This window comes from Camelus bactrianus, chromosome 4, assembly GCF_048773025.1.
Source record: "Camelus bactrianus isolate YW-2024 breed Bactrian camel chromosome 4, ASM4877302v1, whole genome shotgun sequence".
Taxonomy (NCBI): Eukaryota; Metazoa; Chordata; class Mammalia; order Artiodactyla; family Camelidae; genus Camelus; species Camelus bactrianus.
The window spans coordinates 99,510,257-100,640,899 of NC_133542.1; the positions used below are offsets into that span (position 1 = coordinate 99,510,257).

Sequence of the window (1,130,643 nt, forward strand, 5' to 3'; positions counted from 1 at the left end):
GGCTCATGGTGTGGACACTGTAATCCTGAATATGGAAATGGAGTGTTCAGACCATTCATGAACAAGGAATCAGTGGGAACTGCAGTGTGGAGTAAATGTTAACATTTTAAAATATGAGCCTTTATGTGTTTATCAAAATCCTCCCTAGTAATTTTTTCTCACTAGGATTCTTTCTCACTCACAGAGAAATTCTATCACAATATATATTATTCTCTTCTGATTACACTGTCTCTTGGCTTGAAATTTTAAAAGTCCTGAGGCAAAAATGACAACTATTTTTAAATCAATCTGATCAAGTGTTGATTAAAAATATTGTTTTGTCACAGTAATAAAACTAATTTGCTCTTAATAATGCAGATTTAAAATCAATTATCTATAATGATGCCTATATCAAATAATGGTATATTTGTTTTTGAAGGGAGATTTCATATATATATATATAGCTATCAGAATTTCACACTTAGACTTTTCTATTTAATAGCTCTTTTCTATACAACTCACATTATAGGAACCAACTTGAGTGACATCTTCTATGGTTCTACATTAGAAGATAACTCTTGTCAATGCCTGTCTATGTTTTTTACTGAATAAGACTCAATAATTTCAGTCATTTATTCCTAATTTATAACAATACTTAGCCTAACTTATGGGATCACTTTAGTTTAACTATGAAATATTGATAAGAGAATATTGGGGGAGAAAAGGGACCACATCAACAAAGAATTTTCCTAAGTTACATTACTTTTTTATATACAGTCAAAAATAGATATTTGTAAAAAAAAAAAAGGAATTCACATTCATACTATGTAGTGATTAAAAACTTATGATTTGGGAATTTCAAAATAAGTGAAAAGAAAAGCAAGACAAAAGATCTGAAGTGACATCTCACCGAAGGAGATGTATAGATGATGATTAAGTATATGCAAAGGTGCTTGAAATCAGATGTCATTAAAGGATTTCAAATTAAATCGAGATACTACTACGCATCTGTTAGACTGGCTAAAATCCAAAATACTGACAACACCAAAACCAAATGAGATGAGGAGTAAGACTGAGTCTTATTCATGTTGACAGGAATACAAAATAGTACATCCACTTTGGAAGACACCACGATTTGACCCAGCAGCAATCATGCTCATAGGCATTTGCCAAAAGGAGTTGAAATCTATGAACTTGTAAAATCCTGCATGTGGATATTTGGAGGAGCTTTATTTATAATTACCAAAACTTTGAAGCAACCAAAGATGTCCCGCAATAAGTTAACGGACATACAAACTGTGGCTCATCCAGAGAGTGTAATAATATTCAGCAATAAAAAGAAATGAGCTAGCAAGTCACAGAAGACAATGGAGGAATCTTACATGTATATTAATAAGTGAAAGAAGCAAGTCTGAAAAGGCTGCATACCATATGATTCCAATTATATGACAGCTGAAAAAGGCAGGACTAGAGAGACAGTAAAAAGATCAGCAGTGGCCAGGGGTTGGAGCACAGAATTTTAAAGCAGTGAAACTATTCTGTATGATAATATAATTGTGGATACAATACACTATACATTTGTCAAACCCAAAGAAATGTAATACACCAAGAATGACCCCTGATAAAAACTGTGGACTTCAGTTAATAATAATCTATCAATATTGGTTTATTAATTTTAATAAATGTACTAAACCAGTGAAAGATGTTAATAATAGACAAAGACTCGGTGGATGAAACATGGGAGTGGGCTGAGGGGCAGGGATGAGGACCCGTACTTTGTGCAAACTTAAAGCTGCTCTAAGAAGTGAGTCGATTAATTAAAAACTAAATAAAAACAAATTTTACAATACAATCATCCTGTTTTTATTGAGAAAAAAGTATATTTTGTACATAAGAAAATGAAAATTCTATAAGAAATGTCAGCAAATGTGTTTTCTCTGAGCTGTAGGCTTTTGGGTGACATTAGTACTTATCCATTTGTGCTTATTTATATTTTATTTTATACCATATTAATTTTATAATTGAAAATAAAAATGAGGAAATTACATGTAGCCAAATTAATTCATGTTTTCACGCATATCTACATACCTAATATTCTGAAACAAAACGAAATTATATGCTAATTCCTAAAATAAATTGTTTTCTGTGTCACAATTGTCAGTCACTGCACCAACATATACATATAAACAGTAATAAGAGCTCACAAGACCAAACTCACACTCTCCCTGTGAAACAAGACCTCTGAACTCACTTAACACAATATCACAGAAGACTGTTGGGGGCAGGGTTAGATGCAGCGTAGCACTGATGAGACAGGGTTATTTAATTCTGGTCAGTGACACGGAGGAGGCTTTTGACATGTGACTTTGTGCAAGAGTGCTTCACAGCATTCTAGATGAAGGACCTACAGAGACCGTGGGAAATAAGTACTATCTATGGGAACGTTGAGATGTTTAATGTGATTAGACTTCAACCTCAGAGTAATTTTTTAAATGCAGATTCCTGGGGCCATTCAAGAACAAATAAATCGAATTTCATAGATAGGTTTTGGGAATCTGCATTCTAATGAAATCTGCAGTAATTCACTCAGTATACAAGTATCATGGAACCATCAAAGTTTTAATCAAAAAGCACCAGAATCCTGTCCTTATACATGTTAAAGGTGGCTCTCCGACCTTGGTAGCCTAGTAATCAAACCAAAACCTAAGCCAGAATTACTGTCTCCAATCCAAGAAAATGAGACTTAAGAACAGCCGATCACAAACAGCCAACTAAGCTTTCTCAAGTAAGGCAAGTGCTTAAGTGATAGCCAATAAAATAACATCCTTGCTTTACTTCCAAGTCTGCTCTACAAAAAACCTTCTCCCCTAGCTCTTATTGGTGGAACATTTTTAAAAAACTCTTGAAAGTTTTAATGTGCCTCAGTTTATCTTTTAACTAAATATGTATGTATGTATGTGTGCATACGTCTATGTGTAGTGTGTATGTATGACATTTAAATAAATGTCAGGTGAATTCAAAAACAATATGACAAGGAAAGATTGGAGTTTGGAATTCCAGTTAAGTATCTTCAAAATAGTCTGGGTAAGCATTAATGAGAATCAGCATTGGACTGGCAAACACACTCGCCACATCACAATTTCTGAGAGCTATGCTAAACCCTGTTCTGATGAGGTAACATTTGAGTCCAATAAAATACAAGCATATACTGTGTAATAAAATATCAGCATTTCTTTTTGATTTTTCTCAAATGTAAAACCAAGGATGCACTGCTTACATTAAGAACAGTGGGGGGGAAAGTGAGTTAATAAATAAAGAAGGATGGAAGGGAGCAAAGAAGAGAGGAAGTAAAGGAAAGACAGAAAAACAGAAAATGGAAGGAAGGAAGCAAAGAATAAGTAAATCAATAAAAAAGCAACATGATAGAGAAGAAAACAAGCTGGATTAAGCTGTATTCATTGAAAGTAAGGGTGTTTCCCCAAAATATAGGACCTCAGTTGATAGTATTTGAGCTCAAAGCACTGTGTACATATCCAGGCCACTTAGAACTCGGCAAGTGGTATATTGTCTTTCCTTATATTTGCCTATTCTCTTTCTCTCACACACATACACACACACACACATACACACACACACACACATACCCCTAGCTCTCTTTCTCTCACTTCCTCTCTCCCCTCATTCCCAAAAGCACACCAAGTCCCATCTTGGAGCAGGTCCAATATATTGACTCAAAACTCTTCCCCCTTTTCTCTCCTGTCTCCACCCCTCCCTGCACTCACAATAGTGTTCCATCCAAACAGAAATAGGGAGGAAAAAGATTGATGTGGAAGCAATGGAGTCATAGTAGAGGTAAAAGGAAGCCATGAGTAATTTAACAGACTTTGGCAAGGAGATGGGGAAACACTGTTAATAAAATATATATCAGCAGATGCAGTTGAGCACTGCATGTATAATGAGCAGGGAGATACACTGAGCCTTTAAGTACTCTCTGAAGTGCTTTCAAGAGCTTGGGAAAACTTGTATTTTATGCAAATCAAAGCTGTCGATTTAAAATGCATCACCCTCTTAATTTTCACAAATATTAAAGCAAAAGTCATAGTGAAGAAAGCACATTGTCTCTAGGGGAAAAGGGGAGGAACAATAATAGTAGCGTCCTAGTTTATTTTAGGTACAAATGACTTTATAAGGTTCTTCATGTTGGTTTTTGAGAAAAGGGGTGGCCATAAGTATAATGCATATAAAGGTGAAAATCAGTCTGAAGGAACTGAATAGCTTGCCTATTTCTCTAAAGAGAATTAAGCTGCATTTATTTAGTGGGTAAACATGGATACTTTTTTGCAGGTGACTGCTTCTTTCCAAATGTACAAGGCTTCCCAGGGGCCTTTATGTGAGAACAGAGAAATCTGCTTTAAAATTCCCTTACAAAAGTTTGAAAAGGAGTATCTGACAACACATATAGCAAATAAATGTACATGTATATCTATTGCTATTCATGCTAAAAAGCAACAGATTATTTAATGTCAACACTGTACAGGTTCTCACTACTTTAATGAGTCTAACTCACTGAGTCATGCATGCATGTACTCATCTATCCATTTATCCATTTATTCATTCATCCATCCATCCATCTATCCATCAATCTATTCAACATTTGTTAAATGCCTGTTATTTCCAGGTCCTACAGAAATGCATCTCAATGCCAAAGACAGAAATGATTAAACTATTTCAGCAGATACTATACAGCACCATTTTGAAATGCAATATTATCCTCAATCAGTAATACATATATATTTATATATATTTTTATTAGCAAAATGTATATCAAGTCCATCCACTTATTTCCATTCCTACTATGACTACTCTAGGTAAAATTACCAACAGCTGTTTCCTATAATAGCCTGACAACTTGTCTATGAATCTTTTTCAGGCTTCTCCCTCCACATCCATCCAGTCACTACATTTTTAAACTAACTCTCTGCAAAGCAGCCAGAGCAATAAACATAAGATCTAATTCTGATCATGTCACTTCTTGATGTAAAGCCATTCACTTTCTTCCTATTGTATGTTTTTTGTACTTAAAACACCCATAATACAATCTTCTAGTGTCAAACTCTCATGATTAGGAACTTACAAACTTTATGAAGGTAACGACTTCTACTTGCTTGGTCATCTCAACTAGGTCCTTGATTAGTGTTATATTTATTTTAAATAATTAGTCCATATGTTTTGACTGAATGAATGGAATATGTAAGAGCAATATTATTATTTTCAATTCAAGATGCTAAAAACGTATGCCCGCAGAAAGATAATGGCAGAGTGAGGATTAAAAATCCAAAGTTTATGGGTTGACTAACAGGGTGGGTTGAAAAGGAAAGAAGACATAAAGGATATGAAAAGATGGTAGCACCATTCAGTCAATGTGGAAGATTAGAAGAAAAAAAATGGGCAGAACTAAAATTAAAAGTTCAGGTTTATATGTTTGTAAGATATTTAAGTGAAGATGTCAAGTAGTTTCTTGAATGCACAAACAAAGCTGGTAAGAGAGATCTCCGCCATATATATATAAAACACAAAGATCCATACTAATGTTATTTGACATCATCAAAGTATAGGAGGGAATTTGCCTAGGAATAAAATACAGAAAAAGAAGGAAGGAGACCTAAATCCAAAACTACACTACTACACCATATAGATGTTAGTGAGAAATGGAGGAGTTATAGTGAAGATTTAGTATAAGTGTTCAGAAAAATAAGAAGGAAATCTAACAGAAAGAAGTAGTAGGAGGAGAGTTTAGAGAATAGTCAATTATGTCCAGTGTTGATGAATATCATTCAGATAACACAACATGTCTCTTAATGATCTGACAGAATGAAGTTATCAATGGTCTTAACCTGAACAGCTTCATTAGTTAGAAGGAGGAAAACATCCTTGTTTAAATGAAAGATATAATGGCTTGTGATATGGAGTGGTGTGAATGAAGCAGAGAGATTACTGATGCCATAGATTTGAAGTAACCAAAGAATGAAGCCCTTTGGTAATAAAGATTAGATGTAAGTGCATTGGCTAGAATATACCAGATGCTCAATGTATGATAGCTCTCAATCTTGTTATCAGAATGGATAAATATTAATGCAGTAAGTGTTAAATGTGTATTTTTTTTGGTAAAATGAAATACTCTTTTCATTATGTTTTTGCTTACCCAAATCATAACAAAATACATGTGACCACTGAATCTCAGATCATGATAGTTGAAAAATAAAATACCATTTCACTGACACTCTCCCAACATTTCTAACCAGAGTCTGTTCTGCTACATGTTTCTCCTAAACTGTTCTAGAAATCACAGACAGATGCTTCATGAGAGGTCCAAGGACTAACTAATTGTCTTGGATATCAGATGGTGTCTATTTTTCTTCTCTGCTATTTCAGAGGTGTCTCTAATCAACACTACATCCAAAATAGTGAACCGTGTGGCCAAAGTTGCCACCTACTGAGAGCACCACTAACACCCCAGAAGCAATGACCAGAGAGTGTTAATCTCTGGTCCCAGTGCCTAACACTGAACACAATCAGGGGGGCACAGCTGGTATACCTAACATTGCCAACTACCACTGTAATCACTGCATCCATCATTGCTCATCTCGATACCATACTTGCCAGTGCCTTTTCCAATAACCCCAGTAATATTCCCAACGTGCCTTGCACTCAGTGTCTGAGGATTGTTGTAGAGAAGCATTTATCCAGCTTCTATTTGTCCTTTCATTAACACCTTCTTGCTCTAGTATTCAATTTTGAGTTCAGTGATGCTGGCGCTAGTGATGCTGACAATGTCCCATTCTCACAAGTATCAATCTTTCCAAGTGCTCACTTTCTATCACTTACTTTTACTCACTCTTTTTTTTTTTTTTTTTTTTTTGGTTGGGGGGCACTGGAGATGATGACTTTGTGATACAAATCAGTTTGTTTCTAGACTAAACCATTCTTATCAGGATTTTCCTAGCATGGGCACAAAATGGGGCCTTGACATACTAATTTACTTTGCAAAACCATCTGGTGGCAAGGCTAGACTTCTCACATATTATTTAAGTGAAAGGGGGAGGGATCACATATCCTTTCTGTATACAAATATAAAATATCACTACATTAAATTATACAAGCTACCCAGAGTCTAAGTCTATTTCTAAAATAACCCATGAAATCCTAATAAAGCTTCCCCCAAGTCCAAGGTCAGAAAAGCAGTATGAAATTCAGGTATGCCCTGACTCACATTTCCTAATTTACTCAATTTTTAAGGTGTTTCCTCTGTTTTGGTCCTTCTTTGAAGTCATGCTGGAGTGTTAGCACAGGCCTAGTAATCATAGATAGTCAAGTACTTACTTTCCAAAGAGATTGTTTTGACATGTCAGTTGGCAAAGATCCTACATAACGGTGATGACCAGGATAATGGTGCTGCACCTAGCACATATTAGGAGCCGCATGTTTAGGAATTGGTATGTGAATGAATGATAATCATTTATATTTGTGTGGAGTACTACAAAGGGTTCTATTATATATTAACTGGTTTGATTCATAAAACAATCCTGTGAAATGAGTAGGAATTATCAATCCCATTTAATGATGAAGCCTAGAGTGGTTAAAGAATTTTCTCAATGACCCACAACTAACAAAATGATTAAACTTGACACTTTCTGGCCCTTTCTCTTTGCCTTTCTATTATCTAATTCTTTCCTAAAGCCGTTTTTACCTTTTTATTATTTAAATGTATATTTTTTAAGATAACTTTTGTAGCTTTCCCATTGGACTTCGGTGACCCATCCCCGTCAATTCTGACTTAAAGCTCTCCTCGCTTGACTACCCAGACTCTTCTCAAGATCTACTTGCCCTTCAGAAACTGGTCAAGTAAAGTGAATCTGGATTTCTTTCCCAAGAGGATTTTTTCAGTGTTTTGACTGACAAGTATCAACTTTGCTACTTTGACAAGTACCACTCTTGACAAACCAGTTCTTCTTAAACTGTTGTTTACTGTCAACAGGTTGTTTCAATAGGTAGTTTTTATTGCACTAAAAAAGAACAGAGGGGAAAAGCTCAGTGCATATAAGACTATTAGGAAACAGTGGTTAAATCTATTTTTTCATGCACAGAAAACCAAAGATCCCTGGCGCATATAATATACTTGGTGAATATGTCACTTAGATATAAACTTCTAAAAAAATCTCCACCTCAATCACAGGAAGAAGCATGGTAGTTTTCTTAAAACACCAGTCAGTAAGAATGAAAATGTATTTGGTGCTTCAAGTCAAAGACAGGATATACCAAAAAATGCAAGGAATATATCATCCTCACTAAGGGAACTTGTTAAAATGCAGAATCTCAGGTATCACAATTAAATCTCTTCCATTAGAATCTGTATTTTAACAAGACTCCCCATGCAATTTTGCACAACAATGTGAGAAATAAGAATCTGGATTCCAGATTCTGGGAAGAAACCTCAGAAATCATCAGTAGGTAATCCATTCTTTGTAACACAAGGTTTTAAAATCAATTATTCATTTTATTAATTTATCCTTTCAAATATATTTCAGTTCTTATTTATGCTGATTACAAACGTTTATAGTCATACTCTTACTGAACTTTCAAAAAATGGGGTACACAGAACTTCAAGAAAAAAATAAATAAATGTTTCAAAAGAGAAAATACAGCAAGCTATGAAAGTTATAAAACTGCACTAGAGAAGTGATTCTGAAATTTGATCATATCTACTAGCCACCCAGAGAGCTTATTAAAGCACAGATTTACATGCTTCAGCCCCATCCCCCACACTCCCAGACCTTGTGATTCAGCACATCTAGGTTACTGTCTAAGAATTTGCATTTCTATCAAGCTTATCAGTAATGCAGCTGCTGCCAATCCAATGACAATGCGTTGCATATAAGGGATAAGGAGTATAACAGTCATTGTTACTAAAGTAAACCTTGAGTGGATGGGAAGCTAAGAAAGTAACTAGGTGAATAGTGTAGTAATGAGAAGCGGAGAGATTTAACAAACCTGAGGACTCTGTAAAAGAGGCAAGGGAAAGAAAAAGTAAGAAGAAACCACTAAAGAGAGAAGTAGGGAGGAGTAATAAAGCCTGATGTAAGAAAGTAAAATGAGGCAATTGCATGTGGCATATAGAGACCTAAAGAAAGAGATTTAACAAGTTGCAGCAGACAGGAACTCAACCATGAAGGGTCTTGTAAGCTATTGGGCTGAATTTGGTCTTTAGTATAAGGGCCTGTGTGAAACTCTAACGTGTTCTAAGCATAACAATTAAAGAATCAAGTTTGTAGGTTTTAGTCTTTAGACTCTCCTGGTGGAGAATGCATTGACCGGAGCCAAATATGCATACGAGATGACCTATAAAGGGAACATGGCTGTCTCCTGGGAAGAGGTAAGAGTCCTCTAGTTTAAAGTGGTGGTGGCCCTGACGAGAAACCGCTGAAACTCAGCTGCAGAGCTTTGTGTAGTTTCAGTTTACCCTTATCACACACCCCTCCCAGGTACATGGCAGTCCTGAAGACAGTGGTCTGAATCTCTGGTGTGGGTTCTTGGTTCTGGGGGAAGCAAAGTAGACCTTATGCCACAGTAATTGTGTTTGTCTGCTCTGATCTGCCTGGGGACTCCCTGAAAGGTTGACGACAAGGAGCTTGACTTTGTTTTGCCTAAAAGGGAACTCTTTTAGGGTGGAAAAGCAACTTTAGGGAGGAAGTTCTTCAAAACAATTCTAAGGCAAGCCTCTGCCACCTGGGGAAAGAGATAAAAGTTGGAACAAATAATAGGAAGGCTGAAAGCCTTGGGGGAAATACTGAGGAGTAAAATACTTTGCAGAATAAGAGCTCTGCAAAGTTCCTGGATATACCAGGAAATTTGGGGAGCCACACACATTCAAAGAGTAGAATGTATGTTCAACAAAGACGTGAAAGATTGTAATGTTTCAACTGAAATTTAGTTTTAGCACAAGCAGGAAGTAAAAAGGCTGAGGCAGAGTTACAAATGACCTGGCTTAGCATTGGAGCTGTGTCCCCAAATAGAGCCAGTTAGCAAAGACACATTTTTGTTTCTTGGGTCCAGAAGCTTAAGAAAATCTGTTAAACATGCACTAAAACTGTGACCACTAGCTAGTTAACCATAACTTCTGCAATCACACAACAAGCAATATAGTTGTTACAAAAGTAGTTTAGAAAACAAAAACAACCCAGGACAAATAATAGCACCTGGGTGTAGGGAGAGTCTGATTTCCATAGATACCACATCATACTATAAAAAATATTCAATTTCAACAAAAAATTATGAATTATCAAGAAACAAGAAAATATGGTCTTTTCAAAGGGACAAAGAGTAATAAAGATGTAAAGGAGTAGATTTTTTCTCTGTTTTTGAAGTGAGGTTGGTATCAATACAAAATACATTATTGTAAATTTATGAGGTGAATTGTAGCCTGCAAGATAATCAAGAAGAAAATAAATTTTAAATGTACAGAAATGAAAATGATAAGGGAATTAAAAGTGTACATTATCAAAAATCAATTGAACACAGAGTCAGTAGTGAAAGAATTGAGGAACTAAAAAGATATGCAACATACAAAAACAAATAGTAAAATGGCAGAAGTAAATCATTTCTTATTTGTAATTACTTTAAATATAAATGTACTAAAATCTCTCATTAAAATACACAGCTTGGCAGAATAGAAAAATTATAGGATCCATATACACGTTTGTCAAGAAACTCATGTTTTACTCAGAGACACAAAAACTCTGGCAGTGAAGGATGAAAAAGGTATTCCATGAAAATAGTAACCAAAAGAAAGCTTAGATGAATATATTAATATCAGGTCTATGAGAATTTAGGTTGATTATTGCTCAAAGTCAAAGAAGGACATTGTAATTGCAAAAAAGTCAATCCATTCCAAATATATAACAACTATGAATGTATACCAGCCTAACACACAATCCATTTTGCCTAAGCAAAAATGGATAGAATTGAAGGAAGAAACAGACAGTTCAACAATAATGGTTGGAGACTTCAATAGCCCGTTTTCAATAACTGACAGAACAACTAGAGGGAAGAATAACAAGGAAATGAAGATTTGCACAACACTATAAACCAATTAGAACTAACAGATACAGAACACTCCACCCAAACACAGAAGAATACATGTTCTCATCAAGTGCATGTGGAGCTTTCCCCAGGATGGACCATATGTTAAGGCATGTAAGTCTCAATAAAATTAAATAGATAAAAATCATACAAAGTACCTTTTCTGACTAGAGTGAAATGAAACTAGAAACACTGGAAATTTCCAAAATGCAGAAATTAAGCAACACTCTTAAATAATAAATGGGTCACAGAAGAAATTACAAGAGATATTAGAAAATATTTTGAAATGAATGAACAGTAATAAATAACATACCAAAATGTACAGGTTAGCATGAAAACCATTCTCAGAGGGAAATTTATAGTTGCATATGCCTACATTAAAAAAAGAAGTCAAATCAATAACATACATTGCATATTAATGAGCTAGAAAATGAAGAGCAAACTATACCTAAAGCTAGAGGAAGAAAGAACATTTGACCCCCAAACAACATAAGAGTTAGGGCACTCACTCGGTGCAGTCCAAATTCTGCATATAACTGTACAGTCAGCCCTTCACATCTGCAGATTTAACCAACCATGCATCATGTAATACTGCAGTATATATTTAGAGAAAGAAACCCACATATCAGTGGGCCGATGCAGTTCAAACTAGTGTTCAAGAATCCACTGTAAATTATCAAGATTAGAGTGGAACCAAATGAAACAGAGAATATAAATACAATAGAGAATGTCAATAAAACCAAAAGTTGATTCTTTGAAAGAGGTGAATGTATGGACAATTCTTCATCTACATTGACTAAGAAAAAAGGAGAGAAGACACAAATTACTAAAATTATAAATAAATATATGTATATTGCTACCAAATATGCACACAAAAAAGAATTAAGGGAATATTTTGAACAATTATACATCAACAAAATTGATAACCTAGAGAAATGAACAAATTCTGAGAAACATACAAAGTACCTAAGCTTTGAATCAAAAAGAAATTAAAATATATGAAGAGACTTAAAACAAGTAAAGAGAATAGATCCATAATAAAAACACTTCCAACAAGAAAATTCCAGGACCAAATGGCTTAACTGGTAAATTCTATAAAATATTTAAAGAAAATTAAACCAGTTTTTCCCAAACCCTTTTTTAAAAGTAGAAATTGGCACCCTTTCTAACTCATTCTATAATGCTAGAAATACCCTGATACCATAGCCAGACAATGATATCACAGGAAATCTATAGATCCACTACCTTATGTGTATAGATGCAAAAATTCTCAACAAAATACTACTAAAACAAATCTAGCAACATATAACAATATTTATAAATCATAATGAAATGAAATTTATAAAAAAAGGCAAGAATGGTTCAACATATGAAAATCAAGGGCACATACCACATGTATAGAAAAATAGCTAATTATTAATATTAATTATTAATCAGCTAATAATAGCTGATTATTTCAAGTGGTACAGAAAGTATCTGACAAAATTTAAAACTGTTTCCTGATTTAAAAATAAATCTTTTAGAAATACAAGGGAATCATGTCATCTTGATTAAGGGCTTAAAAAAATGCACAGCTAACATCATACTCAATGGTTAAAGACTGGAGGCTTTCAGCCTAAAATAACTAGTAAGACATGATGCCTTTTGCCACTGCTATTACACATTTGAAGTCTCAGCCAGAGGAATTACACAAAATAAGGTATAAAAGTCAATACAAATTGGTAGGGAAAAAGTAAAACTTTGTCTATTCTTAGATGGTAGGTAGTACAATCTTATATACATCTTATATAAATATTTCTTGGCCTTTTGGCTAAGATCAAGTGTAGAAAATCCTAAAGAATGCACACACATAAAAAGAGTAGACCTAATAAAGATTTCTTCAAATTTGCAAGATATAGTAAAAATACACAAAAAGCAGTTATGTTTCTCTACATTAACAATAAACAATTTGAAGAGGATATTAAGTGGACAGATCCAACAGATGGAAAATCAGTAAGAACACAGTAGATCTCAATAACATCATCAATCTGCTAGATTTAATTGACACCTATGGACTGCTTCTTTGACAATAGCAGAATATACATTCTCCTCAAACTCATTTGGAACATTCACCAATATAGGCCACATTCTGAGCCATAAAATAGTACCACATTCTGAGCCATAAAATAATGAGTAATTAACAAAATACTCATTCTGTTGGGGGAAGCTGATAATGGTAGAGGCTACACATGTGTGTGGCAAGGACATTTATAGGAAATCTCTGTACCTTTTCCTCAATTTTTTTGTGGACCTAAAACTGCTCTAAAAATTTAAGGCTTCATAAAATAAAAATTGACTAAGGAAATTAAGAAATAATTCCATTTACAATAGCATCAAAAATAAAAGCACTTAGATATATGTTCAGCTAAGGAAGTGTAGGACTTTTATGCTGAAAACTACAAACCATTGCAGAAAGAAATTAAAGAAGGTCTAAGTAAATGGTAAGACATCACGTGTTCATGCATTGGATGGCTTAAAGTTGTTAAGACCTCAATACTCCCCCAAAGCAATGTAAAGATTCAATGCAACTCTTATCAAAACCCCAATGGCCTATTTTGGTATTTAACTATTTTAAAACTTACTACAAAGTTATCATGATCAAAACTGTGTGGTGCTGTCCTAAGTATGAACAAAGAGACTAGCGGAATGAAATTGAGATTCCAGAAATAAACTATACATCTATGGTCTACTGATTTTCAACAAAGGTACCAAGGCTGTTCAATAGGGAAAGAATGTCATCTTCAACAAATAATGTTTGGACAAATAGATATCCACATGCAAAAGGATAAATTTCGACCCTCAGCTCACACTATTTACAAAAATGAACTCAAAATAAATCAAATATCTAAATATAAGAATTAAACTTATGAAACTCTTCAGTGAAAACATATGGACATTTTTGATAGTCTTTCATTTGATAGTGGTTTACTAGATATGACAGCAAATGCATGAGCAACAAATAAAAAACAAAATGGACTTCGTCAAAATTAAAATTTTGTATCTCAAAGGACACTATAAAAAGAGTTAAAAAAAAAAAAACTACCCATAGAATGGGAGAACATATTTTCAAATCATGTATCTCAAAAGAGCCTAATCTCTAAAATATATTAAAAACTCTTAGAACTCAATAAAATGTTATATTTGAAATTTTAAGACTGAGACTTTTATAAAACAAAGTACACATGACAAGTAACTATTTGGACATGAAGATTTGCAGCTGAGGTGGCAGATCTGGACAAGAAATGTGGTTTAGGGAATTACAAATGGTAAATGAAGACATAAGAGTGAATGAGATCATTGAGGAATTACAGAGCCCTAAGAACTTCATCATTCAAGTATTAGAGAATACACGACAGAATTATTTGTGCAGACATACCTACTGCAAAGGAAAACGAGGAGCTTAATTTAAGCTTGACTTCAAGGAGAGACAGTAATTCGATGAAAGAGAATAGTCAAAAGTATTGACCGCTGATTAGATCTCAGATACAGCCTAAGAAGTGCATCATGCCTTCTGGATTTAGCAATACGGAGTCACTGTTGATCTACTTTTGAAAGAGAGCAGGGATTGGAAATCTGACTTAAACGATATGCTGAGTTGAGAGCAAAATATGGAGATAGCTGTAATGCACAACTCAACTGGGAACTTCCATTAAGATAGGTGAGATTACAACTGCAACTGTGGTAAACAAATTTGACCATTCTTAGGGTTTCTCTGTTTGTTTTTTAATGGAGACAATTAAATATATTAAAAGTAATTAATCAGCTGATCATTGAAAAAAATTGTCATGAAGTTAATGCCTCTTAGATGTTGGCGAGTGAAGACAGAGGGATTGTATGAAACACACTAAAAGGGCTATAGACCAGTATCTCAATAGTCTTATGAACTTACTATTTTGGTAACACAAAGCTATTCTTCTGGGAATACAAAATGTACTATTTCATAATTATATAAAAGCTAGCAGAGGTCTCATATTATATATTGAATTAGAATGACCTCATTTCCCTGATGGAAAAATTATAAATCTGTTAACTCTCCACTTTCTTTTCCTCCCTAGAATGAATCATTGGTATTAGTAAATGTATCAGCATCTACTTACATTCACTTTTCAGAAATCAGTAACTATGTTCATTGTCTTTTTCCTCAAATCACTCTGTGCTCAGAGACATCATCTAAAATCCTTTTTCTGAAACCTAAACTGTAGCAATGCTTCTGAAGTATATTCCTGCTGATGTGTTTCATGAATATTTTGATTTTATGGTGCTAAACTTGGAATTTTTATATTAAACATGATCATCTATGTATTCCAGGTATTATGAATGAGAAGGAAAAATAACAAAGCATAACAAAAAGGAAGTAACTGCACTGCTTAAGATATAGTTTGGGTACATAATTAAAAATAAAAACACAACCATGAGGTTAATTTGACGCATAATGTGATACCATCTGTGAGAAAGACAGCAAAGGATGATTAGCATGCATTCTTCACTGCCACGAGGGCTCTGTTTCCTAGTGCGCTCTGATACATTTGGCTTTGTAAAATGTTTAAAACACTTTATAAATGCTTAAACATTAGATCCACTGAATTAAATTCCACATTAGATGTCATTTTTATTACTAGGTGAAGTTAAAGAATAACTAGTTTTCAAACCACCAAAATATATTAAATTAGTTTATATGTTTTTCAAGATTAAGTATTCTGAAGAAGAAATAAACTGTGTACTCCAAGATGATTTAACCTTCTTTAGGTGCCAGGACAGAGCTGTAAAATGCAGTGGTTCACAGCATAGTCACACAGACCCGAGCTCAGGGTCATGGCTCTACACACTAAATGGTTGACATTGGGGAAGTAATATCACCACTTAAATCCCTTTCCTCATCTATAAAATGGGTCAGTAATAATAGTACCTACTTTACTCGTTTCCTTGAGAATGATAGAGATAAATATTTAGCATGGTGCATAGAAAATTAAAAGTTGTACTTTGTTATTTTTTATCAGAATACTCAGTGTTTGCCTATAATTAGGTACTTCTGTTATTTTAAAGACAACAGCACATAAACTGGTAGGAAAAAATCGAGAAAGAAAATTATCGGTGGTAATCACCACAGAATAAGTCCCATATGCAGAAAGATGGAAAGTAAAAATGACCCATTCAGGTATTCCTTCTAACACACCCAACAGTAAGGATGATAATTACACTGGCTTTCTTCAGACCTCCTTGCCTTCATTTGCTGTCAGCCAAACTATAGATATTTACGTAAGTAACCAGAAACTCAGAATGCAGTATGTTCCCTTCTCCCTTCTCTGCCTATAATTTGTATTATTTTAAATAAATACTTCAGAGTAATATACCTTTTCCTAAAAGTTAAATATCTCTACTGCAACTCTCTTGCCTAAAATTTGTCAAATTTTTCCCCGTTGTGTGTATGATGCATAAGAACCTAGCAGGGGTGGGTATAGCTCAGTGGTAGAGAGTGTGCATACCATGCACAGGGTTCTGGGTTAAATCCCCAGTACCTCTATCAAAAAAAAAAGAAAAAAAAAGAAAAAACTTAGCAGGACAAGGTCAAGTTTGGGGACCTGTGTCTCTGTAAAACCTCCCACATCCCACTGCATCCCACTTATCCTTAAATCCAGCCAGGCTAAATTCTTATTTAACACAGAGTGTTTTACCCTTTCTCTCTCTCTGTTTTTACAAATGTCACAGGGATTGGTGTACAAATGTATTAAAAAAAATTTTTTAATGAATTTTGAAGTGACAGCAGAAGACTTATAAAAAGGCAAATATAAACAACAGTGATAGAAATGGCACTGTAAAGGAAAGAATAAGTTTGAGATACTGCTAAATAATTGTGTGAGATGTGAGGGAGAAAGGATAGTAATAACTCAAATATTCAAGCTTGAATTACTGAAATAACCAGGATAAAATATAATTATTTACTATGACATAGTGAGCTCATCATGACAGGCTTGTCTATAGATTCATTTCTGCTCACTGCCCAGCATGAACTTACTGGCTCAGTCACAGCGAACCATTTGCAGGTCAGAATACGCCATCATATCAGCTACATGTAGCTTAAAAGATTCCTCAAAACACTCCTAAAAGGCCCTTTCTCATTCTCATGCACGACTTTTACATCCAACAATGTTTATTACACATCCGATATATTCTAGGTCCCTTGCTAGATATTGTGGGATAAAATACAACATGATAACAGACCAAAACTTTGCTTCAATTAACTATTCCAGATTGTATGATTACAAATGTATGTGTTGAGGCAAAGCCTACGATAAAGTCACATGAAGCATTGGGAGCTTTGAAGAGAGAAACTACTTCCCTCAATGAGAAATGACTAAGAAAAAATCTGCAGGATGAACGTAAGTTCACTAAAAGATGTGGTGGCGTGACAGCAGGTATCTCCTGGCCAGAAGGAAAAACATATAAAAATGACCCTACGGAGGTGAGTTAAAGGCAATCTTGGGCTATGGAAGGAGGGCCAACATGGCTAAAGAAGAGAGAATAATGAGGCGAGAGGAAGAACTTATGACAGGACAAGCCTGTGGAGACCAGATCAGGCAGAGCACTGAAGGCCAGCTAGAGAATTTTGTTCTTTACCCAAAAATAAGTTGGGAATAGCTGAAAATCAATTAGTACAATACAAGAGAATAAAAGACAAAAACCACATGATCATCTCAAAAGACTCTATGAAAGCATTTGACAAATAACAACACTTATTCATGACAAAGACTACTGATAAACTAGAAATGAAAGAAACTTCTGCAACAATAACAAAAAACCTATGACCACCACCATATTTAATGTTGAAAGACAGAATGGTCCTCCTATCTCAAGATCAGGAACAAATCAAGGATGTCCACTCTCACCAATGCTCTTCAACTTTATCCTGGAGGTCCTGGCAATTTAATAAAGTAAGAAAATGAATTAAAATGCATTGTGTTTATAAAAGAAGAAGTAAACTTTTATTGACAGTATGATTTTGTATATAAATTGTTTACAGAATTTACAAGGCCACAGTGTCTCAGAGCACAATATCAATTTTTAAAATGTGGTTCTATATACAAACAATGAACAAAACACAACTGAAATGATTTCCATAACAATAGTATTAAAAGAAAGAAACAACTAGGAATAAATTTAACAAAGAAGTTTAAGAGTTAAACATAAATGTCTATAAAGCATTGCTGAAAGAAATTATGAAATGCTAAATAAACAAAGAAATATGTTCATGGATTGGAGGATGCAATATTCGAGGTGAGATACCGACTCCACAAATTTATCTATTGATTCAGCACAATTCCTACCAAAATCCCAAAGCTGCTCTGAAATTCATACAAAATTCCAAAGGATCCCAAATAGCAAACACAATCTAGATAAAGAATAAATCTGGAAAATTATACTATCCAATTTCAAAAATGTATATATTGCAATAATCAAGTATAATGCTGGCACTAGTATAAATGCATATTAATGCTACAGAATTGGATTCCGGAAATAAACAAATCTATGGTCAATTTATTTTGCCAAAGGTGCCAAGGCAATTTATAGGGAAGGAGTGTATCTTCAACAAATGTTTCTGAAACAGTTGGATATCCATATGCAACAAGATTAATTTAGAACCCTACCTCACACCATGCCCCAAAATGAACTCAAAATGGATACTGTACAGAAAAATATTAACACAGCCGGCCGGAGGCTGCTATCATTAGAAAGGCATGCATGCAAGATGGACCCGTGACTGGTGTCTGGGAAGGGATTTCTGGATGATTCTCAGAATTCCTGAAATGATAAGGGTGTCTTAACATGCCTACATGATTTACACAAATGTTATAGCTTATGCGGAATACTTGCACTCCTTCTGGCAGTCTGGAGTTTGGTACATGTTAAGCAGAAGTTGCCTACATGACTAGCCCCCAGTAAAAAACCGTGGTCAATTAATCTCTAATGAGCTCCCCTAATAAACAATGTCTTGCATGTCTTGTGGCAATTAGGTACTGGAGGAATTGACTGCCTAGATAAATGGACCAATTCCTTAGAAGACACAAGCTGCCAAAACACACAGGAGAAGAAATAAATGATCTGAATAGGGCTGTATCTATTAAAGAAATACAACCAATAATTATCTCCTCTCTTTGTGTGTTTACTTGAAGATTTCATTTCATTTATAATATAACTAGCTTATCACAGTCACATTCAAGCCACTCCACATAGACCATAAGCACTTTAAAACATCACACTTAGATTTCTTTCCTCTTGAACTTTGTCCTGTATGGTCAATGATTTTAGGTTTACATATGTTAGTAATCACAAACTACATTATTACTTTTATTGAAACTATTCTTTTAAAAATTTACTTAAGTATGTAGAGCTCAACTCTACCTGCTTTAGGATCTCTTGACTGTAATATCTTTACCCTCAATCTACTTCATTTCCTGGGTCCCGCATCCTTGTACCAGACCATGGCACCTCTCAGTAGGCACTCAGTGGGGTAACAGTAGGCTCAAATGATTTGTTTCCCTTTTCTGAGCGATCATTGTCCTCCACTGTGTGATGTACAATGTTTTCTGAACTGTAGTTGTATATATTTTGTCCTGTTTATTTCTCCCCCACTCCTTGTCTTTTTCTTGACTTGGAAGGATAAATTTAGTCCCTGTTACTTTTTCATGTGTGCCAGAAACAGAAGTCCACCAAATGTCAAGCTTTTGAAATTTCCTTATTGAAAGACTTTAGTTGATAGTCTGTTAGTCTCTATTAGTCTCTTTTTCTTTCTTTTCCTATTTATTTTGTATTATTTGACTATTGTAATGGCTGAATTTTATGTCCACAATTACCTTATTCAGTCAAACACTGATTTTTTTTTTTTAGTGTTGCTCTGATGAAGTTCTGTCCAATGGAAATAAAATGTATCCTGATAGACAATTAATACTCTGATATTTACACTAAAAATAATAAAAGAAAGATGTGAATTTAATTTTAATAATATATTTTATGTAACTCAGTCAAGATATCTTTTCAAATCATTTAAACACTTTTCAATCACTTCAATCCACATAAAATCATTAATAAGATTTTCATAATTTTCATTCTAAGTCATTGAAATGTGGTGTCAATTTTACCCCTATGGCACATCTCTATTTGAACGCTGAAATGTAATTGCAAATGCACTGTTTGTATTTCTATTTCATAACATTTTCAGTAGAAATGTAGCTGAACAGAACCAAGCTTTTCTAAATATATGTAAAGATTCTTGAATAACTGAACTGAATACAAAAAGTATTTTCCTTTAATGCCCACATCCATATACATAAAACTAGTTTATCTAATTTTAAAAGAATTGACTTGACTTTGTAGAAGAGCACAGGAGCTTGAAAATATGACTGTACAAGCTAAATAAATTCATTAATTTTCATGTCAACTCGGTATTGCTATCATATTTAAAGAAGTATTGGCATATATTAAACAAGTCTGAATCTATCATGACCAAAAATTCTTCATTTTGTAGATTTTGCACCATATGCATGTGTGTGGTTAACACTGTAAATTGCAACTAAAATCATCAGTATGTTGATTCATATTAGAAAATTATGATTCATTCTCATTTTGAAAAGTTTAAATACCAACATACATTCCATATCTGTCTATTTAGATAACAAATAAGCTTCTTTCTTTCCTTGAGATTCAAATTGAGCTTATTTATATGCAGTGTGATATTCTGTGAGAAAACATAAATCACACTGCCATTTTTTTGTCTTTGATTATTCAATTTTTGGCAGACATTCCTGTTTCAAGAAAATCTGCAATTGGAATTAACAGTACAATAAATCTTTAAAAAAAAAAAAAAAAGAAATACTCTTCCCTGTTGAACCAGAGTAAGTTGGCACAAACACAAGATAATTCAACTCATTGTCTTCTATTTCTTCTGCAAACTCCATAAAGAGCTAATGATTCATAGCATGTGTCATACAGACTGAACAATTTTCACAACAGTATCCATGACAATTTTAGTAGCCTGATTCAGAAACCAAGCAGGAGTATTTTCATTATGTATGAAACAGCGGAATAAATAAGAAAAACATGTAAGTCCCTTTTATTAACAGTCTAATAATTGTTTCTATTTTTTGACCTAATATGGCTGTAGCAACATTTGTCAAGATAAAACTAACCCTCTCATATCTAGCTCAAATTCTATTGAACAGAAGCGAAAGTGTAAAAGCTAATTTAATTCTTTAGACTGTAAAGTGACAACAATTCCTTCTGTGTTGGAAGTCCTTTGATGAAAAATTTCCTCATAAGGATGGTTCACAGTGTCTATTACATTACCTAGTTCATGGAAAGCTATAGAAAGTATCTACTTTTTCATTTTGAATCTTTTCACTTTTAGCTCTTTTTACAAAGGACGTGTATTCTATGCGTAACAATTTGGTGGCAAAGATCAATCACTTATTTGTAAAGTTTCTCTTTAGTATTTCCTCATAATTTTCTAGCAAAATTTAAATAACTGAAATAATAACTTATTTTATTTTTCCTGTAAGAATATTAGACATTTTATGCCTCACTGGAAGGGGGACCTCAGCAGACATGGAATCTGCAGGCCCCTTGATCTTGGACTTCCCAGCTTTCAGAAATGTGAGAAATAAAGTTTGTTATTTAAGTCACCTGGTCTAAGGTATCCTGTCACAGTGGTCCAGACTTTGACAATTTCAATTTATTTCACTTCTAGGAACACCATAATCAACTAGCCAACATCATAGGTCTGCGTGAGTTAGACTGTTCCAATTGTTGCCTTGACTCTGTTGTCTGTTGTGGAAACCATACCCACCTTGATCTTGGCAGTTGAGTATAGCCACTTGGCCCCCGCCACCCTGAGCTCTAATTACTCTCATTGTATTTAGATTTTCCAGTTCAGTGACTGTGGTTCCCACTATAAGGTCTAGCCTACAGAAAAGAACAATCACAGAGTTCTTCAAAGATGCTGGAGCTCCATTCACAAAATTATTTTTCACAGTAGTGGTTAAAAGGATGTCTTCTGGACACTTTCAATATGGAAAACCCACTGTGACTTTCCAGCCTCCAAAGCACTCAAACCATTGTTTCTACATCTAACCAAGGCAGATCCAGTATTTCCAGTTACCACACTGTGGGCCACCTTTTGCTCCGTGTTTCAGTTAACCAACTAATCAAACTGTTAAAGCCTTTCCGAAGTCTCCAAGCTATGACAGTGAATCCAGCATTTCTGCTAACCGAGCCCATATCAACAAAATTGACCTAATCCAGCTTTATGTTCCTTCCATCATTATCCCATGCTCTTAAGAGCTATCTTCACACATATTCCCCTACATTTCTGTTTGGATAAATTAGAAAATTCAAGTAGTTCTTTTTGGAATGTAACAGGCTTCCTCATGGATCACACTTTGTACCTCACCTTTAGGGCCCTGCTGTGACTTGAACCCGGTTATAATTCTAGAAGCAAAGAACGGTGGTATGTGTGGGTCCTGAGGAGAATCAGCATTGTGTTCATGGCAACTGTCTTGGGGGAGGCCATTACAGTGTTCTCAGGCAACGAGAGTTAAACCGCTTAGATGGAGGTGGAGAGGATGGAAGCGGGGAAGCCACGGCCCCTGGGAATGAGGTGCTTGGGGTGGGAAAACCTCTTCCACCGGCAAAGCTGACTCATCAGACGTTGGCGGCTCAACATCTCCAGCCTCACCAGCATTTTCCCACTTGAACTTATTTCACTTACAAGATCCCATTCTTTCATAATAGACACCCTCACTTTAACAGTAGACGCCATGGGAGGATTAGAGTTTCAACTTGCATTGTAATTCAGCTAGCCATGGAATAAGATTCTGCATATGGTTTTCAGCACTGTCAGCCCTGGGGCTGCCGGAGATACAGGGCCCCCTTCAGGATACAGTGGAAAACTCTGAGGTTATTCATGTCATTCCTGAGCTGGGAATTTGAATCACTGAGCACATCCTTGTACCACCATGTCCAGAGAGATTAGGAGCAATGAGCCAATCTCATTATATTTGTTAGTTTTCCAAAAATGCATGAAAGACATATACACAGTCACCCAGCTCCATACTTCTCCGAATTGGTTGATGAGGAATATACAATTGTGATATTTTATGTATCTCTATTGCCAGATCACACCATGAACTATCACTGTTCTTGCCTCTGCTGGAAATAGAGTCATTATCATCTTTAATCAAATTAGAGATTCAATTCCAGAAACTCCAGAACCAATTCAGAAAACTCATCATTATTCTGTTCCTCTACAAACCCTCTCAATACCAAAATCTCTGCTAGCCAGGGTATCTCTTTACCTATCTATTGAAGAAGGAATTGACTCATGTGATTATACAAGCTGCAAATTACAGAGATCTGCCACTTAAAGGACTGAGAACCAGAACAGCCTGCTTTTTCTTCCAGATTTTTTTCTCCCATCTGTTTTTGTTTCTGGAAAAATATTAATAGTCATATAAGTTCCCCCTGTGTGTAAGGTGTCTTTTTTTCCCTCTGGATGCTTTTAAGTTCTGCCCATTTCTATTTGATTATAACTAGATTTTTTAAAATGTAACATACTTTGTGCCTAGTGATCTGTTGGTTGATGCCATTCATCCACTGGAAACCTCTCTGCCACCATATTATCAAATATTTTATATACCCCATTTTCTTTCTCTATTCTCCTTGGAGTTTAATGATAAGTGTATTAAATCACTTTGTATTCTCCAAAAGACTTCTGATGCTTTGTTCTTTTTAAAACCAATTTCTCTCCTTGTACTTCAATTTTATCATTTTCTATTGACCTGCATTTAGCCTTCTATTAAGCCCATTATTTTCACTATTGTATTATAATATTGAGCAATTTCTTTAGGATATTTGTCTTCATCTATATGTCTACTTGAATACACTCTCTTTAATCCACATTGCTGATGCAGTGCACTAGATTTCTTAACATTTTACCCTGGGTGTTTTTAAGTCTATGACTGACAACACTGACATCTAGAATTGCTTTGTGTTTACTTCTACTGACTACTTCCTTCCTCAGAGGCTTCACAAGTTCTTGATTTTTCATGGGTTTTTATTTTGTGCCATGCATTTCTATAAAAGCCCAATAGAGTCTGAATTGAGTTATATTTATCTCCAGAAATAGGTACACTCCTGTTCCTGTCACTGCCTCATTAGAGAGCCTGGAATCCCTGGAGAGTTTCTCTCACTTTTTCTTCCCTGTTTCTGATTTTATGGTACAACCCCCAGCACTCTGTAGAGGCTGGTGGGAAATAGCTTTAAAGTAGCACAGTTTTGTTCTGTGTCTGGGGATCCTCTGACCCTAATCTGTCATGTCAGCTAACACATGAAAAATAAAAGCTTTTTTGAAAATTAGGCTGATTTTCCTTATCCTGATTTATTGCAAATATCCTATCTTCTCTGTTTCAGTCACAGACGAGAACATCCAGGGATCCTTTCATTCTTCATGCTCTGGAGTTCATTTAGTTCAACTTATATTTACTTATATCCTCTATGATGGGGAGAAAATAATAACAAGTTGAGTATGTGGTTGATCTGGCTTGCTTTTGTTGTTAGGATAAGAGCAACATTCTTGTACAACTTTCTACTTTGAACCAGAAGCATACACATTTCCTATTTAATTTCGATTCTCATTTCCAAACTTGTATTTTGAAAAGTTCCGTATTATTATGTTTAAAATATCCCTATTCATTTTTAGTCTTGTGTTGCTCATTCATTGTGCTATTCTGTTGATCCTAATATGTTGAAATCTTGAGAGTCGAAATTGTGGATTGTTCCTACAGAGATAATTTAGTTTGCTCTCCAAAAGGGGCTGGAGGGCACTATTTACCCCTTTTAATATTTTGGCTAAATTTCAGAATTTTATGTTCCTTCTCCTACCTTACAGTTGATACAAAGCTCAGTCTTTTAATTCTCGGCTGGACACTGGTGTTTCTACCTAGGACAACCCAAGTTTTCTTTCTGTTTATGCCTCACATGTTCTTTCTGAAGTAGCCGTTTTCTCTTTATTATGCTTTTACTTTTTCGTCTCTTAGAAAAGTCCTCTAGCCACTTGAACATCCATATATGTAATTCAAATAAATTTTGTGACAATTTAGTCAGAAGCGTGTTATTTTATAGCACCTGTATTAAAATGTTTAGTCATTGCTGATTCATAGAATTTGTCACTGAGTTTCTTGACACACAGAATCACATTCAGAACACATTCAAAAGTGCTAACTGAATTGAAGAGTTAACATACGCATTAAGTAGCATATGTGCCTAAGGGGAAAATATGAATGACTAGATCTATTATAATCACTTTCACATAAATGTCATTAGATAAATTAGATTTCAATAAAACTTCATTTCTAGGTGTATTTTGATTCATGATATATAGCAGGGAAGCAAAAAGGAAATAATGAACAAGTCGTTTGAATAAATTGGATGGAACTTGGTAGAAAAAGCATGATTAATAGTAAAGATTCCTGGATCAATGAATGCATTATCAAATCTATGAGAAGGGCTATGCTTTCCAAGATAGAGTAGTGATTTCAGGTCCTTAATAAATGTTAAATTCTGAGGCCAAAATACCAAAAGAGACGGGTGCAAGGAAGGTCAGGCCAGGAGGGTGTCACAGAAGACAAAGAAAAAGGCATTTACTTACAGCCGCCGTGCTTGTAACTTTGAAACATCATGACACTTATTCGAGCTGTTCTTCCCTTTATAAGTTCAACTGTTCTTTTAAGTGAGTTCATTATCTTTAACAAACTATTTTGATATAATGATGCCATCTGCCCCATTTTAGCCTTCTCTCAAATCACAGCAAAGCAATCAGAGTTAATAGAACTTTAAATTATGAATGACCAAGTTCATCCACAATTTGGAAGAGCTATTCCTTTCCATTTGGGATGGAAATGTAGATTGTTGATCAACAATGCCATTCTTAAACTGTTAAACTGAGCTGTTTAGTATTATTATTACATTCTATAGGGAAAATGATTTTAACATTTTGAACAAAAGTCTAGCTTCTTGCTTTATATCCATGAGTAAAACCTCAGAAATGGAAAGATTTTCATTATAAGCACAAGAAGAGCAAATACAACAATCCCCTTTGCAAAAAAGCTCTTTCTTTGGCTCTTAGGGAGAAACTGGCTTTATTTCTGGAGGCTTGAAAGAATTCTTAAAACAGTATTCATCCCCAGTCATAGTAAACTTCCCTCCTTGCCCATTAGGACTTTCTCGGAGAATAATCTGAGATGAAAATATAGGGCACACCTTGTTTTCATTATCTTCTCTCCTATCTGTGCCTCACTTATGAAATGCTACGGAAGCCTTAACGTCTTCCCTCCTACCTATCAGGAACCTGCCACGGGGAACAGAACTTGAAAGACTGAGGAGGCAGCCCTTGTAGATGTGAATACACAACAAAAGGCTTGTCTCTTTCCAGAACGCAAAAAGAGCTGACCCATTTGGGGTTTTCAGCTCGAATATATTGGCTCCCAAACTAATATTTCAATTCAGTAGATCAGTCTTAATGCAGATATGGTAAAGAGTTTGGTCCTTTATAATAGGTGATTAACTGCCACGGCCGTTTGGATCTCAGACAGCAATAAGTACTCAGTGACTGAGCTTGAAATGTCTCATCTAAAAGAAAAATCAAGCCATTCATTAATTTATGCCCTTTTAAACCCACAAATGTTTTGTAATTTCTAGATTTTAGGGAAGTTTTAAAAGTCTGGTCTAAAATGCCACAGGTGCATTAGCAGCAACATTTAAAGCCGTTAGAGGCTTCCAGCAGATTGTATTATTTATCATGTGCGGGCTCTAGAGGCTAAGAGCAGCTGAAAGGATGGCAGTGCCAACAGCTGAGAATGGAGATTCTCTAAATAAAGGGCCAGTTGCCGTTTAGCCTGATGTGCAAAGAACTGAAAATATAGTGGGACTCCTGTGAAAACAGAAATGAGTCCTTCTATCCTTGTGTAACTGAAAGTAGAAATGTTTGTATATTATTTCATCAAAGGGTATAATTAAAAATAGATGCTTTCCTCTCCTCAGGAATAAAAAAAAACTGATGAACAAATAAGGAACTGAAGAAATATGAAAGCACATTTTAGATTACAGAGCATTCTGCAAAATGTAGGTTTTTATTATCATTATTAATAACATCATATAAAATAAATGACATTCATATTTATTGAGTGCCAATGAATTTCATAAATTTTTAGCAAGTATCTAGACTTATTTATTTTCAAAGATGGAAAACTGTTTTTAGTTTCTGTAAACCCTTACTTCACTCTGAGGTATGAAGCAGTATGTTGAGTATTATGGCACAAAGGCGCATGAAAGAAATAACAAAAATATGGTTCCCAGTTAGCACAATGCTGTTTGTCTAGACACACATGGAAAAGTTGTGAAATATGAGTTGTTGACCTGCACTGACACTTTTCCACCAATATGATTACATTTGGTGAACCAGAGGAATAAAATGAATTAAAACCATGAAAAGGTTTATTTTCCATCTCTCCTTTTCCATCTCTGGAGGATGGCCCTGACACACTTGTTCTCTGTGAATTTACATTTTCCAGTGTAACTTTAATAACAAATGTCTAGATTTATGATTAGGGTATAGATAAGTCCCACATGTTTGAATGCCCCACCTTTTCAGGTTAACGGAAAGTGTAATCTAGCTCCACTGCCTTTGGGAATTCTTATGGTCTTGAAAGTGGGTGTGCAATTGGGTGTGTGCTGGTGGGTGGGTGTCTGGAGAGGAAAGGTGGGTATTCCAGCTGGGCAGGAAGACAGGGAAGGGGGTCAGGGTGGCTGGCAGGAGCAATCCTACTTATTCCAGAATATCTGTGAGAGTAGACCTCAGATGAATGCCACATGAGCTTCGAACACACCACAGCTGCTGTCTTCTGAGGGCGCCAGTGTGGCCGCTCTGTGAAGCGAGTCTGGAAGGACAACTTTCTTCCTGCTCCTCCCCAGTTTTCAGGGGATTCTTTAAGGGAGAACCAACACACCACCCAGTATAGCATCAAGTCATGGGAGTTCCATGGCCACTAGGATCTGAGTTCTGTGTATGGTTATGGACTTTGATTCTCACTGCAGCTATGGAATGATGAAGAACTGGGGATTTTTCCAGAAAGATATTAGCACTTACGCTTCACTAACTTAACACAGTTTTCTGGGTTTGAGGATGCTTCTATTTTTTTTAATCATTTTTTTTTAAATTTTAATTACTCTTGTCACTTTCTTGAAATATTTACTTATACATACTTGATATTCCATTCCTTACAGGGGATCACCAAAATGGGAGTCATATTATCTTTAAATAGAAGGAGCTATGGAAGGCAATAAAGACAAACTGCACTCTCTCAGAAGGATATGACTGCTCATGTGCCTGGGGCTAAATCCCACATTCCTGTGCTTTGTCTCCTACCTAGTTGCTCCGCAGACTCCTGCCTCAGCCATAAATTTTCTTCAAGGAGCAGAAATAAATACTTTGTTTGCTCAGTAATAAGAACTCCATGAGACATTGGCCGAGGCCACATTCAGATTCACTCACACAACCTCTACTAGGACATTTGATCAAATTTCACCCATCTTTGTAAATCCTGGATTACCGGTCTCTTTTTAGTTTTAAGTTTGGGGGGGTTGTTTGTTTTTTTCTTTTGTTTGTTTGTTTGTTTTTTTCTAGCAGTGTCCTGGGGTTTCCTGGAAGGATCCCTTCAGAGATGAAAATGCACAGTACATTTCAAAGTACAAACTGAATGTCCAGGGAAACCAGGTCTGCCCCAGAGACCTGGTTTCCCCCAAATTACAAAAGTTTGTCTGATTTTATGAATGTAACAACACTCCAAGCAGAGGCAAGGAAATAATTCTGGAAACTATTACTTAACTGTTCATCAAAAGCAAAGTGTTTCCTAAAGGAACACAGTCTAAATTTCTCAGATTAAACCCAGTCAGCAGAAAGGCATAGGCTGGACCTCCAAGCATTGGTCCCTGGCAGAACCGCCATCATGTAACTGTGCTGTGGGGTGTGAGGAATAAGATAAGGAATATTGCCAGTAGGATGGCTATTGTTGGGGATGTTGTTCATTGATTAAAGTTGGATATTCTTCCTGAGGACAACAGGGAAAAACTCTTCCTAGTCTTATTATGAGCCATAGTGTGACTCCTTAGAAATAAACTGTTAATTTCTATCACATGAATTAGTAAGTAACATGAAAGACCATTTTGCTCTGTTTGTAGTAACTCCCACTAGGAGGCAAATTCACTGCTCACTCTCACAGGATATACTTGATATTTCATAATGGGAATTTGTGTACTGATTCTATTCCTGTATCCATTTGTTTTCACTTTGTGTCTTCATTCTTAATTTTTAAAAATGCTGTCTTATTTCTTGTAAGCCAGAGTAAAGACATTTTGAGAAAAAGAAAGTTAGAAATAAATATATCCACTTACATTCCAAAATAAACAAGTAACAGTATAGCATGAAGAAAGCTATACAAAGTCCTGAGCAAGATCAAACAGGACAATGACCCACAGAGGACATGGTCAAATAGAGAGGAAATAAAATTTGTGCCTGGTCTAAAGATTTATGTATGTAGCACTTTATAAGCAATAATCTTTTGGCTTTAATAAAGAATATAATATCAGTATAATCTAGATTGGAAAAGTAAGACATATGCACATTAAGAGCACACCACCCAATAAAGGATTAAAACCATAAGGTTTTAACTAGGCTAATATAAGTTACTCTGGAAAGGTAAATTTATATCATAGATTTTTCAAAAGAAATGAACAGACAGTATCTGATTTCCTCTTTATTTGATAATGGTTTGTCCTATTTATTGGTCATACACAATATACCAAGTATTTTGGAGGTCACCCTGGGGCAGTGATGAGCCGAATACACACGACCCTTGTCCTCATGGGGTTTGAAGCTCAGAGAGACAGAGTGAGACAGAAAGATCAGATAATCACACAGATTCATCAGTGCGCCTTAACTCTGCAAGGGGTGGCTTCTAAGTGCTGGTTACTAAGTGTAAATTCTGGGGATGCAGTAATGAACAAGAGACACGATATCCTGTTCTCAAGGGGCTCACATTGTAATGGGACAGGTAGGAAATACACACATTTGATAGGGAATAAATAAGTACAGTAAAGAAACTGAATCAAGATTAGAGGAAAGAGAAGACAGGGGAGGACATTCTATCTTAGATATGATCATGAAAGAATATCTATTTCCTCTACTAGTTTAGAAATTTCTTGATCTTAGCCTATTTACTGACTTCCTTTAGCACACTGTGTCATGAATGAATGAATCCTACTGCTGAACTGAGGCAAGATGGGCGTGAGAAATGGATGGGAATTGCTATGACTTTCATTTAAATTTTTAGAAAGTATAATTTAAGTCATCTTCATAAAAATGGCATTTATAGATATGTAGGAAGAGATAATTATAAATATTTGAAGGATTTAAACCAAAATGCTGATAGAGATTTTTCTTACAAAATTTTGAACCCAATATAGTTACAAACATGGAGTCTCGCACATAGAAGATACTGAATAAAATGTATTGAATAAACTAAGAACTAAGAATTGGCACTTTCATAATACTGCAATTTTTAAATTGTTTTAATAGACCTCACCTATGGAGAACTGGATTATTCATAATATTTGCCTTTACCATTATCATCATTGATCTGAGAACAGCCCTCTTTTAGTCAGTTTTATAATTTGCCTAGCTAGCTATAGTTAACAAAATCACATGTACAATTTCAAACTAACTTTTTGAGAAACACGTATTATTTCTAATAGCAGACATAATAATAGACTTCAATGCACCAACTGAATAAAGCTGCCCAGCTAGGAAATGCCACAGCCTGGTCCATTTCTAACACCTGTGTTCCTTCTACTACATTACAATGCCTTTCATAGTCCATTCCCAGGTTTTAGAGAGATGCTGGGAGGTGACTGATGTGTACTGAATATTGTGAGCAATGCAACTGTAATCCATGTTTAGATAGGTTGCCAGAAGAGATTATAAAACCAGAAAGTAAAAATGGTGACAGGCTGAAGAAAACAAAGTAAAATACAGACATGTAAGGGGAGAAAGTGTATAGAGCTGGAAAGAGAGATTTGGAGAGAATGGGCAGATGGGAGATGGGGACGCTGGTGGGTGACTAGAGGATGGCAGTGAAGCTTTCTCAGAAACAACACCTGAAAGCCTGGAGCAGACAGCTTCTCCCAGCCCAGGGGGCAGAGGTGGCCTCTGGGAGAAGGTCAGGATTCAGCTAAGGTGAAGAGCTGGAAAGTACAGGAGAGCAAATGATGAGCACAGGCAAGACTGTCAACCGCAGAATTTCTTTAAGACTTGTGAATCTGGCAAACATCTAAACTTCAGGAATTCCATGGTACTTCAAAAGAAAGTTGGCTTTAAGTGGATGCTACCAAGCTGAATCGTTTTCATGCAAGATGAAATGAAGTCAATAAATTCAAGGAGATAGCTCTAAGGATAAAAAAAAACTTTGAAATAATCTTGGTACCCATAACATAGGTACCCAGCAGAAGAGCAAGTGAAATGGAACTGACCTGTTTCTTACCTGGAGAAAAATTACAGCTGGTTATGGACCTAAATGAAAGTAGGCATCAAATGAATCCAAAATATCCCTTTCTGGCTGTCCATACTGACTTTTGAATGAAAATATTTCCTGAATAGGAATGCTAATGTTGGAGTTCTATCTCTACTTCAACTTCATTGCTTTCCTAAGCTTTCCTGTGTGGTACAGAAACACTGTAGTCAGAGAATATGTTTTCTTTTTTCAAATCTTTATATCTCTTTTACATATAGTGCCTTCAGGAAGAGAAAAAAATGGGAAATTTTCATTCACTGGACAATCTCTAGAAGTCCATGGCATAGACATTATTTCATTCATATATTAAAAAATTCAAACTTTAGTCTTCTCGATTATAAAATGTAAACAATAAACTATATTGAATCCATAATGTTACTGTGGTGATCACATAAAATAACATGTGTAAAATAATTAAATAAATGTTTGATGCCAGAACATAACCATGTACATTTTTAATGAAATTCATTTAATATTATGCCTTATAGCACAGACTCTGGAAACTGGTGGCCCAGGTTCAAATCCTTGCTCTGTCATTTACCGGCTGCGTGGTACCTGGCACATTACTAAGCCTCTGTGACTCAATTCTCTCATCCATAAATTGGAAATAAAATTAGAGCCTACTTTCTAAGACTGTTGAGACTATTAAATCTGTTATTATACATAGAGAACTTAAACCAGTATTTAGTACAAATTAAGTGCCCAATAAATGTCAACTCTTATTATTAGCAGTCTGAAAGTTAATGCTGATTGCAGACAGAAGCATTGATTTTTTCTTTTTTTTATTAACAGACTTTATTTTTTTAGAGAAGTTTCAGGTTCACAGCAGAACTGAGCAGAAAATACAGAGAGTTCACACATAGTCCTCCCCACTCACACATATATACTCCCCTACCCTCAACATCCCCCATCAGTGTGGCGTAATTGGTACAACTGATGAACCAGCATGGAACATTATCATCAAAGAGTGTCCATAGTTTACATTAGGGTTCACTCTTGATGTCGTATATTCTATGGGTTTTGACAAATGCATAATGACATGTAGTCACCACTGTTGTATCATACAGAACAATTTCATTGCCCTAAAAACCTCTTGAGAAGCACTGATTCTTAATTTCTTGTTTGTTATAAAATGCCCTCTGCTAAGCTGACAAACTCTAGGAATCCTTTCCCAGGAAACAGGAAAATAATAGAAATTATATTTATAAGTAGATTCACACAAAAATTGTCATGTAATTTAAGCAGTCATGAGCTCTTTGGAACCCATCTGTGGCCTGCAGGTTGGGAATCCCAGCATAAGACTTGGCATAAACTATTCTATAAGTGCAGGAATAAAAAGAGCAAGTATGCTTTACTTATACTATATATCATAGAATATGGAAATATTTTACTTGCTTTTTAAGACATATATTTGGGGCGCCAAAATAAATAAGCATATGATCATCTGGAAAGGTTTGCAATTGATATTACTTACAAAAAAAATCTCTCAGAAGTTCTCAGTTGCTATGTTTATTGAACTTAGTTTTGCTGAGGAAAAGAACAGAATGGCTCAGCATGACAAAAATAATACACAAACTCTATTCCTCAAAACATTCAGTACCTGCCAAAGAAAGCAACATGCGTACTGGGAGTTTGCCAGCATTACATTATTTATAATGGTGCACAATTCTCTATAAGAGTCTCCTAATATTTAGGTAGGAGAATTTTAACATCAATATTACATTGAAGAACATTTTTTATCTCATTTCCAGAGAAATAAGGATTAAATTTATTTTCAATGTTATCATGTGAACAAGTAACAGTCATTTGTTTCATTATTTAAAACCTCAATACATTATGATTTGGTTATAGTTCAAAATGCACATTATAATTTGTACCTTAAATTGTACTCTGTTTTTGAAAACAGTGTGAATTCTGGAGAAGACAATGAAATTTCCAGCTAGTTTTAAGGCTGACACTTCCTTACATAAGTTACACAGCAAATAGAAAACCCAGTTCTCTTTTGACAAGTGAGAAACCAAAATATTTGCTCTATGAAAAAATTCCTACTGAGTGAGAATCATCTCTGAAATCAAGGGGAATGCTGACTCTGGATCTGCTGAAGGTCACATCTTGACACATTCGGGCTTGAATTTAACTTGTAATTAAACCTAAATTGTGAGGGCAGTTGAAATGGTTCTAGACTCATGAAGAAGGGATGTCTGTTTTCCCATGTTATCCATTTCTCATTTCTGGTTCCCTCATCCTCCATCTGGAAGCCCTTCTGTATCTGAGAGATAATTCCATCCCCTGCTCCCAGCAGCACTGCTCCCAGTCCTGTGTTGGCCAGGAATCCCCACCTTCCCCCAGATTATTCTGTACTTGCCAAAATACTCAACTATCTTTGGTACTTAATCTAATTCTTATTAAATTACTAACAGGTGACAGCAATAGTAATTACTACTCTCACAAACCTACTAAAAAGTAAATAATTTTGTGTATATATTGATGTATAGTTAAGATAGTACTAAAGTACCTTGCAGAGTTATTGTTGTAAATTAGTTACTATACTTACAACACTTAGAACAAAGAAGAGATTCTCAGTAAGTATTAGCCATTATCATTATTGTATATAATGGACGCTATGGAAGAAAGTCATGGAGGGCATGGTTTAAAAGCTCCCTCTAATCAGGGTAGAACAAGTTATATTTCAAACTGATGATTGCCTCAATATCTTATCCATTGATCCTTATTATATTCATACATACCACCTTGGATATATATGACCATGAGCAATGAAACATAATCAAGTGCTAATCATCTAATATGCCCTATCTTTAGAAGAGTAATATTAAAGAGAAAAGTTTTGATTGAAAAATAATTGGCATTGTAACAGTCTGTGCTGTCTGAAAGTAAAATGAGCTGCTGATGATGCAGGAGGGCTCTATCTGTACAGATAGGCAAGCAGAAGTTAGATAATAGGTTGTAAATGACAGTAGACTACCTCTAAACTTTTCTCCTGCTGTATGTCTAACATGCACTTATATCTGAAACATACATCATCAATTGGGTCAATAGATACTTATCGGGGGTCTCCTGCATGCCAGGCACTGGGCAGGACAATGGGGGTTGAAATGACGAGCCAGACTGGTTGGTTCCATGTCTCATATGGCACTAAGTTATACAATCATAACTTAATTTGTTAAGTGTATACATTTATTAAATTATTATAATGGTGCAATGCACTAAACTAGGTTTAGAAGATGGCATTCCAGGGAAGGCAGTCTATAAGCTGGATGGCATTAGCTTTTGAAGGATAGAATTGGAATTGGAGACAGTCTTGTTTCACAGGAAACTGTGCAAAGCCCTGGAGTAAAAAGAAACCAGGGTTTCCTAAGAATTGGTAGTGAGGTAGGGGGTCTCTAGCAAAGCTAGAACTGAGAAAGTTGGGGAAAAAAGAGACTGAAAGAGGCAGGAACTGTGATCTGATCATAGAGAACTGTATCGCCATGTGATCAACTTCATGTGTCATAGAACTAAGTCATGGAAGACCATCACAAGAGAATAATGTAATAAGATGTACATTTTTGACATAGTCTTTATATAGGAAGGTCTCATGGATTTAAATGTTTTAATGTATAGAAAACATCTATGATTCCTGTCAACCTGCAGTATGTCAAAGTGAAACAGGATTAAGTAAAAGTTAGATCACGTATCAAAAGGATTCAAGCTTTTCTGATTGGAGAATGCACCTTAGTTTTAGAATAGGTCTCTTAGCTAATAAAATATTAAAATATTCCTATTAGGCCAACTTACATGTACAGAAACCAAAAGAGTAGTATCATAACTTAGAAGGCAACAAAACATTTGGAGGGGCTGAAAAGAGGGCCGAGTCAAAGAAAAAAGTATACATTGAAAATATAGTTCAAAAATTACAATGGTGATGGAGATGCCTCATGTAAGTCTCTAATAAATTCTTCTGACACGTCAATTAAAAAAGACCACACCCTTTCTCCATAGCACCCCTCTGCTCCTTTCTCACACACACACACACACAAGCAGATACCTTCTGATAAATTTATACCAGGAAACTAAATTCAAAGCCTGTAAGAGTCATTACCTTAAGGTGACTTCTTGCATAATGACCATAAGGAAAACCCACAGGATAACAATGAAAGAGCTTTAGAGCAAACGGGGTACGTTAGCTGAATTCTCAAAGCTGTGTTGATAAAACATGACATTTTCAAGTTAGAAACGAATTGGAGATACAAACCATGTTCTAAGACGTGACCTTGCCTTTATCTCTTTTTTTTTCTGAAGTTTAATGTATTTGTTTCCAATTACATGTGGATGAAAAATGTAACCAAGCTCCCAAAAATTGACTTTTGGCCTTTATCTATTTATTTTTGGTTTCTATATCCAAAATGCTCAATAAATTAGAAATAAAATAATCCAATTACCATTTCTTGCATTTTGCAATATTAAATTCCTTTTAATTCAAGATTTCAAAGGACATTTAAAACATTAATTAAGCTTCAGATCATTCAGTATCTCTACAACACACATTTCACAGACAGTTTAGCCATATTACTGAGATGTTAAAAGAGTTTTGGAAGGAGTCTGTAAATTGCAAAAGTAGAAAAAAAATTCTAATTTGTGTATATACTAACTGCTCACACTCTGAAAAGTAGCCATACAAGCCAAAAGCGATTTGATTTTCTTCCATTTCTTTGTGGCATAACTTGAGGTATTATTTTATGCCTGGGAGAGAACTTGGGGAATAGGGTTAATATCACATCTACTGACCATAAACACAATAAAATAACTACTTTATAAATAAATATTAAAATCGTTTCTACATATTGACTACTGAAGTTATTACAGAAAAATCACAGTTTTTATTATTTTTTTTTTTTTTGGTTCTAATAGGAAGAGAATGATATTGGTTTCCCTTAGCACGTTCCAAATTGTTAAAATACAGTACACAGTGTTTGGTTTGTTGAACATTTGCCAAAGATAATTGCAAGAGAGGAATTTCAAAGAATTCCACACTTTGAAAAAGCATATGTCCTACACCTGTATCAGTTAAAAATGATGTAGATCTCTTTTAAATCTGAAAATAGGGTATCATTGTAAACTGATTACAGTTGTTTAGAGACAATTTTAAATCTTCTAACAGAAAATAAGTAAATGAACTAATGGGCAAATCAGCAAAGGAAAATGCAAATGGCCAATAAGAACATGAAAAAATGATAATTCAAAGTAAGACAGTAGTGAGATTCATTTTGCCTATTAAGTTAATGAAATAAATATCTATGTATCATTGTACATATATAGAATATAACTTTTATCAAAAAATATACATCTTAACACTAATAATGTCCAGTGTTTTTGAATATCTGAGTATGTATGTGTGACAATTTATATATTCCTGGTGGGACTATAAATTGGTACAAAGACCTGAGAGCAATTTTGCAAGGTACTTCCAAAAAACATTAGAAATATGCCCAAGTTTTTACCCAGAATTTCTATGTCTTGAAGTGTATCCTAGTAAATAATATGGGTTTATGTAAAGAAAATTCTGAATGCTTATTACACCTCTGCTTGTCATATTAAAAATAGAAACATAATTAAATATCCAACAATAATTTATTTAGATGTTATGAAGTTTCCACATATTTTCCTTTTACATAAACATTTTAAAGGACATTGTGGAAGTCTATTTAATGATATGGTAAAATGCTCACACTGTATATTTTTAAAAGCATATTACAAATCAGTATTTATTACATTCACGAAAAGAAAGAAAAATGTGTACTAGATATTAAGAGCAGCTAAACCTATGTGAGAATTTATCATACTTTTTGTATCTTTGGGGAGTTTGTTTCTTTTCTTAATTCTCTACAATGTTCTTATGTGACTTTTTAAAAGTTTTTAATAAGCCATATTTATTATTTTTCTTTAATATTATTTTTCAGAATTGAAGTACATTCTCAGGAAACCCTGAACTTTGTTCATTTTCACATTTTTTTCAACTTTATCTCTTGAAATTATTATATGTACTCATCTTTCTGTGTGTGTGTAGCTCTATGCAATTTTATCACATTGGATTTTGCATAATTACAACCACTAATAAGATACGTAACTGTACCACCACCACAATTCACGCTACTCTTTTACAACCACACAACCCCCCTTGTCCCCATCACTTGGCAATTACTCATCAGTATCCATTTATATACTTACACTATTTGACAAATACAGTGTATATACTTTTGAGACTAACATTTTTCACTCAATTTCTTCGATGTTCATCCAAGTCGTTGCATGTTATCAACAGTTCATACTCTTGTATTGCTGAGTAGTGTTTGTGGATACACCACAGTTTGTTTCGCCACTGAAGGACAGATGAGTAACTACCAGTTTAAGGCTATTACAAATAAAACTGCTCTGAACATGTGTTTAAGTTTCTGCATGAGAGCAGGTTTTAATTTCTCTGGGATAAATATCTCACAATTGCTAGATTTTATGCCAAACTATTAACTCCAGTGCTTATATCGCTGAACATCCCTCCTCATCCCCTGGCAAACTATGACCATTAAACTTTCTCCAACTTTGAAAAAAAGAACAAAGTTGGAGGACTTAAAAATATCTGATTTCAAAACTCACTTTAAAAGTACAGAGGTCAAGACATTATGGAATAGCATAAGGACACGCATAAAGATAAATGGAAAAAAAAGTGATAGTTCAGAAATTAAACCTTACATTTTTGGTCATTTGGTTTTCAAAAAAAATACCAAGGTATTTCATAGGTAAAGGATAGTCCTTTCTCTAAATAGTTCCAAGACAACCGAACAGCCAAATTAAAACAAGAATAACAGGCTCATGCTCTTTATTCATACCGCACAAAAAAATGAACCCAAAATAGATCATAAACATAAATATAAGAACTAAAACTATAAAACTTCTGAACAACAACAACTAAAAGTGAAAGTCTTCATTACCTTGAGTTAGGCAAAGAATTCTCTTACAGAACTACTAAAGCATTAGTCATTTTAAAAATGGAAACTTGGACTTTCCTAGAATTATAAACCTTTTATTTCAAAATACACCATTTAATCTAAAACTACAGTCCACAGGCTAGATGATCACGTTTGCAAATAATATATCAAAATACTTAAAGAATAAGACAAACAACTCAAAAATGAAAATGGACAAAAGACATGAATAGGCATTTCACCAAAGAACACATATAAATAGCTGATAAGCATATGAAGAAAAGTGCTCTATATTATTTTTCAGTAGGGAAATACAAATTAAACCATAATGTGATAATAGAATATTTGTAATCAAAAGACCATCCATACCAATTACTGGCAAGAATGTGAAGAAATCGGAGCCTTTATACATTGCAGGGAGGAAAATAAGATTGTTTAGTTACTTTGGAAAACATTTTGTCTGTTACTCAAAAAGTTAAACATAAAGCTACCATATGATCCAGCAATTCCACTCCTAGGATTCCATCCAAGAGAAGTGAAAACATCTGTCCACACAAGACTTGTATGTAAATATTCTCAGCAGCATCATTCATAATAGCCCAAATGTGGAAAAAATCCAAATGTCTATCAGCTGATGAATGCAAAAACCAACTGTTGTATGATATACAACAGGATACTCTTCAGCAATAAAAAGCATGAAACACTGAGTAATATATGCTAAATATGTATGAGCATCAAAAATATGCTAGATGCAAAATATTTTATATTGTATGATTCCAATTATATAAAACATGAGAAAAGGCAGGTTGTTTATATTATATTATTTACAAAGACTGGAAAGCAGATCAGAACAGCCTGAGGCTAGGGGAGAATTAGGAGCTCATTACAAATGTGCTCAAGAGAATTTTTTTCAAAGTGATGGACATACTCAAAAGCTGGATTGTGGTGATGATGGTACAATTTTACTAAAATTATCAAATTGGACAGATACACTGGTTGAATCTTATGCTATGTAAACTATACCTCTTTAGAGATATCATTTTTAATTTTTAAAAGTGTTTTGTGCTATTTCATGCCAGGAACTATCATCAGGAGGAAGAAAGCACTGGAATGGTCGAATATGAGGCTGGAGGGACAGGTCAGAGATAGATTTTTAATGCCGAGGTACTATCTTTTAAAAATTCTGAATGCTATAGGAGATACTTAAAAATTAAAGGGTAATAAATAGCATGATCAGGTTTGTGTTGTAGGAAGCTCTTTCAGTGATATGGAGAATGAACAAGGCTTGGCCTACGAAATGCAGTGAGGAAAGTGTAGTGACATCAAAGTTAGAAATGATGAGAATCTGACATAAGGGGGAAATGTGGGCACATTCGCAAGAAAGCATAAGCAACAGGCCTGGGTGAGTAACTCAATACCAAAGAATGGAGACCAGCATCGAGGAACATTACCACTCGCTTAGGAAACTAAGTGGGTGGTCGTAATATTAGGTAACACTGGGTATAGAGGTATCACTTGGATACAGATATTTAAAGGAAAAGGAGCTACCTGAGCACCCTCTAAATGGAAAATTTTTCTAGGTAGTTATACGAATGAGTCTGGTACACACCACATATTTGAAGACAAGAGATTAAGGTGTCATCAACTTATGCGTGGGAGCAGTTTCTCTAAGGAGATCCAGGAAAATGAATAGAATAGGGACAGAAGGCCAAGGAAAGAGCCCTCAGCTACACAGAAGACCGAACAGAAATGGCTAGAAAGGAGGACAGCAGTGTCTGGAAATGATCCGCTTTGTGGGCTACAGGTTTTTAGTAATGTAACGGAGAAGGGACTTCTGGATTTGGGCAAGTAGTCATTTCTGAAGCAGTTTGCTTTGAAGGAATTTTTGAGATTTTCAAAGGTCTTTATTGCTTACTTATCATCTTATTCATAAAATAAAATGAAATTTGAGGCCTGGAGATCTTAACAGGGACCCATAAGTCTAGTTTTGAAGCTACTTAGGTAAGATCTCTCTCTGCTTCATTTTTTTCTCTCAAAATCAAATGTGTTTCCTATTAAATAAAACATCATTTATTTTTACTTACCCAAGTTATACACTCGATGGGAAAAAAGAAAAACAATAAAAAGTTCAGATGAAACATAGGATATCTTGACACAACCCTATTCCCTCCCCTAGGATAAACACTACTGAAACACTATTAGGCAACTGGTATGTTTATAAGTATATATAGTATAAATACATAAATAACATGTGAGTTTTCTTCTGTAAAGATGATATCACAAATTAAGTATCACTCTACAACTGGCTTTTTTTTTTTTTTTTTTTTTGGCTGATGGGTAGTCATTAAAATTTTTCCCATGTCCATACACTGAGAACTTCCCTATTTTTTTCACTGCTACGTATAATCACAGTATTGAAAAAAATAACTGTGAATTAACTTAAAAAATGTTGTATACCTCCCTCAACTCCATCCTAGCCTCCTATTTTGCAATTCTTGTTTCATTTGTTTTGAGAAGTAAAACCTATTTACTGCAGAGATCACTTGTGAATATCTTTGAGGTCCCATTCTCTTCCACAGAGGTACCCACTATCCAAATTTGCTATTCAATTGTCAATGCAAGTTTTTGTTCTACTATTATATGTGTAAATATTTAAATAAATATACATCTATAAAATTATTCTTCCTGTTTACACACTTGATATGTCTCACACAGTTGGCTCATTCTGAAACAGTTTTTTGTTATTGTAAAGATTTTGCCTTTAGAATTTATTCATGTTGCTGCTGAAGCTCTTGTACCTGCATTTTAGCAAGAAAATTTCAAAGTACAGATACGGCATCCTTTATTTTTCATTGGTACATATTTATGTTGATTTCAGGATTCCATGACAACAAAAATGCTGTTATAAATCTTGTAATATTTTCTTTAAGAATGTCTATGATTTTTATATGGTAAAAAAGTGGAATTTCTGAGTCAAACACCGCATCGTTTGGCATTTGCTTTGTAACAAACCATAATAATTGGGTTGTTGGTTTTCTTAGTGTTGAGTGCATAAAGCCTGTGTCAGATATTTGCTTTGCAAACATTTTATCCCAGTCGGTGGCTTGTCTTTTCATTCTCTTACCACTGTCTTTTGAAGACACCAGTTTTTAATTTTAGTGATGTTCCACTTATTTTTCTTCTTCTTTCATGGATGATGTTTCTGATGTTATATATAAAAACTCATTACCAAATCTATGGTCACTGAGATTTTGTCCTACATAATCTAGAAGTTTGACAGTTTTGCACTTGACATTTAGGTCTATCAATGATTTTGAGTTAATTTTTTAAAAACTTGTCGTGTGTCTAGATTCACCTCCACACATGTGAAGGTCCAATTGTTTCAACACCACCTGTTGGAAAGACTCATCATTTTCCCTGCTGCCTTTGCTCCTTTGTCAGGAAGTAATTGACTATCTGTGTTGGTCTGTTTCTGGACTCTCTATGCTGTTCCATTTATTTGTCTGTTCTTTCACAAATACCACACTGTCTTGATAAATGTAGTTTTATAGTATGTCTTTCTGGAAAGTTTTTTTTCCTTTTTTAGTTTTTTTTTTTTGGGGGGGTAAGGATTAGGTTTATTTATTTATTTTTAGGGGAGGGACTGGGGACTGAACCCAGGACCTCCTGTTTGCTAAGCATGCACTCTACCACTTGAGCTATACCCTCCCACCCTTACAGTATGTCTTGAAATCAGGTAGTTATCAGTCTTCTTGTTTCCCTTAAGCATTGTGTTAGCTATTGTGGGTCTTTTGCCTTTCCATGTGAACTTCAGAATTAGTGTTTCCATATCCCCTCAAATTTGGTTCAAACTGCACTGAATCTATAAATCAAGGTGGGAAGAACTGGCATCTTAACAACAGTGAATCTTCTGATTGTGAACATGGAATATTTCCCCAATTTATTTAGCTCTCCCCTCACCACAGCTGTGTAGTATTTCTCATATAGATCTTATACATATTTTGTTAGATTTATAGTTAAGTATTTCTTTTTTTCTCTTGGGTGCTAATGTAAATGATGTTGTGCTTTTAATTTACAGTCCTAATTGTTTATTGCTGGTACAGAGGAAAGCAATTGACTTTTTAAAAACACCCTGTATCCTGTAAATTTACTCTGATCACTTATTAGTTCCAGAAGACTTTTTGTTGTTCTAGATTCTTTGGGAAAATCATGTCACCTGCTAACAAACAGTTTCTTTTTTTCCCTTTCCCATGGTATACCTTTATTTCCTATTTTAGTCTTATTATATTAACTAGGATTTCCAGTATGCTGTTGTTGAAAAGGAGTGGTGAGAGGGTACATTTTTTCCCTTGTTCCCAATCTAGGAAGAAAGCATTTCATTTCTCACCATTCAGTATTCTCTACAGGATTTTCAAAGACAGTCTTAATCAAGTTGAGAAAGTTCCCGTCTATTAGTTTGCAGGAAGTTTTAATATAAATCGATATTAGATTTTGTCAAATGCTCTTTATGTGTCTATTGGTATCATTTGACTTCTTTGGCCTACTGATGAAAAGGATTACATCAACTGATTCTTTTGGGGGGGGAGGCAATTAGGTTTACATATTTATTTATTTTCTTTAGAGGAGGTACTGGGGATTGAAGTCAGGACTTTGTGCATGCTAAATATGCGCTCTATCAGTTGAGTTATACCCTCCCAACTACATCAATTGATTTTTGAATGTTGAACCAGACTGGGAATTTATATTCTACTGACGGTGATTATATAAATGCTTTTATACATTACTGGATTTGATTTTATAAATATTCTGTTGAGGATTTTCATCTATTATGATGAATATTAGACTATAGTTTCCCTTCTTGTAATGTCTTTGTTGAGATTTTGTATTAGCATAACACTGGCCTCACAGAATGAATTAGAAAATATTCTCTCTGCTTTTATTTTCTGGAAGAGTTTATAGTGAATTGGTGTCATATATTCCTTAAATGGTTCATGAGTGAAACCATCTTGGCCTGGTGCTTTCTGCTTCAGAAGGTTATTAGTTATTGAATCACTATGTTGTATGTCTGAAACTAATACAATATTGTAAATCAACTATACTTCAATTTTAAACGTTAAAAATTTTTCAATTAATTTCTGTAATAGATAATGACCTATTCAGACTGTTTTTTCATGTGTGAGATTGGGCAGATGTGTCTTTCAAGAAATTGGTCTATTTCATCTAAGTTATCAAATTCATGGGCAGAGATTTTATAATGTTATTTATTGTTATTTAATGTTTAAATAATCAGTAATGATGGGTTCTCATTTATTATTTTAGTAATTTATTCTGTTTTTTCCCTTAGTTGATTTTATTTTTAAAACAATCTCTTTACCATTGTGTATTTACTTCAAAGTTCTATATAGCTTTATCTGCAAATTTTCAATATAGAATATCAGCTCTAAATACATTGGTATTTGCATGTAACATTAACTCTAAGGGATTTTCCTTCACTTTAAATTGTGAGGCAAAACATGTATGTACAATATATAAGTATAAAGCAAAATTAATTATCAAAATGGGCAAGATATACAACACAACTTATAATTCATATAATTTATAGTCTGTGATTTATCTCATCAATAGTTGAAGGATTTGAGGGTTATTTCAAGTTTGGTCTATTGGGAATAATGCTATTCTAAACATCCTCATACATGCCTCTTGATGTACATGTAGATATTTTTCTGCCTTGTGTACACGTTTAGGATACTTCTTTTGATAATTTTTGTATATATTGTAATGTAGGAGTCAAATTTCTACTATTACTATATGGACATCCAATTAACCCAGTATCCACTGAAAATATTATTGTCCTATTTTCTGAAGTATCACCTTTGTCATAAATCAAATGCTTGTATATATTTGACTTGTGTTCTGGGCATTCTATTCCTTTTTGTTGTTGTTGTTCTCTTTGTCTATCATTACACCAATATCATATTTTCTTAATTACTGTATCTTTAAATACACAATTGTATTTGATAGTGTAGATATTTCCATCTTGTTCTTTTTTTAATAGTGTCTGGGATATTTTTGTTCCTCTAGATTTACATGTAAAATGTGGGATTTGCTTTTTAAATTCCACTAAAAAAAATCCTGTTATTATTTTTATTGAAATTACTTTGAATCTCTAAAGCAATATGGGCAAACTGACCTTATCACAGTACTGCATCTTACATGAATGTGGCTTATCCCTTCAGTTTATTTAAGTCATCTCTAACTTCCTCTAATTGTGTCTTATATGGCACAGACTTCTGGAACATTGTTTTTTTACATCTATTCCTTTTTTTTTTTAATGTTTTAAAGCTTTTTTAAATTGTATTTTTTTAAAAGAAATTGTAACTGTTTGCTGCTGATATTTAAAAATATAGCCAGTTTTGTCTGTTTCTTCCAAATATTTAACTTACTGGTACTTTTTATATTTACTTCTGATTATTCTTGCCTTCAAGTTCTGCAGTGACAGTCTTTTTTTTTCTTCTTAAAAGTTTGCACAGAGGCTTATCAATTTTATTAGCCTTTTCAAGGCAAAGCTTCTACCTCAGTAATCCTCTATGTTGTGTATGTTCTCTATTTTATTAACTTTTACAGTTAAGTCTTCATGATTTCATTCACTTTTTTGAGTTCTATTTTTTGCCTTTTTAAATAACTTTTTGGGCTGGGTGTCTACATTATTAACTTTCAGGTCATTCTTTAAACACATACATGTGTATCATTTCTCCCAAGCAGAAAGGTAACTTTACTTCACAAGCTGTGATATGTCACAATTTAGTAATAATTCAGTCCAAAATACTCTAAAATTTACAATGTGATCTCTTATTGACCCATAAGTTACTTAAAATTGTTTTCTAAGATTAAAACATACAGGCATTTTCTACTTATCTTCCAGGAATTTTGCCTCCAGCTTATTTTTGCACTGTAGTCAGAGAACATACTCATATGATTCCAACCTCTGAAACTTCTTCAGATTTACTTTATGCCCCAGCATATTGTTCATGTTTGGAAATGTTCTAGGTGCACTTGAAACTGTGAAAAGGAACTCAGAGGTTTAGGCACAGTGTTCTTTATCTGCCATAAAACTTAATTTAGGTAACTGTAATGTTCCTTGTGTTTAAAAATATTTTATAGAAAAAAAAGCAAATTAAAGCAAACACTGTGACTCTCCAACTATATTTAACCTCTAGCTAGCCTCTGCCTAGAATGCCTTCTTCTACCCACATTTATTCACATTCTCCTAGTTTTTACAGACCTACCTCATACACCATCTTCTCTAGAAGGCTTTTTTGTTTGTTTCCCCAAAGGACTTTTTTCATTTTCTAAAATCTATAGTGTTTAATTGCTATCATTATCTAATATTGCAAACATCTCTGTATATTCTATCCACCTATCAGGTTATTGCTTTCTGGATATCTGGAGTGAGTGGAGTTCATGTTTAAGTCCCAGAAATCTTTACCTTCAGTTTGCCTCAGAGAGCTTTCTATGGTTGAGGGAATGAATAAAATAACAAAGGCTCAAGATCTAAAATGAAGATCCGTGATACTACTTGTAAGTTTTAGCTTATTTTTATAGTCTATTCTTTTTCTTTTTACTTCTTTTCTTTTTTTATTGAAGCATACTCAGTTCACAATGCTGTGTCAATTTCTGGTGTACAGCATAATGTTTTAGTCATACATACACATACATATATTTGTTTTCATATTCTTCTTCATCACAGGTTACTGCAAGATATTGAATATAGTTCCCTGTGCTACGCAGCAGAAACTTATCATTTTTCTATTTTATATATAGTAGTTAGTACCTGTAAATCTCAAATTTCTGATTTGTCCCCTCCCACGCCCTTCCGCCCCTGGTAATTGTAAGTTTGTTTTCTATGTTTGCAAGTCTGTTTCTGTTTTGTAAATAAGTTCCTTTGTCTTTTTTTTTTTTTTAGATTCCACATATAAATGATATCATATGGTATTTTTCTTTCTCTTTCTGGCTTACTTCACTTAGAATGACAATAGGTGAAGGAAACACATAGACTGAAAGTGAGAGGATGGAAAAAGATATTCCATGCAAATAGAAATGACAAGAAGGCAGGAGTAGCAATACTCATATCAGACAAGACAGAATTTAAGACAAAGAAAAAGAAAGATAAAGAAAGGACACTATATAATGATCAAAGGAGCAATACAAGATGAGGCTATTACACTCTTTAACACATATGTACCCAATACGGGTGCATCTATATATATAAAACAAATACTAACAGACATAAAGGGAGAAATTGATGGGAATACAGTAATTGTGAGACTTTAACAACCCACTAAGATCACTGGACAGGTCTTCCAGTCAGAAAATCATTAAGGCAACAGAGATACTAAATGACACTATAAGAACAGTTGGACTTGATTGATATTTTCAGGACATTACATCCCCCAGACAGAATATACATTCTTTTCAAGTGCTCATGGAACATTCTCTAGGATAGGCTAGTACTCAGTCACAGAAGAAGCCTCAACAAATTTAAGAGGATAGAAATTACTTCAAGCATCTTTCCTGACCACAATGGCATGAAAGTAGAAATGAACCACTAAAAAACAAATGAGAAAAAAATGACTTCATGGAGACTAAACAACATACTACTTCTTATCTTGAATAATTTTTTATCTTTATCATTTAGGAACTAGACTTAGTCATTGAATTTCTCTCCTGCCTTAATAAAATCATGTGTGTATAACTCAAAACTTGAAGCTACAACCTTCTTTCAAAACCATTCTTTGTATAACAAAGAACTGCCAGCAAAATGAACTGAAGAATACTGAAAAGGTCACACAGCTTTAGCATATAAACATCATGAAGGAAAGCTCTCAATACTCTAGTATTTTATTACTTAATTTAAAGATCTAGTGAAAAGTGAACAGATGAATGTATTACCATGACGAAGTTTGTGAATGCAATAGAGATCAGTGGAGCAGAGGAAGATCACTTAATAATGGGAATTCACACCTGAGATTTTGATTTAAGAAATATTTTAGATGAAAAGTCTCACTATCTACAATTAGATAAAACCAATGCTTGAAAAATAGAACATATTAGTAAAAATGCTAACATTGAATCTGCCCTTTTCAAGTTTTTTGAATCACTGAGAAATACTAAAAGAAAATTGTTCAGCATGTAAGTAAAGTGCACATTAACTCAATAATTCATTTCATAATTAACTTACTGAAGTAGTTAGGAATAAAGTTCTTATTTCATTCCATTATTCTTTCACATCTCCTAGAATTTCAATAGGTACACTAAAATGTTGAATTCCACACAACTTTCTGGCTAGAAGTGTTATAAACTGTGTTTAGGATTCCAATTATGCATTGGAATTTTTACAGCACTGCACACTGCATATTCTGTCATTAACTCTGTGTGGTATAAAAGTACAGCCTAGGGTGCTTTTTAACTGTGAAATGTGTACAAGAGAAGACAAAGTTGTAGCCAACCCAGATTTAACCTTGCCTCACCAAAGCACAACTCCATTGGAGTTGAACAAAGGAAAACTTTAGTCAAGGTTGAGATGTTAACATTTCAGTGTCCCAAGTCTGAGAATTTAAATGAGAAAACCTGCAGAATAAAGTTGATCAAACAAAAGATAACAATGAGAAATGAATAGCTTAAGAAAGATAGCAGTAGATGGGGACAGACTGTTACTCCAGGACACAATGAACCAAATGCATATAAATAGGCACTGCTTCTCCAAAAACCCAAATTAACAAGTGGAGAAGAGGAAAATGTCATATAAGTTAACCAACTGCATCAATTGTTGAAAAGATTAAAAGTAAAGCTCAGTATATGCGTGTGTGTTTTGCAAATCAAAAATGACCTGTTTTCCTTAAAGTAAGTAATAACATTAGTTATTATGTGTACTGACCAGTGATGAGCAAATGTTTCACTCATTTACTCAACCAGAAAATGCTAAATTTTATTTAATACTTATTATGTATCTGATATTGCCCTTGTTTCTGTAACTGGATATTAAAAAAATTAAACTATAGGCTGCCTTTTAGTATTGTGAAAAACAGATATTTTAACAGAGAATTATAATACTATAATGTGGACACTTTAAATTCTTTTCTTAAAAAAAATGGTTCTGGATCTACATGCTTATCTATGTGTAAATTATTTTTTGTTTCTTTAATTGCACAATGATGTCTTCTGGGTTATTAAGTACAGAATCTACAAGAAAGAATTACATAAAAATCATCACTATACTTTTTCAAAATATTTGCTTCCAATCTATGATTGACATTCTCCTATCACTATCTTTGTGAACAATATCACATGAGAAATTTATTTTTAACCAAGTGCTTCAAAAATATTTTCTCAATAATTATATTCACTTCATTGCTTTGTCTAAGGGAAAACTATGAGCTCAGTTAGAGACTTGACCATCAAAATTATCATCTCAGCTGGAGTTTTCTCCTTATCAGAGTTTTTTTCTTCATATTAATGACTTTCACCTTTGCTTTAGGAGATCTTCAAATCTGTTAAAATTTATCTCATTTTGTGAAACAAGATAGGCAACTATTTAGAAAATTAAAAAGTAACTGAAATGTGTGAAAGGGGTGGTGTGAGAGCCTGGAACCCAGTGATGCCCCTTCCCTCCCAGCTGACAAGGATCTGGAAACACTATAACGTATTTAGGTAAGTGAGTAATTGGGCAAGAGCTTTAAAAGGATAAGAGTAGAAATGGAAGATGTTCTCAGAATCACTGTTATGAATGCTAAGAAAATTACATAAAAGCAATAGTCTGCCTTTAGATAAAAGCTAAAAGATGATGTGATACTAATTAACTCACATGTGAGGACATTTCAAATTGAACAGTGCAGCAGAGATACCCTACAGTTTCAGGGCCATATCCAAAAATGAAAAAAAAAAAAGTGGCATATTTGGTGTTTTTCATAATTTATTTTAATAAATCAAGACTATGTTTATTTTATAAAAATGCATTCTATGATATTATAACATCATTACTAATAATAAAGTTTAAAAATTTTATTATTTCACCCCACACCAAATAAACATTCCATTTGTATTTGTGTTTTGGATTATTCCATTATGGAAACCTTACTTATTTAAGTTTGTGATAGTTTTTAGCTAATTAAAACAAGGCCACTATAGTTGTCATCACTAGTCAACAGAGTGGCATTTGAATGCTTTAATGATGGTAAATGACTTCTGTCTTATATCTGAACTGAAGTTTGTGATAGTTAACAGCTAACTAAAACCATGCAGTTATAACTGTCATTACTAATCAACAAAGCAGAAACCAAATGCTTGAATGATGGTTAAGTGATTTCTGTCTTATAACAGAACCTAGCCAAAAATCTGTTTGCTGCAAATTTGAATAAGATATAGTATTTATTATCCTTCCTCCCATAGTTGAATTTGTAGTATATAATGAGCAATGTGAGTAAAAAACTCCATCATTCAAAATTCATATAATCAGAAAACTCAAACTCTTTTAAAGATTGACAGGTACAATTGATTCAGGTGTAGATCCATAAGATAATGTTAAGGCCATATTATTGAGGATGATTTCTTAGAAAATTTGCACACTAATCTAAAGATAGACATATGCTGACTCACACCCAGAATGATGACCAATGTTCACATCAGTACACTTGCTCTCAAAGATCCTTCTGAATCATCACAGCAGTCTAGAATTATTTTAGGATGCTGCAGTGCAGAAGGATGAATATAAGTCTTCAGTTGATTGTTTGAGTTGAGACCACAACACTGGCTCTATATCCTGGAATAATTGTTCATCCTTCTAAATCTCAGTTTTACATTTATAAAACCAGAATAACAAATTAGAGACAATTAACATAAAATATTTGGCACAGAACACTCTATTATTAATAAATTTTACTTTTATATTTAATATTGTATTGTATACTAATTTTAATGGATAAACAAAATTCAGTTAAACATATTCAAAATATGCTAAAACATGTTCAAATATATTAAAAAACATATTATTTAATATAAGATAGCTAAAGGAACAGATAAACTATTTTCTTAAGTCATGAGCTTTGGAAATTTATTTCTTGCTCAGAAAAATTCAGAGTATTTGTGACCGGCAGGTGACTCTTTTCCTAGGAAATACCCATGGACTCAGCGTCCCTACATTTTATGGCTTTGCCATTCTCTAAGATTGCTGGAATTAAAAAAAGAGTGTGAAGGCCTGAAAGCAGACAACTTCATTTCACTTTCCATTGAGTAAAATATGGTTATATGACCCTACCTAACTGCAAGAAAATCTGAAAAAACTGGGAAAATTTACCTGGCCCAGGAAGAAGTAGAAAATGATTTAGCAAAAAGCTACCATATGCTACTAAATTACTGAATATCTAATAGGTACATTTTAGGCATTTGCTAACAATGAAGTTGTGAAGATCAGTGAAATTGTCCTATGCTAAAGTTGGTTGGAAAAGAATGGCATACAATGAGACAGGTACCTACTGGTGTATAAATTTAGAAAGGACTCACTAAATCCAAGTAGAGATTTTTACACTATGAATGAAGCAATCATTATAACTGATTTTTAAAGCTTAAAAATGATTTACAAATAGCTAAATATAAAGAGAAGAAGAAGATATTTTGGGAATACATCAGGTTCAAAACCATTGGGTACTTTTGAGTACAACTTTTGGCATTAACTAATTTCCAAATTTGAAAGGAGTAAAGGACAAGGAATAGATCATGATGGCTCATTCTTGCTATGATAATGGGATTTTACTTTATACTATGAGTAATGCAGCTCAATGAATTTCAAGAAGAAAGGGACATGATCAAGAGTCTCAGAAACACATTTCAGCAGTCATCAGAGGAAATTTAGAGCAGGTGGACAAATTAAAAGTCACACAAGTGGTTGACTTGTCAGGGAATAGGGCCTAAATTATGTGACTGACAGTAGAAGTAAAATCAAAAGGAGGGTTCAAGATACAGTAAAGTGTTAAAATTAACAGTTTTAGTGTTAAAAGGGGGATTATTGAGGAAATTTCCCAGACAACTTTCAGTTGATCCAATTGATTAACTTATGAAAAGAGCACCTTCCTTAACTAGTGTGGACAAAGGAAAATTACTATTTATCTTTTCAAATAACTCATACTTTATGTTATTGACTCTTACTTTGATTCATTATGAAACTTATGTTGCTTTTACAAGCTATTTGTTAAGTCTTAGACTTAGAGTTAACATGTTTCCCTGAAAATATAAAGGTAATTTTTAGTTCTATTTTTAATTCTCTTCTAGAAGTACATTTTTCAGATAAGTCAGATTTAATACTGAAATAACTGTCTCTTTTGTAGTATCAAAACATAAACATAAAATTTTCTTTAAAAATATTACTTTTATTGTAGGATTTTAAGCATCTAGTTTTTTTTTTATCACTACATAATTCCCTATTTTACTGAATTTGCTATATGGTAACAACATGAATAAATATATAGTTTGTTTTTAAGGGTTCAGTCTGGAATTGCATTTCCTTTTTTGAATTTTTTGTTGTTATGCTGATACTTTAAAATACTAGTTCACACTCTTCTTTTGTACCAAGAAATCAGAAGCCAAGGAACAAGCTTAAACAAGCTGAGGAATTGGTTTCAGATAAGACATTTTCTATAAACATCACATGTTTATATTTACCTAAACTACTAATGGTCTAATTTTATAACATGTGAGCAAAAACTTAATAAATTGACCTGAATGATAATATTTTAAAATCTAGAATATTGAGTTATACCCATCCACCACCACATCACCTGTGAATGAGAAGGAAACTGGATTTTCCCCAACAACAGCATGCCTCAGTCCTTGGGTGACTGCTGTAGGGTTTTTCAATTGATTCATGGTTACATATGATTGAGAAATGCTAGCTACAATGATCGCTTCATATTAGCAATATAGCTCATTCTTCCAGAATCTCTAAGGAGTCACTTAGTTTTGTTTTACCATAAATTTCTAAACATAAATGACTATATACTTGGTTTAATGCAAAACACATAAAGAATACTCTGGGAAACACTGACATAGCAAGCTACAAATGTTTAGTTTAATTTATACAAGGAACTTGTTCTGACTCTTCTTTTGTCCTCTCTAATTCTACTCTGACATTTCAATGTCTGAATTCACTACAACTCTATCCTTTTTTCTCACCTTTTCTATTCTCTTTCCAACACACATCTGATTTAATAGCTTACAGTTAGGGTTAAATAGGAAACACTTTCCTGTGCATTAAGTTTTCTATATTTATTTATTCATTTAGTCAGAAAAAGGGAAAAGAAGGAGGAGGAAGACAAGGAGGAGAAGGAAGAGGAGAAAAGGAAAGGAAGAGAAGTGGAGAGAGTAGGAAAGAGAAAAAAGAGGAGGAGGAGGAGGAAGAAAAGGAAGAATTTGAAAGTATTCAAAGAAACAGGCACTATCAAAAGTGAAGAAAAGCAAATCCCTAATTTTGAGAATAATGTGATCTCAAGGAGACATAAAAATACGTGCTAGCTATTATAGATATGAAGAGAGACATCAGGTTATGGTAAAGCCAGGGGGAGGACCTGAAAGACTGATGGTTTCTCATGTGATAAAAGAAAAATATTATGGAAGGATGTAAAATTATTGCAGATGCTATGTCAATAAACAAATGCTACAGGACTTAGCAGTTTGATTCTCAGAAGGTCACTAAATACTTTGGTAAGAACAGTTCCAGTAACAAAATACCCGCAATACAAATGCAGAAATATAATTATATAAAAAGAAGTATGTAACACGATAAAGTAGGACTTATCCAAGGAATACAAGGTTGGTTTAACAGCCAGAAGTCAGTAAATGTAATGCATAATAGCAGTAGATTAAAGGATAAAAAACCATAATCATGTCAATAGATAAATAAAAGATGTTTTAGATAATTCAAGACTACTTTATGATTTAAAACAAAACAAAATATCAAAAAATGAGAGTAAAAGAGAATCTCTTCAACCTTATAAAGGGCATCTATGAAAACTCACTTAGCTGTAAAAGACTATATATTTAACCTTAAAGTAAGAGCAAGACAAGGATGTCTGCTACTGCTGGTTCTACACAACATTTTACTGGAGGTTCTAGTCAAAGCAGTTGGCAAGAAAATTAAAAGGCATCTAGATTGGAAATAAAGGGGTATAATTTTCTCTAATGGTAAATTACATGATCTTGCACATAGAAAATCCTAAGAAATGTGCACACACAAAGATTAGAATAAACAAGTTCAACAAGTTAGCAGGACACAAATTCAATATGTCAGATCCTTGTATCTAGAATGTATAAAGGGCTTTCAAAGCTCAACAATTAAAAACAATCCAATTAGAAAATGGACAGAGACATGAAGAGAAAGTCCACTGAAGAATGTATGTAGATGGCAAAAAGGCACCTGAAAAGATATTCTATATTATTAGCCTTCAGAGGATACTATTCAGCCATAAAGAAGGAAATACTCCCCTTTGCTATAACATGGATGATCTTTGAGGGCATTATGCTAAGTTAAATAAGTCAGAGAAAGACAAATACTATATGTTGTCACATATGGAAAATCTAAAAAAAGAAACTCATAGAACAAAAGATCCTATTTGTGGTTACCAAAGGCAGGGGATAGAGTGTGAGGGAATTGGATGAAGGTAGTCAAAAGGTAAAAACTTCTAATTATAAGATAAATAAATACTAGGGATACAATGTACAACATGATGACTATAGTTAACACTGCGCTCATTTTGTATTTGTATGTTGCCAAGAGACTAAATCCTAAAAGTTCTTATCACATGATGAAAAATTATAACCAAAATATATATAAGTAAATAAATGCACCTTCCTCTATAGAACATCTTTCTGCCCATCAACAGAGTCAAATACAACTTGCCTTGGTAGCAGTACAGATTAACGAAGAGCAAGGACCTGTAGTGAGCCAGACCTGGGTACCAGCCCTAGCTCCATCTCTGATTATTTGGATAAGATAATCACCCTGAGTTGCAAATTCTTCATCTATAATAATGGAGATAATGACTGCTTTTCATTCTTAGGGTTATTGAAAAGACTAAACTAAGGTAAATTATATAAATTGCTGAGAAAAATGCCTGACAAACAGCACTTATTGATCATAACTATTTTTTATCACAGATAAAGCTCTGGCAAATGCATACATTGAACCCTTGTAGACCCACATTTAGGTTTATGACAATAAAGCCGTATGTCATAATGGAGAGTACTGAAAATCTGGTTTCAGGTAAAAGGGCATACATCTAATTCACTCAAGAACATCGCTGCATTTTTTTAAATAAAAGGTGCAGAATGCACCCTTGCTTTTTGTTATCTGATGTCTAATAACTACTCTTTACAGACCTGACTCAAATCGTTTTTAGCAGGCAGATTAGATGACACACTCTTTGCCTAGTGTTTCAAAATGCCATGTACTCTTTACAACCTGTTATCTGATCAAAGCTACTATAGATGACTCCATTCCAGGTCTACGACTCCTCTCATTAAAAAGGTACTTTCCACTATTTCTCACAGTGGAAAGCAGGATGATGGCAAAGACTAACAGCTTTCATATCATGGGCTTTTTGGTTTTGTTTTGGCAAGTTTCTCTTCTTGCCTTCCAGATAACCCAGTAACTGTTGGAACACATGCAGTTTTCACATGGTTTTTTCCCAACCAATGCTAAAAAAGCTTTTACATCTCTTTTACCAAACAGAAGCAGTCAGGATGCCTAACAAATAAATCCATTCTGTATAGATCTCTTCACCACCTTGATATGTCAACAGAATTGGAGCAGATCAAGTGAACCACAAAAAGTTGTGAATTCTTTGCCTGATCCAGCTATACCCCAGATGTTCCCAGTGATCACCCCTAGGCTCAGTCCTCCTTAGCTGTGGAGTGGGTGATAGTCTGCAGACCTCCCTGCTATCAGGGACATCTGGTAATCTTCTAGTCCATAACTGCCTGGTAGAAGTTTCCGATAGATAAATTTAGGTAAACAAAGCCAAGGCATTATATTTTATTATCCAGTCTCAATATCAATCTTTCATATAATGCCATAGCCCCCACCTTTCAGACTGTATCAAGAGGGTTCCTAGATTTACTAATAGCCCCTGGCCTCAATACTCACCCACCCCTACCTGTCCACCAATAAGGAAAGAACTCGGAGCCCTCATTCTAACTCAGGTTTCTCTGCTTTATATTGTCAGAAATATTTTTAGATTTCAGATACATGTTTTAGGATAAGACTTGTATTTCTGCTTGGTTATTGTACACATTTATTTATATCACTGATACCAATTCCCCCAGAAAGCTTCACTCCTAGTTTCATAGTAAATGACATTCAATTCCTTTTAGTACTTAATTAATTTTGTCAATATTAGATACAGAGTTTCTCTTTACATTACTCATTTTCTTTTTCTTATTGATATGCTGCAACTATTCGGAATGCTGTTCAATATCTGAAAAAAATAGTTCTTCTGTAAGAACTTACAACTCTGGAAGTTATTAATATTCAGAGACATGATGTTTCTTTCTCTTTGGTTTTTGGGATATTTTCAAGAGTGATAATTCTTCATAAGGGGACTATTATGCTTTTTCATATTGTGAAACTGCTAAGATTCTCAGCATCTTAAAAAGACACTGCAGCCTGGGAATAAATAGATTTTAAACAAAAGAATGTTTATTGCACTGTCATGTGACCACTGGATACTCATAAAGTATTAGTTCATGTTCAAAAAATTAAGTAGGATGTAATTACTCACTGCATAAGAAACTGCAGAGAAGTTCAGCCATGCTTGAAACTAAAAGAGGAAATTTCAAAAATGAAGAATAAAGGCCTTCCTCATAATATTTAAACTGGTATCCTGTGATACCATAAAACACCATAGAGTGTAATTATGATTGTGGCACAATATCAAAATATTTTATATAGAAAGTGGATGACAAATAGAGGACTTGTTCCAAACTGGAAATTATTTATAATATTCTTATGACTCAATTTTATAATAATTATTTGGGGTAGGGGTAAGATTACCAATAATTACTGATCTATATAGATTCTGCAAAATTATGTTCGCAAGTTTTTAATGTAGTTGAATCTTAGTTCCAGAGAGACAGTTAAAGTGACTTGTTTCTGTCATAATTTATCTCAGAGACTGATCATTGAAACTTACTAATCATTGGGACGATGGTCATGCCCTCATTTTTTCCAAGAAATATGGTAACTACCACAATATACACTGATTACATATAAAGTATAATTATATCTATCTATATACTATTGATACTTACATAACTATTAGTCTAATGTAATGTATCCCCATGGAGTACTAGGAATTTTTTGACATCTGTTATTCCATTTGGTATTTACAAGGAAAGGAGTACCTGGAAATGACTCTAAGAATTAAGAGAGGCAGCCACAGCTCTGCAAACATTGCACATTTTTGTGATGAATGGATATTTTCTCCCTGTTGGTTATGAGGTTCTATATTTGCTACTTACATCACACTTGTTAGCTGTGTTGTATGAGCCGTCTATATCCTTCCTAATTTTAGTGGTGTGTGTTATACTACTGTTGATGGTACTCTGGACACATCTTCTTGATCTACTATTGGTTTATGTTCACTTTTCAAGCCTTATTGTTCAGATAGCCTCCCAGTTTTCTCTACTGCTTGCAACTGAGATGATTTCTCCTGATTTCCAATATGAACCTGTCTGTTTCAGCCTTTGGAATATTGTAGACAGGAGAGTTGGATTAAAATGAATTAAAATATGTGTTTGATTATCTGCTTCTACTGCTAACTGCAATGAAAATCCCATTATCATTAATGGATGGACATCTGGTTGGCCCACAATAGTTATGTATTAACAAATTAAATTGTTCCCTATGATAACCATGATTACAGAGCAGATTGTAAGCAAGTTTGGGAGATCCTTGCTCTTCCAATCACATGATGGGCAAAAGTAATTCAAGAAATGCAGCACAGGGGAACTTTTTCTAAGGGCAGTAGATAATTTAAAGGAAAAGAATGATACAGTCAAATCCTTAAAATTGTTTTTATTTCATTTCTTGAAACAAGGGACACTACATTCCTCTAAAAAAATCTGTTATTTCCAGCAACATCAGTGATAAGGCAGCTAATAATTAACACAAAAGTGTATTTTATAGGTTGCCAAACTGCAGTGACAATTTAATTCATTGACTCTCCAGGTCCCTTATGTGAAAGTCAGCAGGTGGATTGTATGAGTAAGGGCCCTGCAGAGTGAAACAGGTATACGGGGAATTTCAAAACTCACAGTTCCCTTCAAAACTCAGCCCTCTCTGAGCTTCCCCTGCCAACTGAAGTGGCCTCTTCTTCATCTATTTGCTGTTTCTTTTTTCCTTCTCTTTAATGCTTCACAGCACACTCAAGTGAAGTACTTACCTTTTAAGATAAAGCCAATTCTTTCATACTCAACTGCCCAATAACAGAATCATAATAAATGAATATTCTACATTGTGCCACAGATAAATTATAAAGTAAAGCCTGGGAAGAGAGGCTTAAATTTTTTTAAAAAAAAACACAACTTTGAAAATCATATCAACATAACAAGCATAAACCCGTGGAAGGTATGTGGCTGTGGATTTGAGAGTGATTTTTTTAAAAACAAAAACCTAATATTAGGTAAGGCTGAATATGTCAATCGTCAACATATCAATGTTCATTCACATATTCTGGATATAATGTGCTACCTCGAGCAGCTAAAGTCAGTTTTAATCACATAGTTATTTTAAAAAAAAAAAACTATAATGGCTGGTGGGTTTTCTTTTTGAAACTAAGATGTCAAAATTTTCATACAAATGCTTTAAATATTTCAAGAGATGGAAATTCAGGCATGTCTCTGACTACAAACCACAAGACAGCTGAGATTATCTGTCCTTCAACAAGTCTTTGAAACACAGAGGGGAGAGGTACATTAGTATCTCTGGAAAGTTCCTCTGAGGCCGTTCACTTTAGGGCAAGTCATGCTGTGGTCAGGAGACACTGCAAGTGAAGTCAGGGTGGGAGTATAATAGGTGGACCTAAACAAGTAATGCTCCTTAAGTTACAGAAATAAGAGCAAGGCCGGCTTGGCTGACACAACAGGGTACAGGGACAAGCACATTACACAGTGTGATATGAGTCTTGAGAAATAACCTCTTTACTTAGTATTATTTGTTCAAGGGACACCCAAGACTAACAATGTATGTATCTCATTGATGTTTTGTATTCCAATTCCCAGACCTGAGTCAATTCTATAGTGATTATATATACATACACATGTATATAATTCTATAGCCCCCTTGAAGAAAGCAGAAGTTTGATATACTTAAGGAAAAACACATAGCATCCATATTCTGTGTATTTTTATCCTAGTCTTTACCAAAGATATTTGCAGCCATCTTTTAAGGTACTTACACATTAGATTTTCAGATGCTTGCCAAAGTAAAGATTATGACCTGGGCACCTACATTCCCTATTATTCACTGGTGTATAATAGAATTTAAGTAGATTGGGTGATCAACAGAAACTTGACATGAACCTACCTCACCATGCCTGTAGTGGAACATCCAAAATATCAACCATTTATTGATATTTGCAGCAAATACTAAAATAGCAATCATTAGCAGCTGAGAACATCATCACATTGGATTCTAATACTTGGAATAGTGGTGTACTATGGTAGGAAAGGCCATGTAGAAATCTTTGGCTCTCCCCTTCCCTAACCTTTCCCTAGTACATCAAATGCTAACCCATAACTAGGAGAGAATTTAAGAAATTAATGCCATGACCAAAGACTTGAAATGTACATGGAAAAGTGCTGTAATGTTATCTACCATTTCCCATTCTACCCACCATCTTATTGGAGACTGAAAACATATCGTATGTAGCTATTGATCTGGGGAATGTTTTTCACCTATTCCAACAGAAAACACCAGAGGCTGTTTCATTTAATTGAGCAGAAGATGTGAAAAGATATTTACCATCTTGCTTCTAGGCTATGTCAGTTCTCTATCTTTGTGCCATACTGTAGACTAAGGGGCCCTGACTGTCTTACTATCCAGGGAACATTATGCTAGTCTTCTAGATTGATGACCCTGTGCTAAGAAGCCTGAATGCTAAATACTCTAGATGTCTTGATCAGACATATGTCTACTGAAGATGGGGAGACATAGCTTTCAAAACCAATAAAGCATTTGGGTAACAAAAGACATAATGAGAAGAATATATTATAGGTCATAGAACAAAATAAGAATTCATGAGTCCAAACAGATATAAGTGGTGGAGAAGGGAAACCTCTTTCTTACCACAGATTCCAAAGTGATGCAAAAAGGGAAATGATGGAATTAGAATACCACAATTTGGCATCCATCTTATTATTTCAGGGAAGAATAACCATAAACTAAAATTAGTAGGCAAAAATATGATGAGAAGCAAAATGTTTATGAAATATCTCCATCAGACACTTAAGGATTACCATAGGAAATACAGTAGAGAAACCTGGCCAACAACATTACAATCTAGTGATAAAAATATTATCACAATTAATGGGAAAAGTTGACATCAGGTGCCTCCTATAATGATTTCTACTAAAATGCACACCTAGATTCTAATCATGATAAAAATTGGGCAAACACAGATTAAGGAATAGTTTAGAAAATGAATAGCCAGAACTCTTCAAAAATGTTAGTATCATAGAAAACAAAGAATTTAAAGAACTAAGTTCATCATGTAACCCTGGATTGGATCCCGGAAAAGAATTTTTTATGTGTGTGAAAATAAACAATTAATGAGACAATAGGAAAAATTCGCATAAATTCTGAAGTTTCAATAATAATCATTAGCATTAATTCCCCAATTTTGATAATCTTACTTTGATTATGTAAGTAAATATCCTTATTTTTAGGCAATATACTCTGAAGTATGTAGGGGTAAATTTACTTCTAATTTACTGTTTTTACTGCTATATATAAGTAAACATAAATTTATGTCAAATTTGTATATCTGCAAATTTACTTCAAACTTTTGAAAGAAAAATATATAGACAATATGTACTCCTATGGTTTCAGTATGTGTGTGTGTGTTTAAATATGTTTAGAGAGAGAAACAAAGAAAGGAAGGGAAGAATAAAAATTGTATGTAAATTATATTAACGTTTAGGGAATTTGGGTAAAAGTTTAAGAGAATTTATTGTACTATTGTGGGCAACTTTATAATTCTCAAATAATCTCATAATAAAAAGTAAAAAAAAAAAAAAAAAAAAAACAGGTGGACTGCAATCTCATGAAACATTAAGAAATCCAATGCTTCATTCTAAAGAGTTCACTCTTAAAAGACAATTTACTGAACATTATCACTAACAAAGAAGCACGTTTTATTCTGATCGCTTGAAATTAAGGATACCAACTGATACAGCAATCTAGAGAAAACAACTAAAGACCAGATGTGACTAGAAAAATAAGCAATGAAGAAAACCAGTCAGCAAAACAGTGGTCTCCTGCACATGCCTTTAGAGAACGTCTACAAATACCATCGGCTGTATACCAGTATAATCTCAAATTATTACCCTTCATGGAACTCTGAAATCTCTTATTCATTTGGATTTATTATACAACTAATATATGCCAATCACTGTATTAAGTCTTAACATACCCATGAACAAAGGAGAATACTTCTTGCTATAAATACATAGTCTCATGGGGAACACTAACAATAAATAAATAATTATAGAAATGATTATTTAATATTGCTGTGATGAATACTATGAAGTAGATGAAAAGACACAGGATAGTGAGAGGGTTTAGTAGAGGAATCTGTTATCTCAGGAGACAGAAGATTTTAGTGAGAAAGTGACTTCAATTTGAGACTTGATAAATAAAGCTAGTCTTTTTGCAGACTATTCTGATGCATTATTCTATTTGATTACCCTTTCACCAACACCACATTCACTTGATTACTAGAGCTTTAAAATAAGTCTTGAAATCAACTAATATAAATCCCTCAACTTTTGTTCTTTTAGAATGCTTTAGTGATTTCCAGATTTTGCATTTCTGCATAAATTTTAGAATCAGATTTTCAATTCTTACCACAACATCTTTGAAACAGACTATTAGACATAGTAAACAATTTTGTGGTTACTGGGGGAAAGGGGGTGGGAAGGGATAAATTTGGGAGTTTGAGATTTGCAAAGGTTAACCACTATATATAAAAATAGATAAAAAAACAAATTTCTTCTGTATAGCACAGAAAACTGTATTTAATAACTTGTAATAACCTTTAATGAAAAAGAATATGAAAATGAATATATGTATTATATATATATGCAGGACTGTGACATTAGATGTACACCAGAAGTTGACACATTGTAACTGACTATACTTCAATTAAAAAAAAATCTTTAGAATTTGGTTTGGGATTGTATTTGGATCACTTTGCAGAGTGGAAATTCTACAAATATTGAGCGTTCAAAAAAGAAAGATGGTATATCTAGCAATCTGTTTGTGTATTCTTTAATTTCTCTCAGCAATATTTTGTTTACATTGTAAAGCTAGTATATATTTTGTTAAATCTATCCCCCACAGATCATATTGTGAGACTACTATTGATGACTCTTTATTAATTTTCATTTTCCAATGATCAGTTATTATTATTTAAAAACACAATTAATTAGACTTCCACTTCTGCTTAAGATGTAGAAAATTTCAGAAACATATCAGTTCCACCATAATGATGAGATCAAGTCCTGGAGTGTACAAAATCATAATTTTTTTAGGTTATCAAAGAATTGACATTGCAAAGTACCTGGCAAACTGAAATCCAAAGGGTTCAAATTCTCTCCAAAGAGAGACAGGAAGATAAATTATTTCACTTACTGCAAAACAGTAGGTAAACTAGGTCATCACCTCAAAAGTAGATAAGAAGAAAACAGCTGAAATTAAAATGAATTCTTCAAGGCCAAATTGGCTACTATGCCAATTTAGAATCCCAGGGAGCCCAGATACAATGAGAGTTTGCACCATTTATCAAATCTCACATTTCTGGGCATAAATACTATTTACTTTAGTCTCTGGTGTTTTGTGAAAAATTTCTGACTTTCAATAAAAATTATAAAGTGCAGAAACCATCAGGTAAACATCATAGATTACCAAAAGATAAACAAGCCATCAGAAAAAATTCAGATGTGGCAGAGATACTGGAATTATCAGATGAGGACTTTAAAATGATCAGATAGGGATGTTGTATGGTTATAATATTAAATATAGGTAACATGATGAACAGATGGACAATTTCAACAGAGAAATGAACTATAAAAAGAGCCTAAAAGAAATAATAGGAAAAAAAGTGAGATAAGTCTTTTAAAAGACATCAAAACAAACTCAGCCGGGGAAAGGATCAGATAAACAGAAGGCACTCCAATAGAAATTCACCAAATAATATTGGAAATAGTGAAAAAACTGAGTAAATATCTGACATCTATGGGACAATATGAAACAATATGCCTGCAAGCTGAATTTCTGATGAAGAGGAAAAAGAATGGATAAGAAGTATGCTTAAATTGGTAATGGCAATAATTTTTCTTAAAAATGACTGACCAACACAAATCCACATATCCTAGAAGTTCACAGAGAACCCCACACAAAACAAATAAAAAGAAAAACCCCAAGCAGAATAAAACAAAGTAAAACAAAACATAGGTACATGTTAGTCAATGTGCTAAAAATCAAAAATTAAACAAGAATCCTGGAGGCAACTAGTGAAACAAGAAACATTACATACAGGTAAATACTAATAATAAGTACATCTTACTTTCTTTGAAAAAGAATGGGAGTCAGAGTCAACAGAATGGCATATTTTAATGTGTTGAAAGACAAGGTACACTTGGTCAAAGCATCCTTTAAAAATAAAGGTGAAGTCCTTTCTGTCTTCTGTTTAGGATGTTAGAAAGCTGGAAAGAGCATTACTCCCACGTATCTAACAGCAACAACACAAAAACTTAATGCATTATCTGCAAAGTCACAGCTTTTCTTGAGCCCATCAGAGGTGTGGTTGCAGTACAGCCAACTACCCCAAAATCTAGGGGAGACAAGTACAGCCAAGGAGAGGCAAGACCTACGTGGTTGTGTCTCTGGGGCAGATGACAGATTGCATACAAACTTCTAAGAATTCAAGTAAATGTTTACTAAATTGCTAAAGGCTGAGTGTGAGCTAATAAGGAAAGAGAACCCCTAGGATCCACAGACACAAGGGATATTCTCAGTCATTTGCAGAATCTTCTTCACAGACCTTACCGAATGCTCAAAAGGAAGATCAGAGACAGGATGAGAGATCTGAGAAAGCCCCCCTCGTGGGGCAGGATTCTGGGCCAGGAACAGCAACTACAGCTGGAAAGACGCAACACCTCACCTGAATCTGTCTCTCAATCTCTCCAGAAAATAAAAGGCTTAAGGTCCTGGGGGGAATATATAAAGTAAAATGAAATAAAATAAAATTACCTCTATTTCCCCAGAGGTACAAATGAAGACCCATAAAAACTGGGAACAACCAGTATGTCCCTCAACAGGGTAATGGATAAACTGCAGTACAGGCGTATAATGGCATTTTTCTCTGCATTAAAGAGGAACCGAGAATTGATACAGTAACAACGTGAATAAATCTGAAATGCATTATGCTAAGTGAGAGAAGCCAGACTTTAAAAGCCGCATAATGCATGATTCAATGTATTTGACATTCTTAAAAAGGCAAAGCAATAGGACAGAAAAAGTGGTTACCTGAGACTGTGGGGGGCAGGACAGGTGACCACAATTGGGCACAGGGTAATTTTGTGGGGTGATGAAATGGTTCTGTATCTTGAATGTGGTGGTGGTTATAGAACTGTAAGCATTTGTCAAAACTACAGAACTACGTAATGAATAGGGTGAATTTTGTTTATATAATTATGCTATATTGTAAGACCAGAAAAAAGAAAGTATTAAACGGTAAAGGTAAAATAAATACTTTTTAGATAGAAGAAAAGTAAAATAATTCATCTTGTCAATCTGCACTAAAAGAAATGATAAAACAATACTGTAGGTTAAAGGGATATATAACTTTTTTTGTCTGTTTTGTTTTGTTTTGTTGTGTGTATTGAGGAATCCTTTAGCTTAGCTAAATTCACTTAATTCTAGCAATTTTATTTTTGTAGAATACTGAAAATTTCTTATATGAACAATCTCACCAAATTAAATACGAACAGAGCCTTTTAATTTTCTTAAGGATATTAAATTGACACCTAGAATGAGTGCTAGCATCCACTAGGCTTTAAAAATCATTTTGAGAATTAAGAGAAATAAAAATTATTCCGAAGTGAACACTGTCATACTTCTCAAGTTGTAGTACCACTTTGTAAATCAAATTAGCATTATCTAAGTGAAGTAAGCCAGAAATAGAAAAATACCATATGATATCACCTATATGTGTAATCTAAAAAAAAGACAAATGAACTTATCTACAAAAGAGAAACAGAATCACAGACAGAAAACAAACTTATGGTTACCAGAGGGAGAAAGGGGGTGGGAAGGGATAAATTGGGAGTTCGAGATTTGCAGATACTAATACATATAAAATAGTAACAGTTTTCTCCTGTATAGCCCAGGGAACTATATTCACTATCTTGTAAGAACTCACGGTGAAAAAGAATATGAAACCGAATATATATGTATATTCACGTATGACTGAAGCACTGTGCTGTACACCAGAAACCAACACAACATTGTAAATTGACTATACTTCAATTTAAAAAAATACAGCTGTATTTAATGAGCTCTGTTGCTGTGAATACAGCACACACACAGGTGTGGATGAGTAATTTATACATTTTTAAGTATTCACTAAGTACTATCTTATATACACATATACATTAAACTTGAAAAAGATTTTCAAATTTAAAAAGATGATCCCCAGATATACTTCATTTTTGGTGATCTTTTGGAAGAGGTCATCTAAAGAGAAGAACATATGGTTCTGACTCATAATTCATGTGATGAACCCAGCCTAGACCCTGCTGGACACCAAGTCTCCTCTACTCCTCTTCAGACATCAGGTAGGTCTTGGGTACTTGTTAGGAAAGTACTAAACATATTGACAGACACACTAACTGAACAAAGAAAGGATGTCACTGATTAGGCCTAGTGACTTTTTCATTTTGCTTTCTGTCTTTTAACCAAAGCCATGGTACTTCCCATTCAGTTAATATTTGTATATATTAGGAATTCTAAGGATCAACCTCAGCCCTTTTCCAAATCCCTGTGTCTCACATAAAGTCTCTGGTTGTTACTTACACTGTAAAGTAATATGTTGTGTAATTAAGGACAAATTCTCAATTTTCATTCTCAACAGCTTGATTCCAAAGCTAGTTACCCACTTTCAGTGGGTCACCTCAGCTTTTTACCTCTTGTTGCTCACAGGATAAAAGTGATAGATTCAGGTTATAATGGGATAGAATTATCTGAAAGGAAAAATGGTGATGTTAAAAGCGGGTCTGGGATGGGAAACTTGGGGGCCTCCCACCAACACACACAGAGTTCTCTCACCAAGGCCACCAAGAATCCCAAACATGGTCCCAGATAACTTCTTCATCCTGCCCTCACTCTGCTCATGTTCTGGCTTTCACGACTGAGCACTGATAAAGACCCCACATGACACAAGTTACCTGGAACATGGAACTTTATAAATGAAACCTCCACTCTAATATCAGTAATTCATTAATAAACAGGAGAAAAATGTAAGGGGGAGGGAGGGAGAGATGACAAAGTAGAATTAATTCTCTGGAGTCATTAGGATGAATCAACAGTAGTGTAGCTCCAATAACAGCCCCCTAGAACCCTTGGTTCCTAAATGTTCTTCCTGCCCCCGTGCCTTCAGAGAAACACTCTTGAGAAGAAATCTAAGCTCTGTTGCTGTTAATCTTGCTATAAATTTTCCCATACAATTTTTATCTGGTTGACAATGTCTGAATAGTCTCAATGTCTCCTTAGTGTCTTACTATTATTTGATTACTTGCATTTGTTCCCAGAAAACAAGCAAAGATCTCATAGGATAAGTTTTCATGGTTTTTTCTTTTAGAATAAGTTTTTTTTTTAATATTTCATAATCCACATGCAAATTTAGGCTTAACTTTCCATAAAGTTGTTCATTATACTGGGGCATCTGTTGTCAGGTAAGAAATAGTCCATCTTGAGGAAATGTTCTAACTGATTAGGACCCCTTATTATCTTTCTACTAAAGCATTATAATTAAAATAATAAAAAACAAAGCTAGCTTTTATGCAACTATTGCATCTCTCCTCAGAGGGCACATAAAGTAACAGGCTGAGCTGCTTCCTCAGCCCTCTTCTCACACACTGGACTGGTCCAGAAACTCCAAGGCCCCCGGGGAACACAGTAACTTCATAAGGAGTCAAATGTGTTGTTACATTAGCAGTCCTATCCAACTTTCCATCTTTCTCTTCACCCTCAAATAGAAGATCTGAGAAATGGATCTGGACAGTTGTCCACTCCACATCTCCTCTGTCCACCATCTTTCCTCTAGAGCAGGGTGGCAAGCTCTGTGGTCTATAGGCCAAATCCAGCCATCACCTTGTTTCACCAAAAAAAAAAATCTGAACATGATCACTCCCATTCACATATGTACTGTCTGCAGCTGCTTTCAAAATAAAAGGAGAGTTGAATGGTTGTGACAGTGACCACATGGTCTGCAAACCTGAAATACTTACTATCTGGCCCTTTAAAGAAAAGGTCTATGATCCCTGGCCTAGAGGCTTTCTGAAGAATTTTACATCTTTTTCCTCATCATATTGATTTCCAGACAACATGGTACTTCTCACTGCCCAGGCTGACAAAGCTTTCTCTGCTCACAGATCTCTCCAGAGATCCAGCCAACTTGTGTTTTTTGACCTCTGGAATCTAACCAGTTGCCATGAGCAGGAACTACTCACATTCTAATAAGTCAGTCTTATTATAGGAATCTCAAATAATAACATCAATCAGTCTACTATGTATCCTCAAATCCTTTAGATCTCTGGTTTTCTCGTATTTCGTATCGCTTAGAAATACCAAGATGTCATGTCCTCATTCAGATTTCTCTGACATACTTTAAACATTATGCTTCTCAAAACAGGTTTACTGAGAGAAAATTCACAGGCCAAAAAAATTTACTCATTTAAACTAACAATTCAATAATGTTTAGCACATTCCCAGATCTGTGCATCATTGCAATCTAATTTTACAACATTCTCACCATCCCCGAAAAGAAACGCTACACCCATTAGCAGTTGCTCCCAAACACCTCACACCACCTTAAGCCCTAGGCAAACACCAATCTACTCTCTGTCTCTAATGATGGCCTAATCTGGAGCTTTCATATTATGGTAATCACACAATTGAGGTCTTTCATGACTACATTTGTTCACTTAACATAATATTTTCGTCATTCATCCATGTTGTTGCATGCACTGTACTTCTTTCCTTTTTATGGATGGCTGAGAAAATGTTTCACTGTAGGGATTTCTACATTTTTAAATCCATCCTTCAGTTAGTGGGCATTTGGGTTGTTTCCCCTTATAAATAAGGATGCAATGAACATCCATGTACAAACTTTGATGTGCACATAAATTTTCAGATTTCTTGTGACTATACCCAGAAGGAGAATTGCTAGGTCATCCAGTAATATTATCATTAACATTTGGAGGAACAGCCAAACTGGTTTCCAAGGCCACTACACCGTTTTACATTCCCATTAGCAACGCAGGAAGGTTCCAGGTTCTCCACATCCTCGCCAGCACTCACTGTCTTTCCCACTTCAGCCTTTTACTGATGTAAAGCGGCACTCCGTTGTGCTTTGGATTTTTATTTCTAATGATTAATGGTGCTGAGTATGTTCGTTCTGTGCTTACTGAGCATTTGTATTTCTTCTCTAGAGAAATATCTATTGAGGTCATTTGCCTATTTTTATTTGGGTTACCTTATTATGGGGTTATAAGGGTTATTTTCTTATGATACAAATCCATCACCAGATATATGATTTTCAAATATTTTCTTTCATTTCGTTAATTGTCTTTCCACTTTCTTGATGGTATCGTCCTCTGAGGGTACAAAGCTTTAAATTTTTTTAATATTTTTTTTATTGAGTTATAGTCATTTTACAATGTTGTGTCAATTTCCACTGCAGAGCACAATATTTCAGTTAGACATGAACATATATATATTCATTGTCATATTTTTTTGCTGTGAGCTACCACAAGATCTTGTATATATTTCCCTGTGCTATACAGTATAGTCTTGTTTATCTGTTCTACATACGCCTGTCAGTATCTACAAATTTCAAACTCCCAGTCTGTGCCTTCCCACCCCCTCTCCCTTGGCAACCACAAGTTTGTATTCTATGTCTATGAGTCTGTTTCTGTTTTGTATTTATGTTCTTTTTTTTTTTTAGATTCCACATATGAGCATTCTCATGTGGTATTTTTCTTTCCCTTCCTGGCTTACTTCACTTAGAATGACATTCTCCAGGAACATCCATGTTGCTGCTGATGGTGTTATGTTGTCATTTTTATGGCTGAATAGTATTCCACTGTAAAAAATATACCACTTCTTTATCCAGTCATCTGTTGATGGACATTTAGGCTTTCTCCATGTCTTGGCTATTGTAAATAGTGCTGCTATGAACACTGGGGTGCAGGTATCTTTTTGAAGTAGAGTTCCATCTGGATATATGCCCAGGAGCAGGATTCCTGGGTCATATGGTAAGTCTATTCCTAGGGTTTTGAGGAATCTCCATACTGTTTTCCATAGTGGCTGCACGAAACTGCATTCCCACCGGCAGTGTAGGAGGGTTCCCTCTTCTCCACAGCCCCTCCAGCATTTGTCATTTGTAGATTTTTGAAAGATGGCCATTCTGACTGGTGTGAGGTGATACCTCATTGTAGTTTTAATTTTCATTTCTCTGATAATTAGTGATACTGAACATTTTTTCATGTGCCTATTGATCATTTGTATGTCTTCCTTTGAGAATTGCTCGTTTAGGTCTTCTGCCCATTTTTGAATTGGGTTGTTTGTTTTTTCCTTATTAAGTTGTATGAGCTGCTTATGTATTCTGGAGATCAAGCTTTTGTCAATTTCATCTTTTGCAAATCTTTTCTCCCATTCTGTAGGTTGTCTTTTTGTTTTACTTATGGTTTCTTTTGCTGTGTAAAAGCTTGTAAGTTTCATTAGGTCCCATCTGTTTATTCTTGCTTTTATTTCTATTACTTGGGTAGACTGCACTAGGAGAAAATTTTTGAGATGTATGTGAGATAATGTTTAGACTATATTTACTTCTAGGAGGCTTATTATATCTTGTCTTATGTTTAAATCTTTAAATTTTGATAATGTCAATTTATCTATTTTTCTTTGGTTGCTTGTGCTTTTGATATCATGTCTAAGTAATCACTGCTTCACCCAAGGTGGTGAAGATTCACTTCTATATTCTCTTTCAAAAGTTTAATATTTTTTATTGAAGTATAGTCCATTTACAATGCTATGTTAATTTCTGGTGTACAGCACAGTGATTCAGTTACACATCTACATACTCTTTTTAGATTATTACAAGGTATCCAATATATCCCTGTGCTGAGTTTAACATTTTCAACCCATATTTAGGTATTTGATCTATTTTGAGGTAACTTTTGTGTACAGTGTGAGTTAAAGTTCCAACTTGATTCTTTTATATATGGATATCTATTTGTGCCAGCACCAATTGTGGAAAAGACTACTCCTTCTCAATCAAATTATCTTGGTACTCTTTTCCATAATACATTGACTTGAAATGTAAAGGTTATTTCTGGACACTAAATTCTACTTCATTTGTCCATAGTATGTCTGGGGTATAAATTCTCCAACTTTGTTCTTTTTCAAGATGGTTTGGCTATTCCACATTCTGTGTATTTCCATATGAACTTTTGAATCAGCTTGTCAATTTCTGCAAAAGAACCAACTTGGATTTGATAGCTGAACATTCCTTTATATGTTCTCTATGAAACTTGAGATAACCTGCTGACATCATAAATATAGACTGGATAACCGATGGGGATTAGCTCCAGTAAGTAGAAAATATTGTTTGGGGAAAGAAATTTGGGAAGGGAAACACAGAAGCTTCTGAGCACTAGAGAGAGATTACTGCCACCCAAACTTCCAAGGAATATAACTCTGGCATCACTCCATTATTCTAGGAAAATCTCATTTCAACCTAATCAATTTCTCATGAGGAGTTCCTCTATTCTCTCCCCAGCATCTCACATCGTTAATCCACTGCATTGCAGTACAACCAATGTCATCGGATACCAAGTGTAGTGACACTTATTACTCAAAACACATCGTTAACACAATGTATTCAATGCTGACAACCAACTTAACAGGCAAATAATATTTGTTGTATTGTACAGATGAAGACTTAAATGGTGAGTGGATAACTGCTTTGTATGTTTAGGTAGAAAATGCTAGAGATGGGATTTGGACTAAATCCATGTCATGTTTAAACTTTTATTAATCAGTATTTAAAATTCCTTCCCATAAAGTATCCAATTAATAAATGTCCTTGGAATCAGTTAATTATTGAAAACCATATCAAACTTCAGCAGGGCCAACCATTTGTACCACCTTCCTAAGCACTTTGAGTGAGCATGAAACAGACTGTAAATCCTCGACTTTCATGTAGAGACTCAAAGAAGCCCACCTACCACTTTAGAGAAGGCTACCTCCCATTTCACAAGAGCACCTGGCAGGCTTTGCTACAGTGAAATTACAGGATGTCTCAGTTGTGCTTCAAAATAATCTACAGAGAGTGAAATGAAGAAAGGATGTAGATTAAAAAAAAAGTATGTTGAAAATTGTGGAGGACAGTGATTGATATACCAGGTCCATCATCCTATTCTACCTGCTTTTGAAAACCACGACCATGTCCACAATAAAAGTTTGTTTTCTTTAAGAAGCAGTTTTGTAAGTTTTTATCCCAACTGTATTTGGTTCATAATGTCTCTTTAACAGAATCAGTACCCCTCAGGAAAAAATAAGATAAAACAGGATAAAATAATACATGAAGCAAGGTAAATACCTAAATAAACAATAACTACATAAAGCAACAAAATTATTTCTTTGAGAACATTTTAAAATTGATGGTCCTAGCATTCCGGTCATGTGAAAGGCTCCAGTTTTCTCCGTTCTCCCTGTGTCTAGGTCACGGCTGCCCCTGGGCTACCTGACCAGTACAAAACTGCCTCAGTCATGCCTGAGATTTGGATTTATTTGCCTCTGCTGTTCTCCCAAGATACTCAACAACCTCTCACTGATATAATTACTTTATTGGTCAGACAGAACTTGTGTGGCTCAAGCTTCAATTTTTTTCCTGACACTTCCTTCACCCATGCTCTGACAAACTCCTTTACTTCCTCTTAACTACAATATTGGCCTTAGAGTATTTCTTGTAGACTTTCAACTGCAGGGAACATATTGGATCCAGAACCCCAAGTCCTATGCTCTGAAATCTATTATCTTTTTTTTTTTTTTGAAGCATAGTCAGTTTGCAATGTTGTGTCAATTTCTTGTGTACAGCGTAATAGTTCAGTCATAAATATACATACATATATTCATTGTCATATTCTTTTTCAGTATAGGTTACTACAAGATATTGAATAGAGTTCCCTGTGCTATACAGTATAAACATGTTGTTTATCTATTTTATATACAGTAGTTAGTATCTGCAAATCTCTAACTCCCAATGTATATGGTATTTAATGTTTATCTCTTCCCTTCCCCCAGATGTCTGCCAGAGAAACTGGAAGAGTGAGGGGTTGGACCTCTATTCTTAGGATGCTTTTAAAGCCCCTTTTTAGTTTTGCCCTTTCTTTGACTAAATATTGACTATAGCTCAATGATCTCTGTGTTACAAATGTGGATTAGGTACCGGTGGGCTCCTTGAAGGACTTCATCAGAGACACCCCCCACTCCTACCTGTGGTGGGAAGGGAGAGCTAGTTCTAGTTTAATTTATTTCCACTCTTTGCACAGCTTGAGTCTCTGTTAGCAGAACCATTCACACAGAAAGCAACCTTCTTGAGTGGGGTCCCTACAGGGCAGCTCAAGCCCACCTCCTTCCAAGTGTATGAGAGACCCAAAAAACCCCACACATCCCTGCTACACCATGAGGGGTGGGAGGCTGACTGCTACCTGGCTGCTCTCTTTCCTCCCCCAGCCCTTTCTCCACACTGTCCTCCTTTTCCAATTACCTTTCTGCTCTACTCAAAAAGGCACCGATATCATATTAGCAAATCATTTCATAAGAACACTTCCAAAAGGGAAATGAAATCCCAGAATCTTCTTCTCTCCCAGACATCCCTCATCTCACAAATTATTCTCTTTGAACCACATTCACTCAGACTGTGGCTTAGGGACACGCACATGTTACTCGGCAGGAAAGGGCTGCATAAGCTGTGTCATTCTCTTCTAGGCTTTTGCATAGGACTTCAGAGTTCTTTGAAATATCTACCCTTCCTGTAGTGGTGTTACATAAATGGAACAGAGGAAAGGGGTGGACAGCTTGAGTAGTAGAACTCATTGAACCATGGCTGACTAAGTCTTAGGAAGATGTTGGACCCCAATTATTCTGGACTTCCTTTAGGATATAAGGAGGCTGAAAGGTTTGAAATGTTTTTGTCATCAGTTTAAGGTTCCCTGAATCAATTCCAGTTCATAGGGAAGTTTCATGGAATATTCTGTGATAATAATTTTCTCTCCAATAAAACCCAGATTGAACCCTTTCAGATACTGCACTTCCTTGTGATGCTGTGGACACTTAGCCTTGTTATCTCTGGCTTTTAATTCACCTAGGTGCAGTTCACTAGGGTCGTCTTTAATCGTGTGTTTTCTGGACCTGCCACCTGCCTAGTTGAACCTAGTAAGTGGATGGAGAAAACTTAGATATTTACCTGCATGAACATACTCCTCTAATAGTTTTTTTTAATGAGATTTGAGTGATTATTAGTTCATCATCTTCTAACCATCTTGTTTGCCTTGTATTTCATCGAAGTTTGACAGCAGAAAGGTCACCAAATTCAGACATCTGTGCCTTTTGAAACTCATAAGATATCTTAAAACATCAGTTCCAGTAGCTTAACTAGTGGTTTTGTATTCTGAGTTATTCTGGGTTCCCCAAGTACTGCTTTGGGACTATTTTCTTGGTGGAGAAGATATCTTCCAAGTTGCGTGATTCTAGTATTAAAGGATGCTTCCCTCTCCTTTTCCTAAGCACCATTTCTCAATCATCAACATTTTCTGAAAGATCTCTGTATCTGCTGTGTCTGGGATGTTTGCTTCAAGGGCCAAATGTACACACAACAGACGAAGCAAAAGGCCTCGCTTTGCCTCACTGTTTATCAAGACCCACTACACAGGGCTCCAGGGATTCCTGATTCCCTTTATATTCCATGTGGTCTCAAATATATCCTCCATATTGCTGGTCTTTCTCAAATGAGTCATTATTTTGCATTTGTATGATTATTCAGAAATAGTAGAATCCAAGAACCTACAAATTTACTTTTACTCTTCCAAACCTGGATTCCTAACCTGTATATAAAATATTACAGGACAGCTGGAAGCCTTAAATGGGAAATGGAGAGACAGACTTTCCAATACAGTTAAAGAGCACCATTCTTGCCACTCATTGGTCATTCCATTTTTGTCATCCTTCCCATTTCAAGATATTTTCTTCCCATTGAACTCACAACCACCCCATATAAGCCCAACTTAGATATTAAGCCTCATAGAGAGTAATTTTCACAAGTAGAAAACTCAAAATAAAAGAGGAAGAGATTTCATAGCTGCAGATTCAATAGTGATACTCGTGGTTTTATGAACATTTGAAAATAGAAATGTTACTTCCTTAGTCCAAAATTCTATCTCAATAAAAACCTTAGGATAATTTTCAGTTACCAGACTTAGTCCCTGACTGATAATTTTCTTTCTTTCTAATGCAATCTTGACAGGTGGCATTTGGAGTCTCATTCATGGTTGATGCATGAAAATATTCATACCACAGGTTTATTCTTTTTACTGATTCTCTGACATGTCCTGCAAGACCATACTGGTGGCCCCACCTATTTGCCCCTGTGACACAGCTCATTCTAGATCAGCCTTTTTCCTTTCTGGCACATTCCACATAAAGGACCAGAAGTTGGCTTTAATGCTGTAGTATTCCTTAGTCACCAATATGTCTATTTCTCTCCACAGGCATTCTGGAGACTTTATTAAATTCTCCTTCATGTACCACCTGCCATTACTTAATTTTCATCATTAAAAGAATACAAGCTGGGGATGAATGAAAAACATAAACTTATTTTTAAAAACACACAGAAAAAGATTAATCTGAGAAAAAGAAAGTAGGAGGGGGAGAAAGAGAAAGAGCTAAGAGAAAGATAAAGGACATGTAGAGACATTCAGTTACAACGATGAAAAAAACTGCAGAGCTGGAGCAGTAAATAACCAGTCTGATCTAGGAAGAGACCCACTCTCCCTTTTGATGCTCCAGAGACAGTGGTTCCGGGACATCCATCACGGTGCATTCGGCCCAGGAGCCTCATGTTGGTGACAGTACACCTGCAACTTAACTTAAGTTTCATCCCTCTCTCTTTCTCTCAATAGCCACATTTCTGTGCACGCTGGGAGCGAAGGGGAAGATTACCAGCTCAATATTCCCTGAATAAACTACAATCCACTTACTATGAGAAAGTACTGCCCTTTCACACGGACTTGAAATATAATGACCGGTTTCTACTTGCCTAATTGGCTCAATGTCAACACAGTATTCATTGTATTTTTTTCAAGCACATCATTTTAGGAATCATGTGTACTAAATATGGCACAGCGCAATTTTCTTCATATTTCACTTCTGACAGGGGAACATAATTTTCAATGGAAAGGATCTTATTCTTGGAAAGAGTTTATGAGTTTCATATTTCACTCACTCATGAGGAACTCCTCTGCATCTCCCCAGGATCTCTGCTCTCTTTATGGAGTAGAATAAAAAATGACTACAGCTACATCTATTGAGCCCATGCTGAGTCACAGGTACTCTAAGTAGTTTACAAGCATCATCTCTTTCAACCTGCAAAGTAACTTTATGAAGGAGATAGGTCATTACATTTCAGAGATTGCAAAACCAAAGCCCAGGTTCAAAAAAGTTACAAAGCTATAACTTTTCAGAGTTTCCTAAGTTTTTTCTTAATTCTCCATTTATTTTTTTAATTCATAAACTTACTCCTAAAAGCCTTTTCCCTAAATTTCTCTTTCCTTTCTTTAGAAGATGTCAAAAAGTTCACCTAACCTTAAACATATTCCCCAAATATCTGGTCTAACTCATATTAGGCTACTTTTGTTCTTCTGTGAGCTAAGAAATTCTAAAGTGTAGTAAAGTGCCTATGCACATTTATCATGTCCACATCTTGAGGATTTCACTTGAAATCTTGTCCCCTAAATGGATGTCCCCATCTTCAAAACTCAAAATCACTAATGGCCACAGCACACAGCACCAAGTATTGGTACAGACAACAGACAGGGCCATCTATTTCCATCATTGTGGAAATAAGAGCAGGTCAGAGCACAGAGGAGACCTCCCTTCCAGTACAGGGTCACCTCTGGTCGCCCAACCCACAGAGGGACTGGAATCTGTTTCCCAGTCCCTTTCTTTCTGTTCTCTCCCCACATAAAACCCTGAAATTCCTGATTAATCCCAATAATAACTCTACCAGACACACTTTGATCATAATTATACAGTCACTTGGAGTTATCATGCAACTACCATAAACTGAACAAGGACAGTTATCTCAAATATGGAAAAATGTAAGAGCAAGAGTGAAAAACATAAAGAATACACAAATGATTAATACTGAGAACAGTTCTTGTTCTAAACAGAAAAAGAAAAACAGCAGAACCATGATCTAATTTCTGAACTACATTCTTCCCTGTTCCTTCCAGGAAGAAACATGTCAGGGTGTAAAACAGCTCAGTTGCATCAGAGACAAGCACCTTCTGTTTACCATCAGAAAATATATTCCTATGGACACCTCCTACCCACCCACCAATAAGGCTTCTACACATCTCAGATCTTTCTGCAACATCTTGCCATTTCTTAGTAGGTATGTTTTCTCTTAGAGGAGGCCTATTATGAAAATCCATTACTATAAGTCTGTTAATATTTTATAACACAATGGAAAAGTTTGTGCTCATCATTCAAAATAATATGACACTATAAAGTGGGATGGAAAAAATAGTCACACATCAACTCTCCTTTCTGTGTTCCCCTTTCTCTGGCTTGTATTATAAGTAAAAGTTGTCTGCCAGGGCCAAGACATACAGCTCTAGCAGGAGGCTAAACTGCATTCCTCCGTCGTTTTAACAAATGAGTCTGCGTATCTGTATGATGAGGTGTAGATGGGTTTCCCGGTTTCCATACTTAACAAGTATTTGTCTTCTTTCCACGATGTCCCTCAAATGTACAGAGTTCAAAATTGTTATTAATATTTGCTTATAAAGACTGAAGTTTGAAAGCTCAGAAATGTATTGTTCTCTCCAGTAAAACTTAAACATCTTTTTTGCTCTGGAATAAGGCTCATTAATAAAATACCTCTTAATGCTCAAATATCCTATTCACAATGCAGAGCTTAAGACCAGAAGAGGGGTCCAATACTCATATGTAGAAAACAATAGAACAAAACATCTACAGAGGACAGTGGAGAGGTTATCTGTACATCAGAGAAAAATTCTTGCACACAGGTCTCTAGAGAACACTCCCCGCTGAGGCTGAAAAGCAGTTACTAAGCTTCCTTCCCACACTCCTAACCCACGGAGCTTTCTTTCAGAATAATTCCTGGTGACTCTTAGACAATGGAAAATCTAAGTGGGAAGCCAGGATATTCAAACACACTATTTTCAAAATCAACATAATTAGAAAACAATGGAGAGATTAACAGAGAGAAGTAAACAAGTTAGTGCTGCTGTTCTCAGGAGCTGTTGCCACCATAGCCTCATCCCGGGATCTCTTGCTTTGCAGAATAGACTCCACTGATTATTGCTACTGGATTATAACCCATTAATAGTTCATAAGGATTTTGTATCATTTTGAAAAGCCACTTCCTCTTTTCTGGAATTTCATGCCAGGTTACCAGATCTAATATTTCTGGGCCTCGTGGAGAACAGAGTCACTGCCGCTGACTAAATTCCATGAAGAAGGCAGGTCTCTGCACGTCATGATGCTAAAGCACATTCAGGTTGACGTGAGGGTTTATGACTCCTCGCTGCCTTACCCACGAGGCTTCTCCAGAGAGAAAATATGTGTGGCTATGTGTGCTATGTTGGGGAAGCAGGGCAGGGAGGTGGGGGAGGGATAGTGGAGGGAGAAAGATGGGGAGAGAGGGAGAGGGAGGGAGGGAGATTATGTTGGTTGAGTGTCAACTCAAGCCCTCTCTGCTCAGCCTATGCACACTTAAATAAGTATAGTGTCATCTTCTTCAACTATTTGCTAGCATCACAACATTTTGCTCTTTATTTTCTAGCTTCTTTGGATGGAAACACAGCATTGACTTTGAAAGCTGTCTTCTTTTCCAATATACAGATTTTAAGCCATGCATTTCTCTTGCTTAGCAGTATCCCACAAATGTCATGTTTTTAAAACTCATCATTAATTTGAAATACATTCTAAACCTCCTTGTCACTTCATTGACATAGTGGTTATTTCGGATATGTTGTCTCCTTTCCAAACATTTGGGGATTTTTCAGAATATCTGACTGTTACTAATTTTTAAATTCATTTCGTTGTGGTCAGAAAGCATACTCCGTGATTTCAGTCCTTTGCCATTTTATGGCTCAGCATAGTGTCTATCTTAATATTCCATTTGCATTTAAAAAGAGTATGATTCTAACTTTGTTGGGTTTAGAGCCCCACAATGTCTAACAGATCATGTTGGTTGACAGTGTTACTCAAACCTTTCATGCTCTTACTACTATTTTTGCTATTCTTTCAATTACTGGGTAGAAATGTTAAAATCTCCAAATATAATTGTAGTTATATCTGTTCCTTCTTTTATACTTGCATGATATTCCTCATTTTTACTTAATATTTCCCTGTAACTTTTTAACATAGTTAAAATGTTTGTTTTAAAGGCCCTTGTATGTTGGATCCAATAATTGATTATACCTGGGGAGCCTTCTAATAACTGGATTTTCTGTTGATCTGGGGGGTCATGCTTTTCTGTTTATCTACACTGTTTAGATTAGTGTAGATATTATTGTAAAATTCTAGAGATAGAAGTATAACATTTTGTTATGCCATTTATTACAAGACAACCCATGTCCCACTGAGGTTGTTCCTTCCATCAAGTTGAGTGACATTTGGACCAGTTTTAAATTAGGCTGAATTCACCTGTGATTAGCTCAAGCCAAAATCTCCTGTGACTGTGCTTTTCATTGATCTTGTCATTATTTGAACTTGGAGGGGATGGGGCTGACAATTTGTATAATTTGAGATCATGCTTAGATTTAACTCAGGCACAGCCCTGTAATCTAAGTACTATGAGAAATCTCAAGAACACATTATTTCTTTCCATTCTCCAGTCTCTTCACTGCTGCTCTCTGTACAAAAGTCAGAAGTGAACGTGCCCTGAGAATTATTAAGCCCAGTGAGTTACTTTTACATTTGGGGATCTTCAGAATTTCAACATTATGCATCTAAATCACAAGTCATTCAATACTCAGCTTATACTGTCTTGTCCCTCTCAGTTCTGTCCTTCTGTGGCAAGCCCATGTCTCCCTCTGCTCATTTCTAGAAACTGCACTGCAACTCTGCTGCCCTATGAAGGGTTCTGCTTTTCTCCAGAATTCAGTTCATCAAGGCTTCCTTGGCATCACTGTTCTTCATTAGCCCTATAGAAAAATCATCTTTTTTTTTCCAGTTTTTTTTCTTGCTTTTACCAAGTGAATGAGAATATTGTGAATTTTTTAACACACTAAACTAAAACAGAAGTTCTCTGTCCACATCCTTTCAAAATTTATTTTAAGCATTTCTCACTGTTTCATAGTCATTCCATCAATTTTAGCTTCCTCATTGATTTTAGCATCAGAGCTTTCTGATGCTCAAAAATACCTGCCATGGAACGAATATAGAATTATAATAAACAGATTTGATGACAATGTTTCAAGCTCTACAAAAAACTTCACATTTTTATCATCATTAATGTAAAACATTATTTGATATATTCTATTCGGTCTTGAGCATATCTCCAATTCCCTGGGTTTCCTTGAATTAATAAGGTCCTCAACCTCTATTCATATGAACTTAGAAATTCTAGAATTTAATAGACACTCTTAATTAAATCTTGATAGATTTCTTTTTTTTTGGATTTTCTTTCTGGATTTCAGTTATTCAGAGAATAGCCTCTCTTCTATGGTTCAAGTATTCCATACACAGGACAAAGATATTAGTCTGAATAAGGCTATCTGATGGTAAAAAATTTCCTGGTGTGAGAGTATTTGTGCAGTAAGGGTATTCATGGTGTCCCCTGTCCACTGAAGACAGCAATCCAGTCCCTAATTTCATGGTTCACCTTTCTAAATCTTTCACAGATGCCATCTTGCTGCCCTCACCCTTACTCCATGAATATTCTCTCTGCAATTCTTACTGGTGGCATCCATGCTCAGGCTCAGCTTACATACGCTAATGGTGGGATGAGCATGTGTCTGATATGCATGGCTGAATGGAAAACGCAAACAATGAGAAGAATGAGGTAGAAAAGTCACAGAGAGATAGACAGCCTCAAGTTAAATCTTAATAACGGTCATGTTAAGAGCCTTTCACCACTAAACAACCACTAAATGACACAGGCACTCGGTGGGTATTTACACACCACAGGCTTTTTCTCCTGATTTGCATTTTTCCTGCTCTGAACATTTCATTTAATAACCTAAGACCATTCCTTGGGTTTTTTATTAGAAGGGTATTTTTTTTAAATAATTTCAACTGGGATGTTGACTATCTCCAAATTTAAAGAGTGCCTTTAACTCACTCCCCATGCCCCTTGTCCCAGTCCTGTGGCCTGGCATGCATCTCATCATGTTTAGCACCTGTTGGCAGAGACACCTCTACTCACACTATGTGCTTCTCCAAGATATCAACAGTCCTTCTTATAACTAGATTGCTAAGTACGAACTCGTCATGGTTTGAGTTTGGGGATTTCCTGATCATCAGTGTTCCTCCAGAGTCCTGTTGAAGAGGAACTATTGTTCACTTATTACTAAGCACTCAGACAGATTGGGGATGACACCTGTGAGCTCCCTAGCTGCCTCGAACTCCCTGCATTCCTATTTCAGATGTGAGCCTTCTTGGACAGTCCCACATGTTACACCAAACACATGGGCAGCAAAATAAAGAGAAAAAGAACCAGTGGTCATGAGCAGAAAGAGAAGAAAAAACAGGGGCAGTGGGGAGTACCTAGAGACATGTCAGGACTAGGGGTAGCGGATTTCTAAGAGCATCTCTATCCATATTCATGTATTCAAAGATGGACAGTCTGAAAACATGACTATCCGTTCTTGGCTACATTCTCTCACACCAACTGAGATATTCCACGGAGTAGCTCTAGACAATTAGATGTAAAAAACACTCCAAACACACCAACAGCAACTTCCAGAGAATAAGCACACAAGAAATAGTTTAATAGAAATAAACAGAGGTAGAATGAGACTGGAGAATAATTTCATAGCCTTAGAGTCAACAGTGTTATTTTTGACATTTTAAAAATTTTGCCACAGTAATTTCTGTTACCCCAAATCTTTTACTCTTATGAGATACATTAAGAATATTCACAACAGTGAGGTTTGTGACCTTGACCTGTGACGTCCCTATTCGCAGTCACCCTAGATGACACATGCCTTGTAACAGACTTCCAGTGTTGAAGAGCAGATTTTATTACTATTGACCTCTGCCTTGTTCTTTGTTGTTTTCATCTAAGTTGTTTAAAAAATGTGCAGCAAACGTGGCCCCTAGCAATACATAATCTTTTCTTTCAATACTGTGGCCAGTGGGCCTCCATAATTGAGGACTGGATGGCTAACCACATTCAAACTAAGCTGTGATGGGTAAGCTCTCCTCTAGTATGGCCCTAAAGGGAATTAAGTAGAGCTATGTTAGAAATCTGAATGCCAATTAAAGGCATTTTCCCCAGTTAATTTCCTCAGAGACACCCCATGGCAAGATTGCAGGAGTCTGACTTCATGGGGTTTGCCTTTTTGTTTTGTTTTTAGGTGTGGGAATCAGCCTAATCTCTAATACCTTGAATTCCATCCATAAGTTATCCTTTTTTTTCAAATATTTATCCTTGACTCAATTAATATTCCAAAAATTCACCTGTCTATAGAATCGGCCACCAAATCAGTAGTAATGAAAAATAAAGAGGGAGACACAGAGTGAGAGCTAGAGACAGACAGGCAGACAGCCACAGAGAATGCACAGCCCAGAGCAGGGATGGCCACCTGGCACAAGAGAAACACGCTTTTTGCTGATTCAGAGTCTTGCTGTGGTGACCAGCTAACACGGGACTCCATGCATGAATGATCCCTTCCTCGCCCTTCCCTGCGGTGACTTTCAAGAGAAAGATTTCAGTTCATGCTATCCAATGTGACCACACAGCTTATCCAGCCAAGATTTCCCTTAACTGCACAGACTTCCAAAACACCCACTTTTTCTTCTCCATGTTGATTTAACTGCCACATGACATATTCACATAATCCTTTGTATTGAATATGTGTTCTTTTCACCTTGCATGGTTTAATAGTTCACATTCAACTTGAAGATTTAGGCTTAACTCTCACTGGATGCAATAGTCTTTGGAGATATTTTTGAGCCCCAACTATGGCTACTCCAAGAGTAGTCCTCTGGTCTCCCCCGAACATCCCTACTCTCTTAGTGGTGACAGAAAATACTGCTACATATTCTGAGCTCACTTTGTGCCAGAAACCTTTCTCAGCTGATATACAATGTGTCCCCTAAGCCCCTCAACATGATATGTGAGAGCTATGATTCACTCCTTTTTATGGATGTTGAAACTGAGATGCAGGAGTTAACTGGTCCGAGTTTTTTGAAGATGAACTAAGTGTAAGAGTCGTGATTTGAAGCCTGCTTTGTCAGACTTCAAAACTGAGGATCTTAAGCATGACACACTCCTGATAGGCCCAGAGCAGGTTGCCAATTAATGTCTGTTGGTTGAATGAATGGCTCCATCAATCAATCAAACAATGATTCTCCCAGAAATAGTGACCTGAGCATCCTCTCCAGTCACATCAATGTCTCCACAACAAAGAAGTTTCTCTTTACTAGCTTGGCCATGTGAAAATTTCACAGCAGGAAGCTGTATGCAAATAGGTTTTCCCCCCTAGAAAGCAGGTTGCACAAATTACTCCAAATGGGCCATCACACACTGGTAAATACTTCCAATTTTGAAAAGCTCTTACTTCATTACTAATGGCCTGTCCTCATCACCTGGTGTGTCCTGCAACTGCTCCCCTTGTCAATCAGTCCTGGAATACTGGCCACAGAGCTGGCTCTTTTGCTGAAGCAGCCTGGTTATCAATAAGCTTGTTAGTATACATTCTGGGCTGTCAATCACAGATGTTTCAACTGGAGACTGGGTGTTTCCTTCATACTATACCAAGCAGTGCATGATAAATGCATAAGTTTGTATATATTTTCATTTCAAGTGTCAATTCAAGCCAGGTGACCTACTGGCTAATACAAAAACCTCAATGGTTCTCACCAAAGCTCTCCCTCACATTATCATCAATATGTCTCTTCATTTTGGAGTTTGCCTTTTCTGTTAGGCAGGTTCATATGTGCTAGATTGTTAGTTACTCCCTGCTCAGCCTAGGCAGTTCAAATTTCTCTGGATAATCTAGGATTCTCAGTGGCATCTCCCAGTTACCAAGCTCAGCCACGTTCCCTGGCTATCCTGAATAAAAAGTCCACGGACTCTCCCTGTATCCTTCCCATGTCTCTAACCTAGTCATTGTGCCTACTACTCTCCAGTGGCTCTCCAGAAGACTTTTGGTGCTTTCTCCTCACCACAATGTAATTTTTCATTTATTCTACAAATGTTAAGTATTTACTTTGTGCCAAGTATTCTTTTTTTTTATTGAGGTATAGTCAATTTATAATGTGTCAATTTTTGGTGTACAGCACAATTCTTCAGTCATACATGAATATACATATATTCATTTTCATATTCTTTTTCACCATGAGCTACTTCAAGATATTAAATATATTTCCATGTGCTATACAGTATAAACTTGTTTATCTGTTTTATATATACCAGTCAGTATCTGCAAATCTCAAACTCCCAGTTTATCTTTAGTTGTGGAGAAGGCAGCCTTGAACAAAAGAGAAGCATATCACCATCCTCATAGGGGCTGATGTTTCAAGGAGTAAGAGGAGACTTGGGATAATAAGATAATAAAGTAAAATATCCATCCTAGTAGACAGTGATAAGTGATAGGGAAAAATAAAACAGACAAGGGGGACAGAAGTGCATGGGTTCAGGAATACATTGTAATTTTAAATAGTGTGGCTGGGGAAGACATTATTAAAAAGCAAACATTTTAAGAAATTACTGATGGAGAAATGAGAGTGAGTCATGAGGGTACCTATGGAAAAGCAGATTCCAGGCAGAGAGGACGAGATTCTTTTGCCTCAGACCTTTAACTCGATACCTATGCTTTTTATAAGTTTAAGTAAATTTGTTTTTGAAGTACACGATGGAATATGTTAAATTTTTATAACATATAATGAGAGACAACTATTACTGGAATAACAATAACTTTACTTATCTGAGGATTTTATCCATTTGACTTTGAAAAATATGGTATAACAAAATGTATTCTACTCACATTTAAACAATGACTTTCACATTCTACACTGTTGACATTTGCGGGGCTTGTGGGGTGGAAGTGGGGCCCATACACTAGTAAGAGGCTTAGCAGCATCCCTGACCTCCCCTCCTAGATGCCAGTAGCATTCATGTCCACATTTATGACAAGAAAAATATCTCCAGATACTGACAAACGTTCCCAGGGAAGCGAGGACTGCCCTCCCCATCAGGAATAACTGGGTTAAATGGGCAAGAATCAGTAGCCCTACCACTGCTGTTGTTCAGAATTCAATATCAGTATTGCAATAAGATACAAGCTTCACCCTTAGAGGAAAAAAAAAAAAACATATAAACAGGCACAATCAGTAAGCTGCATGGTTTAGAGAGGCTTGAAAAGTCATCAAAGGAGGCTTCCCCCAAATCATTGCTTACACGTTATCCCCTCATCACTAAGAGGATTCTACCCCCCCAGGCAGTGCAACAGTGTAAGCTCTGAGATAAGTGAGGTGGGGTGGGGTGGCGTCTTTATGGTTAAAGGTACAAAAAGGGCTGGTGTGAATGCAAGCAAGTTCTAAGGGAGTTTTATTAAAAACCAGTGTAATGATAGTGGAGAATTTGGAAAGGGATTCCCTCAGAACTGTCCATGTTGCAGATCCCACGTTTATCCTCTGATCTATTTTCTGATAGCTTTATTTTCCTTGACAGGTGCTTCTTCAGTCATTTCAAAACCCTTCTTCCTATCAGTGTCGTCCAGGCAAGCTAACCCTTGACTCAAACTGGACCATGAGAGCTTTTTATGGATTGGATTCATTACCTCCCACAGAGTTCTCCCACAGGTTCCTGGGACTCATTGTCTTCGACGGCATGCCAGCCTCAGACAGCCCTTGAACTAGGATTTCTCAAAAGTATTCCTTCTGAGCTTGGGAGTTCTTTTGAAACTATTGTCTCTGCTGACTGTGTCAAACATTTCTCAAATCTCTGATTTTTCTCAAATTCATAAAGACTCGCAGCTTTGTTTTCCTTCCATCAGATCTTAGAATTCAACTTTAGGCATCCGTTTCAATTCAGTATCCTCAGCTCCCTGGAACTTCACATAAAAGATACACATCAACTCCCCCACAAAAAAGGGCACCCAGCATACAGCAGAAGAAGAGACCCGTCAAACACCCCATGGGTAGAACATACTGGTGCTGGAGGATAGGTTGTGTGAGGCACCAAAGCCCAGGCACCAGAGGAGCTGTGTCCACAGCCACACTCCACACACTAATTTCCAGTCCCACGGGGTTTTGCTTCCTCACCAATAGGATCTAACCCAACTGTGACCAACCTTGGGAATTTCCTACTTCATTTGTACTCAACAGAGAAAAATGTTACACATATTAAGGCAAGAAAATCAGAAATAGGGCATAGAGGGGACAGGGTGAGAGAGGGAGGGAAGAGAGAAAAAGTGAACATCCTGAACCTCAGAGGAAGAGCGGTCAAGCACGTGAACCAAAGGCCTCCATTTACAGTTCCATGTATTCTAGTCAGCGTTTCCACATGACACCCCACTGGGCGCTGTCTAAGCTGTAACTTGTTTCGGGAATTCCTGTCTCTGCTTCAAACCAACAGAAGCATCTATGAAAGAAGGGCTGAAGTCAGTTTCTTCACAGCCCATCCCCCTTGGCCAAGTCCCCCAAAGATCTCTCTGCTTCCAGCCTGAAAAGGTCCCACTGCAGCACCTTCCTCTCTCACTGGCTCCTTCTCCCCCTAGTTTTCTTCTAACATTTTTTCATTATCTATTTCTAAATGTCAAGTCTCCATAATCTTCAAATTACTCAATTCAAAGACTTCAGAGTCTTGGGAAAGTCCATTTTATCTTTCCAGTGCCCGTGTTTGTGACATTTGTATGGGAACGTGCCTCATCCTTATGGGCCTCAGCCAGGACCCATATTCTGAGCCAGGTGTCACTGCCCATCTCACTCTCTGCTTCCTTTCATCCCGGATCAGAGGACTGTAGCCCTACATATTAGAGTCTGCTCTGGGAAATGGAACGGTTTTCTGTCTCTGGTACTGACTCGGAGCTCCTACCCTAGATCATGCTCATTTTGATGATATGCTTTCTGCCTGTCTCCGGAAAACCCAGTACCCTGTCAAAACTGCTGACCGAACAGACCATCCCTTTAACTAAATCCTCTTATTTAGCTCCACCCGCAGACACTAGAATGCAGATTTTTACATGCCCCATCACTCAACATATTATTCTCTTAATTACTTCTTGGATCATCCCTTAAGCTACAGGACTTACCAGTTTCTCTCTCTATAGGCATGCACACTGCCTTGATAGTCATGGCATTATTCAATCTTCAAAGCCTAAAAAGTTGGCCTAAACAGCTAAAACTCTGCCTCACCTTCATTTACACTCACTGGGCTTGTTCTGTGACTTGCAAATTACCTGTCATGAGTCTCTCTCCATCCCATACACATTGCTCTTCATTTCTTTCCCTAAAGAACAAATTCTAAACATTCTGTGAGGAACCACAGTAGATTCAAAAATGTTTTCAACTCAGAAAATGGGCCTTTCTTACACTCAAAATCTGTCCTCTGTTCTTCGGTGAGGTCTGCGGGAACACCATGTATGTGACGCCTGGGACACGGGCATCAAGGATAAACATCCTCCACCATCAGCAGATGGAGGTGCTTTGCAGTGTCCTGATTATCTGTATACAAAACTGGCTCCTAACCCTCACCATACAGACATGGGAATTCAAATAAGCAGCCTCTTTTTGTGACACTTGTGTATGTTACCCAGGTGCTGTCTATGGATTTCTAGGTTTTCAGAATCTATTCACATTTCCCTACTTCTGAGGTCAAAGATGGTTGGTATTTGTAAACAATGGGTCTCTTCACCTTCACTGCCTTTCCTGCTAAATATATCCTTCCCACAGCAGTAGAAGTGAACTAAATAATGGATGGGGCCATATGACTGAGTGTAAAAGACTGGTTTGGGGAAACAAATCTAGGAAGGAAGAGAAGGAAGCTCTAGAAAACCTGTCAGTCTGTTGTGAACCAGAGCCATGGAAAAACAGCACTCACTCTGGCCTCTCTTCAGATGTCTCCTCCCTGCTTGCTTTATGTCCTGGCCACATACAATGCCACTACTGATGGCTACTTTTACACTTGCAGCCAATAGTTACATTTCATCAAACACATTTACAGTGGCATTTACAAAACAAGTAAAGCAAAATACAGAGCTTGCAAAGTTAAAAGAATAGAGATTTTAGAGCCTAGACAGAGAATGGTTGTTCCTGACATTGGAGAACCTCCCGTAATGCCCTAGACAGCAACCATGGACCACATTATGGACCCTCAAGGACAGCTTTCCATTGACCCCTGAAAGGCAATGTCATTTATGAAAGTGCTTTTCTTCCGGCTCTCTCTGATACTGACATGGATTGGGGGGCAAGGGACGGACAGGAAACTAACCTCTGTCACTTTCTCCCTCCTTCCAGGAAACTTCAGACTTCCACTACTGCTTCTCTCTATACAAGCCCTGAGTATGCTCAGCATCCTTCCAGCATCCTGTTATACCTTCACTTTGCAAGCCTCTTTCAAGAATCCCACAGAGGGAAGATTCTGAATATTTCATAGCATAGGGGAGAATTTAGGCTGAACTCTACTCAGACATATCCATTACTTAAGGGTAATCTGGTATGTGCCCAAACCATAATCACTGGTGGAGAGCTTCTGTATGCTTTCCTTGTGTCCCTTACTGAACAATAAATATTCAGAATTGGTTATGTGTCCTAAGCAAGTGGCCTGTATTCATATGGCCTCTTGTTCACCAGATTATGCCAATATAAATGGAGAAGCTCCATTTTTTTTACATCTCTGTCTGGGAAAATCTTAGGCTGTAAGAGATGACCAGTTATATAAATTATTGAACAATTGTAAAGTAGAATTACATGGAGTCATTTCTGGAATTTTATTTTTCCTATGTTTTTATTTTTATGAAGATACAATTGAGATAACATTGTCTAAGTTTAAGGTGTACAATGTGTTGATTTAACACATTTATGTATTACAAGATGATACTAATATAGAATCAGCTAACACCTCCATCATATATAATTATCATTTCCTTTTTGTGGTGGCAACATTTAATCTAATCTAATCTAATCTAGATATTAAATGTTGCCACCACAAAAAAAGAAATTATAATTACATGATGTGATGGAGGTGTTAGCTGATGCTACAGTAGTATCATCCTGTAATAAATATTAATTCAAATGTTAAATCAACACATTGTACACCTTAAACTTAGACAATGTTACGTCAATTGTATCTTCATAAAAACATAAGAAAAATAAAATTTAAAAATGACTCCATGTTTCCATGTCTTGGCTATTGTAAATAGTGCTGCTATGAACACAGGTGTCATCCTGAAGTAGGGTTCCTTCTGGATAGATGCCCAGGAGTGGGATTCCTGGGTCATATGGTAAGTCTATTCCTAGTCTTTTGAGGAATCTCCATACTGTTTTCCACAGTGGCTGCACCAATCTGCATTCCCACCAGCAGTGTAGGAGGGTTCCCTTTTCTCCACAGCCTCTCCAGCATTTGTCACTTGTGGATTTTTGAATGATGGCCATTCTGACTGGTGTGCGATGATACCTCATTGTAGTTTTGATTTGCATTTCTCTGATGATTAGTGATACTGAGCATTTTATGTCCATAAACAGATTACTGGATAAAGAAGATGTAGTATATTTATACAATTGAATACTACTCAGCCATAAAAACTGACAACATAACGCCATTTGCAGCCACATGGATGCTCCTGGAGAATGTCATTCTAAGTGAAGTAAGCCAGAAAGAGAAAGAAAAATACCATATGAGATCACTCACATGTGGAATCTAAAAAAAAAAAAAAAAGTATAAATACAGAACAGAAATAGACTCATAGATATAGAATACAAACTTGTTGCCAAGGGGGCAGAGGGTGGGAAGGGATAGATGGGATTTCAAAATTGTAGAATAGATAAAAAAGATTATACTGTATAGCAAAGGGAAATATACACAAGATCTTATGGTAGCTCACAGAGGAAAAAATGTGACAATGAATATATATATGTTCACGTATAACTAAAAAACTGTGGTCTACACTGGAATTTGACACAACATTGTAAAATGATTGTGAATCAATCACAAATGTTAAAAAAAAATGAGTCCATGTTACTCTATTTTACAATAGAAAACCCTAAATTCTCCACACAAAAACTACTAGAACTGATACAAGAATTCAGCAAGGTAGCAGGATAAAAGATTAACACAAAGAAATCAATTGAATTTTTTATACTAACAATGAAATATAACAAAAGAAAGTAAAGAAACAATCCCATTTAAAATTGCATCTAACTGATGAAAATATTTAGGAATAAATCTGATGAAGGAAGTGAAAGAATTATATGCAGAGAACTACAAAACAGTGACTAAGGAAATTAAAGATGACATAAATAAATGGGAAGATACCCCATGTTCTTGGATTGCAAGAAATAATATTGTTATAATGGCCATACTACCCAAAGCAATGTACAAATTTTATACAAACACTATCAAATTACCCAGGACATTTTTCACAGAACTAGAAAAAATAATCCTAAAATTTATATGGAATCAAAAAAGAACCAGAATTGCCAAAGCAATACTGAAGAAAAAGAATTAAGCTGGAGGAATAACCCTCCCAGATTTCAGACAATACTACAGAGCTACTGTAATCAAAACTGCATGATACTGGTACAAAAACAGACATATGATCAATGGAACATAAGAGAGAGCACAAATAAATCCACAAACTTTTGGTCAATTAATCTTTGACAAAGGAGACGAGTACATACAATGGAGCAAAGACAGTCTCTTCAGCAAATGGTGTTGGGATAACTGGACAGCTGCATGTAAATCACTGAAGTTAGAATACTCCCTCACCCCATACACAAAAATAAACTCAAAATGCTTCAGAGAATTAAGCATAAGACAAGACACTATAAAACTCTTAGAAGAAAATATAGGCAAAACATTATCCAACATAAATCTCAGCAATGTTCTCCTAGGGCAGTCTACCCAGACAATAGAAATAAAAGCAAAAATAAACAAATGGGGCCTAACTAAACTTGTAAGCTTTTGCACAGCAAAGGAAACCATAAGCAAAAAGACAACTTATGGAATGGGAGAAAATATTTGCAAAAGATGAGACTGAAAAGGGCTTAATTTCCAGAATATATAAACAGCTCATACAACTTAATAATAAAAAAAACAAACAACCCAATTCAAAAATGGGCAGAAGTCCTAAACAAGCAATTCTCCAATGAAGACATACTAATAGCCAATAGGCATGTGAAAAAATGCTCAATATCGCTAATAATCAGAGAAATGCAAATCAAAACTACAATGAAGTATCACCTCTCACCAGTCTGAATGGTCATCACTCAAAAGTTCACAAACAATAAATGCTGGAGAAGGTGTGGAGAAAAGGGAACCCTCCTACACTGTTGGTGGGAATATAATTTGGTGCAGCCATTATGGAAAACAGTATGGATATTCCTCAAAAGACTAAAAATAGACTTGTCATATGATCCAGCAATCCCACTCTTGGGCATATATCCAAAGGGAAACTTAATTCAAAAAGATACATGCACCCCAATGTTCATAGTGGCCCTATTTACAATAGCCAAGACATGGAAGCAACCTAAATGTCCATTGACAGAAGACTGGATAAAGAAGCTGTGGTGTATTTATACAATGGATTACTACTCAGCCATAAAAAAAGAATAGAATAATGCCATTTGCAGCAATGCAGTTGGATCTGGAGATTGTCATTCTAAGGTAAGTAAGCCAAAAAGAGAAAGAAAAATACTGTATCATATCACTTATATGTGGCATCTAACAAAGAGACAAATGAACATTATTGAAACAGAAAAAACAGTCATAGACATAGAAAACAAACTTTTGATTACCAGGGGGAAAGGGAGTGGGAAGGGATAAATTGGGACTTTGAGATTTGCAGGTACTAATATATATAAAATAGATAAACAACAAGTTCATACTGTACGGCACAGGGAACTGTATTCAATATCTTGTAGTAACTTACAGTGAAAAAGAATATGGAAATGAATTTATGTATGTTCATGTATGGCTGAAGCATTATGCTGTACACCAGAAACTGACACAACACTGCAAACTGACTATACTTCAATTAAAAAAAAACATATATTTTAAAAATCTAGTCTATTAGCAACTTCAAAGTATGTAATACCATATCATTGGTTGTAATCACAATGCCATGTATTAGGTCTCCAGAACTTATTCATCTTCTAGTTTGTATCCTTTAACCAACATCTCTCTTACTGTCCCACCATCCAGCCCCTTCATAATCACCATCCTATTCTCTATTGCTACAACTTTTGGCTTTCTTAGATTCTACATATAATTGATACCATACAATGTTAGTCTTCCTCTATCTGACTCACCTTGTTTAGCATAATGCCCTCAAGATCCATCCATGTTTTCCCAAATGGCAGTATTTCCTTCTTTCTCAATATAGAATAATATTCCATTCTATATATCACATCTTTACCAATTCAACTGTTGAGAGTTTGTCATATCTTAACTACTGTGAATAATGCTTCAATGAACTTAAAAGTGCAGGTATCTTTTTGAGATCCTCTTTTCATGTCATTTGGATGTGTCCCCAGAAGTGGGATTGATAGATTATATGGTAGTTCTATTTTTAAATTTTTTGAGGAACCTCCATCTGTTTTCCACAGTGGCTGTACCAGTTTATATTTCCACCAGCAGTGCACAAACGTTCCCTGTTCTCCACATCCTAACCAACATTGGTCTTCTCTCGTCTTATTTATCAGAGTCATTCTAACAGGTGTGAGGTGATACTGTGATTTTGATTTGCATTTTCTTGATGATTAGTGATGCTGAGCATCCTTTTCATTTAACTATTAGCCATTTGTATGTGTTCTTTGGAAAAATGTCTGTTCAGTTCCTCTGTCCATTTTTAAACAGATTGATTAAAAATCAATAGATTGCCTTTTCAGTTTAATTGTTGTTTTTTCCTCTGTGTAAGCTTTTTAGTTTGATTTAGTCCCAACGGTTCATATTTGCTTTTGATGCATGTGCTTTTGGTGTCATATCCAAAAATATTGTTGCCAAGACTAATGTCAAAGGTGTTTTTCTACATTTTTTTTTTGGGGAGTCTTATGGGTTCAGTTCCAATGTTTAAATTAAGTTTTAATCCACTTTGAGCTAATTTTAATGAGTACTGTAAGATAGGAATCTAATTTCATTTTTCTGCGTGTGGTCATTTAGTTATCCCATAATTTCCTAAAGAGACCATCCTTTCCCCACTGAATATTCTTGCTTCCCTTGTTAAATATTAGTTGACCATATATACAAGAGTTTATCTGGGCTCTCTATTTGGTTCCATTGTTCTGTGTATCTATGCTTATAACTCACTTTCTTTTAAAAAAAGACTACATAATATCTATATGTACAATTATATCAAGTATTTTATCAAGTCAAAAAGCAAGGTGCAGGAAATGTCTGTTTAAATGTGTGTGTGTCTGTCTGCATGTTTGTATGTGTGTATATACACTTAAAGAGAAAACAGATTACAGATTAAAAGAGGATGAGCTGGGAAAGTTAGTAGACACAAGAATATAAAGACCCTTGTATGCTCCCATAAGGAGATTGTACTTGATTCTACAGGTATACTATAGGGGACCAGAACTGAACAGCAGTGGGAAGAAAACAATTTCATTGCTGTCTTCTCAGCATTCAATTATTTTTCAATGCATGTACACTTGTGCAAACAATAAAGAAATTAAGTTCAAAAGTACTATATGACAATTGGGTTTACATTCTGGTTTCTAAAAGTACTGATATTTACAAACTCATCTGTAGTAACAGCTTTTAGAATTAACAGCCATCTATTATATATGTAAGTAATTAAACTGAGAATAGTACCTTTAATTTGGGCATAATATGCCCATTGTTTATTGATCTGGGTCATATGTACAAAATAATCTCTTTATAATTGACTACAAGAAAAAAATGTATATATTAACATATCCTTTAATTCTTATCTTCTGTATTATGTTTATTTTTAGAGTCAGGAATGGTTTCAAAGCCATCCAGACAACTACCTTAATTTTAGGTTTTTCATCTTTAAAGTCAGGCATAGATGAAACATTCTTATTATCCTTTTAACCATACATAGATAATGGTCACTTCTGAATGCCTACCCAAACTCTTACTATAATTTAAGGTTTTTCCTATCCTGTCTCCTCAAGAAGGAAAAAAAAACTAATCATCACCTTTAGAAATAGCTGCAGAGGTTTAACACCATTCTCATCTCTAAACTGATCCATACAAACTCATTTTCTCTTTCCTCATAATAATCTAGCTATTAGCCCTTTAAGTACTTTGGCTATGCTTTCTGATGTATTCAAATATTTCATAAAAATCAATTATCAAAATTGCAAAGCTAGGTTGATCGTTGCACTCATATAAGACTCAAATCCAACTCTGTTGATGAAACAAATGTCAAGATGATTTTAAATTATTTCATGTTGGAGCCATATTATATAATCCCAACACTGTGATGGGATCAATCAATATTTCTTTATCCAATCAACATGTACTCGAAGTCTACTGTGTGCCAAACAACATAAATGTAAAGTTCTATTTAAGAGTTTAAGAGACACTGATGTAAAGAGTTATACACAGCATGAGAAGCACTTCCGTACAGGAGTACACATGTGGCCATAAGCAGTAAAAGGACAAAACATCTCATTTTCTCATCAGGTGGAGAGAGAGAGGTAGAAGAGGGTCCCAGAGGAAACACCACTTTGGTTTGATAATTTGAAAGACAAAGAAAATGTCAGCTAGGTGATAAGAAAGAAAGGCATTCAAAAGTAAGGGCTTGTCAAATTTTAAAAGACAAATTTAAGTAGCCACAAATAAAGGCAGTATGTATGGGGCTAGATCAATGCTGGAACATTATGGCTGGAAAGGAAGCAAGAGACTAGACTGCAATGAATTGCTGAATGAAATCAGCAGGCATAGAGCTATGACGTCCAATAGATTTAAAAATTATGTGCGCAGCAGACTCAACAGGATTAGCTAATTGTTTTTGACTGAGGTGGAAAAAATACACATAAACACAGAGAAAAGTTAAATAATTGGTGTGGTTTTTAAACTACTTTATTAAGGTGTGATTGATATACAGAAAGCAGTACATATTTAATGTACACAACTTGATGAGTTTGGAGCTAAATATGAACCTGTGAAACCAACACCACAGTCTATGTCATAAACTTATCGACCATCTCTGTTCATAACAGCACTATTTATGTAGCCAGGACATGGAAACAACCCAAATGTCCATCAACAGATGACGGGATAAAGAAGATGTGGTACATATATACAATGGAGCACTACTCAGCCGTAAAAAAGAATAAAATAATGTCATTTGCAGCAATATGGATGGACCTGAACATTCTTATTCTAAATGAAGTGGGCTGGAAAGAGAAAGAAAAATGCCATATGATATCATTTATATGAGGAATCTAAAAAACAATAACTTAAAGACACAAATGAACTAATTAATATTTTAATTTCTTGAAAATATGTAAGCACATTTGACTGTCTTTATGGATTGGATTACCACATTCTGTTGATTCTTATTTTGTAGTTGGCTTTATTCCTTTGATAACTATGTAAGTTTAAAAAGCTAAAGATCTAATCTGTTCTTAGAAACAATAATTAGTACATATAAGTAATGTAAAATAAGTGTAGTATACTGTATATATGTATTTACATGCAATATAATGTGTATGTGCAGTCAAAATATTAAAAAAAAAAAAGGAAAGAAAAATCCCTTCCCCTCAACCCATTCATGATAGAGGATATTTTGCTGGAGGGCTAGAATGTTCTTTTGTGGGTGGAAAGTTTGAGGGTTACTCCTACTTTTCTTTATCTTGAATCCAAGCATGCCAATAGCTATTATCACATAACTTGTAATAACCAGGGGACCATATGTAAAAAGGAAGAATGTTTGGGGGAAGGCATAAAGACTTTGGACAAATTTGATTCTGGAATCCAGCATTTAATGTTAGGACTCTTCTTATAGGAAAAAAAAAATATTTGTGGTCTGTGGACCCAACCTCCTATCATGTACCCAAGTGATCAAATAAACTTTGGAAAGAAAAAAAAAAAGAATACAACATAAGACTTACCATCTTAGCAAAATTTTAATTGTACAATACAGTATTGTTAACTCTAAGGCACTATGCCATACAGTAGACCTCTAGCATTTATTCTTCTGATATAAATGAAACTTTACACATTTTGACTAATACTTTCCCATATCCTCCTCCCCAATTCCTGAAAACCACAAATCTACTTTGTTTCCATGAGTTTGACTGTTTTAGATTCCTCATGTAAGTGACACCATTGGTGCAACTGCTGTGGAAATATCCAAGGCATGGATAAAGAAAATGTGGTATATACATAAAATGGAATAATGTTCAGCCATAAAAAGAGGGAAATCTTGTAATCTGTACCTGGATGGACCTGGATAACATTATGCTAAGTGAAATAAGCCAGACACTGAAGGGTTAAGTTTCTACAGTTTTAAAACTGGTAATATCAGAGCTGAAATCTGAATGTCTATCTAATTAAGAGTATGCTTTATGGCTTATAACATGCTACCACTGATCCTAACTGCATATGGATCCTCCCCACTTTATTATAACCTTACTTTAAGATTTCTATTTCCTTAAGACCATTTTAAACTCACCTTGTCTTTGCTGCACCATTTCCAGTTACTTCTGTTACCTACAGAATAAAGTGCACCACAGAATGAATTCATAGCCTGCTATCCGTGACTCTCTATAATCTATCCAAAAAGTCGTACTACTAATATTTTACTTCATTGTTGATATAATCAAATTTGTCTTTGTAGCTAACCTGCTCCAAAAGTTCCTTCCCATCTCCATGCCCTTTTATTAATGCTGTTCTTTCTACTCTGAATGTCCTGACTTTTATCAATGCCTATTAGAAATCCTTCCCAGTTACCAAGGAATTCAACTCTAAAGCACCCATTTTTATTAAATCTTTCTGATTAAATTTATTTAAAGTGACCTATTCCATGCCTTTGTGTGTGTGTACATACGCATTATATATTAATGAAAATACACTGTGTTTTTAAATGAATAAACTATATTTTTAATTACATCAAATTATTTTCTAATGTCCAGGACTTTCTAAATTCCATTGCTTTTTATTTATTTTTTTTTTCAATTTTAGGAAACTATACTACAATAAGCCCTTTTTTTTTTTTTTTTACATTGGTAATAGAACAGAAAATTTGTTCTGAATGAACACATTCCCTAAACAACCAGCTATTAGAAAGTGATTCAGAAATGACAGAGTAACGACTATTTTTGCATTTTTGGAAGATTCAAACAGAACTGTTTCTTAATGCTCCAAAAATGGGTAATGGTAAATTTAAAAACTATGTATTTGCAGATATGTATTAGAAATTGACCACTAACACGTTAGTAGATAAATTGAAAATATCTTTAAAAATGCAGCCTTTTTGTTAATGATTTGACAACTACTAGTTGCTAAGGTTTGTACCATCCATATGGAAAACTGTAATTTAATATGAATGATGAATTATTGAGGAAGTTCCTTATATTCATTGATAAAGAGTAGCTTTCCACATGTGAGAATGTAACCATAGTAGATATAATTGGATGCTTATCCTCAAGGGTTTATGAAATCTTCTGTGCTGTCTAAATCCTAAAATTTTCTGTATCTCTCCAATGTGACCTGGATAAATACTGATTTGCCTAAGCCTGTGTTTCAGTTCCTTTCCCAGTGACTGAATCACAGAAAACCACGGGACCTTCCAGAGGGCTTCCAAGATAGGTTCCTTTATGCTATAAACACACTAAAAAACTGCTTTTCCATTCTTGTCTCTGCACTTTGGTGTAGAAGGATATGATATTTAAGGTTCCATTTCATGATGAGGAATATTCTCATGCAATACACCAATTATAGCTGAGGAAATACACTGATGACAGCAGAGGAAAATATGGAGGGACAACTCTGCAACTTTATGACTTGTTCCAGCATTTAATTGCCTAATTTTTGATCCATCGATCTTTGAGACTTTTCATTTAAGTCATTTCCATTTGGGCTTTCTGTGTCTTATAGCAAAAGTTTCCCTCTTGACAACAGAATCTGCTTTTAACATGTGTGAAGTGCAGGACATTTGATTCTACACACTTCTGCTTCCTCCAAATGAAAAAGAAAAACAAAAGACAGGGAGAAAGATGGGGAGAGGAGAGAGAGTGAAATAACAGAGTGGGGAGTTCTGCCTGTTATTTCCCAGTTATGGCCTGGAATGAGTCTGAAATGAGAGATATGAATCCATTTTTCTTTCCATTAGGTCTCAGTGTCTTTGTGTCAGTTTTCCTGTTGGCAGCCAGCTCCTCTGAATGTGATTTTAATGTCTGGGGCTTATTTTTTCATACTGCAGGGCCCTTAAGTGTAAGTCAACCACTTCATTTGGTGTTTCTGAAATAAAACAGTTTTCTCCAACACTGGAGAAAAACTTGGCTTCCCTGGACTTACTGAAATACACACTCTCCCCTTCCACCTAGGGAAGCGCTCTGACTGGTCTGAGTCTGATACAACTGTGTGTTGGCTTATCTACAAAGCTTCCCACTGTGTTCACAGGATTGCTGACGGCAGAGAGTCATCGTCGTTACAAAATTCTTCCAGCACAAATATATGACCAGCACTGTGCTAACTGCTTTACTTAGATCATCCCATTTAAGTTTCACAGCCATCCTAGTGGGTGTAGTTAGTAACCCAGCCTTATAAACGGAGTGACCAGCTAAACTGAAGAGTCTGAATTTCTGAGAGACTAGCCAATATGTTGAGGTTTGCATAGTTATTAAGTAGTTAGCTATAAGTAAGGATACAACTTACATTTCTCAATAGTTAGGGATAAAAGCTGAAGTAAGAAAGCCAACCATTGACTGGCTTTCAGATAGGATTGTTTTCTGCAGTTCAACTTTGCTTTCATTCAGCTGATTTTATGTCATCCTAAAACCAGAGAGGCAAAAGGAGAAACATACTCTGATGTTGGGCTATTGTTATCATGGCCTTAAACCTAATATTTCACTGGCTGTTAGACAATAATATGCTTAACCTGTCATTATTATAAATATCAAATTATTAAGGCAAAAATGTAGATATGCAAAAATAGGCACTGGAAAGAAAAATAGCAAATTTTGTGTGCCTGTGTAGGTATATATGCCCACTTATTTATGTGCTGACTGTATTAATATTTACAATATTTTTAGATGATTACTACAGATCCCCAATATTTTCCACTACAAAACAAAATTTTACATGAAAAAGGACATTTTGCTTCCCTAGGCTGTACCTACAAAAAACCAACATATTGGCTGTTTTTGCCAGATTTTTTTCGGGTGTCTCAAATGGCACAATCAATCAAATTGACTATACAATGATCCATCCAGAACAGCCATTAAGAAACAACCTTGAGGTGAAATGCTTTGACCTTTATGAAACTTTAAAGATTGGCTTCCCTAAGGATCAATTTCTGACCCTACATTTTACCTTTGAAAGTTGACCCCCCGAGGTGCTCTATCAATGTAAAATTTCATTGAGGAATTCACTGTCCTAAGAGTTGGATGCAACACCATTTATCATTTTCTTTCAGTGGAAAATCACCTCACTACAAACATCCTCGAAATCTATGAGAATTAATTCCACTATAATTCCATTTACAAAAGAAAATTGGGTAAAAGATATGCATTTAGAGTTTTTAAAACAAAGAACAACATGGCAGCTCTCCCTTAGCTAATATCATTCATAAGCATAACTCTTATTTCAGGCAAAAACAAACTGCATTAGACTTGAAGAATAACATTAGAACACAAACAAATGCTTAATACCCATGCACAATTGGAGCAAACTGGTTACTCAGTTTTCTTTGGAAACTGTAATAAACACATGATGTTGCTATATAAAAGAGATCATTCTCCATGGCCCTGTAAGAATATCACCAGAGGACTGAGGTTGCAAAGAGCAGACATTGATTCTGAATAGGCCCAAGAGAAATCAGTTGTAAAGGACTCTGGTAGATTACAGAATTCAGAGAAAATCTACAAAATCAACCTGTGTCAGGATCCAAAAAGTGCTAGTCTCCATCAGTCTGCTGCCCAGGAGCAATCTCAAGGTGCTGCCCCTGACGACACCATGTCCATCACTGGTCATCTCTGGAACCAGTGTAGACACTATGTACTCTCAGTACTTTTAAAGGCACATGTAGACTCTCCACTCAGGTAAAACCACAGACAAAATCACAATCTGAGTCTGACCTTTGTTTCACCCCCTCAAGAAGTAAAGTACAGGACATATGAATCCCATTCACTATGTCTGGATCATGTACCAGGTGCTAGATCAAAGAGGGAGAGGAAAGGGAATATATAAGACATAAACTTGGATCCTACGGTGGAAGGGGCTACTAAGATTACTTGGGTTCATTAAAACCAAAACTGAGGTAAAGATATACCCCATATGGTTATTTACAAACTAAGTTAAAGTAAATGGAATGGTACAAGTCAACAACAGACATTTTTCACAAGGGCCCAGAGTAAAGATTCCGTTTGAGCTGGTAGAAGGATAAAAAGATATATTAGATGGTATTAGGTATTAACTTTGAAGAAGTTTAATTCAAACATTAAATAAAAAATAATACCAGTCAATTATTTTCAGGAAATAGAGAACACTCTTCAATCTATTCTGCGAGGCAAGTATAAGCCTCTCACCAAAACATTATGAATGTACTAAAAGCAAAAATTAGAGGCTAATATTCCTTGAGAGTATAATCATAAAAAAAATTAATAAAATATTAATAAATTTAACCAAACAATATAAAATTATGTTACATCATGACCAGTTGGATCTCCTCTCCAGAATACAAGGTTAGTTTAGCATTTGAAAAGCAAGCAAAGGAATTCATGGCATTAACAGAGTAAAGGGATAAAAACCATATGCTCACCTCAACAGATACATAAAAAGCATTTGACAAATTCAATGCGCATTGATGGTTTTAAAGAAAATATTCTCAGAAAACTAAGATATAAGAGAATCTCCCCAGTCTGGTAAATATCAGTAACAAAACAGCAACAAGTAATATATACTTACTGGTGAAACACTGAACACTTTCCCAAAGATCAAAATCAAGCCAAGGATATCAGTTACTTACCCCTATTTAACACTGGACTACAAGATAATTAACTGAAAGGCATAGAGATTAAAAGGAAAAGTCAAACTATGCCTATGTGCAAATGACGTTGTGTAAAAGAAAAGGCTATTCAAACTACAAAACATATGCTAGAAATAATAAGGTCAATATGCAAAAACTCAATTGTTTTTCTATATATTAGATGAGACAAGTAGAAATGAAATAGAGCAATATCACTTATAAAATTATCAAATAACATCAAATATCTAAGAATAAATCTAACAAAAATTATTGCAAAATACCAAAATACAAACCTTGATATGAGACCTTAAAGAAGACTTAAGAAAAAGATAAGACATGTTAATGTGTTGGAAGACTAATATTAAGATATCCATTCTCCCCAGATTGACCTATACTAGATTCAATGTAGTTTTGCTCAAAATCACAGCAGACTATAGTATGGAAATCAACACGCTGATTTTGTATTAGAGGCATACAAAAATTAAAGTTGCCTAAGTCGTCTTGATAAACAGGAGCAATGTTAGAGAACTTGAACTGCCTGATTTCGAGACATACTGTAAAGCTACAGTCATCAAGACAGTGCCATATGGGTCTAAAAACTGAATAATTCAACAGATGAGTGGTCACATATAGATTCACACGTGCATGTGTAATTTTCAACTAAGGTGGCAAGTTAATTCAGTGGGTAAAGTATTTTCGTATTACAAAATAATGAAATTTAAATGAGAAGGAAAAAGAACCTCAACCAGTCACTCCATATAAACGTTAAGGGCACATCACAGACCTAAACATTAAATCTTGAACCATAACATTCCTGGAAGATGACATAGGGCAATGAATTTACAATACTGAAGTCAAATCATCCTCAGAGAGTTAAGAATTTATGAGCATCATTAGAGACTTGAAAGATATGTACTTGTGGGATATACAGAAAATGAATAATATTTACCTATTATGTCAACAAATATTGTTAAGAATCTAGTTATGTACTAAGTGTCTAGAATGGAGCACTGAAGAATGCAGAAGAGATCACTGCTCTCACTGCATTGGAAGAAAGGAAGAAAGAAGGAAGGGAGGGAGGAGGAATAGAATAAGAAAGAAATTGGCAAGTATTACAGATAAAGAGACATCAGTTTTAACTGTTTAATTTATTAAAACTCTCCCTGGAAATAGTACAGGAGCTGGAATGAAAAAATAAAAGTAGATAATGATAGGAGAGTGACATCACTCAAATGGCAGTGTACAACACCCTGTCTGTCCTCCCAAGAGAGCAACAATTAGGCAGCTATCCACAAACAAAAATAGCTCTGGGAGAGCTCTGGAATACTTGAGAAATTTCGGCAACACAGTGGAACTAAAAAACCTGAGAATAACTGCATAACACGCAAGACAGCTTCATTGTGCCTGCCTCGCTCCATCCCCCAAGCCGGCACTGCTGTGCGGAGGGAACGCCCCAGCGAGGAAGAGCGCCCCTCACTAGGAAAGGAAGAGCGAGGTGAGCAAGCAGCCTCCTCCGCCTTCTGGGGCATCGTAAGAAAGTCCTGCTTCAGTTTCACTTCACCCGGAGAGGCAAAGCTGAGGGGGCTAGAAAAAAGGAAGAGAAGCAGGGGCTACCCATGGTGGCCCCATGGCAGGAGCAGCTACAGTTCACAGTGACCTGTTCTGCAGACAAACACAGCAGCTTTCACCACCGAATAAACCAAAGGCCAGCACAGTGTCTCTGGATCCTGCACATTTTACCAGCTTTCGCCCCGCAGATATTTGTGTTCACTGCCAGCGTGCCTGCAGTGTGCTCCAGCCCTTGCTGCCTGCCCTGCCCCTGCCACTACGTGTGTGTAAGTCTGTAACCAGACCCTGCTACTACACAGGGACCTGCAGCTGGCTTCCGCAGCAGGGGACGTGCACGGCGGTGGCTCCGGCCACCACCGTTCTGTGCCCTGGTCCCTAGCCACTGGACCTGGAAGTGCCATGGGGAAACCAACAGCCCTTGCAGTCAGTATGGATGCCCAGATGCTCTCCAAGACCCACACAGTTGTCAGTGCCATGGAGCCCAGTGACCTGAGCCAGAAGACATAATGCTTCCCTGGACCCGATGTCACCACAGGCCTATACACTTGTACCCTACATGACTAAACAGGATGATGAAACATTAGGTCAATATTCCTTATGAATTGAGATGTAAAAATTCTCAAGAAAATATTAGCAAATCAAATTCAACAGCATATTAAAAGAATCATAATCATGGCCAAACTGGATTTATTCCTAGGAGGTAAGACTGGTTTAACATATGTAAATCAATAAATGAGTTATGCCACATTAACATAATGAAAAATGAACTCACATGATAAACTCAAAACCAGAAAAAGCTTATGACAAAATTCAACACCTTTTCATGATGAAAATTCTCAAAAAATTAGGTATAAAAGGAATGAACATCAACATAATAGCAGCTGTGTATGAAAAGTGCATAGATAGGAAGGAAGAAAGGAAGGGAGGGAGGAAGCAGGCAGGGAGGGAGGGAAGGAAGAAAAAAGAAAAGCCATCCCCAATGGATGGAAGAAGTAAAATCGCCATTTTCAGACTATATGATCTTAATATGTAATAACTCTTAAGAGACTGCACCACAATTACTGTTAGAACTAATCAACAAGTTTAGTAAAGTTGCTGGATACAAAGTCAACATTCATATTAGTTGTGTTTCTGTACAATAACAATGAAATATCTGGAAAAAATTTGAAACAATCTCATTCACAATGGCAGTGAAAAGAATTAAATTCTTAGGAATAAATCTAACCAAGGAGATGAAAGATCTGTATGCTGAAAAGTAGAAGACTCTGATAAAAAAAAATTGAACAGGCCACAAACAAATTGAAAGTTTTCCATGTTCATGAGTCAGAAGCATTAATATTGTTAAAATGTCTGTACTAATCAAAGTGATCTATAAATTCAATACAATTCCTATCAAAATTCCAGTTACAGAAAAAGAAAAAAAACAATCCTAATATTGGCATTGAAATGCGAAGACCATGAACAATCAAAGTCATCCTGAGAGAAAAGAACAAGGCTGGAGGTATCATTTGAAATTAAACTACAAAGTTATAGTAATCAAAACAGGATGGCTAGCACAGGGAAATATATACAAGATCTTGCCATAGCTCACAGAGAGAAGGTGACAATGAATATATGTATGTTCATATATAACTGAATAATTGTGCGCTACACTGGAATTTGACACAACATTGTAAAATGACTGTAACTCAATAAAAAAATAGGATGGCACTGGCATAAAAAGAGGCACAGGCGCACAGAAGATAATAAAAATAAACTGGCATATGTGTTCAACTAATATTTGAACAGGGAGGGAAAATACTCAATGAAGAAAGGACAGTCTCTTTGGTAAATGGTGCTCAGAAAACTGAATGGCTACATGCAGAAAAATGAAATCAGACCCCTATCACACAACACACAAAAATTAACTCAATGTGGATTAAAGACTTAAACACTGTAACTAAAACCATAAAACTCCCAGAAGAAAACAGGACAACACTACCTGACACTGATCTTGGCAACAATTTTTCTGGATATGACACCAAAAGTACAGGCAACAAAAGCAAAAATCAACCAGTGGACCTACGTCAAACTAAAAGTCTTTTACTCCACAAAGGAAACAAACAACAAAGTGAAAAGCCGACCTCCAAGATGGGAGAAAATATCTGCAAAACATATCTAATAGAGGACTAATATTCAAAATATTTTTTAATTCAAACAACTCAATAATAATAAATCCAATTAAAGAATTGGCAGAGGAACTGAATAGACATCTTTCCAAGAAAGACATATAAATGGCCAACAGCATATGAAAAAGTATTCAAAAAAAAAAAAAAAAGAAAAAGTATTCAACCTCATTAATCATAAAAAAAAAAAAAGCACAATGAGATATCACCTATTAGAATAGCAAAGATCAAAAAGAGACAAGTGTTAGTAAGGACATAGAGAAAAAGGAATCCCTGGGCATTGTTGGTGGGAATGTAAATCGGTACAGCAACTATGGAAAACAGTATGGAAATTCCTTAATAATTAAAACAGAACTACCATACGATCCAGCAAGCCCACTTCTTTGTATACAAAGGAAATGAAAATGGGATATTGAAAAGGTATCTGCAATCCCATGTTCACTGCAACATTATGCACAATAGCCAGGATATGGAATCAAACTATGTGATTATCAATGGGTATATGGACAAAGATGTGGTGTGTGTGTGTGTATTCCACATAATGGAATATTATTAATCTGTAAACAAGGAGGAAATTCTGCTATTATTTTTAAAAATTTTTTAGTGTTAATGAGTTGAAACACCAAAAATTTTATTTCCTACATGTTAGCATATTTTGACACGATGATGTAGTACATTTGAATGACTACAGAATTTGGAATTCAACTCTTAGTTCCCTGACTAATTATACATTGTTGAGTAGCTCACTTAATCTCCCCAAATCTGTTTATAAGAAAGGATACAAAAAAACATATTTCTTATTGCAAAGGATTATTTTGGAGATTAAGATAATGAACCAAAAAAATCGTATTATCTGCAATACAATTCAATAGAATTAATGGGCATGGAGGAGAGATTTGGAAGCCCTGTGACAGGTATCAGATTCCACAGCATAAATGTGCTCCTCATCGCTTTGGTGTCTTTTACCTGAGCTTTCACAGCATTTGAAAAACTTCAGGAACATCAAGAGCTCTCTGTGTACTTTGGTACAAGCTATACTTTACAAAGGACACAATTTATGGGCTAATCTAAAAAAAAAAGGCAAGAGAAGACTGAACTATGAAAGGCCAAGATTATCCTAGCTTTGCTGTTCACACTCGTTCATACATTTTACCCATAGTTAGTCAATGTCCGTTTTATGTCAGCACTAATCTAGCTGCTCCTGTTTAAGAATTGAATTGTTAAAGGAAAGAATAAAATCAGTTTTCAGAGAGGAAAAAAAAGATACATGTAGATACATAACACACGTTAACACATATATGTACAACGTGTATATAAAATAGGTGTATATAATGTGTGTATATAAACGTGTGTATGTTCATATTTCTGAAAGTTTAGGAATTTCTGAGTTTTATAAAGAAAACATGGTAGAAAAGAGGATAGGGAATGATATGTGTTGAGGAGAAATCTGGCTCTTTTCAACAAGGGGGCCAGGAAAACAGTCTTTGTGGAAGCGAGACTTACGCTCACACGTAAGCGAGGCAAGAACCCTTGGGACTAACAGGTAGAAGAGCTTTCCAGTTGGAGGACTGGGAGAGCGAGGGAACTGTCCCTGGGATACAGTGGAACCCTTTGAGGAATGGTCAGAAAAGAGACTTAAAAAGTCCAACAGGCAAGAAGGGTCCAGACTGTGAAGGCTTCACCTATGCCTGGAAGCTAACAGAAGATTTTAAGAAGTTTCACTGTTCAAAGATAGCTCTGCAAGATTTATGGAGAAACCAATTCCTATGAAATGTTTCAAGCTAACACCACACAAGCCTTGAAAGAGAAAGTTGGCTGTGGCATTGAGGCATCAAATGGAGTGGCAGAGGGAGAGATGAGGAGTGTTCACAGTCAGGATTCATTCTGATTGTAGATACTACAAGCTTGGATGTGGGTGGTGAAAGAGAGAGATTAAGGGTAGCTTCCAGATTGTTGTATTTTAACTTTTTTTGAGCTGTCTTATAGATTTTGCACATTTTAAAAATTCCTTTTTTGTCTTTTTTTGGGGGGGAGGAGGAGGTAATTAGGCTTATTGATTTCTGATGGCAGTGCTGGGGATTAAACCCAGGACTTTGTGCATGCTGAGCAGGGTTCTGCCACTGAACTCCACCCTCCCCCTTTCAGTGGGTTGTATTCTAATGAGATAGGCAAAAGAGAGACAAGGGAGATAGGACCATCGTGTAACCCAAGAGTCAGAGGGTATTTGTCTTCTACCCTGTTTGTATTTTATCCTGAATTTTTTAGCTTATCCCAAAGCTTTCTTTTGGTTCTCACAGTGTATTTTATATTAATTTAATAAACCAAATGCTTAAAGCATTTTAAGTTGGCCTTTGAGCATTTCACTTCTATGACCTCTGGGAGAGCTTGCCTAGTGGTGTCCTTGGAAGCTACCATTGCCTCCAGGTAATTTCCCATATGATAGAGGAACAGAGAAATGAGCCAAGAGCTAGAGGGACTTGGGGATTTTAAAGAGGATGTTTGAGAGGAGAATATAGAAATATTATTTACTATTGGCAATGACTCATTAATAGGTGAAATTATGGTACAAGTTAGAGAGGAACTTATGTTCACATCAGAACCTTACAGAGATAATTATAGCAGCTTTATTCATAATAACCCCAAACTAGAACCAACCTAAATGTCTATTAAAGAGTGAATAGTTAAACTATGTTATATATATATATACCTTAGAATATTTATCAACCAAAAAAGGGAACAGGTTATTAATACATCCAACAACTTGTATCAAAAGAAATATGCTTAATGAGAAAAAGTCAATTCCAGAAGGTAACTTATTGTATGATTCCACTGATACAACATTCTGGAAATGACAAACTGGTAACAGGGAGGACAGATTAGTGGTTTTCAGGGGTTAAGGAAGAAGGAAAAGAGGCAGCTGTTTCCATAAAAGGGTAGCATGAGGGATGATGGAGCCAATCTGTGCCTTCACTGTGGTTGTCTCCACATGCATCTACACACGTCATGTGAGTGCACAGAACTATATATACGTGACCCTTGAACAATGTGGGTTTAAACAGCCCAAGTCCGTTTATTCTTGAATTTTTTGTAATAGTAAGCACTACAGTACCATACCATCTGAGGTTGGTTGAACCTGTGAATGAGGAACTAAGGATTCTGAGGGCCAACTATAAGTTATACTTTGATTTTTGATGAAGCAGAGGGTTGCTTCCTCTAACCCCTATGCTGTTCAAAGGTCAACTATACACATATACACACAATGAGTTCATGAAAGAATTTATAAAATCTGAATAAGATCAGTGATTGTAACAATCTCAATTTCTTGGTTGCAACATTATAATACAGTTTTACAAGGTATTGCCATTAAAGTGAATGAAGGATATACAGGATCTTTCTGCATTATCCCTTACAACCTCTTGTGAATATACATTTATCTTAAAATTTTATTTTTTAAATATTTCATTTATAAGTTTATGTTTAAAGTCTTATAATTTAAATATAAATTTGTAATTATACATAAATCAAGAGCAAATGGAACAGGTAAGTATAGTCCAATGTCTATTTGAAAATATTTAATCAGTAAATGAAAACTTTCCCACAAAGAAAGCTCAAAACTTGAATGACTTCAGAGAATTTTCCCAGCCACTTACGAAGGAAGAACAACAATCTGTAATCTTCTCATCCAGAGAAAAAAAAGGAAACCTCTGATCACACATATGCTGAAGTATCTACGGTGAAGTATACTGATGATTGCAATTTAACTCAAAATGCCTCATATAAAAGACAAACAGAAAGATTAACGCAGAGACAAGATAGATATGGTAAAGAAAAGATAGTAAAAGACTAACTGAAAAAACTAGATTATGTGTACACATTATTTCACTGTACAGTCCTTTCACTCTCTCTGTGCTTGAATATTTTCTTTAAAAAATGTTGATAAATGGAAAGGAAAAAAAATCAGAGGCCATGAATAGAGACACCATCTAGTCAGAATTTTGCCACAAAGGGTTCTTGAGCAGGCAAGGGAGGGTAGTTTTAGAAACTGGCTTTAGATGACAATATAGTTTATATATGATGCTGTGAAAACAGGACATCAAAAAGTAGTCAATACAATTCAAAACATTAGAAAACAATGAAAAGTTATAATTATCTGATTATTTTTAAAGTTTTTTTTTTTTTTGCAAGGGAGGTAATTAGGTTTATTTGTTAATTTGCTTGTTTAATGGAGGTACTGGGGATTGAACCCAGGACCTCGTGCATGCTAAGCACACACTCTACCCCTGAGCCATACCCTCCCTCCAATTATCTTATTAAATGCAGAAAAATCATTTGATAAATGTGAACAATCCTTCATTGTTAAAACACTTAGCAAAGTAGGAATAAGGGAACTACATCAACTACCTCAATTCTAACAAATAGATTTACAGAACATTGACTGCTAACAACTTACTTAATGATGAAATATTGAATATTCTTCCCTGAGGTTGGGAGTAAGATAAAGATGATCCAGTATCATTTTTTTTCTATTGATCATTGGACTGGAAGACTTAGCTAGTATATTAGGGTATATATATATTTTTTTCTTTAACAATGATTCAGGCACTTCTTATTCAATAAAAAAAAAATACTTCTGTTTAGCTTACAATAAATGTTATTATACACCAATATATTAATTTAAGCTGTGTAGTTTATAAAACTAAATAAAATTATACTTAATATATTATATATTAAGTATGTCATTATTAATTAATATTACTTGCATATTATTAATTATATATGATAATTTACATTAAGCCAGTGTAAAAGTATAAAAATGCAAATTATTTTTTCAAACTTTATCCACATTTACAATATGGTGAAGATCTGATGATCCTTTACTAGATACTCAGATCTGGATATATATCATTAAATTGGTAAGCAATTGAAATCAAAGACAAGCCAGCACCAAGTAAATGCTATAAATAGCTAACAATTTTCCACATCATTAGAAAGCTGACAGACATCCCCTGAATTCTTCTCTTTCCTGGCAAACCAAAAGGTAAAAGCAAATCAGAGAAGTCAGCTTGACTTCCATGAAGCCTCACAGATTAAGATCAAGTCAGCTCAGACTCCAGTCCTTATCCAGGATGATAATATCTAACCTTCCCATAAATACAAGCTGTGGAAATTTGACATATTGCAACTATAAAAGAGTCTCCTGGAACCCGGCCAAGTATGCTACAGCCTGGAAGTGATGCTCATTATAAATGTCTGGACAATTTAAAGGACTCATTGTTAGTAGGAGATCCTAGCCACTGCTGATTAGTGGTTCAGATCTCCGGCACTGCAAGTGAACATCATATAAGGACGTGCTAGAGACCAACAGAAAAGCTTTATGGAATTACTGACATTTAGGGCTAAAAAGGATCCTAGAAGTCAGTCCATTTTTCTTTTTATTGAACAGATGAAGTCCAAGATGGGGCACATTTCTTGCTCAGAGTCAGAAACAAAGGGATAACTGAGGCAAAATCAGGTTTTCTCAAGCCCAGTTCAAATTTCTGCCCTCAAAAGCACAGTACCAACAACTATCTTGCAGAAATCCATGCAGAGGTGTCTATCAATATATCAGAAAGTATTCTGGCACGTGCAAGTGGTAGTTACTGTGTCTTCATTCATGAGTTTTCTGTTTCATAAAATATTGAAGAGGGACCAGGTGCTGCATTCAGATAAAGATTTGAGCAACATACTGTGGCAGAATCACATCATCACAGACCATCCAGTTTGGAAGGGTAAAGAGGAGAACTCGTGCTGTCTTGAATGAGTAACTGACTGATGACACAGGACCACACAGAATGGCAACTGTCACCAGAATGCAGCAAAGAACAGTGTTTGGCCTCCAATGGAAACATATGGGGCATAGTCACATCAGAGCTGCCACTTCAGCTTGAAGGAAATTAGAACTCATTCAATGAATGATTGATAAATTGGCTGAAATTTATTTTTGGAATGTCCAGAATCTAAAAAGCCTCATATTAAACCATTGCAGACAATGTATTTTTTTCTCTCCCCACCTCTTTTATTATGTTTATAGAATGAAGTGAGCAGGGACATGTTAAGACTTTCACGGGCCCAATGTACTTCTGCCTTCATAGGACCCTTTCTCCATAAAAATATTAAAATTACATTTGTCAAGTGCATTGGTATAAAATACACTTTCATTACATACTAAAACATTTTATTTCACCTACAATTTTTTTCCTAATGAAATTTTTAAAAATTAGAACATTTTAGTGAGCCCCTAAAATGATTTTGAATGTGAGGCACTGCATCTACTGTGTTTAACAGGTAACTTGGCCCTTAGATATCAGACACCTTTCCTCAGAAGTTACAGAAATCCCTTGCATTTCACAAGTCACCAAAGTCAGAAATGCCAGCGCTTGCTTAAATGTCTTCAATTTGTCATCAGTAGGAACAGGTGACTCATTTTAAAGGCCATTTTTCATCCCAAAGTGGATTCTTAATCACTTTACTGTATTCAGAGCTTAGAAATGACTGAAGAAAACAGAGGGGTTAGGTCTGTAGTTAGATGTCCTTCCACAGAAAGTCACACTCACGTGCATTAGCTCTTGGCATAATGGTTTCCCTCTTTTTCTCAGTAAAGTCCCACCTTATTTTGAGCATGAGAGAACAGTTGAAACCACCAAAGTTAGATTTAAGCAGTAACAAAATCCACAGTCCTCTGAAATAAACATGCTAATATATGTTTTAAACATTATCTTGCCTCTAATGGCGACATTTTATTTTATTCCATGGTACTCATGGAGGCAGGAAAGAAAAATACTCTTCACGTGAGGGTTTGGAAAGAGAGCTAAACTGGTTTTGTGTCCCTAGAACATCCATCAGCCACATACTTTGAGCAATTCTTTGGTCATGTCAAGATTAACTGCGATAGAAATTAGATCTTAGTAGACTAAAGGAGAAACATGGAAGATACAGAAGAGTGATGTGATGTCCTTGTTGTCTGTAATTGTTGGTGCTTGATATTAATAACTGAGGCTCACATTTGACTGTCCTTTATGATTGGATTATTGCATTCTGTTGATTCTTATTTTGTAGTTGGCTTTATTCCTTTGATAACTATGTAAGTTTAAAAAAACTAAAGGTCTAATCTGTTCTTAGAAACAATAATCAGTACATATATGTAAACTTTTTAAAAGTACAGTATACTGTATATATGGATTTACATGCAATATAATGTGTATGTGCAATCAAACTGTAATAATTCTACCTAATAAAACTGAAAAAGGAAAAAATATAGACAAGAAACATTAAAAAAATAATAACTGAGGGTCTTATTGTGTTCATTTATGTGAATTTTTCAGTTTCATTTATCTCTAAAAATAATAAATATCAAAAATCACTCCTTGAATATGTTCAGATACTAACAGGTATGCATGTGAAATACAGAAAAATTTGCCTAAGTTGTTTTTCTTCTGTCATTAGATTTCCCTGTGTCTGAGGATGGTCACACAACTAAAATATAATATGGCAGTAACTGTTTGCTTTTATTTTTCTATTATTATTTTCTAGATTACAATACTTTTATAGTCCTTGATAGCATTTTCAGTTGTACAGGGTGACATGATGTTGCATAAAATAATCTCTGGAGGTGTTCTGGCTTTTACTCTTATGATAGTGGCTTCAAATTTCCCCAGTGGTGGGTCTCATAAAAAATTTAACTGGAATCAGGTGCAGTAATAAGTTGAACTTCTGGCTGAATGACACACAGTGATTCAATACAGAATCAAATCATACTCAATTCATTAAACCAGAGAATGCTTTTTCATCTCTCAAAGTCCATAATATAAATCCAGAGGGCAGACACTCTAAACTCAGCTGTTTCTTTGACCTTACCTTGTTTGTCTGTTTTAAGACTCAGTCTGATTGGTTTATATGTGATTATGTCCCATTTTGGCAATAGACTAATGGAAAACAGGTCAGCAAGTGAAGAATAAAATTCAAGTAGGGAATTTTGGAATAAAGTAAGTAAAAATTCCATCTCTCTCTGATGAAACACCATTTAATACAATTCAAAAACTTCTATTTTGCTTTGTTTTCCCATCCCTTGGGTGTAATGTTTCCAATATCATTACAATATAGCTCTTATTAAGAAGACAGGCTTTGCTTCCCATTACTTCATCCATGACAAATAATTTTGTATACAATTTTGAAATTCCAATACTGTGAAAAGTACAATTCCATGCCATGCTTGCAACATGAGGTAGCTTTTCACCATCATCACCATGTATCATGCAAGCAGCGTAATTGAATAGCTTTGGCCTTTAAGTTACAGTGTGTGTGTATAAAATGTATGCTATTATGAGGAAAAGAGAAATGATAATTATTTAAAATAAAAGATGACAAAAATATTAGTCCTGCCACCATGTCAGGTTAAATTTGTATGTCCGATCTTCTTATGGAGAGGGAAAATGTGAATTCTTATTCAGTGCTAAATATTCCTCACTTGTTCTAGGGGTGCTTTCCCTCTGACTTAGTCCACAGTAAACTTGGTTTTCATCAACAGATACCTATTCTATCCCTAAAGTTTTTTTTATTTTTGTTTGTTCTAATTTTCCAGTTTGTGCCCCTAAAAAGAAATGGGGAGGGGGTTCATCCTCAGAATCTGGACTCTGAAAGCAACAGGAAAGTACGTACAATCTCATGGGAACAGCAAAATGCCTATTGGATTTCTTTTCCATTGCCTATCTCCTCAGAGAATAGCTACAGTCATTTCTTAGATTGCCTTTCTCTGGGTTTGAAGTCAATTACCAGTGTTAAGCTGAGGAGCTCCTTGAATATTATCCTCCAGAGTAATGGTGGGCTTGAATAGCTGACATTCCCCCCAAAAAAGACTGTGTTTGCATTGTTTTTTGGAGCATATATCCTTCCATTTCTATTTAGTTTTGATACTCTGCTTCTGATTAGAATTAGGATGGACTATTTCTGTGTCTCAAATTTTCACACTGGCAAAATTAGACCCAATTGGATAATCCTAGATATTGCAGCCATATGGTCCAGTTTACTGCCATGAGTCAACACTGCCGTCACTACCCAGTCAGTGAGTAAGTATACAGGCTCTGCTTGTGTATTCAACCTGACAATGAGCACAGTTCCATCTTAATGGTTGAAGACGAACACCTCGGTGATAAGAGCTAGGTAGATGCCTAACCACCCACTCTTCTTCCATCACTGCCACTGTGGAATATCCAAAAGACTGAAGTTGAGGCTTTCAAATGATAGAGAAAGAGACAGGAAAAAAAGAGAAAGAATTTTTTTTTTAAAAAAAGCTATACTGTCTTCTCTCTCTCTGGAAAGACACGGAATATACTTTAGAAAGGGATACTGAAAGATATAAATATTCCTATATTAGGTGAGCATATGTATACATAAGGCCCAAACTAAGAGCAGGTCTCAGGAATGAAATGAGAATTTGATGTATTTTAAGTGCCTTAATACAAAAAAGTATTCATTACAAAAAATGGAGAAAAAAAGTATTAAACAGTGGAAAAAGAGGACTATTAGACTGCACAGAACTGGATAATTTCAAAAATTATAAAAAGAGGACACAGACAAAGGATGTACCCCAAAGTCTAAGATGATTAACTTGAACATCAAAATTGGAAATTTTTTGTATATTATATATAAAATATATGTATTATATGTAATATATGTATCATATATATTTTTATTGAAGTATAGTCAGTTTACAATGTTGTGCCAATTTCTGGTATACAGCATAATGTTTCAGTCATGACATAGAAGCAAACTAAATGTCCATCGACAGATGACTGGATAAAGAAGTTGTGGTATATTTATACAATGAAATACTACTCAGCCAGAAAAAAAATAATAAAATAATGCCATTTGCAGCAACATAGATGGACCTGGAGAATGTCATTCTAACTGAAGTAAGCCAGAAAGAGAAAGAAAAGTACCATATGATACCACTTATATATGGAATAAAAAAAAAAAAAAAGATAAATGAACTTATTTACAAAACAGGAAGACTCATAGACCAAACTGGAATTTAATATCTGCCTAAGTTTAGTATTTAGTAACTAATATTAGTATTTGTGTTCACATACTGTGTATGTACATGCATGATATGTTTGTATGTTTAAACTTAAAGAAACTCTAGAAATGTCACATCTTATTCATTGAAATATTTTATTAAACAGTTTGTTGTATTTTTAGATTTCTGAGATAAATATCCAATTTTGGAGCTCTCTGATCTGGACAGTCCTCCACTGACAGTTCGGTCAAAATTCTGGTACTCTGAGTTCATATCACTCAAAGAGCGCCCCTTCAAAACAATATGTCTTACTACAGCTATGTCCTTCCTTGAATTTTTAAAGGATTAGGAAACTTATTGCCCCTGTGTTACCCCTCCCACGTTGGATAGACTCTCATTGATATCAACATTTCACTAAAATTCAAGGACTAGGCAAAACTATCAGAGAGCAACTTCGGAGAATAAGGGGTAAATTCAGGACATTCTCCCAGAACAACAACAACAACAAAATAGGACTCAATGTTTCCATCATTATTTTGAATTAGCTGCAAGCTACCAAGATACATCTAAAACTCAGAAGACTGGCAAAGATTCTTAAAGAATCTTTTTATTTTGTGCAAAGAGGAGAAAGATATAGAAGATTAAGATGCCTAGGTGTATCCATTACAAAGGCCGGATCACCATAAAGCGTTGTATTTATAGCCTAGAGTGTATCCATGAAGTATTTGTGGGCATACAGAGAACATGCCATGAATAATTAGAGACTGTCTGGGGTTCTTGTTGACTTCAGCTGGATTTGTCTTGTGAATCCTGATCAGCTTCCCTCCTGGGGCATCAGGCTGTTACACACTTCACTGGGCAGCTGGATACCTTAGCATCTCCGCCTTGTTACAATGAGTAATCATAGAAATATAAAGAGGAACAGAATTGTATTCCTCTAACCTATTCTTGTGCATAGTGCAAAAAAAATTATTTTAAATAATATTGGAAAATGGTGATCCAGTTTTACCTTAATCACTTTCACGACGGGGAGCTCACATCTGAGGCAACATAGTCCATCACTGGGGATTCCTAATTTTCTTGATGTTAGATGGAATCATGTTTCCGTATTAATTCCATATATTCGAACTTCAGGAACTAGACATGATAATCATTCAGATGTCTGAAGGCGGCTATCGGTTTCCTTTCTACGTCATCTCTCTCTTTGCTTTTCCAATTCTTTCAGCAATTGTACATGTGGTAGTTTCTGGTGTCCCTTTACTATATTTCCTCCTCTAGATAAGCTCTCATTAGTAACTTGGTTACAAATCAAAAACTCCTGCAAGTTTAGAAACATCTCACAACCTAGTAGTGGGCAGATAATTTCTGCACTACCCAAAAATGAATATATATATTCTTTTATATGTATATGTAAGTTTAGGTACATGCAAACAAGGAAGTGAATTTTCATTTTGTCTCTGCTTTTCACAATGCATTTGACTTTAGGAAAACTCCATATTATCCCAAGGATGCTAGAGAATTATTAAATTTATGATAAGGTATTATATTAAAGCTCTTTGACACTCAGGAATAAATCATGTCAAACACTTACAAAGTAATGGTGGTAAGGTAACGATTTCTATTCAGCTTTTGAAAGAAGAATTTAAAACAGTGTCAGCAAGTTGATATCACTGCTCCTTTCAAGTACTGAGAAATTGTTGCCAAAATTTTAGGAGCTCTGCTTTATAAATTTCTTGTCTAGGAGCCTAGCATATATGGAGATTCTGAATGATGCTTTCATTGACTGCCGTTTTAAATGTTAATTTCACTGGCTTTGCATTTCACATTTCTACCTCTTTTCACCAATGTGTGGCAAGTAATAACACTGAACTCATCTACAACTTATTGTTAACTTCATTAAAATTCCATGAAATGACAGTATAGTTAAGCCACGGAGACAACTTAGTTTGCTGGAGTTTCACATGTTCTTATCAGGTGAACTCCCTCTGTGGAAATTCGTTGCACTAGACACTTAACACAGTGAGTAAATATAATGCAGACTTCTGTTGCTTCAACTAATACCTGTGTTGTTGAGCAATATCTGAGGACAATCTCATATGAGCTCTAATCTCATTGAATTAAGATAAAATTAGGAAAAGCCAACTAAGATTAATACAAGCCACTCCTACTCCACCAATCACACATCCTTCACAGTGCAGTGATAGTGACATTTCTGAATTACACACTTAGTTATAGAAGTCCTTTGTGCAATCCTCTAAAGAACAATGTTTAAAGTGGTATCTGGGTATTTCACCTTCAGAGATGAAAGAGGAGACCAGATGACAGCCTGCGTGCTGAAAATTTCAGCAAAATTACTGTTTCCCCCGGCAAAAGACAAAAGATAAGTGAAAGTCGAACTGAACTTTTTTCACTTTGAACGATTTAATTACAGTAAAATCTGTTCTGCACAAGAATGTTTGCAACTTTGATACTAACGGCTATCCCAGCAAGATAGAACAGATGAGTCCACTGGAACTGACACGTACTTTTCTGAATCTTCAGGAAAAAAAAACAAAAGCTAATGAGAATTTAGCACTGGCCTTTTCAATACAATGGTCTCAAAGGACACACACACAAAAAGAACTGAAGCATGGATCTGGCTTGTTTGAAGAAGAGCAGGAAAATTAGACACTATTAAACATACACTGTGCACATTTTGTATGTTTGGAATCTTTGAAATAATTCCCATTTTCAAGTGGCAACAAAAGTTGGGACACAAAAAATATAAGACAAGGGACATGGGAGTCACTAAAAGAATACCCAGGATCTTCCACATCAATCTAGGGCATAAATAGATCATTGTATTTTTCTACTTTTGAGTCCAGCTTTAGGCACAGGGTTGGAAGACTCAGGGGGACAGGCAAATTGTGCCACTACACACAACTGCAGAAGTTTTGCTTACGCACCTAACATTAAGCAAACTCAATTTCAACGTTTGATTCTTTTAGATGTCTTCATATGTATCCACAATAAATGTTTATGAATAGTTCCCGTGCAGCACATGTCCATATCCTAATTCCTAGAACCTGTAAATATGCTACCTTTCACAGCAAAAGGGTTTTCACCAGTGTAATTAAGTTAAGAAACTTGAGGGGATTATCCTGGTTCCTATAAGTAAGAGAAAGGGAGGAGGGTAAGATACACATGAAGATGCTACAATCTTAGCTTTGAAAATGGAGGAAGGGATTAGCTGCTAAGGAATTCAGGCAGTCTTTTGAAGTTGGAAAAAGCAAAAGTAGAGGATCTTTCTATAGCCACCAGAAAAAAAAAAAAAATATACATACAGCCCTGCAGACATTTTAATTGCAACTCAGTGAAACCCATTTCAGACTTCCGACCTACAGAATTGTAAGATAATAAATCTGTGTTATTTTAAGTCATTAAGCCTATGATAATTTGTTACCCTGGCAAAATAAAACATAATGCTATAACATGACAAGCAAAATAAAATCCAAACTTTCTACCAAAATCTTCAAGTCTCTCCAGACCCCCAACAAACCAATTTCTTTATTCATATTTTCCAATACCCTCCTAGAAGCTCTTACTCTCTAATAATATTAACCTACTTGTACTTCCTAGGTTTTATTTTGTTAATTAAACTTTATATTTTGAATTGCGTCCTAACTGCTTCAAGTTATACCATTGCTTTAACCTACCTTTCTAGAGCAAATAAATACAAACATTATATTGTATAAAAACAATAAAGTTTAGAAATGCTTGTTAGTGACCCCAACTTATATAAGAGAAGTGAGGTCACAAAGCAAATCATTGCCACCAAAATTGGAGAGACCAACAGATGAATACAAAAATGGTAACTTACCAGAGCAGAGATCCACAAGTTGAAATCTGTGCAGGAATCCGTGCCAGGCAGGAAAACCAGAGCTAAAACTGATTAACTACAGGAGGCTCAGTGTAGACAGTTCTGAGAGTGAAAAACTCCAGAGACTCATTCATGGGGAGGACCACACTTTTGTGGGTTTTACTTTCTAAACTTGTATCAGTTTCTCACAAAGAACACTGGAGAAAAGTCCCCAGCTGCTTACCGCAAGAGGGGAAAAGCAACCAGTTTGAAATACACCAGATCATTCTATTCTTAACAAGGTCTGCCCTCAGGAAAAACCATTTAAACAGCGCCCAACCTTCAGGTGTTTCATCAGAGCCTCATTGACTTAGGGGACTGGAAATACCCAACCACACCTGACTCTCATCTTCCACGTGGATAAAGGGAAATAGCCGACTCCAGACCCAGCTAGCCTTCCACTTGGGAGAAGGAAAATACTCAGTATCAATCCACTCTGGCCATCCTGTCCCACCTAAGGTGCTGGTGGGGGAACTGAGAAAAGCACTAGTGAAGTTTATAGTCCAAGGGAAAGTGTCCTGAAAGACTGAGACCTACTCATAGGACTGTAGGATGCCTCACGTCCCCAAACATCTTACCACTGTTAGGCAGTTAGATAGAAATGAGCACCAGGGAAGGGGAGAGAAGGGGGAGGGAGCAACCCAAAAATTAACAGCACTCCTGCGCTCAGGACAAGGGGCCCCAAACTTACTTTTTCTAAATGAAGGCCAGCAAAGAAGCCGACTAGATTGGAACGCTGAGGCTGCCCAGTAGAGAGAAGGACCCAGGTTAATTTGACCCAATGCTCACTATGATGTAATTAATACCGCAGTTTGAGCCCCGGTCTGGCCCGTAGGTTTCTCCGTGTGCATCATGGGTAAGAACATGCGCAGAAGAGACGGGCGTGCCTGAGCACAAGGCACGTGAGCTGTCAATCAGCCTGAGCGCTCAAAGAACCTGAGCAGTGACTCAACCAATCACGAAAACGCCCCCTAAGCCAGGATATAAAACAGGAAAAACAAAGCAGCGGCACCACTTTTCCTCTTGGAGAGGCCTGCCCCCAGGTCTCGGGGGTGGACTACGTTTTACTATCTTTTTACTTCACTAATAAAATCTTCTGTTTTATATCACACTTTCTGTCTCCTGTGAGAAATTCTTTTTTTTTTCAGGTGACTGAGAACCAAGGTAACTTTGATTCCCCCCCTGCAGGTAACACCACCACGTCATTACAGCCTTTTTAAAACAATTCCCTTTCCTTGGTGTATCATGTTCCACTACCAGAAAAATGACAGGATATCAAGACACACTAAAAACACAGTTTGAGGAGACAAAACAAACCTCATAAAATTAAGTTAGGACAGGGCTGTTGAAATTATCTGACTGGGGATAATCACTGAGAATATTCACCTAGAGCTCTAAGGTCGGTAAAATAGACAGCATGCCAAAGCAGATGGGCAATGTAAGCAGACAAATGGAAATTCTAAGAAAGAAAAAGAAATGCTCGAGGTCAGACATACTGTTAAAGAAAGGAAGAATGCCTTAATTGGGCTTGTTATGTGGGACACAGCTGACGAAAGAATTGCTGAGTTTGACAGGATTTCAGTAGAAATCTGCAAAATTAAAAGTAAACAGTAAAAAGAATAAGTCTGAAATAAAAAACCGCAAGAACCGGGGGACATCTACAAAATATTTTAATATATGCATAATGGGAAGACCAGAAGGAGAAAAAGGAAAGAATAGAAGCAATATTTGAAACAATTATAACTGAGAATTTCCCCCAAATTAATGTCAGGCAGCAAACCACAAATCCAGGAAACTCAGAGAACTCCAAGCAGGACACATGCACCTACTCATATTAATTTCATACCACAGAAAATCAAAGATGAAGGGGGAAAAAAAAACGTGAAAGAAGGCCGAATTTAAAAAGTACCTTACCTTGAAGAGGAACAAAGATAAAAAGGACATCAGTTTCTCAGAAAACACAAAAGCAGGAAAAAGGTGGAGTGAAATATTTAGTGTTGAGAGAGAAAATCACCAGCCTAGAATTCTGTTCCCTGAAAAATTATCTTTCAAAACTGAAGGGGAAATAAAGAATTTCTCAGACTAACCAAAATTAAGGGAATTTGTTGCCAGTTTACCTGCTGGACAAACAATATTAAAAGAAGTTATTCAGAGACAAGGAAAAATGGTATAGGACAGAAATCCAGTTCAAATAAAGGAAGAGCATCAGAAAAGGTTAAGTGAAGGAAAAATAAAATTTTTATTTTTCTTGTTCTTAATTGCTCTAACAGGTAACATTTTGTTTAAAATAATAATAGCCAATTTTGTAATTTTAGGCACACAGATTATGTACATGTGTTATTCCATTTATACTTAAGTATTTCATTTTATTTTGAGCAAGTACAATTTTTTCTTTTTTGTTTCTACCTGTTTACTTTGATTTTTGCAAGATGATATTACAATCATACTCAACTCATTAATTAATTGTAGAATTTTTATAAGTTCTTTGAAGTTTTCTATGTAGGCAGTCATTTCATCTACAAATAGGTCAGCTTTATTTATTCATTTCTGATCAGTGTTTCTGTTATTCCCTTTCCTTACCTTACTGTACTGACAACAACTTGCAGCAATTGTTGGATAAGGGTAGTGAGAGTGGACGTTTTTGCTTTATTCTGGATCTTAGGTGAAAAGCATTCAGTCATTCACGATTGAGGGTTTTGTTAGTTGCTGGTTTTTGGTAGATGTTCTTCAAGTAGAGGAAGTCCCTTCCTCCACCCCATTCCTAATTGGCTGAGAGTGTTTGTCATGAATAATTGTTGTATGTTGTCAAATGTTATTTCTGAATTAGTTGATAAGATCATGTGACTTTTCTTCTTTATCTTGTTGGCATAGTGAATTGCATTCACTGATATTTGATTGTTGAACCAGACTTGCATACCTAGAACAAATTCCAGTTGATCAGAGTCAGTGATTATTTTTATTCATTGCCTGATTAGATTTGCTAATATTTTGTGGGGATTTTTTGCATCTAAGTTTACCACATGTAGGATTCATTGCTGACCTTTCTTTTCTCTCAGTGCTGGAAGAATGGTCTTCACAGTCAGATGAGAAATCTGAGTCAGTTAACTTGAATCATCATCCTACCTATACATCTATTTAGGCATTAAGGAGACGAGATGGAAAAACCACCCGAAATTGAGATTTGGAGGCTGATAGTGCCACAATGCACCAAGAAGGTAAGAAAAGGTTTATTCCTCTCATAATGACATTTTCTGGAAACACCATAGCAGGTTCCCAAGCAAATCCAAGTATCACTTGCGATAGCAACAAAAGCAGACTGGCTTGGATTTTGTTGTGGTTAGGGACATCAACCTTGGTGCCAGGTCCTGCGTGTAGGGCTGGAATTGACAATTAGCCCCTTGTAGATAGCACCCCAACCCCCACACACATACATCACAGTTAAGGGAAAGCAGAATGCCAACTAGCCCCGTCTTTCACTGCATCGTTTCTCCTTACTGACGGCAGCAAAAGACGCAGAGTGAGCTCCTCACTGGACCTCACTCTCACGCTGGGAACTGGGAGGAGACGTGGGAGACAGAACACTAGCAATACCTCACACCCTAGATTTCCTTTTTTCAGGCAGTTTCCTCTGTCAGAAATCTCTCTCCCTTTATATTCACCTGCTCCACTTTACTTATTCCCACCAGTAAGTCTTTGTGGAATTTTCAAGTTGAGAAAATTATTGTCTCATAGCATTTGTAGCTTAGGATTTTTTTTTTCTCTTTGTGTTTGTTCTTCCATAGACTATAAAGTCCTCAAGAGCAACTTCTCCAGCATAGCTCATACTAAGTCCTCATACTGAACTGAACTGAGTGGTTTTCTTAGGTTTTAAACATTATATAAAGTTTGCTATTTCTTTTTATGGTTTGTAGTAAAATAGTCATAGGTTTATGTAAATTAGAAAAACTAAGATGTGGGGTAAAAATAGGCAGTCGTAATATAACCATTTCTCATTAACGACTTTATCCCTGAAGGTGAACCAGTTATCAACAGGTAAGAAGATTCTTGCTTGTCCCTTTTTCAGAAGAGCAATTGCAGGACGGTATAGCCTGCAGCAGTTTATGAACATTATTTTAGTGCAGACTTGAGAGGAAATGAAGGAAGTGATGGGAATAAAAATCAAAGGAGGTGTATTTTTGGTAGTTGTCTCTAGGGATGGAGAATTAAGCATATTTTATTATAAATATTTTATAAAGCATCATTTTTGAGTTAAATTGTTCTTCTGTGACTCCTGAAATCCACTCCTCTGCAACTATTTTTATTCCTAACCCCAAAAAGTCTTATGTGACTAAAAGAATTTGGTGTCAACCTATCGACAGATTCAGATCATTACAATTCTTTTACACTGAGGGATTCATGCTGCTGCCAGCTGCTTGGATCTGAGATTCAAAGGCAGAAATATAAAACTCTGCTGCATTTGACTGGATTACAAAATAAGCAGCGCAGTTAACCTGGATGTCAGAAAGAAACTTTCAATTGCTGGAGGGAAAAAAAGGCATTCCTTCAGGGGTTGCTCTGGGAACTTAGTCTGGGATCGGCCGAGCATCAGCAACAGAAAGCACTTGTGCTTGGCAGTTCCAGGGAAATTATAGGGAAAGTCTCATATCCTGACTCCACTGCTTACTAGTGTGGAGTCGATCATGATATTTAAATTCTCAGCCTCAATATCCTCCTTTATGAATAACAATAACATGAACTTACCAGGGTTATTCAGAAGCTAAAGTGAAACAATATGGGCAAGATACTTTGTCCCAAAATTGGCACATAAGAAAATCCCAAGAACATTAGTTAGTATCCTTTTCATAAAACTTTCCCAAAGACCATACAGAGGGGAGCATTGAATTCCTCATCAGAACATAGAAGCAACACGAAAGATAAGAACAATGGGAAATCCCAAGTCTAGGTGGAAACCCATCTCTTTAAGAAATAAGCCAAATAATTTACAGAAGACTAAAAACCTTCAGTTTTGTGAATCTTATGCTGAGATCATAATGAGACAATGGCAAAGCAGAAACCCCTGATAGTGATCATTCGTATAATGAGGGTGATCACCAGCATGGCAAAGGATATTTTCAATGAGAATACTGGAGCTTGGAAAATGGAGACATGGGAAGTTGCATGATTACTTTATAGCATCCTTTGAACTTCCCAGAGGCACAGAGCTGAAATCACAGCCAACTAGAGCAGCAACAACCGCCCAGTGCTGTTGTGGGAAAGCCTGTTACATGCTCTCTCTTTGCTCCTATTACAACCACAGATGCTTCCACATCTGTGACATCAAAATACATCTCCGATGTGACTACTACCCTATTCTAAGCACCATGACCTCTCCTGGACCTGAATGATTGCCTTCTAACTGGTTTGCCAGCTCTGACGTTTGCCCAGTCCTTCACAAAGCAGCAAAAGTGGTACTTCATGAAAGTCAGCTCCTGACATCCCCCTGCTCAAAATCGGAAAGCTTCCCATCATGTAAAATAAAACACAACTCGTTCCCACAGCCTATGGAGACTCACATATACCAGCAGCTTCCTGCATCTCTAAACCCTTATCCTCTGACCTGTCTGCTTCCCTCATCTGGTGCTAACCACACTGTCTTCCTGACATCCGCCAGACACAGCAGTCCCACCTCGTGGCTCTAGTGGCTTGGCTGCCCACAGCACTACTGGTCTGGGGCTTCTCTCCCTCCATTTGTGTCTCTGGTCGGACATCTGCTAGCCACTTCATGTAAAATGGCCATATTTTACCCCTGCCACATCCATCCACTTTGACAGCTACAGTTTTCTTCAAAGCATCTATAGCTACATACTATTTATGTCGGACATCCATTCATATCTTTGCATTTCATTGTCTGTCTCTTCTGCTAGACTGTACTGGCTGTGCGGGTAAGACTTTGCCTCTCCTGTTGACCGCTACAAACACAGAGCCTACAAGTGTGACTGAACTATAGAATGATGAAGTTGTTAGTGGCCACCTCTCCACCTCTTGGTTTGATGTAGTTTGGTTTCTTGGCTCCCCTTTCTGGAAACAGCCATGATATTAGCTTAGCTGCTGGGAAGAGCTTGATTTTAGACCCACATGTATCTCTCTGACAGTTCTGAACAGGCCACTTTCAAACTGTGTGAACTTGGGCAAAAGTGTTAAATTTACTGAGCTCTGGATCTCTTACAAGTAAATTAAGGAAAATAATACTTACCTCAAAGACTTGTTGCAAACATTACAGTAACTTCCTTTTAAACTGTCCAGCCCAGTTCTTGGCTTATGGTATTTATTCAGTAAAACTTCACTGCCTTGCTCACCACCTTCCCCATCCTTTATACTGAACTATATCTGCTCTGATCTCTTAGCTGGTCCCCGCCCTTCCTGCCTACCAAGATACTCTTCACCATGTGAGGACACCTGCCTCCTACCTTACACTCATATTATAAACTCCGAGTTTCATTCTTGAATCTTCTGGCCAGACCCAATGGGATATGTATATGCATGTAGTGAGTTTCAGGGGCTACCACACACACAGGACTGGGAGGGTACTTTGCTGCTTAGCAGAGCTCCTGTGCCTGCAGCTAATATCTACAGGACATGACTTAAATGTTCTTTAATCAACTTATTTGTGTTCATTTATGCATTATGAATATATACTTCTTAGCAATATACATTTTTATTTTGTGGTTTTGCTTTGTTTGTATGAGAATATATTTATGTATGTAATAAACATTTTTTTTATTATCTTACCTCTTTCTCTGAAATAGTGTATTTCTACATCTATTTGAGAACACAGTGAACACCCTGTCTACAAAGCATGATGGTTTTGTTAGGTTAATTAGAATATTTGTAGTTTCTTATCTTCTCTGTTGTTTGCTGCCTCAGATAAAGAAGGAAAAACTAAAAGATATTTCATTTCTTAAGCTCAGCAGCTTGCAGTGCCATTGGTAACAATTAAATACATCTAATAGTAAATCCCAATAGTAAATTTGAAACTAGTCTCCAGAAACCATTCTTTTAAATTTAACATGCCAACTATTTAAATTTCACAAGTAAATCAAGTATACTTGATATAATTTTTATATTTTGAGTCTAACAAAATGACTAGATCTACAAAGGAATTAAGATATGTTACCCTTTTCATTTCCACTCAGTTCTGTGAAAATGTAATTTCTCCACAAATTCAGAATTTCCACCTGTGCTGGAGATTAAACCCTAAAGTGAGCCCTGTGTTTGGAGAGACTCATCAGCAACTTGCTGTTTTGGTGGGTGTCGGCGCTGGATTTCAGGGGACAACACACCCCCAGGATTGGGAGGGAGCTTTGCCTTCTTGCCGCGTGCTTACACCTGCAGCTAGTATCTACAGGGCTAGACTTCAGCATCATTTAATCAACTTATTTGCATTCATTTATGCATTATGAACACATACTGCTTTGTAATGTACACTTTTTGTTTTGCGCATTTGCTTTACTTGTGTGAGAGGTCTAGTCTCGAAATTATGAAGGAATAGGTGCTAAATACACTTTATTGGTGCTTCTCTTAAGAGCAATTATATGGCAAGTTAAAGTTGTATCAATATAGATGAATATACTAAATGCATATTTGAAATTTGTCTTCACTGTACTACACAAAGAGGGAGAAATATAATGTCATATGCATTAAACTTATATGTTAAAAACAAATGTTACACCAATAAAAATAAATTTTAAAAACCTGAGGTACTTAAATGATGAGCAAAGGTAGAATAATATTTTTTTTAAAAACAGAGTGACTGGACAACTTGGGAGAAGTCTTGTAAAGTTTAACCTGAGATACATACTGAGATATACAGCATAAAGATTTTTTTCAGACAGGAAGCTATCAGCTAGGACACTGAGGTGACAAAGGAACTAACAAAGATGAAGAAACTAAAAGAAAGCCCAGGTGGCCAGAACACATATGGAAGAGAGAGTAGAAACAAATGTGAAAGGTGTGAACTGGCCAGATTATCTACACTCTGATAGACCACGGTAAGGAATTGGTATTTGTAATTGGGTGACAGCATGTCAAGCAAGTAGAACAAAGTTTTGTTTTCTTTTTTTTTTTTTTAAGGCAAATAATACTATCCAATTCATAATCTAAAAAGATTCCTCTGATGCTATGTTTAAAACAAAGGGTTCAAGTGAGGGCAAGATTTAAAGATGAGACTGGCTGGGACCAAAGATACAATTTAAGTAGTTTGGATTCAAATAATCATAGCATAGAGGAAAAGAGAATAAGCATGAATACATTTGAAAAACAGAAACACTAGGAGTTGCAGATGCATTGACTAGTGAGACAGAGGAAGACAGTAAGTTTCCAGCGTGAGCATCGTGGTGGGTGGTTTTAACAGTTACTGAAAGCAGGAAATCTCAGAAGAGGATCGGGTTTGTTGGATAAAATCAAGAGTCCCTTTCAGAAATACTGTTTGATGTATCTATGAAGCATCCATTTGGAAATGTCAAGTAGTTCAGTAACTATATGAGTCTAAAGGTCAAGAGAGAACTGTACAGCTACAAAGATATTATGAGTTATGCCATGAACAGAAGTTGATGCAACCTCAGTTCTGCCCACTCCTGGCAGAGAAGCCTTCAAAAGTCAAATCTGAAATGTATGAATTTTCCATGTGTTGATTGAACAAAAGTCAGAAGGCATTGTGAGCACCCCTGCCCAAGATAATCACAATAGATTCCCCTCAGGTGTTATGCCCTCAATATGTTCTCAAGTTAGGAGTCTGTTCTAATATCTTAATGCTTTCTAAACTAACAGTTGCATTCACAGAATGAAATAACTAATAGCAAATTCAAAGACGGTAACAACTCTGGTCAACATCTCTATTTATTAGCTACATTGACTTTAGAGTAATGTAAAGTCACATGCAACGCTAAATTTAATGTAGGCCTAATTCTTAGGTCAATATCTACCATATTTATTCACCAGCTAAGAGAGTGATATTACATGTTTACAGGAAAGACGTCCCTTACCTTTAGCCTGTCTTGCCAAATGACTAAGAGTGAGACCCTATTTCACATAAAATAGTTACAATACATTTGAAACATCTGAGTTAGTAGTGTCACTGGTTTGATTATTCTCACATTAGCTATATTCTACCTTCAGAAACTTGTACAGTGACTGCCACATAGTAGCACATCATTGCTGAATGACTGCATCGGAGCCCTAAAGTCATGCATAGAAAAAGTCAGGAGAACCTGAAATCAACAAGTTAACCAGCAACTTTGTATTGCTATACATTTGCTTCTACGTTTTCTTCTTGTTCTCTCTTGATTTGAATAAAAACTACTACCCTCATAGATCTTTGCTTGTGTTTTTGCAAAAGCACACTTACTGGTTTCTACAGAAATATAAAAATTAGCCTCCATGTGTTTGTGTTTTCTTTCCCAGTTTTCTTCTTGTAACTGATTTCTAATTTCATACTATTGTGGTTGGAAAAGATGCTTGATAATGATTTCAATTTTCTGAAATGTTTTGAGGTTTGTTTTGCTGCCTAACGTGTGATTTATCCTGGAGAATGTTCTCCGTGCACTTGAAAAGAATGTTTATTCTGCTGTTTTGGAGTGGAATGTTCTCTATGTATGCTAAGTGAAACAAGCCAGACAAAGACAAATACCAAATAATTTCACTTACATATGGGATCTAAAAAAAAATAAATGAACAAGTAAAACAAAACAGAAACAGATTCACAGATATAGAGAATTGGTAGTTACCAGAGAGGAGGGAGGTAGGGGAATGGATAAAATAGCTGGAGGGGGGTTAAAATGTAAACTTTTCAGTCATAAAATAAATGTCATGGGTCATGGGGATATAATATATAGATAGCATAAGGAATATAGTCAACAGTATTGTCATAACTTTATATGGTAAAAGATGGTTACTATAGTTATAGTGGTGATAAAGTTGTAATGTATATAAATGTTGTATCACTGTGATGTACACCTGAAATGAATATAATGTATATAATACTGTATGTCAATGATACTTCAAAAAAAGGAAAAAGAAATAATAGAAAAATTACCATGTGTCAGACATTGCTCTGATGACTTTAATTGTACTGTATAATTTCTTCTACAGTCCTTGGAGGTAGTTGTCATGATTATCCACATCTTACCCAGCACAAGTCACATAGGTAACAAATCTGTAGAGCTAGGATGACAATATCTCCTATTTCTTCTTTTCTTAGGTCTCTACAGGTTTTTTGTTCTTAACTTTTAATCTTCGTTTCTTAGGGGTCACCCCAGCATCTCCATAGCTTAATGGTCAGCCAGTGAGTTTGGCAGACTCTGTGCTCAAAAATCTTGAACTTCCTCTTTCTGATGATCAGTCTGCGTGTGGACTGGTGAGGGCATTCAAAGACCAGCCAATTCCCAAATCTCTCTTTATATTCACTAGCCACTTAGCTGACTCAAACGTATAGTTTCCAAGACAGTCAGGGAGTCAGAGATCGTTCATCTGACTAGTCCATGTCTCTTATTCCCAGAATCTCCTGATAAAGTTCCAGCTGCTCCATCGTCCACCCCAAGCAGGATCACAACCTCAGGCTTTCAGAAATGTTGTCCTCCGTGTTTCCTACTGCATTCACCACGTTCATCTGCAAAGTCTTGTGTTTTCACGTTATACACAAAACGGAGCCCACATCCTCTGGCAGCACAGCTGTGCGTTTATGCAGACAGCTTCCAGCTGATAAATGAACACTTCTCACCAGCCAACAGTGGGAGTAAGTGAGGAATGGAGCAACAAAAGGCAAAAAGACTAAAGATTTCCATTTTTCTTAACTGAAACTATAGCGGTTTTTCAAGAACAAATGATTCTCAGTTTCTCTTTTGCCTTTGATCATTTTCTCAGAGTCAAGATATTTTTTTCAGAATTCTGTATGTTGGGTGTGTGTGTGTGTGTGTGTGTGTGTGTACAGAATCACCAACCTACTTTCTCTGCATAGTTGGAAGTCCTACTTTGGTACTTACTGTTTTTTAAATATGCCTGAAAGATCCACGCAGTATCTTTACATAAAGCACTCTGCATTTCCTCTCATATAAAAGTACTGTACTAGCATAGTTTTTAAAAATTCTCATTTCAAATGAGTAAAAATTCTCCCAAGGGAAATACACTGCATGTTTTGATCTATTTAGCAAAAAACAAAACAGATTTGTCATATTTGGACCATATTTTTAGTCATCTTTCTAGTCAGTGCTATTAAACACAGCTACTAAATTATTATCTATTCTGACAGTTTTTCCATAGTTGTACAATGTTATTCACTCTCTCAGACAATAAGATTTAAATACAATAAATTTATTCTTATGAAAAAGGTTATAATTTGACAATTTTGAATTACATTCAACATCATTCATTCTAATTCCACTAATTCTATATTTGTGACCAAGTTAAGGCTATCTAGCTATAAATATACATTATCAGCTTAATAAAGAGTATTTTTAATCAGAAGGGAAATGTTTTACTCCATAAAAGAACAAATTAGTTGAGTCTCATGAATACCTTAGAAGCAGTTAATGACATATACTTCATATGTTGATTATAATCTTTAGTGATCCATTAAAGCAGTTGGTTTTTAGGCATCTTAATGGGCCCCATTTTGTTACCCCAACATATTACTTTTTTGGAACTGAATACAATAAGCTATTTTATTATAGACTATACCTACACAAAAAAAGAATTACTAGATTTATTGTTAATATTTACAAAATGTATATAATAAAAGACAATCACTGAGTCATCAAAACACTATGTCAATTCTAAGCAGACTGGTGTTCAAAACGGACTATCTAGCCACTGAGGGAGGGTTTGGTGGGCAATCTCCATGTTCCTGGGATCTCTAGATATGCGTCTCATAATTCACCATATCTAATGTGTAACAGTGCCAGAACCTAGAAAGCATTCAATAATTACTAAATGGATGAATACAACTCTCTAAACTTTTCTTATCCATCTTCAAAATGGATATAATGTCAACTTGAATACTTAGTGCAGTTACTCTTGAGTATTTTGGTATTGAAAGTAAGAAATTTAATGAGTCATATGCACACTGTCAGTTGGCCCTGGACTAGGTATAAATTCTCATTAAATCTTCATAATAATCTTATGAAACACCTATCATTTACCTCTTTTATACTGTAAGTTTAAATATTCACCTTTGACACAGAGCTAACGTATCCCAAAGCCAAATATTTTAATCTGTTTGCTAGATTCCAATACCTGTCAACTTTGTGCGATGTTCATTTCTACTCCTGGAAAACAGCATGACAAATCACTTAGAAAAGTCAAGTGCTTATTTATTTTTTATTTAATATAATTTACTATATCTTGACAAGAATCATGAAATCCTAAGAAATCCAAGATTTACCCATAATGGGTCTGCTGTACTATCATAATTTCCTACTTCGATAATTTTCACTAGCTTGACAAAGCACCTGGACTCGTGAATAAAATATTTATATATGTTAAGATGTTTTGTGAAATATGAATTTGGTAATATTATTAGATGAATTCATAAATGCCTTTGTAACCATACATAGTGTTGAATAAGACATTGATTTCAACCTTGGGATAAATCTCCAGTGGACCATTATAAAATTGTGGCTTGTCCTCACCTATCATTTTTAAAAGGATACTTATCATATTTTCAGGAGACAACAATGTAGGTAGAAAGCAAACAATATAGGGACAAAACCAAGATTTGATATGACAGTGAGGAACTAAATTTCTAGATTAACATGAAGACAACAAAATGTACACTTATGCTTCTTAGCTCAAAATAACCAACATAAGTTTATGGAGGAAGGAAAAATACTTGACATGACTTAATGTGAAAACTGTGACTGCAAGTTTCCTAATGAGCTAGAAGTGAGAGATGGTTGCTTATAATAGCTAGCCAGTCTTAGTTTAAATATAGGAATAATCTCCCTACTGTGGAACAAGGCAACCAACTTTACTCTGCACTACACAAACCAACCCTAATATTATGTCCAACTCAACATCATTTAAATACATTGATAAGCCAGAGTAAATTAAAAGAAAGAAGAAAAAATGAGACATGAAGTAGGTAAGAGACTTGAAAACATCTCAAATAGGCATTAAGTGTAGAAACTTCTGAACAGATTGGAAAAGAGTTAGATAAAAGAGGAGGTGTGCAAGTTATTTTTCAAATATCCAAAGAATTTTCTCATGAAAGATAGATTAGTCTTCCTCTATTGTGGCTCCAAAAAGCAGAACTATAAACAGAAGTGGAAATATGAGAAGCAGATTTTGAATTAAGCTTAGAAGAGTAAGAGGCAAGTTAGAGCTGGGAAAGAACAGAATATGTTGCCTGTAGAGACAGGGACCTCTGTCCCATCGCAGCAGAAAGAACGTGTGTGGAAGGTAAAGGGGAGCTGGAATTACTAAACATATTTTATTGAACTTTTTAAAATGGTAAATAGCAATAATGGCATTGATAATGAATTACCCCTTACTGTACTTAGGATTGCTCTGGTCTTCTGTTGTTTGAAATCCATGCACACGACTTCCATAAACATGCAATCAGAGGTAAGTGACTAGCATGCTCGAGTCTCTCCCATGTCACGGAAACCCTCTCTCCTAGATCTTGTATCTGCCTCTTGTTTTCACTCTGTCATTTTCCTCCTCTTCTGCATCAAGCTTCTTGAAAATAGTTCACTCTCACTGACTCTAGACATCTTCCATTCACTCCTCACTCCCTGAACTCTGTTTCTGTCTCCATCAATATATTGAAGCTACTCAAACAAAAATCACCCTTGTTTCCACGTGAATGCATTTCAGTTTTTGTCTCACTGAACCAATCTATTGACTTGGGAACTGCTAAGTGCTCATTCCTAAAATCGCTTATTCTCTTGGATTCTCTGAGATGAGAGATAACCTTTTCCATCCAAACTCCCGCTGGCTGAACTTAAGAACCAAGGAGATTCAGATGATGAAGAATACATTTTTCTTTTTCTGATTTTGTCTATACTCCTCTGACTCATTCTTCATTTTTTCATGCTTTCATCCACCTCTCTTTCGATTTTCCAGGGTTTCCTCTTACTCTACTCTTATTTTCAAGACTTCAGCTATTTTTATGATGTCAAATATCACCTGCATAATAACAAACCCCCAAACTCTATTCCCAGTATTGGCCTTTCCACTGAGCTTCTGTCTTATGTGTATGACTCACTACTACTTGTCCCGTGGGACATCCCCAGAAGTTTCACACTCACCATGTCCAAAATTGAACACATTCACCTCTCTTCTCCAAATCTACTCCTGGGTTTTCTTCTTTGTCATGGGTCTCATCATCAATCTCGCCACCCAAACCATACAACTGATTACCATTGCAGGCTCCTCGCTTTCCCTCACATCTAACAAATACTGAAATTTGCTCAATATAAGCAAGTTCTAGTTAAGCCTCACATTGTGATTAGAGGGAGCCTGTTTCTCACTCTCATTCTGAACTTGCTGTGAATCCAGCTGAATTTCCCACTCCGCCCACCTGATTAAATGTCATGCCACAGATTAAAATACTGTATTAGTTCTCTTAGATGTAGATACCCAATGTCAAAAGTAAAGCTAGCAAAGTTAAATGTCTACTTGGGTCAGATGAAAATACAGCTAGACAGGTGAAATGCATATGTAAGCTTTGTGTGAGCAGTGGCCACAATGGCACAACAGGGAGTGCATCCCTTGAGTAGAAGCCTTCTCACCTCCAGGGATTACTGCCAAAAGAAAATGAAGAATTGGTTCTGCCATAAAAGCACTAGCAAGAGAAGTCAAATATCTGACTTTAATATAAGATCTCTCATGTTTAATATTGATTCAATGTGGCCCAAAAAAGACTATCTGTAGAATTTGTTTGACACTTCATCTGCAGAATCTGTTTCCTGTTCTGTTCAATCTTCTTATTTCTGCATACAAGGTCTTTTTTCTGCATACAACGTCTTTTATATCCTAACTTCTATCAATTCCATCCCCTATCTCCTAATTCAGACACTAGCAATAACCAATTTCTGTCATTTCTTTATACATACTATGCTGGTTTATGTCTTTGCAACTCTGCTCATGGTGCCTCCATTGCCTAGAAATCTTAACCAACTCCTGGTTAACTTCATACATCCTATCAAAACAAAATTTATTTTCATATCCACAGAAATTCATCCAAGGTCCTCAAACCAGAACAAGTCCTCTTCTCTGTTCCTGTGTTCCGTCGTTCTCACTTCTAGTAGAGAACATAAATTGGGATTTTCAGTGTGTTGACCTGAGTATCTGTCTCACAGGGTGCTGATCTCCATCAAGACAACAATCAGTTCTTAGTCAAGTTACATTCCTATCACCTGAAATAATAATAATGTAAAGGATAGGAACATAATAAATATTTGTCAAACTCTTGAGCTGACTCTCAGATCTTTGATCTGTCCAAATTCCATCTGTTTTCACATTTTTTTAATAAAAATTAGGTTCTGGTCCTCATACTTGGCTTTTCTTTGCTTTGGTAAAACTTCATAAACATTAGAAGGCTGTATGTGTGCTGAAGTTGGTTCAAAATTTCAATGCAAAGTCATTCCACTTGTCAGCTCTGAGGAAAGGGCAGAACTGACTCACCAATTGGCTCTCTTAATATATCTTTTTTCTCATCTCTTATCTCTTCCTTCCCTCTTCTCCACATTTTTTTTTTTTTTTAGTTTTTGATTTCTAATTATTTTTCACATGGAATAACTTTTCCCCTGTTTCTCTGAAGAATTACCTCCTTCACCATCTTCAAATGACTCCCCAAGGTTCAGTTCCTATATCAAGCTCTCTTTGAATCATCGCTGCGCATCTTTAAAGGCTAATGTTTATGCTGCTATCTGTTTAGACTTCCCAAGTTTCTGCTCTACATGCTTGTGCACAATACCAAGTTAATCTTGTGTGATAATGGGAAGAGTAAGCCTAACTCATTTAATGATAGCACGTAGCACGTCACTGGCCCACAGTGAATGGTCAATATGACATTATTTACTTGAACTTCCCAGAAAGGAGAAACACATATACTGCAGATTTATGAAGCCCAATCATGCTTTGACTGTTATTGTATATTTTTAGTTGTTTTAACTATGTGTTGAAAAGCTATTAGAATTGTTTTCTGACCTTCTCCTAGCCAGTTTTATTTTTACTATATTATTGCAATTATTATTATTCCTGAAGTATTTGAACCAAATTGAAAAACAACGTGTGCTTTGAATATTGCATCTACTTGTCCCCGTGTATGTTTCAAAGTTGTTTTGGTAAGTCAGTTGAATAGGGGAGAAGGAAGATCAAGATAACTTATTTTGTTTCTACTATTCTCAAGGTAATGTTCTCTGCATTCTTACTTAATTGCATATTAAAGCTGAAATTTTGACATGAATTCATTTTACACCTGAATAAAAAGATGCTGAGAATGACTGAATAATTCACCGAAGGCTATACAACAAGCAAATGGTCGAATCAGGATTCTAAAACCAATGCTGCTCCACTATATTTATTAAAAAAAAACAAACAAACAAAAATTAAAACACCCAGAATCAGCGTGGAAAGACCTGCGAGGCACCCATGCAGCACACATCTGGGTGCAATATCAGAGACGAGGAAGGAGAAGAGTAACCACAAAGGAAAGCAAAGAGATATCTTCCCTGGAAGTAACTTCGGAAGGCGTGACACTAAATATACCTTGAACGAACAATGCCTCTCTACTCTCAGTTTTGCATGGAAAATGTGTTTATTGGCAAGTGGTTGAGCCAGGCTTTTGGATAACTTGCTGTAGGAAGAAAGAGATACACAATGAATGAAACAGCCTAGAAACCCTGGTGAGTAGGCAGAACCTGTATCTGAGGAAACAAATTGTTCCCCAATTCCAACCTCTTGAATTCACAGAGCTCTTCTGATGGGGGCAGTACCTCACCATCAGCAATGCCATAACGTTCTAGTACCAAGCACACTGTATCCTCATTATGTGCCTACAAATTAGCTTTTCCCCTTTGTACTGTGAGAATATCAAAAGTAGAGCTATTCTACAAATATCTTCAAAGCTTAGTTGCATGCTTATCACATAGCAAGAATAAATGAATATGTAAATAAATAAAAGAAGGAAGAATTTATTCATTTAATTTCATTATCTGTCTTCCCCACTTTGGAAGTCACTAAGAAATTCAAGTATCCTAATCAGGAGAACTCAGAATTCAGTAGCTGTTCATTGAAGTAAGATAAGCTTTAAAACAGAAGCACAAAACAGATAAAGATCAGTCTTACCAGTGCCATGGAGAGAAGAGAACAGGTATTAGAGCACATCCAAGAATAAAACAATATTAAAGACTTCCAAAAATATAAACTCCCACTGTCTAAACACTATTCGCCTTTCAGTCAAAAAAGAGGACCAACTCTTCTTGTTACTCCTAATAGTTCTTGGTGTTCCTGCTGCTAACTCTCAATTGATTCTGTATAGTTTACAAAAACTATCAGATGTAGAATATTCAATTAAAATTAAAAGAAAATAAAACTTTCTATAGGCCAAAAGGATGGGACTACTGAGAGAGTCTCTGGAATTCATTGAGAGAAGATGGTTAGTGAGAGGAGCATTCAGCAAGAGAGTACTTAACAGTAAGTAAGCATCATAGAATACTGAGAACCAGGCAACAGATGAAACATGGAAGCAGAAAGGACCCATCAGGAACGTATCCTGGTACATAGAAAGACAGACAGTAGAAGAGGGATGCCTTTGACATTTTTGGAATGATTTAAAATAAATGAAAATGTTCAAGTTCCTTGAGAAACACGAGTGGAAGCAGGTAGAGTATCAAGATAAAATTGAGTGGGGGAGGGTATAGCTCAAGTGGTAGACCAGAAAGCTGCTTAGCATGCACAAAGTCCCATGTTCAATCCCCAGTACCTCCTCTAAAAATAAATAAACTTAATTACCTCATTCTGTTGTGGAAAAATGTGTTACAGCTAGGTGTTACAGCTCAGTTGTGACAGCAACCTGGATCCGGGCGAGAGACCAAACAACACTTGGAGAGTTGGTGAACTCAGGTTTATTATGCCAGCGGGCCCAGAGGAGTTAATGCTTCAAGCTCTGGACCCCATCTGTAGGTTTACACAGGCCTTTTATAGGCTGCCAGTCTTACACTTTGCAACATCATATGCAAATAAAGTACAACAGAAGTTGATCAACCAGGAACAAGCTTTGTAGAAATAGGCCAATCAGGAGTGAGCTCCATGCAAATGAAGTACTACAAATTGACCAATCAGAAATTAGGGAAGAGGACCAATCAGAAGTGAGAGTAATAACCAATCAGGAGTGAAGGAAATAACCAATCAGAAGTGAGCTCAGGGAACCAATAGAATTCTAGGTGTAAGTTAGCCGCTTTAGAGGTAAAAGGTGAGATAGAGCCTCTATGCCAGGGAACCAGACGGTGCTGGGAGGAGAGCAGCAGCCCTGCCTAGGGGTCCTGCCAGTCTTTTTATGGGGCTTCCCACCTCATTTCCACCAAGAAAAAAAAAATAAAATAAAATAAAATTGAGTAGAAAATACTAAGACTTACGTTCTGGACAGAAATACTAGATAATGTCCTCAGAAGCTGAAGGCCGGTTCCAACACATGAGTATAAAATCTGTGCAGGACAGCTGACAAGGTATCTGTCACAGGGAGTTTACCAATCTAATATAATCTTATCTCCTAACCAGATCTCCAACCCTTGGAGGTAAGTACCAGCTTTGCTCCCAGGCTGGAGACAGAGCTGAGATTTATATTTGAGGATTAAGTAACCTGAACATTAGGAGTTGGAAGAAAACTGGGACAGGAAACAGAAAAAATTATTTTCCAGAGGCCTCCTCCCTCACAGACAATTCTTAAACAATATGGTGATACCTATGCATATATACCAATTTGACTACCTCAGGTGGATGAGCAATGACAAAGTCATTCAATTGAAGAAGCAATGTGAGTTTCTTTTTCTGAAACTTCATTTAGAAGTTAAACTTAATTATTGAAATAGTCAGATTTTATTTTGTGTGTAGATAGAGAGTACGGATGTCACTCAATACACTATTCATTGAATTTTTAAATTGTTTTTTAAATCAGGATATTAAAACAATATAAAAATAAATACTTCCATAGTCTTTTCATTGTAAAATGTCATTTTAAATCAATTTTATCAACTTTTTTTCATTACATTGTATTTGTTGATAGACCCCCATTTTTAAAGCGGCCTGAAAATATTAATGGAATTTACAATGAGTTATTTCTTCAAAGAAATCTGCTCCCCCAAAGGATGTGGCCCATTACTTTTGGCAATCATATAAGATGGCATCTGATAGATAAGAAGTTTGCACTTTGATGATTTCACTTATTTTAGTGGGTCCTACTAGCCCAAGAAGTTTTGAAGGAAATGCTAAACAAAGCAAATATTTTTCATCCCTTCAGACACTTACACCTAGAATAAATCATTCATTTTTTAAAGAAAGATGAGACTAGTAATATCTTAAGCCACAGAAAAATATTTGCTACCAGCCAATAATTTTCTGAAACGATTACTACCATGTATTTATATTAACATTCATAATATAAACCTGTGTTTGAATTTTTAAATGCCAACAGTCTTGACTGTTGAAGCAGGGGGAAAAAAAGGCCATGGAAAACAATATTAGGAAATAAGGCCTTTCCTCTTGATTTTTTAAAAAGTTTAACTTTCTTAATACAAAATTCAAAAACAAAATATTATTTGTTTACTCTTTATGCATGTGAATGATTCAGATGACTTACTCTTTTCAAGTGCTAAAAATATGTATCTTAAATTATCAAAGAAATATATCCTCAGGGTGACTAGTGGACCAACGCAAAAATATGTACATTAATAATATCTCCCCCAACCCCTTCCATGCCTAAACTCTACAGGCACAAGTCACAGAAGCTTGGTGTGTACCCATGCGCATGTAAATCTATGCATGCTTATTTTTGATAGACATTGGCTGGGGAGGACAAACACTGTGTTGTTTGCTTTTACAAGTATCGGTTCAGGCCATATGCATTAATCTGCACTTTCTTCCCACTTAACACCTAAGAGGATTAACACTATGTCACAGAATTATTTCTTCCCAGATTTGCTCTTTATTTTAAATCCATCTATATTAAATGGTAAATAACCCCCCACATTTATTTTCTTTTCTGAAAATCAACTGAAATCCAGTTGATCATTTTATAACACAGGAGTTAGGTGTGCGGGCTCTCCTCCCAGTTGAAAATCTGCCTTTAACTTTAGAGAGGAAAGAATTTACTGAGAAAAATTCGCATATGAATGGACCAGCACAGTTCCAATCTGTGTTGTTCAAGGGGTTAACTGTAGAAGAAAACATATCCCCCAAAACAGCCTCCTCACTGTCCCCACAAGTAGCCACAAGGAAAAAAAAAGCATTTCAGAAAAATAATGCAGGATCAAAGCACTATATAGATGAGTAACCTTTATTACTACTATTTTTATTAATATTATTAATATTAAATTTTACTAAGTTATTTCAATAAACCTATCACTACCCTTTCCCACTTACATGCATATTCTCATTTAATAGATCTCATAATGATTCTAATATTTAAGAAATATTATAAGGTCTATTATAGAGACAGATTAGGAATTTGCCCACATGGTCTCAAAACTATAATGCAACAAAGACCTATATTGAAAGCAAGATAATGCCCTGTCCCCCAAAATTTCCCAGTAAGAAATGGCAAGAACTTAGAACCATGGAAGTAGGGAGGGCGAAAGAAGGGAAAGAGGAAAATTCTTAAGGGACCCTCATATTTTATCACTCTTCTATGTCCTTATGTGCAATTGTTGATAAAAGTTATTTATAACATATTCATATTTTGGTGTATTTAGAAACTCTTTCACTCTAAAACAATTTACAGACTATTATATCATAACTGTACTAGATATTCCTTTTCAGAAGCCCATGGAATTTATCTGTGAAACAACAGAAGATCTTTTTCATTGACCTCTATTTAAGCAACTGGCCAGAAACTTGACAGTATCAGCCCAGAATATACTAAAAGTGCATAAAGGGAGCAAGCTAATTTCAGGTAGTGGCATCTTAATTGATTAAGTTGGAGGCTATGCAAACTGATAAAATATGAATGGAGCCATCCTCTAAAAATGGGTGATGACTCCTGAATATGTTAAAATTTGAGGGTGTATTTATTTATATTTAAGTTAAAATATGTAAAAAGTGCTTGTTTCTTATTTTACTGATTTCCTGCTTTGACAGACTTTTTGATTAACCAGTCATCTATTGGTCCAGATCACATCAGATAAGAAGGCTTCTACAGATATATATTTAGCCACTACAAGAGAGGTAGTGATGTGGTCAAGGTAGGTAGCTTTCTATATGGTATTCCAAATACCTGTTGAAACACAATTTTATTTCTGTTAACAGAAATCAGAAAAAAGGTGTTAATATAAGAAGAGTGACAATAGACCCAAAGATCCTGTGAGTTGATGCCTGCCATCAGCTACTACTTTTGTCTTTTTCTTGGCTATATGAGATGAAGGTCTCTCTCAATGGTCCAGAGTATCTGTGGCTTGTTCACCATATTCTGAGTTGACGGTTGGAGGACATGCATCACATTTTCTGCCTTTGGCTTACTGATGACACTAGATCCAAACCAACCAATTCCCAGGTCTTATAATCAGTATTATTTCAATAACATTAAAATGCTAAAAAAAAAAAATGGTGTAAATTAGTGAATGCTCTTACACCTGCATCCCATTTCAATTCACTCCAGAGAAAATTCTTAATAATTGTGATGCAAAAACATTTCAGATATTATCATTACTGAGGGCCAGCAATCAAATTATCGTGGTCATTTGGTCAGCCAGTTGTCAGATTACAGAAAAATATCTTTAGGACCTGCTTACTAGGAAACATCTGTCTTTGTGGGAGTTTCCAAGTAAGCTGAACTTGAGAAATATATTCAAGTGCAATTAGGTTGTTTGGAAAGTAAGTCCAGGAGACACAGGTAGGAGATTTAGGAAATGAGACAGGGAAGGGGAGACAGTCAAGACAGCATGTGCATAAATCAAGTTACCACTTAGGGAAAGAACAGCTTAATCCTGCTGGTTGTGGTTTGCAAACTGGCCCCCAAACTGGCAAGGAGAGACCAAAGAAAGAGGCAGACCTCTCCAGATTGGTAGGTGACAGGTTTAATAAGCAAGGATACTTACATAGGAGACTTGTCTTGGGTGGCCACAAGAGAAGTAGATCTCTGCACTTGCCCACTAGAATCTCAAAAGTTTATATAGAGGTCTTAACAGGGTTCAGTCATTTACACTGTGCAGATGGTCTCAACCACACATGGCTCTCTCAAGGCTACGTCTTTGAAAACAGTTCCCACTGTGGGAATAGGGGGCAGAATGTACATTGTAAGGGGTGGGGTGAAGAACATACAGTTGCCTGGGTCCAACTCACGGGTCAGCCAGAAGTCACATGCTATGGGGGACCACCTCCAACAAAAGGGGAGCTCTGGGGACCACTATGCTCCATTCACTTCAGAGTTAGCCCATCAGAGAGGAGAGAGAACTGGTATATCTATATACCAAAAACCAACCATTAGCTGAGGACCCCAGGAAGAGGAGGCATTAATTCCATGACCCTGCCAGCCTTCTGGTGGGCTGAGAAGGCTCCAATGGCTAGACAAATCTGAAAAAAAAAAAAAAAAAAAACAGGTGCCAGCAGTTCGAAATTCAGCCTCTGTGCACTGATGTGGAAAGGGCAGCAGTAAAACCTGCTCTTGTGTGCTGTATCTTCCAGGTTATCCCCTGGCAGATGTTAACCAGGCAGTTCTTCCCTTCAGTAGCCTGAATTTACAGATTTTTCTTACTCAAAGTTACATAACCTAACCCTTCTAATAGTCATCTTAAATATTAGTGTTGCTTAATATTGTAATAGAGAAGAACAAATCTGACTCTATATTAGATCTGTTCCTTTAGTTTTAACCATGGTGCCCTGTTTTCTAGGCTTAGTCTTGCTAGCTCTGCACCTTTTGCAAAACAATATCACCTTGAGCCTGAAATATACAGGAGAGCCTGTCCTCGGGGCTCTGATCTTTAAGGATGTTAGCACTTCTGCACTTATGTAGAGATGGCAAATTGCAAAATAGAGAGTAACTTTTGTTTTGTTGGACATTTACAAGGACACCATGGCCTGACCCACATGGACGGCTGTAAGAACAAAGAATGCCTGCAGCAAGGAGTTTGCAACAACCACACCCCCCCTTTTTTTTTATAAAAGGAGCCTGTATTCTGACTGGAGTAGGATGGTTCTCCAAGACATTAGTCTGCCATCCTCTTGGCCTGCTGGCTTTCCAAATAAAGTCTTTATTCCTTGCCCCAACACCTCGTCTCCCAATTTATTGGCCTGTCGTGCAGCGAGCAGAACAAGTTTGGACTCGGAAACACTATCATCAACCATAATTTCAGCAGCATCAGAATGAGCGCCCTACTCACTAATTTCACACGTTTTGTAGGAAATGTGTTTTTATCTTTAATTATGCTGTTCTATGAAGTGTTTCATGTAATCTAGTATGAATTTTGATTACATGGTATCTCAAGGGACAGACAAAATGAAATATATATGGAGAGGTATACATTACAATTAGAGCACTTCATTTGCAAGTTCAATGTGAAGAAATACAAAATGCAGGAACTTCATTACCAACCACAGCAACAAAAAAAAGAACATTGGACCTGCATACACAAGCCAAATATTGTCTCTAGACTCTAGCTCAAATTTGAAACAAGGACACCATGTATTGGAGCAGTGATAGATAAGTTGAATGTTTTAACCACAAAAATAATTGAAAAAGTAATTACAATCTTCCTGTAAACAAAATGTAAAACCAGATAATGTTCTCAGAACAGATAAATCTAAGCTTACACAAAATTTTCCAGAGCATAGAAAAGGAGGGAAAATACTCCTTTATATTTTATGATGCTGCTATCCTAGCCTTTAAAAAAGCAGAAACAGATGAAGAAAGGTAAGGGACGGAAAAGTCCAATATATCTGCAAATTATACGCTTATGAGCGCAGATGAAAAAAGTCTGAGGTATTATTGTTACAGAAACCTGAATCCCATGGAGAGACCAAGCGACACTCAGAGGTGTGGAGAACTCAGGTTTATTGTGCCGGCGGCCCAGAGGAGTTAACACTCCAAGTTCCAGACTCGGATTGCAGGTTCACACAGGCTTTTATAGGGTTTTAGGAACAAAAAATCATGTGGTCTTAGGTTTACACACCGGGCAGGTTCCACGCCTGCGGGGTGGGGGGGTTAGTTTCAGTCTCCTAGAAGCAAGCTGTTTCAAAGAAGCGCAAAAGCGATAAGTCATGTCTGTGCCTGGGAGGCCTTGCTGGTCCTTATGGGCCTTTTCTACTCCATTATCAGACAAAATATATCATAAAATTATCCCAATGGATGCCAGATAATATCTATTTAAAACAAAGCCTATGGACATCATTCCTAGCAAACTAGCAAGACTAGCAATGGAAGGGAATACCGAAGTGATCAAGCAGGATTTACTTCTAGGATGCAAGGATGGTTTCTAGGTTCATATTATTGTGGTTGGAAAAGATGCTTGATATAATTGTAGTCTTCTTAAATATCAAATGACTTGCTTTGTGACCTAACATATGAGATAGTCTGGAGAAGGTTCCATGTGCACTTGAGAAGAACATGTATTCTATTGCTAGAATATTTGTAACAGAAAAGAACAAATCTGGCTCCATATTGGATCTGTTTCTTTGGCTCTAACCCTGAGCCCTGTTGTTTAGGCTTAGTCTTGCTAGCTCTGCACCTTTTGTAAAAGAATGTTGCCTTTAGTCTGAAATACAGGAGAGCCTATTCTCAAGGATCTGACCTTTAAGGATATTAACACTTTTGCACTTATACAAAGATAAAAAGGTGCAGAATAAAAAATAACATTTGTTTTATTAGGTTTTACAGGGGTACCATGACCTGACCCACGTGGACAGCTCCAAGAACAAAGAATTCCTACACCAAGAAGTTTGCAACAACCAATCACACCCCTCCCATTTTTAGTATAAAAGGAGTCTGAATTCTTACTTGAGTAAGATGGTTCTTCTTCTCGGTCTGCCAGCTTTCCAAAAAAGTCGCTATTCCTTGCCCCAACACCTTGTCTCCTGATTATTGGCCTGTCATGCGGCGAGCAGAACGAGTTTGAACTCAGCAAAATATTCTGTATCTGTCTGTTGGTCAAATTAGCCCAATGCATAATTTAAGTCCAACGTTTCCATATTGATTTTCTGTCTGTATCATCTATTCATAGTTGAAAATGGGATACTGAAATGCCCTACTATTACTATAATGCTCTCTACTTCTACTTTCAGAGCTTTTAATATTTGCTTTATATATTTAGATGCTCTGATGTTGGGTGTATGAATATTTACAGTTGTAAAATGATGAATCAAACCATTTATCCCTTACTGTGTAATTTTATAATTATGTAGTAATCTTTATCTCAATACAATTTTTGGCTTAAAGTTTACTTTATCCGATATAAGCATAGCTAACACTGATTTCTTTTAGTTTCCATTTACATGAAATATTTTTCCGTTTCTTCATAACAAAGGAATTTTTAACTAAACACAAATAGTGCAAAATATAAAGAAAAGATTGATAAAATAAATCATCTTTGAGAATTTCTCTTTGTAATCAGAACCGCAATGAATCACCTCATGTCAGTCAGAATGGCCTTCATTAAAAAGTCTATGAATAATAAATGCCAAAGAAGGTGTGAAGAAAACTACACTCTTGGTGGAAATGTAACTCAGCTCAGCCACTATGGAGGACAGTATGGAGGTTCCTTAAAAAAGTAAAAATAGACTTACTCCATGATCCAGTAATCCCACTCCGGGGCATATATCCAGAGGAAACTATGATTTGAAAAGACACATGCACCCCAATGTTCACAGCAGTACTATTTACAACAGCCAAGACAAGGAAACAACCTAAATGTCCATACACAGATGAATGGATAAAGAAGCTGTGGTTTATATATATATGGTGTACACACCACATAAGAAAGAATGAAATATCATTTGCAGCAACATGGATGGACCTAGAGATTATCATATTAAGTGAAGTCAGTCAGACTAAGAAAGACAAATATCATATGATATCACTTATATGTGGAATATAAAAAAATGACACAAATTTATTTACAAAACAGAAATAAACTCACAGACATAGAAAACAAACTATGGTTACCAAAGGGGAAAAAGAGGGATATACTAGGAGTTTGCGATTAGCAGATACACGTTACTATATATTAAATAAACAACAAAGACCTACGGTATAGCACAGGGAACTACATTCAAATTCTTGTAATAAGCTATAATGCAGTTGTTCCTGCCTCCATGTCTGACCAGCGGATCCCAGGGTCTTCACTGTCAACGTGACCCTACCCTCCGTATCACAGTTCCAGCATTGCGCCTATTCTCAAGCCTTTCCTGCTTCCCCTCTCCCTTCCCCCAAGCTGAATTGAGAGTTGAGTTGCACATTTGTTGTGTTTTATTCACTTGCTTAGGTGCCAGTCTTCCCACTGGACTCTGATCACCTGGCGGGTCAGGATGGTGCCTTTTCCTGGGTATGTTCCCTGAGAAAGTGCCTGGCAACAAGGATAGGCTCAGGCCATAGCTTGCATGGGTGCTTGTAGCTTTCTTCTACTGACATATAAAGAAAACTTTCAGAAATGGAAATAGGAGCCTGGCTTATGTCTCCAGTTCCTAGATCAGTAAGGTTATTATCTTCCACTTTATAAGCACTCACTAAATTTTGGATAAATGTATGTACTACCATACTCTGAGTTGGTTGAGCTCTGGAAATTCATCAGGGTGACTTTTCAGGGGCAGGTGCTGTCATAAGCATAGCATCCTTTGGGCCGACTCCCCACTGTTTCATGGAACTATTTATGTTGGCTGCTTTTGTTAGAAAGTCACTAAACAGATTGCCAAGCATTGATGTTGCCCAAGCATGAGCTAGCAAACAAGAAGACAGGGATATAACTGAATATATGAATGAAGGAACAGGAGAGAGAAGGAGGAAAGGGCTAACGACATTGCCTTCTTTCTGCCTCAGAAACACAGGATCCAGTGTTTCTTAGCTCTCTGTTGTATCAGTGGTCTAGGAAAGCCTGGAGGATGGATGGAGTATTAGACTGGAAGTAATAGAGTTTGCAAAAAAAAGAAAAAAAATATATATATGTTTAAGCAAACCTTACACAAGGGCCTTCAAAGGAACTAGTAACACTCTATTTCTTAATTTTGTACACAGATGTTCCCTTCATTTATTTTACCTTACATGTATACAATAAATGCTATTTTTATTTTAATATTTATTAAATCATTTAAAAATAAAGCCAAAATTATTATAGTATTTCTTCTTTAATAAATATATACAGAATAAATATAATTTGTGTTTACTTTTTAAAACATACATTTTATAATTAAGTGCTGTGAAATCAATGATATCAACATACAGCCTTGAGGTCAAGGGTTTTTTTTTCTTTAATATTATTACAAGTTTACCTTCCTACATAAAAAAGCGAAAGTGACTGCCAATTAATATTACGAATTCAGTAACTCCCTTACTAGTATCTGAAAGTTAAAATCATCTGTGATTTTTGCCCTACTGAAAAAATATTTATCTCTAACTATTCGATGAAAGAAAGGTAGTATATTCAGTGACCTAAAAAGGGTAGTCTCAGATCTCCAGTTATCTCTAGTGCAGTGATGTATTGAAAACAAAGGCACACTTAAAACCACCATAATATATTGTTCCTTGGAACTAAAATCTTTAAAAGCATTGTAGAACCTTAGACTAGTATAACGTTACTTTCTAAAGAAATGAAGTACAGCCAAGAATAGAAAGAACCTTGAGAGGTCATACAAGCATACTGTGTAATGCCACCGAAACACTTAACTTCAATTTTCTTCAGAATTATTTGATATAAACAGTACTCTAACTTCATGTCCTAGAATTTTATATTTTATAGCCAGAAGGTCATCTTTTTTAAATCTTTATTACAGAATATTTCAAACTTACACAGCAGTAAAGAAAACACTATTTTGAGTCTCCATGTACCCATTGCCCACTTTCAACAATTATCAAAGTATGACCAGTCCAATTTTCTTCATAACTTCACATGTTCACCCACCATCCAATGATTTTGAAATGAATCTCACACATTATTTCATCTATAAACATTTTGGTATATATGTATGTTGGACCGCACCCTGCAGGCTTGCAAGCCCTGTGGTTGCCCAGCTTTGAAACCAAAGAAGAAGCCCAGAAACAGAGACATCAATGGTTTATTGGATAGGGAATCCCACTAGACTGAAGCACAAGGTCCTGCAGTGACAGCCACTGTGCAGGGACAAGGGCAGCCAGGACATGGTAGCATCTACCCTACTCCTGGGAAAAGGAGTCCCATTAGTTACCAGGGAAACCAGTGGCTGGGGCAGAGAGCAAGCCCATAGGCACTGACTGGCTAAGCCTTATAACAGAGGATTGGACAGTCCTGAGTGAAGCAGGGACTAGTGGAGCAGAGGATGTACAGAGAGCAAGAGAACAGCCATCTTGAGTGGCCTGAACACACATCGTATAAAACACAACAGCTAAATGTAAAAACAGGACAATGTTTTGTGAAGAAATATCTTCATCACACCCTCCTCCAATGAACAATTTTTCTGTCACCAAATATGTAGGCAATATACACATTTTATTGATCATCCTACAATTGCTCTCTTTCTTTTTACAGTATGTTTGATCAAATTGAGATCCAAACAACAGTTATACATTTTGACTGCTAATTTGTCTCTGAAGTCTTGTCATTTAGGTATCCTGATTTAGATACCTGTTTTATCTTCATATGGTTTACTTCAAAGAATTCAGGGTCTTGTGGTTTTCTGTTTCTTTGTTTTTGTCCGGTGGCTTTCCCATTACCTGGGTGTGCTGCTTGCATTGTCTTGGCATCATTTAACACGTTCAACTCATTCCTACACTTATTACACATCCACTGTTAGATCTCACATATGTGGGACTGTTTCACAGGAAGCACTTAGCACTTCCTTCAGGATGTAACTAATGCCACCGTTGCCTCTTTTGATAATGTCAGCAGCAATTAATGATCAGTGTTCAGATCTCTATTTCATTAGGTATTGTGAATGTTTATATTTTGATTAAATTATTTACTTTCTTAGGTACAAGCTGGGATATTTTTACAAAGATGAACTCTCTTCTACTATTTTGTTGCCGTGAGGTCCTGATTTTAAAAGAAAGGCAAAATTAATGTTTGTTGTTTTAGACAAGTTTTCAAAGTGAATTAATTCCTTGTACTAGCCTCTAATAATGATCAATTAAGTAGGGTTTTCTTTTTAGTATCATAATGAATTCATGTGTTTAAATGCATTTGATGTGCTTTGATTTACTAGTTATTTCTACAAATTCTCAATTGTTCCATCTTTTACCAGTAGGATCCTCTTTAAGTTGGTGGCTTGAAATTGATTATGAGAATGTTTACATGACACAAATCAGCAAACACAGAACAGGGCTTTTTCCTCCCAGAAAACCAGGCAACAACACCTGCCACCTTACTTACCACTGGCATCACATCCTATTCTGTCTCTTTCGTCACCATCATATAATTTTGGTTCTGTGGGTAAATATACATTTAATGGCCACTTCTAATCCTCACATACATGATTTTTTAAAGTTTTTTCGATGGTCTTTAGGACATTTTCTATTAAATTGAGAAGTGCTAATAGAAAAAATACAAGCTTAGTTCTTGTGTGTTCATGATCGTTTGTCTGTGGTCCTTACATTTGACAATTATAGACTTGCTGGATATGAAATTCTTGGATGACATTTTATTTATTTGAACATCTTAAGTAACATTCTTTTTTTTCCCCTTGCATTTCAGGCTTTCCAAGAGGTTTCCACTGTTAATGGAGGTAGAGGAGTGTTACTTCTTGCTGACGGGGATGAAATCCTGGCTCTTACTTGGCTCCCTCTGACACCAACAGGTCAGCTTGAGAGCTTCTGGTGCCCACTTCCAGCATGATGCTGGTGGAAGTCTGGGCTTCACACCTGGTCTTGGCTGGTGGGGGCAGGGCACGTGGGAGAAGGGTCACAGATTTTTCTGTGGCGCTTGGCTGGTTTTGAGTAGTTGTTGTTTAAAGGTGTTCTGTGTTGCAAGATTGCCCCTGTCCTAACTCATTTCCTGGGGAGAGCAGGCATTTGTTGAGGCTTTTTTTGTAAGTATTTGTTGGTATTTCTGAGTTGCCACCTTCTTTAGCTCCACATCTGGGATATTTAAGGCAAAAAGAAAACCCTGAGAACTCACCACTAAGTCATCCTTTGGATCCTGAGGTCCCAGCCAGTCTACCTTGCTCTCTCCATCTTTCAAAGTCTACTTATGTTTGTTTTATACAATAACCAAGGGTTTTAGTTTTATTGAACAGAAGAAATATAGCTCTCTCTTCCTAAAAGTGGAACTATAAGTTTCATTTTAACTTAATTATTTTCCAAAAGAGCTTGTGGACCACGTTTGAGAATGTCCACCTATGCCCTTCACCTTCAAATGTAAATTGTGTCATACTTTCAGAATTCTGTATATATTTGTTGGATGTTTTCATCAGGAAAACCATTTTTCCTATGTTCATTTCTACTTGTCATGTTTATCTCTTAATCTGTTTAACTATTTGTTCTTGACTCATATCTATGATTAAGGTTATCTCTTACTTTGCTTTCTTTTTAATAAACCAACTTGAAGCGTGTCTATTTTCTTGAATTCTTTTTAAATTTAATGTTTACATGTCCTCTGTTTTTTTAAGGTGAGCAATATTTGTTTCCTATAATTTGCATTGGCTTTCTATTTCTGCTCTAGCAAATCACCACAAACTTATGGGCTTTAAAATACAAAAATTTACTTTCTTACAATTCTGTAAGAAGTTTAAGTGGGTCAGGAGACTGCATTCCTTTGGGAAGCAGTAGAGAAAGATGTCTCCTTACATTTTCCAAATTCTAGAGGCCACCTGCATTCCTTCGTTTGTTGTTCCCTCCATCTTCAAAGATGGTTGCATAGCATCTTCCAGTCCCTCTTTCTAACTATGATTCTCCTACCACTCTCTTTCCCTTATAAAGACCTTTGTGATTATATCTGGCCCACCCAGATAACCCAGGATTTCTTTTACTCAAACTCCTTAATTTTAATCCTATCTATAAAATTTCTTTTGGCATATCAATTAACATATTCACAAATTCTAGAGATCAGGACACAGACATCATTCAGGGGCCATTATTCTTTCTCATACATCACAAAATTGTTTTATCTCCTTTCCTTAGTTTTGAGGTCACGTTTCACAGATTTTGTGTTTTTATTTAGTTGCACTATATCAGTAAGTGATTGGGAAAGATTTATTTTCTGGATTGAGTTGTTTTCTTCTGTATAAAAACATTCGTCATTGAATAGCTTTATCTTTTTGTTTTTCTCTCTGAATTATGCTGTTTCTATATTTTTCATAATGCATAGCTTTCTCTCCCTATGAATCTTGTTGGATCTCTTTTTATATGAATTTTGTTTTTTCTTCAGACATAAAGTTTGAGAGCTCTAGATGATTTCTGCTCTTCAGCTATTCTATACCCTGGGGGAATTGTAGAGGAAGAAACAGCAGGAAACTGAGGTTGCAGTTTGAAAACCTAAAGTCCTACTATTCTGCTAAATGTCCTTATAAGAACTCAGTACCTTAGCCGGAGGAACTGCAGCCATCTTTTTTACTCCCCCTTCAGGAAAGGAAACAATAAAGGTGATCTACCAGTTTTTCTCTCTCAGTGACAATGTGCAGAGTTTTGTCAATGTTTCATCACAGCTACTACTGGGAAAGGAGCAAGAATTAATCTGTGCAGCTCTTTCCTCTCTGTTTCAGATGCTTCTTAATTTTTCCTTTTATGCAAAAGCAACAGTTCTTTTTATAGCTTATTATATTAGTTTGTATGCTCCTTACATGGTGTTGTCACAAAGAGGGCAGGACCAGCTTGGGATTATTTATTGATGAATAAAAGCCATGAGATAGTGAGAGGTCAGTAACATATATTTCAACCTCTTGCAACTTTTTTCCCCCATTATCAGGGATTGTATGCTAATTTTAATTATCTCACTAGAGAAGAATGCAAATAGGGTCTAAATTATATTTTTAATAGTTTTCCCAATTGGATTCAAAGTATAATTGAGTATAAATCATTTCCTTTTTAAAGACGTTATTTGAATTTAAGTCAGGGATAATACTTGTCATTATTTGCAGGCGAGCTGAATCTTTCATAAAATTACAGGCATTCTAACTTAAAGAGATTCTAAAAGGCATATAAACCTAGTCATCTTTAAAATTGTAGAATATTCTATAAAATTTTTGCCAAGTGGTCCTCGAAATGTGGGTTAGATCCCTCAGCACCCCTGAGGCAGCCCTTACTGTCTGTTGCCTGGTTTTGATAAAAGCCTCATATACTCATCTGAACTCTTTCTCATATTGACCAGCGCTTTGTGAATCCTCCACTGGGGAACTTAGGTAATTCTTCTACACAATAACCCTATCAATATGTGGGGGAAACACTCACAATATTCTTCTTCAAGCTACCAGCCGGGGTACTAACTCTTATTGAAAAGTTGTGAGCATCTTCGCCATTCTAGTCTCTCTGACTAGAACACATCTGGCAGGAATAAAACCCTGTTAGAGTGAAGCACTAAGTACAAACAATACTTAAATTATGTCTTCACAGCAAAACAATATCACAGTCTCACTCTAAAGTTTGTGGGGCTTTTTTCCCCTTAATTTCCCTGTAATCACTGCAGGCTCAGGTGTTTAGCACTTCAGTGGGCATTTCATATTTTTGACTGAAATTATAGTCACTACGGACTAAAACACTGCTACTGAGAGCCTTTTACTCTCTTCCTACGTTTTCTGCAGTTAGCATCATGTTCTAGTTTGCCTTCTCACATCTGAAACTGTTGAATTTCATTTTTAAAAGATTTAGACCACCAGGATAGAATCGGAGCCCTATTTTGTGATTCGGTGAATTTATTATTTCCCCAAACTTTATGTTATACTAGATTCGAAGCATCAGTAATCATGTGTCAGTTAAGTCCTTCACAGCCAGAGGAGAGACAAGGAGGGAGAAAAAAAAGAAAGAAACATAGTAGGAAAGTGCAAAGGGAAGGAAGGGGAAAAGAAAGGAGAAAAAAAAAAGAAAGGGAAGGAAATAGATTGTCAAGTATACAGGGGCTTTATACTTCATTCTCTTTTTCTGCAAGGATTCAGAATTCATGATTTAGCAAATCTGAAAGTAGTGAAAAATGCAACCTAATTAAAATGACTATAATCCAACCTCTTCGCCTTTGTTTGGAAGAAGCTACAAAGAATAAATAAATAAATACATAAATATGTTGTTGCCTCTGTATTTTCTTTGCATGTTTCCTCAAATTGCTCAAGGTGCTTATCACACATCTTATTTATTATCCTCACACAAACACATGCACTAGAAGGAGGAAATGATTTTTATATACATTATTTTTTTCTTAATCACATCAGGCTAGATCCTAGAATTCTATTTTATTAAAGATGACATGTGATAGAAAAATGATGGGAGATGATGGAATTAAAAGTAATTAAAATACGATGTAGAAACATATGGACAATAAGTCAGAGGTGAGCAAAAGAGACAGTGTGAAAAATCTAATTTAAATAAAAGTAGGATAGTGGGAGGATAGTTAGGGCATAAATGGGCAATTTGCATCTTTTGAAATTCTTTCAGAAACATAACTAAGATGATAAGTTAACTTCAAGAATCGCAAGATACCTTGTTTAAGGATGCAAACTTGGAACTAGTAGAAAAATAAGTCTGGAGAGCTGATGCACAGCAGAGTGATTATGGTCCATAACTCTGTATTAGGAACTGCAAAGTTGCTAAGAGCCTAGATCTTAATTATTCCCACCACCAAAAATAATAATAATAACAATAATTACATAATGTGATAGAGCTATAAGTTAATGCTATGACAGTAATCACACTGTAATATAAAAATGTAGCAAATCAACAAGTTGTACAACTTAGACTTACACAGTTACATGTATATTTTACTTCATTAAAAAAACAAATAAAAGTGGGTGAAGACAAACTAACAACAACTAAACTACCTGCTTAACATCAGAAACTGTATAAGAGAAAGTAAAGGGAAAACAAAGGGCCTAGTGACAAACCTTAGATCCAGAAAACCCCAAATCATTATCAGGTACTCGCTGCAAAGCTTCTTAGTCCCTCTCAAAAAAAGGAAGCAAAAGCTGGAGGGTCACGTGGGAGCCACCAAATTGGATGAGAGTCCACCGAACCATGTGAACATCTGAAAATGGTAAAGTTATCTGGTGGTCTGTACCCTGTGAAATCTAGAAACCAACCCACTGAAGCCCCCTTTTGTTATTGAAGAGATAGTGCTGATATAGAATCCAAACTGATCAGGTCAGGGCGCATAGGGGCAGAGGACAGAGAAGAGTCAGATAAGGGGAGGCAGGGCTGAAGCCGGGGGGGAGCTGTGGAGGAGGTTCTCAGCAAGTAGAGGCCTTATTTTTGATTAGCTGGTGAAAACAACAGAAGAGGGGGCTCTAGCAGGGTAAAACTGCAGTAAATATCCTTGTTTGCCTCCAGTCCCTAAAACTGCAGTATGATCATTTTTTAACAGAAAAGAACAAATCTGTGTCCATATTAGGTCTGTTTCTTTGGCTTTAACCCTGTGCCCTGTTTTCTAGGCTTAGTCTTGCTAGCTCTGCACCTTTTGTAAAAGAATGTTGCCTTTAACTTGAAATATACAGGACAGCCTATTCTCAAGGCTCTGACCTTTAAGGGTATTAACACTTTTGCACATATATAAAGATAACAAGATGCAGAATAGAAAATAAGATTTGTTTTGTTAGAGGTTTTACAGGGGCACCATGACCTGACCCACGTGGACAGCAGCAAGAACAAACAATTCCTACACCTAGAAGTTTGCAAAAACCAACCACACCTCCTCCCCTTTTCAGTATAAAAGGAGGCTTAATTCTGACTGGAGTAAGATGGTTCTCCAAGATATTAGTCTGCCATCTTCTCAGTCTGCCAGCTTTCCGAATAAAGTCACTGTTCCTTGCCCCAACATCTCGTCTCCCGATTTACTGGCCTGTCGTGCGGCAAGCAGAATGAGTCTGGACTCGGTAACAGTTTCTCCTACAGATGTGTCACAGAAAAGGTATGAAACAGAATCTCATGCAAAGCTGTTATAATTTAAAAAAAGAAAAGAAGGAGAGGAATTATATCCCTTTACATAAGGAAAGCATGCCATTAACATCTACCTATATAGCAGGTTAAAAATTACTAAGTTAATGTTTCAAAATAAGCTATGAGAAAATGAGAAAAATTATAGAAATTTCAAAGAATAAAACAAATCAGCAAGCTATAAAATGTTAAATGATAGAAATTTAAAATAATGAAAAATCTAAAAGAGAAAATTTAAAAAATAAAGTACTTAGTGAAAATAATATTTGAAAGTATAATAATTTTATAGTCCAAAGTATAAACTAAATATCCATGAGTCCATACTAAGTAAATGATTCAATAAATGAGGCAAACAGACAAATCTGTGCAGAAGTCCAAATAATTTATGTAAATGATCTGCCCTAAAGTTGGTGAAGCATAACTTCCCATTCCGTAAGTGGGAGTTGTGCACAGTAACTCCTTTCCAGATAGTCTAGTAAGGAAAGGGTGGAGGATGGGGGAAAGAGTAACTAACGTTACTTGAGAAAACTGGCAAACATTATCTCAGCCAGATGGTCAAGCTCAACATCTGCAGCAAAGTCATGTTTAGTGTATGTACTTTTGATTTGTTATGAAGAAAATGACGCATAACTTTTGTAGCCTGCTACTTCCCCAAAACTTATAACCCTGTCTGAGAATAAGAATGTCCAAAAAAGGGGACATTCTACAAAAGACCTGACCAGTGCCCTTTAAAACTGTCAAGTTCATAAAAAAAAGGAAAGTCTGAGAAACTGTCATACCCAAGAGGAACCTAAGGAGACATGATGATTAAATGTAATCTTGGAGGGGATCATGGAACAGAAAAAGGACACTAGAACAAAATATGGACTTGACTTCATAATAATGTTACAACATCGGTCCATTCATTAAACAATTGCACCACATAATGTAAGATGCTAATAATAGGCAAAACTAAGTGTGGGCCATATGGAAACTGTGCTATCTTTTTAATTTTTCTAAAATTAATTTCTAAAATTAGTAAGTCTAAAGGTCTTCTAGAAAAAAAATTTCTTTTTCACAAAAGTAAAAATCATTTAAGTGTGAAATCTAAACTAAGATGAAAAGAACAAATATAGAAAATAAATAGACCTTAAAGGAATAAAAGATGCAGAGAAAAAAAATTTAAAGCAAAAAGCAATGAAGACAACAATGAGATAACACTACACATATATTAAAATGGACAAAATCTAGAATATTGACAACACCAAATGCTGACAAGGATGCAGAGCAAAAGGAACTTTTATTCATTAATAATGGGGATGCACACTTGGAAGACAGTTTGGGGGTTTCTTACAAAACCAAGCATACAGTTATCATATATTTCAGCAGTAGTCCTCCTTGGTATTTAACCAAAGGAGTTGAAAATGTACATCCCCAGAAAAACCTAGCCGTGGGAGTGTGTAACAGCTTTACTCATAATTGCCAAAACCTGAGGTAACCAAGATGTCCTTTAGTAGGTGAGTGAATAAATAAAATGTAGTACATTTCAGACAATGGAATATTATTCAGTGCTAAAAAAGAAGTGAGCTATCAAGGCATGAAAAGACATGGAGGAACTTTAAATGTGTATTAGTAAATCAAAGAAGCTAATCTAAAAATGCTATATACTATATTATCAAAACTATATGATATTCTGGACAAGCAAAACTATGGAGTCAGTAAAAAAATTCAGTGGTTGCCAGCGGTTGGAGAGAAGGGATGAACAGGTGGAGCACAGAGGATTTGGGGGGATGATGAACCTGCTCTGTATAATACCATTAGGATCAATACAAGTCATTAAATAATGTTCAAACACATAGAACGTAAAACACCAGGAGTGAACCCTAATGTAAATTATGGACTTTGGGAGATTATGACATGTCAATGTAGGTTCATCATCTGCAACAAATGTGCCACTCTGGTGGGGGCTGTTTATAATAGGGGAGGCTTTGCATTGTAGGAACAAGAAGTATATGGCAAATCTCTGGACTTTCCTTTCAAATTTACTGTGAACCTAAAACAATTTTTGTCTAAGAAAATTATCTTTAAAAACAAAAAGATATGAACGGATCCAAATGATACTAAAGAAAATGATAGAGAAGTTAGACATACATGTATAAGAGTGGTACTCAGTAAGTATCAGTAGGAAAAAAAAAAACCAATGAAACAGAATAAATACTTAAAAACCATAGCATTCCATACACCCCCAAATCACCTCTAGAACTTACATATTGAAATTTCACATTAAGTACCAGAGAAAATTTCTCAGAAAGAGTGCCCTAGAGATTTGTTCTAGTAAAATTCTTAAGGTGGAAAAAAATATTTGAGGCATTAACACTTTATATTAGAAAACAGAAGGCAGTAACAGGCACCCACTCCCATCGACATGGTGATAGTAACAGAGGTGGCCTTGTGGAAACTAAGGAATGTCACCACCACTCAGCAGTAACCAAGACACTCTGGCCCCATTGTATCAGTTAGTTGAGACCATGTGAGGAGCAGTAACCAGGCACTCCTACCCTTCCCAGCCATAGAAGTATTATGGAAGCCCCTTGGGAAGCCAAAACTTCTTCCCACGCTGAGCAGCAACTAGGAATGTCCTTGGGTGTCAAGGAAGGCCAAGTAGGAAGCCTGGATTTCTACCCACTTCTTGCAGTAAAAGCCCACTCTTTCCCTGTTAAAGCAATTTCAGAGGAAACCAGCTAAAATACAAAGTTGAAATAAAACCCAGAGTTTAACATAATACCCCAAATACCCATGATTCAATTTTTTAAAGTTATAATACCAAGAACCAGAAAAATTTCAAACAAGATGAATAGAGAACAATAAGATGTCACCACTGATATGGCAGAGATGTTAAAATTATCTGACAAATGTTTTAAAGCAGCCATCATAAAATGCCTCAACATAGTGAGGAATATGTTTCAAACATGTGAAAAACTAGAAAGTCTCAGCAAAGAAATAGAAAGTCTCAGAAAGGCAATACAAAGCATAAAGAAGAACCAAATGAAAATTTTAGACCTTAAAATACAATAGCTGAACTAAAAATGCAATAGATGCACTAAACATCAGAGTGGAGGGAACAAAAAACAAGCCAATTAAGCAGAATAGAGAACAATAAAATTACCCAATTGAATGACAGGTGAAAGACTGATTAACAAGAAATAACAGAGCCTCAGGGAACGATGGAACAGTAACAGAATATTTAAAATTCTTGGTATCAGTCTCAGAGGGAGGAGAAAGAAACTGGGGCTTAAAAAGTATGCAAAGAAATAACTGCTGAAACTTCCCAGATTTTCAAAAGACATACACCAACTTATTTTCAAAAGCTGAACAAGCCCCAGGTCTGAGGTAAAACTGTGTAGAACCTACAAGCAGACACACACATGAGTACAAGTAAAACTGGGGGAATCAAAATACCATTGATGGCATGTATCAATGTCAATATCCTAGTTGTGGTATTATATTACAGTCCCTAAAACAATTTTTGTCACATTGGGGGAAACTGGACAAAGTATACAGGTTCTCCCTGTATTATGTTGACAGTTGCATGTACATCTACAAATATGTCCTTAAAACTTTCCATTAAAAATCTTTTTTGCCTCCCAGTCCCAGTTTAGCCCGCCTCTCTGCTCTCATCATCCTGTAATTTAAAGAGCCTACAAGGAAGTCGGGAGGAGGAGTAATTTGACATTTCTTATATTCTTGAAAGGACGTTATTATAGAAACGGAGAGAAGATTGTGGTTGCCACAGTTAAGGAGGGGTGGGGTCAAAGGAAAGTGGTTGTGGCTATAAAAGGGCAACGTGAGGCACTCTTGTGGTGATGGAAATTCTCTGTATCTTGACTGTACCATATCATCCTAGTGGTGATATTATACTATGTTCTATAAAACACTACTATTGTGGGACATTGGGGAAAGGGTACTTGAGATCTTTCTGCATTATTTATTGAAAGTGCATGTGAACCTACAGTTACCTCAAAATTTAAAGTTTTACTAAAAAATAGAATTCAGCTGATTAAAATTCATGTTTAGGAACTCTATAAATGACCAGGGATGAATACTGAATCAGTTAAAAATAGAACTAATCTTATTACCAAATAAATAAAGAAATTATGATTTTCAGAATATTATAAATGTAAACCTATAAGAAAACAAAAATTTGGAAGTTATAGGAAGACCATGAGATGGATTTTAAAAATCTAGGTCACCACCTTTTACAGAAAGGAGAAAATTTATGAGTTGTCACTGGTTAATATCATATAACTTAAAAGTATGTCATTAATATCTTAATAGTTCTTATTATATTTTAATGTTACAGATATCTGTTAGATTATTTCTCCCAGAGAGAAAATATTTATTTGAATTTCAGAAGTTTCACTTTAGATTATTTTTGTTGCATTACATTTAAACACAATTAAATGTAATACATCTAATAAGCCAGTATAGTGCCTAATATAGTAATAATGTTTCTGGAGTTAGAAAAGAAAGGAAAGGAGTTAATATGGTGTAGTGGAAGAGTTAATATATATTTTGGAACAGCAAAGAATTGAATTTGCATCTTTGATTTTGTATTTACTGGTCAGAGTCCTAGAGCAGGTAGTGACTTCATCTGAAACTCAGCTTCACTTTCTCTAAATTGGGCCAATACTGCTCATCTTACAAGATTTTTATCAGGACTGAATGAGGAAATGTAGGAACAACTTGGAACACAGAGCCTGGCATAGACTCTGCTCTCTGCCTTGAAGTTAAAAATGGATTAAATTTCTCAATAACTATTAATTCTTCTCTTCCCTTCAATATTATGTTCCATTATATTCAGAACATCTTGATTAAGTTCACAGGGAATTGTGGAGTGAATTTAGAATCACTTCTATTTAAAGTGGGTAAGTGTTAAGAAAAGAATCAGATTCCATTGTCATCTTCTACTATCCAGAAACCTCTCAGAGACTTTCAAGCACACAGGCTTTACTAAACATAAATTACCATTTATTTCTTATTGGGCATTTTGGGAAACAGCTGAGGCTTACTAGGGACAATTTTCTTGTTGGAAAACATATTGAAAATCCCTGAGATGGGTAAACAAAAGATAAGGTTGGAAACAAAATTTCAGTTCCGACATGACATACCAATTTGCTTCTCACGGGTGGACATTAGGTTGTTGGCAGGGATTAGCCAAACAATTTATATATTTCTCCCTTCCAGTCAGGCAGCATCTGGTTTGCAATGGAAGACTGAACATTTGCCTGCTCTTCTCTACCCCCAACTGTCCTCCCCATATGTACTCACAGAAGTAAAGAAAACTTCTAAATCAAATTAATAAAATGACAGACCATGAGGCAAAATATGGTACACTTTCTCTCATTAACCAGGGGTTCAAGTGGAAACAAATCTGCTTCCAGCTCGATTTACGGTGTAGGTAAAAGAGCATCACACAGGTTTGCTGGCTGGCTCCACACCTTCACGTAACTTTGGTTCACTGTTCTGCTCTGACACTCACTGAGGGCAAACTGGTAAACTTGCTCTGCATCCAGGGACTTGCTTCCCAGCAGGGGATCCTCCTGACATTACCTGATGAGGTCATTGTGAAAATCATCTGGTCTGGAGAATTTTAAATGATAAACAGATAGTCACATCATGATCAAGTGCTGTCAACGTATGAACCACCTGCTTTCTCAGAAAAAGTACCCTGGACAGAGGCAGGACACCCCTCACAGCAAGTACATCTGTACAACAGCTATCAGCCAGCAACTAATCTATGCAACAGTTGACTGGATGGCACCACGAGGGCACATCATCTACTAATCACATTTCAGGTATGTGTTTCCACAAGTCTGTGACCCCGACTCCTAAAACTGTACACAAAGTTTGGTCAACCTATTATGTAAGATAGGACTTTCTAAAATTTAGACTATTTAAACACTACCAATTAACTTGACCTAATTGGTATTTATAGGACACTGTACACAACAAATGCACTAAACACATTTTTTCAAGGATTTTAACAAAGGACCATAATGAGGGGGCCAAAAAATAATTCTAAACAACCGTCAAAATTGCTCATTCTAGCAAGTTATTTTGTCTGAACACAGTGGAATTAAATGAGAAATCCATAAAACAGAAATATGTTCTGTTATGAAGAAAGTCACATTCACAAGTGAAACAATACTTTTCCAAATATCACATAGGTCAACAAACAAATCACAAGAAAAGTAGAAAATAGTTTAAAGTAAATGATAACTAAAATACAACAGGCCAAAATTTGTGGGATGCAGCTTAAACACTGGTTAGAGGGAAATTTATAGCATTATATGCTTAGATGAAGATGAAAAGTGTTAATACTAATTATCTACATTTCTACCTCAAGAAGATAATGCAGGAAGAGAAAAATAAACTCAAAGTGAGTATAAGGAAGAACACAATAAATGTAATAAGTCAAGTAGCAAATAGAAAAATAGTAGAAAGGATCAACAAAGACAAAATGTGTTTCCTAGAGAATAGAAATTGACAAGGCCTTAATATGTCTGGGAAAGACACAAATTAACATTATCAGAAATAAAAGAGAGAATATTATTAAAGTTCCTGTAGAATTTAAAAAGAATAGTGAGGTAAATTCAAACAATAAATTCAACAAATTAAATGAAATGGACAAATCCCTTAGAAATCATAACTTACCATAATGGATACAAGGAGAACTACAAAATCTTTTTAAGAAATTAAATACAGAATCAATAAATTTCTCACAAAGAAAATCCCAGTACAGAATTGTTTCACAGAGGAAATAATCCCAACCTTAAACAAATGCTTCAAAAAATATGAAAGGAGGGATCAAATAACTCATTTTAAGGGCCAACAGAGCACTGAAAACAAAACATCAAATCACATAATCAGTTTACAAGTGGCCATCCCTCATGACCATAAACAAAGATATCCTCCATAAAATATTAGCAATGGAATCTAACAATTTATACAGCAAATAATGTGTCATAATAAATCTGTCCCAGGAGTCAAAGGATAATTTAATGTTTGAAAATCAGTCATTGCAATTCACCCTTTAACAAATTAAAAGAGAAAATGAAGGAGATCAATCATAGGAAAAAATTATGAGAACATTCATTCTTGGTAGTAAGAAAATTAAGAAAAGAAGGAAGCTACATATGATAAAGAGCATCTACAGAAAATCTAGAGGTAACATCACTCACTTCTTATGGTAAAAATTAAACTTTTCCCCAAAGATTGCAAAAAAAAGCAAGGATGTTTGCTCTCACTAATTCTATTCAATATCCTATTAGAGGGCCTAGACTTTGAACAAAGCGAGAAAACAAAATGCCTAAAGTTTGGAAGGTAGAGAATTAAAAGTGTCAACTCATGCATAACGAGTTTGTTCATGTAGAGTGATACTCCTCTCTCCTCCCTCCTCTCTCCATGTAACCATGGGACAAAATAGAAGCTTAGTAGTTGACCCAAATATATACAATTAAGGTTTTCTTTACAAAGGTGCCAAGGTGCTTCAGTGGGGAAAGGAAAGTTTTTCACAAATGTTCCTGGCATTGCTACATATATGGAATGAAATGACTCATGACAGCTACTTCTCAAAAAATAAACAAATAAAAATAATTCAATTTGGGATGTACAACTAAATGTGAAATCTAAAAGACCCTAGAAGAAATCATTGGAGAATGGACTCTAAATTTAAATAGCAAAATATTTTTTAGACAGAGAAATTCATATGAATCACTAACCATAAAAAAATTGATAACCTTGGCTACGTCAAAATAGTGACTTTCTCCTGTTCAAACAATATAATTGAGAAAATGATTAGGCAACCACAGAATAGAAGAGAATGTTCACAGTTGATAAACATACCAAAGGACTTCTGTTCAGAATATATCAATACCTGATATATCAGATTTTATCAATAGCTGATAAAAATCAATAATAAAAACCAAACAACCCCAATGGAAAATATAAGCAGAAGACTTGAACACTTTATATATATTTAGATATTTATTTATCTATATAAATTTATATGTTATATTTTATATTATTATTTATTATTATACTTTATATTGTATGTTTTATATATTTATGTTATATTATTATGTATTATATTTATAAGTATATTTTATATATATTTATATATATAAATAAATGTTATATATAAGTGTATTTTTTAATTATATATATATCTTTATATGTATATATTTATATATGTATATGTACATGTATATATTTATACAACCTATATATGTATATATACTTACATGTATGTCCAATAAACACATGAAAAGGCTCAGCATTAGTCAACGGGAAAATGATCATTAATGTCACAATGTGAGATACAACTTCATGTCCACAGAAATGGCTACAATTAAAATGACTGAGAACATAAAATGCTGAGCAGATGTGGAGCAACAGGAACTCTCACACATTGCTGGTGAGAGTGTAAAGTGTACAATAATTTTGAAAAACTGCAAGTATCTTAGAAATTTAAACAGACACTTAATGCTATGACTGTGGCAGGAGGTCAACTAGAGGATGTGACTGTAGGTTGACCCCTGAGCTGGACCCAGGCAATGAATGGTCCCTTGAACTTAGAAAATACTTTCTGTCCACCATTTCCCGTTTTCAAGGACACCGCCTTAAGAGAGTAATGTGTTGCTGAGACCATCTGGAAGGTATATGTGTCTGAACCCAGTTAAAGCCTCTATACAAATTTTTGAGATGCTGGCAGGTGGGTGCAGAGATCTAACTCTCTAGTGCCACCCAAGACAAGCCTCGTATGTAAGTTCCCTTGCTTATAAAACTTGCTACCTTTCAATCTGGAGTGCTCTGGCTCTTTCTTTGGTTTGTCCCTGTCCTCTTTGTATGGGGCCAGTTTCAGATTTCCCCCAGGAAGCTCCCAAATTTTCAAACCAACAAAGACATTCCTATGCATTTATCAAGAGAATAAATATATGTGTCAACAAAAAGACTAGTATGAGATATTTAGAGCAGTTTTACTTAGAATGGGACAAAGCTAAAGAAAAAAAAATCCCCAAATCCTATTCCAGAAGAGTGAATAAACAAATTGTAACATATTTCTACAAAGGAATACAATTATTCCCATTAAGAAGAATAGGAACCAGCCAACAAAAACATGAGCTACTAATGCATGTGTCTACATAGATGAGATAAGTAAGAGAAGCCAAAGAAAACCCCTCAAGAATCTTGGGGGCAACATGGAGCAATAATATGGAGGAACAAAGTAATAATATTTTGCATTCATTGTCCTAAACCCATTACATATATGATTTCATTTAATTCTAACTATATATAGTAGGTTTCATGGTTCTCATTTTATAAAGAATACATTATAGGACAATAAGTCATTAAGTATCATGCTCCGCATAACAGAGGATTAAGCCACAGATTCAGTATATCAGCCCAGTTCTGTCTCAATTCTAATCCCTACACATTGAAGACTATTGCACTGACCTACAATTCATTTCTACTGTTGCACCAGTTTTCTAATCAAACATGCCACCTCATGTCTTTCTATTCTAAGAGAAGCCTACTTTCAGTTAACCTCTTCTTGACTGAAACAGTGAGAAGAGATTGTCACTCTTTCTTTGCCTATAAACATTAAGGACCATCTTTTTTTATACTGAGGTTTTTAATATAAAACAGTACGTATAATAATATAAATATACCTGTGAATACAGAACTGAGAGGTGATAAATGTTAAGTTTGTGCTGTATATACCTAAAACTGATTTTGTAATAAAGAAATAAAGCAATAAATGGTAGTAAACTAACATTTGCCCCAATTCCAGAAACTCCTTGGAGGCAATCACTCTAATGAATTACATGTGTATATTATCAGTCTATGTTCATGCTTTTGTATCCTATATAAGTGACAATAAATACTATATGATATTTATATGAGTGTTTTGATGAATGGAAGTGCCCTGATAGAATTGCTGTAACAGAAAAGAACAAATCTGACTCCATATTGGATCTGTTTCTTTGGCTTTAACCCTGCGCCCTGTTTTCTAGGCTTAGTCTTGCTAGCTCTGCACCTTTTGTCAAAGAATGTTGCCTTTAGCCTGAAATATACAGGAGAGCCTTTTCTCAGGTCTCTGATGTGTAAGGATATTAATACTATTGCACATATATAAAGATAACAAGGTCCAGAATAGAAAATAACATTTGTTTTGTTAGAGGTTTTACATGGGCACCATGAACTGACCCACGTGGACAGTTACAAGAATAAAGAATTCCTACACGAAGAAGTTTGCAACAACCAATCACACCCCTCCCCTTTTTTAGTATAAAAGGAGCCTGAATTCTGACTTGAGTAAGATGGTTCTCCAAGACATTAGTCTGCCATCTTCTCAATCTGCCAGCTTTCTGAAAACGTCACTATTCCCTGCCCCAACACCTCATCTCTGATTTATTGGCCTGTTGTGCAGAGAGCAGAATGAGTTTGGACACGGTAACATTATGAGGGCAATATCTTGGCTTTTCCAGAATACAAGGGCATTTAAGATCCTGCTAACAGTACTCTTTATATAAACACATAAAAAGTTTGCATAAAAATCTAAATATTTATCAGGTATTAAATATTAATCTTTCTACAGTAAGTATAAGGCAAAACACAATTTTTTCAGAACTAGAGACTTTTTTTGCAGATTCAGAAATGTTTAGCATCCTCTCTTACAGCTTAAAAATTGAGAAACAGTGGAGTTTTAAAATTTAGAATTTAGAATTCAAATTAGAAATTAGAATTACTTAGAAGATAGAATTTATTATATAAAATGATTACATCTATTTGTAAATTATATATTTACAAAAAATGAGAATTGAACTAAAGCATTGTAACCCAAATTTAAACTGCTATGAATCAATACTATTTGTAGTTCCACAATTCTAAAACACATTTTTCACATTTTAATATTTTTTTACTCTGGAATTTCATAAAATTGATACGGATGTTAAATGTACTTACCGTTTCTTTTCTTATCTTTTCCTCTGAGAAAAAAAGTGATGTTGGTAAATGCATGGGGTATTATACTCTTGATGGAATTTTGTACTTAGTATATATAATCAATTTGTTTTAAGTTTTAATTTTTGTCATAAAACAAAGTATCATTAGCTACTTTCACCATATTCAGGGTGCTCAATGATGCCAAATTTAATGCGTACTTTGTTAAAAGGATTAAATTTGCTCCAGAATTCCATTGGGAATGACTACCACTATTTGTTGTTTGCATTTATTTCACATAAAAAGATAAATCAGAGTAATCGAGGGAACTTATATACCCTTTGTAATTTTTTTCTACTTCAACATTGGATTTTTTAATTTGTGTTTTAGAAACGTTTCCCTAAAGGAAAAATAAGTTTTACATCCTCACACTTTTCACTTTTATGCTTTCTCAAAACTTCAGAAGTAAAAAAGAAATTTTTTTAAGTGCCCCAAAATCAGGAATGGCACTGTGATTAAAAGCAGAAGCTCTCAATCCAGCTACCTCCATCCAAATCCCGAACACGCCTGCCAAACTGGGCGGCCTCAGGTAAATTTTTCACCTTCTGAACTTTAGTTTTCTCACTTGTCATAGAGGGATTATACAACTTCCATTATATTCTGAGATATATAACATATTAATCATGCAAAGCATATAGCACATAGGTTGACACTTCATCAACAATGAAAATTAGATGTTTTATTATGGTTAAGTCAAAAGAATTCTTTAAGGTACAAATTTTCATGACATTTTACACTTTTTCTTCATACTTGAAGACATAATATTTACTAGAGAATTATTAATTAACCAGTTTAAGAAACATATATTTTTGAAATCTAATCTCTATAATCACTATGTGATTATGTTATTGAGATCAAATTTTAATAAAATCATTTTTTTAAATGCACATGTCTGCGCTTCTTCTACTTCTAATTTTTACTTATTTACACTTCCTTTTTTTTGTCCTTAATTTGATCTGCCAGGTCTATTCTATTATGTTTTTCTAAAATAAGTTCAAGGACATGTTGACAATATATTCCCTTTTCTATGTTCAAATGCATTCATTTATACTTTTATCTTTATTATTTCCTATTTTTGCCTTTCCTTGAGTATATTTTATAGTTCTTTTTTGATTGAGTTGAGTTCACTTAATTGTATAATAGGGTAAGCACTTCAGAAATACACAGCTGTGTCATTTCTTTTTTCAGTTCTGATATTTTTTTAAATGACATTGATTTCCAGTTCTCTTCCGAATGTTCTTATTCATTATTCAGAGCCACCTATAAATGTTGGAATGGGTTTGCATTATTTGCACTCTGTATCAATTACCTTCAGTAGGAGAATGAATTATGGGTCTTAGTCTTTCACTCTTCCTTATATTCACACCCTTAACCATAACTTTATTGTTCTAGAGTGTATTTCTCTGCCCCTTGGCCTTTGGGCACATCCATGGGAATTTCTTAGACCAGAGGTGATTGGCAATGATACAACTAGAGACCTTCATGTGCTTGTGAAGCTGCACTTGCATTTTTATGTTTCCGCTATCCATCACAAGAAGATGTCTTGGAGAACCTACTGAACCAAGCCCAGCCTAGTCTAGTGGAAAAACTCAGCCAAAATCTGTCAATCTCTCAATCTTATCTCACTCATAGATTCTGCACCAAGAATATGTCAATGCTGTTTCAAGCTACTGAATTTCATGTAATTAGTCAGCATTGTTATGACAATAGTTGATAAACTCAGAGATTGGTAACTAGAAATGAGGTCTTGTGGTAATAAAATTCTCAAACGTGTGACAAGGGATTTGACACCAAGTGGTAGGCACTGAAGAAACAGTTAAAGCAACTATAAAAATGGTGACCTATATGAGTGGGAAAACACTTAGTGAAAACCACTGCCTGTGATAACATGGAAGGAATAAAATCTACCTAATGACCTTAAAAGGGTAGGAAGAGGTAATTTTAAGAAGATTCTGAAAATGTGTGCTGTTATTGGATGCATTTGATAAGGTACTAAAAAGAAAGAATTGAGCTCAGAAAGAAAGTGGCCAGTTGGGAACAGAATTTGAAGAGATATAGATGAGCTGGGAAGCCCCATGAAAAAGATCGGCAGGCCCCTCAGGCAGGGCCACTACTCTCCTGCCAGCACCATCCAGTTCCCTGGCCCAGTGGCATTATCACGCTTTTTGCATCTAAAACTGCTTGCTTCTAGGAAAGCGGAACTTAACCCTAAGATTCCATTGGTTCCCTGAGCTAACTCCTGATTGGTCCATTTATAGCACTTCATTTGCATGGAGCTCACTCCTGATTGGTCCATTTCTATCACTCCTGACTGGTCCAGTTCTACAAAGCTCATTCCTAATGAGTCAACTTTTGTTACATCTTATTTGCATATGATGTTGCAAAGTCTTGACCAGCAGCCTATAAAAGCCTAAGTAGACCTACAGACAGGGTCCAGAGCTTGGAGTATTAACTCCTTTGGGCCCACTGGTGTAATAAACCTGAGTTCTCCAACCCTCCAAGTACTGCTTGGTCTCACCCGGATCCAGGTGGCTGTCACAACTAAGCTGTAACACTGAGCTGTAACACTCTTTGCTGCAACATAGTCAGGCCAGAAATTAAAGGGATGGAAAATAAAACTATTTCTCACAAAATCAACTTCAGGACAGAAACCAAATATGGAAGAGGGGGTAGGGATAGGGCCAGGAAAACATGGCCTCAGGCAAAAGATGAAAACAAGATTATAACTGGAAAACCCATTTCTAAAAATCTCTGAAAGAATTAATATGAGCACCTCAGATACGCTCAGCCAAAGAAGGTTCAAGGATGGTTAAAGGTGTGGTTACACAGAAGTCTGATGCACCCTGCACCTCTAGAATTGATATAAAATAACAGCTACAGAGTTTTTGAAAATGTTGAATTTGCTAATGCCCTGGCAGCCTGGATGAAATAAAACTGAAATTACTTCAAGAGAGAAAAACTCTCAGGGCTTCTAAATTCCTACAGGCAGACAGCACACTGGGAAAGCTGACCAGGCACCAAAAGCTTCCCCCCTGGCTTTAGGGCAGAGGTGGGCCCATTTTCCCTGTAAAGGAATGGATAGTAAATAGTTCAGGATTGCTGGCCACCTGTGGTCTCTGCATATTTTTCTTTGCTTTCATTCTGTTTTTAACAACTCTTTTAAACTTAAAAGCCTTCCTTAGTTCCCAGATCATAAAAAAGACAATGAGTGGCAGGATCTAGCTTGATGGGCCAACTTGTGCAGATCCTGCTCTAGGCTACATGGACCTGACAACATTTGCCCAGGAGAAATTCAGAACTCTACAGGACCAGTGACTGCTCTGTCAGACAGACATGTAAGACTTCACTCAGAGTTATTGCTGTGGGAGAGAGAGGCCTGAGTTCAGGCTGAACTCAAGTAACCAAAGCAAAGGGTGGCAGAGGATTTTGTAGCTGTGATTAGAGGAATCCTGACCCATCTGTGTTTGCTGAGTTTTTCCAAAAGAGAAGTAAGCGTTCTTCTATTTCTATGACAGATGGTAGTTTTGCAACTTGGACCAAGGTGCCCCTGAAGTTAGGGTCCACAGGGACTGGAAAATAGTGCCCTCTCTTCCTTGAAATTTCCTTTCCAAAGAGAGGGGCTCTCAGGTCTTTGAGAAACACATTCCTGGGCTGTTCAACTGGCAAGAGGATGTCTAAAAGAATGACATCTCAAGAGGCAAAGAAAGGATTTACAAGCATGCGTTTTCTTAAATAAATGCTGTAAGATAAGGGAGGGGAAGGACCACTGTGTTTGGGCCACCTGGCTGGGGTGAGGGGGTGAGAGAGAGGTCAGGGCCCGAGGCAAAGGAGGAAGTCTGCTGAAGTTTAATGAAGCTGAGAGAAATATTAAGGCTATTCTGATTTGAAATAATTAGCATTATATTAAAAGTATATATATATATATATGCACACACACACATATATAACATATATATATATAACATATACATATGTACATATATAAAAAACATGTCAATAATTTATAACTCACCAAATCTGCTCCGAGTATACATCCTGGAGATATTCTCACATGCGTGCAAGTGTAGCTTTCTTAATGCAGGGAGTAAAATTCTAAAGTAAATTTTTCAGAAAGCAAAATTATGCTTGTCTTCTTGTCCCTTTCATTTGGTCTTCTGGGCTGGCTCATTCCCTGCCCAACGATGAAGATAACCTCATAAATTTCTGATCACTTTTTGACAATATAAAATGTTCTCAAATCATGTTTAGTTGCACAATCCAGTCTTAATCTTGTCATTATAATGCCCTGACCTGTGTAATAGTCAAAACTTTAATACTGACTTAATATTAGAACTTCCCTCTTTCCCCTGGTTGGGAGAGGAGATTATCATTGGTCTTTCCTCTCTAGCTTCAGAAAAATATACAAAGGAAAAGAGGAATGAAGTCGAATGAGTTAAGAACTTTCTCACTGATTGGTAATGTGGAAATTTGGCTTCAGTTCTCTTTGCAACTGACATATGATTAAAGCTGTCTCTTCCTCTTACGGATACCTCCATTGGCTTTGGGGGATCACCAGTATTCCTGCTCCTTTTCCCATTCCCACTGCCTTCTGGATGCACAGCCATTTGGCAGTAGCCCCTTGGCTGAAAATGAGGTCTCCTCTCTTCAAAAGGACTGACATGTTACTCTGGAGTTGAAATTTTTAAAAAAAAAATACTCTATGTACCTCAGCCTTCTAGACCAATGGGGAAAAGAAACAATAATAAGGATACTTCATTTAGCTACATTATACGTGATTACATTTTAAGAGAAAACAGTGAAAGAGGAGAGCAGTATGGGGGATGCATACAGGAAGAGAAGACCAGAGACACAGAAACAGAGAGAGAAATAGAAGGAGACGGAGGTTCATCAGATCGTGGAGTACATGTTAATTAGTTTTTAAGTCTCCCTCTGCTAGTTCCTCAGCTGTCACAAAATATTTAGCACCTCAAAACACTCCTCTTTGAAGCTGCTAACCAATCAACCACCATTCGCAACTCTTTAGCTCCTAGTTACATGCTAGAAAGTAATTTTTCTAGAAGAGCTTCTATCTTTCTTTCATTTTCACTGAATCCTTGTACCTGCTACAATGTCTGGCATATGGTAGGCAGACATTTAATACAACAATTTTGAATTGATAAATGAAGAAATGTACCCTTCAGCCTACAGGGAAGGGAGTTACACTCAAATCACCCTGGTGGGACTACAGTAATAACACCAGATGAAATAAGTTGGAGGTAATATCTTACCCACAGGCTAAAAGTATGTTCATTTTTCCTTTTAATCCCCTAAACTTGTATTGTGCACCCATTAAGCAACCTTGAATTTCAAAATCCACCTTTGCCTTGAGGGGAAAATTCGTATCATGGTAGTACACCCACGAAGTACTGGAATTCTAGTGGTTTTAAAAAACACAAGTCTAAAAAATACAGAGCCAAACTGTCTTGCTTCTAATCCCAGCTCTGTCAGATATTAAGTGATCTTGCACAAGGTACGAAATATCCAGTCATTCTTATTGGAGAAATGGGAAAATCATTTTAGCACCTACTTCCTAGGATTATTGTAATGTTAAGTGTTAAGAACTTAGCCTAGTGTTGAGGAGATGCTAGGTATTCCACATGCATTAGCTATAAACATTTTTTCACTATACTCTCTGCAGAGTCCCTAAGGATTGTTTCTTGTGTTTGCAAAAACACAATCCTCACAAGCACAAAATGAGCTCTATCCTTTACTTCCATTTCTTCTGTATGCCTGTATTAAATTTCAGTTTAAGTTTGTTTAGGTTTTCATTGCCCCAAATGCTCCTGATGTTGTCTATCAGAAATACCATCACTTCCGGCTAACGTGTACACCAAGACTGCCAGTGTCCAACGTTTGCTTATGTCAATATTGGTACTAATGACTTTCATTTATAAAACTCAAACCTTATAATCATTGGGAAGAAGTCTAGCACAGTTCCCCTTCAGAGCAGAAGCCATAGGCATCGATGCTATTCATATATTAAACAACTTTTTCTCCCAAGGGAATACAAACATAGGAAATTCAATGTTCTTGTTCTCTTTTTATAGTCCTTTATCCTAGAGTTCAAAAATAAATTTATGACTCATGATCAGAGGATATTTGAGAAAGTGGTATTATTCTATGCCCAGTTACCCCATTGGCTGGATTTCATCCATTGACTTTGAATCAAACTTATATTTCAGTTCTTTCTTCCATTAGGAAGTGTTCCACTATGCCCACACGTCCCAGAGTTCTGCTCAACAACGCATGTAGATGACTACTTTAAAGCCCCACAACCATCACTAGTCCTCCAGATACAGTAAAACATGCCAAAACTCTAGGGTATGCACAGCTTAGTCTCAATAATGTCAGAACAGGATGAGAGACTAGCTGAGGGGAACTGCGGGCTGGCGATAGCAGTGAGAAAGGACGATGGAACCTGGGGGGACTCACGAGTGCTATTAGAAGCTTTCAGAAATCATGTCATTACTTACGAACATCAAGAGAAGTGAGGAAAAATAAAATAAGGATCTGTTCTTCATGGATGGCTGACACTACTTGCTGTTATGTCCTAAGTGTAGAACCAAGGTTTGTAACATATAAACCACTCACATTTCAGAGCAAAGAGTGGTTATCAATCAACTGGTGAGGTGGAGTTGAGCCTCAGAAAGACTACATGTTTTAAGCTGCATCCTGGCTCATAAATTCCCCATAGAAACTGCTACCCCAACAAATGTCTTGACTTCTAAGACAGACAGATGTAAATGACCTCAAAGAAGATGGCTTTGAGCCAGTGACTAGACAGTCTCTCTCTCTTAAGTTTTCCAATACTAAAGGTCATACACAAGTAGCCAAGATTCCTACAAAGAAACAAAGTTTGACAAATTTTTCATACTATATTCCTATACTCTCAAGGAAAAGATTCACTCCCTGGGAAGGTAACTAGAATACAAATGCAATTTTTAGGAAATTACTTTGGAGTAGATATGGATATAAATTTACACTTTTAAGTAATATTTATCTACTCTCATCTTTAAAACTCGTCATGATGCTGCCTGTCAACATTGTAAGCTATAAAGCTATTAAAAGGCATTAATATTTATTCCTCATGATGCTTCTAGGGGAATTTTAAATAATCCTTTGGAGGCTGTTTTTATACCAAGGGTTTATTTGTTTGTTTGATTCATAAATGGATACACTTATAGAGCCTCAGCCTCTACAACACTCACATCATTGGATATAAACCCACAGAAAAATACAGCATCAATGACAGCAGCATAAGGTACAATTTTAGGTTTTACAATGATCTGCCCATTAAGGGGCATTCATTTATAAGCAACAGAAAACCTGTCTCAAAGTGGCTTAAAAAGATAAAGGGCATTAATTGGCTTTAATAAGTAGAAGCAAAGAGAGGCCAGCCTTTGGAGCTGATTTGATTCAGGTGTAACGGAATGTCAATCAAGACACAGATTTTCTCCATCTTTCTTCTTTACTTTCAGCAGTGTTAACTTCATCCCCAAACTGCCACACTCATCCTAGTAACAATTTTAAGGGCTCTACACTTCTTTCTTCACATCAGTGGAGGGAGAGAGACTCACTGACAGAAAATTTCTGATAAGACAGGAGAAGCTTATTTTGCATTGAACCATAACACACATTTTATCCAGTCTTGTTGGACCTAAGTCAGAGATGACAATTTTCCCCATATTTTTAGATTATTGTCATACTGAAAATATTTTATAAATGATTATGTGTTTATTTCCACTTTAACATCTTCATGTAAGAATTTCACAGTGCCAGAATATAATGACCTCATAATAGGAAGACAGCATTTTGATTATAAAGCAGAACATTTTTTTCTACCCCCTCCTTTAAAATATTACCACATTCACTAACTTCTCAGATTATAAGAAGCACATAGAATCAATTTCCTCTCCTTAAATACATTTTTATATCCATAATGCATGAATCAGATACTGATCGATGTAGTAACTTGTGGAGTTTTTGAAATATTAAACTTTTCAGTTAGCACAGTGATTTAAATCAACTAGGATAATGTGCCCTCAAAATATTGTTTTATGTAATTTTCTAGCTATTACCATAATAGCAAAATAAAAACGGTTAAACTTTACAAAGAAACTAAAAGAAAATATTTTACTTTTGCTGCTCCTTTGAAAATGCCATTATTAGTGTTCAAATAAAGAGAGCAAACTTGTAATTTGGGTGAGGGTGAAATCCCTTAGACATAAAATTATTAATTTTATCACAGTTTTACAATAACTTATTTAGAGAATAAAGAGGTTACTTTATTTTAAAGCATTACAAAATATTTTATGTTGCAAGCAAAGTGAAATTTAAAGTTAAACATATTAGCAAATTGAACTAACATAAATCACTCACCAATGTAGTTTACTGTTTAACAAATCCATAATTATGGAACTTAGGAAAGATGTCCTTTTTTGCCAAAATTGGTCAGATTAGCTTTGAATCACTAGGCAAACTCTATAAGTCTCTGAGTCTTATGATCTTCATCTATAAAATTAGAGAACTACACTAAATGAACTTTAATATCCCTCCCAACCTAAACATTGATGTAGCATTGTTCTCTTAAGTAATCCTTTGAGGAATGAGAGTTTCTAGATACATAAAGCTCCCCTTTAAGTTGTAAAGCTTTACTTTTACAATAAATGCATTATATCCTTCCATTCACCCTAAAATAACATGAGATAACTGATAATGCAACCTCCTAAATTCTGCCTCTCAAATTTGGGATCTGATTGACTGGATCAGCATGCAGGGATTTCTGTGCCGTGGCTCCAATTCTCTGCAATCCTGGAAAGAACTCTGAGTCTCAAAATGAGAATACCAGACACTTCCCTGTCTCTCTCTCAGTTTTGAAGACAAAAGAGATTCTATTTATCAAAGTATATTTAAACAACAAATCACCATACCAATGCAAAGAATTATTATTATGGTGACCAGTTTTGACTTGTTCTTGATTAAAATAGCTGGATTTACTATAATTTGTAAGTTACATAAAATATATACATTTCTGAGAACTTGTACATTTATGATTCAAATTGTTCAATTAACTTGACTATTTTGTAGTCATTTTGCTTTGTTTTTAATTTGCTGCTTTATCTCCTAATTAGTAGGACCTGATCCTCAGTTTGCTTCTCCCAGAGTCTAGAATTTTGACCTCTGAATACACAAGAATGAATACCTAAAGAGCTCTCTGTTACTCTGGCAAATCTGGTATCACCCCCGTTTTAAAACAATGGCTCCCTAAACTGGGAAGGGCTTTTGTTTGTTTTGTTTTGTTTTGTTTTTATGATTCTGAGGCCTTACAGTGTGTTATTTAATATGTCTGGGGCAGGACATAGGAGAGCTGTTTCTCAAAATCCCCCCCTGTCAATTCTAGAAACTGCTATTTTGGGAAAAACTACTTAGCTCTCAATTTTAATAGCTGTTGCTTATGTTTTATAACAAAAATTTTTCCTCTCACATTGATCATAAGCACATTCAAAGAAAATGTATAAATATACATAGAGAACTACCTATAAGAATCTTCTACAAGAAAGCCTTATAACATTATGTTACTGGTAGAGCTAAGACACAGCAAGTAGATGGTGAGAAGTGAGTGGTGTTACCCTTAGGAGCCAATTGTTTCTGCTTTGTTTATAGTCATCCACTGATCAACAGAGACAATCTCATAACAGCTGTCATTACAAAATAAAACAGGGAAGATCTCTAAATGACAAAAACTTGGCTAAGTAGCTAAACAGCATTTCTGAGAAAATATTTCTTGCAGGCCTAAATGAAAAGTGTAAAATAAACTGCACAGTTTCCTGTAGAAATTTAAAGATCTCCATGCCACTGGAGTTTACCACAAATAGGACAAAAAAGTTAAACAAAATTACTGTTGTTGACAAATAAATTAACTGCAAAAATATGTGTAAAATAGATGCAAATTCAACCTTTAGGAAGTTTAAAGCATGTATAGATTTTACATTCTATTCATTCTACACAGAAGTCTTAATTATGACAATGAGACATACAACTTTTGGGGGTGGGAGGGTATACCTCAGTGGTAGAGCACTTGCTTTGCATGCATCAAGGTTCTGGGTTCAATCCCCAGCACCTCCACCATAAAGAAAGAAAGAAAGAAAGAAACAAACAAACAAACAAACAAAAACAAACAAACATAATTACCCCAAATAAAATAAAATAAAATAAAACATTTGGTTCCAAGAATCAACACTATTCCTTGGAAACTTAATACAAAACCACATGTGGTTTTTCCAGGAGCCCTGGAGTCTGTAGCCACTGCAGAATGTCTTCATGTGCTTTGGCTCTCTTCTTGGTATAAACCTAAAATGAGCATGGTGTTGGTGCCGTCATGCTTCAAGGCAGCTGTGTTATATGCTGGGAAGTCTTATTTAGATAAATATAACTGTCCCATTACATTCTAGGGAACATAGTTTAAGTTCTTCTTGAAAAGTTGGATGAGACATCATATGGGCTGTCTGTAATACAAATCCGCCAGGGTGTGACTCCAAATATTGCCACAGGAGGCTGGAATGTAAATACACATAGTTGAAGAATCTATCGCTTTTCCTCAGAGGAACAGCATATTCACAATCACTTTGTCTGTCAAGTCCTAATTACTTAATGTGACATGAACTTGAAAACAGGGGTCAGCTACCTTTGTCAGTATGGAGTTTCATGACCGGTCACATGCATTCCTGAAAAGTTCAAACCCCCTGGGAGAGGGATGGATGATACAGAAGGCACTCGCATTGGCTGTTCTGGTGATTTTGTGTTTGGTCCCAGTTTCTTTCAGGAGAGGTAATATAATACAAATCACACAGATTCTAGCAGTTTCATAGCCATCTTTAATAACTTGACCTATTTTGCCATGTGCTTTAAAGCTTCCACTTTAAAGAGATGGAATGATTTCGCTTTTGCCACCCTCCAGTTAAGAGTAGCGAACTGAGTAGCGTTCAAATTAAAATGCAATTCATGCAAAAATATCCAAAATATACTGGCTAGAGATGGGAACCTTCCTGAAGCTCTTCTTGTATTTGCTCACACTCTGAGCCATGCTTACTTCCTGCTCTCTCTTCTAGATCCTTCTCACCTTGCCTGTTAAACAGTGTTTGCCTCCAGCATTTTCATCCTTAAAAAGCAAGCAATTCCTGAAGATGCGACTACAGTAGTTCTGTAACTGTTGAGCTGACGGTGTCCTGAGGTTACCTGAAAGAAGACATTTCTGTCATTACATTCTCCAATCTCTCTGCCAGCCCTTGCCTCAGAAATGGGAATGTGATCTCACCTTTCACGAATCCAGAGGTCAGAGAAGAAGCAGGTGTACAAGTCCAATGGGCTGGATCGGATGTTGGGTGCAGGGCCAGAAGGACAAGTCTCAGGTACTGGGGCCATCGCTGGGGCAGCGGGACTCAGAAGCACTGCCAGGCGTTGCCTCCAAGATCCCTGCAGCTGCGCTGTCAGTGCTGAAACCTTCCCCTGGAGCCCAAGACCCAGACATTCAATCACTGTCATTTTGAACTAAAAATTTGTCCAGGACATGAGCTTATGCTGAAGTCTCTTGGCCTGAGCCATAGGCCTCATTTGGAGAGACAGGGAAGGAGTTTATTTCCTCCAAAACATGAGTTCTTAGCAAAGAAAATCCTAAAATGACAACCAGAAATCTTAAAAGACAAGGGAATAGATGAGAGGATAAAACGATTTATGCCAAAATGAGGGACTGACTTATGACTGGGCTGGATATAGGTTAGGGTAGAAACAGAAAGCAGTTTTATTTTTCTCCCACCAGGGGCTGCAAACACACTCGGCAGTATCCAGCTTACCTACCTCTGGAGTGCATCCTGACCCGACCTCCGTCTACTGTTACTATATCCAGGGCTCTCGAAGGCCAAGATTCAACTTCAGTCTAACTTCCTGCTCCTCCCCTCCTGCTCTGCTCAGGCCTGATGGATGGCATGTAGACTTGCCTGTGGGAGAGAGAGGCTTGATCTTGATTTTATTTTTTATCCAGTTAACTTTCTATTTCTTCCACCGCCCCTCTTATGCTTTTGACTGTCTAAGATTGGGAGCATAAGAAGGACTTGGAAAAAGAAATACAAATGCTTTATGTGTCAAGTTTTTGTTTACTCATTTTTTTGTTTGTTTTAATGTGGCTCTTGGGTGCCCTCTGTCATGGGCACCATCAAAAAGTTGACTTTCTATCTCAAGGTCCATTTTCACGTTCCTTAGAATATACTCCTTCCCTGCTCCCCTGCAGGGTGTCCTCTTCCCTGATATTTAATGTATTTCCCTGTCTGGCTACTCACACCCTCTTCCATCTCTTGTCTGTAGCAGAAAACTCCCAGCATCCTTCTGCTAAAGCCCCTCCTGTCACTGGCGAGCCCTTTTGGGTGAGTTGCTTTTAAGACTGCTAGGGCTCTGATACTATTTAGCCCTTGCTGACTTTTTGCCTTATCCGGCCATAAGCGGGTAACTCCAGCCAATCTTCTACCTTCAAAATTATGCAGGCAAGAGACAGCCATCAACTTCTTGGTTGGCTTAAAACTAAAATTGTTGGGGATTAAGAACTCTTTTGCATTCCTCTCCAGGAGCAGCCTGATAAGGACTAGGATTTGTAGCTCAACAAGCACCCAGTCCAGAAATAGGATGCCTGCTTCCCTTCCTGTAAGCAGCCCACGTTTTCGGAATGATTCTCTCAGGATCCCTTCACTCCGCAGTAGTTGATGGGAGGAGAGGAGCCTCTCCCACCTGCCAGAAGGATGGAAAAAATCCTACAACTTCTTATTCCTGTAAGATTCTTCGAAAGAAGGCTTTCTCAGTGAATCTCCAGTCTACTCTAAATATTGTTCGAAGATGGGTGGTGATAGCGCCTGCAGTGGTTGTAGCAATCTTTAGAATGCAGAGGTTCATACCACACATCCTTAGTTTAAGAGTTTTGGGCTAAATTCTGAAACAAAAGCAGTTTAAATAAGAAATAAAAGTAGAACTAGGGATACATTTTCTGATTTATTCTGCCACCCACCTAGTAGTACAGCAGCCAGGCTCGAGAGCTTAGTGCTCTTTTCCCCACCATGCCCATGTTTCTATTGGCAGATTTAAAAACATTGTGGACAGAGAGGAGAGAAGGCTAAAAGGGATGGGAACACTCAACATACTCCTCCTATTATCCTGCCTTTGAGATTCAAGACTCTTGGTTCATGAAAGGTTAACCACATTCTTTGACAGCACTATAGAATACATGTGATTCCTTTTTATCTAAAAATAGAGCTTTCTGAAAAATACAGAACTATATTATTATTTTAATATGTAAGCTTGTGCTCAGTGAGGTTCTAAAATCCTGAAAACTTTCTCGACACAGGAAACATAAATCAAGGGCCTGTATTTAATATCACACAAAGCTGAAATAATCCTACACATTAAAAAAAAAAAAGGAAAGAGGAGAGAAAGCACTCTTATAGCTGTAGTACATTAAGCAGATATACATGGTATTTATCTTCAGTTGGAGCCGTTGAACAGGTGGGAACCATGATTTAATACGCTTTGTTTTAAATCAACATCAGATAGAAGGCACCAAAAGCAAATGTGTAATCTTATCAAGCACAGCAACTGAATTTGAGGTTATCCATTTGCCACTAGAGGCTCTGAAGCTCATAGAATAAAATTCAATTTTGATTATGTGCACAGATAAAACCAATGCAAAACTCTCTTCAATTTATACAGATAAAATAGATTTTCTTATAATTGGAGCTCATTCCAATGTTGAAATAATGTTTAAAAAAAGAGAGAGAGAATGAAAGATTTAAATACTATTATATCTAAATAGAGGAACTAAATGTAATATAATAAATTGTTTATTAATAAGAAACTGGTAATTAAAATAAACATTCCAAACTAGATATGTTTTTTAAGTATTATGTGTTTTTAAAAATAATGTGTTTCCTGTGAATATGGCATTCAGATAATTTTAATATTCATTTACACTTTAAAATCATTGACTATTATGACAAAAAATATGTTTCCCACTACAGTGTTTATGAAAATTAAAAATATAGTGATTACTGGAAAACATCCTTTGTTTTTATGGAGAAATTCGTTATCCCCTAATGCATCTGAAATGCAAAAAAAAATTAACAAAGCTTTTTATTTTTAATTAATTAAATTGCGGTTTGGAATTATTTTACTTTGCTCAGTTTGTACAGGTGGGATAAGGCTCTTAAATTAAGTGTCCCCAGAAATAGAAGAAAAATTGAATTATCAGATAATCATAAAAACAAGCTCCAAAAAGAGACTGTACAGTTAATAGACTAATTATTTTGATGAACAGTGCATTTAATTCTTAACCACCTCTCCACAGTAATGACAGCTAGTAGAAAAGCAATTACAGTGTTAGAATTATTCTTATACCTGCTGAGTCTGACCCTTTATATTTCTATAGGGAACCCAATAGGGTTTGTGATGAATTGAGGTGAGATAATACATTTTCTTTGAAGCTGATTGTGTCGCCACATTTACCAGCATCTAGCATAATAATTATCTGACCAAGCATTCTTTGTTATAAGCAATATGTACAAAATGTGGGAAATCAATAATAAATAGAAAATGGAGCTGGCAAAAAGAAATCATTACACATGAGTTGGAGTTACACTCAATTGCATAATAAAATGTTCTTCTACAAGAAGACTTGTGTTAGCCCAAAATTCTCTACAAACATGGAGTTGTACGCTAGTGATAACATTTCAGAAAATCAGAAGAAAATGTATCATTCTTGTTTAATGTTAAGTAATAAAGTAATCATCCACATGTAACCTTATGAGCTTTCAAACACATGTGGAGTCAATTTCTCCTTAACATTGTGTATAACATTTCTTGAATAGTAACTTTTCCTAAAGATGTCCTCATAAGTCAGAAAGTGAAAAATCAGTTGACCATCTATATGGAAGAAAAAAGACTAACTTGCATGCTCTCTCCTTTTTCTACATTACTGGGGTATTTGAGTAAGAATGAGAGTATCTGTGAAGCTTGGAAATGAAGAGGGGGTTTTCCAAAAACCTGGCTGACTCCATGTTAGAATAGTAGATGGGGGCTTTTGTAATAAATTAAAAGTAGGCAGGATAAAGTGATACTTTTTTAGCATAAGAATATAAACAGTCAGCCCAAACAATGTCATCAGGCAATGCGAAAGTCTCATTATTTGGGGGATAGTTGACCCTAAGACAGACCAACATGCAAGACCAAGGCAGCATGGGAAGAAAAAAATGATTGGAAAGAGGGTAATTTGGGTGTGGTGCCAACAATGGTGACTATAAATCTGTCACACCCACCGAGGAACCACTGGGAAGAGAACTAGGATATGGTTCCCACATTCTTCATATTTTCTACCGAGTTGATTCTTTTTACACTGCAGAAAGCAATGTGAAACTGAAATAATGAATAGTGAATGAATACTAAATGTAGAATAATGTATTTTTCTAGAATCCAATGGATATATTAAGAACTCTCACATTAAGGGATTGCCTGTGATTGGAAACATAATTTATTCTTTCTCTTCTGTGTATCCTTACAAAAGTAGCTGAAAGTTGGTCTTGCTGGGATTCTTAGGACCAGGGTGTGTGTGTGTGTGTATGTGTGTGTGCCTGTTGTGTGTGTGTGTGAAGACAGACAGGATTCCATAAGCTATTGTCAATTCATTTCACATGAATTATTCTCAGGCCATTCTTTCTCTCAGAAACCCACCGACTAGAGACTGTGCACAGCCTTTATTTACACACCCAATGTTGTGAGGAAAATCACCCTCCAGGAGCTGAACTAAAACCTAGTGAAACATCTGGGGGCTGGGGTGTTGAATTAATTCCTATTTTCTAGTTCAGAACATTTCCTGTAATTCCATGTGGCCAACTCCAAATGGCACATCAAATACCATACTTTGTTCTTACTTTAGCTTAGAAACCATTTTTTGTCCATTACTAGTCCATCAGTTCTTTGTGCAATTGTTGGGTTAATATTCTGATGACTTAACACAAAATTCATTGACTTTTTATGAATGGAGAAGGGAAAAAATAACCCTACTCAACAAAGGTTACATCAGAGTTTTTTATTGATTAACTTCCACATTGCAGAATTTAACTAGCATCCTTCTTGAGTTATACCAAAAAAAAAAAAAAAAAAAAAAAGGAGTGGGTTATTTTGTATTGGAGTCTCATTCTTTTGTTAAAATGTTAAAAACTCTCAACAGTAATTCATAATGCATATGAATCTATTATTGGTGAGTACTTGAACAGTCTCAGAGTATAAGACACAGCTAGCTCTGTCTCTGAAGAATCAGTTACCTGCGGTTAAGACAAGTATTCTGGGGTCAAGTGAACCTGGACTCAAGTGAAAGCTTCACCATTAACTTGAAGTACAATGTTAGGTGAACTCTAATCCTCATTTTTTTTCCCATTTATAAAATAACATCAACCTCATCAGGATGTTATAAAGACAAAATGAAATCTTTTAATTAATTTCTCTGATAACATTTGCAAGGTCAACTGCTCTCATTCCTACTGACTCTGAGCTCAAAACATTGTAAATAGAAAACGTCCCCTGAAAAGAGTGCACAAGAAGGGAAGTAAATTCACTGTTTGAACTTGAGAAGCTGGTGCTGGAATTTTTTTATCTGTTTGCATCATCAGTTCTTTGGAGTATCTTTCTTCATGAAAAGAGTTTCATTTCCATTATGTATTAGAGAATTGCCTTAGAATTGTTAAACTACCCTTGGCACCCTTTGCTAGCACCTAGCCCTTTTATAAATGTATTCATTTCTTCCTTTATTTTCCTAATTTTTGTGGAAATTTGAGAAAGGAAGAGGGGTATATGAGCGATATTACTCTGTTATGTTGAGCTACAAGTCTCAATGTATTTTTCTAATTTACATGGCATATATATGGATTTTGAGGATAGTTGTACTTTCAACTGTTCCCTGTCCTTGAAAGCTCTCAGAGTTTGCAAACAAGATGACAAGACTTCACAGAGAAGACCCCCTGTGGTAGGCCCCCGAGTTTCATGAAACTTCTGCATCCTTCTGGAAATAACCTGTTGGAATGTAATCCATATATAAGGATATATTCTAGCAGTTAAACCGTCAATTGATAAAATATGGATATTTGATCATTAAGAGTTTTTAATATGTGTATATATATTTATATATAGATAAAATACATACATATCTATATATGTATATATACATATTTGGGGGTAGAGGAAAGAGGGTCATGTAAACCTAAACAGTCATCACGTTACCCCACAGGAGCCTGACATTAACAAAGAAGGTAATAAATAACTTATGGGGGATAAGTGACAACATAGGTGCAGCAAGAAGGGACAGAACACACGTATAACTATTAAATACACTTCTATATTTGTTTGGCTGAGTGCAGGCTGGCCCCAGGCTTCTGCAGTTGCCAGACAAGTAAGCTGATGATACTCAAAAAAAACGTGTTTTTTTTAATTCAAGCAGAGCTCCATACCACTTACAACATGAAAATACAAAAAATTCATCAAAGAAAGAAAACTGTCAAACTCCACTTCCAGCAAAACTTAGGTATCACTGCTTTCTCTGCATTCAATGTTTTATGTGATTCTAGTACATGTTCTAAAAACAACTGCTCACTTGACTGACAGGTGCATATGTTGATGGATAAACTCAACATGAATGCAACAGGTCCATGCAACAGGTCAATAAGCATGAAGTGAAGAAAATAAGGGTTTCAGATAAATTAGTTTAAAAGGGGTTTTTTAACAAGACTACAAATGCTCTTGGCTGGCCTTAGCTCTCCAAAAGATTTAAACTGGCTGGGAAACAATGCAATTTGGTTACCAGTTAACACTGTTATTCAATTCTGTATAAACCTTTTAAAATAATTATTACAGCCTAAAGTCAACCAGGTAACAGCACTACAACACAGTACAGACCTGCCCTGAAAAACAATAATATGCCCAACTGACATCTGGCCCTGTATCATTTCATAATGGTAATTCACCCCACCTGTCCCATCCCCACCTCCCCATGCTACATCCTACCCTCCCCCCAAAAATCTAATTTGTGCAAGAAATGTCAGGCTTATTCTATCTGAGAGCTTCAAAAAAAAAAAAGATACACAACATGTAACCAGGTTCAAATATTTTGGGCAAATCCCCCTCAGAAAAAAGGAATAACCAAAATAAACAAAAAGTTAAGAAAGTGCCTAAAACATATGCAGAAATGCACACCAAGAGAGGATCTACCAGGTCAAGAGAAAGCCTTTAAAAATAATAATAACAATAATAGTATCAGTAGCCTTAATTGTCCTTTCTTTTAGTACTGGAATTCTATCCTTTCAGATTCTATTAAGTAATCAACATAACAACAGTCCAGATCAGTTCAAATTTACATTAATTTATTTAGTATCTCACATGTCTAAGCCATTGTGCTAGACAATATGAAGAATATAAAGAGGAAAGGGTGTAGTTCTTGTGTGGATGTGGAGTTAGCACAGTCACAGAGCTGGGTATACAAATACAATAGTTCTTAAAAGGAGGATTTAATAAATACTGAATGTATATTTAATCCCAAAGTCGCTGATCTCTATTTCACTGAAGTGAATACAGGGGAAGAAATGAGCCAAGGGTTCATGGAAAATGGGCCAAATGAAATAGGCAGAGATGCAAGACACAGAAGTGGGTAGAGAAATAAGCTATATAAATGCACCCAGGGAGGGAGGAATTCTTCAGAACATTATAGAATGAGAGGCACACCTGCTGACTGTAAGACAACTGGGCTTCTCTCCTGCTGTTTCTAACTTTTAACTTCCCTCCACATGAAAGAGAACACACACTCTTTAGAAGATCAATGTTACATCTTGAATATACATATACGTAGCATTTGAGCTCTGGGAATAATGAAGTGTGCCATTTTCTGCTGCAAGAGCCGTAAAGGTTTTGAACTTGACTCAGAGGTGAAAAGTCTCTCCAGAGAAGCTTTCAAATATTCAGAATTCAGGACATAGTTTTCCTCTAAATGTGAAAAGAAATCCCAAAGGAGAAAAACCAAAATAAATCAATCAATAAGAGGGTGGGAAAAAGAGTGGACCAGCTAGTAAGATGGTGTTAGAAACTTGGTAGTTTGATAAATTCAATTTTCTGGGCATACACAGTACAGAGGAAGAACAAATGGGGCAGGCCAAGGAGAGCAAACTTGCTAAGCTATTATACAAAACATACATGCAGAGGAGTGTTTATTATAAAACTGTAAGATTAATTTTAAAGTTTCTTTATTTCTACTGTTTCCTTCCAGGGTCCTGGGAGAGGCTCTAACAATGTGTTTATATGATCATACATCTTGAAAAATTTGCAAAATAAGTTTGTTAACCGAAGTTAGTTAAGATAACAAACTTACGGTTATGGGGGCAGGGGAAGGGGGTGGGAAGAGATAAATTGGAAGTTCGAGATCTGCAGATACTAACTACTGTATATAAAATAGATAAACAACAAGTTTACACTGCATAGCATAGGGAACTGTATTCAATATCTTGTAGTAACTTATGGTTAAAAAGAATATGAATACAAATAGATATATGTTCCTATATGTCTGAAATATTTTGCTGTACACCAGAAGTTGACAGTACACTATATACTGACTTCAGTCCAATAAAAAATTTACTCTAAAATTTTTTTTTAATAAAATAAAAAAATGAGACTTAAGGAAGGAAAAAAAAATCACTGTCTCTTTCCTCTCCAAGTTACCCTCTGTGACAAGTCTCTTCCTGTCAAATCAGGCAGCTTTTTGGTATGACCTCAGTCATTACTGGGATCTAGCCAGAAGGAGGTTGAGTTGCGGACCGGTTTTAGAATGATGGCATCTGTGATTCCCAGTTACTTCTTCATAACCAGTTAACTTATTTCTAGCTCTTTCAGGGTGGCAATTACATCTGATATATTTATCTACCTACTCAGTTTTGCATCCAATTTTGTATTTATAATTTTATTTTATTTTGCTTGAAAAGGTCCCCAGTATTATATAAGCTTCATGACCCACAAAACCCTGGATGAAACATAATTTCTGGAATGGAGAAGTCGATCACTGACTTGAAGGCAAGGAACACATATTCCAAATCAATATGGTATAAAAACTGAGACAACATGACAGAATTAATGACTCAGCGAGGAATGAGAAGACCTAATTTCTTACCCCAGAACTGTTTAATAGTCATAATAATTTCATCTCTTTTGCATTATCTGTAAAAATGGAAAGGTTAATCCAACTCATGATTCCCAAACACCAGTTCTGAACTGGTGTTCATTCATAACAAAGTTTGAAAGATAATTCATTCCTTCACACATGACTAGAGTATTTATTCAACATCTACTATATGTCAGAAACTGCTAGGCACCAAGGTTACATGGACTCTGCCTTCCTGCAGCTGAGAGCCTAGTTTTTTGTTTCGTTTTGTTTTGTCGGTAGGGCTGGAGTGTAGAAACGATAAGCAAATATCACAGAAATGCACACAGAATTGCATATTGCATCTAAGTACTACGAAGATAAAGGAAAAAGAGCCACTGGAGAATACAGTAATTAACTTCTGAAGGAGACAGATAAGGCTTCTCTAAGAAAGTGCCATTTAAACTGAGATACGGATAAGCCCAATGTAAGCAATGATGATGAGGGATTAAAAAAGGCTGAGAGCCTATCAGGCAAGTGGCAAAGTACGAACAACGTCCTGAAGTGGGGCAGAAACACAGCTCACAAGAGCAGTGGTCTCCACATTTTATTTTGATCATGTATAATTGGATAAAAATTTTGACCAGAATACAATGTTTGTTTGTTGTTTGTGTATTTATCCATAAATAGTATATATACACTGTTTTATTTATATTATGTGTATAGTACAAAAATAACAAAAATATAAACGTTTAAATGTTAACGTGAATGGTACAGGAGACTTTCCACTCTCTCAAAAAATTAGCACTATTAATTTCTAATTTAATTCAGCACTGTTTTTTTTTTCTTTTTAACATTTTTTATTGATTTATAAACATTTTACAATGTTGTGTCAAATTCCAGTGTTCAGCACAATTTTTCAGTCATACATGGACATATACACACTCATTGCCACATTTTTTTCTCTGTGAGCTACCATAACATTTTGTGTATATTTCCTTGTGCTATACAGTATAATCTTGTTTACCTATTCTACAATTTTGAAATCCCAGTCTATCCCTTTCCACCCTCTGCCCTCCTGGCAACCACAAGTCTGTATTCTCTATGAGTCTATTTCTGTCACGTATTTACACTTTTTTTGTTTGTTTGTTTGTTTTTGGTTTTGGTTTTTAGAGTCCACATATGAGTGATCTCATATGGTATTTTTCTTTCTCTTTCTGACTTACTTCACTTAGAATGACATTCTCCAGGAGCATCCATGTTGCTGCAAATGGCATTATGTTGTCAGTTTTTATGGCTGAGTAGTATTCTATTGTATAAATATACCATTTCTTCTTCATCCAGTCATCTGTTGATGGACATTTAGGCTGTTTCCATGTTTTAGCTATTGTAAATAGTGCTGCTATGAACACTGGGGTGCAGGTGTCATCCTGAAGTAGGGTTCCTTCTGGATACAAGCCCAGGAATGGGATTCCTGGGTCACATGGTAAGTCTATTCCTAGTCTTTTGAGGAATCCCCACACTGTTTTCCATAGTGGCTCCATAAAACTGCATTCCCACCGGCAGTGTAGGAGGGTTCCCCTTTCTCCACAGCCTCTCCAGCATTTGTCATTTGTGGATTTTTCAATGACGGCCATTCTGACTGGTGTGAGGTGATACCTCATTGTAGTTTTGATTTGCATTTCTCTGATAATTAGTGATATTGAACATTTTTTTCATATGCCTTTTGATCATTTGTATGTCTTCCTTGGAGAATTGCTTGTTTAGGTCTTCTGCCCATTTTTGGATTGGGTTGTTTTTTTTTTTTTCTTATTGAGTCGTATGAGCTGCTTATATATTCTGGAGATCAAGCTTTTGTTGGTTTCATTTGCAAAAATTTTCTCCCGTTCCGTAGGTTGTCTTCTTGTTTTACTTCTGGTTTCCTTTGCTGTGCAGAAGCTTGTAAGTTTCATCAGGTCCCATTTGTTTATTCTTGCTTTTATTTCCTCTAGGAAAAATTTTTGAAATGTATGTCAGATAATGTTTTGCCTATGTTTTCCTCTAGGAGGTTTATTGTATCTTGTCTTATGTTTAAGTCTTTAATCCATTTTGAGTTGATTTTTGTATATGGCATAAGGGATTGTTCTAGCTTCATTGTTTTACATGCTGCTGTCCAGTTTTCCCAACACCATTTGCTGAAGAGACTGTCTTTATTCCATTGTATATTCTTGACTCCTTTGTCAAAGATGAGTTGACCAAAAGTTTGTGGGTTCACTTCTGGGCTCTCTATTCTGTTCCATTGGTCTATATGTCTGTTTTTGTACCAATACCATGCTGTCTTGATGACTGTAGCTCTTATAGTATTGTCTGAAGTCCAGGAGAGTTATTCCTCCAGCCTCTTTCTCTCTCTTCAGTAAAGCTTTGTCAATTCTAGGTCTTTGATGGTTGCATATAAATTTTATTATGATTTGTTCTAGTTCTGTGAAATATGTCCTGGGTAATTTGATAGGGATTGCATTAAATCTGTAGATTCCCTTGGGCAGTGTGACCATTTTAACAACATTGATTCCCCCAATCCAAGAGCATGGGATATCTTTCCATTTTTTAAAGTCTTCTTTAATTTCCTTCATCAATGGTTTGTAGTTTTCTGTGTATAATTCTTTCACCTCCTTTGTTAGATTTATTCCCAGATATTTTATTACTTTGGGTGCTATTTTAAAGGGGATTTTTCTTTACTTTCTTTTTCTGTTGACTCATCATTAGTATAAAGAAACGCAACTGATTTTTGAACGTTAATTTTGTAACCTGCTACCTTGCTGAATTCTTCAATCAGCTCTAGTACTTTTTGCGTGGAGCTTTTAGGGTTTTCTACATATAGTAACATGTCATCAGCATATAGTGACACTTTTACCTCTTCTTTTCCAATTTGGATCCCTTTTATTTCTCTCTCTTGCCTGATTGCTGTGGCTAGGACTTTCAGGACTATGTTGAATAGGAGTGGTGATAGTGGGCATCCTTGTCTTGTCCCAGATTTTAGTGGGAAGCTTTTGATTTTTTCTCCATTGAGTACTATGCTGGCTGTATTTGTCATATATAGCTTTTATTATGTTGAGTTATGTTCCCTCTATACCCACTTTGGCAAGAGTTTTTTTTTATCATAAATGGGTGTTGAATTTTATCAAATGCTTTTTCTACATCGATTGAGATGATCATGTGGTTTTTGTCCTTTCTCTTGTTGATGTGATGTATTACACTGATTGATTTGCGTATGTTGAACCACCCTTGTGTCCCTGGGATGAATACCACTTGGTCATGATGTATAATCTTTTTTATGTGTTGTTGGATTCTATTTGCTAAAATTTTGGTGAGGATGTTGGCGTCTATGTTCATCAGTGATATTGGACTATAATTCTTTTTTGGTAGTGTCTTTGCCTGGTTTTGGATCAGGATGATGGTGGCTTCATAGAATGAGTTTGGGAGTATTCCCTCCTTTTCAATTGTCTGGAAGAGTTTGAGAAGGACTGGTATGAGTTCTTCTTTGTATGTTTGGTAGAATTCCCCAGTGAAGCCGTCCGGTCCTGGATTTTTATTTGTAGGGAGGTTTTTAATTGCTATTTCTATTTCCTTTCTAGTGATCGGATTGTTCAAGTGTTCAGATTCTTCTTGATTCAGTTTTGGTGGACAGTATGTTTCCAGAAACTTGTCCATCTACTCTAGGTTATCCAGCTTGGTTCCATGTAGTTTTTCATAATATTCTCATATGATATTCTGTATTTCTATTTTATTTGTTGTAATTTCTCCATTTTCCTTTCTTATTTTGCTAATTTGTGCTGTCTCTTTTTTCTTGTTTGTGAGTTCGGCCAGAGGTTTGTCGATTTTATTTAGTTTTTCAAAAAACCAGCTTTTGGTTTGGTTGACATTTTTCTATGGCCTTGTTACTCTCTATTGTATTTATTTCCTCTCTGATCCTTTTATTTCCTTCCTTCAGCTGCTTTTTGGGGCTTTTTGTTCTTCTTTTTCTAATTCATTCAGGTGGTGGGTAAAATTGTTTAATTGAGATTGTTCTTCTTTTTTGAGGAAGGCCTGTATCTCTATAAACTTCCCTCTTGGCACTGCCTTTGCTGTGTCCCATAGATTTTGAGTGGTTTTGCTTTCATTGTCATTTGTCTCAAGATATATTTTAATTTCAGGTTTGATTTCCTCATTGATCCATTGTTTTTTCAATAACATATATTTTAATCTCCATGCTTTCCTTTTTTTCTCCTTTTATTTGTCTGTTGTTGATTTCCAGTTTCAAGTAAAGATGCTTGAGATAATTTCTATCTCCTTGAAATTGTTGAGGTTTCTTTTGTGCTAAAGTACATGATCAATCCTAGAATATGTTCCATGTGCACTTGAAAAGAATGTATATCCTATTTTTGGGGGGTGTAATGCTCTGAATATATCCACTAAATCTAGTTTTTCTATTGTATTATTTAATTTCTCTGTTGCCTTGTTTATTTTTTGTCTGGAAAATCTGTCTAGTGATGTTAATGCAGTGTTAAAATCTCCAACTATGATTGTATTCCCATCAATATCCCCCTTTATCTCTGTTAGTAATTGTTCTATGTACTTAGGTGCTCCTATATTGGGTGCATATATATTAATGAGTGTAATATCCTCATCTTGTATCACTCCTTTAATCATTATAAAATGTCCTTCTTTGTCTTTCTTTATGGCCTTTGTTTTAAAGGCTATTTTGTCTGAAATCAGTACTGCAACTCCTGCTTTTTTGGCTTTTCCATTTGCATGGAATATCCTTTTCCATCCTTTCACTCTCAATCTATATGTGTCCTTCTCCCTAAAGTGGGTCTCTTGTATGCAGTATATTCAAGGTTCTTGCTTTATTATCCATTCTGCCACTCTATGTCTTTTGACTGGAGCATTCAGTCCATTAACATTTACAGTAATTAATGATAGATGTGTGTTTATTGCCATTTTGAACTTATCTTTGCAGTTGAATTGGTATATCCTATTTGTTCCCTTTTGATCTTTCTTCCCCTTCTGCGACCCCTATAATGTGAAGATTGGGATGCTTTATATTATCCCATAGGTCCCTTATGCTATTTTCATTATTTTTTATTTGTTTATCTTGTAGCTCTTCTGAATGGGTGCTTTCTATTGTCCTATCTTCTAGGCCACTCATTTGTTCCTCTGCATTATCTAGTCGGCTTGCACAGCTATTAGATCATTCCTCATCTCTGTCAATGAGTTTACCGATTCTACTTGGCTCTTCTGTATAGCTTCAATTTCATTTTTGACATACTTTATATCTCTAAACACTATCTCTTTTAATTCCTTCAGCAATTTGATCAATCCTTTTTTGAAATCTTGATCTAGTAGGCTATTGATATCTATTTCATTGATCTTTCTTTCAGGGGATTTCTCTTGTTCTTTTAATTGGGAAAGGTTTCTCTGCTTCTTCATCTTGCTCATACCTCTCTGGCACTGTGGTTTATGGAGTATCAGTTGTCTATTTTTATCTTTAAGGAGTTTATTAATCTAATGCCTATTTAGAAATAAGACAGGAAAAAAAGAAAAAATAAGAGAGAGAGAGAAAGAATTTTAAAAGAAGGGAGAAAGAAGGTTTGAAAACTGTATAATGAATAATAGAAGAGCGAGTTGAAGCAGAATATCAATCGGGTTGAGACGTCCTTTTAAAACCTTTAAAAAAAGGGGAAAAGATGAAAAGATGTATTTGAAACCTGTGTCTAATCAATAACAGGACATCAAAACCCAAGAGAAATAGAAGTGAATTAAGAAGTAAAAATTAAGAGGGTAGTAGAAAACAGAATACGTAAAAACAGATTTAAAAAAAAAGGGGGAGGGGTGTCGGTGATCTCCTGGAGTCTGTGTGCTTTTAATGTGAAGTCTTTCTGTCTTCGTCCTGTTTTGGAAGCTCAGTTTGCTGTTTCCAGAGGCCCTGCATTGGCGCCCTCTTCTGTGCTGCTCCCAGTACCTGTCGGCAAGCAGATCACGCCTCCTCCCAACACTGGGTCAGGTGCAGCTCTCCTTTGCTGTGGGTGAGCGGGTCAGTGCCCCTCCTGATGCCACAGTCAGATGTTGCAGACTGGCCAGGTAGGAGGGCGGGTCGTGCCCCCTCCCAGCACCGCGGTCAGGGGCTGTATTCCTGCCCGTAAGGCGGGGGGCCGCTCTCCCTCTCCTGGCACCAGTAGCTCCGGTGCTCTGTGCTGCTGCATGCTCTGCCCTGGTCGGCGCTCCGCGGGTGGGCTTGGGGAAGACCGAGGGACAGCCTTGTCCCTGCTCCGGGCCAAAACACAGCTCCTTGTTTGTCTTTGTGGAGCAAGTTCTCTGAGGGACCAGGATGGAAGGATCCTATCTGCCTCGGGCTGTAGACAAGTCTCAGTCTGGCCTTTGATGCTGCTAAGCCCTTTGGTGTGGTTACAAGTTTGGCCCCTGCCTGGATGCTCAGTGCTGGAGGATATGGCAGCTGTGCCTGAGCCCCTCCTCTCTTCCCCCAAAAACTTTCTGTGGGTTTTCAGAGATGGGGGTGTGCACTTTTCCCCCCAGGGCACATCAAACGTGTTGTTTTATGGAGGGTCCAGGTTGTTCTGCCCTGTACACCCAAAGGCATGGCACGTAGCCCCTTGCAGTCCCCCAGGACTGCCTCAGTGCAGCCACCTCCATCCTCTGCCCGGCTCGGGCAGCCTGGCCCTGCCTGCAGCTGCTGGCCCGCGTCTCAGGCTGGGTGTCGGGGGGAACCTCTGTGCCCGTTTAACTTAGTTCTGTCAGTGAATGGCTGCTCCATATGGATACAAGCCTTGGAGGCTCCCCCTCCATCCCGCTGGCCTCTCAGTTGGAGAGAGGAGACCCAGCGAATGAGCGCTGCCAATCCTCCTTTGCCGCTCCCTCCCTGCAGGACCCGTCCCACTCTGCTTTGCCTTTTGTTCTTTCTTTTTTCCTTTTCTCCTACCAGATTATTGGAATCTTTATCTTTTGAAGAGGGCAATGTTCTGTCAGAGTTCCGCATGTGCTCTGGTTGGCTGAGTGGGTCTGTGGATGTGAGTCTTGGTGTATTGTGGGAGAGGGTGATCTGCGAGCGTCCTTCTACTCCGCCATCTTCTCTCTTCCTCCAGTAACAGTGTTTTACTAGTATAGAGTTGAGTTATGTTTTCATAAAGAGCAGTTGTCTTTTCTCTGTTCCCCTCTAAGAAGTTTAATAAGTATTTCTCAAAGTGTGGTCCTCCAAACACCTGTATCAAAATTTCCTCGATTTGATGCTAAAAAGGAGAATGGGGGTTCCAGAATCTCCGTGTTTAACAAGCAGCCCAGGTGATTTTCATTCTAAATGTCCCCAACCCCTTATTCCAGTTCATTCTTCCAGACATTATACTGAGTGCCTGATAGGCACGAGACACTTTTCTGGGTTCTAGAAATACAGCAGTACACAAAACAGACAAAAATACCTCTCTGATACTTGTGGTCACTCAAATTCATGCTCCTGGATGTAATGGTATCAGAGTAAATCATAATACGTGCCATAGGACAGCGTATGTGGACTAGGAATGCAGAACACTCAACCCAACCGAGAACGTCCAAACCATCAATCATAGTGGTGTGCGAGTCCATGCTCACAAAGCTGTCTGGGTAATAGTATCCATCCTGATCAAATATCACTCTTGCCAAATACTCCAGACTCACCTGGTGGATGACTCCTGAGCCAGGGGGAATAATCCGCATGTTGCAAAAGGCCTGAGAACCCCACTAGAACTGAAAAATAGGAAGAATGCTATGAGTACCAGACACACCTTATGCAGCTTACCTCCTAGGCACCTCTCCCTGACATGGGACACACAAAGATTCAACTATTGGAACCAAACTCCACCCATACCTTTAAAAATTCAAATTGTTCTCTGTTTCTTTCAAATTCCAAGTCTTGATTCTTCTGTAAACTGTCTGCCCTGTGAAAGAGAAAAACCAAATGTATAAATTTTATGGCTTAGAGTGTTACTGGTCAAATTTATTAGTGATAATAAACAAAATGGCAATTTCATCTGCAGGCTTGCTGAGTAGTATATGCCCTCACTTACATGGGAAAGGAAAGGTAGTTAAAGAAAGTAAAAAGAATAAGCATTATTTGGTTCAAGTGATTCTTAAGATGCCTGTAAACATGGTGGGTAGAAAACATTAAGTGCATTTAAGTTAAAACTATTCTAATCTTAAAGTCTGGCTCTTAGGAACAGACTCAAGACATTTATAATGACAACAACAGCTTAAATATTTAAAGAAACCCTTCTATACTCCTTTCTCATCTGTGACCTGGTTACAGTACCTCTCTGAGCTGAGCCATGTCCAAGCTGGTATTTTCATCTGTTTGTATTGGGAGAAAGGGAACCAGTGATGCCAGGAGGCACAGGAATTTACAGAAACACAGTCTCCTACCTTTCAAACAGAGGTTTATATGAAGGGTGGTGCCACCCAAGAACATCTGTAATGCCCAGGTTATACGCCAAGGTTTGGTTAAAGTCATTCCATCCATCAGGACTGACACGGACAATGCAGGACATGAGGAAGCTTCTCCAGAATTTTTTATAATCAAACTACACTGTTTTGAGTCAAGGTAGAATAAGTCATAGTTGCAACTTTGCATGTTTAGCACACAGGAAACGCTTATAAACTGTGTCATGGATTGAGTGAATACAGAAAAGGACAGTAAAATTAATAGTTGGGACCCAAGTCTGACTTCACTAATTGATAGATACACTGGCTGACACTATTAGGAATAGGCCACTATTTAAAATGCTTTACATGTATTTTCTCATTTAGTTGCCAAAATATCCCATTGAGTTAGGTGCAACTAATATCCACATTTTTTTTCAAGAGGAAACTGAGACACAGAGAGGGTAAGAAACTTGCTCAGGACCACACAGCTAGTAAATGGAACTGGAACTGAAACCCAGGCAGTCTGATTCCGGAGTTGACACTCTAAATCTCTGTACCATATTGCTCCCTGTCGCAGTAGTCACAGAAGCTCTAGCAGGAACGGCCGTAGTGGTAATAACAGCAGCTATCATGATAATAACAGCAGGAGCTGAAGTGTGGGATTGCTAGATATGTCATAGGCTCCAAGTGCTTTATAGCCAGGAGCTCATTTTGTCACAGTGACAACCCCTCACGTAGGTACTGCTGTTACCCCAAAGTACAGAAGAGGAAGCTGAGGCACAGACTTAGATAACTTCTCCAGGGTCAGATGCTTGTAGATTATAGAGCTGTCACCTGAACCCAGGTCTGACTAGTCCTGGAGCCTCTGTCTTAACCAGTATACACACATTCTTCCTTCCCTTATTAATGAGCTAAAGAGCTGACCTCTGCCACATGCTGGGCACATGATGGTGCAGAAGTGGCATGTGCACTGCCCAGCTGGGGCTCAGATCCTGGTGAGAGATGCAGACGGCAACCAGACAACTGTACGAGAGTGGCTATCCACGTCATGATGCGGGCAGTGCAGGGAGCCATGGGAGCCATCAGAAAGGGCCATGCACAAGACCAGGGAGCCAGGGGTGCCTTCTGGGAGGAAGTGACATCGATGTAGTCTGAAGGGTGAGGGGAAGTCTGCCAGATAACAGTGGTTAGGCACTCCTTGAGAAGAAAGGGCTGGAGGCTGTTGTCTACCCTACAAGAATACATTCAGTTACCACGCTGATTTTTGTCTTTTCTCTTGATGTGTTAGTTGCTCCTGAGAGAACCTTAGAGCAGGGGTCCACAAACTATGGCTTCAGTTATATAGTTATACGCATATAATCTTTTTCATTATAGGGTATATAACATATTGAATGTAGTGCACTGTGCTTTACATTAGGACCTTGTTGTCTATCTATTTTACATATAGTAGTTTGTATCTGCTAATCCCAAATTTATCCTTCCTCCGCTTTGGTAACAGTAAGTTTCTTTTCTGTCTTTGAGTCTCTTACTTATTTGTAAATAAGTTCATTTGTATCATTTTGTTTTAGAGTCCACATATAAGTGATATATATTTGTCTTTCTGTCTGACTTACTTCACTTAGTATGATAACTTCTAGGTCCATTCATGTTGCTGCAAATTACATTCTTTCATTCTTTATGGCTGAATAGTATTTCATTGTATATCCAGTCATGTGTTGATGGACATTTAGGTTGTTTCCATGTCTTGGCTATTGTAAATAGTGCTGCTCTGAACATTGGGGTGCATATGTCTTTTCTAATTAGAGTTTTTTCTGGGTATATGCCCAGGAGTAGGATTGCTGGATCATATGGTAATTCCATTTTTAGTTTTTTAAGGAACCTCCATAGTATCCTCCATAGTGGCTGCACCAATTTACATTCCCACCAACAGTGTAGGAAAGTTCTCTTTTCTCCACACTCTCTCCAGCATTTATTATCTGTAGACATTCTAATGATGGCCATTCAGATAGGTGTGAGGTGATACTTCATTGTAGTCGGGATTTGTGTTTCTCTGATAATTAGTGATATTGAGCATCTTATCATGTGCCTATGGTCATTTGTATGTCTTCTTTGGAGAAATGTCTATTTAGGTCTTCTGCCCATTTTTTGATTGGGTGTTGTTGTTGTTGTTGTTGTTGTTGTTGTTGTTATTGAGTTGTTTGAGCTGTTTGTATATTCAGGAAATTGAGCCCTTGTCAGTTGCATCATTTGATTAAGTTTCATTCTGAATAGCTAAATAGCCTTTCTGTGCCTCAGTTTCCCAGTTTCTAACATAAGGTTAGTTTATGATCTAAAAAGTTCCTTCAGAGTGAAAAAATTGTATGATTTTTTCATTCATTTATTCAACACGTAATTATGTTAACCATCTAATATGTTTTGGGGAGCTGTTTTAGGCACTAGGGATGTGCCCTAGAATAAAACTGATAAAGCCCCCTCATGGTGCTTCCATTTCACTGGAGGGAGATTGACTAAACAAGCATGGAAACAGAATGTCAGACTGTGACCAGTTCTGTGGATAAAGCAGGACAAGGGCAGTGAGGAATGTCGGGGAGTGAAGAGTATCAGGAGATCAAAGGCCTCACTGAGATGGAGTCAACTGAGCACATCCTTGAAAGAACTGAAGGGGCAAACTATGGCAATCTGGAGGAGGTGTCATATCATGTGCAAAAGCCCTAAGGTAGGTCTGAGGGAAAGCAAGGGGGCCACAGCAGGGTGAGTGAGGGTAGAAAATGAAAAGATAATGTGGGGAGTAGCACTCTAGTGACTCTGACTAAGGACAAACTACAGAGCACTCTCTTAACTTTACATTTGGTTTAAATTGTATATTTCCAACATCAGAATTTAGGATCGGTAAGAAATTAACTCATAATGTGACAATATTAGATCACCATTTAAAAAAGTATCTACTTCCTGAAATCTAGCCCTTCTTTTGCCCTGAACTTCATTAAGTAACACTGGAAATTTTCAGGCTGTATCACAAAAATGATCATGACTCACTCAGCAGATACGCATAGCCACCACCAAACCCAATGGTCAGGATTTGGAGCATGGGGGCCGTGGCCATGCACTGTCTGATCGAGCAGCCCCTGCCTCTTTAAGGCTCCCCTATTCCAGGCTCAGTGGCCAAGAAGGCACAGTATCATATGCAGTTACCTGACACATTCTTTAAGCTCATTTGTGAGCAGTAGCACAAACTCCAAAGAACAGAAATAGTCTTTTTATTTTTTGATATCACTGTGGGCTAATACAAACAGAATTTCAAAAAAAGTCTTGATGGACTTCAGATTTATAATTCCAGAGATGCACAGAGAAAACAAAGTCACTGTGGGGTCATGAAACATTAGTCCAGAAAGTAAAGGGAGAAGTGGGGCAGGACCCCTTCAGAACCAGGTGTCCTCACCAGCCCTTTGCTCCTGACCTCATCCTTTCCTCTTAAAGGTCAGTCCTCAGCTCCTTCTTGGAATGGGGGTCCCCTACCCTGCAGCAACCCACCGTCACCAGTGGGGCTTCACAAATGACACCTGTAGAGACCCCAGCCAAATCCTACTTCATCTAAGTCCTGGGAGCAGGGGAATGGAGTGGTGGCAACTGTAGTGGTTATAAGCATACGGAGCAGGCCTGGTGCACAGCCACTCTTTAAGAAAGCAGCATGATTTCCTCAAGCTCCCGAATTCATTTAGTAGATCCATGGTAATGAACTTTTCTAACTCAGATTTTAGGAATTAGAGCATCACCACGAAAGGCTGGATGTCAGGCTGCCAGAGGTCTCCTAGGGCAGCATCTCTCTCCATGAACCCACCACGTTTCTGAGGTCATCTACCCCGCCAACTTCCAGCAATGCTTGGACTCAAGAATGATGACTCATGTAATCAAGTTCCTAGAAGCCAGAGATATAAACCCACACGTTTCTTGGTTTTCTAGAAGAAAGGCAACTGCTAGCATATTTTCTGACCAGCACGTTCTTTCCCTGCAGCGGTACAGCCATGTGTTTAGGAGCTAGAAAGCCACAGCCAGACTGTATGAGAGGGAACACAAATGTCAGTCCATCTGACTTTAAGCCCAGCTCTTAGGCAACGATGCTCTACTCCCATCTCAGGGGCCAACACAGCAGCATGGCATCTACAGGCAATGGCCATTTCATTGGGTCAAAGATGTCACAAGTAATAGAGCAGCATTTGACCATGACACATCTGGTACTTGGGGCTCTCTGGATTGTCTAAGAGAAGGGACTGGCGTAGATTCATTCATACATCTCACATTGATAGACACTGGTCTGACATTGATTTGACATTGATGGGATTAAGGGTTAAGAATCCCCCTTGCTCTTCAGTCACACAGAGGCAGGGTGTCAGGGAAAGAATATTCTGGGCAGAGAATATTGTACAGCATGGAAGTCTGACCCTGTGAGACTCATAAAGCAGTTCCACGTGGATGAAGGACAGGGTTCAGGATGGGCAGGGCTAAGATGAGAGGAAAAGGCAGGGACAGGGCCCACATCATGAGGGACCTTGCAGAAAGGCGTAGATTTATCCTGAAGACAATGAGGAATCATTAATGAATTCTTGGCTGGATTCTTTAAGATCTGCCTTGATTTTCAGAAATCACTCTGGTAGTAGTGGGAGCTGACTTGGGGGAAGGATGCCAGATTGGTGTCAGGGAGGTAGGTTATGTTGCCATTACAGTCATCAAGTCAGAAAAAGGGGGCTGGGGCAAGGGATCCCAGGGAGAGTGAAGGGAGCAGAACGGACTGAGGGTGGGTGAGGAAGAGAGGTCTGGGAGAGCTCCGTGCTCCTCATTTGGGCAAACTGGCAGAGCCAGTGATGGCAATGAGAACCTGGATGTTGGTTTTAGATGTTGTGAATTTTGGATGAAGACGTTCAGCAGGCAGCAGCATGTGTGGGCCTGGAGACCAGGAGGTCTGGGCTGAGACAGAAGTTGGGACAGGCGCTGCGCCCAAGCACTCCATCACTGCGCAGGCGCTGCTGCTGCGGCGTGCTGAGCGCCTGATTGACACCTACTTGCTTTGTGGGGCGTGCGGACTCTAAATTTGTAGCCTATTTCTTTTACTGCAGATTTAAACCTACATCTTAAAACACAATGGGGATTACAAATTATTGTCAGAGCCACTCTTATCTACTGAGGGAAAAAAAGCATTGTAAAATCAGAGAAGACCCCAAAAATCTCCAGATAGATGTGAAAAAAATCACAATAGACCATAAAGATTTTCCTCTAAAAGAGTTGCCTTTTAATATTGTTTCAAATTAAAGCTTATTTTTGTCACATTTCTTTCAAAGCTTTAAAACTCTTGCAAGTGAGATAAAATATTCTTGGTCCTAGGCAGTATCTGAAATTTTTTCTTTGAACATGATGAATTTTTTTTATAATCAAAAATTTCCTCCAGTGAACTTAATCGACATAACTTAATTTAGCATCTGTTTCTTGGGCATCTTCTTTGCATTAAACATTGTTAAACACTACAGGGGAAAGGCAGATAAGGAATACCTAGTTTTACATAAACATTACGTAGATTACAATCTGACAGGGAGACTCAGATAAGCAAGCAAAGAACTGTAATATGCTAAGGTTTGTAAGAGAGGTCACAGGAAAGAGGCGGCTGTAACTAGGGGGATCGGCTGTAATTAGGGGGATGCAGAAAGGCTTAACAGAAGAACTGGGACAAGGCAAGCTGGAGGACTGGAAGGCAGGAGGAGAGCAAACGCGGGAGCAGAGAAACAGGACCACATGGCAGGTGTTCAGAGTCCACTCAGGAGTTCAGTTGTGCTGACATTAACGTAGAAGAGACTGCTACAGCAGTCAGTACACGCTTGTTGCTAAAAAGACACAACAAATACTTTTTTTGTTAGCTTATACAGTTGGAAATGAAGATGCTAACTCCTAGAAGAGGGAAAAAAGAACTGAGTTTGAGGAAAGGTCTAGATGAAACAAGATTGGCCAAATGCTAATGTTCATAATTGAAGCTGAGGATTTATACTCTCCACTTCTTTGGTCTTCAATTTTCCACTGAAAGTGGCTAAAAAAAGATAAATAACAAGGGCCTACTGTATAGCACAGGGAACTATATTCAATTGTTTGTAGTAACCTGTATTAAAAAGAATATGAAAAAGAATATATATAACCGAGTCCCTATGCTGTACACCAGACACTAACAGGACACTAAATCAAATATACTTCAATAAAAAAATGCTAACAATGAATGAAGGCCAGTCAGTCTGGGGAGATGGTCAGCTGATGGCTTCTCAGGTGATGGTGCTAATCCAATAAGAACTTTCTAACCTCTGGGTCAGCTGCAGGGAGAGGGCAGGGCTGAGGCTGGAGCTGACTCCACAGGGGAAAGGAGAGGCTGCACAGTGTGACTGAGGTCTGTGGGTCACTGTTCTCAGTTCCCCATGCCTCTCGCTCCATACTTGTTTCCCCACTTCCCACTGGGAGAGAGGGAGCTGCTGGCATCTGCTACTGGCAAGTTGGTGGTAAATCACTCTAAGAAAAAAGGCAACTGTGTGGTCCGCAATGTACAAGTAACTAGGGGTTATTTTTGGTTGTATCAAGTTTAATACTTGTTAGAAAATTTAAAAATCAGTTGTACCCTACTACCAAGAGAAAACCACTCAGCTTTCGGCACATCCGTTGCCTCTGTCCATGCATGTGTGCGCCTGGACATACACACATGCTTTCCTCATAAAAGCAGGAACACAGGGAAGTCTTGGGTAATATGTTTTTAAATTTAAAAATTGTACTTCAAGGTATTTCATGAAACAGCATTTTGCAACATCAGTTAAGGGCTGCATGATAGTCCATTAAAGAAGATTCTCTGATCTGGTGCTTCTAACCTTGGACAGGGGCTTACATCAAACAATGCTATTCAGTAAAATGTTTTGATCTGAGAGGGCTCTCTCTCTCAATATTATTTTGAATTAATAGATACTAGTATCATATATACTAGTTCAGAAACGTGATGTGACAATTAATTTGTTTTACTGGAGCTGAGGGAGTGGTTAACCACCATTCTTCCCAGAGAAATAATCCTATCTTCCTTTACAAAGTATAGGTTTTTGGGATTTTAGTTTGTCTGTTTTCAGGTTGTAAAAGCAACGCAGGAATGCTGCAGGCCAGGCAGAAATACGGTATTACAAAGAACAAGTACAAATTCCCTGCCTGCCTGCCTTCCACCAGACTCCACTGCCCAGAACCGGCTACTGTTAATAGTTTGGTATGTCTGTCTTGCAAACCTTCATCAGATTATGTTTGTATGTCATTTCTAGCTGGGACTTGTGTTGACAGAACAAGAAGCGAAGGAAACGATACAGTGAGGGATCCCACCTACCAGACACCAGCATGCGGGACACTGGGTTCTGGCAGGGGCTGAGGAAGGGCCATTCACAGGGACACACCCCTCTGAAAGTGGAAAGGGAAAGAGCCCCAAGACTGGGGAGTCCTAGTCCAATAAACTCAAGGCTGCACAACCACAAACAGAAATGAACATGTACGAGACAAAGGCCAAAACATGCCTCCTAGTTCTTCTGAAAATCGCTTCTCCACCACTTGGAAATGCTCCTACAACAACCCTCCCCCCTGCCCCTGCTCCGACCCCCCCCACGGCATGGGCTCCCCACAGGCATCTCTCTGAACACACAGGTCCTGTGTGCCACATCACTGCTGCGACCTGGGTGCACACACAGCTCAGCTATGCAGGCACGAAAACAACCAAAGGCATCTGAGAGCCTTGCTGGTTTTCAAGAGGCCAGCAGGGCTCACCATCTCTTAAATGGGACCTATCACTTGGTTTCCAGAGTGAGGTCAAGCTTGCTCATAACTACTAGATGTTAACACCACCGGTGCATGGGGTGGTTCACATTCACAGGAAGAATCACAAACAAGAAATAGGCCCAGTCACTTAAGCCTCTGAAGCATTTCCCACAACAGTGGTTCTCAAAGTGTGGGACAGGGGACTCTAAGGACCCACAAGGTCAAAACCAGTTTCATAATACCAAGGGGCTCTTTGTCAATTTCACTCTCACGTTTTCAGAGGTATACGGTAGAGTTTTTCAGAGGCTGTCTGACATGTAATACTGCAACAGACTGAATGCAGAAGCAGATACGAGAATCTAGCTGCTATCTATTAAACCTGACATTAAAAGAGATCTGCAAAAAATAGAATAGAGTGCCAGTCAGTAACATTCTGTTTTGAAAAGTATGGTTATTTTCACAAAAATATGTTAATGTATAATAGGTCCACCATTATTTTTAAGTGAATTACTACATACAGAAAAAACTTCTGAGTTTTAGTTATACATGGTAAATATTCAAACAGATAATACCCCCTACACACACACACAAAAAGCTCCTTAGTGTACTAACTTTTAAGAGCGTAAAGGGATTCCTGAGGCTTCCCAAAAGTTTGTCCCCGACTCCTAACCCCCATCCCCGCAACACACACACACACACACACACACACACACACACACACTCTCTCCCTCCCCCCTCCCCACACACAACACACACACACACACACAGGTGAGGAGTGTTACGTATGCTGCAGGAGAGAAGTGCCCTTCTGATGTGCTGGCTGAGTGAGGAAAGGCAGCGCGTGCTCCTTCCTGATCTGTGAATCTATTAGTATGGGCTCTGTGCCCAAACCTCCTACCCAGGGTCCCTTCCCCCTCACCCCATTTTCCCCTTGCCACTTGCTGTGGATTCCCGATCTGTCCCCACCACTGAGGATTTCTCTTATCTGGCCACCCCCGGGCCGGCGAGGACCCCCGGGTGAGGCCCGCACGCCCTCCTCGGGGTGAGGACTCCCAGGTCAGCTGCCCCGAACAGCCTCAGGGAGGGCTGCCCCGGCGGCCGGCACAGGCTCGGCAAAGGAGAGCCGTTTCCAGTCCCCGGACCCTGTCCTTGGCGCAGCACAGACTGGAGACAGGGCGGAGGATTCGGTTCTCGGAAACTAGTCCCAGACTCTCCACTCGGCCTTCCCTGGACGCCCCCTCCGCCCGGTCCCGGGCTATCCTGTGCACGGCAGCCCGGCTCCAGGAAGGTGCAGGGGGGGAGCGGCGGACGGGCACCCACCCCGCCGGGGCCTGGGCGGTCGACCATCCGGCCCAGGGACGTCGGCCGGGGCGCGTCGTACTCACCGCGGACTGCACGGCGGGCTCTGACCGGAGGCCGGGAAGCAGGCTGCGGGGCGCGCTCCCGTGCGCTGCTTGGCTCCAGCCGCAGGCTCCGCGCTCCTCCCACTGTCGCCCTGGGGGCCGCCGGCCGAGGAGCGGAGCCGGGGTGGGGCCGGGCGGGGGGCGGGGTCGCTGGGCCCGAGCCGCCGGGGGCCGCGGCCGAGGGGGCGGGGCGAGGTCTGCGGGCGGGAGGGAGCAGCTCGGGGTCAGCAGCCGGAAGCCGCCCGACGCCGCCTCGGGCCGGTCCTCCCCGAGGCCCGGGGCCTGCGACGCGCTCCCTCTGGGGCGTGGAGGGTGAGCGCTCAGCTCGCGCTCTAGGAAATGAGCCGGAGGGGCGGGGAAGAAATGCTGCTTGTAAAAGTGACTGGCCCGTCACGGTGGAAGCTTCACTATCTGACACCCCGGTACGTGCGGCCAACTCCCCTGCCTCCCCGCTGCCCCCTAATTCCCTGTGAGGAGAGCCGAGCGAGCTGACCTGACCCCACCGCTCCCACGGTTACGAGTGCAGAGTTCACGTGTTTAATTTTTTTTTAACGTGTAACAACACTTCCTAATGAAGACTGTTCACCCGTCAGAAGTCAGAAATCGCCGAGTTGGCACTGAGTAGGCCTTCATCTCACCTGCTTTTGATAGGTTGTTTGGAGTTGTGCCCGCTCAAGCAAATGTGAGTGCTGAGACCTTTCTAGATGAAAGGTGAGTTTTCCTGCCCAATTCAGATGGCGAGTTATTGTAGTTTTCTGTCTCGAGTATCTGAATAAGCAGCTTATAAGACAAATAACTAATAGCTAATACTGAAACCGACTGCTGCCAGTTACCACAGCCCTGCTCTGTTCAGAGCCCTCTGGATCTTTATATAAATTATTTAGTTCAGCTCTTCCAGTTGCCCCATGAAGTGAGGGAGAAGATCCTATTTTGCAGGCATGAAATATTGCTAACAGGGCTTCCATTTTTAGGCTTGTCTGATTCCCAAGCCCACCCTTTTCTCATCATACTACACTGTAGGCCACCTTAGTTATATTTAATGTTTAAATATAAACGGTTATATTCAGTTTTGAAGAAGCTATTTACTACACTTGCAATGTAGGAGAAGACTTTCTTTCCACCCGCTTCCTAAAGTCCTTCCACTCACATTCAGTGAACAAACTCCTTGAGTGCCCCCACTGCCAGAGGGTCACCACAAACCCTGAAAAATAGTAACACTGGGGTCCCCTGAGAAGTTAGGGGGAGTGCAGGGAAGGCTGAGGGGTAGAGAGAAAACACATCCAGCTAAATTTTGATTCTTCTGAGGCAGCCCTTCGGAAAGCAGAATTTCTTAGTGTTGAGTGATAACATATATATAAAATGAGAAGTGATAATCCTTGACAGAAAAGAATTAAATCCAAGCTATAAAAGGAATTGATTTATTGGTAAACACTCTGGCCAGAAGCATGAAGGAAATAGTTCCCACATCACTCTGCTCTTTTGCTCTTGGAAATATCACCAGTGATTTGCACATCCAGTGTCCTCTCTTCTGTTCTTGCCCTTGCTCACTGCTCTGTGGTATTTGGCACTGGCGACAAATCTTTCGTTGAAATTTTAACCTCCTTTTGTCTTTTGAGCCCTCCGCTCTCATGATTCGCCTCTTGTCTCTTTGATCCCTCTTTCTTAGGCTTTTTCACTGTACTTTTTCTCCTCTCATCTTACACGTAACTCCACACACGCATGGGTTCTTCTTTGTTTATTTTTTCTCTACATGAACCCCTTGCCACCTGCAGCTGAAGCCCGTTCTGTCTCTGTCCTTGACCTTAACACTCTCAGATCTCCACACCGTTGGTGACAGCCGCTCCTGGGGCATCATCACCTGGGTGTTCCCAAGGCACTGGACATTCTTCAGGTGTACAGTGGCAGTGCAGATCTACTCTAGCCATCTGTCTGCCCTACCAACCCATCGTTTGTTCCTCATCCTGAATCCCACATCCTGAGTTTGGATTTCATGGTGTATTGAGAGAGCTAAACATTTAAGGAGGTTTGAACGGTATCACTTTGCTCATACAAGGTTCACCTGATACATAGTTCTGTCATGATCAAAAGATTCTGCAAGTGGTCCAGAAGAGTGGGTAGACTTTAAGGCCCTTCTGAGAGGAAGCCATCCAGGGGTGGTAACTGCTCAGGCACCGTGGGTCTGCTGCTGGGGCCAGTGGCAGGCGGAAGGGCCTTCAGAGAGGTAATAGTACTGTTCTATTAGCCTTAACTGCCAGAAGCTTCTGTGACTATAAAAAGAATCATGAGGATTTGGTCGGAGACATGTTAAGCTCTGAGCAATGCCTCATTATGCTCCACACTGACTTCAGTTACTTGTATAAACTGGGCCATCCTAAAAACTAGAGCCCATGAACTTTGTATCATGCTTTATAATTCATAATGCACTTGCATACATAATATCTAATAGAAAGGAAGAAGTGTAAGAGAAGGGCAGCCTAGCATAGCGGTTCTCAAGCCTCGAGGTTCACTGAAGACACACATTCCTATACTGCACTCTTAGAGACGCTGAGTGTGAGGGTCTCACCACACATTGAGAAACACCGGTGGTGGTTCCCAAACTGGGTGTTTCTTAGAATCACTAGAGGGCACTTATTAAAAATACAGTCTCCTGAGTCCCCACTTCCTAGAATGTCTGATTCAGTAGGTCAGGGGTGGGATCTGTGCTTAGAGCCCAAGGAATCTAAATACTACAGGAAATGCTGCCTGAGAATGTCCACAGATTGCCATCAGGGAGCTGCTCCTGAAAATACTCCATGAACCGGGGACCATGTCGGTTTGTTCATCACCCCTAAATCAGAGCCTGGAGCCCAGAAGGTGCTCAGTACATCTGTTGATTGACTTACTGTGTGTTTCTTTCTGTCCCCTACTTTGCTGGCCTGCATGCTGTTTAGTGTTCTCTAGCGTGACCCAGATGGGAGATAACTGTATGACAATGAATGAAGTAAAGGTGGTCCCTCCTGAACTTCCTGTTGGAGAGGACTTTGGAATGCCTGAGTGCATCACTGGCTGTACATCTTCCTCATGGCAGAGGAAGTTTGAAATAAATGTTTTCTGTTCCTCTTTTTAAAAATGCTCCATTCATAACAAGGAAAGGCAGTTTTTAGGCTTATCTTGGCCTCGCACAAATATCCAACTGCCACCCCCTTCCCTGCCTGTCTTAATTTTTTGCGCTCTGTCTTATCACCTAAGTGCCTGAATTCCTGAGCTGCCTCCCCAGGAACCAGGATCCTCTAGACACCTGCTTTACAATTAAGCAGTGTTCCCCATAACAGCTCAACGTGACGAAATGTCCCATTGAATCTTCACAACAACACTTCCAGACTGATGATGTTGTTGCCATTTCACTGATAAGGAGACTGAGAGTCAGAGTGTTTATATACCTTGCTTCAGATCACGTAACTCGTAAATGGTGATGCTGGGGCTTGAGCAAAGGCTGGTCCAGCTCCAGAGCTGGGGGTTTACACTCTATGCCATCAAGTATAATTTTATCTAAGTGAAATCTTTGGATACTCTGAGGTTAGAAGTCATTGATTCTTTGCAGAAAAGAGCAACTTAAATGTTCAGGGAGGGAGCTTTATTACTAGATGGTCTAGAATACCTATTCACTTATTTTCAGGGCCCTATTCACCCTAGCATGTCCACAGATTGGTGAACACGTGTTCATTTATTTTATTCTCCCTGATGGTAGATCTTTGCTGCAGCCATGTACTTGAAGTGCACACAGACAAAGGTGCTCCCCATCCTGGAGATGGAGGTGCTGGAAATCGGGAGCAGAACTGTCACTGTTCCGAGGCTGCTGCTACTGAGTTAATATCTTTTGTTTTCCTGAAAATGATTTGATAATGAGTATTTTTTACTGACTCTTGGGGTATTGCCAATGATTCAGCTGCCTGGTCTGCTATCTGATTTACTACTTGGAAGACTACAGACTCATACGTTAAACAACCCTGGCACCTGAGGTGGGGACACTTTAGACCCAAGATATACAAGGGTGGAGGCAATTAATAGTCTCTTTGTCGCCTAGGTCCAACGCTGCCACTGGAGTCAAGTGGCAACTGCAGCTGACATTCTGTGGACATGTCTGACCCTGAATTGTTCTCCTGTACCTGATGCCATCAATAGCAGCCCTCGACATGGACCCCCTTTAAACAGGTATGAACCTCATTTCATTCTGACATACATTTACATGCTTCTCTGGTGCTTGAGAGGTCTTGATTTATGCCATGTATGGAAAAGGGGGCTACAACCACTCAGTGACACTGACCGTGTGACTTAGCCAAACCAATGTAAGGCTGATCCAAATCAAATTTAATGAGAAATCCTGGTAGGAATTACCTGTGCCTGTTTGGGTTTTATGTTTGCGTGTGGCTGGAAGTGGGCTATAGAATCTCTCTCCATTGGGGATGGAGGTGGTTTTCTGGCCCATCTGTTGCTTTCTGCAATTATCAGCACCGACACCAAAGACCAGCAGGTCAGTGTAAACTCCCTTGCGTGGGTGGTAATGGATAATGGACTGGCCTTAGACTAGGCCACATCCTGACTGGCTGGCATATTTGAAGTCAGTACTGCACGTTACCTTCATCTTGTTATTTGGAGTCCAGTTGGTATTAGCCTTAATTAAATGCTGTATAAGACCAATTGAACAGATTCAGTTCTAGCCTTCGTTGTTCAAATGAATCAGAGTGGCCAGAAGAGTGGCATACTTCTGCAAAAGTTTGCCGGAAGCCAGGACATGGGGACAACAGATGGAGTGATGGGGGAGGTGACTGCCATGTGCCCTGAGCATCCCTTCACTCTCTTGCTGGTTGTGGCAGGAACGCAAGCTCCTGAATGCAATTTACCCACACCATTCTCCTGGCTGCTGTTTACAGTGAGCTGCTTTGAGTGTTGAGTTATAGAAAGTGAGACGTTGGCTTCAAAATTATTGGGTGGGGTGGAGGGAATTGAGTGAGGAAATAATATCATCTAAGAATTAAAAATTGTCAAGTCTGAGTCATGGGTGCAGGTAGGTTCAAAGTGCAGGCTTTCTTACTTACGCTTCCCATAAACATGGTAGATCCCCAAACTCAGTGTTCCTTGTTTGCAGCACAAACTCAGTATGTGTATTACATCCTTCTGAGCCCCTCCATGTCACTCTATAATTATAAAGTCTTGGGCAGTATTCTTTCTTCTATATCCTCACTCAGTTCTTCCTCACGCCTGATAATTGTGAAGCAAATACCTGATTTTGTACAATTTCATGTATTACAGATTTTGTTTTAAAAATGTAACTGCAGTATCATCACACAACAAAGTTAAAAATAATTCCCAAATATAAAATATCCCTTCTGTGCTCAGATTTTCCCAACAGTCTTACAACGTTTTTAAAATAACTTGTTTGTTTAAATCAGGCGCATAATCTTTTCTTTGTTAATTTACAGATGTACACTCTATTTTTTTCCTTATAGTTTGTTGAGGAAATAATTGTTTGTGTTCTACCATCTGGATTTTGCTAATTGCATCTCCATGATGTCATTTAATACGTTCTTCTGTCCCCTGCAAATAGACCCATGTATCTTGAAGCTTGATTAGATTATGCTTCCATGTCTTGCATGAGAATACTTCATCGATGATGTGCACTTTTATCAGGAGGTACATCATATCTGATTGTCACTTTTTCTGGGTGAATGTGAGCAGGCATTGATGATCAGAGCCTAGACTGATTAATCACTAGGGTTTGCAAATGAAGATATTCTAATAGAATCTCTTCAAGTGGACTCCTGAGTCCTTTTGACATAATCCAGCCATCCTGGGTTGTAGCCTTGCTTTCCGGTCTAACGAGGGGTTCCTTACTCAATTTGTATATTTTCTTCTCGAGATCTAGAATCTGCCATTTCTCAAAAAAGCCCTGATCCCCATTAGTGGGAAATGGTACCCAGAAGCATCGTCTGGGCACTAGGGGTCCTCATTGCTGTTGCATTGGTCTTTGTAGAAACAGTGCCTTTTCATGGATAGAGTCTTTGTTTATAAAATACATCATTTAAAAAACTTTAATTTTATTTATGATTATGGAAATTATTTTTATGGTTTCAAAGTTGTGATACTGTGATTTGTAGTAAGAAATATATATTTGGTCTTTGTTTCTGGCAGAGCTCCTAATACCCTTGGAATTTCCTGAGGATGAGAGCTTAAAAGTGTCTTTTGTTTTGTTAATGAGGTGGCTCCTGGAGAGCACCCAAGGATGGGGACTGGTTGCCAGAGGAGCCCACCTTGTGATTATAGTTGGAGCTTTCATTCCCACCCCTGATCTCTAGGGAGTGGTGAGTGGCTGGAGGTTGTATCTGTCACAGCCAGTGATTTAGTCAATCCTGTGTATATAATGAAGCCTCCATAAAACCCCAGAAAGTCAGGGTTTGAAGAGCTTCCAGGCTGGTGAACACGTGGAGATTTGGGCTGAGTGGTGCGCCTGGAAAGGGGAATGGAAGCTCCATGCCCTTTCCCAGTGCCCTTTCCTGTGCATCATTGCCATCCGGCTGCTCCTGAGTTACAACTTTGCATTATAAACTGGTGATCTAGTAAGTAAAATGTTCCTCTGAGTTCTGTGAGCTGCTCTAGCAAATTAATTGAACCCAAAGAAGGGATTGTTGGAACCTCCAATCTGTTGCTGGTTTTTCAGAAGCATAGGTGATAACCTGGCCTTGTGATGGTGTCTGAAGCTGGGGGAGGCAGTATTGTAGGATGGAGCCCTTAATCTGTGGGGTCTGATGCAGTGTCTGGATAGAGTCTGAGTTCAGTTGATTTGTAGGACACCCAGCTGGTGTTGAAGAACTGCTTGTGCGTGTGGTGACCCCCACCCCACACACACACCCAAATGTTGGAATTGTTCACCAAAACCTTTAAAAAGTCAAATCTGTAAAGCAAAGTATGGCCAGAGAAGTCTAGCTTCTATCTCAGTCTTCTTCAACCTATTCCTTCCTACCTCCAATAGGTACTCTGTATTTTTTAGTTTTGTTATTAATCAATTGAATTTAACAAAAGTGAGTATATGACTATGTTCTTATTCTTCTCTTTCTTAGACAAATAGCATCATTCAACACATTTTTCTTCCTCTTGATTTTTATTTTTTTGCCTAACCACATATCATGGAGATCACTGCATAGCAGTTAGTATACAATGCGTTTTACCATTCCTTTATATGAGTTTATAATACCCTATTATGTGTGTGTACCGTTGGTAGACATTTTTTTCTCTAGTATTCATTATAAGTAGCACTTCAAACTCTTAGACCATATATCTTTTTGCATAGAGTACTGGAAGTGGTATTGATGGGTCAAAGGATAAATCCATGTCATTTTTATTAGATATTGCCAAATTCTTTTCTGTATCAGTTAGGTTCTGCAATGGACTGAATGTTAGTGTCCTCACCCCAAATTGCTGTGTTGAAATCTTTACCCGTCCCCATGTGATGGTGTTTGAAGTGGGGGTGAGGGGGTGTCTTTGGGAGATGATTAGGTCATGAAGGTGGAGCCCTCATGAAAGGGAGTAGTGCCCTTATAGGAAGAGACCAGAGAGCTAGCTAGGTTTCTTTTTGCCTTGTGAAGATACAGTATTAGCCCATGTAACTTCTTCTGCAACCCAGAAGAGGACTCTCACCAGAACCCGAACACACTAGCACCTTCATCTTGGACTTTTAGCCTCCAGAACTGAGAAATAAATGTTTGTTGTTTCAGGCATTCCATCTATGGTAACTTGTAATAGCAGCCCAAACTGACTAAGACAAGGTCAAATTTGGAAACAGAAACCACACTAGTTTTTTGAACCAAAAGAATTTAATATATGACTTGTTGGCTAGATGTAGTGCTATCAGTTGCTGAAGATAAAAAGAGAACTTTAAGGTATCAAAAAGGTAGCAGTTGTGGGAAGCTGCTTCCAGCCCTCAGCTGAGGACACATAGCAGAGAGGTCCTATGGAGCCGCAACTCAGACCTCTTAGGAGGTGCTGCTGCTGGACTGGTGGGTGCTTCTGAGTTTGAAATGGGGAGCCCTGTGGGTCTGGGACCCAGACCTTGAAGGAGGAGAGAGCCAGCTGATCCTGCTGTCTCTGTGGGAGACAGGGGTTTCCACGTCTGGAGGACACTGAAGACTGAATTTGGCTGGTGCCCTGGACAGATACTGCTCCCGCAGGGTGAAGCGCTGCAGGGCTGACTCCCGGGAGCTGCAAGCAGGCAGGAAGCCCCCAGGAAACAGGAAGGAGCATGTCCTTTTGTCCTCCCTCTGGTGCCCCTAGTAACACATCCCAACTTAGAACCACCCGACCAAGCAGAAAGGTGGTCTGAGAGCCCCCGCCCCATCATCAAAACACAGTGCAAAAAGGATGGATTTGGAGCTGAGAGGAAGCAATTAAAAAACCCTGCAGGTAGCATCTCCGTAGGTGTGGTAGAACTGTGAAGCATCTCCACAACCAAGTGCCTTTTCACCATGGCACCAGCAACAGGATATTTTGTCAGACTTGTAGATTTTTACCATCAGCTGGTTCTTTTAAACAATGGATAATTATCATGCTTTATAAACTATTGTAAAGTATAGGAAAAGATGGAAGATATAATATTTCTTACTGCTTTTAGGCTTATTATACATAATGGCTTTAATGATGCTTGTAAAACACTTCACAACTCTACAGAAACATAACTGATGTCACAGACTAATGGATAGCTCTGTGACCAAGGATAAAATGATTATGCAAGATGGCCTGTAGGCAAAAGTGAACAGTGGAATCTTCTGTATTTTTATCCCTTGGAAATTTAAACTTTATCCTGCTCAGATTTAAGCCTAGAACAGCTTTTGCTGTAAAATAAGGATCTTTGTTAAAAAAAGGTTTTTTTCCTTGCTTATTTTAAGATTAGCTATATAAAAGTGAACATCTAGAAAATAGCCTTGTAGGTTGTTTTCATTTCACATGTAATTTCAACATTCATATATATTTTTACGAAAATCAACTAATCATTTAAAAATTTTGTATCTTTGCTGATGAAAATAATTGTTTCTTGACTTCTCTCTAGCTAGGTGTCCCAGTCATTTAAGTATATCGAAGATCTAAATATGCTCCCTACTGGGGAAAATCACTCACAGATACATCCTCTTACATTCTAGACATATTCTCCGCTGAGTTTTGAAATCTTTGATTGAAATCTGTAAAGGTTAAGTCACCATATATATAGCAGGGCTATTAACAATCACAAAATTAATGAGAATAATAATGAGCTCAAGCATGTAAAATGCCAGAGTTAGCATAAACATTGTAATGCCTCCGTGTATGACATTTTTGTTTTGCCATAGGGAAAAGTTCTGTGAGCTGGTTCCCTAAGTGGAGCCAATATGTTATTACTGCAGATAAACTGCTCATTATCTAAGTTGTTTTTGCAGCTTTTGGAGAAAGCAAAATGAGGTATTCTTGAAGAAGACATTTATGGCTGTGCAGTAAAATAAAAAAGTGATTTTAGACAGAGGTGAAATTAAGAACATTTCTGTACATTACTTTAATTATCATTATAAAAGTAAAACACGTTCACTGCAGAAAACTTTGAAAATATACCCATGTGCACATGTATGCGTGCACACACACACACACACACACACACACACACTCCATAAAAACTGCCCATAATCTCCACCACCCATGAATAACTTATCACTGGTAATGTATTTTGTTCTGTTGGTCTCTGTCTTATCTCAATAAGCGGGCAACACATAGCAGGAAGTTTTATGTACTGCATTTTTGTCAAAACACAATGACAAAAAATTTTCTAGGGCCATTAAAAGTTAATTGAAAACATGATTTTTGTACTCCTGCATAATAGTGCATCACACAAATAGATTGTATTTTATTTAACAATTGAGCATCCCCCATCTTTAGCTATGTAATAATTTCCTTATTTTCCTTTTATAAAGATGAACATTTTTATGCATAAATTTTTTTTTAATAGAGATACTGGGGTTGAACCCAGGACCTTGTGCATGCTAAGCATGCACTCTACTACTGAGCTATATCCCCCTTATGCATAAAATTTTGACTACATTTCTAATGATTTCCTTTGCACAAATTCCTAGAAGAATAGTTGGGCTGAAGGGTATACACATTCTTAAAATTTAAAAAATATGGTTCCATATTATCCTCTGGAAAACTTGTATTAGTTTAAATTTCCACCTTTTGAGGCAGAATAACTGTCTTTTGATCCTTCACAATGCTTGATGTTAACATTTTTGTGTGTGTGTTAACTTGATGGGAGAAATTGATAATCAGTATTTGTTAAAAATGTATATTTCTTAAATATTAATTTGTAAATGTAATTATAAGACCAGAATATTCCTGATATAGCTTTGATCAAAATTATAGTTGAAACCAGAAGCCACACATTTCAATAGCAGGAATCTTGGGGAGAAAAATAATTGTTGACATGGGTGATTTGAAAATGTAAAGCACTGAGATGGTTTGTTTTATGCTATTAAGGAGATGAGGGCAAAGCTAAACACTTGATATTTTCAAAGTGTAATATTAGTCAGTACCATACTGTTTAGATTACTATAGCTTTGTAATATAGTTTGAAATCAGGAAATATGATACCTCCAGCATTGTTCTTTCTCAAGATTGCTTTGGCTATTTGGAGTTTTTTGTGGTTCCATGTTAATTTTAGAATTGCTTTTTCCATTTCTGTGAAAAATGCCATTGGAATTTTGATGAGGATTGTATTGAATCTATGGCTTACTTTTGGTAGTACGGACATTTTAACAGTATTAATTCTTCCAATACATAGATGTGGGATATTTTCCCATTTATTTATGTCTTCTTTAGTTTGTTTAATCAATGTCTTATTGTTTTATTTGCTAAAAGAGTAGGTCTTAAGTGTTTTAACCACACACATAAAAGAGTAACTACGTGGTGTTAGATGTGTTAATTAACTTGATTGTGGTAATAATGGTAATAATTTCTCTATATACATATGTCAGAACATCTCACTGTATAACTTAAATAGATACAATTTTTATTTGTCAATTATACCTTGATACAGCTAGAAAACATTATTTAGACCTTTGAGAAAAAAGTATAAATATTAATCAGGGTTGGAGAATTTATTTTTTGTCATCATGAATTTGGATCTGACTAGTTCATCAGGAAGATGTTCTTCAGTGACCCACTGATCTCAACCCTTGAGATTATTTTTAAAAACCATTTTGGAGTAGAAAATTTTATTTATTTAACACCAATTATAGACATTTATATTTGAATTTTATACTATTTCACTAACTGATTATGTGTTTATTGACCTTGCTATAATTAAACAAACCATATAAAAGATTCTCTTGGAAATAAATGGGGCCGCATGGTATAAATATATGGCATTTAAAGCAGAAACATTTAAAAACCAACCATACTTTAAAAATACAGACAATAACAAGTATTGATGAGGATGTGGAGAAATTGGAACCTTCATACATTGCTGGTGGGAGTATACAGTAGTGCAAACACCTTGAAAATAGTTTGGAAATTTCTCAAAATATTAGACATACTTACCATTATGACCCAGTAGTTTTGCTGCAAGCTATATACCCAAAAGGTATGAAATGAAAACATATGTCTATATAAAAATTTACACATGAATGTTTATGGAAGCATTATTTATGGTGGCCAAAAGTAGAAACAACACAAATGTCCATCAACTGATGAATGTATAAACAAAAAGTGATATATCCATTTAATGGGATATTGTTTGGAATATAAAAAGGAATGAAGTATTGATACATGTTATACTGTGGATGAATCTCAAAAACGTCATGCTAAATGAAAGAAGCCAGTGACAAAAGACCACATATTGTGTGATTCCATTTGTATGAAATGTTCAGAACAGGTGAATCCTCAACAAAATATTAGTCAGTCAAATTTATCAATATATAAAAAGGATTGTATATCCTGAAAAAAAGATATTTATCTTAGAAAAGCAAGGGTGATCAACATTTGAAGATTAACCGCTGTAATTCACTGTATCAACAGACTGAGAAAAACTATATTTGCCTCAATAGATGGAGAAAAATCATCTGAAAAAATTCAACATCCATTCATAATAAAAACTTCAGCAAACTAGGAACAAAAGGGAACTTCCTCAGCCTGATAAAGGGCAGGTTCATCAAACCTACAGCTAACATCATGCTTAATGATAAAAGACTGCTTTCCCTGTAAGAACAGAAACAAGACAAGGATGTCTACTGTCATTACTTCTATTCAGTTTTGTTACAGATCCAAGCCAGTGAAATAAGCCAGGAAAGAGGCATGCAGTCTGGAAAGAAATAGCTGTATTCTATTTGTAGGTGACATGAATGACTATGAGGAGAATCCTAAAGAATTTACAAAAAGATTAGTAGAACTAACAAATAAGTTTAGCAGGATTTTAGGATACCAGGTCAATATATAAAATTCAGTTGTATTTTTACATATTAGCAACAAACAATTGGGAATTAAAGTTAAAGGTCAGTACTACTTATAATAGCACAAAATTATGTAATACTTAGGCATAAATCTCAAAAAATACATGTGGGATCTGTATGCTGAAAACTACAAAACACTGATGAATGAAATCAAGGCGTAACTCAGTAAATGGAAAGCCATACAGTGTTCATGGATTTGAGGTCTCAATATAACCGGTTAGGATGTCAGTTCTTTCCAATTTGAACTGTAGATTTGATGCAGTACCAATCAAATCCAGCAGGAATTTTGTTTTGTAGAAGTTGATAAGCTGATTCTAAAATTTTCTATGATGAAAAAGCAAATGAAATAGAATATCTATAACATTTTGAAAAAGAAGAATCAAGCTGAAGCATTCACTGTGCCTGATTTCAAGATTTATTCTGAAAATATTTTAATTAAGATAATGTAGTACTGGCAAAAGAACAGACACGTAAATCAGTGCAAGAGACTAGAGAGTCTGGAAATAGACATGCATATACATATATTTATGTATCTTTTTTCAAAGACAATTGATTTTCAACAAAGATGCAAGTGCAATTTAGTGGAAAAAAGGTAAGAATAATTAGATATCCATATATAAGAAAATCAACTTCAACCCATACCTCAAATCATAGTAAAAATTACTCAAAATAGATCATATCCTTAAATCTAAAAAGACTGTAAAAGTTTCAGAGGAAAACATAGGAGAAAATATTTATGTGGGTTAGGCATAGGTTTCATAGATATGACACTAAAGGCACAAAGCAAGAAAGAAAAAAACTGAGATTCCCCCCCACCTGTCACATTCTGTCACATCCCTCTTTACTTCCTTGACAGCACATAACACATATGAAAGTATCTTTTATATTTTATTATTACCTGTCAGAGAAACTACCAGGAACTTAAAAAGAAATTAACACTTTATTTTTTAGAGCCACTTTAGGTTCACAGCAAAATTGAGTGGGAGGTACAGAGTTCCTAGGTACCATCTGTACTCACTGTTTCACTAACTAATTTGTATTTAAGATTCTTCCATGTCGTCTCATGGTTCTAAAGCTCATTTCATTTTTGCGCAGAGTAACATTCTATTGTCTGGAATACCATAGTTTATTTAAGGATAACTTGGTTACTTCTAAGTTTTGGCAGTAACGACTAAAGCTGCTTTAAACATCTGCATGCAAGTTTTTGTGTGGACATAAGTTTTTAATTCATTTGGCTAAATATCAAGGAGTGCAGTTGCTGAATTGTGTGATAATATGTTTAGTTTTGTAAGAAATTGCCAATTGGCTTCCAAAGTGGCTGTAGCATTTTACAATCCTACCCACGGTCGATAGGAGTTTCTATTGCTCTACATCCTCTCCAGCATTTGATGTTGTTTGTGTTCTAGATTTTAGTCATTTTAAAAGGTATATAGTGGTATCTCATTTTTTTTAAGTTTGCAATTCCCTAGTGACCTATGATATTGAACATCTTTTCATGTGTTTACTTGCCATCTGTATATCTTCTTTGGTGATGTGTCTGTTCAGGTCTTTTGCCCATTTTTAATCAGATTGTTTCTTATTGTTTTCTTATTGTTGAGTTTTAAGTATTCTTTGTGTATTTTGGATTACAGTCCTTTGTCAGATGTGTCTTTTGCAAATATTTTCTCTTAGTGTGTGGCTTGTCTTCTCATTTTCTTGACATTAACTTTTACAGAGCAAAAGTTTTTAATTTTAATGAAGTCCAGCTCCTCAATTCTTTCTTTCATGGATCAGGCCTTTAGTGTTGTATGTAAAAAGTCATTGCCATGCTTAAGGTCATCTAGGTTTTCTCCTATGTTATCTTCTAGGAGTTTTATAGCTTTTATTTAACATTTAGGTCTGTGATCCATTTTGAATTAATTTTTGTGAAGGGTCTGTGTTTTTTTTTCTGCTTTTGAATATCTAGCTGTTTCAGCACCATTTGTTGAAAGACTATCTTTGCTCTACTGTATTGCCTTTGTTCCTTTGTCAAATATCAATTGACTATATTTATATGGGTCTATTTCTGGTTTCTCTGTTCTGTTCAATTGATCTATTTGTCTATTCTTTCACTACTACCATACTGTCTTGATTACTGTAGTTTCATAGCAAGTCTTGAAGTCAAGTAGTCAAGTAGTCAAGTAGTCAGTCCTTTAATACTAAATTGGCTATTATTGAGTCTTTTGTCCCTCTGCATTAACTTTAAAATCAGCTTCTTGATAGCCACAAAATGTCTTGCTAAGATTTTGACTGGGATTGTGTTGAATCTATAGATCAAGTTGGGAAAGATCGACACTTTGACAATATTGAATCTTACTATCCATGAACATGGAATATCTCTCCATTTATTTTGTTCTTCTTTAATTTCTCTCATCACTGTTCATATTTTGTTAGATTTAAACCTAGGCGTTTCATTTTTTGTGGTGTTAATGTAAATAGTAATTTGTTTTAAATTTCAAATTCCACTTGTTCATTGCTGGTATATAGGGAATTGATTGACTTCTATATTTTAGTTTTGTTTCCTGCAACTTTGCTGTTATGGCTTATTAGTGTTAGAATTTCTTTTGTTGTTGTTGGTTCTTTTGGGTTTTCTGCATAGACAGTCCTGTCTTCAGCAAACAGAGAGTTTTACTTCTTCCTTCCCAATCTGTATGCCTTTTATTTCCTTTCCTTGTCTTATTGAATTAGCTAAAACTTCCAATAAGGTGTTAAAAGCAGTGGAGGAGGGACATCCTTACCTTGTTCCTAATCTTAGGGGGAAATCTTTGAGTTTTTCATTATTAAGTTTTAGGTTAGCTATAGGCTTTTCTGTAGATGCTCTTCATCAACTTGAGGAAGTTCCTGTCTGTTCCTTATTTGCTAAGAGTTTTTATCCTGAATGAGTGTAGGACTTTGCTTTGTGAAAAAATGCTTTGTTTTCATATGTTGATATGCTCATGTGACTTTTCTTCTTTAGTCTGTTGATGTGATGGGTTGCATTCACTGATTTTCAAATGCTGAACGAGCTGTGCATACCTGGGGTAGTTCTCACTTGGTGGTGGTGTACCACTTCTTTTTCTTTAATGCATTGTTGAGTTTCTTTTGCTAATATTTTGTTCAGGATTTTTGCATCTATGTTAATGAGAGATATTGATCTGTAGTTTTCTTGAATATCTTTGTCTGGTTTTCTTTTAGGATAATGCTGGCCTTGTAGAATTAGTTAGGAAGTATTTCCTCTGCTTTTATCTTGTGAAAGAGATTGTAGACAATTGGGAAAATTTCTTCCTTAAGTGTTCAGTGGAATTCACCAGTGAACGCATCTGAGTCTTACGCTTTCTGTTTTGGAAGGTTATTAATTATGTGTTTACTTTCCTTTGTAGGCATGTTCAGGTTGTCTACTTCTTTTTGTGTGAGTTTTGGCAGATATTGTCATTTGCAGAATTGGTTTGTATCACGTAGGTTATCAAATTTGTGGACATAGAGGTTCATAGTATTCCTTTATTATGTTTTCAGTGTCCATGAGAGCTATAGTGACGTCCCCTCTTTCATTTCTGATATTAGTAATTTATGTCTTCTCTCCTTTTTGCTTAGTTAGTCTGGTTAGAGGCTTATCAAAATTTTATTGATTTTTTTCCAGAGGACCAACTTTGCGTTTTGTTGATTTTCTCTATTGACTTACTATTTTCAATTTCAGTGACTTATGTTCGAATTCTTATTATTTTTTCTTTTGATCCCATTTTCTTCTTTCTGTCTGAAATTTAACAGGTTTCATTAAGTGTCTTATTTCTTGTTGTTTATGAACCTTTCTGCTTCTAGGTCCTCTTAAAATCTTTCTTCAGACCAGAGATTAAATTTCTGAAGGATTGGGAGGTGAAGGGACTGATGGGAAAAACCTAACAAAGCTTTTTTTTTTTCTACAACAATTATAACTATTACTAAAATCTACTATTTATTGTATTTTTACTGAGTTCTAGGTATTTCAAAAATATTTTATTAAATCCTCACAATAGTCCTACAATGTAATTAGTATTATTTTCATGTATACATGAGGAAAGAAGGTTCCAAAGATAAAGTAACTTGCTCAAGGCTGCACAACTTATATAAGTGGAAGGGTTGGCTTTTAAGCTCAGATCTACAGAGTAATAATATAAGAGATGTACCTACAAATAAATTCAGTGCAGCTGTATAGTCATATAGGGATTGCAACATCACAGGCATTTTGAAAACATCTTATGTTTAAAAAATTTAAGGATGATGTATTTTATTTATGAGAAAGTGGGATTGCTTTGTTAGCTTCAGGGAATGACATTTGAAGTTGGAGATTTGTTGGTGGGTGAGGAATGGTAAGACTGGTTCTGTCTCAATATTCAGGATTAGTTTATGATACGTACTTATAAAATTCACTGACCATTTTGGATGTCCATGTGTTTTGTCACTTACAAGCTGTAACAAAAGGTGGGGGCAGGCAGGGTATAGCTCAGTGGTAGAGTGCGTGCTCAGCATGCATGAGGTCCTGGGTTCGATCCCCAGTACCTCCACTAAAAAATAAACCTAATTACCTGCTTCTGCAAGAGAAAAACTAACAAACAAATGAGGATTGAAATGTTGTCATGTCCAGTATTTCACTGTCTTTAAATACGTTTTAAAAATAATTATCACATCCTAAGTTGGTTTAGATTAAGTCTATACATAATACTTCTTCATTCTTTTATATCTTCTTCTGGAAAATTTAGTTTGACTTCCTTTAGGAGATAGGGATTGTGGTCCAGGAAGCCTCTCAGCCCAGTGATAGTGCCATAAATTTAATTTCCATGGGTTTATTAGCTCCTAAAGGCAAAGAGCTTAAAACAGGGGAGATGCATTTAATTACTGACAGTGGCAACTTTTTGAGATTCTTAGTGGGGGAAAAATTTCCATAGGATAACAAGGGAACATTTGATTTCGAGATACTATTTCCAATGTTAAATTGTGCCAATAGATGGAGAAGTTGTTCCATATAAATTAGAATGCTTGGTTCCTCCAGGAGAACTAAAGAAATACAGGTTTCTGGGAAGTTGAAAATGGATTTCCTCAATAAAAATGTGAAACAGGAAAAGTGGGTTACTTATAAATTTTAATAAGACATAATTTTAACAGAGGACAATTTTATCTACATGAAAGAAAGCCTTAGTACCTGCACCATTTTTATAATTTGGCTGTAGCACTTTTAGATCTGTACATATAAATGTGTGTATGTATGTGTTTATACCTGATCTTGTACACAAAGGATTTTAAACAATATACACAATTTTGTAGGATAAAAAAGATAAAACATAACTAATTTCAAAAGTGAATCAAGGAAGAATGGAGTGAAGTGAGGGTAATAGCATGTCTTGAGTTGGGTCACAAATCTGGCCTGGAGTTTCCTAGCAGCCAGTGCTAGTAAGGAAACAGGATCAGTTGCATAATCTAGTGTCTACAACATAACACATGCCAAGTGCTAGGAGAGCCATAATAATTCTTAGTTATAATGGCACTAAGATCAGGAATTATGTCACCTGAGGACTCATGAAGAGGATACTGTGTAATGTAATAGGTATTATTCTTACATTAAGCACAATGATACTTTTCACATGACTGCTTCATTCAGTGTCAGCTGGTGGGTGGTACCACAGTGCTGTTCAGTTAGAGCTGGAGATAGAGAAGGGTGGGAAAACATCATGTAACTCCAGACATTCCTTGTAGTATAGCTCCCTCATTGTCTAGTTTAATTGACATATACAATTTACAATCTACCAATCCTCCATAAATACTATTTCTCTAACTGAGAGGTTTGATAAGGATGGAGAGTTGCTGTGAAGAGTAAATAATGTGTTACATGCACAACACTAGCTCTGAGTCAAGAGAGTGAGGCCTTGATAAAAGCCATTCATGACCTGCCTGGACCATGCACCACCCTCAGCCAAAGGACACACGCTACTTGCTGTGTCTGGCTCGTGTGGTTATCTTTGTGGTCTTTTACATGCAGCGGTGTATTTTTCAAAAGTCATTTGAACTGGGATAGCTTTGACATCCCCTTCCAAAAGGATTCCCTTCAGCCTCACGTTTGCTCATCCGGTTCCAAACCTCTCATACAAAGTTCCTGGGTCCTGTCTGAGTTTCTGGACACTCTCTTATCATCTTCCTTAGCTTGATCCTTCTCTTGCTCTGGCTGTGATGTTCCAAAGGACATTGCTGCTCTAGACCCTGAAACCCAGACCAGACTCCCACTATCCAAACCTTTCTAACACATTGCTGCCCATTTCAGATTTTCCTCTTTCCAGGAAGGAAGATTAGACCACAGCCATTAGCTTTTATGGCTTCATTCTCGGTCAACTTACTATAATTTCTCTGAGTCTGTGACATATTTCTAATATTTTCAGAGCAGCTTCTGGGACTAGAAGCTGATTTGAGAAAATTTCTTCTGGTCCATCCAGTCACCACTTGGTTTATTCCCATCCATCCTTTCTGCCTTCAGATATTGAATCATTGCAGCCTCAGGCTAGAAGTGACCAGAGGTCATTTAGTTCCCCTGCCAAATCACACAAATGCCCCCCAACTTCTGGCCTCCCTCTGTTCTCCATTGTATTGATGGCAAATTCTACTAAATAGAATGTTGCAACAATTTTACATTCTATTAGCTGACGATATGCTAAGGGTGTATTTTTGCTTATATTTCTACATGCTGATTGGGAGAATGTGCTCTGAATTCTGTTTTGTTTCCATTAACCTTTTTTTCTGAGAAATTACTGACCCTGAATATTGAAATCCACAAATAGATTCTTTTAACAACTATCCTGTCATGATGCAACCTCTGTGTATTATGTGCCTTTTCGTCTGCAAATGCTTCCTCTTAATGCATCGATTACCTTAAGAAGTATTTATTTGAGTGACTTTCCCTTCATTTGGATTTTAGGAATATTTCTATCTTGGCTGTTTTAGGAAACCTCCAGTCAGAAGAATTTACAGTTCACTTATTTTTATAGCTGGTGGCAGCTATTTAAAACTGTGATTCTCACTCCTACCTGCTTGAGATCATCCCAAATCAATGATTCTTCTCATTTTTCCATAGACTTTTGTCTTAATCCTATGCACTCAGTCTTAAGTAAGATATGTGTATCCTGACATATTTTTGCATGCTTCTGTCATCCCTGAGAAAATCTCACCAGCTCTTTCCTAGCTCAGTGCAAAGCAGAGTTGCACCCCTGCCATTTAGCTTCCAGTGAGAGACTGAGTTGAGATAAAGCAGCCACATGCTTTTGATCTTACGCTGTTCGAACGGGAGCCCCTTTACTCCTGAGTGCAACACATTTGTCTGTGCGATAGCCCTCCAGTGTTACCCTTAGAGGATGGGTCAGGATTGGCTCTGCTTCTAGAAAGCACACCCAGCGGGTAGCCACAGCACGAAGTCTGGGTTCGTTCATTGTTTGCAGGTGGTGCTGCCAACAACTTGGGACCCTAAAGCAGCCACCCTGTGGGGACCAGTCTCATCAGGGCTGCCCTGCCCAGTCCTCTGAGGAGATGTTCAGTGGTCAGGTCTCAGCAGATATGTAGGGTTTGTCCTCATGATATGTGCCACCTATCTTTAATTCTCTTCATTTTCTATTATGGTAAAAATGAAAAACAAATACACAGAAAGACTTGTTATAATCAGCACTTAATTCCTATCAGTTAGTACGTTTCAAAAACCTTGGAATCTTGGGTGTCTATTTTCATGTGTGTGTGTGTCTGTGTGCAAACTAGGGGGTCAGCAGGGCACAGAGAAGAAAAAGGAGGTGCTGGAGACACTGGAGGGATATGGGAATATAATCAGACTGCAAAACAAATGCTTCCTTAAAGTCTTACTGGAGAGCCAGCCCAGAAGCAAAATGAATTGAATTTCAGACTGCTCCTCTCTCCCACCTCACCCTAAAATGCTTGCAGTATTCTGACTCCTAACCCTGACTTATTGGTGACAAGTGATATTAAGCAGCCTGGTTTCTAGGTAGCAGGTTGGATTGCAGTGAAATGTCTCCGGAACACCTCGGCCTTTGTCAGAAAGCTAAGAGAGCTGCCTTCAGGTGGTACCTGTAGCATTAGCAACATCATGGAGGTTTTGGTTGTATGAGGAACTGTGGGAGCTGGAAATCACCAAGGAAGAGTGCAGAGAAACACAAAGTGCTTGTGTGTGGCAGCAGCTAGGTATGGGATGAGACGGTTTCTGTCTCTTTATTATATGAAGCTGGGATTTGTCAATTTTGGTGCCATTGACTCCTTCGTGTGCCAGAAGCAGCCTTGAATGATCATGCTAGACCCAGGGGAAAAGGAAGGGAAGCTTCTCTACCAGCATGATATCTACAGAAAGTGAAGTCCAGAACCCACGAGTTAGTGGAGGAGACCTGGGTGGGGTGTGGGAGAGGTGCATTGAACAAAGGGAACAAGAGAAGAACGGAGAACAAATACTGTCTTGCAAAGACAGAAGCAGTAACTAAAACAGTGTGAAAAATAATTCAAAACAAGAGACAAAAAGCAGGAGAGAACAAGATTCAATCACTTGTTTATTAAGAGGTGGTACAAACAAGAGAAGATATGGTGAATGTGATTTCTGGTCCTGGCAAGGGCATGAACTCTGGCTTCAAAATGATACAGAGGGAACACTGCACAGAAAATGGTGCCCTGTGTCTCCCAAATTCATAATAAAACCGAGTCCTGGTCCAACCCAGGGTGGAAGCAGGGCAGGAAAGTGTCAGGGGGCAGACGTTGGTAGCCCGAGGTCTGTGTGGCAGACTTACCTGCTCTGCGCTGGCAGAGATGGCCTTGGAAGACCTTTGTGGTGACCTGTTGTTTCTGGTCTGGTCTAGCTGGTGTTCAGAGAGTTGAGAAGGCACCTGGAAACTGTCTTTTCACTGTTGCTGTGAGGATGGTATAGCGGAGGAGGAGGAGCTGATGGGGCATCAGAGCTTATCTCTACATCTCTGTTTCCTCTTTTATAAAAGGGTGAAATGTATATCTAACTCAGAGAGCCCTTGTGAAGAGTAAGTGAATACTAAATTAATTAAAGAAGGAAGCCATTCGGCTGACCTGGTTCTTATGCCATTGTGCCTATGTAAGCAAATCAAAGCCTAAGCCTGTAAATGCCTCAAAGTTATGAAATAAAAATGCTAAGGGAAACCAGTCACAGATAGCCAGCTAGGCTGTAAGCTTCAGCCAATCAATAATTTTCTTACTTCGCTTCAGCACTTTATTTGCTTCTCCCCGAGCTCCTGTCAGTGGAGCGCTACTAACTACTTTCAGGTTGGCGCTGCAGAATTTGAATAGACTTTTGTTCAACTCTTAAAATGTCTATTGTGCCTCAGTTTACCTTTAATGCAGTAAGATTCCTGGCTCAATAAATGTTAGCTGATTTGTAGTACTCATACATGTGACCTTTAAAAAATGTACACAAATATTTATATAACAATTTTATAAGTAAAAATGTCAGTTACAAAATAGTACTCACAACAAAAAATATACACACATTAGCATGGAATGGAGGAATTGCACTAAAATCTTAACAGTGCTTACTTTTGGAAAGTGGATTACTGCTAATTTACCTTTCTTGCCATGCTTGTCTGTATTTCTACAGTGAACACTGATTACTTTTGTAATGAGAACCGCATCATTCTTTAAACAGCTGTAAGAATCAATCCCAGCAAGGTCTGTTACCAGTCCTCTTTCTCACGCCTCCTCAAATACGGGCTCAAGCGGCTGTAACGTCTGTCCTTTCTCCCACCCTCCTCCTACTGTGGACTTATGTTAATTGGGAGCTTATGGCCACTCCATGGATGCTTTCTGGGTCAGAGGGAGAAGCACGTTTGCATCCTGGTAAGAGCTAGGACAAGTTACTCTGTCCCATGTTTCTTACCTGTGCTTTAAGAAAGGCACTTGAAATTTATAACAGAAGAACTTATTTAATCACACCTGGGCTGGTGAAGGAGCCAAGTTTGCAGACGGGCTTGGATCAGGCATGACTTCCCAAGATCTGCAATAGGAAGGCTGATTATTTGGAGGACTGTCTCTTTGCACATGTTTTATTAATCTGTGGGCATTGCCATAGAAATTTGGCTTTCAGCCGAGGCAACCTTCTCGGGGGGAGGTTCAGTGGAGCAGCTGCTCTAGACTGGAAAGTGCCACTTTCCAACTGGGTTGCATATGAACCACCTCGGGATCGTGGGGAGTGTCTGACGGTGGAACGATGATTTCCCTGGGCTCTGTTTGGAAATGGAAGATACCCTGTGGTGTTTTCATTGCCTCTCTGCTAGAATCCAATGACTAGCATTGTGTGATGTAGTAGAATCTGATGATTCTAGGTGTTGATAATGGCTTTGAGGAGCAGGGAGGAGAGGGTGGTGATGTGGCATCCAATTAGATTGCTACAGTCCAATTGAAAATTAGCCATAGAAGCAAAGGAAGAGTTAAGTTAGATGTCTGTACCTGTGAATTGCTCTTCACCTCGACTTAAGCACTGATTCGTATTTTGATCTGCTCTGGCACATTTTGATTTTGAGCAGGGATTAAACCTCGTCCATGGTGCCAGAGGCTGTGTGTGTGTAATAGAGACATCACATACAGTGACAGGCTTGTAGAAAAAGCAGTCTGTACAGATACAGATCAAATAGGAGCATTTCCATTGAAAAGTGCAGTGCAGCTTGCTTTTTGCATCCCAGTGGTAATATGGCTACTCAGGGTCACATTCAGCAGTGTCCACGTGTGTATGACACTCAGTGATGCTGATGAGTGTTGGACCCAGCCTCCTCTGGTAGCCTGGTTCTTAGGTAGAGAGGCTGTATGGGGAAGCTTCCTGAGCAGGGGGTCCAGGACTGGGAATACAGAGCCCTGGGAACAGGCATCCCAGGTTGTTCAAGCCTTGGGCACGACTCTGACCCTTTGTCAGAGTCTGACAGTGTGTAACAACTGAAAGTTGAAGTGCAGGGATTATTTGCTCCCTTCATTCTTCATTCTTCTTCTGGCTATTGCCAGCTGGCTCTCAAGGCGCCCAGAAGGCAGAGGCAGGAGGGGAGGAAAGATGGGGCATGATTTCTCCTCTTTATTAGTAGTTCTGTTAAGAGGTATTGTGGTGAAACCAGTCATAGGAACAAACAAATGTTGGATAATTTGGGGTTTCAAATGCTCTCGCAGCTTCCATTTCTGCAGTGACTTATTGTTAGTACAAGGGAACCCCTTTCTGGAATGAGGGTGGGGCCTATAGCCTTGAATTATATACTTGGGGGAAAATTTGCATTAGTCTATTTTCATGTCCAATTCGACTGATGAGCAGTTTGACCACTCCATGTTATTCCACTTTGATTTTTGCTGAGGCCCTTTAAATGTGCTCTTGTTGACTGACTGAGAAATCCATATAAAACATTCACTGCATGCCTACCATGCACCAAACCCTGAGCAGAGATACAGGGTGACCCTGCCATGTGCAGTTCTGTCTTTGTGGAATTTAATCCAATTAGGGGGACAGAAAATTAAGCAAATAATTAGGAGACAGTGTAGTAAGTGCTCTAATAAGGGAGGTCATTTGTGTCTGGGAGCATGTAGTAGGGACCTTGGAAGGATCAAAGAAGTTGTTCTGGTGGAACTGACTTCTAAGTTGAGACCTAAAGATAAGTGGAGTTAGGAAAGGGGAGTGGGGAGAGACCAGTGTTGTAAGCAGGGGGACCAGTCTGAGGAGCAGTCTGAGGACCACTTCATAAATCCTTTCTGCTGTGCAGATATATATGTATTAGGTGAGAAAGTGCTTCTCTGTAATAATCAGATGATTATTAACAGGTCTCTTACCAGGTAGACCTTCATTCATCTCCCTCTTGTGACCGTGACCACTTGACTTGGTATTATGACTAACGTGCATCGCAGGCTCTGGAAAGCCTTCTGTTTCCTTGTGTTGCTCACATAGGGGTTTTGTAAGTGAGCCTGTTGAATGTTGAATCAAAGAATAAACTGAATCAAACAATAAGCATTGGAAATCAAGTCTATATCCCACAGCCAGAAGGGAAGGAAGTGAATCCTAATGTGTGACCTTGACTCTTCAGTGCTGCCTGGACTTGCCAGTGGCCAAGGTGGACCTGACCTTCCTAGTTCTGTTTCTTGGCTACTCTCCTCAGATCTGCTATCCTGCCTTCTTCTGTCAGGCTGACTGGGCTTAGGCTAGGATGGGTACTTTGGCCTACTCTCTTAAATATCTCACTTTTGCTACATTCAAGTTGTTACAATTGTAGGCCTGTGCATACATCACTCATTTAACAAATATTTCAGTTCCTCTTATTTCAACACAAGTGAGAGCTTCCTCTGCCCGGGCTGTGTGGTATGTGCTGACAATACAAGAATGCATAAGACAGGACCTCTGCCCTGGGCTACTAGCAAGTATCACCTGCCAAGGTTCAGCTGAGCCAGAGATGGTGGGGGTAGGGAGGAGTGGATGGATGGGAAGTCCCAGCATTAAAATTTTAGGGAGCAGTTCTCCATGACATCAGAGGGGAATATTGTTGCCAAAAGATCGGCCCCTGTCCCTGACGAGCCAAATAACCCAGAGACAAGATCTTGGAGCTTAGAAGAAAAGAGGCAGCTTTATTCCTTTGCCGGGCAAAGGGGACTGCTGGCAGACTAGTGCCTTCAAAGCTGAGAGCCCATCTTAGGGTTGGGGCTTAGTGATTATATAGTGAAGAAACTGGAGAGTAAAAGGGGATATTGATCAACAAGAGTCTCTGGTGAAGCTTCCTCCTGAATCTTGGTGGGTCTGTCCGGTGTCATGGGGCCATCCAGTGGTCTGGAGGGTCATCAGCCCACAACCTTCTTTATCCCCGCAACCTTCTTTATCTGATCAGACTTATTAGGTGCCAGGAGGGACTTTGGAGGGTCTGGTCATTCTCCTGAGGTTGTCGTCCGGTGACTCCATTCCTAGGGGAATGACTCAGAATCCAAACATGATTGTAAATTTCAATTGCCAGAGTAAGGTAAAACAGACAGGGAAATTATGAACTCTGACTCTAACCCTAATTGTAACAGTGGGCCTGGGGCTGGGGGCAGTGTCCCGTCAGCCATGATTCAGGAGCTTTTAAGATAACTTCCACAGGAAATAGGACCTGGTCCCTTAGGACATAATAAACTTTTTACCAACTTTCTTTCTTGCTCATGGGTATGAAGCTGTTTATATTCTTCTAGACTGACTGCTCTTTTGGGCCTGAACTGAATGGGGCTGAGGTCATTGGGAGATTCACACCCACCAGATGTAGACTGGTTCTTTTCGTGGCTTGAAAGAATTGATGTGCCTTTGTGATATTGTGATATAAGAAGAAATATGTATTTGGCCTTTGTCCTCAGTTCTAGAGCTCCCAACTCTCTTGTTGTTTCCTGAGTGATAGAGATGATAGGAGCATCTTTTGTTATAATATTTGGCCTTAGTCCTTAGTTCTTGACACAAGAGCCTCTAAGACCCTTGGACTCTCTGGTGTGATTGGGTATGTTTTGTATGCTGATGAGATTGTTGGTGGCTGGGGGCACTTAGATAGCTCCAGGATGAGGCTGGCTGCTGGAAAGACCAGTGCATGACTAAGAGGGTTGGAACTTTCATCCTCAGCCTCTGACCTCAGGGAAGGGCTGGAGATTGAGTTAATCATCAATAGCTGAGGATTTAATCATGCTTACTTAATGAACCCTCCATAAAAAGTCCTAAAGATGGGGTTTGGAGAGCTTCTGGGCAGTGAACACTTAAAAGTGCTGGGAGGTGGCCTGCCTGGAGAGGGTATGGAAACTCTGTGCTCCTGACCTTGTAACTTGCCCTACGTATCTTCTCCATTTGGCTGTTTGAGTTGTATTTTTTTGGGGAGAGGGGAGGTAATTAGGTTTATTTATTTACTTACTTTTTTTTAGAGGAGGTACTGGGGATCGAACCCAGGACCTCGTGCATGCTAAGCATGTGCTCTACCACTTAGAGCTATACCTTCCCCATCTGAGTTGTATTTTTAAGAATAAACTACTAATAGTAAGTAAACCTTCCCTGAGTTCTGTGAGTCATTCTAGCAAATCATCAAATCTGAGGAGGCCATCATGAGAACCCAGATTTATAGGTGGTCCGTCAGAAGTTTGAGAGGCCAGGGCTTGTGGTCGGCATCTGAAGTGGGAGAAGTCTTGTGGGATGGAGCTCTTAGCCTGTGGGGTCTGTTGAACTCTGGGCAGTTAGTGTCAGGATTGAATTGTAGACACCCAATTGTCTTTGGAGAAGTTGGAGAATTGGTTGGTGTGGGGAAAACTCCCCACATATTTGGTGTCAGAAGCTTTGTGAGTAAAAACAGTTTAGAACCTCTAGAAAGAACACTCAGATAATGCTGTAATATCACTTTCAAGTAAATATGTTTTTAAGAAATTTGGAGTCTATCAATTTGGAATTTGTGATTTTTTTGGAAAATTTAGGATAATTTGTATTTTCACATTACCTAAAAAAAAAGGAGGCTTGGACACAGGATAATACTGAAAATGCATAAATGATTAATAAACTGTCTTTAGCAACTCTAAAAGCAGGCAAAATTGACATACTAATTAAAAACGGTACTTATCTTTTCATGGGCTCTTCAAATTGAAGTCATGCTATTTTATCTATGGTTAAAACATTCTGGTGCCAACTTTTGGCTAAGGGAGACTTGAGATGACTAGTGCTGATTTCCAAGCTACAAATCACCTATGTGTTTTATACAAAGAAACAAATTAACAATGACATAAATCTAATGGGTTGTTTGTTTCCAGGGGTATTGAAAGCTAGAAAACCATGGCAACCAATGTAGTCAGAGATGATGTGAAAGGAACTTATACTCTTGGTAAAAATGAATTGGAAAAAAAAGGCGTGAAAAGTCCTGAAACACTCACTAACAGTTCTAGACAATTTAACTTTTCTTTTTTCATTCTGATGGCAGAGTTACATGCCAGCAGGAGTGGTAGTTACAGTGAAGGGTGTTGTTGCTTCCCCTACAACTCTTATTTTCTAATTCTAAGCTTAGTGGCAGAGGCCTAGTTAAAAGATCATGGACATGTTTTATAGTGAAGGTAGTGATAATGGTAGCATATCAAAACTAAATGTGTGCCATGTACCCAAATCTCTCAGAGTCTCTCTTTATTAAAGTCATCTCTTAGGGTCCACATGAACTCCAGTAGGCTGTGAGAACAATTACTGTGTCCGTTCACTTACTGGTGAAAACCTCATGTGGCCAAAAATGGATTTATGAATGGTGAAATTGCTGCTTTGTTATTACTGTGTATACTCAGCCTTATTATAAATTGATTGATGCTTAATCAACCAGAGCAAACTACATCTATTCAACAAATAATGGTACAGACTTTCTGATTCAAAACAAAATGGTAATAGGACAAGTTCAAATGTCAGAAAGCTTGCCATTTTTAACTGAGATTCAGCCACTTTTCTTAAATAAACACTCCTTGGATCATTGCATGCCTTTAGTTAATTCATAGAATTCTGAAAAAGTTAATTTTGACTCTTTTCTTTGCCAGTGTTCTGGTTGCTTTTATGGAGGAATAGGTTTTTGGAGGTTCTAGTACCTAACTGAACTCAGGTTCACTTGCCTGACACACAGCAAAGCCAATCTCCTGACACTGGGTTGTGATGAAGGAAAGTACACTGTTTATTTTCAGATAGACACGCAAGGAGAGTGGGCAACTGATGCTCAAAAGAGCTGGAACTCCTCAGTGGCTTTTAGGGAAGGGTTTTTCTTTTCTTTTTTTCTGTTTATTTTTTTCCATTCTTAAATTTGAATATAGTCAGTTTAAAATGTGTCAATTTCTGATATACAGCAAGTTTCAGTCATATACATACATTCATTTTCATATTCTTTTTCATTATACATTACTACAAGATATTGAATATAGTTCCCTGTGCTATACAGAAGAAACTTGTTATTTATATATTTTATATATAGTAGTTAGAATCTGCGAATCTCGAACTCCCAATTTATCCCTTACCACCCCCTTTTCCCCCAGTAACCGTAAGTTTGTTTTCTATGTCTGTGAATCTGTTTCTGTTTTGTAAACAAGTTCATTTGTGTCTTTTTTTTTAGATTCCACATGTAAGTCATATTATATGGTATCTTTCTTTCTCTTTCTGGCTTACTTCACTTAAAGTGATGCTCTCCAGGTCCATCCATTGTTGCTGCAAATGACATTACTTTATTATTTTTATGGCTGAATAGTATTCCATTGTATAAATATACCAAAACTTCTTTATCTAGTCATCTGTCAGTGGACATTTCTATTGTTTCCATGTCTTAGCTATTGTAAATTGTGCTGCTGTGAACACTGAGGTGCATGTATCTTTTCAAATTAGAGTTCCCTCCTAATATATTTCCAGGAATGGGATTGATGGATCATATGGTAAGTCTGTTTTTAGTCTTTTGAGGAATCTCTATACTGTTTTCCATAATGGTTGCACCAAATCATCTTACCAACAGTATAAGAGGGTTCTCTTTTCTCCACAGCCTCTCCAGCATTTATTGTTTGTGAAGTTTTGAATGATGGCCATTCTGACTGGTGTGAAGTGATACCTCATAGTAGTTTTGATTTGCATTTCTCTGATAATTAGTGATATTGATCATTTTTATGTGCCTATTGGCCATTTGTATCTCCATATTAGAGAATTGCTTTTCTAGGTCTTCTGCCCATTTTTGGATTGGGTTCTTTGATTTTTTTGTTATTAAATTATATGAGCTGTTTATATATTATGAAAATTGCTATTTATATATTCTTCAAATTAAGCCATTGTCAGTTGCAGCTTTTGCAAAGATTTTCTCCCATTCTCTAGGTTGTCTTTTTGTTTTGTGTAAAGTTTCCTTTGCTGTGCAAAAGCTTGTAAGTTTAATTATGTCCCCTTTGTTTATTTTTGCTTTTATTTCTATTCCCTGGGTAGATTGCCCTAGGGGAACATTGCTAAGATTTATGTCAGAGAATGTTATGCCTATGTTTTCTTCTAGGAGGTTTATAGTGTCTTGTCTTTTATTTAAGTCTTTAAATCTTTTTGAGTTTATTTTTGTATATGGTGTGAGGGAGTATTCTAACTTCATTGATTTACACATAGCTGTCCAGTTTTCCCAGCACTGCTTGCTGAAGAGGCCATCTTTTCTCCTTGGTATATTCTTTAGCAAGGGTTTTTAAAGGCAACATTAGGAGTAGGGCCATTGGGTGTGTAATCAGCTTGTGGACACTCTTCTGATTGATTGGTGGTGAGGTAACAGGGTGATGTTCTGGGAATTTTAATCATTAATCTTCTGGTTTCAACCAGTCTGGGATCCATATGCTTGTGATCAGCATGTAATCAACAACTTCCGCAGGGTGGGGGTTTTTGTTTCTGCAAAATGACTCAAAGATATGCATTAGATTGTTACCTACAACCCTTGAGGAGGAGCTGGGAGGCCTTTGACTTTGTTTTATCCCTGAATTGTTGTTCAAACCAGTATTACTTTACTTGCTTGACTGCTTTTCCTTTGTTTCTGCATTTTCTCCCTTCTCTAATCATTAACTGTTCGAGTCTGCTCTTTGGAACTCGAGGAGGGCCTAGGAGACTGAAGTTTTTTACAAACAAGAAGCAGGTTACACGGAAGGGCTTGTAGCCATGAAGGTCCCGCAAGGTCCTGCTAAGTTTCAGTTTCTTACTTGACCATTCTGGAAATGCTTCTTTCCAGTCCCTTCATTTTCACTTTGTACATTTATCAGCATTAAGATCAGTGAGATTAAACAGACTCCTGTGTATTCACACAACTCTGCACACGTGGGACAGTGATCCTGGGTGGCTGGCTGGCATGAATGACCTCCGGCAGTGAGTGTCTGAGTGGCTGCTATTTCAGCTGGAATTTTTCTTAACTTGGAGAGGAGCAAATGGTTAAAACATGGAAGGAGAGCAAAGGGAACACCACTAAACAGCGTGGTTGTGTGCATAAAGTTTCTGGTTAAGTGTTGAATGAATTACCTTAATTTTATGACATTTCAAAAAACTCCATTGTTACAGCTCATTTTTATTTCATTGCACAGTAGAAAAATATATCAGGCTGGTAAAATCCTTTCCCAGACTTTGATTTTAAAAGTAAATTTGGATGCTTATGCTTAGTGCTGGATTATACACTTATGCTCCCCCAAGTTTTTCCCCAGGGGCTGCTCTCTTCTTTGCCCTCCTCTTCACTGGCAATGGCTGAGGCTCAACCAGTGATCTCTGCCCCATGCTTCTCTTTTAGAGGACTGGAGTCTGGAGTAGAGAATTCAGACTGTATCACGTGAGCTGGGAAATACTTGCATAGACGACTAGTTTTTGCATTTACTAACTTCAAAGGATCAAATGAGAGGATCTAGACTGAAGGATAGTAGCTGTATAAGAAGGCTAGTTTGAGTTCAACATAGGGGGTTATTTCAGACAACAAAAGCTCTAAATCTGGCTTGATCCTCCGTTTCCCTCATTTTCTCTTTTTTCCTCATTTTGCCTGGTGGAGTTGGTTTTCCCTTCTGTGGCACTTATCATATTTCTGCCTTCCATCACGATCTCATTTCATTTTGGTATCTGTTTCATTTCATTATTTGCATTTGTTTTCATGTGTATTTAGTCTACTGGTTCTTACCCAGGGGAAATTTTGTCTCCCAAGGGACATTTGGCAATGTTTGGAAATACTTTTGGTTGGCACAGCTGGGGTGGGGATGCTACTGGCATCCAGAAAGGAGAGGCTACGGATATTACCAAATCCTGCACTGCACAGGAAGACTCTCCACAACAAAGAATTATCCTTCCCCAAATGTCAATAATGATGAGTTTGAGAAACCCTGCTCTAGTCCATGAGATTTGAGGGCAGGGGGCCTGTAGCTAGGTACATGAGACATAGTAAGTGATAAACCAAACAGTTGGTTAAAGAACAAAGTCTGTTTTTTTCTTATCACTTTTTACCATTGCAACCAGTGGTATGAGGGCTTGAAATTATGTATTTCTTTTTTTTTCTTTTCTTGTTTAGTCACTGAAAGAAAAATCCAGAAACATCAAACAATTTATTCCTATGAATAAACATCAAAAAACATGAAAAAAGCCAACCTGAGGGGTGCTAGGGGCAAGCCAGAAAATGAAATTCATGTAACATTTCTTTAGGAAGGCGTCATTCAGTCTTAGCTGATGGGACTGGCAGTCCTCACTCATCAGAATAGGTGCAGTCTCTTATCTGAGTTTGTTTTACCCTTTGGTGTGACTTTGGGATGAGGACTTGATTTGCTGCTCTCTGTTATGGACAGTCTTGAGGTAGCACAGTATGGAGAGACACAGAGAGCCAAGCAGCCAGTGCACAGAGGGCAGAGGGATGGGAGGGAAGCTGTGAAAGGGAAGAGAAAGTTTCTGCATCCCTTTTATTCCCGTGTGAAAAGAAACCATGCTTTTGCTGTTTTCAGAGAAAAAATAAAGAGCACCGAGGAAGAGACAGCTTGATTCCCTGGGTCCCTGGGCCTCGCTCCCTAGCAGGCATCTCTGTGAAAGCAAACCGTAGTGGCCGGCCTGCTCTTTCAGGTAGGGCTTTTGCAGAGAACGGGAGCAGAGGCCTGATGACTCACCCGCACCCTCCCTCTGTCAGTGTCCTGCTGGCTGTGTGTGTCCACAAAGCAAAAGCACAGAACTCAGAAATGTCTGTTGAAGGGAGCTGGGCATAAAGGAATTAATGCATAAGTGATGCAGGGAGAGATGTGGGCTCTTATAACAATCCAAGTAGTTACTATATATTAAGCATTTAGTCTTTGCCAGGACTTTTGTTAATTATTGGTTTCATTTAATCCTCATATCATTCCTGTGAGTTAAGAAGGTTATTTTTTCCCCCTACAGATGACGTAATTGAAGTTCAGAGAGGTCAGCTAACTTGCTTAAGGTTTCGGATCTTGTGTGGTGGAGTTAGGATTTGAGCCTAGGTCCTTGCTGCACTGCTTCAAGGGGAGGGCTTCAGTTCCTATGAAACCCAGGAATGCAAGACAGAGGAGGAGGTAGAATTGAGTAAAGGGCTGCTTCAGCAAGCACCCTGTGTCCGCTCTTCCCAGCAAAAACACCCTGGAAGGTGTTTTTTAGCTGCTTTTTTTAAAAAAATTGAAGTACAGTTGATTTACAATATTGTGTTAGTTTCAGGTGTAGAGCAAAGTGATTCAGTTATGCTTATACATGTATATATATATAAATCATATATGTATTCTTTTTCAGATTCTTTTCCATTATACATAATTACAAGATGTTGAATATAGTTCCCTGTGCTGTACAGTCTTCGATTTTTATCTTAGCTCATTTTTAAATGAAGACAACAAAAGGATCAGATGGCAGTGACAGAGTCCATTCTCTATAATAAGAACTGTCACCACTTTACATATATGGTTTGTGACTCTTCAGGCCACAAACCGTGGTGAGGTCCCAATCGCTGCTGCCATCCACGTGTCAGAGACTGGTCCTCACTGGCTAATGAGAAAACCCAGCCTCCCTGTCAAATTCTCCAAGATTCTCTGTGAGTCTTGGGGTTTTGTATAGATCCTTACGCACATGGGGGCAGCTTCCTTGCAGCAGGCCACATTTCCTTCCTCTGTCTTTGCTCTGACCATCGTCTGATTCTGTCAGTATGGTGCCATCCTGAAGAGTGTAGACCCTGGAGTCAGACTCCCACAGGTCATGTCCTGCCTCTGCCACTAACTCACTGAGAACCTGGACAGTTTGTTTGCATCTACTTTCCTCATCTATAAAATGACAGTAATGATTGTGCCTGCATCACAAAGCCGTAAGTATTAAATGAAACAATTCATTCGGAGTGCTTAGCATGGTATCTTGTAAACAGCCCTCCTTGAAGCTTAGCTATTTTAAGCTCCACCACATCTTCAGGCATGGTACCTGCAGAAGTGTTTGGAATCCACCCTGAGTAGAGCACTCTTTAGAGAGCTATCTAGGGACACAGGAGGTTTCTGGATGTGGAGAGAAAGTAAAGGAAGATGGTGACTTCCAGCAAAATGGTCAGGGCTCCTCTCACCTTCTCTTGAAATCTTCCAGAATTTTGGAAAATTTTATTGTCCTAAAACTATGGGTTAAGTGTTTTTAATTAAACATTTCATGACAATGTTATATCTGCTTGTCTAAACATAATTTGTGTTCTATGCCTGGGGTTTTCTGTTAAACTTTTTAACGTATGTTTTTGGGGAGGGCCCTTTTTAGTGATATTAATGAAAAAAAGTTAGGTTCTCCAAAATTTAAGCACAATTTGGAAATATAAACTCCTGATCTTTATCCCTAGAGATTCTGACTAAAGAGGTTGGGCAAGGCAGAGATAATTTTATTTTAACCAATTTTAACAAATATTTCAGGCATCTTGGAGGTGGGTGGTCCAGAAAGTACTATAACAGTATATAAAGTAAAGTTGGAATAATTACTTATTTGGGAGAGGTTATCAAAATGTACATAATGGATAATCGTCACGGTTCCTGTGTTTCTCTTCAGAGGAATTTTTCAGTTTCTTTGGTGAAGTGAGACGTGGCACAGCTGAGTGGAGGAATTACCTTCACTCTACCCTGGTCTTTTTAGGACTCTCATTCGATGCTTCATTGGGTGATACAGCCACAGCCTTCCTATATCTTGAGCTGCAGAGTAATCAGTTTTGAAGTTGTTTCTGTCCACCACTCCTATCAATGGGGAGCAATAGGATTGAATGAACCTGAATTTTCACTCCGATGGGGGAAAATCGTTAACTCTAAAGACAGATTTAATGGAAACAGTATTTAATTCTGCTTACAATTATGTATCTCTGCCTCAGGCAGAATCGACGAGGGCTCTTATTTGCAAATAAGATAATGCATTCTATTCAATCCAAATGCAAAAGGGATTTATTAAAGAATATAAAGAAGTTCACAGAACCTCCGGGTGGGCTTGGAGGCCCTGAAGTCAGGAACAGTGCTCAAAAACACCTCAGTCTGCTCCAGGGAGGACCCTGTCACCGTTGCTGTGGTGCCAGACGTAGCAGCCCATGCTGCAGGTGCTACCATGGGGCACCAGGACCACTGTGTCTTCCACACTCCGAAATAGGGTGCTTCTCCTGCCACACTGCAAAAAGACAGATTCCTTGTGGAGCTTGCTTCCTAATATGTTTCTCTTCTCTCTTCAAAACTGAAGTTTCATGCAGGTGCATCTCATTATGGAATATGAGTCACACGTCTGCCTAGTGGGATGTTGAAGCTGGCTCAAGCCAGCTCTGAGCAGTGACAGTTAAGTTTCATGGACTTTGTAGGCCAGTTTTTAAACTGTTGGTAACTTGAAGTAGGCCACAGTAGGGGGGTTTACACCATGAAATTTGGCAAGTGATACAAAGTAATGGAATTGAGAAATATTTGCCGTCACATCATTGCAAAGGATGCTGGGTAGATTGATCTCACAGTTCCTTTGGGAAGGTGGACCTCATAGTGGGTGCAATTCTCTAGATAGGGGAATGCTATTTAAAATATGCCATATAGCAAGGTTTCCTCCAAGTGATTCCCTTGTCAGGGTATCTTTTGATGTCTGGTAATGTGGAGTGAAGTAGAACTGAGAGTGTGCTTCAGGTTAGAGCCAAAATTTTCGTGTTTGTCTGCCCCACTGGGCACCCTGCCAAGCAATTGTGTTTCCCTGAATTGCTCAGACTGTTTATTAAAGGGCAGAAGGGAACCATGTGGCCTAAGGAAACATCACTGTGAGGCCCTGGGCTATGACCATCCTGAGCATGGTAGTCTTCTAGTTTTGGGTCTCTGGGAATTATTTCTAGGAGGGATGTCAAGAGGATAGAGTCCAAGATAAAAATGATGGTAGAAATGGCCACACAGCAATGATGAGACAGATGTAGTTTAGGGCACCTCCATCCCTAAAAAAAAAAGCAAAAAAAAAAAAAGAGGAGGGACTTCGTTGGCAGATTCAGAAGTGAGAAATCCTATAGATGAAGACTCTCCATTGGGAATAAGGGAAATTGGGTTGACGAGGGTGTGAACATTGAACTATAGTCATCCCTCGGTTACTGCAGGGTATTGGTCCCATGCCCCTCCCTGGATACCAAAATCCGAGGATGCTCAAGTCCCTTATATGAAATGATGTAGTGTTTGCATATAACCTACACACATCTTTCTGTATACTTTAAATCAGCTCCTGATTACACATAATACGTAATACAATGTAAATGCTATGTAAATAGTTGCTGGTGTGCAGCACATCCAAGTTTTGCTTTTTGGAACTTTCTGGAAATTTTCTTCCCAAATACTTTTGATCCATGGTTTGTTAAATCTGCAGATGCAGAACCTGCCTATATGGAGGGCCAACTGTACATCTAGTCTTTAGTGAAGGGTGAGAAGGTGTAGGTCCCATGCCCTTTTCCCTCCCACATCCTTATCTTCTCCAGGCACCAGGAAAACACCTGGGGTTTCAGGGAATTCAGGAGAAACATCTCTAGCCCTGCCCGGGACAGAGAGCTCATCCTGACAGGCCAGACTTGCAGCAGGGCTGCCCCTCATTGAGATCTTCTCAGACATAAGCATTCCGGGGTCATTAGCCCTGCTGTGGACATGGAGAGTAGTGGCCAGGCTGTGGTGATGCCCCGCTGGGGACCGCTGAGATGTCTCTGGAGCCCGGGGGTAGAGACATGGCTCTAGGCTCAAGCAGAATGTTTGAAGGAGACTTTTGTGAAGAACACAAACCCTTCTCTTAGCCACAAAGGACCCTTAGTGACAGCACTGACAGCAGCTACTGTGAGGGGTGCAGGGCAGGGCAGGCCACCCCGCCCAGCTGGTGCTGGAAGGTGACACAGGGCACTGGTGGGGAGCCCCTGGTGGGTAACAGCCACTTTACCCACTGCCTATTTAACTAAAATAAATATGTCCCTGAGTATACAAGTAATATGTGTTTTTGTAGAACATTAAAAATACTAAGAAGTATAAAAAAAAGTTTTAAAATTAGTATTATCTCCCACCACCCACTTTAATACTTTTCCTTTTAGCCTTTTTGTCTTTTCCTTTCAGTCTTTTTTTCCCTTTGTGTTTCTGTTTTACATGTTGTTAATCTCATACTGTATGTTCTTAAGCTATATTTTTAACGGTATCACAAGTATTTCTCTATATTATATTTTTAATAGTCATCAGTTTAAATGATTGCATGATACCACATGTATGTACATATATGTACACACATATCTATCTATTTTTCTATCTATTCCAATATAAATAAGGCTGGAATAAACATTCTTTGTACACATTTCTGATTGTTCCCTTAAGGTAGATTTCTAGAATAGAAATAAAATTAATAACTGTTTTAAAGACTGTTGATATGGCTTCCTCAACTAACTTCTTGAGTTACCATCTAGTTGAATATGTTGGGTACAGGCTAATATTGTGTTTAAGCACAGGCTTTAAAGTCAGAAAGAGGAGGATTTGGGCTCTAACCCTACCACTTCCCATCTGTCTCACCTTTGTTGGGCCTCTAACCCTCATTCCCTCTTCTGCCACGTGGGGATAGCAATGCCTGCCTTACAGTGTTGTTGTGTGGCTTAAATAAAATAATGCATTTAAAACCCTCAGCCCAGGAACTGGCCAATCTCGGCCACACTGGAGGCCTCCCGGACCAAACATACTTGTGGTCTTGCCTCTGATGGTGACTCGTGGTAGCCAGTCCTGCCCAAGCCCTGCCTGCTTGGTGCAGGTGTACCCTGACAGGTCCTTGTTGTCCTCACTTCCTACCCAGGGCTCTCTGACACCTGCAGTGGGCACTCATGTGTATGCAGCTCAGAAGGATGAGAGATTTAATTTCCTGCAGGCCAGCCCTTGACCACTGCGGGAATCCCAGGCCCTTTCTTCCCTGGGTGGATGGTCCTGAGGAGTGTCTCCTAGAGCTTCTCAGGAGGTCCTGTGAGATTAAGTGAGCAGTGGCCCCTGGCAGTTGCCAGTTCTACCCCGCAGCCTGGGATTGGCTTCCCCTGCTCCCAAACCCCTCCTCTCTTCCACAGTCCTGCTCCCTCTGGCCCCATTCCCAAATAAACCACCAGCTGGTGAACCTCAGGCTCTGCTGATGGGGAAGCTCCAGCTAAGACAGTAAACATCAGTAAATGTTGGCTTTGGTTAATATTGTAAAATAATATAATTTTGTATTTCCCTTGTGTAGCACGTTCTGCAGGAAATTCAGTTGCCTACCAAATATTTCTGAGACTTCCTAGAAATCTTCAGGTGCCCCAGCTTTTGTTATTTCTGCTGCTCCTCTTGCCTTCTCTACATCACTGCTTTGTCCTCCTCTGGCCTTCTCTGGTGGGCTTCTTCCCAAACTATGAACACACAGGCTCCCCTGCCCCAGCCCCACCCCATCTTTATTGTTCCCCACGTGCCCTTACCCGAGAGCTTTGTGGATAACAGACAGGCATATGAAAGACCCATGGGGATCCTCTGACTTCATTCAATTAGGATATTTCCCTTTTTCTTGGAAAAGAGAATTAACAAACTATGGCTGTTAAGGAAATGATGCTAAAATCAGTGTGTCCTTTCCCAGAAGAGACTTCATGCATATTTTAATAAAGAGTGAGAAGGAATAACAGTTTCTGGAGGCAAAGGAGATAGTTGATTTATTTTCCCCCTTAGAGAGGATAGCTCAAGAGACCAGGCTTTTGTTCTCATTTTCACAGAAGTAACCTCAGATCCATCCTCCACGTTCCTATCACTCCCCTGGGCTTTTGTTCTAACTTCATTTCCTGAAAGGCTGACTGGAACCATGTTATAACTACTATTTCCTTCCCCAGAGTTGCCCTCCGAAAACACAAATACGATAATTGCAGTCTGTGGCTTAAAACCTGTAGAGGGGTCCTTACTGTCCAGATAGTGAATGGTCTCTCCATCGATCCCAGGGTACCTTACGATCCAGCATCTGCCTTTTCCCAGCACATCTCCCTCTGCTTCCACTCCTTACTCTGCACATAAGCCTCAGGTTCTCAGCATCAGCATCACTTGTGAACTTGGTAGAAATTCAAATTCGTGGGCCCACATCAGACCTATCCAATCAGAAGCTCTGGGGTGAGGCACAGCAATCTGTGTTTTAATAAACTCTCCAGGTGACTCCGTGCGTGCTCAAGGCTGAGAACTACCCACCTAAGCAGATAACCCCTAAGGTATCTGGAAATTCCTGTCCTTCAAGAGTCAATTTATCATCACCTCTTCCATGAAGCCTTTCTGCCTTCATCTGACAGCATCAACCACTCCTTCCTTGGCGCCCACACGACACTTCCATTGTGAAGTGTCATACGATGTTTTCTAATTATTACAATTTACTTGTTCATTTCCCTGACTAGACTGTGAGATGCTTGCAAGAATAGACACTCTCTAAAAGCTTGTTGTAACTTTGATCCTCTCTGTCTCTACACACGTGCATACACAAACAGAGACACAAACACATACACACATTATCAATTCTAAAAGAATGATATTGCAGGATAGAATAGGAAGCTGCTGGCCAAGTTCCTTGGCCATTTGCACCAACTGGGATCTGGGATCTTTTTTGACTGCCTCTCCCTCTGCACCACCATGAGGTGGTAGAGCCAGTTTTGCCCCAGATATTGAAGGAACAGATCCACCCTCAGCTCTTGAGAAAGGGGGCCTGTTGTCAGAAAATGGTACGTATGGATGAGTAATTCCCTGTTTGCTCTATGACCCTGTCTTTTTGTTTTTTTAATAGCTTGTAGTTGATTTTCTTTTCTCTTCAGTCTTAAGGCTACAAAGACATCTTACTTAGTAAAATTTAAGTTACTTAAAGAAACTTTGAAGTTGCCTGTTTTGGGACACTAGTCTGTGTGTAGTCTAGGAGCAGATCCTGCCTCTCCTCTGCTGAGAGTCAGTCTTGTCTAGAGACAGTTCTGCTGTGGACTCAGTAAAAGGGAGAGCCAGGGCAGATGGAGGGGCGAAGGCCCTGCCTTTACCTTCCTCTCCTGATGTCTCCACAGCTATAAAGAGGTCAGGTAGGGGCTTTCAGTGTTGCTGGCAATCTGGAGGGAAGCCTGCTGCGTCTGTCTGGAGAGACAGATGTGTCTCAGATGGGAGGAAATTGCAGAGACATCCCACCTGGCTAATGGGCCATGTCTCACTCTGTTTTCTTTCTCTAGTTATGCCCCATGCCCAATATACAGCAAATTTGAAATGACTCATGGCTGAAGTTTTACAATTGTGAATTCCAGGGTTTGTGGGTACTACACCACACAAATTCATTTACCTTTTTTCTGCAGTTTGGATTGAATGCTAGACTTCTTTGAAAAGTCTTAATTTAAAAAGAGCAGTGAGCAGCCTGCAGCTGTATTACAGTTTTCCTCTAGGCCAGAAGCTTTCCTTTAAACCATTTGATGAAGTAGCAGATGGCAAAGTTACAACCTTTGTCACTCTAAGACTTAATAGAAACCACGATCAACTAGGGTAATGGACTGCCTTGTAACCCAAATTGATGCTTTTATTGTACTCTGATGGGCTTGTCACTTGTTCTGCCTCTTTGATAATTATGACAAAAGTCCCTATAATTATACATTTTCAACAATGAATCTTTGACCAGTATCCTTTAGATATAATTTCTGTAACTGAATACCCTTTCCTGAGTATCGCTTTAAGAACTAAAAGGAGGAAATAGATGACTCTGACAAATCCAGGGCAGTTCTGAGTAAGCATGAATTGGATTTTAATAGGCTGCAGTGAAAGAGCCTGAATATACTGGAATGCTTTATATTCAGCAGCGCTCACCCGGGTCCTGGCAGTCAGGAATTCTGGGACACAGACTGTCTCCAGTAAAACTCTGAGTTTATGCCTGTTGTGGGTCGATTAAGGGTTGACATGTTTATCATCCTATCAATGGAGTGATGTGATTATCACCTCAGCTTCTCCAGGCTGAAGTGATAGATCCCAAGAGTCACCTGTTCCGTTTCTGTGGGACGCTGCCTGGATGCGGCCCCTGCACAGGTACGACCAGTGAATAAATGCCACTCTGGTGGAAGGGAGCTGAGATTAATAGAAAAGCCTACCTTTTGTAAGATATTATAATCAGGAAGATGAAACTTTCATCTGTAATACAGTTTTTGCTTCTACTTCCTGGATGCTGCAATTATCGGCCTGGACAGAGGATGGGGACATGAATAATGGAGCTGCCCAGGTTAGCACAACACTCCATTCATCACTGCTGAAGGGCACAGTGTAACCCTCAGAACAGTCCGGGGAAGAGGGAGAGGGAGGGCCGTGCAGGTGCCTTGGGCCTGTGATTTACCAATTCAGGGAGGATGTGAGCGCCTCCACATTAGAAGGGGCCATACTTTTTCACCTTTAACATCTGTAATGATATTTATAATGTGACCATTGTGTGGAGCTGATTTATCACACGATTGACATGTAGATGTATTCTAGGCAGGCATTTGATTTCAGATATATGTGCTCCTTGCTCCAGGGCCATCTCTACCCCCAACATTGAGTAGAAACTGACTCAGACTCATGATTCACAGTAAACTAGTTTCCCCTTTATTACACATACACCATTCCCTCTTTCAATGATGACATGATTACATTACATCATTGGTTTGAGGTTTGTAGAGAAAGGCTGTGAATCTGTTTTTATTATTTCCTAGTCAGTGCACAATATTCTGAAGAAGAATAGAGGAATGGAAACCTTTGGTTCAGGTCAGAATAAGTGCAAAAAGCTTAACTTTGGAAAAGGTAAAGACAATTAAATTTAAACTATGTCCCCAGCCAGGGACAGGGAGATGAAATAGTAACCAGTCTCCCTGATATTTTTGCCCTAATCAGACTTCCCTGAACTCAGGTGGCCCTAGGGAGCAGTGGGAGTTTAAGGCAGGGAAATGAAGGAAGTTCTGTTCCATGGTCTGGATCAACACTACAAGGGAGGGGATGGGGCCAGGTGTGGGGGATGGTGGGTTGACAAAAAGAAGACCTGTGACTTGGAGTCTACCAGATGGCACAGGGCAGAGCCCAGATCCCAAGACCATGGGTGACAGGATCAGGTCCAGGCACCACCACCCTGAAATCTGAAGCTGCTGTTGTACTGCCTATCCCTGCCACACTGGACCTGGGCTGTACGTGGGTCGTCGGGTATTCCTGCTGGGAAGGGATGGGGAAGGCAAAATCAGAAGAACAAGGCAGGAACTGATCTTTTGTGAAGTTTTTCTTGAAAGACTGTCATGGACTAATGCCCTAAAAAATCAGCTGACCATGGATTAAAAAGACACGTAGGGCAGTATGGGCAGTGATGGGTGGAGGACTGAAAACTGCAGAGAGTGGGTTCTCCAGCCCATCGAGCGATCACACGGCAAGACACACCCTCAGATAGGCGAGCTGCACCCGCTGGCTGTTGCTGTGTCTCGGGTGATCAGGTGACCTGGCGCAGCTGAGACCCAGCTCTGTCCCTGTTCCTGGGCTCTCCAGCTCCTCAGAGGTGCGCTCACCTGACTTGTGTCTCAGGCTGTCTTCTGTGCCAGCCCAGGAGACTGTAGAAGGTAGTTACCAAACAGGCCATTTTGAGGCATTTATTTGTCTAGCGGACTTAACGGCTGCCAGTTTATTTTGGTTCCCTTGAGCTGAGAGGGTTCAGGTGGTGAGAAAGCGCAGCAGGGTAGCACTCTGCAGGTAGATTAGGAATAGAAAAAGCCTCATTTTGTGTCTCCAGGAAGGACTCTTTCCTTTTTGTTGTCCGCTGAGACCTAGAAGCTCCTCTTTTCAATGAGAATGGAGTCTTTTTTGTTTCTGTTGGTTTCTGTGCTCTGTGACTCAGCCCTGGTTGGAGCTGGAACTTGACATAAAGCCACAGTAGGCTGAGTCACATATGCCTAAGTCACATACCTTAGGCTTCCCCTGATGGTACCTTGTTTGGTGAGAATTATAACTGAAAGGGAAACATAGTCCCCCAGGCCAGAAATGCAGCTTAGAAATGCTCATTTGGGGAGGCTCTTTTTTGTTTGCCATTTAAATAAATCCACTGATATAGATCAGTATTTGTGAGCATTAGGGAAGAGCAAGTAAACAAACAGAGCCCTAAATATTTATTGTAAACAAAACCACTCTTGAGGTTTCCTGGTGGGACTGAGGAGTGGAGAGGGGTCATCATTTCCTGCACAGAGGAAATGGAGTGTTTCATTAGTTTTGATACAGACACATTTTTCTTTTAAAAATAGTGCTTAATCTTGCCAAATTTGTGCCTCTTACTAGGTATATGAAGCATCAAGAATATTAGGTACAAATAACAGCATTGAGATTAACTCTCACTCCACCCCCACCATCTGGTTAAAACGATGGTAAAGGAGGGAAGCAGCTGCTGACCTTCGGGAGCTGGCAGGACACTCACAACTGGGCCACGTGTTCTGCTGTTGGACATTAACAATCTCATAGGGCACTGACGTCAGACGAGGGTGTTCTGTTACCGCAGTGAAGTGACAGAAAAAACAAATGAGAGAACCTGATAACTTTGTCTACACACAGATACAGACAAACAACACAAATACCAGACATCCTTCTGTCTTGGCTACTGTGAGTGACTTTCACAGCTTTGGCCTCACAGATAAGATTTATTAGGAATTCAGTCTAGAATTGCTCTGCTCTCCTGATGGTATCCAATCCATAGCAGCATCCTGCTTCCTCTAAGCCTCCCCTGATCACTAACCCATGCCTAACTTCTGGAATGAATCCTTTCTCATTTTTACCGAGCTGCCCTGCAGTCCCGGTGCTGTGCGTCTCGCTCCCTGCCATGAGCACCAGACCCAGCTAGCTCACCTAGAGGTGTGTTCCTGGTGGTCTTCGGATGGAGGCCGTTGGTACTATTCACTAGTTTCTCAATAGCCAGTCCTTCCATCCCTTCTTTGCTGAAAACAAAACCATGATGTTTGGCTAGGAAACCCTCTTGTTCTTCAGGAAGGTCAGCCTCACTTCCAACCCAGAACACCTCATGGTTGGTCTTTGCAAATGTTAGGTTTAGGGGTGGGCATGGGAACCAAATCTGGTCATTGTGACCTGAGGGAAAATGGATTTATTGTGCTGTCTTCAAGCAGATATACATAAAAATTTTTTAATGACATTTACTGTTTCCTTTCCAGTTTTACAAGCAATACAGTGCAAAATGTTCATTACAGACAACTAGAAATACAGAAAGGCATAAAGTAAAAATTAATAATCACCCATAATCTCCACCGCCCAGAGATAACCATCGTTAGCATTTTGATGTATTTATTCCCAGTGTCTACATATGTTTTCTTAACTGAAGTGTGATTTACCCCCTGACTATGTTAGTTCCAGTTGCACAACATAGTGATTTAATGTTTCTGTACATTACAAAATGATCACCATAATGTGTCTAGTTACCTCTGTCACCATACAAAGACATTACAATATAATTGACTGTATTCCCCACATTTTTCATTTCATCCCCATGACTTATTTCTTCTGTAACTGGAAGTTTGTACCTCTTAATTTCCCTCACCTATTTTACTCATCCTCCAACCCCTTCCCCTCTGGTAACCACCTATTTGATCTCTGTATCTGAGTCTGTTCTGTTTTGTTTTGTTTGTTCATTTGTCTTTGTCTTTTAGATTCCACACAGAAGTGAAATCATACAGTGATAGTTTTCCTCTGACTTATTAATGCCCTCTAGGTCCATCCTTGTTCTCACAAATAGTAAGATTTCATTCCTTTTTATGGCTGCAGAAATATGTATTTCTAATGAATATATAACATTTAGCTGTGTGAAAGTCCTCAAAAAATTTAAAACATTTCACTTATGGCAGAGCCTAAAAGCTAAGAAACTTAGTGTCCTTTTACTTCTCATATCATTAATGATATCTTAAGATATTAAAACATAGTATTTTAGATCCATATTATTATTATTGGTTATGTCCTATTGCCTTTTTTAAAGGATTATTTTTGATATGTGTTCCATTTTATTGAACATATTCAAAACAATTTATCTTCCTCTTTCCCTTCCTTCCTCACTTCTTACTTCCTCCATTCCTCTTTTTTTTTCTCTTTCTCTCCTCCTTCCCTTCCTTTCCTCCTTCTCCTCCTTCCCTTCTTGTTACATGGCTTACCAGCATTTCTTTAATGCTTTAATTTTTTTTCCCTTTCACATGAACAGTAATTCTGGGTCACAATATTCTTTCCTTGAAACTCTGTTCATGTTGCTTCTTTATTTTTTGAATTATTCTTTTGGGAAAGACGTGTCATGCTAATCTGATATGTTTTTCTTTGAATGTACATCTTAATCTCCAAAAATATGTAAAAATTCTCTTTGAAAATCAGTTTGCTTCTTGAATAAATTGTAGAGTCAGTTGAACTACTCATGAAACTTCCAAAAAAAGATAGTAAAATATATTTCAAATGCTACATAATTAAAAGTATAATCCTTTCCAACGCTTGGTATTGTCAGCTCTTAAAATTTTAGCTATTCTGATGGGTATGTAGTGGTATCTCATTGTGATTTTAATTTGTGGGGTTTTTGGTGACTTGTGATGTTGAGCATCTTTTCATATGCTCATTGACCATTCCTGTCATTTCTCTTTTGAAATAATTGTTTAACTGTTTTGCTTACTTTTTGTTGGCTTGCTTTTCTTCTTCTTATTGAGTTGTAAGAGTTATTTTTTATTTAGATACAGTCTTAGCAGATATCTGCTTCACTTTAAGAAATTGAGTTGGAAATTGCAACCAAACATATGGGTATGCGTTAATAAGAAAGGACTTTATGTAACTGCAATCTGTGGCATACGTTCGTATGTAACACATGTGATTTTGTTCTTATTGCTGTGACAGATTGCCAACACAGTGGTTGAAAACAGCACAAATTTATTATCTTACAAGGTCTATAGGTCACAAGTCTGAGAAGGATCTTACTGGGCTAAAATCAGAATGTCAGCAGGGGCACTTATCTTCTGAAGTCTCTAGGAGATAATCCATTTCTTTGCCTTTTCTATCTTTTGGAGGGCTCCCAAACCCCTTGGCCGTGGCTTTGTTCCTCCATCTTCTAAGACAGCGACATCAGGTGGAATCCTTCTCATGCTGTCATCTCTCTGATGGTTCCTCCTTTGCCCTCCTCTTCTGCTTTTAAAGACCTTTGTGATTACATTGGGCCCTCCAGGATAATCTTCCTATGTTAAGAGCGTCTGATTAACAACCTTAATTCCTCTTTGCCAGTGTAACATAACATACGAGCTCTGGGATTTAGGGTGTGGACATCTTTGTGAAGCCGTTGTTTGCTTACCACAGTAAGTATTATTAATTCTTAATATTCCTCCATATTTCTGTTTTTTTTTAACCCATGAACTTCTGGCTTCAATTGCATCAGTAAGAGGCCTTCTACAGTGTCTGAGGAAATTTGACTGTGCAATAGAGTTGAATCTGAAATACCTTTGAGTTAGGAGGTTTACCCCATGCGAGTGAACAACTTGGGGTGGAGAGAAATTATTGCCCAACATCACTCTCTTGATTGGCTGTTATGAGAAAATGCCAGCTGCAAAGAAACCCCTCAAACCTTGAAGAAATTATTGTAGTGTTCAGTTAGTAATACTGAGCTGTTTAACTGTTTTTCACATTAAAGTCTATTGTCGAGAGCTCACTGAAGCAGAGCACATAGAGCTGACACGTGGTTAAAGGGTTAGTGTAAGAGCAACAAAAGCTCTCGGACACAATTTCTGAGTGCCAGGGAGGCTGTCCCTTCTGAGCTTTCATTCTGTCACTTGGAATCAGTGCTGCAGTCTGTACTCTGAAATTTCCCAGAGCCTGACAGGCAGCGTCCTCCTTGTGCTCAGGAGTCCAGTGGCAAATGGGAGGTGTGTGCACCGTATTCCCTCATCCACTTCTCAGGTTTGTTTAGGTGCCGTACAAAACTTCCTTCTTTCATCAGTCAAAAGAAAACAGCAACAGCAAAACTCACCTGTAAACTGATTCAGGAAAATTACTTCCTTTTGGCCTCCCATTATTTTCCCAGATGTGTGGATCTCATTGTGGGCCCATTTGTTATTAATAAAATAGTCATCATACTCGCTTGCATATGGATTTCTTATCACTTTGGTTTACTATTGAAACAAAAGGCTACCCTTGAATGAGAGACTTCTAATGAAATATGAAAACCATATTAGTGACTGTTCACTGAATTACTTTCGTGTAAGTGAGATTGGTGTTTGGTTTGGTAAATGTTGAGGGTACTAGTTACGGTGATTTTGAATAACCTCAGTGACTCTCTGAATTTGGGTAGGAACCCATCTGGTCCTTTGAAAAGTTCAGCATATGAGTCATTGCATATTCAGTAATCACTTGATAGATTCAAACTGTGACTAGCATTCACACCACTCAGAGGCCCTGATTTTCTGTTAGTTCTTTGCAGTTGGCAGTAGGTCTCAGAGCAGATTTTTTTTTTCTTTGGCCTTGGTGCGTGTGAGGTAGGAGGAATGGGGGAAATCTGATTTTCTCTGTGAATCTTCATGGTTTTTAATCCAAAAGGAAAAGACCAAATACTTATGGAAAGCAGTACAGAATCCTCACAGGATGCAGTTCATTTGAGTGAGTGAAAAATGAATTTGTAAGCTATTACATCAAAACTAAAATGAAAAAGATGATGTAATTCTCAGCAGAGCAAAGTTGATATTTTGGAAACTTTTATTTTTGTTTCAGTTGGAGTTACTAGAAGGTTCATTGGCATGCACACATAGGACTGTATCACTCACATGCCATTCTCTGGATCTGGTATCTCTTGATGCCAAAACCACATAGAATGCTTTTAAGATGGAGTCTAAAAAATACAGATACTAACTGACCTGTAATTAACAATGAAGTGTTACTTTTTTTGAGAGTCTCTCAATGCTATGACACAAGGCTCTCCTTATGTCTGCAGTCACTTATGTTAAACTAGTTTCTCATCTTATTTAAAAGTTGACAATCTTCATGAATATATATTTTGTTTAGCTCTTCCAATAATTCTGTGGGAGAGAGGGCAGATGGCTCCATTCTTCTATGGTAAATTAGGGGTCTGTTATGACCTGTGAAGATTCAGATTTTACCCTACCTGTAAGCTGACAAACTAGCCTGTTTATGTTCTCTGGATGCTGACAGCAGAAGTAAGACACCCAGGTCAGAGGTAAAGGCCACGCAGCAAACAGCATGAGAGTGGTGGTATCACGTCTGTTTCTTCATGCCCTCTGAGTCCCATGGGATGACACAGATCAACCTGGCTGGATGCTGCCTTTGCAGTGGGTTGTGTCACAGAAGAGGAACGTACTGTTTTTATAGCGAGCTCTAAGCAAACCTGCTCTTCGTCTGCGTGGAGACATTACCTTATCCTTCAAAGTTGCTTGTTGCAAAAACAGCCCTGAGAAGTGGCCCAGATAAAGAGCTCCCAGGGCCTTCTGTTCTTGGCACACTCAGAAAGGATGTGCAAGGGTGTTCAGGGCCCATGGGTACTGTCTGCTCAACAGAGTCAGCGTTGAGCTGATGCTCAAATCTAGGTTTTCTGATGCTGGCTTCAGTACATTTTCATTAATGTTAATTAATGTCAGTGTTAATATCCCTAATATTAATACCTATACCAAAATGAATTCTAAATATCAATACCAACAATTTATGGAAAATGTTAACCCTACACCAGAGACTGTGGGTGCTAATTTTTAATAGATTCATTAGACATATGAATCTTGTCATATGTCTGGAGATAGGTTTTGTGTCCTCCTTTAAAAATTAAAAATTAAAAATTAGAAAACAGGCCCAATTAACTACATTTCCTATGTTCACACAGCTAGAAAATTGTAGACTCCAAAATGCATACTATTTTTAGAAGCCCAGACTGTCTCCTTTGTGGATATAAATTTAGTGTCAACAGAAATTCTCTCGATCCAATTGTTTCCATCACAGCCTTGCGAGTCCTTGAAACCCTCACTGTTAGAGATTTGGTCTTTTGCTTTAAGAATCTATTTCTTGTCAAAATTCCAGATTCCTTGGGAGAGGCAACAGTGTCACATCAGTCATTGTATCTTTTAGAGTGAACAACTGGAGAAGGTCCTTTCAAGTTTGTAAGTGCTGGTGGAGTTGGGGGGAGACAGAACGTGAGGATGTAGGTGTTGCTTTGGGAAGGGAAGGCAACAACTAGGGGAGAGGTCAAGGCCTGAGAGAAGACTGGGCTATAAATGGGAGCACTCTCCACCTCAGCTTGTGGTCCGTGTGCTTCAGCTTTAGTTCAGCTGATTCTGACAGCCTCCAATCTCTATTCAGGCGGAGGCAGTTCTGTAGCCTCAAGGGCTCTGGGGCCAGAGTGTAATCCTAACTCATCTAATTCTCAGCTGTGTGATCTTGTATATTTTCCTAACCATGGTGCCCCCGTTTCTTCATTTGTGAAATGGGGATGATAATAGGGTTGTTATGAAGATTAAATAACTTCTAGGGTTAAAGCACTTAGAAGAAACCTTGACATTTAGTAAGCATGTGATAAACGTAAACGCTATTATTGTATGTTCTTATTTAAGCCACATAAAGACTTTGTTTGGAATGAGAGATAATATAGAAAATAAGAGTATTTTAAAAACATAACCTCCTTTAATTTATTATAATGTCATGTTAATAGTGTCTTCTTTATGATTTTTGACTTGCATGAAAATCCAGAAATAACTGAGAAATGATCAGTTAGGTTCAATGGATTGTTAATGCCATTTACATAAAAATAATTATTTCCTGAATAAATCACAGCTAATTTGAGAATAAAATCAGTTGCAATTTCTTTGGTTACAAAAGCATTGCTGTATTGATTTGACATCTGGGAATTCCTATTTTGTATCAGTCCTGGGCTGGCTTCTAGGGAGAGCACCCCTGTGAAGATAATGTCACCCCTCTACAAGGAGCCTAGTCTAGTAGAAAATACCAAGAGATAAACAGATTAGTACTTTTAAAAATAAGAAAATTGTAAGAGACATAAAAACATAAAGAAGGATGGAAAAAAATCACATATAATCTCACTTCCCAGAAGTAATTCACTCTTTACAGTTTTGATTTTTTAAGTCTTTCTTTATATATTTTAACATATAAACTGAATATATGATTTGTATATGGCTTTTTTCCTAACATTATATTGCATTCATTTTTTCATATGATTAAATAATTTTAGGAAACATGATTTTAATGGCTGGGCTTACCTCATATGCACAGATCACAGTTCATTTCAGTATCACTCTCCTTGTTGTAAATTTAGGTTTCTAGTTTTTCACTAGACCATAGCTAAAACATGAGAACTACCTTCTATGAGTCTTTGTGTGAATCTCTGATGTTTTCTGTGGCATAATAACTCCTTAAAACAAATACAAATGATCCATAAACATCAAGAAGGGGGATTACTACTTTAAAAATTTGAAATAGATGCTGACAAATTCCTTGTAGAAAATTTTATCAATTTATACTATCATTAGTATAATCAAAAATAAATTATTCTGCATTCTCAATAATACTGGTTTCATTTTATTTTGACCAATTCTTAAGGAAAAATCATAGTTTTCATTTCTTTGGTCATTAAGGTGAGTATTTTCTGTCCATTTGTGTTTTTATCTTAGTTAATTTTTGAATAAAATTGAGGTTTTCATTCCTTTTTGGCCCTTTAAATTTCCTTTTTTTCTAAACTGCACATTAATGTTCTTTGTCAAGTTTTTCATTGCCATATTCATTTTTAATTGAAATTTATGTAATAAGAACATTAAAACTTTGCCATATTTGTAGAGAAGTTTCCTTCCATTTCGTTTTTTTTTTTTTGTCTAGTCTGCAGAGGGAAGAAAAGAACAAACTTACAGAGAAGCAATTGTGAGACTGTGCAGGTCCTGAGAGAGAGAAAAGACAGCCTGTAAGGTAGGTGTAATTCTTTCCCTTCTTACACAGATCAGGGAAAAGAGGCTTAGAGAATCTGAGAATTTGTCAGTATGAGAGGCAGCCAGTAAATCTGTGGGTTGCAGATCTCTCATGCCCACAATAACAATGTGGATAGGAATTGTAGAGGAGTGGGTCTGACATGATTACATTTACCTTTATTTATCATTGTATTATATTATTTCACTGGTTATAATTAACAAGTATTTATTACGTTTTCTCTTTGGAAAAAGGCAATTAAAAGAAGTGTAGTGGATGTAGTAAATGCTTCAGTGCATGTTTGTATCCTCATTTACTTGAAAAAAATGTGTATTCTGCTGTAGATGTGTAGAGTGTTTTACACACATCAGTTAGATTCTGTTAGCTGATGGGGCTGTTAGATTCTTCTGTGTCCTTACTGATTGTGAAGACTACTGTTTAGTAGTTCTGTCAGTTGTTGAGACAAGAGTGTTAAAGTCTCCAGTTACAGTTGTGAATTTGTCTACTTTTCCTTTCAGTTCTCTCAGTTCTTGTTACACTGATTTTGCAGCTGTTTTTTTTGGTGTATACATATTTAGGATTGCTCTATCTCTTTGGTGGATCTACCCTTTTATCATTGTGTGATGTTCCACTTTGTTCTAAGTAATTTTCTTTTTTCTAAAGCCTACTTTTTCTGTTATTAATGTAGACACTCTTCCTTTCTTTTTTGATTAATGCTTGATATATCTTTCCCATCATTTTATATTCAATTAGTTATAATTGAAGTGAATTTTTCTAAGATAGCAGAGGACTTGGGTCATTTTTGTTTTTATGCATTCTTTCAATCTTTGTCTTTTAATTATATATTTAGACTGTTTACATTTAATGTAATTTTTAATATGTTAGTGCTTAACCTTGCCATTTAAATATTTGCTTTCTGTTTTTCATTTCTCTATTTTCCTTTCCCTGCCTGCCTTTTTTGTGAGTCACGTGAACATATTGTAGAATTTTTGAATTTGATTCCATTTTGATTCAGGTATAGTGTTTTTGAGTGGACCTTTTTGTATCGATCTTTTTCTTTTAGTGATTGTAGTTGTGCATACAGAAATTATTCACAATCTATTGGTGTCAACATTTTTGTAGTTCATGTAAATTTAGAAAATTTACCTCCATTTAGGTCTCTTTAACCTCCATTCCTATAATATAGTATTTTATAATATAATATAGTCTTAAAATATAAGAAACTTAAATATGATATATTTAAAATTTTAAAACATAAGAAACTTAAAATATAGTATAATCTGAAAAAATAAGAAAAAAGACTCTGAAAGGTGGAGAGAAAAATGCAAGGCTATTTAGGGATCTTGGGACCCAAGGAATGAGACAGTGGTGAGTTCCCTGAGATTCCTTTTTGGCTCCCATATATTCCAGTTTGGGTGTTGGAGAAACCTGCACCCTGGAAAAGATCAATGGCTTCAGATTAAAAGCCCAAAGAAAAGCCTCCTCTCTCTAGGTGGGAAAAAAGCTACTTAGCAAGACAGAAAATTTTATGACAGTAACAAGCTTTCCAACCAAATATCATGGAAAAACACAGGTCCCCTGCTACCCTAGTCAGCAAGGACTGAGTGGAGAACCTAAATTTCCTCTCTCATTTGGTAATAATAAGACTTTATATTAAATTTATATTATATATAATATATATAGTATTCTGATATTATAATATGATTTCTATTCTAAATTTGTTGAACTTTGTTTCATGTCTCAGAATATAACCTCTCTTGGTGACTGTTCTATGGGGACATGAAATCAAATTTTACTGTTGAGTGGAGTGTTCTGTATGTTATTCAAGTTTAGCTGTTTGATAGTGTTGTTTAGTTCTTCTGTAATCTTTAATGATACTGTGTTTACTTGTTTTATCAATTACTGAGGGCAATATTGAAATGATAATCTGTAATTATGGATTTTTTGAATTTCTTTTAGCTCCTTTGGTTTTTGGCTCATGTATTTGAAGCTCTGTTGTTAGGTACATGCCTTCCTGGAGTGTCGACTTTATTCATTATGTAGTGTCAATAATTATCCCCAATATTGCTTTTTCTCCTGAGGCTTACTTTGATATTAATATAGTTCCTCCAGCTTTCATTTGTATGTTTGCATGGTACGTCTTTCTCTATCCTTTTCCTTCTTACCTATATGTCTTTAAGCGTAAAGTAGATTTCTTATTGATAGCACATATTTGAATCTTGCTTTTTAAAATCCAATTTGAAAATTGTTTTGAAAATTAAATTTACATTTGATGTTATTTGTATGATTGGATTAAAACTTACTGGTTTTTTTCCTAGCTGTTTGCCATTTCTTCTATCTGTTCTTTACTCCTCACTTTTCTCCCTAGAGCATTTTGCAATGTTTCTATGTTATCTTCTCTACCAACTGATTATTTATACTTCTCTTAAAATCTGTTTTAGTGGTTAACCTAGGGCTTATAATATGCATGTTTAACTAACAGTATTTTCAAATGATATAATACTGCTTTATGTGTGCTGAAAGGGCCTTCACATGTATATTCTCAATTCCTTCTTCCCATCCTTGTGCTATTGTCATACTTTTTATGTTTTCAAGTGCTATTAACATAGAATGCATTACTACATTACTATAATTTTTGCTTAAGAGTAATTGAAAAATAAGAAAAATTTAATTTAATTTTATCTTCATTTATTCCATTTCCTTTCTTTCTTTTCTTTTCTTTTTTTTTTTTTTTGGTAGATACAGTTTTCAGTCTGATACATTATTTCTGCTTGAAGAAGTTTAACATTTCTTGTTAGATTTGTTGGCAATAAATTTCCTTAGTTTTTGTCTGAAAGGTGTTTTTTCTTCATTTTTGACAGATATTTTTGTTGGATAAAGAATTCTGGGTTGACAGTTTTTCTTTTACCATTTAAATGATATTATCTTCTAGCTTGTATGTTTCTGATAAGAAGTTTTCTGTAATTCTTGTCTTTATTCCTCAGTATGTAATGTTTCTTTTATCTCTGACTGTTTTCAAGAATTTCTCATTGCCTTTGTTCTTAGCAGTTCAAATATGATAGGTCTAGAATTAAAAAATGTTTATCATGCATGCTGTTCTCTGGACTTGGATCTGTTTGCTTCATAACTATCACTAATTTGGAAAACTCTTGTCCTTTATCTCTTCAAATACATTCTTCTGGACCTTTCTTTCTTTCTCATCCTCTGCAATATTGTTCAGAATCTCTTGGATGTTCTTTTAAAAAAAATTTTCTTTCCTTTTTTCTTGTTGAATTTCAGTTTGGGTAATTGTTGTTGACTTTTTTTCAAGTCTGTTTTTTCTTTCAAGTATAAGTCTACTGATGAGCAGTTGAAGGTGTTCTTTATCTCTGTTGCTGTTTTATTCATTTCCAGCATCTCTGTGGTGAAATTACCCCTCTGATCTTGGATGTCTTCTACCTTTTAAATTAGAAACTTTAACTTGTTAATCAAAAGTATTTTAAATTCTCTGCCAAATAGTTTCTTCTGCCTGGGGCAGAAGCTGGATTTTCATAGGGTTTTCAGTTGTGCTCAGAGTTGCTTATTCCTAAGTGAGTTTATAGAGAACCATCACAGACCAGCATGCTTAGCTGGCCAGTTTGTTGGGAGTGAAACTGAGATAATAGTAGAAACACTCTGGCAATCTCTTCATTAGGATTTTATTCTCACTATAACACTTAAACCTGGTAAACCTAATTCCACAACTCTAAATTCATAAGCTCTTCATCACAAGAGCTTTATTCCTCCTTTAGCTCTTAAATAAATGCTCTGAGCATTAATTTAAGTGTAACTTTTTAAGGAGTATATTATAGGTTCTTTTTGTCCTAATTTGATAAGAATGTTTCTTTTTTTCCATCATAATCTTCCCTCACTAATTTCTACAGGCAGTATGTCTTTATAAAATGCCCCTAAGTCTCCAGCACACGGCCAGACAACTAATACCAAGATTTTTTCAAAATACAGTAGTATTTGGACATAGGAAATAAGCTATGGTTACCAAAGGAGAAAGGGTGGGAGAAGAATAAATTAGGAGTTTGGGACTAACATATACACATTACTATATATAAAATAGATGAACAGGATTAACAGTAAGGACCTACTGTGTAGCACAGGAAACTATATTCAGTTTCTTGTAATAACGTATAATGCAAAAGAATCTGAAAAAAATATGTATGTATATGTATGAATCACTGCTGTGCATTTGAAACTAACATTGTAAATCAACTACACTTCAATAAAAATAAAATTTAAAAAAGACAAAATTACAGTGGTGTTTTTGGTTGCTGAAGAGTCAGCTGCAAAAATTCTGTGGGTGGCTTTGAAGCATAAACAGATACACACACAAATAATGTGACAGTTCTTTTAAAAAAGACCTTTAAAAGAATATTTTATTCATCTTGATATTGGGGAGTATGTTCTTATCAGCGACTTTTTTGACATGTGAATAATATAAGCTTTATTTCACAAGCTATTCACCCAGCTACCTGGCTGTCCGCCCATTTATCCACTCATCCATTACTTTAGTCAACAAACATCTTCTGAATGCCCATCTGCCAAACACTTCATGAATACGACAAAGATGCTTCTTGCAGGGAGCTTATCATTTAACAGGGGAGATAAGATGTAATAATAAGGAACAATAGTATATAATAAAGTGTGACATTGTTACTGCTCCCTGGAAGCAGAGCCTTTGTGGAACACCTGTTTGGCCTTTCAATTGCTAACTAATTTCCTGCCTGCCTTCTCACCTGTGCTCCAGTGCATGACACATCCTCACTCAGAATGAGACTGCTGGTGTTCCTTTCATGTTCTCTGGGGTTAAAAATCTCTCCCTGATGTACACGTACAATCCCAATAATATTTATGGGAGTTAGTAGTACCAGCAGGAGGCTTTGCCCCTGAAGCTGTTGGAAGGCATTTGAACAGCTTTTCAGTGAAGATTAATGGTTACAGAAAAGAGAAAAAAAAAATCTTGGTCTGTCAGCTGGAAGTTAACTTGAAGGGATATAACAGAAGAAAGCCAGCAAGGATACTTCACAAGCGAGGTGTGTTCGAGGAGCTTATGTTGGAACTGAAGCTTTGATGAATTGCATGTATAATGCTACTGATGGGAAGATGTCAAAGTTTGTGGATAACAAACAGAGAAAATAATGAAGGTTACTATTTCAGAGTGCCAAAGCACACCAACAATCTGTTTGTCCAAGAGAATAGTAAGCGAATGCATTTCTTCGGGTTAAATTCATTTGCCAAGACTGACTTAGAAAGAAAGCTGCCCATGTGGAACTGTGCTGATGTGAAGGAGATGCAGATTATCTTTCCAGTAATGACTCAGGCTTTCCGACTTCCATAAGCACAGCAACCTGCAGTTAGAGGCGCACTTTCTCTGTTTTTGGTCCTCCCCGTCTCTCCGGGTGAGAATCTAGATAGAAAAACACAGTGAAGAATGAAGTACATAGAGCCTTGGTTTGGGAATTTTATTTCCCAGACACATTGTGTTTTGATCATTCCTCAAAAACACTGAGACAGATTTCACTAATGTCTCAATGAGAAGCTTATGCCTTCTTTGGCATAGGATCCTGTAAGGCTTTCTGTAAACTTTGATTCAACAACTTGGTGCTGTAGGCAGGATCCCTCTTTACCTCCCTCATCCTAGTGGTCTCGAATCTCAGACATCCTGCTGCCTTCCACATGACGGCAATCTGCAGAGAGGAGCCAGGCAGGATGTCATTATCTTTATGATTAAAACAGAGCTCTCTGTTACTTGCCCAGATATCAATATCGTCTACCTAGGAAAGCCATCACCCAAGACAGAGTCTGTAGCCAGAGGTCCTCATCCTTCTGGCACAGGCTGTCCTACTCCGCTGTCCTGGAGGGAAGGCAGTGTCAGAGTGGGTCTGAGCAGACTGTACCTGCCCCTCTGAGATGGCCTGATGTCTGTGGTTTTTGACACATTTTTTTTTTAATTTTAAATTCAGAGCAAAAAATCATTCCCGAGTAATACATTTGAAAAGTAAATGTTTCTGAAGCCTGGAAATCTGCATTTTCATTTGCACTTCATGAACCTTATTGAGGTTAATACACTTAAAGACAGGAATAAGAAATATTAGGTAGGCTTCGAATATCACATGCTATTAGAAACTAACTGCATGTGAGGAGAGAATTATACTTTTCGAGGTTTGTATTTGGGCAAAGCAAGATCTTGAATGATTGTATTTCCCTGGATATTTCAACAAGTAGTTGCTGTGACATATAAGAAGACTAGAAATTGTTTTGTAAGCATAATAAGCAAATAGTCATAACAACAATGATTATTTTGTACTACAATGATGTACAAATGTACAATGTAACAACAGTGATAATATTGTACTATATACTAAGACTTTTTAACATGCCTTATCTCATTTAATTTTCACAACTCTTGAGTAAGTATTATTTTGGTGATACACATTTTATAGGCTTAAAAAACCACTAAGTGATTTGCCAAAATCACAGAATGTTGGAATTTAAAGCAAAGATGTATCCTCTTAGAGTCTCATTAAATATCCCTTAGCATCTATATTTTGCAATTTGTTGCTTGAACAATGGCCCAGAGCAGGATCAATCACACACAAGTACTTCCAGATGCTGGGAGGAATTGCAGAGTGTGGCAAGCATGCATTGCTTTGGGTACAATGAGTTCTTTCTCTTTGTTCAGAAGGTCATCTATGTCTGAGGTTAATATATCTTCAACTGAGGGCATATTAACAGAACAGCTAAAATGCTGACAGTAAAATTGGTGGTAAATGATAGGTCAAAGGATTATAATAGGGTAAATTAACTGCAAAATGAGAGAACAAGAAAGGTTAATTTTGCATTTTGGCATTGTTTTAAATTCCTTTCTATTCAATTTAGTTCCGCTCTGTTTTCTTTGAACGTTTTTGGCTACATTTGCTGCTCTCTACTTGAGAGGCTTGCTGATTGTAACTTCATGCCTTTCGTCAACTTACACTGAAATTTTGTATTTGTATTTCTGAGGTGCATTGAAATTTCAGATATTAATTTGCCTGCATTATTTCCACGTTACTTATCTTTTTCTTGGTTTTAGAAGACTTACAAAAATGGTAGTACCATTTACCAAAAAATGTTCAGCAAGTCCTTCTAACTGTTTAAAGAATGACTCTGAAAAGAATTTCCTTTTTCTTGTGGCTGAATAATATTCCATTGTGTGTGTGTGTGTCTAAATGTTTTTTTTTGTTTGTTTTTTTGTTATATTCACTAGTTTATTTTTTTAGATTCCACATATAAGTGATAACAATCTGTTTTTGTCTTTCTCTGTCTCACTTATTTCACCAAGCATAATGCCATCCAGGTCCATTCATGTTGTTGCAAATGGCAAAACTTCATTCTTTTTGTGGCTGAGTAATATTTCATTGTGTATATACACTAGATCTTCTTTGTCCATTTATCTGTTGATGGACATTTATGTTGTTTCCATGTCTTGGCTATTGAAAATAATGATTCTATGAAAATTGGGGTCCATGTACCTTTTCAAATTAGTGTTTTTGTTCTCTTCAGATATATACCCAGGAGTGGATTGCTGGGTCATATGGTAGTTCTATTTTTAGTTTAGTTTTTTTTTTTTAGGACTTTCCATACTGTTTTCCATAGTGGCTGCACCAATTTACATTCCCAAAAACAGCATACAAGGGATCTCTTTTAACTACATCCTCATGAACATTTGTTTGTGGTCTTTTTGGTGATAGCCATTCTTTTTTTTTTTTTTTAACATTTTTTATTGATTTATAATCATTTTACAATGTTGTGTCAAATTCCAGTGTAGGTGATAGCCATTCTGACAGGTTTGAGGTGATACCTCATTGTGATTTTATTTTACATTTCTCTAATAATTAGTGATGTTGAACATCTTTTTATGTGCCTGTTGGCTATCTGTATGTCTTCTTTGGAAAAATGTCTATTTAGGTCTTCTGCGCATTTTTTAATCAGATTATTTGCTTTCTTGATATTGAGTTGTATGCACTGTTTATATATTTTGGGTATTAACCTCTTATTAGTCATGTCATTTGCAGATATCTTCTCCATTCAGTAGATTGTCCTTTTGTTTTGTTGATGGTTTCCTTTGCTGTATGAAGGCTTTTAAATTTAGGTTCCATTTGTTTATTTTTGCTTTTGTTTCTTTTGCCTTAGCAGACAAATCAAAAAAATATTGCTATAGTTTATGTCAAAGAGTATTCTATGTTTTCATATAGGAGTTTTATGGTTTCTGTTCTGGAATCCATTTTGAGTTTACTTCATATATGATGTAAAAAATTGTTCTAACTTTTTTCTTTTACACGTAGCTGTTCAGTTTTCCCAGCACAATTTATTCAGGAGACTGTCTTTTCTCCATTGTGTATTTTTGCCTTCTTTGTCATAGATTAATTGACCGTAACTGAATGAGTTTAGTTCTGGGCTCTCCATTCTGTTCCATTGATCTGTGTGTCTGTTTTTGTGCTAGTAGTGTACTGTTTTGAATACTTTGTAGTATAGTTTGAAGTCAGGAAGCATGATACTTCCAGCTCTCCTCTTCTTTCTCAGGATGGTTTTGGCTATTGAGGATCTTTTGTGTTTCCATAGAAATTAAAAAAAAAATTTCTAATTCTGTAAAGAATGTCATAGGTATTTTGATAGGGATTGCATTGAATCTGTAGATTGCCTTGAGTGGTATGATCATTTTAACAATAGTCTTCGAATCCAGGAACACGATATATCTTTCCATCTGTTCATGTCATCTGTAATTTCTTTTATCAGTGTTGTAGTTCCAAATACATGTCTTTTACCTTCTTAGGTGGGTTTATTCCGAGGTATTTTATTCTTTTTGATGCGATGGTAAATATCTCCTTAATTTGTCTTTCAGATAGTTCATTGTTAGTGTATAGAAATGCAACAGATTTCTGTATATTAATTTTGTATCCTGCAACTTTACTGAATATATTGATGAGCTCTAGTAGTTTTCTGGTGGTGACTTTAGGATTTTCCATGTATGGTATCATGTCATCTGCAAACAGTTACAGTTTTAATTTTTCCTTTCCAATATAGATTTATTTCTTTGTCTTGTCTGATTGGTGGGGCTGGATTTCCAATACTATGTTGAATGAAAGTGAAAAGAGTGGGCATCCTTGTCTTGTTCCTGATCTTAGAGGAAATACTTTCAGCTTTTCACCATTGAATGTGATGTTAGCTGTGGGCTTATCATATATGGCCTTTATCATATTGAGGTATGTTCCTTCTGTACCTACTTTGTTGAGAGTTTTTATCACAAATGAATGTTGAATTTTGCCAAAAGCCTTTTCTGTATCTATTGAGGTGATTATGTGGTTTTATTCTTCAATTTGTTAATGTGGTTTTACCACACTGATTCATTTGTGGATATTGAATCATCCTTATGTCCCTGGGATAAATCCCACTTGATCATGGTGTATGATCCTTTCAGTGTATTGTTGGATTCAGTTTGTTAATATTTTGTTGAGGATTTTTGCATCTCTGCTCATCAGTGATATTGGTCTGTAATTTTCTTTTTTGTGATATCTTTGTCTGATTTTGACATCAGAGTGATGCTGGTCTTTTACAAAAAAAACTTTTTGGTGGGGGAAGTAATTAGGTTTGTTTGTTTGTTTGTTTATATATTTATTTTAATGGAGGTACTGGGAATTGAACCCAGGATCTCATGCATGCTAAGCATGTGCTCTACCACTTAGCTATGCCCTCCCCCTGATGCTGGCCTTTTAGAATGAGTTCAGAAACATTTCTTCCTCTGCAATTTTTTGGAATATTTTGAGAAGGATAGGTGTTAACTTTTCTCTAAATGTTTGGTAGAATTCACCTGTGAATTCTGTGATGGTCCTGGATTTTTGTTTGTTGGGAGTTTTTAATTACTCATTCAGTTCCATTACTGGTAATTGGTCAGTTCATATTTTCTGTGTTTTCCTAGTTTAGTCTGGAGATTGTATGCTTATAGAAATTTGCCCATTTCTTCTAGGTTGTCCATTTATTGGAATATAGTTGTTTGTGGTCATCTCTTATGAGTCTTTGTATTTCTGTGGTTTTGATTTAACTTCTTTTTCACTTTGATTTTTATTGATTTGGGCCCTCTCTCTTTTTTTCTTGATGAGTCTGGCTAAAGGCTTATCTCTTTTATTTATATTTTCAAAGAACCAGCTCTTAGTTTCATTATGTTTTCTTTTTTCTTCCTTTCTTTCTTTTTTTTTTTTTTTTTGGTCTCTGTTTCATTTATTTCTACTTTGATTATTATGATTTCTTTCCTTCAATTAACTTTTTTTTTTAAAATTCTTTTTCTAGTTCCTTTAGGTGTGAGATTAAGTTGTTTATTTGAGGTTTTTCTTCATTTGGAGGTGAGTTTGTATTGCTAAAATTTCCCTGTTAAAACTGCTTTTGCTGAGTCCCATAGATTTTGGATCATTGTATTTTCATTTTCTGTGGTCTCTAGGTATTTTTCTGATTTCCTCTTTGAGTTTTTCAGTGATCCATTGGTTGTTTAGTAGCATATTGTTTAGTCTCCATGTGTTTCTGTTTTTTGCAGTTTTTTTTCTTGTGGTTGATTTCTACTTTCATAGTCTTGTGGTTGGAAAAGATGCTTAATATGATTTGAATTTACTTAAATTTATCAAGGCTTTTTTTGTGTGTGTCCTAGCATGTGATGTATTCGGGAGAATATTCCATGTGCACTTGAGAAGAATGTGTAGTGTACTGCTTTCGGGTGGATGTGTATGTATATTTTTAATGGCTGATTAATATTTCTATGCATGTGTTATATATTTATCATATTTTCTCTATACATTCATTCATTGAAGGACATTTAGGTTGTTTCTATATCTTGGCTGTTGTGAATAATGCTATAATAAACATGGGAGTATAGATATCTCTTCAAGATATTTAATTTATTGATAGAAATATTTTTGTAAATCGAATATTGGCAAGTATGTGAGAAAATGAATGCTTTTTTATTCTTCTGACGGGAATGGCTATAGGCATAAACTTTATGGATGGAACCTGATAATGTGTGACAAAGTCCTTAACAGGTTCCTCAAAACTTGTAGGAGTTTATCCCATGAAAAAGCATCAGATATTTGATCAAAGATTTGTGATCTTTGACATAAGACATTTATCACATTATTTATAATAGTTAAAAATTGAAAGAAACCAAAACATCTAATACATGATAACATGCAAGTATTAAAAGTGATATTTTTGAAGATATTTAATAGGATATTAATGATATTAAAATTAAAACTACATATATAATTGGATAATTTTGAATTTATAGAAATGTTTCATATACACAAGTATACATACTATTTGAAGAAAGATGAGAACAAATACAGTGAAGTGTTTAAAGAGGTGGAAACAGTGTGTGTGATTTTAACGGTCTTTTTTTATTATGCTTGCTGTTCGTTCACTCCAGAATTGTTTGCAACGAGTATATAATATTTCATGATTAGTTAAATGTGTTATATTAAAAATAGCTTCGTAAGAATAGCAGTCTAATATTACTGTGTAGAAAGTATTTCTCCCAGGCCCATTGAATTTTGAATAATGGTATATATAATTTAGAAAGCCAAGATGGGATTTTAAAATTTCTTTGGACTATTTGTTGGTCACTCAACAATAGAACATCCAAGAGAACATGTGTGTCTCTAAAACCATACTAAAGTCCATGCATCTTCCTTGTTGTCTCTTTCCAGCAGTGTAAGATAATTCTATTTGTGATTGCAAATAATTGTTTCATTAAAGTATCAGCCAGACTTATATTCTTGAATAAATCAAAATTTTCAACACGAAGAGAGGTTAGTTCATTCAAGTTATGCATCATACAGACATTGATGCCACAGGACCTGAGCATCTGTCTATACCAGGGTCTGGTAGCTTTCATGAAGAGCAGGTTTGTTTGCAGCAATACATGATTCATTTAAGGAAATGTGGTGTTTTTAGACACACCCTCACAGACCGTGTGAATGACATTTTCAGTCCTGTCAGTGCATAACCTGAATAACCATCGACAGCAGCTTTGAATGCTCAGGAATTTCATTGTCAAACCTGAAATGGGACAACAACTCATGAGCACAGGTTTTAAAAAAATGGAAAGTATGTAACTGAAAATGGCCACAAATGAATTAGAAACATCTTTAGATTCTCAATTAAAGAACACATCACTTAAATTTTCTTTATGGTACTTAAGGATAGAGAGATGGACATAATTGTATGAATAGATCTGTATTCCTTTTCATTTACATTAAACTTATTGTCTACATTAAAATATAATTGACTGCACTTTAGAATGAAAAGATGGTAATAGCTGGCACTTAATCATTAAAATATTATTTCTTCATTTTGATAGTGAGTAAACTGAGCCTCAGAAATGCTGATTAACTTGTTGAAGTTCACACAGCTCCCAAGCCTAGATTCTAATTCAGCTTCATCTGCAAGCTACAGGCTTACCCTATGAACACTACATGCCTTTGAGGGAACTTGACTCTTTAAAGGGCACAGAGTTGGGTCTTCAACCTGCCCAAAGAGCCCTGCTTCTCCAAGGATGAGCTCAAGACCAAGGTCACCCAGGGGGAAGCAGGGATAATAGTCTTGATTCTGCCACCTGTGGCTGCGAGAAATTTTCCAGGGAAAAGTTGGGTCAGATTTTCTGGTTTGATTGAGTCAGTAGAGACTGTGCTAGGGGCAAAGGGGAGCCATCTTCATTTCCATGTTTGCAGCCTGGCCTCCCAGTTAGGACCTTTCTGCTCATGGAGGCAGATCATGCCAGATCATGAAGGCTTCATCTGGGAAGGAAATTATCTAGGGTTCTTGAATTTACTCCGTTCTTGAATTTACTCTGTTCCTTGGGTCAGTGGTGCTGAACTGGTTGGACTTAGATTTCGTGTATTAGGGACACAGAGTTTTCCTGGTGACACGTGAAAATATTAAGACTATGCCACTTCTCTGTTCCCGTGTTCACTGGTAAGTGTGACAGGCACACTGTAACCCTGCAGCCTGGGAAGGGTCACTGTGTACCTGGTATTTCTCCTAATCATCACCCCGTTGCTCACATCCTGCTCTTTTCCTGCCAACGTTACTTGCCAGGGATTATCTGCTGGCTCTCTGCCCTGATGCCTTCCAGTGCCCGGTGCTGCGTATGCTGAGGGGTCTGCTCTTGCTGCAGTGGGAGGCCCGGATGTGCCTCTGCCAAGGCCACATAAAGAGGTCCAGGGACACACAGAGCAAGAAGCAAGCCAGCCAGGGATCCTGCATGCAGCACAGCTGAGCACCCTGGCTAAAGCCTGGGGCCTGCGCTGATCTCACTCAAGAGTTAAAAATCCAGTAAAAAGGGGTTTTGATACTCCTTCCTCCTTCCTCTCCCTTCTCAACAAGTAGATTGATTTGTAGGACATGAAACATGCTAGTTGAAAATTACCACTTTGGGTGACATCAGGAGTCTTCCCTTAATTTGTGAAACCCTTGTTTCCAGAAATAAGGCATGTTTTGTGGTCAGTAATGGCTTTCAAATAGCTGAATAAATCAGAACCTGTATTGTTTCTTCTTTATTAAAAAGCTTACCTTAGCAAGAACCAATTTGATTATGACCATAGTGGTGCAGAGGAAAATTAACCCCTATTTTACATTGAAAGAACTCCAATATATAAGTTCAGCCATATTATGTGATTCTCATTGTTTAGAGAGATCAAAATAGTGATTCATTTGTGGATTATTCCTATCTTGGAGGCATTTTTAAAAATAATATATTCAAGGGAAAAATTGGCTGTTGTATACTATCTACTAATAAGAAAAGGATGATAGATTAAACAAGAGTTACTTTCCCAGGGAAACTGTTAAATATTTATGTAGGACACAGCAAACAAGCACAATAAGAATGAGTTTTGGCAAGTTAACAGCACAATTTGTCTTTAAAGTGCTTTATAAAAATAAGCTAATTAATCCTCCGACCCTCTGTATAATAAAGTGGAAAAATTGTTACCCTTCCTTTTTTGTTGTTCATCAGCTTAGTTTAATTTGAATAACTTTCAGTTTGAATGCTGTTTTCATCCTCCTTGGTGTCTTCCTCAGTGATAGATTTATTACTGCCTCCTGGAGACCCAAAGATGAGACTGAGTCAGATGGAGCTGGCCAGTCGCTGCTTGAGAGCTTATCTGTGACTTTCTGAAGGTGTAAGTGAGTCGGAGCTTCCCGGAGTACCGTGGCTCCAGGCAGGCGGACAGTCCCTATGGTACGTTTCTCACTGCAGGGAAAGGTGAAAGTTAGATTCAATACAAGTGATTTCCATGATTGCAGTAAACCGTTCAAGCATTCTCCTGCCGACGGCCTGCCTTACATTTACATAAACTGACTGTGGCCGTTTATCAACTTAACAACTTTATCAACTCTTTCTCGCAGTTTTACTGAGATATAACTGACATATAACATTGTATTAGTTTAAGGTATACAACATGATGGCTTGATATATGCATGTATTAAAAATGAATAATTATAGTTTCTCCTTGTGATGAGAACTTTTAAGATTTACTGTTTTAGCAACTTTCAGATACATAGTATTGTTAACAATAGTCAGCAGGCTGTACATTAAATCCACAGGACTCTTTTATTTTATAAATGGAGGTTTGTACTTTTCGATTACCTTTCTACATATCTCTTGCCTCCCCAACCCCTGGCAACCCCTGAACTTTGGCAACCATGGCAACAATGAATCTCTTCTATGATTCAATTTTTTAGATTCAGCGTGTATAATGAGATCTTATAGTATTTATCTTTAGCTGTCTGACTTATTTCACTTCATATAATGACCTTAAGGTCCATCCATATTGTTGTAAATGGCAGAATTTCCTTGTTTGTAATGGCTGCATAATATTCCTCTGCGTGTGTGTGTGTGTGTGTGTGTGTGTGTGTGACACACACATAGAGAGAGAGAGAGAGGTTTTCTTTATCCATTCACCCATCACGGGACACTTCAGTTGTTTCCATGCCTTGGCCACTGTAAATAATGTTGCAGTGAATATGGGAATACAGATATTTCTTTGAGATAGTGATTTCATTTCCTTTGGATATATACCCAGGAGTGGGATTGCTGGATTATGTGGTGGTCCTATTTTAAATTTTTCCATATGTGGTAACTTTTCATATTTATATAATTTTAAATATACCTGGAAGAATCACAAGAACAGTATAAAGAACGCCTCTAGATTCTCTACTTCAGTTATGCCAGTTGTTTATATTTTACCCCATTTGCTTTATCATATTCTCTCCTCTCTATTGCTCTCATTCTCTTTCCTTTTTTTTCTGAATGTGGGAAATGGATAAGACATAACCTGATTTTCTCAGAGTTCTGAGTATGTAAGTGCTCAATATTTAGAAGATTGGTATATGCTGAAAATAATAGTATTGGCTTGTTTTAAAGACAAGTATTTAAATAGCAGTAATGTTTAATAGAGCCAAATAATTCAAGAATAAAAAAGCGTGCATTTTGCATTTGAAGTAAATCTCTTACATTTAGGGCTAATTCTGCCACATAGTAGGTATTTAAGTATTCAGTGAATAAATGATTATAAATTATTTAAAAGCATAAATATTGCAAAATTGTATTTCTTCTTAACACACGTTCTTTCTGCAACAAGGAGATGGATGAGAGTAACTTTTATTCTGTCATTTAGAACATGAGTGTTTAACCCTCCAAACTTGCTTAATAATGCAAGCCACAAACTATAAGTTATCTTTACATTAGTGAATTAAAATGTGTTTTTATTAGCTTCTGCTTAAGCTTAATTCTGCAAAAAGTCATCACAACTGTGGTAAGTCTTAAGTTAACTTCTATTAGTTTGGATTTGGAATCAGGGAATGCATGTGTCTTTAAGAAAGAAGAATACTATGACATAAAAAGTCTAAAATCTTAAGATAAATCTGAAAGGATCTGAATCAAGAATTTTCTTGTCATTACATCATCATTTTTGGTGAGGAAAATGGGGTGGGGTTACTTGTGCTAATGTCTTTTTTGAGAGAAATCTGTAATCAGTTGGATTGTAGAGACAGTTTGGGGTCAAGGCGCCTATTTGGCATTCTACTTTCCTTCCAAATAGATAGCAATATTTTATTGTTGACATAAATCATCTATATTGTCATAAGAAGTTAAAATATCATTAGATGAACATTCTGATTATGTCTATATGATCAGATTCAAGAAGACATTGTGTTATTTGTGGTGGAGACATCTGTAATGATTAATTTTATTTGTCACCTTGGCTGGGCCATGGGGTGCCCAAACATTTGGCCAAACAGTGTTCTGAGTGAGTCTATGAGGGTGTTTCTGGAGAGACTAACATCTACATTGGTAGACTGAGTAGAACAGATTGCCTTCCCTAATGTTGGTGTGCCTCATCAAATTGAATAGAATAAGGAAGTTGGATAAGAGGGAACTTTACCTCCTGACTGTTGAGGTGGACATTGGTCTCCTGCCCTCGAACTGGAATGTACATTAGTTCTCCTGGTTCTCAGGCCTTCAGACTGGAACTACGGCATTGGCTCTTCCGAGCCTCCAGCATGGTGACTGAGGTCCTGAGACTTCTCAGCCTCCATAATTGTGCGAGCCAGTTCCTTATAACATACAGCTATCTATCTATCTATCTATCTATCTATCTGTCTATCTATCTATCTATCTATCTATCTATCTATCTATCTATCTGCCTATCAATCAATCTATCAACCAATCAATCACCACCTGGAATCAATATCCTATTGATTTGGCTTCTCTGCAGAACCCGGACCAGCTTTAACATCCTTTAGGGCACCTTCTCATTTCAATCACTCCTTCTTCTTTGGCATCTGCCTTCCAACCTGCATTGATGGGTCCTATAGCCATTTTCTCCTATTTGACTCCACCTCACAGACACAGTTGAGTAGCCCAGATGTGGACATCTGGCTCCAGGTGGGCCTTTCAGATGATTTATCTCAAGAATTTGAAATTAGTTCTAAGAAGGAGGGAGAAAGCATAGTTTCCTACTTGGCCAGCATGTGACATTTAGACTTGGGAGCTGTGGGTGGCTGTTTTCTGGCATGTGGGGGAGAAGCAGAGAAAGCTATTCTGCAAAGAGAACAGAAAGTGTCACTGCTGAAGAACAACGAAGGGGCCCTGACCTTCTGAATGAACTTCTCATTCCTCTTCCCATCACTTCCTCAAGCCTGGATGTTTCATGCCTTTGGTTTCTTGTAATAACCCTGTATCAGACCCCTTCCCCTCCACCATGTATTTTATCATTTACTTATGTTAGTTGAAGTTATTTTTATGTACTTGCATTGGTAGGCTAACTAATACACTGGCCTGGTCCATTTTTTTTACTTCTGCTTGCTTGTTAACTAGAGCTGGTGAGAAAGTCAAAAAAAAGGTGGGGTGGGGATCTGTTCAGGTGTAGCTCACTGAGAAGCAGCCACAAAACAGTCAGTTCTAATTGGAAACCTGCATTTTCATGAAACAACCTAAAGAGTAGCATTAGTTTCTACATTAAGAAAATAATGCTCAAGCCAGAATGTATTACTTATTTTTGAAATGTTGATTTGATACTGTCAGAAGAGACAACAACTACACTGCAAGAATGAATCTTCTCTGTAAATCATTTGGCATCATGAATTCAGGGTTAAGGTTTGTTTCTTTGTCAAAGGACTACTCAGTAATTGTGAACATGTACAGACATCCTTCTAAAGTGTTAGGACAACACTGCAAAATTTGCTGTGAGAAGTACCTGCAGTCCTCACCGTGGGATTAAATAAGATACGTGCTCAGCACCTGGCACATAGTGAAGATTCTGTAAATGTCAGCTATTATCTTCAGATTTAGAAGAAAGCAGCTCAAGTGTTCACTCACTTATCTTTGCAATCCCATGTGATTCTTCCCAGGTGCAATTTAAGCCTTGTTATTTTACTCTGAACCTGTCTGTATGGAGAAGTACCATAATGGATGTGAAGTAAAGCACAGGGCTTCTTGTCAGCATCTAAACAATGGCATTCCTGCCGCAGGATCTCCAGAGGAGGGCAGTTGAAGACAAGGACATAGCATCATTTCTTTCAGTAGCAAAATGAGAGTAGGATTTTGGTGTCCAACTCCAACATCCTAGAACATCAGGACCCACAAATGCTGTACTTAGCCCTTGCCAGTTCCTCCTTCTGCTGGTTCATTATTGATGGTTATGAATGAAGCTGCCAAAGAGAGGAGGGAAGGGAAAAGTGGGCAGAATTCTTGTTAAGGTATTTCTGTTTCTGGCAAAACACTCCTTGGTTATGTAGAGCAACACATTTATCTGGAGGCCTTTTTAAAAAAAGTGAATGTTGCCTTATAACGAATACTAAATAAAACCAATAGATTCCAGATTAATTTTTAATGAGTAGCAGTTGTGTTCTGCATGTAATAATATTGAAATTAATACATAATTAAAGTAGATTTGTACAGAATAGTTCACTTGAGAGTTGAGTAGTGAACAAAATTGAACATATCCGAAGGCGACCCACAGCTCTGTATCCAGATTTTTCAGACACAGAGAGAGGTTAGTGTTTCCTTGAGGCAAAGTCACACTTCCCAGAGGCAGTGGAGATTGTCGAGAACTTTGGCCAGGGCTAAAACCTTCCATGTTAGTTCATAGCAGGTGGCACTGGGCACTAATTAGGACCAAATTGGCATATGTCACAGCCTTGCCCAGAGTTCTGTCAACCTCACAGTGATTTTTTCTTCTATAATTTCACTGGCTAATGATTTTCACCTTTCTTAAGGCAGGTTGTTGGGTCAGACCTTGTCATTTGGAAGAAGTAAGCAAGTAGTGCTGCCAATCCACATAGCTTTCAATGTAATTTGAGCTTATTATATTGTAGATATCACATTGGGAAAATGGACACTCCCCAAATGACAGGGAAATACACTGGGGGTCCAGCTCCTTGCCCTGCAGCTCCACTGCAGTTGCCTTCATGAAAGCTGTTACCCCTCTGGCCCAGGAAAGTGAGGAAGAGGAGGAACTAGGAGGACGTGAAGCTGGCAAAGTTAACAATCCAGCTGTCCCACTTTCCTGCAGAGCCTGCTTAGAGAAGAGTCCTCCAGGGCAGAGCCTCTTAAATTTTAAGGGGGTATGCAAATTACCTGAGGATCTTGTTAAAAAGGGAGATTACATTCTCTTTCTAACTTACTTCACTTCAAATGACAATCTCCGGGTCCATCTATGTTGCTGCAAATGGCATTATTTTATTCTTTTCTATGGCTGAGTAGTATTCCATTGTATAAATATACCACAGCTTCTTTATCCAGTCACCTGGAGACTGTCATTCTTAGTGAAGTAAGTCAGAAAGAGAAAGAAAAATACAATATGATATTGTTTATATGTGGAATCTAAAAAAAAAAAAAAGAAGGACGCAAATGAATTTATCTAAAAAACAGAAACAAACTCACAGACATAGAGAACAAACTCATGGTTACCAGGGAGTAAAAGAGGTGGGAAGGAATAAATTGGAAATTCAAAATTTGCACCTCTTGGGGAATGATGGAAATGTTAGTTATCTTGATTGTGATGGTGGTTTCATTGCTGTATAGATCTATCAAAATTCATCAAATTGTACATCTGAAGTATGTGTAGTTTACTGTACAGGAATCATAGCACAATAGAGGTGTTATAAAAAAGGGAGATTACGATTCAGTAGTTCCAGTGTGTGGCATGTGATTCTGCATTTCTAACTGGCTTCCAGGATGTGCTGCTCCAAGGACCACACTCTGAGTTGCACGGGGCTGACATGGTCTCTGCCTTCCACTTCGTCTGTGCTCCAATCTAGAGTCTAGACCGAAACCCCAGACTGATGGCAGAATTCACAGGGACTCTGCGGGAGAGAATTTCCTTTACTCTTTTACTCCTCTCTTGGCAAAGCTGTTGAGCTAGACAGGGTTTTTGCCTAGGGTTCATGGATTACCCTGTGGATGAAATGTCTAAAACTATTTCCCATTTCTTGATGACAAATCACTTATTTTTTAAAAAATCATTTATTTTTGTTCTGAAATAATTTACATAACTTACTTATCTAGCTCTAAAATAAAAAAAAACTCCTACTTTCATTTTTGCTGTCAAAGTTTCTCCAGAAGACAGAACACTTTTATATAGTCAAAAGCTAGTTTTGCCTTCACCAAACTGAGAATACAGTATCTTTTCTCCACCTAACCACCTCCTCCCCAGGGATACTGTGAACATCCATATAGATTTTCCAGACCAACCACTGACTGGTCCTGGAGGAAACTAAAACTGTATTATAGTTTCAGAGAAATGGGTGAAAGGTCTGTTCTTTATTTAATAAAAACATCAATTCTGAGCCCACAAGTTGCTTTTGCCTTTCTCCCTAAAAAGGACAAGACAAGTATGATGATAGGCAGAATTCCATATCAGTACTGAAATCAGGGAAGGGAAAGTAAACATAAAAACATAAAAAAACAGATGGAGGAGGGCTGAAGATAAACAAGTGCTTCCCATAAGCACAAAGGAGGAGCCACTGCAGAAGTGACCAGGTGATCCTAGTCTCAAGCTCTGAAGTGACTGTGGGAGTTGGTCAGTTTGTTGGGGGGCATAGGGTTGCACGCTAGAACGTAGGCTGTTTCTGTCCATCTACAGAGATATTTTCACAGATTATGCTAAACTAGAATTCTAGGGCAAGTGAAGGCTTTACAAAATATGAGAGATGCTGGTGTAGTTTAATGTAACTGTGATTAGGAAGGATTCTGAAGAATGATTGGAAGGGAAGGGAAAGACATCGAGATAGACGAATAGGTAAACATGGAGTGATGAGTGCGGTGTGCGTGTCTGTGTCTGGTGGGGTGTGTGTGTGTTTAAGATCACTGACAGTTTCTCAGAAAGAAGGTTAAAAAGAGACAATGCCATAATAATTAGACTTCAGGAGTCTGGCTCTTCTTAGAGTTATTAGAATAAGATACAAGCTTGATTAGTATTCCTACTGGGCCTTTTGCTTAGCTTCCAGCGAAGGGTTTTATTTCCCTGAAATATGATTCCAATATGATGATCATAAGCCTTGGTTAATTTTAAGACATTTGTCTTCACTTATGAAAAAGGGCTCATCATCAGTCCCTGCCAAAATTTCATTAAAATACCTTTTAAGCTCCCCTTTAATGTCATTTTCAATATTCTTTGCACTGTTAATTAGAAAACTGCAGTTTCCTTTTTTGCTACCAGAAACTCTCTCCAGTAGCATCTTTGACTCTGGCATTTTGCTGACTGCCTTGTTTCCCTGAATTTGACTCTAACGGAATAAATGGCTCTGTTTTTGCTTTGCTGTATTTTCTTTAGCTATTGGTTTTGCAGCCTCAATCGCTGATAATCCTGAAGCTGTCATTTATTAAATTATTGAGATGCTCTTAACATTCTCCACAGAGTCAGAGAAAATGCCAATTAAATTTGTTACTGTAAAAGTGAGATCACAGAAAATGCATTTATATGTTCACAGTACTAACTTCCATCACATTGAATCCCAGTTTCCTGAAAGTACAAAGGGTCTTATATGTAAATTCCATATATACTTATTGCTGCATCTTTGCTGACATTCAGCAAATAACATTCAGTTATTGCCTCCAAGAAAACGTGTAGATGAAAAATGTAAACTTTATGTTGTATGTATGAGAGAGATTTCCCAAAGAGGACTCGGGAAACCTAGCGTCTAGTCCCAGTAATGGGCCTTGTTTCCACAGCAAGTCAGGGGCAAACACTAAGCCTGAGCTTACAAAACCTGGCCATGCCTCAGAATTACCTGGAGACTCTAAAAATACTGCTTCCTGGACCTGACTCAAAACCTAGCTAATCAGCCTCTAGTGTTGGGGCCCAGGAATCTCTATGTGTGTAAATCTCCCTAGAGATTCTGATACCATTATTCCTCTGAACACTGTTTGACAGTCAGTATCTTATCCTGGGAATATACAGAAATATTAAAGTATTGTTTAATATAGGCAAAGGTGCTGGTCTAACCAGGACCAGTCCCTTGAGTCTGAGGTGGATGGAGCTGGAACACCTTTTCACCTGTGGATGAGGGATGTGAATTCAGTAGATAGAGGCTGAGGATTCTATCTGGGAAAATGATTAGATTTCAACTGGAATAAAGTCCAAAGCTGGTAATAGAGAAGCAGTGAAGGGTGGGAACAGTGCTGCCATGCTGTTTAACTTCAATTGCAGTTGTATTAGTTATCCATTGCTGTGTAACAAATCACCCCCCACTTAGCAGCTTAAAGCAAGAGATAACTATTTTATCACAGTTTCTGTGGGTCAGACATCTGAGTCTCTCATGTGGTTGCTTTCAAGCTGTTGATTGGGGCTGGAGTCATCTTAAAGCTTGATATGCTTCTAAGCTCATTTTTGGTGCCTGTTGGCAGGCCTCAGAAAGTCTCCTTCCAAGCTCACTCACATGATTGCTGGCAGGCCTTGGTTCTGGGCCATTAGGTGTGTCAGTTGGCTTTTCCAGAGCCAGTGACTATAGAGAGAGAGAGGAGAAAAGAGAGTAGGAGGAGGGGGGGAGTAAAGAGGAGAGAGAGAGAAAGAAAGAGAGAGAGAGAGGGAATATCTTTCAGATAGAAGCTGTAAAAGTCTTATTCTAACCTAATCTTAGAAGTGACATCCTGTCACTTCTGTGTGTTCTGTTATCATAAGTGCATCACTAAGTCCCACCCATACCCAAGAGCAGAGGACTTAAGTAATTTAAGAGAGGAAGAGTAGCAGTGAATTTGTAAACCTGTCTTTAAAACCTCCACAAGAGTCTGTTTCCTCCCTCCCCTAGTTGTGCAGTGCACAGTTTACACAGCTGCACATGGCAGTCCTGGATGAAAACAGAAAGATCAAGGACTAGGGGTAGAAGATTAGAAAAACCTGAGATTACTCAGAGAAATTCTGGCTAAGAAGCAGGGATGTATGTGAAGCAGTGGAGCATAGTGGGTAAGGGCTTTGTGTTCAGCTTACCTGGTGTGATTCACAGAGCTTCCACTCTCTAGCTCTTGCCAGTAAGTCTCCTCAACCTCTGTTTTATTGGGATGTAATTGACAGTAATTTAACATCTTAAGTTTCAGGTTTTTTTTTTAATCTGTATAAAAGGGTAATAAATGGGCAATAAATTTTCCAGCCCCCTAAGGTCACTTTTCATATTTAATTCTTCCATGAGCTCTTTTAGTGCCACCACTACAGCATGTCTCAGATCGACCCACTTTTCTGCATCCTGCTGCCACCTCCCTAGGCCAAGCCTCTGCCATCTCTGACCTGGGTGGCAGTAATGGCTTCCTCGCCAGTTTCCCCACTTCCACTTTTGCTTTTCTAAGGTTCATTCCCCACACAGAAACCAGAATCATCTTTAAAGAGTACAAGTCAGATCATGCCATACCTCTGCTTAAAACATTCAGTGCTTTCATGTGTTTTTAAAACAGATCAAAATTCCTTGCCATGAATTACAAGGCTCTGCATCATCTGACTATTGCCTAGCTTTCTAGACTCACTGTGGACCACTCTATCTCTGGTGTCTTTTCTGCTCATCTAGCAAGCAGGCTGTTTCCTACATCAGGGCCTTTGCACTTGTTCTCCCTGTCTAAGACCTTCCATGGCCATATCCTTCATGTTCTTCAGGCCTCAGCTTGGACGTCACCACCCCAGAACATCTCCCCTGATCATGCTCTCTAATGTGGACATTCCCTTCTCGAGGCACTTTTCTCTCTTTAATTATTTTCCTTCCAGGTACCATCATTATCTGTAATCATCTTGGTATTTTTTTTTCTTATTTATTACTGTCTCTACCCACCTGAAAAGCACACTCCATGAGGAAAGTGCTCTATTTGGTTTGCTTTTTGTTGTATCCTTAGGGGTCAATCCCATTCCTGGATTATAATAAACTCTCAATAAACAGTTATTGGATGAATGAATAAAAGAGAAAATATATTAAATGTTTAGCACAGTGCCTGGCACATAATAAATGCCAATCTATGTTAGATAATCACATATTGGATATATTAATATCTATTTCACAGCTCTGGTGGAACGATGAGTTGCAGTAATATGTGAAAGGCACCAGCTGCAGCTCCTGGTACACTGAGTCGTCAGCCACCCGGTGTGGGATGCCTAGTGTTGCGTTCATGTAATGGGGATGGAAAAGGTTTGACATTCGGCTATTCAACATCTATTTATTTGGGAGCCTGTAGATATTTGACTTTTCTGATAAATGGGTCTTCAAACATTCACACTACTGTTATTCAAATTTTAAAATCCAAAGCTACCAAGCATTGTGCTCCATGTAGAGAAGTGTGAGACAGGTGAGCATATTGTTCTGGGCACAGTTTGTTCCTTAAAGTAGGTTTAACTAAATAGACCTTATTGTTGGAAGCGTCGTTAACTCGGTATTGCCTTAGCTTGCCCTCCCTACACTTGACAAAATCAATCTTGTCTGTGCTAGAATATCTGTTCTCTTGTAACAGTGATGAAACAGGATGAAAAAGTTTTTAGATAACATCAGAAAAACTATCAGCTGAAAAATAATTCCTCAGCTCTAAGGGCTGCTACTGGCAGGACATTCATCCTGGGAGAGTCACCCCACCGCGGCACCCCGGAACCACATCTTTCAGACCCTCTCTTGGCAAAGAGCCTGGCACTTGGACAATGCTTGTAAATGTTACAATAAAGGAAAAGTCAGTTAAAGTCTGGGCCCCTACCTTATGTACAGTCTCGGGGGAAGGAATATGGGATCGAAGGCTTTGAGTGTGTTCAGGCTCCAAATCACTATCCTGAGTAACCTAAGACAAGTTACTTAGTGCCCCTGAGGTTGGAATCTGAATCTGTAATGTGGGAAAATGCTGTTAATTTTGTGGGACTGGTTAACAACTGGGAGATGATGGTGCTAGTTGAATGCAGCTGATTGTTTGGCTGGCCTCAGAAAATTAGCCTGCTTTTCCATCTTTTCTAATCTTTTGAGGCTCTCTACAGCTAAAGGAGACACACAAGCAATAGAGCGGCCCACAATCTCTACACACTCTGTTTCCCAGAAGATAAATCCAAGGGCTTTTTGATTGTATGCATTTTAATATTGTTCAAAATATGAAGCAAAAATAGGAGATGGCTTATACAATAAACATAGTCCCTGCTAAACATTTTGTATTTCCCTTCTGCAAAAGTAACTAGAGTCCCTCTTATGTTCCCAGCCTGTGCCCTGGTAATGGGGGAAGGGCTCACCCAGCCTGCTGTCCTTCCAGCTTCTTCCTTCTAGAAGGGACCTCCTTCCAGCAGTTACGATGAGACAACGTGGATGACTAGGTGCTTCTTCCTTGTCTTAAGTGAGCAATGTGTATCTCTGTGGGTGGTTAGCCTCGGTAATTTCCATTTTAACCGAGTCTCTACCTCACCCAGTAGTACTTACCACAAACATCCCTCATGCTGGATAACGATGTGGTCAGCAAGGGTGGCCTTTGAATGAAGAAGACTTCTGCTGGGGTTTCAGACTATTCTGATAGTTCCCAGCAGTCTTCTGTACTTGAAAGAAAACAAATTTGACTTGTAAATTGTTTTTTAAATTTGAATTCTGAAACTAGTTTGTAATTGAATTTATTCCATCAATTCACAAACATTTGTGGAGTCCTTCCATGTGCCAGGCCTTGTGCTAGGATCTTGGGACTAAAGAGATGAAAGGACCTGCTCCCAGCCTTGAAAGCTTCAGCCAGGAAGGAAGAGGCCAGCTCATGTAAGACAATCTCCGACAGAGTCAGAGGAGAGGACACAGTTAGAAAGCAGAGGGGAGGTAATTCTTCCTAGGCGGGTAGGTACTAGGAACTGAGCGTGAAGAGTTGCTGTGTTAATTATCTACCACCAAATTTGTGGCTTCCAACATTTATCATAGTTTCTGTGGGTCAGGAGTCTGGGCATGATATACCGTGTGGTTCTTGCTCAGAGTTTGACACGAGGCTGCAGTCGACGCGTCCGCTGGGGCTGCAGTCATCCTGAGTGCTTGGCTGGGGAGGGACCTGCCCCCACGCTCACCCGTGGGGTTGTTGGAAAGGTTCAGTTCCTTTCAGGCTATTGGACGGAGGACCTCGTCAAGGCAGACTTGATGGCGGAAGAGGAGAGGCATGTCCGAGGAAGAGGGACCCAGATGAGCTCAGCCATGACAGCACGAGCAAGGCCTGATGGGAGAACCTCGGCATTTGGCTGGAGCACGGGGTGCAGGGGTAGGACGGAGAGTGGTGACGGGGATGGTCGTGGATGAGAGTGAGGCTGCAAAGACAGGGAAAATACAGGTTATGGAGGGCTTTGTATAGAGAAATGGAGAAACTTGAACTTTACCCCAAGGTGCTGGGAAACCAGTTAGGGTTTTTAAGGAGAGTCAAGGTTTCCTAGTTACTGTGGGAAGATCACTCTTTTGGCAGTGTTGATAAAGGGCTCATTTATTCCCCTTACAACTGATCCCATTAGGCTCTCATAATCAACGTGCATCTCAGCTTTTCTGGTCGTGCAGAAGCAAGCAGTTTGAGGCTATCCAATGAGCCATTAATCATCTGTCCCTAGATTATGGGGCCCGGGTGTGGTGCAGGTTGAGAGATGGTGGAAGACTGGGTGGCTGATCTCTTTTTCTTACCCAGGAAAACTGGGAAAACTTAGATCAGGAGCAGTCGCTGGTTCATCCCCTAGGGGGATAAAATGCAGTTAGCTTTTACAGCTTGCTCACTTCCGCCCCACTGATTCAGAACCTTCCCGCTGACCCTGTTTTGAAGCTTACTGTGCTGTAGTTGGAAAGTTTTGAAAAGCCATTAGCAAAGGTCTAAAAGACAATAAATATGGGTGTACTCTGGTGGCCTTTTAGAGGTTTAGTTTTTGAAACAGAACACAGTAAAGCAATCATGCCTCAGTTTCTTGTTTGTAAAGCAAGTCTTGAACATGGTGAGTTTCATGTTCTGATCTTTTCTCTAAGAGATATAATTACTTAGAAATCTGCTTGTTTATTTTACTTCTGAGATGAATCTTAGGGCAGGCTCTGTTCTTCCTTTTTCAGCCTGACATGAATTCTCTGATGCTTTGGGGTCATATCATTGTGGAGAAAGGCTTTTTCTTCTTGTATCATTGCAAAATGTGTAGAGAAGCAGTTGCTCAGATAACATGGGAACTTGTAAATGCATTTCCTTCCCACTGTACTACCAAGAGGCTGAAGGAACTTTTTTCATTTTCCAGGAGAGACATTGCCATTTCCAACAGGGAGTATATAATGCATGAAACCAGGAAGAGCTTTGAGTAACAGAGCAGCCTGTCCCACTGTTGTCAGTCAGCTGAGAGGTGAGAAGAGGCCGTGCTGGCACTGAGTTTGCTCGGAGTCAGCTGTGCCCCCTTGAGCTGCTCCCGGCACAGGGCGGTGCTGAGGCTGCGCAGTGCGGTGGCCAGTCCACGTGTGAACTTCTAAACTTAGAGGTGGCCTGTGTGGTTCAAGGGACTCTCTATATTTACCATGACCCACGGGGGTTTCTTGAACTTGTCACATGAAGAAGGCAGAAGAATTTGTAGGGAAGGATTAACACTTATTCTGCAAAGAGAACTACATATAATTTGTCATACATCTGTATTCACAAAAGGAAAATGTGGGCTTTGGAGATGCTGTGGGTCCTCCTCAGTAGGAAGGTGATGAGGGTCTCCAACTGGTGCAAAAGGTGAATCGAGGGGGTCTCACATATATTTTTAATGATTTATTTTTAAGCTGGGTGATTAATATACAGGTGTTCACTATATTATTTTCTTATACATTTTTTATGGCAAAAAGGAAGGTGGCAATGGAATATTTAAATAGGTTTATTGAGGTTGATATACATAACTGTACACATTTAGAGTATACAGTCTGAAAAGTTTTGACACATGTGTACACCTGTGAAACCAGCACCGCAATCAAGAAAATGAGTACATCCACCATCCTTAAGAATTTCTTTATGCGCCTTTGTAATCTGCCTCTTCTGACCCTCCACACTGTTTCCACCCTTCCCAACCGTTAATTCCCCTTCTGTCACTATAGATTAGTTTGCAATTCCGAGAATTTTCTATAAGTGGAACCATACGGTATGTACTCCATGTTGGTTCATTTCTTTCACTCAGCATATTTATTTTAAGATTCATCAGTGCTGTTGCATGAAGCAGTAGTTACTTCTTTGCTGAGTAGTATTCCCTTGTATGGATACACCATGATTTGTTTATTCACCTGCTGATGGACATTTAGATTGCTTCCAGGTTTTGGTTACCATAAATCAAGCTGCTTTCAACATTCTTGTACAAGTTTATGCTTTTGTGTATGTGTACATATGCTTCCATTTCTCTTGAGTAAATACCTAGGAGTGGAACGACTGGATCATCTGGTAGTGTATATTTAGTTTTTTTAAGAAAATACCAAACTGTTTTCCAAAGTAGTTGTACTATTTTACATTCCCACCAAGAGGGTTTGGGAGTTCTGTTTCCTCCACATCCTCTCTAATTCTTTGTATGGTCAGGCTTTATACTTTTAGCCATTCTAATAGGTGTATAGTAATATCTCACTGTGGTTTTAATATGCATTTCCTCAATGAGCAGATACGTTGAGCACCTTTTCGTGTACTTGTCATCTATCTATCTATCTAATCTATCTATCTAATTTGTAAAAGTGTGTGTTCAAATCTTTTTCCCATTTAAAAAATTGGGCTGTTTGTTTTCTTGTTTGGTTTTAATAGTTCTTTGTATTTTCTAGATGTAAGTTCTTTATCAGGTATATAATTTGCAGAAACTTCCTTCCAGCTAATGACTTGCCATTTTATTCTCTTTACAGTGTCTTCTGAGGAGTAGAAGTTTTAATTTAATTTAATTTAATGTTATTTTTGGAGGTTGGATTTATCTTTATTTTATTTTTAAAAATTATAGTTGATTTACAGTATTATATTAGTTTCACATGTACAATATTGTGATTCAGTATTTTTATAGATTACACTCCACTTGAAGTTATTATAAAATACTGGCTATATTCCCTGTGATGCATAAAATATCTTTGTAGCTTATTTATGTTATACATAGTAGTTTGTACCTCTTAATCCCCTACCCCTATTTTGCCCCTCCCCTTCCATCTCCCCACTGATAATCATTAGTTGGTTTTCTATGAGTCTGTTTCTGTTTTGTTATATTCGTTTTATTTTTTATATATCTCAAGTGATAACATGTGGTATTTATCTTTCTCTGACTTATTTCACTAAGCATAATAATACCTTTCAGGTTCATCCATGTTGTTGGAAAAGGCAAAATTCCATTCTTTTTAATGGCAGAGTAGTATTCCATTGTATGTATATACCACTTCTTTATCCATTTATCTGCTGATGGATACTTACGCTGCTTCTATATCTTGGCTATTGTATATAATGCTGCTATGAACATTGGGATACATGTATCTTTTTAAATTAGTGTTTTCATTTTCTTTCAGTATATGCTCAGGAATGGAATTGCCAGATCATATGGTAGTTCTATTTTTAGTTTCTTTAGGAACCTCCATACTGTTTTCCATAGTGGCTACACCAATTTATATTCCCACCAGCAGTGTACAAGTGTTCCCTTTTCTCCACATCCTTGCCACCATTTGTTAGTTGTAGTTTTGTGATGATAGCCATTCTAACAGGTATTAAGTGAAATTAAAACATTTTCTCACATCATATACAAAGAGTAAACTCAAATGGATTAAAGACCTAAATGTAAAACCAGAAACCATAAAACTCCTAGAAGTAACCATAGGCAAAACACTCTTTGACATAAATCATAGCAGTAATTTTTTTGGATCTGTCTCCTCAGGCAAAAGAAACAAAAGCAAAAATAAATAAATGATACCTAATTAAACTTAAAAGCTTTTGCACAGTAAAGGAAACCATTGACAAAATGAAAAGAAAGCCTACCAAATGGGAGAAAATATTTGCAAATGATATGACTGATAAGGGGTTAATATCCAAAATCTATAAACAGCTCATACAACTCAATACCAAAAAACAAAACAATTCAATTAAAAAATGGGCAAAAGACCTGAATACACATTTTCCAAAGAAGATGTACAAAGGGCCCACAGGCACACGAAAAGATGCTTAATATTGCTAATTACCAGAAAAATGCAAATTAATAGGAAAGACTTTAGATGTGAAGTCCAGTTTATCAATTTGTTCTTTTACGTATAATGATTTTGGTAATGTAGCTAAGAAATCTTTGCCAAACCCAAGGTCTCAGTGATTTTTTTTCTATGCCTCTGTCTAGAAGTTTTATAGCTTTTAGTCTTTATCTTTAGATCTGTGGTCCATTTTGAGTTTTTTATGTGATATGAAGTATAGCTCCAGGTTCAATTAAAAAAAATTTTTTTGACATTTGTTGAAAAGTTCATTCATTGCCACCTACGTGATTTCAAATTTTACTTTCCCTATGTGGCTTGTCTATTTTTCCTCTTAATATTATCTTTTACAGTACAATAGTTATCAATTTTGATGCAGTCACATTTGCCAATTTTGTGTTTTATGGTTTGTAATTTTGGAGTTGTATTTAAGAAATCTTTGCTGCTTAAAAATTTCTTGTCTAGGATTGAATTTCCATCTTTTAGTTTTCTGTCCACTGTATGATAATCAAATATGCAAACATGTATGAAATATTCTTAGTGTATGGAATATACAGATAAAATGAAGAAAATATATATTATTTCAGAAATTTAAGAGAGCTGCGAGTGGCAAATTAGTGACAGAAGGAATTTTAAAACTTTTGAAACTTTCCTGGGAAGAGGGAAGAAAAGAAGAAAAAATTGCCATGGAATTTTGTTTTTGTTTTTTTTGAGAACAGAAGAACAGTGGTAGAGATGGGATAAAGCTTAGCATCAGGTGCTAAGCACGTGGTGTGTATACTTGGACTTGAAAGATCAACCATAAATTCTTGGTGATCATCACCTTATTCTGTGAAAAATTACTGGGAATATTTTGGGTATAGAAAATAACCCCTCATAATCCTCCTACAGCTACCCAGCAAATACTCAGTTTGGGACCCGTGGGACTGTTTAGCTCCCCTCCTCTTACGTGCAGAGGACTCTCGGTCAGTGCTTTTACTGCTTCAGATCATCACTGCTTTCCTTAGGCTCTCTCACTAACCTGCCCATCTCCTTGGGTTTCAACAGCTTCCTCACTTTCTGCTTAATGGAAGCCATCAAATGTGCTCCTGTCTCCTGAACCTAAACACGTATCTATATTCACAGCTATCCTCCCATCTTTTCCTCCAGTTCCAGAAAAAATGAATAATTCCTTCTCTCGTTCCAGGTCACTCCCCACCTCCCTTTGCCCTTGACACCCCTTTGCCTTGATTCCAAGATGACCTTCCTTTCACATTCCCTCTGTCTCGTGTCCTCAGTGCTGCGTGTCCACTGGGCCGTTCTTGCAGTGAATAAACATGTTCCTGGCTCTCTTACTCTAAAAATATTTCTCCATTGGACCCTGAATTTCCATTCATTTTTATTTTGCTTCCTATATTATCCATGTTTGCTGAAAGGGTAGTATTGCTATCCCTGCTTCTCCTACTCCAGCTTCCTCTTCCCTCTACTGGGCCTTGAGCACGCTACTGAGACTGCTCTCCCTAAGGCCGTATCTAATGGACATTTTTCAGGACTATTTTACTGGACTTCTCTGTTGCATTTACTTCTTTTTAAAAACTCTACACCCTTTGGTACCGCTGAAATTTTACTTTCTTGTGTCCTAATCTACTTCTCAGACAATTTCTAGATTGTCTGCATAATAAATTTTGTCTTTTTTTTAAATGTGACTCATCTAAATTGAATGATAAATATATGCACACTGTAACTATTTTTTGTTTCTTTGTTAAGCTTTTAGATTGGGTACTCAAATGAAAATCTTATTGTTAACTTTGGTTTTTTATTTTAGTAGGTGTTATGTTCTAATTTCATTCAATTAACTTTTTAGTAAACATTAGCCTAGCTGAGAAAGTATCCTTTTGAATCTGTTTACCTGTTTTCTTTGCAAGAATCTGGATGGTCATTAAATCTGTGCACTGAAACAGCGAATTCAGAGTATTCAACTCATAGGATAGAAATATATAGTGCTGTGCTTTAAAATTATGCAAACCTTAGAAATCTGTAAATGAGAATTGAATTTGGAGCCTGGAGGTAGAAAATGTGATTAAAGAGAATATGAGAGCTTCTGAGGGTTTTGTTTTCTGGGCAGGAGTTAAAAATAAAAGACAAATCTTACTTGCTTTTTTCTCTACCACATAAAAAGGCCATCACAAAGGCTTAGAAATACAGAGTTGCTTTTGGCATTTAAATAGATTCTTGGTGTATAGAATACTAATCCTTGTTTAAGTCAGCAAAGGAGTGTGGAGGCACAAAATTAAGGATAAATTCTTCATATATATGATTTTTCTGCTTTGTTTGATAGAACAGAGAGAAAATATTAAATATGAACATATTTTTTTCCATCAGTATTCTTTTTTTTTTTTTTTTTTTTTTTACCAGATACAGTGAACCTCTTAAAAATCTAGTCTAATTTAAACCACCTTTGGTCATTTAAAAAAATGTCAGAGGTCATTTCATTTATTCAAAAATTTCAAATATATATACTTTTTTTTGTTTTAAAGAAACCTATCTAAATGACTTAACAAGAAGCCTGTGAAGTTTTATGCAGGATGAAGGGATCGTGTTTATATTTATTCTTTATTTTATCACCAGAGATTTTGTTTCCTTTCACTTGCTCACATGAAATATGGCTGGTTGATGCCCCATAAAGAGGGCTAGGCTTCGGCAACTGAGAGGAGAGTGGCAGCCTGCCTGACTAATGGTTGGTTAAAGTCTCTGATGCACAGGGATCAAATTAAATAAGGCTCTGTGTTGTCAAGATTTAGAATCTACTGATGCACCAACATTTATTCATCTGCTTTTTATTTAGCTTTGAAGGCCTGCAGGTCAGCTGCCTCTGATTCTTTTGGTGGCCTTCCAGGGCAAGGGAGGCTGAAGGGACAGGCACAGTACAGTGTCCCTAGGTGGCAGTCTTGGATGGATAAACCCCCTCTCTCAGTTGTAAGCACCAGTTGTTTTTTTATTCCTTTCTCTCTCTCTGTCTCTCCCCCTCTTCTGTTCTCTTTCTCTCTTTCCCTTTTTCTTTCTAACCAGCCATTCCCAAGAAACATTTAATTTATGTCTCTATGAACATATATATTATTAAACACTTTATTTCCAGCCCAGGAGTTGTGAGGAGGTTTCTGAATGCTGTAGCAGCAGGAGCGATGATTCCCCTAAACACTTCATAAATGTACATAAAAGGTGATGAATTTAAAAAATCAAACACAAGGCCCCCACCAAAAAGAAAATTACTTAAAATAACCAAAGACCCAAGGCGAGTATAGCCCATCCTGCACTCCCTAGGGAAAAAGTGATTGGCAAAACTGACTGCTTTTGCTTCCTCACTGGTCAAGAGGGGAATGTTCTCTGTTGCTTGAGCAGACAGCTCAGGCTGAGATCTGAAAACCTCCCCTTGGCCGTTTTGCTTTTAACCTAGGAGGAGCGCGCCGCTGTTAGCCTTGCTGACGGTGTTACGGACGGGGCATGAGTATGAAGGAGCCCTGCCTGCTCTTCCAGGGCCGCGTGGCTAAGGCCAGGAGGGAGAGTTGCCCTAATCAGTAAACACGGTTGTGCTAACCCTGGAGGCTGGATGCAAGTGGGGGCTGACCGGGGCCAGTGCATCGTTTACTCAGTCCTCAGAATTGTGCTGCAAGTTATAGATGCGTCACGAGTTCCAGTAACTTGCCAAGGCTGTGTAGCTTGTGGTCATCAGAGAAAAGACTCAGATCCAAGTCTATTTCATGCCTAGACCTAAATGCCTTCTAGGCTGCCTCCAGGTTAATTGCCTCAGACTTTGCGCCTGGTTCCTTTTCTTTCCTCCCATTGATTCCATTCTCCACAGTTTATGTCTCATTTCCCTATTCTTGCACCTCATTTCACATCTCCCGGATCTTTACCAGGTTCCCATTTCACCACTGCCATGACCCTGTATATTATCGACCTCAAAGTTGTTTTAATTTTCACGGCTTTGGTTATTCGTGAGGAGAGCGCTGAGAAAAGAAACATCAACTTTTTTGTGAGCAGCCTGCTCAGGTGCTCTCCCTATTTTTCCGCCCATTGGGAAGTCCTCGTTGTTAATTTCTGTAAGTTTTTTTTAATATATATTAAGTACATTATCTCTTTGTCACATATGTTTCAAGTCTTTTATAAAATAATTGTCATTTTTCTTTTTTAGTTTGTTTATGGAAGCTATTTTTCCACATGAAAGATTTAAATCTTTATAAACTTGAACCTGTTTCTGCTATGATTCCTCGCTTTGTTGTCTGCCTTCCACAGGCTTCTTCACTTCAGGATCATAAAATATATTTTAGTATATTTTTTCCTTTTCTTTTCAAGACCACTTTATTGAGGTATAATTGACATACAAAAAGCTGCACATATTTAATGTATAAAGCAATGAGTTTGGAGATAAGTATTTACATGTGAAACTGTCATCGTAATCTCTGTCATAAACATATCTATCCCCTCCAAAAGTTTTCTCTTACCTTCTTTATTTATTATTATTCTTATTACTTTCTGGTGATAAGAGCACAACACAAGATCTTAGCAGATTATTAAGTATATAATACAGCCTTGTTTACTAATGGCGCTGCCCTGTGCAGCACCTCTCTAGAATTTGTTCATCTTGTGTAACTGAAACTTTGTATCCTTTGCATGGAATTTTCTTCTTCATTGTTAACTTAAAAATTTTTAATCCAATTATTATTATTTTTTGGTATGAGGTAAGAAGGAAATGTAACCTCATTCCATTTTGAGAATAATACATCTTTTGAAATAATAAACATGAATGCAATAAGTACCAGGCACATAGTAACAGGCTATGAGTAGGCACTGTTTTTATTCCCATTTTTCAGCGGAAGAAACTGATGCACAGAAATTCACAGAAATATTATGTGATTTACCCAAGTTTAAGTAATAATATTTGGCTTTACGAATCATGGAAGTCAGTCTCTTTCAGCATATAATCTGACCGGAGAGACCGGCTGAAGATTTAGAACTTTATGCTAAGTGATTTAAGTAGGATAACATTTTCCTCATAATTATATTTTTTATCTTTGTTTTCCCTTATAAACATTTAAACAATAGGACAAAACTATGTACTATCAGATGGAATTATGAGAGAAATAAAGATGTTAAAAGTTAAAGTCTAAAGACAATCATTAAATACAAATATAAGTGTACAAATATAAATCTGTCTTCCCAGCACACCTAGTACATCTGAGAGTGCTCCACCCATCCCTATAAAGCATGGATCTGTGATATTTTGGAAGCCCTACTCATCCATTTTTGGAGCCCTTCCTGAAGGGTGAGGTGAGGGTGCCAACCACTGACTCTCTTACCCCTGCTCCGTCTGTGACAAACAGCCTAGATCTCCTGGTGTTTGGGATGAAGTGTGTTGCTTCAGAGCCTGCCTAAGCTCACTCCCCTAAACTAATCTCACATGTTTCAGGCTCATTAACTCTATAGTCTAACAAGTTAAGTTCATCTGAGTTACATTTGTTAATTTGCTCTGCTAGGGAATGGCTCACACTGTGTGTGTGACTCCCCCCTGGCGGCCTGAGAGAATGCTTGTAGTTTATCATCTATGAGTCTTTTCACCGAGGGGAAAGATTTGTCTTCTTGAGTTTTACCCATAACAACGGACTTCATCTTTCTGTACTTGAATTCCTGCATCCAGAAAGAACTTTTGAATAAAATAAAAACATCAAAGCAGTAGAGAAAACCAGTGCACTCTGTGGGACCTGGTGCTAACATACGGATGTTACTGGTCAAAATTAGGAAGTAACTTGTTTTGAACAAAAGCAATAGTCAAGTCAGCATCTCTTGTGATTCAAACAGAATTATTTCAAGTTCTGCAGGACTTTGTGTTTTAAGAATCAGGTATTTCACAAAAAGGAAGCCGAGACACATATAAAGTAAAATAGTATTTTACGACTACTTCAGTAATGCGTATGTTTGCTGGAGTGAGTTCTGAAAGTGGTCTGGCTTTTGTTTGATGGCCAAACCTAAATTCCATGTTAAAATCTTGTCTCCTATTGAATTTGAGTTCTGGTCCCGGAGGTGATATTGGGCGTGGCCTGAGATCAGACAGACTCTTGTTTTGAGCTATAGAATCTGGTTCCTTCATAGCTTTCTCTGTGCTGAATCTCTGTCTCACTCCCCTACACACACACACACACACACACACAGCCACAGAGTGAAGTGAGGTAACAGGACCAATTTCTAAGGTAACCGTCTTGGGTGTCCTGCAGGAAAAAAACCCACTTTGGAGAAAAATCAAACATTCCTTAGTTTTCAGCAATGCCCAAGGCTGAATAGAAGTTTTTTAGGGAAGAGACAGAAGTGTAGTAGATAAAGACATTTGACGGAAACTCTGAAACTTGCCTGACTTGGGAATTCTCTGTGAGGACTTTAGAAGCCTTGGTGTATCAGAGATCCAGCAAGCATGGGAGATGAAACAGCTGGACTCAGGGATTCATGCAATCAGAGAAAGTTACAGACTCAGGAAGGGGAGAAATAAGGAGGACTGGGACCAGGGCACCACAGAGCTATTTTCATTATCTCTACTTAACTAAGAGTTTTTCCTAGTTTTTAAGTGAGGAAAAGATAGAAGCCAACACCTAACCCACACTACCTGTTCCACGTAGTTAACTGCGCTTGAGTTAACTGGTAAATTGTCAGGTTTAAGCCACTGTTTGGGGGGTGTCACTTAACACCTTATACTTTCTTTAGTGGCTATAAATTTCTTAGTAGAGTAATTCTCTCTATATTGTTGAAGAGACATGTAGAATGTGGTAAAATCTCTGCTGATAATGTTATGCAAGATTCTCGAGGACAGAGCAGGTCAGCATCCACAAGATGGCGCCTACTTAAGGCCCGTTCCTTGGTTTAGTTTAGAAGGAGAAAGAGTTGTATTGGCATTACGGGCAGTGAAGAGACTTTAGCTCTCATATCAAACCAAACCTTCGAATATTAAGAAATTTAAGGTCAGGACAGTAAATGACTCGTCCAAGGCCACCAAGGGAACAGAACAGGGCCAGGACCTGTATGTAAATCTCCAGGCCCTACTCCCTGGTTCTTCACCATCTGCTTCGTGATTTCACTGAATTTGCTTGTACTGGCAAGGCGGAAAATCTCTCTTAATCTGCTTCCGAAATAAAATTTTCTCTGCCATTTGCAACACTCCAGAGAATAGAAACATAACAAAATCATTGTTTTGTATTAATACTTCCATTTTCAGCCATCCCGGCAATCAATCAGAACTTTTATCTTCTTGCCTGAAGAGACAAGGACATTTAATTCACAACAATTTCCTTCCTCCTTTCTCTCAGCGACTCTGTTAAATAAAACATGATGGATCACACTCCACATTTGCATGCCAGCTCAAACAGGGATGGAGCTCTGCTGGAACGGACAGGATGCCACCCTTGCCAAAACCTGGCAGAGGGGTCATGGAGGTTAGTGCTGGGAAGTGCTCAACTTCTGCACAAGTGAACATTTTTCACTCAAGGAAAGGGGCCCAGTTCACAGCCAGAATGAGAACTGGAAGCTGTGCTAAAAATTAATAAATAAATTCTTATTTATGATCAACAAAGATCATAGTCCTACCTAATAAAAGCTTTTTGGAGGGGGAGGGGGATAACACTTGAATCTTAGAGAACTGAGCTGGGGCATAATCTGGCCAAGTATTCACATTGCTATACTGGTCATTTCAGTTAATTCCTTCCTTCCCATAACAATTAGAACAGAATTTTTTTGAATCTCTGCATTTATAGAGACTGTTCATGTTTCCTCTTCTTCAGAGTGCCCAGGGATGCTTGCCTTGTATGTGTTTTAGAGCAACCCAGTGCACCTTACCATCTTTTGCATATGGAGCTATTGATCAGTGTTGACAGGACCAGAAGGGTGTTGTCCAGTCCAGCCTGCTGGTTTTGTGCAGACAGAGGATAACTTCTATATTATTTTCTACAGGGAGTTTATGGTTTGCTTAAACTCAAGGTTAAATGATGAGGCGTTGACTTGAATCCAGGTCTCCTGCCACTAAGTGACAAAGCTGTTTTTATTCATTCATTTATTCATTTAAGAAATCTTATTCTGTGCTGGGACTGTAAAGATGAACAAGATGTAGTAGCCCCCACAAGAAATTTACAGGCTGGTGAGGGATTATAGATCAGTTAACAATGATCATATGCAGTGTGCTAAGTACCACTGTGGAAGGAATATGAGATTCTTTGGGAGCACATAGGGGAGGTTCATAATGTAATTTGAAGGATTTAGGGAAATTGTTAATCTCCTTAATCCTTCCATAATGCAATTTAAAGAAAGTGTTCCAGAGAAAGTAAAATCTAAACTGCAATGTGAAGGATGGAGTGGAGTTAGCTTACTGAATGAGTCGGGGGTCTAGGCAGGGGGGATAATCTGAGGTGAAGGAGCCTGGCTCATTCATGGAAAAACATGCCATTTCTGTACAGGATGACTGTATATTGACAATGGTGAGAGAAGACACTGGGAAGAGAAATTGTTTAGGCATCATAAACCACGTTAAAGATTTTGAACTTGCTTTTTATTGCAATGGGAAAGTGTTGAAAAATTACCAGAACATGAATGACAAATACATTTAGGCTGCAGAGCAATTACTCAGGCAAGTACGGATGATAGATTGGATAAAATCAAGGGAACAGACACCACCGCTATCACAGCCTAGAATCTGTCTATAAATTCTTTAGTCACAATTGATCAGAAAGAAACTTATTTAGGAAATGAGCAAATGTGGAATTTCTACTGACTTGGTCACCAAATTTCATAGTCTTTCCTGGTTCCAAAAGTAGGATTCCCCAGTGTTAACTTCCTGAGCAGGGTAAGGTTGTGCCCATCACTGTGGCCTCTTTGTTACATCGAGACTTGTAGCTGCTTCACTTCTTACACCAGGCGGCCTGCAGCTCTTCCTGGGTCTCCAGTTCCCCCTGCATGCTGGCTGGTTGTTACAGTTTTGGTAGCAGTGCTAACAGCTTGAGCAATAAGCTTCCTCATCCAGGGTTCCCTGAGAAGATGCTGTCTTTCACAGTCTTAGTTTATAAGTTCTTGGATATTCAGAGATTCATCTGCAGTTCATCTAGCACAGTACTTTCCCCCTCTCTTGACATTCCCTATTATTGTTTCTTACTCATGGTCTTTGATTTTAATTCCCTGCTCACTTAGGGCAGTAGGCTGTATGTGATCCCAGGCCTGTGGGCCCGCCAGTGACTTTGCAAAGATCGGTCATCATTTTCCAGGGGTGCCTGGCTCTGTACCGTGGGGTCCTCCAGTCCACTTTAGCAGGCGTTACGCTGACTGAGTGTATCTGGAAGAGAAACAGTCTCCATTCACTTCTCTGAGTAACAAAGGGAAAGTAGGAAACAGTTATCTTGGTGGCTTGCTCCTTTCTGCCCGTGACAGGCCCACCATCTTGCCACGTCTAGTCCAGGCCTCACGGTGGCAGAGACCAGCACTGCTCTCAGGAATTATCCTCACATGAACCACGTCAGGGGGCTGTCTGGCCCCACTCACTTCCAATCCAGAGTGAGTTTGAATTTAGAGGCCAATTAGAGCACTTCTAAAGTCAAGAGACAGTGGCTTATACATATTCCAGGAGGAACTTCAAGAGTAAGCTGCCCAGGAGTGGGTGCTGGCGGGGCTGAGGAAGGCTTTGGAACTGCTGGGACCTCCTTCTCCCATGACTTCTTTCATTTCAGGAAATTTTAGTTATTGAACAGGAAGTGTTAACTCCTTCCTTCCATCGTTGGTGTTCACGCTGAACCTCGAGTTTATCAGATCTCAGAACTCACACCACTTGCCATGGTACTGTCTTGCAAAATCATTAATCCAGCGTTTATTGACCTAGGTCCCAGAAACACCCCAGAACATGCCCTGCTGTCCCCAAGGAAGCCTTCAGGCAAAGCCATCCTGGGGTCCCACGCCTGTTTTCCCAGAATCTGTGATGTTTGTTTGGCTAACATTTCCTGAGTTCTGTTAAGCTGCCAAAGAAGTGAATGGCTCAGAAATCTTCCCTTGCAGTTTGTGCCTTGCAGTGTCCCAGTGCTGGTACAGTGTTGTGGGTGGGTAGGGAGGAAACCTGCCACTTGGAGACCAGAGGTGGCACCAGGCACTCGGCTGGCAGGGGCCTATCAAGGTGAAGGTGATGGATGGGTTTGCATAAGGGAGGTGGTGATTTTAATAAGGATTATCTGAGTTAGCTCAGAATAACCAGCTGCCTATCTCCACAAGGAGCACCATTTGACATAAATGAAGACAAGGACAATGATCGAGTCTGAAAGAGAGTTAATTGAAAAGGAGTAGCGTGCTCTGATCTGCAGATTGAGCTCCTTAGGAGGATTCAGGTAAGCCAGAGTGAGTCAAATGATTTTACATGCAGCAGTGTCCCTGGGAGATGCAGACACCGTAACTTGATTGACCTCGAATTGGGAAAAGGCCAACATCACAGCAGCTCAAAGGGTGTTAGTTTCCTGGGGATGCACCTCTTAATTGCAGTGTTCATTAAAATGGTGCTTTGTTTCCCCCCTTTTAGAGCTAGACACACTTTTAAAAAACTATCAAAGGAAAGGAGAATGAAAGAATGGGATGTTCGGTATTTGACCCTTTTTCATCTTCCAGCCAAATATCTCAGCCTTTGGATTGAAAGATAAAGAAGTTTGGCTGAGGACCTGTTTCTCTATTAATTCTCCTGGGAAACAAGAATTAATAAGCATCTGTCTGAGCTAAGCCAGGATTGATTTGGTCTTGATGATTATGAGCTACATACCATATATTCTCTTTTATGTAACTCAAATCTCTGCTCAAGTGTCATCTCTTCAGACAGGCTGTGCAGGACCACCACCCCATCCACATTAGTGCCCCCGTCATTTTCTATCCATCATGTCCCCGATGCACTTCTCTTTATGCTATTTAATATGCTGTAATTATATTACATACTTACTTGTTTTTCTTTCTACCCTGGATGGCTGTGACCTGCATGAAGGCAGGGACTTTGTTTAATTTACTACTGTGTCTTCAGTGCCTATAATAGTGGTTGGCACTGTTAAAATGAATGACCAAGTACCCTGGGCAAGAATTTTCATGTTTATTTCTAGTATGCTATATTCACTTTTTTCCTTGTTTGGAAAGCCATGTTATCATAGATTTTAAAGTTATTTTATGATGAAACAATAATAACAAAGAGATAAAAGTACCACTGGCAATGAACAACAGAATAGCTAGTCATAATGGGTGAGAGAAACACCAAAACTTAACAGCTGAAGAAATAGAGTGTCACAGAAATGAGCAGCCTAAATATAAATATACCACAAAAATGATTTAGGTGGAGTGAACTATGTAGGAGCTGTAGCATTAAATTTCATCATACAGTTGGTATGTATGATTCTGTTAGAGTGATCAACTCTGATGAAAGAACTCAGTGACTAGCCATGACTTTTTTTTAATTGAAATCTTTATTGAGATAATTACAGACTCACATGCAGTGGTAAGAATGAGTAAAGAAAGATCCTGGGAGCCTTAATGCCAGCAGAGCTGGTCAAGTACCCTGTGTCTTTAAGGGCAGAGCCACACTGTTAATTTTTAAGAAATGAAAAGGGGAGAGTTCTGATCCAAGATGGCCTCAGAGGAGGCTCCTGAGCTCTCCTCCTCCCATGCACACAAAATCTACAGCTACCCAAGGAGCAGTTCCCTCTAAAAGAAAGCCAGAAACCAGTTGAGCAACTTCTACATGTCATAAATGAGAAAATACCCATGTCGAAAAGGGTAGGAAAGGCTGAGATGCACTCTCACTCAAAACCCCACCCCAGGCACAGGGACCCGCAACTGGGTGGGAATTTGCAACTCCCAGGTTCTCCCTGAGGAGTGAAGGGTTTGGACCCAACGTGTAGCATCCCAGCTTTTAAGACTGCCACCTTGAGGCTTGTTTCCCAGCTCAGAAAGCCAACAGGACCTGGCATCTCAGAGACTCACAAGACCATAACAAACTAAGAAAGTTTTTAAAGGTGTCACTGTAACTGTCTACCCTCCCCACCACCCCTCCAGAACTCAGCACAGATGGATCAGACCAAAAACCCTACCTCTGTCTTTCCCTGAAAGAGGCCTTTTCATACCTTGGAAGCTACTGCCTGCAGATCAGGCTGCTAATTTGGCACACAAGTAGGGGCTGACTGAGCTCCTCCCCTAGACTGGGAGCCTGGAGGGTGAGCACCATCTCTGAGTGAGCTCTCTGGCCCACTCTAGGACGGTGCTGTCTCCACCATGTTTGCCAATAGTGACTGCTATTTTTTAAATATGATCATTGGTCATTTTGTTTTTTGTCTCTTTGTTTTAGACCAGTGTTTCTCAGCTCTGGCTGCCTATAACACTTGAGTCCCTGATTGAATGACTCACTCCCCAGGCAGTTCTGATGTTCAGCCATGGTTGACAGCCACTGTTTGGGGTAGGATGGTAGCTGATGCAGGAACAAACTGCTAAGTTACTGATTTGGTTCAGGAGCTCATAGTAAAGGATGACATCAAATCAGAACAACCACCCAAATAGCCAAATCAGCTGACAAGTATTACTTAATGAGCCTTGCAGAAAATCAAGGCTCACTGTATTTCCCATGTCATTATTTCAAAGCTATGTCTGTCAGAGGGCTGGTGAGTCTGGACAACGCAGCTTGGGTGCGAAGTCCTGAGTCCCTGTTTAGAGTCACAAGCTTAATGTGCATCTGAGTTGCTAGCAATAGATGCATAGCTTCTTGGCAAACTAGGCATATTGTGTGTGTGTGTGTGTGTGTGTGTGTGAATTACACCTTTGGTTTTGAGATAACTGTAGATTCCCATGCAGTCATAAGAAACAGTATAAAGGGATCTTCTATATCCTTTACCCAAGCTATAGGACAATGTTATAACCAGTATCTGGGCACTGATGCAGGTGAGGTGCAGAACATTTCTATCGTCACAGGGAATCCCGCACATTGCTCTCTTTTATTCACACCCGCTTCCCTTCCACGGCAATGCCTTCCTTAATGCCTGGCCACCACTGAACTGGTCTTCATTTCTGTAATTTTGTCACTTCCAGAATGTCACCTAAGTGGAATCATATAGTATGTAACTATTTGGAAACTTTTTTCCCACTCAGCACAATTCTCTTTTGATTCATTTGGTGTGTTGTATGTATCAATGGCTTATTCCTTTTTATTTCTGAGTAGCATTTCATAGTATGGATGCATCATAGTTTGACCATTCACCCACTGAAGAACACCTGGGTTGGTTGCAGTTTTTGCAAAGGAAGCTGTGATAACATTCATGTATATATATTGTTTGTGAGCATACCTCCATTTCTCTGCGATAGGAGTGCTATTGTTGGGTGAGTTGAAAGTTTAATTTAGGTTTTTTTTTGCAAAACTGACAAACTGTTTTCCAGAAGGGCTGTACCATTTTACATTCACACCAGCAACATATAAATGACTCTGTCTACATCCTCCCCTGCACTGGGTGTGGCCACTGTTTTTTGTTTTAGCTATTCTGATAGACATGTAGTGATAACTCAACATGGTTTTAACTTCATTTCCCTAATGGCTAGTGATGAATATATTTTCATGTGCTGATCTGCTATCTGTATATTTTTGTTTAAATGTCTGCTTATACTTTTGCCCATTTCTGATTGGATTGTTTTCTTTTTTTTTTTTTTTACTGTTGAAATTTGTGAATTCATTTTACGCTTGTCCTTTGTGGTTTGGACATATTTTCTCCTGGTCTGTAGCTTGTCTTTTCGTTCTCTGAACATGGTCTTTTGCAGAGCAAAGTTTTTTTTTTTTTGTTTTGTTTTTTTTTTTTAAAGTTAATGATATCCACCCTATCAAGTTTCCTTTCATAGATCATGCTTTTGGTATCAAGTCAATTTACTCTTTGCCTAGACCTGTATTCCAATGATTTTCTCCTGTTTTTTTTTCCTAAAACTATGCAGCTTTACACTTTATGTTTGAGTCTGTGATCCATTTTGAGTTAATTTTTATGTTTCTTTTTCTTTTTTTTAGCTGACAGATGTTCAATTGTTTTAGTATTATTTATTTAAAAGGCAATCCATCCTCTATTGAACTGCTTTTGTACCTTTGTCAAAAGTCAGTTGGGCATATTTGCGTGAGTCTGTTTCTGGGCTCTCTGTTTTGTCTGATTGGTCTTTGTGTTTATTCCTTTGGTGATATCATCGTCCTGAGTACTGCAGCTAAATGATAAATCTTGAAATTAGCTAGATGGCTTATTCATATTGTATTTATTTATTTATTTTTAACATTTTTATTGATTTATATTCATTTTACAATGTTGTGTCAAATTCCAGTGACAATTTTTCAGTTATACATGAATATATATATATTCATTGTCACATTTTTTTCTCTGAGAGCTACCATAAGATCGTGTATGTATTTCCCTGTGCTATACAGTATAATCTTGTTTATCTATTCTACAATTTTGAAATCGCAGTCTATCCCTTCCCACCCCCCGCCCCCTTGGCAACCACAATTTTGTATTCTATGTCTATGAATCGATTTCTGTTTTGTATTTATGCTTTGTTTTTTTCTTTTTTTTTTTTTAGATTCCACATATGAGCAATCTCATATGGTATTTTTCTTTCTCTTTCTGGTTTATTTCACTTAGAATGACATTCTCTAGGAGCATCCATGTTGCTGCAAATGGTGTTATGTTGTCGGTTTTTATGGCTGAGTAGTATTCCATTGTATAAAACACCACATCTTCTTTATCCAGTCATCCATTGGTGGACATTTAGGCTGTTTCCATGTCTTGGCTATTGTAAATAATGCTGCTATGAACATTGGGGTGCAGGTGTCATCCTGAAGTAGGGTTCCTTCTGGATATAAGCCCAGGAGCAGGATTCCTGGGTCATACGGTAAGTCTATCCCTAGTATTTTGAGGAATCTCCATACTGTATTCCACAGTGGCTGCACCAAACTGCATTCCCACCATCAGTGTAGGAGAGTTCCCTTTTCTCCACAGCCTCTCCAGCATTTGTCATTTGTGGACTTTTGAATGATGGCCATTCTGACTGGTGTGAGGTGATATCTCATTGTAGTTTTGATTTGCATTTCTCTGATAATTAGTGATACTGAGTATTTTTTCTTGTGTCTATTAATCATTTGTATGTCTTCCTTGGAGAATTGCTTGTTTAGGTCTTCTGCCCATTTTTGGATTGGGTTGTTTCTTTCTTGTTAAGTCGTATGAGCTGCTTATATATTCTGGAGATCAAGCGTTTGTCGGTTTCATTTCCAAAAATTATCTCCTGTTCTGTAGGTTGTCTTTTTGTTTTACTTCTGGTTTCCTTTGCTGTGCAGAAACTTGTAAGTTTCATGAGGTCCCATTTGTTTATTCTTGCTTTTATTTCTATTGCTTGAGTAGACTGTTCTAGGAGAACATTTTTGAGATGAATGTCAGATAATGTTTTGCCTATATTTTCTTCTAGGAAGTTTATTGTATCTTGTCTTATGTTTAAGTCTTTGATCCATTTTGAGTTGATTTTTGTGTGTGGTGTAAGGGACTGTTCTAGCTTCATTGATTTACATGCTGCTGTCCAGCTCTCCCAGCACCATTTGCTGAAGAGACTGTCTTTATTTCATTGTATTTTCTTGCCTCCTTTGTCGAAAATGAGTTGACCAAAAGTTTGTGGGTTCATTTCTGGGCTCTCTATTCTGTTCCATTGGTTTATATGTCTGTTTTTTGTACCAAAACCATACTGTCTTGATCACTGTAGCTCTGTAGTATTGTCTGAAAACTGGGAGAGTTATTCCTCCAGCCTCTCTCTTTCTCTTCAGTAATGCTTTGGCAATTCTAGGTCTTTGATGGTTCCATAAAAATTTTATTATAATTTGTTGTAGTTCTGTGAAATATGTCCTGGGGAATTTGATAGGGATTGCATTAAATCTGCAGATTGCCTTGGGCAGTGTGACCATTTTAACAGTATTGATTCTTCCAATCCAAGAGCATGGGATATCTTTCCATTTTTTAAAGTCTTCTTTAATTTCCTTCATCAATGGTTTATAGTTTCCTGTGTATAATTCTTTCACCTCCTTGGTTAGATTTATTCCCCGATATTTTATTACTTTGAGTAATAAAATAATAAAATAATAAAATAAAAGTAATAAAATAATTTTATTTTATTTTTTTTAACATTTTTTATTGATTTATGGGTGCTATTTTAAAGAGGATTGTTACTTTACTTTCTTTTTCTGTTGATTCATTATTAGTGTAAAGAAATGCAACTGATTTTTGAAAATTAATTTTGTAACCTGATACCTTGCTGAATTCTTTGATCAGCCCTAGTAGCTTTTGTGTGGACCTTTTAGAGTTTTCTCTATATAGTAACATGTCGTCAGCATATAGTGACACTTTTACCTCTTCTTTTCCAATTTGGATCCCTTTTATTTCTCTCTCTTGCCTGATTGCTGTGGCTAGGACTTCCAGGACTATGTTGAATAGGAGTGGTGATAGTGGGCATCCTTGTCTTGTCCCAGACTTTAGTGGGAAGCTTTTGAGTTTCTCACCATTGAGTACTGTGCTGGCTGTAGGTTTGTCATATATAGCTTTTATGGTGTTGAGATATGTTCCCTGTATACCCACTTTGGTGAAAGTTTTTATCATAAATGGGTGTTGAATTTTATCAAATGCTTTTTCTGCTTCGATTGAGATGATCATATGGTTTTTGTCCTTTCTCTTGTTGATGTGATGTATTACATTTATTGATTTGCATATGTTGAACCACCCTTGTGTCCCTGGGATGAACTCCACTTGGTCATGATGTATAATCTTTTTTTGTGTGTTGTTGGATTCTATTTGCTAATATTTTGGTGAGGATTTTGGCATCTATGTTCATCAGTGATATTGGCTATAATTCCCTGTTTTGGTGGTGTCTTTGCCTGGTTTTGGTATCATACTTTATTTTTTTGTTTTCAAAATTGTTTTACTCTTCTAGTTCTTTTGTCTTTCTATATAAATTTTAGAATAATCCTGTCTGTATCTACAAAAGATATTGCCAGAATTTTGATAGAAATTTTGTTAAAACTATATATTAATTTGGGGGAAATTGACATCTTTATTATGTTTAGTCTTCTAATCCATGAATACAGTTTGTCTCTCCATTTATTCAAATCTGTCTTCCTTTCCCTCCCTCCCTTCCTTCTTTCCTCCTTTTTTTCTTCTCTTCTTTCTCTTTTTTTTTTTTTCCATCAGTGGTGTATGGTTTTCAGCATGCATATCCTGCACATGTTTGTTAGAGTTACATATAAGTATTTCATTTTTTGAACAACTGGAAATGGCAGTGAAATTTTAGTTTCAGGTCTACACACTCATTGCTAACATATAAAAATATAATAGTGCTTTGTTTTCTTGTATTTTGTGACCTTTCTGAACTCATTTATTCTATGATTTTTGTCTTTTGTAGATTCCTTGGCATTTTCTATGTAGAGAATCATGTGATCTGCAAACACTTTCATTTCTTCCTGTCTGATCTGCATGCCTTTTACTTATTTTTCTTGCCTCTGGCTAGAATTTCTACTGTATTAAATACCAGTGATAAGAGTAGACGTCCTTGAATTGTTCTCAGTCTTCTGAAGAAAGCATTCAGTCTTTACCATAAAGTATATTGTTAGCTGCACGTTTTTTGGCAGATGCCTTTCATCAAGTTCCTAGATTTCTAAAAAGTTTTTTAAAAAATTATAAATGTGTGTTGAATTTTTCAGTTGGTTTTTCTGCATCATTGATATGACTGTGATTTTTTTTCATCTTTAGTTTGCTAATATGGTAGATTACATTGACTGAATTTCAAATATTGAAACTTATAGGTCGAGGTGGTGATGCAGGTGTTAAGTGTCCTCATTATCAGGCAGCAGGGATGAAACGCCCAGCTTCCTCCTTGGCCTCTAACATCACCCTGGTAGGGTGTTGGGGCCTCTGGTTGCAGCCTCCCAAGGGTGGAAGTGTTAACTCTCCACTCAGATTTTGCTGGTGTGACTGGAGGTGGGGCCACAGTTTTGTTTTTGTTTTTGTGTTTTTTTGTGGTGTTTGGCTGTAACAGAGTGGTTATCTAACACTCCTCGTACGCTGCCCCTGATCTGGTCCTTTGGCTGAGAGAGCAGGCTTCTTACTGTTACTTCTTTGTACTTGTTGATGTTTCTGGGTCGCCAGCTTCTTCAGCTTGGGATGCTTGAGGCAAAAAGAAGATCCAGGGAACTCACACCACGTTCTTCCCTCGTTCAGTTGAGCCTAATTGGTCTTTCTTCTCTCCACTTTTCAGAGTCGGCTTGAGTCTGTTGTATATATGATGTCCAGACTCTTTTAGTTGTACTTAGCGGGAGGAATAGGGAAAAGCACGTTTACTCCATCTTCTCAGAAGTGGAAGCATATCTTTTTAGATGTTGTTGTGTTGGAGGCATTAGACTGAAGTAGTCAGATTGAGACATGTACGTATATACCGTGACTCCCCTTCCTCATTGTTCTAGATGACGGAAGTACTGTTTGCCCATTTTAGTAAATGAAATCTTGATGAAATATTTTTTATTACCAAAAATATTGAGTATTTTGTTTCACATGTTTCAAGTGAAACAAGTAATCTCTCTCTAGAATTATCTCTTATTACTTGTTATTTTGTTACTTTTCCATGTGACCCCAAATTGGGGCTTTTGTGTGGCAAGAGTGAAGGTTTTAGGGGAGGCATAGCTCTTTTTGTGGGAATTTTCCTTTGGGATGGATCTTAGAGAAAAGATAGGGAAGGGGGAAGGAGACAGGCATTCTGTAGACTTTACATGTTAGGTGCCTGGAACAGGTTATCTCATTTAATCTTCCAGCTGTATTGTTATCATTTCTAGTTTTCAGCTGGGACTGTGGCTTAGAGAGTTTAAGATGATTTAAGTAGATGTGTCAGGGTTGGTATCTAAGCCTGCATCCTGACAACAACTGTAACTCTTCTCCCAACCTGCCTTCACCAGGTCATGAGATCATCACACATTTATATTGGAATTTACGTCATACCTGTTCCGAAGGATACACTGTAGATAAGACAGTATCGGTGAAATGAGATCTGTGGTCACACTGCCTGCGGACTTCAGTGACTGTCATGTGCACTTTGGAAAATGACATCCAGCCAATGGAATATGACATTTCTCTTTCCTAATATTTTAGCCTAGGCAACCAGATTCATGGAAAAACTTCCAAGGAGGAGTATGGGCTGAGGATTTTTGGGAGAAAGAAAAATTATCAAAAGATGACAATGAAAGAATAAGTATAGAGAACTCTGTGTCTCAGTAAAGCGCCACTAGCTGTTCAGCCGAAGAAAATACTTTAGTATTTTCTTTAGTCACTAAAATACTAAAATACTTTAGTATATACTTTAGTCACTAAAAATGAGAGAGTATTTTGATACAGTCAAGTGTCTCCCAAAGATAAATGTGGCAAATAATGGAAATGGATAAATTAGGTAATATACTTTTGGTTCAAAATAGAAGTATCTATATAAAATACAAAAATTATATGATATGGGACTCAGTAATGTAGGCTAAGATACTGTAGATTCAAGAATTAATATTAACGTCCTTATTTTGGAGATGCCTGCCAAAGTATTTTGATGTTAAATGACATGATGTCTGCAACTGACCTTCAGTTGTTCAGCAAAAAAAGCCACTTGGCATATTTTATTCTCATGTTCATTTTACTTTGTTGCCATCTTCTCTATTGGGCACAGTGCCTAGGGCCCAAAATACTCTGAAGGATCCACAAAAATATTTTTAAAATGTTCTTTAAAATCAAAACACAAAAAATGAATTTCTTGATCAAAGAAGTATTTTAACATGTAATATTAAAAATTCACCTTTATGCCAACACAGCCATAAAGTATAGTGTTTAATCTGTCTTCATGGAGGAAGAGGCACACACCTGGGGCCCATGAAAGCCATCAAGTGGCCATAGTTGCTGCCATTAGAATGTAAACTCTGTGAGGGCAGAGATCGATGGGCTTGGTCCCTTGGGCCTCGTGGGCAGTCAGCGCAGTGCCTGGTGTGGGCGTAGTCTCAGTTAGAATTTGTTGGTTGAGTGAAAGGATCACTTTGCCTCGAGTTCTGTGAATGTTGGATGTAGTCTTCTGTTAAAGAGTGTTAAACACTCTTCTAATTAGCTGAGTATACACTATTTTTGGATTATCAAACGTTTTGAATTGTCAACATCTCTTTCCCTCTTTATTACTATGGAACTTTGAGAACTGACTGCATAGGAGGAAGGAATGATCAGTGATTGAGAAATCATCTGTTGAGCACTCACTGTGTGGTAGTCAGTGATTGACATTTTGGGCATTTTTTTACAGGCTTTGAACCCAGTATATCTGCCTGTAGGAGGAAAAGACATGGCGGTTTTACTAATATTGTTCTGTAGATAATTTGCATACAGTAGTAACAGCCAGAAGCATTTGTTGGCACTTATGTGCCAAATAATGTACTCAGAAATGCTCTATGGGAATGACCTCAGATTATCGTTATACAAGATCTCAGATATAAAAGCTAACAGTACCTCCCTTTATAGATGAGCAGACGGGGGACCACGAGGTTCAGCAACTCCCCAATATCACATGGTGGGTGACAAAGTGGCCAGGTGGGGACTTGAAGCCAGGTCACCTGATTTAGAAGCACTTTCTGTCTTATCTGCCTCCTTCTGTTCTGTCTCCCATGTGTATCTCAGCTGCTAGTGTCTCGAGCAAGCTACCTTTGCAAGCCTGGGGATTTGCACTTGTGTGCATGCCCAGTTCTGGATTAACAGTAGTCACACCTGGAACTGAGGTATCTGAGACCACCTTGTGATTCTAGGAAAGAGAAATGGATGTGGAGGAGAAAGCTGTATAGACCTTTTTGCCACAATCCGATGCCCTGGAGTCTGTGCCCTGATGGGGAGACTGTGATGCCATGCAGGTTGTGCTGTGATGACCCCCTCCCACGGACCTGTTGGCCCAGCTGCAGCAGGCAGTGAGAGAGCCCAACTCACGTTCCATCAGGCTTAACCTGTTTTCCAGCTTTTCTGTCCCTAGGACAGGGCAGAGCCCCAAATTTCGGTCTTCTAACCTGAAGTCTTTGTGTAGGAGGTAGACAAGAGCTGCCTTTGACAGTAAGGTACCCTAAGGCCGACTGGGGCTGTGGCTGTGAGAGGCCTGAGTGCACCGACTGTGGGAAAAAACTAGGGGGTATCCACGAACCGCGGGTGGCCTGGAAGCCCTCATCTGCTAAGAGAATGCACAGAACAGTCGTTTTAAGGGAGATGGACAGAACAGCTACTGCATGGTGTCCCCGCATGGGCCTTCTGAGGAACGATTTGTTTTATCATCTAAGAGATGGGTAGACATGCGGGGCCTGTATTTAGGCCATGAGTGGACACAGAATGAGAGAGTGAGTGAAAAAGTCTTTCCCTCTGGGGGATTGCTCTTCTCCCCTAGGGGCTCTGTCGCTCTTTATCTTTCCTTCTCTGACCTCGTGTGTTTGCTGGCTTTGTTACAGACTGCAGAGCCCTGAGAGAGCTCACGGCCCAACCAGGGCAGCAGAACAAGTGCGCAGCTTGTTAGAGTGGAGGGCCATACGGTGGGCAGCGTGGCTGTGAAGCAGGGTTACGGGAGCAGGATCGGGACAGTAACTGACTTACCCAGGGTGCAAGCTGAGGATAAGGATCTTGAGAAAGAGATTGAGCTTTTCTTTAAAGGAGTATGAGTTTGCCGGCTGACTGCAGGGCAGAGCATTACAGGGAGAAGGTGGACACACGTGAGCTTGCTGACTAGGGGAGAAGTGTGTCCGCCACTGGAAACTGCAGGAATTTCCAAATGGTGGCATTGTAGGCCGCACAGGAAGATGGGTAGTGAGGCAGGAAAGGTGGAAGCAGGCCGATGAGGAAGCAGTGTATGTAGGGATTTGCTGTCAATTCCATAAAGCTGAAGAGCCACTGAAGAACTTTCAGAAGAGCTGCGTCTGACTTTTGGGAAGATCCCGGGGACAGATGAGTGTGGAGTAAGACAGAGGGAAGGAATCTGCTGGACACCGTTGCAGGAGCTGCTGCAACACTCCAGGATTTTGAGGGGCTGGAAAGCTACTCTAGGGGGAGTCCTGTTGTGCCAGTCTCAGATGGGGGAATAAAGAATGTCCCAGGCAGAGGAGGCAACATGATGGAAGGGCTCCACAATCAAGGGAACACTGGGCAGAGCAGGCAGTCCAGTGTGCATGAGGCACTGGAGATGTCAAGGAATTAATGGGAGATGAGGCTGGAAATGTAGGTTGGAGGAAAATAGGTGAAATGCAGAAGGCTTTTAATGACTAATAGGAGCTAGTGCAGGGCAGGCAGGAAAGGGCAGCATTCCAGGTAAAGTTCAGCTATTCTAACGAAGTGGCAACATCAGATCTGTGTCATGGAACAGTGGATCTCTAAAATGCATGGGGAGAAGCTGCAGTTAGACGGAGAAGGAGGAGGAGGAGGAGGGAGAAGAGGAGGAGGAGGAAGGATTCTACTGCAGTAACATAGGCGATGATGATGCCCCACACCGGGGCTCTGTCTGTAAGGATCATTTTCATGGGACAAATGTTCGATACTTTATGTGGCAACGTAATACCTCAGTGATGCCTCTTCAGCAGAAGCTTTCTTCCCAGAGGCAGAGTTTAAGGACACATGGGCATGGATTATAGGAATTAGAAGGGAATTTGCTCATTGTGTCTGTTTGTAGTTCTGGTATCCAAGATGGAAAAATGATCATTAGCATCTATATCCATCAAAATAGCAAAATCGCAAACTTCATTGCATAAAAATGAGAAATCAACTTTCAATTCATAGATTTCTGTTTCAGTTTGTTTGTTTGTTTGTTTGTTTATTTTTAAACAGAGCATGTGACTGGTCCAGTTTGATGTGCCCCTTGGAATTGAAAGGGGTTAGGATCCAAAAACTATCCTTTCATTCTTTCACTCTTCTGCGTTTGTATGGCCTTGCATGTGTGTATGTGAGTTGGGGGGGGTATCTGTTCCCCAGGAGGTGGCTACATGGGAGTGGATGATGTAGTGATTTGTTCCTGGAAGAACACATATCGATGGATGTGAACACAGAGCTCCCAGTACTGAATGTGCTCTTTGTTTACCAGAGCGCTTTGCACGCAGACTTGGATTTTATAGGCAATTTTGTTTTAGTAGGAGAATAAAATTTCACAAGATATGCCTCCAACTGACTTTTGCCAGAAATTCACCTCTATTTGAACTGTGTAACCTTCCTTAAAATTCCAGGAGATATTTTAGTACAGAGTAACTCTAAGTTATGACATGACACAACCACAGTACACAGGACATCCAGACGCTCGCTCATGGGTTCTTCAGCCTTAAAGATTGCTTCTTAGCCTTTTTACATAGAAGTAGCAGCAGGAGTCAGTTCAGTATTTCTCTGTTCCCAAGGGCCACCTTTTTTATTTTTTTTGGCCCTGATATGCATTAGGAATACAAACTTGCTTCACAAAATAGGATATGAAATAGTGTGGGAGATTAGGTGAATGTTCCCATTTCTTCACACCCTCCCTTCACTCCTTCACCCATCCTTTGTTGTGTGACTCGCAGAAAGTCTCACCAGAGAGTGTGGTAAGCTTCTCCATTCCTTGGTTTGTGATAATGTCCAGTTCTGAGAAGAGGCCTTAAAAGATATTGTGTGGTTCTTCTCCCATCACTTACACTTCTGTCATTGTTACCGAGCAGAACACATTCCAGGTAGTGATTGGTCCAAGGGGAAGGCAAGATGCTGGGAACTGACCTGTACCCACCCTGTATCCTGAAGCAGAGCTTTCCTGGACTGCTTTCAGCTCTGTGAGAAAAACAAATAAACATTTGTTGCTGTAAGCCACTACAATTTTTAGAATTTCTGAACTTCCTCTACTGGCCTCATTGTGGGTCTGCACAAGCAGAGTTATACCAAGTGTTACCTCTAATCTGTGTGCCTGGACTTCAGTGTCTACTTGCTGGTTAAGTCACCACAACTCTCAATCAAATCCACTGACTATTCCAAAGTACAATAATTTGTAAGTATTCATGATTTGAACTTTCAAAGCTAAATTCAAGCCTAAAATATATAAAATTTTCTATAACTTGGAGAAATATCAAATGACTGTTATAGGGAAAAGAAACTCTGGAGTGGTCCAGGAGCCCACAATCTTTGAGTTTTATTCACCTTGGTCTAGTGGTGGGCATCTCAGATTGTGTGGCACAGACATCGTACAGGAGGAGAATGCAATGTCAGAAGTCCAGTTCTAGTCTAGCCTACTTGCTGAGACATCTTGGCATTTAACTTTTTGAGTCAGTTTCTTCATCTGAAAAATATGTTTGCTCCAGGGACCAGAGAGTATTATTATGTGATCACATCAGACGGAGGCCCTTGAAAGCTCTCGAGTGTAGTACAAATGTCAGATACACTAGTTCTTGTTATCATATATTCTCAGAGGGGGTTTTGCTGTTAAGAAATGTCCTGCCTGTGTTGTGAATGCTGTGGCTGTCACTCATCCCAATGTGCGTTTCCAGATCAGGAGCTCTGCTTCCTGCGTTCTGCTTCCCAGTTATTTTCTAAGTATGAGTGTGTTTTTTGTCCTTTGTTCCACCTGGCATGTTGCTTGATTGATCTTATAGAATCTTTTTTTCGCTTTCTCATCTGTTTCAGAGCAAGAAGAACCAAGCTTGGGTTTTCCCATCATGGACAAAAAAGGTTTCAACCTGTCAATTATTTGATATTTTTAGAATAGGTAGAAACATTTCTAAACTAAGGAGTGCAGAACATTAAGAGATTTTTGATTATTGGAAAGGATTTCAGTGTTAGAGAGTCTCATCTCAGTTTTCACAAATCTCTAATCTTGTCATCATTTATGGGTACGTGTTAATTTTCTTGTCTTTATCTCCATATGCTGCCTGCTTATAGGGTGAGCCCTGTCCCATTCCCTACTTAGGACATTACTACTCTGAATACTCTGACATCAACTTATATGTTTGCTTGTGTACTCCTGCCTATCATTAATAATAGTGACAACAACAACAATAAGTAACTTAGTGATTAAAAGTACAAGCTTTGCAATCAGATTGCTTTTCTTCAAATTAAAGCTTTGCTTCTTAGCAGCTGTGTGAGCTCAATATCTTGGTGCCTCAGTTTCACCATCTGTAAAATAGTAGTAATGATAGTGTATCTACCTTACAAGATTGTTTTAAGGAGTACACGAGCTAATACATGTAACATGTGTGTAGTTTGTTTTTCCATCAGCTGTCCATTAAAATGAAAGACGATCAAACATATGAGATATTGAGCTGAGTCCCCAGAAAGGTATTGGCTCAGCAGTAGGGCAAAATGTACACTAAAGGCATTTTGTGTTCACAATAAGAAAATAAAAATCAACTTCAAAGAATCAAACTAATTCCCAGTAATGTAACTGCACTTCTGAACAAAGTCCCTAAATATTGAAAATTACACAAACTACAACAACAAAAAACCCCAAACCATCCAAGCCAGCAGCATGTAACTCAAAATGTCTGGAATCCTGTCTGCAATCCAATAAAAAACTACCAGCTGTGCAAATAAACAGGAGAATTTTATCCATAGCCAGAAGAAAAATTATTCTATAGAAATATATCTATAAATGACAAGAATGAAGATTGATGGAAGTAGTAGACAAGGTGTTAAAACATTTATTATAAATATATATGTTTAAGAAAGAAAAGAAAAACATGAGCAAGTCAAAGGGAGATGTGGAAGAAATAGAGAAGACTCAAGTTGAACTTCTAAAGGTGGTGTATACATTGTCTAAAGTGAAAATTACACTGGATAGGTTAATTGAAGATAAGACATTGCAGAAGAAGAGATTAGTGAATTTGAAAATACACTAGTAGAAATTATTCAAAGTGCTAAATTCCCAGGGGAATTTACTACATTGGTTCTCATGTCAAGGATGTTGAGTAACTAGGGAAATTTCTCAATATGTGTACTTCCAAATATTCCAAAGTAAAAGGTGAAAGTGTGATACTGACTGTAACTAGCAAGCTCCTTTTGAGGAGGTTAAGCTAGGATATACTATTTCTGGAACTCCAAACTGATACAGTTGCAGAACTTAGAAAATCCCCATGGTGAGGAGTTAGTATGTCCTGTAAGGAGTCTTTTGGTCCTGGGCTGGTCTCTGTAAAATTGTGCTTCTTGAATAAGCCTTTAGGTAGATGTTGGGTGGCAGTGGGCTACTCAAAACTTGTTTTATTGAGGACAAGGAAGAGGAAGTGATCTGTGTAGGAGTGGGTAGATGTGGAATTATTACCCAGGTCTGACTGTAATGCCCCACAGCCACCTACCAAATGCACCTATTTGATAAAATAAAGGAAGCCACTTTTCAAACCTTCAGTGGCAAGTGCATTTGGCAGAATGATTAAATTTTTCATTTAAAATCCTTTGTTCCCTGGAAATACAAACTTTCTAGAAACACTAATTACTCCATTACTGCTGTTTTGCCAAGATTCCTTCCTGACTGCTTTGGCACTTTTCCAGAGACTTTGCTTCCATAATTCAAAAATCCATCTTAATTCATAGCCTTTTATCATTAGTAAGATCTTCTTCTCTTCAGGTTATGTTTGTCAGTATTTCCTTTTGCCTGTGTTGCTGCTCTCTCCTGGTTCATATTCTTCTTTGGTCAGGCAGTCAGTTTGCCTCTGATTATTCTATATGGATCTCTTCCCTTCAGCAGCGCTATTTCCTCTCATATCTTTCTTCATTGGAATTTAAATAAATGTATCCCAATTACAGAGAGAGTAATCTTCATTCTCAAATCAAAACTTATTAAATCCAAGTGATCTATTCAGCCAAGTTTCAACAAGAGATAGAAAAAGGTTTATAATCCAGATGATTATTATGATGCATAACTTACATATCATGTGTATCAGAAGTGTAATTAAATTGCATGTTATTTACTGACTTCATCGTTATAGCTGCATGAACGAGGATTAATCACTCAGTCACTTTTAACCACATTTAATTTATAAACTGTCATGCCCCAAAATTTACTTCCATGCTTCAATTTCTGTAAAATGGTGCTAAAACCCCAGAGGAAGGAAAAGATGATAAAGCCTGCATCTGTGATTACAGGATTATTTACAGGGTGAGTCTGGGTTTCTGGTACTTCTGACTTCAATGTTGTATAGATTATGTAACAGCATTACTATTTTTTTTTTTTGGTAGGAGAAGGTAATTTCATTGATTGATTGACTTATTTTTAAATATTTTTTTAAATGGAGGGACTGGAGTTTGAACCTAGGACCTCGTGTGTGCTAAGCACTCACTCTGCCACTGAGCTATCCCCTCCTGCCAACAGCAATACTCTTAATCACTCTCTCTGAGGCCACTGGAGAATTGCCTTTGAGCTCAGTGCTTGTGCTAATTATTGTAAATCTTCTCTTGTGAGAAATAGAAACAATCATTATTTGAATTTCTTAGGAATTTGGTGAATATCACCCAAAATCAGAAGAAAGGGGTAGAAATAGCAAGCTCTAAGGCTGTGGCATGACAGCACTGGAACGGCCTTAGGGAGTGCTGGACTGATGTTACTGATGCCCACTCTTTGTCCTCTTTTTGTAGGTGGGTAAGCTGTGAAATTCCAGAGAGCTGTGTTGATGCCTCCCAAAGGCCACTGGAGGCATGTTAAGTCATGAGAAGTTCATTTTATTACCTGATGCAACAAGGGAGACTGACCTGATGGGCAAGCATGGACCTCAGAATAAGAGGGTGGAGGAAGATTTGTTAGAGTTTGGCTTTATGTTGGATGACTTGAAGGAAGGTTCAAGGAGGCAGGAGTTTCCTGTGGATAGGATAGGTACTATCAGGGAGTGGGGGTAATTCTATTTGTTGCATCTCAGCTGCAGGAGGAATAGAGTGGGCATAAAGCTGCAATTGATAGAAAAGCATTGGGCGCTCATGATAGCTGGGGGAAGATGTTTGGATATATCAATGGTTTGCATGTTGTTCTTACGCTTCTCTGGGAGCAGATGTGATTAGAAAGCACTCTTGTGTTTTTCTCACTCCATCACAGTCCTAGAATGACATCAGCTGACGTTGATGCTCTGTGAAATGTTTCATGTTCAGTTGGAGAACACCACTGTCTCGCTGTGTCAGGCCAGCTCTCACCTGACAGCTATCAAGGCTTCTGTATTGTTTCTCATGAAGACACCCAAAATGGGAAGACAGGGAGTGGCAGTGTCCAGGCTTGAATGTAGGTCTGTTGACTTCTAGCACAGAAGCCTTTTCGTTAATGCATGCCAGACCACAGAAATCTGTAATGTGGGAAAATAGTAAGGTGGACAGTACATGGAGTTTGGAATTCAATAGAATCAGGTCCAGATCCTGGCTCTGCCACTTACCTGATGTCTCTGAATTTCTCTTTCCTCAGCGAGGCCACTGAGTATCTTTAGATGAGTTCTGTTTTGCAATTCTGTGTTGTTAATTTTTCAAGAGGATCCGAAAAATAAGATTTTTTTTCAGGAAAAAAAATACAACATATGCTGACCTATTCTGCAGGCTTTTAATTTAAAGTAGATTTAGATTTTTTTAATCCTGTAGCTTTTGAAATCTTAAATCAGTACTGGTAAATAGCTGATATTATCAGTCCTTGGAATGTAATGAGATAATTTCCTGAATGTTGAGTGTAGGGGGAAAAAAACACACAGTGTATTTTTCCTCTTGCCCAGTTTTAAGGCAATTATCAGGAGATAATACCTAAGGTTAGTAAAGTTGTACTTTTCCTATTAAGCTTAAATTGGGAGTATTTATCTGTCCTTTGCGACACTCAAGTAAAAAATCTTGAGGATGATCTCCCTAATCTCCCTTGTTTCATGTTTCACTTCAACTCTTGAAAATTGATCACGAGATTTACATTTCTATATGGTGTTTACAAAGGCTATTTTGGGTTTCTTGAAAGGACACAATCTTAGGGAAAGCAAAACAATAGCAACAAATACATAAATGAAATAAGGTTTGAAAGCAATATGTCTTTCTAACATGTTGTTTTCTAACAATTGTTTCTAACAATTGTTTTCAAATAAAATGTTCCTGTAAGTTAATATGAAGAAAACCATACACATTTTCCAGAAGCCTTAGTTTCACTGTAACATTTCTTATCCTGGGATGAAATGTGGAAAAAGATTTCAAATTTCAGTAGAAAAACTAAATTGTATAAATAAGGAAAATTGTATTCAAACAGATAAAATTGGCAAGTGAAATTTCTAGAAGTTTTAAGTTACAAATAGAAAGTCTCTCCCCTTTAGATTATAATCAAAGGATTGTCATGTGGACACAGGGGTTGGTTGGCTCAGAGAGTTTGGAGGAAGGATTTGGAAGCAGTCACTAGGAAAAGGAAGCCAAGGACACACCCCCACAGCTCTTCCAAAAACAGAAATGCTGAGAGAAATGTACAAGCACAGGAAACATTAAGATAGTGTCAGTCTCAAAGGTGAGGAAGAGAAATTCTGTTTCCACACACTGAGAGGAACTCAAGCCAGAACAGTGAGCTAAAAACTAAAGTCTAATGCACCGTGGGGCTGTGGGGGAAAGGCCCGGGGAGGTAAATGTGGAACTCCTTATGAGGTTTTCTCTTATGCAAAAAAAAAATCCCACTAAAGATGTCAAAAATTGTCAAGAATTGTTTTGAGGAAACAAGTCATTCTACGAAAGCCAATACAGATAACAAATTGATGTATAAACAGCCCAAGAATTTCCAATAATGAGCAATCTAGGTAATATTCTAAAATAAGTATTTTAAAGGAATGTTCAGAGATGAAAGATAGAAACAATAATGTAAGAACAGGACATTATGAAAAAAGAAAAAGTTTACTTAAAAGAACTGTTACAGAACTCTGGTTTAGCTGCTCCCTGGTCAAAAGCCAATGATTCAAGAAGCAAGTGTCAGTATATAGAAAAGAAGCTTTAGTCAGAAAAGCTGACAATCTGGGGAAGTAGTGGACTCATGTCCAGAAACTGTCTCCAAAGATTCTGCTCAGCCCTACAGTTTTTAAAGGAAAAAATGGGGGAAAGAATCTCAGTGACTCTCAGAGGCAGAGGTTGGCTTCTGCAGCATTCTCCATTAGGGGCATACTGGCTGACTCACTTTGCAGATGTTATGTTGCCCCGCGATCTGCCTGCAGGAATGCTAATGGGGCTCTAGTGGGTAGAGAGTGAACCATTCTTTACCTGATAGCTCTTCATTCTTCTTTGTATCTAGGGAAAGAATCAACAGTGTAGGCAAAGCATGGTGTGCATCCAGGGGAGCTTATGGTGGGGGTTAATTTCAGTTGCTTAGTGATCTCATTCCTATAATTAGGTTCTTTTAAGGTTAGAGGGGGAAAGAAATGGGTGAACAGGAAAGGGACAAAAGAGCTGATTCAGAAGCAAGCAGGGATTATCAAAACAAAAGATAAATGAATAGGACTTTATGTTTGAAGGTAACAACAACAATACCAATAACAGCAACAATTTATTTGGGAGTTTAAAAGCAAGGTGGGACTAAAATACAGATGCTCCTAATGGTGAGTTCTCCTATATGGTAATCACGATGAGACATAAGTAAACAAACTTGACAACTGTCATTTGCATGAAAGAACAGATTGTGTTGTATTTATACAATGGCATACTTAAATGGTGTGGTTAAAAACGAGTAAGATCAATATGTGGTAATATGGACAGAATTCTTTTTTGGAAAAAGCATCAGTGGGAGTGAAAAGAAGTTGCAAACCATTGCATATGGCATGATGCCTTTCATGCCAATTTGATAAATCCATAATTTAAGACAATATGCTTATGGATAGATAATAAGTAGTTAAAATACAACAACATGGAGGGAGAGAATACACACAAGTGGTTTAAACAGTGATACCAGGTGCTTGGGGGAAAGATGGAGAGAAACTGAACTTGGGCCATTTTCCATTGGAACTCTGTGTCTTCAGTGTTTTATTTATTTATATTAAAAACGGAAGCAAAAATAACAGTGGTTATTTTCCTAGAAGAGGGGTATTTTTTTAATGATACTTCCTGTAGTTTTTGATGTGTTTAAAACTTTACCACAGTTAAAACTATAGGGAAAAATAAAAAAATATGAAAAAATGAACAATTTTCAGATGAACATGGGGTTTATCAAATCTGATAGTCTCTGTGCTTCCCTAAATATGGGAGTGAATCTAAGCGAGAAGCACATTTTTGAAGACCAGTGAGGTTCCCAAATAGATAAATGTTCTTCTGGCGAATTCATGCAGCCTGAGTATGTGGTAAGAAGAGATTATCTTCTAATTTTTTTCTCTAGTTTCTTTGAGATACAATTGACATGTGGCGCTATGAAGTTTAAGACGTACAGCACAGTGATTTGACTTACGACCATCATGAAACGATGATCACATTAAGCTTAGTGAACATTCATTTTCTCATATAGATACAAAATTAAAGAAATAGAAAAAATATTTCCCCTATGATGAGAACCCTTAGGATTTAATCTCTTAAGAGCTTTCATATGTAATATACTGTAGTGTTAATTATAATTACATTTATCATGTGGTACCCCTGGTATCACTAGTACTTATTTATATTATAGCTGGGAGTTTGAACCTCTGGACCACCTTCATCCAGTTCCCCTCGCCCCCATCTCTGGTAACCACCAATCTGATCTTAGAAGAGATTACCTTTAAATGTAATGTTTCTCTGTCTGTACCCTGTCACCTCCTCACCCTTCTTAGCCTTGTTGACAAGTCTTTTCCAACATAAATAGAAGTACGAGTGAGAGGAAAATGTAAGTGGTAACATCTGAGAGGCAGGGTGCTCCTGTAAAGTTCTTTTAGTTCTCATAGAGAACAGAGCTTTCTCTTGGCCTCTGGTTTTCGGTACAAGGTGGTAATGACAACAGGTAAAAGCTAAGGAAGAGCCGATTAGAGCTGTGTGGATTCTGATCATAGTAGAATGAAGCCATTTGAAGGATCTATTGTTATTCAGCATCAGTAGAGGAAAAACTTCAAAATTCATTGACCAAAGAAGAACAGTGTGTGACACCCAGGAAGGATGTTTCTCTACTAAGAGAAAATAGAGAATTGTAATTAAATCATATTAGTCAATAATTTAAGAGACAAGTTTAACACATCCTTTGCTTTTGATGTTAACTAGAGTTTAACGTTTTAATTGCCCCAATTGGATGTGAAATGATGCAAATTTAATCCTGCAACTGTTCTTTCCAGTTTTCTTTACCTGATAAGTCTTTCGTGGGTCTCCAGCATGAGGTTTTCTTTTTGAAATATTTATGATTGTGCCAAATATGTGTAGATTTCTTTAAAAAAATCTCATTTTTCAAAGTGATTGAAAGTTAGAATAGGCCCCATTAAAATTTGGGAATAAAACTTGTCATTAAGTGTAGTGATCTGTGTGCTGAATACCAAAGGACGCAGCAGTTCCAGGCTGATGGCTTGGAGCCTAGGCTTAGGCAGAGTAACAAGGCTTCTGTGACTGAAACACGAGTTAAGCTGCAGTTATAGAAAGTCAAAGGGAAGATCACTTGCATGTATGAGAAATAGAATGAGGCAGTTTTCTTTAAACATCTTTTCATATTCAGGTTGATCCAATGAATATAAAAAAGAAAAAAAAGTGCTTGGGTCTTAGAATGGAGAATAATAGAGTATACAATAACACAAAGAGATGATTTGGGCATACATACATTTCATAGGATAAAGTCTTCATTTCTTCCTGGATGGGTGTTGCGTAGTGAAGGTGTTCTAAGCAGAGTAGAATGGAAGGGGGATTGACACTGTAGAGGAGCAAAATTTGCCACCCCAAAGTTTGTCCCTTTGGCATGAGGATTAATTTAGGCTATTTTTAAAGCCTTTAAAGTCAGGAAGAACCTTTGACCTTCCCCCTAATTGCCTGAAAGAATGCAAACAGAGGACCTGTTCCAGGAAGGGAGCCATCACCATAGGTAACTATAGTGTGAACTAGATGTGTGGACAGGGAGGAACCTAGCAAAGTCTGTTGAAATTCCTCTCTCTGTCCCACTGTCTCTGCATGGCCCAGCAAATGTTTGTTTACCAAACTTTTGCTTTTCCATCTCCATGTGCATTGCCTTCCTCCGCTTTGAAGTCCCAAACCACCACCTCCAACATCCTCTTTTGTCTTTAGCTGAAGATGAAATTTAAAGTGAGGGTTTTGGCCATTTTGGCGAGTGACTCAGTTCTCCTGGGTTTCTCCCATGTATACATGTTATTAAACTTTTGTTTGATTTAATTCTGTTGACCTGTCTCCTACCCATTTAACTCTTAGACCTGCTGGAAGAACCTAGGAAGGGAGAGGGAAATTTCTTCCTCCCTGACAGTAGCTCCTCTGGAATTAGGCTTGAAGTAGCCAGAATTGATGTACTGAATGCCCTTTGATGTTCTTGACCAATGCCTGGAAAAATGATGTAGAGAACGATCTTGAACAGGCAGAATTTATTTATACATTGGCTTTTAAGGAATCTACACATAAACATCCCTTGTCATCTCTCACGTTTCTCTCACGATACCCAACCTTTTTAAAATGCGCTTAAGGGCGGCCCTGAGATACTATCTGCGGGTTCTTTGTTCCATGCTGCTGTGACCTCTGTTATAACAACTTTGTCATTTAAATTCTAGAAAGAGAATCTGGGGTCCTAATTATTGTGGGAGCTGGGCGGATGGGGTAGAGCTTGGGTATAAAAATGCTGATATGTAAACCAGTTCTAAAGAGAGGATGTCTCATTTTGGGAATCAAATCTATAATAAAATTCACTGTCTAACTGAGGAGAAATTGTCCAGGGAGATATTTTTGTGTAAACTTTCTACATTTAGCTATTATTCCTGCCCCTGGTTTCATTGCTTGTGAGCTGGGTGGCTGTCAGTCTGAGTTCCAGGGCCTGAAAGCTATTCATGCTCCTTTCCTTGGACTCACCCTGACCTTGGCATCTAAAGAGAATATGAAAATGAATATATGTACGTATATGCATGACTAAGGACATGGTGCTGTACACCAGAGATGGACACACTGTAACTGTACTTCAATAAAAGAAAGAAATGAAGAGAGATGGTGAACAGAAGCCACCACAAACTGCCAGTCGAGTGTAGGGAGAAATCAGCTCCAGCTTGACGGGGGATGCCCCTCCCCTCTCCCCTCAGAGACTCGTCCCTTAGTCAGATGCGAAGGGGCGAGTGTTGGTTACTGATGTACGAAGACTCTTATCCTGACATCAAGGTGAAAAGGTGGGGAAAAACCAACATTACTCCTCATTTCACAGATGTTGATGGAAGCACTACATTGTGTAAGGCAATGTGCGAGGCCCTGTTGCCAGGAGAAGAAATTACAATCTAGTAAAGACTAGAGAATATTGAGGTTTTCAGAAGGTCGATACTTTATAAGCCATTTCTCAAATCAAGTTCTGAACCAATGAAGACAGATTAAAAAAACTGTGGAGATAAGATGAAAATACCAGCATTGGTATGATGGAGTTGTTGAAGAAGGTGGCTTTGAGGTGAAGCACCAATGGGATTCCTAGTAACAATCTCAGAATTAGACAGAGGTGCCCTCCTGCCCAGCCTCCTCCATTTTCTGTAAGAAGGGGGCCCCTGTGAGCCCACAGTGTAGACGGGTAGCTCTCAGCCTGTGCCTCCTGCAGGACTGCATCTCAAGAAGGGAGCTACGCACGTCCAACTCTACCCACCAGATAAATGCTTTCTCTTCCCATAGAGGCATATATTATCAAGAAGTATCTTTTTAATTTAATCTTTCAGGTGTTGTTTTGTAGTGTCTCCCAAATAAGATACATGAAATCAATGTTTTGGATCTGCCAAAAATTTTTATTGCTTAATATCTTTTTTTTGCCTGTCATCCTTTCATTTTTGCTGACCCCCCAGGTGGAGTTCTTCCATCAGTTCAGCGTCTAACCCGGGACTTGATGCTCCCGTCATTGTGCTTCATGTCTTCCACGTAATATGCCTCACGTTTAGAATCTTCCTTCCATGAACTTTCAGGTCATGGTCCCAATTCTGTCATTCCACCCTCAGTAATAGTCTTTAATTGCAGTTCATGTGGGAAGACTCTGAGTGTTTTATGTGGCTGATCTTACGGGTTCTCCTGTGGCTTTCAGGGGTGCTGCTCAGGAGTTCCCTGGTTCCTCATTCCCTCTGCAGGGATCATTTCAGTCTGCTCTCTGACATCTTTCCTCTCTTCCTTTGCTCGATTTTGTTCAGCGCCAGGTGCTCTTTCTAATTTAGTAACGTCAAAACAATTAAACACACACAGGGAACTATATGCAGTATCTTGTAGTAACCTCTAATGAAAATATATGAAAATGAACAAATGTATGTAAATGTACGACTGAAGTATTATGCTGTACACCAGAAATCGACACATTGTAAACTGACTATACTTACTGACTGTACATCAAAAAAAACCCCAGACAATTAACAGTTCCCTGTTTAAACATTATTTCTGAGTCTTGTCTGCCTATTGGCACCATCCAGGAGCTTTAAAAACACTGATGCGAGATCCCACTCACCCACAGCGATTCTGATTTATTTAGTCTGGGGTGCGGTCCTCCAGTAATTCTAAGGACAGCAATGTTTGTGAGTCACTAAACTAAAATGTGTTCCCCTTTCTCTAATACTTTCTTTAGGAGCAGTTTAAATCTTTTGCAGTCTGTATGCCTCTACTCTGACATTTTGGTTCTGATTTCTTCCTTCTCTATTTAGTTTGTCTTCCATAAAATCTCAACCATAACCACCCCCTTCAGTAATTCTCTCTCTTGCTGTGGCTTAACCAGTATGCTTTTCTTTATTTGATTTTCATTCTTCAGTTGTTCCTATTCTAATAGGAAGACTGGAGCAATCCAAGAAGTTGCTGTATTTTCTTTATCATAAGGATCCCATGTCTCTTCACTTGGTAGTGAACAAAATCTTCTCTTCTTCAGGTGAAGCTTAATTTGGATCCACAATCTAAAGCCAGTTTCTACCCAAATGTTTGGGTGGCTCTTAGGCCTCTGGGCAAATTTCATGAATTAAGATTATTTTCCCTGTAGTCTTCTTCTGATTCCTGAATGAGATATGGATTTAGGACTGTAGGCCACTCCCTGTCTACCCAGACCTGGTACTAACATTCTAGCTGGACCCTTACTAGTGCCCTGTAGAATGCTGGTGCCTGACACATCTGTCTGCGAAATGGTAAAATAAAATACTTTTGCCTATCCGTCAGTGCTTTAGGGAGGCTCACCCTACTACAACATGGTACTCAACAGGAAGCCAAGCCACGCATGGGGAATTCAAGGTCAGACTGCAGTGGCCTCCATGTGAGGCCCCCATGGCCGAGCTCTGGGCTTGTTGCTACGGCCTGGTGCCTGCAGCGCGGCCCATGTGGAAGACCCACCTGCCTGTGGTTGGAGCCATCATGAGCTTGATGACCTGACAGGGTTCCAGCACTGCATGATGATCAAGTGCTAAAGGCTAAATTTTAAAGCCAGCAGTTCAGAATGTATCAGCAGGAAACAAACAAAAAACCGAGCAAAACAGAGTAAACCAAAACCCCCCAAAACAAACAAACAAACACCCCTCCAAGTCCCATGTCACACTGTGGGCTGTGAAACCAGGTGTCTAGAAATAATCTCTCAGGCCACAGCATATGCCTCACTCTCCAGGTATTATTTTACTCTCCGAGTTGCACTTTCTGTCTGTTTCTCCTGGTCCTTGAACTAGGGCATTAGAAGGATATCTATCATTTCCTTTGTCCACTCAGTTAGAGACAAAGGAATCAGACAGAAAATATCAAAACACCAACTCATTACTAATAGGGCTTTTGGAAAATTTGAGTTACTTGTATGACAGTCATGTTCTTTTTAATGCTGCATCCCAGAATTGATAGGTTCATCTAATTGCAGACAACTTAAAAAAGGCACAGGGTACTCTTGACGAGCGAAGCAGTCGGCTTCTGCAAAACAGAAGAGCAGACCACACCCTGTGCTTCCCGAAGCCTGGCTGGCTCAACTTAAGTTTTATCCCAAATTCATCAATTATGTTGTCACTCTTTCAAGGATAGCTCACTAACATATGTCCCTCAATATGAGAACAAGAAACCAGCGGGGAGGAGGCTCCCTGCAACAGAGGAGATCACAGTGGACACAAATGCCCATTACACCAGCAAGGGTGAGGGACAACATGAAAACAAACTCTGCTGCCTTGGTTCTGAGGAAGAAAGAAGGACTCGTGATTATTTCCATGAAAAAGACAACTCTTGCATTAGATCTTAGAGGGTAAGAGACACAGCACAAAACAGGGGAGTTGTAGAGGCTTCCATGGCAGAAACATTGCAAAAGAGTAGGACAGAAAAGTTGAAGATGAAGTGAGTCATCTCAGTTCTGTCATCACTGCTTTCCTTCATGGAACAACGTGCATCCCTGTGTTCACCACATACCTCTGAAAAGAGGCACAAATTACATTTAATGCACACATGTTAAACGGTGTAAACATGTAATTGGGAAAAACACCATCATCGCATGGCTCTTCAATGATATTAAAATCCTTTAGACTGCACACAAAGATAGTACAATGGTAGCCCTCCTTACAATCTTTAGTTAGCTAGCTGTCAGAAAAATAAAGAAATCTATTTATTATGCAAGTTTAATTCATTAAAAATTCATCTCAAGTGAGAGTCAGGAATGAGCACAGTAGAATGCTAATAATCTTTAAAGGTAATACCTTCGGATAATGACTGTCACTGTCAGGTCTGGCCTGGATCTTGGGCTCCACTGCTCTGCACTTCCCATAACCAAAACATCTGGCTGCAGCCTGTGGGATATCACTTACACCAAATCTCTGTGACTTAAAACGGAGGTGGCCACGTGGGTAATGAGACCTGGATGGTTCCCATTCTGATAACTGAGCTTTTGCCTGTCAGTCTCAAAATCTGGCCTCCAAGTAGGACCTGGGCTTCTGAGAGGAGGGGCCTGCTTTCCACCTGTGCATCTTCTCCCCAGGAGCAAGTCACAGTACCTCCGTCAGCCCCATCATTGGTACTATTTTAAACATGAGAAAACCTCCCTCTCAGGGACTGTGGTGAAGATTAAATGAGATGTAATGCACTAGGTAAACCCCTACTGTCCTTCCTCCTCTTCCTAGGCATTTACTGGAGAAGGCCAAATATTATATTTATCATCCCAAGGATGTAGGTCACTTGGTGACAGATCTGTTCAGCCATCTGTTATAGCATTTAGAAGCTCCAAATAAACAACCAATGCAGGGCACATCCCAGGGAAATGCACTACAGCTCTCACGTGATGTTGGATGACCCTCTGAATGGTAACAAGATTCCCCAAGAGGATTTAAGAGCATGCAGACATTTCTGTGGAGCTAGTTACAAAAATGTCTATATGAACCACAGATTTGCCTTATCTGGCTGTTTTGTACTATTTTACTCCACTGTATACACACCCAGTGGCTAATTATGTAAACTCTGGTGCCTACTAACTGATGGAGTGACCTTTAGCAAGTTACTTATTCTCTCTGAATCTCAGGCAGCTCATTTGAAAATACAATTATAGCCTATATCTCAAAGAATGTTTGAAGATAAAATGAGATGATGGATCTAAAGCAGCAGTTCTCAAGCATTTTTGGCCCCAAACTCCTTTAACCCTTAAAAATTACTGGGAATCGTATCGTATGTCCGCTGTCCAGAAACTCCACCCTTTCGACCCCTTTTCTGATGCAAGTAAGGGTGATGCTGTCTTCCTGCTGGCACTGAGGATTATATCCATATAAAAATTCAACAGAGAAATGGCAGGAAAACCCTTACTGTTGTCTAAAGGATCTCTGATGATTACGATAAAAAGAAACTAATGAAGGCGTTTAAGAAGAAATTTGCCTGCAATGGTACTGTAATCGAGCACCCAGAATATGGAGAAGTGATTCAGCTACAGGGTGACCAGTGCAGGAACATAGGTCAGTTCCTGCTAGAGACTGGACTGGCTAAGGTCGACCAGCTGAAGGTTCATGGATTTTAAGTGCTTTTGGCTAAATGAAACTTAAGTGAGGATTTCCTTGCAATGAGTGGAATTTCCCTTCTGTCCCTTGTCACAAGCTTAAAAACCTCAGAGCTTGTATCATGTAACCATTTGGGGTCTGCTTTTAACTTGGACTGGTGTAACTCCTTCATGCAATAAACTGAAAAGAGCCAAGAAAATAAGCAATAATAAACCCACTACATGTTAACACAAATGATACATTTTAATTAAAATAAGTCTATTAAAAAAAGTTTAGAGAGTAGGTTTGTATATTTCACTGATGTCTTTGATGCCTCAAAGACAGCTGGATTCTCTTGTATACCTCTGTGTGTGATCTGTTGACATATGTTGTTGTGGGTGAAGTACGTGAAGGGAAGGTAGCCCCACACAGATACGTAGTTGGAAAAGAGAAGAATGCTCTTAAAGCCTTTTCTAAAGGTTATTATGGGTATGCTCTTTTGATATTCCACCCAAGCTCAACAAGTGGTAGTTTATGAGAAGACCAGTTGCAGTCCGGAATCTTAAACCACATCAGTGAGCATTCTGTACTGTGTAATGCTCAGGGTAATTGTCTGCCTTGCACTTGGAAAGCATCTTTCACCTGGTTAGGACTTTAAGCATCGTGTGTGAGTTGGCTGGAAAATTTTGGCTTACTGAGTTGTGCAGGTCTTCCAAATACTGACACATTCTGTCATAGGATATCCAACAGCAAACAGACAAAATCGCATTTGTTGTACACACCACCTATTGGATAGGAAGTCTTTAAGTGTCGGAAAGCTGTCAAGCTCATGATGGCAAACACAAGTCTTCAGTATTCTAATTTTCACTTGAAAGTTCAGTTTTCATCAGTGGCCACAAATACTGTTAGTTGTTTTTCTTAAAGTGACAGGTTCACTTTGTTCATTTTAAAGAGAGTATCTGCCACATACCCACTCCTGAAAACCATTGTTTGTGTTCTGGCTATTCACTCAGGTAAAAATATCCCGTGAAAGAGGTGGCACATACAACTTGCACCTCAAATAACCACACGAGTGCTTTTCCTTGAGACAGCTGTAATCCGGAATTTGGTAGATGGCAGATGGACTTTATGTGTACTTCCCATTTAATCATATAGTATATTAAAAAGATGGGCGCTCAAGAGGTAAAATTTAAGAAACCTAATCATGTGTACTGCTTCATTACAAACAATCTTAAGTGAGGCTGGCTTTTATTTGTAACTTTTTTCTTACAAGTGCATGGCTGTGAAGAGTAATGTTATTAGGGTACATTTTTATTTTGGTGCCAGTGCCTTGATTCATGCTAAGGTTCCATCCATTTTTCCCTGAGTAACCTTTTTTTTTTTTAAATTGAAGCACAGTCAGTTATAATGTGTCAGTTTCTGGTATACAGCACAATGTCCCAGTCATGCATATACATACATACATTCCTTTTCATATTCTTTTTCATTAAAGGTTATTATGAGATATTGAATATAGTTCCCTGTGCTATACAGAAGAAATTTTTTTAAATCTATTTTTATATATGTTAGCTATCCCTGATTAATCTTACACCATCAGTACAAATGCCAGCACAATAAAGAAGAACATGTAACTTAGCATCATTATGAAAGTAGTTTTGACTTTGTAGAATCCTTGAAACTATCTTGAGGCTCCTAGAGGTCCTTGTACCAGGCTTTGAACAGCTAATACCTGCTTTAGATATTATTACCTGGCCTAATACAGAGTAGGCCCTCAGTAAGGAACATCAATTCCGTTAAAAAGTAAATATTTTGTGAAGTGAGTATGTGTGTGCGCCTGTGTGTCAGCCTGTGGTGTGGAGGGTTGAGCTCATGGCATACTCTCATCACGGGTCTAGGTGAAAGGCCCTCTCTCCAAGCTTCTGTGTTTCAGTAACTTTAACCTCTTCCTTTTGTTCCCCTGGCCCTAGGACTGGTAGTTGCTCCCTGTAGTTACACTTTTTGTGGTAACAAAACTACTCCCTTTGTGCCTTTTCAGGTAACCTGCTCTTGGTGTGAAAATAAACAAAAATTTCCCAGATGAGAACAAATGGAGGCTATTTACTCAATCATCCACTGTCACTTGCATTTTACAGCATCTTGAAGACAGAAAGTTGAGTAGGAAAGCATTACAGTGAAAAACAAAAGGAGGGCTTTGGGCGTGCTGTGATTGGAGGTTGTCTGCATGAAGAAGCTGGAAGTGGGCCAGCTAGAAGTAGGGATCTTATGTGGTTGATTTTGAGGGCAATTTGCCTTTCTCTGGTTGGTCCTGAGTTGGAAGCAGGGCCAAAAGTATGGAAGCTGGTTGTCACTGAACAACTCCTGACTGTTCTTGGTTGATTGCTGTAGAAGTTGTGGCATCAGTTTCATTGTCACATATGGTTTGGCCATTGTCTCCTTGTGTATTCAACTGCTCACTGGTTAACAATTCTTTATATTAAGTTCTCTCTTTTAAAACAACTGCTATGTTCACTGTTGCCTACTTGGACACTGGTAAAATTACTAAGCTGTGTGTCCAAAGTTAATGAGTCTACGTATAGTTAACCTTAAAAAGTTGCTTACAATATAGTAAAATGACTGAGTAAACTACTGGATAACTATTTAAATGATTAAAATCCACCATAAAGTTCTCCATAAAGATAAAAATGTTAGAAAAGATGAAGGAAGGTACAATGCTAGGGTGATAGAAAAGAGCAAGAATGTCCACTCCAAAACGCATCTTTTTGGCATGAGGATTAATGTAGGCTGATTATTTTTAAGAAACAGAAGAGTCAGGAAGTTTTTCTTGTTACCTTCCCCTTACTGCCCAAAAGAGTTTAGGTAAGAGGTCTGTTCTGGAAATAGAGCTATCACCAGACACATATCCAAAGTATCCTGGCTAGGTCTGGTGGGGGGGACTTGGCCGGGCCTGGAGAGCAGAGTGTTGTGTGCCCCACTGTCTCTGCAGGGCCCAGCAAACATTTGTTTAAAAAACATTTACTTTTCCATCTCTGTGTGCATTGCCTTCCTCTCCTTTGTAGTTCCAGACCACTACCCACAACATCCTCTTTTGTCTTTAGCTGAAGATGTATTTAAGGTGAGGGTCTCAGCCATTTTGACAAGTTACTCAGCGTTCCTGGGTCTCTCATGTGCTATTGAACTTGTTTGTTTTTCTCCTATTAATCCATCTCCTGCCAGTTTAATTCACGACCAGCGAGAAGAACCTAGAAGGGGAGAGGAAAATTTCTTCCTCCCTGACAGTGGCCAATTCAGGTTTGCCAGGGAGTAAGGAGTTTCTGGAGTGCATGATGTCCAGTGCTAACACTGGGACAGTCCAAGTGAACTAGGGCAACTGGCTGCCCGATGACAGTGCTCAAAGCTGTGCTTCATTAACAAACATTCCTCATTTTCCCCCACCCAAACAAGAAAATATACTCCAACCAGTAAGAGCAGCATTCTGTTTCTGATTCGCTGTGGGTGGGGAAAATCAAACCCCTGTGAAAAATTAATAAACAGAAACCCCAATTAAAGAGTTGGGGAACCAGAGGGGTAGCTCTCACACCCTATGAGGTTAGCAGAGCCCAACAGGAAGAAGAAAAACTCTTCTTCTTTCCTGACAAGGACTCAGCCAATGAAAAGTCGGGGGCTCTTTGTTTACTAGAGCCCTCCCTGCCTCCGTTCCCTCTCTGTAAAAGTGTTTCCTTCCCTTGTGATGGGGGACTTTGATGTCGCTTGCCATCATGGCTGCAGACTCCAAATTTCAGCTGTCTGCTGATCCCCAATTAGCCTATACTTGCCAGAGAAGTATTTGGCAGTCTATTTATTTTGGGTCAATTTACCAAACTTGGCTGAGTGAGAGACCATGAGTAGTTTCATAGTCTACCCTCCACCGAGAGTGTCCCTCTTTTCCCAGGTAAACAGGGATCGGAGTTTGGAGGAGATAAATTATTTTCTTAATCCAGTCAGTCATTACAGGTATTATTTAAACAGCCTGTGCCTCTTCCGCACTGCATATGATTCAATTTACCAAAATAATTAAAAAGAAAAATCTTTCAGGAACACAATACTAGTTTTAGAAATAGGAAATGCTCTCCGCCCCTACTCCTTTTCATAATGCTGCCTCAGGACGATTACAAACATTCACAGGTGATATTCAATTAGGCGAGAATCTGTATTTGTTCCAAAACAATTGAACAGAGGAAATGGAGACAAACACAAAGAGGACATTTTCTCTAGCTTCGTAACAGAGGGCAATTTAATTCTGAAAGCTTGCATGTATTGATTGAAGTGCTGGCCTCTAGATACTTACCAGATGAATGAAACCAATGAAAAGGGCACTCACTGTTCACATGTCCCAGTATGAGAGAACAAGTATTAATAAAGGGAGAGAGCTAACGTTAGAAAACGATACTTCCCCCTGAAGACTGCATTTACAGAAAATGTTTTATAACATAGGGTTGTAGGTTATTAGCCTTAAACAATACATGGCTTAGAAGAGAGTGAGGTCAGAGGGAGCCGCTTGCAGGGGAGAGCGCCTCCAGATGCTGCTTTGGAGAGAGACGTCAGCTCAGCTGCCTGCAGCAGAACTGGGTCCTACGGGGGCTTCTAACCTGGGGAGAGGCTCTCGTAGGGCTGTGGATGTGTGTAGATGTCAGCTTGCCAGTTTGAGGTCTCCCACTACTTCTCTTCAGTCTCCACTTTTCTAGGTGATAGGGCTTTTCAGCTGTTCCAGGTGGTGGTCTACCTACAGATGACCAAAATGGCGCCTGCAGGCGGGCCTGCCTTGAGTAATGGGAGTTTATATCCGAAATTCATACATGGAAAGAAAAGAAAGAAGAATACCTGAAGATCATGTGCAGTCTCTTAAAAGAAGTGTCTGTCTCTGACATATAGCTTATAAGACCACTGTCTCACCTTGCAGTGTGTTAAGTGACCAGCTAAGGAGATGAGTTAGGAAGAAGAGGCATTAATAGTTTTTTAGATTGTCAGTTTCTTTGGGTGGTACACTAGGTTTTACAGACATTAGTGATTTTAGTCTTTACAATATTCTTATGATAATATCTGTGATTAAAAGGGTGAGTAGACTGAGGCTTAGAGAGGGTAACTTGTCCAAGGCTGTTCAGATTGCTGTGGATCGGCTTTGTCCATTCTGTCTGTCTTAACTATTAGGTTCTTTCTGATAAATCATGGTAGTTACGGTCAAAGAAAAAATTGCATGGGACAAAACAGGCAAGGAAGATATTATTCAAGGCTTTTACGATAGTTGTGGGAAACCACAACTATGTCTAAGCTCAACTCTGAGGCAACAGAGAGCTAGAGTAGGAGGATCGGTCATCTGTGTTTGCTAATTGGCTTTATCCAAAGGAAAAATAAACTTTTTTTGTGTCTTCATGACAGGAGGTAATTTTGCAACTTGGAGTGAGCTGCCTGCCAAAGTTAGGTTCATACCCTCCTACACAGACTGGGAGATGGGGGCTCTAGACTTCTCAGTGACTGCATTTCAGAAGGGTGGCTCCCAGGTCTCTGAGAAAGCTATTCCTGGGTTGTATAACTGGCAAGAAGCTTTTGAATAGATTTACATATCAAAATTAAAGGGGAAGAATATACAATGGCAGGGTTTTGGCTGGCTTTCTTTACTTCCATATTCTCATGAGAAACCATTTCTAGAGTCGTTTGCTATTTATGAGCTGTTAGTATTATCAACAAAAAATCCATTTCTAACATTCATTAAGCCAGTTGGCTGAGTTTCTTGTGTAGCAGGAGATAAAGATGACTCAGGCAGTTGTAGCTGTGTTTTAGAATGTGGTGTTTCTGATTAAATGGTAGCAGATGATATCAAGAGTATGAGTTGATCGAGGAAACTGATTTCCTTCACCGTCTTAAGTCTTTGTTTCCTTTAATCTCCTTGGCAAACCATCAGCAAAGCCTGTTGGATCTACCTGTAAAACCTAGCCCAGTTCCTTCTAGTTATTTCCATCTTCCACTGTTACTGTCCAGACCAGGTATCATCCTGGCTTGCTTGGACTAAAGCAATCACCTCTCAACTGGCTGTTCCTCATTCTGTTGGCCCTTGCATCTAATCTCCACAGAGGAGCCAGAGGAATCTGAAAAATGTGTATTAATCATGTCAGTCTTGTTTAAAACCCTCCAGTGCCTTCCCTTTCCACTTAGAACAAAAATACAGATATTTTTGCCTTCCTGCCCCTTCTTAGAGAAGCTACCCCGGCCTCTCTCTCTGATCTCTCTGATTTTATTCTATCCTCTCCTTCCCACAATAGGCCAAAGCCTTACTGTCCATTCTGTTTCTTAAACATGTCACTTTTCCCCCCAAACACTTACATTTGCTCATGAGACAAAAATCCTCAGAATCATCACTGACTTCTCTTTCTGCTGTACCTCACTTCCATTCTATCAATACATTTTATCACCTTTACTCTGAAAGTTGGTTCATCCTCTAAGCACTTTTTACATCTTCTATCCTAGCATCCTGGTCCAAGCCATCATCATCTTTTGCCTTGGTCATTGTCATAGCTTCTTACCAGGTCTCACACTCTACAGTATAATCAGCAGAATGGCCAGAGTCAGTCTGTTACACACATCTCCTATTGCATCATCCTCTGCCCCAAACCTTCCCATCTTGTTACCCTCTGCTCCAAACCTTCCCTTCTCACCCACAGTGAGAAGGGTAATGCCCCATGTGAACCAACGTTCCCCTCCACCCTAATATTATGGCCCCTCATTCTGCCTGTCATCCATTTGTGCTCCAGTTAAATGAACCTAATTGTGGTTCCTTTATTATTTCTGTCACCTCTCTCTCAGGGCCTCTGCACCTTCTCCCTGAAGTGTTCTTCCCCAAAATATTCACACAGTTTTCCCCCTATTTCTTTCAAATCCTTGTTCAGATGTCAACAGATAAGTGAGAAGTCTGACCAATCCTTTTTAAAATAGAAAACAGTTGCCTGATCACCTTTTACCCAGTACATATACCCAGTAACTCCTGGTTCTCTAATATGACTTTTATCCCTTATTCTGCTTAAGTTTTCCTCTTAGAATGTCTACTATTTGACATATTATATATTTACCTATTTGTTTCAGTTTATACTTTATTCCCTTTCAGTGAGGTAGGTGTTCAGTGAATACATGGACTTTCCCTGTTTTGCTTATGCTTTATGTCCTTTACCTACAACATCACCCAAACCTAGTAGGCACTCAGTGTTTACTTGTTCAATGAATGAATATACCACTGGACTTTTCAAATATGTGAACCTTTTGCTTGGTTAAATCAATCTAAATTGCATTTTTATCCTTTACAATAAGGTTCCTCAATGTGGCACTATTGACATTTTAGGCCATATAATTCTTTATTGTGGGGGGCTGCCTTGTGCATTGCATGGTGTTGCATGGCGTGTCTTCCCTCTACTCACTAGATGTCAGTAGCAAGCCCCCAGTTGTGACAACTAAAAATGCCTCCAGACATTGTCAAATACCTATTGGGGAGCAAATCTGCTTTAATTGTTGAGACTCAATTCAAATATGATCTCCATCAAGGTTTGATGGATTTTCTCTCAATCTGAATTAGGGGCCTTTTATCTGTACTTTCATAGAAATTTGTGTTTATATCCATCTGTGTGTGTGTACTTGGATGTTTGTATGTGCTTGTGATTGTTTTGTGTATGTCTGTATAGTAATCTTCTCCTTAATTGTCTAGACCAATTGAGTAACACCCTTGAATGCAAGAATTGTGGCCTTTAACCTCTGTATCTCGTGTATTTAACATTATTCTAGTACATGAATAAATGTTCTTGAATGACTGAGTGAATGAATGGCACTCATTTTCCCGGCTAGTAAAGCCACTGAACACAGATTTGATAAAGGCCTCCCCATTCTGGTAGTCAAGAAATCAACTAAGGCTTTGACAATCCTGTGATAAATAAACAGAACTATGGAGGAGAAAATTCTGAGAAATGAAGGGCAGTGAAGATTAGAGCTGAATGCCCACTCTAGGGAAGTAACTTGTATCAAAGAGAATCATTCAGAAGTCAGTGCAAGCATGGGTACTGTGGGTTATTTGAATAATTTAGGCATTTCTTCATCTAATGCACCAGGGGTGGGCAATTTTCTGCTCTGTTTTTCCAGAACATGAGTTGAAGCTATCACTGACATTATTTCTACTTCCAAAAATGTTCCTGAAAGGGAAATCTGAGATAAGTGATACAAAAACAAGCTTGTGACTCATTTGTTTTAGATATTGCTGAGCTATTTAAGTGAGAATAACAGGAATTTGATTCTCTCATTTGGACTATTTCACTGAAGTAGGATGTGAAATTTTGTATTTTGTTTTTGAAACTCTTATGGTTTTTCTGGTTTGATATTCTTTCCTGTTTTGCAAAAAATAAATAAATAAAGCTTGCCTACCTTATTCTGCATTATTTTTTCAAATGTCCAAATAGATTTAGGATTGTGATAATAACTGGAGCAAAAATTAAATTGAACTAATTTTAAAATCACATAGCAAGCTTTCTAATATTTTCATCTAGAGAGATGTAAGTATGCATATTATCAGGCAAAAGAGGAATCTGCTGTGTATGTACAATATATTTCTGGTGATAAACATTGATGGGAGTAGAACACGTAAGCCTTCCTTTAACCTTGAACTCAAATACTTCACATACATTCTATGGGAAAGCTGAGTGGAAGAGGATTAAAAAATGCCTGCAAAATATGCGGAGTAGTTTTTGCTCATCAAGAATGAAGAGCTTAACCTCATATCCTTCCCACCCCTGGAAATGTCAGGGAGCATTTTCACATGTCTATCATCACTTTATCCTTAGAAAAGCCTGTGGCAGAGACAAGACATACTGTTGTCCCTATTTTATAGTAAAGGAAAGTGATGTCCAGTTATTAAATGTCTTCAATAAAGCCATGGCTCTGGTAAGGATGTATCCCTTTAGCAGAAAGCAGCTATCTAGTCCTGCTTTTTGAGGAAGACTGAGTTTACCTGTTGCCCAAATTCATCTACAAGGGGAGTGATCTTCTCTGCAGAACCCTCAGGAGGGTCATTGATGTTCATAACCAGATTTCATGAGGTGCAGAGAAATTATGAGAGAGGATCACAATGGCAGAGGTCCGTACACATGCAAAGAATCTGTTATTTACAATAGCCAAGGCATGGAATCAACCTAAATGTCCATTGAGTGATGACTGGATAAAGAAGATGTGGTATATTTATACAATGGAATATTACTCAGCCATAAAAAAGAATTAAATACTGTCATTTGCAGCAACATAGTTGGATCTGGGAATCATTATTCTAAGTGAAATAAGTCAGAAAGAGAAAGAAAAATACCATATGATGTCACTTATATGTGGAATCTAAAATAATGATACAAATGAACTAATTTACAAACCAGAGACTCACAGACATAGAAAAACTATGGTTACCAAAGGGGAAAGAGGGGAGGAATAAATTAGGAGTTTGGGATTAACATATACACACTATGATATATAAAATAGATAGTCAACAAGGACCTACTGTATAGCACAGGGAACTATATTCAATATCTTGTAATAACCTATGATAGAAAAGAATCTGAAAAAGAATATATACTAGCACAACATTGTAAATCAACTGTGCTTCCAAAAAAAAAAAAAAAAAAAAAAAAAGAAGGATCTCCTGGAAAGATGAGTGAATCATTGTCGATTGCCTCTTCTAAACTTTGTGCTTTAGAATATGCCTTTGAAGGAGAAGAGATTGGATGACTCATTTCTTTTGATGATGAGTGTATTCTCCTTTAGTGAATTAAAGTCTAATGGCTTAAGTTTAGTGTAACATCAAGCTACCATCTCCAGATGGAATCAGGAACAACAGCCCAAGAATCATGATTCTGTTTTTGGTTCCCCCACCACCTTCTATATATTTCTATGCAGTAACTTACTGCAAAGTTCTTCAAATGAAAATCGCTGCATGGAGCTGGGATGCTGAAAACACTAGGCTGACTTGAAAGAAGAAAGAAAAGTAGTTTGGCTCTCTACTCACTCCTGCTGCATAGAAAAGAAAATCTGGTGAGCCAGCCCCAACCTACAGAATGCTTGGGAACAAGAGTGAGCACAGAGGAGCTTGAGCACTCCCAGCTGTCATCAGCAAGTTCCGACCTGAGTATTTCTTCCTTCAAGTTCTGCTGTGAATTCAGCTGGAGAAGTGGTACCAAGGGGCCTGCACTCTCCTGCCTCCTCTAGTTACTCCCAATTCTATCCCGAAACAAGCTGAACCTTTCAGAGGTGAACTATTTGGAAAACTTTCGTTACGCTCCTTATTACGTAGTTTTACCATGTTTTAATGTTATCTCTCATACTTTATCAAATGCCAACAACAGCAGCAAAAACAACGAGAACTCAAAGTAGCCAAGTGAAACTTGTGACCACTGTTGCTGTAAAGTGATAAGGTATACTATTTCCATCATTTACTCCTGGCATTTCTTTACTATCTTACGCAGTGATGAGCAGATAGTAACTGCTTAGTAAATATTTGTTGAATGAAAGAATAAATGGGTTAGTAGCAGAGTCTCCTGATATTTCAGACACTGCCTTGTGTCCTGGGGTGTTTTCGTAAGGGAAACACAAAAGGCCTGTCCCTTGGAGAACTTTGGAGTCTAGGATACACCCATTGATGATCATACACGTATAATTCATGATTAGAACTGTGAAGGAAAATTACCTCCTTGAGAAAGTTTTCTGTATTCTTAAGAAATAGGAAAGGTTTTGTTGCCTTGAAGAATTGATTTGATTCTCCTTATACAATTGATCAAAATTCATCAATTTCCTCTTTTCTTTGTCAAGAAACTCAGAACTAATTTGAGTCTAATTTCAGAATTTATGTTTTAAGTGTTCTCATTTTTATTGATCTGCATATTCTAGTCATTCATTTATTCATTCCATAAATGCTTACCGAATACCTACTAATGTACCTGCCTGCATGTGTATGCCAGGCGGACAGTATTAAACAGAACAAACATGGCCCTTGCCCCTGTAGAGGTTACTATACAGATGGAAGAAAGGAAATTAAATAGTAATTACCTTAAAAAGTACAGTAACCACATGTGAAAAGTCTTATGGGGCTGGGTGGTTAGAAGCACAGTGCTGTGGGAGAGAGGAACAGAGCAGGAGAAGGAAGACTTTCTCTCTCCAAGGAACTGACATTTAAAGGGAGAACTGAAAAAAGAAGTATGTAGATGATGAGAAGGGGTGTGTGGGTGTGTGTAGAGGAGGTGGCTTGAGAGTTGGGAGAGTGGAGGGCCCCGTAAACCAGTGGAGGCAAAGGAAGCATAAAGTCTCTTGCTGTGGGAAGATCTACTCTAATAACTAAAAGGAAGCCCAGTGGGTTAATGCGTTTTGAGCTAAAAAGGAGAGAGGGGCACTAGATGGCATAGGAGCTTGTGCAAATCTTGGAAGCCTACTTCAAGGATTTGATTTTTATCTTAAGATCATTAAAAAGCTATTAAAGTTTTTCATGGGAAAAGTGACATGATTAAAATGCATTTTATTATGTTTACTCTCTCAGCTGCCTGTGAAGTAGATTAGAAAAAAACAAGTGGGGTATAAAAAAACAATTGTATTAAAAATATTGATATCAACCATTCTTGTGTTTGTTTAAGACTTTCACTAGTGTGTATAATGTAGCCTTTTTGTTTAAATTTATACTTTTTATTACCATAAGGATCATTCTCTCGTCCTCTTTTAGTTGTTTTAAATAGGCCATTTAAACAGGTCATTGGATGTTGTCAGGGATTTTTCTGAGAGACTTTGAAGGTAGATGACTGAAAGAAGGGAAGAGTAATGGGAAATAAGAAATGGTGTGGGGAAAAAAGAGGCTGAAAGCACCAAAAGGATTTTTCTATACGTTTGTTAGTGGCTGGCCTCACATACCTGAGCTTGACTGGGGATGTCCTCCTTCTCATGTTTGTTCTCCTGGGTGTACGAAAGCCTCATTAGTGGTAGGACATCAAAGTATGTTTGTAGAATTAATTAGCTAATTAAGACATTCTTACCTTTTCCAAAAGTCGGTGCACCCATAAAGGAAGCCGTATCGGAAGCTTTTTCTTCTTTCCTTTCCCCCTGACTTCTCTCCCCGTTAGAGAAGAGATGACTGTGAGTGTGTGATGCCACGGATCTCATCATCTGCTTTGGTGGGAAGGGCAGTAAAGCAATTAATACAGCTGTATGTCCTTTTCCTTTTCCCGTCATGGAATTGATTGTGTTTCTGTCGGTTCATTTTTGGTGTAACTTCACAGAGGCTCCTAGCTTGAAAAGAAGCCATCTCTGAAGTTGGCAATGCTGAAATTCCATGATGGTTTCCTTAAGAAGACTGACATAGAGGGTGCCTGCACATGGATTCCTGTTTGCAGCAAAGGCAGAAGAGAATGTCGTCTACACTTCAGTCATGCTGTCACTTCGGTGGCTCAGTTGCTCTGATAATAGCTCTAACTGGCTGATTAGTCCCTCGCATGTATTTGTCTCTCAGTGAAGCCATTCCCTTCTCGTTGGGGCCATGCGCAGGGGTGGACAAGAAGTGCCCCTGGCTGTCTTTCAATGTTCGATCACAGCCTGAGCATCCAGCAAAAACCTTTACAAATGCACTGCATCTACTTCACACATAAAGTGCCAGCAGCTTAATTAAGATGCTAATGACTGTGCTGATGACTCCAGCGTAAAGATGCTGGACTGCTGCTAAGAAGGAAATGTTTCTCCACTGCCAGATTTGTTTAGAGTAGTTCAAGGAGCTGGACATTTTGTTTCTCTTGCTCAATACAGAAAGACATTTTATTTTTATTTTATTCATTTATTTTTTATTCAAGTATAGTTGATCTACAATATTGTGGTAGTTTCTGATGTACAGCAAAAAGGTTAAGTTATATATATATATATAAAACATATATATATATATACACACACACACACATACACACATATTCTTTTTTGTATTCTTTTCCATTATGGTTTATAACAGGATACTGAGTATGGTTCCCTGTGCTATACAGTAGGACCTTGTTGTTTATCTGTTTTATGTATAGTAATGTGTATCTGCTAATCCCAAAATCCTAGTTTATTCTTTCTCCTCCCCTTTCACCTTTGGTAACCATAAGTTTGTTTTCTATGTCTATAAATCTGTTTCTGCAGAAAGCCAAATTCTGTTTTTTCAGCACTGAAGGCTGTAATAGCTGTGATGGGTCAGATATGGAAATGGAGTGTTCTGAATGCCATCTCAGTGTCTTTCCTCCAGCTGCATGAAGGAGCTGCTCCTGACCTCCTGCCTCATCCCAAGTTCTCTGAGAGAGGACGTTCAGGAATCTTTTCTAGATCCCAGGCCTTCTTATAGGCCATTCCTTTCTGCTCTCTTATTACTCAGATCCTCTCTAGTGGCTCATTTGTTTCCAGGAAGCTGTGCCTTACTCCAAAATATGTTCCTTCAATGGCACAATAAATTTTTCAATAGAAAGTTTTATTGATATAAGTTTATTATGAAGTTCCCATCCTCATATTCTAATCTTCCCATCCTCACCCCACACCTGCTCCTTCACCAGTCTTCAGTGGTGCCTGCATCCACCATCAAGGCAGAAACAGGCATGCCATCTTCGACACCTCTCTTTTCCACTCCTCATATCTGACCATCAAATCTTGTTAAGTGTAATTTTAATATATCTCTTTAATCTGAGCTTTTCTTTGTTTCCATGTTTACTACTCTATTTCAAGAACCTTTCTTCCAGTTGGACTAATATAGTGGCTTCCTCATGGGTTAATGTCTGTATCTAATAATGTGGAGTTTGCCAAGACAATTATAACACCAGTAAATAGGTAGGAAATATAGTTTAAAATATTCCCAGGAATAAACTTAATGACAGATGTTCATATTTTTGCATAAATTAAACCTCAAAGCCTTATTGGAATATTGAAAATGTGTAAGAAATATTGAGTCTGTGCAGACCTGTGGCATTCTCTTAGATGTGTTAGGCATCTAGTCTCTCTCTGTTTTATAGTTCTAGCTCAATCCCAATTAAAATGCCATGACGACCCAGTTTTAGATTACACAATAAGTATGTCAAATTGGATACAAACAGCTCTATACGTAAGCAAGTGCTAGTGAAAATAAGCCAAAGACAAGCAAATGCTGCCAAAAATAAACCAAAGAATATCTGGAAATACTGCTAAGCTCAGAAACGAAAGAAATCACCATGAGACAAAAATGAAGAAAACACGCGACATCAGAGCTGTGAGAAAGGGCTTCTGCCACTGTCTCCATGGGGTTATCAAAAATGTATTGCAGTCTTAACAGCTTGGCTCTGTGTTTTAGATACACACAAAAGGAGGAATTTTTAACTATAACTCTTACATGCTTCAGGAACTAGTACTAAGCTTCTTGCCTAAAGCCAGAATCATCAAGAACTGCCTCATCCCTGAAATAAACACCAGAAAAGCTCCATCCTCAGCCTCTAGGAAGTAGCGAGAACATTTACCTTCCATTAGCTTGTCCATGGGGGAAACGCCCTTGAAAAATGAGAACTTTGGGATTGTATCAGATGCATGTGAGGGGTCAAGAAATTAAGAGCCTGTGACATACCTGTGACATGCAGTGCTGAGCAAGAAACTGCCTTGTCAGACATTTTCTCAGTCCAGACCATAATTGACTTCCCAGAAAAGGAATACAGAATGGCAGGATGAAGATGAGCTCCCGGTGAAAGTGTTTGAATCACACAGACTAAACTACGGTAGGAGAGAGTCACAGATCCAGTAAGTGAAGAATTTAGATGCTTAGAACTAGAAATAACAAAACAGTCTGAAAAACATTCACAGTGTTTATTTAAACTATTCAAAGAAATAAAGAGCAGTAGTCATAAGATAGGAACCAGAAAAGTGTGAAAGAATTAGGAAGTTTAAAAGGGTCTATAGTATAAAAATATTCTGAATGCAAAGACTGAATCGTAAACTGGACAGCTGAAAAGAGAATGCATGAACTGGACAGTAAGTCTGAGGAAATCACTTGGACTGCACCACTGGGAGAGAAAATGATGGAAAACATGAAAATACTAGTTACAGAATGTGGAAGCCAGAATGAGAGCCAATATGTGTCTAAAAGGTGATATTTTAATTAGTCATGGTTAGGTTTTCTAAAGCTGAAGAAAACCATAAATTCTCAAATTGAAAGAGTACTTTGAGTTTCAGGCAAGAAAAAAATGAAAACAAATTTCACACAAAGAAATCTTGGTAAAATGGCATGATTTCAAAAATGAAGTTCTTATAAAAGCTATCAGAAAGAAAAGATTACTTACAAGGATTCACTTTAAATTGACAACACACTTCTCATCAGTAATAGCAGATCTCAAAATATAATGGGTTTATAGCCTCAAAATGCTGAAGGAATATACTGTTGAATGATAATTTTGATTTTTAAATTAAATGTGTGTGATTTGGTTAAAATCAAGTCTGAATAGTCTAGGTTATTCTGTGGATTTAAAAGAGGTCTCTGTTGTCTAACACAATGAAAGTTTATTTCTCCTGTGTCACTGTCAACCATCTCAAATATTTAGAGAAAGCACCAGGCAAGCAGTATGGGGTGAAGATGAAGGCCAGGAAAACTTTCCTCCTGGAAGAGCTGATTGAATACAGGGAGACTATTTCTGGACCAGGCCATTTGTAAAACCACAGAGCCAGTGTGAATATCAGCACTGTGACAGAGGTGTTACTGTGTTATATATGAAGAGTAAATTTGAAGTATTGGAGTATTAACAATGCAAAATAATCTTTCAACAGAGGAACCTGATACAGTGTGACTTGTATCACCCCTTAGGGTAATAACGTACCTCTCAATATTTTATAGATTCAAGTCTCCTGAAATATACTCATGCAAAGTTTATCTCCCAACTCAAGCCCTGCCCCACCTTAATACAAAATATTCCAGGACTGATTTTCTGTTATAGTGCATAGCATCCATGTGCTGGGGGCTTATAGCCCTCATACCATGGCCTGGTTGGAGGCAGAGAGGAAAGAGAGGGGGGTGCATACTAAAGACCAGTCAGGGTCCGAGCCATATTCATATTTCATTCGTGGTTGCTTAGACCCAAAGTGCAAAAGGAGAATCAAACTCTGTATTATTTGATTCAAAAATAGAAGTATTTCTGACAGAGGAAGGGAAATAGAATGTGTACCCTGAGCTATTGTTAATGCTAGGATGAATAAAATAATTGCATTTCAGCCTAACTCATCTTTAAGTCATACTTTTCCCACCAAATTTAAAGCTGTTGTCAATAAGTAAAAATAGATACACGGCTTTCTGCTGTCTATGGTGAACAAGGAATTTTCAGGGTTGTCCTGAATATAATCAGATCTATGTAAGCTAGTGTCATAAATACACAGCCATCTTCAGCACAGCTGGATTCCATGCAACACATTATGCCATTGGCCCTGTGGTTTTACAGATGGCCTGGCCCAGAGCTAGCCTTGTATTCAATCATCATGGTCAGGAGTTACATTTGCCTAGGCTTTGCCTTCCCCATCCACTGCCTGTCTGGGGAAATAAGTCACCCCCTTCCCCTTACAAATCTAATGGGAGAATGTCAACCCTGATATGAAGTCAAGAATCACTATAGATTCACATTAGGACATTGTGTCTTGCCAGGATGCATAAAAGCCCATTGTGTTTTTTAGTTCCTAATGCAGATCTTGAAAATGAATAAAATTGTTGAGAATATTGGATTCACAGAAATCTCTGAATCAGGTTTATGGATGCCAGCATTGTGATTGTGGTGCCATCACTTGACAGTCACAGAGATGACTTTTAAGAGTTGACACCAGAGCATATTGCACATTATAGTTTTTTTTTTTTCCTATTATCTTGAATCATCTCAGAAAGCTTGTTAAGTGCTTAAGATACCCCAAGCTTGTTTGGATAGAAAATTACCTGAAACCTATTAGCTCATCCCTCTCTCAGCATGGCCAGTTATTCAGACTCAGTATCAGTTCCAGAAAAGTTATTTTTTAGGATGTCATTCAATATTTCATCAGTTCCCAGCACACTTGGTGCCTTGGAAATATCCTCCATAATCTTTCTCCCCGCTGAAGTGTGTGTAAACAAAACTAATTCCTTGTTAGATGCTGATTGCAACTACCATGTAACTGTGCCTCTGAAACTTTCTGACAACATGACCCATGTGTCAAGGTCTTTCCTTAACTGTCTGGTTATCCTAATGGGAGGATTATTTTTTCCTTCCTCCTGCCGACAGCACCCAGTGCATTTTGTAAGCTAAACACCTGCTATAAAAATGTCTTCAGTATCACTGAAGATGACCAGTAATTGTCCAGCGATAATAGTTGTAACACCTAGCCCTGCAGAAGCGTCATCAGTATTGGTTGTGTGAGGCTGGAAATTCTCCCTCACCTTTGGTATATTTCTGAATTATCTTGTTTTACATAGGTTAATTCAGAAATACACCAGAGTTGAAAAACCTTCTGGAAAAGAAACAAACCCAAGTGACGTTGATTAATGTTTATACTCATATGAATATCTCTGAAAGCCTTGGGGTATGTGCAAGGGGTAAATGCAGAAGTTCAAGGAAGAACTTTAAGTGTTCTTGAGAGAGAATGCAGACTGAGAAGGAGATCGGTTCTAAGCTGAACTCACGTCTTTAGGATTGTTGGAGAATAATGCTTCTGCCTGCAGTGTTGGGGCCCTTAATTTACCCTGACCCAGGGTAATGGACGCTGAGGTGTGCTGCTGAGGCCCTTCACTGCAGGACCATCCCCTAAGTGACAAAATATTGATGACTAAGGTACTCACAGCTGAGTCTGCTTCCTAGCTCTACTCTTGGCACCAAATATCCTGTTGCGTCCCACTATGGAAATTGCCCTCAGCAGAGGGGGCCTGCCTGGTCCCTGTGTGACTGGCTGAGGCTTCTGTTGAAATACACCTTAGTTCATTTTCTCTCTTTGTGCAATCCCATTTCCTTCACCTCCCTGTAGGTGATAAGGGACCAGGAGATCACAGTCCCCAGTAGACGTCCTGTACCAAATCTCTGGACCTGAATTAGGTGCATCATGCTGCTAATCTGGAGTTGTACGGATAATATTTTTATAGCAGATAATTTAGTCATGTACTCAGGCAACTCTTACACTTGGGAAAGGGGAACATTCAGATATTTCAAGAGCTGTTGGACATAGAGTCTCAGCTGATGTTGATACTGGGCACTCAGTGTCATTACAATCCCCCATTTAGAATCAGAGCAGAGGTGGGCCAGGTAATAAATAAATAATGTTCTGGCCCAAGTTTGTCAAAAATTGTGTCCACTAGGGGCCATGGACCAGTGGTTATTACCCACTCCCTAGATGTAAAGTTGGAATGGATGTACTTGATATTTGGCAGAACAACAACTTTAGTTTCTTGGCCTGCATAAGACCAGCTTCCTCCTCTGCCTAGTCTTGGTTTACCCTCCTCTCTGTCGGGCACTGGTGTGCTGGTAACTGTTCAACAATGGAAGCTCCTGGTTGGGGAGGGTGGTAATCGGGAAGGAGGGACACCCTTCTTTGTTGCATCTGTCAGTTTCCAAGATATAGATTCCACCATGGCCAATTTTAAACTACCAACTTGACATCATTGTACACAGCTGGAAGCGATGCACAAAATTTCTTCTTGCAGGTTGGTACAGGTTGGTTCCAGCACACCCCTGCTGGTGTTGTTTCTGAGTATGCTCAATAAGGTCCCAGTATGAAAGTGTCTGTCTCAGAGTCTGTTTCTGAAAAAAACCTATCCAAAGCATCCAGCAGCTTTTCATTATGTATACAATCTGGTGGAATATATAGAAATCCAATACATCTCGGAGTCCAAGCAACCATACTTTGGGATCTGGCCTTCAGGAGCTCCATGCAAGGCAGGGATATTCATTTCCATACCCATTTTAGTGGAGTGACAGGTGGTGATTCCAAATGAAGCATCTGTGACATTGGTGTGTGGACTGTGTGGAGAAACGTGCCAGGCATGGCATGTGTCCTGGTAAAGTAGTAGGTGATGAGTGTGGTGCAAGTGTGGGTTTGTGGCCTGAGCCAGCAATGGGACATTAGAGCTGCCAGATGTTCAAAGATGGTGTGATGTTACAGGCAACAGCATGTGATACTGGCTGGAAAAATTTAGTGCTGAGATTTGGGGATTTTGTATTCTCCCTTGGTAATAGTAACTATGTTCCAGGTTTTGAGCTATGCTTTTTATATACATATAAATACATACTGTAATATATTTATTACATAATCTATGATACATATACCACAATCCTGAGAACAACCCTGAAGTGTGGGTGGAACCATTGCCATTTTATAGATATAGAAACAAAGATTGAAGGAAGTTAAGTGATGTTAAGTCAAGTGAGCTATATATTCCCTAAAATAATAAAGGAAGAAAAAACAGAATGACTAAAGAAAAGCAAGTTTAAATGTCTGAAATTTCTTTGATTATTATTTAATTCTTTATAAAATTTATATTTAGAAAAATATATTTTAATACATAAGTAAAAGCCATTTTGCTGTGCTACACCGGGTCTGGGGAGGGTGGCAGTGGGAAAACCAGTCCTTGTCAAGGCCCTAAACAGTCCTGAGTTCAGTTTCTCATTGATTTACCTTCCTAAGATCACCAGGGTGGCATTTTGTCTTGGGAGAGTAGTTAATCTGTGTTAATCAAATTGCTAATAGGTGTCTTTACAGAATAGAATATAAATAGATTGATTACTATTTTGGAGAAATAACAGCTAGAATGCACATCTGTGGATCAGTGCATTCTCTTTGCCTTAGGAGCAATTATTTGAGAAACAAAATCAACTTCAGATGATAGTATTTGGTAAGTAGAGGGTCAAAATAAATATAGCAGGGTGGTTTTATTTCACTTTATATGCTATAAATTATAATTCATGTAATTATAATGAACTAGAATTATCTTATCAGCCAGAGAACTTCTCCCCTGATCAATCTGTTTGGAGCAAATTCTTCAGTATCCACATGCAAATACCCTTTTAATTACCCAAGTCATTGGCATTATCACATCCAGCATTATAGCTTATGTTTCATTAATTACTCTTTGAATTGACAATTCCCCCACTGCATTAGAAGTTAGTATAACCTCATTAGCATTATATTTACAAGTCATATTTAAATGAGGTTTCCTTATGGGAAGATAGATTCTTATGGATGGTCCTATACATGTGTAGACATCTTGTGGTCTTCTAATAAAAGATTAAAAAGGTGATTTGAAAACATGAGGCATTGTGTAAATACAATATGCCACTCATTCACCCCTCTATTCTATAATCTAAGAATGTTGTAGACTGAATCTTGTTTATTTGAAAGATTTCTTTTCCCCTTTAATCTAAAGTCTTTTTATTTGCTCTGTTAAATATCACCATGAAATCAATAATAAATACAATGAAGAATGTTAACAAAGCAAGATGTGCAGTGCCTCGTATGACTTGGAAAGTACTTACTTGTTGATCTTTACTAACCGACATTTCAATGGATCACCCTGTTCTGTGGAAGTAGTTTTCTATGGTATGACATCTACAAAAATGGGTCCTACTTTCCTTGCACAGAAAAAAAGAGATGATTATTACCTAGATTTTCACAGCAGAAAATAACATTGAATTTGAAATTTCACTAGCTACTGTAAAAGCCTATATCTCTGACATTCATGATTGAAATGGTAGGTTGTTTTTCCCTTGAATTGTTAATTATGACAACATGCTTTTCCACGTGTGTGTTTTGCTATGAAAGTAACATATTGTCCAGAGTACCATGCAGTGATGTGTTCTACTCATTTCACCTTTGTGCCCCACCATACCCTGTTTAAGAAAACCAGTATAACAGTTTTTGAGTTTATAAATAGATGAATTAAGAAATAAATTTATAAAGTGAATTATGAAGTAATCTAGAGCACTTACAACCTAAATTGATTCATAAAATTTAATTTCTGCTAGTTTTCCATACACTCAGGCATGCCACCAGATGACACAGGACTAAAGGGAATAAAAGATAAAATTCTAGTGAGAAAAATTGAAAGTATAACCAAATATAGATGAGTAGCTTGACTGATTGAGATGAGGAGAGTTATTTCTCTATGTGAAAAGGTCTTTCCACTAGTTTACCATTGTAAAAAATGATGTAGTTGTATAATTACATGCTCTTCACTTAAACACATGCAAAAATAGAAAAAAAATGTTTTCTGCATTATTAATTAATAATGTCAATTGGACATGCCCTTTTGTTATATGAATATCCATTTTTGTGGAAATATTATGGACATAGAAAAACATGATTACTCATTACATGTCAATTAGGCAGTAGGTATTGGAAATATTATTCATAATAAGAAACAAAATAAATTAAAAATGCATCTTATGATTGATTTTTGGTTTTAGTTGGATTCTTTCTAAAACTTAGAATATTAGGTAGGATTTAAAAAAATTGTCCATTTTTAGTGATCAGCAGACTGAAACTCTCGGGTCTTAAAGGACTTGCCGTAGGATCCACAGCCCATAATAGTAGAGGCTTTCCTTCACTGTATGCTGCCTCCAACTGTAAAGAATGCTGAGAGTGTAAGCAGCTTGCCTTTGCCAAGTTTACAGAGCGGAGTGGTGGCATAAAGTCATAAAACTTTGAGTATTTAGAAAAAGAAAGTCATAAGACTTAGACCATTTAGAAAACATTTTCTAGCAAAACTCCTTGTATAGGCATAATCCACGTCTGTAGTCTGTTCACAACAGAGTCCCGAAATACTCATTTTAAGTTCTGTGGCTTCATCCTTCTGTGCCTAACACAGAACTCTAAGAATATCATCCTTTTCTCCTGAGGCCAAATTTAGCCTTGGGTGCTTTGCTGGCGTGTTCTGCACTCCCATCATTGGAGTGGAGTTGGCATAAAATGATGCGTTTGAGAAGCAGCCACTGTGCCTCTTCGCCTTCCTCTGACGGTGTTTCCCTGCAGCACCTCCTTCTGGGCACTGCACACTGCACATTGTGGAAGCTCAACACATGAGCAAGTTGCCTCAGCTGAATCTAAACACCAGACTGTTTGACTGTGGAAACTATACGCCAAGGATGCCTGAGCCTGTAAAGTGATAGATGGCTGGCTTTAAAAAATAGATTTCTATTCTCACCAGGCACTATTTAAGTCAACTTGGTAGTATTTGATGGCTGGGCTGATTTTGGCATTTTAGTCATTCAAAAAGTGTCAGCTTCTTGACTTGTGGCTATGGAGTTTAGAATTTACGTATATAATTTTTAGATTTTAAGATGAGAATTTGTTCTTTTTACATTCTTATAAAACCACATTAAATTACCCCAATATTTTAGATAATAATTTTGGAAACATTGATAATAAACTACTAAATTTAAGATAGAATGCTCTTATTTATTTTTAGGAATGCTTCTAGTTTTTAAGAATCTAAAATAAATTCTTAAAAAAATTTTTTATCGGGTATTCTTTAAATTCTGTAATGCTTTGCAATTTTAAAATTTTGCACATATCATATAATCCTATAATAACCCCCTTTTTTATCCCCTACCCCTGTATTGCCCCTCCCTGCTTCCCTTTCCCCACTGGTAACCACTAGTTTGTTCTCTATATCTGTGAGCCTGCTTCTTTTTTGTTTAATTCACTAGTTTGTTGTATTTTTTAGATTCCACATGTAAGTGGTATCATAAAGTATTTGTCTTTCTCTAACTTATTTTACTTAGCATAACGCTCTCCAAGTCTATCCATGATGTTGCCAGTGGCAAAATCTCAGGAATATTTCTATTTAGCAAGCATCCAATCTAACATTCTAATAATCGCCCCATGTTGATTATAATCCTGGAACAATATGCTGTTGGCAGTTTGGAGGAATAAAATATGAAACCAAATGTGATTGTAAGTTAACTGACCATCTTCATCTTGGGTATAGGAAAATCATTAATCAGCTATTATCTTAAAGACACATTAGTGGTTTAAGTGAGAAACAATTTTTATATTTAACGGTCCCTGTTAGCAATCTGCAGTTACAGTCTAGTTAGTCTGTGCCGGGTGATACTTTCTTCATTACTGTTTTGTTTTTTGCATGGAAATTGCTTTTCCCAGTGTATAGCTTGACTATAGGAAGTAATGTGGCATCACTTAAGATTTGAATCTTCATAATTTCTTCTTTTCTCAGTCAAACCTGACTTTCTTTTTGATTGTTGTTTTTCTTTGAATACAGAATCAAAGCATGATTATATTTAAAAATTTGTAATTGCAGAAAAACTAAAAATAAAAGTGAAAATAAATGCCCCAATTTGCTACCAACCATTCAAAGGTAATCATTGAAATACTATGATATTTGTCATCTGGTAATGTCTTTTATGGAACATTTTATTTTTTAACAAAAATGGATCTTAGCATATTAACTTTTAGGGCATCTTTTTTTTTCTCAGTTTATTGTCAAACTTTTTAGAATCAGTGGATATACTTCAACTAGGTTAATTTTAATGGCTGAAAATTTGGCCATACTGTGGAAATTCAAGCAAAAACTGGATGTGGTAAACATTATGGACATAAAAGAAAGGAAGATATAAGGAAGGAACAACAACAAAAAACCCCAGAGATCGTGGCTATACATGTATCCGAGCAGGACCCTATGGGGCCTTCATGGGACACATCTGTCCTCCACATTCTCAGCTGTAGCTCCTATCCAAAGTATCTAGATAACAATATCTGATGCACACTTCCTGAGTCATTGCACAGATACTAAAACCACCACCAAATAGAAGAAATTAACTGCTTGATGATCATGAGCCCCCAGACCTATGGGCAACTAACGGCTGATAATGTTAATCCCCCATTATCTCAACATCAGTTAGTCAGAGAACTGTGCACGAGCTGATCACCTGCACATACACCCCCCACACCCCCCGGCTTTTAAAAATGCTTTGCTGAAACCTTTCAGGGAGTTCGGGGAGTTACGATCACGAGCCACCTGTTCTCCATGCTCAGCCCGGCAGGACACCTTTCTCTGCTCCAAACTCGGACATTTTGGCTTGTTTGGCCTCACTGTGTCTCCAGCACAGGAACTTGCGTTTGGTAACATGCATAGGGATCTGGGTGTAGAGGACATAGTTCTAGCTCAGCAAGTGCTGGAATTTCTGAGCCTTCAAAGTTTTCTCCTTATGTTTGTATGCTGTCTGGTTATAGCATAGCTGTAATCTCTCTTGGAGTCCTGTCGCACGCAGCTAGAGGGATGCTGTCAGCATTTTACCTAGACACCTCCTTACTCAAGTTCGTGAACTCATCAGGTACATTCTTTATCTTCCAAGTTATTATAGGTAGTATTTTAAAACAAGCTTTTGTCTCTACATAACATGCTTTGTCATTTACTAGCTTCCTCTAACAGTTTTCTCGTTATTTTTCATTGTCTTCATTCTCCTTTGATGTGTTTGCTAATTTCCACTCAGCCCCAAAGGCAGAGCTACATGTTATAGGCTATACTTTTTTTCTTATTAATATCTGTATAAGCAGCCATTTCCACAGTAATACTGCATGAAACACAAGCACAACATTTTAGTAACATTTAGTAAAAATATTTTTTTCCCTCATATGATTGGCTATTCCAGGTTTTTTGCATTTCTATGTAAATTTTAGCACTAGCTTGCCAGTTTTGACAAAAAGCTTTATAGGATTTTGATTGGGATTGCATTGACTCTATAGACCAATTTAGGGAAAATTGATATCTTAATAATACTGAGTCTTCTCATTCATTAACATGGTATAGCTTTCCATTTATTTAGTCTTCTTTAATTTCTCTCAGTAATGTTGTATAATTTTCAGTGTAGGATTCCTGCTCATGTTTTGTTAAAATTTTTATTTTGAAGATGCTATTATAGCTAGTATTTTAAAATTTCATTTTTAAATTATTAGTTCATAATCTGTAGAAATGCAATTAATTTTGTATATTCATTTTTTTGTCCAGTGAATCAGAAAATTCACTTATTAATTTAGTAAGTTTTTGTCAGAATCTATCAGTATTTTTACTTGCATGCTAGTGTAATTTGTGGATAAAGATATTACTTCTTCTTTTAGATCTTTATTGAAGACTGTGAGTATAGTGCTGTTCATGTAAGTATAATTATGAGAACTCTCTGAGTTTTCACCAGCCCCCAGATTCCCTACTAATTCTATCATCTGATTTTTCTCTGGGATTTGTAGTCTCATTTTGAATTTAGGAAAATGGAAGTAGGGCATGGGTGAGTTTACATCCCTTTGGCACCTGACAGGCACAGAAGAACAGTTACATGATTTTCTGATTGACACAATCCCATGTTTTCTGGGTCAGAAACAGAGTTTGAAGGAACAGATACATTCCTGCCTGTATTTTTAGGTTGTCTTTTTATTTTCCCATAAATTGAAGCCAGTGTATGTCATTCACTGAATTCTGAATTGTTTTTCCAAACCTAGCTCTGTCAGCCTTGCAGTTATTTTCAGGCCCTCCAAGATTATAGTGTTAGATGGTCTGATAGTTATGCTTTTCTTTTTGGTTGTGGCTATTTATTTATTTTTTCTGTCTTTGAGTATTTTAGTGAAAAGTTGAAAGGAGCTGCATTGGAAATTGCTGAGCCAGTTGCCAGAATGAACTAGAAATACTACTTTTTTTTTCCATTGAAAATGAAATCCCCAGGGCCAATTAATTCACCAATATGTTCTAGTCCATTTGTGTTTCAAGATGAGACAATATTAACTTTTGCATCAGATGTTTTATTTATAACAACTTTCCTGTTGTTAAAAGACTGAGTACCTTGTGGCAGCCCAGAGCAGGCAGCCCCCAAATGTGCCTCACTGGCATATTGATTACTTTAAGTTAAAGTTACTTAAGAAACAGCAGATGCAAGAGGGACACTCTCACCTTCCTCTCTGTCTCCCTGAAAGCAGGAAATAAATCTCTCATGTGGAAGGTGCCCTCCCTGCATCTGAAGTTTGAAGGACACCCTTATCTCCAGAGACAGGGAACTCTGGCCAAGAAGCCTGTATGAATAAACCTTGACACTTCTTTCATTTACTGCCCCAAGCCCAAGCTCTATTTAGATCCTTTCCTAATTAAGCACTCAAAGCCTAAGTTTCCTTGTTCTGTCAGTTCCTCACAAATTGATTGCTCTTGGTCTAGGAAGCATAAAGCTATTTTCTTTGGCCACTTCTTTCTTCTTCTCATTTTGTAGAAATAAGACCTCCATGCTTGAATTAAAATTGGTTTGTTTTTCTCCTGTTAATTTGCCTTCGTCATTTTTTTTTTATGAATCCAGCCACAAGAACTCAGGAGTTGTAGAGGGGGAAATCCCGCCCCCACCCACCCCCCTTCTTTTTCCTTATTGTTTGTTACAGTTGTGCTTCTTACAGAAGTAGAAGCACTTTGCTGGTATAGTATGAGCTGGGGTTTGAATTGTGCATGTGTTCCGTAAGTCTTCCAAGAGCCTTAGGGGCTTCCTGGGAGTGGAAGGGTGGAGCATGTTGGCAACAATATTGTATGCAATTACTGTTTCTTCACATCTTGCTCTGGGCAGGATATTTGAGGAAATGTATCTTACAGAGAACTTTAAAAAATACTTTTTATTATAAGATTATGTTACGAATCTAATTCAGAAAATTGATGCAATATTCATAATTTTGTAATGTCATATGATGCTAGAGAATTCTGCTAAAGCTCTTTTTTTGGTTATCTGGATATTCTCTAATGTACTGCAGTCTCTTGGCAGTAGGGGGTTGAGAAATGAGGGAGTGGGGGCAGGAAGAGGAGAAAGTGTGAGTGGTCCTGCTCCCAGAGTCCTCTGCAATCTTGTCAGCCATGTACTCTAACTCTGCCACTGCTTCACCTGGGACTCTGTGTCCCAAGAAACTGAGTGTGCAAGAACCCTTTATTTTTATTTTTATTTATTTATTTTTTTTCATTTGAATATCATATTTTATTTGTATGCCCAGTTTTAAAAACTACCTGTCCAAATTCTTTTGCCCATTTTTCATTGGCTTGTCAGTCTTTTTTTTTTTTAATATTTTTTATTGATTTATAATCATTTTACAATGTGTCAAATTCCAGTGTTCAGCACAATTTTTCAGTCATTCATGTACATATACACACTCATTGTCACATTTTTTTCTCTGTGAGTTATCATAAAATTTTGTGTATATTTCCTTGTGCTATACACTGTAATCTTGTTTATCTATTCTACAATTTTGAAATCCCGGGCTATCCCTTCCCACCCTCCACCCCCCGGTAACCACAAGTCTGTATTCTCTGTCTGTGAGTCTATTTCTATCCTGTATTTACACTTTGTTTTTGTTTGTTTGTTTTAGTTTTTGTTTTTTAGATTCCACATATGAGTGATCACATATGGTATTTTTCTTTCTCATTCTAGCTTACTACACTTAGAATGACATTCTCCAGGAGCATCCATGTTGCTGCAAATGGCATTATGTTGTGGTTTTTATGGCTGAGTAGTATTCCATTGTATAAATATACCATTTCTTCTTTATCCAGTCACCTGTTGATGGACATTTAGGCTGTTTCCATGTTTTGGCTATTGTAAATAGTGCTGCTATGAACATTGGGGTGCAGGTGTCATCCTGAAATAGATTTCCTTCTGGATACAAGCCCAGGAGTGGGATTCCTGGGTCATATGGTAAGTCTATTCCTAGTCTTTTGAGGAATCTCCACACTGTTTTCCATAGTGGCAGCACCAAACTGCATTCCCACCAGCAGTGTAGGAGGGTTCCCCTTTCTCCACAGCCTCTCCAGCATTTGTCATTTGTGGATTTTTGAATGAGGGCCATACTGACTGGTGTGAGGTGATACCTCATTGTAGTTTTCATTTGCATTTCTCTGATAATTAGTGATATTGAGCATTTTTTCATGTGCCTTTTGATCATTTGTATGTCTTCCTTGGAGAATTGCTTGTTTAGGTCTTCTGCCCATTTTTGGATTGGGTTGTTTATTTTTTTCTTATTGAGTCATATGAGCTGCTTATATATTCTGGAGATCAAGCATTTGTCGGTTTCACTTGCAAAAATGTTCTCCCATTCCGTAGGTTTTCTTCTTGTTTTACTTCTGGTTTCCTTTGCTGTGCAGAAGCTTGTAAGTTTCATTAGGTCCCATTTGTTTATTCTTGCTTTTATTTCTTCTAGGAGAAAATTTTTGAAATGTATGTTAGATAATGTTTTGCCTATGTTTTCCTCTAGGAGGTTTATTGTATCTTGTCTTATGTTTAAGTCTTTAATCCATTTTGAGTTGATTTTTGTATATGGTGTAAGGGAGTGTTCTAGCTTCATTGTTTTACATGCTGCTGTCCAGTTTTCCCAACACCATTTGCTGAAGAGACTGTCTTTATTCCATTGTATATTCTTGCCTCCTTTGTCAAAGATGAGTTGACCAAAAGTTTGTGGGTTCACTTCTGGGCTCTCTATTCTGTTCCATTGGTCTATATGTCTGTTTTGGTACCAATACTATGCTGTCTTGATGACTGTAGCTCTATAGTATTGTCTGAAGTCCAGGAGAGTTATTCCTCCAGCCTCTTTCTTTCTCTTCAGTAATGCTTTGTCAATTCTAGGTCTTTGATGGTTCCATATAAATTTTGTTATGATTTGTTCTAGTTCTGTGAAATATGTCCTGGGTAATTGGATAGGGATTACATTAAATCTGTAGATTGCCTTGGGCAGTGTGACCATTTTAACAATATTAATTCTTCCAATCCAAGAGCATGGAATATCTTTCCATTTTTTAAATTCTTCTTTAATTTCCTTCATCAATGGTTTATAGTTTTCTTTGTATAATTCTTTCACCTCCTTGGTTAGATTTATTCCCCGATATTTTATTACTTTGGGTGCTATTTTAAAGGGGATTGTTTCTTTAGTTTCTTCTGTAGATTCATCATTAGTGTAAATAAGTGCAACTGACTTTTCAACGTTAATTTTGTAACCTGCTACCTTGTTGAATTCTTCAATCAGCTCTAGTAGCTTTTGTATGGACCTTTTAGGGTTTTCTATATATAGTAACATGTCATCAGCATATAATGACACTTTTACCTCTTCTTTTCCAATTTAGATCCCTTTTATTTCTTTCTTTTGCCTGACTGCTGTGGCTAGGACTTCCAGGACTATGTTAAATAGGAGTGGCGATAGTGGGCATCCTTGTCTTGTCCCAGATTTTAGTGGGAAGCTTTTGAGTTTTTCAGCATTGCGTACTCTGCTGGCTGTATGTTTGTCATATATAGCTTTTATTATGTCGAGATATGTTCCCTCTATACCCACTTTGGCGAGAGTTTTTATCATAAATGGGTGTTGAATTTTATCAAATGCTTTTTCTGCATCGATTGAGATGATCATGTGGTTTTTGTCTTTTCTCTTGTTGATGTGATGTATTACACTGATTGATTTGCGTATGTTGAACCAGCATTGTGTCCCTGGGATGAACCCCCACTTGGTCATGATGTATAATCTTTTTTATGTGTTGTTGGATTCTATTTGCTAAAATTTTGGTGGGGATTTGGCGTCTATGTTCATCAGTGATATTGGCCTATAATTCTCTTTTTTTGTAGTGTCTTTGCCTGGTTTTGGTATCAGGGTGATGGTGGCTTCATAGAATGAGTTTGGGAGTATTCCCTCCTTTTCAATCGTCTGGAAGAGTTTGAGAAGGACTGGTATGAGTTCTTCTTTGTATGTTTGGTAGAATTCCCCGGTGAAGCCGTCTGGTCCTGGACTTTTATTTGTAGGGAGGTTTTTAATTGCTATTTCTATTTCCTTTCTAGTGATCAGATTTTTCAAGTGTTCAGATTCTTCTTGATTCAGTTTTGGTGGACAGTATGTTTCCAGAAACTTGTCCATCTCCTCTAGGTTATCCAGTTTGGTTCCATATAGTTTTTCATAATATTCTCGTATGATATTCTGTATTTCTATTTTGTTTGTTGTAATTTCTCCATTTTCCTTTCTTATTTTGCTAATTTGTGCTCTCTGTTTTTTCTTCTTTGTGAGTTTGGCCAGAGGTTCGTCGATTTTATTTACTTTTTTAAAACCAGCTTTTGGTTTGGTTGATTTTTTCTATGGTCTTGTTAATCTCTATTGTATTTAATTCCTCTCTGATCTTTATTATTTCCTTCCTTCTGCTGCTTTTTGGGGCTTTTTGTTCTTCTTTTTCTAATTCATTCAAGTGGTGGGTTAAAGTGTTTATTTGAGATTGTTCTTCTTTTTTGAGGAAGGCCTGTATCGCTATAAACTTCCCTCTTAGCACTGCCTTTGCTGTGTCCCATAGGTTTTGAGTGGTTGTGCTTTCATTATCATTTGTCTCAAGGTATTTTTTAATTTCAGCTTTGATTTCCTCATTGATCCATTGTTTTTTCAATAACATATTGTTTAATCTCCATGCTTTCCTTTTTTTCTCCTTTGTTTCTCTGTTGTTGATTTCCAGTTTCATGGCATTGTGGTCAGTAAAGATGCTTGAGATAATTTCTATCTTCTTAAAATTGTTGAGGTTTCTCTTGTGCCCAAGTACATGATCGATCCTGGAAAATGTTCCATGTGCACTTGAAAAGAATGTATATCCTATTTTTTGGGGATGTAATGCTCTGAGAATATCCACCAAATCTAGTTTTTCTATTGTATTATTTAATTTCTCTGTTGCCTTGTTTATTTTCTGTCTGGAAGATCTGTCTAGTGATGTTAATGCAGTGTTAAAATCTCCAACTATGATTGTACTCCCATCAATATCCCCCTTTATCTCTGTTAGTAATTCTTGTATGTACTTAAGTGCTCCTCTATTGGGTGCATATATATTTACGAGTGTAATACCCTCATCTTGTATCACTCCTTTAATCATTATAAAATTTCCTTCTTTATCTTTCTTTATGGCCTTTGTTTTAAAGTCTATTTTGTCTGAAATCAGTACTGCAACACCTGCTTTTTTGGCTTTTCCATTTGCATGGAATATCCTTTTCCATCCTTTCACTCTCAATCTATATGTGTCCTTCTCCCTAAAGTGGGTCTCTTGTATGCAGCATATTGAAGGTTCTTGCTTTATTATCCAGTCTGCCACTCTATGTCTTTTGACTGGAGCATTTAGTCCATTAACATTTACAGTAATTAATGATAGGTGTGTGTTTATTGCCATTTTGAACTTATCTTTGCAGTTGAATTGGTATATCCTCTTTGTTCCTTTCTTCTTCCTTTTGTGGTTTAGTAATTTTCCTTTGTATTTTCATGGATTTTATTTAATTTTTGTGACTCCTTTGTATATTTTTGGCTTGTGGTTACCCATTTTTGTAAATCTATTAACCCATTACTATAACTGTTTTTATTAAACTGATAGTAACATGATCTCAAAACCATCCTACTGTTAAAAAAATTTAAAAAAGAAAGAAAAAGATATTCTATATTTCCCTGCCTCCCTCTCCCACTCTCATTGATTTGCATGTCTTCTTTTTTAATTTCATGTTTACTTTATTTGTAATTCATGATTTATCACCTTTCCAGTTGTGAGTTTCTCATTTCTGTAGCATCCTGCTGCTTTTCTATTTAGAATAGCCCTTTCAATATTTCTTTTAGCATGGGCTTAGTGTTGCTAAACTCCTGCAGCTTTTTTTTTTTTTTTGTCTGTGAAACTATTTCTCCTTCTATCCTAAAGGATAGCCTTGCTGGATAAAGGATCCTAGGCTGCATCATTTTTTCATTCATGGCTTTGAATATATCTTGCCACTCCCTTCTGGCCTGTAGTGTTTGTGTAGAGAAATCAGCTGAGAGCCTTATGGGGGTTCCCTTGTAACTTACTCTTTGCTTTTCTTTTGCTGCCTTTAGAATCCTTTCTTTATCCTTGACTCTGGCCATCTTGATTATGATATGTCTTGGTGTGGGTCTATTTGGGTTCTTCCTGTTTGGGACCCTCTGATTTTCTTGTACTTGGATATCTGATTCCTTCTTTAAGTTTGGGAAGTTTTCAGTCATGATTTCTTCAAAAACCTTTTCAATCCCCTTTGATCTTTCTTCTCCTTCTGGGATCCCTATTATGCGAAGATTGGGACACTTTATGTTATCCCATAGGTCCCTTATGCTATTTTCATTATTTTTTATTTGCTTATCTTGTAGGTCTTCTGAATGGGTGCTTTCTATTGCTCTGTCTTCTAGATACTAATTCGTTCCTCTGCATTATCTAGTCGGCTTTGCACAGCTATTAGATCATTCCTCATCTCTGTCAATGAGTTTACCCATTCTACTTGGCTCTTCTTTATAGCTTCAATTTCATTTTTGACATATTTTATATCTCTAAACACTATCTCTTTTAATTCCTTCAGCAATTTGATCACTCCTTTTTTGAAATATTGATCTAATAGGCTATCGATGTCTATTTCATTGATCTTCCTTTCAGGGGATTTCTCTTGTTCTTTTAATTGGGAAAGGTTTTTCTGCTTCTTCATCTTGCTCATACCTCTCTGGCACTGTGGTTTATGAAGTATCAGTTGTTTATTTTGGTCCTTAAGTATTTTATCTATCTAATACCTATTTAGGAATAAAACTTAGGAAAAAAAGAAAAAAAAAGAGAGAGAGAAAGAATTTTAAAAGAAGGGAGAAAGAGGGTTTGAAAACAGTGTATAATGAATAATAGAAGGGCGAGTTGAAGCAGAGTATTAATCAGGTTGAGACGTCCTTTTAAAACCTTTACAAAAAAAAGGGGGTGGGAGATGAATAGATGTATTTGAAACCTGTGTCTAATCAATAACAGGACATCAAAACCCAAGAGAAATAGAAATGAATTAAGAAGTAAAAATTAAAAGAGTAACAGAAAATAGAACAGGTAAAAACAGATTTAAAAAAACAAAAGGGGGGGTGGGTTTGTCGGTGTTCTCCTGGAGTCTGTGTGCTTTTAATGTGTAGTCTTTCTGTCTTCGTCCTGTTTTGGAAGCTCAGCTTGCTGTTTTCAGAGGCCCTCCATTGGCGTCCTCTTCTGTGCTGCTCCCAGCACCTGTCGGCAAGCAGATCATGCCTCCTCCTAACACTGGGTCTGGTGCAGCTCTCTGCTCTGGGCGGGCGGGTGGCTGCCCCTCCGGATGCCAGATGCCACAGCAGATGTTGCAGACTGGCCGGGTAGGAGGGCGGGTCGTGCCCCCTCCCAGCACCTCAGTCAGGGTCTGTGTTCCTGCCCGAAAGGCGGGGGGCCGTTCTCGCTCTACCTGCGCTGCAGGTAGCTCCGCTGCTCTGTGCTGCTGCGTGCTCCGCCCTGGTCGGCGCACCGCAGGTGGGCTGGGGGAAGACCGAGGGACAGCCTTGTCCCTGCTCCGAGCCAGAACCCAGCTCCTTGTTTGTCATTGTGGAGGAAGTTCCCTGAGGGACCAAGATGGAAGGATCCTTCCTGCCCCAGGCTGCAGGCCAGTCTCAGTCTGGCCTTTGCGCCTGCTAAGCCCTTTGGTGCGGATGCAGGTTTCGCCCCCGTCCCCTCCACCGCCCCCCCCCACCCCCCGCCTGGGTGCTGAGCACTGGAGGATATGGCAGCTGTGCCTGAGCCCTGCCTCTCTTCCCCCAAAAACTTTCCGCGGGTTTTCAGAGATGGGGGTGTGCACCCTTCCCCCAAGAGCACATCAACATTGCTCTTTTATGGAGTGCTCAGGTTGTTCTGCCCTGTGCACCCACAGCCACGGCACGCAGCCCCTTGCGTTCCCCCTGGGCTGCCTCCGTTCAGCCACTTTCATCCTCCACCCAGCTTGTGCAGCCTGGCCCTGCCCGCCACTGCTGGCCCGCATCTCAGGCTGGGTGTCGAGGGGACGCTCTGTGCCCGTTTAACTTAGTTCTGTCATTCAAGGGCTGCTCTGTACAGATCCGAGCCTCGGAGGCTCCCCCTCCATCCCGCTGGCCTCTCAGTTGGAGAGGGGAGACCCAGCGAGCGAGCGTCAGTCCTCCTTTGTCGCTCCCTCCCCACGGGACCCGTCCCACGCTGCTTTGCCTTTTGTTCTTTCTTTTTTCCTTTTCTCCTACCCGATTTTTGTCATCTTTATCTTTTGAAGAGGGCGATGTTCTGTCGGAGTTCCACAGGTGCTCTGGTTGGCTGAGTGGGTCTGTAGATGTGGGTCTTGGTGTATTTGTGGGAGAGGGTGACCTGCGAGCGTCCTTCTACTCCGCCATCTTCTCCGTCTCTCTAAGAACCCTTTAGTTGCATGTTTTTATGCATGTGTTTTCTCCTAAATATTGCCCCTAGCATTATCTCTTAAAAATAGATGACATCTTCTATAGTATTTAGAAGGAATGTGACTCTTGTTCTCATAAGTAACCAGCTAAAAGTGGAAATATCTGAAAGAGGGAATCACAGAAGGTTGATGTTCAAGGCACTGAGATGTTGAATGGCACACTTCATTTATATGCCGCAATGTTATGTGTGAAACCTAATCAAAATGGCAACATATCAAGGCAGGATTGCAGCATTATTTAGTGATCTATCATCATTTATAATTTCTGATTAGCTTAACAAACTCAGTATAAAATATTCTTTTAATGGTATTCTGCTTCTGTAAGCAATTATTTCCAAGGTAGTGAAACTTTAGTCATGATGAACTGCACCCACAGGAAGTAATGTGCTCAGGGAAGTTGCATTTGCTAGATACTTGAAAGGTGATCTGCCCCTGCAGCTCAGTCACACTGTCTCTCTTGCTGTTCCTCTCACATTTCAATCTGCCTGTCTGCAGTGGAGATTGTGCATTGTCTGTTCCCTCTTCCTGGACACCATTTCCCTAGAACATCACCACAATCATCACTGTGTCACTTCATCCAGGTCTCTGCCCAGCTGGTGCTGGTACTGAAACCAGGTTCATTTACCCAATGCACAGCAAAACAAATGCTCAGATGCCAAGATTTGCATCAGGGAGAAGGTTTATTCACAAGGCAGCCAAGCTAGGAGATGGGAGAACAGATCTGAAGTCCACCTCCTCAAAGATAGGGTTTAAGGATATCTATGGGATGAAGAGGAAGGGAAAGGTGATTGGAGGTAAAGAAAAGTGAGGTATTCAGTGGTCTGTACAAGCATCATCTAGCTTCATGGCTCTTCATAAGGTACATGTTCAGAAAATGATGGTGTTATCATGTTTTGAAGATGGAGTTTTTGCCCTTTGACATCAAAAGGTCATCTATCAGAAGGTCACTCATGCAGGTCTGGTTGAATGGTCAGTGTTCTCAACTGTTCTGAACTGTGCAAGAACTATTTCCAAGTTCCTGAAAAATAATTTAAGCAACTGCTACTATAGTGACCCATATGCCAGAGATGTTACCTATGAGGAAGCTAGTGGGAGTTTAAAATCAACTAAAAGCAAGTGAGTTAAAGTAGGAAAGGCAGATTAGGATTGGCAGCCTCATCAGGTTAACCCTCCATTTCAGCACCGCTACCTCGGACAGGTCTTCCTTGGCAACACTATTTCACATTATACCCCATCTTCCTCTCTTTCCTCTTCTATGGGTCTGATTTTCTTTGCAGCATTATTAGTGCTTATATTTTTGCCCATTTATTGATGGATCATTTGCCTGTTTTATGCACTAAAACGTAAGCTCTCTGAAGACAAGAACTTTGTTTTGTTCACTGTGCAGGCTGAACGCCTAGAACAGTGCCTGGCACATCACAGGCAGGAGGGAGTTTTTTTTTTTTTTTTTAATAATAACTGAATGAATGACATCTTCCTTGATTTTTCTATCTTGGTCAGCATCTTAATTTCCATGTTTTGTAGAATTTATTACAGTCATAAAATGCATATTAATGGTAATCTCTCTGTTTCCATGTATATGTATACACACACACACACACACACACTTCCCCTATTTTGTGTAATATGTACTTCAAATAACAGAGTTCTAAGCAAGACGGAAGCTTTTTCTCTCTCATGTAATAGTGTGTAAGTCAGCAGTCCTGGGGCTGGCATAGCTGTCTTGATCCACGAGGTCATCCAGGGACACACAGCTCCTTCTGTCTTGTTACTTGACCATATGGGTGCATAGCCCTGCTGTGCCCTTCAGGTAATCATCATGTACACATGCCTACCTGCAGGAAGGGGGAAGAAATAAGGGAAGGGCAAACCCTCTTCTCCTTCTATAATAGTGTGAAAATTTCCAGCTGCAAGGGGGTCTGGGAAATAATAGTGTTTATTCTGCCCAGATAAAAACTCATTTTCATGGAAGATGAAAGAGATGATATTGGAGGACAGGGAGCAGGCCATGCTATTTTCCTTTTGTGTAATAATTTAGTTAATGTTCCTCTCTCCCACTGATCTGTGAGCACTGGTGATTTTTCTCTCCTTTTTATCCTTGGCTTCTCCTAGCACAGTGCCATATGTAGTGTCACTCAGTGACTATAGACTTAAATGATGATCTTATCACTCACCATCTATGTAGTTAAGTAATTGTTTTCTTGATGATGCAGTTCTCAGCCAGGCATGCCCGTTTATCCCCAGAAAGAACTTTTTCAGGAGGAGGAAGGTAGGAAGATGACTCCATTACTCTAGGTGGGAGGAGAGGGAGTAATCTAAAAAAAGACAAATGAACTTGTTTACAAAAAAAAAACAGACTCACAGACGTAGAAAACAAACTCATGGTTACCAGGGGGGAAAGAAGGTGAGAAAGGATAAATTAGGAGTTCAAGATTTGCAGATACTAACTACTATATATAAAATAGAGATAAATAACAAGTTTATACTGTATGGCACAGGTTACTATATTCAATATCTTGTAGTAATTTATGAAATTATGAAAAAGAATATGAAAATGAATGTGTGTATATTCATGTATGACTGAAGCATTATGCCATACACCAGAAACTGACACAACTTTATAAACTGACCACATGTCAATAAAAAAAACCCCAAAACAGCAGACATAGGAAAAGCTCTGAAAACTGAGTAGAAGTTACCCTTTTATAAGATACATTTATATTTATAAGGATATTTGTAAGGGTGACTCCCTCTCTGTACTTGGAAGAGGATGCTGACTAAAATCTCTAGAAACTCTTAGAGTGGAGAAGGCAGTGACCTAAATTTGCATAACAACCATACCTATGATCAACTTTATTTTCCTGATAGCCTCCCCTAATCTCCCCACTCCTTAACAACTTCTTTTATCTTTAGCTGGAGATGGTATTGAAGGTGGTGACTTGGGCCATTTTAAGGCATTACTCTGTCTTCTGGGTATCTCCCCTATATACAGGAGGTTTACATATTATTAAACTTCTGTTTGTTTTTATTACAGGGATGGCTCAGCCAAGAACCTAGAGGGGTAGAGGGAAAATTGTTTTTCCTCCCCTACATTAAAAAAGCCAATATTATATGAGGACTTTATATACTGAAAATAATAACAGGAGTGAGCATTGATCCTTAAAAGAAAAAAGAAAAAAAACAGAATCTTTTAAAAATGGTGGTGTTAACTTGAACAGGAAAAAAATGACAAAGACAAAGGGCACTTTAACTATCAGGCCTTCATCATCATAATAAGATTCATTTGGCTTTGCCTAAGGTGAAAGCAATTCTGCCTCTTACTTTGAGTCTCACGGTAAAAAACTGCAATGTGAAAAGTTCACGTTCACAACAGATGTACCAAGGATGAAAAGTGAACAACAGTAATGCTGTATTGTTTTGATAAGTCTTCTGTGAATTGAAAGTAGCAACATTTGTGACCAAATGTGTGCTTTGCCATGTCAGAATAATATCAATAGATGAATCTGAAAATCCTAAAAAAAAAAAAAAAAAAGGTTGGATTCTATTTAAGTTGAAATATATTTTATCAAATTCTAATATATTGCAGGATCCACTTTTATGCTTCTCCCCTTACTTAAGCAACATACTTATTTTATGGGTTAAAATTTAGTCTGGGACAGATGGGCCTTATATGATAGGCTAACTACTTGGGAAATTTGTTTGGAAGGAAATGATAAACCATGTAAGAGTCCAGAGGAGTCAAATAGTAAGAGTTTGGTTTCAAAAAATTTGCTCTGAGTAATTAGGGAGATATATGTGAGGGAGGCAGGTGGTAGGGAGTGAGATTTATGGCAGGGGGATTTGACATTTGAAATCAGGTGTTCGTTCTCCCTATATTAATGTGTTTGTTAAACTGCTCATAATGTTTGACCTCCTCCTCTTCCTTCTTGCTCTTTTGTTTTCAAATTGCAATTGTCCTTCTAAGAGGGATTATTTTTTCTTAAAACCTTTGCTCTGCTGGTGACAGAGCTTCTAAGGATCAGGACTAAGGACAGATTTGAGTCACTACCACTGTGTCAGGATCTAAATCCTTGTTCCTCACCAACAACTAGAACTTTGTATTGGATTAAACTCCTTGTGCCAGGCCCTTCTTACATAGGTTGAGGGTTTTTTTGTTTTTGTTTTTGTTTTTTGTTTTTTTTTTTTTTTGGCAAAGAGCTTTCAGGTTCCTGCTTACAGACCCATCAGTTTGCCAAACCTGCTCAGATATGTCTGAACCCCAGGAACTGATACAGCTCTAAGGCTTTCTCAGGGGGTCCTGGGCCCTGAAAATAGGATTCTGACAGATCTATCTTATCAGTTTGCTAAACATGCCTGAGCCTGTCTGAATCGCAGCAGTGAGCATGAGTGTCTCAAACTGAGTTATTGCTATATTCAGCAGAGGTGGTTAAAATAAAATAAAAAACAAAATTGATTATTTTTGTATCAAATTTAATACCAGTTGATTGGTTTTTCACATAATTGATCTTCAGAAGAACATTGATAGGCACACACATTTCTTATGAAGGCATGTCTTATCCTCCTATTTCAAAGCCAAAAAAATAGTAGGACATGGGAAGTAACTGAGAGACAAGGATAGAAAGCAGCTTTATGATCATCAAAAGAAAAGGTAATAGGATTTTGTCACTGCAGAAATAAGGGGAGATCTATGTGAAAAGATATGGAGTTAATTGAGAACCGAAGGGACTGAGGAGCAGAAGAGGAAACCCTACTGGAATCCAGGATTGATATGAGGTTTCCGGGGATAGAAATACAACAAAACAGCATAGTTCTGAATTTTTTTCCAACACAAATTAGAGAAAAAAATCCCAAACCCAAGTGCGTAAAGATTATTAAGTCAAAACATATATCTGTTACATTGGACTGATTTGGAGAACTCTAGTGTTTTCTTAATACTTAAGGTAACCCTCTATATGACACTGTAGTGAATGTAAGATACATCATTGTTTTATGCATCATTAAATTTTTTAAAATGCTGCCAATTAAATATAGCAAGTTAGCCATCATAACATGCATCTTAATTTCAGAAATGATACAATATTTAAAAATACAAATCTCAGAAGAATTGAATGTCATGAATTATACCCTCCAAATATATTTTTCTGTGTCTGATAAAATCTGTGCCCACTCGCTGATGAAGTTCATTGTACAGAGGACAATCTTATCTATCTGATTAAGGATCTTGATCACTTGCTATGTGACAATCTGGGAAAAGTATGAAATTTATAATCTGTCACAAGAAAAGCATGGTACTTTAATAGTTGGGGTATTTCACTCCCAAGAAATATTTTATGTAAGTTACATCAAGGGAAATATCCCAAGTATGTAGTTTATAAAATTTTTTTACTAATATGTGTCCTAATAATTTTGCATGCCTGCTTCCTTGCAATATTCTATTAAAGAGTAGAAGAAACATATTTACAAGTACTCTGATGAGAAAGGAGATGTTTTTATTGGATAATATCTCATAAAAGAGAAACTCAATTACTAAGTCATGTACAGGAACTTAACAAAGAAAGAACCTCTCTTTGGGTTTTCCCTTGAAATAAGGAATGGTCTCTAGTCTGCTTGGATATATTTAAAAATTCAAAGTCAAGACATGGAAACAGCCTAAATGTCCATCAACAGATGACTGGATAAAGAAGATGTGGTATATTTATACAATGGAATACTATTCAGCCATAAAAACCGACAACATAATGCCATTTTGCAGCAACATGGATGCTCTGGGAGAATGTCATTCTAAGTGAAGTAAGCCAGAAAGAGAAACAATACCATATGAGATCGTTCATATGTGGAATCTAAAAAAAAAAAAAAAAAACATAAGTACAAAACAGAAACAGACTCATAGACATAGAATACAAAATTGTGGTTGCCAAGGGGGAGGGGTGTGGGAAGGGATAGACTGGGAGTTCAAAAATTGTAGATACTGACAGGCATATGCAGAATAGATAAAAAAGATTATACTGTATAGCACAGGGAAATATATACAAGATCTTGTGTTAGCTCACAGTGAAAAAGAATGTGACAATGAATGTATGTATGTTCATGTATAACTGAAAAATTGTGCTCTACACTGGAATTTGACACAACATTGTAAAATAACTATAACTCAATAAAAAGTTAAAACAATTCAAGGAAAATAACAAAACCAGCAAAAGTCTGAGAAACTAATGTGGGAATAATCCTTGATTAAAATTTAATGCTAATGTTGACAGAAAGTAAGATCAAGTCAGTAACACACATGTCTGATCCATGTTTCATAATGAACAACTCACTGTCTTGTTTAATTAACTTTGTAAGAAGAAAAAAGCATACACGACTCTGGCTAAGAAACCTTCCAGAACAAGTGAGGATTGTACTTTACTAGGAATCTCAAGACCTATGTTCCAGTTGTAGATCTGCTGATAAGTAATTATATGACACACAAAATTCAACTTAATTTAGACTTTAGTTTCTTCTGTAAAATGAACAAACTAAATGAAGTGACATGATGTGTTAAAAAAAATCCCTTTCTACTCAAATAATTAAAAACATAAAGAGGCAGTAAAGAAATGATCCTATTATCAGACTGACTAAATTTTGTAACATGAAGTTAGTATAAAATATGCATAATATATTTTGAAACAAATATCTGATAACTCTCGCTTCTCAGCAATCCCACCCCATCATCCCCTCCATCATTTTCTACTTACAAAGTAGAAGGATTTTGTTGAAAACACATGAGAAATCAGGGAGATTTCCCCTTTCCAGTGTGGTGGAGGACCTGGCAGCCTGTCCAGTCTTCCTGTGAGGGAAAAATAGTTGAACTCAAAAAAAAAAAAATAATCTGTTTGAAGGGATCCATGAACTACAAAGAAAAAGGAGCTAAAATCCTGGAGAAATGGAAACTGAGGAGTGTGGGCATGACATTCTGCGCTGCTTTAATTCTAAAATGAAGAGAGGAAGAGGCAGAGAATCCAAGTAGGAAGCCACGCAAGGAACAGTGGGTAAGCAGAATTTTCAGTGGTCTTACAAGATTGGGAAGACAAGGATGAGAGATCGTGACTACCACCATGCCATCCAAACCAAGATTCCAGAAAAAATGGAAGCGCCTAGAAGCTGGCCCAAACTCAACACTGCTTTTCACCTGGAGGTATTTGGTGATTAGTATGTGACCTATGTCTGTGATAAGGCAGGTGGAAGGCTCAGGTAAGAGGCTGAGAAACTGGGTAGAGCCTTAAGGTCTCATGTCCTGGGGAGATGAAAAATAGGCCTTAGGAACTCCAAGGACTAGGGACCCATGCAAATCCCAGGACCAATTTACAGGTAAGTCTAAATGAGTTTTACCTGTGAAGAATAATAAAAATAAGGTAACACTGGGTTACATATGTGTGTTAAATATATAATTAAATATATAACCTATATTATATATGTTTCTTGTGTCATTAAAATATATGACAGCAATAACCCAAGATATGAGAGATGTATGGAGTTATAGTTCTCAGGTCATAGCATTGTTAGGCAGGTGACATAAGTCCTAATGTGGATTAGATCATAATAAGTCAAGGAAGCTCATTTTAATCTCTAAGATATCATTAAATAATAAATAAACAAACTAATCAAGGAGAAAATTGGCATAGAAAAATATTTGATTATGTTCAAAGGAGACAAGAAAAGAGTAAAAAGAATCTGAGAACCTATAAAATAACTGTAACTGGTAGATTTAAGTCCAAATAATATGATAATTATTTTAAATGCCAGAAGACTAAATGATCCCATTGAATGCACTCAACCTTGTTGTTTTTTAGGGAAACAAAAGGTAAAACTTTAATGTCACAATTAGATACGATTACAACACACTAGAATGACTGAAATGAAAGACTGGTGATAATAAGAGCTGGTGAAGATGGGGAGTCACTGGAGCTGGTGGGGATTTAAGTTGGTAGAACCACTTGGAAAATTGTTTAGCAGTATCTAATAGATGTGGATATACTCTTACTATTCAATCCAACAATTTCACCCCAAAGTATACACCCAAGAGGAACAGAAGCACGCATATGTGCAACAAAAACATGTACAAGAGTTTTCACAGCAGCATATGTTAATAGCCTCAAACTGGAAATACCTAAAGGTCATTTAACAGTAAAGTAGACATATGAAAGTTGATACATTGAGACAACGAAATAAATACACAGCATTGAGAACATATGAGTTACTGCTCGATAACATGATTGACTCTCAGAAAGCTTAATGTTGAAAGAAGAAAGCCAATGAATACATGATGCACAATGATATTTATAAGGCATTAATAATACACAAAATTACTGTATGATGATGGAAGTTAAGATAATGATGACTTCTGGTAGCAGTGTTAATGACTTGGACTCTAAGAAGGTGGGCTTCTTGGCTGCTAGTAATAGTCTATGTTTAGATCTTGGTGGTAATTACATGGATGTGTTCACTTCGTCTCTTATACTTGGATAAAATATTTAAAAGCCTCATTAGAGTCTAGCTAACAAGGTGACAGAATTTATCTTTATATCCTCAAAGGAAATGTCAAATAGAAACTGAAGATTCATAAAGGAAATATTAGCTGCCTCCAGTTTTACCTTTAAATAAAATATATGAAATGTCTTTGAATGTGAGACAATAAATTTGATTAAAAGATACAGTCAAGTTGCAATTAAAATCTGAAAATTAACCACCTATGTACAGTATAAATCAAGGTAGAGAGTTTGATTATTTGACAAGAAATAGTCTAGATGTAATGAACTTTGAGATAGTAAAGTGTCAGAAATGACTACAGACCTTGATATAGACGTCTGCAAGGTATGTGGAGTGAGACATTTTCTTTTATTCCAAGTGGAGGGAAGAATTGCTTAGTTTCTTTATTAGTATGAAATATATGGTGCACTTAGATTTTTTTCAAACCACACTTGAGAGATGTGTTAAATATATTTCTGTTCAAACTGATTTCTGAATAGTAATCTAGCAAAATACTCCCCCCTCATGTGTGTGTGGGAGATGTGCAGAATATCAAAACCCTTTCCTATAAACCTAAAGCAATGCCCTGGGTGATGTCTTTCAGCTCTTGGGTGGGGGGCGTGATTGGTTTCTGGGTGATGGCCTTTGGTCATGTCACCAGCATACAAGGCTGAACTGTATCATGGCAACAATTATTGATTAACCAGTTATGCTGGCATTCATTGAAAAATGAATGATGTCAGGTATTTTACCAACAGCATCCACTGAAGTGTTAAAGTTACAAATACCATAGATAAATCAAACAAGGGAAAGAATTTTGATTTCCTGCAAATGTAAATGTAAATACCAATAGTTCTTAATAGTCTTTAAAAATGTTTTGTAGTTGATGAAAATAGTCTTTTGGTGATTTGTAATTATGAGAAGCTACAAATGAATGTCTATTTCTGAAGGAGAATATAATAGAGATAGACAGACGGACTCAATCTCATGGAAGAATTTAAAGTGGAAAACTGGAAACATTTTATTTCCCTCCATATTCTGGTAAAGTGTTACGCATTTGTGTGCATGTATCATTTATTTTCTCTTTCAGGGGGGAAAATGTAAAGGCAATTATTTTCTACTCTTATCTGAATGGCTTTAAAAATATGAGAGAAAGATGAGAGGAGAAAACCCATCTTTTCAGACTATGAAAAGTGAATGTCATTTGTTCTGAGCGCTTGTCCGATCATCCCTTTTGCCGTGCGTGTCGAATCTCCCACTTCTTCCTCATCTTCACGTCCACCCTTCTGGCAAACCGCGATAAGCTCCCACCTCAGATCTTGCCAGAATCTTCTAACAATTTTGTCCAGTTGGCTTTACCCCTCCTTAATCCTTTCTCTACTCTAGGGCACAAGTAATCATTTTACTGCCAAAGGGCATCCTGGAATTCTCTTGCTTAATACTCTTAACTGGAGTCGCATTGCGATGAGGATGGAAACCACATACACGGTGCGCCCTCCACAGGCCCGGGTGGTGTGGTCCCTGCCTCCTCCTCCAGCTTCACCTCCCAGAGCCCTCCCCTCCTCAGGCTGCTCCAGCCACAGCCACCTTCTTCCAGGTTTTCATGTGCTTGGGACTCTTTCTTGCCCCAGGGAGTTTGGTCATACTTGGGACAGTCTACCTCCTATTCTTTTCTCATCTGCCAGTGCAAGTCTGGTCTCTCTACAAACTACTTTTTCATTGTAACACATAGTATATGCATTCCTATGTTTATTCCTTTCAAATCTACCTGTTCTTCTAATAGCACATTCCATGAGGGAACAAGGAGCATGATTATTTTGATTTTTCATTATGTTTGCAGTGTCTAAGACAATGCCAGGCAGATAGCAAGTTTTCAATAGGTATTATTTAAATAAATGAATAAATCTGATACAAAAATATCAATCAGAAAGCAAAATGACTAGTTTTATCTTGTTATCTATTCACTTAGGGTTTTAATTCAGATTTATTTCTAATATATGTAAAAATACTTCCTGTTTCTTCTCCATTTAACTCCAGTAGTTTAGAATTTTGAAAGTAGAAGGGAGGTAAATATTGTTAAATTTAAATTTCCCATTTTATAGATAAGGGAAACACTGACCTACTTGGACCTATCCCATACCAATATCTTCATGGAATTTATTGTGTTATTTATCCATGGTGTCCCCACTTGAGTTTTTGTGGAGGATTAGGGCAATTGCAGTATGACTTTTCCATATTATAGCATGATATTTATTCTATAGGATGCAACGTATTTAGGGAACAGATTGACTTCTGTGTATTCAGACATAAGACAAAGCATCATGCCTTAAAAACAGTGTTTCACAACAGACAAACGATTAGAATGTAAACACTTTTCCAGATCATACATATCAAGGCTTTTAGGCATAATCTGTTTTCATTAATTCATGCTGAACAGTCTCAATTAAATCAGACAGTTCCTTTCCAGGTGTTTTCCAAGTTGTCTTTGTTTGATGTTTTGATTATACCTTTTTCCAGTTTCCCTAATACTTAGGCAGTGTTTGTACATTTCCTTTAAGATGCATCATTTTCATGGTAGAGCTTCAGAGCTGCTGTGCTAGAATAGGATTGTTCTTTGAAATTCTGGGCTGCTCACATGAGGGTTTCTGGACAAGAAATTGGTGGAGGGGCTCGGGTTCTTCCCCTTCCACCCAAGGGTTTAGCATATCATCTCAGCATTCTTCAGAACCTGTGGCTTTTTCCCCAATATGAAATCCCATAACATCCCATGCTCTCTCTTCACCTGTGCACAGGCTGCTTTTGCTGTCAGTATATCACCTCCATCTGCTCCATTGTTCAGAGCTAAATCTTAACTCTGCTTTGGGTCAGGACATACTGTCCTGATGACTGGGAGGCCGGATTAGATGCCCCTCAAACACATTCTCAGAGCTCTCATACCATCTCCATCACAGTATCTAAGTGTACTGTGATGTCAGTCACTTTTCTGCACGTCCCAAGTTGTACTGAGGACGTGGTCTGAGTGTGTTGCTCACCCAATACTTAATACAGTGTCAATCATGTTGCTCAGTAAACATTTGTTGTGTGAAGAAATTGAAGCTTAACAACATAATTGAAAAAGAGCATGTAAAAATACCAAAATTCAGCCTACATTTTATAGAAATAAATGTCCTGCAGAGAAGCATGTAGTGAGCCTTCTTTTTTGAGTTTAAAATAATATTAAAAGGGCAGCAGCTGTAACAAAATTCACTAATATCTCTTGTTAGGACTTAATGACTCACAGGACTTCTATTTGACACCAAAGTCAATCTAAAAATCATAAGTTAAAGTAAAACGTATTCTTTTAGATCAGACTGATAGAAGTATAAGACCAGAATAGAAATTATTTTTAGGTTCTCATCAGTCTGATATTCTTTAACTTTTATGTTTCCCAACCTAGAGAAAAACCTGGAAAGCAAGAATTCACTGGCATTTTAATAATCATTTTTCACTCTCTTGTCCACAGTTGGTACAGGGTGGACCTTACTATCACTTTTTTTGTGTCTGTGATGGTGTGTTAGAGCTAGGCTGACCATGTATTCCAGTTTTCCCCTGTTATCCTGAACTAATTTTTGACAATGTACCCTTTTTAATCTCAAAAGTGTCCTTAATTGGGTGACAAAATACATAGTCATTTCAGTTACAAAATCAGAACTAAAAAAAGTGGCTGAATTTTTTCCCTTTATTCTTCCTACATGATCTTTTGCTGATAGGGAGGGGAGGTGGATCAGTAGAAGGGCTGGTGAGTGGTATCTCGCTCTGCCAATAGTATGAGCTCTTTGATGCATTAAGTACTTTAAGGAGAGGCAGGGATGGACGAGAGAGCTGGTGGCTTGCTCCAGACTTTGCCTGTGTCTGTCTAGGCTGGATGGTAAGTGACCGTGGTCTCACACAACACTCGTTTGGCATCTTTCATGTGCAGGAGAGAGTGTGTGGAAGATTGAGAAGAAAGAACTTTTATTGATCGCGTGATATGCTCTGTGCCAGTCATTCACCGTGGACTGGGTCTTTTGCATTCATTACCTCATTCAGTTTTCTGAACAGCTCTCTGAGATAGAAATGTTTGTGCTAGGTTTACGGATGAGGAAACTAAGGTTTAGCCAAGTGAGGCAAATTTCCAATGGCCACGTGCATTAGTAAACTAGTATTTGAACACAAGTTTTCTCACCTTGGGACCTGCATGTGCAGAGATGGGTGGTACTAAGTGTAAGTGACTCATGTAAAGGTATTTGCCAAGTTTCCTTCTAGCAGAATGAAGTGTGCTAGGCACAAAATGGTACTTTAGTTTTACCTTTGTTTAAATTTCTGTTAATTTCCCTGAGAATGAGGATTTTTCCCTAGGAGGCACAATGTGGCCTTGGAGGCCTGAGCTGCCTGGCCACCACCTCCCGCTCTAGACTAATCTCACTCCAAACACACACTTCACTCTGTGTTCCAGCCACAACAGGAGTCTCTCCATCCTGGGACCAAACTTGTTCTCTGTCTATTCCATGTGAGTGTGCACAGTGTTCATTTCACCAGAAAGTCTCTGTTGCTGCCAGGCTCTCCCTAAGTTATTGCTTCCCCAGCAGGGTCTCTTCTGGGTTCTCAGACCCAGTAGTCCTTCTGTCACTGAGGTGCATCACTCCTGCAATTTCTTATCAGATTTTCAGCAGCAAAGGTGACAGGGTTTGTACAAGACTCCACCATATTCCTAGTACTCAGCACAGATCCTGCACATTGAATGCACACATGTAAAAGCCAGGATTAAATATCAGTATTCCACCTGCTTGAATATGGTTTCCAGTTACTATCTGACAATACATTCATGTCTGAAGTGTAACCAAACACCTTTTGTAAAAATTTTAAGCATTAAACATGTTTATGAAATCAAACAGAACCAAAAAGATTTAACTGCATATGTTGGAAAAACGTTGCACTTATTTGGGTCCCTGAAGATAGAAAGAAATGCATAATAAGCCACTCTGTTACTATGGAATTGTTTTATTTGCAATTTGTTTCACCAAAAGCTTAATTAGTGCTCTTTAGAGCAAAGAAGCAATGTCTGGTATAGCTCGCTATCTATCCATAGCAAAATTAAAAAGAAAACCATAAGGTGTGAAGACTTGGAGACACTTAGATTGTATCAATTATTTATATTAACATTGGTTATCTGATTAAAAGGCACGGTAAGGGCTTTGGGGGAATTGTAGGTTTCATGTAATTTCTCCCTAATTATTCTAATTTACTGTAATTAAGACACTGAAATAGTCCTGAGAGAAAGCAGTAATGTCTTTTAATATCAACTGAGGTGGGGGGAGAGTTATCTTTAATTTTTAGCTTTATTTACTGTGACTTTTCAATATGACACAAAGACTGATCCTGACTTGTAAGTTTTTTAAATGATGGCTTTTAGGACTCCTAACATGGAACTGGATAAGTCACAATCCAAAGTTATAACATTTAAGTTAAAGTATTTACACATTCTGAAAATCTGTCTCATCATTACTACACGTGAACTCTATCAATATCATGACTTACAGAAAAAGGGCACCTTTAGTATGCATTTTCATTATGTCAAGAGTGGAGAAAATACAAAGAAATACGTATGAATTAGCTGTCCTCTCTGTGGAGGTCATTCCCAGGTGGTGATAAGGCTTTAGAAGGTAGAAATCACAATAGATATAAAAAAGTATGATATTTATTATTTAACAGCCCCACCAGAACTATCAAAGTAATGCCATGCTACGTTTCTGTCATGTATTTATTACAGGTAGGATGTCTTCAATTGAAAGAAGCACAGTTTAAAACGCAAGTCCACACCATTATTACTAAATGCAGGTTATGTTCCCACTCAACTCACTGCCTCCGGGACTTGGGAGTCTCGGAAGCCAAAAGAACTTCAGGGCACCTGTCAGTGGTGTAGGCACAGCATGGAAATATGACCCATCTATGATTATTCAAAGACCTTTCAGAGAAAGGTAATTTGAGGCTTTATTTAAATTCATGAGGTATTTTTACAACTTCTGCTTGTCTGAGTAGTGTTAATTCCCGGCAAGTCAGAGAAAAGCTATGTTTTTAATCTTTCCTTTCCCAGAACATCCAAAGCAACATCAGGTAGAATGTTTATCTTTTGAATCTTTTTTCACTGGGAGACATAAGCTGTAGAGAGAGGGTATGCAACATAAATGCACGTTGTAAACAATAATACTGGACAGTTAACACCAATATAAGCACCACCCAGTGCTTCTGAAACCTTCCATCAGCTCCTTCAATCCTCCTCTCCTCTCTGGATAATTATTGTCTAGGATTTTGTGTATTCATTCATTTACTTTTCTTTATCTGTTCACCAGAAATGTAGGGAAGCCTGGGATAATATTGTGCAGATTTAATGATTTTGAACTTCAGAAGAATGGAAATGTAATATGTATACAGTAATTTGCTTTTTTTCACCCACTCAACATTGTGTTTTTGAGATCAATCCATCCTGATATGTGTAGCTTAATTATTTCATTTCACTACAACCCATTATGTGAATACGCAAAATCCATTGTGTGAATTATTCAAATTCAATTGCATACATTTTATTGTATGAATATACCACAGTTTATTTGTCCATTTTACTGTTGCTGAACATTTGAGCTGTTTCTAGTTTTCCTTTTAGAACAAGGCAACTATAACCACTCAGATCATTTCTGTACACACCCCTGGTGCACACGTGAGGGTTTTCAGGATCGGGACTTTAATAGCTAAGAGTGGAACTTCTGAGTTGCTGGGAATATGCTTGTTCACCTTTACTTTGGAGTGTCCAGTAGTTCTCTAAATTGGCTTTTACCAATTCCCACATTAATTAGCACTGCACAACTGTTTCCATTGTTTCATACACTCGGTAAACAATATTTATTCTCATTTTTCCAGTGGACTGAAAGTTATCCAAGAGATAAAATTTACATATAGTGTTGTCAGGGATGAATTCAAATTAGCGCTGTATATTTTGCAAGAACAATCTCTATTTTTGAATTCAGAAGTACATCTGCACTTGATTATAAAAGTGCCCTCTGCTCATGGCATCAGGGTGAGTCTATAAATAAACTGTTCACTGAGTAAACAGAAGAAAAGTGAGTTAAGATATATTACACACCAAGACACCAAAATCTTCCTGTGTACAGTTAAATCCAAAAATTATAGACACTTGCTGGGGGAGAACTCACACTTTATATGTCAGAAATATGTAATTAAGTAGCAAGATATTTTTAACAGGAAATGTGTTTCAGTAGGTTGATTTTGTTCATGTAGCTACTGAGAAGGAAGGACACACAAGAAAAGTGTTATTTATGAGCTGCAGTCCATAAGTTGATGCTTCAGTCTTTGTAGTCTTTACATGTGTGTAAATTTGTATGTCTGTCTCTGTGTATATGTATGTATGTATATATTTTGTCAGATGGAGGAAAAATACCAGCAGTAATGCTTTATATCAAGTCGATGAGGCATGTAATTTATTTACCGAATCTGTAACAGGGAAATTGATAATGTGTAATTTATCATCTGCTAATTTGGCACTCTGAATAACTTCAGTGTTATCCCTAAACATGGGTCTAAGTCTTCCAGTTGTGAGATAGAGAGTATAATTAGCAGTTATCTAATAGCTATGATCTCTATGTCTAGCTCAGTATATGGGCGCATTCTGTTACGGCATATGAATAATCTGTAACTCAATAGCAAAAGCACAAACAGTCTGATTAAAAAGTGGGCAGAGGGTCTGAATAGACATTTTTTCCAAAGAAGATGTACAGATGGCCAACAGGTACGTGAGAAGGTTTTTAACATCACTAATCATCAGGGAAGTGCAAATAAAAATGACAATGATCTCACCTTACATCTGTTAGAATGGCTATTATCAAAAAGATAAGAAAGAACAAGAGATGATACTTGTTTTTTTATTTTATGCAAAAGCTTTATTTTAAAAAGTTCAGTGATCTCATAAATAGAGACACAAAGTGGAAGTTTCACTCATAAATCTCCTTAGTTGCTGCCTTCATAAGATGTGGGGAAAGAGAACCCTTGTGTACTGTTGATGGGAATGTAGTTGGTGCAGACACTATGGAGGTTTCTCAAAAAATTAATAATAGAACTATCATATGATCTGGCAGATTCACCTCTGAGTATTTATCTGATGGAAATGAAAGTACTAACTCAGAAAGATACATGCACCCCCATGTTCTCTGCAGCATTATTTACAGTAGCCAGGACATGGAAACAACCTAAGTGCCCATCAGTGGATGAATGGATGAAGGAAAGGTAGTAGATACATATATACAATGGAATTTACATAGCTATAAAAAGAAGGAAATCTTGCCATTTGTAACAACATGAATAATCTTGAGGACGTTATACTAAGTGAAATAATTCAGACAGAAAGACAAACACCAGACAATCTCATTTATATATGGAATCTAAAAACAGACAAACAAACAAACAAAAAATTGGTCATTGTCAGAGGTGGGTGGTGGTGGTGGTGAGGTAGGTGAAATGGGTAAAGGGGGACAAAATGTACAAACTTCAAATTATAAAATAAGTCATGGGGATGTAATGTACAGCATGATGACTATAGTTAATAATATTGTATTGTGTGTTTGAAAGTTGCTAAGAAAGTAGAACTTAAAAGTTCTCATCACATGAAAAAAATATTGTTTACTATGTGTGGTGAGCAATGTTAACTAGACTTATTGTGGCAGTGAATTTGCAATATATACAAATGTTGAGTCATTATGTTGTATACCTTATATTATTTGTTGTATAACATATAACGTGTTATATGTCAATTACACCTCAAAAAAAGAATACTATTGTGACACTTGACAAACTTTGAATGAGGTCTGATGGCAATAATGCATTAAGGTTAATTTTCTGATTTTGTTGTTTGTATTGTTGGCATAGATAAGAATGTCTTTATTTGTAGGAAATGCACATCAAAGTTTTCATGGTACTAGGGAATGAGATGGGTATTCTATTCTCAAATGATTAAGGAAAAATAGTTACTTCTGCCATACTTGTAACTTTTTTTGAACTTTCTGATTATTTTCAAAAATATTAAAAAGAAAGTATACAACTAAAAAAAGCTCACTACCAGAAAAGAGATAAAATATTCATATTACATCTTCCTGTTAATTCACTAAATGTATTTTAATGTGTATAGTATCTATTTAAACATATGTTGATTGAACTATTTATGAGAGTACTTTTAAGAGTAAGAAAATTGCCAAAGCTCCCCAGAGACCAAAGTGGTATTTCTTTCTCTTCACCTCTGTTAGGTGTAAAATTCTCAAAATACCAAGCTGCATTTTGGCAAGCCTTGCAGTGAGAAAGGCACGCCACTACAGTTTATGCCTGCTATGGTTGAGAGCAGTTTATTATATTCCTTTTAATTGAGGGGTTTCCAAATGTTAGATTGCAACCCACTCTAGATGTTGAAGTTTTATTTTTATACTTTTAAGTGTCTTTCTCTGGCTGTACTTCACATTTTGCCCTATTCGTCTCTACAGCTTCGGCTGGATTCCCAGGCTTGGGGGGTGGGGTGGTGGCGGCGGCAATACCGTGCGGCAGTGCCCTTTCCCATAATTCGCTGCACACTTAATCAGAACCTGCTCTTCCCCCAGCCTCTTGAATCCCAAGCCTGATGGAAAATGAAAATTTGTTTCCTGTCAACACAGCAAAAGCTCATTCACCTTTAAAGGCTTGTCACTAATGTTAGCCTCTTCCAAGGCTTTCTAAGAGTCACTCCACTTGCCCCCACCCCCGCACTCACAATCATGCCCCATCTCTTCCCGAGGCTTCCATTGGCGTGGATCCTCCCTTATTCTGAGCCTACGTCATAGATTTCAGTTTCTCTACTTCAGCGCTTGGCTCAACCCACTCTACTGCCTGAGTCATTGTGAGGAATTTGCATATTGAAGGGAGGAGAGAGCATGGTTGTTGTTTAAGGAAATTCTCTGGCTCCTGGGGCAGGTCAAAGGAAGGCAGTTACCTCAGAGCAGTCACTCCTCTCAAGTGTCCAGTCCTCAGCTTTGCAGGTGCAGAGTTCCATGTCGTCATGGTCCCAGGTGGATTTGTCCCTCATAGGTGACTTGTGGTAACCAGATGGTCACAAAGGGAGCACTGTTAATTCATTATTTCTCAGTGAAAACTAACAAAGTCATCAAGATCAGAATGTTTCCAACAGCAGGGAGGGTATAGCTCAGTGGTAGAGCACATGCTTAGCTGTGTTCAATCCCCAGTACCTCCATTTAAAAATTAAAATAAATAAATAAATAAACTAAATTACCTCCCCCCACTTAAAAAAAGAAAGAATGTTTCCAACAATATTTAGGGCACACTTCTCCCTCTATTAAGGTTCCAAGAACTATAGTCAGTGGCTTGTTGACATTGAGTTGAACACCTTGGCAGCTAATGGCCCCAGAAAATGATAATTGAATGTATCCACCTCCACTGTGGGGCTGGATCTGACTCAGGATCACATTCTTGCCCTTGCTGGATTAGTCTCTTTCCTCCAGGGCAGGACGGGATGGATATCACCAAGTTCTACCTCACTGATCTAATTCTCTCATGGTTCCATACTAAATAAATCCTTTCTGTTGATTTTTTCTTCTTTAAATGCTTTTCCTTTTGTTAATTAATTTTAAGACATTACGTTCAACTAGAATTTAGTCCTGCTTTACCTGAATTAAACCTGGAAATTTTGTCTAGAGACTATTTCTGCTTGTAGGCGATCTCCCTCAAGAATGGATTTTAAATATTTCTTTCTTGGTTCTGAGATTACCACACCCTTAACCTTTCTCAAAAATTACATACAGTTGGCCCTCCATATCTGCAGGCTCCACATCCACAGAGGCAACCAACTTCAGACAGGAAATAATAATAAAAAAAAAATTCCTGAAAGTTTCAAAAAGTTGAATTTGCTGTGCTCCATCCATTATGCAACTATTTACATAGCATTTACATAATATTTACAGCTATTTACATAGTATTTGCCTGGTATTGGATATTATTAGTAATCTGGAGATGACTTAAAGTGTATGTCCAGGAGGATGTGCCTAGGTTATGTGCAGATACTACACCGTTTTATAAGGGACTTTAATGCAAAGTCTGATTATCTGAAAAAGGTTCTGGAACCAATCAATCCCCCATGGATTCCAAAGGACGACTCTATATCCATTTTTCACTAATTACATTAAAAGTTCCATAGGCAGAAATTACTTACTTACTTACTTATTTCTTTATTTAGGAATTGCATTTTAAATGCTACCTGTGCCTTGCTGCATACACTTAACCAAATGACTTGCATGTGGTAGGTGCTGAAAATTAATTTTAAAAGTTTTTACTAGTCAGATCTCAGTGAAAACAATGACTGCTAAATGAAAACAAAACAAATTAGAAATAATAATATCCAGAATACTGTTCTTTCTGAAAAAAATAATTCTTATATTTCTAGGTTCCTGTCTGTTTATTGTCTATTTGAATAGCTGTTTTACAAAACTAAAATAATAAGAGTAGATACAATTTTGTGCTCTTATTTCTGCTTTTTTTCCTCATTCAGTTACATCAAAAATATTTCTGAAGTGCCATACATTTTTATAATTATTTTAATAGTTGCATTATATTCCATGGAGTGGAAATGTCATAATTTGCATAACTATTATTACATTTTTAAACAGTAAAATTGTTTCCAGCTTTCATTATTGTAAAGAACACTGTAACAAATATCTTCATATCCATAGATATTTATTTTTAGGTTATTACTTTGGGATGTATATACGCAAAATTATGTTTCCATGCAATTGAATTATGAAAAAATTAAGAAAGTTGCTGTAAATGAGCTGAGAACTGGTTTCTGTTTTTAAAAAATGTTTTTATTGAGGTATAGTCAATTTACAATGTTGTGTTAATTGAGAGTAGGTTTCCCATAGGCAGAAATTGCATGTGTGTTAGGCCCTGGCAAGTCTGCTGCGGAAAAACAGAGATGTTCATCCACCCTTGAAGGAACCTCCCTCAGTTTCTCAGCTTAAGTTAAAGGCAGTAAGGCCTCTGAACTGGCTGGTTCCTTGCTCTCTGAGATGCTATCTCACCACCAAACTTTAGTCTTGCTTACATGAAAAACCACAAAGACAAGAAATCTACGTGGACTCTCTCACTTGTATCTTTAAATTCTGACTAATCATTTCACCGCGTGTTTGCTGCTTTGAAAATAAATCCCGGTGAACTCAGCGTGAGGGAGGCTAAGAAATGTTTCCCACAGTCTTGAATGTGGAGCAGGCTCTGTGCCTGGCCCAGCTCAGGGTACTGTTTTATGACAGCAGGATGACATTGTAACAGCATTGGGAGACTGAATGCTCTATTCAACCTCAGCTACCCTTCCCGCAAGTTTCCTAAGAGAGGGAGAGAGATGTACAAAGATGCAAAGAAAGCAGCATGCAGTGGGAGATTTGTCTCTAAACTCAAAATCAGAGGTCTGGTAATCCAGGTGGGGTTGGCGAATGGCTTCATAAGAAATCTCAGGACTGCTGCTCCAGTCTGAGGAGACATGAAGCCCTGTTTATTATTACTTAAGCTGAATGAGATTAAAAAATAAAGTAAGTGTCTGCCAATGTGTCACACATTTTTCTCTGTTATCTTTCTCTCCCTTTGAAAAATAGAAGCACTAATTATACCAATCTTTGGAATTCAGATGGTATCTACATTTATATCATCTATATCTATGTCTACATGTGTATCTATATTTATATATTCAAAGTGAATCATAATGGACTTTCTATTTAATATCATCTTCTTTCCATAATTAATTGTAGAACTTTTCCCATTACAATTGATAAGGTTGTTTTTCTTTTCTACTGAGAACTATGCTATTTTTATTTTGATTTATCTTATTTTCCCAGGGTAATCCTTCAAGAAATATTTTCAAAAAGTAGAGTGAGTGTTATATTTTCTGAATCCTGATATGTCTGAATATGCCTTTTTTTTTTTTTGCCCATGGACATGAATAAATCTCTCTGGGTACAACCCCATAATCACAATCCTTTTTATCCAGAACTCTGTAACATTGCTACATTGTTTTCTAGCATTAATCTTTTAGATGAGATTATAAAGACAGCCTAATTTTCTTTCTTTTGTAGACAACCTGTTTTGCTTTTCTTTATGCAGGCTTGTGGGATTTCTTTCATTGTTGCAGTTCATAATTTTCCCTGGGATATATCTAAGTGTACACTTTCTATCAATATTTATACTCTGCCCTCATAGGGGGCCCTTTCTACCTAAAGATCCAAGCTCAGGCACATTTCTTTTTATTATTTTATTTATGATTGCTTCTCCTTTAAATACGAGGTTTCTCCTTTGCCTTCTTATTCTGGAAATGCTCTTTTAGGACCACGGGAGAGATGGTCAGTGTTACTGCTAGTGTTGTTATGGAAGGAGTTTCCATGCTCTTTTAATGGTCTTTCTAAATTTGGATGTGCCCCGTCCTCTGAGTTCCAGAGCTTTCATGCTCATAAAGAGTTGGAGAGGATTTTTTTTTTATTCAAGTATAGTTGATTTACAGTGTTGTGTTAGTTTCAGGTGTACAGCAAAGTCATTTAATTATACATATACATGTATATATATATATTCTTTTTCAGATTTTTCCATTGTATTTTATAGGTAATTATAAGGTATTTAATGTATTTCCCTGTGCTATAAAGTAGGTCCTTGTTTATCTATTTTATATATGGTAGTGTGTATATGTTAATCCCAAATTCCCAGTTTATCCCTCTCTCCAACCCTGTCCCCCTTTGGTAACCATAGCTTGTTTCCTGTGTCTGTGAGTCTATTTCTATTTTATAAATAAGCTCATTTGTGTCATTTTTTTAGATTGCACATATAAGAGGTATCATACAATATTTGTCTTTCTGCCTGACTTACTTCACCTACTGTGATAATCGCTAGGTCGGTACATGTTGCTGTAAATGGCATTATTTCCTTCTTTTTAATGGCTGAGTAATATTCCATTATGATATTCCATGAATTTATCCAGTCATCTGTCAGTAGACATTTAGGTTGCTTCCATGTCTTGGCTATTGTAAATAGTGCTGCTGTGGATATTGGGGTTCATGTCTCTTTTCAGTTATAGTTTTCTCTGCATATATGCCCTGGGGGACCTGCTGGATCATATGGTAATTGTATTTTTAGTTTTTTAAGGAGCCTCCATATTGTTCTCCACATTGGCTGCACCAATTTACATTCCAACCAACAGTGTAGGAGGGTTCCTTTTTCTCATCACTCTTTCCAGCATTTATTATTTGTAGACTTTTTAATGATGTCCATTCTCACTGGTGTGAGGTGATACCTCATTGTAGTTTTAGTTTACATTGAAGAGAATTTCAAAAATATCTGTATATTAAATACCAGAAATTTCTTAGAAAAAATTTTAATTTACTGTATTATTATTATTATTTGACTAGATATGAGCTAAAAGGAACCAGTCACTAATCATAACTGGTGTCTTTTCCCTCCCTTTGGTATAATCGTCTCTTGAGTCAGTAATATCTAGGACATGGAACTTCACTAGGATTCTTCGTGAGAGTGGCATTTCATGTGTAATAACTTTGATAAATAAATCTGCCTTGATGAAAAATGTTTGTATTCCTAACATCCTGTAGTGATCAGATCATATCAATCTTCTATATTAATAGCAATAATGTATATAAACATATATATATATAAATTTATTCTAGATAAGCTAATATGTTCTTAGAAAGTTATCTTCCTTGAACCACTTTTTTTTTTGCCTTTGCTATTGAAAAGAACACATTTCTAAATAACCTACATAGTAGTATTATACAGATTGTTTCTACACACCTTAGGTTAGTGATTCTCAAACTTGTTTGTTTATTAGACTCATTGGAGCACTTTAAAAATTACCATCATTTGTGCCATATCCCAGAGCAGTTAAACCTCTGGAGCTGGGAGCTGAGCTTCACCATGTTACACAAGTGCTTCAGATTATTTTAATATACACCTTTTTGTTAAGAACCACTGCTTTAGTAAAACAGGAAAAGCATTGATTAGGCATTTGTTTGTCTGATTACTTGGTCTTATGCATGGGACTGTTATGGTGGCCACACGTAGGAAGCACATGGGAAACAAGATCACTAGTGCCCTGGGCTCTAGACCAAACTACTTCCAAAGGTTTGCAGCAGCCATGCAGAGCCACTCAGAGTGATGTAAAGCCAGGCAAATCCATGCAGACCAATGGCCATGCATGCATGTCAGATGGACCTACATATTTGAATGCAAGCCTATCACTCAGGAAAAATGGCACATGGGAAATTGAATATTATACCTAGTGTTTATTCACACATGAAGATGACTTTATTCTAGGGAACACCTATGAAACATAATATGGGCTGTTAACTCCAAAGGATCAGTTGTAATTATAAACTCTGCTTCAAAATTTCACATCATAGTTGGCTCATCCTGAGATTTTTGGCACCTAAAATATTTCAGATCAAAACTGAGGACAATAGAGACTCAGAGAAGATAGCGGAGTAGAAGGACGCTCGCAGCTCACCCTCTCCCACAAATGCACCAAGACCCACATCCACAGACCCAGTCAGCCAACCAGAGCACCTGTGGAACTCCGACAGAACATTGCCTTCTTCAAAAGATAAAGACCCCAAAAACCTGGTAGGAGAAAAGGAAAAAAGAAAGAACAAAAGGCAAAGCAGAGCAGGACAGGTCCTGTGGGGAGGGAGCAGCAAAGGAGGACTGACGCTCATTTGCTGGGTCTCCCCTCTCCAACTGAGGCCAGCAGGACAGAGGGGGAGCCTCCGAGGCTCGGATCTATACAGAGCAGCCCTTGACTGACAGAACTAAGTTAAACGGGCACAGAGGATCCCCTGACACCCAGCCTGAGACGCGGCTGGCAGCGGCGGGCAGGGCCAGGCTGCCCGATCCGGGCGGAGGACGGGGTCGGCTGCAAGGAGGCAGCCCCAGGGGAACGCAAGGGGCTGCGCGCCGTGCTGTGGGTGTACAGGGCAGAACAATCTGGGCCCTCCATAAAAGAGCAAGTTTAATGTGCTCTTGGGGGAAGGGTGCATACCCCCATCTCTGAAAACCCGCGAAAAGTTTTCAGAGGAAGAGAGGCGGGGCTCAGGCACAGCGACCATATCCTTCAGCGCTTAGCACCCACGTGGGGCCTGGGGCGATACCTGCATCCGCACTGAAGGGCTTAGCAGCCTCAAAGGCCACAGTGAGACTTGCCTACAGCCCGAGGCAGATAGGATCCTTCCATCCTGGTCCCTCAGAGAACTTGCTCAATAAAGACAAAGAAGGAGCTGAGATTTGGCCGGGAACAGGGACAAGGCTGTACCTCGGTCTTCCCCAAGCCCACCTGCAGAGCGCCGACCCAAGGCGGAGCACGCAGCTGCAAAGAGCAGTGGAGCTACCAGCACCGGGAGAGGGAGGGTGGCCCCCTCGCCTTCTGGGCAGGAACACAGCCCCTGACCATGGTGCTGGGAGGGGGCGCGACCCGCCCTCCTACCTGGCCAGCCTGCAACATATGACTGCGGTATCGGGAGGGGCAGTGAGCAGCCCGCCCACAGCAGAGGACAGCTGCACCTGACCCCGTGTTAGGAGGAGGCACGATCTGCTTTGCCGACAGGTGCTGGGAGCAGCACAGAAGAGGGTGTCAATGGAGGGCCTCTGAAAACAGCAAGCTGAGCTTCCAAAACAGGACGAAGACAGAAAGACTTCACATTAAAATCACACAGACTCCAGGAGAACACCGACAAACCCACCCCCCCTTTTTGTTTTTTTTAAATCTGTTTTTACCTGTTCTGTTTTCTGTTACTCTTTTAATTTTTACTTCTTAATTCATTTCTATTTCTCTTGGGTTTTGATGTCCTGTTATTGATTAGACACAGGAATCAAATACATCTAATCATCTTCCCCTGTCCTTTTTTTTTTTTAAAGGTTTTAAAAGGACGTCTCAACCCGATTAATACTCTGCTTCGATTCGTTCTTCTATTATTCATTATACACTGTTTTCAAACCTTCTTTCTCCCTTCTTTTAAAATTCCTTCTCACTCTCTCTTATTTTTTTCTTTTTTTCCTAAGTTCTATTCCTAAATAGGCATTAGATAGATAAACTCATTAAGGAACAAAATACACAACTGATATTCCATAAACCACAGTGCCAGAGAGGTATGAGCAAGATGAAGAAGCAGAGAAACGTTTCCCAATTAAAACAACAAGAGAAATCCCCTGAAAGAAAGATCAATGAAATAGATATTGATAGCCTACTAGATCAAGATTTCAAAAAAGGAGTGATCAAATTGCTGAAGAAATTAAAAGAGATAGTGTTTAGAGATATAAAATATGTCAAAAATGAAATTGAAGCTATAAAGAAGAGCCAAGTAGAATGGGTAAACTCATTGACAGAGATGAGGTATGATCTAATAGCTGTGCAAAGCCGACTAGATAATGCAGAGGAACGAATTAGTGATCTAGAAGACAGGACAATAGAAAGCACACATTCAGAAGAACTACAAGATAAACAAATAAACAATAATGAAAATAACATAAGGGATCTATGGGATAATATAAAGCGTCCCAATCTTCGCATAATAGGGGGTCCCAGAAGGGAAAGAAAGATCAAAGGGGATTGAAAAGGTTTTTGAAGAAATCATGACTGAAAACTTCCCAAACTTAAAGAAGGAATCAGATATCCAAATACAGGGAGCTCAGAGGGTCCTAAACAGGAAGAACCCAAACAGACCCACACCAAGACATATCATTATCAAGATGGCCAGAGTCAAGGATAAAATGATTCTAAGGCAGCAAGAGAAAAGCAAAGAGTAAGTTACAAGGGAACCCCCATAAGGCTCTCAGCTGATTTCTCTACACAAACACTACAGGCCAGAAGGGAGTGGCAAGATATATTCAAAGCCCTGAATGAAAAAAAGATGCAGCCTAGGATACTTTATCCCGCAAGGCTATCCTTTAGGATAGAAGGAGAAATAAAGAGTTTCACCGACAAAAAAAAGCTGCAGGAGATTAGCAACACTAAACCCATAATAAAAGAAATATTGAAAGGTCTATTCTAAATAGAAAAGCAGCAGGATGCTACAGAAATGAGAAACTCACAACTGGAAAGGTGAAAACTCATGAATTACAAATAAAGTGAACACAAAATTATAAAAGAAGATATACAAATCACTGAGAGTGGGAGAGGGAGGCAGGGAAATATAGAATATATTTTTTTTCTTTTTTTTTAGATTTTTTTAACAGTAGGATGGGTTTGAGATCATGTTACTATCAGTTTAATAAAAACAGTTATAGTAATGGGCTAATAGATTTACAAAAAAAGGTAACCACAAGCCAAAAACTTACAAGGGAGTCACAAAAATTAAACAAAATCCATGATAATACAAAGGAAAATTACCAAGCCACAAAAGGAAGAAGAAAGGAACAAAGAGGATATACCAATTCAACTGCAAAAATAAGTTCAAAATGGCAATAAGCACACATCTATCATTAGTTACTGTAAATGATAATGGACTAAATGCTCCAGTCAAAAGACATAGAGTGGCAGACTGGATAATAAAGCAAGAACTTTCAATATGCTGCATGAAAGAGACCCACTTTAGGGAGAAGGACACATATGGATTGAGAGTGAAAGGATGGAAAATGATATTCCATGCAAATGGAAAAGCCAGAAAAGCAGGTGTTGTAGTACTGATTTCAGACAAAATAGACTTTAAAATAAAGGCCATAAAGAAAGATAAAGAAGGACATTTTGTAATGATTAAAGGAGTGATACAAGATGAGGATATTACTCACATTAATAAATATGCACCCAATATAGGAGCACCTAAGTACATACAAGAATTACTAACAGAGATAAAGGGGGATATTGATGGGAATACAATCATAGTTGGAGGTTTTAACACTGCATTAACATCACTAGACAGATCTTCCAGACAGAAAATAAACAAGGCAACAGAGAAATTAAATAATACAAAAGAAAAACTAGATTTGGTGGATATTTTCAGAGCATTACACCCCCCAAAAATCGGATATACATTGTTTTCAAGTGCACATGGAACATTTTCCAGGATCGATCATGTACTTGGGCACAAGAGAAACCTCAACAATTTTAAGGATATAGAAGTTATCTCAAGCATCTTTACTGACCACAGTGCCACGAAACTGGAAGTCAACAACAGAGAAACAAAGGAGAAAAAAAGGAAAGCATGGAGATTAAACAATATGTTATTGAAAAAACAATGGGTCATTGAGGAAATCAAAGCTGAAATTAAAAATACCTTGAGACAAATGATAATGAAAGCACAACCACTCAAAATCTATGGGACACAGCAAAGGCAGTGCTAAGAGGGAAGTTTATAGCGATACAGGCCTTTCTCAAAAAAGAACAATCTCAAATAAACAATTTAACCCACCACCTGAATGAATTAGAAAAAGAAGAACAAAAAGCCCCAAAAAGCAGCAGAAGGAAGAAAATAATAAAGATCAGAGAGGAATTAAATACAATAGAGATTAACAAGACCATAGAAAAAAATCAACCAAACAACAAGCTGTTTTTTTGAAAAACTAAATAAAATCGACAAACCTCTGGCCAAATTCACAAAGAAGAAAAGAAAGAGCAAAAATTAGCAAAATAAGAAAGGAAAATTGAGAAATTGCAAGAAACAAAATAGAAATACAGAATATCATATGAGAATATTATGAAAAACTATATGAAATAAAACTGGATAACCTAGAGGAGACGGACAAGTTTCTGGAAACATACTGTCCACCATGACTGAATCAAGAAGAATCTGAACACTTGAACAATCCGATCACTAGAAAGGAAATAGAAATAGCAATTAAAAACCTCCCTACAAATAAAAGCCCAGGACTGGACAGCTTCATCAGGGAATTCTAGCAAACATACAAAGAAGAACTCATACCAGTCCTTCTCAAACTCTTCCAGAAGACTGAAAAGGAGGGAATACTCCCAAACTCATTCTATGAAGCCACCATCTTCCTGATACCAAAACCAGGCAAAGACACTACCAAAAAAGAGAATTATAGGCCAATAACACTGATGAACATAGACGCCAACATCCTCACCAAAATTTTAGCAAATAGAATCCAACAACACATAAAAAAGATTATACATCATGACGAAGTAGGGTTCATCCCAGGGACACAAGGCTGGATCAACATACGCAAATCAATCAATGCAATACATCACATCAACAAGAGAAAGGACAAAAACCACATGATCATCTCAATAGATGCAGAAAAAGCATTTGATGAAATTCAACACCCATTTATGATAAAACCTCTTGCCAAAGTGGGTATAGAGGGAACATATCTCAACATAATAAAAGGTATATATGACAAACCTACAGCCAGCATACTACTCAACGGTGAAAAACTCAAAAGCTTCCCACTAAAATCTGGGACAAGACAAGGATGCCCACTATCACCACTCCTATTTAACATAGTCCTGGAAGTCCTAGCCACAGCAGTCAGGCAAGAGAAAGAAATAAAAGGGATCCAAATTGGAAAAGAAGAGGTAAATGTGTTACTATATGCTGACGACATGTTACTATATACAGAAAACCCTAAAAGGTCCACACAAAAGCTACTAGAGTTGATTGAAGAATTCAGCAAGCTATCAGGTTACAAAATTAATGTTCAAAAATCAGTTGCATTTCTTTACACTAATGATGAATCAACAGAAAAAGAAAATAAAGAAACAATCCCCTTTAAAATAGCACCCAAAGTAATAAAATATCGGGGAATAAATCTAACCAAGGAGGTGAAAGAATTATACATAGAAAACTATAAACCATTGATGAAGGAAATTAAAGAAGACTTTAAAAAATGGGAAGATATTCCATGCTCTTGGATTGGAAGAAACAATATTGTTAAAATGGTCACACTGCCCAAGGCAATCTACAGATTTAATGCAATCTCTACCAAATTACCCAGGACATATTTCACAGAACTTGAACAAATCATAATAGAATTTATATGGAACCATCAAAGACCTAGAATTGCCTCAGCAGTACTGAAGAGAAAGAAAGAGAATGGAGGAATAACTCTCCTGGACTTCAGACAGTACTATAGAGCTACAGTCATGAAGACAGCATGGTATTGGTACCAAAACAGACATACAGACCAATGGAACAGAATAGAGAGCCCAGAAATGAACCCACAAACTTTTGGTCAACTCATCTTCGACAAAGGAGGCAAGAATATACAATGGAATAAAGACAGTCTCTTCAGCAAATGGTGTTGGGAAAACTGGACAGCAGCATGTAAAACAATGAAGCTAGAACACTCCCTTATAACCGTATACAAAAATCAACTCAAAATGGATCAAAGACTTAAACATAAGACAAGATACAATAAACCTCCTAGAGGAAAATATAGGGAAAACATTACCTGACATACATTTCAAAAGTTTTCTCCTAGAAGAAATAAAAGCAAGAATAAACAAATGGGACCTAATGAAACTTACAAGCTTCTGCACAGCAAAGGAAACCATAAGTAAAACAAGACAACCTACAGAATGGGAGAATATCTTTGCAAATGAAACTGACAAAGGGTTGATCTCCAGAATATATAAGCGGCTCATACGACTCAATAAGTAAAAATAAACAATCCAATCCAAAAATGGGCAGAAGACCTAAACAAGCAATTCTTCAAGGAAGTCATACAAGTGATCAAAAAGCATGTGAAAAAATGCTCAATATCACTAATTATCAGAGAAATGCATATCAAAACTACAATGAGGTATCACCTCACACCAGTCAGAATGGCCATCATTCAAAAATCCACAAATGACAAATGCTGGAGAGGCTGTGGAGAAAGGGGTACCCTCCTACACTGCTGGTGGGAATGCAGTTTGGTGCTGCCACTATGGAAAACAGTGTGGAGATTCCTCAAAAGACTAGGAATAGACTTACCATATGACCCAGGAATCCCACTCCTGGGCTTGTATCCAGAAGGAACCCTACTTCAGGATGACACCTGCACCCCAATGTTCATAGCAGCACTATTTACAATAGCCAAAACATGGAAACAGCCTAAATGTCCATCAACAGGTGACTGGATAAAGAAGAAGTGGTATATTTATACAATGGAATACTACTCAGCCACAAAAACTGGCAACATAATGCCATTTGCAGCAACATGGATGCTCCTGGAGAATGTCATTCTAAGTGAAGTAAGCCAGAAAGAGAAAGAAAAATACCATATGTGATCACTCATATGTGGAATCTAAAAAACAAAACCAAAAACAAACAAACAAACAAATAAAAACAAATCATAAATACAGGACAGAAATGGACTCATAGGCAGAGAATACAGACTTGTGGTTGCCAGGGGGGTGGTGGGTGGGAAGGGATAGAGTGGGATTTCAAAATTGTAGAATAGATAAACAAGATTACACTGTATAACACAGGGAAATATACACAAAATTTTATGATAACTCACAGAGGAAAAAATTTGACAATGAGTGTGTTTATGTCCATGAATGATGGAAAAATTGTGCTGAACACTGGAATTTGACACATCATTTTAAAATGATTGTAAATAATAAAAAATGTTAAAAAAAGAATTTAGTATACAGAATGTAGAATATAGAATACAGAATATAGAATATAGAATACAGAATACAGAACACAGAACATAGAATACAGAACACAGAACACAGAATACAGAATATAGAATACAGAATAGAATATTGAATACAGAATATAGAATACAGAATGTAGAATACAGAACACAGAACATAGAATACAGAATACAGAACATGGAATATAGAATACAGATTACAGAATATAGATTATAGAATTCAGAATATAGAATACAGAATATAGAATATAGAAAACAGAATACAGAACATAGAATTTAGAATACAGAACACAGAATATAGAATACAGAACAAAATATAGAATATAGAATGCAGAATACAGAATACAGAACACAGAATATAGAATAAAGAATACAGAATATAGAATACAGAATACGGAACATAGAATATAGAATACAGATTATAGAATACAGAATACAGAATTCAGAACACAGAATACGGAATATAGAATACAGAACACAGAATATAGAATACAGAATACAGAATTCAGAACACAGAATATAGAATATAGAATACAGAACACAGAATATAGAATTTAGAATACAGAACACAGAATATAGAATATAGAATACAGAACACAGAATAGAGATCAGAGATTATAGAGTATAGAATAGGGCAGAATACAGAACATAGAATACAGAATACACAATATAGAATATAGAATACAGAATGTAGAATACAGAACATAGAATATAGAACACAGAACACATATCACAGAATATAGAATACAGAATACAGAACATAGAGTATAGAATACAGAATGCAGAATATAGAATACAGAACACAGAATATAGAATACAGAATACAGAATATAGAATATAGAATACAGAATACAGAACACAGAACACAGATCACAAAACATAGAATACAGAATATAGAATACAGAATACAGAATTCAGAACACAGAATATAGAATATAGAACACAGAACACAGAATATAGAATATAGAATACAGAACACAGAATATAGAATATAGAATACAGAACACAGAATAGAGATCAGAGATTATAGAGTATAGAATAGGGCAGAATACAGAACATAGAATACAGAATACACAATATAGAATATAGAATACAGAATGTAGAATACAGAACATAGAATATAGAACACAGAACACATATCACAGAATATAGAATACAGAATACAGAACATAGAGTATAGAATACAGAATGCAGAATATAGAATACAGAACACAGAATATAGAATACAGAATACAGAACATAGAATATACAATACATAATACAGAATTAAGAATATAGATTACAGAATATAGAATATAGAATACAGAATAGAGAATACAGAACATAGAATATAGAATATAAAATTAGAATATAGAATACAGAATACAGAATATAGAATATAGAATACAGAATATAGAATATAGAATACAGAATTCAGAACACAGAATATAGAATACAGAACACAGAATATAAAATATAGAATACAGAATACAGAATATGGAATATAGAATACAGAATAGAGAACACAGTTTATATAATATAGAATACAGAATACAGAATAGAGAATAGAGAATACAGAACACAGAACACAGAATACAGAATATAGAATGGAATATAGAATACAGAATGTAGAATACAAAATACAGAATGTAGAATACAGAATACAGAACACAGAATATAAAACACAGAATATAGAATATAGAATGCAGAATACAGAACATAGAATATTGAATACAGAACACAGAATATAGAATACAAAACTGAGGACAGTATAGAATATAGTTTTCTTTATCATATCAATAGGAATATATATATATATTTTCCCTAGACATACCAGGCATATAATTCCTGGACATATTGGTCTAACTGAATATTTTAGCTTTTTAAAATTTTTAACTAGTAAAACAGCACTATGATGCTTGTGACATATAAATGTATATATAATGATATCTGCCTATTATGTTATATTATATATAGCTGAAATTTGCTCAGTAATACCATTACTACTACTACTACTGTTACTAACGACAAAAATAATAAGAGCAGACACTTAGGTAGCACATACTATTTGCCAGGCGTTATTCTAAGCACTTTCACGTATTAATTCTGTTAATCCCCCAGTGGTCCTCTGTGGATGGTATGACTATGATCCTCATTTTACAGATAAGGAAACAGAGGCATAGAGAGCTCAATGACTTTGCAAGGTTGAGCGCAGGAGTCAGGATTCAAACCTGTGCTCTTCACTGCTGTGTGCTCCATGTAAGTTATAGTTAAGTAGGTAACTATATCCTAATTAGGAACATAAAATAAGATTTAAAGAGCTTGGAAAAGAGAGTAGAAAAGTGTACCAGGAGAAAGGATCTCAAAGAAAATAAATGAAAGAATGACTGCCTTGGGATGTGTGGATTTGAGTTTCAAGGAACTAAATCAGATTACAACTGAATTCGATATTAAGACCTGGGAAGTAGGACAATGAAACACTTCATTTATTGGCCTACAGATTGTAATGAAGCAACTGGCTATTCAAGTGAACCAGTTTTTGATTCGAAAGCAATGTGTTTGGGCTTGTTAATTGCAGTTGTTATATGAGCTATTGAATTATGTATAATAGTATAAATTTTTACAAGAGTGGAATAAATTCAGAGTGTAAACAAGTATTGATGTCTTGACAAAATATTCCTTGTTTCTGTCATAACATTTCCCCATATCTTCTATTTAAACTACAGGTATCAAAGTGCATCTCTCTCTTTTTTTTCCTTGCTTTTTTGGGGGGTGTGGATAATTAGATTTATTTATTTATTTAAATGGAGGCACCAGGGACTGAACCCAGGACCTCATGCATGCTAAGCACTGCACCCTACCACTGAGCTCTACCCTCCCCCTGGTCTCTCTTTATTATTAAGTTGATTTCACTTTGTTTAAGTACAATAATTTTGTCTACATCTTTGCTGAGTGTACATTTAAGTTATTACATATGACAGCTATAAAAAAAGATATATGATGAATTCAGTGATTAATTAAGATGACAAATCAAATACCTGTGTACCCTCTACCAATTTGAAGGAAAATGGTATCACTAATACAATTGTAACCCCTTCTGTGCTGTTTCTTGCCCTCCTGCTTCCCTCCTGCTCCCAAGGGTAAATACTATTCTGAATTTTATGTCTATCACACTCTTGATTTTGCAAGTGTGTGTGTGTCTATATGTGTGTGTGTATACAATATATATAATATATAGTATAAACATTATATTGTTAATTTTGGTTGAGTTATGTAATATGGGTAAATGGTTCCATGCTATCATACTATATGAATTCTGCACTTTGCCTTTTCCAATCTACCATATATTTTTCTGAGATATTTCCATGTTCATATGTCAAACACATATTTTAATTTTTACTCTTTTATGCTATTCTAACCCATGAATATATAAATATAAATAATTTACTCATTTTCCTTTTCATGACTAATAAGCTTGGTTCTGGTTTTTCTCTGTCACTTATGATGCTGTTATTATCTTTCCTGTTCATGTGAAAAAATTTCTAGGGGTGGAATTGATGGGCAGTAGCAAAGGCACATTGTGAAACTTTACACAATAACTCCCATTTGCTTAACAGAGTTATTGAAATGATTAGCATTCACACCATGATGAAAAATTCCCTTTATTCCACATCATTAACAGTAGGCAGCAGTGTCTGAATTTTAATCTTTGCCAGTCTACCCAAAATCAAACTTTACCTTATTTTGATTTTTGGTTGCTTACTTAGATATTAATAGTATGTTTACTGGTCACTTGTGTTTCTTTTTTGTTGAAGCATCTTTTCTTGTCTTTTGCCTCTATTTCTGATGTCTTTTTCTTATTATTTTGTAGGAGTTCTTTATATATTCTAGAAATATAGTATTTGTCTATTTTAAGGTTTTTAAATATTTTGTTTCATTTTTCACCTCTTTATGTTGTCATTTGAAGAAGAGAAATTTTCAATTTTATGATAGTCAAATTTGTCAATCATTGTAGTTTATAATTTTATGCCACAATATTTTATGCTATAATATTTTTTATAATATTTCTAATTTTAAAATGCAATGCATGTCCAATATTGGAGATATGGAAAGTGAACAAAAGCACAAAGAAGGAAGAAGAAGGAAAAAAAGATGAGGAATAGGAGAAGAGTAGGGCATGAACATTTAAATTTTATTTATAATAAATAGGGAACTTTATGTTTTTACAGGTATATTGATATTTCAACTCAGATTTCTCACAAAAGTCTTTGAAACACTTTAATACTGAACAGTTAAGATTTTTCTAAATTATTGATTTGAATTCTGTGTTTTTTTAAGGCTATTTACCTTTTGCCCATCAAATTTAAATCATGTTTTCCTATTTGCTTTAATTCTCTGGTGGTTTATGATATAAAGATGTTTAAATATTTAGAATTAAGAATTCAAATTTATGAGTCACTTTTGTTGTAAATGGATTTTGAAATTTAGAAGGTTCTATGATGTCTCAGGGCCAGTTAATGATTGTTTATCCTTTATTCTACACTTGCTACACTATACCATGCATGCACACACACACATGCACACACATACTCTTTTAATGCAACTAAAAATTTAGTGTGTTCTGTTATTTAACTTGAAGTTTGACCCCCCCAAACACTAACTGAATAAACTATAACACTTTCCAAGATTATATTTTTTACACAATCAAGTTCATATATGTCCTATGATTTGCTTTAGGTTTGTCTAACTCATGCATGTGTTTGATATTTTTGGCTTTTGACTAAAAGACTACACTCATATTTTAATTGTTGAATTTCATTACATGTTTCACTTATTCAGTTTCCTAAGCTTATGGTGATGTAGCTTTTCATATATTTAAGATCCTTAAAATTTGAAACAAATATCTAAGGGAAAAAGACTCTTGCTTCACTGACTTGATATATAAATTATATTATTATTTGATTTTAGTCTATTGATTCAAATGTTAATCTCATCCAAAAACAACCTCATAGCCACACCCAGAAAAATGATTGAATGAATATCTGAGCATCCCATGGCCCAGTGAAATTGACACTTAAAATTATTTTAACCATCACAAGAATTTATCATTTCCCCACTTTGTACCTGCTGCAAGAAGGTTACATAAAACCTCATGGATGGTCAGCTTTCTTAGTTTATTCTGACATTTCAAATTATGATTCCAGCTCAAAAATGTATTGATCAGATAATTCAAAACCATTAAATTGGTTTGCTACAAGGAATTCCTACTTCAGAGCAATTGTCTGTCCCTGAATTCTTGGATATTCTGGAGCAAAAGGAGATATAAACTGCAGCACTACAGATCAGCTAGAAGCAATAGGGCTGTCAAACCTTTTGAAAAGGTATGGTGGGGAACTGGAAGTGTCAAAGAAGAAAAGAGAAAACAACGTTTCTGCTAGAGCAGTTGACACTTTGAAACCTATATTTCTCCTTGGGGAAGTCCCTATGGCTTCTAATTATAATCAAAATTGTTCTTAGTGAGGGAATGGAAGGAAGGTGAAGAAATGAGGTATTAAAACCTTTGTCAACTCAGTCTCAAGTGAGTGATGCTCATAGAGCAACTGGAGTACAGATACTTTGAAATTCTGCTACATTTTACATGCTTATGTAATAGATCATATGTTTTCCCCCAAGCAATTTAATTTGAATAGTTGAAATCAAAGTCTTTGGAGAAAGTCAAACGTCAAAATGTTAAAATTCATCTCAGATATATCAGTCTAAAGAGGAAAGAAAGACTCAAATTCATTTGATTTCATTCACCTATTCAACAAACATTTATTTCCAACATGAATAACATTGTTTTATGCCCCCCCACCAAATCTGTGGGATGAAAGAGAGAGAGGAAAAGAGAGAAAGAGTAAGGATGTGAAAGCGAGGTATAGAAGTACACGGAAATATGATAAATTGCTAGCAAAAATTTGTTATAATGGTTTGTTGGGGAACAACATTAAGAGAATCAGAGAGGTCATCTTACTATTCACTTAAATAAGAGTATATATAAATATATATATATGTATTTATTATTTACTATGTGTGAGGCACCGTGCTGGGTACAAAGAGAGCCAATGGTAAATAAGACAGCCATGTTTTATGACATCATGGGGCTGAGGTAGCAACTAATTTTATTAAACTGTGAGATGGTTTTACTGCATGCCGTTATCCTAATTGAATGCTATCTTTTGCTTTTATGATCATACCAATATTAAAAATATTTAGATTTTCTTAGAACTCTTTAGAAATAAAAATGTAAAAAATCAGCATTGGTGGGAAATACGTAGTTTCTAAGAAATATTTTAGGAAAAATTTTCACTATGATTTATGATGTAGTAAATACTCATCTACGTTAGCGATACACAAGTCCCATGACTCTCCATTTATCTTTTGTCTGATGCATTTTGGATGAGGCAGAACATTTTCAAATTGTTTCATTGGAGCATTTCATGCTGTTTTTCTTCTCAGTTGTTTAATTCGCTCCACTCAATCACTAACTTACTCATTCATTCAATACAGGTTGATTGATTGGTATGTGTATGGTTCCTTAATAGGAGCTGCAGAAAAGAGGAATCAAACATTAATAAGACATAAATCCAATCTTATGAACCTTATTGACCAGTCATGTAATGAAAAGACATGTACTCAAGATATAATTATGAAAGAAGGGTTAAAGGCCATAAAAGAAGAATGGGTAGAGTTCTATTTCTGTTCATGCAACTTCAGGGAACGTGGCTTTTGACATAGTACCTGAAGGCTAGTCACTGTTTCGGCAAATGGAGGAGAGGAGGAGAGCCCTCTACGTGGAAAGAACAATGAAAACCAAAAAAGGGTGTTGTGGCAAGCAGCAGTCAGCTTGTCAGCTTTGTAGTGCATTCAGTCATTAATGGCATAAATCAGAGAGAAGTCTGGTAAAACTGGGGACAGACTTGAAGGCCTTAAATAATATCTCAAGAAGCTTTTTTTTTATTTTCAATAGGAAGCTGGTGAAGTTTTTTTTTTTTTTAACAACAGCATCTTTAGCCTGAATGACTAAAGAGATATTGCTGCCATTACCTGAAGTAGTGGGTACAGGGGATGTACCCATTTGGGAAGCTGTGTACATGTTAAGGAATGGGTTCTGGTGAGTGTTGGGGTGTTCTATCCTGGCAGGTGGAGATGCAACACTAGAATTCACAAGAGAGGCAAGAGCTGTGGCAGTAAGCACTAGAGTCACTATCACTAACACAGATGTGTGAATGAAAAATGTTGCCTGCCGTATCAGTGAATACAGGATGTTGCAGCCATCGTCATGACAGCCGCCCCATGATGAGCCCTGAGGTGTGGGAACTCAGATTGGAGACAATCAGGCTCCCCACTGCCAAGCCCTCAGCCACTGCAGCCGCCCGCCCATAGTGGTGCCCCCTGAGGGGACACAGGATGGGAAGCAGAGGACACTGGCCCTAGCGTAGCTAAGGTGCATGTCAAAGGAGTGATTTCAAGGAGCCCAGACTCTTGCATCTTCCCATGCATAAAAAAGTGCTAAATTCATTAACTTGAGATATCTGGGCTTCTTTAATTAACAGTAATCTTTTGATATTCCGACTACTTGGTCTTTATTGCAAAAACCCCTATGTATCCAGGCGCCTCCCTTCCCTCTTTGGAGCAGCCCCTCAGAGCTATTCTGAGAGGCTGCCTCCTGAGCTTGAGGTCCTCAGAAAGTCCACCACATAAAACCTAATTCCCAACGTTTACGTTGTGCTTTTTTTTTTTCCTTCATTCAGCAGGTTCTAGTGTTGAAATGATGAAATTAGATGAGATTTCCAAAGAACAAAGGGAGTTTAGATGGGGAAGGTGGAAGTGTCTAGGGTATAACTCTGAAATAGGAAGGCAATAAAATGATGATCTACAGTTAGAAAATGGGAGGAGAAAAACAGACCCCAGGAAACAGAGCAGTAGTTGCATCGTTAGAAAGAGAAACAGAAAAGTAGAGAAGCATTATTTCATGGAAGGTAAGAAAGAAAAATGTGATGAAAAAGGAACGGTCATATGCATCAAAGAGATCAAGGTGAAGCAGCACCAAGGCAGTATTTATATATGAACTTGTAGATGAGCATTTTTACTAATGAATTACACACAAACTTAAGTCACAGATGTTAAAATATGTTACTCTTGAAGTGCAGCAATCTATACTCCACTCACAGAAAGAACAGTGGCTGTCTGGGTGGAGGATGTAATATTTATTTACCTCTGCACTTGGATCCTATTGTGACTCTAAAACTCACTCAAATTTATGTGCTCTGTTTGGTTGAATGAAGTATTTGGAATAAATATCCAGTGCTTTGGTAGGACAAGAGAAAGGGCCATCTTTGGTGTATGTTGGACATGTGGGTGAGTGTGGGGGTGGAGAGTGTGTTTCATTGGCTTGAGCACAGTCTCCTCTTTCCATTCCCTTCTACGTGTCCTTTCTCAAGCTAAGAAGTAAAGAACTAACTGTAGCATTTGCAAATGACAGTAGGCAACTGAGGTGCCATTGAAACACTTTTTATGTTAACAAAATTTCACTATTTCAGGATATCTATTTTTCATAATTTTTATATTTTACCATAAGTAGTGGCACAAAATTAAACAAAATGGGGTAAAAAATGGAAATCAGGTACACTTAGCAGTGAACAAAATTGATTGAATCACATACAACGTTGAAAATAAGTTTAATAGATTATGACTGAAAATAATAAATGCCATTTTTTCAATTTTCTAGTTCCTAATTATATTTTTTTTGATTGACAGCTTATGTATTTTTCCTCTTGCTACCCCTTGACACTTGTGAAGTAGAACTCTGCCATGCTGAGTTTTCCAAAATTGAGATTGAAGGTAAAAGGGCTGTATTCGCCCACTTAACCTTCTGAGTGCCCACCTGCTTAGCTTGGATTTGCTCCAGATGCCAAATTAAGGTCCTCCCATAACAATGGTATTAACAAAGTAGAAACTTATTTCTCTATAAGAAAGTCCAGAAGTAGGAAGTCAACATCAGATTGTACAAGATCCAGTCTCTCAGAAAACTAAGATCTTTCTATTTTATTCCCCAATTCACATGACTTGTATTCTCAAGTCACTTTCTAGGACCTGTGGCTGCTTGAGGGTCACTTTATTAGTATTCCTGGCAGCAGAAAGGGGGGAGAGGGGAGAAGATGCACCCTTCCTTTTAAGAAGAAGTTCAAGAAATATTCACAACATTTCTCTTCCTTTTAAGAAGAATTTTGAGAAGTATTCACAACATTTCCTAAATTTTCTCGGCCAGAACTTGGGCACATGTCCACGCTTGGCTTTAAAAGAAGCTGGAAAATACAGCCTTTTAGGTGTGTGGCAATCTGTCTTTAAACTACAGCCAGAGAAGTCATGTTGTTTTCCTACACAAAATCTTTATCATAGACTTCCCTTTAATTATGAATCAATTGTAATCCCTCACTTTGATGTTTAAACTCTTCTTTTTTATATTATTATTATTTTTAATACATATTTTTATTGAAGTTAGTCAGTTTACAATGTTGAGTCAATTTCTGTTGTACAGCATAATGCTTCAGTCATACATGAACATACATATATTCATTTTCATATTTTTTCACCGTAAGTTACTATAAGATATTGAATATAGTCCCCTGTGCTGTACAGTATGAACTTGTTAATAAACCCAAACATCTAGTTCCAAATTCATTTTGCATTGCTCTTACACACACATTTCAACCATATTAAACTCAAGAATGTTTTATAAATACATCTTCTGTTTTCTGTATTTTGTACTATTTTCTTTGTGTTTTTTCTCACCTAGAGTTGTCTCTTTCTGTCATTGCTTACTGAAATCTTACTTGTGTAGTAAGGCCAATGAGAAATACCACATCTTTAAAATTTCTCTCCTAATTCCTGAATAGTATGGAAGTTTTACTCCTTTGATTTCTCATAGCATTTGATTTGTGTCTCTTTCATGACATTTTATATAGTTTACCACTTATATTCCATTTGGACTTCCCTTAAGTTCCCTGTAGACAGTAAGCTCCTTGGGCTGACAAAGATGTATCTCATCTCATTTATTTCCATACATACTTTCTGAAGCACCTAGTTTCTGATCTCTGCATCAGAAGTACACAGAATAGAGTCTTAATATTTAATGGAAATTAAATTTCCACAGAAGTTTATGCCTATTTCTTAAGCACTATGAAAAAGAGCACAATTTTACAGAGAACAATTTCCAGAATTAAGATCACGACATGTTTGAAGTATGCATTTGGGAAATAGAGCAGAGGGCCAAGCATGGCCTGATGAAAGCGGGTAAGGGCCACAGCAGAGCTGACTGTGCTTATCCTTAGGGGACAGAGAGGACTGTCTTTGCATGTGGAACCCAAAATTTCAGGGAAGGTATTCCAGTATGTTGGTTGGAGAACCTAGCCTGTCTCTCATCACTTCATTTAGAAAGAGGTCTTCCCTGACCCGACATGATTATTACAGGATATGAGCTCAGAATATGACACTTAGAGCCCTGTGAAGTGCCTTGTTAATTCCCAAGAGAAAGTGTTATTAGAGCAGACCCACCCTAGTTTTCCTGTAGATTTGATATTTCATATAATAGTCACTTAAGAGAATTGTGCTCTCTATTTACAATGGGAGATAAAACTTTATTCTACTTGTGGTAGATAGATTACTGTAAAAGAGAATTCTGGCTCAAATGTTTCTTGTGTGGGAAAGAATGGCAGGCAGTTTCCTGCAGGAGAACCGGCTTTTTCTGTCAGCACAGTAGGTGATGGGTATAGATTTAAGTCTCTGCTCTACCACTTGGTGAGCTTGGGAAAGTTGCTTAAATCTTTGCGGTCTAAATGATATGTGCTGTTATATACCACCTGGCATTATAATAGGTTTAGTTATTTATAAATATTGGGTGCTGTGGATTAAAACCAAAACTGTATCACAGAATTGCTGACCTAAGGTGTTTGGAAGGCCAGAGGGACAGTTTCTAAGAGAACTGACAAAATAAAAAATCTTTGGTGGATTCAGATGCTATTGGACCAGCTGTCGGTACTATCCACTCCCCAGAAACAGGAACTCTTTTCCATGGACATAGGCAGCACTGTGGAGCAGACATCCTCTCTCCTGGCAGGAAACTCTTAGGAAAGAAAAGAGAGGAGGCGCTGAGGCTAGTTTACCTTGTTTATTCTTTCCTTACTTATCATTTGAGATAGAGGGGCCATGAGAGACCAGGAGTGTCACCATAATTCTGCTCCCTTGATGAGAAGCTTTTCATTCTAATATTCCCCCAACATTGCATTCTTTTAACCCATTGGACTTAGTCACCCAATGATACAATTAAGCAGAGTGTGGTTATTAGCCAACTCAATCCCAGGGGTGGGCAATCCTCATTCCCAGCACAGTTCTCTTCCCAACTTCATGGGCTCCCTCCCTCAGGACCCTCCACTGCTCCCTTGGATCCTTACTGCCGAGACCACTGGTGGGCATTATACACTTTTCTGCAGTGATTCAGACCTATCCGGAGTGGTTCAGGAGAATATGTTATTAAATCAACACCATGATTTACAGGATGAAATTTCATACCCTATTCTATATCTCATCCAAAGTATATGTAGCCATACTGTCCAATGTATCATATAGAAATTTCTGCATTGAGGATGAGTGCTATCATGAAACACACAAACACACAAATACCTTTTGCCAACAGAATGCCACTAACACAAGTCACCCCAAATTTGTCCTCTGCACTTATTAAATTCCCTGGAAGAAATTAAAGCTCAAAAATAGAATCCTTTTACAAATGAGGTCAAAGATTATAATTTCAAAAGTATCCAATCTGAAATAAAATTGTATTGCTCTCATAAGTCTAAAGGCCAGAATTTTAGCTTAGATTAAAATCCTATATCATTCTCTCTACTCTGTTATTTTGTTCATTCTTAGCTAGAGTTTCTCCATGCCTGGGAAAACTTTGGATTCTGTCAGCAGCTACAGTCTAGAATATATCATTGGAATAGATATTGTGTTAGGGCCTCAGCAATTGTGTTAACACAATGGATTCAATGTTAGTCCTGCCAGTTTGTTTCATGGCTTTGGATAAAGTTGGTCAGTGCAACTCTGATGGGCTTGATCAATAACAGAAAAACTTGAACCTCATTAGTGCCTGGTAGAGAGGTGGGAATCAGTTACCTGGCTTTTCAAGGTAGCAAATACTGTCCCATGCTCTGAGACACGGTAGATCTGTAGTCACCTGTTCCCTGTAGTTGAATCTTCTCATGGGGATCAGTTCTGTACTTCGTTCTCATTTCTGCTCAGAGGTCACCTCTTCAGAGAGAGAGATTCTGTCTCCATCTCAAATCACCCTGAACCCATCGCTTTCTTTTTAGCACATGTCATTGTCTGAGATTATATGTATATCTCTGCCTGTCTTACTTGCTACTAGAATATAAATAAGGGGATGGACATTGTTGTCTTACCCTTGGTGCATCCCCAGTGATGAGAGAAACTCTCTGGGCCTAAGAGTCAACCAATCAGTGTTTGTGAAATAAACAAATAGACTAAAAGCACAAGTGTCCTGAGACCCTCCCACTCAGCTCTGTTCAGAAAAAACTGCCTCTAAATTCTGGTTTTAATTTTTCTGGTGATTATTTGAATTTCTCAATATATGAACTTAGGGAATGATTTTGATTCCTTCATCTAAGTAACGAGGAGTTTTAGCTCAGTTTTGCTGTGCACCCATCTCCTGAGTGTTATTAGTAATAGTACTTTGAAGACTTCGTATTATGTACTAAAAACTATTTTCCTCATTATGGCAGATCTTATTAAGTGACTCCCTTAATACCCATCTTCTCTTCAGCCTTGGCTGTGCCCTCTTCGTCTGTCTGGAATATGAACATAAATATGGGGTGTGGGTGGGGGGCAGCAGGCATTCTGTGACGCTGTTAGAGAAGAAAGACAGAAGGGTCCCAGCTCTTCATGAAATTGTTGACCAGATGTACCAGCCCAGGACTGAGGCAGACACACTCACATGTGTTCTCCTTTCTCTGAATCCTTGTTTTCCTGTAACTTATAATTGAATACATTACTATTGATAAATTGTTTAGTCAACTTTGGGCCATAATTCTTGACACTCCATTATGCAAAATGAGTTAAAAAAAAAAAGGTTCCTACATTACTCTCCTGCCTTCTCCTTTGCTAGCTTCTCTCAGCTTTGTCATTATTTTGCTATCAGAGTTTATAACTCTTACATGCTGTTCTATTATGGTAATTAATTCTCCTAGGATGTGCTTTCAGAGTTAATCTAAAATTTGATAAATAATGAACAGCAATATAATTATGTAAATATCAGTCACAATTGGAAACTCATATTATGATTGGACTCAGAGACAAAAAAAAAAATTATAAGCCACAAAACCTGTATAGCTCAAAGAAGAATCTTTAATTATAGTCAGATGTAGTCTTAAAATTCACTAAATCATGTTTTATTTGGTTTGTTTCATATTTGGGCTTTCTTTTATGGATATTTTTCCTAAAGTTTTTGTCTTGTTATCATTTAAAATACTTTATCATATCATTATTTTTTAACCCAGTTTCTTAAATCAAACTCCTTATTGGATATGTTTTTAAAATTATTTCCAAACTTACCCATAGAAATATACAAGTTCATTCTCCCAAGACTAGTACCCAACACTGCCCTTTCTCTCCTCATCTCCCACCAGGGATTTTAAAAAAAAATTTGTCTAATTGATATATATAAAAAATAATTCAAAATTGAATTGACTTGATTACCAGTAATTCTAAACATTTTTCTTATTGTTTCATTTATTCTTTCTTTTATGAATTCTGTGTTCCTGGCCTGTGTGCATTTTGCTGTTAAGATAGCCATGCTTTTCCTGCCATATTTATAGTTCTTTTATTTTGATTTTGGTATATGAACATTATCATTTTATTACAAATTACTTTCTCAGTTTTCTCTTTGTTTTCTGTTTTTATGGTGGATTTGTTTTACTGTGTTAAAGATGTTATTTATACAATAGTTTTATGGTAGAAGTTGGTTAAATAAAGAAAAACTCTTCCCTATGTGACCTCTGTCTTGATGTCATTCTAGGTGAACTTGAAAGTTAACTCTGTTAGGTTATGTACTAATGTTACTTAAGTGATTTATCACACAAGTATTAATTGTGCTTCAGTTATGTGCTGAACAGTATTTTCACATAGGAAATAAAGAGGTATAAGCCAATGTATTATTGCTCTCATGAAGCATACAGTCAAAATTAAATTTAAAATTAAATTTAAATTTCTTATTCAAAGGTTTCAAGTTTGTTTATGAACATCTGTCTTTCTAGGTAATAGAAACAGGTACTTGAGTTTAGGCTTAAGATCATTAAACATACGGAAAAATTATTACCCTCCAGCTGTCTCCTGTATCAATTTCTGTCAGCTGTTTTGATCCAAAGTTGTGAGTGTTAACTAATCCTGCAAATACTTTCTTAGGGCAATCAGGTGTCAAAACTGTAAAGGTTATATATATTTAAAGGTTATGTATAATATATTTTCATTTCTCTTCTCCACAGTTAAAAAAATCATGCAGAAATACATGTATATATCCTTGTACTCTTACAACACTGTTTTATTTCACGTTCTGTAAAATAATTTTCCATGTTATGGTGTGTATATTTGGTATCCTTTTGTTTGTTTAAAGAAGTTAAATTTTAGTGGAAAAATATCTTCTGTCTTAATAAAGAACTATGCAATGTCTATTAGTTTTTTGCTTCTTATACTTTAAATTTTTTTGGTTAGTTTGAGATTATAAATGCTTAGAGATATCAGGAAATACATTATGTAAATGTCTCTAAAATATGATTGGCAGGCACTGTAATGTAGAAGGGGCACAAATGGTTTTAGAATCAAATATGTAGGTGAGTTTCTGCCTTGAGGTCTCCATGACTTGATTGATGAGCTAATTTCCTTAATGTGTTGCCTATAAAATAGAGGTAATAGTAATAACTGTCGTATAAACATTATGTAAAGGCTAAATAAGAAAAGGCATCAAGAGTTTAGGACAAAGCCTAGAAAATATGCAGTAGCATAAATACTCACATTTATTATTTGTATTATTAATTTTAATAAGTGTATAGTTGTGAAATAGGTCTCATTATGATTTACCTTGATTAACTCCAAATTCTTCATGAACATAATATACAGGAAAAAGTCACCTTATGGCTCTAATATATGATTTCACTAACTTAAAAAGCAAATATTTTATTTGGACAAAAAATGGGAGAAAGCTTTAATCTGAAAATGCACCAAATAGGTTTTCTCCCTACATGCGTATTTTATTAAAACTGGTCATTCCTATGGATTTTTATTATGAACCCCAAATAAAGCAAACATTCCACCATTGCAAACAAATTTATCATTACATTGCCCTGTAAAGTATGTAATTGTGTGATGACTTTGAACAGTTAGTAACTAAGTTTTTCTTTCAGTAGTTTTCACAGAGGTAAACATAAGATAAATGCTTTCTATTTTGTAAAGGAAATGTTTCCTTCTTGTAAAATATTTTTGACTAGTAAATTTCACAAAAATAATGAAGTTACTGAACCACTGTATAGAGTAACTGTCTTAATTTTCTTATTTACATTTTCACAGTATACTTCATACTTTCTTTGATTGCTAATTTTTCATTGTATTACTCCTAGTAACTAAAAGATATGCTCAAACAAAAAATTTTAGTAGAACTGGCACTAATGTAGCAAGAAACATGGTCCATGATGTTAGCCCAGACCATTTGAGGGGAGATTCAAATTTTAAAGACAAAATTGAATGAATTCAGATACCAAAAAGCTTGTTAGGATTTTAAAGTTAGTAATTTCTTCCATGAGCTACTATTAAAAAAATGAATGTTTGAAATGTAATTTGTGGATTGAGGAAACATTCTTATGTTAAGTGATGAATTAAGAATGTGTTATACAAGCAGGAAGACTTGACTTGGAATTTAACAAATGCAGGTATCACTGAATCTCTGCTTGGAGGTGATATTCCAGGCCTTTCTCTGAGCTGGGAAAAACCTGTTTTGAGAGAGCACGAATACTTGAGAGTTTTAATGATTACTCTATTGAGACTGAATAATAAGTTGATGAGATAATTTTTGCTCTGGAAATGTTATGGACACTTGTTTCAGTCATGTAAATGTCTAATAGGGTTGTGGCACTTGGAAGGAAAGAGTGTGGAAATATATGAAGAGTAAATTCCCGTTACTTTGTGACTTTAGCAGACAGGTAAGACCAGAAAGCAATCAAAGAATGTAAAAACTAAATGAGAAGTAGCATGTTGTGTTAGTTGAGGGGAGAGTATTCTGGTGACGATTTCTGTGGGACAGATTACTCCAAAAATAAGTAACGTATGACAATGACCATTTTTTTATGCACAGATTCTGTGAATCAGCAATTTGGACAGGGTCCAGCAGGATAGCTTTATTCCGCCCTTGGGGTCTCAAAGTCTGGAGGCTGGAATCACCAGAAGGCTCATTCACTCACAAGTCTGGTTCTTGGTCTGGGATGACTGGAAGATTAGGACTGCCAACTTTAAAGTCTGCACGTAGCCTCTCCACATGTCTTGGCTTCCTCACAGCGTGGCAGCTCTAGGTAGTCACACTTTCCACACATTGGCTCAGAGCTCCAAGTGCGAGCATGTCAGGGAATGAGACAGAAGCTACAACACATTTGATGACATAACATCAGAGTCACACAGTGTCACTTCTTCTGTGCTCAGTTGACCAAAGCGGTGACAAGTTTTCCTGAATTCAAGTGTAGAAGACACAGCACTTTTCAGTGGGAGGAATGGCAAAGGTGTATAGAAGAGACCAGGAGATGGGAAATGTTGGGGTCATATTTAAAATACCTTTATGTTTTAGAAAGCTTTAGACATTCAAAAATTTTAACGCTATTTTTGATCCTAGAACAGAAGATTAAATTTTATAATAATTAATATGTAAATATAAATATATATTTATATTAAAAAATATATTTTTCCTAAACAGGAAGTGTTGCTACCAGAGTAGCAAGCAGCTGTTTGGCTTCTCCACCAAGAAACACATGAAAAAGTGAAGTTAAACTTCAGATGAGTGAAAATGTTCTGACACTAAGAGCTGCTGGGCTTTGGGGTGGGGGGCTGAGTCTGCAGAGCCAGAAGCACAGCCTGAAGAACGGGTCTTTTCCCATTCTTCAACTGCTTTACAAGGGAAGAGAAAACACGTCATCTGTCTCGTGCTGCATCCCTCGCATTGGCGTTACTAAATGGTAAGAAAAAGCATCGTTTCACATTTGTGCCTAAAAGAAGAAACACATTTTTCTGTATTTTTTCTAAATTAGTAGATAGTGATTTTTAAAGAACTTACCACTTTTTTTTTTTTTGGAACAGCTAATTATCACCTGATAAGAAAACACAGACTATTTTCCCTCCAAGGCTCCAGTTTCACTTAGCTTTGCAAGGTGAGGCAGTTAATGCATGCAAAGAAGAAACCAGACTGCCTGCAGTTTTCATGTAGAGAGACCTTAGTTTATAGTGGCAAAGTCAAGTGCTTTCTAAGGTGAAGCTCTGGTGACTTCTGGGGATGAGGTGGAGACCTGAGTTTTTCTGGGGGAAGTCTTGGGGGAGGATGTGGAATAGGGCTAGGAGCATGCCAGTGGGACCACTCCTGGGACATACTGAGGGGCACTGTTCTTAATTTTGAGATTAAAAAGCTTGGGGAAATCAAAGCCCTCTTAAAGCGCTTGTCTTGGGTTTTCCCTCCTATGACAAAGACTGATCCCAGGGCTCTGGGATCTCCTAAAGAAACAAAACCTTGTGGGAAATCCATTTTATTTGGTGGTGAAGGAAACACCTGCCCATCCTTGAGCCTCAGGATGGGGAGGGAGAGGGCACGGGCTTATTCTTTCTGTGTCAGTTTTTGTATTCATATAAACCATGCAGAAACTGTACAGCCATTACTCTTACTAACACTTTTGTCAGTAGAGTTGACCATTTATTTATTGAAATTAGTCTGTGAAGATATTTGAGCAAAAATTGAAATGTATGGAGTAGGAGAAAATGGTTTGTGTGTTGGATAGACTTACATTGGAATTCTCATTTGCCACCTACTCACTGTGTAGCTGAGCAATGCACTTAACCTCCCTGACCTTCTGTTTCCTTTTCTGTAAATATCACAGAAGTTTGTAATATGGATTAAAATGAAAAGTATGAAAAGGGCTTGGCTTATAATAATAGAAACTTAATAATGCATATTACTTGCCTTATTCTTTCAGATATAAGTGCTTGTATACTAATTTTTAAAAACAATCACAGAGTTGGGTAACTATTACAGATAAAGAGATAAGTGTGAACCTTAATAATTAAAACAAAGCCATTCTGAGTCAGATTCTTTAATGCCTCAAAAAAAGTTAATTGTTTTAAATTATATCAACATTTTATTTTTGTTTTCTGAGGTTTCCATTCACTTTCAGGGCCTTGACATAATCCATCATTGACAGACAGTTTTATTTCCAATATTTAACAAGTGTAAATTAATAACAGAAATGAGTCATGATGCTTTCACATATCATTTTGGCAATGTTCTTACTCTAATTATAAACGAATAGATATTTTTGCTGTTCATCTATTAGAAGTAAAACACTTTCCTTTTCATCTTACTTAATTGTTTTGGAGGGAGGATGAGTATCAAACATTCATATTTTTACCATTTTTCATTGTTTTTAGGATGATGTTAACTAGATGAGAAATTTTCCTCTCATTGCCATGCACTGAGGATCCTAGAAACAAAATGAAAAGAATCAGCCATGATATAGTGAGATATCTTCAGAAATTCTGTCTAGCAAAGTTGTGTGGCTTATTAATTTGTCTTTCATGAATATAGACCATGATTTAAATTTCCATTGCTTTTCTTGAATTGTTCTATTGACCAGCATGGTTTGAACACTTATATTCAGATTTTTTTTTTTCAATAAATACTGTAGTACTGCATGATCTGCAGTTGGTTGAATCTGCAGATGTAGAACTGCAGATTCAGAGGGCTGACTGTGGAACTTCAGCATTTGCAGATTTTGGTGTCCTTGGTGGGTCCTGGAGCCAATCTCCCATAGGTACTGAGGGATGACTATATATAACAATGAAAATTAAAATATTAAAAGAGAAACAACCATAAATGGACTAGTTTGCAAAAGCAAATCATCTTGGTGTAAACTCTCCAAGGCACATCCATTTGAAATTTCAAACACTTTAGATGAAGAGAAGTTTCTTAACTTCCAGGGATGAAAAAACTAGGTGACACATAGAGGAAAATGAATCAGAATAGCTTTGTCCTTCCCAATAACACCCCTGGAAGGTACTTAGGCAGTTAGGTTTCAGCCTTGTGAAGGGAGTTTATTTCTCACTACAATTCTATATGCAGCCAAACTGTCAGTGCAGTCAGTAGGTAGAGTAAAAACGTGAAGCTCTTAGAGGACAAGAGTGAGATAAGAGAGGGGAACACATAGGACATAGGAAACAATGTCTGCAACACAGGAGAGAAGTCAAGATGGTCATGATGGAGGGGACAGCATGATAGCTTGTGTTAGGACTAGGGAGAGATGAGTTCTGATTACAGCACCAAAAGACCCTCTGGAATAGACCCAGGACACTGAAACTGATAGAATACTAATGTATTTCACTCTCTTGAGGGAAAATTAGACAGCTAAAAGATGAAATGTCAAAAAAATCAAAATATCAAAAAGATGAATATCAAAAAAAAAGAAAGAAAATGAAAAAAAAGGAGGGGTGATGGAGAGAGAGCAGCGATTATCTCGTCTGCAGGAAGGAAAGGTAGCCGTGGCTGACTGCAGTTAGTAAAAGCACTTACATGTCATACTCATACTAACACTCAAAATTGGTAAGACCAATGCTGGCAATTTGGGAGGTTACAAAGGGAAGGAATACTAGTTCTCTGTTACTAAGTAACAAAATACTCAAATTTAGTCTTCAAACAATGCACTTGTACTAGCTCACAGTTCCCGTGGGTCAGCAGTGCAGGCAGAACTTAGATGGCTGCTTTGATTGGGGGTTTCACAAGGCTTCAGTCAAGGCTGAAGTTCCATCAAGGCTGGGCTGTATTGTCATCTGGGGAAAGACCGGGTTCTAATCTCCCTCAGGTAGTTGGAAGGGTTCATTTCTTGCGCCTGTAGATCTCATGGTGCTTGCTTCTTTTAAGGTCAGTAAGAAAACGTCTCTGACCTTTGGGAGTGCCCCAGTCCCTCTCTCAAAGGATTTTACCCAATTAAGTCAAGCCTACTCAGGACATTCTTCCTTTTGATGAACTCAAATTCTACTAATTTGAGGCTTTAATCACATCAGTAAAAATCCTTGAGCTTTGCCGTATTCTGTGGACTTGAAGCAGGTCATAAGTTCTGCCTGCACTTAGGGAGGGGTTGTTTAGGGTTTATGACTCATAGGGGGTCACCTTAGGGTGTGTTTGCCACAAAAGGGTTTGTATATGGGTGTGTGAGGAATGCAGAGGGAAGAAAGAAGGCTTAGTCACCCTCTATGGTGACAAGTCAATATTGATAATGCTTAAAACTGAAGAAATCAGTTAGCAATATTAAGAGATCTAGAAAGTACCATAATAATGTGCTAAAAGAGGGGAGGTCGGTTTGTTTGAAAAGATGGGTATGGAGGGCAGTGAACTGCTACTTCTCACAGGAAAATATACATAATCCTACGACTCTTTTAAAGTAGTGACTACGTAAGTTTGATAAAAATAAAAACATGAAGGAAGAGAGTAAGAGACGTTTCAGGAGTTCAGGAAAGACCCATGTTCTTACCGAAAACGTGCCCTTCAAGTTACAGGCAGAATAAATGTTCAACAAGACTTTTTAGTGCAGCTGCAGAATACCATAAAAGTACAGAAGTTTCTTATATGGATTAAGACAAAAATTATGAAAAATACTTGGAAGATAAAAGTAGACACTTAATATCAAGGGTGATGAAGAAATCTTTAAAGTTATCACACAGAAAATCTTTAAAGAGATGGCAAGTAGAGTAGGTCTCTCCATAAAATAAGTGTCAAAAGAAAATGGAGAAGCATGTGAAACATGTCTGAAAACTGTCAGTCTATCATTTTATAATTATATAAACTAGAATACAAGACTTTCTTCAGGTTTTTCTTACCAGATTCAAGTTCATATACCTTGAATTTATTTTAGCTTATAAAATTCTGATGCTCTGAACACCCAAACAGACATTTTCATGCATGCATTTCACAGTAAGATTGCGATTTATTTAGTTCTCATGAGGATCTTAAGCTTTTACATTCTCTAATATGTTGTGTGTGTGTTTGTGTTTGACCTTGAAATGACCGAGTTCTTTAGCTTCAGTGTCTCTCAGTTAATTAGTGTATATATTTAAATAGGTAGCCTGACCTTAGCTATTGCCTGGCATTTTTATGTATTACATAGTAGATTCATTTAAAGTTTTATATAACCATTTGCCTTTGGCAATTCAGAAATGTATAACATGTTTCCTATTTCTCTACTTTCAGGGCTTAAGGAGCTTCTACTTTGAGATCAAAGAGATGGACTACACTGATGAGCAGTAGAAGAGGGGATACGAAGTCAGCAATTAAGACGGATTTCTCAGAAATGAGTAAGTGTGACACCATTACTTTTAGGAGTCTGTGTTTAATTGTTTGATAAAGGAAAACTAAGTCATGACTTTTTCTGTAGATTAGAAGTCTTCTCTAAATTTTTTGTTGTAGAAATTGATAACTATATATAAAACATGGATCTACTTTCAATATCTAAGCACATTTTATTTTTTATTTTTTTAAACATTTTTTATTGATTTATAATCATTTTACAATGTTGTGTCAAATTCCAGTGTTCAGCACAATTTTTCAGTTATTCATGGACATATACACACTCATTGTCACATTTTTTTCTCTGTGAGTTATCATAACATTTTGTGTATATTTCCCTGTGCTATACAGTGTAGTCTATTCTACAATTTTGAAATCCCAGTCTATCCCTTCCCACCCTCCACCTCCCTGGTAACCACAAGTCTGTATTCTCTGTCTGTGAGTCTATTTCTGTCCTTTATTTATGCTTTGTTTTTGTTTGTTTGTTTGTTTTTGTTTTTTAGATTCCACATATGAGCGATCTCATATGGTATTTTTCTTTCTCTTTCTGGCTTACTTCACTTAGAATGACATTCTCCAGGAGCATCCATGTTGCTGCAAATGGCATTATGTTGTCGGTTTTTATGGCTGAGTAGTATTCCATTGTATAAATATACCACCTCTTCTTTATCCAGTCACCTGTTGATGGACATTTAGGCTGTTTCCATGTTTTTGCTATTGTAAATAGTGCTGCTATGAACATTGGGGTGCAGGTGTCATCCTGAAGTAGATTTCCTTCTGGATACAAGCCCAGGAGTGGTATTCCTGGGTCATATGGTAAGTCTATTCCTAGTCTTTTGAGGAATCTCCACACTGTTTTCCATAGTGGCTGCACCAAACTGCATTCCCACCAGCAGTGTAGGAGGGTTCCCCTTTCTCCACAGCCTCTCCAGCATTTGTCATTTGTGGATTTTTGAATGACAGCCATTCTGACTGGTGTGAGGTGATACCTCATTGTAGTTTTGATTTGCATTTCTCTGATAATTAGTGATATTGAGCATTTTTTCATGTGCTTTTTGATCATTTGTATGTCTTCCTTGGAGAATTGCTTGTTTAGGTCTTCTTCCCATTTTTGGATTGGGTTGTTTATTTTTTTCTTATTGAGTCATATGAGCTGCTTATATATTCTGGAGATCAAGCCTTTGTCGGTTTCACTTGCAAAAATTTTCTCCCATTCCGTAAGTTTTCTTCTTGTTTTATTTCTGGTTTCCTTTGCTGTGCAGACACTTGTAAGTTTCATTAGGTCCCATTTGTTTATTCTCGACAAACTCCCCCCCTTTTTTTTTTAAATCTGTTTTTACCTGTTCTATTTTCTATTACTCTCTTAATCTTTACTTCTTAATTCATTTCTATTTCTCTTGGGTTTTGATGTCCTGCTATTGATTAGACACAGGTTTCAAAAACATCTATTCATCTCCCCCCCCTTTTTTGTAAAGGTTTCAAAAGGACGTCTAAACCTGATTAATACTCTGCTTCAACTCACTCTTCTATTATTCATTATACACTGATTTCAAACCCTCTTTCTCCCTTCTTTTAAAATTCTTTCTCTCTTTCTCTCTTATTTTTTTTTCTTTTTTTCCTAAGTTCTATTCCTAAATAGGTATCAGATAGATAAAATCCTTAAGAACCATTATGTAATCTCTATGTTCTTTAATATTGTGCATATGGGAAAAGCAAAGCAGAAGAGATTTTACTTGAACCTAAATACCATGTTTAAATTTTATTTACAAACCAGAAAGTCTCACAGACATAGAAAACAAACTGTGGTTACTGGAGGGGAGGGGAGGGGAGGGATAGATTAGGTGTTTGCGATTAACAGATACACATTGCTGTAGCTAAACAACAAGGACCCACTGTATAGCACAGGGAACTATGTTCAGTTTCTTGTAACAAGCTGTAATGGAAAAGAAACTGAAAAAAATATTTATATATAACTGAATTTGTTTGCTGTATACCTGAAACTAACACCTAAATTGACTACACTTTAATAATAAAAAAAAATTAAAAGAAACATGGTTAGATCTTCATCACTCTTATATTTCTAAATTGAAATAACTTAGTTTATTTAAGCAGACTTTATAACGCAGCACTTTGAAGATAAACAAATGTGATCTTGCAAAGAGGAGGCAAAACGATTTGCTAAATAGAGACAGACTAAAGGGCCAGTCACTGCAACTTGTTTCTGACTTGCCTACTGAGAGACTGTACGTCTCCAAAGCATGCGATAATGTTTGAAGCATTGGGACACATTTTTCCTTATTAATTCTCCTTTGTATTACCACCCACATCAGATGCACTTTCCTACAGTTTGCTGTTAGCTGTACATTCTGAATTTAAATAGCTAAGGGCCTGCCACCCTTCCAGAGGATACTGTACTCACAGCTACTAACTGAAGTTGAATAACGAAATAACGAGGGCAGACTTTCCTTCTCCTGCTACTTGGTGCTTAAATATCTGACTATTCTTAATCAATAGGCTGCATTGTTACATGGGCTGCTCGACCTCGTAATCACAAATAGCCAGGTGCAGGGAAGGGTACGTGGGTTGTTGATCTAAGTGCAGGAGTAAAACCAATTGAAAATGAAACACTGCAGCACTCGCAAGATTTCACATATTTTATCATATGAAAATGCTTGGGGGAAAAGAAGGGTTCTGTCCATTTTTGTTTTCATTCATTCATTAAGCAAATACTAACTGAGCACCTACTCTGTGTTGGTACTGCTGTAGGCACTGGGAAAACATCAGGGAAGCAAAGAGAACAGTTTTCATCCCCAGGGAGCTTAAATTAAAATAAATACATTAGATATTTAAGTTGACATACAATATAAAGTATATTAGACGGTAGAAATAGAATAGGAAATAATTTTTTCTAATGAGAAAAGCAAGTCAGGACTTGATGCGAAGACTGGCGTAAATTAGATAGGTGGCCAGGAAAGGCCTTGCAGAGAGGGGGACGTCTGAGTAAAAGTTGAAGTGAATCACAGAGAGCAGAGAGCTCACGCTGAAGGAAGAAAACTAGAGAGGCCCTGAAGCAGGTGTATGCCTGGAATGGCCGAGAAACCACAAGGAGAGTGGTGCAGCTCAAGAAAGTTGCACAAGAGAGCAGTAAGAAAAGGCCCTCACAGGAAGAGGGGCTCTGGAGGCAGGGCCTCAGAGACATCTATGCTGATGGATAGAAACTCACCGGGAGCTCGGGTAGTCGTCTGACAAGGTCTGTCTCATGTCTTTAACAAAACGTACCAGGCTGTGTGTTTAAAAAAAGAAAAAAAAAGGAGCAAGGGCAGGAGCAAGGGAGAATAATGATGATCACTCCCCACCCTTCTCTTCCTGCTTTGTGCCCCGTATGTTAACTCCTGAGTGGCTTCTTTGAGGCTGACTTGCATTGGGCTCAACTGATGAGAGACACTCACAGGAGATTCTGGGAGATGAGTGAAATTTATATCTTTATTACCCTTTCTCCTGCTGGTACAGGTCGCCACTGGCTGGCTCTGTCCATCCATTGGGGCCCAGTTCTGCCAATGGCCCTGCACATTTAGCTACTTTACTGTTTTCCTGTAACAATTCCTCGGCCTGAAGGTAGTAATGTCTTCCTGCTAGTCCTGGCACTGGGGTGTCACGTGATCCTTTGTTTTTCTTCTTCTCTCTGCTCACACCTTTGTCAGTAGTTCCTTTATTAAGTCCTTTAAATGACTCATATTTGCCATCTTTTTTCCACCTGGAATTGCCTGATGTACCAGACAGGAAATCATACCATATTCTGAGGAGATGGGATGGTGACTTGGTCCAGGGTGAGAGCAGTGGAGATGGTGAGAAGTGGTTGAATTATGGACATGTTTTGAAATTGGAACCTCCCAGATTTACTGATGAGTGCCGTGTAGGGTGATGTGTGGAAACATCCAGGTGATGCCTGGATATTTGGCCTGAGAAATTTGAAAATGGAGCTGACTTTGGACGTACTCCCAAAGTTCACTGGGGAAAGCGGAGCTAGAGATACAGAGCTGGAGCTCCTACGTGTAGAGATGGTCTTTATGCCTTAACATGGGGTGAGATCAGTAAGGGACCGAGTCTAGACAGGAAAGAGAACAGATTCAAAGACTTGGCCCCGGAGCAGCCTGATACTTGGAGTAAGTGAGGAAAAGTCTGAAAAGGTGAGTAAGAAGGAATTATGCAGGAGGTGAAAGGCGTCCCCCCAAAATTGTGAGACTCAGGAGTCCAAGTGAAGACAATGAATAGACTAGTTGCTCATAAGCTTCTGAGAAACTAATGCTGGCTGACTTTCAGTGAAGAGTATTACACTTAAAAATAAAGGTATATACATTTTTTGATGTAAATCACAGAGGTATATTAAAATGTCTTATAAATAATAGCATTTCAATTACATGTATCACATCTGTCTTCAGTCACCTGAGACTCATTGAGACAATCTCGCAAGACAGCTTCTATTTAAGAACCAGACACATTTGCATCCTCACAGCTTAACATCTTGAACAGTGTCCATCTCTTATATTCCCCTGAGAGTTCGAGTATCAGGAAGGAAAGTTAAAAGCTATTTACCCCAAGGAAATATTAGCTTTTGCATTAGGAAAACACAGCTGAAGGAAATGAATTCAGTGACTTCTACAGGAAAAGCTCAGGAATTTTATGGCATAGGAGGAGGGAGGTGTGCCTGTCAGCCAATCCCAAACATCCTGAAAAGTATGGATTGACTCAGAAAGCTAGTAGGGATGTCACAATGCATAAAAGGACATTTATATTTACTGTATGTTACTAGTTTTAATAATCTACACACACATGCTAAGTTGACTAATCAAAAACCTGATGTTTACAGTCCCGTGTGAAAGTTTTGATTCTACTCATTTCAGATGTTAAGGATGCAATTTTCTAGGATTAGCACTTTGATTCTGTTTCATTTTACTGTGAAATATGAATGAAGATCTGAGATTCTCTGATTGTCCTCTTCATAACTTTTATGTTCTACACGGCACCCAGTTCTCCATAGAATTAGCTTTCACAAGCACACTAAGATTTAGAAGATCTCTCTTACTGGCAAAATTTGCATTGGTCCTTCTCACAGTCACTTTTTACTAGCTTTTTCTTTATTAATCTCTTTAAAAATATATTTGATATGCTTCCGTTTATTTAAGAAGGTAGAGGCTTAAATAAATGTGGATAGTAATTACAATGGGCTGAACACATCAAATGTGAAAATCCGTGATTTCATAATGTTGCACATTCTAAAAAAAAGGCTCATTGTTCTGAACACAGGTGAAAAGAGGGAAAGGACCCAGGATTTGCCCTTCCTTTCTAAATGAACTGTACCTCCCCATGGTCAGAGTTGATGAGGGGAGGTTTGCCTTCAAAAAGATAAATGAGGCTAAGCAATGTTAAGACTGCTGTTTAAAGGTCCCGGGCTTTCTGATGTTACCTGTTGTTCTGTAGATTTTTATCTAGTAGATAAGCAAATAGTTTTTGTTCAGTGGAAAAGAAAAGCCCTGAAGTACGATACCAACCAGTCTGGTATATAACCTAGCAAATGTGACTCTAACATTACTAAATTGAAAATAAATCTGTAGCACCTCAAACATGTACTTTGAACTGCTCTTTACCTAACTTTTCTCTTCCTTAATGAGTTGAGTAAAATCCTAGACGTGTTTATGCTAAATTTACATGAGAGTTACAATGTTACATTTTTGAAAACTGTATTTTAGCAGCAATAAGTAATAGTACTTGAGGAAGGAATGATAGAATATCATCCTGCTTTGCAACTCCTGGTGAATTAACAGCTTAGACAATAATCATCCATTGTCAGAGGGCATCACACACAAAAATAATCAGGCAATATGTACTTTATGATGGAAATACACAATACTGCCTATGAAGGAGTTGTGCCAGAAATACTGAACCTGGATCTGAAGATAGAGGACAAGGATTAAACTAGGTTTTTAGAACAAATTACACTGTACTATTAATGATAATAAAAAGACAGCCTCTTTTAACCTCTCTGTCCTTTTCAGTCAAGCTGGCAGTGTTCTGATGGCTTACATTCTCAAGGACTTAATAGATGTCTCATGGATGTCTTGGAATTCACTTCCCTGGGCCAGAGGTTCCTCCTCCACAGATCTTCCCTGGATATTCCCATCTCTGTTTCTGGCTTCTTAGCTTGCTGAGGGCATTATGAATTGCATGCTTAACCTTTTAAGTACCTGAATACTCTGACCTTTTTTTCCTGAGTTATTAGTGAAACTCTATTCAGTAACATTCTCTAGAGCACAATTTCCTGAGCAGGACCTCTTTATTTCAGCATCTTTTGCAATCTGAATAGGCTAAGAATTTCCCAAAGTATCGAGTCCTGTTTCATTATGTGTAACAGTTCTTCCTTGAATTTATTGTCTCTTTCTTCTCATATTTTATGAGGAACAGCAACAAGAAAACTGTTTAGATTTCAGCACCTTGCTTGGAATCTCCTCAGTGAAATGTCCACGTTTATCACTTACAGCTGCTACATGACTACAGAACACAATTCTGCTGAACTATCTGCCACTGTGTCACAAGGATTCTCTTGTCCTGGACATATGAGGAAAGTCTGCAAAGTAATGAATGTTGTTACAAGATAAAAACACAACCACACAAAAGCTCTGGGATGCAGCAGAAGCAATCCTCAGAGGGAAGTTCATAGCAATTCAGGCCTTCCTTAAAAACCAACAATCTCAAATAGACAACCTAACCTACCACCTAAAAGAATTAGAAAAGCAGTGAATGTTGTTACAAGATAAACAAATAGAAAAAGTGACCATGGAGGAAACAATTAAACAACCTCTCTTCCTCCCCTACCCTCTTTTTAATTAACAACTTAGAAAAATTCAGGAATACATGAATACCATGATATTCTACTCATAGAATGACACTGTATGCATGAAGTTCTGCACATGAAAAGGAAGACTAACAGAGCTGCTAATACATTGCTTATTTCCTTCCAAGCTTTTGCTAGCAGCACCTTTCATGTCTACAGTATTTCTCCCAGCAGGCTGATTTGGGCGTTCTCCAAAGTGACGATTTGTCTGCCAGGCTCCTCACTTCCTTCTGATGAGTCCCTCCTGGCAAAATCAGTATTACCCATTTTTCTACTAATGGTCAATTCAAATTGCTCTAGGCTTTTTCCATCATGTGCCTCAAAATTCTTGCAGCCTCTGCCCACTACCCAATTCTAAAGCCACTTCCATATTTTTCGGTGTGTTACAGTAGCACTCGACTTGCATTACCAACATCTGTATTAGTTTTCTACTGCTGCTGAATCAAACTACCACAAAGTTGGTGATTTAGAATAACCCAAACGTATTATTTTACAGGACTGGAGGTTAGAAATCCAACAGGGGTCTCAGTGGGACAGAATCAAGGTGTCAGTAGAGCTGTGTTCAATTTTCAAAGGATCAGATTTTCATTAGAGTGCTGACAAAGTGGGGTGGAAAACACTCCCTGAAGGATGGAATTTTAAGCTAAACTTCTAGAGCTGAAGGGAGACACATGTTTCCCTCTACATAAGGTAGTCCCTCTACATGGAAAAAGGTCTAAACATCGACGTCACTGAGAAATTTCAGGAAGTCAAATGTAGAGAATTCTAAAGCTTTCTTAAGAGAAAGTAACATACACGACAAGACACAGCTAGTCTGGGCGTGTCATCAGTACCACGGCTGTTACTATGGAGCAATGTTTTTAAAGTTCTAAGTGAAAAAGTCTTTAAACCTAGAATACTTAGGCCAGCCATATTATTATTAAGGAGTGAATGCAAAACTAAAGCTGCCATACCTTGAAGGACTCAGAAAGTTTACCTCCACACACTCTTCTTAGATATTGAATCTTGCTAAAATGAGGGGTGAATCTCCAACTGAGAAAGACATAAGCCTGAGTAAACAGTGGATCAACCAAGCAGAGCAGTGAGAAGAAGACTCGGAGAAGCAGCTGTGCTCAGGCCTGGGGTCCCAGCTGAAGCTGGAGACGGAAGCCTCCGGGCTGTGTCTGTGACTGTGGAGGGGGTGGGAGACAATGATTAATTTCCAGACTGAAGCTTTCACGTTACTGTGTTAGTAGATGAATTTTCAACCTAGGGCTTAAAAGAAACAACAAAAAAAGTTGGTGTCTGCCGTCTGAAGTGAGGCAAAGCACCCCCGCAGGCCCCTGAAAGTCTGTCACATCAGATGCCTGCCCCTCAGGGTGATGCTCCCAGACAAGCAGATGAGCCCCTCCCACTCCAGCCCCGGGCGTCCGTCCCTCCCCCTCTCCTCCCTGCTGGGCCTGGGGCTGGTGAGCCTGAGCGCCAGCCCTGTCAGGGCCATTTCTCACATCGCGATGTGATGATGACACATTTTCGGGGGCCTGCCTGAGTGCATTGTGGGTCTTGTTGGCACAGGTCCTGTTGGTTTTCAAAGCTAGATGGTTGAGGGCTCCTCCCTCATGTACAAGTCTAAAAAATTGGGGTGCCTAATGTGAGATCCAAACCCTTTGCGCCCTAGGGAGAAGCTACAGGTTTTTTGTTCCCTCCAGAGGTGAGTCACTGCCTCAGGGAGTGGGGTTGATCCTGAGACTGTCTCAGCCTCTCCTACCTTCCATGAGGGCCAGAGGCCTAGAAGCTGCTCAGCCTGTTTTTTTTTGTTTTTTTTTTTGTTTTTTTTTTTTTTTTTGTTTTTCAGAGGAGGTTGTTCCATGTGTAGCTGTAGATTCTGTGTGCTCATGGGAGGAGGTGAGTTAGGATCCTCTTTTGTCGCCGTCTTGAATTTGAACCTGACTTTTGTGCTTAGGGATAAATTAAGGAAAAAATGATAAAGCTGGAAGCAAAGGATCAATTTTCCTTGTATTGTCAATGAATACATGGATGTTTTCTATCTTATGGTGCCTATAGCTTTAAAGTCTCTGGAATAAGAACTGAAGTTTAGAATTAATTAGTGGACTAAGGCTCTTCATCACTTTAGTTCTTAAGCTAAAAACTGGCATAAGTATAAATGCTTCTTCAGTGTTACCTGTAAAATGAGTATTCTATAAACTAAAATGTATGCCTATAATTAAAGCCTCCATATGGACAACATTTAGACAGCAAGATGAACGACTGAATTCCCAGAAGTAAACAACTAGCTGTATGTTCTTGGTGACCTTATTTGAGTAGTGAGCAGTGCACAGATCGCAGGAGTAGACATTCAGGAGCTAGCAAAAGACCACACATTTGCTGTGCATTGTTAGATCAACATGTTGAAATTGCCAAAGATTGTTTAAATTTCATACATGTGTACTGTAGGTCCAGAGTCAATATTTAAGTTCACAAACTTTGTCTGACTTGGTAATTTCTCTGAATATGCCTATTGATGGCAAAGTATATTTGTTTTCACAATAATAAATGTTAGAAGAAATGGGGGCAGTTAAGTGGAAATGCTTCACGTGAATGGAACTTGAGAACTTCAGAATCTTTTTAAATTCTGAGATTGTCAGTGACTATCTACATATTACCACTCAGAACAAAGGCGTTAAGGATAGAAAATTATGAATGACCACTGTTTTACTGTAAAAAAGGGGAACTGTAAAAATTGGGATTACATACTGGTAACTAAACATTAAAATCAGCCCAGGATTTATTTATCACAATTTGACATCAAATTTATTTTTGATTAAGAAGGAGGATGGTGATATTCTTGCAAATACTTCATTCAGTCTTGAAGGAAAAAAGAACTCTTTTTAATCCTTCTCTGCTATTTCTATCCTGGAAGATAGTGTAAAAGACGGCCATGGTTGGCAGACACTTCTGCTCCACAGAAGACTTTGTCAACCTAGATTGTGAATTTGGTTCATGGACTTCAACAGCCAGTTCAGCAATGGCTGGAAAGGGATTGGCTGCATGACACCTGGATATAGTAACAGTGTCATTTCTACTAACAGACTCTGAGAGCGCATAGTCAAGAGTCTCATATGTAAATATGACCAGCTTTCAAACAATTATTTAACACGGAGTAAGGGAAAATGATTTTTTTATGACTGTGCAATTGAAACTTAACACTTGCTTGAAAGAGAAGGTTAAATGTGGATACAGCAAATTGGTGTTAAGTGAATGCATATATACTATCTAGAATTAAGGAATATATCGTGCAATTTGGAGTCACTGTCAAAGACTCAATTATAGTAGCTTATAAAGCTTGCTAAAAAGTGAATATTATGAAAGGAAAAGGCAAAGATTTGAATAAAATAGCAACTGAGAGTCTAGGAATCGATATGATAGCATGTGTGGGAGAAATATTGATAAGAAAAAGAATAAGAAGAATGACGTTAAGGAAACTTACAAACTTTCAAACTGTCTGGTTGATTCTGATTGGGGTAGAGAAAATCTGTAAAAAAGGGGAAAGGACAAAAATATTCCCTTCAATTAAAGTTATATATTTATACCATTAAAGCATATAACTGTTTATTATTATTTTAGGAACTATAAAGATAATGTGAATATCAAAAATATTTTAATATAATTTGAAGAATGAATTTGGTTAATACCACATATCCTTTTCAGAAACAAATATTCCTTCCCAGTTCTCCTGTTTCCCATTTTGATCTGTAAAAATTATAACATCTTCACCTGGTGATTTTCTTTTCTTAAATATAATTAATCTACAAAGTTAGATTTTGTTCATATCTGAAATGTATACATTGCCTTTTGGAAAGTGACAGTCAGAGTATTGGAGACAGTCTAATGTGCAAAGTTTCTTTATTGATTTTTTTAGGGTTTTTTTTTTTATGTAATTACAACGAGGCATGTGAAATTTTACAAAGTGGAGAATTACTAAAAATTTTTTGGAATGTAGTTTTCTTTTACAGTGGGTGAATATTACCAGGCATTGTGCATAATTAGGTTGGAGGCTTCTAAAAAGAAGTGTAATTCTCTGTGTAAGAAAATTGCTAAGACTGTTGTCCCTTACATTTTATAGTAGAAAAATTTAAACATATTCAAAGCAAACAGAATAGTGTACCCGCTACCTGGCTTAAATAATTTTTTAGTGTTTTTGTTGTTCTTGTTTTGTCTCTACTACTGTCTCCACTGTATTATTTTTTATAGTTTTTTTAGGCAAAATTTACATACATTGAGATGTACAAATGTAACGCACACTCTATTAAGATATAAAATATGTCCATCATCCTAGAAAGTTCCCTGGTCACTCAATCACCCCAACTCCTGCCAAAGATTAATTTTGTCTGTTCTAGAACTCCAGGTGAGTGTAATCATACAGTTTGCAGTTATTTGCACTGGTTTATTTCATGCAGTGTAATGTTTTTGAGATTCATCTATGTCGTAGTATATTTTAGTGGTTTGTTCCTTTTTATAGTTGAATAATATTCCTTGGCAAGAATATACCATTATTTGTGTATTCACTCCTACTGATGACATTTGAGTTACTTCCCATTTGAGGGATTATGAATAGGTCTGCTATAAACATTCTTGTATAAATCTTTTCATGGGCATATGTTTTCATTTCTTTTATTTATATGCCTGAGAGTAGAATTGCTGAGTCAGCATATAAGAGTATATTTAATGCTATAAGAAATTGCCAGACTCTTCCTCAGACTGGTGGTACCATTTCACATTTCCACCAGAGATGGATGAGCTCTCCGCTGGCTACACATCCTTGCCGATGTTGAGTGTGGGCAGTGTATTTAATTTAAGCCGTTCTAGTGGGTGTGTAGTGGCATCTTGTCTTGATTTGCATTTCCCACGTACGACTAATGTTGTGCACTTCTTTGTTCCCTCATTGGCTATTCAGACACCTTCACATGTGAACTCTTGGTTTAGTGTGTTGCCCATCCTGAAAGTGGGTTATCGGTCTTCTCTATTTGTAGGAGTTATTTATACCTTCAGGATAGAAGTCATTTGCCAGCTTTATGTTTCACAGGCATTTCCTCCCAATCTTTGCCTTGCCTTTCATTTATAAACAATATTTTTTTCCATTGGCAGAAGTTTTTAATTTTGATAAAAATATTAAGTTTTTACTTTTTGTGGTCTGAGGCACATTTTCCTTTCCGTGGTTACAAACATAGCCTTCTCTGATTTCTTTAAAAGCTTCACAGCTTGAACTATTGCATTCAGATCTATATTCCTTCTTGGAGTAATTATGACGTATGGTATGAAGTAGAGGTTAAGACTCATCTTTTTCCACACGGATATTCAGTTGTTCCTCCCCATTTGTTGTAAAGACTTTGCTGTCCACAATGAATTGCTTTGTTGTCTTTGCTGAAGAAAAATTATTAATATAAATTTGTGCCTGCTTTTCGACTCTCCATCATGGTCCCTTTATCTGTTTGTCTATCTTTATGCCACTGCCACAATATCATGGTTACTGTTTATCATGTTTTAAAGTCCAGTAAGATAAATCGTCCACATTTGATGTTCATTTTCAAAATTTGTAGGATATGGTTAAACATAGTTTGCATGTAGCTAGTTTCCTTTCTGGTATTTACATATCTCTCTGTATCTTAAAAAAGAATCTAAATTTGTAGGTATTTATTTTAGAAAGTTTGGGTTATACAGATGAACAGAAGGAAATTTTATAACTTACTCCTAATTCCTCAGTCGGCTTGGACATATCTAGGGCACACGCACAAGCATTATGAATTAGAGCAAGAGTTGGCAAGTGAGTGATATTGTCAATTAAGCTGGTGTTTTAATTGTAGGGTTTTAAGAGAAGTCCTGCACTAGGGTATGCATTCATTTTTGCCCATGCAGAGGTTTAGTTGATAAGAGCTAATATTATCTTGCTTTTCAAAAAAGCTTAGATGTGTCATACTGGGTTATAAATATGTTCTTTTTGTGAACAATTCAGCAAAGGAGAAAACATGAGTGGGATTCTGGTTGTATCTGCCTTAAATTCTCAGATTCTACTTAATTGAAAAAATCAATACAATTTATATGTAATAGCTTAATAGTGATAAAATACATATTGCCTCTGTGCATGTGAGTTTGGAGAAAGGTAGGGGAATACACTTTAGGTAGTCAGTGTGGAGAGGCAGTGGCCTGTGTTAAGTAAAGAAGGAGCAGTCTCAGCACATGGAAAAGTGCCGCTCTGCCTAGGAGAGTTGTATTCCTGTGTTTTTAGGAAAGTGTGGAGTTGCAGACCTCTCCCAATGCTCCATCTGGCACGTATCTATTGTGAGTTTGTTGTCACTACCCCCTTCCCTTTTTATTGAGCGTGTTGACCCCTCTAAGACTCAGCTAGGAACTTGAGCTCCTATGGTGCCAGCAGCCTCTTCACTACCCAAAGACTTGGGATTTGCCTTTTATTGTTTCTAAATTTGTCTCTGTTTTTTGGAGAAGGGGCAGGATTCTTCTTGACTCTGTGGGCATATTTTCCTTCCTAAAGGCTAGGTTGTGGACTTGCAGCACCTTCTCAGTTTTTAGCATTGAAATAGTTAAATGTTTCTTTGATCATTAATGTGGAAAGTTGGAGTTTGGTTAGGTTGAAAACATGGATTCAACCATCAATGCAAATTCAATTATCCATGTTCTATGTTGTATGAGGAAGACTTTCCATATAGAATTAAAGAAATACCCAGGGTAACTCCCAAACTATTATGCATGTTCATACTTATGTCAATGAATATATTGTATTTTTTGTATATAGAAATATATCTTTTTATTGAAGTATAGTCAGTTCACAATGTTGTGATAATTTCTGACGTATAGCATAATGCTTCAGTCATACATGAACATACGTATATTCATTTTCATACTCTTTTTCACTGTAAGTTACCACAAGATATTGAATACAGTTCCCTGTGCCATATGGCTTGAACCCGTTGTCCATCTATTTCATATATATCAGTTAGTACCTGTAAATCTCAAACTCCCAATCCATCCCTTCCCACCCCAACCTCCCCAGCAACCATAGTTTGCTCTCTACATCCACGAGGCTGTCTCTGTCTTGTAAGTAAGTTCATTTTTAAAACTATTTTTCTGTAGTTATTTTTATAAGCAATTATTTTTTAAAAGAATATAAGCAATTTTTTTAAAGACTCATCTGTCGAATATCAATTTTTGATTAATTTCTTAATAAAACTTGCTAGATAAGCAGAACTCATGATATCATGAACTATGATGATCAGCAGAAATTAAGTAGTAGTCAACAAGTAGTTGGATTCTCTAAGGTCCAGAGAATTTATAACATCTAGAAATTAGAACCCCATATCTTAGGTTTTCCTTTATGCAGAAACAAAGTCAAATCCTAAGAAACATTATTCACTTGCTGATGAGTAAAGGAGAATAGTTGAGCTCATCACTGGACTTCAGGAAAACCATCATAATTGTTATTAACTGTAAATGATGATGATAAACTGAGTTATTTCTTCAGGAAATTTCACTTTTCTATTAGACCATATACTGATTATCCATTTGCTTAATTTGCATAGCGACTGTTGACAGTCTGCATAATTGGCATTTAATCAAAAGCTGCCTTATGTTTTACTTTAGCTTCAGTCTTTTGTGAGATGGGTAGTGGAAGAGCTGTCTCCCCAGCAAAGCCCATGGTTGATCCATTTTTTGTGCCTTACCCATTGCTTACCACAGTATAGCCATGTAGTGAGTGGTCAGGGCATGAATTTCCTGCAGTAATGAATAAGGAAAAATGAGATTACAGAGGGTCCTGGCTGTTGTGTCAGAGTATTTGCATTTCATTGCAGAAGCCATGGAAAGTGAGTACAGTGCTTTGAGAGGCACATAATAAAAGCGGCCTCTGGGACACCTGTTCTTGTAGCGGTGCAGCAGGCATATGAAGAACGATAGAACGTGGAAGTGGCAGCACCAGTTAGGAGACTGCTACGTAAAAATCATTACTTCCACTGGCATGTGACCCAAGATAACCAAAATTCTCCTTACTTCTCTGCTATTCCATTTCTCTGGTTTTGTCTTTATTTCTTCTCTGTATCTTCAATATCTTGCTCTTGTAACCCCTCTCCTCTTGCTTTAGAACCTTCTAAGGCAGGAATGGATGTGATGCCCTGAAGTACCTGCCTCTCCCCCTAAGACTTTTCTGGCTCCTGTAGTTGATGGCTTTTGCTCTGGTCTTTGAAACTCCCAACACTTCATCTCTAGAGAGAACATGACATTTTCCCAATTTGAGTGTCTGAGTTGCAGCAAGTTGTCACTCACTTCCCTCAGTTATTGGCACACTGTCATCATGATGGTGTGCAGAGCCATCATGTTGTGTTTTTATTTTATTTTCCCTCTTTTCTCTGTATTTCCTTTCTGGATCTTGTTTGTACAGTTGTCATCAAAATTGATTGTCTAGGGGCTAATAAACAGTTTGATCTTGGAATCCTGCTCTTAAGAATAACTAGGAGTATCAGGGGAATCCAATCCATTTGTTTTTGGAGTTTGCCAAAGCCCTGAGATCTAGCAGTGGAGCCTGGAGGGCATGCTGTATCTGGGTCTTGTCCACCTGTGTTCTTCCACCACCCTGTCCACCTTAGTTAAGACCAGTCTCCACATCAGAGTTTCTCACAGGGCACTGAAGATTACCACAGGTCACAGAAGAACATGCATTGGTGGAGAGAGGGTACAGCCCAGTGGTAGAGCACATGCTTAGTATGCACGAGGTCCTGGGTTCAATCCCCAGTACCACCATTAAAAAAAAAGAAGAAAAATACAGTCTGATACTGTTGCCATCTAGGGGCTGAAATAGTTCAACATGAGGACATAAAAAAAAAGAACATGCCTCAGGGAGGAGGGGAGAAGGACTCTTTTAAAAATCATTGTTGAGCTTCAAGTAAGATAAGAACCCGAGACACGGTCATTAGATTAACAGCAAAGATCTTACTAAGGGCCTTGAAAAGAGTGGTTTTGGGAGGTTCTGGGGATATTAGGCTGTTTGGAGGGTAATCAAGAGCGTTTGGAAGAAGGGGAATTGGTGAGAGCAAATATATACTCCTGTTTCAAAGAGATTTAGGGTAAAGAGGTGCAGAGAATCTTACTCAAATGTTCTTCTAAACCAGAAGACTACATGACTGAGAGAAAACCCAAGTCATTTTTCGGTCTTGCATTTTGAATGACAAAGGGATGAAAGGACCCCAAAGAAGTCACAGAAATGGAAACTACATAGTTAAGTGATAAAATGCTGTAAATTCTTTAAGTACTTATATTACTTGCTCTCATTTACTCATATTTTTAAGGAGAACAGCTACATGAGAACAGCTACATTATGCAGGGTCTTTGGGCTAGGTAGGTACTGTAGTTAGATCATTCAGAAAAACAGTACAAGTTTTTACTTGGGATTTAAATACATTAAGCTGACTGTATTTTCAAGGTAATAGAAGTCTCCTCTTATCCTTCTGTATACCTGCTGATATATGGAGAGTCATGAAAATAATGCCAGGTATTTTTCTAATTTTCATCACTTTGGAGTGAAAAGAAGCTGGCCAAAATGAGAATAGTAAAATGAGCATGTGTTATTGAATTATGGCTTTAATAATGCATTCTATTAATACAGAACATCATCCAGTGTCACGTTATTTTAGTCACTCAATAGTAAATGGAAAAGCAATTCATAATTAAATTAATGAAACCCAGCAGCAGGCTGACCTTTCAGTAATTCATTTTATGGCTGACCTGCAAGATAGATATAAAATGCTGTATGATCTTTGACATATATTGTGGATTTAAATAAATTAAATGGAGTTAATGTAATACACATGCAGTTTGAAAGTGTGTAAAGATAAGAGTATTTTTATGTGTGACTTTCCTAATTAGGCAGTGAAAGAGGCTATTTACAAAGGATCACACTGTTGCCACTATTTTCCTTAAGGCACTAAAGGTAGAGAAAAGGCTTAAGTGAAGGCTCTATTAAAATCTATCATGCCTTACTCTCCACCTGTGTTTCAAACTCAAAGTATAAGCAGATAAAGACTTAAATATAAGATATGATACCGTAAAACTCCTAGAAGAAAACACAGGCAAAGCATTCTCTGATATAAATTGTAGCAATGTTTTCCTAGAAATGAAAGCAAAAATAAACAAATGGGACCTAATCAAACTTACATACTTTTGCACAGTGAAGGGAACCATTAACAAAATGAAAAGACAACCTATGGACTGGGAGAAAATATTTGTAAACCATAAGACTGAAAAGGGTTTAATTTCCAAAATACACAAACAGCTCATACATCTCAATAACAAACAGGAAAACCTAATCAAAAAGTGGGCAGAAGACCTAAATAAACATTTCTCCAAAGAAGACATATAGATGGCCAATAGGCACATGAAAAGATACTCAACATCACTAATTATCAGAGAAATGCAAATAGAAACTACAATGAGGTAATCATCCCACGCTGGTCAGAATGGCCATTATAAAAATGTCCACAAATGATAAATGCTGGAGAGGGTGGGGAGAAAAGGAAACCCTCCTACATTGTTGGTGGGAATGTAGTTTGGTGCAGCCATTGTGGAAAACAATATGGAGATTCTTCAAAAATAGACTTACCATATGATCCAGCAATCCTGCCCTTGGGCATATATTCAGAGAAAACTAATTTGGGATGATACATACACCACAATGTTCATAGCAGCACTATTTAAAAGAGCCAAGTCATGGAAACAACCTAAATGTCCATCATCAATGTGTATGGATAAAGAAGTTGTGGTATATATATATATATACAATGGAATACTACTCAGCCATAAAAAGAATGAAATGCCATTTGCAGCAATGTAGATAGATATAGAGATGATCATGCTGAGTAAATCAGACAGAGAAAGATAAATATCATATGATATCACTTCCATGTGGAATCTAAAATATGATACAAATGAACTTATTTCTAAAACAGAAACAGGCTTAGACATAGGAAACAAACTTATGGTTGCCAAAGGAGGAAAAGAGTGTGTTTAGAAGGGGGTTTAATTTAGGAGTTTGGGATTAGCATATACAAACTACTATATATAAAATAAACAACAAATTTCTACTGTATAGTATAAGGAACTATATTCAGTGTCCTGTAATGAAGCATAATGGAAAAGAACAAAATTAAAAGAATGAATCCAATGAAATTTTTTTTAAAAAAGAATAAGCAGAGAGGGAAATATCTAGTTGTAGCTTGGATCTTCAAAGAGGTTTCTGAAATGTATATCCTATCCAGGCCAGTTCATTAAGAGCCCACTGAATTGTAGCAAAGGAGGCAGCCATCAACAATGACCACTTTTCTTTCTGTTTATGTGTTTACTTCCTGTCTGTTCGTTTTCAACTATAGAAATCTTTTACTATTCTTATGGTTTATTTTTCCACAAGTTAACTCTTGAGTGAAGATCTAAGCACTTTTCCTTTTATAGAGCTAACCAATACAAGACTTACTAAATAATACCCTTTTCTAAATATTTTGCATGATATTCCCTCCTCCAGTCTATATAAAATTAATAGCAAGGAAGTATAAAACATAAGGGTAGATTCTGATATAATAGATTGGAGATCATTTACTTTGCTTAGTTGATCTGTTGCCTTGTTTTTGTCTCCAGACTCAACTATTGGATTTATAACTTTATATTATATTCATTACCTGACAGAAATTTTGACATTTTTCACTTTTCAAAATTATTTCAGCTAATCCAAAATGTTAATTTTTATCCAAAGCATTTAAAAATGTTCGAAGTTTACAATGTTGCAGATTGAGCTTTTAAATTATTTTGAAATAAGTGAGCATCTTTACAATATTTAATTTTGTCATCCCCTAACAATGTCTGTTCTTACTGTGTGTGTACATCTAATTCAGAGTACTGTTTGTACAGAGTACACTTCTGAGTGCTGTTTGTAACTTTCTTTATCTAAGACCTATGAAATGTCAGTTCTTTAATATTATATACACACACAAATACATGTGGCTTATACTCTTGACACAGTACATTACCCTTCATTGTATTTTTTAAAAAAGTCCTTCAAACTTCTCTTTGCTGTCCTTGCTGTTGACTGGCATTTTTTTCCCTCCACTTTTCTGCTCCCTAATACAGACGTTCACAATGGTTAGGGGAGGCTTATTATATCTAACTTCACTTAGGTCTGTCATGTCAGAAGTGACAAATGGATATCATTCTTGAATCAATGAAAGATAATCATGGTTCCTTTACTGTGATAGAGAAGTCATAGAAAGTGATTTGTCCACCATTATTATTCAAATACAGTAAGATTTATGTCACAGATTCTCAATACAATATAAAGTCTGATAATAAATCATTTAATATTTTGCTTCACTTACCAAGCAAATTACTAGCTATTTTCCCCCAGTTTCCCAAGATAGATACTGCATTTTACAATTTGCATTGCTTTTTATTGTAGGTATAAAAATGAAATCCTTTGAGAAGATTTATAATGACAAGATAACTATTCTGTAAAAACAGAAAGGGTCCAAGCTTTATGACACACAATTTAATTAAAAAGAATTTGAGACTCAGTAAACATCTTTCATGATCATATATTGTGTTAACACAAATAATCTTCAGTGAAAAGAATTTGTTTTCACAAACTAAAATCAGAAGTAGTTTCTGTTTAAAATACTTGAGCTGGTAAAAAATGGCTAAAAACATTTTTATAGGCTACATAAGTACAATTTTATGTTAGAAACAGTAAAGGTTTTCTGTCATAGGAACTGTAAGGCACCTTTTAAATTCTCAAGCCTAATGTATAAATAATTTAACTTTTTCCAAAGTTTTATATATTTAATTTTTTAATGGAAAATTTCAAACATTGTGTATGCACTGTGATTTTGGATCAACCCATGAATAGAGAAACAGAAGAACAAGGTTATCACAAATTAGAAAAAAGATTCCCTTGAAGAAGAAATGAGACTGTAGTTGAGGAGAAATAGTAGCCGTTGTCCCGGAACCACTTGGTTGTAATTTGAAATTATGGTAAGTTGAGCAGTCTGCATATACACGTCTCCTTGTTTCAAGAAGCTTGTAAGTCAAGTTTAGAAAAAAGGCATTGGCTGCTTTTGGAGGATCCCCAGCCCAGTCAAATGTTAGATGGGAAAATTTTCTTTGAAAATCAGTAATTCAGATAAAGATGAGAAGCATATCCTACCCTGGGCAAATAGACGGTTTTCATTTTAGTAATGATAATCACAATTCTGCTATTTTCACCACTGAATTGGTAAAACCGTCTATCAGTTCTTATTGTAGGAGTCATCTTGGAAAATTAACACATCTATTCTGATTTGCAGTTAGAAGAATAAACTCATTAATGGTAGCAGTAGTATCGCTTGCACCTGAAGTAGTGATTGCTTGCTCTCAGCAGTCGTTTAATAGTTTGCAATACATTCATATAGCTACTTCCCCCTAAAAAGTTCAAGTCACTTTAGTACAGTTTAATCAATTATTACTAGAACTTTTTGGTGAAGTCAGAAAGCAACTGAGCCCTAAATGTATATTTATAATTCTCCAAAATTAACACCGAAGTCTTGAGCAGACACAGGTGGGAGGTAGTGCGATATGTGAAGCTGACCTAGGGAGGTTTTATTCCCCCCGTTTTCATTTTGATGTGGTTTAAAGCAGAATGGTGACAGAATTGCTGCTGTTTTTCTCGTTAGAGGAGAAACTGGTGGACTCTCCCAGCTCGTTTGTTTATCACACCAGATAGGTGCTGATTCAACAAGACAGCCTCCACTTCCCACTTTTTTGGGGAACCTTGCTTCTGCTCCAGGAAATGCCTGAGTTTATGGGTGTAAGTGGTGGTGGTGATGGAGTTAATCAGTTGGTTACTATTTGGGGACTACAGATTCCAAAGGGCTTAATACCCACTGGGCCCTCTAAATAAACTATCTCCAGATGTCCCTGGGTTTCTTACAATCAGTTCTGTCCCTTGTGGATCAAATACAATAAAAATAAATGTCTTCCATGATCATTCACTCTCCTTGCTGGTTTTGAGTTTTACCTGGCAGAAGGCCGATGGCTCTAGCTTTTTCTAGAGTTCTAAGCTTGCACTCAGAATTGGAAGTGACCAAAGTATGTAGAGTTCTGGGAATTTTCCTCAGAGAAGAAAACAGTGGGCCCCTGACTGGGATTATGACTCTAACATAATTCTGGTATTCAGCACCTGGGAAGAATTTCCTTCAATTGAATTCCAAGATCTGAATTTTTCAGGCTGAGGACATCTGGTAGAGGGTTGTCCATCCCTCACAGTCCCTACAAGTTATCTGTATGAACCATAAGGAAGAAATGTCCACTTAGTGGTTTGGCAGTTTTCCTATTTCAATCCTGGCCATGAAAGTCGGTCATAGTGAGAGGAGAGTGAATGAACGAGTCACTAACCAGCTAAGTGTCTAGTATCTCACTTTGTGTCTCCTCATTCACCAAGCTTTTATTGGCACTTGGTATAATCAAAGCATTGTCCTGTGTACTCAGTGAAAGCAGAGTTAACACTTGTTTGCAAACATCAAGGAGACAGACAGACTGGCAAACAGTTAAAATATAAAGCAGAATGTGATACATCTTATAATTGAGAAAGGAGCAGCAAAAAACAATGTACAGAGAATTAAGTCCGGTTTGGAAATCAGGGAAAACATAGGAAAGAGGTAATTTTGATCTAAGCCTTGAGAGGTAATTGGTGGAGAAGAGGTGTGGAGATGTATAAAACTGAAAGGAAAAGCTCATGAGCCAAAGCATGGGGTGTGGAAGCCCACAGAATGGTTAGAATCTGGAAAGTTATCTGATAACACGGAAAGGGAAGAACGGGTAGAGGACATCGATGTTGGAGAAAGCAAATGGAACTTGGGTGTGGTGAGGTCCGCGTGCCGTCATGAGGATGTGGGACTGGTCCTTGGGGCGTAAAAAGCCACTGAAATGTCTGGAAGAATGAGTGACATGTTCTGATTTGCCCAATTAGAAAGACTCTTAAATATGAGTACATCAAGAGCCTGAGAGATTAGTCAGAGGCTAATCTGAAAACAATAGAAGCTGCAATTCAAAGGAAGCATAAGTAAGTCAGCTTCTTCCCATAAGGCATGAAAAGCTGAGTGGAGGGTCAGTCTAGATAGGGAGGAACACGGAGGGAGTACGAAGGACTCAGTGGAGACTCCCTCAATCCCCTTAATGAAGCAGCCGCAAGAAATTGGGTAAGAGATAAATTGAAAGCTTTCCAGGAGCGGTTTGGGGGTGAAAAAACAGTCAAAACAGTGATTTGATTTGGAGTTTGCTCAACTACAGTGCTATTTCAGTTTGATCTGAAAGTGGGTCAAGCAGTCTTCTGAAATTCAGAGCTGGGGTTGGGGGAAGGTGGGAAGGACACGGGGACCATGTGCTGAATCACCCAGTACACGGGGAGGCCGTGGCCCTGTGGGAAATAGCAAACCTAGCCATGTATTTCAGCAATGCAACCCTTGAAGAAGAAACTCCCCCTGCTTGTGAGTGGTAACAGCAGAATTCAGCTTCAGGGAGACTTCTGCTTGGGGGCACCTCTGGCCTTCACACTGCTGACCTTTCACCCCTCCCTGCGCTGTTCCCTTCTAGTTCTCCGCCCCGTCATCCCGGGCTGCCTGGTTCAGTGTGTTCTGTCTCATAACTGTTATTTTTAATTGAGAGGTAAACCAGATACAGATAAAATAAAAACATGTATGTTCATATTCATACTAAGGTCTTAAGATGAGGAGCAGCAGGCAGACTTTGTGGGGTGGGAGGGTGTCATCAGAGAGAAGAGGCTGCCGTAGGATGGTGCGTTTGCCCTGACTGAGAGGGAACGGACATGTAATAGGGACCCACTGTGACCAGTCACTGTGCTAAGTACTTTCACACAGTAGCTCTTTTAATTTTCAAACATTTTATAAGGCAGATAATAAACATTCCCCTTCTACAAATAATAAAGTCAGAAATGGGCCACGTCAAAATGCTTGCTCAAACTCATCTAACTGGATAGAAACAATACTGAGGTTTGGACAAAACCCATTGTTTCCAAGGGCCACATTCTTTCCTCTGTACCACATTGACAATCATTTGAGATATGAGAGTATTTTAAAAAATCTCATAGTAAAGCTGATTCTAAAATTTGGAGCATTTGTTAGTAGAATGATTTATTTATATGTCCTGATATACTCTGTTGTTTTTAGGGGCCTATTACTGTAAAACTTTGAAAGTATTTCCAAGAAGATACAAAGTGATGATGATTGTTACTGCCAAGCTTTGTGCCATGGGAGTTAACAAATTCATTGTAACTCTATTAACCCTGTCTTCCCTAAAGAGAAAACAATCTGGTAAAATCATGCTTATGTTGACTCAGAGGCCACTTGAGACCCCCACTAAGTGTGATTTTAAAAGCCTCTAAGAAAGTAAACCAGTTCACCTGCTGAGGACATAGTGTAAGTGCGTAGATATTCTCTCCCCTCTGAAGAGCTGACATGGTAAATTTCTTCTTGGAGACACTTGACAAAATCATCAGGCTATGGCAAGACTATTCAATTTCCCATGCAATTTTATTTGAATCATCCTCCTTTATTTCCAATAAAACATTTTGCAGACAAATCACTTTCATATTTAGTCATGACACCATAGTGCCATTTCTGTCGGGAGTCCTGGGTGGTTTGGTGTACAGGAACTGATGAGCTGTCAGTGCTTTGGTCTAGTTAGTAATCTGTCCCAGTGCCTTCCTTGTACTTGAATATTTTCATGGCAAGAGAGCCATGCTTCAAAATGAGATATGAAATCTCCCAGCTGAAAACACCAGCTGCCTGGAAATGCTTGGGTGTCTCCACAAGTAAGAGAAAACTACGTCATTCATTGAGGGTGCTGTGTACCCTTGGCAATATGGAAATTCTAGGAAAAAATAAGATGTGCCTCAAGCGAAGAGGCTGTATTCACACAGGGGCAGCACCTGTCAAGCTTAACTAGCATGGAAGAAACATTCTGTGATATTTTGTGATTAACCTTATGATCTTTAGCCTCTTGGTGATGGAGCTGCCTTACAAGGCACTACAAGGTTTTTTTCCTAAGATAAGTTATTTCTTAAGTGTCATTTTTCATAGTCATTTGTATGGCATATTCTTTCTCTCCTTAATATTTCTTTCTCTCCTTTATTAGCAATTGTGCTTTTCTTGGCCGTCTCTGATGATCCATGCTTCCTAATTCCAAAACCAATTTATATTCTTGTTTTAATGAGCGCAGATAAGACTGTCACCTGGAGAAGAAAACACAAAACTGTCAGACAGGCTTTCCAATATATGAGACCCTGAGGTTACGAATGCTAGCATTCAGTGTTAAGTTCACCATATTCTTCTGTTCTCTCATTATGTAGTAAGTGGTCCCAATCTTCTTGAGCAAAATTGCTGAGTTCCTCCTGGATCTGAGGAAACAGAGTTTGGAAGCTGAGCTATGCATGCTCAGATGTTTCTTAGCTTATATTTTTGTTCTTATTTTTAGATTTTGATTGTTTTGTTTTGTACATCAAAGTAAAAAAAATATAATAAAAACATTTTTAAAGAGTTACAATAAAAAGGAATACAACACTCCTACACATGCATCTTCTTCACTTCCAGTCTCCATAGAAATATCTTTCAGTGGGTTCAGTTTTAAAATTTGCAATTGTCTCCATTTATTAAATAACACAACTATACTATTTCTTGATTTTTTTTGATGTTTTCTATTGTGCCATAAAAGGTGAGGACTGAACTTAACCTGCACATCCTACAGTTATTTTCTGTCCCTCATCTTCCCAAATTTTGATTGTAAATTGGTATTTTTCCTTTTAAATTGGATTTTTTGGTTACTTTCAATATACTACTTTTCTTTTCACTAATTCTGGACAATATCTCTTGACTCCTCATTATGTCAGAAGAGAACATTAACTCATCTATTCTTCCTTCCGTATTTCCTCCAGCCTTCCTCCTCCCAGCTTCTGTCAGGTAGCACTTACGCTCTATGTGTTAGTCATAAATATTCCTGAACTAGGAAGTATCTGCTCAAGGATTGAAATGTCCAGGATTGTTGGGTGCTGGGCTGTGCACAGGTGACGGGCTGTTGGGTGGAGAAAATTCAAGCATGAGGACAGCATGATGCTGAGTCCCTTCCTTTGGTTCTGCTTTTCCATCCTTCCTCTCCCATTTGTCACTCCATAACGTCTCTTCTCCCAGCCCATCTTCTCCCATCCTCAGCCAAAACATCTGTGGGAGAACTTAGTCTCTTCACACAAAGGCCCCGCTTCCTAATCAGTTCTCTTCTTTCTTGGGGAAATAAAAGCCATCTCCAGGCAGATCCTTGTGCTCTCTCCTCCCCTGTGTCTGAAACAGCACCTCTTTTGCATTTATATTATAAATGCAATATAAATTTATTTATGTTTTTCTATTCACTGTCCTTTATTTTATGTTCCTTTTGGTTTCCCTGGAGCCTCCCCTAAGACACTGAATGTGGGGAGAAACTATGAGACTGAAAGTTTTGGCACTTTCCATCAGAAAATGTAAGAAGCAGGGAAAAAAGAGCTGCCATATCACCTGTACAAGGACCATGTACAAACTGCCAATGATGGCAAGCATCTGAAACTTTCAGTAGACAGTGACTTCTTTGGTGCTATGCTCCAAAAAAATTCAACTGTATCTAGGTTTATGCAGAAAAAGTAGTGTGATTTGTGATTTTTGTCATCGCTTTGTGGCTGTTTTGTCCATTTGAAAGGATTCACTGAGGAAAGGATTCACCTTAATTGCTTCCTTCCTCTTTGACAGCTTAATCCATTTAGAGCTTTTAACAACAGATATACTGACCACATTGTTGATTTGATTCTTGCCTTGAGGATGAATAGGAAACAGCCTTTGTGGCCCATATTCCTATTCAGTTTTACTTCTTAGGGATGGGAAGTTTCTGAATCTTTCCTTCTCTCTTCTCATTTTGCTTTTGAAACTGCCAATTATTTTCTAAGCCTCTCTCTCTTTTAAAGGTCTTTGTCAAATGCATCCAGTTTTAACCACCATATCCTACTAATATTTTGTGTCCCAGCCCTTTTTCTCTGGAAATACAGATTCATGAGATGCATTATCTTCATTCTAAGTGATGGCAGGTGAAACTTTTATCATACACAGTATGTTCTCTGACCAAAATGGAATAAAACTAGAAATCAGTAACCGAAAGATAACAGAAAGTGATGTTTACAAGCACTTGGAAATGAAATGTCACACATTAAACAATCCATGAATCAAAGAGAATCTTAAAGGAATTTAAGATACATAGAAATAAGTGAAAATAAAATATAACTTATCAAATTTGTGGGATACAGCTGAAGCTGTACTGAGAGGGAGATTTATAGCACTAAACATTTGCATTAAAAAAGAGGAAAAGCCTTAAATGAGTAATTGAAGTTTCTACCTTCAGGAACTAGAAAAGGAAGAACAGAATCAACCTAAAGCAAGCAGTAGGATAAAAAAAAGGGTAAAAATAAGCAAAGAGTAAAAATTAGAATTGAAAATAGGAAGACCAAGGGGGAAGAATGTTGCTCAAGTGATAGAGCGCATGCTTAGCATGCATGAGGTCCTGGGTTGAATCCCCAGTACCTCCTCCAAAAAATAAACAAGTAAACTTAATTACCTCCCCCCACTAAAAACAAAACAAAACAAAAAAATCAATAGGAAGATCATAGAGAAAATAGCTGAAGTTAAAACTGTCTTAAAACAACAACAACAACAAAAAACCTGGTAAATTTGATGCACCACAAGCAAGAGTGACAGAGATAAAGAGAGATGCAAAAGTCATCAAAATCAGGAGTGGACCGCAGATAACAGTACACATTTTGCTGCCATTAAAGGGATAATGAAGGAAGACTATAAACAAATTTATATGCGTAAATTCAACAACTTAAGTAAATAGTACAATTCCTCAAAATTTATAAACTGCTAAAATTCAATCAAGATGAAACCAGTAACTGGAGTATTTTAGAGCCATCAATGACACTGTTTGAAATTTAAAAACTCCTAAAAAGAAAATCTCCACGCCCACACAATTTCAGTGGAGAATCTTAACTAAACCTTTAAAGAAGAATTAAAAATAGAAAATAGAAGAGGAAAAAGCATTTCCCCACTCATTTTAAGAGGCCAGTAACGTCCTCACTTGATTCAGTACAATTAGCTGCACTGATGTTTACTTGGGTCTGTGGCAACTGACCGTGAATGAATCCAGTGCCTTACAAAGGTTTAGGGCCTTGGCTTTAAAAACAGGCTGCCTGGATTCAGATTTCAGCCCAGCTGTGTTTTAGCCATTTCATTGATCAGTTGTGTAGCTGGTCTGAGCTTCATTTAGCTTGTCTGTCTGAGTGTCGATAACAAAAGTAGCTCCTTAGAAAAACTTCGTTAAGATTCAGTGGGTAGAACATGTAAACTCTTACAACCTTGCCCATAGCAAGTTGTCAAGTAATATTACCTGTTACTTTTCCCAAGTTACTCTCTTCATTGTTCTGGGTTGAGAGTCATCATGGTGGAGTTTCTCTCCAGTATCACAGTCTCTTGCTAATTGCTGTGAACTCCTGTGTTTTTCTCACATTTCTTTTTTTGTGTGTCAGAGTTTTCACTTATAGTTTGACAACTTATACTTTTAAAAATCTTTATGCTGTGATTGTGTAAATGCTCTAAAAAGATATTCTTCATGTGAACACAACCTATGTCTTTGAGCTGGAATGATATTTCTAAGATCAGTGGATACTAGTGATTTTGCTGGCTGGAATGATGACATGAAAGCTCCTCCTAGCAGCATGTTGAGGGAAATATATCAAAGTGTTCCATATTTTTTAGATTGTGAATCGTATAACATTTAATTGAAAATTTAAAAGAGCCCTCTTTCTCATGTTTGAATCAAACTAATTCTATTTCATCTGATATTAATACGCTCTCCCTTGCTTCCTTTTCCTTTGCATTCACATTACAAATACTTGCCCTACATTTTTTTTAACCTCTGTAAACTATTTTATTTTGATTGAGTGTTTTAGTCTTGCCTTTAACCCCAGCTGGACCCTTGGGGCTAGCCAGTGATCATTCTAGTTTTCTGTGATTGGAACCTCCTTGATTCTTCAGTCTAAACTTCCAACCCCCATCCCTTCTGTCTCCCCTCAAAGAAGACCTCACCTCCATCAGCCTAATGTACTTGAATTAAGCAAGAGGCTCCTCGTGATTTTGTACCAAAACTGCCCAATAACTGCTCCACAGCGGTTTCTCCTATTTCTTTCCTGCTATGATGGAGGAAGTGCATCTCTTCCCATTTAAGCTTATTCGCTTTAACTCTACATTTGACTCCTCTGAGACGCCCCACACATTTAACCCACTACTAAGTCCTCTGGATTCTACTTTCCAGTTCTGTCAAATTCTCTTTATATCTGTTGCCACACTTGTCCCACTAGTATCACCTGGCAGTAAACATACGGTTCCCTGCTTGGTCTGCATTTCCACTCTTCCGATCCTTCTCAAAGCAGCCAGGGTGATTTCTCATAAATGGAATTCTCATGCTCTCACCCTCTTGCTTCATATATTCCAGGGGCTGCCCAGTGCTCTCAGGATAAAGTCTGAATAGCTTAGAATAGGTTACAAAACTTACCTTTGCTTATTTTTTTTATTTTCTGTCTTGCCAACCGTTCATTGAATCTATGCTTCAAGTATAATGACCTGATGGGAGAAAATTATTTATCTGGGTGTCAAAATACTCAAAGTTGTATGAGAAGTGAGCAAATGGATCGATGGATGATCGTGGCAGTATGGGTTGTGGAATATTGTTTATGCACAGAGTTTACAGAATAATTTACCTGTAGAGATGTTCTTGCTTATATTTTATAATTGTCATGAGTTAACTGAAAAAGATTCATTGGGTCAGAGAAAAAAATGTATTTCCAGCAACATGTTAAAATGTCTTTATTGACCACACTTAGTGAGCCAAATGCCGTCAACTTCAGGACTCTCACTGATAAGCTAAATATTGAAATGACTCATTTCACACGTGCCTTTGAAGTTATTTGCAAATATTCCATAAGCAGCTTTTCTTTCTCTCCCTTTAGCTGGTGAAAAGCCGTAAACAACCGCTTTCTATTTATCACAATTAGTGTATCTTGGAAATATGGGTATGTCTCATTTCCAATGCAGCTTACGTAAATCTCTGCATCAGACATGCCACTTTTAATGAAATACCATTCATTTTTTCTGTCTGTGAAGAAATTTTCCTCAAAGAAAATGTTATTATGTCAAAAGGGCACTTTCATCCAGAAAGCATGTAATATTAGATTGATAAAACATATATCCCCTTCTGTCTTACATTCTTTGTCTCATGCTCTGCTCAGGTGTTGGTTTTCTGGTCACATATTCTCATGATTCTGCACTGGAAAAATGAGTAAGTTGAATTCTTGAAGGGCATTAACCCTTGAATCCTCTCTTTTTAATTAGTCAATAGCAAGATGAAAATGCATTGTTTTTGGCCCAAAAGCCCTGCAAGAAAATCAATACAATTTATTTTGCATTGGCTCTGTGTAGGCGGTATGATTATGATGATCGTAATTCCTAAGGAACAGACGATACAGGTTAAGACCTCACGTGGCAAATCATGGTAGTAACAGATTATACCCGAAAGTCCCCAAATTGTCTTAAGAATGTGTTTGGATAATCATGAGCCAAAGCAACATTCAGAAATCCTCTTTAAAAGTAAGTAGGTGGTTTGTCAACATTGTGTTACCCAGGCATTTCAGGGTACATCTCTTTCTAGTTCCCAAAAGAAGCCTTTGATCATTACTCAGGGAGATCATACTGAAATGTATTCCTTGTGCCCTGGGGCCTCACTGACCTGTCTGCTGTGGCTGGTAGCCAGCGGTGATATCACCCCACAGCACGCCAAGGCACTTTGTGTTATGGACCGAATCGTGTCCCTTCCAATATTCAAATGTTGACGTACCAACCCCCACTGTGACTGTATTTGGAGATGAGATTTTTAAGGAGATAATTAAGCTTAGTTAAGTCATAGATGTAGGTCCCTGCTCTGATGGGACCAGTGTCCTTAAAGAAGAGAATGAGCCACCAGAGTCCCGCCTGCACACACATATCAAGGCCACGTGAGGACACAGGGAGAAGGCCTTGTCTGCAGGCTAAGGGAGAGCTCCTGCTGGAAACCAACACTGCTGGCACCTTGACCTTGGACTTCTAGCCTCCAGAACTGTGAGAAAATGGATTTCTGTTGTTGAAGCCACTTGTCTATGGTTTCCTGTTAAAGCAGCCTGAGATGACTAATACACTGTGTGTGTGTGTGTGTGTGTGTGTGAGAGAGAGAGAGAGAGAATGAACAAGAAAGAGTGCCCAGACACTGAGTGGGCAGCTCTGTTGAACTGTGATTTGATTGACTGAGTGATGCCAATAGATATGTTAAAAAGTGTAAAGTTTCTATGAAAACATAGGATATGGAAAAGGACAGAGCATTGCATAAAGGAGGAGGTACAGTGTACTTCCAGGATTCTCAGGGCTACTGCTTGTTCTCTGCCCCACAGCAGCTGCTGCCCCAGGGTCTCTGTGGAGCGAGGATTCTACCAGGTGAGAGGGACTTCTTTTGTCATTCTGAGAGGTTACCGACACTCACTACTGTCTGTTTCAGAGATGCTGAGTAGATGCCTATCCGTGCATTGGGTGCATTTAGCTGGTCCCAAATGGCCCAGTATATTCCTGAAAGTTATTATGAATGTGGGTGAAGCAAAGGACAAGTTAAAAAATCATTAAATTCATAGAGGGTAATGACACAATGGAGTAATCACAGTTCAGGTGTACAAAATTGGAATCAGGTGACCTTTGAGGCACTGGTCTCGGACACTGGTCCCTATACCACACTGGTCCCTATACCACTGAGAACTTGAACTTTCTTTAAACTGTCCCAGACCCAAGGACACCACCAGTTGTATTCATAACAACGTCTACCAGGTGCTACCTTATGATCTCAAGGACTCCTCTTGTAACTATGAAGCCATTTCAGACCCCAGCCAATCCTTGCCTAACAAACACCCTTGCTTCTTGCCGGCTCTAATTACAATTTTTGACAAACAAATTACATAAGTGACTGTGGCCTTGCAGCTTTTGCCTTTATAGTCTTCCTCTATTTTGCAGTCTGGTGGAACACGATTTAAGTGCTTCTTGAATTTGTCTCCTGGGCTGCAGTTCTAACAGACTCCCAGTAAACGCCTCTCTGTGTCATGCAGGTCTCTGTTTCTGAGATTTTGGTCAACAAGGGTAAAGCACAAATATGTAAATTAAAAATTTTAGTTTTGTGAACTTGAAAGCCTAAATAACACAAATATGTAAAATAGCACATTGACTTTAGAAGTAGAAAATCTCAGATTTATTATTTAGGAGAAAAATGAAAGTATTCTATAAAGTCTACTCCCCTGGCTTCAAAATGCCTGCAATATGTAGATTTATTTGTAATTTCTTTTAAGTTTTGGAAAAAACCAATCCCCTGTTCTATTAGCTTTTCCAGAAAATATGATTCTGAGAATGCCAGAAGAGTCCAATATGAAGAAATCTAACAAAGTGGAATACCTCAATAGGTTAAGTCAGAAAACGTGTAATAGCATCCTCACAAACATTTACTGAGTGTTAATGTTGCCTACAGTACTTTGCTAAAAGAGACAGCAAAATAAATTTAATGAACACGCAGGCCTCCCAGATGGAAAGCCAGGGATATACACACATAAAAAATAACATTATAAACAATAAATGATTAAATACCAACATACTTCATATGGAGCACACATACACTAGGAACTCAGAAGCAGAAGAGGCTGAAGGAGATGGAGAGGCGATTTGTGCTGGACCACTTGATATTTCTCCTGAAGAGTCAAAAAGGTCCACATTGCCTACCCTGATAATCTGCATTTGGAAAAAAGTGCAGCCCTTTGTGCCTGTAAAACATTGCTACAGATTCCTATCCGAAGCCTTGTAGCATAATATAGACAATGCAAAAAAAAAAAAAAAAAAAAAAAAAAGAGCAGAATGTTTCAAGAGCATGTTCCAGACACCCCTGACAATACTGTGAGTTAAGCCATAAGGTATCTCTGCTAAGTCTCGCCCTGTTATCTGTTACTTTGCTGGTCCTTGGCAGTCCTCTCAGACATCCAGTTCTCCATTCGTTGTAGACACATTAGTCTCAGCTTAGTCATTATGTAATGCTCCCTAAGGTTTCTTCTGCTTGGGAAATGCAAGATTTTGTCCCTTACCAAAGCTGCATTAGCATCGGAAATTGGATAGGAGATACATTTTTGGAAATATTTAGAGGAGCTATAAGGGTAGACGTTTGTAACCTTGTGCCTCTGGCACAGGGCACCCCTCTCCTACCTGGGAGCAAAGATGCAGAGATCAGTAGCAGTAACAGCCTAGACATAAGGCCAGAAGGACTAGACTCAAATTCTCCCTCCATTGTTAATTAGCTGTGTGACCGTGCGCATTCTTGCCATCTCTACGTGTTAGTTTTTTCATCAGAAAAATGTGGTAAGTAATAGTACCTGCAATATAGTTTACATTTCAGTCCTGTGAGGATTCAGTGAGGTCACCCATGTAAAAGGCTTAGAACTCCTGGCATACACCAAGCCATTACAGAGATTAAACTGCAGTCCTGTGACAGCACTGGTAATGCTGACAAAGCGTGGCTGTGCACTCCCAGGGCCAGCATCACTAGGACCCCCTACCCCCTCCACCCCTCGCATGTACTCCATTGAATGACATTCTACCAGTGGTTCTGATGCGATGTGGTCGAACTGTGATGTAGGCTTCTGTACTTTCTACGCACACAACAGCGTTCTAATTGCTCTACCATCGTTGACCCTCCCTAACATGCTCCCTGAGAAACATGTCATTGTGCCTCTGGAGATGCTTTGGTTGCCTGAGAATTTAATTAATGGACTGGTTCTACCTTTAGTAACAGCTTCATTGCATCACATGCCACCCAGAAATGCTTGGCTGTCCTCATCCCGCCTCCCTGACCTGCAGCCTGGGGCACCAGAGAAGCCCTGCTTTTCCTTACAGAACATGTTTCTTCACACATTGCAATGTGGCCTCTGAATAAAGAACCCCCAAGCCTGCCTCTACTGATTTGATGTTACCATGTCGCAGGGAATGTGGATCACAAAGGCAGCATAGAATGTCTGATTTGAGGGCAGCCAGCTGTTCATTGCTACATTATCTGCTTCCAAAAGAGAGCCTACAGAGCTGCTGTCCCCACCCCCACCCCTTTTCCCACACATAAAATTCGATGAGATATTAATGTGTAAATTGTAGCATGCTTTAGTTTTATTTGGTTCTGTTCCTGAGGCTTTGAAATGCATTAGACTGCTTCAAACTGTCTTCTGGGGGAGCTGCATTAGACCTCCCACTTTCCTGTGGGCCTTTCTCAACCCAGGAACCTGCTGTCACTCCCTACATCCACCAAGGGGGATTTCAGTGATTCCTGAAGCCTGAGGCTCTTGTTTGTCCACATTTCCCCGCAAATCCAATCTTGCAGGTACTTTAACTTGACAACTTGAACCAAATAAAAGGTAAAATCTTCACTCCCCTCCATCTGTGAATACCCTGGGTGTCTCAGCCCTTGCTTGCCTGTTCCCTTCCTGTTCCTCCATGTATCTGTAATATGAGCACAAGATGGTCTTTTAATTAGCAAGTTGGAGGGGACCAAGGTACACCTGTCATGGGGACCATTGAGTCCTGTTTTCCATTAACAATAAGTGGAGAATAGTGTTTTCTAATAAGGAAGCCTCACCGCCCCTGCCTCCCGCCACCCTGACCGCGCTCGGCCCCACGTGCCCCACTCTCTAGAACTGTTCTTTTAAGACCCAACTCAAGCGGTGCCTCTTTTCTGTGGCTTTTCCTCACATCTTTTCTCTTCTCCATCACCCTCTGAACTACAGAATGAGCAGCTCCCGTCTGTCTTCCCCCAGGATTGTGTCTATGCCTCTACTATAGATTATGACTTTATATCTCTGTCCTTTCTGCCAGTCCGTGATGGCAGTTTTATTCACATTTGTGCTGTTTGGTGCCATCCAGCTGACATGGAAGAGGTGACCATTTAATTAATTGATTGCTCACCTAAAGAGATCTATAATAATAGATTTCATATGCAAAAATAAGTAGAGTTTAAAACTACTTAAAACATCCTTCTGGTCTATGCTACCTGAATGAAAAGCTTACTTGCATAAATCACCAAAGCACTGATTTAGTGACATTAATATAGTGGCAGCTGTCATTTGTTAAGTGTTGCTTGTGCCAGGCACTATCATAGGTACTTAGCACAGCCCTATTTAAACAATGTATTATTATGTCTATATTAAAATTGAGGAAACTGAGGCTCAAAAAAACGTTAAATAACATCTGTGAGAGCATGAGGTTTTACTGTATTAGGGTTCTCTAGAGAAACAGAACCAATAGGGTCTGTCTGTGTGTCTATCATTTATCTATTGAGAGAGACAGATTGATTTAAGGGAATGGGCCCATCTGTTTGTGAGGGCTGTCAAGTCTGAAATGAAGTCCGTAGGCAAGCTGGCAGGCAGGAAATTCAGGTAAGAGTTGACATTGAATTATTTGAGTCTGAATCCCACAAGCCAGCAGGCTGGAAATTGAGGCAGGGTTTCTATGTTGCATCTTGAGGAGAATTCCTTCTTCTTTGGGAAACATCTGTCTTTGCGCTTGATGCCTTCAACTGATTGGATGAGGCCCATCCACATTAGAGGGTAATCTTCTTTACTCAGAATCTACTGATTTAAATGTTAGTCACATCTAAAAAATACCTTTGCAGCAGTCTCCAGACGTGTTTGACCAAATGAAGTCCACAGCCTCCATTCTCTATCTAAAGTGTCACAGCTTCCCAGATGCTTGTCTAGTCCTCCATGGACTCTGTTCTGCTCTTTCTCTCTCTCCTGGGCCATGTGCCCTGAGAGTGTGGCTTGTATTCATTGTGAAATCTCCCACTTTTAATTTTAACCTGCAAGACATACTCTCTTTTTAGAGGAGAACTTTCATTCTCCTCTCAGTTATTCTATTTACTTGACTCTTCCAAAGCTCACCGTGCCCCACTCCCAGCACATTTGCCAGATTCCCCCAATTCATACCGTGGGTGACCGTGTAGACAGAGTGCTCAGGGTCCCAAGAACGGAAATGTGAGCTAAAGTAAAACTCCCTCGTGTCATTTTCAGTAGTGTCGTGTTCATATTCTCAGAGAGCATGGTGTTCAGTTGAAGATGCTGATCACTCCATTGAGTGTTGCAGAGGCAAGCCGTTTTGTGGCAGTGAGTGAGTCTTAAGTTTTCCTGAAACTTGTAGAACAGATATTAAAAAAAACAAGGTAATATATTTGTAAGCCCTTTGAAAGGGATAAAAAGGCTTTTAAAATATTGGTCATTTAACTCCTAGTTTGGCTCTTCTTTGAATTCTTTTCCTCTCTCCTACTAGATACATTATCTGTCCCCAAGTAAAGAGGAGTTATTTGAGGGCAGAAACTGTCCTCTCTACTGTATACTGTACCAGATGTGAGGGACATATAATTGTGATTATTAAGAGCTCAGATGTCAAGGGTCAACCCACCTGAACCTGAAGCCCAGCCCAGTCTCTTGATGACCGTGGACAAGCCAGTTATCTTCTCTTTGCTTTGATGTCCTCATTTTAAAAATAGGCATAAATAATACCTATCTCACAGGGCTGTTGTGAAGATTAAATGAATTACTCTAAGGAAAACACTTGGAGGAGCACCTGGCATGCTCAAAGTGAAATTATTATTCTGGTCATCCCATTCACAGGGACCTGTTCTGCCAACATTAGCACCTTCGTCTACATTTTATGTGGTCTCTTCCCTAGTGACATAGTTTAAAATGTTTTGACCTGTGTTCCAAAGCATCCAAACTTTGACCCTGTCAGCACCAGCCCTTGGTAGCAAGAAAACGTGGGAAACATGGGGTCTTTAAAAATGACTCAACAATAGAGATTGTATATGGAAGTAATTCTTAGAATTATGGAGAAGATTAGATTAAGAAAATATAGATTGAGTAGTGCAGGAGTGGTTCCTTCCTGTGCTGTCTGATGACAGAGCAAATTACCTTGAGTTCTCTAGGCTTGTTTCTGCATCTGAGATGATTGGTACTGAAGTTCAAGTGCGTATGTAGCAGCTGACACTGCTCAGGTAGAATGCTTCTTGGAGCCCTGCCAAGCGTGTCATGCTTCATGTTACTGAAATGACATGTTATTGAAAAGACAAGCAATCTTTCTGTGGGTTTTTTTTGGGGGGGAGTGGTTTGTATGCATTTTAAGAACATCTTTATTGAGAAACAACTCACATATCATAAAATTCACTGTAACTTTGGAGAGTATATTTCAGTAAATTTTACTATTTTAACAGACTTGTGCAACCATCACAGCGAATTCCAGGACACTTCCATAGCCCTGAAAACAAACTCCATAGTGACGAGCAGTCCCTCCCTTTCCTCCTCCTCCCCCGCCTCCCTCCCCAATCCTAGGCCACCCCTGATTGTTCTGTGTCTGTGAACTTGTCTGTTCTAGACATTTTATATAAATGGAATAATACAGTATGCGGTCTTTTTAGCTGCTTTCTTTAATTTAGCATAATGTTTTCAATCTCCAACCATTTGTATCATGTATTAGTACTTCATTCCTTGTTATTGCTGGATAACAGTTCTTTGCTTGGATACACCACATTTTCTTGATCTAGTCATCAATTGAAGGAAATTAGAGTTGTTTCCACTGTTGGACTGTTATAAGTAATGCTGCTATGAACACTTGTGGACTATTTCTTGGCATGTGGACATAAGTTTTTTTTTTTCTGTTTTTATATATAGTGGTTAACATTTGCAAATCTCAAACACCCAAATTTATCCCTTCCCTCCATCTGTCCTCTGGTAACCATAAGACTGTGTACTACATGTAGACATATGTTTTTATTTCTCTTGGATATATATCTAGAAATGGAACTTATATGCATTTTAAAACCAGTACTAAGGTGACTATTGAATTATTTCAAAGAGCTTTCTGTTGCATAGAAAGATCAGTGCAGAAAGAAAATGTCTTACTATTAGATAGGTTACAGGAAGTCTTCAAATAGTTTTCTCAGTTGTTCTGACCACTGTGCTCTGAAGAAGCAAGTGCAGGTAGTTCCCATTTTACAGATGAGGAAATAGTTTGCATTGAGAAACTGGGCTTAAATCACATGTTAGTCAATGGGAGAGAAAGAAAAATAACCATCATTCTTGCATTCTTTCCAGAATTCCAGCTGCTGCTTTACTAGGCTATTATTGTAGCTTTAGCTGTAGAAATTTTTGTACAATGGTAGTAAGATATCTTTGTAAGGTTTCAATTTCCTTTTTTATGGATGTATGTGGAATTTAATTTCTATACTCTGACACTTAGGCTGCTGAGTGATTCTATATAAAAATTACAAAATAATATGCCATTGTACCACATTCAGGTTTTCAACCTCATTTGGGCCCTTAAAACCATTCTGCAAACAAGTTTTTGTGTTCTTAGTCAGTCTCTACTTGAGGACATCACAGGCTGTCAGGGACCATGGGGCATCACATCTGATGTCTCCAGCTGGGTCCCAAGCCTTTTAGTGCAAGGATTGCTTCATATATTTTTCACCCTTTGTACTGACGTGATTTGCACACTGAGAGTTCTCAGTAGGCAATTTTTGATAGTGATTATTCTGAATTCCTTCCTTCCTACTCAGTTCAAAGGGACCATGGTCTAACCCTTTGCAAGAAGACCTTTATTTGCAATTTGTTAGGCATTTAATATAGATGATGTTCTGATTACATATGTCAGTATGTTAAAAGAATTACCAAAATTTTTATATATTTTATTAATGCACAGACATTAAGGCTGAATATTTTATGGCACTTAATATTGGTAATAATCAATAAAGAGGACCTTAGTGCATTAATTACATAATTTTATCCCCTTTTTCCCTTTTAGCTGCACTCACACACAGCCTAGCACTGGATCTGATCCTGGTGTTTTCCCCACCAAAACCAAAAATGATCTGATTCATGGCCCAATTGAATTGAGCCATATTGATTTTGGTTTGCTCGGTAAAGAGATAGCTACCTACCTTGAACCTTGAACCTTGAACTTGACTTTGAAAATGGTGAGCATTTGAGTGCACATCCAACACAAGCTAAACGTACCAGGGTGTCTTGCAGAGCTGAAAGTGAGAAGGGCAGGTGTCATCATTGACCTGATGTCCATCTCCCAGAATTCCAGTCATTCATACCCTTTTGTCTGCAGGTTTTTATTTGTTCTGGACAATTAGTTGCGTATGAGATGAGACAAACATGAGACTTGGTAGGATGGAAGCAGAGAGGGAGTGAAGCGCCCAGTCTAGATGACCTCCTATTTTATTTCCTATTATCTTGTTTGACTCATGGCCAGAGACTTTTATCCCCGAGATAGTAGATCATAACCGATGGGATTAGGCATTCCCATTACCAGTCTCAATCCACCTTGATGCAGCGTTAGCCATGTATTCATACATAGCAGCTCATAAGAGATTAATTTTATATGCCAAGATCTATGCACATGGAAACATTAATGTCAAAGGCTCGGGGATGGCCTCAATAAAAATGATAAGTACATAAGATGTAGTAAACATGCTGCTTTGAGCCAAGTCATGCACTGTGGTGAGTTATCATTGGCAGTTATCTTGACAACTCAAGTCACTTAAGGACAAAACTTAAACTATAGAACCACAAGCTTCTTTCAGAGTTGTTCAGTCTAGATATCATGTGCATATAATAATAAGTCAATTAATTGGTTCAGTTTTAGCTTTCTAATAAGCCTTCAGATTTAACTCATAAACACAAGGTGCTGATTCCACATTCCTACAAACTAGAATGAAGCCATTTTCTAATGACAGCCCATAGTTTAGTGGTTGGATATTATACTGCCCAGGTGTCTCCATTCTCTATGGCAATAAGAACTGGAAAATTCAAAGCACCCAAGCTTCTATCCTAACAGACGGAAGAAAGGTGTTTTAATGCCTGACTTATAAAAGTGAATTATAATTTTGCCAGAGAGAAACAGAAAGACAAGTAATAATGTCTGACTATATTATAAGAGTATTTTAATAGTAATCAGCTTAATTCACTCCACAAGGCAGACACAATCCATTTTACTTTCCAGTCACCTTCTTGATGTTCATTATTTCCTGGGGAACACTGCTTTACTACGATCAACTCTTTTTATATTAGAAATATCTCTAACACTGTGAGTTTGTGACCTCGTCTCATAAAAACCCTGACTTGCCAACAACTCTTTTGGCTGTCACAAAAGAGTTCAACCTGCCAGGCTACAATCAGAGTTTACTCTTTTTTTATTGAAATATAGTCAGTTACAGTGTGTCAATTTCTGGTGTACAGCACAATGTCCCAGTGATGCATGTATATACAATATTCATTTTCATATTCTTTTTCATTAAAGGTTATTACAAGATATTGAGTATAATTCCCTGTACTATACAGAAGAAATTGTTTTTTTTTTATCTATTTTTGTATATAGTGGTTAACATTTGGAAATCTCAAATTCCAAAATTTATCCCAGAATTTACTCTTTATAGAACCAGTTTTCGGCTAGTATGACACCGCACATTTCATCTGCCACTTTGAGTAACATGGTCTTTGGGGTCTTTTTTTCCCCCCAAATACTGACAGGAAAGGACACTAAGATATAGCTAAGTGCTCATGACATGGCAGACTGGTTATGTGGCTGGAGAAGCTTCTGTTTGTGGTTGAGGTCATGGGGGTGTGCTAGCCAGTTACTGGGTAGAGATAAGGCTTCTTTTCACAGAAGGAAAGAGCTATAATGTAAAGACTGTAGCTTCTGCTTTCTTAGCTCTGAAAATGTAAAAGAAACCAAATTAAATAACCCAGATGGGCTGAGACTTCTGATAATAGCTGGACGTTAACAAGCAAGAAAATAGAAAGAAACAAGGTGGAGCAAAGGCATGAGGTGGGAGGAGAAAGCTTGTGTTCTCTGAAACAGGAGAAAGAAAGGTAGGACCAGTGCTGGTTCCCAAGGCCGCCTGGACTTAGCCTTTAAGGCCTGAAGGCTGCTTCTGGTGAAGTGAGTACACAGGACACTAGACTTGGAGGGGGTTTCAGGAGTCAGAAGTGAGCATGGAGGAGGGTGAGAACTGCCTGTGACCTGCAGAGCCTCGAGCTAAGAGAAACAGAAAAGGCAGCAGCCAGGGATCAAAGTCACAATCAAGAGTCAGCCCCTAAATTCAGAGTAAGCCTTTCTATAAAGAGGCTGAACTCAGAGTAAGAAAAACTGAAGTCACCAAGGCTAAGCAAATAGGTCAAGAGAAAAGTTGAAGAGGTGGAGCCTGGAGGGAGTTCCTGGAGAGATGAAATACACCTTCATGTGTGTCCTGTTAGGACTGGGAGCGAGAGGCCAAGAAGAACACAGCACACTCAGATGTATAAAGAGAAAAATGATCAATGCTTCCAAAGAGGTCCTGCCTCTAAAAAGATACCAGGGAGTGTGAGCACTTGCACGTGCATGGAATATCCAGGAAGAGAGCTGGAAACTAGTAGAATCTGTCATCTCAGGAGGAGGACTGTGTGACAGCTGCTCTGGGCAAGAGGGAGTCTTCCACAGCATTCTGTTTTGTATTTTTTAAAATTCTGAGCTATATAAATATCACAAAGGGAGCTAAAATCACTTCAAATTTTAAGAGGATATTAAGTAAAATTAAAGGATTATATAAAAGAAATCTTGCTCCAGGGAGAGAGGGAAGGATAGGGAAGAAAAGAGAAGTCAAATATTAAGGGGAATTTAGAAAAAAAGTTTTCTTCATAGTTTGTTTTTTTAGTTGATAAAATCATGAAAGCTAAGGCTAACAACTATGGGTCATCTTTGCTGTTTCTATCATAAATTAAGAGAAGGTGTAGAAATGTTTCAATGTCCCTATTTGCCTTTTGATGAGTATTTTATTTAAAAAAAATTGTAATGAGTATTTTATTTTGAGCATGACTGTGACTGAAAAATTGGGCTCATATTCAAGTGAGAATTATATATAAGCAATCCTCTGGTTACTTTGTAGCATACTTGATTATTCATAATAAATCACTATCACATTATCATAAAACATTTCTAACTTCATATGATGCATTTTTACTAAATGCTGAAATTACTCTAAATCCTGAAAGCCACTATGGGCTAGAAATACATGATAGCATGTATGACACTTGAAATAATGTAGGCATAGTCATCTGTATAAACAAAGAGTGAATATAGACTGAGGATTGTTAAGTAGAGAAGGTTTAGACATGGCAAAGCTTGGCGACATCATGGGAAATCCACCTCTCTCCACTTACTATGAAAAGGTTCCTTGGAAAAGGGAAATTGCTATTGACCAAGAAAAGAGCGAGGGAAGGGAATGCCAGGCCTGTAACAGCTGAGAACATTCAGAGATGAACGTGGGAGGACTGGGTAAAGGGAACATAAATGTTCTAGGGGAAATGTATTGTCCAGAGGATGAAAAGTAGGAAGAGAGTCAGCCCAGCAAAGCCATGAGAGAAGAGACTGGAGGAGGGAGCAGGATAGAATACACGTCGTGTTCAGAATGTTAAGCTGCACAGCCCCACAGCAAATGGCAAGACTTAAAGAGCATGTTGGTAGGGAGCTTGAGAATGGGATGAGGAACCATGGGAAGTGGGTGTTTCAATAATAAAATTGATCAGTAGTGTCAAGATGGTGTAAGATACAAGAAAAATAAGGACATAGAAGAGTCCTTTCATTCAGCAGCTGTGTGGTGACTGGGGACCTTAAGGAGGGCAGAGTCAGGGCAGGGTGGAACAGGAGCAGACTTCTGTAACTTGCAAGCAGAGTGAAGGTTGAAGAAGTGGAGACATTGAATGCAGACAAATCTTAGAAGCATAACTGTGAAGGAACTGAGGAGTAAGAGTGGCTAAAAGTGTCAAGAGGGGGACTTGTTTTGTTTTGTGGATGGGGGACACTGAATGCTTCATGGAAACGAGGAACAGTAGTGAGAGGTTGATGCTGTAGCGAGTTAGCGATACAGTGAGTTGGCTGCGCATGGAGGCTAAGCACAAGAGCATTGGGAAGAAGAAAGACTTCTTCCACAGAGAAGGGAGGAAGGACAAAGTTCTATTTCATGTCCCATGGCCTCTACCTTAGTGTAAGCACCTTAAGTCCTGTTAAGGACTTATGAAGGAAATACTGTCGTTTTCATGCATGTCTAATCCAGGACCCTTACAGGTGTCTGGGTATCCCCACATTTCTTGGGGCCATTTGCTTGCCAGCCCTTCAGCTTCTGGAGGTAACCAAAATAAGGGGATTTGGAGAGTTATAGCATCAACACTTCACTTATAGGTACAGCAGTGAATGTTCTTGATTGAGGTCAAAGCAGGTTGTCCCCCATGAGTCCCACTGTGCTCAAAGTCCCTGGCCAGCTCTATGGGCTCAAAAACATAGATAATTATTGACAAAAACTCCTAAGGCCAGACCTGCAGGAAGCTCCTCTAGACAGTGCTATAGGGAGCCTGGCCTGTACACCCAGAAAGGGAGGAGGAGGGCCCAGTCTGTCTCCTGGGGTGCATTTAGGTCTGGAAGCTCTGGAGCCAGTCACTGAGGACCAAGGACAGAGCTGCATCTTTTGGAATGAGATGCTGTGGGGGCAGGTGCTTTACACATCCACCTTGGTCCCTGGTACATATTGAAAAATGAATAAATGGAAGCAGTCCACCTACAGCACCAGCACAGAAGCATGATGGTGGCTCTCATGAGCTCTCGATGGACAGCTCACTGATGGGCAGAGAGTCAGGTACATCTCTGGCAGCACAGCCATTGCTCTGAGAGCTCTGCAGAGGAATTAGCAGGTGGGAGACAGGAGTGGCCTTCAAGGGACCAACAGGGACAAGTGAGGCTTAAGACTCAGAAAAATTAGGGCCATTTGTGTTCCCAGCATAGTAGTAGTGTTCATGATCAACCATGCAGGACCTCAAATTTCTTATCTATAAAATGAGAATAATAAAACAACTCCCTCATTTTTTTCTTGTGAAGATTAAATGATGTAGTGCTTAAATATAAAGGGCTTAGCACAGTTTGTGGACAACCATTGGCCTTTAGGCAAGAGCCTCATTGCTTCCCATTCTCAGCACCTTGGACAGAGCAAGTGTCTAATCACTGCAGAGCTAAATGTACAGTGTTTGCCCGGAGTCAAGTGTAGTTCCATATGTGAATGCACTAAGGTGGCTATGACAGTGATTTGACCTCAAGAATATGAGTGACAGTGAATGTAAACTCCAGTGCTCTCAGCCTGAATCAATACATATCTGGAGTAATGATCCATTGACTTCTAGGTAATGAGAGAAAGTTATGATGTTGTGAGTATATTATGGCTTCTTGGAGTTTTTATTGCTTTACTTATGCATTAATATAATAACAAGGAGTATGAATCATTTGCTTCAGGGCTGCAAGAAGCTGCAGATTGAAGTGTTGATCATTTTATGTCAGAATGTCATCCCCGAAAGAAAAACAGCCGGTACAGTGCCATGGCATTTACTGACAAGTACTTTAAATTTGCAGCTACCCGCATTAGGTAATTTGTCTCTGGAATCATTTGGCTCCTGTTTGGGAAAAAACATTTGTCAGATGAGAAGGGCAGTACAGTAGTCAGGTAACCATGTGCATTGGAAACATTTTAAAGAGGAAAATTGGGCATTATGTCCACAAACAATTTTTTTGTGCCCACTATGTGCTGAAATTTGTTCTAGGTGTTAAAGTATAAACATTGATCTCACACATTCCCTGTCATGAAGACACTCATGTAGTTGCAGACAGAGCTCAATTAATGATTAATTGGATGGCAGTCTGGTAAATGGTAAGTTTGATGACAGGCGACAGTTTGACTAAGATGGGTGCTCAGAGGAGTGAATCTTAACACAAACTTGAAGAACCATGGCAGATGGTGTCCCTTGAATTTTAAAGGTTGAATGAGAAGTACCTCCACATATAGGAGAGATGGAGTGAGCCAATTCATAGGTGAGAATGGTGTTGGGATGGGGAGAGGAGGCAGGCGGAAGGAGTTTACTGTTACGTGTGTCGGCAAGGCCCAGAGTGTTAGGAGACTAATGTGGAGGAGGAGGAGGAGTTTACGCACATAATGTTATGTTGAGAAATGTGCCTCTATCTTTTGAGTGAACTCTATTGAAACCATGGCTGGGCATTTAAGAGTTATAGGCAGAGTTAACATGTGATCATATTTATTTATACTGCAATATGTAGTAGGGTAAAAGGAGGGGGACACTTAGACATCATCAGGGTGAAGTTGACTGGACACTCAGCTCAGAGGCACATTCCCCTGTGATGGCCTCTAGCCATTTCTGACCGGTGTACCTCTTCCTTTTTGGTTCCTCTTAGGGAGGACCACTGAGTAACATCCTGCATTCACCTTCATTCTAGAGATACCTAGTATTTTCTGTGACTGGGAGGTATGTGATGCTTGTGTAACTTATACATTCATAGTCATTTGTTGAGGTTTTGTGTGGTGTTAAAGAAGAATGTGCAAAATTATATAAAGAGGCTGTGAAAACATTCCACTCTTTGCAAACCACATATATTTTTGAAGCTGGATTTTAAAAATCATTCATTTTAACAAAAACTACATATCATGACAGATATAAGAACAAGTATATGTGACATTTCAGGTGTCTTCTCTCAATTCAGATATTGAAGAGATTTGCCTCCCAAAAAACTGTAAAATGGTGTCACACTTCTACTCGAAATTTTTTGTTTTGGAAGGTATATTTTCAATAACTTACTATTTGTGTTAGCATGTAATGGGTTTATTATTCAAACAAATTGGTAATAAATATTTTCTAAGAAATCTGTTCTAACCTCAAATACAGAAAACGCCAGTAGAAAGAGCCTATAATAGCTCCCTTTGGGGTCCTCAATAATTTTTGAGTGTAAAGCATTTCTCAGACAACAACAAAAACAAACAAACAAAAAATTGAGAATGATTGCTCTAGAATGACCAAGTTACTGAAATCTTACCTTCTATTCAAATTTCACTTCAGATAAAATGTTTTATTTATGCTCACTGGTTTCGCTAAGCCAGAAGCAGCTACTTCCCTACTCCTAAGTCCCGTAATGCTTCGTTTATACAGTGTCACTTATTACCACTTATTATGGTTACTTTGACCACTTGTTAAATTTCCTGTTAGAATATAGGCTTCATGAGAATCTGTGTGTGATTTATCTTTGTGTCTCCCGATGTATCTGCCACAGTTGTAGCACTGAATAATTACTGACTAGTTCGGTGAACCCAACATATAGAAGAAGCACGTGAACATTGGCATCGCCAGGACCATGCATGTTTGGTGTTTGAATCGTGCTTCTTCACTGTGTTTCACCACCAGCCTTGGATGCAGGATGGCAGGTATATCACTCTTTCCTCTGACCTATGATTCTCTTCTGATAAAACAAATGGATTGTAAATGGTACTAGTATCAGATATTATCACTCAAATTAATCAGAAGAAAAAGTATCAGTGCCCAAGAACCTCTGGGAAATCAGCCAATATCCAAGGTTTCTATAATTTTAGTCACTGTAGACCACAGATGAGAGAGAATTATAGAGAAAAGAGGGGAAAGGCAATCTTATCTACTGCAAATCATATAATTTTTACCTCCTACATTCATATTCTTAATGATAACTAAGTTCTTATTAATCAGGGGTTATTATTGACCCCTTATGAAGGGATCATAGATAGGTCTAAATGAAAAATTATGGGCATCAGTGAACACTAAGAGATAATTTAAAGGTGTTAATGTAAGTGTCATGTTGCAAAAGACATTTAATTTCTGCCTCCCTTTATTTAAAGTAGTTGTTAAAATTCTTTATATGACCTAAATCTGTTTTACAGATAGGAAAAAAATAAAACCCATAAAAGGCCAAAAAAATAAAATAAAATAAATTCCTCATGAAAGAAATTTCAGTTGAAAATTCTAAGATAGTGAGATTTGTGTTTTCAATTCAGTTAAAACGTAAGGTGTTCACATGAATTTCCCCAATAATACGCAAACAGTGGGCTAGCTCTTAGGATCACAGTGATCAGTAGTAGAAGGTGCAGAGAATTGTTTCCTGGACTCTAACTCTTCACTGCATTTCTTTTTTTTCAGTAGAATAAAAAGTTACTTTCTTGGTATAAATCCAGTCTATTTTGTCTGATTTATGAGTTTGCTCCAGTGTTTCATCATGGAGAGAGAACAGGGCTGCATAGCACATTGTCAGTCGGTCTTTGTACTATCGGAGAAAAATCACAGCATTCTTCCCTGAAACACCTCTTCTCACCTAAGTGGTGCTTATGGGATCACCAAGACCTCGGTGTGGTGAGCTACAGCTGAGTATTTTTTCCAGATCATTTCTTGCTATAAAGAACCATGTACCACAAATAGAAAAAAAGTATGTTAAAATATGAGGAAAAGTGAAATATTAACACCAAAAAAAGCCTCTGAGAGAAAAGCTGGTCATGATCGCCTGAGTCCTGAGGTGACCATTGAATTGAAAACGTCCATTTGCCTTTTCTCTCTCTTTTTTTCCCACTCAGCAACAGCCAGTGTGAAATTTTAGGCGGGTTAACTTGACCTTGTCCATTTCCTTCTTAAAAGCATTGGTCACTTTCCATTGCCCTGAGGATAAAGTACAAAATGCTAATGTGGCTCCCAAGCTTCCCTGATCCAGCCTGACCCGTGGCTCCAAATCCTCCTCTCATCCTGTCCAAAGTCTCTTCCTTCTCATCTACGTTGGGAATAATTCCTGTTTGTTCAAGTCTCAGCTTCCATGTAATTTCTTGAGAGAAGGATTCTCAGACCTCTCAATCTAAATGAGGTCCCCCAAGATTTATCATACCTTTATCTGTTCCTTTATATTGCTTATCAGAATTTGTCATCATATACTCATTCATGCATTTCCCCACTGGACTGAAAGCTCCCTGAAGGAAAAGAATGTGTTCATTTGGAGGAACATACAGCCCAGTGACTGACATCTGGTAGGGACTGAACATGTCCTTTTTGACTGAATAAAACTTTAATGAATAGAATTCCAGATGATCACATTGCATATTGGCAGTGTTTAGCTCCCCTTTCTCATGAAGAGCCACACCAAGTTAGTCTGGCAAACTTTCAGATTAAAGAGAAGAAAACATTCCAAGTTCTAGTGAAAGGCTGCCAAGCACACTGACCAGGGAGATGAATGGAAAAACTTCGTCTTGTTAATTTTCCTGTACTTCCCTGAACCTTTGAGGAAGGCAGGAGAAACCTTGGTTTCAAGTATTATTTTCTTCAGGGCACACTATCTGGAAATACAAGTAGCCACCTGGTTCCACCAGACCACTCTTTTGGAGTATCCACAAAAGTCGTGTTCTCCAGCTACACATAGGTTCTTTCTTTTCAGATCTTTGCAGAGACCACATTTCCAATAACCCAGCATGCCCGAGGTTAGAGACTGTTGACAAGTGGCTGGCTATACTCTGGGTCCCAGACTGCATTATGAGGAGGGTTGAAGTCAAAGGGAGCTCTGTGAACATACTGTGGAGTGGCTGCAGCCATTTGGAGACAACCCTTGTTCAGGAGGAAATGGTTTTCTTAAAGACAATTCCTGATTCTGGTTTCCCAGTTCCACTTCTGAGCAGCTCCTCTGCTCTGCATTGTCTGCCTTCAGGAAGAGAGAAAGCTCTCTTGAAAGTGATGTAAGTCTCCCTCTTGTCTGAATAAGGTCTTTGATCCTGCCTCTTTTTCTTGCTTTTGACTTTTATGTTGAATCATCTGTTTTCCTATGCTTTTTCTAATTAATTTGCTAGGCTGAATTAGTGCCAAATAAATAATGAGTTTCCAAATTAGCTGACACCATAATGGAACCAGAGATTTAATTAATTTTCTACCAAGGGCCTTCTACAGATAATGGTGAGTTTATACCATAAAATGATGGTATTTATTAATGTGGAAAGTTTTCTTACTTTAATACATTATTTTAATAACCAGACTTTAATATGGAGACCTTCTCATTCTCATCTGTGTAAACAGCAGGATTCAGAACAGGCAAGGACCACGCTGATACTCAGTTCATTCAATTTCCTGTAAAGTTCTTTGATTTCACTTTATGTAGCATCAAGAATAATTGGTAATTCTCTGTCTCAATAGTTTTCAGTATTCATGATAATTTTAATAACTACTCATATGTTAGTGGCATAAACCTATGCAGAAATCTCTGGTGTCTGCCTGCCACTGGATCACAGATTGGACACTTTCTACCAAGACTGCCTTTGGGGTGTGTACTCTGCCACCTCTCCCACTATTTCCCTAAATGGATTCTCACGAACTAGCTATTTCTAAACCCTGGGTGGACCACAAATTAGTAGAAACTGAACAATAACTGGAAACTTGTACTTGGTAAACATATGATTTGGACAGATGATATCCACTGAGGACTCTGATTTCTTCTTGCTTAAAACGTAGTTATTGTCGATATAATTACCTTCCCTATTAAATCCACTGGATTTTGGACTATTTGTGTCTATATTGGTAATAGGAACAATAATGGTTTCCATTATTTTATTTATTGAGAAGATTCCAACTTCTAAACATCTGACAGGTTCCTCTTTGGGCCAGTTCTAACCAAACTGTATGGTGATGCAGATTCTGAAAGTAGGTGTCAGTGTAACCAGTCTGACACAGCACAGTCCACTGCAACTAACCTTAAAGGTAGACAGAGTTCATAGAAAAATGGATGGGTGGAAAAGCACATGCATCTTAAGACCAATAATTCAAGGGGGTATTAGAGGAAGGAGGGACCATAGAATTTGCTCAGTCTTTTAAGAGTGTGGAGCAGAAATAAGTGGGGCTGTAAGTAGTTTTTCAAATCAAGCCCTTGAAAATACAGGTGATTCATGGGATAAAGAGAGAGGAGGGGGAGCAGAGGTGAGAACTGTAAGTAGTTATAGGTAATGCTCTGTCATGTGAGGCATCCAGTACAACTGCTAGCTCATATTCCAATGTATTTCAATAAAAGTATGGCTTTTCTATTTGCATTCAAGAAAACGTGTTAGGATCTATGCTAAGAGAAGAGTGCGGAAATCTGTGTAAATTTAATTTGGGATTTCTCTGTTTAAGACTCAGAAGTAAGCAGGTAAACTGGGATCTGAAATCCATCAGAGAACATGTCAGTGTTCAGGAGAGGAAAGGTAGATTTCCATGGTCACACAAGTGGGAAGAATTATTTGATGTTCTAAAGCTGCTATTTAATAAGGAGTTAATATGTAGTAGTCAGGAGAAACTTTCTGCCTCTGAGTAGATAAACTCCACAAGAAAATTCTTAAAGGGAAAGATTAGCTGCTGACATGGAAGCTGTATCTTAATAATATTACCTGTACCTTCTTGAAGCTCTTCTCTCTCTCCCTCTCTCTCAACAAATAGATACAGAGTCCATGGCAGAATGTCCTGTATGTGTTAATGCATTTTAAAACTTCTTGATTTAATTATTAGTAAAAAATAAAATCTGTTGTTCTACATGCTACTAGCTTCATTCTGGAAATGAGGAAGCAGATTCAGACAGGTTACACAAGAACAGAGTCGTTCAGCTGATTGGCTGCAGAGCTGAAGTTCAAAACAGAGGATCCATGTGGTCATGCTCCCTGTGCATTGCCAGATCATGAGCCTGGCCTCAGGAGAGCGTGTGCCTGTGGGCAAATACTTCTCGTCATCAGGCCTGGTTTTAACATTTGTGGGTCTTAGGGCACATCTGTAAATGTAGGCCCACATACCATAAAATGAACAAACTGTTAAAATATATTCTGCACTTGTATCCTGAGAAATCTGCCTTCACGAGGCCAGTTTTGAATTGAGAGCTCTTGGGTTCCTTGGATTTCCACACCAAGATGTGACTCCCATCCCATCCCCCTTCTCTTCCCACCCTTTTGCCAGCATCTGTCTTGCACACTGAGGGGTCTTATGCATAACTGTGTAGATATTCTGGCCGTCTATCCAACCCCTCCCCACCACCAGCTGCTCCTTGGCCTCCCCATGGCCTGGAGGTACACACGTGAGCATCAAAGCCAACCTCAAAGAGGAGGTCCACGCAGACTCTGGAAGTGCTCAGGTTAGTCCGGGTGGGATTTCAGTTTCCCAGATAGCCACAGTCTGGTCTGTGAGGAGGGGGCCTGGGGGTGTGCACACTGTGTGAGCCAAATGCCTTTGCTCCTGTGGATTCCTTATTCCATGCGGAAGGGGCACCATCTGAGGAGGGGCAAGGTTGGGCAGAGACCCCTGCTGTTGGATATGAGGGTGGCACTGCTCCCACTCATTCTGTGTATTAGCAGGGACAGAAATGGCTCCCAGCATTTGAAATTATCAGTCATTGCTGGTTCCCTGGTCAACACCCTTTTCATTCATATAAAAAAGCAGTGGTCAAGGGTCTTTGTGATCCTCTCTCTAACCTTCACCTACTACTCCTCTGTACTCAGTAACTGAGGAAAAGAGAGAGCAAGTCCAAAAAAGGACCATTTCAACCCACTAGATATATTCTCAAATTTTCAAAAGAATTCTAGCTACACAGCTGGTCTGAAATGCTCTCAGCAAATGCTTAGAAATGGGCCAGGGAAGAACAAAACCCATTCCCTTGTAAGTTGGCCTGCCAGTACACTCCCTGGAATCTGAGCCAGTAATTCAAGCAGGGAGGGGCTACTTACCAAATTATTCCATGCCCTTCACTTTACATCCACCGTGAGAAATACCCTAGGCCCCAAGAAGCTTCAAAATGAAAGAATTAAGACTCTAAGACTGAACTGGCCAAAAACTCATCATCTTTTACCTTTTATCAGTGTAAATCAACCTAAATTATATGAGAGGAGAAATAGCTTCCTCATATTTTTCATGTTGAAATATATATAATGTAGGCTCTGCTGGGAAGAATGAATAGAGTAGGAAGGTCCCCATAGTCAGTGCTCTCTAGCAGTCTGAAGAGACTCTGAGTATTAAGCACATAATGTGGAAAATTGGTCAGAGACTCCAGTTTCCATGGAAATTCATGTGTTTACCTAAAGAGTGATACAGGATGAGATTTCAGGATAAATGGCATCCAGTGCTATCACTTTGCCACTTTGCCTTTAGGAACATACTATGTAGACGCTGAAGCCCAAGACTATGGAGGAAGTAAGGCTGAAATGGGCAAAAGCTGTCACAAAGCCACCACAGGCATAATTATTTTAATAAACAAGTCTACTTTAAGTTTAAGGGAAATCCTACACTTAAGTTTCAGAGACTTGGTGAAAATCTTAATGTAAGATCTCTTCCTCTTTTTCCTAAACCCATGGTGGGAGATTACATCAATTACTATGAGCAAGCAATTACTAAGAAACATGAAATGGAAACAGAATGAAACCATTTAAACACACATTGGACTTAAAACATAAGTGAAAGCATGTCCCTCCTTAGCGAATTTACCAAATTCTCTATGTGGGTGTTAACTGCTGTTGGTGTTTAGTTGTCTCATAAAATTATAATGTTGATTGAGGAATGAGGCCTTAGGGACATTCTATGTTGGTGGTTCCCCTACCTGGCTGATCATGAAATCGTATGCAGTAACGCTTCCCAAACTTTAATGTCCATGTCACCTGGGATCTTGATGAAAGTAGACACTCTGGCTCAGTAGGTCTGGGGTGGGGCCTGATGCTCTGCACTTGTAATGAGTTCTCAGCTGGTAACTCACGCTGCTGGTCTGTGCACCATACTTGGGATGACAAAAAGCTAGACACCTGTGTAAAAATGCAGACTCCGCATTCTCACTACTAGAATGTCAAAGTCAGTGCAAGAGCACTTAAACAGTTCCTTATTTTATAGAGGAGGGAACCTAGGTTCAAAGGAGCGTAGTGACATCATGAGTAACAAGGCGGCGGTCAGGCCAGCAGTGGGCCGAAGGCCTCCTCGCCCCAGCCCACTGCTGTTTCACTCACACGACGTCTCCCATGCTGTGGGCACTTTCCACACTTGAAAGCTGGGTGTGCTACCCATGCAGTTACACAGGGCTCTGTGCGAAGAGGAACCCTGTGTCTGGGATTTAAGGCTTATGGTTGATATCTTGAAATTCCTAATAACTTCATCTTTGAGTTTGTGTTTTGTAAATGAAGTCCACTGAGACAGTGGAGCGTGTGTAAGGGGAGAGCTTAGAGTCTTGGCTCAGACGTGGTCTCCTGCAGCTTCCCCACATCCCCGGGATGGATTGTCGGCCCCCTGGTGACCCAGGCTCTGCCTGGCCTCCCTCTCCCCACCTCTGCCCCAGAACCTCTGCCAGTCTCCACCAGGCTGAATTGGGGAGGGGAGCTTTGTATCCCTCCAGCATCCTCCTCTCCCCTGGAGACCTGGGTGGTTATGTGGGGGAGGATTAGGGTTGAGAGTGGCCCATGGTGTCCCAGGGCAGGGCGTGATGGCAGGGTCCCCGCACCAGGAGAGCAGTGCAGTGGCTTGGCAGGGGCTTTTTATGCACCCTCATTCAAGTACCAAGCATGTGTTTGAGCAGAAGTTTAGATCCCCTGTGGTTGCTGGCAGATCATAGATTTAACAGATATTCTAATTGTATATAACATGATACTAAATATAATTAGAATATCTTTCTAATTTCAGGGAATCCTCTAGTTATACATGGAAAATAATCTGAAATGTAAACCCACTTCCAGTGTTTCCAAAGTTGTTAGGCCTGTTTTAAGGCTCCTTATTGAGTAACTTGGTGCCCTGATTTAAAGCTTTGTTTTCATGCCTGTAGTATCATTTACTGTGTTCTTAGGAGGGAAAGGGAATAAATCTGAGTTTTTGATATGGCATATGTAACTAGAAGTATAATGTATTGTTTTATTTAAAAAAATCAGAGATAACTCAGAGCTGATAAAGGCCAAAAAATGCATTGATCGTTAGTATTAAACTTTATCTTTCCACGTTAGATAATGCAATTAGGAGAATAATGATGAAACCACCTCCCCCAGTTCTTTGAGGAGGTTCAAGGAATGAATGAGTCAGTGAGGGTAAGTCCCTGTATCTGAGGAATTATTTTGGGTGAGATGGTCCTGTGGGAAAGTGGCTCTGTTCTAATGGAAAAATGATGTGAAAATGAGTTCATGAAAGGAATGAATTTTGGTTACAGATAAGATTGCTAAAATTTGCTTATCTTTTCTTTTTGGAAGGTATCTTGGTACTCAACCTGACCCACTGGAGTTTCCTTGAATAAGAGCTTTGGCAGGGACGCAGCAAAAATATTTTATGGCCTAAGAATGGTAATTTATGTCACATCCATCATCTTCTACCTCATTCTAAAGGAAGAATACCCTGACCATGGGAGAATCCTGGCCCAGGGTCAGGCAGCAGGGCTGGTGTGTGATATCGGAGTATCCACATTATGTTAAGTGGTTTAGGGGAGGTTAAAACAGGCATCATTAGTGCATTTGGTTTTTTTAAGAGCCATTTGCAATGTACTACCTGAAATAGTGTAAACTCCTTTAGGGATTTTGATGGTAACTTCTGGTTGCCTTGAGCATCTCTGTGCTGCCGTGCCATTAACATGTAAATAGAGTTGGAGTGCGACTTGTTTGTGGTGGTTTGAACAAAACATTTCACTTTCAGTCACCAAAATGGAACTTCTCAAAAGCTGTCCCCCAAGATTGATGACAGGGAAGGTCATGGGCTTCAGCAAGGGAATTAGGAAGAACAGCGTGGACTGTCTCAGGTTTGCAGAACATTTACTACTGAGATAAAACCTTGGTTTTTATTTTCAAGGATATCCTAGAATAGGCAAACGTAATGCAATTATTCTCAGAGGAAGTACACAGTGATAGAACAATGGGAACACTTAAAAGGTGCCCTTAACCATTTTCATATAAAGGGAAGGCTGAAAAGGCTCTGTTCATTCACTTATATTGTCATTATAAAATGCCTTGGAAACCAAGGGTCGTGAATGTAAATTGCTGGGGAAGCAATTGACATAATTAATGGAGGAGAAAATGTTCTTTTAAAAATGTTCCTACAATCAGAATTTGGATATAGTGTTCTTTGAAATGTGTGAATGTTGATTTTCAAGTCTGACTTGGAGATATTTTTTCTCTCTTGTGCATATTGGGCATAAATGAGTATTAGACTCAACGCCCACCTTGTTAATCTGGAGCAGTGCTGCGTCTATGACATCAGGAATGCCTGAGCATTTGTAACTTTTGATCATATTTATATGCATGTCACATCTCAGACATTATTTAATATTGTTAAAATGAATTTCCAGGCAAAAGTGACACAATTTAAAACATGATGGCAGACTTATAAAATTGCCAATTTATTTTCTTTCATAAGTGTCCATGACAAAAGCAAACATAGAAAATATTTTGAGTTCTGCTTCACTTCTGTAATGGCTTGATGCCATTTTATAACAATGATTATAAAAAATAACCAGTTAAAGTTGATGATAATGTATCCTAAATAATATTGACAAATACAATGCTCAAAAAGAAATGTTTCCAATTGAGATTCAAAATATGATTGAAGCTAAATTGGCTTTGTCTATCATTTTATATTTAAAAGTATTATTAGAAAATGTAGTTAATGATAGTACCTTCTGTATAGGGTTGTTAAAATATTCAATGATTAGTTCATGCAAAATGCTTAAAATAGTGTCTGAAACACAGAAACTGTGTTTGTTGTATTATTAACAATATGATTTACAGTTAGCCCGACAGTTACAGTTGGAGATGCGTATGGTTTTACACTCCACTCCTAAATCTTTTTGGCAGTTGTTCAACTTTCCTGTGTTTAGATTAAGCTCTTAATCTTCATTTAAAAGTCTGGGATTACATCTTTCATCCCAGTAAATACTTCCTGTCTTTTCAAATGTGGTGAATGCTTTTCAATCCCAAATATTCCCTATAAAAACAATTTGTAGCTGAGTCCCATAAATAAAAACAGAACTTACAGAAAATCACCAATTAAATATACCATAACTATATTAGAAAAGTAGACCCATTTTTTTTTCAAGGAAATGTATATGGTGAAGTGTTTTAAAATGCAGTTTTGCCTTAGCATTTTCTTTTCACATTCTCCACTAAGTAAATGTTAACTCAAAGGCAACTTTTGTTTATGTGAGATTCTCACCCCTAAAGTTTATAACAAATATCAACTGGCACAAAAACGAATCCAAGATTTATCAGATGCTTTATTTCCACAAAACCCACATATGGAAGTAGAATGATTCATACTCCTTTGACTTAGCTCTTATGTGTCATGAGTAGTGATGTTGTTTATTAGTGAAGACCGAATCCCTGCGACCAAGGTCAGCCTGAAATTGGGAAACAGTAAATCAGGGCATCGTGCTCTCCATTACTTCCGATTCTCTTAAACATGAGTCCATTTCTCATTGGCCTGCTCATTTCAGTGGGAAATAGAAAAGGCTCTGTTGAGGATGTTACCTGGGAATATCATGTTAAACCTGAAACACAGCAGGATTTCCTTCAACTGCCTTGATTTACCCACACCTGACACATCCTTTATAAAATGTTAGCGAGTCCATGGTTCTGTACAGGTAGCCATAAACCTTGGAACCTCAGTAATAAGGAGTTCTTATTTGGGGCTGCCAGAGAGGGAGAATATTGCTGGCATAATAATGGGTCAACAGGCATTTGCAAAGTTTAGAAACTCTCCTCTCAAGAGGTACAGGGGTCTCTTTGGAGCATGATGGGTCCATTAAGTATAAAGTAGGACAGAGATAAAGCTCAAAGGCATGAGGTCCATTCTCCAGAAGGAGGGTTCTGGCAGGCTCAATGAGCTGTCAATCCCTTGCCCAAGTAAGATTCAAGTCCCTAGCAGACAATGAGCTATAAGTTAGGAGTGGAGGGAGAGCCTTATTTATATTTACAGACTAGGCATGCATGGAAGAGACTATTCATACAAATTAGCTTCCCACCGACTCATGCCAGATACACAGGATTTGGACATAAGTCAATAAGCCTAATTCTGAATGTTGTCAATACAGTTGACATCATTTCTGCCACTACCCCAGATGAGGCTGAGCTCTTAATATATAACCATTCAAACTCACCTGATCCCTGGGCCAGTCTAGGACACACCTACATGTGAAGACCTCTGGTCTCTCAAATAATCAGGGGAAGGAGTTGGCAGGTAGCAGGCTCTCAGGAGCAGGACTAACAAAGCCTGACTCATTGGGAAGATTTGCTTCACCGGAAAATTCTGTGTTTGGTTTTGTGGCCTTAAATCCAGGTTAAACCCATCAAAAGGTTTTGACTCCCCCACCTCTTCTGGAATAGGCATTTCAGTTAATCAACTTCCTTAAGATGACTTCACATATTTTGTGCTCAGACACTGAACTTCAGAGAACTTGATCTGATGTCCCAAATGGACCATGCTCCTAATACCAGCCTCCCTTCGTGGCGGGAGGTTAGTGGTTAGTCCATTCCTATGGGGCCAGCAGTTTCTGTACTTCACTCCATCTCTTTCAGAACTTTGATAACTGATTTGCAAATAATTACCTACAAAATGCAAAATATATGACTGCTTAAGTTTAGGATTGCACTATTGTAGGTCTAGCAAATTGCCCTTTACTTCAGCTCCTTTCACATTATGTAATCTAGTCTCAGTGTTTTGGGGGTGTGAGGGGGAAGTGAGTGATGCTGCCAAATGCTCGGCATTCACAAAATCATGCTCACCATTGTGTTTTCCCTAGGAGCTCGTCTTCTTCACTGTGTTTCTCTGATAACAAATAGTGTGTGCCTGAACCAAGTCTAAAGGTTCAAAAATGATGCACTGATGTCTGAGTCCTCAAATCACCCGAACTCTTGAATGGGTCAGTTTGAGTTTACTGATTTAGGGCTGCATCCTGCTAAGATTGCCTTCTATACGCCTGGGCCTGGTTGCCTGGGTGAGTCCATGCTGAGTGTATACACCCTTTGTGCTTTCTCCATGTCTACCCTCTACCCTTATTTCTATAGAAGCCAACACTTTGTCCAGAGGCAGATTTACCTGGAGGTTAATTGAGCTTAAGATTCAAGACTTCTCCATTACATGGTCCCTGCCAGGGGTGAGAATTGTCAAGGGTCCGACATGAAGAAGGAACACTTGGGTATAACCAGGCAGCATCTCTGTAAGAATAGCCAGTTACTGGTCCAAAAAGACCTAAGAAGAAAGACCTGGACCTCTAAGAACCCAGTCATTTCTTATTCTTTCTCTTATCTCAATAAATATTAATTTGTACCTAATTTTTTATTCTTGTTCTTATAGAGTCCTCCTCTCCTCCCCCAGATATTTTGAGTTCAGGCAGGCCTCACATAGCCTGGGCCCACCCTTGCTGTGGGGGTTATTGTTATTTTTGCAGCTTGCAATGTTCCTACCGTGTTAACCAGCAGCTGAGTGGTAGGAGGGTGCCTCTCTTCCTGTTACTCACCTCACACTCGGGGATACTTCAGCTGTGTGAGAACTTGTACTAGTGTCTACACTTGACCTCCAGTAGGTTTTGTCTGGGACATCCTGCTGCATCCGCTCCTCCCTAACTGGCTCAGCAGTGACTTACATTATCTGGATGCTCACTTTCTTTTTTCTTCTGATTCTTGTCTCAGCATCCTGGACTGTTTAGCTTTTAATTTCTTCCCCATAGAACACTCTTTGTTGAGAAATGTTACTAGGGAATCTTGGTGACTCTCTTACTCTGTGAAACTATTGGAATTCATGGAGCATTCCCCACAGAAACACCTTTTTATGTAAGAAGCTAGAGAGTTCTCCAGTCTCAACAATTTCCCTATCTTTGGAACACAATCTACTTAAGTATGCAAAGGCAGTCTCTCTTCTGTGCCCTGGTTCATCTTGGAAACTGAATTCTTTGACTAAATTCTTCCATAGAAAGATACAGGCTGTCAAACTAGGTTAAACAAAATCGAGGAATGTGCTGTTCACAGGAAACTTGGTTCAGACTGTAGGGGAGGAAACATTTTCTTCTCTCATTCCAGTTCTTTGGTTGGCTTAATAGTTAAATTGACATAAAACAGATTAATAGGAGAAAGATAAGCAAAAATTTAACAATGTGTATACATGAGGGAAGCCCAGGAAAACTTAGTAACTCTCTGATAAATGGGAGCCTTCACCTTAAATACTATCTTCAGCTAAAGACAAAGATGTTGGGGCTGAGGAGTCAGTTATGGGAAGTTACAAGGAAGGGCACAGTAATGATCATTGTGGAGATTTAAGTCATTGTCTTCTCTGTTGGTAACAGTTTCTAGAGATAAGTTCATCCACGTCTTCTGGGTCCCACAGGCTGACACCCTACAAATGGAGATTTCCCTTATACATGTAAGTATCTCTTACAGGGTAACTTATATTCAGTTTTCAGAGCTTCTCCTGTGTGTGCCATTTCTTAAATATAATCACCTAAAATAATAAATATGTCAAATAAGCATGTTTTGGGGTAGCAACTTCCATTCCTTTACAAGATCAAGTGATTAAGAACAGCTGAAAATAATGGAATAAATCAAGAGATACAAAGCAAATGTAAACATGAGAAAAGATGAGAATGTCAATATTTCACCAGGAAAGCTTAGATAGAATAATTAAAAGCAGTAAGCAGTGTAAAGAGAGATGTTTTTAAATTATAATAGGCACAGTTCATATCAATGTAACCATCATTACCCAGTGTGCATCCAGTAGCAAAAGAGGTACATACATAAGGAAAATATATTAGAAAAATATGGAGATATTGATATAAATCAAGTTATAGTATAATTTAGTAAAATTATTTGAGGATTAAAGGTCAAAACAGGTAAAGAATTGAGAAACTAAGCAATGCTGATAAACTGTAGTGTGTGTACATTGTCGACTGAAGACAAAAATGCACAACCTAAAAGTTGAGAATTAGTGTTATTCAGTGGATGTACTGAGGACTTAAGGCTGGGAGACAGCCTCTCAGATAGCTCTGAGGGACTGTTCTGAAGAGGTAAAGAAGAAGAAAGGGTATATAGGAGTTTTTGCAAAAAAACAGGTAGTCAGAACATCAAAATATTACTGTTAATTAAAGAAAACCAGCTACCTCAAGTTAATGAATTTAGGGATTTTTATATATGGGAAGATGCAAGAGTCTGGGCTCCTTGAAATCATTTCTTTGATGTGCACCTTAGCCATCTAGGGCCAGTGTCCTGTTTTCTCCATCCTGCATCCCCTCAGGGTGCACCGTCAGGTAAGGGTGGGGGTAGGGGGTCTGAAGCGGCTGCTGGCTTGATGGCCACAACATCCTTTGTTTACTGATATGGCAAGTGACATTCCTTGTCCACAATATATAAATTACTTACTTTTATTATGGTCATTTAAAAAGGATATCATGCATTTGGTTGGAAAGAAAGGTTTATATTTGAAAAGTAGAGATTTTATAGGTCTTGTTCTTTGATAATAATCAAATCAAATCAAAATACATTATAAATGTATTTCTAAAAGATTAACATCCTTCAATATTCATGAATAAAATAGGAAATTACAAAATATATAGAAACAAATACAGACAAAGCTATATTCAGAGGAAATGTATAGCTTTAGATATAAAGAATAAAGACAGAAATATAAGGAAATTAATACTTGTTTTAAGAAGTTAATAAAAAGAACAATAGGATAAATAAATCTGGAAGAGAGGAGAGATAATGGTAAAACATAAAATTAATAAAAAAGGAAAACAAAAACTTAATAGGAATAATATACTATAAAACTCTTTGAAAAGACAAAGTAGAAAAACTGCTGTGAGCATGATTAAGAAAAAAGAGGTAAAATATATAAGATTAAGAATGAGAAAGAAAACAAAACTATAGATTAAAAAAGTTAAGATGATTAGAAAGCATCACATGCAACGTTAGATAACAAAGTTGCTAATGTAGCAGAAAATGATTTACTAAAATTAACCTAGGAAAAGTGAAAAACTTAAACAGATATGCTGAAAATTAAGAGAAATGAGATCTTCAATAACAAGAAAACCCCCCAAAATCCAAACAAAAAGTGGACAGAAGACCTAGATAGACATTTTTCCAAAGAAGATAGCCAGCCAGCCAACAGGCACATGAATTGCTGCTCAACATCACTAATTATCAGAGAAATGCAAATCAAAACTACAGTGAGTATCACCTTACACCAATCAGAATGGCCATCATTAAAAGTCCACAGCAATATATACCGGAAAGAGTGTAATAGGAATGAAAATTGATGCAGCCACTATGGAGAACAGTATGGAGGGTCCTTAAAAAACTGAAAATAGACTTATCATATGATCCAGCAATCCCACTCATGGGCATATATCCAGAGAAAACTCTAATTTGAGAAGATAAATACACATAGTGTTCATAGCGGCACTATTTATAGTAGCCAAGCCATGAAAACAACTTAAATGCCTGTCAACAGATGAAGGGATCAAAAAATTGTGGTATATTTACACAATAGAATATTACTTAGCCATAAAAAGTGAAATAATGCCATTTACAGCACCATGAATGGACCTAGAGATTATCATACTAAGTGATACAAGCCAAAGAGAAACATCATATGATATCACTTATATGTAGACTATAAACAAATGACACAAATGAACTTATTTACAAAACAGAAACAGACTCACAGAAATAGAAAACAAACTTAGGGTTACAAAGGGGAATAAATTAGGTATTTGTGATTAACAGATACGCACTACTATGTATAAAATAGGTAAAGAGCAAGGTCCTACTGTATAGCACAGGGAACTATATTCAGTATCTTGTAGTAACCTGTAAGAAAGAAGAATATGAAAAAGAATATTCATATATATACAATTGAATCACTGTGCTGTACACCAGAAACTAACACAGCATTGTAAATCAACTATAATTCAATTAAAAAATTTTAAAAAGAAAAAGAGAAATGAGATTTTTAGACTTTCCCTCTTGAAAGTGCCAGTACCCAATGAGTTTATAGGTACAGAACAGATAATTTCATGATGTTTCAGTTATTCCTGTCTAGAAAGAATAAAAGATCCTTACATTATTCACGAGGCTGGCATAATTCTAATGCCAGAACGTGGTTTTTTTTTTTTTTTTTAAATGAATAACCAGCTGTTTAAAAATATACAAAAATCTTAATAAAATTCATTTTCATATCAGAAACTAAATCTAGTAATATATCAAAAGGAGAATATGTAAGGCTATTCAAGAAATATAAGGATGGTTCATTATCATATAATGAATCAAGTAAACAGATTAAGAAAAAGCTTATGATTATATCTCTATATGCTATCACCTTCTAAAATGTAGCAGGCATTTTAAAGTCCTAAATAAAATAATTCGATAAGAAAGTTATTTAAATACAGTATAGATTATTTTCATCCAAACAAATGGCAAAATGCTAACTTGGAGCTAGTCAAGGATACATTCCAAAATTTCATTGCATATTTTCCCTTGGTAGTTTCAGTTTACTGGAGGCTTTAGCATAACAGTAGGGGTAAAGAGATTACAGACATGCCTTTATTTCATCTTTATTAAAGATTACATTTTCTCATCACAGTTCTGGAGCCCGCTGTACTTTACGTAGATGAAACGTCTTCCTCTCTGAGCTGTGAAGGGTAATATGAAAATTGCTGCTGTGCACTTATGTGTAGTGTTTTTCCTTTGGGGAGCAGCGTTCCTGGGGGAGCTCACTTTTCCCACTGACCGTTTTCAGCAATTGCTCCACCCATTTCTGTTGGACTTTCAGAGAACAACTGATCCAGAGATAGTTTTCAATGACTCAGTTCTGTGATTTTGCTCTCAGAGACCAAAACTATGGTACACAATTAAAGGACCGGCTGATAGAGGGATGTTGTGCCCTGCTGAACGTAATACTACAGAAACAGGCCTGGTAAAGGCAACGCTCCAGGAGAAATTTGCTTACCTCTCTGGGCACAAAATTTTGCCCATGGTACTCAGGTACGGTCCTCTGGTTCATTTGTCTTTGACAAGACTTCCGGAGGAATTAAAAAAAATTACAGACACGATGTAAAATTTGAATCCCAGAGTGTTTATTATGTAATCAATAAGCATAATTAAAAACAAGTTGCAAATGACTTGCAGCATTTTCTCATGTGGAAATATGAATTACTCCCCTGTCCGGGAGCAGTGAGGACCAGGGCTCAGGTGTGGCTCTGAGACTGGTCATGTTTGGCTTTGGCCTGAGCTCTCTGCTTGCATAAACTCGGCTCTGCCAGTCCTCTTGTGGGCTTGTCACCCATCAGTCTGTACCAGTCTGTACCAGGCAGGTCCCTTATCAGAGTCTGAGACTTTCTCAGTTTTCATAATCTGTTACTATTCTAACTTCATTTTAAATACCGAGACCTTACCAGTAATATTCGTAGGAGAATCTCCCTGGCACCAATTATGCTCTATAAATGCCACTTGCTAATCATTATTTACTCTGGTAGTTTCTCTATGTTGCTGGCCAGCTTCTCTGTTTTCTGCTTTCTTCTTTCTTATCTCTGTTCTGTGTGTACCGAGGTGCTGGGGCATTATCTGATTTGTACTCAGAAATTCACTGAAAATTAGTTTTTCCTTAGGCAGAAGCATGGATACCATTACACATTTTTGTGAGCAAAGAAATGGCCTCACTTCTGAGGATGTATCTCATGGAACAGCCTGGTGGCACATCCTTGTGCTCCTTCTGACTGTCGCTAGGATTACAAAGCTGTTTGCAGTGCTCTTACCTCTGCTGGTGCCTAATGCTAAGGACCTTGTGTACTCTCACTTGTAGACAAGCACAAAAGCTTAATCAAGATCACCTCTTTCAGCATCACTTGAGCTGGAAGGCAGAATTGAAGGAACATCCCTGTCAGAGGCTATGTCTTGTAGCCTTGCCCACATGGTGGATTTGGAGGCACCCAAAAGAGGGCAAAAGATGGGAGAAGTTTGCTGTGACAGCTGGTAGGTCCCCTGAAGTGCACCTCATCCTCTTCTAGAAGGGGAGAGGCTGGGACTCCTGCCACAGGACAGCACCCTGACAGGGTATCCCCACTAGGAAAAGGCTTCCTTTCTTCAGGAGACTAGCCATCAGATGTGCCCAGCTGGCTTACTCTCTATTTCATCACAGAGAATTAAGTGCAAATTTGAAACATAAACTGTAAGTTGCATCACTGTGAAAAGGTTGTTTACAGTAGTAAGGTTGAAAGCTTCGATAGTTTAAGTGGATAATCTGGTGACCATCTGGAATGTAGCCTATAAGAGCCGAAGAAAATGCAGATCCTTGATGATGTTCCAAGAATTACCAGAAGGCTATTAGAAAGATACTGTATTTCCAGATGTAATATGAAGATGAATAGCATTAATAGAGAAGGTACATGTAAAGTTCATTTTAATATCATCCTGTCAGGCTCCTCCATGTGATCAGAGTGATGGCTCCCAGTGGTTCTGACCTTGTGCATTTAGGGCTCCATGTTCACAAGAGGGGCTCTTATCCCTTTTGTTGACTTCTCATGGTTACATGGGAGTGTTTCAATAAGATGTCCTGATTTAGTGGAGCAGTGGGGTCCAGATGAACCATCCCTAATTCCACTAAGTGTTCTGTCTTTGACACTTGAATTAATAGTAATCCAAAGAAATTGTTACTTGAACACAAATTTCACTCGTGAATAGAAAGAAGGGTGCAGTCTGTAGAGAGTATCTGTGTTGTTTGGACTCCTTGTCTTCCTAGTATTTTACAGTTTGCTCCTGTAGACCACACTCATGGGACCATTAGCTCTCAGCTCAGGGGGGAACGCCTAGGAGTAGATTTAACTGAAGAGACTACACAGGTGTTTTATGGATTTTTCAGAATTTCTAAATACTCTTTATGAGTAGCCCTTACTGATTTAGCCTCTCTGTCAGTTGGCCCTGAGCCTGACTTTTTGGGTTGCCTGCTCTAAATTTCCCAGATCTTTCAGGAACTGTGTGGACAGTGGATATTTTCATAAATAATAATATTAAGATGGAAAATCAGCACAGGGCTCTGCTTCTTTTGGAAATAGCAGCAGGGAAAGACAAAGAAACTATTTATCAAGGGTATGGTAGACAGAGTTCTAAAATGTTCCTCCAAGTTTTCTCAACTTAATACCTGGGACCGTGAATATGATGAGAAATCACAATTGTTATTGTGTTACCTTACATGGCAAAAAGGATTTTGGAGAGATAATTAAGGCTACAGATCAGTTGACTTTGATCAAAAGGGAGTTTACCTTGGCAGATCTAATCTAATCACACAAGCTATTAAGAGCAACCTCTTCTCCACTGATCAAAAAGGGAAAGTCAGAGAGAATTAAGATACAGAAGAGGGGGACTTGTGCAAGGACCTCTAGGAGCTGAGTGACCTCCAGCCGACAGCCAGAAAGGCAGCTGGGATGACTGCAAGGAACTGCATTCTGTCAATGAAAGGAATGCTCTGGGAAGAAAACTCAGAGCTCCAGATGAAAATGTAGCTGGCTGATACTTGGGTTCCAGACTTGTGAGACCCTAAGCAGAGAATCCTGCTAAGCTTGCCTGGACTTCTGGCCAACAGAACTGAGCTAATAAATGAATGCAATAACTAGCAAGGATACCATCCTTCTGGAAAAGTTGCTCCAGAGAAGCACCCCAAAGGGATATATTTTCCCTGGAACTTCTCCATAAAAGTAAACTAAAGACAAATTATTTTTCCCCCCACAGCAAAAGAGCTCTAGTTGATACTCTGGAAAGAAGTACTCAGTTGAATGCCACAACGTTGGACATTTCCCACTGCATCAGATGGAGTACTTAAAATTCATTCTGTATTATCACTTGTAAAGAGTGAATCAAGTAGTATGTTTGTTAAAAATAAACAATGCAAATAATTAAGGAGAAAATATTATTCTGAGTCCTGACTCAAAGGAGGTATTCTAAATATACTAACCAATTTTTAATTTCTTAGATATGTATTAGTTATAGAATTACAGTCATTGTACAGACAACCCTGATTTATGATCTCTCAACTTACATCTTTTATTGACTTTGTGATGGTGCAAAAGTGATATGCGTTCATTAGAAACTATACTTTGGATTTTGGTCTTTTCCTGGACTAGTGATAAGTGGTACAGTCCTCTCTTATGATGCTGGGCAGCAGCAGGGAGCCTCAGCTCAGGTACAAGCTCCCGATAGCCACACAGTCATGGCAAACATCTGGTACATGTACAACCATTCTGTTCCCAGACAGCCATTCTGCTTCTCACTTTGAGTACAGTATTCAATACATTACATAAGGTATTCAACACTTTGTTAAAAATAGGCTTTTTGTGAGATGATTTTGCCCAAATGTAGGCTGATATATGTGTTCTGATCACATTTAAGGTAGGTTATAAATGTTTGGTGGGTTAGGGATATTAAATATGTTTTTGACTTACACTATTTTTACTTTGCCGTGGGTTTATCAGAATGTAATTTACCATGGATTCATCAGGATGTCTCTCTATTGCAAGGTAGAGAAGATCTGTATCTGCAAAATTAATTATCATAGTTTTTTTTCCTAGTATTTAAACATGAGAACTTCCTTAGGTTTTCTTAGTCTCCAAGAGCATCATTCTATGAGTAATTTCCAAGACAAGGCTGTACCTGCATTTGTTAGTCAGTTTATTATTAGATATTTAGATGTGGCCAGTTTTCCACTAATATCATGATACTTTGAGGAGTGTTTATTTTTGTATAATTTTTTTATTGTATTTACTCTTTTGAGAGAATGCCACTTTTCATCAACCGTGACGGATACTATTCAGTTTAAAGTCTCCACTTATGCAAATGAACAGAATTCATTATACATGTCATCTTCTAGGAGTTTGATTCATGTAATCCTTTAATTTTCATTTTCTTCTAAGCACATGTTCTCCCTCCCCTGATATAGACACTTTAGCATCCGGTGATTAAATCCTGGCATTCCTCTCACAGTCCATCTCCATCACAATATTTGCTGCTCTGAAATATAACTAGTGATTAACTTTAATTACAGTCATGACCACCTTATATAGCAGAGGCCAGAGGATGATTACAAATCATGTTTCATAATATTCTTCTGTGAGATCAAGCTTCAGCACAGCTACCAGACTCACATAACGAATTTGCATATCACTACATAGAAGTCAAATGGACTTCTTTTATCCAGTCCTACCCATTAGTCATCTTATTACAGTTTAGAAAATACATTAGCTTTGTACCATGAGTCTGCAGGTGAAAGTAAGGGGGCAGCGTTCCATTACTAACACAGCTATAATGATGAGAAAAAAGTTCTCCAGGTTATTTTGTATTCTGCCTGATTTCACTGAATATCACTCATAGGTAAATCACTCATAGACCATCAATACACGATGAGAAAGTTTTTATAAGATGTAATTATTTAAGTGGAGACAATTCTTACAATTTATTGAATGTGTGCTATAAACCTGCTACTATGCTGAATTTAACACATTGTTCCATTTAAACCTACAAAAACACTCTGAGTCTCTATTTTGTTTATTTTTATTTATCCCCACCTTTTCATTGAAGTATAGTTGATTTACAATTTTCAGGTCTACAGCAGAGTGATTCAGTTATACATATATATGTATATATATATTCTTTTTTAGATTCTTTTCCATTATAGACTATTATAAAATATTAAATACAGTTCCCTGTACTATACAATAGGACCTTGTTGTTTATCTATTTTATACATAGTAGTGTTTATCTGTTAATCAAAAATCCCTAATCTATCCCTCCCCAACCTCTTTCCCCTTTGGTAACCATAAGTTTGTTTTTCATGCCTGTGAGTCTATTTCTGTTTTGTTAATAAGTTTTTTGTATCATTTTTTTGATTCTATGTATAAGTGATATCATAAGATATTTGTCTTTCTCTATCTGACTTACTTCCCTTAGTATAATAATCTCTAGGTCCATCCATGTTGCTACAAATAACATTATTTCATTCTTTTTATGGCTGAGTAATAGTCCATCGAATATATGTACCACATCTTCTTTATCCATTCATCTCTTGATGGACATTTAGGTTGCTTCCATGTCTTGGCTATTGTAAATAGTGCTGCTATGAACACAATATAGTATCATGTCATCTGCAACTAGTGACAGTTTTACTTCTTCCTTTCCAATTTAGATCCCTTTCATTTCTTTTTCTCCTCTGATTGCTGTGGCTAGCACTTCTAAAACTATGTTGAATAAAAGTGGCAAGAGTGGGCACATTTGTCTTATTGTTGATCTTACAGGGAATGCTTTCAGCTTTTCACTGTTGAGTATGAGGTTAGCAGTCAGTTTGTCATACATGGCGTTTATTACATTGAGATAAGTTCCCTCTATGCCCGCTTTCTGGAGAGTTTTTTTTTTTTTAGTCGTAAATGGATGTTTAGTGGGAATTGAGTCTTAGAGAAAATAGGTGGCTGACTAAGGTCATTCTGTTGACCAGTAGCAGAGCTCAGCCCCAGTCTCATGTTGACTTCACTCCTGAGCCAAGGTTCTAAACCTACTATTTCCTACAGAAATTTCACTGAGGGTGTTGTTGAGGTTGATTGTATCTTGCTGTACATGGTAGATGAAGTTAATAGTCTTGTGCATTTACTTACTGATTTTTTAAACAATGTTTATGGAGTGGCCACTCTGTGACAAGCACTAAGCATCACTTGTAATTTCACTCAGTGATGACATTCTTGCTGTATTGTTACATAAGGAAGCAGTTAAAGTTACCTGGAAATGGGAGCCTGTGTTTTCTCTTCTGGATGTGATCTCTGAGTCTTCTGAACAGAGGCTTCAAAATTAAAGGCTATTTTAGCTGGAGGTGAAGTTAAACAGGTTTGAGTTTAGTGTAAGACTTACTGAAAGTCTGAAATATCCTAAAGCTTGAGTCCCACTCAGACAAAGTTCTATTCCCAGGAGGCTGGGGGTTTCCTGTTTCTGGTGACTCAGGGAAAAGCCATGTCCTAATGTGATGGTGGGAGTTGGTGGCTGTGATAACAATCACTCACAGAGATGAGGGTGGGGCAGCTCAAGGCCCTGCAGAAGTGGGGGCTTTTCTCTCCTCTCTTAAGTCACATGCTCCCTGCACTGAGGAAGGTGATAAATCTGCTGAGAGCAGGTGAAGCAAAGAGCTAAAACTGCTCTTTCTGACCAGGTTTACACTCCAGATCTCTTTTCATGTCTTTCCCAGAGAGGAGCACATTCATATGTCTGCTATATCACAATCAGAAAAAGAAAAAAGACAAGGTTTTAAATTACCTCCCTCATTTTTTTTTCTTTTTGGAAAGTTCAATCATCCATAAAGTTTATGGATTCTTTATCAAGGTTTTAGCCATATGATTATCCAAGAACTCTAAAGAGATGAAAAATGATAAGATAAAAGAAAATAATGAAGTTAGAGAAAATGATGAGGTTGAGAGTTGGGGGAGAAGCAGCAGAAAGGGAAGAAAGTACACATGCATGTTTTCGAATCCTAAGACCCTGTCTAATACTTCATGGATCTTCATGGATACAGTTTGTCCATGCCTGTAAACACTTTTTTCCCCTTTAAAATTTTTTATTATTATTTTTTAAACTTTTTTTATTGAGTTATAGTCAGTTTACAATGTTGTGTCAATTTCCAGTGTAGAGTATAATCTTTCAGTTATACATGAACATACATGTATTCATTGTCACATTCTTTTTCTCTGTGAGCTACCACATGCCTGTAAACTCTTAAGTGAAAACTTAATGGACAGATCCACATATTTGTAACTTTACAAAAGCTCACAACCAGTATTGTTCGGTCACCCTTTCAAAACAACTTCATTTATATTAAAGGGGTTATATACGACCATTGTGGGAAAATTAAGGTCAAGGACAAATTTTAAAAAGACAAGGAAGAAATTTTTCCACACTCTAGCCAACACTTTCCCAAAAACCCAAACATGTGTTCTGTTTGATGAGTGATAATTAAATTTATGTCACCTGCTAATGAGTTTGACTCTCTTCATTTATTTATAGTCCTTTTGTATTTCTTACATGTGAACTGCCAATTTTATGGATCAAGATGACTGTGTGGACTTTTTTTCCCCTTTGACTTGATAGATTTTCTCACTTGGAACCATTCTTTCCTACTTGCTGCCTGTTTACGCCTTGTATGTTGTGTTAGGTACCGAGCAGTCAGTGGTGGACCAGGAAGTTTCTGACTTCATGGAGCTTGTCCTGATAGAGGAAGCAAATACATGAGATGATAATTAATTGAGATAAGTGCTATGACAAAGCACTTATGAATTATGATAAAACAAGATAAATCTAGATAGAGCGTAGTTGGGATGTGAGCAGCACTGCTTGGACTGGTAAGAAATATCTTCAGAGAGGAAGAAAACCATGGAGAGCCTTCACAGGCAAGGAAAAGAAATGTATCATGCAAACAGATTTTATAAAGAAATTCTTCAGCCTCTTAATATCTTACCCTTACTGCTTACATCCAAGTCACTTGTTAGTCTAAGGACAAATAAATTTTAGTTGATCACTTTGCAAGTCCTTCAGGGGTGGTCCAGCACCTTATTTGGAGGTATGTGACACCTGCTGTTTTGGTCTTAGCCTGTATGATTTCTACTAACGCTGAGAGGGACTGAGCTCATTTTAATATTCAGTTACACACCTTAGTAACCAGCTTGCTCTATAACGCTGTAGCAAGCTGAATGTAAGATATCCTGTTACTCTTCTGATTTATACATTGGCCCCAGTGAGTCGCACTCACTACCTTTCTTTCAAGCAATTGAAGTTGCAAACTTACAGACCCAGATTTAATTTCTTTTGGAATCTGGACCTCAGTATATCTAGTGAGATAATTATTGCATTAAATATTTGGACTCCCATACTAGTGAAGACTTGAAAGCAGAATTTATGGAATGACTGTTACCTCAGCCAGAAGGAGGATACATTGTCGGCTGAGAGCCCCTGTATCTCCCCGTGTGTACGTGCTGATATTTCTTGTAAATTCTATTTCTATTTCAAGTGGGAACATGGGGTTTCCAAGTGTCCCAGGAGCTGTGTTAGGGATGAATGAAGTAAGCAATCAATACCATATATGGAAAGAACATTTCATGAAACCATATGAATTGCTGATATTCAACCTTTTTTTTGACCCTATAATATGGGAATTTCATGTGGTTCCATCTACTAATAATAAGTAGAGGGATTACATACACAGCCTGTAACAGAGAATTTTAAATATATTTTCAGTTCTGAGAGGTAGCAGAAAGTTGCCTTCCCGGTGAGATGGGGCACACGGAAATATTTTCCCCATCTGTGGAGTGAATGGCTTGATCACTACCCTGTCTTGGAGATATATTCAGATTTCACCTGAGACCGAAAACATGAGGAAACTCAACTTCACAAAATGGCAAGAAATTAGGTCACTTTCAAACACCATCAGATGTTGGATTGGTGTAAATATATATATATTATATATATATATATATATATAAAAAACTATATATATGTATATAGTTCTTTAGTAGTATTTATATTCTTAGATTATAGTAGTAAAACAAGTGCATTGTCTTTGAACAAAGACTGTATTCAAGACATGAGAGAGGCAGATAAAATATCAATGCATTTCCATTTTGATTTTAGTAACCATTATGCTTTTCAAAATTTTTCTTAATCAAGCTTAAAACTGGATAAAGCTAGTTTTATCCAATTCACCAACTTAGGATATAAATGTGAAGGTACCTCTTATAATCTGCAGTTATCTTTAAGCTAATTGCTATTTTTACTATTATTTGTTAAATAATGATAATTTCGATTTTACAATCATTTGCCAAATAATTTCCCTCTGCCCTAATTATCAGAAAGTTTAGCATCTCCTTCTGAAGACTATAGGAACCTCCATCCTTAGCTGCACCACAGATCATCTGGAAGTTTGTAGCCACCCCATTTTAAAGGTTTTGTCCCTGCTTGCAGTGACAGTAGGTGGAGAACTGAGAAGACTGGTTAGACACTCACACCAGGATTTTTATCACACCTGCCGGTGTTAATGCTAAAAACTGCTGAAGGACAGGACAGACCCTGTGTGTCTATTGAGGCAATGATGTTCCGATCCATGCCAGCATCCCACTGGAACCAAGATGTGAGCTCCACACTTCTAGCTCTTTGAGTTCATACACATGATCAGTCATTGTCCCTACAGCATGACACTGGGTTAGCAACTCATTTCCTAGGCCCTTCATTCTTGGCCATGCAAATCCCTGGCTGTTGTGCCGAATATAAATTTTTGGCCATCACTCTTCCTTTATTCAACAAGAGTTCTTCTTTCCTACCTCATGAGCTCAGAATCATACCATCAATTGTTAAACATTTTCTTCTTTGAGTTTCATCTACATCCAAGTTTTTTTTTTGCCTCAGTGGCTCTCTCTTCAAAGTTTTCTTTCCTTTCTCCTCCTCTTCCATAAGTCCTCTAAATAATCTTGACTTCATCTACCTTTTGCTTTCTCTAAATATCCTCTCTCCCTTTGTGAATTACTCTAACTTCAAGGCTCTAAATATCATCTGTATACTGATGGCCTTCAAATATATTTCTCCAGATTTGGCCTCTCCTTAAGTTTCACAGTCCTACTTGACATCTCCAGGTGGCTGTTTGGTGTGTGTGTGTGTGTGTGTGTGTGTGTGTGTTCTTGCTGCAAACAACAGAGCCCATTCTAGCTAATTAAAGTGAAAAGCAATTTAGTCAGCACTGTGAGGTAGCTTACAGACTTTCTGGAAATGGTAGGAAGTCAGGCTTGGAAATATTTGGCCTGAAACAATACCAGAATCACTCTGCCATGGTGCTACTCCAAAGAATGCACTGCTATGGAATGTAGGAATGTTAGCTTATCCTGCTAACATTCCACCCAGGCTGGACACTGGGCTCCAGAATGCCTGGTGGTGTTCTTTCACAAAGAGAGATAAAGGTAGACAGGACGATTCCACGTAGCTGAATTCTACGTCAAAATCTTGGTGGGTTCACCTGGTGGCCAGATTTTAGGTCAAATGCCTGGGAAATTGAATTTCCTGGTTTCAGCTCTTGGAGATGAGATCCTAAGACTCCAAGAACACAAAAGCACAAGAAGAGTTTCCAAAGCACTGAGCAGCCAGATTATATGACAGATGTCCACAAAGGTGAATAATAGCTCACACTTAACCTGGTCCAAACAGGACCATTGGCTTTCTGTTGAAAATTCCCTTGCTGCCTTCTCACTGCCTTCCTTTCTTCCACCCATTCCCCCTGTTCATTTGATCAGTCCATCCTCTTAGTTCTTGGAACAAATCTATCCCAAACCTGACCATAGCCACTACTGAAATTGTAGTCTGAAGCACCATCCTCTCTTGCTTGAATGACTGTTAAGAGCCTCCCAGGAGGTCCCCCCACCTCACTCTTGTTCACTTAGTGGTGGACCAACCATCAGAAAGGGTAACATTAAGTCTCACAAGGGAAATGATCCCAATCTCTCTTTTTAATTTGGTCCCTAGGCAAATTTACTCATGTCTAAAAGCCTCGCCTGCCCAGGAAATGAGAGAGGAGGTGGAGGTGCTCATGAAAGTTCCATCACACTCCTTCTTCTCTGTGAATTTCATTTGCATGTTTATTAGTCAATGACTCTTCCTCAAGAAATTCTGTCCCAGGTTGAAAGACTACGTTGACTCACACAGGAAAGTGCTGGCTAGATTTCTTGTGAAAACCTTCTGTCTCTTTAATTTATACTAGAAAACATGTGTTTAGACATGATAATCGTTTACAACGACCCTTCAGCTTCTCACAGATACCAGAATTACAGATGCTCTCATCAGTGATAGCATTAATTAGAACACTTTTCTCTTTCAACATAAAGTATAGTGATTTATATCCCAATAAATTAAGAATACTCAATTCTTATGGACCATTGCAGTGATGATCTTTCTGAAATCTTTGATGCCTTGCTCTCATTTTATTCACCAGTCTTTCAGACTTTTAAAAATTTTTTTCCTGCTGTTCAGCATATTGTTTCAGTCATACATATACATATATATATATACTTGTTTTCATGTTCTTCATTATAGGTCACAAGATGTTGAATATAGTTCCCTGTGCTATACAGTAGAAATTTGTTGCTTATCTATTTTATATATAGTAGTTATTATTTGCAAATCTTGAACCCCCAGTTTATCTCTTCCTACCCACTTTGCCCCCTGGTAACTATAATTTTGTTCTCTGTGTCTGTGAGTCTGTTCCTGTTTTGTAAGTTCATTTGTGTTTTGTTTTTAGATTCCACATATAAGTGATATCATTTGCTACTTACATTTCTTTCCCTTTCTGGCTTACTTCACTTAGAATGATGATCTCCGGGTCCTTCCATGTTGCTACAAACAGAATTATTTTATTCTTTTTTATGGCTGAGTAATATTCCATTATATATATTCCATTTTAAATATATATATATATATATATATATGTATATATGAGATATATATCTCATATATATATATCACATCTTCTTTATTCATTTATATGTTGATGGACATTTAGGTAGTTTCCATGTCTTGGCTATTGTAAATAGTGCTGCTGTGAACATTGGGGTGCATGTGTCTTTTTGAGTTATACTTTGCTCCTGATATATGCCCAGGAGTGGGATTGTTGGATCACGTGGTAACTCTGTTTTTAGCTTTTTAAGGAACCCCCATACTGTCCTCCATAGTGGCTGCACCAGATTACATTCCCACCAACAGTGTGGGAGTTACCCTTTTTGGCAGACTTGTTTTTGTTTCCACTTTACTCATAGAAGCTTATTCTTAAAAATGTTTTCATCTCCAAGGACTTTCTTTTCTTCTTTCCTTCCTTCCTTCTTTCCTTCCTTCCTTCTTTCCTTCCTTTCTTCCTTCCTTCCTTTCTTCCTTTCTTCCTTTCTTTCTTTCATTCTTTCTTTTCATTCTTTCTTCTTTCTCACCAAGATGCTGCTCTCTGATTTGCTCCTGTGAATCCTGTGGGGTCAGAATGACTGCTGTGTTCGAAGTTACTGCATTCAAATGTACCTATGGTGCAACAGTCCTCATAGAAATAGAAGATGGCCTGTTATGTATCATTAAGGTCACTAGGGCTGCCTTTCTACACCTTCTTCCAATGGTACCTTCCCGAATACAATTGGATACAGATACTTGTGGTATGTGGTACTCATTCTAGCTTCATATTCTGATGTTTCCTTTCTGCAGTTACCAAGTTTTAGAAGATGTTGCATTATTTACACTCTCGTATCTTAAATAGCAAACACCTTTCTTTTTCAGGGTCTGTAAAATTCTCTAATAGACTTCTTAACTAAAGAATTCAAAAGGTCTCACCCTCTAGGAGTTTAAATAAAGCCCAAGTAAAATTCGTATTCTAATATTTAGAATAAAATGGTATATATCTTCAGCTCTTCACAGCATAATCCATTGAGACAGAATCTCTTCACTTCTTGTTGCAAAATACATATTTACTAAAAATGAAGTAGCTTCCAGGAGTTGTTATAAAGACTTAGACAGTCCGTGCTTCTTAGCATGTGCATCTTTTGAAAATAGGGCAGCTAGGTTGAAGGGTTAACAAGTGAAATTCAAATGATGTTATAATACTCATCATATTTTGCTCTTTAGCATGAGGGAAAATTTACAAATTGGGTACCGAGGCAGCCAAATAAATCTACACCAGTTATAATCACCATGCTCTATTTGTATTACCCCTAGAGGCTTCAAGTTTAGTTTCACAAATTTGGAATGTTGGGATATTTTTCAAAAAGCCCATGAACGAAAGTGCTTATTTGACATGTCATTACTGCTCTATTGGTCATTTAAAAGAAAAGTTATTTTTCATTTGCATAGCTGCCTGGGTGTGCTGTTCCAATGATATGCCACCTGGATGCCTGCATTTGCAACAGTGTTAGAGTCGTTGTTAATGTATGCTTTCCTGTGCACAGATGGGAGAAAAGCCCAGGCTTTTTCTTTTTTAATAGCTTTGTTTTATAGTTTTTTTTTTTTTTTTTTTTGGGTGGGGGATAGGTAATTAGGTTTACTTATTTATTTCTAGGGGAGGTATTGGGGAATGAACCCAGGACCTCATGCATAGTAAGCAACCACTCTGCCATTTGAGCTGCACTCTTCCCCAGCCTAGGCTGTTTTTAAACCTGATAGATTTTGAGAATCTGGAATGTAATTTGAAGCTCAGAGTCTTAGGGTTGGCCTAAGTTCAGCAGCTGGCCAGTCATAACAAATTTTCTACAGCAAAAGTCTTACACAAGAATAGCTGCGACTACAAATTGACTGGTCAGAAGGTCTGTGTCAAGAAGTGATTTTTGAGGCAACAGAGCGGAAGGGTTAAGTGTGAGGCTCCAAACCAGATAGGCCCAATTTCCAGTGTGGGATCCGTCACTTATCAGCTGGGCACGTTGCCTAACCTTGCTGTGTGTCTGTGTCCTCATGTGTAAAGTGGGAATGATGGTGCCAGTCTCGTAATGTTGTAAAGGCTACAGAAGATAATACACGCACAGCAGTGAGTGCTGTGCTCCGTAAGTATTCCTGTGCAATTGGCTGCAGCTGGAATTGAAGCTACTGGGTTCTCTTGAAGGCGACACATCTGTAAGTCATCTTCTGAGGTCTCTGAGGGGAATTTTTCTCTACATTGAAAAAGTGTTACCTGCATAATCATCTCTGTGGCAGAATTTCACCTACCAGAAGGAAGCATTGTCCCCAAGGGTTAGGGTCATGCTAAAGCTATCTACAGTTATCCCTTGGTATCTGCGGGGGATTGGTTGCAGGACCCATCGTGAATAGCAAAACTCACGGATACTGAACAGTTGGCTGAATCTAGATGCAGAACCAGGGGATGTGGAGGGCTGACTGTGTTAGGAACTGAGGTCCCAGGCCTTCCCCTCCACAGGGACCAGTCCACATTCCTGTCCTGACACAGCAGCTCTTAGGGAGATGACAGTCCATTCATCAGGAGAGCAAATTCCCCATCATGCTGGCTGGGTCTCTGGAGTTAAAGCTTAAATGGCTCACACAGTCACTTCCTCTGAGTGCAAGCCTGTCCCAGGAGAGCTGGATTGGGTGGCCTCCCTTTTTCTCTGTCCTTTCAGTACCCCAGCCCTGTCTCAGATTTAGTGCTGGAGCTGGTCTGCAGCCTTTTTTGTGATGCTAGTGTCATTTTAGTCTAGGGCCCCCACTTCCCTTACTTGCTCCTGCCTATTGGTTAGCATTGTCTTGGCCTCCTCCAGTACATTTTCTTAATTTTGAATCTCAGGATCTCAGTTTCTTCCCTTCCAGGAGGTTTCTGGGCTCCAAAGGCAAATTGGTACGCCTCTGCATAGAAAACTCATGCTCCAATTCATCAATCACCTACATTTTAAATTATTTCACATATTTGCCAAATAACTATTATGTGAGGGAAACCTTATTATCTCTATTTTATAGTTGAGGGAGTTGAGCACCATTCAGTTACAAATCCAGGTCATCCAACTGATAACTGAGAGAGTGGGGACCCGACCTCAGTTGTGATAAATCTAGTTACTGGTCTTCAGAAATACAGAAGCCTGTCATAATTAAAGTAACACTTTATGTATAAGAAATACAGCTGCCTGCTCTTCTGTTTTCATTAGAGAATTTTAAGATAATAATTTTTGCCTTTTATTGAAGTATAGTCAGTTAAGATAATATTGTTTTTTAAATAAGCAGGCTGTCTGGCCAAATCAGAAAAGTATCAACATTAACAGAGTATATAAAACATAGTGATCTGCATTGATAGAGACACGTTTAAAGAAGTAACACCAGAATACTCTAGTCAAGCCCTATTGAACATCAGCCTAGTCTTCTACCCTCTGCTTGGAAAGGAATTATTTGCTCTAACTCTCCTTGTGGGACTTCTTACTCCAGAGTCCAGGGCTTCCTTGACTTAGTGTCCTAAGTATCTGCCCAGGCCTCAGTCTTCTCCATCTCCATCATAAAGTTGGGTACAGCAGATTTATGGGTTATAGCCGATGAGAACAAAATCATTTTTAGCTTTCCTGTTTTGCTGGCTAGTATAACATATGGGAAAGAGTACAGATTCGAAGCCTGTCAGATATGGATTCATAATTTACTTTTTCCCGGCTTAGGCAAAATTACTTAAACTCTCAGAACCTAGGTTCCATATTTGTAACAAACAAAAAAAATGATTTGAGATAAGTCACTCTGTTCATAAGTCACACTTCTAGAAACTGAATCCTTGTTTGCTTGATTCCTAAGCCAATGTTTGGTACCCTAGACCACACTGCCTCCTAGGGTCTCACTCTGGCTCTTGTGAACTAATTTAAAAAAGAAAATTATGAGGTGGCAACTCAAAGTCTGCCACAGTCCTTGTCCTAGGAGTCATGCCCCTCTTAATACCTTAGATTAGATACTAAATTACTTGATATAGAATGTGAAGTTTTGAGTGGGTAAATTTTCCTTGTTAAAGGATTTGTAGGTATGCTCTATTTTCAAAGAAGAGCTTGTTAAAACCAATTCCTTGTAATCTCAGATATCTCCTTAGCTCCAGTGGTGAAGGACCAATGAATGAACAGGGAGGAAGTAGATCCAGTAATTTCTTGTAGTGCCTGGTTTGGGTTCCAGTCCCCGAGGAGACTGATATCCAGAGAACTTACCCTAAATCAACGTTCATTTGGAGCTTGAGGCCATCTCCCAACACTGGCCAGGTCAGGTTCATTCTAGCAACATCCTTTATCAAGGTCATACATAGATGGATGTATATTAACATTTGAATATTAAATATGAAAGATTTGTAAAGAATGGAGAGGAAGGATGTCTGGCAGAAAGAGCAGGCTTTGCAGGATGTAGTGGAATTTCATAAAGACATTGGTAATGGAGCACAGATCCTCTTGTGCTTCATGTTTCTGATGCAGAGCGACTGCCTTTGGAAGAGCAAGGTGGCCGGTGGGGGTTGGGAGGGGGGTGGAAGTGACGGTCCAAGTGCACGTTGCTGGATTGTGGTGAGCACTGGCAGGGGGCTGGGGATGTTGACCTCTACCTGAGGTCTGTTCTGGTTGCCTCTAGACCTGCCAGCAATCCCCTACCTGCGAATCATTTGTTTTTGTGGAATATTTTTTTCCTTGGGCCAGGGGTACAGTATACTCTTCTTATAGTGTGAAAGGGCATGTCTGTTGATGCTGGCAACATCATGGAATTTATAGAACAAAACAGCAGCATCTTCTGTGTCACAGGAGACTGTAAACAGACTGGGATCTCATCAAGATATTCTGTAAATGGAGAAAGTCCATTTTTTGACACTTAAAGAACTAGATGATGCGTGCTTTTTTAATAATAAAAGTAGTCCATCCCTGTTCACTTTTTTAGAGCTTTACTCTCTACCTAGCCTAACAGATTAATTTGCTCAAGCCACATGAAGAGAAGTAAAATAAGGCAAATTCTTTTACTTGAACTGAGAAAGGGAACTAATGTTTAGCAAGTGCCGATGATAAGACATGCTCTAAAAAAAGAATGGTCACATTGTAATCCTAGTGAATTCTCACAATCCTGTTCTTGTATGAAGCCCAGAGTGGAAATAACAAAACAGAGAGGTAAGTCAGGTTCTCCTGTGATACACAGCATGTAAGCAACAGAGCCAAGAGTCCAGCCCAGCTCCCTAACTTCCTGTCCAGTGAACTCTCCATTGCTTGATACTTGATTAAGTAGAATTCCAGAAGGAGGGGGCTATTCCCTGTGGAACTGAATACAGGAATTAACACTACAAGAAGAACTGACCAGCAGTTTAATACGGAGCAAAGTTTCACATAAAGCCCCTGCTCAATTGTACCAAATTGAGTTTTAAAGGCATTCCTATTTTGATAGTGTATCAAACTGGAAAGCTATGAAAATGACACCGCATTTTCCTACTGTGGGATTAGCTATCATTATAACAACTGATGAATGAATATTTCATGGGCAGAGTACCTTAAAATACAGTAGCAACAGGTTATCACAGTTATTATCTATTCACTCAAATTCTGTTTACTGATAGTCTCTCTATATCAGCTCTGTAGTAGGTGCTGGGGAAACCAGTGTGGAAAAATACAGACTTAGTCAAATACATATTATATAATGGAAAAGCACATATCCTTTTGAATTTTTCTATTTTCTGATAACATAAATTATCCTTAGTGATTACGAGGGCTTTGAAGGAGGAGTCCTCACCTCATGCAAGCACAGGAAAGAGCAGTGCAATGCTATAAATTTGAGCTCAAAGGCCAGAATAAATGCAAAACAAGGCAACTGCCATTCATTCAGTGTTTATCTTTATCTCTCACAGTGCCAAGAGCTGTAGGGATGTGAATGTAGCAGATTTCAAATCTGCAGTTTGAACAAACAAAATGAGTCATGGATTTCCACTGTGTAGTGCCCTGTATAAAAAGACAGTAGGCTAATATTTAATTAATTAAACTCATATTAATAAAAAAAACTTTAAGAGGAGAGAGATTGTGACTTTTCAATAATCACACACTGCCACTGAGGACAACTGGAAATGTTGACTAGTTCAAAATGCATGTGTTTGAAAGCACTTCAGGCATGCTTCAAGTTGAACCTGATTCTCACCTTTACAAAATCTGCCCAATTTTATGTGGCAAATCTTGACAATGAGATGCTGAACAGAACTTTGGGAAGTCTCTTCTGGTGTGAATAAAATTTGTAAAATCAAAATGATTTACAATGGGCTGAGCAAAATTTAAGAAACATAGCCAGTACCTACATGTATGCTGGAAAAATAATAATTATTTTATTTTAAAAAATCCCAAACTTATGATTATGCAGGAGCATTCATCCCCCTGTGCTCCCCATATCTCCCCAAACAGTTTTTTTTTTTAACATTATTTATTGGGTTATAGTCATTTTACAATCTTGTATCAAATTCCAGTGTAGAGCACTATTTCCCAAACAGTTATGTTACAAAGAAGAAATGCCAGGCTATCTCCAGCTAGTTTATTATGTTAACTTTATAAAAATATGTATTTCCTTTGTAAATGAAAATACTAATATATAAGTAAATATTATTAAAAGCCACGCAAAACTGGAAAACTAATGGCAGGTTATATGATGGACTAAGGGCTGGTATTCTATATTATGAATTTTGACAAAGTATTCCTGGGAAAAGCAGACATCTTTCTGAATCAAGAAAATTTTGCAACAAGAAATTGGAAATCACAACAGGAAAAATGCAAATGGCAGTTAAATAGCAAAACCTCAACAAATGCTTTTAAAAAAATGGATGAACAAATGAAATATTTTATCAGCAATAAATTTGGCACAAAATAGGCACTCAATAAATATTTTAAGTGGAAAATGCATAAACAAATGTACACTGGCAATAGATCTAAAAATGCAAAATAAAGCAGCAGATATAGTTTTGTTTTTTTTTAATGTGTCAAGACAAAACGTATTTTCATGTTAATATCCAATACTAGCAAAAGAGAGAAAAAATTGACATCCGCAGATGAAGCAATCTATTGCATCCTCAGAATACAATCTATTAAAAATACTATGTATTTTCATGTATTTATGACAACCTTACAATCTTTAGGAACCACAAACTCCATTTATTTTTTAAAGATGTGCATGAAAGCACATTCAGTGGAAGATAGCTCATAACAGATTCAATTTAGGAAGAATTTAAATATCAAACAAGAGATTATTTAAACAAACGTGTAGTCAGAGCTTTGGATATTTAAAGATGCTGAAAATCTTCACAAGATAATATTAAATGAAAAGTAAAAGTAAGGACAACATAGTCTTAATTATAATTTATTTGCGTATATTTTATGCATCCATAAATACTGGAAAGATAAATACCTTCATGTGATCTGTATTTACATCAGGATCATGGAATTACTGTTGGTTGTGTGCGTGCGCAAGGTTTTTGTGTCTTCCAAATTTTCATAATGAACATATTTTACTTGGGTAATAAAAAGAGATACCTTTATAAATGTTATAAATGTAGAATACAATAAAACAGAGAATGGTGAGGTGGACAGAATTTCAACGTGCGTTTGTGTTTATTTTCTCAGGATTGCCTGAGGCTCTGCTGAGATGTAGACACATTACACATTACATTACACATTACGTGTTATGCCTAAGTGGTTGATGGTTTTGTGTGTGAAATGAGTTCTTCAAATGCCCATACAGATCATGATCCCCAATTGCCACAAGGTAAAGAAGTCATCTTTGGAATTGTGAGAGTTGATGTTACTGAGCCAGAGTTAGAACCAGGCAACGTTCCAAAGAACGTTGTGTGGGTTATAACATTTCAGCCACACAACAGGTCTGAGGGGTTGGTGTTATGATCACACCCATTTTTCAGATGAAGAAACGTGGACTTAAAGAAATCAAGTGCATTTTGAAGTTGAGTAGCTAGTACCTGGGAAAGGCTGGCTTTTCTGAAGCCTCCATGAGGAATGCCCATGGAAAGTCTTTTTCTTTTGGAAATCTAGTAAATTCACTTCCTTCACTTTTTTCAAACTTGAGGCTAATTATGCAGCCTGTCCAAAGAGAGCTGACAGAGAACCTGTGCTGTCTTTGGAGACTGGAGGAGACTAATCCAAACTGACATGGCTGTCTCTGATCACTCTGACCTGGAATTCATGGAGGGAGACTGACTCTGAAGCCGATTTGCTCGGGAACTGCACATCGGAGACACTGTCTTGTCAAAGTGCTGTCAGATCATGCCAGGCCTCTCCACAGTTCATTCCAAGAGACACCTGCCAAAATAATGGACCAGCAATCTGGCAGTCTCTCGATCACATGAGGAAGAAAAGTGTCTCTTATGCAGAGCTACTGTATTCTTATTTTTAACATTTTAAGTGTGGTAACCAATTCTCCCTACTAAGTCAGAAGGGCTAAGGACATGAGGTTCAATCCTGTGTGCATTTCTTACGAATGGCTTCTTGTTTGGAGAAAATGTTGTCTTCCTTGGGAATAAACATTGAAGTTTCTCAACTCAAGTGTTTATAACCTCTGAGTTTCTCCTTCCTGATGGAGTTGGATGATTAGTCGTTGCTACATTAGTATCAGAGCATACTACACTATTGAACTGAGGGTGTCTGAGTTTACAAAGCTATATATAATATTATTTTCCTTTCTTTTTTGAAATTAATTTGCTCAGGTCAGTTAAAGTCCCAGGAAACTTGAAAAGAAAAAAGAAAAAAAAAAACCCTACATAATAGCTGAAAAAACAAACAAAAGCAGACATGTGTTCTCTCCTGGACTCATTCAACTGAAAATTTACTGTATTAGGTGCTGGCGATACAAAGATGGATAATCCAAGGAGCTTGTTCAGCAGGAGCCAAGTCCAAATAAAGACACACAGACTGCACACCTGTAATTAACATACCCTGTAGCCTCAAACCTTGTTTACGATGAGGGCGATTATAAGCACATACATACACACAGCAGTGAAAAACTTAAGATAGAGAAGAAGTAGGGTCCCTTAACCATTTGAGGAACGTAAGGAAGGCTTCTTATGAAGGCAGAGGAGGAAGAGGTGGAGGGTTGGGGAAGGGGAGAGGGAGGGAGGGGGAAGGGGAGAGGGAGGGAGGGGGAAGGTAGGGTATGTTTTTCCTATTGGGCACTTAGGCCAGATGCATTCAGATCCTTTCAAAGGATATGCATATCCTTGGATCCAGAAACTCTGCCTTTAGGAATTTATATTAAGGAAATGGTCCTGGATATTCACAAAGATTTAGCTACATTCCACTCTTACTTAGAGTAACATAGAATTATAAATAAGGAATATGGTTGAAATAATGGTTTTAATATGACATAACCATGAAACAAATATTATTCTACTATTAAAAAATGCTTGAAAAGAATAGATAATAGCATGGAAAAATAATAAATAGCCTAAAAGTGAAAAAATGTGCCCTATTATAATGTCACTCCTGTGAAAAAATATAAAGTACATTTGCACTCTTTTTTCTGAATGTTCTCCATTCAAAGACGCATGCTTTGTCTGAATTGGTGAAATCATGCTGTGTCTTATAATCGATGTCAAAACAGTTTTTGCAGCTGCCAAGCCAGGGAGTGTGTCGAGACGTGGTTGTTTGCCCACGTGGGAACCTCGTGGTGTCTGAGGGGAACTTGCTGATTGATTATCACTTTAGTTGTGTTCATTGGTAATGTCTCAAGTATTTGTAAGTTAAATATGGATTCTTTTGTTGCTGAAAATACTTTCCAAATATTGCAGTGGGATGAAACATTGAAATTAGTAGTTGTTCATACAGCAGACAGCCTGTCACACATGAAGTCATACAATTAGGATCCTTGAAATTTGCTAAGAGAGTATATATTCTCAACACACATGCATACACACACACACAGACACTAAAAGGTAACTGTGAAATGATGGATGTGACAATTAACCTGATTCTGATTGTGGTAATCATTTCACAATGTATATGTCTATCAAATGGTTATCTTACAGATATATATATATATAGTTTCATGTTCTAATTATACCTCAGGAAAGCTAAGGGAAAAAAAGGATCCTGGAATTTTCAAAGTTGTCATTCAGGTGCCAAATATCATCGGTTGAAATTTTCCATCAGGCTTGCAAGGAAAACTTTAAAAAATTCTGCATGGTCAGTCTATTAAAATGAAACAAAATGAAACAAAACTAGGCCTTTACTGAATTTGGAAATGGAATCAAAACTCAAGTATTCTTTGATCGTCCTTGAAATTGCACTAGTGATCATAAAGGCCCTCAAAATGGTGAAGCACCTGATCTGGAATTAAGAAAAGCAGTGTGTCTCCATGATGCTCACACCACGGGCTGCGGCCGAAGTGATTCACGCAGTTTTTAGTTTCTGAGTTTGAAGGAGGTTTAGATTCAAACTTTGTGGTATGAAAGAAGAAAATGTTATAAATATGTATTAATTTATTCAATGTTTTTCTCTGCAAAATTTTTCCTCTGTGTTAAAATGTAAAATTTCTTTTTTCCCCAAAAGCTGCTACTGAATCATTAACTGGTGTTACATAAAATGTCATATTAGAATACAGGTACGAGCATTAAGAAAATATAATATATTTATTTATTATAATTTATTTATTAAATATATATAAATATATATTATAAATTTATTATACTCAATGCATAGGCAGTCATACCTTCTTCACACCCACATAGACAAAATATTGTAATACCATACACCAAAAATTTGATTATATCTCACAATTAAAATTTAAATTAATTGTTCAGTTTTTCCTTTTCTCCTTCATAGTGCTCGAAATTACTTTTATAACTGAGCTTTTCAAGTTAATACTTATCTAATCTTTTTTAAAACTGATATTCTCCTATAAGCCAGCCTTAGTTTTTATTTCATGCTTCTAGCTTATAACATCACTTTGATCCCTTATTTCATGGTTTCTATTTTTGAAGTTAAAAATCTATGTTCTTCCTGTAATACTTGATTGTTGCATTTCCCTCCTCTCACAGAGAATAACATTTTGCATTTTCTGTTTACTCATCTTTAAATAGGAACAGAGAACTTATATGTGGTATTCATCTAAAAAATTCTCTTTGGGTTCCCTCTTTGTTCAAACTGCTTTGGCAACGTGATCTTGTCTGCTCTGCAGTCTGTATAGGAAGTGGAGAGGAGACTGGGCCAGCTCAGCATGGCAGGCTCATTTGTCTTGGTGGGTGCCTGGCTGTCCCTTGATGTCTCTGGGACAAGGGGCTGGCTTTCTGTTCATCATTCCAAAGCCCCAGTTTAGAATTCAAGTGTAGCAGATCTGACCTCCCTTCTCAGTGCCCCTGTTTTCCCATTGGACTTGATGGTGTTGCAAAACACATTTATAAATTTTCAAATTTTAAGCCATCCTCACATCCCTGAGATGAACTCTACTTGATCTGGTAGATTGGTCTTATAATGTCCTGTTTAAATCATTTTCTGGTATTTTATTTACAAATTTTCTTTCTACATTCCTAAATGAGTTTTGTCTCTGTTTATTTACATCTGCTGATTGCCACATTTTAGCTTCAAGGTTTTTCTAGTTTCAGAAAATGAATCGAATAGCCTTTCATCTTTTCCTGTGCACTAAAGAAAATTAAACAGAATTGAAATTGTCTGTTCTCTGAAAATATGAAATAAATTGCCCTTGAAGCTACCAAAGGATCTCGTGTCAGTTATTGAAATAACTATTTTTATATGATTTTAAGATATATAGACATGTAGGAGACAGAGATATATGGATGTAGATACAATCAAGGAAGAAATTCAGTTCATAATAATGTTAAGTTGCTAGTTTCATTGAAATCATTTTGTGTGATTTTTTATTTGTTTTTCTTTTTTCTCTATGCTTTCCAAATGATATATTACTAGCATGCTATAGCTATAAGAAAAAGTTAAAATATATTAATTAAGCTTATAGTTTTCTGTATTAACACAACTCAGATATGCTTTCTGAACCTTCAAAGTAACAATTCCCATCAAGTTTCAATTTCATGCAATATTGATATACATGTGTGTGTGTGTGTGTGTGTGTGTGTGTATGTGTGTGTAAAGCAGGGTGCTAAATTTATTCTGCAGAACTTGGCATATAAAGTTTCTTTTCACAAAATCAACAATCAAGAAAACTTCATTAAAAGCCTTAATACATAAAAATAATTCATTTTAAACATGATAAATATTGTTAAAGTGCCAATATTAGAATAGCTGTGTAAAATCCCACCTGTTCGATGGATCATGAATTTTAGAAACACGGACTTGAAATATATCAAGAAGGAAACTTGACATACTTTTTTGATGGAGAGTCTTTGAAGTATAAGATTAAATAGAGAGCAGTTTTTTTACCCACAAAATAATTCCTCAGTGAAGCGGTAGATACCTTAGATGCAAGCCATTTGTAAGTGTCTCATTTCACAAGTTGATTTATGTTTATTGCAATTCTAATCAAAATCCCAATTTATATAGAAGTGTAAAAGTTCAAGAAAGCCTAGATAAGACAGAAGGGCTTTCCCTATCAATTTTGAAAATGTATGATAGTGTTACAATGATTAAGACAGTGTATTATTAGTGCAGAGCTAGTTAAACCAGAGTAGAGGAACAAGAAATAGATCCATGAATTTATGCATACTTAATGAATATAAGTCTTTAATAAATGATGCTCCAGCAATTAGATACCTATATGGAAAAAATGCTATTGGACTGTACAAAGTCAGTAGGTGCATGCAGATCTAAATGGGAGCTACAGGCTTTTGCAGGGTAACATAGAAGAATACCTTTATTAACTTGGAGATGTCGAAAGATATTTTAAACAAGACAAAAAAATCTGTATGGTAAGGAAAGTGATAAATCCAACTACAGTAAAACTCAGTGTTTCTGATCATGAGAAAACACCATAAAGGGTTAAAAGCCAAAGAATCAGAGAAAATATTTTATAATACACATGACTAATACAGGATTTGCATGTGGAACATTTTCAAATGTTGATTTTTTAAAAAAAAGAGAAACCAATAGAAATAAGGACCAAATATTTGAATGGATACTTCACAAAAGAGTAAATCTAAATGATCAGTAAAAATAGATTAAAATACTCAGCTTCAATAGTAAATCAAATTTAAAATCACAACCACCAGATTGTCAAACATTAAAAAGTAGGATGTAGAGCAATGGAAAATTTCATAAGCTGTACATAATATGCAAATTGGTATAACAACTTTGGGAAACAGTTTAGCATCTCCTAGTAAATTTAATAACATGCATACCTTGTAACATAGCAGTTTCATTCCTGGGAGTGCATCCTAGAGAAATATATACCCATATATTAGGAGACATATATAGAGATGTTCCCAGCAGCATTTTTGCACTAGATAAAAACTTGAAACAGCTCAAATCCATCAATAGTAAACTGGATAACTAACTTGCAGACTTTTCATACAATGGCACTTATATAATGGAGTAATTAATAAAAGTGAATGGAGTAGAGTAACATGCAACAACACAAATAAATTTTACAAAGAAAATATGGAATAAAAGATTCCAGCCACTAAACTCTAATTCAAAAAATACATGCACCCCAATGTTCATACCAGTACTATATACAATATCCAGAACATGGAAGCAACCTAAATGTCCACTGACAGATAACTAGATAAAGAAGATGTAGTATATTTACACTATGGAATACTACTCAACCATAAAAAAGAATAAAGTTAAAAGAAAAAAAAGAATAAAGTAATGCCATCTGCAGCAACATGGTTGGACCTGGAGATCGTCATTCTAAGTGAAGTAAGCCACAAAGAGAAAGAAAAATACCATATGATATCAATTATTTGTGGAAACGATAAAAAGAAAAAAAAAGGGCACTAATGAACTCATCTGTGAAACAGAAACAGACTTGCAGACGTAGAAAACAATCTTATGATTACTGGGGGAAAGAGGGTGGGAAGGGATAAATTTGGGAGTCTGAGATTTGCAAAGGTTAGCCACTATATATAAAAATAGATAAAAAACAAATTTCTTCTAGCACAGGGAAGTATAATCAATATCTTGTAATAACCTTTAATGAAAAAGAATATGAAAATGAACATATGTATGTATGTGCATGACTGGGACATTGTACTGTACACCAGAATTTGACCCATGTAACTGACTGTACTTCAGTTAAAAATAAGAGTCCAGCCACTGGAGAATACATACATTTATCTAAAATTTAAAATGTGAAAAACTAAACCGTATCATTTGGGGATGCTTCTGTGGGTTAAAACCAAAAAGAAGAGCAAGGAAGTTATTAATGAGAGTTATGACACTAGTTACCTCACTGGGAGAGTGAAGGGACTTGGTAGGGAGTTGGATGCAGAGGGTATCAGGTGTACAGGAAATGTTCCATCTGTGACTGCATGGTGGTCTCAGAGGGGCTACTTAATAAATATTCATCATTTAGCCTTCATGTACTATTCTGTGTATATTTCACCAAAAAAGAAAAGAAAAAGAACAAATAGGGAAAATTTTTATTGCTTACTAGTTCCTGGAAGAGTTTAAATTCCATGGGAATTATCTGTTCTCTGAAGAAGTAATACATTCATTCATGCACGTCTCTGGACTTCAATTTTCTTTTAAAAGCAATTATTTGATAACGTCACCTTTTTTTTTTGCTCATAGGTATTGATCTACTTAGGTGTCTACTTCTTGAAATGATTATTTTTTGCATTTTCCAGGAAAGCTATTTTCAGGGGTGATGTTTCCATTATAACCAGAAAGTTGTTCAGCGACACTCACCTATTTTAGACTTTCTGTATGGGTGCGTGGTTGCTGTCTTTTGGCCATTCCTCTGGGCTGCTACTTACATATCTAACATTCCCTCTATTGACAGGAATTTCCAGTTTCTGCTACTACAGATATTGTTGTGAGAAACCTCTTTGCACATATATCTTCAATTATTTGTGTCTTCATTTCTGTACATTTTGCTAGATTTTTCAATTCACACAATGACTGGTAATGTATGAATGTATCCAGTTCCCTTCATCCTCATTGAATATTAACATTGTTGTGCATTTTAGTTTTGCCAGTTTGATGGGTAAAAAGTCTAATTATCATTTTATGATTAGTGTTTTCCTATCAGCAAGCCTAAAACTCTTTTTTCATATAAACTTATTGTCTATCCGTTTCCACCATTTACGTTTCCCCTCATGTGAATTTGTTTCACCCATTTTTTTCTTGGATTTGTTTATCTTTTTACTATGAATTTGCAGTTTGGTCAACAGGAATATTAACTCTTAGTCTACATGCATGTTACAAAAATTTCCCTACCATATCAGCTGGGGTTTTTTTGTTTTTTGGTTTTTTTTTTGATGTCATGTTTGATATCATTTGCTATGGAAGATTGTTTTGTTTTATCTATTAAGATACTTCTGTTCTTTCTTTTAAGACTTTGGGTTTTCTTCCTTTCTTAAGAAAGTTTCACTCATTCTAAAGCATGCAAAGTTTACTTGCTGCTGCATCTGTGTCTGTTCCTGTATCCATATCTACATCTGTATCTATCTGGAATTTATTTCTCTTTGTGTTGTGACAGGCAGTATATTCTCTTTTTTTAATATTTAAATATTTCCTCTTGTTTAGCATTTTCATGGGTGTTTTTGTATCCATGTGGCCTATCTCTTTTGCTGATTGTGCTAGAGCAGGTATAATGAAGCATTTGAAAGTGTGGTCTTTGAAGTCATTTTGGCCCAGCTACTTGTTTGGTATGTGAATGAGCACAAATCAACTAATTTTCTTTTTTCAAATCCATCAGCCTTGCTTTATCTTTTAGATTTTTTTCCTATTAAAATTTTCTTTAATTGCACACCTAGATAAAATATCTTCCATGCCAATAATGCATTTAATGATCTGTTTTTTCCCCACTGATTTTTGCCTTTACTGGAACCATAGTTTTTGATATGTAGCATTATCCATATCCTATTTCTAAGAGAATTGCAAATGTTAGCCACTATATATAAATAGATTTAAAAAAAAAGGCTTCTTCTGTATAACACAGGAACTATATTCAGTATCTTGTAATAACCTTTAATGAAAAAGGATTTGAAAATGAATAGATGTATATATATATTTATGACTGGGACACTGTGCTGTACACCAGAAATTGACACACTGTAACTGACAATACTTCAACTTAGAAAAAAAAGAATTCTGTGATTGCCCTTTTGATATCTTTTAGAGAAAAGAGTTTTATAGGAGAATAATTCTTATACCAATGCTTGAGTATTTTTAAATTTTATAAATAAATAAATAAATGCATGTTAATGTCATTGCCTTAACCTCAGTGTTTAATACCTGGTTTGGAGGAATCACTGAGCTGTTCTCTCTTGCCTAATATGTGATTGCTTTCTATAAATGCTCCGTGGGCATTAGAAAATAACCTACTTTCCAAATCCCCTTGTGGTTTGTAATGTTTCATAGAGTTTATTGGCCAGATTTGTATTTATCATCCACATCCTCATAGCCTTAATGCTTTATCCCTCAGAGAGTTAGAAAGATATATTAAATCTTCTGACTACTATTGTAGAAAAATGTACAGATTTTGGTTTTTAATTTATATTGTCTTTACCATTATAATGTATAGCCATTTCATAGCCAAAGGAACATTTCTTTCTGGTTAGGAGAATTCTAAACCCTGGGATTCCAAATGCTGTTGCATACCACAATGTTATAATTTTACAATGTTTTACCCCATAATAGAACAACAAGAAAATCATTAAACTTAAAAAAATTTTAATCTTTGGCCCTGTAGAGAAGTTGACTCTTACAAATTACACAAGGCTGAACTTCCAAGAAAGGCATCAGTCCATGAAATTAAATTATGCATTTTGAAGGTGCTCTGTCTCATACTGACAGATACTAATTGAAGAAATAATTGTCTGGATTTTTTTAAAAGACTCTTATCTCTTTTGTTCAACAGGCTGGTTCAAAATTCCTAAACTGACTTCTACAATGAACCAAAATACCTTTATTTTCTCTCTCAAATTAAGACTAGCATACAAACAACTGGAACCATGTCCATTTCAATTAAAGTTGGAATTCTATAAAGATTCAATTATATATTTCAATAAATGCCCTGGAATTAGGGAACTGTCATGTTGAAATTACATTACAACCGTATTTCTCAAATTATGATTTTTATTCCTCGGGGAATCATGATAATAGACCAAGGAGTACGTTAAGCAGCTGTATTGTGGAATACCTTCATGAAGCATCAGTTATGTTCAGAAATACAGTGGAAGTGAAGGGGCTGTGGGTAGACAACTGTGAGAATTAAGTAATGCATCTAGCTAGTTACAAATATTTTTATGTTAAATATATTTCTATTTGTGAACCCAAAACAAAACTTGAATGAAAATATTCTCAGTTTTTACACATAATAAATATTCAAATACAGCTGACCCTTGAAAAACTTGGGGATTAGTAGCACTGACTGGCTGAGTGGTGGAAAAGCCTTGTATAATTTATTGTTCTCTCCTTATCCATAGCTTCAACCAGCCTCGGATTATGTGATACTATGATATTTACTGTTGAAAAAAAATCTACGTGTAATTGGAACCGCGCAGTTCAAATCCATGCTTTTCAAGGGTCAGCTGTAATAGAAAAGCGTGTGTGAAGTGTAAATACCCTTCTCACCCGCAAATTCTCTTTCTCCAGTCCTTTTCCCCAGTGCAGTGGGTTTTGTAATTCTGCTGCTCACTGCTACCCAGGAGTTGTCTTAATTCCCAGTGCAGGACTGTCTGATAAAGCTGGAATGAAGCAAATAGGTATCACACATACATGAGAGCTGTTTGCTTTGTGTATTTCTCTTGGATCAGGTATTTATGAAACATTCCCTTTAGTTCTAATAGTTTTTTCTTTTTTTCAGTCATCTCTCTTAGATTTTCTAAGTGATCATATTATCTGCAAATAAATATAATACCTTATTTTTTCCCAAATTTATACCTTTTTTTTCATAATTAGGTTTGTTTGTTTGTTTGTTTGTTTGTTTATTTATTTATTTATTTTAATGGAGTTGCTGGGTATGGAACCCAGGACCTCACAGATGTGAGGCATGCACCCTACCCCAATATATACCTTTTTATTTTTTTCATTTTCTTGTTTAAGCTGATGTTATCAATAATAGTTATTGATAATGTGGTTATGTTTTTTGTTTTGTTCTCCTAAAATTGGTTAAAAATGCTTTAAGAATTTCTGCATTAAGTATGATGACAGGTTACTTTTGTTGTGTTAAGGAAATATTCTACTATTTATATTTTATACACAATGTGAATTAAATTTTACAGGATGATTTTGGCATTGACTAAGATAACATAATTTTCTTTTTTGACCTATTTTATACGAATGAATTCCATTTTGTGTAGCAGAATTTACCCCTCAACTTTTTGACATAACTATCACAGAAATGCTTTCACAGTTGTGAACAAGTAGATAACTTTCATCTTAATATCTCTTTGTTCAATTCAGTCATTTGTAGGGGGGGGATTGAGTTACAGTCTTGCTCTCATTATGCCATCTTTCCCATAAACTAACGTATATATTTTAGTAATAAAAGAAAGTCTCAGTGAACAATATATTTTTCAATGGTTTTATAATTAGGATATAGATGCAGAGGGAATTTTTTTTTCTGATATATTCTATCAAGAGCTTACAAAGCTAACTTAAATGCTAGACTTTTTGGTGAAACATGCAAGTATAAATGTTAAATATTTGTTTATGTAAATAGAATTAATAAGACAAATAAATATTTTCATATGGGTGGACAAGGGCTGTATCATCTAAGACTGAGACAAAATTTTCTCCCAATGTTATACTGCATTTTTTATTACTGTGGGTATTAGTGACACAGTAAAAAGCTATCATAATTTGTCACGTATTTGTAACAGAGGAAAATAGTAAACTTTAAGCTCGTTTTATAGTTCCTTCTTTGAATGTTCACTGCAAAACCTCTTTCAGGACCAGGTATTTGTGTGTTTTTGGAATCTAATTATTATTTAACGTCTAAATATTACTGTGCAGAAGGGTTAGACTTGACAGCCCTTAAATCTCATAGTCTAATGTTTGAAAATGGAGTTCCTCGTGCGGGGGATGTTCGGGGCACACTCTGGTTTTGAGGACACGGCAGCAAACTACCAATTATTGTGGGCCCTCCCATCTCCAGGCCCTCCGTGCCGTCGATCCACCCTCTGTGCAGCCGTCTGTTTTTAAAAGGAGTGAATGACAGCAGCAGCCTGTTTGGCAAGAATTGACAAACCACCGACTCTGGCCCCCTTCCACTGCTAAGTGATGGGACTGGAGCCGTGTAAGAAGCCAGAGCTTGGCCAGGCGCAATCTGAAAAAGGCACTTGATCCCCGAGGAAAAGATGCAGGGACCGCATTATTTCAGTGAATGTTTATGAAAAGCAGTATTCTCTAAAGCAAAACTAGAAAAAGTCTTGGCTGAGCTAAGTATTCATTATGTGGAAGAGAATGATTAAGGAACCAAATGGAGACTAAAAAGATAAAAAAATTCGGAAGTAAAGACTTGATCCTTTACAAAGGAAGCTGGGTGGCAAGGGCAGCCTTCGTTCTGTGGACCCGTGTAATTAACACACGATGCTCAGCTCACGTAAGGAATGCACCGGCCTGGTTACCGCCTAGCCGGAGGGTCACCCTGGGATCCCTGGCAAGCCAATTGAATGCCTCCGTATAAATAACACTCCGCGATTACATTGCATACAAGGATTTTTCAACTTGACGGTGAAAAAAAAAAAAAATTCTCTCCGCGTTGCAAAAGAAACCGTTACTGTGGAGAAGGTATAATTACCCTGAATGGATAAGCTCAGAGTGCGGTAGGTTGATTTAATTCTTGGAGTGTACAGTTTGGTGAAGTGGAAAGAGAATTTGTTCACAAGAACTATTCCTGCCCCCCTCTTCCCCCACCATGCTGGCTGGGCTACTGGATGGAACCCCTGGGGTCAAGGCAGTTATACTAGGTGTTTCTTGTGTGACCTTCACCAGGTTGCTTCTCTCCTGTTAGTTGATCTAAAAGAAGGGTGTTCAGATTGCACAGAAGTATGAAAAGAAGTGTCTGAAAGAAATGGTCCTACTCACTCGGTCCATGCTCTTGGCAGACATGATTGTTCAAATATGCCATCTCGTGCTGAGCCCAGATGAATGTTCTCAGAATCCTCCAAGCTTCCACAACCTCTGTCAATAGGTTGTTAATGAACAAACAGAAACAAAGCAACCAAACTTCCTAGCCTGAGACAAATCAAATGAACAGTCACTTTGTTTAATTCTAGTCACAAAATAAATGAAATCATCAAGTGTTGTCATAAGTTACCGACTTCCTAACAAAAGCATCTCTGTCCCTCATTTTTGTGATGCTCAGATCTTCTTGGATATAATAATTGTGTGAGAGCGTTTTTCTTTTTTCTACCAGGGGCAGATGAACTATAAATTTGATAACCTGGTAAATTTGCAGATTAAAAAATATTTTTCAATTTAATGAGCCAGTTTCTCTGAAATCTGGCTCCCTTATTAAGCCATCTTTCTGAGTAAATGACTTCTTACCTGAATGTTTTTGCCTCTGAATCTTCCTCCCATAGGAATTGAAAGATGAAATGATATCTAGCTGTTATATTTGGACCAGAAGGATCAGGAAGATCATTTTCTGTTCAGAAATTCTAGGATCATGCTCCTTATCTAGTAGGAAATTAGGATGATCAAGGTTCCCTTTTCTTGATTCCCACTTCATCCATCTCATTGCTAATAGACCCCAGGTCTGGGATAGACAAAGTTTTACTGATAGAATATTAAACATTTGGGTTTAATAAATTATATAATTTTATTGAATCAATATTTATAATAGAAACCTGGTCTTCGAAGTCTGAATAGAAGCAAGGCAGTTATAGATGTAGCTCATGGCTAAAACCCTTCAGAAAAATGCACTCTGTATTCAGAACCAATATCTTCAGTGTATTCACAAGTGATGTATTTTAATATATTCACAAAAACTAAAGGAAATTGCATGGTACTTTTCCCTTCTTTTAATTAATTTAACAAATGCGAGGCAGAATTATTCCTTGCAGCTCCATGGGACACTGCCTCTTCCTCAAGGCTCTCTTTCAATAAAATATTACATTTATGAAAGCTTACCTGAATCACGAATTGCATGTTCATTTGAAAAACCCTTTATGATGCATAACTGTTTCCTTGTTCACTATGGGAATAAAATATTTACACTTTGGGATGTTTAAAAAGGATGGCGGTCACCTGCACAGCAGAGGAACAGGTGAGGAGTCCCAGGGCTTGAGTCCTATGAGGAGTTAAGATACAAATTTGTCTTGAGGATTTTAGCCTGGCAGAGCCAATCTGAAGTGGGAGGAACCTGATATAAATGGGAAATGAAAAACTATGTGCATCAAGCTATGGATGTATTTAATTCTTTCGTGCATCCTGGGAAGTTAGAGGCAGAGAGGACACCAAGCAAGCATGGCTAGAGTTCAGTGGCATGTCCCACAGGAAAGCTAGAAGAAATGCAATGGGGGAGTTCTAGATGAGCGAAACCTGTGCCTTTTGTCCTTAATTCTTTGAGCTGAGAGTGGGTCGGCCCTAGCAGAAACTGTTTTCAGTTGCTATAGAAACAAAACAGTTCAGATAACACGGGTTGGGGAATGTGTGGATCTCACAATTATCACCAGTGTTGAACCTGAACAAAGTCCATCAACCACTCCAGTGAGGGTTCTGGAGAAACTTCTGGTGTGAGTCAAGAAGTGGGGGAATATCTGATGGGAAGAGAAATCCTTATACTAAGTCAGAGTGAAAACTGACACTTAGGATGGAAGGAAAGACAATTCCCCATGGAGTTCTGGCTGCCTAATGCAAGTCCTGGGTACAAACTCTGGTGCATCCTCCCCACAGGTCATCTCATAGCACGATGATCTAGGACTTGGGCTTCTTTGGAGAAGCTTCACAGGGAGTTTAACAGAATGTAGGGTGGAAGAGAGGTGAGCAAAGCAGGGGTGAGTGAAGCCTAAAGGATTGCTGGACACTGCACTGGGCAGGTAACCAGGGTGCGTACACCGCAGACCCTCAGGTGCCTTACTTCCATGATGTACACTGTTGGGATTCAGTGTTGCCTCTTGCTCTAGACCACCCTAGTCTCAGATATGAGGGCGGTAGAAATGAAGCAAATGCAATTTCAATGCCTCCTTCAGAGTTTGACACCTCCACTCGCCTACCAAAGCCACAAACTGAAAGGTTTATTTTTAATTGAAGTCTATAGTCTGTTTACAATGTTGTGTTAATTTCTGGTGTACAGCACATTGATTCAGTTATACATATATATTATTCCTTTTTATATTCCTTTTCATTATAAGTTACTCTATGATATTGAATATAGCCGTGTGCTTTACAGAAGAAACTTATTGTTTATCTATTTTGTATATAGTAGTTAGTATCTGCAAATCCTGCTCTCCCAATTTATCCCTCCCCCGACCTTTCCCGACTGGTAACCGTAAGTTTGTTTTCTATGTCTGAGTCTGTTTCTGTTTTGTAAATAAGTTCATTTGTGTCTTTTTTTTTTTTTTTTTGGTTTCCACATATAAGTGATATCATATGGTGTTTTTTCCTTTCTCTTTCTGGCTTACTTTAGTTTGAATGACAAAGCTTTTGGATGTAAGCTTGTCAGTGACATTTGGTGCCTTTTGAATGTCTGGGAAAACAGATGTATTATTTAAGTTGAACATCGTTATGGAAGGCTGCTCAACACCTCCTCAAAATTGTCACTAGAACAGGGGCAGATCCTTCGAGGGTGTGGAGGTCACTTCCACGTTCAGCTGCTTGTGATGTGGGCTGGGCGGTGGGGAGGGTGACAGTGGAGTGGTTAAATCACGTTGCTAGTGTGCAGGAGGAGTTTGACACATTGTAGGCTGACACCGTGCCTGGGACACAGTCGGCTTAATCCATTTTTTAAAGCAGGAGTGCTGCGACTTGGCGTCTCCCACCTCTCCCTAACAATCAGGCCTTTCTTGAACTGGCCAGTCCTTTATTACTCGTCTGCTCCTGACCCACTCTATCATTTTGCTGCTATGGAACTGAAAGCGAGGACAGTATTAGATAATGGCTTAAGCTGCAAGCCTTTTCAGAGACGCCAGTAAGGCACACTAGCAGATTTTCAAAAGATTCCTAGAAGGAAACAAGTAAATGTTGAAAGTGAATGTCCCAACAACAGTGGCTGCCCTGCATTGGGAACTGTCCCCAGTGGCTCCCTTTGCCCACCTCCTACTCTTGGTGGCTGCCAGAACTCGTGGCTGTTGAGCTGGAATCACGGCTTAGGTATTGTTACTTATCCCTGTCAATCAAGCTGTCCCCTTAATTTCCTCACGTGATCTACTCTTAATGTGACTACAGAGTCTGGCTGTGTGCTTTTCCCGTTATGCTAATAGAGAATTGTTGAAGGAGAGAGGAACCAAAGGTGATGTGTTAGTTTTAAAAAATGATAGCTTTGGGAGCGAGTTTGTAAATTAACAGCTTTGCATTTGTGAGGGGAGAAAATTGATGCAGAGAAGAAGTTTCCTCAAAGGTTTATATTTAGCTTGAAACACTATGAAAAATGTTTAGAACGGAAATAGTCACATGATCTCAGATCTCCTTGAAGTCATCAGACTTTCTGCTTAGATGTGAATGTCCATAACCCTGCTGAATTCCTGATTTCTAGAGGATACAGCTAGCATCTCATCCCCCAAAAGAAACCATGGACTTGGGGCTCCTGCCTGGCTTTGGGGAGGTGGCTGATGTCTCGAGTAGCCACCTAATTACATCCAGTCCACACTGGGAGACTTTTTTATTTTTAGATTCAAATCAGGATTAATTTTTAAAAATTTTAGTAATTTTTTTTAATTGAAGTACAGTCAATTACAATGACACACTGGCAGACATTTGAAAATTGAGGACTATCCATAATTGTGGTGGGACAGCAGGAGTAAACCAAGACCATGCCCCAGAAAAACTGAGATGAATGATCTCCCTAGCGTTGTACCTTGTCCTGGGGGGTAGCTTGATTTTTCAATACTTCCTGGGTCTACTGACTTCAGCAAAGGATAGGTTTGATTGCTCCAAAAAGCATGCATAGATAATGATCTATGCCTTTCCACACAGGGTCTGGCAGAATCACTGGCTCCCCTGCTGTAATATGTTCTGATCCTACTGGTGCTGAAATGAGTGAAAAGAGTTTATGAGTGCATCGATAAATAAGAGTGGTCTGAGTAATGAGTAGAGGGGGCCCAGGCCTCGAGTCTTTCAGAAGTAATGGATTTTATCAGAAGTCTTCCGTAGTTCATCTGGGGAAGCAAGTCCTCATCTCACAGCCTCCCACCAGCTCTTTCCAAGTCCCTAGGATAGGAATTGGGAGGTTTGCTGTTGGCACGTGATTTATATAACGCTTGCTGCTAGCATGTGTGTGGGCACATGCTGCCTTAACAGTTTGTGACAAGTATCCTGAGGGTTCCAATCATGGCCTCTGGAGTCGGACTGGCTGGGTATTAATCCTTAGAGGGCGAGGCACTTAAGTGGTGTGCCACAGTGTTCTCCACTGTGAGATGACAACAGTAATACTAACAGCATAGGCTTGTTAAAAGGATGGGAGATTTATAACCGTGCCTGGAAATAAAGGTTAGCTGTTCCCAATAAAGGATATTCATAGCATCTGCACCCACAGATGATTACAAGGGGAAGAGCTGAAGCATCTGCACCCCATTAGATAACCCTCATCTTTCAATACCTGTGTTTTACCATCTCCTGGTATAATTAATCTTAACAATTTTTCTTCCCCATCACCAGGCTTGGGAATAGGGGACACATGCCCCTAGCAGACTCATTAGGAGTTTGCTAAAGTCATGGGTAAATCTCTTATCTTGACTAGACCTACTTTTGGTTATTTGAGACAAGCAATGGAACAGAAATTTCAGGACATCAAGATGTCTAGAAGCCATTCAAAGGGTTATTCTGCTGCCTTTTTATTCTCTATTCAAAATAATTTCACACGGCACTCAGATATCATCACGTTTAGCTTTAGCCCGCTGCATGTGTGGTGAATTCTTCCAAAAGTGATGGCAGGTTTTCCTCCCGTGCTTGCGGGGGCGCCCACAGGTGAACTTGTCTACCATAAGGGTAATTCTCAGTGAACTGTTTCCTGGGTTCTTTTACTATTCCCGAGGACAGAAGCAAGTTGAGTTCACTAAGCCGCTCCATTCTTTTGAGGCTAACATGAAAAAGTAACTTATCAGGGTTTTTGAACTAAGATTCTCAGGGGAACTTTGAAAACATATATTTCATTTGCTGCAACAATGGAAATTTTATCTTTCTGAGAACAGGTGTATACAAATCTTGGTGTATGTGTGTGTGTGTGTGTGTGTGTGTGTGTGTGTGTTTGAGAACAAAAGTTGTCACAATTGATTGTTTCCTTCAAAAAAGGTAAAGGACTTTAAATATATGGTGAAATTTCAGAGGACTTTCAAGCCTATAAAATGGAACTCAGCTAAGATTTTAGTGAAACGTTGCCATACTAGAATCCTGTTGGATTTGCATAAGCTAAAAGCCATGTAAATTATTTTCCAAGATCCTTTTACATCATACTGATACACCAGGGACCAGGGGAGGTAGCCCCAGTTGATAAATACTCAAAGTAGAATACCTTTTAAAAAAAATTTGAAGTATAGTAAGTTTACAATGTTGTGTCAATTTCTGGTGTACAACATAACATTTCAGTTACACATATGCATATGTGTATTCGTTTTCATATTCTCTTTCATCATAGGTTACTACAAGGTATTGAATATAGTTCTCTGTGCTATACAGAAGAAACTTGTTGTTTATTTTATATATAGTAGTTTGTATCTGCAAATCTTGAACTCTCAATTTATCCCTTTTCCCCTCTTTTCCCCCTGGTAACTGTAAGTATTTTTCCTATGACTGTGAATCTGTTTTTGTTTTGTAAATAAGTTCATTTGTCTTTTTTAAGATTCCACATGTAAGTGATATCATATGATATTTTTCTTTCTCCGTCTGGCTTACTTCACTTAGAATGACAATCTCCAGGTCCATCCATGTTGCTGCAAATGACATTATTTTATTCTTTTTTATGGCTGAGTAGTATTCCATTGTATAAATATACCACAGCTTCTTTATCCAGTCACCTGTTGATGGACACTTAGGTTATTTCCATATCTTGGCTATTGTATATAGTGCTGCTATGAACACTGGGGTGCAGGTGTTTTTTTGAATTAGGGTTCCCTCTGGATATATGCCCAGGAGTGGGATTGCTGGGTCATGCAGTAAGTCTGTTTTTAGTCTTTTGAAGAATCCCCATACTGTTTTCCATAATGGCTGCACCAAACTCCATTCCCACCAGCAGTGTAGAAGGGTTCCCTTTTCTCCACACCCTCTCCAGCAGTTATCATTTGTAGACTTCTTAGTGATGGCCATTCTGACTGCTGTGAGGTGATACCTCCTGGTAGTTTTGACTTGCATTTCTCTGATAATTAGTGATATTGAGCATCTTTTCATATGCCCATTGGCCATTTGTATGTCTGCATTGGAGAATTGCTTGTTTAGGTTTTCTGCCATGTTTGGATTGAGTTTGTTTGTTTGTTTTTGTTATTAAGTTTTATGAATTGTTTCTATATTATGGAAATTAAGCCCTTGTCTATCTTATCTTTTGAAAATATTTTCTCCCATTCCATAGGTTGTCATTTTGTTTTGCTCATGGTTTCCTTTGCTGTGGAAAAAGCTTATAAGTTTAGTTAGGTACCATTTGTTTATTTTTGCTTTTATTTCTATTGCCTGGGTAGACTGCCCTAGGAGAACATTGCTGAGATGTATGTCAGAGAGTGTTTTGCCTGTTTTCTTCTTAGAGGTTTATAGTGTCTTGTCCTTTATTTAAGTCTTTAAGCCTTTTTGGGTTTATTTTTGTGTATGGTGTGAGGGAGTAGAATACATTTTTGCTCTAGCCCTACCTACCCTACCTTCCACAAGGATGCTCTGAACTCAGAATTAAGGTCTCAGTGAGATCCAGGTTCACCCAGAAGCTACCTTGGAGGCGAGGGATCCTGGAAGGTGATCAAGGACTGGACCTGTCATCTGGAAAGCCCATCACCTAACTGTACTGCACACCATGATGCCACTTTGGCTGTCTCCTTTTTTTTCCTTAAAGGGAGGAAGGGGCAGCTGGTTAGCTCCCAAATTCCTGGTGGCGTAGTTTTAGCTCTGTCGTTCACCACCGCTCTGCCCTGGAGGCCCTTTATTTGACCCTCTTATCTTCATATCTGGGCGCATCCTTCCTTTCTCACCCTGTTAGTCTTTAGTATTGGCTTCTCGTTAGCATTCCTGCTCTTCTACATTTTCTGCAATGTCACAGAGGCTCGAAGCCTAGAAATGACTTTGCTTCCCTGCCGGTGGGGTTCTGGTTTATGGTCTCATCAATGAGAGGTTCTCACCTGATGTTTGGAAAGTGGACAAGGAATAACCAGCACTTCCCCAGCCGTGGGAACAGGTGCCTGGACTTCCACTGGCGGCAGCCGTGGGGGTTGACAGTAGATTTAGGGCATCCATCTGTGAGTCCGCAAGGCTGGTTCCCTGTGATTCTTGTCCACTCAGCTAGCTGAAACCTGGCAAAGGCTATCGTGACCTTTATTCTGCTTCCACCAGCCCCTCCAATTGTTCTGTGAGTCTCTGATACTTAGTATTATGTTATTTTCTGTGTAAAATACTTGAGTGGCTGCTGTTTTCGAAACCAAAGTATGGTTGTTAAAGCAGCCAGCTTGTAGATAGCCTGTGACAAGACTGAATAGGAAGCCGCACTGGACGCTGACTGGAGCAGATGTCCCCGGCGCTGTAGCTCATGATGGTGCGAGACCTCCCCCGTCTCCAGCCTTGCGACACAGGCGGCCACCAGTCAAGCGTGCTTGGCCTCTTCCCTACATGGAGACAAAGGAAACTGCTTCTTCTGCTTTTCCTGACAGCATCCCTCTCAGAAGTGTTACCATTTCCCCTCACTTAATAGGAAAGGAAACGGGGGTCAGGGAGTTTCAGTAGTAGAAAAGCTACCGAGAGGCAGAAGTCTGCTTTGCATCAGGTTTCCTGTGCCATTTTCACACACCTCTGAATTCTTGTCTAGAGCTGACCTCCTTTGGAGTCCCTTCAATGGAATTCTAATTCTCTATTTCCCTGTGGTATTTTGACTGTTGTTATTTATTGTCAGATTTTAAAATTTGCTTTCTAGAAGACTTTCTAACTGAAAGAAAAAAACTGCAATGATAATAATAATATTAAAAAAGTGTCACTTATTAAGCAGTTACAAATGTCAGACACTGCTGTTTTAATTGCTCATTTAATCATGAAAATTGCTCATTTAATCACGAATGATCCAAGGAGTCATTCATTTTTATTATCTCTATTTGACAAAAATGAAAACTGAGACTCCCAGAGGTTTAGTCCAAAGTAATAGAGGTAGTTTATAGCAAACCCAGATTCCCACCCAGGTCTCTTTATCGCCAATGCTTCTGTCGATTCATTTAATAAATATTTTTCGAGTGCTCGGTGTGTGCTGGGCACTCCTCAGTCAGCGGTGGTGCCAGGCAAGGGAAGCGAGGACACACCCAGTCAGTGTGGAGCGGGAGATGAGAAGGTGGGGGGTGGAGTTCAGCGTGAAGAGCTTGTGGTGATTGACAAGTGCACACATCCCAACAAGAAGCTGTCACGATGATCTGAGAATAAAATACAGGTATTTTTCTTTGAATTTCTGTATATTGCTTTTTCAAAAAGCTACAAATTTGTCAGCATATAACTACCTGTTAAGTAGTTTGAAACTGTTTAGTAAATGGATCTGTGTGGCCTAGGGATGCTGTTAAAAAAATACTGATACTAAGGAAGCCATAAACTGAGAAAGATTGAGAACCTTGGGCTACAGGTCAGAAGTGAAATAAATTTGAACTTTACTGATGTGGTCTTAAAATTTAACCAATTGCTCTAAAATTCAGGTTTCCTCCTTTCCTCAAAGCACATCTCAGTCCTCATTAAATGTATGTGCTCTATGCTTTGCTTAAAAATTCTCCTGAAAAAAAAGTGATTTAGATAAACAGGGTTTTCTCATTAATAAAATGATGCACCTTCCAATTGCTATCACTAGTCTCACACAGCTTTTTCGTTTTTCAAACCTTTATTAAAGTGTCACTTCTATCAGGAAATTAATTATGAAAAGAGGAATTGAGTGATCGGAGCCATAATTTGAGAATGGACCAAGAATTACTTCTTCAGAGGATGCTCTGATCTTAATCTATCATTTTGTGCTGATGAGTCACGAGCCCCACCCACCCCTGGGGCTTCCCAGCAGAGGTACCGCAGGTCATCTAGAGCTTGGGCCTCACCCTTTGCCCACAGGCAGCCCAGGCTTTGAGCAAAGGCCCCACATTCATGTGCCACCAGTGATGGTCTAAAATTGTCTCTCTAAAAATTCAGAACCTATTTACTTCTTTAAGGAACTTGTGCAGTATAGTATTTAGCATTATTTTTTTCTAAGAGGTAAATTACTTTATGTTGACCTGAATTTATACACTTGCTGGTCAGTGATTTCTGTGTTCAGGTCCATTGTGAGTCTTCTGATGTCATTCTCACAGAAACTCCTCAGAGTTTACGAACCAGTGGAGTCTTGTTAGAAGCAATCTCTGGACACTCATTTTAAACTAAATATAACTGCATTTGCAGATGTTGCTTTTTTAAAAAAACATTGTTAGTGGTATCCTTCCCAAACCCCTGAATCCTTCCTTGATCTCAGAGCATTTTAATAAGCTCCCAAGATGGTAAAGAATAGAGACTTTCTTTTCATAAGGGAGAAAACAGAGGTGCCCAGAAATTTAATCAAGTAGTTATGGGAACAGCATTAGACCTGGCTCAAGTCACATATCAATGTGGCGTATTTATTTTCAAGTCTCAGTATAAACGTCATTTCTTTAATGAAGCTTTCATTTGTCCACAGACCTGTGAAACATCTTCTGTTTCACACTCTCATGGCGCTCATTCTGTGGAAGCACCCGGCGTTGAACGGGGACTCTAGTGCGGTGGCTTCTTCCCCGGCAGACTTCCAGTATTCTTGGCTAAGTAACCATGCTTTTTTTGATTTCTTGTACCTGTATCTTCAGCATGTAGAACCCTGCCTGGTGCTTGATAAATATTATAGAATGAGGGAAGGGAGGAAAGAAAGGAGGAAGGCAGGAAAGAACAAAAGAGAAAGAAATTAAGGGGACAGATGGGTCCAAAAGTTACTTGTTGAAACTCATGACCACAGTAATTAGAGGGACCCAGGCCTCTGCTTTTAAAGTGTTACTTTTCTAATGATAACAGTAGACCTTGCATGTCAAAGGAATAGCCCTGCTAATGGTACCTCCTTGCCAAGCTCTATAGATGAAAAATAAGGGGAAAGGCTTAATCAGCAATTGTGAATATCCACTAGTCTTTGTATAAAACTTATTACTGTTTCCTCACAATAAAATATAGGAGGAACAGAATGATGGCAAAGGCTCATCTCAGGGAAAAAAGCAGGCAGGTGGCTCTGATGACCGAAGAACTCACTGCCAACAGCTCTGAAAAGAAGGAGCAAAGCACAGACAATGTGGTTCAAAGACTCTGAATTGTACTGGATCATTCTTTCCCACCTTCTTTGTCAACTGGTCACAATCAGTCCCCCTAGCCTTTCCTCCTCAGAATGCAAGCTCTGGAAACCAGGGAGCATGGTTTTAACCTTGCATGACTTTTATTTCCCTCAGATAAACGCCCTCCTTTCATCAAAAGCTGCTTAAATCAGAGGAGCTCTCATGTCTGCTCCCATTTCTCTCATGTGTGAGTTGAACAGATATCTGGGTTTAATGCTGTGACCATCAGCACGGGCTCCTGAACGAGCTAATGGCTACCTGGGTGTGCATGTCCAATAGGCCAGGGGCATCCCTTTGATTTATTGACCTGGTCTGGCGACAACCCTGTCATCTCTAAAATGCCCACCACTGGTCAGAGGGCTCCTGGGGAGGGAGTGTGACTGGCTTCTTGTGAAATCATCGCTGCCTCTTGGAAAAGCAAGTAAACCTTGTGCCGGGCTCCATCGCCTCACCTGAATGGGCAAGGTCGGTAACTTCACTGTCACCACAGCATAAATAATTCAGATTGGGGGGATGAATTTATTGATTTTTAAAAGAAAGGAAAACCATAGATTCGCAGTCTTTGCTTGTTAATTTAAGGTGTCATGGCAGCCCCGGACGTCCAGAGCACTGGACTTCTGCTTTGGCTTTGCACGCACAATGGCAGTTAGTCAGTGAGCTAGGAAAAAAATTCTTCAGAGGCAGACGGCAGTGAGTTAGACGCCTACCAAAGCATATTTTGAAGAGGGATTCGTGAGTGTATTCCATATTGGGAGGACATTGGAGGGCCTTGAAAACTGACACAGAGGAGGCCCCTGAGCGATGATCAGTCTGCACTGAGACCAGTTCTGAAGAGAGTTAGCAGAGTGTAAACTCCTCCAGGGCAAGAGCTGAATTTCACTTCCCTTTGTTTCTTCACTGCTGTCTTCTCCTCGCCACCCCCGGGGTAGCTTCTACCTGCTTATAGGCCAGATTCCTCACTGTCGGGTACATGGGGATGCAGTTTATACCTGATTCCCGTTACTCTTTACCACTCACTGACTTCACCACAGCCTCCTGTGAACTTGCCTTCAAGGAAACTGCCCTCAAAATTCAGTCTCTTTACAATGAAAATTATTCATCATTATCTTATTTAATTACTAAATTTAATGGTCTGAACTAAGTCTTCATCCTTTTTTTGCCCTACTCTAGAAGTGAACATCTGACCACCAAGATTTCTTCAAACTTTCTCCTCCATTGGCTTCCGATGCACTGTGTTGTCTGAGGTCCTCTATCCTATCCTCTCCTTGACCCCTCTTTCCTCCTGTGCATCCTGGAACTGCACATCCTACACACTTCTCTATCTTTACTGTCTTGGAGAGTGGACCCTTATATTTTCATCCCTATATCTGACTGTTTTTTTTTTAGTAATGATTCACCCAAGTCAAGTGAGGTCCAAGAGTATGTCTATTTTAAAATCTCTTGATTCTTGTTGCAAATCACTTTCTAGAAAGGTTATCTCAGTTTGTGTTTCCACTTCCAGGACATTGGGATACCCACTTTGAGGTGCCCACATCAATACAGAACGCTAGCTTTAAAGAATTTGATAATTTCTTAGGTGGAGTTAACAGTACAATGGTTAAGCACCTCAAAATGCTGCATGCTCTAAGCTGCTCCTGTGCTTTATGCCCTTTTATGCTGGGCATCTCTGAGGAACTGTGAGGAGAGAGAAAGTGTCAGAGGGCCAAGAGGTCAGGGGACTGAAAAAGGACAATGATCAGATTGGGCTTGGTTCACAGCATAGTCTCGTGCTGCTGGGGACTGACCCCCTTTTATGACCCATGTAGACCTGTGAGTCCTGAAATTAGGTGCAGAGAGTGGGAGTGAGTCTATTTCCCACACCTTCCTTATTGAGTTTGGACTTGATCTAGTCAAGAAATAGGTTAAGAAGCGTTATTCATTATTTCCTCATTAGTAATGCAGTGTGTAGAAATTCTGCCTAGATTTGAGTGGGTCTTCCCTATATTTAACATATAAAGCTACTGCCATTATTAGTGATTTTATACATCTTCATGAAAGCTGGGACTAGACATACCAAAGATATACAGCCTCCTGCCATGAAAACCTGGAAAGAATTCTCAGTATCCCTTAGTTTGCTTCAGAAATATCACCAGCACAAACATTTTATGAAAGGTACAGTCTTCTTACAGAAGGATTTACGAAGACAAATAAGACCCATACTCTGGGAAGCTCTTAATTCAGAAAGATACATGTGCCCCAAGGTTCATAGCAGCACTATTTACAATAGCCAAGACATGGAAACAGCCTAAATGTCCATCAACAGATGACTGGATACAGAAGTTGTAATATATACATATACACACACACAATGGAATACTACTCAGCAATAAAAAAGAATAAAATAATGCCATTTGCAGTAACATGGATGCACCAAGAGATCATCATACTAAGTGAAGTAAGCCAGAAAGAGAAAGAAAAATACCATATGATATCACTTATGTGTAGAGTCTAAAATAAATGAGACAAATGAACTTGTTTATAAAACAGAAACAAACTCACAGACATAGAAAACAAAATTGTGGACACCAGGGGAGTAAAGTGGGGGGTGGAGAGCTAAATTGGGTGTTTGAGATTTGCAGATACTAGCTACTATATATAACATAGATAAACAGTAAGGCCCTACCTTATAGCACAGGGAACTATATTCAATACCTTGTAATAGCCTATAGTGAAAAAGACTATGAAAAGGGATATATACGTATAGGTATAAGTGAATCACTGTGTTGTGCACCAGAAACTAACACAACATTGTAAACTGACTATACGTCAATAAAAAAAGAATGAAAAAGGACCCATACTCTGCTTTCAAGTAGCCCATTTACCCAGTTAAAGAGGTAAAACAAATATCAATGTGACTAAGTCCCGGACGTGAGTGAAAGCCAAGTGCCACTCGGTTAAACAAACAAGAACATGAATGAATATTAGAGGAATCATTGGGAAGGAAAATGTATAATCTGATGGAAATGGGCCAAGTTTCACAAATAATGTGGCATTTGATATAGACATAGAGGGATGGGCATGGTTTTTACAAGTAGAATGAAAGTCTGATTTGGGGAGAAGAGGCAGCATTTTGAATTGAAGAAATTGTGCGTGAGCAAAGGTTAACGCACGGAGGAAAGCATCTTCTCTAGAGGGGTGGGTTCATGTCCCAACTGTGGATGTTACATGTCAAGATGGTGAGACTCTATTTTTCATTAAGTAGCCAATGGGTGCCCTCTGAGAGACCCTGAAGGAGGAACATACTTGAGGCTGAATTTTATTGTGAAATAATATTCAGCCCTGTGAAGTCTAGATTAGAATAAAGAATGGGTGTTTGATGCCGGTGAGAAGGCTGTTATTCCATTAGTCTAGGGAGGGGGTCAAATATCCCTGAGACAGGGAGGCAGGAATAAGACACATGAGGAAAGAGATGCAGAGGGGCCTGATGGAAATAAAAGTGAATGACTTGGCACATAGTTAAATTTGGGATGAGGGGATAGACTTCAAGTCCAGGTGCCCAGGAGACTATTTAAATTATGGTGTTATTAATGGATAATGAATTCAGAGAAGGAAATGATGTAGGAAAAGAAGTGAGTTTGAATTTGAATGCATCTGTCCATTTTCATTCATTTTTTTGCTAAGCAGGCAGTGGAAGCTTTGGGAAGTAGGAGAGAAAAATTAGGTGGACACATCTAGGAACAATTAGCATGGTGACCTTGGGATGAGCACAGGACCGAAGGTGAGTGAATCAGATTCCTTCCTGAGGAACAGAAGAAAGAGGGGAGTGCCAGTCCTGCTTGGCTGACAGCCGTGTGCCCTGCAACGTGGAGCAGGGTGATCTGAGATCAGAGGGAGGAATGAAGGCGAGGGAGAGAGAGAGTCTTGGTGGTGCTGGAGTCCCTAAGAAATGACTGCATCCCTTTCCATCGTTACTTGAGCCTTATAATAAGTTTATCCCTTTTCCTAAAGTAGTTTGAAGAGAATTGCTGTGATTTGTGACCACAGGCATCCTGACTATTAACACTATTAAAAAGTCAGAACTTGTCATCAGACATTTCACTTCCATTTTCAGTGTGCTGGAGGATTTATTCTCTCATTCATTGAACATTTAATAAGCCCCTGCTCTGACCTTGGCATTATGATGGTCTCTGAAGATAAATTGGATATTGAATTGGAGAGAGGACTGAATGGAGCAGGAAGGCTTTGAAGTATGTCTGGCCCCAAAGTCAAGACAAACCCCAATTTATGAATGGGTGAAATTCCAAGTGCCCTTCTGTAAATTGGCTCTTTGACAGTTAGAAGAGATTAGTCCCCAGAAACCTCATTGTGAACGGTGGCGATGTGCCCGGGAGAGCTGGGGGAAGCCCACTTCCTACCCATCCAGTGGGACAAAATATACATGAAAACAATAGTGTGATCACAGACATAGCATGTTTTTCCAAAAAGCTCATGTGGGACACCATCTGAAGACACCAGGCATAGGTCAGACTTGGGTGGATTCTCATGAGGCAGCCATAGCATGTGGAACACGGTTGTTAAAGTTCACGATGTGTGAGAACAGACAAGAGCAACTTGGTGGTGACAGAGCCTCCTAGGCCTCCCGGCTGTGAGGAGAAAGGGGAGTTCTTTTGGCCCTGGCATGCAGTTGAGTTCTTAGTTACAGTTCTGTGAAGGATGGTTGTAAGTCAGGCATTTCCGTGTGAGGCATATACGTCAGATAGGCGCAGTTAAATTTCTACTGTCTGTGCGATAAAGACAAACCTCATGATAACATAATTGTGAGGTTTTGTGTTCTGAAATAAAATATAAATGAAAGAGATAAAGATTACACATGTTCACTGAGATACTTATTTCATTCATGCATTCACGTACGCATTTCACAAGTCTTCATTAAGTCCTTCCATACCTTTCGTATGTTCAGCAAAATGCCACACCCTGAGGATACAGAAGTAAGTAAACTTGGGAACTCCTAGTCTAATAATGAGACTAGTTAAAAAATAACAGGAAAAAATTATTGGAGCACAGAAGTCCTTAACACAGTTGTGGATTCTTCTAAGATTGTCCTTCTTTTTCTCCATAGCACGCACTTCTCCCAGACATAAGGCATATATTTATTTCTTGTTTATTTGGCTTTTCTCACTTGAATGTAAGTCCCATGGGGCAGGAAAAAAAATGAAATTGGGCCTTCCCACATGTTTACAGGAAAAAGTATAAAGAATGAGTACCATCGACGAGCCTGTTATGGACAGCATGGGCAAAGGCAGGGATGAAAAACGACATCTCAAGTGGTTTTGTCACAGGCTCCTTGCTGGAAGAGCACTAATATGATAATAAGAAATGTAAATAATAAGGAAAATATTACTATAGGGCCGGTGATATGCAAGACGTCGCTGTGAGCATTTTGGGTCCATCACCACGTGCAGCCTTCACAAGCCTGGGCGGGGGCACTAGTATGGTTGCTGTGTTACAGGAGAGGACACTGAGGTACAGAGAGACTCTCAGCATCTTGCCAAAGAGCATATGACTGGTGGGGACTGGAGCCAAGATTTGAACCCAGACGGGCTGGTGGGAAATTAGGTTGGAAAAGTCAGACAGGGACCAGATCAAAAAAGTCAGCATAAGAAATGGAGATTTTTCTTGGAGACAGTGGGCAACCTCTGAAGAGGGGTTTCTGAAGTGGTTCAGACTGATCAGATTGGGATTTTAGAAAGAGTGCTCCAGAGAGAGCTGGAAAGAGGGAGGGAAGAGAAGAGGTTATGGCAGCAATTCGTGGGGAATTGAGTCTGAATTAGAACTACAGCAGCAGGTAGAGAAGAGTCAAAATTACTGAGGAAATGTAAGCCACGAGGAAGATGAAATATTTTGCCAATTTACACCCCTTGTAGCAAGGTTTGAGGCTGGCTGTTGCACTGCCGTGTTGCCCGCACTGAATGATTCTATAATTTTAAATTCTTTCCAGTTGAATAGACAAATACATCAGTGTTGTTTCTGTTTTCCTTTCTTTGCTTGTTGAAGATATTTTTTCATGCTTAGAGGCCATTTGTATCTTATATATACAAAATGTATTTTGTCTATTTTTTCTATCATAATGCATTTTTTAATTGATTTCTAAAGTCTCTGATATCCTTTTATATGATTCAACACTGCTCAGGTAGAGCCAGCGAGGACAATGGTAGGGAGTTAGGGTAGAAACAAAGACTGAAACACATGCCAGATGCTGCAATATGTAGTGGAGAGTGAGCTGGCTCTGTAAATAGCAGCAGGAAATTGTGTGTAAGGCAAGGCGCATAATACACATCATGGAGGGAAGAAGAGCTTTTGTAAGAGGATGGAAAAAAAATCAATGATCTAGAATTGGCACAGGACTTCAGGAAGAACTCCAGGTGCACCCTTTTGCCCTGCAGCACGTAAGTCAAAGGAAAATGATCAGTCCCTTGAGGGAAGAAGCAGCTGTCATGTAAGGCCAGATGGTAAAGAGAGAGTTCAGGGAAGGTGTATGAATTAGCCATTGCTGTATAACAAAGAAGTCCAAACTCTCAGAGTGTCTAAGCATTTATTTAACTTATGTGTCTGTGGTATATGGTGTTGGCTGACCTAGGCTGGACCTGGTTTGGTCAACTCATCAGGGCATCTTAATGTTGTATGGTAATCATCCTCCCCCGGGGCCATTGGGCTAACCTGGGCATGTTCTTCTTCTGTCAGTACAGGTCCCGTTGTTCAGGGCAGGTCACGTGGCCAAGCCCGACATCAATGGAGTGGGGAAGTGTACTGTTCCCATGAAAGTAGAAGAAAGCAGTGGATGATCTGTGACAGGAGTGGAGTTTACTTTATGGTCAGTTGTAGTTCTGGAGAATACAGGCAAAGTGAGGGACATCAAGGAGGTTCAGAGGTGGGCAGAGCATGAAGAAAGATGATGTACCAAGCAGAATAAAGAGAATGATTCAGAGGGGCTTGAATTTTGCAGAGTGTCCAGCGTGGGTTGTGGAAGAGAGCAGTGCCTGGGGTTAGCTGGGCTGAAGGCGTCTATCGGAACTCTGGTGGAAAGTTGTTTGGAAAACTTGTTTTAGGCGATGTCCCAAATTCCCAGAGAAATGTTAACCGATAGTGAAACATCAGTTATACTGATAAGATTTCATAGTCGTACTCCTTTGAGATTTCAGTCCTGCTCCCCAAGTGTCTGCTCCCCATCATGCATGGACTGTTTAACAGTATCTGTCTCTTTTAACTCAAGCCGGGTAGCTGAGGTCCCAACTGAGGGGAAGGTTGTGTCCGCCTATAGGATAACTTCTATCACTACCTCATTTGATTAAGTCCATGTGAATTCTGGTTATGCTTTGAATAGCATCCAAGTATTTTATTTGGCAATTAGTTAAATCCTATTTACTACCTAATATTTAAAAGGAAATAAAGAGACTTCTTGATATATTTTACTTGGTAATTCTTGCTTTGATTTATAAGGAATCTTAACACAGGTGTGAATTGTTAAAAAAAAAACTTTTAAGATGGAAAGTACACACCTGGGAACTTTTTGGCTCAACGCATTTGCAGCCCTGAGACAGCCAGGATTCTTCACTGTGAAAGTCCTCCAAGGATTCGCCTATTCCTGTTCTCCCCAGGCCACACATAAATATTAATTACCCTTAAATACAGCCCATTTTCTCCCATGGACAATGAAAAATTTAAAATGCCAGGATAGAGTGAGAGAAACTCGAATCTAAATAATTATTACCTGGTGCTGTATGTTCCCTGCAGAGGGGTTAGAATGGGAGCTTCTGACAGAGGGGGACTGTGTGCAGGCATGGTCTGTGGACGATAATTACAAAATGCCAGAAGGAGAGTCTTGAATTTTCAAGAGGCTTTAATGACTCCCAGGACATTGGGGTAAATCCACATGGATCTCGCTGAGAGAATATAAACTCAGCATTACAGAAAAATCATCTGGTTAGAATGTAGAACAGGAATAGATTCTAAACATTCAGTCTGCATTGTTTGGATGGTCGATGGGGAGTTAAATTTTATGAAATGTGGTTTTTTCATCTTTCCACCTGGCAGAATGGGACCTGAAGGGGTGGAGAAAGTGGAAGAACAGAATTACATCATTTAAATTATATTTATAAAGACCACTGACCTACTTCATCCTTCTTTTTCTGAGGATAAAGGCATAGATATGACGTCCTGAAAGCATGTGAGGTCAGTTGGAATAAATTAAGCTGTGAAGACAATAAGAATGTAACAGAAAAGCACAATCTGTGTTATTTAAATCATTCGAAGAACGCTAAAGAAATCATAACTAAGGTCTCTATGACACATAACGATAATGTGTGAGATAGTAAACCTGTGTGGTCTTTAAAAGAAATTCTTTAAACAAAAGTAATGAAAATATTGTGTAAACTGTTGGAAAGATATAAAAATGTAAGGACTTAAATAATAATTAAACTTCAGAAATAAGCAGTTAAAATTATATTATTTCCTAATATTTTTCTTTTTAACTACGGTAGACTGATTATAAAAGCAATCGGAATTCCTCATAGAGCATTTATACCAAATATAATATAGTCTGAAATAAACATCATCAACTTTACTTTTTTTTAAGATTTTTTATTGATTTATAATCATTTTACAATGTTGTGTCAAATTCCAGTGTAGAGCACAATTTTTCAGTTATACATGAACATATATATATATATTCATTGTCACCTTTATTCTCCATGAGCTACCACAAGATCTTGTGTATATTTCCCTGTGGTACACAGTATAATCTTGTTTATCTGTTCTACAATTTTGAAATCCCGTCTATCCCTTCCCACCCTCTTCCCCCCATCAACTTTAATTTTGTTCACTTCATGAAATACTACATTTTTCAAGGTTTGAGAATTTCATTCTGCATTATATATAAATATTTTGAATTAAAAAAGTGAGTCAATGATTTAGAGATGCTTGTATTCAGTGCAGGATGTTAGGAGACTGACTTTGTATATCCTTAGTCTGTATCGAATCTCTTCATCTTATGACAACTTTGAATTATTTGGCATGGTATTACTGTTGAGTTTTAAGGAACTGAATTTTCATAAAACATGACTAATCTTCATTTTTTAAAAAAATTAATATTATTTGGAACATAAATGTTCATGATTCATCTTTTCATTGAGTATATAATATTATTTTTCTATTTAATGCTTTTTAAATTGAATTCTGTTTTCTCTGATATTAACACTGCTACATGAATGACAGCAAAGAAGCTTTATCTTTTTTTAATTTAGCAAGAATATTTTTGCTTATCATTTGACATTTTTGTTCCACAGCTAGAGGTAGTTTTCTTACAATCATCAACATTTATAAATTAATTTGACACATTATAGGAGTACGTTTCATTTTTAAAGGAGGGAATAACTTAAGTATTTAATTTATTACTATCAATGCTATATTTGATCTTATTTCTGTTATTTCACGTAATATTTTTTGATTCTATACATTCTTGTTTTATCATGTTTCCCACATTTTCTTTGCTTGAAAGTTTTCTTGTTTCTGATAGGTATAGTCTGTCAACATTTCATAAAAAATGTAGAAAATAAAGTGGCTTTTGATATAAAATTGTTAGAATTTCTAGAGAAGCAAACGCTAGCCTGGGAATCCAAGAATGACTGGTGAACTGACCCATCAAAGGACCTACTGTCTCTGAAATCATCTTGGAAGCACTGAGTTTGAGAATATGGTGCTTGAGCTGATATCCACCATGTAGGAAGCTGGACTCAGGAAACTACCAGTGCCCTTCCCACTGCCACCGCCACCACCTCCACATCACCTGGGAAACTGGAGGCTGGGTGCTGGTGTGCTGATGCAGGAAAACCTTAGCTCTCCACAACACTGCTTGCCAATAGCTTACATAGAAAAAGAGGCCCTGGAGAGCTTCTAATTCTCTTCCACTTTCCAAAGTTTCTGTGCTCTTACTTGATTGGTGAGAGCTACTTTTCACCCCAAACCTTACCTGTGAAGGATTCTGGACATGCCCTCTAGGCTCTGTGTAGGGAGGTCCCATAGAGGGAAGGTGGGGTAGAAGGGAAGCCGGCCAGTCCACAGTATCTATTCTAAGGTAGCTATGTTCTAGTTGTAGTCCTGTTTGAATTTGAATCTTATTTAAATTATTTATAATTTTCCTGTTTTATGAAGTCAGTCTTAAACTCTAATTCTATAGTTGCGAGAGGTATGTGGAAGTTCTCAGGCTTGTTTATACATAAGTTATTGCTTTCTAATCATTACATTTTATATTTTATACAAATATATGAAACAGAATTTAATATTATATGTGCATATATAAATATGTAATTATAAATATAAATTATATGTATCTTAAAATGACTGATTAACATTTGCTTGTAAGTTGATAGGCCTATCTATTATCAGAGCCATCTTCCATTTTCCGATTGATATTCTGAATTTTTTCTTAGGTGTTTTAATGAAAAGTTTTTTTAAAAAATGTATCTGAGAGATCTGTGTCTATCCAAAATCATAATTTATTGCCTTAAGGATGTGTAATACACTATAACAACACATTCCCTCCCCAACATATCATTCTTATAACTTAAAGCTATTTCTCAATCTTAGAAATTATTATGAGATGTTAAAATCTGGACAGTTTCCCCAAAGTAGCTTAAAGCAGAGAGATGTGGACCTTGTGGGGTTTTCCTCAAAATCATCATGAGCTGGCATCATCCTTTACAATATCTTTTATGTCAGTAAATATGCTCTATAAATAATCCAATTGCCTGATATTTAAATCAACTCAGTAAATGTTAATTGTGTCCCTAAGATATTCTAGGATGCTAATGGGCTCTGGGCCTTCAACAGTGAATGCCTTGCCCCACCCCCATGGAGTCAGGATCTAGCAAGCTGTACAAATGTAATGTAAATCAATACACACTCTGACAGAAAGGCAAAACAGAGAGGAGTGTCCTTAGTTCTGCCTGGGGTTTAAGAATCAGGGCAGATTTCACAGAGGAGGCAACAGCTGACCAGAGCGCTCAATTTCCTAGTTAAAACAGAGCCAAACAGAGGATGATCAGAACTATCGCTTTAATTAAAAAAAAAAAATCAGAATAAATGTGAAACACCTGGGATTTTTATTTCTGTTCAGAACTGTAGAAAAATAAGGGTGATGATGATGACAGTGGTGTTGATGGATGTTACCGGTTACCGACCCAGCATCTGGCTGGGTCCGCTTCCCCTTTCCTGGCTAGCACCTTAATTTTCCTTCTGCTGCTTAAGCCTCTTCTGAACTGTAGCAACCACGTGGTTTTGGAGGTTGACCCCAGCTCAGGTGTGAGCTGTAATTAATCTAAGTCAGTTAACAAAATCCCATCCCCCTGCCAGTGGTTGGCTTAAGAACCTAAACCTGTAGTAAACAGAGTGGGGCGTTCTCTGTTCGCAGAGATAGGTTCAGGAAAGGGCACAAGACTATATTTGGGCCAATGAAATGTAAGGGCAGTTTTGAAAAGGGGATTCTGGGAAACTTTTCCTTAGTCTTAGAGGAAAACCTTAGGGGGGCTCTCTGTTGCTGGCCTAGGAATACGGCCGACATCTGATTCCCAGCCTGAAGATGAAGCTGGTTACTCAGAAACGTTCCTCACCCCTCCTCCTTCTCCAGGAATCACAGGGCAGTGGAGACAGAGCCGTCGAGTGAACTAAATTTGAAAACCTGCCTGACTTACGGATTTCCAGGTATGAGAGTCATAAATGGTCTAATTGTTCAAACCAGCTTTACTTGAGTTTTCCATCACTTGTTATCAAAAATGTGTCCATTTAATCACAGCTGAGAATAAAGAGCTTGCCTAAGAATTAAGATAAATGTAATGTGACAATCTTTAAAGAGAAAAGAAAAAAAAGTAGGCAAGGGTGAAACCAGAGAACTGAAAATATTACAAAGCTAAGATAAATGAGAATAAAAAAGTCTACCTAGAATATAATTAAAAGTTACAAATTTGGCAAAGATTCCTAAAATTGGGCAGAATTCACAAACTATTGAAAAACCGTAAAAAATGTTTTAGTGTATGGGAAAGATCTTACAGATTGAAGGGAGCAACTGATAGGCACGTTACTTTAGGAGTGATGGAGATTTAATATACAGGATTTTCATCAAAGGATAGGTAAAAGAAATTTCCATGCAAGTCTTTAAGACAACACATTCCTGGGTTCAAACCCAGTAATTCTGATAAGGCAGGTGTGACTGAGTCCCTGGCACACACAGTTTTATGGACTGTTCTCAGGATGACACAGGTTTGGATCTCAGTGTGACTGCCTGCATCTGTTTCTCCCTGTTGTCTCTTTCCACGTGTGCCTCTCGGAGTTGCCTGCATCACGATGTCCCCCTGGGCATGCTTTTGCCTCTCTGCACGTGGCTCTTCGTGCCTGTGTGTCTGCTTCTCTGAACCTTCCTGTTTCTGTCTCATTGTCCCTCTGCATATGCTGTATCTCTTCTCCATCTCTCTGCATGTGTAGCATATCTGTGTGTTTGTATGGTTGTGTCTCTTGTATCTCAGTGTGCTCCCTCTTTGGATCCCCTTGTGTATCTGTGTAGACTTTTCTCTGTGTTACTTGCATGTCTTTCTGTGTGAGTCTCTCTTTATAGGTATCTCTTTCCTTTGTATCTTTTTTCCTGCCACTTAAGTGAGAGCAGACACAAACTTAGTCTGTGCCTATTAAAAAAAAATATATATATATATATAAATATATATATAAATACATATATTTGGATGTGGATATATATATAAGTCACATCCAAATTCCCGGGACTTGAGTGACCGATACTCCTTGAGGAGGCTCGGTCAGCCAGTAGGAGTCCTCCCCCTCGCCCCCACCTCACCACGCTTCAGCGCGGTGAGATCACTGGGCCCTGGGAGAACCTGTGTCTGCGTGAATGACGATGAACTCACAGCATCATTCACACCTGTTCAGCCCTTGTCTCAAACTCACACAACAACAGACAGAAAACACCCAACACTGAGGGCAGACTTGGTACTCATTTCAGTGGTCCTAATCGTAAAACACTACTACTTGCACGCAAATATCATATAGTCAGGTCACTTCTAAGTCCTTATTGGCTCTTGTGCTCACACAGCTTTCCAGGGCGGGGCCATCGAGCACAGCCACGCCTTGTCCAGCAAGGACACCTGCAGCTTCCTCTGCAGAGCACGTCTGTGCAGCACTCACTTCGCAGTTTTGCCGGCAGCACCCCTCCTGCCCTGTCTCGCTACTCTCTGCCTTCTCCTTCATGAGTTCCTGACTTGGATACCTGTCATGTCCCAGTCTGGACATTACATGGGTTCTTCCTCCTTAGTTCCTCGCAGGAGAGCTCCCAGCTTGGGATCACTCAATCACCTTCTGCTTCTGCAGGTCAGATCTCTCCTCCTCCATGACCACCCTTTTCTTTGGAAAAAGTTCCAATCCAAACACCCTGTCTCCATTTCCTTATGAATAGTCCCATAGTATTTTCTGATAAAATACAGTTCTGGTATTTCCTAAGGTAGTTTTTAAATATACAAGCCCCAAATAGGTTTGGTGAGTCAGATAATAAGGGATGACAGCCATCCTTAGATCTCTGGAAGGGAAGGGACTAAAGCCCAGGTTCCACCCTCTGTGCCGGCTGTGTGGCCTCGGAGGGGCTACTTCTCCAGGCTGTTACTGTCCACGAGGAAAGTGGGGAATTGGATCTTATCATTGCTAAGATGTGGTTGGTCATAAAGTTTTCTAGTCATCATAGAAACAAATTTTCACTGAAATAAAAACATGTATTACCATTCAACCTATGACACTTAAGGAATTAAAAACCATTGTCTTTCATGCTCACATTCCAATCAATCAAAAGTTAGTTTACTTTCTCAAAATAAAGTTGCACTTGTGTTTTGCACATAATTCCTAATTTGGTTTAGTTCATGTTTTCTAATTTAGACTTTTGTAAAACTTCTACTGAAGAATAATCCAATGGACTAGAAGTCATTTCACTGCTAAGAGGCAGAATCAGTCCTTAATTTCATCTCTCATCATGAATTCCAACAACTTAGTTTACATTCATTCATTTACAGTACATTCGGTGCCTCTTTTCATACTTGAGAAGTTTGAATCTAACATATTTAGACTGGTACGAATGTACTGAGATCAAATGCAGTATTTGGCTTTTTAATCCCCAAACAACAATGCTGTTTAAGACAATGGGACCTCAAGTACATTAATGCCTTTTGGTTCTCTCGTTATCCTGAAAATGAACTTGGAATCTTCTTGGCAGTAGAGAATGCTACACCTTCATGCTTTTAGAAAATATGAGTTCTGTCCAAGATCATAGCCAAATAATGTAGTAAACAAATTGTAGAAACCAGAAAGTAAAATGAATACAAAACACTTGGTTAATTGACACGTGAACAGGGAGAGGTGTAGAATGTTGACGTTGAAATTATTTCAATGGGCGTATCCAAGAACATACATTTCAGATTCTGAGATAATTTTTAAAAGACTTCTGGCTTCAGAGATTTCCACCATGCACAAAAAGCTGCTGGTGCTATTATTAGCTAAGTCGTAAGTCATTGTGCACGAGAAAGCTCTGCTTTGGCACAAAACACTCTGCTAACTTAAGCTCATTAGCTGATGCAAAGAAAAATAATAACAGTAGAAAAAACATAAATTGAACCAAATCTTGTAATTTGTATATTACTGATTTCCTGTGTCTTTACTTTTATTTATTTTAACTGACATATGGTATCACTGTGAATTAAAACTTCACTACAATTGTGTTTTTTCACTACTCCTAGTATTTGTAGCAGAATTTCTGCTTTATCTGTTAAAATGCCTTGCTATTTCTTGGATATAAATCGATTCAGTACAGTTAGATCTGTGCCTGTCATCATTATTTAAGTCTACGTTCTTATTTCACTTTAAAATATTTCCCATAAATTTTACCCCATTAAATATGAGAAAAAGAATGATGGCAATATTAATTTCAAGCAGATAGTTTTGTACACTGTTTTATTCTAACCCTTGAATTTTACTTAAAGCATGTCTTTGTATGTGGGAAAACTTAGATATATTATTTTATTTTGGGGACTCATACACTTGATTGTACAGCCCACCTTTCAACTTTTGTAGCTTTGTCTTTTATCTGTATAAAAGGTACTGATGCCAGGTTTTATTCACATTTTTAACTTTTATTGGATTAATCATGGTTGTTTTAAATTTGAAAATTAAATCAATTTGTAGCATGTATACACAAACACACACACACACATATGTGAATAGTATTGCTTATCTTAAAACTTCTCTCGCTGGTATTAATCCTTTGTGTAACTCAGATAGCCCACAATAACTGGATCTTACTATATGGGAAAGAGAAGTGTTGCATTTTATGGTTTTATCTTTTCACTCCTCCACCATCCTATTCAGCTAGTTAGAACTCTGGAAACATGGCTGAGAGTTTTTAGCTTGTGTATTTTGTGAAGCATGTGTATCTCAGCACTGAGATGGTTGTAACCAGCCGCAGTCACTGCTCCCAATGTTCCCATTTCCTGACATCAGTAAATGAATCTGTCAGCACCTATTTTCATCAACAGCATCCCTGGTCAAAAATTCTTTCTGAAATTCATCAACAACATTCCTGATCAAAAATTCAGTACCTGGAGGTATTTTCTTAAGAAAATGTTGGTGAAAGGGCATATTTCATAACTATCCAAAAACATATCTGATAGTTCTTTTTCTTCCATGTTTGAAGATTACAATGGTTACACAGGCAATTCTTGAAATATGCCCTTCTCTGAGTATTTCTCATGTAACTTTATTTTATTTATAAGTAGCATGATTTTTTCCTTAGTAGCTTGTTCATTTACTTATTTTATATTTATAATTTTATGAGATTATTTGGCAGTCAGGAGGGCTCTCATAAATGTCCTGTTTCACTACTTTTTCTAGACACAGCATTGTTATTCTCTGCTTCTTTTTAATTGAGGCATGATTATGTGATTTGATTTGGTCAACAAAAAGTGAGTGAAAGTTCTAGATTGTATGTCGCTTTAAAAAAACACTTAAGTTTTATTTTAAGCCATCAAATTTGCAAATATCCAAGTGAATAATATGTGAGGATGAATGCACTGAGCATCTTTTCATTTGCACACGCCTTTGTAGTTTCCACCCAACTAATTGCAGATGGAAGCTTTGTCAGCCAGAGTCCCTGAGGGAGGAAAAAGGCAGAGTCCTCTGCTCACCCAAACAGTCTTCACTACCCTTATAGCATGAGCAAGAACTGGATGTTGCCCATTTCAGATTTGGGAGTTGTTACTTCTGCATAACTGATCTCTCTGGCTGACAAGAACTGTACCTTTGTGACCATACTTCTTTGTTAATTGTAGATACAACCCAGTGAGTCCTAGCTTGGATATTTATTACCCTATTTAATCAAGAGGAAAGGTCCTCAGCTATATGTGTGATAATCAGTCTTGTGCTGGTTAGTCTTCTCCTCCGATAACACTTAGTTATCTCGGTGAAGCACAAGGAGACATCATTTTGATACAGATATGTAGTGAGTGTCCCCCCTCATCTCTTAACTCTTTAAGGTTGTAGATAACTTTCAGATTTATTTTTTCATCCTATTTTGTTCTATACAATACAGACTCCACCTTTTACTGATTTCAACAGAATTTTTAGCCCACTGAATGTAATTTTCACTAAGCCAAATCATTTCAAAATCTGCTGTCTGATGTCACATAAGGGAAACCATCACTTCAAATATTAACTACTTGCATTCAAAGTATGCAGGTAAGAAAACCCTTGAACAAATACCTAAAGAATATCAGGATCCAGGGAATAAAACTAAGCAGAAGGAACTGAAGAGGTAGCAGATCAGTGTGTCAAACTCAAAGTGATGGCAGAGAAACAGTGGCGACTGAGTGAAGGCTGATAATCAGCTTGCCAGGGACAGAACATGTCAGATACTTTTTTATATCTTCAGTCATTTCTCTTCAGGAGAATCTCCCCATACAGTTTTACAGATGAGAAGACCAAGTTCAGAGAAGTTGAAGAATATGATGAGGATCTCATATGACAAGTAACCTACAGAGTTTATACATTAAACTTGTCATTCATTATTCCTCCACCACTTGGCCTGTGGGAAGTAGGAAGTTTCATACGTGGGATCAATGAATATGGACTCTAGGAACTTTAGTAATGCCTTTATTTGTGCCATTTATGTACAAGTAATTCCTCTGTGTTTATTTCCCTTTGCTTTCTGGAAAGGGCTAGGGCACAGGGACCAGGGGACAGTGTTTCCAGGTCTGATGCTACTATGTTGCTTTCCATTGTTTTATTAGGTAATATATTCACAACCCTGCTTTTGCTTCAGCCTTTGCTACAGAGGCTCACCCCAAACCATTCAGTGACAATACAGGCCACTTGGCTTCTTCTGTCAGAAGGTGACTTCTGACCAGGCACTAACGAACAGTTCTCCAATTCTTTTACTCCATAAAATATTGCCGTACGAAGGCTAATTCCCATTAGTTATTTTTTAAGTGATTATTTGGGGGGAAATTGAATGGGGACAGGCAGTCTATAAGGTGATAAATGGCATAAAAATAATATACCAGAAGCTAGAGATGAGCTATGAAAGTAAATAAATCCTTATGGATTAGGAAACATTCCTGAAAGGAATTTAGGCTTTCAAAGACTGTGGAAATCACTGGATCTGAACCAAAAATCTAAAGGGTAGAGGGGCAACCAGAGGCAATCTGCATAAGCTGTGAAATAAACAGAAGATGACTCGACATTCTGTCTATGATATGATGAAAGGATGGAGTTGGAGAATAGACACAGGGAAGGAAGGAGATATTTAGAGACTGGAGAGGGGTGTTGGAGGGATCTGATAGACTAGCAGGTTGGGTAGGGGCTGTGGTTTCATCTGCCTAACAGATAAACCATAGAGGCGGTCACCCAGTGTCACTGACTTCCATAGTTGATGGTGAAAAGTTCTAGGTAGTTAAAGGTCTTCCCATTTGCTTTCATGTTCTGCGGTTAACCATGCTGTGACTAAAAAATAGACAATTTAAAATTCATTGTGCTTCTTATATCTGAAAACTGTTTTTTAATTAATTCTAAAAAATTGGCAGCATTGGTATATTGATTCTGTCCCCTACTCTATTCTGTGTGGATTTCTGATTAAAGGTCTGTTAGGACTTCTCTTTGGTCATTGGTGTCACCTGACCTCTCTTTATAGTTTCACTTTCTTAATTTCTGAGTTGTATTATGAATAATCAGTCTCTTCATGTTGCTTTTAGAGTTTGCTGATTTTCCTTCACCTGTGATTTATCATTTAAACATCAGATGAATTTTAAATTTTCATGATGATATTTTGTATTCCTTTAAAAATATTCCTGATCTCTTTTGATGGTCCCATTTCTTTATAATATTTTCAATGTTTTCCGTTATTTCTTTAAACACTGTGACCGTACTTACTCGTACATCGTTTCTTACATTTTCAGCGTCGGCACTCCATGTGTGTCTCATTGTGCAGTCTGTAGTTTCTGTTGACTTTTAATAAGATTACTGTGTTTCCTCATCTGTTTTCTAGATTTAATTGTGAGCTGGTTTGTTGCAACTTGAATTGTGAGGATCCTCAGGGTGTGCATTGAGATGATTCACCTTTGTTTCTGCCAGTACTAGGGAGCTCTGCTAATCGGGAAACAAAATTTGTAAATTTTGTCTCTTGGATGTAGAGTTCACAGCATGAGCGTGTGGTGGAATCCAAATCCAGGACTGCGTGAGAGAAGGGCTATGGATGCAAATGAGCAGGGGAGACACTACCCCCACTACCAACACCACCGAACCAGCAGGCACAGCCTGCCTTTCTTTTTGTTTCATTTGGCCAGCACGCAGGTTTTTCTCTGTGGACCCCTTCAGTAAAAATAGAGTTATTCTGGGTACCTGTCTTACTGTGGAACTCTCAAGTTCAGCTCTTGGACTTGTCAGAACCAAATCCTGTTCCACAGAGGGGCTGGTGGCCAGAAGGTGTAGGGTTTCTGGATGGAGCACACCTCCAGGGAAGCCCTGGTTTCTATGTGGATTTTCCATTCCAGATGTAGCTCAGGGGTTTTTGTGCTGCTTTGTGTTTTGTGAGTTTTTTGTTTTGTTTTGTTTTTGGTGTTGAGATTCATGGAGTACATGCCTTACTGTTTTGTGAGCCCTGTAATGCTTTTCAAAGTATGTTAGATCTATTTTAAGCAGTATTTAGGTGTTATGTGGAGGAAGGGCAGTTCAGAATAGAATATTTATTTTGTGCACATTTGATGCAGAGAAATATCACTAATTGAATAATACTTCATAATCCCACACCCATGAAAAACTTAACTTCCTTAATATAAAAATACTGTATGAATTTGAAAAAAAAAATTGAAATCACACCAAAAGTTGTAAGCTTCCCTCTATTCCAACCTTCTTTCCCTTCAAAACCACTGCTGCACCTTCTATATCCATCCATCTGTTGATGGGCTCTGGGCTTTCTCTACCTGGATATCTGCTTCCTTGAGGTTTGGGATGGTTTCATCAAACACATTTCCCGCTCCTTTCTCTCTCTCCTCCTCCTCCTGGGACTCCTCCAGTGGGCACATCAGTACCCTTGTGGTCGTCTCTGTTGTCTCTGAAAGTGTTCTCTCTCTCTCTCTTTTTTTTTTTTTTTTTTTTTTTTTGCTGTTCAGAAGGACTGATTTCATTTTTCTATCTTCCAAATCACTTACCTGTTCTTTTGTGTCACCTAATCTGCTGTGAATTCCTTCTAGTGTGTTTTTTCATCTCTGTTACTATATTCTTCAGTTCCATTCTTAAAATACATTTTCCAGTTCCTTGTTAAAATTCTCACTGTGTTCATCTATTCTTTTCCCTAGTTCAGTTAGCATTCTTATTAATGCTTTTAACTCTTTATCTGGTAAATTCTTTTTCTCTTTCATTTTGTTTCTTGTACTTTAATTTGGAACAAATTCCTCTATCTTCTCATTTTGCTTAACATTCTCTCTCTATATGAAATTCTGTGAAACAGTTACCTATCCCAGTCCTGAAGGGGTGTCCTGTGTGGGAGCATCCTTGTGCCATCTGTGTGTGCCCAGTGGTGTTGGTGGGAGAGGTGGGTCTAATGAGAGCAGGGTTCATGTCTTCCCCCAGGTCGTGCTGGCAGCCATCAACTTGGTGGGAGGTGGGGCTGTAGAGAGGGGCCAGAGTCAGCACCAGGTGTGACCCTTGGCTTCACCTGTGCTCAGTGGCTAGCACTGCTTACTGGGGGTGGGTTCAGGTTCCAATGTTCTGGAGCAGAAACCCTGAGGACTGGGTCTGCGTAGGTTCCGGTCTCTGTAAGTGTGCACTCTCCCCTCTCCCAGCAATGGTACCTTCACCCCAGAGGGAAGCAGAGCTGGAGCTAGAGGGGCCAGAATGAGCACCTGGTGAGGGCTGATGTGCATGGTGGGATGGTCTTCACACACCAGTTTGAGCTCCAGACTGTTCTGTCTACCACCTCCCTCAGTGCCAGTAATGACCGCCCTCACCATGTTCGAATGCTTGCTGGGTCCAAACTGGCTCTGTCCATCCAACTGCCCATGTTTCTCAACTGTGTAGCATCTACCCTAGTGTGGCATGGCACTGGAGCCACAGGGGCTAGCGTGGGCACTTGGTGTAGGGGGTTGTTGTGCAGTGGGGCAGTCATGGGAAATGGCTTGAGTCCAAGGCAACTTCATCCTCCATCTCTGCCTTGTTCCTGGGAATGAGCAACCTTGTATGTGGTCTTCACACATGGAGTTGAGGTTTCTTGTAGCCCTCTTATTAGTCCTACTTGTTTTCAAACCAGCTAAGGGAACTCGCCTTCGTGGTGTTGGATCCCAGGGCTGGGGTGCCCAGTATGTGGTTTGAATCATTCACTCCCCAGGGGGGTCTCCACGCTGGTGCAATCCCCTCCTTTTCTGTGTCCCTTGCTAGGGGCGTGGGTCCTGACCTCTTCATGTCCCTTCCCTTCTACCATGTGGATCTTTCTTTACAGCCTTGTTGTATAGGAGTGTTTCTGCCAGTCTCCACTTCATCTTCAGTGAGAACTGCTCTACACCTAGGCAGGTCTCTGATGTGTTCATGGGGAAGGTGAGCTCTGCATCCTTCTCTAATGCCCTCTTGATCTCCTCCGCTCATAATGTACCTATTTAATTTGAGCCTTCAGAATAGTCCACGGATAGGTAAATGTAATTTATTTGACCATTTATTGGTTCATGAATATTTTAAGTTGATTCCTGATTTTTTCCAACACCAAGGATGCTGCTATAAGCAAGGCTGCACATTTCTTAGAAAAATTGCCCACATCTATACCAGCAGGGGAATTCCTGGGTCAGATTTGTACTTTCTTTCAGGGAATTTGGATGAACGTGTCCTTTATACAGTTCACTGTAGCCTCAGCTTCCTCACATGTACTATTTACAGATCCCAAACTCATTGTTTTGTTATAAAACTAAGCAAAAGTAGTAACTGCCTCTCAGAGTTGCCATGAGGCTTAGAAAACTCTGTATGAATGCCCATATATGACCCACATTTGGTGAAGAAGAAATAACTGCTTACTTTGAGTCTTCTAACTATAGTTATTAATGAAAGTAGAAAGGGAAAAAAATAAAACCATAATTGACCAATGGTAGAAAAAAATTTACCTATGAGGGATCTTTGGTTCAAAAACAAGTATGGTAGGGGTTGTGGGCAGTAACAGTATTAAATCGTATTAGCAGATTTGTAACCATTGCCTGAACTGCCTTGAAAATAAAATGGCTTAGTTTACATTAAAATTGTAGAATAACTTAAAAATGAAGGTAAGTAAGAAAAAAGATTAAAACAAACGTTGAAACATGAAGGGGAAAAAAGCTCAGAACACAGGATTGTGGAGTTATTTCTGTTGGTCCTTACGTTTATCGTGAAGGCCTGTACTTCTGTGTCAGGACCCTGGACGCCGTGCACTATTTCAGCGCCGCGCTGGTTCCCAGCTCCTCCCCTCCCCCGCCCCGGGGGGAGGCGGGCGCCCTGTTCACCCGCAGGTTTCGTGCTTTGCTGTCTAGCTGCTTCTCTGCGTCCGCCATTTCTTGTGAGACCACACTGAAAACAAACAAGCTCTCTTCCCTCATCAAAAGGAGACCCAAAGGGAAGAAGAATGAAATTGGGGCCGAAAGGTTAAGAGACGAAAGATGTAGTCACTCTTTTTCTGGGCCGGTACGTGGTGGTGTCTGTCTGAGTGAGCAATTACAGAGCTCCGGTGAGCCAGGTCTCTGGACTTCTGCCCCAAACTTTGATAATTTTGTCCTCAGTGCAGTTGTGCTTGCATTTTTTCATATTTTATTTCCCCTGATGCTCTGGGTCAAAATGTCTCAGATAAAAACTTCTCATTCTCTGTAATAAATCCCCAATTTCAAGCTGCTGCTGTGACAGAGCTAAAGTGTTCTCTCTGTCTGTCTGTCTCTCTCACACACACACACACACACACCCCACTCCTCCAATCTCAGAGCCAATAAAAGGTGAATCTGTGAGATCACAGGTCAAAAGCGTACAGACCTTCTGGTTTGTATATATGCACACAGGAGCGCATAAACATTTACAAATAAATACCCTTCTGTCCTCCCATTATTTCTGTTGGTGCAGCTATAATGTATCTCCTTTCCCAGCATTTCTAGTCTCTCCTGTTTGCACTCTTCCACATGCAGTGGTGAGCCTAAGTGTGTACATCCCGCTAAATACACAGGCACTCAACTATGTATGCGTTTATATGCATATACACACACAAAACGTGTGTACATCAGTATGTGTGTATGTTTTACTGTGTCTAATTATTTTAGCTTTATGATAGCTACTCTTGACAAAAAATTAATCTATAGTCAATCAAAGAAAGAAATAGGAAATTTTATTTGAGACCACTTGTGGAATCTAACCCAGGAGACAGTCTTTCAGAAAGCTCTGAGGACTGTTGCAGAGAGGTAAGGGGGGAGGCCAGTAGGTATGTGATTTTGGTGAGGGGGTATGTGCTATCAAGCTTGCATTTTGGTAGAAGGTTACTACTGTTTGCGAGGAATAGGTATCTTAGTTTATGATTTTGGTGCTTTTCTAAGTATGGAAGGATGCAAGAAACTGGGTTTATGAAATTTTCCCCTGAAAATATCTAGCTATCTGAGGGTCAGTTCTGCCGGTTTTCCCAGAGCACAAGGTGCCTTATCCTGACCCCTAGCCAGAATTCCCTTCAGGGTGTGTCACAGCTCAGTGTCTGCAGTGGCGAGGAACCTGATGCTTGTAGAACTGGACGGTGGGCAACATTCTTCATCTCACAATCCCCTCTCTTTCAGTCTTAATTTGGACCAAGCTTTTGGAGGCACTTTGTGACTGATTTTTCCATGGTGCTAGGAATGCTCGTTGCCAGGTCAGGTGAGGATTTCTTTTAAGAGTCCACTTAGCATGCTGTTACTGGAGCTGGCCTTGTTAGCAATAGTGGTAATGCAAGAAACAGCAATCATAAAATAGGCAGAATACAAGTAATATTAATAGTAGCATTAATGAGGTTATAAGTAGGTAATGTTCTCTTCTAAAGAGTTACATGGCTGACTCCAGAAGAAGAATTGATCTTTAGATTGAACAGGCATTTGTGCTGTTGAGGAGGTCTGAATAATGTGTAATGCAGAGGCACAGTGCACCCTAGAGGGAGGGGGGAGGCCCAAACAGACATAGAAAAACTTCTGTTTAGTCTTTTCTCATCTTGCCTTAAAATGTGTGTTTTACTAGACACTTCAAAAATGAGGCTCCACGATTCAAGTAATGATACCTTACTCTAACACCAAAGAGAGAAAATGCTCATAGTTATATTTAAACACAATATTGCCTTTTTGAATCATTACATATTATGCTAGGGTACACTGAATTATCACGTGAATGAAAGAATGTATTCTTCTGTAAGATGAACTAGAAGCTCAAATTAACTTTGGAGAAGCAAAAGCTATATGACTTTTCTGTCTTCAGTGGTTACTTAGAAAAATATAGTAAAGATAGCTGAAGAACACAAATGGCATTTAGCAAATTCTGTGCCTTACAAAACTGAAGGTACTGGTGTGATCATCTAAGGAAAGAAAGAACTAATAAAGACTAATAAATGCTATGCCATTTATTTTATACTGCTTAAACAGAAAGCAAACACATTTCTTTTTTTATAAAGAGGTTATTTTTTTCCTGTAGTAGTCAGTTGTTTCTCAGATTGAAGTCACATAATTGGTATATCATCAGCGTATTTGTTAAAATTAGTTTTTCTAACTTCTGTCTGTAAAGAAACCATCCAGTGTTTTCTCTAAGCCACAATTGTTTATGATAGTAGATGCCTCTTCATAGAGTCACTGAAGTCCCCCAACCATTGTCACCAATGACACTATATGTCATTGGCATATAGTCAGTTTACAATGTTGTGTCAATTTCTAGCGTACAGCATAATAATTCACAAATACATACACGTGTATTCCTTTTCATGTTCTTTTTCATGGTAAGTTACTGCAAGATATTGATATAGTTCCATGTGGTGGATAGTAGAAACTTCTTGTTTATCTATTTTATGTATATTAGTATCTGCAAATCTAGAACTCCCAATTTATCCCTTCCTACCCTCTTCCCCCTGGTAACTCCTTGGTAACCATAAGTTTGTTTTCTGTCTGTGAGTCTGTACCTGTTTTGTAAATAGGTTTGTCTGTCTTTAATTTTTTTTTAAGAATCCACATATAAGCGATATCATATAGTATTTGTCTTTCTGGCTTACTGCACTTAGAATGAGTCTCCAGGTCCGTCTATGTTTCTGCAAATGGCATTATTCTATTCTTTTTTATGGCTGAGTAGTATTCCATTGTATAAATATACCACAACTTCTTTATCCAGTCATCTGTTGATGGACATTTAGGTTGTTTCCATGTTTTGGCTATTGTAAATAGGCTGCTTTGAACATTGGGGTGCATGTATCTTTGAATTAAGGTTCCCTCTGGATATATGCCCAGGAGTGGATTGCTGGATCATATGGTAAGTCTATTTTTAGTCTTTCAGGGACTCCATACTGTTTTCCACAGTGGCTGCACCAAACTGCATTCCCACCAGCAGTGTAGGAGGGTTCCCTTTTCTCCACACCCTCTCCAGCACTTATCATTTGAGGACTTTTGAGTGATGGCCACTCTGACTGGTATGAGGTGATACCTCATTGTAGTTTTGATTTGCATGTCTCTGATGATTAGTGATATTGGGCATTTTTTTCATGTGCCTATTGGCCATTTGTATGTCTTCATTGGAGAATTGCTTTTTTAGATCTTTGCCCATTTTTGGATTGGGTTATTTGTTTTTGGTATTAAGTTGTATGAGCTGTTTATATATTCTGGAAATTAAGCCCTTGTCAACCTCATTGTCAGTATTTTGCAAATATTTTCTCCCATTCCATAGGTTTTCATTTTGTTTTGCTTGTGGCTTCCTTTGCTGTGCAAAAGCTTATCAGTTTAATTAGGTCCCATTTGTTTATTTTTGCTTTTATTTCACTGTTACTTCTTTAATTGACTTTGTAAACCTGTTTCCAGATCTTGCAGTTACTAGGATACAACTTGAGTGGATGATATATTCCATCATAGTGATACAGACACACAGGGCAAAGTGTTTCACATGTACTGAATTTTATTTCCAGCCCTGCTACTTGCTTTTTGTTGTTTGACTTGGATGAAGTTAGTCAAAACCTCTGATCTTTATTTCTTCTTCCTTGAAAAGAAGCACAAAACTAGCCTCCTGATTCCTCACAGTTGTTAGGAGCCCTATCAGAGATGTGTGAATGTAGGTATTAATTTTAGTGATGGTGGTCATATGCATATTTTCTGACAGTTAGAACTGAAAAGAGGATAATGTTGAGGTCCACATATCAAAATGAAGAGTTTATCCAATAGGCCAGGCTGGAACGGTCACCTTTCCTGTGTGTGAACATGGCCTCAGTGAATTTTTACTAGTGAAGCTTAAATGCTTCTCAAAACAGTTAAAGATTTATATCCAACACTGAGATAAATTAATAATCATGATGCCAATGCACATAAGAGCATATCAGCAGTTGTTTCCACAAGACAGTGGGAAATAAACAGAGCAAATGTCAAAAATTTAGGATGGCATTTTTAAAAAAGATTATTACCTACTTTAGTCTTCTCTGAACCATGTTCTACTCATTTTGCTTCTGCCTGTTTGTTTTTGGGTGTACTTTCTGTCCTCACTCCCACCCCTCCCCTGTTCTGTCTGTAGTAGAGAGTGATCATTGAAAACTGAACTTTTCATGTTCCAATGCCCATCAAATTCAGTTTACATTGTTTCACCCTAAGTAGCTGAAGATTGATGTGGGGGACAGGCAATAATCCAATTTTCCATCTCTCTGCTTCAGGTGGAATCTTCAGTGGTGGCTGTGGCTCCATGATTCTAGTTCTTTTGAGGCAGCCCTGTCCTGCTATGAGTTTTTGCCTTATGGTCTCAGTCCCACTTGGAAGCCCAAATCATGGTTCCATCCCCTGCTGGTGGTCCCTCCTCCAGTGTTCTGGCTTCCAGCTGGTGGCCTCTTCTGTTGGGCTCATCTGGTGGTCTCTTGGGAAGCCCTTTCACTGGGGTTTCAGCTCCGCACTGATGACCATCTCTTCTTTCCTCTGTACATTTAGTTTTAGGGGTAATGGCAGCTTCATGCAGATGATTCATCTCTGGCTCCCTCATCTTCCCATGTTTTCACCTTGCCTGGAAATTCTGTGACTAGTTAGTTTGCTGAATTGAGGTCTCCGGTGTGGTTCTGAAATTTTCTGGGTTGAACACAGACTTGACAGAGTCATCAACTAACATGTGGAGGACAGCCAGCTCATTAAAAAGTGAGAAACAAGTTGAAAGGAAGGGGATGGGTAAATGAAAGAAGTCTCTGTTTTAACCAAATGCAATGATGTCAGTATATACCGTGAGAACCTTTTCTTTTGACTTAATAATTACAGTGAAATTTTGATATGATTTCAGTGGGAATACCAGCTAAAGGATGGCAATTTAAATATGGTTTGCTCATCATTTGGTTTCTGACTAAAATCATATCTTTTCATGATGGTTATTTATAGAATATTTTTGTCTAAATCCCATCTGCTCATCACAGAATAGTTTAGACCACAGTTTTTGAAGAAAGAAACTAGGGTAGATTTTTAATAGATTTCCCAGTAAATCAATGGGCTAATCATTTGGGAGGATAAGTAATTTCTGTCTGAAATTTAGATAGATTGTGTCCTGAACACATCACTGTGTATCTACATCTATAGAATTAATGGAAATAAATGCATTAACAAATATATATGTATGTAACACATCCCATTGTTAACTGAGAGAAATTTCCACATAGTTACTTTACAGCATTATTTTTATGAGTTAAAAATAAAAGTACTCTCTATACCTAGCAATTGGGGAGCTGGAAGGTTTATGTGAAGTGGGGAATGGATGGCCACGGGAGCCTGGCTGGGCAGTGAGCATCTGCCTTTATGCTGTGATAAGAAGCAAGAACCCAGATGTGCAATCTGACATATACGATGTGGTTAAATTCAAATTGCTCACCTGGGAAAAACAAGCTAGCATTCTTGGCCGTATTTCTGGAACTACGATGAGAGACGGGACCCCAGTTGAAGAAATAAAGACAATAGGGAGAAGCTGGGGTGCCGGCGCTTTGTATTTGACCACAATCGTTCTTTTATTGAAAGCACCAGCCATGTGTTGAGGACCATGCCCCAAAGTGTCAGGAATTTTAAATACACTAATTTATTTAATTTTCAAAATTGATAGGGTCAATTATTTGCCATTTTCAAGGTAAACATTATGGTCCTTACCTTACAGATGACAGGGCTGAGGATCAGAGAAGTTAAATAACTTGTCTGTGGTCAGTCAGTTGAGTGGAAAAGCCAGGATATGAAAACAGGACTGTTGACTCCAAAGCTGGTGAGCTTCCCACTATTCTGCATAGAAAACATTCCTGCTTTATCATCTGCACCGTGGGTAGTAAAGGTGTCCAGGGACCCATCTACAGGTGAAATGAGGTGTGCTAATACAGTTTTTTTTAATGATCCACACAAAGAATACTAGATTTGGTACTGCTTACTGTGATGGGCAGGATGATGTCCTCCAAAGATGCTTACAACCTAATTCCAGGACCCTGTGAATATATTACCTTCCGTGGCAAAAGCGGCTTTTCAGCTGTGATAGTGTTAAAGCTTTCGGGGCGGGGAGATGACCCTGGATTGTTCAGGTGGGCCCGACGTCATCACAAGGGTCCTTGCAGGAGGGAGGCAGGAGGATCAGACTCAGAGAGAGAGATGCGATGATGGAGGCAGAGGTCAGATTGACACGTAAAGGAAGGACCGTAAGCCACAGAACAGGGGCGGCCTCTGAATGCCGGGAAAGGCAAGGCAGCCGGTCTCCTTTAGAGCTGCCAGGTAGGATGCAGCCTTGCTGGCCCATTTTAGACTTCTGACCTCCAGAATTGTAACATAAAAAAATTTGCATTGTTTTAAGCCACTCAGTTTGTGGCAATTTATAGCAGCCTTTGGAAACAGATACTCTGACTTGCTCTGTTTAATGTATGAGAATATATAGGCTCTGGGTTCTCTCTTTGATTATTGTGTACGGAAGCACCTTCCATTATCTGATAGTATCCATGTGGGTGATACTACTTTATCATCACGAAAGTAAATTAATTGGAGACAGAAATCTCTGCATCAGTAATTGCATGGGTCAGTATGATTCTGATAATGGGGAAATTAAAATAAATAACCTCCCATACAGATGAAGAGGTTAATTCCATCAGACATTCGGTGAGTGACACAGTTAAGGATAAACTCCTAGAGCTGTGTATTAAGCTAAATGTTCCAACAAGAGAGCTGTGAGAAGAACCCTGTGGTTAACGATGCACAGTTCACTTAAAGGTGGAGATGAGGCTGGCCACCTGCTGTGAGGTTCCTCCCCGGCCACAGGGGACAGTCCTGATGTCTTCCTGTGCATCACTGTCCTCAGGTGTGTTTCACCCAGAGGGCCGTATGCGCTAATGCAAAAGTTACACAGTGGTCACTTGCTTTCTGTTGGTTGCAAGAAGCAGTGACTGGTTCCTTTGGGGCATTTAAACACAGCTAATTCTGGCCTGATTAGGTACCAGGCTTAGGAAAAGGCCTGACCATTGCAGCAGTAGAAGAAGCACATGGCGCCTCTGAGTCCTTTACTAGGGGGGGGTTTGGTGGAGGTAAAATGCCCATATCCTGTCTGCTCAAGACTAGGTCCCAAGAAGGAACACTCACAGGACAGGAATAGTTCAAACTGATCATGGTCATAGGCAGATATGAAGGCAATAGATTCCCTTGGATCAGAGTTTGGTTGGATGGGGTCCCCACCAAAACAGCTGGGTGAAAATGGCTGCAGCCCTGTCCTGGTGTGTAGTGGTGAGGCCTGTTGCTCACTAACCTATCACTTCTCTGAAGAGAATGTAAAAGCATTAATTAAAAGCAAGAAAGAATTCCTAAATCCTAGTTTGAACTCCTGTGTCTCTCACATGTAGGAATATTGAAAAAGAATAGTCTAGCATATGGGGGAACCTGTCCAATCATATATGATAGAAGTTAATTTTTTTGCAAGTAGCATCAGTGAACTTACTTAAAAATTCTTAGTGTAGGGCTGAATATGCTGGAGTCCTGGCCCACCCCCCAAATGTAAAATAATCACTTTTCTTGAAGTTGAACATCTCCCATTAGAGCTTTACCGGTAAGTCATAAAATTCTAGTTGAATTCTCAATGTGCATATTTTGAAGCAACCATTTGGAGCCCACATTATCTGATGGGAGATTTAAAAAACAACTCAACATTGTGTTTAATTATGCAAACTCAGTTTTGTGCAAAGTTTGACACTAAATTTTTAGTGTCAAAAGAGATTAAAAGACAAATCAGTTTCATTAATTTGTAGATCTTCAATTGTGAGAATAGGTGCCATTTTGCAGTCGTTTTAATATGTGAGTGTGAAGAGGAAGGAAAACTACTCTTCTCAGGCCAAATTGGAAAAACTTACCTAAGAAAAATACTAACAGTTTTAATAACCTCATTTTTAATTCGTGGTATGCGAGATTAAGTAAGATATGTAATGATTCTGTCTTGTTTCATTTTGAGGGGATGCATGTCACAGATTGAAAAGATTCAATGGCTGCTAGGCCCACTACAGATGTTAGCCACTGCCACTAGTGGTGGTGAGCAGCGTCAGGCAACACATCAAGGTTTAAAAGCAGTTGTCTTCCCGGTATCTTAATGTCTGACTGGTGAGCTCCCATCTCGTAGACTTGTCCTTAAAATACCTGGAATGGAGAATCAAACTTTCCCCTTTATCAGAACTTCTAGTACACTTTTGATGACTTATTATAGTTAGTGATGAACTAAGACTGAATGTTTTAAAATTTGTTCTTAAACATGTAAGAGACGATACAATCGCCACCTGACGTACTTGCCTATTATTGTTTCAGGTTTTTTCGCGGGGGGTGGGTGGTGATTAGGTATTTTTCTTTAAAAAAGAATTTTTTTAATGGAGGTACTGGGTATTAAACCTAGGACCTCTACACGCAAAGCATGTGCTCTACCACTAAGCTATGCCTCCCCTCCATACTTGCCCATTTGCAACTGATAGACCAGAATGGCAATATCCAGGCTTCCTAGAGTTGTCACTGGCTAATGAAGATGCTTGCAGTCTCAGTGAAGTTCCTTCCATCTTCCTGACAATTTCATACCTGATTTGGTTAACATCTTAAGTGCATGCTGGACAGAAAGCTGCTGTGGAATCATTTCTTTGTGGCTTCAGTGGATGGAAATATTTTTGAAAGGTAAACTAAGTTGCTGTTTTTCTCTTGTTTCATGTTCCAGTTGAAAATCTGAGGGAAGTTACAGATACAGGTCAGTCTTCAGTAATCACTGTATCATAAGCCCATCTGCCCTAATAGAAAACACTATAAAGGTAAAAAAGTGAAATGTGATTTATAATTGATACATAATTAGTCAAATGAAAATAATGATAATTGTATAAGAAACAGTAAGGATCTTGGCTAAAATTTAGTACGTATCCCTATGAAACATATTTTAAAAGAGATGAAACTGGGAAAAGCTTTTTATTCTAAACTATTTGTTATTATCAAAATCTATTATAGACTATATTCAATATACTTTAAAAATAGAAAATGAGATAGTAATGGCTAATATAATTATAAACGCTTTTTTTGTGATTGTAGAGGTTTTTATTGAAATAATGAAACATTTTCAAATAGAGTAATTATTCATAGATTCCATCACTGGATACATGAATAATTCAGAAATGTTAGACATAAGGAAAAAGTTCACTTAAGGGGCTAGGTAATAGGAAATAATTAAGCATAAAGATTCTTGCATCACAGCAGTCCCTACCAAAATTATATAATTGATGAATACTACTCATAGTATAACCAAAATATAAATACTGGGGGGATAGGCAATACCAATCTGGGTGAACTATATAAATAAAACTACAAAATGGGGACATGCTCAAGGGTGTATTTTATACATTGGAGCAAGTGTCCATGGAGGAGGGAGGAGGAGAGATATGCTATGAATGGCACAGAAATGAAGACCGGAGCCTTGACCGGAACAGTGACAGTGGCACACATGAACGGAGGGGGATGTTTGATTCACCTCCTTGTCCCTGAGGGTTTTTTTTTTTTTTAAGATAACTAGAGAGATGGATCAAGTTTCTACTTGAACCAAATGTTGTGAAAATGGACATTCTGTCCAAGTTAATTGACAGTTTGAATGGTGTACCATTCAAACAAATGTTTTCATTGGCATTTGTAAGGTTATCTAGAGATATTACTGAGCAAACATATAAAAATGCATTATTTGTCAATGACAAAAACTTTTGATAGCTACCTTATACAAGGATCTCATACAAAGGAAACTGGAGAGTAGTCCATAGGAGAAACATGGGGAGAATCTCTCACTGTTATAAACAATCCATGTAAAAAAGGGAATAAACAGAAGCTTGAGGTCCTACCCACATTACTTCGTAGACTCTGCCATTGCTAACTTCACTTTACAGAAAAGTGAACCTCAGAGAGATTAGGCAGATCACATGAGGATATAGCTCAAGTCAACAAACATTTACTGGCCTCCTGCTCGTGACAGAGACTAAGCAAGTGCCATACATTTCAAAAACAGGTAAGACAATTTTCTTTCTCTGGATGTACATACAGTTTAGTGGAGGAGTCTAGGCACCAGTCATGAAAGAAGGCAATATAGATTTCAGGACCAGGTCTTTTGACATCAATATTCACATTAATTTCATTGCCATGCTATGTTCTATATCAGAATATAAGTAATACATACTTGGAAGGAGAGAGGGAGAGAATTTAATTTTATTGGTTACCAAAGAAATGCAAATAACTTTTTTACCCTTAATTGGCAAATATGAGAGCACTATTCATAACACTCAGAGTTCCTGAGGTTGGAAAAAACAAAAACAAAAATAACCAGACATTCACTCATCAGTATCACCTGTGGCTGTTTTCCAGCGGTTTGATCCTCCTTACACAATTTGACAGTGGATTTCAAGAGTCAGAAAAACATTTATGTGATTTAAATAATGCCGTTATAACCTAATCTTTGAAATTACTTAAAATGAGGGAAATGGGTATATTCATAACCATATTTATTTTTAACAGAATTAAATAAAAAGGGTAAAGGAGAAATACTAGAGGGGGAATATTCTAATCAATTATAGTATAAATATTCAATAGAATGTCAAAGCACTACAGGAAACTTTAATGAGAAAGAGAAGAAAGGAGGGAACCGTGGAGATAAAGCTGTTTCATTTGGTGGTAGTGAAAGGTCATTTGTACATCCTTTGTTTTCATTATTTTTTATAATGATTGCATTTTAAATTAAGAAAGATCATGCCCAATGCAACAAAATCCAATATAAGTTAAAATGATGAGTTAAGGATGTTATAATGTAAACTTTCTTTTACATTGTGTGTCCTCATGAGAGATGAAAAATGAAGGAGAATTTTTAAATATCTTCTAGAACTCCAGCATCATCTGGCAATTAACCAAAAAGGATCTTGACTGGGTTTTCATTCCAAGATAGCTTTACTGGTTTCCATTTTAATGGCCTGAACTTTGGATGTTCAAGATTTCCTAAGCTTAGAATTTTATATGTGAAATTAATACCTGATCCTCTACCAGGAGTCATCAAATAAGCAAGGACCAAGCTTTTGCAACCTATGAGCATCTCTGCTACACACTGTCATGCCCAGTAAGAAAGGTGAAAATAACCCATTTCTCTTTCGTCTTCTTGGCTCACTCCTGGTTTTGCTCACACATCTCATGCAAGCCTTCTAAGCGGACAGTGAGTTCACTTTTCTCTTAGTCGGCATTTTGGATATCTTTCTCTTTGACAACCTCCAATTTCTTGGCATTCCTCAGTCACAAGAAATGTAAAATTGATGGTAGCTTTTCAGCTCTCTCAGCCACATGCTTGCTACTGGGAAGTCAATTAAAACTTCCTTCAAAATTCTGTGCAAACCTGAGGCTCGTATTTAATTTATTCATTGATTTACTCTTAATTATGCTTACTAAGTACCTACACTGTGCCTGAATCAGTCTTTCCAATGTCCTCCATCACAGAGCTACCAGTCGAATGGGTTTCAACTTGGACAGTCAGCACACAACCCCATATTCTTGTCCCCATTCTGTTTTTTCCTTCCCTTCTGTTGTGACACTCCCTTGAAAATCCCTGCTGAGTGCCTTTTTCCAGGGTGCCTTCTGGAAATCCCAGTGGACTGCTAACAAAGGATTTTTATACCCTCAAACTTTTCTTTGACTCTTGGATTTACCTCTGGACCTTAATTATCTTTCCTTTGATCACGCTAGTCTGAACAACCATTTAATTAGAGACCCTCATTTACACACGCACACACACACACAAATCCCATGTTCCTAATTAATTGCTTTGAAGCATCATGTATACTCAGCATTTCTCTGGTTCCTTGCAAGTCTGATACCATACACCTTCATTCTGCAGTGCTCTGTACATTTAAGCCCATGAATTTAGTCCACGTGAAATCAAGTTCTCCGGCACCTGAGGTCCTGGTTTAGTTCATAGTTAATGAGTTTATGATCCCAGGAGAGCCACACAGCTCTAGGATTCGGTCTGATATAGTGATTTCCATCTTCCCTTTAGCAGTCCACTCATATAACTACATTTAAAAATTAGAAATGGTGATGTCAAAAATTCTCAGAGCACATTTCATATCCTGCCTCCCTTATGTACTTGCTCCCTTCACTCCTACTTAACATACTCTTTGCTAAGATACAGGAATGTCAGTATAGAGGATGTTGGGGGAAGTCATCCCCTTTCTGGTTTCACTGCCCTTCTCTCCTCAGTCAGTCTGTATCTCATGGTGAATTATTTAGTGACATCCTCACTAGCACCACTGATTGCTTTGTCTGAATTTTATTTATTTGTTCAATTCTATTTTTGATACATCAGTGGGGAAATAATGGAACGAGTCCAGGGCACTTTAATGAGAGGATTTTAAATTGAGGTGAAATTGTATACACAAGTGGACCTTTTAGGAAATGATGTTATTGGTGACCCTGTTCAATTGAGCATTAGAAAATTCAGTTGATAATTAAAAGGTAAGACAATTGTTTATATGTTGAAAGAAAATGACTTCATATACTTTGTATAAGTAATATCAAAAATTATTGAGAAGAATGACAGCAAACTATGCAATTCCCCAGTACTGGAAATTAGTAACCATGTTAGCACTTGGTAGCATCATTCTAGTCATCTCCCGATGCATAAAACAATAAATAGATAGCTATGATGATACACAAACATAATTTCACACGAAAATGGATTAAATGTCATTCTAACTGAATGTAATGTCAGGAAAAACATGAGGTGAAGCTAAAGGAATTCGCTAATTTTCAACAAGTATTTTTCATAGTAGAAGATATTAGAACCCTATTTGATGTCAGTTATTCTGGGTTAAGAAGCTGGGACTTTGAAATTTCAGCTACAGTTCAGTTCTAGAGAGTGTGACTCCCTCGCTGCTGTCAAGGATGAGAACTCAGCCCTCTGGAAGTTTTCCTTCTCCTGAATTTTGTTTGTTACATTTTTTGTTTGCTTGTTTATTTGTTGAGGCAAATGACAATGTGCCCTGTGTTTTGTAAACATAATTCTCATCATTATTCAGTGTTTATTTATTTATTTATTTTTCAGTTTTCACCACCTGCCATTTTATTAACCTGTGTCTGTTTTTGATGCGTGTGTTTGCAACGGATCCTCCACTTACTTTGTGGCCTTGGGCTTGTTGCTTCCTGCATCTTCCTTGAATCTGTAATAATGGTACCTGCCTCGTGGGCTTGTTTGTACCAGGCAAATAGCAAGAGATATAAAAGTCACTTGAGTTCTGTTTTATTCCAGGCTTTGTTTTCTATTGTCCATTGCATTTCCCCTCTGTCTTGTATGTTTGCATAGTTTCTGTGGCATTTCTTTTCCAGTGGGTTCATATATAATATCCAGACTTTCTAATTGCTATGATATGGCTGTAGGGCAGTTTCCCTTGACTGTCCCTGTACTTAATCCGAGGACTGACATATAGTTTGAGTCATTGAGACTGCTTCTTATTTTTGGCTAGCCTAGGACATCAGTTTCGTGAGGGACATAGCTCCGCTGGGGCTGCACGCAGCCCTTGTTCATCAGCCTGATTCTGATGTGCCTTTAGAGGTCCCTTTAAATGTCTTGTCTTAGGAGTTACTTGGCTGAACCAGTCTGTACCCATGGGCTAGGCTCACTCTCTGATTCATCCCCGCACCCTGGCAAAGAACAAGCCCCAGGAGCCCTTCCTGTATCTTGGGATTTTGACTTACACCAATGGTAGCTGCTGTCTTAGTCTGTATTTTTAGCAATTCACAGATATGAATTCAAGTTTCAAAATCTTTTAGATTGACTGTTTTTCCTAAACTGCCTCCATTGGGTGGAGTTGGGAGAGAAAACCTTTTCAGGATTCAAGGAATTGCTGCCATTTTCTTGAAGTTGTTGGTGTAGGAGTGGAACTCTGCTTCTTTGCCTTAAGAGGCAAGAGTCAGCTGGAAAATGTCTAACTCTCCAACAGCAGGAGTTGTATCTTGATCATTCCATAGTCCATTCACATCCCTGGGTCCAGAGGGCCTTTGGGCCCTATCTTGGTTTGAGTTTCCCGAGACCAGTCTCTGGGATGAGGACTCCTGTGCGAGCTAGTAAGGAAATGATTTCAGGGGGAAGCTGGTAAAGGAGAGATGGAAACAGGGGAGTGAGGGAAGCTCCCAAGTAAATCCTATGGAAGGCAGCTTCAGTCTGATCCCAGAGAGGAAGTGGAGGCAAGGGAGCTAGGCTGCATGCCGCTAGACTTAGCTCTCTTCACGGGACAGAGGTACTCAAATCATTCTGACCTGCGGAGCTGAGAGAGGACCTTGTTACAGAGCCTCAGGTGCTGGCCTCTGAAGGTGCATGAAGCTGGGCAGGGGCTGGAGCATCCACATAAGTGAGAGGAAGATTTTGAGGGTATCTGGGGGCAATCTCCACCATTGCTCACTACAGCTTTCCTAACGGTTCAGTTGGACTTCCCCCTTGGCGATTCCCCAGGGTTCCCTGTATTTGAATCTTTCACTTTTCACATTCACTTTCCTGGGGGCTTAGAATAGCAGTAAGCCTACATGTAGAGAACTCTGTGCAGATTCAGTGCAGATACTAAAATAATGACTGACCCTGGCCCATAAGATTGACTTGCTGATTATTTGCATAATGTACTCTTTTAGAAAACCTGTTACCATGATGAAGTTTATTATTTGTATGAGACCTTTCAGAGAGACACAGTGATGGTGACAGCTGCAGTTCATGGTGTCTCGTAGCCATCGTCCCACACCGGGTATGGCTGTAGATGCTCCTGAGAACCCAGATTCCTGATTCAAGGCATTTGTGCTAACAAATAGAAATTGCTCATTTGATGGGCATTAAAATTAGAGTTAGCCTGTGAGAATATTCCTTGGGGTTATGGAAACTGATCATTTCAACACTGGTCAGTTCCTTAAAAAAACAAACTGTGGTGCCCCCAGTTTTGAATGTTCTTCTGGATTACAATATCAAGCAGCAAAATCTTCAGAAAGTTCAACTCATAAATTTCATTTGGTCAAGGACCACATTCTGTATCTGCCTATGGTAAAGTACAGTCTTAACCTATCATATGGGTTTTAGAGGAAAGGACAATGTGGTGAAAGGTAGTCTCATATTCAGTCTTCTGATCCCCAAGGGGCTGAATAAGAAGGAACCTCGGGCCTGGAACACTTCTTTACTAAAAGAATTCTCTGTGCTGGGTTTATCAGTGCGTGTGAAGGTGCTTGCTCCTGTTTAAGATGCGATGTGTACTCTTTGCTCTGTTTAAGCTTGTGCGTCATATGGAACCTGGCCAACCCCACTGTTAAATCTGTCCCCTGAGGGGAGGAGACAGGTCTCCTGTTCTTTAGCATAAAAGTGATGTGTGTAGGCCAGTGGTCCCACAACAGTGGAGGGACCAGTTGGCTATGGGGACCCAGTGCCCACTGTGGGAGCCACTGTTTCTTTGCCTCTTTCCTATATGAGTAAATCATTGTCCATCCAGTGCTTGACTGTGTTGTGTTTTCCTTGGTGACACCAATACAAAGGTGCAGTGGGCAGAAGTGTTCAGACTTTGACTCCTGGTCCTACACAATATGCCGCTTATTCAGCAGAAAAGATTAAGGGTTTTTTGTTTGGTTGGTTGTTTTTTTTACTGTATACCAAGACCCATGCTGCATGCTTTATATGTTTAATTATTTAAATTTGTTTTATTGAAATAAAGTCATTATTTAGGAAAATGCACAGATCTTACTGTTTTTAAGATTTTGACAATTGTATGAACCTTTATAACAATTGCATAAAGCAAGACACAGGCAATTTTTATACCCACAAATATATATATCTCCAATTTATAATTCTTCCCAACCCTTCATACTCCCTTCCCTACCAAACATTATCAAAATAGATTAGGGTGCCTGTATTATGATTGAATATAATTGGAATCTTATGGTTTGAACTCTTTCTGAGGGACTGCTTTTCTTTATTATTTGGGGGATTTCTTTGCATTGCTGGATGAGTCAAAAGTTATTCTTTATTGCTGATTAGTATTTCATTGTATGAATGTGTGGAAATATTATGTTTTATTCAGTCCTCTTTTGATGGATATTAGTGTTATTTTCATTTCTTGGCTATTATGAAAAAGGATGTACATTGCTATACAAATATTTTGTAGGCATGTGTTTTCACTTCCCTTGGATAATAAATCTTCCAGTATTCTTCTTCATTTAAAAGTATATTTGATTATTCTATGTCTTTGGGCATTTGCATATAAATTTTAGATTTATTTTGTCTATTCTAAATAGGCTGCTCAAATTTTGTTAATTGATGTATAGTTGATTTGCACTATTGTGTTAGTTTTAGGTATATAGCATAGTGATTCAGTATTTTTGCAGATTATATTCCATTGTAGGTTATTACAAGATTTTGGGTATAATTGCCTGTGAAATACAGTAAATCCTTGTTGCTTATCTATTTTATGCATAGTGGTTTGTATCTTTTAATCTCATACCCCTAATTTGTCCTTCTTCTCTTCCTTCTCCCCTTTGGTAACCACAAGTTTGTTTTCTATGTCGATGAGTCTTGTCTGTTTTGTATATACATTCCTTTGTATTTTTTATTCCAAATATAAATGATACGTAGTAGTTGTCTTTCTCTATATGACATTTTCATTAAGTGTAATATTCTCTAGGTCCATCCACATTGCTGCAAATGGCAGTACTTTATTCTTTTTATGGCTGGGTAGTACTCCATTATATGTCTTTCTCTCTAGCCCTGTCTCTATATAAATAAACACACATGCATATACATCACGTCTTGGTAATCTGATCACCTATTGATGGGCACTTGGGTTGTTTCCAAGTCTAGGCTATTGTAAACAGTTCTGCTGTGAACATTGGAGTGCATGTACCTTTTTGAATTAGTGGAGTTTTTTTTTTTTCTTTTAGATACATACCCAGGAGTGGAATTGCTAGATAATATGGCAGTTGTATTTTTAGTTTTTTTTCAAAGAACATCCATATTGTTTTCCATAGTGGCTGTGCAAATTTATGTTCCCACCACAGTGTATGAAGGTTCCTTTTCTCCACATCTTCTCCAACGTTTGTTATTTGCAAACTTTTTTTTTATGATAAGGCTGTTCAAATTTTGGTAGAGAATTGTACTTTATATATTAATTTGAGGAGACTGGACATCTTAACAATATTGAGTGTTTAAGTCAATGAACATGGTATTCCTTAACTTACTTAGATTTTCTTGAATTTCTTTCAGCCAAGTTTCATGATTTTTAGTGTAGAGGTCTTGCAAATCTTTTATTAGGTTTGTTCTCAGTTGTTTTATTCTTATGCTATTGTAAATAATACTGTTTTAAATTTCCTTTTCTAAGTTTTCACTGCTTGGGTATACAAATACAACTGATTTTTTTTTTTTTTTACTTTGTATCTTATGACCTGGTTAAATTCCTTTCTATTGCAATAGATTATCTGAAGATTGCTTTGGATTTTCTATGTACAAATAATTTTGGAGTAAGGCAAAGGTACCCACTCCAAATACTTCTATTCAATATTTTACTGGAGCTACCAGCCAGTTCAATACTGCAGGGAGAAAAAATAGCTACACACATACATATACATGCACACAGAATAAATTAACAAAAGAAGTCACAAAGCTGTCGCTATTTTCAAATGACATGATTATGTTCATTTATTTTTTGCTACATCTTTTCAGGAAAGGATTTATTTTTCAATTTTTTTCTCAACTAACTTCTAAATAACCTTGATCTCAAATTTTAAGAGATCTGGGCATTTTCTCATTTCATATATTTTAAATAAAATTGCATGAAAAGTTTTCATTATTACATAAAGTAGGCAATTAGTTTAGAGAGGCAAAACAACAATAGAAGAATTCTTTGATTCAGGGATTATAATACAAAATGGAAGAGACAGACAATCTTAGAAAGCTATCTAAAAAGACATAACAGATGCTGTCTATGTGAAGAGTTATAGTAGTGTTACAGATCTTGGTTAAAGTAATTGCTTGACTTATTACCACAGGGAGTAGCACTGGCTTGATTGAGAAAATGTGAGTCAAAGAAGGAAAAAGCAGCAACATGGAAAGAGATGGGCTAGAAAAAGTAGGAGAGAGGGGTTGTATGTTTCTGAGTTTTCGTAGGGGTGATACACAATCAGTTTTGCTTTAGTTTGTAAGAAAATCATATGTAAGTGACCTATGCCCATCAATACCATTTTATAGTTCAGTGAGTTCAGTGCTCGGTTTTGAAATTTTGAAATGGCTCACACACTGTGATGATCATTGTAATTTGGGTTCTTGGACATCTTTGTGTAATTAGTAACTTCTTTTTAATGTAGAAATTAACTCACAAAAAAGATTACTAAAATGCCTCAAACCATTAATTATGATGTGGAAATAGAACTTAAATTCTGATCTCTATTCTCTTCTTGCTGAAATACCAACAAAATTGACAAAAGACTTTGTTAAAAGTACTGAAATGATGCTATGGTTTGGGCTTTTAAAATTCATATCATGCTCGATATTATGTAAAGCTCTATACCCTTAAGTAGAAAAACATGCAATGAGTATGAAAAATAGATTCAAAGGTTAATTTTTTAGTGCCTAGTGGCTAAAATTGTTTAGAAATTCTATACTGATGTGTGTCAAACCAGCAGTAGAACACTTGACATACATTCTAAATGTCAAATCTTTCTTGAGGGTGTAAGTATTTGAAGCTTCATACTTGTCTATTCTACAGATTTTTAAAGTAAACTAGAAGAGGTGTTCCATGATTGAACACACTGACACTGTTATTTAAGGCATATTAATAAAAGTACCAAAGGAGAAATTGCCTTAAGCTCTCTGGGGACTAAGAGGAAATAGAGTGAGTGCTAACAGATGACATTTAGATTGAAAAAAAATTGAATTTGTACACACACACAAACTCACACACTCAAACACATAGTTCCATAACAAATCCACCTTGATTTCTCATCTCGAATACTTTGTCCTGTATACTGATACTTATATTACGGACACATAATTTCCGTTATATAATAAAGAAAATTTTGATGTTACTAAATTAATGAAGGTGTTCCACTGAAGATAGAAATATTGCAAATTAAAAGGGGGATTTTCAATTATGAAAATCCATTTATTTTCAATTATGATACAAGATGATGTTTTAGGATATGTAAAAGGAAGTTCTGTTTTAAATCAATAGGACTAAATCTAGGGCCCAAGAAATTATATAAGCTAAAATAAACATGCAGTTAATTTAAGACAGGTCTAGACCAATAAAATGATGATGATTCTATATCATGTTACTAAGGGATATATGTTTATCCAAGTGTTATACACTTTTGGTGGTAGGTAATCATATTTATTCACAAAACATTCCTTAATGATACTGTCAGGGAGAAACTGAGCAGAGTGAATTATTCGTCTTACTAAAAAAGACATTTTACCTTCATAGTAGGATTGAATTTTCTCATTTATCAAATGGGAATATTGTTATTTAACATACGGATGTTTTTGATAGATAATTAAATAAAATAGCTATGTGAAAACGTTTTGTGAACCCTTCAGCTTTCATTTCATTGATAAATTCCACTCAAACAGTTACTGATAACTTCTCTGTGCTGGAAGTAGGAACACAGTAATGACCAAGGTGAGTCCCAGTATCAGAGGAACTTGTATTATTTTGGAGGAAAACAGATACTAACAACAAAGTATGCCATCAATTATTTACAATTGTGGTATTGCTAAGAAGGACAAGATTCTGATCTGGATTAGGCAGGAAATGAAGATTTCTTTGAGAAAGTGACACTTCAGATGAACTCTGAAGGTTGAGTTAGAATTAATTGGACACAGAGGGAACCATCTCCAAGCAGAGGAAAGACCATGTTCAAATGTTCTGAGACAGGAAAAGTAAGCTTGTGTTAGGAGAACAGAAATACCAGTGTGAGGTTTGCTGTTAGAAATGCAATGAGAGTGGAATACAATCAAGCTGGTGAAGTAGCTTGGGGTGACTGGTTCAGGTCCTTGCCAGATCTTCATACTTGAGAGCAATGAGGATCTTCTGAGCACCTTCAAGAAGAAATGTGGAATGATCAGTTATGTATTTTTAAAGGATTTCCCTGGTTATTCTTTAGAAAGTGAGCTGAGAATGGTAGAAGTGGATTCTGTGAAATCAGTTTACAGGCTACTTCAGTTGCCCAAGTAAGACATGATGGGAGCCAGACCAGGCTGGTGGCAGCACAGATACACAAAGGCATCCTGCAAGGGGGTCGCTGTAATTGTCATTGCTGTCAATGTAAATGCTACTCTGTGTTAAGTATGGTTGGGTTTTCAAAGTGAAACCTTAAGCCTGTGTGTCCACTTGTCTATAAAGATGTGTTTATTGAGGTCAAATGAGCTGAGTGAAGGTCCTTTTTGCTATCAGTTGTTCATAAATGCTTATGTGGGGGTATAAACAGTGTGGGTAGAAATAAAATTCACATTATTTAATATGAACAACCTCAATATACATGGTATTTAAAAATAAGGAAGTTTCATCAACTACTACATGATGACTAGTTTTTCCTGGAATTTCTGAAATTTAGTTTGGTCCTCTGATTTGGGAAGTAGATCTAAGTTTAGAGGCTTTTCTTCTTTTAAATTTTATGTAGAGGAAGTGGCCCTTGAAGTCAGATAGAAAGTCTTCCTTTTTGAGAATTGTTTGTTCAGTTTAGAACAATGGATAACACTTGAAAAAAAGAGTAAATTAACCAAAATCTTGAAAGGAGATATCCAAAGGACTTTGAAAACCTCCAGTGTATTCTTGGGATCCTAGAAGACCTAGGGCTGTAAAGACTTGAGAGGTCTATAAAATTTCACCTCCAGTTGATCTTGAGGGTCTGTGCAAGGCAAAGTTGTAAACTGTGTGACAGAGCGTTAAAAGTTTTTACCAAAAAACACACACCGTGTGCATGGGTGCAAAGACCAGGAGATTTATTGGCTTCAGGTGTTTAAAGAAACCTATCCAACTATCTGACTGCTGAGTTAACTCTGTGGAGATTTCAGTGTCACATTATATTATTTCAAATGTACAGTTTTCAAAAATTATGAGATATACAAAGAAACAAGAAGGTAGGGTCCATACACAGGAAAAAAGGCAACCAATAGAAATTGCCCCTAAGAAATCCCAAATGTTGGTGTTACTAGGCAATGACTTGAAAACACTTAAAATCTGTTTAAAGAGTTAAAGAATACCATGTCTAATGAACTAAAGAAAAATATAATAAATATCTTACCAAATAGGGAAAATCAGCAAAGTGACAGAAAGTAAAAAAGTATGCAAATTTAAATTCTGGAGTTGAAAATATGAAAACTGAAATGAAAAATCTACCAAAGAGATAAACATCTGGTTTGGGCTATTGGAAGAAAGAATCAGTGAACTTGAAGACAAGTCAACTGAGCATGTCCAGTGTGAAGAACAGAAGGAAACCAATGAAGGAAAGTGAATAGACTCAGAAATCTGTGGAAAACCATGAAGAATACAAACATGTACCAAATGGGAATCCCAGAAGTAGGAAAATGAAGAGGGTGAAAAGAACATCTGAGGAAATAATAGCTGAACATTTCACACATTTGATGAAAATACTTAATCCACACACTCAAGAAATACAGTAAAATCTAAAAAGCATAAACTCAGAACTCTGTAACTAGACCCATCATGATCAAACTGTTGAAAGCCAAAGGCAGAGAGTCTTGAAAGCAGCAAGGGAGAAGCAGTTCACTGTGTATAAGGGATCCTCAATAAATAAACAGCTGACTTCTCATCAGGGAATAAGGAGGTCAGAATGTAAAGAGATGCCATATTCACAGAACTGAGGGAAACAAACCAACCTCTCAGCAAAAGTTTGATACACAGCAAATCTGTCCTTAAAAATGAGGAAATCAAGATACTCCTAGGATAAAAATAAAACCAAAACTGAGACAAGTGCTGTTAGCAGTCTGCCCTGTGGAAACACTAAAGGAAAGTGTTCAGGCTGACAGGAAAATGCACTAGACAGTAACTCAAGCCCACATGAAAAAATAAAGAGCACTGGTAAATGTAACTACAAAGGAAAATATATAAAAGACAATATAGAGGTATTTTTGTTTGTATTTCCTATCTGATTTAAAAAACAACTTCATAAAGTAATTATTATATATCTTTGCTGGTAGTCAAAGAACATATAAATGTGAAATTGTGCCAGAACAGCATAAAGGAGGGTGGGTGGAGCTTTATAGGAGAAAAGATTTTATACATTATTGACATTAAGTTGGTATTAATATGAACTAAACTGCTACAAATTAACCATAATTACAAGGGTGACCACTAAGAAAACAATTCAAGTATCTATAGTACCCCAAAAAGGCAAGAGGATTAAAATAGTCTATCAGAAAATATACATTGAATGTAAAAGATAACAGTATTAGAGAAATTGAGGAGCAAGAAAGAGATGAAATTTAGAAAATAAATAGCAAAATGGCAGAGTTAAATCCTGCCTTATCAAAATTGCACTAAATATAAATGAATTAAACTCTCCAATGAAAAAGAGATTGGCAGAATGGATTGAAAAAATGATGCAGCTGTATGCTGTCTACAAGATGCAATATTCAAAGACACAATAAAGAAGAGATGACTATATAGACCATCCAAACTATGAAACAAAATAGACTTTAAGACAAAAGTTGTTACTAGAGACAAAGCATCCCTTTCAGGTACATGTAATTGTGGAAGATCTTCTATTTAGATAAAAGTGGAATAAACACACACAGCAAACATTGGGCAGGAAAAATTGAACTAAGAAAGAGACCTAACCTGGTACAGTGCTTTTCAAAGAGCAGTGGCCAGTTTGAGTACCTGAAGTGAAAATCACCACTTTCCACTGATGGAGTGCCTTGCCTGTCATCCTTCATCCCACCCTGAGATGCCCTTTCTGTCCTTGCAGTTGGCCTGGATGTTGAATGAGCGGCATCAGTGGGATGACTATCCATTGCAGAGGGCCACTTGCAGGCTGGGGGCGGCTACTGATAGATGCCACTGGGTTACAGGCTGAAGTAAGAAGAAGGCTGAGCTCAGTGGCTGCAGCTGAGGGCAAAACAGGCAGTGAGTCAGATGGAGGCACTGGAAGACTGATGCCAGACTGAGTCATTGGCTGAAACAAGGATGGTTGCTAAAAAGGTGGTGTCCCAAACTTACGCTGAGGCACGCCCATTGAAATTTAGGCAGCAGCTGAGGAAAGAATGACCCAAAGTGGGATCGTCTATCTGACAAGAGAACTGACCAAGGTGGATGCCATATTTAAAAGCAAAACAGAATCTTGGGCAGAGCCTGAGGCTGTGGGTAAGGCAGAGTCTGAGTCCATGCCCGAACACTGCCATATTGAGACTAAAGCCAAGGCAGAAGCTGAGAAATGGGTCAGCAGTGGTGGTTCCCAGGTTGGAGCTGGCATTGGAATTGCCCTTGAGTCAAAGTCAGACTTCTGGCCAGAGCTGATAGCAGCCCAGTACAGAGGTGACAGCGACACAGCACCATGAATGTGTCAGATGACACTTACCTGCACACTTAAAGTGATTAATTTATGTCATGTTTTACCTGAATTAAAAAAAAAATATGTGCAGCAGTATCTATCCTTGAGGAGCTAGTAACCTAGATGGAAAGAGAAGAATTACTCAAAGGATTAAAAAAAATAAGCTTAAGAAAGATAATCAAATCCAGAAAAAATAACAGGCAAAATGAAGAACAGATCTTGTAGCTAAGCTGTGTAAAAAAAAAAAAAATTATAAATTTAACAATATGTGGTTTTTTTGGATCAATTGTGTGCAGCATAATTACATTTGTAGTTTGTGTGTGTGTGCGGCACACACTTGACAGGAAAAAATATCTACTCCAAATTAGAACAAATTAGTCCCAAGTTGCTCTGAACATTTTCTAGATTGAGAATCTGATGGGTTGAGTTTCAGACTAAATTCCCTTTCAAGACAGTGTTGTTACTGTAGTTGAGGTCAGACAGCAGAAAAAGACCAGAAAGAGGTTTGGCTCTAGTCCTAGAACTAAATTTGGTCCCTTGTGATGGTAACAGTGACTGGTTCAGTCGTTCCAACTAAGGATCCTCTCATAGCACCAATGTGGGTACCTCTGCTACATCCGCATTTGCTTAAGGTCTCAGGTTTCAGATGAGACTGACTTTAATTTTGATAGCAGTAATCCCTACCGTCGTAGTTAGGCTAAGAACTGTAAAGGCCTTTTAGTAATGACAGTAAAATTAGACTACCCTTCAGTCAGGTGAATGAGTACACTGTTATGCTTCAGATGCAGGTATGGCACTGGCTAGATCAAGCTGGTTAAACTGTCAAAATACTATTAGTGATTATTGATTAAAAATAGCAGACACGGTTGTTGTTATTTACAAATATACCACTTCTTAGTCACATGAAGTGAAAAAAAGTTAAGCATTTTGAAAGTGTTTTGAAATTTGCTGAAATATCTAATCATAACAAAAGGACTGCTCAGTAAAATAAACAACATGCCTTAACCAGAAAGACAAAATACTTACTGCTTTGCTCTATGAGGCACCGTAAATCAGTGCCTCATAGAGCAAAGGAGACCAGCAATATTCTCTAAGCCTCAGTTTGGTTAAAGTTCACTTTCCTCATCTCCTAATCCCCTACCGGCCCAAGAATGTGAAGTGTATACTGAGAAATACATGATGCTGGCAGCTTAGGGTAATGATACCAAGGTGAGAAAAAAAAAATCCTTGATTTATGACCAAATCTGGTTGTCCATTTTCTCCTAGTATGCCTCAGGAATAATTTTAGTTTTGCAGACTGGAATCGACACCGTTTATAAATAGAAACGTTAATACAAATGTTCCCCATAATGTTCTCTGGGTTAAAAGTAGACTGTTTCACAGATCCTGCATATTAAAACTTGAACTAAAAATGCATATTAGTTTTTAATCTTAAAGTCAGGAATGACACTTTTCTTTGGCATCTTATTTTTGGTAGTGAAAATAAACATCAATAAATTTTTCTCTTATTATACTGACATGTTTAATCTTTCAAGACTAGATTTTTGTACACTGCTGATAAAGTTTGTCATTCGAAATGGCAAAGGAAAAACAACAGAAAAACCATGAAAACTACATGAACATACCATAACAAAATATGATTTTAAAAAGACACCAGGCAAGCAAAGACAAAAGAATGGTCAACTCTGGATGGTGTTGGACACACCCCTCAAACTAAACCAGATCAAAATAAAGAAACAAATAAAAAGGAACTCTCCTGGGCTGACTTTATGTTATTAAAGTTAATAGGAACATGAATCAAATAAAACAGAAAACTTCAGAGTATGCATACCTGTGTGTGCACACAGAGTAAGATGAAATGGAAGAGCTAAGGAAACAATGATTCTAAAAGTATATTCAGGACTAACTAAAAACTTAAAAAATCAAAGGTCAGAATAGAAACAGTTGAACACTAGCTTAATAACAAAAGAGAGGTTGGAGAAATTGCACTGAATTCATCAAAGACAGGAAAAGATAAAGATGCTGACATTAGATACAGAGATGAGACAACATTATGGGGATTAAAAACAAATTATTATACATTTTTGATGTCCTTGAAATTAAAAAGAAAACACTATAAAAATGGTAGGACAAAATGTATTTAAAGATATATTAAAAAAAAGCAATTTTAATGAGGAACTTGGTTTACATTTATAAAAGGCATCCTACACTCCGGGAAAAAAAACCAACACTCAAAACTTCTTGCAAATATGTTATTTTTCTCAAAATTACAAAGTTCTAATGTCCTGTATTTATTTGTGACAAGCTTATAAAAACCAGTTGGAAAAGAAATATAAATTAATTATTAGAAAAATGGGCAAAGAATGGAAAATAATTTTGAGAAAAGGAAAAAAATGACCAAAAATATATAAAAAGATATGAGAACATGAACCTTTTTGGTAATTAAAAGAAATTTATTTCAAGCACTGAAATACTATTTTTTAAAAATTTATCAGACTGTCAAAACTTTATAAAGTTTGCAAATACCTAATTCTAGCAGAGTTTAGGAAAACACCTACAATCATTAACTGCTGTTGGAGGAATAAGTTTAAATGACTATTTGAGTGCAAAGCTTAAGTGTAGAGCTGTCAGAACTGATTGAGCTGTTGAGGGAGACTGATTAGAGGAATCTATTATGTAAAAAGAGAAAAAGGTGTGAAGTTAGCTAGGATGGTAATTTAAAGTAATGAATTTGGGAAACTATGCACAAGGGACAGACTCTAGGAGAGGAAATAACAATATAAACAAAAATCAAAAAGAAAACAAAACAATGGGCTTTTTGCCTAATTTTCACCACTAGAGTGACGGCAGCTGAGTCTACATGTGGGAGAAAACAGTCAGACGAAAGAGCTCAGCCAAAGGTGCATCGTGCGTATTGCAAACCTATGCCTTGTCACCTGGACTGACTTTATGGTGACAGCATCGGAGGAAAACAAACGAACAAAAACAAACATGAAAATAAGTTCTCCAATAATTAAGGGTAGACCTTCTCAGTTAGCTCCATCCTGGGGTGAGCCTGGAGGGCTGATGTTGGGGGCAGGGAGGATTTGGAAAGGATTTCTTTTTTTTTAATTATTTAATTTTTAATTTAAAGGAGGTACTAGGGGTTGAAACCAGGACCTCGTGCATGGTAAGCATGTGCTCTACCACTGAGCTATTTTCTTCCCTGCCCAAATTTGTGTTTTTGGTTTTGTTTTTTCAGAAAGGATTTCTAAAGGACACTAAGAGTAAGGTCAAGAAAAAGTTTGACGTAGCCATAGAAAGGTTCGTTGAGTGGAGATGTTGTCTGGTAGACTGGACTGTTCTCCCTCGGATTGTGACGGCCATTTTGTACGAGTAGAAATGATGTACACGTGTTACTATCCACATATGGGTTACTCTTTAATTATCTGTATCACCTATAGGGTGCACCAGTATGGAAAATTGAAAGATGAAGTGCTTTTTCAGTTCTTGAACTCCAATCCTTATGTTAATTTTAAACAAGCCAATTAAATGACATATAAGAATTTTAGAGAAGACACAAAGATTTTCTTGGCTAAACTCTCAAAAGTTCTTTAACTGTGCTTTTGATTTGAGGTCATTCTTTTTTTTTAATTTCCTCCTTCAAACTATGTATTTTCCAAATTCAAAGATTTATTTGCTAAAGGAATTCAAATTGTAATGACAATTTAAATCCAGAAGCCTTCTTTTAATTTTCATCATTATTTTTTAAAGTCAAATTAAAAGTTATTAGAAACAAATTTACTCCCTTTATATTTTCCATATTCTTAGAGAAACTGCAAAGACAACCAAAATCAATGTGTTACATGTGTTACCCTCTGAGACCATAAATAACTCTGATCTGAATGTCAATTGGAATATACTTAACACTTCCAAGTGGTTAAGGTGGTAAAACATATTATGTATCAATAATATAAAACTGACAGAGACAGTGTAACTCATTTTTCAGACATGACAGCATGAATCACAGTCTTCTCCTGACCATCACAAAGTAGAGCAAAGACACTCAAACAACATTAACTGGAATGTGCTTGAACTGTTGACTTGTTTGATTTTGAAGGTAAATACAAGATCTGAATAATCACTCCTGAAAATATACCAGATTGATTTCTCCGATGTCTTAGCCTTTTGAGTTTGGTTTGCTCACATTTTAAGGTAATTTCTGAAATGTCATGTTGCTGTAGTGAGTCAGTTCTGCACAGTTACTGTTGAGGTGGAAGTGTGGGCAGTAGTGAGTCACAGATTCCCCAAGACTGAGACAAGACTAACGCTCTGAATAATAACTGAGGGCAAGTCTGGCAGGCCTGGAAATCAGCAGATATTGATGGTCATCATGACATAGAAAGTGGATTAATATTTCTTGTTTCCCTGCTATACATCGGATGCACATTATTTTCATTTTCACAACAACCTATGGCAAATCCCCATCACCTTCTGTTTGAGGTTGATTTGAGGGTCAGAAAAGTTGGTAGACGAGTGTTTTATGTTGAGTGACGGTAAAGTCAAGTTTCACATGTGGGGCTTAATGACTCTGCAGCCCGTGCTCTCTCCCTCACATCAGTCCGGTTTTCCAAGCTGAGGAGGACACCAATCCAGAGTTGGGGAGCTCCCAGCTATGAAAAATGAGGACAGAGCCAGAAACCACTGTTTGGAACCATGACACTGAGTGTCAATATCCCCCTCTTCCTTCAAAGTGCACAACAGGTCAGGAATGAGAGATTTCTGTGAGAGTCAGGAATCTAGATAAAGAAACCCCATAAAGGTTTTTAAAATTATCTTAAGCACAGGTCTCCTCTTAGGGAAAGAACCAGTTCTCCAAATGTGGTTGGCTGGAGTACCAGAGACTAGAGACAGAGGTGAGGAAGAAGAAGGTTACTGGGGGCCGGGGGGGCATGTCTTGACATAGATAGATCCCTGTGGACAGGGTCATCATATATCCAGGTATCTTGTAAACCTCTGGCATATCTTTCTAGTCCAACTACTACTACTGCTGTGGTCCAGAACATTCACTTTCCTCCTGGACAATGTATTCCTTCCTCTCTCAACTAATTATTACACACTTGCTGTATGCCAGACACGGTTGATGCAGTGATAATCTACATGGCCCTCGTCCCTGCCCTCATAGAGTTTATAGTTTAGTCAAGGCTGGATGGTGCGGACAGCTGAACAGAAGTGAGTGTCAGAAGAAGAGGGTGCCTTACTTTTTAAATAATGGGACCGGCTGAAATTTGGAGCATGCTCTCTTGTCTGGGACAGGCAAAAAGGAGACGGAAACCAGACATATAAATTGTTAAAGAGTGTATTGAAGCGGTGTTTTCTATGATAAAAAAAAAAAAAGCATGGTAGATACAAGATAATATGAGTACTACAAAGTAGAAGATTAAATAAAATGAAAAATTGGTAGTCATCAGAATTTCACTTCTCTATTTTTACATGATTTTGTGTAGTACACTGTAGGAGTCAAAAGAAGAAATGATGCATAATCCTTGTTTTCAAGGAGCTTCCTCCTCATTTCCACGAAGGTATTTTTAGCTCTGAACATTGTAGATTTTTGAGGTTGAAAATGATGCATAGAGACAGCCCTTCCCAGCGGACATGAGATTCTGGACAATCCACCATGAAGGGGAGTGCTAAAACGAGACCCTGAATGTAACAAGAATGCTTCACAATACATTAAAGTACTCACCACATATTGATAAGTGAAAATAGAAGCTAATAGAACCACACAGCATGATCCCAGTTCGTGAAAGACACATTTTTATGTATATTTATGCAAGGCAGGACTCCGGGAGCCCAGCACGTGGAACACGTAGTAAGCCCTTCGTGATGTCTGTTAAAGTATAAATGAACGACCAGTTAAGTAAGGATATATCAATAGTGATTTTCTTTGACTATTAGAATTATGAATCATTTAAAATTTTCTTCTTTATACTTGAGAGTTCAAACTTTAATAACATATACACAATATTTTATAATTTAAAAACTTAAATGTGGTTTAAAATATGTTTAAGAAGAGAATAATCACAGAAGATCAATTTAAGAGGTTATCTTCAGAACAAGTTAAGCAAAGATAATTTGCTGTCTTCATGACTGAGGAGGCAGGAAAAATATGAGTGTGATTTGTGGGTTGATTACATGCTGAACAGTCTCAAATGTTCTACAGGACCAGCTGTGAGAGGTAGATGGTCACTTAATACCCACTACGCGTCGTCCTACCACCGTCAGTACCTGCTGGGGAGGATGAAAGTCCTGCTTCATTCTCCCCGGGAGCCTTTCTAACTCTTAATGGCTTCCCACTCTTCATATATCAGGTCAACCCTGCTGACGTAACATCAGGGCAACCTATGACAGTTCTTCACTAGCCTGCAAACTCTTTGAGCTTAGACGTGGTGCCTTATTCACCTGTTTCCAATACCCAACACAGCTTTTGGCAAATACTGGGTACTTTAAAAAGGTCTGTTGGATTTTAGTTGCACAGCGTTTCCAGTATTGGCCCCGATTTACTAGATCCTATTGTCTTTCTAGTCTGGTTTGCGAGGCTATCAAAAGTAAGTCCATGGGCTAGCTGGCTTTGATGGTAGCTCCAGATGGTGGCCATGGCGCAAAAGGATGCACCTTTTGAGCGTCAGTTCCGTGCAGTTAGCGTCAAATCCATAGGAATGGTACATTACAGAAGCAGGGAGGATAGTGCACGATTGGAACCTATTTGTGCTGCACATGCCTGTGCATGAACACACGCATTCACTCATGCCCAAGCACAGATTTTTGCAGGAAGGGAAACTAAATCTGTTAGAAATAATTGGAAAACAATAGTCTGATATAAATATAATCAGAAAACTTTAGCTGGCAAGCTGAAACACCTTGGGAAGCCTGATACCAGAAAACAAGTTTTCTTACATGCATGAGCTGACTTGTGGTGTTGCTTCGACCCCTTGTTTGATGCACCATTGCCTCCCTGACTCCGGTACCACATCTGATTCAGCATCCTCTATGTTTGAATGGTCTTTCTGTATCTTGAAGTCAATGAGGCTTCTTGACAGGTTGGCTGTAACATCACTTAACCTCCCCTGTGGAGGGTTTATCTCCACATCTCATTAACAATAAATTTATTTCTCCCATTAAATCAGCATTAGATCGAGTGGAGACATGAACCCTATTCCTCAGGAGATCAAATTCAGGAGCCATATACTGGATGAAGTAAACAGTGATGCTCTTAACTGATCTTTTTTGGTGCCTCTTTATTCCAAAACCTGTAACAAGTAATTTTTCTTTTTACTGATTTCTGAGTTAGAGTAATTCTAAGAGGCTCTCCTATTCCACACTTTTAAAGACACACCTCAGAATCTTTTTTTTTCCCTCATGGGAGAATTATAAATTTAAGCTTATATGGAATTCTTATAGTCTTTTTTTCCTAGAAACTCAAATGAAGTGTTACATTTGAAGTAAGATTTACATATACTTTAGTGAGTTGGTTAATTAAAGCAAGCAAGAAAAAAAAAGATGCGGAGACACTTTAACTTTTAATTAAACATTGAAAGATACTTTCACTTTTTTAAGTCTTTGATTTTTATATTCGTTAATGTAGAAAATGTGGGTTTACTGGTTAACTGTGAGTAAACACTTTCATTTTTATTACAATCACTCCATTGAAAAAAAGGCTATAAATTAAGACAGAAGCTCCATAAAGCAGTAGTTAGTAAAATCATGGAAATGGCTTAAAGGCCACAGGAAATTTAGAGAGGCCTCCTGGTTACAGTGTTGGACTATTGATAAGGAGGAGCTTCCTAGGTTGGGTTTTGCTACTAAATAAATGTGTCACCATGGGGTTACTGTTTAATATTTTGAATTCAGTATTCTCACGTGTGAAATAAGAGCACGGGGTGAAATGATCTTTGTGGACCTTAGTGTGAGACTAGGGTTCTAAATCTGCTGTTTTTGTAAATGTTACTGACTTGCTTATTCATAATATTATATTTGATCTTTATAAACCTTTTAATTTAAGTAATATGGGGTGTGGGAGTTATGAGTTGTTTGCCATGAAAATGAGTAGGTAAATAGGTGATGGTTCATGATAGATTTAGAGGAGGGAAGGCAAACACCTGGCAGATAATTAACTTCTTTTTTCCAGCCTCTCAGTAATGATGGATATCATTAATTGATCGTACCCGAAGAGAGTCATTGGATTAAGGATTGTGAGGCTGGGCTTGAGGCCAAATGCTCAAACATCCACTGTCAATAGATGATGAAAACAAAGTACAGAGTGATAAAAGATCATTCACAACATCGTATGGATGATGGATTCTGGAGCTAAGGCTTGAACTGGGGTCACTGAAGTTCTCATCTTAACAAGTGAAATCAATTTATTAGTGGATTAATGTTTATTAATACTTTAGCCCTATTTTAGGCAATGAGTAACAATCAGGCAACAGAATTTAAAATAGCAAGCTAGCTGAAGAAAACACACACACACACACACACACACACACACAATGTGTACCAGTTAGCTATTGCTGCAATAATGCTGTGTAACTGTCACAAAAAATCTCAGTGACATCAACATTCTAGTTAGTTCACTTACGTGAGGGATAAAAGGGGGTCTTATTTAGACAGGGGCTGGTGTGTCTCTGCTATCTAAGCTGGGCTCTCTTACATATCTCTGGGTTAGCTAATCCAGCCTACAATAGCCAGAGAAGTCTGTTTAATGCTCCAGCTCTTTGAGTTTGTTGTATGTGTCTCCTGTTCACCTTGGGACAGCAGATTATCCAGGAATATTCTTCCTATAGCAATGATGAAAGCACATGAATGCATGTCAAAAAGGATAAAACCTATTAAGGCCTAGGTCTGAACTGGCACACTTCATATCTGGCTCAGTTGGCCAAAGCAAGGCACTTGGCTGGACCCAGAGATATGAAGAAGAGCTCCAAAGTCACACGGCAAAAGCTGTAGATGAAAGAGTGAAGAATTGGGGTCAACAGTGCAATCTGTCACTCTGTTGTACTAGCTGTATTCCAAAACTGATTTTTCATTCTTCAGGGATAATCAAAAATTTAAAATGGTAGTGATAATGAGAGACTTGGCAGTGGAGATAAAAAGAATATAAGTAGAAAATATAAATGAAGGTGATAGTCACATACAATATGCCCATGATAAGATTTTCTGCAAATGTTGAAAGAAGGACACGTTTGGCCTTGCACTACGTAGAATCCAAAGTAACCAAAGAAATGTGTTGAGCTGCAAACTTCAAAAAATGGATTATACCAGGGAAAAAAACACACTGTTCCATATAACGTAAACTAAGTAAGAATCTTCCTTTTTATGAATGTACAATCTTTTCCTAGAGAAAACATTATAAAAAAGTAAAATACAGTTACTTTCAACAATGTGTTTCTTTTTGCATTTAATGGGGAAAAGAACTTGAGAAATTATTGGATTCTAATTCTTCTTGATTGTAAGTTCATTCCTAATAGTCCCTTAAGACAGGTTTAATGAAGATTAACTCATACAAGTAGAAAGTGAAAAAACTTAATTAAAGATCATTAATTTCTCTTGGTATACAGATTAGCAAGTATTGGAAATGTTTGATCGTATTGTTATCCTATAGACGAAGATAGGTTTGAATTCATTGCATTGGAGCAAATTGTTCTTGTAACCATTAGTATTTCCCTTTCCACACATAATTAGGTAACGCTTTCACACATGGTTTCTGCTTCATGCAGCCTCCTGTTTGGAGGGCACCAGTAATGTTTAGTTGATGGTCCATCTTCTGTGAGTGTTATTTATCAAGGACAAATGGATCTTGACTACTTAGAATCAACTGTAGATTCTGTCTGGGCAAGAGTGATTTGAAAGAGCAATTCATTAGCTGAATTACTGTAATTTAGACTGACTTTCTATTTTTTCTAACCACTTCAAAGTAGGTTAGCATCGGCAATAGTCATATACTTGTTTAGAAATCAAATTTAGTGTTACACAGAAGAAATGTTAGCTATTTTCATTTGTCTCCTGAGATGTATAATTCTATATAAAGTTAAAGCCCCTAATATGTATTTTTAAATGAGACAAAGACATGATATCTGGCTATTATCATTCCTATATTATTTATCATTTAGACATTAGGGAGCTAATGATAGAATATTCTGGTCGTATCTGCACCATTTAAGTGTGAATGCATCCTTGAACCCTGGGCCTCCTTAGTCTCTGAATTCTGTATTCTGACCCCAAGGGACCACCAGTGGTTCTTCTTGCATTGAAGGCTGGGGACACGAGTAAGTTAGGACAATTTTTCTTTTTCTTTTTCAATTTCTTTCAAGAATTACTGTCTTGATGTCCAATGTCTGAAAAGCATAACTTTATATAATTTTTCCAGTCCTTTCGTTGTTTAAGGTGGGAGGTAAATCCAGTACCTGTTGCTACATCATGGCAGCAAGCTGAAGTCTTGAAATGTCTTTTGAAGATTTAACAAATCTTATATTTTAATGGACCATTTGTATTTTTTCTCCCTGCTTCAAAAAATTGAGCTCCATAGTTTCTTAGAGATAAAGCTAGGATTTTTCTAATCCTATTTTTGAAGGCATTCCATTTATAGAGAAAAATGCTCCTTAAGTATTTCATAATAAAGTCACAGTGGTGATGGTGGTCTTTACTGAGCACTCGTGTCAAGGCTAGTTCAAAGCGCTATCTGTGTGTTAATCTCGTTTACTACACTGCCCTGAGAGACAGGCAGCATTATAATTTCTACTTTGTATATAAGACAACCAAGCCTATCAGAACCAGATAGGCTGACTCTCTTAACCATATTGTTTCACAGTTTCCAAATTCTATGTATTCAAATTCAGATTTGTTCTCGATACTAGAGATTCTGCAGCGAGTAATACATTAAAGCTCCCTAACCTCATTAAACTTACACACTGAAGCCCCCTACCTGTGATAGTGGTGAATTTTCCAGATTCTGATAAATATAACAGGCATGGTTCTGGCTTCTGTGGCTTTACATTCTGGTGAGCAAAACCAGACAAAGTCTACTTTTGTAGACTTCAATAGAAAGAGAATATTCTGAGAACTTGACCAGCAATGGAAAGCTAATAGGTGATCTGGGCATGTGGACAGAAGTTGAGTACTGTTAAACGTAGAGGGAGAAGATTTTGCTAGATACTAGATGCATGAACTGAGTTTTTATGTTGACAACCATAGTGACTGGACAAGGAATATAGCTCTGCTTGCAGATTATAAGAGTAACCTGCTTTTTCCAGTGATAGTTGGGGACACTGTGCCCGTGCTAACAATAGTACCTTATTTTTATTGAGTATTGACTAAATGGTAAACATGGTCTAAAAATTTAAGGGTATTACTTTACTCACATGGCAATTCACCAAAGTAGGTATCATTTTATCACCATATTATAGTTGAGGAAATTGAGATTTAATGAAGTTTGGCTTCATAGACAGGAATTTGCAGAAACTCCACTCAAATCCAGGTATTCTGACTCCAAAATAAAAATCTTCACCAATAGAAGTAAATATAATATTAGGAAATTAATGTAGAAACTAAAAAATAGCTTAGAAGGGAAAGACCCTGGTTGGAGTTGGATAAACAGAAACTCTTGGAACAGAGAGGATAGAAAATTCAGAAGTGTCTTCGGCATTTTGTTTTGTTTTGGTGGAAGTGGGAACAGCATTGGACTAGGTTTAGCGTGAAGAAATGTCTTAAAATATTTAAAGACCTAATAAATTAAAGAAGGATGTGTCTTATGCAAAATAGTATGATTTAAAGCCCCTAGAAATTAATAATTATTTACTGAGTGCTGAGTTAAAATAGATTTTAACATAGATTTGTGGCTATCTGTCTGGTTAGGTAGATATCTTTGGGTTAGATAAATGTTTCTTATAATTTTTATCTGTTCTGTCACATGCTGTTATAACAGGCACCTTATATTCTAATCATTTTATTTTTTCTTCAGTATAATACACATGCCCCTCTGCATATGCCATGTACATAGATGTATACATATACACATACATACACACGTGTACACACACACACATGATGAAACCTGAAAAGCAGAATGGACAAAAGGAATGATGCCGTGTCAGGCCAGCAGTTCAGGGAAACTGTAGGTTTGATGAAAACATCTGAGGGCTTTGGAGAGTGTACGCTAGTGCAGGTGGGGCTCTCAAGAAGTCTATTTGAACAGTGGTAAAGGGCCATCAAGTGAAAAATAAATTAAATGTGAACTGTGTTTAATTCCATTGCCTTTGCCACCCGAAGTCCCAGTATTCATTAATGTCAAAAACACAGATGGTTGAGAACCACCGCACAATACTGGGGTTTTCATAATATGTCCAAGGTATATAATTAGGAGAGGAAGGAAATTACGGCAGAAGGCATTCAAATAACCTTTGCTTGGGTATCTAAGCCTGAATACGTGAAGGATTAGATTTGGGGGTATGGTGAGTAAGTTGAAAACCACAGACATGAGCCCAGAGTTTGTAATTCAAGGTATTTGCCAACTCTGTGTGGGAGGAGAGTGGGAGAGATACCCTGGACTGAGTTTATGGTAAGAGACCTAAATCCACCAACCTCATAGAGGAGTCTTGATTTTAGTTTCTCTCATATTCTGGGAATGTAAATATGCTGAATGTGATTTTAGTTTTAAGTATTTAGTGATATTGCACAATAGGACCCTTAAATACAAGCTGAATATTTGCTGTGCAGTTTAGGCAATAGGTATTAGCTCTTTAAGGATGGAGGACAATTTTGCTGTATTGGATTTCTTAAGGAAAAACTTCAAACACACAGATGAACCATTTAACAGCTATGGCTCTTTTCGACGTTAACATTTCCTCATCCCACTTTTTCCTACCTCCAAAGAAATCTCTGTCTTAAATTTAGTGTTTATTGTGCCCAAGAATATTTTAACACTTTTAAGTTACCATGCGAAGTTATTTGTTAAGTTGTCTGTGAAGAAACATGATTGTCTTTGTTTTCCGTGATATTACTGTATGTAAATGATACCATGCTGCATATACCCTTCTGCAATTTGAATTTTCATCCAGTATTTTTTGATACTTACTGAATTGAACATTTAGCTAAAATTTATTTATTTGCTTTGAGTATCACATTATATAATTACACTGCAATTTATATATATGGACACCGAATTTTTATTTTCAGTCTATCAGCATTGCAAGCAATGCTATGATGCACAGTCTTATACAGGTTTTCTTGTTCAGGTGAGTATGTTTCCTAGGTCTAGGTTAACAATCTTCTGTGTGTCACTAGATAAACTTTTGATTCAGGGAATTTATTGTTATAGTCAAATTTATCAACAGTTTCTTTTGTGGTTGGCTCATTTAAGAAATTTCTGCTGGAATAAACACATTTTTTTTTCATTATAGGCTACTACAAGATATTGAATATAATTCCCTGTGCTATGCAGTAGAAGCTTGTTGTTTATCTATTTTATGTATAGTAGTTATTGTCTGCTAATCTTAAACTACCAGTTTATACCTTCCCACCTGCTTTCTGCCTGGTAACCAGAAGTTTGTCTGCTTCATCTGTGTTTCTGTTTTGTAAATAAGTTCATTTGTGTCTTTTATTTTTTTTTTTAGATTCCACATATGAGTGATATCATATGGTATTTTTCTTTCTCTTTCTGGCTTCATTTAGAATGACATTCTCCAGGTCCATCCATGTTGTTACAAATGGCATTATTTTATTCTTTTTTATGGCTGAGTAGTAATACATTGTATAGATACACCACAACTTCTTTATCCAGTCATCTGTCGATGGACATTCAGGTTGCTTCCATTTCCTGGCTATTGAAATAGTCCTGCTATGAACAGTGGGGTGCATGTATCTTTTTTAATTAGAGTTCCCTCTGGATAATGCTCCAGTCCCTCAGGAGTGGGATTGCTAGATCATGTGGTAGGTCTATTTTAGTTTTTTTGAGGAATCTCCATACTGTTTTCCATAATGGCTGCACCAAACCACATTCCTACCAACAGTGTTGGAGGGGTTCCCTTTTCTCCACAACCTCTCCAACATTTATCATTTGTGGACTTTTTAATGATGGCCAATCTGACTGGTGTGAGGTGATACCTCATTGTGGTTTTGATTTGCATTTCTCTGATAATAAATGATACTGAGCATTTTTTCATGTGCCTAATGGTCATTTGTATGTCTTCATTGGAGAATCACTTGTTTAGGCCTTCTGCCCATGTTTGGATTGTTTGTTTGTTTGTTATTGAGCTGTATGAGCTGTTTATATATTCTGGAAATTGAGCCCTTGTCAGTCTCATAGTTTGCAAATATTTTCTCCCATTCTATAGATTGTCTTTCTGTTTTGCTTATGGTTTCCTTTTCTGTGCAAAAGCTTGTTAAGTTTGATTAGGTCCCATTTGTTTATTTTTGCTTTTAAAATGTTTGGAATTTGATTTTTATAAATTAATTATTAGATAATTAATATTTATAAGATTTTATTTTTTTCTACTCAAGAATATAGAAAGTTTTCATTTTTTCAGGAATTACTTAATCTTTTAGTAAAGTTTTCTCCATGTAGGTTTTGCACACATTTGGTTTAATGTTATCTCATACATTTTTTGCTCTTAACAATACTATTTACTTCAATCTATTTTAATTAAAAGTTCTAATCATTTGTTGCTGGTGTGCAGAAAAATGATTTTTGAATGTTTTTCTTTCATAATAACATTGCTGAACTTTTATTGATTCTAAATATATAGCTGTAGACACAATTGGACTTTTATATAATCATAACTTAGCAAATAAAGTTGCCAATTTTTTCCCCATTGCAGTCTTGTTTTATATCTCTTGTCTTGATATAAAAAATCTTGAATTGGAGCAGTGAGAGGGACATCTTTGTCTTGATCCTAAATTTAATTGTATAGTAGTATGAAACTATACAGTTCTAAGGAAAATACTTGCGTTATATCTTTTACTTAATATATCTTAAAAACTGCCTTAAAAAGTTGTGTTAATTAGTATTTTGTATAAATTAAATTACATTTCTTTTATATTGAGCATGATTATGCATAAAGTGGAAGGGCACAATTCTTTAAAAAGGAAGCTTATTAAAAATAATTATTGCATTAATTAAATAGATCTGTTTCTAAAGTATCAGAATTTTTAGGAAGTTTCTGAAAGTCAGAATCATTCAACGTCAGAATTATTTATCCTTGAGAATAATTCTGAGTATGCCTGTAGAGGTTTGTACAAGCATAAAAAGGGATGTGAAATGGGACATAACTCATTAATCCAAGGGACTGATGTTGCAAGAAGGTGTGGACTTAATGCAGATTATTAACTTTGAATTATTTGACTTGCCAAAATAAGCAAGAATTACTTCTGCAATTTAAAATATCAAATGAAGCAAAATGAATAAATAAATAACAATCATTCCAATCCAGATGATGCAGTGGGATGGTACAGTGTACCTTTATTCATTCTGTGAATAGACTGAGTGTACGCTTCCTTCCAACTCTGGGATATAGTATTCTAAAGAGAATGACACTAATCTCTCTTTTATTTGTTGTGCCCAACCTGTATTTAATTTCCACACCTGGAGTGAGGTTTGTTGAGCTCCAGATTCTAGGTTTCCACTGACATCTTACTTTCTGAGATGTACATGGTGTAAGAGAAAGGTCACATCAAGAGATACAGTCATAGGGAGATGATCTAATTCTTCAGATAACCCCCAGGAGCTGGGAGTCCAGAAGGAAGTCACAGAGACTCAGGAGTTAAAATTCAAACTCTCCTTGGCAAGTATTGTGCATTTATCCTTCCTCAAAACAAAAATAAGCAAGTCAAAGTTGACTTTTAAGTGATGTATTGTAGGAACAACATTTAACTACAACTAAGTGAGCAATGATTTTTTTTTAATATAAAAAATACCTGAACTTAACGCAAACATTGTGAAAAATTACTTTCCCTTTCAAAATGTTTTATATAAACCTGGAAGTAAATTATTATGATTATTTATTCTTTCATTAATAGAACATTTTTGAACATGTTGTAAATGCCAAATACTAATTACTCTACGTATAAGGAAAGCAAAGATGAAAATATATTCTCTACCCTTTTTATAAATCTATTATCTGATTTTCTCTGATGATTTTCTTCACTGTAGTTGTTCAATAATTTTTTTTAAAAATATGAAAGCATCTTAAAAAGACAATTTTTTTCTACCAACAACACAATTCCTCTCCTCCATGTGGTTGCCCTCAGGCCAAACGCTGTTGTTTTGTGATCTTACCCATCCTCTTGGCTTTCTGATTGACTTTAGAATTTATTTTAAATGTTATTTGCTTATAAATATGATGTTTACAGATGGATATAAAAGGGATATTTCATAAAAATAAGTCTTTAGTGAAAGTTTCAGAGATCTGGGACTTAAAACTGCATTTTTGAATGGATTACAGAGTCAGTGCTTTGGTGTAAATCACCTGATCTCTGTGATGTCCACTTGTTTCGTGTTTAAAATTGGGTGCTAAGGGTACTCACCTCTAAGGGTCTGAGTGAAAATCAGTGGAAGTAAAGTATGAAAATTCTTTGTTTACTTTAAAGAGTAATAAAATCTTAAGCCATGGAAGCACTTGTAAAGCTCTTACAAACTTTCAGTCAGAAAATGAGTAAGTTTGGGCAAACCCGATGTGCAGCATGGTGCTTGTATATAACGGTGGTGTGTTATATACTTGAATGTGGCTAAAAGACTGGATGTTCAAAAATGTCTTTTTTGTGGGGAGATCATTTATTATGTGAGATGATGGGGGGTTTAGCCAATGCTAAGATGGTAGTCTTTGCACGATATGTATGTGTATCAAGTCAACATGTTGGACATCTTAAATGTACACAATCTTAAATGTAAGTTACATCTCAGTAAAGCTGGGAAAAATAAATGGAGGGAAGCATTATTCTTACAGTATTCCTTATAGCATTTAGGGGACAGAGTTTCCTATAAAATGAGTGTTTTCTGACGATATAACCATATAACCTCTAATGAAAATCCATGTTTTGAGACAAATTCAAACAAGAAAAATCAAATATTTATTGACCCTCTTCTGTGTACCAAGCACTATTATGCTAGGAAGGCCCTGGAGATGCAGCAAATGCCGTCTCTGCCTGCACAGAGTTTACAGGTTTTCTATCAGAGTAATTGCTCTAAAACATCAACTTCTAAATAAATCATGGAGGCATTGCAGAAAGTTTATAAGATAAACACAGATGAATAGATCATGCAGTTCATAGTCAGGGCAAAGTACAGACATCAAAACAGCATCTCTTGGGGGAACAGAAATGCTTGCTGCTGATTGCAGAGAAATAAAACTGTGCCTTAAACAAATGTGTCATCAAAGTGAGATGTGACCGAGACCTGAGCCAGGTTTCCCAAAGGGATCACTTCTTGTGAGGCAAAAATGAAAGAACTGAGACTAGCACACACTGAAGGACATGGACGTCCATTGGCCATCTCTCTCTAACTGAAGTTGCACGTCCACGTGCTAATAGCTCACAGCAGGTTAATCTGAGAACAGCTGCGGAATTAGATCGCTTGCATTTCCTGTTATAAAATATGCTGCACATCTGAACAATAGTATAAATGAAAGAATCTGTCACTTTTAAGAAGAGGTCAGAGCAGAAAAGCCACACAATTAATTCTGGAGATGTAAAAATGACATATGATAAAATACAGCTCCATTCCTAGTTTACAAAAAAGAAAGCATATCTTATAAAACACTCCTTTGACATGACTGTAGGAATTTTTCTACTGCTTCATGATTAAATATAATACTGAATATTTATAAAACAACATTCAATATCCTTCTTAATCAGTAAACACTAGAAGCAATCTCATGAAAGTCAGGTAAAAAGGGAGGCATGATCGTTGATTGTTTGACATTGCTCCAGATGTACCAGCCATTTCAATTAGAGAAGAGAAAGAAATATGAGGAATACACACACATATGAGAAAGGAAACAACAAGATGATTAGCATTGTTTACAAATGATCAGATGCATTCCTAGAAATCCTTAGTCTAGCAAATGACACTGAGCACTGTTAGAAAACATAAGATGGGTCAATGGAGTTAATGATCACAAGACTAGTGTACAAAAATAAATAGGTTCCCCAAATAGAACACAAACAACAATTTTAAACGTGCACACACATTGTATGCATGAATGACTGCTTTTCTGGGGGCCAGGGATTCTGAAATAGGGAGAGTTTGTCCTCACTTCATGGCACATTATTGCATATGGTCTGTGCAAGGCCCCTGTCTCTTTTTGGTTAGTTATTTGTTTATTCCTTTTTATCTCTGTACCCCCTGTCATTCCCTAACACCTAATAAACACATCTGCTTGATGTGTTCTTGCAGAGCGCTGTGGTTACACGAATGCTGGTGTGTTACTCCTGGATGTTCATGTATACATTTTACCTAGACACTCTCCTAATGACAGCAAGGGATTAATTTTTCAATTAAAAAGTTGTCTTTACAAAGATTTGCTCTTAAAAATGTGGATTTCCTACAGATACGGGCTTGTGTTCTGATCGCCTCCTCTTCACCCATTGGTGAGGACGGGATCCCTGCCCCGGGTAGTATGAGGTGGCCAGACACATGGCACTAACACTGGGCAGCTGAGATTCGAGCAGGTGATGTGTCACATAGACTCACATTCTGGGGGTGGAGGACACAGCATGCCGCGCGGGGACACGCCCGGCTGCGCTCCAGAGCGGAGCGACCCCGTCGGGCTGTAGGAGGCAGGCTTCGTAGCAACGAGGAGAGGCGCTCCCTGCTTTATACGGGAGGGTGTGACTGCCTTGTCTGAATAATTCTGCGGGCTGTCGGGGAAGCTAAAGCCGTGAGGCTGGTGACCGGTGGAGAGCAGCTGTCCAGCGGACGCGGGAGGTAGCCGGCGGGAGCCTCATCCGCCGGGTGGGCGGCTTCCCCGGCCGCGGCCGGGCAGCGCGCGGTTCGGCTTCGGAGCCCCGTGCGGCTTGAAGAGATCAAGGCGGGGCATGACATGTTAGACCTTACCATACAGTCTGGAATCCTTGACCTGTTTCTCATGCCAGGCCCCCAGAGGCAGCATGTAAGTCATTCTTTTCGTTGGTTGAACAACACCCCGTTAGTTCCAAAGTCAGACAACCCTCCCTCCGGCTTCACTGCGTTCATTGCAGTGCACCGCGGGGCTGCGCTGGCGTTTCTGTTTTTCAAATACATGAAGCATTCACATAGGCTGACTTTCTCGCTGGATCTCTCATTTGAAAGGAGAGGCATAGTTCATAAAAAGTGCGATTTCTTAGAGCTGCATTAGAAGATGCCGGGCGAGAGGAAGTGGTTTCGTGGACTTCTCTCCCATCCTTGCCAAACAGTTCCTGCGCTGGAGAACAAGTCGTTTCACCAGCAGACCATCCCGGGCCAAGACATGGGTGACAGTGAAAGTTTACAGTTTCATACAGGGGGAAAAAAAAACCCAGGCCCACCTGTGGGAATGATAGTGACTGAAATGCAGAGAGGACCACCTCCTCGGGAGGATTTAACGGAGAGGAAAACTAGGTGCTCTCCTGTGCGGAGTGGAGAACGTGTTTCTGGACTGTTCTCCTTAGAGTGAAGCAGGCCCTGTGATCTGACGAGGGAGGAGGGAGGACCTGGGAGGAGGGGCAGGCGGTGGCCGGACAGCAGCCCCGGCCTGCAGCACCCCGGGAGCGGGGAGCAGTGGGAGGCGGAGCAGACCCTGCGCTCCCCCGGGGGTCGCGAGACCAGAGAGCGCGGACGGGTCCGACAGGTGAGCAAACGTTCGTCCTGTGCTCCCCCAGGACTGGGAGGGAGTAGCTTTAGCTGTGTCATCCTGCTGAGTATTTTGTGACAGAACTTTCATAGGGTTGCTGCAGTCCTGTGGCAGGAAATCTCGGCTTCTCATTTGTCGTCCTCTTTGGCAAGTGGGGGTGCTCAGATGCCGCAGGGGTTCAGGACAAAGAGTTCACCAGCTCCGGAGAACCTCTCCTCTGGGTTTTCCAGGATGGACGTGTACTAAACACAAGGCTGTGAGCAGTTGTGTGGATGCAAACAGACGTGATATCTGCCTCTCAGCTTTTTATTCCCACTATTTATTTATACTCATTTGTGCTTGTCTGCTTCCAGCTGCGTTTCTGTGTACGTCATCTCATGGATCTAATATGTAACGATGCTTTAGGAATCATGAGGTATTACACGTGTTGTTTTTAACATATTTCCTTGTTTATTTATTATTGTAGTATAGTTGATTTACAATCTTGTGTTAGTTTCTGGTGTCCAGCAAAGTGATTCAATTTTATATATATTATATAATTTTATATATTATATAATTTTATATATATATATTTTTATATTGTTTTCCATTGTAGGTTATTACAGGATATTGAGTATAGTTCCCTATGCTCTACAGTAGGACCTTGTTTATTTTATATATAGTAGTATATATTTGTTAATCCCAAACTCCCAGTTTATCCCTCCCCACCCCCTTCGGTAACTTTAACTTTGTTTTCTATGTCTGTGAGTCTGTTTCAAAAATAAGTTCATTCATGATATTTTAGATTCCACATATAAGTGATATCATATGAGGTGATTTAAATTATTTCCTTAAATTGAGGTGATTTTATAGAAAAGGGGGAGGAAGAAAGGAAATGATCTAATATTCACTGCCTCACTGAGTTTGCCTCACCCGCTAATAGATGTTATCTTCATCAGAAATCCTGAGTTTAAACACCTAGGTCACATACTAGTTGAGGGACCAATGTCAGGTTTCTTAACATGTCTGAGACTCAGTTTCCTTGTTGGTGAATGACCATCATAGGACTGAAGTTAGAATTAGATCAGGAGCAAGTAAGTTGACCTGTATGAACATCTAACTCAGTGCGTCATATAATAGATGGTCCACATAATGGACTTGCTCATGGAAACCAAAGAAGAAAAGAATAGTTAGTTATTATAATGGAATATTGTGCATTCAACCTAAGTATTTCTATTTAAAAATACTATCTAAATGGTGCAAAACCTAGTACAGAGTACAAAATTGCTGGGTTGTATCCTGTTATATTTTGGTAGGGCAAACGTGAATTTATTTAGAAATATGTAAAACTCAGTTAAGGGAAAACTCTTAACACAGACGTTACTTTTGACTAAGTATTACCTTCCATAGATGGTAGCCCTAATGTACTGGGAAAACATTAGAAGACTTATATTTTTCTAGAATTAGTCTTGGTCATGGAAAGATAATTTCCCTGATAGCTATACAAGCTGTCTGCATCCTAGGCTCTGCCATTAAACTGCTCTGGTGACCCTTATGAGTCCAAAGGCTCTCTGTCCTTTCTTTTTTCACCTGAGAAGTGAGGGAGCTGGTTTAGCTGGACCCTACTGTAGACAGAATGATGGGCCCCGCAGGTGTTCCCGTCCTAATCCCTAACACCTGTGAACATAAGGTCTTACGTGTCCAGAGGGGCTCTTCAGATGTCATTAAGTGAAGGATGTTTGTTGGGAGGCTTATTCTGGATCATATAGATGGACACGAGGTTCTGTATAAGAAGACAGAATAGTCAGAGTTTAATGAGACGTGGTAATAGAAGCACAGGTCGGAGGGATGTGACACAGGGGCCTGAGCTGAGGAGTGGAGGGGCCTCTAGAAATTGAAAAGAGCAATTATACACTTGCTTGTGTATTTTATCTGCCTGTGCACATTTGGATTGCTTCCAGGTTTTGGCTGTTACTACAGACACGGCTGCCATGAACATTCATGTACAAGTCTTTGTACAGCCATATGCTTTCACGTTTCTTGGGCAGATAACTAGGACTAGAATCTGGGTCCTATGACTGGTGTCTGTGTAACTCTTTAAGAAATTGCCAAACTATGTTCCAAAGGGGATGCACAATCCCAGAAGCAGGGTATGAGACCTCCAGCTTTCCCACTCATTGCTAACGCTTAACGTGGTCAGACTTTTTAACTTATGCATTCTAATAGATGTGTACTGACATGTTGCTGTTCTTTTAATTTATATTTGCATTTCCCTGATGACTAACGATGCTGAACATCGTTTCGTGTGCTTATTTGCTTTCCATGTTTATTCTTTAGTGAAGTGTCTAATCAAATTGTGTGCCCATTTTTTTAATTGTTGGTTTTCTTGTTTTAGAGTTTTGAGAATTCTTTGTATACTCTGCAGACAAGTCCTTTCTGACATATGAAATGTGCTAATATTCTATCCTAGTTGTTGTCTATTCATTCTGTTGAGAGTATCTTTTAATTTAATTTATTGAGATCTGTTTTATTGCCCAGACATGCAAAACATTTTTATTTGCCCACGTAATGAATACTTCTAGTGCTTTTAATTCTTTTGTGTAGATTTAGAATTTCATTTATTATCATTTTCTTTCTACCTTAAAGACTTTCCTCACCTGAATTGGTATAACAGACAAATATACTGTTTCTCGACCATAAGAAGCAAAAAATAGCAACTCTTTTTTTTTTTTTTTTGGCAGCAATGTCTATCAGTTCTACTTCAGCTTCCCAAAATTACCAATCTAATCTTTACTTAGACTTGTATTTCCCAGATGTTTACTCGGGGCTTACACACCACCATTATTTATATCATCACAATTTATAACTGAAAAAATATTATCTCAGACTAAAAGGAGTTGTATAACCAAAATAAGTGTAACTTTTTGAAAATTCATATTTTTTCTTCTCCTTACTTCCCAAGAAATGGTGGAAGTTTTGCCTCCATCCATCACTTGTCTGGGAATCACATTTGAAAGTCACCATTGCAGAGTACACACAAACAGATCTGAATCAAGGATAATGAACTGGCTTATTTGAGAAACAAAATAATGTCAGTGGCAGAACTAGGTATCTTGCCCGTAAGGCGTCAGTTCTCCCCTGCAGCCCAGAGATGGGTTCAATTTCAGATTTTGTATTTTTCATCCACAGGCTGATCCTCTCTCTCCCAGAAACTTCCACTTATTAAAGTAGATCTCACCATGTTGAGTCAATCACCTTGCATCACATTACATCTCATGCCTCCTGAATGAATCCTGGCACCGTGTTAGAGCGAGGTGTCACTGCTCCTGGTTTTCAGGGTGTGAGTACTCTTGCTGAAGTGACGGCTTTTTGTTTCATTCCCAAAAGAAGAGACTAAGTTCCCCAGACTGGTGAAGATTTGAAAACTGGCCTCTGAAAATGTATGATTAATATTGATAATGAGGATTTTAATCTTATGTTTTACCAAAGTTTTACCCACTCATTAGATATGAAAGGAAACTCACAGCATAAATAAAAATTCTTCAGACCTTTGACTCCACAGATTCCTTCAGCTCTCTGACAATAATGAGTCTGAACTTGATTATTCACAAAAATGTATATGTAGACACACAACTGAACGAGAATTTTTCAGACCTCATTTTATTAGATGTAATTGGTTGAGTTTTCTTAGCAATCCAAGCTTCCTGCCTCTTCCTCATGAGAAATAATTAATTAGGTTCATGGTCATATCAAGCCAATAGTTTTTAAGTACTACAATCGCTGTGGCTTCTCCTAGGTATATTGACCCTAGTCTTTCTGGAATGAGAAGGGTAACATTTTCCCAAGAGTCATTTATTTTTTTGGAGCTGAATAAATTACAGTGCTTTCAAGACCTGTTATTATTTCTACCCAGTTAGTTCAAAATAAAGTATGTACTTCTATGGTGAAGCAGAGAATGGTCAAATTAAACCAATGAGTTTTGTTTTTTTTTTTAACTTGAATATTCATTTGTGTTTGCCACCTAAATTGGAGGGAGGAAACTAATTTTCACTGCTGGAGCATAAAACAAATTAGACATAATGGTACATCAAAAGGCAAACCTAACCATTCTCTTGAAAATTAATGCCTTTTACAGGATATGAAGTCATTAGAAAAACCTGTCACAGCATTTTAACTTATTCTGGCTTCCATGCTCCAGCACCACATCCACTCTCTGCTGACCATATTCTGGGGAGCTGGTACCAATAATGAAATACACTGCATTGTACAAAACTTAGTCTTATGACATGAAGCCAACTCTTTCCTTTTATTAGAATTTTTCAATTACTATATTATTTTTTAACTCTAGAAATTTAATGAAATGATTTTATTACAAAATGTATGTTTCTCAGTGGAATATGTGACCTCTGCTATGTGAAAGCTAGCTTATGTTCACAAAAATATGGGCATAAAGTGTGGTGGTAGTAATCGTGATTTTTCCAGCAAGGGCATGATAGATTAGGCCTCAAGTATCCATATATTGTGATGATAAGATTTGGACATAATCAGAGCTGCATGTGATTGGGTTAGAGATTCCAGTGTGGATTTCCCAGAATTTCAGGTGAGGTACTGCTCTAAACCTGAGCCAGGTCAACACTGTGCTGGCTGCATATGAGTGATGCCCGTGTATACAGCTGCATTCTCCTTCTACCATTGTATATACTACCTCCAGGTTTTAAATCTAGCTGAAATTTATTTTTTATATGTGGTGAGAATTATGAATCTAATTGGATTTATTTGCCAAATGTGTTGCAATAATCCCAGAAATAACACTGTTTGTCTATTAATATAACACATTACATTGAATATATAGGACATGTATTACATCTGTAAAATATTTGTCTATTATATTTCAGCTAGGGCATAATGCATTAGGCTTCAAGTATCTGTATAATGTCGTGATTATATTATACATAAATATATGCATGCTGTGGAAAGCATGCATAAATAAAGCCAAAAGCAAAAATAATAAAGGAAGATAGTTCAAAATAGTTGCAAGATATCTTGCAAGATAGCTGTCACAGCTCCAGGCATCACTCCTCCATCCCGACATCTTAAGCTAAAAAGAAAGATCTAGGGAAAATGCCTTTTCTTTCTGAAATTTATGGCTGTTTATCTGCAGAGAGAATCTTTCCCCAAGTTTCTCTGGTAGAATTCCCTTTTGTGTCATTTTACCTGGAACCTAAGTTCCATGGTTAAGCATTCTATCAAGACAGATTGGGAAAATACATGGAAAAGGGGACAACTATTGTCATAGTCAGTTTTGACTCATCTTGATTTATTTACTAGCCCAGCAAAGGGACATAATTTCCCTGAGCCTGAAGGATCTGCACCTGCTTACCAGGGTGAATCAGATTTCCTTCATCAAGGAGAAAGCGGTGGGGGGGGATGTTGACTGTTGCACAGGCTCTGAAAAATGGGCACCTTTGGGGGTTCATGTAATCTTGATTCCCAAAGTGGCGTAGCTCTCTCAAGGCTAAGGATTACAGACAGAGATTGTTCTATTGTATCAGCTGTTTCTGGAGCTTCCACATGCAGACCTAATTTTGGACAAAAAGAAGTAAAGATCTTCCAATGTTTTGAATTTCAGCTTCATAGGACAGAATTGTAAATCCACTTAAAAGCCCAGTGTGCCTTTTTCTTACAGTATTTGGGATAGAATTCAGTTGTCTTGCCTCCAGGTTAACCAACAAACTCTGGATTATGGTGTTCCTAATTATACCATGAGTGCCAGGGGCTATGAAAAGGGTATTTTCTGTAATATCTCCTAACAAGAAGCCAATGAGGTGGCAGTTGTCTGGGAGATTTGCAGGGGATTCCTGGAGTAAGTGCTCAGTGATCAGAAGACGGCTTAGTGAATGAAAAACCAGCGCAGTTTTCAAGGGGCTCTTTCTCTGGCTCGTAACGACACTTGACGGACATTTTTCCGTCTCAGAGCAGACCTCAGATGTTTAAGGATCAGAATATTCTTGTTTCCAATTCCACTCTTATTTAAGTAGCGCTGAATAAATATGGGTAAGTTCTTCTTCTGGCTTTCCCTACTTAGTTCACTTAGCTCTAAGCTTCATACATTGCCTTCCCTTTGTTAACCATCTATATTAACACAGTTTTTAATACAATGAATTAGATTTTGCTTTCTTGGCTAGAATTATATTTAAGACCAGCTTCTGCTCAAAAACTTCATTAACTTTGATTGGATATGGGAATTCCCAAATTTACTCAGCCTTCCATTCATACGCACTCAAGAAGCTAAATATATATATGGAAAAATATGCCGTTTTAAATTACTTTTACTATTTTTATTCTTCAGAGTTAAACTTACTTTCATGCTTCAGATGAGATTTAATTGATTTAATATTCTGGCACATGTCCACAATAGTTTTTCTTAATTATGGGGTGGGGAAGGGAGGGGGAGAGGAAGTAAACAGGAGTCAGATCCCACATTAATGAGCGTGGTATATCAAACAGGACCGTAAATAGTTATGTCATAATGCTAGTAGTAGATTTCAGTGATTTCTGTCCCAGAGCCTCCTAGTTGCAAGTGTCTTTTAGTCTTTGAATCTTCAGTTTGAGGACGTATAGTTTTTTTCACTATCTGAAAGAAAAATCTACTCTAACAAATCCACAAGCTAGCCAAAGCATTTAAATCATGTTTCAATCCTGGTAAGAGACGGCAGAGCACACCGCCAACTGCTTGGCTCCTTTTCCTATACAACCACCCCTTGTTTAAACATATTTACATCCTTGCCTTCCTTTCCCCTTCTTTATTAAGTGAAAATGTCTTCTATGAAAGTCAATCGAGGAGAAAATGACAGTTTTAAAGGCATAATCCCTCAACCCACATAATAGAAGCGAAACATGTAAGACAAAGAAAGGCAGAAAGAAGTGAGTGCGTGAAAGTCCTTAGCGTGAGTTGTGCAGATGCTGCCACACAAATTGTCACAAAGCAGAAAAGCATGGATTTTATTCCAAAGTCTAGATTTAGTGAACAGACCAGTGAAAATGGTACATAACCATTTGCTTCACACAGCAAAACTAGAAGATTTAGTATTTTTTGTTTAGACAAAGAGGAGAGGCCACAAATGTTGACTGCCCAAACACGGAAGCCTGGGCTTAGAAGTAGCCTATAGTCATTGTGTTTGAAATGCTGCAGCCTCCCTGGTGGACCACAGAGGAAGGAATCTAACGTTCTTGGAAGTGGGACCATTGAATCTGCCATCTACTTGGCTCCATCATTCCCGAATTATGCCCCAACCTAGAAGAGCCCAAAGGAAGCTCCCTTCACCCAGCATAGGGATAAGTGCTGGTGAGGGTGCATCCACGTCCTTGCAAATCTCTCCAGTGGCCTGTAGTCTGCAGGCTCAAGATGATGCTGGAATAGAAATGAGTTTTTTGATCTTATGGGCATAATGGATCCCAGGGTGGAAGAGGCCAGTGTCAGCACTTAACTGTCAGTGATATGATGTGTTCGATTCATCATGAGGGTGGAGGACTTGACTCCCAGGAGCAGGTGAACATGGTTACTTCATCCTGGATTCTTGAAGGGGAAAGAAGGGGGCAGCTTTGTAGCATACTGTGCTTGACAACTACAAGGGAAAAAACCTAAGTAGCCTAGTTTACAGACATAAGTTGGTATACAGAGCTGGAATCCCTTAACCTAGGTCATTTTGAAAAAGAACACTGAAATACTATCACTGTTATATTCTGTGAAGGTTTCCTGAAGACTTCCTCTGAGGCATCTGCATCCCACTGTGAGGGTGATTCTCTGTGATGAAAGGGAAGTAGTCACTGGAATTTCAGGCATATCCTTTGGTGATTTCTCCACTCCCATGATGTAAAGTGGCAAGTATAGTAACAAGCATTTCTCTGTTCGAATGGTCCTGACTAATGAAGGGGCAAAGATGTAGACAAGGCCAAGAGGAGGCCTCTGGAACCACCTCCATCCAGAACTTCCACCAACCAATGATGCAACCTTGGAGGAACTGCAGACTACTCTGCAGTCTGGAAAGATGCAAGGATGGTGATTCCTACCACATCTCCATTAACTCAGCTGTTTGGCCAGTGCAGAAGCCTGAGGAGTTAGGAAGAATGATACCTTTTCTCAGGTATAAGCGGACAGTTCCAGGTGTGATATGTTTATCAGAGCATCCTGATACAGCTCCAGTTGTAAATTAGATTTTTTTTTTTTTTAGTGTTGTTCAGTCTACTAGGAAAAGAGCATTCTTCAGGGATAAGAGTATATTTTTACTGTCTTAACTTTGGAATAGGTCACCTCCCCTGTTAAAATAGTTAAAACACATTAAAGCAGTTTCTTTATCATCTTGATATCCCACAGGACAGGACATCCAGTTCATTTGTTACATTAAAGACATTGTGCTGAGGGGACCTGGGGAGGCAAGCATTCTAGATTTCTTTTTAAGACATGCTCTTGCCAGAGGCTGGGAGACAAACTGACAAGAAAGACAAGATGCTTAAATCTTGAACTTTCTAGAGTCTACTGCTGTGTCAGGGCATCCTTGCTAAAGGGAGGAGCAAGTTTTTACACCCGGAACTGAATAGTACAAAGGAAGAGGAATAATCCTCGGTGAGATCCTGTGAATTTTTGAGGACATATGCACAGTGTGAGTGGGCGCATTAGTCATTTGCAGTTTGGAGGGCGGCCTGGGCCAAGAAAGAGCTTTTGCAGCAGGTGCGGGTGGGGCGCAATTGTTTCTCCCACTTGGGTTTCGTGACTCAGTGGGCCCTTTGTTAGTGGAAGTGTCTTACTTAGACAGTCATGCTGTTTAGAGCCTTTGGCAAGTCTCAGATCTCCCCAGAGTTCAGAGTAAGGATGCGATTTATTTTGCAACAACTGACTTCCATTTGCAAGGTGGCTCTTGACTTAGCTATTAAGCCTCAACGGAGACTGAATCCTTGACTGTAAGGCACCAAGTGACTGTGTGACCCCGAATCCCCATCAAAGCTGGGTATTATTTGATCAAATGGGCCATCACATTGGACATACACAGTAGCACTGAAATTTAAAATGTCAGCAGCAGAAATGAAATTGGGTTTTAGTGTGTCCAGAAAATATAAGCAAATCAAAGAACACATGGTTCAGATTCCCACAGTAGCTGCTCATATATCTCTGGCTTCAAATTTGGCTTCATGAGGGTTTTCCTATAACCAGAATAACTTATTTATTGCCATCTCTCCCAGACAGCATTGCTTTCAAGGGCCCCATTTTACAACAAAGGGAAATATGACAATGGTTCACAGCTATATAAATCACTAATTTTCTAACATGCTTCATTACGTATATGCAGCTTGCTTAATGTACTTGAAATGTCTGGTTTAAGACTAAGTTTTATTGAAATTCATATATATTTTAAACTAATGGATGTGTGCTACCATTTTCTCACAGCCAGAGTGTGCAGGTGTTCTGGAACTAAGAAGTGTAGATTAGAGTGGCCTCAACTTTTATTTTACTAATGTTTTTTATTCTCTTGCTCTCACTGAGTTCAAAGGTCCTAGTGCACAACAGTAGAATGTGTCCATCAAGGTATGGTGGAAATACCATCCTGGTTCTACTAAATTGGAAGCTAACACTGACTCCTGCCCATTTTAATCTCTTCTGGTCAATAGGCAGAAAGGGGGCTGATGCTATTGGCTGGAATGATCGAACCTGATCACTAGGGGACAGTGGGTTGTTAACTAAATTTCAGGGGTAAGGAGGACAATGTCTTAGTGCTTTCTTATGAAACTATCTTGGCTGATGGACTCAAGATACTAGAGGAATACAATTCTGGATCACATTACCAAGTATAGGAGCCTGTTCAACTAAGGGTATGGCATAGGCTAAGGGAAATGTGGAAAGTATGATGGGGAAGTTCGCTCTGATTATCCATTTGCACCTTGAAACAAGATGTAGAAGAAGAGACAGGAGCAGTTGTATTTCATGTTGTTTGTTTTTCATCATTGCCCCTACTCCACCTTATTTAAAGAGCACTGGTGGTGGCCCACATTTGGGATTTGAGGTGGGAGCATGACTGTATTGATATTACAGTTCTTGGGACTCTGTCCAGTTACATATTTTACCTGAGCAAAAACTAGAAAGGATGCTAATAGAACAAAAAGCATAGATGATACTGGTTAGCTTCTGTTTGATCCTTCAGATCCACTTTCCAGCCTTCTCTTCCCTTCTCTGCAAAGTGGAGATGGTGATTTCTGTGACCTTCATCTTCTCGTCTCGTTTCCTAGTTAGGTTTCCCCAAGGAGAGTCATCAGCTGGCAACTGGAGGAAGAGAGAAAAGTGAGACTCTGATAATGTTACCCCAGGTTCCTCCTCATTGGATTGTCCCCAGCTCCATATCACTCCTGGACAGAAGAGCGCAGCTCCAGTCTCTCTGGGGCTCCCAATAACCACTCTGTCCCCTGCCTGATTAAGGCAGCCGGTGTATACGAATAGTTCTCAAAAGACTCCAGGAGGAATATCTCTTTATGTTGTGGTTTTCTCAAATTAGGACTAATTTTAAAGTCAAGGATTCTTCCAATGTGGGTGTTCTATGTTCAAGAAAGTTGGAAGAACCCTTTTCCCCTTTACTACCAGTCTTAAGCTGTTACACTATTATTTTCCCTGGGGAAGGCTGGATTTATTAAAGAAAATGTTAAACTGTACTGCACATTTTATTACAAAAATAGTTAAGTTTAGGCTTAAAAAACTATGACCCAACTCAAAGGCTCTCACAACCAAGCACACTCTACAGAGCCGTGTAACTGTCTGGGCCATGGAAGTCATTAGGATCGTTCCCCTGCAGTCTATTAGAGGCTACACCGAAGATTTGTGAACCTGTCCTAAGTTTTTTCACATTTTCCCCCATTAAAGAGTTCATCTCTTGATCTTGGGATAAGAACGTTTAGTTGTTTTTTTTGTTTTTGTTTTTTTTTTAACCACTAAATTAGTATTAATTGTGGTTTTCATAAGAGTCTTTTATTAGTCTGAGAAAAACTTATTTCTATTCCAAATTTGATGAGAGTTTGTGCTTGGATTAGATGTTAGATTTTTCTCAAATTTTTTTCTACATCTACTGAGATAATCAAATACCTTATTTTTCTACTCTGTTAAAATGTTGATTAAAATGTATTGTTTTTGAGTGACAAACCAGCCTTGCACAGCTTGGATAAATCCCACTAGGGCAAGATGTGTTATCCTTTGTAAAAGCTGTTGTATTAAAACTGCTAAGAGCTTGTTGGGGATTTACGTTTGCATCTAGGAACGTTGTCTTTACCTCTATGATCTTGCTATGTCTTTCTCTTGTTTTGATATCAGGGAAATTCCAGCCTCAGACAATGACTTGGAAAGTAGTCCATCCTCTTCAGTTTTCTGGAAGATTTTGTGTAGAATTGGTGATATTTCTCCCTTCAGTGCTACTTAGGTCACCAGTGAAGACATCTGAGCCTGAGGTTTCCTTTGTAGGAAGAATTTTTAATTACAAATTGTATTTCTTTAAAATACAGTAGTATTCAGACTATTTCTTTATAACAAAGACCAAACTTAGTTTGTTTCCTTTGAGAAGTTTTTCTATTTTCTCGTCTAGAATTTTTCCACCTTCTCATTAACTCTTGCTATCTTTTATCCACAATTTATGTAGAGTTTATTGACATGTTTTATTCATTAGTTTGATATATTGATCTTTTAATATGTGTAAATATTGCCATAATGTCACTCTCCCATAGCTGATATTGATAATCTGTATCTTTTCTCTTTTTATTCCTGATCAGTCTGGCTAGAGTTTTGTTTTTTGGTTTGTTTGTTTTTTCCAATTTTATTGATCCTCTTAAAATTATCAGCATTAGTTTCATTGATTTTTTTCCATTGTGTTTCTATTTATTTCATTAACTCCTGCTCTAACATTTTGGTGTAGATCTGCAGTTCATAATTCATACATCTCCCACGTGTCTGAGAAAGTCACTTTTTACTGTGGTAAGAACACTTAACATGAGATCTACCCTCTTACAGTTTTGAGTGCTTAATACTGTATTGTTAACTGTAGGCACAAAGTTATACAGCAATTTCCAGAACTTACTCATTTTGTATAACTGAAGCTTTATAGCTGTCGATCAGCAATCCCCATTTCCTTCTGCCTCCAGCCCCTAGCAACCACCATGCTACTCTCCGTGAGTCTGACTGTTTTCTGTAAGCCATATAATGATTTACATGATACCTCAAGTAACCAGTTACATCATACAGTATTTGTCCTTTTTATGACTGGCTCATTTCACTTAGTATAGTGTTGTCAAGGTTAATCCTAACTGTTCCATCCTTGTTAAAGAGGGCAATGTTTCCTTTTTAAAGACTGAATAATATTCATTATATGCATGCATCAAATTTTCATTACTTATTCATCCATCAGCAGACATGTAGTTTGTTTCCATACACTGTCTATTGTGAATAGAGTTCGCATTTATATCTCACAGTTCTGGAGGCTGGGAAGTCCAAAATCAAGGTACCAGCACACTCAGTGTCTTTTTGTTTGCAGATGGCCACCTCCTGACTGTGTCCTCACATGGCAGAGAGAAAGATCATCCTGCTCATGTCTTTTCTTATAAGGACACTAATACCCTTCATGAGGGCTCCACCCTTATCACCTAATTAGCACCCAGAGGCCCCACCTCCATGTACCACCACAGTGAGGGTGAAGGCTTCAAGGTACGTATTGCATTGCAGAGGAGTCGGGCAGGAACATTCATTCCATAGCATAAGACAGTCATTTTCATATGGAGAAAACACCTGTCCCAGTGGACTTTTTTCACTGAGCTGAAAACCTCTGAAGAACAGGATGGTCATTATGTGACCAGCAATTCAAACTGCTGAGGGGCTGAGGACTTTTGTGACTTTGTGTAGTGCAATTTGATCCTCAGTCCTTTCATGTTAGAAGGAATTTCAAACGTAGAGAAGGGATCTTCTAGAAAATTCCTGTTCTTTCTCTTTTAGAAAATACAGTTTTGAAAATGTAGAACTGTTAATTGATTTAAGTCAACAAGCTTGCTAAACTCTGTAGAGTTAATTCATACTTGCTAAAATATCACGTAGCCATAAGAATCAAAACCCTTTTTCAGGGAAATATACAGCATGGTTTTACTAGAAATATCAAAGTCTTAAAGTTCAGGTGCCTGAATTGTAGTCTCAATACTGAGTCTAAATAACAATGTGATCTTAGACAATTGTTTAACCACCCTGTGACTCAGTTTCCTTTTAAGTAAAATACAGCAATAACACTACATTATTTACAAAGCTCTTCTAAAACCTAAATTCCAGATCCATGGTTAACTTACTTTTTAAAAGAGAAGGGAAAGGAAATTCTGTAGGACTTGCATGTGAGCTGGAGATTGTTATGAGGCAGGAAATGTGATGTGGAAGGCTATTTGAATCTACCACCTGAGGGCCAAATTAACAATTCCATTCATTAGATGGTCTTGCTAAGCCATTTCTTTACTTTTACCTTTAAGGTGTAGTGCACATGATGATTGGTCAAGGATTTTTCTGGAGATAATTGCTTTTTCAAGGTTGATTCTGGCTGCCTCATTGGCTTTGCTAAGTGGCAGATTTATTTATTTATATTGATTTAAAGCCTTTACTCAAAATTTAGGGATTTTAAATCCTTCATTTGTGGTTAAATTGGTGATAATTTTGCAGACATCTTTATAGGTAATGAATTTTTAATCAGAGGGAATGATGAAAACATAATGAAGTAATTACTTGTTAATTGCAGGTTTATGAGTCGTGTCCCTACCCATCATCTTCTTTCTGAAATGACTGCTTTGGTGTAAATTTATATATGTTTTTATTTATTACAGAAGGGGTATTGGGCAGCTAGCAGGGAATGCATAAAATGTAGCAAGGTAACACCAATGAGAGGTGGATGATAAAGAAGAAAAGGGAAACCTAGGAAGTGAGGCAAATAAATAACTAAGTATCACAGAGATCTAAAACTAAAGCTGTAGGCAAGATGCTTCATCATAACCATAGATGAAAATGAGATCCTGGTAAATCTCACAGAACCTAGTGTCTATCAGATAGAAATAACTGTCCAGGAAAAGCATACTAATTTCTGATTCTTAGACAAAGAGAGCAGAGCACTGGAAAAATCAGAATACTTTGGTTTAAGCCATAAATTTCCCCACATATTAGCTCTGTGACCTTGGGAAAGTTAATTGACTGCTCTGTGCTGAACAGCTTCATCCACCAAATGGGGATGAAAATAATATCTAACTCAGAGCATTGTTTTGAGGATTAAATGAAGCAGTGCATGCAAATGTTGAGACGTAAAGGACTCAATACAGGTAAAGTTTAGTTATTTTCATTTTTTTTTTTTTTTAGAGAAGTTATAAATTGATCCAAGAATCCCTACTTTAAAAACATTGTGCAAAGTCAGGAGCATACCAATAATCAAATTCATATCATTTCCACAAATAAACTCAAAATGGATTGAAGACTTAATTATAAGACCTTAAACCATGGAACTTAGAAGGAAATATAGGCAGTACAGTACATACTTTGACATCAGTCTTAGCCATAATTTTTTTTGACTCTATCTCCTCAGGCAAGGGAAACAAAAGCAAAAATAAGCAAATGGGGATACATCAAACTAACAAGCTTTTTGCCCAGTGAAGGGAACTGTCAGTAAAATGAAAAGTCTGCCTACTGAATGGGAGAAAGTAGTGCAAATGATATAACTGACAAGGGGTTAGCATCCAAAATGTACAAAGAATTCACACAACTCAACATTAAAAACAAAAAACCTAATTAAAAAATGGGCAGAGGACCTGAATAAACATTTTTTTCAAAGAAAATAAAAAGATGACTAACAGACATATGCTCAACATTACTAACCTTACTAACCAGGGAAATGCAAATCAAAATCACAGTGAGATAATACCTCACACTTGTCAAATGGCTCTCATCAAAAAGAAAACAAATAGTAAGTGTTGGTGAGGATGTAGAGAAAGGGAACCCTTGTGTACTGTTGGTGGGAGTGTAAATTGGTGCAGCCACTATGGAAAACAGTATGGAGGTACCTCAAGAAATTAAAAATGGAACTATCTTAAGATCCAGTAATTCCACTTCTGGGTATTTTTCTGAATATAACAAAAAACTTTCACTAATTAGAAAAGATATATGCACCCAAATGCTCACTGCAAAAATATTTACAATAGCCAATGTATAGAAACAATCTAAATGTCAGCCAATAAAGAAGATGTGAAACACACACAATGGAATATTACTCAGCCATAAAAAAGAATAAAATCTTGCCATTTGCAATCACGTGGATGAACCTAGAGGGTGTTATGCTAAGTGAGATAAGTCAGAGCAAGACAAATACCATACAATTTCACATATATGTGGAATCTAAAAAGCAAATGAAGAAGCATAACAATACAAAAACTGACTCACAGACACAGAGTACAAACTGATGGTTGCCAGAGGGGAAGGGTGTGCAGAGATGAGTGAAAGTACAAACATGAAAATGAAAGAATGAGAGAGAGAACAAGCTTCCAGTTATAGAATAAGTAAGTCACAGGGATGTAATGTGCAGCATGACTGTAGTCAGTAATATTGTAATAATTTTGTATGGTGACAGATGATAGCTAGACTTAACATGGTGATCAATTTGTAATGTATAAAAACATTGAATCACTCTGTTGTATACCTGAAGATAATATAATATTTTAAATCAATTATACTTTAATAAAATAAAATAAAATTAGCAATTTAAAAAATTAGTAGTGTTAAATAGTAAAAAAAAAAATAGTCTGATGAGATTTCCTCCCTTTCTAAAGCACATGTACTTTTAACAAATTGTGACTATAAAGCAAGTGTTTGTAATGTTTCTTCTCTTGGAAACTTTTATTACACAATTAAACATGTTTTCTCATGAAAAAAAGATACATTGAGATACTACCTCACACCTGTCAGAATGGCTATCATCAAAACAACAAAAATAACAAGCGTTGGTGAGGATGTGGAGAAAAGAGAGACCTCGCTGTACTGCTGGTGCGATTGTGAATCAGTACAGCCATATGAAAGGACAGTATGGAGGTTCCACAAGAAATTAAAAATAGAATTACTATGTAATCCGGCAATTCTGCTTCTGAGTATTTACCTGAAGAAAATAAAACATTAATTTAAAAAGATATGTACATCCCTATATTCACTGCTGCATCATTCATAATAGGTAACATATGGAATTAACCTGTGTCCATTGATAGATAAACAGATAAAGAAGATGAAGTATACATATACAATGGAGTATTATTCAGCCATAAAAAACAAAAATAAAATCTTGCCATTTAAGATAAAATGAATGGATCTTGAGGGTATTATGCTTAATGAAGTAAGTCTGACAGAGAAGGGCAAAGTCTGCATAATCTCATTTATATGTGCCATCTGAAAAATGAAACAAGCAAAACAAAATGAAAACATACTCATAGATACAGAGAACCAATGGGTGGTTGCCAGAAGAAGGGCCGGTGGGAGAGTGGGCAAAATAGGTGAAGGGGATTAAGAGGTACAGATCTCCAGTTATATAATCAGTAAGTCACGGGGATAAAATTTGCAGCATAAGGAATATAAGCAATAATATTTTAGTGACTTGTATGGTGACAGATGGTTACTACACTATCCTGGTGATCATTTCACAATATATGCAAATATCAAGTCATCGTGTAATACACCTGAAACTAAGATAATGTTGTACATCAACTGTATTTCAATTAAAAAAAATTGCGTGTTTGCTATAGTGGCAGGTACTGTTGTTAGTGTTCATTTATTATTCATAAAGGTCCTAGAAGAAGACATTGTCATTATCTGTGATACATTTTTAAGAAAATTAAGAGTTTACATTGCTCAAAGTCACATAGTACAAGCTGTCTGATTCCACAGCTTGACTAATTTTTAATTAGTATGATACATTATTGCCAGGGATCTTTAAAAATGCATTTAAATAGGTAAGAGATTTCATGTTGCAAAGATCGAAGGATCAAGATGATCAAAGATTGAAGGACCCTGAACAATGGGTGGATTAAGGACTCTCGCCCCCAGGGCAGTTGAATATCCTATATAATTTAAAGGGCCCTGTGTATATGCAGTTTCTCTATATTCATGGTTCCTCATCTGCCAATTCAACTAGCCTCTGATTGTGTAATAATGTAGTATTTATTACTGAAAAAACCCAAAACCTGCATTGTTCAAGGATCAACTGTGTTAAAAAAAAATCTGCTCTCATTCCGGTCTTCCAGACACCAATGTCATCTTGCTGATGGTAGCTAATACTTTTAGTTTCTCATGTATACTTTCCAGAGATGGTAAATGCTCTGTCTATCCTTTTTTTTCAGCACCAAAAATAGAAACATAAAATATACTGCTTTGCATTTCTATCTTTCATGTTTTTGAGGTGTGTGTATATGTGCCTGTGTTTGTGTGTTTTTAATAATACATCATGGAGCTTGTTTTATAGTCATGTGTAAAGATTTTTTGTTTTCGGTCTACAGAGTTAGAGGAGCATAATTTAACAAGTCCCTTTGTCTAGACATTTAGGTTGTTTTTATACCTTGTGCAGAATAACCTTCTACACATGCCATCTGTCACATGATCTTCAGTGTAGTTTTGGCTTCTGATAACAGCTTTATTGAGAACTGACATATAATAAAGTGCACATATTTAAAGTGTACAATTGGATAGCTGTGACATATGTATGTGATCATGAAACCACCACCCTGATCAAAGCAATGAACATACCACACCCACAAAGGTTTGCTCATGCCTCTTAATAATCCTTTTTTCTCTCCCTTCCCCCACACCCAGGCAGCCACTGATCTGCTGTCTGTCACTGTATATACTTTCTCACATTCCATTCTATATAAATGGACTCATGAAGTTTGTCTTCTCTTTTTGGCCCAGCTTCTTTTACTCAGCATTATTATTTTGAGATTCATTTATGTTTCTGCATTTATTAATGAAAGTTCATTGCTTTATTCATTTCAGTGCTTTTTAAAATTGTTTTCTATTTTCTCTTTCATTTAGTTCAGTCTTGATAATATTTCTTTTCTTCTGATTACTTTGGTTTTAATATTCTCATGTTTTCCTAGTTTCTTTTTATATATGTATTAAAGTATAGTCAACTTACAATGTAGTGTCAGTTTCTGATGTACAGCATAATGCTTCATTCATATATGAACATACATATATTTGTTTTCATATTCTTTAAATTATTTTTTATTCAAGTACAGTCAATTACAATGTGTCAATTTCTGGTGTACGGCACAATGTACCAGTCATGCATATACATACATATATTCATTTTCAAATTTTCATATTATTTTTCACTCTAAGTTACTACAAGATATTGAATATAGTTCCCTGTGCTATACAGTATAATCTTATTGTTTATTGATTTTGTGAGAATCTGCTTGTATTTCAAAGTGAGGGATACTCTGCCAGAGTTCAGTAGGTGTTGTGTGCAATTCAGCGGGTTTGTATATGTAATTTTTGATGTATTTATGGGAGAGAGCAAGCTGTGAGTCTCTCTGCCATCTCGGCACCTCCTGTTTTCCTAGTTTCTTAATGTAGAAGCTTAGACCATGAACTTGAGAACTTTTTTCTTTTTTAATTAAGGGGGTTCAGTGCTGTAAATTTCCTTTTGAGTACTGCTTTGAAGCATCCTGTAAAACTTGATATCTTAAAATTTTATTTTAATTGAAAATTATTTTTAAAATGTCTTTTGACTTATTCTTTTTATAATATTTTTTATTGATTTATAATTGTTTTACAATGTTGTGTCAAATTCCAGTCTAGAAAACAATTTTTCAGTTATACATGAACATATATATATTCATTGTCACATTTTTTCTCTGTGAGCTACCATAAGATCTTGTGTATATTTCCCGGTGCTATACAGTATAATCTTGCTTATCTATTCTACAATTTTGAAATCCTGTCTATCCCTTCACACCCTCCGCCCCCTTGGCAACCACAAATTTGCAATTCTATGTCTATGAGTCTGTTTCTGTTTTGTATTTATGCTTTGTTTTTTTGTTTTTGTTTTTGTTTTTTAGATTCAATATATGAGCTATCTCATATGGTATTTTTCTATCTCTTTATGGCTTACTTCATTTAGAATGACATTCTCCAGGAGCATCCTTGTTGCTGCAAATGGTGTTATTTTGTCAGGTTTTATGGCTGAGTAGTATTCCATTGTATAAATATACCACATCTTTACCCAGTCTTTTGACTTATTCTTGATATATGATTTATTAATAACTGTGTTAGTTAGTTTCAAAATACTAAGAGTTTTCCTGAAATATTTTTATTTTCACTTCTAATTTCCTTTTGTAGCTAGAACACATACTATGCATGGCTTGCATCCTTTGTACACCTGTTGAGACTTGTTTTATGGTCCAAAATATAGTCTGTCTTGTTACATGTTTCTTGTGTATTTAAGATTAATATGTGTTCTGCTCTTGGGAGGAATGTTGTATAAAAACTAACTGAATCAAGTTGGCTAATTGTATAATTTAAATTTCTACCTTTTACTGATCTTGTATCTGTTTTTTGGTTGATTATCAGTAGCGGGAGTATTGAAGTCTCCAATTAGTATTGTGAATTTGCCCTTGGAATTCTATCCTGTAATTTAAAGGTCTGTTATTGGATGCCTAAATAGTATTACTATGTCCTCTTGAAAAAATAATTGATTTACATTATAAAATTACCTTTAAAAACTTTCTTGATAGAATTTATTGCTTTGAAATAATTTTTCTGATATTAATATGTCCATTCCAGATTTATATGGATTAATGTGAGTATAGTATGTATATATATATATTTTTTTCATTCTTTAACTTTTTAACATGCTTGTACTTTATATTTAAAATTCTTTTAATGTAGACAGCATATATGTGCACCTTACTTTGTAATAAATCTGACAACCTCTGCTTTTTAATTGTGGTATTTAGGCCACTTAGATTTAATGTGATTTTTAGTATAATTTGCTATAAATCTGTCCTATAGGCAATTTTTACTTTTCCCAATTCTTCTTATTTTCATCTTTTATATTTTATGCCTTCTTTAGGATTAATCAGATATTTTTATGATTTGATCTCCTTGATGGGCTCAATAGCCGTACCTCTTTATTTTCTATGTGGCTGCTTTTCCATTTACAGTTATGTAAACTGTATGTATCTGTCTACTTTCATATGGTATTATGTCACTTTGCATACAGGAAAAGAACCTTGTAATAATGAGCTTTCACATATCTCCTCCCAATCTTTTTGCCACTGTTGATTCATTTTGCTTTTACATAGGCTACAAATATCACACTACATTGTCATGGTTTTTGTTTGAAACAGTCAATTATATTTTAATTAGACTTTTTAAATGAGGACATTTTTATATATTTATACATGTGTTTGCCCTTATGCTCATCATTTCTTTGTGTGGATCTGTATTTGTGTCAATAATCCCTCTCCTCCTGCCTGAAGTACTTCTTTTAACATTTCTATTATGAGAGTCTGCTGCTGCTGAATTCTTTCAGCTTCTGCATTTTGGGAAAAGGATTTCACCTTTGTTTTTGAGAGAGATTTTTGCTTATTATAGAATTCTAGATTATCAATTCTTACTTTCCTTTCAGAACATTTAAGTACATTTGAGAAATACCCAGGGCCAGGGGGGAAAAAAAAACTTTCCAAAGGATTAGGGGAAACAATTTCCTGTACTCACTGAGCACCAGGAATACTGTCTGTTTCCATCAGTCATAGAAATCTTATAGTCACATTTGATAAAGAAAACAGAAGGACCTACAATGGGAAATAATTAGCCCATCTGAGCACTGCTCTGGTCCCATCGAATGAATCTTAAAAGCAAGACCCAAAAGGATCAAACCACATTTCAGAACAAAGCTCAAGAATATTTATGAGAATGCAAAAATATCTAGCACCCAACAAAGTAAAATTTACTGTATCAGGCATCCAATCCAAAATTACCAGAAATACAAATAAGCAAGAAAATATAACACATATGATAAGAAAAATCAATCAATTAAAACTGACTCAGAACTGCCACAGATGTTGCAGTTAACAGACAAGGACAATAAACAGTTATTAACACTTTCATATGTATGGAATTTAAGAGGCTTAGGAGATTTATAAAATAACTAAATGGGAATTCTAGAGATGAAAAATACAGTGTGTGATAGGAAAATTTCACCAGATGTGATTAATGGGAGGTAAGACATTGATCAGAAAAGAAAAAGAGTAATTAAAGACTGGAAGTAGAAACCCTCTAAAATGGAACTCAGAGAAAGAAAGAAAATCCACCAAAATATAAACAAAAAAACAGCGTCAGTTAGCTGCGGGACGACTTCAAGCAGTTGAAAATATGAATAATAGAAGCCCTAAAAGTGGAATGACAGGGAGATGAAACAAATATTTGGAGAAATCATAGTCAAAATTTTTCAAAATTTGATGAAATAATATAAACCATCAGAGCCAAAAAAAAAAAAAAATCAATGAAGCTCAAGCATAAGAAACATTAAAATAAAACCCTACACCATGTTAAATCAAAATCAAATTATTCAAAACCAGTGATAAAAAGAAGAAAAATCTCAGAAACAGCCAGAGAAACAGTGCTGTCTGACTCACAGAGGAATGAAGATACTTTAAAGTGCATGCGAGGAAATAACTACCAGGGGGGAGGTCTCCGCAGTTTTCTGTTCTCTCCTTGTGCAGCTCCCTGCAGCTCCCTTCTCTCTCAGACTCTCCTGAAAGTTCTAGCCACCTGGGCCTCTGGTTACATGGTTCATTTCTTCTATGCACGCTGTCTGCTGGGTTCCAGCCTGGTTCCTGCTCCCAGCATAGCAGCTTAGAAGCTCTCCCAAAGCAGTAAGATGGGGCTACCAAAAGCTGCACCTTCATCACTGGCCACTGTCCTTTGTTGTGTGATGTCCAGTGTCTTGTTGTTTCACACTATGCTTTGTCTTTTTTGGTTGTTTCAGGTGGGAGGGTAAATATGTTTCTAGTTACTGTGTCCTGGTTGGAAGTGAGAGTTCTCCTGTAGTTTTAAGTGGCACGTGCTTTATCATGAATGAGGTTAGAGCTCTGATGTGACCTTCAAGACATAGCCATAGAAACTATTTAGAATGAAACATGGAGGAAAAAGACAATTGAAAAATGTTTAAGAATTTCTCACATCTTTTGTACATGAATTTTCATGTTTTTTGACTTGTTTCTGAAGAGTGTTTAGTGTTTTCTTCTTGATTTGCAGGGTTCTTTATGTCTCAGGGAATTTGAACGTGTACTGTTGACGTGAGTTCCAATGCCCTGTGCTTTTCAAATCACAGATGATCTCTAGATTCGTTCAGACAGTAGCCCTGTGCGCAGGTGGCATTTTCAGATGTGGCTAAGTTTACCTTTATCCTTCACATCTGACTCATTCTGCGTTCATGGGGATGATAGCCTGAGCCCTCCTTGTCCCCACTGTCACCCAGCATTGGGCATTCAGGTTCATCTTGATCCATTCTAATACATTTTGTTACCTCTAGGAAGAATAGATGATAGTCATTAAGAGGAATTGAGACTCAAAAAAAAAATGTGCTGGAAAACTATAGAATCTGTGTGTCCTCTCAGTTGACTTTAAGTCTTACATTCCAATTATCTGTTTAAAAGAAGAGGAAATGTCACCAGAAATCTTGCTTTACAGAAGAAATGGATAATGCTAGTACTCTGAAACCTGTTTATTTCATTTTATCGTATATCTTGGCATTTATATTTTAAAGGTTGATTCTATCACTTTTAAAAAATCTTGCTTAGTATGCATGTTAAAAAGAGCCATAATTGAAGATAATAATTCGATGAACATATTTTAGTTTTCAGATTTTTTTTCTAATACAGGTCCATGATACCTTATTTGTAATTCTAAAACCCCCAAAATCACTTGAAATTGAAAATGTCTCCCCACTAATTTGAAAATCATATCTAAGCTTAACCGAATTTGTTCTATGTCAAAACATGACCAGAACTTGGCATTATTTATGGTCTGTATTTACTCTACCTAGTGTGAATATGCACAGGCTCTGCTGCAGAAACATTCGTGTTATTTGGTCACCAAATGCTCATCAAATGCTTGCGATGGTTCTGCATGATATATGTACAATATAAACTTTTTAAAATCAGAAAATAATTTTAGATTTTGAATTATAAGTTGTTCCTAAGAGCAGAACTGTAAAAATTCTGCAGTAAATATTTTTAAACACATATCTGCAAACACAAGCATATTTATTTTAGAATTCCTTGAATTGGAATTGATGGTTGAAAGACAAGCACAAATTTTTGCAGCTATTAAAAATTTGCTGTCCAAAAAATATACCAATTTGCACTCCCTCTAATGCTGATTTTTATTATTTAAATCTTTGCCAGACTTAAAAGTTGAAAAAAATAGCTAATTTATTCATTAATGATTAACAAGGTTGACAATATTTATTGTCTTATTAAGCATTTACATTTATTCTTGTATGTTACCTTTATACTTTTATATGATTTTCTACTGGGTTGAAAATTTTGTTGAGTGTGTGTACCTGAAATTAATTGCAAATGATCTTCTGACATTGTTAATGGCAGAATCTTTGTTTATTCATTTGTTTTGTGCTTGAATTTGCCCCATCAAATTTAAAGATGTATCTTACATGGTCAAATTTATAAATCCCTTATCACCCCTAAGTAGTTCGGTTACCGAAACATTTTCCCCACTATAGGATTTTTACAGTGTTTTCACTAGTTATTTCCATTTTTTTCTGATTAATTTGGTAAGAGTTTTTTTTTTTTTTTTGTAATTTATGTGCCATACATTGGGCAAAATATTTTCCAAATTTATGCTTTATATTTGCCTGCTTTCTTGTAATTTTTAAATCTACTTCCTTAGTTTAATATGGTCAAAGTCAACCTTTTAATTGAAATACAGTCAGTTACACTGTGTCAATTTTGGGTGTACAGCACAATATCCCAGTGCATATGCATACATATATTTGTTTTCATATTCTTTTTCATTAAAGGTTATTATAAGATATTGAACATAGTTCCCTGTTTCATACAGAAGAAATTTTTAAAAATCTTTTTTATATATAGTGGCTAACATTTACAAATCTCAAACTCCCAAAATTATCCCTTCTCACCCCCTTGCCCTGGTAACCATAAGAATGTTTATTATGTGAGTCTATTTCTGTTTTGTAGATGAGCTCATAGTCTCCTTTTTTTTTTTTTTTTTAGTTTCCACATATGACTGATATCATACGATATTCTCTTTCTGGATTACTTCACTTAGAATGTAGAATCCGTGCTGCTGCAAATGGCATTATTTTATTCCTTTTTATGGCTGAGTATTATTCCATTGTATAAATATACCACAGCTTCTTTATCCAGTCATCTACTGATGGACACTTAGGTTCCTTCCTTAGCAGCACTATATACAGTAGCCACAACATGGATAATATATATTTTTTATTGATAATGTGTATCTAATAAGTAAAATGTCATTCATATTGCTCTACTCCTTGTTACTTAACATCTTGAAGTTCTTTCCATTTAAGGCACAGAGATCTATGTCACCTCTTTAATGGTGACCTGGAATTTCAGTGTACATTTATCTCAGTTTATTTACCTAGGCCAGAGCAGAGACAGTTTCTCAGCCTTCCTGGCCCCAAAGCTGGTGTTCTTCTCTCCTCCAACATAATGCCTCGAAAATCAGTGTCCATTCACTAAGTTTGGCAAGTGAAGTTACTGAGGCCCAGATAGGTCAGGTAACTAGCCTGAGGACATTGCAGAATTAGTGGGAACATTGGGACCCATGCCAAGTTCTTCTTTTTCCCCAGAGCTCTGACATAGAACTCTTTCATAATATTATGATCTTTCTGAATTAGATGTACATGAGGTGTCCATTAAACAGAAAGTCACCTGCTATCTGAAATGTGATTAGAGAAAAGAAATACGAGTGTGGGTTAAATGTAAATCAGAAAACTGCCAAAAAACTAAAAATAGACTACATATGATCCAGCAACCACACTCCTGGGCATATATCCAGAGAAAACTCTAATTCAACAAGATACATGCACCCCAATGTTCATAGCAGTGCTAGTTTACAATAGCCAAGACATAAAAGCAACCTAAATGTCCATCAACAGATGACTGGGTAAAGAAGTTGTGGTATATTTATACAATGGAATACTACTCAGCCATAAAAAGAATAAAATAATGCCATTGCAGCAACATGGATGGACCTGGAAATTGTCATTCTAAAGGAAGTAAACCAGAAAGAGACAGATACCATATGACATCACTTAACATGTGGAATCTTAAAAAATGACACAAATGAATTTATTTTCAAAACAGAAACAGACTCACAGACATAGAAAACAAATTTACAGTTACCAGAGGTGGGGTGGAGGGATAAATTGGGAGTTTAGGATTTGCAGATACTAACCAGTACACATAAAGTAGATAAACAACAATGTCCTGTTGTACAGCACAGGGAACTATATTCAGTGTCTTGTGATAACCTGTAATGAAAGAGAATCTGAAAATGAATATGTTTGTGTGAATATATAACTAAATCACTATGCTGTGCACCAGAGACTAACACAACGTTGTAAACCAACTATACTTCAGTTAAAAGAAAAAGCAGACGATTGCTGATGGCAAGTCCCTTTACTGTCAGAAGGTGAGAAGAGCAAGGGAATTGGTATATTTGAAGGAAACTCAGGGGAGAAAAGCACCCAACTGAAATTCACACACATGTTTCCTACAGAGAAGTCTTCCCACTTGCCAGTTGGATTTTAACTCTGTTGCTACCCCAGAGTCCTGTCGATGAGAGACAAAGGAAAGGGAGAGGTGGGGAGGGGGGATGAGGAGAGTCAAGCCCTACTCACTGGTACCCTATCAGTAAGTTTTTAATTGCAAAGGAATAAGTACACTCCATTCTCTCTGTCCCATTGACAACAGCTAAAACCTTAGTCACAATTCCTAAAGCAATTATTGGAGATACATCTAAAAATAAAAGGAGCTGGACTGAGTAGAGATATCAAAGTTGAAGAATAACCACGTTTTGAAGACCTATTTTAAATTTTATTCACTTACTTGTTTTGTCTTCCATACCTCTTTGCTGGGACACCTGTATCTCCTGGAGTTGTGAACAGTCACGAACAGAAAAGGGTCCTTAGAGCACCAGGAAGGGGATACACTGTAGGACAGAACTCTTAAGATTTTGCTTGCCTGCACCCTTGGAGAACTTCAGTAATGGAACTGCAACCCTGTTGCAGCAAAGTGGTGGTATGAGCATCAGAACTGGGGAAAGAGATGGTGGGCATGGAGTCCCTCTCAGGCTCTTTTTTCCTTGAATATGTCAAAGGCTCTGCCCTTTTGTGGAGTGTTAGGAGAGGTGACCAGAGTGTATGATCTTTCCAAGTTCTTTAGAGTCAGAATAATTTGGTATCAGTCATTTCAACAGACTTGGAAAAATACATCAAGCCATGTAAATGATCATGTCCTTCAATATAATAATTTGTAAGAATATGTCCTAAGGAAAAAACCTAAATATTTTTAAAAGAAAGAAATTAGTGGAGTATTGTTATTTGAATGAAATAGTTTCATTACATAATCAAATAATTTATGTTAAAAGCAAAAGATGTTAACTCAAATGGTGTTCACTCATTCACGGGATTATTAAGAAAACTAGGGAAAAATTAAAATCCATATGAAATAGTATTATGTGAAAAAACTGCTTCAAAGTTGGATTGAAGATGTGAATGAACTACTTGAGCAATGCAAAAGGGAATTTTTAAGACTGTCTTTAAAAATAACTTTTCAGGTTTTATAATATTAATAATATTGTGATGTTTTCAAGAAATTCATAACAACTGGGGTGTAGTGTTGGTTTAAAAAAGCAATTTTTCTAAAGAAAATCTGTACATTATATATTGGATGAGGTCTTGTAGCATCAGAGATGTTTGTAAACAAAATAACTTAAGTAGATGTGCAACCATGGCAAACATTTTGGCAGAATAATCAAAATTTTAATATTTTCAGTCAATGAGAGTTTGAAGAATATCTTCCAAGAAAACCCACAAAGCATATCTTCCAGTTTCTACTCCTGGAATAATTCACTAACAACTTTTTTCCTCCCTGTTCTTTTTAATTTGACTGAATCATTTCCTTGTTAAAATCATGTTGATAAGGTTGTTGGGATAAAAATAATGAAATGGCTCATACACCTAAAGTCTCTGGACTATGATTTTTTTAAATTTCACACAGCTTTGCACTTGCGTCTCCTGGCTGGGGATGGAAGTGGAAGTGAGTGACAGGGGCCCAGCATGTCATTTCCAGTCATGTGCTCCACTCCTGTTGAGTGGAGTGAACTGAGACATTTAAGATACTGCCAACAGTCTGGAACTCAATTCAGTTAATCAAACACTGACTATCTGCTATGCGCCAGGCATTTACCAAATCCTCTGAATTGAGAGAAGTGATAAACCTCATGGTTGCTCTTCAGAAGAGACAGGAACAATATGCATAATACAGTAATGCAAAGGCTATAAGAAAGGAATATTCAGTGGTATGGAAATGCAGGTGACAGAATAGCCGACTCTTCCCGGGCTTGGGGGCAGGTCGGAGACTGCTGTACAGTGACATTGAATTGATGATGTTTGAGGCACTGATTAAAGCAAGTCAAGATGAAAATCCTGAAGCCATGAAAAGCCTTGAATTTTATTTGCAAGAGGACGCATCACATATCAGATCCTATTGAAATCACTCAGTTGAGAAGCAATAAAGGTCCAAGTCAAGATATCTCTAATGGACATAGATGTGAAATGACAGATTTTAGTGTTATTTGGGAATTGCAGCCTACAGAATTTGGTGACTAAATGATAGAAGCAAGGATGACTCTAATTTCCTAGTTTGGAGTATCGGTCAAATGTTGGTTCCATTAATTTAAACCTTCTAAACTTTAACTTGACTCAGCTTGATAACCAACTTCCATACAATGTTATATTTAGTGCCATCTTTTAAATTACATTTTGTACGTGAGATTCAATACAGTTCATTGGAACTCTAGTGAAACTCATTGGAAGTATGAAAGGTAGACAAATGGGTACTGTCACAAAACATTCCAAAGATCAAAATAAAATGAAGACAAATAGAAGAAAAAAGTTTTGCTAACATAAGTTTTATGAAACTTAAATAGCAGACTTTATTAAGATTAGGCTAAATACTGTATACCTTAGTTGAAAGAATAAATACTAATTCCTATCAATTTGATTTGTATGATTAATGTAATTCTTATAATATTGACTTGGTAACTTTAATATTTTATTATGAAAGTTAGCAAACATAAAGAAAAACTAAAATAATTTTAAGTGAATAGTCAAATACCTACCATCTGTATTCTGTTATTAACTTGATTGATCACATACCCATAAATCCATCAGTCTTCTAAGTTTTGATGTATTTCAGATTTAATTGTGACTTTCCCATTCTAGGCAAGATGGAGTAACAAGGGTTGGATTTACCTACCTACCTGAAACAAAACCACAAAAAGAAAAGCAGACAAAACATATAAAATAACAGCTTTCATGGCATTGAGGTCAGATAATGAAAGGCAGTGAACATGGTCTTACAGTTCCCCAAGTTTACTGCCTTGAGAAGGTTCTAGGCTATTGTTCAAGGAGAGAGAACCAAGGGGAGATAGAAATGAAATTCTGTGGAATTAACCCAGGTGAAATTCTTTGAAAGACAGCAATGGCCAAAGCTCATTCAAGAAGAAATAGATAAACTAATAGGCCTTTATCTATAAATAAATTGAATTTTTAGGTAAATATCTCCACAGAAAGGAAGTTCCAGACACAATATCTTCACTAGTGAATTTTACCAAACCTTTAAGGAAGAAATACCAATTATATGCAAACTCTTATGCAAAACTGAAGAAGAGAGAACACTTCCCAAATTACTCAATGAAACCAGCATTACCCAGGTATCAAAACAAGCGGAAGAGATGACAAGAAATCTATAGACTAGTAACTCTCATAAGTGTATATACAAAAAACTCAAAAAATATTTTAATAAATCAAATGTAGTAATAACTATAACAAATACAAAGGATAATACATCATGGCCAAGTGAAATTTATCACAGAAATACAAAGTTGTTTTCATATCACAAAATTAATCTGATCCAATATCATAAGAACAATTGAAAAAGAAAAGCCATACAACTATCACACTACATTCAGAAAAACGTTTGACAAAATACAAGATTTGTTTTTGAATTAGCCACTCAGAAAATTGGACATCAAAAAGATCATCTTTAAACTGATAAAGAGCATCTTCAAAACAAACCCTGCAACTAACATATTTAACGGTGAAAGACTGAATGGTTTCATCTTAAGATCAGAAGCAAATAAAGGATCTACTTTTGCTAATTCCAGTCCACATTGGATTAGATGTTCCAGCCAGTGAAATACGGCAAGAAAAAAAAATAAAAAGCATCCAGATTGCAAAGGAAGAAGTAAAATAGTCTTATTCACAGAAGACATGATGACCTACATAGTAAATTTCACAGATTAAAAAAAAAAAAAAAAGGCTAGTAAGTATATTTAACAATGCTTCAGGCTGGTGATTAGTATGAAAAATCAGTTTCATTTCTACACTAGCTACAAACAAGTAGAGACAATGTATAAAATACATAGGAGTAAGTCTGCAAAAAGATATCAGAAACTTGTACACTGAAAATTACAAAAGGGTACGGAGAGAAATTAAGCAGCTCTAAATAAAGATGCACTGTGTTCATGAGTGTAATGACCCAAAATTATGAAGATATCAATCTTTTCCAGATTGATATATAGGTGTAATAAAATTCTAGTCTTAATTCTAGTAGATATTTAGCTTATTCTAAAATGTATAGGAAATTTCTAAGAAAATCTAAACAACTGAGTCGCCAAAATAGCTTTGAAAAGGAGCAAAGTTCGGGAACTAAATGCTCCTTGATGTCAAGACTTAGTGTAAACCTACAATCGTCAAGGCAATATGTTATCAGTGTAAAAATGGACTAATACATCAATGGATCTGCAACAGAATAGAGAGGCCCAAAATAGACCCCCACTTATACTTGAAATAGATTTTCACAGAGTATGCATAGGCAATTCAGTGGAGATAGTATTCTTATCAAATCCTGCAGGAACAATTGAAATCCCATTGACAAAAAAATAAAATAACATTTGATCCATACCTTACACCCTATATGAAAATTATCTAAAAGTTGATCGCAGCAGATAATTTGCAACTAATGAGTCATAAGTGTGGTTTTAAAGGTGGGGCAGCTGCAGAGCTCCTGGAAGGTTAGGCTGGATACTTTATTGAGTTTCTCCCTTTGTCTGATCAAGTCTTGGTGCTCTTTGAAATGGGTTGTGGGCATGTGTCCTGTGTATTTTAGTACACTTAGCAGTATTCCCGCCTCTCCGCCCCAGATGCTAACAGCAACCCCTCTCCCCAAATAGTGACAATCAAAAATGTCTCTTGACATGGCCTAATGCCTCCTGGGTGGCAGAATTATCACTGGTTGAGAACCACTGGTTTGGAATGAAGGGCATATTTCATATTTTGCTATAAATTTTTATAACTTGACTTTTAAAACTATGTGCTTATGTTACTTTTATATAATAAATACTAACTAAAAGTAAAATAAAGGAATTGAATGGGATGAGTTTGAATGTCCCTTGAAGTCTAAAATGCTGCGAAGTCAAATTCCCCAAGTACAGCTTTTTAGCAACATTTCTTTTAGTTGTAAACTGTGGTTTACAAATCTCTACTGAATGGTTTTATATAAGCATGGCTGAGCAGATAGTGCTGGGTGCACAGAAATAGGTAAAACCTCATCCCTGATTTCAGATTACTTACACAACTATCTGGGTTTTTGATGAAAACAACAATATTATGGAGAGGTTTTGGGGTCAAAGGAAAATGTTCTCAGTTCCCAGCTTTCCCCCAACGTTAGCTCTCTGAGCAATGTATGGCACTTAATCCCCAATGATGTTATTTCCAGTTGCCCTTCTCCCAAAAATCTTTCTCAGCTCTGTGACTATGAAAACAGATGATGACCTATGTTTAACTGAGTTGTACAAATAGTAAGGGCCATTGGCATTTCAAGGAAGAAGCAATAACCCATCTGTGGACGAGCAGGGAAATACTCCCATAGGAGAGCTATAGTTTCTCCAATGGGTACGAAAGAGGGCGTGTATGTCTTAGGTCCTTAGATCTATGTCAGCAACAATTCTTCTCCCCTTAATGAGAAACACAAACCAATAATCTCCCCCCCAATCCCTGGACCCAGTGTAAGCCCCTGATGGAGTTATCCCAATTTTTATGTTGCCATAATGACTGATAACTCTGTCTCTGACCACTTAAGGTATTTGTTTATTATGAAATTCAACACAAAAAAATGATCTGGCTTCGAACTGATCACAAGGCTCTGGAAATACATGTCTTTCTTTATTGAGTTTATCAAGGTTGTTGGCTTTTAACAAATGCTAAGAATCACATAAACAGTTTTGTTTCAGTGAATAAGAATTAAGATGCTTTTAAAACCTAGATATAAATGTGGCTTTAAGTAGTAATTCTATTAAGTCAGGCAATCTGGATGGACTTTCTTTTGATACACCTTTCCAGGATAATTATTAGATTTTCAGCTGAATAACATTCTTTATCCCAAATCAGTTTTGCTGCAGTTAATGCTATTGTTATTTATCAGTACAGGAAGAACCAAGGGCATTTTCATATGGCGTAAAGTAGATTTTTATTTTCAAGCCCAAGAACAGACTGAAGTTTGCTAATGAAACTACTTTGGTGAACACCATCAATTCTGATGACAGATTATTTGCAACAATCCCAGGCAATTTTGTTACGCTGCCGTTATGTTTAGGTGATAGCAAATTAAAATGATAAAATGTCTTTATCTCTTTCCTGCAGCTGTTCTGGCAATCCCATAAGATGAGTTTATACCATCAGCTGTACCTGTCCAGAAATATATAAATACAGGTGGCATTGTTCCTTAAGGATTCCACTAGTCACTGTGCTGTGTAGACAATCTAATGGTTCATTTCTAAAGAAAATGATGGTGTCTGTTTTTCAATTATCTGAGAAAAAGACACATTCTTTGCTTTGCCTGGTGTCAGGGTCATCTCTTCATACATATTACAGTGAATTACCATAATAGGAGCGCTTGGCATGTTGTATTAGAGTGAAAAGAAAAACAGATTGGATGGAAATAAGAAGAATTCATTCTTCTGCCTCTCTAGTGTGTGTGCCCTGACTACCACCAGCGGAGCTTATCAAACTTCCTTCTGATGTAAATGTTTCTAGAAAGCAGGACTGATTTGAACACACCGTGTGGTCAAACAGCCTTTCTCTCATTCCCTCCTGAAGAGGCAGGTTTCTTTTTCAGACCATTTAAAAGGACTGATTTAAATATAAACTTGGATTTAGTTTTGTTCTATTCAATATACGTGTGTGTATGCAATATATATGTACATATATGCATATATACATGCAGTTTGTTTTCATTTATCTGTGTACACATTTATTTTTTCTGTTTGGGAATGTAATATTTCCTGATTAGGAGCCCTAGTGAGATCTTTTGTACTGAACTTGTGGTTTTACTCTTTCACAGATTTTTACTTCTTAGCGGGAGCGCCGTGCTTGGCTCTGTGGCATGAGCCAGTAGCGCTGAGTCCACCAGGAGTCAAGTTCATAGATTCACTGAGAACCTACCATCTGCTTGGTCACTTTGTACCTGAGGTCCACCTGGCTCTTTCTCCACTAAACATCCTGCACGGTTTTCAGCATTCACTTATCTGGAGGTAAGTTTTTTTGGAACGTGCTTGTCTCCAGTGTATCTTTGCTTTGTCCTTGTCATTGTTGCACATTCTGGTTCAGCGTCCCACCTCCTTTCTTACCACTCTTTCTTAAATATCTGAACCACACTGAGGCTATCATTATTCTGAAAGTAGGGCAAGGTATCTGCTTCTGTGACTTGGACCTACCTAGTTTGGATCTGGCTTTGCTTCCATCAGACACACCTTTGTAGCCAAAGGAAGTTCCTTGCATTGTGCTGGGTACTCCACCTAGCTCTGTTTGGAAACATGGAGTGTTTCATGACAAGAAGGCCCCATTTCCCAAGGGAATCATGGTCACTGGGTGCCTGGTAACAGATGTTTATTATTGTAACAAATGAATGAACATTCGGGAACAGTCTGGTTTCAGGTCAATCTTAAGTCACTTGTTCCCTTACGATGGTTGCTTTATAATATGGACTTATGGTCCTTAAGAGTGTAATGCTTGCTTCTTGAACCTCGTGCATCTTCATCTGGGACACAAGAGCGTAGCCACCAAGACCAGGGGACCTGTGGTCATAGGAGTAGTGTTTAAATCCTTGACCCACCACTCTCTCTTAGCAAGTTATTTCATCTCATGTAGTGCTTGTGAAACAGTTACAATTAAATAAGCTATTTAAAGCAGTTACCACTTTCCTGGTATGTGTTAAATATATTTTTTTAAATGTGAAAAAAAGAAAACTAGCAAATAGCACAAATGTCACCTTAGTGCAACCTTTGACATGAAGACAGTGCTTTCTGAGAAACTCTGAGAACAGTCTGGCTTCCTGAAACCCTCCATGCCAGTACTGAAATGGAAATACTCAGTCAACCTTTTGCCCTGGGGAGGATTCTGGTTCAGACCCATCTCTGGTCCTCACGTCCTTCAAAGAAAATGAGAGCGAGAACAGCCCATCCTCACAGTGTAGCGTGAAGGTGAGTGCCTTCTCTTTGGAAACACTGGGAATCATTCTTCCTCACCTTGAGATGCACCGATAGAAGTCACTGAGGCGTTTATTTAAAATCTTGGGAAAATGTATCAGCATTCAAGGTGTCAGAAATCACTATTAACCAAAAGTAAGTGCTTTGTTCTTAAAAATACCAGGCACCTCTTGTAGCTAAGATAGTGTTTTGGTTCTTCTGTTAGTTTTTTGGTTTCATTTTTGTTGAAAGAAAATAGAAAAATCTAATTACAATGATTTGAGCTCTAGTTTTATTCAATGCGTTAGGACCTAAGTGCAACATTAAAGCTATAAGATACTAGGAATGTTGACAGTCATTTAAAATACAATGTATTTAGGGATACTTTTAAAGAACAATTGCCTTTGTGTTAACATAAACATTTACACCTAGTTGGATATAACTGTTCTCTGTGGGTTTTGCGGAAACAAGATGCGGTTTTCTTGGTTGATATTAGACAGTTACTTGTAAACACAATGAGTGTTCTGCATGTGTAAAATGGTATGGTTTTCTCTCCAATTTGGAGTGCCAAGAACAGAGCCTGATGGAGCCAACTTTTGAAAAGAAAGGCAGTATGAAGTGGTATTCCCTTACCTTGTCTGCAGGCTTCCAAAGAAGATGAAGCAAATGAGGTGATTCTTTGCTAAAAATGGAACTACATGTCCTAGATAAAAATAGGTCCAAATCGAGAGCCATTGCTCTCCATCAACGATGAGCTGTTGGCCTTATGTCTCAGCAGAGAGATCTCAGTTTGTGTCTCTATTAGCCATATGGAGTCATCTGCTTAGCTGGTGATGTCTTAATCTCGCTAAGCTCTTTACTTACCTACAAAGTGGGGAAAATAATAGAATACCTTTTGTAAGGATGTTTGAAAACTAAATAAGATAATTTACATACAGCATTTTGCAAAGGGAATAGCACATAGTATATACTTGAAAAATGCAAGCTGCTTCTCCAAATACCCCTGAGATGTGAAATCCCCAAGGACATACTTACCTATAACAAGAAGAAATCAGGCAGCTTTACGTCTGATACAAATTTACTTTTCACGAGGGCAAAAGAAACACTAATCAAATCTGTATCAAAAGTATATATCAAGACAGCCATACACTGTACAATATAAGTTGTTCAGCCCTGAAGACTGCTTCCCCATGAATTACATTGGCCTTAGATGTCTCCAGCCCTGCCACGTACTGGGGTGGGCATTGCCAGGAGCTAACCCACAGCTGAGTGACTGTAAGAGTTGCAAGCGAGGGAGGTTTTTGACTGTATTAAAAGTCTGCAGTTCCAACTCCCCTCCCTCCTTCTTTTCCCGAATCTCTTCTAGGAAGTGACGTTTTGGGCAGGATTAGAATTTTTCTGAGAGGCCTGTTAAGAATGTGAAACACAAATAGTCTTTAACATTCTCAGTAGCATTTAATCATCTGTTTGTTCATTTATTCATTTATAAACTCATATATGGGGTTTCTGTTAAGTGCTGGGCATGTTGCTGGACTTTGGGGAGATGGCAATGAACAGGACTAGGTTCGGCTTTGCCCCTGTGACACTTATAAGACTGGTACAGAAGGCAGACCTTCACCTTGTGTATTTATGTGATGTGTAAGATGAAAGCACAAGCAGTGGTACCGGGTACACGGGGGAGGGGACATCGCAACTGAAATGAGAGGTAGAAAAGTTAATGAAACTATATTGTAAAATAAAATAATTGTATTGGTTGGGTAAGCAGAATCAAGCAAGGGATGAGTTGATAACCAGATAATGTTCCAAAAAGAGTGAGAAGTTCAAATCTATACGTAAATAAACACAAAGAAGCAGACAAACCAAACAAACGCATCTTATTGCTGAAAAAGCAGTGTAGTAACAGCTTTTATAGGGAGGGTGTGATTTTTAGGGGAACTGATGGCAAGCCACAAAGAGTTTTTAATACTGTTAATACAAACAGAACATATGTTTCAGAAAGTTCTGTTAGGCAGTGGGGCGGTATGGACTGAGGTGAGAAGAAGTTAGAAGAAAGGGCAGCCGGCTTGGGAACTACTAATGACATGTGAGGGAAGGATGCTGTTGGCTAAAGGTGGGGCCTGGAAATGGAGAGATCGCAGATTCAGGGATGTTGTTATTCATCCATCATGCCTCATTTAATCAGCTGCTTTTACGCACCGTCCTGGCTGTGGCAGATCCAAAGAGGGTAAGGGCGTGGTTCTTGCTCTAGGGAAAGCAGGAGGGAGAGGGGGACTAACTGCAGAAGAGAGGAAAACATTTTATATTGTAGTATCTTTAGCATTACTTTTTCCCTGTTTTTTGAGCACAGGGCCCTGTGTTTTCATTTTGCTCTAGCCCCTGATCAAATGTTAGGGGCTGTAAAGTATCCTCTTCTGAGATTCATCTACCAAAGTGGAAGTTGACAAAGAAAATGCCACTTTGGCTTATTCATTTCAGAGTCAGCTGACCTTTGTACTGCTGGGTAATAACACAGCTTAGTACCTGAGAGGGGGGAAGGAGGGAGAGGGAGGGAAGGAGAGAGAGAGAGAGATTGAAACTGTAATTGTAGTGTGACACTCTTTGGGTTACAATTAGTCAAGATAAAGTGTTAGGTCAATTAACGGACAACAGATTGACCCAAACAAAGTCCATCCAATGAAAGATGAGTCTCTCTAAGAATTACTGTCATTGTCATCATCATGAATATTTCTGGAGCACTGTGCTAAGTTCTTTATATGCATGATCTTATCTAGTTCTCTTTACCATGCAGTAAACTGGCTTCCGGGCTTTATTTTAAGCACTGTTTTACAAATGAGAAAATTGAGACTCCAAGAGGTGAACGAGCTTGACTGAGGTCACTCAGGCAGGATATAGCAAAACTTGAATTTGGTCTGCCTGACTTCTGAGTCCATAATTTTAGGGAGTTAGTAATGTCCAACAAAAAGCCAATTCAGAAAATTTACAGAAAAAATATTGTCATAAAGCAGCAATGCAATAGCAGGGGAAAATAGCAGTCCATTTTTGGTTTGAAGTTTCACACTTGTTTGTAAGATAAAGACAGTAAATACCTAGAAATGAGAATGGGATTTATGACATCGTTCCAAGTGGTGGGGGCTTTCAGAACCAAATATCTACCCCATTAGAATGAATGTTAGAGACAGTGTCTTCTTAACTGAGTAAAATCAGATCCCCTCCAGTTGGAATGCAGTTAAACAACCCTGGGCTTACGGTTAGGAGTTCTGGTTCATCGTATTTGTGCTCTTTTCTGGCTCAGGGAATTGGTCAAGTCACTGAGAATCCTTGTGTGTCCATCTCCTCACTTTTAGAATCAGAATAATAGTGCCTGTCTCACAGATGTGTCATAAGAGTAATTAACAATGCAGGTCAGCACCTAGCCAGCACCGTGGCACAGGAATAGCCCCTGCTCGGAGGTCACAGTGATGATCATGTGGAGAGGGGGCATCAACAAGATCCTGGGGAGAGTCCAGTAACAGGGAAGGTGCTGGTACTGCAGGCCACGTGGTGGGAGTGTCTGCTTTTCAGCTCATGACACACAGAGAGGAGTAATATAGACATGCATCTAGTCAGTAGCAAGAAATTGAACACAACTTCAAGGTTAAATGTACACAGATTTGAAGACAAATGGTTCTATATGAAGCACCATGCAGGAAACATGGCTTCCTGGTATTAAGGAAACATGAAGGTGTAGTCTATGAGCCAAGGTCGAGGGCCTGTCTTGCCAGGGGTGCTGGAGCTCTAAGAAGCAGCCACATTCCTTCTATGAAAAGGTCTCTTTGTTAGAATACAGGGCCTCAAAATAGAAGAGAAAGCTAATATTACAGGTATATTATCTATAAAATGATGTAATATTTTATTTTTAAATGACAGACACTTTCATGTCTTCAGAGCATCCATTTCTACATTGGCAAATGCTGAGAAATTCTCAGATTTCAGATCCTCCATGAAAACGACCCTCATGACGTTAGTGAAATTAGACAGAATGGCTTTTCATAGGACACCTCAGAGTAGGCAAACAGTAAGGAGTGAGAAAAATGAAGATTGCTCGGCCTATGCATCAAAACTATCTTTCATAAACTATTGAAAATAGTATGTCTGTGTATGGGTATTTTCCACAATTGTTACTGAGTTATTGAACCAGCCTTACTAATTTATAATTTATCTGCAGCCATCAGTTGGAACACAAATTACATTTTTGTGCTGGGCTGGTGCTGAGATCTGTGATCAAAAATATTTTTTCATCAAACAGTCCATGATATAGTAATCATTTAACTAGATTTGCTCATTTTTATCTGGCATATTTATTCAATATATTCCACTATGTGAATGTTTCAGTAAATAGCCCCTATGTAGGCTGCTTACATAATTCATTTATACGGAGGCATGGGGACATACTTTTTAAATTAGATGTCAGGTTCTCAGTAATAACTAGTGATACTTAGTGCTGGTCTGTTATTCCCCATTTCTTACCAATGTCGGGTTGCATTAGGACCTAGATTAATTTCCCGACCCTTAAAACTGCAAGGTCTGTGTAGAAAATTAGTCAGGGCACCAACTTTCCCCACCTGACCACACAGAACCATGGACTGATGGAAACACCACTCCTTGGTGCAAACTTGGCTGCACATTGGAGTACCTGGGATGTCTGGTCCCATCCAGGAGATTCTAATTCATTACGTGTGTGGTCCAATTTGGGTATGGGCTCCAGCTTGGGGATGAGGATATTTTTTTTTTAAATCCCAGATTATTTTAAGAAGCTGCCGATTTTGAGAACCACTGAATGAGAGCGTACTCCTGTGTAAGCAGGGTGTGCAGGAGGGAAGAACAACTCACTGTGTCCTTCCCTTTATCTTTTCCTTCTTTTCTGGGAGCATTTAGCATTTATTGAACATCAGCTCTGCTGGGTAGTAAGAAGTAAAATGTTCTAGGTAGCAAGACGGCAAGGCCAACAAGACAGTGCCTGTTTGCTTGTTTATTACATTAGTTCTGGCCTCTGTCTTTGACGCTGGCCTCAGCTGACCACGTATCCCCCAGTGTTTTGAGTCTCCGCTACAGTGACCTTCTCTTAGTCCTCGGTGTGCCGTGCTCTGTCGTTCTACAGTGATTTCCCACAGGTGCTTGCTGCTTCCATGCCGAGTTACCTCCCACCACCTCTTTTGAGCTCAGTTTAATCCTCACTGCCTTGGCTGTCACGCATGGACCCATCCCTTCTCATCATACCACACACCAAATTCTAGTTGCATTATATTGTATATGAATTGATAGGTTCTTATCTGTTTGATGTTTCTTTTCCAGCTGGACAGAAATAGCAGCCAGGAGCCCACACTGGGCTCCTTAATAAATGTCTAGTAAAATACTTGTTGAATGAATGGAATAATTATAAATTTGAGGGTATATAAGGCTACCATGTATTTTTTTTTTTTTTTTGCTGCATGGAAAACTAACCTAAGACTCAGTTGCTTAAAACCGTATCCATTTACTGACCTCTTGTGACTCTGAGGCTGAAGGTCTCACCCGGGTGCACCTTCTGTTCCACATGCTATCAGCGAGGGTGGGAGCCGTCTGGGGGCTCGGGCGGGTAGGGATATTCACAATGGCTCCCTTACGGGGCTGGTGTCCCGGGAGGGTAGGAATGGAGGGCTGGTTTCAGTTGGGATGATAGAGATGCAGGGCCTCTTTGCTGTGTAGTCTGTGTATTCCCCCTTTCTGCAAGGCTTCTGCACTTGGTCTGTCTGGCAGGCAGTCAGATTTCTTAGTTGCTCAGGGCTTTGAGAATAAGTATTCCAAGAGAGGAAGCAGAAGCTGCCAGGTTTCTCAAAGGCCATCTGGAAAACTGGTCAGGTGCCACTTCTGCCATATTTTATTAGTCAACAAAGTCACAGGTCCATTGCAGAATCACTGAGAAAAACATGAAAACAAAAAGCAGACCTCCCTTCATGACAGAGTCATAAGGAATTTGAGACCATCCTTAATCCATCACAGAAACTTAACCAAAAATGTAACCCTTTTTCTTTTCTTTAGTGGGGTGTGTGATGCAGCTCAAGGGACCTTTTTATTTCAGTTGTCATTTAATTGTGGTAAGAATACTTAACATCTACCCTCTTAGCAGCACAGTATTGTTAACTATAGGCACAATGTTGTGATTATAGGTAACTTATTCAACTTGTATAGCTAAAAATTAATACCCATTAACAGCCTCACACTCCCCCCACCCAGTCCCTGGAAACCACCATTGTACAACCTGTTTCTATGAGTTTGACTCTTTTTTTTTTTTGATACTTCATATAAGTGAAATCATGTAGTACTGGTCCTTCTGAAACTGGCTTATTTCACTTACCATAATATCCTCAGGGTTCATCCGTGTTATCACATATGACAGTGTTTCCTTCTTTTTTAAGGTGGGATAATATTTCACTGTATGTATGCACCACACTTTCTTTATCCATTCATTCACTGATGGACATTTAGATTGTTTGCCTATCTTGGCTATTGTAAACAATGGTGCAGTGAACATGGAGATTAAGATATCTCCTTGAGATCTTGATTGCATTTCCTGGATAAACCCCTACAAGGGGGGTTGCTGGATCATTTGGTAGTTCCATTTTTAGTTTTTTGAAGAGACCTCACAGTGTTTTCCACAGTGGCTGCACCATTTTGCATACCACCAACAGCGTCAGAGGATTCCAATTTCTTGCCATCCTCCCAACACTTGGAAAAGAAAACAAGAGTGAAAAGGCATGCTCCAGAATGGAAGAAAATATTTGCTAACAGTATATCTGATAGGCAGTTAATAACCAAAATACATAAGGAACTCCTACAAGTCAAAAGCAAAACAATGAAACTAATAACCCAGTTAAACCATAGTCCAGGGACTTGAATAGACTTTTCTCCAAAGAAGACATACAAACAGCCAACAGGTACATGAAAAGATGCTCAGCATCACTAACCATCAGGGAAATGCAAATCTAAACCACAATTGGACATCACTTCGTACATGCTAAGATGGCTGTCATCAAAAACACGAAAGACAAGTGTTGTCAAGGATGTGGAAAAATTGGAAGTCTCTATTTACTTTAAAAACCCTTAGCCTGACTCAGAGCCCCCGTTCTGCCAGGCTGCTGGAAGCGTTAATGTCAGCCATGCTTGGGGCGCTCAGCAGCAGGGTTTGGTGTAGGGGTGAGGCAAGGAGGGTGTTTCTGATCAGCGTCAACTGTCCTCACGGTTGACCCAGAGCACCCATTGTGGTAACAAGGTCAGTCCCTTCAGGACAGGCTGTGTTTCACAGCCTGTGTGCCTTGGGCTGGAGGAGGGGCAGAAGGGGAGGGGGTGGGGAGATGCAGCTGCTGGACTAATGTGAATGCAAATGCTCATTCCTGGATCTTGCTCTCCTTGTAGCCTCCCCTAGTCACTCTGCCCTGAGGTCTTTTCCATTCCTTGGTTTTGCTACAGTAGGGAGTATAACCTCTGCTTAGTGAGAGGAGGGATGGGCATCGCTCGCTCTTGACCAGAGAACTTCATCCCATATTCCTTGGTTTGCTTTAGATGAAGGACTAGGTCTTTTGGTTGTTTTGCCATCGTTCTCCTTTGCCTGTCATAGTCTTCCCATCTTTCTTCCCCTTTGTTTTACTTTTAATTTTGACATGATTTCAGAACCTTTTCAAGAACAGTGCAAGGTATTTCTATACTACTTCATCAAGATTCTCTAAGCATTAAGATTCATGGTCTCTCTCTCTGTCGCTCTTTTTCCATGTCATCTGTGTTGTCCAATTCATGTCACTTTATGTGGAGCAGTTCATGTCTTCTTATGTGGTACAGTTCACTGTGTATTTCCAAACGCAAGAACGTTCCCTTGCATAACCACGTAATAATCAAATCGGGGAATTAGCATTGATACATATTCAGAGATTTTCCTTTGTCCCACTATTATCCTTTACAGTGAAAGGAAATTCCAAACCATGCCTTGCATTCAGGAATCCAGTGCCTTTAATGTCCTTTAGTCTGGAACAGTTCCCCATTTTCCTGTCTTCAGTGGCATTGGTGTATTTAAAGAGCGCTGGCCTGATATTTTGTGGACTGACTGTCAAGTTAAGTTTGTCTGGTGTTTCATCCTGTTGGAATTCACGTACTCAGTTTTGACAAGAATACTACATGCGTGTTCTCAGTTCATCATATCAGGGAGAAATAATGATAATGTTAGCTCTCATCAGTTGGGTTTTTCTGTCAAGTTTCTGCATTTTAAAGTTACTTTTTTTCTTTTGTAATGTGTATGTGTATTGTATAATTAATAAATACTTTGAGACCAGGTAAATATCTTATTCCTCATTGCATTTTCACTTCTGGACATCTGTGGGTGTTTTTTGCCAGAATCTCTTCTATTGTGAGAGTTGCCAAATGGGGATTCCTCTTTGTTTTTCACTCTACCTGTGCCACATTCTGTGGCCTGTGAGCTGAACACTGGATGCTGTGTCTCAGCAGGACGTTGTAGGTTGACTGTGTACAGCAGGCAGAAATAAGGATAAGGAAGCCCAAGGGATACTTTCCTGAGCTGAAAAATGAGCAATTCATTGTCAGAATTCTCTTATAAACTAGGCTGACCAATCCCAAGTGAAATTTTAATTTTCTCTCCCTTTATCTGGTGGTCGTTATATGATGTATTTATAGATATAGATATAATATATGGATGTATATCTATAATTTTATAGTGCTTAATTTTTATCTTTTCCTAAAGCCAATTATACTCAGTAATTGAGAAGAGCAAAAGGGTGAAAAAAGGGTGAAAGAAACAAACCTCTAAATTAGATGCTCCGTTACGTAGCAATTATATATAGCTTTATATATATTACATAGAACTTAAGAAAATGTGCTCCACCCTGAATCAGGAGATTTGCTAACGGAAGGACCATTCAATTGTATGAAATTAGAACCGTAGCTCTGTAGTAGCAGATAGAGGTCAGTTATAACATTAAGTAATTTTTAGCTGAAGAAATTGAAGCTATTGTTTTTCACAGTCTTTTTCTAAAAGGAAAAATAGAAATCTTTTACTCAGAAAAATTATTCTTACTTTATATGATTTTTATAAATTCAGAGATTTTTATATTGGTTTAAAATATTTTTAAAATAAAATGATTGAAAATTTGCCTAAAATGAGAATTCACATCTCTTTTTTTTAAAGTTGACAATCACCCTTTTGATTTTATAATGTGATTTGATTTACAAAATGACCACAGTTTTAATAACCTAATTGAGTTTTCTCTGACTGCTGCTTATCCCCCAATAAATTCTGCCCTGCTTCTTTGCCTCTTCTTTGAACTTCCGCTTCCGGTTGAGTTTGGCAAATGGGAGATTAGAGTGAGGAGGAGACAGGATGGACTCTTTCTTCTGCCCCGCTCCAAGCTTTGGCTCTATGGTTTTGGTCCTGTTCTCCCTGTAAAATTATAGCTTGTTCCAGGAACTTAAAAAATCTTCAACTTTTGTCAGGCTCTTGCTGATTGCTTCTCTACCCTTTTACACTCAGATCTTTTTGTTTGTTTCTTTGTTTGTTTCATTTTTTTATACAAGAACTTATGTTTTTTGCAAAGGGAGAAAGAGTGATTGATTAGAAGCACAGTATGTAAGGTTAAGATTTTAAAAGCACCTTACATTTTGCTCTAATGGCAACAAAATTGTGAACAAAGAATTGTCTAGGTCCCTGGCATAGTTGGAGGGTACCTCTGCAGAGCTGATGAGGAAATCTTGTGAAATTTGTGGTAGGAAGGAAGAAAGCTTGATAGAGGGGGTCTTCACTGCAAATATGGGACTGTCAGTGTTTTGGACTGGTGTCCCCTGCATGACCTGCCACTACTTGTGACTTCTAACATGAGGATAATCGGTATGTGGCCAGAAGATAACATCTCTTCTTCTAAATGGATGGGTATGTTAAGATCTCCATATTTTCTCTAGCATAGCCAGCAAGTTGCACATGATATACATTGCATATCCAGTGGGCCCCCAAAGTACCATGGTCAGACTGAGTGGCATTTGCTGCTTTCACAGGCTCAGCCTGATCAGGGATTCTGGGGCTGGAATTTTATCCTCACAACTCCATTCAATATATTTTGCTTGTGCTTTCCCAGCATGCTTCAGTATTCTTTATTGGTTCCTTTCCCATTCTTTGTAACTAGTCTCCTGATTAAATTATCTTTAAAACCCCACCTTAGTTACCTTGCATTTTCTATTGGGACTCTAGTAGCTAGTGAGTAATAGCCAATACGGAAGAGATCTGGGGAAAGTGTAGCTACACTTGCTTATTTTATCTTCAATATGTGATGCCCTTTGCTACAGAATCTCCAACAAAATCTGGCAGTAGTTTCTGATTATCCTCCTGGAAGCTTGTGGGTATATTTTTTCCTGTTTTATAGAAAAGCAGTTGGGAGTTAATTTTATATAGTCAAGCAAAACTCTTTTCCAAGTATTGTTGAAATAGAAACCTAGGGTAGGATGCTCAGGTAACATTGTAATGCTAAAAATAAAGCTGACTGCCATGTGACTTTAAACTTTACAGACTTTCCCATGCATAAGCTTACTTTCATTAAAATGCAAATCAAATAAAGTGCCATTAGATTATGTAAGGGAGTGTTGTTGGAGAGAAACAGAAGAGGGAGTAGGGCCTTTCAGAGATAATCTTCTGTGGATAAGTGATTAAGTCCTGGAATGGATATCATAGTCAAAGTCTAGCCTCATTCATTTTACTGATGCTGCTTCATTTAGGCAAAATGCCTCTTTATATCTTAGGCAATTAGGTAATGAATTAGAAGAATAGCTAAAAGGGAAAAACAAAGATTAGAGAGTCATTCCAGTGAAGCAGGAGAATGAATGGATATTTAAGTTACTCTCAGATTCATTAGTCTGAGTCTATTAGTACAACATTCAGAATCACAGTCATGTAAATACATTTATTATACTTAAATAAATCAAGAAAGGATCATTTTCCAAAGTGCCAGATGTTCTGCATCTCTCTGGTGGCAATATAAATCTGAAGTTGATCAATGCTAAACATCTGTCAAAAATACACACTTGTTTAAGGGAATCATCAATAGTTCAAAAATGAAGCACTTTGCATCATGCATTGGTAAGCAAAAGGGTTGTTCAATCTATTTAAAAATGAAATAATACCCCCAACAATACTATACATGTTTATAAATGTGCTTACTATGTGGTAAAATTGCATAATAAAAATCTGTCTTATAGATGGAACTTAAAAAGCAAAAAAAAAAAAAAAAAAAAAAAAAAAAGAAGGGAAAATCAAAGTTGAAAGCACCTCCTTCCTTTCATTACCCTGGTCTTAGCTGTTCACAAACATAAAGATGATGCTCAACTAATAGTTTTTAACTATGTTGCATCTTCACAAAAAAACTAAAAATAAAAAAAATCTATAGTCTTCAAGGGAAAAGGGGGATTAAAAACTTATTTGACCAGGCAGAATTTAAGGCACCAAAGGATTAGTAAAATTTTCTTAAGGTTAAAAGATAAAATATTGCAGGCATTATGTTGAAAACATAATTTAGCTTTCCCAAAATGGATTTTCATTACATTTTTCTGTTTTAGATTTCTAGAGATTTGCCTTTGAGTTTTTGTTAGAGAAATACTTGCACAAACTGGAAAAACACAACCACATGAATTCTTCCATCACTATTTCTTCTTGGAACTGAAAAAATTTTTTTTCCTAGGTGTCAATAGCAAAAGATGATGGCTGGAACCCACTAGGATAAACATAGTAGGTTGCAAATAAAATGCTATCAGTTCAGTGGTTGAGAATATTTATTTTCAGCACCACACTTAACAACAGGAACAAAAATGTATAACACCACAAAATTTCTCATTTCTCACTCTGAGCACTATTTAAGACTTTCAGTGGCTTATTTTAGAAATTGCAAGATTTTAAAAGCCTACGTAACATATGGCAAAATAAAGTGGTAGCCTATGATTGTTTTCATTTCAGTTTTAGGCTAATTTTCTGGCAGTTGCTTTGCTGAAGTTTTTTTTTCTTCTCAGCAGTCAATTAATTTATTTAAGAAGATACTTGAAGATCACTTTCCTGGTTTTTCTTTTTTGAACATTTTTATTATGTATTATCTTGCTTAAAAATATTTCTGAAGTACAAAATGGAAAGAGCAATACTGGTGGTGTCACAGTTAGGATTTTGCAACAATTTAGCTATTATATCTGAATCTCTCAAGTCAGAGAGCTTAATCGTGATCAAGAAATGAGTGTCAGGAGTCTATTGTGAGATGAGAAAGAAGAACTTAACAGTGTGTTCTAAAGACTTTACTACTTAACAAGGAGGTGAATGACTTATATACAGAGAACTATACAACATAGATTGAAGAAATTAAAGATGACCTAAAGAAATAGAAAGATATTCCATGCTCCTGGATTGGAAGAATCAATATTGTTAAGATGGCCATAGTACCCAAGGCAATCTACAGATTTAATGTGATCCCTATCAAGTTATCTATGACATTTTTCACAGAACTAGAACAAATAATCTTAAAATTTAAATGGAATCATAAAAGACCCAGAATTTCCAAAGTGTTACTGAAGAAAAAGAATGAGGCTGGAGGAATAACCCTCCCAGGCTTCAGGCAATACTACAGAGCTAGAATAATCAAAACAGTGAGGTATTGGTACAAAAACAGACATATGGATGAATGGAACAGAATAGAGAGCCCAGAAATGAACCCACAAACTTTTGGTCAATTAAACTTTGACAAAGGAGGCAAGAACATATAATGGAATAGAGACAATCTCTTCAGCAAATGGTATTGGGAAAACTGGACAGCAGCATGTGAATCAGTGAAGTTAGAATACTCCCTTACGCCATATACAAAAATAAACTCAAAATGTCTTAAAGACTTAAACATAAGACAAGACACAATAAATCTCGTAGAAGAAATCATAGGCAAAATATTATCTCACATACATCTGAGTAATGTTCTCCTAGAGTGGTCTACCCAAGCAATAGAAAAAAAAGCAAAAATAAACAAATGGGACCTACTTAAACTTACAAGCTTTTGCAAAGCAAAGGAAACAATAAGCAAAACAAAACAACAACCTACAGAGTGGGAGAAAATATTTGCAAAAGTTGAAACTGACAAGGGCTTTATTTCCAGAATACATAAACAGCTCATATGACTTAAGAAAAAAACAAACAACCCAATCCAAAAATGGCAGAAAACCTAAACAAGAAATTCTCCAATGAATACATATAATTGGCCAATAGGCACATGAAAAAAATCACTCAATGTCACTAATTGTCAGAGAAGTGCAAACAAAAACTGCAGTGAGGTATCAACTCACACCAGTCAGAATGGCCATCATTAAAAAGTCCACAAATGATAAATATTGGAGAAAAGGGAACCCTCCTACACTGTTGGTGTGAATGCAGTTTGATGCAGCCATTATGGAAAACAGTATGGAGATTCCTCAAAAGACTAAAAATAGACTTACCATATGACCCAGCAATCCCACTCCTGGGCATATATCCAGAGGGAACCTTAATTCAAAAAGACACCTGAACCCCAATGTTCATAGCAGCACTGTTTACAATAGCCAAGACATGGAAACAGCCTAAATGTCCATCAACAGATGACAGGATAAAGCAACTGTAGTATATTTATACCATGGAATACTATTCAGCCATTACGAAGAACAAAATAATGCCATTTGCAGCAACATGGATGGAACTGGAGATCATCATTCTAAGTGAAGTAAGCCAGAAAGAGAAAGAAAACTATTATATGATATTACTCATATGTGGAATATAAAAAAGAAAAAGAACACTAATGAACTCATCTACAAAATAGAAACAGACTCACAGACATAGTAAATATTCTTATGGTTACCAGGGGAAAAGGGGGTGGAAAGAGTTACATTTGGGAGATTGAGATTTGCAAATGTTAGCCATTATCTGTAAAAATAGATTTAAAAAATGTCTTCTGTATGACTGGATAAAGAAGTTGTGGTGTATATATATATATATATATCTACACACACACACACACACATATACACACATACATACATATATATACATATATATGTATCTTTTATATATACTTTTGTATAAAACAAAATGGACTCACAGACATAGACTATACAAACATTTGGTTGCCTGGGGGTGGGGGATGGGAAAGGATAAACTGGGAGTTCAAGATTTGCAGATATTGACTTTTATATATATAAAAGAGATAAACAAATTTATACTGTACAGCACAGGGGAATATATTCAATATTTTGTAGTAGCTTATGGTGAAAAATAAAATGAAAATTAATATATTTATATTCATGTATGACTGAAGCATTATGCTGTACACCAGAAATTGACACAACATTGTAAACTGACTATAACTCAATAAAAATAATAAAAAAAATATTTTGTTGAGGACTTTTGCGTCTATTTTCATAAATGATATTGGCCTTTAATTTTCTTTTCTTTGCTGTTATATTCTTGAAAATCCTGAAGAAAATACTAGCAACTCGACTCCAGGAGTGCATTAAAAGGATCATACACCATGATCAAGTGGGACTTATCCCAGGGGTGCAGGGATTTTCAATATATACAAATCAACATGATGCACCCACATTAACAAATTGAAGACAAAAACCATATGATACTCTCATTAGATGCAGGAAAAAGCTTTTGATAAAATTCAAAATCCATTTATGATTAAAGCTTTCGAGAAAGTGGGCATAGATGGACTATACCTCTACATGATAAAGGCTGTATATGACAGACCCACAGCTAACATCATACTTAACAAGGAAAAGCTGAAAGCATTCCCTCTAAGATCAGGAACAAGGATACCCACTCTCAGGATTTTTATTCAACATAGTTTTGGAAGTCTTAGTCATAGCAATCAGAGAAGAAAAAGAAATAAAAGTAATCCAAATTGTAAATGAAGAAGTAACACTATCACTGTTGGCAGGTGACATGATGCTATAAATAGGAAACCCTAAAGAAGTGACCAGAAAACTACTAGAACTCATCAATGAATATTGTAAAATTGCAGGATACAAAATAAATATACAAAAATCAGTTGCATTTCTATACACTGACAATGAAATAGCGGAAAAGGAAATTAAAGAAATGATACCATTTACCATTGTGCCAAAAAGAATAAAATACCAAGGAATAAACCTACCCCAGGAGGCAAAAGACCTATATGCTGAAAACCCTAAGACAGTGATGAAGGCTATTGAAGGCTACATAAACAAATGGGAAGATATACTGTGTTCTTGTATTGGAATAATCAATATTGTTAAAATGGCCGTACTGCCCAAGGGAATTTACAGGTTCAGTGCAATCCCTATCAACTTACCAACAACATTCTTCACAGAGCTGGAACAAAAAAATGTTAAAATTTGTATGGAAACACAAAAGACTCCAAATAGCCAAAACAATCTTGAAAAAGAAGAATGGAGCCAGGGGAATCATGCTCCCTGTCTTCAGACTATACTACAGAGCTACAGTAATCAAAACAGTATGGTACTGGCACAAGAATAGACACATAGATCGATGGAACAGGATAGAAAGTCCAGAAATAAACCCATCCAGGTATGGTCAATTAATCTGTGACAAAGGAGGCAAGAATATACAATGGAGAAAAGACCATCTTTTAATAAGTGGTGCTGAAAAAACTGGAGAGCTACCTGTAAAAGACTGAAATTATAACATTCTCTAGCACCATGTACAAAAATAAACCCAAAATGGATTAAAGACCTAAATATAAGACCAGAGACTATAAAACTCCTAGAGGAAAACATAGGCAGAACACTCAAGGACATACATTATAGCAATATAATTTTTGAACCAGCTCCTGGAGTAATAGAAATAAAAGCAAAAATTAACAAATGGGATCTAATTAAACTTACAAGCTTTTGCACAGCTAAGGATACCATCAACAAAATGAAAAGACAACCTAGAGATTGGGAGAAAATACTTGCAAATGATGTGACTGACAAGGGACTAATTTCCAAAATACACAAACAACTCATACACTTTAATACCAAAGAAACAGGCAACCCAGTCCAAAAATGGGCAGAAGACTTAAACTAGCAATTCTCCAATGAAGACATACAAATGGCCAATAGGCACATGAAAAAATGCTCAGCATCACTAATTGTCAGAGAAATGCAGATCAAAGCTGCAATGGGATATCACCTCACACCAGCCAGAATGGCCATCACTGAAAAGTCTACAAATGATAAATACTGAAGAGGGTGTGGAGAAAAGGGAACCCTCCTACACTGTTGGTGGGAATGTAGATTGGTGTAGCCACTGTGGAGGACAATATGGAGGTTCCTTAAAAAACTGAAAATAGACTTACACCATGTGATCCAGCAGTCCCACTCCTGGGCCTATATCCAGAGAAAAATGAAATTCAAAGTAACACATGCACCCCAAAGTTCATATCAGCACTATTTACAATAGCCGAGACATGGAAACAACCCAAATGTCCATCAAAAGATGACTGGATAATAGAAGGTGTGGTACATATAAACAATGGAACACTACTCAGTCATGAAAAAGAAAAAATAATGCCATTTGCAGCAATATGGATGGACCTGAAGATTGTCACTCTAAGTGGGCCAGAAAGAGAAAGAAAAATGCCATATGACATCATTCATATTAGGAATCTAAATAATAATAATAACAATAAAGGACACAAATGAACTACATATTATTTATAACTAAGATGATTGAATCCTTGAATATGTGTAAGCACATTCGACTGTCCTTTATGACTGGATTACCACATTCTGTTGATTCTTATTTTAAAGTTGGCTTTATTCCTTTGATAACTATAAAAAAAAAGCTCTAATCTGTTCTTAGAAACAATAACATACATATATGAGAACTAAAAAAATGTGCAGTATACTGTATATATGTATTTACATGCAATATAATGTGTATGTGCAGTTGAACTCTAAGTTCTACCTAATAACACTGAAAAAGGAAAAAGAAATAATAATGAAATTAAAAGTTTCCCTTCATAGAAAATTTCATGAAACATTTTATCTTTCAAAAAGAAAAAGTTTAGTTTGAAGTTATATATTGCAAATATCTTCAATGTCTGTCTTGATAAAAGACAGCTGAATACTTGATATGTCACCTTTTCTATATTAAATATGCTACAACATGTTATTTAAGTATATGAAGAAAATGCAGCCTCAGATATGAGTGAAAGACAGGAAAAAAGACAGGAATATTAAAAAATCAGTCATGTAATTGAGACTATTCTTTGATAGTACACCAAAACTTGGCAAGTGGTGGTTCGCTAAAGGTTAATCACAATGTGGAATCAGAAACCATATCAATGGACTTTTCATACTGTGTTACACAAAAATCCTTGATCTCCTTTGCCCTTCTAATAAATCTTTTACCTATGTGTGACTTTCGTCATTTGGAAATTATTGGTTTACTGAATTATACAGTCCATCCAAATGTTGACACATTTCATTTTGCAGTATCAAAACATCACACTTGTTAATATCACCAGTGAGCTCTTCTGAAAATCCTATGAATGTTGAGTTCATTGTGCCAGGTAGAAGTTTTCCAAGATTCTAACTTGTGTGTGAATTCTTGAGTTATGTTTTTGGTAACAAATACTTGTCAGTTGCTTTTCTTGAAATAAGCTCCTTTTGTTCATTTTCAGGAAAATGTCAAATACTTGAGTTTTCATAACATTTGTCTGTTGTCATTCTTTTAAGTAAAACTAGTGTTCCACAAATAAGGATTTAGTTTACTTTTCAACTCAAACTGCTGCACAAATACTTTTCCTCAAGGCAACCATCATATTTCACAAAGCAAAAGTTCTTACTGTATGTGTATTTCTCATTTTGTCACATCATGAGTTGTGCACCATCAGTGCAAATGTCAACATAGTCAATAATATCTTATTATTATTATGAAAATAATCTTGCCTTCATGGACTCAATGAAAGTGCCTTGGGGACCCACAGAGATCTGAGGACCACACTTTGAGAACTGCTGTGTTAGAAAATATACCCAGCCCATCACAGGCATTATTCCATGTCATCTTTGTGGGAAGCCATATGGTAGAAACTGATTTTCTTCATTTAACAGATTTCCCATTATTTTACAGATAAAAATTAGAGATTTTCAGTAACTTTCTCACTCCACCAATCTGGATCCCCCAGTATTAGATATGAAATTCACCAAAAAATCTGTGGTTTTATTTGTCTTTTAACAATTAATAGTTGAATCTTGACATATCTTAGGTAAAGTGCTAAAAACCAAGTGTCTTTGAAAATTGACACACCTGACTTAGAAAACTGATCAAAATCCTAGGAAGACTAGACATTTCTGCTTCTGTACATGGTAGAATAAGAAGAACAGTATACATCTTTTTTTCTCTCTTAACTGTTAAAAAAAAAAAAGGAGGAAAAGATATGAAACAATTTTCAGCTACTGAACGTATGGGCTGTGATCTCTGAGAGAGGAAAGCAATGAGTGCCCTGGAGGGAGAGAGGCCAGTGGTCTTGTAAGTTGAAGAGGTAGCTCTGCAAGTTAGGGAGACCCAGTTGGCACATGCAAAATGGAGCATCAGAGAGGAAGGCGCCACAGAGTCAGAGCTCCAGAGATGTGCAGGGGGTCCCCTCATGTCCTCAGCTGAGTATTAGCACGTGAGACTGGAGACATAACAACCGTAAAAGAGCAGAGCAATTCCTGGAGCTTGCACAGGCTGGAAATAGATCACTTAACCAATAACCAGAGGGAGAAACCTCTTAATCAGTAAGACATCTGCAAGAATGCTCAGAAGGGTGCTACCTTAGAAGGGGGGCCATCAGACCTTGATTAAAAGGTGTTCTCTTATGCTTAATGAAGCACAAATTCTTATCTTGAAAGATAAAACCGTTGCCGAGTATCTTAACTGGACCCACAAATGTTCTGTCGCAAAGTCTAGTAATGATACTCAACTCATAGTGTGGCTGTGACTATGAAATGAACTAAAGAGTATTTGTAAAACACTCACAATAGTGCCTGGTACTGGAAGGAAAAATAAAAAATAAAATTTAGACCACTTCACATCCACTAAGATGGCTACTATAAAAAAAAAAACACACACAGAAAATAAATGTTGGTGAAGACGTGGAGAAATTGGAACCTTTGCATCCGTTGGGGAAATGTGAAGTGTTGCAGCTGCTATGAAAAACACACGACAGTTCCTCAAAAAATGAAAAACAGGATTACCATCCGATCCAGCCATTCCACTGCTAGGTATATACCCAGACGGGCTGGAAGCAGGATTTCAGAGATACTTGTACATCCATGTTCACAGCGACATTATTTACAGTAACCAAAACGTGGTAGGGACCTAGATGCCCATCACGGATGAGAGGTTAAATGAAAGGTGGTGTATATACAGTGGACTGTCCCAGAGCCTTAAAAGGGAAGGGCATTCTGACACATGCTGCAACATGGATGAACCTTGAGGAATTTGTTAAATAAAATCAGCCAGTCACAAGAGGACAGATACTGTATGATTCTACGTATATGAGTAGGCAGATTTATAGAGATAGAAATTAGAATGTGGTAGCCAGGATTGGGGGTGTGGGTGGGGAGGACAGAATGAGTTGTTTAATAGGGACAGAGTTTTAGTTTTGCTAGCTGGGAAGAGCTCTGGGGCCTGGTTGCACATGTGAATGCACTTGCTGCTGATCTGTATACTTAAAAATGGTTTAAGATTTTTTTTTAATATTATGTGTGTTTTACCACAATTTTAAAAAATTTAAAATGTAGCAAGACTGTTATAGAAAATTAAAAAAAATTACAAATCTAAGAATGATAGGGAATATGATAATAAATTTATGTTAGATGAAATAAACAAATTCTTTACAAGATAAAATTTACCTAAATGACACAAAATAAAATAGAAAATCTGAGTAGCTCTGTGGTATTAAAGAAATTTAATTCTTTATCAACATATCCCACAATGAGAACTCTGCCATTTCATTGATGAATTCTCTCAGATGTTTAAGGAAGACATAATAACAATCTTTTATAAAAGGTTTTCAGAAAACAGAGCAGGAAGAAACACTTCCCAAAATATTTTTTGAGGCATGCAAAATGGTAATTACAAAGCTTGATGAATCTAATAAAATACCCAGCCAACATTGCTTGTAAACATAGCTCAAAAATCTTTAGAAAATATTGTATTTCTTTATATACTGGAAACAGTTACTATTTATCTTCCATAGATTTTTGCAATGATGAAATTAAAAATCAAGGATGGGCTGGTTTTGAAGGCAGTGAAAACTTCATTTTGGATTTTCTGATTAGCCCTGACCCTTGGCTACAAGAGTGAAAATGAATGTGAACTATTTCCTTCCCTGAATACAAATAGCGCTCACATGTTGCTTCCAACTAGGTGGGGCTGATTCAGAAAGGGGTCTAGGTTAGGCAGTTGGAGTAGCTGGGAGGTGGGAGGCAGACCAGTCTCCAAGAACTTGAAGAAGACCCAGTCCGGCAGATAGGTATGTGTGACAGCTCTGTGAGCACTCACCAGCTGGCAGGGAGGTCCAACCATGGAGTATCCATGGCTAGGGGGAGCCAAGTAACAGGAAACCCAGAAGCAAGGCATCCTCACGTCTGAGAGGATTGTCACTGTTAGGTCCCAAGGATTCCAGGTGGGCTGCAGTTAAGCTGCGGATGCTGACTGTAACATGGAGAGGTGGCTGAGTGGATAAAATCAGCCATCAGGAGGCAGCAGTGGTGGTATCCTCCAGGTCTAAACAGAAACTTTGGGCATAAATCCTTTTTTTTTTTTTGTATTTAGGTCTTCTTTATTTTAAAATTTTTTTATTCAAAGTATAGTCAGTTACAGTGTGTAATTTCTGGTGTACAGCACAATGTTCCAGTCATGCATGTATATATACATATATTTGTTACCATAGTCTTTTCCATTAAACGTTATTAAAAGATACTCAATATAGTTCCCTGTGCTATACAGAAGATATTTTTTAAATCTGTTTTTATATATAGTGGCTAATATTTGCAAATCTCAATCTCCCAAATGTATCCCTTCCCACTCCCTTTCCCCTGGTAACTATGTCTGCAAGTCTATTTCTATTTTGTGGATGAGTGAGTTCATTAGTGTTCTCTTCTTCTTCTTTTTAGATTCCACATATGTGTGATATCATACGGCATTTTTCTTTCTCTTTCTGGCTTACTTCACTGAGAATAATGATTTCCAGTTCCATCCATGTTGCTGCAAATGGCATTATTTTGTTCTTCTTTATGGCTGAGTAGTATTCCATTGTATAAATACACCACAGCTTTATCTGGTCATCTGTTGATGGACATTAGGTTGTTTCCATGTCTTGGCTATTGTAAATAGTTCTGCTGTGAACATTGGGGTGCATGTATGTTTTCAAATTTGAGTTCTCTCTGGATATTTAGGCCTAAATCTTAATTACTGCTCTACACATAGTAGTGTTGATAATGTTAATTGTGAGACTAATACTTATTGATGACTCACTTAATTTCAAATACTATGCAGAGCACTTTAAACACTTTAATTTAATCCTCAGACTTTACAAACGGTTTTTACTGTCTGCATTTTACAGATGACTGAACTGGAGCTCAGATTAAGTAGCATGTTTCCTAAACTATGTGTTTGTTGCTGAATGCAAGTTCATGTGACTGATGCACTGTGAGGCCAAAGAAACCGAAATGTCGGAGTTTGGTTTATTGCAGGGCCAAGCAAAGAGGATGAGGTGGCTCCTGCCCAAGAAAACCCTGAACTCCCTGAAGGGTTTCAGCAAAGCATATTTAAGGCCAGGTGAGGTAGGTGGGTCACAGGGTATGTGATGAGTTCTTGCACAATTGGTTGATGTTGGTGTAACAGGCCGGTCAGCACTGTCAACCTGTAGGTGCCAGAAGGTTTAGGGACCATGTGCTCACAATCATCACGTAGTCAATTTCTTCCACTTGGTGGTGGTTTCTCATACCTGAAAAACTTAGGATAGACATGAGACAGTATTATCTGGGTGCTTCAGAGAGGCACTACAGCAGAGGATGTGGGGAAAGGTTCTTTCCCGGGAAGGCCCCACAGGGTCCTGCTCCGTGACATATTTCCTGAAAACATACAGCTGGTAATTAATGGGACTAAAAAGTAAACCTCTTTGAGCGCCTGTCTTCCTAGCTGCTTGCGGTGCTGCCGCCGCCACCTGTGCATCTGGTCCTGTTCTTAGACGCTCTTCTGAAGCACGTGTATGAGGATGCAGCTGGCAGACAGGGGAGCTGAGTGAAAATGTCTCATTTTTATTCCTTCTGTACCCATGCCCTAGTCTTAAGTTTTTAATGGAGTAGAATTAATTAAAATCCAGAACATAATCCAAATGATTTTTGTGTTTTTTCTAATATTTTAAACAGGGTTTTTTTGAGTAACACAAAATATTTGAACTTCTATACGTTTATTTTGAACGCATTTTCTAACACACTCTTGATTACACGTGAATAGAAATCAGCACTTGTTACAATTATGCTTGTTCATTCTCAGAAAGGAATTGGAATTTTGTTGTCTGAAATGAGAGGATCAATTTTTTTAAAAAGTGACTGACTTCTGGGGAAAATACAGCCTTAGTAATTTCACTTTTTGGACAAGTTGAGGAGGTTTTGACAAAGTTTCATGTCCATGCTTCTTACACGGTAGCAATAAATAGAATTTGCACCAGAGAAAAATATAAAGCTTCAAACAAAAAGATGACAAAATGTGTCTCACAGTGACAACAGCATCCTATGTCAATAAAGAAACATTAAATTCAAGTAGATGCCCAGTTTGCCAGATCACAGTATTGTATTTTAGAAAAAATCATACATACACACACTAATACACACAAGCTTTGTCTTTCAGTAAATAATCAAATTTGAGATTGCCGAAATCAATATTTTCCATTATATACAATGTTTTCCAGATCTATAGTTTATATAAAATGTGTGAGCTACTTGTATTAAGGCAAGGAAAACTCCAAACACTCCTTTTGACAAATGTAGCTAAGAGTCAAGGTTAATTAGATTTTGAACAGAGTTCAATAGCTCCTTTAAAAGGCAGCTAAATAAAAGAAATGAACCAACATTTTACATTTTTTTTAACCCTTCAACCAGAGTCAAAGTAGTCAGTTCAAAGTAAGGTCAATTCTTTACAGTTTGGGTTATGTCAAAATAGCTTTTGCAAAAATAGTATACCACAAAAGACGTAGTTACCTACAGTAGAATCAGTAGGTAGACAGATACATGTAAGTATATATATATTATTTGCAAGTAAAGAAGTATTTTTAGTAAATAGGATACATTTTTAGCTACAGGGAAACTATTTTACAAGTTAATATTTTACATTATCAGAAAGAATTACAGGGAGCTAGGCATTTGGCAACCACTCTCTCATTACATGGAATAGATATTTCATCTTTTCCTACTTTTTAAATTAGTGTTCTTCCTTTAACCTAAACAGTGAAGGTTGAAAGACAGCTGGAAGTATTTGGATATTAATTATAAGGCAAATGGTAGTTTTAAATACTTTATCATGAGGGAAAACTTAGAATCACTGAAAAAGAGCATAGTAGAGAAATGTATTTTTAGTAATTTGATTGGCATCTCAGAGATCTAACAGATATCACAGCACAACACACAAATGATATATGCCTTTGCAAAGGCAAAAGACTTACTAAAATAAACTTTCATCATTGTAAAATTCTTTAACTTTTAACTGACATTGATAATCACAAACACACCATTGTCCCTGCTTATGTTTATGACAGGAGAAGATTACATTTTTAAATTCATTCAAACATGCTCAAAGGTACATGAGAAATAATACACTTGATCAGATAGCCAGAGCATTTGGGAAAGATGGTCACTGGAGTCTGGATATGGGGTCATTGGCTCCTAAGAGAACCGAGCAATGCTTGCTCTGTTTCACATGAATACTTCACTTGTCTCCCTCACTGTGAAAGATCTTGAGGCTAAATACCAAGGTTGTAAGTAAGCTAATAAAAGAAGACAGGTCCACACCATGTCTCTGAACAAGATCTAAGCTCACTCACTCTCAAGAGGGTGAATTCCAGATAGCTAATTATGAAACAGATGCTCCTCCAAATACTTATGACATGAATTTCCCTTTTATTCCCAATCAGATACAAGATAAACATGTTAGTTTAAGTTGAATAATCTAATTATACTTTAATTCTAAAATATATTTCTAGTCATTTCTATTACATAAATATATGTGTATACTTTAATGATGGCAATTTTATAAATAATATTTCTTATTTGTGATGTTTCATAACTGATTTATAAGAAAGCAATGTAAAAAAGGAGAAGGGTGACAATCTGGGGATGGAATCCATAGTGAGGAAGCACTGGAACAGACAACTGAAATAACTTACTCTATCCATCTTATTTTTCAAATAGGAAATAAATATATTGTTCCTCAATTAGAATTGAGATGTAGTCCTGATAAATCTTTTTAGTGTTTTTTTCCCATGACATTATCTAATGACTTCTGTACTCATTGCTTAATCTGACATTTAAACATTGAGAGAAGTCTTTGATCATGTAAGAGGTCACATTTACCTCAATGGGAAAAAATGATTTTCTTATCTTGGAGAGCTGATACAAAGGTGAGTTACTCAGCTGGCTACTGCGAAGTTGTGTGATCCCACCATGTCATTTAGAAGATTATGAAACATTTCACAACTTTCTGCCTGAGGAAAGAAGGAGGAACAATTTGTTAATTGAATCTCATCCATCATTTGCCCAAGGTGGCTCCATGGGGCCTTAATTCCCCTCATATATGAGTTGGGTGCCCAGATGGTTGTTCTGAGTGCCCCAAGCTGCCCCCTAGTGAAGCCCCAGGACAGGAACCAGGAAACACACCGGTTAACAGGAGTCAAGGTGCTGTTGAGTTGCTCTTTCATGAAACTGGACAGTCAGTACAGAACTTGTGACTGCAGCGCTGGTCAGGATAGGTAGCGGGGCTGAGAAGACTGGCAGTGGGTCTAAGAATTGTCTGATACAGATCCTAACACCACCGTTATGTGGATGATGGCTGAGAGGCTTAGGAAGCCTAAGCTACCTGAATCCATGTGCTGGAAAGTAGCAGAGCCAGCTTTCTGTATGATTCTAGAACCCATGCTTGGAACTGCTGGGTATCGCTTTTTCAGGCATATATCGTTATTCAAGAAAACTTACATGATACGTACCCAGCAGAACTTTCTCAGGTTGATGGAGCTGTAGTACGTTTTCCCTCCTCTTATATTGCTTATAAAACATGATCAAGATAAGGATTCAGGGCTCTGGGACTTCCTGGAGAACCACTTCCTAGATGAGGAGGTAAAACTAATCAAGAAGGTGGGACAGTCCTTTCAATAAGTCATGCTAGGGAAATGGGACAGCTACATGTAGAATGAGATTAGAACGTTCTCTAACACCATATACAAAAATAAAGTCAAAATGGATTACAGCCCCAAATGTAAGACCAGAAACATAAAACTAGAGGAAAACATAGGCAGAACACTCTTTGACATGAATTGTAGCAATATTTTTTGGATCTGTCTCTAAAGCAAAGGAAACAAAAAGTAAAAATAAATAAGTGGGACCTAGTTAAACTTAAAAGCTTTTGCACAGCAGAAGACACCATCCACACAACAGAAAGACCACCTATTGAATGGGAGGAAATATTTGCAAATTATATGCCTGTTAAGGGTTTAATATCCAGAGCATACAAACAGCTCATACAGGTCAACATCAAAAACCCTCCAGACAATCCAATTAATAGATGGAAGACCTGAACAGACATATTTTTCCAGAAAGGACATGCATATGGCCAACTATCTTATGACCCAGCATTTCTACTGGGCATATATCTGAAAAAAACAAAAACAATTTGAAAAGATTCATGCACCCTAATGTTCATAGCAGCATTCTTTACAGTTGCCTGGATATGAAAGTAACTGAAGTGTCCATCAACAGAAGAATGGATAAAGAAGGTGTGGTACATATATACAATGGAATACTCCTCAGCCATAAAAAGAGAATGAAGTTTTGCCATGTGCAACAACATGGATGGACGTGGAGGGTATTTTACTAAGTGAATTCAGCCAAACAGAGAAAGACAAATACTGTACGATATCACTTATCTGTGGAATCAACAAACTAGTGAATATAAGAAAAAGCAGACTCACAGATGTAGAGAACAAACTAGTGATTATCAGTGGAAAGAGGAAAGGGGGAGGGTCAATATAGGAGTAGAGGATTAAGAGGTACAAATTGTTAGGTGTGAAATAAGCCACAAGGGTAGATGGTACAATTCAGGGGATACAATCAATATTTTACAGTAAATATAAAGGGAGTATAACCTTTAAATATTGTGAATCATGCTATTGTACAGCTGTAACATATGTCAACTGTACTTCAATTTTAAAAATTGTAAACAAAAATTTTAGGAAAGAAGATGGGAGAACTCTTTAGAAACCTCTGCAGGTGGCTGGCCCCGTGGTGGGCTGGGCAAGTATCTCCCTGACCGGCTCACCCTCAGGCACAACTAGGAGCCTCCAGAGCCCAGCATCCCTGAGGAGCTCCTCTGCCTCCTCCTGGGGTCACAGCTTCTGCCTGAGCCTCTGCCTGATGCCACTAGGCAGCTTTTTACCCACCCTGGGGCCCTTTCCTGAGCTGTGGACCAAATGGAAATAGAGCCTTTTGCAGAAAAAATAATAAAGATGATTCAGGGTTATGGTGAATATCAAAACCACTGGGAAGAGCTTCCACCGCAGATGAATCCATGAAGATGTCCACTTGGTAAGGTTAGGTGATAGGATGTCCTTGTGTTTCCCTGAGGAGAAGACCTTAGGGTTCTAACTACAAACCAGTAACGAGAAATATGGATGTGTTCTACTTGTTCCTGGGTGAAGGAAAGAAGGGCTGTCCACGAGGCAGTCAGAGGTTTCCTCAGTGAGTCCAGCCCAGTCCCAGTCTGTACCATGATTTCCCTGATACGCGTGCTCAGGGGACACATGACTCCCCAGTACCAGGGAGACATGGTGGGCACTGCCGGAGTAACAGAGAGCCCAGGCCTGCCATGCTGGAGGGGTCATGTTTCCACTGCCGTCACAGTGACTTGGTGCTGGGGGGCTGCATGGCTGACCCCGTGGCCTCATATTCCTGGTCCTCAGGACCTCAGTCTGAGTGCGGAAGGGAGAGCAGGTCCCAGGTACTCTCTCCATTGAATTCGATTTTCTTTCCTTCTGAGCTCGGCAGTTACACCCTTGGACCTTCACCGTGCATTTGCTGCTCTTGAAAAAGATTGTTAATGCTGAACATTCTCATTTCCTACATCAAATAGCCTAAGTCTAAACCCAAGTTATTAACTCACAGGAGCAGAATGAAAAGCAAGATTTGCTGTGTAATACAGGGTAGACTGACTCCCAGCGGCAGTCCTGACAGTCACACATGTGCCAGAGACTTGATATTTCAGTCCTCTGCGTCTGCCAAATGGACTTGATCCCAACGATGTCAAAACAAACTAATGAGCAACCATAGATTTTACGCAGCAAGGATGACTTTGCCTATCACCATAGCACTATTATCATCTTAATTACAGCCTGCACTGTCAGAAAATGCCTCCTTTTGCTTTCTCTACCTTGAACGTTGAAGACCTGAGGACTGTAATTAAAATGCAAAAAAAAAAAAAAAAAAGCCACCCAAAGTATTACCATAATATCAAAGCCTTCACGGTACAGGCAACACATTTTCACATCTCCTATTCATTTTTTCCCATTTTCTCTGCATGAATTGATGTTGTCCATATAGTTTCCATTATGTTAAACACAAGTAATAAATGGTCTCCAAACAGGTGGCTGTCTAAGCAGTGTTGTATAAGAATGGCTGTATGTGATTATTTTATTCACAGATATGAAAATACAGAGATTTACATTTTTATATCTAGTAGATGTCCCCTTTCTCCCTCTCAGCCCTGTGCCCCCCACTGTTGAAGATAGAATGTCTGCTTTTCTACCCTGCTCCACCTTGGGTGAAAGTGAAGACGATAACTCTGTGTGTGTGTGTGTGTGTGTGTGTGTGTGTTGTGGGGAGGGATGTTTGTATTCAGGCAATGATAGCTTACTGATAAAGTATTAGTTAAGTGTTCAAGTACTCTGTTAGAGTGCCATGCCTAGCTCACCACGTGTCCTACCTCTGTTCGCAAAGTCTCCTTAGCAGTGAGCACAGAGATGGTGATTTTGTGCTGTTGTTCACTCTGGCCATTCTTCTCTCTTTCTCATATGATGCATTTGAAATGGTGTCCTCATTATAGTTGAAGTGCATATTAATTTGTTCATCCGCTCATTCTTTATTTTGTATATAAATTCATTCATTTATATGTATGTAATTTGGGAATTCATAAACTTGGCTAATATGTATTGCTTAAAAAATATATATGATGCAGGCACTATAATATGTAAATGGATCTTAAAAAGAAAAGTAAGTTGTTGCCTGTGAAGCTCTTCCAGTGAGATGTAGTGCAGATTGGCCCTATTTTGTAAACATTTGCAATATAAAAGGACCAAGCGTGGTTACAGAGGACTATGCAGAGTGTAAAGGAACACGGACTGGGTGTCTAGAGGGGGAGGGGGAGGTATTGTTCAGCTCAATCTTAAAGACCCAGGGAAAAACTCTGGGTCCTTTAAAAATGCATCACCAGGCTGACTGTCACAGACTTGATTAAAAGTTAAGATTGATTTTTAAAACTCATAGTCACAGCTTTAAAGAGGAAAGAATTTTAACGCACATTTAGGATAAGAAATCCTCTCTTTCGGGATCCCATTTCTGCATGTGTAAAACCTCTAGGTCCTTAAAGAACGGATACCATATATTGATTGCTTGAGCCTGTGTTGACCTCTATTTTTCTCTAACCCAATCTACAAACCATTGATTTCCTTAGAAACATCATAAAATCAAACTGATTCTCCAGAAACCTAACCCACCCTGTAAAGAACAAATACAGGCATTGTGTCCAGTGTGGTGCTTTTGACTCCAGGGTAAAAGGAGTGTTCTGTTGGACACCACTGAAACAAACTGGAGATACACCTATTCTTGTAATAAATTCTTTTAGAAAAAATATGATATTATTTTTTTCCCTTAATGAGACAAACATTTTGATATGGCTCATTGGTTTATATGTCAACAGAGTAACTTCACCATAAAAGAACCTGAAGTCAGGATTCTCACTAATTGGATTCAAAAGTCAAAGAAAATACTAAATGTGCCAGAGGTTTTGACTTTTAACATGAAGTTACTCATAGGAAAGGAACTCATTTCAATGTATGTTTTGCAAAGCATCTTGGCCTAATAGTGCACACTTGGAATATTCTGTGTCATGGCATCTGACCCATCTTATAATTACATTCAGTCATCAATGAGGAAACACACTGTAACAGCTTAAATTATATGCCCAGTGTGAGAAGATGAGGGATGGACACTGTGGACTTTGTAGCACTGAATCTTAAAAATACTCCAGTTTTTCTGTTCTTACCACTACTGTTAAAGTTTTATCCATAGAGAAAAGCAAAGCAAAAATAGTCTAATCCTACACAAATTGATGCATTGTAGATAAATCCAAATGGATAGTTTTTGTTTAATTTCATTGAGAAAAAGAGTTGAATCCCTTTTAATTCTGACTGTATGTAATAAATCAGGGTCAAAAAAATGAATCAGACAACACAAAAATCAAAATATCTTGAAATCATGCTATCTTGAAACACAGTGCATTGATAATTTTCTGGTGGTCCTCTAATATATATCTTTGTGAATATTTATACATATATTGTTACATATATGCACAGAACCATATTTGAGATTTTAGGCCTCTTTTTTCTTGACCTATCTTATCTGTGTCTCATACAATTTCCCAAGCAACTGTCATTTCACAAGCTTCCTGTAATGCCATGCAGTCATACACCAGTACCTGTACGTATATGCATGTTTGGTAATTGTCCTCATTCATTTATAACAATGGGGTTTTACTGCATATATTTCTCTATGTCTAGCTTTATCCAATTTACCCTGATGACAGACACCCAAGTGGTCTTTTAACACATTGTTGTTTCATGAGGTGCTTAATTCTCATGGAATGGATGTGCCACAATTTATTTCACAATCTTCCTGTCCCTGAAATGGCCCCCTTTTTCCTAGATTTTTAGGGTTTTGTTTTTTCATTAGAACAAAGTGTATTATAATAAGCATCCTGGTGTTCATGTGTGTGTGCATTATTATGACCTGCAGTGAATGAGTATGTATCCTTGTGGACTGTGTGTGGGCATGTGCACACTTCTTTGTATCAGTTTTATTAGGATATAATTCATCATAAAATTCACACATTTATGTGTGTACAGTTCAGTGGTTTTTAGTATATTTGTGGATACATGCCGACATCACCACTATCTAAATGCAGGACCTTGTCATCATCCCAGAATGGAATGCTGTCATCCGATAGCAGTCCCTCCCACTTCCCTTTCCCCCATTCACCTTTTTTTCTCTATGAATTTGTGTATTCTGCAATTTCATATAAATGCAATCACATTGTGATTAGGTTCGTTCACTTAACATTTTTTTTTCAAGCTCATCCATGTTGTAGCATGTGTAGATATTTAAATCTTTAAAAAAATTTTTTTGTTTGTTGTTGTTTTGGGGGGAGGTAATTAAGTTTATTTCTTCATTTTTAGAGGAGATACTGGGGATTGAACCCAGGACCTCACGCGTGCTAAACGTGCTCTACCACTTGAGCTATACCCTTCCCTTCATTCTTTTTTATTGATGAATATGATTCCATTGTAAGAATACACCATATTTTTTTATCCATTCATCAGTTGATGGACATTTGTGTCGTTGCTTTTGGCTATAGTATGTGACACTACTATGAACTCTGTACAACATTTGTGTGAAAATGTGCTTTCAGTACTCTTGGGTATATACCTTGGAGTGGAATTGCTGGGTCATATAAAATCCATATGTTTAAATTTTGAAGGATTTGCCAAACTGTTTTCCAAAGTGACTACACTCTTAAAGTCTCACCAGTGTGTAAGAGTGATTTCTCCACATGCTCACCATCAATTTTTATTTCCTTTTTAATTTTAACCATTTTGAATGGGTGTGAAATGACGTTTTACCACGGTTTTGATTGGCTCTTCCTTTCTTACTAATGGTGTTGAGCATCTTTAATGTGTTTATTGGTCATTTATATATATTTTAACTAATTGCCTATTCAAATATTTTGTTCTTTTAAAAATTGAGTTGTCTTTTTATTGTTGAGTGATAAGTGTTCTTTATATATTCTGGATATAATGCCTTAAAAGATACGTGACTTGTAAATATTTTTTTCCCTCCCATGGATTGTCTTTTCACTTTTTTCATGATGTCCTTTAAATACATAAACATTTTTTTTTCATGAATCCTAACATACCTGTGTTTTCTTTGTCACTTGGGCTTTTGGCGTTACATCTAAGAAACAGTTGCCTCATCCAACATCACAAATATGTATGTCTATCTTTGGGGGAAGATTCTGTTGTTTTTAGACCTTACATGTCGGTCTTTACACACCATTCCATCTGCCCTTCTCCCTCGCTGCACTGAGACTTTCAAACTTGGCCAAAACATTGCTTCCTCTGTGTAGCCTTCTTGATGTTTCTTTCCTATTACTATCCCTCCACCTCTGCCCTCCTCAATTAATTTTGTATACCGTGTGATCTAGGACTCCAAATTAATTTTTTTGCAGGTGGATATCCAGTTGTCCCAGCACCACTTGTTGAAAGAACTGCGCTTTCTGTATTGACTTGTTTTGTCACCTATGTCTAAAATAAACTGACCATAAATATAAGGGTTTATTTCTGGATTTTCAGTTACATTCCATTAACTTGTCTTCCTTCCTGTTAGTGCTGCACTGTCTTGATTTCTGAAGGTTTGTTTTAAGTTTTGAAATAGGGAAATATTTAAGTCCTCCTCCTTTGTTCTTTTTTCTTTTTTGCAAGATTGTTGTGATTCTTCTGAATCCCATATGAATTTTAGGATCAGCTTGTCAATGTCTGAAAAAGAGCCAGCTGGGGTTTTGATGACAATTACGAACAATGTGCTTAAAAAATGGGCAAAGGAGCTGAATAGACATTTTTCCAAAGGAGATATACAGATGAACAACAGATACATGAAAAGATGTTCCACTTCATTAATCATCACCAAAATGCAAATCAAAATCACAGTGAGATACCACTTCATGCTGGTTAGAATGGCTGCTATCAAAAAGGCAAGAAATAATAAGTGTTGGTGAGTATGTGGAGAAAAGGGAACCCTCATGCAGTATTGGTGGGAATATAAATTGGGACAGCCACTGTGGAGAACAGTATGGAGGGTCCTCAAAAAATTTAGAATAGAACTACCATATGATCCAGCAATTCCACTTCTGGGTATTTATCCAAAGAATGTGAAAACACTAATTCAAAGAGATATAAGCACCCCTATATCCATAGCAGCATTGTTCACAGTAGCCAAGATACAGAAACAACCTGAGTATTCATCAGTGAATGAATGGGTAAAGAAAATGTAGTGTGCATAGATGCAATGGAATGCTACTCAGCCTTAAAAAAGATAAAACCTTGCCATTAGCAACAACATGGATAAATCTTAGAAAGAGTTATGCAGATGAAGTGAAATAAGTCAGATGGAGAAAGACAAATACCATACGACTTCACTCATGTGTAGAATATTAAAAACAAAAAAATTGAAACTCCAAATAAATGAACAAGCCAAACAAAAACAAACACGTAGATACAGGGAACAAAGCAGTGATTACTAGAGGGGAAGGGGTAGGACAAAGACGATGTGGGTGAAGAGTGTCAACTTGTATGTTGATGGATGGAAATTAAACTTTGGTGGAGTGTGCTCTGTTGTGTATACAGAAGTAGACATATAAGGTTATACACATGAAGCTTATGTTATGTTATAAACCAGTGTTACCTCAATTAAAAGTACATAGTAACCAATATCTGGAGGGTGGGGCTTTTGGGGAAGCCCCAGACCTGTGCTGTCCCCTCTCTTGGCTCTTGGGTAGCTGGTAGATAACTGTTATGGTTGTGAGGTTGGTTTTCAAGGCTTCTGTGGAGCTGAGAAGCAAGGATGAGGACAGTATAGGTGAAAATTCTACGAAGCTCTCTGCTCTTACCAAACTCAGCCATTTTTTGGATCTGTTCAATGGGAAGCTGTGGGTATTAGAATATAAAGAGGGTCAACAGGTTACTCCTTGGATTGTTGCAAGTCTTTGGTTAATTGATAGAATTTTTTAAAAATTGATTTTGATCTTTTTGCCAGTATTCTCCTTACTTTTATAGATGAAAAGAATTTTGTACATCTTTACATCTGAGAGGTGCCTCAGTGTATGCATGTTTTTATGGACTATTGCTTTTATTTCTATGGGTTAGAATTCTAAAAGCAGGATTGTTGGGTTGGGGATGTAAATATATTTAATTACATTAATTATTACAGCTTGCTTTCTACCATGGCTTAAAAATTCACGTTTTATTAAAATTTTTGAGGCAAGCATTTTCTTTTTGTTTAAATCTGAGGGATTCAAAGTCTTACTGAGTTTATTGAAATTCAGAGTCTTCATAAGTTCGTTGAATATTTGGGTTTGATTCTGCATAGATTTCCTTTGCCTATTCATCTCCTGGACTGTCTTTTTTGGTTTTAATCTATATTAAATATTTTGGAACTTAATATTTATCTATAATCTTCCATGCACAATTTTAAGTGGATTGGATAGAAATTTTTATAGTGAAAGAATAAATATTTCATAAAATTTTTCTCACAGAAGCAGAACAATAAAAACAAAAGTGTCAAAAAAAAAAAAAAAACACCTGGTGATACAGTTTGGTATGGAGGAGAAAATAAATGCAAGAAAAAAATTACACAATATGAATTTCAGAGCAATTTTTCTCTTACAGGAAAGTCTTTAAAGTGTAATCTATTAAATTTCTTAACTCCATTTTCTGGGTTGAAGAGAAAGTTGCAGAAACTCATTCTTCTCTACCCTTCAGTAACAACTGTTCTGAACTACCAGAATAAATCTCACTCTGGCTTTGGTATTCATATCAACCAATAAGGGACACCTGGATTTCCTGGTCCCCCTTTACTTACTATGGTCAAATCTCCAGTAAGTGTATATTCTTTAAGATCTCTGTATTTAGATCTAGGGTTCTTTTAAATCATTATCTTTTGGTTTTACTTTTGTCTTTTTTGGGTACATTTGTTTAGTTTCCATGTCAATTGGTGGAGGTAGGACCATATTTGAAATAAAGGAAGAGGTGTATATATACATTTATTTATATACATATGTATGTGTGTGTATATATATATATGTATATAGCTATAAACATAGTTATGCCTTTAGAGGGGTATTCAATGAAGTGTTAATGCAGGTTATCTCCAGACATTGAAGTTATGAATTATGAGTTACTTAATTCCTCTATGCTTTTCTATGTCATTCTAATTTCTATAGTCAGCATGTACGATTTGTGTAAACACATACAGTATGAAAAATTATTTATACTAATGAGGCATTTACATAGTCACTAAGAAAAATCAGATTAACTGGAAGGCTTAATCCCACTCGTAGAAAATTCTCTTGATACAGTAACATTCCATAACTTTGAGTAGAGACAAAAAGACAGTTCCAAGGTTAATTTCACCCATTTAGATTGACAGAGTTATTCGGAATATGCAATGCAGCTCATACAGTGTCCATTTCAGCAGGCTGTCTCTGACAGCGTCCCTAAAGACTTGACTGGGAAGTGTTGGTAGCCTTTCAATGTGATTAGATGGAGTCGTAGTGTTTAAGGGACCCTCAGAAAGTAGGCAGATTAATGTTTGATGCCAACCTGTGGGAGGTTCTGTTGCAGAGTACTGAATCTGACTGTATTTTATTTAACAGTTTCATTAGTGAAAACAGATGACATGTGTAATAAGGTACCCAACCTAGCTGACGTCAGACCAAAGCAGCTTGTTCAGGAAGAGGCATCATTAGAAGAGGTGTTACGTGGTGTTTAGCTAGAGCAGGAAGCTGAAAAGTGACTGTATTTCTCTGAACTTGTAGAAATGGCTGTTAAGAGTTGTTAGCCAAGAAAGGGACTTTAGGTCTAGGGTTGCTAGTTGATTATAAAGACATTGGGGAGGTGACATCAAAAAGCTTGATTTCTAATGGATAAGGCAAACAAATTGTAGATACAAGTGGAAATAAAATGTATAAAGCCTGAGATGTCTTGAGTATGAGTTTTTCTGAGAACAGTTAAGAACCAACTTTAAGTCTACAGGCCTTGTGTGTGTGTGTGTGTGTGTGTGTGTGTGTGTGTACATTTCTGACTCTCAATGTGACTTAATGGTAAAATGTGTGGATTATTTCCACGAGTGTCCTTCTTGCCAAGAGCTCATAAATTGTATGTGGGTTCATTGAGAGGCTGTGTAAATTTATGGGGCCATCAATTTTCTGGTTAATTGATCTTGTAGTTGATGATTCCAAACATGTTCAGTTCCATTCAATGCAATGTCATTCGTTTCCCAGGGGCCAGTCGATTTCAGTGTCTGTAAAGCCTGTTACATAAGAAAGAAAGGTTTTCTATAACCCTTTGCTCTACTACCATATACAAATTACAAACAAAAAAATCATGTAATCTTGGGGGTAGGGAATGCCTTTCAAAATGTTAGAGCAGGCAGGTAGCTAGATACAAGCAGAGAAAGTGGGGCATGGGCCAAATGGCAGAAACCCATACATCTTGTGAACAACAAGGATCCTTGGACAGACCAAGAAAAACAGGAACCTCCAGACCGAGAAGAAACCATACATTCTGGGTTGACAAGTGTCCTTGAGGCAAAGAAAGGTAGGACAAGACAGGAATCCCCACCATCTGAATGTAACCTTTCACTCATTATGAACTCATCCGATTTCCTGATCAACACTAAGGACAAAAGATCCCTCCTCTATCCACCCCCCTTGCCGGAAGGTGGAGCTGGGATGATGATAGGGAAAGAAGACCCCAGACCCCTCCCTTCCAATGAATATGCTGCCCATTCATTTTTACACCCGTATAAGCAGATAACTCGGGGCAGCTACTACCACCTCGGTCTGCCTGCTGTTTCCTTGAGAGCGTACTCTTTATCCCTTTGCTTTCTTGACCTCCATGTCTCGTTTCTGAATTCTTTCTGCAATGAGACAAGAACCTTCTTACCAACAACAAAAGCATAACACAAAGCCTGTGAATCATAAAGGGAAAAAAAACAAATAGACTTCACAACACACACACACAATAAATAAAGGAACAGAGAAAAACATATTTGCAAGACATTTGAAATAGGCTAATAATGTCTCTATAAATAATGGATGTGATTTGTAAAAGAAAAACTGGAAAGATACAGACAAGATGGTTCTTAAGAATAATTATGCAAAGAGATACTTAGAAATATTTGACTTTTACTTCCTACACTTCTGTATTTTTAGCAAATCATTTACATTATTTTGTGATAAAATATATTTTAAAACTGTTGTCCTGTCACCCTCTTTCCTTTTTTTAGTCTATTTGCTCTTTTCTCCTTTATAATTTATAATTTATAAATAAAAACTCTACTTGGAAAAAATGCTTCTATCTTATCTTTCTGTGTGATTCCTCAGGGAATGTGCTCATCTGTGAATACTTTGTGGGGCCTCACATTCTTCATTTCCTATTTCACTCAGGCAGACTTACTCAATGGATGAATATGTTAAAAGTAAAGAGAATATTTCCTGGCTCTCGATCAAGAACTTGATGGTTTGGCTGACCCTGCAGCAGATCCCAGGACAGACATGGGTGAAAAGTGGGGAGGAAATATTCAGAAGAAAGAAGACAGTGGCCATGTTTCTGTTTCCCAGGTGCTGACCCGCATGGGGGATGGGCCTGGCTGATGAGATGTCACAGGACTCGGTGTTCTGGGGGCCAGCTTACTTCAGTAGGAATACTGGTCACGTGGATCTGGCCAACATCTAAATCACAAGAAGAGCAGGGAGGAAAAGGTGTTCACAGCTGGAGGTGTTGCTCATGATGACTAGGTTCTTTTCTCATCTCAGAAAGAATTCAGAGGCGGGATGTGGAGGTTAAGAAAGTAAAGTGGGGATTTATTAAGGGCTGGATAGAACACTCTTGAGGGGAGCACGGGCAGGCTCAGATGAGCAGCTAAGCTGAGTTTCTTTGGCAAGTTGGTTACATAGAGAGTAAAAATGAATGGGCAGAATATTCATTAGAGGGGGAAGGGCTTGGGGTCATATTCCCTGATTTTCATCCCAACCCCACCTTCTCGAAGGTAGAAGGGATTTTTGTCCTTATTTAGCCTGGATCAGAAGTGTCATGGCGTTGGTGCATGATGGGTATGTCTGATCTGCAAGGCTAATTTTATTGAAATGAGGCATAATGAGCAAATGTTACATTTGGACACTGGAGATTCCTAGCTTTCTTTGTCAGCCTTCAGGCCACTTGTCACACCAAATATGTGACCAGTTATCAGTCCAGAGTTTCCTGCTTTTGATTCTCTGCCCCGGGACCCCTGTTGTTTTCATGATGTAGGTTTTCTGCATTTGGCCTCTGCCCCTCCTTTTTGCCTAATTCCTGCCATTTGGCCTACCTTCTGCTTTCTTTGCTCATATCTAGCTACCTGCCTGCTCTAACAGAGGGAGTGTCCTGCAAAACCCTGTGGGCAAGAGGGTGCAGGTGCAACGCACACTGTCCTGGCAAGCTGAGCACATGGGTGGGTGAGGGACAGCAGAAATGGGGTTAGAACAACAATGGCAGATGGAAGGTGGCTTAGAGGAATTAAATCACAGTGGGACTGTTTTGGGCATGAATGGGTAGTGGTTGTAGTTTTTGGAGAATTCCTCACATCTGGAGAATGTTCAGTTACGTGTTTCAGTTCTGAAGTCCTCATGATTAGCCTGCAGTATGTTAAGAGGGATATGGGAAGGTGACATCAGAACCAGAAGAGTGAGAGGCCAGCCAGTGTGCTTTTGTGTCTGGCTGCTTCCGTGCTGCATGATGATTTCAAGGCTTAGCCCCAAGTAGTGAGCATGCACCCTTCATTCCTTCCTCCTCGCCGTGTCCTCCTTGATTAAAACAACAACTCATAATCTGGTCTGGGGACACTGGCCCTCAGCTTAGTCAGTGGGACTAACTCAAGAAGCTCACCTCTTCACATTGTTCCAAATCACCATCCAAAGACCATTAACAACCAAAGGGCAAAATTCATTCTCTTCATTTTAAAGTCATATAAGAAATTACTTTTACTGTAATTTTGTTGATGATGCATAACTATTTTAAAAAATTCAACGTAGAGGTAGCTTCATAAGAAAAAAAACAATTTGCCTTATAATCAATTCTTGGCCTTCTCCAATGATGCTGAACAAGAATAGAAATAGAAAAAGTCTATAGCAAATTCCAAATACATATTTTCTGGTGAGCTGAGATCGCTGAGTTGGGAGATGTGTGCGGGGCACATTGGGATAGGTGAGAATGTCTTCATATTCAAAAGGAAGCTCTAGAGGGGAGGGGATAGCTCAGTGGTAGAGGGCATGCTTCACACATTTGAGGTCCTGGGTTCAATCCCCAGTACCTCCACTAAAAAAATTATAACTAAAAAACATTTTTAAATGGGAGCTATAAAGAACAAAAGGAAAGTATTATAGTGTTTGATGTTAAGTAGCAAAAGGCACAGAACGGTGTATTGGGTGTGATCCCAATAGAGAAAAGGAAAGACTACTTCTACAGACTCATCTGATGTGTGTGTCTGTATGTCTGTGTGTGTTTGTGTCTGTGTATGTGTAATGACAGTATATATGTGGATACACACACATATGTATGTATCCATACACAAAACTGACATAAATGTATTTCATCTGGGAAGTAAGACAGTACTACTGGGGGCATAAGAGATGATTTCATGATTTATTTTATGTATAATTGTATAGTTTTAGTTTATCTTTAAAAAGTGCCACTTATTTGTCATTGGGGAGGAAGACGTTTACTTAAGGCATTATCCCAAGGTGTCTTACATGGTTACTTGAAAATGTAGTCAGTAGCTCAGTTTCCAGGGAGAAACATCATTATCAACATGAAATATTCAGTCTTACAGGAACACTCATGTACCGTAGACAGCACTGTAAGCATGTGTAGGCCTCTGGGAAAACAGTTTGTCATCAGGTGTTAAGCCCTTAAAATTTTTAAAATGATTCTGCCACCTTTTGAGGAGAATACATAGACAGCACCCCAAAGCATGTAAGCAGTTGGTAGGAATTCTAGGATTCAAATTCAGAGCGAACCAGATTCAGAATCATAAATATTCACTGCAGTATTATTTATTATAACTGAAAGCTATAAACAATGTAAATTTCCAGCAGTAGGCATATGGTTAAATAAATTGTAGTTAAGTCTTCACAATGTTTTTTTAAACCAGTATTTTTCAACATGGGACTGTGGTCATGATGTAGCAGTTTTATTTTCAACAGACTTGCAAAATGGAATTCACAAAATGTTATCTTTTTATAAATATATACCCATATGTAGGAAAATGTGGGAAGAACATAGAATAAATTGTTACTTGCTTTTAGCCCTGGGTGTTGATGAGTTATATATGGTTTTTGATTTCTTTTGAAAATGAATCTATACTCTCTAATTGGAGAAAATGAGATTGTGTTTCCTTTTTCATCAAAAATAAAATCAGAAAAGAAGACGTTTTAAAAGGGAAAATTCTATTTCCTATAGGATTTATTTTTGATTCATACCAATTAATGAGCTTTTAAGTTGTTTATTGGCCTTGATTTCCTGTTTTTCATGCAGTTCTTAACAATAAATAACATTTTCCATATTTATCAAGAAGATAAATGTTATGACTCATAATATTTATGAAGAAAAGTATTTTTCTTGACTATTTAGCAAAGAAGAGCTATTCCTTACCATCCACAAAAGAGAAAGACAGTAAATCTCAAGTATTTTACAACTATCAGGTCAATGCAGCACATTTTTCTATCAAAGAATGTGCCAAACTGTGAGAATGTATAATCCCTGCAAATGCTTCTATAGACAAATGCCAATAGCTTCTCCCCATAAAATGAGCAAGGAGAGTGGGCTGTCCTGAAGAATGAGAAAAGGGAAGCATGATCAATAAAATGACATTTTTAGAATTTTAACTTCATTAAAAAGAGGTGTCAGTGTATATTTTTGTATGTGACATTATTAAGAATTTATAGTCTTGGATGTCAATTATATATTGTTATTATTTTATTATATCAATTTTAAGCCCATTCACATAATCAGAGACCATTCCATAGTACTTACTAACAGCTGCCTTGGGCGAGGCTCTGGGCTGAACCTTGGGAATACAAACTTAATTGGCTCTAGAGAAACTCACAGTCAAGGAGACCTTACTGCACCCACGTCCGAAAAGGATTTGAAGCAATTACAGAGAAAACACAAGACAATTACAATGCCTGTGCTTGCCTTTGTTAGCAGGAAACAATTAGATGGAAAGCAGAGTAAATATCCTCGCATCCTGCATCAGGCCCTGTTCTTTCTCCTTGGGGCTAATCTGGTATCTTGACACCCACAGATTTGTTGACACAAAACAATGAGCAAGTTAAACTTAATTTGGTGGCTGGTAGTAAGGCAGGTAATTCCCACTTAATGCATCCAATTATCGGAACGTCCATCACCTCAGTTACAAATGTTAGAGGAGTGGGCCCTATGGGAGGCTTACTGAGCAGCACACCCATCTGAGGCCTGTGTCAAGGGAGCGGAATGGTACCTCTTAATCTGTTATTATTGTTGCAACGTTTATTGTCAATTCTTTTACCAATTTACAGGTGAATGAATATCCATTACCAATAAATGTATGAGAAGTTTCTCTAGCTCTTGAATCTAAAAATAAGCAAAATGAGATGATTATGATCTTGGTGAACATTTAAAAGATTGTTATATCCAATGCAGCTGAAGGTAGGAGAATGGTTAGCTCTCATCTACTGTTAGTGGGTTTGCCAATTGATACAAGTTCGTTTTATGGAGCAATTTCACAGTGGCTCTCGTGTTAAGGTGGGACTTCTACCCACCCCCCGCACCAGAGTACCTACCATAATAGACTTTGTTTTCCTCATGCTCTCTTCTCTGGCCCCTTTTATCATTGCTGTTCTGCCCTACTCACTTCTTTTGGGAGCCAAAGTGTTGACAAATTCTTCACTTACCACTATGGACAGAGTATACTGATTCCTTTTGCTCTGGAAGTTGCTTTCCTCGCAGTGGGATATTCTGGGTTCTGAGTCACTGGGGGCATTTCCAGAGTGTCTCTTACTGTTGGATTCCGTTTCCTGTGTGTGTGATGCCTGCGTTTCTGCTGCTCTGTACGATGGTTAGATCAGATTGCAGGGGGAGAGTCTTAGCCCCAGATCATTTCAGTGCTTCAAAGATGAAAGGGACTGACCTATCCATACGCAGTCCCAGGTTTAGGCTGAAGTTATTTGCCATGTAGCGTGGTCCCTCTGCCACTGGTACCTGGACCCCCTCCCTGATGTTAGGAAGTCCTTACAGAGAATGGGACACTGAGGGGTTAGAGTGGGTAGTCTGCTCTAAGTCTTTGTTGTTCTGTTTGTCAGAATGCTTTTGTGTTTGTGACCAGCTGCAGAAAGAAAGAAATTCAATACTTTAGGGAAAGAGAATCTTAGCGAGTCCTGAGGACTAGAAATAACCCAAGTTAAAGAGGAAGAATCGAATCCAGCACAGTGACTGAGGGAGGCCCCAGAGCACCATTGGGTGAGACTGCATTGTGATCGGAGCCCATATGCAAGATTCTGTGAACACAGGGGAAGTCAGTGATGGCAGAAGCAAATAGTGCTTTCCTCTGACTGTGTTTCAGGCACTCGTCTTGTGATTAGAAATGGATCTGACTGGTAGCGGGGCAGGTGTAACTTTGACAATGCCTGAGTTGTATCAAATATAAAAACTTTATTCGTTATTATCGTGATGTTTGCTTTCAAACTTGGTGTCATTGAAAATCACTGACTATTTTTCAGCCTATCTCAGTTCAGTGATAGAGTTTATTTCAGTTAAAAGTAAGGACATGTTACCAAGGAACCTAGCAGCCCTACTGTGTTCCAGTGGGTCACACCAAAGACAGACCCTGATCTGAGAAAGACATTTCTTACAACTCCTGACCTAGCAGTAGGTCCCTTGAGGGGCCAGCAGGGAGAAAGGGGGGCTAAAGATTTATCATCATGTGGCATCTGGTTATGGACTGGGGAAGTTTAGGCTCCAGTACCTTTGGTATCTTCACAGATACTGGTTTGATAGTTATACTGAAGAGCTGTTACGTAGAAGAGATAACATCTGAATATGTATTATACAGGCATATAAGTAGAGTCATATATAACACAGAGCTGTGAGTATGTGTGTGTGTGTACTGTGCATAATACAACACATAATAAATTGAAATGTAATACCAAAACACATCTAGGGCCCATCTTTACAATTTAATATTACCTTACTCTCTGGTTAATCCCAGCTGCAGGGGAGGCTGGAAAAAGAGATCTGGGTGCAGAGGACTAGGATTGCCCTGATTAGACCAATCACAGTTCATCCACCAAGATTGGCATTTTACTGCTTTAAAAAGACACTGTGTTCTGAGATGCAGGAAGGAGGCAACAGCTGGGGGTTGCCAGCAGTTCGTGCTGCCCCACATTGTTTTTGCTGATTTCTTGCCTCCTGATGCCTTCTAATATCCCCAAGGTGAGGACATAGTTTTGGTAGAATTTTGGTCACCTGAGCCCAATGTCAAGCACATAGGTAGCTAAAAATACAGGCATATCTCATTTGACTGCACTTCACTTTATTGTGCTTTGAAGTCATTGCACTTCTTACAAACTGAAGATTTGAGGCAACCCTGGATCGAGCAAGTCTATCGGTGCCATTTTTCTAGTAGCATTTGGTTCCTTCATGTTTCTGTGTCACGTTTTAGTAATTCTCACAATTTTTCAAACTTTTTCATTATTATGTTTGTTACGGTGATCTGTGATGTTAATATTGCAAAAAGATGATGACTTGCTGAAGGCTTAGATGATGGTTAGCAATTTTTAGCAACAAAGTATTTTTTAATTAAGGTATGTACTTTTTTTAGACATAATGCTATTGCACACTTAATCAGCTACAGTAAAATTTTTATTTGCCCCAGGAAACCAAAAAATTCATATGACTCACTTTACTGCAGTATTTTCTTTATTGCAGTAGTCTGTAACTGAACCCACAGCAGCACCGAGGTATGCCTGTAATTGATTGCTAAATGAAATTACTAAATTGATGAGAATGTATATTGATGTCAGGATCCTTTTCAAAACCTGTGAATCACCTCGAGGAAAAGTTTGCAAGCTCCCTGACCAGAAAGCTTTCCCACATGCTCTACACCCAGCTGTCAGTCTTTCCCCATTCCGTTCCCTCTGCTTGGAATTCTTTTCCTTATCAGGGCCTCAGTACCACCCAATCTCGTCAGTAAGGTATGATTTACACCTTCCGTACCACCTCTTTTTGGAGCCTGCTCTGGCTGACCCAGACAGAACACATGCTCTTTCTTTCTGGGTTTCTCTGTTCCTTGCCCTTCCTGTGCTTTGCCGTGTCAGCATGTTTATCCTCTGCTGTCTGAGTGAAAGCTTAGATGTATCACTAACATTAAGCGTAGTGCCTGTCACAAAGTCTGTGTTGTATATTGAAATTTAATTTTACTTTTATTTATTGAATTTGTATTGAAGTGTACTTGATTTGCAATATTAATTTCAGGTGTACAACATAGTGGTTCAATATTTTTGTAGATTATACTCCATCTAAAATTATCATAAAATATTGGCTATATTTCCTGTGCTGTACATTACATCCTCGTATCTCACTTATTTTATACCTAGTAGTGTGTACTTCTTAATCTCCTTCCCCTATCTTGCCCCTCCTCACATTGTTTTCCCCCGTAATCACTATAGTTTGTTCTCTGTCTCTGTGAGCATGTTTCTATTGTGTTATATTCATTGATCTGTTTAAATTTTTCAGATCCCACATATTAATGAAAACATACAGTATTTGTCTTACTCTGTCTGATTTAATTCACTAAGCATAATACCCTCTAAGTTTATCCATGTTGTTGCAAATGGCAAACATCCATTTTTTTATGGGCTAAGTAATATTCTACTGTGTGTGTGTATATATGTGTGTTTTTGTGTGTGTGTATGTGTATGTGTACACATACACACATATATGTATACACATACACACACACAAAGACACATATATCAGATTTTCTTTATCCATTTGTCTGCTAATGGGCACTTAGGTAGTTTCCATATCTTGGCTATTATAAATAGTGCTGCTATGAACATTAGAGAACATGTGTCTTTTTGAATTACTGTTTTGTTTGTTTCTTCAGATATATACTCAGGAGTGAAATTGCTAGATCATATGGTAGTCCTATTTTTAATTTTTAAGGACCCACCTTACTGTTTTCCATAGTGGCTGTGCCAATTTACACTCCCACCAACAGTGTACTAGGTTTCCTTTTTCTCCACATTTTTGCAAACAGTTATGATTTTTATTTTTTTGGTGATAGCCATTCTGACATGTGTGAGATGACATTTCACTGTGGTTTAGATTTTCATTTCCCTGATGATTAATGCTATTGACCATATCTTCATGTGTCTGTTGGTCATCTGTATCTCTTCTTTGGAAATATGGCCAACTCTCCTACACTGTATATATATAAAATGGAATACTACTCAGCCATAAAAAAGAGTGAAATAATGCCATTTGCAGCAACATGGATGGACCTGGAGAATATCATATAAAGTGAAGTAAGTCAGACAGAGAAAAACAAATATCATATGATATCACTTATATGTGGAATCTAAAAAAAAAATGATAACAAATTCTACTTACAAACCAAAAGCAGACTCATGGACATAGTAAACAAACTATAGTTACCAAAGTGGAAAGGGTGGGGAGGGATAAATTAGGGGTTGGGGATTAACAGACACATGTTACTCTATATAAAGAAGATAAACAACAAGGACCTACTGTATAGCATAGGGAACTATATTCAATTTTTTCTAATAACATATAATGGAAAAGAATATAAAATATATATACATTTAAATATATATTATTTATATATTTATAAAATATATATTATATTTAAAAATATAAAAAAATATATATATAACTGAATCACTTTGCCATACACCTGGAAGTAACCTTGTAAATCAACTACACTGCAATAAATTTTTTTTAAAAAAATGATATACTCAATTTGCTGTGTGGTTCCTGTTTGAAAACTCTAAAAGATACATATAAGCATTAGGAAAAAAAGGGTCAAGAGAGTTAGCTTCCCTCAGAAAGACACATGAGGAGCACAAGATTCATTGCCTTTTTCAAATCCCTATTTTTGTGATGATTGAAATATATTTTCCCCAACTTTTACACCTGGTCATCATCAACTGTATTTTTTTCCAGAAATAATGTTAAAATTTGTGTTGCTAAAATTGCCACCTGTAACTTGACTCCAATTTTATGAAAAGCTTGCCTTTATTTTGACTTTTTCATGCTTATTTATGCTTATGAAGAGAGTTTCTATTCTCTCAGATTATCAAAGTCTAAACAACAATTTTTCAAAAGAGGAATGCCTCCAGGCCAGTTGTTCCAGCAATTATCAATTATATTTGGCTTCCTTTAATTGTTTGCAAAATTAGCTTTTGAAAGTACCATTTAATTTTTTTTTTCCAGTCTCACTTCTCAAGAAGGTAATTAATGGTCTAACTACAATTAAACATGAATGATAAAGCACAGGGAACTTTTAAATTAAATCATCATTGAACTTTTTCTGTGTTATCTATCAGCTGGCCCTCAGGTACTGAGGACATTGAATACATTAGGGATCCCAGTGCTCTCCTGCTTACACCCCTCCCCCCATTTTATCACTCCTTGCAGTTATATGTCTAATTTAATATCACAATCAGAATGTCCCATCTGAGTTAATTTTTCAAGCTTATGAACTGTCAGAAATGTATTTAAGAATACTCTAGGAGCTGTAAAAACTACCTGTCAATGTTGATCTAATCCCTGTGAGGTAAATAACCCATGGCCCTGAAACTCAGGCCCTGGTGAGGAGAAGGTCCTGAGTCTGTCGGCATCCATTTTATACTCTAGGTAGCAACTATGCCTGCAACTCGCATCTTCCATCTCACATCGAGTTATACGACTTTAAGAAATCCACAAAGTATCTTATCTCCAGAAAAATTCTGGGCAGCTCACTAACAATATCTCTGAATCTCCCTTCTGAAGGGTTGTAGACACACACACACACACAAAAATGTCTATTACGTTGATCGTGGTGATGGTTTTGCAGATGTATGCATATGTTCAAAATTACCAAACTGTATACATTAAATATGTGCGGGTTTTGGTATATCAATCATGCCTTGATAAAGCTGTTTAAAAAACAGAATTAGTCTTGAAGTGGGTATTCATTTTCTGTCACTTTGAAATCATTACCAAAAACTTAGCAACCTACAGCTCCTTTGTTAACGGACAGTTCTGTGGGGCAGACATCTGGGCACGGCGTGGCTGGGGTGCTGCTCCAGTACTGATCAGGCGAAATCTGGGTGCCCTTATCTGGACGCTGAGGCTCTCTCCTGAGCTCACGAGATGGGGTCAGAATTCACTTCCTTGCCGCTGTACAGCTGAGGGTCCTATTTCCTTGACGGCTGGTCGCTGGAAGTCACCTGACCCTCTCCGTCTTCAAAACGTGTGATGGAGAATCGGTCTGTCCTAGTTAGTCTGCTGGGGCTGCCACAATGAAACACCACAGACCAGGTGGCTTAAACAAAAGAAATTTATTTTGTCACCCTTCTGGAGGCTGCAAGTCCGCGATCAAGGTGCTTCCTGGGTTGGTTTCAGTGAGAGCCTCTTTTCCTGACTTGTAGAGACTCGCCTTCTTGCTGTGGCCACTGCACGTGCAGCGAGGAGCGTTGTCTTTGGTGCCTCTTCCTCTTATAGAGACACAGGTTGTATCACATGGACATCCCATACTTACGACCTCACTTAACTTTATTACCTTCTTATAGGCCCGGTCCCCCCCAGTCACAGTGCAGGTTAGGGTCTCAACATACAGATTTTGGGGCAGCCAGTTCAGTCTGCAGTACTTCTTCAGAGCAATTTCCTCTCATGCTTGGAACCCCTCTCACCAGGGACAGTCTAGCGTCTTTTAAGGGCCCATGTGATGAGGTAAGACCCATGGAGATAAACACCTTTCTGATTTGAGACCTTAATTGCATCCAGAAAACCCCCTCAGAGCAGCACCTAGACTTGTTTTAAACTGAGTGGAAGTTCATAGAATGAATGGCGAAGGTGTGTTTCATAGGGGGTGCAAATCTTGGGGTCCATCTTAGAGTTGGCCAACCCCACTGCAGTCAGAGGACTTGATGCCCATCATCACGTGGCATGGGTGTGATGTTTTAAAACCGGTGGGGAGAGTAGGCAAAGTAAGCCCTGTTCCTGACAGGGTGAGTCATGTTACTTCTCTGGACTTGAGTTTTCTTGCCTGGAAAGTGAGACTAATGACCACTGTTGTTTTGACTTTCTGACCCGATAGGTTCCTTTTTAGGAAGCAAGAATGACTGTTTTGTGCTGCTTACCAGTTTTCCTTTTTTTGCACTGTGTCCGTACCTGTCAGCATTGCTCTGCCCTGACAGCTGTGGTGTTTTCCTCAAAATTTCAGAAAGAATGATGCCACAAAGGTGAAAAAACATTATAGCTTAATTCTCTCCTCCTACAAAGCCTCAAGATGGAGAGAATTCCCAGGGCACTTTAGATAAGCTTCACGACTTGTAATCTGCCCCTGTTGCTGCTTTTGATGGTAGTAGCTCATGTCCATGGAGCTATATTTCAAAACTGGATGACAGGCATTTGGTGAGATTTTAGTATTTGTTTCAGTGCTGCCTTGTCATTTTTATAGGCTCCTTCAAAGGAGCAGAACCCAGCATGGTGGCGCAGAGTCCTGTGCTGTGAATGTCTAATCTCTTGCTCTCACATTGGATGATTGCCACCTAACTCCGGGGGGTTCGTGGTGCTTGTTTTCCCATTATAATTTCTCAGTCCCACCTCTGCTTCTCTCTTCAGAGCTGCCACCCTGCTGCGGTGCTCACCAATGTAACGTCAACAGCCTTTCTTGAATTTACACGGCACTGCCAGTCATCCTGACTGCCCAGATCAAAAGAAGAAGGAATTCACTTCCATCTTCATTCTTTATCAGCTTGTAGTCATTCTCCATAAAAAAACAACAACAAAAACAAACTTCTACAGCTTTTCAAACAAATGAAGTGTCCATCATCCATTATATATTACATTCTCTTGCTGTGCATTTCCGCAAGTTCTTTTAGCAGCAGAGAGCCTTTGTGTACTATTTCAGTGCACCCTGAGCACTGGTCTGTGATAGGAGGTTACATTTGGAACCAACGCAGAGAAAAATATTGCTGATAATCAGCTGACTCTATCCTTTGAGGTGATGGTGTTTGCTTATCCTGGTGTCCAACTGTAATTTCCATCTTAGCATTGCATTCTATTCCTGGTTTTTGTACCCAGCATAGCAGGTGACAATAATGGTATATGCCAAATTCTAAGGGCATTCCCTAGGTGTCAGACACTGAACTAAGCACTTTGCATATATTATCTTATTTACTGCTAATAAAAGCACAGTTAAATAGGTATTGTGATTGTCCTGTTTTGCATATGATGAAATTGAACACAGAGAGCCTAACTAACCATGTCCAGCTCCCAGAAATAATAGGTTGCAAAGATAATGGATGAATCAGTTATTTATGAAATCAGAGATTATTCTATGACATACTCTGACAGGTTTAAAAAATTTTTAACAAAATGTTCTAACAGGTTTAAATTTTTTTTTTTTTTTTTTTTTGCCTAGAAACAATGTGGTAGGGTAGATGGAGTAAAGGCTAAAGACCTACACAGAGCTGGATTCAAATTCCATTTCCATCACTTAGTAGTTTTATGTCTGTGTCTAAAGTATTTATTCTTTGTACCTTAAGTTTCCTTATGTCTCAAAGAGGAAATGAAACATTCTGTGATGAGGATAGTGTGTTTATGTCACATGACATATGCGATAAATTAGGAGCGGCTGTCTGGATCTCTGTATTGAGATGGGTTCTGCTGCCATTTCAGTGGGAAACATTGTGATACATTAGTGAAGCCATCAGTGGATACTGAGTTGGCGTGAGTCATCATGGTGCCACATATTGGCTATCTGGGCTAGTGCATACCAGAATCTGAGAGATAAGGGACAAGCGTGCCCTTCTTTTATTATCAGGTTTTCTAATTCCATGAGTATGTATTTAGAATGCAATTCAGCATTTCAGCTTCTTTTATTTTTCAACCATTGACTGAGCTGCAGTGAGAAATAAGATTAAGTATGATCATTGAGTTTTAAGAGTTCATTTTTCAGTCTAATGGTGGGATGGAAGAAGAAAGAAAAAGTAAGTTAGGTAACAGCTAACTTTGGTTGGGGAGTAGTACCACAAAGATGCAAAAGTTCTCAAACTCTCATTTTATATCAGCGCAGTCACTTGCCCTATAAGTCTAGAATGTTCATGGAGATGAATAGGTAAAATGTCAGCAGCAGCAAAGTGTGATCTGGCAGGGTAAAATTATTTTGCTTTCCTCTCAATATTTTCAGCACCTGTGAACTCTTTCGTATGCTTTCTCCTTCCTCTTTGTGCTCTGGTTGGCCTTACATGGCTGTGAGTGTCCCAGGCAGACAGCTAACAGAGATGGGCTGAGACAGAGCCCCGTCTCCGAGCTCCCCCGAGAGGTGTCCCTGGTGCACCTCAGAGCCACCACCCACGTTCAGCATCTCCTCACCCTGGTGTGGCTGGAGCCAGCTCAGCTTGCTCTTCTCAGTTGTGACCTTTCCCGAGGACACTGAGTTCGTAGCGTGAATGTTCATAGGCTGAATGGAGCAGGTCACACTCTAGACCTCAGAAATGTTAGGAGAGGAGGGTATTGTCCTTCTTAAAACTAATATTTTCTTTCCAGAGATTATTTGGGCACTAGGTAGCCTTGAATATGTATACAGGTTGAGCCTGACCCAGAGAGATACATAGGTAGGTACTAGCCCTGGGAGGGTTAGCCCCTAGCCCCTGTTAGAACTTACTTTTAGTTCTTTCCCTAGGAGTTTGATGAAGTAAGTTGGCTCTGAAGGCAGGGAATGCATGAGCTTAAGTGTACAATTGATCCTTGAACAACACAGGTGGTTAGAGGAATGGACCCTCCACACATTTGAAAATCCACATGCAGCTTCATAGTTGGTCCTCTATGTCTGCAGTTCCTCTGTATCCCCAGTCCTGCATCTGTGGATTCAACCAACTGGAGATATTGTAGTACTGGAGTATTTACTACTGGAGGAAAAACACACACATATAAGTGGACCCATCCATTTCAAACCAGTGTTGTTCAAGGGTGAACTGTATACGTGTGTGTGTCTCATTCATTCCTTACCTAACACACCTCACTTTGTGCTGAGTATCTAGGTTCTTGGCAGCTTAGCAGATTCCATTACACTTGAAATGTTTAATTGGAGAATAATGATTATGACTCTCTTAAGTTCACATTAATTATGAAAACAGATATTGAGTTCTTTCATAGCATTTCTAATTTTGTGAATGACTATATTAATTGTTTTCAAAGAACTTGCTCTATTAATGCATTTGCCTTTTTTTCAGAGGAATACTGAATGCCTCTTAAAAACTCTTTTATCATCGTGCCTAAATAATGTTACCTAGTCCTTCAAAGACTTGAAGAATAAGAGTTTGGATCACTTGGAAATATCCATCCCTGATATGATCTTACTAACTTTTGTCTTCTCCTGGGCTATGTATTACTTAGTTCTAACATAAAAGTAGCAATATCTTCACTTAGAAATGTCATAAAAATGTTTTGATTACACACAAAAAAGTGTATGTTAACAATCTGTCTGTCCTTAGAAAAACTTTGCCTAACTTTTAGGCTCACATTTAATTGCTGCAGTTAACAAGCTTCATTTGTCAAATATTTATGCATTGCAATCTGTGTCAGTCTCTGCTCTAAGCTTTAGGGATACTATATAAACAGCACATGCACACACTCTCTCTCTCTCTCTCACTATTGAGAAGCTGTCTGTATTAGGTTTTTATTGCTGCACTAACAAATTACCACAAATTTAGTGACTTTAAACTAAATGCATTGTCTCACAGATCCTTTGGTCCAGAACACAGAGTGACTCAGTTGGTCTTTTCTTAAAGTTCTTCAAAGTCAAAATCAAGATACCAGCAAGAGGACATTCCAACCTGGAGGGTCTGTGGGAGAAGGTTCTTTCCCAGCCCCCTCAGGTTATGACAGTTCGGTTCCATGTGGTTATAGGACTGAAGCCTCAGTTTCCTTGCTGAGCTCAGCTTCTGGGGGTTGCTGGCATTCCCCAGCTCAGGGCTCTCCTTAAAGCCAACAAAGGCAGGGAATCCAGTCTCTCTAACTTTCCCTTTTATCTTGTTCCTCCGCTGTCTCTTTAGCCTTCCTCTTCTACTGTTGAGGGCCCATGTGATTGCATCAACATACCAGGAAATCCAGGATAATCTTATTTAAAAGTTAATTGCTTAGTCTCTTTCATGTCCTCTGCAAAGTCCCTTCACAGCAGTACCTAAGTTAACATTTGACTGAATAACCAGGGGGTCAAAATCTGCGGAGGGCACCAGACATCTTGCTACCACACTGCCTCTGTTCTCTATGACATTCTTGAAGTTTTGTTTTGAGATAGTAGTTTGACCCATCACCTACTCAAGTGCATGTAACAAAGAGAAATGACCTGCATTATTTTTTTAGTGCCATTCTTCAACCTTCAGCAAGTATCTTAGAGACACACTTATGTTTCCTTATGACAAGTACACCAATCATGGAATTGTCAAAGTAAACTCATCTTTTGTTTGATCTAGTTCCCAATAAAAATAGTGGGCAGTGAATAAAAGTGAATCAGCTTTCAAAAAATTAAAAGATGATGCGTGAGTAATGGGGATACAAATTGCTGTAAAGTGACGTCTGACTCAGACTGGGTCTTATTGTTCCAAAGGGTTTCCAAGAGGAATTTCTTTTTTTTTTTTATTGGGCTGGAGAATTATTTGGAGAAGAAAAGGAATGTACTCTGAATCAACAGAGAAGATACTTGGCACAATCTCACAGATATTCCTGATCTTAAATATTTTCATGTGTCACCTTCCTCAGGGAGATTCTGGAAGTTAGAAGGGTCATGGTCCCGCTCCTGCTGAAAATGATCTCATACTGTTCAAAATACAGTATGTCTTGTCATATGAGTGGTCAAGATTATAGCCTTGATCAGTCATATTCTTTTTTTGTGGGGGTAGTCACATTCTGATTTATCTATTCTGTACATTTATTTTTGAGGGTAGGTAGAGGGGGTGGCAGGGGTGATGGTGATTACTAGGGCCATTAGAGGGAAAAGTTAGTGTGTGGGGGTGTTAGAGTATGTGGGTGATAGGATGTTCAAATATTAGAAGTGGAAAGTAGAAAACATTGTAGATAAACCACATAACTATAACGCAAAAGTTACTCATGGGAGTTGTATAATTATTTATAGCAGTTCAAATGAATTAGTGGTTGAGTTTTTAAAATATTTTTATAAGTTATTTTCCACATAAAATAATCTTATGTACTTTGTGTGTTATAAAGTAATACTGGCTCTTGTGTCAAGGAAGACATAGGGTTGCTAAATGTACTTTCCTTTAAAGTATATTCTTAGCTCTGTGGCTATTCAAGTCCCCTTTAAAACTTATTAATAATAGTCTATGATAAAAATAGTTCTTGTGTGTCCACAAAACTTGTTACTTAAGATTTCCAATAATAACATCGATATTGCAAAGGAACCCTTCAGAAATACCAGTTTGCAGAAATAGCATAATCAATTGAAATGTTGGCTATTGTTTTTCTTAATTAAATAAAAAGAAAATAACCTGTGAGAGGTAGGAGTGGTGTGTGTGTGTGTGTGTGTGAACCTCATATTTGAAATCGAGTTTCATACATAGTCAGCATTTAAAATAAGTTATTGAGTATCTAAACTGGACTCAGTGTATAGGTATAGGGCAAGTAATTTTGAAACAGAGAAATATAATCCCTGTCTTGTGAGAATTAAAGTTTGCATTAAAATAGTTTTAAAGTCAAAAAGCCTGGGTAAGGACCTGTATGTGAAAAGTTTTATAACATGAGCATCAGAGCTTAACAGTCAAAATTTTTGGGGCAAATTAAAATAATGTAACTTAATTTCACAATATTTTCCCCCTTCATTTTTATTATTTTTTTGTTTTTTATTTTCCCTTAAATATAAGAAAAGATTCTGAAATTCTTTGCAGGTTCTTGTTTATAGAGTGGATGTAAACACACACACACACACAATATATCAGTTTACACATCACCTTCAATTATTTTAACAAAAGCAATTATTTCAACTGACTTTTGAACACATGTGAAATGATCGTGAAACCCAACAGTAGCCAGTGCCCATTACCAAAACTTTCGTTTGAAATTTGAAGACAGTTATGAGACTAAAGAAGCTGCTGGCTCATTACGGTCATTTTAAATCTCTTTCCAATTCCATGTCTTCTGTGCTTATCTAGTCTGTATGATGGATAAAGCTTCTAATGAAAATAATGTGGTTCAGAGTCTGAGATTGACTTAACATCACAGAATCTTCCACTGATGAGCTTTCCAAGGAAAAAACGTATCTGTGACACAAGCAGCTTTCAGAGTATCGTTGACAGTTCCCACACTGAAATCCTGTGGGTAGGTTTGTTTATTTTCTCAAACCTAAATGTCAAGAAGAGAAAGTTGCTTATGCTTAGAGATGGGCTGGGGGCCTTTGAAAGAGCCAAGTAAATACATACCTTTCCATTGACTGTGTGTAGAATTGCAGATTACAGAATTGTAATGCAGGATTAGCAAGGACTGATTTTCTACTGAAATCCTTTGTTCCCTAATTTGAAGAGACGGTCCATATTTCCCAGTCTCCTTTACTGTCAGATGTGGCCATGTGCCCAAGTTCTCATCACTCAGTTTGAGTGCTATTGATATCAGTCTCTTTCCTGCTTGGACCATACACTTTTGATGGACTCTTCCTCATAAGTTTTCTCCTTTGCCAACTGGATACAGTTAGAGATGAAGCCAAGGAGATGGTACAGCCAGAGATGGAAGGAAGCTGGATTCCCAAATTATTTCAGGGAGGAAGACCACCTCACTGATGAGAACACACACACGACTGTCACATGAGCAAATAATAATTTTAATTTTGTTAAGCCACTCAAATTTTAGAATCTGTTATCAATGGAAAATTACCCAATAGACTACCCTCACTCCATCCAGAAAAATCTTTTTTTAAAGATTACTATTTCCTATGATTTTTAATATTTTCTGGGACTGAGAACTCACAGGATCACAAACTCAGTAATCCAAAAACATCTCTAAGTGGTGAGGAAATTTTTATTTAGTTAAGGCTAGATTTGCCTATTTGTAACATTCACAAAGGTTCCATATGAAAGAATCAATACAAATTGCTGTGATTAATTCAAAGTGGTTTTTTTCTTATCTATCTGTCCCTGTTTTCAAGAAGAATAATATTTAACATGATACCAATCAATTAATATATTTTGAGCTGATCCTCTGTTAAATGCTAGAAGTACAGAGTGACATGGTTTCATGAGGTTTGCAGCCCTAGATAAGATATTAAAACAAGTAAGTACTATTTGTTCTAGAGGACTAGTATACAACAGATGGTTAGGTTTCTAAAACTTATCTGCTTTCATCACTGCAATAAAATCATAGATTATACAGACTAGGAAGTAATAAATATTATCTACCTGACTGCTACAATTCACATGTGAAGGAACTGAGGCCTAGCAAAAGTATCGGTCACCCTGTGTTCACTTACATTGTCATCGTTCATTGAAAAATGTATTTAAACAATGAAATCACACCATCCAAATTCCATCAATAAAAAACTTGCATTCACTTAACTGAAGTGTGTGTTTTCTGTGAACTCTGCTTAATAACTTGATTATACCTTCTGTTTAGAAATGTCAAGGATGTAGGGTTTGATTCGCAGTTCTTAGGATCGATTGGATAGTCCCTGGTTAATCACCCAGTTTTAGAGCCAAGCGGTTGTAGATGAGTTCTGGCACTAATTGGTCGTGTTTTTTGGCCACTATATGCAACTTCTCTCTGACTAGTTTTGTTTGGTTAATAATCCATGGGGATGTAAATTGCATCCTTTAGGAATGATTCAGATGAAAATAAGCAAAGTCTAGAAATTGGCTCAAAGAAGACAAGGCTTATTTAGCACTCACAGCAGGGAGGCCAGTGGTTAGCAGCTGATGGCATCAGATCAGCATCACCAGCAGTGATGGCATGGCTGATAGTCCCATGATTGTCTTCCCACCCCCATGCTGTTCACCTCACTGTATCAATTGAGACATTGTTTCTGCCTTCCATAGGAAGATGAGGGGAGAGTGAATGGCTTTGCCCTAAGGGATGCTATGTTCAGGGAACCCCACGTACCATAGTTTGGCCTGAAGTTTTTCATTTGGCTTCAAGTAGTTATAAGGATAATGTAAGATTTATACACTGTTATCCCAAATAAAATCTCAGCTCTGTGAGTCATCAATTGGGGGAACAGATATTGGAAAGGCAAGTAGCAGTGTCTGATAGAGCAAGGTACTTGCCCTCTAGGCCATGATGAGATTCACTGAGATGACAGAAGCAAAGCCCTTACCAGCATGCCCCGAACAGAGTAAGCCCTCAGTACAGTGAACTATTACTAACATTATCTATCCAGGACCATTGAACTTATCAAAATGCTATAATCTGTTTTAATATTAAATATAAAATTGATATAAAATACTTGTTTTTGAACATCCCCTGTAGCACATGTCCTCTTCAAATAGCATCACTGAAATGTGAGCAGAAGGGACTTGTGTTACTTCTGGGCCAAATCTTTCAAAGTCAATATGCAACTTGTCAGACTGGCTTCCGTTTCCTTCCTTGGCATGCTGGCAGCGTGCCAGGTGGAAATGTGACCCTGGGTCCTGGTGATGTGGAGTGGAATGGTCAGCTCCCTCACCGTGACATACCTGAAGCATGAGCAGGCAATGAAGTTTGTGGCTTCAAGTCGCTCAGATTTTGGAGTTGTAAATTGGCCATGGCATAACCCAGCCTGTCCTGATTGACACATATTTCGTTAAATTCTTTGGCTAAATAGACACTGCTATTTTTGTCTTTACAAGTGAGTTTATAGAGAGTCAGAGGTAATGATCTGCCTAGAATTACACCCCTTGCAAGCCATGGAATCCAGATTTGCAACATGGTCTTTATGTTTTCATGGGTCCTTCTAGTGAGTACTGCTGGCTGGCTTCAGAAAGGTAATTGAAATGGAAGAGATGGCTTCAGTATATGAATTCTCACTTTGTATCCTTTTATCAAGACTTTTGTCAGTCATGGACTCAATGTTTCATTTGTCACTGACAGTTTTATGATGGCAAGGGCCTTTAATATTGAGAAGAAAGATAAAAATAATGGGAAGTAAGGCAGCTTAGAATTTATGATCATTTTTATTTTCTTTAACCTTTCTCTATATTTTATTACCTAAAAATTAGGGGTTTTAGTATGCTTTTCACAGAGTACTGTGAGAATATCATATTAATGATTTATGTCCTATAAAATATTTTCTTAAGTTTACAATATTATTCTAATTTTTATGTCCAAACATTAACCACCAAGTTAAAAAAATTATTAGAACTAAAAAAATTGCATCTTAAATCATCATGATTTTCTTCAATAATCATAAAGTACAGGAATCAAATAGCAAAAGCTGCTTTTATTTTCCATGCAGATAGAATATATTTTACCTTCTCAGATGAGTAGGAACATCTCTGGTGTTGAATACCATGTCTGCCTATTGAGTTTATGAGCGTACCCCTAGCCTTACGGAGGTGAGCGTTTACTGTATTCTCAATCAAACCAACTTTTGTCATCCCTGACTGAGGAGGTTTTTTCTAGTTTCAATCAAAGTCTTTAGAACATACCCAGTGCCCATTTCCTTAAAGAAAAAGGGAAGTTTTTGTACCTTTGATTGCAAATGATCTCTACTTGAACAAAAATCTCCAGGAAAAGAGGGAAACTGATCATTCATTTAACAATCATGTTGAGAGCCTTCTTTGTGAGGAAGGCTATCCTGGCAGTACTAGGCATGTAAACAAACAAAAAAAAATTAACCGGCTTATGGCCTCAAGGGTAGCAGTGGGGAAAAATACATCAAAAAATAGTTACTGTACAAAGTGTTAAGGGCTATTATGGAAGTAACTGCTTGGGGAAAACAGGCTTTACTGGGTCGTGGGAGCTCTATGCAGAAGAATGAGCTACCTTTTTCAGGATGTGTGTTGATCACCAATGGGCAGGAAAGGGAAGGGCATCTAGGGAAGATGCCCATATCATGGGTTAAGGTCTGGTAGTATATTTAAAATGCCATGTTTAGGAGACTCTAAGAAGTTAATTACAGATGGATCTTAGAATTCATGTAGAGGAGTTATTGTAAGTGAAAAGATTTAAGAGAAAGACTGGCAAATAGAGGGCACTCAGATCATGGAAGACATATTTTGTTGAATGAGAATGGGTGCATTTTTACCTACAGGTAATGGGGACTCATGCTTTTATACATTGTTTGCAGGAACATACTTGTCTTTCAGAAAGCTTCCTTGAGTATCAGTAGGAAAGTTAGATTTGTAGAGAGTCAGAACCAGAGTCTGTGGGACATTTTGAAGTCTGCTACAAAACGTCAGGTGAAATATGAGGGTAGAAACAGAGAATCTAGAGAAGTATGAATTAGAAATATAAATAATAGATATGACTGAAAGATCTTTTTTAGTTTTCATGGGGAATGGAGGAGAGGTTAAAAATGAATCATAGGTTTCTGATTTAAGTGAGAGGGTGAGTGCTAAGCCATCTACCAGCACAGGAAATACAGAATGAGTCATACGTTTGGGTAAAAGAAGAATGAGTTAAATTTGACATATTGCAATTGACATTCCTACTGGAAATATACAGCAGGAAGTTGATTACATAAGTTTCGTTATAATAGTATGGATGGTACGTAGGAGATACATTGTTTTAAAGGTGAGAGTAGAACCCCTGATTTCGGGCATGGTCACCAGTACAACGAGAAGAGAAAATATGGGGAAAACATGTTTCAAGTAACAGAAAGAGGGGAGGTGATACAGAAGACTGAGAAAGTTATCCAGGTTGGGAAAGAATTTAGGCAAGTTAATGTTAAGTCATTAGAAAGCTACTGTAGGTTCAACAAAGTGTTATTTCACTTTTTATTTTTAATAGAAGGGACTTAAACTTGTATGTATGTGAAGGAAACCAACCAGGGGAGAAAGTGAACCATGTCAGTATTGTTGGCATATCAAGAAACAGAGTGACTTGGAATGGGGTTGGATCTACAACTTGGACAAAAGGTTGTGAAAACAGAGGACAGAGGTGAATGCGTATGAAAAAAAATCAGTGTGGTTGAACATGTCTTAAAGAACATTTAAGACAGATAGCATTATGATTTTCAGTGATTCTACATATAACAGCAAAAAACCTCATAGACTAATAGTAACTCAAAATGAATTACAGATCTAAATTTAAATCCTACAATTATAAAATTTCTGGAAGAGCATGAGAGAAAATCTTTTTGACCCGAGGTTAGGCAAAGATTTCTCAGATGCAACACCAAAAGCACAATCCATAAAAGAATAAACATAAATTAACTTAACTGAAATGACAATTTTCTGCTGTATGAAAGACATTAAGAAGAGAATTGAAAAGATAAGCCACAGACCAGGAGAATACATTTGCAAATCACCTATTTGATTAAAAAGCTTGTATCCAGAATATATAAAGAGCTCTCAAAACTCAGTAAAAAGAAAACAAACAACCCAATAGAAAATACAAAAAAATTGAGTTGACACTTCACCCAAGAAGATACACTCTTAGCAAATACATACATGGAAAGATGCTCAATGCCACTGTCTTAATATAATGCAGATTAAAAAACACAGTGACAGGCTGCTCTAGATCTATTAGGAAGTTTAAATTTTAAAAGATTGGCCATATCAGTTTTTGGCAAGAATATGGAGTGGCTGAAACTCTGAGACTGCTGGTGGAAATGTGACATGGTGCAGCAACTTTGGGAAAGAGTTTAGGAGTTTCTTAAAAAGCTAAACATACACGTACCATATAACCCAACCATTCTAGTCCTAGATATTTACACCAGATTTAAAAAAAAAAAACATGCCATGAAAACACTTGTAAATCAATGTCATAGAAGCTTTGTTTGTAATAGTCCCAACCAGAAAACAACACAAATGTCCAGCAATAGGTGAATGGATGAGTAGACTGGTCCCTCCACTTAATGGAATATTGCTCATTAACGAAAAGGAATGGACTGATCCAGCAACAACATGGATAGACCTCAAAGAAATAATATTGAGTGAAAAAAGCCAGACCAAAAAGAGTACACTTATATAGGATTCAAGGAAATTCAACCTAATCTACAGTGACAGAGATGCAGTTAGTTGTTACCTGGTACATTAGTTTACTAGAGCTGCCCTAACAAAATACCACAGAGTTGGTGGTTTAAACATTATAAATTTATTTTCTGGAGGCTTTAAGTCCAAGGTCAAGTTGTCTGCAGGGTTCACTTCATTCTGAGGCTGCTCTCCGTGGCTTACAGAGGCTGCCTTCTCCTGGTGTCCTCACGTGGTCGTTCCTCTGGGTGCAGATGGCCTTGCTGTCTCTTTGTGTAACCAGGTTTCCTCTTGTTACAAGGCCATCAGTCAGGTTGGGTTAAGGCCACCTTAATGGCCTCATTGTGACTTAATCACCTCCTTGGAGTCCTTATCTCCCAATACAGTTGCATTCTGTGGTGCTATGGGTTAAGGCTTCAACATGTGAATTTGAGGGAGGGGACCACAGTTCAGCCCGTAACATGTGGGGATGAAGGGTAGAGAGAGGGGTTACACAGAGACAGGAGGACATTTTGGGGGGTCACATTGTCTTGGTTGTGATGATGCATTCATGGTAGTATACATGTTAAAAATAATTAAATTATGCATTTTAAACAAATACAACTTATTATGTATCAATTATATCTCAATGAAGCTGTGAAAATATGTTGGAAAAGATGTGGATTAAGCTCTGTAAAATGTGCTACAGCCAAGAATAGTTCATATTAGTGTGATTTTAATATAGCAGGGTATACTCCAAGCCAGATGCCTGATAGCTCCTGTATTTTGAGTGACATTTGTGGGCAGACCTCTGTTAATTGAAGATAAACAAATCCCCTTCTAAAATCACAGATTTCACAGTCTGATTGTGAAGACATTGCATGATGTATAAAAAAATGAAATGAGCAGTTTTATCATAAATCAGTTCAAAATATTTATTGGGTGCCCAATCATTAGCAGCAATTACTAGAGCTTTCAAGTATTGGGAGAGAGAAATTAATAAGACAGGGCTCTGGTGTTTGGGGAGCCTAGGGTGTAAGAACATGACCTTTTACAGATTCCATATGGAAGACCTCATTTCAGTTTAGATTATATACTTCCAGAGACATGTGGCTTCCTAAAGCACCTCAGCCCAACCGGGAGATATGTCAACTTTTAGACCATAGTGAAGGACAGAAAGCAAGAATCAGAGAAAGTAGCCTCAGCATAGATGATACAAACAGGATTGAATATCTGCTGAATTATCCCATAAGTATTTTTAAAAAATTAGTTTATTAATTTTTTACTGAAGTACAGTCAGTTACAATGTGTCAGTTACCAGTGTGCAGCACAGTGTCCCAGTCATGCTTATACATACATATATTTGTTTTCATATTTTTCTTTTCATTAAAGTTTACTGTAAGATACTGAACATAGTTCCCTGTGCTATATAGAAGAAACTTTTCTTAAATCTATTTTTATCCCATAGATACTTTTGGGAGTGATGTTACTACAGGCCAGTGTGGTCTCAGTCTAACAGATCCAACTGTTAAGAAATACTGCTTTAGTCACCTGCTGGATTATTATCTGTGGGTTCGGTCTTAACAGCAAAATGGCAGACTGTATGCACAGAGGGGACTGGTGCATGCCTTTGGACAGGTTTGGTTTAAAAACTAATAAGATGGGGGAGGGGCCAAGAGCACTCACGCCAGACAACACGTTTATTTCTCAGATTATTTTCAAAGGAAGGCACCACGTTTTATTTTCCATTATTTTCTCCATTTTCATTTAGTCTAGATTCTTCTCCGTATTACTGGAGACCGTGCGTAACTGACACTAAATGGTATTGTGGCTCCTTCAGTTCAGCCACTTCCTGAGTGAGAGGCACTTTCTGTCTTTGTGTAATTGGGATGCTGCACATGTATTTAAAGTGAGATCAGTACCTCCTAGGAAAAAAATAGCTCTTCATTTATAAAATATGGTTTAAGAAAATATAGGACCAGCATCTTTTCTAGTTTTAAACAAAGGAGGATGTGCTTATGATGCTCACAGTATATGTATCCTCAAATACTACGTTTTGTATCTTGTCAATAAAATCCTATTGAGACTGTAAGAAAGAATTGGCTTAATAGGGCAAAGGAGAAAAAAATTGTGCCGCCTGTTGGTGTTATGTTTAAATGCTGCCGAAGCAGGTTAACCTTTCTCTGAAACAACACCATGGAAAGACCAATTTTCCATTTCTCTCTTTTTTATAACTTCAGATCAGAATTTTATCTTGCTAACTAATAACTATGCTTTGAATGTGGTACCGAAGTTTGAATAGAAGACAGACCAAATAATTTCACTGCTGACCAAGATGTTAATAACATTTGCAACCATATTATATTGGTTATAATATAAAGAAGTTAGTAACACCAGAAACATTCATCTCTAGCCTGCATATTGATTTACTTATTCCCTGGATCTGGAAAAGTCTTTTTCACTTTGACTTCAAAAGGTGTCTGCCCATATTCCAAGGTCCAGTTTAATGTCACTTTCTCAGTGAAGCCACTCTGATCTTCCAGTCTGAGTGAGTCTCTTGTGTTCCCATCGTGCAAACGTCTCTTGCAGAACTTAGGGTATCCTGTTCTGTCACACTTACCTTGATGAATATGCATCTTCTCTATAAAGCTATACACATCTTAGAGCTAGGGACAGTGTCTTGCTCATTTTGATTTATTGTTCTTAATGCAGGGTAAAGAGTAAGCCTTTAATGAGTGCTCGTAAACTGAACTTTTACTTAAACAAAGACACAAACCTTGAATCAAGCTCATGTTTACTATTCTATGAATAGACTTGGTGAGTATAAAAATTCCTCTTTGATCTGTATTTGTAGGTAGTATTTCTTTGTGATGAAGGCTCTGTGGCTTGTTAGAAAATAGTAGTTTATATCAAAACTCTTCAGTATATTCAGATGGTAAGTCCCCCGAGGTCATGACTATTTTGGCTTCATTCAAGAAATGTTTTATTCCTTTCTGTACAAGGCTTTTCAAAGGCATTAAAATTTGGCCATGTTCCAAGTATTGCAAAGACAATGTATAGGGGAGCCACTTAGGGCACTAATTAACCTTTGGATGTAGATTAGTTCAGAAAGCTAAAGTCTGAGATGGAAAAGGGTAGCACTCCTACCATTAAAAAAAAAATATATATATATATATATATAGGCAATTACCCTTTCCTGCTTAGATGTTTCAGGGGAATAAGTTCCCTGAGAATGAGACCATTTCCACAGCCAGCTGCTGTGAGAATTAACCAGAAGCACTGAGATGTTAGGACAACTAGAAGTTTGGGGTGAACTTTCCAGGAATACCTAATAGTAATGTAAATGGAACAGGAGTCAGCAAATGTTGCTGGAAAGGACCAGAGTGTAAATATTTTCAGATTTCCTGGTCATATGCTTTCAGTCACATTATTCAAATATGTCACAATTGCAAAATAGCCACTGATGATAAATGAACAATGAGGTGGCCAGATCTGGCCCTTGGTCTACATTTTGCCACCCCCCCCCCAGTTAATATAGTATAAATGAACATTTATAATATTTTAGCAGTTCTGTGTGAAATAATAGATTTAAATGTGTTGATAGATGCTAAGTTTAAGTTAGAGGAGACCATATTTCAATTTAAGTCATTATATGTTACATTTATATCAGTTCTTACTAAGACTTCTTAAGATTTTCCAGATTGAATTAATCTCCTCTCATTCTCCCAATCTTATCATGAAACTTATTCCATAGTATGTTTTTTTATTGGTATCCACTTCATCCATGTATTTTTTCTTCACTAAAATGTAAACAACTTGAAATAAAAGATTCTGTATTATTTACATTTGTTTCAAAATTTTGAAATATAAACACCATATTTTAATGTCAAAATATTCTGTGGAATCGCTAGATGCATGCAATTACATTTTGGTATCCATTGAAGAGTACATAATAACAAAAACTTTGAATTTAGAGTTGTTTCAAACAAACTTTATTTAATTAGTTGCAATATTTAAATGCACTAAAAAGGCAGAACATTATCTAGGAAACATTATGTATTCAGTTCATAAATAATACTGGGTGCAATTAAGGGTTATGTGAAATTTGCAATACTCCACAATTCTTCAGGGGTAAATCAGGCCTACTCTTAATTGTTAACTTCACAGAATTTTCTTCACTGATGGTAGGAAAGTGTTTCTGTAACAGAATTTGCTGTAATATATATTTATGTAAAGCAAGACTTTATGAATGCTTAAATATTATTAAGCATCCAACCAAAAGAAATGGTAAAAGACAAGGCAACATATAGATACAAAAGCGTTTTCATGGTGATGAAAAATGAGAAATATTAGAAATATCTAAAGCCACTATAATGAGTGTAGAGTGTTAAAGTGAGAGCAGGGGTATGGGCAAAAACTTGATTTAAAGGAAGGCATTAAAAGGTCACAGCTTGTGGCTGTGTAGCCAAGAGGAGTGTAGAAGGAACACACAATTGAATCCACCAGTAAAAGAATTAGTCAAACTCAATGTGGATGGAGTTACAGAATAAAGTCCAATAAAATCGTGGGTCTTAACTTGGATTGTGGGGAGTTGGCTACTTGGGATTTCCTGTAGTTGTAGTAAATATAAAAGGGCTCAGTGTATCTGCCTGAGGACTGGGTAGGGACTGAAAACAGTTGCTTAAAGGCTAAAATAATCTTAGACCATCTGAGAGAGTAATTCTGTTTTCCTAAATGTGTAAGAGGCAAAGATTTGAGAGTAAGGCTGGTAGGCCCGATAAAGTAAATACTAATTGTATATAAATTCAGGATAATCTACGTCTTTATTTTTCTGCTGTTTAGACAATTTAGCATTTTAACCTTGGAATTTCAGTTTGAAATACATCATTGATATTCAATTTGTGATGTTAAGTTAGAAAAGATAAAGAAAGTCTGATTAAATATACAGATTACTTGAATGTTTAAAATAAATTGGTTTACTGTATGTTTAATTTATTAGATTTATAAAATTTTTATTAAGGGGTCACAAATGTTTTGATTCTTTGGGTTGTATGTTGTTAGGCATTCCAAGAGAAAATCAAATATTTTAATTCTATAATTGAAGTTTAAAATGTTTAAGGAAATTTGCCCAATGTTATGAAGGGAGTTAAACATTTATGGAAATTTAGTCATTCTAACTTGAGACAATCTAACATTGTGTAAAGGATAAGTAAACTTTTTTTTTTGGTACAGAAATAGATAAATTTAAAAATTAGGCAAAACTTGTAGATTGAAATCTTAAGAAAAATGAAGTTTAGAAAGTTTGGGACTTAAAAAAAATCACTATTAATTTTAAACCAAAGTAAATCTAAAGAGACTTTCTCCTTCAACAAACACTCTGTGGTTGCCAAGAGCTAGGGGTGAGGGGAATGGGTTGATATTGGTCAAAGGTTACAAACTTTCACTTAAAAGGTAAATAAGTTCTGAAAATCTAATGCATGTAACAGTGACAGTCATTACTAATACTGTACTATATATATTTAATTTGCTAAGAGAATAGATCCTAAGTGTTCTCACCAAACATAAAAAGATAACTATGTGAGGCAATGGATGTATTAATTAACTTACTGTGGTAATCATTTTACAGTGTATCTGTACTAAATCATATTGTACAGCTTAAAAAAAGTCATATTGTAAAACCTAGGTATTTACAGTTTTTATCAATCATACCTCAATAAAGCTGGGGAACTGGCTTCTAATTGTAGCAGAAAACTTAGATCAATTAATGAAATACATTTGGTGATGATAACACTGATGAGAGCTATTTACTGCATTGTTAATAGGTGCTAAACACAGTTAAAACAGGACCTTTTACATTTTTCAACAATAATTTGAGGGATCTCTTATCTTTCCATTTTCAGAAGAGACACTGAGGCTTATGATGATTAAATAACTCGGCTAAGTCACATAGCTAGAAGAAATTAAAGAGGGAATAAAACAAAACCTTAAAGAAAGGGAAAATGCCTAAGAACTTTCACATTCTTCCAGCAAAAAGTTTCTGGAAAATATTAGCTACTATATGTAAAATGGATAAACAACAAATTCACACTATATAGCACAGGGATCTACATTCAGTATCTTGTAGTAATTTATGGCTTAAAAGAATATGAAAATGAATTATGTATGTTCCTATATGGCTGAAGTATTGTTCTGTATACCAGAAATTGACACAACATTGTAAACTGACTACACTTCAGTAAAAATATATTTAAAAATAAAATGAAGTTAAAAAAATGAGAAGTGGAATAGAGAGCTTTCAAAAGTAATGACAAAAGAAACTTTTTCTTCCCAGAAGATCTAAAAGAGAAGAAGAATTTGTAAGCCTGAATTTTGAAATGGCTTTTTAGTTTTTGGTAATTGTCATTCCAGAAGGAAGGAAAATTTGAGTTGAGATGCAGAGAAATGTCTCAAAATTTGGAGGCAATGTTTTTTATCTTTCTGATAAACTGATTTGAAGCAAATTTTCATATACACATATGAAATTGCATATACATATATATGGTGTATGTGGGCATGCAAATACAACACTGGACAGATAATGCAAAGATATCTAACAGAGGATTTGTAGGTGTGGTTACAGGTTTAAATTTAACTGAGCAGTAGAAGTATTTATGTCTCGGTTTTGTCATTAGTAAAAGTTATGTTGAGATACACAAATTATCTGTAGGCAATTTACCCCATTTTTTTTCTAAAAACAATTTTCTGGTAGAGGAACTAATCATCCAGAATGAATGAAAAATTTGTACGGCATGGAAATGAGAACCCTACTTCCTCAGATGCTCAATCCTGATAAGTACCATACAGGTAGAGTTGTTTTTCAAAAGCAGATTCACATATGACATCATGAAGGACAAATCATGACATTCGCTTTCTTTTTCATTTCATGCCCAAACATTGCATACACACAAATATGCACACACTACAGTTAATCTGCATCCTTATAAATGTAGGAAATGATAGCTAAACGTGTGTATGTGCTAATATATTTGCCTTCAAAATCAATTTGTACACAGAACGCAAAGAAAATACACTGTATGTAGTTCTATGAATAGAGATGATGTGCACCAATTGGCACCCCTCAGATAGAGTAAGAATTTTGAAGTCATCGGTCAATGTCTGTGTATTGAGTTCCCCAAGTTCTCTTACAAATGTAAGGTATAGAAAAGATCAGTAATGTCATCTACCCAATCCTATGAGAGGCATCAGAAAAAAGTTTTAAAAAACACACACCTCTGTAACACGGATTTTTCCCTAGACAGTTACTCATTTTTTTCCCCAAAGATCAACTTCACCTAATAACTCTCCAAAGTGAGCACACGTTAATTTATAGTAACAAGGAGGCTGCTAAAACAAAGAATCTCACTGGTGTGAGTATTTTAAGTTAAATGAGGAAAAAGGAGATTAAAAGCAATTATTAGAGAAGATTCTGGAAAGCATACACAGACCCTCCATTTACAGAAATGGAAATGAAAGCTAAGGCAGAGGAACGAACTACCTACCAGAGCTTTAAAGGCGTGTCCCCGGATGCACACACACGCCCTTCACAAGGGCTGGAAGACCAGCAGGTCCGAGGCATGTCACAAAATCTCTGTCTCGGCACTAGCTGACCACTGAGCTAACCAAGCAGGGGTTTCACTGGCCACACATCACCAAGAATACAGACTTAACAGAATTAGCCCAGGAAAATCACTAAACAAGCAAAGAGCAGCATCAATTACACAAGTAACAACAACACAAAAAACTGACGATGGGAGGGTGTGACTTACAGGGTAGCCACGTCATTTTAAGTGCCCACTTTTCAACAAAAAATGATGAGAGACTGAAAAAACCAGGGAAGTATACAGATGGTTCTTTAAAGACAATCTAAGCTATTCACTGATGGAAAGGTGAAGGTTAGAAACTTTAAGGAGAATGAAGAGACTCCTTCTATATTTGACAAGATTTGAACATGATTTAGATTCTTCAGGTTTTCTAGAAAACTGAGACAGGGACTGTTGAGATGTGGCCAGAATGAAAGCCCTAAGCAGTTGTTTACTTTAAATTATCAGGCAATGTGCTATTCTTGAAATGTTCATTAAAAAGAGACCACTTGGAAATAAAGGATGTGGAAAGGAAGGAAAAAAAAACAAACCGCTGTCAGAATTCAGTACATAACATTGTGCATAGCTTTTAGTTGAAGGTGGCTTTGGCCCTGCTGTGTATTTTATTTTAACTGCTGTCACCTCTTATAAAAGACAGAATTGACCTGAGTCAGCATTTAGGGAATGCAATAATTCAGCAAGAAAATTCACCAAAGTGACACACTGTACCATGTAAAACATAAACCCCAAACAGATTAAATAAGGCTGGGAAGGAACTTCTTTTATCTTAATACATTTTAAAGAAAATGTATGAGAAAAGTCTTTTATAATAAGTGAAAATTTCAAGTAACGAAGATTTTGTTACAACTGCTCCACATATATGTGAAATACCTAGGATGTGTTTTCTTTTTTCAGTTGAAATTCCAATTGTGATGAGAAAAGAGCTTTAATTTGTCTTATAATGAGGGAAAAATGAGTGGTTAACTCTAGTGATTCCAGATCTTTTAACTACTGGGTGCTGTTTAATCTTGTAAAATCTGAGTTCCTGTGTGTATATGCGCATGTGTGTGTGTATGTTTGAGCATGTATGTGTTTGTGTGCAGGAAAGATCAGCCACCCTATTGGCTAAGGGAATGTAGTTAGGGTCTAGACTCTGAGGAGGGAGCCTGAACCTTGCCTCAGAAGCTCAGGACCTGGCTTTCAGACCTCTCAGCTGGATGCTGTCTGGCTAGTATGCATATATCTGAAAAGGCGTGATGAGGTTCTTTGGGGGAGTCTAAAAATAAATACTGGACATTGGAGCTATTTGCCAATATAGGAGATAACTACAGCTGCTGGGGGCAGGGACCACTGCTGGGATGCTGACAGTAACCGTGGGCAAACAGGCACAAGGTCATTCTTCCCCCTCTAGCCTTAAGGTCTCCTAGCGCCCTCTGTTGGCAGAGCTCAACAGGAGACCAGCCAGCAAAGGAGGAGAGTGATTTTCGGAGTCCCAGTGCCACAAGGTAGAATGCTAAATGATAGTTTGGAACTGAAAGACGATTGTTTTGATGATACCAACCATTTTTCTGTAACAGTGACATTACCAGCACTCAATTAACCTACTAAAATGAAATAATTCTGTTATCCCTTAGGCTTTTTATAGTGTTTATTTGTAGAGTTAATAATCCAGTATTGTCCATGAATAGGTTTAAAACTTTACTTTTATGAATCTGTTTATATAGGTCAAATCTTTTATTTATAAGCTTCCATAGTGTGCTAATTATAAAAGTACACTCAAACAATCATGTGTATAAATATTCATTCTTTTAAAGCAAAAGTCCTTTATTTAAACATGTGTGGGGAAATGAAACATCCTTGGATTTCTCAGTGCTCATGGTCGGCCGTTGCCTCAAGAGACTCTTCACACAGCTGTGAAGATGAGATTGGGAGCCTTTGTGAGCTGCTCTGATCTGAAGGGATAAACCTTTCTTATCTACTAGAAAAGGACCAGATGGTTACAGCCAAGGAAAGATCCCTAAGTAAAACCCCAGTAAAGGATTTTGCATCCAGTTCTAGTGTGTGTGTGTGTGTGTGTGTGTGTGTAGGAGGTGGATTCCCCCCCACTACCAAGCAGTTCTCTGATACTAGATGGGTGTTTACAATTCAAATAAATTATGACAGTATTTACCCAGAGACCATCTGATTCTCCAACAGTGCCATCTACTTCAGATGCCAGTCACAATTTCAGGTTGTCACCTGTGCTTCTGACCAAATGGCTATAAATCAGAGGTTCCCATGACTCCCTTCTTGGATTCAGTTAATTTGCTGGAGTGGCTCTCAGAACTCAGGAAACCAGTTTACTCACTAGATTACCAGTTTGTAACAGAGGATATGCAATGATATATATCAACAGCCAGATGAAGAAATGCATTGGGCAAGGTGCTGAACAAAGGAGTTTCTGTCATCCTGGAGTTTGGAGCCTGGGATGGTGACATGTGGAGGCATTCTGGTCCACCAGCCTGGAAGCCCTCTGAACCTGTTCTTTTGGGTGTTGATGGAGGCTTCATGGCATAGGCACAAGTGATTAACTCACTGGCCATTGGCAGCTGATTCAACATTAGCCCTACTTCTCTCCCAGGAGGTAGGCTGGAGGTGGGACTGAAAGTTCCAACTCTCTAACCTCGTGGTTGCCTCCCCAGCCTCCAGCCCCCCTCCTTAGGCTACCTGGGTGCTTTCCCAGACTCATCTCATTACCACCACCGGACTCTCCCTTGTAGCTCTCACTACTTAGAAAATTCCAATGCTTTAGGAGCTCTGTGCCAGAAAAGGAGATCACCAAACATATATGTCTTATTTTAAAACACAATATTACATCCCAGATGCCAGGAAAACTGGGGTGGCTGTCTTTCCAGGTATTTGCACGTCGAAAGGGATGTAGCCTAGAATCTGGAAACATCTCTGGGTCACGAAAGCTGGAGATGCGTAAGGCTGTCTGAATCCCACTGGGATTTTATCTACACACTGACAAACTGGAGTAAGGAAAAGCCTCTTTCAGGAGGTGGGCACCAATGACTACCTCATTTAGCTTTATAAGCAGAGAAAGAAGAAAGAGAATGTTTCCTACTGACTCACTTGTGGTTCAGCTACCCGAGTGGGATGCTGGCCCTGGTGCTTATCACACCACCTTAAGGGTTAGGACCAGGCAGGGCGGGGCTGGCTGCTCATCACTTACTATGAGGGATTTAATAAGAAATTTTCCTCTGACCAAAAACATCTTGTTTGCACATGGACAATAAAATTAATGAGGATGAACATTAAAAACCCAGCAATATGTGCGAAATCATTCTTTCAACATCCAGCTTAATTACCTAGAAAATATAAAGCCTAGTATTCATTGAGATGCACTGTTAGAGCTTGTTATAAAATCCATACAGAGACAGAATGAAAATGCTTCACTCTAATGTTCTCTTTTGTTCTAAATTTTGAGATCACTCAATGTGATCCTGATATATTGTAGGAATATTTTTGTTGTTATTTTTATATTTTTCTTTCTTTTTTTTTTTTTGTTGAAGTATAATCAGTTACAATGTGTCAGTTTCTGGTATACAGCATAATGTCCCAGTCAATTTTTTTTTTTTTGCTTTCTCTTTAATATGAAATTACTGAGTAGCTCGCCTATGTAAGTGTTCAGAGAAGAAAATGTATACTCTTGGATGGTCTGGGAAGAGGGAACCAGATGAGTATAGAGACGTGGGGGTGAGCAGCTTGTGAATCTAAGTAAACGATATGCTTAAAATTTTAGTATATTTTTGCAACTTGTCTTTGGATTTATGTTAAATCCACAAAATTAATTTAAAATTAATTAAAAAGACACTGATTTGTTCCTTTTTCAAATCAATTGCTTTTTTCTTTTCATTCAATAAATGGTTATTAAACTCTTACTGTATTTCAGGATCTGTGCCAGGTACCAGATATACAGCTGTGATCAAAGCAAGCAAAATCTCCTCCTTAGAGCAGGAAAATAAACATGAAACAAATCAATATACCATATAGCAATTCCTTACAAAGTTTTGAAAGAGAAATCTGGGTGAGCTGGTTAGAGAAGATACATTTGCAGAAGTTCCTGAAGGAAGTGAGGTGTGATATGGTTCTCTGGGGACCTTCCAGGTGGAGGGAACAGCATGTGGAAAGGCCCTGAGGTCTTTAGCTATTAGGTAACACATATACATTCCCTGCATTTGTTTCTCATTCTTCCTCTTATCTACAAGGTGTCTCATCTGTCTTGACTCTTCTTTCTTGAAACTCTTCTCAGGCTTCTTTTGGTGGCAGGATGACTACAGAGGTTCAGGGACATGAGTATCCATGAACTAGTCAACTTGGCCTGGAGAATGTGATGCCCAGACTAGATCGCATGCTCCATCCATTAAGACATGGGTGGAGGGGACTCAGTGAAGTGCAGGAACTGAAAGTAAGAGAGCGTGTGGTCTCCCCTGTGGGAAATCAGGGTAGAGTTCCCCCAAATAGGTAACAGATTCTAGGAAGCCAAAACCATTGTTCACTAAAACTCCCTTTAGAATTTATATTTTTCCTCAAAATATGGGAATACGGAAGAAAATATGAGGTATGACATAACTTTTAGGTAGAAACAGTTTTCTAAAATATGTTTCACATAAAAAGAAACTTGTTGGTGTAAACATAGGTTTTTTAGATTCTGCTTAGCGTATGCTTACTAAGTGGCAAACTCAACAAGACCGTAATTCAGGGCAGCAAAATGGGGATCTGCTGCTATAAATGAGCTGTTCCACAAAATTTGTATTCAAGATTGATGTGGGACCAATTGACCAGAAACATCACATAAGCACTTGGTTCCTTACAGAGGCAGAGTGGGGATTTCCTGTAATAATTCTCTACCACTATATGGTATATATGGTACATGCTATAGAGTCTAGAGGACTTTCCTAGTATACATTTTACCTGACAGACCTTCTGTTCCTCCCTGTATCTCTTCTCTCATTCATGAATTAGATCAGCCAGTGATGGAGATAGAGCCAACCCATCCCATAGATCTCACCTGTGTGAATAAGGAGAGGAGCTTCCAAGAGATTCCCTGTAGCTCTGACCTCAAACCATTTTCAAAGTTTGGCTCAGAATGAGTAAGCTGGACAAGTGATTAAAAGACCTTTTTTTGCTATTATATTTGTAAATAAAGTGCTTTGTAGAGGAGACATCCTTTCCTCTATTTTCCTTACTCTGACCATAGAATAGGAACTTCAGGCCTCTAAGAAATGAGAGGGAGAGAACTGATTTTTTTTTTTTAACCGGCGCTCTTTTTTTTTTTTGTCGTATAGTCAGTTTACAATGTTGTGTCAATTTCTGGTGTACAGCATAATAGTTCAGTCATACATGTACATACATATATTTGTTTTCATATTCTTTTTCATTATAGGTTACTCCATGACAGTTCCCTGTGCTATACGGTATAAACTTGTTGTTTATCTATTTTATATACAGTAGTTGGTATCTGCAAATCTCAAACTCCCAATTTATCCTTTCCCACCCCCTACCCCACTGGTAATCAAAAGTTTGTTTTCTATGTCTGTGAGTCTGTTTCTGTTTTGTAAATAAGTTCATTTGTCTTTTTTTTTTTAGATTCCACATATATGTGATATCATATGATATTTTTCTTTCTCTTTCTGGTTTACTTCACTTAGAATAACAATCTCCAGTTCTGTCCATGTTGCTGCAAATCACATTATTTTATTCATTTTACAGCTGAGTACTATTTCATTTTATAAATATACCACAGTTTCTTTAACCAGTTGTCTGGTTAAAGTTGTTTCCATGTCTTGCTTTGTAAATAGTGTATTATGAACATTGGGGTGCATGTAGCTTTTCAAATTAAGTTCCCTCTGGATATATTCTCAGGAGTGAGATTACTGGATCATATGGTGAGTTTATTTTTAGTTTGTTTTTTTTTAACATTTTTTATTGATTTATAATCATTTTAAAATGTTGTGTCAAATTCCAGTGTAGAGCACAATTTTTCAGTTATACATGAACATATATATATACATTGTCACATTGTTTTCTCTGTGAGCTACCATAATATTTTTAGATTTTTGAGGAATCTCCATACTATTTTCCAAAGTGACTGCACCAAACTGCATTCTCACCAGCAGTGTAGGAGGGTTCCCTTTTCTCTATACCCTCTCCAGCATTTGTCATTTGTGGACTTTTGAATGATGGCCATTCTGACTGGTGTGAGGTGATACCTCACTGTAGTTTTGATTTGCATTTCTCTGATAATCAGTGATGTGCTCAATGATAAATGAATGGAAAAGAAAGGAAGAAACAATATAAAATGGGGAGATGTCAGAGTGTCCACCCACCCTCCCGGCCTCCCTTCATTCCTTCATATGCACTGCCAGCCACAGTTCCTCTGTAATTTTTTTCTCTGCTCCTGTCACTTCTATGGCATGAGGAGATGAGTCAGGCCACCTCTGCTTCTGCCATTGCCCCGTGGGTGACCAGGGACTACTGCATAAGACAGCTGAGTAAAAAGATAATTGATGCAACTGGACCAGAAGGTTCTGATTTACCAATGATTAAGCTTTTTTTTTTCTGTCTCAAACTTTCTGTTCTTATTTTTAGAGTTTGGGACTTAGAAGAGAGAACAGTGTAATTAGCCATCATTTTCATATTCCTAGCAATTTTGTGTGTTTGATAATTCCGTTTTCAATGATGGCTATCCCTTGGTGTTGTAAAACATAGTAGTAGCGACAACAGTATCAATAGTAACAGTAGCATAAATCACTGTTAAGAGCTTAATATGTCCCATCGATTGTGATCAGTATTTTATAGGTGTCTTTTTAATTTATTATAATAAATAATCATGCTATGAAATCCTCCTAGTACTAATCCTATGGAATTTGAATATGCAAATCAAAATTAATTCTAACTACATTAAATGGCACATATTTCCTCGCCTCACTGTTGTGGTTACTAATTTACTAACCCATAAAAGTGACACTATGGCTTTTTTTTTTTTTTGAACTATTTTTATTGGGAAAAAAATGCTTTTCAGTGGGGGGAACAACACAATACTTATGAAAGTGTATTGATGTACCTGCTTGAAAATATCTCTAAAACACGATAATGAATTTGAATATTTCCTCCCAACAATGAATTTTATTGTAAAAAAACATATCCATCCAATTTTCTTTGCACAGCTTTCTTTTTTTTTTTAACATTTTTATTGATTTATAATCATTTTTCAATGTTCTGTCAAATTCCAGTGTAGAGCACAATTTTTCAGTTGTACATGAACATATAATATATTCATTGTCACATTTTTTTTCTCTGTGAGCTACTATAAGATCTCATGTATATTTCCCTGTGCTATACAGTATAATCTTGTTTATCTATTCTACAATTTTGAAATCCCAGTCTATCACTTCCCATTCCCCACCCCCTTGGCAACTACAAGTTTGTATTCTATGTCTATGAGTCTATTTCTGTTTTGCATTTATGCTTTGCTTTTTTGTTTTTGTTTTTGTTTTTAAGATTCCACATATGAGCGATCTCATATGGTATTTTTTCTTTCTCTTTCTGGCTTACTTCACTTACAATGACATTCTCCAGGAGCATCCATGTTGCTGCAGATGGCATTATGTTGTAAGTTTCTATGGCTGAGTAGTGTTCCATTGTATAAATATACCACTTCTTCTTTATTCAGTCATCTGTTGATGGACATGTAGGCTTTTTCCATGTCTTGGCTATTGTAAATAGTGCTGCTATGAATATTAGGGTGCAGGTGTCATACTGAAGTAGGGTTCCTTCTGGATATATGCCCAGGAGCAGGATTCCTGGGCCAAATGGTAAGTCTATTCCTAGTCTTTTGAGGAATCTCCATACTGTTTTCCTCAGTGGCTGCACCAAACTGCATTCCCACCAGCAGTGAAGGAGGGCTCCCTTTTCTCCACAGCCTCTCCAGCATTTGTCATTTGTGGATTTTTGAATGACGGCCATTCTGACTGGTGTGAGGTGATACCTCATTGTAGTTTTGATTTGCATTTCTCTGATAATTAGTGATATTGAGCATTTTTTCATGTGCATATTGATAACTTGTATGTTTTCCTTGGACAGTTGCTTGTTTAGGTCTGCCCATTTTTGGATTGGGTTGTTTGTTTTTTTCTTATTAAGTCATATGAGTTGCTTATATATTCTGGAGATCAAGCCTTTGTTGCTTTTATTTGCAAAAATTTTCTCCCATTCCGTAGGTTGTCTTTCTGTTTTACTTATGGTTTCCTTTGCTGTACAGAAGCTTGTAAGTTTCATTAGGTCCCATTTGTTTACTCTTGCTTTTCTTTGTATTGCTTGAGTAGACTGTTTTAGGAGAACATTTTTGAGATGTATCTCAGATAATGTTTTGCCTATATTTTCCTCTAGGAGGTTTATTGCATCTTGTCTTATGTTTAAGTCTTCGATCCATTTTGAATTGATTTTTGTGTATGGTGTAAGGTAATGTTGTAGCTTCATTGCTTTATATGCTGCTGTCCAGTTTTCCCAACACCATTTGCTGAAGAGACTGTCTTTATTCCATTGTATATTCTTGCCTCCTTTGTCGAAGATGAGTTGACCACAAGTTTGTGGGTTCATTTCTGGGCTCTCTATTCGGTTCCATTGGTCTATATAGCTGGTTTTTGTACCAATATCATGCTTTCTTGATGACTGTAACTCTATAGTATTCTCTGAAGTCTGAGAGACTTATTCCTCCAGCCTCTTTCTTTCACTTCAGTAATGCTTTGGCAATTCTAGGTCTTTGATGGTTCCATATAAATTTTATTATGATTTGTTCTAGTTCTGTTAAATATGTCCTGGGTGATTTGATAGGGATTGCATTAAATCTGTAGATTCCCTTGGGCAGTGTGTCCATTTTAACAATATTGATTCTTCCAATCCAAGAGCATGGGATATCTTTCCATTTTTTAAAGTCTGCTTTAATTTCCCTCATCAACGGTTTATAGTTTACTGTGTATAATTCTTTCACCTCCTTGGTTAGATTTAGTCCTAGTTATTTTATTACTTTGGGTGCTATTTTAAAGGAGATTGTTCTTTACTTTGTTTTTCTGTTGATTCATCATTAGTGCAAATAAATGCCACTGATTTTTGAATGTTAATCTTGTAACCTGCTACCTTCCTGAATTCTTCAATCAGATCTAGTAGTTTTTGTGTGGACTTTTTAGGGTTTTCTATATAAAGTAACATGTTGTCGGCATATAGTGACACTTTCACCTCTTCTTTTCCAATTTGGATCCCTTTTATTTCTCTGTCTTGCCTGATTGCTGTGTCTAGGACTTCTGATGCTATGTTGAATAGGAGTGGTGATAGTGGGCATCCTTGTCTTGTCCCAGATTTTAGTGAGAAGCTTTTGAGTTTCTCACCGTTGAGTACTATGCTGGCTGTAGCTTTGTCATATATAGCTTTTATTATGTTGAGATATGTCCCTTTATACTCACTTTGGTGAGAATTTTTATCATAAATGGGTGTTGAATTTTATCAAATGCATTTTCTGCACTGATTGAGATGATCATGTGGTTTTTGTCCTTTCTCTTGTTGATATGATGTATTACTTTGATTGATTTGCCTATGTTGAACCACTCTTGTGTCCCTGGAATGAACCCCACTTGGTCATGATGTATAATCTTTTTTATGTGTTGTTGGATTCTATTTGCTAAAATTTTGGTGAGGATGTTGGCGTCTATGTTCATCAGTGATATTGGCCTATATTTCTCTTTTTTGGTAGTGTCTTTGCCTGGTTTTGGTATCAGGGTGATGGTGGCTTCATAGAATGAGTTTGGGAGTATTCCCTCCTTTTCAATCTTCTGGAAGAGTTTGAGAAGGACTGGTATGAGTTCTTCTTTGTATGTTTGGTAGAATTTCCTGGTGAAGCCGTCCAGTCCTGGACTTTTATTTGTAGATAGATTTTTTTATTGCTATTTTAATTTCATTTCTAGTGATTGGATTGTCCAAGTGGTCAGTTTCTTCTTGATTCAGTCTTGGCGGACAGTATGTTTCCAGAAACTTGTCCATCTCCTATAGGTTATCCAGTTTGATTCCATATACTTTTTCATAATATTCTTGTATTATATTCTGTATTTCTAATTTATTTATTGTAATTTCTCCATTTTCCTTTCTTATTTTGCTAATTTGTGGTCCTTTTTCTTCTTTGTAAGTTTGGCCAGAGTTTTCTTGATTTCATTTCCTTTTTCAAAAAAATCAGCTTTTGGTTTGATTGATTTTTTCTATGGTCTTTTTAACCTCTATTTTATTTATTTCTTCCCTAATCTTTACGATATCCTTCCTTCTGGTGTTTTTGGGGTTTTTTGTTCTTCTTTTTCTACTTCTTTCAGGTGGTGGGTTAAATTGTTTATTCGAGATTGTTCTTTTTTGAGGAAGGCCTGTATCGCTATAAACTTCCCTCTTAGCACTGCCTTTGCTGCATCCCATAAGCTTTCTGTGTTTGTGCTTTCATTGTCATTTGTCTCAAGGTATTTTTTAATTTCAGCTTTGATTTCCTCATTGACCCATTGTTTTTTTTAATAACATACTGTTTAATCTCCATGCTTTCCTTTTTTCTCCTTTGTTTCTCTATTGTTGATTTCTAGTTTCATGGCATTGTGGTCAGTAAAAATGCTTGAGATAATTTCTATCTTCTTTAAATTGCTGAGGTTTCTTTTGTCCCCAAGTACATGATCAATCCTGGAAAATGTTCCATGTGCACTTGAAAAGAAAGTACATCCTATTTTTGGGGGGATAATGCTCTGAAAATATCCACCATATCTAATTTCTCTATTGTATTATTTAATTTCTCTGTTGCCATATTTATTTTCTGTCTGAAAGATCTGTCTAGTGATGTTAATGCAGTGTTAAAATCTCCAAATATGATTGTATTCCCATCAATATCCCCCTTTATCTCTGTTAGTAATTGTTTTATGTACTTAGGTGCTCCTATATTGGATGCATATATATTAATGAGTATAATATCCTCATCTTGTATCACTCCTTTAATCATTATAAATTGTCCTTTATCTTTCTTTATGACCTTTGTTTTAAAGTCTATTTTGTCCGAAATCAGTACTGTAAAATGTGCTTTTTTGGCTTTTCCATTTGCATAGAATATCCTTTTCCATCCTTTCACTGTCAATCTACATGTGTCCTTCTCCGTAAAGTGGGTCTCTTGTATGCAGCATATAGAAGGTTCTTGCTTTATTATCCAGTCTGCCACTCTATGTCATTTGACTGGAGCATTTAGTCCACTAACATTTACAGTAATTAATGATAGATGTGTGTTTATTGCCATTCTGAACTTCCCTTTGCAGTTGATTTGGTATTTCCTCTTTGTTCCTTTCTTCTTCCTTTTGTGGTTTTATAATTTTCCTTTGTTATATCATGGATTTTATTTAGTTTTTGTGACACCCTTGTAAGTTTTTGGCTTGTGGTTAGCCTTTGTTTTAAGTCTATTAGCCCATTACTATAACTATTTTTATTGAATTGATAGTAACATGATCTCAAATCCATCCTACTGAGTCCAAAAAATTTATAAAAGAAAGAAAATATTCTATATTTTCCTGCCTCCCCCTCCCACGCTCAATGATTTAGATGTTTTCTTTTACAATTTTGTGTTTATTTTATTTGTAATTTATGAGTTATCACCTTTTGAGTTGTGAGTTTCTCATTTCTGTAGCATCCTGCTGCTTTTCTATTTAGAGTAGACCTTTCAATAGTTCTTTTAGCATGGGCTTTGTGTTGCTAAACTCTTGTAGTTGTTTCTTGTTTGTGAAAATCTTTATGTCTCCTTCTATCCTAAAGGATAGCCTTGCTGGATAAAGTATCCTAGGCTGCATCTTTGTTTCATTCAGGACTTTGAATATATCTTGCCACTCCCTTCTGGCCTGTAGTGTTTGTGTAGAGAAATCAGCTGAGAACCTTATGGGGGTTCCCTTGTAACTCACTCTTTGCTTTTCTCTTGCTGCCTTTAGGATCATTTCTTTATCCTTGACTCTGGCCATCTTGATTATGATATGTCTTGGTGTGGGTCTATTTGGGTTCTTCCTGTTTGGGACCCTCTGAGCTTCCTGTACTTGGTTATCTGATTCCTTCTTTATGTTTGGGAAGTTTTCAGTCATGATTTCTTCAAATACCTTTTCTTTCCCCTTTGATCTTTCTTCCCCTTCTGGGACCCCTATTATGCAAAGATTGGCATGCTTTATATCTTCCCATAAGTCCTTTATGCTATTTTCATTTGTTTTTATTTGTTTATCTTGTAGCTGTTCTGATTGGGTGCTTTCTATCATCCTGTCTTCTAGGTCACTTATTCGTTCCTCTACATTATCTAGTCTGCTTTGTACAGCCTTTAGATCATTTGTCATCTCAGCCAATGAGTTTACCGATTCTACTTGGCTCTTCTTGATAGCTTCCATTGCATTTTTGACATATTTTATATCTCTAAACACTATCTTTTTTAATTCCTCCAGCACTTTGATCACTCCTTTTTTGAAATCTTTATCTAGTAGGCTATCGATGTCTATTTCATTGATCATTCTTTCAGGGGGTTTCTCTTGTTCTTTTAATTGGGAATGTTTTCTCTGCTTCTTCATTTTGCTCATACCTCTCTGGCTCTGTGGTTTATGGAGTATCAGTTATTTATTGTGGTCCCTAAGGAGTTTATCTATCTAATGCCTGTGTAGGTATAAAACTTAAAAAAAAAAAGAGAGAGAAAGAATTTTTTAAAAAGGGATAAAAATAGGTTTGAAAACATTGTATATCGAATAATAGAAGAGCAAGTTGAAGTAGAATAGCAATTGGGTTGAGACGTCCTTTAAAAACCATTAAGAAAGGAGAAAAGAGGAAACAAAATGTATTTGAAACCTGTGTATAATCAATAATAGGACATCAAAACCAAGAGAAATAAAAATGAAGTGATGTGGATTTTTAAAAATAACAATATTAAAATATTTTTTAAAGATTTGAAAGGGATTAAAACTGGGGGTATATATAATTGTTTAAGAAGTAAAAATGAAAAGGGTAATAGAAAATAGAACAGGTAAAAACAGATTTAAAAAGGGGGGGGCAGTGTTCTCCTATAGATTGACAGTACGGCTTTAGATTTAAGTAAGCAGTAGTGAAAAGCCAGGTAAGTAGAAGAATATTGTTATAAAGTCATTAGAACTTATGTTCCAAAAGTTGGAGGGTGGTTGTCCAAATTTAGTGGGAAATGTGTGTGTGTGTGTGTGTGTGTGTTTGTGTGTGTGTGTGTGTAGAGAGGAGAGGAGAGGGTGAATAAATGAAAGAATAAATGAGATTGTGATGTTAAATATTGACTATAAACACATGGAGGTCAGAATTTGAAGAGACATTAAATGGACAACAGTGAATTCAATGAGAAAAGGAAACCTGGTGGGAAGGGAATGTTAAAGTGAACTGTACTATATCTTTTAAATGATGGAAAAGGCGTTTCTGTTTATGGAGTTTACATACGAAAAACAAATGTTTCTATTTGACTCTCTTAAATCATGTGCTTATTGATCCAATGATCTTATTTAAAAATTACTGAGGTTCTTATGATAAAAGAATTGCTCAATTTGATGATGTCACAAGGAAGAACACTGAGAATGGGTTCTGAGTCCCTGCTGAAACAGAAGTAAAACATCTGTGGTAATGTTTTGTCTAATATTGGGAAATATTATTGCAAATAAAGTTCTTTCTGGATCTGAGGGAGAATGGAGTGTGTCAAGGGAAGAGGTCCAGGAGGCATTTTCACTTTTTTTTTTAAGAAATAAATTAACAAAGAATTAAGACAAATAATGATTAGATAGCAACATTACAGGCCAAAACGTTGAAAGAATAATTGGATCTTCAGGTTTATTTCAAAACAAAGGTAAAAACAGAATGTCAGAAAAGAAAGATTTCACCAGTCATCTTTCACTGCACTCATCTGTACAGAGTTAAAAAGCAGTGGTTTAAAAAAAAGAAAAAGCAAAAATGAATGCATATTTAATGCTAAAGATATTAAATCAATGAAAGTTATTTGGTTATTTTACCTATTTTTTTCCATAAGAAATATTTGCAAGCATTATTAGTCTTTTTGTTTCTCTGATCTACTTTGGAAATCGGCGAGGTCAAAATTAGAGAAAAATATGCCCCAACATTTTTTAAAAGAAGATTTTGTTTTGTTTTAACTGTCCCCTCCTTTCTTTGAGATCTTCAATTCAGAGATCCTTGCTAAGAAATCATATATTTGTACATGCTAGCTTTGATGTTTACTGATTGTTTAAAAATATTAAACCTTATCTGTGAAAATAAGTACCATGATGAGCTTTAGCTTTGCTTTTTATGTCTTTTGCAAGATTTCATCATTCCTATGTGTTCTTTTTCTTCAAGATAGAAAAAAAAATCCATCACTTAATGTTTAGCTTTTCACTGCTATCTCTGTATATATATTTTTACTATGTCATTAATTTCAATTAATTTTAGTTTTTCCTTTTCTGAATTTGATCTACTTAATTAGCAAACAATTTTCTATATATTTTCTACTTTTAAAAATTTTTAAATAATTCCCTATATTTCTTATACTTTAAAATGATGCATTACCTATTTTGCCCTTTTAAATCTTATTTTTACCTCCCAGTAATTTTTAGCACAACAAACACAGTGTTTGAGTTGGTGGGTTGACATAAGATCATTATTGGAATATTCTTGTGGAATATACAGCAGAATAATGCTTCTATCTCACTTCTCATTACTGGGTTCTTTTTGTTCCTTTCAATTACCAAACTGGCTTAATAACTTAATTAGAAGACCTTGAGTAATCCTGTGGGCCACTGGCTTGTTCACGTTTGGTGAGCAGGACTAATACTGCTATCTACATTTTCCAGATGGAAAATTTTAGCTAAAACATTCTCATTTTTTTCTACCAGTCAAAACTCCAACAATTTTAAACAGCCTAGCTCCAAGATATCTTCTTTATAAAAGTCACTCCAGTTCGCCAAAGATGGGATCCCTCACCCTGTGCTTTTCCCTACAATACATTCTTGCTCTGTGGAAAATCACCAGTATCTGTCCTACATCATTAAATGCACGCATGTCTACCCTGCTTCACTAGATGATAAGTTTAGTGAGGACAGAACTCATCTCTCTTTTCATCTTGCTGTTTCTCAGACAGCTGTCATCTGCCTCTTGCATCGTTAAGTACTCAGGGAATGTGTGTTAAAGAAATAATGTATGGGCTCTGGACACAGACTCTTGGTTCACCCAAGCCTCATCCCAGTGCTCTGTTACCTGGGATAGTTCTGTTCGTTGGACTTTTGGTAATGCCTCCTAGAGTCAATGTGGGATTTTAAAAAACTGCATTATATTTTGAGACCTTGGCACAACAATTCCTAACTGCCTGGTCTTGGGAAAGTGGTCTGATCATTCTGAAACTCAGTGTGTGTACCTATTAGAGAGGAATATTGCCTTCCCTCCTTTTTTAAATGATGATTTCAAAATATCAAACAATGACTGTTATAAATTTGATGTTTTAAAAACACTAAATTCTACAGAGATTTAAACAATTATTATTTAATGACAAATAGTTGAAACAAATTTCAGATTTTGAATAATTCTATATGGATTGGTGAAAAGGGCTGGACTTTCTAGGTATATCTATCCTGTGGTATTTATACCTAAACACCCAATTTTTTAAGTTACAATCAAGATTCAGTGGATACTAGACTGACAAATATTACAGTATCTTTGTGACTGGGAAGAACTATTTACTAGATACCAAGGGTCAAGAATAATCATGATGAAGTGAACCTTTCCCTTTTTATCCTTTATCTGCTGTGGAGACCCTGGGGGTTGAAAGAGGAGCATGTCAGGCACACATGCCTCTGGGTTTGGAGGGAAGTAGTTCTGGGAATAAAATGAAGTCTTTCTGTAGCCTCATTTTTTAATCATTCAGGTTCAGTCCCAGAGGGCTACTTCAAATTCAGAATTCTACCAAGAAGAAATTCTTACCATGGATAAGATAGCTTTTTAATTTAGTGGTGGGTGACAATGACTAAATGAAACAGAGACTGACATCAGAATTCCAACAGAGATTAAGATGTGCAAAAGAAAATGATGCTCATTAATCTCCGTTGTTCAGATCTGGCGGATGTGCTTTGCCAGGCTGATAGGGCTGGTCATTTGTCCTGCACACATCTCTGGATATCTCTTTTGTAACCGTATGGTTAGCAGTTGTGATGGGTTTTGCCAGAAAGAAATATACAGCATCACTGAGGATCATCAGGTTGCTAGTTGTAATTATATGCTCTCATATTAGAATTAGCCTTGGATTCATACATAATAATATTCAGCATAAAGGTTCAAGTCTATAGGCTTGTTGCAAAATCATGAATATTAAAAACTTTATAGTATTTTTTTTCTTTTTGCATACATTCTATGCTAATCCTTCACCCACCATCCCTTCTCCAACCCCGACCATGACACCACGCCCAAGCAAATCTGTTTGCTAGAAGGATGCTGAGCACGCAAAAGGGAAAAAATAAAACTTCATCAATGCATTTCCACACATTTCCTCTGTAAAAGGTGCCCTGAAGTGATGGATACATCCGTGCTCTGCCCTGCATTGCAGAAATAACCACTTGTTTTGTAGGACTTCTTCCATTTCTCACTGGAATACTGCGGTATTCTCTTCTCTAGTTCCCATTTTGAAAAAAAAAAAAAGAACTGGAGACTTACCTTTTTAGGCAGCTATCTCTGAAGTGCCCCAAACCCTGCTTCTCTAGTCCCACATCAATCGCCCTTCCCAGTTCCTGAGTTCTTTTTCTAGAACTTCTCTTGTGGTTAATCCTCTCATTCTTGTCAGTATCTTTCCTTGGTATGGATAGAAACTTTATATTTCTTACTAGTCTGGAATTTCATACTTTTTAGGAAAAATCTCTGTCCTTACAGAGTCATTACAAAAAGCCTGGCCCAATATCCCCTCTCTTCATAGGGCCCGTGCCTGCGTTCCTTTTATCCTGACCATGATTAAGAGAAAACACATGCTCTGGACTGAACTGTGTATGTTAAAGCCTTAACACCTGATGTTACAGTCTTTGGGGTGATGGGCCCTTGGGAGATAATTAGGCTTAGCTGAGTTCGTGAGGGTGGGGCCTTCATGATGAGATTAGTGTCCTTCTAAGAAGAGACACCAGAGAGCTTGCTCCCTGACTCTCCACATGCATGTGCTGAGGAAAGGTTATGTGAACATGGTGAGAGAGGGGCACCTCTAAGCCGGGTAGTGAACCGTCACTAGACCCCAAGCATGCTGCCAGCCTGACCTCAGACTTCCAGCCCCAGAGCTGTGAAAAAATAAATTTCCATTGTGTAAGCCACTCAGTCAATGCTAATTTGTTATGACAGTCCAAGCAGACTCTCCAGTGCCCAGTACTGTAACATGTTAAGTAGCTTTACATAGTATTCAGACTCTAGTTTTTAAAAAAGCATTGCAATGCATAAATACATTAAAATTATCTCATTAATAATTAAAAATGAGATGTATAAATATTCCTATTAAATACTTTTTGGATTAATTAATCTATAGTAATTCAAAGTCTTAGAAGTCAATATTTATGACAGCAAAATACTTTTGATTGTTTTATCTAGTTTGCATTCACTTTCTCAAAAGTCACATTTATTATGATCCTTTTAACCAGTTAAATTTTTTCTTCCAAATCTTATTTTTATATTAAAGAAATAATTTTTATATTATAAAAATCTTTTGATTATTCCAAGTATATACACTAAGTAAAAACATTTATTGTATGGTAGAAACTCTGAAATTAACTTACTGTATTCATCAATATATTTTTGAAGAGTGCTTTATTTATTTAGTTTTTTTGGGGGGAAGAGGGAGGTAATTAGGTTTATTCATTTCTTTATATTTAGAAGAGGTACTGGGGTTTGAACCTGGGACCTTGTGCATACTAAGAATGAACTCTACCACTTAAGATATACCCTCCCCCCAAAATTAACTTAATGTTAATACTCCCAAATGAAAATTTTTATTCAAAAGTGTAAATATTTATTTACAATTTTTCATGCTATAGTATCTTAATGCTACTCTAATTATTTCTGCACTTTATTGCTACTCTCAAATAGGATCTTGTGTAACAAATACTCCTGTAAGTATATGTACTTTAAAAATGACAAACAAATCAACACAGTAGATTGGCCAGTCCTGGTGTTTTGTAGTGTGACATAATCACTTGAATTCATAGAATTGTTTTTTAAAGTTAATAAATGATTGCAATATCACTCCTTGAATATAATTCAACACAAGTTCACTTTATACTTCTGCAGTGGACTGAAACATCCAGAATGATGTGTGAACACATATCTGGGCACTGGGGCCCCAGTTTGCTGACATATCACATTAGCTGTCACCATATGTCTGCTTCCATCACACCACACGGACTCTTCAGGTCATGTATGATTATGGACTGTGGTCAGTGGTGACATGAGGAAATGCAGAAGGAAATGGTTGCTGTAGGTTGATGTAGCTGTTGAAGGAGTCATTGATTTGTGCAATTCTCAAGTTCAGGGGTTACCAAGTGGAAGAGTTAGGATTCACACCTCATCTGTCTGACAGCCAAGCTCATTCTTGAACCACAGGATGTGCTGTCTCTCACATCACTTCAGGCAATTTGCTACTGCACTTAATAAAGTGAAACTTGCCCATCTTTGTAAATATCAAAGGAAGACACAGGCTTCACAAACTGCAGAGTATCTCTTCTGACCCTTCGGTGTCAGTGAGGCAGAAGTCTGAGGACATGGGGAGAGGGACGCAGAGGTACTAGAGAACTCACAAGTCTCGGTGAGGCCTCTCTGCTCAAGCCCGGATCTGGATTCAGCTGGTGCCCATGATGCGGGAAATGCTGTATAAAAATATCACACAATTCTCTCTCCCAAATGGCACAGGCATCTAATAATTTCAGTTGTTTTAGCATTCCTCCCCCTCCTTTCCTACTAAAAATGATTGTGCTTTTGGATGGGGGATACTGAGAGCCAGAATCTAAACTGGCTGCTAAGGAAATGTGCAAAAGTTCTCAAAACAATGACTGGGAAGGGACCCTTCTGCTCATGGCAAGTGGAAAAGATGGATAATTTTTAAGACATCTAGAATCATGGAAAGTGTTAGGTGAGAGGAAGCTGACACAAGAAAGGAAAAGTTGCCATCACTTCATCGTTCGAAATGATGATGGGTTGTGGTGTTTTCACTGATTCTGTTGATTTCTTACATTACTGTTTCAGGTACACAAAAAAATACATAGTTTTATATGCATGTTAACATACTATTTTTATGGGCTCATGTTTTATTGTCAACATATTCACTCTTTTTTTTTAAAAAAGCCCAAAACTTACAAAGCACAAGTCTGTGCTTAATGTACTGATATTAGCAGGATAGATATCTGACAGAATTCTGAAAGATGTTTATTCTGTTTGTCATTGTGAAGATCTCATCACCTTTATGCCACAATACATATTCTGTAATGGAATTTTCACTCTGTTGTTATGTCTGAAGGGACAGTATTTAATATCCAGTGTGAAACAATATTATAAAAGTTTTACTGTCAGGCACTATTGATAATCTAGTGAATGGTTTCTCAGAATGTGTGGACACTTGGTACCTAGGTGTAAGAATTTTAGCTGATAACTGAACCATTTCTATTTTCATAATTTCCAAACAGAACACATCTCCAGAAGGCATATTCCAATTGGATATCAAAAGTTCCTTGTTAAGAGAGACCATAAGGAAGCGCTGTATTTTAAACCATTTTGCATAAGGCCGTGTGCAACTTCTGAAATTGCTGTATGTCACAGAAACAATTCCAAAACGAAAGTCAGGGAGTTATATGTTCAAACAGAGCACAGAGCATCTTTAGTAGCTATTGATAAAAGAGAGATATAGGATGGAAATTTGGCCAGGCATGAATCTTACTATTTTTATGCCATTAATAAGATAAATATTGAAAGTAATGGGTGCTTTTGTGAATTATATTTATTTTCTTTACAGAAGTATCAGCAAGTAGAATGAAATCTGATTTTTTTAAAAAGCAACAACTATTATTTTTCAGTAGCATGACTTTTTATTTATATAACCCTTCATTCAAAACAGTGGGGTAACATTACATTAGGGCAATAGAAAGTCATATTCATCTGCTCAGCTGCTGGCTAATCCACTTTGCTCTGTCATTTGACATAATTCAAACATACGCTTTATGCAAGAAGAAGAGGAAGTTGAGCGTGTGTAGAGTTAAGCTGTGTGTTCCTTGGTCCAAAGGAAGCTTGGTGTGGTCCAGCATCCTTATGATTCACCTGTCTACTCATTCCTAAATTTCAAGAAATTCGAACGTGGCTTTTACATTACATTTAATGTTTAACATTAATGGAGAATACCATATTATTATGCTCACAATTATGACTTTTAATCACAACCTGGCCTTTGATATGTGGCAATCTCTGCGTCTATCCTTAATTACCCCTCTTCTCTTTTCCCACAGTAGATATTCCATGCTTTGATGATTAAGTACAAGTCATACCCCCATCATTCATTCTCGGAAATGTAAATGCTTCTCAAAAGCAATGTCCTCTCTTGTCTTGGCTTAAAATAAATGGTTCTATGGGCTCCAAACCCGGTTTTTCTCTCCTTTCCTGTGGCAAGTCTTCTAAGCAAAGGCTGTTTCTCTGTGCTGAGGATGTAAGTGGGCTTGAGTACCAGTATCCCACGCCACTGGCCCCTGTCTGCCACTCACCAGGCCATCCTGAGGCCTTGTGCAAAATCCTCAACCAAGGGGCTGCTCCCATGTGCTCTCCCACCAGCCCAGCCAGGTAACATATGGCATCCTTCAGACATCGCTTTTGTTACCGATGCTGTGAAACGTCTGCCCACCAGGCATCTCTGCCTCTCCTGGGCACCAGGACCACAGCCACTGGTGTGCTATTGCTTTGGCAATGTGTCAGCATGATCACTGGGCACTTCTGCTGCTTTCATTCAACACTGCCATGTCTGCCAAGCCTTGCTGACATCACCTGCCAGGCGCAGCAGTGGACCGCCTGGCCCTGTGACTTCTGCCATCTCTTTCCAACAGCTGAAGGGAAAGAATGCTCGAAATTTAAACTTATAACAATCTGGGGGACGATGAGCCCCACTTCATCCCTTCACATCATACTCCGACAGAGTGGTCTTAAAGGCCCTCTTGTTTCTTGGTGAGATTTACTGAAATTTGTTCATTTCTTACTCAAAGCCCTGTTTTTGCCTAACAGCTAGAGGTGAGTCCTTGGGAGTTTGGAGATGCTTGGATTTGAATGACAAAAATGACAACAATGATTTGATGTAATAATTGAAATAGAGAAAGAACGAGTAAACTCATTAATGCTTCCTTTGGGTCAAGTGTGTCTGGGAGAAACCAGTAGGGAGCACAGAAAGCAGAACCTGGATGGGGGAGAGGCCAAAGCAAGGTGCAATTTAGGTGAAGTCCCAGCTCTAGTCTGGTTCTTGGGTAAGTCTGCCCTGCAAGTTAGGCATGATCAGTTTTCTTCTAAGAGGGGCTGGGCTTTCCTACTTTCCATCAGTCATTGGCTGAGGCCGCCCCAGGACGGGTATGTTTAGCTGCCTGAGCAGGCAAAGTGGTGCATGCAGGTCAGGGTGGTCATTTGAGGGTAGTCATAGATGCTGGTCATTAGAAGAAGAAAACCCCAGGGCATCATGGGGGAATACTGACTGGTCCACGGTGCTCATCCGTTCACAGGTGACTCTCTCAGTTTCCTAGTATGAAAACAAAACCATCCTGGAACTAACAGAACCCAAAAAGACCCAAAGCTTTAAAATTTCACATACATTAGAGTTTGAAGGAGATATTTGGTTTTGTTTCTTTGTTTGTTTGTTTCCAAACTAAACTTGAATCAGAGGATTTCCTAAGATTTATTTTGTAAAGTCACCCATTTTTGAAGCTGAAGACACCTTAGTGACTGTGGCCAACCTCCCACTGGCTTGAGATTTTCCCTCCTGCAAATATCTAGACAAGTGTCACCTGCCAGATGTTAAATATGTCACCACTAGGATAGTCATAGCAGCTGTCTTTGTTAGTATCTTTTAAATTGTTTTTGTAATAGTTATTTAACTTGCAAAATATTTCAAACAGATTGGAAAGAACAGGAAATAATAAAACAGATGCCCGTGTTCTCTTTATGAGTTTAAATAGACATTAGCATTTGATTCAAATCGTTGGGGCTATGTTTTCTGTATCAAAGAAGAAAGTGTGATAAGGTCACCTCAGGGGTCAGACTGCATTTTCACCACTCCTTCTGGTAATTGCCCTCCAGAAGGAATCAGTCTCTGAAGAAAGCTTGTATTATTCCTTAGCTTTTTGTGTGTGTAATCTTGCTCCATTTGTATGTAAAGATCTACACATATGAATATTATCACTGCCTATATCCATCTGCTGCTGACTTGTTTCACTGAACTTTTTTTTTTTACATTTATTCTCTTGATACTTTGAGATGTAATTTATTCATTTGGGCAGTATCAAGTGTGCTGAGTATTTCATGACATTTACTGAGTTAGGTACACAGTTATGTTGCATTCATATCTTACTGGATCAAAGCAGTGATCATCAGCAGTAATCAAAACAGTGCCATTTGCATTTTATGCCTGTTGTGTACCTGAGCGAAGGTTTCCCATAGCAGGTGTGACTTTGCCAGGTCATACTATATGCATATTGCCTACCTTTATAGGTTTACTTTTTTATAAATATATTTTAAAGGAATTCACAAAATAACTTATGAACTCACTCAAAAAAATCGCAATATTTATTTTAAAACAATTTACTACTTAATGTTCCTGAAGCATCATCCTTAAGATAATGGACAAATATGATCTGGCCGTAAGCCCCACCTCTAGGGGGCTAGTAGACAGGGATTGCTCCCATTTTGCAGATGAGAAAGTTCAAGCTCATAGAAATTGGATTGTTTGTCTAAGACCACAGAGCTTGGTTCCAGGCTCAGTGAGTTCACACCTGGTACTTTCAGCTTCAGACAGTCTGATGGCATTTAAATTTTGAGAATTATATTACAACAAACCTTGTTGATACCAATTCAAGGCATGAAAAGGAATTTCAGCTTTCTCTCCAACGTCTCATATTACATCAGCAACCTTGACCCTGGGATGGGATTCCCCTGGAACTCTGATTTTTGTTGTCTTCCTTATTGTCTGATTTACACAAGGAAAATCATACTGCTGAGGCAGAACTAAAACACCGCCACATGACAGCCTATTTAGAGACAATATGGTGTGAGATCTAGACTCCAGGTTCAGTTCTCAGCTCTGCCATTATTGTTGATATGACCATACACGAATGACTTCATTTTAATTTCCTCCTCTGTGAAATGGAATATTGTAACAGCACCCACTTCACAGAGTGCCAGGGACAAGAGCCTGTCCTGCAGGAGGTGTTCTCTGCTTGTTTAATATTATTTAATCATATTTTGTTTAATACTATTATTATCCATGCTTGCTTAATTATCTCAGCTGGGGACCACTGTAATTCGATAGCACGTGTTCAGACACAGGTCCCCCAGGGGGTGATGCTTGTCTGGACTCTCCAGTCGGTCCACCAAGAACCATGCTTGTAAAACGGCTGTCCAGGCTTCCCAGAAATCTCTTCTTCATGGTCTTTTTTTCCCCAGTAGCTATTCTACTCATTTATTTATTTTTAAATGAGGGACAGTTGAGTTACTAGGTTGTGTTAGTTTCTGGTACACAGTGTAGTGATTCAGTTATGCATGTGTATATACAGATTCTTTATAGGTTATTGCAAGATACTGATTCATGATCTTTTTTAAAGCCAACAAGTAGTAGGGTTGAGTGTGACACAAGTATGCACAAAACAGAGTTTTTCAGCCACCCCAAGTTAAAGTAACGTCCAGCAAACAGAAATAGTACTTGGGAGTGACTGCAACGTCGTTCTCCCACGAGGCAACCAGTGGGACACTCAGGGCTGTTATGATGTCTCTCCCTGTTTCTTGGCTGTCTCTTTGAGGCATGGATTAAAACAACTGAGGACATTTCCACGGAAATGCAGGTGGAATCTTAATTTTCATGTATCATTCAATAATAGAGGTAATCATAGAAACACACATCCAGTCGTGAATCCCTGCAGACTTTCCTTTCCTCCCATACAAGCCTCTGTGCTCATTCTTCATTGCTTGTTTGCCGCTGCCCTCCTCCCCCCAGCACCCAGCAAGTTGGCTCCTCTCTTCAAGGCTCTCTTTCATTAAAACATGAAACAAAACAAACCACTCTGAGAGCGTTAACATTTAAACTGCACAGACTGATCATCTGAGTGACTGATGTCGGTGGTAATGAAGGGATCGCCATCCCCCAGCTGAACAATGAGCTACCTCTGTCCTTATTTCCTTGTGCTTTTGATGATGTTAAGCACAGCTGGCCGTTCTCATTGGTCGAGTTCCCTGGCTGCCCATTTTACCTTATTTGCGGTTTCATTCTCATCTGCCTAACAAAGTACTCTGTTCACTCTCATTTTTATTATCCATTCACTTACCATACTATCTTCAGTGTCTTCATCCACCTCCCCTAATTAAAATACCATTTATATGCTGATCACTTCAAAATAGATGTCTTCCTTCTCAATTTCTCTGATGGAACAGAGACCAATGTGAGTTTCTCCAGGAAATGCAAGTTGAGCTTTACATATGTCGAGAAGTCCTTAAAAGTTTAACCAAAGAAATAATTACTTCTGATCTGTCTTCGTGTCTTTCCCAGTGTGATATGTACTCCACACTTCTAATGTTAAGGATTTAGAAGGTACTCGATACGTATTAAATAAATTTTATGTCCTAAATTCTTATAAAATGAAAAGGCAACTGCTCTGTTTGCCTGTAAGTATAAATATATTAATGGTAAGTATAAATTTTAAGGAAAAACATCTCCTCATAAATTGAAAATCTCTCCTCATTGTTTATAAAACACAGCAAGGGAGTTCTGCATGCCCCTGAAGAACACCCACGTGTTCCCAAGTTCTCAGAACTGCAATTCATTATCCAGCTGTTCTGTGCTTTATGTAAATTACTTTTCCTGAAAGAACTTTTCCTGGAAGAACTAAACCCAGTCAATCACTCACAAGCTCAGTTAATGCCATTGAGTCAACAGGGCCCCCAGTAAAGTCAACATTCCCCAACTTTCTCTCTTTTCATGACTGATCTGTGAGCCTGGAAGTGATCTCATGTTTGTTGTGCTTTGTTCTTTCTAATTTTAAGCTAAGGCCTGAACTGATACTACAAAGATTATCTAAAATACAACTTTCTAGGGAAAAGAGAAATTGTATTGATAATTAAATCAGTTATGTGATTTAAGATGGTTTGGTGCTAGTTAATTATGAACTCATGGGATTCTGGTAATAATGACATTGCTCTGGTGACAATGATATGCTGGATGATTTCTCAGTTTCTTTCCCCTACAAATTACTGACAGTGAGCCCATGAAATAGGTATTATTATCCCTGTTTTGGAAATGAGTAAACTGCATAAGAGTCTGAGGATGGATAGAGGGAGAGAGGGTGTGCAGGTAGTGACGCTAGTGGGGAAAGAGGGGGGAACCGGAATAAAGTGGTTTCAGGGCATTTGGAGGGTTGAGGAGCTTCCTGAAAGAAGAGGTGGTCTGTGAAGTCAAATCTCAGAGAGAAATTATGTAAGTTGAGATATGGAAGTGGTAATTACAGTTCTGGTGGAAGTGGTAAAACCCACTTGAGTGCAAAGGAGAAGGGGGCCAGGCAGCTGGAGGGGAGGGGGGAGGGGAGGAGCTGTTCAGCAAATGCACATCATTGGGGGAAACTTGATGCAAAGGGAAGACATGAGACAGAATAATTGCTTAAGGAAGGCACGTCTCAGGGAGGTTTTTGTTGTGGTTATCATTGTTACTTTGCTTTTGGTGGTTAGTTTTAAAAGTGCTAATGGCTAGGAAACTTGTGAGATGATTACGAGCAGGAACCAGGAGAGGGGGAGAACCGAAGACCCAGTATGCACGTGTGATGATGGAGAAGGGTGCTAAGGTGGAGAGAAGGCACTGAAGCCCAGGTGCAGGGCTCACCTTCAGTCGGGAGTGACCAGCAAAGGATAGACTGTCAGGGGCAGATGGAGACAAATGCTTAAAAAGTAAGTTGGGGGTAAATTGAAAAGTTCATCTCTCTTAGAGACAAAACAGAAGGCCCACTTCCCTGGGACCCCATTTCCCTCAGCCTTAAAGTCTGACGACTGTGATCAGATCTTGTGCTAAACTTCAGCAAATGAGGATGTGAGGGGGTCTGTGACAGGATGGTTCTGATCATCAAGGAAAATTCCCAGCCAGTTAGGTGCCCACGTGGCTAGCAAGTTGGGCAGGAGAGGGTTAACCAGTCAGCCTGGATTGCTGAAAACCTGCCCTCCAAAGAAAGGCCTGTCTTTGGGACTGGCCCCCACAGTCTCCTGCGAGATAAGCTCTGAGCTCTTGGGATCTGCTGCATGAGAAGGGTGTTTTGTACACGTTTGTACATAGATGACTTTATCCTAACGATGTGATTTATGGTGAGCACCTCTTTTTGCTCTCATGCACTGAAGCGTGTCTGAGATCCATTGTGGGTGCTGCCTGCACCCCAGTAAAAATCTCAGACACGGAAGCTTGGGAGAGCTTTCCCTCCTTGGGACCACTTTGACCACGTTGTCACACATCCCTTCCAGAAAAATTAAACCCATCCATATACGATTCCATTGGGAGAGGCCACCTGGAGGTCTGCTCCTGGCTCCTCCTGGACTTCACCCCGTGCAACTTTTTGCTTTGCTGACTTTAATCTGTGTCTTTTCATGGTGGTAAAATGTGACCATGAGTACAATAGCTGTCCTGAGTCCTGTGAGTTCTTTTAGCAAATCATTGAACCTAAGGTGGTTTCAGGGATCCTGGCCCACAAATCAATGTTATTTACTGCTTTTTGGAAAGTGTCTCCTCTATGGTTTAGTTATTTGCTTTTTTCACTATTTATGCATGGATTGCCCACCGTGGTCCCGGCACTGTACCAGGTACAGAACTTACAGTGATGGGCCTGTGTTTACAGGGAAGCCTCATGGAGCTCAGAAGAATTATGCAGCAAGCTAACAGTCTCAGGCATGAGAAGTGCTAAGTGGTAAATATGAACAAATTCACCAGAGACAGGCTGGCTGGGGTAGCGGGGTGGGTGAACGCTTTAGGTGGTGTGGTCTCCATAGGGAGCGATCCTTTCTAGAAGGGTCATGAAAGGATCCAGAAAGAAGAAAAGCATATACAGGCCTTGATGGTGGAAATGAGTTTAGCATATTTTTTTGAATAAAGGAAAAACAGATTGACTGGAGAATAAAAGAATGAGAGGAATACTGGTGAGAATTGAAATCAGAGCTTGGAGAATACAATATATAGTCTAAAACACGTATATTTTCCCTCAGTGTTCTGTGTTGACATGGATAACCTCCCTGACTTTGGCATAAGGAAAATTTTTACTTTAACTTTGTCTTTATCCTTATTTATATTTTAATATGATGCTTTGATTTGATATAGTAACTGTTAATCACTGCCATTCTATTAACCATTTGGATTTGTATTTAAACTGAAAACATATGGAGAGTATGATGCATTTGGACATATGTCTTAATCTTTGTACTTTCTACAGTATCAAAGATGGTTTTGAATTTGTAGTGTAGTTTTCCATAGAATTAGAATAATAATTCTCAAAAGCTCTAAGGTAAATACTTCCTATCCAATTGAAAGCAATTAAGGGATATATAGATAGGATGTAAGAAATCACTTAGAAGCTTTTCACAATGAGTTACTGTCTTGTTTAAATACTCCTTGATATAGACACTTATTAATGACATTCCTCTTTCCTTGAGCACCTGTTCCTGGTAAAAACAAGGGCTATATTGATTTGCTGTGATTTATCTTCTCCCAGGATTTTTGTCTTGACAGTGTGAGAAGATTAATTGGAATTAATGGCATTTGCACAGCTAATTAAAGTCACTCTTCCTAAAGTCAAATCGATTTCTTTAATCAGAGGAGTGACAAAGCTTTGCTTGCTTGTTATAGTCTGCATGTAAATGTTCCCTGGGTGAATCGGAATCTTTGCCAGTGTTAGGCACAGAATGCAGCAACTGCTTGGGTTGGCCAGGAATTTCTTGGACATTTAGTAACTTACAAAATATCACTATGCCTCTTACATGTACACTGTGAATGTTTTGAATTAAATGCAATTCAACAGAATTAATTTACATGTGTTTTATATACAGTTTATCTTGAAACGTCTTTCAGTGCTTGGCATCCATGTGCATAAATCCCCAGGGTAATGGCTAGCCAAGTTCACAAAATGCAGGGGGAAGCAGAGGGTTAGGAATGATTTGGTTAATCCTGGCATCACACTGATGTTTAGTTTGGTTTGTCTGACTTTATCAAATTCTATCAACTCTTTCTCCATGCTGGCTGTGTATTTAGGAAGTGTGTCCATCAGGGACTAATTCAGACAACAGGAAGACATATTTCTGGGGGAAAGTTAAGAGAGATGCAGCAACATTTTTGTCTTCTATTGCTGTTCTGTGTCAATGCAACAATGATATAGAAGCAAACATGGGAAAGGAGGGAGGAACAGGGGACCTGGACATTGTCTTCCTCCATTTTGTAATATAAGTGTCAGTAACCTTTGGTCTGCGGTGGCGTCAACATCAAGCGTTTATCTCATGTCCATGGCTCTGTTTTTGCACTGGATTCTTCTTAGACACAACTTACTCTCTTGGTCTGACTGCTGAGCCCAGTCACAGCTATGATATTCGCTGTGGTTTCCACCTCTTTACCCTAGGAACCTTGCCTCAGATATGTAGAGTCTCATGTTTCCCTTCTAGAAGTTTCTGTGTCTGTGAGTTGATGCCCTCACATATGTGCAACTCCAACATTCAGGAAACTGCTGTCTCATGAAGCAGCTCTTAAGCAATGGGGCATGAGAAGTGATCTGTGAATCTGTAACACATGCTATAGGCTCTTGACAGGTCCCATTAAATAGCAAAAGTTTAACCAAGTAAATGTTAAAGATCTCATTGGCTTTATTGAATGATTCATGGATCAGACAGCATCCCATCTGGCAAGCAGAAGAGAGTGCCCAATGGCTAAAGAATGGGAGAAGTTTTCAAAGACACAACAAGGAAGTCATAACCACCAGCAAAGTTATTTAAGATTAGGTCCCTTTGAGGACAAAAAGGTCTTCTGAGGTGGGTTACCTCATCTTCATCTGGGGGATGGAGAGTGTCTGTGGGACAGATTACCTCCTTGGTGCTGACCAGAAAATTCCACACTGGCTGGTTGGGATTTCACTCCTGGGGAAGGTTGCAACTGCAGTTAGGTTAGGTACTAAGTCTTGCTTTTAGGACGAGTGACTCCATTTTGGACCTTTTTAACAGTTCTGAGTGGATTGAACAGTCCAGTTGCTCACGGCCATGCCCAACCAGATGATACTTTTTGTATTGACATTCTTGCTTCCTTACATTCCCTAAATCCCTCATTCTTGCTCTCTGGGACCACTGTCTAGTTAATTCACCCCACACAAGACCTTATTTTGTATTCCATGCTCATGAACGACAGGCTATGACTGTTGTGATGTAGGCACGTGGTGCTCTAATACTGCAATAAAGATAAAATCTCTCAGAAATAGTGTGAAGTCAAGAAAAAACATAAGAAACAATTGAGGAAAATAACCCAAGATTTTAAAACCATATACTAACATTAAATTTTGGGGGAGGGTGCGAGATGGGGTCATTCCCAAAATTTGAAAATCAATACATTTCCCTCTGAGAATTTATTACTCTTAAAGCATTAATTTTGAATCTGTTCAAATGGTCTGTTGATGATGAGGATGTCACTTATTTCAGATTGCTTGATAACAATGAAAGATGAATAATGAACTTGGCATCAGGTGATCTTGTACTACTGAAGCATCACTAAAATGTAGATAATATCCTCTTTACCTATGTCTTATGTCATTTAGGGATTGAAACAAATGTGTTTTTCATTGAAAAGCAACATATGCATCTAGGAACTATGTGTGCACATATACTTAAATGTCTAGCATGTAGAAGATGTATTCAATAAATGCTCATTTAGCTAACTATTTAAGACCAAATATAATATAACCTCCATTCTGTCTTTCCATATTATTACCTCAATCGTTTGAGCCCAGTTCATTATACTTCAGCAGTCCGATGAGTTCACAAAGTTTCATGATCCCTTGTGACTCTATCTCTTCTAGCTATTTGCGATGAGACATCAGAGATGTAGGGACTTCTTTTTCTCTCCTAGAAATAATGAGAAATCTGTTGGTTATTAAATCAAAGCCTGAACTTGCTAAATCAGGATGGTTGGAAAGAGTTGTTCCTCCTCACCAAAGGGATAAAGCTAGAAAAAGAAAATATGACATGACAGCCAAGATCAGAATTCCATGGAAATTATCAAAGGCACAACATTCCTCCTCTGAGTTCATTCCCTGGGTTCTTTCTTTGGTATTGCAGGTATTTTTGGTAGGTTTGAGCTTTGGGAGGTATATGTTAATGCCAATTTAGAAAAAAATAAATGAAAAGCAAAAACAAACCAACCCAAAAGACCTTCTGATATGCTATTGACAAAAACTATCAATGAAAAAGAACAATGGAGATTTTTTTTTTGGATTAATATTATGGGTAGTGGGGTACCTGGAAAGGCAGGACTTTAAGTCATGTCTAACTACTTCCATATATGTAGCTGTTTAAATATTGGTCAAGGCTTTCCAGAGCTGACTTCTGTGGAGAGTAGAAATTTCCTAATAATGAGAAGAAACATGAAAGTGTCTTCCCTTAGTGATGTAAGTAAATATCAAAAAAACTGGGACATTATGCTGTACACCAGAAACTGACTGTACTTCAGTTAAAAAAATATTAATGAATAAATGTCAAAAGAGACAATGTTACATGGAAAACTGGGTTCTCCTGCTTTTTCCCCTAAAGGTCAATAGAGGCTTCTCATTTAATACTCAGCTTATGACACTTAATCGATAGATTGTACTATTAATATGTTCCATTTGTTTATACAGCTTTTTAATCCTGTTTAAGAAAAATGATCCATCCACTAAAATTTTAATAAGAGGCTGTCAGGGTCTGTGTGTGCTCCTCACGGCATAAGATGGAAGATGCCAAAGAGGCTTTGGAGACAGAGGTCAAGGAGGGAGACTGGCAAGAGTAAGACAGATTGCACGTATTAATTGAGGGCTTGAGTCTTCAGACATCTGACTAGAAGAGCAACACAGGAACAGAGATCTAGCACAATCCCAATTAAAGTCATCAAGCACAAATTCACAGACTCAGGAAATCAGGCAATAGCAAGTCAGTGTTTGGCACTTCCTCAATGGGGACCGGATTTCCTAGCAGAAGAAGATAGTTTTTGTTGGTGATATTAGGCCATTATGTTCCCTGTAAGTGGGCAGAGAGTGAGAGCTTGGAGGCCCACTTTGGTCAGCTACTGAACTTTCAATCGACAAGAATTCTAAAAAGCCAGTGAACTGGATGTGTATACAGATGATGCTGGAATCCTTTTATTTTTAGTTGAAAGATATTTGACATATAACACTGTAAATTTAAGTTGTACGAACTGTTAATTTGATACATATATATAGTAATGTGATTGCCTTTGTAGCCATAATTGGCACTTCTATCGTGTTAACATAATTAACCTGTTTAGTGGTTTTAATAATGAAATTCTAGTTACTTTGGGAGTTTGATGATTGTAATGCAGTGTTGTTGTCTGTATTCAGTATACTGTGCAGTGGATCTCTAGGGCTCATTTACTACTCTTTGAAAGTTTGTGCCCTTAAATAACATCTGTCCTGTTCCCCCAAACCCCATCCCCTGGTAACCTCCATTTCACTGTTTTACAAATACAGCTCTTTGAGGTACCACACACAGGTGCTATTGCACAGTACTTGTCTTTGTCTGGCTTATTTCACTTGACATAATGAGCTCAAGGTCCTTCCATGTTGTTGCAAATGGCAGGACATCCTTCTTTCTCATGGTGAGATAATATTCTGTTTATATACAACATCTTCTTTATCCATTCCTCTGTTGGTGAGAGCTTAGTTTGTTTCTGAGTCTTGGCTATTAGGGAGAGGAAAGGGAAGAGGGCTGAATACATTTTGCACTGAATCATGATCTTTCAGTGACAAGAAACTGGATGGTGCCTTTATGTGGAATGAGGCATAGGGAGTTTGGAACATGAGATCCAGGAGACCACCTGTGGAAATTTAGAAAAGATAGAAACAGAAACCTCATTGGATACTGCTGACCTGAATAGACTGTCAGCTAATTCTCCAGCAAAGGTGGGCTTTTTTGAGATCAGCAGGGAATTGCAATTTGGGGTCTGCAGCCATGTCAAGCTATGTGCAGGTCCCCCACACAGCAAGGGAAGGAGAATGCTTTTCTAAAGGGTAAGAGGATGTGGGGAGGGCTAAAACAAAGTCCATGGTTATTTACCAGCTCAGCCTTTGCCAGGAAGGAAGAGAAGTCTTTCTTCATCCTGCTGGGATCTGCTATGGTGGTTGGCAGTTCCCAGCTGGTCTCCTGACTCCATTCAACTGAGATTGCTCTTTATTAATATTTTTTGCAATATCCAGGCCATTCCCTTATGCTTTTTAATTTTTTTTAATTCTCCTATGCTTTTTAAAGAGACAGTAACATGAGGCCAGTGTTGGATCATTTACCTTTGATGAAATAAAGTCACAAAGCTGTAGATATGCTCAAGATGAATAATTCAAAAAAATGCAACTCAACCCTAAATGTATATATTTTTATTTTTTTAGGAAACCATGACCTATCTCTCAAACTCTCTCCACCTAGGTGCCATATATTCTTCACCTCCTGCCCCAGTTCTAATAAGTAGGGTGAATTTGTAACCTTTGATCTCTCTTACGTTCTATGCATTTTTGGTAAGAATTCTTCATTCTTCTCTCAGATCAACACTCAGAAAATCTGTATGTGTGTATAAATGCTCACTAAATCCTTTTATTTTTCCACTGTGATTCTTTATGACAGAGAAGAGGTTTTGTTAGCAGCTTCCTTCTGGATAATCTGGTGAGGTAGAGAGGGATTTATTCCACCATGATTGTAAGAAGTCTGGAGCTCTTTCTTTGAAAGAAATAATACTTGGGGAAAACAAACAAATAAGCAAAACCAAAACATAGCTTTTCAAGTATACCTCCCCATTTTAAATTAAATACACCATACCGTGTTTCTCTTCATACAAAATCCTTCAATCCAATAGTGTGGTTTGCTACTAGCTGTTTACTTTTGTGTCTTCCTGTACATTCTTACTGTAAATTATAATCCCTCAGATGGATAAATAAATAGAATCAGAAAGGGCAACTCCACCAGTGGTTAAGGCAGCCCAAATAGTCTGCTCTTTCTGTTACATAGGAATATAATTTCCTTCTGTCTTGTAGTGATGAGGTCGCTGGTTTTGAGGTATTGAGGTGAGCCAGTACGTGAATGTCTCCCACCTCCTGCCGTTCTGGCCGTGCTATTCTGAAGTGAACCGTTGATACTTCAGTTAGCAGAAAAGACTCCAGAGATCTTAAAGATATTTCCACACTGATGAAATTTTCAATCCCTTATTTTCTAAGGAATATTTAAGTGGAAAGTTCAAGTAAAATTAATAAAGCATGGTAAGTTTAATGAGAATCTTGTCTGAAACCCAACTTTGCTCCACGTATCCTCCTGCTGATTGTAGTTAAGTAATTAACTGAAGTCCATTCTGTGTTATGAACTAGCCAAGTAATGTAAGACTCATGGAAGCCATGATGTTACTTCCTGCCTTAATCCAGAGAAGATACAAAACACTACATTATGTTGTTATGTGATATTTTATGGTATTATGTTAATAGAAAAATCTAGTTTCCTAATTACTTTCGTATGTACTAAGTATAGCCTGGGATTTGAACTGGATCTTAAGATAAAGATTTGACTGAATAGGATGGAGGGGAAATGTATGCAAAACACTCCAAATTAAGGTCTAAGAGCTCTGAAAGTGTGGCTTCTTATTATTGAAAAGACACTGATTGTTCCAGAGTTATAAAGATAATAAATAAATGCAAGTATCAATGTGTGGTAGTGACAGGAATCTGGATTTTAAAACCAGAATGCTCTGAGATGGAATAGCTTTTTTTTTGCCACTGTGAAGTCTATGACCTTTGTAAACTAAAGCCATTAACAGATGTGGCCAAATTAGTGACAAAGAAGTAATTAAAGTAAAAAAATCAAGCTGTGATTTATACCCTGCTGTGGAGTCAAGACATTAAAGCAGACCCAGAATAGAGCAGACACAGTGGAAGCTGCTTGGGTTAGGTGGTGGCCATGATGATGACAGAGATGGTTGGAAACAAGGCATGAAGTCATGAAATCGAAGTACTTTATTGAGACTTTGGGGGACGGCAAAGTCCGTGCTTCTCACTCACCACCATCTTCACCCAAAGCTTCGATGTTGCCACCTTCGTGATGATCAAAACTGTCACTGTGAAGCAGATTGTAATGATACATAGGACTTTCTTCTTATTTTGGTCATTTGTATATTCTATAACAGGTTTCACCATCAGGAAAAAAGAGACTCTTTATTTCCCTAGTAAAATAAATTTTTCCCATACATCACATTTCCCAGGTCATACTTCACCCAAATTACAAACAAGATCAGTGGATTCATTTACACTTCCTTCCTTGGGAAACTAGATACAGCGGGTCTTGTTAAGAAGGCTTCTTTTTAATAACTCATCCTAAATTTACTTTCCCCTAATCAAACTGTTCTCTTCTCCACAATGGTCTCACCTGCCAGCCAGAGTGATTCCTGCCATTCTCCCAGTGAATTTTCTGGCCAGTAGTGCCTTTTGCCAATTCTTCGTGAAAAACAATCCTGCTTATGAGATTTCTTTCTAGGTGGCTGTTCCTCTCAGAAATCAGTGCTCCCCATACATAGTCACATAATCCTGGATCCCATCAGCTGTTTGAACTGAAATAAGTACTTTGGTGCTATGAAGCCATCAGCGTTGCACTGTCTTCTATGTAGCTCTTGTGTTTTAATATAAATTTACATTTAATTTCTTTCCCATTAACACTCCCAGGAATCATTCTGTAATAATGCTTTCTAGCTTCTCTGCTCATTGAATATCTATTACTGTGTATGCATCCCTGGAGATACTAGTTTGCATCCTTCCCGACAGAAATACATTTTGTTATTTTGGACTCAGAGTTCTGAGGCTTTTGCATCTCCTTCAATTGTATTTCTCTCAATTAGAGATTTTTCAACAGCTCCAGACTTAATATTGTTGAACCCCCCACGTGCACACCACGTACTCCCTCCTATAAAGCATGTTAGCACTATGACTTAAGATCAAAGGGACCACCACCTGTAGGCTGTATCCAGAGGTCTCCTGGATGTATCATTACCTTTTACTTGCTAGCACCTTTTGTTTTTCTTAAGTGTTTCTGATAAAACAAGTTTCTGCTTAATGCTACGTGAACAAATATTGAACACAAAGAGGTAGTTGGGAAAATAAATTTGGTTAATGTTTTGGGGTGATAACAGGGGCTAATAATGATGCTATTAATAGCATACCTGCATTGAGGTCGTAACAGCTGCTCTGCTGTACTGAGTGCTTTATATGTATTAGTTCAGTTAAGGTTCATAGTACTTCCATTAGTTAGTGACTCTGCTTATTCCCATTTTTGCAGACAGGTAAATAGAACTTCTGAAAGATTCAGTAACTTCTGAAAGGTTGCACAGCCAGTAAGTGGGGAATCAGAGAACCTAGCTTTTAACCAGCATGCTGTATGCTTGTGTGGAACTGTTTGTGGTTATTGTGTGTTTGTGAAAAATTAAAAAAAACCCAGAATTCAGAATCACTACCCAACCCCAATCCCCCCCACCGAGGGAAAAATAAACAATAAAAAGAAACAGTGGCTTCTGTCGTTGGACTGGTACAGCTTTCAGAGTCTTGGGACCCTGCTTCTCAGAAGGAAAATAAATAGCAACAGTTTCACCTGTTGTTCCCAATATTTGTTCCTTTTTCCAGGATTTGTATTTGTGTCTTAATCCACTCTCCTTTTTGAGGCTTTTTGCCTCTATACTGACAATTTTACAGAATCACGTTAAATTTAAAATGTTGTTTACCATTAGGATGTTGCAGTGATCTTTAAGTTATGACACTAAATATGAATACGGACTTTTCTGAAAAATAAAATGGTTGATGGTTCATTTATTATAATGCAGCAATCATCAACAGCAAGATATTTTCTTAGATTGTTGAATATGAATATATATTCTTATGAATGAGAAAATTATTACAAGATAGCAATTATGAAACTCAGAAAACTTTGCATTTATCTCCCTTTTCAAATCATTTGATTTGCAATGTGATGGGTATAAAAACAACTACCCGGGTAAAACTTTCAGTTGTCGAATCATTACTTAATTCTTCGGATTCAGTAGTTATTGCAAGTGTGAGAAGCCTGGGTTTTTTTGTTTTTGTTTTTGTTTTGCTTTGGTGTTTTATGACATATATTGTAAATGCTGCATAATTCACACTAAATATTAAAGGATATGGTTTATAGTAGTATTTATGGTGGAACTTTTCCTGTATTGGGGGGAAAAATCAGCATTTGTCAGGATAAGGGCAGCAGGCAAGAAGAGAAATAGCGCAGATACCATCATGAACCAGAATTAGATTATGTTAACATCTGGGCAAATGCCATCCTCCGATTATCAGCATCAAATGCCTTTTAGTTTTCTTGTGATCACTCTCATTTTTAACCAATTTTAAACTCAATTTTGCAATTTAACAAAGTAGACAAGCATGAAATGGATTTTTCATAGTAGAGTGATGCTCTTGGTGAATAATAATGTTGTGTGATGGTGTCTCTTCTCTAAATTTGTTATAACTTCTGGACTGTGTAACCTCTGCTTTGTGGTGACAGACGTGTGTATCTTGTTCTTCCTGTGCTCATAACTCTTGTTTCCTCAGCCCCTCCGTGTTAGGTGCGGCTGTAGAACTGAACTTCGGCCAATAGAAAATGGGTGTAAGTGATGTTACCTCTGCATTAGGGTAACAGGGGTTTTTTTTGTTATTCAGAACATTTGTAGTAGATTTTTCTTTTTTGCTATTGCAGTCAGAGGTGAGGACATCCCGGCTCCTAATTTTTTTTTTTAATTGAATTTCCTGTTTGCCAGAGTAGCCTTTTTCTCACTTCTTTTTCAGTCTGTCTTCTGTGTGATGACAGAGATAGTACTAATCGGAATGAGAAGGAGTCCAGTACCTTCCTGGGCTGGACTCTCAGGTTGCATCTGCTTGAGAAAAAAAGGTCATGAACTCGTACCTGGCTCTCTCTCACCCTCCCCCGTGCCTGCCGGGGACTCTGCTGGTTATTACCCTGCCCTCAGGTCACAGCTGTGGGTCTGGGCTTCAAGTTCTTATCCCACACAGACAAACAGAAGGTCCTAAGAATCCAAGATTCAGTTTGGCATGTGGGGTTTAGGAAGAGGTAGGAAGCTCTGCTTAGGTTTATCATGAAAATCTTTAAAACTCACTTTACCGGAGCTAGATCTTGCAATAATGAGATAATTTGATTTTGAAAATAACATGCCATTATATTTTCAAGACTGACTATTGTTCCTTGCATATATCAACACTGTCAACACTGGCGGGGACAGTATTTGGACGGCCCTGGAACTCTCTTGCTGATTTTCTATCTCAGTCTAATGCAACTGCCTCAATGAGGTGAGTGGCAATAATGGGGAAGGATGACGGTCATTTAGATCATCGTGGTGGGTGGTGGGTCTGGTGGCTGCATATGCTACCGCTGGACACATGCCAAACAAGTGAGAAGAAGAGGTTATTTTTTGTCTTGTTTTGTTTTGTTTGTTTTCCTAGTTGGAGTCATCAGATCCTAGAGCTGGAAGAGCAGTTACAGGTTTACAGGTAGCTACGATGGTTAGCTTTAGGTGTCAGCTTGTGAGGCTGTAATGCTCAGTGTACAATCAGACACAAATCTAGGTGTTGCTGTAAAGGTAGCTGTCAATTTAATTAACATCTACATTCAATCAACTTCAAGTATAGGACGTTACCCTTGATAATGAGGGTGGAGCTCATGCACTCAGTTGAAAGACCTTAAAAGCAAACCTGGAGTTTCCATGAAGAAGAAGACATTCTGTCTCAAGATTGCAATGTCAGCTTCTGCCTTGGCCTGAGACTCCAGCCTGCTGGCCTGTCCTCCAGATCCCAGACTTGCTGGACCCCACAAGTGCTTAAGCCAATTGCTTAAAATAAATCTCTTTTTGTCTGTCCATCCATCCATCTGTCTAGATACTCTACCTATGGATCTACCTGTCTGTGTCTGTCTGTCTACTTGCCTGTTATCTAATGTCTGTCTGTCCATCTGCCTGCCTGTCTGTCTATCACCTATCACTAGATCCTTCTCTTACTGGCTTGATTTCCTGTGGAGAACCCTGATTAATGCTCCTGTCTAGTCTGGTTTCTCATCCAGTGCAGAAATTTATTTTACATTTCTGACAGAGATCCTCCATTTACTTTTTCACTTATGGAAACACATTTCTTCTTGAGGTAGCTTTTTGCCTAGTGTTGATTGAATTATTTCAGTGTTCTGTATTTTAAGCTTTATAGTAAATCTTTATACTAAAATCATTAATTCACTCTCCTGTGATCTTTAAAATTTATTTAAATATATTTAGGGTTTCTTTTTTGTTTGTTAGATTTTATGATGTCTGTTGGACATATTAGCACAGCCCTCACTGTAGTAGGCAGTGTATTACAGTTCCATGTAAAGACATTTTCTTCTTAATATGTAATGTCTTTGTGGGTAAGGGCTACAGACTGTACCCTCCAGGTGATTATCCTTGTGCTTTCCACAGATACTCAGAATCACTGATGAATTTGATGTCAGTCTTGGGATCAGTGAAATATGATCACTTAGTATTACTCTTACCTGTTTGTCCTCTCTTTTCTTTCTACTGCCTTGGCAGTCACCTTGACTTCAAGTTAGAATCCCTTTCAAAAGCCCAAACCCTCCCCCAAACCATTTAATCCATCTGTCTAGGACTGGGCCCAGGGATGAGGGTTTTTTGGAGAGCTCCTCAGATGACCCTAGTCCTGAGGCTGCTCTGGAATAACATAGACGGTCCTCCTTCCACTCCCTGGGAGCCATTTGTCATGCCTCCTTGTCTCTTTCCCAAAGGAAATGTTGTATTTATAACTCAAATTAATATGATTGTTCTCTAGAACCTGCACCATGCAGTTTGACTTCCTCTGGGACTCATATTCACTGATCAGAATCTTCATTAAATGCTGCATTCTCAGCATGTGGCTTCTGGGAGCCTTTTGGAGATTATTAGCTGCTCAACTGAGATGCAGAATTTATGAGATAAAAGCTTTGTTTTTAGAGAATCGACTTTTGGATAGTTTATTTGCAAGTGATACTCAGAGTAATTGCCATTGGCTGCTCTGACTTATGACTGATTCCCTATTACAGTTTAATAAATTTAAAAACAATTTTTTCCTCTCCTAAATTAATAAGAGCCTGAGATTATTGAAAAATGAAAACATAAGCTTTGAAATCTGAAACACTGTGGATTGATTTCTGGTTCTATCAGTGGGCCATTTAGGAAGAGCAGTGTTAGCTGGGAGAGATTTGCATTCCTTTTCTGTAAAAGGGGTCAATGTTATAGCATTATCTGGCAGGAATAGTGAAAATGATGAATACCATTGTAAAGGGTTTAGCACACAATCTGGCATTTAGAAAGTGTCTGTTAAACTGTGTACATCCTTATAACATACACCGATTTAAAGTGGCCACACCTCCTCTACCTCGATATCCAACATACTATGCTACAACAGGTTTGTGCTGATAGCTGAAGTTTCAGTAAGTTAAGAATTTATATTGTGCTGTTTTGGAAGGTAGACCGATCTCAAAGTGCACATTCACTGTAAGCATCTAGTCTGCAGAACCCATTCAACACTTCCTGGCTGATGTAGGTGCAGAGTCTTTGGTTGTGGCCCCACTCCTGACAGTGATGTTAAATCTGGCAGAGACTGGTGCTCAGACTGGGTATCGAATGAGTTTCATAAAAACCTAGTTGTGAATGTCATGTGAGGCAGGTCCCATCTTGTTCCCAACCTGCTGTACTTCCAGATTAGAATCAAAGTCCACAACATCACATGGCATGGATTGAGGGAGAGTTAGGCAGAAGGGAAAAAAGTGTTTTAAGCTGGAATCACTAAGAAAACAAATGAAGGCATGGGTTCCCCATCTCCTATTATCTGACATAAAGGTGTGATGGGGACTAGGGCATTTTGCTTGATCCCCAAATTGGATCTATGTTCCAGAAGAAGAATTTTTTATCCCTATGAGTTTCATTTTCTTTCCTTTCTTTCTTGAGAGGTGGGGAAGGAATTAGAGTATAAAAAAATCAACTTTGTCCATGGGGGGATTTTCAGATGACTTTGACTCCCAGAAGTCAGGAATCGGGAGCCAGCTGATTACAGGTGTTGTCTAAGAAAAGCACTCGGGGTCCTGAGGGGTGCACATGCCTGGGAGAACGTCACTATTTCTGTTGGAGTATTTTTCTTGGATCAGTTCATTCTATTTGGAGAATGGCAGCCCAAGTTTCCAGCAACCCAGGATAAGATTTTGGGGACTTACACATTCTCTTCCACTTGGTTTCCTCACTTGAAAAAAATGAGTTAATAAAACCCACATCTTAAACTTGCTGAATGTCTTATGTAAAACATTGTGTGGCTTGGCATAGAAATCACCCTGAATGTAATGGTAGCTATTGCCTCCCAGACACCATCACACAGAGGCTGAATAGCTGGGGTATATCTTAAAGCATATTATAATATTAATAATAGATTTTATTCTTAAATAACTCCTAGCACGTTTATCATTTCATCAAAAGCCCAACATGCTTCCTTTATAAATGTGTCCTTACAAAACTGCTAAGGGTCAAAATCATATAAAATAACCCTTACACAGAGAAGCCCACTTCCTGTCCTGTCCCCAGTTACCAGTAGAGATAACTATTTTTTTTTATAGTTCTAGGAATTTTATTATGCTTCCAGTTCTTTTAGGCAAATGCAAACAATTATATCTATATATTCTTAAGTACACCCTTCTTATATAAAAAATAATATACTGCGTACTGTGTCTGTTAAGGTTTTTGATAACTTTTGATGCTGTTTTCACTGGGAGTGAAGTGAAGAGGGAGTAGAAAGCCAGAGATTTTCCCTCTTTCCTACTGCCCCACTCCCTTATTTAATTTTCTAGCATGGCTGTGCTCTGTATTCCTTATGTTCATGTTCTTGTATTCTCCCTTACCAACCCTGGTACAAGTTGTGATCACACCTCCATTCCAGTGCCTAACACAATGCAGGGCACATAGAAGGGAGTGGTGATCATAATAATTGTTAAATGAGTGAAAAATTAAGCATCTCAGGCCTGAGAGGTAGGTTTGGGTGGTATATCACAGTTCTCCTGCCAAAGCATCCTGCCCTGTTGCAAATTAAAGCTTCTTAAGAATTTCCGTAGCTCTTTGGGGATAGGGTTTAGTGTGTCAGTGAAGTATTAAAAATGTATTTTTTTCTTGCAATGAGACAGTTTTAGTTGCTCATAATTGTGCTACGCACTCAGCCCATTTCCAAATATACTAAAAAATGATTCATGATGAGTTAGGCAAAGCACATTATGCAAATTACATACCTAAAGTATAGCTTAACTCCAAAGCCTTAGTTCTTCTTGCACTTTAAATATTAATCATTTGGTTCAAACTTCTGATTTTAGGTCAAAACAACTGGAATAAAAGTATTGATTTTCCAGTATTCAATTGTATCCTAATGCATTTCTAAGTAGCTGGAAATTTAAAAAAGTAGTTGAGCAAAGATAGTGGGTTATTTTATGGAATCGGATGCAGAGTCTATGATGATAGCTAATAGAATTTCCATTAAAGAGAAACTGAGCTGAAATTTAATCACTTGATCAAAATTATAATTTCCCATTTAGAGTTTGAAATATGGAAATTGAATGATGGTAACATGCATTTAGATTTCCACACCCATTTCTGTGCAAAGATAAAGCTTGAGAGTTTTGTAACACACATCCTGTATGGGTAAGTAACTTCTCTGTGGTGAAAGCATGATGGGGTTTTATGTGAAGTTTTACCAAGTTCTTTCTAAGATGTTGTTCCTACTCATGGGGTGAGAATAGATCTAAGCAGACTTTATGGTGCTATATTCCTACTCAGTACAATGTTTCAAATCCTGTATTTAAATGATGGGTGTATTTTCTGTATTGGGTTACTATGAGGCAACCTCAGAAGGTCAAGTAGCTTGTGAAATTATGAAAACCCCAGCAGCTAAATTTATCGTATCATTACTTTAATCCTTACAAGAAAAAGACTAATGAAATGGTAGTTGCTGGGATTTATTTTCAAAGACACACAAAAAAGAAGGCAGCATTTCTGACACATGAATATTGTTGATGGACTTCTGTTATTTAGGATCTCGTGAAATAACCAGCCAGGTATCTTGCATCTCATCGCAGGTTTGACCAACGCACATGCCATTAGTTAGCTTGTTCACATCTAAGAAATATAAATGAATTGGATAATTTTTTACTTTCATGTGACTTACAACTAGTAGACAAGTAAGTCCTGGAGATCTAACGCACAGTGTAGTGAACATAGGCAATGAAATTGTGCTATAATCATCAAACTTGTCAAGAGACTAGATCTTAATTATTTCCACCACAGCAAAGAAATGATAATTACATGATGTGATAGAGGTGCTGATTATTGCCACAATGGCAATGACATTACAATATATAAATGCATTGAATCAACACATGGAACATATTAAATTTACTGTTATTTGTCAAATATTTCAAAAAATAAAGATGTTGCCAACTACAAAAAAATTTAAGAAAAATTAAAAAATTTTCATGTAAAATGATATCCTAAGATTTTCATAAGTAATACCACTGGATTCAATGTATTTCTAATTGTAAATGAAACTATAGCCCTGAAAGAAAGAGAAATTCATATAATTCCTACTAGACTCTTTATTTTGCAGTTGGTTCAAGTGCTTGTTTGGTTGTTTTAACATATGTAGAGCATTTAAGTGTGTCTACAACTCACCATTTTGTTCAGTTCAATCTGACATTTAAAATAAGATAAATACAAATATATACTTCAAATCACAAACAATTAAACGTAGCACAGTAAATAAGTGAAATGCCAATGGTTTGAAAATAAAATGTGGTCGATGGGTCATTGTTACTGGAATCAGGATTCCTGACCAACATGTGTGATCTTAAACAAAATACGTTCCATTTTTTGTGGGGGTTGAGGGAGGGCTCAAGCTTCCTCCTGTAAAATGAAGTAACAGATTAAAACAGCATATGTAGCTATAGATACGGATGTTTGTCTGTCTGTTTCCTCAAATACCAAAGCAGAGATTTCTTCTGAACTAGAATATGTCAACATATAGAATTTCTGTTCCATCTTTATTAACTATGCAAGCATCATGGTCCCTCCATATTGTGGTTTGCACTGTGAGCCTAGAGCTAAGAGGTGCCAGGAAAGCGGGCCTGGCTCCCTCCATAAATGAGTGCTGGCCTTAGACTGGTTATTGTTCTAGCAGCCTAAAAAAAAAGAAAGAGCACTACTTTGATTTTTTATTTGATTCCCCACCTCTAATTATGCATGGCCACCTTTACCAAGATCACTCATCAGGACAGATGATGCAGTGGGCACTGTGTGATCCTACAACGCCCAATAGGACACCAATGTTTGTATAACACAAATCCGGTTTTACACAGGGGAAGCTCAACAAACAAACAAAAAACCTCTTTTCATTTTAAATATATCTTCAAGAGCTATGAAATAGAGTAAGTCTGTCAAATGAGTTTTAAAATATCTTCCACCCAGTTTCAAGGAATTTTATTTAAAGTTTCATAAAGTTCTTTGGCCTGCTATGCTTTATCTATTGACTGATTTTATATGACCCCATAAGCCTTAAGTTGACATGTGAACTAGAGCCTTACTCTCATCAGCACACTCACTGGGGAAGCTTGCCAATTTTCTTTTGTGCCTGGAGTCCACGTCACAGGTTATTGTGTTGTTTTTCATTAAATAGAGAAACGCATCTCTTCCAAAATGCTGGTATGTTGTGCAGAAAAGTAGAATCAGCTACCTTCATAAATGTTCTGGTGTCTCATGTTTCCTCCAAGATTGTTTAAAATCATTTTTGTTTATTGATTTAATCTGGTTGTTTTTTTTTTTTAAACTCTAAGCTTGAATAGGATCATTACCTTTTCAGGTGTTATTTGAGGAAGAAAAAAATTGTAAAAATCAGAGTGAGAACATTGTTTCATTCTGGGGTGTGTGTGTGTGTGTGTGTGTGTCTGTGTGTGTTTGGAAGTAAATAGATGTTACCAACCCTGTGATCATCACTTGTCTATCTGTTCCTTGAAAATAGAACCTTTTCAATATTCTTGTTCCTAAGTCAGGTATTTTCAGAGAAAAGATCAAATGGAACAGAGAGAAATCATTTTGAAATTCGTATCTGATCCTGATCCATCTCATCTGGAGTTCAGCAACCCAGCAGCACTCTTCCCTTCAACCTGGCCATCAGTAGGAAAGCACTTCTTGTCAGACTACAGAGGAAATCTTTCTAATCCCAGGATCCTGCGAGGTCCTCTTGTCTTTAGTGAGTCAGAGAACTGGAATGATGTATTTGTTTGATTTGGGATAGAGTTGTGATTTTTGTTGCTGCATTCGTTTGTGTGGTGCTTATTCTCTGGAAAACATGTTCTTCAATCAGTCTATGAAACTCATAATGGTTTTAAATAAGCTCCTTGGAGGCTTTTACTTCAAAGAGCGTCACATTGGGTAAATAAAAATACTCTATTCATATAGAATCATTTCACACTGTTTTTCTAACAGTGAAGTATTTGGGAAGAGCCATATGTTATCCCTGGGCCACTGTCATTGTTACGAACCACGCCTATGTGCAAAATACCTGGGGCCTCAGGCTACGGTCAGCTGCCTGGTGATAGTGCGGGACACCAGAAGGCAGCTGTTGCCCTTTCTAGCTTAGCCTGCTCACGGGGATCCATCAGCACAAAGGCAAGTCCGTGACCCAGCTGGGGACTAAGCCCATGACTAGGTTTCAACCTCTGTTCAATGATCAACATCACAAAATAGTTTATTGAAGTACTAAAAAACAAACAAAATCAATATTTTAACCAGTTTGAGTGGAGACAACACTGGTGTCATATTTGCTTAAGACATGGACCATTGCATCCAGACTCTTGGGCCTTCATTTATTGTTTGTAGCAAGAAGGGGGTGCATTTAAATTCAGCTCTCACAGTTCCTTGTCATCCTCTCCTGTGATTATGAGCAGGTGTATTTCTTTTCCCCAGCCACGTTCACAAAGGATTGAAATGAAAAACCGTTGTGCCATGTTACGCCTATATGATCATCACAATAGTTCGAGATGAATAGAGCTTCTCCCACTTGATCAGAGGGAGAACTGTGTGTTCTTTAAGCACCTGATTTTTAAGCAGTGTACTTGATTGATGTTCCTGAATTGATCCTTTTGGTGCCTGGCTAAAAACAGGGTGCTTATATACCTGAGAGAAGCTCACCAGTCCAACAGCTCCTACAAATGTGAAGCTTTCCATTTTTATATGGAAAAAGTCTGTCTTGGACCTTTGTTTTTTCCATCCCCACAGTGGATCATTTGCACCCTTCCTAGAAATACCATCTCACTTGGCATCTTATCATTAAATGAGAGATTACATTTGTCAGTGTTCTCAGAGAAAGCTGTATTTATATTTATCAGGGACTGCTTTATACATTACAAGGTCCCTGCGGTACTGGGAAGGCCATGGAGAGCTGTCAGCCCTCTGCACCTCTTGCCTGCTGAATCCAAACAGCTCAGAACCGGCGCTGGCCCAGCCTAGAACCCAAGCATCGCAGAGCAGCTCGTCCCTTTTATAAGGGTCTCAGGTTGTGATTTATTACTAGCTGAAAACCTGGGGAATATAAAAAGAAAAAAAAGATATTTATTTGTCATTGTTAGATGAATTTTCATGTGAAGATGCTCGTCACTATATTTTCACATTTAATCTCTATGCATTTATTTGTCTTGGGCAAATTCAGCACTTACTTCTTTATGGGTTAAAGAGGGGCTATTTCATAATGCTGAGATTCAGTCCACGTTTGCTTGTTTTGCTGATGACTTCTGCTTTGCTTTTTGTTACAAATTCTGCTGATCAGCCATGGGAAAGTTGCATCCAAGTTCAAGTTATCATATGTATTTGAGAGAATCACACAATTCTACTTTGTTTTCTCTATGTTATGATATCAAAAGTCAGTTTTTTGACAGAAGTTTTCTCCTATAAAATTTCCACAAGTACATTGAACAAAGGTTGTGTGTTCTTTAGACCTTATAAAATATTCAGTAAGGTCCTTTAAAATATTGTAAAGTGATAGGTTCAAAAAGCCTACAAATAATAAATGCTGAAGGGGGTGTGGAGAAGAGGGAATCTTCCCACACTGCTGGTGGGAATGTGAATCGGTGCAGCCATTATAGAGAACACTATGGAGGTTCCTTAAAAACTAAACATGGAGTTACCATATGATCCAGCAATCCCACTCCTGGACATGTATCCAGAAAAGACGAAGACTCTAATTTGAAAAGATACATACACCCCAGTATTCATAGCAGCACTATTTACAATAGCCAAGACATGGAAGCAACCTAAATGTCCATCAACAGATGACTGGATAAAGAAGCTGTGGTATATATATATACACATACATACATACATACATACATACATATATATATATATATATACATACATACATATATACAATGGAATACTACGCAGCCACAAGAAAGAATGAAATAATGCCATTTGTAGCAACATGGGTGGACCTAGAATTTATGATACTAAGTGAAGTAAGTCTGACAGAGAAAGACAAATACGTGATATCAATAATACATGGAATCTAAAATATGATACAAATGCTCTTACTTGCAAAACAGAAACAGATTCACAGACATAGAAAACAAACTTATGGCTACCAAAGGGGAAAGGGGGTGGGGGAGGGATAAATTAGGAGTTTGGAATTAACAGATACAAACTACTGTATATAAAATAGATAAACAACAAAGTCGTACTGTATAGCACAGGGAACAATATTCAATATCTTGTAATAAAACATAATGGAAAAAATATGGAAAAGAATATAAGAATATATATGTGTATATAAGAATATATATGTGTACACATATGTATTTGAATCACTTTGCTGTATACCAGAAACACAACTTTGTATATCAACCATACTTCAATTAAAAACAAAAAAGGAAAGAAAGACAGGATTTCTGACTGGCATTGCCCCTATAACCAGAGTTTAGGTGAGTCACTAGAATCTCTAGATTATGATGTCCACAATTTGCACAATGAGAAGAGCTTATTTAATTTTTGGAATGATTTAAAGTGATAATAGAGAGTCAAAAGAACATTTGGCACATACCTTGCCTTTAATAAAATTAGTGGAAATCGTAATTGGATACCATCATTGCCACATACTTCTAAAGAGAAGAGAAACCAAGAACTTGATTCTAAAAAACAAAAAAACCAAGATCTTGCCCCTCAGTCGAGGCAACTTTTAAGCTATTTTTACCTCCTTTTCTATTGTTCTAGTGGTGGCTGAACTAACTCCTGACAAGGTTGATGTATGAATTTCTTTTGTTTTTTTTTTGAAATTTTTGTTTATTTTCAGATAGACTAAAAGAGAGCAACAGTAAAATGAAATTATGAGGAAAGGAGGGGAACTTTGGAGTTTTTTGGAGCAGAGGGACACTATATAATTTATTTCTGTGATTCAGAGCCAAAACAGTATCTGGCTCATAGTTTGTAGTAAAATTTTGTTAAACTGAAAACAGACCAAAATTCATGATGCCTTTACTTTAATAGCTAGAGTGGTTTAAAATGTGTTATTTTGTAGACGGTGGAAAAACTTGAGGAATTACTGTTGATTATCAAATACCCAACTGCTCTAAATAACTTGTATTTGTTCTGCTACTTTTAAATTGCATAGGAAGGAAACCAGTATTCAGAGAAATAATTTTTAAATGAAACAAAACAAAACAAAAAAAAAGCACAGGACTCATCTGAAAGTTGACACACTTCCCATAATATTCACTACAGGGATGGGCAATTATTTGAGCGGGCATCATGGATACTAGAAAGTACAATATAATGTTGGTCAAATACATATCATAATGATAATTAGTATAATACTGGTATTTCTGGACTTAATCCATGGTTGTGTATCAGGCGCTGTTCAGTACGTTTACATGTATAATATTATTTATGAATACTGCAATAAAGAACATGTATTATTTTCAATTGAAAATGAGGAAACTGAAGCACGTAGGGGTTTGGTAATTGGCCCGAAGTTATTCTGCTCTTACGTGGAAGAACTAGAATTTGGAGTTACTGGAGTCAGACTAGTTACCTTTGTGTTAATCATGTACTGGCTGCACTTTGACCTTTTCTAAGACACACTTTGTAACAATCATAAAATTCTACTCCTAGAAGCTCTTAAACACTTAAGTGGGGCATTTGAATGAGAAGCTTGGGTGATGTCTAAGGATGAATGTGTATTTATATTCTCCCATCCTCCCACTTAACGTAGCTTACATCAAAATGCTCATTACAGAAACTGCTTTCCTCTATTAATCTCCCCATTTATTAAATGTGTTATTTTAGCTTATATCTAGATAGTTTATATCTGAAGTTCATCATTTAAAAAATAACATAATTATCATCTTTGCAGTGTCATTGGTAGAACAAGAAACGTTTAAGTATATAATGTTTACCCGACTAGGTGATACAGTAGAAGTCTCAGTGTTGATGATAATAAGATTAGTACTTTATGAGAAGATGTAAAGGTTTTTCAAGAAAGATATTCTAAAATGAGCAAGGTATTTGTGCTGGGTTCTATCTAGCAGTGTGGTTTATCAAGCAAGACATCTCATAAAGGAAAAACCAATCCATGTGGAGTGAGAAAACCTAGTCTCCTGTCTTGGCTTTCACATGACCTTGGAAAGGTCTCTTAACAGGTTATGAAGCTGCACACTGTGGAAGGAGTCTTGACCTGGCAAATCTCCTGGCAACCCCCCTCCTCTCCCTGTCTTCACTACCCTTCAGCTGACTTAAAAAAAAAAGCTTTATTAAAGTATAATTAATATAAGAAAAACTACACGTATTTACTTGGGTGACTTTGGTCTGTTCTGAAACCTACTAAATAATGTACTCTTTAGGGCATTTACCTGGGAAAATCCCCTTAACCCACCTACCCAGATATTCTGTTTGACTTCCTCTCTCCATCCAAATTCTCATCTTAAATAACACCTTTTCATGGGAAGAGCTCGCTGGCTATCCTATGTAAACCTGACTCAGCCTCCAACCTTATTGGCTTCTTAACAATTATTATCTGAAATTATCATATGCATCACTATGTTTATGTGCTGTTGCCTGTTTATCCCTGATAGAATCATGTCTCTATGAAAGCACAGATCTCGTCTCCCTTTTTTAATGCATTATATCCTAACACAAAGTAGATTCTCAATAAATATAGGTTGAATGGAAGAAAAAATAGCTATCCAATCATGCTGAAACAGTTACTATGAGGAGAAAGAAGATAGCAAATGTGAATGTATCTCCTGAACTGTAAAGTACATGATGAATTTGTATTAGTAGGTAGGTCTTAACACTTTCATGTGACTTGCCCAACGTTATAAGAGGGATTATGGAAAACTAGAATCTGAAAGCAGACAGTCTGAGCCAAAGACCTGTAATTGCAGTCATTTGCTACCGTTCATGTGCAACTACAGAAGCTGGGCAAGACAGTGTGGCCAACTACCTCAAAGACAGTAACTCTTTCATCATTAGCTCAGAGAGATGTCAGCCTATCAGAACTTTCAGTGTAGTCCAACATGAGCTGGGAAACTCTGTAACTTATTTTAAGAACTTGGTTTAGAACATTTGACTTTTTGTTGTCTTTGGATTGCCAAAGGCTGGTTGGGATCATCACAGTGAGTAATTCGTCACTCTTTACCTTCATTTGCCATGACTGAGGATATTCAAGGAAGGGCTCATTGGTGAAGAGAGCAGAAGGGAGCTAGCTGCATGAAGCCTACAACTTTCAACTCACTTTTTCATGACCTGAGAGAGAAATGTGGCTGTACTGAGTCGAATTTCAGTATTAAAACATATTTGCCTGGAGTGAACTCTCTTGGGATTTAATTCACAGCTGTTAGAAAGAAAAAGACTTAAGAGAAGCCATATGTGCTTATTTTATAATTGTTTCAGGCACTGCTTGAAAAAATTCAGGTTTTTCTAACCTTAAAATATTTTTTATATAACTGGCTTATATGGGTCCCAGTGCTAGAGCCTTTTTCATGATATAAGCAGGGCATTGACTATGATTTTTTCCTTTTCTCCTGTCAATATCATTTTATGTCATTCAGTTGTTTACACCATTCTTCTGGAGTGTTGGATAGGTATTTCTTTTAGACCTGGAGGAAACATATTTTGGTTTCTTCATCAGTTGCTTTTTATAGTTTGCCAGAGAGGTATAGCTCTGAATTACTGATATTCTATCTGGAAAAATAATTTAGTTAACCACTAAAATTTCAAAGGTTTACATTTTGTCAAATAGGGTAACTAATGAAATGGTAAGAAATGCACAGTAAGAAAATCCTGTACTAGCCTCGCTCATCTTTTAAGAGGGGTGTGAATTAAGTAGAAAAAGCAGAATGTCAAGAGACCATCTTACAGCATTAAGGAAACAAGACACTTCACCTAGGAAAGAGTAGCTTACAAAAGACTTATCATTGCTCTCAAATACTGGAAGAGACATATATTGAAGACTCATAGGCACATGAAATGCTAACAGCACCTTCTCTGAACCACTCTTTGGTGAGCAAGTGTTGTGTTAGTGGGTAAGTTTTCCATGAGTAGAAACAGTAAAATGTGAGGTAGAAGACTGCTTACGGAAGATGTCGTAGGTAAGAACTGATTTTTCAGATTGCCAAAACACACTTTAGAATTTTTTCAAGTTCCATGTGTTTGAGGAATAAATAGGATCTGAGCCCTAGATGTCAGAAGACCTGAGATGTAGAACTAATTCTCATGGACCTCTGAGGGTCATTTGACGTATCACTTAAGCACAAATTTATTATGTTCAGTAATGTCCAACCTTTACGTTCAGCTAAGCCCTCAGATGGGGTTGTACTTTTGAGCACTCTTTCTTGAAAATTTTAAGTCTTCCTCGATTACCTGGGACCAGCCAAGTCTGTGACAGTGTCTGGCATGTTTCCCCAAACAATTGTCAAGACCTATGTGAGCCCCACCTTCCAGTCCAATTCAGGATGCTCTCTGAATGCTAGCTCCATGCAGGAGGTTGACGAGATGCCCCAGTAAGCTCCACACTTGGCACACATACAATGTCTAAGGGACCCATCTTTGAGTCCAGGTTTTGCAAGTCGATTGTTCCCGCTGACCGGCATGGCATTTCTTTCCACAGAGTGCATGAGACTGGGCTTTCTGAATGGTGCTAACATGCTGATCCTGAGTAATCTTCACTCATGTTAGACATAGGATGAGTTCAGGACTACCAGTGCTCCACTGTTAAATGCTGGATAGAAGCCCTGTGTGTAGTTTCATGTGTAAGTTCTCATTCATCTGTGTGCCAACCTTGATGAAGCTTCCAGTGTGCAGTAACTGAGAGCACCAGGACTAGCCACAGGCAGCCTTTACTCTGTATATGCCCTAACACTGGCACTCGTGGTGGCCACCCAGCCCCCCATGCATTCTCTGTGATGAATTCTCTGACGGTTGCAGAAACTAGTTCTTCCAAGGACTTGCATGACTTTTGCTCCTAAAAGAAACTGAGACCTTTCATTTGATGTCTTCTTTGCATCCAGTCAATGGAGTGACACTGTGCTTTCCCAGGTCAATCATAAGCCACGCTGGGTAAAGAACAGGCATTCCTTGTATGAATGGAACCACCTGTTACTCTGCCCATGGGCTCTTTGTCTGTCCTTTCATGACTGGTTTTGTGTGGAAAGCAGAATTATGGTCAATATTGAAATAAATTACCTTCTAAGAAAGAAGTGGTCAAGACTTAAAGAGGTCAAGAGAATGCATTATTGGGAAATGTGTTGTTTTTTTTTTAATGTTTACACCATATAAAATTCTGAATGGTAAATTGAACATGACCATAAAATGAATTATGGTTTAGATTTTTCTGCTTAATCCGGAAAACACTTGCATTCGTGGTCATTGTCAATAACGCAGAGTAATAACCTTTAAGAAAGTCTATGGGTCAATTGAAGTCAGTATTCATGGGTAGCATAATGGATAACACAGAATTATGAGAAATGAGGTAATTAGCATTAAATACATGGTATTAGAGGACTTCAGGGACAAAAAATACTGTGTTATTTTAATACAAACTGGTTCTGTAAAGCCATTTGTGAATAATGATTGTTGCTACACTTTCCTCAAGTTTAGGAGATGTGAAATTAGCCAGGAAAAGCATATGTCACTATATAGAACATTCAAGAGAATTTATTGACTTGAAGAGAAACAGGTGGTGCTTGGGCACTAGGTATAATCTTCCCGTCCACTGACTGGACAATAATACATAAGTAACTCTTCTCCACTCATTGTTCTATATTTTCATCAATAAATTATTACTCTTGGGGTTCCTGGAATCTTCTCATACATGTTTAATCAAATTGTTTATATAGATGGGTACCCTACGAGCTATTTACTTGGGCCCCCACATGCACTAGAGATGGCACTGCTCATCTGTTTTAAAAATTGGACTGTATTCTGTAAAACATTTCTTCTGACTCTAAAAGGCTATGATTTTACATGACCCTTTTATTATCTGTTCCATAAATATATTTGTGCATCATTTTAGCCAACAGTAAGAATAAGCAAGCTTAAGTAGACTAAACTTGATGTTCAAATGAGGTAAAATATTGTGTGATATTGTGAGAAAAACTAGATCAGATTTGAGTACTGGTGGGAATAATGGCTGGATCTTTGCTGAGTCTATTAATTAATTTTACGATTCACTAGCAAACAAGTTATACAAAGAATTTCTTTATAAATTCAAGATCACAGTTAAGTGATGGCACCAGTGAGTGGGACTTCTAAAGTTTTGATTAGTTCCCTGTGGTTAAGTCAGAGAATTCACTAACAACAGAGAATCTATTGGCCATGTTAGGGGACCTCACAACCCTGGGAGAGCTTATTTTTATACACTTTAAAGTTTTTTTCCTCCTTAACGGAGGCACTGGGGATGGAACCCAGGACCTCATGCATGCAAAGCATGCACTCTACCACTGAGCTATAGCCCCCACCCCCATTTATATACACTTTAATCTGGGGTCTGGGGAAGGACAAATGTCTTTGCTGAAAGGCTTTACTCATTAGTGTAACCTTGGCTGCACAGATAGCTAATCAATTTATCAGTGCACAATTCAACACACTGGTTAGTTCCTCAGGTAGGTCTGGCCATAGCCTACCCTGTAGATAATGACTCTTCCACTACACAGGTCCCTTTCATGTGCTTATGTGTCCAATATAAGTGCCCCGTAAATACAAGAAAAAAAAACCTGAGAACAATTAAAATATCAAGGTATATGCCAACAATGAAAACTACTCAGCTTTTGGGGGATTCCTAAACATGTGAAACGAGTTAGCCCCACACCTTCAATCAGGGACTGATGGGTTTGATTAGCATTTGATGCGAAGACTTCTGAAAGTAAAATGTTTTTATCCATGAAACATTGAACACAATGTAATTCAGGGACAGAATGGCCTTAAATATTGTCATTAAGTCTGCAACAGGTGCTGGGGACCTGCAGGATATTTGCAGGAGGAAAGTTGATAAGTAGCTTCAAAGATATTTTAAAAAAACTTATATATCAGGTTTCAGACTGAAATGGGAGGAACCAGAGATTGCATAGCGTAGTCCATGCATATGTGTTTTGGTGTCATACATCTTGACTTTAAAACTCATTTGTTAGTTACTAGCTGTGCCATATTGGGCAAAGCAGCTGTATATGGTTGTGCAGGTTGTACACTGCCCAAGTTCTCTCAGCCAGCAAGATTCAGCCAATGATCTACTTGCAAGGAGATGCACAGAGTTGCTTCTACCTGGAAGTAAGGAAGACTTTTTCTCAACCCCAGGGAGGAGTTTTGTACCTTGAGGGTACTAGTTAAATCTCTGAGACTCAGTTTCTTCATCTTAAACATGTACATCATAATATCTAGCTTGCGGGGTTGTTGTGACCATAATAATATCTAGCTTGTGGGGGTTTTGTGACATTTATGGAGATAAGGTGGGAAGAGCCTCCCACAATACAGGCACTCAGTTAGAGGCTGTTAGAATAATAGGACCGTGGCTCTGTGCTCAGCTCTGTGTATGTATGAGAAATTATATGTATTATAGGATGTCTTCTGGGAGATAGAGTTTATTTGTGGGAAATAAAATGTGCCCAATAACCATACTGAGTAGGAGAAGTTGGGGGGCCAAGAAAATAAAGCTTCATGGCAGAGTCTGGGGGCATTTCACTGTATAATTTACAAGTTATACCTCCTTAAAGGATGTTTTAAGAAAGTCCTTCATTTTGGAAAAATGTATATTCACTGTGACTAATAATATGCAAATTAGCCCTTGAAAAGAAGCCTGAGATGAAATATACCAACATGTGACTAGCATAGAGGGAGCTCACTTAGTGGACTTGCAGATTACAGGGTTCTTGGTTTAAACCCTCTCTCTGCTGTGTATCAACTTCTTGTTCTTTAATAAATTATTCTCTGAGTTCCTGTTTCCTCAGTTGAAGTGGATTATGTAATAGACCCCATCTTAACACTTTTACTGTGAGAATTAAATGCAATCATGAAATAAATAACTGTAAACTATGAATAGTATTATTATCATCCTTGAGCAGGGACACTAGAGGTGACTGACTTCATCCATTTCCAAATTTCGGTTTTTCTGTAATGAGCATGAATTCCATTTACAGCAGAAAAATATAAACTTAACTACTAAAAAACATTCCAATATGAGGAAAACTTGTGATTATATGTAAGAAAGCAGGCATGTTTCAGAGACAAAAGCAATCAAATTTTCTCTGGGTTATGTCAAGTGGAGTAGAGTGGAGTGTTTTCTTATGCGTACTGTCGACTGAAATAAAGGTGCAGTCTACATTTTATTTGGTGGGAGGAGGACTTGAGCCAGGATAACAGCCTCTCAGATCTCTCTGAGGGACTGCTCCAAAGAGGGAGGAGAGGAGCTAGGATTATAGGAGTTTTACAACAAAGGCCAGGTAGTTGGAACAATAAAAGATCACTTGTTATCTAAAGAAAACCAGGCATCTCAAGTTAAAGAATTTAGTGCTTTTCTGTGTATGGGAGGGAGCAAACATTTGGGCTCACTGAATTCATTCCTTTGACAAGCACCTAACTATCTAAGGCCAGTATCCGGTCCTTTCTTATGCTGAGTCCCCTCAGGGTGCACCATTGTGAGTGGCTGCAGAGGCTGGGCTGCAGGCTTGTCTTCACTCAGGGGTGGCAGCAGGGGCTGATGATTTGATGGCTTCAGCATTCTTTGTTTACTGATATGCTTGCGGTATTTTTCTTTCACAGTACCTTTTTTTTCCAGTGGATACTTCCAAGGAACCATGTTTATATTCCTGCTGGGCTTGTATCTAAGCTACCAAAATAGGGGAAGGAGTGAGTGATCAGGGTAAGTTTGTCAGATTTAGGGAGAAAATAAGAGAACATGCAGTTACATGTGAATTTCAGGTAAACAATGGACTTAATTCTTTACTCTTAACTATGCACCTGGTAATATTTGGGGGTATACTTAAAGAGCATTCATTGTTTGCATGAAATAAGAATTTAACTGGGCATTTTGTATTCTATCCGGCAAGCCTACCTAAGGGCTTAGTAATTGCAAAACTCACATCCCTTATCTTTCCTAAGGCAATGACGCTCTTCAGACCTGCTGGGTTAATTTCTCCCTAAACTGCCAAAATAGAGAACAGAGTGAACCATCAAGGCCGTCTAGATCTTGCTCTCTACTCTCAAGGATTAATTAGGCTAAAAAAAAGCAAAACAAAACACAAAAAGCCGGGCAGAGATGCTGAGGGGGATGACAAGATGACATCACAAAGGCCCAGCCTGATGCAGCAACTTCAAATACAGAGGAAGGGGTGAAACCAGGAGGTACATTACATGTGGTGTCAGCAGGGGTAACAATCCCTCAGCAGTCTTCTAAATCAACTATTTCAAGGCAAGCATGAATTCATTTTGCCTAAATAGATCAAGGTATGAGAGTAATTTTTCAAATCTACAAACGTAGGCAGCTCTTCTGAGGTGGGAAGTCAGGGTTTGAAAGCATATTGGAAACTGGGGCTAAAAGCTGTCAACCCTTGGGATCTCAAATGAGGGGTGTGTGAATCTGCAGTGTGTCTGGGACCAGGAGCTCTAGGAGCTGTCAGGAAGGGACATCTGCCCTTGCCTTCCATGGACTTCCACAGTGTTTTTGAGAGGAACGTGTCTAATACACTGAGCATGGGCTACTTTTATATAGTTGAAGATTTGGACAGTAAACAAGCTGTTCAGATTAGGGATTATCTGTGAGCAGAGCTGATAGCATATCATTAGGATGTTAATTTGTTGATTGAAAACAAGCGCATATGGAAAAATGGAAGCAAATTCCCATTGCACTTTGCCATCATCAACATTCTGCATTTGGGTAAAGGACAGTTTAGGTTGAGAATTCTTAATGCTCTATTTTTCATTTTAATTATGAAAGCATTACTTCAGATACCTTAGGAAGAATTGTGTGTAAATTTTACAAATTGTCATGTAGATGGGTTATGAAAGTCTAATACTTAGGATTTCTATTCTGTTGCTTTGAAAGTAATCATCCTCTTTTGGTCTGACAAGGAAAGCACTTGATCACAGATTTGTTAGCATAAGATTTTGCCTTTTAGTGTATTTTGGTAAGAAGTAGTTTTAGAGCAATTAATTATGCATTAGCTGACAACTTATCACTGCTTTTTTTTTAATCAAATGTCTCACCACACCACGTTCTAATTTTTATTCTCAGCCATCTGCTAAGCTAGGTAATTTTACCACGTTTTGTTTTACATATGTGGCCTAGTTTGAAAATTTCAACATTTTTCTGGCTTTGTTTTCAACAGACACCAAACTCACACAACGGAATGTGTGAACGTTCCACATTTTTATACAAATATAAGCATCACAGAAAATATACATACTTCTTTTACTTGAGAAATATTGTGCATTAAGCCATATTTAGTTGAGTGCTTACTTCTTGATAAAGTCATCTGAATACTTCTCTTTTGTTTAAAAGAATACTTCTGATGGCTGGAAAAGAACATCTTTAAGATGTTCCTTGACTTCTGGTTATTCTCAGACTTAGGGAAAAAATGTTTTTTGGGAGTGAGGGTATAGCTCAGTGGCAGAGCGCATGCCTAGCATGCATGAGGTCCTGGGTTCAATCCCCAGTACCTCCAATAAAATAAATAAATAAACCTAATTACTCCCCACCAAAAATATATGTTTTCTGCACCCATTGCTGGTAGACAAGTCCCACAGCTATGGCTTCAGGCAGTGAAGAGGATAAAATTCTAGTTCCCCATGTCCACATGGTGGACATGAATGGAATAATCCATGTTAAATGGGTCATACACGTGACAAAGAAAGCTTCCTAAAATTTATTAAACACAGGAGTAGGCTGAAAAATGCCCCCAGGTCACCAAATATATGTGCATGTCCTCATACCTGGAGACTGTATTTGGAAAAAGAGTCTTTCCAGGTATGATTAAGAATCTTGAGATGAGTTTATCTGGGATTCTCTGGGTCGGCCCTAAATGCTGTCAACAAGCATCCTGAGAAGTGAGAGAAAGGGAAAGACACACACAAATGAGAAGGCTTTGTGGAGATAAAGGCAGGGATGGGAGTGATGTGGATGCCAGCAGAAGAATGCTGGGTACCAACAGAAGCTGGAAGAGGCAAGGAATGTATTCTCCTTGATTTTGGCCCACTGAAAATGTTATTGAACTTTTGGCCTCCAGAAACGTGAGAAGAAAAATGTCTGTTGTTTCAAGCCACCAAGTTTGCAGTAAAATATTAAGGCAAAGGAAAGTATGGGAAATGGATGCAGCAACCTACTTTGTTCAGGGCCTCAATACGTGCAAGGTGTTTTTGTTACATTATCCTACTTGCTCCTCAGGATTATGCCTAGTTTGAAGAAGATTATATTCATATTAATTGTACAGAGGAGAAAAAAGAGGGAACTTGCCCACGGTCCTGCACTGCAGAGCAGCAGTGTCAAGATACAAGAGTTCAAGCGGCCCTAAAGTTTATGGTGCATTTTCCTACTCATGTTTGCTCACTAATATATTATTCCTTTAAATCCCACCCCAACACTGGTGGCCTCTCGATTAAAGGATTTATTGCTGATCTTTAGGTAGTAATGGAAAGAGGAGATGACCATTGTCTTAGATGAAGTTTTCATCACTACTTGCCATGGAGAGAATAGTCACCAAACATCTCTAGTATTTTTCTACTCTTTTCCACCATTATAGTTATTTTCACAGAACCTGGCTAGCTTAAGATGGAGCAGCCTGTTAGATAGACTTTAAAATCAGCTGTAAGCCCTGAAGTCTTGACAGCTGGAGTTTCTCTTCATGGAAATCTTAGCTTTGCTCAGAAGACTGAGTCTGAGAAATCCTGTTACCCAAGAAAATGATAGATTTTCATTTGATCCCCCCCAAAAGAATAAAATCAGGGTGAAAAGTGTTAAGCCAGTGCACACTTTAAATGTATTCATTAAAAAATGATTACAAGTATACATTTATGATTCAGATGGTTTCCTGTGTTAATGTGAAGGACCAGAAAAAATAGACTGTTTCCCATTCTTCATTCTTTTATTCCACTCGTAACATGCTAACAGACACATTCTAGCCTGAACCTGATTTTGTTGACATCTTACCAGATTAGGTGTAGAAGTGACCAAGGTTGCGGCAACTTATGAATCAGTCCTAAAACTACCCTGTCCATGCTCCCTGGTCTCCTTCTCTACCTTGTTCTTATTCTCAGGCCAGAGTGGATCTCAGGGAGGAAGTACAAGGTTTCATGATCTAAAGGATAATCTTTAGCACCATCAGATAGGTGCTGTCAGTGTAGGATGCAGTCAGTACAGGTAACTGCAGCAAGGACTAGAGAGGTTCTCTCACGGTAGACATTATCCAAAATATCCATTAAATAGAATGAACCCATTCAAAAGGGCATAAAGAAAATGATTGATTTATTATGTAAAATGTCTGTTTTGCATGGTTTTATTCACCTGAACACAAATTTATTCATGAATTCACGGCTCATTGTTATTAAGGCCACAGTGATTCTCCATCACCTGCCAAGTTACATCATCATCCTTGCTCTGGATGAGGCTGGACTTCCACTTGTCTTGTGCTGCATCCGCTGAATGGACCTTCCTTTTCCGAGTCCTGTGAAATCTGATCAGTTGCCATTTTCTGTTGGGATACTGTTTCCTCATCTCATGACCTGAATTGTGATTTCCCTGAGTCCTTTTATGTAGATTCTCTAAATGTTCAAAGTTCACTTTGTGTAGAGCCTTTGGAGTGGTTTGGCCGCTCTCCTGCTGGCCACAAAGCAGGTGTCTTCTCTGCTGGTTCAGTCAGGAGTGTCTGTGGTCAGTCTGCTTGGCTTGGCAGCTTTCTGTGTATCTGGAGCACCCTGGCCGGCTCCATCAGCGTCCTCTGCTATGCTGTGGCAATGACAATTTATAGAGTATTTTTCTCTTGGCAGGAAAAGTCATTTTTTAACTAAAAATGGATCCTACCATGAAAACTGCCATGATACTTGCTGACAGCACCGCTTGGATGGCAATATCTTTTTATGTATGAGGTTTAACTTATAGACAGTAAAATGCACAAATCTTAAGTTCACAGTTTGACAAATGTTGACATCAAGATACAGATCACTTTCATCCCCTATTATAGGTCCCTCCCCCCCTTTTCTATCAACCCCACCCCCTTTCCCAGGCAATCACTATTCAGATTCTATTACATTGATTAGTATTGCCTGAGTTTGAACTTCATATCAATGGAATCATACATCATAGGTTACAAATACCTCATGCATGCATCATGGATCTTTCGTGCCTGGCTCTGGCTTATTTTGCTCAACATGATGTTTCTGACATTTATTCATATGTTTACACTCATCGATACTTGATTTTTTTGTAAATAGATAAATGGTCTTCCAGTCCATGAATATACTACAGTGTATCATCCATCAGTTCTGCCATTGATGGATATTTGGGCTGTTTTCAGTTTGGGGCCATTATGAACAAAATTGGTTTGAAAACCCAATTTACAGGACACAGTCCTCTTGGGAATATACCTAAAAATGGAACTGCTGTGTTACAGAGTAGGTGTTTGTTTAACTTAATTAGCAATTGCAACATCAGTACGTTAAGGGCAGTTGTTAAAATATTTTATGTCCACTCCGGACAGGCAGCAAGAGTTCAAACCCCTGTAATACCATGGAATCAACAAGTTGGCTGTTATTTCTGAATTTTTAAGATAGTGTGTTTTATTCATTTATTTTTGATAAACATTTAACAGAGACAGAAAATGAGGATTGTCATATGCGTGACCCTAGAAACTCAGGCTGCCTCATTACAGGTGGACCATGAGCAAGGATGCTTTTCTTAATGAGAGGAGTTGCACCCAAGCTTACTTTCCGATGCTTGGGTGCACCTCTCTTTCTTTCTCTAGCATGTGCATTCTCAGCTGTGGTGATAACCAGCCCTGAGGGGGTGAAAACGGGGTCTTGAGAGGAGAGGGGGCTAAAAGAAGAACTGACACTTTCTAACTGTAAAGCACAGGGACACGTGCAGAGCACAGCGGAGCCGTGATGTATCTGCGGTGTTGCTGTACGTCTATGAGAGTCTCCTTGTGGGGGGCAATCTTGAAAAAATGGCTTAGGAACACTGATGTAGTAGCTTAAATATGATTTCTAATGTGACTCCGTATGTTGGTGTTTATATTTAGACTCTCTAGTGCCTACGTCCTTTCTTTCTATAGCTCACAAACTTCTATCTTACAAACTTGTGCTGTAAGAAAGGGTCTCAGAGAAGACAGGGACCTTCCGTGGAGCACCATTATGGGGTATCCTCCCAGCCTCATCTGGTTCTCACCAGGTTTCTCTGTGTCATGATGAGAGAACTTCAGTGCAGTATGTGTCTCTATTTGACAACCTGGGGTTCATGGTTTTGCCTCTGAAGAGTATTCTGAACCCATGCCATGAGACAGTGTTATTTGCCTCTATTCACCTTGTCAGAAGGTCTAAGTCCTTACTATATTCTATTTGTGTTCCATGAAAAACAATCCATATTAATTTTCTTGTTTGAGTTTTTAAAAATCTTGGCCAAGAATCTGCTGAGAAATCCAGTCTTATTCTTGAAAAATCCAGTCTTGTTCTTATCAATTCTTTCCCTAAGACCAGTAATCTGCCCCCTGATCTCAAGTCCAGTGCTTCTGGTCATGACTCTTTTTAAGCATCCCTAAAGAGATCTTCTATTTTGCTGTCTGGTCATCCAAGCTTCACCTGCTTTGCTCCACTGGCTCAGAATATTGAGATTCTTTCATACTTCATGTCATTCCCCATTTTCAAATGTTTACCTTAAGAAAAAACAGAGATTTCTATGCCTCTTACACAACAAGCCGTACCAGCACAAACTGATTCTCCTTGACATCAAATGTGTAGGTCTCGTGCCATGTCCCAGTCTTCCTCCCTCCTACTCTGTCTTGCTGCAAATACATTGCAGTGACTAGTAGTCAGTTCCTTAATTCTGACAAGTGTAATTCTACACAAAGTGGAAGAAGCTGATTTAATCCCTCTTGAGCTTGTCTGTGGCAGATGACCTGGGTGAGAAATTTGCTGTGGTCCCTCCTGATGGGCTTGTCAAGGATGAATGATGAGTATTCTTTGTGTCTTTTCCCCCACGGACTCTTTTTCCCTTATTCTCATTGAATAGATAAGAGGCTTAGAGAAATAAATGCTGGACAGTCTGAGACTAGCTGGAGTCCAGGTTTTGAAAAAAGAAATGACCCTGAGGAAATATGGATTCCCTAAATCTTGTACATTGGGTGCCTTGAGGTTTGAAGTAAACCTGCGCTCCCCTCCTCCACACTGCCCAAGAGGTGGGAGGAGCATTTAAGGGAGCATTTGGATTCCTGGAGACTGGAATATAAATGGTAGAACTTGGGAATCACAATGATGAGAGAGCTGGAAGTTTGTCCAGAGCATCAGCACCGTTAGCCTTTGAATGGTCCATGCAGCCTCAGACAGCGCACAATTTTGTGGGGACCATGACATAGAGATCTGTGGTTATTAAGTACGGAACCCTGCGTGACTCTAAGGAAGGGAAAAGGTATCCTACAAAATGACTGACTGCATTTCCCATTAAACCTTCAAGGCTGGGGGGTGGGGGTGGCAGAGATAAGGAAGTCCAAAGCCAATTTGAACTCCTTTGGAACATGGGAGGGAGAGTCCATGCACTCAAGTGTTGAGACTCAAATTTATACTTGTTTTACATTTAACGGTACTGTGTTAGATTTTGACCATAACTCTCATAAATAGGCCATCCGTCTAGAATTTGTATCACTTTATCTTTTTTATTTTTCTTCAAGGCACTTAACACTCTGATATAATAGTATGTTTGTTTATAGCTTTTCTGTCTACTTGTTTTAAGCCCCGTCAAGGATGAAGCTGTGCCTTTCTTATTCACTGCTCTGTACCCCATACTTTTAAAACAGTGCCCTGGTGTATAGTACTCAGAAATTCTCCTGGTAAAAAAAATAGGAGACATTGATGATGTCAAAATATTTAATCTTAAAATATCGGCAAGATGAAGCTCTCTATGAAATAAAACAATATTTCCTGGATTCTTTAAAATAACAGTATATCATCATTTTGTGTTTTGCTTTAGTATTCTGTTCAATTTATTTGATACCTTTGCTTTTCTTGTATGACTTATCTTTGTTCAGAAGATGATCCCTCCAGCCAGCAGTTGAGGAAGAGTATGATTTTATGAGCTCACTCTATTTCTTTGACAATCTTAGACTTCTAGGCAGCCTGAAGTGACCTTATTTATGTCTCTCTTTGCATATTGCTAATATACCTTGCTATTTTAAACATATATCTAAATAGTGTGTTTTGTATTCCTTCTATTTCTGATTTTCCAAAGTAATAATAGATCACTTTCATATGGTAGATATTTAATATTGTTTACATGTATAGTCTACATGGTATGTTTACATTGCTATCAGCGAGGCATTTTTAATGTATTTTGAAATGTAGAATTTGTGCTAAAGGGATTAAGACAACTCTCTCTGTTTATCTAGAGTAAGTCAAAAAGTAAATTTAAGGCAGGGGGAAAATATTGTGAGAATCTAAGACTAGGAGATTCCAACCTGTCTGGAGCCAAATTCCAGCAGACTTTAATCAGCACTGCACACATTCTGATGAAAAGAGAAAATCAGGATTTTTCTTTACTGTGAAATCTCACCAGATTACATATCTCTCCAGTGGGATAAATTCTTCTTTATTAGTCACATAGTGTTTAGTAATAAATCTTCCCTTTATGAAAGTCTTAATCCAACTATAATAATTTGATATTGGTCACAGTTTCTCTGGGTCAGGAATTTGACACTGACTCGGCTGGGAACTTGTTGCTCGGGGCCCCTCCTGAGGTTGCTGCAACCACCTGAAAAGTTCATTAGAGCTGGAGGATCGCTTTTAGGTGATTCTGTTACCACGCTGGCACGCTGAGGCTGAGTCCTGCAAAAGAGGACTCTTTTCACACGGGCCTCTCCATGGGGCTGATTGAATGTCCTCACATCATGATGGGTTTTCCCTGTAGAGAGTGACCCAAGAAACCTAAGCAGAAGTTGTAATACCCTTTATGATCGATCCGTGGAAATCATGCTTCTACCCTGTCTTTTTGGTCATACAGACCAATCCTGATTCAACGTGGAAAGAAACAATAAAAATATGAAGACAATAATTATTGGAGTCCATTTTATGGGCTGACTTCTACAACTTTCATACTTAAAACTATCTCTAATCAGAATTAGAGACAGAGAAAGCAGAAACATATTTCCCCAGTTGTGAACACCCACATTGTTAAGCTCCTTCAATGGTATTTTTCTGCTCTCTAAACTGATAATCAGTATCTCCAATGTCCAGCCCTGGTGTTCTTTAGGGAGAATCCAAATGATATTCAAATAGACATAGAGGAGACCTAAATAAAACACACTGAAAGTACTTTTTTCTCTTCTTCTTCCCTTAAAATTTTTTTCTTTATTAGGTATCAAGTTCAGTAAAATTGGCCCGTTCTTATTTAATATTAGGAGGGAAAACAAAACCAACACAATGACAGAACTGTAATCGTACCATGTTCCTAGTCCATTTTCTCTTCTCTCTCAAACTATCATTGCCTGTCTTGCCTTCCCTCACCTCTTCCCTCCCCTCTCCTCCTCAGTAGAGAGCCCTCTCCTCTACTCTTGCTGTCAGATGATGACCTTGCCTCTTAGTTTCTTAGCAATTAGACATGCTTCTGTAACAGTACGTTAACTTTCCTACATCTGTGCTACATACTCTCCCTCACTTCTGTCATTAGGAAAAAAGTGTGCCCTCAGCTACTGTCAATGCTTCCCCTCCTGTTCTAGAATGTATCATCTCTTACTCATGAAACTTCTGCAGCAACTGAGGTCTTTCTTTCCTCCATTTTCAAATTTTTCTTTTTTGGGGTCATTTCCATCAACTTAAGAGCATGCCATTAATATTCCCATTTTATTATTTTTTACTTTACCTTATATTCATCTCCAAATGTTGCTCATTTTTCTTTTCCCCTTTTTTTTTAATTGAAGTACAGTCACAGTGTGTCAATTTCTGGTGTACGGCACAATGTCCCAGTCATGCATATACATACATATATTCATTTTCATATTTTTTTATTAAAGGTTATTATGAGATACTGAATATAGTTCCCTCTGCTATACAGAAGAAATTTGTTCTTTTCTATGTACTTTTATATATAGCGGCTAACATTTGCAAATCTCAAACTCCCAAATTTACCCCCTCCCACCCCCCTTTCCCCGGTAACCATAAGATTGTTTACTATCTCTTTGAGTCTGTTTCTACTTATAGATAAGCTCGTTAGTGTCCTCTTTTTTTCTTTTTTTAGATTCCACATATGAGTGATATCATATGGTATTCTTCTTTCTCCTTCTGGCTTACTTCACTTAGAATGACAATCTCTAGGTCCATCATGTTGCTGCAAATGGCATTATTCTATTATTTTTATGGCTGAGTAGTAGTCCATTGTACAAGTATACCACAGCTTCTTTATCCAGTCATCTATTGATGGACATTTAGGTTGTTTCCGTGTCTTAGCTATTGTAGATAGTACTGCTATGAATATTGTGGTGCATGTATCTTTTCGAATTAGAGTTCCCTCCAGATATATGCCCAGGAGTGGGATTGCTGGATCATATGGTAAGTCTATTTTTACTTTTTAGAGGACTTTCTATACTGTTTTCCATAATGGCTGCACCAAACTGTCTTTTCCCTTTTAAGAAAGCTCCTTCAAGAGTTATGTTGATTTACAATCTCCAATTCCCCCCTTCCCATTCTGTCTTGAACCCACTTCACTTGAGCTTTTTATTCTCCTGGTTCCCCTGAAACATCTCTTGTTAAAAGCCAGCGATAACCATCATATTGTTATGTCTAAAGGTCAATTCCAAGTCCTCTTCTTACATGACTCATTAGTAACATTTGACGCAACCAGTCACATCCTCCTCCTTAAAATACTTTCTCCATTTGGCTTGCAGGCACACAGTCTGCTCTCCCTTCTGTACCTGTCAGGGTGACTGCTCATCTTCAGTTCCTGTTGTTCCTCCTTACTCAAACTGTCTGATCTCTTTACAACAACATATAACAGAAACAATTACAATCACAAGAGTTTATAGAATTGAAGTCAGTATGGGAAAAAAATCTTGAAAATTAGAATCATTTTAATTGGAAAATTTAACATGTCATGACACTCAAAGAAAAAAATACAAAATATAGTGGATAACACAGAGACAATGCTCAGATAATATGGATGTGCTGAAAACAAGCCCTGGCTGATGGGTACTCAGGAGGAGCTCCCGACTCCCACACTGGGAGGTAGAACTGAGCGAGTTGGTGTGCCCATGCTCCATGGCAGCCGGCTCTTTAACGTGGGTGTGATCGTTCACATAGCTTACACACCGTCCTATGCATCAACTCAGGTGTGTTGATTCGTTTACATTATTTTCTTTTTACTGTTTGTTTTCCTCTGATAGAAGAAAATAGCAGGAGAAAACAGGAAGGATTCCATTAGCTCTAAGAAGAGCAGTCACTTCAACAGCCACTTGTCTGTAAAGATTCTCCCATCTGTCTCCAACGCTGGGTACGGCCTATGGGTGTGTAAAACCAGTGGAGACAGAAATTAACATGAGGCCATGATGAAGTGAGAGCTTGCATTTTAGGTGGATTTACTGGACATCTGTGGGTTAGAACAGAAAAACAGACTCACTACCAAAGTTTTGCGAACCAGTGGTTTTGATTGTAGTTAAGATGTGTGGAAATTTATCCTTGAGGTTTCCCAGAAATTCTGATTGTCGATAAATAGTATGTATACTTTAATGTTTAGAATATATTTACTTACTAATGTTAACACTTTTAATATAAGTTAGACAATGCCAGTAGTAAAGAATTGGGAAAGATAAGAATATTCTATAGTTTTTCTTTGTAAAGAATGTGAGTATAAAAGTAAAACACTTGATCAAATAAAAATATAAGAATTTTATAGTCGACAGACTGATAAGGACCTGCCTTAGAGAATGATAAGTGACTGTCAGCTCGTTATTTACTTTACAGCTTTCGGTTAGGTGTCACTGTTATTTCAAAGATGAATAAGTACCAGCATTATATTATTAGATGAGAAAGCATTAAAAACAGTTCTTATGAAAAACATCTTAACATTTTGCATCTAGAATGTCCATTTTCTTTAGCGATGAAATCCTCTCTGACATTCACGTTAAGTATTTGCATTATAATGTACTCTTGTTCTCTACTTTTATCCCTAATTCATAATTACGATCATTTAGCTTAGAATAGGATTAGGATCATTATTATTAGGAAAACGTTCTTTCCTATTTAGAGCCGATGAATTCACTAGAGATTTTTGCCTACATGATGATTGCTTGATTATGTAAACCTGGAAAGTGCCCGAACAAGAGATAATTCTTTTCCTTTTTGCTCTTCAGACATGTGTAGGCATAGACAGGATATTAGGGACCCTCAGGCTATGGAAACCAAGCTATTTATTTAAAACATAACTGCATGACCCTCATTGACACTTGCATTCCCACAGCAGAGGCCAGAGCCCTACTGCATTTAAACTGGGCAGAAGTTGGGGCTAAAACAATAAGATAATAGTTTTATTCAATGATTCACATTGTTGATTTTAGTGACAACTGCCTGTTCAGATTTTCTTATCCACAGAAGGAAGAATGGTATGGGAAATTTAATCTTTTTATACTAATATGATTGAGAATTTTCTCCATAAAGTAGGTACAGGGAGCATAGTCAGCTGGAAGACTGTTGAGAGAGGTGGCTAGCATGTACAGCTACTAATTTTGGTGATTAATTAAAGCCTAGAAAGATAGGAATTCAAAGGAAATGTTTTCCAAAGCAATTGGATAAAATAAGCTAATTAGCACATTTTAATGTAATTAATCAGCATATAGATAGCATATTGGGTCTTTGCTAGTGGAAGGCATAGTAAGGCACAGTGTTATGAAACAAAATGATTTGGGCCCTGTCTCTCTAATCTTGTTCTGTAATTGTTGTAATTTATGCTTTGATGTGCATTTCTGGTAATCAAAAATATAATCTCTATAGGGGTATTTTTTAATATAATTGTCATTATCATGCTAGTCATAGTAATTTATTAGATCACCTGTTGGGGATTAGTTGGGAGTATTGCATTGTATTACAAGTAAATTTTGTGAGTCTATGATGTTGAATATAAATCAGTGCTACTAAAAGTGAAAGGATCCTATTAATATAGAGAATAAAAAGTAGAATTCTGTGTTCGTTTTTTTTTTTTTTTTTGGTCCTATTTCTCTATCAAATAACAATAATAAGTATTGAAATTAGTATTGCCTCAAAAAAATATAGAACATGATAAGATTTGTGTTAGGGAATGTTTGAGTAAAATTATTTGAACTAAAGTAAATATTGAAATATAGCATTATTTTGGGATTCCCTGTACTTTTGACAGGTGAAATTTGCTCACAACTAATATTAGTGATAATCAACTTATACCTACTGGTGAGGGTGTGGATAGTGAGTTCAAAAGTAGTTCAATAAAGATCTTAAGCTTATTTATTTATGCAATAAATATTAAATAATGAGGCTTTAGGAGATAACTAATTCAGATTACTTCTGTTTTGAAGCATGATCTTTGAGGTAGGAACGTAATTTTTAAAGTGGAATGGATTGAGAATGTTGATGTAAAAAACTATATATACCAACTACTTTTACAAGAAGTGTTAAGCCTATACCAGCTTTCTGGGTGCAAATATTGATGCTTGATGTTACATTAACATTTACGTATTGTGAAGCATTGTAATAAATAAACATGTTACTATGCCCACTAAGTGTCATATTGAATTTACTATATGGGATAAAAGACTTAGAAGGATAATTATAAATGATAGTGAGAAGTTTATATTGATAGGGTTATCAGGCAGTTGTTATAACCCATAATCTAAGGTGTCAAAATTATTTGTCTTGTTGTTCAGCTACCTAATTTTACTCTAACAGTATTTATTTATTTACTTCATGTATAGATTGATATCCTAAAAGTCCAAGAAAGTGCCAGTAAGAATAAAATATGGGGTCCAATGTCATTGATACTAGAAAGGATTTTGTAAATTATAATTTGTTAATTGTAAGTGGGACAATTCTGGATTTTCAAATACAATTCATATGGATTTGACTTTTCTGTAGATAGGTAGTAATTGTAATCAGAATGTGAAATCCAGAATTTTACAATACCTACAAGTCTTTTGTGATGAACAGGGGAGTATTAGGGATTAGTAAAAAGATAGGTGGACTTTGAATTGTTTGAGGAAGCAAAGTTGTATTCTTATAAATGCTTAATTTGCAAGACAATTAAACAGTTGTTTTCTTTTTAACATTTTTTATTGATTTATAATCATTTTACAATGTTGTGTCAAATTCCAGTGTTCAGCACAATTTTTCAGTCATACATGGACATATACAAACTCATCGTCACATTTTTTTCTCTGTGAGTTATCATAACATTTTGTGTATCTTTCCCTGTGATATACACTGTAGTCTATTCTACAATTTTGAAATCCCAGTCTATCCCTTCCCACGCTCCAACCCCCTGGTAACCATAAGTCTGTATTCTCTGTCTGTGAGTCTATTTCTGTCCTTTATTTACACTTTGTTTTTGTTTGTTTGTTTGTTTTTGTTTTTGTTTTTTAGATTCCACATATGAGCAATCTCATATGGTATTTTTCTTTCTCTTTCTGGCTTACTTCACTTAGAATGACATTCTCCAGGAGCATCCATGTTGCTGCAAATGGCAATATGTTGTCAGTTTTTATGGCTGAGTAGTATTCCATTGTATAAATATACCACTTCTTCTTTATCCAGTCACCTGTTGATGGACATTTAGGCTGTTTCCATATTTTGGCTATTGCAAATAGTGCTGCTATGAACATTGGGGTGCAGGTGTCATCCTGAAGTAGGGTTCCTTCTGGATACAAGCCCAGGAGTGGGATTCCTGGGTCATATGGTAAGTCTATTCCTAGTCTTTTGAGGAATCTCCACACTGTTTTCCATAGTGGCTTCACCAAACTGCATTCCCACCAGCAGTATAGGAGGGTTCCCCTTTCTCCACAGCCTCTCCAGCATTTGTCATTTGTGGATTTTTGAATGACGGCCATTCTGACTGGTGTGAGGTGATACCTCATTGTAGTTTTGATTTGCATTTCTCTGATAATTAGTGATATTGAGCATTTTTTCATGTGCCTTTTGATCATTTGTATGTCTTCCTTGGAGAATTGCTTATTTAGGTCTTCTGCCCATTTTTGGATTGGGTTGTTTATTTTTTTCTTATTGAGTCATATGAATTGCTTATATATTCTGGAGATCAAGCCTTTGTCGGTTTCACTTGCAAAAATTTTCTCCCATTCCGTAGGTTTTCTTCTTGTTTTATTTCTGGTTTCCTTTGCTGTGCAGATGTTTATAAGTTTCATTAGGTCCCATTTGTTTATTCTTGCTTTTATTTCTTCTAGGAGAAAATTTTTTAAATGTATGTCAGATAATGTTTTGCCTATGTTTTCCTCTAGGAGGTTCATTGTATTTTGTCTTAGGTTTAAGTCTTTAATCCATTTTGAGTTGATTTTTGTATATGGTGTAAGGGACATGTTACTATATATAGAAAACCCTAAAAGGTCCACACAAAAGCTACTAGAGCTGATTGAAGAATTCAGCAAGGTAGCAGGTTACAAAATTAACGTTCAAAAATCAGTTGCATTTCTTTACACTAACGATAAATCAACAGAAGAAGAAAGTAAAGAAACAATCCCCTTTAAAATAGCACCCAAAGTAATAAAATACCTGGGAATAAATCTAACCAAGGAGGTGAAAGAATTATACACAGAAAACTATAAACCATTGATGAAGGAAATTAAAGAAGACTTTAAAACATGGAAAGATTTTCCATGCTCTTGGATAGGAAGAATCAATATTGTTAAAATGGCCACACTGCCCAAGGCAATCTACAGATTTAATGCAATCCCTATCCAATTACCCAGGACATATTTCAAAGAACTAGAACAAATCATAATAAAATTTATATGGAACCATCAAAGACCTAGAATTGCCAAAGCATTACTGAAGAGAAAGAAAGAGGCTGGAGGAATAACTCTCCCAGACTTCAGACAATACTATTGAGCTATAGTCATCAAGACAGCATGGTATTGGTTCCAAAACAGACATATAGACCAATGGAACAGAACAGAGAGCCCAGAAATGAACCCACAAAGTTTTGGTCAACTCATCTTTGACAAAGGAGGCAAGAATATACATTGGAATAAAGACAGTCTCTTCAGCAAATGGTGTTGGGAAAACTGGACAGCAGCATGTAAAACAATAAACAGTTATTTTTAATTTCTCAGAGAACTGGATTGCAGCACCGACTCAGCCATCCAACTACCTTATCCTCAATGTGTTTCTTTGTGTCAAGGCGAGCTTCACCCAGGATGGAAAACAAAAGATTCCTGTATGCTAGATTTAGAGCTGTGTTTCTTTGGAATGTTTTAGTAAATCCCTCCTACAGTGGTGTTGCAGTGTTTCTCTTTCCATCTGAGTAAAACGTTTCATTTAGCTTAGGGAAGAAGACCCACCTGGAAACCAACAAGCAAAAACCTTCCTGTCAGACTCTGAATATCAGCTTCCAATTTGCCCAGCTTCTGACCACAGAACTACTTGAAAAAATCTTCTTAAATACCTTGTTAGGTTTCAACAGGAAAAAACAGTACATACTCCTGACAGTACTGAACAACCTATGAATACAAGAGGTGTCCCCAAAGAGGTGCAAAAGGCTATATTCCCAAGATCCAGAGCCGCTGTCAAAGATAACCAAAGGGAAGAAGGCTTAGTTGCCCTGAAGCTGGCAACAGCTGTAATGGAAGAAATTTTGAGGTATGGGGAAGTCATTATGGCTTATACATGATTTAACTTAAATTTAATGTTAACTATCACAGCCTGTTTGTGGCCTATCAAACATACATTGTACGACTACTTTAATCATTATGGAAAAGACTGCATTAACCAGAAGTGGAGAATGTCCCAGTTAAAAATAAAGATTAAATGCCTCCCTTCCTGGGACACCAGTGCTAGTGATCTTTCAAAGCTTCTCGATAGATGTGATAGAAATGAGCAACAACATAGTATGTATTTTGTAGAACAATATGTAATAATGAATTAGTTAATTCTTGTTAACCTGTTCACAATAAGTAGGAGAATATAGCGTACAGCTCATGGGACACCTGATGATCATTTATAACCTCATTCTTATAACATGGCTAGTCAAAGGCTTTTACCTCTGTTAGGGTAATAATAATTATGGTAATAATTACAGTAGCAGATGAGATATTCTTAAATATTTACTTCAAAACGTAGGGCATAATTATAATGTGGTTTCTAATAAACCATAAAATTCCAATTGATAGTGCCACTCAGACTATTTTTATGCAACTCAAGTATTTTTTTCCTGAATAATATGGTACAATATGTGGAACCATTCCAAAGCATCTGTATTTCAGGATATGCAATCAATCAGAATAAATGTTGACATTAAACTCAGGTGGCTACCTCCTGCTGGGTCAAAAGATTTTTGTGATTATTATCTCTGCTGCAATTATAAAAAGAGTTACTGCTAATAAAGGTGCAGTGATGAGCACAAATCAAAGAAGCAGTGTCTGGTATTGTGATGTAAAAGTGGCATTAATTAGTTGCAGTAATAAATGAATGGCACCTAAAATTGATAAGGTCCCCCTCCCCCACTAGATGAGGGGCTAAGACGGTTAAATCTGTTGTGTCTGCAGGGACTAGGGTGTCATCTAATAAAGGGGCACAATGTTCACTCTATTCTTACCTTGACTCCTAATGTTGATGACGCAAGTAGTAAAAGGAATCATGGGAGTGATAATTAGAGGCTTTTTTATTTTTTAAACTGCTCTGTCTGATGTATCTCTCATTAATGGTGCTAATGGGTTTGAAAATCCTCCAATCGTGATGGCATTACCATAAAGAGTTTTACTAAGATGTGGGCAGTAGCACTCAATTATAAATGTAAGTGTCTGCTGATAAAACCCTCATTGATTAAAATCAGCCTGAATTAGCTGTATCTGCTATCAGTTGTCTCTACGGTTCAATTTTATTTTAAAAACAAAGTAGTCACTATAGCGTAGTACGACAACTTTGTGATTTGTTAAGAATAGATAAGGGTAGATAAATCTGTGTAAAATGGCTAAGAATAAACTTTGTGTATCAAACATAAGGCCAGAGGATAATTCTTCATTTTACCAAGCTGGGAGGTTTAGCCCGATACACCGAACTACAGATTCTGAGATGCGGTTAAATGAAACCTTATCTGTGCTTCTCCGGGCTCTTTCAGCAAAAGCTCGGAATGGACCGCAGCCAGCATTTAAGGAGTGTGGTCAGATGTGCAAATGGCACATATGCATACATTTGTAATTACTATTACAACTCACAGGATAATTGCCAGTGCGACCTCACGTGGAGATTGTGTTACACACATAAGTCTCCGATTAGAGCGCTCTCTGAACGTAATTGATTACATCGCTAAGCTTGGTAGGGACAAAAGGTAGACCGAGGTTTAATTCTGTTAGTGGACATGGTCTTAGTGTGGTCATTCAGATTGTTTATGCAAGGTCAGGATGATAACAGGTTAATAATCTAATTAGTACTGATAAAGTTAGAGGTCCGAGTTGTTCTTTGATGTATCATTTTATGCCATCAGCAGTTGGTTGAAATCCATATGAACCTACAATATTTGGTTCTTTTTGAAATTCAATGTGACCTAATTTTTTTGGTGGAAAAACCCACAGTTAAAATCATACTCCATGGTGAAACGCTGAAAGCACTTCCTCTAAGACCAGGAACAACACAAGGATGCCCACTCTCCCCACTCTCGCCACTTTGATTCAAACATAGTATTTTAAGTCCTAGCCACGGTGATCAGACAATATAAAGAAAGAAGAGGAATCCAAACTGCGAAGGAAAAAGTAAAACTGTCACTGTTTGCAGATGACATGATATTATACATAGAAAATTCTAAAGTTACCACCAGAAAACTACAAGAGCTCAATAATGAATTCAGGGCAGTTGCAGGGTACATAATTAACACATAGAAATCTTTTGCATTTCTGTATACTAATAATGAACCTTCAGAAAGGGAAATTTAAAAAGCAATAACATTTACCATTGCATCAAAAAGAATAAAATACCTAGGAATAAAGTTACCTAAGAATGTAAAACACATGTACTTGGAAAACAGTCTTAACAGTGATGAGAGCTGTGAGTTTTTCATATATGACCTTTATCATGTTAAGATATGTTCCCTCTTTGCTCACTTTCTGGATGATTTTTATCATAAGTAGATGTTGAATTTTGTCAAAAGCTTTTTCTGCGTCTATTAAGATTATCATATGATTTTATTCTTCAGTTTGCTAATGTGTGTCATATTGATTGATTGGCAGATATTGAAAAATCCTTGCATCCTTGGGATAAACCCCACTTGATCATGGTGTATAATTCTTTGTGTTGTTGGATTCCATTTGCTAATATGTGGTTGAGGATTTTTGCATATTTGTCCGTCAGTGATATTGGCCTGTTAGTTTCCTTTCCTCCTCCTCCTCCTTCTTCTTTGTTCTGATATCTTTGTCTGGTTTTGGTATCAGAGTGAGTTTGACCTCATAGAATGATGTTTGGAAGTGTTCCTGCTTGTGACGGTTTCTGGAACAGTTTGAGAAGGATAGGTGTTATCTCCTCTGAATGCTTGGTGGAATTCAACCATGAAGTCATCCATTTCTGGAGTTTTTGTTGCTGTTGGGAGTGTTTAAATTACTGCTTCAGTTTCATTCCAGGTAATCGGTAGGATCATATTTTCTGTTTCTTCCTGGCTCAGTCTTGAGGGACTGTGCCTTTCTAAGAATTTGTCAGTTTCTTCTAGGTTGTCCATTTTATTGGCACATAGTCGTTCAGAATAGTCTTATGCCCTTTTGTATATCTGTGGTGTTGGCTGTAACTTCTCCTTGTTTATTTCTGATTTTATTGATTTCTCTCTTTGATGAATCTGGCTAAAGGTTTATCAGTTTTGTTTATCTTTTCAAAAACAAAATCTATTTGATTTCAAAGTCAAGATTAGTTCCTTGAAATTCTTATCTGTAAGATAGTTGAATCAGGGGAATCATTTTCATTTAAAATATGTCTCCAGAAATGGCACAAGGATGAGCTTAATATTGTTTAAAAGATGGTAAAAGTCTCTGAAATCCAGATAAATAAATTTTAGACCCATTGGTTGAATATCTATTCCTAGTAAAATGGGAAAGAATCTCTATGCTGTTGGTGTATTATAATTTTTTTCAAGGTATTAGCCTTAAATAGAACAATCTTATTCTCACTTTGAAACTAGGAAGAGTAAGATGACTTGTGAATGGATTAGTGAAAGGACACTTTATTCTACTACTTTTTATATGGTTTATTTTCTTTTTACAAAATTCATGTATTTCGTCTGTATTTTAACACATGCGTGCATGCCTGTAAGGGGAGAGAAAGAACTTTAAAGAATGAGTAGGAGGAAGTCATGGGAAAAGTGCAGCTGAGGTTTTTCAAGCTCTAAGAACCACTTTTGTAAAGACGTGTAAATTAGGAAGAGCACTTGTCTTTCAAGGGGCTGCGTATTTGGTAAACCAGGATGTAGAACTTGACATGGGGAGTGAGAAAGTGAAAAATGTCACTAGCAGTTCACTGCTGGAAGCTGACACTTGGCCTTAGTGTTCCCAACTAAACATAAACAGCTTTCTCAGAGTACAGTCGATCCTCGGACAAGGCCACTCTGTGACCACAATAGAATAAGAGAGAAAAAGACACTTTGCAGCCACAAAAGCAACTAAACATCCCCTTCCCCAGGAAAGCAAGAGTGACTACTAGTACCTTCCCTGCTCCCCTTCGGACTCCTTGCTTCCTAGATGAAAAATACAAAGACACCCCGTGACTTGTCTCTGCTGTCTGACAGCACCCCAACCTGAATTATCCACAGGTCTCTAAATCCCACTTAGAATCACTCAGCGTGAGCCCCACTGTTATAAGCCATTCCTAACTCTCTTTTACAGAGACAGTTCAGGGCTCCTCTGATGTGCATTCTCCCTTGCTGCAGGAAGCCAAATGAACTTAAATTTGCTTGATTGCCGGTGCATGGTGGTTGTTGGTTGGCAGGCTCTGAGCTGACAGTAGTGGCAGGAGATGGTCCTGTTAGGCTAGTTAGGCTAGAATAAGATCATAAAGACATGCCAGCATATATAATGCCAAGGAAATGGCCCTTTACCTTTTCTGCTACGGATGATCTTTGGAAGATGTTAACACACAGGAAGGAACATTATAGAATTATTTAAACCATCATTTTGGTCATAGTTTGGAAGGTAAATTGGTGTAGGGGCAAGATTGAAAGTAAATAATTTGGGAGATAGTTTTAGCCATCTGGACAAGAGGTGATGAGGGCCACAGTTAAAGATGCCAGTGTAAGTATAAAAAAGTAGAGAGGAAAAGCACAGGGCTCAGTGACTGATTCTAGTGATGCCATTCCCTTAAGAGCAATGTGAAGGGAACAGCTTTGGGGAGAGTTGGATGATTAACTGAGTTAAGAGTTGCTTGCAAAACTAGAGTTTGACAGTCCAGGAAGCAACTCAGCTTGTTGATTTGAAACTCAAGGGAATTACTTGGGTTGGAAAACAGATTTGGCTGCTACCAGCAAAGAGACAACAATTGCAGCCATTTCCTTTTTATGTGACACTTCTATCCTACACTGAGCCCAGAAGGCTCTGCTATTCTACTTTTCACTGTCTCCTCCTAGCAACTGGCTAATTGATGCATTTCATTACAAAATGTGAAGTGAAATTGAATAGGATGATTTGTACCTGCCTTAAGAAGGCAAATAAACTAGGCTCAGGCAATTTATAAATAGAGCTCAGCTGTGAGGTAAGATAATAGATATTCCCTCCTGTCCATGAATCCACGTTGTCAGGCAGGAATGACCTTAGGGATAGAATTGCTCAGCTCAGCTAATTCCTCAGGTCCAACTAAGCCCGTGGCAATGGTGAAGATCAGATGAATAGATGCTTAAGTGGAGGATTTCTCTATGGAAGGAGTTTAATCCTTCTTCCTTTTCCAGGAGAGACAACGTACATGAATGAGTGATAGCTGAGAATTTCCAAGGTGTAGCTGTAGGGAAGAGAATGTGGGTAACCCACAGTCAGAGGATATTTAGTAATTATTCATTCCCATATTTATTCCACTCCAAAGAATTGTTTCAAGATAGCTGATATCTTGAAGTGCACATGGATTCTTCCAGAATGAAACATTGTTAGTCCACGATTAGACAAAGCTTTTCTATCACTGGGTGTTGTTGTTGTTGCTTTGTGTTTTTGTCCCCAGTGGCTGTAAACCATGAGCGTTTATTGTTTGACTCATTTTTCAGTCACAGGTTTGGACGATATGAGATAGTGTGTTGTAGGTATAACAGTATTGGACATAGATGCAGTAGGCACTGTACTACATGCTTCACATGCGTTGCCATATTTAATTGTCATCATAGTTTCATGAATTGGTTCACAATTTCATCCTGATTTTAGGGTTGGCACAACTGAGACTTAGAGAAATTGTTTATTGTAATATAGATTAGTAGGTATTGGAACTGGCGCAACTTCATTTACATGGTACAAAAACTAGTGCATAGTCTTCTGATAAGGAAAAAATGTCATCAACCTTATTCTATTGTTCTTATTTGATAGAGTATTTATTAAAACTTGCTTATAGGTTTTGATTGGTTTCAAAATACAGTTAATCTTTGATATTTTACATAGTGTTATGTTTTCATTTTTTCTTTGAATGCAATATTATAATCATCTTCTCCATTTTTTTGCATCTTAAAATTGGGAAGTCCTTTTATTATGTATTATAATCATTCTCCCTTTCGGCTATATTTTCTTGAACAACAGAAAGCTTTGACATGGTTGTATTAACCTTTTCATTTTCTACTGTTGATTTGGTTTTAACCCCTACAGCATGAGGAAAGTCCTCCTTCATCTATAGCCTCACACCCTGCTTCTCCTTAAGTCTCATTCAGCATCTTGTCTGTAAACCTTGATTTAAAACTCAGTTTCCTGGACTCCACATTCCATCTACTGAATCAGTCTTTAGGGATGAATCCAGTGAATCTGGAATTTTATCAGGATTCTAAGTAAGTGTTATGTACATTACAGCTTGATGACCACAGCTCTATTGAGAAATGATTGCACATAATTTTCTACATGTTTTACCCAGCTGTTAATCTTTAACTGTATGATGAAAATAACACACAATGCATTTTTGTTTTCCCTCAAATTGAAAATAATACATTGTCACTTCACACTCCTTACAGTTATTACAAGTTATTTTTGGTAGCACATAATTAGTTCATTAGTAAAATCATATATATAAAACTCAAGTGTGAAAAGATGCATTTTATGTAACGTATGATTCAGTGTTAGATTCATGAACATGAACTAACACTTTTAACGAACAAAGAAGACTCATAGCCATGGACGCAAGGGAGAGGTTTTAGACTGAGAGGATGAAGGAGATGATATCAGGTATTTCTTACCATATCATCAGAAAAAGAGGTTTTTTTTTGTTTTTGTTTTTTTTTGTTTTTGTTTTTTTAATCTTATGAAAGGTGGTGGGGCAAGGGGCAGGGGAAGATAATACAGTTATATAAACCAAAGGCATCCCAATTGGTTTATCAGTTTCCTTAGATGAAAACAAATAGTCTTGCCATTTTCAAACTTGGTGTAAACATAAAATTACTTATAGTGAGTAAATTGAATATGAAAAATATATTGGTTTCATATTATGGTTAGATAAGGAAATGAAAAAGACATGGAGGTAACAAGCAGGAAGGGGCAGCCACAGAGGCAGAAAATAAGAGGGCAGATGTAGGGAGGGTTGCGTGTTGGCAAGGGGGGAAGGCAAGCGTTTTCTGATGCTGATCATTGCTGCACAGTGTTTGTGCCCTTCTTTGTAGCAGATCCTGGGTGTTACTTGAATACTCAATATTCTCAGCTAAATGACAGCGTTTCTTCCCAGTCTCCCTTGAATTTAGATGCAAAGTTGAGGCAACATTTGAGCCAATGTAGCATAAGGAAACCACACGAGGTGGCTGGTGGAGTTTCCCTAGTTGGGAGATGCACCCTTGATTCTTCCGGTCTTCCTCTATCTTGATGCCTGAGATTGGATATGGTGGACAGATCTCCAGAAGGTCTCTCATACCATGACGTGTACTTGAGCACAGACACCAAAGCAAGGGTGTGGCAGCAGAATTACATAAGAACTCCACCTCTTTGTTGTTGGTGCTCACGCCAACACTGTACTGCCCACATCAGGGATTATTATGTGGGAAATTCTGTCTTCATTTGGCTTCTGTTGCTTTTATGGTGTGTTAACTATTTGAAGCTGAAACAATCTGAGCTGAACAAAAGGTAGACACCAAAGAGAATAAATGCACAAATTTCACTTATTTTTTTCCAAGGTTTTATAAGGATATTGCCACTGACCTTATTACAACCAAACTCCAAGCACTGACTTTGGATTTGAGCTCAGTTGTTTGGCAATTTTAGCCATAGAAGGGAAGACATCATACAGACTCATATCCAGAGAGAGCTATTTGACTTTGAAGAGTCTGTGAAAAGACCTGAAGAAGGGTGGCACACTAGAGTTTCTGCTGTCTAATTTAGTCCTTCTATTTAATATCATTAACAGCGTTCTTGGTCAATAACTTTAATTCCCCCAACAGACCACTGCTGACTCCCACCCAGTACCCAGTTGCCCGAGGACCACAGAAGAAGCCCCATTGGTTATGGATCTGGCTTCTCTTCATTACAGTTTTCAAGCAACTGCTTTATAGCTTCCCCCTGCGAGTCTGAGCATTATCTCTCACATTCTGAAAGTGCTGTTTCAGGAAAACGCAATGAGGGCAGACCCCAAAGTAATGCATCAAGGCCCTCAGCCCTAATAGCTATGCTAATATGTACACTTGTGAATGAGCTGCGTGAACTTTTTATTGATAGAGACAATAGAGGTGCCCATATTTGGCATATGAGGAAATGACTTACAGTCAGAGTGTTAGATTTCCCCCAGAGTAAAGGGAAAGGCTCCAGCACGAGCTGTTCATTCTTTGTGTAATTGCAATATTTGTTTTGTTTTATATGCTTCTGTGTAGACTTAAACTTAAATATTTCATAGTTATGTAATGATATTTTGCTTCTGGTGTATCTACTAATTTCCGCAAGTCAGCTAATAGGATTACCAGATGTAATTAAAGATAGTGATGGAGAAATATTTTGGCACTGTAGCTCTAGTACTAAACACATTTACTAGACAATATAATTGGAAATACATTTTCAACAAATTAGGAAACAGATTAAAATGACAAGAGATAGCCAAGTACAAAACTCATATAAACTCATAAAAGAGCCACACTAGAAATGTGAGTATCATCCAGATGGAAATCAAATGTGTAGAGTGGTCTTATTCACAATTAACACAAGAAAAAACAATCATCAATATGTTTCCTGTGATTTAAAGTAATATAAAATAGTTCCTTTATTCGCTAAATTATGTCTGAAATCCAAAAATGGGGAGACTTAAATACTGGAGCATTCCGCTAAGCACAAGGGATTGAATCCTGTTTTTACTTTACTTTCTCCCAACCCTTACTAAAATGACTGCATTAAGCAAATATATGCACCGAGACTAACAGAGTGAGACAGGGAGTGACTACAGCGTATTTGCAGAAGTGGGGAAACAGATGAGTGTCTGGTGATTTAAATGAAATCTGAACAAGTGGTCAGGAAAGTGCAGAAGAGAGGAGATTCAGATCCCTAACCATGGAAAGGCTCAGATATAGGAGGCAACTGGGATCTTTGCAAGTGGAGGTCCAGGTAAAGAGGATTCTTTAAAGATTTGTATAGGATGCTGTTAGTTACCTGATCCCTTTTCACATCTGGTTTACCTGGCAGCTTTTCATTAAAAAATGTCTTGTAGTTTTACTTAACATCTCAAGCTGTAATATTTTCATTTATAATTGTAAATATAAATACAAATGTTAAATTAAAAGACATAAACAGTCCTTATGTGATGACCTGTTAAGGCTGTCATGGCTTCGCTGTTTGGAGTGTTCCATCTTATCAGCTACTTCCTACATCACTTTGGTCAGGGAAGTCAGGGCAAGGGGGCAGGGAACACTGTCTCCAGAGGAGAGTAGGAGATAAGGACATACCAATAAAGGTTTCATACTTTCTAGTTTACCTTGGTCCTGCTTAGGACACTTACTTATTTATTACTTAGTGGTGAGAGACCAAACATAATCCACTAAATTAAAAATAACAAGCCACTGTTAAATTAAGAAAGATTGCACAATGCCAGAAAACACTGAATCTCTCTAAAAACATAAATATATATAAGAATTATCATATGAGGTAAGATGCTTTTCTTTTATTTGACAATTACACACTATATAAATTGACCCAAAGTAGGACTCTGGCTTTTCTCATTACTTCAAATTATTCTATGCTATGGCAGACTAATTTACTTAATATCATCAGGGCTTTTGTTTAAAAATCATGCCTGTTCTTATGTCATCATTTTTGTGCCACCTTCCTTTGACAGACAATATTAATACTATTTCAGAGCATGATAGGAAAATCAATCCAAGAGTTATTTTTCCCCAGGATTGCCTCCAAGACTTGTCTACAAAGTTAAAAGTGTTCTCATAGACTCTCCTATCTGATGTGAATGAGTGGAGAGTTTAATGAAGTCAAATGAACCTGCAGAAATCTTTTAAGGAAAAACTCTGTTATAGTCTAATTTTATAAAACAGAGAAAACCCAGATCTTTAGTTAATACAGTCATTTTCCCTTTTTCCCCACGTACATATGTGTACACATCTCAATGTAAGTAAATGCCTCTCTCTCATCCCCCTACCTATGTATAATTACATGTGCAAAGAACTGAATTGACATGACAATAGATATTGTAAAAACCAGAGTGGTGTTATTACTTGACTTTTTTTCACATAATTTTTAACTAAATATTAACAATAAATAGAGCATGCTTCCTAATCATCTTAGATTAATCCACCAAAGTGAAGAGTATTCTCTAATTGAGTGTTTCCCAAAGACATATTACATAAGGATCCCCTGGATATTTATTAAAATTGCAAATTACCAAGTCAATGTCTACAGAATTAGCATCTCTGGAAATAGAGCCCAGAACATGCACTTTTTTTTTTCCTGCCTCAGGTTTATTTGTACAAACAGCACAGGTAGACATGAACCCCATGCAGACAACTGCCTAGGGGTTACACTAGTCCTTACATCCTCACATCAATAGATGAAAGCCTCTACTCTGGAGCCTTTGTGGGGGCCTGGGTGCCTTTGGGAGACTGAGCTGGAGCTGGAGCTGGAGCCAGAGCTGCAGCTGTGGCCTTGGTCTGAGCCTTGTCCTTGGCCTTTGGCCAACAGAGCCTGAGACCCCTGGCAATGTGGGTACGAGCACATTTCCCGAGCATGGGGTAAGCAATGTAGGCAAGTGGACTGAGCTTTCAGCTGCTGCCCTTTGGAATCTTGGGCTTGACCTCCTTGGGCTTTATGAGAGCCTTGATAGCCTCAGCAAGTGCATTCATGGCGTTGACGTTGTTGGCCTGCATCTTCTTCAAGCCCTTCTTCTCGTGCTTGTTGGCAAAGCACGTGTTCCTCAGGAACTTGGGGTCCACCCCCTTAAGAGATTCATATCATTGTGATTCAGGCTTTTTGATGCCATTTGTGTGCCATTTTTGGGACTGGTTGTGTGTGGTGTGGTTCTTTGACTTGGCCATGCCTGTACTGGAGCCAGGAGATCCCGAATTGCCTGGGACTGGAAGAGAAAGAGCCAGAACATGCACTTTTAAAATGCCTGCTCAATGAAAAATTTTTACTGCCCGAGTCCTAGGTCTTCCCTGACATTTGCTATACATTTATCATTCTGAAAAAAAGATCCTATTGCCTGTTATGTGAAACATGTTAACAAGTTTAGATATCTGAGCATCAAAAACTGGGCTCAAAAATTCACTGCAATTAGAAAGAACATGAGAACATAGAACTATAAAGCTAATCTAATTAGATGAAACCTGTGTCTCCCCAGAGCGATTCTGTGTCCGATCTGTATCACAATCTCCTGAGGGTTTTTTTTAAAACTAGATTTAGAACTTTTCCCCAAACTGTAAGACCCCAACTTTTTCGAGTGTGTTCTGGTAGCCAGCAGGTAACAGTTGAGATGTTTCAAACTACCTGCATAAACTGAGATTACTTTTGTCTTTAACACACCCTCTGTTTACACTTGATCAACAGGAAATTAAACAGTGAATAACAATTGGGGCTAATTAGTTTCTGTCACAGTTTTAAAGTTACTACATAAGCCACAGCCTTAATGGCTGAAGGCAGATCTTCCCTAGAGGTACAAATTTAAAGTACAAGGAACAACAGAAACCACAGGAAAAAATCATTGCTTTGATTTGCCACTGAGCTTTGAGCTCTTGCCTCTTTTGGAGAAATAGGGATTCATCCTTCAGGCTTTCTGGTTTATTTTTTTCAAACTACAATTCACTTTCAGAATCACAAATGAATGTCTGAGGGAACACAGAGTTCAAAGCTTTTTCTTAAGCAAGATATTAAGTCATGTGTCATGAGGTACCCAGTGAAACTTCAGACACAGAAGCCTGAATATATTTGCCAGAGAAATCCAGAAAAAATATTCTATCAACAAGGATAGGTTTTTTTTTTTTTAAAAGATGGGAAAGACCCCAGATGTTAATAATAGTTATCTATAAGTTGAAGGGACAATTAAAACTTTTTCTTCTTTATAGCATTATTTAATTGTTTCAATAAAGGTCATCCATTACCATTAAATTCAGGAAGAAAACCAAAACATAATTTTACACACTGTTTTTAATGACAAAACAATTAAGTTTTTTCTTCAGGTCAAACAGTTGAAAAGTGAAGGGGCAGTAAAAGTTGTAAAAATTCCTCCTATACATTAGGAAGTCCCCCATGTTAATTTGGGGCTTTGGGGTTTTCAGTTTTGGTATGTCTCTGGAAGTAAAGGGCAGCCTGGAAAGTAGCTACAATATGTGATAATATGTTTAATTAAACTTACCTACAGCGTTACTCTAAGAGATAATAGGACTCTATCAATGAGGCTGTTAATGACAATAATAGGGAAGAGAGCCAAGTAAAATTAGCTCTTCCTCTCCTCTCTTCTGTGATGTTCCCAGAAAGACCAGAGGATTTTAGTGACGTTCAACACATACTCTATCTCTAGACTTAGGTAGATATAGATGTGAGCTTGGCAGTCCCATATGGCAGTCTGCTTTTTAGATACTATTACTGAGTCCAAACTCACTCTGCTTGCTGCACAACAGGCCAGTAAACTGGCCTATGAGGTGTTGGGGCAAGGAATGACAACTTCATTCAGAAAGTCAGCAGACCGAGAAGGTGGCAGACTGATGTCCTGGAGAACCATCTTACTTCAGGCTCCTTTTATACTGAAGATGGGGGTGGTGTGGTTGATTGTTGCAGATTTCTTGTTTCTGAAATCCTTTGTTTTTGCAGCTGTCCATGTGGGTCAGGTCATGATGTTCCTATAAACCTCTCACAAGACAAATGCTATTATCTGTTCTGCAATGAACAGAAAAGTGTTATACCCTTAAATGTCAGAGCCTTGAGAATGGGCTTTCTTATATATTTCAGGCTATAGATAGCACTCTTTTAGAAAAGGTGCAGAGCCAGCATGACTAAGCTCAGGAAATGGCAGAGTTAGAGCTAAAGGAACAGATCTAATACGGATTCAGCTTTGTTACTCCTTATTACAATGTTGGTGCTGCTATGAAGTCTATAGGAGGTGGGCAAGGAAACATTGTTTTATAAGGGGACAGAATTATCAGATACTGATTCACATTTGTCAACAGCAATTCTGATGAGTGGCTTTCTGCTTTTGATAACTTGGCAGCTTTCACTATAGAAAAGGACATTTGTTTATATGGTAAGTTTGCAGGCTGTGTCCTGAGAACTGTATTTCATTAAGAAGGCTAACTCTCTTTAATTCCCCATCTGAATCACTCACATTTGGCTAAATACAAAGTTTTCAATTTATGCTGTGAAATTTTATGCCCCTTCTTGCTCTGAGAAAAGAAACTAGAAAGCCCTTCCTGAGGGACACAGAAGTATGGACTGATGTCCGTTGCCTGGATCTCTTCCAAGTCTGTGCCCTGACTGGTTACCACACTTCATGAGAGTCAGTTAAAATGGCATGATCCTCTATCCCACTGGTTGTCATAGCTAAGCAGCCCATCCTTGTAAGCTTGGGGGTAAGTTTTCATTACTTCTAATCACTTCATCATGATTTACTACTCTGCCTCTTCTTGTGCTGCTGTCTTGTGATAAAATTCACTCAAAAATTAAAGAGGCAGGACCACCTCCCAGTTCTTAATTACTGCTGCCTGGGATGTGCGTGCAGTGGCTGGACCACCGGCGGTCACCTTCCTGCTTGTGTCACTGCTGTAATGCCCTGCTGGCTTTCTGCTTCCACTCTTGTACTATTACAGTCTGCCCTCAATAAAGCAGAAAGACAGACCACTTGGAAAGGTAGAGAAATCATTTCCTTCTTTGAAAAACTCTCCAGAAACATCCTTACTCTTTCAGGAGTAAAAGCTGAAGTCCTTTCAATGGTCTACAGGTCACCACAGTTTGGACTCCCTTCAAATTCCGATCTCGTCTTCAATTACTGTCCTCTTGCCTTTCGCCATATTTATTCTCCTCCAATACATGAGCCTCTTTCTTTGTTCAAACAGTTCATATGTGCTCCAGCCATGGACTTATTCTTCCCTCTACCTGCGACATTCTTCTTCAAGATGCCCAAATTCTCACCTCCCTCACAGCCTTTAAATTTTGCACAATTGTCCATGGCTCACAGAGAACTTCTTTATCATCTTGTTTAAAATTGCTACCCCCATCATTCCGTATCCTTCCTTCCTTGTTTTATTTTTCTTCGTGGAACTTTCTGTCTTCCAATGTATTATGAAATGTATTGATTTTGTTTAAGGTTTACTCCATGACTGGAATATAAACTTTGTGTTGGTGGGTTTTTGATCTTTAAAAAAAAAAAACAATACTATGTGCCCTACTATATATATATATACATATATATAAATAATCAATACTATAAGCCTGGAACACAGCTCAACACCAAGGATTCATGTTGATTTGCCTAGTGTAGTTGCACAGGGACCCAAACTCGGAGGGTCCCCCATGCTTGGGGTTTAAGACTCTGCACTTGCCATCTTGAAATGTAATTCCTGAGTGTGACTTTGAATTATTTCCTCTTCGTACTTGTATCATAAGTAAAGTCCAATTAGACAGTAGACTCTGTGCCTGGGGCTTGGAGCATGAGCTCCAAGGGGCTATCTCCTGCCACCTCTCTGCCTTCTCTAACAGGGTCTCAGCTATCTGCTCCCCTGACCTTGAGGTCCCCAATTCTACCTAGTTGTCTCCTGTTGGCCCCTGCCCCTGGCGTCTTGGGCAGATCACGGTGATGGCAGTTTCTGCCTTGGACTGGCATCATCACAGTGCACCTGGTGGGGGACTTGGTGGAGCTGAGCCTCGTCTTCTACCCCATCAGATACAGAGAGTGACTCAGTATTACAGGCTTTACTTTTAAACATCTCCGTTTTGTAACTATCAACGTTTCCTTCCTATTTGTACTGAATTATATTATGATCTAGTCATTCTTCCCCTGGATTCTGGGGTGGTCTCGCTGGTCTCTGGCCAGTTCTCTTTCTTCTTCCCAAGATCCAGTGTCGGGCTTGCTTGCTCCCAGCTAGGCCTGTGGCTGTCCGTCTCTCTCAGAGTGTTCTCAGATACCTTTGTTTTGCAGCAGTGTATGTCATATGCCAGATTCTTTTTATGGGAATAATAATTCACTGAGTTTTAAAGGAAAGTAATTATGGATTGGAAGGAAACTGTGGATAGTGTCCCTACCACCGGCTTTCAAATGTATGTCAGCTTTCAGAAAATATGTTTACATTTTTAAGAGTGTATTTGATTCAAATAGTGTATTTCTAAATTATCATTTGTATGATAACTAGCTCCATCCAGCTACTTCAGAAAATAATAACTTTTTAAAGTTACAGCATAGATGTCAGCATTTCTTAATCAAAATCCAAGGAAGCCTAGTCAAATTTGCAGAACATGGAAGCATTTTCCTAAGATGCCTCCTTTTAAGGAAAAGTTGTGTGCATTCAAGTTGTCCTGCTGGCTTTGTCCTGCCCTGCTCAACGTGTCTGGATCCAGATATCCCAGGGGTGGGCCGTGCTATAATGAGACAATAAATAAATTTTACTTTAAGAATTAAAGGCAAATTATTATGTTGTTTCATGTTAATCCCTTTTCTCTAGAGGTCTTTTCAGGACAGCAAAAGTTGTTGGTACTTCACATCTGACTCAGCATGAGGAAAGAAGTGCACATGAGCCCGGGTGGGGAAGTTGGAAAATATAAGGGGATAAGAAGGCAGAATGGAAAAGAAAAGCTTTTACATGAGGAATAATGAGAGAAAAAGGCTGTCAATGAGCATCAGTGCATCCCACCGGATAACAAGTTTCCTGACTTCTTAGCCATCGTCTGTGTTATAGGCAAAAGGTGAAATATAGATTAAATCACCAAACTAGCTCCTAAATAGAATTTCTAATGCTTCTACTTTTCTTTAAATAATTACCTTATTACTTAAAAATTTATATCTCACATAATTTATTAACATAAATCATTTTCTTTTTATCTGAGATGAACAATTGAATTCTTTCAGCGTTTTGATGCGAAGTGGCTCCCATGAAATAAATTTAATCATTCGATAAGTAAAATTATAAAATATTTAAAAAAGCAAATAGGGTTTCTTTCAAGTACTCCTAGGAATCATTAAAAAAATAAAATTCATTTGCTAACCAGTTAGTCATCAAAATTTATTTAACCATCATTTTGGTTAGAGTTCTCTAAAGATGATAGAGAATGAACATATTTTGAAGATATGATAACTCTCACAAAGTTACAAACAGAAATATGAGAATAATAACAACTGATGTATGTAAGCAGAGCGACTCAAAAGTGCGAGATAAGATAACGGAAGAGTGACAATTAGCAGGTGTTCACTGGCCTCTGTGTGTGAGGCAGGGGGTGTAAATGTGAGTGAGAAGCGCAGGATTCCGGGCTCTGGAGCGAGTGGAAGGCAATGGAATGGTTACACCGGAACCTGTAGTGGGAGTATCTCTCCCACATATTCTGGGACAAAGGAGAGAAAAGTGGAGAAAGGAATTAATATTTCATTTATTGAGTATAAAAACCTTGCAGTAATAGTAACTAATGTTTATAGATTATTCAGGGGGGCAGGAATTCAGGTAAGAGCATTAAATGGACTAATTTTATTTAATTCATAGAAAATCACATGCAATGAAGACTATCCTTAACCTCCTTTCCTAGATGTTTGCCCTGAGCCTCAGAGAGTTTAACTCCCTCTTTAAATTTACACGTTTGTTAGTGGCAGACCAATCCCAGAGGCTGTGCCCTTAACAACCACACCTTGCCGTCTGTGAGCTGGGTGTGAGAAAAATAGTGACGGAACTCAAGCCGGGAGGTAGTGACATTCTCAGGAGCACAGAACGTTTAGGAGAGGGAAATGCTAATAACAATAACATCCACATGATTTCATGTTACCTGTTTTTTTCCTACTAAACCAAGGCTACCTCCTGAGACAATTAAAATGGAAGTTGTGGAGGGTGAGCAAAAGCTGAGACGGAGTGGAAATCAGGTTGACTGGGCAGCCTGGTGAGAAATCAGTGGGAGGCTGAATAATTCCTAGCTATGCAAGCTGTGTAATTTTATGTTATCGTTTGCCCCCTTTTCCACATTTCAATTTGCATGAATTTTTGAAGAATTAATCTAATGAAGAAGCATATTTAGTCTTTCAGAAGGAAAAAAACCAAATATTTACTTTTTATTTCACCGTCCAAATGTCACAGATTCTACAGGGGCTAGAATGTAAATGAATACTTTAAGTAAATAACACTGTAAATCTTGCAGGAAATATGAATTCCTTAGATATTTAAGGCAAATAGTGTGGTTTCCAGAATTGATGATGTGCCCTGATACTGCACTTGGGGAGAAGTAACTAATTTTCCTCCAGGATGTTGGATGAACTTCTGTTTTATGCATTAGTATTTCTGATGCTGCTCTGACACATTCACTAGAGATATTTGTTGTAGTGGGTATCAGAACCTTTGAATTTGTGTATGTGTGTGTGTGTGTTTATGTTGCCAATCTCCTTAATTACATTTTGTAACCATTCTTGGTTAAGAAGTTTCTGAGATACAATGCTCAGTATGTTGATTATTTATATTGTTAATGATGATATTTTAAAATTATTTTCATTATTATTTCTCTTTCATGTTTATGCTTTGGTAGGCATCTCTGAACTAAAAACTAAAACATACACATGTTCTATTCTGTTTCTTCTAATATTTAATGATAATATTTAATTTTTTAAATAATCTTATTGTATATATACACTTAGAGACAATTAACTGCAATGTAATAATAATAAGTATATTTATTGCTTGTCATTTGCTCTGTTCAAAATCTTTGTATGCATTATCTCATTTAAGCATTTTTTGGATGTTAATGTTATTAGGTCTGTTTTATAAATGACTTAGAGAGTTAAGTAATTACCCAAAGACAAAGAGAAAGAGAATTTGAGTTAGACCCTTCTCCATAGACATCATGCTTCCTCCTGTCATTTTCATTCCTAACGTCTTTATTGTGGTGACGTTCTTAGCCGGACTGTGTTATTTCATATAAAATTGTACTTAAATAATTCAGAATATCAACACAATAGCCCGCTACAATCACAGAATAATATTCAGGTAACAGAACAGCAATAATTGTATAAATCACTTCAAATGCAACTAAAAATGAAAAAAAAAAAAGAGTAATCTCCGCATATAATTCATTTGTGTTGTTCACTGTGCATCAGCAGGAAATGTGTCAGATGTCCACACAGTTTCACTCCCCCATAATCTACACGGCAAAGCAAGGGGCTATGTAATAACCACCAGTCCAGAACATTCAAACCGTATTCAGTAACATGTTAAGTGTATATATCTTAGACAGCCTTGCATTTCCATGTTTCATTTTACTTTAGGAGGAGAATGTTAAATTCTTTATAGATAGGGAAGAAAAATAAACTGTAACCAGCTGAGTTTGTGTCATAAAGGTCATCTTCTTCCTCCTATTTCCTCACCTCACATCTTCTCCCTATTTTTTTTCCTTCTATTTTTCAGCCTTGGCGATTTCTTTAACTTCCACACCAGATTTTCCTCTAGTCTGATATGCAATAAACTCTTTTTCTTATTTTCCCTTTGTTTTACTAGCCTCTTTCTTCAATAAGTCTCTGTGTTGTCTACAGCAGTGCTTTCAAGTTTCCTAGTTTCTTTGAAGCACAGCCATTGGCTAGGCTCAGATGCTTTCCTTTGACTTGGATGTGATGCTAAGTACAAAACAAGAAGCTGGTTGGAGAATGCTTACCAGGTGCACTGGGGTCCTTGTAATTCCCTTTTGTTTCCTGTTTTTTTTTTTTTTTGGAGGAATGTAGAATTTCACTTCTCTTTTTGTGACAGCCCTTAGCTGCTTGTATGTATTCGGTTTAATTTTATTTTTTTTAGCAGAATTGGTTTTCACAAATGCATATTCTAACATTTGCCTCTTGGTTACTTAGTATCTCTTGGCCACTTTTATGTATCTGTCTGTCTGTCTGTCTATCTATCTGTCTACCTACCTGTCTACCCCTGTATCTATCTATCTGTCTATCATTTATCAATTTATTTTTTGTCCAATGACTGCCCAACTTCCATTTTCCTCTCACTGTCTCTATGAAACTCAGTTTATTGTCTAGACCATATTTTGATTAAGGGTTTCAGGAAAGAGTTACAGCTGACATTCCTTTGAGACTTGGGTGGCTGAAAATGGCTTTCAGTTGTCTTGATAAGTTAGAGACTAATTGGATAATGAAAGAAATAGCAGGTTCATTCATTTAGTTTACTATAAAACTTTATAATTATTGTTCATTTTTCTGCCAAGAATAAATATTACAGAGAATAATTCTGTAATTATTATAATCACATTTCCATTAGTAGATAAAATTAAATCTTATTAATTTTTTTTGCTCTAGTGTTTATAGGATTCCTTATTTTCAAAATGTCAAGAAAACAAACAAAATTCAAGAAGAAAAACACAAACCAGAAGGAGAAAGAAAAAAAAAGTTATTCCACTTGTCAGTTTATCTTCTGTAAATATAGCAAGTCTCTGTAATATCTAGATTTCATAAAGAAGCCTTTCTTCAACTGAAGAGTTTTATTGCTAAAATTTCCAATCTGTTTCCTATTTATTCTCTTCTTCCACGCTTTTTGATCCAACTATGGAATGTGCAGTGTTGAAAATTTATAACTACTCAATTTTAAATGAATTTACATCTTTGTTCTTTGTTTAAAATTTCTCAAGGTTTACTTCATTATGATTTTATATGTTTTCTGTAGTATTCTTTCTCTGTTTTTGACATTAGCTACTTTAAGTTTTGTTTGTTTGTTTTTCACATTCTTTCCTCAATCCTTCAGTACATAAAGAGAAAGGGAGAGGCAGGAATAGATACAGGTTTAGGAATAGAAGGAAATGGGGATAATCTAGGTCCATCCCTCTCCCTGATCTGGAGTTAAGTGTTTATTTAAAATTTCTGATTATAGAAAAGCAAACAAAGAGACTGATATTTCTTTGTTGCAATAAATAGTTTTCAATAATATATTCATACTTTTCCTCTTGCCTGAGCTTAATTTATTACTTTTATAGTTTAATTCTATATGTGAATCCTTTCCACATATTCTTATATTGAGGTTTTCTATGAACACATTCTTGTTTGAGAAGAAAAGTTGATCTTTTTCGGGTGTATCCTCCAAAATATTTTGCAAGATTTTCTTAGGAGAATTTGCTCTAACCAGGATACTATTTGAGTCTTCCTCTAAGATCTTAATCTGTGGAAGTGTGTGATGAAATTTCACGTGAGTTTAGTTATTGTTTCATAGGTAGGTGAGAGGAAGGATGCTAAGACCAAGTTCAATGGCTAATTGTCTCTTCATTTCTATTCTTTTCACTTGTTGATAATCCCTCTTCCAAAGACCAATTTTAATTATCAGGGTTTTGTAGGGTTGTTTTAACCTTAGAAACTCTGCTTCTTTGTAGCTGAAATCTCTTCTAGCATTTATGAGTAGTAAATCATTTAAACAATGATTCGATATTAGAGAACATCTTGTCCTATGAATGTTCTGTGTCCCACAGAGGAAGACTTCTAAATGGGCATAAAGAGGCCTGCACTTGGGTATCATGTGAAGTTGCCCATCAGTGACGTTTTCTGTGACCTTCCCATTACTCACAGGTGTATGTGTTAGGTAAAAGGTGTATGTAGGGAGAGGCAAGTTTTACTGGGACTCTCATGGTGCCATTTATTTTAATTTTTTTCAGCAACATCGTACTGCTACCACTGGGCAAAAGTGATGAGTTAACTCAATGAATTCCTTTCCATCATTTGTTCTTTGTAGTGCCTTTAGCACAAATGCTTCAAAGAATACTGAATTATAAGATTAAGAAAACTTATTTGAGCATCTCAGAAAAAAAGCTGATTAAAATTGTCTTTCTTTTTGAAGGCCAGTGAAATAAATATGCATGCTCGTATTTGTAAGTGCTTAGAAGAATGCTAGGTTTATATTCTTCTGGTGAGAAAAAAAAAGAACCAAACCCAAAAAACTTAAAGACATATTCTCCAGAAGACAGAAAGGTGACTGAAAACCAAAGAATCAAGAATGTGTGGAGTTTTTGTTTACCTGGGAACAGGATATCAGAAAACTGTGCATTTCACGGCTGCACTCCTCACTCTGGTCCTGGTAAAAAGTTCAATTAGGTGGGTATAATATAATTAAACAGAGATGAAAGGTTTGAGTGAGCAATATAAAATATATGCTGATATATGTGTATATATATGAACAAATATATTAAATTAGTACCTGTTTTTACTGATATTTCCAGTTTTTTTTTTTTACTGTGTGCATTCCTGCTTTTATAATCCAATATATAACATATAAGTATTTGTGTGTGTATGTGAAGCCTAACTACATAAAATTTATAAATAAAAACAGTTGAAAAAATGTCAAATACAGTTCAGTTGGGAAGTGGAAGTGTAGGTTTTTCTTTTTTTGTTTTATCTTTTTAGAGGTTTTTTTAAATAATAAATGTATAGTACTTTTATACTAAAAAAGTACATTACTTTTAAATGAAGGAATTGTAGCCTCTAAATTCATGTTTTACCACTTCATTCCTTTCCTTTGCCTTGTGTGGTTTGTGAAACCATTGTTTAGAGGTTTCCTGTGGCTTTTCAGTGTAAGAAAATTGTGGACAGATTTATGAGGTCTCATAATGGAAGAGGCTAACAGCAGTTACATGACATTTGATTAGTGGTTCCTGATTGAGAGTCTCTCACCTAAAAAATCTGTAAAATTTAGGGAAGGTTGGGGAAGAGATACGTTTTAAAATATTTTCAGAATTGGAGAGTAATTTTCACTGACTCTATCCTGATGCTTTTGGTCTAAGTCAAATAGCTGCTGCTCTGCCCAAGTTTTACCTCATAGATGCAGGTGAACACGTGAGGACTTAAATAATGAAGGTAAGGAAGTTGATGCTTCCCCACTTCAGCCCTTGAATCGGACAGCCGGTTTCCTTCATCTGCATCACAGTAGAATTCACAGACTCCAGAGAACTGAATTAAAAAGAGAAAATACACAATTACCAAAAATATGGACTTTCCCCCTTTTCTTTTTTCCTTCTTTCCTTTTTTTTCTTTTTTCTTTGTCATTTCTGCATTGGACAAGGTTTTTTTTGTGTGGATGAAAATGAAATAAAGAACCAGACCAGGAAAATTAAATAAGCTCAATTCAAGTAAACCAAACGTTATCTTCATGCCAAAAAATCCATCATGACGTCATGTTTATATATGTGTGTGTGCAGCCATACATGTATGACAGAAGCTTGCAGAACAAATGAATGAGAACGTCATGCAATATTCTTCAAGAGAAAGGTCAAGCTACTGAAAACTAATCTTAGATGGAGAACTTAGAAAACTCTGACATACTCAATAAAATTGAAAGAAGAAATGAACTAATGCAAAAATAATAGGACCCCTGTAAATAGTATAAAGACCCAGGGAATAGACAAATTTGAAATATCATACAACAAATTCAGATTAAAAGAGATATAACCCTTTTTTAATTAAAAAAATTAAAAAGACAGGAAAAAAAAGAAATTAGTTTCTTTCTATCAAGATTTTCAAGTCAAGTGGGGAGCCAAAGATTTCTATGTTCTAAAACTTCAGCATTCCATGTAGCCTGGCATCAAAAAGTCTGCACAGGTAAAGATTGTTCATCATTCTGTGATTATGTACTTCCTGCATTTTGCAGTGTTAATCTATCCTTTCTCTTAGGAATAGAAGATGATAATAAATAGCAGTTTTGTGGTTTAAACCCCTTTAAAAGAAAGATACATGGGTGATATTTGGGAGAAATCTAAGAATGCTTAATCTAATTTTTGAAAAACGTATGATATTAATTTATGTGAGTTAAAATCCTTCAAAGTTGATTGACATTTGACAAGATGGTAATATTAAGAGAAATATGTAAAACCCTCTTAAACACTTGAGAAGTGTGGCAAAAGCAATATTTTCAAGACTGCATAATCCAGTAATTCAACAGTTAGAAATATAGTTTAAGGAAATAACAAAAAATTCTTATGAAAGTTTGTGCACAAACATGTTCATAACATTTCTGATTATAATTTAAACTTTGGAGATATGCCAAATTTCCAGAATTAGTAAAGAAAATGATGCTGCATAATTATGAAATAATATTGGGAGTATTAAACTGTGTTTTCAAATAATTTTATTTTTGTGGGGAAATATTTGCTATAACATAATGTTAAAATGAAAAAAAGAGATCCCTAAACCACGTATTCAAATACTTCTGATTTTGCAAATGTAGACACATGTGTGGTATTTGACAGTAACTTTCATATCTAGAAAAGATTTACCTCTGTGTGGCTAAGCAAGGGTAAGCAGGGACCTTTTTATATAATTAATAGCTTCAAACATTTTACTGAGTCAGAAATACACAAACTCAAAGTCTATTGAATAATATCTTGAGAATATTGAATGTAGATAAGGAAAATTAAGCTAAACACGGCCAATTATAAAATGTGGGACCAACAGCTATCGTGGTGGCTTTTTAGCTGTCAGTTTAGGTCAATTGCAAATGCATTTACCAGACTTCCCTACCATAACCAGAATCCGGGTGAAAGTTGGGAAATTTGCCCAAGACCTACAATGTGGTAGTAAGGCAGAGATCATGTGGTCTCACATTGGTCAGTGCAGCATTAGACAAAGCTGTGGCTCACATACGTGGTGCTGGTGTGCTGGCAAGGGGCAGCGGCTGGACCCGCACCTCCTGCAACTCCTGAGAGTCTCTTCCTTCAGTTCTGTGAAAACCTGAGCCCGGTTTCCATATAATTGCATGATGGAGTGCACCAACTTTTCTGCCGGTCACTTGTGTCATCCAAATTGAAGACCTGGAGGCAACTAGAGATCAATGTGTGTTCCAGAGAAAGACAGATGCAGGATTAAGTTCATTCTCATGGGTTCCCTCATCCTCATGGGTTCTATTTTGCCCTTGATGTCTCTCACCCCATGGCCATCTTTCCTTCCTGACTGCCATCCCTGCTGACCTCTGACCTTGCACCAGACTCAGACGCAACAGACTGCCACCAAATACTTAATGAGCTCCCATGACAGTGAAAGGTCTAACCCACTCCTATGATCTACTGGATCACACTTAGTAGTTCTGTGTCTCTGCGTGAACCCCAGCGAATACAACTAAAGCCATTTAGCCATGCTCAATCCTTCCATGTATCAGTATGAAAACTTATCACGTTGTCTATGCTGATCCGTTATTCTGAATGGCATAATGTACATGTGTTCACTTAGCAAAAGTAAATTACAACCACCCTGTTGTATTACATCCCTGTAGAGGACTTGGTGTAGAAAAGCCACTGTTATGTAAAGAGTATAAAAAACCTTTCTGAAAAGTAATACTGAAATGATAAAAAGTAACTTCTACCATTGCTTCCTCCCTACCAGTCTTTTCTCTTATCTGCCCATAAACATCTATGAACTTAGGGAACATTTCCTGTCTCTTCTGACATACTCTAAGGGTTAGGAACACTTATCCGCAGCAGGCTGAAAAAGTGGTTTCTGATGTCAGTTCTTTTACTTTCCCCCCTTTGGCTGGGGAAACTATTCCTGGGACCCACTGATGTTCTGTTTGAAGACTGACCTAGATACATTCATCTTCGCTGCTAACTTGATACCACTTCCTGAGGAGTTGGAAGCCTCTGCTCTCATGACTTGGATTTTATTTGGGTAAACACTGTCCTGGAGGGAATTACAACCAAATGCATCTGTTTCCTTCTGATGTTCAGGAGTTTCCTGAAAAATCTGAATTGCAGGAGGGCAAGAGTTGAAAGCTGTTTTTTTATCTACACATTTCTCTTCATTCTTCTCTCTGCTGGGAAAATTCTTTGACTCTCTGGAGATGGCAGGAAGAAGAGAAGGAGATTTCTGGACACATAATATGTCTTTCTGGATATGTGATTAATTTTGCTGGCAGACAATGTACTTTGGATAAGTAGATTTGATTTAGACACAGGTCCATAAGTGGTTAAGAAGTAGAAAGTCTTGAATACATAATGCAAGATGAATGGTCAAGGAAGGGAGTCAGTAACAATCTTGTGTTGGAAGACACAAAATTATTCATTTATTTAAAAAAATCAGAATAAGCAAAACATGCATGTAAAAATCATGGTTGATCATCCATTTCTGTAGGAATCTGAAAAATCTGAAGTGTCAGCTTTTAGGATAGCTGAGCAATGGCAGAGTTTGCCTTTCTATTCATAACAACAAAGCCTTGCATCGTCTTTGGTTTGTTCCCAATTTTATTAGCAGACCTCATGACAGTGCTACCCCAATCGAATCGAAAACATTGAAGTAGTAGTAAATATCGGTGAGATTCCATCCCATGTAAAGTCAGAAAAATGCTCTGTTACTGGAAACCTCTTGATACGGTAGGTAGTTTAGCCCTGAAGAATCACATGGACATTTTTATTTGACAAGAGAGAACACAGTGGTAAATATGATCCTTTAAGTGTGAAACATGCTTCAATTAGGATACTCCAATAGATTTAATCATGAAAAAAAGCCAAGCTTCTAGTTAAAGGACAGAGGTCATTTTATTATGAATATTGCAAAGGTTTAATCACAGCTAAAATATATACAGTTGATTCTCATTATTTGCAGGAATTATGTTCTATAAAGTCACCATGAACACTGAATATATGAAAACTGAGCTATTGCTCCAAGGGGAAATACAAGGTTACAAATTCCTGCAAACCTGTGGTCACGACGTTTTTCAATTGAAGCACCACTGATATATACACATTTGGTTGCCAACATCCTTGTGAAACAAAGTTGATCTCTTCCACGTAACTCTCCTATATAACACTTAGCAGGTATTATTTAAAAAAAAATTGTAGCCTCTTTATCTGCAGAACCTGCCTTACCTGCAAGTTTAACATCTTTCACACCTTACTACCTTTTGAAACACGAGAGCCAGTCAGCCCTCCTAGGGAAGGGTTTAACATTTTCCTGACCCTCAGTGATGTGACCTTGAGTTCCTTTGACTTTCAGCCTCTACAGTGCTATCCAAATATACTTTAAAAAAAAATTCAGTTATTGTCTCATGAATCTACAAATTTAGCTGCTTTCCCCTATTCTCTGTAGCTGTATCATGCACTGTAGATGTTACTTTACCACTTTTGGGGGACAGCTTCACATACAAATTGGTGAGTTTCCTCCTCCATTTTCTGGATGTACCTTACTGTTGATTCATTAGCCTTGAACTCACCGCATTACAACTCATGCCTGAACACAGAGTCTCCGTCAGGCACCTCGCAGCCTGGTTGCACTTAGGAACACTAGACAGGCCTTTATCGCGATGCTTGGAGTCCATTGCAAAGAGCAGACTCACCAATCAAAAGCGCAAAAATGCAAAATAACGTTGCATTAAAAAGAGCCCCTCTGTAAAGGACAATTGTTTACAGCAGAAGAACCGAAGCAAGAAGGCAGACAGTGTTGCCTTGTCAAACCTTGGCTGGAAACATTTATGTAGGGCAACACGTTTTTTGCCACTCTTCATAGATCCAAGAGTGACCATGATGGTTCTGCAGGTATCAATTTTGGGATTACTAATAAATTTTAACTGTTAGGGGACTTCACAAATATGGAATCTGAAGACAATGAGGACTGACCATGAATGATAATGACCCAATTGAAGAGACAGTCTTGGGGATCGTGCTTAACGGACTGTGAAACAAAGTTAGGTTTCTGCTGGCAGTCTTCTCCCCTATTGGAGGTTGGAATTTTATTTTCTGAGTTTTGTTTTCTTATGAGTGTATTATGGAAGATAGAGCAGTTTTGTTAGTGCAGAACTGAACCAGGACCTTTTTTTCCCCTAAGATTGATTGAAATGAAAAATGAATTACTTTTGCCTCTGGGGCTTTTTTATTTCATGTTTTAGGTGTTTATTATTCCCTGTACACTTTGTGTAACCCTTGGTAACTGAGCAGTTCGCTTAACACTTGCATCTGGAGAAATTATTCATTGATTCAGGCGTTCTGCAAAGACATTCAAGCATAGGCAGCTTTTCTTAAGGACGTCAACCAGAATGGAGGAGTAGGGAGTTCCAGAGCTCTGCTTCTCCTTGTAAGCTGTCAACGAGCTGGCAAAATTGTCCAAATCAACTTTTGCAGAGCTCTGGAATCTAATCAGACATTTGCAGTGACCAGAGGAAAGCTTATTGAAGAAACAGGCTGCTGCTTCACACTAAGAATGCCCAGAGGTATTTTACGTTTCCCCGTAACAGCGGTGGCTGCCGGGAAGTGTGCATTCCCAGGAGTACCTCTGACGAGCTTTGCAGAGTGTGACACAGTGTCTGATGAGAAGTCCACTATAATTGTTGTCCTTATTCCTCTATAGGCAACTTTTTTCCTTGGCTCCTTTCAACATTTTTCTTTATCTCCGGTTTTCTGTTGGTTAATTGCTGGATGCTATGACCAGATATAGTTTTTTGGATCTGGTACCTGTCATTAAGTTTGGATTTTTTAAAATAATTATTTAAATATCATATATTATATATATATAAATATTCTTTTTCTTTTGTTCCAATAATGCGGATATTATATTTTTGAAAATTCCTTTAGTTCCTGGATCTTAGATCTTTTTTCATTCTTTTTCTCTTTGCGTTTCAATTTGGGATGTTTTTATTAACAGATCTTCAAGCTCATTGATTATTTCTTCAGCTGTAGTGAATCCACTGATAAGCCCATAACGGCATTCTTTATTTTTGCTATAGTGTTTTGGATTTCTGGCATTTATATTCTTATCCTTTCTTAGAATTTCTCTTTCCTTACACTCACTGCTCATCTGTTCTTACCTGTTGTCTTTTTTTTTTTTTTTTTTACTAGGATCCCTCATGTATTAATCATAGTTATTTAAAATTTTCTCTGTTAACTTCCCACATCTGTGTCATATCTCAGTTAGGTGTGACTATGATTTTTCTTGACTTTTTGTGTGCCTAATTTTTTTCTTTTGAAAAGCCATACATATTATTTTGCATTATACACAGTGAGGTTAATGGGGCTCTCATGTGAAGATTTGTGCTAATCTGGCTAGGATTGCGTTTTGTTTAATGTTTGCTGTAGTGGTAAATTTCAGAGACAGAATCTTCTAATGTCCTTTTTTTCTCCCCTCTTGACCCTGGGCTTCCCCATGTGCTCCTCAGAGAGAGCCTGTGTCTTGTAGCATTTTCAGCTAGCGTCCACTCTTCTTATGCTAGTGTCCACTATTCTTATACTAGGTCCTGCTGGTTGTCCTGTAATATCTGAGGGAGAGTGCATGCTATGTAGTCTCTCAATTAAATCTCCATATTTTATTGGGTCTGTATTTCTGACATATGACTTTCATGAAAGGTTATTTTTTTGTCTCCACACTTCAGGTGAAAAACGATGGTTCCAAGGCACTGGAATGAGTAGAATGCCTCTCCCATGGCTCTGGGATTAGGCGCTAATCACATCTCTCCTTCTGCAAAGGAGACCATTCGGAACAAAGGATTACTCTTTCCTTCCTCTGCCAGACCACGTGGAATGGTATTTTTGGATCTTTGTTTTGAGGACCTAGTGGATTTCCTGGATATAAAACCCATGAAAGTGTGCCAACCCCCGACCCCATCCCTGGTGGTGGGTCGCCAGGAGTTTCTCACTCTTCAGCCAGCCTTACCAGTTTGTGGTTCCAGTGGCTACTACTCCAAGTCAGAGCTTGGCTGAGAAACTTTGAATTCACCTCTCTCACCCAATTTTCAGATGATAATTTGTCCTACACATGCAATTTTTCTGATAAGTACAAGAAAGCTCATTGATTTTCATTTTGCCCAACTTTTTCTTACTGTAAAGGTGGGAGTGATGACTTTTAAGCTCTTTATATATCAGAATTGACACCAAACATTGTTTATTATTTTCAGTAAAAGGGTGTGTTTAATTTCCAAATATTTTGAGGTTTCCCAGATTCCTTTCTTATATTGCTTACTACTGATCTGAAATCTTAATTTTTATTATTTCAATCATTTGAAATGTGTGTTTTTTGACTGAGAATGTTGTCTAGATTGGGTAATATACTATTTGAGACTAAGAATAATGATTGTTTTGCTTCTATTGGACTGCGTATTTCACAGATGGGGATCAAGTTGCCTATAAATGTTTGTCCTTTTGAGACCAAGATTCTAAACTATTTCCTCTTCCAATGAAAAGATCACATAGTAGTTCTCTTTCATTCTTTCCTTCCTTATTTGTTAATTGACCAAAAGAATTCAAGGTGTTTCAGAAGCATCTGGAAAAGTGATGGCAAGACCTAAAACTGAAAGATTGGTTTCGTTCAAAATGACCAAACATTTTTTGACAACAAGCCAGAACTGAATTTTTTCTTGTAATTTTTTTCCAGTTCCGGTTTCTGTTCTTCAATTTCTGTTCAAAAGTGTTTAACTTATTCCCATGGTACAATTAACCCCATCAAAGTTTGCCATTTTATACTCATTTAAATATTATAGAGGAGAGATTTTGTTCTGTCACTTTGTTTCTTTATTCAGTGTATGAAAATTCCTGGTTCATTCACTACAGTATAAAATTCCAGGATTACAGGAAAAGTCTTGGGCACATTCAAGCAAACTTGGAAAGCAGTGAGTTGTAGCTTAAGATGCATCAATTTCACAATGTGTTGCTAAATATCAGGGATACTCAATAATTCTACATATGTCCTGGGTTATCCAACTAAATGAAGTTTTGGTAATTAAGAAAGCATTTCAAGATCTGAGGATGTCAGACGTAGTATGTTAGATGGCTCATTAAGAACCATTCACCCTGGTGGCTCTGGTCAAACTTTATATAGGTTCATGTAAAAGCTATTCTTGATAGTATGAAAAAACAGGAGCTGGTTGCACTGGGATGACAACTGTATGCTGAGGGGAAATGGCATCAGTGGACAAATCATATATAACACATTTAAAAGCATTATCCAAAGTTCTGGAGTAATGATAGTATTTTGTAAAAACACTATCTCAGTTTTTATTTTCCCCAACTCACAAACCAAAAATATTAATTGAGGAAAACCAGATTTCATAAATGTCTCCTTCATCATTCACAGTTTGTCTTTTGCTTCTTTTTGATTGGTGAAGAGATAGGCAAGGTGAATATGCCTCAAGATACTATTTTGAATGGGGAAAATATACATTCTGGTGATTTTGCTACTATGTTATAAATTGTGCTGTACTCTCTGTGAAAAATTTCTCCAGTGCCTGACATATTTTATGGTCTTATGCAGCTGTTGAAAGTTGAGACTAGTAATGTCTCTTTAAAAATGTGACCCATCCCAATTTCAAATGCATAACAAGCTTTGTAGCCCAACAAGAAGGCTAAAAAATGAGTTGTTTTATGAGGTTTAAAAAAAAAACACATTTTACAGGATATTTTACTATTAAATTAAGATCAACATATATTAAGTTATCTTATATGCATTTGTCATTAAATATGTCTATCTGGAAATTTATGGTTATCATCAAAAATGCAAACTATAAAAATCCTTTTTTAACAAGGGAGTTTTACTTCATCCCTACCATGTAATGTTATAAATGGTGGCTGGGGTTTTACCTCCCTCATTTCTTATTAAACACAAATTTCCCTGAGATTATAAATAAAATAAAAAAGGAGAAATGCATTGTAAAAGACTTTATGTAGAAAAACAGATTCTGAAGTAAGTTTTGGGTTTGTTTTCTTAGGACCATTATAGAAATAATTTATTCAAATATAGGAGGGTTAGGTACAAATATGGAGTTTAATGAATTGTGCCTTGATGAATGAAATGTAACAGTGAGCATCCTGATATTGACCAGCTAGAGCAGGTGAAAGGAAAATCTATTGCAGACTTTCAAGATGCTTCCTGTGCATCTCATGAGGCAAGATAACTGGCTCTAAAAACCACATATCATACATTTTTATTTTTCTGTGTCTATAGGCACTTTTCACTACACAAACCCAAACTACCTTGACCGAAGTGTCTGCTAATGTTTCAGAGAAATCAGCTACATGTATGAAATTTAAATTGATCTTTAATAAAAAGGTGTTTGCCTTTAGAGAAGCATATTTGAAACTTGCTTTCCTGTGCAAAGTGTAGAAACTGAAGTACTTAAACAGCTTGTTGAACAGTATTAAAATAATTAAAAACTCAAAATATTATTGTATTTTTGAATACCATTTGTCAATTTAGATTTAAAAGGCTCAAATATCTACCAATTAGTTTAAAAAACTTATAAGCTAAACACAGAATGATACTTTTTTTAATCACTGTAATTTTTTCCAGTTTTGATTTGCAGTAGTCTTTAGAATTTTAAAGTCTTTATCGACAGACTAAATTGTTATGTTTTTAAAGTGGCTCTCTGCCTTCATATAGGGTGACTTAAGAAAAAAAAGTAAATCTCACTTGCCTCACGGATGCCAAACGTGATCATCCAGCAGAGGAGGCAGAATGACCTCCGGGTGAGGATGCGATCGGTTTCATCTCTCAGACCAAACATGATCAATCCTTAAGGGAGGCTCAGGACACTTTGCTAAGGGTTTTGCTTTTGATGATATTAGGCATGGCATCTGGCAGTCTGATTCCATAGTCCATCTTCTCTGCAACTAGACTGCTCTCACCAGCCCTGGTGGGGAGAGTGAGCATCTCCCCGTTTCCCCCTCTTCCTTACCCCCAGCAGCCACTGTCATCCACTTTCTACTTCTAAGATTTTGACTGCTTTAGATAACCTCATACAAGTGGAATCATACAGTATTTGTCCTTCTGCAACTGGCTTGCTTCATTTAACATAATATCCTTCAGTTTCACCCACGTTTTTGTAAATGGTAGTATTTCCTTCTTGAGACTGAATGATACTCCATTGTATTTATATACCAAATGTTCTTTATCCGTTCGTCGTTCAATGGCCATTTGGGTTGTTTCTATCTCCTGACTATTGTCAATAATGCTGCAGTGAACATGGGGGTGCAGCTATCTCTTCAAGATCCTGATTTTGATTCCTTTGGATATATGCCCAGGAGTGGAATTGTTAAATCATATGATAAATTTTTTACTATTTTGAGGACCATCCATATAGCAAGCGCACTGTACTGTAGTTCCACCAGTGGTGTGCCAAGGTTTCTGGTTGCTGCACATCCTTGCTAATACTTTTCTTTTGTAATAGTCATCCTGTGGGTGTGAGGTGATATCTCATTTTGGTGGCTTTGATTTGCAGTTTCCTGATGACTAGTGATGCTGAGCACCATTCATATGCCTGGTGGTTATTCTTTGGGAGGCATGTCTATTCAAGTCTTTTGCCCAGTTTTCAGTCATGTTGTTATTATTATTATTTTATTATTGCCATTGAGTTGTAACAGCTTCTTATATATTTTGGATACTAACCTCTTATGAGATAAGTGGTTGGCATGCATTTCCTCCCTCTGTATAGGTTCTCTTTTCACTCTTGCTTGTTTCCTTTGTTATGCAAAAGTTTTTTTAGTTTGATATAGTCCCACTTGTCTATCTTTGTCTTTGTTGCCAGTGCTTTGGTGTCATATCCAAGAAATTGCCAAAAGCAACAGCAAGAAGTTTTCTCCTGATGAGTTTCTATGAGTGTTATTTTTTCCTGTCTTACATGTAAGTCCTTAATACATTTTGACTTGATTTTTGTGTATGATATGAGATTGGGGTCCAGTTATATTCTTTTGCATGTGGATAACCAGTTTTCCCAATGCTAATTGTTTAAGAGACTGTCCTTTTCCCGCTGTGTATTCTTGGCTTCCTTGTTGAGAACTGTGTCTAAGCAGTGGAAAGCCAGAGGAAAGAGGTGGAGGTCTTAGTGTTTCTGCTGTGCAAACTGGTCATATGATTTGGGTGTCGGGTAAAAAGGTGAAATGAACCACATAGTAGCTGGTTCCTTCTGAAGTCTCCCTCAGGATAGCAGAGCTCAGCACACTAACCCCTGCAGTTTTATCCAGTAAAGGGGATAATCAGAGGTCTTGGTGCCAGAATGATCTCAGCCTGTTATCAAACTTTATATGCATAAGAAGCTCAGCCCTTTGGCAAAATCTCTCTTGGGGGAAAAAATGAAAAAAGACAAAATAGCCCCCAAAATTCAACAAACAAACAAGCAGAGATCAATCAATCAATCAATACAGGGTTGGGAAGGGGGAGAAAACACAAATGAAATTTGCATCTACCTAAAATGAAAGTGAACAACAACAAGAAAACACATGTAGAGACACACACAAAATGATGACAAATTAGAGGAATTTTACCTGAAATTGTTAGGTTACCTTTAGTTAACAAATTAAGCCATTTTGGGAACTAAAACTTTTTCTTGGTTTAAAAGTATATTCTACTACTTAATTGATTGTGTTAACTCTTCCCATAATTCTGAACCTGCTGCCTCCTGACAAATAAATGTGAAGGTTGCTTATGTGATTTCCTAGAGCACATATTTTACTGTATTTTCCTAATAACTTCATGGCATAAGACCACACGCTGTTAGGAGGAAGTTACCTTTAATAAGTCTTGGGAAATTGATTATACTTTCTAATATAAAATTGTCTGAAATTGATGGAATTCAACTATGTAAACAGACTTTTGATAAACATGTTAATTTTTTTTGCAAAAGTTGCATTTTGTTTCTTCTTTTATACTCGGGATCACTGCATTATGTATAACCCCAAGGCCAGTAACAGTAACAAGCATCACTTTATGTGCAAGTGTCCCGGAAATACAACTGAACAAAGGGGTAAGTATAGAAATCTTCCGGAGGCGCAGCTCATACCGCGCGCGATCACAGACACGTGGGGCGTGGCTAGAGCGTCAAGTCCCTGATGTGATGATGCGCTTTCCCTCAATAGAGCGGTTTGTTATCTGATCATACAGAGTAACAATCAAAAGATACTGTTGAAAGGGAATGGTTAGCCTTGATGTCTTCAGTTGTAACTGTCCCTGAACGTGGTAAGTGATTGAATAAAAGGGAAGAGCTGATAGAGTGGTAGAAAGACAAACCGAAGAGACACATATTCAAAAGTATGACAAAGAAAAATTCTTTTGACAGTCCAATCATCTCCACAGCAAGTTTTCCTTTATCTTCCTTTGTTCAGTGAAATTTGAAAGAGAAAATAGAATGAAATCTTATTATGAAATTGTTGACTTGTTCACAGGAGAAATAATAAATTAGGACAAAATAAACATCTCCCACAAAGAGGATTCATGGGAATTTGTAGAAATCCACACATCTTTAATATAGATTCTATTGAAAAGGCGGGTCCCATTGTCTTTGTTAAACACCACACATTTTCGATAAGGGTAGGTTTTTGAGTAAAATATTTTTTTAGTTTCCTAGTTTTACCACAATCTCAATACAGAAGATAATATGAATATCTTATTTTAGAAATTAGGAAACTGAAGAGCAAAAAATTGCTTTGCTGATTTGTTAATACAAAGGCCAGAGTAAAGATGGAAGAACCCCCTGACTTCAGTGGTCTTTATGCACGACCAGAAACTCTCTATCAAATCTTAAGACTAAATTCTCATCACAAGAGCGACTTCCTTGCCTTCTGCCTGGTACTGCCAGGTTAGCTATATTCTCAAAATACCTTTTAGATTTCCCTAGAAGCTTTGTCAAAATTCTCCATAGGTTGTTTCTACTCTGAATATTGGACATGTGCTCTAGTAATAGTTTTTTAAATGATTTTTCTGTAATTACATGGATTTTCACCTGTTAAACATCATAAATCATTTTTAAAGGGCTTTAAGTGATATTCTGATGGGTATATTTGACCCCACATCATCTTCTGATCTCTAAAGAATGAATTAAAATAGTTTAAGAATATAAGGACAATGATCAACAGATCAAAATAATAGAATACCCTTTGTTTGGTTTACTTTGTTTTGTTTGTTTTCTTATAGAGTAAAGTCATACACATTCTTCACTCTTTTTGTATATTTCAACAAAACTCGTATGAATATATTTCATCCTTGTATATGTACGTCCTGCTGTTCTGATGGTGATAATATCATCACGAAAGAATTAAGAGTCATTGAAAGTACTTATTTAGATTCATTTCTAAATTCAATCTGGAAGTTATAATTTTCTTACCAATAGGTGTTATTATTTGGAAAATAATATTTCTATAGTTCTATGGTTATTTGGAAAAATACCCTGGAAATAAGCTTCATTTACTTGAAGCTTCTTAGAAGAGTGGGATTTTACTAATGTCTTCTTTTAAGTGTGTTGATATAATCCAAGGAAAGACTATATTCAAAGTTAAGTTCTTCTTGCATGTGGCATCATTTATCATGGTCAAACTGAGCAAGACATCACTGTTTTGTGATTCCTAAAGAGAGACAGCCATCAAATATATTTGTGTAGCAACCAGAACATTTATATTAGGACGTTGCCCCACTATCCATTATAATGTTATCGTTTCTTTATGTTACAGTCACCCATCACTTTTAGAGGATTCAGCAAATTCAACTTTATAATTAATTTTAAGGCTATCTTTGTCTGAGGGTGGCAGCTAAATATTGCAAAACCATATGTAAGTGGAATGCAATATGGAAGTAGGTAGGACAAAAGCAATGCAGAAAGTTATTTAAAAGCTGGTTTCGTCTCATATCGATTCAGAGACTGAAGCCAGTTAAAGGAAAACAAGTAGATGTGACAAGAAAGAGCTATATGTCAACACATTTCTTTTTATATTTGTTTGAGAACTGGTTAAATATTTGTGAAATGGCTAATGTCAAACTTTTGTCAGAGCAAATTTATTTAAATTAGAAGTGCTGATTAAATTTATTACCTGTAGCATATATGGAAGTGAACTTTTATTGTAAAGAGAACTGCTTTTTGCCTACTTTCTGGCTAAATTTGACATTAGTGACTTAGGAGATTACCCTAATAGAAGTGACTGTAGTAGAATTGTGTTGAAAATTGCAATTTCACCCTTAAAATTAGGTGTAATAAAGTATTTTCACCCTAAAAGTGATAACAATCAGTAACTAGAATAAACTTTTTATGGCTTTTTGAACTTCAAATTTCAGTAGCTGTTTTTAGCTCGAAGGCCTTAGCAATAATTCACAATTCTGTCTTTTTCATTCTCTAAAATTTTACAGCAGTAGATCAATGACTGGAATTAGAACCACTGATAATTTGGTAACAGTATTTTCTACAAAACTATATAAAAAGGACAAGACTTTTTTCTGCCACTTTGCCATATAAAAACTTAGACGGTGGATACATTTGAATTATTTATTAAAGAAATAAGAGATTCACAATATATAGGAATGGGTAAGATTCCAACAGCTAAGATTGAAATCTTTGTTTCTCGTGGGTTAACTACATCATTCATTTTATTTTTTAATGACTCTTACTGATTTGAATACATACATTTTGCATATTCCCTCCTTATTTATGTACAGAATTTCCACCATGAGTCTCACCATGATTTAGCACCGTATCTTATCATGCTGAAAAAACTAGACAGTTACTGCTTTCCTGAAGCTTCATCTCTGGAAGAAGTAGGCAATAGTCAAATAAACATATGTAATACACATACACACATAGGTATGTCTGTATGCATATCAGAAAGTATTGATGAATGCTGTGCAGAAAAGAACTAGAAAAAAGGGATATAATTTTTGTTGAGATTATCAAGACATAGGATGGTCATTATTTTATATGGTGGTCATCATTCAATCAGGGTAGTTGGTAAGACAAATTCCTCTTGTTGAGAATCTGCTCAAGGAACCAAATTCCACCTGAGGCTGAGCAGGTGTAATCTAGATACCAGACTAAATGGTTAAAAGGATGAATATTTGTTACAATTGAAGGAGAATAAAAGAATAACTTTTTTTTATTTCTGTTTAAGACAAAAGGTAAGCAGAATGAAAAAAAATGTCAGCTCTGTCTCTTCTAAACGAGGTTGTAGGGCATGGCTCTGAAATATCAAGTTGTTTTCAACTAGACCCTAGGGTAGAGTTAGTCTATTCAAGTAGAGAGAATGCTGGAGAATCAGAGCCCTTCCCTACGGTCTCCTTCCCCATACCAGTAAAAAGCAATTGGTATTTTAACAAGTTTCAGTCTTTATTGAGCTCAAAACATAAAATATACTGTAGCTTCCCCTCCTCTCACAGAATTTTACAGAGTAGAGGAAGTCTTCCCACTTCCTTGGCTCTGTGGTCCGGGTCACTGTGATGTCTGCTTGCTTTAGGATAACTGACACCCTTGTCGTCACTTTAAAGTCACAAACAATGTCAACTGTAAATAGAATGCCCAGGTGAAAAAGCAAAATCCAAACCCGGCACCTGGTTTCATTTCAAATATTCTCCCTTTTGCTAGATGAGCATGTTTTCAGAGACAAGCTTTCAAAGAATAATGTTTGGCTCTCTCCTGACTCTCATTTTCTGCCTTCTTCACTGGTCACTCTGAGACAGAAAGAGAGGAGAAGTTTTGTAAACTTTCCAACATCCATTATTAGCTCAGTTTGTCTTGAAGACCCACAGCAGCAGTCCCTGTCACAGGGTCCTCTTGAAGTCCCTTGGCTTAGAGCTGGACAAAGAGCATGACCTTGGCCTTCCCAAATCCCGAAGTTTCAGACTTGGTAATAAACTCCTGAGAACACATATTTTTTATTTTTTTTTAATTGAAGTATAGTTAGTTGCAATGTGCCAATCTCTGGTGTACAGCATATTTTCCCAGGCATAGAGATATATCCATATATTAATTTTCATATTCTTTTTCATTAAAGGTTATTACAAGGTATGGAATAGAGTTCCACATTTGTTTCAGCTTAGAAACAATATATTTGCTCCAATTTTGCATTTCAGTCACGGGACACAAACCACATTATTTTAAGTACAACTGAGACTCAGACTTTTCTTTGAACAACAGCAGATAAAAAAGAAATCAGTGCAAGTCACTCGTTTCAAAATCTTGGTTCACAGGTCAGTTGACAGTTATGTCTAGTGCCCCCTATCAGATAGATGCGGCCGACAGTAGAGACGATGAATGCTATCTTGGTCCGTTCAGGTTGCTATCACAGAATGCTGTAGACTGGTGGCTTTGAATCAATAGAGATTTATTTTTCAGTTTGTGAGGCTAGGAAATCCAAAATCAAGATGTCAGCAGATTCAGTGTGTGGTGAGGACCGGCCCCCTTATTCATAAAGTCTGCTTCTTGGTGTGTCCTCATATGGTGGAAAGGGCAGGGGAGCTCTCTGGTGTCTCTTGTATGAGGGCACTGATCTCATTCATGAGGGCTCCACCTTTGTGGCCTAATAACCTCCCAGAGGCCTCACTTCCTTACATCATCACATCGTACGGATTTTGGGGTGGGCAGTCATTCAGTTCACGGCAGATGCTGCTCTTGGCTCATGAAGCACTGACTGCCTGGCCCATTTGACCATCTTTTTTCCCAGGAGGAGGAATGAGACCAGAGTTTGGTGAGGGCTCAGCCTTCATACAGTCTCCTTTTTGTGTTCTTCTAGAAATCAAAGGCTTACTACATGTTTTCCATTTCCCTCGTTTTCAATTTACAAGGGTGTGAAAATTTCTAATTGATTTATTTTCTTTTATTAAAAGCCCATGTTAAATAAAAGCCAGAACTTGCATTTTATTGGCTCAACCATTTTCTTTGGTTCAGGGGAGACTTCAGTGGACATTTCGTTTGCAGCGTGAATGAAAACTCTCTAAGGCAATGATTCAAAGTGAGTCAGGTTAAAACATTCAGCTCACTGGGGTCCTCCCTTTCCCAGGCTGCTTGAAGAATTGCAACATTATTTTAGAATGTTTATTTTCCTATGTAGTGAATATTTTAGTGTGTCTATTTTATTTTTTATTTTTATGCTTTTGTAAGTGTTCAGTTCACTGCCATTGCTGATTTCTATACCTGACTGTTACTGGTTTTCATAATAATTTATAAAAATTCTCTGTATAAATTTCTATCTGTTCAATGTATGGAGTAAGTATTTTTTTTAATCAGTTATTCGCTTTTATTTTATGATTATTTTGAAGGATATATCTTATTAGCCAGTATTTATCTTAATTCTTCTGACTTAGGGTAAAGTGTTCTTCCCTTCAGCTTGACGTAAGCAGTATAGAAGAACTAATAAGCAATGCATCACATGTGTACGAATATGTATCATACCTATATATCATATATGTAATTTTTTCTTAATTTTTAGCCATCTTTATTTTCCTGGAATGAGTTCCTCTTGAGTATTTTGACTTAATATTTAATTACTACATTGCTGGGTTGTATTCGTTGCCTTCAGTTTAGGATTGTTGCATCTATGTTATGAGTAAGACGGAACTTAGTTTTACTCTAGTTTTAGTTTTACTTTAGTTTTAGTTAATTTTACTTTAGTTTTACTTAGTTTTTCCCCCTCACTCTTGAATCATTGAAATGAGGTATATAGCAGTGTGTGAACTAGATTGGGGAGCTTTTCTTGTTTTGTTATGGTAGGAAATAATTGAAACACACATGATATTAATTGCCAGTAATTTTCACGTGTGCAAGATAGAGCATCTTACTGTTCATCTAAGGAAGATTTAATGCTCAATTAGGCCAAAACAAGCAACAGAATAGTCTTACTTCACATTAAGTACTACAAAAAAGTTCAGTGTGATGTGTATTTGCTTACTTGAAAAAAACTGACCAGTATAACAAATCCATGTTGAGGCTCTATAATAAGAAATATAAAGGTAATTAATGAATTATATTGTATGTAATTTTTGTGTTATGTATTTGGTATTATGACATTAATTATGCCATTTTTGACTAAGTGTTGAGGAATAGTTGCTGTATTGATGCATCTCCTTGGGGTGTTTCTTAGGGAGTGTACAGAATACCCTGAAGGGAGTTTATCCACAAAAGAGAAAAAAAGTGAATTTTATTTTTTATCCTAATAAAAGCTTCACTTTTGCTACTTACCAATCATGCTCTGTTTTCCCAAGACATAGAACATAGATAAGGAAATCCATGCATTAAAAATAAACAGACATAAGAAATCAGTAGTTGTTACCTAGGTTTATTTCATAATATTTTCTGATTAATATAATTAGAGGAAAACAGGCAGTAATCTGTTGTCTAGTGACTTTCTCCTATCCTGCCAACCAGATCAAACAATTGATGGGATACCTAGATTATGCCTCCAAGTTTAACACATGCTTAGCATACGTTATATCCTCAATAAAGCTACATTATTCTAAATCCATTGTATACTATACACTTATTCTATGCAAAACCTAGTAAGGGAACAAAAGTGAGAAAGTCCAATTGTTTCTACAGATGGTTTAAATTTTAGAAGCCAGAATAAGAGAAGAAAAGTTTTATGCAAGTTGGAATGAAAAAAAAATCACAAGATGGATATAGACACTGTGCCATGGACATGCAAAGAAAGAAGAAATACAGAAATTAATAAGTTGGCAAATAAAAGCCATACATTTAAACAAAAGTAGAAGGCAAATGTGAGCTACAAAAATGTTGGATCAAAATAACTGCAGAAAATATAGCTAAAATGAAGAAATAGGAAGTTTTATATATATTGAAACTCGAAGGAATGATGAGATGGCTAATTAATTCACTAAACATATGTGGAGCTGCTGGGTTTAAGATAAGTAAGATTAGCACAGCCACCAGCTTCTAATCACTCACACTTGAAGAAGAAAATAAGTAAACAACTACTTATATCACAGCTGATAAATTTAAAAAGGAAAACCGTAAATACAGGTACAGCTAAAGCAGACATTGTGAATCAGGGCAGGTTTTCTGGAAAATAAAGCAGATTCTGTATTAGGCTGTGAAAATAAGTAGGAATTATCCAACTGAAGTGAAGGCTGTGAATATTATGCTTCAAGGCAATTGTATCAATTTATCTATAAAGATACTGTGGGGCTGTGTCCTAAATATTTGTGTAACATTTCTATCCCTTCATTTTATATTTGTAACAATGTTGTGCCTTTTTATCTTTCTGCTACATGCTTGGCTAGCATTATGGTGTCTATTGTCTCTTGTTTTTGACACTTTTTTTTCTTTATGACTTAAAAAATAATTCAGATTTCCTTACAGAGAAGGATAATGAGAGTAATGCAGTTATATATTACTCTATCTTCCAAATTGCTTAGGAGAAGCAAGCAGGGAGAGCAACATAAATAAATATCACATGGATAACATCATTAAACTATATGATAAGGAATCTCCATGAACCACACAATGAATGGATGAGGTAAAACCATGTAGAACGTAGACCCTGCAAAGGAACACAACCCAAGTTTACTAGCAGTGTGGAGGTGAAGTGAAGGAAAAGAGGAGCTTCCACAAAGAGCACAGGAACACAAAGTTGCACATGGCTATTCACCTGCACGTTGAGAGGACCCCTTATCAGTAAGTACCTCTAATAATAACCAGTGAATAGGGAGAGATCTTCATAAACTTCAGGATTTTTTAAACAGCTTCATGAGAATATAATTTATATCCATAATAATTTACCTACTTTCAGTGCACAGTTTAATTTTTAGTAAATTTACAGGGTTATACAAGCATCACAACAATCCAGTTTGGAAATATTTTCAACACTTCAGAAAGATCCTTTGTATTTTTCCCTGTCACCCCACATTCCCAAACCTAGTCCTAGGCAATCATTAACCTACTTTCTTTCCTTATTGTGGACAATTCATATAAATTGATTCATAAAATATGTGGGAGGTGTTTTTGTTGTTGTTGTTGTTGTGGCCAGACTATGTATCATAGTACAGTGTTGTTGAGAGTCATCCATATGGCAAGTACCAGTACTTCCCTCCTTTTCTTTGCTGAATAGTATTCCACTGTATGCACATATCACATTGTGCTATTCTCTCACTGGTTGATAGACCTGGTTGTTTTTAGTCTTGGGGTATTTTGGATTGGGTAGCTATAAACATCACATGTAAGTCTCTGTGTGGGCATGTGTTTTCATTTCTTCTGGTTACATTCCCGGGAGCGATATTGCTCGATCGTGTGGTAAATTTACATTAGTGTTTTTAAGAAAGGGCCGAACTGTTTTACAAAGGGACTCCCCCACTTTGCTTTCTCCCCTGCAATGTATGGGGACGTCAGTTCTTCTACACCCCCACTCACAGATCCTAACCTCGGTCTCTCTAACTGGAGCCAGGCCAGGGGTGTAAAGTGGCACGCCGTTAGGGTTCAAATAACTGCTTTCTTCTTAATGTGATGCTGAACGTCTTCTCCCGTGTCGGTCGGCTGATTTCCTGCTTCTTTGGTAAAATGTCTCTTCAAAACTTCTGTTCGTTTTTAAAGTGGGTCATTTGTCTTCCAGTTATTCAGTTATAAGTTTGCTTTATAAACTTCAGATACAGGTCCTTTATTAAATGTAGGATTTGCAAACGTCTTCTCTCAGACTGCATGTTGTCTTTTCATTTTTTTGAAAGATGCCCTTTGACTGTGTTTAGGTCTACTAGTGTTCACCTGCAAATGGGAGAACTGCCCTCCATCTGCTGAAGCCACTTGCCCCCTTTAGAACATGCTTGTGAGCTTGCTGTGCGGCTTTCCCATGATTGGTGCAGCCCGGGTCCTTTATGTCCAGCTGGGGAAACACTGACGCACGATGAACATTCCAGAGCTCCCCTTCGAGATTAGGCTGGTGTGACGATGAGACTTGCTGAAATCCTATCCTTGCTTGATGTTTACAGAGCGTGTTTCCTATGAGCACGTTTAATCAGTCCTTGGCACATAGACCCTTCTGAGGAACCCAAACCAAGACACCCCACCCACAAATACACACAGTATGTGCGTGTATAATTATGTGCATATATACGAGCATGATGGGCAGGAGGCGTTATTTAATATTGCCTGATTTTTTTTTTTTTACTGTCATTTTGGACCCATTACTGGCAGTGAAGCCTTGGATGAAGAGAGAAATTAGTTCAACTTTGAGAAAACTAAGGAGAATAGAGACAAGAAAAATGAGATGGGACTAAAATTAGTAAGCTTAAAGTCCAAGAAGAGACATAATACACAGTCCACCTATTAAAAGTTACAGTCTCGAACAAAGGCAGTAGTGACAGGAATGCAATAAGAAGATACAGGACTGACATAAAAATGGCCCAAAGGTTAATGAATGTGAGTTGGTTAATGAATGTGAGTTCTCCAACTATTGGCAGGAGTGCTGATGGGGATTAAACCGGTTTTTAAAGGCGATGTAAAATTTGGATTGGCGGAAAGGAATGGCAGCAGTATTTCCTTTTGTATATCGACCGAGAAGTGAAGACTAAAACATTCAAAGACCAGTTTATGTTAATAGATGAATAAAAATGACAATAGTAGCTAATAATTATTGAGTTATATATGAGCCAAAACACTCTTTTAAAGTGCTTCACCTGTGTTGCGTTTATTTGCTAAACACCCTGTGAGGCAGGTTTTGTTATTGTGAGTGAGTCTTAAGTCTAATGTACAGAGATGATACATAATTTGCTCAATGATATGTAGAAGGTTAATGCTCACAGATAATACATTTCCGGAAGGAAAATCAGATATTACTTTGGAAAAGTTGGTTAGAAGAAATGGACTTTCATTTTCCCCACAAATTGAGGATACTGGATGTTTAAACAGCAGGGAGAGAAGGTACCATATTCAGAGTAAATGCTGTAGGTGTGTTAGTTTCATCACACTCAGAAATGTGTCAGAGATAGAAAATCATTACAAAATACTGGCCTAGACAAGGGAAGTCGTGTTAAGAGGATTTTTCATCCACTGACTTATAAGATAAGGACCTGAACCGCCACAGTAGATGCTGGGGTGTAAAGAAAGGAAATGGTGCAGGATACAGTGCAAAAAAAAAAAAAAGAATCAAAGGAAAGAGGTGTGTGAAAAATGATCAAATTAGAGCTACATTTGAATGTTTTCACCTCTGCCTCTGAACACGAGCAGTAGTAATTCAAGTCTCTGCACTACAAAGTTATAAACTTTACATGAAGTCTAAAATTTCACTGGATATTAATTTATGTCTGTATTTACAGCTACTTCTCTACACATCACACTGAAGTAATATTCTTTGAACACTGATTAAATATGAGTGAAGTGCACAAAAGGAAGCCTTCAGTAAATACATTGGCTCAGCAAACCATTTATGTTGGATTTTTTCCTGGAATTTAGTAAGAAATTATGACAATGATATTATTGTTGGCCTTGTTCAAATTGTTGCAAACTTTATGAACATTCTTTCATTAATTTCAGTGCCAATGTTGATGGCGTGGCTGCCATATGTGGTTTTGATCATTGACTCATTCCTTTCTTTCTGTGATTCTATATAGAAATCCAGAATTTGAGAACTTCAAGAAGACTATTTTTCTAAATATCTAAGTTTATAGGCACTTTCCTAGCTCCATATATGATTATTCTTGTCAGAGTGTTACTTTTCAGCAACTTTACTTTTTTTTTTTTGAAACTATAAAAATAACGATGCCTAAATTTATCCTAAATAAATAGACATTCCTATTTTATGATTTGTACGTCAAGCCCTGAAAACTTCCTTGGTTTTATTTCTATATAATACAAGTAGTCTAGTTTGCTTCTTTACATTCTGTGTCAATGATGGTCAGGCACTCCCAGTCTTACACAAAAGGAACACCCATGGGATGCCATCTTTTTCTGAATTTAAATCCTATATCGAATAATCTAATCTCAACCACTTGATAATCTTGTATGTAAGTTCTCTCCACCTCCTTTGTTGTCTGTCTTGTCTTAGGCTGACCCATGTTCATAAATCCTTTTTTGGTTTTTATGCCTCTGGCTTTGAATCCTCTCTTGACAATGGTTTGCACACTTCTTGCTTACAGGATATTTTCCGACACCCATCTTGCCTGTCACACACTTACTACCGGTAGTAGGAGCACTGGCATGTAGCAAATGTATTGATAATGTCAACGTTAGAGCTAAGAGTAATTTTGTTTAAGCACAAATGCATTTTTGCAGAAGAATTGCAATTTGGTACAAGTGAACTATGGCAAACCATAGGCAAGTCTGGAGAATAAAGGAGGAGAGCTTTTTCTTTTTTTTAGAGAAAGGAGGAAGTGGGGAGGGCTTGTTTTGAACAAAAGTTCATTGGAGAAAAGTGAGAGTTAGAAGTAGCTGTGGTTTCTCCTTGGCTGCCGACGAGGGCAGCGTGCCTTTGCCAGCTGAGAGAGGGAACCTCCCTTCTTCCGGCAGGACTGTGCAAGCTGCCCAGAGGGGCACAGAGGGGCACATGCCGCAGAGCCCTCCCTGCGTGGCTTCTCGACTCCAATTTTCGGTTAGGTTTCCCTAAACCGTTCTCACAGGAACATCCCCCATGATGAGATGTAGTGCTGGGAACTCTTCCCTCAGAAATCACTCAGAAGCCCTGTATTGTATACACAGGGAAAATGTGACTTGGGATATGAAAATTAAGTTATGTCTGTATTGATGGAAATGTTCTACAGATTCTCATGGTTATAATATCAGAGTGATTTGTTCTAATTTAAACTAATTCAGTATTGGCTAGGACTGTTTAGATTTCACTCCTGGTCTCTACTGTTTTAAGTTTGGAGGTGGCTCCTAAGCTTATATTCACTGTCACAAATCTATCAAGAAGATAGAGAAACTATCGGTTGTGAATGTTGTCTGTGAACAGTTACAAGTCTGGTGACAGGCATCATTTCTTGGATGCTGCCCGTGTGCAATTTTAAAAATTGTGTTTTTTTCACAGTTTTAGATTTACAAAACATTGTGAAGATGGTATAGAGAATTCCCGTATACCCCACCATCAGTATCTTCTATTATTTGCATCTTACATTAGTAGGGTGCATTGTTAACAATTAATTAACCCACGCTGATGTATTTTTGATTAAATACAGTTAATTTGTACTTTCTTAGTTTTTTCCTAATTTTTTTTCTGTTCTAGGATCCCATCTACAGTATTTAATTACATTTAGTTGTATGTCCCCTTAAGCTCCTCTTTGATAACATTGACAATTTTGAGGAATTCTGATCAGATGTATTTTTTTAAAATTTTTTATTGATTTATAATCATTTTACAATGTTGTGTCAAATTCCAGTGTTCAGCACAATTTTTCAGTCATACATGGACATATACACACTCATTGTCACATTTTTTCTCTGTTAGTTACCATAATGTTTTGTGTAACTTTCCCTGTGCTATACAGTATAATCTTGTTTATCTATTCTACACTTTTGAAATCCAGTCTATCCCTTCCCACCCTCTACCCCCCTGGTAACCACAAGTCTGTATTCTCTGTCTATGAGTCTATTTCTGTCCTGTATTTACGTTTTGTTTTTGTTTCTTTGTTTGTTTGTTTTTTAGATTACACATATGAGCGATCTCATATGGTATTTTCCTTTCTCTTTCTGGCTTACTTCGCTTAGAATGACATTCTCCAGGAGCATCCATGTTGCTGCAAATGGCGTTATGTTCTCAGTTTTTATGGCTGAGTAGTATTCCATTGTATAAATATACCACTTCTTCTTTATCCAGTCACCTGTCGATGGACATTTAGGCTGTTTCCATGTCTTGGCTATTGTAAATAGTGCTGTTATGAACATTGGGATGCAGGTGTCATACTGAAGTAGGGTTCCTTCTGGATACAAGCCCAGGAGTGCGATTCCTCGGTCAAATGCTAAGTCTATTCCTAGTCTTTTGAGGAATCTCCACACTGTTTTCCATAGTGGCAGCACCAAACTGCATTCCCATCAGCAGTGTAGGAGGGTTCCCCTTTCTCCACAGCCTCTCCAGCATTTGTCATTTGTGGATTTTTGAATGACGGCCATTCTGACTGGTGTGAGGTGATACCTCATTGTAGTTTTGATTTGCATTTCTCTGGTAATTAGTGATATTGAACATTTTTTCATGTGCCTTTTGATCATTTGTATATCTTCCTTGGAGAATTGCTTGTTTAGGACTTCTGCCCATTTTTGGATTGGATTGTTTATTTTTTTCTTATTGAGTCATATGAGCTGCTTATATATTCTGGAGATCAAGCCTTTGTCAGTTTCATTTGCAAAAATTTTCTCCCATTCTGTAGGTTGTCTTCTTGTTTTACTTCTGGTTTCCTTTGCTGTGCAGAAGCTTGTAAGTTTCATTAGGTCCCATTTGTTTATTCTTGCTTTCATTTCTTCTAGGAGAAAATTTTTGAAATGTATGTCAGGTAATGTTTTGCCTATGTTTTCCTCTAGGAGATTTATTGTATCTTGCCTTATGTTTAAGTCTTTGATCCATTTTGAGTTGATTTTTGTATATGGTGTAAGGGAGTGTTCTAGCTTCATTGTTTTACATGCTGCTGTCCAGTTTTCCCAACACCATTTGCTGAAGACTGTCTTTATTCCATTGTATATTCTTGCCTCCTTTGTCGAAGATGAGTTGACCCAAAGTTTGTGGGTTCATTTCTGGGCTCTCTATTCTGTTCCATTGGTCTGTATGTCTGTTTTGGTACCAATACCATGCTGTCTTGATGACTGTAGCTCTATAGTATTGTCCAAAGTCTGGGAGAGATATTCCTCCAGCCTCTTTCTTTCTCTTCAGTAATGCTTTGGCAATTCTAGGTCTTTTGTGGTTCCATATAGATTTTATTATGATTTGTTGTAGTTCTGTGAAATATGTCCTGGGGAATTTGATAGGGATTGCATTATATCTGTAGATTCCCTTGGGCAGTGTGACCATTTTAACAATATTGATTCTTCCAATCCAAGGGCATGGGATATCTTTCCATTTTTTAAAGTCTTCTTTAATTTCCTTCATCAATGGTTTATAGTTTTCTGTGTATAATTCTTTCACCTCCTTCGTTAGATTTATTCCCAGATATTTTATTACTTTGGGTGCTATTTTAAAGGGGATTGTTTCTTTACTTTCTTTTTCTGTTGATTCATCATTAGTGTAAAGAAATGCAACTGATTTTTGAACATTAATTTTGTAACCTGATAGCTTGCTGAATTCTTCAATCAGCTCTAGTAGTTTTTGTGTGGACCTTTTAGGATTTTCTATATATAGTAACATGTCATCGGCATATAGTGACACTTTCACCTCTTCTTTTCCAATTTGGATCCCTTTTATTTCTCTCTCTTTCCTGATTGCAGTGGCTAGGACTTCCAGGACTATGTTGAATAGGATTGGTGATAGTGGGCTTCCTTGTCTTGTCCCAGATTTTAGTGGGAGCTTTTGAGTTTTTCACTGTTGAGTACTATGCTGGCTGAAGTTTTGTCATATATAGCTTTTATTATTTTGAGATTTGTTCCCTCTATACCCACTTTGGTGAGAGTTTTTATCATAAATGGGTGTTGAATTTTATCAAATGCTTTTTCTGCATTGATTGAGATGATCATGTGGTTTTTGTCTTTTCTCTTGTTGATATGATGTATTACATTGATTGATTTGCGTATGTTGAACCACCCTTGTGTCACTGGGATGAATCCCACTTGGTCATGATGTATAATCTTTTTTATGTGCTGTTGTGTTCTATTTGCTAAAATTTTGGTGAGGATTTTGGCATCTATGTTCATCAGTGATATTGGCCTATTACTCTCTTTTTTTATAGTGTCTTTACCTGGTTTTGGTATCAGGGTGATGGTGGCTTCATAGAATGAGTTTGGGAGTATTCCCTAGTTTTCAATCATCTGGAAGAGTTTGAGAAGGACTGGTATGAGTTCTTTGTATGTTTGGTAGAATTCCCCGGTGAAGCCGTCCAGTCCTGGACTTTTATTTGTAGGGAGGTTTTTTATTGCTATTTCTATTTCCTTTCTAGTGATCAGATTGTTCAGGTGGTCAGTTTCTTCTTGATTCAGTCTTGGTAGACAGTATGTTTCCAGAAACTTGTCCATCTCCTCTAGGTTATCCAGTTTGGTTCCATATAGTTTTTCATGGTATTCTCATATGATATTCTGTATTTCTATTTTATTTGTTGTAATTTCTCCATTTTCCTTTCTTATTTTGCTAACTTGTGCTCTCTCTTTTTTCTTCTTTGTGAGATTGGCCAGAGGTTTGTCGATTTTATTTGCTTTTTCAAAAAACCAGCTTTTGGTTTGGTTGATTTTTTCAATGGTCTTCTTAATTTCTATTGTATTTAGTTCCTCTCTGATTTTTATTATTTCCTTCCTTCTGCTGCTTTTTGGGGCTTTTTGTTCTTCTTTTTCTAATTCATTCAGGTGGTGGGTTAAATTGTTTATTTGAGATTGTTCTTCTTTTTTGAGGAAGGCCTGTATCACTATAATCTTCCCTCTTAGCACTGCCTTTGTTGTGTCCCATAGATTTTGAGTGGTTGTGCTTTCATTGTTATTTGTCTCAAGGTATTTTTTAATTTCAGCTTTGATTTCCTCATTGACCCATTGTTTTTTCAATAACATATTGTTTAGTCTCCATGCTTTCCTTTTTTTCTCATTTGTTTCTCTGTTCTTGATTCCCAGTTTCATGGCATTGTGGTCAGTAAACTTGCTTGAGATAATTTCTAACTTCTTAAAATTGTTGAGGTTCCTTTTGTGCCCAGGTACATGAATTATCCTGGAAAATGTTCCATGTGCACTTGAAAAGAAAGTATATCCTATTTTTTTCGGGTGTAATGCTCTGAAAATATCTACCAAATCTAGTTTTTCTATTGTAGTATTTAATTTCTCTGTTGCCTTGTTTATTTTCTGTCTGGAAGATCTGTCTAGTGATGTTAATGCAGTGTTAAAATCTCCAACTATGATTGTATTCCCATCAATATACCCCTTTATCTCTGTTAGTAATTGTTCTATGTTCTTAGGTGTTCCTATATTGGGTGCATATATAATAATGAGTGTAATATCCTCATCTGGTATCACTCCTTTAACCATTAAAAAATGTCCTTCTTTATCGTTCTTTATGGCCTTTGTTTTAAAGTCTATTTTGTCTGAAGTCAGTACTGCAATGCCTGCTTTTTTGGCTTTTCCATTTGCATGGAATATCATTTTCCATCCTTTCACTCTCAATCTATATGTGTCCCTCTCCCTAAAGTGGGTCTCTTGTATGCAGCATATTGAAGGTTCTTGCTTTATTATCCAGTCTGCCACTCCATGTCTTTTGACTGGAGCATTTAGTCCATTAACTTTTACAGTAACTAATGATAGATGTGTGTTTATTGCCATTTTGAACTTATCTTTGCAGTTGAATTGTTATATCCTCTTTGTTCCTTTCTTCTTCCTTTTGTGGTTTGGTAATTTTCCTTTGTATTACCATGGATTTTATTTAATTTTTGTGACTCCCTTGTAAGTATTTGGCTAGTGGTTACCCTTTTTTGTAAATCTATTAGCCCATTACTATAACTATTTTTATTAAACTGATAGTTACATGATCTCAAACCCATCCTACCTTTAAAAAATTTTTAAAAAGAAAGAAAAAAATTCTATATTTTCCTGCCTCCCTCTCCCAGTCTCAGTGATTTGTATGTCTTCTTTTATAATTTTGTTTTTATTCTATTTGTAATTCATGAGTTATCACCTTTCCAGTTGTGAGTTTCTCATTTCTGTAGCATCCTGCTGCTTTTCTATTTAGAGTAGACTTTTCAGTATTTCTTTTAGCATGGGTTTAGTGTTGCTAAACTCCTGCAGCTTTTTCTTGTCTATGAAATTCTTTATTTCTCCTTCTATCCTAAAGGATAGCCTTGCTGGATAACGTATCTTAGGCTGCATCTTTTTTTCATTCAGGACTATGAATATGTCTTGCCACTCCCTTCTGGCCTGTAGTGTTTGTGTAGAGAAATCAGCTGAGAGCCTTATGGGGGTTCCCTTGTAACTCACTAAAGAGTTTCTCTTGCTGCCTTTAGAATCATTTCTTTATCCTTGAATCTGGCCATCTTGATTATGATATGTCTTGGTGTGGGTCTATTTGGGTTCTTCATGTTTGGGACCCTCTGTATTTCCTGTACTTGGATATCTGATTCCTTCTTTAAGTTTGGGAAGTTTTCAGTCATGATTTCTTCAAAAACCTCTTCAATCCCCTTTGATCTTTCTTCCCCTTCTGGGACCCCTATTATGTGAAGATTGGGACGCTTTATATTATCTCATAGGTCCCTTATGCTATTTTCATTATTTTTTATTTGCTTATCTTGTAGCTCTTCTGAATGGGTGCTTTCTATTGTCCTGTCTTCTAGGTCACTAATTCGTTCATCTGCATTATCTAGTCTGCTTTGTACAGCCTTTAGATCATTTGTCATCTCAGCCAATGAGTTTACCGGTTCTACTTGGCTTTTCTTGATAGCTTCCATTGCATTTTTGACATATTTTATATCTGTAAACACTGTCTCTTTTAATTCCTCCAGCACTTTGATCACTCCTTTTTTGAAATCTTGATCTAGTAGGCTATCGATGTCTATTTCATTGATCATTCTTTCAGGGGGTTTCTCTTTTTCTTTAAATTGGGAATGGTTTCTCTGCTTCTTCATCTTGCTCATACCTCTCTGGCACTGTGGTTTATGGAGTATCAGTTATCTCTTTGGTCCTTAAGGAGTTTATCTAGCTAATGCCTATTTAGGAATAAGACTTAGGAAAAAAAGAAAAAAAGAGAGAGAGAAAGAATTTTAAAAGAAGGGAGAAAGAAGGTTTGAAAACAGTGTATAATGAATAATAGAAGAGTGAGTTGAAACAGAGTATCAATAGGGTTAAGACGTCCTTTTAAAACCTTTAAAAAAGGGGGTAAAAGATGAAAAAATGTATTTGAAACCTGTCTAATCAATAACAGGACATCAAAACCCAAGAGAAATAGAAATGAATTAAGAAGTAAAAATTAAGAGGGTAATAGAAAATAGAACAGCTAAAAACAGATTAAAAAAAAAAAAGGTGGGGGGTGTCGGTGTTCTCCTGGAGTCTGTGTGCTTTTAAGGTGAAGTCTGTCTTCAACATGTTTTGGAAGCTCAGCTTGCTGTTTCCAGAGGCCCTCCGTTGGCGCCCTCTTCTGTGCTGCTCCCAGTACCTGTCAGCAAGCAGATCGCGCCCCCTCCCAACACTGGGTCAGGTGCAGCTCTCCTTTGCTGTGGGTGGGGGGGTCAGTGCCCCTCCTAATGCCGCAGTCAGATGTTGCAGACTGGCCGGGTAGGAGGGCAGGTTGCGCCCCCTCCCAGCACCACGGTCAGGGGCTGCGTTCCTGCCCGAAAGGCGGGCAGCCGCCCTCCCTCTCCCGGCGTCGGTAGCTCCTCTGCTCTGTGCGGCTGCACGCTCTGCCTCGGGTTGGCGCTCAGCAGGTGGGCTCAGGGAAGACTGAGGGACAGCCTTGTCCCTGCTCTGGGCCAAAACTCAGCTCCTTGTTTGTCTTGGCGGAGCAAGTTCTCTGAGGGACCCGGATGGAAGGATCCTATCTGCCTCGGGCTGTAGACAAGTCTCAGTCTGGCCTTTGATGCTGCTAAGCCCTTCGGTGTGGTTACAGGTTTGGCCCCTGCCTGGATGCTCAGCACCGGAGGATATGGCAGCTGTGCCTGAGCCTCGCATCTCTTCCCCCGAAAACTTTCCGCAGGTTTTCAGAGATGGGGGTATGCACCCTTCCCCCCAGGGCACATCAACCGTGTTGTTTTATGGAGGGCCCAGGTTGTTCTGCCCTGTGCACCCACAGCCATGGCACGCAGCCCGCCGCAGTCCCCTGGGGCTGCCTCAGTGCAGCCTCCCCCATCCTCCGCCTGGCTCGGGCAGCCTGGCCCTGCCCGCTGCTGCCGGCCTGCATCTCAGGCTGGGTGTCGGGGGGACGCTCTGTTCCCCTTTAACTTAGTTCTGTCAGTCACGGGCTGCTCTGTACAGATCCGAGCCTCGGAGGCTCCCCCTCTGTCCTGCTGGCCTCAGTTGGAGAGGGGAGACCCAGCGAGCGAGCGCCAGTCCTCCTTTGCCGCTCCCTCCCTGCGGGCCCCGTCCTGCTCTGCTTTGCCTTTTGTTCTTTCTTTTTTCCTTTTCTCCTATCAGAATTTTGGTGTCTTTATCTTTTGAAGAGGGCAATGTTCTGTCGGAGTTCTGCAGGTGCTCTTGTTGGCTGAGTGGGTCTGTGGATGTGGGTCTTGGTGCATTTGTGGGAGAGGGTGAGCTGCGAGCGTCCTTCTACTCTGCCATCTTCTCTCTCCAGATGTATTTTAATATAGGATGCCCCTCTATTGATAATTTTCTGATGTTTTTATTATGTATTATGTTTTATTATGTTTTTATTATTTTATTAGATGCGGTTGATGGGTTTTGGGTAAGTTCACAGAAGTAAAGTGTCATTTTCATTACCTAATAGCAAGGCTCATACTATAAACATGACTTATAACTGTCCACCTTGGTCATCTGGCTAAGGTGGTGTTTGCCAGGCCTCTCTACTGGAAAGGTACCCCACCTCTCTTTCCAGGCTGGACTCTTTGGAAGGAAGTCACTATGTGCAGCACAGAGTGCCTATAAGTTATTTGGAATTCTTCTGCATAAGAGACTTTTCTCTTCAGCCCCATTTATATTAATATGGATTCATTGATACTTCCTTTATACTCAGAGTTATTCAATTTGTTGCTTAATTGTTCCAGTTTGGCTATTAGAGTTCCTTCCATTGGATCTTCTGCCCCTTTGACATATCCCTACCTACCTACCTATATATATAGAGGTATTAACACTATATATGTATATAAAGATTTTTACTTTCTGGGACTACAAGACGTGCCAGGGCCATTTTGTATATATACTGCCTGACTCCGAGGATTGGCCATTTCTCCGTGGAGCCCTGATTCCTCTCATTAGAGGATGGTATTAAGAAACAAGATGTGGTATGAGGTGTGCTCCTTGCTGCTGGGTAACTTTTCTTTTAGACCCTTTATGCTGACAGAGCTGAGAAATACATGTATGTGTACTAACCCAAGGATAATGTTAGCTATAAGTTTTTAGGTGTTCCTTATCCCATTGAGTTTCTGTCTATTGCTCATCCATGAGAGATTTTATCATTAATACATGTTGAATTTTGTCAAGTGCTTTTCAGCGACAGTTGCTATAATCATGTTATTTTTTCTTTTTTAGCCTGTTGATATAGTGGATTACATTTATTGATTTTTGAATGTTAACCCAGCATTACATATTTGGACTAGGTCTCCTCTGAATGTGCCTCTAGTATTGTTAATATATTGTTGAATTCAATTCCTAATATATTTTGAGGAATTTTTCATGTTAATAAGAGATACTGATCTGCAGATTCTTTTTTCTTCAAATGAGTTCATCTGCTTTTGGTATTAAGTGATGCTGGCCTTATAGAATGATTTACAAAATATCCCCTCTGCTAATATGATCTGGATGAGATTATAGATAATTGATGTCATTCTGTCCTTAAAAGCATGATATACTTCACCACTGACACCATCCTAGCATGGTAACTTTTTGGAATGTTACTAATTATTTATTCAAGTTTTTAGGCAGATACAGGTTTATTTAGATTATCTATTTCACCTTGTGTGAGTTTTGGTAGTTTGTGTCAGGGTTTTGGTCTATTTAATCAAATCATAAAATTTGCAGCCATATAGTATTCTAAATACTCATTTTTTCCCTTATAAAGGCTTTGTTTAAGAGCAGTTTTAGATTCAAAGCAAATTTGAGAATAAAGTATAGAGATTTACCATACCTCCTGTCCCCTTATATGCACAGCCAACACCATTGTCTTATTGTATCTTATTGTTGAATTTAAAATTCTTTGTACATTTTGGATAACAGTCCTTTATCAGATATGTCTTTGCAAATTTTTTTTCCCAGTCTTGTTTTTCTCAATCTCTTGACATTGTCTTGTATAGAGCAAAAGTTTTTTTAAATTTTTATTTTAATGGAGTTCAGCTTATCCATCCTTTCTTTCATGGATTGTACCTTTATTTGTTGTATTTAAATAGTCATCACCACACCAAAGGTCATTTCGGTTTTCTCCTGTGTTATCTTTGGTAGTTTTACAGTTTTGTGAAGGGTGTAAAGTCTGTATCTAGATTTATTTTTTGTGTATGAATGTCCAGTTGTTCTGGCCCCATTTTTTGAAAAGACTGTCTTTGCTCTATTGTATTGCCTTTGCTTTTTTTGTCCAAGATCAGCTGACAATATTTATGTGAGTGTACTTCTGGCTCTCTGTTCTATTCCATTGATCTAGTTATCTGTTCCTTCACTGATAACACACTGTCTTGATGACTAATATCCCTTTTTTATCCATTAAAATCCACTAGTTGAGTAGTGATAACTCCTATTTCCGAGGTTAGCAATTTGTGCCTTCTCTGTGTCTCTTTTTTTCCTTCTTGGTTAACCTGAGGGTGGTCTAGAGGGTGGTCGATGTTAATAAGTGTTCAAAAACCAGACTTTCTACATTTGTTTCCTGTTTTCAGTGTCATTGCTTTCTTCTAAATTTTTATTTCCTTTCTTCTGCTTCCTTTAGACTTACATCACTCTTCTTTTTCTAGTTTCATAAGGTGGAATTGTAGATTATTGCTTTTAGAGTACCCTTTTTTTCTACTGTATTCATTAAGTGCTGTAAACTTCTATCTATGCACTGCTCCTGCTGCATCTCACAAACTTTAAAAAGTTGTATTTTTATTTTAATTTGTTTTATTTTATTTATGTATTTAATTTTAGAGGAGGTGCTGTGGATTGAACCCAGGACCTTGTGCATGCTAAGCATGTGCTCTACCAGTTGAGCTATATCCTCCCCCCATTTTAATTTTTAAAAGAATTAAATATAGTTTTTAAATAATTTTAAATATAGTTTAAAATAATGTAAATTCATCTTGAAATTTATTTATCAACCCATATTTATTTAGAAGTTATTTAGAAGTATTTTGTTTAATCTTGAAAATATTTAAGAGATTCTCTAGCCACATTTCTGTTGCTTATTTCTAATTTAAATCCATTGTGGTCTTAGAATAAACTTGGCATGATTTCTTTGCTTTTAATTTTGTTAAGGTGTACTTAAGGCCCAGAACATGGTCTATATTAGTGAATGGTCTTTGTGATCTGAAAGCAGCATGCATTTTACTGTTAGATGAAATAGTCTGTGAGTGTTAAATAGATCAGCTTGATTGGTGGTGATGTTCAGGTAAAATCTGCTAGAACAGAAATAAATAAATAGTTCCACTTTTATAGTTGGAGGCTTTAACATGCCTATTTGATAAACTGACAGTTAATTAAGCAGGCAGGAAATCTGTAAGGTATTTGTGGGAAGCATGGAGCCTAGTCTGGCTGGAGGAGAGTAAGCATGTGGAGGAAAAGTGCTTAATATCAGCAGGGTGGGCAGACCGTGTGGACCTGGAATGAGATGTGAAGAAAGGGACCAATTTGGAGGGAAGAGAGTGAGTTCATTTTCATAGATGTTAACTTCAAACTGAATATTAGAGCTTCAACTGAAGATGTCACATAGGCATCTGGGATATTAGCAACTACATTACACAGCCCCTAGGAAACATTGTGCTTCTGTGAGATACTATTAAACAGCCATCCATGACTGAGATTATCATATCTTCCCACCAGTGGGACATGTATTAGGAGTGCCTTGCAGAATTAAGGCCCACTTGGGGGTTTTTGTGATCAGTTCAAAATAGGGCCAATCAACATGATTTTTTTTCTTATTTCTACTTATTTTGAGCTGTTTAAGGTATATGCAGAAGATTGAGGAACTGTTCTTAACAGGGTTGAATGTGAGAAAGAATCCTAAGGCACGAAGTTTGAGCATACATGCGAGAGAGTTTTGGACACTGGATATTAAACAGTTTGAGGATGGAAATAAAGGCAAAGAATGAAAACAGATGATGTAGTGAATAGACTGCAATTCTAAATGTTGTAGATAAATGATTTCTGCTAGAGTGCTAGAGGAAGTGAGCTAGGAGACAGGAGGTGTTAGTAAAAGAATATGATGCCTGAGTGACATATTGACCCATTATTGGTTTGACTAATGATGAGAAGGTGGGCTGTGACCACAGATCAGGATGACTAGTAAAGAAAGGGGGGAAGATGAAGGCATTGGAGGAAAATGGTTCAAAAAATTAGATTTTAGTGGTGTGGAAGCACAACAAAATGGATATTGAAATTACCAAGGGTGAAGATAACAGTAGTGCTGGAGAGGTTGACAGTGACCCAGGTGCTAAAATCTTCAAGTAATAACATGGCGAGCTCTTGGGGGGCACAGAAGGCCAGAGCAGAGGGAAGGAGCAGCTCGTATAATCTGATGAAATACTAATCAAAGCTCAAAACTTTCAGGGAGGAAAAAGGCAAAGGTTCTAGAAGTAGGAATGAGGGATGAGGAGATAATCTGTCCCATCTCTAGGTCAAATAATACAAGATATATCAAAAAAAAAAAAAAGAGTGAACAGTCAATCAAATTCACAAGTGGCAGGATTGCACTCCCACTCAGATCTTCCTCTCTTGACATCATGTATTCCTTTCACTTTTCCTTGGTGATACAAAAAGGAAACACTTGACTCATGCCCCAGACCTACTGTGTTTGAAGCTGGGAAATACAGTGTTCAAGTGGGACCAGGGAAAGCAAATGGAGTTGTGAGCACCTCAGCAGTCTGCCACAGAGAGAGACGGTCCATTTACATTCATATGAGAAAAAAAAGTAGTTCTGGGACAGGAGGGTATAAAAAGGAAATTATGAAAATACATACAAATATGTTGAGAAATGTCTAAATATACCACCGAGCCAGACAGCAAGCTGTCAGATGAGTTCAAAAATAAAAACAGGACTCATGTCAAGAAATCCTGAGTGACTTCAGTTGTTTGAAAGAGCACTAGAGTTACATTATTAATGCAAAAAATAAGAAAATTCCACAGAAATCTTTAAAAACAACGGAGTATGCCACCCCAGAATATGTCCACGTGGGAAACTTTCCAAGGAACATAGTGTCTAGAACAAAGACTGAAGGCTCCCCCGCACATGCAGTCACCTAGAATGTTCTTATTCAGAAACTTGAAAACACTTAGAAGGGTGTCATACTTCATGAGACGCTGAGACATCCTGAAGTGTGTCTGAAATATGGAAACTGAAAGGGAAAACAGTGAGCAGCAAATCAGCCACTTAGTTAAGACTTGGTGGGGGAGCGGGGGCAAAATAACTTTCTGGTGGGGAATGGGGAGAATGGTATGTATAGGAAAACGTTAGCTTTAGCTTTAACGTTTTGGAGGTCTCTCAGGATTTAGGCAGTGTGGTACAAATGTTTATAGCAAATAGGATTTATCTTCAGTAAGATTTCTATAGGGAGATTTAACTTTGAGGAATCAGTGTAAGTAAGTCATATTCTGAGCAAATCATACTTGGGATATTCTTGGGTAGATTTTAAATAGCTAAGAATCACGATAATTTAGACTAAGGAAATAATAGAAAGGTTCAAAAGGCATTTCTATGCAATGAAACCATTAAAATGATTTTTTAAGTATGTATTTTCTGACCTGGAAAGATGTTAACAATACATTATTAAGTAAAGTGAAGTTTACAAAACAGCTTAGTATTTATTATGAATACTGAGTAAAGGGCCCTGGGTAAACAAAACAGAATCTTCTTTTGTGCTTTTAAAAAATAGCTTTGTAGTTTCTTATGGAGGTTTCTAAAAGGACTAGAAACAACCTCTACAGAGCAATAAATTTTAAAATATTTTCAGTTTCCATTTCATATTGCCTCTCTGGATATTTTAATGTTTGTAAAATTAACATATTTTTTGAGAATGAAAATAGTGTATAGGAAGGGGCTTATAAAAGAAATAAAGTCAAAGGGCAGTGGGAGGGGGCTCTTCCAAAAATGATAAATATGCTTATTTAGAACTTGTTTTTTGCAAACTGTTTTTACCACACGCAAAGAGGGCAGGGAAGGTGACACCATCTTCTTCCAGCCCATGGCCCAGAGTGACCAGGTAACTCACCAAATTCCCACTCCCCAGGTTCCCAGTGTAGGTCCCAGTTTTGTGATGCCTTTTTCAGAGTGATCTTTCAAATCTACAGGGGACATCAAATTAAATCATTCAATGTCACACCGTTTCTGAGGACACTCAGGACTACAGACACCTGGTCTGACTCAGAGACGGGAGGCATGACAACTGAACTGGAGGTATAACAATGTAACCATGTTATTTAAAGAATGTAACTATGGAGTCTTAACCTTTATTTAGATGTTAACACATCATATCATTTAGGTAAAGAAAATGCTGAAGGATCCTAAATTTTTCATAGCCAGCCTGTTTGATTTTTTTAAAAAAAGTTTCCAAAGTTTATAATCCATAGTAAAGCTGCAAGAATAGTACAGTGAAGACCCATATATCCTTCACCCAGATTTGGCAGTTGTTTACATTTTATCATGCATGTGTAATTCAGTATATATTCTACAATATTTTTTCAAACCATTTGAAGGTAAGCTGGGGGCACTATGTTACTTTTGCCCTGAAGACTGCAATTGTATCTCCCACTGGGGACAGTCCTCTTCATAATCACATGAACTGTAGAACGTCCACACAGCCACCAGTCCCACCTTAGGGAAAATAATGATACTTTTAAAAATATCATTTGCTACACAAAGCCTATTTAAATTTCACCTTTTTAAATGAAAAACTGTGTCTTAGAGCCTTCTTTTCAATCCGTGATAGAGTCATTTTTCATTCATTGGATGTGGAAGCTTCATCTGTTCAGACTCTTTAGACCAGTCCCTATGGCTTCTTTTTAAATAAAAATTTTATTTTAAAACAGTTTTAGGTTTACCAAAAAAAATTGCAAACACCATGGGCTCTGCACCCCATTTTCCCTATTATAGACGTCTATACAAGTTTTTGCTACAAATGTTACATTTTGTTTCATTTGTTCCAGATGGTGAACTAATACTGATACATTATTATTAACTGAAACACATGTTTATTCAGATAGCCATAATATCTAAGCAAAAATTTTTTTTAATCTGAGGTCCTTTTTGTGGTCCAGAATCCCATGCAGGAGAAATTTAGTTATGTTTCTTTAGGCTTATCTTGGCTGTGAAAGTTTCACAGGCTTTCCTTTTGTTTGATGACCTTAATCATTTTTAGGGTTACTGGTCAGATATTTGATAAAATTTCCCTTGATTGGGCATTATCTGATGTTTTTCTCATAATTGTACTGTGGTTATCAGTTTTTGGAAGGAGATCACAAAAGTAAAGTGCCATTTCCATTATGCCATAAGTCTTGAGTTTAGTATTGATTTGCCATGGCTGCCGTAATGAAATACCACAGCCTGGCAGAGATTTATTGTCTCACAATTCTGGGGGCTGGGAGTGTAAGATCAGGGGCCGGCAGATTGTTTGCAGAAGGTTGTCTTCTTTTGCCTTCACTTCTTTCTTTCTTTCTTTCTTTCTTTCTTTCTTTCTTTCTTTCTTTCTTTCTTTCTTTCTTTTTTCTTTCTTCCTTTCTTTCTTTCTTCCTTCCTTCCTTTCTTCCTTCATTTCTTCCTTCCTTCCTTCCTTTCCTTTCTTTCCTTTCTTATTTTATTTTTTTAATTAAAAAATGTAACATCTTTATTACAGTATGATTCCTATACTGTAAACTACAAATATTTCAGACGTATAATTTGATATATTTTGATAAATGTAGACACCAATGAAACCACCACCACATCATCTTTCCTCTTTGTGTGTTCATCCTTGGTGTTTCATGTGTGACCAAATTTCTTCTTTTTATAAGGGGATTAGTCAGATTGAATTAGGGCCCATCCTACCAGCCTCATTTTAACCAAAGTCACTCTTTTTCAAAGACTTTATATTTTTTTAAGTTATTAAAATACAGAGATTTCCCATATCCCTCCAACCACCACACACACACAGCCACTGTCATTACCAACATCCCTCGCTCAGGTGGTACATTTGTTACAACTGATGAACCTGGAAGACACACTATAATCACCCAGAGTCCATAGTTTACATTAAGGTTCACGCTTGATGATCTAATTCTAAAGTTTACATAGAGAAACAAAAGGTCCAGAACAGCCAACATGCTATTGAAGGAACAGAATGGAGTCTGAGGACTGAAACTAGCCAACTTCAAAATTTACTCTCAAGCTACGTAATCAAGACAGTGGTATGATATATGTGAAGAATACACAATTAAATACACTGTTGACATTATTTTGAACAAACTATTATCTGGGTGACCAATTATGAATAAGAAAATAAAAGATTTTTTTTTTTTTTGTTAAAAGATTGTCTTTTAACAGTTCTTGCAAGGCACATTAGTAACAATGAACTTCTTCCATTTTTATTTTTCTAAGAAGGTCTTTTTATTTCTCCTTCCCTTTTGAAGGATAATTTTTCATTGTATAAAATTCAAGGTTGATGTTTTATTCCTCTTAACAGTTTAAATACTTCACTGCAATCTCTTCTTTCCTGAATTACTTCAGAGAAGTTAGATGCAATTCTTCATTCCATTATGAGAAAGTGTTTTTTTCCTCTGTCTTCTTTCAGGATTTTTTTTCTTTATTGTCAATTTCTGTAGTTAGAAAATGATGCACCTTGGTAGAGGTTTTCTTTGTTGTTGTTTGTTTTTTGGCATTACCCTGTTTGGCATCCTCTGAGCTTCCTGCCTCTGTGGTTTGGTGTCTGACATTAATCTGAGGAAATTATGGGTCATTATTTTTAAAAATATTTCTTCCATTCCTTTCTCTATTCTTCTCTTTCTGGCACTCCCCTTAGGCATAAGTTATAAAACCTTTCCTAGTTGTCCCACAGACTTTGGCTGGTCTTTCTTTTCTTTTTTTTCCAGTCTATTCTTTTTGCTTCTCATTTTGGAGGTATCTGTCGCTCTATTCTTAAATGCATAGATTCTTTTCTCAGCTGTGTTCAGTCTACTAAAAAGCCTATCAAATTGTTTCTTCCAAATTCCTCATTTCTGTAACAATGCTTTTGATCACTGGCATTTCTTTTTCTTTCCTTCCTTCTTTCTCTCTTTCTTCCTTCCTTCCTTTTTTTTTTTTTTTTTAAGAATTTCCCTCTCTCTGCGTACATTGTTCATTTGTTTTTGAATGCTGTATCTACATTATCCACTAGAGCGCGTAGCATATTAATCACAGTTGTTTTAAATTCCGGTCTGATAATTCCAACATCGCTGTTGGTGGTGCTTGATCTCTGTCTTCAAACTGTGTTTTCTGCCTTTTATTGTGCAGTGTAATTCCTCGTTGGTAGCCAGACATGGTCTGTGGGAAGAAGGAGCCGCTGCCCCTCGGCGCATAGTAGCGTGGCGTTGAGGTTGGGGTGAGGGGCACAGGCCGTGGTCTGGTCCTGCTCTCTCAGGCAGCCCGAGCCCCTGGACGGTGAGCTTCCCAAGTGTTTCTAGTTTTTAACTTCTCCTTCTTTAGTTAAGAAGGGATGGCGAGTGTGGGCTGGAGTCAGGTGTTTCCCTTTGTTACCGGGAAAAGGAAAGTAAGAATTACCCAGGTTCTCAGTCATCCAAAAAAAGATTTTTGACGAGAGACAAAAAGCGTGACATCAGCAAGATTTTTATTAGTGAAATAAGAAAAACTAGTGAAGGATAGTGCACCCCCGAGAACTCAGAGCGGGCCATTCCAAGAGAGAAAAATGGCGCCATTCCTTTGTTTTTCGTTTTTATATCCTGGATTCATGATTGATCGATTGATTGACTGATTGACAGCTCAGGTGCCTTGTGTGCTGGATTGTTCTTTCCCCTTCCTTTCCCCCAGCCCAGTGCTCATTTCTATCTAAACTACCTAACACCTTCTCCTAAGTGGGAGGCTCAGGTGACTGAAGTTGTCTATTTCCCTCCCCCCAGGTCATTGAGGTTCTGATAATATCCCAGAAGGTTAGAATGTCCTGAACTAGATTCTCCTGAAGGCGTTCTTGTTAAGAACAGAGTGCTGGGGTGAATTTCCATGTTGTTACATTTCCCCTCCTCCCCGCCAGATGCATTAGGGGATGTTCCTCTGGTACCCACTGCCAGGAGTGGGTTGAGCTCCTGGTGGTAACGCCCAGAAAATTGCAGGGCCCCTCAATAACTGGGCTCCCCTGGCCTGTTCCCCTCCTGGAGCCGTCCACCCTTAGCCTCCAGCAGTCTGTGGTTTGCAGTTGGAGTTTTTCTGCCTGGCACCGGCTCCTGTGGCATTCCCACGCACCAGCCTCTGCTCCGGTAAGCTATCACTTCTTGTAGCCTCCTGTCCATCTCGCCTACCTCGGAGGCAGTGATTTTCCCTGAATCCTCTCTCTTATGGATCCAAGAAAAGTTGCTGATATTTGCATCTGTTCAGATTTTTACTTGTTGTTAGGATGGAATGGTGATTTCCAAATCTCCTAACTTGCCACCCAGAAACACCTTAGTTAATTTTTACGGACTTCCTCCTGGACGTGTTTTCACATGGGAACAGGAAGATTAAAAAGCATGGTGATTTGTGTGTCTGCTCATCCCAGTTTCCTCATCCCAGCACACTTGCAACTGAGCCTGAACTCCCTCTTCTACTCTGACAGTGGGTGGCAATTCTTTCAGCATTTTTTCATATCTCTGTCCTTTTTATCTGAGATCAAGTGCCCCTTCTTCAAATATACACCGAGCCCTTCATAGAAATATACTTTCAAAAAATTTTAATATATTGTGAACCTACAGACTTTGCACATTAAAATAATTAAAGACTATTTGGGAATTTTGTTGTTTATTTTCATTTTCCTGAATACAGAGGCTGGTTAATGAAAACAAAAACCAAAAATACAAAAAACAAAAGAGAGGGACTTTTCCAATTTTAGTTTTCCTAGGGCTCTGGATGATCAGAGATTTTTTGGACAGATTTGAGCTTTCTAAAATGGACTGTTTAAGGAGGTACTGAGTTACACTTTCCGTGGAGGAGTTCAAGCATGTGTGTGTCTTCCAGGTGATGGGGGTGGTTGTAGAGGACACTGGAATAAAGGATGAGAATGAGAGTATTTGTGTTCCAAGGTCTCTTCCTGCTCTGTGTCCATAAATGTATACATTGATTTTTTACTGATGATGGTCATGAATTTTACTTGAATACTTTATATTCACTTTAATTTTACTTGAATTTATTTGAAATTTACTTAAATACTTCATATTCACCCAATTTTCTTGTGACCCAAATAACTAGAGAGATGGTCAGGCAAAATACTGGTGCTTGCTACTGACAAGTAATATCAAATAGACCAAATTCTTGGTCATATGCTATAAACTCATTTTGAATATTTTAACTCATTTACATGCCAATGTGATTTCTTTGCTTTACATTTGTAGGATTCTTTGATATAGTTATATATATGTTACAAATATTTTTTGATTTGGAAATTTTTTTTCTTTTTATTGCAAATTTCTGGTAAAGAAAAGTGTGGAGGGGGAAAATTGGTGGGAACTTCATGTGTGCAGGCACCTAACTTGCTGTAGGAGAGAGAGCAGAATTGAAAGATGAAAGAAAGGGCAAGCTGACTTATAAAGGGTTGAATTTGATTTGTGAGGGTGAGAGTGAAGTATTATTGTGGAGTATGGGACATAACAGTGATACAAATAGGAACAGTGTGTAGAAGATTTGTGACTGATGTGAGGTAATATATAATTTTTTGTGATATAAAATTGATGTAAGAGGGGTCACCCATCAGAAAGTGTTGACACTCTGAAGTATCAAACTTGGAAAGGACTTCAAGGAGGCAGTGAAGGGCTTTGAAAAAAAAGTTGCTTTGAACTATGTGCACTTTGCAAAATGATGCAATTCAGTTCCGCATTCTCTGGCATTTATTTCTGTGATTTTAGGGGCAGCCAGTAAATGGGATCAATACTGATGGCAAATTGAGTTTTCAAAAAAACATTGAAGAGGCATTCATTACACTTAATAAAACAGATTCATCTTTTTATGAAATAAAAGCACTTTAAAAATTACGCCACTGTCTTCTGACTCTGTCAGGTCACTTTCAATTCATTTTGTTTGAAATGAGGTTTAGAAAACATGGTGAAGCTTTTTTTTTTTTTTTTTTAAAGTCTCTCCCGGCTGTTCATGATTGGAATATGCATTTGTAGATATATCTGTATGCTGAAACCACTTATCTGTCACCGATTCTTTGGAAATAAAGAATATATTATTAATCTTTACAGTGGTTTCCATGAGCATTAAGTTGACTGTCTTTGTTGATACCATAAACTTTACTAATTCAATATGTTGAGTGGTTAGAAAAATTGACTTGACTTTCATTGATGAAAGACAGATTAGGAGCTCCAGGATATTACAACATTTGTTATTAATGTATGAAAATAACATTTTAGCAAGGAGATTGTTCAGTGGTCTCTTTTTTTGTCTTTATCTTAGTTTGCAGTAAACAGAAAATCATGTGAAAACAGGTGTCCTGGTTAATCTGTGCCAGCAATCATACAACAGTTAAGCAGTAATTACCAGTATCAATACTTTTCACATGACTGAATAGAGCTGTTGGAAACCACACGCAGGAGAGGAGGCTTTTTAAAGTTAATGGGCACATGCCACCCATATAAATAAATAATTCTATCTTAACTAGACCTATTGATGCAAGATTGCACATGACAAGGCTGAATGTGGGTTTTTAGAAGCAAAAGTGGGTTTTTAGTCAATGAAATTTGGGTGTGGAACAAACCAGGGGTCCTAAGCAGAATTTCAGAAATAGTTTCATAAGTGAAAGTTTTTGAAAGTGTAGGATTGTAAAGCTATTTCTTTAAAATGAATGTTTTCTAGTCAAAGTAAAATCCATAACATCCTTTGTAACTCTATAAAAACATGCTTCAATTAAAAAAATACCTAGTGATAGTGTGGATTATTTCCAGTGCAATATTTTAAAGAAGGGAACAGTTTTAGGTTTCAAACAAAATTGAAAGACAGGTACAGAGATTGCCATATGCCTCTGGCTCCCACATACGCACAGCCTCCCATGTTATCCACATCACTCACTGAAATGGTACACGCTTTACTGAGGACGAATCTGGGCTGACACGTCATAATCATTCAAAGTCTGTAGTTCACAATATGGTTCCCGCCTGGTATCGTGCATTCTGTGGGCTTGGGCGAATGTATAATGACGCACATCCGTCACTGTAGTACCATAAAGTGAGTTTTCTCTGCCCTAAGTGTCCTCTGTGCGCCGCTGAGTCATACCTCCCCCAGCCACGCCTGGCAGCCGCTGATCTTTTCACTGCCTTCAGAGTTTTGCTTTTTCCAGAATGTCTTATAGTTGGAATCATACAGCGTGTAGCCTTTCAAATTGGCTTTTTTCAGTTGGTAATATGCATTTAAGGTTTCTACATGTCTCTTCATGGTTTGATAGCTCATTTTTTCTTAATACTAACAAATATTCCTCTGAATGTGCCACAATAAATTGTGAAGTACATCTCAGCTGCTTCCACTTTTGGTACTTACGAAGAAAGCTGCAGTAAACGTCCATGTGCAGGTTTTTGTGTGAACATGTTTTCAGCTACTTTGGGTAAATGCCAAGGAGTGTGATTGTTGGATCTTATGGTAAGCATATGTATAGTTCTGTAAGAAACCAGCAAACTGTTTTCCAAAGACTCTACCAATTTGATTTCATTACCCTACATCCTTATCTGTATTGGTGTTGTCAGTGTTCTGGCTTTTGGCCATTCCGAGGGGTGTGTAGAGGTATTTCATTAAAGCTTTAATTGCATTTCTCAGATGACATGATATGGAGCATCTTTTCATATGCCTATTTTTCATCTGTGTATTTTTTCTGATGAGGCATCAAGACCCATATTTTTAATCAAAGCTGTTTGGTTTCTCATGGTTGAGTTTTTTTTTTTTAATTGAAGGATAGTTGATGCACAATATTATATGTAACAAGTGTACAACATAGTGATTCACAATTTTTAAAGATTACGCTCCATTTATAGTTATTATAAAATATTGGCTATGTTCCCTGTGTTAAACAGTATCTCCTTGTAGCTTATTTTATATATAATAGTTTGTCCCTCTTACTTTCCTCCCCTACCTTCCCCCTGCTCTCTCTTCCCTGGTATCTGCTAGTTTGTTCTCTATATCTAAGTCTTTTTCTTTTTTGTTATATTCACTAGTTGGTTGTATTTTTAGATTCCACATATGAGAGAGATCATACAGTATTTGTCTTCCTCTGACTTATTTCACTTAACCTAATAACCTCCAAGTCATCCATGTTGCTGCAAATGGCAAAATTTCATTTTTATGGCTGAGTAATATTCCACTGTGTGTAAATATACCACTTCTTTATCCAGTTATCTGTTGATGGACACTTAGGTTGTTTCCATATCTTGGCTATTGTTAGTAATGCTGCTATGAACACTGAGATACATATATCTTTTTGAATTAGTGTTTTTGTTTTTTTCAGATACATACCCGAGTGAAATTGCTGGGCTATATAGTAGTTCTATTTGTAGTTTTTTGAGAAACCTCTGTAATGTTTTCCACTGTGGCTCCACCAGTTTATATCCCCACCAACAATATATGAGGATCACCTTTTTTCCACACCTTCACCAACAAACTATTAAACATATCTATCAAACAACCTGGAAATACCATGTTGGTTTACTAAATATGTTGTTTTCTCATCATCACTTGTTTTTGAGAGTAGATGTGCCATAAATATTTACATATGAAGGTTATTGAAGGTTCCTTCATTCCATCAAAAGCTGACCTAACCTGTGCACAATTTTTCCCCATGATTTAATCCAAACTGAAATTGCATTTCAACAACTGTATGTAAGAAAATGTAACTTTGAGCTATGAAACTTCCTATTGCTTTATGTGCGGTGTTAGAAAATAATCAGTTTATTAAAGAGATTTGAAGACCTGTAATGATTCACTTGTGTTTCTGTAGAGAGTAAATGAGAAATCATTTGTAATTTGGGACCAAACAGTTAAATGGTGGAACTTCCTGCTGTAGCCAGTTATCTAAGATGGAGTCACTGGGCTGTTGAAATAATGAATGGAATGGGAATCACATCTTTGCTTCATAGTGTAAATTTTTCCCTACTATTTATGTTTAAATTTGTTTTCTTTATTAAATAAGTAATTCTAAGTTTTTTAAGTCATTGTTAGCCAGCTAAGAAGACTGTAGTTAATATACTAAAGATTTTACTCACTGAGGAGTTTGCAAGTTTTGTTTCCTCTTACCATGTGTTAGAGAAATATGATGTGAAAGAGTACACCCTAATCAGACTTGTTCAAAGGAGTTTAGAAGTCCGTATCTCTTACAAAGTAACATAACACTTACAGGTAATACTTTTTGCCACTTCTGAAATTTCTAAGTGGGCAAATATATAAATAAGCTGTCTTTTCCTCATGATGAGCCAGTGTAATTTAATGACCGTAGAAACTGCTCAGCAAATTAAGAGGTGTTCCATTTCTCACATGACTTTATGTCAAGAGAGGATATTGACTCAGAATGTCATGGTAATGTGGCTTTTGTTTGTTTTGGCTGCATCAGTAGCTTTGTCCACAGACTATCATGTGTCTCCCTCTGCTCTTAATTTTGGTAGTTCAATTTATAATGAAAACTGCAACGAATTATCTGTGTGATGGTAATATTAATATTTAGTATTACAATTTAGTATTTTAATGTTAAAGTAGCTTAATATTAAGTATCACAATTTCAAGTGTTAATTACTACAGTGATATGATAATTGTTTTATCTAGGTGATATGGAACCCAATTGTACTAACCCACATCTACATGTTATAACATTTAATATGTATAAAATGCATACATACACACACTTGTGCAAAAATATATGTCTTTTATTCCCTTTGTAATCAAGTGACTGAGTAGAATGTCTGTGCTTTGAAATGTCATTTAGGTGTCTTAAGCAGTCAGCTTTAAAGAAATAGAGATTCTAAAATCAGGTTCTAAGAGAAAGAGGTGGAAAACAAACTAGAAGCTTTAGATAAAGCAGTAAATAAACTGGGAAGAAGTATATATAAACAGACTACGGTTATTAAGGTGTACACTGTATAAAACAAAATATTTTAAGTGTATAAATAATCTCTATGATCATAGGATGATGTATGAATATTTCAGGACTCATAGCATCGAAGATGGTTAAATGACAAAAATCATGGATTTTATGTTCAAACAGACCTTAAAAGGATCAATCTTCCTAAACTTTATATTAATTTTGCTAAATCATTATATTGAGATTTATTTCACTTAATTATAAAATTACCTATTGTATGTTTTTCAGAATGGTTCTTCTATTAGCCCTTTAAATATCTGTACGGTCTCTAATGATATCCTTTCTCTCATTCTTTATATCATAATATTTCTATTCCTCTTTTTCATGATTATTCTATCTAGATGTTTATAAATGAAACCTTTCAGATTATGAAATCTTGGCTGTGTTCATTTTCTCTATTGTTTCTCTATTTCTTAATTCATTAATTTCTGTATTCATTGTTATTTCCTTTGTAAAAAATTGATTTGCTTTTAATTTGTTCTGTCTGTTTCTTAAAGTTGATATGTAGATAATGGATTTAATTTTTTTCCTAATACGAGCATGTGAAACTATGTCTTTCCCTGTTAGAACCACAAATTATATGATTTCTCTTTGACCCTTGATTCATTTAGATATATGTTACTTAATTTCCAAATGTTGGGCTTTCTTGGAAATTTTATTTGTTTTAAGTTTCATTACATTTTAGTTAGACAGCGTACTTTATATTTCGGTGTGTGAAATAATTTACTAAGAGTATTTTATAAAGCATCTTATATTCTAGTTGCTCTTGAAAAGAATGTGTACTTGGCAAATACCTGATGTAATGTTTTATAGATATCAATTTATGTTTTATTTATATGTATTTGATATTTATGTTTGTCTCATAGTGTTTTTCATGTCATGTATAACATTTGTTGAGAATTTGTATCTATCAGTCTCTGAAGGGAGAGAGGGAAGTTAAACATAACAAAATATGAGTCTGGATTTCTCTTACTCCCATTTAGTTCTACCAGTTTGGCTTCATGTATTTTGAAGTTCTGTTATTAGGAGCATTCAGTTGAGGAAACATAATTTGAATCAAAATCTCTTGACAAGCTAGCAAACCTCTCCAAGAAGTAGAGGAAAGAGAAAACAGTAATATTACTGAATAAGCTTTAGTCTAGAGTGCAGTGTGCATCACAGGCAGTCCACAACGGGATTGCTGAGACAGAGAGAAATCTAATTCTTTGATATAAGCAAGCAGACATAGCTCATTTCAAACATATTTTCAAGATAAATGATAACTCAAGGAAGAGGACTTGATTGCACCATTGGCACCATTTGTCACACACAGTTCATCCTATTCACCTGGTAATTGGATAGCCACGTGTGTTTGCTAATTGCCTTTACCTGAAGGAGAATTCATTTCTCCCATCTTTACGACAGGCCATAGGTTTCTAACTTGGAGCCAGCTGAAGTAAGGTTCCTGTCCTCCCAAGGAGAATGGGATGGAGAGGGCACTGTCTTTCTTGATCATTATTTTTTCAGATGGTCTCCAGGTCCTTGAGGAGAAGATTCCTGGATTGTAAAACTGGGAAGAGCCTTACTTAACTTTTGAAAAGTTTTATGTATGTCTTGAAAGGGCAGAGAGAAAAAAAATCACAATTATAAGTTTTCTAAAATAAATGTCCTAAGAAATGAAAATGAGAAGGGACATCTCTTCCCTTCTTTCACCAGAGAAAATCTATTTTTCTATTTTTAGAATTGTATTTATTCTTTATAACACGCATTTATTTTATGGAACCTTAAGTAATTAATTGACTCTAATATTTTGGAATAATTTTATTTAGTTGTAATATTCCTCAAGTTCTATTTTTAATTTATACAATCACCAAATTTCCTTATCATTACTTTTGTATGGTATGCCTTTTTTCCATCTTTTTACTTTCTTTTCTTCTCTTTACCATCTTTCATCTAACTACATATTTATTAGCTTTTTGTTGTATATTCTGTGTTGATCTTCTTTCTTCTATTGTGTCCCCTTTGACAATCCAGTGATTTTTTTAAATCTACTAGTTCAGTATTCAGTGCTAGAGTTTCCATTTTATTCTTTTTTACAGATTCCAAATCTCCTCTTAAATACCTATTTACTCACCCATTTTCTCAGAGATTTTTTAATAAACTCTTATATTTATCATAATCACTTTCATGGCCTTCTGTGCTAATTTTAACTTTGTAGTTTATGGATTTTAATTTTTTCTGTATTGAATGTTATTTTCCTTGTCCATGGTTCATATTTCCCTATTTCTCTTAATAAGTATTAATGTTATATTATATACTGGACATTTTATCTGTTACAACCTAGAAACTCTGCTTCCATTTTAATCTTTGGCAGTGACCTTACAGGGGGTCACCTTGGACCCCTGTAGGCTTGTATTTTATTTTGTTTTATTGGGTGGTTCTGTTTCAATTTGTCTATAATCCTAAAGTGAATCCTGTAGTCCAGGGATTTTTTTTTTTGCTCCAAAGACAGTGTTCTTGGAAGTTTCAACAGAAGACAGGAAGTACTGTCTAAACTATGTTTACTTGAATGGAATCAAATACCAAATTCTGCCTTCCCTGGAGTGGGCGGCAGTTGAAATCTCTGTTCAGCTCTTTTACTTTTCCATATATTGTCTTTCCTTGAATTCCTTAGACTCTTGCATGTCTATGAACAGTTGAGAGGTTAAGTATTTAGTGGAAGTTTTTCCACATATTTTGGTGGTGTTCCTCACCCCCACCCCCATATGATTTTATCCTTTTCCTGACTTATTCAGCCCCAGTTTCCAACCACTTAAGGAATCCCCGTCCCCTTGATTTGAGAGGCCAATCAAACTGCAATCCTGACTTGAACTGTAGGGTAGAGCCCCTCATAGACTCGGTGGTTCCCTCAGTGGAAAGTCCATATAAATTTGTCTATTTTGAGTGTGGTCTCTTTCTTCCTAAGGTGGGAAACCCTCTACTTTTTGTCTGATTTTTTTGTTTGCTCTCCAGGGATTTCAGAATCTCCCCCTCCAGGTATTTAATTGTAAATAAAGGACAATTTCTCTGATAAAAGGCACACTTCTGTTACCAAAACTAAAGCTTCTTATTTTTTTCTCTTTGTATTTAAATTGATGTTACTTAAAAAATTCGGAAACATGGGATGATTTCTGTTTAAAATTTTTTGTAATTAATTTCCAATTTATGATTAAAAATTGTTTTACTCAATCTCTGAAGCACTCTGGCCACTTTCATGGTGTTAAAGTAGAATCTTTAGGAGGTCACACCGTTAATAGTCATTTTCACTGTGTATATAGGAATTTTCATGAGCTTTATTGTTAGGAATGCCTAGTTAGGTCTTAAACAATCTTTGCTTTTGCTTTTGATGAGTAACCAGAACTGCGTATTTTTGATTCCGGCAGCAGTCTGACTTTTGCAACCACTTTAAAGGTTCAAATTCACTTTGAGTTCAAGCAGATAAACTGCCCAAACTATTATTCAGCTCAGAACAAAATTAAGCTCCTTATTAGAGCATGTTAGTTTGCACCAGAAAAATCTAACTCAAGGAGATGAGAGTATATTTGAAGACAAGGACAACAGAAAGATCAAACAGAAGGATCAGTGCATTGCCCAGAAACTAACAAATGATTGACTCATATGTGCACCTTTTCACCAGAGAAAGCAAAAGCATTACAATCCATAAAATAAAATTTTAGAGGGGAGTTTCTTAGCTAATAGGAAAACTGAAAAGGAGTGACAGAAAAATGAGGGTCTTATGATATGTGACATGGTATATGGTCAATATAGAGCTTTAGTAAATTGTTAGTTTCAAAGAACTCTGGTTAATTTCTTTGGGCTTTAATATCATACTGTAATGATCTGTGTGTAGATCATACCATCCTCTCCTTTTCATGCTCACAGAAGGGAGAGTGAGAGCAGTGTGGCAAGTGTGACATCCCTGATGACTTAATAAGCTCATCAGTGTGACACTGGACCATAACTGCTCTGTAAAGTATGATCCACACCATCTCACGAGTATCTGAGATGGATATGGCAGAAACACTTCCCACGTGTTCTTTCCACTTCTAGAGTAAGCTAAATGTGATTATTCTCCCGTTTTTTCCTGTGCCCAGTTCTCTAAGGGTCCATACCCCTCCTGGGATGCCATTTTCACCCAGTTTTGATCTACCTTAGCCTTGACCTCAAAGAGCCATGCCCTGGGTTCTTCTTTCTCAACGACTTCTCTTACCTGATGATGACCTGAGTGGGGTTTTTCTTCGAGACAGCTCCTAAAACACAGTCTGTTAACAAAAGCCCCTCTCTCTGTTATCTATAACAGGAGATGAGATAGCAGAAGCCTGACTGTTGTCTTTTTTCTGTAATGCCTAAATTCAGCAAAAACAGAACACAAATCAATATCTCATTTTTTTCTGGCTTATTAATTGTCTTAGCAAACTTTTTCTTCCTAGATTAAGAGACACACAAGTTCTGACATGGGATCTTGACTACCTCTGGGTTTTCTAGACTTTGAAGGAATAGGGAAAACTCGGAAGAGGACCACATATCTCTAAAGCTAGATGAGACCTCCTAGCTCTGACTAATTCAAGACAGAAACCATCTCCCCATCCTCCGAGATTTCAGGTATTATCATAAAAACAAATTAATAAATGAAAACACAGTGTTTTCCTAGCAGGATGCACATTCTAGAATTTAATGCACTATTGATTCCATGCCAAAAAGAGAAAGATGATGAACTATCCTTATTTAGGAAGAATTTCCCTTTGAAGACTGGCTGGCAGTTCACAGCATGATGCCAATGTTTCAAAAACAAGCTGCTGTTGACCTACAAGAAGTATGAGCAAGTGAAAACTATAAATGTTGTATTTTTCACTTCTTCCATTTCTCAGTAGACATTTAGAAAGCAAATTCGTTTCTTAAGTTTTGACACAAGGGTCAAGGAATATAGGCCACATTGCTGCTGCAGTGATAATCAGGACAAACAGATGTATCTTGGTTTGATTCTTCATCCTGACAAGAAACAAATGGCAAGAACACGTGGAATGAACAGGCCACTGGAAGTGAGCCACAGACTGTTAAATATCAGGTCCTAAATTGCACAACTGTTTAGTTTCTTCTTAGTCTGTCATTCAAAGAATATCTGTGATGTTGCCCTAATAGGACATTTTATCTTTTTCAGATTATTAACTTATACTGCATTTTCACTCCCTTCCTTTCCTTTTCTTTTCCCTTTTATTTCCTTATCTATCTATTTTGCTATTCTTCTACATAGAGAAGAATAATATAACATTATCCTTGTGCTCTGTTCCCCCTTATCTTTCTGGCATATGTTCCCCCCAATTCTGATATGTCCCAGCTCTACACTTCCTTCAAGGCCTCATCATATTCATGCTGCCCTTTAGGCAAATATCTTCATAGAAGTCATGATTGTTGTCTCTGAACTAACAATAAATTTATCTGAAGCAATTTTTTGACCCTTAATACCGTATCACTTGATTTATAAGGTCTAATCACCTCTTCCTTGATTGTAAATATCAGAACAAATTATTCCTAATATATCTTAAAATTGGCATCTCAATTAAAACACAGTGACTTTCTATTTATTTATTCAATGGTTATCTCTTTGCGCCAAAAATCATGAGACGTCATGGACGATGAAGTACTGCTTTTACAAATTGCTACAGTGTACTTTGGGGACAGTTAGTGTCTGTGTCATGCCTTACAGTTCCCTTAGATACCAAATTCTAATATTTCCAGACGACCCTGTCACCTGGCATGCCAGAGCTTTCTGAGAGAAGAAAAAGTTCAATGCATGTGCAAAGTCTGACAATTCCACACAAAGTCCTATGTCTCATTAAAATAATGGTCCTAGCTAGTTATTGGGCACTACTCATAATCACCATTAGTCATGATGTAATATGGTGGCTAGAATTTATGCATAAGCAATAAAGATGTGATGTGATTTCAAAGATATTTGCACAGATTTCTTTTTCTTAAGTGAAAATTTCAGTAAATACATAGGATTCATTTTAGCATAAACTGCCACCACGAGCTAAGTTTGGTTTAGTAAGGATTCATGATTTTTCTCAAAGGTTTTTTTTTCCCTCCTTTTTAAGCATCCATTTGAACAGATTTTTACAGCTTATTGACTTAAGGCCAAGTACACAAAGTTAGACCTTCTGAAATAAACAGAGATGGGTTTGGTTTTGAAGTAAAAATGTTTACACATTTTAGTTGGAAGGGTTTGTGGTCTCTGAGAATCAATGCCAGGTTTGCTGACAGAATCAAAGAGCTCATTGATGCGTTTTCTAACACATTTTATTCCTCTGATAGATGTTCAGAATTATGAAGATTTTGAACATGTACTATCAGTTAGTGGGCATAAGTGGATAGTGAGATGTCCTGTATTCATCATTATAAGGAACTAAGTGAGGAATTACTTCCTGAGGAATGAATTCTCCAGATCACTAAAACTCTTTCCTCTGAATGCCAGTGTTTAACATTTTGATTAAAAGATTTCATAACTTTATTTTCTTGTTTTGTACACATATGGAAGATAAAACTTTGAGTGAGGAGGAAACTTTAACAAATATTTATTCAAGCTCATTGATTTTACAGAGAAAGTAATGAAAGCTGGCCAGTGGCTGAGTGAACACTATTAACAGATTTTCTTATCCTTTTTGATATTCCATGTTGATTTCCAATAGTTTGACCTGTACTTATCCCAAAACTACCTCTTTGATGATCAATAATATCCTACTTTCTGTCTGAGCGCAGTGTAATCCTAGGGATCTTTGCATATGAGATGATTTGTGATGCTTTAAAGTAAGCCATTTCTTTTGGTATTTATAAATACCAACTTTGAAAAGGTGGGTTGATTTTCATTTTAAATTTATGACAAATTCTGAAAAAATGGGTGATAATGTAGATAATTAACATTTTTCCTAGTAAGTACATATTGTGTTATTGTTAGACGCATCTCAGTTGGAAAATGTAAGGCCGAGATAGGAATTTCTGCATCTGTAATTATCTGGCTGCCTTAACTTTAGGTTCTTCAGGAACGTAAAAAGCATGCTGTCTAAAAATCCACTATTTATTAGTAATGGATGTAGTTTCAAATCCTGTGTCAGTCTTTCTCACTGTGTTGTACTGTTTGATTGACATCAGAGGCATGTGTTGGTAGCTTGTTAGAAATGCAGATCTCTGAACGTCACCCACAGTTAGCAGTAATATCTCTAGGGATGGGTTGAAGGAATCTGCATTTTGAATAAACAGCAAAGGGCTTCTTGTGTCATTGTGGTTACTGGACCAGGCATTTGTGAAATACAAGTAAATGTTTGTCTCAGTAAGTTTTGGTTAACAGCTTAAAATAGGATAAAAACCATCCAATATCCCATTTGCATTGCCTTGTATTTAGAATTTGGTTCTTGATGGCTTAATCTGTCTGAAAGTAGGAAAGACCAACAAAGAGCCATGTGAAAAAGCCTAAACTCTAACAGAGACCCTGGTGTTTCAACCTCTAGATTTTTTTTCCCTCTACCTTGAACCGTATGTTTGTTCCAAGTCATTGGGCTTAAGCTTCAACTTTGTCATCAGCTATCATCGAGATCAACTTCTGTTCTATATTATAAATGCATGAAGCACTCAGAGTCTGCTAAGAGGCAGAGAAAAGTTGAATTCATGCAGTCATTTATTCAATGAATATTTATTGATAACCCACAAGGTGCTCACTAGGTGTTCCATTAGGACAGAAAAAAATGGATAAAATTGGTGTTCTTATAGAAATCGCATTTTTAGTGGTTGGAAATACAATAAATGAATCTCCTGAGACAGTGAAATGTAAGCAAAGGATTGAAAGAGTTGAGGAAATAAGGTGTGTGGGTTTCTGGAGGAAAAAAACACCCCTGGTAAAGGAAACAGTGCGTTCAAGTGCTCCGAGGGAGAAGCATCCTGGGTGTTGGAGAAACAGCAGCTGTGACCAAAGCAGAAGAATCTGAGGGCCCGAGGGATGTCAGAGGGTCATGGGGAGTGGGAGGGAGATAATGGGAGGAGCTTGCTGGCATCTCTAAGAGCTTCACCTTGGACTCTAAGTGAAATAGGTGGCCTACAGAAGATATGCAGCAGAGAAGTAATGCTGTTTTGGGTTTTATGAAGTCACTCTAGATTCTGTGTTGAATAAAATGTAAAGGAAAATAAGTGGAAGCAAGATGATCCATTGCTATAATCCAGGGAAGAAATGATTTGAGTCTGACCAGAGTAGTAACAGTAGAGGTGGTGATACGTGGTCAGATTCTGGAAATACACCAGAAACCATTCTAGACACTGAGGATGTAGCAGTGAACAGAGTTCTTACTCTGAAGAGAGTCCGTAGACAATAGACACATAAATTTATATTATGTGAGTGGCCTTAAGTGCTACATAGTAGATTAAAACAGAGTAAGGCTGTAAGGAGTGACAAGGTGGGCTGCATTTGGGAAAACAGACTTGACAGAAGTTTGGCTTATTTTATTTTTTATTGAGATATAGTTGCTTTACAATGTTACGTAGTTACACAATATCGCTAATTATCAGAGAAATGTAAATCACAACTACAATGAGGTATCACCTCACACCAGTCAGAAGGGCCATCGTTAAATAATGTCCACAAACGATAAATGCTGGAGAGGGTGTGGAGGAAAGGGAACCTTCCTACAGTGCTGGTGGGACTGTAGTTTGGTGCAGTCGTTATGGAAAACAGTTTGAAGACTCCTCAAAAAACTAAAAACAGATTTACCATATTATCCAGCAATCCCACTCCTGGACATATATCCAGAAGTCACTCTATTTCAAAAAGATACATGCACCCCAGTGTTCACAGCAGCACAATTTACAATAGCCAAGACATGGAAACCACCTGAATGTCCATCAACAGATGCCTGGGTAAAGAAGCTGTGGTATATTTATAATAGAATACTGTTCAACCATGAAAAAGAATAAAATAATACCATTTGCAGCAACATGGATGGACCTGAAGATAGTCATTCTAAGTAAAGTCAGAAAGAGAAAGAAAAATACCGTATGATATCATTTTATGTGGAATATAAAAAAATGACACAAATAAACTTAGAAAACACAAACCGACTCACAGACATAGAAAACAAACTTCCAGTTACCAGGGGGGGAAGTGGGTGGGAAGGGATAAATTAGGAGTTCGAGATTTGTAGATACTAGCTACTATATATAAAATGTGATGAACAACAAACTTTTTCTGTCTAGCACAGGGAACTATACTCAATATCTTGTAACCTATAATGAAAAAGAATATGAAAAGGAATATATGTATGTACATGTCTGGCTGAAACATTATGGTGTGCACCAGAAATTGACACAATATTATAAACTGACTGTACTTCAACTAAAAAAATTTTTAAGTGTTACGTAGATTTAGGTGTACAGCATAATCATACACAATTTTTAAAGGTTATGCTCCATTTATAGATATAAAATACTCCCTGTGCTGTTCAATATATCCTTGTAGCTTATTTATTTTATACGCAGCATCTTGATTTTTGATGAAAAACTAAATTGCTAAATTTAAAATAGAAAGGAGCGTGTAAACTGCAGATAAGGTAGTAAACATAAAAACAAAACTAATGAGCTAAAAAATACCAGTCAGATATAATTTAATATGTGATGTGATGTGTGTCTGTGTCTGTGAGAGACTGAGAGAGGGAGAGTGAGAGAATATGTGAATACACACATGCCAAATTTAAGGAGAAAATGTACGGGAAAGAATAGGATCAAGTGTGTCCAGACGTGGTGGGATACAGGGCTGCCCTCACCTTGAGGCTGGTGTCTGCCCTCTGGAGGGCAGAAGCAGGGCCTGGTGTCTCTGGATATGCCACGGGTTTCAGCCCACTGGGGGTCTGGCTGAGGTTCAGGGGTTTGGGAGGCTGGTGTCTGTCCTCTGGTGATTGAGGCTGGTCCCAGGGCTTCTTCTGGCCTGCTGCTTGGCTCGTCTGGGTCTGGTGGTCTCTTGCTGAAGGGCTTTGGAGGTCCTAGGGCTAGAGCCAGTGCGTTGGCTTGTGAGGCCAGTCCTGGGCCTGCTGGTGGACAGGGCTGGGTCCTGGAGCAGCTGTGGGCCCACAGATCCTCAGACAGCTGGCCTGCTGGTGGTTAGGGCTGTGTCCTTGCCTGGCTAATTGTGTCACCTAAGCACCCCAGTACTGGTGTGGATGGGCTGGTTGGCAGGGTTAGGTCCCAGCGCTTATAAGCTAGAGGAAGGATTCCAAAATGATGCTTCAGAACCAGTATCCTCGCATTAGAAGATGCTCTGAAAAATGCCTCCAGTGTCTGTATCCCAGCATGAGCTCCACTGGCTTCTTGCCTCTCCAGAGGCTCTCCTAGGTTGGCAGATGGGTCTGACCCAGGCTCCTTTCAAATTACTGCTTCTGCCCTGGGTCCTGGAGCATGTGAGATTTTGTGTGCACCCTTTAAGAGTTACATACACAAAACATTAGACATGCACAAAATGTCTTATTATTCACATTTTTTCCTATTTATGTAGTTAACAGTATTGAAAAATGGGCAGCAATTCAAGTGTTTAATCATTAGCAACGTTGAGTTCCTTTTGAGGTAGGAAGAGGTTAAAATGTAACATAACCATTAAAGTCACGCTGTTGTAGAATGTTTTCTACTTTGAGAGATTATCATGTAGTGTTAAGTAAAAAGATGCAATCTAAAATTATGTATTAATCATGATACTATTTTAGATAATGTATTTTAATGGCTCAAATATATTTATAATTGATGAAAATTGCTTTCCTCTTGGTGTTAGGAAACGAACTGAATTTTAATTTCTTCTTAAATCCCTGTCTCAAATAGGACAAGCTGAAACTGGTAATTATTTTCAAGTTTTGTAATCTAAAAATAAATTATGAATATAAAAATATATATTGACCCCAATAGATATTGTCATCATAAAGTGACTCTAACCAAACTTCTCCTTAAATATGCATATTTGTCACAATGTCTTAATTGTCAGGGTCTTCTGCTATTCATGAGGTAGCACCATTTTTTTTTAATTTTTATTAAAGGTTATTGTAAGATATTGAACATAGTTCCCTGTGCTATATACAGCAGAAACTTTTGAAAAATTTATATATGGTGGCTAACATTTGTAAATTTCAAACTCCCAAATTTATCCCTCCCCACCCCCTTTCCCTGGTAACCATAAGATTGTTTACTATGTCTGCGAGTCTGTTTCTGTTTTGTAGATGAGTTCATAGTGTCCTTTTTTTTTCTTTCTTTTTTTTTTAGATTTCACATATGAGTGATGTCATATGAAATATTTTTTTCCCTTTCTGGCTTACTTCACTTAGAATGACAATCTCTAAGTCCATCTATGTTGCTGCAAATGGTATTATTTTATTCTTTTTTATGGCTGAGTAGTATTCCATTGTATAAATGTACCACTTCTTTATCCAGTCATCTGTTGAGACAGGTTTTTTCCATGTCTTGGCTATTGTAAATAGTGCTGGTGTGAACACTGGGGTGCATCTTTTCTCATTAGAGTTCCCTCTGGATATATACCCAAGAGTGGGATTGCTGGATCATATGGTAAGTCTATTTAGTTTTTTAAGGACTCTCCATACTGTTTTCCATGACTGCACCAAACTACATCCCCACCAGCAGCATAGGAGTGTTCCCTTTTCTCCACACCCTCTCCAGCATTTATCTTTCATGGACTTTTGAATGATGGCCATTCTAATTGGTATGAGGTGATACCTCCTTGTAGTTTTGACTTGCATTTCTCTGATTATTAGTGATATTCAGCATTTTTTCATGTGCCTATTGGCCATTTGTGTGTCTTCATTGGAGAATTGCTTGTTTAGATCTTCTGCCCATTGTGGATTGGGTTGTTTGTTTTTTGTTATTAAGTTGTAAGAGAGGTAGCACCATTTTTAACCAATGCAGGATCTATTAGCAGAGTTCACACAGTGCTAAATGTGACACATGTGCTTTGAAACTGGAACAGGTCCATGCTTTTGTAAAAATCTGACCAAAGTCCAAGTTAATGTACTTGCTAACGTCAAGGGTTTCTAAAGGAAGCCACTTAGAAGGCTCCTGGGAACCCCTTGAAACTGGCCACTTGATAAAATTTTGTACTATGTCAGCAGAATAGCTGTAAATTAAGGATTTTGAAACATGTGATGGCTTTTAAGTTCTTAGCGCATTTATTAGATGTGGCTATGCAGCTGTTATGGATATTTAAGGAGCTGGGGAACATCCCAATCATAGCACTCTTCCAGGAAATGAGTTATTAAGAGGCTGTAACAATAATAGCAGGTCATTACACCAACGCCCTTTTCCCAGAGGCCTCACCAAGAGCCTAGTTAATGTTATCAGACCTCTGAGATGAGTAGGTAGCAAGGATAATTTCTTTCATTTGTGAACAATAAAACTGTATTTCAAGAAGTACCCATCATAATCAGTAAGTAATATTAAGGACAAACTAAAAATATCTGTCAGTTATCAATACGTATCAGGAAAAGCTTATTGACTGTGACTGGATGCAGAGGGAAGTGCAGTCCCCAACAGACAGCACGGGTTCACAAAGGACTAGGGCCGTTGCAACATCATACACCAACCAGACTTAATGTCCTGCTGTGGCATAATATAAAAAATACAGGATTTGGGTTTTGGAAAGCTATTCAACAGAAATGTTTTTTATATCACTTACATAAGTGATAAAAATGGGGACTGATGCAATGATTTTTAGAAAATTTTAAACAGGTTAAATAATCTTACCTGGTATACTGTAGTCAACCTCAGTGGATGGGCAATAATCTAGACCTAAAAGGCAGGGTTTTATTGCTAGTTGCATTGCGTTAAAACATTTTTATCATTATTGTGAATGAGGTCTTAGATGACACAGTAAATTAGCAGGTGGCAGGAAACCAGACTGATAAAAGACCACATGGACTGTGATACTCAGGATCTAAGTAGCCTCGCAGGGAGGGAAGAGTGGAGCCGGTCTAACTAGATCAAGCTTAATAGGATGAGTATAAAACTTTGCACTTTCATTTTAAAAAGCCTGCAGAGAGAAAAGTTGGCTAATTGGTAGTGCTGTGACCACAAGCCTATAATCAGGCCACAGTGAAATGCAGCAGCCAGAGCGTTACTTACCACATTCACCGGCTGCCTTAACACAGTAAAGCATAATAATTACGATGATTTTAATAATAAAGTTACCAATAATAATTAACTCAAGCATGTTTTCATACTTTTTTTGCTTCCCGTTAAGAACAACACTGTGTGTTAGGAAATAAGATATTACGAGATGATCAGAGATGTCTCCTTGTCGTCCCTTGCTCACCCCACCATTTAGAAGCAGTATGTCAGGCCTGCTCTCATGTCAAGAGGATGTAAAATGATTTGTAAACAATTCAGATGTTGATAGGGCATTCTTAGTGTCACAGTGAGGTCAAGACTTCCATTCACAATAATAAAGTCAAAGTGATGCAGTGGGAACACAGTAGTGGGTTTTCTGCAGAAAACTGGTCCTTCTGGAAATGAGGCAGTGTTGGCTTTTATGTGATACTTGCCCCCTTGTCCAGACAGTCCTGTTGGATCCGTTTGACCAGGATCCAGAACTCCATTTAGAAACCATAAATTAAGCTGATCATGTATAAAATCAGAGTTACTAAAAATTTGAGGTCTCCAGAAATATGAAAAATATAACTATTGGAAAAGAAAATCCTAGCTGACATGAGGAAAAAAAAATCTTTTGTAATCCACAGAGGTATTAATACCTTTCCTGATATCCTATTTCAGGCTGGAAATTAGGACATGTATCTTAGAAACAGAAAATGATCCTTGCTAAGACAAAATGTTTCTAATACAAAATACTTCTAATATCTAAAACGACCTATAAAGATCTGCACGATCTGGCCCCCTCTTCTGCACCGCGCCTGCTGCCACTCCCTCCGACTCTGCCCTGCTCACTGGCCTCCTGGCTGTTTGCACCAGCTCATTGCTCTGCTGAGATGCGCTTCTTGAAAAATGCCAGCGTGGTGATTTTCTCCAGTTTCTTCGGGTCTGAACCTGAGTGTCTCCTCCTTACCAGAGACTTTTCTCAAGTCACTTTTCTCCCCAATTTCCAGATTCTTCTCCCTACTTTAGTTTTCTTCTTATTTCTCACAAGTATCTGTCACATTCTACATTGTTCTTATTTCTTGAATTTTTTGGAGGAGAGGTCAACTAGAAGATAACACTTATGGATACAGACATATTTGTTTTGTTCACAGCCGTGTTTCTCCTACCCAATATGTGTCTAACATACATCTATGATTAAATATAATGTATACATGATTTTTGATCTCTACAGTCAGTACAACTTCTGTTTTGATAGTTCCATTTCAGAAAAGGGGCTGCTTTTGTTTTTGCATTTTTGTTTGCAAAATTAATATTAAAGGATAAAGTTAAACAGATGGTATATTATCTAAGCCTTGTATGAACAGCTGCTAAATTGAAAATATATTGGACTTCACAGTCCTTTCAAAACAATAATAGCTCCTGCAATGATGGCAAATTTTATATTAATAACCATAAATTACCCATCATTTTGAATTCTTAGCTTTTACATTCTATTATTAAGCAATGAAATGATAAGTATACAGTAAAACAGCAGGAAAGAATAAATGGAGATATTTAATTTGTATTAAATGTTAAATTCTCAGCAATAAATGAGAACTGGAGCCACACAAGCAGGGAGAGGTGGCTAGAACATAAAAGCCCATAATTGATTTCAGGAAGCGGTTGCATTTCCTCTGAATATCCAAGCTGTTGTTTCTTTGCTCCTTTATCACTAATACTGCATTTCAGAGATGCTGCAAATGTGGTTGGACCAACAGAGAATGAAACAAGTGTACTGGATACCATCTATCTTTTGTTGCTGTTAGAACCGTTACTGTATTTTTATCTCTTCCCTCTTTGGCTTTTCTGCCTCTTGGTCAGTGTGTTTGACTATATCTCACACGCATTTCCCAGATTCTTGATGAGTTCATGTCTCTTCGCTCTCAGCAGGGCCTTTGAAACACAAAAGTAAAATTGTCTAGGAGGGTGGATGCGTTGAGAGTAAGACACGGCAGGCAGCCAAAGCTGAATCACTGGTTGTTGACAGAAGGCCATGGACCTTTTATAGAAAAAGACAGGAAGTTGGATTTCTGTTATCAGTATACAGGTGGCAAGTATGGTGGTCCAGAGTTTCAATGTAAGTTACTACATTCTTTGTGGAAGGTCGTAAGTCTCAACACTCCGAAGATTTACCAGTCATCAAACTCGGGAGACCTGTCTGGACCTCAGCTCTGTGTTTGCCGTGACCTTGGCTCAGAGCCCCAGGGCTCTCACTACTGGCAGCTCTGCCTGCCCCTTTTCTAAGTTGCCTTTGGTTTCTTATCGCAGGAAAAGCACCTGCTGGGACAGTCTTGTATAGCTCCCTCTCCGGGGAATGTACAGTCAAGGAGGGTGGGCCAGATTTGTGTGTGTTTCCTTAACTTGTCATACAGTCAGAGTGAGGCAGGTAATTTAGCCTCCAGGTGAACGATCTTCTCACCTTCTTTTCTTTTTTTTTTGATGGTATCATTTTTTTTTATTTGAAGTATAGTCAACTTACAATGATGAGCTAGTTTCTGGTGTGCAGCACAGTGATTCAGTCGTATATATATGTACTTTTTCATGATGGTACTGCAAGATATTGACTATAGTTCCCTGTGCTATACAGTAGGATCTTGTTCTTTATCTATTTTATATATAATAGTATCTTCAGATCCTAAACTTGCAGTCTCCAAATCCCCAATTCCCAGGTTACCCCTCCCTCCCCTTCTCCCCCTGGCAGCCATAACTGCAATGTCTATAAGTACCTTTTCTGAGAAATCCAATTTTAAAATAAATGAACGGGTAAATAAACATGTGAAATATTATATATGTCAGAAAATTATAATTTTCATGAAGAAAATTAAAGGAGGGTAAGATGATGGAGGATAATTTTAGTTTATGTAAGTTGATCAGCTTTGTCTGAAAGGTGACCTTTGATGAGAGGTCTCAGTTCCCATACTAGGTCCTGTCCCACTAGAATGTAAGTTCAGTAAGGGCAAGGATTTATTATTTATCCCCACTCCAAACTGAGTGTCTCAAAGAGTGTTACTGATGAATTCGTGGAATATATTTGGTAAATTAAGTGGTATTCTGTCCAGACTTCTCTTTTTAAAAGGGAAAGTAATTAAAATGAAAATATCCCCATTAAAGTCTCTTTCCAACAGTTTAGTGCTCAGCTGTCCAGGTATGTTGGCTAATTGGAGCAATCCATCACCAAAAATATTTGTTTTGTTGAAACAGAAAGGAACCCACACCAGTGACAATGTGACATGTTGAGCACAATGGAAGTGGGGAGATCCCTTTGCACTTTTACTTCAGTTCAGCTCATTTGATCTGGACTTATTTCATCTGCCCTTTGAGGAAATAACTGCTTCTCCACTCATGATGCAACACAAAAAACTTTCTGCAAAGAATTGCTTTTTCTCCAGAAAGGAGAGAGGACAATAGATGTCAGATTCAAGCCCACCTTTTCAGAGTCTGCCTGTCAGATGCATGACTTAACATATGAAATAATAAAACAAAAGGAATGGCAAGCAGACACTTGGGGCCTGTAGAGATTAGTAAGATTTAGAATCTTTTACCTCCTAGTCAGTACGTCAGATTGATCTGGTTCAAATCGGTCAATGTGAAGCATATTTGTCCTATGTATTTAAAATCCTAGTTTGGTTTCAAATAGTAGTGTTTAGTTGGGTAGGGTATAGCTCAGTCATAGAATGTGTGCTTAGAATGCACGAGGTCCTGGGTTCAGTCCCCGCTGCCTCTGTTAAATAAAATAAATAAATAAAAACCTAATTTTCCCCCCTCCCAAAATTAAAACAAAATTAATTAAAAAATATATAGTATTTAAAGGCATGCAGAACAAAAGATGATCAAGACAGTGGGAAAGGCTGGCAGATGAGAGTCAGGTAATGGAATTGGAATAAGTTTTGAGACAAAAGTACTGCTCATTTACTTTGTTTTCCTAAGCACACAACTCAAGTCCTTTATAGATAAATTATATTCATTCTTTAGACATAATGTATGATGTGAATTTGGAATAATCTGTATAACTGTTTTACATTATGACTTAAAATTGGTTCCTTGCTGCAGATAATAGGTTGAACAAAAAGATATTTTTCTTTATTGAGTTTAGAAAAGTAGAAAATTCAAATAGAAACAATAATTAGACGACATTTATACTTTGCAGAGCAAGAACGCATGTAATTGTTCAGTGTAGTTTCTCATCGTTCTCCTGTTGGGGGAGCTAGACTAGCTGACGCGGTATCTTACGTTCCTGGGAGGGGAGGGGGCTATCAGCATGATTATATGAATGCAACTTCAAAATAGCTTTTGATTGCTTCTTTTATTGTTTTAGGGTACAGAAGCAGTAAAATACGGCTAAAATGATTTAATTAAAGCAGTCTATAGAATTTAGGCAGAGGAAAAAATAGCGTGTGAAGCACATAGTTATGTAAACATGTAAGTGCACGTGTACACCTGGTCACTCACTGGTATTTCTACTTTACAAATGGAATTAACTTCTGTCACTTTCTGAGGATGCACGTCACACGCGTCATATCAGCTATGTGGAGCAAATGACAGATGATGGGAGATTCTGGCTTTCTTATATTCTAAATCATATCTTTGATGCTCTGCTTTCCATTATTCATGGTGAGTTCATAATACATCACACTTACCTACTCATTGCATGTTCCTATTTTATTTCTGACTTTTACAAAACATGCAAATTCATAAATATATAAGTATACATATACATAATATATGTAACTGTATATGTAGTTTACATTTTACCGTGTTTAGAGGATTCTCTAGAGCAGTAGTTTTCAAAAGTGTTATAAATAACTAATGTTAAAATGCAAGTGTACTTGGAATTTTAATTTGTAAAATAGAAAATGTGGCCCAGGCCCCTCAGGCTTTTAGTATATTACTACTCCTTTTTCCTAGGGATATGGTGGTATGTGTTGAATCAGAGAAATACAGATTTTAGATCCTATTTTAAAAAACAAGTTTTCTAAAATGGAGAGTTTCTCTTCTAGTTTATTAAAATAATACATCAATTAATATGGATTGAGCTCATTATTTATATTTTTGAGCATAGCCCCCACACATAAATTTGAATTCATATGTATGGAGATAAATTTTAGAAAATAATATATGAACTTTCCTAAATGAAAGTGATTAAAAAATAGACTTTAATGATTAAAGAAGACTTTATAGCTGAAAAAAATCTTTATTTCCCCTTACAAAAGAGTGTGCCTGATATAAAGAGAGGCTCAGAGAGGTTAAAAAGAAAAGGCACAGAAAAAAATAGTGGTGATAGTCTAATCAGACATGACATAAATCAAGCCAAAAATGTATTGTTGGGTATAAAGAAGACCTTAATGATGCCAAAAGGAAAAAATTCACAATGAAGAAATTGGTTACTATCCAAGTACCCAATAATATAGAAATAATTGCATAAAGATGCAGGTGATAAGATAAAGAAAATCAGAATGAATCTCTGCAGCTATGGGAGAATTTAGCACAGACCTTTTAGTCTCAGATAAAATCAATACAAAAACAATATTAGAAATGAAAGAGGCAGTGACAAAGTAATAGGCGAGGTAGATGTTAGACATATGTGATGAATTCTAGGCCCCAGCAGTGAGAATACACCAGTGCATTGGACACTGACAAACACAGGTAAGGTATTAAGCTGTAAAGAAAATATCCATAAATTTCAAAATACAGAAACAATAAAAACATTCTTTGAATATGATACAGTAAAAGTATAAGCTACTATCAAAATCAAAAGACATAGTTATGCAATAAGAATTTTAAAATAACTGAATTCATATCAGACACAAAGAGCTCAAGATATTGAGCTAAAAAAAAACTGAATCAGAAAAGTAGATGGAAGAAACTTATTAATTACAAAAGCAGAATTTAATATGTTCTTATTGCCAAGAAGATTGGAACGAGCAACCAGGTGAGCTGAACAACTTTTAAAATTCATAAAGTATGCAATGAACCAATTTTACCAAAGAGGAGAAACAGATATATACGGGGAAGTCGTGAAAAGAAAAAAATGACCACCAAAAGAGGGGATGTTACAAAGATCACAGGGCACTTCTGCATACAATTGTATGCAAACAAAATCATTTCCTAGGAAAAATAGAAAAACATGCAAAGAGCTTTACTGCACAAAAGCTCCGGGCCCAAATTGTTTGACCTGGGGATTCTCAAATACTAAAGTTTTTTTTTTTTTTTTCATCCAAGTGTTACTTAATTTCTATGAAGATCAAAGCAGAAAGCTGAACTATCATTTACTCATAAAGAATCCAAGAGCATATTCAAGTTAAAACACATTACAGCCGAGTGAGGTTTATTCCAGAAATGCTAGGGTACTTCAGTTTTAATAAATCCATTCAGTTATCTTATATTAATTGATCTGATAGAAAAAAACATCACAGAATTACCTTAGCAGAAGCTGGAAAAGAATTTGACAAAATTCAAAACCCATTCCTTAAAATACTCAAGAGAACAGGAACAGGTAGATTTTCACATGATTAAATACAGATGTTAGCTCAGGAGCTCATGTCTTACTGTATAGAAATTATTAGATACTTGTCCAACATTCCAAAAAAAGACTGACCTATATTTTGCTACTATTTAATGTGCTGTTGGAAGCATCAGCCTGTTAAATAGGCAAAGGGAAACTATTAAACGCATAAAAGTTGTGGAGAAAGAACACATATGGACTTAATTAGGGAGAATGAGATAACTTAGGCTAGTGTACGCATTTCTCTCTTCGATAAAGTGGTTATGAGTCTTGATCACAGTGGGATAAGGTGGTTTTAGGGAGCAGAAGGGGAAAGGTTTAGAGAATATCCCATTTCAGGCACATACTTCATTGTTTAGCAACCTCACCCCTCTACCCATTATTGGGCCCAACTTGCATAACCGCCTGGTTTTCTTGGCACCATCACGTGGGTTTGTATCATTAAGTTGAAAAGCATATCACTTACATCTTTTAGAATTACCAAATTAACCCTGGATACGAGGCATTTTAGAAGACTGGTTACTGTTCTCGGACCTCTACATATATTTGTTTTCATTTCTCATGCATCCTGTATTTCTGATTTATCTGCCCTGGGATATCGATGGCTCCCTTGTCATTCTACATAGAGACCTCATAAACAGAAACTCTGGGGGCAAATACAAGCATCCTAGAGAAGCTTCAGGGGATGGTTTTTCAAAGAAGCAGAGCCATCACTCACCATGTGCCCTTCCCTTTCTCTTTTCTCAGCGTGTGTGTCATTATCTGTGAAATTATGCTTAGCCTCACACTGACACTGTTGATGTGGGTTGAATGAAAATAACATTGACATCATGAAATGGAGTGCTCTATATAAATAAGCTGCATTATTTTTACAAAAATGAATTATTTTGGAAAATTGGGAACATAAGCACTTAGGGGGTAGAACATAGCAGCTGTTGAACAGTACGCTTATAGAACTACAGTGCAGCTTGGAAAAGAGTGGCAGGATCTGCTGTCTCATTTTATTTTTCAAAATGAAATTACTGGAAGAATTGAGCTCTGCAGCACAGCACAATTATCTAAGTGGGAATCGGCCGGGGAACAAGGGTTAATAACCTCATCTCTTTCAGGGTCTTGGTTTTAATTTGATACCACAGAATGAGCTGATTCACACATTACCAAAAGGGAAGACAGATGAATGATACTTAAACTAAGTTTTCCAGTGACCAAATCCTTTGCTTTATTCGTGGAATCCACAGTTTTGTTTTGGCTTCGATTTTCCTATAGGCAGAGCCTAAAACTTTTATACTATCTGGACCCAGGCTGATCAGATCACTGAAGCCCATGACCTCAAAAAAATAGTTGGCAAAATACGATGAACTTAACAGATCAACAGCGAGAATATTATAGAAGAGGATTGATTGTCATTATCTTTAAAAAAAATCGATTTAATTTGTGTGGTTTTAGGCAGAAATTTTCTGTTTTCATTCAGTTACCCTAACATGAATTTCATCAACGTTAAAAGACTCTGCAGATGAGCTGTAACCCCATTATGAGAAGGAACCTAGATAAAAACCCCACTAGGAAAGACGGTATTACTAAGCAGGTGTGGTTACCTTCCATACTCAAGACATTTCTAATTGAAATACATACAGGATGATTATTAATATTGTTCAATTATGAAACCTTCAACTTGATACCACTTCCCCCTTTTTATTACCAATAGATCACTTTCCCATGTAATCTAATTGTGCAATTTTTGAAGTACATTTTATAAAGCAATACAATTATCTATGTGGTTTATATGAACAGAGAAGCAAAAATTAAAGTAGTTTGGTAGAGTAAGTTCTTTACGTTGGAGCAATGACGTGAAGGAGGAGCCTGCGTTCCAAACTGAGGGGGGGGGGCGGAATATGGCCAAGAGCATAATTAGCTGGATTATGATTTTAGATCCTTAAATTTTACCTGATTTGGTTTTCTCTTCCATGGAAGAGATAATCCTATATATGAGATTCAAATCAAATAGTTCACTGGGATTAATTCACAAGAAGGGATAGGAGGAAAGATAATGAATCATGAACTTGGGAGTAAAATCCTGGGGTGAATCATTAGTGTTCACCAGTTCTGCTGGTTCCTCATTCCTTTCCGGCACACGAGAGAATGGGCTCACTCGCTCTTAGGTGTGCCCTGTGAGACCCACTGTGTTCCTTTTGCCTGTGGCAGACCTTGAAGCCAGGCTCATAGGGTGTCTCATAAAATGGTAGCGGTGCCATCAGCCTGGGTCTCTGGATGAACACAAGAAACAATGCCCCTGAAACTGATGCTGGATATGACATATAAGAGAGAAATTGACCTTAGTTAAATCCACTGAGAACTGCATTTGTTAAGTGAGTTTCAAAGGTAAGAGAAGACATGCTTAGAATTGTAAACACCTAAAAAATAAGTAGAACCAGGACACCCTACATGAATCTATTAATGTTGAATGTAATTGTCAATTTGTGTACCAGGGAAGCTATAATAAATTTGTAAATAACCTTTCTAACAAACACAAAAAATCTGAGATTCAAATCAGATTATTTGTTTTAGTCTATTTTGAAAACCTGGCAAGAGAGTTTTAATGAGTACTTTTCTTGCCCATCTTGCTGAACACCTACGTGCTGGAAGAAGAGGGATGGTAAGGAACATTGTCGTTTTCAACACACTGATATAAGTTTAGCACAGTTCTAGTTGTTAATGGAATGGAGTGAGAATTGAAATACTGGGCACCTTTATATTGTTTGTTTCATATTTCTGAAATACATTTGTTTTAGTATGAAGTAGCTGCTTTACTGTGTGCAAGGCAAAATAAAGATTAAAACAAAGAATACCCTAAAAAAGACTGTTGCAGTTTTCTTTTTACGTAATCAAATTTGATGTGTCACATTTTGATGCCCAGCAAATTGTTGAAAGAAAAAGTTCAGATGCTGTAAATAAAAGGTGTGGAGATAAAAAAAAAAAATCAGCCTTCAAATAAATCACTAGTATCTTATAAAGAAGAGCTCAGCTTTATACTCACTTACTGATGCAAATCACATGAATGATTTTGGCATTTTCAGAAGACAGTGTTTTCTATATTTTGAATACTCATCCTACCTCAAGTGACAGACTCAATTGAGATTAGGGAGGCAGGAAAAAGAATACATTGGAATATATATTTTTAGTGGGCACAACTGCCTTTTTACATAAATGTCATATGTAATTTGCACACTGTTAAGGTCCAATAAGTGGTTTCTCTTCATTTAACTTGGTGTTCGGCAACCCTTCTGAATCATGAACGACTTTGCTTCCATTGCCCAAACCTGACAAACCTATATATACTAAGGAATTTTGCTTCTTACCCTAAAATCATCCGTGGAAATCTTCAGACAAGCAGTTGTTACAACATTCTCTTATTTTAATCATACTTTCTTTAGCCTTCTCTTTAGGTAAATTGTATCATTAAATGAAGAGGGAGGCAATTTACTGTGATACTAATGAACTCCAGCTTTAAATGATGCACATGGGCTTTGGTGAGAGCTGCAGTTTGTAAAATATTCTAGGTGGAGACAGGAAGGCAGATTGCAATTAAGACACATTTCTATCCAACCGTGTCTAGTAGGGTGTCTAAACAGCCCTTAGGAGAAAGTTAGTTATATTTCCAAGGCTTTTGTTGATTAATTTCTCATTGTAAAAATATATTCCCTCTCATACCTCGTTTTATATTTGTAATTTTATTCTTTGTCTTAAATGAAGCTGTCCCACTTTCATAAGATTTTGGTCTCTCCAAACCTCGATCTTCTCCCCTGATCAGGCAAATGAGTTTGGGGGGTATCTGCTACCCTCATCACTGATTTATGAAATAGAGTCCTGCATCCCTCACCTACTGCCACCATAATGGTACCCAGCCTCAGATCTGTGTGATTTAAGTCAAGTGCTTAGTTAGCTCGTGACTCTCTAGGAGATTGTTTCCACCTACGTTTGGCTAGCTGGACTCACAAGGGTCAGCAGCCTAGGAGCTGAGTGAGAATGATTTTGGCTTGGATGGCCAGGGTGACTTGGCTGTGTTCTCCGTGCCTCTCATCCTCTAGTGGGCTGCTCTGGTCATCTTCTCACAGCATCTCATGGAGGGAAGGAATAAGTGAGAGGAAACCCACAAAAGCTTGTGCATCCTACGCAGTAACATCTCATTGATGAATTCAAATCCCAGGGATGGTGTAACTCACAATCAAGAGGTGCAGAAACAGCTTGTAACTTTGGAAAATGTTCATCAAGTTTTTTGGAGTCTTTACTGCCTTGTCAAGATGCAAACTGAGATATTTGCAGTTGAAATTATGTGAGGTTTTAGAGTGGCTTCAAAGTAATATGAAAAGAGAAATCGTGGGAATGAGATGAAGGAAGATTGATCATGAGTTGATCATTGTTGAGGCTGTGATGATGAGCATATAGTGTTACATTATACTCTCTACTTTTGCAAATGTTTGGAGTGGAGATGAGCCTTAATTACCCTTTTAGTCTGCTAAAAGGGGCTACTACTTTTAGCATAAATTTACTCCTTTTAGTAATTATATTATTTTCATATAAAATTGGATGGCTAGAGGAAAATGGAGAATAGAAATTACCTAATAAAATATTCATTACCTGTATTAAAAATGTTTTGTCACTTGCATACACCTAAGGATGAGTTCATTTCTGGTTAATCTCATCATATACATTTGTGTATTTAACAACTGTTTATTGAGCACCATCTGTGTACCAGGCACACTTCCAGGCTCTGGTCATTGAGTAAAACAGTTGGGTGAGGTTTCTGATCTTAAGGATTTTATAGTTTAAGTATTAGTTTTCCACTGCTGCTATAACAGATTACCATAATTTTGGTGACTTAAATAACACATGTATAAAATGTTTAAATTCCGTAGGTCAAGCATCCAGTGTAGACTTTCCCTGGGTTGAAATTTATGTGTTGGCAGGAATGCATGTCTGACAGCGATAGGGGATAGTCTGTCTGCTTGCGTTTGTCATCTTCTAGAGGCCCCACTCCACTTCTTGGCTTATGATTCCTTTCTTCTGTCTTCAAAGCCAGCGATGTCGCATTCTTCTATTGCCCTTCTTCTGTAGTTGGTTCTCCCTGGACTGACTGTAGCCAGGAAAGTTTCTCCATTTTTAAGGATTCAATGAAATCAAGCCTAGCTGGACATTCCAGTCTATTCTCCCCATTGCAAGGTCTTTAACTCTAATCACATCTGGAAAGTTTCTTTTGCCATGTTAGGTAACCTACTCACCAGTTTCAGGGTTTAGAATGTGCACATCTTCGGAGGGCCATTATTCTGCCTACCGTTATAGCTAAATGGTGGGAGGGAAAAAAAAACCAGATAAATAAGCAGAATGGATACTTTCAGATACTGATACACTATAAAAATCTGTAAAATGGTGATGTAAGAGACAGTTACTTTTTTTTTTTTGATCAAAGCAAAGGATTTTTATTTTTTTATTTTTTGTTTTTCTGTTTTTTGTTTTTTGTTTTTTTTTTAACATTTTTTATTGATTTATAATCATTTTACAATGTGTCAAATTCCAGTGTTCAGCACAACTTTTCAGTCATTCATGGACATATACACACTCATTGTCACATATTTTTCTCTGTGAGTTATCATAAAATTTTGTGTATATTTCCCTGTGCTATACAGTGTAATCTTGTTTATCTATTCTACAATTTTGAAATCCCAGGCTATCCCTTCCCACCCTCCACCCCCCGGTAACCACAAGTCTGTATTCTCTGAAGAGACAGTTACTTGTAACTTGAGCTTCAGGGAAGAGCTCACTAGGGAAGTGACATTTTAATTGAAACTTTTCTGACAGCTGGAGACTATCTTGTGAAGTTCTGCAGGCAGACCATGTCTGGTAAAGGCAAAGCTAATATAAATGCCCAAAGTAGGGGAACAGAAAGATGGTAAATGGACTGGATCCTGGAGAGCTAAGGGGAAAGTACCATCCCATGAGCTGGAGAGTCAGGGTCCAGATTTACTAGCTCATACAGAGCCTGATTTACACTGTCTGCCTTACTCATTTCATGTCAGTTGTAAAGAAAGCCAACAGAGGGCTTTGAGCATAGGAAAGACATAATTTGATTTATGTTTTAAAATTACATCTGGCTGCTTTGTGAGTAATAAAATGTAGTTGTCTGTTCTCCACAGCATCTATTCCCCCAAGGGCCCTGGCTGTTACATCATAAATTAGAGAATTAATAAAGTTTCAAGGTTACTTAACAAAAGGCTCTTTTTCAGTCATTCACAATAAGTTTGGGAAAGGATTCAGTGTGAGATACAAAATGGATAAGCAAAGTTGGGTAAACTATTAATTATTAATTTTCTAAAGCATTCTTCCTTCAGTAGAGGTCATTCTGATCCTTGGCATTTACCTCACAGGCTCAAGTAGTAATAAGAACACAGCGTTCACATATATTTTTAGCAAACCCCAGTTTACAGTGTCTGGGGTACCCCATCATATTTTTAAAGCTAAGTAAGAAGAAAATCAGCATTATTATATTAAAATGTTCAAAACCAGTGTGATTGCTTAAATTTCTGGATAGACATGAACAATTGCACAAGGCTTCTTTCCTAAATATAGAGGTAAAAATTCATAGAATTGGTAGGAAATGGGCAGAAAAACTAATATTTCATCAGAAATGTATTCTGTTCTGCTGAATGGGAGAGAATTGTCCATGGTTGCAGCGTGCACTGTGCTAAACGGACGGGCTGTGTTGATTTCTCCTGTAATACACTCTGCTTAGAAGGTCATAATTGGAGTTAGTTTAGGTGATAAATTTTGCACATATTAGAAGATGGTGGCTAGAAGGGAAGCCAAAAAACTAATAAAATAAATAAAATAACCATGTTAGGTGCACAGGAAGCTCTGTCCCACCCCCCGCCTATCCTATCAGGACTAAGGTACTGATTTCTTATTTTGGCAATGAAGGTGTCTAAAATATACCCACTTATGTATCATTTTAGTGTGTGTCCTGCTGTCTCATCTCCCTGCTAACACCTGTAAAGCAGGCCTATCCCTCTGGTGAAGAGTTTGGGGAGCTGGATAACACTGATAAAAATTTGCTGACTTTCTGAGAAATGAAATTACAATAGAAAAAAAAAATCACGTTGTTTGCATTTTCAGTACAAATGATTTTGATTAATTGCATCATTACATAAATGTTAAGTCTGAAAAATTCATGATGATATTGAAATTACATGCCTTAATATAATGTAAACCTGATTTTCTCTTTCCCTCTGCTTAAAGCCATCAAGAAATGTGTGTTTGTGTGTAAAAAAGTGAGAGTAAGCCTTTATAATCACACCCCCATGCATGTGGCAGATTTCAATGTAGCTTATCATTAATTGAAAACAAAAACCAACACATATTTTAACTACAAAACCTCATCTTATTTGGTGCTCTGACTGTTTTCTGATGCAATTCTTAGACACTTGTAACAACAGATTTGACATTACAACTTCCCCTCAGTGACCCATTTACAATGATGGCGAGTCATCGAAACGGAGATTCTTTCTGAATAGCCTGGAATGCTCATAGAATGAATCTATAATTATGGAACCACAATTCTTTTCTATAAAATGACAATAGAATCCGTTCTTGCATCTGTCTTTGATAAGTAAAGATACAGCAGAAACTAAGACATTTTCCCTCAGCCCCCTCCAATGAATAAATACGAGGAAACCACATTCAACAAGCTGCTTTTTTTTCCTACTCCCCTTTTAATCTCCTCTTGCCTTTCTGCAGACTGTGGAGAAGTAATAGAGCAATTAATCATATAATATTCCTATCCTGACAGCACCGGCCTCTTCTGACCACATTTATTGTCCTACCGCCAAGCTGCTTCCTGCCACATGCCCTGGCTCATCTGGCTTTCCCTGTAAATCTCCGTGCTCTCAATTATTTAGCACAGCAGCATTAGACATCAACTCGAGAATGATTACTTAGGTAGAGAAATCAATAAGCAGAAGGTCTATTAAAACTCGGGTAATGATGGAGGATTCCAGAAAGATTATAATCTGCCCTGTGCCTTACACAAAAGGCACTGTCATAAACCAGTAAGCGTTCCCTTGCACTGGTAACATTTACACACTTGTAACAGTGGAACATGATCACCTCCAACGCTCTGACTTGCTAATAGATTTTTAGAGGGGGGTACAAGTTGATCCTCTAAGGGAAACTTCTGAAGTTTCAGATTTTTGACAGACCATGAGGGGAACATGACAACGTGGTGAGTCATTTTCCTGGCTATGAGTTGTAGTGATTGAAATTGTCTAAGGGGTCTTTTGGAGATGACCTGGTTGCTTTTAATTAGGGAGATTCCTGAAGGCACTGCAATCGGTAAAACTGGAATTTGCTGAACAATCTCACGATCATTTGAATACGTCTTACTCTCCAGCTTTTTCTCATCGTGTGTGAAAGGCGTGCTAAGACAGAAAAGCAAGCAGTTCTCTTCTGGAGGTCATAGAGGAATACTTCCAATACTGCCTGGATTCACCACTGTCTTTCAAGGAGCAGTCTCTAAAACATCGTTCTTGCTCCGTTCCACTGCTGCACGTCAGGTGTCTGTCCTGCTGAGTGCACTGATGGTGGAATTTATAGCGTGACACTTAGGCAGCAATTCAGACTGCCCTCAATAGTCTGACCATGCAGTGGAGTGGAGGGGAAGTACTAAATCATAACCCAGACACCACAGAGGGCAGGTTTCCCAGCAGAGATGAAGCACTCCTCAGATGCACACGGCTACTTAGGGTCTCCATCTTTTATTTCATGTAAACTTGGAAAGAGGTTACGATGGCAGACATTGTTTAATGCTGTGTTCCTCAGGGTAGAAAGACTAGGCTTTAGGGAACATCGTGGTGTCCATTATAAAGTAAAAAAAAAAAAGTTACATTTATATCCCAGAGTTAGAGGGATCTGGCTGACTTTGAAATCACTCTGAAAGATACATGATCATTAATGTAAATATACAATATGTGTGAGGACAGAGAGTGGTTGTAGGATTTACTGGCTCAATGAGATAATCAGTGATATTTCTAGCCTGTTTATTGTTATGATTGATCCAGTGGCAACTGATCACGCTTAGAGCTCCATGTGCTGCACTGATAGAATGAAACACAGGAGTTCAAGTCCTTGCAACATTAAGAAGGGAAAAGAGAATGAGCAGCTGATGTTCTCAGGGTTCCACATATAAGGCTATCATGGCTTTTAAAAAATAAAGTTTTGCTTATTTCCATGTTGATATGCTCAGTAAAAAAAATACAGAAATATGACTTGGTTTTCTGGCCATATTGCATCAAAGGTGCAGTTTCAAAGCAACACTTTTGTTCCTTTCTCTGTAATCTCATTTAGTTGAATTTTCTCTCTAATAAGCAATAAATCATGTTTAAATATAGTAGTGGAAAGGAAAAAGATGAAGTCCCTCACTCCTAGGTCAGTTCCTACAATGAAACTATTGTTTTTTCTTCTGTAGGCATTTCAGGCATAAAAGACAACGGGTCTAAAAAGTTGCATCAAACACCAAAAATAAAAACAACAGCAAGAGCAACACCAACTCTACACATTAATTATCAAGGCTCTACCTGGCTTTATGGTGTCAGCTAATATTCAGTCTGCCTTGGTGATGTCCTCACTTATATATGTTTTTTGAATGATAGAGATTTCTTCTTTTTGCAGAGGTTTTTATTACAACCTTATGATACGACCAGAACATAATAGAACAGTAAAATCTGTGTGTTCTGGGGAGGCAGAGCTGGGAGGTGATTTCAGGGGAGACACAAGTATGAGACAAATGTGTTCAGGTCTGAGACATGACAACCTCTTCATAGACTTTTCTAAACAGTGGTATTATATTCCCCAGTAAAGCAAGATGATTTTTTCTCAAAAGACATCAGTGCTGAATGAGTCTGGTTTCTGATAAGGAAAGTAGTCAAATTTGTGGATACTAACTACTATGTATAAAATAGATTAACAAGTTTCTGCTGTACAGCACAGGGAGCTGTATTCAACATGTTATAGTAACTTATGGTTAAAAAGAATATGAAAACAAATATATGTATATTCCTACATGACTGAAGCATTATGCTGTACACCAGAAATTGATACAACTTTGTAAACTGACTGGACTTCAACAAAAAATAAACAAATCAATAAAAGCACACGCAAAAAAGTAGTCAATAGAAATCATGAAACTTTTGAAGAATGCCCACTGATCATATTACTCTGACAGTCAAAATTCAAATGACATTTGCATTCAAATGAATACTACCATCTGATTTTTCAAATTAAAGGAAGAATCGGATAATTTTTGCTCACAGAAGGAGTATAGTCACCCATGGTTTAGTCAGTTTAGTCTTAGGGGAAACAAACAGCTTTATGCTGCATAGTGCTTGAAAAATAAAATCTGAAAAGTATTCTATAAGATTTTTTCTACCCTAAGGAAAGCAGAGTGTGCATTCACTTTGGAATTACTAATTAAAAGAAGAAAAACAGCAATATTGGTGAGTTGTCCTCATATGAAATGTGACACTGAGGGACTTTCCCTAACCTGTTAAATAAAGTAACAGTGTCAATGTCATATATTTTTCTGAAAAGAGAAAAAACATCACTGATTTTTTTATGATGAAGATTGTGGGTTTAGATTTGAAACAGGACCTTGACTAAGAGGCTTTCAAAAGATTCCTCTGCCTTCTCCCTCCACACTGTCTCCTTCAGTGCTCTCATCTGTGATTTTGACTGGCAGAACCAGTTCTGGGCAAAGGGCCCCCAGATGTGCTCTCTGACGCATCCCCTGAGCCCCAGATGTATACCTGCAGTGGCCTTCTTAACATTCCCATTTTGTATGCAGAGGGACCAAGACAGAACTCAGGGGCTCTCCCTTGTAAACACCCCGAATGTGCTCCCCTCCTAGGCTGTCCCTTGCAAGGGACAAACCATCTAGTAGCTGAACCCCAAACCTGCGGAGTCCTCCCTTCCATCAAGTCCCAGATCTGTGGCTGCAGCAACCACAGACACACCGAGTTACCTCACTTTTCCTCGTTTTCACAGCTACTGCCCTGGCACAAAGCGCTCTTATGTCTTTTCTTATTACTATACCGTTCACTTTACTGGCTGAACTCTTCTGTCTTCAGTTCCCTCTACAGCTTCCAGAGTGGCCTCTAAAGTGTCAACAAAGTCAGGATGACTTCCCTTCCTAAAAAATCTCTTAATCACTTCACCTGAAATGAAGTCCATTCTCCTTACCGTGGCCTGCAAAGACCTAAGGATGTGGCCCTCCAACTCTGCATTTGTTCCCCGGAGCTTCTCCCATGACCCGCTGGGCTCTACCCTTGCTTTCTCTCCATTCTCTGAACACCCAGATGATTTCCATTGTGGAGCATCTGCATATAGTTCATCTAGATGACTTTTCCTTCAGCTACATCAGGCTCTTTCTTTTAAATCTCAGCTTGAAAGGCACCTTGTTATTCAGTCCTCATCTCACCATCCTCTCTAAATGCCCCTCTGCTGTCCCACCCTCGCCCATGATTCCTATCAGGTCTTCCAGTTTCCACTCTCATAACTCTTATCCTTGCTTGAATTGATGCTGTACCTTTGAACAGGGGTGTGTTTGTTCATCACTGCATCCTTGGTGACTAGAACACTTGTGACAAAATTATGGGATAAATAATAGCGGATGAATGAATGTTTGTTAAAATAAGTCAATTTAGTTGTTTTTAAATGCATTTCTTCTCCATTTATAAGTTGCTTTCCTTGTAGTCCATATGAATTTCTCTTTTCTTTTTTTTTGACTCTCCTAATCTGGACTCCATAGCTGCTTCCATTTATTTCCATTATAGTTAGAATTTTCTGAAAAGAATTTGCTGTATTTGACATAAACTGAGGGAAAATTTGTACCACTGTTCATTCTAAAAAGCTATCTTTAAATAGTGAATTTCTTCACAGCATGCCAACTCTGTTTCCTGTAGTGCCTTTCAGTGTTGGTCCATAAGATAGTCAAATATATATCTCATGGTGGTTTCAGTTTATATTTATTTTGTATCTGGTGAGTTGAACATTGGTCACAGGTTTGAGGTCATTCACATCTCTTCTGTCAAATGTTTTTGTCCCTGTGACCATTTTTCCAGAATATTTGTTCATTTTATTAAATTCTTAAAACTAAGAATATATTTTTAAAATAAAACATCTAAATTACAAAAATTCAAGCAGTCTAAATATAAATGGTCTTTACATCATTGTACATTAGAAAACTTTCCAAGAAATCACAAGCAACTATCTGTCTTACTCTCTAGCACTGTAAATATCTTGCCTAGAAGTTGGTCCAGGTTAACCTCAAAAATTTTAGCCAAAAAAAAAAAAAAAACAAAACACAAAAACCCAATTCTGCTTTCTTATAACTTTATGTCTGTTTGGATTCAGAAGTCTATCGGTATAGATGTTCTTAGGATAAAAATTTATTTTCTAGGTTATGGCAGGATAGGGAAGTAAAAGTAGGAATACTGTTTTGACTCTGCAAATTTAAATAATTAAAGAGAAAATAAAGGCACATCATCAGATAAGACAGGCTACAAGTGAGATTGTCAAAACTCCAGACAAATCTTAACACAGATGAATGAATACGTATCTGGCACATGACAGGTAGCAAGTAGTGATACTGAAGTGTGTAGTTGTTAGCTAGGATATGTAGAGATAGCAAGCAATCCCAGAATGCTCAGTGGCTTCACACAGTAAGAGTTTATTTATGCCTTCCAGGGGTTCTTTGCTCCACACTGTCACTCAGGGATCCAGTCTGATGGGAACGCCAACATCTAATAACTTTTCCCCCGGGTTATGCACTCTGCTAGTTGCTGCATCATGGGAAGACACTCTGGAGGCGTCCTGCTGACTCTTCGGTGCTTTGACATAGCACAGACCCATGACACCCTGTCCACAGCCCTTTTGACAGAATGAGTCACCAGCCATACCTTGGAATTAGACAAAGCATTAAAAAAGCTTAGTGTATCTGTACTGCTTCAACCACAAGGTATAAGTCATGCCATAGTGGTGTGATTTCCAGCAGGATGAACATACAAAAGATCCATTTCTATATTTTAACAGAGTACTCTCTAAGACTCTTAGCTTTGGGAGAGGCTGGAAACAATCACGTGTATGACATAGATATATACAGTTTTAAAGAGTTTTGCTTGAGCTGTGTTATCTAGAAAAAAATTGGATAAATAATCAATTATTGTCAAATGGAAGGAGGAATTTTTCCTTAGACTCATCCTCTCCAATTTTAATCCATGATTTAGATTATATATTAACTGCTGTATGTTGTCTACTGATAAAAAATTTTTCTGTCTAAAAATTGAGAATTTATGGATATTACTTGAGTGACTTCAGGAAGGAAAATTAGCACTTTATGCATCGAGTTACAGTTGATCACAGGTATATTTTACCTCTCAAATAAAAAGGAACAATTTTACATGTCAAAACATGACTTTCTTATGCTAGTTTTCTGTTAGAGAAGTGAATCTTAATTTCATTTTTTAACCTTTCTGTTTACTTATTATAATGCAATTCTTGTATTTATACATAGACACTTTTATTGGGCCTATAAAATTCACTATAACATTCTATTTTATATTTCAGTATGTGTGATAATTTTCTATTAATGACTTTTCTGAGTAAAAATCTATATAAATAAAAGTATTTCAAAATGAATAAAAAAAGTAAATGGAAAATTTAACAAAATGAATACATGTTCTGGGTCATAATGATGTATTCACATGTTCCACGCATTTCTAAAGGATTTGAATGTTTCTTTGAGTACATTTCATTGGTATTCAGTTGCCTTCTTGTTGCTTCTTGCCATCTATTATTGTGTAAGTTGCAAATTATACTTTATAATTTGAATACCTGTACTTTCCATTGATATACTCAAACTTGTGCCATTACTCTGCTATCAAAGAAGGCACTGCATTTGCTCTTAAAAAGATCTTTGTGTGAGTAAGAAGGAATAGCAGATCAGTTATAAAAGTTGCAAGATAAACCATGAAAAATATAACAGAGCCAGAGAAAGGAGGGACCTGTCACAAGAAATGTTGATAAGAGACAGCATCAAGCACTGTCAGGGGCTGTTTTGCATGTAGTTTAGCCTGAACAAAAGGGCAAGACCTCAAGAAGCCAGAATAAGAGAGTTTGATTTCCCCAGCGATGACGGTAGATAAAAGAAAATAGGTAATTGTATGTCTTGGGTGTTTAGAGGAGCAAGGATAAATTGAGAGTTGATGAAGAAGAAATAAAGGGCAGAAGCCTTGGGCATACTGGCAATTTGAATTTGATACATTATATTTCATAAATGACTTAACTGTAGCATGTCAACTCGATATGTTATTTACAGTGTAATGTATAAACTTCCTCCCAAACTCCTGGCAGTAGTGTGTATGTATAAGAGAGGGAGGAGGGAGGAAGGGGAAGAGGGAGTGGAAAGCAGAGGAGGGGAGGGAAGAAGGAAGGGAAAGGAGGAGGAGGAGGAAGAGAATAAATGAGAGAGATAGATTTATATCTCTGAAAATCCCCATTTGGTCTTTGGTCTCCATTTTTGAATGAAGCCCCAGTGACATGATGATTGCCATTTCATTTAATCCTTTTCCCTAGGAAGATTGCTAATTCCAGGAAACAGACCAAATAAATGTTTGGAAATGCACTCCTTGAAGCCCAAGTTCTTTCTGATTATGTGCATGGTTTAAAAGAGAATCAACTCTCTTTTAAAGGAATCTGTTTTCAGAGAAGTGCAAATTCAAACTATTATGATTCCACATACATCTCAGAAGAGTTAACTTAAGTTGACGTTATTACTTTCTCATAAGACCTTATCTCTAGATGAGTTTCTCATAGACACGTCATCGGTTTTGGCAATTTAGCTTTGAATAATGCCTAGTTGCTTCAAAGGCTTCTCACTCAGAAATCTAGCATTGATATTTTCCCCTCACTGTATAGTTCTTACAATCACTAAATTTTGTCTCATCTTCCTTTGAGGATTCTTGACTCTTAGTTCACCCTCATTTCCAAATAATATATTTAATTTTTATGTTTACATATTCCTTTAGAAGTGCCTTTTGATCTTTCTAGTTTGTTTTTCTTCCATTTAATCCTATCAATATTTCCTCCTTACAGTTTAGAGATGACTGTTACCAAAATAATCATTACAGGATGTCCCTGTTTCTGATGTACTTAGAAACAGGAACTGAGTTAGATAATCACAGCATCATTATGCTCAAGCCATTTAAATCCTTTAAAGTGCTGGTTCTCTCCTTAAAAATTCCAGAAAATGTAAGAAATTCCAGAAAATTTAAGAAAATCGGAGTGAATCACTGAAATCACTGTCAGCACTAACACATTATAGATGTTTTTCAAGTTTCTCTTTAAATTAAACCATCCTAAATTTCCAGCCCCATTTCTACTATTGCCCACTGTGTATCCTCAAGTACAGTCACTGCCTGTCACCAAGGTCCGTGTTGATCTAGGCTGATTTGACTTGGACAATACTCTGATCTGTCGGAATGCTCCATCCCACCTCTGAACTTTCCTTTCCATCCAAGTCGGGAAAGGATCTGTGTTGCCTATTTTATACTGCATTAAAATATAACTCATTTCCCTCTCATAGAACATTCCTTGCTTTCCGTTCCATACAAGTATGCCTTGCCTTTTTTTTTTTTTTCCTTTTTTGCAATTCTGAGCTAAACAGTGTACGTTATAAATTACATTTCTGTAGTGTGATTATTCCCTAATTCATTTATTTTGTGTAAATTGAAATAGCATTCTGGTTTATTGTCCTTATATCTTCTCCTCCTCATATTTTTTTAATTGTTAATTTTTAATATTTTTTTCCATTTTGGGGGTATCTCTATTTGCATTTCTACTTTAAAATGTAGTTCATTCTGAGCTGTACAGATTCCTTCAGTATAGTTCCTGTGTTTTAAGACAATTTTAATTTGTCTATCATTTTGTTCTTTTTTATTTTCTGGCCAAATACTATCTAATTGCTCATTAATGGCAGAATTTTCTACTCTATCTTTAAGCAAAACTATACTTATTACTGTGATCATCAAAATGGAGTCAGCTCTTTTAGAAAATAATACTCACATTGGACAGACAAAGGGTTGAAAATCACTTGAAATTGTATCTCTAAGGATAACTGCTTATATCATTACTTGAAAATTCTTCCAAACATGCTTCTTTTTACATAAAATTTATATGTGTGTGCATGTATGTGTTTGTGTGTGTATGAAGGAGAGGAGAAGAAAAGAGGGGTGAGAGGGAGGCAGAATTAGAGAGGGAGAGATCACATGTAAATACGTGCTTGTGTATCTGGTTACTTTATATCAATAACTTTAATTTTTTTCAAGCATCTTAATGACTGCAGCATTAAATGGATGGATGTACCATAACTTATTTAACAAGCTCCTATGGAATGGATTGGTTATTTCTTAATTTTTAATGTCATAAACAATGCTGCAGTGAACCATCATGTACACATATCGTTGTGTGCCTTTAATGTTTGCCTTATAAAAAGTACTCAGAGTGGATTTGATGGGTCAAAAATACATCCAGCTAAAATAAGACTAAATAATTAGAACTGCTTTATTCTGCTTCCTCACATAATAATGATATTTTGGTCTTCTGCTATGTTTTTATATGGACACATACGATGATAAAAAAAAAAAGATGTTTAAGATTCCTGGCATTTCTGTCAATCACAGTAACTGCTGACACTTTACTGAATACACATTACACCCCAGGCACTATGCTGAGTGCTCTATATGAGTAGCAGTAATAGCAAACAACTTGTAGTTATTATGCGTTAGAGTCCTGAGCATAATTATTCTTATTCACATATAGGTGAATTCATAACATGCCTTTAAAGAAGACACTACTTTAAGATCTCAATGAGTAATATTTGGTATGATATTTCTGAGTGTTAGTGCTTACATATATGTGTGCGTGTATGTGTGAAGAGAATCTATTTCATACAGTGATGATTGGCCTCGCTTGCCTCCATTTGGCACAATGATTGTAATATACTGGGCAATGTTGTAAATGTTTTACTGTTTTATTCTACAGAGATGGAATGGAAAAACATAGTAGTAACTTACCCAAGGTTGTGGTTACTAAATTATACTGTAGATTTCTATCAATTACTAAGATTTCACAACTAAAATTTTTGTAGAGAGTAAACCATCTGTCAAAATAAGAATGACTTTTAATCAGTCTTCCACAAATGCAGCAGATTGTGCTGCAGTACTGAATGATGGAAGCCAGTCTATGGCTTTTCTGAAGATGCAAATTGTTATTTCTACAAAAATAGTAAAGAATAGCATATATATCAGGTACAAAAACAAGCCCCCCCTTTTTTTTTTGCTATGGAAAACAGCAAAATCGGCATGGAAAAAATTGTAATATAAACAAAATAGATGGTTCTAACTTCAGACTCAGGTTTTGCTTTAAAGAATATTAACCATGAATCATCATTTCTACTGTGTAGATTTTTTTAAATGCATATTAAAAATTAGAAAGAAAATTGAAGTATATTGTGTTTATTTTATTATCTGCTGCTTCATTTAACTTAATTTAAACACAAGGATGACAGTATGTACTATTGAAGCCATTGGGATGATGAGAAAACAAAGTCTATGATGGTGCATCAAGTGTTGGACCAACATTCAAACCCAGTTAGAGTATACGCATGGGCTAGAAATACTGTTGAGATATTCCCTGGTAACTTAGAAGTAGATGAATAAAGCTTGTCTTCCGTAAGTGAAACTAATCAAATATAGGCATATCAGCAATTATTAATTGTCTAGGAATAACTTGCTGTTGTAATAGGTGGTAATTAACTGAAAAATAATTAGCAGGAGTAGAAAATTATAAGGGGTGAAAGAAAACAATGATACTGACAAGTTCTTTATAATGAATCCTAGATGTCAATGTTAACTTCCTTTGTGTTTTAAATGAAGTATCACTCAGTAATGATCTATCTCCTTATTATAATACACCAAGCAATGCCTTCATCCCAGAGCATTTTCCCAAACCAAGAAAAAAGATAACTTCATGAAGGTGTAAACATTCCCATACCTGAAAAGACCCATGGTGCTTTTCTTATGGATGAAAAACAATTAATTACTAAGAGTTAATTTAATTATTTAATTATGTTGAATTTAGGCAGATAGTCTCATCATCTCTTGGTGTTGTGACAAAGTACAGTTTTGAGATCAGCAAGGTAATCGTGCTTTCCACGATGAAGTGTCTTTGAGGCCAGCCAGCTCCCCTCCTTGTGTCAGAAATACTTCCCACTATGTATTGTCTCTTTTTACACTACAGAATTTACTATATAAATGGACAGCAATTAGAGTTATCATTTTACTTGGTGAGAAATGATATAGTTAAAATATTCTGAGACTTTTTAAAAAGAAATAGCTATGCAAACAGGTTAAAAATAGTGTATCAGTTTGCACCAAGGAAAGCATCTATTAATATGGTAAAAAGAATTATTATCTGTCTGTCTGTCTACCTACTTACCTATCTATGTGGCTTAATTCAAAACTGTGCTTTAATTACTGTAGCTCTTGAATGGATTTGTTCAGTCTAACTGTCTGACAAATCACTGTTGTTAAATAAAATTAAAACTTAGGATGAGATCCAGAACATCTTCGGCTTCATTAAATTACATATTCACATTTGATGTACAGAGATGTAAATGTGGACAGATCTCATTTACTTATTTATTTTTTTCAATTGCTCATTGTGGAAGAGATCCAGCACTAGATGAGACAAGAAATAAATTTAAATTTCTTTGCCTGTTGAGAAATTAGATGTACACAATGTATATATACTCAAATGTAATGACTTCTGATCTCTCTCTTTCTGCATGACAAAGTCTGTCCTTAACACTCTGCTTCCAAGGCTCATTTAAAACTATTTTTAGCCTGGTAAGTCCATGAGAATGCTTTACCACTCCCAAACCTTTACCTGGAAATAAAAGAGTGGAGGTCATCAAAAATGTGCATTTTATATTTCTAATTCTACGTTTTGGAATCTGTTAAAATTTTTTCCTTGCCTTCAAAAAAAAAAAAAAAAAAGATTGCATCTATCTTTCTTCTTAACTTTTTTTTTAATTGAGTTATAGTCAGTTTACAATGTTGTGTCAATTTCTGGTGTACAGCACAAATTTTCAGTCATGCATGTGTATATATATATATTCATTTTCTTATTCCTTTTCACTGTGAGCTACTACAAGATCTTGAATATATTTCCCTGTGCTATATAGTGTATGCATCTATGTTAATAGAAAGTTTTAGAGTTTCTTTCTTTTTGTATTGTTTAGGTTCCCCCCCACCCCACACTGATTTGGTTTTCCAAATTCCTTGATTCTGGGAGGATTGAACTTCTGAAAATAAAATATAATCTATGTAAATATTCAGGGTAGAAGATAAAAATTATATCTATGTTAAGATTACACCTTTCTGGTCTGATCAGGGACAGTATGTGTGTTTTAATCAAGTTGGTTTTTTTTTTGTTTGTTTATTTTTTGTTTGTTTGTTTTTAAATCTATGTTGTTTTCCAACCCTCCCCTCTTTAAAATACTAGAGAGCTTCTCTGGAACAATCATTCAAGTATTCCTCCAAGGAAGGCTTACTCTTTGAGCGCCTGTTACTGAAGTGAGAAATACTCTAAAGGAGATGTAAAAATAAATGAGACATGCTCTCTGACCTTAAGAGTCTGAATAGAGAAACTTAAAGTCAAATCAGGCAACAGTAAAGAAGTGGTTGGAGGCCAAAGCGTGCACTTGGAGAGGACTGAAGGGCGAACTGTTGCTGCTGGCTCTGCGGACTAGGAAAGAATTCTCACAGGTAAGGCCTTTCTGAGCAAGATCTCACTTACTAGGGAAGGACAGGGAGGAAGAATCACCAGATTTAGAGACTAGCACAAGGAATATCTTGTCAAATTTCGTCTTCATCTTTTGGACGACTTTTTGGAGTCCAGGACTATTCACAGTGTGTTTTACCTGCTACTTTATAAAGTGAATTGTCTGATGTATTTCTCACAGCTTCTCTGGGAGTTAGTTATCTTTACACTCATTTTACAAAGATGCAAAAGCTCCACTTACCTTTAAGTAAATTGTTAACCATCAACTAATGCTGGCTGACGAAGACTAGTGACCAAAACCAGATTTGTAGCTCCAAAATCTGCTCTCCCCCAACTCTCACTGCCACCAGAAACTAAGAAATTTTAAGATTGGCTATTGGAGTTGTTGGCTGATTAGCTGTGGAGGGTAAGGTCCCAAGGGCATTGAAAGCTGGAGTGGTCACTCGAGTGTAGGTCACTTGGATGAGAAAATCTTCCTTTTCCTTCCCTCTGTGCATCTAAACCCATTTCAGAAAGCAAGTATAATTGTGTTCTGTAAGATATTTTATTTTATTATTTTTGCCATGTTCAATATTTTTACCACATAGTAAGCACTCAAATGCCACCAAATTAATTAAAACTGTAACATCGCCAGACCCCAAAAGATTCTTCATGTAACATCTTGATTGCTATAAACGTTTACCTTCCCTAAGATACAGTCACTATCTTGACTGTTAGGGCAATGACTTTCTTGTTTTCCATTATAAGATTTATCATATGGGCACAAATTCCTAAACGCTACAAATCAATTTCGTCTTCTTAAAAAATTTTGTATTGCATAATGATATCACGTGCTCTTTCGTGCATGTTTTATTCACTCCTCTTTACATTTGTAGGATCTGCCCATGCTGGTTTATGCAGGGGCTTTTCCTTCGTTTTCATTGATCTTTGCACTTCTAGATATCCATTCTGCTCTTTTTTTCTCCTAGTTTTTTTGAGGCATACTATCTATCCTACTCTTGAGGAACATACGAATTGTTTCTATTTTTAGTTATTAAACCAATGCTGCTATGAATCAACACATATTTCCATGCATGTTTTTTGATAAGTTTGTAAATGGATTCTGTTGATATATACCAGGAAGGTAGTAGATCAGTGCATCATGGAATATGTTTTTTTTTTGAACTATAGTTGATTTATAATATGAAGGTTTCTTGTGTACAGTATAATGATTCTGTTTATATATATATATACACATAGGTGTATATATATATTATTTTTCATATTCTTTTCCATTATGGTTTATTACAGGATATTGCATAGAGTTCCCTGTGCTATACATGAGGACCTTATTGTTTATCTATTTTGTATAGCATATTGTGTATCTGTTAATCCCAAACTCCTATTTTATCCTTCCCCCTGTTTTCCCCTTTGGTAACCAGTCATTTGTTTTCTATGTCTGTGAGTCTATTTCTGTTTTGTAAATAAGTTCATTTGTGTCATTCTTTTTTTAGATTTCACATATAAGTGATATCATATGATATTTGTCTTTTCCATCTTACTTCACTTAGTATGATGATCTCCAGGTCCATCCATGTTGCTGCAAATGGCATTATTTCATTCTTTTTTATGGCTGAGTAGTATTCCATTGTGTGTGTGTGTCTGTATCCATTCATCTGTTGATGGACATTTAAGTTGCTTCCACATCTTGGCTATTGTACATAATGCTGCTATGAACATTGGGGTGCACATCTCTTTTCAACTAAAGTTTTCTCCAGATATATGCCCATGAATGGGATTGATGGATCATATGGCCATTCTATTTTTAGTTATTTTAAGGAAACTCCATACTGATTTCCACAGTGGCTGTACCAATTTACAAGGAATATAATTATTTTTAATGACAATAGAGGATTGAAAACTCTTTTCTGAAGTGTCTGTAACAGTTTACTCTCTTACCAGCAGTTCTCATTGCTTCACATGTTCACCAGCACTTGGTTCCAGTAGACACTTTCCTGGTCAACCTTCTGGTTGGTATCTAGTATTCTCTATTCATGTTGTCTCATTTAATCCCTTCTCTGACTTTTTTTTTTTTTGTCCTGTCTAGGCTACTAGGAGTTTGACTTCTATGGACTGCAACTCTATATGTCTTATATTTAAGTATCTGGTTGGATTTTGCTAATAAGAAACTTCAGTAGAAATTAGAAGTGATTGGGGAATAAGAAACTAGGGTAGTTGCTTTCCCCGTGGGCATTGTCAGTGTTCTGTGGTTACACTGCCTATTAAATGGCTTCTATACTAGGCTTCAAAGTATTTTCATGCTCTGATAAGTGTCCTTTGCCCTTGCCCTGTCAGACTAGGTTAGTAATGACTTCTTCCTTTTAGTCTTGAGCATTTTATCATCCCTATACTTAACAAGCATATCTGTAAATAATCTCTTCCTCAAACTCCACTCAGTTAAACATTTGAGCATCCTGTTTTCTGCTAGATCCTAAATGATACAGTCACTGATGTCAGGACCAGCCCAAGAGGCAGAACTTCAGAGTAGGTTACTTAATTATTTGAGGAGTGTATGAGTGACTTTCTTGTTGGACAGAAAGAGAAACTTTGTAGTTTGCAGATGCAGTGACAGTACATTCCTCCACCAAATTATCAGTTGTGTCATGAGTTGGACTGACCAAAAAGATTGAAGTATTGAAGAACAGTGTGGCTGTGACAATTAGTAGTTCTCTTAACAACAGTGATTATAATAATTATAGTGTGTGAGATGACAACTTGTGACTTCACAGAGATACACAAAGAGAACAAGTTCAGGCACTGATCTCCCAAGGCACTCCAGGAAGAGAATCAGAAGTTTACTAGACAAGGTTTAAAAGAATTTCCTCTTTTTTTTTGTATTTTTTTTTAACACGTAACAATCTGTCACCCCATCACCTCACAGTTTTCCTGCTTTTTTTTTTTTTGTAAGAACAGTTAAGTTCCAGTCTCATAGCAAATTTCAATTACACAATACCTTGTTATCAACTGGGGTTATGATGTTATACATTAAATGCTCAGATCTTCTTTATCTCATAACTAAAGACTTGTACCCCTTTACCATCCTCTCTCTGTTTCCCCCACCCTGGCAACCACTTTTCTACTCTCTGTTTCCATGAGTTTGACTTCTTTTCCCCTTGCTTTTAGATTCCACACGTGACTGATACCATGCAATATTTGCCTTTTTTTCCTACCAGCTTATTCTACATAGCATAAAGCCTTCCAGTTTCATCCATATTGCTGCAAATGATAGGATTTCCTTCTTTTTTTAAGGTTGGATAATATTCTGTTGTATACATATGACACATTTTCTTGATCCATTCATTCACTGATGGACATTTATCTAGTTTCCATCCCTTGGTTACTGTGAATAATGCTGCAGTGAGCCTGGGAGTGCAGGTGTACCTTGGAGGATGGTTTCATTTCCCTTGGATATTCAGGGATCCTTGAACAATGCAGGTTTGAACTATGTGTATTCTTATATGTTGATTTAAAAAATATATATATATGTACCACAATACTACATGATCTGTGGTTGAATGTCAGTTGGGAAACTGTAGACACAGAGAGCTGACTGTAAAATTATATGCAGATTTCAGCTGCACAGAGGTCCCCACCCCTAACCTCCACAATGTTCAAGGGTCAACTGTACATCCAGAAATGATAATGCTAGATCATATGGTGGTTCCATTTATAATTTCATAAGGAACCGCCATACTGTTTTCCATAGTAATGTATCACTTTACATTCCCACCAGCAGTGTACAGGAGCTTCCTTTCTGCCACATCCTTGCCAGCATTTATTATCTCTTGTCTTTTGAATAATAGCCATCCTAACATGTGTGAGGTGATACTGCATTAAGGTTTTGATTTGCATTTCCCTGATGATTAGTGATGATGAGCACCTTTTTATGGACCTGTTGGTCATTTGAATGTTTTCTCTGGCAAAATGTCATTTTAGGTCCTTTGATGATTTTTAATTGGCTTATTTCTGTTTTTTAATATTGAGTTGTCTGAGTTCCATGTATACTTTTGTTATTAACCACTTAACCAGATATGTGGTTTGTGAATAGTTTCTCCCATTCCATAGGTTGCATTTTCATTTTGTTGGCTGTTTCTTTTGCTGAGCCAAAGATTTTTAGTTTGATATAGTCCCACTTTTTTTTTAATTTTGGTGTCAAATCAAAAAAAATCATTGCCAAGCCCATTGTTAAGAAGCCTACCCCTTATATTTGTTTCCAGGAATTTTATGGCTTCAGGCCTTGTGTTCAAGTCTTCAATTCTTTTTGAGATGATTCTTGTGTATGGTGTAGAATAGAGGTCCAGTTTCCTTCTGCGTGTGACTTTCCGGTTACTTCTATTGCCTGGTGAGGAGGTATTTTAACATAAATGCTCCTATTCCCTTTTACTCATTACTGGTTGTTTTAGAGGACAGTATATGGAAACAAAGCAAATAAAGCTAATTTTTGCTTATCTGAAACATTTTCAAAGACCATTTATTGAAACACCAACTAATTGTGAAACTACTACATTTAATAGCAAAATAGTTATTCATACCTCAATGTCATTCAAGACCATAATATGTTCAAGGCTAGTCTGATACTATACAGAATGGACTCTAATTTGTTTTAAAGGGTAAGTATAACATAATTCCATACACCATATAAAAGGTTATTGGCATGTTCTTAATATGTGAATGCATAAATAAGTAATATTCTTAAACTTTGAAAATCATTATGTTTTTCATATTCAGTGTTATTAGTACATATTACCTAAAGTGAAATTGCTTAAAATTAATCAAACAAATTATTTGTCATAAAAAATCAATAACCAGGTAAAGTAAAATTAAAACAACAAAAATAATCAGATCATCTGAACACACTCTCTTTTGAACAATTTCTTCTTTGACATGCCTTATGTCTTATGTTTTTGGCCACTTATATTTATTAATATTTCATTGAAAAATATTAGTCTTATTCACTTATTACTTCTTGATAACAGAAACATGCTTAGGTTTTTGACATAATGAGAATTGTAATACATTTATGGTAGTAATGGAAGAAATTTAACTTTTATTCCTAAACATTACTACTGTTCACAAGAAATGAGATGATGCCAAAAAATGGCAATGATTTTGCCATTAAAAAAAAAAATACCTCCTTCTTGAATTAATACTTTCAATTTCAGACAGAATTTTATCAACTAACTACAGGTTCATGTGATAACTAGAAAAAAATCATATTGTAGAACATTCCTGTCACTATATAAGGGACAGTTTTTATAAATACAATATATAGGAATACATAATATATTGACAAAAATATGGAAAGAGATATTCCTCACAGTCAAGTAATCATTTAAGGAAAAAGCAGAGAATTACAATTGAGTGTGTAAGATTTAAATTCCAATATACTGTAAATTCCCAAGGGTATCAAGGTTTATCTTAACTAGGAATTGCTATTGAATGGAGTTAGTGTGACCCAGGACATACTTCACAGAACTATAATATCATAATAAAATTTATATGGAACCACAAAAGACCTAGAATTGCCAAAGCATTACTGAAGAAAAAGAAAGAGGCTAGAGGAATAACTCTCCCAGACTTCAGACAATATGATAGAGCTACAGTAAACAAGACAGCATGGTATTGCTACAAAAACAGACATATGGACCAATAGAATGGAATAGAGAGCCCAGAAATGAACCCACAAACTTTTGGTCAACTAATCTTTGACAAAGGAGGCAAGAATGTTCAGTGGAATAAAGACAGTCTCTTCAGCAAATGGTGTTGGGAAAACTGGACAGCAGCATGTGAAGTAATGAAGCTAGAACACTCCCTTACACCATACACAAAAATCAGCTCAAAAGGGATCAAAGACTTAAACAAGACAAGATACAATAAACCTCCTAGAAGAAAATATAGGCAAAACGTTATCTGACATACATCTCAGAAATGTTCTCCTAGAACAGTCTACTCAAGCAATAGAAATAAAAGGAAGAAGAAGCAAATGGGACCTAATGAAACTTACAAGCTTCTGCACAGCAAAGGAAACCATAAAAAAAATCTAGAATCTGAGGGGGGATAATCATTTCAGTTCTGAGACAGAAAATAAGTCAGAGCCCTGTATCCAGATTAAATATATATTTTAGGTAATAAGGCATAAGACACCGAATGAAAAGGAAAAATAAGGGTTGTAATTATAAGGGAAATACAATGCAATTAGGAACCAGGAGAGGTATGTTTGTTTATTTTTTATTTATTGAAGTATAGTCAGTTTACAGTGTGTCAGTTTCTGGTGTACAGCACAATGCTTCAGTCATACATGAATATACATATATTCATTTTCATATTCTCTTTCACCTTAAGTTACTACAAGATATTGAATGTAGTTCCATAAGCTATACAGTATGAACTTGTTATTCATCTATTTTATATATTGCAGTTAGTATCTGCAAATCCTGAACCCCCAAATTATCCCTTTCCACCCTTTTCCCCACCCAGTAACCATGTTTGTTTTCTATGTATGTGAGTCTGTTTCTGTTTTGTAAATAAGTTCATTTGTATCACCTTTTTAGATTCCACATATAAGTGATATCATATTTTTCTTTCTCTTTCTGGCTTACTTCGCTAAGAATGATGATCTCTAAGTCCATCACGTTGCTGCAAATAACATTACAATGTTTTTGTTTTAACTCTACAATAAGTGACATTGGGAAGAGATGTCTTTAGTATTCCTGTGCTTCATTTGCGACACCTGTTCACTAGAAATTAAACTCCTATCCTAGGTAACAAACTGTTTTGATTATTTTGAAGATTAAATTTGATAATGTATGTCAAAGGGCCTTATAAAACCACCTCGTGCTGTACACACGTTTTACCGCTATTAAGAAACACTTGCTGCTGTGTTACTCACAGGCTCCATTTCACAGCTCCCAGTTTAACTATCACTCACAGACTATGGATAAAGACACTATTATGCTGAAACATGATAGCTAATTACATACATGTATTCAGCCATGAAATTACTTTGTTAATACATAAAGGAACAGATTTGTTATGTGTGTTCTTGCAAATGAATACATTTGTGTAAATAGTGACCTTCACAGGACACTTCATTTGTTTCCTTTCCTTATTCTTTTCCTAATAAAAGAATATTTGCAGACATAACTCTCTTTATCACTTGTAAACACAGTAAGATTCATCTAATTTTACATCTGTGGTCAAGGGCAGTAATGATGCAACATGGCACTATTAATGCAGAACATTAATAAAGAATATAAATGTTCTCTCCTTAAATTGAATAGTTACTTTTCTTTTATTTAAATTACTTGCATGGAACTATTAATGGAAAAAAGGAGAGCTTAGTGTGACACTCCTTTTAACCTAAAACATACATTCTCTTGGATTTTTCTGTGAATTATTTTGTTAGATTCTTCAGCACCTCAGTGGGCTACCTTTATAAGCCAGGAGCCTTTTTTAAATAACAGATAATGTTTAGTTACATCAATAGACTGTGGGATATCCAATACAGATCAGTTCTGAGAGCTGTTATTAACATTTAAATAAGTCAGCTATAATTAAATCCTGTACTTTTACAATTTGCTCCTGTATCTTTGTGTCATCATGGAAACTGCAATCTATGAATTAATATTAATTTTCTGAATTAAACATTTAATGGCCTATAACAGTCTTTGGAAATTATGACATAGTGAGGAAGCATGATAAAAAAGCGAAAGTTATCTCATCTTAATTTTGTACCAGTCATCTTTCAGAGCTAGCAGAGTCCCTCCATATTTCATGGATTGCAATTTGTTTCTGTCAACTTATTAGTATGTATTGAGTAATGTGAGTATTCCATGATAGGCAATCATGAGAAAATAGTAATTTTGTCCTAATTTCTCTCAAAGATTAATGAGTTTATAGAAATAAGGGACATAATTCAGTGACTAATAGGAAATAATATACACACAAGAATTAAACTGTCTGGGAAAACTATAAAAAATAAGTGCAGAAAATCAGAACGAAGGGCTAATGTATGTGTGAGAGTTGTGGTTTTGGGAGTTGGTTAGAATCTGGGTAGGGTTTCAAGAATGCTGAAGAAAAGACTCCAGTCTTTTCCACTAGAAAGGGAAACAAGTGGATACAGTCCTGGCAAACGGACAGAAATTCTGATTAGCAAGAAGTAAATAATGAATAAGTTTACTTTTAATGTATTGGGTGGTGCCAGTTTTGAGACTTCGAGAGACCAGAAACCTTGAAACAGTTATTTCATGTTTGTTGGTAAAGGAGATGAAAAACAAAGTTGCATTAAAGGAAACAGGCTTTTCTAGCATGTGAAAACTGGAGATGCCTTGTCATCGCTATGTTCTCCCAAGCCCTGACCGAAGTACTTCCATGTTTTATCTCATTTAGTGTTCTCATCAACTCCATGAAAAAAATACTAAGCATTACTTCCTTTTGCAGTTGAAAAGGAGTCAGAATGGCTTTGTAAATCACCCAGGTATGGTTACAGAATTACTTAGTGGTCTGTCCTCATAGGAAATCAGATCTCAATAAATTGAAGGAGGAAGACTAGTAAATTGGTGATGGTCATGCTTTTCATGTAGTTTTAAATATTGATATCTAGGAACATTTGAAAAAAAAGAGCAATGAGCAGGGATAACATAATTGTGAGGTGCACAGACATCTGGCATATTGCTGCTCCAAGGTGCTCAGGTGACTGTCTGCTGCCCTTTGGAGATAACAAAGAACATTCATTTCCTAATACATACCTGCCTGAGCTGAGAGAATGATCATCTGTGCAATGCCCAGAAGCCTGGCCACCTGGACCAGTCACAAACCCCTACCACAAATCACAACCCCTTACCAGAATCCCCAGCCCTACCCTTTCACCACCATCTCCCTTTGCTGTCACCTCCACCAGTCAGAGAATTGTGCACAAGCTGATCATGCACCCTACAACCCACTTTGTGCCTGATATAGAAGCACAAGGAGTTAAACTTTACCCTCACTTATAAAAGACCTCAGCAACCAATTCTCTGTACATAGACACCTCTCGTAGTGGCCCGTTGTTGCCTGTAGCAGCGTATCTGATAAACTCTGTTACTCTCTTCCTCCTTTGTCTCTGGCAAATTATTTTGCTGCCCACAAACTGGCCTGCCAGACCCCACGATATTAATCATGTTTAAACAAATTAAAGTCTAATAAATAATTTTATATATCAGCTGTCTTGCAAAAGTAGACAGAGTAATAGAGATCTTGGAAGTAGTACAGATCTATATATAAGTATTTACTATATGTAAAGATGACCTTTTTCATATAGGAAAGGAGGAGTATCCTCATAAGGGCTGTTGTGATTTTGGAATAATTAAAAATAAAAATAGTGTTATATTCCATTCTCACCACATGTACCAAGTTAAAATTAAACCCCAGGACTCTAAGAGTTGTTTTTTAGATAATAATATCTGATAAGAACTAGAAGAACATATAAATAAATATAAATTTACAATAAAAGAAAGAGATTATAAATGTATAACAATTACATAAGAAATCATAAAAGAAAACAATTATAAAACCCTCAAATGAAAAACAATTTCCTAACAAAGAAAATAGTGAACCATCAAATGACAAATTAAGATAAATATCTTCAAGGTATTAGAAGTATAAGGGTTAATGTCATTAGAGTACTAATAATTTTACAAATCAAGAATAAAATTTGAAAATTAAAAAATAATACACCAATAACAGTGAAAAAAATATGAAAACACATTTTTCCAAAAAATTCAAGCTACCAATTCCTATAATATATTCAGACTCCCTCATACTTGAAGAAATGCTAAATAAACACAAAAGATAATCCTATTAATTAACATATTAACATAAGAAACAAATGATAATGTAAGCAAACATATAAGGGGAAAGCATTACTGAGAAATGCATTTAGGTAAAATCTTAAAGGCAATCTTAAAGGCAATATACAAAGGATTCTCTTAGAATTCTATAGCCATTGATCCAATATTTACACTTCTAGGAATTTATCTTGAGAAAACAATCTGAAATATCTATAAATATAAGAATTTTCTTTACATATTTACAGCATGATCCTGTTTTTAAACACTCACTAGGAAAAAATGAATAAATATGTGAGAATGTTAACATTAATATTTCTGAATGATGAAATTGTATACATTTTTTATAAGCAGATTTTCTTATATAACTTTATAAATCATTTTCGAGTTATAACTTACAGAGCCAAAAGCACAGAACAACTGGGATTCAAACCCAGGTCTGTCTGATTCATGTTTATTAATATGTGCTTTGCACAGCAGTATCATATGGATAGTAGGAGATGAGTGTAAACACTTACTATCTGCCTGAAGTTCATCTAGTGCTCAAGAAATAGTTGTGACTGCCTGTTCTGTGATTGTAGCAGGGTTCATAATGGTAGTAACACTAGTGATAATAGAATCAATGGCAGTGGTAGAGGAACAATGGGAGCTAAGCAGGAAGTGCTTGTAGGAGTCGCAAAAACAAAAGTCATGGCAGAATATACATATAACTAAGTTTTCCATAGTTGGCAGCAGGAAGTCAAAACCAGAAAGGTAGTAGATTGCTTTGTGATTGTTTAGTTGGAAATGTGATACTGTAAAAGAAATAGTAATAATCTGATTTCACATAATAGGTGTGTGGTCTTGAATAATCTATCTGATATTGGCCTCTGTTTCCTTATCTGTAAAATAAGATGCATAATATTATACTTGACAGTTTGGTATTCTCATGTAAGAATGAAATATTACAGTGGCTGACAAGTATCTAAAGCAATACTGGACACGGTACAAGAAAATAGCTTTTCTTCCATTTGTTTCCTTCAAATATAGTATAAATGATTTTATTTTTGTGAAAAAGTATTCATGCAAAAAATGCTCATACAGATTTTTATATCAGTGTGCCAATCTAAATGTAGAATTTGGCATTTTTAAGTATAATGACATCATACCCTGTACCTTTTTTCACATGATGGTTTTATTTCCAAGTACATGTTTTTCTCCCAATTCAATGGTAATATCCTCCAAGGAAGAAGCTAGGTGTGGTATATTCACTCCTAGCACTTAACAGAAGGTGTTTATTTTTTCAGTTGATCTTAAGAAGCAAGACTAATACGCTAACTTATTATTAGAAAAGTGGAGATTCAGTGCAGCTTAAAGCTAGTATTTTAAAGCAGACGCAGTCATGAATGTGAATTCCTAGGAAATGATACAAAGTCTAAACTCCTGGGGAATAACTAAGAGAAAGTTAAAAAAAACATAGGAAATACTGTGAATGAGGAAAGTGTTACAGTTACATGAAAATTTGAAACGAAGTATTAATGCCTTTGCTTTTGAGAGCAAGTAATGATGTGTCCTGTAAGCAGGTTGATGTTTTGGTTATCTCCTGTATAGCTGAAGTCTGGAGAATGTCCTCTGCGGGCCCTGGTTTTTGAGTAGATGAGGTAATCCCAGACGGGATGGCAGTCATATTCTAAAAGGACAAAAGCTGAATTCCAAGGCCACATTCAGTGTTGAAACTGATGAGTGCAGAAATTGTTTCAACAGAGCTCTACAGCACTGACATTTGGAAGCAATGGTGCTCTCTTCCTACATAGACTCTGGATCTTCTAAAGAAGTTGCAGTTTTCTTGGTAGGACAATTTCCTGATGTGCACAAATTTGAGGAATCTGGTTCCTAACCCAGAGAGGAAAAGATGATCTGTCCTAACAGGTGATTGAAAACTACAAGGTGCTAAGGTTATAGGTGACCAAGCAGGTGAGCTCATTGTAATATAGGCCCTAAATCTGTTCATGGGCTTATGGAATAGAAAATATATACATCTAGTACACTGCCTGTAGTCTTCTTAGGCCATTTTTTTGTTTGTTTGTGCTTCAAACGTTGATGCAGAAACCAACTTGGTCTCTCTCAGTCTTCTGGGCAAAATTTAGTGCCCTGGATAGAGAAAGAATATGACTTTGTGACTTGGAATGTAGATATCTTGGCAGAAAAGTCCGTAAATCTTTAAAGCCCACCTTCTCCTGCACTTTGCAGCCAGAAGGTGCAGTTACCTCCTCTGTTTAAATGAAATGATTGGCTTAAAGACTACATGGATCTCACTGAGATACTAGCTCCCAAAGGATGCTTGTTTTCCATGAGATATGATCCCTCATCTTTGCCTGCTGACTGATAACTCAGATCACTTTACAGCATATTTTGAAAGTGGGGAGTCATTCATTCCTTGGTGTTTTAAGAAATAGTTCACTCACCAAAAGAATTGGTCAGATACACGTGACTGATGTGTGCCGGCAGGAATGAGGGAACACATCTGGAGGCATCTTGGGATTTCTGAACCAGCGATCGTGGAGTAGAAGGCTAGACAGAGGAGAATTTAATAACATAGTGGTCAAGTCATCTTGTATAATTTTTAGTGTATCATGTTTATATTTATTGGTCTGTTACAACAACTAATCAAATATTAACAGAAAATTCAGGAAGACTTATATGGAGTTGAGTTCTAATAAAAAATGATAATGTTTAAAATATAATGGCATTTAAATCAAGAAGATAGAAAGCCACGGATGTGGAAATTTTCTTAGATTAAAAGCAAACTTCTTCAATTTTTGAAAGAATAGTCTCCCTCCCACCCCCGGGAGAATTTACACCAATGTGAGAAAAACAACTAAAACTGATAAAATTTTGCCAGAGCTTCAGGATATTGTAGACATTGCCAAAATCATCATTTCCATCTCCAACATATGCTGCATTAATCTTTATGAGTTTTGGCTCAGAGAAGAAAAAAGATGAATGCCAGAAAGATAAAGATCTACATTTTCATTGGAAAATCTGAATGTCATTTTGGAGAAGTATCATTCCCCCACTGTAAAATATTGATTCAGAGGAAAAGTATTTCAGTTTCTGTTTTCCTTCTTAGGGTTTTTTTTCCCTCTTGGGATGCTTTTCTGTGTGTGTAAAACAGAGCCCTCTCATTCAGATTATTACACTGTTTCATGCGAGTACTAAAAGCAGAGTTGTTTGGATTGGATCCATTTTACCCAAAGAGGTGCTTATGTCTCTTGCAATTTTATCAAACCAGAATCTGTTCCTTAATTGCTGCAGTGCTCTTCAGGTCCAATGGAATTTTTTTCTACTCTTCTGATACCTATCTCTAAAACGTATACTTCACTAATGCTCCCAAATTAACAATCATCTATAGAATACTAGAATCAGCTGTTAATCTTCAGCAGCTTTTGTCCATCATTGACTATCCCTGTCCTGTCTTGCTACATGACAAAAAAGCATATAACACGTAAGGCTGATTCCTCCCATTTTCTGATTCAGTGACTGTAACATTGGTCAGCAAACTGAGGATACTTTTGTTAGTGGATAGAGACATCCACACATTGGAAAGCCCTCCAAAGGTATGGGTCCTTGCCCTCCAGTTGAGAGAGAATTTTCAGCAGAGGCAGAGGGACAAAGTGAAAGGCAGTCTGCTTTATTGCTCAAAAGATGAAAAGAAAAGAAAGCACTCAAGCAGGGAGCCATCAGCCGGGATGACCAGTGGAGACAGCTCTATCTCTGGGTCCAGCCATGTGGACTTTTTTTGGAGGCTTCTGCCATCATGTCCTCTTTCCAAGTGGGCTGGAGACAATTGCCTTTTTTTTAGTCCTATTATGGCCTTTTCAACTGTTGTCATGAGAATTGACAACTGTCATGGCACTGGTGGATGTGTCATTTAGCATGCTAATGCATTACGATGATTGTATAATGAGGCTTAAGATCTACTGGAAGTCAAATCCTCTGCCATCTTGAGGCTAGTTGGTTCTAACTAGTTCATGGGTTTTTGTTTTTTTTTTTTTTTTTTTTTGAATTTGCCGCTTCCTCCAGAAACTTAGATAGTAGTAATTGCTTTCTATTCAGGGATCTGGTCATCATGCAGTTAGCGTCCTCGGCTCTGGTGGTAGTGACAGTAACTACCTGTAAAACGACTCAGGAATGTGCCTCAGACAGTGGGGTCATGGCCCCCTTCTCCTAGTCACCACCTGCTGGAGCCTGCTCTTTTTTCCCTCCATCTCAGCTGTGCCGGGAGGCAGTCCGTGGGTATCTACAGAAACACCAAGCATCAGCTGTATCTCCTCAGGCCCCCGTTAATTCTATACATAAAATTTCTTGATAGGTTTCAGGCTGATAACACTATTACATGTTGTCTATATAAAGGAAAGCCAATGTCTTTTTGATATTTGGAGCCAATTCTATCTGGGTTCAAAGTTCAGGTTGTAGCATACCTTTCTAGATACATGATATTTATAGAGTTGTCATCTATTATTCTCTTTTTTCTTGACTTAGAATGGGATAACTACCTAGTTTAAAGCATTAACTGAGGTATTGTGTATAAAGTGATGAGGGCAGAAACTGACACACAGTGGTTGTCAAAAAATTGCTAGTAGTTATCACTATTATGATGAATTCAGGCTCCTTGTCAGGGAGGAAGAAATTTTCCTCTACCATTCTAGGTTCTTCTGGATGGTCTAAGTATTAAACTGAGATGAAACCTATTCACAGGAGAAAAATCAAACAAAAGTTAATAACATGTGTACATGGGAGAGGCCCAGGAAAACTGAGAAACATGCCAAAATGACAGAAACACTCATCTTTAATACCACCTTCAGCTAAAGACTTAAGAAGATACTGCAAGTGGTGGTTTGATACTTCAAAGAGAAGGAAGGCAACTTACATGGAGATAGAAAAGCAAATGTTTGGTAAATAAATGTTTGGTAAATGTTTGCTGGATCCTGTGGAGACAATGGAAAACAGAAGGAAGTCCTCTCTCTAGCCCCTGCCTAGAGTTCCCCCACCAATGTAGCGCATATCCTTTGCAGATGTCTTTGATGATAGCTCTATTCTGGGAACAGTCCTTTTTTTTTTTTTAAGGCAGTTAGCAGGAAGGTCAAATTTTCTTCCTAAGTCTTTTGGGTTTTCATTGTTTTCATTTCAGCTAAAAGAATTTGCATGCCGGGAGACATTTTAGGGAGTCAAGTTTGGCTCCCCCACAGTCTCCAGATATTTTGCTTCCCAACATAGAACTGTTTCCCTTGTAAAAATTAGGAAACCACTAGAGGAATTAAAAGTCATATATATTTTTAAAGCCAATAAAAACCTGGGGATTAAAAAAAAATCTATAGATGAAATTCCACAGAGTTACCTGAATTTTCCAGGGAAGCAGAGGGCAGTGGCTTCCCAATTGTTTTGGGAATATGCTGAATCTTGGGACCTGGGTGGGTAGAGGGTCAAGCCAAACATAAAAAAGACCCTGCTGGGATAAGCAGAAACCAGTGGAATGATGAACAAGCCACGCAAGCTGACATGATGCATTAGAATGAGTGTACCCCTGTTACTACCTCTATTTTCCTATGTTTGCCTCTGTGATTTCTCCATGTCTAACTGAGGTAGGGGCTCAGGTGTCCTTGTCAATTCACCATCTTGACAGAAACAGGAAGCATCATAACATTCTTTTAAGTAAATAAACACAAACTATTTTGTTAAGCTTCTGACATATTTATATTATAACGTGAGTTACTTTCCATTTCCACTATTAGAAATAATGCTGTAATTACTTTTTAATACATATATTTTGAAAGCTTTTTAAGCATTAGTTCCAAGAATTATGATCACTGGATCAAAGTTTATTTATTAAGATTTGTGACTTTACACACACACACATGTTCCCATTTCATTTCCATAGTATTTACTTTCACAGGACGGGAATTTTAAAAAGAAAAACCCTATGACCATGGTGTCCTTCTACTGTTTAATAAAGGGTGGGGGACGTAGAATCAGTCTGTAGTTCAGCAGTTCTCGGAACTTATTAATCAATTAAATAGTTCATTAACCCAAGAGAAGGGAAAGCCATATTGGGAGAGCCATGAACCCAAATTCAGAAGATAGTTGTAAGAAAAACTTGATGATTAAGATGAAAAAGATTCTGAATCAGGACCAGTACTCACAGCAGCCTTAGTTTATTTCACAGGGAGAAGGGATAGTGACATGCTGTGAATACTCAAGTAAAGGGAAATGAAAATAATCCAGAAAGAAGGAATTGCCTCCGGTACCCATACATCTAGAATGAAATGTTCCATCAGCCATGGTTTCCAAAAGCCATCTCAGTAATGGCTTAGAATATTCATATATTGTCCTTTTTTGTATAGGAGGTTTCCCTGTTATATTTCCAACCTTCAAAAAGAAACAAATTCAAGGGTGATTCCTTGCTTTTTTTTCTTGACTATTCACTCTGTTTTCTGAAAATATATAAAATGGAACATTAAATAAATGGAATCATAAACTAAAATTTACTGAAATTTTCATTCAAATTAAACATTAATTTTTGTAAATCATGTGATTTATAGAGTTGAAATCAAAGAAAACCACCCTCAAAAATACTCTACTTTAAAATAAACAAAACTAAATAAATTACCATGGTGAAATGCTTGATTCTAGAATAGGTATCACGATTTATTGTGGCTCAGTTAATTTGTGAGTAGGCGCTTCACATTATTGCCCTCCTTGGTGTTGTATTGCCACATTGTATGTTGTTTGTAAGGCTTTAGGATTTTTTCAGTTAAAGGTACAATTATTTCTGTCCTTTTTCTGGAACAAACAGAGAGCAGAAATAGATGAGAGTAGAAAGATTTGATGCAGCTCCCTGTGTAGAATCCCCATGAACTTGTCTCTTCTTCCTTAAACATTATGTGACTAAAGTAAGCATACCTGAAAGGCCCCAAGGTCCCATTCTGATCCGGAGTTCAAAATACAGAATTGTTTGTCTGTTAGCCCTCCTTAGTTGCTGTTTTTGACCTTCACCATAGGTTTCATACTGAAGACTTGTAATTGAATTTCCCTGGGGCTCATAGGCAAAAATTGAATTAGCTTCATTATTCGGTACCTAATGATGCCCTAATGTTTACTTCAGTCCTCTCTTTCCTTGCATGTTCATCTTTTCCATTAATTGCTAGCCCCAAGTTTTCCTAGATACTTTGGATCCTGCTTCTAAGACTATAAAAGATAAATATTTAGCATATGATTAATTTCAACTCTATAAGACACTACAGTATATCACTCAGGGTTGAATGATACATTCCCTAAACTATTAGCCTAAATTAAACAATCTAGAAACAATTATATGGTTGTTTTCCTGAATATGTAACTGTCAACCTCTTTATTTGAAAGTTAAGAAATACTGCTTTTCTGGAGAATGCATAGTTAATAGATTTAATCTGATATTTGCCTCTTAATGGTACTTCAACTACAGTGTGATCCTTGTGGCTTTCCTGAATCTCACTCATACTTTATTAATACTGACATTCTTGCTGTTTCAGCTATTCTGGGTTCTCCTCCAGTTTTCCCGTCCCCTGTGATCCTAACTCCAATGGCCAATTTTACTTTGGCATGCGGCTTTTCGGTTATCTATTTTTCAGAATCATATGGAATTTTAAATTATGAAACAAGAATCATAGGAACGCTTTTCACACCTTTGCTAGCTGTAGCCTTTGAAAAAAACAGAAAAGATTATACACATAGACTCACAAGTACTTCTTTGCTTGTATAAATAAATGTATCACAGTGACCCACTGATCGGTACTGTTGGTTCTTTTCATTTGTCCTAAACACATTTCTTCACTGCTTTACAATATTTTCTCATTCAGATTTAATTTTTTTGTTTAATAGTATTTGACAATGTAACAATAAAAGTTGTCTAGTAAAACTTAGCTCCGTTATCAATATCCTGAGCCTTCAGGTAGCTTATGTTCTGTCACTGCCATAGTCCTGACACTTAGCCTTGAGAACTTAAGTGAGCATACTCACTTTCAAGAATTTGGATGCAGTTAATGAACATACACATCACAACAGGGATGTCTCAGTTATGCTTTGTATGGATTAATTAATTAGACAATTTTTTTTCAGTCAGTGACCCCAAACAAAATTATGACTTTTCCCTCAAATATTTTAATAGCCTATAATTATCTTTTAAATGACAAAATCAGACATTAGTAAGAATAAAACCCTCAAGATGCAATACAATAAGCATAGTGCAACTGACCTTGCACAATGCAGGTTTGAACTGCACAGATCCACTTATACAAGAATTTTTTTTTTAATACTAAGTACTGTAAGTGCTACATAATCCACGGTTGATTGAATCCATGGGTACAGAATCAAGGATGGGGAGGAACCAGGGTACAGAGAGGGCCCGTGCAGATTTTCAACAGCAATGAGGTTGGCGCTCCTAACCCCCACGTTGTTTGAGGGTCAGTTGTGTGGTGTAATGTTTGTGTGTGTGTGTGTGTGTGTGTGTAGTGTGTGTGAGTAGCTTGCATACATATGTGTATAAAGACAACACCTGGAAGGAGATACTCACATGCCATCTGAATGACCTGTAAGTGTCATGATTATGGATGAATTTATTCTTTACATGTTTTGGTATTTTTTCTAAATTTCCAAAAATGAACATATAGTACTTGCATATGGGGGAAAAAAGGATTAAAAGTCATAAGCTTTTAAAAATAAAATAATCAGAATACATGGGTAGCTTTATCTATATTAAATGATGCATTTGAATTGGGATTTTGGATCAATTTTATCTTTTCCCAAAATATCACTCAGGAAAATAGGCATTGACCTTTTCTTCTTGTTCAAGGCTTACTTTCCTCTAAGTTTTATTGTTCCATTTTTATTGCTTTAAAACTAAACTATAGAGTAAACCACATTTTGTTTTTACAAAAAAGAAAAAAGTGAATTTGGTTATATAAATTTTAAGACTTTTGCACCTCAAAATTTGTAAAAATGTTTTGTTTGACAAAGGTGCAAAAATTGTATATATATAAGGATTTCCATTAAGTATTGTTGGTTGATAGGAAGATTTGTGAAATCAGTCTGTGTGACACAAAGCTTTAATTTTCTATATGTAAGAACCATAACTAAATAATAACAGAAACACTCAAAGACATATGTTTGGTAATTTTCATTACTAGCACTGATTGTAAAAGCTTAAAAATTAGAAATAATTCAAATGTCCATAATTGCAAGACTGGGTAAAAAATGTATGATACGTCTATTCAGTGATACACTACTCAACTTCTAGAATTAATGAGGTGAACCATGTGTCTCGACGCAAAACAGTGCCCATGACTAAGAAGGGTGTTGGTGGTGGGGTAAATTGTGGAAGAGTTAACAAATGTGATCATCAGGGGTCCCATTTGTTATAAAAGTGTCTTGTAAACATGTAGATGTTTTCAGAGGAGGAAGGAGAGAGGGCAAGAAGGCTGGAGGGAAGGCAGTCAGGGAAGGGTGGCAGAGGGAAGAAGGAGATTCAGAAGGGGAAGAGAGGGGAGGAGAGAGGTGAGGGGGACAGAGGGTGCCTGGAATCAGGTGAGGTGGAGGGCAGTGGGAAGGAATAGAGAAATGAGCAAAGAGAGAATCTGTATATGGATGGACTGAAATGATATCAGTGGATTTGAATAGGAAGTACTTTCATTTTTACCTCTGAATGATCTAGTGATGTTTGACAACTGTACAAGTTAGATGTATTACTTTTATGATAAAATGTGAGTATTTTAAATCATAAACACAATGAAAAGACAAGCCACAGAGAAACAATATAACACATTAAACAAATGGTTGTTATCTTTAGCATAAAAAATACTTTCAAATCAGTTTGGCATTACAAATAAAAGGATACAAATAGACTTTCACAGAAAATAAAATGTAAATGGCTAAGAACACAGGAAAATATGTACACACTCAGTAGGAATGAAGGAAATGTGAATTAAAACACTGATGGAATATTTTTTTGTCTTCAAAATTAGTAAAAAAAAAAATCTTTGAAATACATCCTTATGGTGATAAGAACGTTCATAACCTGTTAAAAATTTAAGAATTCTTTTTTTGGAGGCAGTTTTGTGATACATATCAAGAGTCACAATTTTGTGTCATTTGCTGTAGTAATTGTTCATCTCAAAATGCATTTTGAAGAACCCATAAAAATGTGGATTAAGATTTATTTACAGTGTTGTTAATTACATAATTAAAAAATTGTATTTTCTACAAAATGCTGATGTTCAGATAAATAGTAGGTACACAGAGATTATGTGGCCAGGTTTTGTTTTGTTTTTTTTTTTTTTGGAAAAATGATACTAAGTGTTATAGGGGAAGGCTAAAAAAAATTCAAGTAAGAAAATAAGGTAACCTGTTGAAGTAGCAAGTTTCCTGTGAACAGTGTGTGTATGCTCTTTCTTAAAAGAGACTGTGAGATGCCCTTTGCTTTTTTTCTTGGTATTAAAAATAATTATAGTATAAGAAATGTTTTACAAATAGATTTTCATATAGATCATCACATTAAAACTCTGTCTTATCCTTCTGATATTAATAATAACACACCCATTTTATAAATTATGGAGACTAGAATTCATATAAGTATTTCTGGAATACACGACTCAGCTGAAAATCAGCAGTCAGTGGATAAAAACTCTTGATTTTTCTTGTACCACACAAGGAGCAGCAAGGCAAAGTGATGGAGAGCTGGGAGCCAGACTGGGTCCAAACTCCATTCTACTGATTACTAGCTGTTGAGTCTTGGCCAAATTACTTAAGCTCTCTGTGTGCCTTAGTTTCTTCAACTGTAAAATGGGAGGTGTAATTATTTTACAGGATTGTTGGGAGAATTACAAGTGTTAATACATTTAAAGCACTAAGAGTAGTGATTGACAGTTACTAAGCACTAAAATGTTACCATTTTTAATCCTCACTGTTATTAAATACATTTCCTAACTGTACTAAGCAAAACTTGACGATACTTTTTTCAGTCATAAATACATGTTTTTCTACTTATTCAGAATTAACTGGGAGCTCTGGGCTGGTGAAATGATCGCTTCATATTTAATAGGAGAATTCATGGAAATGATTTCCAACTAATCCCAATTATTCACTTAAAGAAATTTTATAAATGAACTTTTTATTCACAAAAATGTCTCCAAATAGAATACATCAAATTGTTTAACAGAGATAGTTATGTGGGCCCAGCTGGTTCTTAAGTCATCTTAGTTTTCTAAAACTATTATTCATTTACAACCAACTAGATAATGTATCATCTCTATTGCAACATATTCACTGGTGAGTGTAACATCAAACAATACTGTGATTTTTATCCAGTATTTCAGACCTACCTGTCTGCATACACATATACGTCTTCCTGTGTATCTGTATACTTGATTTCACATATGAAATCTATAACTATGTATGTATACATATAAAACAACCTTTTTTTTTTTGGAATTTTTGCTTTAATCAGATGAATGTCAGTCTTTTCGCTTCCTTCATTAACCTCAAGTCTGGGGACAGTTTTTTCACTGAACCAGTCGATGAGCACACGCGGGACAGACTGGAGGATGCAGGTGCACTGATGGTGCCTGTGTGTCCCGGGTGAATATCCAAACGCGCGTGCTTGACTAGAAACACGTAGCTATGAAAATATGTCTGTAGAGCAAAAGGTTCTCAGCATCTGCCCCATCGCTGTAGCTCTTCCTAATTAAAATTTAAAAACAATTACTATGTTGCAAAATGTCATCAGTCTGCTGCTGCTCTGCTTCAGATGCAGCTGCCCAGTCACGCAAAGGATGTGAGCTTAAATGCCTCCAATAATAAGAAAGGTCAAGGGCAGTGTAGCACAGTTCATACCAACGTGGAGAAGTTACTTGCGGGAACTGGAGTTTGGATTGGTGTGTTAATTTCAGGGCACAGTTAAAGGATTTGGCAAAATGTCTTCCACTGAAGCCTAGCAAGAGAAAAAAAAAGAAAGTATTTAATTCATGGGTTTTTTTCCCTGCATGCTGCTGTTCTCCAGCGTGACATACCCTAGCAACACGGATTGATAAAATTTTGCCAAAGTGTTTTGTTGTAATTCTCCTCTGCCAATAAACAGCCAGATTCAGGAAAAAAAAAGTGTTATTTTTCTGTTTTAGGCTGCAAGAAACATTCATTTTTTTATTTGCCCATGACACATTAGCATGATAGAATCTTGACTTGTGAGAATAAAAAAAATGACTGCTAACAAGACAAATAAAAGGAACATATTTGTGTATGGAAGAGCTCTCATTCCACCATAGGTGACACACATAGCTTTCAAAGGTTTTCTTTCACTAAAGAAGAAGGACAATAAATTTGCAGAGATGATTTGGGGACAGTACAAATTATATCACAACTCAAAAACTATGCATCAAGTACCTGGACAAGTAGCAGAATTAGTGTTTGAAGGCACTTACTCATGTAATTGATGGCATATCTGGGAATTTAGAACTTTCATTTGCTTCCTATGGCAGCCTTCAACAGGTGCTTTTAATTTGTGACCACTTTGCTTTTTCCTATTCAGTTCCTGACATTGGGCTATGTGCAGGGGTGTTGTAAAACTGAGTATTTCTCTGTTGTTTGTTTGTGTGTTTGTTTTGTTTCATAGACACAGGGGATCCTAGAAAGAGGTGGTTTGTTTCCAGGTGTGCGTTCCTTCTTAGTGGCCGTAATGATAACAGTTGGCACTGGGGTTGTGTATAGCTCAGTGGTAGAGGGCATGCTTAGCATGCATGAGGTCCTGGGTTCAATCCCCAGTGTGACCGTTCAAAAAAAAAAAAAAGGCAGGTGACCTGAACAGTTGACATTGTCATATCCCAGGGACTGTACCAAATATTCACATAAATAATTTATTTAATGGTCACAATAATGTGAAGTAGATACTGTCATCACCTCCTTTTTAAATATGAATTTGAGACACATAAAGTTTAAGTAATTTGCCACATAAGAAGGGGTGGGAAGGGGTAAATTCAGAGTTTGAGAATTACAGATACTAACTACTATATATAAGATAAATAAGTTGTTTCTACTGTATAGCACAGGGAACTATATTTAATATCTTAGAGTAACCTATAATGAAAATAAGTATGAAAATGAATATGTGTATATATATATATATGTATGACTGGAACATTATGCTGTACACCAAAAACTGACACAACATTATAAACTGACTATATGTCAATAAAAAAAAAAAAACACCTACATTTAGTGGCAGGCTGGACTATTTATCCCAGAATACCTGGCTCCCTGCACTGTGTGCTCTTAACCACTCTGCTCTCCTGAGGAGTACAAGCCCTGCCAGGAAAGGAGCTGTGGTACTGACTAAGGGCAGCACTTTCCTAGATGAAAGAAAATATTCTCTATTAGCAAAGGGAAAGCAGGTTTATGGAAAAGAAGTACATAAAAGAGAGGGGGCTGGGAGATCAGTGTCATGGAGAAGAGAAACAGACAAATGGTAAGAGGGAACACATGGCCAACATTGCAGTGACATAAAAGCCAAGTGATGCATGAAAGAAAAAATCAGACTGGTGAGTGGCACCGAAGATTTCTTGGCCTTGTCTTTGCAGTGGCATGAGCAGGTGCATGAACACTGGCTTAGGGCATTTTGAGGATGTCTTGAATCTAAAATGTCCTGTGGGATTTCTAGCACTTCCCACACTGTTGTCTGCCTGAGCTTTTTGTTCAGGGAGGGCTTTGTGATGAGGACAAAATGTGTATGGCCGCCTTCCCAACAGATCAAGCAGTTGGGCATTCCTTTTTAGAGTCTAGATGTGCAGATGTGGTGAAGGAGAAGCTGCTTTGATTTAGATTAGTTTCAGATAGGGTATTTGAAGGGTTTACAGACAAGGAAAGTTGGGAGAGTTAGGAGAGGAGGAAATACTCTTTTTTCTTTTTAACTGAATTATAACTGACATACACTTAGTTACATTAGTGTTATAGGTGCACAGCATAGTGATTCACCATTGTATACATCACAAAATTGTTACCACAATGTCTAGGTACCGTCTGTTACCTTCCAGTGTTAATTACAATATTACTGACTATGTTCCCCATGCTGTGTATTGCATCCCCATGACTGATTTATTTTATAACTGGAAGTTTGTACTTCTTAATTGCCTTAACCCATGTTGCAACACCCTCCCCACACCCCCCAGCCCCACCAATCCCCCTCTCCTCTTGCAACCACCAGTCTATTCTCTGTATCTAGGAGTCTGGTTTTGCTTTGTTTTGTTTGTTCATTTGTTTTTTTTTGGATTCCATGTATAAGTGACATGTAGTATTTGTCTTTCTTGTCTGACTTAATTCATTCAGTATAATACCCTCAAGATCCATCCATATTGTTCCTTGTGGCAAGATGTCATTTCTTTCATTATGGCTGAGTAATATTCCCTTGTGTGTGTGTGTGCACATGCGTATGTGTATTTCACATCTTATTAATTCATTTACCTATTGTTGATGGTCACCTGGGTTACTTCCATATCTCGGCTATTGTAAGTAATGCTGCAATGAATGTAATGCCTTTATCTTTTCAAACTGCTGTTTTCATTTTCTTTGGCTTTGTACCCAGTAGTAGAATTGCTGAATCATATGGTCCTCTATTTTTAATTTTTTGAGAAACCTCCATACTGTTAGCCATAGAGGCCAAGTCAATGTAAATAACTACCAGCTGGGCACAAAGGTTCCCTTTTCTCCACATCTTTCCAAAACTGGTTATTTCTTGTCTTTTTAATAGTAGCCATTCTGACAAGTTTGAGATGATAACTAATTGTTGTTCTGATCTGCATTTCCTGGATGATTAGTGATGTTAGTGAAACTGAGCATTTTTTCATGTGCCTGTTGGCCATCTGTATGTCTTCTTTGAAAAATGTCTGTTCAGATGCTCTGCCTATTTTTCAACAGGATTAGTTTTGTTTTGTTTTTGAGCCGTATGAGTTCTTTATATACTTTGAATTACCCTCCTATCGCAGATATATGATTTGCGAATATCTTCTCCCATTCCGTAGGTTGCCTTTTCATTTTGTTGATTGTTTACTCCACTGTGCAGAAGCTGTTTAGTTTGACATGGTCCTGTTTGTTTATTTTTGCTTTTATTTCTTTTGCCTTTGGGGTTAGACCCCCCCCCCAAAAAAATCAGTAAGCCTGATGAGACAGAGTTTACTGCCTGTGTTTCAGGTCTTACATTCAAGTCTTTAACCCATTTTGAATTAATTATTGTGTATAGTTTAACATTGTGGTGCAGTTTCATTCATTTGGATGTTGCTGTTCAGTTTTTCCAACACCATTTATTAAATAAACTGTCCTTTTTCCATTGTCTATTCATACCTCCTTTGTCATAAATTAATTTTCCATAGATCTGTGGGTTAATTTCTGGGCTGTTTATTCTGTTCCATTGATTTATGTGTCTGTATGTATTTTTATACCAATACCATACTGTTTTCATTATTATTGCTTCATAGTACAGTTTAAAATCAGGACTGTGATACCTTCAGCTTTGTTCTTCTTTCTCAAGTTGTTTTGGCAATCCTTTGTGTGTGTATGTGGTTCCATACAAATTTTAGAGTTACTTGTTCTGGTTCTATGAAAAATGCCATTGGTATTTTGATAGAGATCGCATTGAATCTGTAGATTATTCTGGGAGATATGAACATTTTAACAATATTAATTCTTCCAGTCTATGAGCATGAAGTTGGAACCCATTTCTTTGTGTCTTCTTCAATTTCTTGTATCAGTGCTTTATAGATTTCAGTGTGCAGGTCCTTCACCTCCTTGGTTAAATTTATTCCTAGGTATTTTATTCTTTTGGTGTGATTGAAAATGGAATTGTTTTCTCGTTTGTCTTTCTGATAGCTCATTATTAGTGTATAGAAATGCAACAGACTTTTTGTATATTAATTTTGTATCCTGTGACTTTACTGAAACTATTTATTAGTTCCAAAAGTTTTGGGGGGGATTCTTTAGGATTTTGTATTTATAGTTTCATGTCATCTGCAAATAGTAACAGTTTCACTTCTTTCCAATTTATATGACTTTTTTTCTTTTTACTGTTATTTGCTGTGGCTAGGATTTCCAATACTATGTTGAGTAAAAGTGGGGAGAGTGTGCATCTTTGTCTTGTTCCTGATCTTAGGATAAAAGTTTTCAGCCTTTCAGTGTTCAGTATGATACTTGTTAGCTGTGAATTCACTATATATATATGCCTTTATTGTGTTGAGGTACACCCCCTCCATACCCATTTTGTTGAGAATTTTTATCATAGATGGGTGATAATTTTGTCAAAACTTTATCTGCATCTATCGAAATGATAGTTAGATTTTTATCTTGCATTTTATTGACATTGATTGATTTGTGAATATTGACCCATTTTTGCATCCCTGGAACACATTCCACTTGATCATGGAGCATGATCCTTTCAATGTATCATTGAATTTGGTTTGCTAATATTTTGTTGAGAATTTTTACATCTATGTTCATCAGGGATATCAGTCTATAATGTGTGTGCGTGTGTGTGTGTCTGTGTGCGTGTGTGTGGTGTCCGCGTGTGTGTGGTGTCCTTGCCTGGTTTTGGTATCGGGGTATTGTTGGTCTCATAAAATGGATTTGAAAGCTCTCTCACTTCAGCTTTTTTTTTTTGTTTCTGTTTTTGTTTTTAAGTTTGAGAAGACAGGTATTGAATCTTCTCTGACAGTTGGGTAGAATTCACCAGTGAAGGTGTCTGTTCTTGGATTTTTGTTTGTTGGAAGTTTTCTGATTACTGATTTGATCTCCTTATTACTAATTTACCTATTCAGATTTCCTATTTCTTCATGATTCAGTCTTGGAAGATTATGGATTTTGAGGAATTTATTCATTTCCTCCAGGTTATTCTATTTGTTGCCATATTGTTGTTCATGGTAATCTCTTACGATCCTTTGTATTTCTATGGTATCAGTTGTAGCTTCTCTTCCATTTCTGAAAATATTTGAGTTTTCTCTTTTTTCTTGGTGAGTCTAGCTAAAGGCTTGTCAATCTTGTTGATCTTTTTAAAGAACTGACCTTTAGTTTTATTGACCTTTTCTATTGCATTTTTAGTCTCCATTTATTTTGTCACATCTTTATTATTTCCTTCCTTCTAATAACTTTGGACTTCAATTCTTTTTTTTTTCTAGTTCCTTTAGGTGTGAAGTTAGATTGTTCATTTGAAATTTCTCGAATTTTTTAAGGTAGACGTGTACTGCTAAGAACCTTTTCTCTTAGAAATCTTTTTGCTGTATAGCATAGATTTTTGGCGTATTTCTGCTTTGATTTGTCAGTAGATATGTTTTGATTTCTTCTTTGCTTTCTTCTGTGACCCAGTCCTTGTCAATAACATGTTGTTTAATCTCTGTGTGTTGGTAGCTTTTCCAGTTTTCTTCTCATAATTGATTTCTGGTTTCATACCATTGTGTTCAGAAAAGATGCTTGATTTTATTTCAGTCTTCTTGAATTTATTGAGACTTATTTTCTGGCCTAGCATGATCTATCCTGGAAAATGTTCCATGTTTACTAAAGAAGGATGTATATTCTGCTGCTTTTGGGTTGAATGTCTGTACACAGTTTTTCATTGAATAACACAAGTTTAAACTGTGTGGGTCAACTTACGCAAAGATATTTTTTTCCAATAAATACAAATACAGTACTACCTGATCTGCAGTGGTTGAATCCATGGATGCAGAACTGCCAATATGGAGGGCTGACTGTAAAGTTTTATGTAGATTTTAGACTACGCAAGCACTTTGACCCTCCTAGCCCCTGTGTTGTCTAGTGCTGGTGTTTGTTTTATGTCTGGATGGTTTATCTATTGATACAAGTGAGGTGCTAAAGTTCCTTATTAGTATTGTAATGTTGTCGGTTTCTCTCTGTAGATTTGTTAATATTTGCTTCATAGATTTTGATGCTGCTATGTTGGGTGCATGTATGTTGATAAATGTTACATATTTTTTTGCTAAATTAACCCCTTTACTTTCAGTCTGTGTTTGTCTTTACTTCTGAAGTGACTATCTTGTAGGCAGTGTATAGATGTGTCTTGTTTTTTTAATACATTCAGCTGTTCTGTATCTTTTGATTGAATGCAATCCATTCACATTTAAGGTAGTTATTGATAGCTGTGTGTTTATTGCTGTTTTGCTAATTGTTTTCTCGCTGTTTTGTAGTTCCTCTCCTTTCCCTCCTATCTCTTTCCTTGCGGTTTGATGACTTTATCTAGCATTATGTTTAGGTACTTTTTCATTTTATTTTCTGTATTCATTATGAGTTTTTGTTTTCTGGTTATGGTGTGGTTCACACATGTGAACCTATGTGGTTCCTTTCTATGTAATGATCTATTTTAAGTTGATTACAACTTAAATTTGAACACATTTCAAAACTTTACATTTTACTTCTGCTTCCACAGTTTATTTTTTGGTGCTACTTTTTACATCTTTTTGATTTTATGTAAACCTTAACTAATTATATTTTCAGTAAACTTTACTATTTTATTTTTAACCTTCTTAGTAGCTTTATGACTACGTTTACTATGTATTTACCTTTTCCAGTGAGATTTTTGCTCTCCAGTGTTTTCTTATTAATTAGTGCCATTCCTTTTCTACTTAAAGAAGTCCCTTTAATATTTCTTTTAAGGCCAGTTTAGTTGTGATGAACTCCTTAGCTTTTACTTGTCTGGAAAACTCTTTATCTTTCCTTTAACTCTGAATGATAACCTTGCTGAGTACAGTGTTTTTATTGGAAGACTTTTCCCTTTCAGAACCTTAAACATGTCATGCCATTCCTTTCTGACCTGCAAAATTTTGGCTGAGAGCCTTATGGGGCTCCCTTGTATGTAACAATTCATTGTTCTCTGGCTGCTTTTAAGATTCTTTAAATTTTGACATTTTAATTGTAATGTGTGTTGGTGTGGATCTCTTCGGGTTTATCTTGTTTGGAACCATGGGCTTCCAGTGCCTGGATGTCTATTTCCTTCTCTAGGTTAGGGAAGTTTTCTGCCATTATTTCTTCAAATAAGATTCCTGCCACTTTTTCTATCTCTTCTTCTTCTGTGACCCCTATAATGTGAATGTTATTCCACTTGATATGGTCCCAGAGTTTCTTTAAATTATCTTCATTAAAAAAATTATTTTTTTTTCTTTTTGCTGCTCTGTCTAGATGAGTTTCATTGCCTTATTTTTCCAGCTCACTGATACATTCTACTTCATCCAGTCTTCTGTTAAAACTCTTCAGTGTAATTTTCATTTATTGTATTATTCAGCTCTGTGACTTTTGTTTGGTACTTTCTTAGGTTTTCTGTCTCTTTGTTGAAATTCTCACTGTGTTTGTCCATTCTTCTCCTGAGTTTAATGAGCAACTTTATTACCATTGCATTGAATCTTTATTAGGGAGATCACTTATCTTCTTATCACTAAGATCCTTTTTTAGGTTTTGCCTTGCTCTTTTGTTTGAAACACATTACTTTTTCTTCATTTGCTTGGCTCTCTGTGTTTGTTTCTGTGTGTCAGGCAAAGCAGCCACCTCCTTTGTCTCGAAGCAGTGGACTTGTAGAGATGAGGATCCTTCTTGTTCAAACTTGCTGCAACTCTTGGTGGCCTCTCAAACCTTTGTGATTGTCTTAACTGCCTGATTTCTTCTTGATCTGCCCCCACTGTTGAGGGTGTGCCAGACCTGTCAGTGTTCCTAGGGGGGAGATTTCATTTAGCACCTTGTTTCAGGTTGATTGGCTGCCAAACCCTCAAGCTGCAGCTTTTGAAGTATACGGACATATAGGGTACTGTGGGCCTATGTTTGTAATCCCTGCTGGCCTTGAGTCATGAGATCTGAAGCTTTGCCTGGGTGATGGTTGTGTGAATTTTGGTGCTCCAGATGAGTGTATAAGCTCCTTTCCTAGAAGTCTCATCGAGCTGTAGAGAGGCCATTGGAGTACATAAGGATGGTGTCTCCCTTCTTATGTTCCCTGGGAGTGCCTCCTTGGACTTTAGATGTGTGGGAAACTTGAAACCAGCCTCTCAGGTTGAAGCTGTAGGCTAAGTACATAGTTCTTTTTCAAAGAAGACTGGTGCTGTGTTTCAGTCAGCTGTCTGTGCAATGATGATGCTCAGATTGTGGCCTGGAAAGAGCTGTCTTTCTGATTGTTAGAGTTCCCTGAAGTCAGGAATGCCAGCTCCTCCCTGGCCAACAGGGCCAGATAATTGAGGATTCTCCCTGTGTGAATTGTGCATGCCCAGTGGCTTTAGCAAGGCAGCTGGAGAGTTCGGGGAGCGGGCACACTCTGGTTTCAGCACTTCAGCAGGACAGCACCTTGTCTATGCGTGTGCACCAGATTCAGGCTGGGAGCGGAGAATGCCTCCACCGCTCACACCCTCCAGACCCAGCCAGGAGGCAGCAGAGTGTTGTAGCCACCCAAGCTGTTGAGCTTTGGCTAGACAGCAGGATTGTGCTACAACTGCTCACCCACACCTGTCCTGGCTAGGTGACAGGAAGGTGAAGCCTCAGAATTTGCCCACTCGTGGTAACAAGCTAATTGGAGAATATAGTGCCTCTGTCCCCAGGGGTCATTTCAACTGTCCCCTGCCCGTCCATTTGAGGCCTTTAGATGAGTAAATGAATCACCTTCACACATAGATTAGGCACTTTTCAAACTGCTTTTTTTTTTTTTTTTTTTTTTTTGCTGAATCTCAGGACGACTGAGACTACATGCGACCTTTAAGAGGGGGATCTCTGTTTCCTATTGCACTTGCGGACCCTGGAATAGCAGCACCACTGGGTTTCTAAGCCAGATGTTTTGAGGACTCTTCTCTTTGGTGCAGTTCCCAGGGGTTGGGGTGCCTGAAGTGAGGCACCAACCTCTCACTCCTCCAGGGAAGCACCTTTTTTGGTGAGACCCCTCCCTAATGTATGTCACTGCATCAAAGGTAGGTCTCTGCCTCTCCTTCCCATCTTGATGTGGTCCTTTTATTCTTTGTTGTGGAGAGCAGTTCATCTAGTTTTTAGATCTTTTTCAGAGGGGAATGATCCATATGTAGCTTTGTATCTGGTGTGACCATGAGAGGAAGTGAGTTCAGATACTTCCTAAGCCACCATCTTGGACTCTGTACCCAAGAAATAATATTCTGAGATTAAAAGTTACATTGTAGATGGAAGGTCCAGGATAGCAATTGCTTGACAGAAAGATGCTGCTGCTTTTATGGTAAATGTTTAAAAAGTTCTTTTTGTTCTTCTCTCATTTTTATTGTGCATCTTTCTTGTTCTATAAATATCCAAATTACACAGACACTTAGACACAACATATAGCTCTACCCTTTCATGATAAAAAGAAAACTTTCTTGTAAACTCACAGATGTACTGTAACTCAAAGCAAAAAAGGAAAAAAAAATAGGAGATGAGGTTGAGGTCAGTGAATGAACACAAACAAATGGACAAACCAATCTGCGTTGGATGATAAGTCAAAAGCAGCATGAGGTATGCAAAGAACTCAAATAATCAGGAGAGGATATAGATAATGTGTGAGAGAGAGGACCCAGCCTGGTCTCAGCACAGCATGTTCTTCATACAGTTTTCTGGGTACTGTGGAAATGTTCATCTACATTTCATTTAGACTAGTATTGCTTTAGGTATAGGCACTGTGGAAATTTTACTCAATTTTACTTATTGCCATAATAGAAAATTTTGTTTCACTCAAAGTTCTTTCCTTGTAAAGTGATTGAAGCAATCTAGACTTGGTTAAAGGAATTATCATGCACTTATGTGACATATTAAAGTGATATTAAATTTTTATTAACTTTATATTTAATATGAATTTTATTCATAAACATTATTAAAATGATATTAGAGGTCTATATGTATTTCCTTATGGAATGCCCATATTATGACCATCTCATGATTTATGATTACCTATGAATATAGAATGTATATGCATATTACAAGCGACACAGCATAATTTAAACATGTGCATTCAATGCATAATGATACCTCCTATAAATCAACAATTTTTTCTTCATTGTCTTCATTTTTCTGAACTGCAGTAAAGCTATAAAAGTTATATATGACTTTAAGAAAGGATGAATCAAATTGAATTTATTTCCATGTAAGAATAGGTTTTATCCTCTGAGACAAAACCATCCTTAAATGATTTGAATTAGTAAATTATTCTATAAACATAATTTAAAAAATAAAAATGAGCATTTCATTAGTCTTTCTGTATATTCCCTTCATTAAATGTATAAGGAGAGTTTTTTTCAGGGAAATGAGAGGCATTCTGTTAGCCAAGTTGCGCTAAGTATTATATATATATTTTTTATTTTATATATGTTTATATCTATATATTCACAATTTAGTCATACTCTTTAGAAATAAAATGAAAAATAAATATTAGTAATAGCTTAATAAAGTAAATCATGAAAGTGCATTGAAAGAAAACACACAACCTATCTGGATAGAAAATGAAAAATTTAAAATTTCTCCCTAATTATTTTCTTTCATGTGTTTAGTATAAAATGTTACTCTGAGAAATTTTTTGTTTTAAAAAGTAATTTCACAGATAGTCACAAAAGAAATGGAATAAAGACAGTTAAGAACATACAGAAAATAAAATGAAGGAGAAGTTTCACTGCAGATATCATAAAGTTTCCCAAAAGCAATTTAACACATTATGCAATTATAACTCAGTGATGTTAATGACTGTTCTTAAAATACGGTACTGGATAATTAAGAAAATGTTTGGGAAAACAGGAAAATCATAAAATATATTTATATGAAAAAGTTCTACTTCCAACATCTTTAAAAAATAAATAGCAGGTGGACTGAACCATTCAAAAATTGGAAGAAATTCACATGAATATCAAGTAAACGTTTATTGAGGTCAGTATGCTCTCTTGTGTAATGATAAATGAATCATTAAAAATAATTGCAGACACACTGGATGCAGAAAATTCTCAGGAAAAAATGTGACAGATTTGACTCTTACCTGTTGCAGTGTCAGCTCTGGATTATCTGTTTCTCCAGGGTAAATAGTTGCTGAACTGAAGGAGTGGAATCAAGGTAAACTGTTAGGTGCCACTAAAGTTCTAGCGGGGTGTGGAAATCTTCATCCTGTGGGCTGGGCTAGCATCTGGAAATCAACACTGACATGTTCAAAATTAAGATTAAGTGTAGGTTTCAAGGAAGTGCTTGATCCCAGGTCTGTGCGACCTCTATGAAGGGTGGATAACAGCATTCCCTTAGAGGTGTCTCTGTTCTCTGTAGCCGTGTAATGGCTGAATGATTGAGTTAGGGAATCAACATGTATTACCCCTGAGACCCCAAACCACAGAATGGATGAAGGAAGAGCGAGGCTTTGTCTAGCCCCTCACTTTAGGACATGCGACATGCCTGCTTCCTCAACAAGAGATCAAAGTGAGAGGAAATGCTTTGATCTGTACACTAGAGCTGAGTCCTCACTAGCAGACCAAGATAAATAAAAACACATTTAAAAGAGACCAGAAATCTGAAGGAAAAAGACACCAAACAAACAGAATGTACATTCCATCGTGTAGAGTTGGGGCATGCCACTGAACAATGGAGGAACACGTACTTTATTTCAAAACATGACAACCATTCAAAAGGCATGTGGAAAAAAAACTGAAAAAGCCTGCAGCATAATGGATTTTCCTTTATTATACAGAGGCAATGTGCAAATTAGTAACAAAATGGCAATTCCAGTTTCAAAAACCGAGCAAAGAAACTAACCCTAAAGCCAAAATGTGTATTACAAACATCCCCAACAACCGATTGCCAATTAAAATGCAATATATATTTGAACTATTCAAATAATGTATTTCATCAAAACAAGGAGGCCATTATTTCTACCATGTACCATTATGTTCTGTTCTGGAAACACTAAAGAAAATAAATTACCACTCATACGATGTTATGGCAAAATGCTGTGAATCCATTGACTATAAATTGCATCTCAAATGCAGAGATTGTAACACATGAGAAAAATGGATGGAATAGATCAATATAACATAAAACATTACTGGCTAAACTGTTTTTATGTTTCTTAGATTGTCTTTAATAGATTATTAAGAAAAATGATATTTTAAAAATAAAAGGAAAGTGGGTAAAAAATTGCAGTGACTTAGGAAACATAATGGCAGAATATGCTTATGTCACAGCTGATGAAGTATGTTCAGAAATTTCTCAGAAGTATTAGAAGTTCAGGTCAAGGTACTATATTTTTAATTTGATGCATATTATTCTGCTTAAGTTAAATAAAGTCAGTTACATAGAAATTCACATATAATTATGAGTTAATTCATCTTATTGCATTCAGTGTGTATGTGTGTGTTAGGAGGCATGAAAGCTCATTCAGTGGAAAATCTTTAATGAAATATTAAATAAGATACAGAAAAATGAGTTACAATTTAAAATTACTATCAGGCTGGTTTGGGTACTAATGAGGCTCCTCTTTTTTCCCCTTTCTTCTCAGCCCTCCTACTTTTCTTTCCTTTCCTCCCCCATTCTTTCTTTCTTTTTTACTCTCTTAATTTCTTTTCCTTCCTCCTGTCTCCCTCTTTTTTGTGGTAAAGTAAAAGAGAGAGAGGGAAAAAATCTATCAATGTTCATTTTAAAGGATTAGTTGATAAGCAAAAAGTAAGTAATTTATGTGCAATCATATATCTTTCAGTGTAAGCTGTTTGTTCCTCACTGATTGAAACAGCTCATGTTTGTGAAGGTGTGAAAATCTTCCCAAAAGCACATTAAAAAAAAGATAAGAAAAGTGGAATATCTCAGACTTAGGTATATTTCAAAGATTCAGTAAAAAATATTCTCAGACTTTCTTATATGTAGATCTGTTAACAGAGTATACATTTTATTTGAAGAATAATGATTCTGTGGTTCTCTAAATATTATATATGTTTAATTTCAGGAATTCAAACAATGCAGAACATGTAAAGTAATAGGAAACTATTACTTGAAATTCCTCCATTGAGAAGTAACCATTATTAACTCAGGTGAATATACTTCCAGACACTTCACATCTACACAAGTGAAACACACTGAAAGAACTAAACCGATAGGCAGACATTCAAATGAAAATTTTATACTATAAAAACCATGTTTAATACAAAACCATCAAATTTAGTTTTGCTTAAATTTATAAGAAAAAGCAGCCCAATTGAAGCCAAATTAATTGCTAAGTTTTGAATAAGTATTTATTCATCTTAATAGATATTATTTACTTGAATATTCCTTCAAGGCAAATTGAAAATGTCATAGAACACATTTATGTGTTGCAGTCATTTTTAAACACTAAGTTTCAAATTTAGAAAGTTCTATTTTATCCCCTGTTGTGAATGATAAACAACTAATCCTCTCACATTGATTCCCATCTATCCTCTCCTCATGACTGAATGTTGATAACTCTTTTTTTAATTGAAGTGTCGTCGGTTTACAATGTGTCAATTTCTGGTGTACAGCATAATGTTTCAGTCATACATATGCAGAAATTTATCTGTTTTCATATTCTTTTTCATGATAGGTTCCTGCAAGATATTGAATATAGTTTCCTGTACTAGAATAAACTTGTTTATCTACATAACTTTTTTTTTATTTTAATAAAATTTACATATTTTCCTGGTATAGATTGTTAAAACACTTTTCCTCTGAGTTATTAATATTAACTCTAGATGTGGACTTACATGTCACATAGTTATAGCTTCTCTATTTACATAAATTTATGTATTCTAGTTGATCAATAGATTGGGTTTTGCTCTAAAGGGTTTCTCTCTCTGTCTCTCTGTCTCATCTGTATTTGAAGAAGGACTCAGAGATGTTATTTCCTATTTGGGAATTTCTGTATTGCCTTTAAATGTTTAACCACTTCTCAGTTGAGTATTTTCTTTTTGAGTCACAATTACTCTCTTCTGAACTTTGTAGACTGCATCTTTTTTTTTTTTTAATTACTTGTGGAAAAAGCAAGGAAAGCATATTCAGGAAGTCAGGAAACAAGAAGCATAGCTGATTTCTTGGAAATCTTAAATTCAGATTTGAGGCTTTGTTGTTTATTTCAGTGCATTTTGAAAAATGAGAGGAATGATACTTGAATCAGTCAGTCACAGGCTCTTTTCATTCTCTTTCAGACGTTCAGGATTGGCCACTACCTTTTTCATAGAATGTGCGTAAAGATCTTCCGTTAGCTTTCTAAATGAGTCACCTTGGCTTCCCTAATTGTATCTGTAGGAGAAATGATTTGAGCACCTTGAATGTGATAAGTTATTGCTCCGCTGTTAAAAAAAAAAAAAAAAAAACAAAAAACGCTTCCTGCTTTAGAAACTTAATAACTGAAGTCTTGACTTTTTAGTCTTTCAGGTACTTCTAGAGTGTGTGTGTTACACTTCTCTTGGCGCATTGCCTTTCTTAGATGGACTGGCATGCTTTGCATGCCGTACCCCCTTCTGTTAAGTCATTAACATCTTAAAACTGGGGAGACTTATAAGGCAACTCAGTACTTCATAAGTAGTTTCTCAAGCAATAAGTACATCCTATGCAAACTAGCCACAAAACAGCAGCTGCCTGTTCCTCTTACCGGTGACAGGGCCTTGGGGTATTGCGGGCTGTTACACAAATGACAAAGGCATATTCCCGGCTTCCTGGTTGGTGAAAGGAAAATGGTACAATTGATTAAACATCCCTTAATTGGAATATGGGCAAATTGATGTTTATTTAAGATTTAGTTCTTGAAATTAGTAATGCAAACAGGATTATAAAGAGATTATTAAAACTTATTCAGAGGATAAACTGTTTTCAAACAACCAAATAAAATTAAAAGAAACCCAATTTATTTGCTAATAATTGATGTGTTAAATTGAACTTTTTCTCATCTAGTAATTATAGCATCAGCCTATGGACAGCTACCAAGCACAAATTTGTTTATATTATGTCTGATAAACATTAACTGAAACTGAAAAAAAAAAAAAAAACCTGAATTTGTCAGAATTTAATTATTTATTAGATCAGACTGGCTTTCTGCCCAAATAATTTTTCATATTTAATGTTTCTTTAACATCTGCTATGTGTAAACCACTGTAACAGAGTATATACATTTTTCAGTAAAGTATGATTTTATTATATGTGCAATTTTGTTTTGTAAAAGTAATGGGGAAACTTAAAAATTATATGCACGAATTTGTAAGTAGACAATATGTACAGAAGTAAATAATGGATTTCTGGCTACATAGACCGAAGTCTGACAAGATTTCTGTACTTTGGTGTACAATCCACATTTTTACTTGTATTTTTTAAATTTTATTTTTTACTGAAGTGCAGTTGATTTACAATGTTAGTTTCAGGTGTACAGCAAATCAATTCAGTTATACATATACATACATATGTATATATTTCAGATTATTTTCCATTATATGTTATTCAAGAAATTGAGTATAGTTCCCTGTGCTCTACAGTAGATTCTTGTTTTCTGTTTTGTATACAGTAATGTGTATCTGTTAATCCCAAACTCCTAATCTATCTTTGATTATTTGGTTTTTAGCTTTGTAAGACTATAGACATGAGAAATGATTTTTGTTCTTGAAGACTAGAAGTCCTAGCCAACTGGAGTAGAAGTTGGAGACTAAAAGAATGACAAATAAGTCTGGAAGAGACTGATACAGAAATCATAATTTTTGTATTGAATCATAAGGAAATTATTTTTATTCCAGAATATGACTATCCTGGTTAAATTTTTCTAGAAATTTTATTTTATTTTTCTTGGTTAAAGACTTACTTAGAATATTATGGAATAATCAAATATTTAATTATTTATATACTTGGAGTTTTTCATAAATGTGATATTACATAGAAAAATATGCAGCTATTTTTTTCCTATAAAACAATTGTACCAGATAAAGACATCCCTCAGTTACTGATTTGAATCATTGTTAAAGAAACCAGCAAAAAAAATCTCAGTCCTTCAAAATACATTTAAAGTTTAAGGAAAATATAATTTACCTATTACTTGAGATTGAGGGACATATTTTTTGTTTTAGGGTGCTTCATACTGATTGGAAAAATGCAGATATCAATCATAGAATTAGAAGTTGACCTATGTAAATCCAGGGTTCCCTCCATTCATTTCACTTATATGTATTGTTACTTTTGTGTGTCTGAAAGGGGATTTAATTTTTCCCCACTACTTCTTATGAAGTGAATCACTTGAGCTAAAAAGAAGATTGAGTGAGAAAGAAACATTATTCACACACCCTTGAGAAAGTGTTGTTATCAAGTGGAGATTTGATGGTAAGTGAAATTGAAGAGCTGGGCTGTGGGAAAAACCATCTATGTGTTGAGTAGAAAATTTATCCAAATGAGGAACCCAAGGCATAATTATTGTAAGTAATCTTCCCATGTTAGAACTGCAGCTCAGTAGTACAGTGAAACTTTGATCCCAGACAACAGTGTTCTGAAGTCCCAGGTTAGTCCTGATCTATACTTCTGTGTTATGTAGGTGAGAAAGATAGGCTAAGGGAATGCTTATTTTTAAACCACACAAAATAATGAGGAAAATAATAACAGCAGATAAGGGTTGATTAAAAAAGACAGGACCAGGACCTAGGGTGCAAAATTTAAGGAAGCACTTACTTACAAGTTTGTGCAAGTCCACATGCTACACTGACACCCCTGAGAGAAAATGCCTCCTTAAATTATAAATAAATTTATTGTTAAAAAGTTGTTTTTGTTGAAATTCAATTGTACAATATTATATGAACTTGTGGGTGTGATTCACAATTTTTAAAGATTATACTCCATTTATAGTTATTGTAAAATATTGGCTATATTTCCCATGTTGTGCAACATATCCTTGTAGCTTATTTTATACCTAATAGTTTGTACCTGTTAATCCTCTACCCCTATATTGCCCCTTCCCCCTTTCCTCTCCTCGCTGGTAACCACTAGTTTGTTTACTGTTTTTGAAATGAGAAGAAAACTCTTATTTGGTTTTGGTGTCAGCCACCAAGAAAACTGAACACCTAGTAACCACCTGTTATATGCTTTTTGTGTGTGTGTACATTTATTAAGTTTCAAAACAAACCCTAAAATTTATGGATTTACAGTATATTCTATGACTTAAGAATGACCATAGGACAGGTTATCTGCTAAGAAAAGCCCTAGGAAGATGCCTCTTCCCCCCAAAATAATGAGGGCAAAGAAATAAGAAGGAAGTAGAGTAGGCAGAAGCAATGGAAGCTACAGAACACAGAGGCCAGCCAAGACAATGGTTGGGGCCCTGGTCATTAAAGATGATGATATGTTTTTATAAACTCAAGTGCATTATGTATTATTGATTATTTTTTCCAAAGGAAGAAGGGACTAATTGATAGTGGGTGGTGGATTGTACAATTGATAGTGGGTGGTGGATAGTATAGGAAGAATGGGAAGGAGTCATTTAAAGGCACATTCCTGGAGGATGTTGCTTGGTATATTGGGCTGTTTCATGAGGATCAGCATAGCTAGGAATAAGGATTATTTTTCTCATCAAATTTATGGTGAATGGAAGTTATTTTAGTACACTGTCAGGATGTGCATGATTTTTAGTTATGTGACTGTTTCAGGGTACTTTTTTCTCTGTCTCTTTAGGTTTCTGTGGTCTTATCCTGACAGAATGTTTATGAGTGGTTGACATTCTGGTTCAATTTAAACTGGAAGTATGCATTTCTTTTTCAGGCTAGTAGTGCTGGCTTTAATATGTGTCATTTAAAAAGTTTCAAAGGAAAATCCTGCCTTGGTATATTACACAAAAACTGGCTGGTACACACACAAACAGGGCTATATTGCACAAAAAGATAGTCTAAAATGCATCATTTCTATACACAGCTTTACTAGTTCAGTATGAGAAGTAAGGTTGTAAGTCCCTTACACGTATCAGTAAACAACCATATTTGACATCATTAAAACAGAAGCAAGTAAAGAAAAAACAGGAATATAGGAGAAAACGCTTCAAACAATGCATTGGTATGCCTAAGATTTATGAGCATTAACTTATAGCAAACAAGCACACTTATTGTGGTAATTCAGATCGTGATAATCGTTACTCACTTCACAATATAGGAAACTAACTGTTCAGGTAAATATGTAAAATATGGCACTGAGTGAAAATGAAATAAAAACATACTCAGAAAAACACATATCAGTGACTATGGATTTAACAAACATAATTACAAGATGTCACAAATGAGCCCATGTATATAGTGTTACAAGTTCTCTGCTGGAACCTTGCCTTATTATTTTTTTAAATTAAATGTTGATATTTGGTTGATATATTAAAAGTTGATATTATAATGCACTGGAATAATTACAGAATATATTATTAAAATCCATCTGATGCACAGAATTATGTGATTTCAAACAATAAAAACTTAAATGTAAACGTTTACAAAAACTTGAAAATAAAAGAAAAACTAGCATATGTGTGTATCTGTTCAGACTGCATTTCCTAATATTAATGGGGCACAACGTGAAAGTGCCTTAAACAAGGTAGAGATTTGTTTTCCTTTCACAAAATATAGAGTCTAAAGCTGGTTTTTATGAGACTCCGTGGAAACGCCACTGAGACTGACTCCTCCCATATTTCACTTCTGTCATCCTGAGCGTGGGGATCCCGCCCACAAGATGGCTTAGCTGCCATTATATCTAGTTTCCAAAGAGGGAAAGAGAGTATTTCATAAAGCCCAAATATACAGACTTACCATCTCAGTAAACATGCTGGATAAAGCTTTCGTGGAAGACCCACCACTCAGTGGCTTTTTTCCCTTAGCCACCTGTTTTTATAATAAAATGTGCTAGAAAATTAGAGGCTTTTAGCGGGGCACAATGTGAGGAAAGGAGGCTGGATCTTAGACAAATGTCAACTTGTTTTACAATCTGTTCCTCAGATCAAGTAACATTAGTAAGGAACGGTGACTTAAGGAGAGATGCTTCACTTTGAATACCTGTCTTATGATAAAATTATTTTTTTATATTAGAGAGACACCTTAAAACATTTTAAATAGCTTATTTCCACCAGAAAAGTTCTTTTTTCTCCCTCTTCTAGTTCTCTGGAATTAAAAAAAAAAACATCTTATTGTTTTCTTCCTCTATGGCATTGACAGGTATTCGGTGTGTGTTAACTTTTTAATGGTTTCTTTTACTAGTTTAAGAAGTTTCAAAATTGGTAATTTATTCAAAAGTTCTTAGAACTGAGGATATTTGAATATTAGTCTGCCTTCGTATTGTTTTATAGTATTTTCCTGATATTCCCATTCTGCCTTTTTCCTTACCATCCAAATGACCCATTCTTATTGATGACAGTATCTAAAATCCATATTAAATATTGTTTAATCAGTTTAGATTTTGGCCACTAGTTTCTCAGTTTCTTCTGTAATAGTTTTTTTTTTCATTTTTGTTTTTGTCATCTATCTGACTACATGTAACAGCTTCCCTTTTTTAAAAAACAATTTCCCTGTGATATATCTTTATTGATATTTTCTCTTTTCTAATTTATTCTCTTTGGGTTTGCTTCTTCTGGATCGGAGGTTTCATGTTTTCAGTCATTTCCATCGTACAATCAGGCATTTATTTTTGAACATTCTCTCCCGCTTGTTCTGTCCTCTCCATCTGCAGCCACAGGACAGCGTCACAATTTATTCTCCATGCTCCTCCTCTCTCAATCATTTATATTTCTTTCTCTTTGTATTTTAATGGCCAGGCCCTGGATTTAGGATTGCAGCGTGGTAAATGGATGGCTTCTTGGCCAGAGTTGTACTTCTTTTGAAAGATTGTGCCATATTGCACACAAGGCTGGCCCTCCAGACCAGTGCTGACATGCTGATTTTAAGTGAACTTTCATTTGAGCACAGGACAAAGAAGCTTCATGTGTACTGACTGGAAAATAAAACAAATGCGTAATTACCCCTTTCCTACATACTTTCCTAAGTCTTCATTCATATCTCACTGTGCCTCACATGAGTCTATAAATTTTGTAGTATTTTTTAATGAAATAATTCATACACAGAAGGACACCACAGAAAATATTTCCTGAGGCAGCATCTACCTTCCAAACACCCCTGAGAAGGTCATTCATATTGAAGGTGTCTCCAGGGAAGACACAGCCCTGGATTTTCATACCACTTCAAATGCATCTCATTTTTCGTTGTTAGCATCTGTGGATGTCCTGGACTTTTAAAGAATTTGTGTAAGTTTTAAAGAGAATATTGTTATTTTTTCCCCCAGAATCTGACTAAAAGTAGCTGTGTTTTCATTTCTTTTTGTTTAAAATATCTAATTCATAAAGAAATTAGAATAATACTTTCTAAATAGCAGGTACTAACAAAATGGTATTGATACTTAATTGTATTAAAAATAAGGATTATTTACCCAATAAGCATGCAAGTTCTATTATAGTTTAACTGAGAATTTCTAAAGAAAGGGGGAGGGTATAGCTCAAGTGGTAGAACGCACGCTTAGCATGCATGAGGTTCCTGGGTTCAGTCCCTGATACCTCCTCTAAAAATACGTAAATAAATAGACCTAATTACCTCTTCCCACACAAAAAAAAATGGTAGATAAAGAAAAATAAGTAGTTTCCTCTAGTTCCAACAATATTACCTCCCTGATACAACTGCTAAAGGTGTGATGTGCATCTTTTTCATTATATTTTAAACAGAAGTGTATATATATTTCATAGCTATATAGCATATATATGTATGCATATACACATGTGTATGTATATGATGTATGTATACATATGTATTAATTGCTTTTTCAGTACTTTATTTTGTGTGTGTGCTCTTCTTTTTTTTTAACATTGTTTATTGATTTATAATCATTTTATAATGTTGTGGCAAATTCCAGTGTAGAGCACAAATTTTCAGTTATACATGAGTATACATATATTCATGGTCACATTTTTTTTCTCTGTGAGCTACCATAAGATCTTGTATTTATTTCTCTGTGCTATACAGTATAATCTTGTTTGATTCCTGTAGTGATTAAATGATACAGTATAAGAAAAGTACATAGCAACTGGTAGCAATTTCTAGCTATGTCTCTGCTTGCTCTATTTATATGCTTAATACTATTTTAAATCTAAAGATACTATCATTTATACTTCTTCCTTTGTATACAATTTAGAATAAAAACTTCCAACTTAATTGCCTTAAATACTGTGTTTTCAAAGTTAAAATATTAGTTTGGAATCTTGTTTAATCTAGTAATGGGTGAATAATAGCTTTTTTTCCTGGGCTTTTTTCTCTAACATTTATAAAAGACATATTTGATTTATGGCAGATATTAATTTTATTCCTATGTCTTCCAGAATGTCCAGCTATGTATTCTGGGACAGAAAATGTCATGCTTACTCAAGGACTGTTTTTTTCTCAGTAGGATCTATTAAACTATTGTGGAGTAAATGAAGCAGCTAAGGTATAATGAAATGTTTATTCACATTCTGGCTCATAATAAAAATGTACAATTTGCCTCTTTGGCATCTTTCCCTACAGGGTGCTCAGTTCTCTGGAAACTGGCTTTTTGACTTTAATGTTTTGTGGATACGTTAGAGCCACGCCGCACTTCTGTGTGTCTGTTACAGGAAATGTGATGGTTTTACAGTAAAGCTGACATTCCCGGTGATAACCAGAGAAGGCAATTCGCACAGAGACAAAGAACAAAAGGATCTCAGTGTAAAACTTCACCGTAGGCAGTACTCTGCCCATGAAAGCATTTTAAAAATATGATCAAAGAGGTATCTTAAGGATAGTTAAGGTGCTTACATAAACATGCACAACTAGTTAAAGGCAGATCCAGAGTGAAAATCCAGATTTCCCCAATTAGCACCTATTCTGTATGTTTGAGACCTTTTTCTACTTAAAATACAAATCTCAAGTATCACTTAAAATACATGTGTGAAGGCGACCTTAAGACTTTGAATATTTCTCTTGAATAATAAAATCACTAACACCTCACTTTCTAAAAAAACAACATGCCTAAAGAATAGCCAACATTCTGATTAGGTTTCACACCTTTGGCTATGTGAGTAGAAGATGCTTTGTGAAAATGGGCAATCCTAATATGCTTTCATATAATCGTCTCATTTTCCTCCAGAGAAATGATTCCAGGTAAAGAGTTACTTGAAATTTAAAATACTACACTAGGTTATCTGACTTCTTTTCACACTTTACTGTTGTGTGTAGATATATTAAGGGCAAAGGTGATAATTCCTTATTGAAGCTACAGGTGGCCTCTGACAGCCCTTGGAAATGTTTTATTCAAAATTATGCATCTGACTACGAAATTTATCCCAGAGGGCTCCGTCTTTATTCATCACACCAAGTTCTTGAAACAGTTACAATGCAGTTTCTCTCACTATTAGTTCATCTGAAACATTCCATTGTTGATGTCATTTCTTTGAAATTAATTTGGATTTATCAACTGACTTAAAATATGCATAGTTTACATTTTTTCTTTGTGATCATTATGGAAGAGCTGTTTAACACAAATATATTTCGGAGGCCCTGGGTAAAATCTTCTTCCATATGTTTGAATATTTTATAATGATATGTATCTATGTATATATGACTTCTAGCAGCTAACGGCTTTTTGCATGCATCTTGAAGATAGAAATATCTTAAAATTTTTTTCTTTTTAAAATCCTAGAGCACTTTATGCATTTTTCTGGCATTTGGTAATATCTTAGTAAATATAATAATAACAGCATGACAGAATCAAAGTTTATATTGATAGACTGTTATGCTGTATTGATGGACAGAATTAGGGAAGGGGGATGAAAGTGGAGGAGGTGGATGGAGAAGAAAAATCATTTGTTAAAATCTGGTATTTTGGTCATTTGCTTCCCTTTTTTTGCTCTTAAAGGTTTATTTCTAATATCAGTTAACATTTATGTTTGTTTCAGTATATGAAATTCACTGGAGAAACATTTAGGTTATTGTCACATCTGTGTATTCTCTTAGCAGAAAAAATTAGAATTAAGCAGGGATATCCCAGTATATATATTATTATTATTCTTCAAAAGCAAACATCCTTGTTGAGGAATATAGCTCCATGGCAGAGTACACGCATAAGGTCCTGGGTTCAATCCCCAGTACCTCCTTTGAAAAAAGAAAAAGAAAACAAATACCCTAACACTGACAGGGGATCTCTATATTTTTATGAGAATGAACAACTTAAACTATGTACAACATAATTATAATCACACTTGAATTTATATACAGGTGAACTGATGAAGTGACCTTAATAGGGATTTGTTCAAAAATGGTCCAAATTAATTCTAAGGACCCATGTAACTTTTGAATTTTGGAAAGAACACATGTTCATTTTATCTTATCAATTACAATATTAAAGGGTATAAATTGGTTATCAAAGCCCAGCTTTTTTTTTTAAGCAGAGGAAACATTTTGTCAAAATCCATCTTACTCATGACACTACCACAGAAAAGACAACTGGAGAAAAGAGGACTGGACGGCGAGGTAGTTCTAGAGACACACCAGTGGCTTCGCTCTTTACCTTTTCCTGGGCAGGGAGGACTGGCGTTTAATCCGGAGGTGGAGGTTCACCATGTCTCCTGTTCTGGTGGTAGGTTGTTGTGCCTCAGGTACATTTCACAGTTCATTTCTTTTTCTCCAACTGTCTCTAAACCCATCTCTGTTGTAAATTTCTAGGGTAAGTGAAATCCAATGACTGAGTCCCAGTCCTGGAAAGTTGATGACTCTGTTTTTGAAAAATACGCTATTTCAAAGATGTGTAGTTCTACTCATGTTCCTTAACTTCTTTCTACTTTAGGTACTTTATTTACAAAATAACACGGTTTTCCTCATTAATCCTACCTAGTATCCTTGAGACTGAATCAGAGTACTTGGTAACCTGTTGTGTGTTCTTTTTTTTTTTTTTTTTTTTGGTTCTTTGTTTTCTATTCAACAGTATCTCACTGGAGAAAAAAATAGAAAATATGGAGGGCTACTGTTGGATGTTTTGGTTAAAGATTAGTCATTAAAATCAGATGATCTGACTTGGAATTCTGGGCTCATCAGCAGACGTAAATTTTTAACTTCTGTAAATTTTTTCATTTGTAAAATTATCATACGTATACTGTTTCTCTCAGTATTTGTATCACTCTTAATGTAATAGGAATTCAAGGATATTGACAATTTTCATGTCACTGCACAAGGCTGAAATTCAAAGACCAAATGTTTAATATACTGCACCTACTAGGATGATTAAATATATCTCAACAACTAAATATATCTCAACAAGCTAAAACTATGTTCTTCCTGTGGCCTAAAACAAGTTACCTCATTACCCTTTTCTCTGACACTTTTTTTTATTAAATCTACTCCTTTTCCACACTGATGTATGAAGAAAAGTTGTTAAAAAATTATAACACAAAAGGCTCTGCATTCTAATGAGTTCCTACTATTATAAGTACTGCCTTGTCTTATTTCATTTAAAAGCTGCTTGACTGGATTAACTGGCTATCATCTCTAGCTAGAGGCAGTCAAATATATAAACGTGTCTTACTCAAAAAAAAAAAATCGCCATTTTTTGGGGTAGTTTCCACTGAGGTCATGAAAAGAATAAGTTCATTTGCTAGAGATTACTGGGCTCCTTGAAGATAAGCCAACAGTCTTAATAGTTTTGCATACTAGTTCGCTCCAGCCACGACTTCCTCCTTTTGTTGTTATTCAAAGAATCCATGGTAGTCAACTAGCAAACAGAGAGGCGTGAAGATCTGAACTACCGTCTCCTTCCCCAACTCCTAAAAAGCAGGAAAACTCTCATGAGAAAGGAAAATGATTCATTTAAGATGAAACATTGATTTTTTTGCCATTCTTTTCTGTTATCTTTTGCATAGCAATGCCATGGCATTTTGCATCACACATTTATTCTTATACTCATTGGTCTGTAAGTCAGCTGAGAGGGCTTTGCTTAATGTTGCTTGTCTGTGGGTCAGTGGAAGCAGCTCTGCTTTAGGCTCCAGAGCTGTGCGTTGGCAGCAACTTTCCTAGATGTTAAAATTCTAATACCCAGGCTGATGGAGCAGACATTTCACACAGCTTGTTCTTCTACCAGTAGCAAAGGCAAAAGCTGAGAAGCCCAACTGTGCCTCTGTTTGCCTCATTTTTGCCAATATTCCATTGACCAAAGCAAGATACATGGGCAACACCAAAGTCAAATGGTGGATAGGGAAGAACATTCTATCCCATGTAAGTCTATGGCAAGGTTATGGATATATTTTATAACTAAAGGCTGAAGCAATGTTGATATAAATAATTCTGTCTACCAAACATATTTAGCCTCTCTTTCATCTTGTCTTTAGATTATTTATTACTGTACATATTACTTAAGTACTGTATTCTTTATTCGGATAGGTCTACACTTTAGTCTTTCAAAATTATTAGTTAACAAATCATTCTTTTTTAAAATGGAATTATATCTTATTTACAATGTTGTGTTAGTGTCTAGTGTACAGCATAATGTCTCAGTTATACACATTTATATATATTCTTTTTCATTACAGGTTATTATAAGCTGTTGAATATAGTTCCCTGTGCCATACAGTAGGACCGTGCTGTTTACTCTATATATAGTAGTCTGTGCCTGCTAGTCCTCAAAGCATTCCGAATCATGGAGTGTGCAGTATCTTTTAAGTAACAACCTTCAGGGTTTTGACTATTTAGGATGGAAGTTTTTTACTAATGTACTAAATATTTCTTGGCCTTTTTCAACCTAGCATACTGAATGTGACAACCTTTTAAATAAGTTAAAACCATTATTATAAATATCAATTCCTCTTATGTACTTTAATATCTTTTTCATAACTAAGTCTGTGTATCTTAAGTTGAATTGCTTTTATTTGCAGATATTTAGCCATTTGAAGTCTTGTTGTTGTTGTTGTTGTTGAGGTATAGACAATTTACAGTGTTGTATCAATTTCTGGTGCACAGTGCTTCAGTCATACATGAACATACATATATTCATTTTCATATTCTTTTTCACCGTAAGCTACTACAAGATATTGGATATATTTCCCTGTGCTGCACAGTATAAACTTGTTTATCTATTTTATATATATACATGTTAGTATCTGTAAATCTCCAACTCCTAGTTTATCCTTTTCCACCCCACTCCCCACTGGCAACCACAAGTCTGGATTCTATGTCTGTGAGTCTGATTCTGTTTTATATATATGTTCATTTGTCTTTTTTTTTTTTTAGGTTCCACATATAAGTGATACCATATAATATTTTTCTTTCTCTTTCTGGCTTGCTTCACTTAGAATGACATTCTCCAGGGCCATCCATGTTGCTGCAAATGACATTATTTTACTATTTTTTATGGCTGATGAAGTCGTTTTAATTGCAGCAGACAATATTGGAGTACATTATGACAATTCACTTAATAGTTATAATACTCTAACCAAATAAAATTTTGTTTGTGTTAAGAATAATGAGTCTCTGAAGTAAGGCCAATGAATGTGCATATAATTAAATTACATAAGTTTTAGTGTAAAGACTTAGTAATTTATAATTTCACTGCTAAAAATCAATTTTAGATGTTTCCTGGGTGCATTCCAAATAAAGAAGGTATTGCTCTTTTATTTTTCACTTTGCTTAATATGCAATTATGTCCCTTGTTACTAAAATGCATTCTTGTGTGATCATCTGGTTGCTATCGGTGCATGAAAAGTGGTCTACAAGTGATAAGTTATAATGATGTTCATAATTTTCAACATTTCCTAGTCTTATGACCTCCTTGACATGAACTCGGGTACTTGATAATCCAGGCTACATTTTTTTTTCTTTGACACGAAACCTATTGCTTGTTGAAGAAACTATTTATATATTTATATTTAGACTACAGAATTTTTGTTGTTGTTTTAAAATTCACAGGAGGCATCTCATGGAACATTAACACCTAGGAGAAAAGATAAGCACATTCATTTTGGTGCATCCATTGTCTAATGAGTAAGAGTAATTTTTAATGTATTGATTTGTAGTGGTTTTCTGTATGAATTGATCTTCTCATGTATTTATCTTAACAAGGAGACTCGCAGAATATTTGATTTACATTTTGGTTATGCTTTTCATAGTGCTTTGAAAGAAAAGCCTAAATTCTGTCAAACTATTAAAATTATAATAGTAATTATTATGATAATGCTGCTGGTAATAATAACATCAATTATTATTTACTGTATTACAGGTGGTTTTCAATGATTTTCACATGCATTAAGGTATTTCTGTCCTCATTTATTAGACAAGAAACTGAAGGTCAAAATACATTGTTAATTTGCCTGAGGTCCTACAACAAATAGTGAATCTGTGGTTTAAAGGAGGCTGTATCTAATTTCATAGTTTGTGTTTTTAATGGAGCATAGGATATACTGCCTTCTAAAAGCTTTTTTTCTTCCTGTGAGACAACAAAAGTAACTATGACTCAATTCCTTGCTTTGTATCATTATTCAGGATATTTTTTGAATCATTTTTATCAGCCTTAGGTGAAAAATAACCTTCTAATATTCTTCATAGTCACACAGTATCTTATTTACAGTGTATTGGGGTTGATTTTTTTGGTCTACTTTTTGTTTCAAAAAATGATAAATATAAGCCTTTAGAAGAAAGGGAACATTATGAAAACAAATGAAGTGCATATGCATATTCAGGTAATATTTATATGGATGTACCTGTTTCCACACTTAATGTGAATATGCTTCAGTCAGCCTGGACCAGTTTTATGGATCATGTATCTTTGTGGCTACTGTGGAATAGTAATGCTAATGTTTAATTTCTGCCAGGAACTGCCTGAAATAGGCAGCTGGTTTCATGTCATTTTCTATGTTGTGGTATTCTGAACTTCCCATCAGATTTTAGTCCTCTGACTTTGGTTTTCTGTGTACTGATTTTAAATATTTTTGTTTTGAAACTTTTAGATTAGCTCTAACTTCACAGGAAGAGTTCAACCAACTTTGTTGTATTTTATCAATGTAGGAAAAAAATAAAACAAAACAGAAAAAAATGAGAATATACAGCACTCCCAAGAAAGCTTAAGATGAGCTGGAGAGAACTGTCTTTTCTTCAGTGTGAAAGCGGATTTTTTTTTTAAACCAATTATAATGGTTTTTCAGGGAAAAAAGGTAACCTAGCTTTGTTGAAACAAGTTGTAACTCTACATCCTTATTAATATTAATTTCTTAATACACTATTTTTACTTTAAAAACTCATTCGCAAGAAAGAGAAATTTGCATGCTTTTCTTAGTTTTCAGGGCATCTGCATAGTCATTTTGTAAGAGCTTGGTTACTTAGAGCCCTGTCAGTGATTATTTAATGTGTTGATTATCATTAGGGTTGTTGGCTAAAATGATGCTCTAATGGCTGTTACAGTTTACACCCCAGGTCTACACGCTTTTTAAAAAAATTCTAAACAATGTACATTCCTCTAATAAATTCAGTGTATTCTCAAATTTTTACCCAATACAAAATTTTCAGTTTTCTGAGTAAGCTCAGACCTTCTCACCAAAGCACTTGAAACAGGAATTGAAATTTATGTTGTCAAGACACAGAATTAAGGTATAAATTTTTTTTTTATTTTTTAACTTTTTTTATTGATTTATAATCATTTTACAATGTGTCAAATTCCAGTGTAGAGCACAATTTTTCAGTTATACATGAACATACATATATTCATTGTCACATTTTTTTCTCTGTGAGCTACCATAAGATCTTGTGTATATTTCCCTGTGCTATACAGTATAATCTTGTTTATCTATTCTATAATTTTGAAATCCCGTCTATCCCTTTCCACCCTCCTAACCCCTTGGCAATCATAAGTTTGTATTCTATGTCTATGAGTCTATTTCTGTTTTGTATTTATGCTTCATTTTTTTGTTTTTGTTTTTGTTTTTTAGATTCCACATATGAGCGATCTCATATGGTATTTTTCTTTCTCTTTCTGGCTTGTTTCACTTAGAATGACATTCTCCAGGAGAATCCATGTTGCTGCAAATGGCGTTATGTTGTTGGTTTTTATGGCTGAATAGTATTCCACTGTATAAATATACCACTTCTTCTTTATCCAGTCATCTGTTGATGGACATTTAGGCTGTTTCCATGTCTTGGCTATTGTAAATAGTGCTGCTATGAACATTGGGGTTCAGGTGTCATTCTGAAGTAGGGTTCCTTCTGGATATAAGCCCAGGAGCAGGATTCCTCGGTCATAGGGTAAGTCTATTCCTAGACTTTTGAGGAATCTCCACACTGTTTTCCACAGTGGCTGCACCAAACTGCATTCCTACCAGCAGTGTAGGAGGGTTCCCTTTCTTCACAGCCTCTCCAGCATTTGTCATTTATGGATTTTTTGAATGATGGCCATTCTGACTGGTGTGAGGTGATATCTCATAGTAGTTTTGATTTGCATTTCTCTGATAATTAGTGATATTGAGCACTTTTTCATGTACCTATTGATCATTTGTATGCCTTCCTTGGAGAATTGCTTGTGTAGGTCTTTTGCCCATTATTGTACTGGGTTGTTTGGTTGTTTCTTATTAAGTCATATGAGCTGCTTATATATTCTGGAGATCAAGCCTTTGTCAGTTTCATTTGCAAAAATTTTCTCCCATTCCGTAGGTTGTCTTTTTGTTTTACTTCTGGTTTCCTTTACTGTGCAGAAGCTTGTAAGTTTCAGTAGGTCCCATTTGTTTATTCTTTCTTTTATTTCTTCTAGGGGAAAAATTTTGAGATGTATGTCAGATAATGTTTTGCCAATATTTTCTTCTAGAAGGTTTATTGTATCTTGTTTTATGTTTAAGTCTTTGATCCATTTTGAGTTATTTTTGTGTATGGTGTAAGGGAGTGTTCTAGCTTCATTGTTTTACATGCTGCTGTCCAGTTTTCCCAACACCATTTGCTGAAGAGACTGTCTTTATTCCATTGTATATTCTTGCCTCCTTTGTCGAAGATGAGTTGACCAAAAGTTTGTGGGTTCATTTCTGGGCTCTCTATTCTATTCCCTTGGTCTATATGTCTGTTTTTGTACCAATACCTTAACTAACATTTTCTTTACTGCCTCACACACTGAAAATTGAGCTCAAGACGTGTCTTCCTGAAGAACCTGGGTCATTTGCTTTCTATTCTTTCCAAATATTATCATTGACAATTGCTAAAACAAGCTTGTACCTCTCCTTTCATTCTTATTTATAACAAATTCTCAATTAAGAAACACAGGATTTATCATTTTCTGATCCAACATATTCAATGGCTTCTTGGACAGATACCCAACTTGAGGCATGTGAAGAAATTATATGAATCATTTTATTCTGGGTCTTTAACATTGAAGTAAAGACATTTAATGATATGACATTATCCATGTTATTCTGAAAAATATGAAATTTTTCTAATGCACTTTGAGCCTAATTTTTATGATTAGTTTGATCACATTCTTTATGTAGTGTCTTGATGATGTTGTAATTTATTTTAAAATTGCCAATTGACCAGGGAGCTATTTGCCTCCAAGTATTTTTCCCTTTGTCTGATTAAATAAACTCTTAATTACAATTATTTTGGCCTTAATCAATAATATGAAAGTGAATACTAATTGCAGTAATTTGCAGCTGATCACCCTGCTAATTATAATATGGGAACTACGTCTGCAATAACATTGCTTTCAAATACGGCAGAGAATCAGCTGTCAGCAATTTTCCTGGGTATACTGTTTCATTGTCATCATTATCAACTCATCATAACACATTATGCTGCTTATCAGTTATTATGGTAGTTCTTCAACTTACAACTTGATCTCATGGACTTGTATATCATTTGACTTTGTCATCAACTGAGTGGGTTACTCCTCAATGGTTAAGAAACTGAGCCTCTGAGAGGCTGAGTGGCCTGGATCTGAGGATATAGAAATAAGAGGTTGAACCAGAAAGATAGCCTTAACCAATCTAATGATAACTGCTGCTGTTGAACATTTTACATTTCCTAATGAGTCAGGCATATCCACATGAGGAAATTAATTTGTTCAAGGCACAGAGTTAACATGTGGTCCCTGTGGGATGTAAATTCAGGGATGTGTGTTGTTGTGCAGGTTCCCTTCCCATTAAGTCACACAGACTGTAAATTCTGGGAGATTCTATTGCCAAGTAAATATAATGTGCACTTTCCTTCCAAAGCATAATGCTTTGTGATGATTGGAGCCACAGGAATAGAATTCCCTGCAAATCAGCAGAGACTGTTTCAATCACAATTCTCTGCAAGTTTAAAAAAGTAAATGGCAAAAACAGAGGAAGGTAGCTGTAGGCAATGAAATGAAATTAGAATCTGTGGCCAAAAAGGAAATGTGTGTTAAGCTGTACTGTCCTCATAGGGCATTTAGACTTGCTTCCTATTGGCGTATCACTCGAATAGACTGCTCTGGAGAAATTATCCTCAAAAGTCAAACAATGGTTTTTGAAAGAAACAAAGACTTTTACCATCTTAGGATTTTATGTCATGAGGAGAGTAGGATTTACATGAAGCTAAAGAAAAATGTCACTGTGATATTCTGTCACAGGAATCCAGGGAAGCTGATACACAAGGAATCATCCTAGTCTATGGCTTTAGAGACGTGGAAATAGATGTACTTTTACACCACATGGCAACCTGGGACTTAGGAGATAAGTCATTTATAGGCATTGCTCAAAAATTTTCTTTGTACCTGAATATGCCTGGAAACATACAGCAATAAGTTCTTTGAATATCTAACTTCATGGGAAGTGGGTGGCAACTATGAGTTGATCTTTTTTTACTTTATCTTTTTTTTATGATTTTCACTAGAAGACATCAGAGAGATTGATTTAATTCCTTAAAAGGTCTATATTCAAAATACAGTTCTTGGTGAAGGACCTAATAATCTGGGCACCACCTGAGGTGGTTTTCTGGGCTTTTAAAGATATAAATGCCACCAGGAAGTTGCTCAGGTCAAGAAATTGCAGAGTAATCATGAGAATAATCTAGATTTCTTCACCTGTTTGTCCTCTCTTGCTCTTTATTTCTTCCTGAAGCTCCATAAACTCTTTTCCTTTTTCCCAAAGGACATGTTTTTTGGGATTTTTTGTTTTGTTTTGTTTTGTTTTTTTCTGATAATGTCTTTATTTCACTTTTTATTTGAGGGAGTATATTTGCTGGGTATAGAAATCTAGGTTATAACTTTCAAGGTATTATTTCATTCCCTAAAGGCTTACATTGTTTATGACATGTGGCAAAATTTAATTTTTATTGTCTTCTAAAAATTTATTTCTTTACAAATGTTCTACAAATGTGGTGTTTGCTTGCTTGGCAATGGTGCGTATCTATGTGTCTGTGTTGTTCTCATCATTATTATTTCGGATATTGCTTCTGCCCATTTTATTTTGTTCTGTTTTTCTTAGATTCCTGCTGTGAGTTCATATCATCACCTATAACTTTTTACGCATTTTAACTTGTTCATCCTTTGGTGTTTTTCATGTTTCTCTGTGTATGCGTGTGTGTATACATGTTTGTTTTGTAATCTACACTCCACTTCTCACTTCAAGATGTGTAAAATATACTGCTGAAACCATCAATACAATTCTTATTTTCAGTTATTATAGTTTTACTTATGTAACTTACAGACTGCTTATTAAAGATTCCAATTTGCTGAAATTCTTTTATCTTATCTTTTAGTCCTTGAAAAATATTAAATATAAGAGGCTTTTGATTTGATTTGGTTTGGTTTTGTGTATGTTTTATAACTCTATTATCTGGATCTCCTACAGATCTGTTTCTAGTATCTTCAATTTTTTGGATTTTTTTTCACATTGTTGTCTTCTTTCTCTTTTATGACTATTTTTGTATGAGTGGCAAACATTGTATATTAAAGTCTTTAGGAAATATTATAAAAATCTGAATGAGACAATCTTTGTTCAGTTTTTTATTTTTTCCCTATTGGTTAGAAAATATGCTAGGGACATTAATATTTCCATGTCACTTTAATGTTATTAAAGGGTTTCATTGGGCCATTTGAATTTTCCAGTTCACTCTTGCTTCTGTGGTTTCTGTGTCCAATTTCTAACATAATACCTGGGATTTTCCCGTGGACTATAATTCTTAGTGAGCTTTGAAATTTAAATTTTATCTCTGTGGGTCCATGTATCTTCCAAAAGCTTCCATCAGTTTTTTAGTATCTCATCAGTCACTTTGGAATCTAGACATGACTTCAGAGTGACTTCACATATCACCCTTGAGAGTTTCTTTCTTTTCTCAAATCTTGTTTCTAGAATTCTTAATATCCTTGATTTGCTCTGATTGTTTAAACTTTTTTTTAGTAAAACTGTTTTGTCTGGCTTTACTTCTGACTCTCAGCAAGGGAAGCAGCTAAAATTACCCAAACTGCCATGACTGTAATAGTCTGTTCATTGGAATATTTTGAGGAGTAGAATTCTATGATTAGCATTCTGTTTCAAAAGGACAAATAGGGCAATAGAATGGCCACTGAGGGCAAGAGGAGAAAGAAGTACAAGCAGGAAGCTTTGCAATAATTAAAGCAAGAAACGATGGTGCTGTGGAACAGGATGGTTATAGTGAGATTACAGTAGGCACAATCTCTGTGTAATAGCTTAATTAGAGATTAACCTCCTTTACAGTGACCCTCACTCTTCCAGACTTTGTCTTGCTTTGTTATCCTCCTGAAAAAAGGAAATGACACATTCTCTGAGGTTCAGTTTTATCATCTATAGAATGGGAAAGTAATAGCATTAGATTAGTATTTTCAATGTCATATTTCTTTATATATGTATACTCTTATCCTAGGAATTAAAAAAAAATTTAAATATAAAATTAATCATTCTAAAATTTTAAAACATTCATATCTGTGACAAAATAGCATTTTATAACATCCTAAATTAAATATTTTACAGTGTAATAGCTGTAATTTTATTACTTTGGGAAGTGAATAAAGCAGGAGTAATACTACTCAATTCTGAGAGTGTCTGCTGCTGCTCATGTTTTGTCAGCTACATAACGCAGTAGAGGTTATAAGTGTGTGGTCTTGCATCTTCACATATTAAAAAATTGTGTCTGTCTTAGTTCCTTCTATTTCCAATAAAATCAAATCCTTTTTTTGTCAGTTGAGCCAGTTGAATACCTGCCTTAGTTTTTAGAATGATGTGTAATAGTAGGTTTAGGGGTAGGTGAGGTGGATGATTCAAGAGAGAGCCCTTTGGGCTACTAGAGGAGGTGGAGGTGTTTGAGGAATGCATTTAGACAAGGGAGTAAACATTAAATTAGAGAAAGAGTAAAGCCACATGTATTTTATCCAAATCATGAGCTTCGGGCATCGTATACTATTGCAACGATATATGATTCCTCAGTACTCTAGACTGGCAATAAGTTGAATAGTTACTGTTAGGAGAGTGTGACAAATGATGCCATCTGTCTCATCAATCCATGAGAATAGCATAACAATCAAATATATTAAAGGATTTTTCATATCTTTAAAATAATAATTTATTATAAATTTATTCAAACTTGAGGTGATTATGATACACAGAATATGAATTGTAAATACCCAGAGGACATATGTAGATGTTATACTTGACACAGAGGGATTATGAATTGTTAGAAATATTTCACACAGCCTCCTCTCACTCACACTTATCTACATCTAACAAATATTCAATTGATTTTTAGTTATTGGGAAATAAAAGTAAAATGTAATATAAGTTAAGTCAAGTTTGACCAGGTGATTTCTGTAGATGGTAAATGTTTGTGACATACACAATGATGGAAAGAATAAGTTAAAGTACTGTTACTTATTAATTTTATTCATCATAGTTGACAATGAAATTTCAAGTTCTTTCAGTAATCCTTTGGGTATTCTAGACTATATTATAGTACTCTGGGGAATTTCAGCTGTGTAAACATCTGGCAGCATATGCAGCCAGAGTGTCAACAATTTTAATTGGTTTTCTCAGTGTACAATGTCTCATGTAAAATACTGAGATATGTTTTAAGCCGTGTACTTTAGGAACAGTCTTTAGAAAATTCAGATATTAAATCATTTGTAACTATGGAGAATACAAAGGAACAGGACTTCACTTAATTGGCTAAATATACGTCAGTACATCAGTATAGCTTATCATCCGTAATTTCGTATTTAACATTCACGTACAGTTTGCACATGTCCGTGGAACTACCCAGCAACGTGACACACAGTGCTCTTACTGTCTCTCTTCGTTCCTCTCCTCTCCAGTCTTCTCTCCCTCCCCCTTGCCTTCTCCCTGTCTGTCTGTCTCATTTTCACCTGCAGTATTAAATTATTTGCATGACTAGACTCTGCTGGAGAAGTGATTGAATTAGAGGAGACTTAGCTGACATATAGTATCTGCTTAATCAAGTCAGTATTGCACTTGCAGTTATCCTAATAGTATAATCTTTGTGGATTAGAACCCCCCCCAAAGGAAGCTATATGACTCTGCTTGTTCTGGCATAACTAAATGCCGCAGACAGGGTGCCTTAAACAACAGAAATTTACTTTTTTTTTTTTTTTTTACAGTTCTAGAGGCTAGAAGTCCAAGATCAAGGTGCAAAGTAGGTTTAGTTTATGGTTTCCACGTGGGTGGTACCTTCTCTCTGTGTTCTCACCTGGGTTTTTCTCCCTGTTAGCACAAGGGTGGAATAGCAAGAAGGAGGGAAAGGGAGAGAGAAGAGATGGGGGAGAAAAAAAGAAGAAGAGAGAGGTGGGAATTCAGGGAGGGAGAGAGAGACGGGGTGGGGGGTTCTTTCGTCCCATAGTTTGTTCAAATCCTCTCTGATGTTAAATTATTCTCCACCTGCATAAAACAGAGACACATTCAACGATTTTCTGAGTCATATGTTATTTTAGTCAAAAGAACAGACACATTTAAGAAAGTAAGGTATCTAACCCAGTTAAAGGATCAAAATTCTGGATTTCTTTTAAGTTAAAACTTCTCCCCTTTCCTGGTTCAGCTTTATTTTAGGTTTAGAAACCCACAATGGGGTATTTGGCTCCCTCGCCTGTATCTTTCTCCATCTAGACTATCTTGATTTTGCACAACTCCAGGAAATAGGTATTTTCAGTAAGATTCCTTGAAACTCCTCTCAGTTGTCTCAACACCTCTCCACCCACCACTCATCATCATCATCATCTTGGTCAAAGTTATATAAAAATATATTCAAATGTATGTAAAGATATATTCTGTTTAATTTCCTTCCTTTTGGTATTCCAGTTGCTAGCTTGGCCCAAAGGTGATCACTAAGGCTGGGAGAAATCCTTAATCTTTTAGCAAATCTCAAGTGGCCTTGAAACTTACTTCAAGATGTGGGGGTTATCTGATGACAATATAATGTTGCCAGCCCTTATAACTCATTTTATCTTAATGTTACATGTACATTTTTGATAAATTTAGGTGGGGAATAATAATCTCTTTTTCCTATGAACTGTACACATCAGAAATGACATGTTATGGTACTGAAGCCATTTTAGGAGTTTTTTATGTGCTACCCTGCTTACTAATTTAGAGACTAGCACAGTGCTCATTTGCCTCCTAGAAAATGTCAAGTGTCTGCTGTAACACAATTTGCTTTTCCTGTATAGGGAAAGGCTAGAATGCATAGTGGAATTTAAGAGCCTGAATGTCATCACCCTGATAACAAAGGTCAATACTTTTGCCTTAGAAAAACACTAGATGGTGGAAAACAAATTAATATCTTCAGAACTACATGTATTTTTCAGATGTGTAAAACTTTCCAAATATAAATAAGCAGAAACTATATTGTGGTATATTGATTTTAAAAAGTTTACAATTTTGATCCAGCTCTGTATCCGTTTATTGTTCTGCATTTCCTCCCGTTAAGAGGCAGGCTCTATTTTTCCAACTCTCGAACATGGGCCGGCTTCATTACCCACTTGGGTCAGTAGAATTGAGAAGGCTTTCTAGTGTTCCAGTTCTCAACTCACTTTTAAGAAACACTTGCTTTAGTATAGAAAATTGAGCCTTTAATACTTGATATGAATATTTAATTTTTATCCTCTTGGACTTTACAAGGAATGTAAAGAAGGAAGGAAGGCAAGAAGAAACAGGAAACAAACTGAAGGAGAGTAAAATGGATGAAAAGACATAGTGAGAGTAATTGTTTACCCTTACAATTCAAAACATGAATCCAAGCAAATGTATTGTCTACTTCCTCAGAATATATTAGCTTGTCTTCCTTGTTTTACTGAACTTTTTAATAGTGTGTTTTCAAGTTTACTTAATACAATCCACTATTGTATTAGCCAATGAACATGCATTGTAGAACACAGTAGTTATTTCATCATCAAATAATATTTATATTCAATATCTTTTATTTTTTCTTTTCTTTTTTTAAGGTTTCTTTTCTTATTCTTCACTGAAATTGAAGGAGATATTCATGTTCTAATGTATAACTAATTTGCCTTAATAGACATTGATCAAAAGTAGCAATCATAGCAATTTCACAGTGAATTACTGACTCGAGTTCCCACAAAGAAAAATTAGACTAGGAACTTTTCAATTTTGTGTGTGTGTATGTACACAAAATCTCATTTTAAAAAGTCACAGTCCTATTTATTATTTACGAGGTTTTTGAGGCATCTTTAAATACTGAGAAATATGGTCCTTTAGCCTGATATAAGTTCTATTTGAAAGCCATTCTTTGAAACCTCATCTGTATTGGTGTCAATAAAGAGAACTTGGAAATTTCTATGACAGCAGATAACAAAATCCCATGACCTCAAGGAGTGTCAGGAGGAAACGTTTTATACTGGAAATAGCAGTTATCTGTAATGATATGTGAGTCATCATATGGAGCAAATGTGCTTCCTGAACAACATAAGGTTTTTAATTACCTGTAGTCTTCTCCTCTCTGACCCATATCTCCAGATAGATAGCACTACTGCTCTGGAGAAAATAACAAAGCAAAGAGGTGTGTGTGTGTGTGTGTGTGTGTGTGTGTGTGTGTGTGTGTGTGTGTGTGTGTGTGTGAAAGAGAGAGGTTGTTGTCAAGAGGGCATGGTAATGATAGCATATAGAGAAGTGGGGAAAAGTGTAAAATAGAGCCATGATTGTAGATCATTTATATTTATGTTATATAAGTAATTTTGATATTGTGTTCAGTTGTATCCTGTTAAAAGTTTATATATATAATAACATGTATATATATATATTTAATAGTCCACTGGAAAACACTATTAATAGAATATGAATTAGTTATTTTCATCATGTGTGGACTGAGGAGAGAAGTGGCATATGAATGGATGTCCCATACAAAGAGACCACAGGGATGAAAACCATAAGGAGTATCAAGGGTCTCAAACAGGTTGGACTGAGAAACCTGTGGAAGAAACTCTTCTTATCTACATTATTCAGAGTGATTTTTATTTCTTTCACTAAAAGACATATACACATTTCCTGTCTGTGTTGTTCAGTGCTGTGAAACGGAAAGGCAACGATTTACTCACAAAGCTCTTCTTTTAAGCTCAAGTTCTCTGTCTTGATCCCTAATGAGAATCTTACCTAGTTATCTAATCATTTAATTATCTAATTATATTATCTAATATAACCAAAACATGTCTCAGGATTGAGTCTACTGATAAAGCCAGTTAGACATATGTTTCTTGCTTTCTGTTCCACTGTTTTTGACAAAATACTTGTTAAAGAGAATCATCTTCACAAATGTTGGTGGACCTCTGATTAGTCAAAGTGAAAATGGATTAGCTTCTTGCTGGAACCCATATCCTAGTTGGGAAAATGTTACCTAAGTTATATTTTCTCACTCATATGATTCAAGGCTTAAATTGTCAGTAAATAACGGTTGATTGAGTAACATAAAAAATGATTAATTATGTGGATTGCTCTGGAAATGAGTTTTTCACTTAAATTTTTAAAGTTCTTTGAGTACCAATTAAACATCTCAAAAAGGCAAATCATCAGATTTTATGGATAGTGAACTGTTTTAACAGAGAAATGTCACAGGGGAAATGAATGCTAGCCAGTGATCCAGGAGTGACTGCCCTTGTTTTTATGGCTAAGGCAGTGACAAAATCTTAAAAGCCTCACTAAGCATTATAAATGCAACTGATAATATGACAATAAAAGATACATCCTAAGACAGACTGAGGTCCTAAGAGGTTTCTGAAGTTTTCTTTACTATTTTTCTGATTTATGTGTCTCAAGAAGTGTGAGACCACATGTATAATTGAACAGCAAACAACGTGGGGTGCTCAGATTACATTTGTAAATTTGAGATCTCCATTATCCAGAAAGTGTTGTCTCATCTGTTTCTCAGGCAAGAATATGGAACTGTATGTATATTCCACGTGGGTATCTCTCAAGGCTAATATTTAGTGTCTAAAGAATCTTGCTAAGAAAGAAAGAAGGAACAGGGGGAGGTAAGGAGAAAAAGAAATAGAGGAAGGCAGAGAGAAAGGAAGGAAAGACAAGAATAGAAGAGAGGATTCAGCACCTTTTCTATTTCCTTTCACTAAAAATGTTGAGAGATGCTCCAAGTCTTACACCCCATTAGCATCCACTGCTACTTCCCTTCTTCTCTGGGAAAGTGCATCCCTGAAAAATGAACTTCTCAAATACGAAGCTCCGTGGTGCTCCTGTAGTTCACCTAAAAGGGAGTAGGAGGTTGTAATACTACCTCTTTTTTTAATTAAGTGATAATAGTTTAGGATCGTATATGATTTATGCCTCATAGCAAACAAATCTCTGTTTTCAAATTCTCAGTTTCTCAACTGTTGTTCATCCATAAGATTTTAGAATCTTAGGAAGAATATTCGGACCAACAGAAGAAGATCTCTGTGATGCCCTTGAGGTTGGTTAGTTAGCTTTGGATAAAGCATTTCCAGTCTCATTGTTTGAAAGAAAATTCTTTCTCTTTTACTCCATTTGATACTTGCTTGCAATCCTGCCCACATTTTCAGGATTTATTCTACAAGACAGTATAGAAAATACCTTCTCCCTCTGCTTCATGATGACACTACAAATTTGGGACATAGCTACACTTCTGTTTCATTTGCTTTTGGTTAAACAGTTTGCTTCACAATACCATTCGCTCCTATTGGCTTGAATTTTCCAGTGTTGTTAGGGGTGCTTATTTATCACTGCAACCTGTTACACTTAACAGTTTTTCCTTAATTTATTGTTAGTCTCCTGTTACTGTTTATTTAGGTTATTTTCATTTTTCATCTTTATAAATGGTAAAACAATGAATAACTGCATTTTTCTTATCTCTTGAAATGCATTCTTATGATAGAGGAAAGTGTTCAAATGGCCTAATTGTTTGATAGGCATTTTTATTTCACTTTTTAAAATTGTGTATTGCATCAGCTTCTATAGTGTAACCTGATTTTACAAATCGCCCCATGATATATAATGGCTTGAACAAAATAGAGGTTAATCTCTTGTTCCCCTAAATGTTCTGTGTGGCTTCTGGCAGGTGGTAAGTTTGATGCAGGTGGGGATTCTGTATGCCTAGGCCAGAAGTGATGCTTTGAGAAAGGCGGGGCTATGCATCTCTTGTTCACTCCTCCTGTCTTCAGCAATTCAGGCAGAGATGAGAGCACATAGTAGGTGCTCAATAAATATATTGATTGGATGAGTGAATTCATAGGGAAATAATTGGAAGAGAAAGGAAAAGAGATGCCAACTAAGACAAGTGACAAGGAGGTCCTAGGGCTGACGGTAAAAGCCCTCTTAGCTCAGATGAGAAAATCCTAAGACCGCCATTGACAATTTTCTGTTCTTTGGAATCATGCTCTGCGGGTTCCAACGTCACAACACTTTTCTGGCTTTCCACCTAACTGCCTCTGAGACCACTGCTTTTGTGTTCTTATGTAGAAACTATTCTTTCTCTATTTTCTCTTTAAACATTAATCTTTTGTTCTTTAGTTATTGCCCAGTTCTGGGTACTTAAGATAAATTACTCCTTTATCTTATTCTCAAAGCAGCCCTGAGAGAAGGATATTATCTACATTTTATTTAAATAAATAAGCCAGTAAAAGTGCGGTTTAGGAAGTGACATCCTAGAGAAACAATCCCATTGCTAGTAATAAAATAAGAGTTAAAAAATTTTATTGAAGTACCATCAGTTACAATGTGTCAATTTCTGGTGTACAATGTCCCAGTCATGCATATACATACATATATTCATTTTCATACTCTTTCATTAAAGGTTAGTACAAGATATTGAATAGAGTTCCCTGTACTGTAAATATGAAACTTGGTTTTTTTTAAATCTATTTTAATATATAGTGGCTAACATTTGCAAATCTCGAACTGCCTAATTTATCCCTCCCCACCATCTTTCCCTGGTAACCACAAGATTGTTTACTATGTCTGCGAGTCTGTTTCTGTTTTGTAGATGAGGTCATAGGGTCCTTTTTTTGAGATTCCACATATGAGTGATATCATATGATATTTTTCTTTCTCTTTCTGGTAAAACAAGAATTTTTGTGTAGTTTGTAACTCAAGTGCGTCTCCTTTTCACTGGCCTGGTGTCTTATCATTGTGTTGTCTCTCTCTTTTCCTTTCTTCTTCTCCCTTTCCCTCCGCTTCTCTCCTCTCTCTGGTTTATGTGTCTCCTTCATGTCATTGTCTGCAGATACGTCTTTAGATAGGTTGTTCCTGGATGTGGGTTATAGAGCCATATACTGGGAACTGTTGGCTAAAGCTTTCAGCACTACGGCCAAATGAGCTAGCAGGGCTCTTTCCTCTTAAATAAAGTGCCCTGTGTGTACTAATGCCTGTCACTACGCCATAGGAAATCTCCTAAGGTCTCCATGGAATTGGACGCTGCTGATCCTCCCTTCCATCAAATACTCTCTCTCCTTTGCTTTCTCTGACCCAGTTTCCTCCTGGCTTTCCTCTGGCACCTGTGGCTGTCCTGTATCAACCTTCGCTATGAACATCTCTCGTCAGCCAACTTCACAATTCTATTCAAAGCATCTATTTTCTACTCACTCATCCAACTCTCTGACTGTTTTCGTCTATGGATTCCACTGTCATTTGTAAGGTCTTGGTATTTTATTTTTTATTTTGAGGCAGGAAGCCCCATAAGAACACTGGCAGGACCCTTAGGCAGGGCTGCTGCTCTCCTCCCAGCACCGTGTGGTTCCCTGGTCCAGAGGCTTTATCTCACTTTTTGCCTCTAAAGTGGCTAACTTATACCTAGAATTCCATTGGTTCCCTGAGCTCACTTCTGATTGGTTATTACTCTCACTCCTGATTGGTTATTACTCTCACTTCTGATTGGTTATTACTCTCCCTTCTGATTGGTCCACTTCCCTAACTTCTGATTGGTCCATTTGTAGTACTTCATTTGCATGGAGCTCACTCCTGATTGGTCTATTTCTACAAAGCTTGTTCCTGGTTGGTCAACTTCTGTTGTACTATATTTGCGTATGATGTTGCAAAGTGTAAAACTGGCAGCCTATAAAAGGCCTGTGTAAACCTACAGATGGGGTCCAGAGCTTGAAGTGTTAACTTCTCTAGGCCTGCTGGTGTAATAAACCTGAGTTCTCCAACTCTCCGAATGTTCCTTGGTCCCTCGCTCAGATCCAGGTTGCTGTAATAACAGAGATGTAACACCGAGCGGTAACACATTTTTCTGCAACAATTTAACTTGTTTACTTTATATACCAATACCTATTATGTGCTGTTCTCAATGCTCAATACACAGCAGTGTACAAGGGCAGCAGAATCCCCTGCCAATATATAGAAGTTAAATTTAAGCAGGGAGGATGTCTAATAAAAAAAAATCAGGTGAAGAAAGAACTGTAAAGAGAAATAAGGCAGGTTCAGATGATGGAAACTGGCAAGGAACATGTTGTCTTTTTACAAAAGAGTCAGAGAGGATTGTATGCTAAATCAACATGTCCATGGTGGCCTGAGAGAGCTGAAGGGATGACCTGGGTGATATTTGAGGGAGAACTGTAAACAAGCAGAAGACTATATGTAAGTTCCCTGATGTGGGAGCTGCACCAGGTCTGCAGGAACCTCAGACAGGAGAATGTGGTCGTGGTGAGGTCAGTGTTGGAGGAATAGTAAGAGATGAGGGAGATACCATTTAGGAGCTGTTCAGCTCTGTTAAAACTCTGGATTTTATTCAGTGTGATATGGGGAATATGTGACGAGTTTTGGACAAAGGAGTGCCATGATCTGATTTTGCAATGAAGGGATTCCCCGATGGCTCTTTGGAGTTCAGAATATAGGTTGGCAAGTGTCAAAGCAGGTGACTAAATACAAAGTTATAACAATAGTCAAAACAAAGGATAATGGTGCTGGGAATAAGGTGACAGCCACATAGGTGGTGACAAAGTTGCCAGATATATTTCAAAGGTAAAGCTGAAAGGAATCAAACCTTCCTAGTGCCACCCAGAGCACTTTCTTGAGCCCCAGCATCCGTGCTGACAGACTTATTTAACGTTTCTGCCTGCATATACCATTGATGCCTCAAACTTACCGTGCTTAAACCAACACTATCAACCTCTAAACCCAACTTGTTTCATACCCAGTGTCCTTCATGGCTGACCTCAGAAAGAAAGTTATTTAGTGACACTAAACTACTAATTTTTCACATGTCAAGGGAAAATCATACTCCATCTCAGAATGGCTGGGAGAGAGGTTTTGGATGCACTAACATAGACTTCTCTGGAAGAAATTGGCTCTTTCTTAGCATCTTACCTCTGTTTCTCTGCCTGAATACAGTTTGCTCTGCCTATCAACCTGAAAAACTCACACTTTCCCCTCCAAAGCATGAAATAGTACCTTCTTTGAAAACCCCCTTACACCTCTCCATTACTTTATTTTTTCTCTATAACAACACTTGAGCGTGAAGGGTTTTTACCATGTTTATCCACTAGAATGTAATTTTAACTTATTTATCTTTCTCCTTAGTGGATCACAAAAGATTGAAGTATAGAGCTTATCTCTCTTACTGCTTTATTTCTGGCATAGAATGATAAATCTATGTTAAACTTCCTTACAGGTTGCAGCTCATTAGTTTTGAATGCCTTACTGATTAAAAATAATTAAGTGAAGGAAGGATAGAAGAGAGAAAACAAGGAAGGAGGAAAGGAAAGAAAGAATGAAGAAATAGCGGCTTTCTATCCTCTACTCATAGGTGTTCCTACTTGATCATCTTATTTCTAAATTTTGTAAACCATTCACTTTCCGATAAGTGACCAATGAAAGAAGCAGCTTTACTTACTTTAACAATAGTGATAGATCATGGTTATTTTTACCTGTATTATCACTGGCATGATGTTTTTCATTTCATTGGAGATAAACACATTCTCACTGCTTTCTGTTCGTGCGTTGGTGTAATTTTTTCCGATGCTCAACTTCTGTATGCCTTAGGTGCAGTCATTTATATTCAGTTAGAGGGGTTAATGAATGGAAAAGCCATGCATGTTATGACTTTTTCATGAGTTTGTTGTTATTTTTTTCAGTGGGAAATTTATGGAGGAAAAGATGCAAATGGAGCATAACAATAACACATTAAAGAACTGAGCCCTGGGTCTACGGTTTTGAATTGTGTGTCTCAGTTGAAATAAAACTCTCAGAGTTACAGAGCAGTACAAGTTTTGAAGTACTGAAGTGACAACTTTGTAAACAAACTCCTTAGGGAAGAGATGGGGCAGGTTAGCTACTATCAACCAAATTATTTTGATTTCTTCTCAATCTCATAATAGAATATATGGTAAAAAATGCATCCATTGAAGAGTACACAGTGTGCATATTGGTAAGAAATGTGAGTATTAAATAACTGGGATTTTTCCTTGAGCTGGGCCTCGAAGTCATAAAAATTATTCGAGGGTACTTAATTCTTCAGCATCATTGCCAAGTGAGCTGACAGGGTTTGTTTCCTACAACAAAAACCCCATACAAATGTTAAATGCTGTGTGATGCCTTAAGAACTGTCTTACGATGATAACTGAGAATTCATATTCTGTTCTTCCTTGGTAGCCTTACCACTAACAGGTCACTGTCATGTTATGCTCCAGTGGAAGATAAGATTACTTGAACTAATAATAGTTAGCCTCTGTTACCTACTAATATGTAAGCTGGTTGGAGTTGAAAGCCTGCTTTGATGTACAGCCTTGGAAGGAGGCTTGGAGCTGCTCATCCGTGGATGAACAGAGAGCCGACTTCTCATGTTGATTGCTGGCAGATAGACTGAGATTAGAAGATGCAAATTTGGCATGGGTCTACCACTTTGCTGTGACTCCTTGCTTGTTTAGAGAATGAAATCCCACTTTAACCTTCTCTTTGTAGACAACAGTCATCTAAGAAGGAACCTAACCTGATTGTGGTCTAATCATGGTGTAAAGACATCTGTTACATTTTATCTGTCACATCCAGCTTGAGGTAGAATGCCATGGACTTGTCAGCATACTGTATATTGGTAAATTATGATAGAAGAGAGTGGTTCTCCTTTTTTTTTTATACACCAAAACCAACATATATATACTATATGCTTTTATACAAGCCTATCATTGAATCAGTGATTGATTCATAAATTGGGTGGGGAATGATTGGCACAAATTATTTACTATCACAGTATATTCTCCTGGTGACCTATGCAATCAACCAACTACAAAATATTTATTTTCAAATGTACCCAGAAGACCTAGAAAATGGATATCTTCCATTATAAATAAAACTTTAATTTATTCTGAAAGGTAAAATGCATTCTATGCATTCTCTGAACATAACACAGCTAAAATTTGATTGAATAAGGCATAGAGAAACCAAGAAACAGAATAACCCAAACACTTTAAGCTTTATTTTAAATGTTTCTTCCTCAATAATTTTGGGGTCATAAATGGAATAAAAAATACTATTAGAATGAGTGTAGGAAAAGTGAAAAAAATATATGAAATGTGAGCAAGTCTTTACTTGGATAAATCCCCATGGCTATATCTCTTTTGATTGTTATAAAGAGCAGTTGAAAATGAATTAAAAATCATTTAATCAAGCACCCCAAAGCAGCAAAGGCATAACCTAAAAGCACGATTATTACAATATATAAAAGCAGGAATCAGTGGATTAAAAAGCTGAAGATAATTGCAATTGTAAAATAAAATCTGGAGCTCTATTGTAAAGATGAATAACCTAACTCAAAGTGCAAGGTGTTGCAGATTTTTTCTAATCAAGGTAGACAGGAATATTGGGTGATCCTCCTAGTTCAAAGGATAGATGTTTAGTATGAACATCATTTACCATTGACAGTTTCCAGCCATAGTCTCGGTGGGTAATGTTAAGTCTGAACTGTCATTGGGGCATCCAGTTTATGGAGACTTTGGGATAAATACAGGCTAATCCTAATACAAGATAGCTCTTTCCAGAGCTTCAATCCTCTTCTAAACATAGTCTGTTGTATTTAGTTACTTTTGACCTATTACTCTTGGAACAATATGTTTATCTGTGGCCATTTCTGCTGATGCTCAGTGATGATCATGATAATTATATACTGATTAAATTAATCACATAATTATATAATATGATTAACATTGCTAAATAAGTACTATATAATTAAATAAAACAATGTAATTAAGTTGATAAATTATTATGCTTAATGAAATCAATACTTAAACTATTACAATGACAATCTTCATTATTACAGTATCTCTTATTTTTAAAATTACTTTTAAATCTGTTGCTCTAAAGTGAAATCATTACTTTGTGCCAGACTTAGAAAACTCCATTATGCTGGGAAGATGGTAACTCAAAGCAATCTTATTTTCCCACAGCATAGAAATTTAAGAATTCTTTATTTTTCAAATAAGAAATAACAATTTTATTGTCATCTGTTCAAAAGGATGTAAGGTGAATTAATTAGTAATATGAACAAGACTGAAAGAGAGGCATGATTACTTTATAAACACTTTAAAGCATCTTGGGATCATCGTTAGACATTCAAATGTCTGATAGAAGAAAAAGGAAAATATCTCTTTCATTCAATAAAATATATTCCTTGCAGTATATGCAGTTAGAAATGTAATGTTATTGTTATTTGAGTTAGTAGACATATCTTGAAATATTGAAATTAAATTTCTATCATTCAACAGTTCAGTTTCTGATCCTATGAAATAGCTTTCTCCCAATTGATAGTTATTAATGAAAGTGATTATATTTAGCATAGTAAGTAATACTACATTCTGGTGGGAGGGGAAAAAAAGAATGTGTGAAGGATGCGTGTTTCTTATATCAAGAATGGGTGGATTATGATATATTGAGAGTCAGTTTTTTAACACACAATTTTTTATAGCAGTTGTAGGATCACAGCAAAATTGAGCAGAATATACAGAGATTTCCCCCATACTCTGCCCCCACATATTCATAGTATCCCCCATTATCAACATCTTCCACCACAGTGGTACTTGTGTTCCAGGTGGTGAATCTGCATTGACACATCATTATCATCCAAAGTGCACAGCTTACATTAGGGGTCACTGTTGGTGTTGTGCATTCTGTGGGTTTAAACAAATGTATGATGACACATCTCCACTGTTTGGAATATTTTCATTCTTTGTAAAAATCCTCTCTGTGCTGCCTATTCATAACCCCCTCTCACCCTCAACCCAACACCAACCCTTGGCAAATACTGATATTTTTCCTGTCTCCATAGCTTTGCCTTTTCTAGAGTGTCATATAGTTGGAATCATATAGCAGGTAGCCTTTTCAGGTTGGCTTTTTTCACTTAGTAATATGCATTTAAGTTTCCTCCATGTCTTTTCATGGTTTGATAGTTTCTTTCTAACACTAATGTTTCATTATATGGACTTACCACATTAATGCATCCATTTACCTAATGAAGGACATATAGGTTGCTTCCAAGTTTGGGCAGTTATGAATAAAGCTACTATATAAACATCTGTGTGGAGGTATCCACTCCTTTGGGTAAATATAAAAGAGTGTGATTTTGGGGTTGTATAATTAGAGTGTGCATAGTTAGAGCTTGTTTTTAAAAATGATCTTATTCACATTATTTATATGGTATGTTTTATACTATCATCATAAAGATGTTTCCAAGATGTAACCTACTTAACTAGACCAAGATATGTATTATTGTAAGCGAAGACACCATTATATAATGCCCACTTTGAAGTCTGGGACTGAAATTAGATTTTTTTTTTTATTAGGAAAGAGAGGACAGATTTCAAAGCCTAGAAGACCTAATACAGAATATAGCAAAGGCCTCAGAGAAATCTAACTTCAGTTCCCCAGTAGGGTTCTTTGGAGATCAGACTGTCAAGAGGAAGAACAGGTCCTAGATACAGGCTGATTGAGGACCACGAAAGTGGCTAGAATATGGACCTTAATGCTAGGAACAATAATTATTCACCAGAAGGAAGAACCTAATAGATACTACATCCTAAGAACTAGGCATACATATTCTTTCTGAAGAGTTTTTAAAGGATGGGAAAGAAAAGTTGCAGGATAATAGGTCACAGCCCTTTTCATTCTTTCTGTCTCAAGTGAAGATTAACCTTGGAATTTAGAGACATTGACTCTACATTTGAGACCAAGTGGATTCAGCTGTGTGGAAAAGACTGCTGGGGTTATCGCAGGGTCAGGCAAACCCCGGTCAATGCCTCCTAGTTTAGCTATGGCTGGAAATGTAAGCATGTGGCCTTGCGTTTGATGTAGAAAATGATAAAAAGAAAATTCTGTGTTCAAGATGCTAGATAGAGTTGTCACTGCTAATGCAGGTATCAGTGGTTTATTGGATCATGTCTTACATGCCTTTGCCGGTAACCAGAATTGTCCGTGTTTCCTTCTAACAGAATAGATTTCTTTTACTATTTCAATGTCATTCTTTAAGTAAGATGGGACTTTGAGTTTATTAGTGTGCTTGGTAGAGTTTTTGCTGATATTTTCTGACTAAGCCAAACAGCACATAAAGATAGAAATTAGGCAGAACCTGCTCTGTGTGATGTAGTCTCTTCCCTGAGGTGACTGTGGCACTGAGATACACACATGGGACAGAGTTAGTGTCTCCAAGTCATGGACTATTGCAAACGAAGTCTCAGCTGATTGTTCCTCCTGCAACCACTTCCCTACAAGTGTTTAGACATATTGAGAACAAGCAGAAGGTAGTATTTAAACCTGGGTTGATATTCCTGTTCACTCTTGGGATCATTAGATCACTTTCTAAAAACATGCTTGTAAAATCAGGTAGAAGCTTGGGTGCTGAGTGGACTTGTTCTTTGCTGTTTCAGCCTCTGAAGATGAGGCTATCTTACCATATTTCTCTGTACAGAAAATAAACATAACTGTGTTTTCTTGATGAGTAATTTATGGGCCAGACTAATGGTTTCAAAATAATTCAGTCCCCTGCTTAGAATCCCTGGTGACTATTGAAATAAATGTATATGAAATCAAGGGAAAAAAACCCACTAAATTTTTACCCAGCAGTTGGGTAATATTACTGTTGATTGGCTAGAAATATTAATGGAGGTCTAAGAATATGTTGCAGAGTGAATTATATTGTGAAAAAAGCCAAAACTGACTGATAATAAAAATAGGTGGAGACAGGAGACTGGTGAGGAACATGTGGCTGGAACACAGTACCACAGTGGTACCACACATGGGAAGCAGGAGAGGCTGACAGCAGGCTTACAGTGTGGAGCAGTCTTGGGAACACAAACCAAAGGGATGCTCCAGCGATGGATCTGGGTACTTGTTTCAGACCATGTTGCCTACAAAGGCTCAAATGGTCACTGTCTTATCCTTAGAAGGAAGTTTGCCAACCACGAAGTTTCAATTCGTTTTTATACATAATTGACCTTGCATCCAGAATTTTGCTAATTATTTTAATGCTCGTGATTTTTCTTTAGAGTATTTCATATTTTCTACATCTGCAATTATGTCATCTTTTAATAATGACAGCTGTACTCTTTGGGTTCCAATCTTTGTAATTTTAATAATTTTTTATGTTGTACTATGTGTTTTCTCTAGTTGAATAGAAATAGTGTTAGTGGATGTTCAGGGAAAGATAATGTAGTATTTGGCCTATAAGTATGAAGTTAGAGGGTTTTTTTTTTTAAAGATACTTTACTCAGAGTAAGAATTTTGTGTTTTTGTTGCTACTTAGCCTTATGCTTCCATATATGTATATATGATTTATCTCCAAGACACACTGGTTTGTAAAAATACAATGGTTATAAAATACAGAGGTTTTATTAAAATTGCTGTCTAAATGATACATTCATGTACATATATACATATACATACATATGAATATATATGTAAGGTATTTAAGAGATGTGCGTGGAAGGATGTACAAGAAAGTATGCCGGTGTTTATGTCTCCCAAATGGGTTAGAAAGTCTTAGAGTGGAGCTAATTTTTATTCTATACCCTTTTGTATGTGTACATTATACGTAATCCTTTTATTTTTTTTCCACAGAAATGATCCTAACGAGATACCTTATTAAAAAAGTCCATACCACAACATAATGTGTACCTTGTAGTGATAAATATAGGAAATTTCATTTTTCATTAGCATTTTGACTTAAATTCTTACCGAGCCCTCATGATATGCTGGGAACTCTAACAGTCACCTTACACTTTGTAACTCACGTTCATATAAAAATCCTGGAAAGAAACATCCTTCAAGTTCTCAGAATGTCATCTTGCATGTATTGGGTGATGGGCATATTATGTTTTATTTATATACTTTCAAATTCTATCAAATTTCATTAATTATTAAAATTCAAATGAACACTTTAGGAAGCATCAGTTTACCATTATGCTTAATGGGAGTAGACAATAGGCATCTCTGGTTTGTGCGGACAGTTTATGATTTCTGTTTTCCAGGGAAGAAGAGTAGTTTGATGATTGCTTTGTACTGGAGATTTACTTTGCTGATGTTTGAAGCCATCACATTTGAGGTTCTGCTTAGACTTGGGCAGATGATGATGTTATTTGTCATGGTTTTTATCTGTATGCACAGGCACCTCTTCTGTCTTAGGTCCAATTGTCATAGTTGTTTAGCATCTGGAAAAGCATAGGATTTTGAGATTGATGCTTTTATGTGGAAGTTTGCTATGTCTCACAGCCACAAAATACTGCAACCCATGCTTCTCTGGCCACCACTGAACAAGATTTGTTAAGGAGAAGATACAGAATGATCATCATAAACACGTTTTTCACTCAGTGGGAGGGATGGAGGGGAGTCATTCACTGTGCATGCCAGTCACTGTGTAGCTTTCTAATCTCATGTCGAAAGGATGCAGCTAAAGCCCCCTGTACATGAGCAACTGTCTCATCCAAATCACACAGCGTGATTATAGGTATTGTACAACTGTATTTATCTACCATGTTTGAAACAGTATCAACTCATTAAAACTAGCTAACCCATCAGCAGTTGACAGCTATGATTTAAGCAAAGATGCTTCTCCTTAAGCTTAGGGAGCACCACAGAAACTGAGAAGAGGAGATGGCTGCAGTACATTTCTCAAAACCCTCCTGCTGGTTCTCTGTCCCTTCATTTTAACTGAAGGTGTAAATTTTTTTATTCTGTGGAAATGCAAATATTGTTCTACCACCTGCTTATATCTGCTTTCCTTGGATCTGATTTGCCACTGGGTTATAACCACTGCGCTTTGCTTGATAATAACCTGGACTCTTTTTTGGAGAAAATGACTTCTAGTGCCATTGCTGAAAAAGCCTTTTCCTCTACGACTTGTCATGTCTTATGGTTGCCAAGCATGTTTTGTTTGATCTTAATTATTGCTTCAGGCAAAACATGTGGACTCCCTTCCTTGTTTTGAGCCACAGCAGATCAAGGTTCTGTGATGACGGGTAAACCTGAAGCCTTCATAAAACTGGGGGTTTTGTGTGAACTCTTCTCATTTTGCAACTGTCTTTTTTTTTTTTTTTTGTCATGGTTCATCATTGCTGCCTCATGCTGTGTAGCCTCATGCTGTGTAGCCACATGGCCACCAGAATGACACTTACCATTACAAATAAGAACCCAGCTTGAGTTCCTACCTGCATTTGTAGGGGGAGAATGTTTGAGGGAGAACTGAAAAGAAAACCAATTGATTTTATAACAGATTTTAAGGTGTTCCATGTACTTTCATTCATATTTTATTACTTAAGATCTTACTATACACATACTGTTTTTTAAATATATTTCAGAAAGGAACTTTGATAAGTAATAATTGGAAGAATATATAAAGAATGATTTAATGACCAATAGTGATGGCTGACATGTAATTTATTAATCTCTTTTAAAAATAGTAAAAGAGAGCAAAAGGAAATAAAACAAAAAGTGACTTAGATGATGCAATATGACACTGTCTATATCAAATTGTATATGTATGTATATAATATATACGTATATCATATTGTATGTGTATGATGCATATGTGTATGTAACTTACATCCATGCTGTTTAACAATTAGAATATTTATCACACCCTTTTATGCAATTCTAATTATAAAGAATAAGAGTACTTTACTCTGAATAGGAGATTACTAAAAATTTTATACATTTGTATCTTTTTCACATCTTCTACAATGACTGTATCTTAACTACTACAACCAAATCTATGTTTAAATCGAAACTGTTATCTTGGGTATTATGTAGAAGTCACTTAAAACACAACAAAGCAGAAAATTAAACACATGCATACACACATGCAAAAACGGTTATTATATACACTGAACTGTGCAAGAGATAGTTCAGGATAGTCAGGCAATGCATAATATACTTAATCCATTCAAGTTTTGTGGAGTTCCTACATTTTCTACAATAGGTATGTATTATATAAAATGAGGTAAATAAGGTTATTTGACAAAGGGATAAATTTAAACTCATAGAAATCATTCTGACAAAAGGGATGATGTGAGGTTAATTCAAACTCCATTAACGCTAGGAAGATCAATGTAAGGTGATCATTTTCGTAGGGAAGTACTTGACCAGGAGATTTAGTAGTTGGAGATAATTACACAGGTGAAAGGTGGTTATTATAAAAAATATAGCCCCAAAGTAGGGCAGACAGATTTCAAACAATTTAGAGGAAAGATAAAATAGTCTGGGGCATGAGATACTGTCAAGATAAGTGATGTAAGTTTTCTGAAGTGAGTTCTACTTCAGTGTCTTAGATGACCTCAAAGAAGAGGCACATAGAGGTTCTAAAAAATGCAAGTTCTGAGAGAGGTCTATTTAATTTTTTTTTTAATGATTAGGTGAAAATAATAGAAAGAAGGAGAGTCAAATGAAGGTTTATGTAAGAGAAATTTATTTATGTATATGTCCATATTTTTTGCTATATATATCCAGGACCTGTCCTAACTACATGTATACATTCCTTTAAAATGGCTTCAGAGATAGAACATCTTAATGATTTATTATTACAACTCATAAAATGTCTCTCTCTTGAGGCTGCTAAGTAATTTATCAACCTCAAAAAAGTTTAGACTTTTTCAGCAATGAGAAATTAAGACTTGTAATAATACTAAAAGGTAGTTCCAACCCAGAGTTTTCCTAAGTCCATCACTTTCAATTTTTATATCGAAAGAAATCCACAAAATCATTTTAGGATAATTTAAGTGCAATTTTCCAGTGAATGCTACGGTCATTGGAAATCATCGTTTGGTAAAAATTGCTTATGCCTAAAGGCGGATAAGGTGTGGATGGAGCCAGAAGAAAGTTTCTTGTGATTCTTTTCATTATGTATTTTTTTGATAATTGTGTTTGTATGAAGTTAAAACTACCTAGCTTCTATCTTTACTGGACTATGAGTTTAGAACTTTGCTGTGCTAATCCTTATGTTCAATTTTCCCTTGATTTTCACTGTTTTCATCTTTATACCAGCTGTGCTCAGTAAATGTTAAATTGAAAACATAAAAAGAGAGTCATTTATTTAACATAAGAGTTTACAAACATCTGCACTCACCTTAACAAAGCAATGATTTTATGTATAAGATCCAGTGACTGCCAAAAGGAGTTGAAGGTTTTAAATATTCGCATTGCGTAGTTTCTGCCTATGGTGGTTTTCACACCAGATTCTGTGTCACTGAGAGAATTTGGGACACCGAAGGCAATTAAAGATAAACTACCTGATGTTGCAGCCAGATTGCCACCAGGAGCGGTGCTTAAGCGATTTTAGCAACGCGGGTGTGCGTGTGTAATGACGCCCCCTTAGAACTCTTCTTAGACGTTACCCAGTGTGCATGTAACGCAGCATAATTCCGCAGGTAGAACGCAGACTTTGTCTTTATCTTTTTTCAATTTAAATTTTATCATCAAATTATCTTTTTTTTTTGTGGCATTATACAGAAGAGTATTGAGTTTATGCGGCTATGTACAGTTTAACGGATTCTGTAATTTCTGTTCTGTATAAAATTCCTGCTTTCTCTAATGGATTTCCTTTTCCAAATAGGATTGAAGAGGGCTGCAGTTGGAAAATGATACTCTAAGGATGTAACTAAAATCAATTTCGTCTGAGAAATGTTTATTTTTTGAAGTTAAATATAGTAAATCATCAAGCATATTAATTCACTTTATGTGCTTGTCTTCCTGGAGTTCAGAAATGTCTCACTATCTTTACAAAGAAAGTAAAAAAAAAACCCCAAAAACCAAAAAACCAAAAAACAAAACACAGGGATTAAATACACATAGGGAAGATTATCTAAATTGACTGTCTGTTCTTACCAGATTTCAGTCAATAAATTTGGGAACATCTAAATCTATTTAATGTCACCCTCTATTCATTTTCATATTTTTCACATGTGTGTTCTAATACATTCAGGTAGTTTATACCATGTTGATTATAAATATTATATTTAAAATTAACATTTATTTATATTTGCATAATTTCATTTATAATTGATGTCTCAGGTCTTTCTATATTGAAGACCAGTAGTCCACGACTGTGAAACAAATGTTTATAAATTCAGTAATTCATCATCAAAACTATTCTGACAGTATGAGTGGAGAATTTGGAATCTAATGGTTCAGTTGTGAAAATGGTATTAGCAGAGAAGAGGTGACCAGAAATACACACAGAGAATAACTTTCTGAGTGAAAAGTAACTCAAGATATCTCAACCTGATTTACTATAGTACATACTCCAGAAAAATTACTTTTTGAACTACATGGCCCAGTATATACATTTACATCATTTATTTTCATAGTTATAACAGCATTTGCTTATAAATCTCAAACATATCACAGGTGCACAGAAGCTAATATTTATCCTTGAATTAATTTTCTGTCTCCTTGTCTCCCGTTGTACTCCTTTTATACTTAATTCTTTTTTATATTTATTGCCACAATTTTTCTCTTGTTTTCTTAGTAAACGCTTGATGGATCTGCTTCTATTGCTGTGCTTACGTCCTTTTCTTTTTTTTTTTTTTTTTTGAGGGTTGTTTTTTTAACATGTATAACTAAGCTAAAAAAAGATGTTAACCCAACTTGTGAGTCTTTGTTTTCAAAATTGTGTTTAACTTCTCAACCTTTACGTGTTTGCTATATGTGTAATATAATTATGCGTGTATATGAGTAACCTCATTTTTTAAATCATTATTCATTCTTCTTGTAATTATTTGCTGACTGATTTGTGTTTTCTGAATTTGAGTACATTGACCCATTTTATTTATTCTGTGTTTCCTTCAATACCCTATCTTTAAGGGTGTCTTATTAAACATCCTATATCTATCTTTAACGATCTTAAGTATTTAACCTACATTTATACATGCTTTTGACAAATAATTAATAGTAATTAATAAGTGCATTTGCCAATAAAGAATAGAATCATGTTATCTGAGCTTGGTTTCTGCTTTAAACTCTCCTACTATCCCAAACCAGTTGATAAAAAAAAAAACTGATTCTTTTTTTTTTGGGGGGTTTTCATAACAGATTGATTTTTTAAAATGTTTTAATCAGTCATTATTTAGGCTTCAAGTTTTATTCATTTACTTTTGTTTACCACCCTTTTGAATCACAAATCTGTCTACTTGCCTATTTATTATATTTTCAAGAAATTATTTCAGAAATGGTTATTGGGTAATACCATTGTTGAGTCTGGCCTGTAAATAAATGACAATGTTTTGCTCCCTTGGACTTGGTTAACATACTGTCTGGACAGAGAACGTCACTTGTTTGCAAACGTTTTTATGATTTGACTTCCCAGTGGTCTAGCATTCGCTTATTGATGAGAAATTGATGGAAATCTGATTCCATGTGTTTGTAGGTAAATCTTGTTGTTTTGTTCTTATACTCCTGTAATTTTATTGAATTTCTTTCCTGTTTGAAGTCCTCAAATTTCATTGGCTTGTACCTTAGGATGCTTTAGCTTCAGAAGATTTTGTGATATTATGTCTTTATTTCTTCATTGTCACCCCTCTATTGTCACCTTTTGGAACGCCTAGTTCTCTATCTTCTTGTGTCTTTGCTGTGCTGTCTGAGGTGGTCCCACAGCTGATTGGCCATGTGAGTTCCGTTCTTTTCCAGGTTTTGAAATTTTTTTCATGAATATTTATCTGTAAAAAACCAGAAACTATCTTGAAAACATAACTCCCAATCATATATCTTTATTTTTCTTCTCATAATTTCTATATAAGTTAAATAGCATATTAATAAATTTAAAGTTCCTTTTTGATTTCCCTCAGTTTCCTTAAAGGGAATTTTTCATCTAATTTGATAAAAATTCTTCCAGTTAGAATTTATTTATTTTACTAATTTGATTTTTCATAATTAATTCATTATATTACCTATTAATATTTTAAATATCTATAGGTATATTTGTGTATATTTTTCCAGCAGATTAACATTTTTATTTAGGATTATCTGTTGAAAGCCTATCCACATGGGTAAACATATTTTAATATATAACATTCTATTTTATATTTTGCATAAATTGTATTCTTAATTTCCCCAAATATAGGTTACTTCTATTTCATATCATATTTGGGGAAATTATGTAAATTAGTACTAGTAATTGTAAAATATGTAAAGTAAATTATGTAAATTAGTAAAGTGAATGTTAGTACAAAATATGCTATTAGTAAAATAAAGTACAATTAGTCATTTAAAGCAATAATAATTTTGTCCTCATCAATTTGCTATTTGAGCAGGGCCTAGCAGGAACAGCTTGTTCTTGCTTTAGTCGGCCTTACCTAGTGCACACAAAGGCCAGAGTTTAAATCACCCCCAGGTTTTCTTACTAACGTGTATAGTAATTGCTGCTGTTTGTCAATGGGACCTTAGTAGGGGTCCTCAACGTGACCTCTCCATGTGGCCTCTGCTTCCTCAGAACATAATGTCTGGGTTCCAAAAGATGTACATCCCCAATTGGGGAGGATAGAGCTCAGTGATAGAGCATTTGCTTAGCATGCACAAAGGTCCTGGGTTCAATCCCCAGTAACTCCATTATAAATAAATAAATACATAAATACATAAACTTAATTATCTCCTCCTCAAAAAACCCCCAAAGTCCCCATAAAACAAAAAACCATGCATCTCCAAAGAGAGAAAGCCAAGTGGAAGCTGAATTGTCTTTCTAACTTGTTCTAAGACTTCACTCAACATCACTCCTGCTGTATTCTTTTTATTAATTTGAGTCTCCAGAGCTGTTCACCCTAGATAGAGAGTACCAAGGTTCTGGAAGAGAAGACTGGATTGAAATATTACTGTAGACATGATGAAAAAGATAATCTGAGGCAGTCTGCCTTCTCATCTAAATATCTTTTTATCTATCCCACATGCTCAATACAATCACCTTGTGTCCTGACCCCGCACCCCAAAACCTCATCCCATCAGGTTATCACGCTCAGGCAGAGGTTCGGCATCATATGATCTAAATCTGGACCAGCTGTGGATGAACTTTGTCGGGTGTGGTACATCTGTTGCAGCGCTGTTGACTCTTTCTCAGTCTGAAAATCTGTGAACTAAAAAGGCAAGTGATATGTCCCTGTAGTGAACGTATAGTAGAGAGACAGGCATGAGGTAACTGTGATAGCCATTCTTTCAAAAAAGGAGGAAAGTGAGGCGCTTGGTAATCACTGGTCCTAGCAATTCTGAAATCCACCTGAGCACTGGTTGCGAGTCCCTTGCTTCCCTGATCACAGCTCGGACCCTCCGTGGGTCTTTGCACTATAAGCTTTTGTTTTCACCTCATGAATCATCCTCCCTTTCCCGTGAAAAAGTATTTATGTTTGCAACTAAGTAGTGTTTCAGCCTATTTCCTGCCTATGTTAGTTGAGAACTGCCTCTGTTTGCTGTTACTGCCTTTATTTTTAATGTCCTTGTCCTTTTACTACAGGCTGATATAACTTGATTAAAAACTTCGTGGGTTTATACTATTCAGTTCTAATACAATCCTTTAGGCAAAAGCCACACCCAGAAACTTCTTTAGAATGAACTCTTCTTCATTCAATACTTTAAAGATGCACCGTTGTCATCAGGCCTTTATCTTTTCTTGTCCACGAGTCCATGAAATAGTTCTATCATTGTCCCTCTATGTGCAGTTAGCCTTTTCCTCTGGATTCTTTCTTCATTTCCTTTCCTTTCCTTCCCTCCCTTTCCTTCCCTTCATTCCTTCATTTCCTTCATTCCTTCCTTCCTGTCTCTCTCTATTCTTTTTTTACTTTTTGAAGTTTTACAGGGTATAGATATCTGTGTATCAGTCTTGCTTACTATTCACTGAGCTTCTGTAGTTCTAAATTAATAAACATTTGGCAGTTATGTCCTCAATTGTTTCCTGTCCTATTTAATCTTTTTCTTTCTATGCTCACCTGATATTGTCCCTCTTTGACCACTTGATATTGCCCTACAAGATGGTAAGTAATTATTTCACTTGTTCTCACCTTTTCTTTCTCTCTTTTGCAAAGAATCTATTTATTGATATCTCTTAAATTTCACATTCACTTACTTCTGTAGCTTCCAAACTTCTATAAGCTCGTTCAGTGAATTTTTCATTTCTGATTTTGTAATTTTAAGTTATAGAATTTCTCTTTCATTCTTTGTTACAGTTTCCATTTCTCTGCTACTTCTCATCTGTTTGTTCCTTTTGTCAATGTTTTCCTTTAGGTTTGTAAATAGATTTCTAGTATCTGTAAAACAGGTTCTTGTGTGCTAATCCTACTCTCTGTTTCATCATGATGTCTGTTTTCATTGACTGATTTTTCTTTTGATATTTCCCAACTTGGGAAATACACTGGGGATTTTTAATTGCATCCTAGACATTTTTAATGATTGAGTCTGAATTATGTTGTCTTCCTTTAAAAGGCATTGAGTTTTGTCATCAGCAGTCATTTAATTACTTTCAATTACTGGCAATATCCTTTGGATTTGTTATGCTTGGTCTTATTTCTTATTAGGGCTAGTCTAATTTTATTCTTAGTCCTGAAAGTTAATCATTACTCTAGTTTATGGTCTTTACTCATGAGGTAAGACTATTCTGGAATCTACATTTCATTCACAAGTAATTAGTTCACAAAGATGTTTACTCTCTAGATAGGTGAGAATCAGTGCTCCCAGCCTTTAGCAGTATCCACCTTCATTTACTTCACAGCTTCTGAGGGCCAGCAGTCTCATAAGTAAAGACTCTTCTTATGAATGAGAAGCTCTCTGTCAAATACCGATTGGTGACTCCACACAGACTTCTGGTGTGGGGCCATTTTCCTTATGTCTCATGGCCTGCCTTGCACATGTTAGTTGCTTCAGCAGCAATATATAACTCCATCCTCTACCACCTCAACTCGGTGCATCCACTGTGTCCTGCTGGTGCTTTATGGTCCTCATCTGTGATCCAAAACATAGCTCCATGCAGGAAGCCAGAATGAACATGAAACTCACCTAGTGTGTTACCCTTCTCCATGAGTCATTGTCTTAAGCAGCCTTTTGAATAATAACTGAAAACCCAAGGATGCCTTCCTAACTTTGTCACTGGAGGGTTAGTTTGGAACCAGTTATGCTAGAAATAAATGATCTCATGTGAAAATTTTAGAGGTGAAGATTTCACATAGTTTCTAATTGAAAATGGAAATTTTTGAGTAAAACAATAAAATGACAATTGACTGTACAATATTCACAAAACTAAGTTTAAAATCAATTGACATAATAAAATACCCCAGTGACACTCTGTTAAGGTAATAGCATTTATGTTCAAAGTCATTAAAACTTAACACAGAACTAAGATTTTTAAACCTCTACACACACACATTTTTACAGATATATACACACATTCATATGCACATACATATATGCATATATCTCTGTTTTTTTCAAACAATGAGCATACCAATATTTCACAACAGTGTTAAAAACTAACAACATTGATATCTGGATCATGAAACAAAAGAGGATGTGAGATGAATATGTCCTATTAATTTTTTAAGACTACTATGATTTGGGCTATAGTGATGACATTGATATTTATTTGACATTCTTCAAATAAACTCAAAAATATTTCTATCTCTAATCTAGTGTAATTTGTAATTTGTTACAGTGTATGTTTGCAGATTTAGCTGTTATTTTTTAATGAATAGGAGCGTGAAGTTTTACTGTGAGAGTATATGGGCTTTCAGATACTGTGGTCAAAGTTCAATTTATGTTAATTACATGAATTTGTATGTTCTTCAAATTATGGAAACTTCCTAAGCTTCTGTGTCATTTTACAAGTAGAAGTAATAATTGATAGTTCAGATGATTCTTAAGATTAAATGAGGTAATGCCTGTGAAAATGCCTGATAGATTGGCTGGCAAAGATGGTGCTGATGGTGTCTTTGTATTGTGATGAGTCAAGCTATTTTGTAAATCAGATAATAATTTTACATGGGTAGATCACAATTGCAGGAATGGTTTATTTCCATTTTTCATTGGTCTGCATTTGCAATGGCTGAAAACTTTTTTATTTTTAAGTGCATAAAATCACTCCCTTGTAATATCCATTCATACCATTGATCAACTTGTTAAATATCTTCAAAAAGTCATTGAGAAGAATCAGTGGTGCTCCAGAGTTGTCAAATTAAGCAGTGATTCATTTTGTATATTGTAATGTGGTGGAAATCCATGGGTAGGTGAATTGTTGGTAGTATAATTATATTATATCCATATTGATTATCCTGATACACTCTTTCCCTGATGCTGTCTGATATTATTCAGTAAAACCCACGTATCTGGGAAATCTAAGGCACAGAGATCAAGTAGGTCTAGAATACATAATGTCAGAGCCAGAATTTGGAGGTAGACCTGGAGCCTAGGTTATAGTTATGTCATTTCTATATGTGCCAGGATCCATAGAAAGGAGTATTTAAAAGTCTGGGTTGCACGGAGAAGCACTAAGGAGAAAACAACGCATTTGGACAAACTGATAGATGGTCAATATTTTACATATGGAAGAACATAAAACATCTGTGCTCAAATGTAATTCAGAGGTTGAGGTCATGTGACTGCTACCACTTGAAAAATAAGCTCTCTCTTTCCTGATACTAAAATCTGTAGGGGCAGTATCTTTTCAATGCCAGTAGCAAAACAAATACCTTTATCTCATGCTATCTCCATAAAAAAAATTCATTAGTATTTCTCATGGGTGGTAATTAAATATTTAGGACAGGTAGGATTTTTAGTTCTGGAAGTATTGAGTTACCCTGAGGTTTGTTCAGTTATCCAAAGGTTTATTTCCTTCCAGTTTATTTCCTGAGAAAATGATACACATTTTATACTATGGCTAAAAATTTGTGAAGAAAAGCAACAGAAGAGGACAAATATTATATTTCTACCAACTCGTATTATTTGAGCTCTCAAAAAAGGGAGTTGAATAATAGATTTGCTGAACTTGAAGGGAAAGTTTTTTTTCCATGTTAAAGATTGAAATGTAAGTTGCAAGCATAATTCTGGTTTACTGCACATGTGTAGCGAATTTTTAAGGAACAAGTTTATTACATCAAGGACAGCATGAGTCAATGGTTTTAGGGGATTCAATAATAACCATGAAAAATCTGCACTGTGATATATTGGCTGTAACAGGTCTCACAAAGCGTCGTGTAGAACTTGCTGAATTGTATCATTGAAGGCCACAATCCTTAGAACAGAGGAAGTTCTTTAAATGTAGGTCATTGTGTTCTTTTGTATAGTCAGATAGAAGTATCCAGAGAGCTCTTAGGATGCTCAGACAAGGAAAGTGAAAACCTTATTATTAATTCATTGTAAGATATAACTCATGATACTTACAGCGTAAGTGACCTGATTATCTTAATGTCAGTTAATAAAGAGTGAACCTTACAAAGTCTGGGGATTCAGTTGTTTATAATAATATATTTGATATGAAAAAGTGAGCTACTCACAATAGTACTTGGAGTTCTATTTTATCTGTTCCAGAAAGTAGTGTGGTTTGAACAAGCAGGGTAATAATGATGTTGATAGTATTGTAGTAACAGTAGTAGTAGTAAAAAGAAAAGCCCACATTTATCGTGCATTTCACGTGTATGGATTAAAAACATTTAATGTTGGCCTTAAATGTACCTATGAAGGGTAGGGTAAGATTCTGGAGAGAACAGAAGCACATAGAGATTTTTGGTGACTGGCACCTTCTCTTTCTAAAGGAAGTTACCAATCCTCTCAATACTGGCAAGTGATCAGGAGTTGTCAGCTTTGTCTGGGCAGAAGTCATGGTTGCAGGATGGAGATTCCCAAAGGTCAGACAGACCAAAGTAAATATACTAAAGATTTGGAGGGATGCTAATGCGCTGATAATTTTCTTATAAGTTATTTGTTTAAGTATGAACTTGTATCAGAAGGCAACTAAGAAGTGGAAGCAGAATATATGGAAAGAACAACAGCATTTTTTTTTAACATGCTTGCACTGCCAAGAACCCTGAGATTGTAATTCAGGACCCACTGGAGGAAGAGGAAGAATTCCCATTAAACATATCAAGCTTCCCTTTTAAAGAACGTGCTTTTTTTTTTGTTTTTGTTTTTGCTTTTCAATTCCATATATAATTGAGATCATACAGTAGTTGTCTTTTTCTGATTTAATTCACTCAGCATTATAATGCCCTCAATTTCACCCATGTTGTCACAAATGGCAGGATTTCTGACTTTCTCATGGCTGAATAATATTCCATACATATATGCGTGTATGTACAATTTTCTTTATCCATTCATCCATTGATAGACACTTATGTTGTTTCCTTGTCTAAAGAAACAGGGAGTAAAATGGTGGTTGACAGGTCCTGGCAGGTGGGGGAAATGAGTTGATGTTGGTCAAAGGGTAAAAAATTCCAGTTATAAAATGAATAAGTCTGAAGATCTACTATTCAGTGTGACGTACACCATATTACATTCTTGAAATTTGCTAAGACAGTAGATCTTAAACGTTCTCATCCCACATGCAGACAAATGTGATTATGTGAGGTGATGTGTTAACTAAGTTCATCGGGGTCATCATTTCACAGTATTTTTGTGAATCAAATCATCATTTTGTATACCTTAAACTTATAAAAAGTATACCAGTCTTATATGTCAATTGTATCTCAGTAAATCTGGAAATAAAAAGAACACAGGAAGGCAGGATTCTTTAAAACAGATTCCAATAGTGTGCACTGGACATGCCAACATCCCTTCTTTATGTGTCTGACTTACTTCTTATTTAATAAAGAAAATGAAGCAGTGCAAATAAAATAATAGTTTAATGACAGAAAGAGGAATGTGGTTAGCTACACTCTAGGAACAAAGGTGAGAGAGAGGCACAGTGAAGCCTTAACAAAAACTTAACCTGAGTTTGGTTTAGCGCAGACATGATGGAAGTAAAGTAGTCATTCTCAAGCAGGGAAAAGGGCAAAACTTTCTTCAAGAAAAGTAACATAACCCAGATTATTAAAAAATGAAAATAGGATGTAACATTCATTAAAATAATTTCTAGACATGTCAAAAAACAGAAAAATATTGCTAAAAACAGGAGAAAAAGAAGGTAAAGAGGAATGGACCATTAAGAAATCTAGATACTGAAATATCAAACCAGGACTTGAAAGGCATTATTATTAATGTATTCAAGAAAATAGAGTAAATAAATGGCAGAGATGAACAGACAGGTAATTTCACCAGTGAATTAAGTTTATTAAAGTATGTAAGACTTTTTGAATGACATGTAGTATCTCAAATCAAATATTAGACCCATGAGAAAATAAGATGGGTTGCCTGGAAGACAGATCTGTTGAGAATATTCAACTGAAGCACAGTGAGGGGTGGGGGGGAAAGGAGAAGTCAACATAAGACAGATGTGAGAAGATGATGTCAGAGAAAATGAACAGGTTCACTTGCATAGACGGTATTAAACTGTTGGGCTATTACCTCAGGTATAATGAGAAGTTACTGAGAAGTGTTACACTTTGGAGCAGATGACCAGATTTATGTTTTTGCAGATTCCTCTGGCTGCTGTGAAGACGGTAGGCAAGGGAGCCCACTTAGAAGCCCAGCGTGGTGGTACAGGTAAGCGGTCCCAGCGATTTGGATTACGGGCTGGCCGTGGAGGAGCTGGTTGGCTAAAGCTTGAAGAGTGAGTTTCAGGGATTGGTCATTGATTGGATATGGGAGAAAAGGAAGTAATGGCAATAATGGCTCTAGAAAGTTATAAGAGAATTCCTTCATTAAAGATTCAGAGTCAATATGTTTAACAAATCATTTAAGGGGTAAAATATGAATAATAACCTTTTCTTGCTTGATTTTAAAAACTGTATTTCTATAAGTTTTAATTAAAACCTTTAACTATTTAAGTGTAAAGTTGTTTTAGGTATAATTTTCCCTAATGTATGCTTAGTTTTATGTACTCTTTAAATGAAAAACTCTGGATAGCATCTTCAATCTATGATCTGTGTTTCTATTGTCATAGCCATGTTCTGTTCATGGCAAGATTTATACTCTGTGTGTGTGTGTGTGTGTGTGTGTGTCTGTGTAATATATACTTAGTGTGCATTGTATACCCCATTAAAATAATCCAAGGATAACATAAAAAGTGGTATTTGGGTTTTAATGTATCTATTTTTTATTGCTGTTTATTTTTCTCTGTCAGAATCTGTAGTCTTTTTCTGTGTACCAGCTGTAAGCCATATATCCTTAAAAACAATGTTTCTTTCATCCAGAAATGGGGTTGTATCAATGCCAACTGCACTTCCTATAATACTGTCTCCTGATGCTTTGCTAAAATGATGAAAGTCAATTATGGCTTGAAAAAAATGCAAAAAAATAGGAAAACCTTAGGAACTGGAAGAATACTGGCACTTTGATTATGTCAACTATCTGGATGGAGAAATAGAAAGAGAGAGAAAAGAGTAGATAAGGGAAGAAGAGAAAAGTGAGAGAAAAATCTGAATAGGCTCCTAACTAGAAAGCTCAAAGATTGCACTAACCTGGCAGACATACCTGGGTATTTGTGTGTATTTTGGACAGTTCTACAAGCAGGAGTGAGAACAAGGGATAAAATGTGGTGTGAAAAAGAGACATTGAAACACAATTTTTTCAGGCTAAACTTTCTCAACTAGAAGTCATTTATGGAGTTCAGTGGGTGCATACAGCTTTATGCTGTACCTGATATGAGATATAATCTACAAGGAAGAAAATAATTTGACCCTATTTTTCAGGCCTTGGTATAATAAAGGCTTCCCTGCTGTCCCCATTATCACAATAGCTTAAATGAATTTTCCACTCATTATCTGCCAACTAGGAGGTAATTGGATCTAAGAAAGAGAAAGCAAGTATGTATTATTGCAGGTGAAAGGCCAGAGAAGTTCTTTATGTTGGCATCCTGCCTTCTGGAGAAATGCAGGTGACAGCAGGGTTTTCTAGGCACTTTCATAGCTTCTTGGGGCTGATGGATAGTTTGCAGCAGGCAATTGTGGACAAGATGCAGAAACTCAAATAAATGTTAGCTATTGGTAGTCCTAATAATGAATATCATGAAAGGCTATAGACATTATTTTCCTAAAACTAATTTTAACAGTTCTGTAGAGGTTACCCAAAATAGTGAGAGTTCCTGGACCATGGTGGAAGCAGATTCTTTAGATAGTTTGATGTCTTTGTCTGAACTGTAATCTAAAGCACAAGTTTGCTATAATTTGATACTGTTATTATTATTATTTTTTTGCTTTCGTATCAGGTTCTGAAAGCACTATCCCCAAATGGAAATATTTTTTCTTGTCTCTGGTTGCAAAAGGTGATTTCAGTATCACTCCTACTTGAGTGGTAATCAGGAATGCCTCAAATATGAATCTACCCTAAGAAGTTGCAGTTAAGCAAAAGAAAATCATAGTTTGAAATAATCATTTGAAAGTACCGACTCAATGATGGTATGGTAAATATGCAGATCTCTAAATCAATGTCTCTATCTAACTGTAAAAGGAATCCAGCCATTATAGAACCTACAGAACCATGGAAATATAATGTGTATATATAAACATACATCTTTTTTCTATAATTACAAAAATAAATGCATTAACTATGTTGTTATAAACCATTAAAAAGTAGTTATGTATTAAGTTAGCATTTTATAACTATCAGATTATGCATCTAAAAACATCTGTTAGTAGGTTTTATAAGTATTGGGGCTTATTCAATTACCACATTGCTTCAAAAGTATTTTCTAAACCCATCTTTCCAGGTCTCAATGACTGTTTATTCCTACTATATGCTTAATCTGCATATAGCCTTTCTAAAAAATAAAATCTGATTGAGAAATTCAGGAAGGTTCCCTACTGCTCCCAGATCAAGTCCCAACTCCTCACCATTGTTTACTTGTTATTATATGGTTATTAAAGATATTCCCCAATTCTGTCTGTCCATTCTCATCTTATATCTCACACTGTAGCTCAGGGCATCTGGAACTGCCCTTCTATCTGCTTTAGTTAGAAAACTAAAACCCCTCTACACATTAAGTCATGCAAACAGACACTGCAGTGGGGGCTTAGAGAGAATAGTTCTCTATTCAACCAGATAAGCTGCAGTTTAGACTCAGCTGGAATATCCATTATAAACCAAATGCAAACTAAATGCACCAGTACCTACATACACACACAGACAAACATATATATTATTTTTAAAAGTAGGCAAACACTTTATATTTGTATAGGCTGGATGTTGTGTGGATAGGGACCTGTCTTTATTTGCTCACCTTAGTAAAATGCCTGATCACAGAAGGTCCTCGGTAAAAATTTGTTAAATCACTGAATATATAAATTTAATGCCCAAAATTCTTGCTCAGTATATAATTCTGGTTTTAACTTAGATTATGTTACCAGAATCCTGACTGTGTGCTGAAACGCCCACCTTAATATGAATTTTCCTCTTCTCAGTCAAGTTGATTTTATACACATTTCTCAGGGGCAAACTGTAAACATTAAAAATACATAAAATGCTAAAGTCAGTACACTTGTTATTTGAATCAGTCTTAAAGCTTTTATTTTATCTTGTCAAACAGGTGATTAAAAATCACAATGAAGAGAGTGCATTTGATATTCTGAGCATGAAAATATAATACTACATGTGCATTGATGGGTGAAAACCATGCTAAATATTTGATACACAATTGTATTTTACAATTACATATCATTCCAAGGCCACGAAGTGTTCTAATGGTTCCTTCTACGTTAAATTATTTTTAGTCATAGGAAATTCACTTTACTTTGTGCAAATTCCCTTTTCCTTCCAGGAAAAGTCACCATTTCTTTATTAGATGCTAAGATTTTGATATTCATTTTAACCTACTTCAGAGTAGAAGTCCAGCAAAATACATTGATAAAATATTTTTGACTCTGAATTTTGTGATACAATAGGTTAAATTGAATTATTCCACATATATTTAAGTATGTGTGTCTCTCAGTGTAACTGAGTCATTTCACTGTGTGGTTGCCAGGCCTCTGGGGGCATTTGCCTCATGCCCAGTACCTGCTGATCTCTCCTGAGTTTATCAGGGTAACTGAAATATTTGACTCAACCCATGGACCCTCAGAAGAATAATTTGAGCATATCAAGAAACGCCTGCAGTCCTTGCCCCAGATACCTCATTCCCTCACTAGCAGAACAGCTGCTTGACAAACACATGTTCGATGAATTTTACGGATGAAGGCAAATGATGACAGTAAAGGGCCTGGGGTCAGATAGACCAGGGGTTGAAAATCAGCTTGTTACATATTTGCTGTGTGCTCTTAAAATTTAACTTCTCTCTTCTTAAAATGGGCAAAATTCATTGAGTTGTCTTGATAAATAGAAAAGATAATGGGCAAAATACACAGGTATCTTCATTATTAAAGTAAATAGTATGTGAGAAGCATAGGGAACAGTGAGTGGCACATTGTAGCATATCTAAATATTTATTATTGATAGTGGTTCCATCCACCCCCTCTGTATAGTCAAACCAGCCCTTAGGCACCTTTTTTAGTCCCAATTTCTAAACCATTTATGAAGCCAATGATTTGACAGATGTAGGATTGGTGAGAAAGGCAAGACCTTGAGGAACCTCTCAGATCACAGCCCATGAGCAGGCACAGAACTGGCATTGAACCAAAACTGCTTTGGCTTCGGAGCATGGCTGTGATGTCTGCTTTGTCTGAATTCCCTGAGCATATCCAGAGTTAAGGAGCACAGGCCCTAGGTAGCCTGGATGAGCTCCATTTCCACCCTTCATAGATTCAAAGAAATTCCAGAACCTTTCTGTCTATGGTCTAAGAGAAGTTAAGACTAGGCTTCTCAATTCATGGTTGGTGGGGAAATCGGGCTCGTGGAAACTTTACACAGAAGAAAATACACTTTGCAGCCTGATTGTGAGGACTCGGGTGACTTAGTTCATTGGCCAAAATTAGGAAACGCAGCAGAAGTGGAGTCTTTGACCTCCATGGCCTCGTTGGGAAGAAGGAGCTGACAGGTTTTCTGTGAGTCTTGCAGATAAAACCCAACTTTCTTTAGCCTCAGTTTTTCATCTGAAAATGGGTATCTTTCCTTAAAGCTCTAAAATATTTCTCTTGATTTTAACATTCTATGAGATCAAACCCCAAATCCAACATGGATAATATAAAATAAATCCTGTGGAAGGAGCATGAAGCCGCCTACAGTGCACTCCTACAATCATGTGGACACTGGTGAGGACAGCGCTGAGGGACGGGGTGCGCTGAAGTGGGGGGAAGACTCTGGGAAGAGAAACCTGGAGGAAAGCCTCTACCTGGTGAAACGCGGAAAGACCTGATAGGAATGTGTCGAAATGCTTCTTCACTGTTTTCCTTTAAACAGCACCTCTGGCCTGATTTCTTTGAAATCACTGGAAAAGAGGAACTGTTCTCTCAAGTTGATCGCAAAGCCTGAGGGCAAGTTGGAGGAGGATCTAAAATCTTGACCGTGAGCCCCAGGGAATGCATATATATTTTTAATCAAGGGTGCGGTGTCGGGGATGTTACTGCTACTTGAATGCCAAGGAGTTTAAGTTGTAAAGCAGAAGCCTCCCTGGAGACCCCTGACAGCGTCGGGCCCCGCTGCTGGTCACTTCTGTGGGCTTAGACTAAGGCTGTTCATAGGTCAACAGAACCCAGGCTACAGCCTGTGGGGGAACTCGGGCAAATCGTCACCTGTGATTCATTGGCTACAAAATGTCACCCTCACACTTTTTAAACGTCAGGGGAAAACATTCCTCTCCTGAAAGGAAACAGCGCACAGGGTGAATTTGCTTATTTAATTGTCAAATCCCTGATGACCTGGTTTCCTGCTTTAGCTGGAAAAATAGAAGGAGTCACAGGTCTGTTTGTTAAAACATTCATACGCAGTATTGCTTAAAGATAAATAATGTGGGAAATGGTGATTTCCTGACAGTGCCTATAAATTTATTTTATTTGGGGAAGAGTATATACTAGATTAGCAACCTAAATTCCTTAGCGGAAGAGCCAAAACTATATATTTTTAGCAAATAATTGTTGACGGTGATTAGGTTCTGGTCTTGCTGCAGAAAGAATTCAGAGATGAGACATGGAGGTCAAGAAAGTAAAGTGAGGATTTATTAAGTGATTGGATGCTCTCAAGGGAAGAGCGGGCAGACTCAGGTCAATGGTTGGGCTGAGTTTCTTTGGCAGGCCGGTTCCATAGGGTGTAAAAATGAATGGGCAGAATGTTCATTGGGGAGGGAGGGGTTTGGAGTTGTATTCTCTGATTTCCATCCCAGCTCCACCTTCCTGAGGGGATAAGGGATTTTTGTCCTTATTTAGTCTGGATCTGAAGGGTCATGGTGTTGGTCCGTGATGGGTACTTCTAATCTGCAAGGCTATTTTGTTGAAATGAGGGCATAATGAGGCAAAGGTTACATTTGGATACTGGAGGTTCCTGCCTTTTCCCACTTTTCTTTGCCTGCCTCCAGGATACTTGTCACCCCCAAAATGAGTGATCTCTTATCAGTCAAAAGGTTCCTGCTTTTCTCTCTCTGCTCAAGGACCCCCATTGTTCATATGATGTATAGTTTCCTGCCATTTGGCCTGTGCCCTACTTTCTCACCTCATATCTCGCTGTCTGCCTGCTCTAACATATTTATGCTATATATTTATGGGAGGCATCCGAAGATTACACACACAGCTTTAACAATAAATTCATTGTTCAAATACATCATTTGGTGTATTGATGGACACTAAATTCCCAAGAGGTTTGCATTCTGAAACTTCTTTTTTCAAATGAAGTGTAAGGAAATCCAACATGACATAACAGCCACCATATTAATCATCAATAAAATGTGATCCTAATTTATTCAGATTATTTAAGTAAATTCTCAAATTTCTTTTACTTTGATGTAGTCATGAAAACATGTTAGAATGAGCTGGCACACCAGTTTTTTGTCAGCATCACATCTTTATAGTAAGTAGCACATGTCATAAAAGGCAACGTCCCTATTTGAATGCTGTTGATCTGACAGAAAGGGTTGTATCTGTCAAGATGATCTGATTTAAAGTGTTAGGTTATTAAATTATTGCTGTCCTTTTTGGTGTGTGTAATTTTTATACATAATAATTTTTGAATTCTAAATACCCTCCCATACCCACCCCAGATAATCAGTCTAGTAGAAGGTGACAGTGGAATAGGATGCCTCAAAATATTTATAAAATACTGTGAAAATGGATGAATGTCTCCTTCAACGCAGGGAAATATTTAAAACCCTCTCATCTGTATCTTTCTCTCTATAAAATGGGGATATCAACACCCATATTACAGGATTGCCATTAAGATTAAGTGACATTACATCTTGAATTGGAGGCAACACACATAATCTTTATCACACGTAGTTTTTCACATGTAAACAGCAGGCTGCTCTTGCCATTAATAATTAGATTAGAGTTGTCTTTTCTCCTCTTCTATCTCTGCTGCTTTTTTATTTATTCTCCTTCCCCTTCCTTGGCTTCTTTTTCTTCTTATCAAAAATAATTTTGGCTGAGAATATACAAGGATACAGAGGGAAAAAGAGATGTTATTGCCAGAAAAATTTCACTCCCCACCCCGTCGCAAGACAAGGTGTGTCTGCCTTGAAAAATAAAATGCTAGCACATTTGATGTTAATGTCAGTAAAATTTACATTTGCAGGTATTAAACTATAAGAGATAGGAATTACATCGACAAAATAGAGAATTGCAAATAATTACTTTATCTACAATAAGATACAATGTATGATACCATGAAGCCAGGCCCCCTTTACATAGGATTAAACTGAAATAGTGATTATGGCTCATTTTCTGTAAACTTACAATTTAGATATTAAAAGTATAACCATTTTTATAATAATAAAGCAAGAAATTTTCATAGCCTCCATTTTAGAGACTGAAACACAAAGTAATTTAATTTCTTCAAACCTTGTGCTAAACTAAATCACTAGTGTACTTTCTTTACTAATATTTAAAAGGTACATATTTTCAGTATTTTCAAACTAATTACTTCCCAATAAAGTAAATATTAATGAAACTCTGTACAGATTTTTCATAATTTCCCACTGTTTTATAGTTAAGGAACCTATTTCTGTCACTTATATGTAATTTTTTATACTTAAATTTAATTAAGTAACTATAAAATGGTTTATACCATATGCTAAAAATTAACCAGACTTCGAGCCTTAAAAAATACTGAATCTAAGTTAACACTTGCATATGAATAAATTCTGCTAATTTTAAGAGGAGTCTTCAGTAAATAAGCTATATCCTTGATCAATTTTTGAATGCTTATTTTTTCTGCATAAAGAATAATTTTATATACATTGTCAAGTTCCATTTTTGCCATAATGTTGCTAGCTATATAGTATTTTCTTCCTTAGGATTGTTCTATTTAAAAATCAAAGTTTACATTATCTCTAAATTTAAAACAAATACATTCTAGGTCAAACTAAACATAACAATAGAGTAGAATTCTTTGACATTTCTTATAGAAATGTCATCTCTTACAGAGAGCCTTCCGAAGGTCTACTCACTTTAAGAACATTTTTATGCAAACTATAAATTTTGTTGCTTTATGAAAGAGTAGCAAATTCAAGCTGATTTGTGAATAATTATGAATTGATTATTTACGGATCAAATCTCATTAAATATTTCCAAGAACAAAAAGTAAGATAGAACATAAGATTTCATTACATTCTACTGATAAGTCAGAGAAGCCGATGATTGACCAATAAACCTGAATATATTTTTATTGTCCTCTCGGGGAAATTGTAAGCACCATTTAACAAGCAATTTATCAAGTGTGAACAATCTTATAAATCTAGCAACGAGAGAAAGCCCTGTATATCTCTTGCATGTAACAAATTGCTTCACCAATAAATATGATAGACAAGAAACTGCAGTCACAGATGCATTTATTATTTTTTCTTAAGTGCAGAAATATCAGCCAATGTTTTGATTATCACCACTATCATGGGACCTACCATGCATTAGGAATTTTGATGATGTATTAGTCATTATTTGTGAAACTTTATTTCATTCTCATTGACTTGACACTGCTATACATTGTTAAGAAGGGATTTCTGGTGAGGAGTAGCTGATATCTTTTTACATATCAGGATAACTATGTAAAACCATGGAGTTCAGAGACAAAGAATGTTTTGGGTACTATTATTTCAGATTTTACATTTTATTAATGGTGAAATGAAGGTCCAGTGAGATGATAGGACTTGCCAGAGTCAAATGTCTAGAAAATCCAGATTCTAGTTAGAGCTCATGTCTTCTGCTGCCTCAGTATTGTTTCCTTCAAAACTCTTTTCCCCGATGATATTGAAATATATCAAACTCATAGTGTGCATCTGTTTCATGTGGCTCCGAACCTGTGTGAATAGGAATAAGCATTCTTATTTCTTAGTAAGAAGCTCTCTGGTAGATTCTAAGGACTCAAAATTCTCAAAGATGTTTCAAATTGAAGACACCTGCAGAGGGGAAGCAGCCACCATGAATCACCTTTTGTTTGTGTCAATTCTCATGTGGTTTCGAGGCAACTATTTCCTCACCCAGATAATTCAGACAGTTTGAGACTGACTCAAAATAGTTTGACAACGGAAGTTTGACAATTTCCTAATTGGTGAATAGTGATAGAATTTTATTTTATGATAAAATAGACCATGGGTTATTCACATTGGTACTTCCACTCAGGATTAAAGAGATTTTATTTCATCTCAATAATTTTATATCTGGCTTTTTTTTTTTCCCACACCAAAAAAAATTCTAGTTCTCAGTGATCCCAGTATAATTAATCATTTACTTTACCCAACAGTACACATAGCAGCGTCAGTATAAAAATACCAACACTACAACCAACAAAAAACTGCTGAAAAGTGTTGAAGATTTTTCTTTAAATTATATTTTATCTTTAGAGCATACCCCCATTAGGGAGGCATTATCAAATTATTGTATCTTAAACTCTTAAGCTGATGTGAAATGGTCTCTCTCTATGTGTTTATGCCACTAATTTAATGCACAGGTTCATTTGTTTAATTTTACTTTCTATATTTAGGGACTGATCTTTTAAATTCAATTTTGTTGTATAACTGTGTAAAACATTTACAAAATTCTGAAATTAAGTCTACCAAACAAAGTATATTTAGAGAGGTTTCTATCTATACACTCCTAAGCCTGGTTTTCTCTGCTATAGGTCGCCATTATTTTTAAATTAAAATTTTGGTTTATTCCTACACTAAGAATAAGCAAATACATATTCATTTCTTTTTATCTCTTTTAGATTGACAGCTGCATGTTATTTATACAGAGAGATTACTTGCTTTTTTAAAAATAATAGCCTTACTGAGATATATTTCACATTACACAAAATTCTTTTATAATGTACACTTTGGTGGCCTTTAGTATATTAACATAGTTATGCCACCATTACCACACCACTGTCTAATCTCAGAATATTTTCATCACCTCCAAAAAGCAACCCCATATCCATGAGCAGTCTCCCCCTATTCCCCCATTGCTCCAGCCCCTGGCAACCACTAAGTCACTTCATGTCTCTCTGAATTTGCTGGATTTGAGCATGTAACAGAAATTGAATGATGTTCTGTTGTGACTGGCTTCTCTAATTCAGCGCACTATTTTTGAGGTTCATCTATATTGTAGTACAGATCAGTACCTTCTTCTTTTAACTTCCAAGTAATATTTTATTTGATGCCTGTACCATATTTTATCGATCCATCACTTGCTGGGTATTTATGGTGTCTTCAGTTTTCAGTTATTCTGAACAATGCTGCTGTGACGTTGATGTGCCCATCTATGTGTGATGTGTATTTTCAATGTTTTGAGTATATACCTAGGGGTAGAATTGCTGGATCATATTGTATCTCTATGTTTAACATTTTGAGAAACTGCTAAACTTTTTCTAAAGTGGCTGTACCCTTTTACAGGGCATACGGTTTCACTTTCTCTTCCTCCTCACTAACACTCGTTTACCTTTTTGATTATAACCATCCTAGTGAGTGTGGAGCGGTTCCTCAGTGTGGTTTTAACTTAAATTCAGCTAACATTTAATGATGCTGAACATCAGCTCATGTGCCTGTTGGCCGTTGGCATTTATTCTTTGGAGAAATGTTTATTCAGATCTGTTGATCATTTTTAAAGTGAGTTATTTGTCTTTTTATTATTGGATTGTAAGATTATATATTCTGCATACAATTCCCTTGTTAGTTTATTTGAAAATTCTTTCTTTCATTCTATGAGTTACCTTTTTAGTTTCTTGATAGTTTTATAGCTTTAGCTAGTATATTTATCTCTGTTATCCACTTGGAGTTAATTTTCTTGCATTGGGTGAAGCTGCGGTCCAACTTCATTCTCTTGCATGTGGCTTTTCTATTATCCCAGAAAGACTGTTCTTTAACAGTTTTTAAAAAGCTCACTTAGCCTAAGAAGACAGCCTAAGAGACATATCAAAATGTCTCTAGTGGATCCGAACTAAGCCCTTTACTGAGTGAGCACAGAATGACCTTACAAGCATATTTATTCTCGATCCTTTTTATTAAAAAACAATACCCACAGCCGCAGATTAAAAGGGACAGTAAGTGCATAGGAAAGAAGCCTTTGCTAAAATATCTACTGAGTATGTTACTGCCAAGTAAGGCAACTTACATACATTTGTTTCAATATATCTGACTCTTAACAATAGGACTGCTTACTTTTTCAGAAATTGCAGAGGAACCTTTGAAAACAAGCACATCCTTTTTTTTCCTAAAACCACCTCGATGAGCGGAATGAACATTACACAGGTTTTAGCATGAAAATATAAAATAAATACGATATCCATTTGCCATCTGGTGTGTTGTAAATATATTTTTGTTTACTCTTTTCAGAAGCCCTAAATGAATTTCATAATTGCTTCATTCTCTGCAGGATGTGAAACCTCCATGGCCATTCTGGTGATGATGGCTTCTTTAACAAAACAAAAGCAAAATGAGGAGATAGGTGAAGTCATCCAGTGAACCCACCTGTGTTTGTATATGAAGGAAGTTGTCTCTTGAAATAATACTGTTCTGAGCTTCCGTCGCGGGTTTAAGCAGTGTGACTAATGTCATCTGCTTCAAACGTGTAAGTGCATCGCTGAGACTACCCAGCAGGCTTTCCTGAAAATCAAATCAGAGACAGAGCAGAGCTTAGCAATAAAAGATGATTGGTATGTGTCCCCAGTGCAGTCTTCCACTATCTGTTAGCCTTAATTCTACCCTCCTGTCCTTTAGAATGGATATATAAGTGCATGACAAAATGCAGACCATTGTTGAGAGCCACCTGAGTGGCGCATTCTCCTTGTTTCGTGATAGCCGGTATCTAAATATATAATCTCTGTAATCACATCTACTTAGTGAGAGCTTTATATATAGCATACTGAGCATTACCAGACACAGATGTTATTTTGGTGCCTGGAGTCAGTCACATATATTCTCAAAGAAACTTTCTGATGGTCGCTGATTTTTCTGTCCACGAATTCATTAGGATTCTTTCCAGTCGGTAATCATTTAACAGCAGGTGCATTTTATGAAACAGGCACAGGAATCTTGAGTGAACTCATGATGAGAAGTCCTTCCACGCTGACCATCTAGACAGAACTGCTGAATAATGTGGGCAGTTACGGGCACCCACCCATGCACGGATTTATTGTTTGTTCAGTGCAATTTGTGTGAGTCCATTAGGGATCTTGGAGTGAAGACACTTTGTTTTGATCCAGTTTTCTCCTTTATCTCTTACTGATTTCATCATGTTTTAGTGGATTTTCTCCTCTCTCAGGATCGTTTTCTTTTAAAAATCCCCTGCTACCGCCCTTTGTTTAGGACCACATCTGGTCATGCCTTCCCTACCAAATTAATTTCCTAGTAGGCATTCATGACTCCAGTTTTAATACTGAAAAGCAGAAGGGAAAGGATCATGTCTTTAGAAAATTTACATTTTAAAATAGGATAGAAGAAGGTGTTTGAAGAGGGAAGATTAAAAAAACTAAGAGAGGGGGCAAATATTTTGCAGAGGAAAATAAATGTGTATATAATGAGCATGTGCACACACACATATAGTACACAAATCATAAAAGTCCAGCTCAATGGAGTTTTATAAACACAGCCACATCTCCAACACCTGGATCTTGAGATAATTACTGGTGTGACTTTTGAAACTGTGTTAAACTATGTATGTTTATGAAGAATGTATTGTTTTGTGTCTGGCTCTTCTGAACCTTTGTGAGATTTATTAATATTACTGGATGAAGTTATAGTTCATTTTTTAAAGTTTCTGAATAGTATTTCACTGGACAGATACACCACATTTTATTTATCTATTCTATTGGTGATGGGCATTTTTGGATTATCTGCAGTTTTTAGATATTAGTAATGTAATAGGGAAGAACACATCTGACTCCATATTAGATCTGTTCCTTTAGCTCTAACGCTGTGCTGGCTCCCGTGCTTAGTCACGCTGGTTCTGCGCCTTTTGTAAAGAAATGTTGCCTCTAGCCTGAAGTACAGGGTAGCCTGTTCTCAAGGCGCTGACCTTTAAGGGTATAACACTTTCCCATTCATATAAAGATGAAAAGTTGCAAAATAGAGAATAACACTTGTCTTGTTAGAGGTTTACAGAAACATCACGACCTGACCCAGGTGGACATCTGTAAGAACGAAGGATTCTGACTTCAAGAGGTTTGCAACAACCAACCACAACCCCTCCCCTTTTTCATATAAAAGGAGCTTGAATTCTGACTTGGGGAAGATGGTTCTCTTGGACATTAGTCTGCCATCTTCTCAGTCTGCCCGCTTCCTGAATAAGGTCATTATTCCTTGCCCCAATGCATCATCTCCTGATTTATTGGCCTGTCATGTGGCAAGCAGAACAAGTTTGGACTTGGTAACAGTAATAGTCTGACTATGAATACTTTCTTAGGACATACACTCATTTCTATTGGGCATTTATTTACTTGGAGTGGAATGCTTAGATCAAAAGTCACTTTTCAATTTTTGAAAATATGTCCAACAAGTTTCAGCAGCACATGAAAGTTCAAATTTCATTATCAGAAACAGGAGGTATTTTGTACCTTTTTACGTTAGCCACTCTGGTGGATGTGTATCAATAGCTCACCGTGTTTTGGTATATCATTGTGAATTAATTTTTATTTCCCTTATGAGTAAAGTCTTTTGATTATTTTTTCTTAGCTTCATTAACCATTTGGGTTTTCACATTTATGAAGTATCTGTCGTAGTAGTTAGCATTTTTTTCTCTATTCAGCTATCAGCTAAATAGCTCTAGTTAGCTCTGTTTCTCTATTGAAGCGTTTGCATTTGTATTGGTTGGGAAGAAGTTTTTATACATTATGAATATGAGTCCTTTGCAGGATGTACGGTTGACCTTTAAACAATGAAGTCTGAGTATGACTTCATATTCAGCTCTCTGAATCTGGGTTTCTGCATCCACAAATTCAACCAAAAGCTGATCGTGTAGTATTGTAGTAGTATTTTGACTGAAAAAACTCTGTGTATAAGTGGACCTATACAGTTGTTGAAGGGTCACCTGTATATTCTGGTTCCACTGTGTGGCTTCTTTTATCTAAAATGACAAGCCATTAAAAAGTAGGCACAATATTTGAATAGGCATTTCTCTAAAGATGGCTCACAAATGGCCACTCGGCACATGAAAAATTACTCAAGATCAGTAATCATTAGGGAAATGGAAGTCAAAGCAAACATGAGGTACCACTTTAAACCCTGTTGGACGGCTAAGAAAAAGACCATGACCAATGTTGAGGATGCTGAGAAAATTGAGTAACCACACATACGTTGCTGGTGATGTTTATAAGTGAAATCCTTTGGAAAACAATTTTACTGCTCCTCACAATATTAAGCATAGAGCTACCAAATGATTCAGCAGTTCCACTCCTAGGTATAAACCTAAGATGACTGAGAGCATATGCCCCACAAAAATTCATGAATGCTCATAGCAACATTATTCATAATGGTCAAAAGGTGGAAACAAGTCAAATGTCTATAAACTGAATGTGGCATAGCTGCACAGTGGAATTTTACTTGGCAATAAAAAAGAATAAAGGTCCTGGCACATGCTAAAACATGGGTGAATCTTGAAAACATTATGCTAATTGAAAGAAGCCAGTCAGTAAAGACCACGTTTGTAGGATTTCATTTATATGAAATGTCCAGAATGGGCAAGTTCAAAGAAACAGAATCTAGATTAGTGTTTGCTGGGCAGCTAGGCGTGAAAGCAACTGAAGTGACTTGTAGTGAATGTGGTTTGGGTGATGAAATGCTCTAAAATTATATAGTTGTGTGGTTTTTGTAACTCTATGAATAAACTAAAAAGCTCTGAGTTGTAAACTTTTGAAAGATAGATGTTATGATATGTGTATTATATTTTATTAAGCCTGTTTTAAAAAAATACAACTGGAAACAACCTAAACACATCAGTGGGAGAATTAATAATGATCATGATATAACTACACAGTGGACTGTTTAAACAGTGAATAAGCTTGAGTTGTGTATACTAAAAGCAATGGATTTTAAAATAAACATGTTGAGTGGGTAAAAAAAAATAAAACATATGGGAGTGATAAACACTAAATACAGGCTAGTGATTACAATTTTAGTATTTCAAGAAAGAGATTGAGGCATGGTACACAGGAATCTTCACCTGTGTTAGAAATGTTTTTAATTCTTAAAATTATTGTGGCTATAGAGGATTTCATTGCATTTCTTTTATGGCTCTTATATTAGATATTTTATAATTGAAAAATAGTGATACAAGAGGACAGAAGACAATGGTAAGAATTAGGATCAATTATATTCAGGGTTATATGTAAAACTATGTTCTTTTTGATTCATTAAGTAGAGCAATTTTCTTCTCATAAATAATAAAGGTCGATTAACTTTGAGAGCAAAAAATATCTGTAGCTTTGTTAACATGAGCATTAAAGTTGAAGCTAGCACCTTGCCTGATACTTTGAAACATGTCCAGTGGTCTCAGATTTTTACTGCTGGCACATCAGCCAAGAAGTCATCAGGCATAAAATGGTGCCCCCCCTTTTCCAGATAATTGCCGGTGAAAATTCTGTGCTTGTTCTAGCTCAGTGATTCGCCACCCTAGCTGCAACTTAAAATCACCTGGGGAGGTTTTTAAAATGTGCCCTCTGTGCCTCAACTGCAGATATTCTAATTTAATTATTTCTGGGTGGAGTCTAAGCATTGGCTGCTTCTGAAAGCTCTCCAGGTTATTCTAATGTGAGACCAGGTTTGAGAGACGTTGCTCTAGACTTGGTGCTCCCTACTTACTTCCTGTGCTCTCTGACTGCCTTTTCCAAATCCAATTCTTTCTCTCTCCTTGGGGGTGTTTCATTGGTATTGATGGCCTTTCTTTGATCTCCTCTGGCATGAACCTAGTTTCCTTTTGGCTCCTGCCTACATGGTTTCTTGATTCCAGCGTTCCCTGCAGCTCTGGGAGAGAAATGCTTTCCTCCATCTGGTTTCCCCAAGCTAATAACCCTCATGGCTCATAGCACTATCGGAGCAGCTTTACACATTTGCTGATGAATTGCCATGTTGATAAGTAAAGAAAGAAATACTAAATAAGACTTTAAAATTGGTTTTGGCATGAAATCATGACTGGTGTTTTGCTGAAAGAATATGCAAAGATTAAGGAAGACGATACTCCTTGACTACCTCACAGCCCATCAGGAGACCAGCTAACTGGACAACGTTTTTGATAACTCGCAGAAACTGAGACACATCCTCTCTTAGCTCGGTACTCACTGTACTGCTCTCCATTTGAAGTAGTCTTCGACATGGTTCTAAGCTTTCAGATGCGGTTTTCCAGTTCACTGGGTGGCCAGCCTGTGGTTTCTTACTTCCTACTATTTCGACATTCCCAAGCCCCTTTCCCCCGTTCTTTTTTCTTTCGCCTTTTATTCTAGAGATTTTATTTGCATGTAGAGTATCAACTCTCAGACCAAGTTAATGACTGTTGAATCTTTGTCTCAAACCCTCCCCCTCTCCCAAATACCACACTCATGAGCTATGAGAGGACGACCTCAGGCATGTCCAAGTTCTAATCAGAACCTTAAGATATGTTAACTGTTAGGGCATAAGGGACTTTACAGGTGTGATTAAGTTAAGGACCTTGAGATGAGGAGAGTATCCTGGGTTATTCAGTTGGGCCCATTGTCATCACAAGGGTTCTTAGTAAGAGGGACGCAGAAGGATCAGAGTGAGTGGGAGTACTAGATGGAACAGAAGCAATAGGTAGAGTGACACAAAGCAGGGACCATGAGCCAGGGGATGCTCAAGATGACTTCTAGAAGCTGAAAATGTTACAGAAACAGATTCTCTTCTCAGAGTCTCCCAAAGGACCCAAGCTTTGCCAAGACCTTGACTTTGCTCAGTGAGGATGATTTTGGATTTCCCACTTTCAGAAATACAAGGTAATAAATGTGGTATTTTAAAACACTAAGTCTGTGGTAATTTGTTACACAGCAATAGGGAACTGATACAGTTCCTAATTCTGAAAAGAACTTCCATCTGGTTGAAAATTAATAGGTCTAAAATGAAATTTCTGCCTCTAAGACCAAATGGTATATTCACTCCTTTCTTAAGAAATCAAATAGCTCCCAAGTCATACTGATTTCTTCATCATGCCACTTTCTTTCACTACCCTAACTCATGATCCGAGTTCAGGCACTAATCAACTTGTACAGGAATTATTGCTGCAGAGGATTTTCATCTGATCCCTTTCCACCAAGCTTTTTTATTTTTACCTCAATCGTCAAGTACCTTTACATCAACCTGTTTTAGGTTCCACATTTCTCTTGTGCTCTAAAATTGTCCTTTATTATTATTATTATTATTTTTTATTGAAGTATAGCCAGTTTATAATGCATCAATTTTCAGTGTACAGCATAATGCTTCAGTCATACATATACATACATATATTCATTTTCATATTTTTCATTATAGGTTACTACAAGATATTGAATGTAGTTCCCTGTGCTATACAGAAGAAACTTGTTGTTTATCTGTTTTACATGTAGTAGTTAATACTTGTAAATCTTGAACTCCCAGTTTATCCCTTCCCACCCTCTTCTAAAATTTTCATAGCCTGCTCATCACTTAGCAAGTAAATTCCATATTCTTTAAGTATCTTTTCAAGAATCTCTTCATTTTCTAGTATATAGTTACATACTTTCCATTCTCCAAGAAGAAGAATTATTTCTCTTCTGTTTCAAGGCATATAACACTTTTTATATCATATCTGTGTTAAATAATACCATGCATTGCTGTTTTCAGTATAATTGTTAACATACATATTAATTTTAATATTCTGAAAAGGGAAAAAGAGGATTCTGTCTTAGTCTTGGATTTTCTGAGCCTCACTTTGCAGCTTGTTAAATGAAATAGTATTGAATAATATTGAGCAAAAGAATAATCTGTATCAATTACAAATTATGGCTATTTAATAAGTATTGACACAATTAATTCTTAATTTTTTTTGAGAGAAAACCAAGACAGTGGAGCTATCCAAAAGCAGGGAAAAGTTCTTAAATTATTCTTCAACAGTAAGAAATCATGCATAACTAAAGATAACTTAACATATGAAATTAAGCAGACAAATTTTCAATACGTATGGTAGTATGTTTTTTTTATTAGTCTATTTAGAGATTTTATATATATTATATATAGTATATCTAGTTATCTATGTGGCACTTTGCTAAGTATTGTGGAATCAGACAAAAAGAATAATTATGTACGCCAAAGGATCAGATAGTGTAGTAACAGGGATTTTTGATTTCAACACTTAAAGCCATCTAAAATAAAATGAGCTTTAATTAAAATGACCAATAGTATTTCCCCTCTGTTCTACTATGTATATATGCACACATACATAAACACATATATATTTTTCATAATGTGGCATATATGTATCATTCTCATCAGATCTAAGTTGCACCTGATATTTTAGTGCTAAAGCTGAGATACTCTTTAAAAATGTTCAGTTTGATAGTTTGAATTCAAACTAAAGAAAGCCAAATAGGACATGAATAGCCACTAATACTCACAGAGTCACTGATTGATCTACATGTAACCACATCTTTCATACATGAATTCCTTATGTATTTCCACTACAAATTTATACAGTCCCTTCTTGAGCATTCAGAAAGGAGGAAATTTATCCTCTCTGATAACAGTTCAGAATACCCTTAAAAATCCTGGACTTCCAGATAGTTCACTCTTAGAAGTTTGAACTCTTACCATTTAGAGTTAGAGACAATTCAAATCTGTGTCAGCACTTCTGAAAAGTTAGAAGCCTATCTAGTCCAAGCATTAAAAAAGAAAGCCTGATATGTATCTTTGCATATAATCTAAGCCCCGGCATGCAGGAAGGCCTGCTTAAGGAAAATTGATTATGTCCTCTCACTAATGAGGCCTGATAGCTAGTCTTTCTGTTCTTTATCCAGCTACAAGCTGAATATTTCATCCCTTCCCCTTATAAGAGACTTTTTAAAATAGCCCTTTCTTACTTGTAGAGATGGTATTCATAGTTGTATGCAGTTGGGATTATCGGAATAGTATGATCAAAATTCCCTACTGTATATATACAGTGGAATATTACTCAGCCATAAAAAAGAATTCAGTAATGTCATTTGTACCAACATGGATGGACCTAGAGATTATCATACCAAGTGAAATAAATCAGACATAGGAAGACAAATATCATATGATATCACTTATGTGTGGAATCTAAAAAAATAATACAAATGAACTTACAAAACAGAAATAGACTCACAGACATAGAAAACAAGCTTATGGTTACCAACAGGGAAAGGGGGATGTAGTTAAATTAGGAGTTTGGGATTAGGAGACATAAACTACTGTATACAAAATAGATAAACAAGGCCCTACTCTTAGCACAGGGAATTATATTCAATACCTTGTAATAACCTCTAATGAAAAAGAATATGAAAAGGAATATATATATAATGTATGTATAACTGCATCAGTATTCTGTACACCAAAAACTAACACAACACTGTAAATCAGCTATATTTCAATTAAAAAAAAAGATACAAGGATATATTGTACAACACAGGGAATATAGCCAATATTTTATAACAACTATAAATGGAATATAACATTTAGAAATTGCATATCACTGTGCTGTACACCGAAATTTTATAATATTACAAATCAACTTTATCTCAATAAAAATTCTTTTAAAAATTTGAAAAAAATTCCTGTTGTATAGCAGGAGCACAGATTCTCTCATATTGTCATAAGTGTATTTTTATCTACATTATCATACTTTCTTTTTTTTTTTTTACTTGAAGTTCAGTTGATGACAATGTATCTCTATCTGGGATCTTGTGCTCTACACCATACATATATATATTCATTTTCATTTTATTTCAGCTAAACTCCTTTCCTCTGCATATTATATCCTCAGTGATCATAGAGTGATAGTGAAAGGATGAGTCTCCCACCAGCCAGATGAGTTCATGATCCCTGACAGTTAATAAAGACTTCAGAGCCACTTAATTGCCTTTACAACCATATCTTAAATATATTAAAAAAAAAGACAATTAAGAAACATTTTAAAGAGGCAAAGTGTAATCAATCATATGTAACTGTTGAACTCAAAGCTAATGTATTTTGTTTGTTCAGAAGTTCCTGTAGTTTATTCCGTTCCAGAAGTCTCCTTCATGTTTTTCTTATTACTTGTAATAAAGAGTCTGATTCCAGTTTGGACGTGTGACTTCAGACAGCTTTCAAGGCCCACCTCTCCCAGTTCCTGGAGTGTTCCCTCCCGTGGCATCAGTGACAAGTTCAAAATGCCGAACCCCATCCTAGAAACTTCCCCCCTCCCTGTGCCACTATTTTACATCACTCAGTTTTCACTTGGGAAACAAGAAATTCTACTTTTCTCCTTCTCTATCTTTTATCCTATTTCTCCTTCTAAATCTTCAGTTTGTTAGTTTCTAAGAAACCAAAGCATTGTTTCCGATGTACTTGTGACTCATAAAGCTTAAGTGAAACAGCCCTTGTGAAAGCTTTGTTCAGGGTTTTCTTGAAGACTGTCGTTCCTAAAATGCAAACGGGATTGTCTGATAAGTTTAGGAGGCTAAGAGGTTGAGGAGAAGTTGGAGAAAGAGATAAATGTGAGAAAGATGGCTTTATTAAAATTAACTTTATCTTGTGGCAGAGACTTTGCTATTGAGCCAAGCTTGATTTGACTGATTCCCTCTGGAGATCAGAATCCCTCGTTCTAAAACATCAAGAAAGTTGGCTTGCTGTGACGTCACGTCAGACGCTGCCTACGTATGTCTGAATCTTCATACATGGTAAACAATAAATCTATATATGAGTATACATATATATGTATATGTATATGTATATACTGAAAAATACTATATACTTACTTTAAAAGTATGTTTGATTATTTTCAAGTATTTTATACAATAAAGTTGTAAAGTTGCCCAGTGGTTTCCATAAGACAAGGTAGCTTTATTTTTGAAAAGTTGTTTTTCAAGTTTTGCTTTCTTCTTTAGATCAAAGGTAGGAAAAGAGGAGAGAAAATGATTTATTTCTAAGCCATCATTTAGATGCAAGTCTGAGAACTGTTGACATTGGAAAATAAAGGAAGAAAGGGAATTGGCCTGTAGACAGTTCAAGGAAGAATTTGGTTAAATAGCCACCTGCCATGCTTCAGAGGGTTTTTGAACCTTAGACTGGGAATATAAGGAATAATTTTTATCAGTCTTGCTTTGGGATCCTCATTAACTTTTCTCTTCACTGTACTACACAAAGGACATTGTTGTACCTATATTCTGGTTGTAGAAAAAAAAATAATGTATCTTTAAGGGTTAGTAAAATGTTCAAACACTCATTGCATGATCCAACTTCTAAGAACTGAGTTAAAGAATATAGTGAGAGAGAAAAAAGCATCTAATATGAATGTTAAATTTTTCATATGAAAATATTTTTATTCAAATTAGTTGAAATTTAGAACATTATGATACATGAAAACATAACAATAAAGAAATGAAGGCTTAAAAATTTCACATATGCTACTTAAAAACTGCATAAATATCTCCTTTTAAAGATAAAGACAGGAAGAAATATATACATAATAGAATTCTAATATATATATATATACATGTATATATTAGAATTGTGAAGATGATAGTCTTTTAAGTTTTCTGTATAATATTTGCATAATTTAAAAGAAGTTCTTACATTACTGTAGTTACATGTGAAAATTACACCACTCATCTAAATCTGGTAACTGAGGAAGCTGTCTTAGTGATTGAAAAGGTGTTCCCTGAAGGGCCCATCAGGAGGACAAAATAGTGTAGGGTGTTTCTGAGGAGGATAATTTTTTCCGTTAGCCAAATATTCATGCGTGTCTGAATAGAGATGGAGTTAAGCATGTGATATAAAGTAGGTGAGTGAGAGCGTTTCCTTTGAGGAAACTAAATTATTGTTGAGTGGCAGTTGGTCTATGTAAACTTAACCTGGGATTGCAGAATCCTAGGGAGTAACTGATGAGGTAAAGAAAGCTCCAGAACCCTGGGTAATCTTCCAACACCAACAGTCATCCAGAGTAAAGAAATACTAGAGGTTGTACATCCATGGTGTCTTAGAGATTTACAAGAGGACTGTGTTCGGCCAAATGCTTGAGCACCATGAACAAATCACCTAGAGGATCCCTGCCTTCAAAAGCCAGCTTCAGTGAAACACGTTTGAAAGAGAAGCATCTGCAAGCTGAGGTTATTAGAGAAGCTGCCTGCTGGTGTGGAGGTGAGCTTTTGTGTATCGTCTCTTGGACAGAGATTAGGCTGAATGAGACAAGCTTTCTGTGAGAAGGAAGAGTGTACAGAAGACCCAAGTCACTTATTGGAGAAAGGCTGAGGTTATCATTTTCCTTCTGGGGGGATCGACTATGCCTAAGGAAACAGAACCCACAAATAACCAAATGGCTGCTCTGTCAGAGATTCAAGTCCACCACAATTTTCATGCAGTAGCTGTGCCATGCACTGGCCGTCTAACTGAGCGATGGATACTGCCTTTTATGTTAGTTCCTTTCTCACCGGGGATGATCTGTAAAGTGGAGGATAGAATGAGATGTCATCTAACGCTTAGGAAGGGGGAAATGCAGCCCAGCAAGCTACTACCTGAAGTGAGACTCGAATTTCCCTTCAACTTATAAAAGACTGGACTGACGCAAACACATGTATCAATAGAAATTCTCCTTAGTGGGAGCCGTTAGGATGAAAGCCAAAATTATGCATCATGGGAAATAAATTATAGATAAGTAGGTAGGTAGATTTGATTTTGTTCTGCTTTTAGATCATATCAAAATTGTGAGGCTGTTTTTTTCAAAGGGAAAAAAATGTCTTGAGTGAGGGGGTCACTCTACTGGTGGTTGGGTTGTACTAGAGTAAGAAGAACAGGAGAAGACAGACAGTGGCCTGAGGAGTGAGTGAAGCTGTGGGAGCCAGGGGTGCTTGCTGGAAGCAGGAAAGACTGAGAAGTTAACTGTCAAGAGGCAAAAATAACTGCCAGGTGGGAGTTGTAAGTGTTGGGAGGGGGTAGAATGGAGCCCGAATAAGAGTTCCAGGGGCAATGGCTGCTCTTATGAGGGAACCCTGCTATTTCCAACTTAGTCTGAAGCAGTGTCTGGCCAGCAAGGCTCTGTGCTTCTGGTGAGTGTCCTAGCAGTGATGTCTGGGAGTAAAGAAGGTTAGAACAAAACAAGGAAACATTTTTCTTCCCTGCCAATAGCAGGCTTGCACCAAAGCTGGAGTCTGGGTGTGGGAGTCTTTAGCGTGGTGTCTAATAGTTTGTAAATATTCAGTATCTCTGTGTGTGTGTGTGTGTGTGTGTGTGTAAGTAAATATAAACTTTAATTTGTCCCCCATTTTTTCCTTCTCACCTAACCTGACTACAGGACTCCCATGCTGTCCTCTGCTGGAGGTAGCCTGGTCAAAAACACTGTAATTGCAGAAATGATTCTTCTTTTTATCTTCTGTGACACCTATGCCTTTCCCCTGCCCGACCATTAAAGGGAGTGGCTGCCTCCAGACGTATTATATGCAGGTCCAAATGGTGAAGAGTGCATAGAGGAATTAGGGGCGGGATCTAATACACAAGAAGAGAGATCCCGGTGTCCTGAGGGGCAGTGCCCAGCCCCCTGCCTTCCGTGTGCCTGCACACCTTCAGCCCTCTGAGGGAGACCCGTGTGGAAAAGGATGACATCGAGCAAAGAGCATAGGTGAGGGAAGTCCCTCTCCCAACAGCACATCGCCGGCTGCTCTTAGCTCCCAAGTTAGAGCAGGGAGACTTGCTTCAGATGGCTGGTACTGCGGTCCCCAGCCCTGCCTCAGATGCACAGAAGAGTGTACAGAAGGAGAAAAGCACGACTCTCTTTCTGAAGCAAGGTAAGGACTTGAGGATTAAGGGGATAATTTTGAACTGGGCTCAGCCAGCTCGAAAACTCCAACAAGGATGCTACCACAGCTTGAGGGGCCAAGTAAAGGTCTCAGCTTGCTTTTCTCCGGTTTCCAGGGATACTGGAGTTTTTGTGTGAATTACTAAGGTTAATATTGTCTTACTTATTGAAGAAACATTTCCAAAACTTACCACGGTCATCTTGAAGCTGAATTGTATTACTTCCTTTTTTTTGCATGAGTCCCATGAGTGTAAATGTGCCCATAAGCAGAAGATATTTTACAAATGAGCTATGGAGAGGAGGACTCTGGAATGTTGGACAAAGGGAATAAAGAGATCCATGGCTTATGTGGCGGCCGGGGGGTGTGGCTGTGATTTACGAGTGAGACATTGGGTAGGTAAATTCTTCAGATAAATCCAGGTGTCCTAAGAGATGCTTGGAGAAACACAGGGTGAAAATGTCACTCAGGAGTTAAGTGAGCTTTTCCACACCCCCATCACCTTGTTCTCAAAACAGTTTTTCAGCAAAACCACTCCTGATCCATAGAATGGCTATGAGGTTTGGGGCAAGTCACTCTAGTTGCTGGTTAGGTTAAATGCTGAATAATTTTTTTTTTCCCAAGAAACAGCAGGTAGCAGAAGGTCAAACTTAAAAGGTCAAGTGAAACAGGAAAACTTCTACTTAAGGGGTGTGATCCGTGCTCTTACCCGCTTTTGCAGTCGCAGTACATGGAGCTGAGGATCATTCATCTGAAACTGAACCAAAGCACTTCTTTTAGGTGTGTGTCAGCTGAGGTTTTCCCGCAGTTGTTCTCTGGGTCCTGGCTTGAGATAGTGGTTCCTACCCTTATTACTCCAGGAGCACCAGGTGCATAAAGAAATAATAAGGGAAGAGGCATCAGTTTAACAGGGAACTAAAATAGTGATGTTTATATGCAAATGCCCAAGAATCACTGTCTTTCTAAAGGAGCGGTGGGAATAGTAGAGGCCACTAAGATGGCTCGTGATCAGAGCAGAAAGACCATTGAGAGGACCAAGCTGAGGGAAGGGAAAGGATGGGAGGTGGCAGTTCTAGGAGAGAGAAGGGGCACAGACACCTCTGGAGGAGAAACAGGCTTCTGTCTCAGGGCGGAGCAGAGCCATAACACAGACGGGGGTAGAGGGCAAAGGTTCACAACCTCCTGATGGAAGTACAGGGTCTAGTGTGCAGAACAGACCAGGAGTGCCCTCTGAGCAGATGTTGGTGGAAGAAAAGAAAGACTACTTCTGTCCAGTGACATTCCTGGGAATGAGAAAATGAAAGTAAAAGACGTGTTCTCTCTCTGTCTTCAGATGATACATGCACAGGAAATTAAATGGTAGTGAATGAACACTAAGCCTGGAAGAGAAAGTTGTAGACAAGCTGAGAGAAGCTGAGAGCTAAGCCAGCAGCGGAGGAGATGTCCATATTTGCTGGACAATTTGTGAGTCCTAAGTGGGAAATCTAAGCCCCCTAGAAATGTGATTTCAGCCCAGACCACAGCTCCTGCCGCTAATGAGAATGGCCATCCCAGGCAATCTTGAACCCCTCTTGAAAGGAAAAAAACAAAACAAAACAAAACAAAACAAAAACCAAAAAACCCCTCTCCCTTATCTTTGGCCAGTTGCAGGGAGTCTTTGAGGATTCCTGGAGATTGATCACTTGGAGGTTTGCCACTTTATGCGCTGTGTCCATATCTAGATCCTCAGAGTGATGGAGGTCTAGAGACCAGAATGTAGCTGGAACCCAAAAGGGTGGGAAAGGCAGCCTTGAGTCACAGATGCCTGAGCCCTCAGGCTTGCAAGGGCTTGAAGGATCCTGACTCGTGGAGCCCCACTGCAGTAGTCCTCAGGAGAAAGCCCTTGGCAGAGCAAGAAGCAGACAGGGCTTGGATTTGATATTTCCAAGCTGTGTCTACAGTCGCCTGGAACCAGGAAGAAAGACATATTGCCTTCCTTGAGAAGGAAGCTGTAATCTCTCCAAATGGGAGGAGTGAGGCCAAGCTCTCTCAGGTTCAGGAGGCCACAGGGTATCCCTGAGCCTGGTGAGGTCCAGAATTGGAGCTTGTGAACAGGACATCTCTGAGATAAGCAAATGTGCAGTTGGAATAAGGGAAAACTCATCCAACTCTAACAACAAAAATTTTCTGTTATTGGCTTCTGCAGGAACCAATTATTTTGTTCTATTTTTTATTTTTTTTATTGAAGTACAATCAGTTTACATTGTGTTAATTTCTGGTGTACAGTGTAGTGATTCAGCTATACATATATATTCCTTTTTATATTCTTTTTCATTACAGTCCATTACAAGATAGTGACTAAAGTTCCCTGTGCTATATAGTAGGACCCTGTTATTTATTTTATATATAGTAGTTGGTATCTGCAAATACTCAACTCCCAGTTTGTCTCTCCACACTGCCCCTCTTTCCCCTCTGGTAATAATAAATTTGTTTTCTTTCTGTGGGTCTGTTTCTGTTTTGTAAATAAATTCATTTGTGTCATTTTTTTAAAATTCCACGTATAAATGATATATGGTATTTTTCTTTCTCTTTCTTACTTCACTTAGTATGGTAATGTCTAGGTCCTTCCATGTTGCTATAAATGGCATTATTTTATTCTTTTTGATGGCTAAGTAGTATTCCAGTGTATAAATATACCACACTTTCTATATCCAGTCTTCTGTTGATGGACATTGAGATTGTCTCCATATCTTGGCTATTGTAAACAGTGCTTCTATGAACATTGGGGTGCATGTGTCTTTTCAAATTAGAGTTTCCTCCTGATATATGCCCAGGAGTAGGATTGCTGTGACCCAATTATTTTAAATGTTAGTGATGCCAGAGTAACCAGTTATAGATTGAGAAAGGATAAAATTTGTTAGAGTTATGCCAATTTTGTTAGAGTTAACCAACTTCCTCTAAAATGTGTTTTCTTAGTAACAAGTTATATCTTTGCACATTTTGGAGACAGGGATGAGAATGGGAATCTTATCATCCAACAAAATATCTAACCTATAAGCTGCTCTCTTACCTCAGCCCAACTGAAGTCTATCTTGAAATCATAAAGGTTCAGAAGGGCAGAGTCATGGCCCAGCATCCAGGTCAAGAGGAAACAAAAGCTTTGGAATCAAACACACTTAAATAAGAATTCAAATTCAAATGTTTTTGCTTACTAATTATTAGATCTTGTGTGATTGTCTTGCTTCTCCCGACCTCAGTGTTTTCATTTGTAACTTGGGAATGATGATAGATACAAGCAACTGTTACAAAATGTATCCATATGTACCTGAAACCCGTGGTGCCATGAACTCATATAGTGCATTTCCAAAATGGGAGTTACTGCTTTATTATCAACCCTAATGCACTTTTCTGAGAATTGTTTTCTGAAAATGGTGATTATATGTCACAGTTTTCTTTTATAACATGAAATTTGAGTAGCAAAAGGGGATGGTGAGCTCTCTGGGAGTTGTGTCAGGTGAAACCTAACTGAAGAATCTGGTAATGATGGACTTGGAAAATGGACACTAAAGTCAGAAAGCCTCTTTGTGTAAATGCAGAATCCTGTATTTCTGGAGGGTAGATAGAGACAGAAGAATTGGCAAGGAGTCAAACTTTAGTACCCTGTGAGGAATTTGTGATGTGGGTAAGTATCAGATGATGAACTCCCTGTCAATAGAGGTTCATGGATATCCCTGAACTGAGTAAGTGTTAGAAATTGATTTCTAAGCCTTTTACTTTATAGATGACATATAACAAATGTAATGTCAGGACACACTGACAACTAGGTACACCATCCAGAGATCATTAACATTTTAATTTAGACATATATTTTGCAAATTATATAATCAGCCTGTGCATATTTTTATGATCTACTTCTAATTCACTGAGTGTAAGGGACAGTATTAAGGGAAATTAACATTATGTGAATCATTTTAATTCCTTCATATTATATGGATGCATTTCATCCCTGAATGACTATTTAGTTCCTTCTCTTACAACCACCCTGTAGAATAACACAGGCATAGACCCTGCTTTCAAAAAAGCTTATATTCTATTGTGGAAGACTGACTATACTATAAATTTAAAATATTATTTATTTGCTATCAAGTTAATGAAAATAAAACCAAAATGAGATAGCGGTGCATACCCATTCAAGTGGCTATAATCTGAACTACCAAGAGTGGGCAAAACTGTAGAGAAAAGGAAACCTCCATGCTGGTGCAACTGTAAAATGGCCCAGACACTTTGCAAAACATCTTGGCATTTTCTTAGTGGAACATAAGCTTATCATACAAACTAACCATCCCACTCCTAGAAAGCTGCACAGGAGAACTGAAAAAATATATCTATACAAAGACTTGTATGCCAGTGTTCATAATATTATTCATTACAGCCCCAAAATACTGAATAGATACAATGTGGTGTAGCCATATTTTGAAAGACTATTCAGCAATAAATAGAAACAGACCACTGCTAGAAGCTATAACATAAGTTTAGAAGCTAAATGCAAGAAAAAACAAACAAAAACAAAGCAAAACAAAACAAAACAGAAAAACCCAAAACCAAACCAAAAAGAAAAACTGAGACGTTTACATAAACTCTTCAGGAAAAAAAAAGTTACAGAAGTAGAAAGTTGCTTTCCTGGGGCCGGGGATGTGAGCTGGGATTGCTTGCAAATGGGCTCAATGGAAATTTATGGGGTTAATAACATGTTTTCAAATTAATTGATGGTTATGGCAGTCCAACTCTACAACTTGACTTAAAAAAACACTGAATTGTACCCTTACAATGGGTGAAGTTTCTGGTATATGTCAATAAAGCTGTTGAAACTCATTTGAGAAAGAAAAAATACTCAGGTAAATGCAATGAAGGAAATAAGTTCATTATTGTGATAAAGAACAAGGGCAAAGGTCAAGAGGAGAGTCAGACACAGCTCTCAGGAAAGGCTCCCTTACTGCGGAGGTGGCCTTTAAGCTGAGGCTGAGCTCTGGTTCAGAAGGAAAGCCTTATGTGGAACCAGACTGATAGCTTACTGACTAACCACAGATTCTGGGGCATAATCCTTCCCTTGTATCTGTCAGCTATGTGATCCTGGGAAAAGTCCCTAGCATGTCATGTGCCTCTGAAGAGGGAATGATAAGCATTATTACACAGACTAAAATAATGTGCATTTTCTGGCAAAGGGAAAAAAGTGTTAGAGCTTATTAACCAATTATATATTGCCGGTCAGCTGGGATGTTTATGATGTTTCCATGAATATTTTTATAGTTAAATCTGCACATAGTCCTCCTGATTTTTTCCCTCAAGGAAAATTCATAGAGGTAAGACCATAGTTTTAAAAAATACATTATTTTTAAGGTATTTGATACCTCTTGACAAATCAAGAAATGTCAAGTCATGTACCTAAGTATTTGGAGACTGAGAATTACGTTAACACGCTTTGCAACAAAAATTCTGTTTTGATGCATAAGGAAAGGGCTTGAAGCTCATTCACCTTTTTATCCCCAAGACTGTCTACAGTAATGTTTTGCACGCCGTTAAGCAGATGTTCATTGACTGAGTGACTGAATCACCCAGAGAAAAGGTTGCTTTAGCAATTAGGGGATTTCTTGGTGACCAATAGTGTATAGACAGTTTTGTGAAACCCTAAACAGTTTCTTCTTTGAAGATTTCACCCCTGAAGGATGAAGGTCAGACTCTGCAGATAAAATGTTGAGCTAGAAACTCTAGATGAGTGGTTATGTTGAAAGGATATTGTCTCCTTCAACTCTTGGATTCCTTGTGATTTTTTCCCTTTTTTTATTAATCACAAAGAGGGGGCCATCTTATGCTTTTGAGATAGTTTAGCAATAGGAAAGGAACAAAAAAGATGAATCAGTGATAAATAAAATAATAAAATCACCAGTTGAAAATGCATTGGAGCTTCTAATGTTTAGACCCAAATTTGGAGATCAGTGAATTCATTTTGATGTAGTTAGCAGGTCCTCATGGCGTCTACAGAATCATGTAGCCTGAAGCAGAATTATGAAGGCAGCAAACACATCTTTTGTGTTCCAGAGTATGCTTTTAATTACCTTCTCTGTCACCGGTGGCCCCTTTGCTTCTCAGATGTGTGCTGACCTCCCACCCTCCTTTTTCCTAATATTTCCATCATATCTAATCTCAGACAAGCAATTGACATTATTTCTTTGGTATACTACTGAATACCTTGGACAGAAAGTTGATAGTGTGCATATATATGACTATATATTGAACATAGGTACATATATACATATGAATTCGATTACTGAGAAGTATGTATAGTTATATATGCATTACATATTTTGTTATTTCTTACATACACATTAACGTAGAATATATATGAGATTATGTGTATCTGTACAACTCACTTGGTTCGTGTGTTTGCATGTGTGTTCATGTGTGCGTGCATTTGAAGAAAGACATAAATGCAAAAAGATTTTCTTAGATTTCACTTTCCTACGAGCTTAATTGTTTGATGTTCAGAAATATTTCTATGGTGTTGAATGAAAGCTTCAAAATTCATTATAGATGATCAAATAACAGACAGTAATAATATTTTGATGTGATAATATGTAAGTTTACCTATCTTCACACTCTTTAAAATATTTCATAAAATTGAAAAATTGATGAATGAAATACACTTTTACATAGAGCAAGAGAACCAGTGTCAGTATTTCATATGAACCCACGAGTGAGGAGAGCCCTGTGCCCCTCTCCATAAGGAAACCTTCAGATGTGTCATCTGCCTGGAAGGTCAAACTGAACAAGTTTTTAAAAACCTTGATCTGATATATGCTTATATAGAAGAGGATGGCAGTCCTCAGCAGTCATGGCAATAACTTAATTTACTTAGGAGAGAGAAAGATAAGTGACAGGTAGAGAAAATTTCTGCCAAGCCTGGGAGACCTTGAGATGAAAGTGAGATGCTTGTTTATAACACAAAAGTCAGGTCCTTGGTACTTTTAAGAAGCCCTCTTTGATGGTCTCTTTTCATTTCTTGATGTCAAAATGAAATTGGATAAGTCTTGAATTTTCTCTCAGTTTTAATGGAATCAGAACCTCAAGCAGAAGGAGGCAAAAAGACCAAGAAATATGAAACTGAAGAGTTAGGCTCAAATAATGGTTTATGTAAAATGACAAGTTAAATATCTTTGTCTTTATTTTTATTACCTATTTTCAATGCAAAATTTCTATAGTTTTTAAAGGCATAATAGGTTTGACAGGTAATATAACTTTATTAGGGCATATTTATTCATTTTAAACTATGTTATTGACTAATTCGTGTTACTGTCGACCATGATCAGGCTTAGATTTTATCAATATGCAGCAAGCATTCTAAGAATCTCAACAACAATTATGCCCTGTGATACATGTTATGAAAGCTAAATACATGGTATTAAGAATAATTTAGTGGGAGCTGTTGTGTTACAGGCTTCAGGGAAATTAGTTTTAAGAAAATGGACCTCAACAAAAAAGGGTAGTGTCGCTTCAGTGCCATCAAGAAGGGAAGAGGGGAAGAAAATGTGTTGGGGGCTGGCTTGGCACAGACTTGTCGACCATGAGGAGGATTTTACCTTTTATCTTATAGGAAGTCATGAAGGGTTTTAAGCAGTGCATTGACTTTTGACCATGATTTAGTGACATCTTTATGCATTTAAAGAATGGAGACTAATGGGGTAACAGTCTCCCTTGAAGCTCAGGAACTTCACAAAGGAAAATGAAGCTTTAAGCAAAATGAATAATCTCCTGGATGTATGTTAATTACCTCTAATTAAAAAAAAGTTTTGACTTCTGCATATGCCCAACTCTGCCTATTATATTCAAACCTCTATAAGGAACAGTAAAAGAAAGGTAGAGTTAAAGATGGCAAATCATCTCAGGAAATAACCTTACAGCCATTGAGAGGACATAGCAGATCTACAGGAGTGACTGTCCTGAGACATTAATCACCCAGATAAAATTAACATTCTTGAGAGTTTTAATTTGTGTTCAAATGATACCATCACTTAGATTATTTTCTTTCTTTGAAGTTTCCATGCCATATATTGCAATCATAGAAAGTTTGTTTGTCCAGTTCTACTTCAAGACCATTGCTAACGAAGTGACAATTGTGTTATTAGGGGCAGTTGTGATAGCAGGCAAAATTGAAATCTCTTAGCTTTAACAAAACCTCTCACATTTAACTCTCCCTGTGCCTTGCCGCCGTCTTCCCCTCCTGTTACATAGATACCGATGTGAATGGCTAGAAAGGAATGCCGTGTTCACACAGAACTTGGTGAGTTTCTCACCTGTCTTCCACCGTTTGCTCTCAATCTCCCCTTCTCGTGATGTTCTGCTCCACTGCCAGACTCCTTGCCAGTGATAGGGGTGGATTCTACAGACCACTCGCGGTTTCTCCAACAGTACTCTTTCTGTTATGAACACATGCTTGCAAAAGTATGAAACAATGCTGGGTATGCAGTTACAATTTTGAGAATGTATGTTCTTAAGAAGTCAGAAAACGATTGTTGCCTCTTTTTTATTTTTATTTTATTTTTTAACATTTTTTATTGATTTATAATCATTTTACGATCATTGCCTCTTACTCTTGCACATTAAACAATACTTACAACAGCTTTCTATTGGCCAATGGCTACGTCCTAAACTGTGGCTTAGATGCTCCTTTTTAAAATCTCTGTGACATAGTAGTCTCATTGAGCAACAAGAAAATAGAAGTCAGAGTTTATTTTACTTGTCAAGGTAAACTATTTATAGTCTAGATTTGAATCTAGGTCTGTCTGCTTTCATGACGCTGTTCATCCTGCCTTTAACGTAGATTTTGGATTACACCATTCTTTTGTTCCACTTTATTTTTCATCAAGCTTGCGTCTTTAACTCTTTTGCCTTTTCTCGCTATCCTATCCAGTCTTGTTGTTGACTTTCTAACCATGCCCACTATGGCACTGGGTGTGCTTTTCATTGTAGATTATGAAATTGCTGCTTTAACTCCTTGCACATCTTTAGGTATGCTTGGTCATAGATCTACGAATGCCATTAAATACATTTACCCCAAAATGTGTTTCATAGAATGCTGGTCAAATGAAGTGTTTCTTGAAAATGGGATGCCAAAGTCAAATAAGTTGAGAAAATTCTGCCGTTTTATACCTTTCTTCATATTAGATTACTTCCAATACACATCAGCACATGAAATTGTCTTAGACATCGTGCAGCAAAACAATGAATACTTTACCCATCTTAAAAAAAGAAATCTTTGACCATTAGAAAAATGTTCATTTTGGGGAAAAAAAAATGTTTCCTAGACTTCGATCTCTGCTCTCCTTCCTGGAATTCCCTTGAAATATGCTCAGGGTTGACCAAGCTAACTTTGTTACGTGGGTTAGAGGAGACTATGACTTACAGAAAGTTCCTATGTAACCTTGGGAAATTAAACATTTAACATTCCTCACATGTCTCTGCACTCAAATCCTATACACCCAGTTAAATCTGTACTTTTAGAAGTCACATATGGTTTCCAAGTCACTTTCCCAGTTATCTGATGCTCCAAGAATGCAAGGCATAATGATTTTTATTTATCTTTTAGAAGATTCTGTCTTAATCATGTGTGTTTTATAAAAGGGTATCAAATTGCGTGTCATTTTGAAATGTTATAATCCACTTAGGTTGCCACATATGAAACATGAAAAATTATAAAAGGAGGAAAAGGCAGTTACATTTCTCAAATGTAATTGATTTTTGTAAATCATTGACACAAGAGTGAATCTGTCCTGGGAGCATGATCAGAATAATTATCACCTTTTTATATTTTTCTTTTGACAAGTGGAAAAAAGGACTTGAAAATCCATAAACAATGAGACCTGCAATCTAGGTGTTGATTGAATCAAACTATTTACCTCTTTGCATAATTCTACTACCCAAACAATTATTGTCAAAATAAATGCAAACTCAAATTCAAGGTCCCACAGAGTGAATTACTGATTTCCATGAAAAAAAAAGAGTCTGTGCAGCAGTGCATGACCAGCTGGATGTACTTCTTCTGGGCAACTGGTAGGGAGTGATCATTCCCTGTGGGGAACTAAGCAAAGCACTCATTTAAATTTTATTGAATTTGTGACCAGTCACCCATAAAAGATAATTATATATACCTGAATATGCGGTGACCTGACCGTCCTATCAAACATAGCTTAAGAGCCAACCTTAACTACAGTGGAGTTTAGAAAGATGAATAAAAATACACATGAGGTCTTTTCTCAAAGTGTTTGGGAGAGAAATATGAATAATTGAATTTAGGAAGAGAATTGAATTTACCCAGCCTACAGAAAGGCTCAAGACAAGACGTGTTTAGACAGTAATGTTTTTAAGTAAGTCATCTTTGGAAATGATGGTCAAAGAGAAATACGCTGATTCTAAGGGAAAGAAGAAAAAGTTACCTTGTTGGGTTGAAGTGGTTCTATGACTGCTCTCTGCCAAATGTGTTTAATCCAGTAGTTAACATCACCAAGGGTCTGGAGTGAAGAAACACTAAAGATAGAGAGTGTCCATGACACTATTATAGACCCCACCACGTCTTAGCATTTTTATAATAAAAACATCTGCAATTCTTAATCTGTACTGAATATTCTGTTGTTAATCATATATCATCCAGAGATAAGAACAATGTGGTCAGTGATTGATTTGAGCTGGGGGAGATGAATTTCTGGGCTCATCTCCCTGTATTTTGATTTACTATGTCTTCATTATATGTATATATACACACACACACACACTCAATTTATAGATATAACTCACATATATTAATTTCAAATATATATGTATATAATTTACTTGTGTGATATTAATAGTCTGATGTGGTACATCCTGGGTGACATGAAATATCATGAAAAGGTAACACACATAGTTTTAGCAAAATAGTTGAATGTCTAACTAAGATAAGGTGAACTTTTCTAGGAAGAAAACGTTAGCTGTATCTTTTCTTTCTTTTTTTTTCTTTTTTTCCATTACATCCTTACTTATTTTATAAATGGAAGTTTGTACCTGTTGACCCCCTTCATCATTTCACCCCCTCCTCAGCCCACTCTCTTCTGTCAACCACCCATTTGTTTTCTGCATCCATTAGTTGTTTTGTTTGTTTTGCTTGTTCATTTGTTTTGTTTTCTTAGATTCCATGTATAAGTGAGATCTTACATTATTTGTATTTTCTGTCTGGTTTATTTCATTTAGCATATAATACCCTCAGAATCCATCCATATTATTGCAAATGGCAATCTTATATATGGCTGAATAGTATTTCTGTGTGTCTGTGTGTGTATCAAATCCTCTTTATCCATTCATCTGTCAGTGGGCACTTAGATTATTTTCATATCTTGGCTACTGTAAGTAATGCTGCAATGAACATGGGGTACATGTATCTTTTGGGGTTAGTGTTTTAGTATTTTGGGTTGAATATCCAAAAGTGAAAATGCTTGGTCAAATGGTAGTTCTCTTTTTAACTTTTTGAGGAACCTCCACACTGCTTTCCGTAGTGGCTGCAACAATTTACGTACTGACAAACAATGCACATATGTTTACTTTTCTCCATATCCTTGTCAACACCTGTTATTTAATTTCTTTTTGATAATAGCCTTTCTAGCAGATGTCAGATTGTATCTCATGGTGGTTTGATTTGCATTTTTCTGATCATGAGTGACGTGGGTCATTTTTTATGTGCCGCTTGGCCATCTATACATCTTCTTTGGAAAAATGTCTATTCAATCTTCTGCCCATTTTTAAAATCAAAAAAAATTATTATGTTGTATAAGTTCTTCATATATTTGGATGTTAACCTCCTAATGGATACATGATTTGCAAATATCTTATCCATCCTGTAGGTAGCCTTTTCACTTTGTTGATGCTTTTCTTCCCTGTGCAGAAGCTTTTCAGTTTGATGTCCTACTTTTTTGTTTTCTCCTTTGTTGCCCTTGCCTTTGGCGTCAGATCCAAAAAATCACAAAGACCTTTGTCCAGGATCTTACTGTGTATATGTTCTTCTAGGAGTTTTATGGTTTCAGGTCTTACATTCAAACATTTAATCCATTTTGAGTTAATTTTTGTGCATCATGTAAGGTAGTAGTCTAATTTCATTGTCTTTGCATGAAGCTGTCCAGTTTTCTCAACAAAATATATTGGAGACTCTGTATTTTCCTCATTGTATATTCTTGCCTCCTTGTTGTGATTCAATTGGTCATATATGAGTGGGTTTATTTTAGGGCTGTCTATTCTGTTTCATTGTTTCATGCATCTGTTTTTACACAAATATCATACTATTTTGATTACTATAGCTTGGTAATACAGTTTGAAATCAGGGAACACGATGCCTCCAGCATTGTTCTTCTGTCTCAAGATTGCTTTGGCTATTGGGGGTCCTTTGTGATCCCATACAAAATTTAGGATCGTTTGTTCGGTTTCTGTGAAAAATATCATTGGAAATTTGATAGTGATTGACCTGAATCTGTATATTGCTTTGGGTAAAATAACTTTTAACAATACTAATTCTTTCACCCCATGAGCATTGGATATCTTTACATTTATTTGTGTCTTCAATTTTTTCATCACTGTCTTAGAGTTTTCATTCTTTTCGGTTAAATTAATCCCTAAGTATTTTATTATTTTTCATGCATTTTTAAATGGAATTGTTTCTTAATTTATTTTTTGATAGTTTGTTGTTAGTGTATAAAAATGCAGTATATTTTGTATATTGATTTTGTACCCTGCAACTTTACTGAATTTATTTATTGATACTAACAGTTTTTGTGCAGTCTTTTGAATTTCTTCTATATAAAATCAAGTTGTCCATAGATAGTGACAGTTTTATTTCTTCCTTTACAATTTGGATGCCTTTTTGTTTGTTTTTCTCACGTAATGCCTCTGATTAGGACTTGCAAACTATGTTGAATAAGTGACTTAAGTTTTATCTTGAAGAATGGATAGGAGGTAGCTTTATAGGGAAGTCAAACAAATGAAAAAATCACAGGCAGCATATAGCTTGTGGAAGAAAGGAAGCCTCAAACAGAAGGACATGTTTGAAAACTACAGTACAGCACTCTGGCCAGAGTATGGTGGGGAGAATGAGGAGAGAAAATTCGCTGTAACCCGGTAGCAGTGTGAAAGTTGCAAGTTGAAATCTATGAAGTAAAAATACTAGAAAATATTTTGTTCAGCTTCATTTCAGCTTAATGTTTTGCAAACTTTCTATATTAACTGAAACTCTTAGTCCCACCTAATAGACAGGATCAGTCTGCAAGCCTTTACCAGGTCTGTGTGCCCATGATGCTTTTTCTGCAACACCTTCTACCTATACCTACAATTTCTGATCAAATATATACAGCACAGAGATGCACAAAATAGGATACATTGGCTCATTTGACTCAGTAGTGCTCACTGATTTTTCTGTGGATCTTTTTCTGTAGTGAACACAGGGCTGAAAATCCGGAGATCATATCTCTAATTCCAGCCATTCAGTTACCTGACTTGGAGACCTTGAGCCTAGTGTCTTCTTTTTGGCATTATATAAATATGAATAGGTGGTTATCAAAGTTGTTTGTTTGCATTATAGTCCTATATTAAAATAAAATAGCTTGTTGGAATCTAATATATTAAGAAATAAAAGCCAGACATCTCTGTTCAAAGCAGTATTGGATGGTCATGAGATTTGGATACCACCTGCTGTCGCTAGAAGCGACCTCAGATACCACTGTTGTACCTCTGTTTTGTATTGAGTGGAAGTCATATAACCAGGGCTATAAAAATAATTTTGATATATATTCTTGTGTCCACTTGAAAGGTTCCACATAGTAGATGAGGTCAATGCTCAGCATATCTGGTAGAGGAGCAATCATTCCTACAGTGTTTCTATGGCCTTTTTTTTTTAAATCTCTTTGTAAAACTCTCTCCTGTTATTCCCCTGATTCTTCAATGTCTAATATCCAGGACCAACACAAATGGCACTTCCGAGGGTTAAGTTCCCAGGGTTTCTTCTACTTGAAACAGATCATTTCCAACTTTACTAATTATCAAAATCATTATCTAAGTGAATAAAACATTTCTTTTTTTTCACATCTTTATCAACATTGTATATTCCAAGCGTATCATTTGTTGATCTTATGTGTGGAATATTATTTCACTGTTCTTTCAAGTTGTTCCCACATAGGACTATGAAAAAAGAGAAGATTTTCTTATATTTATTGAATACTTGGCTTTCTTTTTTGTAATAACTATTCATGTTTTGGGCTGATTGCTCAGTGTATGTTTTGGATACTCAATCCTTCTTATTCATTTGCATTGTGGCATTATTTTTTGTTTATATTTGTGTCTTTATTATCTTTTAAGAAGTAAATAAATTTAACATCATTAGATTATTTCCTTGTAATGTCTCAAATGTAATATTTGCTTTTCCCATTTTGGTATTTATTAGTCTATCATTTACTACCTGTTTACTGACACAGATTTTATCGTATATCAAATTATTACATATTATAGCATCTATGTGTGTTTCTTTTGAGCTCATTTGTCTATTAGTCTAAGTAAAATATTGCACAGTGTTCATTTCTAAAATTTTATTATAAATCTTGATATCTGGTTAAGAATCCCCCCATCCCTCTTAGGTTTCACAGAAAACCCTGCCTAGATTTGAACTGAAGTTGTATTGACCACCAACAGATATGTAACATCTACTTATTTATTAGCGTTCTTTATATTTTGTTTTGTTTTTTAATAATGTTTTATCCTTTTTTCCCAGGAAATCTATAGATATATTAAAAAAAAAAATTTCCAGTTAACTTAGAGTTATTGTTGACATTGGAAACATGTCCTTTATTTTTCCTAGTATAAGAAAATGTTTCCACTGATTTATAAAATTGTATGTTTGATCGCTTTTATATTTTAATGTTAATAGACTTTTCAGTGTTGATCCATGCTTAAGTAATATGTTTTGTTATACATTATTTTTTATTTTTGATTAAAAATAAAATATGATAATTTTACCACCCCAGGAGTTTCCTTTATACTATCAGTAAACTGCAGAAGTAACGACTATAATTACCAACCTAACTTTTATCATCATATATTGGTTTTGCTGTAGTTGAAATTCAAATAAAATTGTGAATAGTCTATGTAATCTTTTCTGTTTTCCTCTTGTGCAACATGATACATTGTGAATTCATCTATAGTATAACATGTATTGAGAGACTGACCTTTTATTTTTTTGTTTTATAGTAGAATGTCATTATAAATAATATTATAAATTGTCTGTCCTTTTCTTGGTGCATCTGTGTTCTTTCCAGTTTTTTTTTTTCTATATGACTACATTTGCTATAAATATTTGTGCAAATATCTTTTGTTGGAATTTGAATGAATTGTTCATGGGAGTGGTATGGGCTTAGGAAATATGTACATTTAGTTTTACTAGATATTGCTAAGCATTTTTTTCAAAATTGGTCTAATTAATAATCTCTTCAACAGTGTATGAGGGATCTAGTACTACTTTCTGATCAGTACGTCATATTGTCAGTCTTTTCTGAATCTTCGCCTTTCTGATGGGTGTGTTCTGTAATCTCACTGTAGTTTTAATCTTCCCTTCCCTGATGATTATTGAAGTTGAATATTTTTCATATGCTTATCGATCATTTAAATACACTCATTAGTAAACTCATTAGTAACATGCTTCTATAAAACTGTGCTCCATTTAAAAATTTTTATTCTTTGGCTTTTTTTATTGATTCACATCATCCTTCATATATTCTGGTTACAAATCATTTTCAGATGCATATACACAGAATATCTTCTACCTTTCTGCAAATCACTTATTTACTTTAATTTCTTTTGGTGAGCAGAAGTTCTTTATGTTAATAAAGTTGCTATATGAATTACATTCCTTTATGATTAGTATTCATGATTATTAATATTTTAAAAATTGCTACTCCAAGGTCATGAAGACTTTCCCCTCAAAGTTTTATTTTTTAACCCTAGAATGTTGATTTTGTTTTAATATGAATCTGGTTAACCTGATAAAATCTATAATCAACCTCAAGTTAACTTACCTGTATCGTATAAAGTAGGATTAGGGTTCATTCTTTTTCCCATATGGATATCTAATTGCTCCAACATGATTCATAGAAAAAGATTAAAACTTTTTCATAATAAATTTTGGTGGCAACTTTATCATAAATCAAGTATCTATAAACACATGGAGCTACTCCAGACTTTAAATTCTGTTCCATTGACCTACATCATGGATGGGTAGCATCACTCCTGTGGTGGTTGCAGTTACCTTGCCATTGTAGGTCATATGAACAATTTTTCTTGGTTCTTGTGTTGGGAGCTTGAGTCATGGTATTTAAACTCTTTTTGTCTGATATGTGCATTTTAAAGTATTAAATTTATCCCCCAGAATTACTTTATCTATATCCCACAAATTTTGTTACACCATAATTTCATTATTTTCATCTTAGCATGTTTTCTAATATTCATTGTAACTTTACTTTGTCCTATAGATTATTTAGTAGTTTGTTATTTTATTAACAAACACTTATCATTTGTTAATAAATCATTATTGAGTGTTAATTTATTTCTGTAATGGTTAGAGAATATATACTTTATTTTTCCTAACAAAAATTTATTTAAATTTGTTTTATGGCCCAGAATACACTTTATTTTGTTAAATGTGATGTGACCTTTTGAAAAGAATGTATATTTTACAGTTATGTGTGTGGCATGTATCAAATAAGACAATTTGCTTAACAATGTTGTTAAAACCTTTTAATTTCTTATTTTTTTTTTACTATCAAAAGAAGCATATTGAAAATCTCTAATGATAATTTTTATTTTGTGTCTTTCTCTCTTTATTTTAGTTAATTTGACTTTATGTAATTTAAAGTTATATGTTATGTGCTCCCAAATTTAGGATTGTCACATTAGTCTATTGACTATTTTATTATTGTAAAATATTCCACTTTATCATTCATAACACATCTTGTCTTACCTTACCTGACTTTGAGACACTCTACTTCCTTTTTGGTTTATATTTTATCATTATTGTACTTTCCTTTGTCATTTTTGGATCTGAATTTAAAATGTGTTTTGAAGGCCTGGTCATATTTTTGCCCTGTCTTAAAATTTCCTTAATTCACTGTTAACATTATCACACCACCTTCCCTTGGGTTAGTTTTTGCACGGTATTTTTTTTTTTCACCTTATTTTACTTTCAACCCATCTTTTTGAAGTTGTTTCTTACAAAAAGGGTATTAGATTTTTTCTCTCTCCCTTTCTCCCTGTCCTATGTTTGTCTTTTAATTGGAACATTTAATCCATTCATATTTAATGTTATTATTGATGTTGTTGGGTTTAAGTCTACCGTCTTGCTATTTGTTTTCTATTTGTCACATCTGCTCTTCATTCCTTGATTCCATCCTGTGGTCTTTTGTACTAGTCAAGTAGTTTTTGGTTTCTATTTGAGTTATCTCTCTTACCCTTTTGGTAACATATTTTTCTATTACTCTTTAATAGTTTCTCTCATTATTTCAAGCTTTGTTAAATTATTGTTGACTTATCTTAAACTGCTACTTTTATCTCATCCCAAATAATACAAGAAACGTGCAACAATTTAAATCCATTTACATTTAGTTCTTTTCTCCCAACTCTTGTTATGTATTTTATTTCTGAATGTGGTAGAAATGTCTCAGATATTACTGTGATGATTGCTTCATGCATTCAATCGTCTTTTATATTTATTCACTTCGTTGCCCTTTCTTGAGGTGTTCCTTTCTTCTTGCACTCTAGACTCCAATCCAGAATTAATTTTCCGCAACCTAATGAAGTTCAGTATTTCTTGTAGTTTTATTTGCTCACAAGTTCTCTTAGCTTTGTTTTCTTGAGAAGACCTTTGTTCAGCTTCATGTTTGATGAAACTATTTTCACTGGATGCCAAGTTATTTCCCTGAATTTTTTTAACACCTTTATTAAGGTGTGATTCCTATACAGTAAACTACACGTATTTCAGACATACAATCTGATGAATTTTGATAGGTGTATATGCCAGTGAAACTGCCACCACTGTCAAGATAGCTAACATTTCCATCACTCCCCAAGAGGTGCAAATTTCAAATTCCCAATTTGGAATTCCCTGAATTTTAGTATTTTAAATGTGTTATATTGGTGTATATATAGTACTTAAGAAATTATTTGCTTTTTGAAAATTTTATTCCTGTATATTTTAAATACATTTACTTTTATATATGTAGTTTAACTTCTAAATTTAATGAAAATTGCATTGGCAGTAATCTGAAGAGAGATAAAACTGAAAGACCAAGGGAAAGGCTTGCTTGCTCAATACATAAAACATACATTAAAGTAATGAAACATTTCTTAACATAAATTGGTAAAAATATTTGTTAGCAATCTTTGTCGAAAAGAATTCCCTTTGGGGCAATTAGGATGGTATCATAAGCAAGCGGTAGAATAAACAGGCAATCGCAATCATTTAGGAAATACACTCTACAATTAGCCTAAAGAAACTTGAAAGAGCCTCGTTCATTTCCTCTCTAAATATATAATTTAATAATTTTGTAAATTATAACATGTCACCATAAAAATAACTGAAACACATTATCTGAAAATTATGAGTGAACAAAATTTGAAGTAAGTAACTATTAAGGAGCAGACATAAATATCCTTTCAGACGTATTCAGATGTTGTTATGCTTTATTTTCATCTCTACTGACTGTATTTATATTCTCTGGTTAAACTTTCCTCTATAACTGTGGAAATGATGTCAGATAGTGCTACAGAAATTTATGGTAAAGAAAGGGAGGTTTAACAAAATGTCATTTTAATCGGAGAAGCAATTATTGTTTAATGGAGTTGAATTGTTACACTCACTCACACAGAAATCTTTTGCCCAAAAAGGGGGCATAATGTAAAGTGTACAACCAGGGTTTTCTCAGATATTTTCAGTAGGCACTAGATAGTAATATTATTTTCTAAATATATTTTATGTCTTTCATTTGAATTACTCATTCTGCATTTTTGTTTGGAGTTGAGGGAAGCAGGAGAAGAATCAACAAAGCATCATTAAGAAAAGTCAACACTAACTATAAGTCTTTGGAAGAAGGCATTCATGTAAAGGCAGAATTTCAAAACAGTAGGTCTCAGTTTTAGCTCTTCTTCTATCCCTAATGTTAGTTCTTATAGTTATGTTGTTGCTTGCTTTTTTGCTTTTGTTTTTACCAGTTACCATATTTCAAGCGATTTTTTTTTCTTAATGAACATCTGTTTGGGTTACCCTGTCCCATCCGAATTCCTCATTGCATTTTCTTATTCTCAAGATGAAATTCTGTGTCCTTTATAATTTTCTCTACCTCTCTCCCAGTTGGTTCATTTCTCTCTCCCATTCTATGCTGCATGTTATCACTGTTCCCTTTTGCCATTTTGCTAGTGACAAACCATCCTTCAATACCCAGTCCACAAACCACCTCTTCAGCCTCTCTCCCACTCTGGCATTGGTTGTGCCCTATGCACCTTATCCACACTGTGCAACTGTATGAATACTTATACAACTTGTTTGTCTTTCAATTAGACAATTAAGTGGAAATTTTAGCACAGGAACTGTGAGACATATATATATACATGTATACAGCTTTGAGGGCATAACACAATGGGTTCCTTCATTTTTTTCTTAAAGTAACAGCTTTATTAAGATGTAATTCACTTGCCATAAAATTGGAACATTTTCAGTAGTTTTTAGTATATTTACAAATTTATAAAATTATCACTGCTATTTAATTACAGAACCACATCATCACTCCAAAAAGAAACCTCATGCCCATGAGCAGTCACCCCGAATTGTCCTTTCCTCCAGCCCCAGATAATGACTCATCTACTTTCTGTTTCTATGTATTTACCCATTCTGGATATTTAATGCAAATCGAATAATATAATATGTAGCCATTTGTGACCGACTTTCATGTGGCATTAAGTCTTCAAGGTTTAGCCATGCTGTGGTTTGTATCAGTATGTCATTCCTTTTTGTTGCCAAATAATATTTCTTTATAGGAACATGCACATATTGTTTATACATCCATCAGTTGGTGGGCATTTCTGTTGTTTCCAGTTTTATCTGTTATGAATAGCATTCTATGAACATTTGTGTACAAGTTTTGTGTAGGTGTTTTTTCTTTCATTTCTCTTGGGTAGATACCCAGGAGTGTTATTGCTGAGTTATATAGAAACTCTACATTTAACATTTAGAGGAAGTGCCAAACTATTTTCCAAAGTGGTTGTACCATTTTACAGTCTTAAGAACTATGTCTGAGAGTTAAAAAATTAGGTTATTTTTTGTACTGTTGAGTTCTAAATATTCTTTAAAATCCTAGACACGGATTTCTTCCCAGATATAATATTTGTAAATATTTTACCTTACTCCTGTGTTGAATTTGCACTTTCTTAATATCTTTTCAGGTGTAAAAATTCTCAATGTTTATGAAGTAAAATTTTATCTATTTATTTTCTTTTATCATTTGAGCTTTTGGTGTCCTATATAAGACATTTCCCAGTGAAAGATCACAAATATTAACTCATGTTTTCCTCTAAGAGTTTTACAGTTTTAACACTTACGTTAAGGCCTTTAATACATTTTAGTGAGTAATTTTAATTTTGTGTATGCTATGAGGTCAGGGACCAATTGATTCTTGTTTATGCATATATCCAATTATCAAACACCATTTTTTCTCTGAGTTTTATTGAGATGTAATTGACATACAGCACTGTACAAGTTTAAGGTATACAGCATAATGCTTTGGCTTACGTACATCATGCAGTGATGACCACAGTAAGTTTAGTGAACATCCATTATTTCATATAGTTACAAAATGAAAGAAAAAAAATTCCCTGGGATGAGAATGCTTAGGATGTACCCTCTGAACAGTTTTCATATATAACAGACAACAGTGTTAATTACATTAATCATGTTGTACATTATATCTCTAGTACTTATTTTATAACTGAAAGTTTGTACCTTTTGACCACATTTTTCCAATCCCCTCAAGTACTGTTTTTGAAAAGACTACTCATTCCATCATGGAATTGTCTTGCCCTCTTTATGGAAAATAAGTTGATAAACATATGGTGGTTCAGCTAGGACTCTAAATTGTACATGTCTGTCTCTCTGCTGAGTTCCCATGGTCTTGATCACTATAAATTGTAACTAAGTTTTATATCTAAGTAAATTTTGAAATAGTAATATGTGAGTCATCCAAATTTTTTCTTATTTATTTATTTTTTATTTATTGGCTATTCTGGCTCACCTACATTTCTAGATCAGTTTCAGGATCAGCTTGTCAGTTACTGCAAAATAAATTGGGTTTTTGATCGAGATCACATGGGTTCTGTAGATCAACTTTGAGAGGATTGCCACCTTAACAAATGAAATCCTCTCATCCATAAATGTGGAAAGTTTGACAATTCATTTGGGTGTCCATTGATATCTTGCTACAGTGTCCTGTGGCTTTCAGAGTAAAAATTTGACCTTTTTGTTAAATTTATTTATGATTATTTTATTTTAGATGCTGTTTTAAATTGCATTGTTCTACCTTGATTTTCATGTTATAAACATGTAATGTTTATAAATACCATTATAAATACCGTTGATTTCTGAATAATGATCTTGTATGTTGTAGCCTTGTAGAATGTGTTTATTAGAGTTAGTAGGCTGTTTTTAGTGGACCCCTTTATTTTTGTCACCTCTATACATGATGATATCCTTAATGGAAAGAGATAGTTATAATCTTATCTGGATGCTTTTTATTTATTGTTTTTGTCTAATTCCTTCCTTACAACCTTCAATACAATATTTTTTAAAATTTTTTATTGATTTATAATCATTTTACAATGTTCTGTCAAATTCCAGTGTAGGGCATAATTTTTCAGTCATGAATGAATATATATATATATTCATTGAGACATTTTTTTCTCTGTGAGCTACCATAAGATCTTGTGTATATTTCCCTGTGCTATACAGTATAATCTTGCTTATCTACTGTACAATTTTGAAATCTCATCTAACCCTTCCCACCCTCCGCCCCCTTGGTAACCACAAGTTTGTATTCTATGTCTATGAGTCTATTTCTGTTTTGTATTTATTTTTGTTGTTGTTGTTTTTGTTTTTTGTTTTTCTTTAGATTCCACATATGAGTGATGTCATATGGTATATTTCTTTCTCTTTCTGGCTTACTTCATTTAGAATGACATTTTCCAGGTGCATCCATGTTGCTGCAAATGGCGTTATGTTGTCAGTTTTTATGGCCGAGTAGTATTCCATTGTATAAATATACAACTTCTTATTTATCCAATCATCTGTTGATGGACATTTAGGCTGTTTCCATGTCTTGGCTGTTGTAAATAGTGCTGCTATGAACACTGGGGTGCAGGTGTCATTCTGAAGTAGGGTTCCTTCTGGATACAAGCCCAGGAGTGGGATTCCTGGGTCAAAGGGTAAGTCTATTCCTAGTCTTTTGAGGAATCTCCATACTGTTTTCCACAGTGGCTGCACCAAACTGCATTCCCACCAGCAGTGTAGGAGGGTTCCCCTTTCTCCACAGCCTCTCCAGCATTTGTCATTTGTGGATTTTTGTATGATGGCCAATCTGACTGGTGTGAGGTGATACCTCATTGTAGTTTTGATTTGCATTACTCTGATAATTAGTGATATGGAGCATTTTTTTCATGTGCTTATTGATCATTTGTATGTCTTCCTTGGAGAATTGCTTGTGTAGACCTTTTGCCCATTTTTGGATTGGGTTGTTTGGTTGTTTATTAAGTCGTATGAGCTGCTTATATATTCTTGAGATCAAGCCTTTGTCAGTTTCATCTGCAAAAATTTTTTTCCCATTCCGTAAGTTGTCTTCTTGTTTTACTTCTGGTTTCCTTTGCTGTGCAGAAGCTTGTAAGTTTCATTAGGTCCCATTTGTTTATTCTTGCTTTTATTTCTATTGCTTGAGTAGACTCTTCTAGGAGGATATTTTTAAGATGTAAAAGACTTAAACATAAGACAAGATACAGTAAACCTCCTAGAAGAAAATTTAGGCAAAACATTATCTGACACATCTCAAAAATACAATATTGAATAGAGATGGCAAAAAAACCTTCATCCTAGTCTCCCTGGTCTTATGGGAAAAGCATTTCACCATTAAGCATCATATTAGCTGTGGGCTGTTTTGTTTGCTTTAGTAGGTGCTCATGATCAGTTTGAGGAAGTTCCTAATTTTTTCAGCATGTTTATCTTGAAAATATGTTACTTTACTCTAGAGTTCTCTTTCATCCCTTGAGACAATCATGTGTTTTTATGTGTTTTATGTGATTATAACAGAATATTCTATTATAATTCTAATATAATTTGTTATGTTACATTGATGATTTTGAAATGTTAAACCAATCTTTTATACCTGAGATAAATCCTACTTGGTAAGGTTGTATAATCCTTTTTATATTTTACTGGGTTTAGTTTTCTAGTTTCTTTTTGTTTTTTAATTTCTAGCCTTTTCATAAGGAATATTGGTATGCAGTTTTGTTTTGTTTTGTTTTACTCTTGTGATATCTTGTTTTGGTATCAGAGTAATAATGGCCTCACACAGAGTTAGGAAGTATTTCCACTTTTTTTTTTTGAATAGTTCGTGAAGAATTTTTAAATTATTTTAAAGTTTGATAGAATTCACCAATTAAACCATCTGGGTTTTCTTTGTGCAGATCAGCATGAACCACGTGCTGAAAAATAGTTCTCTGCTCCTAGTTGAGAAATGTTAGCAGGAAAATAATACCAACAATAGCTGAGACATTGAATATAATTCTCTATTGCTACATAACCAATTATGCCCTAAACTTAGTTTCTTAAAACAATAAACTTTCATTGTCTCACATTTTCTATCAAGCAGATATTCAAAAACATGTTAGCTGGGAGTATGTATGGCTTTCTCCAATCAGAATATTCGGAGGATGCTTCAGTTCCTTATTGGATGCTGACAGGAGGCTTTACATCATAGCCGTTTGGTCCTGCTACAGGGTTGCCTGATTGTCCTCTTAACACAGCAGCTGGCTTCTCCCATAGAAAGTGACCCAAAAAAGAATGAGATGAAAATTATAGTGCCTCATGACCTAGCCTAAGAAAATAGAAATTGTTATTCCTACAGCCTTACTCACTAGAAGCTGGTCACTGAGTCTGGCCACACTCAAGGGTTGGGGAATTAGGTTCCACCCAATGGTCAAGGGATTATCAAATAATTTGAGTACATATTTTTAAACCACCACTCCTGTATTATGCACCTACTATGAGCCAGGCATATTTCTAGGCACTTTATAGTAACTTATTTACTCTGCAGAAAAAATCCTATAACTAGATGTTAAAACTACTTTAATTTTTCCAATGGGGAACTAATCCTTTGAGAATATACATTAATTTCCAAAGTCACACAGTAACATCAACATTGTTACCCCAGGCAATCTGGCACGTGAACTGATGAGTAACCATGATACTATTCAGCATCTCAAAGGTAACATCACCAAGTTTGCCTTCTCAGGCAAGAAAACTGTTAAGCCTGTCTGTGTACATGGATTGCTGCAGACGGTGGGATGTGAGAGGTCAGAGAGAGCCAGGCTATCGCTCCCTTGCTTGCAGTCACAAAGGATGACTCCGTGCACTGGTTATAAAATCTAGACAGTTCAAGATCATCCATAATTTAATTAAGGAGGATGCTTTTATAATACTCACAGAAACTTGGTTTTCATTGGCCAGCAAAGAGGCAGACCTGAATCTGAGTCTGGCTTCAAGACTTTAGGATCTGTAGCTGAGTAAAACCGATTTGCACAAATTATTAATCATTCTCATGATTGTCCCAGTCGTTTAAGAGGCAATGAGAGATAATTTCATCTCATTTGTAAATGAAAGAGTGTAGAAGCCAAGGTCTTCAGGACATGAAGAAAGCTGAAAAGAGTATTTCTACATAATAGATAATTGAATTTCAAAACATATAAATCTGTGGTCAGAATATGAGCCTCTTAGAAATTTTTTTGTTTGTGGTTTGACTGTCAGCTCAGATGTGTAAAGCATTCTTCTTTGATGACAGGCTTTTTATTGAGATTTTTTTCTTTTCATTCCAAGTCTTTTGGTTGTAGAATTGAAATGAGTCTCTATTATGAAAATGAAGTGTCATAGATTTTAATCAGTGTGGATCACCTCTGGTGCTGATCTAATGAAAGGCTATGAAGAAGACAGGAAGGATAACAAAGGAGCGATCATAAAAACCCAGGTAATACTTTACGGGCTGCAGTTTAAGCTTTGAATAGTGACAATAATCTTTTGATACTTATCATTCCATATTCTGAAAGCATTTGCTTTTGCAAGAGAAGTCAAACTTGCAGCCTTGACAGTTGGGATAATGGTGCATCAGTAACAAATTAGTTCTACTTATTAATCTTCATTAGGCTTTCCATAATCTATTGAATGTTATAATAATAATAATAATAATAATAATAATAATAATAATAATAATAATAATAATAATAATAATAATAATAACAACAACAACAACAACAACAACAACAGCATGGTTAATAGCAAAATTTTCATATCATCAATGCGGAGGAAAGCACAAAATTAACAATATATTATTCATCACTAAGGACCGTATTTCATTTATACTAGAGAAAAATATTTTATTTTTTATAAAAAGGGAACAAAGAGCAGTGAGATTAACGGTTTAAAGCATGAATGTTAGAGTCACATGGACACAGGATAAAATCTCAGTACTATAGCCTTATAATTTTGAAATTTTATAAACTGAATCAAACTGATTCCTAATAAACTACTTGTAAAATGCTTCCCTCACAGATTTGTTGTAAGGATTAAATGATAAAAAACACAAAAACTGCTTAGAAAAGGGCCTGGTATGATATATTGGATACATAGCAACTGTGAATGCCATTGTCACTGGCCAGAAAACTTTAATGAAAATGTCACGTTTACTACCAGGTGTTTTTTAAATTAACAAAAATGATGATATAATATCTTAAACAAGTAATTGTAAGATTAAAACTTATTAACTTGTGTACTTACATCTTGACACAGAGCTTTCAACACATGGTAGACAATATTATAAACAAAATATTTTTCGTTCATAAATCTGGAGATAATGTCTATTTTTTTGGTTGGTTACTTTTGTTTTTCAAATATGTTTCCCATAGGATATATTAGCAAAAGCATTGTAGCAGCATGAAAATAATAGTATACCATGGCCAAGTAGAATTTACACCTGTGATTCAATAATTGTTAAGTGTTTAGAATCTGTATCTATTTTTCAGTTTATTATTTGGTCAAAAGTTAAATTAAAAAAAATCATTTCAACAGATGCCAAACATAGATTTAATACAATTAAATATTTCTTTCGATAAAAATGTTTTTTAAATAAAAATATATGTGGTGATTTATGCAATATTTATCTTGCTGCTACATCTTATATGCTTATCATTTGATTACTTGAAACTAATGGTGCTTGATACACATGCCAATGTCTCGCACTTCCCTTGAGCAGCAGTCAAAACAATTATCACTGATATTGTGTAAAGTTGGTCTGGGTGCTGTAACCAACACAGTTAAATCAGGGAAATGAATGATACAAAATTTGAAATTAATAAAAATAAATCAATATTTGTCAGTGATAGAATGATTATAGCAGTCATGTGAACTATCAAAACATTATGAGAAGTGATGTGAAAAATTGTCAGTATAATTGTAAATTTGATAAATTTCTTATATAAAAATAGAAAGGTTGTATTTACAGTAGAAATTTGTTAAATATCCATATTATGAAATCTTTCAATTCTCCTACTTGTGAATCATGGAAATATGGACTGTCATACCTAAATTTTATGTGGGCAGATTCAGTATTAAAATATTTCACTACCCTAAGAAGTAAATTTAAACTTATTGTGGTTCCATTTGGTGGATAACCTTATTATAAAGTCCAGAATGGTTCTGAAAAAAGAGGAGTATTTAGAGAAAAATAATCATAGATGAGAGAGGAGAGCAGCCTGTTATATGTATAATATAATTAAGAAAAAATATATATTGGTATACATGCATGGTGAAAGAGGACAGTTAATGAAAGAGAATAGAATGCCTAGTTGGACAAACATACTGAATTTTAACATGTAATTGATCTAGCACTTCAATTTAGAGAAGGAAATATGGATTATTTAATAAAGTTTCTTGAGAGAAATTCAGAAGAAAACCAACTAGGTTGGATCAATACTGATATAAAAATATTTTCAAAAAAATCAATTATTTGTATTAAAGTACTGAAGTACATAAATTAAATTGGAATAAATACTTATTAATATTGAGATGACTAAGCAGTTTCTAAGAACACCAGAAGCTCTAAACAGACAGATTGGTATGTTTGACTCCATAAATATAAAAACAAATCTGAGAACTTTGATTCTGGGAAATAGATATACTTTCCCCTATTCCTCCCACTAAGTTAAAAACAAAGCAAAATGCACAAAAACGTGGACAGAGATTCGCTCCCAGAATGAGAGAATGAAGGGCTCTCCAGACCATGCCCTAATGTGACTGGTGAAAATTACTTACATATATATGTTTTATACATATAAATAATTATGTAAGAAAAATAAATATTCAATCAATATAAAAATGTGTACATATACAAAATGTATACTTTATATATTTATATGTTTATGATAATATGTATTTATATATAATAGTATTTTAATTGCTTATATAATATGTAGTAGATAATTATAAATAACAATGTTTATATTTATAGAATTTATATTTACATATACAAATTATATGTAACAATTATATAAATAACAAGTTTATATATATATAAATATGTAAATGTTATATGTATATACATAACAACTATTTATAACCTCTGAAAATGCTCCAAATAGCTTACATCAAGTGAATGAATATTTACTCAAGAAAATACGTAAAAAAATTCAGTAAGAAAAGCAAGAGATTATAGTGTTTGTACTAAGCTTCTCAAAGCAGAAATTCCACTCCAGACTGGGATAGCTAAGAACACAGGTCTCTCCCTCTCTCCCTAGGTCCCTGTCAGAGGGTTATCTTCCCAGAAAGAAATTTCTGGTTCAGAATTTATCATCCTCAACCCAGCTACCTGCTGCATAGGCTCTATTCTGAGTGAGTAAAATTGAGAGTCAGGGGCTACTTCTATGTAGGACCCTTTGTTGAACAGAGGCTCTGTCTTTGACATGAAATCACTGAGACTCCACTTTTGCTCTGACTTGTAAACTAGTGTTCCTACACTAAGCAAAGCAATCTGTCCAGCATGAATTATGGCTTCTGCTTCTCTCCATTAAGTGTTCAGTTCCTAGATCAAGGGTGTTACTCCAAGAGAAGCATCCCATTGTGCCCACCCCCAGAACCTTGGCCTGCAAATTTGCACTGAGAGAGAAGCAAGCAATAAAATACTATGTAGCTCCTAATCTCTTTGCAAAGGAATTGAGTTCATTAACAAAAGAGCATGAAGAAACTAATGTCTGAGGGTGCTCTCAAAAACTGTGAAGACTGTGGTAATGGATAGCAATTAGGACATTTGTAGGTTCAGTGAACTGCTAAACTGTACACGTTAAATACATGTTACATTGTTAAGTTGGTTAGTTTACTGAAGAGAGCTAGAGAGAGGAGAGGGTAAAAAATATACTAGACACATAAAAAACAAAATTTTAAATGGCATATATAAATTCAACTATGTTAATTGTATCATTATATGTGAATGGATTAAACAGTCCAACAAAAGGCTGAAATGTTTAAAATGGAGGAAAACAAGATCCAAGAATATACTGTCTAGAGGAGTCATGCTTTATATTCAAAGATACAAATAGTTTAAAATTAATAGGATGAAAACATTTTTTATGCAAGCAGCAATCACAATAAAGCTGGAGTGGCTATACTGATATCAGACAAAAAGCTTTAAGACAAAAAAAAGATAAAGAGACTTATTTTATAAAGATAAAATGGTAAACCATTAGAAAGCTATAACAATTATATACATATATGCTCCTAACAATAATACCAACATACATGAAAGAAATGAATGGAGAAATACAAAATTCAACAATAATTATATGAGATGTTAATAACCCACATTCAACAATGTATATATGCTAAACAGAGGATTCAACATGAAGATAGGAGACTTGCACAATACTATAAACCAGCTATAACCAGCAGACATTTATAGCACATACCATCCAGTAATGACAGGGTATATATAGTCTACTAAAGTGAGCCTAGAACATTCTTCAGAGGACATAAGAAGCCACAAAACAAACTTCAAGAAAATTTAAATGATGGAAATAATATGCAGTATATTCTCTGACCGCAGCGGTGTGAAGTTGGAAAGCAATAACAAGGGAAAAAGTGGGAACTGACAAATATGTGGAAATTGAATATGCTCCTAATTAACAAATGAATCAAAGATGATATAAAGGGGGAAATCATAAAATAATTTGAAATAAATTTTGAAACTTTGAAAATCAAAGCACAACATAAAGCATATGAGGTAAAGCTAATGCAGCACATAGAGTAAAATTTATGCTGTGAATGCCTATATTAAAAAGGAAAATAGATTTCTAATAAAAACTTAACCTTCCACCTTAAGAGACTGGAAAAATGAAAAGCAAACTCAACCTAAAGCAAGAAGGTGAGATGAAATAGTATACATCAGTACTAAATAATAAAAATAAAAAAAAATAACAGAACAATATAAAAAATAAGTGAAACTGAAAATTGTTTCTTTGAAAAAAATCAGTAAGCTTGATACAATTTTATGTAGATTTCCCAAGAAAAATGAAAGAAGTCTCTAAAAGTAGGTCAGACATAAAAGAGGAAACATTATTATGGTCCTTACAGAAATAACAAGGATTATACAAGAATATATGAAAAATTGTATGCCAGTAAATTTCTCAGGTAAAATGGACCTATTCCTTGAAAGATACAAACTACCAAAAACGCTTAAAGAAATAGACAAAGGGAATGGATCTGTAACATATGAAGAGATTAAAATAGTAATAAAATTGTATTTATTCATATATTTATTTACTATTAGTAATAGTAAAACAATAATTTAAATATTACCCACAAAGCAAAGCCTAGGCCCAGACTTGCTAAATTCTATCAAACTTATAAATAAACATGAATTCCAATTTCACAAACTTTTTCAAAACATAAGAGAGAATGTTTTCCAAATTGTTGTATAAAGTGAATTTTACTCTGATACCAAAGCTATTAAAGACATCCTAAGAGGGGGAATAAAAAACTACAGACAAATATATTTTATGAATATGGTGCAAATATCCTCAACAAAATATTTAAAAACTAAATCTGGCAGCATGCTAAAAAAATTAGATACAAGTAAGATTTATTCCAAAGATGTGAGGTTGGTTGAATATCCAGAAATCAATTAATGTACTGTGTCATGTCAATAGAATAAACAAAAATTACATGATCGTACAGTAGATGCAGAAAGAGCATTTGACAAAATCCAGCAATCATTTATGATAAAAGCTTTCAAAAACTAGATGGAAAATTCCTCAATTTAATAGAGAGAACCTATGAATAACCCAGAGCTAACATTATACTTGATGATAAAATACTGGATACTTTCCCCCTAAGATCAGGAACAGGGCAAGAATGTCAGTTCTCACCTTTTCTATTTAACATTGTACTGGAAATTCTAGTCAGTGCAGTTCCCAAGAAAAATAAAGAAAAGGCCTCCAGCTAGTGTTATACTTAACAGGGAAAGACTGAATGTTGCCTCCTGTAACTGGGAACAGGCCAAGGATGACTGTTCTCTTACTCACCAACCTGCTGGGAGTTCTAGCCAGTGCAAAAACTCAAGAAAAGGAAATAAATGACATACAAATTTAAAATAATAAAATTGTCACTATTTGCAGATGATATAATTATGTGTATACAAAATCTCAAGAAATCAAAAGATTTTTTAAATATTCTTAAAAATAATGAGTTGACAAAGTTTTTAGGGTACAAGATTAACATGTAAAATCATTTTATTTTTATATAATAATGAGGGACACATGGACACTGAATTCTAAAATATATTACCATTTACAGTCACTCAAAAAATGAAATTACTAGGTATAAATCTAACAAAGAATGTGCAAATCTTGAATGCTGAAAACTACAAAACACAGAGCAAAGAATTCAAGGAATGAACATGTGGCCCAAAGCCAAAATATCACTGCTATAACCTCTAGTACATGTACATGTACATGAAGGGATGAAGTTTATTTGCTATCTGATTTTTTTTAACTCACTGCATATGTTAGATAAAATCACAAAGTGAAGACTTGCACATGTAATAGTTTAGATGTTCCTCCAGATGGAATTGTTGACTAAGTTTTATAGTCTACTACTCAACACTGTCAGGGGGTAGCAGTGGGCTGCTGTGTATCAGTATATTTCACGCTGCACCCTAACAGGCAGAGTGGAGGCACTGACAGCCAACAGATGGCAGAGCAACTCTCTGCTTGGTTGGTCCCTTTGGTGACCCAGTAGGAAGAAAATCCCATGGGAGTTAGGATGTTGGGATTCTAGAACTCATCTTAGTAAATCTGGAGACCAGTTGAATGAATTGCCATCTCTGGGTCCATTCTCAATGTTACAAAGACCGAGATAGTGTTTGCATTTTCTTCTGAATCCCATTCCATTATGTTACATGAGCATTTCAAAAGCCACAGAACCCTCCTAAAGCATCCGGTTCACACTAAGACCCTTACTTACCTAACAGCAGTAGTAATAAATACTGTTACCTGAAACATTGCATATTATGATGTCAAATCATAAAAAAAGAAATCAAGGAAGATTGAAACAAAAGGAGAGATATAACATTCATGTATTAAAGACATAATATAGGAAAAATGTCAATTTACCTGGAAGTCATGAAAAGATTTTGACAAAATTGGATTCATAAACCCACAATATTTTTATAAATTATTAAATATTATTCTAAAAGTTACATAAGAAGGCAATAATTGTAACATTAATTTTCACACCGTATGTGAAAGTTGTTAGAATTAACTATCATGGAAAATTCGACAATGGTCAGCTTTGTCCATGGTACCTACAAAATACCCCCAACTTGATGTTCCAGAACTTTAATTTGAAAGGGATGTCCATCTATGTCCACGTGGTAGAGTTTGAAATAGACACCCAGCCAGGAGAGTTGAGAAGTAACAACAGATTTAGAAGAATAGAAACACAGGAAATAATGTTGAAGTCATTTGAATGTCCTTTTATTTATTACCATGTATTTCTGATTAGAAAGATTTAAAACTTTATTATAAATCAGAATTTATGACACACGGTATACACATTCTCATGAAAGCTATAACATAAGCCACTTTAGGGAAAAGAGAAAGCCATTAGCCAGTAATAAGACATTTGACATAATTATATACAAGTATAAATGAAAGATCTAATGATGTATTTTATAGCTACTGTAGTACATTCACCTCCTGGGCTTAACTTCAACAGGGATGAATTATTTTACATGCAGACTAGCCTACATCTACATGGTTGGTGTAGAAATGAAAATCAATAAATCTTTTCTAATGATCTCAAATAAGCAGTGACTCCAGAAGTATTCCCTGACTAGGGAACCGTTTGAAAATAGCATGCAATAAGCAAAACTGAAATGACGCTAGAAGATGTACCGTCATTCACCCATTGCCACTTAGCTCCAAAAAAAGTATGTAGTAAAACAAAATTCCTCTGGTGTCTTTCTTCAGTTAAATCACGTTTCTAAAATGTAAGACCTCGAACAGGAATCATTTAAAAATTATGAACTATGTTAACATTGATATGTGACTATTCTAAGATTCATATTAGAGGAATTTCCCTGTCCTACCTTCCACTATTTATATATTTTTCTTTCTGTTGCAGAACTAAGTTGGTAAATCCTATACAATGTATTGGAGTCCATCTGATATGAACGTATCGAGCTTTTTTCTAAACTTACAATTACTGGTGGGGGGTGAGGGGAAGGAGTTTGGAAGGGGTAAACTGGGAGTATGAGATTTGCAGATACTAACTACTATATATAAAATAGGTAAACAACAAGTTTATACTATATAGCACAGGGAAATGTATTCAATATCTTGTAGTAACCTATAATGAAAAAGAATAGGAAAACAAATATGTGTATGTATATGTGTGACTGAACTATTATGCTGTACACCAGAAATTGACACAACATTGTAAACTGACTATACTTTGATTTTAAAAAAAATTTATTGATAGAGTTAAGGCATGACTCTATCACAACAACATTAAGAAGCAAATTTTAGCCAAATTATGGAGTAAACATTGCAAGAATTATATATGCAATTTTAAACTACAATAAAACTTTAATATATGTGTAAATGTATATACGTACACATATATACACACACAGATCCATATATAAACTGTAGTATATAGTATAAGGACTATGCTATTATTTTTAAAGGTAGGCTAAAACTGATTGAAAATTATATTTCAAGCACCGAGAACAATGCAAAACAAGACACCCTTGTCTAAAATCTCATCAAGATTCAATTAAAATATACATACTCTAATTAGACTTATTTATGGCTAAGAGATAACTGTTCTCAAAACTTTAATATATTTTCTACCAATGAGATCACAGTTTATTATTTGCCATCAGTTACTAGCTATTTTAATACAAACAAAAGTTTGGAAGGACCAACCATTTTTGTTGACATTATTTGCATTTTTAGGTCTAACTCAATTATTTAGAATTTATGAAAATATATAAACTTCACAGAATATATAAAATATTGTTATATGCTAATATATAAAATTGTAATCACTCCTTTTAAAATATTAAAATAAGTGAAAAATCACTGATGAAAAATTTAAAATGGTGATACAATATTTAAAGTAGCATATACCATAGCAGAATTCAATATAATATCAAAATGTGAGTGCATGTTGTGTTCTTTATTAAATTATTTTTATACTCTCCATCATTTATCCAAATTTAACTGAAAAACTAAAGAATGACAAATGGCAACAATTCTTGGCAGAATTAACTAATTCAATATGGAGACTCAAATAATGAAAATTGTCAAACTCATGATTTGCTTATGAGATAATGACCAAAAAAAACATGTGGAAAATTTTGGTCAAAGGGATATTTATTTTGTATGTGTAAGCCTATTTTGTAGTGCTATTTTGTTTTAAACTTGAACTTTATTTACTTTATTCAGTGCATATTTATTTACAAAGTATTATTTGGCTGCCAACATATATATGTATATATACACTTATAAATTATGACTTGCTATATATGAAAAAATGTGTAAGAATAGATGAGATTTTACCAGTTTGTTTATAGTTTTCATTCTCAGATTCCGTTGCATTAGTCAGAACTACTATTTTTATCCTCAAACATATTTATATTTTTTATATTATTTACATTTACAGTTTTTAAATATTCACATTCAAAAAATTTTAAAACACTAAAATTATAAAATAATATAAAAAATGTAGAATGTAGAATTGTAATTTAGAGTTGTTAGGATCACAATCATGGTTTCCAAACTGCAACAAAAGGTACTATGTTCTGTTTCATCTTTTCTAATATGAAGCCAATAATACCTATTTCATAGTTATTCAAAAATTAAACATACATTTTGGCTATTTATAAGGATCATATTAAGTGATCAAAAATATTAGTTCTTTTAGATTTTACTGTTTCCGAGTCAAAACTCGTTCTGCTCGCCACACGACAGGCCAGTAAACCGGGAGACAAGGTATTGGGACAAGGAATAGTGACTTTATTCAGAAAGCCGCCGACCAGGAGGATGGTAGACCAATGTCTTAGAGAATCATCCTGCTCTAGTCAGAATACAGAAAACAAGGGAGGGGGTCTGGTTGGTTTTTGCAAACTCCTTGCTGCAGGCATTCTTTGTTCTTGCAGCCCTCCTGGTGGGCCAGGTCATGGTGTCCCTATAAGCTTCCAACAAAACAAAGGTTGTTCTCTATTTTGCAACTTGCCATCTCTACATAAGTGCAGAATTGCTAGCATCCTTAAAGGTCAGAGCCCCGAGGACAGGCTCTCCTGTATGTTTCAGGCTCAAGGCGACATTGTTTTACAAAAGGTGCAGAGCTGGCAAGACTAAGCCTAGAAAACAGGGCGCAGTGGTTAAAACTAAAGGAACAGATCCAACATAGAGTCAGATTTGTCTCCTCTATTACATTATTTCAATTTAATTTTAAAAAAAATGAATGATAAAACATAAAATAGAAAATGATTAAAACAGGGCAGAGTAAATTCCAAAACTAATACAACTCACATTTGAATATTGCATGGAAAACACTAAAATACAACAGCGTTTTTCATTAAATGTAGATAAATATGATTAACTTTCTACAAACTTGTCTACATTGTTCAAACTTCCTCTAACGAGTAACGTGGCATTGTTAAAGTTGAAATGTATTTATTTTACTTAAACACACTATAATCTGAAGAAAAACCTAGCAAATGAATGAGAAACAAAAGGAAATGGAAGTGTGGAGGAAAGATCTAGGAATAATCTTTGAGATAATTCTCAGACTGGCCTGGAATTACCTGCATGTGCTGTAAACTGAGTGCATTGTCATTTGTGGAAATTACCATAAACATCATATTATAAAAGACTAAAGAAGATATATAAAGTTAAATCAATTAAGAAATTAGGATTTTTTAAAATAAGAATAGATACATAAACAGATAGATGTGAGGGAATAGATTTTAAGATTAAGTTTAGATGGTTAAGTACCAATAATTAATTCCAGGTAGCAAAGGAACAAGAAATGTCGAGACTTTTTAGCTATTTTTAGTATTTGAATAAAGTAAAATTCACTGTTAAAAGTCCAGCAAAGATTTTCTGGTTAGCTTATTCAAAATAATATATTGCATGCTATGATCTTCCCAAATCAAAAAGCCTTTATACAGACAGCCTTTAAAAATAATAGAGTGAGAAAACACAAAGAAAATAATGTAGGCTACTTGAACATATTGCACTTTCTTCTGAGAAGTGACTGCCGTAATATTAGACCCATCCATCCCACATCACACGACTCACCTGCTTTACTATCTTTCAGTTCTTAGCACGAACACACTTCCTTGACATGTCTTCCCCACCCTCCAAGATTAAATTAGGACCTCCGTGAATATTTTTTGTTTATCGGTTCATTTGTCTACGTGCATCACTATGAGCTTTTTGCACATTGCTTTTCTACCACTCATCACACTCTGGATTTGCGTCAGTGCTCCCACTGCACTGTAGACCTGAGGGCATCACCTTAACCTCGCTCACATCTGGTCATCTGTATGTCACGTAATTCCTGGAGCATAATAGGTGAGCCATTGCATGGATTTGATGAATGCATAAATGAAATCATTGTATTTCTCTGTGACTAATTGTTTTGGGCATAATTTTATGAGCTTCTTTAACATTTGCATATCTTCTTTGGTGCAGTATCTGTTTAGATAGTTTGACCACTACTACTGAGCTGTTGGCTTTCTTTTAATTGAGGGTTTTTTTTTTAATTGAAGTACCATCAGTTATAATATGTCAAATGTGTACAGCAATGTCCCAGTCATGCATGTACATACATATATTCATTTTCATATTCTCTTTTAATTGAGTTTTGAGAGTTTTTATTCTGGATACTAGTGTGTTATCAGTTACATAATTTGCAAATATTCGGCCACCCTGAGGTTTGTCTTTTTACTTTTCTATGAGTGTCTTTACAATGAGCACAGATTCCTAATTTTGAGAAGTCCAATATACTTTTTTTTAATATTAATTAAATACCATTAATATTGTTCTGGTGACTTACCTAAGGAATATTTGCTTAATTCAAGATCGTAAATATTTCATTCTGTGTTTTCTTATAGAAACTTTATGATTTAAGTTTTACATTTAGCTTATAATGCTAAATGTCATTTTTAGTTTTTTCCCCCATATATTGTGGGGTTGCATAGATGTCCAATTCTTCCAGAACCATTTGTCGACAAGCCGTTCTCTACTTTCTCCCCTGAATTGCCTTTACACATTTGTGGCTAATCAGCAGAAAATACCCATCTCTGGATCCATTCCTGTATTCTGTGTTCTGTCCCACTGATCTGTATTATCTACCTTCTCGCCAATACCACGCTGCCTTGATTCCTACAGCTTTATCATAAGTCTTAAAGTCAGAGTCAGTCCTCTGACTGTTTTCCTCCTTCGCTCTAGTGTTGGCTGCGTGGGATCCGTTGTATTTTATAAACTTCAGATTCAGTTTATTGACATCCACAAGGTGACTTCCTGGGGTTTTGATTGCTTTGTGTTACATCTATGTATCAGGTTGGGGAAAACTGAAATCTTGGCAATAATGTGTCTTTCTGTGCATAGAACTTAGAGCATCTCTCCTTTCGTTTAGACCTTCTTTGATTTCTTACATCAGAGTTTTATGATTTTCCTCATATTTATCTCATACATATTTTGTTAGTTTTATGCCAAAGTATTTCATATTTTGGTAATAATGTAAATGATATTTTGCCTTTAACTTTAAATGATGATTTTTTATTGCTGGTATATAAAAAAGCAATTAACTTTTGTGTATTAAACTCATATCCTGCAACCTTGCTCTAATTGCTTATTAGTTCCCAGGAATGTTTTTTGTTGGTGGTGATTCTTTAGAATTTTCTACATAGACAGTAGTGTCATCTGTGAACAAAGGCCATTTTATTTCTTCTTTCCTAGTCTGTCTGTTATTTTATTTTAATGTCTGATGCATTATCTAAAACGTTTAGAACAATGTCAAACATTATGTGTGAAAGCACGTATCCTTGCCTTTTTCCTGATCTTATTGGGGAACCATCTAGTTTCTCACATTAAATGCAACTGCCAGCTGTCATGTGTTTTATAGCTGTCCTTTCTGAAGCTGAGGGACTTTCCTCTATTCCCGATTTGCTAAGAGTTTTTATTATGTTTGGTGTTGGGCTTTCTCAAGTGCTATTTTTTGCATTTATGGATATGGTCATGTGATTTTTCTTCTTTGGGCTGTTGATGATGGATAACAGAGAGTAATTTCTGAATGTTAGACCAATCTTGCACACCTAGAATAAATCCCACCTGCTTGTTATTTATACTGATTATACATCATTGGATTCTATTTGCTCTTACTTTGTTAAGGATTTTTACATCTATTTTGATGAATGATACTCATCTGCACTTTTCCTTTTTTGTGATATCTCTGTCCAGTTTTGGTATTAGGGTAATACTGGCTCCTGAAGTGAGTTAGGAAGTATTCCCTCTGCCTCTGTGTTCTAGAAGAGATTGTACAGAATTAGAACAATTTCTTCTTTAAATGTTTGCTAGAATTCACCAGTGAGCACATCTGCGCCTGATACTTTGCTCTTTTAAAAGCATATTTATTATTAATTCCACTTATTTAGTCAGCATGAGCCTCTGCAGTTTATTCTGCCTGTGTAAGTTTTGGTAGCTGTGTCTTTAAAGAAATTGGTCCATTTCATCTGTGCTATTAAACCTGTGGGCACGGAGCTCATCATATTCCTTTATTATCCTTTCTGCGTTCACAGGATCAGGAGTGATGGCTCCTCTTTAATTTTTGTTACTTGTAATTTGTGCCTTCTCTCTTTTCCCTTTTGTATCCTTTTCAGTTAATTTGTCTTTGCGTGCTTCTTTGAGTTGCCATTTATGTCATATTTTATTTGTTTCAAATACCGGCCTTTCTGAAAATTTCCTTAATAAGTGCTGGATGTTTCCATATTGTGTTTAATGTGCTTGAGGTTTATTCTGTGATGAGGTTAAGTTACTTGAAAACAGTTTGCTCTTTGGGGTGTTGACTTTTAAACTGTTGTTATGTGGGATTATCATTGTGTTTAGACTAGATGTTATTTTTCCCCACTGCTGACTACCCTTACAGATGAGGTTTTCCTTCCTGGATTGTGGGACCAAGCGCTAACCTCTTTCCTCTGTGAACTCTGATGATTTTGTTAATCCCTTTCAGGGGTCATTTCCCAGGCCTCTTATGGCTTCCTTATAATATTCATGTATCGGTCAGTACTCAGCTGAATAAACAAGGAGAAACTTCTGTAGGTTTCCAGAGTTTTCTCCAGAATTCTGCCCTGTAAACTCTAAGTGCCTGAGGTTCTCAGCCTCTGATCTGTGTCTTCGCTTCACCGGGTCTGCATGGCTTCGCTTTGATTCCCTTTCCTTTTATGTTGACCTGGAAAATTTCTCTAGACAGTTCATAGTTACAAGCTCATTTTTGCTCTGTATCTTTGGGATCAAACTGATATCCGATGTCTTGTCATTTTTATTTGATACTTTTTTTTTCTTTTCCTAGGCATTCCAAATGGGAAAGTGAATCTGTTTTCTATTTCTCCTTCTTGGCAGAGAACAGGTATCAGTAATAGTAATCAATTACCTTGCTTGTGAAATTTCACTCTAACACATTTAGCTTATGAGGAGATTGAATTGGTTTGTGAAATCCAAAAAGGAATTGAACACAGTGTCAGGTCAGGACATACATTCTCCTGGACATCAGGAACCCTTCAGCTGTGAACAGTTATCTCCGCTTTTTCCAATTTCTGCTTCTCATTCTCTCTCATTGGGGGCCATTTGTCTTCTCACTGTGGACAATTTGGCCACAGAGAACCCTGTAATTTATCTCTATATCTGTTATATGTAATAAGGAAATGTTTTGATGCATTCTGTGGAGACACATTTGGCCCCTCCTGATTTACTTTTCCACACTGAACTTCTTTAACTGTAGCTGGGAAGACCTTGTGGGGCATCACTGTCTGGGGAAGTAGGGGTGGATAGGTAGAGAGATCACCATTAGGAAAAAAGGTTGCTGTTCAAACAGTCCTATAGCTGCTCCTAAAATCTTAATAGTGTCACACCAGTAGTCATTTAGGAAGAATACGGTAATATTATTCCCATCGGTATATGGTGAAATTTTAATTTTTCCAGTTTTCCAGGAAAATAAGATATCTAATGGATCATGTGTTGATTATTCAATTTTGTATCATTTGGTCAAAATTAAGCATGGCTTTTATAAAGTAGACATCTCTCTGAAGTACAATAATGTCTTAGGGACTCCAGTTTGAAGTCTCTTGGACCAAAACCATTTCAACACTCAGAGAAGTTTACCATCAATATTACAGTCTTTCTGATGTTTTTTATTTATAGTTTTTCTATGTACACCTTACAACTTGTCATTGTCACTTTTAATTTCCACCATCCGTACCTGTAAACCTTATTTTTCTTTTGTTATTTTCTAAGACACAGAAGTCCAAATAACACATACTTGGATTGTGACAAAGTGACAACTCTCTAGCAGTACTCTGGAAGTACTCCAACATTACTTAGATCAATGTAGACCTAGGGACTAAAGATTTGTGGGAAAAAACAAAAAAACAAACTTGAAAATCACTGCTAGTGTCAGAGACATTGCAAGAACTTTTATCCCAGTATCATGTTTGGAAGTCAGTGATGTGTTTCTTTTTCTTCATCTGATAGGGATAGAGAGCTGACTATCAAATGAGTCAATCACTAAATCAGAGAGGAGAGTTTTTGATGGAGGAAAGGTGATGATTATCACTTTTTCAAACTGAGCAATTTACTATATTCTTGGCTACATTTCATTCAACTATATGCAAGAAATTCAGCCCCACCACCCTTCTAAAAAACCTTTCTGAAAAACTGAGCGTTTAGTGTTACATTTTGAAAGATATTTTGAAAAGTAAGATGACTGCAAACTTTCACTAGTATTATTTTTTTAGAAGTTAATTTTCTATGTGATCGGATAATGGGTATCTCAGATGTAGTAATGTATCTTTTGTGTGTGTGTATATAAATACACACAAACACAAGGCTTAGGCATTATGAATAGTATGAAGAAGTGGAAGATGATGTTTTTCTTGTACAATCATGACTAATTTAATGCACACCACATTTACCATTCATGGGAGGACCTGTTGGTTGATGAGTTTAGATTAAGCTGGATTAAGACAGAGAAATTAAGCTGGAACCAGACAGAGAAAGAGGTTTGACATAATGATTAATTCTTACATTTAAGCTTTGAATCCACTGAGGACTATAGCAAGATTTATGGAGAGACATAGTATAATTTATAGGATATTATTTCCTCTTAATTAAGGATAAAACACTACTAAATAAAATAATTAATTTTGATCCAGAATGAAAATGCTTTTGCATGTTGATCTCTCTCATGTTATAAATTACTGAGTCATTGACTCCCTATTTCTTTGTATTTCTTACTCAAATTAATAAAAAAAAAAAAGAGATAACAAATGAAAATGGAGTTAGGAGAAACTGAGGCCCCCATAACATTTTACAATTAAATATGAATTTTTTTACTGCTGTGTATTTTGCCAGTTACTCAAGTGCCACTTTGTTTATTTTGTCCTTCAACAACTGAAGGGAACGTGGAAGATTTTTGTTATTTATGCAATCATTTGTTTATTGCCTTTTTAATGGCACTCACTGAGTTTGATTAAACTTTTATCCAACTTCATTTTGCAGTATGTGGAGTTTAATTATCAAAAGGCAAGTTATAACATTTTGTTGTCCTTGTTTTGAAAAGTTGAGAGATACTGTGGGAAGGTCTTCTGAGTTTCTGCTCATTCTGGCTAGCTTTATAAATTCAGTTTTGATTATTAAATTGTATTGTGGTTCCTACTGTTGGAAAACCTCTGAATAGCAGTAGGCCAGATGTTGTTGCCTGATTAGATACTGAGATATTTGAATCCCCAGCTGCAGCATTATAAACCTGCTCTTTTAATACTTGACTCTAAGTTTTCCATCTGCTTTCAGCATCTGATCAGTTCTGTCTAGGTTGTCATTTTATTGCATTTCTTCTTTGTTGCCCCACAAATAAATGAAATTTCTCCATCCTTATGACCAAGTCAGATATGCCATTTTTAAATAGTGAAACATACATTACTTAAGTAATGATTGTCATAATACTCTTATTAATATACAGTTTTCATTTTTTTAACACATCTATGATACATAATGTAGACTAATATGTTACATTTAATATGACAATATTCACTAAGGAAAAGTTAATTTATCAGACTAAGCTGGGGATCCATCTCACTCTTTTTTGAAGGGATGTGTTAATAAAATCACCATGCTAAAATGTTCTTTCACATTTGTCATATTACTGAGGAATGGATTAGAGAACGGAGTTAGAATATATTTCATAATTGGTGTTTAAAATCTTTTCAAATAGGAACAACATACAATTACTAATATTTGAGACCAGATGTGTAAGGACTAAGTCATAGATGGCATTACTGGGGCCCTGTGTGCAGCCACCCTCTCAGTAATCATTCTTTTCCATCATCTCCTCCACATCTGAAGATGTTCGCATTCATACCACGCCACTGGTCTGTCTCTTTAGTCAAATACTACTGCATCTCATTCACAAAAACATCGATCTTAATTATTTCATTTGAAGTTTTACTTAACCAATTGGGTTAAAACTCAATTTAGAGATGATAGCTCTACTTATATATATATATATATATATATACTTTACAAAATTATATACAGTTTTGATGATTTAAACAACAGACAGCAAGTGTGAAGGACTGAGAAAGAGATCATCCACATTATATAGCGTGAGCAACCCAGACGTTGTGAGGATGGTGGACTTTAACATCCAAATGGTTGAGTAAATAAGCCAAAACATTATTATTATTATATTATTATATTATTATTATTAGGCAGTGGAGCAGAAAAACTCAGTTTACAGACATAGAATAAAGTCTAAATTCATTTATTCAAAAATATTTATTCTGTGCCCACTACATACATGCCCGTCACACTTTGATGTCCTTATGTACACCAGAAAACCAAAGAAGCTAACAAATACAGCTGCTTACACATAGTTTATATTCAAATGGAGGCTGGAAGACAATTTTTCTGAACTGCACATCACCTAAAGATCATGCTATGAAGCATAGGAATTTTATAAGATATTTCCTTACAGAAGTATCAAAATAAATGCAATGTTTAATGTTTTAAAAGAACATAAATTCCTTGATTGTGTGTGAAAAACTGCTGTTTGAGGCTACAGTACTTAGGTGAACTTTGATAGAAAAAAAAAGAACAGTAACAACAATGACAAAAAGTAGAGTTGATAAAGAAAGAAAAAACATGACATTTGGGATTTGGCCAATTTTCATAGAGTTGCAACCAGTATATCAATAAAGTGATCACATCAGGACAGACCAGCAGATGCGTCAGACTCATGCCAACAGGTAATGGTAAATGAGATGAAGAAAAAAATTTCATCAGATCAAAAATATTTCTCCAAGTCATTACTTTTGAAATCTTCCTTGTGAGAAGAGGTTTAAGATTAATGCCAGAACCACTGTTTATTTAAATAGTATATTATCTATTTTTGATGGATTTATATCCTTAACCTCATTATGACATTTCAAGAACTCTTACACAGTTCACTCCAGTATGTATTATTTGCATTTACAATCTAATACTTCCACAAGTTAATAATAATCCCAATTAGGGAAGCTCTCATGGTAATTAACATAACAGAAAGATATTTAATGTAACTGAACCCAAGTTAACATTTTTAGCAAGTTCCTCTTATTTAGATTAAGTAGATCATGTTTGGTTGTACTAGTTTTTGATGGCAAAACCATTGCCAAATCTTAAATACTTAAAAGACTATCAATCAATCAATCAAACCATTGCCAAATCTTAAATACTTTAAAGACTATCAATCAATCAATCAAGACAATTTTTATTCATTAGCTTTGCTTTTTAAAAACCAAGATAAATGACTTAATCCTAAAGTGGTATACATAAAAATAAGAAAATTGAAATTTGCCTGTCCTTCAGCAATCCAAAATGATACATTTGAGCATAGTCTCAAACTACTAGTACAGATGGATTTTATTTATCCTCAGATTCTTTAATTTTTTAAATCAAAGACAGGTTTATTCTTTCATCCATCTAGAATTTATTGATTTTAGTTACAGTGAAGACAAAAACACAAAAGCCAAATAATAATGGACTGTAATTATGAAATGATGGATTTAAGATCATGACCTGTGATTTAGGAAAGTTATTTGATTAACTGAGATACTAATCTTACTAATTTACCATTTCAGCATTATGATATTACAGTAGATAAAATAAAGATAACTATTATAATATTCAATATGGGGTAAAAGTGCAAAAACCCGCAAATGAACAACAAGTGAAAAACATTCGAGTAATGATAACTGAATTTTGATGTTGTTTATTGAGAATTCTTACCAGGTTTTATTTTGCTTTTAGGAAATAATACTATGTCCTAAACATTCTTCATATTAAAATTGGCCATTTAACACAAATCAGTGCTTAGAAAGCTCTAGCTACTTACTACTTACTTCAGGAATGTGTCTTTTTCCAGATACTAACTGCTATGCAGAAAATAGATGAACATCAAGGTCCTACTGTATAGCACAGGGAACTAGATTCATTACCTTGTAATAGCCTATAGTGAAAAAGGATCTGAAGTGGAATATATATATATATATATATACCTGAACCACTATGCTGAATACCAGGAATTAACACAACATTGTAAACTGACTATACTTCAGTAAAAAGGTTAAAAAAAAAGTAAATAAAAAGAATGTGCCCTTTTAATTTTGTTTGTGAAATCCACAATAATAAAAACCTAAAACAAAGCTATATTCCACTATTTAATGATTAATACAACAAGTTAAAGATGGGATAATTTTCATCATATATTTTGCAAAAATGCACTCATATCAGTCTCTTGTATGAAAATGAATAAATTCGCAGGTACTTAAATTCTCTATTAACAGCCATAACATTTTATCGAGGTACTGTGAAATCAGTTTGCGGATCATTTGAATAAGCTGAATGGAGAGAAAAAAGAAACAGTGCAATATCTGATTGTGAGTTCTTTAATCTGAACAACTTCTTATTATTTCTAGGTCTAAAATTACTATGTATTTTTATTACATTTCCAGGAACTAAAGATGATTTGCAAACGTAATTGCAAAAAGAGATAATTTTAATATCAGAAGATTGCAAAGGAAACAAAAGAAGGAGGAATTTGACTGAGTGTAACTCTTCTAAGGAAAGACAACACCAGCCTGCAGGCGTACACACATCTAGGACATCCTGTTGATGGTAACATTTTAATTCATGGTAAGCATTATTTTAAGTGCAATTGTTTTGATTGTTTTTGCATTCAGCTCTTGAACTTTTTACACTTAAACTAAAACTTACTTCAGTAGATGATCCATAAGAATTTTCTATATGTGGATATATTACTTTTGACTATCACTCTATACCCTGCATGTCCTTTGCTGAAACTGAAGTAAGAAAGGAGCTATTTCATCATCAGAGAGTTCATTCATCATCAGTGTTACTGGGGATGCAAGATAGATTTCTTGTAGTTTACCAACGAATCTACAGGGCATCTGGCCCAAGCTAGAAAGCGGTGGGACCTGCTGACATTTGCTGAAGGCCTGTGTGGATGAGAGAGCTCATGCGATAACCAGCCTCACAGTTTGTTTAGGTCCATTTGTAAAAACAGTAACATCTGATTGTGTGACACAGGCACACCAAGAGACTGATGCTTTTGATTTAGACTTTCAGTCAAACTAAGAAATTCAAAAAGCTTGACCTTAGGTAATCTAGCTCAAGGCCTCCTGTTTCCAGCAATATTTACTTGACTCTCTTTTTATAAGAAAGTCACCGTTAAACAATGTTTTAAAAATCTATCTTGACAGATATAAATGTTAAAGAAAACATTTTTAAAAATATTTCACTTGATCCCCCGTGGATGCCCATATCCCAAAAGGAGAGGAGACGTCTCTTACAGTAATGAAATCATGCACCACTTCCAGAATGCCCTTCCTATATGTACTTCTTGAATAGTTATTGTCAGAGAAGAATTCTCTCTGTGCAGTTATCACTCATACCCTTGAGAAAAGCCCCAAGAAGGGTATAACTCATGGTTTACCAGGGAAAAAAGAAATACAATTGTATGTGTGTGCACATTGATGTTCGCTTTCCTTGCTCAGTCCCTTGAGAAAAACCAGTAGCGTCATTTTGCTTTAAGTGACTCTGTAGCCATATAAGGTCCTCATCCAAGTAGCCTTTATCCTCAATGAGCCTGTGGGGGACTTTAATTTAATGGTTTTTGGTCATAGACCCCAACTTCCTTCTTACAGCAGTGCTTTTCTCTATATCACATCAGACTCAGTTTTTAAGTTGCCCTAATCAAAAGGACCAGAATTAGATAGACATTGTCCATCAGAAAAAAAAAAGTGGCTTTGCAACAGATAAGTTTCAATAAAACAGCAAGTGGGCTGGGTTGGCCACAGTTGTCCTTAGATAAGGACGCTCAGGGGGTCACATGGGAAATTACCCTGGACAGTTGGGACTGTGGCTTGAGCTGAGTGCTCCCAAGAACCCTGATTCTGGAAGTGATTTTAATTTTTCCATAAATTCATTTTAAAACTTGATAAGCAAAACAAAATGGTGGTGTACGTAATTCCAGTTTCTTTCAAGAAGGCAGCAAAGGGAAGAATTGAAAGTAAGAATAATAATAGTTATTATGATAATTTATACACCTAAGGCTGTAGACCATGGTCTAAAAGGGGACAACTTAAAGATACCAGCTTCTGGGTTCTATTGATATTTTGGTGTTTTTAACATTTCAAAAAAGGGTTTAGATTTATGAAACTTTTTGCGCTGATTTGTAGCGATCAGATTTACAGTGTGTCCCATGTGTCTCCTGTCACCTTACTAATTCTCTCTTCATTTGCTGTTGAATATCTTGCCCTGAATGACTTAAAGGTATAATTCAGGTTTATTCTTATAACAGCTGCATAATATCCCATTGACTATTGTACTATAACTTATGTGCCCAATTTATGACCTGTCCAATTTTCTATGATTACATAATAATGCACTGAGAAATTGGGGACTACACACTTGTTGAGATCAATCTCTCAACACTTAAAGTGGCCCAGGCTTTTAGTAACAGTAGAAATAAATATGAACATACTTCTTGGAATCACATCACCGAACAAGGGTCATCGCTACTGGCTGATATTTTTAGGGGAAAAAAACCCCACTATTTGAGGTCATGGCTTTTTATATCACTCATTATCCTATTGTCTTTGAAATAAATGGTCTCTAGATATCAACAGGACAGGTACGAGGATCCAAAAACAAACACGTTGACTCTTTCTACTACTATACAATTATGGGATACAAATGTGTATATGTAAATACATGCATGAACATAGTTTTAAATCAAGTGCTTTTCTGTCAAGTATAAAAACTTATGGAAACAAAGTATACCTTTAATGGTATTCTCCTGTTAAGCACAAATTCACCTTCCTTCATATGTCTTATGGTCAGTATCTCACCACTTAGACAACATGGGTGGCATCCATGAATTTTCCACATATAACACAAGGGGCTTCCTTCCCTCTGAGAATATGGATCTTTGAGAAGATGTGCTTGTCTTGTGGACTGCCATGTTCCCATCAGGAATATAATTCCTAGTGCTTGTATCAGAAGAGTCTACAGGATTGGTTGTACTTTGTCATTGTTTTCCCCTAAAAATAGCCAACATTAGACCTTTGCTGTGACTGGTATTGCCTCACAGGAAAGTTTGTCTTGGTCTAGAGGAAAAATTGGTTATGACTTTTAGTGCATAGTAGAAACAGTTTTCTGAAAGCCAAGACACATATTTTTTTTAATGATAAAAAGAAGGATGCTTTGAATGTGAAATGAAGGATGCTTGTGTGTATTTTCCTGGACAGAATATTAGAAATTTGCTGGTGTTCCCTCCAAAAGGGGGGGGGGCAAATAGGAGGTAGATTATTAACAGAAAAGTGTGGTGTTAATGTGGGTGGAGTAATGACACACTCAGAATGCTATGGGAAAAATAGCCAAAAGTTGAAAGTGTTTAAAATGTTGTGGAAATTCAGATTCTCACCCCATCCAAACAAACCATATGAAGTCTGTGGTAGGGTTGAGTGTTTGGAACGTTTAGAACAGACAGCAATGGACAGTGGGAGTCAGGGCGTCATGCCAAAAGACCAGAAGGGTGAGTGACACCGCAGTGGATGGCAGGACCCAGCAGCACTCAGAGGCCAAGACCAAGAAACCTTGTCCCAGAGGAGGCCGGTGATGTCATGGTACCATGAGGGCCATAAGTCTTGTCATATAATAGACAACTTCTGTGAGTCTCGTGTTTTATTTTTGATGAACCTTTTTGGGTTTCTAATTCTTGACTAGGTAAGTTATTTCTAGACCATGAGTTACCCTCCAGTGGGAGCAGCCAGAGAAATCTAGCTGCACCAATGAACAATACAGAATTACCACCAGATGATTACTGTTCATTGTGAAGCTAGTATATATCCATTTCCGATCTTCAAGCTGGAGAGCAGGTTGATGTCCATATCCTGCAGTCAAATGTTCTGTCTAGCAAGTATATTCCACATGAAATTTTAGGTCAGTGCGAACACAAAAGGGCTTGTTTTCCTGCAAACATGGTTTTCCTCAGGCAAGAAGTTATGAAGCAACATGTCTGCTTGATTTTTTTTTTCAGTCAGAACAGATGGAGCACCCTCTCCCCACAGATGTCTTTATAACTGTTTGTGCTTTTATTTTTGTCTTTCCATAAAATGTTATACAAAGAGCAAGACAAAGTCCTATCAAGGATACATTAACAAGACTGTGAGGAATCCAAAGACTCAGTAAGTTATCTGAGCAGCCACCTCTCCCATCCCCCACCCCCATTTCCCTTAAGCAGAGGGTTTAGGGTGACTAAAAGCCAGAAGCAACAACTGGACTTTTTAATTCTGGCACGTTGGTGGGAGCGTCCTGCATTATGTATGAAACAGGTGGACGCTCGGAGTAAAAGAAGCCTGTCCAGCCAACACTTTGTAGGTGGAGCTGCTGACCCATTTTGCCCACCCCGTCTCTCAGGATATTATCTGTCTTAGCTCAGCTTCTCGTTTGAAAGCTGAGTATGAGACAAACTTACAGGCAAGTAAGCTTATTTTGGAAAGTTATCTCAAGGAATGAAAGAGAAGGACTGGGAATCATTAAAAAGAAAAGAGGAAAAGCCAGTAGAAGAATGAATTTTCAAAGGTTGCCTTTGTGGGCAACTGTACCCCTTCTGGCCTGGATCTTCTAAGGAACTCCAGAGAGACTGCTTCCAGCGATCTGTGTGAGGACCGGAATGGGGAGCATCCCATCAGCAACTCCTGCCTCCCGTTGCTGATGCAAGGAGATGCCCTCTCCTTTGTACCACTCCGTTGTGCCTGAGCGAGTTCAGGGTGTGCTCCCATTTTCACCTGGGAGATGTGGACATTTTAATACACTGAATGCTCTTTTTGATGAGTTTGTGAGATTGGAGCAGTTCAGCATAACCAAGTGTGAAAATCAATAAATCCCCTAAGGAATTAAAAAAAATACAAAAAAGTTCCCCAAACACCCCCCCCCAAAAAGCCCCTGGCTTTCTGCTTCTGTGCTGGATCAGAAAAAACACAGAAGCAGAAAGCCAGGGCTACACGGAGCAGCTGAAACAATCGCAGGCGTGTTACAGCTGTACGAAGCTGATTGCTGCAGGGACGACCACAGTTGAACATGGGCTAGGAGAAATGGGAGGTAGGGGACAGGAGGTGTGCAGTGTTCTAATTCAAATTGTCTGTGAGGTGGGCTCAATTAGACTCCTCTTCTCAGTAAAACTGGAAGGTATTATTTTAACCCAAGGCTGTATTATGATTAACTGGCAGTGACTAACACACAATATATGTGCCTTGTTTATTTAAAGTAATAAGAAATGTTATACAATATAACAAGCATTTGTGTCAATGGCTCAGGGCTTGTTCTGAGTGACAAATCTTAACACTTGTGCTGACATTTTGGTTCGGTGATGTTTGAGATTTTAATACAAGTAAGTTAAGATGAGGAATAGTCTGGACAACTAATGCAAAGGTTGACTAGTTGGAGTGAAATCGTGACAAAGAGAGATCATGACTCTTCCAATTCACTTTCCATATTTCTCAGCCTTACAGAGAGAGGCAAGACCCTTCTAACTGCCAGGAACTATTAGGATTGGGGGACATTTGATCCAGGAACAGCCAACGGAATAAAATGAGCATCTCTTAAATTAATCTTAGCACTTAAAAAATAATTCTGAGGCAGTAAGGTTTTACAAGGGGAAGGAATGGAAATATGGTAGCAGGTCTGAATCCGATTGATTCACAGCACTCATGAGAGCACGTAGGGTCAACCACATTGGTCTCAGCAAGCTGGCTTCAGAGGAGAATGTTACTTCTACTGTACTTGGTTTCTCCAAATCAGAATTCCATCAGCCCCTGGCCGTGTGCAAGGCTGGCACTGCTTCTCGCACTCATCAGTGAGTCAGTAGTTTTCTCACATATATCCTGAGATTGTCTAGCTTGGAATTTTCCTGTTTCTCTCCATGTGTGTCTGACAAGTTTCATATTCTTTGCATTGGATCTCTGTCTACATAATACACATTTAGTTCACATAGTCCCACAAATCTCTTATTTCTTCAGTACAGAACATTCATTGTTATTTTTCTAGCTGTCTGTATGCTCATTTAGTGTTATACATGCTAAATCTAAGTTAAATAATTTACGCTCACATTTTATCTTAATACTGTTTAATCTCAGATACAAATATTAGATATAAATAGAAAAGCAATGAGAGCTGCTCAGATGACAACTTGTATGAAGATCTTAGCTCATGCTCATTTTATATATTATACATATATATTGATTGATTGATATTTATATAAAGTCAGGTATAAATTATGAGAGCCTTGGGTTAGCACTGAAACCTCATTTAAGTTCATGATATGGAAGATTTTCCCCCATAGCCACTGTGGTTCTATATTAATCAATAATCAATTTGTTCATTTATCATTTTGCCAAACAAAATGTGAGTTTCTAAAAAGGTCACTCTCAGATATTGAAGCCAAGTATGTTTACAGTTCAGAATTTATAGTGATAACCATCTAGGTTCCTATGGTTAAAGATCTTTCTATTACTACTTACTAATGCCAACACATGAATTTGTGGATTATAAAAGGTAAGACTTTCCAAAAGTAAACACCTGCTACAACATTCTTATTTGAAAATGCCTTTCTTTGTGCTGCAGTAGCTTAGATGGAAAAGGAATAATTTGATTGCCAAGCATTGTCTAGGGGCCTTCCCCCAAGATCCTAATTATTTTATATATTAACTTTCTTTTTATGTATAAGTTACTATAAAATATTAAGCAGTGAAAAATGTCTCAGTATTTACATTTGCAGATAAAAGAAGTCTTTTACTCTAAAGAAAGTATTTTATGTAAGTATATTTCAGAAGTCTAAGTGAAACTCACGTTGCTTGACATTAGCAACTAGTTGTAACTGATGAATTTATATTAAATAACATTGGTTTATATATTTAATTTGCAGTTTCCATAATTCTGCTTTGTGAAATACTTTAATTTTTAAAATGTTTTATTATTACCTTTTATTTTGAATTAGACACTGCACATTATATATGTATTCTTATAATGCCTATATTTTTTTAAGAATGGTAATCTTTCATGAGTTCATGGAATTATGATGTCTGTTTTCACCTCATAGCTACATCTACACCTCTGAAACTATAGTCCATAATCTGGAAATTTAAAAATATATATTTCTAACTAATTCAAAGGTCAAAGAAGAAATTATAAAAATGTAAAGATTTTATAGCTTATTGAAATGTGACATTTTTGAAAAAATTCAGACTTCTAATAATGTTCTGTAAGTTATTTAGTATGGTGTTCCTCCATAAAAAAAATGAAGTTATGCAAAATTACTCAAATTTCTTTGAAGGGACCCCCATCTTTAAGTAATGGATTATATATCTAGTGTTCCTCAGAATATACCTTGGGTAATACTTCCCTGAAGAAATATATGACAAATAAAGAAGTGTAGATTTTCACCTTTTTACATTTTATAAAGCACAGATAAAGAAATCTTATATATTACTTTGATAATGGCTTTCACACAGAGAGAATAAAAGATGCCATGATGTAAGAACAGAAAACTGATTTTAAGTTATGTAGCCTTTAGAACTCTATATTTAGGTACGTTTATAGAACAGTTAGGTCACATTTGGTAGCCAATGACAGCAAAATGGTAACAGTGATGAAAACTGCCATTTGAAAGGGGGAATGGAAATGACACTGCAGTTTCTCATCCTTGAACCACCTCGAGTCTTGACTGGGAATAACAGAATCTCTCTCGCCTGCGGTGGAGGGAGTTCCCTGGCTGCACAGGTTCAGTTTGTTCTAGGCAAGGCTCCATGTACAGCAACCCCCCTGATTGTATCTGGGAGGTGCACTGAATAGAGACCACACCTTCCAGGGACTAGCCCACCCCGAACACTCTCACCCTCCCAGTGCGAATGCTAGTGTGAGCATCCTTCAGAGAGGTGAATAATCTCAGGTACTTACTGGCCAGAGTTGGAGTCCCCTTTTCCAAATCACTCCCTTAAAACCTGAACAAGCTTCACAGCTATTTGACCTGAGACAATCAGATGTGCTAGAAGCCAGGGCCAGAAAGAGGTCATTCAGCTGGAACACTGGAGCCTGGATTCAGGCCTGTGAAGTTTGTTAAGCAAAAGAGCTGCCTTAGTCTCCAAGCCCCGCCCACGCCTGCACGGGGGCCCTGCCACTCGCAGTCTCTCTTCCCTCAGTGTCACTGCTAAGGTGAGGAGACATGGCTGAGATTGTCCCCGCCTTCTATACGCACCCCTCAAACAATTCCCTTTCTTTTCTTATTTCTTCCTTCCTTACTTCCTTTTCCTCTCTCTCTCTCTCTCTTTTTTTTTTTTTTTTGTTTATAATCAGGTCAAAGCTTCTACTTAAGGCTGTGGGTTTGTAGGTAGGAGGTAGCGTCAGGCTTTCCTTAGGTTCCCCTAGGCTCTCATCTTACTTGTCTGCCGAATCATCAACCTAACAAATGCTTCCTAACACCACTTTGCCCTAACTTTTGCTTGATGTGTAGGATTTGCCTTTTCCAGCTCAGCGAAGCTACAGATGTTCAGAATTTCGGTCATTTTTTTATTTCAGCCCACAGGCAAAAGGAGCTACTTTTAGCAAAGCTCTATTATTATTATTTTTAACTCTGCTTTCAGATGAACTGACTTCAGAAAAGGCTTTATATCTTTTGGGACCTTAGTTAAAGCTGCAGAATTAGCCAGTACACTCAGACATGACAGTGTTTTCCTGCCTCAGTTCTTAATTTTGCAGGGTCAGTAGACACAAACTCTGAGTCCCAGTGGGCAGTGATCACAGACTCACAACGATCGCCAACTTCCATTGTTGAGGGAGGAGAGGAGGAGTCCTTACCATCCTTTGCCCTGTTTCGTTAGTTCAGTTAGTTCAACTCTCAGTATATGTTCCTATCAGCCCTTATTTCCCTGTACCAAATTCAAAATCAGTTCAGATGCTTTTGATCACAAGCAACGGATGGCTCACATAACTCATGGCTCAGGTAGATTTTCTAACTCATACACAAAGCCCTCAAGTTCACTCTTACTGCCCCGGTGGAAGTCACAATAACAGCCCGAAAGAAATCACTTTGGCCAGGAATTTGCTAACAAATTTAATGAATTTTGCTGACAAATTTAACCAATTCCCATGGGCTAGAATTTGGAGATTGAATAGAGTCAGTTTTCAAAAGAAGTCCCAATGACAATTAGCTACAGTTTGACAAGAAAGGAGGGGACTTGGCAGTTTAGAATTCAACCAGCAGATGTGTACTATCTCTGTAAATCATTCTGAATCTTATAGATGGGGTTTGTATATCGTATTAAACCCTCTGCCTTAGAGTCCAGATGGTATTTCATATCAGTTATCATTAAAATGAACTCCCTCTGGAAGCTAAAGTGACAATAAGTAACCCTAATAAGAACAATTTGTAAATATTACATGGCTACCATATCTAAATTAAAAAAATAAAAACAGCCAGATTACCTAGAGGCCATGCAAATTAAATTGGCAATTAGTTTACTTTCCTTGTCTCCTTGTGTATAAGATCTTTGAACTGTAAATTAAGTGCATTTGTAACATAAACAAGGCAAAATACAAAATCTTTGACTAAATGAGCTTAGAAAGTGCCCAAAGACCCATTAGGGAGCTCGTTGTGAAAAGATGGTTCTCCTTACAGAGGTCACTGAGCTGTCAGGGCTACAATTATAGATCCCAACAGCACATTTGTAAGAAAGCCCTGGCTCTGAGATAAGAAATCTGGGTTCAAAACCCTCAACCATTATTTGATAATGCAAAGACATAGGTGGGTTACAGCATTGTATTAAGCTGCCATAGTATCAGTAGTTGGCCAGAAGAATTGTTGTGAAGATCAACCGATAAAACATAAATGAATTAACTTAGCAAACAACCTAACACATAAGTAGGTCCTCAAAAACTAGAAGTAACTCAGTTACTTACTTTTGTTAAATACTAATTTTTGTTAGAAATAAAAAGAATGAGTGGCATTTAATTGATTCACTACCTCTCTTACCGCACCTTTGTTTTTTATGATTCTTACAAAGCCGCTTCTATTGTCTCTGAATCTACACCCTCATCCACGACTGTGGTGTCAGAAGAGAGCAAGTAATATTCCCAGCTGAGTCACATTTAAAACTCTTCCTTTGTGGAGAATTTCAGGCTATTATATGTGGTATTGCCTTTAGAAGATCCCTGTATACCGTTGATCATCATAGCGGCCCCGGCTTTCATTAATAACCCATGTATGACTCAACTATGCTATTACATTCATACCTTTGATTTTGCACATCAGCATACTTTTTTTTTTCAGAACTCAAAACCGCTGTCAGTTTTACATCTCCAGCTCATACCCTAGGGGGAGCCGTAAGATAGATGCTGAGATCCCAGTCCAGAATGTTCCGTGTGTTATTCCTGTGTGTCTCAGAAATTCACAGAAAAAAATATGTTTGCTTTGTCAAATAAATCATACTTGCTTCTGCTTTCACACTCAGGAAGCTTCCTGTCAACAGGCTTGGTCCAGGAGCCGTAATTATAAATAAAGCTCCAGAGAGAATGAGTGGATTCTTCAAAGTCACTGCTTTCCCTCACCACATTTATTTTAACCATCTCTCTCATTTCTTCTGTTTGCTTATTTATTTATTCAACAGATTTTATTAGATATCTCCTGTTCCCCTGAGTACAGACTAAGTACTGGGGACGTGATGGGCCAGCACAAACCTGATAAGTAGTCTTACTGAATTCACAGAGATGGAAAGCATGGATCACTTCAAAGAGGCTTTTTGGCATGTGTATCTGATTTAATAGCCCTGAAATGTTTAGGGGTGGGGCATTCTATTAATTCTTCATGGATTCTTAATGGGAGCTCTCAAATACATACTTTTACGTGTAAACATGATTAATGGAGCATAGATTTGGTCTTGCTAAACACCAACATATCCAATTGCATTGCCTTCTGATTCTCCATCTGTCAGTCCTTTAGAGACTCCCTTCCAACTCTCCTGATGCCTCTCTGGTTCCTCCACTTAAACGTTGCTTATACAACCCAGTCATACTGAATAACTTAGGTTTGCAAACCGGGAAAGCAATCACCTTGCTGTTTTGAAAATACATACATATGTGAGGGGGTTTTGCCAAAGAAAGGACAATTCTGGATATTCAATAATGAAAATTATTTACAGCAGTGTTCATAGCCACCAGAAGTCACTGTGCGACTGTACGTAAGGCTTTGCACAGGGCGAAACCTCTGTTTTGACTCCCTTCCAGTATGTTTGAATGATGATCATGGTAAGTGTGGACTCAAGCCATGAATTCTAGAGAGTGTCTGCCATGATTTGTTTAAAAAACCATGTTGATGTTATAATAATATCTTCCAGGACTCTGCCTGGATAAAGGGGTACTTCTGAAGAAGAAACAAAATGAACAGAATCAGTCGTAATTTTTTTTTTTTTAAAATACGCAAGTCAGTTCTGGGTTGGGGGCCATGGATAGCCTGTGGGATAGCTGGAATGAAGACAAGTCAGGGAAGAGGTCATGGCTACCAGGAAATCAATAAGAATAAAATGCGGTGTATCTGTTTTTTTCTGTCTCAGGAATCATCACCTGTCCTGACTTCTCTTCTTTATCTTTTTTTTTAATAGTACACCACACTCTCCAGTCCATTTACACAGTTGATCGAATTTGTAGGGGGCATATTCCTGATTCAAATTTAACCAATTATTTTTTTTTCTTTTGGTTTCTGTTTTTGTAATTTAAAATGGTCAGTGACCATCTCTCTTGACATGTGGTCTCGAAAAATAAAGAAGGCGAGAAGAATATAATTTGACACAGAGAGAGGGAAGGAGGCAGGTGATAGAAAGCAAGTTCTGACTCAACTTGGAGTCAGTTTGCATGCCCACCTGTCTGCATCCTTGCTCTTGATTTCCGCAAGACATTTGGATACCCTTATAAAAATTTCTGATTTTTCCTATTCTACTTTTAGACTGTCTTTGCTAAGATTTCAAACTTTGTATTCATGTTATGGAATGCTTTCCTTCAAATAATAGGTTGTTATTTTTTAAATAGCCCTTAATGTTGTCCTGTACATCTACTCAGCTGATCAGAAGCTAATCATGTGATGGCACTTAGGGTCATTTCTTCCAAACTCAGGGTGGGTCCATCTGATGAGAGTTTCTCTTTTGGACTTTGGTATGATACTGTTGGTAATATTCCTGTGTAACAGATTTTCAACCTTGAAACTTCTGAAATCTCAAATAAAATGACTATCAGATTTAATGTGAAAATTTTGTTGACAGAGAGATCATTAGCAAATGTAAGAAAAGAATAGTTTTGCCTTAACCGTGTTCTTGGTTCAACTATTCATTTACCCTGACTGTTAACCATTTCCTGAATGATTCGAGCTTCAAGTGAGTTCAGAACAAGCAGGCCGTGGCCAGGTGTGTGCCCTGTGGCAGAATCAATGCCCACCCAGCTCCTGTCCTGTCACAGAGCGTCCTGAAACATTCAGACCATAGGGAGCTGATGTTTTGTTTCTGATGGGTCAGATTTGGAGGTCGGTACCATCAAAAACCATAGGAGGCACATTTAGCCATGTTTTTCTCTTTGTTCTGTTAATGTCCAGAAGCAGGGATGGGAGTCTCCTACAGAACAGGCTTTGTTGATTATTTGCTCTGGATCCTTGCCGTGAAGCAACGCACTGACTCCCTGTGTACGGGGGTAGAAAAGTTGAGCGTGAGGCTGTGGTGAGCTGTGGTCAGGCCAGGCCGCAGAAAACCGACAGGCAGACTTAAAAGAGAAACTTGTAGTCTGCGGCCTGAATGTAGTTGAGGAGTGACCCTGTGCAGGCAAGGCAAGAAACTCAGGGCCTATAACCCTAATATTAAGTCTGGTGTCCATGACCTGGTAAAAGCTTTATTTCCAATTATTGTGTAAGTAATTTCTATCAGCTGGTGTGGGTCCACAGATTTTCTGACTTCATGGACTGAGACTGCTACAGCTGAGCTGTGGACAGCACCACGTTTACAAAACCTGATGAGACATGAGGGAGGAAACAGTAGGCAGGCCCAGCCACCTACATGCTATTTGTAACTGCCCTTCTTATTATTCGCTTTCCTGAATAAGCCAGCATGAAAACAAATTTGAAACAAATCCAAATTGTCACGGTTTTCTATCCGTTTATGCATACCAACTCTGAAGATCTGGCCAGATGTCAGTGATTGATCTTTTCTTTTCTTTTCTTTTCTTTTTTCTTTTCTTCTCTTCTCTTCTCTTCTCTTCTCTTCTCTTCTCTTCTCTTCTCTTTTCTTTCTTTCTCTCTTTCTCTTTCTTTCTTTCTTTCTTTCTCTCTTTCTCTCTTTCTTTCTCTCTTTCTTTCTCTCTTTCTTTCTTTCTTTCTTTCTTTCTTTCTTTCTTTCTTTCTTTCTTTTTTTTCCTACCTTCCTTCCTTCCCTCCCTTCATTCCTTCCTTCCTTCCTTTCTCTCTCTCTCTTTCTTACTCATTACACACACAAAGAAAAAAAGATAAACACACATAAATGTTGGAAAAGTGCCAAGCAGGAAGAGAATTAACATTTATCGAGTACTTAGTGTCATGCCCTGCTTTAAGTACTTTTTAGTTATTAACTCACTCAGTGACTATTATCCCCAATTGACAAATGAGGAAATTAGGTACTAGAGCAGACATCTGTATGGTGATCACAGAGTTAGAAGTCATCAGAGAGAAGATGTTCACCTAGTGACTTGTACAAGCTCAAAGTAATAAAAGCTGGAACCAGAATTTGACCAAAGGATGTCTGTCTCCAAGATTCCAGCTCTTAATCTGTTTTTGACATTGTCATTAAACACATATCCTGTTTTTCAAGCAAAATATTTTATCTCCCCTTTACAAGTAAGGAAACTTGAATCCTAAGAAATGGTATCAGTTCCCCTTTGTTGCTAAGTTATGGAATGGTACAACTGGAATTCAAACCCAGGTTTGTCTCCTTTAAATGAGACAGCAGAGCCCTGTCTATCTGCTAGTTTGCTAACTGATAATGAGCTATTTCTGTTTGTTTAGTTATTCAGATACTGTTAGATTTTCCCCAGCTTGTTTTTGCTCTTCCTGAGACATGCAGATAATAATGGGACTAATGTGGATGAATAAAAATGTATAGAAGGAAACCACTGCTTATACAAAGATGCCATATAACTTGAGTTTAAATAATAAGGTTAATCACAATATTAATGATTTCCTGAAAGACTTCCATGCAATGACAGCAAAGAAAAAAAATGAAAGGAAATTTGCCCCCCTCGATGTTATGATATAATAAAAAAGGCAGATTAAATCTGTGTGGAAGTGGAGCAAAAATAAGCATAGAGATCAATATGGACAAAAAAGAATCATACAGAACTCCAAGAAAGAAACCACATTACACAAGATACTTTGGTATCTAGTGAGGCTGGCATTGAAATCAATGGAACTCATACAACCTAGTGAATGAAGTGAGTCAGTAGTTCATAGGAATAAAAATAGCCAATCAACATATGAAAAGGATCTCAACTTCATTCACCATTAAGTAAATACAGAATAAATCAGAAGCTATTTCCAACTCTCATATGGGTGTGTTTTGTAGTAATAGTGAGGGTATGAAGAAATAGGTAGGTAATGTTATTATACTGTTGATTGGGAATGGATTTTTACCATTATTTATAAAAGGCCCTTATAAAACATAGTTCTAATTTTAAAATTCCCATGTCCTTTGACCAAGAATTTCATTTCTAGAAATTTTAATATTTATGTATATTTGTGATACCTACAAAAAAAGGTGAATGAAGTTGTTAACTTCAGCTCTCTAACAAGGTTTTATGGGGAAAAAACATCTTTCAGTGAAACAATATACAGTGAATTAGGATAGATTGACAATCCAATGTTAGTTACTCTTTATAAAGAAAAAGATTGAATCTGTATTTATTTGCAGCGATCTACATACTGTTCAATTATGAATGAAAACACTTAGCAAAATACATAAAAATATGTTTCCTTTTTATTTGTGTGCACACACACACACACACACATAGAGTCCAGAATCAAGGAAGCACAGGTAAAAGTCTAAGGCAAATCTAGTTTCAGAAATTTAGTTTAAAAAGAAAAAAGCCAAATGGACTTAAATATATAACAGAAACAGACTCACAGACATAGAATACAAACTGTGGTTGCCAGGGGGAGAGGGGTGGTAAGGGACAGACTGGGAGTTTGAGATTGGTAGATACTGACAGGTGTATATATAGAATAGATAGACAAGTTTATACTGCATAGCACAGGGAAATATATTCAAGATCTTGTAGTAGCTTAAGGTGAAAAAATGGGAAAACGAATATATGTATATTCATGTATGACTGAAAAATTATGCTGTATACCAGAAATTGACACAACATTGTAAAATGATTTCAACTCAATAAAAAAGACAAATAAAAAATATAAATATTCTAAAAATAGAAAAAAAAGAAATTTAGTTAATGGTAAAAGTGGTGATGGAATGGAGAAGTTATGAGCCTCAAGAAGCAGCAGGAGAGTACTCCAGTGTCTCTGCTAGGACGTGTTTTACTTAGGCTGCAGTAAGATTCCTCACCTGGCTATCTGCAAGGTATTTTTAATGATAACTTTAATCAGTGTATACTTATATACCTAAAAAAATTATACGCCACTACTGCTGCAAGGCTCAACGAGATCAGCAAGCTCCTATCCATCAGCTCCACCCTGCTCCATAGAGGCAATTCTCGTAACAATGTTATTTATTATTTTTCATAGTTTTCTCCATATTTTAATGTGCATACACTGAAATTTTGGGTGTCAGTTTTAGACATTATATTTTTAATTTATAATTGTCAAGAATTTTAAATCCCTTAAACCTATTTTTCTTACATTGCTTCCCCCTTCTCTCTTTCCTCCTTTATCCTCCCAATATGATAGTGTGCCTATTGAGGAAGTAGATATAATAATTTGACAAATTTTGATCACTACTGAAAAGAAAAATGGTTCTTTTGATTATGCTTGCTTTTGATTATCGGTTTTATGGATGCCATTAGTTCCCATTTTTCTCCATAATTTTTTTCTCAGTCCTACAGTTTTCTACTCTCTAACAGCTTTGTTAAATGTTTCTCTGTGTAATTTTCCACATGGAGACATATCTTAGATAATCTGCTGATTCCTTGTTTTCTGCTTTCTTCTGCTACACCTTGCACTGCAGACTCTCTATAGTTGCTGGACATTTGGCAATATGGCCATTTAATCAGACTGGATGATGTGTTGTGTTATTGTTTCTGGAATCTTTCTCTTCTTTCCTGATTTACTTTGTCATTTTGATGGCCCGTGTTCTACAAAAGCATCTCAAACAAGTTACATGCTAAGTACGTTCTTTGTGAACATAATGGAACATATCTTCATTCCACTTGACTACTTGACTGAAAGTTATGCAATACATACATAGTTTTCTCAGCTATTTAGAGAGAGAAACAAAGAGAGAGAAATAAAACAGGGAAAGAGGCGAATGTTAAATACACAAAAGAGCAGAATGAAAACATCTCAGGAGAAACTCTTGCAAACAGGTGACAATGGGCAACCGGCTGATACATTTTTATTAAATTTTTAAAACTCAGAGCTGGACAAAGGGAATTCCATTTTCTGGCGTGGCCTGAAAGGACGTTGAAAGTTCCACTGTCCTAATTAAAGTAGAAAGTGGGACAAACTGAACTGAACAATCGACAGCTTCTTAGATTCATAAGAGAAGTGAGGTCACAGGGCAAATGGCTGCCTCTAACTTGGGGAGAACTACAGGCAAATAAATAGTGAGCACCCCAACTTCCAGGGGTGGTGACCCATGAGGAGAACCCTCTGCAGGAACCAGTGCCAGGATGAGGAAGTCTGGACTGTAATTGAGAAATTGCTGGAGGCTCACAATGGATGTCTCTGAGAGTTAAAAACCCCAGGGAACCTAGTTTGGGGAGAGGTTCTCCTCATTTTTGTGAGTTTTTACCTCTAAGAGCTGGACTTAGTTCTCACAGTGAATATTACAGAAAAATCTCCTTGTGTTTCTGGTAGGTGGAGGGAAAAAAAGAATAAATTAGTCAAGACTGAATCCCAAATATCTGTTCAAATAGTTGCTTTCTTTTATCAAGTCATATTTTTTTCTGGAGTTTTGCAATATGTCCCTCTAAAACCACCAATATTGATTATTTAATCAATGGCATTGATTTAAGAATAATGTGGATTTTAGGGATATGAAACAGATATGTTTCTGTTTCTTAATTAAATCACATTTCTTTCAGCCTTTTATATTCAAAAAATAAGAAGTTATAAGTCTTATCAAAATAGGAAATGTAATTAGTTCTGAATGCAAAAAAATTGGTTTTCATCTGTTTTGAATCTCAAATATTTCAGGACATTTTTTGGCTGGCATTGCAGGCTAAGGAAAGAACTTAGCCCATAACCAGAAAAGAGTTTTGAAATAGATGCTTTGTGTGAGAAGTACAGGTTTTCTAAATTCATTTAGTTTCCATTAACATATTAATTTCCAATTAACATATTAAGAATTTAACTTGGCATATTAAGTCATGATTATGGAAAAAAAATCAAAGGGCTTGATGAGATAAAGAGAAAAATCACAAACTGTATAAAAATAATGTAATTACATGTATGCATAAACTTATAATCTATTTTTTAAGTAATAGTGGGATTGTAATTTTAGCATTTAATGCAGCATTAAGCCTAAAAGATGAAAATGTTCAGTTTTAAGAAACACGTTTAATGATTGCTTTCCATGGTTAATATTCTATGAATAACTGCTTCAATTAAACATAATGGAAATATTTGTTGATTAAATAAAAAGGGGGTGTTGCCTTTATACCCCTCAGAAAACAGTATAATAATGATTTCCCTATAGCTGGGGTGAAAATTATAATAGTTGTACAATAAAGTAAGTAAATCATTATATTACTATTCTTTCTAATATTTACAATTTTACTGATATTTTTAATTGTATTATTAAAGATTTCCCAGAAAATCTGATTTAATAGCTTGAGATTCCAATTAGGAAATATTATATCAGGGTTTGTTTTTTCTTTTATTATTTCATTTTGCTTCTTTTTTCTCTTAATCATTGAGTGTTAGTGGTCTTGGGTATAAGAGGCTATATTAAATAAAATAGTTGGTAATCACAGATACATTTTTCCTCTTGACTGATATTTGAATTATTTAGTTTTGCTGGACTTAACAGGAGAGGAAAAACCTGCAAAAGCTTGAGTCTCCAAAGATATTTGTGTTTATTGTCAGTACACTCATAGGAAATAAATCTAGCAAATAATTGAGAAAGAAAAAAAAAACTGTAAATAAGTTAGGGTGCGTTGTCACAGCACAAAATTCTCCATCAGGGTCCGTTTGCTAAATTTCTTACCTTCACAGCAGGAAATGTAAATGTCTGTCTTGGGAACTGAGCTCAACTAAGAGTATACATTTTGGTTTCTACTAGAGACTGCAAATCACTTTCTTCCCACCGTACAGAAATGTGATTTCTCACTGCCTATTGATCTAACCATACTCTGGAATCATTTATTCACTTTCTCATTCATTCACTTGCTCTTCTTTCGAATGTTAAGGAGGCAGCTCCTTTGTGCCAGGAATCAGGGCTGGGACTGGAAATGCAAGCCAGTTGCCCTTTTTAAGACGGAATGATAACCAATGATAACCAGAAGGGTTTGATGTGGAAAGTATAGTGATGGAGAACTCTGCACGGCATCTCAGGAGCTCCAAGAGGAGTGTTTGCCTTGGTGAGGATGTGGAGGGAAGCACCTTGTAGGAGGCAATGTCTGAGTTGAATTGTAGAGGATGGCTAAGTGTGCTGGAAGCAGCAGAGGTGGGAGGTCCAGTCTGCTTAGCACAGCATAGGAAGATAAAGGCCCACACAGGCCCCTAATAGAGGAGTGTGTGCATAATAGAAATTAATTTAAATCCATTATTACTTTCATATGAAGTGCCAGGAGCAGATAGGGGAACTGTGAGCTAAAAAGTAAATGAATATTGGTTTGTCAAGAGTCTTATATGATCTGATCCAGAAGCTGTATTTCCTTCTATAAAAAGGAATATCCTCTGTATGTGTGAGTTTATCTATCTATCTATCTTGTGCATGTGTGTATTAATCTTGCATATAAATCATGAATATATATATTAAATACATATATAATATATATTTTCCTACATATTTATATTTTATTTATATTTATATATCTTGCACAACAAAACCAACATCCAAAACCCTAAATTTCTCCCACTCAATACTTACTGATGACAAGGAGCTAGAAAGAACCTTTAAATTTTTTTCCTGATATTACTTTAAATAATGGCATCTCCATTAATAAAGAAAGGAAGAAAGGAAGCAATTATGGAGTGAAAAAGTCCATCAATGTTTTGATAATTTTCTTAAGCTTCCTAAGAGAGAACAGAATAAAAGCTGTTTCACAGTCTCATTATCTACAAAGCACATGCTGCCCTTGATTTGCCGGCCCCTAATCATTCCCTTTCATTCTCTTCCCTACTCGCTAACCTGAGACACTTGATACACACCATACTCGGCCCTTTCTGAAGGAACTGTGCATTCGCTTTTCTTGTGTTTGGAAGTCTTGTCCCTCCTCTTTTAAAGCCGTCCCTCACTTCTAACAGCACCCCCACCGAGGTCTCTCATGACCGCCCATCCAGTGATTCTGCATAATATCGTTCTACTTCACTTCCACAGCATTAGTTAATGCTTCACATTGTTTTCTTTATTCATCTATTTATTGTCTCTGTTCACAATAAATGAAACATGAATATAAACATTTCAGGGTATGGCCTCTTTATATTCTGCTCTTAAGTATCTAGAATGAGGTCTGATGCATAAGAGAATTTCACAAACGTAGCTGGGTAACTTCAGGTCCCATTGGGTTTCCTGGCAGAGAAACGGAGAGGAGGGGAAGGTGAAAGCGGAAAACAGTGTGAAAGGTTGCTACCCACTTGGAGTTCAAGGATGACTCTGTTTTGCTATTACCTCTGCACATGATTTATATTTTGGCTATCACAAGTTTTGTAGACTTTACATTTTAGGGATACCATTGTTTTCTCACATATTTTAAATATTTTCCTATGATGCTATTTTTTAAAATTCATGTTTATGGTACCATTTGTTTTATTCATCTGTATTTGTTTTTGTTTGAGTCTTTCAGTCATTTTTAGCCAATTTTTTGAGATATAATTTATAAGCCTCTAAATTCACCCATTGGAAGTGCATGATTTAGTTATTTTTAGTAAATGTACTGAGCTATGCAGTCATCACCACAGCAAGTTTTAGAACACTTCCTTTGCCCCCCAAAGTTCCCTTGTACCCATTTACAGACAGTTTCTTTCTCCACCCCCAGTCACAGGCAATTACAGATCTGATCTCTCTCACAGATTTGCCATTACTGGACATTTCATGTACATTGGATGTAGAATCCTTCACTTATACCCATTCAGTAGCATGTAACAATATTTCATTCATTTATAGCACTGAATAGCATTTCATTTTACGTATACAAACATTTTCCCCCATCTCCAGTAACAACTCGATTGTTTTCAGCTTGTAGTTATACTGAAAAAATGCTGCTATGAAAATTTCTTTGTGTGGACATAGGTTTCTGTTTTTCTTAGGTAGATTCCTTAAGTGGAATTGCTATGTTCTAGGGTAAGTTTCTGTTTAGCTTTTAAAGAAACTGCCCAAGTTATTTCCCAAATGAAAGTACTATTTACATTACCAAGCAGTGTGAGAGGATTGCTGTTTCACCACATTTTTGTAGACCCTTGGTGTCACCTGTCATTTGATTATAGCCATTCTACTGGGTTTGGCATGTTATCTCATTGTGGCTTAATTATTATTTTTTCTAATGATTAGTGATGTTGGGAATATGTCCATGTTTTTATTGTCAATTAATATATCAACGAAATATTTTTTCATGTACTTGCCTATTTTATATTGAATTGTCAGTTTATTATTGAGTAATAACTGTTCTTTATATAATCTATATATAGTTCTTTATCCAATATGTTCGTTGAGAATATTCCACTGGTATTTGATTTATCTTTTCATTTTTATCAGTGTTTCCTTTGAAGGGAATTTAAAGTGTTTTCAAAACGAGGTCCAAATTTTTATGGATCTGTCATTTATTTTTCTTTTTGGTTTATGTTTTTGAATCATGTTAAAGACTCTGCCTTATCCAGCATCAAAAGATTTCCTCTTATGTTTTCTTCTTAAAAAAATCATAGTTTTAGCTCTTACAATTAAGTGGTGTGATCCAGTATGAGTTAATATTTTGCGTATGCTCTGAGTTCATTTTTTGTATATAGATGTTTAATTTTCCCAGTTCCATTTATTGAAAAGACCTTCCTTTCTCACTGATTTGCATTGCCACCTTTGTTAAAATTCAGCTGACTTTAAATATAAAGACTTATTTCTGAACTCTCAATTTTGTTCCATTGATTTATATGATTATTTTTATGCCAGTAAGTTGGAAATCATGTGGTATTTGTTTGTTTGGTCCAAAAGTATTTTGGTTATTCCAGGTCCTTTGCCTTCCCATATAAGTTTTTATTAGATTTTTTTTAAGAGCAGTTTTAGGTTCACAATAAATCTGACCAGAAAGTACAGAGGTTTCCCATGTAAGTCCTGCCCCAATACATTTATAGTCCTGTCCATTATCAATGTCCCCCGCCAGAGAGGAATGAATGTTATAACTGATGAACTTATACTGACACATCATTCTGACCTGGAGTCCAGAGTATATAGTGAGGTTCACTTTTGGTGTTATGTATCCTGGGGGGTTGGAAAAATGGATAATGACATGTATCTGTGTTACTGTATCATACAGAGTAGTTTCCTTGCCATGGAATTTCTGTGTGCTCTGCCTACTCACATCTCCCTGTTCTGTTAACCCCTGGCAACCTCTGACCTTTTTATCATCTTCATAGTTTTGCCTTTCCCAGAATCTCATCGATTTGGAATCATGTGCTATGTAGTCTTTTCAGACTAGCTTCTTCCACTTGGTAATATACGTTTAAGGTTCCACCATGTCTTTTCATGGTCTGATAGCTCATTTCTTTTTAGTGCTGAATAATGGTCTGTTGTCTGGATGTACTCACAGTTTATGCATTAACTAACTAAAGAACATCTTGGTTGCTTCCAAATTTTGGCAGTAATTAATAAAGCTACTATAATCATCTGTGTACAGGGATTTGTGTAGACATACATTTTCAACTCCTTTGAGTAAACACCAAGAAGCATGACTGTGCCAGTGTACGGTGAGGGTATGGTTTGTCTTGCAAGAAGCCACCAAACTGCCTACCAAAGCAGCTGTCATCATTTTGCATTTCCGCCAGAGATGAATGAGAGTTCCTGTTGCTCCATGTCCTCACCGGCACTTGATACTGTTAATGTTGTAGATGTTGGTCATTATTAGCTGCCGAGTAGTAATATCACGTTGGTGTTTTAAACCATATAAACTTTGGTCCAGCTTGTCAACCTCAGTAACAGCAACGACAACAAAAGCCCTGCTGTGGTTTTGAGATACACTGTGCTGAACGTAGTGACCAACGGAGGAGAGTTGTTGACATAATAACACTGAGTCTTCCACCCTTTCTTCTGGCAGACAATTTTTAAAATACTCTGAATTTGTGCTCAGAGACATTCAGCCAGTCAGCTCCCCCTTTTCAAAAATCACAGATATGCTTTCATCTCAAGGAGAGCACATCTCCAAGCAAAGGCTCCTCTATTCTGGTCGTCCTGAACCTGGTGGGTGACTGTTTCAGGGGTTTTCTCTTTTGCCAGAACTCCAGCTATTAAAGTTCTGAGAGGATGAAAAAAGAAATCCCTCCATTAATTTAAATTCAATTTCTTTTTTTTTTTAATTGAAGTATAGTCAGTTATAATGAGTCAATTTCTGGTGTACAGCATGTTTTAGTCATACGTATATATACATACATTTGTTTTCATATTCTTTTTCATTATAGGTTACTACAAGATATTGAGTATAGTTCTCTGTGCTATACAGAAAAAAATTTTAATCTATTTTATGTATAGTAGTTAATATTATCAATTCTCGAACTCCTGATTTATCCCTTCCCACCCCCTTTTCCCCCGGTAAATATAGATTTGTTCACTATGTCTGAGTCTGTTTCTGTTTTGTCCAGTCTCATATTCCATGTATAAGTGATATCATATGATATTTTTCTTTCTCTTTCTGGCTTACTTCACTTAGAATGATGATCTCCAGGTCCATCCATGTTGCTGCAGATGACATTATTTTATCACTTTTTATGGCTGAGTAGTATTCCATAGTGTAAATATATCACAGCTTCTTTATCCAGTCATCTGTCAATGGACATTTAGGTTGTTTCCATGTCTTGGCTATTGTATATAGTGCTTCTATGAACTAAATCATCTTCAGTTTCTCTCAGCATATTTTGTAGTTTTCAATATAGAAAGCTTGTACTCCTTTTGTTAAATTTATTCTTAAGTAATTGATTATTTTAAATGTGATTTTGAATTTTCAAATGTTCACTCCTTTTATTTAGGATGAAAGTTTATTTTTTGTACATGAATTTCTTCCTGCAACCTTGAGACTCTCGCTTGTTTGTTCTAGCAGTCGTGTGTGTGCATGTGCGTCTGTGTTCACGTGTGTGAACTTCTTCAGATTTTCTAAATGCAGGATCATGTCTTAAGTGTTTAAAGATAGACTTATATCTTCCTTTGCAATTGGTATGCCTGTAATTTCTCATTTAGTTTTTTATTTGTTCATTTATTTCTTTACTGGATAGAACTTTCATTTACAATGCTGAATAGACAGACACTCCAAAACACATGGTCTTTTTAAGAAATTAGAAATGGGAATGCAAAATATAAATGAATAGCAATAAGGAAACACAGGGCATTTATATCATATCTACTGTCTGGGATTTTTTTTCAAAAGTACAGAAAGTAAGGTTTATGCTTAGAAAAGGAGTGACAGAATTAATTCCTGACAAAAGTTGTTCAGACAGACTTAGAGTCCATTTTTAAAATTAAATTAAGAAAACACAAGGGATACTTTAAGGATGGTGGCAAAAAAGAAATAAAATTGCAACAGGTGGTATCATCACTTTGTCATTTTACTCCAAATAGATTTAAACAAGAAGTCTTTTAAATGAGCTCTTAATTAATAGATGTTGATAAAGAATTCCTAAATGAATATATAAACAAGTAAACTTTGTCTATGTGCTTTACATTTCCAATTTCATTGTTAATCATATACAAGTAAGTGAAAAATAACCAGTTAAATAGGAGGAGGCATAAAGGCATCTCTGCTCAGCAAGGGTATCCTATCCTGTGCAGATCTCCATGGGGTTTAAGGGTGAGGGTCTGTGTTCTCAGCTCCACTGATTGCATATCCGGCTGCTGGCACAGTGAGTAGGAAAGAGACATACTGTTGGCACTCTGAGAGCCTGGTAATGATGCTCATACACCAGCAGGCAGAGCCGCGGCCAGGGCACAGGATGGAAATGACTAGTCACATTCAATTGTGACCTACACGCTCATAAACTCTGAGGTTAATATATTTGTCTTCTCAAAACATTAAATAAGCTGAAGAAAATCTGTATTTAGTTATTTTTCAAGAACAAAGAAGTAATCAAAAGGTTCTTCTGTCTATGATAAATCCCCATTGCAAAGTGTGCAATATTCTTTGTAGCTTTATGATGATTTCCCCTTTATACACATAGATAGTGTATACAGTTGTAATAAGAGGAACACATGCCATGATAGGTTGAATTTCATAATAGTGTAGAGAATTGTATCAAGGAACTGCTTTATATCATGGATGTCACTTCCTAACAGGAAACAGATGTCTAGCTGGCCAAAAAAATACAAATTCCTTGTCCAGATTTTGTTTAGGTCTCCACTTTTTCAAAGTAAGTGTTTTGCAACTGAGTTGGCAAGAATTAAATAGGCTATTAGGGCTTGCTCAGTGAGCACCCAGTGACCCGCAGCAAAGCTGGCTGAGGGGGACGGGGGTCTCTTTCACAGCACCCAACCCCCAGCTCTGACCCTTGTTCCTGTCACACCAGCCAGCTCACAACAAGGCAGGGGGCAAACTTTCACTCAGCCAGTGCCCTGTTCATAGCAGTTCAGTAAGGTAGATGCTAGTATTTTGATTTTAACTAATCAAGAAGATGAAGGTAAGAAGGGTTAAGGAGTGTAACATTACATAATTAGAGGAAATACAGGGGGAGGGAAGAAGGAAGGAAGGTAGGCAGGCAAGAAGAAAAAGAAAACAGGTCTTTGCATGAGCCACGTTTTTGATGCAGAAAAGATTATGATTAGTTCAATGCTGCAACCTCAGGGTAGTATAAAAGAAAGAGAGGAGGGTTGAAAAAAAGAAGGAAGGAAGGAAAGAAGAAAAAAAAACCCTAGTAAGTAATGGACTTTTTGTCCAACTTTAAACATAACTTAGCTGAGAGTTTCACCTCAAACCATCTAATTCCAAAGTATATATTCAGTCCAAAGCATTAAGTTCTAAGTTTGATGAAAATCCTTCCAGAATTGCCTTTCTTTTAAAATAGTTCCAAGTTCAATGTTAGCCAAGGCTTCAGAATCTACTTGGTTTTTCTACACAACTCCCGTGACTGCTTTCATTCTCCCTTCCACATTAATCATATTTAATGGTAGCAATGTCATATGTATATGCATTTTTACTTAAAAAATTTTACAGTAATATTGTCTATTCTTACTTGCTGAATTTTTTTTGAAAAATAAATGACCCAGGCAAATTTTCACAGAATGTTTAGTGCATTATTCACATAAGAATCAATATACACAAAATGACAGGGTTTTTTTCCCCCATAATTTTAAATAAATAATAGTCCCCTTCATCCTCCAGGACTCATGCATCTTCTTTGCAAGCAGCTTGATTTACACAAGAAATCCAGAAATGACACATCCAGTGACAAGGCCAAATCTGTGATTCCAGCTGGAAGCCAGTGCTCGTTTCAGTCAAAGAGGCCAAATCGGGGTGTGACTCAAGGAGTTGGACGTCAGAGCAGCGACCAGAATGATGTCGATTTTGATCAGGTGTGCGCAGGAGCATTGTTAAGAGGCAATGATTCTGGAAAATCTTCCAAAAGTGCCAAATGGGGGAAAAAGCTCTCATGTGTTGGCACATAATTGGGTAGATTGGTGAGATTTTCCAAAAGAATTATTTAAAAATGTTTTAGGAATTTCTAAAGAGTTATTTCTTCTTACATCTTTGAAAACAGACATTCTAATAATTACATTTGTCAACAACTCTCCTATTAAAAATAAAATCCATTATGTCATGCCAAAGGGCATGATTGTCTCAGTAAAAAGAAAAATCGAAGAAATGGAGAAAAGTTTACCTTTTTACATGTACTTGTTAGCCAGAGGCATCTGTTTGCTGTTTTTACCCATCTGTTCCAACTTGATATAAAATTATTCATTCAATTCCAGAATAGGATTACTGTGTTTTAATACCAGAGAGATTTGGCTTTTGATAATTGTCACTGGTATTCAGAAGATGATTCTGGTTAAGTCTATGTGTCCACAAAACACCACAAAAATAAATAGTGGGATTCCTTCAGATAAAAAATGTATTGAGGAGTATTTCAGAGAGGCTGGGGTCCCTATAAAGCACTGAAATGTTCTGAAAATTTGGCTGCATACAAATGGTCATATACACATTTTATTTTTCTTTGTTTTACAGTGGGAAATTTCACTGGCCTTAAATATTACTGAGAATACCTATATTAGTTTGTGAGTGCTTGTTTAAGATCCTACTAGAGTTATAATGAAGTTAATTATTATCAGTAATAATAGCATTTATGGAAGATCCACTGTGTGTAGTTTTATTGGTTTAGGATCTAATTATAACGAATATACACCTGCTCTGACACCACTACTCTCTGATGCTTATAAGTTAAATTGTGTGTGTGTGTGTGTGTGTGTGTAATACTAGAAAGGTGTTTGACTCTGGTAGATATATTCATGAAAAAGAATCAAGATTATATCACTCTGTCAGAGAAAGACAATGATATGATATTTATATGTGGAATCTGAAAAAAAAGATACAAGTAAACTTATTTAAAAACCAGAAATAGATGCACAAACATAGAAAACAAATTGTGGTTATTGAAGGGGGAAAGGGTGGAGGAGAGGGATTAATTAGGAGTTTGGGATTTGCAGGTACAAACTACTATATATAAAGTAAACAATAAGGACCTACTGTATGGCATGAGGAACTATATTCAATATATTTTAATAACCTATAATGGAAAAGAATCTGAAAAGGAATATATATATGTGTGTGTGTGTGTTTGTGTGTCTGTATAACTGAATCATTTTGCTGTACAGCTGAAACTAACACAACATTATAAATCAACTATACTTAAGTAAAAAATTAAAAAAAAGAATCTCTCTGTGATGAAATAGACCCCTAAGCTACCGTTGTTTTAAAGGCATGATTGAATTGTGTCATCATACTTGAGGAGAACTTCACTGAGCAGGTCTTCTAATACTAGGCTTTGGGCATGGGTACATTGGATCAGAAGGGTACGTGGTGCAGGCTAGGGGTAGCGCTGGTGTGAGCATCATGATGCAGGCAAGAGGAGTGGTGCAGGTGACAGGAGAGAGAAGAGAATGAGCACACTACATGAGAAAGATACTAGCAAGAACAGGCATTATTTGAATAACACAGAAGAATTGGTGTGCACGTGTGTGTGTTGCTGAGGAGTATGGAGCAAGGAATAAGCTTGGATTGGCAAAAAAGGACCTCCGTGTAGAAATACTTAAATGGCCACTTGAGGACTCTAAGCTTAAACATTGTAGATTTCTGTTCAGGGCACTAGCCTGCAGGAAGTAGTATTTTCAGAAGGTACCTAGTGCTGGATGTGTAGGAGACCAGGGGAAATTAAAAATAAGAAATCAAACATTTAGATCCGTTGTCTTTTACACTACATTACATTCCCACAGGTGCATATTTCAATTCATTAGGATCAGAATTTACTTTATCTACATTTTATTCTCATACTGTTAGTAATTACCTTTATTTGGAATGTGTTAACTATTATTTAATTAGCACACACTTGTATTTTATAAATAAATATATGTATACAAAATGGTTGATCAATTAAGTATTTAGTAATAGTGCTGTGGGTTCATAAATTTGTACGTGACATTTAGGTGAAGCCTGGCTAATGTGGTAGCATTGATATTTAATCAGGGAACATAAAACTAAAATCAGGAGCTTGGAAAAGCCAAATTGGACAAATATCATAAAACAAAGTACAAAGGAATTTAGTGACATGTTGGGAATGGATGAAGAGGATGACATAGGGAAAACTAAAGGTAAGATTTTGTGCCTGGAGAACTAACATCATGATGTCACGTACTAAAATTTAGAATTTAGAGGATAAACTCTGCCTTTAAATGGTCAGTTTAATTTGCAATATTTTTTATCACCCTATTTATTAACAAATGTATGCAAAACACCTACCCTTCTTTTTTGTTTCATATTAAATCCAAAAACTGTCATCTGAACACCAAGTATGTGCTGAATGTGCTGAGAATACAGAAAAGGAAAAAAGTGTCTCTAAACCCTAAAATACTCCCAATATTGGGTGAAAACATATGCTAATGTGTATATTTGCTAAACAACCTAGTTAGCGTCATATTTAAGTCCTGTATAAACTGTTACAGGAATGCAGATGTTAGAGTTATTGATTCTGTCTGAGGGCATCAGAAAAGAGCTGGCCTCTGTACATAGAATTCAGATCCTTCATATATTTGTCATTTGGATATTTACCACTTTTGCCAAATTGATTAAAAAGAATAATTGCCAGTTGCCTCACGGAAATAGAATAGTGTCTTCTTTATTTACTAACACAGAATGTCGAGCTATTCTAACTGTCATAGCAGTGGGTCATGACCTTGGAAATGATGTACTTTTAAAAAACAAGTGATATTATGGAGGTACGTGATCCTATAAGTACTTAAGCATAGTCAACTAATTAGATAATATTAACAAGCTCCTGTTTAAGGATACATGGAAAAGAAACTAACTGTCATAACATTTTATTAGAGATTCACACTATATTTATAGCTGTTCCTAGTAGCACTGCAATGCCAAACGTTGCCATGAAACGATTCTTGTCACCTTTACAACACTGTTACCATCTTCATGTGTTGTTTACAGAATGAAATAAAAAATCCAACTCTTAGGTTTCTCTCTTGCATGCTCTGTATGTGTGTGTATATCCAGTGCATCTATCGATCGATCGATCGATCTATCTATCTTATGTGTGCATATATATGCAGAGGGTGTATACAAATACACACACACAGAGTACCCAAGAGAGAATCTTAATACCTGGATTTCTTATATCTGTGTGTCTGTATTTGAAAAAAAATCTGAAGTTTGTAAAGGGAGTCATTCTATGATTTTTTTTTGTTATTCATATCAGAATTTCTTTGATTTGCATTTTATTTGGAATGTATTCTAACAACTCAAGTTTTGTCAATTTAGGGCAAATATGATGTTTAGTGAAATAATGATACTTTAAATGGTAGGAGAGAAACGTCATTCCTTCTTCATTGTTATCTTCTTAGGTATTGAGGTTGCAATGAAGCTGAAGCATTTCAATTTTCAAATATATTCTTCTAAGTCTAATTCTTTCTTATTAAACATGTCTTTAGTGAACTTATGAAAAATTCTAAATACTTTTATTTTCATGCAATTTTTAAGGGTTATTTTCCATGTACAGGTATTACAAGGTATGGGCTGTATTCCCCAGATTGTACAATACATCCTTGTAGCTTATCTCACACACAGGAGTTTCACCTCCTACTCCTCCACTCCTACATTGCTTTTCCACCTGCCCTCTGGTAACCACTAGTTTGCTCTCTCTATCCTTGAGTCTGCTTCTTTTTTGTTACATTCACTAGCAGTGAATGACATTTTAACATGTTAAAATCAGAAAGTTAAACTGTATGGATGTGCATGGTAATACAAGCCTTTATGCAGTTTTACAAGTTGTGCAGCAATTCAAATATTATCCATAAATAATTTTCTATCACATGAGATAATTTTTTCTTCCTTTATATGTGCAGCTCTGTTTCTTTGTTTAGTCACATATCATCGGAGATAAAAAATTGTTTCCAATTTTTGCCTGCGTCTTTCTGACACTTGGGTCTTTAACATCTGAATGCTTCTATTCTTTAACTGAAAATTCAATCTTAAATTGAAGATGTTAAGGCAGGTGTAATAGAGAGTAGACCGGACTGCTTGCTATGCATCTAGAAATAGAGGTATGAAGATAATTAATTATCCTGAGAGGTGGAAAAGTCAAAAATATAAGTAGACTCAAGAAGGTTTTAGGTACATTTGAAGGTGAAAGATTAAAAATGAGTTATCAACACATCCTCCAGGCTTTATCCACAGTCATTAAGAATATTATCATGTATGGCATAACAAAGGGTATAATATAAATTTTCTCTGATGAACTGCAAGCTATTTCCTGGAGAGTAAGTTGAAATAGATTGTGAGTGCAGGAGATGGGTCCAAGATTAATAAAAATGTCTGCCATGGATGGATGTGGGCTAGTAGTAGCCTGGATGCCAGTTTTTGCCACTGCAGATGTAATAGTTAGATCTCTTCACATGGCTGTTCAACACTCAAACACTCTTGCCCTGGTAAACAGTATGCAGATTATTTTGTGGCTACCAATTCATCCTTCAAATTTAATTCTTGAGTTTTAAGTAGAGCTGACTCTACTTCCAAACTCCAGAAATAGACAAGGATCATGGAGTTGATAAGACAAACAAAAAGTGATTTCCTCTGGCCCTAAAAATTGGATTCAGGAATGAACATTTGACCTTACCTGATGCCAGTAAGACCTACTTAGATTTTGGCTAGGTCTTTTATTTTTATTTTTATTTTTTATTGAAGTATAGTTGATTTATAATGTTAGTTTCAGGTATACAGCAAAGTGATTCATTTGTACATATACATAAATATTATATTTTCTTTCAGATTCTTTTCCATGGTATGTTATTATAAAAAATTGGATTGAGTTCCCTGTGCTATACAGTAGGTTCTTGTTTATCTACTTTATATGCAGTAGTGTGCTTATGTTAATCCCCATTCTCCCTGCCTTTCCCCTTTGTAACCATAGTTTGTTTTCTATGCCCATGAGTCTGTTTTTGGTTTGTAAGTAGAATTTGTATCACTTTTCTTTAGATTCCACATATAAGTGATATCATGTGATATTTGTCTTTCTCTGTCTGACTCACTTGGCTGGGTCTTTTAAAAGAGAGGCTTCTTGTCTTTTTGGCCAAGGTCAATGCCTATCATTGTAGAAAATGATCCACTGAATCCTTGAATAAAGCCAGTGGTGAGGAGTGAAAAATGGAGCAAAACTAATTCCTAACTACATAAATTGGAATAAACTAAACATGAAGGTAGATACCGAAATAAATCTCAGTCATTTGAATAAATAAGTTCAATTTGACATAGGTCATTTTGGGTTGAGTCTTCCATCACTTGTAAATCTTGATGTAACTGACATGTCTCATCTGTTCGATCACCATCAATGTAAGTTCCAGTATTTTTGCTCATTGGACACCTGATAGCTGTTGCTTTAACAGTGGCCTGTGCGCGTACCACATCATGGCAAAGTTTGATGGGTGTCTATAATTTCATGAGTGCAAGAAATGTGGACATGTTGTGTTGGGATATGAAGCTAGTTATGGAGCAGATACACAGGACAGCACACTCACACTCAAAGAGGAAACTGCTGTAAGGAGAGGCTGGGGCGAGTGCGTTGCCTAAAAAGTTGTCTGGTTTGTTTTCCTTCCATACTGCACACGTTCTTCAAGTGTGGCCATTCAAAACGTGCATGTTCTGCAACAGTAACGGTGGTCCCTCTCCTCCCAGCAGGAAGTAAGCTAATAGCCGACAGAGAAGAAGCAGAAACGGGCACCAAGGTGGAGGGGGGAGGGAACACAAACGTGCCACTTGTCTTTGAGAGAGCATGAGTGTAGGAGTTGATGCTGACAGAACAGTAAACCGCCCGGTTCATAGCTTGCTACAGCTCTGTCATGTTGTCCTCTCATTTCTGTGGGTTATGATAATTAGGTCTTAGGTTTCTTGTCCTTGATAGGTACCAAGATATTCAACTAGCATGTATTTGTTTAATGGAATACAGGAATACGCTATTGAGAAACTATTGCTCTGTACACATATCCATGTCTACGTGTGATCCCTCTGCTGTGGATTTACAAGGGAAAACTGAGCACATATCCTTTTCCACCTAATTGTTTTTATTCTCCACACTCATCAGCCTCACAAGATATAATAAGTACTGTGTGTCTGGGTGTGTGAACGTGGGTTTCAAAAAGATTGAGGAGAATTTTCTGAGTTGGGGGTGGGAGAGGTTGGCAAAGGACACCAGCCTGAGAAAATATTTGGACATTTTAGGTTTGAGGTCCATCAAATGGAGTGGACTAGGTTGCCTGACATGCAGGAGAGCATGGATCTTCTGTGTTTGAGGATTACAGAAGTGTGCACGAGTGCCTCTCTGTCAGGAGGTAAGTGGGTATTGGATGGGTTCTTTGGAGATACACAAGGTAGACCAAAAGCTGTCATTTCTACTGATGGTTAATATCTGAAACTGCTCAAACTCTGTGCCCAGGAGGAGACAGGTCCTTAGAGAAGGAGAGCTGTATGCATGTCTATAAAAACTTGTTAATATGTACTGGTGCCTTTGGAGTGGACATGAAACTAAGTGACAGTTAGGACTAAATACCCAGCCAACTTAAGTAAGGGAAAATAAACAAATTCACTATTTAGCAAATTCTAATCCATATGCTGGGATCGAATGTTCATGAGCGCTCCCATCTCAAAGTGCCCAGAGCTCTCACCGCATGTACGCAGGCTCTTTTTTTCTATGATCCTTTTTTATTTCCTAAAAGAAATTCTTGAGGAAAAGACAGTGAAAGAGAGTAGTTCTCAGGAAAAAGAAAACCTCCATTACCACACAATTAATAAATCCACATAAAGGGATATAAAAATGAGTTTCCATGGAGACTGGGAAGCTGAGCCCTGGTGATACTCATCTTCCCCTCCCATTTCTTCTTTCCACAGGCAGGCTAGCAATGAACAGAAATGCCTCCTTTTGAAAATTTACTCTTTTCTCTGTAGTTCCACATTTGCTATGTAACCTGGGGATGGATGGATACATATATATATATAATATATATATTTTGAATTCAGATTTCCAAGTTCCATTTCTATGATTTTGACTCAGAAATTACAGTTGGCTGTTTGGGACACTGATGGGCAGACAGACTTAGAAACTATTGACTTCATACATGGATTTCTAGGGAAACCAAATACAAAAGTGTAGACTGTTGTAATTAATAGGCCAATTGGAGATGAAGGAGAGAATAAAGAACATCCTGTTTGAAGGATATTTTTTCTACAGTAGAAAAATTATACACAGATGTAAAATTTTTTTTAGAAAAAAATATGATTCCTCACTTTAAATGATGTTTCAATCTATCAACATGCTTACAAATGACGTTTTTAAATTCAGCTCCTCATTGTCACTCTTCCAAGTTTTATAAATTCCCGTGAAATTTATAATAGGCAAAAGAATTAACGGATTAATTTTTGATGTATTTACATGGGCTCTCCATTAGAATTTTGAATCCATTCCATCTGTGATATTTTACATCACAATTAAAAAGGACCATAATTTTAATATGTGCATTTCTGAGATTATCAGGGGGCTTGTTTTTGTTTGTTCAATTTAGGATCGATAGGTCCACAGGTTCTGCTTTGAATAGTACTGAAACTACTGCTCACAGGACCATTTGATTTCACTCAATTGTTTCTTGACTTCATAGTCAACTCACAGGCTTGGTTCAAATGAATTGGGAGAATAATGAACACTTTCCTATTGATTCATCATTCTGGGAAACCTATCACAAGAGATGAAGATGAAGGGCCCCTGTTTTATGGGGCTGATGAAAGATAGCATTCTCTACTCCTTTGTAATAGTCACTTCCTTCTGGCTTCTATAAAATAATGAATGTATTTTCTTTTCATGAACAGCTCTGTGTTTATTAAAAGAAAAAAATTAAGAAATTAAGTCGATAATGTATTCATAAAGTCTCATGTGTGAGTTCCATATTTCTAAATGAAGCCATAGGTATAATAAAAATGCAACCATTTTTGAAATTAACTTTTGTGTCATGTATATTTCTTTTCTGTTCCACATGGAGGCTTTTCATCAGCTGATTAAAGGATGAAAATGGAATTAAAACCATGTGTTCATGTCTGCCTAGCATTTTATAGTTGATAAACGCTATTCATAGAAATAGATGCTTAAAAGTAAATAACTCTGCAAATCTGTTCCCAGCTACACAATCAAGTTTAATTAATTGTTAACCTATTGCTAAATAGTTAAAAATTACAGGACAACATTCAAGCCTCCAGAGCCAGGTAGTCAAGGAGTGACTTCTGGACGGCAACCTCAAACACAGGGCATCAGATATAAAAAACAGGGGCAACAGGTGTGTGTAACAGTGCCCCTCCAAGGATGCTGGTTCTCTTGTGAGTGAGCCAGAGGGAAGATACAGAGATGGTGCCTACCAGAAGAAAGAGAAAAACAAAACAAAACCACAAATGCCTAGAGTTAAAAAAAAATTTAAAGATGATACCAACAGGCTGGAACAAGGCAGAGGGAAAGCATGGAGACAGTGGCTTCTAAATGCAAGCCAAACCTGATGCCTGCCCCTGGGTCCAAAACTTCGAGACCAGCAAATGAACTCTCTTCAAATAAAGAATGGTCACCTCTCTATCTGCTGCCTCTGTGCTGAGCCCTGGGATGGGCGAGTCCCTGCTTGAGCCCTTTAAGAGCTGTTTCTTAGTTGCATATAATCTTATGGGTCTCATGGGTGTCAGCCATGTTGGTTTTCAAACCTAAATGTTTTCAGCGTCCATCTCCAGGGCTCATGATTCAGATCTTAAAATTTGGGGTGCCCAATGTGGGAATCAAACCCTTCACTCTTGGGGGAGACCTCTGGGTTTTGAGTTTCTTCCCGATTGTGGGTCTCTACACAAGGAGTGCAGTTAATGACCAGATTGTGTCCCAGCTCTCCTACCTGCTTTGATGTGGGCTTCTCTCCTTCACCTGATACATTGGAGGAACTCAGTCAGGTTTTCAGAGGAAGGTGTTCCATATGTAGCTGCTGATTCAGTGTGACTGCAGGAGGAGGTGAGTTTGGGATCCTCCTAGGTTGCTATCTGGAACTGGAACTCCCCTTCTAAATTCTTAAACCCTGTCAATCACCAATTTATTCTTCACTCTGTAATTTTGTCTTCTCAAAATAGCTATTTAAATTGAATCCTACTGTATGTAATCTTTTGAGATTCACTTTTTCCATTAATCATTATTCCCTGGGGATCTACAGTGGTCATTGGCATTATTTTATTATTTTCATGGCTGAATAGTATTCCATCGTGTATATATACCACAACTTCTTTATCCAATCATCTGTCAGTGGATATTTAGGTTGTTTCCATGTCTTGGCTATTGTAAATAGTGCTGCTATGAACATTGGGTGCATGTGCCTTTTTAAATTAGAGTTCCCTCTGGATATATGCCCAGGAGCGGGATTGCTGGATCATTTGGTAAGTCTACTTTTAGTCTTTTGAGGACTATCCATACTGTTTTCCGTAACGGCTATACCAAACTACATTCCCATCAACAGTGTAGGAGGGTTTCCTTTTCTCCACACCCTCTCCAAAATTTATTGTTTCTGGACTTTTTAATGATGGCCATTCTGACTGGTGTGAGGTGATACCTTGTTATAGTTTTGATTTACATTTCCCTGATAATTAGTGATATTAAGCATTTTTTCATGTACCTATTGGCCATTTGTATGTCTTCATTGGAGAATTGCTTGTTTATGTCTTCTGCCCATGTTTGGATTGGGTTGTTTGGTTTTTTTGCTGTTGTTGTTGTTAAGTTGTATGAGCTGTTTATATATTCTGGAAATTAAGCCCTTGTCAGTCTCATCTTTTGCAAATATTTTTTTTCCATTCTGTAGGTTTTCTTTTTGTTTTGCTTATGGTTTTCTTTGCTGTGCAAAAGATTATAAGTTTAATTAGGTCCCATTTGTTTATTTTTGCTTTTATTTTTATTGCTTGTGTAGATTGCCCTAAGAGAACATTGCTGAGATTTATGTTGGATAATGTTTTTCCTATGTTTTCTTCTAAGAGGCTTATAGTGTCTTCTTTTATGTTTAAGTCTTTAAGCCATTTTGAGTTTATTTTTGTGTATAGTGTGAGGGAGTATTCTAACTTCATTGATTTACATGCAGCTGTCCAGTTTTCCCAACACCGTTTGCTGAGGAGACTGTCTTTATTCCATCATAAGTTCTTGCCTCCTCTGTCAAAGATTAATTGGCCAAAAGTTTGTGGGTTTATTTCTGGACTCTCTCTTCTGTTCCATTGGTCCATATGTCTGTTTTTGTACCAATACAATGCTGTTTTGATTACTGTAGCCCTATTGTATTGTCTGAAGCCTGGGAGGGTTAATCCTCCAGCTTCATTCTTTCTTCTCAGTTTTTGCTTTGGCAATTCTTGGTCTTTTGTGATTCCATATAAATCTTAGGATTATTGGTTCTAGTTCTGTGAAAAATGTCCTGGATAATTTGATAGGGATTGCATTAAATCTGTAGATTGCTTTGGGTAGTATGGCTATTTTAATAATATTAATTCTTCTAATCCAAGAGCATGGGATATTTTTCCATTTCTTTAAATCATCTTTAATTTCCTTAGTCAGTGTTTTGTAGTTCTCCACATATAAGTCTTTCACTTCCTTGGTTCTGTGCTCTTATTCAGAGTGACTGCACCATTTAACATTTCCACCCAGAAGGCATGAGTGATCTAGTTTCTCTGTATCATTGCCAGCATTTAGTTTTGTCCCTGTTTTTGTAATTTTAGACATTCTGGTAGATGTGTACTGATATTTTATTTTAATTTTAATTCACATATCCTTAACAACAAATACTTTTGGACATGTCCTCTATTGGATATTTGACACCTGGCTGACTTCTGTGAAATATCTTTTGCCATTTTTCTAATTGGATTGTTTTTTGTTAGTTTTGTTCAGACATGTAGTTTACAAATATTTTTCTCCCAGTGTTTAGCTTGTCTTTTCTCCTCAACAGAGCACCTCTCAGAGCAGAAGTTTTTAATTTTCATGAAATACAGTTTATACTTCCTTATTTTATCGATCATGCTTTTGGTGTCAAGTCTAGAAAACCTTTGCCTACTCTGAGGTCCCAATGAATTTCTCTGATGGCCCTTTTTGTAAAATTTTTATCATTTTATATTTTACATCAATATGCATAATCTGTGGCCTCCTTAATGCCAGCTAGGGCTGGAAGTTCGGGTTCCCCATGCTGTCTCCATTGACACCACAGATGGAACAGGACTTGTTACTAACTGATCAACCCTCAGGTCTGACTCCCTCCTTGGCCTTCTCTGACCATCTTGGTAGAGAAGGTTGAGGTTGCGATGTCCAGAGACAACCTGCCAATCATGGAAGTCTCACTAAGTCTTTGCTGACCACGGTGGGTTGGAACCACAGTTTTTTCTTTAGCTTGGTGAGGATCAAGCAGTTATTGTCTAAAACTTTTCTCTCCTAAAACTACACAGTCTTTTTCCTAGTCCTTTTGCTAGAAGGAGAAAAATTTGTTAAGGTTCTTTTGACTGTGCCATTTATTGTTTCCAGGTTACTGTTTTTCTGCACCATGTCTGAGATATGTGAGGCAAAAAAGAACACCTAGAAAACTCAGTGCTGGGTTGTTTCTTGGGTTCCAAGGTCCCTAGCCAGTCTGCCTTTTTCTCTCCAAGCTTGAGTCTACATATGAATGTCTTCTTTTTACTATCTAGGGTTTTTAGTTGTATTTATTAGGAGGAATAGGAAAAAGTGTATCTACTCTGTGTTCTTAGAAGCAGAAGTCTACTTTACATTTTAAAAGGACTCAGTAGTATCATGCTATTAGAAGTATTCTTAATTCATTTTCAACACCTAATATAACAAAAGATATTCAATCATTTTACCTTCCTTAAAAGTAGTACTTTCTATTTTTAACATAGTTAAATCAATACTCAATGGCAGGAATTTTTAATGCTGTGTAAATCTCTGAGTCAATGAAATGTTTTTGTAAAACATGTTTACTTGTTCTTTGGTTGTCATTGTGAGAATAATAAGCTTTATGCAACTACTTACTGATTCAGTGATGTCAGTTTTAGCAATTTTTGAATTTTTAGCATTATAGCAATTTTTGAAATTTATTTTTAAAGTCATAGTTCACTTTGTACATAAGCCTCAACACAAGTATTAAATTATGATTTATTTCAGTATCATCATAAATCTACTTATTTAATATGATGGTTATTTCTAACTTGATAATAAACTGACACATTTGTGGACTATATACAATGCCTCTTAATAAGCTAATACTCTTAGTTTTTTGGTATGAGGATCTTTAACTTACTAAGCAAAACTTTGCATAATAACTGGTGGATTTTATTTTCATTTGGGCTTAGATCCAAGTATACATTTTCAATCATTTCTACGTCCATCACAAAGGTCTTTGATAGTTCAAACTATTTTGTAGAAATAACTACTAGTTTTGAAATCCAATCATATAATAAATGCAGTTCCTTTTACATGTCTCAAAAATAATATTTAAACCCATTACAAATATTTTACATTTTTCAGTGTCTTGCTTGCTTGACCTCTATTCCAAGCAGCAGTTGATTTTTATTGGTACTTCTGACTTGAATACGTAATCATAAAATCAAACCAAGGAAGCTTCTGAGGATTTATGGTAATCAGAAGAGCTCTTTGGAATTTAAGACTCTGTTATTTCCACTGATATGTATGTGGAAAAATCTACAATAATGAAACAGACAGTAGGAAATCAGGCATAAAACACAACAAGAGGGAATATGGAAGAGTTTTTAAAATATTGCAATTGCAGTTATCAGAAATTTTTCTTAATTCTGTGGAAAGAGAAGGGGATTTTGAGAGGGAAATATAGGGAGAAGAAGAGATGGTGTGAACTGAATTTCACTAATATCAGTTACATTTCCATTCACTTGGTGGGAACTATGTGGGTCATTAAATTAAGGTGCTCCTTTGTTTCACCAGCTTCTGTAGTGCATATAACATGCTTTTAAGTTAAAATCATTCTGTTTCAGAAGTTTATTAATTTTTCTTCTTGTGACATTTCTGGTAAGAGAAAACACTACATATAGTCTTTCTGTGTAATGGAATTCTCAGTAACTTAATTTTGCTGGAAATTAAAATTTGTAAGATAATGCTTTCCATAGGATTCAGAGTTAAAATTGTACAAAAAGTTTGGCAAAATCCAAAATATTCAAAGACATCTTAAAATCTAAGCATTAAGAAAACAAGCAACCCAATCAGAAAAATAGCAAAATATCTGAACAGGCATGTCACCAAAGAAGATGCATAGATGACAAATAAGTGTATGAAAATATATTAAGCATTTTTGTTCATTAGAGATTAGAAAATTAAAACAAAGAGATACCACTATAAATGTTAGATTGGCTAAAATTTTAAAAAGTGTAACAATGTAAAATTTTTTGTGAGAATGTGGAGCAACAGGAACGCTCATTCAAAGCTGGTGGGAATGCACAGTGGTACAGCCACTTTGGAAGACGATATGGCAGTTTCTTATAAAGTTAAATGTGGTCTTTCAGTACAATAAGACAACCGTGTTTCTGAATATATATGCAATTCATTTGCAAACTATATTTACACAAAAATAAACCCATGAATGTTTTTAATAGCTTTATTCATAATCACTCAAAAACAAGAAGCAACCAAATAAGTTTCAATAGGTGAAGGAATAAACAAATTTTGGTAAGTCAATAAAATTGAACCTCAGTCAGAAATAAAATAGTTATTGAATGATGAAAATGCATAGATGAATCATAAATGCATAATGCTAAGTGAAACAGGGCAGTCTGAAGAGTGCATTTTAACAATGTATGACATTCTGCAAAGATAAAATTAGGGAGGCAGTAAAAGTACCAGTGGTTGCCAAGGGTTCAGGTGGGCAAATCAAGGGTTGACTAGGCAAACCAATGGGAAATTTTTAGGGTGATGAAACTATTCTGTATGATAGCATAATTTTAGGTACAAGGCACTAGTCATTTGTTCTAACCTATTGAACTTTACATCACAAGGAGTAAATCTTATCGTATGCAAAATTTATAAAATAATTTAAAAGCTCGTGGGAACTACAGAATTTAGCACATGCCATGGCAAAACAATCTAACAGTATTACAAGTATATGAAACAGACTGGAGGGAAAGGTGTTGACCTTAAAATTTTGGAAATGAAAATTAATATTTGCAAATCACAAACTCTCAATTTATCCCTCCATATCCCTTTTCCCCACTGCTAACCAGAATTCTGTTTTCTGTGTCTGTGAGTCTGTGTGTTTTGTAAATAAGTTCATTTGTCTCATATTTTTAGATTCCACATATAAGTGATATCATATGGTACTTTTCTTTTTCCTTCTGGCTTACTTCACTCAGTATTATAATCTCCAGGTCCATCCATGTTGCTACAAATGGCATTATTTTAATTATTTTTTAAGGCTGAGTAGTATTCCATTGTGTAAATATACCACAACTTCTTTATCCAGTTGTCTGTTGATGGGTGTTTAGGTGGTTTCTATATCTTGGATATTATAAATAATGCTGCTATGAATACTGAGGTACATGTATCTTTTTGAATTAAAGTTCCCTCTGGATATATGCCCAGGAGTGGGATTGCTGGATCATATGGTAAGTCTATTTTTATTCTTTTAAGTAATATCCATACTGTTTTCCGTTAACGGCTATACCAAACTACATTCCCACCAGCAGTGTAGGAGGGTTCCCTTTTCTCCACATCCTCTCCAGGATTTATTGTTTGTGGACTTTCAAATGATGGCCTTTCTAACTGGTGTGAGGTGATACCTCACTGTAGTTTTGACTTGCATTTCTCTGATAATTAGCGGTACTGAGTATCTTGTCATGTGCCTATTGGCCATTTGTATGTCTTCACTGGAGAATTGCTTGTTTAGTTCTTCTGCCCATGTTTGGATTGGATTGTTGTTTTGTTGTTGTTGTTAAGTTGTATGAGCTGTTTATGTATTTTTGGAAATTAAGCCCTTGTCAGTCACATTATTTGCAAGTATTTTCTTCCATTCCGTAGGTTGTCTTTTTGTTTTGCTCATGATTACTTGTAAGTTTAATTAGGCCCCATTTATTTATTTTTGCTTTTATTTTTATTGTCTGCGTAGACTGCCCTAGGAGAACATTACAGATTTATGTCAGAAAATATTTTGCCTCTGTTTTCTTCTAGAGGTTTATAGTGTCTTCTCTTAAGTTTAATGTCTTTAAGCCATTTTGAGTTTATTTTTGTGTGTGATATGAGGAAGTGTTCTAACTTCATTGATTTACACACAGTCCTCCAGTTTTCGTATTCCATAGGCTTTTTGGTTTTCTATATAAACTCAAGTTTAGATTAAGATAATACTGATGGTTATATTTATAGATGTACACAGGTTCACACACATGCATCTATTTCTTTGTCCCGTCAGCTGGAAAGACCTAACAAGGACACCCTAGTAGCTATGAGCACACTTTGCACCCAGATCTTGGTTTCTGATATCATTTTCCAGTGAAACAGATTGGGTTTCCTTGGGTAAATGGCTGATTCTAAGACTGAGACAGGACATATACAAGTGAGTGTGTATGACTGTACAGCCTAGGATGCAAGAAAGCCCTCAGAACTAGGCGAAGACGCAGCGGCGAGGATGGACCAGTGGGCCCAGGAGCCAACTGAAAGAGCGCCCAATGGCCAAGCAGCGACAATTCGAGCAACAAGAACCACAAAATAAAGCGGTGCCAGACTGTAGTCAAAAGTATAAGATGAATATCAGTGAGTCTGTGCTGATAAAAATATATGAATGAATAAATAAGCAAATGCTTAGGAGAGGCAAAATTTCCATGCAGAAAAACTTTAAATGATTTATGGAGACACTCCGCCCGTGATGAGGTGGAGTATCGCCCCCCTCACCAATCCTTAAGTGTGGATTGTACCTAGTGACTTCCAAAGAATGCAGTGTAGAAAAGGGGATGGGGGTATCGTTACTTTACAATGACGAACTCTGACAGACTCTGCCCCAGTCAGGCGGTCAACGTTAATATCAACAGTGATAAGTCATATTTTTATTTATCTTGACATGATGTGATGAGAATGGTACTTTTCCTCTGTGGTCTTCCTTCCCAAATCCTAGAATCCTCTTCTTATAGTGAGGAAAAACACTGGAAAAAATCCCAAAAGGAAGACATTCTTCAAAATATCCCACAAGTACTCCTCAAAACCGTCCAGGTCATCAAAAACAAGGAAAGCAAGAGGAACAAATAGTAAGGAGGAGCGTAAAAGAGACATGACAACTAGATAGAATGTGGAACTTGGAATCCTGGAAGATAAAAAAGACATCAGGCAAAAACTAAGACAATATGAAGAATAGTATAATGATGTATCAATATCGGCTGATTTACTCTAACAAAGCTAGGCTAGTAATAGAAAGTGATAATAATGGGGGAAACTGAATGTTGGGTATATGGGAGCTCCCTTCACTACTTTCACCATCTTCCTATTAACCTAAAACTGTTGTAGAAAATAAAATTTAATTGTTTAAAAGGAATGGCAAGAAATTCAAAACTAGTATCTATTTGAATTCTCTCTGATATCTTTTTTCTGTAGTATCTCTCTTAGGCAATATCATATTGACTTTGCAACATAAATAAACCTTTCAAAATCTGTTTCCATCTCCTCTCCTGACCAGTGGGTCAGTAATTAGGTGAATTCTCCTCACAGTTATATCTCACAAAGTTTACGACAGTACATGGACTTCAAGATAAATGAGAATCTGGCTGAGGACCATGTACTGAGGCAGGCAGCCTTGCCTCATTGTGGGGATCATTTATCCAGTGTAGAGTAGCCAGGATGGTTGTGACATGGCAGCAGAGAATGGGTGCTAGTCATGTCTTCCTGCGAACCCCTGAGCTCCGGGCTCTTCTGAGCTGAGGCGGTCCTTGCTCACTCAGTCTCATGTGCCATGACCATTGTCCTGAGTGCGGAGGGGCTGGGATGCCAGAAACTGCACCCAGGAGTCCTGATCATCACTGTGCAGGTATCATCAATGCTGAGTTGAGCAAACCTGATGCTCCTTGAATCGTCTTACGTCATGATTTTTATTATAAGTTTCAACACCGCGGCTGATGTTTGATCAAAATGAGCATTGCCATGCCTCGATCCTGAAATGACTGAGAAAATTATTCTTAAGCATTTCGTGTTACTAGACTGCTTTGATAATTTGATTAAAGCTAAGAATTCTCTCCATCAAAAATTTCAAATGCACGCAAGCACATAAAATATATGCCATTTCAAAGTTACACACAGACTTCAAATAAAAATTCTTAGTTTGATTTAAAGTGACTTAACTTTTAGTATACTTAATATCTCAAATTCCTATTTAATCTTTTGAAAGCGTGTTTATAGAGTATTAGAGAGGCACTGGAATAGACATATTGGGGATCAGACTCATATTCTTTTGTTTGAAGGACGTGTTTCAGTGGTGGGATTTGTTTCTGTGATATTAAAGAGGTGATAATGTCATTATACTGCTGTCAGAAAAGATGATTTACTTACTTGAACAATAAGAGAATGTGATTAGTGTAATTTTTCAGAATGGTTAGGGTGTTCCACTTAAGGTCTGTTTCCCACACCATGCTTTAACATTTGAACAAAGGTTAATAACCGAGAGGATGAAAATGAGATATGATGAGATTTTTCAGCAGTCTGTTAAAAAGAAGAGTATTTGTTATACTCAATTACCAGTTTCTTGATTTTATTATTTCAAGACCACAAAGCATCATAGTTCATTCATTTCAAATTATACACATTGCAGTGAACTTTTCATTGTAAAGACATTTTATGAAGGAACTTGACCTGTATTATTATATGATGTCTTTTTTTAAAATAGTTTAACAAACATTGACTTCCTGGGTTGAAATAACCCAATTAAGATCAGTTTAAAAATGCATAAGTTTCCCTAGGTTGCTATCAATTTTAAATAAGAACAGTAATATAATATCTTGCAGCTTAGTTCTTCTATCTGAAGATATAGCTAATCTCCCCACAATTATAGTTCTCTGTCACATATCCCAGTTGAACTGACATTTCAGGTCTTCTGTGATCTAAGTTGGTTTGCTAAGGAGGTAAGCCGCCCTTATGAATTCCATCTTCTAGTAAATTTGAAAAGCTCTGAATCAAATTCACTCATGGCTTTCATTTTTATTTCTTTTCTATCATATAGGTAGGGAAGCAAAAACAGAACTAGAGCAAATAGTCATCTTTAGTCTAATGGGCATAATGTCAAAAAAGATTCCAGCTTCAGTAGATCTCAGAAATTGACACCGAACTTGGAAATAAAAATGCCCTGAGAAAACTGGCAGAAAATGCTTCCCAAAGGAAGAGTTAATTGATAAGTCTGATCCAATAATTAAACTGTGCTTCTAAAAGAGAACTAAGAACTTTTACTCGGGCAATTGAAAATATAAAGCATATCTAACTTTCGGAACCTGCCTAATTCCTGGGAACCCTAAAAGGTGAGCTGTGAAATCTCCAAAGCCTAGATGTCTGTTTCATTCCTCCCACTGTCAATATATTAGTAGAGAGACAGAATTATGAATATTAAAATACCTAGGCAGGATTTTTTTCTGGTTCCTCCTTTTTCTGGGAGCTGATAGGAAAACAGGACTCAATCACATGATCCAGCCCAGAAGGTAAGTTTAGTGTGGTTTGGGGATTTGAAGATTGAAAATTTCAGACTCAAGTTAACATTCTATTATCTGTCTTGTACCAGCTTCTGCGAAGTTTGAAAAGACAAGTAGGGTATTTTCCTAAAATGAGAAGGTTCATAGATTTCATTTCTGAAGACATAGGGAAGAACAATTCAGTGAAAGGCCCTGCCTGACCAACAGTCCCCGATGGGCAGGCAACAGAGCCACGCTTTGCCTTCCAATGCCTGCTGCATGTTACTACGTGAACTGGGTCACTTCTGAACATCCAACACTGATCTGCCTCTTGCTTACCTTCCAATGAACACGTCTCTATGCCTTGAGAAGCAACTCAAGGTTTAGAAGGATTTCTTTGTTAATTGAGGAAATATAGTCTCACTAATGTTGGTTACAGGGAAGTTCTGTTATGTTTCTCCCTCATGGGAAGTAAAACAAACTTACAACAGTGGGATGGGGAGACAAAGCTATTCAACCACCTCGCTGTCGCACACAGCAGAGCCACAGGACAGCAGGGTTGGCAGGAGGTCATAGACAGAGGCCAAGGACAAGCAGCAGGGCAGCAGAAAAGATGTTTGGTGGAGGGAACTGGGGGGGATGGTGTTGCTTGAGGAAGTGACATTACTGAGAATAAACAGCAAGACAAACGGATGAGCTGAACTGAGCAGACACAGTAAAAGTACCGTGTCTTTCACTGAGTCTGGCAGTTCTTGAAGGATGCAAATACGTTTGCTAAGTACATTACTGTGTCTCCTCAGTTCAGGCTGTCCTCCAAGGGCTGCCAGATCCAGGGAGAGGCACAGAGGTTTCCAGCAGCAGTGGTGGTGGTCCCTAGGGAGTGCAGGGCTGTGTGACAACCTGAAAAGCAGAGGTCAACTGAAGCAGGAAATTAGGGTGAGGAGAACATACAACAGCCACACTGAAGAGTCTCTGGTCTCCTTGACTAGGCATCATCAGACTATCGAAATTTCCTGGGTTGTCATTTCTGCAATATATTGATTCTGACTGCTTTCTCACAGTCAGTTCCCTTTCTCAGGCAAATCTCTCTAAAGTACAATGAATACAATGACCCTGTTATTGTTATTCTTGTATTATGGATTCTATTTAGATTATGCACATGTGCTATGGTGTGAATGCTTGTGTCCCCTGCCCCCAAAATCATGTGCTGAAATCCTGACGGCAAAGATGACGGTGTAAGGTGGTGGAACTGTCATGAGCCGTGAGGGTGGGGTCGTCAGTCATGGGATCAGTGCCCTTAAAAAGAAGATCCCAAGAGATCTCTGGCCCCATCTCCTCCTGTAAGGCCACAGTGAGAAGACACCATCTGTGAACCAGAAAGCTAGCCCTCATCAGATATGGAGCCTGCTGGTACCCTGATCTTGGAATTCCCGAATCCAGAACTATGAGAAATAAATTTCTGCTTGTTTATAAACCACCCCACCTGTTATATGTTGTTTTAGCATCTCACATGGACTTAGACAACATACAAAAGCCCTCAGATGTTTCAGGAGTGTAAAAAATAAGTGCATAAGACAGGATAGTTCTGCTAACGGATGTGGCAACAATCCTCCATGTGTCTCACTTAAAATGATCCATTTCCTGTTCTCTAAACTAAGTGCTTAGATTTTTCTCCAGATTGACTGGGGAGAATTGTTTATAATTCATAAAAGCATCCTGGTTACATAAAACAGGCTAACTTAAGTGCCAACCTTTAATTTTATGTGTTTGAGAATGTTCCACTAGGTCCTATAACTAAGTTTCAACTTTGATTGGACATTTGCAGCATTAGGAAGCACTGAGTTTTTGCACATGTTAAAAGAAAAAAATACCAGTGGTCATAAAATATATTAATATCCATATTTCATACTTGAGAGAACAAATTATTCAAAGACCTTAGGTAATGTGAAACTGAAAAAAATGTATGTAATAATTTGGTACCAAATAAACAGTATATATGAATATATATATATATATATATAGTATATCTATATATAAATATTTCTCATAATTTCCTCAAATTTCCTTCAATAGTGAAGCTTCACTATTTAGCTTCAATAGTGAAAGTCTGGCTTATCTCAGTTTGTACATGTCTCAGTCTTTTCATAACTCTGCATTGCACTTGGACGTCGCTAAGCCATGTTAGCTGTCGATGATCAGAACAGAGCTCTGTGTGAATTATTCATTGGGATGAGTGGGGAAGTGTTCACCCCAGAAACAGGGCTTCTGCTACCTCAGACAGGACTTCATGGCAGCTGGCCACCTCCACAGGCATTTGTTCAATCTGGCTACAGCCATTTTTATTAATGAGCTTTCTAAAAGCTAAAACTAGCTCACCTCTTTACATTTTAAAATTTCCTTTGTAATCACCTCACTTGGAAAAGTGTCCTGCAATTGTATCACTTTGCAGGACCTTCACTGAAATGGGGGGGGGCAACAGTTTGATTTAATCTTCAAGTATAAGCCTGGATAATTCATGGTTCATAGGGGGGCATCTTGTGAAAGCAGTAATGTGTTACTATGTAATATGACCACATTTACTCGTTTGCCTTATTAGCTATTATAACTTAAACATTTTATTCAATCTCTTTCTTTTTTTTTCTTTGAAATTATGCAAACACATTAACTTTCACGTTTAATTTTAAAATTTGATGTCGGGAGGCCTTTTCCAATGTCAATAAGCGATGTCCTTAATCAAGGTACAAGGTCTTTACTTCAGCCACTCTGCAGGAGAGTCACTATCTCTGTTCTTAAAAATATCTCATTAAAAGCTCTGTCCCTTTACCACATACTCTGGGCATTCTGAATTTTTACCCTGTCTTAGAATGCTGTTGTCTCTACCCCAGTGCAATTACTCAGCCTTTGTGCTACTGGTGTTTTGGGCCAGATAAGGGGCTGTCCTGGTCTCTACTCTCTAGATGCCATTAGCACCTTCCCCCTCCCCCAAGTTATGACAATCAAAGTTGCCTCCGGACTTTGTAAGTGTCCTCTGGCTGGGCAACCCCCACTCCCCTGAGCTGAGAACCACTCTCTTAGTGGTCTGGATTACAAGCACTTATCTGCTTATCTTGTGCAATAGATAGGTGTTCTTTGTTCCTGTGATTCTTTAATCTGCATTTTATTTTCAATTTAAAAATTAGCCTTGTGATTTTATAACAAATGCCATTTGTTATGTATTTCGAATATTATTGTTTTTCTATTATTTTGTGCTAGGGAATTACATCATTAGATGATATTCATTGCAAAATATTCAAGATGTTATTGGAATCTAATTCAGAAAGGCCTTTGAAAAGAAAATGTGTCTGGAATAACACATTGTCTCAGGGAGTCACTAAAAGAAATATTTGTCCAGTGTCAACTATCTAGCTGGTATTATGCTAGACCTTATATACAAAGCAAAAACAAACATGGATTATTATCTAATTGAGATTATTTAATGAGCAACTTTAAGTATTAACATAAGGAAACAATAATGTGAAATGTGATGACTTATTACCTACAATTAACCTAAGTGGGCCATGAAAGTGTTCCGAGAGATCAGCACATGGGACTGAGCACTCAAAGGGTGTGAGTCTCTCTGAGTCGGCAAGTCACTGTCGGGAGATGGCGATGATGAAGGGAACACAGATTTTTATGGAATTTATACAGAGCCATTTGCCGAGCACTTAAATGGCATTGGGTCTAATCTTTGTGCTTTCTGATTAATCTTTCTAGTTAGATCTAATCATCAACAACTCTTTGAAGTAATTTTTTATCATGCAGTCATTTTAGAAATGCAGATAGTGCAATATAGGGAGGTCAATAACTTGCTGGAAGTCACACAGCTTAAGTTAGGTGTGAACCCCAGATGTGACAGCCTCGTGAGTCAAGGTTCTTAAACATTGCACTACAGTGTATTATGTTTCTATCTTACATTGCTTCGTAAAAGAGAAAAAAAATGTTTATAATATCTGTAACAAAGAAGGAGATGCAAGGAGGGGATGAGGGTGTATGGGACCAGGAGAAGACTCAGAATAGCCTTGAAAGGTAATGGGGACTAGATCATGAAAAGCCACCTGAGAGAGACTGGACATTATGTTCAATGTAGTGGAATCTCCATACTGTTTTCCACAGTGGCTGCACCAAACTGCACTCCCACCAGCAGTGCAGGAGAGCTCCCTTTTCTCCACACCCTCTCTAGCATTTATTCTTTGTAACTTTTTAATGATGGCAATTCGTTGATCAGCTGTAGTAGTTTTTGTGTTGAGTCGAGTCTTTAGGCTTTTCTAAATGTAGTATTTATGTTATCTGCGATAGATCCAGCAATTCCACTCCTGGGCGTATATCCAGAGAAGATTCTAACTTGAAAAGACACCTGCACCCCAATGTTCATAGCAGCACTATTTACAATAGCCAGGACATGGAAACAACCTAAATGTCTATTGACAGATGGTTGGATAAAGAATTTATCCCACACAATGGGATTTTACTCAGCCATAAAAAAAGAGTAAAATAATGTCATTTTCAGCAATATGGGTGGACCAGGAGAAAATCATTTTTAGTGAAGTAAGCCAGAAAGAGAAAGAAAAATACCATATGATATTACTTATATGTGGAATATAAAATAATGAGGCAAATGAACTTATTTACAAAACAGAAACAGACTGGTAGACATAGAAAACAAACTTGTGGTTACCAGTGGAGAAAGGTGGGTGTGGTGGGATAAATTGGGAGTTTGGGATTTCAAAATACATACTACTATATAAAAACCAGATAAATAGCAAGTTTCCACTGTATAGCACAGGGAACTATATTCAATACCTTGTAATAGCCTATAATGAAAAAGAATATGAAAAGAAATATATATATATATTTATTTAACTCAATCTTTATGCTGAAATTAACACATTGTAAACCAACTATACTTCAATTTAAAAAATCAAATAAATAAAATGGGCAAGAATAAAAAAATGCAATGAGAAGCTAAAAGCATATTTAATAGAGCCAGCATTTTGAAGGTCTTTTTTGTCTGAAGAAAGGAGCACTGATTGGAGGCAGGTGGGATGTGATGGCAAGGAAGAGACCCATTTGAGAGATGACTGCGATGTACTTGGGTGATGAAGGCGGTTTTGGAGTTATTTGCTCACACCTGAAACTTGGTTGAGACCTTGAATTGGAAGGTGTTGCGGATTGGCTCTTTCGGGAGGCTGACTCTGAGACGGCAAGGAACATTCAGGAACGTGATTAGGGAGTGCTCTGAGAATAAACAACACCTGTGGGGTAAGAGAAAGACTCCAGATTGAGCACAGGGTGAAGTTAGACTGCAGGGCAGCATCAAGAAATGATTTAGCTGTAACCGAGTTGGGCATTCAAAGCTGTCCTGAGCTGGAGTGAGAGAGCCCGGACTTTGTATCTCTGCGTGGAGTAGCCGCTGGACGCCGGCTGCTCCGGCAAGGGGTGAGCTTGGGAGAGCGCTTCAGCCTGGAGCGATCCCGGAACAGCATTGCCAGCCAGTGACTGTCAGCTGGCTGCTCTATTAGATGCTAGATCCTTCAGTCCTAGAGAGCAAACTGGACGGTGCGTTTCAATATCCAGAATGGAAGAGTCTCCTGCAAAGGCTGGGAGGTGCAGACAGGGAGGTGTTAGAGTTGTGCCCTGGTTAACGGATTCAGCACCATACTGACTGGCCTTTCCGAACGCCGAGAGCATCATCAAAAATTATCAGGTATGTGGAGAAAAATGACTAACTTGATTTTGGACAGATTTGAAAGTATGATCCTTATTAGGAGCCCACGTGAAAAATTCCAGTAGCCACTCATACATGGGTCTGAGAGATATGATAAAGATTTGAGGTTCATCCATATGCAGATGTAATTGCCTACGTGGAATGAATAAAACTACCCAGGGGAATGTTGAGAGGAAAGAAGGGTGTCCCAAAATGCCAACTGAGCACAATTTCATTTGGTGTTATTTACTTTTAAATTGCAGAGTTATTTCAAGTTTTGTCCTTATTTCAGTCACATGTTTTATTCATAACCAATTATAGGAGAAAAAGGGAATACCATTTCTCAGAAATATAATTTAATTATCTAAGAAAGAATAGATAGTCGATAAATTAAAATACAAAGTAGAACCATGAAACAGATCAAGTCTTCCGGAAGGGAGAGCACCTGCGGCTGATGACATAGGGTGGTTTTGGTGGGCGCTGAAGGAACGTCGGGGCACACGGCTTCTTGTTTTCTGACTGGATTCCTGTGTTTGGGGTCCTGATTTCTGTTGCTTAACCTGAAAATTCCTAGAATCGTAGGTGAGTTTCCTGTATAAATTTTTTTTTAAACACTTGGTGCATTTTTATCTTTTTTTTTTTTTTTTTTGCTTATCTCTTCATTTTGAAATAGCGCCGTGTCAGAACAAAATACGGTCATCTCTAAAGCAGTTTGGGGAAAGGTAAAACTGCAAAAATTGAATTATGTGTGTATTTTTGGCCATTTCCTCCTCAGTTTCTTTGCTCTTAGGTTTTTCTATGCTCGTTTTTCCCTTTGTGCGTCTACCTAGACCTTTGGAAACTGAAGCTTCTGAATTGGGTGTTATAATTACTGAGGATTAATATAGCATCCCATTAAGCTTATTAAGTCTGTTCATTTTCTTCTCACTAAAATGATTCAATTGTCAAACAAATAACGATAAGGTTACTAGGTCTTTTTATTATGAAAGTTTGAAAGTCATTATTCTAATACACATACATCAGCTGTTATGTGCTGGAAGGGTAATGTAAATGAAGTCTGCTATTTGGTTTTTTTTTTTATTTACTCTTACCCTTGGACAATGTATGTTTCATATTTTCAAATAAAGCTGTTCCTCCAAAAGGTAAAGACCCCAGTTCTTGTCATACCCAAAAGACAAGTTTGCAGTCAGGAGACGGCGTTGTGTAATGAAAGATTTAAAAAGATTTGCTCAAAAGGAAAGGAAAAGTACACCGCCAGGAATGGGAGGTGGGCTGATCGCTTAAAGGTGGTGTTTTGATTGATTCACAGCTCTTGTCCCTGGAATGCTTAGTCGTGTTTGGCCCCTTCTGCGCATGTCCTTACCCATGGCGTCCACAGAAAAACCCATGGGGAGGCAGGGAGCTAAACCGCAATGTTAATTATAATACAGTGAGCAGTGGCCATGTCTGGTTAAGTCCCTTCTGCTACCATGCAGTCGTGGATGTCAGGTTTTAACCAGGTTTTTTTTTCTTTTTTCTTTTTTTCTGGCACTCATTTAGAAGAAGCAAAGCCCCTTTATGCTGGAGGTGGGCATAACACCACCTTCCCGAACACCCTCCCTCTCCTCCACCTGCCCACCTGGTGTCCCCACTTATCTAACTGCCTAATAGAACTTGTGTGGAAATATATTTCAGAATTCAATATATTTCAGAAATATTTAACATCTTCATTTATGTTCAGAATTATCCTGGTCTTATATAGTGACTTCATTTAAATCTTAGTAGCTTTAAAATCAGGTCAGTCATTTTCTTAACTTAGACAGATGTTAATGTCAAAACTAAAATGATTTTGGCTGAATAAACCATATTGTTATTCCATGCTGATAAGATGCTTCAACGTTAATTGTTTATTGATAACCCAAGGGCCATGCCTTAAGGGTACACGTGTTAGCAAAGAGATGGTATCCAAGTAGAAGGTACCAGTCAGTACAAAAGACTGTAATTCAGAATGAGAGCATCAAAATTAAACTATGTAAGGCCAGGAGGCTTTTTTTTTTTTTAAGTATCAAAGTACTCATTCTAAAACACAGACCCTTGGTAATGTGGGAAAGAAAGAACAGAAAGAACATCTAAAGGAAAATGTAAGCCAGGAACTAGGACAGCTCCCATGAGAGTAAAATAATTCACAAGCCCGTGGGTTTGAATATCTGGCAAATTATCTTAATCACATCGCTTGTGTTTGAGGTCATAATTCCTCAGTCAAGTAGGTCAAGGAGGAGAGGAGGTTTAAAGCAAATATGAGAGCAGCTAGACAAATGATGTGGCACTAGCACCAGGGAATCAGCCTGAAGGGGAAATTCAGGGAGACGTCTGCCAGTAGAAACGCCCGAATCAGGACAATGCATTACTGAACTGATGTCAGTGGTTTGAAATTTTGAAGAGGATAGAATTGGGAGTTACAGAAAGGCTTCTCAACACTGACATGACTGAGAATATTAGCCAAGGAGGAGTCTGGCTCCAAATTAGAGTAATTTTTTAAGATTGTATAGTAACCCATACGATTGAGCATTTGTCATATATGCATATACGTACATATATATGTGCATGTATACAGTGAAACATAATTAGGTAAGCAAACCCCACTCCCACTGTAGAACAGAATATAATGAAACCCACTGAAAATATTCATGTGTTCCTCCTCACTGTGAGTTTTATTTATCATGTCCTTTCTTTTTCTTATCATTTCCTTTTTTTTTTTTTTGTATGTGTACTTTATCACATGTAAGAATAATTTAAAATAACACATGCCAATTTTGCTGTTGGGAGTTTAGAAAAAAGTAATCATATACTCTGTAGTTTTCCAAAACTTTTGTCTATATTTAACCCACTTATTAGGCATTCAAAACACTGTATTGTTAATTATGCTGTTTTGAGCTTTATAAAAACGGGATTATTCTACCTAGTTTTCTGATCATTGCATTTCCTTTATTCATACTCATCCACATTGTGGCTATTGTCAATTCATTTTCACTACAGTAGTATGGCATGAGATGGAAAGACTGAAAATTAAAAAAACTCTTTTTTCTACTCTAAAGGCATTCAAGGTTTTATTCTTTTTAAAACATTTTATCATGAACATTGCTGTTCAGTTTTACAAGATAATTTTCATCTGTTTCTATTGTGATGTGATATGATTAACCAATTTACATTCCCCCTAACAATATACGAGTTTCTTTTAATTTATATAAATTTCAAATTTTGATGCTGTCATATTTCATTAATTTCACTAGTCTAGTGGGGGGTAATCTACAACTTGTTTTGATGGTCTTAATTTATATTTTCTTAGTTGCTAATGAAGTCAAATATCTCTTTATATTATTTTCACCATTACAGCTTTTTTTTTTTCTTGTGGGAAGTGTAGGTTCTTTGTCAATGTTGATATTAGTTTGTTTTTCATTTTCTTACTATTGTAGCACTAAAAAAATATATATCCAGTATTCTAATTCTACTATTTTCCAATTATATGGATTTCAAATATATTCTGATATGTTGTGGCTTTTGATTTGTCAAAACCCTGCAGCGAGGGACCACCAGGAAGACAACAATAGTTAAATAACATTTGCTTAATCATTGCTCACTGAAGTGAAGGACAGTCCCTAGCATAGGAACCAGGGATATGTTGGAAGGAGAGTGATAGAAAAGTCTTACTCCAGGATTTGGGCTTTTGTTAGGTGATTTGGAGAGAGTTTAAGGAAGTGAGTGTTGCTCCGGATGGATTCTGTTGGGAAGTACAGTTAACTCTGTGACTGGGTAACTCCATAAACCTTATCTAGAAGGAGGGTAGAAAAATGTGAGTGAGGCTAAAGATACCATTGGTGAGAAGCAGCAGTCATATTACTCAGCTTAGGGGGATGTTTGGTTGGATCTGTGATCTGGACAGTGTTTGTATTATTTCGACTGTGTTTTGATATGACTCTGGAGTGACAGTAGTCTAAATAAGGTTCCCAAATATCTCCAGATTCTAATGTCCACACCCTGTGCATGTGACAAAAGAAACTTGTCAAATGTAATGAAGTTCATCTTGAGGCAGGGGGATTATACTGGCTCTCTGGGTGGCTCCTGATTGTAATCACAAATGTCCTCGTAAGAGGGAGGCAGAGGAAGATTGGATTTTAGAAGAGAAGACAGTGTGGACCAGAGACAGGAGTGATGTGGATCAAGCCAAAGGAAGCTGGCAGTCACTAGAAGCTGGAAGAAGAAAGAAACAGTTTTTCCCCTGGAACCTCCAGAAGGCACCATTTCTGCCCACCTTGATCTTAGCCCTGTGACTCTCTCTGGACCATTACACATCACATATCATTAACTTCTGTTGAGTAGTAGAGCGGGTGTCTTAACTACATAGTCAGCAGGGGTGAGGTTCATTCTCATGATTCCAAATGTGGCTGCACAGATGAAAAACTGCATGCTTGTTTTAGTTCTTTTTGTCTTTATCAATTATTCCTAGCAGTATCTCTGCAACACTGCAGAAGTATTTGAGCTATTTTTTTTAAAATCACAAAATCTGTGAAATTTGTTATCTATTCACTTTTAGATTGAAAGACTTGTATTAATTTTGCAGGTAATGATTTTTTGACCTACTGTATGCTGTTAGAATGGTTTGAGCCTTAATAACCACTGAGATCTTCAAATGGGTAATGTAATAAATATCCATGGAAACCCACTTGGTGTAAAATATTTGAGCTTAATCCCAGCCTTCCTTACAGCCTTAGATAACAGAAGTTACCTCAAATCAGGCAAAAGATACACTTAAACTATCTCTTCCATAAAAGACTGTGTTTATACAATGAATCGACAACATTTACTAATAACTAGTAATGAAATTAGTTTCAAAAATGGAAAAAAAGTCACTCAGAAGAATAGCTAAATCATTTTTACTTCCTCTGTATTCACTGTTGTCATGACATGACCTATGAAGACCAGTGCCGTCGATGGTTCCTTTAATGGCCCCAATGACTCACAGGATCCAGTATCCAGGCTCCTAGGAAGGTTCCCATTACACAGCTCTGCTCTTCGCTCTGCATCTTTGCTTTGGCCAATGAGCCATCAGAAAAGATGACACAAGAAAAATTTAATAAGCTCCTGAGCTTTGGGATTTCTCCACCTGAACTGTTCCTGTAACCGTGTAAAGACCCATGGTGTGACTGCAACAGGGAGACACTAGCTGCAGAGAAAGACACTAGTTAACAGCCACCATCCAGACCTGTGCATGTGAGTGGGGTCATCTCAAACCCTCTGTCCACAGTACCTCAGTTCTCTAGAAGAACTTTTCATCATCTTATCATCAAGAAGATGTTTCATTAGAAAATCAAAATATTATGATCAGTACAATAAACCCTTCAGTGCAAAATAAGTTTTGTATTATCAGTTTGAATTGGGTGAAATTTTCCACAATCATGTTTGCTTAAACTATCTTTTGTTATATTTACCCACTTACTTGTGTATCAGGCACCCCCCTAGTTACCCCCATGAAATGCACAAACACCTGGTGGGTGATTCTAGTATTTAATTGTCCCTTGTCGTGACCAAGCAAGTCAGCTTTTATTCATCACTAATTTCCTCACCCTCAGAAAAAAAAGTCAGTGTAAATATCCCTACATTTTTTGTACTTTCTAGGGTAAACTATCAAAGCCTTAACACAATGTATTGAATAATCTATTGTTTTCTACAGTATGACGTGAACACCATTAACTGTGGTCAAAATAAATACGTTCAAAATTACTCTAGAAAGTACCCACTTTCTTAACAGAAAGTAATATTGAGTTATAGTCAAGAAGTAGAAAATAAGAACAAAAATACTAAAACAATCACTTTAGAAGGAAATAAAATTATATCCATTTTCATAGTATACACATATTGATTTCAATATGGTAGATTACTGAAAATAAGATAATATGAAATTATACAGCAGAGAATGACTAGAATCTAGTGGACAGGTAAGGCTGTCTCTCTACTTGGCATGAAACCAAGAAGCCTTAAAGATAAATGTTAACTTTATCATATTACCAAATGCTTCACCACAGATTAATTTAAAAAAACAGAACATATTTATGACATGCATTTCATGTAAAAATAAAGCAGTTCCTAAGAAAAACATTTAAAAGATTCTAACCTGATATCTCAAAGAAGCTTCAATGACTAATGAACATTCACAATTAGTATCAATTAATAACACAACAGAAAATTACAACAATGAGTTATCATTCATGTAAGACCAAGAAATTTGAGTACTTACCGTTTATTAAATTTATAGATGGCAGTGATAAACAGATTCCACTGAGGGAAATTTTACCTGAATAAACTTTTTGAGACAGTTTGTCAATATCTATCAAACTGAAATGGTCGTAGGTTATGACAATAACCACTTTACCTCACCCTAAGGAGTAAGGCTATGACCAGTGGAGTCAGGGATACCAGCTCACAAAAGCCAAAGTCTTGCATTTGCAGGAATTTTGTGAGGCAGCTGATAAACCAACTCATTTTTAAAAAAATAAATAACATAAACTTAGACTTAAATTATATTTAAAACAAAAGCAAGCACTCAAAATTCACAATTTCCCAATACCTCCCCTACATCTTACTATAATCTATGCTCTTAAATTATTTATGTTGATTCTCTTGTTTCTGTGAAGTGGAAATACTCTGTATTATGGTCTACAACTGCTTGTCTCTTCTCAATTCCATTTATGATGCTAGGCTGGTAGCTTGATCTGAGCCATGGGGGGAGGATTTGTACCATGGAAATTATATTTGTTTCTATATGTGTTTGCATATATAAATTGTGGAATCTTCCGAAATGCATAAATAGTTCCCCATGGACAGGATATGGGAATAGGTTAGATGGGACTAGAGGTGGGAGTGAGTTATTTGACTTTACACCTTGGCCTGTGTTTTTTTTAAATTTTTGTTAACCATGTCAATGAAAAGAAGCAGTTTATAATATTCAAGACCACTAGAAACTAAGACTTTGGAAGCAAACACTAATTCCCATAAAAAGCATGAATATGTACATTAGATAAGACCTACCAAATTCTAAATATTTTGTCTAAGGAGAATATTATTTTAGGTTTGGGAGAGGAAAGCATTTTGTAAGTTCTTCAAATATCAGATAAAGTAGTTACGGTAATCAAAATTAAAGTAATTCCTTTGTTGTTGAAAACGTTGCCTACTGGAGCGCTTCCTTTGACATATTTTAGGCTGAAAAAGTATTCTACTCTCTTGTGATGAATCTGGCCAAATCTGAACTCTAATAGTGGACTGACGTTACTTTTCTTTCATGTTTTGAGTCATCACATGTTCTTTGACTTCAATTCAGATTACTTCAGTTTTTTATATTACATGGGTTTGTAAAACACCGTAGATTCCAGCTGAACATTGACATTCATGGAACAAACCTCCTTGCATTGTATTACTCTGAATAAAGTCAAATATTTAATAGGAAACCCAGTTGCGAAGTCATGTATCTCCTCACATGAAATTAAACAGCTCTGGAGGGACCAACTTGACCCCCGGTACTTGGAGCTCTCCTTTCCCCATTGCTTCATTTGCAATCTAATGTTAAAATTTTAACGTAAGAAAAATATCAGAATCGTGAACCATTTAGTAGTTCTTTTTATCAATACTTTGTACAGAAAATAGAAAGTGAAATAGTGAGTCAAGCAGAATTTACTCCCTGAAACCCATTTGTATTTATCTATTTATTATATTCCCTACTCAGCAGAGAGAATTTTGAGTAAAATAAGTCTCATATTGCCATTTTTTATTTTATCTTAATTCTAGGAGCTAGAACATACTCAACATTTTTTTGGGTGTTGTTCAGAAATCAGAATTCAACAGCCTGTGGGGGCCTAATTAGAACTAATGTTGAATTCTTTCAACTTCATTGGCTGTATATAAGCTGATCTTCAAGCTCCAGGGTGTAATTCATATTTTTTCTTGAGCTACACATCTAATACTTCAGAAGATCAAGCCTTACTCTCAGTCTAAGGAGAGGCAGCCAGGATGATTGACCAAAATCAAAAGATTGGTGGAGAGACTAAAAGAAACACACACACAATACATATATATAATATAATAATATATATTATGTATATATATTTCTTGTTTTTGATTTATGGTTAGATCAGGGCCTTTGGGGGCTGCATTTATAGTTGTCTTAAGGCCCACAGATTTGAGACTGGTTATTGATTTAACTTATATGGATTTTCCTTTTCTTATCAGCTTTTGCATTTTCAGAGAGCAGATCAAGTTTGTCATCTTGAGTTCCACATTCATCATATTGAAACATTCATCTTGGCTTAGAAATTTAGAATGCCTTTCCATTCTTCCAACAAGTCAACATGATATTAATAGCATAACTACTGTATTTCCTACATATACTACCGATGAGGGGCTAGTAGGAAACCTTATGAAAATGAGAAATAAAGCTTGCAGCGTTTTGTAGATTGGTGTCACCCATTCATCATCTTTCAAATATGTTCAAAAGAAGCAGATCAGCCATTGTCACACGGCTGAGGGCCAGGAAATTGACTCATTCTTTTAGCAAACGTTTTTACATGCATATCATTATGACACTTGTGAATATAAGAGTTCAAGATGAAGTCATTCTTATATGAACTTTATTTAGCTTTTTCTTTTTCAGAAAAGAGGATTTGAAAAGTTTTTTTTCCCAATGAGAATTTCCTTGCAGTCTTCTCAAAGCGTGTGAGTTTCTGCCCTCACGGCCTTCATGCGATGGAGCTTGAAGATGTCTGCTTTGCTCCTTGTGTTGGCTTCTAAGTCGCAGTTCATGGTTTCTCTTTCAGAAACCCTATTTTTAATGGATACATTAGATTTCTGTATTTGCTGCCCATCTTTGTTGCAATAGTTACTGACCTCACAGTTACATGCCCTCTCGTTTGAATACTTTAACTCTTTAAGTACTGTCTTCCTCTTCCTGATACCCCTGCTGGTGGCTCTCATAACACCATATACAATGCATGCCTCGTCTATTGACCTTGACCACCTCACAGCCAAGAACCCTCCCTCCCATTTAATCCCCTGCTTTTATAGCTTTAAACCACTTCTCACCAACACCAACTCCACATATGAAGCCTTGATTTTTAAACATCTCACTTCCTGACCATTATCTCCTCCTTCAGGGTGTTGTAAACAGATGTAGAAAATCTTTCTCCAGTGAAGTAACAGTTCCCAGCCCAAGTCTCCCATCTGTGAAGAGCCTCTCTCTTTTTACTATGTGTACTTTGCCTCTGCAATTAACTTCTTTTTGACCTGTATCAGAAATATTTACTCTCTCATGGTTAATTACCATCACAATAAAAATGCATTGTCTCCCACAATAAAGCTAAGAATTGTCTTGCCTTCACGTTCTCCTCTAGCTACTGCTTAATTCTCTGCCAACTTCACGTGACAGTTCCCCCCAAATAGTGTCTACACTAAATGTGTCTGCTTCCCACATTTCAGTCTCTCTGGCTCAATCTAATAAGCTATCATTTTTGTCACTGAAACTAATATGACCAAAGTTATCAAAAACCTCCCACTTGACAACTTCAAAAGTCAATCTCATTTTTTTTTTAAATCTTATTTTTTTTTTTTAGCAGAATCTCCCCCTTAACTCTTTTCCTTTGGATTTCGGGTTCCCACACTCTTTATATTTTTATCTTACCTCAAGGCCACTCCTTCTTAATCTCTTTTTCTGGACTTTCTTGTCCAAAACATTTGGGATATTGGTGGGAACATTCCTCTGCCCTCTTCTCTATCTACATCATTCATTAGATGATTTCATCAAGGATGGGATTTTGAAAAATCGCAAAATTTAGACCTGGGGTGCTTTCTTCTCAAATGAGCTCCAAATCCATGTGAGTGCCTTTTAAGCGCCTGTACTTGTACATCTCATAGAATCATCCTCGGTCTTTTTCTTTTTTCCCCAACTCACATCTACCTCATCAGTAGGTCATGCTTTCACTACCTACAGGAAATTTCTCAAAGTCAGTGGCTGTAAGCCTACTTCACGTCATCATCATCATCAATTTCCTGTAATACTGCAATGTCTTCCTGGTTGATTTCCCAGCCTCCACTTCTACGTTCATTCTGCCTTTTACCACCATCCATCTAGACAGAGAATGTCAAAGTGAGTCTGATGATCCTGTTTCCTTGCTGAAGCTGGAAGACCCTTACCACAACCTGGGGGAACAGCCATGCCTAGCTATGTGCGGATGTCATGCCCTAATCTCGTCCTTTGTGCTCATTCTGCTGTAGCCACGTTGGCCTTCTTGCTATTCTGAAGCCTGCCAGCTAGTTCTTGTCTTAATGTCTTTGCTGTTGTGGGTTCTGTTGTCACAAGTGTTCCCACAGGTCTGTAGCCATTGGTGTCCTCAAATGTCACCTCCATACATAGGTGTTTCCTAGTCACCTTGTGTAAACTTGTTACTCTGCGCTGTCCCACTAGCCTTCATTTTCTCATAGAATGTATCACCAGAGGAAATTATAGTAACAATTCATTGATCTAATTTCTAAATTATCTTTCCTCCTCCCACCACTTGCAGTTTAAATTCCATAATAGTAGGTCCTGATTTTTTTCACGTCTCTTTTCCCAGCTTCTGGGACAGAGCTACATACATAAAAAGTGCTTGATAAACATTTGATGACTAAATAAATCCTTATCCTAAATTCACCCAATTATCTGATCCAAGGTGAGTTGAGTAAGTGTTGAGAAGGAAGCTTTTGAAAACAACAAGTGAAAACTCCCAACTTTTCTTGGTTTTCTATGTTTCTGTACGTAGAGCAGAGTTTATTAATTCTTTTCATTCTAGAAACCAGGTACACATTTTTTAAAAATCTACAGCAAGTCACCAAATGCAAAGAAGCATTACTGATAAACATCAGTCTCTAATAATTATTTCTTCAAGTATGGAATTACAGTATTTGAGTATAGAGTTGGTCTTTCCCAGAATGCCTTTCTCCATCAAAATGGACATTCTTTTCCTACTTTATAGGAAACTATCAATTATAATTTGTGATACTACTTAAATCATTCACCTTTTAAAATATGTTAGAATTTAGATTGGCTGTGGATACTTATATCTAATAAATCATTTATTAACTTGCTAAACCTTACCTACTTGCCTAATTTGATTAACTTATTTTAAAATACTAATACATTCATTCTAACAAGGCAACATGTCTATGTGGTAATGCCCTTGCTGAAAGAAAATACTTCTAATCTCTGAAAGCAGAGGCTCTGTTTGTGTCTCTGAATCTACTGATCACAGTAAAATTGTCTTAGTGATTCAAAATAAGCATCTCAAGTAAGACCCTGCTACTTTCCATGTATGCTTAAATTTAAAATTGCCACTTTGTAAAATTATTACCACCTCCTAGATTTCCCATGGTTCTAATGATAAGCGGACTAGCTCCCCTCGGCAAGAAAGAAATTGAGTTCTATTTGGGGAAAGTCAAAGTGTTGACCTCCATCACAGGGTGTGTGTCAGTGTTAGTCCTCTGTGTATTCAGAATTATTCCTCATCTGTAAATCAGCCTCCTGAGGGAATATTAAAGCACCAAAGTGGTTTAAAAGAAAATTGGTTCATTATTTCTATGACAAAGTTATTTTCTCGCTAAGGAGCTCTGTGTAGTTTAGGTCAATAAACTCTTACTTGAGTAAGTTCTGCGTAACAAGAACGGGGTTACACGCTGTGAAACAAAGAAAAAGAAAGGTCTCCTGCTTTTAAGGAACTTAAAATCTAGAAAGTGGTGTCAGTGTCAGACATGGAAACATGCAGATTGAGTTCAATGCGATGATTTATGATTCATAAGAGAAAACATTTTACCATATAATAGATTTTTCTGCTCAAATCTCTGTAGAGCCTTGGAGTAACATAATGAGGACAAGTAGTAATCCAGGTAGCAGTGACTTGAGAGATTTTATCTTCCTCATGAAATTGTTCAGGGACAGAGATAAGGACGCCTTCAAGCTTTCCTTAAAATCATTCACAAAAATTTTACAGATGAGACCCTGACAACATGTATTTTCCAATATTATCGTACAGATTATTTTGAAATGGTTATTTTTAACAAATATTATTTATTAAAATTGTTTATTTTTGAACATTTTTTAATTGAGTTATGGTCATTTTGTTTTTGTTATTGCAAAGATTGCTTGTCAAAATGAATACAGAAGCCAGTGGAAGTGTTTACTATGGTTTCTTCCCAGGGCATGGGGATTGGTGTAATTCACATTCTTATCTTCATCTTGCTAACTCTTGACATGCAATGTCAACAGCTCCATCAGGCAACATAGCCCCCAAATCCTTCTGGCCCTGACGGCATTAGGGACTATAGGTTAGGCAGAGACTGGTGATGGAAAGAGAACTTGTGATGCTTTACAGTACATTTCATGTGTGTGTGTGTGTGTGTGTGTGTGTGTGTAGTGCATCATCTACTAAAAATGTGATGTAAACCACCAGATATATAACTTCTCTATTTCTCAGTTATAAATATTTCTCAGTTAAATATAATTTAAAATATCTACCTCATAGGGTTAGAATGAGGATAAAGTCAGACAACATGCGTAGGACCCAATTCGTTCATGGTGGATGTCATTAGCCTGCCCTTCCCCCCTTGGTTGTATCCCATACTTCGGGTGCAAGCACATGCTCGCTGTTTGGGAGTAAACAATGACATGTGAAGTAAGCTGGCGTACTTGCAAAACCAAATCTGCACTCTCAAGCAGATAGTGATACAATCCAAGTGAAAAGAAATGCCCTGCTTTCCACTGGAAAATATAATTTACTCTATTTAAAAATTATAGGACATCATCTTTTAACACTCTTCCTCTTTTGGTTAATTTTTCTTTATATTTAAGAGCAACACTGAATTCACTTTAAATTAATTGCTATTAATACATGGTAAAAAAAAAATCACCTTACTTGGCACTTGAAGCAGACTTAGGATCTATCATTAAAAGACAAAACTCTACCTTGGAAGTGTTAGTTCTGAATTTGAGTGTCATCTTGGCCTCTCAGTTTATATTTTCTGGACTTTGATCATTTATCATTTATGCGTTTGAATATCTATAGCATTGAGTTTCATCTTTATTTTTCACTTTCAAGCACTTTACTTTGTTACAGAGAGATTTAAACTTCCCAGATGTAGTAGTATTTTTGTCCCAAGTGTTTCTCTAATTTTATTTAATTTATGAATTGTGGACATGAGTGAAACTGGCATGAAAACATAATACAATAAAAAAAGCATTTGATATAAACTTCAAGCAATGCCAATTAATGCTGGTACTATATTTGCTCATCAGCTTCTTAATTATTATTTTCTATATGGAGATAGTGTATAAAAATATCCTGACCAAAAAAAAAAAAAAAAGATAGACCTGGTTTTAAATTCTGATAAAGCTACTTTTAAATTGAGGTAGAGTTACTTTATGATCCTGGTTGTTTTGTTTTTGATTTCTTCTTGTACGTTCTGAACTTTAGCTTCCTCATCTGTAGCCAGGAATACATACATCATAGATCATTGTGAAGATTTAATAAAGACATATTTATGATTACTAGCCCATATCTTCTAATGGTAAATATTCCACTGTATATTTTCATGACTTAAAACTATTACTTAGAAAAAGAAAAACCAGTACAAAATCATAATTTAAATAAGTTTTCTATCTCTATACAAGTATTACATAGTGATACGTATAAAACACAACATATTGACTGCTTGGCTATCCTAAAGGTAGTAGAAGACGGTCTTACGGTTCTGTTATGGAGCTATGTATTAAAAACAGAAATATGGACAAAAGATAAATAAAAATCTAATTATAAGCAATAATGAATATTGACCATTTTTATTGCACCCATCTACACAGCCAGCCTTGCATGGAACTGTGCATTAGTCATTCAGATAATGCCTTACTGGGCGGCTGTCCCATTTGAAATTACAACTAAGTAGGGTACACTAATCTATAGATTCTGATCACAAAGTACGTCCACTAAGGCTCTTTTTTTTGCCCAGTTTTATCCCTTTATTGAACTTGCTTCAGAATTCTCTTTATATTCTGCCTAGCGCTCATCTTGCTTTCGCCCTTGTCTGCTGTGGCCAGTTCTTGCACCTCCAGTGATTTTGGGAAATAACCTCCAGAAAGCCACACAGCTCTGAGAACACTGTGAGATGGGCTGAACAGAGGCCAGCCCTGGCTCCTGTCCCTTGCGTGGCCACTAGACAGGTCAACATGAACAAGCACATGTCCTTGGGAGTAGAGTCTGGGTTGCTAGCTGCGGCACCAGCCACAGGCACCAGAGGCACCAGGAGTAGTGTGGGCTGCCATGCTGGTGGCTGTGGCCAAGAGGAGGGCTGGGGACGGCAGTGTCACAAAGCAGCAGCTTCTGTTTTCACCTAGTCTTTCCCTGGTGAGCTTCCGTTTTTGGCCAATTGCAGAGTAAAAGCTAACTCTTGGTTTTTGCCACCAGTTCCTTTCACAGAGGGACAAGCCTTGGGGTGCCCTACTGCACCATTTTTGGTGATGCCACACTCCTGAGTTTTCTTTTAAGCAGCCAACACAGAGTAGCAGAGGGGGTTGAAGTCCTGTCTTTCCTGTCTTGTCCTAGGAGAGAGTAAATATACAAACACACAGCTGTTCCCATGTCGTCCATGAATGAACACTTCTGACCCACATCCTCACCCATTCCTCTTTCTTTTTTCCAAAGAAAAGCTTTGTCTATGGCGATGGTACATATGGTTTCTGTCTTCCTGCCCTAAGCTCCATTTTCCATCCGTGCAGGCTGAACACACACAAGAGGAAAGACATCGTCCTCCCCTCCCCTGAGTCTCCATGCTACCTCTCATTGGGACTGAGGTCTGTGTTCTTGAATACTGGAGCTTGGCTGGCTTAAACCATAAGCCTTTTCCATTAAGCGCTCAGCACTTTAGATTGCTGTGTAATTACCTCCTTCAGGTGATGTATTGAAACACTCTGCCATGAAGAATGGTGGCAACATTAAGAAACCCAACTGGAAACATAAATTTAATTTTTTTAATTCAGTTTGTAAAATACTAAAGCTAATATGTTTATTTATCTTTTATGATTCTGTGTCAGTACGTGTGTGCACGTTCCTCCATTAGCACAAGCACTATCAGTGGTTGAAAACACGATCAGTTATTCACCACAAATGATGCTTTATCTGGAAAGTGATAAGAAATAGAGTGGGACATATATTTAGCAAGCAGAGCAAATGGAGTGATATGTATATAGATCAAAATGTAGCCATTAATGAAGGAAACATCTGTGAGCTCAAGCTTTTACTTGACAAGATAAAACCACTTTGTCTGTGGCTGTTCCCCATCATCATGTGGTTATTTTTTTGGTTGGTACGATATTCCGGGGCCTTGGTACCTAACAGCCGCCTTGGTTGTTGGCATTCGCCTACCTACAAGTAGCACAGGGTTAAACAGTCTACAAAAGCTGTCTGTTAATCCCTAATTTCTGTGCTGAGTTGTGCTTTTCCACTTGGAATGTAGGCCAGCAACTTGTACGTGAGATACAGATGAACAGTGTGTGATAATGTAGCTGTAAATTTCCAGTGGTAGCATTTGCAGATGGTATCAGTTTAACAGCTAATTTTCTTCCTCTTATATTATTTCAAACTCTATCTGAGATCAAGAGAATATGGATATCTTATTTTAAGGGAGAAAGTTGTATGTCTTAAAACCATTGATCATCCACTCATATCCAGCCAGTATGTGATGGTTTTTTAATGCAGAAGTTCTGAGCATGGCTTTGAATTGAAAGGATCCACAGAAAACTCATAAAGAGAAACAATATAATGGCCAATTTTTTTTTTTTAAGCTACAGATAGGGAATCACTACCATAAGCAGTTGGGAAGTGTTCTCGCTAAAGTTTTGAAAGCTATGTGAAGTGCAGAGACAAAATTTCGAGAGAACTGAGGGAGTGTATGAGAGGGTTATTAACTGAGTTTCCAGGTAACACAGTTACTACAGGAGGTGACGCTGGCACAAAGAGACCATGGTCAGGAGCAGAAAGGAGCTGGAGCACTGAGGGGAGGAGTCACTGCCAAAGTGAGGTGCGCTGCAGGAGCCCCGGAGATGCTACTGACACATTAAATCCAGGCCTGTGTGTGACCTCGGGTCTGCTGTGTTTCCTCGGTGGAGCTACAAAAATCAGGGGAGTTGAATGCATTTGAAAAATGGATAATGTCAGTAAACTCTACATCCTCTGACTTCTAGAAAATTACGCTAGGGAAAAAAAATCTGGATGAATAAAAGGACAAGGAAAGGGGAAACAAATGACTACTTAGATCCAGTCAACAGAAGCAGCCCTACACTTAGTAGAAAAGAAAAGAGACTGAATTAAGGAGTTTACAAAATTTAGAAACACAACTGAGTTTTCTAGACAGAGGTGTGGGTAGAACAGAAGGAGAATGGAAAATGGGAGGACAGTGCATTTTGGGCAGTAAAAATGTTTCTGCTGTCATTGAAGTTAGCCAGAGCTACCCAACTCTGGAAAAACTGAAGATTTTAAGGAAACTTGCTTTTTTCTGGAGTAGGGGGGTGAGGCACATAGCAGAGGTGTCTGTCCTCACTAGAACCCCAGGGAAGCCATCTTCAAAATGTTTAATAAAGAAGCTTCAGTTGAGGATTCTATGACGGGTAATTCTCTACCAGAAGGAAATGTCAGCACAATGAGAAAACCACACCAAAGCCTTTCTGAGTTTTAAAATATTTCAAGACAAGTGGCAGATGATAGCAAAACTCAAAGTCAAAAGCACGCCTCCCCAAATTCTGCTCATTAGAGAGAGGAGATGGCGTCAGGGAAAGCCCTCTTTTCATGCAGAATTGGAATGTCCACAAAACGGTTCAAATGAGGAAGATGAAGGAAGAGATTTTAAATAGGTGGCACGAGGAAGATTCTACCTATAAGCAGTTGAAAATTGCAATTTTCTAGAATTTTCTGAGAAGAGAGAAATGTGTTGGATGTTACTTTCTATGAAAGAAGGCAGAAAGCACAGGCAGATTTTCTCTCAGATATGTTAATCTTGGCACCATAACCAACCACTTGACAGGGGAGGATGTCTCACAATTGTGTTAGGTTCATTGGATTTTGATGAATGCACTAGACTAAAATACTGGTGAGGCTAATTGCAAGGAAATATTTTTTTTTTCTCTCCCAAGTTTTCTTTGCTCTTCTTTATCCCTTAGAAACTTCTGACCCTCTTACTTTTTCTTTCATTTTTCAACAAGAGTAAGCAATGTGATTCTGGATTACACTATGTACTATGAAATGGAAGCACTGCTTTTTCCTAGGGTAAGTGTTGTATGTAGGTCCTGGGGGTTTTCTTGTAAACTTACAATTTTGTGAGCTCTAATAATCCTATATGCATGATCACCTTTTTGGCCTCTTGAAACTATGAACATGTTAAAGATTCTGAGTTAACTCTCAAAATCTCAAACCAAAAATGATCAACAAAGCTGGTGATTAACCTTGATTCCATTCAAGTATCTGACTGAGAGCTAATGGCCAAGATTGATTAGAATTAGGAAAATGGGTTGAAAAGAAACACATTTATTTGCTGTAGTTTTATCTTACAAGAAAAGGCTAATTATTATTGGACTTCAGTGTCTCCCTAGATATTTGATTTTAAAAAGGGGGGTTCTATTGACTACATTCTATCAGGCTTACATCGCTAATTTTTGCCATTATGTAACGGCTGGGGAGCTGTATTGGACAATTTGGCTGGACATCGTCTGAAATGAGTAATAGAAGAGGAATTGAAGCTCCAGGCCACAGGGAAGCTTGGCCTTAAAGTTAATTTAATTGATACAATAGATCAGACCTTTCTAGGGCAATAACTGTCCTGCTCAACAGTGGTTTCTTGAAGATGCGTGAAGGAACTGTGGTTGGCTTTGGGAGTAGTCTCATGAAAATGAGAGCACACTTGCATTAAATATTTCTGCTCTCTTCTTCCAAGGGGGTAACTTCAAGGTCCACAGCAGCCTGAACTGCTAAGCCTGATGGGTTGAGAAGACCAAAGCTGAGCAGTGTTAAGAATGCCGTTCTCTTGTCTTCCTAATTCTGGGAAGAGTTATCTGCTTTGTAGGGAAAATATTAGAGTTATATTACTGATCCTTTTCTTTATCTCACATCATTAGATGCATTCACACTGATCTGATCAATAATATTGGCAACAAGGCCTATGAGTATAAAATAGAAATTCTTTACTTCTGTTTGTAGGATAGGCTACCTGCAGGATACAGACACTCTCCTCCGTCTTCCTCGGGCTTCCACAATACACACAGTTGGCGTGGGATGGGTTTCCATATGCAGCTTAAGGTACCAAACTATAGCTGATTCACTACTAGGGAAAGTACAGGGTGATGGAGCGATTCTGGCCACTGACTGGGTTAGGGTCAGCTGGAAGACTCTAGCCCCAGCTGGCACTTGGGATGTGAGGAGGCAGGATATAATAAACTGAAATCTAGCTGTGGTCACACAGTCAAACACCTTTTCAGGAAGAAAGCTGATAATCAGCCTCCATCTGTTTGATTCTTTTGTGTGTTTCCCAAATCCTCTGTAACTGGTAACATGAAAAAACGCTATTTGTGGTTATAGATACATGTATACTTCTATTTTTACTATCCACTATTCTTAAGTCACCCTCGATACGAATGGTCTCCCACATTCCTCAATGAAACATAAGGCAGACTGCGTAGCTTTTCTGTTCAGTTGTTATGTGTTTGACACGCCTAAGATCACTTAGACTCACCGAGTATTTATGAACTAGAACTGAGTGTAGTACAGCAGTTTGAATGTTCAACATTACGTATATTTTAAAGTCACAGCATACCTTTTATCTCAGTCATTACTTTCATATGTTTCTGCAAGGACCTACCTGGCTTTAAAATCATCATTATACTGTCCGTGTGATGCTTTGAGGTTTAAGGATGTAGAACTCAGAATTCTTCAAATTAGCATCTTAACCCAGGTTAGATAAACCTACAGAGGGGAAAAAAGAGAGTTAACCAGGATGCAGTCACTACAAGCACAGGACTGAAACCCCTGTGCTCCTGATAAACCAAGTGGTAGACTTGAAAGCATGGGGTGCCAGAGTAATCCATCATTTTCACTCAAGATCCAAGCATTTCAGTACCACCTCACAAATACTGCCACACGGGTGTGCCAGCATAATTGTTATTTATATTTTGTAAATTAAGTCATTTTAATCTAAATAAACTGATCAATAAAGGACAGTTTACCTTGGTGCCCTAGTGAAAAATAAGTCCTTTTTTTTTCTTCGCATTTTATAGCTTTTGTCTGTCCGCCATGTATAACCCCTTCTTGTTTTGAGGGACTTCCTCTCACTGTGGGTCTTGGTGGTAGACAGGATACACCTTGTGCCACAGGAATCGGAAGCGCTTTCCCAGCCCTCAAGTGTCTTGCTGGTTGAGGCACCGGAACTGGGCTTCTAATCTGGCCCTGATTCCCTCCAGGAGACCTCACCGTGTGCGAGGCAGTGGCGAGAGTGGCCGCCGGTCTCTAGGAGCAGCATGCGAGGCCGCACACATGAGGAGCTGGGGTTTGAGTCCAGGTGGCAGTGGTGTCCTCTGTGGGAGCTGGTTCAACAGCTACAGCAGCTGAAACAGAATCCTCACGGTACTTCTCTGATGTGGCTCTGTTGGTGATTCTGGCTGGCTAGCTTACCTGTATGCCTCATACTTCTTTTTTTTTTTTTTTCTGATGTGATTTCCCCAAAATTCTAATAATCCATTAATTTTCCCAATTATTTTTGGTAAAATATTTTCTTACATCAATCAACCACAGTACATTTTTATTTACACATGCAACTAAGAGCCTTGAATGATACGTGGGCAGTACGAAATAGCAAAGATAAAGACAGTGAATAAATTCACTACTTATCCACCTGTATGCCACCTGAAAGCATTTGGCAGTGCTCTGCTGGGACACAGATAACTCTTGGGAAAAGACATCTTTCACGTCTTCAAAAAGGAATTTGGAAATGAAAGCTCCCTTTATTAGAAATAGAAGGGGCTTTGAGAAAAACAAAAGAGATAATCTAATAAAAGCATAAATCTGAGAACAGTTAAGATTTAATTTAGAGTTAATCCAAAGGTCAGAGTTATTCTGGGTCAGATAAAATAGGTCTTACATGTTCTGAGATGTAAAAATAGAAGCGTTCAAAATTCTTGGGTAGTCAAAGGTATTGTGGGAATGACGGTTCTGCATATCTGGCTGTAGGCATCTGCTTAGCTGGGTAGGGATGTAAGAAAAGATTGTAGGAGCAAAGATGGGACATACATATGGACAAGAGGTGAGCCCCATGAAAGCAAAAGGAAATAACAGATCTATTTTCCCTCCCACATCTTGAGCCCTTCATTTACTGCCTCTCTGATATTCCTTCTTAATATTTTCACATTCTCCTCTTCATGTACCAAAGGCATTGACACAGTAGTCAAGTGTGGCTTTGTTTGTGGTTTTGCTTGTAATAGAAATAAAGAGTATTTTTCTTAAAATCAGGGAAAAAGTAAGCAAAGGGCTTCATAAGAAAAATAAAAGGCACAGTACGGCAGCCACACAAAATTTCACCTGCTCCTATAGTTCACCTACTTTATCACTTTTCTGTTTGTCATTATTTGGGCCCTTTTATTTCTCCTAATAGTTTGAATCATATCAAATGGATTTTTATGAGGAGGAAAACATTATTTTAGGTTGAATATTGACCCTTACGCTGACAATGATTCAACTTAAACTCATACGCCAAGAAGCAGTCTAGTCATTGTGACTGTTGGGGAATCTACTAGATGGGGATTCTAATATCAGTGGTAGGAATACATTTTAAATCAATGGTTTTGAGGAATAATATGCTTGAGGAATATCTATCCATATGAAACTCAATGATTATTTGAAGAGGATTTGAAAAATAAAGATCATAGCATTATAGGTTGAGTGAATTTTTTTCCTAATGTCCTGGAATTGTGGCTAAGCCCCAAAGAGGGGAGATGATCCTCATAGTTAAAAAACAAACAAACAAAAAACAAAAAAACAATCAGCTCCCAGGATTTCACAAGTGACATTTGCTATGCCATGTCTGCTTCAACTGAACTACCCTGCAAATCTCCTTTCTGTTTTCATTGCAGACAAAGGTGGATTGAGAGATAATTAAGTGATCATCTTTGTAGTGGAGTGTTCTCTAGGGAAACAAAGGATGGTTTCCTATCCTGCAAGCCAAGGGAGGAGGAGTACTGACAAAGCTGGATAGAGTGTCTGGAAAAGGAGAGTGTTGGCATTTCTTAACTGGATCGAGCATCAAATAAGACAATATATAACACTCATAGTTTTTGTTTGTTACCTGAACAAGTACAGGCAAATTGGAAAGAAGTGGGCTGAGAGAAGGAGCAACAGCCTGAAGTTTCATGATTTGCCTTGTCAAGAATTTGTGAAATTCCTGTAGTTTGAGTGATCACCATGAAAATTAACTAGGCTGTAGTCACTTTGTAGAGGATTTCAACCATAAATGTGGCACAATGGACTGTCCATCATGACTGATGAAGGGAGGTGTAAGAGGTTGATTTTAAGACATCCTTCTCATAGCAGAGAATTGTGCAATGAAAAGGTCTTTCATGGTACCCTGAAGAAGCCATATATATACATATAATTATATATATATATCACGAAAGACAGTACTTGAACACCTGCACTATGTCTTCCCTGACTGTGGCCCCCATGGCGAGGAACAGTGTGTTGGAGAAATACTGACCAAAACACAAAACAAACAGGAAACAAATGTATTACTTCTTCACTCAGTTTGTTGAGAGACATTAACCCTTTCCTCCTCTTCCTCTCCGCTCAGTAGTGGAATCACTCTAGAGCCTAGAAGATGTTAGGGAATATATGTAAAGATAAGGACATACCCCAGCACCTACTCCCAAATCCTCAGCTCGTACATTAAGCCTGCACTGAGGGGAAAGATACATTTGAATTTGTCTTGAGATTGATGGTTAAAAGTTGGGTACATTTTAATCATTAGACTTGACCAACCAGTTACAAGACCTACTCAAGCTGTTGTTAAGAGATGGGAAAGGAGGTTTGTCAGAACACAGTTGGAGATAGTGGCTGGACAAAATAAGTCTAGTATATGTTTTATACCCTAGGGTATTAAGACTCATTGAAGTCATTATATCAGTAAAAATACAGTAACAAATAAGAGAGAACTGAGGAATGATTAGTTAATTGAATTTATGGTATTCTTTATCAGGAAACACAGCAAAACGTAGAGTTGAAAGGGTTACAGAGGATTTCTGAAGCTTACATTTTCGTTGCTTGACGAGAAGGAAGTCCTCTCTGAAGAATTAACTTCCTGCTAACTCCCCTCAGATCAAACAGACCTTCATGATAAAAGGAGTCTTTGCCTCACTTCAGCAAAACCAAACAAACCAAGATGACAGGATGACAAAGAGAAATATTTGTCTCAAGATGTATAAAGTCCTGACCCTGCAGAGCAGCACAGATTGAAAAAGACAAAAGTTCAGTCAGTCAGCTTTGACTTTGTCCAAAAGATCACTGGAAATGATGGGATTGCTTCTTATCTTCCTTTTGCTTCTCTTAAACCACAGTGACCTCACTCGTAGATTATGGAAACTATGAACCCCTAGCCGTGCAAGGTGGGGTTGTGTCTGTCTGTGTGCGTGTTCCTGGAGTGAAATTTTTGATATGGTGATTTTCATAAACTTTTTACCTTATGAACATTGTTTATTATTTGATTTTATTATATTAACTTGACCAGAGCTCATAATGTGATTCCTTATGTTTATATCCAAAGGAACCAAGTCTCCATTGTACTAAGCAAAGTTAAAACAATTTTATGCATTTTGACCTTCGGTACTTTCTAGATAATTTATAAAATTATCCAGTACAATTTTATGTATTTTGACCATAATATGAAAGGATTTTCTGTGGGAGAGACTTAAAATTCCTTCCCATGATGAGTTTAAAGATTAAGGGATATCATCTCATTAACTTAGTGTCCTTTTTTAGAAACCTTCCTTCTCCAAATACATTTTGTAATTATCCACTGTGTAATGTTTTTTCCCCTTTTACTCAGTAAACTGCATGTTTATGAAAAGTAAGAAATTTCTATTTGGCTCCTTTGTCTCCCAGTACAAAGATAGCTGTTAGCATTATTGATTATGATCCTGTTTTCCGATTTCAATAAAATACAAGTATGTCAGTCAAGTGTTAACAATATTGAGTATGTGTTGGTATATTTATTCATCTCTAAATAAACATGACAAGTAACTGTGAGCTCGGGAAGTCAGTGCTCTTGAAGTGTTAGCCTTCAGCGTTAGGCTGACTTTTATTTTTACTTATCCATTGAAATACATCGTTCAGCAACAAGCACATTCATTCTGTGTTGAATTTACTGTAGCATTTACTGTTCCACTGTAGCTGTTGGCCGTTACTTTAATTTTAACGAGAATCTCAAATAAGCCCACTGACATTTTAAAAAAAACTGTAGATACATCTGAAATGTGAAAATTCATAATATTTTTTGGCTTGGGAATTGAAGACCTCCAGCAGTAGTTGAAGTGTCTTATTAGTTTTGACCTGATGGTTTTGTTTCTTATAATTCATGTTTAATTCTGGTAGAAGTATCTTAAACAGCTCTTCAAAAAAGGCCATTGAAAATATTCCAGGGATTTAAAGGATTCAATGGATTTTTTTGTGAGGATTCATATTTAACCTTTAAAATAGGTAGTAGTATAAATCTGCAAACAACACATAGGAACAGCTTATAATTGATCCTTTCAATTTTTTAATCAAATAATAGTAAAAAAAAATAACTACATATACAGAGACAGATTTAGATTGTACATATGTATATGTGTGCATGTACATATATAGAATGTATGTAACTATACATGTATATGTAATATATACAAATATATTTAAAATGAAATGTGAAAATTTTTGATCTTGTAATAGTTGTGAATAATTTTCTCTAATCATTTTTGAGTTGAACATATTACTTTACTCAAGGGTCTAGATTGTTTTTCATGAATATCTTATCTAGCCATCACTCTTGAGCAGAGAGTTACATTAAGAAAAATTTAATTAACAGAAGATTTCATATAAGAGACTTTAAGCTGAAAATTCTCTTTTGTCATAAAACCCAATTCACTGTTTAAAATGATTCTCTTATTATGAGGAGTTAGGCAGTTACTTTCCAGTTTCTAGACTCACAGTGCCTACAGAGCTGGTGGCTGTGATGGGCCATACTGTCATCTGCAGTGTGTTATTAAAAGCAGGTTCAAAAATGAATCAATACAATGACATACTATAATTGAGAATTCTGTTCAAAAGAAGATAAAGCATATTGTAAAATCTCATGTTCTTGCTCCTGAAGATGTTGAGTTTCTCTGGTCCTGGCAATCCAGGTGAGAGAGAAGACTTTCCAAAGCCATGACGGTCTGTGCCATTGATACTGGAGGCTTTGCGGTAGGGATTTATTTTCTGTATTACTGTATTCCTGTTTCCCACCGATAAACAGCCCTGCCTCCCCCACCACACACACATACACACACACACCTGTGGGTTAAGGAAACATATTGAATTCCAGACATTAAGGCATTGGTGCAGTAAAGGAGGCTGAGTTTGGATGTGTCTTGAATAAGAGCCCAACGTGATCAAGAAGTTTCGATTTGTCAGGAAGCTTCAAGGAGTTCCCTCATCAATGTGGAAAGTGGAGTAGAGAGAAGAGGGGAGAGGGCTGAGACCGCATTCTTCTCCAGGTCACAATAGAGGACCTTGTTTCCTCATTTTAATAATAGAATCATCTGTTAAATACTTAAATTTTCTTTGGAATGCATAACACTTCCTTCATTCGGGAGAAGAGAAGTCGTTATCATTTCTCTCAGTAAGCTGATTCATGAAGCATATGTGCATTATAATAGGCAAACAGGTGGCATATGATGGTTAAATATGGCATTTGAATGTTGTATCTGTATCTTCTAACATTGTTGCTTCTGTTACATTTTGGTGTTTGTAGAACCTAAAGATGTTACAATCTCTGGAAATTTTTTTTGCTATTATCCCCTTTTCTCAATTGCTCTGACATCTACTGGACACATGGAGTCTTAGCTTATAGAAAAATAAAAGTCTTGTTTCCATTAGTGCTATTTCATTTTTCTTCTAGATGCCCATAACTTGGCCCTTGACTTTTGGTTTTTTTGGCAGAAATAATGTTTCTTTTAAGACCTTGGGAGGTCAGTGTGTAGAATTCGTCTCCTTAGTGCTTCATTTTATCAATCTTATCTAACCTGAGAAATCGTAGCCATGACAGAAAGTCTCACCTAATTTTTGGTCTACCTGGAAGTTACTTGAAAATCTAACTCCTGAGTTATTTACCTTAAAAAGGCAAGTTCACATCAAACAATTTGTGTATTTCTGTGGACACAGATAATTTAAACTTAGCCGGTGATCATCATCTGATGGTAGGAAAAAAAAACTTTGATACAGCATCTTTCTGAATGAGTCAACGCTAAAGATAAATATCTCTTTACAACTTTATATTTAAAATATCTCTTCACAGAGAACTGTGTCCCACAGGGAAAATCAAGAAGATAAGTGTAGCACTGCTTTGGCACTGAGTTAAGAACTGTTGGAAAGAGAGAAAACCAGAAAAATTAAAGTTTTTTTTTTAAAGTGTCCACAAATGTATCTAACTATTAAGCATTTAAATTCAAAGAATAAATCTGAAATAACAAGAACTAGAAAATAATTCAGGTTGAAGGAAGAAGTGATTGTAATGAGTACAATTAAGAATGGAAACAATGAACTGGACTATAAAGAATTCAAATAATAAGCAATATAAAACTACAAAAAACAGCCATTAAAAGACTATGCTGATATAGTAAGAGTATGATTTCACAGTACATGTAAATTACATAGGCATGTAATTAATAAGGTCACAGTCTAGTGAGTTTGTTCAAGCCTTTTTAAGGGGTTATCTTAAAAAGTTTTATTTATTAAACTGGCCAACTTGACAATGGTTCGTGGTTTGAGAGACTCTACTCAGCCACTCTTACATTGATTTTTCACACTCAAATCGTACCAAAGAAATGCCACTCTTGTTATCTTCACTTGGATCCTCTCTTTGTGAATTTTCTGTTTGTTTGCCTTTGATTTCTTAAATTTGCCTTTAGGATAGTTGAAAAGAGTGCTAAAATAAGTTTGAAAAATCTGCATGTTTTCTGTTCAAACATGTTTTTGGTTATATGCTGTAAGTGGAATTTGAGATATTGTAGGATTAGCTAGAGAAAAAGAGCGATCGTTTGGAAATGCCTATCTGGTCAGGCTACAGTTAGGACCAAGCCATAGACCTGAGCAATAGCAACAAAGCCCACAGCAGCAGACTGGCAAACTCACAAATATGTTTCCATGCTGTAGAATTCTCTGTTTTCTCTTAAGCGTGGGGAGTGATGACAAGTGTTAATATACTGTCAACAACTCTAACCAGGTGTGTTCTCCTAGTGTGTCTTTGTCTCTCTTGGGGCTAATAAGACACACTGTGCAAGAGTCACCTCTTTGCCTCCTACTAAGTCAGGTAATCTCCAGTGTCCCTTCTCCCAAATCCATCTGTTCTGCCTCAGAAAGCCTCTTAATGTCAAAAGGGAGGGCATGCTTCTTTGGCTTCATCTATGTAACAATTATAATTTTGAAATACACTTTTCTCAATCTCTCTTCAGTCTTCACATGTTCAGTATAAGTTTTCTAATCAGTATTTCTCCCTTCTCATCTTTTTTTCGTTCTTTTTTTTCTGTTAGTAACATTAAACAATTAGAACTTTGACAAGCTGGAAAATTAAAAATGTTTTATGATGAATAATACTTTTTTTACATCTCTTCAGACCTTAATGATTTCATAACAATTCCAAGTTTATATTCAAGGGTAACTTTCTTAACTTAGAATTTAATTAAGAGGACAAAATCCTAAGAACTCTTTGAATTATTTATTCTAGGATAGGGTACAATTGATTCCTCTAGTTTATGTACAAAATAACATAAAAGGCAGGAAATGGGGTAAGACTGCTGATGTGAAAAGAGGATATGTAGAGACAATCTAGGCAACCCAGACACCAGCGAACTAATTTAAAGCAGTCATTAGACTGTATCATATGATAATATAAATCCTTCATATTTTTGTCAAGGCAAAATTAAGGGGAAAAAATGATTCTCAGAAAATAAGTTATTTAAGAGAGGGAAAAATATTTCCCATTAGTAATTATGAGAAAAACATTATCACATTAGTCTTCCGAAAGGCATACTGTACAATAATGAACAATTATTTCAACAAAAGTTTGGCACAATTTTTATTTTGCTCTTATTCCTGGACTGGCCCTCAAGAAATACTGGATGTATTGAGGGCTCTGTTGCTCATTCTCATTCACATGTTCTGTATTAGCTACTGACTAATTCTTACAGCCCTGTGCTGTGGCCGGGGATATTCAGCCTCGGCAATGTCGGCGCTTTGGGCTGGGTAAGGCTTTGTTGTGGGCGTGTTCCTGTGCACTGTAGGGTGCTCAGCAGCTTCCCTGGCTTCGACTCACTTCATGTAGATGCTGGTTGCATGCCCTGCCCCCTGTCTTGGCATTGTCTTGAATGTCCTTGTCCAGACATTGTCAAGTGTCACAAGGTAGAATTTACTCATAGTTAAGGACCACTGCTTTTAGCTATTGTCTCAATCACAGACTCAGCCCCTCCCGCCGTGTGGATGCGTTTAACACAGAACCCTCTATCGTTTGCATATTCATAACCAACACAGTCTGGGATCCTTGAAACATGTGGAGATCATTGGCTAACACTGAAGCTTCTATTTAGAAGACTGATAATTTCTAAACATCTGCCTTCTACTAGCATTTTAACCAAATAGGATCAGAAAGGGGGAGTCATTTGACAAATGAAGAGTAATGATAGATTTTAAAACATGGGACTCCCCCCACCCCAATGTCCATTTTTTTTTCTAGGTTACTGTAATAATTTAAAGGTAAATGATCACCCAAATAGGTAAGTTGCTACACATCCAAATGCACTGCAGTCATCAATGTCATCTTAATGACAGTGTTCATGTGAGGTTTTCTTACATTTGAAACATTTTTCAGGATCAGTCATTAAACTCATCTCCAAAAGTACGCATTTTGTTGCTTACTACAACAAAACTCAAAAATCAATATCTCGCTGCACTTTGCCATTGCTCTTTAACTTTAAATAAATAATTCCTTTCGTGATTTTATTCTTCAATCTCCAGATGTGAAATAAGGTTTCAATATTTGCTTCTCACCTGAAGGAAGTACTTTGAGAATTCTGAAAATGACTCAAAATGCCTTACAATACTCTAGTCTACAAGGCCAGACCATAAGAGTGAGTTGTACCTTACCAGATGGCAACTATTTAATTCGGAGAAAAGTGTGAGCAACGTGCAGTTGCTGGTAGCATGTGATTACTTTAGAGAAGTGTCAAGTCTCTAGTCTTGTGGCAAAACACTCAGTGTGCTGAGTTTGCTCTCAATTTTTTCTCAGGGTATACATGGTGCCTTATAATGGTACCCACACATTATAGTATTTCCCAGTTCACTTGGCTGTGTATGTTTCTCTTACATTTAATTTCCGTTGTATTACCTTATATCACAATTGGTGATCATCGGCAAAAGAAAATCATTGTACTATCTTAGTTTATCGCACTGCCATTCCACGTATCCTTGAGTTAGTGAAATTTCTTTTCTGGTTCAGTCATCCAGCAAACTTACTGAGCCAATACTCTGGAGTAAGATTTTTGCAGTGAAAAAATATATAGACAAGACCTCTAACCTAAAATTATTAAACCTTTCAAAATACAGAGAAGCCCATGTATTTACATATGTTTCAATCACAGAAGCATGTGTTTTAAGTAATAATTGTGAAAAAGATTGGACAAATGATACAATTTATATTGAAAGACACTTGGAAACTCAGCTCTGAAACTTTCTTTCACTATTAATGTGTTTAGCATTCCCTGAGAGATGATCAAGAGGATATTAACATTGCTATTTTTAAGACACTGATTTCAGTATAAGACAAGGAATTTTTGCATGTATTCAAACCCTGCTTATTAACATTCTTTTCCTTCGTACACTTTTAATATGTAAATTGCCCTAGCCTTACTCAAAGCATTTTAAGCAAAAATGCAGTTTGAGTTTCATTCATTTAGTTTCATAAATAAAATCTATCCACTCAAAAAGTGAATTTGGGCAATTTTCATAAGTATATATTATTAAATATTTAGCCAGAGTTAATTTGATAAAAAATTGATCTTCTCTCTCACCGTTTTTAATAGTGCTCCCATCTGGAATTTGATCACTTCAATAGTTTTTCTTCTCCTTTAAAATGAAGAAGGCATATATGCAGAAATGAAAGTAAAATAATAGACTCTCCCTTCTTTAAGCAACTGCCTGTCCCTTTGCATACCTGCATACCTGCATACCCACTTCTGTTGATATAAAGTATGTCACGAGGAGTTGCTAATTTTGACATAACATATTGAACAGATAAAAGAGAGAGCCAGGGCAAGGGGGTGGAGAGGGGTGGGAAGGGACAGACTGGGATTTCAAAATTTTTTTTTTCCACTAACACAGTTGATATCCCATGATGGAAATTATTTGCTTAATGACAGATTATATTTAAAGCACAAATTTGCTCATTAATCCAGATATCTCCGCATCTAACAGTATTTATATCGTATATGTATATACTTACAGTATTTATACAGAAGTAGGCAATTAATTTTGAAAATAACTGACTTCCCACTTAAAGTTATGCAAACCTGGAAATTAGTGATTTGGTAAAAATTTACATCACTTGATAATATTTAAAAAAAATCACATCCTCACTATGTGTAAGATTTCTTTGTACAGTCTCTAGTATGTGTCTTCTCCATCTCCAGCTTCTCTCATTCCCAAAATGCTTTATCCCCAACAAGTGTAATTTTGGATTATTGTGATAATCTTTAATTGCCTAATGGGTCTCCTTCCCTGGAATCTCACACTCTTCAAATTTACCCCTGATCTTTTTTCCATAGTCATCTAGATAAAATCCACTTTTAGTCATGCACCCCCACCCCACATTAGTAATTCAAAAGCTCTGCATTTTCTATGGGATGATGAGGTGTCTAAATTGCCTAGAGTAACATGCCAAGGATCCTGTACGTCTCGCCACCTCTCCAACATCACTCCTTTTCCACACTCCTTCCATACCTCATGGCATCTGCTCTTAACTGAATTCCCTTTTCTTTTTGCCCAACTGGACAGCATCTGCTAAGTCACAGAATTCCATTCAAGCTGACTTTTCCATAAGATGTTTTCTGACCCGTTTCATCCCTTTAAATTCAATCACCAACTTCTTTGTGATTCCAGTGTACTGTGTATGCATGTCTGTGATGTTTTACTTACACTTTTATTTCATACAGGTATCTGAGGATCAGTGGGGATATTTGCATTTGCAATTTCCAACACCTAAAAAAGTACCTGATAAAAAGTAAACATGAAATAAATTCTCTCTGACAAATGAATTAACAAGTTACCATAGATGAATAATAAGGCTTTCCTAGTTCTAAAAATGCTGTGACTTTAGGTATTTGGACTCTAAGACCATCATTGATACAGCAGCTAAATTAAATACCTCACTGGCCTCTTCAGATTTTATTCTTCTTCCCACTCCAAGTTCACTGTGCCCAGCCTATTTAGGGCATTAATTTAAAGCAGTGGAATCCCAAGTTGATCTTTGCAAGACCTTTTGAGTAAGTCCATAATGTATAGTGCATGAGAAGACATCTGTCCTTTATTCTAAACCTGGATATCATATTTCTTCATGTACCACATGACTGATGAAGCTAAAAAAGTGAAACCTTAGAGTAAACCCATCAAGAGGAGAGAGATGTTTTGCTCTTTTCTAGCAGATAATCTGAGCTATCTATCAAAATGTCAGGCCATGCTATAGACGTTTACTATAATACCTTGAATGTTGCAGAATGTTATGCATCACATTTAAAAAAAAATGTTTTCTGGGGTAAAGGAGTTTCTTTTCCATTTCTCTTGGAGAGTTTTTTCAATTAGGTTTAAAATACAAGATAAATGAAAACTTTGAAGCCAATATTACTAGATGTTTGCAAAGAATATCTAAAAATGCTAATAGGAAGGTTGGAATATTTTATTTCCTTTTCTGATTATGAAATGAACGTAAATTTTACCGTAGATGGCTCAGCTCTTCGTTTCATATGTGGTCTCTTCTTTTCCCACCCATCTTGCCCTCTCCCCATTTTCCAATGCTCATTTTCTCTTACTTTGTCTTCTTTTGCTTTGCTTTTCCTTTTCTGCACTGTTTATGTCCCTCTCCTTGCTCTTCATTCTAGTTTTCACTGATATTTAATTGCCCCTTTTCCTTATATTTGCAAGAGTAGATTGCAAGGACTCTGATGATTAGATTATTTTACATATAATTTAAGCAATATTTTTAAGCCACTTATACTTAATGTAATTACTAACATACTTAAGTTTAAATCTACATGCTTGCTCTTTGTTTTACATTTGCTCAATGTGTACTATATTACTTTTACTTCTTTAAGTTATTTTGATTATTTTTCTCCTTTATTAACTTCCTCGTATTCATTTTTTTACAATTTTATACCAACATCATAGAAATTACAACATGCCTCATTAACTAAAGTCTATTATGAATTAATATTTTTATACATTTCTTAATATTTCAAATTTATTTAATGCCTCTTGCCTTTAACTTACTACTGCCACGTATTTTAACTGTATTTATATTTCAAATCCACATGCTGTTATTATTATTAGTGTGTGAATTAGTGTGTATTCATTTTGATTTCTTCAGTTATTTAATCTTTGTTTTGCTTATCATTCATCATATATCAGCATGCATCCATCTTGGATTATTTTCCTTCTGACTAAAAATCACTGTAGCATTTTCATTGGTTTTGTCCTATGGGTAATGAATTCTCTCAGTCGTCGTTTGTCTAAAAATATCATTGCTTGGTGCCCAATTTAAAATAATATTTTCAGATAATACTTTCACTTGGTGTACATTTAGATGTCGACAGTGATTTTGTAGCATTTTTTCCGGGGGTTGCTCCAGTTTTAGTTTCTCTAACCCCTTGCGTTTTAGCCCCCTAGAGGTTTAAGCTGAACACCTGAGGTCTTTACCAGCAGCCCTCTTCCTCAGAGGACCCTGAAATCAAAATACTCTCCCGGGTCTGTGAGGCCATCGAAAGTTCTGGTTACGTCCTTAATTTTCAAGCTTCTACTTTTTTTGCAACGTCTAAGTTTCTCAATTTCTCAAGAGTGAAAGCTATACCAAGTGCTGGATTCTCTTCTCGGGGCCTCCCTTGTTTCTGGGATCTTGGTCCTCCAACTCCTGTCTTGGTGCCTCCCAGCATCTTCAAATAGTTGTTTTAAATTTTTTTCTTATTTTAATCTTTTTTCAAAGTTTTTTCTGGTTGAATTTTACCAAAGAGTTACTCTGAAATAAGCTATTCCACTGTCATCAGTCACACCAGATGACAGCAGAAATCTTCTCAAACATCTTTTTTGTAGTTAGCTTTTATTTGCTCTACTCAAAGATTTTTCCCTTTTTTTCTTTAATGGGTAGCCGTGACTCTCATCATCTCTATTGGTATATGAGATACAATACCTTCAAGACTACTGAGTCCATCACCCAATCTTCATCTTTTAAATAATAAAATTAATGTCATACTTGTATAATTTTCACATGCATTAAAAATGGTGTTTCACTCACCCAGTTTTTTACATGCCATTGAAACACTTATCTTTCTTTTTGCTTAAACAGATATTGCAGATACAACATTTTAGAATGACATTTGGAACAATTATTGTGAGATTAATACGATTTATGCCCTTTAATTTCTCATAAACCCTTTACCTGCTTTCCTCTTTACCATCGATGCATACCTAAGTACTAATTGTGCCCCCAAGCTTGCAAAGATGATAAATATGTAAAGTTATGATGAAGAAAGATGCCTTATTGATAATTAAATTTAATACTATTTTTTCTGAGTCTTGAAAGAGGAAACCATAAATCCATACTTTTTCAGGCTGACTATTCTGTACTAGTTAGATATTGTGCAAAGCACAGGAATTAAAAAAAAAAAAAGATATATAGTGAATAATCCTTCCAGTTATATAACATGCTATTTTTCCATTTCTTACATTAAGGTCTCTTTGAGAAGGTAATATACTGTTTTCAACTCAGGGAGGAATTAATGAGTCTACAAATCACCGTGCAACATGCTGTAGAAATAATGAGACAATTACCACTACACTTGCCCTCTTGGAAACTGTAATCAGGGCTGCATGGGAGGTACCATCTATGTCACATTTTGATTTCTTAAGAGATGAAATCAAAATTAAATGCAGTTAAGTAGGATCATATTCTTAACACTGAGTATGTTATTTAATCAAATTATTTAATCAAAGGGCTTTTCCAAATCAAATAAAATTCAGAGATCAAATAGCCAATCTTTTCATTATAATAGACAGCTAACTAGGAGGTAAGGCTGGATATGCCACAGACGTTATAAAGGTGTTGGTACAATTCTATTGAACATTTATTTTAAGCTATGAGAATCTCATCTCGCATCTCATGATTTGCTTTCATTGTTCGCTACAACATGCTCTACAAAACAAAACAAGAGCAATCAATTATCACATCAGTTCTACTTCTATAAATGTATCCTGATACACTAGCATATAAAGGCAAAAATGTATGCATAAGATATTATTTTGGCCTTGTAATTGGTAGACCTTAAAACAACTGGAATGTCCATCAGCATTAGTCATTAGAACAAAGCCACATAAATTACTAGAGAAATCCTAAAATGGAATAGCCTTCAGGTATTGAAAAGGATGAGGCAAAACTGAAAGTACCATTTGAAAAAGAAATGTGAGTTAAGCTTGAGTGGGCAAAAAGCCAATTAAATGATAATGTGTGAGAAGTTCTCTCATTTGTGGAAAAATATATGAATAAATGCACTGCACATGTGCATGTGCACACACTTCTGTGTGTGTATCATAGACAGATGTGCACATTGTGGAACAATGTGTGGAAATTTGGTATTTCGGTCATACTGGTAAAATCTGTAAAGTGGGAGTTCGTTCTGGAATAGATGGAGGAATTATTTTTCTGTGTATATACTTTGTACTGTTTACATTATTTCTGTGTATTTTTAAAATAAACAACTTTCAGGAGTGGATGTGGGGGAAGATGACTTATCTCCTGTTTAGGTTTAATCCAAGTAACACAAAAATCCACTAAAATAAATATGGAACATCTTAATTAGAACACATGGAGAAATACAAGGAAAAGGAGGTGGACCTTGCATTGGTAATTCTAGGCTGTTTCACAGGACAATGTACTTAGGAAGTTGAACACTAGGAAAGATACAAGAAGTATTCTGTTTTAAGTTTGCCGAGCCATTGAGTTTACTGCTGTAATTTTACTGGTATTTAAATCAAAATTTAATAGTCATGCTCATGGAGAGATGTTTTGAAATGGTAGTTTAGTTTTACGACTTTTTTATTTATGTTAGTAACAGTGACCATTCTCTGCCCTTTCTGGTAGAAAGATACACATAAATCACCAGGAATAAGGCCTCTGCTCTAAATTGAGCTATTTTGTTTTTTTTTTTAAGTTGAAGTGAAACTACAGCTTCTTCCCACTATCCTTATGATTAAGAGTGTACAATGCTATATTTTTAGTTTTGGTGAGAGACAAATCAGAGGTGGGGCCATCAAAGACATCAGAGCTAAAATGACTATGAAAGTTCAATATCATAACTTTAATTATCAGTGTCTTTTTTGGTATAACCAATGAGCTAGTTCTGAGGAGTACCTAATTTCCACCTGCTACAGAACACTATTAAATTAAAAAAATCATATGTCAGAAGACTTGACCATAAAATCTTAGCAGAGAATAACTGATTGTGGCTTCCCTTCCTTTGAGGATAAAGTCCTTATTGACATGTAGTTGTTTTTTTTTTTTTTAAAGAATAGAATATTGTGGGAACAAATCAAAGAGTCATTTCACCATCTTCTGCAGTGAAAAAAATTAATAATTTACCTTTGAATTTACTTTCATGTAATATAGGTTATCTTTCCTTTTTTATCCCAGAAATATTTTTTTTCTCTCCAGCCAGATTTCACCTTGGCTCTGCACTTCTGGTCTCATTCATTTTTTTTTTTTTAAACAGTTCCTAGTATGTCAAGAAGGTATTGATTACAAGGTTAGCTTGAAAAAAATCTACCAATTAGAAGCGTGCTGTGTCCTGTGACAGTGTATTAATACATAGATACATTACAGAGGTGGAGGGTCAGTAAGAAATATATTAGCTGTAAACAAGTGGATTGCACATTAATTGTGATTTATAATTGTCACTAAATCTCCCAATATCTAAATATTGTATCTCCAGTCATTATTCATTCATTCACTCATTCTTTCCTTCATTCAACAAAAATGAATGAGTCCCACCATAGGTCATGCACTGCGTTGGGTATTTGCTTTTTCAATTCTTGTGTTTGGTGTAGTTCCTATAGGATGTTTTCTGCCTATGTATGAATCCTACAATGTATTAATTTTAATAGAAGAAAAATCATCAGGGGAATCCTGGGAAAAGTTCAGAATATGTGGCTATTTAAGCTTTTCTTTGTTTTTAGCATAGGGTAAAGATTAACTTTCAATTTGAAAGATCTTAATGCCATTAAATGCCTAAAGACAGAATTTCTGGATAGGATTTCTGTGATGCACAACATTATGCTGGAGCTAAACTTGTTTTGTGGAAAAAGCCGAAGGGCAGTGTGATCCAGTGGATGGCAACACTGCGTGTTTGGATGTAACTTTCTTCTGTCCCCGACCCCTTTCAGGGAGTTAGTTGACTCAGAGATCAGTGAGTTTGCAGCTTAGGGAGCAATGTATTTATGATTATTTTGCCTTCATCCCGTTTGAAGTAGCCGGACAGCAGCGGCCAGAGGAACAGATGACTGTTTAATTGGCAACAATTTTATTTACTACCCTGGTTTTGAATATTCTATTATTACCTATTGTTTTCTCCCATGTGAAGATCGTCTATTTTGGGTTATAACTCCATTTCTATTTCCTCATGATGAAAAGCTATTTTTTTTTATGTCTATATGATCCATTCTCTTATCTTCTCAGGTGTGTGCTCAAATATTACCTTATCAGTGAGTTTTTTCTTGGCCATTTTATCTAAAATGGCCGAGATACCAAGATGGCCCCCGTTCCGTCCCTTCCCTGCTTTATTGTTCCCATAATATATGTCTCCATCTGGCAGCCTGTATTAACTGTCACTGTTGGTCTCCCTCCATTGGAACACAAAATCGATGAATTCAGAGAAGGGCTTCTCTTTTATTGAGTCTCTGTGTTTAGCAATAGAACTATGTCTGGCACATAGTAGACACTCATTAAACATCTGTAGGCAACAGTGTAAACAGATATCATTTGAATAAGAATCCAGTGTTGTAGCCTACTTTTCTATAGCTTATAAACTCCTTAAAGGCAGAAATATCATCATATTTTAAACTTGATTTCCCATACCCCTGACAGACTACCTTAAATAAAGCTATGCTCAATAAGTTTATGTTTATACATTGATCAAGTAAGTAATTAGATTAAATTCCAGTGTAAAATTCTCAATTTATGGAGTAACTTCAATCCAGTGTGACCACAGAGCTGAAAGCCTCTAACTGCGGAATTTGAAATCATCATCTTTCTGGCAGGAAAAAAAAAATTACGTTTTCAAGAGACTTTTTTCCTACAATCAAATCCCATTCTTCTACCTAGAAGGCATAAATTAGGCATTGGTGTGATGAAAGGGAAGAGAGACAATAAATAAATCATGAGCGTATATAAAATAGGATGTTAGGTGCTAAATGCTAGAAGAAGGTGAATCAAGAGAATGGGGTTGGGTAATTGATGCGGCAGGAGATGAGGATAATGGCTTAGTCTAGATGCTAGAGGCGGAGCTGGGGAGTTAAATTAAAAAGCTCCAAACCTTGGGTTCTGTGACTAAAATATTAAGCTCATAATCATGATTGGTTTAGAGAGTGGCTGTCAGGACTACGTGGGATAATCTGTGTGTCTGGAGTGTCATCAGTTCTCTGTAACTGCCAAATGCAGCGTGCAGGGCTTACATAAATATGGGGCAGATAGTCATTATTTTATCAAACTTTTCATTGATGACAGACTTGTGGGTATCTGAATGCGGTGCTGCTCACATGCCTGAGGGGATCTGTAAGTCATCACAGAATGAGGCATCTTCCCTGACTATGGAGGAAAAGTAGATTTGGAAGAACCGTTGAGCTCACATGGTATGTTAGCAAGGGAGCAACTTCTGGTTTTTCCAATACTGCCCACTGCTGGCTGTTAAAGGCCTTGGGCAATTAACAGGCTGACGGTGCCGTTGGCAGACTGATTGAAATGTCTGGAGTAAGTAAACGCTGTTTTGGCATTTTTGCTGTTTTTCTTGATACTTTGCTTGGTCTGCGTGTTTAGACCACTTGTACACACAGACGATTACCTATCTTTATAAATGTAATCTCTACATCACTTCTGTCAATGAACTGGGAGTTGTTCACTTCAAAATATTAAGCATATATATGTATCTCAATAATGCTGATTTTACTAAACTCATCAAATGGTATTCCAGTTTCCATCTGTTTCTTTCCTATGAACATCCTTCCATCTGGTCTAAAGCTGTTGGCATTGGGATGAAGAGAACTCTATTAGTAACACAGAGATACTTTGATACACATACTGTCACACTATCACACACTTTTTTCCATCACCCTCATTAGGGCTTCATAACACCAGCTAAGGCAGAAACCAACCATAAAGGCTTCGGCCTTCTGTAAGAATTAGATGTGTTCAAGCTGTCCAAGTGCTGAACCCTATTTGCACTTCTTGTATTTATTACAATACTTAATTATAATTAAATCCTGGAAAAGAAATATTTAAATGATAAACAAATACTGCATCAAATTACATATCTATTTAGCACATAGTAAGTACTGGGCACTGTGTTAAGAGGGTGAAGACTTTAGAAAATATTTATAGCTTGACCTCTCTTTTGCAGGCATCTAAAGATAATTTCATTCTGGAAAGTTACATAGAATATGCATTGGATATATTTGTTTAAATAGTGGATCGGGGCATCCTCAATGTCAAGAATACAGTCATCCTCAGTGTGCTGGGGGGTTCGTTCCAGGACCCCCAAAGATACCAAAATCCAAGGGTGCTCAAGTCCCTTATATAAAATGCTGTAATGTTTGCATATAATCGATGGGCATCTTCTTGCATACTTTAAATCATCTCCAGATTGCTTATAATACCCGAGGCAAAGTAAATACTATGTACATAGTTGCTGGGTGTTGAAAATTCAAGATTTACTTTCTGGAACTTTCTGAAATATTTTATTTCCTCAATAATTCTGATCCCCAATTTGCTGAACCCGTGGATGTGAAGCCCACGGACATGAAGGGTCTACTGTGCCTTTGTGGCCCAGTCATCTTAGGTCATGCTGAGAAAGGAGAGAATGTGCAGATTTTGTTGGTAAGATTGGATGAAAAGTATTCTCTCTTTTTTCTTTATGTAGTGATTTTTGGAAACTTTGTCTAATCTGGTGACAGAGTGACTCTATGATTCATTTAGTTGGATTCCTGTCCTAGTTGCTAAGGAGATTTGTCCTCTCAAAAGTTAGATCTCTTCTTCTCACTTCCCAGTGAACATGCCTTGTCCTGACTTAGGCTGTAGGAGTGGTTTCTCCATACCTCCAAACCCCCTGTTTCCATGGTCACATTTTTTTTTTTCCTGAGAGAGGCCATATCGTGTCCGAAGGACCCAGGGGATTGAATACTAGTAGAGGATACAGGGAGACGTGAGTGATACTGAAGCCTGGCACTGGGTATCTGAAGCCAGATTCCTGCGTTGAAATTGAGAATCCACCACTAACTGATTTATGAACATGATCAAAGTACAAGCAAACCCTTGCCCATCCATTTTTCCCCATTTTTAAATGAGGGTAATAACATTATTTAGCACATAGGAGTGTTGTGGTGATTAAATGAGATTATCCTGTTCTCTTCCTCCTCTTGCTTCTTCTCTTCCTCCTCTTCCTTCTCCTTCTTGTTATTATTAATGTGGTCTTAGTAAACACCCGTAGGAAAATAGGCAACTTGATATTTACAATAGGAGAAACCATAAGTTGTATCCAATTATGCAATCCAAAAATTATATAAACTTACATTCAGCAGTCACTCAGAGAACATGAGTCAGAAAAGCTTTTACATGAATGAATCACCAGTCAGGAATGTTTTGCCCCAACACAGTGGGGACAAAGACAAGCAAAATGTTTTTGACTTTGCATCTCTTCATCATGGCCGTCAATAGCGTATGTACCATAAAAAATAAATAGGATGGTTTTAATGTTAGAGGGTGGTTAGGATCAGCAGGTGAAATGCCAAGAGAATGTGGAGCAACACCCTGAAAGCTGAGGGAGGGAGCACTTCTCATTGATGGGATATGAATACACGTTCCAGTTTGACCATGCATCTGTGTACATTAGTATCATGTCCACAAGTTGGTATTTTCAAAGTCTTGTTTACTGAATTTAAAGAGATCCAGTTTGTGGAATAAACGTGTTTTCCCAAACATGTTGTTTAGTGATGCGATGCCTCTCACCAGAACGAAAGGACAGAATGAAGATAAATATCTAAAGATGAAAGAGGATGAGAGCAGCCCTAAGCTCCAGGAAGAAGGTAGTTGTGTCTTATTCTTCCTTTGTTTCTAGTACCTAGCACAGTACCTGGAACATAGTAAAAATGCAATAAGTAGTTTGGAATTAATATATAAATTAGAGATGGTAAATTCTTTACAATTATTTCTCAGTGCATTAATGCCACAGAGTAACACATTTATTAGAAGATATATATATACACACACACACATATATATATTTATTCAAATTGTCCACTGCAGATAAAGCTTTAATCATGATATCAATATACCAAGGATACTATTTTTGCATATGTGAAGCTGAAGCATTTGTGTTCCTAGTAACTTACACTTGTTCGTTCCTAGTTGCCTTGATGGTCCCTATTTAAAACCTAAAGGAAGGTAGACATGCATTTTGGGGTTAAAAATAGGGTTTTCAAAGTGCATGTGTTAGACAAGCATTTTAATCTGCAAAGAACAATTTTTGAAAGTGCAAACAGTACATTCTGAGAGCACCAAGCCTGTATGACTGGAACACAGAAGTTTTCAACAGACCCTGCAATAGGAAGGCTGACACTATTTTGACCCTAGGAAAGAGGTTAAATCCCCTTCTAAGACTGGAAGGAGGGGCCTAAAGAGAAAGGGCAGGAATGCAGTGCAGAAGCTGGCTGTCCCCTGCCACCAGCCACCATACCACTGAGTTACCTTGCTCCAAGTGCCCTGACTGGGGGCTGTGAAAAAAGCCCTCCAGTAGGATAGATGTAGTCTGAGAGACTGATGCCGATGCCCTGCTTAAATATGGGTGTGTGTGTACATATAGATGCATATATCAATCTTCATGTATCTACTTATATCTATGTCTATCCACACATGTACACACACACGCACATAATTTTCAATTTCTTTTCTTCTCCTTTTCTCTTTCCCTTCTTCTTACTTCTTTTATTCAAGGTAGCATCTTTGTATCGTTGGTCTATTTCTGGTTCCATTTTGTAAAATTACTCCTCTTGAGAAGTAGCAGGATTTTTCTGGACCAGCTATTTGAGGGAGATCCCATGGTAGCAGAATTTCATCTAATGATCTGTTTATTGTGTCTTTTTAATCTTTTTATCTCCCTCAGTAAAGTAAAAAGGGCAGAGTTGGTAAAAATGCAGTGTGTTCTCTCTGAATTTACACATAGGTAGTTTGCTTTTTGCAAAAATTGATTCTTCTGGGTTCTTTCTGGTTCAGTCCTGCTCCATCTTACATGCTGAATGGAGTCTATGGAAGTCTTAGCTACAAGCCCTGGCCTGGGGTTCCAGTGGTTAAAAACGAGGAATTGTTGGTTTGTCCAGCAGAGTGTACTGCTCGTGTGGGAACCCTGACTTGATGAGATCTGCAATCATCAGCTCCTTTGTTTTTATTCAACTTTCAGTCCTCATTTATTAAACCAAGTCTCATGGAAATCTCAGTTTTGTAGAGGTTGCTGTCTCTCAGTCACTGATTCTCTTTGTTGATTTTGTATGGAGTCCAGGAGAAAATGAGGTAAATCATGTTCTCTCTTTGCCATTGCTGTTTCAAAACTGGAACGATGAGACCAAGTTTGAATACAATGATGGGTAAATGCCTTATGAAACCTTTCTTCTTCCTTCTGAAAATGAATAGGGAGGTGATAAACCAGGAGTGTCCATCTGCAGTAACTCCCCTTACAGTTTTGCTCATCAGTTGAATTATATGTTTTGAGTTCCTGTTATTTTATAATTAATAAACACAAGTTCAATAAAAGATGGAATGATTGAAAATGCATAACCTGATAACAAGCTCTGTCTTGCCAAGTCAAACATTTCTAACTAGTCGTCCTAGATCATGGTTAATTGAGTAATAACACGATCTTCACAAATAGGGCATGACTTCTGCAGATTGTTGACTTTAACGTTACTATGTGAGTATCAAAAATCATCTTATGACATAATTGATGTATCCACTCTTTCAGGAAACTCTCCTTCATTGAAATCCTGGCTTTTAATCTTGTTTGGGCTTAATATTCTTTTTTCCATGAAGAGCATTTTTTCCTTTTATTTGCCTAATTGTTACAATATGTATTTTTTAGTTTATCTCCTTTATTCATTTAATAAAATTACTTGAATTCCTATTTCCTGTGTTTTCTTGTAAAAGCATCCATATGATGCTGTTGCCCTGATCCTCTTCAAAGGAGAAGCTGATCTTACAGTAGTGCCCCCTGGTGGTGGGAGAGGGAGTGAGTGTCTCCTTGGTGTAGGAGGCATCTCTATGGGTCTTGCATAGGAAATGGGACTGTATTCCATTCAGGGGCGTGGCTCTCTTTTGTCATAATCATCATATTAGAAATATGAAAAAGCAAATTTGAAAGGGAGGACAGCCCCAAAGAATGCAAGGCCAACACACAGCTATGATGAAGCTGGCTCACAGCACAACTCTTGTGACAATAACACACAGGACACTGGAGGCTTGGGCAAATGCACAGGCTGTTTGAAACCCATCAGTCTTCCTGTCTGAAGAGGTGATTGAGTGACATAGTACAATTCCTCTTTGTTTGGTGCCCGTAAGTGTCATGATTTGCTCACCTTTCCATAGTATGATGGAAAATGAATGATTCTGCATTTCCAGTCTCCACCTGTCTTTCTACATTTCACTCTCTCATTGCTTCTTGTCATTTAACTAATTAGGTAATTATGCTATTCATTTAATATTAATTGGACACCTATCTATTAGGCATAATGTTAGAGAACAGAAAAGCACATGTTCCTCCACAGTTCATGGTTTTTTGGGAAGAAATACGTATAAGTAAATAATTATAGACTTGATTTTTCAGTGTTGTAATAGCTACATATACGTGCATCTTATTATGAAAGAGCTGGAACACTGTAATCGCCACGCTAGCTGGTGTGGAGTTAGGCATTTGAAGGCTAACTGGAAGGGGATCATAGAGTTATGGCTGGAACAATGGCAGCCTGTGGTTGCCTTGGAGGTGTGAGACTTTTCCTTCTGCAAGATCTGAGTAGTAGCCTTGTTGCTGAAATGGCCACAAGCATCTTTTTATCTGAATAGGTCCAAACAACATCAGAATCAGCTTACCAGTGTACGAATAACAACATGATAAGAGTTGTGAAAATATCATTGTTTTATGGACCCAAGAATGGAAATCTCTTTCTATTTTCATCTCTTTTTTTTTTTTTTTTCTGATCTGGGAAAACTAGTAAAAGAAAAGAGGTGACAGGAACTATTGTTGAACAAAATGAAAACTCAAACTGGACACGGAGGACATAAAGACTGATAGCTTTAAAAACAGAAAACAATTGTCACCTTAATTTTAATAAAATGCAAGGAATAAAAAGTTAATAAAAAGTGGAATGTAGCTGGGTAACGGTACAGCCCAGTGGTAGAGCTCATGCCTAGCTTGCACAAGGTCCTGGGTTCAATCCCCAGCCCCTCCATCCAATAAATAAATAAAACTTAGTCCTTTCTCCAGCTCCAAAAAAAAAAAAAAAAAAGAAAAGTGGAATATAAATGGCAAATAACCATGAGACATAATGGTGAATTTAATGACTACTTGGAGAAATGCAAATTTTAAAATGAGAGGTAATTTTCTTATTGTAAATATTTTTTTAAACTGGGACATGCGAGACCTGGTGAGAGAAGCTTGTATATCCTGTATTTGAAAATTAATATTTATACAATACAAAAAAAATTCATTCAATGTTACTTACAATAGGGAAAAACTAAAAACAACCTAAACAGTCAACAGTTTTGAAGTGGTTGCATAAGGTAGTATAATATTCTTAACATGATAACTAGAGCCCTCCTTAAATCATAAAATATTACTATTAATGTCACATAGAAATCATAAGAAATAAGTCTGAGATGACTACGGCAAACATAGAAAAATCTAAGCAAAAGTATGTGTATCAGAGACTCTAAACATAAAAATAAAAATTACTTCTTAAGAATTATGATGAAACATTCACAGTAGGTTTTGTTGGGTCTTTGGGTGATGCCTTTATTCATTTAAAGTTTTAATTTTTCCGTGAAAGGAAATTAAAACTAAAATCAACATATAAGTTCAGAGCTTGTGTCCTGGGTTTGGCACTAAGCCCCTTTATGGGCAGTGAGGATTTCCATTAAGTAGCAGTGGACATTTGAATGACCCCAGGCATGACTCTGTGTGCAGTGAAAATGACAGGGAGTCACACGTGGAAAGGCAACAGAATGGGGCTGGCGGGGGCAGTAGGGGGTTCTGGTCCAACATTAGCCTGCTAGCCTCAGGCTTTCTACTATTCCAGGGAAAGAAGTCGTTCCTCTGCCTGCAGGTAAAAAGGTCAATTTTGAAATTAAATTAGTCAAGGGCTTGATTTCCATCTGTGTCTCTGTGACTGGCTTGCCCAGGCCAATTATTTTGTTAAGTTCTCACGGAAGCCCTGGGGAACACTGAGCTCTTCCCTGATTTGAACTGTTTCAGTGAAGGGTTCTTTTCCTTTCTGATTTCTACTAATGTGTCTTTCCCTTCTGCTGCCATCAACTCTTTTACAGTGTCACCTTCCCTCTCTTTCTTTTTTAGTAGTAAGCTGTTTTAAAGGTCATGAGAACTTTAAAAGTGAACTGAACATCAGCTGGAGACTTACTGGGATGGGCTATCTAGACAAATAAAACCTGCTTCTAGGATACTGGTGGTGAAGTGCACATCTCTTAGTTACTTAAAGGGCTGTTTTAAGATGAATATTAAATAAATTATATTCATAGAAGCTTAATTGGGAAGACGGCCATGTCCATTAAATTCCTACGGCCTACCAGTGATGCCCTGGCTTTGCATTTGTGAAGCTTAGCAAACAGAGTTGTTATTGTCCTTTCATTATTAAAACACATCTGGCTCATGGGTACCAGTCAGAATTTTATTAAAACACAGAAGCACAAGCGTTTGTGGTTTTGGTTGTGGTTGTGGTTTTACTTGTTTTTCCAAATGAAATAATTGTTTTAAGAGATATTATTTACAAAACAGAAACAGATTCACAGACATAGAAAAAAAAACTTATGATTACCAGAGAGGGAAAGGAGAAGGGGAGGGAAAAAATTAGGAGTTTGGGATTAACAGATGTAAAATAGAGAACCAATAAGTGTCTGCTGTGTAGCACAGGAAACTTTATTCAGTATCTTGCAATAACCTATAATGGAAAAGAACCTGTAAAAAGAGTAGATTTTATATATGTGTGTGTGTGTATGTGTATATATATGTATGTAAACTGAATCAGTTTTCTGTGCACCTGAAATGAACACAATGTTGTAATTAACTATACTTTAATACATAAATAAATATTGCATTTCTACCACATGGTCAAAAGTTATCATTTTGATCAAATCATTTGTTCCTGTGTCATAAAAAGGGACAAACAGTGCAAGGCTCTAACTAGCTTTGTTTGCCTTCAAAGAGCAACTCAAAGTCTTATGCTGCCAGAGCTCCAGTAAATATGCTTGCCCTGGAGCAGGTCCCTAGTTCATTACTCCTCCATACTGATCGCCAGCTCCAGGGTAGGCAGAAGGCTTTTTTTTTTCATTTACATTTTTTTCTGGGGCTTGAGGGGACCAAGTGCAAACATCACAACAGTGACAGTGAGAAAGGTGACTTTAATATCTTTACAACGTCTCCTGAAAACATTCCTGAAATACCTCTGACCAAGGTCGTTGCAGTAGCATTTCCCGGCTTGGGTCCTGCATGCGGCATGTTAGGGAGTTGGGAGTCTTCAAAAGGAACCTGGCAGAGCCCGCAGCCAGGGAGCTAGTTGTAGCAGGTGCTTGAAAAGCTGAAAGTTTTTCAATTCAGGCTTTGTTTCTGACCTCACTTGGCCAGCATCTCTGTATTTACGTAGCTGAAGTGAGCTGGAGAGAGACTGTTCTGTCGAGGAGGATTTCTTTTATCCAGTATGTCAACCGTGGAGGGAAAGAAAATACAACTTTCATCTAAGAGTCAGAGTCAGGACCCAGAGGCGACGGTGTCTTCCCAGTTTGCTTCCCTTTTGCCTCCTGTGACTCATGGAGACACTGGACGAACTAACATGGGTTGTTACTTTCCTCAGAGAGATTCTGTAAATGCCCTTTAATCATTGGCTAGAGTGTGATTCAAGGCATTTACAAAAAAACTGTTGAACAGAAGGCATAGGGTTTACTCTCATCCTTGCCAAAACAGGCATTTATTTAAACAGGAAGATAGTTCAGTCAGAGTTTTTTTTTTTTTTTTAAAGGTGGGGTGTTACCTGATTCTTTCTAGGAGGAAATATGCTAGCATGAAGTTTGCTTTCTTCCATGAAGGTGGACCATCTTTTTCTCTAACTTACGTTCTGCTACTTCCTGAGGGCAAAAAAGAGAAGGGGGAGCCAGAGTGGTTGTACTGTGGTAAAAGGAAAGGCAGCCTGGAACATTACATGTGGAAGGGTATTAAAAGGCCAGCTCACCCAGCTCCTCATCATGAACGGAGGCAGCGAGCATTTAAGTGCTTTGTTCAAGGGCATTGGGGCAGTAGCGGTGGGTTGACATTGTGCTCTCCACAATACTCAGAATCTTCTACTAATGAAATTCTAAACTTCTGATCCTATTCTTTTTATGACCCCATCCAGCCTACATGGTCATTAAATAAACCTATGCTGGACAAGCCGTAAATGATATCCCCTGCATTGTGCTTTCTTTAGAAAAAGTCAGCTTTGACCCTTGATTCAGTGTTGAGCAAGGCTATTCCGTGGAAACTCACATTGCGGTGACATTGGCACAAGGAGACTGTGGGCTGAGATAGAAGTTCTCTTCATGAGCATCAACCCCTTTATCACATGCAATGTGTTCTACTATTTACTTGAAATAGACTGAGTAAGTGTAAATAGTAACACATCTGAAACATGCTTCTGGCGTCCTAAGTCTCATATTTATACCAATGTGCTCACAACGAGACATTAAGATAGTGTTGAGGTGTGGTGCTCTATTTTTACTCTTATATACTTAGTTTGGTAATGTGCCTTAAAAAACTAAAATAGCACTCTGGCTTCAGTATAGGCATTTGACTATGAAAAATGGGATGGACATAGCTTACCATTCAGTAGTTAACTGCATGCTCGGCTATGATTTCTTAAAGCCTGTATCAGAGTGCAAATACCACTTAGTTTTATATTAATGTCTACATTACAATGGTTTTAACACAGGCACAATAACCTTGTTTTTCACCAAAAATAAATGGTTATTGTCTTACTTACTGTGGATGACTGAAATGATGGGTGTTGAGGAACTCCACATTTCATTTGGTAGAGTAACATATATGGCATTGGTTTAAAAAATTTAACCAAATTAAGAGGATGCCATCTTTTTTCCCTAGTTTCATTGAGATAAGATTGACATACAACACTATAGAAGTTTAACACATGCCACCTAATGATTTTTCTTATATCCATTATGAAATGATTACAATAAGCTTAATAAACATTCATCTCATATAGATATTGATACAAAATGAAAGAAGAAAAAAATTTTCCCTTGTGATGAGAACTCTTAGGATTTACTCTCTTAACTTTCACATGTAACTTCTAACTGTATTCACTAATCACATACATTTCATAAGATGTCATCTTGAAGATACGTTGTACATGTATTCCACTTCTTCAGAATCCCATGCCAGTGAAATTATAGGGCTTAGAAGTGCCAGTGTTACAATCCCCCTCTTAAAGGCCATCCCTGGATTCTCGCTCCTTACAGATTAGCCCTTGTTCTGTCTACAACCTGCAAGTCAGAGCTTCGCAATGTGAGCGAGTGCATTCTCAGGCTACTCGAGGCTACTAATGGAGTGGAGTGGGGAGGTCACGAGCAGTAATCTGCTCTCACAAAGAGCCTGTGGAACAGAGTGCACTTAGCACTGGAAAACCTGCTATGACTGGCTAAAGGGTCCACAATATGTTAGCAGAAATTATTTCCACTTGCTGTGTTAGCCAAGATCATAGGTAACTCATGGCATGTGTTCTGCCAGGCAAACGTGTGTGTTTTACATTTAGATAAATAGGGAAATAAATTACTTACTTTTCAACCAATGCTGATTAGTGGCATAATCTTTCATGATATGGAACCCAATGAAGAGAAATAGCAAAGGATGGGTGAATTTACAGCAGTTACAAATTATTGCTCTAAATCATTTTCTTTTTTAATATTCAATCTCAGGGAGCTTACATATCTGTCACAATCCTGTCAAAAGAGAAAATGGGTGAATGCATGAGTCAGGATCTGTTTCTATTTATACCTGTTTTATATTTGCTCAACATAATAAAATGTGTCTTTCAACTATCATGTGTGTGTGTGTGTGTGTGTGTAATCCCAAAGCAAAATCTAGTGTCTAATTCAGAGTTTTACGGGCAAAAAAATCCCCTAATTATGACTGATACACCGTCTTTTGCAACTAGAGTGCCATATGATGTCTGTTTTCAGATTTGATCATTTCCTTGTTTCTTTGCATCATATACACATGCCTAGTCTCCACAGCTAGTTCAGAATTTACTGGCATGCTTAGAAATGAATTTCTTCTTCTATGGTTTATATAATAGTCACTTCCTATATGTTGGTTGATTCACTCATTCACTAAACACAGAGGGAGAACTGAATGCCATGTAAGGCAGAGTGTGTTTCTTAAGGAACCAACAGTCTAGTGAACTGAGTGACTAAGGATTTTGATTAAACTAATTGCATGTTGAATAACACAAAGTAACTAATAAATAATAAATCAGTAATGGAAAAGTAAGTCAAGGCTTAGTTATGTATAGTGCTGGACCTAACTCCAAGCCCTAACAGGGGAGCAAGTCTTAAAGCCACAAGAGCTTCATTTTGAAGTCTATGTGATAGCTGTCAGCACGTCTTGGTTGTAACATTCAGGCATGCCTGTTGTGTAATGATCCTTGCATTTTCACCCCAGTTAATTTGAAATTTTTCTGTAAAAATTTAATTCTAAATTATAGAGTGTTGTTACGAAAAACGATGAGCATTTCAGTGTTCCAAGTCATAATCCAGTGACACTTCAGGAATAATTTTCTCTGCCCTATGCAGAGCATTAAAGACTACTTGCTTTTCTTAGAAACAGTATCTGAATATTGCCAGAGATGGACGTGAACTAACGATCTCACAGAAAAGAATGTTTTCTCTGTTACTGACCATCTCTCTTCCAGAAACCTGTGCTAAAAGCAGGGTTCAGGGAAGTAGTGTCTGGAAATGTTGCCCAACATAAAAGGAGACAAAATTTTCAGGCTAATGAAGGTCTGAAATAGATGTTTTTCTCTTCTGCTTGAATAAAGCAGGACCATTTTCTCTGCTGAGGGCTACTAAATTCTTTCAGAAGAATTCCAGTCTACATTTAATATTCATTGGACATCAAGTTAAATGTCCACATTTGTAGAATTATGGGCCAGATAGCATCTGCTTTTTTTTAATTTTTGTCAATGCAGAATTATTCACTATGGTCATCGTGCTGTACTTTAGTTAAAATACAACCATACACCTTTTGTACCAATAAGAAATAGTTTGTGCAAAAGCACTCAATAAACAAGAGATCCTAGAGTTGAAGACATTTCTGGAAAGACTAAGTCCATTTCTTTCTAATGTATGAAGTTTTTATCCTTGACAAACTTCCTGGTAGAATGACTCCCGTGACCTATGATTCATATGTGATTCAGCTGCAGTTGGGGAGCTGGATAGTGGGCCTTGATGACTGGCTCCACATGAGAGTCTCAGAACTTACTCATCTTATAACTCAAGGTTTTTACCTTTTAACCAACATCTCCCCATGCCCCCCAGCCCCCCAGCTCCCAACAGCCATCATTCTACTTTCCTTGTCTGTGAGTTTGATATCTTTAAATTCCACATAGCAGATCATTAAGTACTTGTGTTTTTTTGACTTGTTTCATTTCACATAATGCCCTGGAGATTCACCAATGTTGTTGAAAATGGCAGGATGTCCTTTTTTATGGTTGAATAATATGCCACTGTATATCAGGAAAATGCAAAACAAAACTAGACAGTTTCTTTTTTGTTGTTTTCTGTCCTTAGGTGGATTATTTTTATAGTTTTTAGAAAATGTCTTACTTTAAGAATTGTATGTTTACTGAAGTGTAGTTGCTTTACAATGTTAGTTTCAGGTGTACAGCAAAGCAATTTAGTTATGCATATACATACATACATTCGTACTTTCCTTTCAGATTCTTTTCCATTATACGTTATTAAAAGACACTGAGTTCCCTGTGCTACAAAGTAGGTCCTCGTTGTTTATCGGTAGTAGTGTGTGATCTGTTAATCCCAAACTCCTACATTATCCCTCCGCTCCACCCCTTTCCGCTTTGGTAACCATAGTTTGTTTTCTAAGAAACCAGGCAGTTTCTTGAAAGATCATCTGGTTGATGTATTTGCCTGTAAGCTGAATTTTCCATTCTCCTTTTGCTTATTAACCTTTATTTTTAAAAAGAATGTGTGTGTGAGAGAGAGAGAGAGGAAGAGAGAGAGAGGGAATATGTGTTACATTGTATACCAGCCACTGTTTACCCTCCTTCAGGACGTCTGTTCTTTCAGGTACTAATAGAAATGAAGTCTGTGATGTAACATTTTCTCCTATGGCTTCTCTAAGGGAAAGAGAGGGGAGGAAAGTAAAATATATAATGTTCTTTTAATGAATATGGCTATTTAATCCCTTAGCTCATTTTTCCTCACATCTCTTTCAAGAAAGTATCATTAATATAATCATTGTATGATGTTCAAGTAAGTTAAATACTTTATTCAAAACCACACAAATAAATGAGAGAGAATAGACTTGAAGATATTTCTAGAATGACCAAGACCATTTTCTGTCTAATATACAATGTTTGTATCCTTGAAGGACTTCCCAGTAAAATGAGTCTCATGGCCTGTGCTTCCTGTATGATTCAGTTACAACTGGGAAACTGTAACTGGAAACAAATGAAAGAAATATGTATTTTCTAAATAATCTTCTTTACTTTCCTCAAACATTGCATCACTGTTTCACTTCTCATTCAAAGATTGCTAAGTAGTAATAGCTACTAACTGAGGACCTCATAGTAATCCTTATTGTCATTATTATTATTATTACCACCATCATCATCTTCCTGATATAACTGAGAACACAAAGACATGGGGACGTTAAGTGATCTGTGCAAGAATGCACACATTGTTTTCAGTTAAACTAAGAAGAAAATTGTGTGTGTGTGTGTGTGTGTGTGTGTGTATGTGTGTGTTGTTTTGTTTCACTTCAAAAGTTTCCAAGATCTTGAGGCCTCTGGGTAATTTCTACTTCATCCTTCCTCTCACCAATCTCCTTTGGGGCTCATGTCCTTATCCAGCTATGACACGGGCAACCAGATGATCTCACGCAAACCTCACATCAGTTGCTTTATGCATATTGTCTGCCATCATCTGTCATTATGCCTTCATCCCCATTCTTCCCACAACCCACCCCTGCCTCCTCCTCCATGACTACATGCCGCACCCTCAGAAAGCCTACCTGGCTGGACCCTCTTATTTCTCCACATCCTCTTCTTTTCCATTTCTCTCTCTTCTCTTCCCTCATGAGTCTGTGCTTCATGAGTTTCTAGTTTGTTGATGTTGGACCCATTGACTGGGCCTGCTTCATTTGAACCTGTCTGTGAAGAAAACATTGAATTTTACAATTCTAAACAGAATTCATGTTCAGAACTCAGACAAACAGTGAAATTGTGGTAAGATAGTATCTGGGAATTTCTTAGTGGGATACAAATAAGAAAAAATGCTTCCTAGGGATGAGCAGCAATTGAGCTATTCAGAAAGGTTTACCAGAGAGAAAGATAAACATTATCATTTATACCTGTGGGAAACTATTTAATTTCCCTAAGTAATAAATTTTGTGTTCAGACTCTTCTTCCCTTTTGTAATACTATTGTATTCCATGGTGTCAGATCCAAAGCTGAGACACAACTTAGTGAGTGATAATATCTATTAAAAACTGGCCATATTCTATTTGGTAAAAATAATCCCTTGCCTCTGTCTATTGCTTTATAATGTGTAACACAACTTCACTCACATTATCACATTTGATCCTTTCAGCATCCTTGAGAGGAAAGCAAGGAAGAAAATTCTATAGGATATTTGTTACAAATCTTCTTAACCTGCCCCCCTTAGCATACCCATCATTTCTACACCTGCCTGACACTCCCTTTTTATGTATTTCATATTTTGGTAAATGATAGTCACAATCTTTGGATAAATAGATACTCCTGTCTGCTTCAGTGGTGGTGATATTATTTTGCTTTAGATGGCAAAGACAAATGAAAGAAACACAATTTCCCTGTTTCGGCTTGTTAAGGAGAGCATATGTTATACAAGAGGCAGCCTCTATCACACTAAATAATACCAAAAAATTCCTCAAACTTCGCTTATGCAGCTCCAAGAGAAACCTTGTGATGAATTTAACAGCAATCCTATGTGAACTCGTCTTAGAAATAATAACAAAAGAACACTGCAATTCTGCGGCAGGTGAGCCAAGGTTTCAGTTTTATGAATGGAGGTATCTGGGAGAAGCCAAGGGCTAGAGTAACACTCTGCAGGAATTGCTGCATATTGTGTTTGCGGCAGGTCATATTTGAGTGCTTGAGATTTCACTGCCCTGGAGCAGGTTATATTACAGCCCATTTATTTGTCAGGGTAGGATTTTATTGGCAACCAGTTCTTGGCCTTGCATGAGAATGAATCTTCTCCCAGCCTGAGCTTAAAAGACTAATGGAGTTCAAAAGCGACACCGCGTGTGAAAGCTTCAGCCCAGGATCAGTGAGGCGCAGAGGCTGGAGTTAATGTTCCTTCTGTTCTGCTCAGATGGAGCTGATAACAAACGCTGCGCGTGGGGATGCGACTTCTTCTCTGTCTGCTGGTGTGGAGCATTCACCCTCTGTCTGTTCTAGCTCATCCACGTGTTCATCCTGATGCTAAATCAAAGTTGTGGCACAGATGTGAAAGGAAAATGGTAACTTTAGCAATTTTAGAAAAGGGGGAAAAAAAGGAGGTGAGGTGAGGCATTTGTTATAAAATAAGGAAAGTACAAAAAGGCTTGTGAAATCACTTAAAGCTAACTCAGCTGTTCAGGGCCACCGGAGGGTCAGCTTACCAAAAACAAACAAACAAATGAAAAACCACCACCACCAACAACAACAACAAAACATACACGCATGACAACAACAACAAAATCCAAAAAACCCAAGAAAAAAAATTTATGTAAAATTAAAAATTTGATCAAATTAATCAGAGCATTCAACATCTGTCTACTAATGTTTTAATGATATCCTATTTAATAAAAGTAGTAAAAAAAATTGCTAAAATTGTTTAAAACATTATTCTAGGTTAGAAACAATGGTCTTATTTTATAAGATGATATAAATAAGACTGTCTACTGCAAAAAAAAAGAAAAAAAAAACCTCTTTAATGCTCAGAGAAAGTTCAAGAATGTTTAAACACTTTCTTGCCACAATTTCCACGATTTAAATGGGATCCAGGAATCCAGTGGTAAAGAACTTGAATCCCATTCAGATATAACCTAACACACCTGACATTTGGAGATATATGTTTTATGTCGGGGATGGAGTGCTGGAAGGTGGATGCAGAGGGAAAACATCATGGTACTCAGTGATGCTGGCAGGGTCCATAGTCTTAGCAGCTCTGGGCATTGTAGTGAGCCCTGGTCACTGGTAGAGTGTAAATCCATATTTGAATGTATCCTAACGCAGCTTCACACAAGCTCTCACCTCTTTTTAAATACCTGTTTATTGTAAGAAGAAGGACACTATGAGATTAAAATAAAGGCTGTTATTAAGAACCTGAGTACCTTGGCTGCAGCATCCTACTCCCCTCAACACTTACAGAAAGTTACCTAGAAAGGAGAGGTGCTTGTCTGCAGGGGAAAAAGAAATGAGTTACAAAGTATCAGGCATTCATAATAGTTCAGTCATACATATACATACAAATATTCCTTTTCATACTCTTTTTCATTATAGGTTATCACAAGATATTGAATATAGTTCCTTGTGCTATGCAGTATAAACAAAACAGAAACAGACTCACAGACGTAGAAAACAAACATAAGATTACGAGGTGAAGGGGAGGAAGGAAGGGCATGGGGAGGGCTAAGCTGGGAGTTGGAGATTTGCAGTTACCCACCTACTTCTGGTTGTCGCTTTCTTCACTCTTACCTAGTCATAAAAGGGAAGCCCCTCTTCTCATCTACAGTCAATCCTGCCACCTATGTTTTGACCCCTCCCTCCCACCACCTTAGAAAAGTATTCTTCTTTTCTGTTTCTGTGTTTATTAACTCCTGCCTCTCAACTGAATCTTGCACATTGCTCGTGAGTGTTTTCACATCTCTTTATAAGAAAACACACAAGCACCCACCCTAAACTGCCAATCCCGGTCTCTTCATTTTTTTTTTTTTTAGAATTCTTTTTTTGGGGTGGATGGGGTATATTAGGTTTGTTTATTTATTTGTTAACCGAGGCACTGGGATTGAACCCAGGACCTCCTGCATGCTAAGCACACCCTGTACCACTGAGCTATAACCCTTCGCATCTCTTTCTTATTTTCTCTGAAGAAAACTTCCAATAAGAGTTATGCAAATCTTTGTATGGTGACAGATGGTAGCTAGACTATGATGGTGATCATTTTGAAATGTAAAGAGACATTAAATCACTGTGTTGTGTAACAGGAAGTAGCATAGTTTTGAAAGTCAGTTATACATCAAAAACAATCTCAGAGAAAACTAGATCAGTTTGTGGTTACCAGAGGAGGGGGTGGGATGAGAGAAAGGGGAATTGAATGAAGGTACAAACTTCAAGTTATAAGACAGATAAGGACCAAGGAAGTAATGTACAACATGGTAAATATAACAGTGCTCTGTGTTGTATATGAAAGTTAAGAGAGTAACTCTTAAGGGTTCTCATCACAGGGAACATTTTTTTTCTATTTAATTTTCTATCTATGAGATGTTCACTAAACTTACTGTGGTCATCACTTCACGATGTATGTAAGTCAAATCGGGATGCTGTACAACTTAAACTGATCCAGTGCTGCGTGCCAGTTATGTCTCAGTAAAACTGGAAGACAAAAACCTTCAAATAACAAAACAAAACAAAACAAAACAAGTCACCTTTGTTCAGTCTTGAGCTCATCATTTCTTACTCATGGATCAATTCACTTCAGTTTGACTGATGATTTATGATCTCACTATAACCATCAATGCAAATTTTCAAAAAATTCATTTTTCTCCTTTCATGACTCCTGAGCAGCATCCATTGATTTTCTCCTCCTTCTCAGGTTAATGCACTCACTTATCTTCAGTCACACCGCACCCTCTTGGCACCCTCACTCCTATCTAGCTATTACTTCTCCTTCTGTCCTATGGACCCATTCTCACCTGTTTATATCTTACAAGTTGGGATTCTTTAAGATTTGCTCCTAGGTTCTCTGCTCAATACACAATCTCTGTCTCCAAAATTATATCTTTCACTCTTTATGACTCACAGTTCTACATTTAATCCTGAATCTCCTCTGAGGTCTAGACCCTTATATCCATACAAACTCTATTCTTGGAAGCTTCAGCCTGCCTTTAGACACAGTGTAAACAAACACAAGCACCATCGCTCCCACGACACCTTCTGTTACAGTTTTCTAGATGAATGGCAACACCATCCATCTTGTGTGCAAGTCAGAAACTTAGTATCTGTTTGGATGTCTCATTTCCCAAGTCTAATTCATCCCCCAATACTCTTAGTCATTCTACCACTATATCTTGATTTAATTTCCTTCTCTGCATTTTACTTATTATTCCAGGGCCCAATCATCCCTCACCTCTCTTTGCTTATATCAGCCCTGAACAAGTTTCTCCAGGTCAATTTTTGCAACTATTCAATCTGTTCTCCTTAATGCAGTCACAGTGATCATTTGTTCAAACAGCAAAATTTGATGTCACTCCTTTTCTTCTCCCTCTTAAGACTCTCCAGTTGCTTCTAAATGCCCTTCCAAAAAAGATTAAAATCCTTAACATGACCTAAAAGGTAAATGCATAATCTTTCCTCACTGTAAAACCCTCCATCATTGTTTCATAGAATGTCTCAACTTTTTTTTTCCTGGGCTCTTATTATGCAGGATGGGGAAGAGTTCTGCTTATTTATTTGTTTATGATTTACTTGAAGCAGCTTTACTGAGGTTTTACATACGAATAATGCACATATTTAATGTGTGCAATTTGATGTATTTAGATGTATGCAAGTTCCTGTGGTACCATTATCGTAATCAGAGTAGTAGGCATAGTCAAGACCTCCCAGAGGTTCTGTTTTCCATGTGTCTAAGGACACTTCACGTGAGCTCTTTCGCAGTGCACAACACCACCTTGTTAACTGCAGGCACTACGTTGTACAGGAGATCTCTAGAACTTACTCCTTTGGAATAACTAAAACTCTGTACCCACTGAACAGCAACTTCCCCATTTGCCCCTCCTGGCAGCCTCTGGCAACTTTCTTCTTCTATGAATTTGACTGTTTGATTTGCCTCATTTAAGTGGAATCATGCAGTATCTGTCCCCTTGTGACTGACTTGTTTCACCCAGTATAACATCACCACGTTGTTGCATAGTGCAGGGTTCACTCCTTCAGGCCATGCAGTATTTCATTGCAAGTATATGTGGCGTTTTCTTGATCCACTCACTTGTCAGTGAACATTGAGTTTGTTTTTTCATCTGGGCTCTTGTACTTCAGTGAACATGGGAGAGCTCACTGAACAGTCTTTGAGTCCTTGAGTATCTCTTTTCAATCTTGATTTCAGTTATTTTGGATAAATACCCAGAAGAGGGATTAATTACTGGATCATGTGGTAATCCTATTTTTAAGTTTTCAAGGAATCTCCGTACTGTTTTCCAAAGCATCTGGGCCATTTTTCATTTCCACCCACAGTATGCCAGAGTTCCGATTTCGCCAGATACTTCCAACTTTTGTTATTTTTTGCTATTTTCTGATAACAGCCATCTGAACAATTGTGAGGTGATATTGCATTGTGGTTTTGATTTGTATTTCCCTGATGGTTAGTGGTATTTAGTATGTTCTCATACCAGATAATTTTGTTAGAACAAGAAAACCAATGAATTTGAAAAAATAATGATTTTCTAAGCATTAAATACTGTGACTCAATTAACAACTTTAGTTTTGTAATTTCAGTTTTAACTATAATTACATATGGGCCTATGAAATTATTTGATTCTGCATTAGCTAAAATTAATGTCTAATTAGTAGAAATGGCATTATATTGACTTCAATTCGATGAAAATCTAATTAGAACTTTAAATGTAGTCCATATTTTAGAATACATATCATGACTTTTCTTTTCCTCTAATTCTGGCATAAATATTTTGTCATATTTTAGAACTGTCATACAACATAATAGGTCCAGTGTAATGGAACACATGGACAGTCAGCATTAGTGAACATCTTTGTGCTTATGTAAAAAATCATGTTATTCACACCAAATTTTATAAAATAGAAAGCAGTGACTGTAATAAGTCAAAGAAAACATAACAAGACTAAAAATGCTTTTGGAAATATTTTTTAGGAACTGTAGCTTTTTTGTGAGTATACCTTGGCTCTCCAAATGCTTTTGCATATTATAGTGGTTCAGAACGAGATCCATAGCCTTTCAAACAGCAGTTCTGCTACTGACTCCATAAGATGTATCGTTGTAACAGACGTCAAGCTCAGCCGTCTAGTTTTCTTATCCATCAAGAGGGAATAGTAATGCCTGCTTCGCTGAGGTTCTAGAAGGATATACTTAATATACTTAATAATGACTGCAAGCATTCGGCATAAGCTGGCTCACTAAGTCCCAGATTGGAAAGCCATTATTCTACCTCACGCAGCTTCTGCTTTGCTAGGACAGCACGTTGAGCACGAGTCATGTATCGAACGCCTGGCCGTGCTGCGCCGTCGGGTTTAAGAAGTAAACCCGACGGCAGTAAGAAGGAGAGTACGTCTGCTCAGGCTGTTTTATACACTGTATCTCGTTTCATCAAAGGACAGTAGAGCACCTATCTGACCAGAACCTCATCAGCTTTGTCAGAAATAGGAGATACTGTCATTTGTGACTTGAAGCTTTCTTGATACCCCATGTTAACGTGCAGAGTTTGAAGAAGAAATGGTAAACTCAAATTATATTAAACCAAGCTTTATAGAACTGTGACTATTCCAGCTTTCAAAAGTCTTAACTAATTCGTTGGCTGGTCACATTGGATTTGTCTGCGTGGCAGAAAGATGAGCAGCACATAAGCTTGTTCAACTCCGTGCCCACGATCCTGTGTGTAGCAGGGCCAGACTGGCTGATGACCTTGATCGTAAAATCATGGTCAGAATTGCTGAGCAGTAATCTTTGTCCTTCATGTGTATATACAGTCTTCCTCTTTCACCCACATTTTATTTTGCTTTCTTTTCTCGCTAACGCTTTTCCTGTTATTTGTGATAATGACTATTCACGAGGTCACACTTGTATGATATAATTTTTATCCTGCAAATTTGCCTACATGGAATTGAACTGAAGATAGAATACATTCCTGAGAAATGGATCCTGCTTGGAAGTTCAAGCCAGTTCTTTACTTTAACCAATTCTCAGAGACCCAATAACAATTTAGGAAGACTGGCCTCTTTGACAAAGAATGCAAATTAACAATTGAGCGGTGAGGGGAGGAAGTGCGTAGCCGTCCATGTTACAGATGGCAAAACCTCAGCCTCACAGCTGATCAGAAAATTTAAGGGATTTTTCTGAGCATAGTACAACTGGTAAAGCAGAAAACTCAGGCTGACTATTCAAATAGTCCATCCCCTGATTTGCTATGAAGGAATAACCATTGCACAGAATTTGGAAAGTGCTAAATGTAATTATAGGTGTAAAAAGCTTTCCATGACACCTCTTGCATGGCAGAGGGTCTATAAATGCAATTTTCCTTAATGTTACGGCAACTCCAACTGAGAAGTTCTGTTTGTTTTTACAATGTGCCCTGAGAAGCATGTAACTGTGTCACAGCCTGAAAAAATATTGGGCAGTGCTGCCCCAGGGCAAAGGGAAGACTCCAAGACATTACACTGCGGCGTGTCACACAGCAGGCAACGGAGGAGTATAGGTTCTGAAATCCATCTCTTGAAATAGTTCCTAGAATAGATATAGGATGTTTATTTCAATAAATTCAAAACCAATCTTTTGCCCTATCTCATTTACTAACACTACTCACCCATGAGAAATGAGAAAGTCAAATAAAACCAGCCCTAGATTTTTGATCTGTAGATCAGATAAGTGATTTATTCAGCAATGTACCATTTGATAGATCCCGAGGTTCTAGTTCCCAAGGCTTTGCAGCGTTTCCTGACTTAACGAATCAACTAATTTCTTTGTGAAGAGGGCAATGATTAGTTTCTGTTTCCCAGGCCCTTATGGATACAGCCGTTTGAAAACTTGGTCATTTATCTTGAATATGTTCACAGTCATGTTCACCTAGGGCCATTTTGGGATTGCAGCTCAAATAAACAGCTCAGAGTCCTGACCTAAGCATTAGCATTGCCAGATTTAAATCACCTTTTCTATTTCAAGTTTGTTTCTGAGGACACGTGAACTGAGAATTCCAACTCTATTCTGTTAGTGGGGAAGATTTGCGAGGATTCCTCTTTATAGGGTCTGAAAGAGCAACTGCCACTGCCCAGAGTCCTCACTCAAGTGAATAATAAATAAAAACTTACTTACAGATAAAGTTTTAAATAATAAAGGACTGCAGCATGGAAAGAGCAGGTTCACACTCCCTCCTTAGAATGGCGTTCATTAGCGGCAGGAATAGCAACAATTTTTAAACCATCACCAATAAACTCCTTCAGGTGTTTGGTAAAACAGGTTGAAATGAAGTGAAATGATGACAACAATACCTGGGTGTGGGGAGATATTGCTGGCTTTACCCACAGAGAGGTTAGACTCCCAATTAAATTCTAAGGCAGAAATACAGCATGCAGACATGGGCATAACACAGAGCTTAGCAGTGTAGAGTTTGGAAATATATCTAAACAGCCAAAGTTAAAAAAAAATGCTTCTTGGGAAGAGAGCTGTCATGTTTTGAGAAAGTTCATGGTTGGCATCATAAGATAGAGCACTGCTTTAGTCATAGGTGGAGGGAGATGCAACGGGATGGTAACGCCATTTCCATTACAAATGAATAGGAATTGAGGAGAAGCTGACACCTACTGGAAAGGCGGCGTTAGGAATTTCTAGGGTCAGTGATGTAACCGAAGGACTTGTAAGAAGGAATGCTTGACAGAGTTCCTTAAATCACTGATGTAGAACCCCTCCCCGTCTCAGGCTATGTGTGTATAAATACGTGTATGTGAAATGGACAAATGACCGAGCTTTAAACACAGAGAGAAATCATAAGTACATGAGGCTTAGCTGGGATGGGAAGTTACAAGGAATCAGAGTCATAAAGTCAGAAGCCATGGTAATCATGGAAATACCAGTCCACATGACACAGGATAATGCGGGACGAGAGGATGGCCATGGCCCAGGTCTCTGGTGAGTCCACGGGATGTGCTCTACCAAGTGAGGGTCCATGGTTTAGCCCAGGAAAGAGTTCAAGAGCATGCCATAGTTGAGTAAAAGCAGATTTATTCAGAGAGATGCACATTTCATAGACAGAGTGTGGACCATCTCAGAAGGCAAGAGGGAGTGACTACAAGGTGCAGGGGTGGGTAGTTTTATGGGCTCAGTAATTTCATATGCTAAGGAGTAAAAGCACAATTCCAGCTATTTTGGGGTAGAGGCAAAGATTCCCAGGAATTGGGCCATCACCCACTTCTTGGCCATTTATGATCAACCTTGGAACTGTCATAGCACCTGTGAGTTTCAATTAGCATGCTGATACATTACAGTGAGCGTACAGGGAGGCTCAATCTTCCACCACCTTCGGACTTAAGGTCTAATGGGGGTGGAATCTTCAATTGCTGTGTCATCCTTTCAAAGGCTGTGCCCTGCTCTCTTCCCTCCTGTCTCACATGGCCATAATTAAGAATCTTGGGGACAATATAAAACATACACCTTTAATTGCTATCTAGATAAAACTAGTTTTATTTTCCATTGTCGTTATATTTAATTGGAATTTTGCTTTTATAGTTTTGAGTCACTTGAAAAACAATGATTCCTGTTGTATATCACCATCCTCTAATAGTATACTGCTGGACTTTGTTTTGCTTTTTTTCCCCCACATTCTGTCTCCGTCAGACATCTGACTGTACTCCTTAAGGACAATTCGGTATCACTAGTTTTAGCTGTCATCACTGTCTTATTAGTTCCTGTTTTTAGTCTCTCTGTGTGACACGATTTTGCCCACGATGCTATCAACTACCTTTCTTAAAATTTTAAAAGACATTTTCCGTTTTAAGCAACTATGATAGCATCACTTTGTAGCAAAATATTTTGATATTTTCATTTTTACATTCCAGGGTATTTTGAATTCACTGCTTGACCCTCCGTATGGTCTTTGTTTCTGATGGAAAAAGGTATGACCCCTTGTGCAAAGCAGTGAAAAGACTGGCGAGGAATAGAGTGAGTGATAGGACACGTGAGATCTGGTCATAGAAACACTCTGAGGATGTCTGCAAGTCACTTGGCATATTTTTCTCATTGGTTAATTAGTGTAAAAGCACGACTGCCATAATAATGAATATTATTGGCCTCTGTCTTTGATATAAAGTAAAATGAACAGGAACCAAGTCTTCTTATTTTAAAAAACAAGTCTTGCAATATTTTTATCCTGAACCATTACACATCTCTCTCTCTCTCACACACACACACACTTAGAATGGTGAAGCTATAAACAGTGAAATGAGAAACTGAAAGAAAAAAAAGTGATGCTTAAAATAAATGTTAAATATTTATAGGACATCGTTTAAGAAGGATAGATGACATATATGAACTGGTTTATTCCATTGTAATAGAGATTGATCAGTGTTGATGTCATTACAAGCATTAGGCTTGATCTTTAAAAACATGAAAATGCAGTCAGGGTAAACACAGCATGTGTCTAAGCATCCAGTCATTCTTCTCATTAGCACGTGCTTAAGATGTAGAAATCAAAGCACTTTCCCAACTAGCCTCAGCCAACCTCTCAAGCAACACTTCCTAATCCCTCCCCAATCCCTTAGCTTAGTCCTTAGAACCCATCCTGCTATACTCATAGTGAAGATACTATTTGTATTTTAACAATCTCATCCATTATAGTTTCTGAAATGTTTTCTCAGAACTGCTTCATCTTCCCCCATTTTTCTGCCTGGCAAATACTCATTTATCCCAGGAGCTTTGGTTCACCTCCATGACCACATTCAGAACTGATTTCTTCCCCCTTATGAACAGACTGCTGGCATGGCGTTATTCATTACATAGATGTCAGTTTCTCAACGTGCTCCATCCACCACTAATCGTGAATTCAATAAAGGCCAAAATTTAAGAACCGAGGTTTCTGTATTTGTATATTCACTTCAATACCTTGCAAATATTTTGTGTACATTCCAAAAATCTTGCTATATAACTAAAAAACCCCTGTAGTAGAAAGCTTTAAGAGCTTCACAATAAGTCTCCATGTACCCTTTTGGGATTTTCTTAAGCTTTTTTTGCCCTACAATTAATTTTGTTTTGTTTGTTTTGTTTTTTCATTTTATTTTTTTAACTGAAGTATAGTCTGT

The 1,130,643-nt window shown here is 37.1% G+C and overlaps 1 protein-coding gene, 2 long non-coding RNA genes, 1 other non-coding gene and 2 pseudogenes across 4 annotated transcripts; 3 read left to right on the top strand and 3 right to left on the bottom strand.

Annotated features, from left to right (window-relative positions):
- Nucleotides 1–147,027: 147,027 nt before the first annotated feature.
- LOC141577580 (uncharacterized) lies at nucleotides 147,028–203,862 on the bottom strand. Its single transcript, XM_074363188.1, has 7 exons — nucleotides 203,816–203,862; nucleotides 203,212–203,696; nucleotides 193,283–193,351; nucleotides 177,256–177,411; nucleotides 176,717–176,907; nucleotides 176,522–176,637; nucleotides 147,028–175,956 (listed from the first exon to the last, which is right to left on the bottom strand). Exons 1-4 carry the CDS (start codon nucleotides 203,860–203,862, stop codon nucleotides 177,335–177,337), a joined length of 678 nt encoding a protein of 225 aa, XP_074219289.1. The 3' UTR covers nucleotides 147,028–175,956; nucleotides 176,522–176,637; nucleotides 176,717–176,907; nucleotides 177,256–177,334.
- A 32,325-nt stretch (nucleotides 203,863–236,187) lies between these two features.
- On the top strand, nucleotides 236,188–948,850 carry LOC141577562 (uncharacterized). The gene is made up of 6 exons (XR_012506817.1): nucleotides 236,188–236,524; nucleotides 253,530–253,616; nucleotides 405,334–405,592; nucleotides 409,861–409,964; nucleotides 612,640–612,829; nucleotides 948,357–948,850. It is a non-coding gene; the product is annotated as an uncharacterized LOC141577562 (long non-coding RNA).
- LOC141577400 (eukaryotic translation initiation factor 1 pseudogene) lies at nucleotides 321,785–323,054 on the top strand (annotated as a pseudogene).
- Nucleotides 734,774–734,846, bottom strand: TRNAA-UGC (transfer RNA alanine (anticodon UGC)). Its single transcript has one exon. It is a non-coding gene; the product is annotated as a tRNA-Ala (tRNA).
- LOC141577401 (large ribosomal subunit protein eL29 pseudogene) lies at nucleotides 763,547–764,427 on the bottom strand (annotated as a pseudogene).
- A 13,593-nt stretch (nucleotides 948,851–962,443) lies between the features above and the next one.
- LOC141577563 (uncharacterized) lies at nucleotides 962,444–974,345 on the top strand. The gene is made up of 2 exons (XR_012506818.1): nucleotides 962,444–965,364; nucleotides 969,138–974,345. It is a non-coding gene; the product is annotated as an uncharacterized LOC141577563 (long non-coding RNA).
- The last annotated feature ends 156,298 nt before the right edge of the window (nucleotides 974,346–1,130,643 follow it).

Excerpts from the sequence above, each read along its gene's own strand:
- LOC141577580 (XM_074363188.1), bottom strand. The coding sequence starts at position 203,862 with ATGAAGGCCTACTCAGTGCCAACTCGGCGATTTCTGACTTCTGACGG. Across the intron at positions 203,697-203,815 it reads CGATTTCTGACTTCTGACGG|GGAATTAGGGGGCAGCGGGG; the intron begins GTGAACAGTCTT and ends CTCTCCTCACAG. Across the intron at positions 193,352-203,211 it reads AGCCCGCCGTGCAGTCCGCG|TTCTAGTGGGGTTCTCAGGC; the intron begins GTGAGTACGACG and ends CCTATTTTTCAG.